At 43.0% G+C, this 1,153,433-nt stretch overlaps 4 protein-coding genes and 5 long non-coding RNA genes across 26 annotated transcripts in view; 5 read left to right on the plus strand and 4 right to left on the minus strand.

Moving 5' to 3' along the window:
- Positions 1 to 15,167: 15,167 nt before the first annotated feature.
- On the plus strand, positions 15,168 to 125,143 carry LOC310765614. Its single transcript, XR_014549677.1, has 2 exons — positions 15,168 to 15,404; positions 125,091 to 125,143. It is a non-coding gene; the product is annotated as an uncharacterized lncRNA (long non-coding RNA).
- PTBP2 (polypyrimidine tract binding protein 2) lies at positions 42,092 to 94,031 on the plus strand. Of its 7 annotated transcripts, none has more exons than XM_083620705.1 (14): positions 42,092 to 42,284; positions 44,860 to 44,890; positions 53,955 to 54,030; positions 64,244 to 64,416; positions 67,875 to 68,018; positions 75,358 to 75,522; positions 77,291 to 77,401; positions 80,524 to 80,719; positions 88,873 to 89,027; positions 90,498 to 90,531; positions 90,944 to 91,036; positions 91,858 to 92,074; positions 92,172 to 92,249; positions 92,375 to 94,031. In XM_083620705.1, exons 1-14 carry the CDS (start codon positions 42,277 to 42,279, stop codon positions 92,502 to 92,504), a joined length of 1,611 nt encoding a protein of 536 aa, XP_083476831.1. In that variant the 5' UTR covers positions 42,092 to 42,276; the 3' UTR covers positions 92,505 to 94,031. The 7 variants fall into 7 exon arrangements, with proteins under 7 accessions (XP_083476831.1, XP_083476830.1, XP_083476832.1 ...); XM_083620704.1 differs by having other exon boundaries at positions 42,101 to 42,284; positions 92,372 to 94,031; XM_083620706.1 differs by having other exon boundaries at positions 42,101 to 42,284; positions 88,888 to 89,027; positions 92,372 to 94,031.
- A 73,934-nt stretch (positions 125,144 to 199,077) lies between the features above and the next one.
- Positions 199,078 to 711,316, minus strand: DPYD (dihydropyrimidine dehydrogenase). 6 transcript variants are annotated; one of them, XM_083620600.1, is made up of 23 exons: positions 711,054 to 711,273; positions 671,636 to 671,746; positions 643,329 to 643,411; positions 571,549 to 571,636; positions 549,948 to 550,109; positions 541,509 to 541,705; positions 538,004 to 538,085; positions 534,773 to 534,860; positions 463,999 to 464,106; positions 460,330 to 460,499; positions 450,671 to 450,881; positions 439,265 to 439,449; positions 424,192 to 424,407; positions 371,695 to 371,859; positions 344,516 to 344,584; positions 335,920 to 336,003; positions 305,303 to 305,423; positions 302,805 to 302,924; positions 272,463 to 272,605; positions 257,368 to 257,547; positions 219,366 to 219,509; positions 205,711 to 205,851; positions 199,078 to 202,259 (listed from the first exon to the last, which is right to left on the minus strand). In XM_083620600.1, exons 1-23 carry the CDS (start codon positions 711,090 to 711,092, stop codon positions 202,089 to 202,091), a joined length of 3,078 nt encoding a protein of 1,025 aa, XP_083476726.1. In that variant the 5' UTR covers positions 711,093 to 711,273; the 3' UTR covers positions 199,078 to 202,088. The 6 variants fall into 6 exon arrangements, with proteins under 6 accessions (XP_083476726.1, XP_083476725.1, XP_083476728.1 ...); XM_083620599.1 differs by lacking the exon at positions 711,054 to 711,273 and adding an exon at positions 697,702 to 697,784; XM_083620602.1 differs by lacking the exon at positions 371,695 to 371,859 and having other exon boundaries at positions 711,054 to 711,274.
- On the minus strand, positions 688,622 to 695,617 carry LOC310765617. The gene is made up of 3 exons (XR_014549680.1): positions 694,902 to 695,617; positions 689,558 to 689,679; positions 688,622 to 689,244 (listed from the first exon to the last, which is right to left on the minus strand). It is a non-coding gene; the product is annotated as an uncharacterized lncRNA (long non-coding RNA).
- Positions 711,317 to 758,795: 47,479 nt separating the features above from the next.
- On the minus strand, positions 758,796 to 760,870 carry LOC310765710. Its single transcript, XR_014549759.1, has 2 exons — positions 760,774 to 760,870; positions 758,796 to 759,100 (listed from the first exon to the last, which is right to left on the minus strand). It is a non-coding gene; the product is annotated as an uncharacterized lncRNA (long non-coding RNA).
- An 18,773-nt stretch (positions 760,871 to 779,643) lies between these two features.
- Positions 779,644 to 864,143, minus strand: LOC310765590 (uncharacterized protein). 7 transcript variants are annotated; one of them, XR_014549644.1, is made up of 5 exons: positions 864,129 to 864,143; positions 861,960 to 862,234; positions 859,236 to 859,344; positions 858,288 to 858,640; positions 779,644 to 782,724 (listed from the first exon to the last, which is right to left on the minus strand). XR_014549644.1 is itself a non-coding variant. In XM_083620793.1 (4 exons), exons 1-4 carry the CDS (start codon positions 861,494 to 861,496, stop codon positions 782,705 to 782,707), a joined length of 306 nt encoding a protein of 101 aa, XP_083476919.1. In that variant the 5' UTR covers positions 861,497 to 861,577; the 3' UTR covers positions 779,644 to 782,704. The 7 variants fall into 7 exon arrangements, 1 of the variants encoding a protein (XP_083476919.1); XR_014549645.1 differs by lacking the exon at positions 864,129 to 864,143 and having other exon boundaries at positions 861,960 to 862,662; XR_014549646.1 differs by lacking the exons at positions 861,960 to 862,234; positions 864,129 to 864,143 and adding an exon at positions 861,453 to 861,576.
- The window catches only part of LOC310765611, a 377,156-nt gene continuing 42,781 nt past the window's right edge, over positions 819,059 to 1,153,433 (plus strand). Inside the window, exons 1-2 of the long non-coding RNA XR_014549674.1 lie at positions 819,059 to 819,460; positions 819,513 to 820,824. This is a non-coding gene — a long non-coding RNA (uncharacterized lncRNA). The remainder of the gene's footprint in view (positions 819,461 to 819,512; positions 820,825 to 1,153,433) is intronic.
- Positions 864,336 to 912,220, plus strand: LOC310765623. Its single transcript, XR_014549686.1, has 3 exons — positions 864,336 to 864,362; positions 907,974 to 908,080; positions 912,156 to 912,220. It is a non-coding gene; the product is annotated as an uncharacterized lncRNA (long non-coding RNA).
- Positions 1,122,041 to 1,153,433, plus strand: part of SNX7 (sorting nexin 7) — a 52,760-nt gene continuing 21,367 nt past the window's right edge. Inside the window, exons 1-6 of the mRNA XM_083620711.1 lie at positions 1,122,041 to 1,122,268; positions 1,144,262 to 1,144,444; positions 1,146,651 to 1,146,761; positions 1,147,289 to 1,147,453; positions 1,148,747 to 1,148,951; positions 1,149,598 to 1,149,797. Of these exons, the coding sequence (XP_083476837.1) occupies positions 1,122,086 to 1,122,268; positions 1,144,262 to 1,144,444; positions 1,146,651 to 1,146,761; positions 1,147,289 to 1,147,453; positions 1,148,747 to 1,148,951; positions 1,149,598 to 1,149,797 (1,047 nt within the window). The 5' untranslated portion in view covers positions 1,122,041 to 1,122,085. The remainder of the gene's footprint in view (positions 1,122,269 to 1,144,261; positions 1,144,445 to 1,146,650; positions 1,146,762 to 1,147,288; positions 1,147,454 to 1,148,746; positions 1,148,952 to 1,149,597; positions 1,149,798 to 1,153,433) is intronic.

The following is a 1,153,433-nucleotide window of genomic DNA, read 5'->3' on the forward strand; positions in this document are numbered from 1 at the left end:
GAGGCATTATTAGAGATCAAGGACTTATTCCTGTCAGGCAAAAATACTCAAGGAGGGTGGAAAATGGGGGTGGTGAGGCTGTGGTGCTGAGGGAGAGAGGGTATGGAGAGATGTGCCACCTGGGGAGAGTCCCAATGGTCAGAAAGGGAGGAATACATTTGGACCTTAGGCCTGAGGTTGCCTGCTTCTGTCACGCCACATCTCCAGATACAAGTGAATGGGGACATGCAACAGATCCATAATGGCTGGCTGTACAGAATGGCATGGCCAGCCCTACCATTTGATAGAGTGAGGCAGGTGCTTTGAGCAATTGATTTCTTCTTATTATTATTTTTGTAATGAAAGAACCCCAAATTTTTACTTTTCAATATATTATTGTATTTTTATTCCCGATGAGAGGGTCTTGTGGGGTGTTCTGTCCCAAGTGACAAAATAAATGGTTGGCATTGAGGACTATATACGCTTTGACCAGCTTAGAGGTAGCCAGATGTCTTGGGTTGAGCTAGCAGAATGAAGGCAAATATAGTGGTTGCCTGGAACATTTTTGTCATATTTGGGTCTCTGACAGATCAATTCTATGTGTGCTTACATAGATGTAAAACCCCACTGTGCTCAATGAGGCTCTCTCTCCCTCTCATCTTGCAGCCTTGATACAGGAGACCAGGGTCAATGCAATTCTCCTTAAGGCAGAAGAGTTAAATTAGATTATTATTGCATTTCTCTCCGAGCTTCGACTTTGTAATAAAATGCAAAGATTTTATTTTAAAACAAAGTTTTGTAAAATAGTGACTTAGTAGGAGATATCAAGCAAATCCACCGAGGTAGATTAGAGGCGAACAGATAAGAAAGCATTTACTGGGTTATTTGGAGAATATAGCCAATTTTGTAGGAAATGAAAACTAACAGGTTCTCATTTAAACATTAGGGATAAAAGTGCTATTATGAAAAATAATAATCTAAAATGTTTTAGAGACCACCAGGGAACCTTTTGCTATTCTCTCATTTAAGAAAGTAAGAAGAATTTTGCTGGATCGCGCTAATGTCCCACCGACTCCAGCATTCTTTTCTTATAGTGGCCAACCAGGTGTCTATGGGGAGCTCAGAAGGAGGAAATGAGTGCAACAGCACTGTCCCCATTTGTGATTCCAAGCAATTGGTAGGCAGATTCATTCAGCTTCCAGGAGTGTACATGTTGTGCACAGATGCACCTGAGTGTAGGTCTTCCTGCCGTGAGGTTCACTCCAGCTCACCTTTTGTCAAGGTTCTGTCAAGGCTTTGCGAAAGCTATTCCTCCCCCAGTTGCAGCAAGAGCAGAGAAAACAAGGTACAGTGGTACCTCGGGTTACAGACGCTTCAGGTTACAGACTCCGCTGACCCAGAAATAGTACCTCGGGTTAAGAACTTTGCTTCAGGATGAGAACAGAAATCGCATGGCGGCAGTGGGAGGCCCTATTAGCTAAAGTGGTACCTCAGGTTAAGAACAGTTTCAGGTTAAGAACGGACCTCCAGAACGAATTAAGTTCTTAACCTGAGGTACCACTCTAGAGCCCTTTTCAAATGAGATCTATTCAATCCCAATAACGAGAGGCAAAAGAACGCAACCAGCCTCAACAATGGCGTTGTTCCAAACTGGGCTCCTCCTCCCTCCTCCATAACAGCAGCATCTTCCCTTATGGTGGCCACTCATGGTCAAATGTCTTTGAGCCATTTGTTCCTGTACTCCACGTTCTGGGAGAAGAGGGATCAGAAATACTTTCCAGTGACAACGTGTCATCTGGCTGCCCTGCCGCAGTCCCCCCCCCCTTCTTCTCACACGTCCCAACTTTTCTGTTCTTCTCTCTCTGAGCTGTGACTTTCCTCAACCCTCTGCTGTAAACCAAAGCTGTCTCCCTCTTCTGCTGCAGCATCAGAAGAAGGGTGGGGAGGTGATCTTGTCCTCTTGAGTCTGATCCCTGACACCTTTGTTTGGTTGGAAAATGACTCTGCTTTCTTAGGTGGCTCTTTCTGGCCAGATAGCCAAAGGAACTTTTTCCGGCTGGGAAGGCTGGAGGCCTTTCCATTCTAAAAAGAGATATTTTAGATGAGCGAATGCAATACCTTCTCTCCTCTCAGGAATGGAGCTCCAGGAACAGGGTGAGACAAAGCAATGAAGACGCCAGGAGGCAGGAACTGTACACAGTGTGCACTGATGGAGATTTACTGTTTCTCTGGAGCCAGCCACCTAAAGGGACAGGCGATTGTCATCACTAGGGCAGCCGCAGGGGCTTTGGTTGCTAATTATAAGCCAAGCTGGGATAGCTCAGTTGGTAGAACATGAGACTCTTAATCTCAGGACTGTGGGTTCAAGTCCCATGTTGGGCAAAAAATTCCTGGATTGCAAGGGAGGGTTGGACTAGATGACCCCCGCGACCCCTACAGTTCTATGACTCTGGCTCAGATATTGATTTTTGCTGCTTCTCCACACTTGAGCAAGCTTTGGGATTTGCGGGGGCACAGGGTGGGAAGAGGATCTTTTTGTTTCAAACATCGAACATGCTTATCATGATAAATCTTTGATAGCCTCCATTAAAAAGCCTCCATGCACTGGCAGAGGAAGTGGGTGCGGGGTGTGTGGTCCACCCCAGGTGTCATCCCTGAGGGGGGATGACATTGCTGTGCCACACACCCCTCACGCTCGCTCCGCGGTTAGGGATGCTCGCCGAGCGGGCGGCTAGTCCTGCCCCCGCGCCACTCTGGGTGCTGGTGCAGGTAGCTCCGCCTCTGCCTCCATGATTGCCATAAAGGCCAGCCAATTGAACCTGAGCACAGCTGGGAAGGGAGAGGAGTGATGGCTGTGTCATTGTCACCAGGGACAGCCAATCAACGCTCTGCACAGCCAGCATCTATTGGACCTCGATTTGGCTGCTCTTGACTTCGATTCATTTAAGAGATAAATGTGAATTTATGCCAGGCACACTTCTCAGGATATGCACATCTGTACACAGCCTAAAAAGGAATTAGTCTACCACGGTCTTCTAAAGCTGGCCTGGCCTCTAAGGAATAAAGACAGCTTGTCTGTAGTGTGGTTTTGATGCTAAATCCAAAACTGTTTCTCTCCTTGTGTCTAAATTTAGTAATGAGGATATAATGGAGCAGTTTCCAAGCTTCTGTCTTCTTTATGCTGTAGGAAACTGCAGCTTAAAATTGTGTCAAATACTCAATATTAATTTGTCTAATCAAATAGATTTTCCGCTTCAAGGAATGTGGATCAGAGCCAACGTTGCTCTGAACATATGATAGCTCTAGACATCTATATTTCATTCCAGTTAGTTTGAGATATGTCTAAATCCTCACCATTTCTGAAGCTCAGTATTATTTCCTTTATGCTCTGTTGATGTATTTACCGATGAGCCAATGCCCCAGAGTTAAGTATGTTTACTCAGAGGTAAATACCACTGAGTTCAATGGGGCTTATTCCCCAGTAAGTGCACATGGGGGAATTGAAGCTATACAGGGGAATCTATACCTGGAAATCTGGCAGCCTGCTTTCCTTCATTACTCAGAGGACAAGGAAGCTGCTAGCAATCCAATGCAGAGGGATTTATTTATTTTATTTAAAAATTAATCTTACCATTAATACTTCTGTCTAATGTTCAACCAAACTCCACCTTCCTGTAATGTAGGCTCATTAGATGTAGTCCTAATGGACCAAAAAGCTGAGAACAGTTAAGGAATTAGACAGGGCAGGAACACTTACTTCTGGGGATTTCAGCTTAAAAAAATATATGGATGTAAATCTAAAAAAGTAACCACCACTGATTTCGCTGGAGTTGGCTCCCTTAAGAGTTCAGCTGGATCCACTCCTGTAGAACTTGCCAGTCAGCTTGTAATTTTGTTTTAAATGTAGGGGAGAAAGAAGAATGGGACAGTTATACTATTTTCTAATAAAATGTTTGTGTCACTATTACTATTATTATAATGTTGTGGTGGTGGTAGTGATGAGCACTACTCTTGTTGGAGAGGTGGATCATAAATAAACTGACTCTCTTAGGCTCAAGAAGAAAAACCCAGAGTAGCAGATCTTTTTCTTTCTTTTTTAGCATGGTGCTGATAAAGCCAAGGTCGCAGGTTCAGTCCCCATATGGGACAGCTATATATTCCTGCATTGCAGGTGGTTAGACTAGATGATCCTCAGGGTCCCTTCTAACTCTTCCTTCCTTCCTTCCTTCCTTCCTTCCTTCCTTCCTTCCTTCCTTCCTTCCTTCCTTCCTTTCCCTGTGATGTATTTATTATGTGCCAAGAACTCCATCACAGTTTACTCCACGCATCTGTAGGAGAGCAGTCTCACCTGCATATACTACGAGGTAGAGACTTCACATATTAATTCACAAAACCCCATGCAACATTAGCTTAGAAAGGAAGAAGGGAGAATTTAGGACACTGGTTCTTTGGGACACAGCTTCCAAAAGAGAAGAAATAATAAAACAAGATCAAAAGTCCCAGCACAATCTATAGGCTGCGCTGCTGGCTTTACCAAATTCCCTAAGGGCAGTGGCATATCATGGGAGGAACACAGGGGTGGTTGCCCCGGATGCAAATTTTGTTAGGGGTGCAAAATTTCAGCACCTGGTGCTGTCTCAGTACAACTTTGCGCTTCTGTCTCTGTTGAAAATAGCTTCTCCATGCGAACCAGGAAGTGACCTCTCCAGACAACGGAATGACTCTTCTTTTCTTAACTTTGCTGCTGTGATCTCCTGGGTGACACAGATGCCTTAGGCCGTTGAATGTGCATGTGTACATTTCCCTCCCATGTGGTCCGGGGAATTGGCAACCCACTGTACGTCACAGCTTAAGGGTACCTCTCTTCCCTCAGAACGGAATAGTGCAGAGAGTGGCAACTCTTGAACTTGCTGGTGACGGAGAAGGGGAACCGACTTGCAGCCAGACTTCTGGGTTATCTGCTGTTGGGGAGGAGGGCTGAATTTGCGTAGCCTTGCGCCATCCTGCATGCCAAGATCATACAGTGGCGATTTGGCCATTGTGTGGGGGGTAGCAAAGTCACTTAAAGAGCTGGGAGTCCAGAGAGAAAAGTCTTGATTACTGAGCACTGCTCTGGGCATGGATGGCTGCAAGAATGGACCACATGTTGTGTTTAAAACTTCAGAGCTGTTGCAGGTTACACGTGATTTATTCTAGAAATTTATTTAAAACAGCAACAGCAGCAACAACAACAACAACAAAAATAAACCTCATTTTAAGAATAGAGGCTTTTAGATATACTATTCCAAATTGTGATCACAGGCCTGCTTCAGAGAAATGTGGGGTGGTGTTTACCTCTTGAAAAGCAAGCTTCCCTCTCACCATCCATTTCTCTCTGCTCCAAGAAAACAGCCCCATGCTTCTTAACCTAATGATTTTCCGATATTCTCTCCCAATACCATGGGATAAAAACTGCCCCTCCCTTATTTTATCTGCTTCCTCTCCAGCCAAGAGTCATTACAGCTCTATATTTAAAGTGACACTCTTTTTTTTTTTCCAGGAAAGGGGATAATTATGTAAAAGCAAAAAGTGATGCTTTTCTGTTAAAATATCAGCAGAAGGCTGCTTTGCACATCCAAATAGGCTATGACCTGGAGAGTTATGAAAACTGTATGTCCTACTCTGAAATTAAGTGCCCTCTTTCTGAAGGCATCCTCTATTCAAAAGGCTGCCTGGCCCAAGTTGGGTTCAAGGATAAAGAACCAGAGGGAGGGGAGGGGAGGGGCCTTGGTCAGGTGAGCTGTGCACCCACACAGAAAACTTGTTCAGGTGCTAACTGCTGAAGCTGCCCATCAGCATCACCTGGACCAGCAGTCTGAGCAGGTACAGAGCCCACCTGGTCATAGTCTTCCCTTCTACGGTAAGATGTATGGTATTTCTGTACAAACTATAGTAATTATTTGAGCCTGTTGTTGGCATCCATCTGTCTCGAGAGACAATGGAGTGTGCTTCTGGGGGTGAAGACAAATCGCTGTGTTAGTGGCACCGAGTGACCTCCCTGGGGCACAAGCCTGGATGGTGTGTATGGAGGTTCTGGGCTGCCCAGACAACAAGACTCCCTTCTCAGCCTCGCAAAGGAAAATGAGTAATGTGTTTGGTACCAGCTTGGCTGCAGGAGTTGCTAGAAGGAGGCTGACAAGTCACCATCCAACCATCTTCGGGACTCTACTCTGGATTTCTGGAGAGTTTGCTCCTTAGTATTTTCTTCTCCTGATTATGTGTCAGAGGTACTTCTCCTAACACCCCATACATCCCTATTTGCACCAACACATATGAATTAATATTATGCAAGTTTCTGTCCAAGTTTTGACAATGCATTTCCTCTTTGGTACAAGTGCCCTAGGACTGAAACTGCAATCCCACGCCCCTTTACCTGGGAGTAAGTCCCACTGAACTCAATGAGACTTATTTTCCATGCGATAGGATTGTACTGCCATTCACTCACAAGCTTGTCTCTCCTCCTCCCAAGTTCAGGCAATCTATACAAGACAAAAACTTGCTCATTTATTAGTAACTGGTCTTTGACCATTTCTTTAATGCAAGCCTCCTACTTTCCTTGGCAAGCTGATTTGCATAATGTGTTATTACGTCTAAATGCAAAACTAAATGTCTCCATGTGGTCTTTAAATGACAAGTGCTTGTCAGCTTCATGCAATATTCAAAAGTAATGGATCCAAATCACAACAGCTCGAACAAAGAAGTTAAAAAAAACTTGTTGTGTATCCTTCCTTGACAAATTTACACTTTGGTATGGAATTGTCAATTAGAGTTTTCATGTGTTAAACATTTCAGTTCAACTGTGAACGAATTTAGTGTAGCTTTTATTCTGCCGTGCTTTGAGAAATTACTATTCACACAACAGGTTTTCGTCCCCCCTCTTCCTCTCAAACAATTGCTGCTCGGGGAATAATCTTCAGATGACCTTGGCGAGATATACTCAAGAACTTCAGCATTAATTATTCTGGGAAACACAAATGCCTCGTGACAATGGTTCCAAGCGCTGTGGGGAAAAAAAAAACTGTTACCAAGTTTCCATTTTAAATAGTGATTGACTTGAAATCTCCAACATTGGCATGCTGTCTTGGGTTATTCCTTGGAAAGTTCAGGACAGCTTTCACGGAAATCTTGTTTTTGGGTGTTCACATACGATCATGAAATGAATATGTTTGTGTGTTGAGCCTCAGAATACACAAGCTGAGAATTCTCTTAGGCTCCATCTGATGTTTTTGGTTACACTGCAAATTGTAAATTGTGCCACTGTTAGGGCAGAGGATTTCTGGCTGAGCTTTGGACATTTCCATTTTCTGGTCTTGTGAAGGAATTAGGATGAGGCCCAGTGGCCTTGTCGCCTGCCTCTATGCCGTCAAATATCCTGTTTTTAGTACAGAGCTTTTCTGCATATACCCAGACATTTACGGGCTCTTGTGTATATGATCCACACCCCTCATTTTTTCAGGTGTATGTGCGACACTGTGCAAAACGGGATTCCTAAGTTGTGGTGATCGGGGGCAGAGATAGATGTGCAACTCTAAGCCCTTCTCAACTACCCACTGTAGCCTCATCAACAAAGGTCAAACCACTCTAAGTAACCAAGCATTGATCTAAAGTACTCCTTGGGTTGTACAAAGGCCTGTGAATGTGAATGTACCAGGACCTGTGAATGTACCAGGACCTCCGTCACACTTGAACACACAACTGAGGATCAGAGAATTGCAGAGTTGGAAGTGACCCCAAGGATCATTCAGTCCAGCCCCTTGCAATGCAGGAATATGCAGGCAGCCCATATGGTGGTGTCATCAGCACCATGCTGTCGCCAACTGAGCTAACTGCCACAGCTTCAATGCTGAACTAGATGCAACAAGGCTCGGTCTAGCAGGGCTGCTGCTATGTTATTGAGACACACCTTTGTGCATACACAGAAAAGCTTTTACCATTCTTAACATTTGTCTTCCCAACCAATTTCCTTGGCAGATTCAGCTGATAGGCGATAGTGGTAAGTTTCATAGTTGAGCAACGATTTGAACCTTTTTTGGGCACAGAATTCATTGGTCCTCATTGGCTCATAAAGATGTCTGAGCATTCCTTGTCCTCACTTTCTTTTACAGTGGTACCTCGGGTTAAGTACTTAATTCGTTCCGGAGGTCTGTTCTTAACCTGAGGCACCACTTTAGCTAATGGGGCCTCCTGCTGCCACCACGCTGGAGCATGATTTCTGTTCTCATCCTGAAGCAAAGTTCTTAACCCAAGGTACTATTTCTGGGTTAGCAGAGTCTGTAACCTGAAGCGTATGTAATCTGAAGCGTATGTAACCCGATGTACCACTGCACTTTCTTTTTTTTAAAGCATCCAATTCCAAATCAGTCTGAGAGCAGGTAAGATGCTCTCTGAACATCTTCTTCTTCGTTGGTGATCACTCGTAGCCAGGTAAGATTGTCTTCCATAAACATGGTTTGAAAAGTGAGTCCGTAAGTGATTGTGGAGGCCAGTTCTGGATCCACACATCCTTCCACAGTGGGGACATAGGTTTCTGGGTGGAAGTTGATCACGGTGAGGGTTTGCCAAGCGTGCCTTCCTCTTAGCACATTTCTCCCTTGCGTCCTGAGTTTGAGCGTCTTCAAAGCCCATGACACCTTTGGTAAAGGCTGTTCTCCAATTGGAGCACTCGCAGGCCAGTGTTTCCTAGTTATCGGAGTTTATACTACATTTTAAAAGATTTGGCTTAAGAGAGTCTTTGAACCTCTTTTGTTGACCACCAGCATTACACTTTCCATTTTTAAGTTCGGAATAGAGTAGTTGCTTTGGAAGACAATAATCAGGCATTTGCACAACGTGACCAGTCCAACAAAGTTGATGTTCAAGAATCATTGTTGAAGAACATACAGAGTTTCAAAGACAGTGTGAAGCCTCTGCACAGAAATGCCTCCCCACACAAGGACTTCCCCTCCCCCCATGGTGGTGGCGCCAGCAAACATAGCTCCACTCTCCCCCTTCACATGGGAGGGGGGCAGAAAATGACTTGTGAAGGCTTCTGTTTCTGAACAAGAGGGGCAGGTTTTCACAATTCATGTAGCTGCGGCTAACTCTAAAATTACCTTTGGTGAAATGATATTAGAGGCTGAAGACTTTATCTATCATAATGGCAAGCAAATTTTGTGCTCCAAGTGGCTGTTAAATAGCCTCATAGGCTGCCGTGTATTGAAATAAGGTACATTCCAGTTGCTTCTGTTTTTGTATATTCCTGAGTATTGGTGTTTTCTCTCTCTCTCTCTCTCTCTCTCTCTCTCTCTCTCTCTCTATTTCTTGCTGTTGCTATTTGTTAAGAAGACTTATAGTCTAGATATGCGTACAGTGATTTATACATGCAGCTCTCCATGTATCAAAATGAGAACAAACCCCCCGTTGGGTGAAAACAGTAGAAATGAAGAAAAGCTTCCCGGTGCAGCTTTTAGTAATCTGCCCTCGCCGAAAGAATAGATTTAATTATCTAACGAGATGGCAATCATTTCTGATCTTAGTGCAAAAGAAAAGCGTCTGGCAATGTGCTTTTTTTAAAAAAAAAATATTTGAACGAAAACAAAAACAACCCACTGCTATTAATTTTTGCTTTTATTCTCCTGCAGACAAAAAAATAAAAGATTTTTAAAGGAAATATGGGAGTCCCTTATGGGTCTGGCGGCAACCGTATTCGAGAGACTAATCACGCCTGTGGAAGTCTCAATGAAGTATTCTGCGTCCAGGGAATGCACATTGCGTTTTTTCGGCTGCTGACGAAGTCCAGTTGCTTTATAAGGCAGTTGGACCCTCCAGCCAACTTCAAGGGGGGCAATTAGGACACATTTTTGAGTGAGTCGCACACTGTGATCAAGCTGATAGGAGGGACTCAGCATCAGCCCTCGCCTTGAAAGGGGGACTGATTACCATTTGTGCTCTGCATTTTAGTAATCAGAAATCATTATACAAAAATACCAGGACACATCTCTTATAGCTGAGCTAAATTGGCAGCATAAAAAAAAATCAACTTGTAAAAAATAATAATATTACTTTGATCTGCACGGCAAGTATTTAGCACGCCCACAGCCTGATCCTAAACATAGTGATATCTGCCATGGAAATGGTGCAGTGCTCCTGAAACACCAACACGCTGTTTTAAACATTGTCCTGGCAACAGAGGTGGGTCACCTCAGATCTGGATGTGGACCTCCAGGCCTTTCTATATGGCCCCTGGGAGCCTTCTCAAGACTCACCCCTTTTCCTAGGCCATATCCCTCACCCACACCCTCTGTGAGCACCTTTGCCCGGTTGGAATGTGTCACTGCGCAATGAAATTATGCCTATTTCTTGCCCAGTTGAAGGATGAAAGCATGTTTGCGTTTTGTGTATAGAACCGCCAGACTTCTGTGTGGTTAAAATGCAGCCTAGGCTAGAAAAAGAATTATATGAAAATGATGTACCCGTGGTATTTGACTCCTACAAAGTTGGCAAAAATGTATAGGACAAGTACAAATACCTACTGGAAATGTGAAGAAAAAGAAGGTACCTTTTGCGTGTTAAGATCCCCAGGAGCTTCCCAATAAATAAAGACACAATTGACAGGGAATTTAGTTTTAGGTTATTGGCATAATTTTGGCACAACTTTATTGATTACAGATAGTGAGTGGTTTGTTTAGGCATTGGTTCCTGACTAGCTGCACCTGACCTCAGCAGGGCAGCACTGACGACTGGGCCCCATGATATCGTCAATACAGGTAAACATTGTGGGGGAGCAATGGTCCAGGATCAGACTCAAGCTCACCCCAAATGCTCCCAGGGACTCTTGCGAGGCCCTACCCCCCCAAAAGGGGTCAGAAAAAGCATGGCGAATCCCTGGATTCCTTTAACAGAATACCTTTGTGCATTGGAAGGGACAGGTGCTCCAACCCCCTCTCCAGATCACCTTGAACCAATGTCTAACCGCCAAACCTTACAAAGTTGTGACGATTTGCTACGCGGCAGGCGAAAACCAAGTGGCACCAGCCAATGCGCCAAATGGGAAAATTCCTACCCCAACAGCAGACGACCCACAACGGCATAGCAAGGTCATAGCAAGACCCTAAATATAGGGAGGGTGGGCAGGTGATCCGGTGCACGAAGCGAAAGAGAAAGCTCTACACAACGTGCAGTGGTATATAATGGTCCCTCGGTTAATACACAAAATTCCCCATTGGCCAGATGTGCCCAGCAACCGAGCGACCACCAATTGGGTTGTTGTGGCTATCCAATCCCTCCCACCCACACAAACAGTGAGGTCAGCCCTGATGATCTCACCACAACACGTGCCCTCTGTGAGGAGGACTCGGTTTATCATATGCGGTAGACCTGTAAGGTGGTAAAAGCTTTCTGGGAGATGATATACAATGAAATGAGGGGGAAAATGTTTAAAATAACTTTTGTTAAAAAACAACAACCAGAAGCTTTTTAATTAGGAATTGCAGGTACCGATATACCAAAGGACCAGAAAAGACTTTTTATGTATGGAACAACCGCCCAGATGCTACTAGCCCAGAGATGGAAAGAAGACAAAGTCCCTACCAGAGAAGAATGGCAAACTAAGCTGATGGACTATGCCGAAACGGCAAAGCTGACTGGAAAACTCAGGAATCAAGAGGACAAAAACTTTACAAAAGAATGGGGGGAAATTATAAGTTATTTAAGAGACCACTGTAAGCAGATGGAAACATTGGCAGGATTTGGATTTCACTTGTAGTGTAACAATTACCATGGGAAATATGGATTGATATAATAGTTAGAGTTTGAAAGAAAACACAGTTTTAATTGTTTAAAACGAAATTCCAGGGAGGGGTGGGGGAAGCCCCAAGATTTGGAAGAATCTCTGTATATGGATATGAATTTGAATTTTAAAAATATTTTTGTAGTGTAAAATGATTTCAAAAAGAAAAGAAATGTAGCCTAGGCTACATTTAAAGCAGTAACATATGAATTTAAACAGACCTGCCTTTGCCTAGAGAATCCTGGGAAGTATAATCTGTTAAGGGGGTTGAGAGTTGTTTGGAAACTGCTATTCCCCTCAGAGGGCTACAATTCCCAATCAATCCATCTTTCTGAGGGGAATGATGGTCTCCTGATGACTCTCATCACCCTTGGCAAACTACAGCTCCCAGAATTCTTTGGGAGAAGCCATGACTGCTTAAAAGGGTATCATACTACTTTAAAAATATGGCATGAACGTGGCCGTAGTTCTAACTGCAGACAGGGGTGTGTATAGTTGTATATATGTCTGTGTCTGTATTACTTACGCAGTGTAACCTTTTTTCCTACTAGGGATTGAGTCAACCATAAAATATTATATTCAAAATATACACCGTCTAGTCCATAACACTTTATTTTTTGTTAATATCAATTCATTTCTAATGAGACAACTTTATTTCACTTTTTAAAAAAGCTCTTCCAGAAACAAGTTAACAGGTGTGAAACTCCATGTTAGAGTTACTGAATTTTTAGACTGAATTACCATTGATCAGAATATAGGAAAACATCTTCTGGAGGACTCATATGGTTCTCTCCACACCCGCCCCTCTCCCTGTAAAGTACTAAAGTGACGCTTTTTGACATATTTTGACACCTGGCTCTTCAAATGATTTGCATCAATTATGTTATGGTTATAATGTTGGTTCAGTCCTCCTGTTTGTCATTGAAATTGGAATGCCTCCTTTACACAAACATACACACAGCAAAAGCTCACGTGCTCCACTTACCTTTGTAGGCAGTCCAATCGCCATTTTCCTCTGAAGCAATGTTGGTGAAGTCAATGGAACAACAGCAGTGGATGTCAGGCAGGATCCAGAGGACCACGAGGGGAAGAAAAAGCCATTGCTTCTGCAGAACCACCTGTAAATTAGAAACCAGCAGCCTCCTCAGTTTGAAAAACTATGAGGTGCTCATTTGAGAAGCCACTTCAAACACTGAAACCATTTGAGTGGAGTGGGTTTTCTTGTTTGACCCACTGCTTAAAGGGATTGGTATTCTGTTCGGGTTGGCTGGTATGGAAGGATCTTCTTTGGGGTCAGAACTGGAGGGTGGAAGCTTAGCCCTCACACCACCCCAAGATTACCCATGGTCAGGTAGCTCTCAGCCCCCATTCTCCAGTTTTGCCTCTGCAACTTGTTCATGTGGGGCCAGGAACAAGCACCTTCGAAATTGGAGTGGTTTTTTGTTGTTGTTGTTGTTGTTGTTTTGCTGAAGATAGAAGTGACTTTTGGCCTCAACTCTCATATTTTGCCCCGGGGCAGCTTTTCCCCACCCTCATAGTGTTGGCAGAAGCACTTGAATAATGCAGTTGAGTCCGGAGAGAAATTATTGGTAAATGTTTACTGAACAAAATGAAGAAAATAGTGTACAGCTTTAGCAGAAGGAAGTAGAAAGGCATGCCAGTGTATCAGTCAAAAAACACTAGTTCCACATCACAACAGGCAGTGTACATTAGAAAACAAGACAGAAACACTAGCCTTATAACCAGGAAAACTAACATAATAATGTGTGTGTGTATGTTACCCAACTTGGCAAATTTATATTTCAAAAATATACTAGATTATTAATGTCTGTGACAATGCTAAAGTGTCTTTGTCAGATTAAGAACAGAATGTAAGCTGTGGTTCTAAATATGTTTGCCAAACTATAACTCCCATAATCTCTGGCCATGCTGTCTGGGGCTGGTGGGAGTTCAGCAACATCTGGGGGCACCCCTGCCTTAGAGCATGCTATACATTCTTGGTGGGAGAGTGTACCCCAAACTTCTTGCTGGTACACACTGAGGAAAAAATCAGCACTGAGTGGACTGACTAACCTTTCATTACTCTATTCTCAGTGGTGAATGCCTCATGGGATGCTGAGGGTTTCTCTGAAAACCATGTGAAAATCCCAATTAGATTTCTTTTTGACGTTGCTCTCCTATGAAAAATATTTTACCGAGGGGTCTTTGATAAAGAAAATTACAGGGTCTGCTGTTTGTGTTGCGTAGGAACTCCAAAACGTGTGTGTGCGCATATAGATATACAGACACATATGTGCATATGCTGTACTGAACAAGTGCAATTTGAAATAAATGAATTGGGCTTTATTTTTTAATAAGGTAAGACATGCAATTATGTGATACCTAAGTTCTGTGCATAATTAACATGATTGTATGTGCAGATCAAGTAATTATGCATGCAAATAATCGCAATTAACTGTTTTATGGGTAATTATTCAATTATTCAATTTCCACACACAATCACAGTAATTGAGTGCACAAATTAAGAATGCAATTGTGTGTACCAAGTTCAGTGCACACTTGTGTGCTTAATAATCAAGCTCTCATAGGGGATTCCCCCCCCCCCACGAATTTGCCTGCTTGACATGGGAATTCTAAGGATACGTCCTATTATAGTTTGCTACCGGCAATCTCTCGTCTATAGTTTATGTCATAAGACTGCAGTAAGTGGTTATAATTTTTCTTCCCAGATTTCTTTTTGTTTTGCTAATGTTTCCCCTGAGTACTGTGAATGCAAATGATCCCTCAGCTGAGGGAAGCCTGATTTACACATTCAAGTAATCTCCAAAGTTGTCCAAAGGGAGAATGACATGCTGAAGTTCCTCCTGTTGTCTCAGGTGCATTCTTGTTAGGTTTGCCTCCTTGCACGCACACGAGCTTTCTCTAAATATCTGGATTGCGTCAAAAGCATTGATTTAAAGCTGGTGGCAGCCACACGAAATCATGGTCAATTACATCACACGACAGCTGTGTGGCAAGTTCCCGACCCCCCCCCCCGGTAGAAATAATGACACATGACACAATTATTAAGGTTAATGGGCTAAAAAAAGGCCACAACCTTATTGGTTACAGGTGATGAACGGTATTGGCTTAGGCATTGGTCCCAACCGACTATATCTGACTCCAGCCCGTCCGCTTGAAGTCCAGGAAGGGTTAACCACCAGTAGGGGGAGTCTTGCACATCAACTAGGAGCTCCCCTGGGGTCACCAATAGAGGGCGTGCCTTAGGCCCTAACCTCCCTAGGCTTCAGCAAAGGGCCACACACCCCAGAATCCTTTAACGGACTACCCTTCAAAATGCGGGGCAGGTGATGATGCTACCTCCCCTTTTTCCATCTACAGTGGTACCTCGGGCCAAGTACTTAATTCGTTCCAGAAGTCCGTTCTTAACCTGAAACTGTTCTTAACCTGAAGCACCACTTTAGCTAATGGGGCCTCCTGCTGCCGCCATGCCGCCGGAGCACGATTTCTGTTCTCATCCTGAAGCAAAGTTCTTAACCCGAGGTACTATTTCTGGGTTAGCGGAGTCTGTAACCTGAAGCGTATGTAACCTGAAGCGTATGTAACCCAAGGTACCACTGTACAGAACCATTCCAATGCCTAACCACCCATACCCAGCAAGTTGTTCCAATTTGCTATGAGGTAGGTGAAAACCAAGTGGCTGGTGCCAATTTGCCAAGTGGAAAAATTCCTACCAGGCCCCTCAACAGCGACCAACCAAGGTCCATAGCAAGAGAAAGCAAACCTTAGAGGGTGGGAGGGTGGGAAAACAGGGGCAGCTGGCAGGTGCGCAAAGAGGGAGATCCCTGGCTGCGTCCTGCCTTTAAGGGGCAGGCCACACCCCCAGGGCAACCTGATTGGCTGGCCAGGGAGTGGTGCAGCCGGGAATCTCCCAATCACGCAGGGGCTGGCCTCCCACCCCCTGGGCACGTGGAGGGGTCATGAAACCTGCAACCCCATCTCCTCCCTAAGGTGGAAGTGGCTGTATCCTTTCATTGTGACCTGTTCGTGGGAAAAGGAATAACCACAGCCCAAGACCTGAGTGTTGTATGTAAAATGGTCTGTTGGATGGCTTTCAGACAAGCCTTGGTTCCTTTTTCCTAATGCTGCTTTAACCTGATAGTGCCTGTTTCACATGATCACACAATGTAAAATGCAATTCTGGTGGAATCTAGTAGAAGCTTTGCACTCATTTCTGTGTTCACTGCTTTCAGGGAAAAAAATCCTTTTGCATCCTCATTAACCTTAAAAACATTGGAGTTTTGCACTGTAATTTCGCCGCTATTGTCACATGACAAAATTTGGGGTGCTGTTCCGGCGAACTGTTATGTCCTGCCATTTCCATGGGTGAACAGAGGCACACATGCACATAAAGGGTGAAGATATGTCCAACGACATCCCCTGTTGCGTCACCATGGTATGAATGCAATTTAGTGCAATATGGCTGTGTATCCATCAAAAAGACGCAGTAACAGAACAGGGAAGGCAGTGTGAAAGGAATGTTAGAAACCAGAACAGAAGCGCTAGAATTCTAACCAGGAAAACTAACACAATAATGTCTGAATTCACCCAATGTCTTGTTATATCATAGGTGGGGAGCTTTTTTTAAGCCCAGCAGCCGTATTCCCTGGTAGGCAAACTCCCAAGCGCCACATTCCAGTGATCAGTGGGGCAAGATACAAAACTCAGAGATTTATACACACACAAACACCCCTCCTTCTTCATCCTCCATCCAGGGAGGCATTCAAACAGTCCAAGGACACATTGCAGTCAGCCAAAAGCACTTGAGGAGGGCACAGTCAAAGCGAAACACATTCAGGAGCCAATGGGATTCGAAATCGGCCATTTCCTGTATATACTCCGACATTTTTCTCTCTCTCTTGGAAACAAGCCAATCTTTAAGTCCCTCATCTAGGCCTCACTAGTTTTTATTCACAGTATATACACCCACGTCCACCCAAACTGGAATTAAAACCTCTAGAAAAGGATAATTTTGAAATATCCATAAATGAGCATAATTGGAATGACTTTCCACCCAGTAATATGGGCATGGAATTTGAAGCGGAGGGACAAATCACCAATTAGCAACAATAAAAACGTTGGATGCTGTTGTGTGTCCTTCCCACCCCCACTTTTGCTGATTTCACAGAGCTTGCAGCTGCCTTGTAGACAGGGTTCCCATTTTATTGTTCTGTGAGGTTTATGCTTTGCCCCTCCCCTGTGTGATTTCAATATTTCTTTACCCTTATTTTTGTGTTTCTAAAGAAAATCCTGATTTCCTTTCACTTCTCCTCGTCTCTCCAGGGCACGTCTGCTTAACAGCTTATCATGCATGCAAAGAAAATCCGGATGCATTGACAAAACCCACATTTCCCTCAGGTTAAAGATGCCCTCTGCTATAATAAAAAAAGGATCAACCTGGTGATCATATCTGACCTAGTCCCCCACCTCTTTCTTATTGCGACAGATTCAGTCAGACAAGTTGTTCCTCAAGACAGACAAGACATGACCTTGTGGAGACTCGGGAGAATTCAGGACAAGCTGGAATTCTAAGTAATTTATCTGCTGTTAACAATATTACTTCAAATGTCCTAGAAATCTCTTCCTAGAAGAAAGGACTTTCCACAAATAGTAGTGATATTAATCTCAGGGACACACAAAAAATCAAAGATGGTGGGGAAATCAGAAGTAGAGAGACCTGAACTCATCTTTAAAGGGGAACACACCTATGCAGGTTTACTCTGAAGCAAATTTACTGTGCTCAATGAGACTTACTTCCAGGTAAGTGTGCATCAGATTGCAGTCTTGATCTACTTTGCCCATATATGAGAATGTGTTTGTGTAGCTAGTAAAAGGCTGAGGTCTTTCGTTCCCAGATAAACTTTACAGTAATACTAGTATGGTTTGTCTACAGAGTTGAAGATAATAATGCTTATTGTCTTCCTTTACCAAGTGGAGAGGGAGAGTTTAACAGGGATATGGGAGGTGCATGCAGACTGCAGGTTTTCTATAATGGTCTTGCACAATTTGTCACATGGCAAACAGGGTTCCACTGTGCACGTTGGGGCTCTCCAAGCCCACAGATACTGTCTGTGGTGGGCTAGGAGCTCCTGATTTATTTGCAGACAACTAATGCAGAGCTTAGACAATATCATGTCTTTACTGATCATTCCTTCTGATCTGTAAAATGCTGACAGTCTGGAGGTGACATAGAAGGCCATGGTGTTTTGTCAAGTTGGTTGGATGTTTTAAAAATCTGCTAAAAAACTGTTTCCTCTGGCCTTTTCTGATGTTTATCCTGGTTGGCTGCTGATTCTGTTCTTTTTAACTGAGGAAGGTTCCTTTTTTGTGTTTAAATAATGTATCCATTGTTTTTATGTTGTTTTTAAAAACTTTTTATTATACTTCCAAACCACTTAAGAGATTTCTCTGTCTGCATTTCAAATCCCCATCATGGGGTGAGCTCCCGTTGCTCAGTCCCTGCTCCTGCCAACCTAGCAGTTTGAAAGCACACCAAAAAGTGCAAGTAGATAAATAGGTACAGCTCTGGCAGGAAGGTAAACAGCGTTTCCATGCGCTGCTCTGTTTTTGCCAGAAGCGGCTTAGTCATGCTAGCCACATGACCCAGAAAAACTTTCTGCGGACAAACGTCGGTTCCCTCAGCAAGTAAAGCGAGATGAGAGCCGCAACCCCAGAGTCGTTCACGACTGGACTTAACTGTCAGGGGTCCTTTACCTTTTTTTTTTTTTTAAAAAAAGGCCAAAGTGATATTTGCATTATCCCAAGGACCTTGCCAGCTGAATTTCAACAAGAAGGCTGTAGATAAAAGGAGTAAGTTGGAGAGTCAAGAACGAGAAACGATTCCTTAAACAGATACAGTTACAGCTGGGGATAGGGTCTAAGAGGATAATCCACAGCTTTCATAGGAAAAAGTCTGTTTTGAGGAAAGAGAAATGACATTGGGCAGATATCCTGAGAGAGCATTTTAGGCATAAAGGAGTGGGAAAGGATAACAGGTGCTGTCTTTTAAGAGAGTTTGGTGGCTGAAGGTGGTAGAGTTTGGAAGCAGAAAGTCATATCCACAATAATCTGGTGTCTGAAGAAGTGTGCATGCACACGAAAGCTCATACCAATAACAAACTTAGTTGGCCTCTAAGGTGCTACTGGAAGGAATTTATAAAATTTTATATCCACAATAAATTAGAGCAGAAGTTCTGGTGAGTCCATGGGAAGCTTTGGAGATGCTGTGTGAATAATGTGTGAACCTCCTTCACACCTTATTCACCCACTGGTGCATCAGCTGGGCCCAGATGAGGAGCATGCGTAAGTTCTTGTTCTCTTCTCCCATAAAGGTTTTTCCAGGCCTTGTGCTACCAGGCATCACCCTTCATCTGTGGGCTGTCACCAGAAGTTCCTGTGGAATGTGTGAGGCAGGTGTGGGGAATCTTTGGCTCGCCAAATGTTACTAAAATACATAGCCCATCAGCTCCCACAAGCATGGCCAATGACCAGGGATGATGGGAGTTGGGTTTCAGCAACATCTTGGGGTGGGGATGGGTGGGCAAAGGTTACCCACACCTGGTATGAGGGATCTAACAGTGGTAGTTTAATGTCTATAATCTGTACAGCTCAATAATTTGCTAGTTATGTTCCTTTGACTCTATAGAAAAGGCCTAATAGGAAAACGAAGACAGGAGTCCCTTCTACTTATCTGAGACATGAGAAAACTGAAACGTTACTAATTGCACATTTCAAGCCTTTTTTTATGTCGTTCCTTTGATTGGAACATTATACCATGAGTTATAATAGGGCAGGAGCACTCGGCGTGTTTTGTATCCGCTTTTTCTTTCTCTTTGCAGGAATTCATTGAGCACGCTGTTTTGAAGGAAAGGCCTTTTTGTGTGTATTTTTAACAGCCAGTTGATGATGACTTGCTTTCCGTCACATGAAAGGCTTTGCTCGTAGATTTGATAATGAGAAGCAAGGATTTCTCTTTTAGTGATTGTGGGTGGAGGAGATTAGTGGTTCAGCCCTGTATATGTCCACTCCGAAACAAGTCTTGCTGAATTCAGTGGGACTCCCTGGTAAGTCCCTGGTCGTTACAAAGCTGAGGTCCAGTGCTGAGGGCCTTCTGGCAGTTCCCTCACTGCGAGAAGTTAAGTTACAGGGAGCCAGGCAGAGGGCCTTCTCAGTAGTGGCACCCGCCCTGTGGAACACCCTCCCACCAGATGCCAAAGAGAAAAACAACTACAGTCATACCTCGGGTTGAAGTAGCTTTAAGTTAAGTATTTTTGGATTGTGCTCCACAGTGACCCGGAAGTAACAGAGTGCGTTACTTCCGGGTTTTGCTGCGCGTGCATGCGCAGACGCTCAAAATGACGTCATGTGCATGCACAGAAGCGGCGAAACCGTGCACGCGCAGTCACGTCATACATTTACATTAGGATGCAAACGGGGCTCCGGAACGGATCCCGTTCATATCCAGAGGTACCACTGTACCAGACTTTTAGAAGACATCTGAAGGCAGCCCTGTTTAGGGAAGCTTTTAATGTTTAATAGGTTATTGTATTTTGGTATTCTGTTGGAGGCCACCCAGAGTGGCTGGGTGGGTGGGGTATAAATAATAAGTATAATAAAATAACAACAACAACAACAATAATAAAGCTTTTTCTGCCCAAGGGCCACATTCCCTCATGAGAAATCTTCCAATAGCTGCATGCCAGTGGCAAAGAAGTAGGTGTGGGCAGAACCATGGGTTCTTGTGTCTGCAAAGTGGCTGAAATGTAGTATTTGGGCCGCAGGCTTGCGGTTTACCCACTGCACGGTTAGACGATTGCAGCCTTCCTTTGTTAACTGCACAGACCAAAGGGCACATTTGGCAGAATTACAAATAAAATGCAAACATAATTTCATGTTGAAATGCCAAGTTGGAAACAATAATGTTATATAGAAGAGGGAGACTTTCCAAATAACAATATGTAGCATTTTAATAAGTTGTTGTTGTTGGCATCCGTGTGTCTCGAGAGACAATGGAGTGTGCCTCCGGGGGTGAAGTCAGACTGCTGCATTAGCAACACCAAAGTGACCTCCCTGGAGTGCAAGCCTAGGCAGTGTGTATGGAGGTCCTGGACTGCCCAGATGACAAGACCCCATCCCAACCCTTAGCCTCACTGATGTGGTCCAAAGGAAAGCGAGCAATATGTTTGGCACCAGCTTGGCTGCAGGAGTTACAAGGCACCATCCAACCACCTTAGGGACTCCACTCCGGGGATGTGTAGGGTTTACACAAGAGAGCCAGTGTGGTGTAGTGGTTAAGAGCGGTGGACTTGTAATCTGGGGAACTGGGTTCGCGTCTCCGCTCCTCCACATGCAGCTGCTGGGTGACCTTGGGCTAGTCACACTTCTCTGAAGTCTCTCAGCCCCACTCACCTCACAGAGTGTTTGTTGTGGGGGAGGAAGGGGAAGGAGAATGTTAGCCACTTTGAGACCCCTTTGGGTAGTGATAAAGCGGGATATCAAATCCAAACTCTTCTTCTTCTCTTCTTCTACTCCTTAGCCTTTTCTTCTCCTGAAGGTATTCCACAAGGCACTGGAGGTTTCGGATCTGAGTTTTCCTTCTCCTAAATGGGCTACCTTCCTGAGTTGATGAGCCCTCCTTTCCTTCTATGGCAGGTGCAGAAGCTTCCTTCTTGACTGTTGGACCCACAGTTGGTCTCAATCCATGAAAACCTGTTTTCTCATTCAGGGGAAATCCCTAACTCACTGAGGGTTTGAGACCCATCTGTCACCTTCGCCTGGTTTAGCTGGCCAATCAAAGTTGTTGCCAAAGTGTGGCCACTGTCGCATGATTTGCAACAGGGCAAAGATATGATTTGAACCAGGGATTTCTAAGTTTTCAAATGGTCATTAGTCACATTGCTGTAGCTCTCCTAAAGAGCCATAGTTTATGTAAAGGAGGCACAGTCAGAACACACTTTCCCAACTTCAGCTCTAACTCTCTTCTGTGTTATTTTCTGTCACTGGTTAAAAGTTGAACAGAGCCAAATACCAGCTCTCGGTCATCCGTGTAAAAGCATATTAAAGGCATATCTCAGATAAAATAACAGAGTCACTGTAGCGCCTTTTCAGATCTCTTGGTTTTTTTCCAGTCTAAAGTACATTAGCAATGAATAACATTCTGCTAGGGATGTCTGGCAAGCAATATAATTAGATTATTGGCATGTCACAGTGTGAACCAGGAGCACGTCAATCTGTTTGATAGTATAGTAGATACTTTAGGAAAGTTCCCCATTTGGCTCGGGAAACTTGTTATTTTCTTCAGATGATGCAGCTGTAGTGAATGAAAAAAAAAGCATTTCAATCTTCTTTTGGCTCAGAGCACTTTATACAGGTGCAAATCGTGCTCTCTCTCTCTCTCTCTCTCTCTCTCTCTCTCTCTCTGCCTAATGTTTACAGTGAGTGACTGTTAGCTACCTGTATAAATGTATCTGGCGATGGGAGTGGAGAAATGATCACAGCTCCTTCTGCCCCCTCCACCCCATTCTCTCTCTCTCTCTCAGTACCTTGAAGGGTGCAAATGAAAGGCAGCATTTTGCAGAGGCAGAGGAATGTGGCTGAAAGACCAAGGGAAAGAGACTGAGTCCTAAGTGAGATGAAGCTGTAAGCAGGGGACAACCTTTGGTGAGGCGTCAGGGGCAATGTGTGTGGGCTTTTTGTGTAGTAGCTCTACACCAATGGGATGACCTCCTCTCTGCAGTGTGCCTTGCCTAGTAAAAGGGGAGAAATTTGATTTAATATTAATTAAAATATTGCTAAATCATAATCATATTCCTTTTTTTAATGATAAGACACAAGACATTCTGTAAACACATCCACTCCTTCACACAGAAATACATTAGACAGAAAAAACTAAACCACAATGTAAATTAGAAGCCTAAGGTCTTTATAATGTCCTTCATTTAGGCCTAGGGACAGAAATACCATTCCAATATCTAGGGGTGGAGGGTGGGGGAAGAAACATTTTCTTAACATTTTTATTGTAGCCACCTTCTTTTGAAAGACAAATAAGTAAAAGAAAGTTGGTTGGGAAAGATGGAGGGCACAAGGAGAAGGGGACAACAGAGGACAAGATGGCTGGACAGTGTTCTCAAAGCTACCAGCATGAGTTTGACCAAACTGTGGGAGACAGTGGGAGACAGGAGTGCCTGGCGTGCTCTGCTCCATGGAGTGACGAAGAGTCAGACACGACTAAACGACTAAACAACAAGGATATTTTAAAAAATAAGTAATGCAATCAATGGTCACTTCCTAGATCTCTATTTGCTTTATATCAATGCGAACTAGACCATACTTTATGTATTTCTGCGCTATAAACATTGCATAAAAAGGTAAAGGGACCCCTGACCATTTGGTCCAGTCGTGACCGACTCTGGGATTGCGGTGCTCATCTCGCTTTATTGGCCGAGGGAGCCGGCGTACAGCTTCTGGGTCATGTGGCCAGCATGACTAAGCCGCTTCTGGCAAACCAGAGCAGCGCACGGAAATGCCGTTTACCTTCCCGCCAGAGTGGTACCTATTTATCTACTTGCACTTTGACGTGCTTTCGAACTGCTAGGTTGGCAGGAGCAGGGACCGAGCAACGGGAGCTCACCTCGTCGCGGGGATTCGAACCGCTGACCTTCTGATCGGCAAGTCCTAGGCTCTGTGGTTTAATCCACAGCGCCACCCTTCCCATTATTGCATAGTTCAGGATTAATCAATTGAATAATTATTTCATCCAAGGAATGGAGAAGAAAGTTAACTCCTCCCAATTTCAGTCTGGATGCTATATAAGTAACATGAACCAGATCTAAATATGCGTGCTTTTTGGTGGGGAGGAGCTGTTAATTCTCAGCTATGCACACACTTCTAGAATACAACTTCCTTGTGTGATGGAGACATATAAAAAGCTCTGCAGAGGCTTGGTCCAGAGTACTTAAGCTAATGCCTGCTCCCACTTGGATCTCTTCAAAGCAATATGGCCTTCAAATACCTCAAACCACTGATGCTTATGAAGTGGCTTCAAGGCACAGAGATTTTCCATAAGTTTCACACCGCCATGGTATTCCCTGCTAGAGAAGCCAGACTTCCTCTCTAATGTTCTTTTGGAGACTGGCAAAAAGGGTATTTGTTTGGAAAGAGCGTTTTTGAATGAGCAAGATGCTGTTTTAATGCTTGGATTATTAAGTTTTGTTCCCTGTTTTTATTGGAGCTGCTATTATTTGAGACTTTAGAATGTGACGAATTCCTCCTACCAGCAGGCAGACAGCGCTGATAGACCTTGATCAAGAAAACAACATCCATAAATGGGATTTCCAGAATGACCCAGTTGCTAGATTCTGTGGCAATGCTTGCGGGTACCATTCCTATAATAGAGGGAGCAGGGGAATAACTTATATTGTTGCTCCTTCGCTCAGACTTGACAGGGTTAAAAGCTGTATGGGTGTTTGGAAAGCATGAAGCCAATGCGATGCGACCTCCATTGTTCAGCATCCTCTGGCCCGAAAGCAGCTAAGTTTTCCATGTGCTTAGTATTCATAGGCAGCATTTTCACACCCCAGTGGACACTTGTACTGGGATTTCAGAACAGTCATGGCACTTGGAAGCTGCTTTGCAGACAAGAAGAAAGGGAGTACAGACTTCTTGCACAGGATTCCAGCTACAAATCTATTCAGATCTAGCTTCCTGTGACATGCTGGTACTTGACAATGGCACAGCTCACCTACCTTCCAGGTGAAGCAGTTACTATGGCAGACTATGCATTTCCCCCTCTGAATAATAGGGAAAGACATCCAGAGACTGCATCATGGAACTCTCATGCCATGTCACATTTGACCATGACAGCCCATCGGTCTCTACAGAAGGCTTGAATAGGGTTCAGTTGGGACTTGATTGCCTGGTTTCGGTCAGCAGTGCATTTAGGCAACAGATATCCAATCTCAGGGAGCCAAACCAAGAGAGCAGGAAGTGGTCAACCTATTCAGGACCTGGGAGAGCTCCTGAATCGTTTGGACAGCAGCCTGAGCAAAACTGAGTATTTAAATAGCAAAACAAATCTGGTGGGTGCTCAGACTGGTTTCAGGATTCAATGTTTTTTAAAGCAGGCCCTGGTTTGAACCTTGGATGCCTCCCCTCCACAACCTGGTATGCTTGTCTGCTCAGAAATTACAGGAGGTGAAAAAGATTGGGCAGGTAGGGAAGCTGTGGCTTCTGGTTCTTTGCTTAAGGTGCTTGAATCCATGCCCTCAATGATAAAATCCTGTAGCAAGTCTTCTTCCTATGAGTGGGCTTCAAAGTGTTCTCTTTTTCAGCTGGTCCTTGGGAAAGTTTGGAGCCTGCAGGATCCCTGAACTAAATTGTTGATGACTCACAGTTATACTGGGAGGCACTGTGGGTTAAACCGCAGAGCCTAGGACTTGCCGATCAGAAGATCAGCGGTTCAAATCCTCACGACGGGGTGAGCTCCCGTTGCTCAGTCCCTGCTCCTGCCAACCTAGCAGTTCGAAAGCACGTCAAAGTGCAAGTAGATAAATAGGTACCGCTCTGGCGGGAAGGTAAATGGTGTTTCTGTGCGCTGCTCTGGTTCGCCAGAAGTGGCTTAGTCATGCTGGCCACATGACCCAGAAGCTGTACGCTAGTTCCCTCGGCCAATAAAGCAAGATGAGCGCCGCAATCCCAGAGTCAGTCACGACTGGACCTAATGGTCAGAGGTCCCTTTACCTTTGCCTTACACAGTTATACTAGTGCTCTCTGGCTTAGAATATCAGCTTTTCCCAATCTGATATTCTCTGGCTGTTTCGGACTACAATACCCATCATCCCTAACCATTGACCATGCCATCTGTGGCTGATTGTTGTAGTCCAAAATATATGAAAGGCACCAGGTTAGGGAAAAGCTGTTGTAAGGCCAGGGTGGCTAACCTGTGATCCTCCAGATGTCGTTGGAGGATAACTCTTGCCACCTGCATGTTCAATGGTCAGGGATGATGGGAGTTGTAGTCCAGCAACATCAGGCTAGCCACCCCTGATCAAAGGTGTCTGGAGACTGGGATGTGATAGACAATGGAAAGGATCCCCCCCCCCTTGTAAAAATGTAAGCATGTCATCACACAGCCCCCACTGGAGGATTTGTAGTGCGAATCACCACAATCCTGGATTTGCATGAAGTCAGGGTGGGAAACAGGAGCCAGAGGTTACACGATGTGCAGGTGGAAGAAGATGCAGGAAGTCACCATGGAAATGGTGCACAAAATGCGAGAGAGGAGGCATGAAAATGGGTACAAAGCCTGGCTGCAGAAGAGAAGAGATAGGTGGCTTCAGAAATGGGGTTGGGAAGGTGAAAAGCAAGCTTGGGGTGGGGGACACTCTAGGAGGTCAATGTGGGGAGATTGTGGTGGGGTTGGAGTCAGCAGTGGTATAGCCCCAAGTTGGAAATATGTGGGGAAAGCTAATGCCTCTGTTGGTTCACCCTGAAGTACAAAGCATCAGCTATATTGCCAGTGTACATTTGTGCAAACAGACAGAGATCTAATAAGTTCAAATGTATTTTGTTTAGCTGCTGATACGGATACGCTCACCATTGTGACAGGTAGCCTTAGACTTCATTTCGCGCCTTATATGTATCGTTATTTGTATCCTATGGGGTAAATCAGACGTGTTACCAGTCTCCGTGAGATCGATGGAAATTTCTGATGTGTCTGCCGCCACACTCGAGCGCAAAGCACTGGAGGGCATCTCGCATGCCGAGAAAGGTCAGAGCAAGACTACATCAGTCTCTGAACCTAAAATATTCTGAACTCTTCGCTACCCATTAAGAAGAATGAAGAAAAGCTGTGATTTGATGTACACCATCCAAAAGAACTGCTTGAGGCAGGAAAAAAAGTTACTGCTACTCATTGGGCGGAAACTAGGTCTCTTTAAAAGATAGGAGTGTGAAACTGCTTTTAAAGGAAGATCCTCTCTCTCAGTAATTCCTTGTCAGGGCTTTGCGGGGATCTCTCCTGAAAGTAATCAGCTGGAAGAGCCACAGGCAAGAAGACAGTCTAGGTCAGGCAGACATCAAGGGTGCAGAATGGTCAATCGAGAGGCATAGGTAAGTTATACAGCCAAGTCTGGCAGATGGTCTGGATCCGGAAGCTGAGAGTCCATGAGAAGAAAAAGTAAAGCAAGGCACAGGAGCCTCAAAAGCAGCTACTCCCTCTTATAAGCTGAGGTCCTGCTCGTGGGCTTTCCCCTGGTTGCCCACTGTGAGAACAAGATGATGGGCTAGAGAGGCCTCTGGCTTGGCCCAGCAGATCTTCCCATGTGTTTTTAAGTTGCTTGGACTGAAGAACCAAGCAATGGCGCTACTAAGTCAGCCACCCAGGCCCTGATTGGCTCCCCAGGTCACCTAGTACACAAGCTGTGGTACCCATCTCATGTCTGGGCATTATCTGGGCGGCATTTAGAAGAGTAAATAATAGTTCCATCTGCTCTAGAGCTGCTCTGGTGGTGCAGAAGGTCACCATTCTTTGGTCTCTGTTGCCAGATATTCTGATGTGAGTCTACTGGCACCTTAAATTCCCAAACAGCACCAAGAGAACTACATTAAGTCTCCTGTAACTCCAAAGCAAACATCCAGAGAGAAGGCTGTGTGTGTCAGAGTACTTTGTTCTGGACTCAACTCCCTCTAACTGGAGGCTGTTCCCTCTGTATGTAATCATATTGTTCAATCTTTGCAATGGGCATGATGGGTGTAAAAATCATTAATTTCCCATCACTCCCGGTGCAACAGAATTAACTGCCTTCAAAGTACACTTGTGACTGGGCCAGGGCCAGCAATCTGAAGTGATTCAGAATCCAGGAACCACGGAAAAGCCAGGAGGCAGGAATGAAGGACAAACTAGGAAGCAGGAGCAAGGAGCAAACCAGAAGTCACAAAGGATATTGGGCCACACCAGAGCTCAGGCAGACCACGTAGTTCAAACAAAGCTCAGTTGGAGCAGGAAGTACTTTATGCTACTTCCTGCTCAGAAGTATCCAGTGGCGAGGATCTAAGAAGACTGTGGAGTTCGTGGGGCAGATGCCTACAGATCCAGCAGCTTCTGACAGACTACTCTCATATTTGCTTCCTTCTAATCAAGAGCCACACCCAGGAACTTATGCCAAAAAAATAAGTGTGAGTAGCTACTCTAAGAACAGGTGATTTTTCTGCATATGCACCCTAAAGGGGGAACCCTTTCGGAAGTAAAGGATTTGTCCATTTTTAGATTGTAAGAAGAATCCTGTGCCTTAGTTATCAGATGTTTGGGAAGCTAGATCAAAGCTTTGCCACCTGTCTCTGTTGATTGTATAACCCAGTCTTACCCAAAGTGGTGCCCTCTAGATGTTATTCCAGCAGAATAACTTTCTGACAGTAAGAGTTGCTTGACAGTGGAACGGTCTCTGTCAGAAGGTGGTGGACCTTCCTTCCTTGGAGGTTTTTAAACAGAGGTTGGATGGCCATTTGTCATGGATGCTTTAGTTGAAATTCCTGCATTGCAGAAGGTTGCACTAGATGACCCTTGGGGTCCCTTCCACCTCTACCATTCTATGATTCTATCATTCCTGTCATTCTTGCCAGCTGGGGCTGATGGGAGTTGTAGTCCAAGGCATCTGGAAGGGGTACCAGGTTGAACAAGGCTAGTATAAACTGACCATCCCTGCTCTACAGATAGCTTTGGTGAGGCGTACCTCGTCCCCTTCTGCTTTCTGCTTGTGACAGCTTGTGGTGTCGAGTATCAATCTGTAGTGGACCGAAGTACAAAAGATCCTGCCTTGCCTCCAGTCAAGGGATCGGAACGGATGACCTTCTCATTCTTCCCAGTCCTATAATTCTAGATTAAGTAATTAAGCATAAGGCTCGACATGGATAATTAATACAAAATGTTCATCAGCCTAGTGGCTCTGGGAAGTAATAATTTACATCTGTAAATTAATCAGTTAATTAATTGGTTAAAAGCAAGAGGGATAATTGATTAAAAATCTTTAATCAGCTGGCAGCCATACTTACAAGGTGAGCTGCAAAGCTAACACCCCGGTCTTCCGCACACGTACTCGGAACCAAGTTCTATTGATTTCAGTGGAATTATGCTCCCAGCGAGCATGCTTAAGATCAAATTTTGAATTTATAATCTCTGGTGAAATGAGTTCATGACTTATAGAAGCATTACATTGTTTCACTATTGCTATTCAGCTCATCGTTTAGGGAAGCGCATTGGAGAGTCGGCCCACACTATCCTTATCTCTGTGACATAATCTCTAACTAAATACTTGCATTGGTTTGCCATCCCAGTAAACTGTTTCCAATACATTAATGCCATTATCTTGTTAACTCTGACAAATCCTAACCTTGTTATAAATGTGTCATTAGATGAAGAATTATTATAGAATCAGCAAACATAATGAAAGGAAAGCAAGGAGTGCAGATGTGTGTGGGGTGGGGGGGAGAATTGCTCCTGAAATTGTTGCAGTGTTTGTAGTTTTGTAATTCATTGATACATTACCATGGCCTCCGAATGTGGGTTTGAAGGATCTGAGCGTTGTGAATCGCGCCAGAATCCATATGTGAAATTGATCTGCAGGCATGGTGCATATCTGCAGCGATAAAAGAACAAATCCAAAATATGAACCTGGCTTTCTCCTAATTCAGGCATAGGCAAACTCAGCCCTCCAGATGTTTTGAGACTACAACTCCCATCATCCCTAGCTAACAGGACCAGTGGTCAGGGATGATGGGAATTGTAGTCTCAAAACATCTGGAGGACCAAGTTTGCCTATGCCTGTCCTAATTGATATCCCTTCATCCCTTGCTTTCCAAACCATAAGCGGGCTAGCGAGAGCAACAGTGTTTTGCAAACTGGATCATAAATGTCTCATACTACGCACATTTCTTCAATGAAAATTTTGCCATCTGCATGCTTATTTCTTGGGCCTGATTTACCCATTTGCCAGAATGAGGTAGTAGACTGTGCCACATTAGTTTGAAGGGATATACATCACCTTTGGAACGCCGTCTCTCATTTTTGCAGCGAAATGTAGCTCAGTTGGTTAGAGCGTGGTGCCGATAATGCCAAGGTTGCAGATTTGATCCCCATAAGGGACAGTCGCATATTCCTGCATCGCACGGGGTTGGACTAGATGATCCTCAGGGTCCCATCCAATTCTATAATTCTACAAAAGCTCCCTGGAAGTTTGAAACACACAAACCCAACACAGGAGAAAGGTGATGGCTCAGACAGTACTCTTGCTTCTACTTGGGTGGAAGTGTGGGCTTTTGTTTTTGTTTTGTTTTCCTTTTAATTAAATAGGGAAGCGTTTAAAACTGTAGCAAACAAAGTGATGCCCTCATGCAGCCAGAAGTAATATGGTTCATTTTACCCAGTGCTTTAAAAAAAAATATGTTCAGGGATACTCTCATTTTCCTGCTCCTATTGAAATACTGCCCCTCAATGAGGCTAAACTTAGATTCACAAAATGTTATGGGGTATGCGTACCCCTGCATCCTCCCAGAAAAAAGCACTGATCTTACCACCTCAGGGCTCTATCACACTATATTTTTAAAGCGGATTCTTTCCCTCAAAGAATTCTGGGCACTGCAGTTTACCCCTCACAGAGCCCAGAATTCTTTGAGGAAAAGAATGTTCTGTAAATGTGCTCTAAAGGTATGTAAGTGTATACACAGCCTCACTGCTAAATGTGGGAAGGGGAAAGCAAAGCAGGGCCAGCTGGCCCCTTCCCACCATTGCACCCCTGCTTGCCCCACTCGTCCTTCAGTGGGATTCTAGATTTTGCCAGGACAGGGGGCTCAGGAAACCCATTCCAAGGATTATATGCAACAAGAGGTCTAGGAAGGTTATCAGTTGTTCTCACGATTATAATTTGCATTTGTTGTGTTGCAGCCCCAGGTTCTAAAATTAATAATTCTAGAAAAACAGTGGCTTTCTTGGCTTTGATGTGTTGCTAACTATGACACAGTCTAACATATTGAAGTGTGCTTTCCTAGAACCACTTGTCTCAGCGGGGCATTCCACAGGTATTTATGTTCCTTTAAGGGGACCAATGAACTTACTCCAACAGTTTATCATACAAGCTACGCTTCCCAAGAGCAGATCTGCTATACCAAAATATATGAACGTCTCCAGATGTATTCGGCTTATTGCCGATTCATTGGTGCACTATTGCTCCATCTGTCTACTTAAAAGGTTTTTATGAAGAGGAATGAATTAACTGTCCCTACAGGGAAAACTCATTGGACACTGTGAGCGCAATGCTGATGCCAGAGGAAGACCAGAAGGGGAACACCTTCAGTCAAAGGACAAAGTGAAGGGGGCATATCTAAATTGATGCTGAGGTGAATGTAAGGTCCGTGAAGCGATACAGACACAGAGTTGCTTTGCTGCTCTTAATGTTGAGGATGAGATGGCTAACAGAAGACTAAACTGATTGAGATGGCTGAGGAAATAACTGGAGGTTATTAGACTGGAGAGGCTATCAGGCACAAAACTGCTTGGACCTTTGCTTTCTAGGCACAAGACAACCGCAAGTCTGGATGTACCCTTGTTTCATTGCAAATACGTGGTGTCTTCTTCTTCTTCTTCTTCTTCTTCTTCTTCTTCTTCTTCTTCTTCTTCTTCTACCCTAAGCAGAAAGGGGGCATTCATGTTTGATTCCTCTTGGTTTTGTGACCCCCTTTTTACAGGGGTCATTGTCAGGGACTGGGCAGGGGAGGAATGGTGGAGACTGGCTCCCCATCCTGAGCCTTCCAGGGAGGAGGAAGAGGAAGACAGTATAGATTTACAACAGGGGTTTGAGGGAGGTCACAGCTCAGAGGCAGATGAGGGAGAAAGCTGGGAAATGATGGGACAGCCAGAACAACACCCAGCTGATGCGTTGTCATTAGAAAGCATTCCAGACCCTCCATCTCCCAGAACCCCGTGAGCCTTAAAAATAGGAGAGCAAAGAGCTCAAAGACAAAGGGCACTTCGCAGCACCCATAGAAGAGATGATGACGACGAAGTGGGAGAGACGGGGGATGGGGTGGAGATTCACTTGGGACAACGCCATTATCAAAGAGGCTGGGTTCTATAGCCTGTCTCTGTAAAGATTGAAATAAAAAAGGACTGTAGGAAACTTTCCCTTGTCTTTATACTTTCCTGGGCAACCAGCCAGGAGCCGTTGACAACATCCTGACAGTCATGGAGAGCAACCTAGGATATAGGATTTTATCCTCATGGTGGACCAAGCATATATACCAAACTCTCCTCTGCTAGCTGCCAGGAACCATTGCAAGAGTGTAGGGACTGTCTAAAATCCTGGAAGGCTCTCATTGGCTCTCCTCCTAAGTTCTGAACATGCCCCTTCCCTTGGAAGATTTGTAAGTCACCCCTGAGAGGCTGCATGACCCCAATCAAGCATGACTGGTTTGCTGGATCAGACCAAATATCCATTTAGACTAGGGGTGAAGCCCCTATGATGCTCCAGATATTCCTGGACTACAAATTCCATCACTCCTGACCATTGGCTATACTGATGGTGCTGATGGGAAGTGGGAGTCCAGTGGTATCTGGAGGGCCAGAGGTTCCCCAACCCTGACCTAGGCTGGCACCTTGTTGGCATCCAGGTGCTTCAGATCATTAAGTCCAACAACTCAACCATATTTGTCCCTAGCACCTGGTAATTCAAGGCATAAGTTTTGCAGGTGTAGTTTAGGGATCCGAACAGTTTAGAAGTGCAGCAGCGGAAAAACAGAATTATGCTGGTCATTTCAGAGTCCCCGTCCTAACCTCCTTAAAATGATGTATGTGAGGTATTTTGGGCACGTGAGGAAAGTGTGCCTCGGAAATAATTAAAGAAGACGGGACCGTTGAAATATTTTATTAAAAGTCCTTGGAATGTTAGAGCAGTGCATTCATTCCTCTGCCCAATTCCATTGCTATTGTGGAATTCATTCTATTAGCTGGAATATATTGTTCAATCTAGTGGAGCTCGGATGGTACAAATGCATTTGGGATGGCAGCCAATGTTTCCCAGCCTAAACATGTTGCTTATCTACTAGGCAATCGTTTGGCTCTGTTGATTACAAACCTTTTAAAATCTCAATCTTCTCCTGCAAGGGGAAAACAGAAGCAAAGGCTGCCTTTTCTAGGCTGACAATGCTGTCATTTCCTCCATGAGGAATGTTGAATAGTAAGAACTTTGAGATTCCCTCCCCCCCCCAGCTTTGAAAGTTTGTACATCACTGAAGGGATTTCACCTTCAAAGATCCTCATTCCAGAGGGAATCCCCTTTTGAGGATTTTCACTCTGCAGAGGAAACAGTCTCATTGCCTTTGATTATTTCCTTCTTCAGACACAGTCACATTGCTTGGGTATCCTCTTTGAAGTTGAGTTTCTTCTCTCTCTCTCTCTCTCTTTTTACACCTTAAAGGATTTCCCCTTTGAATACGTTCACATTGCTGAGAGGTGATCGTTCCTTCACTGACATTGATCGTCTTTGATGATTTGCAGAACGTGGAAGAGATTCTAAAAACCAGCATTGTGATAATAATTGCACTGTGGTTAAATGGGAGTGCTGTGGGCTTAGCCACTATTCATACTGAGAAGGATAACAGTGACACTTTAAAATATAGCCCTCTTTGTCCGAATTTGGTTATAACTCATTAGCATGGCACGTCCTTTTCACATATGGGACACCATCTCCAGAAATTACAATTAGGAGCTGCCTGAGAACAGGCCAGATAATATTAGCTATTACATTTTTATTCCGCTCTTATGCCAAGAAAGCAAGGTGTCATACAAGTCATCATCCCATTTTAACTTTGCAGCAGGCAGAGGCAGAATGTTCCAAAACAGAGGCTGTGTTCACAGATCTCAGCAAACCAGGGTTTCTGGGTTATTGTGGTCAGAATCTGTAAGTCAACAGTGAATTGTGTTTAAGGCCAGCTAGTGTTTGTGGCTTGCTGAGAAAGAAGCCATGATCTCAGATTCAGATGGAGTAGGGAGCCAAAACTTCTGGGTTTGTTATCACAGTTACACCAGGGAAGTATGAGCTGCTTGTTCACAGTAAATCACGATAAGCCCAAAAAATCTGGCTTATTGTTGCATGCAGATGCATCCGCTGTGACTTTCCCAAGGTTAAGGCATTTGAACCAAGGTGTTTCTTCTTTCCATGACACAACACTGGCTCTAATGATGGGTGAACACACGTTGATCTGATGTGGAATGCCTGCAGCTTATATGAATTATTTTCCAAAAACACTTTTAAACATCACTTTATTCTACATGCGGAGAGTCATCCTCATTTGCATGTAGCACTAAGCCAAAACATGGCTTTGAACATTGTACCAGCTCCCAGGGCAGAGACTGTACCTGCTTTGATCCTCTCTGGTCCTTTTAGTTTGGTGCTGTGCACCAGCTAAGTTGGAGTTTGGCTTTGCATGTCATCCAAATGTTGGGTTGTGGTTAAATTCTCTCCTCTTTAACGATGATTGGTAGAAGAAACTATGGTTACAGATCTAGGTTGAAGAGGTGAGAGCTTAACCACAGTCCCATGTTCAGATAACATTTGAAGGCAAACCATGGCTTAGTTACTGCATTGCCCTAAACTCAAAGGTGCAGCGACAAATCTCTTCTCTAGGAGCCAAAACATGTGTGTGCTCATCACCACCATCATCACTCCACCTTTTTCCCTGACAGGGATCCAAGGCAACTTACAGATAAAATAAGAACAGCTAAAGGCAAGACAGCTAAAGAACAAACATTAAAAAAATAAAATAGACATTAATTGAAATAAAAGAGTGTGTGTGTGTGTGTGTGTGAGAGAGAGAGAGAGAGAGAGAGAGAGAGAGATCTATTAAAAACATACAGATAATTCCAATAAAAACAGCATGACACTTTCATTAAAAACAATCAGTTTCCAAAAGCCTGTTGCTGTAAGAAAGGCTTCACCTATTGGCAGAAGGACAATAAAGAGAGAGCCAGTCTATTTAGGGAGGGAGTTCCAAAGTTGTCTGGGAGCAGCCACCAAGAAGGCCCTCTTCCGCATCCCTACCAAGTGTGCCGGTGAGGAGGGTTGGACCGAGAGAAGGGCATCTCCCATTCCAACAAGGGTGACTCTCTTTGTGGATGGCATTGTATTATTAGATACATTGCTGATATGGTGTAAAGCTAGGGGTGGGGGGCATGGCCAGTCAGGTGGGTGTGTGTGAGTGAGAGAGAGAGAGGTTAGCCATTCCTGTAGCTGTTATAGCCCGCAAACATTTTATATAGGGAAATCACAGGCTCATAGACAGAACTTCCTTTCCTTGGTCACTAAAATGGAAGATGCATCTCTACAAAGACAAAGGGTTTGTATTTGTGGTATCCCCTCTACTGAGGTTCAATAGGGGAAGTACAATCAAGCAGCTTCATAGTATCCTTGTAATTTGGATTGGAGGTGATCCTCCATTCAGCCTACATGGTCCAGTCAACTCATACTGTATGCCATGGCAGTTTTCTATCCTGGCGATGTAACACAGAAGGCTGACCAAAGGGAACAGTTGGGTCTTATTGATAGCATTTTTGGAACTCTGCTGGCTTGCTAGCCACTTCAGATGGTAGGAAGGCTGGAGTCTGGGAATTCTCCAAAATAGTTGTTTTTCTCTGAAAGCTTCTGCCATTTCCCCAGGGGCGCTGCAAACGGAGCCAGCATTTGTACATGGGCTTTGAGATCTCCAGATGAAATGGATTCCTCAATTGTTTGGCTTCGGAACAGTCACAAAGCATCCCACCACTGGCTCCTTCTTTAAGAGAGTGGGGGGGGTTGTGCTCAGTGGCATTCTGTCCAGCCATCTGCTTCTCTGAGAACACCTCTGAGAATTTTGGTCGTGAACAAAAGTAACACAGACATATAGGCTGTCACCGAGAGCTTTTTATGTGTGAGACAAAGAAAAACCAATCTAGGGGACTGAGAAATGAGAATTTTGAATTTAAGCATCTGTACTGGGAAGGGAAGGCAGAAAACAATGTCCTGGGGCTCCTTTCACACTGCAGAGGATTGGATTGTTTCCCAGTTCTATTTTTTTAAATAATAATATTTGAAACCAGTGGGAAGGAAATAGCCCTTGATGGCAAGGGAATGGATGTCTTCACCCACCCTCCAGAAGCCTGAGAAGATGGAAGGTGAACAGTTAAATGTTACATGCTTTGACCTGTAGATAGACAAGGGCAGGTGGCCTATTGTCCCAGAGAATGGCTTGTTTTTATTTCAGGGAAATAAACCATAACCTGCTAAGAAAGAAAATGCCAGAGGATAGCCTATAGGACTTGTTTTGACATTTCAGATCCCTTGCACTAACAAGAGAGCTTCTGATCTGAACGTTGAAAGAAGAAGACCTTTATGGAGGCTTTCACCTGTAACGTCTCCTTTAAGCAGCAGCACAGCTGGGTCCAGTAAGGCAAGTCAAAACCAAAGCTGACTTTTGGAAATGGTTAATTTACAGCATGGGTAGGCAAACTAAGGCCCAGGGGTTGGATCCGGCCCAATCACCTTCTAAATCCGGCCCGTGGATGGTCTGGGAATCAGCGTGTTTTTACATGAGTAGAATGTGTCCTTTTATTTAAAATGCATCTCTGGGTTATTTGCGGGGCCTGCCTGGTGTTTTTACATGAGTAGAATGCGTGCTTTTATTTAAACTGCATCTCTGGGTTATTTGTGGGGCATAGGAATTCATTATTTTATTTTTCAAAATATAGTCTGGCCCCCACAAGGTCTGAGGGACAGTGGACAGGACCCCTGCTGAAAAAGTTTGCTGACCCCTGATTTACCGGGCCACCAAATCATATAAATAAAAAAGGCCTGTTTAATGGAGCAAACCATCTAGCTTGTCAATTGTGCAAATTGACTACTGGGACAAAACTGATAAAACCCCTACTTGGGTTGAGATGAGGAGTACTGAGCAATGAGGTTTAAAGGAGAGATTGATGAACACACACTTCCAGAAATTCTTACTCCATATGTTTTCTGGGTTGTAGCTTAATGGTTGTTCAGTCTTAGCAATGTGATGTGCATTAACTCCTTAAATGCAGGCCAATAATCATCATTGATCTTCACATCCAACTCCTTTATTCAGAGACTGCATGTTTCATATGGGTCTCGAACCATCAAGTGAAGGAATGTAGAATTTACCATAGTTTGAAAGGCACATTTTAATTTCTATAAATTATTTACTAAAGTAGGACATATGTGCATACTTTACAAATGGCATGAGAGAAAATACTTGCATGTGGTTGTGAATATTCCTGGAGGAGGTGGGTCATGGTTTCCTTAAGAGTTCCCTTTTCTTTACCATGTCCAATACTTAGCTTCTACCCATTCCATTTTCCACTGCGGATATGACATGAATTTATTCTCCGGTAAGCTCAGTATCTTGCAGCAGACTTATCTGTGCACAACCCTTTCCTGTACTCACAACGTGTCAGCTTTGCGTACAAGATCTTTAGGTATATAGCGGAGCTGAAAAGGTCCCCCTCTCCTGGTATGCAAGCTCTGGGAGTTTGTGGGGAGATAAGCTAGAGGCAAAGAAATTCAGTAGGTTTCACACGGAACACGCAGCATCCCATCAGTATTTCATCCCTGTCTCTGGTATTGAGCAAAGAGAACAGACTGAGTTTACTTTTTATCTGCACCTTTGAATTGGACTGTCTTCTCTTTCCATACCACATCCAGAATGACAGAAGCAGAAAATTGTACCAGGGAACTGGCAAAGTCTGAAGATATGTAGTATTTTTATATCACTTACGACATGTGGTTGTCTATAGAGGGCTGAAGAGTCCTTTCCTCTTGGATGAAGAAAAAGGAAAGTGTGAGTGTTTCAGAAAATCAAATATTTCTAGTAGGTGACATCCATTTTGTAGCTGTTAACATGAAAGATCCCATTAGACCTCATCTAATTTGAACATGTTTAAACCAGCACATTTAACTCAACTTTGCTAATGACTCTGTCTTTAATGTGTTTCCCTGAACCTGAACAAATTACGTGATACATTTAAAATGCAAATATGCCCACTTAAGAATTAGGGCTATGATCCACAAATCACTAACTTTCTAAAAGCCCAGTTCTAACCACATTTATACAAAAGTCCCACTGTGTTTACTCCTGGGTAAGTTTGCAAGTGATTGTAGCCTAATCATCTTTATTGTGGTCAGTGAGAGGCAGTGTGGTGTAGTGGTGTAGTGGTTAAGAGCGGTAGTCTCGTAATCTGGAGAACTGGGTTCGCGTCTCCGCTCCTCCACATGCAGCTGCTGGGTGACCTTGGGCCAGTCACACTTCTTTGAAGTCTCTCAGCCCCACTCACCTCACAGAGTGTTTGTTGTGGGGGAGGAAGGGAAAGGAGAATGTTAGCCGCTTTGAGACTCCTGAAGGGGAGTGAAAGGCGGGATATCAAATTCAAACTCCTCTTCTTCTTCTTCTTCTTCTTCTTCTTCTTCTTCTTCTTCTTCTTCTTCTTCTTCAGTGGGGCTACTCCAGAGTAAGTGATATGAAATTCCAAACTGTGGCAGGCTGATCTTATGCATGCATGTTTAGATTAATTTTATTATGCTCAATGGAGCTTACTAACAAATGTGTGTGCAGGATCACACTATTATGGTATACTGTGAAAAAGCAAGCAAAACTTTCAAAATCTTTGTGGACCCTACAGATACTCATACTTTTAGTTATCCCACTTCTTTACAATGTTCTAGATATTTACTCTGTTTCTTACATACCTTGATGTTGGCTGAGATACAGACTACATTGTGTAAAATCTGTTATTGTTTCAGATAATATGTTATGAAATACTATAGAGTTTCTGCTTGTGCTTAGGATAGCTTTTAATGCATAAATGGACTATGATCCACAATCCAGTTAGACCACAGTATTTTGTAAGGCACATTATATGTGTAGACTGGGCTAAACATGACAAGTTGCAATTATATCGTGCATAATGGCACAACTACTTTCACTGTCATCAGGAGGACATCATATGATCATATACACCTACGACATAAAAACAAATTATATTCCATCTTTATCACCACACAACCTGTTGCATGGAGGCAAAGTGCTGTCCTCGCATTATGGAGGGTGGTGCCCTCCACATGGTGGACACTCGTCATCTCTATTGTCCATACTGGTTGAGACTGGTGGGAACTGCTGAGACTGGTGGGAACTGCAATCCAATGACTTCTGTAGAGCACCTCATAGGCAACTCCTGTATTATGGGGTGATTATATCTTCTGAAGCTTTCTTCTCCAAAGACCGCCTCACTTTACGATTTACACTTGGTTATGGACAGTGCTTTGTTTCCAAAACAAAAGATACTCTGGGCGATTACCCTGAGCGCAAATTTTCTTCACGGCCAGGTGGTCCTTGAGGTATGCTGGACCTGATTTGTTAAGGCCTTGTAAATGAATACAATAACCTTGAAACTTAGAGCTTACAACTTCTGAAGGAGATGCACTTATCCCTTCCACTGTTAGTACACATCAAGGAACTATGGTTGTGATTTGCTGATAGGAGCGATGTGTGACTGTACAGACTCAAAGCTGATTCAAGTGGGAGAGGAGGCTGTTAAGGAATGAGTTAATTTTCCGTAAGTTAGTGCAAAAGATTTCCCCCCCAGGATGCAGCTGCAGAGCACTCCTGACTGTCTTATCCCTGTTGTTGTGCTGACTGGCCTGTATCATAAGCTCCAATTACAGCATTCTGGTTGTGGAGAGTAGTGGGAACATGTGGAGGAGGATTGTTGGAGAACTGGGAAGACTGAAGTTGTAGGACTTTGGCAACTATGGACTTGCTGGGAACTTTAAGCAAGGACTCTGATAGCTGAAAACCCTCTCTGGGCTCAGAGACAGAAGCATCTTGCAGCAACTGTATATAGAATGTGTATGGTGTGTTTCATGTTTACTGAGTAAAACTCTGCTACACTTTGTCTGCTGTGGGAAGTTTAATCGCTTTGCTGAACTCCTGACTGCTCAGTCACCCAGCAGGTTATTGGGAACAAACATCCAACAGAGACATTGTGCATATATTCTTGTATCCTTGGAAATTTGCAGGTGTTCACATTTCACAGAGCCCAGAGATTCTGAATATTTCTTTGCTCATTTCTTATTTAGTCATCTAACAGAGAACTGAAGACTCCAAAGGCTAGAGGAAAGCTGTTTTGAAACGAGCGAACAGTGAAACAAGTTTTTTGAACTGTGTTCTATTTCCAAGGATATGTTTTGAGGGGCTGTCCTTATTTTGGAACCTCTGTTGGAATGCTACCAGACTTTGTTGGCCTTGTTGACATGCTTGAGTTTCTGATGAGATTAAGGCTGCATTTGGATTTTGAGTTTATTGTGTTAGTTTTACTTGTTATAATGCAAGTGTTTCTGTCCCAATTTCTAATGTTTCTTTTACACTGTATTACCTGCTGTGTTATGGAACTGTGGATTTTTGATCAATATTATTTCCATGCTGCCCTAGATTTCATTCACACCAGTAGACATGGTGTGACACAAAAAACAAACAACCTTGGATGTGTTGCTGTTCCCCAACCCATTCCGGGCATGCATATTTCTGTTCCCTTGTGATTCACTATGCAGTATGCCCAATTTCTTTGTTGCGGGAGCAAAACTCATGTAATGTTATGGGTTTCCAGGGCTGCAAATGGACTCCCCCCTGCCCGCCCCTGTAAACAATATGGGAATTAGCACTAAACTTCCACTCAGGTTCTAGCTGTGGATTTTATGTTGTGCGGGAGATCAAATAAAATGTGGAAACAAAGAGATAAGGAAATGTCAGAAAGCTGAATATAGTGCACTCTGAACACAGGCATAGTAACCATGTGACCCCCCAAGATATTTGTGCTGACCGTGGGGGTAGCAAGAAGGGTTTAAAAATACGTAACCAGAGGATGAGACACACACATATATGTCAAGTACACTGAAGGCCTGCCTGCTTGAATATTATTATTGGGAGTGAGAGAAAGGTAATTAGTTAATTAATTATATTTGTATGGGCTGTGGATTTACTTTTTTTGCCTTTCTGGTCCACCCTGTTTTGTTAATATACAAAGGAATATATATTTATAATAAAAAGGCTGAAGCTAAGGAAGAACGACCCCTGTTCTTATTTGTCAAAGCAAGGTGCTGCCACGGAGCCAGCCTGTTTGAGGGACGTTCTTGTCCCTGGGAAATTTGAGGCTTGCGGCATCACTACTGCTTTCCATGTTTTATCACTCAAGTAGGAAGTCTTTGATATCTGGCACATGCAGTCTTGAAGTTGCATTCCTGTGTTATGGGGACTAACAGATGTGCAACGTAAATGGACCCTGTGAGCCCTGATGGTTGCAAAGATATTTATGCAGCAAGGCTGAAAGGAAAAATACCCAACATCATCTGCTCAGTGCTCTGAATTTCTCCTTGCCCTTTCTACACCAATCTCATCTGGATACCTGTTCAGAAATATGGGCTGCCTATATTAATTTATACGTTTAAATCAGGACCAAAGGAGTATTTTTTTATTGTTCATGTCAGCTGATGATGTTCCTGGCTTTTGTTTTACTGCTATATTTCCAAAAACAAAATTTAAGTGAAAATGGGGACGTCGCGTGCACAGTCTCAACCTGTAACTTCGGTGGTAATCTTGCCACCCATTCCTTTTTAATAATAATAATAATAATAATAATTTCCCATTCCTAACTTGTCTTTCTGGAAGTAAACCCCACTAATGTCAATTCTGTATCTATTCACACACTGAGGCAAAATCAACAGAAAAGTTAGGGAAAAATTAGTTCTTGAAGTAGGCAAAAGGGGGGGGGAAGGCCCAGTGTATTTCCCTCAGGTCAAAGTCAGACAATTTATGGAGTCTGTCCCCGTGCAAATAATCATTTTTAACAAAGAAATGCATATCAATATGCACAGATATGAAACTCCAGGGTGCAGGGATCCTAAATAATTTCCTTCGGAAATTGTGCCTCAACCCCCCCCCCCAGGTTTCCCTCCCCCTTTTTAACTCGTGCTTCAAAGCCCAATATAGGGAAAGAAAGACAAATCCCGCTCTTTTTCTTTTTGTGTGTGTGCGCGCGTCCCATTTCTCTCGCCATCTCCCCCCACCCCACTCCGTTTGCCTTCTGAGGGCAAGAAATATGCATCTACAAAAGCCCTCAGCCGCGCGGACTGCGCATGCCCGAGGCCTCTCGCGCATGCCCACTGAGAACAAAGGAGTTCCGCGGGTCTGATGGGGAGAGCGGAGCCTGCTAGATAGAGCGCTCGGCAACCTTCGGCGGTTTCCGTTGGGGCCCGGCCGCCATTTTCTCGCTCCCCTCGCTCTCTCGCTGCTCGCTACCTGCGCGGCTCCCTGCCCTGGTCGCCAGCGCTTTGTCCTGTTCGGCGATGGACGGGTGAGTGAGGGAAGGAGTGAGGGACGGACGCCGCCACTGCCGCCGCCACCGGGAGAAAGAGAGGGAGGAGAGAGTTGCCGCCGCCGCCGCCGCCTCTCCCGCCTCCCTTCTCCCCCTTTTCCGAGGGGGGCAGGCAGCGCATCCCTTATGTGTCAGGGGCGCTTCCCGAGCTCCTTCCTTCCCGCCTGCCGGGCTCGGGGCGTGAGGAAAGCCTCGGGGTCCCGGGAGGAGGGGAGAAGAGGGGCGTGTGTGGGTGTTTTCCTCTCCCCGGGGGGAGGCGCCTGGCCAGGCGGCTGTCACTGCCCCGGGTGAGGGGCGGTGGTTGGGGGGCCGGTCTTGCCTTTTGACAGAGGCCTGGGCCTCTGGAATGAGGCAACCCCGCTGGGATGCTGGGCTAGACAAGGCCCCTGTGGGGAGAGGCCCCCCTTCTTTCCCCTGTCACCTCCCCGCGACCCGTGGCATCCCCGCGTTCACACGTTACTGGCCCCTTTCCCCGTGGGGAACGCCCTTTTCTTCCCTTCCCTTGTCTCCTCCCTTGTCCCGTCCCTCCCGAGCTCACCCCTCCCCATTGTTTCATTTGGGTTAGGGTGACAGAGGAGCAGCAGCAGCGATGCCCCCCATTTGGGGCAAAGGAAGCAGGAGGAAGGAGGCTCTTTTGTTTCCATTGGGGCCTTGTGTGTGTACATGCCACCTCTTTTCTCCCAACCTCCAAGGTGGGGAAAAAAGATGCCTTTGTGTTTGCTGGAGACAAGGCAGACCAAGCTGAAGGAAAGGAAGGCAGGGATTGCAGGCGTCAGCCATATGGAAACAAGGCAAAGGGCCTTCCTCCATTGGTGGTGAGGAGCTTGGGTGGGCAGCTTGCGGACGTATCACAGGCAAGGCCCTCTTTTTATTGGAAGCTGGGAAGTCCCGCTTTCAGGGCCCTGCTCAGTGACAGCGTAAATAGAGGGCTGATTTTTTTTTTTTTTTACTGCCTTCGCCAGACTTGAATCTGCTTTTGAAATGAAGCTGGCCAGCTCTTGTGTACATGATAAAATGGTTGCACTGGCTTTTGTTATATATATAAAAGAAATAAGATAACGACATGATGGTTGGCGATCGTAACAGGAGCATGACGAGCCCTGCTAAGACTTGGGAAAGTTAGTCAACTTCCGTGGCCCAGGCTTGCATGTAACTCAAAACCAAGCCAGTGGATGGACAGCGGGGGAGATTATTATTCGCACAAGTTGTATACTCTTGAGCAGCTATTTGCTACATCCACATTCAGTGCCGGGTTCTAGTTCTAGGCTTTATGAAGTTTCTTGCCTTGCCTTGCTAAAATCCATTTGCTGAATTGCTTGTGCAACTCTTTGTTGACATTAAGGACATAAGAAGAGTCCTGTTAGATTAGGCCAAAGGCCTATCTAGTCCAGCATCCTTTTCTCACATTGGCCAACCAGATGCCTGCAACATGAGGGCAGTACTTCTATTTCACTCTTGTTCCCCAGCAACTATTATTCAGAGGTGTGCTGCCTCAAATTCTGGCGGTAGCATATACCGTCATACCTTGGGCTGAAGTAGCTTCGGGATGAATATTTTCGGGTTGCGCTCTGTGGCGACCCGGAAGTAACGGAGCGCGTTATTCCCGGGTTTCGCCACTTGCGCAGGCGCTCAAAATGACCACGCTCATGCATGGAAGCAGCGAATCGCAACCCGCAGACACGGGTTGCGTTCGCTTTAGGATGCGAACGCGGCTCCAGAGCAGATCCCGTTCGCATCCAGAGGTACCACTGTAGTCATTATGTAGCCATGATAGCCTTTCCCCCCCATTAACTTTTCTAATACCTTTCTGAAGTAATCATCACATTTCATAGTAGCATAGTGTTAACTATGTACTGTGTAAAGAAGTACAGTGGTACCTTGGTTCTCGAACGACTTAGTTGTCGAATAAATCGGCTCCCGAACACTGCAAACCCAGAAGTAAGTAACCCGGTTTGCGGACATTTTTCGGAAGCCGAATGTCTGGTGCAGCTTCCAGTTGAGTGCAGGAAGCTCCTGCAGCCAATCAGAAGCCACACCTTGGTTTTCGAACGGTTTCGGGAGTCGAATGGACTCCTGGAACGAATTAAGTTCGAGAACCAAGGTACCACTGTACTTCCTTTTGTTTATCCTGATTTCCCCACCATTCAGCTTCAGTGACTCCAGACTCTAGTTTTGAGACATGGAAAATAACTTCCTCTACATCTAGTTTTATAAGCCTGGTCTGTTGGGCTTGATTAGATCTGCCTAGGTCGGATTTGCTCTCTTGTATGTGGTTTTACAGTTGTAAAGAAAACATGAACAAAAGTTATTCTTTATCTTCTTTGGCTCCCATTCTCACCAATCCAAGTTTGGTTGTATGTGTGGCACCAAGGTAGTTCTTGCCACCTTGTTACTTCAGTATGTCATGAGTAAGTCTAAATTATTACAAGTAAGCATTTTAATGCCAATATATTTAAAATATATTGAATGTTTGGTTTCAAAGAGAATTCCTTTCTTATTAGAAAAGAGAAATAAAAGTGAATTCCCCCTTTTAAAAATTTCTTTTCTTTTTCAGCATTGTCACTGATGTTGCAGTTGGTGTGAAGGTAGGTTATGAATTTAATAAATAATCCCAAATTTGGTATGAAATGTTAATTTGTAATGTTGACTATTTGTCCCAGTCACTTTCGGTCAGAGGTGCCAGAAGCTTTTTCTGCTTCTAGTACACTGTATGTGGATTGAATCCTCAGCCCCACCCACAAAAGAGGGACCAATCTGCAAATAACTTGAGTATGTTAATTTATATTTATAGATACAAATTTAGAAATAATTACTGTAACTTAAATAGAAATTGAATATATTTTGCCATAGTGGGGAAAACTTTAACCATGTCAGGTGACCTTGTAACCCTATGTGAATTTGATTGTTTGGTAAGTATAAGGCCGTGATGGGAAACTTCTTCTTTCTATAAAGGGTCATTGACCCACCCAAAAAAATCATTTTGGGAGCCATACACAAATACAATGACTGACTGATAGAATGTCAACAGATGGAGCTTTTCCCATAATTGTATTCCATCCTAGAAAGGGCTTAACCAGTTGGATTTCTGCCTGCCATGCAGCTTTTAAGAGCACAAGAACACTGCTCTCCTCCAATAACAATCCTAAAGTATCCAAAGAATACACGTTTCATGAGTCCGAAACTGGCTATATTTTTGCAGGTCTTTTGTTCAATTTATCTCAGTCTGGCAGCATTCTGTCCAAGGCCAGGCAGGATATTTCAAATGTGGGTATCAAAAGAGATTTAAGATTTACAGCAACATAGGTTCAATTTCCTGTGCTTGGATAATTCAGTATGTGCAGAGCAATCTGTAAGGGTCGGTGGGGGACATAACTGAAAGTGGATGAACTGCCTCTTTCCATGCCCGGCCACACCTGTGGTCTTTTTTTTCCTTTTCCTTTTTCTGCTAGTTGTGTAATTTGTCCCATGTTCCAGGCGTGTGTCTGGGGAATGGAGGAGATGTGGATCCACAGCCTCTTCTGGAATGCTTTCTTTCTGCACTTTCCAGTGTTCATGCTCTGTCAGAACAGAACTGGCTACGTACCTTTCCCTTACCTTATACTGGAGGCCTAGGAAATCACATCTCCCTCTCCAAGGGCAGACCTCTCTGCCCTCATAGTGAAAAACCTGATGACTCCCTGGGCCCTTTCGTGGGCTGCATTGCAGGATTGGTATAACCCATGCTCTCACAATAACAGTCCACTGCCCTCTCCTTCAGTATATGTGTGTATATACTGGTGATGATATACCCTTTGCAGGGTAATTGTTGTAGGGACTGTGTGACTTAAGTGGAACTAGAATTGGAGAGTTTTTAATATATTTAATGCAGAGTTCATAAAATAGGACTGAAAGGATCTAGATTCTAGCTATATTATGAACATTGCAAAGGTCTAGGATTCTAATCACTGACCCAAAGGTAGCCATAATGTTCTCAGTTTCTAGACCGCAGACTGGAAGTACAGTCATACCTCACGTTATGTCTGCTTCATGTTACGTTCTTTCATGTTGCGACCCGGAAGTACCGGAAAGGGTTACTTCCGGGTTTCGTGGCTCACGCATGTGCAGAAGCGCAAAATGACGTCACCCGCATGCGCAGAAGTGGCAAATTGCAACCCGCATGTACGCAGATGCGCCGCTGCAGGTTGCACTCTTTTCATGTTGCGAACGGGCCTCTGGAACGGATACCGTTCGCAACCAGAGGTACCACTATATGTTGTAGATTGTGCACTCATGTCTCCTTTCTTTTGTGGCTTGCTTTTACTGTGGTATTACATTACATGTGTGATTCTGATATTGCCAAATTGTGGTTTGACATTACATGCATGAGCAGACACCTCCAAGTCACCCTCCTGCTTCCTTTCATGTGTCATGATTTCTTTACTTAATCCTGGGTTCTGTATTCTCCACAAACTGCAGTTTACCATTTAATCCAAACCCAAGCTATGGTTTGAGCAACCAAGGACCAAACCATGGTAATTGGTATTGTGTGCCTTCTTCTACATGGAGTATTAAATGATGTGAGCTAACCTTATGTATGAAATAGTAATTATGTAGCATTAGTGTTAAACCGGGTGGCTCTTGTATGCAAGCTTTGAAGTGGGTTTGCAAACCCTGGTTATGAAGGATTCTGGTTAATGTTAATTATGTATTTGCACCAATGTAACTGTAATGTTACATCATAGCAAAAGCAGGCCATGAAATGGAAAGGGGAATTAACATGGAAGATGGGAACATGTAATCTCAAAGAATTCTCACAGGGATTAAAAACATGCTTGCACTGGACCTGCAGTAAGAATCTTCAAAACTGTCTAATCTGAGAACAGATTATACTAGGAGAACAGGTAGTAATAACCTTGAATTTTGGGGTATTTGAGATCCTGGTTTATTTTGGGTAGTCTTGATTAAAAACACTACTGCTCTGAAACACGGAACCTGTAAAATTGTAAATTCAGATTAACATGGGGTAAAGGCTAGGTGCTTTGTACTTTATACTCATATACCGTACTACATCAGTGCTTGAAAAACAGTGGTGGTAAGAGAAAGAATTAAGCAACAATGTACCTCTGAGCATACATTCAGTCTAGGAATTTGTTTTCAGTATCAGAATTGCTTTTGAAATCCTTTCACATGCAAATCACTCTTATTTTCCCTAGCTTCCTTTGTTCTTAAATATTTGATAGCCAGACACCCTTTAGATCCACTGTAAATTATTCATCTACCAGTGGATCCTGAGACGTCTGCTACCCCATACCTGACTTAGATAAAGCTTGCTATGGTACAGTGCTGTGCTTATAAAATGAATATGCCTTTCTTTTGGGAGCATGTGAACATATTTGGACCAGTAACTGGAGTAGAATCTCTCATAGCTAAGCATATATACTTTGAAAATGGAATTGAATTCTGGGAGCACCCATCTTAAATTCTTCAACACAACTGCCTCTAAGAAGAATATAAACTGTCATTCTTCCAGATGGCATTTTGCCTTTTGCAGAGTTGAACTGACAGTTTTGAGGAGATAGTTTAATTTGTCCAAAGCATCATTGGTGATGTCAGCACAGTTCTGGTCAAAGGACTGTCTGGCTTGCTGCCTTCCTTCTTCAGCAGAATAAGCATGTCATTAACCGCGCCTCTTAACTGGAAATGACTTAAAATAAAGTAATACATATTAACTAATAACTTATAAGAATACAATGGTAGTGGGAAGCAAAACATTTCCTGGCATGCTTTGTAGTTGACCAGCTGACTGACATCAAAAAACCAATTAATTGAATGGAGCTCTGTTGTTAAATGGCTTTTCATAAAGTGAAAATTGGGCAGTGCAGGTTAAAAAATCTGTCTGGCTTTATGGATTCATTGGGCGCACACATCTTTCTGAAATAATCACAGTTTTCTTCCTCAAGGCAAGTCATACAGTTTAATTTGTATGAACTCTTCTAACTAGAGCTATAGACAAAATTTTATAGGCCCTAAATGAGTTGTGCGAATATTCTAGAACATTTCCAAAAGCATGATGTACTTTTTGTGTACCTAACAACCTAATCTTGCTGTTCCTCCTTGGAACATGTTTAAAACGGCTAGAGCTGGATACGAGTCTGGGCAACGAAGTCTTAGAGGAGGGACTGTATGGGCTTGGGGGGAAACTGGCCTTTGTTAGACTGATTTTGGTTTAGGGGTTTCCATCTGGCAACTTATTGGCTATGATGATGATTCCATTTTTTGCCTGCAAAAAGCACAAGAAATTGCTGGTTTACAGTTCTGCTTTACAAAATGTATATTGCCTATTCCAGTTATCAGTATAGGAATTGCTGTTTGAATAATAGCTGATTATAGGTTTTGCTGATTTATGTGGTCCTTGCTATAATGGGACAGGTATATTTGTACAAATATACAGTGCTTCACCATATATTCTATTGCAGTTATTTCTGTTAGTGAAACTAGGCTATTAGTTTTGTAAATCCATATTTGACTTGTAGACTGAATCACTTTTTGTTTGAAACCACCTACGCAGATTTGTTTGGAAATATTTGGAACACACAACCCACTTGATTTTAAAAAAAATATATTTTTGAGGCATGGGAGATAATGACAAGAACTTTATTCCAAGGAAGATCAAAATCTGTACTGTGAAAGTGTATGAAAATATGTTTCAGGTCCAGGTTTCCATTCAAAAAAACAACTTATCTAAATTCTTGGCACTCTATAATCATAGTATCTTTTTTGTTAGGCAATGCAATGTTGTATGTAGCCTACAGAAAGCATTAGGAGGGCAGCTTAAATGAATAAGAATTGATTTACTTACAATTGTCTGTAACGAGATACAACCTATTTTATAAATGATTTTTTTCATATCTATATGATCACTGCCTGTGAGCATTATAGAGCAGGTTAACAAAAAACCATCACTTTTCCTTCCTAGTTAATGGATCCGGAGGCAAAGTAATATACAAAAATTACTTTAACCTTCAAAGTTATTTGACTACTCTCATGCCTTTCATAAGAACTTAAGAACCTTGCTGGATCTGACCAAGGGCCCATCAAGTCCAACCTTCTGTTCTCAAAGCTGCCAATCAGAGACCAATGGGAAGCAGAATATAAACAGGAGAACACTCTGCCCACTTACGTCCCCTCCTCCATAAATTAATTTGCCTAATCTTTTAAAGCTGTCCAAATTGACGGCCATCATAATGTCTTATGGTAGTGAATTCCATAGTTTAATTATGTGCTGTGTGAAAAATTACTTCCTTTTGTGTGTCCTGAATCTTCCAACATTTAGCATAATTGGATGACCCTGAGTTCTAGTATTTATGTGAGATGGACAAAAACGTCTCTTTATCCACTTTTTCCACACCATGCACTTTTCCACACTATGTCCTCTGTTTGCTTCCTTTTTTTCTAAAACTAAAAAAACTGCTGTAACTTTTTCTCATAGAGTAGTTGCTCCATCCCTGGAGCCATGATAGTCTGTTGCTGTAAAAAAAGTAAGAACAAAGACTCTTGTGGGACCTTAAGCCATAATAAACTTGTTAGTCTTTAAAGTCCAATGATACTCTTTTGTTTTTTTAAAATAATTTTTGTTACCTTTTTCTGCACCTTTTCCTGTTTTCCTTTTTGAGGTGTGGCAAACAAAACTGGACACAGTATTCCCAGCATGATTGCACCACAGATTTTTTTTAACGCCTTCTGTATTTCTGCAATGTTCTTTAATCGTGTAGAAATGCCCTAGCTAACATGTTACTATTCTTATTCTTATTCCAAAGTTAATGGCTTAATGAGGTGATAAGGTTTTGAATACTTGGGAATTCAAAGTTTTTCTTCTTCTTGCTATTCAAAAACCTAAATGCCTGTGTTATGCTTTCCTAGTAATTAAAGAGATTAAAGGGTGAGTCATCACTTGACCTACTATGATAGGCTCAGAGAATTGGAGAGAATTTATGGCCCTGTTTCAGCTATGTGGACAGATGGCATAAAAAAAAAATCTCTCTACTGTGGCAAATCTAGAACAGATATTTTCTCTGTAGGCCTAGGAGACAAGAATGTCCTGCTAAAATACTACATATTTGTGGGTGCAAGGATAAGATTAATATTTGTAGAATTAGATCTTTGACTGTACCCAGCGTATTGTTGGCACTAGTTAACTACCTAACCAACTTTATTAATATATTATGGGGCTTAAGGAAGGGAATACAATTTAAATTTCCTCTCTTTTGGGGATAAATTTCAAGATATGGAGGTGTTTAGAGGCATACAGCCTAAATTCAGCCTGTCTGTTCAATTCCATGCCTCTCCTGACTCATTTATGCTGATCAAAGAGAGGGTTGACCAGCTGGATTCAGGGAGTGATTAATATCTCTGTGAGAAGAAATAGTTGCAGTCATTTTGAAGGAGGTGGGTTTGAGGCCATTTCCAAAGAAACACTTTCTAGACACCAAATATAGTCATGATTGTTGTTCAAATAAAACATTCCCTGTACTGGAAAGGTTGTCTATGGCTAGAGGGTGGTGACTGTAAAATTCAGGCATAGTTTTAATGATGATGAAATAGATTGACTTCAGTATAGCTTCTGGCTTGTCATCAGAACTAAAACTGCATTGGTTGTTATTTTATATGAACTTTATTAGGAGAAGGAAAAGTGAAGTGTGATCCTGCTAATATGTCTGGATCTCTCAGCAGTTCTTGATACTATCAAACATAGTACAGTATACCGCTGGAGGGGCTACCTAGTTTTGGAACTGGAGGGGCCATGATTCAATAGTTTGCTTCCTGCTTAGAGAGACAGTTCCAGAAGGTGGTGCTGGGGGGTATTGCTCTGACCCATTGCATCAGTATTCTGGAGTCCATTAGCACTTCCTTTTGTGCCTTATGCTCTATATAACTTTGGGTAAGGGATTATCACCAGGCTCTTTCTTCATTTTATCAATGCATGTGAGATGACACGGGCAAACTGAAGAGAGTAGTGGTTTGCATGAAATTTAACAACCTAAACTCCGTTCAGACAAGATCGAGGTGCTGTTGGTAGGTGGCTGGTATGACCGCTAATGCGGTGTTCAATCTCATTTGGGATTGTGCTCCCCCAGGTGGTGCCCTCCAGATGGTTTGGACTAAAACTCCTGTCATTCCTAACTATGAACCATGCTAGCTAGGGCTTTATGGAAATGGGTGGTGAACCTGTGATCTGAGGATCAATCTTGGCTTTCATATTTGGCCTGTGGACCCCCCCCCCATTATTGTGTGGTGATTAATCTCCCTTTCAAGAGATCAAGCAGGTAGTGGCTGCTGAGCTCTAGGGCATTCCTGAGTGATCCTGATCTTCTAGATGTACTTTATTCTGACCTCTGCTTCATTTTTGAGACAGTTTGGTGGATGATTAATGCCAGGGGAAAGCATCCTTGCTGATTTTCCATAACCTCAGAGTCACATTAGATACCATTACCAATTACATACTTTTGGATTGCTTGTCCTGGAGGAGTTTTCCGGCTCAGTTCTGAGTTATACCAGAATCTGTCCACCAAGAAGGAACTGAAAGTGATGGTGGGATACTGTAGCTCAGTATCATGGCATTTACTCTATGGTGTCCTTCATGGTTTTGTTTTGTGCTTTGCACTGTTCAACACATTCATGAAACTACTGGTAGAACTCATTTTGATTGATACCAAGCTCTCTCTCATTTCTTTTCATTAAACCCAGATGTAGGCATAGGTGTTCTGAATAGGTGCATAGCATGCTCATTAGTAAACTGACAAGACAAGAGAGAAGTGTCATTAGCTGATAATGGCATATCTTTCCATGGGAGCAATATTGAACCTGTTCTGAATTGGGTTGGCTTCTTGAAGGATCAGCTTCACACTTTGATGTTATTTTACATTCAGCGTTGCTGCTGGATGCATAGGTGACATCCATAATGTGCAGTGCCTTCAACCAACTTCAGTCGTATTTGGTGTACTTAGGCTTCCTTTTGAAAACAATTTGGAAATTCAGCTGATGCGAAATGTGAAAGTGGGGCTGACTACTGAGAACATACACCAGTCACAAAAACATCACTAGCTATCACTTTACTTTGGGGCTCATTTCTAAGTGATAGTATCCACTTGGGAGGCTTTGTGAATAAGTTAATTTAAATTATTATTGAAATGAGCAAGAAGAAAAGTTGACTTAAATCATTGATTTGAATTAAGATTTTCATTGATATCTTCTTCATATATTTCCTAAACAGGGCTCCAAGAAAATAAATATCCAGGCAATTTTGTTGATTCATAATTTCCTGCAATGAGAACATAATCTGTGACTGCTTGTAACATATTTATATTAATTGCCCTTTGAAGTGAATTAGTTTTCTTTTTACATAGAAACAGAAGTACTAGAAGTAAATGCTTCTAGTCACCATTTGCAGCTATGCCAGAGATGGGGAGGTAGAACTGTAGGAGTCTAAGGCTTGTTTATGTAGCACCAAATCATAGTTTAATGTTGTGGCTGAACACAGCCATTATATTTGAAAAGGGTTATATATGCAGTTTTAAGATAAGTATATATCTTATTTAAAAATCACATAATTGAAATTTAAAGCAAAAATCAGATTTAAATAAAATATCAATAAAAAAGTCTACTGTGATTGCAACATGAGGAAGCAGCAAAAGTATATACTTTGCCACATTTCATATGCATTGCAAGAAACTGATCTTAGTTTACAAATTTAAGGGTAACTTGACCCTTTATGAAATATATCTTTGGGATATTTCTTGTTATCTTTCCAGTGTGTCTGAAAAGTTCATTTTGAAACTGGAAAAGACCAAAAAGCAGATGGGACCTAAATAGCTATATTAGAAATCATAGCAAAAAAATAATAATAATCAGGTTCCTTTACAAATATCATTTTGATTGTATATAGATATTATTTTTTTCATGACTGTTGCAAGCTAAGGATGCTAACTGAAGCTGATGCACTCTTAGTTTTTTAAAACATTTTAATCTTTCCGTAGGCTGTTGAGTAACTCTTGCTATCTTTACAAGTTATGTGCAGTTTGCAGTGAAGAAATTGTCTGGATTGGATGAACAATTGTATGTTAATAATTTTAGTTTCTTGTGACTGGCCACCTCAAAAGAGTGGTGGAGGAAATCTGATAAGTCTTCGTTCACACATCACCTTAAACCATAGTTTAAAACAAACTGTGATTTAATGTGAACAAGCTCTATGCTGTTGCATGATGCTCAAAAGTTCCTGAGGTTCTCATTTCCCATGCCTGAACCTGAATTTGTGCTTTGTTTCCCTCACCAAAAAAACCACAAGCAGTGAGAAGTTGGTTACTGCTTCTGGTTTGTTTAGGGGGAAACAAACTAGGAGTGTTAATTTGGATGACAAGCCAGGCTCTGGTTTGTTTTTGTCCATGTCATGGCAAGAGGAGGGGAGGAGTACTCAGGAATATTTGAGTTGTTTGCACTAGTGTGCTTCTTGTTCACATTAAGCAATAGTTTGTTTTAAACTTTTGTTTGATGTGAATCAGGCCTCTAGGTTTCCTAGATACTCATTTTTTTTAAAAAGATATTTCAAACTTACATGCTTAATATTAGTGTTTGCATTTTTAAATGGCAAAGTGCTTACTGTTTCTTTCTTTTTAGAGAGGATCTGACGAGCTTCTTTCAGGCAGTGTACTCAATAGTCCGAACTCTAACATGAGCAGCATAGTAGTTACTGGTAAGTGATGCTTTTTGAAAGGAGACTTTTTTCATTGTAGCATCAAAATGTATCCATGTTGCAGAAGAAGTATGGACATCTGGACAAACAATGTTTATTATGCCTTCTTAGGATCTGAGCACTGAAGTTTTTAAATATCAAATGCCTAATACAATACTTGTAAAGAAATAAAATTCTAATGCATGGGATTCGGAGTTGCCCAGAGCAGAACTACACCAGCTGGACTTTCACGTGGGCGGAATGGGATGGGGGTGGTGAGGCAATCTTCACCAATTCCTTCTGTGGCTCCCTATACCTTTCCCCCTAAAAATTTGTTCTGGAGGGTTGGGGAACCCTCTGTAATACTGTGGGGAGGAGGCATAAAGGACTGCAGGGGAAAGGGAGAATCACTGGACATTACCTCCCCCATCTTCCACCAAGGAGCCTCCATTGGATCTTGGTCCCTTCTTTAAATGATAGGAGCTCTTATTCAGGTCTGAGTCCAAGCCTGCATAACTTTGAAAAAAGGGATTCTCACAGTTTATTTTTGGAGAGGGACCTTCCGTCAGGCAAGGAAAGACTCATGCAGGCATTTGCACTTTCTGCCTGTCTGCACTGTGTCATCCAGCCAGGATCTGTTTTTATATCCTGTGTTTCATTTATGTCAGGAGTGCCCAAACATTTTTCAAAGATGGCCAGATTTGATGAAGTGAACACGCGAGAGGGCCGACCAAAGTTGTTGAGCTTTTTTAAAGGATTTTACCCCAGGAGCTGGATTAAATCACCCGGCAGGCCGGATTAGGCCCCCGAAACGGATTTTGGACATGCCTGACTTATGTTGAAACCTCTCACCCACCCGTATTTTTTTCAGACAGGTTTGTTTGCTTTAGGAAGTCAGAGCAACACATGTCGTTTGTACCAGGTCTCCTATTCCTCTTTGCAGGTTACCTCTCCATCCCTAGGTGAAACACCATTTCAAATAACGAAGTGCTATAAAGTTTGCTCTGGTAAAAGAATGGCTATATCCTATTAGTTTGGGTGGCTTTTTGAACTACTGATAGTACTACTAATGTCCATAACTATTATACCTGGATGTAGCAGGAGAGGAGGGGGAAAATACAAGCCCCCTCCAGCAATCAGGCCAGGATCAACTGTCATATGTCTCCTTCCCTCCAAGGACTCTGTTTTGTAGTCATTATATAGCTATTAGTAACTGACACTTGAATCTGCATATTTTCACTGACACTCCTCATCCTGCCTTCCTTTAGTGCAGGGAAGGGACTCCCGCTCACATCAGTTGCAGGCAGCATGGACAGTAGTCAGGAGTAACGAAAGTTGTAGTCCAGCAACAGTTGGAGGGCCACAAGTCTCACCTTGTAAGATCTGTCCTAATCATTGTACAATGATTAAGAATGTATTAAGTCAGGGGTAGGCAACCTGTGGGCCAGATGTGGCCCAATCACCTTCTAAATGCGGCCCGTGGACGGTCCAGGAATCAGCGTGTTTTTACATGAGTAGAATGTGTCCTTTTATTTAAAATGCATCTCTCGGTTATTTGTGGGGCCCACTGGGTGTTTTTACATGAGTTGAATGTGTGTTTTTATTTAAAATGCATCTCCGGGTTATTTGTGGGGCATAGGAATTCGTTCATTTCCCCCCCAAAATATAGTCCGGCCCACCACGTGGTCTGAGGGACAGTGGACTGGCCCGCGGCTGAAAAAGGTTGCTGACCCCTGTATTAAGTGCATAATAGAACTTATTGTGAATAGTTACCCTTGAATACTGGTGTCAGCTTTGCAGATAGGTCTGAAGGGGGTACCTGCCAGAGTGGCTGGGATGGGTATGTATGTATGTATATATGTATGTATGTATGTAAGTATATATGTACGTATAAATAAATTGTTATTATTATTATTTCTTCATGAGCCTTTGTCTCCCAATACTATGAGGGAAAGAGAAATTCCCATGCTCAAGCCTTCATGATACAGTTGTACAATGTCACAGAAATTGAGTGTTGAATTATTTCTCTTCTGTCACCTTAACTAGCCAGTAGATACTGTAGATTCCGGCATATTAGGCAACTGAGCGTATAAGACGACCCCACCCCCCAAATTGGCAGTCTTATACGCTTCGCTGGGCAGTAACAGTGGGTGGAGGGCTCTGTGCCGGAAGGAAGCTGCCCAGTGATGCTAAGCCGGAGCGCGCCGCCCACTGCTGCTGCTGCGGCAGCTTTGGCAGGTTCCAAAGCAGCGGTGGGCTCAGACGAAGCCATACCTGGTGTATAAGATGACCCTCGACTTTTTAACCTCTTTTCCGGGGTTAAAAAGTCGTCTTATATGCAGGAATCTACGGTAATTAATGTGTTCTTTTTATGCTGGAGTTTTAACTGTCCATCAGATTTGGGTTTGTCAGATTTTATTGTATTTTATTTATTTATTTATTTATTTATTTAGCCAGCCACTCTGGGAGGTATGGCTGAAGAGTGGGTAATATATGTTTTGAAATCGTATATAAATATATTAAAATAGAATTAGAGTGGGAGAGCCATGTAGCTATATCCCTGCATCAGTGGAGACTTGTGCAGTAGCCTGGAGGCAATTTTTAATTGCTAGGTAAGTTGCTAATTATAAACTTGAGTTATGTAAATGTTAATTATGGAGCACTGTAAACACATTTCTTGTTTATAAGATTCTAAGCAGGGATCAAAATTAATGATGTAGCAATATATTTAAAATTACCTTTACGTTAAGTATTGAAATTAGTTCCAAGTTGAAATGGAAGGGCAAGGGAAATAATTTTGGTAATATTTTCATGAACCCCTCGACGAGCTGTTCCTTGGGTGACTTTTTTGGGATGAAGTGAGGGGTAAAAGGGTATAAAAACATGTTTGTTGTGAGAGGGAAGTATTTCTTCAGTCTATCAAGATAGGAAGCAAACTTTTTGCTGAAAATGTAGGTTGCCTTGGGAGCTGGGAAGTTCTTTGCCCCTCTTCATGGACATCCAAACTGAAGTCAAAATACTGCTTCATTTGCTCTCAGTAACATATCCTATCACCTTTGGCTTTATCACATTCAGCACTTGATTCCTATTTTTTGGTGAAGAAGAGTTATTTTTTCCCCAAATGATGTAGCAGCAGTGTAATATCTCTACAACATAATAATAATAATAATAATAATAATAATAATAATAATAATAATAAAAGGCAGAAGGTCTGGAGAAGATTTTGCATCTTTCAAAGGTTATTGACATTAAAATCTGTTAGTATTTAGTGCAGCACTAATTGGAAAGAAGAGTCCTGTGTTAATGCCCAAAAGAGTAGCTCACTCACTTGATATAGATAGATAGATAGATAGATAGATAGATAGATAGATAGATAGCATTTCCTTACATGTCAGATGTTACTCTGGAGGAGACCTTCCCCCAGCCCCAAAAGGGGGCTAAAAAGAACCCCCATCCCTTTGCATTCATGCTTGATATTTTGGTCACATATGGCAGGCTACTATTTTCTTGGACTTGTGGCGTGATTTTAGGAAATTTCTTGTAACAAAAATAAAAATAAATACTAGCTCTTAAACCTCCTGTTGGCACATAGCCATCTTAAAAATTATACCAGGCTTTGTTTACAGTGATTTAAAGATTTTACCACTAGGTAAGCATTTAGTTTCTGCTCTTAAATCAGGAATATCCAACATGATGCACTCTAATGCTGTTGGTATACAGCAATGTTATTTAAAACACAGTTAACCCAGTTAGTTTTGGCAATGGTCAGATGTGATGGGAGTTGTAGTCTAGCAACATTTGGAGGTACCATGTTGGCTATCACCGGCTTAAACGGTCATATATGAAGTATAATGAAAGTATGGGGTTTGATGTGGTTGACTTGCTTCTAGTATATTTGTGATCTTGAAAGTTGCTGTTCCTGTTTGGATGAGAAACAATATTGACACTTCCAATATTGGACTTTGTTACATGTGATATGAGTTTAAATATTTGCACATTCAGATTCCTTAAATTGAAATAAAAGTTTCCTGCATTTCTCTAAAGATCCTCAGCATCATGAATAAGTTAAGATCCTAGACTTACTTAGAACAGACTCTCTATGTGGTCTTACTTTTGATTTTCTAATAAGGCAGAGATTTGTTTAACCTTTTGTAAAAGTGAGAGTGAAAATGTTATCAAGAAATTCCACACTAATACAGAAGTCTTTCTGCTGTGCACCGTGAGGCCTACTGCAGTCTTGTAACCTCTGAAGCAGCACTGGATTCACCCTTTGCCATGAGAGGTCTAGTGTCTGATAAGGTAACAGTTGCTCTGCAGGCTTTCCCAGCACCCTTTGCTGATGATGCCAGGGATCACCACATGCTAAATGGAGCCTCTCATTTTATTAGCAAGCTAAAATTCTCTCCTAAGCAGCTCACCACAGGAACTCTGGTAACTTTCAAGCAATAAACGATTGATGAAGGAAGGTTGCTTCATCAGTGGAGGTGGGTGTTAGAACATGCACCAGAGCCAAGAAAATGAACAGCAAGGACTCTAATGGCGGTGGCCTGCAAAGTGAGTTTCTTGCCTGAAAGCACCATAGACCACACCAGCTGCACGTATAACCCTGTTGCTCTGTTGGAAGGGATGAAAAGAGGATAACAGGAGCAAATATCCATACCTCCATACCTCATTGGAGAATAGAAGGAGATCTTGAGCAGGAAATAGGAAGCATTGTAGCAAAGACAAAAGTAGAAAGAGTATCAGAGTAGAAGATGACAACCGGAGTTGTGAAGAAACCGCAAGAAAGACCGGAGCAGAAGAATCAGAAGACAGTTTGAACAATAGAGCTAAGAAATAACTTTCAGTATTAACTCAACAAGAACAGCTCTGAACATCTTGTTGATAGCTACAGAAAGATATTCTTGGTGGGAAGGAATACTCTTCAGTGCTTCAAGAACAAAGGTGACAGTCATAGCCTGCAGAAAGAGGAAGAGAAGTGTTGTGGTTGAAGACTCCCTACTGAGAGGTACAGAATGGCTTGTGAATGTACCAGACCTGTTAACTTGTGACATAAGCTGCTTTTCCATTGTGTGAATTCAGGAAGTGATGGACAGGTTTGTCAGACTTACCAAAACTGCTGATTATTCCTTCTTGCACACCATGTGAGATCAAACAGTACTGCCTAGCACAACTATGACTATCATATGTATGTATGCAGCTCTGGGGATGAAAGTGAAGGACTTTGGAACTTAAGTAGTGGTCATGCCATTTCTACTTATAAAATGTGGAGGGCTATGAAGAGAGAGAATAATACTTCAAGTTATTAGAGTTGATGGAAGAAGTTCTATTTCTGGGACTGGTGCAGGCTTCCTTAAGAAGGACTACTGGAAGGAGATGGGCTGCAACTTACTAGGACTGGAAAAAAGTGTCTGGCAAAAGAAAAAATACGAACCTGATCAAGAGCTTTGAACTATATTCTGTAGCAGTTGGAGATAGGTAAGTTCAAAAGGTAAGCATTGAAGATAGGGATCTGTGTGCTGTAGGAGAACAGGGGGAATTGTGTGGCTGACTAGCAAACTCTAAAATCTCAGGAGAAAGATTGGAGCAGAATTTTCAAGGCTTTCAGTGACTATACACTAATATGCAGCATATTGAAAATAAAAGAGTTTGAACTCCAAATACAGGAAGATAAATACATTTTGCTGGGTATAACAGACTTGGTGGGAAAACTCATGTTTGAATGTAATAATTGAAAGTTACAAATTGTTCAAAAAAGAATAGGTGCAAGAGAAAGAGAGTAGCATTATATGTCAAAGATGCTCATATCCGCACAGAACTCATGAGAGTGAACATGGGAGCCTTGTGGATATACCATCTGGGTCAAAATAAATGGAGGAAAAAATAAAATTGTGGTTGGAGTTTTCCATGGACAGTCAAACAAACGTGGTGATATAAATTATCCTTTCCTGAGACAATTTAAAGGTGTTTCATGGAGGCGGATTTAGTAGTATAAGAGAGTATTTCAACTGATGTCTTCTGACTGATACCATGGAAGATACTAGAACAGAGAAGAAGGGAATCAGTTTGAAAGTGCTTAGTAGAACCCAGCATTCGTCAAGAATAAATCTTGTTAGACTAATCTTATCACTCTTTAAAATCAGGTTAATGGATGGTGGGAATGCTGTGGGTGTAATCTATCTTGATTTCAGCAAAGTGTCTGACAGAGTACCCCTTGATAATTTTGTTAAATGTGGCTTAAATGTGACCTAGGTAATAGTATTGTCGGAAGAATTCACAGCTGGTTGGAAAACCAGTTAGTGTTCATCAGTGGCTCCTCATCAAACTGGAGGGAGGCTTTGTCCTACCCACTTTCAACATTTCTCATCAGTCAGTGACTTAGATGAAGGGGTAGAAATAATTCTTACAATATTTGTGGATGACACAGTCGCTAATTAGATAAAAAGTATGATTGTGTATATTATTTATAACATCGAATAAAAATGTACAAGGAATTAAAATGTGATATAGGACAATCATTACTGTTTTTCCATCAAGAATGCAGCTTTCTAATCTTTTAAGAAGAAGCTAAACATAGCTTAAAATGTGTGTCATTGCAAAAGTCTATTCTAACTAAATAGGTCAGAAAACTGTATAGATTTCAAGTTACATTCTTCAGTTCTTCTTTAGCAAGTGAATACTCTTCAATTATCACTCCAATTTGCAAGGTGCTTTCTTTATCTTTATAGTCCAGTTATTGAATGACCTTACCACTTACTAGGGACGCGGGTGGCGCTGTGGGTAAAACCTCAGCGCCTAGGACTTGCTGATTGCATGGTCGGCGGTTCGAATCCCCATGGCGGGGTGCGTTCCCGTCGTTCGATCCCAGCGCCTGCCAACCTAGCAGTTCGAAAGCACCCCCGGGTGCAAGTAGATAAATAGGGACAGCTTACCAGCGGGAAGGTAAACGGCGTTCCCTGTGCTGTGCTGGCTCGCCAGATGCAGCTTGTCACGCTGGCCACATGACCCGGAAGTGTTTGCGGACAGCGCTGGCTCCCGGCCTATAGAGTGAGATGAGCGCACAACCCTAGAGTCTGTCAAGACTGGCCCGTACGGGCAGGGGTACCTTTACCTTTACCTTTTTACCACTTACTACATTGATGAGTATAGGGTTCAATTGAAGTAAAAGTTTACCGATGCTGATACATGGCTGTTTTTAACATACTAAATTAGCATTTCATAAATATAATTTTGGGAATCATTTATTGAAAATGAGTATAAATAATTGGCTTCCACTTAGCTAGAATATTCCATCATAGGCTTTGAGTAGTAGCTTTACGATAAATAAATTTTTATTTCTTTTACAAATCACTGTAACCCTGAAGTACAGTTTGGCTTTCCATATCTCCCTGGTATTTGAATTGGTAGAGGAAAATCAAGTAAACTGAGTTGTACATAGTATACTGTCCAGTAAGGTCAGCCTCTTGCAATATACAGAAGCCACCCATGACAGCCAAGTTTTCAGACAGGCTGTGCTGAACTAGATTACTTTATGAGTGAAAGGAAGCAGGACTGTGGAAGAATTAAATCATACCCGTATTGACTTCCATCAATGTGCAACAACTTTGGTTATTTATGACTATATGCTTTTCAAATGTTGTATTGGCAGGCAAAACAAACAAACAAAAACTCATAAAACTTTTTTTGAGTGAACAGGACCTTTTGCAGGCACAGTATCTCTTTTTAAGTTGGGCTTCTGTTCCTCCTGCATGTGCTCTTGTACAAGCTGTAGCAGTTTATGGATCAGCAACTTGGTCTTGTGTGTCTGTCTTTCTCCTTGGGTTTCAGCTCTTATCTGAGTTGCAGTTTCTCAGTATTTAGCTTTGCCAAGTTGAAGCGTATATTTCTCAGTTAGTTCAGGTTTGCTCATTTTTAGTTGTTGTGCCTGCATTCTTCCTAATCTTTGGTAGATTTCAACAAGTAGGATGTCCTGTTTGACCAAACTGCGGGAGGCAGTGGAGGACAGAAGTGCCTGGTGTGCTCTGCTCCATGGGGTCACGAAGAGTCGGACACGACTAAACAACTAAACAACAACAAAAAAGGCTGCAGTGGAAGTTACTGCTATTTTAGTGATTGGTTCTGTTTACAACTCTCTCTTTTTCTATTTTATTAACTGGCAATCATTCTATGTTTACAGTTAAACTAGTTACATGGAAGCAAATTCAGTGCCCAATGCAAGTCCTGCTTAGATTGGCTCTGCTTAGGCGCTCCCAAGTGTTCTTCCAATTGTTTCTTTGCAACAGGGCTTGCATCTGGCCCTGTTTAAATTCAACATGGTATACAAAGCCTGCTGCTTTCAAGCGGACTCAGAATCCCCCGACACCTTATGACGTAAGGCGATTGACAGAGCCACCCGCCTGTTAGAAGACAAGTGGCCACTTTTTGATCTGGCCTGCCTGTTAAAAAGTGGTTCCCCACCCTTGCTCTTAGGAGAAAGAAAAGGCTAATTGTATAAGCAGCAACCTTTTTGAGTGGCATTCACAATATGAATATGCCCCTCCTTGCATTTGTGTTGGGCTAACTTGGGGTAGGAAGAGGTGAGAGAGAAACTGCAGTTTAGTGTAGATCACTAGAACTGCAGTCCTATGCACACTTGCCTTATGAGTAAAAAAATTATATGATTGTGCTGTAACTATTGTCACAAGTACATTCCTTCAAAGGAAGTATTTTTTGCAATTCATCATTTCTATGTATGTGTTGGAAATGCGATCAAATGCTTATCTAATGCAGTCACTGGTAGGTAGAGTTGGAGATATACTGCCTGTGATCCAGAAGGTAGCACATAGCTATCATGGCTAGTAGCTACTAACAGCCTTATCTTCCATGAATTTATCTAATCCCCCTTTGAGTGCTTCAGGTAATTAATTGTAATGAGTGATCAAATTTAAAACCTGATAATAGCCATGCTGCTAGATTTTGTAGGACAGTATTATTGCATTCTTCGCTTCGATTTTAATACATTATTTCTATAAATGTAGGAAATAAGAGAACATTTACATTGTTAACTATTCTCTACATTATGATAACCATTCTGTTTCACCGGTGCATTCTTCGTTGTTTCTAATCTAATTGCCTTTTTCTCAATTGCCAGTTCTACCCCCCTCCACAAGTAATTGATTTCACCTTCTAGTAGCTATTAATATCTGCTTTTTTCTCTGTGCTAATTGTGATCACATCCCTTGCTCACAACATAAATCAACCATCTCATGTTGAGTAGCACATTACGATAGCAGCCTGAATTTTGAATAGTATTTTTAGTATCATTTAAGGATTCTTAAACTTTTGGCATACTGTTCTATCTAACAGAAAACAAAAGATGGAATTATGCATTATGTCTGTTTGGAAAGAAATAGGGTCTTCACAGTGGTTGTCCATGTGGCTTGACTACTTAGGATGAATTAACGCATTTTTTCTGAAACATCTGAGAGCTAAAGCACTTTGTTTTCAAACCTCAATTAAAATTGAACGTAGATATCACACTCAAAGCCCAGGCAAGTTTCTTGGTTTAATGAGAATTGTCTGCCCTCATAACTCCTTTTGGTGTGGTTCCTGACTGGAAAAAGGCCAAGCCACACCAGTAACATATAAAGACCCCATGAGCTACTTTCAAGGATAGGTAATTATCTGTGATTGCACTGGGATGATGCAGATCCCACCATAACTGTGATGGAGCAGGACTACTACCCCACGGAGCAGTGAAGGTTAATTCAAAGAAAACCAAGACTAGAGCAGTCAGCCATGCAGAAATACAGTGAGGAGGCTCCTTTCTTGCTGAATTATTGCCTTTTGGGCTCACCAGTGCTTTTATTTATTTTTTAAGGTGTACTACCAGTTATCCCATGTCACATTAGCATTTTCTAGCACATAGTTTAGGATAACCTGAATTGGTTATCAGTTATTGTACAGTTATCATTGCTTCTCAGTGCTTCAGGCAATTCATTATGTAATGGTTGCAGGAAAAATCCATGGTAAGTTGATTTGCCAAATATTGCAGGGCTTTGTGAGGAAGCACATTAGCAGCTGCATTTTACTTCAGTTAATCTTTTTAAGATGTTGGTTGAAAGAAAAAAAAATACTCATTTCACATACTGATTTGGAAACTGTATGCATGCACAAATTGTATTTTTCTTGATGAGTTTATAATAAATAGGGTAGCTTTCAGATATGAAATGAATTATAAAAAAATGTCTTTCAGCCAATGGTAACGACAACAAGAAATTCAAAGGTGAAGATAAAATGGATGGGGCTCCTTCTCGTGTTCTTCATATCAGGAAATTACCAGGGGAAGTGACAGAAACAGAAGTTATTGCTTTAGGCTTACCTTTTGGTAAGGTAACCAACATTCTCATGCTGAAAGGAAAGAACCAGGTACTTTCTAATTTTGTCTTACTATTTTAGTATAGAAAACATCTACCCACCAATCAGTCTAAATACTCTGTCTGCCTTAAGTTGAGGCCATATCCCAGCAATGGAGCCTACTCTACTAGCCAGGCTTGGAGAAATATTTCAAGTTAATAAGTGCAGAATTCAGTGTTCATGGACACACACACACACACACGCCATCTACAAGAGTGAGATAAAAGGTCAGATTTTAAGCATCAGTACCCATTGGTTGGACATTTGCTTTTATTCACTTGATCCTATCTTCTGCTGTTGTGTTGCAGTACATAGATTTGGGTCCTAAGCACAATTCAGTTAAAGGTAACTACATCTAGCTCATGCTGATTTCAGTGGGAGAGAATTATGCACATTCTAATCTCCCCTTGAAATTGATTATGGTGGTAGATTTCAAATTGGTGGACTCAAATGTGTCTCCTCCCCCTGCCCCCAAGTTTCATTTTTCAAGCTGTGCACAGGCCCATTCTGGCCTACCAAGAAAGGGCTTGTTTTTGTATGACCATGCCCCTCACTACCAGTTTTACCTTTCCCAAGCCTTCTCTTGTTAGAGTGGGGGGCTACCAATACAGTGGTCTTCTGGCACTGGGAGCTACTTTTCCCATGTTTTGTGGCATCAATAGATGTTTCTGCAGTTATAGTAATGAACAGGCCTTAAGTTTAAGTTCTCTGCTACTGTCACCACCTTATGAGGATCAATTCAGAGAGGGGCAACAGCAGTGGCCTGTGCTGTGGCTCAATCATATCCCTATTTGATTGAGCCCAATCCATATTGAGCTCAATGAAACTCATCATGAAGAGCCTAACTGATGCTACACTCCCCGATGTGAGAGCTGCCTGTTTGCTGAGAATTCTGAAGACTCTGAGTTCTGATGGAGATATAAGCTAAAACTCTTAAGAAGTCTTTTTTTCTGTTTCATATCCCTGTAACTCATTCATTTTCTCTGCTCCTGCCAACTTTAAAGGAAGGCAATCATTAAGGGGCAGATAAGTAAATACCAGTTCTTCCTTGCCCTGCCTCCATTTTCTTGTACCTAAATAGTAGGAGGGAGAGCAGCACTTCAAATTCTCAGCAATCAGAGCCAAGCTGCCCTTTTGCTTAGCATATCAGGTTCTTAAATATGGCTTGATGGTTGCTTTTCTTCCTAATACTGGTTAATGCAGTGTCTCTTCAGTTATCATCCTATACTTCTGTTTTTTTGTTTTTTTAGAAAAGTGTGTCTTTCAATGTGTTTTGTGAAAAAATTATGTTTTGGTGTCTGAAAACTAATCTTACCTAAAAATATTTCATTTGAAGAAACCTAATTTTTTCAGACTATAAATTCTGATAGCACTTTACCAAATCTGATATAAAAAGATTATAGTTCTGCTATGATAATAAAGACTTAAGAAGATGAAAACCTTTGAGGAGCTTCTCCTGCCTCCTTAACACAGCCTAGTTCTAAACATTTAGAAATAAGACTCACTTAGGCTGTAATCCAACCCTGCAAGATTCTGCCTATGGAGTGGCACCAGTGTCGCAATGCCAGTGTGGAGCTCCCTGTTCTGCCTGCCAAACATGTGGGTGGAAGTGCAGGAAGTGGGAGGGACTGAACCAGCTCAAGACTGCTATACCCAAGCTGGCCCCACTGCCATCCCTTGACACCATCAACCTTGATCTAGCCTTGAGTGCTGGTGTGGTGGCTTTCCTATCCACTCCCACCTTCCACCCTGGCCAGCGTGACCAAGGGGCTGTGGATGTGGCGGTGGCTGTCATGCCTTGCAACTGGGCTTTGGATTGTCATGTAACACTCTTAGAGTTTACTCCTTCTGAAAGGGACTGCTATTTGTTCAAAGGGGTAAACTTGGAGAATGAGGATGAGACAACTATCCATCTTGTTTTGCTACTTAATCAAAAATTACATACGTGAGTTTGCAGGAAACAATAGACTCTGGGAACTATGAGATGTGATGTATCTTGTTGAGCAAGATTATTGAGGATGTTCTTGAGCAAGAAGCCTGAGGAATGCTTTCTGCTGAATAGAGTTTTTACATAGTTAGAGGGTGCAATGAAAGCGCACTTAACTCTTTAACCAGCCTGAAGACTCATTTTAGGCAAATATAATAGTCCTTCGTATTCTTTCCCCAAATATACCCAATATTAGTACATGATCCAAAGGAAACGTTTGTTCTCTTCACCATAATAGCTTCTGCAAAGGCCACTAAAAGCTCTCTCTCAAAATTTGTGCAGATTAGCTAAGGAAGACGATTCTTATCCCTTCCCAACTCACCAAATGTTTGAACTGATGGCCAGATTTAAACCTCTCCATCCAGCCCAGTACTGTATCTTCTTTTCTTTTCTTTTTTTGCAGTCAAAATCAGCATGGTCTTGGGAGGCCCAAAAACTGTTTTTGGGGGCCTGGATCAGGTCCCCAGACCAGAAGTAAGCCCCTCCCTGCTATAAGCCATTTCTGACAGGCACATTATAAACTCTTGACTTCTTGGTCAGGAGTTCCAACAGCCAAGTTGCAGGCCTTTAATAACCTGTGGTAAAGGGATATTAATCCAGATCCATTCTCCTACAGTGTTGGATGCTGTCTGTTGAAAATATCCTTTGCCCAATTCCCTCCAGTAAACAGACACAGTTTACTGGAGGTTTTTATATGAAGGCTTTTAAATAGTCATCTACCAATTTGAAACCTGTGGAAAAATGAATACTTTCTATTGGGTCAGGGGAAGGTAATTGGCCGCCATGTCTTTCAACATATTGCTGGAGCCGCATATTTCTCGCAGGAATTGGGATAGTGGAGCAGTGCTCCCTTTCATTTAGGATCAGGTTTGGCAAACTTCAAATAGCCACAGTGATCTGCTGATAGGTGTAACAAGTCACTTGCTTTTTAAGGTTATGGAGCTTGGAGCGCTGCTGCTTGTGCAGACCTCTATGCTTCTCCCTTCAGCCAGGCTGGTACTGGTCCTCCTGTTATCTGTGTTTTGGAGAGGAGAACCCACATAAAAGTGCTTTTCTTTCTGAAAATTGCTCTTGGGATTCCCCTCTGCCATTTTTTAAAAAAACTGTTTGCCATGTTTTGGTTGTCAGCAACCCATGGATAAGAGCAAGTCGACAACCTTAACTGTCAGATTGTAAATATCTCCAAGTTTGCTTCAAGTGGGTATGTCTGAAAAAATTGTACATGCTCATTTCCATAAACAGACATCGGAGCTGTGGCTGCTTTTGCCCTCGAGGGAACCTGTAGCATTTTGTGGACAGTTGGGGCACATTCTGACCTAGTCCTTGCTTAGTAAGATCTATAGATCTGTAATGTGTAATGGATTCTGAATGATTTTGGCAAGTGTTTTAAATGTCTCATCATGAAAGAGCCTGGCAAATTCAGAAACAGAATATAGTTATGTATGCTGCAAATACTACAAAACCATTTTTAATATTTTTATAGGCTTTTTTGGAATTGGCAACAGAAGAAGCTGCGATCACTATGGTCAATTATTACTCTGCTGTGACACCTCACCTTCGTAATCAGCCCATTTATATCCAGTATTCAAACCATAAAGAGTTAAAGACCGACAATACACTGAATCAGGTAACTTGTCCATTCTCAAGATTATACTTGTTAATATTGTATAGATTCCCTGTGTGTGAACACCCCATCATCAGTCCCCCCCCCATTCTGATTAACGTAGGAGATTTGCATTTGGTATTATTTTATGGTAAAGGCAAATAGTGCAAATGCCTAATAGTGTTAAACAGTTAAATTCCCTAAATATTTTTTCCTCAAGTCATCTTAGACATTAATTTTGGCTCAAGAGCTCGAGTTCACCTATAAAAGGAACTTGTTTCCTTCTTATGTGGATAATGTGCAGTCTTATTTCCAGTATGTTTAAATAATCCATTTAAATTTCATAGCACTGGTAACCTCACCTTATTTGATCTACTCTTCCCATAATGCAGTCACTGCAAAATATATTCATATTCACTCCAGGAAATAACTGAGAATATAGTCATTTGATCTTAAAGACGTTAAAACCTATTCTTTCAGATCAAGACTGTATTCTTACTGGAGCAGGGAAACTACTGCTCCTACAGGTGCTAACTTTAAAGATCTTTTTAAGCATTTGATGTTCCCATTTCCTATGAAAGATGTTAAAGCTGCACTGACCCATGCTATGTCAAATGGTAATATCTTCATGTTCGTTTCTTGTGGTTTTCCCCTTGATCATACTAACAGTGCTATAACAAGCAACACTTTTTGGGACTCTTTCTGTTCTAGTCTTCTCTTCGTTAAGCCTTGCCTAGAGACTGGGCATGTCTCATTTGAAATACAATTGTCCAATCAACTTTTTAGCCAGTTTTCCATAGGTGTTAAAAACTTGCTTGTTACCTGTGGTGGTAATCCTTAGAAAGTGTGTATTTTCTGGTAAGACCTGTTGGCAATAAGAGCTGTTAGAGTTACAAAATAATTTTACGTAACAGGGGCAGGGCAAACTGTCTTCTTGATGGTTGCTGAATTCTGTTCTGATAACATCCGGTTGAATGACACTTTTAAGTGTGGCAGCCAGAGAATGTGCTGCAATTTGAAGAGCTTACTTATTCCATAATAGGAGGCCAACACAATTTTTAGAAGTGCTGCATCCTGCCCTGTACTCGTTGGACATTGCCTTTATGGGCTAGCACTGTGAACTAGTACAGATGTCATTGTTTATCCTAAAGTGTTACTGTGTAATCAGCTCTCCTTTCCTTGTGCAGTGGACCCTCCAGATACGAAGTAAATTTTTGCTGGGGGTCCATCCGCAACCCGAAAAATCTGTAGGCAGAGGCGCCGCTTCTGCATATGCGCGCGGCACGATTGAGCGCTTCTGTGCACGCACGAAGAAACCCGGAAGTTACGTATCCAGAGCACATAACTAGAGGGTCTACTGTACTTTTACAAACTGCACTTTTTGGTATATTTTGGTTCCCTCCTCACATCGTATTCCCATTCATAGCCCTGTAGTCACCATTGTAGTAGCTGATATAACCCAATCATATTGAACTAAAGAAATGTTTGCATATTAGTAGACAGAAGAAGGAACTCCTATTATTGTTACTGTATCAAACTTGACTCTCAATCATATAAGATGTAAAGAGTGTCCGTGTAGATTGTAATGGGTTTTTAAAGATTGAGAAAGAGTGAATGGCAATGCTAAGTGAGAGTTCCGGAAGATTCTGTTCAGTCCAAAGCACATTTACTGGGAAGTAAGACTTACCTATTGATAACCAGCTATCTTGCTTTTAATGAAATGTGGCATAATGCCAAGCACAGCTTTTTCAGTACAATTTTATAATATTGCTGGAGGGGGGCGGGGATCTCCGATTGACTTCTTAAACATAAATCCATTTTGCTACCACAAAGGTTTTTGTAAGTATTAGGAAAACAATATTCATAAAATAAAGTTTTTAAGACATAAACAAAAAAGTTATATCCCATTGATTTCAGTGGTAACAAGACACCATTTTATTTACATTCTGCCCACTAGATCATAAAACATGTATATTTTATTGTTGGTGTTCTTATTGTTAAACCACTTTGGGGTGTTTTATGGGAAGTAAAATATGAAATAAGAGTGGCATTCCTTTCTGGCATATTTTATTTAAAATTATTTATGCTGGTGTGTGTAAATATGCACGTGTGTTGTTTTAGCTGTGACAAATAATAATAATGAGAATATTTATATACATTTTTGTAGCATCTCTATAATGATACATTCAGGTAAAATGGATCTATGCTTTATTTAAGAAAAAAACCAGTATTGACAAAAGTATGGACAATTTTTTAAATGGTGACCGCATTCTGATTATCATATTTCAGCTTAAGAAGAAAAAAACTGAGATACGAACAAGCCTTTTGGCATTTGCATGCAGCCCCTTCATGCGAGTGAGCAAACCAGGAAATCTTTCATTAACTGTAGTTTCCCTTTTTGGCCAAACCATTAAACTTTGGTTAACAGTAGCAGAACAACTAGACAATGAAGGTAAGAGTGGATGGAGTGTTGGGATAGGTCCTGGTAAACCAGGAGTCAATTCTCACTCAGTCATATGAAATCCACTGGGTGACCTTAGACAACTCACACACACACACACACACACACACTCTCTCAACCTAACCTACTTCACAGGGTTATAAAATGGAGAGAGAAGAGAAGCACATGTGCCACATTGGGTTTCTTATTGGAAAAGTGGGATATAATCGTAATAATAAATTTTAGAATAAATGGTTTGAAGTTGGACTTCAATCCTGGTTTTGCTGATGTTAACCATAGTTTCCTGATTTGTCTGAAAAAGGGAAACTTTAGTTAATGTGAGATATCCTGGTTTGTCTGCTCCTCCTGTGAAGGGCTGTATGCATGGACAGAAGTTTCATTCAGATCTTAACTTACTAATTTTGCCATTAACTACTTTAAGATTCATTATTTAAGAAAGTACTTTACACACCTTTCTGATTTTGTGTGTGCGCATGCTCCCTGTTTGAGTGAGTAAGCACTTAGAACCAGCATAGTTACCAGATGCAGAATGGATAGTTCTCTGGATTTTCTGGGCTGTATTCAAGATTCTCTATTCATTAGCTCTAGGGCTCTTTGAAGTTTTAGGGCTGCACTACAATAGAATCCAATGCAACAGTTGCACTAGCGGAAACTTGAGCAGTCTATTTCCCCAAAATTTACCAGCAGTATGCTTATGCCTTCTCTTAAACAACTGCATTCCAATGACGCAAAACATTTTGCTACAGGAACAAGTACACTTCTAAGTGACTAACTTAGTGCTACATTGGATACAACTCTTGGATAAACATTTGTCAGACCTTGCTTCAAAAGACTATAAAAAAAACCCTAAGGTCAACATCTGAGTGACTTTAATAGTGACCCCCAAATCAAGATCAACCACTCAAGGCCCCATTACCTTGAGACACTGACTTTCCCACAGCTGCATAGGACTAAGATTCCAACAGATGCCCTCAATGTATTTAGAGGGGAGATACCTGGAACTCCACATGGAACACAGGTGCATTTATGGATGCAGTCAGGTTGAGCATGCTGTGCATTACCATCTGCTTTGCCCCTTATATTCAATGTCAGGAGATTTTTTAAAAATCACCTATTCTTGACTGTTTCTCAGTCCAATCACCACAGGAGGTGACAATTGAGCTCCTAGTTCAGGGGTTGGCAAAGTTTTTGTGGCTTGGGCTGGTTCACGGTCCCGCAGACACCGCGGTGGGCTGGAGTGTGCATGCACACATGCGCAAACGCTATTTCTGGCACTCCTTCCGGCGCGGAGGAGGCGTGCGCAGCTTCCCATTGGCTGCAGGAGCTTCCTGCAGCCAATGGGAAGCCAGCCAGCGTCGCGGAAGACAGTCTCCGCTCTGCTCCGCACTGGTTTAGCACGGCGCATGGGAGCCAATTGAGCGGGTGGTGGGGGTCCCCGAGCGGGCAGCGGGGGTCCATGGGCTGGTTAAACGACCCCCATTGGCTGCTTGTGGCCCAAGGGCCTTAGGTTGCCAATCCCTGTCCTAGTTGATAAATATCTCCAGATTACATATCTGGTACCATGTTCACTCTGGCAGCTAAGAAGCTCCATTCTAGATACGTTAATGCTTCCTAATTTTAAAACCTCATGCTGTAAATCTTTATGTTTTACCTTTTATAGGTCATGTTATGTGATTTCAGCATTGTTCTTAGCCTCTGCTGTACATTGTAAAGGTCTTTGGATATATACAATAAATTGATTGACTTTAAAAGTGTAAGTTCACTCCACTGTGTCAGTGGGAGTTCTGTCACTGTGTTGAGTATAAAGTTGATACGCAGAAACGGTAAAAGTTGCATAAATGTGAAATGAATTTATATGTACATTTATTGGGTTGGTAGATAACAGTGTACTTTTCACTGAGACCTTAGATACAGTGTTCAGGCTGCCTTCAGTTGGCAAACTGCCAAGGAACAGCTAGCCAAGTACAGTTCCAAAGAGGTGATTGTGTGTCCCCCGTGAGCTTTTTGTCAGTTGATGTGTAAGACCATTGCTCTTATGTCAGATATTGGAATCAGAAAGGTCAGGCTCTGATAGGTTCTTAGTGGACTTTCCAAACTCATTGGTTTAAAAATCAGTGAGCTGTTGAATTATCAGAGAGTAGCTTTTGCTTGGTTAAATGGTTTTGGTTGAAGAGAATTAACGTGCAGACACACCACTTTAAGATTGTGTTCAGAGTTTGGAGAAGCAGCAGCTGGAGCAGGGCTGAGAGGCAAACGGTCCTGGTGACATCAGGGAGAAAGAATTCAGGACACAGAAGGCTGAAGCTGAAGAAGTGACTAGAGGGAAGACTTAAGGTTAAATCCTCTGCAAAGCCCAGTACTATGTACCTAGTACATAGTACTTTGAAATAACGGTAACAATTTAAAGTAAATATCAAACAAAATGTTTCACTCCTAACTTGCAAAAATAATATAATCTGATAATATAAACAGATTGTTATAAATATTGACTTTCAGTGTTAAAACTTCTGGTCTGTTCATCACATAGCCTAAACCTAGTTATTCTGGGCTAACAGGTGAATCTTTAAAACTAAAGGGGAGTTTAAAGAAATAAAAACGTATACCTTCAATATATAAGCTGCAAATGGCAAGGATCCTGTACAAGATCTTTACCTTGTGCAGATAAAGGCAGGATCGTACACTTAGAGATAATATATAAAAAGTAACAAGGCATCACAGTGGATTACACCTGCATGACTCAGTACATGGATTATGCTGTCCATCCAGTCATCATTAGGCTGACTGGACACATATTTGATGCATATGTAGATTTTCATTGCCATCCAGGGTCATTTATTGTTGCATAGAACTAGGTTTGCATGACTAGAGCTGAACTGGGAATAGAACTTTTAATCACCTTTAATAAGTGTTGTCAAAATACTTTGGGATGCCTCATGGGAGGTGATTCATAAAAGAAGAAAACAATAGTACCTAATATTTATTTATTGTGGGTAAAACCTCAGTGCCTAGGACTTGCCGATCGTCAGGTTGGCGGTTCGAATCCCCGCGGCGGGGTGCGCTCCCGCTGCTCGGTCCCAGCGCCTGCCAACCTAGCAGTTCGAAAGCACCCCCGGGTGCAAGTAGATAAATAGGGACCGCTTACTAGCGGCAAGGTAAACGGCGTTTCCGTGTGCTGCGCTGGCTCGCCAGATGCAGCTTGTCACACTGGCCACGTGACCCGGAAGTGTCTGCGGACAGCGCTGACCCCCGGCCTCTTAAGCAAGATGGGCGCGCAACCCCAGAGTCAGATACGACTGGCCCGTACGGGCAGGGGTACCTTTACCTTTTACATACATACATACATACAAACTAATTGCACACTGATTAACTACAATAGTCTCTTAAGTGGTTTCTGAGGATCCAATACAAAAAGGAAAAAATCCATTAAAATTATAAAATCGGTTAAAATGCCTTCTGAAATAATAATATAATAGACTTCAGTAGGCACCACAGAGGTGGTCCAGGAGGAAACCATGGTCTGTGGGATCAAAAGCCCTGAGAGATTGAGAAGCAGAGTTGAACTCCCCCATTCACTCTTGGTAATATTATTACCAATAATATTATTATTGGTAATAATAATATTAAATATTATTAAATATTATTATTTCATCCATTATGGCAAACAAGGCTGATTCAGTCCCACAACTGCACCAGATCCCAGATGGAAACAAATCCAACTATTCATGTCCCTCAGGAATTCCTGTAAGTGCTTGGCCTCCAGCCTCTCCACTGCCTTACCTGAGAAAGGGATATTTGCAACCAGGTAATAGTTGTAAACCATAGGATACAAGGTGGGATTCTTCAGGAGTGGGTGTGCCACTGCCTGTTTATGGGCGGCAGGTGCCACTCCATCACATAAAAATGCAATTCACCATGCTCTGCTCCCATTTGGTCAGCCCCTCTTGACTGGATTTCACTAACCAGGGTGATAGAATTTGTAATCCATCAACATTTTTGAACTCAAAGCTGAAGAACACTTGGTTAAGCTGACCTTTATTTTTGACTGACTCCAGCTAAGTTTTATAGTACAAAGAATTGTCAAGTTAACCTAAAACGCTAACTGCAAAAGGGGGGAGGGATCCTTTTTGTTAAAACCGAGAGATACATTATCCAGAAGTGTTCTCCTGTGAGAAAATAGATTATTCAGAATACAGAAGCTTGGATTCCTTTGCACTCTTATGTTCTCAGGCAGTCTTCTTATTTACTTCTTCCTGTTCAACAGCAAGCAGTAGTACTTTCTTTGCTGGAGGTTTCCTTCCAATCTTTGGAACTGGTTGGACTGAAGAGGAAAGGCGGGGAATAATGGGTCTTGGGCCCATCAATGAAAAAGAAAGTAAAAAAATGGCTAAGCTTACATTCCTGTGCATCTAGAATATACCCCAATCTTCTAGAGCTTGCTTGTGGCCAACTGCTGCACCTTATTTCAACAAAATGTACAGTATTTTGTTGCTGAAATACCTATTCCATCTCTGGCTTCTCTTCAGCTTATGAGAGTACTGTTGTTTCTGATGCTTAGAAGTGATAGGTAAGTCCTGCAATAGCACAGATTTCTCCCCTTCCATCTTGATTTCATTTCAGAAAAATATACATCTGCTATGCATTAACAAATTTAGTCTAAGTTATTACACTCTGATACACTATCAACATCCAGTTTAATGTAGATAAAGAGTGTCAAGATGTGGTGCATGAAAATATTCATACTATCATATGGAGAGCAAAAATAAAAGCTAAAATATTTTTAGAAATTCCATTCTGTCATTGACTTCTTTAAAAGGTACATTGAAGCAACTACGGAATATACTAATCTTTAAATCTAATTCACATATTCTCATTTTGAATGCTTTCCCTTCTCTTTTATTGTAGCGAGCTCAAGCTGTTCTACAAGCAGTGGCTGCAGTACAGACAACAAATACTCCCATAAGTGGAACCACAGTTAGCGAGAGTGCAGTAACGCCAGCTCAGAGTCCTGTCCTTAGAATAATTATTGATAACATGTATTATCCTGTAACTCTTGATGTTCTCCACCAAGTAAGTCTTTCTTTTTACGGGGATTTTTTGAGCAGAGAACCAAGCAAATGTGTCAGTAAACATGGTCATTGAGTAAACAAAACAACTTCAGTTTGTGTAATGGAACTTACCTTCCCTCTCCTCCTTCTGTGTCCCTCCATTTCCCCCCAAACCTGCTCTGGGGAATTCTTCCAACCTTCTGCAGCATATTTGAAAGAGGGGGAGAGGGAAGGGGAGGTTCTACTGCACAATTCAACCCACAGAAAGTGGCCAGGAAATACACTGTCAGGATACACTGTAGAATGTTTGTTTTGCCCCCCAGATGTGGAAGGGGGTGTAAACTTTTTGTAAGAATGGTCCAAGATTCATGAATGTTTTCAGAAATGCACATTTCCATGAGTTTCATATTCCTGAGACTTCCTGAATTTGCCACACCGTTGCAATGAAACTGCTACAGAACAGCATTGCAAAATACAATGTGTTGGGTTTGGGTGTATTTCTGAGTGCAGATATTGTATGTTGACAATTGACTGCTCTTAGTGAATTGTGTACCTACATGTGCCTTCTGGTGCAATTAGAGCTGAATCAGGGCTGCAGACTGGCCTTGTGACATCTTCATGTAGCCAGAAAACAATGGGCCGAATGTCTTTGACATTTATCATGGTAACTGCACGAAGGGCTCAGTCTGATGGTACTTGATCCTGAAGCTTTACTACAGTTAGGCAGGGGTGGAGCTGATCAGTTCCTTAGGTGGGAAACAAGTTGGAGCATCATGTAAGAGCAGGCTACAAATAGAATGTGTTCATTATGTGATCCCTGATTGGTTGGTATTATGTCATAAAGGAGAGAGAAGTCCTGTTAAACTTTTTTTGTAAGTGGAAAATGGGAGACCTCAAAAATGTTTGAAGGTGAAAATTCCATTCAGCTCCACTTGTAAATGCCTGACATTCACCTATTTGCTAGAATGAGCACAGTGGAAAAAATAGGACTTTTGGGTGCTGGCTGACTGCCCATTGAAGAGCTCTGACATGAGCTCTTCATGTGTCTCCTGGCAGTGTTTATTTTTGTTGCTATACTTGGATATGTCATTCTTTTGGCAGGTGTATACACATAGGTACAGGTGGAGGGATTGGGAAAGCTGTGGCTGGATGGAAATAAAATGCCAACAAACAAACCCCAGTTCTGAAACTACTGCATTAAAAGCTTTAATGTACAATTTGCTTGGTGGCACCGGCAAAGTTAACAAGAATGACGGGTTGGTTTGACTGGTTTGCTTGCCTCCTATGATATCAACTTCAAGCTGTGTCATCACAGTGCTGTATTTTATTGTTCAAGTTTTGCATTTGGGTCTTTACACTGGCTGTTGCTTAAGGTTATTGTGGTTTTAACGTTACCCACCCAAAAAAGAGAATAAAAGTGTATGATGCCTAGATTGTTTCATTCATTTATCACAAATTGAATGAATGAGTAAATGTACCTAATTACCCAAGGGAATGCAACCCTCAGTAGGAAAATAAATAAATAAATCTTACCCTGCTCTAAATTCATGTGTGTATATACCTGCCAAGTGAGCATAATGCTTCCTGCATCTGATGAAGTATCCTCTAGTCCAAAAAGTATTCATTTTTTTAATGTGCCCCAAGACTCTTTGCTGCAACAGACCATTGCAGCTGCCCCTCTGAAACTAACCAGATACATTGATGTGAACATCTTAGTGGTTTGTGTGGGTGTGTTTTGTTTTGTGACTTGTAAAGTTGAGTACCTGTGTACTTTTGATTGTTTTTCACAGATATTCTCTAAATTTGGTGCAGTTTTGAAAATAATTACATTCACAAAAAATAATCAATTTCAAGCACTGTTACAGTATGGTGATCCAGTAAATGCCCAACAAGCAAAGCTAGTAAGTATATTTAATTCTGTTTAGCCTTTATTAATTACGTATAGTTGGCAGTACTTGTTTTGTCAAAATGTATTTGTGTGGACAAAATAAGTAACTTTTGAGATTATAAATGAACATCAGGATCTTACTGCCTGTAAGTAAACATTCTGTTCCTAAATCAACAGTACATCACTGTTTCACCCAAAAATAACCTGGGACCAAAATGAATATGTTATGCTTTTCAAATTATTAAGTTTCTCTTAACTGTTTTCTTAAGGCTTTGAGAAATAAACTAATGGAAAGTATTGACAGAGGTCCTTTTTAAGAAAATGCTGTGGCAGGGAACTTCATATCTAATATTTCTACCTAATGCTTAACTGCCTGGAGTTGGTATATTGATTTAGGTTGAGCACCTGAATTTTGTTTATGTGCTACATTTAGAAAATAATCTAAATTGGGCTGGAGATCCTACAGCCTGCTTTCTAATCTTAGCCAGCATTTATAAACATTAAACAATCTAAACATTCGTTGAATTGATAAGTAAAGCTACGAAGCAGAAATGTGAAGAGATAATTTACAATGCAATCATTTGTGTGTCTATTCTAAAGCAAGTCCCACTGAATTCTATTGGATTTGCTCCCAAGAAAATATGTATAGGATTACAGACCTTAGACATCTAAATATACTGTTAAGATGCTTTTTAAAGCGGTTCATGATGTGCCTCTGGGTGATAAAATATCCAACATTCTGAAGGGTCAGTTTAAAAACCTACTATTGCAGAAGAGAAGCTAAATGAAATTTTCAGTTTTTTACCATAAAGGTTAATGGTAAAATTACTTTGCAGATAGTGCTCTTTATAGGGAATCGGAATGTGGCCTTCAAAGAAATTGAAGGCTCAATAAGGAAGTTTAAAGAGCAATTTAAGAAAATCAAGCACCTAGATGAAGTAGCATTTCCTAAGGAGTCTGATGAAAATAGCCTTGTCAACATCACTGTTGGCTATGAAGTGCCTATGATGTTCAGACTTGCTATTCAGGTTGAAAAAGTGAATTCTGGCATAAAATGATTCTCTTTATTTCACATTGGCTCACGTTGGGTTATTTCTCTATCAGACTGTTGTTATTGTAGCTGAAGCATCTGAAGTTGCCATTGCCTTAAAATTTCTGCTTTTGCAAAACACACCGAGTTATAAATAAGCTCTTCTATGCATACCATCATGGTGGATAAACATTGGCTTTTAAGATCAAGCGTGCAAGTAATTTGTATATACATATAAGATCAGATGTCTCCATCAAAAATAACCAGCAATACATTAAAATCTGGATTTAACAGAAACATGTGTTAGTTTACTCCTACTTTTAATCTGCTCAATTAATTGGAAACTCTTCCTTAATCAAAAAGTTTTAAAGTGATCAGTTTGATTAATCAGCTATATGTTGCAGCACAGCTTATTGCCAATTAAGTCTGAAAGAAGGGCCTTGATTAGTTCTCCTCACAAGAATATTGTCAAACTGACAAGTGTTGCAACATTGTTGTGTGTTACTTTGTTTTCAGATAAACACATTCCTCGATCCAGTCACTCTGTTCTCGGTTTCAATGTGCCTGGAGGACAGTGCCATTTCATTTTTTTAGTACACCTGCTGTCCATATACTTTGACATTGCTTGGTGTTTCTTGACTGAGGTGGTGATAAGATACTGTTGAAGACGGGAGAGAGATGAGAGAGAAATTTGAGAAGAGGTGTGAGACAGGGAAAAGCGTTATCACCACAGCTATTCATAGTGTCAGAGCTTGTGTTCCATAGGTTGGATTGGTTTCCTTGAGGTCTCAAAACAGATGGCAAATGTTTGCATCATCTAAGAGATGCTAATTATGTGCATGCATGCTGTGAGATACTTTTATGGATGCTCATTTAGAGCCACTTGTGAGCTCAAGTTTTTCTTGTTTCCTCATTTTTGAAGTTGGAAAGGAACTTCTATATTTATTTTTACAATTTAATAGGGAACATGACAACATAACATGTATTTTATGCTTTTGTGCCTGTATGGTATCTGTTCGAGCTTATTTTGGGGGCATGTTTTTTCATACTCATAATATACATTATATTGAAGCCTTGCAGGAGTTAGATATGAAAAGATGATCAGTTTCTGTCCTTAAAACTACTGTCATCCAGCTGTGCCATTGGGTGTTTCACTCACCTGGAAGGCTTGCATTGATACCCCATTTCATTTCATCTGAGGGAAGGAATAGGTCTATCTGTAGTAGCTATGTTCACCTCTGTTTCAGTGGAAAGTATGATCACTGAAGTTTAGATTTGAGGAAGGAAATACCTGTTTTGAACTTTGTAACTGACACCAGTTGCTGGAAACTGCAGGAGGGGAGAGTGTTCTTGTGCTTGGGGCCTGCTTACATGTTTTCCATAGGCATCAGGTTGGCCGCTGTGAGCCCAAACCTGATCCCGGGCCATGCACATCAGAGCCCAAACCCAAGCCCAGGCTGCCCAAACCAAGCCCGGGGCACCCAGGCCAGAACCCAGGCCTAGGCTGCCTGTGCCTGTGCCAGAGCCCGAACCCAAGCCCAGGCCAGCTGCATCTAGGCTGCCCACACCCAAGTCCAAACCCAGGCCACCCTTGCCAGAACGCAAGCCCAAACCGCCCGCATCAGAGCCCAAACCTAAGCCCAGGCTTCCCACGCCAGAGACTGAACCTGAGCCCGGCCCACCTGAGTCCCTGTGCATTCACCGTCCATGTATAAGACAACCCCAATTTTTTACTAATTATTTTTAGCAAAAACCATTGTCTTATACACAGAAAAATACGGTAATTCTAGTTCCATTGGTTTTAGTAAAATTTCTAGAATAGCTAGGCTAACCAGTCTAATTTCCTGGCTCTCTTTTTACCTTACATCCCCGCTTTTTGTAAAATAAAAAATAATACAAAGTTAAACCAGCTATATCAGCATTATCTAGCTGATAATGTCCAACTACTATTGAATATAATATTTGATAGTTTCCAGTTCCATATATGCGGTGATGCATTTTAAACATTTTCATATTAATTTCAGTGGATGTATGGGTATATATGTTTAAACCTCAACTGTAACATCTGTCATGTGAACTTCATTAATATTTTCCTATTTTTCTAGGCGTTAGATGGTCAGAATATTTATAATGCCTGTTGTACCTTACGGATTGATTTTTCCAAATTGGTCAACTTGAATGTAAAGTATAATAATGATAAAAGTAGGGATTATACTCGCCCTGACCTTCCCTCTGGTGATGGCCAACCAGCTTTGGATCCTGCTATTGCTGCTGCCTTTGCAAAGGAGACCTCTCTTCTAGGTATGATTTTGTTTCTTTCTCTCTCCATTCTCATTATTTACAATGTCTTCTAAGATAGTATCTGCAGATTGTATTAACTTTTTATCCATGCAATCATTAATGAGAATACTGAATAAAGTAGACCCTGAGCTCTGAAGAATAGGTCTGTTAATTATTACTTTCAATAAACTTTTCTTCCCTTTCAACAAATTCTGTTCACATTAGCTGATTCCTCACTCCTTTTTAACCTGTATCCCTCCCAGTCTTTTAGTTTGAGTACCTGCTACTGAAGCTAACAGGACTTCTTTTATTCCATTTCTTTACTACGTATGTTTTATATTCATTGGGTACCCCCCAGAACCTATAAAATGAATCTTAATACATGTGCTATTTCATGTAAGGCCTTTTCTAGTATTATTGGATGGGGATTGCTTGGCCCCACATAGTTGAGAGCAAGAGCACCTGGCTTTTCCTCAATCTCAGATGCATTAACTCCTATATCGCTACGGTTCCTCTTTTATGAAAACTGAAGCAATGTGGTCTTCTCATCACAGAACTGATGAAACCTTACTGCTTCTGACATGACTTTAAACCTTCTCTGTGTATAGCATTTGCTCTACCGTTAAGTTATGGCCACTCTCATGTCATTTACTGCCAGGTTTACAGTCTCTATATATGTATTACAGTGAAGCTCAGTGGCATATCAAGGCATTTTTAATAAGTTTGAAAATGTAATTCTTATGTTTACTTCTTTCCATATGTTCTTGCTGCAGAGTTGAGAATTATTTCTCATTTTCCTTTTGCTTACCTCTCTGTGGTGTAAGCAGTGGGGTGGGGGCAACCTTGTTGCTGAAATCATATTACTCTTTCCCTTCATTGGGGCAACACATTGTATTGTCGAAAGACAATTAAATTTACTTTTTGCTTTGTGCTGATGAATATTGCTTCAAGGGGAAATGCACTGAACTGTGAGTATGGCTATAGGTGATTATGCATGCAATTTGATTCTGTTTATTTTATTTATCAGCCAGGCCCCATTAAATATAGAAGCAAGAATGTTCTCTTGAGAAATACTTAGGTGCACATGAGCTAGTGATTTTCCTGACCGTGTGAAGCTTAGATACAATCCCTCATTTTAAGAAACCCCCAACAATTTTGGGACTCTGGTGTCCATGTCTGCTATCTCCTGATGTAACATAATATTCAGAACTAGTGCAGTGCTATTCATACTTCCTCTTAACTTTCATTCTTTAATGCATCTGAGGTATATACAATCTGGTCCTATTTCTGGGTCTTTCTGAGTGTCCAGGATTAAAAGGTTAAAGTTTAATGAATATCATTGGCCCAGATGTATACGTATGATGTGTTTCCTCATACAATTTTTTCTTCTACAAAAGGATAAATGCTCATTAAAAAGGATGGCCAATTTACAAATAGAAAAACTCACTTTCAATCTATTAGGAGAAGTGCTTGATTTCTATTGATGATATAAAATTTGTACTCTATTAAAGAAAATTGGATGAGGAGAAATGCCAGAAGTTCACTATGTCTATTTGTGTATCTTAAGAGCAATAACATGATGGTGGTGACTTAATTTAACCCAGGGGATGGGTTGGGAATTAAAAGTTCGCAAATTTAAAACTGAAGATTCATTTGAGTCATTTCTGTCTGCATTTGGATACTTTCACCAGAATTCACTCCTGTATTTTCTGTGAATAAGCCATTCGCTGTCAGTCTTCTCTGTGAGTCCTTATGCTACAAGTAATACCTAGTTGGAAGAAAGAATTAGCGTTGAATTGGCTTTAGTAAATTTATTCAACATGGTTAAAAACAATGGATATCAGCATGTAGCAAATCAATACATAAAACAACAACAGCATCCACAAAAAACCCAACTTTATCAGCAAACCAAAGCGGCACAATTTAAAAAATAATAATAAATTGCTTACTAACATAAAGCCTTGGTACAGCTGGATCATATTTCATTAGATGCATGGGAGAAAAGGGAAGCCATAACCTGGTGCCTGTGAGAAAAGGAAAGTGTTGGCGCTAGACCAGTGTGGCTGGAAAGATGCTGTCATGATAGTAGTTGCAAAATGTGTGTGCTTCCTCTGATGCTGTGGAGGTAGCATGGCTCTGAATACCAGTTGTTAGGAACACCAGTAGACAGTGCGTTGTTGCACTTCCATTCTGCTTGTGAACTTCACATAAGGATCTAGTTGGCCACTGGGAGCAGTAGGGTTCTTCTTAACTTTTTATGTTTGAATTTTAAAGAATGAATTCATAATGCGAGAAATGTGGTTCAGAAAGTTTTGCCTACGTATAACTTCCTTAAGGAAATACTATGTGTAAAAGGAGTGGAGGCTGTGCCTATATCTTGTGTAATGTTTATATGTGTTTGCTCTTCTCCGGCAAACATTTAGTAGAAATGGGAGGAAAAACAAAAACATGTTAAGCAATAAAATTAGGAGTATGGCAGAGAGTTGAAAAAGAGTAACTTTTAGAGGGTAGATAATTTTCAATAAAACTGTAAGACTTTTTTTAGCACCCTTTCATACAATCATAGTGGCTGAAAAGGGGTTTTTTTAAAAAATGACTTTAAAATGAAAAGGGTAATAGTGCTAAAGGCTGAGATCATTATCACCTTTGAGTGAGTTTTTTTTTGGGGAAATGCTTTGTATTCACTCACTACAGAACGGCAGAGTGCTTAAAGAGGAAGATTAAGAGTAATTTAAAGCAGTCTTCCAAAAAAAGCACCACCCTTTAAATTACCCCCTTTAAACATCCTCACAAGTCACAGTAGCTTCCAGGATCTCCCAGCCACAATGAAGGTGGTAATATTCTTCCAAACTACACCTTGAGCTAGGAGAGCTCTTGGTAAGGGAGAACTGGGTGAATCATTGGGTGAAGCTGACTGTACTCCGCTTTCTTGTGAGTTGATGGAGCAGAGGAATGACAACAGCTGCAACTGGGTTTTTTTAAGCTAGAAATGGTCTGTTCTCGGAACAAGCACACATTCTTTATATGGAAGCTTTAATGTTCCAGGTTTTGTTTTGGTTTTTCTTTTTGCAAAAAGCTTGTTTTGTTAATTTTTAAAACATCCTTAGGCGAGGTGAGTGCTGTAGATGGCATTGTACACCTAGTAGCTCTTTAGCAGCTACAGCGCTGCTACAGGGTGTTCTCCCATTAATCCCCAAAGGTTTTAGCTGGTAGTACATGCACATTTTTCCAATTAATCTCTGCAGCATTGAATAATTATTTATTTAGACTGTATTGAACAACCAGCTCTTATAAGACCTTAGGTACACGTGACTTCTACATCCGGCACAGGTGGCTTGTGAATAAAGGATTCTGGGAAAGGTGTGTCAAGGTGTTACTTGTTGCTCCTATCTACAGCATTTTCTTTTAGAAGTTGTGGTTTCTATTGGAGTTAGAATGCAACAAGATGATAATCTTAGGAGATCTCAATGGGGTAAAGAAACCAGAATTAGATAGATTATCTAACGGGAAAAAAAGGAATCAAGGGAAGCTACCAAAAACATTCGATAAACTAGAGGATAATTTAGACCTAATAGACATTTGGAGACATAAACATGCCCTAGAGAAACAATTTACTTTTTTCTCGGAGGTGCATAAGAGTTGGGGAAGAATCGACCAAGTGTGGATATCAAGAGAGCTCTCAGTGAGAACCATAAAATGTGAAATTCAACCCAGAACATTTTCCGACCATAACTCAATAATCTCGGTTATAAAAGGTAAATCTCAAGGTGAATTTAGATGGAGATTAAATGAATATTTATTGGAGAACGAAGAAGTGGTGGAAAAAGCTAAACTCACCTTAAAAAATTACATGGAGTTAAATCTGAATACAGAAGTAGGGTTAAACACGGTGTGGGACGCCAGTAAGGCGGTGTTAAGAGGGTTCTTCATCCAGCAAAATAGCTATAGGAGGAAGGTCAGAGATAAGAAGAAAGAAGAAATCCTGAAACAGATAGAGGATTGTGAGAGAAAACTAATAAGGAACCCAAAAGATGAACAAAACATACAAATGATAAAAATATTACAAGCACAGTACTCAATGTTGACAAATGAGGAAATAGAATGGAAAATCAAATTAATGAAACAGAAATACTTTGAGTCTGCTAACAAAACGGGTAAATTATTAGCCTGGCAACTTAGGAAAAGACAAAAACAAAGCGTTATAAACAAAATAAGGGTAAATGAGCTGATGATAGAAGACCCAAAAGAAATAAAAGAAAATTTTCTTAAATTCTACGAGAAATTATATAAAAAAGAGCATGAAGACGTAACCCAAATAGAGAAATATTTAGAAAATTATAGTGGGAGGAAAATAACAGAGGAGGAAAGAATCCAATTAAATAATCCCATAAGAACAGAGGAAATTCAAGGGGCAATAAGGAAAATGAAACTGGGGAAAGCCCCGGGGCCGGATGGCCTATCGGCAAAATATTACAAAGTATTTGAAAGCCAATTAACACCAGTGCTAAGTGAGGTAATGAATAACATTCTAAAAGGGGGAAAGGCGCCAGCAACATGGAAGGAAGCTCACATCACAATGATCCTTAAACCAGGTACAGATAGATTAGATATTAAGAACTATAGACCAATTTCCCTTTTGAATAACGATTACAAAATCTTTGCGGAAGTGATGGCAAACAGATTGAAGAAATGTTTAGTAAATATAATACACAAAGATCAGGCTGGCTTCCTTCCAAACAGATTTTTGAAAGATAACATAAGACATACGGTCGACCTTATTGAATATTTAGAGGACAAAAATGAAATCCCCGCGGCACTAATCTTTATAGACGCCGAAAAGGCGTTTGATAACGTCTCTTGGGAATTTCTATTGAAGAGCATGGGAAAAGTCGGATTGGAAGGTGAGTTTATGGAGGGCATAAAATCAATATATTCTATTCAATCTGCTAAATTAATTATAAATAATAATTTAACAAATTCCTTTAAGATCGAAAAGGGCACCAGACAGGGATGCCCCCTGTCACCACTTTTATTTATCATGGCCCTGGAGGTGATCCTAAACAAAATAAGAGTAACACCAGAAATCCGGGGGATTAAAATAGGAACTAAAGAATTTAAGTTAAAAGCATACGCGGACGATTTAATGCTCTCACTAGAAAACCCACAAAGAAGTATGGGCGCCGCGTTGGGAAAGATAGAGGAATTTGGTAAGTTGTCCGGATTTAAATTAAATAAAGTAAAAACTAAAATGCTGACTAAGAATATTAAAAAAGAAGGTTATGAAGAATTGGAAAGGACGCATGGAATAAATGTGGTAAAAAAAGTGAGGTACTTGGGAATTTGGCTAACTACAAAAAATATAAATTTGATCCAGGATAATTATTCGGCCATATGGAAAGAAATAAAGAAAGATCTAGAAACATGGAATAGAGTGAAGCTTTCGTGGAGAGGAAGGATGGCAGCAATAAAAATGAACTTGCTTCCGAGGATGTTATTCTTATTTCAAAATTTACCGGTAATTAGGGGTACTAAATTATTTAAGGAGTGGCAGAGAACCCTCTCGAAATTTATATGGCAGAACAAAAGACCAAGGATTAACTATAAAATCTTAACGGATAGAAAGGAGAGAGGAGGGTTCTCGGTACCCAATCTGAAACTCTACTATGAAGCTGCCAGTCTTTGCTGGATAAAGGATTGGATCACTCTAGAAAATACTGACTTGTTGGATCTGGAGGGGTCCAACAATAGGTTTGGCTGGCACTCCTATTTGTGGCAAGGTAAAGAAAAGATTCATAAGGGATTCTCGAATCATATCATCAGGGGCCCTCTTTTAGAAGTGTGGGAGAGAAACAAAAAACTTTTAGAATGGAAAACACCTTGGTGGCTATCCCCAATGGATATGCTGATAATAAAAAAGGCCAATATGGAGGGTAAAAGATTAACATATGAGGAGTTATTAACAAAGACGGAAAATGGATGGAGGATGAGAACATATGAAGATTTGAAGAACGAGCTTTCGGGTTGGATTCAATACCATCAAATAAATGCGATATGGACAGTGGACAAAAAGATAGGTATGAACGAAAAAAAATCAAAGTTCCAGATAGAAATAATTGAAGGCAAAAATAAAATATTATCAAAAATGTACAATATACTTTTAGAATGGGATACGAAAGATGAGGAAATAAAAGGGGTTATGACAAGGTGGGCTATGGACTTGGGATATAATATAGAATACGACAGATGGTATGAACTATGGTCTAGTGGAATGAAATTCACAGCATGTGTATCACTGAGGGAGAACTTGGAAAAGATGATGTATAGGTGGTACATCACCCCAGCAAAGCTGGGGAAAATGTACAAAACCAGTAATAAGAACTGCTGGAAGTGTAGAACCAAAGAAGGCAATTTCCTCCACATGTGGTGGACATGCGAGGAAATGAAGAAATATTGGGAGCTTATTTATAACGAAATGAAAAAAATATTTAAATATACATTTCCCAAACGCCCAGAAGCATTTCTACTAGGAATTGTGGGGGACGAGATTAAAAAAGAGGACAAAGTGTTATTTCAGTACGCTACGACGGCGGCCAGATTGTTAATAGCCCAAAATTGGAAGAGTCAAAATACCCCAACAATAGAAGAGTGGCAAATAAAATTATTTGAATTTGTAAGTCTAGCAAAATTAACACAAAGAATTAGAAATCAAAAGAAGGCAAAGTTCGTGAATGACTGGAACAAATTCTTGGTGTATATAGAAGGGAAATATAGAAATTTTAAGACTATAGCGGATTTGATATAAATCTCACGATGTGTATATAGATGTGTATATAAATTTAAAAACCAACTGCAGAGAGTTAAATAGCTGATATTAAGAAGCCTGAAACCAGGGGGGAGGGAAGTTAGTAGGGGGTCGAATAGAAAAAAGAAGAGAAAGTCATTTGAAGTTCTAAAGAAACAAAGGAGAGGAACAAGTACTGAAGTGGAGAATCGGAGTAGGTCGCACGTGATTCAGATGTCTAACATTTTTAAGTGTTATTTAAGCGTCATTATCATTATCATTAGTATTAACATTATTATTTTCTCCTTTTTCGGGTATTTTTCTTATGTATTTATACTTATACTTACGTTCCAATTTTGTTCTTCTTTGATTTTTTCCCTTTCCTTTTTCTTTTTCTTTTAACATTGATGTAAATGTAAATGTATATGTGTGTATGTATGTATGTGTATGAAATTAATAAAGAGATTTAAATTTAAAAAAAAAAAAAAAAAAAAAAAAAAGAAGTTGTGGTTTCTGTGTTAAGAGGAGTGACTGTCTAGACTTGAGATTTGGTGCTTTGTGGCTCTGGGCCTTTTCTCTAACTGTATATCGTTGCAAGAAGTTGTGATGATTTCAGTGGTAGGAGGAATGATGTTCCTCACAGGATTTAGACTCAAGATTTAGACCCATCAGAAGTCAAGGAGATAAAGAACTACACAGCTTTTAGAAGACATTTGCTGAAGGCAGCCCTATATTGGGTAGTTTTTAATGTTTGATGTTTTATTTTGTTTTTCTATGCACTGGAAGCTGTCCAGAGTGGCTGGGGAAACCCAGCCGGGTGCGCAGGGTATCAATAATAAATTTATTATTATTACTATTATTTGATGGTTTTTGGCTATAAGCCTCCCTCACCATCTGTAGATATTTGCAAAATATCAAAGGAGCAGGTCAGATGTATTTCTCTTGTCTTTGTTTTCTTATAGTTAAAGACATGTTGGAGGCACGCCTTATTGAGTAGCTGAACTTGAAAGTGCTTGACCCATTTATTTAGTGTGACTTGTTTTCATGTGCCATTGAAGCTGCCATAGATTTCTGATGGGTAAATTAAGCACAAACACCTTCAGTGAGCTATTTCTTACAGGATAGTGTTTGTGTTAACTGAAATGGTAAGCTAAGGACTGATAGGGAGGAAATGCAAGGTTCTGTGTCGCGTGCTAGTGAAGTAGTAACGAGGTTTTCGCTCTCAGGATTCTTTGGAACATTGGTTTGTCATCAAGAAGCGGAATTCCACATAGGTCAACCTACAAATGGATAGATCTGGACAAAGGCGCAAAACCAACACAACACTTCTAAATTAGATTATATTGGAACGACTTGTGTGTGTTTCGTAAAATATGCTTTATTTTAAAATTAGGGCTTCCTGTTGCAGCTGTTCCAGGAGCGCTGAGTCCATTGGGGATTCCAAATGCTGCTGCTGCTGCTGCCGCGGCAGCTGCCGGCCGTGTGGGTATGCCTGGAGTTTCAGCTGGTGGCAACACAGTCCTCCTGGTTAGCAATTTAAATGAAGAGGTCAGTGAACCTACTTGTTCACCCTTCTTTTTTTCCCTTTACCATGCTTCATTTTGTAAACTGCTTAAGTGCTTCTTTATCTTGAGCTTGCTTTTACTTTTTTTATTTATTAAGATCTGTGGCTCCCCCCCCCCCATGCTACTCAAGGTTGTTTTACAACTAGATTCCAATAAATTGTTTCTGTTATAGTTAAATACTTCTGTTTTCCTAGGTAGCCAGCATCTTTTAAAATACCCTTTGCTATTCGGCTACCTATTTTTCCTAAGAAAAATATGGTAAATATTGCATGTTCTGGATGCCTTTTAGTTTATTTTTCCAAGTACCTATGTGTTCCATTTTGTAAATTGGTTCTTAAGAAAACTGCTGTTCTGTTTTGCCTGAGCTAATTATTTGCTTGTTCATTTCATGCTTACATGTCATTGCATTTCTGTAGTATTAATTTGTGAACAGCTCTAACACATTTTTCTTTGAAGGTTCTCCCAAAGATCTTGCTGCAGCACTCTTCAATCTCTCTTAGTAATTTTATCTTTCCTTCACAGTTTTTATTCATCTTTTCTCCTAAAAACAACAACAACACTTTACTTCAATACTTCTTTAACTCTGAAATCGAAGAGGTTTTCTTTAGTTTTGCATTTTATCATCTTGTACCTTTACTTTGACTTGCTGTGAAAGCTGGTATGAAATGTGGGATAGTTTGTATCCGTTTGTCTCCTTTGAATATGTGTTTCATTTTTTTTTTATTGGCCTCTTTTTAAATATGAGCCATTATGCTTTTCTCATTTTTGTCATTTACACTCTTGCACATTAAAATGCTTGGATCAGAGTGCCATTTTGAAAAACTCCTGCCTGCATTTCATAACCAGCCATGCTTATGCAGTTAAAGTTTAGAGTTGGGCTTGTTTTTGTTTTAAGTTTCTATTGCATGGATTTTTCTTTTCTTTTCACATTCAGATGAGACGTAATTTACTGTTTGATATGGATGTACTTTACCCATATTTTGTCTTGGGTGACTACATTTTACTCAGTTTTCTTGTACAATACATAAACCAACCATTTTCTGACCAAATTCCTGCATTTCCTATGTACTGACCTATATTTTATTTTTTTTTGTTCCCCACTTCCTTATTTTTCTTCTGCATTGCTGTTTCCCTTCCCCATTTCATCCTTCTCCCTTTGTTCTCACCTACCCTTTCCCTGTCTCTTCCCAAATTCCCACGCCCTTCCCTGTCTTCTCCTCTGCCTACCTTGTCTACACCCCCTGTCTCCATTCCCCTATGTTCATGCTTCTGTGCTTGAACAAAATGTTCCTCGGACCAACTTGCCCCAATTAACCGCCTTGAACCATGATCCATGACCACCTCACCATTCTGCGGGAACCACCCTTCGTTATGGATGATCTGTTCATCTCCGCTCTTCCTCGACTCTTCTCTCTTCTTGTCTTATGCTGCTTGCTCTTCTCTCCTTCTAAAGATGGTTACGCCCCAAAGTCTGTTTACCCTCTTCGGTATGTTATCGTTAGCACTATACTTTTATTATTGATTTAATTATTTGTTTCACCTTAATTCTTATTTGTAGCTAGCACTTTGGCTTTAAAGTTGAATAGTAAATCTTTTGCTATTTTTCTTTTGCTGTTTTTAAAGCTCTCCATAGATGCAATTTTTTCTTTTAATGCATGCTTTTTATTTTGCATGATCTTTAATTTAATATCATTCACATAGCTTTGAGGGTTTATCAAAAAAATGTCTTCTTTTTCAAAATTCACCTATTCAAAATCTTGTTCTTCTTTATTCATTTGCGTGAATGTTGGGAGAAGTGAGAGACATGTTCCGAATGTTTCATTGATATGTCAAAATGTGCTATTCAGCTATCCTTAAAAACGTTGTTTCTTTTGGATTTACTTCTCTGATTCTAAAAAGGTGTTTATGGGGATGTGCAGCGTGTGAAGATTTTATACAATAAGAAAGACAGTGCTCTTATACAGATGGCTGATGGAAACCAATCACAGCTCGGTGAGATTAGTGGGTTTTTCTCTCTCTTATTTGCCACTTAAACGTTAGTTTTCAGTGTCCTTCAAGCCATGTTTAAATTTCAGCGTTTGCTTCTAATCTTTCTAAAATCTGAGATTGTGTAGGAAGAATGTTTTTTCCCTCAGATCACAACTTCTTACACTGCTTTGGAAATCTGATCCTGAAGTTCCCCTTGCTTTTGAGTGGCTTGCTAGGCCAGAGAGTTCCTTGTTATTAACACAAGCTTCTTTTGTGAATACCATGATTGGGATCCAAAGAGCCCTGTGTACACATAAAATGCTTGCTTGCTTGCACATGTGGAAGGTTGAAGCTTTCTCCCTTCCTTGTATATCTCCCTAGTCACATCAAATATAACTGCATCTTAAGGCATAGCTTTTGGGAAGGGGGGGGCGGGTGTGAGAGTCTTGAAAAACCTGGTGCATGTGGAGCTCAATGTGTATGGCCTTTTGGATACTTGCGCATAAACTTAACATACGTCTGAAGAAAATAAAGCCCTATTGAAATCATAATTTGTATTAATTCAATGACCATAATAATGACTTACTAGAGTCTGGCAATGTATGAAAAAGTAATTTGTTTATTGCTTTGCTGGGCACATTTGCAATATAAGCACAGCTTTTAGATTAGCTGTCAGTTAGATTTAGACTGAAAGATTTCCAGATAGCAATAATAGCTAAATTTGTCAATTTATCGAAAGAAAATTGCCATCAAATGCTCCACCCCAAACACTGAACAGATTAGAAATTACAATACTGAATTCAATAGAAGAAACGCTGAAATGAATAATTGGTTTTGTTTTCCAGCCATGAGCCATCTGAACGGACAGAAAATGTATGGAAAGATTATTCGCGTGACTCTTTCCAAACACCAGACAGTTCAGCTACCTCGAGAAGGGCTTGATGACCAAGGACTGACTAAAGACTTTGGCAATTCACCTCTTCATCGCTTCAAGAAGCCTGGGTCAAAAAACTTTCAGAATATTTTCCCTCCATCTGCAACTCTTCATTTATCCAATATCCCGTAAGTGTGGGGAACACGGCTGAAAGATTCATACAAGATCCAAACGTTAGCTTCTAATCGTCTCTCTCTTCTCCCCTTTGTCCCCCTTTTTGTTTAGACCATCAGTATCCGAAGATGACCTACGCATGCTGTTTGCTAATACTGGGGGAACTGTGAAAGCATTTAAATTTTTTCAGTAAGCATGTTTTCTTTGAAACTTCATTTAAAATGAGAGAACAGCTGCCTTTGGTAAGAACAAGGTTTATGTTACAATTTTCTAGTACTGTTTTGGTATCTAATTTTATTGCTTTGTTCCAGAAGAGATCACAAGATGGCTCTCCTTCAGATGTCAACAGTAGAAGAAGCTATCCAGGCTTTGATTGATCTGCATAATTACAATCTTGGAGAAAATCATCATCTGAGAGTTTCTTTTTCCAAATCAACCATTTGAAGTGCGAGATCAAAATAATAAGGTTGTATCACGTTGTTTAGTGTTGTCATCTATGACTGTTCGGGAAAGCGGGGACCAGAGATGGACATCTGTTTTTCATGCTGTTACCATTCCTTGATTGTTTATGTATAAATGAAAACAAAAAAAGGATTTACAAGGAAGAAGCAGTGGTATTATCTGCTGGTTTTGCATATGTTTATGAAAGGATTTTGTTTAAAAAGGGATTCTGAGGAAATCCCATAGTTTTTCAACTTAGTTAACATACGTGCCTTAAAAAAGGAAAACCTAGAGTTGCTAGAATTGCATTTACTAGTTTAAAAAATTGGTTGTCTGGGGCACATTGTTACATGGGAATTAATGGGTGCAATCCAGTAAACATTAGGTTTGCCTACATCCCATTGAAATCTATTGATTTTTAAAGCATTGATTTCAGAGGGACATCGCTGCACCTAACTTTTGCAGGATTATGCCAAATGTGTATTAGGCAGGAGTGTGTAAAAAGGGTTAAGCTTTGTTTCTCCTGCTTGGAATTTATTGGCTTTCATGAATCTTTTTTTTTTTAAATGAAATATGTTGCGTTACTTTAAGAGAGATGCAGCACATTTGACTTGTGCTTCTCTCTTGTCTGTTTCTTTTTTAATTAAGTAAAATGGCCTTGTGTATTCCAGATTTAGTTTGGTCAAGGATATAGGCATAAGTCAGAGTTAACAAGATGCAGAGAAATAATTTCTTTTAAAGACAGGATGATTATTTTGTTTGGGGTTTGTTAGTTAGTTTGTTTTACCCCTTGGGCTTTAAGCCTCTGTGGGGAAAGCATTGTTAAGTCTTAACCTTTTTTGTACACACACTCTGGGGGCGTATCATATAAATGTTGGCACTAAGTAATGTCTTGTTTGTGGCTGAATATTTTTTGTAGATGTTTTTTGAAGTTGACATGACTTATGTGCATTTAAATATATATTGCCATTTTTAGTTAGTAATTACAATTTGAAATATGGTTGTGGATTTCTGAGCATGTGCAGACCGGTCTAGCTAGTTCAGGAGTTGGTGCATGTATTTCAAGGATGAAGAAAGTGTATTGCAAACTTTTGCAGGAAGATTAATAATTTTTGTGGCAGTTTTCTTTATAAAACAAAAACAAAACTGACAACCAGGTGGGACCAAAGTTTATGTGCCTTTAGTCTTAATTTACCTTGCATTGTAATATTCAGTTTTAATAAATCTCTTCAAAATATTTTGTATCTAGAAATGGATCTGACTTTACTATAAACATGACTCAGAATCTACAGGAAAAATTAATTAATTTGAAAGCAGTTCCTCTGTCAGTCCGAACTGTTGTCTTGATTCTGTTCAAATGACCAATACTTTTTGCAATTGATGTACTTAGTTCCAAGAGTCATAGATTCTGTTATCTATGTAGAAAAAGGTCATGTATATTTTCTATTAGTTGAGTTTTTACATCTTTAGAAATGTAATATTTCAGTATAGTTTGAAAGCGGCACAATTAAAAATTAATTTTCTAACAAAGTTGGGAGGTTTGATGGTTGTTTAATTTCTTCTTATGTGTACGCTGCTTGCCTCTGTAGCATGCTCAATAAACACTTCTGTAGCTCTGTATTCACCTCTTCTGTCTTTCTCTGCTGCCTTTTCTCTCTTTTCTTCTTTGTTTTCCACTTCCACTGTGCTTCTGAATTCATGTTTATTCTCTGCCAGGGTGGGAAAAGCATAATAATCTGATTTTTATAATTGTCTGGATTTATACAATATGAAAATCAAATGCTACGGAAAATGTAGCATCTCTTAAAGTGTATATATTTCACCAATTTAAGATTGTAAATGCTTTGTTGAAGCACATATGAAAATCGATATTAAACATTTCCCACCCTGTTATATAACCTACAGCTTTAAAGACATAACTTTTATTGTAGCTTGTAAGTTCTATCTTTTCTGTTTTTTAAATAGATTTATGCACTAATTGACCTTTCAGGTTTGCCATGCTTTTGCTGCAGTTTCATCTTCCATTTTCTGTGTCTGCTAAACAAATTTCCACTAATCATAAGATAACCTTCATGGGCTCAAAGCAAAATAGCCAACTTGCTCATACAGAAATTTAGCAATGGCTGTGTTCAAGATACAAAGAAGGGGTGGGAGGGGGATGGAAGGAAATGGTTGCGGGGACACGTCATCAACACCATGCTCTAAACCGTGCTGAAAAGATTAGTCTGACTTTTTCAGAAAAAAAAACTGGCATCAAATACAGACTTAACTTCCTATATGTTCAAACTATAAATGCCACTACACATTTCTTCCATTTACTGTAACTTCAGCTGAACAGTTTAGTAATTCCAGTTTACTTTGAACTTCATGTTCTTTAGGATAACATCACCCATGTTTAAAACACACACATCAATGATGGTTGCTGATTGATTTCAGTAGGGTCTACCTTGGACTAGTCTGCTGATTTTCAGCCATCATCTGTATATTGGTCACAATATGTTGATAATTTGGACCTTGATATCTTAATTCCATGTACTTTGTTAATGGGTCATGTTTCATTATAGTGAAAACAACACAGCGCAGACTCATTACATTTAATTGCTGCTTACTTGCGTGACAACATTAACACGTTGTAGGTTCTGGTCCTGCTTGATCTCAGAGTACACAGATTAGGAGACAGGTAGGCCAAGTATTCTACCAATAGTGAAGAGAACCCTCCCTTGCAGTAACAAAAAGTGTGTGTGTAACCTCAATCCTCACATCTAAATACATGTGTGTTAAGTTGTGTGCTTGTGTTGTTTTAGACATTTTATTTCTCCTGATCTTTGGAAAATCTCTAGGCAGCTTACAATACAAAAATGGACATTATAGTGCAAGAAGCAGAGTACAAAAGATGTTCACTACCATGCAATGCAGCTTCCACACACTATTATGCCAGAGATGAGTATAGCTGCTTTAGGAAAAAAGCTAAAAGTCGCACTAGACAGGAATGAATCTTTGCACCCACATAAAGGGCATCTTAACTTTACAGCATATGATTTGCTGGTGAACCCATTACATTTACTCTGCAATATTTTTGTCATACAAGTCACTCTCAGAAGTGTGAAACTTGAAACATACCTTGCCAGATCTGGAGAGATGGACTTGAGGATTGAAAAGAAGAGGGTTTTGGCTTCCTTCAACATGTCTTTTTTATTCCTGATTCTTCAGGAACAAAATGTCTTATGTTAGAATTTTTTCCATTAAGTTCAACATTAAGCTTTCTTGATATTTAAGAACAAGGTTGGCTAGAACAGTACATTTTTTGTTTTCCAGGAAAGCTGGGATTTTGAGAATTTTTGCAAACCCACAATGGCTTGTAGAAAAATATCTCAGTGGCTACAATTTACTAATCCTTGCTTTAAAGCAGGAGTTATAAGCTGACAGTGTTTTTTTAAATTTTTAGTTGTTGACATTGAGTGACTCATCTCTTCATTTTGTTCATTATGGGTCTGTTAAAAGTTCACAAAATTAATAAGCAATTGGTACGATGCCTTTGTCAGGTGACATGCAAATGATGTGAATGTCATTTGCAAAGCCAGGTGAGCTTTTTAAAAATGTAAATAACTTCAGATACCATGGGTTTAGTTGATGAAGAGCAAATGTACCGTTGAATGATTTATTAGAATCATTTTTCCTGATTAGTAATTGCATCAAATTTTTCATTTTGGAGTTGCACATTATTCGGAGGGTGTTTTTCTGTGCAACAGCAACATATTTCTGAACATCTATCAAATTTCTAATAAGCACTTGAACATTATTAGTCATATCTGGCATTTACTAGAATTCGTTATTGGATCTCTTTTTGTATAGAATTGGAAGCCTGGATTCAGGTTCATGCATACAAATCCATACAATGAGTTCTTCCACATTGAATTAAGCATTGGGCAGTGTTTAGAGTTTGGATCATTCACTTGACATTGATGTCAGGGAGAAACTCCATCTCTGCTAACATTGGGTTCCATATATGTCAATCTGTCTTTGGAACCCTACCAATGTATCTGTGCCAAAACAGACATTACAGAGAACATTTATTCTTGCTGAGTCACCTCTACCTGCAAGATCTAGATTAACTTTTCCTTTATCCTGATGTCATTATGATGTGTATGTCTCTGACATCATATATATGACACCTTCCTCCAAAACTCCTAAAGACAACCACCAACAGCTTCATATAGATGTTAAATGGCATTGCTGGAAGAATAGTTCCCTGTGGAACCCATTGGAATAAATCCCAGGCGGCAGATGAGCCCTCACTCCTTTCTCCTTTCTGAACATGGGCCTGAACAATGGAGCCATTATAATATGCTGCCTTTGATACCAATCCAACTGAGCTAGTGCAGGAAGATACCATGGTCAATGGTATCAAAAACTGCTGAGAGATTGAACAGAAGTAGCAGGGTTGCACTACTCTTGTCTCACATGATAACAGTCATCCATCAGGGCAACCATCAGATTGTCATAATCAGCCTCATCCAGGAATATCTGCAGCTGCTCCACAACCACCTTCTCCACCACCTTTGCCAAGAAAGGGGCATTCAAGACTGGGTCCAGTTATTAGAGCAAATTACACTCCACTGGGTCAAGTGTGGGATTTTTAAGGGTAGACTAATTCCTCTTTTTGGGACGCGGGTGGCGCTGTGGGTAAAACCTCAGCGCCTAGGACTTGCCGATCGTCAGGTCGGCGGTTCGAATCCCCGCGGCGGGGTGCGCTCCCGTTGCTCGATCCCAGCGCCTGCCAACCTAGCAGTTCGAAAGCACCCCCGGGTGCAAGTAGATAAATAGGGACCGCTTACTAGCGGGAAGGTAAACGGCGTTCCGTGTGCTGCGCTGGCTCGCCAGATCCAGCTTGTCACGCTGGCCACGTGACCCGGAAGTGTCTGTGGACAGCACTGGCTCCCGGCCTATAGAGTGAGATGAGCGCACAACCCTAGAGTCTGGCAAGACTGGCCCATACAGGCAGGGGTACCTTTACCTTTTAATTCCTCCTTTAGGGATACAGGTGGCGCTATGGGTTAAACCACAGAGCCTAGGGCTTGCCAATCAGAAGGTCAGCTGTTTGAATCCCTGCGATGGGGTGAGCTCCCGTTGCTTGGTCCCTGCTCCTGCCAACCTAGCAGTTCGAAAGCACATCAAAGTGCAAGTAGATAAATAGGTACCGCTCCGGCAGGAAGGTAAACGGCGTTTCTGTGTGCTGCTCTGGTTTGCCAGAAGCTGCTTAGTCATGCTGGCCACATGACCCGGAAGCTGTACGCCGGCTCCCTCGGCCAATAAAGCGAAATGACCGCCGCAACCCCAGAGTCGGTCACGACTGGACCTAATGGTCCTGGGTCCCTTTACCTTTACCTAGTTCCTCTTTAAGGGCCGCATGCAGCCCTATATCACACAAAGATAGGTTTACCGCACCTGTGGACCCATTTTGTCACCCCGCTCTTGGCTAGCTTTAAAAAGGCAGGATGGACAAGGCTCTGATGGGCAGGTGGTCGTTTCTGCATCATGGTTTGTGTAGAAATAGATATTATCAAGATATCGGATTGCAGAGGAGCTTAAAGTAGATGCAAGGGGAAGCTCAGTTCTGCCATTTTTGGTGATTCCACTCTGTTCTTCGTAGTGAGTTCTGCCCTCTGGTACGCTTTTGAAATACAAGGTTTAAGGCAGGGATAGGGCACCCTAGGTTCAAGAGCAGAACGCAGTCCTCCAGGCCCCTCTGTCCGACTCTCAGGACTTTGCCCAGCTGCATTGTATCCTTGAGTTCTGATAATGCTTTCTTGCATGCTGGGAGAAAGATAGGGTTGGAGGCGAGCAGGAAGAAGGCCTACTGCACAAAGATCACTCTCCACTTTACCTCTATTCCGACACATTAACGGCATGTGGTCCTTGGAAGGTTGGCTCAAAGGGCTGAAGAAGATTCCCCATCTCTAGTTTAAGGGGAAAGATTGAGGCACTCATTGTTCATAACCTACCCAACCAAAATCCTAAACTTGATGTACGTCCCAGTAAAAAGCTCGTTGAAGAATCTCCCTCTGGCAGGGGAATTGTTAAAGGTAAGCAACTGTTTACTTGCTGTATATAGCTTTTTCAATGAAATGTCAGATCATCTTCTAGATCCTTCCAAAATTTTACAGTCAATTGGAAGTTTTTCAATTATTAGAAGCAATAGGCAAAAGGAATAAGCACCCAGAATGAATAAATATTTTAGTACGTGGCCTAGATCTGGTTCATCTCTTGCGCCTTGGGTAAAACACTTGGGTGTCACCTTACTGCTTTAATGAAATCTTGCAGCTCTCATATAGTGAGAAAATAATAAGGTAAGCAACTTTATTCCACTCACTGGAAATTAGATATTTCAGGCATGAGACTTAGTAGTAGATATTCAGCCTCAGGGAAATGTCTGGTATAAAAGTATAGATTTTTAATATTAAGTGGGGAACAAGGAATAGATACCCAAGATACTTTTATAGTAAGCAAACAAGACTAAACAGCTGTCTGCTTTTAATCTGGATGCCTTGAATCCATTTGTGCTGTATTATGCAGCCAACTATTGTCTGTACAATTATGCTAAGTTGTATCATGCACATTGTGTGTGTGTGTGTGTGTTTAAGATACATACTTTGCACACTGGTATTTCTTGTTTTTAAGAGCGAAAACAGTGTCGATAATGGACTGTCCGCTTTGGGGAGTTAAAATGTTGCACTTGGATCTGAAGACAACTGCAGAAAGATTCCTTCTATTTTCCAATTTTCTGGTTTGAGTTCCACTGCTTGTATAGTCAAAATGGCACCACAAATGCACAAGAGGGATGTATTAGCAGGGGTGGGGGAGCCCCAAGCTTTGTAATAACAGCAACAAAAACTTTTCTGGGGGGAATCCTAAAGGAGGAAATCTCCTGAGCTATGTCCCTTTTCACAAGCATTTGTTCTATATCCATAACGCTTAATAGGTAAAGGTAAAGGGACCCCTGACCATTAGGTCCAGTCGTGGCCGACTCTGGGGTTGCGCCGCTCATCCCGCTTTATTGGTTGAGGGAGCCGGCGTACAGCTTCCGGGTCATGTGGCCAGCATGACTAAGCCGCTTCTGGCGAACCAGAGCAACACACGGAAACACCGTTTACCTTCCCGCCAGAGCGGTACTTATTTATCTACTTGCACTTTGATGTGCTTTCAAACTGCTACGTTGGCAGGAGCAGGGACCGAGCAACGGGAGCTCACCCCGTCGCGGGGATTCAAACCGCCGACCTGATCGGCAAGCCCTAGGCTCTGTGGTTTAACCCACAGCGCCACCCGCGTCCCTTTATAACGCTTTATAACGAGGTGGTGAGACTGCTAAATGTTTCACCTGCTAAAATATCAAATACAGATTTCTTATTTTTACTTAGAAAAACGTGTTAACTATATCTAGTAAACCTATTACGAACTTGGATCCTAGTGTCATGTTATTTACAGGGTATTTCTTGATGGTACCAAATCCTGAGTCACGAGCAGATTGTGTTGTCACCTCAATTCACATTGTGAGCATCTCTGTGTATGTGTGCATACTGTAAGCTGTTTTGCAATACTGTGAATCATGCATTTCTTGACTCTTGAGAATTGGCTCATATATTTTATCCTGACAAGAGAATAGTCTCTTCCAGCTACCTAGGGCTCCATATGCTTACCAGGAAGTGCGTTCCACTGAACTTAGTAGAACTTAGCTCATTCTTCTGCCCTTTCCACTTTCCATAGAATTGGAAGGGACTACAAGGATCATCTAGTTCAACCCCCTGCAATGCAGGAATCTTTTGTCCAATGTGGGGCTCAAACCCATGACGCTGAGATTAAGAGTCACACCCTATTGACTGAGCTACTCCGGCTATGCTATCCAAGCACATAGAATAATAAAATTGTAGAGTTGGAAGAGATCCCAAGGGTCATGTAGTCCAACCCTCTGCAGTCCCAGAATCATCTTCAAGCTTCTTTTTTATATTTAAAAAAACACCACCAGAAACAAAAAACATGCTTTTTGCCCCAGGATAGCATAGCAAAACAGTACAAGTTATTTTTTCTTTGAGTACAAAATTCCTATTAGAGCTACAAATGTGAATATCCTGAAAGCATCAGTGTTGTTTTTGTAGTTAATAATTTGCTGGGATTGCCAGGGACCGTTTGGAGGGACTAATAATCTCTAAACGCACTGTGACTACCAAATTGCAGCCCAAAGAGAAGTTGTGGTCTTTTAGCAGCACTGGAAGTAAATACAGCCACTTCCACTAGGTCTATTCATTCAAGCTGCCTGCTTTTCTTTCCTCCTTCCTTCCTTCCTTCCTTCCTTCCTTCCTTCCTTCCTTCCTTCCTTCCTTTCTTTCTTTCTTTCTTTCTTTCACTATTTGGGACAAGGGGGAAATCAGACAAGGGATGAGCCAAATCATGCCCCCCACATTTTTCTGTGGAAGGTGATTGGTGCTCTGCAGGTTGCTATGGCCTGGCAAACCCTAGCTGCATTCCAGTACTTCTTTTGCATACGCCTCATAAACTGCAGCACCTAAAAGCAACTGTGTAGCCTGGAGAGGAGGGAAATAATGCACCTTCAAAGGCAGCTAATTAACACTCCTGGAGGAAAACACACTTATCGCAGCGTTCAAAAGCAGCGAGCACGTATGAATAGTGAACTTATTAACCTGTGGAGAGGGCACAGTGGCCAGAACAGAATACAATTAGTGTCCCTGTAGCTATAAACACGATTCAACCAGCATGACTAGAAAACACCAGGGCGATTGCATAAATGCAGAAGGGGAAGCTATCTGAAGGGAGGCAGCTATAATCCAGGAATCTCTTAAAAAGAGAAATATGCTCGGAAGTCAGTAACAGGCACACCTACCCGTTTTAGCGATGTTTGGGGCGGACGACTCTCATTTTGCAAATTTTATCTTATTTGTTAGTTGCCTGACACAGGGCGGTCTTTAGGTGACATGCAATTGAGGTTTAAAACTTCACATTTCATCAAATGCCTGGGTGTCAATATTGGCACCAGACAGTCCTCACATTCCACAGACAAGGGGACCACAACAAAACAAACCCTCTCCCTAGTTGTCATTCTCCGAGCCTCCCTTGGAGTGGCCATATGGTTTCAGATGGAGCTCATAAGGCCTGGCTATGTTCTTGTTGGGAGAGATGGTCAGACTACTTAGAATCATAAAATTGTAGAGTTGGAAGGGACCACAAGGGTCATCTTTTGCCCAATGAGAGGCTTGAACCCCCAAACCTGAGATTAAGAGCCTCATGCTCTACCGACTAATGCCTATCAGCAGTTTGGCCACTGGCAGAGGAAAGCCCAGATGAACCCTCAAGCTCCAAGTCTGGTCCTTCAGGGAGAGTCTGACCCTGTCTGGAACAACCAACTCCACTCCTATGAACATGGAAGATAGGGCTAAATCTTGCCTAGAAATCACCCCCTGTCTCAAGGTCCGATCCCCTGTTTTAAAGAAAAAGCATGAGATTCAGGCCTTTCTAGACCAAGGATGAACCTGTGGCTCTCCAGATGTTGGACTTCAAATACCTTCCGCTCCAGCCAGTATGCAGTGGCCAAGGATTTGGGGAGTCCAGCAACATCTGAAAGAGCAGCAGATTCCCCATCCCTGTTGTAGACTGTACCATGTGTCCCCAGATGTTGTTAGGCTACAACTCCATCATATGCCCACTGGTCCTGCTAACTAGGAATGATGGCAGTTGTACTCTTAACAACAGGTTTCCTCAAACTCAGCCCTCCAGATGTTTTTGGCCTACAACTCCCATGATCCCTAGCTAGCAGGACCAGTGGTCAGGGATGATGGGAATTGTAGTCTCAAAACATCTGGAGGGCTGAGTTTGAGGAAGCCTGCTTAACAACATATGGGGGGGCTCAAGGTCATGAAACACTGCTCTAGAGCGTTGGGCTGTTAATAAAGAAAGGCCCTAGCCCAGATTTCGCTTCCAAGTGCTGGCTTTTTTCTATGCAAGAAAAGAACATTCAAAAGAGATTTACCCACCATTTGTGTTCTGTAGCATCAGAAGCCCCCAGGCCACGTTGGGGTTTTTTTCCTGATTAGTTGTCTACAATGACTCCTACTGAATCCAACCAATGGTCTGTCTGATCTAATGTGGTTGGTGCTGACTAGTTTTGGCTTTTCATGTCTTAGGGTTTCCCAACTCTGTTCTATTTTATCCTTTAGCTGGAGATGCTGAGATTTTGATTAGGAGGCCTTCTACAAAAAGCATGTGGGTTAGCACTGAGCTGTGCACTCCTGTTTTCTTGAATGTTTGTATGTTTCAAGCCTGAGCGCTGGCATGAACAGCTGACTATGGTGCTAAGCTTCTCTAAATCCCAATCTTGACAGCTGGTTCCAGTGTTAAAACTCAGAAAGCTCTGAACCGGACACATCTATCACTTTTTTTTTTGTTTTAAGCAACTTGTTCCATTTGCAGTATCATCACATGTGAAGCCACTCCAAAAAACCCCAACAAAACTACAAACAAGGACATGTAGGCTCGTGCTTCCTGTTCCTCTATATATTCTATTTCATGAAAAATAAAACATTTGCATCACCCTTTGGACAAATTACCCCAACAGTGTTTGCTTGCCAAAAAGGAGATCCGTGAAAATTCAAATTTGGGTGTAATAAAGATGGGCAGGAGACTGGATGTACAGTCGTACCTCCGTTTATGTAACCCTCTGGTTACATAAACTGGGGTGTGCATGTGGCAAACCTGGAAGAATTTTACTGGGCTTCTGCCCCGTGTGCATGCGCAGAAGTGGTCTGCGCATGCGCAGAAGCAGTGCACAGGTTGTGGAAACCTCAGGATCCGACCGGACCTCCAGAACGGATCCTATCCGCAACTGGTGGCACCACTATATTTGCACAAAACGTTGCATATTCTGCCTTGGTTCTCAGTTAAAGAGTTAAAACTGTATTTGGGCAGTACATATTCAGGTTCTTCACAAAACACAATCCAGAAAACTAGATGTTCTAGTATAGCTTTCTTCCTGTTTTTGGTATGCTTCCATCTTATGAGTCCCTTTCCATCCTTCTGAAATGATGCTGCCACAGAATAGTTACCTCAAGTTCAACCAATTTGTCCATGGCTATTTGGAGGAGCACAATATGAGTATATTCCCCACCCCTCCACTCCCGTTTTAGCAAGCAGATTTACACAGTCAGAAGCAACACTTAAGATGCAGTAGGTACTTGCCGCCGACATCAGAAAATGTCAAGTTCATCAGGCATGTTAAAGAGAAGAAAGACTATTTTAAGCCTTAAAAAATTAAATCAGATCCTACTTATTTCATAGCAGCAGTACACAGATTTGATTTTTGCTGTTGATTTGCAAAGAACAAGCAAGTAGCGTTTTCACCAAGAAGGCAAAATGTAGGGTCTATTCCATGGATGGAGGAGGGAGAGGATCCTAGTGAGGGGTGTAGCCAGGACTGGGGCACACTGGGGCAAGCTGGGGGTGGGGAAGGAGAGGTTGGATGGGGGTCAGGAACCAGAGCAGCAGGACCCATCACCAGAGCCAGAGGGCCCCCTGTTTCCATGAACATGGTGGCCTCTGAGGCATAAGGAGCAGCAGGAGGGACACTCTAGGAATCAGAGGCAGGCAAGGGCCCCACAGCCCAGCTCTCTAGTTGGCCAGGTGAGACTCACTAGCTCTGAAAGGAGGGAAGTAGGTTTAGAACAGGTGAGCTTCACATGCCTCATCAAGCCCAGATGCTGCAATCAGCATGGAAATTCCAAAAGGCAGAGCTGAGGTGCTGTGTCAGCTCAACTGCCCATGTTTTGATGGGCCTTGGCTTGGATGCTCCATGATTTCTGTGGGACTGTGCTTTGGTTTGGACACTGGACACCAGGACTGACCCTCGACTGGGGTCTCAACATACTGATTTGCTGTCAGGTAGGCCAAGGGTTCAGGAGAAATTGCTTGTTTCCTTCACTATGTTGCCGCCCAGTAAGCATTTGAATGGAACCAGTTTAGAATATGCCAGTTAAGTGTACTGAGCATTAGAAATTGCTTGTTTTGTTTTTAAAGCAGCTAATGTAATTCTAATGGGAGTGATGAAACTTGAAAGGAACAATGGGCAAGGGTTTGAATAAACATGCGGTTGATGGTGTTAATTGTCATAATATTGGTTATCTCTGATTCACCAGGCAGTGATCTACAAAAGGTATTTTTAATGATGTGGTTGTAGTGGAACATTCTGAATAAGAATAGCTCTGTTCCACACCGGTTGAAGATAACTTCAGCTTGGAATGTGGAGAAGAACAATTAGATCTAGGTCAGGAGTCAGCAAACTTTTTCAGCAGGGGGCCGGTCCACTGTCCCTGAGATCTTGTTGGGGGCCGGACTATATTTTTTTGGGGGGGGGGTGAACAAATTTCTATACTCCACAAATAACCCAGAGATGTGCTTTAAATAAAAGCACACATTCTACTCGAGCAGAAACCAGGCAGACCCCACAAATAACCCAGAGACGCATTTTAAAGAAAAGCACACATTCTACTCATGTAGAAACACGCTGATTCTCGGACCGCCCATGAGCCATTTTGAAGGCGATTGGGCCAGATCTGGCCCCCGGGCCTTAGTATGCCTACCCATGATCTAGGTCAAAGAGTTAGTTCCCACACACCCAAATACTGCATAGACCCAAAGGTGAGAGAGCCTCAGGCTCAGAGACCAAATTCAACCCTCCAGGAATCTCTGCCTGACCCTTAAGACTTTCTCCAGGCTACAACCCTTCACTGCCGCACACTTTATGCTCTCCTTGGGTGTTTCTGCCTAACTGGAATATGTCCTTAAACTGATCATGCCTTTTGCTTCCCTGGATGAAAGATAGGGAGGGATGTGTGACTGTGTGTAGAAACCAGCCTACAGTATACAGTCGTACCTCAGCTCCCGAACACCTTGGAAGTCAAATGTTCTGGCTACCGAACGATCGGAAACCAGAACTGAGTGTTCCGGTTTTTAAACATTCTTTTGGAAGTCAAGTGTCTGGCGGGCCTTCCATGGCTTCCAATTGGTTGCACTTTGGTTTTCAAACGTTTTGGACATTGAACAGACTTCCCGAACGGATTCTGTTCAGCTTCAGAAGTACGACTGTAAAGGTAAATTATACATTGGTTGCTCCACTCAGTGCAGCTGAAGGAGTGTCTCCACCCCCATCGTTCAGCCCAGACACTAAGGTCCAGCTCCGAGGGCCTTCTGGTGGTTCCCTCACTGCGAGAAATGAGGTTACAGGGAACCAGGCAGAGGACCTTCTTGGTAGTGGCGCCCGCTTTGTAGAACCCCCTCCCATCAGATGTCAAGGAAATAAACAACTATCTGACTTTTAGAAGACATCTGAAAGCAGCCCTGTTTAGGGAAGTTTTTAATGTTTGATATTTTATCGTGTTTTTAATATTCTGGTGGGAGACGCCCAGAATGGCTGGGGGAACACAGCCAGATGGGTGGGGTATAAATAAATTATTATAATTAGTAGTAGTAGTAGTAGTAGTAGTAGTAGTAGTAGTAGTAGTATTTCTCAGGCTCTGCCCTCCACTGCCATGGGAGGTTTCCCCAAAGGCAATGTGGCCCTTGGGATGAGAAGGGTTCCCTCACCCTGCTCTAGACGTTCAGCAAGAGTGCAGCACTAAGAGCCAGGCCAAACCCACAGCAAAGTTAGCAACTGAGTTTTCTCCCTATAGATAAGGGTTTGTTTTCCCATTAGGTTGGAGCAGGAAGTATCTCTGTGCATTTGGAAGAGAGCGACGCTCCCTACCTCCCAGCTCTGTCCTCATGTTTCGTCATATCCATATTTCTGCCTTTGGTGCTGATGCGCTCTTCATTCCCACTTCTGTTTGTTCCCACCGCTGCTGTCATCCTGCGCTGTTTCAGCCATACACTATTCCGGGCTTTTTAATCTATCTTCTGTAGTTCATTTTCCTTTCATTAATAAAACAATGACCTCTGCAAATAAAAATCAAATCAGTGTGAAAGTCTCATTTGATCAGGGTTACTGTTAATGGTTACTTAGAAAATGAGTTCTTATTTCAAGTGCCTGATTAATGGATCTAAGAATTAATCAATTACAGATTCCTGATTACTTTTGCCAGAGAGTTAATAGGCCATTGATTACCTTGGGTTGGGTGTCTGAGTGCACACGGATCAGAACAGTACGTGGACTCCTTGCTTCCCATGTCCCCTCCCCCAACCACCACAAGAATAAAAGTAGTGTCTCTTGGCTTATGGGAATCTTCAAGTGTGCTCTAAAGTCCTTGCTGCCTTGCCATTTCAATCAACCAGTAATAATGACAACAACAATAATAATTTTATTATTTGTACCCCGCCCATCTGACTGGGTTGCCCTGGCCACTCTGGGTATCTTCCAGCATATATAAAGACATAATAAAACACTAAACATTGAAAAATTCCTTATACAGGGCTGCCTTCAGAGGTCTTCTAAAGGTTGTGTAGTTACTTGGCATTTGATGGGAAGGGCATTCCACAGACTGGGCGCCACTACCGAGAAGGCCCTCTGCCTGATTCCCTGTAACCTCACTTCTTGAAGTGAGGGAACCGCCAGAAAGGCCCTCGGAGCTAGAGCTCAGTTGTCTAGGCTTAACAATGGGGATGGAGACAGGGCTGACCCAAGCCATTTTGCCGCCTGAGGCAAAGGGCAAAATGTTCTATTTCCCGCTCTGTGCACAAAATTTGACTAGACCCCAGGTTGACTCTTCCTTCAGCACAAATCTTCCACTGCGCCCCAGAGCAGCAAGCTAGCTTACGGGCTGCAGGGCAAAGGGCACACATTTCTAGCCATTTCCCACCCCTCCGAATTTGCCACCTGATACAGCTGCTTCACATTGCCTCATGCAAGCGCTGGCCCTGGTTCTTTGACTCGTTTTTGGCATTTATGTGAAATACTTAAGGATGCAGCCATTAAACCATCAAAGCATTTGCCTATTTAATTGGCGGGAAAGTCCATGAATTAGGTGCTCAATTGTTTACTTTGGAGGCTATTTTAGGTGTGTGAGAAATGTATGTTTCAACTCTTGGCTGCCCTTTGTCTGAGAAGATGGTATGTGACTATATTAAAAAAATCTTGCAAAAAATTAAAAAATCACAATATTTAAACTTCATAAAACATACATTATGTGGCAATCCTCTTTGGAACTCTCAAGTGTTATGTGCAATATTCACCTAATGCAGTCTGTCCGTGCAAAGATTTTTGCTCGCACAATGGAACTATCCCCCTCATCTCTACACACATTGAGGCTAGCCAGTGACCTGGGATTATGGGAGTTGTAGTTCAGCAATGTCTTGAGAAAACCACAGGTTAGCCACCCCAGAAACGTATATGCCTAATTAAAACCAGCCTGTTTAATGTCCTTGGCGCATGTGGCTGTACTACTCTGTTTCCTTCAGCGACAGAGTACTTTTCTAGAGCTGAGAAAACTGCAAGATTGGGAAATACGCACTTTGTTTGGTGCCAGCAACCTCATAATCATTTAATATGGTTGCCAGCCACAGTATTTACACACTGCAGCTGTTTGGAACGATTGAGCTAAACAAGGAGCATTAAAATGTGGTTGGTTTCTCCCCTCTCCCCCTCCCACCACCCTCTTCAGCCTACCAGCTTGTATATGATGACAACAAAATAGTTGTAGCATCCCTTTCAAGCTGACATTTCAGCTAACCCGTCATTTCCATGTAGGAAACTGCCCATATCCTATATGCACGCCATCACATCTGATCAACATACAAGTATATCATTCATTGGTTGTACAAGTGCTTGGGAAGTCTTGGTTTTATTTAGATTTCGGGTGTGTTTCTTTTATAACTTGTTTTTAAATTTGATTTTAATGGACAATTTCAATGTATAGTTTGTAGTCTTCGTAAAGACACCTAGAGGTTTTATTTACAACTGAGCGGTATACAAATTCTGTTAAATGAGTCCTGATTGGCAGTGATGAAGTAGACTTTGGCTACGAAATGTATGTGCTGTATATTCATCACATGGTAATGTGAACATTAGGTGCATTTCCTATGTGGAAATGTTATCCATACAGAAATTTCATCCCTGATCAAAGTAGCTGCAAAAACGTATTTTCCATTTGCAATGTACCATATTTTTTGCTCCATAAGACGCACTTTTTCCCTCCTAAAAAGTAAGCAGAAATGTGTGTGCGTCTTATGGAGCAAATGCAGGCGGGAGGCAGGTGGGAAAAGCCCCCAAGAGCCGCACACATGCTCCACACATTCTTTAAAGGGAGTGCAGCTCTTGCGGGTTTTTCCCTGAGGAGGGAGAAGGGCAGCCCATCAGTGACGGGCTGCCCTTCTCCCACCTCATGGAAAAGCCCGCAAGAGCCGCACTCCTTTTAAAGAGCGCACGGCTCTTGCTGGCTTTTGCAGGAGGTGGGGGAAGGGACAGAGGGCAGCCCCTCAGTCCCTTCCCCCACCTCCCGGAAAAGCCCTTAAGAGCCGCACTCCCTTTCACGAGCCACGCAGAGCGTGTGTGCAGCTCCTGGGGGCTTTTCCCTGAGGAGGGAGAAGGGAAGCCCCTCCTCAGGGAAAAGCCTGCAAGCGCCACACACACACTCCACACGGCTCGTGAAAGGGAGCACTGAGCAGAGCCTGGGATGCATACATATTTTTTTCTTGCATTCCCCCTGTAAAAACTCGGTGTGTCTTATGGAGCAAAAAAATACAGTATGTCCTTTGTGAAAGTGGATGTGGTATATACATGTGATGCCTGAAGGGAGATTTTGAAGTTATTCTATTCCACATGGGAAGTTATTCTATTCCACATGGTGTTTGGGAAAACAAAAACTAGAGCACAGAGGGAGGAGATTCTGTGTCGCCAAGAAAATGACTAGAGCTACAAGCCTAACCCCAGTTTGGGGTAAGTCCCATTCAATACAACAGGGACTTCTCAGCAGACAAGGTGTTGTGCTGTTATTTATCAGTTAAGTGAGGTCAGCCATTAGGCTGTTGGAATGTCAGCAGATGCACACCCTCTGCAGATGAAATTTCAACAGGGGTGGAGGAAGGGGTGTGTGGTGGGGGCAGGCCGCCCTGGGTGTCACCACTGAGGGGGGTGACAAAATGCCGGGCGGCACTCACTGCAGGGCCTGCAGCACGCCCGAGCCACGCGTCTCTCCTGGGAGTGACGTGGTGGCTTGGGCACCCACATGCTCCGCGCTGCCCCAAATGGTCTGCCCGCAGCCTCCCCCTCAGCTGTAGGGCGGAGGAGTGGGAGGAGGCAGGCATACTCCTCAGAGGCCCCATGGAGTGCCCTGCCTCAGCTCGCCCCGCCCCCATGGGCGGGTGGCCCCACCCCTGGGTGCAGAGCACGTGCGCCACCCCAGGCGCCCAATCGGCTTGCTCCACCGCTGAATTTCAAGAATGAAGCCTAACATCGATTGCTTGATGTGTTTCTTTCTACATGTTTTTTTCCATCTCTCTGTCCTTCCCTCTCTCTCTCTCTCTTCCCTCAAATAATTGTTGCCTTGAAATGTTTACCCAGTGCCATTGCCACAAATCTGCTTGAGTACACACCAGTCCTGGTTCCTATCCCTTTCTCAAGCCCCCTGATCTGTGGTAAATGTCTGAGAAGCTCCAGAAGGAAGATGCACCCCTGTGTCTGGTGCATTTGGCCACTCGATGAACTCTGTACGTTCTCAGAGTCTTTGAACAGCAACATAATCAGCAGAATCACAGAGAGTAGCTCTTCACCGACTGCATGTTGGGAATGGATTAAGTGTTTCAGCACACTTATCATATGCCTCAATGTACAAAAGTAAATTCTCAAGAAAAGGGGTTCTAGTTTGTTTGCTGGCTGTTAAATTATATATACACATCTAGGTCCATTTCAGCATGTGACACCTTCACCTGTAATTTGGCTCCACCAGCAGAGGCTGAAGATAAAACCTCTTATGAGAAGCTACCATATGTAGCAACTGTCTAAACCAGGGATGGGTGCCCAATGGCTTGCCAACTCCAACTCCCATCAGCCCCAGCCGGGAGGGACAATGGTCAGGGGATGATGGGAGTTGTAGTTCAACACCTGGAGGACCACAGTTTCTCCATCCCTGGCTAAACCTTTTGCACTTGCCATCGCACACACATTGCAGGCTTGGGTTCATTTGCATCTGAGTGCTAATATTTTCATGTAGCAAGATGTGCTTCCACTTAACTTACTCTTGAAGATTTTAGATGGCTTCTTGTCCTCTCCTGGTTGTTTTATCAGGGAGTTGATAATTGAAACTCTCGGAGAAGAAGAGAGCAATTTCTGCTCAAGGCAAGCAATTGGAGGGAGCGGGGCGAAGCCTATAGTTATTTGGTTACAGATTTAAACAAGTGCTTCATATAATATCTGAGGTATACTTCTGTTCAGGTCCAGCAGGCTTCACTAAATCAACTTCCCGCTCTGTTCAGTTAATGTTTCCCTCCACCCCCTGTGTCTAAGGAGACTACAAGGCGGGAGGTTTGGAGAAAAAAAACACAGAAGGTAAGATTAAAGAACCTGTCGAAAATTACCAGAGCCTATTTTAATAACCCGCTCTGATTGCTGTGCACAAGAAGTTGGGAGGCAGGAGGTTTAATCTCAATGCAGGTGCCTTTGCAATTATAATCGGAATTGAGCAGAAATACTGGTCAATACAGCCTGCACTCCTTAGGGTAGGGAGAGGACAGTAAGTGGAATTAAGTCTTGGGACTTTAGGGAAGGAAACATAAAAAATAAACCTAAGTGGTTATGGAGTTCTCCCTGATTCAGAGATGATAATTACAAAGAATTTGTGAGGTTTTGGTTGTGTATGCACACACGAACACATAGGCACACACAAGCATAGTCGGCAATAAATTAATAAAGACTAGATTATCCAGGGCAGCTGCAGAGCAGAAGTGTTGGTTTCTCATTAATGTTTAGTGAGTTTTGATTGAAGAGAAAAGAAATGCTTCCAGCTTTACCTTTAGGAACAATGCGTGTTCTCCTTTTCCTCCAATTTAGGGTTAAATTGGTGTGGTGTGTAAGGTGGGGGGAGGGGAGGAAGTTCCATTAATTTTAGGCAGGCTAAGGGTTGTGGAAACATATAGGGTGTTAATTGAAAATACCAGCCTCCAGGCTGCCTTCTCCTTAATCTCTCAGGCTAAAACCTTGCTCTGTTTTCTATTCTCCCTTTCCTTCGGCCATTTTGTCGCATAATGCCCGTCGAGCGTGTGTGGTGTTGCTGTTTTTAATTAAATGTGGGCTGGAGAATGGCTGAGGCAGTGCTGTATAGAAGCTAGCTTGAGGAAGCTTTTGAAGGCCTCCCCACATCCGCCTATGCCTTTTCTGCACCTTTGTCAGGATGAAATGCGGATAGCTCAGGTTCAACACTGCAAGCCTATGAAAAACCTTCAGTTCCATAAGCAAGATTCCAAGGGGATCCCCAAAGACATATAAATAAACCTCAGATAGCATGTAAATTTTCTGGGGGAGGGGGAAGGCCACATAGTTCCCCGTTTTTACAAATTCCACCAACTTCCTACTTGCTACCCCCTTCCCATCTGCCCATTGTGATTTAGTGTTTCTTAAGTCACAGGAGAGAAATGAGAGATTCCGTAGCTGAAGACAAGCTTTTAAAGCATTGTGCCTTGAGCCGACAGTATGTTGACATTAATAAAATACTTACGTATCTAAGGAGAGTGCCTAGGTTTGAATATTCCGTCTCTGAGCTCTTGCAGTGGAACAATTTGGTTCGAAATATTACTTTCCCTGGCTTGCTGCAGACCCAGTATGTAATCATGGTTAATCCAAGCTACATCTTGTTGCCTTAACCCTGATTAGGACTCACAAGCAGGCTGCATACAAGCTATATATTTAAAGAACATCAGTTCCCAAAGAATCCTGGGAATTGCCATGGAACTACAGTTGCCAGCACCCTTAATAATCTACAATTCCCACAATTCTTTGCGGGGAGTAGTGTTCTTTAATGATTGGCATCCATGGAGTCACAGTGAAAGGCTTCCTGGTTGTGAGGAACAAGTAAGCAGATTAGGCAGGGCGGCCATTTTCAAGGAGGCTTGTGTTTGTCTAACTTTGCTAGTACAGTGGTACCTTGGGTTAAGAACTTAATTCGTTCTGGAGGTCCGTTCTTAACCTGAAACTGTTCCTAACCTGAGGTACCACTTTAGCTAATGGGGCCTCCCACTGCTGCCGCACCGCCACTGTGCAATTTCTGTTCTCATCCTGAAGCAAAGTTCTTAACCTGAGGTACTATTTCTGGGTTAGCGGAGTCTGTAACCTGAAGCGTCTGTAACCCGAGGTACCACTGTATTAAAGTTACAGATGCATTACTATTCTCTCTGCCCTTTTAGTGCATGTTTTGCCCCACGGGTGGGGAACCTGTTTCGGTCAGGGACTACAGTAGTTCTTGGTTATCCTTCTGAGGGTCATCTTCAAAGATCTGAAGGGCTGTCACATGGAAGATGGAGCGAGCGTGTTTACTCCTGCTCTGGAGGGTGGGACATGAACCGATGGCTTTGAGTTGCAAGAAAGGAGACTCTGACTCAACACCTGGGGAAACTTTCTGACAGTAAGAGCTGTTCAGCAGTGGAACAGACTCCCATGCGAGGTGGTGGACTCTCCTTCCTTGGAGGTTTTTAAACAGAGGCCATCTGTCATGGATGCTTTAGCTGAGATTCCTGCACTCAACAGAGGGTTGGATTAGATGACTCTTGGGGTGGGGGGGGTCCCTTCCAACTCTATCATTCTATGTGCCTGTGGTGGGTGTGGCCAAGATAAAAGTGGGTGTGGCCACACACAACACATAAATCCCCCACGCACCCCTACATCTGCACTTCCCATACACTCACACATGCCCCCCACATTTGTACACCACACACACACACATTCCCCTACACATATGCCACCCACTCTTTTCCTCCCAACATGTAGACTCAGAGAAGATGTCACAGGCTGGATTGAAAGTCCCCCTTCCTACCCTGGTTTACATGAAATGAGTCCCCGTGTTGGAGTCCACCTGCACCTCTTAAATCCTCTTCATCTGGAGACTCCTTTTTCTTTCCTTAGATTTGGATGGGTCATGTCTGTGATTTCTAGATGTTCTACCTGCCCCACTACACCGAAAGCTGTCGAGTGGCTTATTTACTTGACTCTTCTGGGCTATTTCTCTAGGAACCTGTGATACAACTTGTGAGCTAAAGTTTCCTGTCAACTATTTCCATCCTTCATGGGGCACCTGTGCCTTTAAGAGCTGGGCAGCTGTTTAATAAATGGAGCATTCCCTCACTGCATTTCTTTGCTGAGCATATGTTTACCTGTTCCATTTCAGCCTGTTGTACAGGAACTAACAGCAAACCTTTCTACCTGGACATCTGTGGGAGGGTTCCCACGACTGTTGTTTCATCAGAGAAAACAAGAACACCCCACACGTGGATAAAAACCCAAAATATATCAAATCCTTAAAAATAACTACTACAATCCTAAAACTTCTTATTTCGGGTATAATCTTATTGAACAACTGGAACTGTTTGAATACGTTGAGGGAAAAGTTTTGATTTAATGAAATACAGAGAGGTTTTCTGAGTCAGGGCTTGACTCGTCAGTATCTGCTATGCCCCTCCCTTATTCTGTTTTCTGACTCACTTCAATTAGAAATGTCACAGAAGTTCTTTTTATCTGTTTAATTAAATGCGCGTCCTGCCCTTCCTCCCAAGGGAGCCCAGGGTGACAAAAAGAAGTGATAAAACAATTTTAAAAACCTCAAAATTATTCCAATACAAATGCAGACTGATCATTCCCAAACTGTGTAGGGCTTTGTACACCAAAAACCTATTTGCAAATTGACAGCCATTGCAATTCTTCAGACTGTGGAGTCATTAGATGTTGGGGTTTGGTAGTAGGCCCATTTCATGTGTGCAGAGGCTGAAAGTGTGGCTGTGCAGGTCTGGGCAGTACACAGTATATTGACTGAGTGTGTACCCGAAAACAGGTGTGGGGGATATTTTTCAGCCTAGGGGTCCCATTCCTTTCTAGTCAAACTTCTGGGAGCCAAAGGTAGACAGAGACAGAGGTGAAAGTTGGGTGGAGCAATGTGAATTTTCCCTTTGAACAGTAGACTAGTACACACACACACACCACACACACACCCTTCCCTGACCTCCATTCAGACATAAAAGATGCATTATCAGAACTCAATGACATCTTCCAGTCAGGCAAAAATACTCAGGGACAGTGCAGAGCGGGTTTGGGTCAGGAAGGTGTGCAGCCTAGGGAAGAGTATTGAGGGGCAGATAAAGAGGCCTGCAGGACTGAATTTCGACCTGAGGTCCACCTGGCCACCCCCTTAAATAGGCTAGGTGTGGGCTGGTTGCAGGCCCCAAGCCCCTGCCTCCAACTGACTGAGCAGGCATTGCCTGTCCTTATCTGAGGGTCTGATGCGCCTGGAGGGGGGCAGCGCCTGCCATCACCTCTCCCCACCGTGCCGGAAGATGGTGGCCATCCTGGACCCACCGCAGTCGTGCCATGTGGCAACAGCTGCCCACCTGGAATCCCAGAACATCTCTCCAAGTCCTCCATCCTATGTGAGGGTTCTTTGCTAGACAAGCTGACGGCTTTGCCTGCAGAAAGAAAGTATAATTCCAATGAAACGGAATTATACTGCTTTGTCTTTTGCATGGACCTTAAATGTTGACCAGCTAGATTTGACTGGTCAGAATTTTATGCAGTCACCCTAGAATTTACGTATTGGTGGAAGCAACCTTCCCTCTTCCCTTGTAGTTTTTGCAGAATAATAGCAGCATTTGGTTTTTGTGGTATGATAGAGCGTGCAATTTAAAAAACAAAAAAGGCTGCTTTTTGTATTTTTATACCACTAAGAGCTGAAAAACCCATTTACATTACAATGAACATTTAGTACGTTTGCGTTATTTCCCCCGATCCAGGATATAGCATTTGAGATCGGCAAGCAATATACCAGTATTAGGCAGAGGCCTCTTCTGATGTAATGGCGGGTGCTGCCATTACATAAGATGGCTTTTAGAGATTGATGAGTAGATATTTCTGGAGGGCGGGGAATGCATTGGAATTCATTATCCGTGCACATTTCTGCAGGCAGTTCCAGATAGCACAAGCTTTTGCCTAGGAAAGTTAGACAAGTATAATGAAAGTTGAACACATAGGTACTTAAGAGGTTGTTTCCTAAAGTCATCCTGAGTGGGATAGAACTGATGCTAAAATTACCTTGGAACAAACCCCATTTCCTGTTGCCAAAGCAATCTTTAAAAAGCGGGGATATTTTTGCAAACAGTTTTCCAAATGTGTGCTAATGTGTCTTTTGGATGGGTAATTTATCACAACTGTAGTGCTTTTATATCCTTTACACTGCAGTGCTGTACAAATGCCCATTACGTACCCAGGTGTGCGTATTATACTATGCCTAAAGTTTGAATAAACTCATTAAGTTTTCCTAAGGTACAGGAGAAGATCATTAAAAATCTTGCTTCAGACAGCTGACAACTTAATATTTTTTACAGCATTCATAAAGTTATCTGTTCAGTCACAGTGGGACCAATCCTGATCATGGGAATTGCGGGTACAAAACAGCTACAGACTGTGGTCCAAAATGTATGCAAAATAAGACGCTTAGAAGGCTATTAATATTCAGACATGAGTAGTGTAATTATCCAGCCTTATTCACATCTAGACTGTACCTCTTTAGCTTAAAATTAGCATCAATCGTTTGGAATTCTTAAACATGCTATTAAGGAATTAACATATTATTAGGGAAATAAAGTTATGTTGTTCCAAGTTTACTCTTGGCATAAAGATGCAAAGACACACAGTGTTCCTAACAAAAAGGAAGTGAATGCAGAGTTTGGTGAATGTATGGCTTGTGTACATGGCTGGCCTAATCAAAAAAACAGGATTATTCCAGACGAAGTGATATACCAGGGATAAACCAGGGATGGGAAACCTGTAGTCTATTAGTAGCGGTAGTGGTAGCAGCAGCACTTGTTCTTTATCTCCTTGACATCTGATGGGAGGGCTTTCCACAGGGAGGGTGCCACTGCCAAAAAGGCCCTCTGCCTGGCTCCCCGTAATTTCACTTCTCGCCGTGAAGGAACTGCCAGAAGGCCCTCAGAGCTGGACCTCAATTTCTGGGCTGAACGATGGGGGTGGAGACACTCCTCCAGGTATACAGGACCGAGGCCATTTAGGGCTTTAAAGGTTAGCACCAACACTCTGAATTTTGCTTGGAAACGGTCCAGGAGCCAGTGTAGGCCTTTCAGAACCAGAGTTATTCTAGGCTCTTGTTGGGACTCCACCCACATCAGTATGGTTAATGGGAATTACATTATATCAGGGATGCTGGGAATTATAGTCCAATGGTAGGCAGAGGTCCTCAGGTTCCCGATCCCTGCTCAAAACCCTGACAGAGGACTGCAGAGGACATATGCAAGGGAAGAGATCACCTTTCTCCTCTACAGAGTTTATCTCTATAGAGTTTAGTCCAGGGTAGCCAACATGGCATCTCCCAGATGTTTGGGACAACAACTCCCATCAGGCCCACTCAAAATTGGCAATGGTCAAGGGTGTTGGGTCTCCCAAACCTGTGGCGGGCACCACATTGGCAACCCCTGGTTTTGTCCATAACCAGCCTATTTATAACCCAACTTTTCATAGCAGGATTAAAGTGGTTACCCCTCCTCAGTGCACTTTTCTCAAAGCTAAGCATGCTCCGTCATCCACCCACCCACCCACCCTGCTACATTGACACCAGTAATTTGATGTGATCATCTTGTGCCTTCATTTTAAGGTACTGGGGAAGAAAGCAACAAAATACAATGCTCTTCTTGTTTGTTTATCTGCTACACTTAGATCCCACCTTTTCTCTGGTCAGTACGTGCTGGTCAGTAAATCACATACTTCAAAGTTGGAACTGACTCTTTATTAGCAAAAACACAATCTCCGCAGACTTGGCTGAGTGTCAGGCCTAATGAGCAGAGCAGCTCATTCCCTGTGTTTCATACTCCATGAAGTCAGTCCCCACAGCTGTCTATGTCTCCTCCCCTCCAGGGCTTTCCCCAAGCAATCGGAGATGTAGCCAATCTTTCCTCTGCCCTTTTCATGCCTCTTCTGGTTCTGGGAGACAAGGGAGGAGGGCAGCTAGTTGCAGCAGGAGGGGGAGATTCCTGTGGGTCGTCATCAGCCTGACTCATCTGACTCACCAGCCTCTTGACTTCTTTCTGCCACAGATTCTCCCAGCTCACCAAGCCCTGTTACCCAATATTATTACCCTAGATTCCATATATGTACTTCACCAAAAATCAGGGGACTGATTCACACACACCCAATTGCAGGCAGATCTCGCATGCATGTACAATCAATCAGGGAGCCAGGATGGTGTGAAGCTCCCCAATAAATAAACTAGATTCTAAATGGAAATGGTTGAGCATATCTTCATCTCTCTTGGAAGTAAACACCATTTGCAAACCCGTTCCACTTTTAGAAAAAAACAGAACCGCCTGTCTTGCTTTTAAGAAATTAATAATAAAAAGGCACAGCCCTAAGTGTGCCCAGCAACAATATTGTTTTGTGGTGGAGTGTGCTGCATTTCTAATAGAAAGATAATTCTTTTTTTAAAAAAATCCCTTCAAAATTAGACTTCAGAGCAACATCCTAAACATGCCCATTGTGAGAGCACGTCTGATGATGTCCCTGTACTGACTGGCTTATCTCCTAGCTGCAGAGCTCTGTGCATTGAGAGGCAGCAATAAATATTTCTTTTACTCCATACTCTGCTGAAATGTAATCCATTTGGAAGGGACAGGTGGGTATTCCACACACACACCCTGCAATGGTTCTTCCACTGTAATCTATTTGGAGAACGGGGCAGTGGAAACTACAGGCACCATTCCGCTCTAATATTCTAGTAAATGGAAGTTGAATCCTTCAGTTTCCGTAAGCAATGAGCACCTCCCACGATGCTCCAAAGGCTGCAAGGAGCTAGTACAGATTCCAGTATACTGCTCTTGCACCATTACCTGTACCATACAAAAAGGACCCCTGGATGGTTAAGTCCAGTCAAAGGCTATGGGGTTGCGGTGCACATCTCACTTTCAGGCTGAGGGAGCCAGCATTTGTCCACAGTCAGCTTTCCGGGTCATGTGGCCAGCATGACTAAACTGCTTCTGGCACAACGGAACACCGTGACGGAAACCAGAGCACACAGAAACGTTTACCTTCCTGCCACAGTGGTACCTATTTATCTACTTGCACTGGCGTGCTTTCGCACTGCTAGGTTGGCAGGAGCTGGGAGAGAGCAACAAGAGCTCACCCTGTCACAGGGATTTGAACCGCCAATCTTCTAATCAGCAAACCCAAGAGGCTCAGTGGTTTAGACCATAGCACCACCCGTACAACAGTGTATGCTAAATCAAATTTTCTTGCTGAAGGCCACAAAGACTTTCCCAGAGATCTTTCTTATCCACCAAATCTCAACATTTCTGATATACTATGGATGTCCCTGTACAGTTTACCCAGAAGTCTGTAGCCGCTGCACAGTTTTGCAGAAAAGGATATTGTGGCTATGTCAGGCCACAGGAAGCCACAATTCATTCACCTTGACTCAGGCAAGCTCCGGTGAGCCAGCTTCCAGTGAGCCAGTGATGGTGTCAGCTTAGAATATTCTGTTGTTTTTTTTAAAGATTTTTATTAAAGTTTTCCAAAAAAAGAAAAATAGAAATTCACAAAATAAAAAACCATAAATTACAGAAAAAAGAAACACACAAAAAAGAAAAAAAGGGAAAAAATACAGAAAGAAAAACACAACTAATTAAGAAAAATTACATTTAAACAAAGAAAAAATAAAACCATTCCATTTTTCCAGTAGCCTCAATTTCATATGCTTATGTTCTTGACCTCCTCGCACCTTCCCCTTTTTGTATTCCCATTCAAATATTTAATTCAGCAAATTCTTACCTGTTGTCAAATGTTTAAACTTTGTACCATGACATATACTATATCCCTATTTTTCAACCAATTATCAATACCTTTTTTGCATAGTCTTAATAACTTTTATCACTAATTACCACTTATTACCCATCCAAGCACATTTTTAACACTCAATGATTTTATAATATTTCTGAAGATAGTCTTTGAATTTCTTCCAGTCTTCTTCCACCAACTCTTCTCCCAGGTCTCGGATTCTGTCAGTCATTTCCGCCAATTCCATATAGTCTATCAGCTTCATCTGCCATTCTTCCAGGGTGGGTAGCTCTTGTGTCTTCCAATACTTTGCGATGAGAATTCTTGCTGCTGTTGTTGCGTACATAAAGAAATTTCTATCTTTCTTTGGCACCAATTGGCCCACCATGCCCAAGAGAAAGGCCTCTGGCTTCTTAAGGAATGTATATCTGAAGATTTTTTTCATTTCGTTATATATCATCTCCCAGAAAGCCTTAATCTTTGGGCATGTCCACCAAAGGTGAAAGAATGTTCCTTCACTTTCTTTACACTTCCAACATTTATTGTCAGGCAAATGGTAGATTTTTGCAAGCTTGACTGGTGTCATGTACCACCTGTATATCATTTTCATAATATTCTCTCTTAGGGCATTACATGCCGTAAATTTCATACCTGTGGTCCACAACCGTTCCCAGTCAGCAAACATGATGTTATGACCAACATCTTGTGCCCATTTAATCATAGCAGATTTAACTGTTTCATCCTGCGTATTCCATTTTAGCAGCAAGTTATACATTCTTGAAAGTATTTTAGTTTTGGGTTCTAACAACTCAGTTTCCAATTTTGATTTTTCCACCTGGAAGCCTATTTTTTTATCCATGTTATAGGCTTCTCTTATTTGAAAATAGTGCAGCCAATCTCGCACCTTATCTTTTAATTTCTCAAAACTCTGCAATTTCAATTTATCCCCTTCTTGTTCCAGTATTTCCCAATATTTCGGCCATTTGGCCTCCATATTGGACTTTTTAAGTGCCTTTGCCTCCATTGGTGACAACCACCTTGGGCAGCTTAGAATATTCTGGAAGCTCAAGGCCACCACATTATTACAGGCTGTAGTCTAATGAAGGTCCAACTGCATGTCTCCATTCTGGCATTCAAATTCAGCAGGTGTCTTTCCCCACTGCCCACGTCAGAGGAAGAGGTTCTGTGTTTTGCCCTCTCTTAGTGGTCTGCCAGCTAAATGCGGAATTGGTTTCATTACCTGGTCTGACTACTGAAGAGGGTGACTCAGGCAGGGATGATATTCTGTGCTTCCTGCAATTTTTCTTCCATGCATATAGCCGGGTTGTTAAAAGGCTATTTTTAGCAGGCACTGGAGTACAGTGAAGTTCCTTTTTTTTTTTTTTGAATAAAGACAAAGTACGAAGCGGAAGGTGAGGAGCACAATGGATCTTGCCCCGGAGGGTATAGTACTTTAATCACATTTATATCTTCATCTGAAGAAAGTGCCTGAGAATTATTTGCCTCCTGCAAGAAGATGTGATGTAGTGAAGGGGTTCGAAATCCAAAAACACAGAAAACATGAAGATACCAATATTCTGTGTGACATAACAGTCTCTCTCTCTCTCTGTGTGTGTGTGTGTGTGTGTGTTTGTGTGTAACATATAAAACAGAAGTAGAAGTATTAAGTTAAAATGGTAAAAACCATACCATCATAGATCTAGGATGTCAGAGTCTGTTAGTGAATGGTAGAAACTAATACATGGTAGCATTTAGATAATATTTGGGATATGAATCATAGAGTTGGTAGGTACCCCAAGGGTCATCTAGTCTAACCCCTTGCAGTGCAGCAATCTCAACTAAAGCATCCATGACAGATGGCCATCCAACCTTTGCTTAAAAACCTCCAAGGAAAGAGAGTCCACAATCTCCCAAGGGAGGCCGTTCCACTGTCAAAACAGCTCATACCATCATAAAGTTCTTCCTGATGTTCAGACACAATCTCCTTTCTTGCAACTTGAAGCCACTGGTTTGAGTTCTACCCTCCAGAGCAGGAGAAAACATGCTGGCTCCATCTTCCATGTGACAACCCTTGGAATATTTGAAGATGGCTATCACATCTCCTCTCAGTCTTCTCTTTTCCATGCTAAGCATACCCAGCTGCTTCAGCAATTCCTCATAAGGCTCGGTTTCCAGATCTTTAATCATCTTGGTTGCCCTCCTCTGCAAAAATACAAGCTACAGAAATATGTCAGACAAGAAATTCCTGGATTGGCTCATGCAAAGCAGTCTGGCTAGGCTAGCTAAGTGCAGAGCCATAGTGAAACAATGGGAGCCAGGTGCTGGGCCATTTATGACCACTAGAAATGCAAAGAAACATTCTTGCCTCCTGCCCCAGGAGTGGACAAAGAAAGGAGATTTGGGAGGTTGCCAAGCTGACTGGGGACGCGGTGACACAGAAAAATGTGTCCTTTTTGAAATCTAAAGGTGTTGTGAGAACAAGATAGAGGAAGGAAGCCGAACCATCTTGACACTGGCTGGAGGTGGCTGCACCAAGAGACTGGTAGCCATGACTGACTGCTGCTTCAAACCCAAGGTTGCTGAAACTATGAGAGTGGCAATGAGAGACATTCTTGGAGTTTAACTGGTGACTGGAAATGGCTGCCGAGACCATATAACACCCGAACTGAAAGACCTACTTTGGCTCCCAGTACGTTTCCGAGCACAATTCAAAGTATTGGTGCTGACCTTTAAAGCTCTAAAAGGCCTTGGCACAGTATACCTGAAGGAGCGTCTCCACCCCCATTGTTCAGCCCAGACACTGAGGTCCAGCGCCAAGGGCCTTCTGGCGGTTTCCTCACTGCGAGAAATGAGGTTGCAGGGAACCAGGCAGAGGGCCTTCTTAGTGGTGGCATCCACCCTGTGGAACGCCTTCCCATGTCAAGGAAATAAACAACTATTGGACTTTTAGAAGACAACTGAAGGCAGCCCTGTTTAGGGAAGTTTTTAATGTTTAATGTTTTATTGTGTTTTTAATATTCTGTTGGGAGCTGCCCAGAGTGGCTGGGGAAACCCAGCCAGATGGGTGTGTTATAAATAATAAATGTATTATTATTATTATTATTATTATTATTATTATTATTATTACTGTTCCGCACTTCCTCCAATGAAGACTCCAGGTGTAAATATGCATAAAAGAAACCATATTTCTTAAAGACGCTAGCCTCTGCTGTCCCTCAATTTTCCTAATTTAAACACAATTTCTGGAACCCTGTGGAATCTTGCTGCCGCTTGGCAGAGTCTGGGGGTGACATGCAACCTTACTATATTTTTCCCCTCTGGATGATAGCAGAGTAAAGCCAAGTTGACACACACACACGCACGTCTATAGCTGATGCATCAAGCTGCATTTGGAATGCTTCCTCCATTCCCTTTTCTTCTAATCTAGTGCCCTTTCTTCCTTATCCAAAATAAGCCTCTGAAAGTTCAGGTTAGATTCAACTTCCCTGTTGCTTTGGCAGGTGAACGGAAAGCTGAGCGGACTGATCACACACTTCCCATCTGTCAGCTTTGTCGCTGCTGGTAGGTGCTTAAAGGAAGCAGCACTCATTTTCTCAGGTGCTACGTTTAGACAATTCGCACAATAAGCAGAAGTCTGTTTACAAAAAAGGAAGGTGGTATGTTGCGAAGTGTGTGTTTACAAGAATCCGTCTCTGGGCTTGCTGAAGGTGGTGGCGTGGCTGTCCTGGAATGTCCATCTTTTCTTTAGGATGTACCTATTTTCACGGGAGAAATGTTGGAGGGTATGGAGTTATGTGACCCCCCCCCCAAACAATCTGAAGGCAGCTCTGTATATGCAAGCTTTTTTAATGTTTAATGTTTTATTAAGTTTTTATATACCATACTTTTTCGTCTATAAGACACCCCTATTTGGGGGGACTCAAATTTAAGAAAATGGGGGGAGATGGCACAGGGTAGTTAAGCTTTTTTTAGGGGGGGATTGCTGTAGCATCAGCCAATCATCACCACCCATTGACGCAGCAACCAATCAAACACCCACCCTATTCATTAACCATGTATAAGACGACCCTCACTTTTTAGCATGATTTTTTATGAGAAAAACATAGTCTTATACATGGAAAAGTACGGTATGTTGGAAGGTGCCCAGAGTGGCTGGGATAGTCCAGTCAGGTGGATGGGGTATAAATAGTAAAATAATTAATGTAGGGTTGCCATACACCTGGAATTTCCCAGACATATACAGAATACTATAGTCGGCAGCAGTGTCTGGGTGGAAATTGGCAAAATGTCCAGTGAAATCCAGATGTATGGCAGCCCATGTAAGCAGTGCAACTTTGGACAAGTTCTGTCTGGATTTTTCACTCTTTGAAATTCCTCATTTATGACATAGGGTGTCCCTATTCTCATCAGAGAAATGTTGGAGGGTATGAGATGCTCTAACACTGAGCTACAGCCCTACCCTTAAGGGAGTATGTCCAAGTATGCTGAATGCCAGATGTCACAATCCCATTTCAGTTACTGTTCATTGAACAAATCATTTTCGAGTGGGGCTGGGAAGGCTCCGCAGTCCACTTGAACAAATAAAGTCATTTATGCCCAAACTCCCCCCACCCATTAAGGCAGTGAAATACAGCAAAGAGTTTACTGCTGTTGGCCCTCTTGAACTTGCTAAGAGGGCGGTCTCAAGCACTTTTGTCTAAAGGTGTCTAAAAGTCGCTTAGTGGCCGCCTGGAACTTTTGACGGAGGCCTCTGAGAAACCATTTCAGCAGCTTATGGTGGCTTAAGAGCTTAATTCATCACTGTAGGCTGTCTCAGCACTTTGCTGGTAGGGGGCAATTTTTTATTTATTTGCTGACCATTGTTGCTTTTCTCCCCACTTACAATGAGCTTGTTGCTGTTGGAGTCAGCTTTTATATTAACTGACGGAAAGCAGCCAAATGCACGTCCGCCTGAAAAAGTTCAGGGAGGGCTTGGGAGGATGAACTGAAATGATCCTAGTTGAAGAGAGATGGAGGTGGGTGGTGCTTCTGTGGTTGCACGAATGTTAGCATTTGTCCTTGTCATTTATCGCTTGCTTAGCCTAGTGTTGTCAGTGAAACAGGCGAGGAGAAAGCATGCAAGTTGTAGGTCCCAACTGGGAACTATGTACCCTGTCCCTACAAGGAGCTTAAATCTACACTTAGACTAGAAGAACGAGAAGACATCAAAGAGGTAGAATGGAAAGGAAGAGAGGTAAAGCTAACAATGGGTAACAAAAAGCCAATAGGAAGGTCAGGTGGTACCCGGTATGGAAAATTTCTTGTCACCCCACCCCCCACATTGATTTTTTTTTTTAATTTTGCCTGCAAAAATAGTTTTACGTTATTTCATATTTTCTTACAAAGGAATGTGGATTCTGGGCCTCTGATAACAAGGAGGCTACTGTGGACAGATACTTAAATCTACAGGATGGGTTGTGTTTTGGCTGCACTGAATTGAAATTTCAGCCTTCACAACATATGAAAACGGCCAAGTAAACAGTTATTTTCGTGGAGGAGGGTCAAGATATTAACTGATATGCATGAAATTTCAGATATAGCTATATAATCCCTAGTGTAGTAAGATAAGACCTTTGGAGCAGGCATTTTTTTAAAAAAAGTTTTTTATGAACTGCCCTAGTAGGGTAGTAATTGTTCCTTTTTGACACACCCCCCTCCATGATGGAACCTGGGGCAGACAGCCCCCCCTTCCTACACCCCTGAATGCATTTATATTGTAGGGCAGGGTCAGGAACCCCTTTTCACACTGACAGCTGCATTCCCTTCCAAACCCTCCAAGTGCCCCTATTTTCCAGGTACACTCCCGGATGTACAGAAGCCATCCCAATTTCTGATTTGATCTCTGAATGTCCCGCTTTTCCTTAGGACATCTCTATTTTCATCGGAGAAATGTTGGAGGGTATGGAGTTAGGTGACCCCTGAGCCAAGGAGATAAGTAACTAGACAACCATGTAGAAGACATCTGAAGGCAGCCCTGTATAGGGAAGTTTTTTTTAATGTTGAATGTTTTATTACGTTTATATATATATTGGAAGCTACCCAGAGTGTCTGGGGCAACCCGGTCAGATGGGTGGGGTGTAAATAATAAAATGGTGATTATTATGATTATTATTTTTATTGAATGGGGCATCCCTATTTTCATCAGAGAAATGTTGGATGGTATGCCCTTCTGGTCAACTCTCAGAAGGGCATCCTGCTATTGCTTTTGCTAATGTTTTGTTTAGTTTTTTGATGTCCTCGACTTCGGTTTAATGAGGGTATGCATATGAAGGTGATGGAAGACTGGTGAAAGACCCTGTGTGAGAGGCAGGGAAGGGAAGATCTGCCAAGGTGGGAGAAGAGAGGGAAGCCCCCATGTGAGGGCTGGGGGGGTCCACTCCCTTCTGTGTGAAACAAGGGTAAGATAATGGTGGATAGGTCCAACATATATAAATTTTGCCTCTGTACATTAAGCTCATTTCTAGACACATGCTCACACCGCTCTCTGTCATCCATCCTGTAAGGGTGTGTGTAGATACGAGGAGAGGATATATTTATTAGATATTATCCTTCCTTCTGACGTTTGTGAGTTCAGCAGAGTGCATCCCTTTGCAACTCCCACCCTCAGTGCATTCCCTGAAGGCAAGGGGGGTGTTGTCTGAATACACTTGAGTGTATATGTCTGCGTGTTGCTTATAGCCAAGCTCTCCCATAATCTGTCAAGGGAGAGTTTTGCTATTTGAAACAGCCATTGTGGTTTATCCGTGGAGAGCCATCTCTCTTCTTTGAGTGTGAACATTAATGGAAGGAAGCTGGGAGTGGGGGGTGGGGGAGAGTAAGAAGTTTACATGGCACTTACTGCCGAAATGAATTTTGTGAGCTGAGACTTAATCAAAGGAGGGAGGCGAACTGAAAAATTGCATCTTCGCTACATTAGCTAATACAAAACAAGAGTTTCGGGGCAGTAAAAACAGGGCTCTGTCTTATTACCACACAGCACCATGATGTCAACCCTAGAAAGGGTTCTACTGAACATTCCATCACCTTTGGTTGATGAAGAGCTCACAGATTCTTCAATATCTTTGTTATGTCCATTTCCTCCTTCACAATCTCTCACATCCTCCCTCCATTCTTACTCTTACACACTCATTCCTACTAACATGTGGTACTCATGTACTTGTGCCATTCACACAGGACCCTCACCCATGTGTTAACAGTGACTGAACATTTGGATGAGGTGGGGCCTAGTCCTCTGATGAAGCCCTTCCCATACACAGTACACCTGAGGTGCAGTGGTACATTCTGAAGTGCAGGTACTCTTTGTGACAGTCCCCACAGCCACACCCTCACACAACCATTCTGATTTTTTTATTTTTTTTACCAATGCAGAAAAGGTGGCTTCAATATTAAGCCAGCTCTCCCCTGCCCCACACGCCCAGTCCTATTTAGCTTAACTGCCTGATCAAGAGCTTGCTAATTTGAGACATTTTGGCTGTTCCTGAGAAAGGGGCTTTGCACTCCAGCCTCTTGCAAAATACAAGTGGTTCTTTAACCCTTTTCATGCATGCAATTCCCCTCTTCCTGGCTGATCTGGTGAGTTCCTCTCTGGAGAAATTTTTTTGGCATGTAGTAGATTGGCAAGTCAGGTCCTGGGACACTCTTTTGCCATCTCCCATTGCCTTTGGCTTGTGGGCAGGGGGTCGTTGAGGTGCCCCTTACCTTAGCATGCACACTTTAGTGAACCATGGAAAGGGGCTGTGGTGTGTTCATGCCAGGTTCACATAACAAAGGAGGAGAATTTCTTCCAAATCTCTGCTGTATTACCGCAGTTTGCAGCTGTAAGCGGGCCTAGGACATGAGGTATATGTGTGTACTCCTTCCTTGTTACATAAACCCACTCTTTTGATTTAGTTAATCTGGGTAATTGTTTTTGCAAATCTTCTAATTTTGTTATATTTAATAAGTCTAACAATTTTACCACTCTGTTTGGCTGTCGAGTCTCTTTTATGGGTGTGCTGGCAATATTCATTTACAGGCTGTGCAATGTTCTGTCTGCTGATTTGTTTCATTTCAGCTTGCTGTTAAATGCACAAAACAGCCTAGCCATGCCATTTCCCCCCCCCCCCAGACAACCCAACTCAGTCCCTTAGTCATAAGCCATCATAGACGAATAGGCACCTTGATTTCCACAGGCCATAATCTATTGGATAGATGCTTACTGTATATACTGGCTAGTGGAGCATTAATGTATTCCAGTGTAAGTGTGTGTGTGTTTAGCACACTGCACTGACTTGAACTGCAAGCAACTGAAAGGCCCATTAAAATTAATTTAAAATCAATGTAACCACTTGTCAAGCTTAAATATTTCCACCTTTCATTTTTCCCCTCTTAGGCACCTAGTAAATAATTCTTGGCTGTGAAATAAGTAAGTAAAATGGTCTACTTTGCGACTCCCTCATGACCTGTATTTCCCCCTAACCTGGCCTTTGTGCTCTCCTGAACACTCTGCTTAAAAACCTTGTTCTTGCATTCTTTTTTTAACCTAGTGCAAATTATTTGAAAGGTTTTTCTTGTCCTCCAAAGCATTTGAAGCTTTCAGCATAAATTTGATGGAAGCCATCTCTTCCTCTCCCTTTTGCTGGCAAAACAGAGAAGTCAGAGGCAGATTGGTCCATCATGTATCTGATCTGATTTGGGATTTGGGGTAGATCGCGGGGGCAAAGTGTGCAAAATTAACTCTCGGAAAACTGGTCTTTTAATATCTCTACGTCAGCTTTTGTCAATTTGCAAATGGCTAAATATTAGCTTCACAATTAGAGGACCACAGTGGAGTCAGATCCTACACCATGGGGCATAGCTGTCAACTCCCCCCCCCTTTTTAAAGGGAAATCCTATTGGAATAAGGGAATTTCCCTTAAAAAAAGGGCAAACGTTGACAGCTATGCCATGGGGGCACCCCTGTTATGGGCCATGGCTCTGCAGTACAACATCTGCTTTGTACACAGAAGTCCCTGGTTTAATTCACAGCATCTCTGGGTGGGACTGGGAGACCCTGTGGTCTGAAATCCTGAAGGGCCACTCAGACAATCCTGAGCTAGATGGAACCAATGAGCCAACATAGAATCATAGAATTGTAGAGTTGGAAGGAGCCCTGAGGGTTATCTGGTCCCAACCTCCAGCAATGCAGGAATCTCTGCTGAAGCATCCATGACAGATGACCACCCAACCTCTGCTTAAAAGCCTCCAGTGAAGGAGAGTCCATCACCTCCCAAGGGAGACTGCTCCACTCAGAAGTACATAGCTTCCTATGTTCCTAGCAATAGCCTTCCCAGGGAGTCCAGCACTGATCTGTTTGATACTTGACCACCGATTTAAAACCTACCCACTTGCCCAGGCCAAACCTTAATATATGTATTAGTTGTTGCTATTGTAAGAGTTGCATTTGGTTGCACAATATGTTTCTAGGATTGCCTACAGTTTATTTTTAGGCGGCGGGGTGTTTGTTTGTTTTTTGCTAGTTTTTCTGTTAGTTTTTTTGGTGGGGGTTGTGTTATATTTGCATTTCCATTTTAATTGTTGTAGCTCACACTGATATTGTAATATGAAGGGTGGGACAAATATATGCTAAATAATAAATACGGTGATTTAAAACATGGGGAATTCTTAAATCAACCATTCAATCTAACATACTTTAGAACGGCAAAATGGTGTTTTAAAGGGAACAGGCCCAAGTCGTGATATTTGATCATCACTATAGAACCTTAATCAATTTTTATTATGATACCATACAAACCTTATTATCTACAAACCTTGTAGTTAGAGCCCAAACTTTGGATTAATGAGGGATGCTTCTTTTATTGCTGTTATTTAAATCAGTAATGCATTTTTAAACATTCATTATATGTAATATTAATAACTAATAACAGAAATGAAGGAGAATAATTATAACTAAAAATAGAACAAAAAATAAATCCATAAAATAATTACCATTGCTCTGGCTGGTATATACAGTCAGGAAGAGGTTTCCTATAACATTAATTATTGCAATCTAGTGATTGTACAGAATTACAGAATATCTGGGCTCCCTTTTCCATTCTCAAATTCAGGAACAACATAGAAGTAAGAGCTGAGCAGGAGAGGGGGTATATTTTTGCTTATCAGCTGAACAGTAAATCATATTTCTAAGTCACAGCAAACGTCATTTTTGACAATAAAATTTAAGGCAAAATTTTGTAGTCTAAGCACTCCTGTGGTACTTCTGGTATAATTTGCCTCACCATTTTCAACTTGCAGTACTTTACTTGCAGTCCAAAAAGTTATCCCCCCCCCCAAAAAAAAAACCCTCTCAAAAAACCTGAGACAGAACATACAGCAGTTCAAACTTGAAGACGAGGAGCTGAACTTTCTTGAGTGCAATAATTACTTTCTCAATGTATCCCACATCCTGTAATGCATTTTGAAAAACAAATGTTTGATGACCCAGACATTAAAAATTTACAGCATTTTCGAGGTTCCTCAGAGTCATTAACTTTTTAACTTGTGTTTGGACACAGTTCCTTTTCTTTCATTTCTTATCTCCAAGTGACCTCCTATAGGTTAACTGTCTCCATGCGCAATTTTTGCACGAGACAATCCTCCCCAAGCTTACTGTCATCTTTACGTAGCAAGCTGAACGATCAATTGGTTATACACTGTGTATCTGACAGTGGTGTTTGTTTGAGAACTTATACCGGTGGGTGGCATTGGAGTCAGTCATGGGCAGAGACAGAGACCAAAATTTTTTTGAGTTAACTAATCCAGAGTGAAGTCTGCCTTGCTTCTGTTTTCAAAACAAATTCAATGCCTTGCTACGCAAATACAGTTATCACAATACGTAAAGCGCAACAGGCTGAATAATAATAACTGTAAACATTTTATTGGCCTGCTGATCTATAAGCAAAAAACATTTGTGTACTATATTTTTCAGTAACGATACAGCAGATATCTTATTCACTATTATTGTGCCTTGGATACCAAATATTGGATTACCATGCATTTATTTATATTGTATAGATCTAATATCAGCTGAGGAAGCCCTTCGGGGTGAAACAAGGGAGATATCCGGAAACCTTGTTCTGCCCAAGTTAGCAGTTTGCACCTGCACCAGCCAGCTTGTGCCAGCCATCTACATCACCTGTGTTTTTCTCGTTACCTTGAGCACTTTTCTATTTTTACCTAAGGATTGTGTTATACAGGAACTTACAAGAAGAAACAAGAAGAAAGCCTAAGGATTGTGTTATACAGGAAGTTCTAAGAAGAAACAATAGGAAAAGATAAGAAGAAATGTATTAATACTGGAATTAGTCTCATAGGTTATATGCAGTGCATAGGAACTGTATATGTTACACATACTGGGCTAGATCTTTACGTTAGGAAATAACCAGTAACCAATAAGGTATTATTATTCAGCCTGTTGCGCTTTGTGTATTGCTTCCGTTTTCATCATGGCTACTTTATCTTAGAATTCCCAGTCCTGTGCAGGGACAGGAGAGAAATTTGATTAGGTTTGCATTTAAAGATCCATATCTTATTCACATTCTCTGAAACTGACATGTGAACCGAAAAACAGCCATCCATTGAAATTTGCACTTTCCCGAATTTTGCAATGGTGATTTCTATGCAGCATATTCGAAACTGCATATACCAGAGGAAAGTGTACATATAAATGCATATGTAAGAGTGGCGGGGGGATACCAGAATGCATTGTGGTAGAGGAAATTGCTTTGCAAAAATGTGTATGCCAAGCAAAATTGCACACACCAAAAGTGAACATTAGAATAAATTTGCACTAAAATGCTGATGAATTTTCATGAGATCACCCAAAAGTGTGGTTGTGTGTGGGGGAGAGAAATCACAAAACTGGTGTGAAAGTATGGTGAACCAAACTTCAGAATGGAAAAAGGAGAAACCGAGAGAAACCAAAATGGACAGATTTGCCTTTCCCTACTCAGAGGTAAGCCCCACTGGGTTTGTCCTGGTTACTTTCAAATACAGATATAGAGGATTTTCCCCACCATCACTATAATAGACTAATTCAGCTCCTGTTCTGGAAAGTGAACAATGGTAATTCCCCACCCACTCCTGGCTTTAGTGTGTTACACACACATACACAGCAGAAGCCTACCAATTTGTTCTCAGAAAACCACCTTTTCCTCAAGCCATACAACCAGGGTAAAAAGAAAGAAAGAAAAATCAGTGTGCTTTTTATCAAATACAATACTGCCCCTTTAGATTGTTCAGAAACTGCATACAAAGAAGGAAGAAACCTATTAAAAAGCCTGGAGTCATAAGAAGGAAGTGTGCAGGAAGAAAGGCACTCTGATGGGATGAAAGAATGGTGCCTTTTCAGGAGGTGTTGGGAGCTGCAGGAAATGAGGTTGAGGCTGCAGGTTCCCCACCTGTGCTATGACAGCGGACCTGAAATACATTGGCATTTGGTTCAGGACATAAGAGGGGTGGAGAGCGCTTCTTTATTCTTAAGGTGTTTGGGAAGTCAAGCTACTATGACAGCCATTAGCTTAGATGGGTTCAAAATTGATGAAGGGTAGGTCTATTAAGAGAAGTTAGCCAAGAGAGCAAAATGCCCGCTCCTAAATTTACATCATTTATGAACGAGTTAAGAAGCACAGGTCCCATGACTGACCTTGGGAGACTTACCTTCCTACATCTCTCAATTCAGAGAACTGTCCATCCAGCCCTACTCTCTGCTTCCTACTACTTAATCTATTCCTGGTCCACGATAGGTCCTCTCCTGTTATTCCCTGCCTGCTAAGCTTACTCAGGAGTCTTTGGTGAGGGACCTTGTTGAAAGCTTTCTGAAAGTCCAAGTTCACGAGAGACCCACCCCACACCCTGGCTTAATATGGATTGTGAACATCTTGTGCCTTCTTTAACCACCACCTATTCATGTGGTGTCCTTCAACTACTGTTGTCCCATACTTTCTTCTCCCTAAATCTGGCAATTCCCTATACTTTGAAAATTGGAGTAGGAGAGATAGGTTTTTCAGGTGGGGTTAGGCATTCCTTACTGTCTGCTTGCAGAGCTTTTATTTTTGCAAGAGATTGTGTTCCTTTTTGTTCTCTTCAGGTGGACAAGACTTCCATTTTTTGAAGGATGCATTCTTGCCTCTAATAGTTTCTTTGACCTGCTGAATAACCACACTGCTATCCTCTTGGCCCTCATAGTAGCATTCACACTCTGCTTGAACTTCTAATATTGTGTTTTTTTAAAACTCCCAAGCATTTCAGAGTGATTTTGACTCTCTTGACTTTTCCTTTCAACTTCCTTTTTACCAATCTCCTCATTTTGGGGAACTTTCCTCTTTTTTAAAAATAATAATAATAATAATAATCAAATGGTCCTGTGTTAGATTTTCTTGATAATTGGCCATTTATGTGTATATCGAATTTAACGGCACTGTGGTAACTGCTCCCAGTTGGCTCGACAACACTTGCATCTCGCACCACATCCTGGGCGCTATTCAAGAAGCCATGCCAATCCCCATGACAAAGTCAGAAATCTGTAGCTTGGCACTACTTCATTCGGACCAACCAAAATGTCACAAAATAGCAAGCTTTCAAGTTATGAGCAACATAGAAACATAGAGTTGGAAGGGACAACAAGGATAATCTAGTCCTGGGTTTCCCAAACTTGGGCCTCCAGCTGTTTTTGAACTACAACTCCCATCATCCCTAGCTAGCAGGGTCAGTGGACAGGGATGATGGGAACTGTAGTCCAAAACAGCTGGAGGCCCAAGTTTGGGAAACCCTGATCTTGTCCAACCCCCTGCAATGAAGGAATATTTCACCCAATGTGGGACTTGAACCCACAGCTCTGAGATTAAGAGTCTTGTGCTCTCCTGACAGAGCTACATGCTCAGGACAACATACAAAGAAAGGTCCCACTTAATTTTTTCACTCATCTGTTTATCATGAAAGCACAACCTTGGTGGGTAACCCCCCCTCCATTCAAAGGAGGATGGCATTTTAATAAACTATATTTTAAAAAGGCACTACTTAAAACTAAAATGACAGGTGCGGTATTTATTGGGTGCTTCTATTATTTTCACAATTGTCTCTATTTTTAAAATACTACACACATAGTGGAAAGAGTTTAGCAGTTGCCTGGGAAAAATAATAATTGAAGTCTGTCTGCCATCCGTTTAGAATTAGCTCCTCCGGTTTGTTCGGTTCGTGGATAAATGGAGCTAGCAAATCTTATCCATTCAGGTCATGGAGATGAGGAAATAGCCTGACTGATGTGAGGAAACCGGGGCTTATATTCTGATGGGCTTTAAACTGAAATAGCACAATTTGAAGTCAATTAAGGCACACAGCTTCTCTGCTGTATAATAGAAAGGAAGTCATTTTAATAAAATTAACGCTGGAAAAAGAGAGGAGAGGATTATGGCAAGGGCTCTGCAGTGGAGTTCAACAATGACAGGAAGCTGTACTGCTAAGGGGAGCAAGACTGCCGAAAGGATAGACATCAGGCACGTTCCCAGCTTGACTTCTGGGACACATACATGGTACAGATTAGAAGTAGGCCGGAATCAGCTTGACTGTCATTGTTGCTCCACAAAGGAACCCTGGCTTTATCATTGAATACACCTTCTCAATCTGTCATTAAGTGAAGATGCTTCTCTCTATGGAGTAGTGTGAAAGCCCAGTTCTTCTAAGAGTGTGGAATGTAAGCAGGACTCATCTACACCAGCATCTTGTTCTCACAGTAGCCAACTAGTATAGTAATTTAATTCACTGAAGTTGTAAGTGCTTGCATGCATTATTATGTGTTTTAATTTTTACTGGTTGGTAACTGAATGCTAGGGAGTTCTCTAGTAGTTCTCATGTGATTGGCTAATGTTGGCTCACATAGGAGGTATCTCGTGAAGGAGAGACTCCATTTTATGTGAAGCAAGATGACTGTGTTTTAGAATCCACTGTGAACACTGCCAATTTCCATAGAGTGTTGGAGTCCTTCCTCTCTACTTGAAAGAAAGAGAGCAAGATTGCAGGAGAAGGTAAAAGTGGAAATCTCTCCTAGGAGCTGCAAGGCATGGCCTAATTGAGATACAGAAGGCTCTGGAAAAAGAGGAAAATACAGTTGATTGGAAGTTAGAAGAAGAGACTGTAAACCCATGCTTGGAGAAACATGTGGCTGCAAATATCATGTTTTGATTCATCTATAAGTTTCTGCAAGTAAAGTTTTTGAATGTTAAAATGTGGACATTGGTTTAATTTCCAAAGAAGGGTGTCAGTCATGTATATGATTTGAGCTTCTTGGTTGCGATTTTGCTACCCTTACCTCAACAACTAGATGCTGGCAGGAAGCCCACAAGCCGAACCTGAATGCAACAGCACTCTCCGTACCTGAACTTCACAGCAACTGGTGTTCAGAAGCACACTGCCTCTTGACAATGGAGATCAAATGGGTTTGCATTAACCAGAGAAGACCTTCAGGTCAGAGGCTATGGCTTTCAAGCAAATGTGAGCCCTGACACCTCTCAGTTAAACACTAATGGGAGTGTATGAGTGAAGGCAAGATTGTGATCAGAATGAGGCAGTGAAAACAAGCTCTTTCCTGACATTGGTACATGTAGGTCTTGGCCCCCACCCTTCAAGCTATTTGGCTTCCAAGTTTTGCGAAACATTTTGCTCTCTGGCAATTAGTTGCTTGCAGCCTGGAGCCTCAAGATTCACATTTTAAGCCTGAAAATTAAATAGACCTATAGTCCAGTCCATTCTGTCAGTGACAATTTTGAGAGCTGAAAAACAGAACATGATTAAAGAATAGTCGTCCTCACCGAGATAATATTTAGTTGCATATACTGATCTATGGATCTGTGAATTAGGACATCAAATATACAACACTGGTAGAAAAAAACCTTCTGATCTGACCTACATGATGAAAAGCTTTGGTTAGTAAAGTAGCACTCAATCCATTACAAGAAAGGGGTTGCTCAACATAAAGGAGATGGTTAATTAAGGTTTCATTTTTTAAAATATTACATATTGATTTACAGATGTTCAAGCAGCAGGCATAAAGCTCTGTTGTGGGAATAGCAGCCATTGAAATATATATATAGGGAGAAAATTCTCTACGTAGAATTTAGTATTTACTTTTAATTAAAAATGTATGAAAGAAGGGTTAAAAATATTATGAAGTCTTTCAAATGGGGAGTTGGTTCCACCCTCTGAGGCCCCTTCAAATGGAAACGGATACATTTTCGAGAAGCTTTATATTGCCTTTTGGTTTATTGAAGTGTCAAAGGGTTTATGAGCTCTTCAGCTCAAGTTCTGATTGTTTTACCCAACTGCTGTCACTTCTTATCACTATTGAAGGCAGGGATCGAAGTGAGGGACCCAGGAGAGAGATAGAAGCTCCCAAAAATGCAGAGTGGCTCCGTGTATGCCACAAGCTTTGCTCACTCCAGGCCTAAAAGCGGATGCCAGCGGTTGGGAAACAAGGTTAAAACTTCTCAAGTCACATGTGTAACAATGGTCTGTTTTCTTGGTTATGTATGGTTACAGAAGTCGGGTGTTTCTGCCAGGTGGCAGCAAGAGTCCATGGGGTTCCATGCACTCAACCAGGGTCAGTGTTCCTTTGGAGAAATGAGGCATGGTAGAGACTGTAGGAGCTTTCAGAAATGTGGATGGTCATCTGTCATGGATGCAGTGGTTGAGATTCCTGCATTGAAGGGGGATTGGCCTGGATGACCCTTGGGGTCCCTTCCAACTCTACAGTTCTTTGATTCTATGATCCCGGTGATCAGGATGATTGTTTTTGGTTGCGAGCTCTCGTGGGAGCCAGCTGACTCACGTGAGAACAACAAAAAATGGGTGTCTTTTGGTCTGCCGCTATGGTGTGAGCCAGCTAACTCGCACCAGAGTGCCAGACAATAAAATAAAATAGGGACACTCCAGGATCTAATCAGAAGCTGGGGTGTCTTCTGTAATTCAGAGATGTCTCACTCAAATTGGGACGGTTGAGGGGTATGTTACGAGAGATGTAAGGGATTGAACCTGGGATGTTCTGCAGGCAATTATGGTGCCAAATGATGGAACCATGGGTGGCTCTGACCACTTGTCCAAGCTGGCCAACAGGGGTACGGTGAGATGAAGATCTAGCCTGCTAGGCAAAATTCCCCCCCGCCCCTGACCTAGAGTGATTGCTGCTCTCATGCCAAAAAAAATTAACCTCCCCCATTTAAAGTTCTGTAGTGCTTTAAATTCAATTTGTCTGTAGCCTTTTTACTGCATTTTAAATAATAATGTATATATTTTAAAAAGTTACGTAGCTGAACTACATAATACTGTCTAAAGGAGACAGTATTTCAGTTTGCAAATATATATTTGAGATTATAAAAACATGCACCCCAGCAGCCATTTTGCTGTTTTAAATTGTATAATTTAATTTGCCATGTAGCCTGTGTTTGTTTACCAGAGGATTTCTCCCACCCCCACCCCCACCCCAGAAAACACACCACTACGTACCCTACAAATTCTCACAGTCCATTTTGCTTTGCTGATTTCCCCAAGTATATACAATTTGCAGCACATACAATTCGCAATTGACTGTTTAAGGTTGATCTGATCCATTTCGGAACGTTCTGCAGGATATGCAGAATCACTTTATGCAAGGTGGGGGGAACGCGGCCTTTCTCACCGTCGTATCAGTTTATTAGGTTTTCAGAAACGTATTCGCTTTGCTATCAACAACAGTAAGTAGGAGAGAGGGAAGGGAAATGACAGAAAATCCATTTGACAGAGTAAATGGGCTCTCTCTACATGCATGTATATGAGCGAGAGTGTATATAGGGAAAGTAACCTTAGGAGTGCAAATAGAAGAGGTACCTTTTAGCATTAGAATGGCAAATCATAAAGATGATGTGCGCCGGAGACTTTATTATTTCATATCCAAAGCAAATAGAAAATTGACTTAAGCTTGAGAATCCGGCGACTTTGGATCTGAATGCAAAATTTAGTTGTAGCTACACGGTAAGTAAAAAATAATTCAAAGGGCAAGGCACTCATGTGACCCAGGCGAAGAGGATGCTTTGTAGAGAGAGAGAAAGGCAGAGGATGAAGTCAATATTTAAATCTTGAACGCCTGCGGTTATAAAGGGAAATTGTTTCAGCTTGGAAGTACTGCAAGCCCCATAAAGATGAGGCATTCAGAACAGTTGATTCAAAAAGATCATAATACAGTGGTACCTTGGTTTAAGAACAGCTTAGTTTATGAACAACTTGGATTAACAATGCTGCAAACCCGGAAGTAGGTGTTTTGGTTTGTGAACTTTGCCTTGGAAGCAGAAGATGTTCCGCTTCCTGTTGAGTGTGTTCTGTTTGTAAACTGAGTCCCCCCGCTGCTATGGGAAAGCATGCCTTGGTTTAAGAACGCTTTGGTTTAGGAACGGACTTCCGGAACGGATTAAGTTCATAAACCAAGGTACCACTCTATACAAAAATGTATATTACGGCCATAGTATTATGGGCTTACTAGTGAAGGTTGATCATTTCCAAGGCTGTTGACTATCACTTTGTTGGCTTTGCCATGAACAGGGAAGGAAGGAAAGGGTGGTCTTACGTGTTTTCCTTCCAGCAGGCTAATACATCAATTATGCAGCCAACAAGACCACCTCTCTTTCAGACCAGTACAGTGGTACCTTGGTTCTCAAACTTAATCCGTTCCGGAAGTCTGTTTCAAAACCAAAGTGTTCCAAAACCAAGGTGTGCTTTCCCATAGAAAGTAATGCAAAACGGATTAATCCATTCCAGACTTTAAAAAACAACCCCTAAAACAGCAATTTAACAGGAATTTTACTATCTAACAAGACCACTGATCCATAAAATGAAAGCAATAATCAATGTACTGTACAGTGGTACCTCGGGTTAAGTACTTAATTCGTTCCAGAGGTCCGTTCTTAACCTGAAACTGTTCTTAACCTGAAGCACCACTTTAGCTAATGGGGCCTCCTGCTGCCGCCGCGCCGCTGGAGCACAATATCTGTTTGCATCCTGAAGCGAAGTTCTTAACCTTAGGTAATATTTCTGGGTTAGCGGAGTCTGTAACCTGAATCGTATGTAACCCGAGGTACCACTGTACTATAAAATAAATAAGACAGTATTGTAGATGATTAAAAAAAATATATTCTTACCTGCACTGATATTTCTGCAGACATACAATCAATCAATCAGTAGCTGAACTGGGTTCCACGCAGTCACAAAAACAAATTAACCAAAAATGCCTCAAAAACAAAAAGGCAAAATAAATAGCAAAAATAAAAGCACCAAACTTAATCCGTTCCAGACATCCGTTTGACTTCTGAAATGTTTGAAAACCAAGGCACAGCTTCTGATTGGTGCAGGCGCCCTGGAAACAATACCCGGCAGCCACATCAGACGTTCAGCTTCCAAAAAATGTTCGAAAATCGGAACACTTCCGGGTTTTCGGCATTTGGGAACAAGGCGTTTGAATACCAAGGTACCACTGTAAATGTTCCTGACCTAAATACATTTTAGAGAGATCAGAAATGTACCAACTGACCCACTGTTACCTATTGTTGAAAGGAGGCTTCCTTGGCTGGTGTGCTATGGCTGGTTTCTCTCTTTTGAGTTGGGTAATGATGCGCAGGCGGAGAACCCTCCAATTACCTGCTCATGCCTCACAGCTGACTTGAGTCCTGACATTAGAGTACTAGCCAACCCTTAAGGCAGCGGTTCTCAACCTGTGGGTCTCCAGATGTTGTTGGACTACAACTCCCATCATCCCTAGCTAGTAAGGCCAGAGCTCAGGGACGATGGGACTTGTAGTCCAACAACATCTGGAGACCCACAGGTTGAGAACCGCTGCCTTAAAGGATTTATCGGGAAATGAGCAACCCATTTTCATTGGGTTGCTTCTAGCTTAAACCATGTCTGGGAGGTTTTCACTGGGCACAGCGGCAACTTGTGGCAGCCTTTGGGAAATAAAAATGGTGGGGTAAACTGTCCCAGAGGTATGTTGACTCACTCTGTTTTGGGACATGGTAGCAGAATTCCAAGAGGTAGGCCCTCACTAATTTCACTCCATTCCCCCCATCTAGGAACACAGGAAACTTCCTTATACTGAGTCCCACCATTGGTCCAACCAGCTGAGTACTGTCAACACTAATTGGCAGAGACCCTCCTTCCCAACCGTACTTGGAGACGCTGAGGGGTCGAACCTTGGAACTTTAGCATGCAATGTGTGTGCTCTATCTCTGAACTGTGGCCCATTCCCCAGCTTCTTTGGCTGGAAGCTCAGCTGTACAGAATTGTGCCTGCAATAATTTGTGTGCCATGAACTGCTGTCGTGCTGCCACAGGGACCTGTTTTCTAGCTTCACTATGGAAATGGTCCGGACTATTCACTCTTAATTGGGATGTATTTTAAGTGGAATAAAACAGAATAAGAAAACAGTAATGACGGGAGAGGCAATCAATGTTCAGGTCAGTGGGAAGCGGGTGATGCCCACTGCTTCTGATGTGGACTCGTTGCACCAGCCTTCAGAAGAATGTATTTGTCTGTGTAAACACAAAGCAGCCCCCCCCCCAAATATTGGTACGTGGGGAAGTTTCTTTGGCTATGAAAACGTTAGATTCTCGCCGACCGAGCCTTGGCCGATAATGAAGTGTTCTGGGATGAACCTGTATCCCATACTGACATTTTTGGAATGCTAAGTTTTGCATTTTGATGGTAATGCATTCTGAAAAGAGGGCAACACGGCTCATTTAATAATGTATACATCATTTACAGTTTGGAGAGTTAGCCAGCTTCGGGGTGATGAGACCTTTCTCAGCCAAATGGTTATCAATGTGGAGTTGTAACATTTTTAAACAGGGGGTAAAAAAAACCCGTACACACACACACACACACACACAACCCAACTGAATGATACACTCAAAATGATCCATGAAGAGGAAAGAGTATGTATTGCAGCATGGGAGAATATTTGTGCATTATTTAACAGCAATAATGTTTGAATTCATACATTATGCAAATATCTTTATAATCAGGGAGAATGAAAGAACTTGGACCGCTCTGGCCTCTTTAGATCTGTCATTAGCGACTTATTTGTGCATAACATTTAGTCTGACAAAACTGCCGCAGCCTGTCAGTTGAGAAGAAAGGTTATCATCAGAACTTAATGGTCCCGCTAGAAAGAAAAGGTGACAAATCACAGGCTGTTACCTTGAGGCTGTCTTCTGCAAACATATTGGCAACAAGTGTTAAGGAGGGCTGGTGGTTCTGAGGCCCAATCCAGTTTTGAAACACTGAGGTTTCCTTTTGGGGGCTTCCGATACTTGCATGTACCAGCTGCAGAAAATGTGTCTGAAAACGGGAGCTTGCCATAATAGGCTCCTATTAAAGTATCAGCAAACCTGTTCTGCAGCAGTCAAAGCAATCAGTCACTCTCCCAGTAAAACCACGAACATTCACCTCTTGTCTCCTTCCAGAAATAACCCATTCTTTCCCATCTAAAAACATACCCATTCAGGTCTTCAGCGTATTTTTTCTTAGTGTGCTATACAGTGGTACCTCGGGTTAGGAACTTAATTCATTCCGGAGGTCCGTTCTTAAACTGAAACTGTTCTTAACCTGAAGCACCACTTTAGCTAATGGGGCCGCTGCGCCGCCGGAGCACGATTTCTGTTCTCATCCTGAAGCAAAGTTCTTAACCCGAGGTACTATTTCTGGGTTAGCAGAGTCTGTAACCTAAAGCGTATGTAACCTGAAGCATATGTAACCCGAGGTACGACTGTATAGTGTTGTGATTATTTGGCAGGGGGGCAACAGTTAGGCTGTATGTCTGAATCCTTTCTAATTCCTGAACCATAGAGTTGTAGAGTTGGAAGGGACTATAGGGGGTTATCTAGTCCAACCTGCTGCAAAGTAGGAATCTTTTGCCCAGTGTGGGGCTTGAACCAACGACCTTGAGATTAAGAGTCTCATGCTCTACCGACTGAGCTATTCCAACAGGGATTCAGTTGCTAGAATAGCCAGCCCAGGTTCCTGGTGAGGTAATAGCCTAAGTATGGGTTGTTAAGGGAGCAAAGGAATGGGCTCTGTGCCAGAGGACAAATGGGTGGGGACTCCACTAGCTGGTAGTTAGAAATACAAAAGCCCAAGTTGAGGTGTTTGTGGACTAGCATCTAGAAGCAGGAGGAAGCAGACTGCAATTATTTTCCTCCCAGAAAAGATTTTCTCTTTCCTTTCCACTGATTTGGCTGTGTCATTTTGTCTTCCCACATCTATAAGGCAAAGGTAAAGGGACCCCTGACCATTAGGTCCAGTCGTGGCCGACTCTGGGGTTGCGGCGCTCATCTTACTTTATTGGCTGGCAGTGGCGTAGCGTGGGTTGTCAGCACCCGGGGCAAGGCAAGTAATTTGCGCCCCCTAACCCGTGGATTTGCGCCCCCTAACCCATGGATTTGCCCTAACCCCAGATGTTGCGCCCGGTGCGGCCCGCCCCCCCCTGCACCCCCCACGCTACGCCACTGTTGGCTGAGGCAGCTGGCGTACAGTTTCCGGGTCATATGGCCAGTATGACCAAGCTACTTCTGGCGAACCAGAGCAGCGCACGGAAACGCCGTTTACCTTCCCGCCGGAGTGATACCCATTTATCTACTTGCACTTTGATGTGCTTTCGAACTGCTAGGTTGGCAGGAGCTGGGACCGAGCAACAGGAGCTCACCCCGTTGCAGGGATTCAAACCGCCAACCTTCTGATCGGCAAGCCATAGGCTCTGTGGTTTAACCCACAGCGCCACCCCCATGTCCCAGTAAATCCCACTGTGTCCAATAGTGCTTATTTCCTAGTAAGTGTGTTTAGGACAGGGGTCAGCAAACTTTTTCAGCAGGGAGCAGGTCCACTGTCCCTCAGACCTTGTGGGGGACCCGACTATATTTTGAAGGGGAAAAAATGAATGAATTCCTATGCCTCACAAATAACCCAGAGATGTATTTTTAATAAAAGCACACATCCTGCTCATGTAAAACACCAGACAGGCCCCACAAATAACCCAGAGATGCATTTTTAATACAAGGACACATTCTACTCATGTAAAAACATGCTGATTCCTGGACTGTTCATGGGCCAGATTTAGAAGGCGATTGGCCCAGATCCGGGCCCCGGGCCTTAGTTTGCCTACCCATGGTTTAGGATGTGGGCTTATTCACTTTATAAGGCTATCCACGGAAAGAGAACTGACTAGGTGAATATTTTTTTACCCTTTTTAAAGTCTGCAACTCTTATAAATACTTACCCAGGAGTGAGCCCCATTGAACTCAGTGGGACTTACTGGTACTTCTGAGTAAACATGCCAATAATAAGTTTGCCAAAATGAAAGCAAAGAAGTCATTCAAGTAGTATTAAATGAGTCATTAATTATTGTAATAGGGGAATTTTGTTTGAATTATGCTAATGTTCGATAATTTCTGCTCTTAATTTTAGTAGATGTAAATAATGTTTATTTGATACTATGTTGATGTGTAATTCCTCGAGACGGGCAAGATATTCATTCTGCATTCCATTAAAGGAGGTTGGATAAGGCAGATACATTCATTAATAACCACAAATGCTGATTCACCCGATGGGCAAACTATTCATGTAACTAATGAATCGTCGTTCAGGGTTGCTAGGTAATATATCACCATTATATACTACAAATTGAACTATATAAAAATATATATTGTGTTGATATTCCATCAAGAGGATCTGCCAACCTCTTCTGACCTCAGGGCACATTTCAAATTTGGGGAGAGCGCTCGGAGCGCCACTCATAAAATATTTGCTGGGGAGGATTGTGTGTATATTGCATAACACAAAATGGCTGCCATGGAGAGCATGGCAAAACAAAAAACTAGAAAGACAGTCAGTCCCAATGACATTATATTTATCAGGGGAAGTCAGCCACATCCTGCTGGCTCTAACTGTCCTTGCTCTTCCTTTCCAGTGAATCTTTTTAAACAATGTTCGGAAGTTTTAATTGGTAAATCTGCTCACCCACAAACAGGACTTATTTCTGAATACATGTCTATTCAGTAGGGACCCCCACGGCAACCTAAGGGCCTGTTTATACTATCAAGTAGCAATTGATTTTCTGGGCTGCACTACTTAAATTCAGCAGTATGTATGTATGTATGTATGTATGTATGTATGTATATATATATATATCCCTGCACACAGAAAACAAGCATGTCAAGGGAGAAATGCTCAGCCTTGCTTTCTTCTTGATACACACCATTTCTAAATGCATGCAGATTTCCCCCTTTTCTTTCTAGTGGGGTTTTGTGCTTTGGAGGGGGGATATTCTACTTTGCCCACAGCCCAGTGCCATTTTGTTACTACTAGTGCAAATCTCTGAAAAGTCACAGGCCTCGTTTCCTGTTAGCCATCTCTCTTCTGAATTCTTACCATGTCAGTCGTTGCTCTAGAGCGGTGATGGCCAAACTTAGCCCTCCAGCTGTTTTGGGACTACAATTCCCATGATCCCTGACCACTGGTCCTGTTAACTAGGGATGATGGGAGCTGTAGTCCCAAAACAGCTGGAGGGTCAAGTTTGGCCATCCCTGCTCTAGAGGAATGTCAGACCTTTGTTGAGCTACAATGCCCATCTTCCCTGGCCATTGGTCATGCTGGCAAGGGTCAGTGAGCACTGGAGCCTCACAACACATGGGGTCCCAGGAACCTACATCTGCTCTGATGTTTTGGATGCCATCATAATGATACACAACTTTTACAGAGAGAGAGAGAGAGAGAGAGAGAGAGAGAGAGAGAGACGCAGACCTTATTGAACACTTTGTATGAAATGACATCTCTGTGGCATCTTATAAACATGCAGTGATGTTTCTTCTGGGAGTCCGTAACTAATTTGGAGCCTGATGAAATAGATATTTCAAACATTTTTAATGTGCTTCAGCTTCGACTGAAGTGTGTTTGGGATTATTTCATCAGATTTCCTGTTGTATAACTGGTTTAGCGGTATGGTGGCTCAGAACTCACTGCCAGTTCCTTTGGGATTTAATAAGCAAGACTCTTTTTCTTTAACAGAGCTTTGTGTGTTGTGTAAACACTGTTGTCTCCAACACAGCAATGCAGAGTTGCAATCCTTCCAAGTGCCCCTATATTCCAGGGACAGTCCCGGATTTACAGAAGCCATCCTGGTTTTTGATTTGATCCCAGAATGCCCTGCTTTTCCTTAGGACATCCCTATTTTTCTCAGAGAAATGTTGGAGGGTGTGGAATTATTTGACTCCTGAGCTGAGGAGATAAGTAACTACAGTCATACGTCATGTTATGTCCGCTTCATGTTACGTTCTTTCAGGTTACGTCCCGCGGCGACCGGAAAGGGTTACTTCCAGGTTTCGCAGACATGCAATATGATGTCACGTGCATGCACAGAAGTGGTGAATCGCAATCAGCGCGTGCGCAGATGCGCTGCTGTGGGTTGCGTTCTTTTCATGTTGCGAACGGGCCTCCAGAATGGATCCTGTTCGCAACCAGATGTACCACTGTATATAATCTTTGGAAGACATCTGAAGGCATAGGGAATTTTTTTTAAATTTATATATATATATATGTTGGAAGCTTCCCAGAATAGCTGGGGCATCCCAGCCAGATTGGTGGGGTTTAATTAATAAATTTCTTTTTATTACTATTACTACTATTGAATAGGAGGTCCCTATTTTCACCAGAGAAATGTTAAAGGGTATGGAGTTGCTAGCTGTTAATAGATTCTTTAAAAGATATTCTTTAAAAATGCCTTTTAAAAAGAAAATAGCTCTGAATATAGTTGCCGTAATAAATGCACATATTTGATGATATTCTTTTCTTATCTGATAAGCAAGAAAAGGTCAGCCTGACGTTAAATTGGCTACTGAGCGAAGGATCAGAGTGTAAATGGAATCTTGAAAGTTGGTAAGCAGGAGTGTGATAGTGTAAATAATGTATTAATTATTGACAGCCGGGGGACAGGAAATCCCTCTCCTGTCCCAACAGCTTTGTTTTTTCTTTGACTGACGGCGTTTAAGGTGTGTTAATTAAAGGGGCCTCCCCCACTCTGAATGGGTATGATCCTGCAAAGATTTAAGGGTGTTTAAGCCCACTGATGTGGTCCCAAAAGAACGCAGAACAATATGTTTGGCTGCAGGAGTTGGCAGAAGGAGGAATACAAGGCACCATCCAACCATCTTAGGAACTCCATTCCAAATTTGTGTAGGGTTTGCTCCTTAGCCTTTTCTTCTCTGCCACAAGGCAGCAGAGGTTTAGGATCACTTTTCCTTCTGCTAGATGGGCTACCTTCCCAGGTTGACAAGCCCCATCTGCCCCTCACTTCCCCCTACAGCATGTACAGGAAATTGCCTTCTTGACCATTGGATCCACTATTGTTCTCGTCCTAGAGCAGGCATAGGCAAACTCTGGCCCTCCAGATGTTTGGGACTACAATTCCCATCATCTCTGACCACTGCTCCTGTTAGCTAGGGATGATGGGAATTGTAGTCCCAAACATCTGGAGGGCCAGAGTTTGCCTATGCCTGTCCTAGAGACTGTCTTTGCGTGCAGGGAAAATCCCTAACTCACAGAGGGTTTGAGACCCACTGGCTACTCTCACTTGGTTTAGCCAGCCAGTCGAAGCCATTCCCAGGGTGTGGCTGCTATCGCATGCTGACAGCTTCTAGGAGCCACAGGTGAGAGTTGAATTCAGGATGGGGACCAAAGGTGGACAAACTACCCCAGAAGGAGCATGATGTGTACCCCCTCCCCTAACACCCAATGCACCTATATGGGACCACAGTGAGACTGACTTAGCTTGGGTCAGGGTGGAGAACCATGGCATTAGGTGACCCATTTTTCCTTTGTGATAGGTGCTGACTTCAGACCCAGTGGGGATGCACTTTAGAGCTCTCAGTGGGAAACGGCTCAGGGCCATTGTGTTAGAATTCCTGCTCCATGATTGCAGTTATGGGATTGTTGTCTTTCACATGACGGTGTATGTTTTGCCTCCACAGAGTCGGAAGTGTCGGAGACAGGGTGTTTGTGTTACTGTGTTCTGTGAAGTGGGACTATTGTCCTTTGTTCTTCCTCTTTGCTGTCTGATGCTAGAGAGAGAGGGAGCCATGTTGCAGTGCTCCGTGTGTGTTTATGTAAATAATGTTGATTAGCCAAAATGCTGCGTTGCTGAGTTCTGTTAGGGAAGCTGTGAAGGCTCTGCGATCCCTAAGAGTGCCCGTGCCTGTTGGCATTGATCGCTGTGATGTTTGGGCAGAAGAAAGCTTTTGAAACTCCTGAACGAAAGACCAGAAGGGAGAGAACATGCCAGTCAGGCATGTGTCTCTGCCAGGGTCCTACTCGAGTGTAGGATGAGCTCCTGACACATTGATCCCATGTGTCTACTTGCCCCATGCCTGATGTTTCTTGGGTGGGTATGGTTTCGGAGAAACAGCCTTGTGGGCCAAGTTGAGAACTAGGCTAAGCCTAATTGTGCCCATAAGCCAGACACTCCCCATCCTTGCTATATATTCTCAAGGAAGGACTGGCCTGGGCCACTGTGTCTCATCAGCAGAGAATTCTGCACCTTGAAAAAGGAATGCCTTATCTCTTCGCCTTTCATAAATTGAACCTAATCCAAATTAATGTACATGCAAGATTTAGGCTCATTGCTGCTATTGCTTAATGAGATGCATGTGAAGGATCTTATTAACCTGGACACCCAATTCTCTCATGCTCTGTGATGTAGAATATCTTCATACAGACTAAACGGTGCTGCTTTTAATGGGGCTAATAACAATGCATATAGCTGCTACATCATGAAAGTAAACACCCACTGAACTCAGCGCCTCAAGGACAGGTATTTGTCAATGCACCCAGAACTGGGAAATTAATTGCCAGTGTTTTTCTTCCATTATGAAACAAAACAAAAATGGATTTTTGTTTTTTCATTTTAAAGTGTGAATAACTGACTGGAGCAGAGAGGAATCTGTCAGAGGTGGGTGGCAAGGGGTTGGGGGCCAGTACACAGGAACCAGAGCAGAGGCCTAGGGAGAAGCAGGAGGGGTGCTCCAGGAGGCTGAGGCAGGCAAGGCCCCATAGCCCAGCTCCCTAGCTGGCCAGGAGGGGCTCACTAGCTCTGGGAGGAGGGGTGTGATTCCTCAGCTGGAGCAGACTGAGAACAGGTGAGGGTCACTTGCCTCATCAAGCCCTGGTGCTGCAATCAGCAGGCAAAACAGCAAAGGGAAGCAAAGCTAAAGGGCTGTGTTTGCTCAACTGCCCACATCGACAGACCTTGATTTGGCTGTTCCTGGACTGTGCTTCAGGTTTGACTCTGCACTGTATCCTGACTGCTGGATTTCAGGGCTGGCTACTTGGATTGACCCTGGACTGCATTTCCTCACCTTTGGACTTCGCTTGTGTGGATTGGACCCACCCCCTACCGAATTTGAATTTTGGACTTGACTTGCTGCAAGGTAGGCCAGGGGTTCAGGACAGATGTGTTTATTTTGCATTGCTTGAAAACCTATCTTTCATTGGGTTTTCTGCCATTTTTAAAGCTACTTTTAGCTACTTTATGGTATATTTGTAAATTGCCTTGAAATGCATGCAAAAGGTGACTCTTTAATAACGATGATAACAATAATTAATATACCTGTGTTTGGTGCCCACTGATATTCATTTATTTCTGTTTTGTTACGTGGCGTGCGCCTCTTTTTGGTTGAATGAAACCATCCTATTGCAAACAAATTAACCCTTATGTGATATATGCTTGGAAGGCCTTCACCTCCTGATATTGCTGTATTATCCCTCTCATCACCCCGACCACTGTCCATGCTGTCTGGGGCTCTTAGGGGCTGAAGTCCCAATTATGCCTAGAGGGCACCAGACTGATGAAGACTTTACTTGCATTGTAGTGATGATTCAGGATGGGGGTAGGATCAGAACCTAGGGAGCATTGGATCATTCATCGTGGTTGATTTTTGGTGTACTATTTACTAGATGCTCAGTTTTGGATTTGGCTAATCCAGTCCAAAACCTGTTATTTGCAACTGCCAATGCTTTTAGTGGAAGGTTTGACTTCTGGTCACTAGAAATCCACTGCTATTTGCAGAACCTGTGCATCAAAAACATTTTTTTTTTTTTTACCAAATGCCATTGTGGCTGGATATATTAATTTCTCTGCCTTTACTTCCTAATATAACTTTGTCAGAACGAGGCTTCCTGCACTCTTAAGCCAGTCGCCATGGCAACTGCATTGTTCACCTGCGATCGGCAGGCACAAGCTGTTGGAACCTGAGAGCTAGCCAGGATGAGTCACGCTTCTCCCCCATTGATGGTGGAACAGGTGTGCTTCCTATGCATCTTCAGAATGTGTGGGAGCCTATAGCATAAGGGAAATGCCCTTCGCTTACGTGAAGTATGGCAATAGCATGTTGATGGTGCCTTGGCTTCTCTACAAATGCATGATTCTCAAAATATAAGGGGAACTGAAGGCACTGAGGAGGTTGCAAGCGAGAGAGGTGGAATTGTGTTTGTGTGGAGAAGGTGGATGGAGAGTAGTTGTTCTCCCTCTGTCATAACACTAGAACCTTGGGTCATGCAATGAAGCTGAATTTTGGGAGACAAGAGGGCAGGCAAAAAGAAGCATTTCTTTGCACAGCCCATGGTACAGCAGATGTACTGCTGGCCACCAACATAGGTGGTTTTGAGAGAGAATTGGGAAAATTCATGGGGGGGAAAGCTACCAGTTAAGATGGTTGTTGTCCTGCCTCTACTATTTGAGGCCTTTAAGGATTGAAACACCTGTTGCTGAGGATCGCAAGTGGGAAAGTGCTGTTTTGCTCATGTCCTCCTTCTGTGTCAAAACAAAAAAATTTTTTTCCTTCCAGTAGCACCTTAAAGACCAACTAAGTTAGTTCTTGGTATGAGCTTTCGTGTGCATGCACACTTCTTCAGATACTTCTTCAGGGCATCTGAAGAAGTGTGCATGCACACGAAAGCTCATACCAAGAACTAACTTAGTTGGTCTTTAAGGTGCTACTGGAAGGAAAATTTTTTTTTTGTTTTGACTATGGCAGACCAACACGGCTACCTATCTGTAACTCCTTCTGTGTGTTATGTACTAAGCTTGGATCCTAGAACAATAGGCAAGTAGGATCCTAGAATGCAACAACTGATTGGCTTGCAGGAAAAGACCCATCAGGCTCCAGGAGGGAAGCCGAATCAGCCAATCAGATGGGACTCATTGTGTAAATAATGTATATAAAAGCCTGAGTTTGGGGGGCAATTCAGTCATTGTTTTGCAAGTTGCAATAAAGAGCATGAAATCAGTACAGGACTCCGAGTATATTTCAGTGTCCCAAACAGGCATCTGGTTAGTCACTATGAGAACAGGATACTGGACTGGACGTGCCTTCGCCCTCATCCAGCTGGGTTCTTTGTATGTTCTTATGTAAACTGTCTCTTGATCTCTCTCCATGAATCCCTGCTTTTGTGATCGGCTCAGCACAGACTTGTTGCATTTGCTTAACAGAATAGCTGCTGGAGAAAGGATGGGTTAACCTCGGGCTCGGAGGTCAAATGTGGAAGCCCATTCAGGAATGCCATTATGTGCCCTAGACCAGGGACACAACTTGCCTTGCAAAATTACCAGATCTCTGGTGCTTTTCATTTCCAAGTTCTGAAATCTATTCATTGGATTACAGCCGTTGCTTTGAGCTGGGCCACATTCTCACAATTCATTGAAAGCGGTAGTTTGTTCAGGCTGCCGAGAGCAGTTATGAGACCCTTCTTCCTCTCACAGGGCTTCAATTTCCAGAGTTCCCTGCGAAAAGGGATTGATTGATAAATTACCCACCCCTAAAACAAACCCAATTCTGTGTGTGCGAATAACCTCCCTGCTACAACATTTAATTACAATTTTAATGGCGAGCTGGACACAACACTCAACCCCCGGGCCACCCAAATGGAATTCAGACCTTTGTGTATCCCATAGCTTGTAATGAAATACAACTCGCCAATAAGAAACAAATGCTCACGTTTGGCAAAAATGTGAAATTTATTTCCCGGAGCCGTTATTGAGATTATTACACAGGGACATGCCTCCATGCTGCTAAAAGCAGAAGAGTGACAGCTATCTACCTGTACTGGATATTTCTAGGTGCAAAAACTGCTTTTAACTGAATGCAAACTTCAAAGTGGAATGTTTCTGCTAGCACTAAAATGATAATTAGTGCTAGCAAAATATGAATGGGTCCCCCACACCTATATTATGCTGGTCAGCTTCCTTGCCGTTATGTTGCTGCCTTTGCTCTTACAAACTCCCTCCTCCCCGTGCTTAGCTTGACATTGTGAATTCTTGACTACAGGTCAAGCAAAGAGGAGAGACAGAATGATCTATGATGGAAAGATGTTCAAAACTGATTGCTACAGGTTGCTCTGAAAATGTAGCACGCTGTCCTTGACATGAAATACTTTCCCCCTCCTTGCTTTTATTATAGTTCTCATTTCAGTGTCACTGTTTACACTTCTGATGCAAGCCTTCACCTCCACGTTCATTCAGGGAGTGGAGAGGCAAAGCCTTTTTCTTTTGTATTATTTTAATAAAGGAAAAGCGGGAGCTGGGTGACTCATCCGAAAAGCTGCCGTCGAGTGAGCTCCCTGGCTGTGTAGATAACTTTGGCTGAAAAGGAAAGCTGGAATATTAGTGGTTAAAAGAGTGGGAAGAGAACCCCAATATGTAGCCTCTTCCTCTTCCTGCCTACCACTCTTTGTGTCAAGGTGGTCTCCCTGGCACGGTATGGAGGTTGTCCCATTAACGTCAATGTCAGCGCTTTCGATTCCAAGGACATTTATTTGCAAGCCAGGTCTACTGAAGTCAAGAACATGAGTGGGGTGTGAATGTGCCCATAAACAAGCTAATGGTGTGAAGTGTTGCAAAACCTCCCACCAGAATTTTGCAGCCAGAAAAGACTAGCCTGTATTATGATGGAAAATGGCCGTAGCTCCATGATACCTTTCTATGCCCAGTTTCAATCCCTGGCATTTCCCTTAGCTGGGCTAAGGCTAGTGTTAGTTTCTGCCACTGAGCAGCTGCTTAGAGTCACAAGGCTCTGTTTACATTCCAGAGACAGTCCAGGTTGTTGGAAGTCTCACGGGAATGGGAGACGGATGTGACATTACTGGTTTCCTGTTCCTTTGTTGTTCGGTTGCTCTCTGCTCTCATAGAGAGAGGATGTATTTTCTTTAGCTGTCTGCGTAGCTTAGTAATAAAGCATAGCATGTAGCCATTAATCTCATCACTTCGGCATGCTGTTTTGGATTCTCCGCTGAATGGGATGTGCCTGAGGCCTTATCAGAAGCTCAGGTCGTCAATCACGTCGGAGGGCGATTCCGGAAGATGAGCTTTATCAGCTTGGATGAGCGGAGATCCCGACAGCTAGTGCCTCAGGCGGTGGAAGCCCGCGAGCGAGCAGCACCACAGGTGCAGGTGAATTAGGCTGAGATCTCACCCCAAATTGGCACTCATGCTGGCACCACTTCTCCAGCAGTAGCAGAGATGGCAGGACAAGTGGCAGGCAGGCTGACAACTTGAATAAAATATTGAGGGGGCTCAGGTGAGCCCCACCCCCACATCACAAGACATGGTGCATGCAGACCATTTGATTGCCATCAACTTTTTTTGGGGGGGTCCTGCCCTCTCAAATATTTTATTGGGGGGAGTGAAGAGACTTTGGCCCCTAGGAGTTGTCTGGCACTTTCTGTTTCACCTCAAATGGCAAACGGGGACAAGCTGCCTCTGTCTCTAGGTAGGGCTGGGAATGTCCCCTGCCTCAAACCCTAACGAAAACCCAGTGTAAACAACACTAAGTCAGATGGACCCCTAAGTATAAAACAACTTCCTGTGCTGTTTTAAGGTTTCTCCTGTCCCAGAAGGTCCTTTAATCCCCACACCCAGCGCTGTATTTTTAACAGCACACATGTATGGTGGTCAACAAAAGAGGTTTGAAGACAGTCTCAAGGCAAATCCAAAAAAATGTAGTATAAACACTGACAATTGGGAAACACTGGCCTGCGAGTGATCCAATTGGAGAACAGCCTTTACCAAAGGTGTCATGGGCTTTGAAGACACTCAAACTTAGGACCCAAGGGAGAAACGTGCTAAGAGGAAGGCACACTTGGCAAATCCACACCATGATCAATTCCCGCCCGGAAACCAATGTCCCCGCTGTGGAAGGACGTGTGGATCCAGTATTGGCCTCCACAGTCACTTATAGACTCATTGTTAAAACCTTGTATATGGAAGACAATCTTACTCGGCTTCGAGTGATCGCCCAAGAGGAAAGAAGATGTATGTGCCTTCATTGTCCTCAATCCAGAGCTCCTGCAGAGTCCCTGCACAAGTATGCTGCACCTGAAAGCCAGTGTGCTGTAGCGGTTAGAGTGCTGGGCTAGGATCAGGGAGAACCAGGTTCAAATTCCCCCTCCCCTCCCCCAAAGATGGCTTTGCATATCTTCTGGAAAACCTGGGGTTCCTCTGAGCCTGCTGATACCTCCCACTTGTGTGTGGACATCGCAGTTGGGCTGCCAAGGGATCCACACTTGGAGAATGAATGTGCCACTGGTATATATAGGATGAGCAGCTGCAGCAGAAAGTTCAATGTCAACTTCCATCCCGCATATGCATCTATCTAGCTTTCTAGGACTGTGGCCAATGGGGCTTCTGCCAGTGTGGTTTCCAGCAGTAAAGGAGATTATTGCAATCCATTCAATTCGGTTTTTATTTTTTTGCAAGGTGAGAGGAATCTAGGGAGTGCTCTCTATTGACCAAGTATCTTCAGTTAGCGAACTATTTCATATTGCCATGTAGCTGGCAATGCAGATCTTCGCCGTTTCCCTATTAAAACGAACCAGAGCTCCGGCAAAGTGAAATTCCAGCTTGTTGATCCTGTCAAACCTCCTTCTGATATACAGCAGGAAAGATGAGCCCTGATAAGAGCAGGTGAACTTGTTCATCCGAAAGTCAGCTTTAAAATTAAAACCGGGTGAGTGGCGGCAACATATTCTTCTTGACCCCATGCCAGGCAAAAGGGAAGGGAAGGAAGGAAATCTCCGCTGCCTTCAATGGCTATAATGAAAGCTGAATTGTTCCCCTACCCTTTGAATGCCCTAAAATAATTTCTTGGTTAATTTTATGCCTCTTATTTTGACTGTGAAAGCAAGCCATCCCTCCCACCCCTCCGTCATACCATTAATAGGGTCAGTCTGTGTGCTGCTGGTGGTTACCATGCCTTCAGTTGTGTGGAATCCTAACAACCATTATAATTTGTTTCTAAACAGATCAAGAGCTATTTACCAGCTCAATGTTTTGTGCACAGCTGGGTGCCTGGCAAATGTCCAATACCCATTAACATTTAAAAAATTAGTCCCATAATGCATCTTTTCTATGGCTTGAGGAGTATACACACTGACACATGTTGGGAACCAATTAGACTTGCACCACCATTATGCTGGCTGCATTCAATGTCTCTGTAAATGAGGGCTAATTTAGTTGCCAGAATGGTCTATCTTGAAGGCACACAAATGACCTTCGGCTTCCAGGGGGCTAAGAGAACACACAAGGGTGGTGGTGGGGGAAAATAATGCTCATTTCCTCCCCCCAATTCCTCTTCGGAAGCAGAAGCGTGGGTGCACTTGGTGGGCTGATCACTGCACATTAGCCAGAAGCCCATCAAATGTTGGAAATGTCTGCTGTGGTCATAAAGAGGGGCTGTCAGTGAGTAGATCAGTCAGCCCTACCTTCCTAGTGGATTGCCCAACTTTTCTTTCGCTCGGCTCCCTGATTCCTTTCTCTGGTCTGCAATGTTGCCATCAGTCTGTTTCGAAGGAGTGCGCCTCTGGGTGTGAAATCAAATTGCTGTGGCTACCTCCTGTGTTGTTTTTGCTGCATTAGCAGCATCAAAGAAACCTCTCTAGGGCACAGACCTGGACAGTGCATGGAGGTCCTTGGCTGCGCAGACGACAAGACCCCCTGTCGGCCTTGCTGATGAGGTCCAAAGTAAAGCAGAGCCAGCGTCAGATTTACGTATAAGCTAAACCAGCTATAGCTTAGGGCCCCACTCTTTTGGCCCCCGCCCAAAAAAAATTTTAAAGGAAAAACAACCTCGATGTACATTTCCAAAATATAAGATAAAAAACAAATAAAATAAAACCTACATACCTATTAGGTCCATAAATTACCATATAGCATATATTCAACACAAAAAACAGTGGCAATTTGTTGTTGACAAAGGACAGTGAGTAGCTTCAGTAGCTGAGGGCCTCATCAAACCTAAACCCGGCCCTGAGCAGAGCAATACATTTGGTACCAGCTTGGCGGCAGGAGTTGCCGGAAGGAGGTGTGCAAGGCACCATCTAACCGTCATAGAGACTCGACTCCAGATTTTTGTAGGGTTTACTCCTGAGCCTTTAATTCTCCCGACGATGTCCTTCAAGGCAGCAGGTACAGATTTTATCTTGGGGTTTACTCCTAAAGCTTTTCTCACGAATGAGTTTAGTCTCAAGGGAGTGGAGGTTTAGGATCAGTGTTTTTCTCCTCCTAGATGGGCTACTTTCCCAGGTAGAGGGGCCACATCTGCCCCTCTGTCTGCATACATGCCATACATTGAAAGCACATGGCTTCATCTTGAGGTAAAATTAAAAAGCAAAATAAACCCTGCAAGTCTTTGTGGGCTTCTTCTGAAGTCAACAGTTTGTTTAGAGAATAATATTTTGAAGAATAAGAAGAGGTAATGTAAGCATGTTAACAGAGAAATGTATCCCTTCTGCTTAATTGGTTAGTCTCCTACTAAGAAATAGCTCCTCAGAGGTCAGTTATTCTTCAGGGATCTCTTGAACAAAAAGGAAAAAAAAATTGCTTTGATTTTCTCTTGAATGTGGAACTTGTGACACAGTGTGTACTGAGAAAATGAAAACAAAAACCCCCTCAAAGATAATCATTCTTTTTAAAAATCACTCCTGATATGTACTGTGATGAGTTCCCTCTAATTGCAACTTTATTTATTTATTTATTTAGAAACCCTGCTACAATCCAATATCATCAGCCTCACAAAGGATCTCTAAGCCCTACAATATTTGGGATTTGAAAATGCAAACAAGAAAAATCTCATGAAAGAAAAGCAAACCGTGGTATTTCTCAGGTGCCCAGAACCCTGAAAGAAACACTATTTGATCTGGTGGGGAAAGACATTGAGTGTTTGAGTTCAAACAAAACTACCACACACTAAATATGTGGGAAACGCCATGAAAATGTCACTTGTGAGTGAATACTACATGAACACATGCCTGTGTTCTTGGTACATCCCATGCAGTTTGGTGGGAGGAGATGTTTTGGGTGGCTGAGGAAAATTGTGCATATTTTGCTAGGTTATTTGTGTGTGTGTTTTAAATAAAAGGAATTGTGGCAGGAGGGACCGTAAACACTAGTCAGACTTGGAGGCTTGGTGCAGGAGATCAGGATCCCTGTCAGCTGTCTGCAGTGCAGCAAGCTTAAGAGTGTTGCTCTCATTTTTTTGTATTTTGATTGTTACTCACCCTGGGATCTAATGATAGACAGGAGGGTGTTGTTGGAGAATATTGTCATTGTTAAGTGATATACAACATTAGTCGTACTCAAAGTTGACCTATTGAAACCCATAGGCTTCAAATTGTGTTTTATGTTACACACCAAAATCAGACTTTTTGCAGTAATGAAAGCGACGGGAAAGTGTTCTGGGGAGTGTAGAATAACAATTGTTTGGGGCAACTTCGTATAACCTCCCCACAAACAAACAAGGATGAATGATTGATAGCAGCTCCTCTTGAAGTAACTTGTAAGCTGAGGGTTTTTCCTCTCTTCCCCCCATCTGAGGGAAAGCTGTTGTAACTTTAAAATGCTATTCCCTCTTTTGCTATGCCCTGATGAGGCCTAAGAGTCTTCTCCTCTCCCTGGCTGTGGGGCAGTAGCAATGGGGTGCCCTCTTGCACAGAAGACAGTTCTGTGAAATCTTACATGAAATTTCAGGTGGGGAGAGCTAAACATACACCTGCGCTTGAGACTCCTCCGCTGTGAAACTCTCTGGCAAGTTGGGTATTTTCATGGATCTACATGGTTCTGCTCCTGGTCTTCCACATGACCTGTGGAAACAGGGCCAAATTGTAATGTAAAGGACGATGGATGGGATGCTTGAGTAAGAGAAGGAAATATGAATGTAGTCCATGTAAGAAAAGGTGGCAGTCATGCAGTGCTCTGCAGCCTTGCCTCTTCATTTAAATAATCTGGATAATTAAAAAAATGTGAGCTATGAGCAAGTCCTGTTCTGGGACTGAACACTGTGGGTTACCGGCCAGGCAAGTAGGCAATAGAGATGGTGTGTGTGTTTGAACGAAGGCCTATATTTTCCAGAAAGCAACATTTGCTCCAACACCAGATTCTGTATGAAAAACTGCAGATAATTATTTGGGACAAGGAAGCAAGTGTACATATATCTTGGAAGCCAAGGGGAATGGTGGTTAGCCAAGGGATTCAGACTCCTGTTGGGCAATGTTGGCTGCTGGAGTTGGGCACCTGGAAGCCACACATTTGAAATGTCATCAGTGGTTTAAGAATATCACATTATGTCCACAAGCAGATTGCATATTCTTCAGCAATATCGTTTTTTTGGCTTTCAAACGATGCCTGGTTTTCAGACATCCAAAAACGCTTGATTGCATGGCTTACTTTCAGAAATGGCACGTTGAGGAGAATGAGTTAATCAAACGGCACAAGGGGAAACTTGAAATTCTCATCATGCAAACATTCAGGCGGCTTGGTGAGAGAAGGCAGTGATGCCTCAGTACAATGGCTGTACGCCAACGATTCTCACGTGGAGCAGTGGGCTGAATGCTTGAAGCAGCACGCAAGGCTCGTGTGGAGAGCCAGTGTGGTGTAGTGGTTAAGAGTGGTAGACTTGTAATCTGGTGAACCGGGTTTGCTTCCCCGCTCCTCCACATGCAGCTGCTGGGCGACCTTGGGCTAGTCACACTTCTCTGAAGTCTCTCAGTCTCACTCACCTCACAGAGTGTTTGTTGTGGGGGAGGAAGGGAAAGGAGAATGTTAGCCGCTTTGAGACTCCTTAGGGTAGTGATAAAATGGGATATCAAATCCAAACTCTTTCTCTCACTCTCTCTTTGCCCCACAACAAGAGACTCAGCGCTTTCTGTTCTAACTGGGCTGGACATTTGTTAGGCCCTGAATCTAGGTGTTGGCTGTGGGGTCCCCACCTTAATGTGCATGGCCTGTCTAGCCATTGGAAACATTGCTTAAGTGTTAGTAGTAGTACTAATAATTATAATTTATTATTTATATGCCACCCATCTGACTGGGTTGCCCCAGCCACTCTGTGTGACTTCCCCAAAATTAGCCACATTAAACACAGCAAAACATCAAACATTAAAAACTTCTCTATATAGTGGTACCTCGGGTTAAGTACTTAATTCGTTCCGGAGGTCCGTCCTTAACCTGAAACTGTACTTAACCTGAAGCACCACTTTAGATAATGGGGCCTCCTGCTGCCGCTGGAGCACGATTTCTGTTCTCATCCTGAAGCAAAGTTCTTAACCTGAAGCACTATTTCTGGGTTAGCGGAGTCTGTAACCTGAAGCGTATGTAACCTGAAGCGTATGTAACCTGAGGTACCACTGTACAGGGCTGCCTTCAGATGTCTTCTAAAAGTCAGGCAGTTGTTTCTTTGACATCTGGTGGGAGGGCGTTCCACAGGGCAGGTGCCACTACTGAGAAGGCCCTCTGCCTGGTTCCCTGTAACCTCACTTCTCACAATGAGGGAACCGCCAGAAGGCCCTCGGAGCTGGACCTCAGTGTCCCGACTGAACAATGAGGGTGGAGATGCTCCTTCATGTCTACAGTGTATTTTTAATGGATATGAAACACACACATTATTGAAATCATCTCAACAATGAAAATGGCATGGAGAGATAAATACTATGGTTATATTTATCATCCCAGTATTGAATAGATAGGTCCCATGCTTCATGAAGCTTTTCTACTAATTGGCAGCCCCTTGTCAATAAGTATCCAATAATCTTTTTGAACTGCTGAACTGGGGCCCTCGCATATATGACCTTCTAATGAAAGAAAGCAAAATGATAGCAGTGGCCATTTATACCAGAGGTAATTGCTATCATTTTCTTCTTCTATGAGAAAGTCATATGTGTTAGGGCCTCAGTCCAGCTCAAATTAGTTATGACTAATGGCACAATACTGTGCATGTTTACACAGAAGCAAATTCCATTATTTACAGTGATGCTGCCTCCCAGATAAGTATCCCCAGGGTTGTAGCCTAGATAGCAGTTAGACTTAAGTCTGCTGTGATTAATCATAGAATCATAGAATTGTAGAGTTGGGAGGGACCCCAAGGGTCATCTAGTCCAACCCCCTGCAATGCAGGAATCTCAACCACAGCATCCAATGACAAGTGGCCATCCAACCTCTGCTTATAAACCTCCAAGGAAGGAGAGTCCACAACCTCTCGTGGGAGTCTGTTCCACTGCCTAGTTTCACTGGGACTTTGTCATGATGTCTAGCCATAGATGGAGTAGGGTTTTGAGTTTAACTCGCTTTCCAGGCAGCAGGCGTAGCCACCCTAGCAGAACAAAGCAAGCCAATTTTAATTTTCACCACTAGATCTCCTAATAGAATTGTTCCTGGATCCATGATTTCATGATTCCACTTGAATACATGCACTCCAGTTCACCATGTGTAAAACAGTACTTATTTGGTTTTTTTAAAAGGTTGTTTATTTGAAATGCAACTGCCAACATCACATCAATAGTTATATACGAAAGCTTTGGCATCCCAGACTGGCTTACTGATTTTGAGGCTATCAAGATTGTTTGAGTTGGTCCCAGTGAAGTAGAATGGTGACATTTGGTGTATCTCTATAGTCAAAAAAGCACTTGTGTCTAGTATTCTAGGCAGTTTATGAATAGCAACAAGACCTTTGCCTTCTTGAATGACTATTCAGTGTTTTTAAATCACAAGAAACTCTCATGGGGTCTAGGCTGACTGCTGCTTTGATGTGGGGAGTTGGGCAGAGTTGTATAGATAAAACATTTGATAGTGCTGTAATAGGGTATAACTTGTGAACCTTTAATTGGGATTCAAAGTTCAGTACCAATAAATCACGCTGATTTTAATGGGAAAGTTAAGCATGCACTCTCTCTCCTGTAGTAGAAACTGACAAAACTTAAAGATGTTTCCATTTAGCTGGATTGCTGTCTCTGTAAACCTCAACTTTCAGAATCTCAGAGCATGAGTTTCCTTCCATGAAATGCGACAGTGGTGGAAGACAATATTTATTTTAAAAGTGCATTCCACTTCAAAATAATCATCACAGAACTTTTAGGAACAGAATAATCAGTGTTGTAGTTGTTTGCTGTAGACTGTTTCCGCCCCCCCTGGAAAACCAAAGAAGTGTATTACTTTTTAAAGTGCATTTTTTTAGTGTTTATTTTTGGCTTGGACTTCCATTCACACTACCGTAGTACCTCTGGTTGTGAATGGGATCTGTTCTGGAGCCCCGTTCGCAACATGAGCAGAACGCAACTCGCGTCTGCATGTGAGCGGGTCATGATTCGCCGCTTCTGCGCATGCGGGTGACGTCATTTTGAGCGTCTGTGCATGCGCGAGCGGTGAAACCCAGAAGTAACCCTTTCCGGTACTTCCGGGTTGCTGCGGGACGCAACCTGAAAAGATTTAACCTGAAGCAAACATAACAAGAGGTATGACTGTACTTGTAGCCTTGGAATTTGGATAGATTTTTCTTAACTGTTGCAACTCAAAAGATAATCCTATATGCCCTGTAGTTCTGAGCCAACTGGGAACATACTAAGTTCAGTGAACCTCAGATGCAAAAGGGAAAAGGTTTAGGAGGACAAAGCAATTGAAATCTGCCTGGGTAACCTTATCATGAGGCAGCTTGCCTCTCTGCCTATGTGTCCCATTCAAAGAGCAGGCACAATAGCAAGAACCCATATGGAATTTGTAAAGTTCACTGCATTTCTGATTCTGGTCAACTGTTGCTTGCATGCAGCCAATTGCGCTATGCCACTGTGATTAAATTAGCACTTGAAAGGCTCTTTCTTAAGTTCCCGGCTGATCAGAGGGTTGGGACACACAGTTCCTGTAATCTTTTAAGAGGCCTGTGCTAGCAACTGCAGAGTGAACCGAGATCTCTTATGTCATGTTCAACGTATGGGGATTCTTTGTAGTTCCTTGGTATCATCATTGTGTGAGGTGCTTGATGGACAGCGTGTTAAGTACATGAAAGCTGACCCGTGCATAATGCACAGTAAAGAACCAGAGTTCAGCACTGTCATTGTGGGGGTTTTATTTTTTAAAAAAACCAAGTTCAGAGACACCACATCTGCCATTTTCACACAGGGCAAGGCTGCCCCAGAACTTTGCTCACAAATTGTTCAGCAGATGTGCCTTGCTGAATGTTAGAGGTGAATAACAACAGAGGGGTGGTTGGGCGGGGAAAGTGAACCTTTTCCACTGACAGTAAGGAACAAGAAACAGTAGAAGGTTGACCAGACTTTTAAAACAGCACAGTGAGGCAGGTCAAGAGAGTCTGGTTGCCAGCAGTGTGATCAAATGCATTCCTTGCATCTAGCCTTTTCATAAGTTTTGAAGCATGGAAGAAACCTCCAGCGAAGTTCCCCTCAATACAGTGGTACCTCGGGTTACAGATGCTTCAGGTTACAGACTATGCTAACCCAGAAATAGTACCTCGGGTTAAGAACTTTGCTTCAGGATGAGAACAGAAGTCGTGTGGCGGCAGCGGGAGGCCCCATTAGCTAAAGTGGTGCTTCAGGTTAAGAACAATTTCAGGGTAAGAACGGACCTCCAGAACAAATTAAGTTCTTAACCTGAGGTAAAAAGGTAAAAGGTAAAGGAACCCCTGACCGTTAGGTCCAGTCATGGACGACTCTGGGATTGCGGCGCTCATCTCGTTTTACTGGCCGAGGGAGCCGGCGTACAGCTTCCGGGTCCTGTGGCCAGCATGGTTCTGGCGAACCAGAGCAGTGCATGGAAATGCCGTTTACCTTCCCGCTGGAGCGGTACCTATTTATCTACTTGCACTTTGAGGTGTTTTCGAACTGCTAGGTTGGCAGGAGCTGGGACCGAGCAACTGGAGCTCACCCCATCATGGGGATTCAAACCACCAACCTTCTGATTGGTATAGTTTTCTTTCTTTCTTTCTTTCTTTCTTTCTTTCTTTCTTTCTTTCTTTCTTTCTTTCTTTGACGTTTCTATTTGATCTCATTGGAACCTCTGATTTGTCTTACAATTCCATTTCAGACGAAACTGATTCCAAAGAGTGTGTGAATTGATCTCGGTGGAGTTGCGGATCTGTTGAAATGTTCCTCAGAAGTTAATACCATTGTGCTCAACACGTGTAATCCACCTGTCATGTTACAGTCCTGTAGCCGCATATCTAGGAATTAGCCCCATTGAACTCAATGGGGCTTACTACTGAGTTGACACATAAAGGACTGCACTGTGGGTTTAGGATTGTAACCAAAGGCAGGCTTGAAATAGCTGCTTGCTTTGGGGTGGACTGACAGATATGCAGGGAGTATGGCTAAGCTTTAGTTAATTTGGGTCATGAAGTTTTTCATCCTCTGACCAGACAGCATCAAGGATTGCATATAGTTCTTTTCCTCCAGGCTACAGAGCTTCCATGTGCAGTGTCTGTTGTCAGAAGCTCAGAGGCTACCATGTTCTCCTACACCACCACCACAGGCGTCACAGATTGCCCTTGTACATAATTGTAATAGGCTGCATCCTCCTTGAAGACCCTGTGGATATTTAGTGTCTGTAGATATATGTTTAGTGGCCATAATCCAACCAAGAGTTAAGTGAAATCAATAAGCATCCTTCAGAATGGCAAGCATTAAATAGTATCTTAAGCAACAAAGTGCTGAGATGATGAATCGGTGGTGGGGTGATTTTTAATGGATGGCACTAAGTTAAGGAACACTTTGTTTACATGTTGTGCTCTTTGGAGGTTACGTGTTGAGGTATGATGTAGTTGTAGTACAAAAGGAAATATTTTTTTTGTAAGAACAAGTGGGCAGTGTAGACTGGTTCTGCTCAGGGTTTCAACCACTCTATTAAATTATCTCCTCCTGCCCCCTCTCCCCCTAGCCAGTCAACATTCTGCGCTCATTGGGAATGCTCTGGCTTCCTTGAGGTCTTCCTTCCTTCCTTCCTTCCTTCCTTCCTTTTTTGCATTTCTGCAAACCTTGAGGCTCCCCTGAGCATGCTGAAACTTCTCCTTTTTGCACAAATGGTCTTGTTCCGCTTACATGATGGCAGAACACTTGGAAATTTGAGATTGCTATTGGTATATTTTTTTTCAAAAAAGCCCCCACCAGTGTGGATTTTCACTGTGAAAAATGTATTACATTGAGCTTTTGGTACTATGTAAATGTATGTAAATTAAATATAAAAGAGTAATCAGTGGGAAGCATCCTTCTTTAATTGATTGACAATCTGGTACCCTCAAAATGTTGTTGGATTCCAATTCCCACCAGCCCCAGCCAACATGGCCTATGGTCAGGAGACCTGTAGGTCCAACATCTGGAGAAACTGATCTACACAGCGAGAAAGAGAAGGAGCTTCCACATCCTTTCCTCTCTTTGTCCAATTTACTTAAAAATAAATATATATATATCAACTGAACTTCATGCTCAGGCTGTACTGAAGTCCTGCTTCTGCATTTATTAACATTTTAAAGAGTGTTATTAAAACAGCCCTGAAGAGAATAATCATAAAAGCATGTTTGGGAAGGATACGGGGATGGGGTGATGTGAGGGAAGAATTAAGATTGGCAGCATTTGTATTTGTACCCAGCATTGCCACCTCTTCTGCTTCATCCAATTACTGAGCTGTTTAGCTCTTCTCATGGGCCATGTTTATTCCTTCCCTGTCCTCAGATATGAGCCTCATTAAGGCAAAATCTGACAAGTTCACACTCTGCCAAATGAGAACTCTGGAGTTGTTGCTGTATTTGGATACAGCATCAGGTCGTGGACTTTCAGTCAGATTTGAGAAGATGAACTGGCATAAAAATAATCTCTTAATGGTTCCCCTCTTCATATACTTGGAGAATTTAGGAAAAGCAAGTGGGGGGGGGGTTGCACATAAAGATTCCCAGGCTCCAGAGAGTCTAGCAACACAACGGGGAGGGGGGAGACGGAAATCCTCCATGTCAATCTGCCACAAAAGTATTTCAGTGACCTGGCAGTAAATTGCTACAGCAATTTTGTGACAAGTGTGGGAATGGATGCGCGAATGATTTGCTCTATATTCTTCACATTTCTGACATGCCGAAATGTCATGAGTAGCAAACAGCTACTAATACACTCTTTTGATAGTCAAAGATTCCATTGTTCCACCTCTGGTGTGCTTCGTTCTCCAGGAACGTCGAGGAAAGTGGTACGCACAGCTTTCTGCTAGACCCTCAAAATGCTCAGCTATAGGGAGAGAGAGCTCACTTCTGGGTTCCCTTCCATCTCTTCACATCACCACCAGTTAGTGTCCCCCCTGTACTTAACCCCTATTCCTTTCACAGAGATACTATTTGTCAATCTCTCTTCCCAGGGAACTCTGGGAACTGTAGCCCTGAGAGAGGAATAGGGATCTCCTAACAACCCCCAGCACACTTAACATGACTGTCTGATGTGGTATGATCCTGCTTTAAATGTATAGTGCAGATGGGGCCTTTATCTGCTCTGCTGTAGTTCTGTATTACATTTTATACTAATAGTGGGGTAGGAGAGCTGAAAATTATGTCAATATATCTCACATCTGGCAACCAATGCGCCCCTTTGGTTTCTGATAGTACATGGGTAGATGAGTCTTAAAAAAGCCCCGGACACAAATTTCCATAACCCTCTAGAAGCTATGGTGGCTCATTTACCAGAAGTACTGTAGTTAGCATTAACTCAGGAAGTGTATACTGGATTCTGGCCAAACTAAGCCCCATAGGAGGCTCTAGGAAAACAAATAAAACTGGATCCATGGAGGATGAGGCTGCCTGCTGATGGGGGGCATGTGAGGAAATGGTGCTGTTGCACCAGGTGTTGGGAGCCAGAGTCAAGTGTAGGACAGCAAAAAAAAAAAAAAAAAAGACAGTGTAGGTGATGTTAACTCTTTATTCAAAGCAACCAAAACAGCCCAGGCCTAGTGATCCCAGGAACTCTTCCCAGTAGGTCTTGCCCCAATGAAGCAGCTGCGAGGACTGAAGGTGCCCTCTTCCCGTAGCTGCCTAAGTCCCCTCCTCTCTGGGATCCCCCCCAGCAGTTGTATTCTGTGTCTGAGCACAACCAATCTCTGTCTGCCCTTTTCATTTCTGTGTGTTCCAGGAGATCAGCGGGGAGGGGAGCTGTTCGCAGCAGGAGGGGGAGACCCCTTGGATTCTTCAGCCTCTTACTTCATTGCTGCCTCTTGGCCCCCTCCGCCTCCAGCCTCCACTTCTGCTTCTGAGTCCGCACTGCTCTCTGCCCAAGCCTCTTCCTGTTCACTAAATCCTGTTGCCCCTTCGGTTTCCGACACTACCTCCTCCCAGTCTGCTCGCTCTGACCACTCATCATTGTCCCACCACTAATCCCTGGCTTCTGAGCCTTCTTCCCTCGGGGGTTCCCTAGCTGGTGCCTCCCACCACTTCTCTGCATTCAGCCAGTCCATAATAGTTGGCCACCGTGAGGAGAAGATGATTGCTGACATAAGCCTTTGGCCTGATCCAGCAAAGCTCTTTCTATGTTCTTCTGAACATTTAGTGCAGTCACATATATCAACTTGTTTAATACAGCAGGTGTATTTGAACCATGCTGATTTTGCATCTGTGCATCTCTACAAGCTCCTTTCCACATTAATTATAGTGATAATAGCATCATGTCCTCTTCAGCGCTGTTACTGCTGTTCCTTTCTCTTCCTGGTCCACATCAGAGCCTTCGTAACGTGTACCAAAAAGAGAGAGAAAACAACACAGTGTCATCTCTGGGTTCCATCAGCATGCCTTAGCTGTATGGATGCTTTTGACTAGACAACTTATTAAAGGTCTCGGCAGAAGGCTGCTTCTTCTATTTGTACTTCACATGCTTACCAATGCTGCACACATTTATCTCTCCTAAACCTGTTCAGACATGACACAGAAAGTAAATGCTCTCTTTCATGTCACCAGGGATGGATGTCATCCCTTGAAACGTCTGCATTTTCAAGCAATGAATTCTGCATTACTGACACACAATAAAACTCCCACTCTGTTAAGGCTCAGTCACGTTGCTTGTCAACTCTCGAGCTCAAATTGAGCAGAAGCACCTACAACTGGACAACTGACAATTCCCTTGAATTTGGTAGGGGGAAAAATCTCTTCTATTGATCTTAAAAGGGAGAAGGTGACAAGGTGTGAATTATTCCAACAGGAATGATCCAGGAGATAAAGCAAGCTGGCCTGTTGGACTTTAAGGAGATCTTAAATATTGGGAAGAGTGAATTTGTCAATTCTGGTTTCTCTTAGTTTCTAAATTTTCCAGTCATACTGTGTAACTTGCCCCTTAAAGATAAATAATGTGGATCTCTGATTCCGCTAGAGACGGATGTGATATATTACACAACTTGGTTCTGAGCCTTGGTTTGTAGTGAATTAATCTGACATAGAGTCCGACTACATGTTACACTCACCCCTTGACAAGTGAGTTGCATTGTAGAGTCGAGCTCTGCCCGTTGAGACTTCTGAAGCATTTCAGGCGGTGGACAGAGGGTTGTTGATGGTAAACACAGACAAGTAGGAGAGGCTACTTTCCCCTTCCATTATTAATCTCGGCCTTTTCTTTCTGCTAAATGGCTAATTCCACCTCCCCTCTACAGCTAAGAAAAATTACCCACAAGCAGAGAGAGATCAGGTCTATATAGTATGTAAACACACATACACACACATACATTTGTGGCATAAATTCACCTTGTGCATCAAGCTGTGATGAAACTTCAAGCCATTTTGTCATCTGACCAAATCATAAAAGCTGTCACAGCCTGTGCATATGGGTTCTACCCTCGGTCTGCTCAGCCTTAACGTTTTGCAGAGCTGAAGATGGATTCACAAGACCTTAGTCAGCTGAAATTCCCATTGAGTGTCTGCTCTCATAGAGCCACTGCCTTGCATGCCAGCGGTACCTGTCAATTGAAGGCAAAGCTTACATGCGACAATCACAATGTGAACTGCTCATGTGAATCCAGCCTTGGCAAAATATCCTACGCACTTTCCTCCCTACTGATGCTGCCTCTTTGCTTGTGAGTGTCCAGCATTTTACAAACTGGCAGCGTGTGCAGAATATCGTGCAGCGAGGACTGAAACAATTCCAAGTCGTCATGTTTTCTCCTCCCCCTCTTTCTTTCTCTCCACCCCCCCTGCTTTCTTCTTGTTAATTTTGACAGCCACTCCCATTATATTCGCTTTGAAAGGTATGTGAGTTGGCAGGATGCCAGACTCCAGTGTCAAACGTACAAGGAATGTTGCGGGCTCCTTAGATAGCACAGCCAAAAATAAAATAAAATTAAAAAATATCTTGTGCTTTTGCTACCCATTTCCCACTCTTTGCTCCCGCCATTTCCCCTTTCTACGAAGAGAAGGGATCCAGAAATTCGTTGCTAATTAAAATGTCGCAGTTACAGTTCTTCATAATGCTAGCTCTGATATTTATACAGAGTCCCCCTATTTAGCTTCAACAGCTAATAAGCAAAGATAGAGTGTAGCTGTCAGCGCACACACAGAAAGTCATAAGAAACTTCATTGAGCTTGCTTTAAAATGCTATGCACCCCGGTATCTCTCTTACAACCATGCTTGCTGGGTCTTCACCGAATGTCCCGATGCACAAACTGGGTTTATTCGCCATTTCTCCATCAATTATTGAGGCATTGTTGGTAATTATGTGGAGATTCTGTAATTCCTTGGCGAACTAGAAAAGGATAGCGGACCAAACCCACGTGGTTTCAGCTGTGGACAAAAAAAGAGAGTTCCGTAGAGGTCTCCAGATGTTGCTGGACTACAATTCCCATCTCGCTTGGCCATTGGTCAAGTTACCTGAGGCTGATGGGAATTGGAGTCCAACAACACCTGAAGGGCCTCAGGTTAGCCGTCCCTGCTTAGACAATATATGCCTAAAACCTTCCTGAATCTTGAATGTAGTGTTTCAGTAGAACAGCACCTGCTCTGGAGAGTGTGTGAATATGGGAAAGCACTGTTTCAGGTGGGTGGCAATGAGAAGCAAGGCTTTCTCTGTGGTGGCCCCCTTCCTGTGAAGCAAACCAAAACAACAACAACCACCAGTCAGCCAACCGTTCTCTGGCCTCTGGGCCATATTTGACCCATTGATACCTCTCTCTTGTGTGTGGATGGTGCAGGTTTGACAGCGTAAGGCTAATGGAAAACAATATAATATCCATGTTTTATTTTTTTCCCCCTTGGAAAAACACACACACCAAACAAATAAGGTTTTTGTGTTAATAAATTTCTGCCATGGACATCCTGAGGAGTAAGAGGGGGAAAGTAGGCAAAGCTAGATCATGTTGGGTCCCCCCCCCCCGTATTTTATACTTTTTGCTTTCTGCTAGTGAAATAGAATATAGGCTTCACTAGACTTTTCTTCAGCCATATCAGCTGCCTTTAACTCCCTAGGAGAAAAATCATCCACCTTATCTAAAATAGCTGGTCGATGATACAAGCCATTTTTAAACGCTGGGAGTCTCTCCCCCTGCCCCCGCCTCCATGTCTCAGGTAAAGTTTACAATTCGGTAAATAATGTGGGAGGGTTTCAACCTGGGCTTTCTGACAAGGGCAGAGGCGTATGGATTTATCCAGACCTTTAAAGCTGCCAATAAGAACATTTAGAGTTTATCACAGAAAACCGTAGTCTCATGAAAAGGGATTAGATAAGGGCATAATGCTAGGAGCCAAAGTCGAGTTTCAGATTCTGACAGGCCCCTCTTGTGTAAGATCACCCCATGCTGAAGATGCGGGGGGAAACCAAGCATCCTTGAACAGCCATTCTAACTGGGATGAGGGTCAGGTCAGGAAAGAGTGATGAAAGCCAGAGCATACAAGGATGGCTGAGTCTCTTCGGTGTGAGCCACAGGCTTGGCAGACAGTGCCTCACTGAAGAATTAGATCATGAATGGTGGGGATATATTTATTTATTTATACCCTGTCTTCCCCTCTGATTGGCCTTTGCTGAAGCGCTTGCAGTGGCGTAGCGTGGGTTGTCAGCACCCGGGGCAAGGCAAGTAATTTGCGCCCCCTAACCCGTGGATTTGCGCCCCCTAACCCATGGATTTGCCCTAACCCCAGATGTTGCGCCCGGTGCGGCCCGCCCCCCCTGCACCCCCCACGCTACGCCACTGAGCGCTTGGCGCTTTGGCTACTGCTGAAGGGACTGCATACTTTTCAACATTTCTTCGATGAAAATAGGGATATCCTATTTAATAATAAGGGACGCGGGTGGCGCTGTGGGTTAAACCACAGAGCCTAGGACTTACCGATCAGAAGGTCGGCGGTTCGAATCCCCACGACAGGGTGAGCTCCCGTTGCTCGGTCCCTGCTTCTGCCAACCTAGCAGTTTTAAAGCACGTCAAAGTGCAAGTAGATTAATAGGTACTGCTCCAGCGGGAAGGGAAATGGTGTTTCCGTGCGCTGCTCTGGTTCACCAGAAGCGGCTTAGTCATGCTGGCCACATGACCCGGAAGCTGTATGCCGGCTCCCTCGGCCAATAAAGCGAGATGAGCGCCGCAACCCCAGAGTCAGTCACGACTGGACCTAATGGTCAGGGGTCCCTTTACCTTTACCTATTTAATAATAATAGTAGTAATAATAATAATAATAATATATTTATACCCCACCCATCTGAACGGGTTGCCCCAGCCGCTCTGGGAGACTTTCAATATATATAAAGACATTAAAAAATTAAACATTAAAATAACTATAAATCTGAAGGCAGCCCCATATAGATAAGTTACCTCCTTGGCTTGTGGGGTCGCATAACTGACTGTAGTCTTAGCTACGGTGAGGTGGCCGCCTCAGGCAGCATATGCTAGTAGGAATCCCAGCCCCCTGATTGTTTGCCACTATTTAAGTATGATTCAACTGCCACTGGAGTCAGCTTCTGTCTGTGGAAATTGAAGGGTGCCATCTTGATATTTGCCTCAGGCAGCAAAATGTCTTGAGCCGGCCTTGCTCTCAGTGACTTGGTAGGAGGCCACTGGAAACACCATGAAACACATTTTACATTTATTTTTAAAGAAAGGACAAGAGGATATAAATGAAATAAAAATTGCCTTTTGAATGTGTGGGTATAGAGGGGCAGAGGCCTTTCCAGCAACAGAAGCAGCTGTTTCCTCGTCTCCAAACCGCTCCAGAGACAAACCTAGACAGCATCTGAAAAAGCAGAGACACCACCTTGCCAACAAAGGTCCGTATAGTCAAAGCTATGGTTTCCCCAGTAGTGATGTATGGAAGTGAGAGCTGGACCATAAAGAAGGCTGATCGCCAAAGAATTGATGCTTTTGAATTATGGTGCTGGAGGAGACTCTTGAGAGTCCCATGGACTGCAAGAAGAACAAACCTATCCATTCTTAAGGAAATCAGCCCTCAGTGCTCACTGGAAGGGCAGATCGTGAAGCTGAGGCTCCAATACTTTGGCCACCTCATGAGAAGAGAAGACTCCCTGGAAAAGACCCTGATGTTGGGAAAGATTGAGGGCATAAGGAGAAGGGGACGACAGAGGACGAGATGGTTGGACAGTGTTCTCGAAGCTACGAGCATGAGTTTGACCAAACTGCAGGAGGCAGTGGAAGACAGGAGTGCCTGGCGTGCTCTGGTCCATGGGGTCACGAAGAGTCGGACACGACTAAACAACTGAACAACAACAGGCTGGTCACCAGAACGAACTCTGCTGCCAAAAGGCCAAGTAATGGGTCATAAATGGGATACCAAAGATGGTAGCTATTTGTACCCATTCATTGCTCATTACATTTGCTTCAGAATGAGGGACAATGGAACCCAACAAGGACATTTGGCTTACATGTTAAAAATGCAGTCTGAAATAAATGCACACCTCTGAAACCCTCATTAACCCATTCCTATATGTATCCTAGGGATGGCATGTCACTCTACTAGTGCAAAACTTTTAGATATTCCACCACTTGGGGCTTCAGGATGTTGTTTTCAGGGAGCATTGCTGCATAATTCAGCTGAATGGCAGTGTGCGAATGGCATTATTTATAAACCGTGCATTTAAAACCCTCTCTTGAGTAACAATGATGTAAATTAGGAATCTAGGTTTCCCCCTCTTAATACTGTCTCCTCTCACAAAATCAGCAGACAGAAATTCTAGCATTGCTCTCCAGTCAATAAGCAGCATGGGAGTTGGCTAGGAAGCATTTTGCAGTTTTTCTCGAGCTCTGCTGGAAAGACCAAATCTATATCTCAGGTAAGAATCAAAGGCAATCCCATGAGTCGGAGGAATGTTCTGTCTGCTACAGAAATCTTTGCTTGTCTTATTAAATAGTTTTACAAACACTTTCTACACTGGGGGAAACCATTTCTCACAGCACCTGAATTTTCCCAATTAAAAATGCGAAAGTTGAGTGCTTTGACAACTGCGCAAAACGAAGCATAGAGTCCAATGTGTGTATCCATCCCTGATACTTGAGGTGGGGTTTACCAATAAATATTGCAATAGAGCCTAGTCTTGTGAATGGACAGAATACATTAGGGCTGCCATACACCTGAAATTTTCTGGACATAGCAGCAGCCAAATCAATTTGGTGGATTTGCAAAAAAAGCTCAGCAACTTTGTCCCAAAACTTTTGTGGCTGCGTTTTCACTGTTTGAATATGGCAACCCTAGAATACATGGTATGCATGGATAGAGTCACTCTCTCCAAAAGAACCAGTTTTGAAGCTTGAAATCCCTTGTCGTGATCTGTGGGCCATAGGCTGATAGGCTGATAGGCCAGGCACCCATTCATAGAAGACTGTGATCTGTCGCTTGTCATTCATGATTAGGTTACCCTGCATAGGACTTCCTATGAAGGTGGTCTGCCACTGCAGATTGCTGCTGCCTGATCTTTTGTGGCTTTCCACCTATCTTAACACACCCGCATCAGTTTGCTTCTGGCCTAATTCATGAATCCTGATTATTTAGGGAACTCATAGCCCTTTGCATTTGATCTCCTAATGAGGCCCTGCTGAAACGTCCATGTTGTGTAGAGGCTATGTTGACCTCCATTAGAAGCAGAGGGAGTAGATCCAGTTATTTGGACTTAAGTCCCATAGAAAATAACTCGACAAGTTAGCCACAACTTTTCTGAAGTCCAATTGATTTGAATGGGAATGGAGTTCAAACTGTCTTAAGCTGAGTCTAAATGGGAGTAAAGCTCACCACTGAGCTAGATGGCCTGATTCAGTACAAGGCAGCTTAGCCTGGATCCAACCCAATATATTTTCTGGTGAGGCCCAGGTGCTTAGAATGCATTCATTGGGAGGGTCACGCCTTATTTCGCAGGCAAATTAAGACTCTTTGTGCCTTTGGAAAAATAATCAAATTTACAGTCTCTGCTGTTTTATGATGATTCCCTCCCACCATTGATTTTGTTAGTGTTGATTTTAAATGTCTACACCACTTTGATCATGTTACTGGATAGCAGTTGGATCCACCTCAAAGTCCCTCTCTCCATAAGCTAGAATTGGTCAGGTGGCATGAACAATTCTGGTAGGCCTCAAGTACTTGTGTTGATACTAAAGCTGTTTCCGTAACACCACACTCGGCCTTCTCTGCATTTTCCTATGTCCCTGGAGATGCTCGCACAATGTGATGTTGTGGGATAATTAAGCTAAGCAAGAACTTTGGGCAGGCTGTGATGGGTACCTGTTTTCCGAAAGAGCAGGAGATGGAAACCTTCAGAAGTCAATGGTCTCCAGCTGTGATGCTAATGAAGTAGACTGGGGTTGATTCACTGGAAGGCATATTGGGAAGAAACACAATGTGCGTCAGTGGCAACTGCCGAGTCATCTGGCTGAGTCATCTCCATATACAAACAACATGGAAAGGATTGCATCTGAAGTGGAAGCAATTCTTTCAAGTGGGCATTACTGATGTATTCGACCATGCGGAGCTAATTTTGGAGCCGGGACCAAGGAAACCTTTGAGAAAGTGGACAGCGTGTCCATGATCCTTAGGACCTGATTCTGCAGCCACTGAGAATGGGAGCTATAAGCTGGGGATTCTCTGGTTCCAAGCTTGCTTTGGCCATAAACTCTCCTAACAAGGAGTTTCTTGAGCTGCTCCTTCCTTCTCCATTCACAAGATCGACAATAACATAGCCTTCCAAGTTGGATAAAGCATGTGCATGATCTAAAAAGTGGGATGCATAGCTGTCAACCTTCCCTTTTTTGGCGGGAAATTCCCTTATTCCAGCGCCATTTCCTGCTGCTTCCCGCTACTATCCCAGATTGTTAGATATCCCATAGACTGTCCCCGGGACAGGTGAGGCTGCTGGTCCCTTATTTTTGAGGCTGCTGGTCCCTTATTTTCAAATCTGAAAGTTGACAGCTATGGTGGGATGTGCAGCATAATGTTGGTATGTGAAGTGCTCCTTCCACATCATTCCATTTGCTTTCCAGAGTTTTCTGCTCCTCCAAAAGTCATTCAGCATATGGCCATCCTCAGATCTCGTTATGGGTTGGCTTGTTTTTCTTACATTTCTATCACACCTTTTTTCCAAGGAGTTCGATGTGGTGCATGATTTCCCCCTCTCTCAATTTTGTCTTCACAACAACCCTGTGAGATCAGATAGGCTGAGAGACGGTGACTGGCTCAAGGTCACCCAGCAAGCTTCATGCCTGAGGGTGGATTTGAACCCTGGTTCAGCACTTGAACCACTAAGCCATGCTGGCCTACTATCACCCAGAGGGCCTTACAATAGGCAATCCCTTTCCCTCCTCATACAACCCATCTGTCACCATGATGGGCATTTTCCTGGGGGTGGGGGAAAGAATCTCCCATGAACTTAATGAAGCTTCTCTGACATAAGTCTTTTGAGGATAGCAGTCCTTCCAATTATATGAAAAGCATTCACAGCTGTGAGTAATTTTTTTTCTAATGAGACATCACCGAGATAATATAATATTTAGACATTGCATAAAGTGCTGCTTCATAGGACTTCTGACAACTACACATTTCTCCACAAATAACGCACTACCATTTCAGCATCTCCTAGACATCTCTGTATATCTTTTGTCCTCAATGTTGTGGACTGTTTGAAAAATATATATGGAATTCATTTGAGAGTCCTGTCCTGGAGGTATGGTAAATCTTCTAAGGCTTGAATTAGAAAGAAGAGGGAAGGAATTAATCAACAATTAATATATGGATGGCATGTCCAGTAAACAAGATTTTCTATAATGAGATTAGCCTCAGACAGGATAAACCACTTGATGAGTTCATAGAGGTCTGAGACAATCCTGAAATGATGGTGGAAAGAGGGGGGGGGGAGTGTTGGGATAAATAGCAAAAACAAGACTCCTAAGCTGCAGTTCACTCACCTGGCAATAAGCCTCATCCGATTCAGTTGGTCTTACTTCTGAGTAAATATGCTTTGGATCACCCTATAATTTTTTAAATAATAGTTTTTATTAAGGTTTTTGTGTTACAAAAAAAATGCATAAACAGGGAGTGGTACATCTATTGTCTCCATTTTCAATTCATAGGCTGTTTCACAGTTCATTTACGTTTGGGGAGAGACACTTTTGTCACAGACATCTTGCACTTGGGGGACAGGAGACATCACTGAGCACCCTGCAGCCCCCCCTTTTGTCCAGGTTTCAATGAAACCACAGAGGGAGACAGGAGGTCTCCCCCACGGGGCTTTACCAGATCAGGAACCACAGGCAGCCAGGGAGGCTGCAGCATGCTGGAGGCCAATCCTCACTGGCAGGGGCGCTGAATATAAGGGGTGGAGAGAGCTTCAGCCCCCCAATATTTTGTGACAGGGGGCTTAGGCTCCCCCCAATATTGAGGGGGCTGCCACCCCCCGCTGGCCCCCCCACTGCTGGGTGGGACACATAAAGGCAAGCATCACACTCTGTGCACCCTATCCCTCACGGGCCGCAGCCTCTCTCTGCTACTCAAGTTAGGTTGGACCTGGGGATGGAGCAGTCATAGTGAGGCACCTTGTGTGCCACAGCCTCTCTCTGCCCCTGGGTCAAGCTTGACCCAGGGATGGAGTTTCCATGGCTGGCAGCCTGTCTCTGCTGCAATGGAGCTGTGTGTGGGGTAGCCAGCCCAGTTGAGGAGAGGGGCAGTAGCTCTTTACCACCAACTCCCCACTCCAAGAAAGCTTCCTTGGCAGCTTCCTCGCATGCCAGAGCCAGGCTTTAATGGGAGCCTGTTTCTTTGGGGTGGGGGTGGGGGTGGTGCCTGGTTGTGCCTCTTCCAGAACATGTGCCAGGCGGATGGCGGGTGGAATGGGCCTGGCCAGGTTGAGGGGGCATTATGAGTGTGACGTCATGCACACGTGATTGTTAGGATATTGATGTTCCATTCCCCCCTAAGAGGAACAGATATGTGGACTGTTGTCTGTCACATGTCTGTTTACATTCCAGCACAGCTTGCTGGGAACTTCCGTTTGTGTATTGCTTTTGCTTAGTGCTTCTTGCTCTTAGACATGAAGGAGAGCAGACATGTTTTTCTTTGTCTTGATCTATGCTGAATAAACTGCTTGTAAATATGCTTTACATATGCCTCTGTCCGCCCTCCCATCGTGAAGAGATTGTTATCCCTGCTGGCTAGCGTGCTCCAGCTTCTGAAGAGTTCTGAAGCTCTGCGTCACTATTTGATCCTGTCCCGAGGACCAGAGTTTGCCCGACTACCGGCCGGTGGGCTGGAGCCAGCTGGGGGCCTGCCAAATGCCCCCGTTCCCTTGGACACATCACAACAGTGATGCGTGCTGGGCACAACTTGGGAGCCCCTGCTCACTGCGGAGAAAAATCACACATGCACTACCCCGGCACGTACCAAAATGCAAAAGAAATTCTCAAGTGCCCCAAAAATGAGACATTAAAATGGACGCCCTTTCGCAGGGGACAAAAATGCTGGAGAAACTGGAAGGCGGGTTTGGGCCTAGCACCTGTCGCAGCAACTATCTGGGTCACTTGTGACGCTGTCTGCTCGCATTAGTCACCTGCACGGATATCTCAAGGCCGACTCATAACATACGAATTGTCCCTCTGACACAGACCTTCAGATTTCTGCAACCATAAAGCAACATCTGAAGCAGAGAGAGGCTTAGAGCTATTTGCTTCCCCCACACTCCCGAAATCCAGTCCTCCTGATCTCTCACTTCAGCGCTTGGCTCGTCGGTTAGTTCAGCGTCTCCAAATGCCATCATGTCAAAAAGGGACCATTCACCCGTAACTAATTAGCATGGCAATTTGGCATTCGCTCCTCACATTACATCTCGCATTGTACGCACCATTATCCCTGCGAATCCAGCTGGCACAGGAAGTTTCAGTTTTAACTTTATGAAGGAATGCATTTTGTCTCCGAAGGCATCATCCGTAAGTCCCCTAGTTAAGTTCCTGTCTTGGGAATGGTGCCGCCGTCTCACAGAGAGAAGGGCCTATTCCCGGAACATCCTCGTCACAGCAATACATCCAGCATATTTATTGCATTGTTTGTGTTTGTGTGTGTGTGTGTGTGTGTGTGTGTGTGTGCATGCGCAAAAAGAAGACAATTTGATGGTTGCATTTCATGCCTACTAAATAAAGGCCAGGCGACAGAGTGAATCAATGCTCTGGAATGTCAAACGAACAAACAGTGCTTGATTTAAATTTGTGGCTACACTGCTTAAGTGCTGTAATGATAGAGAGCTGAGCTACACAACTCATTAACCCATTTGTAAATAGAAGACTCTTATTGGGCTTGTGTGGAATCATAATGAAAAGCGGGGAAAGGGGAAATGCTCTCTGATATGGTAAAGAGAGACTTCTTTGCTAATGCAATCCTCTGTGGAAACATAAATTCTGATTCCACAACAAACTGATTAATGAACTATGGCAAACATCTCCATATTACTGTGTAAACCCCCATTCTTCTGCCCAGCTTTGGCTGAAAAAGAAATGCATACGAAAGAAGCCTATTTTCTCTGCTGACAATGCCTCTGCTTGTTCAGTCTACATTGTGTTGGTACTTCAGGCTGCACCTTGTTGCTCTCTGCTGTCCACCTTTTTTGCACTTTGGAGGACACCATTCAGCAGCATGGTGTGATAACTCCATTACCCTCCCTTTTAACCCCTAATCTATACCAAGGGTAGTCAGTGTATTGCCCTCCAGCGGTCGTTGAGCTACAACTCCCATTATTCCAAACTATAGGCCACAGGATTTATTTTTTTTACTATATCCCCCATTATCCTTAACCAAGGGTCTAACCTGGAGCTCATGAGAAGTGGTTTCCAACACCTGGAGGGCAGCATATTGACTATCCCTGATCTATGCCAAAGGACCACTTTAATGTTTTTTGATCTGGATGTATTTATCACACTTGTTTCTTGCCTTTCCTCGAGAAGCTTTGGGTAGCATAGATTGGATTGGCTCACTTTATCATCACACCCAACCTGTGAAGTGGGTTAGGGGAGAAATAGCTGCTAGCCGATCTCCCTGGTCCCAGTGCAATGCTCTGTTCATTACAACGGGTTTGTAAGATCTAACTGTTAGCAAAGTCACTTGGAGTCCAGAGAAAAGATAAATCTTAATAATACTTTACTGAGGAAACTGAACCAAAACCCAGTATAATTTGAGGAGAAATAAACAGAGATGCTTTCTCTTTCTTACCTTAGGTTTTGTACATAGCAAGGAGACATTCAACCAAACATACAAAGAAAATCTCCCTCAAGACTACACACCCAATCAGGACATGTGTTACCTCAAAACTAAGTCCCATTGAGTGAGGCTGACTCCCTTATTGTTAACCATTTCCACACACCCCTTGGTCAGCTGATTTACTGACAGCAGAATTGACTCTTAAGTTACAAACTTAATGATCCTTCCTGCTGTGACTAGACCCCCAAGGTTTACCAATAAGAGCCAGATGCGAAACAGTGGCTCAGCCAGGTATATACACTAAGAATTGAGGAAAGAATTTGTGCACATGTTCAGTCCAGAATCAAGCTCATATTTTCCCCCACACAAAAATGCTGACCTCCTGATCTCACCCCAACCTCCACCATGTACTTCTTTCAGCAACCCAATTTGGGTATAGGAGAAGATGTTTATTTGTTGCTATAGCTAGAAAATTGGAGGTCAGATCCCCCAGATATCTTACTAGTAGATCCCAATTTACCTTCTGCCCAGAATGACATTTCCCAGCAAGCCCTGCTATGAACATTTTCTCTGGCCTGGAGAAAGGAAGCTACCATCCTTATGAGAAAGAGGGTGGAATGAGAGAGAAAGAGAGAGGAGAACAGCCTGGAAGCAGGTCTGCGAAGGCTACTAAAGCACAAGTTGGAGTGGAAGATATTTATTAACAGACTTAAAACCAAGGTAGCTCTGTGACTGTACACAAACCGAGTGTGTCAGAAAAGCTCTGGAAGAGAAAGGCCTAATACATTCCTGAACTTGGCAAGGCCTACCAGGACCGTCTGTATCATGAGGGAGAGTGAAATGCCAGCCTCAGGCAGTTGGATTTTGGTGTCATGAAAGGGCAGCACATTTTTAACCTGCTTGATTTATTATTACTGTATTTTTACTCCCAGGGAGAGAGGCGCTTGAGGAATTTTCTGCCTCAGGTGCCAAAATGAGTTGAGCAGCTTATACACCTTGACTTGGAGGGGACATTTGCTGTTCAACCTCAGACAGCAAAATGTCTTGGGCTGGAAGAGGCATAACTTCAAGCTGCCAGTTAATCACCGCCTGTATATGTGGATGTCAGGAAACAGAAGATATTTACCAGTCACTTTGAGATGTTCTATTTATACACTGCGGAGAGCTGCTGTTGTCTTGGCCCCTAGTTTATAGATTCCACTACTGCTGGGGATGACTTGAACAAAAGCTGCAATTTCCAGAGAAATCAAAATGTGTGTGCCACTCAGGGCCATCTTAAGCATATCCGGTGCCATGGTGCAAATATCCCTCCAGCCCCCCCCCCCCGATTCCCAGAGTTGTTGATCTTTTTCCAAGCCGCTGTGGGGATTGCTCTCCTCCTGCGGAGGCTTGGGAGGCAACCTGCATGCCCGCCAGCCATATGGTTGATGGGGCACAGCTGGCAGGCGTGCAGGGAAAGGGGAGGCCACCGGCAAAGCCGCGCAGCTCCTCCACTTGCTGGGGCACCCCTGAGAGGCCAGCGCCCTGGCGCAACGCGCCAGTAAGCCCAATAGGAAAGACGGCTCTGGTGTCACTCACAATATTGCATTGTGGCACAGAAACTTAGGGTGGTATTCAACTAAGTTTTACCTGGAGCAGGCCCTACAAAGGTGGTTCAACTAATTTCAGTCTACTCTGAGTAACATTGAGCTGGATGCTACTCCGAGAAAAAAACTTTCCTAAAACAAACGCCATCTTCTACATCCAGTGTTTCTGATAGCACAAAGTCTTGAGGAGCTGTAGTTGAGTTATAAGTAGCATTCTGCCTCTGTGGCTGGAGCCAGTATGTCTTCTCTACACCAGCTGCTGAGGACAGTGCTGTTGTGGTCATGTCCTGCCCATGAACAATCTGTAGGCCTCTGGTTGACCACTGTCAGAACAGAATACTAAGCTAGATGGGCCTTCAGTTGATCCAGCAAGGCTGTTCTTATGTTCATATACAGTGCTACCTCGAGTTAAGAAGTTAATTCGTTCTGGAGGTCCGTTCTTAACCTGAAACTGTTCTTAACCTGAAGCACCACGTTAGCTAATGCTGCTGCTGCACAATTTCTGTTCTCATCCTGAAGCAAAGTTCTTAACCTGAGGTAATATTTCTAGGTTATCGGCGTCTGTAACCTGAAGCGTATGTAACCCGAGGTACCACTGTACAATAAACTTCCACGGCAGCTCACCATCCTTAATCTGATGATAGGACTTATACACTTGGAGTGGGTATTCAGCTTTATTTTAACATGTTCTAGATCACTGGTCTTGAACTAATGGGTTGTGGTCCACTAGTGGGTCATGACCTGATACAAGGTGGATCGCAACAGGGGTACTTCCACCATGCAAATATATGATAACAGATTAAGAAATGGCATACCATCCAACATTTCTCTGATGAAAATAGGGACACCCTATTATTATTATTATTATTATTATTATTATTATTATTATTATTACCCTCCAACATTTCTCTGCTGAAAATAGGGACGTCCTAAGGAAAAGTGGGACATTCCAGGATCAAATCAGAAACCAGGGTGCCTTCTGTACATCCAGGACTGTCCCTGGAAAATATGGACACTTGGAAGGTCTGAAAAGGGTCCTGGAACTGAAAACGTTGACAATAGCTGTTCTAGATTGTATGTTTGTAATTGTTGTTTAGTCGTTTAGTCATGTCTGACTCTTCATGACCCCATGGACCAGAGCACGCCAGGCACTTCTGTCTTCCACTGCCTTCCACAGTTTGGTCAAACTCATGCTGGTAGCTTTGAGAACACTATCCAACCATCTCGTCCTCTATCGTCCCCTTCTCCTTGTGCCCTTTCCCAGATCCTTTCCCAACATCAGGGTCTTTTCCAGGGAGTCTTCTCTTCTCATGAGGTGGCCAAAGTATTGGAGCCTCAGCTTCACGATCTGTCCTTCCAGTGAGCACTAAGGACTGATTTCCTTCAGAATGGATAGATTTGATCTTCTTGCAGTCCATGGGACTCTCAAGAGTCTCCTCCAGCACCATAATTCAAAAGCATCAATTCTTTGGCGATCAGCCTTCTTTATGGTCCAGCTCTCACTTCCATACATTACTACTGGGAAAACCATAGCTTTAACTATACGGACCTTTGTTGGCAAGGTGATGTCTCTACTTTTTAAGATGCTGTCTAGGTTTGTCATTGCTTTTCTCCCAAGAAGCAGGCGTCTCTTAATTTCGTGGCTGCTGTCACCATCTGCAGTGATCATGGAGCCCAAGAAAGTAAAATCTCTCACTGCCTCCATTTCTTCCCCTTCTATTTGCCAGGAGGTGATGGGACCAGTGGCCATGATCTTCGTTTTTTTGATGCTGAGCTTCAGACCATATTTTGCGCTCTCCTCTTTCACCCTCAATAAAAGGTTCTTTAATTCCTCCTCACTTTCTGCCACTTTCTGCTTGTAATTACCTATGGCTAATTTTATGCTGTGAACTGCCCTGGTATTGCCAGATGAAGGGTGGTATACAAATTTAATCAATAAAATAAATCAATGGAATGTGTGCATTTATTCTCAAAATACTGCTCTTCTCCTCCAAACTGAAAGCAAGGGGCTAGATTATATCTTGCAAATCTCTGCTTTCTTCTGCTCACCAAAGAGTTGTTTGAGTGTCAGAGTATCTACGTAACTGGGGTTGTGTATATTTGGACCAGGGCCATATCACGTAGTTAAACCAGAAATTTGGGTGCTGAATGTATTTAGTAGAGGCTGTCTGTTTTCCTAGCTTTTGTATGCGCTGTTTTTGGTGTGGCTTTCAGATCAACATGCTACGCATGTTCCAGCCCCTGCGTGGAAGAAACAAAATGTCTCTGTCACTTTGTGTTGTTTGACTTTGCAAATGTAATTAGGCAACTACCTGATGTTGGTACATCGGGGCACCTCATGGAGTTTTTAATAGCGCTAAGTTATGAGTCGCTGTAGCATGGAGCTGAGTTGTAATTGTCACACTTTACTTTTGGCAGTGTATTAACTCCCGCCAGATTTCTAACTCCCAGAATGTATGTGATTGCCAAGTTAGGCCATCTGTAAACACTAACACTTGGTGAACTAACCAAATACACAGTTTGACTATATATTTTTTCCAGGACACGAATAGAGATTATCTCTAGGGATGCAAAAGAGAGAGAGCATAATCCAGCCAGACTTAAATCTCATTGATTTTAACAACAAAAACTTAAAACACCTAATTAGCTCTTCCACCAAACTCATTGTTACTCGGAGACTGCAAGTCTGTGCATTTTCACTCAGAAGCAAGTTGCTGTGAATTGAATGGGTCTTATTCCTCATTGCAACCTTAGACTGCAATCCTGAGCACATTTATCTAGGAATAGAGATAGACCAAACTGTTAATTTGGGTTTCTCTCAGTCCCCGCCTCTATTAAATTCAGTTCTAGACATTTCCATATCTGATTGAGTTTTTTTAAAGCCCTCATGAACATTTAAGTGTGAATTTCTCCTAAAATACACTATTTTGCCTGATGCACTTTTTTTTTGGAAAACAATTTCGCCTACGATAATGCTTTTTAATGCGGTATTTTCATCAACCTATGCATTTTTATGCACACTTTGCCCTAGTATATGCATTGCGTGGCGAATTCCCGCCTCCCACCAGTAGAAATAAAGACACAAGACACCGTTATTTAGGTTAATGGGCTAAAATTGACCACAACTTTATTGGTTACAGGTGATGAGCGGTATTGGCTTAGGCATTGGTCCAAATCGACTTATCCAGCTTCAGTCTGTCTGCCTGAAGGCCTGGAAGGGTTAACACCAGCAGGGGGATCCCCAACCAAATTCCCCAGCTGATTGGCGGCGAAGAGGACGCTCCTCTGCTGCGCTTGCCTTAAATGCGGCAAGCCACACCCCCTGAGCCAGCCGATTGGCTGGCCAGGGGGATGATGCGGCAGAGGATTCCCCTGATCATGTGGGGCTGGGAGCCAGCCTGCATGCGAGTGTTGGGGGCATGAAGCCCGCAACACCACCTCCTCCCAAGATCGGAAATGGCTTTTTGGCACACGTTACTTGGCTAGAGAACTGCATTGTTTTGTAAAATGAGAATTGGGCAGGTTTACCTTCATGCCTACCTGGGCGTGGTCTCGGTTGTAGGTAGTGGATCTTCTTTTGGATAACTATGCTTATAAATCAATACTATGGATCAGTCTCAGAGGTTAACCTGTGAGGTGAATCTACATGAACCTTTTCTTCAAACCAGGCACTTTCTTTTGGAATATTTTGGAAGAATTGGTTACAAACCTGTAGGAAATAAGCTGAATAAACAGGCATACTTTTTGTGGCACAATCCTGTACATGTCTACTCAAAAGTAAGTCCTATTGAGTTCAGTGGCACTGATTCCTGAGTAAATGGGCACAGGGTTGCAGCCACAATCTATTGTGTCTGTACGATGATGGCATCCTCAGCTATGCAATCCGTGTTCCAGTGTTACTGTTTCATTTACTGAGAAATGCCCACTATTTTCAGTCTTGAAGAGGCCACACACTGTGTGGGAGTGCCAGGAGTACTATATTTCTCTGTTGTAAAGATGATGATCAGTGGCTGATAATGTCCATCTTGAGACTGTAGCTGTTTGCAAGAATAATGTATGTCAAGCAAACCGTTCACATTAAATAGGCACACTTCTGGAGTTTCGAACAGCAAAGGATTATTACGTACCCAACACTTCCTATGTGTGCATTAACCACACTCGGTGTGGGGGCATGGAGTTCATAAACTATGTAAGACAACATGTGCACCTGTGTGTGTTAAACAAAAATCACAGAATTGATTGAACGTACCAAATTGAACGTGCAAGTACATTTCAGTGAAAAATGTATGCTGTGTGCAGAAACATGGGAGCAGTAGACAAACACAGTTTAGAATATATGTCAAATGAGAGATCATCAGTGTGATCAACACATCTAGACAACATATCAAATGAAAATAAAGATATACAAAAAAAGGCAGTAAAGGGTATGTGTGAGGGTAGCCTTCCTGTTGTTTGCTTCTGGGTAAAAGAGAGAGAGAGAGAGAGAGAGAGAGAGAGATGGGGCAGGGTGATAAAACAAACTGTGTCTATATGTGGAAGGGAAGAGAAGGAGAACATATATGTTGCTCTTTATTAATAGTGTTACCGGGGGAAAAAAGTCCAGTAGATTCTCATGCACTTACACAATTGCATTTTGCACAGCAACAAATCACAATGTCACATTTTCCCTGGCATAAAATATTGCACCTTGAATATTTCAGAAATGCAACAGACGTGCTGCTGCAATGAACAAATGGGTTATCATTTCAGTATCATCAACTAACACTAGCTTTTCTTTATAACCAAAGAGTACAACTAGCAGATCCAAAGGCAGTTCGTCACCTGTTATGGTTTGGATTTATTCTTTTAGACCAAAACGGTCTTATCTCCAGGCAAGACAGGAATATGTGGAGTGAATCAGGATTACAGAAAGCACATCTTCAAGAGGTGTTCTTTGCACCATATGGTGAAGTCTCTTAGGTGTTTTGTAAAACAAAAAAACAAAGCTTTCATGCACTGAACATGGTAATTCAAATGTTGGTGACATCCCATCAAGGTAATTAAAAACTTCAGTGAGAAGTCACCAGTTTGATTGGCACATTCGATGAAGAAACTTGCTCAGCTGCATTGCGGAAGAAGGACCATTTGCCCCATAAAGTCTTCTCTTACTTACCAAGTGATCCAAAGTCCCCTTAGACCAGGTGGGATGTGTGTCTGTGTGTGTGTTGAACAGAGGTTTCCTTCCACTCAACACGACTGGCAGAGCTGCCTACCACTGGTTGCTGAGCAGCAGGCAGATCTCTCGAGATTTCTTGGAAACCCTTAAGCATTGTGTTCCAGGAGTGGGGCAGAGCTGGCCAGGGATCTCGTAGATTTGCTGCCTCTGCAAAGTGGTTGGACCAATAGCACAACCCAGGAGACAACTCCATGAAACAGATATGCTTTAGTCCAAAAGCCTACAGGAAACCCTTTAACGATTGAGCCAGTTCCCAAACGGAGTCAAGGAGAACCACAACCAATGAGAAATGAATGCCTATTTATTGGGGCTGGGTGGAGTGGGAATTGTGTGAAATAATATTGTTTCTGGAAGTGGCCTCGTTCGCTCTGTTGTGTTGTTCCTTGTGACTTGAGAGGTGTCTTCTCGTTTGTCTCTGGGCTCTCAAGCAACATTTTTAATTACAAAGAAGAGACGAATTGGTGAGACCCGTTATTGCTTGTTCTTGGCAAAGTGTACACAGCTTCAGTGAATTGCTATTGGGAGCAACAGGAGGGAGGGACGAAGGATTTCAACCTGGGAAGCACGGAAGGATTAAGTGTAGGAAACAGCGGGAATAAATGTTAGGAGAAAAGGACTGACACAGGCTTGCATTTTCTTGGTCGGAAAACAAGTGCACAAGAGGAACGTGGCCTTCAAAGAACTATTTGATGGGGGAGGGTCAGGTTTTAATTTGGGGAGCTGTAATGACTGACATGGTACAGCATTATTCATGGCGTGTGACTGCTTGTGGTGGTGATTGGTGGAAAAGAAAACAGTCTGCCTACATACTACCTCTGCAGCAAATGGCTTTTGTTTATTTCAGGGACTGAAGTTGGGCTGTTCACCTAGTAAAGGGAGCTTTTTTTGGAGTTGATTAATGTGCCTTTCCACCAATTAGGTTGTGATCCAAAGGGGGTCCAGCCACCATATCCTAAGCTCTGCCAGGCTCTTGCCAGCAGGGGAGATTCCTGTGGGTTTTCCCACCTGCAAGAATTTCCCTTCCACTGGAAATGACAGAAGAAGCGCAAGAAAGGGCTTGGCAACACCTCCATTGTCCCACTGCTTTCCCCCAGGGAAACTGCAGTTTACTTCTGAATCAGACCAAAGAGCAAGCAGGTTTCCCACAGAATGCTGCTTGGTAAAGAATCGCCTGTCTCGCAATAAAAAAAATGACTTGTCTTGTCATGATATGATATGATATGACCTGCCCTGTTATGACATGACCCGACCTGACCTGTCATGACCTGACATTATCATGACATGTCATGTCATGTCCCGACATGATCTCTCCCCAGAACCTGGCACCAGTCTCACTTGTCAGGCACATTTCCTAGTTCCCCTGCTCTGTTGGTGCTTCTGGGATGCAAAACAAAAACACAACAGAGGGCTGGTCAGTAGCACCTTAGAAACCAACTAAGTTTGTTCTTGGTATAAGCTTTTGTGTGCATGCACACTTCTTCAGCTAACTGGTAACTGAAGAAGTGTGCATACACACGAAAGTTTATACCAAAAACAAACAGTTGGTCTTTAAGGTGCTACTGGACATTTTATTTATTTTTTTATATATAATCGACAATGTCCTAGAGTGGCAAAAACAGGAATGAGGGCAAAACTCTTTAAACCACTCTGACTTGTCCTGGGATGATTGTCTGGATGTAAAGAGCAGAATGGGGTCTCCGCTGCCCTCCCTCACAGCTGATAGGCTGGGCAGTCAGTTCCTGCAGTGGTGCTGGAGGGGGGAAAGGGGACATTCCTAGATCCAATCGGATGCTGGGATGAGCTCTTGTGCATTTGTGATGTCACAGGAAATTCAGGGCACTTGGAGGGTGTGCAAAAAAACAGCCTACACATGTGAACCTGTCTACGCAATAAACAGCACGATTCTAAACACACTTCCTAAAAAGTAATTTCATTGAGCTCAATGCACTGTATGGGACTTCCCTCTGTGTAAACATGGTCCAGCTTGCACTGCAGGTTACTTATAGAAACTTCATTAACAAGGGATGGATCCTTTCTTTTGTGTAGCAGCAGCTCAAGTGCCATTTGTGAACTACAGTAATACCTCTGCGAACGTCCGCCTTGTCTAGCGTCCATTCTGGGGAACGTCCACGGCAAACCTGGAAGTACTGGAACGGATTACTTCCGGGTTTGCCACTCGCACATGCGCAGAAGCGCAAACCACTCCACACACGTGTGCAGACACAGCACTTTGCCCTGCATCCTTTTGGGCTAGTGGCTGGGGCTCTGGAACAGATTCCGGCCGCAAAACGAGGTACGACTGTATTTGTCAGTACAATTTTTTAATCCTGGAAACTGAAAACATTTCGGCGGTTTCATTTGTGCCCCACGAAAACGGTTCTGTTCCCCTCAAGGGACAGTCATTAGGATGTTGTTGTGACCAGCCTGCAAGGCAGACGGAATGGTATTTATTTTGTTTATCGTGATCATTCATTCTTCCACATACAAATAAGGAGAGTGTAAAATCCAGAGTGCTTTTCCACTGTGGCAAACAAGTTAGTTTTTAATGCCCCTCATTTCTCGCTGTAAGATTTCGATTCCCCACCCCACCAGATAACCAGGATAAAGTTAGAGCTACGAATTAGAACAGTTTCTCTTGGGGTTTAGTGACTTTACAACATGTAGCCTATCATAACCTACAGTTTCCTCCTTGCCTCAGTTAGTGAAAGACAGCTCTGGAGCAGAGAGGCATCAGGTATTCAAACATTTATGTAACACTGGAGATAAAATGTCACTAGCAATATAAACAGTTGACTTGCAGCCCACGCCATAAATCCTTGGGCACACAAGAAAGGAGTCAGCCGGCATCGGGATTCCTGACATCTTCTGGTAACTGTACTTTCTCCAGATAGCCGCTAAGCCGGGCAGGAGCTTATTTCATGCATTAAATTACTAGCGGCCGAGACAATTAGAAAATCCAAATAATTAGTAAGATATCACATGTCTGCCATGTTATTGTAAACCGGCAAAAGCTCTTCCAAAGTGCCATGTTCCCTGGATTTAAGGAAACGCTGCCCTCTTGTGCAGGAAAATGAAGCAACCACAATATTTCCCACCCTTTTCTTTGCCAAATAGCCCACTTCCTAACAGCAAGCACAACACAGGGACTCAGCCCTGAAAACCCATTCACAAGGGGAGCAGGGGAGGCAGAGGAAATCTCTTCCCTTTCCTTCTCTGTATCCCAGGGAGAAGGTTGTATGCACAGGCGTAATATTGCTGAACTTTGCAAGCAGTCTAGGAATTTCGTATCTTTTTTAGTGTGTCTCAACGCTCAGATCCAAATTACATGGGGGAACTGGTCTCTTTCCTGCCTTTGTATTACTGGGTCCATAATAACCTGGTGATGTAATGCTGGGTATAAATGCAAATAGGGAAAAGGCTGTTGCTCAGTGGTAAAAATCCTCAGGTTCAATCCCTGGTGTTCGCAGGTAGGAGAAGTCTCCTGCCTAAAACCCTGGTGAGGTACTATTAATCAATGTAGACAACACTGAGCTATGCTGAGCTAGATAGACCAATGGCCTGATTCGCTATAAGGTGGCCTTGCGTGTGCCACTAATGAAAAAAGGGGTTTGATTTTAGCAGTTAAGCAGAATGAATTCTGTCCACTCTCATTACATGAGAAGTTGATGACCTCAGAGTCATGCTTATGTTCCCAAACATCACGTCCGTGTCACCGTTCTTGCTGTCTGTCTTTCTCTTAGAACCATCCTTCAGGCAGTAAAGCGCCAAGCAACGATTAAAGATTTGCTGCAGTCGCGAAGTCTGGCTGGACGGAGTGCCCCCAACAGTTCAACGCCTCCACTGAACTGTTTAACAAACACGGCACATCGGTAAGTGGCAGAAATGAAATCCGGTCCCTCTGTTGTGCAGAGCGAGGATGCAAAGCAGATAACAACTCACAAACCTCCAGGATCGCTGTAGAGGCTGGAGTGAGCGGGGCTGTTGCTCTTTGTTTAGGCAGCCATAAAAATCCTTTACAGCTTCATCTCTGCGGGAAAATGGAACAGGGACAGAGGGTGATGAAACTTCTTTCCAAATTCATGTTTAGGCTGCAATTCTGTAGCCCATGAATAAGCTGCATTGAATTTAACAGGGCTTCCATCTGAGATCACACCTTTTCATTTGTTGTTGTTGTTTAGTCGTTTAGTCGTGTCCGACTCTTCGTGACTCCATGGACCAGAGCACGCCAGGCACTCCAGTCTTCTACTGCCTCCCGCAGTTTGGTCGAACTCATGCTGGTAGCTTCGAGAACGCTGTCCAACCATCTCGTCCTCTGTCGTTCCCTTCTCCTTGTGCCCTCCATCTTTCTCAACATCAGGGTCCTTTCTTAACTGCAATACCATCGGATGTGGCCATATGACAGCCATTGATGCAGTTTAAACCAAGACACCCACTGCCCTGAAATAAAGTCCTCATTGCAGCAGGCCAGGATGTTGCTGTGCTGTTTAGAACATTGATGGGGAACCTGTGGACCTCCAAATGCTATTGGAATCCAGTTCCCGTCAGTCCCAGCCAGCATGACCAACAGGCATGGATTTCGAGAGTATTAGTTCAACATCACTGGGAGGGCCACAAGCTCCATACCCCTGATTGAGAAACAGGGACAGTCCAAGACATTATGCTGCCTGAGGCAAAGGTGACAATCCCTCTCAATTCTATGTGTAGCGGCCAGTGGGCTGGTAGCTGAATCTTCCTTCAGCACTGGTGATGGGATAGCATCCTCCACCATACCAGAGGACCTCAGGAGATACCATATGGCAACAAAGAAGAATGGCTGGGTGCTCAAGAGGAATGGCCAGAGACTGTTCCTGTTTCCCCTGAGCATCTGCTGCCTGAAATGGTTGCCTGCCTCTGCCAAATGGTAGGGCCGGCCTTGTTTAGAAGAAAGTAAGCGGGGAGTTGGCGAATATTTATAACATTATGCAGTGTGTAGAGAAAGCACACAGAGAGACATAAGACTAAAATGAAGCTGGTTCAGGACAAATGGAAGTGCATCTTCATAAGAAAGCTATGTAATTCAGTACTTGAAGGGCCAGTTATGGTCGGCAACTTAGACGGCTTTACAAGGAGATTAGGCAAAAAATGGAGGACAAGTTTATAATCGCTCTTAGTCATGTTGGCTTTGTACTACCCTCCAGGTTCAGAGGCATGAACCTACCAAATTTGCCCATTCTGAAACAATAGAAGAACTGAAACACAGCATTTCTTCAAAATGCCCACTCCTCTGAATTTTGCAATGCAGTTCTTCCATGAAGTAATGCATACAATAGTGCATATTCTTCTGTAAAGTGTCCATAAAACATGAATATACTTGTGGAAATAACATATACAATGCATTATTTTAGGGGAAATTGCCTGGGGGGGGGATGTGCATTTGGGGCAAAATTGCATACAGGCATCCCTATTAGGAGGGGGGGGGGGAATCACAAACTGAGGTGGAAATGTAGAGAGCTGAATTTAAGATTGGAAAATGAAGAAACTGAGAAAAGCCAAAATTAACAGATTCACCCCACCCTAGAGAGGACCCTTATGCTCAGCTTTGGCCTCCCCAAGATCTGGTTGGCCATTGTGGGAAACAGGACGCTGAAGTAAATCATCATTTTGTCTGATCCATCAGAGCTCTTATTATGTTTCTAACTAGAATTTTGGGGGTCCGACACCCTGGGTGAAAATCAGGGAGGTGGCTAGTCAGATATTTGTTGGGATGGGAGTGAGTTACTTACAGCAGTGTCAGGAGCAAGCTAGCAATAAATCACACTGTGCATGTTGGAGTCCCGTCCCCCTCCCCCCCCCAAGCAATCGGAGACTGTGCCTGTGTGGCTGTCTTTGCTTCTCCCGCTTCATGCCTCTTCTGATACTGGGAGACCAGTGGGAAGGGAGCTTGCCACAGCAGGCAGGGGAGACACCTGTGACTTCACCATCCTGACTTAGCTCTGCTTCTTGGCCTCCCTCCTCCCACCCTCCTGCTTCAGCTTCTGCCTCTGATTCTGGAGTTCTCTCTGCCACAGACTGTTCCAGCTCACTAGGTCCTGTTACCTCCTGAGCTTTGAAGACCTCCTCTTCCCAGTCTTCTCCCTCTTCCACTCATCGTTATGCCAACACCACTCCCTGGGCTCTGGGCCTTCTTCCCTTGGTGGTTCCCCTGCTGGTTCCTCCCAACATTCCTCTGCATCCAACCAGTACATGACAGGCATGTGTCACAACAGAAGAGGTTAAGAACACCATGCATAGTGTTGCAGTCTTTGTGGAGCAGTCATTTGGAATTGTTTATGGGGCAGTTGTATGTCAATAAGCATTCATTCTGCAGTTGATCTCACACGTTTCAACTTGGTTCCTCTTCACTTTCCAAAACCTACTATTTGTTTATTTTTTTACATGAGCATTTGTTGTGCTATGGAAACAGAGCACTTTAATTCCCTTTAATAGCATAAATGCAAAGTTCTGTCTTGCTAAATGCTGAGGTATGACCCTTGCCTCCTTCTTTTATGGGCTGGTATTAACTGGACCCAGAAGAAGAGGCAAGCAGATAGGCAACAGCAACAATGGCAAGGTGATGATGGGTGAAATTTTATTAAAAAAAATTTTTGGAGGAGGAGGGCAAACGAGCTTGAATTCTGGGGGAAGGGTTCCTCTTCACTCACTTGTTTAATATCCAAAACAGCTGCTAGTCTTGTGTCATCTCTAATGCTCACAAACCTCTCACACAGAAGGCTGTTGATTTTCTAACTATTACTATTTCCATTTTTACAAAATCTGAAAAGGGAGGCAGTCGCTACGAACAAAGCCCTTGTCTTGCCAAACGTGGAATGGAGGTTGAGACGAAACAAGTGATTTTCTTTTTTTCTTGTTCCTTTATGAGGTTGTTAAATGACTGTATCCTCACTTTCAGTGGTCATTTGTTCTGTAGTCTACTTGCCTTCTCATGGGGACACTTAACAGAAGGCAGCCAATGAAGGCAAAATGAAATGTAATGATAAAATACACTCTCACTTAAAAAAAAAAATATCCTTCAGAAGCATTGAGATAATAACTTGGGCATGGGGGAAATCCCCCAGAATTCAAGCTTGTTAAATATTTTGAAATCTGAGTGGGGGGGATTAACTGGGAGGACAAAGAAGTTTAGAATGCGGTTTATTCCATTATGTTAATGAAATGGTTAATTCTATTGCCATAGCAACAAAGAACAGCCATGATAAAAAGCTAAAGGTCTCCACACAAATGCCTGATACAAGGTCTCTCTAGTTCTAAAGCTGATTTTTAGTAGCTACAATAGAAGTGATATGTGTTTTCAATATCGTCTTAAGCTTCCATATCAAAACCCTCTCGCTTAATCCAATTAATAGACTAGTAGCATAAAGTGGCATATATGTTTGCACGTTTAAAGCCTGACAAAAGAGGTTTACCGCTACACAATCTTAGCAGAGGATCTCAAGCGAAGATACGGAGGGCAGGAGGGGGATCATAGGCAAGAGTAAAACCGAAAATAAAATATTGTAAGTGGGGATAGCTGTCAGACACACAATATACTATATTAAATCCCAGAAAGAGAACCAAGACAGGGAGAATGAAATTTAAAACTGAGGATGCAGACTATTGCTCCTTTAGTCCCCTTCTTCTTGTTTGGTTGTCTTGAAAAAGCTATAACAGGGCTTCAGGCAGGATGGATGGAAGCAAGATGATGGAAAAGGGCAGCAGGGCACATCAGGTGAGCTGGATTTAGAGACTGAGACCTGGTTCGAAGTATAAGTGTAAACAGCTGGGAGGTGTTTGGTGCCATCTTAAGAGTCATAGTCTTTCTCATTCTGTCCAACTAGAAAATACTGAGAGGGTGTGCTAGGATAACTATGCAAAGGACTGAATTAACAACAACAACAACAACCACCTCACCCTGGCAAATCATTACTTTGGCTGCATTGCGAAATTTGGAGAAGGGCAAAATTTGAAGGGAGGTTATGTGTTTCAGTTCACACCTCATTTCAGAAACTCAAATGAGGTAAGTTTGCCTTTAAATGTGAATTCAATCAGATTTCTCCCCCGCTTCCCTACTAACAACCTTGACTTACTACCACATGTAAACACTGTCTACAGCTGTTTATTTCGAAAGAGAAAGCCAAAAACAAGCCTCTTGGGTTCAAAGAAGATTTCTAAGGACAGGTTTCAAAAACATCACGCATCACTAGCAATTAAAAATATAGCGCCAACTAAAAGGTGAGCATGTGTAAGTCAGGGAGCAGTGCCATATTTATCTGAATTTGTGAAATGTTTTTTTAAAAAAAGAATAATCTGAGAGGTGCAAAAACCCTCTGAAGCCAAGTACGAGCAAGAGTTTTGACAAAATAATAAATTAAGAGAAGATTTAGATTGTCTGACTGCCAAGATATAGCTAGACAGGGAGATAATTCTGCCAATTTTAGGGCTTGGTTGAGCCCAATTAGTTTTTCTTCTCTCAAAAAGTTAGAGAGTTAAGAGAGTGCTACTAATACATAAATCCTAGTAATTAGTATCTGATTCCCATGCATTCATCATTTTGATTTTATGCTGTTTGGTTTTTTTATACTATCCCCAAGGAAACCTGGCTAGCTGTGAAACCTGTGACCTCTTTAGCAACGTAGCATCACCCTGTCACCGCCATGGATATGAATAGATATTACAATTCACAGAGGAGATGAAGCTACAGTACCATCCGATTCTTGGTAAGACAGTCTTGATATGCCATCTGTCCAATTGCATTACAGAAAGTTACCATGAAATGTTTAGGATTGGACCCAGATAACTTACTTTATTTCAGGATTTTGCTGTATTTTTTACTTTATGTATTTTACTTTATTTACAGCAATCCTATGCACTCTAAGAGTGCAATCCAAACCCAAGATCTGTCAGGATTGAGTGAGTTTGGAACAGGCAGATCTTGTGAGAGTTATTCCAGTGTAAATTCCACATTCTGGCCATGAATATGCCAGCGTAACACCTTCAACCTGGCTGAGTTTGACCATGCTGGCTAAGCTGCAGCTCAGCAGAGGAACTTAAGCTGGAGGAATTTATACCATCTTAAGTTCCCCAAAGTTGGAGCAAGCAGAGACTTGCATGTATTCCAAGTCAGTCACATGATCTGGCAACCCAGTGGGACTCATGCCAGCTAAACTCTATTTTAAAGACTTGTTTTCTATCTCCAAGGTTCGGGCTGGGTCAGCTGGCAAGTCTCCAGTTCCTGAATCAAGCTTGGAATATGGGTAGGTCACACTGGCTTAACTTAAAATACCAGTTTCCTATGCTTCATATTGCACTGTAATTTGGAAATAAGGCCAATTGAACTCAGTGGGATGTTCATTTGCCTAGGCATGCACCGGATTGCAGCATATACTGCCTTTAGGGTGCTGGGCAGCTAAAATAATCCCACCCTGAAAAACATATTCAGCATGTTGATATACTCTTAGAAAGCATTAGTCGAAGTCATCTGTAGAAGTCATGGTCCTTTTGTTCAGCCAACTTCTGTGAACAAAAGGGAAGAAGCCGGTTGACTTTTCCCCACCAAAACTTGAGTGAAGAAACAAAGTGAAGAAATCCTCAAAAATGATTTGTTTTCTGAATATAATATAATAATAATATAATATAATATAATATAATATAATATAATATAATATAATATAATATAATATAATATAATTTCTACCCTGCCCATCTGGCTGGGTTTCCCCAGCCACTCTGGGCAGCTTTCAACAGAACATTAAAAACAGAATAAAACTTCAAACATTAAAAACTTCCCTAAACAGGGCTGCCTTCAGATGTCTTCTAAAAGTTGGATAGTTGTTTATTTTCTTAACATCTGGTGGGAGGGCATTCCACAGGGCGGGCGCCACTACTGAGAAGGCCTTCTGCCTGGTTCCCTGTAACTTGGCTTCTCGCAGCGAGGGAACCGCCAGAAGGCCCTTGGAGCTGGACCCCCTGAACGATGGGGGTGGAGACACTCATTCAGGTATACTGGGCCGAGGCTGTTTAGGGCTTTAAAGGTCAGCACCAACACTCTGACTTGTGCTCGGAAACGTACTGGGAGACAATATAGGTCTTTCAGGACCGGTGTTATATGGTCTCGGCAGCCACTCCCAGTCACCAGTCTAGCTGCTGCATTCTGAATTAGTTGCAGTTTCCGGGTCACCTTCAAAGGTAGCCCCACGTAGAGCGCATTGCAGTAGTTCAAGCGGGAGATAACCAGAGCATGCACCACTCTGGTGAGACAGTCCGCAGGCAGGTAGGGTCTCAGCCGGCGTACCAGGTGGAGTTGGTAGACAGCTGCCCGGGACACACAATTGACCTGCGCCGCCATGGACAGCTGAGAGTCCAAAATGACTCCCAGGCTGCACACCTGCTCCTTCAGGGGCACAGTTGTCCAATTCAAGACCAGGGAGTCCCCCACCCCCGCTCACCCTGTCCCCACAAAACAAAATAATTGAGAATCTCTTAGGAAATCACAACACATCTAAAACAGCATTATCTCACAAGTAAGCAGACAAATGCTGAAATCTGTATGCATAATGACATATTTAGAATTATATCTCTTGCAACCCTGGCAATTTTTGCATTGCATGTCACTGTGCTTCAGGAAAGCTGTAGTGACCAACGCCAGCTAGCTTCTTCTTTCAACATTAAGGATGCCAGTTGTGAATTAAGAACTCTCGACGTTGTGGCAAAGATGTTCTTGTAATACGGTGAACAATTATAGCACCTCAGAACAAGATAACACCACACAGCAGGTGGTCTGTTTAATGGTGCCTCTTGAGGTCCTCAGGGGAAGTTAGATTTAGATTTAGATAAATTTATTGTCATTGTCCGTATATACACAGTATACACAACAACGAAAATCAAACACCCCCCCAAAGACCGGGTTCACATACACATTTACACGTATCTCCAACACTCTCATCCTATTCAGACATAATCTATAAAACATAACATAATCCAGAATATAACATAACCTATTTAAAGGCATAACATAACCTAAAACCTATCTCATTCCTTCCTACTCCCTGCTTGCTATTTCTTGCAACTGGCCCTGAGATCATTATTTAGTGCAATCAGAGCTCTTGGATAGAAACTATTCAGAAGGCGTGTGGTTCGTGTTTTCATTGTCCTATATCTTCTGCCCGAAGGCAACAGTTCAAAGAAGTTGTGAGCAGGATGGGTGGGATCTCTCAGGATATTGTGTGACTTCTTCAAAGTGCGAGACGTGAAGATCTCATCCAGGGTTGGTAGTTGGAGCCCAATAACATTCTGGGCAATTTTAATTATTCTCTGTAAAGCTTTTTTATCCGTTTCGGAGCTGCTCCCATACCACGATAATACACTATAGGTTAAGACACTCTCGATGGTACTGTGATAATAGGACAGAAGTAGGTGCTGAGATAGATTCAGTCCCCTGAGCATTCTCAGGAAATACAACCTCCCCTGCACCTTCCTCACAACCATATTAATATTTGCAGTCCATGAGAGGTCCTCAGAGATATAAATGCCCAGGTATTTAAAACTACCAACCCTCTCCACCTCCTCGCCATTTATGTACAATGGTAAAAGTTGCAAGACAGAAAGAGCATTTTGATACGACTTGGAAACATACCCACAATTTTTCTTCTTTTTTGGCCTCTATTTTTATTGATGACATAAGTGAGGAGATGCAACTTGTTATAAAATAGTCTTACTATAGAATCTGTTTGTCAAGAAGATCTCTGAGAGAGATCAAGAGATTGTACACAAACTCCTAAGGTATGCATTCTTCTAGAACGTTCCCAAAGGAAGCTGAAAACATTTCATCTGAATTTAAGTACAAGATGTGAGTGTGAGACTCAGAAGCTCCTCAGGGCTTTGCAGTTGGGCCAAGTTTATTTCCATTTAGGTGTGTAAAGATGCTCAGAATAATTACAGAACACAAACCAGGAGACAGTTTAGTAGCTAAGCCTTTAAAAACAGTGTTTACTAATGCGGGTGGAACTGCCCCCTGGGTGGGCATTGGGATTATGTAGTAGGGCACAAGGAGGCAAGCAGGCAGTGGAGGTGCCAATGACTATCAGACTCCGAAAAGCTGGTATCACTAGAACAAGTTCATCAGCTTTGTTGAATTAATTAAACTAAATAGTTTTACTTGGATTTTGAATAAATGTGCAATGAATTGTTCTTGTTTTGAAATTTACTGTGTTATTGCGAGCCCAGTCGCATAGCTGCCCACTCCCAGGTCAGTGTCTACGTGTAATATATGATTAATAACTAAGGCAAAGAATCTGGATTAAAAATGATCACAACTTTATTGATTACAGGTGTAGGTGGAATTTTGGTTCAGGCATTCCATTCCAGCCTCTTGCTGGAAGGCCAGAAGACCTGCAGAGCCGTGCTAGGATTATGGCCTCCCCAAGACTCTGATCCACTGAGTTGGCCACCCCAAGACCGCAGAGCGTGAGAGGAAGGGGTAAGCATCCATTATCTTCCTTTTTTTTTTATAAAATTTTTATTGGTTTTTTAACACATAATAATAGACAATACAAAACAACACAAAAACAAACAAACATATAAACACGTATAATTTCTTCACATTTTTTCTTAAACCTTCTTTCATCGACTTCCTCATACCTCCCTTTTCTGCATCCCTACTTTAAAGTTTTCCAGCAAGCCCCAATGTCAACTTATAACACTTTTTTTTCCCCTTTAAATCCTTTTTCTCATATCCAATTGTTTGTCCCCGCAATTCTGTTTTACCTGACCCAAAACATTTTAACACTCATTAATTTTGCAACAGTTCTTGAGATAAACTTTAAATTTCTTCCAGTCTTCTTCCACCGTCTCTCTCCCTTGGTCACGGATTCTGCCAGTCATCTCCGCCAGTCCCATGTAATCAATCACCTTGGTCTGCCATTCTTCCAATGTGGGTAGTTCTTGTGTCTTCCAGTACTTTGCCAGAAGTACTCTTGCTGCTGTTGTAGCATACATAAAAAACGTCCTATCTTTCTTTGAGACCAATTGGCCCACCATGCCCAGGAGAAAGGCCTCTGGTTTCTTCACAAATGTGCATTTAAGCACCTTCTTCATTTCATTATAAATCATTTCCCAGAAGACCTTAATCCTTGGGCACGTCCACCAAAGGTGGTAAAAGGTACCTTCAGTTTCCTTACATTTCCAGCATTTATTATTGGGCGTGTGGTAAATTTTTGCAAGCTTGACTGGAGTCATGTACCAGCTATAGATCATTTTCATAATGTTTTCTCTTAAGGCATTACATGCCGTAAACTTTATACCGGTGGTCCATAACTGTTCCCAGTCAGCAAACATAATGTCGTGACCAATATCTTGTGCCCATTTAATCATAGCTGATTTAACCGTCTCATCCTGTGTATTCCATTTCAGCAACAAGTTATACATTCTTGACAGATTTTTAGTGCTGGGTTCCAAAAGCTCTGTTTCTAATTTTGACCATCCATTATCTTCCTTAGTGGGTTAGGCAAAGAACTATTCTAAACAATGCTTTCTATAGGACAGGGGAAATCAATTTATGGAACCACCCAGAAAAGTTTGGGTGCTTTAAAACTTGACTGACAAAAGGATACACTCAAGACAAACAGTGAAACTTTATCTGCAATACTGTTGGGTTTTCTAGAAACCAGGTGGTCCAAGCCCCATAGGTTCAAGACTGTTTAAAAAAAATATATCAAGAGTTTGTGTTATTTAAAATGTGTTTTTTTTAATGGGTTCCATTGAAAAGAATAGAAAGGAAGAAAACCCAACAAATGTTTCCAGTGACATGCCTCCCCCCCCAGATATCAAAATGCCATTTTTGTGTCTGCATCTTTACTTTTATGAAACTGTTCTGCTGTTTTTATGTTGTGTTTTTGTATACCGCTTATAGATTTTCAAATACTAAGTTGTTTAGGAATACTTAAAGACAAATAGCTCCAAGAGAAGCATGAAAGTAGGTGCAGTGCAACTTAGCCAAGCTATGAATCAATTCAGTCTGTGAAAATACCACATTAATCTGCTTTGTCTTTGATTTGCTTACCTGCTTGGATGTTATTCAGGGCCTGACATTAATTAAAAGCTATGAAAAGATCCCTGACACATAGCCACAGAAAACACATCATCTGTCAGAGTTAGTAGGTACTTTTAACATGCCTGTGTTCACTTTAGGATTGCTACCTTTTAAGTGTCAACAGGGCATGTGCATCTGGTCATGTTGGATTATTAAATATGGAGGGGGAATCTCTCTCCCTAGCAACATTATAGCTAAGTGTCATCAGGTTGATGGAGAATTACATAGTATCTACATTGCCTGATAGAGTGAATTAATCAATATGTCCTCTATCAAAATGGTGAACACATCATCTTTGATTTGTTAATGCTGTAAAAATTACTGTTGTCTTCTGGGATTTTATTTCTTACGAAAAATGAACAATCTGCATGGGTTATTTCATTTATTTGCACATTTAAATCCTGGTTGTTGTTGTTTTGCTGCATGCAGGGAGGTCCCCACCCCTGAAAAAAATAAAAAGAATTGCTTCTCTATATCCCCAAAATTGTGGAGGGTTGTTAATTAATTTCAACAATAGTATGGTCAGTAAAATGTTAGTTGAATACCACCCTACGAATAGTGATGAAATAGAAACTGCAATTTCCCCCGCAAAAGCCATTTAGAAAGACGCATACAAACCAGGTTGCACAATGTTCTTTAATTCTGATTTATTAACCTTGTAAAAAGTACAGAAATCTGAACATAAGGATTATTTAATAAGCACGATCGAAATTTTGTATTTTTAAGCTGATGGCAGAGAGTATAAAGAAATGAAGAGATCCATTGTTAGCTACTTTAAATATCAAACAGCATGTGGCTTTCTTTGGGATACAGCAGCTAGTGCATGAACACGCTAACTGAAAATGAGGAATAAGTTGTAACTGACTAGGCTTGGGCAATATATTGCCTAGGACCGGCATGCCAGCTTCACTCAGTGGTATCACTGGTGAAGTCCCCTCTTGAGTCCCCATGCCTCCAGCACCCAGAGGGAAAAACAAGCTGCAGGCAGAGAGGGACGCAGGAGTGGAGGCGTCACCAGAGATACACCCCGAGTGAGACCAGCCTTGCACTCTGCCCTCCAAGTGTTGCAGATGAAGAAACAAGCTGCATTGGCGAGGTGCGATACAGCTTGGCCGAGGAGTGCGCTGCTGCCCTTGCCTCAGCCAAGCAGTTTTACGGATCCCCGACCCGCCGCCAGCTTGCATGACCTAGCGGTAGGGTGGGAGCTCTGCTAAAGTGCCCCCCTCCCCAGCAGAGAGAGCCCCGATTGTGCTCCTGCTTGCTTGTTGGGGTGGGCTTGTGGCTGCTCAGCGGGCTCCAGTGTGGTGTAGTGGTTAAGAGCGGTGGACTTGTAATCTGGTGAACCGGGTTCACATCCCCGCTCCTCCACACGCAGCTGCTGGGTGACCTTGGGCTAGTCACACTTCTTTGTGAGGTGAGTGAGGCTGAGAGACTTCAGAGTGTTTGTTGTGGGGGAGGAAGGGAAAGGAGAATGTTAGCCACTTTGAGACTCCTTAGGGTAGTGATAAAGTGGGATATCAAATTCAAACTCTTCTCCAGGCAGGTGTAGCTTTGCTTAGTTGCATCTTTTCCTCCTGGGTAGAACAACCACCGCAGGAGGAAAGAGGCAATGCTCCTGTATGGAGCCTGACAGGCTCTGTGCACTTGGCTACTGCTGCCTGGTCTGTCTTTGGGGAGTGGGGGGGGGGGCAAGGAAGCTTGCTCAGTTGGTGGCAGAAGCCTTTTTGCTCCCCAGCTGAGCAGCAGGCTGGGTCCAGCTGTATTAGCCCAGGAGCCGCTGGGGTGAAAGCGGTGGCAGTTTCACCCCAAGCCAATACAGATTCTTTCAACATCGCGGTTTATTGCCAAACCGTGATGTTCGGCTGGTGATACGCCACAATATTGAAAACCCAACATCGCCCAGCCCCTGTTACTGACATGCTAATTTAGAATAGTGGGAAATCTCTGTCTCTCCCTCCCTTACTGTAGTTCTACTGTAAACAAACACACAGCCAATTTAGGTTGAAAACTCTGAGGTAAATAGTTGTCAGCATATTACCGCCATATGTCGCAAAGACACGGGTTCTATTTCTGAGAAGCAAATACTCAAAAATAAAACACATGCCTTTGCAACATATGGCGGTAATATGCTGACAACTATTTACCTCAGAGTTTTCAACCTAAATTGGTTGTGTGTTTGTTTGCAGTGAAATACAAGGCTAATAAACATTTCTCATGTAATTAAAAAGTTATTCACTTCCTGGCATGGCGCTTACTTACCGCACAGTTGCAGAACGTGAGTGTAACTTCATTTATATGCATTTCCCAAGCCATACTGCACAAGAGAGATATAAAATTGCTATACTGTGCCTATAACTTTTCACTCACAAAACTCTGCCCATGTGGAATGGACAAGCTTCCACTCTGGCCTGCGTCCCATGGGTGACTTCCACATGGATGGGTTAGGCCATTGTCCTGGATGCACAAGAACCCTCGAGGTACAGGGAATATCTGGGCCCCATTCTGTATATTCAGCACAGAGGCTGTATTGGTCTGGGGTGAGGAGAAGATGGCCCAGCAGAAACCTGTGGGCTTCCCATCCATGCATGAAATGGACACCTGTAGGGCTGGAAAACATTCATGTATGTGACATTTTCACTTAGCGTATCTGCCCAACTGCTCTGCGTCGCACAGGTTGTTCCTGCTAAAACTGGCACCACTCTCTTTTGTTTGGCAAGAGTTGCAGAGAGCCTCTCTATATGGGCGAAAAAAGGAATTGCCGCCTTGCACTGCAAGAATAATCTCATCTTCCAAAGAGTGCACGGATGCAACAGAAAGACGCCATAAATCAGATTCTTGAGCTAACGCTTGCATTTGAAATAATATAGCTAATAGACATGCTCTGGAGATTCATTAACAGAAACAAAGAAATCATGCAAGCTACTGAAAAAAGCACTGAATGGTGAAGAGTGCATTGTATTTGCAAATTTAGTTTTTAATGCCTAGTCAAAAGCAGAATTTAGGGAGAATTAAGGTAATACAGTGCCATATGCTGCAGCCGTTGAAACTGATTAATAGTTCAGAAATACCCATTTAAACCTCTTTTTACATCCTCCTGTAAAACACACACACACATTGAATCTGCATTGCTTTGTTTGTGTGTTTTGCAGTTAATTACATCTTCTAAAAAACAGTTTTAAAAGGAAATGAAATGTGTAATTACCAAATGTTTCCCTGGTAACAAAGTTGGTTTGCGTGTCGGGGTTTAGCTGATTTGGTGGGAGCGGGGAGAGACCCCTCTCCTAATTTTGTGGGGGGTTATGAGGAAGAAATCACCAAAGCCACCATAGCGTGCAAGAATTTGCAGAAAGAAAAAGAAAAAGTAAAGTTCTGCTTCTGGGGGGTGGGGGTGGGAAAGACAAGGATAGCTAACATTTGATAAACTAGCCGCTGCTGGTCTGAAGGCTAAATAAAAAAATAAAAAAATTAAATTGGAAAATGCAGCTGACATTATAGCAGTCTCCCATCATTAGGTGTGTCCCCCCCGCAATTCTTTTTTAACATAGTTGTTGTTGCTGGTACTAATTAGATAGCAAATCAATAGAATCAAGTAAATGTAAGGTTCGCTTTAACTGCTGGTCTGATCACCTCAGCACACTGGGTTCACAGCTAAGGGCAGGCCTCTCTTTGGTTCATAAGGTGTTGTCCTGGAAACCATTCGGATGCAGTCAATAATAGGGCAGACACTGAGACACAGAGTGCAGCCTGTACAACTGTCAGTAACAGTGGGCAGGTGGGTTTCTGGATCAAATTGTATAGCCTGCAAGCAGAAATAAGCAGCACTGATGTCACTCACAGAAAAGGTCAAAAACAACCCCATTTTTAGCATCCACATTTCCTGTAGTTGAGGTGCTTGGAGACATCTTTGTCTGGTTCCGCACTGCAGCTATAGTAACAGTTTCAACCATTAAGAAAATGCATTTTGAAAAATTATGAACACAGTAGCCCTGCTAGAAATCAACACACACACCATTTTTAGTTAAAAACCGAGTCGAGCCTTCGAGCCTCAGGACACGTTGTGTCCATGATATTTAAGTTCCATGAAGATATTTTTGTTTTCTGTGAAATCAATCTTTCAGAGCACAATGATTTACTGGTGTTATTATTGCAGAAAGCTAAACAGCTCACTTCTGCGTGGCTTCTGCAGAAATATTTCCACAAATGTTAATATTAATAACAGTGGTACTATAGTAATAATAAGAAGCTACATAAAGTCATTGAAAACAGCAGCAACTCTTGGTTTTGCCAGAAGGTGTACATAAATTCATCAGTGAGCTGCAGCCAATGAATTTTCCTTGAATGATACACATCTTTTAAAAACGCATTTTGGAACGCTTGAAAAATCTTCAGTGTGTATCTGAAATGCCCCATTTCCTTATTCTGCTTCTGCAGAGCCTGAGACAGCACCCTTCAGAGAATAAACTCTGAAGGCGGCTTACTGATTTACACTAGGGGTGGATCTACACACAGGGAAAAAAACACACTATAAATGACTCAGAAATTAAATCCTTTTAAGAAAAAAAATGTTATGTAAATTGCATAGAAAAGTTTTCTGCTCTACTGCACCATCAGGCATTGCATGTTTATTTAAAATGCTGTGGGTTTTTTTTTTACTAACGTTGTCAATGTGTGTTGGGTCCATTTCTGAAGAACAGGCTAGACACTTGCCACACTTCATGTGTGACTGCTTTGATTTTCCTTAGGAGGATCTTGGGTGGAGGCCACCCTGTCTAGTGGTCCATTTTCTTTGTTTGTTCCAGATAAAAGAGCTTTTGCCTGACTGGGCTGCGTCCTCAAATTGTGTAATGCCTCCATTACTGAGGTAAGAGTCACCCCTGTTGCTCTGCACACCTAGGCTCATGGCTCCATCTCCCCAGGCAATGCTGCCCCAGGATTAGGGAGCATGGACCTCTGTCCCTAATGCAAAGACTTCTACTCCCCATATGGCTGAGCTTCCTGGCAGCTTGGCAAACCACACACAACACAGTGGACCTCTCAAAGGGCTGGGCACTCCTTGCTTTGTTTGCAAACACAAACCTGAATCAAAGACACCTGATCCACACACCTGAATCAAAGGAGAAGCAGCCAACGAGGCAGCAGCTCCTATGATGCAAAATTGAATACTTAAAAGAGACCAGAGAGGCTACAGGTTTTGGCAAGCAGACCTAGCACAGCGCTGTTCATCAGGGAATCACCATCAGGGCTTCCCAACTAGCCGCGCCAGATCAATTATTAGAGTGCAAGGACTGTTGGTCAGGGTTAGTGGGACTTTTTCAGTCGGCGACTGCAACACTCTGCTTAGAAATTAACCACAGCCCAGGCACAACCAAATGCTACCTACTGCATGCACTAATATGCTTTATTTATAGCACCTTGCATTACTTTGCCCCCTTTGAAATGCATGGGTTAATCACATTCTTTTTCTTGTTGATGCCGCTGCTTCATTTCAGAGCAAGTTCCTTTGGCACAAAGAGGCCACAATTCCATTGTTAAAAACAAAACACCAGAAACATTATTGCTGCTGCAAGTGAACTAAATTATTTTGCACTGTCACTGTAACATATTATAGTACATTTTTATTAGACTATGATGGTCTTTGATAACAGCGCTCTGTAAGACAAACTCAGCACTGGTGGCTCTCTTATCTTCCGTTTCCATAGTTTTCAACTATGTGAAGCTGGGTTTTAAACTTCATGTTTACTTGCATTAACCCTTTTCTGGGGGAAAAATATCTCTGCGGACCCAGACAGGCTGTTCTGCTCCAGGCCCTGATTTTGCAGCAACCTCAGATTATATATATATATATATATATATATATATATATATATATATATATATATAATGAACTTTACAAATGGTTTGCTTGCTGCTTGCTGCTTGCAGCTACTGCGGAGAACATGTGCTTTGCCAGCTCACCTTAAGCAGACATACAAATCTGATCTGACCGGTGGAGCTGAGGGGGAAGCAATGTACCAGCAAAGACTGCAAGTCGGCAGTGGAGGCGGGGCTGGCTGAGAGGGGTAAACGTTGGGAAAAGATACACCAAAAAATAAAAAATAAAAAAATAAACGTATCACTGCTTCCGGCAGGCAGACTCTGTGGGGGAGGTCATTTACAGGATTATCTAGCTAGAGCAAGGGTTGCCAAACATTTTGGGCCTATGGGCACATTTGGGATTTGAAGAGAGTGCCGCAGGCACAGCATCTCTGCTCACTTCTCTCCCTGCGCTCCTGGGTCATGCTCTCGGTGTTGAGCAGGCACAGAGAAAGTGCGTAAACATACACACATGCACCTGCAGAGTTTCTCTGCTTTTCCATGAGGTCTGGGTAAAAAGCCAGATCTGGCGGAATTAAAACAACTGCATGATTTCCTCGCAAAGTCAGCCTCAAATTAAAGCGTACAGTGGTAGACTGCAGAGTAAAAACCAATGAGACAGCACAAAGCTCCTGTTCTCCAGTCCAGTGCTAGCTCCGCATGTTGCGCACAGCTAGTAGTTGCAGATATGAAAGCCCATCTCTATCGAAAGATGCAGAAGGCCAGTATGCACACTGCAATGTGGACACATAATTGTAGGAGTTGTGTATGTTCATATCCTCACTGGATCAGGATGCTGGTGTGAACGAGGGCTCACTACCACCACACTGCCTTGCCTTCCCAGCAACAACTTACTTCCTTAGTTTCAAGATATTTGCTATTTAATCAATACTATGTGCCTTACCGAAGCTGAAGACTTCCTTGCTCTGATATAGATACTGAGGCTGTCACTGAATCAGCTGAAACCTATTGGAGTTTTACATAATTTGTTTAGACTCTGGCATGTACACCGTCAAAAGGGACGCATGGCCCCATTGCAAGCACAATTCTCATAACCCCAGTGTGGATCTTCCGCAGTTTTCTGCAGCATGCAATATTGGGAGGAAAATGGCAGCTTCACTCTGGACTCTGTGCAGCAGGAAAATAAACGGGGAGAGCTGAAGGCGTGTGCTCTGTGCATCCCAAGTCTCTATGAAACCCACTTTATTGACAACCCCTGCAAATGGATCGGACACGGTTCATGCAGTCTATACCTGAGAGTGCACCAGTGTTAATTTCCAGTATCTTGTAAATCTCCTTTTCCCACATGCCCATCAACAGACAGTAGATCCCTTCTGCCTCAGCAGCGAAAAAGATAACTCACAGTGCCCTTTTGCTAATTACAGCTGTACTCTTACCTGGTAGCCAGAATCATTACAGGTCATGTAGCATTTGCCACAGTTGATACACATTTCCTCATCAATCAGAGCCAGAACTTGCTCCGTATTACTGAGCTCTCCATATGTTCCAATATACCGCAGTGCTTTTCCAATTACATCCTAGGTTGGGGAGGTGGGAGGTGGGGAGGGGGAGGAAGAGAAGAAAAGCATTATTGAAACACTTTGGAGATATCCAAGGTTGTTTTATGGCCAAAGCAAAGCACTTGACAGCATGTTTCTGAAGGATGTTGTTTTGCAGGCATTACGGCAATGCTGGGAATGATGGGACGAGTCAAAAGCACTTCATGCTTGCTACACTGCAAAATGTGGATAACAGGTATTGATGGATAAGCAGCTCAAGCATTGGCAGAGCTAAAAATAGCCAGGCCACACAAGGACCCTGCCTTTCAGATCTGCATGCATCAGAGGTAGCATTTAATTAAATCATCCTCAGTGACCATTGTTTAGCGCAACAGGAAGCAACGGGAGAAGTGACATGACACGCACAGCCTGCCTATAGCATCCATGGCTCCTGTTCATTAGCACACCTCGGAGTACTCATTACGAGAGAAGAAAAGGAGGCCATTAAACAACAGGGAACAAAGGACAGCGCCATTGGAAAGAACATGCAAATGGCCTGGCGACCCAAACACACGTTATTGCAGCCATCATTAGTTTTCAGTCAATTGAGCCGATCGTGCCGTGGTGTAGTTTCGTTACCCAAATCTTGTTTGGATGAAATTTTGCCAGGGGAGATTTACAGAGATGGCGTGCTAGCCCTCTGTAAGGGTCACACAACTTTGCAATAGGACAGGGGCAGCCAACGTGCTGCCTACGGGATGTCATTGGACTCCGACTCCCAACAAATGCCAGCCAGCATGGCCAATGGGCAGAGATGATGGGAGTTACAGTCCTGCAACATCTGGAGGCACCAGCATGGCTAGTCCTGTAATAGAGGTTCAGGTGGCCTCTTGCAAGCTTGCAAAAGTGGGACCTGTTTGTTGATTTAATTTCACAACATTTATATACCTCTAATAAAACCTCTAAGCGGTCAACAAAACAAAATGAGTAGCACAACGTAGGAGAAGCAATAGGGCAGAGCCAAACATGGCAGCAGCGTGGCTTCAAAGGCTGGCAGCTCCTCCTCCTGCTGCTGCTGCCACTGGCCAGGAGCTGCTTCCCCTTCCTTCTTCTGTGTGGCAGGAGGAGGAGCCAACCACTGAAACCACTTGGCTCCATGTTTGGCCCTGACTTTTTTGGACACTGCCCCCCCCCAAAAAATTGGGGGCCTCAAAAGGGTTGGGCGCCAAGGAGAGCATCCTGGATTGAAATATTAGCCGATGCTGAGTATTACTGAATATGAATAATGTGGGAATTAAGAGTCTAGTTCCCATTTGCAGAGTATGCAGAACTACGCAAAACACTCTCTGTTTAAAGTTTTTAAAATATACAACTTTTACTTAGTGTGCTTCCACTTGCAGATTAAAATCTACAATGCAGGTGGATGTTTCTTAAATTGATAAAAGCTTCCTACATGAATTAAACTGTTACAGACTAACTCTGAGGCAGACAGCACACAACACAACACAACACATGCGCTGCTCTAACTGTTAAGACTGTACAACTAACTGCCATAACTGCCATAACTGCCTCGGAGTGCATGACATCACAGAGTTCTACAGCTCTTGCAATTAAACTCTTTACATATGCATTTTGGATGCTAGCACCCCACAAATAATACCGAAGGAGCACAACAGGCAACCAATACTGTTAAGATAAGAAAAAATGGCTACAAATGCAGAACACCATCACTAAGTGCTTGTCGGTTTCCAGTGGGATTTATTCCCCACACACACTGGGAACATCAATTCAGCATGCTGCATCCTGAACTGTTTTTGTGAGTCCCTTTTTTCGAAAGTGCTTTGCTAGAACACACAAAAGAAGAAAAAGGCAAATCGCTCCACTGAGTGTGAACAGTCAAAACAGATCTATTATGGAAATAAGAGTTGAGCTGGGTGCAAGTTTGGCAAAGTTGGGCTGGATGAGGATCCTGGGTGCAGGATCTTTGGCAAAGTGCCTCCTAATGAGATCCCTCTGAAATAGGAGCACCAGTTAATTTTCCCACTATGTACTGTAGAGAGAAGTGAGGGGCAGATGGAGCTTGTCTCTAGATGGGAAGGTAGCCCATCTAGGAGAAGAAAGAAAACTCTGATCCTAAACCTCCACTGTCTTGTGGGACATCTCTGGGAGAAGAAAGGGCTAAGGAGTAAACTCTATACAAATCCAGAGTGGAGTCCCTAAGATGGTTGGATGCTGTCTTGTATGCCTCCTTCCAGCAACTCCTGCAGCCAAGCTGGTGCCAAACACATTGCTCTGCTTCCATTGGACCACATTGACGAGGCCAAGAGGGAGATCACTTTGGTGCTGCTAACACAGAAGTTTGACTTTACCCCCAGAGAGATACTCCACTGTCTCTCGAGACAGACAGATATTAACAAGCACTGCTCTCTACACTGGACCCCACCAATTTTAATTGTCCATTATGTTTCAGAGCAATGCTACATTGGGAGCGCTGGGGGAAACTTGAATGGCAGTTCTCAGATGCAACTATTCAATGCAAATAAAACAAAATAAAAAAATGTTTAAATGTGGTTTTTGGGGGGGTTGTTGTTACCACACTAGGCAGAGCCCTGGCAGCTGTCTGAAGATGGCATGTGATGATGTTGGCCTGGCAGGATGGGCAATTGAGTTGTGCCTCGCATTTTCTCGTCACATGATCTGAAATCAGTGCAGATTATCCTGGCAGAGAAATGCAATGAACAGGAAGCACAAATCACCTAAGTTTCGTGTTTCCTTCACGTATTATCATGTCCAGAACATTGCTTGGTCACAGTTCTCTGGATTGTGGCTTATGTGAGGAACAAACTCCATTTGTCTGAAATTGCATGTTTCCGTTTTTGTTTTATACAGAACAACCCAGCATCTACTCAGTCAGGAGTCTGAGTGTTGCAAAAAATAAGTAAGCCCCTTTCTGTTTGTTCCGCAAACAAAACTACTTATAGATCAACAAATACACTTTAGTAGATTGATGGACCTAGCATTTTGTTTTTATTGCTCTCTAGTCTGTTCTAATGACTCAGTAAGGAGATAGGCATGCTTAAATCTAATGGAAATCTATGACACTTAATATGTGCTTAACAGAGCAATCCTGTATTGGGAAAGGAGAAGTCCAGTGGCTCAGATATTGCCACTTCCTAAGCTCTGCTGTTTCATCGCGGCCATTTCTTTTAGCCTTGTTTTCTTTTCTCTTTAGCAGTAGGATATAATTTCTTTGCCAGATCCAGAACTGGTGCAGTTTATAGCTATGTGTGTGTGTAGGGGGTGTCTAGTAAATAAGGGGGCTTAGTATCTTACAGATACGTGGCTGCCCCGACACCCAAATCACATAACCTCTACTGTTGATGGACATTACACCTGTGATGCTTTCTGCAGGTGTACCGGCAGAATTAAGTACCACCCCAGTGGCAAACCAGCATTCAAATGCCCTGCTAGGCTGTCCTTTGGACTGCTCCATAAACCTTGCTGATTTCATTAGGGGTAGTGCACTTAAGTAGGGTGTTGGAGGAATCCACTGAAAATGATCAGGTGGAATTCCTTCTATCAGCCCATTTGACATGCATCATGTCACAGAATCTTGTTATGCATGCTTTTCACCTTAGTTTCCTACAATAAGACCTGCTGAAATAAATGGAGCTTACTCCCAGATATGTGGGTTTAGAATTGCATCCTCAATCCATTCCCTATTGTGAATGCTATTCCTTTTTTGTTATCTGTAGACTTTATCTGTACGCCTCAGTTCAAGACCGAGCCTCTTCAGGAGAACTATCTGGATTTGACCATTTATTTTTCTCTGTCCATCGATCCATCCGCTAAATCTGTATTTTAAGATTGTCCTCGATCCACTGCCAGCAAAATCTTAGGTGTTTTCCTTCCTTCCAACTTGAAGTTTTGTTGACTTATAACTCATTCTTTACTCAGTGTCCTCTGTGGTGTGAATTTATTCACAGCTCATTGGCACAAATAAGAATATAAAGCTGTCAAATGTAAAATCATGTTTACAGTGAACATTTTCATAAATTAGCTGGAGCCTTTGTTTCAGCACACACACACATGACCATTTTCCGAACAAAGTACAGATTTATGAAACAAAATGCTGTAATCAAAAAGGACTTGTATAAGGGCTATGTTTGCTCACCCTTTTGGTGGGGTGGGGTGGGGTTGCAGGACAACAGAGGCTCCTCTAAGGCCCTGATGAGGGAATCGTGGCATCAATGCCCTGTCTGGATAGGTGGTGTAAGCTATATTGTGCCTATGGTGGTCTCCATATTATGGGACCAGGTAGGCATTTGTTCACCAGGCAAATTGGCTCCAGCCCAGTGGTTTTGCCTACTTCATAGCAATTGTTGTGGTCCCTTCGGGGGTCACCCTATTTGATTTAAGACTTAGGAGACCCCGCCTGGATTGACCTACGTGTCATTTCTGGTGGGTGGGCCGGAAGTATTTTGATTGCCCCATGCCAAGCCAAACCTCTTTCATCTGTATTCAATAACATTGTGGCCTGTTTCGATCCAAACCAGTCTTAGTGGTCTTTTATGTATCTGGGGGGTGGGGTGGGGACTGGGGAGCACGATGCCTGGGCCTGCAATTACCATTAATCTGTGCGAAAGAGAAATTGATACAATCCAGGACACAGGGAGCCAAAGTTCAACAGGGAGTTAAGATGGGATGACAAATTTATACTGAACAATGAAATCAAGCTAGTGAAATAGACTGCAGTCCTAACCCCATTTACCTGAGAGTAAGCTTCACTGAATTCAATGGGGTGTACGTCTAAGTAGACATTGGTTAGAATTGCTTTGTGTAGGCCACTGGCCACTGCATTAACTTTGTCTTTATAGGTGTCACAAGACTATTTTTGTTGCCAGACACTAACAGATTTGTAAATCTGTTGATGACTGTGATATGTGTGTCTATTGAGCATTACAATGTACATGAAAATAATGTACAGCAAATGATTAAATGGAAGAAAGACTTGTGGAAAATAAACTAATTGCAGGACAGAAAATACTAGATGAAAGTGTGAATGACTATCAGAACAGACTGAGGCACACTTGCACATCCCTACACTTAAGGTCCTTTTTGGATGGTGGTCATGGATTACCATGGTATTAGGTTACTCTACTTTTTAAAAATTGTGGCAGAATTTGGAGGAGGAGGAAATAAAGGCATGGCTGGGCTAAGAACCTAAGAGATCAGCCTGGGGTGGACATGGTGGGATATGCACCCTTCCCCCTTTCAGTCCTCCCCTTTACAGTGGTACCTCGGGTTAAGTACTTAATTCGTTCCGGAGGTCCGTTCTTAACCTGAAACTGTTCTTAACCTGAAGCACCACTTTAGCTAATGGGGCCTCCTGCTGCTGCCGCACCGCTGGAGCATGATTTCTGTTCTCATCCTGAAGCAAAGTTCTTAACCCGAGGTACTATTTCTGGGTTAGCGGAGTCTGTAACCTGAAGCGTATGTAACCTGAAGCGTATGTAACCCGAGGTACCACTGTATTACTATTGCATAGTAATTAGCTAAGCCAATTTTGGGAAAGATTGGCACAAATGTAGCTGCCCCCTGTCCCCCATCATTCCGGTTATGCCTCAATCTCGATAGGAGGCAAGTTCTGTGGGTTTTGTGCTGGGGGTTCGTCTTCTTCCATGTATAGTTTCATGAGAACCTCATTAAACTGTGCATCATTTAATTGCAAATGGCTTGCATCGGTACCGTTTTGTTAAGTCGAGAACGGGGGCATTACTTGTGTGGCAAAACAAGTTATGCAGCTACAGATAATAAGCGCAGAAGATGCTTTGCAGGTGCAACGCTTTACGGCCTCTGAAACCACCTTAAGAGCTTTCTCCTTGGGCTAGCTCAGGCATTCCTGGAACAAAATCATCTACCCATCAAGATTAATTTGGTGAGTTCTCTCCCCACCTCCCAATGTGAAGCAGAGATTTGCTCCCGAAGAGAGAGATGCTTTAAAATGGCACTGTGGGCTTTATCTTGGTTGCCTTTCCTCTAGATCGCATTTGTTCAGTTTACAAGCATAATGATGTTTTTGTTAACTGCCAGCTCCGTATGAGGGCACGCCAGTTCTTCTGATAGTCAAGCTGTGTTCTTTCTGACTGGTGCATTATCTCCAGTAATGAGGATTGCACCGGCCAAATCCTGCCCTTAATTAGACCTCTGCTATCCTGTTGCTACCTAATTCTGCCCTTGGTGACACCTGTGCAGCTCATCCTTGTCAGTGGGGCTACCAGGTGTGTGAACAGAACTGGAGCCAGCTGACGATTTGGTTGCTAATGACCTAACTCCACAGTCAAAAAACAATTAGCTGCTGGGAAAACAGAAGCAGGGAGAAAAGGAGGGTTTAAAGTGATTTTTAATTTGACAGTGCTCCGTAGATTCAGTGGGAAACAAATTGGACTCAGAAGAGGGAAACCAGGACTTGTGTCCCAGGATGCTGCGTTGGGCAAGAACCACATATCAGCCCGAGATTGAGAGTAAGGGTAACGGCAAGGCTCACACCCACCATTCCTTGTGGTATAACTTAACTGGGTCCTGAAGTCCTGCCATTCTGCATTATGGCTCTGCTCAGTATCGTTGCCTGTCATTTGCAAGTCAGCTCCTCCACAGGGTGCCACTGTGAGCCTCCATTTTCTCCCAGCAATGATGTAGCATCATTAGAAGTGAGGCATTGTGTAAGGGGAGGGGGGAGCAGCCATTTGGGGAGCGATCCTATGCACAAGAATCTGGCATAAAGCAAGCTGATCTAGGTTATGCTAGCGTAAAGTTATACCAGATCCAAACCCTGTTCAGCAGCTCGGTTGCTGCTACTGCTGCTGCTCTGCCAAAGCCTGGTAGAGCAAGCCTTTTAAATAGTGTGACTTAATTGAGCAAGCTTAGGATCCAGCCCCAGTCTTCCCAATCTGGTCCTGCCCCAGCCACACTGAAATGACTCTTTTAGAGGGGCTTACACCAGCCTCAGCTCCGTCAGCTTGGGCTGAGCTGGCAGGATGAGCAAGTTATGATGGCATATCTTCAGCTGAGCTGGGGCTGGGGAGCCAGGAGTCAGTCGGCTGAGCTAGAGATCCTCTGCATCCTCAGCTGCTCATCCTGGCTGATCATACCATAGGATTGCTCCCCCTCCATTTGCTGAGAGCAGAATGAGAGCAGAGACTCCTTACGGGGTCCTCACCACGAGATCAAATTCACCCAGTGCTATACCAGCTACACTGGCTCCCGATGGAGTACAGGATCAGGTTTAAGGTGCTGGTTTTAACCTTTAAAGCCCTATACAGCCTAGGACCCTCGTACCTATGGGACCGCCTCTCCTGGTATGTCCTACAGAGGACCTTACGGTCTTCAAACAAAAACATCTTGGAGGTCCCAGGCCACAGAGAGGTTAGGCTGGCCTCAACCAGAGCCAGGGTTTTTTCGGCTGTGGCCCCGATCTGGTGGAATGCTCTGTCACAAGAGACTAGGGCCCTGCAGGACCTGACATCTTTCTGCAGGGCCTGCAAGACAGAGCTGTTCTACCAGGCCTTTGGCCAAGGCACAGTGTAACCCCCTCCTTTGGTAATCCTCACAGAACTCTAGTCCAATGGTTGCCATTAATTTGATTTTGAATTGATTTTAAAATGAATTGATTTTAGAATGATGTGTTACTTTTATTGTTGTTAGCCGCTCTGAGCCCGGCTTTGGCTGGGGAGGGTGGGATATAAATAAAAATTTATTATTATTTATTATTATTATTACTGCTTGTGGTGACAGTGAAGCTACAGCTTCTTCTTCTTTTTTTAGAAAAAAGACTACTTGTCTAGAAAGCACCCCTGAAATTTTTCCTCACTCTTGCCATTGCCCTCAAACACACCCCACTTTTGTAGTCTGTGAATGGGGATGCAAAATTTCCAGCTTAGTTCTAAACTGTGCTGTAAACAAGGCTACACAGTTGACAGTTTACCAACAACTGAAGCGGGACTATGTGAAGGCAAATGCAACAGGGGGCAAAAAACTGTAGGGAAGAAGGTGTACTTTTTAATAAAAAATATTAACATTTTAAATTGATTGCTACAAGAACAACCTCCATCGTGGTGATGCGGTTTACCAGCGAGGTTATTGTCTTGTTTTGCGATATTGTAAAATTCAGCGAACCCAAGAGACCAGGGCATAAATTAAGAGGAATTCTTTTATCCAAGGCCCCAACACAATGCTTGTATTATGTCTCCCAGAAGACATACTCAAGGGGAGCACACATGTGCCTGAAAAGTCGCATTGTTCATTTTAAAATGAAAAGAGCTATTTTGGTGTACAGCACAATATCTAGGAAAATGAAAGATTTGCAGATTAGATATGTCAAGCAGTTATTAATCAACAGCAATGGAGAAATGGGGGGGAGGGGAGGGAGGAAAATTAGACAAAAACAGAGGGGAGGGAATAAATGTCTGATGGGAGGGAAGATGGATGGGAGCTACCGTAAGTTGCCAAAATGGAGGAAAAGGGGGTGTATTTCTTCTGAGGAGTAACATCCTACTCGGTGGAAAGGCCAAGGAATTTCAGTCATCTGAGAGAACATGGAGATGCGGAAAAGCTTCAGTGATAAAGTTGTAAGAAAATAGCCATAACAAAGTGGTTACATTAGATCCTACCAATCATATTCGATTAAGTCATTTATATGCACGTGCGGTCCTGTTCATTGCACTAGTCTTCAGTTGGTGTAGATTTAATGAGTCCAGGATATAATTAGGAAAAGGAAATTAAAAACAGAAGGAATCTAATAAGCTATTCCAACTGTGTTTGGGGGAAACTTGGAGCTCAGGCTTAGCACTAACATTAGGCAGAATGAGCCACGATCCATTCTACAGCATTGTTGTGGTGCCGTCTGCAGGAGCACTACCCTTTAACCACACTACCCTAAAACCGCCTCTGCTAGACTTGTAAAGGCCACATCATACTGTGCTCACTAAGATGAAGAAAGTCGGGTCAAAGACTTTAACGAACAAACAGGATAATCTTCACAGAGAAGCCAGTAGTGGAAAGGAGCTATGAGGTAAAAACAATCGTATTGCAGCTGGAATGGCAATATTATTAAACAGGTAACACTGGCCCTAAAGAGAAGGGGGAAATGAAGTGATGAGAAAAGCTCACAAGATCTAGTAAGAAAAAGGGGAAATAAATGAGAAATATGGGGAGGGAAGAGTATTCGGAGGGTATATACAGATAAAAGGAGCTTAAGAAAATAAGAAGCCACAAGTATCCTCTGGATGTCATGAGGAAATCAGATACTAAGAAAATAATATGACACTCGCTGACGAAGAACACCCCAACGGAGAGAGCTTATTGCTGGCTAAAGTGTTTATTGTACACGGATTGCGAACCGCGAGGAGTTGGGGGAGGCACTTACGGGCTGCTTACGCTCAGCTGGGAATATCATCAATGTTCTGTGTGTTCTAGTGCTAGTTACACAAAGTGTTGCCTAGTAGCAATTTCCTAGTCAGGGAAATACCTTGAGTGAAAGTGGTGGTGGTGGTGGGGACATAACACGCTAAGCTGACAGGTGATGACAGGGATGAGGAGAAAACAATGGAGGTTTGGGGAGATCAAGGGCCGGGGCAGTCCCGAACTCAAATCAACCTTGCCCAGGTGCTAAGGAATGGATTTAAACCTGCTAATACATTTCAGATCTGCAGCCTCTCATTAAAGACTGGGCCATTGTACTGAAGCTAGGACATAGCTGTCAACTTTTTCCTTTTCTTGCGAGGAATCCTATTTGGAATAAGGGAATTTCCCTTTAAAAAAGGGAAACGTTGACAGCTATGAGCTAGGGATGGGTGAATTAGTCTTTGAGTTTGTGCCACCTTTGCATGTGCTCCTCAGTCCCATGTCTGCATTTATAAGAGACTTTATTTGTTTAAAAGCGTGAAAATTCATATTTAAGTATTTTTAAAAGTATTTCCCTTCAGAAAACATCTCTACAGTAAATATATTTTATCTCCGATTGATTGATTGATTGATTGATTGAAAGCACTAAGAACTGTACAGTGGTACCTTCAGGTTACATACGCTTCAGGTTACAGACTCCACTAACCCAGAAATAGTGCTTCAGGTTAAGAACTTTGCTTCAGGATGAGAACAGAAATCGTGCTCTGGCGGCACGGCAGCAGCGGGAGGCCCCATTAGCTAAAGAGCTTCAGGTTAAGAACAGTTTCAGGTTAAGTACGGACCTCCGGAACGAATTAAGTACTTAACCCGAGGTACCGCTGTATTGGAATATTCAGGAAGTGCAAAAGGCAGTGGATAACTACTTTCCAGTCTGCAAATTAGCCGAGGAGGTCTCAAACAGGATGCTGTGCAGCAGAATTTGAAATTTGAATTTGCAAGAATTCCTAACTGAAGCATGGTATTTTTTAAAAATGCATTTTTCTTTTTGCACTTGGCAATTTCAATTACTAGTCCAGTGAAGTAGGCTGTTGCCAACATATATAATGTCAAAGTGTCTAAGGTCCCACCTGCATTCAAAGCAGTATCACACCACTTCAAACACTCATAGCTTCTCCCAGAGAAGTTTTTTAAGGGTACAGAGAGTTGCTAGGAGACCCCTATTCCCCCTGCAGAGATTCAGTTCTGAGTGGTATTTTTTTATTATTTTTTACCTGCTGTTCTAGGGTTCATATGGATTTGTTCTAGGATTTTGTCTTGGTCATTATATGATAGTAATTGCAATATCTGATAATAAGTCATATTGAGGTTCCAAAAAGCAGGATACAAACATTTTATTTTATTAAATATTATTCTTTGCCTATCTTATTTCCCCCCCTTTTCATCATTTCAGGGCCTAGATCAGTATCAGTGCCCTGTTCAGATTGTGGTATATATATTTTATATATTTCTACTACATTCTCTCCTTTCCTACCGAAATGCCTGATATATTTCTGGTCTCTCCACCCCCAAACACTGCCTGCCCTTTCACACCTCTCCAGTATTTGTTCTTGTTTCATCTGCCATGGCAAAGTTAGCCCTCATTGAAACTGCAGGTGTTGTTCTCTCTGACAATTACATCAATATTTTCCCCGAAAATAAAAAAAAACCCTAGTAAAACCCCTAAGGTGAGAGAAGTCTTTGAAAGCTTCAAGCCTCTTTCAAAACAAACAAACAACGATATTTGCTGGGTGTTTCCATGTACACAGAGAGAAGGCTTGCAGTCGGAACAATATCAGAATAGAGCTGTTTGAACTATCAGTATGATGTAAGTCAAGGGTAAACCAGTGTGGTGCCTTTCAGATGATGAGGTTGGATTCCAGCTGCCATCAACCCCTTCTGTCATGCTGGCTGGGGCTTATGGGAGTTGTAATCTGACAACATCTGGAGGGTACTGTCAGGGAACTGCCATCGGAACTAGAGGAGGAGGCGAGGCTCCACAGCGATGCTGGAGAGGGGCCAAGCAGGGAGAGAGGCAGGTCTCCGGCTGGGGAAGAAAATCAGCGCAACACCAGGGATAGAGGGGGGCCGATGGGGGAAGCAGAGAGGAGGCTCCAGGACTCTTCGCAGGAGACCAGCGAGGAGAGCACAGGTCCTCCGCTGCCCACACCCACCCTGCGCAGAAGACTTCCGCGCAGGGAAAGTAGGCGGCGACTTGACGTCAAAGAACTTCTGTGCTGGAAGAGGTTCAAGAAACGCCCACTGACGGATTCTGCTAGCGACTGAACAGCCACGGAGTGGATGGCTGTCCAGACAGAAATGGTTTAACCAGGCAACCTAGCCCAGAGCGGCGGTAACTTACGCACAAGCAACCCCTAAAGCCATTACAGCTACATTCCCTTAATGCAATGGTTCTCAACCTGTGGGTCCCCAGATGTTGTTGGACTACAACTCCCATCATCCCTGAGCTCTGGCCTTGCTAGCTAGGGATGATGGGAGTTGTAGTCCAACAACATCTGGGGACCCACAAGTTGAGAAACACTGCCAAAATGTAAGCCATGGGAAAGAGAAGGAGTCCAGACATTCATGAGACTATAACACCATTCACACTCATTTCCCCCTCGTAGGATTAACAGCTGCAGAAGCCAGGAGAGAGGACCAGTCCCAACAGGACCTCTGTAGTATCTCTAGCAGCCTCACCTCCATCATTCACACATGGAGGTACGTCTGCAGAGGAGAACCCTGTTGAGTACTCAAAGGCTCCCACTGTGATTGTGAACCTTGGTCATGCCTTATTTCCCCGCCCCACCTACAACTGTTAATCACATATGGGCAGTGCTTCCCCCCAAAAAAATATAGGTGCTGGAACTTGCCATGAAGTCACCGGACGACTTGGGGCAGCCCTGAACAGATGCCAGTTTGACAACAACTGTGTTCACTGCCTGCAGAAGGTGCTAAAACTACTGCAAACTGTCTCCCTAGCTGGTTTGGGGGTTGCCCCTGGTTCTGGAGCAGGCCAAATAAATGTGCCCCAGCCTCCCTCATTCTCTTAGATTCAGGCGGATGGCTAGGGCAACTCAGAAGGGCTGGAAAACTTAAAGCCCACCACCAGTACATGGGAGATGGACTGAAGAAAATGAAATATGAATTGACCACGCCCCATAGCTTAACCAATCATGGCTAGGAGCAGCCAGGAGCTAGGTGGAGTCATAGATCTAAAAAACAAAAGAACACTTTGGCCAGCTTCCATTTTGACTTAAAATGTTTGTTCTGGGCTTCTAAGAAGTATGTAAAGGCAAGAAGCAGGCAGGGGGGGCACCAGTCCAGAGTACCTGGTGCACTCTGGCTGAAAAATGCATTGCATATGAGTGAAATATCTGATTGGGGCTTGGGTACCCTCAAAATTGAGAGCATACAGCTTGCAGTTAGCTGTGTTGTTCACAAGTCCCTTCCCATCAATGTATTCAGCATGAAAAAGGCTGGCCCCACTTTTGCCTATGACACTCACCTGCTACTTCAGAATATGGGATGCTTACTAACAGACATGAATCTGGATCCTGTATGTATCACCAAACTACCCCAAGGTGATCTCTCTCATCCCAGAATAATCTGGTCTTTTGTATCATCTTGACAGACGAAAAGCAGAAGGCACATAAGGTAAAACGGTGTACAGTGGTACCTCGGGTTACAAACACTTTGGGTTACAGACTCCACTAACCTGGAAGTAGTACCTCGGGTTAAGAACTTTACCTCAGGATGAGAACAGAAATTGCGCGTCGGCCATTTAAATCAGGCTGGGAAACCTGTGGCTCTTCAGATATTACTGCACTACAGTTCCCATCATCCCTGACTACTGGACATGCTAGCTGAGGCTATGGAGAGTTGGACATCTGCAGGTTCCCCTGTCCTTATTTAACACACACATACATACATTCTCTTTTTCTAAAAATAAACACCCTCACATAAGGCTGGCGTTGCATCTCCTAAAGGCTTGTAGGATTTAGTTTTCTTCCGTCCCTGTTCCCGTGCATATGACAACCACAAACCATCCCAAACTCACACCACTGAACTATGACACTTTGTACAAGAGGCCCACATTCTGTGATGCTACTTACTTTCACAGCTGGGATGGGCTTTTTAGGAACAAGATGTTTTCTCTCAAGCTGGGAAACCGGGGTGCTCTGTTCCATCATGTTCACTTTGGACTCAGCTATTATCTTCTTGCGCTGCTCAAGGTAGGGGCCAAAACTAGGAAGTTTCTAAAAGAAATAGAAAGTATGCCATTACTGTTGTATAGAAAACAGTGGCCCCAGTGAGAGCGAATGACTTCATCCCACATTTGACAGACATGATCAATGATTTGAATGCCGAATCTATCTTTCTTGCCCTTCTCCCATGTTTCGGGAGGCTATCCACCTTCTTCATTTTAAAATTGCCACATGCATATTTATCCAATTAAAACATATATTCATCAATCTATGAAAACTTGTTTCAAAAAGATTTTTTTAAATAGTAAAAATTGTGCTAGGTTGTGTGTGCATTTATATCCTTTTGGTTCTTAGCCAGTTAGCCACAATTCCCCCAAGAAAATTTTTGGTAGGAGTTTTAGTGGCATCACTAGTCATGATGCAAAACAAATAAACCAATCAACCATGGATAAAGACTGCAATGTATGGACAACAACGAAAATTGGAAAGTTTGGTAGTGGGATAATCTGTCCCTCAGTTACTGCATTTCTTTGGAGTATGTATCACTAGGGTCCTGCTATATAAAAATACACATCACTCATTAAAATAAATGAAATTCACTCTATGTTTATTATTATGGTGCAGGGAATATTATGCACTAAAGATTCATAGAACTTGGGTGAGAAACCTCCATTTGCTTAATGCTTTACATCAGTTTCCCCTTACAGCTAATGGATTTGCTAGCTAACTTTATAAAGCATGCTCTGAGATTATTTTGACATGGCGCTTAAAGGGATATTGGATCGGTTACTATAATGGCAGCCAGTTCCAAGCAAACTCTGGAAAGTGCTAATTTTATTCATTTCACTATTTGACCTCATTGAGCTTCTTAATCTTTAGCCTCTGGGCTTCTTTCATATAATGCAGCAAAGGGAAAGAATACTAAGCTCCAAAATACTCCACTTCCAGCCAGAAACCTATAAACGCCGGCTCCAATTTCTAAGCACGCCAGTACCTACAGATAATGACTCTACACCACCAATCCATTAAAGTTCCTTGCAACCCATGAAGGTCATTGTGATCTTCCACCTAAGGAGGAGGACCATAACTCACGACACAGCATCTGCTTTGCATGTAGAAGGCCTCAGGCTCAATCTCTGGTATCTCCAGGTAGAGTTACCAGCAGCTAAGAAAGTGTAGCATAGGCAGGGCAATGTGCTATGCAATGGTACCCCATCACATACTTCAGGAGCCCTGAATACCTGAAGAAGCGTCTCCACCCCCATTGTTCAGCCCAGACGCTAAGATCCAGCTCCAAAGGCCTTCTGGTGGTTCCCTCACTGCGCGAAGTGAGGTTACAGGGAAGCAGGCAGAGGGCCTTCTTGGTGTCATGCCCACCCTGTGGAACGCCCTCCCGTCAGATGTCAAGGAAATAAACAACTATCTGACTTTTAGAAGACATCTGAATAATGTTTGATGTTTTATTTGCTGAAGTCATCCAGAGTGGCTGGGGCAACCCAGTCAGATGAGCATAATAATAATAATTAATAATAATAATAATAGAATATGTGTGCGGGGGGAACAGGTGTGGGCACTGTTCCAATGTCCCAGAGCAGATTTATAGGGCATGCAAGAAGCATGTAGTTAGAGGAAAAGGCAAGGAAATATCATGGCACTAGTGGAACTGTTTATAGTTGGTTACTGCCCTCTGTTCACATTACATTCATTTCCATCAAAACAACCATATGGTGAGATCGCCACCTGAAGATCATTTAATCCCACTTTAAAGTGAAAAATTCTCTATGATCAGCCATATATTCCACACCCCATATTGCCCCCATCTGAGAAGTCACCCCAAAGGAAATGTATCTGGGATATCTATCTCTCTGCCAACATCCCTGATCCTATTTGACAGGAGAACTGTTTGTTGAGCTGTACGTTTTGCCCACATAAGGTCTGCATTCTTGAACCTGTGACTTTCTTTGAGGAAGACTATTGTACATCTTTAAGGGTTGGGAAGAGAAATGGGACGAGTTGTATCCTGATGGAGCTGTCCTTTCAGTACTTCATCTGAGCTCTTCTTCGGATTGCAAGAGGAAGGGAAAGAAACACACATTGTCCTTCACTTGAAGCAACAATGTGTCTTGGGGTGGCCTTGAAGATGACCCAGTGCTGGATCCTGATGATGGGGTTTGAATAGAACTGGCAGGCTGACCCTGATATAGACAGTACAGATCAGAATAATTTGTAGGATGGCAAAGTATCCCAGTGTGAAATGTGGCAGAACTCCCTGTCCCTTTGGTTTCAGTGCGGGGCTTTTCTCTTGCCTCCCTTTTTTATCCAAAAGTAAATCTCTGGCACTCAGCTTCCAAAAGCAACCTTGTAACTGATGAAGTGTACAAATCTCCTGCAACCATGTGATTTTTGTTTCAGTATTTCTCCAGGGATTCATCATTGATGAATTTGTTCTCACTGGATAAGCTAAATCCTACTCATTTAAAGATAACAGTATCTACCAGTAGAACTGTTTCTATCTAGATATAAAAAGCATTAGACTGCCAATAGAGAACTGACAACATAATGAATCAACAATGAAACCTTAAGCCAGCAAAGCTTTAAGGTGAATAAGCCTGTTTCGATTATAATTTATTCACAGATCAATCTAAAGCCAATTGAGCATATTATGAACTAGAAAAGAGGCTGCTTTCCTAACAGAAGCAAGCGCCTGATATCTTCATTTTCAAATTACTGTATCTTTTTTTTAATGGAAGAAACACTGGCCATGTTTGAGGAAGGTAATATGACCAGTTCATACTAATTCTCTCAGATAATAATACTAGTAATTGATTACTTAATGATGAATACATGTACCTTATCCTGACTAGATATTTGCAAAACTAATGCACTTGCAGGTATTTAGTAACCTGGCAAAACATTTCCTCTGCTTCCAAGATTACAGGACTTTAGAGTGTCTCACTAGCCCTTTTAGTAATCACGTGATTACGACTACATAAAGGTAAGAGGAGGGCTGTCCTCTCTGACCTTGCCATGGTATTTTCCCTGGCTCTGCCCCCTAAACCCAGTCCATTCATTGGAGGGGAAGTCTTAAGCGGGAGCCTACTCCACACATGCAGGCTCCCCACTCGGTTTAGAAACCTGATTGTGCATGGTTCAAAATTCCATAAGGAGCCTATATGTGTGCAATGGATTCTCCATTTCAGACTTCCCCTGCCCCACAGTGGTGTGGGCAGCAATGATGCAAGGACAGGGTCCACAAACAGAGCCCACTCTTTCCCTCTCATGACGTTAATCAAATATTGAGTGAGCATCAGTACAGCACTTAGTCAAGTCTCAGATATATTTAAGATTAAAATTCAAAGCAGCAGCCAGCTTTTAAGAATATGGGTTTTGTCAGGGCTTTCTTTCAGCTGGAACTTGCCAGAACTCAGTTGCCTTTCTATGAGAGCAAGGGAGGTGTTTGTGGTGAGTTCTGGCACCTCTTTTTCTAGAAAAATAGCACTGAGTTTTGTAACGACTTGGGGAGGAATTCAACACCATGTTCTTCTGATCTTTCTGTCATGACGATCATTTCTGCTTGCCAGACAAAATGTTTCCCCTCTGCTCCCCTTATATGCTGTTCTCCTAACCCTCCAGAGCAGACCTGGAGAGGTGCAGGGAGCATGGGAAGAGGAAAGAGGAAAGAGGCAAAGTCCCATTTAACTAGTGGGAGCCCTAGCACTGTCTTTCACTTGTACTGTAGCTTAGCTGAATCCAAATCCATTTTTTTCCAGACCTCATAATAACTGCCTTAATGTTATTTTTGTGGGACGCGGGTGGCGCTGTGGGTTAAAACACAGAGCCTAGGACTTGCCGATCAGAAGGTCGGCGGTTTGAATCCCCGCGACGGGGTGAGCTCCTGTTGCTCGGTCCCTGCTCCTGCCCACCTAGCAGTTCGAAAGCATGTCAAAGTGCAAGTAGATAAATAGGTACCGCTCCGGCGGGAAGGTAAACAACGTTTCTGTGTGCTGCTCTGGTTCGCCAGAAGCGGCTTAGTCCTGCTGGCCACATGACCCGGAAGCTGTATGCGGCTCCCTCGGCCAATAAAGTGAGATGAGCGCCGCAACCCCAGAGTCAGCCACTACAGGACCTAATGGTCAGGGGTCCCTTTACCTTTAATGTTATTTTTAATGTAATGCAATTCATTAAATTTGTATACAGGCAACCCTCATTTTGTGTGGGGGTTCCATGCCGGACTCCTGCACACATAAGCCCACTCTACCCTCCCCCATTCTGCTCCTTTCCATGATGTCTTTATGATATTTTGCGGCCGCTTCCAGGTTCGGCGCGTCATTCGGATGCGCCTAAATTGGGAGTTGCCTGTACTGCCTTTCATCCATAGATCTCTGGGCACTTCACAGCACAGAAATAGTCACATCATCATTATATGATTTTATGAAATACATGTCTTTTGCACACTTGGTTAGAACAAAGACTCATTTCATTATTTAAAACACCACCAGTGGATTTACCAAGACTTAATTTGAACAGTTCAATGCATGGATCACTTATAAGGTTTTTCTTTCTGTGTTCTGTATGAAGCAGAAGTGATAAACCTGTGATACTCATGATTTGTTGGACTCAAATTCCCAGCAGCCCTGGCCAGCATGACCAATGCCTGGCAACACTCGGAGCACTACTTTTTCTCCACCGCTGTTATAAAAAGCAATTCCTAGGCAAAAATAGGAGGGCTCTGTGCAAGTGAAGCAGCCATAAGCAGTTTGACTGAACATCAGTGTTTGTGTGTTGTATTTTGATAGCAGCGCATCTGTGGGGATTCCAAAGGAAGTAAGAAGAATATTGACAAGATTAATGAAGTATCATGGGAAGGGGGAGACGTTCCTCACACATCTAATCCTCTTGTAGCTAAACAACAGGGAGTGTAGCCTTCATTCCCCTTGAGAAATTTTGCTCATCTTTTTTTAAAAAAAATACTTTCTGCCTTCAACATCCCATGAACGTTTTGCTTGAACAGGGACCACCCAAATCTACCTCAAAGTTTTGGCTTGGATAACATCACTCTCTGCAACATCACATCATTTGCTCATCTGTTAAAGTCAACACCATTCCTTCTTGCTTAGACTTCACTCAATGATCTTGATCTGATTTATTTGTCAGCTTTGAGTACGTGCCCAAGGATTAAGGTCTTCTGGGAAATGATTTATAATGAAATGAAAAAGGTGCTTAAATGCACATTCGTGAAGAAACCAGAAGCCTTCCTCCTGGGCATGGTAGGCCAATTGGTGTCAAGGAAAGATAGGACGTTTTTTATGTATGCTACAACAGCAGCAAGAGTACTTTTAGCAAAGTATTGGAAGACACAAGAACTACCCACACTGGAAGAATGGCAGACCAAGGTGATCGACTACATGGGACTGGCGGAGATGACTGGCAGAATCCGTGACCAAGGGAAAGAGACGGTGGAAGAAGACTGGAAGAAATTTAAAGTTTATCTTAAGAATTGTTGCAAAATTAATGAATGTTAAAATGTCTTGGGTAATGTAAAATAGAATTGTAGTGATAAACAATTGGACATGAGAAAAAAGATTTAAAGAAAGTGCTATAAGAAATTGAAATTAGGGGTTGCTGGAATGATTTAAAACAGGGATGCAGAAAGGGGAGGTATGGGGAAGTCGCTGAAAGAAGGTTTCAGGAAAGAAAGGTCAAGAAATTATACGTGTTTATATGTTTGTCTGTTTATGTATTGTGTTGTATTGTCTTTAATATGTGTTGAAAAACCAATAAAAAATTTATAAAAAAAAAAAATTTGTCAGCTTTGAAACAAGAAGATCTGACGGATTATTCTTTGCTAGAGCACAACAACATTTCATGTTCTAAAAGACCAACTGGTCTGGTCTTCTGGCTATGTAATATTCATCACACACACAAAAAGGGGAGTTAAACACCATACTGTGTGTTTAACCAAATGCTTGATTAGCAAGGATGCCAAAATGAATGATATACCTCTGTTGTGGGAAGTAGGGAGTGTTGGCTTGGGGGGGGGGGACACACAATGAAGATTTCAACAGATTACTGTGCTACTTGGTGAACATCTGGCAGACTGTCACTTAATAGACAATAACATCTTCTCTAAACAAAAGAGACTTGAATCCATCAGGGATTCCTTCAGTACCTTATGTGCTTAATTTAGGCTGTAATCCTACACACACTTGCTTGGGAGTAAATCCCATGGAAACCAGCAGGGCTTACTCCTGAGTAAGACATGCCTACACTTCCACTGAAAAAAACATCTGCTTTGTGCTCTTTCCATAGATTATCATATTCATGACACTGAAGTGAAAATCGTTTTACTGTCTCACTCTACCCAAAGCATGAAAAAGAAATTAAAAACACTGGCAAGTTCTTTGCTTTCAGTTTGTTGGGCATGTATGAGGAAGGCCTCCCAGGCCATTTTGGAGAAAGAAATTCTGACAGCTTAGCAGACTAAAGCTGTAACAAAGACGACAGCAGACTGCCTATTAAGAAACACCACAAAGCAACAAAATGTAACTGCTTTCCCCTCACCTTAATAAATATGGTGGGGGACTCTATGCTTCTGTACTAGCAAAGTGTGTGCAGATAACACTGTGGATCATTCTTGGGGTGTTTCCACAAGCAAGCTTACCATTTTGTTTTGCATACTGTACATTAAGCCAAATGAAAAAGTGGCACTGCATATAAAACATACAACTGAGAAATGGCCACTGTCCATTTTCTTTTTCCCATTTAACAGAGTCCAGAAACTGTTGGCAAGTCGTATTTCCAAAGAGGACACACCTGATGTGATCTGCCCGGAACCATGTGGAGATCAGAGCATGAGAATCTATGCACTGCTGGAGTCCCGCTCTCTTACAAAATGGCACACAAGGTGGTCTGAGGGTTATCTGTCGGTCTTCTCTAAAAAGCGATTCCTGCCACCTAGGAGCAGCTAGCTAGTGCAAATGGGTCTTGCTGCTACACACTATAAAACCAGTGTAGGAAGTTCTGCTGGGAGAGATGTGCATTGATGACACATGCTCTCAGGTTCTTTTTACACATTTTACTTACTTTGCAGACTCCAAGGGGGAAACTGAGCACAAAAGACATTAAATGCACCCAAAATATATATGTGACAGGATGTAATTAAGACCCGTTGCTCCCAGCAAGACTTGCTACACCAATTTTTGGCGGCTGAATTTACTTTTTAAAAGCAACAAAAATGACAGCACAGCAGCCCTCAGAGCACCTCAGAATTGCTCACAAGCCCACCCACCTTTTTATTATTTTTGTGTGTCAATTTTTTTGGGGGGAAGTAGCTTTTCAAGGATACGATCATTAAAAACCCAGCATGGAAATGAGATGGAAGAAACTTTAGCCTGACATAGATTTTTGTCCTTGAGTCAATCTCTACGTTTCACATGCTGCAAACATGTGCACAATGATGGGTGGCGTGGCAAGGGTGGGGACTTTGTCTGAACCCCCTCCGATAAGGGCAGTTTTCTGAGGCAGATTACCTGGCCAAGGAAGCCTTGAATTTATTCAGGCTGGCATCGCTCACAGCAACTCTCCTTCTAGCTAATACAGAAAGATAAATCAAGGACACTGCTCCCCCCTCCCCAATTCTATGTCTGTTTCCTAAAACCTTCACCAGCCACTCAAAGCCCTACCTTCTAGCTGCCTCAAGCTGTTTTCTTTGGCAAGGAAAAGCCTGTTGCCTACACAGCACGAGTTAATTTATTGAAGGGTTTACCATTCCCTTTGGTTCTGATCCCAAGTTATAAAGAAAATAATTCAGTTTTGTGAAGTGTCCTTCATGCTCGGTGCTCACCAAAACCCCTTTATATTACAACAATGATTTAAATTCTTGTAAAGGAAAAAGACAAAACAGCACTGCTGGCCAACTTACGGAATCGTGAAAACAATTAATTTTGCCCAGCAATAAAAGTTCCACCTCCAAACAAAATATCAAAGCAAATGGAAGTAGAACTACAACTTTCGTTTTACTGTAGTTTGCCTTCTGCCAATGAGCTGGAATGAGCTGTCCCATTCAGATTCTGAAAAGTGTATTCCCCCCCCCCATACCGCTTTATATTTTTAATAAAAATCTCAAAGCGGTTTACAGCATATTAAATAAATAAATCAATAAAACAACAGCTGGGCGATGTTCCTCCAGCCTCATGAGGAGCCTCTTCAGTAGGGCTGGTGAATCTGGGCCCAGCCCCCTAGACCAGGTGGAAAGGGAAAGGGTCTTGCAGGGAGTGGCCTTCACACTCACAGCTGGGTGAGGAGCCTTTTAAGCAAAGCTTCACCAGAGACAGTTTTAGCTTCTTGGGTTCTTCAAGCCTCGAGGAGCAGAGTGCCCTACAGGGTCCTACTGAAATGAAACTAGATGGGGCCAACCTAGGGAAGCTTCCAGGTGAGCATCCCCAAGTTGTCCTGTATCACTGGTCTTTGGCTATAAGGCACAAGTGGAATAGCAGCTGATGCTCCACACTACCAGGGGAATAGGAACATGGAAAACAGTCTTCTACTGAGTCAGACCATTGTTCCTTCTAGCTTGGTATTGTCTATGATGACTGGTGGTGTCTCTCCAGGGGTTTCCTTCAGCCCTAACCTGGAGATGCTGGGGAGTGAACCTGGGACCTCCTTCATGCAAAGCAGACACCCCACAACTAAGCCATGACCTTTCCTATTGTGAGTAGCTGACATTGAAAGGGGTGTGTGATTCTGACTAGGATTGTGGCTGTGGCATAAGAATAAAGCTGCCCTTCCCTCATGCCATGCCTCCAATCCAGCTCAGCCCTCTCCCACTACATTTTCTCAAGTGATCTGATAAGAATCTCATGGGGGAAACAGGAGAGAATGATAGCTGCTAGAGATCTATATCTCTAGCACAGTTGGCCAATTAATGCACTGACATTTTGGGGCTGGGGCTATGAAGGACTATCCCTTCAGTCTCTACATCAATAAGAAGCCTAGTTTAGGTTTTGAAAAGCACGACTTAGGAACTGTGAGGATTCTGTAGGTTGACATTTTCTTGAAATTTACACTTTAATGTAAAAAATAAAACAAAATCAGAATCTAATCTCAAATGTAGGCATTTCAGATCTAGAAAACAAAAGCACTCCTTCTGGCCTGGCCTAATAAATGTCTACTTAGGATATTGTCTTCTACTGAGGTCACCGAAAGGCTCTTTGGTACACAAAAATGCCAAGCATTTCTCATAATGGTTTACTCATCTCTCTTTTATATTAGTTTATTAGTGTACAAGTGACAGTTCCTGGTACTCGAAGCAGCTTTTTTAAAGATTAAAAATATGTGATAATACAATGCTTAGATGCTCTGAGACACATGCTTTATATCTTGAACTACCCTAAAGGGAAAATATCAACTTCTAGCAAGCACTGGTGATTTAGCACAGTGTGCAATTGAGGTATGTGCATACTTTGTGTAAGCACACAGATTATATATGGGTATGGAAAAGCCAAAGGAAGATTCAGTTGCAATTTTGTTTCTCTCCCATGTTGAATTCTTTTGTTTCATTTTTTCAAAAAAGGGAGATGGAAATAGCATGTGCCTTGCATATATTAGGTTCTGAGCTGCATTGTAAATAGGAAATCTCTCTGATAAATCTAGAAGTAAACTCCCCCTTCTGCTGGATCACATAACTCTCCTTGTGTTATACTAATAGATTACATAAATGCAAACCATTGCTAATAATTCCTAAATAAACCTTCTTCCACTTCAGATTCACTGTAATCCATCTCTTATGTCAGATGAACTGTGGTACTTATCCTCCTTACTGCAAAGGCTATAATGCGGCTCCTTATTCATCTCTCATACACAGTAATCCCTCCACCTCAACTTTGCAGATTTCTAATTTAAATGTAAAATATTCATGGCAGACAAAGGAGCCCTAGTCTAAACAACAGCTCTTATAGCTAATACAAAGGATTCTGACATTGTCTTTACCTAATCTTTTTAATAAAATAAAAAACCCACAGGCTACATAGTGATTTTATTCATCACAATGATTATCTGCATTTTCTGCAGAAATACAAGCTTTAATAACAGCAATTAGGAATAATCTTGAAGCTACTATAAAGGTAAAACATTCTTCCAGATTTTTTTTTTAAGTCTTGTTGTTTTATTCTGCAAGACCATATGCTGCCTTGAATACTTCTTCTTCTTTTATTATTCCATGATATTAAAATGTATGGCATTCACAGCCACAATGTGGGGCATTGGCCACTATTTTATGGCTTTAGAGGAGGATTAGACAAATTAATGGAGAAAAGGGCTATCATATGCTTAACTCAACCAAACTTCCCTGTTCCGAGGCAAGAACCCTTTGAATTCCAGTTACTGGAAGGCAACTGGGATGGGGTGCTTCCTCCATAGCCTGCTTGTGGATTTTTGGAAGCATCTAGCTGGTTACTGTTGAAAACAGAAAGATGGACTAGATGCACCTTTGATCTCATCCAACAGGGGTATATTTTATGCATCCAAATTTGGGATGAGGAACCTGAAACCCACCCAGACATTGTTGGATTCAAACTCCCACCAGCCCCAGCCACTACACCCAGTGGTCAGAGTTGTGGTTGAACAACATTTGGAGCACCACAGGTACCCTATACAGATCTATCTATACAGATACACAATTGTTTTGTTGTTGTTTAGTCGTGTCTGACTCTTCGTGACCCCATGGACCAGAGCACGCCAGGCACTCCTGTTTTCCACTGCCTCCCACAGTTTGGCCATAAAATTTTACAGTGGTGCCACGTGGGAATGGAATCATTCCCCGCCCCCAACCTTCTGAAACTGAGTAATTTAAATTTGTTTGTAAGAATAGGGCACATGCATTATCCCACTTTTATGGGACTACTGAAGAGCTCATTGCAAATCAGAAAAATGCATCCCTCTGCAGCAATTTACAAGGAATAAGAGGAGCGTAACTCTATATTCAAAGAGCAAATGGATAGGGTTATGGTTGAGCAGGGACCTGAGCTAATTCATCGCTGACTTCAGCCTTCCCAACTGCAGAGGATTATGATTTATTACAGTAGCTAATGAAAATATATTTATTGTTTTTGATTTATTTTAACAACCCTAAATCCATGAAGCAAGTAATGTTACTAAACAAGTAACACGCACCAAGGAAGTGTCATAGGGGAGAACAATACTATCTCTTGGGTGTGCAAAGCCAAAGCTCTTTCGGGTCAAAAATCCACATCTAGAACTGAGCCCAGAAATAAACTCAGGAACAGAGGTCTAAAGTCCTCTGGTGGCCCATCCATTTAAGGAAACACATACTATATATATATATATATATATTCTGAATATAGCAGCTTTTGCTAAACGATTCATTCATTCATTCAGCTTCAATGTAAGATGGAGGGGAGTCAGGGTTTGTTAGGACGAATTATTTATAGTCGATACGAAATGCTATTGTACAGGGACAGAAGTAGTAGCAGATAGGGGTTTTTGAATGTTTTATGTAGTTTTTATGTAGTTTTATGTAGTTTTTATGTAGTTTTATGTAGTTTCTCAATTTCATTGTTCTGCATGGGACAATGACAATAAAGATATATCGTATCGTCATTTTATTCATATCCCACTTTTCTCCACGGAACTCAAGTGGCATACATAGCCCCCTTCCCCCCAATTTTGTCCCCACAACAACTCTGTGAAGTAGGATAGGTTTGGAGAGAGTGACTGGCCCCAGGTCATCCTGTGAGTTTAGTGGTTGCATGGGGATTTGAACCCAGGTCTCTGCATTTCTAGTCCAACACTCCAAAAACTATGCCACAGTGACTCTATTGAACTGTGGTATCTGATTCTGAGTCGATTGTTCTTTGCCAACCAGCCTTTCCTTTTTAAAATAAAATAAAATTAGAGTCAGCATGGATGCAGTTACTCAGAAGGCTACAATACTGAGACCCAGCTCCTTCTGCAGTACCATATAGCTGAATTGAATACGCAAAGCAAAGGGAGAGAAGAAAGCAGTATGAGTGGGATCACGTAGCCTTTCCAGTTGAGTCATGAATGATAACCACACTGCTTCTGTGTAATCACCCAGTGTCGGTAGTTTAGATGGACACACCTGGGAATTTTAACCTAACACCATCTTGCGAGGAATTCCAGTTAACAGGAACAAGTAATTAATCTGGGTAATTAATCTGGGACGACCCAACCAGCTTTTGCTCGCAGTTCACGCTGTGCTTGCTAAGTCTCTAGAACTTTCATTAAGTTTTAAATATTTTAGATGCACATCTAGAGACAACTCCAAATCATTAAAATATGATAAATCATCACAGCATTATAAATCATTATAAAGATTATACAAATCCATGTCACGAATACAATAATAATGGTCCTGGCACCTAAATGAGACTAAAATGTTCCTTCCCTGTAGCAATAGTGAAATGTCAAGGCCTAGCTTTCAACGTGATAAAACGATACTATATAATACGTAGGACAGATAGATAAAAGAAAGATGCATTATAATAAAGTTTCTTTATTTCCTCAAATAATGAAATGTCTCCCTTATCTAACAATCACTAACTATAACCATCACGGTTTTCCCAAGGAAAAATGAGCTTACGCTATTCATGCATTTTCAAAGAGCTTACACTATTCATGCATGTTGTGGGCAGTGAACTCCAGGGAGAAAGGGCATGGATCTGGCAGTGGCAATGGCAGCAGTGGTGTTGGCAGTGAAACCAGCAGCACCAGCCATTTAAGTTCTTCCCCCAACAAATGCACACCTACCAGCACAGTTGCAGGCAGGAGCAACTTGCCTGCAATTCGGCAGATTTTTTACCCAGGGAAACTTCACTCACGCCTGCTATTTAGATATCAGTTGTACACAAAACACACGGGTTGGAATTCAACACAGCACAAAGCAGACTGTTCCACCCATGCAAGTATTTCTGCTTGCCCAACGGAACACACACACACACCCTTTTCAAGCTACCACTAGTGGAGATGTAAGGGCTGCATTTGAAGGGAAACCACTGGAGCTATCTTTCTGAAAAATTAGCAAGATCAGTGACAACAGAAGGGGCAATGGCTGCAAATTTCATCCACTTCTGCTTCCTAAATTAGAGACAATTCCTTAAGCTAATATTCCCTACCAATAAACTCTACATCTATTCGCCTGTGATTTGGCAAGCTTAATCCACTCTGGAGAGGTTAGCCTGCCTGAAAATGCCATTTGCTTCTGCTAAAAGGGGGAAATGTTATAGTCATTTTTTATTCCCCATAATAGTGAGTGTAGAAAAGCAAAGTTCAATTCTTTCTGAAATGAATTTGGACCCTGAGCCAAATTGCACAGCCTCCAAGTGCTTCAAACTGAATCTTCTGTTCTGAAGCACTGAACCCAGATCCAAACTGAACCCCTACTATGAACATTTTTCCAATGAGTAAAACCCATACGTGGCCAGATATTGGACTATGTAAAAAGTTACAGACTGATTGTATGAGATTTTTAAAAAAATATATCAGTTGAAAAGTTTTATGTCACTTACTCTCAAATTTTGCCAAAATTTTAATCCTGTGAGTTGCTACTATGATTTCAACTCCTATATTTAGAACTAAGCATCTATTCGGATGAATCCTAGAGCAGTGTCTTTGAATTTAACTGCAAATTAGCATAGACTAGCCCACCTGTCTATCTTCACCTGGAGAGAAAATGAGATTTTTGCTACAGTGGAAGCTCTGCTTAAAATGACCGTCTCATCTTCATCTTGACTGCACTCAAATAGCTTCCAAATAATATATTTCAGATGAGCGATTGCAGAGATCCTGCAGTGCTTGTATATTCAGAAACAGAATGCTTCATAGCAAGTATTCATTGAAAATGCAGGAAATGTATTTTTTTATTTTATGTCTGGACTTAATTTTTCTTTCTGAAGTGATGAATGATACTTAAAAATGCTTATTAAAAACCAAGGAACCCCCCTTAGTCCACAAGGGGGAAAGCAAATCCAAATCCACAGTCGAGCTATCCCTACAATTAGAACCAGAAAACTTGTCATAAAATACAAAGGAAGTTTTTGAGTTTTCTGGAAACCTTCGTCAGGTGGGCTGTTACACAAAGAAGTGAGTGCTGTAGGGAATATGGAAAGATAAGGAACTGCACAAAACATTTGCTTTATGTTTTAGCTATAAGGTTCGCAAAAGGCAGGGCTGGAACATTTGTGTCCCTCCAAATGTTGTTGGACTCCAATTCCCATCAGCCTTAGCCAGCATGGTCAATAGTCAGGAATGATGGGAGTGGTAGTCCAACAGCAGTCCATGGGCCTCAGGTTCCTCATCCCTGGCATAGGTTCTGGCTATAAGGCACTTGTGTGTTTCTGGGTAAGTTCTGGGCTTTGCGTTTCAAAAAATGGGGGTGGATCAGCCATGTCTTCAGTCTTAGAACCCTAGACAGCACCATTAAGTCTGCAGTGTTCATCTTGAGACTGAACATAAATGCAGACCTTATGCCTACAATATTAAACAATTTTGGGGTACTTTTTTTACTCCCCCTTCCTATTCTCCCTACCTGTATTGCATAATAGACAACTTGACGAATATAATTCTGGTTGTTTCTGATGCAAGTGTTGCCTGACTTCTAAATTTCTGAAAGGTTTCATTTAACATCTCTTTTTATAGGTCACACTCTTGATTGGACAGTGGTTTTTATGTTTAATTATGGTCCTGCATCATCACTGTATTTGTCACAGGGTTTTTGTTTTCTCAGGTTCATTTCATTTTGCAGCCCTTAATAAAACATTTGCAGACTGGGGCCATGAAAGCTTTCAGTTGACATATAATTCCTGAGAGTTTGCCCTGCATCTCAAACAGTGCTTGGGATGTTCTAGTTTATCCTCTCCAAAAGGAAGTACCGTATTTTTCGCTCTATAAGACGCACCAGACCACAAGACGCACCTAGTTTTTGGAGGAGGAAAACAAGAAAAAAAAAATCTGAATCTCAGAAGCCAGAACAGCAAGAGGGATCACTACGCAGTGAAAGCAGCAATCCCTCTTGCTGTTCTGGCTTCTGTGATAGCTGCACAGCCTGCATTCGCTCCATAAGACGCACACACATTTCCCCTTACTTTTTAGGAGAGAAAAAGTGAGTCTTATAGAGCAAAAAATACGGTAGTTCAAGATCAAGTTCACCCTTTCACAAAATGAACCAGTTTATTTCAAGTACACCCAATTTCCTCTGCAAAACAAAGTCAGCATTCAGAAGGTTACAATTTAAATTTGTGCAAGTCACGAAGCTGTTAAAGGCAGAAGGCAACATTCACTGTTTTCTTACACCTGCCCTTCTAACTGTAAGCCAGTGATGGCCAAACTTGGCCTTCCAACTGTTTTGGGACTACAATTCCCATCATCCCTGACCACTAGGATGATGGGAGTTGTTGTCCCAAAACAGCTGGAGGGCCAAGTTTGGCCATCACTGCTGTAAGCCATTCTTGTTGGATGAGAGTGAATCTCATCAGCAGGGAAGATAAGGAAATGCCTCACATTCTTTCCTTTAGATTTATTAGCAACCATGATTAAGCAACAAAGAATTCTTAGCAACATCAACACCTCTCTAACTGCCTAATAAGACCAAAAATGTTGCCTCCATGTTTTGCTTACTAACTTTGTTTATGGATGTCTGATTAAATTATTATTCTTTTTTAATGAAAGCTTCTAATTTTTTTGGGGGGGGGAGTGTAGTTGAGTGAAGAAATGAAGCTGAAGCTGAACTAGCAATTAGTCAGAATTCTAACCCAAAATGAACTTAGTTCACCCAGCAATCATGAAAACAACTTTCAGGTGTCGTTCAGAGATTTTTGAACTAGACCAGTGAATGTTGTTCACCTGAACTAATTCATTTCAAGCGCGGATTTCAACCAACCTCACCTCAGGGTTACTATGAGGTCAACAAGGGAAACATCTAATAGAAAGATAGGTAGCCTTTCTACCAAAACTCTGTCATACTTATGAGAGAGCCAGTCACACAGATTTGACACTAAATCCTAGCTAGTGCTTGTAGGCTGTGTTGTTGAGCCATAGAAAAAGCAAGACTTAGGCAGGCACTCCCGAACTCGGCCCTCCAGATGTTTTGGGACTACAACTCCCACCATCCCTAGCTAACAGGACCAGTGGTCAGGGATGATGGGAATTGTAGTCCCAAAACATCTGGAGGACTGAGTTTGGGGGTGCCTGGCCTAAGGCATCAGAAATGTTGTCTGCAGGGGTAAGAAGTGGTGGAACAAGGTCACCTCATCTCCAAATTTGGAACCATGTAAGCTGGGTGAACTAAGGGTAGACATTTAGCAAGAAAGTTGGACTTGCAAATTTCAGGAATATAATCAAGCTTGCATTGAGGACAACGCTTAGAAACAATCACGCTAAAACACCTTTTCTTTTTTTATACAAGAGAAACAATGGCCAAACTCTTTGTCATAAATTTAACTAGGGCCAGATGAACTTTCCCCAGGCTTTGGATCTGGTTCACAGGCCACCATTTGACCTTCTCTGATTTAAACACAGGAATAATTTTCCTTAGATATTTCAACTGGATCTGCTGGTCTTGTCTAAATCTCCTATTCTAATGGGTCTGAACACTTTGCCATTGTACCTCATACCAACTTCCTAACAGAAGGTGGTAAATAAGAGAAATAATAAATCCTTCATTATAAATGCAGACTGAGCAGAGCTAAAAGGAAAATCAATGTTGCAATTTTAATTTACCACTTCATTGTGTAAATTTATATGCAAGCCTTGTGCAATAAAGTTTTCTCTGGCATATTAACCAATTCTTGCCAAACAGAAATGCTGCATTTTCATTTTGCATTCTTTTCTACACTGAATAAAGGGCCCCGTTTTTTCTTAACTTTGTCCAAAAAAACATAGGCTTCAAGCAAGACAAACTAAACATATTGTCACTAGTTTATCTGAGAGCTATCAATTCTACGAGCCATTGTGGTAAGGACATTATTTAAACAAGAGTCCATCAAATGCAGAACATCACAGCTGATGTTTTATTGCTTCCATAAAAGCCATCTTGGCTTGAGTATACAAGGACCAGCACAAACACAAACTCCAACACAGCTGCATAGCCAAACCTACTTAAAAATGTATTGTTTTCGACAAAGGGCAACTAAGCCAGTTTTGAACAACATCTTCTGAAATGCCACTTCCAGAGAACTAGTCCAGAACACATGGCAAATAGCCAAATCTTAAGAGCTTGCAGCTTTCAAGCTGTGTATGGGAAAACCTTGGAGTTCCTTGGAAGCTTATGAAGGACTCCTCAATGTGAATATCAGAAATGGCATATATGGTTACCCAACAGACAGGCTGCCTACCCACATGGGGTGGTTGTTATATACTCAAGCCAGAATGCAGCGTTCATCAAGCTTTCTGGATCTGCTAGCTGAAACTATGTGAGCCTGTAGATCATTTTACACCAGAAATGTTACGTCCGGACCAAGTTCCCATTAAACTATACAGGAATAAATACTTTATTTTATATAAATTGAAAAGGAATAAAATTGAACATGTATTACAAGAAGAAAATTTGGACATTGTATAATTGCAAGAAACTCATGTAGCAAGAAAACATAGAAGAGTATTGACAAATACAAAATGACGTCACGCACATGTGCAGAAGTGGCGAATCATGACCCGCAGACGCGGGTTGCATTCTGCTCATGTTGCAAACAGGGCTCTGGAATGGATCCCGTTCGCAACCAGAGGTACCACTGTAAAAGATTAGGGATGGACTTTATAACATCAGATAAGAAAAAAACACACAAAAATCGAGGTGTGGTAATTTATGTAATTACAGACAAACAGCTATTTAAAGATGAGGACGGAAGAATGATAGCTATAGAGATAACATTACAAGGTGAACAAATTGTGATAATGAGAATCTAGACACCAAATGATAAAAAGTTGGAATTTTATAAAGAATTGGAAGAAAAATTGTTTGATTTTATGGATAAAAAATAATTTTAATGAGCGACTTAAATGGGGTAGTCTCATTAGAAATGGATAGGACAATAAGAAAAACGGCTTCAAAAGAAGGTAGACTACCTCTGACTTTCTTCAGTTTGGTGGAGAATTTAAAATTGATTGATGTTTGGCAATTTAGACACCCATTTGAAAAAGAATATACCCATTATTTGGAGCCAAATCAGTCTGACGGAAGAATCAATTCGATATGGATATCAAATTAGTTACTGAATTAGTTACTGAATATACAAGCAAAGACTTTATTAGAGTTAAAAGGAGAAGAAAACTCCACATTGAGGTGGAAGCTAAATGAAAGTCTTCAAGGTAACCAAATAAGTATGCAAAAAGCTGAAAAAATTCTGAAGGATTATTTTGAACTGAACTGAATTTGGATAAAGGGACAGATCTAAATATATTATGGGATACAAGCAAAGCGGTAAGGAGAGGCTTTTTTATTCAGCAAAGTGCGCATCAAAAAAGAATTTGAGAAGATAAAAAAAAGGAAATTATGGATGAACTGTTAAAAAATGAAAAAGTTGATTAAGAAACCTGGAAAGGACTCAATAAAACAAAATATAAAAATGTTACAGGCACAATTCTCAATGTTAGTGAACCAAGAAATTGAATGGAAAATTAAAAGGTTGAGACAAAGAAATTTGGAATTTGCAAACTAACCAGGGAAATTGCTTCCTGTTTGTGGAATGCTGTTCCAAGCGAAGCTATGATTACGTGCTAGGCAAAAACATTCCTCTGAACCAGGCCTTTGGCTGATTAAACAATCTATGGCCTTTTGAACATGTTTGTGGGAGAGGGTTTATGGGTTGTTTTTGTTATTATTATTATAAGTATTCAGTGTTTTCTGTATTTTTAAGCTATAACCCACCTGGTTATCTTCAGATGAAGGGTGATATATATATATATAAAAATGATGATGATGATGATGTATTCGGAAGAGGCAATAACTGTTCTCGGGGTTGCTCAGGTATAAATCCAATGTAGAGATGGGGTTGCTTGTATCAATGGGCTTAACCATGCCTTTCTCTGTGTTGAATTTAAACCCCAAATTCTTACACACAATGCTTCCTCATAGCTTTATTAGTGTACATGTTTTTGTGTGTGTGTGTGTGTGTGTGTGTGTGTGTGTGTACACTAATTCCAGTATTTCTGAAACTTGGATATAAGCACAAAAAAAGGTTCTGTGCCTAATGTTTTAATTCTGTTCAATATTCATATTCACAAACACACACAGTCAAATAAAGAAAACTTTACCCTATTTTTTTCCTGTGGCATCTGGTGTTTGCTGAAGAGGAAACAAGTTTATGGGCTGAGATGATGAGAAAATGTGAAGTACTCTTGCAGGACTGAGCTGGGAGCGTTGACGATAGTCGTGGGTTAAGACTGTTATGCATCAGTTGCTTACAACCCAAATTGTTTCGCTGCCAGTTCATTACTGAATGACAGCACAGAAGCAACAAGAATGCGACTGTAATCATGATATTACAGACTCGCTCATCATGCTCTCAAGATGAACACCTCTTCTCAAAGTATTTATAGAGCCTCCATACATGATGAAGCTGAAATGTTCCTGCAGTCAAAATGGTTGGGTGATGAGCAAGACCTTCCACCTGAGACCCAGGAGAGGCACTGCCAATCAGAGTGGACATTATGGGGCTGGATGGACAAATAGACTGGCCTAGCACCCTACGTTCCATGTCTGCATATTAAATTTAAGTTAAATTGAATAATTAACCATGAATTCATTGTTGTTGAATATAAATATTCAGCATACCACCAAGTCATAGAGTGGAATTCAGTGCTACACTAAGATGAATATTTCATCGGTAGAAGCACTGCACCTAGCCAGATAGAATGATCCCTCATCTCCTCCCCCTGGGATTTCCTGGCACGCACACACAGCCAATTTTGGGGTGAATGCAGTGGGTGGAGAGGAGGAAAAACCCCATTGTGCAAGCAGAAGTCCTTCCACAGGGCTTCCACTCACATGGCTCATTAGTTGGACACAACCCTTTGAGCAGGATTCACCTATTACTCAATTAGCTTCAATTGGGAAAATAGCTTCTACCAAAGGCATCATGGACTTTGGAGAAGGATAAAAGTGAGAAATGAGCTAAGAGGAAGGCACATTCAGCAAATTTTCACCGTGATCAACTCCTGCCTAGAAACCTATGTCCCCACATTGGAAGGAGGTGTGGCTCCAGAATTGGCCTCCACAGTCACTTACGAACACACCGTTAAGGCCGTGTTCATGGAAGACAATCTTACTTGGCTACGAGTGATTGCTAAAGAAGATGATGACTCAGCAGAAGACCTACATTGAAACTTGACTTCTGTATCCAGGTAGGGCTAGTAGAGAATCCAGCCTGAAATCCTGGATAAAATACTGAGCTAGATAGAAGAATTGTGTGAGTCACTATAAGGCAGTGTCCTACGTTTTGCCTCTTACAGCCCTTCGGATATTTATTTATCTGGTCATTTAATATATAAAAAAAAAATGGCGTGCCCTTTGTCTGTAAATCTCAGGATAGGTTGCAACAGTAATTACTGAAATCAGTTTACAACCATCACCCCATGTTCAACAGCTATCTGAAGACAGCTATCTTCCCTGAATCTTCTGTTCTCTAGGCTAAACATGCACCAGGGGATTGAAGGAAAACTAAAAGTCTTGCCTGTGGACCCAGCTGGTTGGCATGTGGGTCCATCAGAGGTGGTGATGGGATGAGTCAGCATTCTGGGGCCTTGACATCCGTCCTGGAATGTCAGGTGCCGACTCTGGGATTGTGCTTTTCATGCAGTACGGATATTGTGATCACACACACAAAGTGCAAGTTGTACCGATTTCCTAAAGGACATGCTTCTCAGTATGAGTGCTTAGGTCTGAAGAATGAAGAAAAGGTCAAGGAATATGTACAACAACCTTAAGCTATTATTTAGTATCGTGATTTATCATCCCTTGTTTAGGGGTGAGATGACGATGCTTGTCACCACAAAGTCTTTTCATATAGTGAGAGACTGGCTTAAAAATATATATCTGTTTTTCAGGGTCTACAGCAGCCCTCCATGCTTTCGGCAGGCTACTCATCTTTATTAAAGCTGAAAGCTTGGTCTGCATGTTTATCCACTTATCTTTAAAAAATAAGAAACCTGCAAATATTTTTGAGAAGACTTGCAGAGCCGCTCCAGGGATCAGAGTGGGTAATGGGGCTGGTGACATTATAGCATTGGCCAATAAATGACCTCCACAAATTTATCTTCCCCATTCTATATCCTGCCTGCTAAACTGTTTTGTGTTAAGCGCTTGCATAGGAGCTGAAGAAATGCATGTGTTTACAGAACAGCGAAACGGCCTCCATCGGTCAAAAAATTGCACATTTGTACACGCCCTTATTGAACCTCTCAGGAAGTCTGTGAAGGAAGTTAGTAATTTCTTACTACCCTGTGATGTCACACAATCAGCTTTATGGGTACACAGGAGACCTGGTGGGTCTGTTATATCCAAATCCAATAAAACTATTCACTGCTACGCCAACCCCATTAAATAAAATTAAATGAATGTTCAAATAATGAATGAATAACTAAATAATAAAAGACCAATAGATTCTTCAAATTAATATTAGCATCTATCTACTCATTAAATATATTATTTCATCAAAATTAATTCCAGGGTGGTTTACAACAAGAACAAATTATATAATATACATGTGCCTGTATACACTAACAATGTGATTTTTGCCTAACATACACATATTTACAAAGCAATTTTATCTAGTATGCTGCTTTTTTTTGTATGGTATTTTACTAATGAATGCATTTTTAGGCACATTTCCCCGTACCATTTATGGATTTTTGTACACATAACAGGGCTGAAGAACCGCATTTCAAATTTCCGAGGACTGAGAATGTCAAAGGATGGCTCTGTTTCAGTTCTTGTATTGCTTTGGAACGTGCAAATTAGTTAGGTTCTCCTTTAAATGAGAACTGATTTAATTTTTTTCCTCATCCCACTTTGCGACCCTCCGGATGTTGTTGGATTCTAATTAGCCCAAGCTAGCGCAGCCAATGCAGGATTGGGGGTGATGGGAGCTGTATTCCACTAACATCTGGAAGGCTACAATTTAGCCACTCCTTGCTTAAGTTACAACTGTGGTTGTTTTAGTTTTGTTCGAATGTCTGCTTTTGGTTTTAAAGCATATTCTTTACTCCCCCCCCAACAGTGCTCTTCTTTTGTTACCTGCCATGATGCAGCTCACACAGAGTGACACTCCATTACATCTGCATAATTGGATTGTTAGAAATCAGCACCTTATATACTGGATTCCTAAAGTAACACTAAATTTCGCTGGAGTAAAATACCGCTTGCTATTTACAAACTGTGAAACTATGTACCATTGGTAGGGGGATCTTACCATTGGTAGGGGGCAGGTTGTGGGAAATGGTATATGTAAAAATGAAGATGCAAGGCATGGCTTATAGTCACCGAGTTCCACAATGAATTACATGAAAATCTCTAACGAATATGACAATCAAAATCTCAGATGCAAAGCACAGCGTATCACAGAGCTTTCTTCATTAAAAATGGTCTACCGCTGATCTGAATAAAGGGCAAATAAGGTCAGCAGGGATGAGGCATAATTATTTTAAGCGTCAGTTTTCAAAATACAGAAGTGCAGTGAGAATGAGTAAGATTCCAAGAAATTAATAGGATGCTTCCCAGAATGTTTTTGGCTACTGCACTGCTGTAACATGTCCCTGAGTTGTTGATTAGGCAGAGGCTGAAATCCTACACTTACTGGAGCGGAAGGGCTACTGTTAATGTTAATTATATTTTTTTTAGTAAACTGGGCAATGCAAGAAGTTAGCCCCTTCAAAAAGGCAACCTAAATTTTGCAGCCTGGATGTGCCTGAACTGGCCACTGACAAGCCTGCAGGAGTTTCTTCAGCTCCATGTATAAGAGCTGGAGTACAGGATGCACCAGGTAAACTGCCTGTGAGGGAATGGGAATATGCGGTCAATGTGCACATCTATTTTGGTGGAAGACAATGGCATAGCATGGGTTGGAGGGCTGCGTGGAGGGAGGGAAAGGGAAACAGTATGCATGTGCATTCAACTGCCTAACAGTGTCCATATCACCCAGGAGATCCCATCTGCGGAGATAAGAAAAGAGGAGTCATTCTGTTGTCTGGAGAGGTCACTTCCTGGGTTGCATGGAGAAGCTGCTTTCATCAGAGCCCAGCAAGGGAAGCATGCAACTGTATTGAGGCAGCACTGAGTGTTGAAATTTTGTGCACCTAACCATTTTGCTCCTGGGGCAACCGCACCTGTGCCACCCCTCCCCCATGCTACACCACTGTTGGAAGATGCCTGCTAATTGACGTATGAATGTACCAGACAGCAAATCATTGTTGTGAGGAATAAAGATTGGATATGCACAATCAAAAGAAATATTAGATAGTGCATGAAAAGAAAGTTAACTTCTTGTCACAGCTCTCATAGATAATTAAAATGTTCAATTGTGTAATGGTTTAAATTAATTGACTTCCAAAACTTCTGATCGACTAAAAAGGTCACCTGAAAACAGCAGATGGCAAACTTCACCTTCTAAGAACACTTAGGAAAACCCATCTTCTAAGATGGTGTCTGCTGAAATAAACATGCTGAACTTAAAAGAAAGATGCAGCATCTTTGGCCTTCAAGATGTTGCTGAACTGCAACTCTCATCATCCCTGACCATAGTAGACCATGGCAGGTGGCAGAAAGATGGGAGTCAGAGTCCAAAATCTGAAGGGCGACAGATTCCTGATCCGTGATGTAAAAAAATATATTTTTTTGTTTTTTGTTTGCTTCAGAACTACTGCTTTACTTATATGCAAATGCAAATTAATTAATTAATGAATCAACTAAAACCCACATGAGTAATGACTAAGATGGTGACACAGCCTTGATTAAAATCATTCTTTCTAAACAAGTAGATTAAAACCATTCTTTCTAAACAAGAACTTCTGTTTCCCAGTCTGTTCTGAACTCCTTTCTGCTTAATAACTAGTTGACAACAGAGTGAGCCATAAATGAACACAATGGATGCAGCTATTTTTTGCAGATTTGTCACAATGGAAAAGAAAAACTCTGCATCTATTGTGTTTCATAGTTATTGGTGCTTTCCCCCCCTCCTTCAGTGATTTTCCAATTGAGGGCTGCCTGCCCAAGAACTCCTCTATATGACCTGTTTATTGAGCATTCATACAAATTTGCTTGCACAAAGCTTATGCAGAGGTTATATGGTGTCTGTGATTTATTGAGCATTTGTTCCAATTTATTTGTGGGGATGTTATATGACAAATAACATCCATCCTGATTTTTTTATGTAGAGGTTTTCAGTTTTCCCATCTGTCTATTGGGTTTAGTGCATTTCCCATTCTTTTCCTACCTAATCATATAAAATCAGTATTTTTAAAAAGTGGATTTGTTGCAACATAACACGTTAATCCACTTTAATTGTGCAAACTTAACTTCCTGGTGCGTGACTGAATTCCTCCCATAAATGGTCTGGAGACAACCCTAAATTACCAATGAAATAAGAATGCTAGTCAAAGTAAGAGTGAATATATACTGTAACATACATTAAAGTAGCACTTCTAAGAAATGTTACTAAATAAAAGGAGGAAAAAAATTAAGCAACTAGACCCTAGTTGCCATTTGGCCATTATCTTAGTGTTTAGTTAGCCTCCATCCCTAAAATGAAAGTAAAAAAATGGTCCATTTCAAAATGGTGTTTGTTGTACGGGAAACAAAATGAAATGGTACTAAGTACTTTCCATATTACAAGTGCAGTTAAACAATTCTATAATAAGTGATTGCAATGCATTTATGCAATGGACAATTTTGAATATGCATTTCACTAGTGCAATTCTACAGTGCTTTAGACATAACAAAAGTTGAGGTGTGGGGAGAGAGAAAGATACGGAAAGCTTGCTCTGAATTTAAAGAACTGCCCTTCTCTGCCATTGAAGAAAATTCTTCCACCAGCCAATTCCGGCTGACTGCTATGATGAATGCTTTATCACTAAGATCCAGGCTCCCTTTAAAACAGTGATTATTATTCTTGTCATGACCCCTCTGGTCATCAAATCATAGGGTCTTTTGTCATGAAACAACTGTCCAATAAGGAATAATCTAGGGAAGCGCCTGTAGCATAATATCTTCTACCTCTTTATAGTCACCGTAGGAGTTGGAAAAATCTACTCCTTCCAGTTATTGCTTGCTTAAACCCTTTTTTTGGAGGGGAATATATCTTTAATTATGTGACATAAGAAACTGGGCTTTTCAAGTTCTGGAGCAGTTGGAAAAGAACAGTTTCCGTTTCAAAACAACCTGAAAGTACTCTCAGGGTTCAGCAAAGGCTAAGATCTACACATATACTAATAGTCTGGCATATTTCCCAAATAAGCGTGGCAAGAACCTGCCCCAGTGGGACAGGTGGAGAAATTTAACCTCATTTGAATTTTGTACTGTTTGGATCAAATCGAGAGCAGATCCTACTCAGGAACTACACTGCAGTTGCCTAGAGAAAACTTGTTTACAGTAGGTTCTCAGATGGCCTCACCCAAGATATAATGCTATTATGATATGATATATGATATGATATGATATTGCTATTGTGTGTTGTTTATATCTACCTATCTACCAAATCTATTTATATAATAAAAATTATCACTACTTAAATACATATATAGTTGTGCTGCAACATTCAGAATTGTTGTTGTTTTAATGCCATGCTATGCATTTTGTGTTTTTATACTGTAAACTGCCCTTTGGTCTTTAGATGAAGGGCAGTATATAAATTTAATAATGATATTTATATTAGCCACTACTCTACTTTAATTTACTACAGAAGTAATAAAAGGCGACTTATTGCTTTTGACTTTCTTGAGCTCTATTCACTTAGAAGAAAGCTCCATTATGGCCAGAGCCCCATAACCTAGTTATACCTGCAACCCAGAGCATCACGCATGCAAAGGCCTCCCATTTTCTGCCACCAAATACTCCACTTGAACATGGCTCCTTCTATTATATGTGCCAAGAATTTTCCCATCTCACAGACTAGGAAGCTACATGACTCTGTCATACTTTCATGTTCAATTATATATAAAGCATCCCACCAGCTTTTCAGGCTGTAGTTGGCTTACAATAATGCACAGAACACCATACAATGCTAAGAAATCAATTAAAAACCACACCATAAAAAACCCCACATTAAACAGCAGCAATAAAAATCTATAGGATCATATTATCATAGAATGGTAGAGTTGGAAGGTACTCCGAGGGTCATCTAGTCCAACCCCCTAAAACACAGGAAACTCAACTAAAGCATCCATGACAGATAGTCGTTCAGCCTCTGCTTAAAAACCTTCCAAAAAGGAGAGTCCGCCACTTCCCGTGGGAGACTGTTCTACTGTCAAACAGCTCTTAGTGTCAAAAAGCTCTTCCTGATATTTAGTCAAAATCTCCTTTCTTGTAACTTGAAGCCATTAACTTTTTTTTTTTAACTGGTGCATCACATTGCTGACTCACGTTAAATTTGTGGTCTACTAAGATTCCTAGATCAAAAAATGACTGTTCTATGGTGCCTGGCCAAGCAAAAGCATCTTAAATGTTTCTACTTGGATGTTCCAGATGCCCTGCTCGCCCTAATTGTGGTGCCAGGCCATTGCTCTGTAAATTATAATGCAAAACTGATGGACCATTAAAAAGTAAGGAGTTACAGTTTCAGAGGCTCAGTAAGAGCCAGTGTGGTGTAGTGGTTCAGAGTGGTGGACTTGTAATCTGGTGAACTGGGTTCGTGTCTCCGCTCCTCCACATGCAGCTGCTGGGCGACCTTGGGCCAGTCACACTTCTCTGAAGTCTCTCAGCCTCACTCACCTCACAGAGTGTTTGTTGTGGGGGAGGAAGGGAAAGGAGAATGTTAGCCGCTTTGAGACTCCTTAGGGTAGTGATAAAGCAGAATATCAAATCCAAACTCCTACTCCTCCTCCATCATCATCATCATCATCATCACATGCCTATATTTTGCTAGATACTGTACTCCCCGCCCCCCAAAAACCCATACACAACATTCCTGGCTTGTAATCTAAAAGACAACTCAAAAGAAAAAAATGTGGAAAGGGGGAGAATGGGAAAGCCAGCAACTTCAGGCACAAATTCTTCAAAAAGTTATAGAAGTATTAAATGGCCAGGTGTAATGGCCGCAGAGGAGAGGCGAGGCCAAATGGCAATTGACTCAAGCCAAGCTGAAGAGGCAAGCCCCACTGCCCCAGCCCTCTCTCCATGTGGCTGGGTTTCAGCATCAGCTAGGTGCGTTTCAGCACCAGCTAGGTGACCAGGTGGCTACTAGTAGATGAAGGTGAGGAGGAGCCAAATAGCAGATGATCCCAGCTGAGCAAAACAAAAGTAAATCACAAAGAATCAAGTTCTGGAAGCAGGCAGTCTTGCCTGACGAATGCTGACCACAAAGGCAGAAAAACAGGACATCAGCTCAGAGCAGCACAGGATTGTACGACACAGTCTTACAGGACCATAGAAGCAGAGTCAGATCAACGGCCCACCTGGCTTGGTACTGTCTACGCTAACCAGCCCTCTGGGGTTTCAGACAGGGAGCCTCACCCAGCCCTACCAGGAGATGCTGAGGACTGAAGCTGGGACCTTCTGCTTGCAAAGCAGTTGCCCTTCCACTGACCTATGGACCTCCCTCCCAAATATGTTATGATAACATGTAAGGGGGTAAAGAGCTTTGGTCGTGACTGGCAGCACCCCTGCCACAATAAAGGTGAGTATTAAAAAGGTAAAGGTAAAGGACCCCTGACAGTTAAGTCCAGTCGCAGATGACTCTGAGGTTGCAGCGCTCATCTCGCTTTACTGGCCGAGGGAGCCAGTGCTTGTCCACAGACAGTTTTTCCGGGTCATGTGGCCAGCATGACTAAGCCGCTTCTGGTGAAACCAAAGTAGCGCATGGAAATGCCATTTACCTTCCCGCTGGAGCGGTACCTATTTATCTACTTGCCTTGGTGTGCTTTCGAACTGCTAGGTTGGCAGCAGAAGGAACCAAGCAATGGGAGCTCACCCCGCCGCGAGGATTTGAACCCCCAACCTTCCGATTGGCAAGCCCTGGGCTCACAGCACCACCCACATTCAAGGTGAGTATTAGGAGGAGTTAAAGCTCACATTATGAGCTTGTTGTTTCAGGAACTTTCTTAGCACTTCAGCGTCAAGGGTTATGCAAAGAAATGAATCAATAAATAATAGAAAAGGGCCACAAATAGGCTGATTTACCCCCAGAATTTTTCCACATGACCATACACAACATGACCCAGCATTTATCACCATGAACATAGTTTCTGGAGGGAAAGCAGAGCAAGCCTACCTACCTGCATCTGTGATTGTGCAGAGACATTTGGTAGCAAATGACTTCAATGAATGCAAACACAAAAATTGGGATCTGAAGGCTTGCCACGACAAGTCATTTGTTTCCTCGTCGCTTGCCTTGCTGCTGCTCTTCCTGACGACGCAAAAACCCAAGGCTCTTTCCTTGCAACATCCCATCTATTAATCTAACCCTAAGCCATGAAAAATATGTGTGGGGGGGGGGATGTATCAAGTCAAGCCACACTTAGTGCGAAGGGGTTGATGGAACATACAGAGATGTTATGTATGGCAAGAGGTAGAAGGGGGTAAGGGTTCGTCGTTAATAGGAAAAGATGTCAAAAAAATTGAAACATAATAATAGTGCAATTTATCCTTGCTAAACGTACTGCAGTGCACTGTAATTAAATATGAAAACCTAAATTTATCTCTGTGTTCGGCTGTCATTAATTTAACAGGGAATGCACATGTTGTAATCTAATGGCTGATTCCACCAGTTCCCCTCCCAACGCGCAGCATATTAAAATGTATATTAGCCTCAAGGTGCATAAACACAAAATAATAGGGCAAAGGTTTTGGTGTGTGGAGTAGGGGAGAAAAAAATCCATGCTCAAAGGCCGTCAAGTAGCTGGTGATGCAAGGGAGCCACTCACTTAGCCTCATTAAGCCAAAGCTCTCTTTTGCTTGTCTTTTGTTCTGCATGACAGCAGCCTCTTTGTTGTATAATAATTCATTCCAAGTTCGTTCCAAGCTACCGAAACTGGTGAACTGTGGCCATTTTAATGAGAAGTATTGGTGCTATGCATAATCTGGGAGCCACGTGGACCAGGCAATCACAGAGCACTGCAGCCAGCAAAATGAGAGACTGTCGAAATCACAAATTTGTCAAGTTGTTTTTGGACAGGGGTATTATAATAAGCACTAAAATATGCATCCTATTACTTTGCATCTGCCAGTCAAAGATCACTGTAATGAATGCATGCTGTAGGGTATGACCAGGCCGTTGTTGTAAGTAAAACAAACTGGAGAGTACAAAAAAGAATTATGTATTTTTGGCAGGGCTTGACTTATTTTTAAATCCTTTTGCATCAGGAGCTGGATTTTTCTGGCACCGTGTCCAACGCCAGCAGTGAACACACTAAAACTGCCAAAGCTAAAGAGTTAACTGGAATACATTGCTGTTGATCTCTCTCTCTCTTTCTTTCTCTCACTCTCTCTAATGGCTGTGTTTACTAGCTGAAAAAGACAAAATCTTAAAACACAGCACTCCCAGCAAACGTAACATACAGCCCACAAAGGCACACACAGATTAAATCATTTTAAAACTCACCTTGCAATCATTTTAGCATCCTTTGTTTAAAAGTTGCTACTGAAAATAGCTTGGCACTTTGCAAAAAGGACATTTTATAACAACCCACAATCTCACGAAGGAGTCCTAGATAGGGACAGTGTGTGCGCGTGCACACACACAGTGCATACAGCACCTCCTCCTCACCCCCAGACTGGTACGGGCACAAGCTTTAGGATCGCGAATGAATAACATGCAGAATCTTCACTGATATCGGTCTCATGTGAGTGTTCATCCCTGGGCACAAACTCACTATATTCAGATTCCATTTGACACAATCAAGGATGGGCAACTTGGACAGAGATGCATGCTAATGGGCGCGTTCACACGTGACATTCCGGGGGGGTGGGGCTTGCAGACCTTCTAAGTGTCCCTATTGTCCTGGATTTACAGAACCATCCCGGTTTTTTATTTGATCCTGGAATGTCCCCCTTTTCCTTAGGATGTTCCTATTTTCATTGGAGAAATCTTGGAGGGTGTGGTAGGAAATTCTTATTTTCATCAGAGAAATGTTGGAGGCTATGGAGCTATGCGACCTTCAGAAGACATCTGAAGGCAGCCCTGTATAAGTTGTTTAATGCTCATTATGTCTTTATATATGTTGGAAGCTGCCCAGAGTGGTTAGGGCAGATGGGCGAGGTCAGATAGGCGAGGTATTATTAATTTTTTTATTATTATTATTATTATTATTATTATTATTATTATTATTATTATTATTACTGAATAAGACTAGCATATTTTCATCAGAGAAATGTTGGAAGGTATGGGCTTGTGAGGGCAGAGACTCGTTTCCTGCTCTCCGCTATACACCAGAGGGCTCAGTGGACTGGGCTGCCAAAAAGAAAAGGAACGCTAGGCATGTCTGCACCTTTGTACACAGTGGTGAGATTCAAAACTGCTGCATGCTGTTCAGATTCTTACCACTTTGTTTATAATTGGTGAGATTTCTCCTCGCTGCCCCGATTGCATGTCCTGCCTTAATGCTGCAATAACGAGGGGGTAGTATTTTCATTCTATAAAATGGCAAGCTGCCTTCTTTACACAAGCACAAATCTGCTACGCGTAGTATATATCTATAACAAAGTTATGTAATTATATAACTTACTAATCTATGTAGCTGTTTCTAATATATGTATACGTTTCTAATTTAAAAACAAACAATAAATTGAATGATAAATAGGTGGTCTGCCTCAGTTTATGTGTATATGATGCATATGATTTACACGTAGAAAACACACTAACCCAGTGAAGCACTGATTTCTTTTAAAAAAACAATAGCCATTGGGGTGGGCAACTGGGCAGGTCGAAGAAGGTCTTTAACCCTTTTCTTGTCTGTGCGTCTTCCTCTCAAAAATGGCCTCTCCCCAAACTGGTTTTCCCACTGCGGGACTGCAGGTGCATGCTTACTGAATATGAACCTCAAATTCCACAGTGGGAGCAGCAGTAGCTGCATGGGGATAATTTTGTGAGGAACAACACTAGAGGGTGGTGGAAATAGTAAGGCACTTCCTGTATCTCTTCCATTCAAAACACAGGCCTCCCAACGCTGCGTCTCCTCCTCAGGACAGGGCTTGGCTGCATGTAGCACGCTGCTTGCCTCGCAAGAGGGTTTTTCTGCAGCGCAGCCTGTATCGGCTCAGAATCAATAATGGAGCCGGAATGCATATCTCAGAGGTAAAAGTAAACAATGGAACCAAGCTAGCCCTTTAACACAGAGTGATGGGAATGTTCTCCTCCGGGAGTCAAAAAGCAGCTCATGGATTTTTCAGTTCTGCTGAAAATTATCAACTCTTGTATTCCAATGCCTACAACACATTTCGTTTGGTGGCCAAAAGGCACTGGGGTTTTTTGTGTTTGTTTTGTGTTACAAAAAACTGACTGATTTAAAAAGGCCAGAATGAAATTGAATCTGTTCTGGTTTCCTAATTTTTTTTTAAAAGCAGTGCTTTTTTTCCTGGGGATACACAGGGGTACGCATACCCCTAAACATTTTGTGAATCTAACTTTGGCCTCATTGAGGGGCAGTATTTCAATATGTGAAGGAAAATGAGAGTACCCCTAAACCATTTTTTTAAAGAAAAAAAGCACTGTTTAACAGTATTGGATTTCCTATCTTGTGCAGCAAAATAGTTTGGTGTCATACACAATAATCTTAAACGGATGCTACACCCTTAATAATTTTGTATCAGCTTGTTATCTCTCTCTCTCTCTCTCTCTCTCTCTCTCTCTCTCTCTGTGTGTGTGTGTGTGTGTGTGTGTGTGTGTTTGTAAACTGGTGGCACCTGAATAGGTAGATGAACTGACTTAAAGGCTGTTATAGACTAGAACATTTTTGTTACCACCAGCAGACACAAGTACATTTTTCAAACATAATTGCAGAAAGTCAGCAGAGAGCGATCAAGTAAGCAACCAATGAAAGACTCTTGGAAGAGACAGACAGCAGCAGATAGTGACTACTTATCGATCCAATTCTACTATGGGGAATATGATGTGAAAACACACACACGTTTTAGCAGACTATTTTTTACACTATCCTCAATGTCCCCTGGAACATTAGTTTGAAGGCAAAAGCATCAGCTAATGCTGTTTTATATCCAAAGTTTTTATTTCTGTTCCACAGTACAGTTTGTCAGGTTGCAAGGGAATACCAAATGAATCATTGAAATTAATGAAAAACAATGTGTCACGTTTGCTGCGCTGGGTTTTCACATGAGAAGTTAGATCCCTTTTCTTCCCCCCACCAAAGGTTTTCCACAATTCACTCTACTATATTACAAACCTTTCCCTCCAAACTAATACTTGCTGGATGAAATGACATCAGAGTCTGATACAAACAATTGCTGAAGCTTAAAACATTGCATGGACACATTATTAACAATGCAAAAGAATCATCAAACCCACAACAAAAAATAAGCTGCTATTATTACCAATTAAAAAATAATAATCACCACCAGCTAACAGAAAAGTTAAGTAGAAGCAATTCACAGCAGGACGTCTGACAGCACCTAAAACAGCACAAGGCGTATGAGAGCTTTTATTAAACTCTTTAATACACTTAAATTCTAACTAACCTATGATGAAAAAGTGATTCAGAGAAAGAACCTCTGTCAGCAACAAGAACAATGAAGCAAATTCAATAAGCGCAAGTCACAAACTGCACTGATGGAGACAACAGTTGATATTTGTGCTATTGCTGCCTTTGACTTGAGTGAGGTAGGATAGGCAAGAGCTAACATAGTGTGTACAGGAGTCTGCTACACAAGGCATTGTCGTTCTCCACTCCAGCCCCCCACAACCCCCCCAAAAACTGCTCTGGAAGGGGGGGGGGGAGAACTCTCCAGAACAGATTCTTTCTTTTGAGGGGGGAAGTACGGAGTCTGGAGAGAAGAAACACAAAGTCCTGTTGCACAAGCAGTGTTCCTTTTGTGCAAGCAAGAAAATGTAATTGAGTCTCATCCTATATCTTTGATTGACAGCACAGTTCTGTCCTTGAAAATTTCTGCTCAGAGGTTAGCACTATTTAGTCCAGTGGCGCTTATTCCCAAGTAAGTTTGTATAAAATTTAAGGGTTGGACCTATCTTTTTAGCAGGGCTGTGTGAGATTCTTCAAGGTTCTTCAGAACTTCCCCTCTCCTTCCCCTGAGTCAACCTTTTTGGCATGCTTCTAGAAAGCAACATTCAAAATCCCATCTACATCTTCTCCATATCCAAAATATCTAATCTACAGTGGTACCTTGGTTTACAAACTTAATCCGTTCCAGAAGTCTGTTCTTAAACCAAGGCATGCTTTCCCATAGCAGTGGGGGACTCAATTTACAAATGGAACACACTCAACAGGAAGCGAAACATGTTCTGCTTCCAAGGCAAAGTTCACAAACCAAAACACCTAATTCTGGGTTTGCAGCTTTCTTAATCCAAGTTGTTCATAAACGAAGCTATTCTTAAACCAAGGTACCACTGTATACCATTAGCTAGACATGCAATAGGGTAGTTGTCCACATGGAGGAAACAAAACTCACTATTTCATTTAGAAACTTCAAAGTAAAAAAGAATAATCTCCAAATGGTATACAAGTAAAATTATACATAAAACCTGATCAAAATCTATAAACTATTTAAAAACAGACTTAAGAGCTGCTACATTTTTTCTTTTAAAAAATCATACCTTGCCATTTTGTTTTATTTTTAAATTGTGGTGCATCCCTTTGAAAATGGCAACATCATTATGAAAATCATACAGTGTTCTGACCACTTTAGTCATTTGGAAGTAGATCCCTTGACTGAAACTACGTGAGATAATTCCCTTTTATACATAGTTATAACTAATTTGTCAAGTTTTTGAATCACGGGTTACACAGCTGTGGGGTTGAGCAGTCTGTCAATATTTTTGTTCAGATTCTCCTAGTAAATGACCTACGTTGCTGGGTCACATTAACAGGGAAGGGAAATTTGGATAACATCTGCTAAATGTTTACGGTGGCTGGGAGCAGGCAAAGCATTCCAAATTCATTGGGTGTTCTCCAGGCACAGTTAGGCAAATCATTGGCACTTAGCTGTGCCCTTCAATAAAATATAGGGAGTGGATTACACCCTTTTCATTTCTTTCCAATTTATAGGCTGCTGCGCTAAAAATGGCTTCCAAAACGAACAGGACTTTCGATTAAACATGCTGAAGATCAGGCTGCAAATGACAGGACATGGGTGGGAATAATTTACTTACTTTACTCGTTAAATTTATATCCCCCCTCACCCTTCCTCTCAAATGAAGGGTTTCAGAGAGCATTCCTGAGGTAGAAGGCAAGCTTCCAGTTCCTGCATGGGCCACATTGCCACTTGATGCAGGATTCTGTTCGTCAATATTTTTAGATGACACCCAGATGCAAGTTTTGCCACTTATCTCCTTCGTCAGCCTTCTCACCCCAGAAAATGAACGTGATGCCTTATCTGCATCCAGAAATGGATGTTGGAAAAGAAGACTAGAGGATGAAATGAATGGTTTTGTGTTTTGGGGCTCAGACCCCATTTGCATTTAGGTTTTTTTTTGGGGGGGGAGTGAGTCACTTGTATTTCAGCATCACTTTGCCATCTATGAAATGGGTGTTTTGTGGCTGGTTACTCCCACATCGGCAGCCATTTTGTGAATGAGCATGACCCCTCATCCAGGCATAGCTGTCAACCTTCCCCTTTTTTGCGGGAAATTCCCTTATTCCAGGGCCATTTCCTGCTGCTTCCCGCTGCTATCCCAGATTGTAAGATATCCCGTAGACTGTCCCCGGGACAGGTGAGGCTACTGATCCCTTATTTTCGAGGCTGCTGATCCCTTCTTTTCAAATCTGAAAGTTGACAGCTATGCATCCAGGGCACTCATTTTGTAACGGCACCCAAGGCGCACTCTCAAAATTCCAACTGTATTCATCCATGCCCCCCCCCACAAAAAGCTGGAGGATGTCACAACCCCACCCCACCCCACAGAATAAATTTCGGAGGTGTGCTGGGAGTCTGCATTGGGGAGGGGAAGTCAGCAAAAATTCCTTTTCTGCCTGCATTAGCAGACACCACTGCTTCAGCAACAGTGCAGGGAGACAACTTGGATTCAGCCTGAAAACAAATATATAATAGAGTATTGGACTAAATTGTTATTTTCAGTAATTTAGCCTGGGGAGAGCGGACACAGGGGTTTTTGTTTTTGTTTTTAAAAATCTGCTAAATAATTTAATGCTTGCATCCAATGTTCTTTAAAACAAGATTAGTCCCTTTGATTTTCCATTCATGTTAGATTTCCAACATAGCCATGTAAGCTAAAAAAAGAAGAAGTTAAAGGACTCCTGGATTGTTAGGTCCAGTCAAAGGTGACTATGGGGTGTGGCATTCATCTTGCTTTCAGGCCAAGGGAGCAGACATTTGCATTTGTCCACAGACAGCTTTCTGGGTCATGTGGCCAGCATGACTAACCCGCTTTTGGCGCAATGAAACACCGTGACAGAAGCCAGAGCGCATGGAAATGTTGTTCCCACCACAGCGGTACCTATTTATTTACTTGCCACTGGTGTGCTTTCAAATTGCTAGGTTGGCAGAAGCTGGGAAAGTACAATGGGAGCTCACTACCATCAAGCAGATTCGAACAGCCGACCTTCTGATCAGCAAGCCCAAGAGGCGCAGTGTTTTAGATCACAGCACCATCCACATCCTTTCTAGCCAGCTGAGCTACCTTGGATATGACAGTATTCCCTCTTCCCTCACCCACTTCAATCTTTTCCATGGCATCAGCCTTTGGGTTAAGATTCATTTATATTACTAAATGTTTAAGAAGCTTTTTGCACCATACCTTTATATAGAATTATTTCTTGATATAGTGACAAGCTGAGGAAAACTATGAATTGCAGTCCCTCTTCTCATTCAAAACATTGAAAAGTGGGGTGAGATGGGAGGGGGAGATTCTCCCACAAGTGCTATTTTCTATAATTCAAAGATACAACAAAAGATGAAAGTCCTTGTGTTTCTGGATGGCCCTGTGTTAGGCAGATGTGAACAAGCCTTGTGATACTATGAAAATAAGTGTCTGGGGAGGGGGCTGCTAAGTGGGGTGGGGTGGCAAAGAGACCCCGAGCAGAAGAGAGGTAGTACATAACCTCAGGCACCTGAGTTTAACCACTGAGCTTTAGAAGTTGAAACAACAACCCCCCAAAATGTTTAATTATTATTCTTTTTTTAAAAAAAGACCTAGAAAGACTGTACTCCCCAGGGCTTAGTGATAGGATTGTCTCTACAATCGAAAGGTAATGTTATAATTTTCAGAGCTTCACAGAGAACAAAGAAACCTTCCCCCCTCCCACTAACACCTTCCTGAAAAGAACTCCAGTCTCCAGCAATGATAAGCAGAGATTTGGAGGTATCTGACACTCCAAATCCTATTCTTTTGTAAATCTTTGCTTTATACAACATTTTCAACCATGTTATATTAGATTTTTCGAAGGATAATCAATAGGCATGATGTATAACTGAAAGCACTCTTCAAAGTGAATCTCTTCCAGAAGCCAGAAACAAAAGCCTAGTGCTTTCTTTCTTTCTTTCTCTTTCTCTCTCTCCTCCTCCTGCTGAAAATCTAGCCTGAGCAGTGGGGGGAGGCAAAAGCCGCCGGGGAGCAAATTAAAAAGCCGGTTTTGACCACGGCTCTCCTCGTTGAAAGCAAAAGTCACCCTGAGCCGGCTGTAACTTATTCCAGCTGGCAACAGTCCCCAAGGAATCCTGTTGCAAATTGGGAGTGCTTAAGCATGGCAGCGACGTGGAGAGAATTCCGACATGGCTACAGTGGCGTGAGCTTTCTGGGTTTCCTCTGCACCAACCAGATCAGCTGGAAAGGGAGGTGGAGCTCCTCTAGGGAACGGGTCTCAATGTTCAAGACTGTGACCCAAACTCTAAATCTGTTTTAATTGGTGTGACATTTTCCAAAAAAAATAATAATAAAATAAATTGTTGTATTTGCTAATAGGAAATTATAAGGAAATAAAGGTTTGCCCTGATACAGCCTGAATGAGCCCCCCATACATCAGGACTGGCTTAGTTCAAGGTATTGGAGATGACCTACAAAGCTGGAAGTGGCCTGACTCCAGCAATATCTGGAGACTTGGCTGTCTCTACTCACACATGCTTTTAAGACCTGTTGGCAGTCCCATGAACAGACTAGGCGTCCGTGGGGTTCCCTTCTATCTTGACAATTCCATGGTTCCATGAAATCCCACATTACCAAGCTGTAAGGTCTCGATGGGATTTGAAAATAGTGTGTTCCCATACCTGCACACCATATAATGATGATGTTTAATGGATCAGCTCAACAACTGCTTCTCTGGCATGTTTTTTTAAAGGGGAGAAAAACTGAAGTTGGCCAAGTGGGAGGTTAGGAATGTGGCACAGCTTGGATTGTGAGACCAAAACTTACTAATTAAATACTTGGGGGTTTTTTTCTTCTCCACCCCAGACAGTAGCATAGTGGCAAGCTTCATACTATATTGAAAGGTGGCATAAAAATCTTATAAATAAATAACTAATTAACAAGCCTCGGAGCCCAGTACCCAGCATAGGCAAGCATCTGAGAGTGAGTGGTCTAATGTAACATACCTTTCCCACCAGGTCAGCGATTTTGGGCACAGGTTTCCCCTTCTGATGCCTTATAGTTGGTGGGCTCTGTCCATCCCAGTCTTTAAATTCTTCTATGCTTTGCAGATAAAGCAGAGCTCTCAGCCCAGTGCAGTAATCCTCAATCACGGTAAAATCTTGATTCTGTATTGCACTGCAAACCTACAATAGAAGATGCAAACTTTGTTACTATGGAAATGTGTATCTATTGATGTTAGAGGCAGAAGGTACAGAACTCATGAATGAAGATGACCGACCTTTTTGAGGCATGGATTGTTATACTTGCTGTAGGGTTTCAGGTAAATTGGTAGCCATGAGTAGGTTCAAACAGGACAGAGTAATCAGTTGTTCTTTACTCTTTTCTTTGCTTTAGAACTATGGATTTGGCAACCAATCCATTGGTCCAGTTCTATTTGTCAGTAAGCGTTCATTGAACATTCAGAATTTTTAGCCCATATTAAAGGTAAAGGTAAAGGGACCCCTGACCATTAGGTCCAGTCGTGGTCGACTCTGGGGTTGCGGTGCTCATCTCGCTTTATTGGCCGAGGGAGCCGGCGTACAGCTTCTGGGTCATGTGGCCAGCATGACTAAGCCGCTTCTGGTGAACCAGAGCAGCGCACGGAAAACGCCGTTTATCTTCCCGCCAGAGAAAAATCTACTTGCACTTTGGCGTGCTTTCGAACTGCTCGGTTAGCAGAAGCAGGGGCTGAGCAATGGGAGCTCACCCCGTCGCAGGGATTCAAACCACTGACCTTCTGATCGGCAAGCCCTAGGCTCTGTGGTTTAACCCACAACGCCACCCGCGTCCCCTAGCCCATATTACTGCCTCACAATAACGCAAGTACTTGGATGTATTCACTGATAAGCAAGCTGCAGCAAAATAACTGGAACTTGCCCCTTGTACATTTTATTAGTGTGCGGCATAATAATGCTTTTCCTGAACAAATAACTTGAAAGCTTGCCATTTCCAGTTACTTTCCTACCTGCTTGTTCCAAACTTTAATTGGAAATGAGCCTTGAAGAACAACCCCCAAAAGAAGTATTCAATATTATAATATACCTCCCTGGCTTCCATTTGCATTAATAACAAAGAACTGCATTATTGAGTGCTGTGCTGAAATGTGTTCTCCAATTTTTTTTCAAAAATCTTCTTCTCCTATGAAAGAAGCTTCAGTTTTTCTGCCTCTTTGTCAGAGTGCTCTAGAAAGTCTTCAGAACTTCTGTTGTTTTTTAAAGATTTGGAGGGTGTGGAGTTAAGCTTAACTTTATTTTTGTGAGAGTGGCCATGGATGGTATGTCTGTGCTTTTCTTTCCATTAGACATTACTCTAGAACAGCCTTTCTCCACACTGGGTCCCCCACACTGAAACTCCCACCATCCCTAACTAGCAGGACCAGTTGTCAGGTATGATGGGAGTTGCAGTCCAACAACATCTGGGTACCCAAGGTGGAGAAAGGCTGCTCTAGAACTGTGCAGCCTCCCTGGCTGCCTGCACTCTCTGATCTGAAAAAGCAACATGGAAGGAGTTGCTTCCTGGTGGCTCCTTCTGAACTTTCATTAAAGCATGGGAAGTCAGAGAGGCTGGCTTCTGAGCACCTGAGACCAATGTGCTCACTGGTTTTGCTTTTAAAGAAAGGGTGTCCTTTTAGCTGCTTTTTTAAAAAAGAAAAATCTGCACTGATTTGTTTGCAAGTAAAAAGAAACAAGGAACAGTGTTACACACACACACTAGGCAGCCTCCCCAACTTCTCATGTTTGTAGTAAAACCAAGCTGTGGACATGAGTTTTTCAGGAAACAAAGGCATCCAGGAGGACTGCAGAGTGCAGAGAAATGGTGAGTAGTCTGAATGAAAAGAAAAACACTCCGGGCCACTTTAAAAGGTAAAGCAAGCACACACATTAAAATGGCACATTCCCCCCCCCCCCATGTCCGCTTTGATCTTTTTTGAAAATAACTTCTTTTCTGATTAGTAGACTGAGAATAGTAAAATAAAAATGCAGGAGGAATTTTCAGCACAGTGCTAGTATTATTCCAAAGCACTCTTGCACATTTGGACATAATATGAAATGCCCAGCTATTCCAAAGACACACACATACACACCACCCGACCACCTAAAATTAACTTGCGCAACTTTGAAGCCACTACTGATGAAATCCTAGGTAACATCCTCAAAGCTTATTGGGTGCCACCTGCTATATCATACAAGCTACTGTTCATGGGGCAGGGTGGAGGGGACGGGGGAAGCGTATACTTTGAAATACTGTACACTACAGCTGCTCAGGAAGAAACAAGGAACAAGTATAAAATATGCACAAGAACATTTCCTATGCAGCCCATTTACATTACACAAAATCTGTTTCTCTGGAGGAACAGTGTGAGCATTAATTAGGTCTGTTATACCTTCCATAGATTTAAGCTTTATCTTTCTCTCTCTCTCTCCCCCGCCTCTCTCTCCTTCTCAGAACAATTATAGAGAACATCATTATAATTTCCTCCACAGGTTATTTAACTGTAAAACTCAACCAATGCTTTATTTAAATTTCTTTGTTCACTAAGGGCTTCTAATTTTTAAATATATGAGTAATATTTTTTTTTCCTGGATGCTGGGGAAAAAAGAAAGGGGGCATTGAAAATGCAGGTAAAAGATATGCTGGCTTATATAATTCAAACACGCCAGATTCCCATGCCGAAACATTATGGTATTTTGACAGTTTGTATGCAGTTGAAATACGCAGGGGCACAACTATTCTAATTTTATACACAATGTGATTTTTAATGTGTGGTTTTTTACCTTATTTTAATGGCACCAATTGAAATAGTATCAGGATGCACTGCCTTCATAGAAATAGGGAGGCCAGCCAATCAAATTCCCAGCTGTGCATCAAAGCATATATCACAACTGATCCAGGCTGGCTGAGATCTCACAATGGACGAGAAAGCAAGGCAGGGTGCTGCGACAATTATGTATTAGGAAATGCAAAAACCAATCGGTAGGGTACTGCATGATCTGGGATAGCTCTTATGGCACAGTAGGAATTTATCCAACAGATTATATATATATATATATATATATATATATATATATATATATAAAATATCTGAGGTGAAACTAAATTCTTACAACCCCAAGCAGGGCCAGTGCCCCCCTTATGAAGGCAGGATGGGATTGAGCATGTTTGAGATCACCATGTGGCATGGATCCATTGTTGTTTACTGCGGCAAACTGAATGCCCCTCCACTTGAACTTTCTACCTCCACCAGTAAAGGTAAAGGTACCCCTGCCCGTACGGGCCAGTCGTGTCCAACTCTAGGTTTGTGCGCCCATCTCACTTAAGAGGCCGGGGGCCAGCGCTGTCCGAAGACACTTTCGGGTCACGTGGCCAGCGTGACGAAGCTGCTCTGGCGAGCCGACATCAGCGCAGCACACGGAAACGCCGTTTACCTTCCTGCTATAAAGCGGTACCTATTTATCTACTTGCACTTAAGGGTGCTTTCGAACTGCTCGGTGGGCAGGAGCTGGGACCGAAAGACGGGAGCTCACCCCGCCGCGGGGATTTGAACCGCCGACCATGCGATCGGCAAGTCCTAGGCGCTGAGGTTTTACCCACAGCGCCACCCGCGTCCCCTACCTCCACCAACAAGGCATTAAAGAGAGTGGGCAGTTTGGGATAGTTGCTGTTTTGATTAGGAGTCCTCCCCCCCCGTATTGCTACACCCATGATCTTTCTCAGAGAGGCAGTTCGTTAGTCAAGGTTGGCCCGAGACATTTTGCTGCCCAAGATGCTGCAGACAATGTTGCCTATCCCCACCCCACGTCACGGTGCATAGGACCCAAAGGTGGTCAAGTTATTTCGGCACCCGAGGCAGGAAATCCCACAAGAGCTGCTCTCAGAGTAAAAATACATTGATAATAAATAACTGTCCTTTCGTGACACCCCAAATCAGCCACATCTTTCTCACTCTGCCTAATCATAGGGCTGACCGAGTGAGCTTAACCTACCACTTAAACCTGTAGATGGCACCTGTAGATTTACCTGTCATGAAGTGAAGGGAAGAGAAAGAATGAGCTTTTCTGTGCCCCTCTCTCATTCTCTCCCTTTTCTGCTGGGCCCTTCATTCAAGGCAATGTCCAAAATCCCTTATTGATGTGCTTTACTTCTGCACATTCCCCATTTATTAGCCACATCACCTACTGCATGTGAAAGAGCATGTTTGCCTGTGCTTATGTACATCCATCAGCTAACATTATAAATATTTGTTCCCACTTGTTGTATCTGTACAACACCAAAAACAGCGATATCGCTGTGTACTGCATTTAGCAAAAAAAACGTTAACAGACAATCAGCGGAGATCAAAGTGAGTTTCCAAGTAGTTTCCTGGCAATTGAGACAGCAGCCTCTTTCATCTGTGCTGTTACGGTGGCAGTGTATTCTTTGGAGATCACAAATGTTTCACTCGACTATCATTTCCCCCCTTTGTCAAAGTGATAAAATTCTAGCATTTACCAGAATGCCACCTTGCTTCCCCCAAAAGGTGGAGGCTCGGTTCAGCTTTGCTACTGAACTGCAGAAGATTGCCAAGTAAAAGAGCTTTCCAAATGCCATCCTATTAGTAAGCCAGCCTTTCACCTCGGTGTTTCTAATATTCTCACCGTATCAATGGGATAAGCAACAAAAACTGTACTCAAGGTACCTTAGAAAGGTCCTGCAGTGGATAGGTTGTTTTGATTATATTATGCTTAATTTGGCTGACTTTAAAATGTTACTCAGTGGTAATACACGAAAGGTAAGTAAAAAGTTATGCATGCAGTCCATTAAGCACACTTGCCACATTATTTCATTGCATTTTATATTGGCAATGAGAGACGCAAAATAAATCAACCTATGACTTCAGGGTTACAAAAGCGCCAAGGTAAGCCTTATTTGTTTCTTTTTGCAAAGTCAGATCGAGACCATTTCCCTTTTTGCTCACTTCAAAGGGAAGGAGGAAGTGGCAAAAATCACTCCCCTCCCCTTCCTTCAACAGGAAAATAGGGAGTTCCTGTGCTCCCCAAAAGCTGCTCCAGAGGCATGGAAAATGCCCTGGAAGCTGCAGATAGGAAGAAAAGTGTGGGTTGAAATAACTATTACATTCATATAAATTATACGTAAAATATAGGTTTGCTAAATTCTTCTGGTTGTGAGGGCTGATTCACATACACAGGTTCACTACCAGAAGTCTCCACATTTGCTGGCTTATCACTTGGCTCTCAGTGAATTTTGCTGGGGTGGGTGCAGAGTGCCCATTCAACTCACCAGTGGAGTGTGCCAATGGAACAGAAAAACCCCAGACAGCTCTTGGTAGGGTCAGTCCCCTTACTGACAGTAAAATGCAGTCCATCTTAGCAGTTACATACAATTGTGGTATAGGGTCCTTCCAGCAGCATACAGTCTCCTTGCAGTGTTCCAACACAGACGTTCTGATCAAGAAGCCTTGCTTCACACAAGTGTATTTATACTTTAGATTGTACTGCATCACTCTCACATGCTTGCTGAATCACTCTCATGGGCTTAACTAGCTGCAGGTGCAGGACAAGCACACCCAAAATTAACTAGCACACTTAACCCTTTCTTCTCCTTTTTCTTTGCATGCATAAACCCTTGTACATCATCAGATTTCCTGAGAGCTAAGCTGATAGGGCAAATAAAAAATAAATAAACACCCTTGTCTCCATTTAGAAGTACTGGTGCTAGCTTTGGATGATACAGACATTCTGAGGGAACTGAGAATACTTTATTATTGTATTCATTTATTCATTAAATTTATATACTGCTTGGTTGTTGTTGTTTTTTAAAAAAACCCCTCAAAGAATAACAAAAAGAATTACCCAATGAAATTATCAGTAAAAACAATTCAAAACCTTCAAAAAAAGTTATAGTCAACAATAAGCTAAAAAATAAGGTTAAAACAAACGTCAACATTCTACTTGTCTGGATATGCTTGCCTAAACAAAAATGTTTTTAGCAGGAGTCAAAGAGTCTACAGATAAGGATACATACCTGACACAGCACATCAGGAAGAAGCTTGCCTCTCTCTCCACCCCCACCCCCCGCTAATTTCGCGTGCACTTATATAAGAGCAGCATTCAAAATTGTACAGTGGTACCTTGGTTCTCAAACAAATCCATTCCAGAAGTCCATTCCAAAACCAAAGCATTCCAAACCCAGGAGTGCTTTCCCATAGAAAGTAATGCAAAATGGATTAATCCGTTCCAGACTTTTAAAAACAACCCCTAAAACAGCAATTTAACATGAATTTTACTATCTAACGAGACCATTGATTCATAAAATGAAAGCAATACACAACGTGCTGCAGTCACACAATCAATCAATCAGTAGCTGAATTGGGTTCCACACAGTCACAAAAACAAAACAAAAAAGGCACAAAAACGCAAAATAAATAGTGAAAACAGACAAACCTTAGTGTAACACTCAAATCGGAACCGTAACACTCAAAATGGAGCACGGTTGGCTTCCGGGAAAAGTTTGCAAACCGGAACACTTACTTCCGGGTTTGCAGTGTTTGGGTTCCAAGTTGTTCGAGTACCAAGGTGTTTGAGAACCAAGGTACCACTGTGATTTCTAACTTGCCAATTATAATGGTTCTGTCCATATGATGCTCTGCCGCTCGAGTTTGCCAAATGCACAAGGTGGCCCAGAGCCTAAGATTGCTGTCAAGGTCTTCTGGGAAATGATCTATAATGAAATCAAGAAGGTACTTAAGTGTACCTTTCACAAGAAACCAGAGGCCTTTCTCCTGGGCATGGTGGGCCAATTGGTGGCAAGGAAAGATAGGACGTTCTTTATGTATGCTACAACAGCAGCAAGAGTTCTTTTAGCAAAGTATTGGAAGACACAAGAACTACCCACGCTGGAAGAGTGGCAGACGAAGGTGATAGACTATATGGGACTGGCTGAGATGACTGGCAGAATCCGTGACCAAGGGAAAGAGACGGTGGAAGAAGATTGGAAGAAATTTAAAATTTATCTTAAGAACTGTTGTAAAATTAATGAGTGCTAAAATGTCATGGGTAATGTAAAACAGAATTGCAGTGATAAATAATTGGGTAAGAGGAAAAAGATTAAAGAAATTGAATTATAAGTAATTGAAATTAGGGGTTGCTGGAAAAGTTTAAAACAGGGATGCAGAAAAGGGAGGTATGGGGAAGTCGTTGAAACAAGGTCTAAGAAAAAGAGGTTAAGAAACTATACGTGTTTATATGTTTGTTTGTTTATGTGTTGTTAGCTGTTAGTTGTATTGTGTTTTAATATATGTTGGAAAATCAATAAAAATTTATTTAAAAAAAAAAGATTGCTGTCAAAAATCCAAGACCACTTGAACATCAACAGACCCATGTATCTGCAAATGGTCTTAAAACATTTAGACCAAAAAACCTGAGGTAGAGAAATGTAAAAACAAGGGCGGGACGAGCTAGAATGCAAAGAATTTCTGTATTTTTGGCTGAATTCAGGATGGACTGTCCTTGGTCCACGGAGACGGCATTGTGGGCAGACAGAAATCTGTAATGAACAATATCATTACAGCAGGAGCCTGTTGTTCCCTTGAGGCACGTTCCCAAGGGGCCATATTTTTGTAAACTGCAAGTCTATCAAAACCAGCCAGCAAAACAATTTTTCTGTCTTGGGACCTCAATTTAGTCCTGGAGTGATTAACCTCTCATCCTTTTGAGCTTCTTCCTTCAATACTGCTATATTTTCTTTCCGTTAAAATTGCTTTCGGGCTCCATCAGCTTGGCTATAAGAATTTGTGAACTCAATTTGGTGTCCACGAAAGAAACTTATTTGTGATCTATGAAAGGAGAAAAGTTCTCTGACCCCTAGACTCCTACAGGAATAAAGTAGAAAACCCACTTTCACACCACCCAAGAGACTGTTTTCGACTTCTTGTCTTTCTACCCAGATAATAACTTTCAAGAAGAAGGAGTAAAATGGAGGCTCTTGGAACGTTTTTACAAAAATCTCAGTTTCTACAATATTTCTCTTTCTTCCTTTCATCCTTTCTGCTTCTGAGAGATCACTTCTGGGCAAGGTAGCCCATGTGCTATTTCACAGAAGGTCAATTTTGGAAAAGATGTTCATGGGCCATTCTATAAGATGGTGCATTAGTTCCTCCTTGGAAGAGAAGACCTCAAACGTAATTGAAAATTGGGCACAGTCAACCTTCAGTGATATATCCAAACTGTGGTTATACCTACACAAATAAGGGCTGTGCTGTGAAGTTTGAAAACTATTGCACTCTCACCAACAGATTTTCCCCCCCCCCCAATACAGAAGAGAATTAATGGTTTTTCTCCTATTACTTTCTCTTGTGGAAGCAGCATTGAAGAACAATGAACACATGGTATTTTGCAAGGGAACTAGAGGATGCTAAGACTTCCAAATAAGCAACAGTTTCAAATATTATTTATTTGTTATTATTTTTAGGGACTTAAGCCTGCTGAAAAGCAGCAGCAGCAGCATTCATGACATGTTTCTGAAGCCACTTTTTCATTCAGTGGACATCAGAGGTCACCCATGGAAAAGAAAGAAAGGCACATCGCTAGGAATGTGCATTATATCACATGTCTGATATCCTGTCCGAAAGGACAAATGCATTCATCCAGCTAAGAAGCTAAACATGCAAAGGTTTCTAAAGCAAAAGCAGGCCAGGTTTCATATTCTAGAGCTGCTGCTATATAAAATGTCCACACGGTCGAAATAAACCCCTTCATTCTATTCCCTTTCCGGTTACAGCTGCTAGAAATAATGACTGCAGAATCCTTTTCAACAAAAGGTCATTTATGTCAATGGACAGCACATAGAGGATCAGATCACCTGCGGTAATTGCAAATTAATGCTCTACTGCTAATGCATTAACTACACACTATTGATCTACAATTGAATCATACGGGCTGCTGTGAAGTGATTTTTTACTTTAATATTTTTTGTGCTTTTACGGAGTTTTCCATAATGCATTTTCTCTTTCAACTGGAGTTTTCTATAATTGTCTCCATTTTTAATTTCCTACAGTGAGATGACTTCTAAAAATGCATGTCTCTGCCTCAAAAGCTTTTTTTATAAAAAAATATATAAATATATATTTAAAAATCTACCAAAGGGAAAGATGTGACTCAGTAGAACACATACGCGAGAAAAAAGAGATATGCGAAAAGGGATGAAAGTCTTATTTGTCAAATCAAAGATTTAGGGGAAAGAACTCACTTTTTAAAAAAGCAAAACATATGTTGAACTGGAATGCTACACTTTGTTAAAAATAACTAAATCTAAGGATTAATTTGCCTCTCATCAAAGAAATATCAAGCATCTGGAGTGATGTATATACCAGGAACTGACTTTTTCTTAACACTGTTACCTTTGGGCTTTTTTTCATATGTACGCAGCAAAGGAAATGATGGCTTTAATGTGTTTAAGCAATAACTATCCCCACAAAAACTCCATATCCCACTAATTAGAAAAATACCTGAAATATACTCAGAGTCGCAAAGTGATTTCATGCTCTTTATTCAGCTCATAGTGGTGAGGAGGAGTGAATGAATGTCCCCTCAAAGTATCTGCTTTATATACATTATTTACACAATGGGCTGCACATGATTGGCTAATTTCGGAATTCTACTGTAAGCCAATCAGGTTGTGGATTCATTTCTATCTGGAGCATGATTGGGTGGTTCCTGCCAACCAATCATACTGCTGCATTGTTCTAGGACCAATCAGACTGCTGCATTCTGAATCCTATTGTTCTAGGACCAATCAGACTGCTGCCTTTTGGATCCTATTGTTCTAGGACCAATCAGACTGCTGCAGTTTGGATCCTATTCAACTCAGTACATAACAATACCTAAGAATTTATAATGCTCAGAAAGAGTCAGAGGTTGGGTTTTGTCTCACACTCCTCCTACATCACCAAAGCAAATTCTTTCCTTAATTAAAAATGTTCAATTCAGCTGTTGAATGTGCTTAAATTAACTGTACTGGCATTTGTTCAGATGCTGATCTCCTGGTTATGTAAAAAAAAAAAAGAAGAAGAATAAGAAAGGGAGGGGTGAGAACCCTAAAAGAAAACCTCGGTTACATTACAGAGGGTGAAACAGATCCCATAAAAATCCAAGCCAGGTGTCTGTTTTCCACAAGACACACTATAATGAATCATACTGTTCTGTATTCGCTTAGGTTTTTAGTCACTTTGAACTTTAAATTTTCACTCAATAACTTCTTATTTAAGGCCACATACAGAACCATTTTTAGGGGTGCATGCACACACACACACACACACACACACACACACACACACACACCAAAGCTGACCTGCTGCCAACCTGACCTGACCCAGATCTGGGTCCCAAATCAACTCAGGGCCCATATCCGATGTTTAATTAGGAATTTAAACCCTAAGTAAACATGCAGCCAGGAACAGAAGAGAAGGAGGAAGAGGCGGCATTGTGTTTACCTCCTCCCCTCCCAACTCGGTGTTTAATTAGGGTTTAAAACCCCTAATTAAACATATGGTCAGGAAGAAGAAGCAATAGAGTGGCTGGAGGCAGACAGAGAGGGATAAGGCAGCAGGGATATCAGGGTGGGGTGAAAGCGGCAGTGGAGCCAATCCAACACTCCGGCCACAACACCCACACCACACAGAGCTTCCTCCTGCCTCCCCCTTTCGATAAGTGTGTGGCATTGGAAAGCCAGGTAAGCAACGCTTCTCCTCCCACGCTGCCCCCTCAGTCACTGCAAGGCAACCTTGCCCTGCCAAACACTACTGCACATGTTTACTTGAAAGCAAGTCTCAGAGAATGAAGGGGGTTTAATTTCTAGTAAGAATGCATGTCTGTGTCCACCCCTCACCCCAGAGCTACTGCCAGGGCCGTCTTAAGTATATCTGGCGCAGTGGTGCAAAGATTCCTCCGGCGCTCCCCCCCCCCGCTGTTTCCCAGAGTTGCCGACCTTTTTACGGCGCTGCCAGCAGCTTTGCGGGGCTGGAGGAGGTGGGCAGAGGCTGCAGGGTGGCTCCTCTGGTGGGGAAGAGGCAGAGGCTCCGGGTGCGGCGCTGCTTCAGTGAGGCGGGCGAGGGCAGCGAGCTGATGCTGGGAGGCACACTGCGCCCAGTGCCTCCCAGCATCTTCCCTGGTGCCCTTGCCATGGTGGCCATGGCAGACAGAGGCTCTGGGTGCAGCATTTGCATGGCAGAGGTGGGCGAGGCCAGCGAGCTGATGCCGGGAGGTGCCATGTCCAGCCTCCGCCTCTTCCCTGGCACCCTCCAGAACTTGGCGCCCTGGTGCCCCGCACCCCTTGCCTCTATTTCAGGGGTCGGCAAACCTTTTCAGCAGGGGGCCAGTCCACTGTCCCTCAGACCTTGTGGGGGGCCAGACTATAGTTTGAAAAAAAATAAGAACGAATTCCTATGCCCCACAAATAACCCAGAGATGCATTTTAAATAAAAGCACACATTCTACTCATGTAAAAGCACCAGGCAGGTCCCACAAATAACCCAGAGATGCATTTTAAATAAAAGGACACATTCTACTCATGTAAAAACATGCTGATTCCCAGACTGTCTGTGGGCCGGATTTAGAAGGTGATTGGGCCGCATCCGGCCCACGGGCCTTAGGTTGCCTACCCATGCTCTATGTTCAAGATGCCCCTGGCTACCGCCCTCCTTTTTCATAGCCCCAGGCTGATCTAGGGTCATCTCATTCTGATCCGCCCAAAGACTGGAACCACCCAAATTTGTTGCAGAATTCAGACCTCGGCTGAATCTGGTGCTTAGCTCTAGTGTCTTTGCTTTGAAAAGAAGGAAACTGGCTTTTAGTACAGCAGGTGGAACCAGTTCAACGGACGGGTAAAACAGGGACGTATTTGGAAACCTCTTGCATGCACAAGCTTAAATTTGTTTGTAGAGAAGAAAGCATGGGCACTGTGTTGAGGAAACAAACAATGAAAGGATCTGGGCTCTTCAAAAGGTTTTGATAGGGCAAATTGTTTGATAAAGATCGATAAAGCTGAAGTCCAGCTAAACTTGTACTTTTGAAATTGTTGCTATCCACCTGGGATGTTATGGCGAAGGGTGAGTAAGAAATCAAATAAATACATAATATATATATAAGCACGTGCTTTAACCTACTGGCACCATGGGAGAACTAAGCACCAGTTTAACTCTCTGCCCCTGAAAACAATTTGGCATGAAAACGCTTAACATGAGCAGGGCTAACACATGCTTGCATCCACATCTTGTCACTCTCCTGTGGGAATGTCACTGCAACAAACTGAAGCAGTAGAAGAGAACCCACGGTTCATTTCAGTGGGGCAAGCATGAAGACATTTCCTATGTGCTGGTTCCTTTGCCTTTATCATTGCACATGCCTAGATTCTGCAGAAACCTCTCCTTCCTGCCAAGCTGTTTTGGTAAAGCCTCTCCTCCTTGCAGAGGGGAGGAGTTGTGAGCAGGAGCCATTTCCCCCATTGGCAGGGGGCGTTTCGGCCCCTGCCCAGCCATTCCAGCTGCCGCGCCATGCCCCCAGGTAGCCAACCAACCAGGTGAAGGCTTGGTGAGTCCTTGAATCACAATTGCTTTCCCCCACCCTCAACAGAAAGGTGTTGGAGTTCAAGGACAACCGGGAGTAACACCATGTGATAAATCTAGGCCTTGTCCACCAGTTCTCAGCTCTCTGGAAGCTGGTGGTTGTGGTTAACCAATGGCAACAAGGACGCCGTTGAGCCTTGTCCACCAGTTCCCAGCTCTCTGGAAACTGGTGGTTGTGATTAACCAACAGCAACAAGGACGCCCTTCTATGAAGAGTAGGACTCTTTCCAATAATGGGAGAGACTCTGTTGCAGTGGCAGCCTCTGCTGGATGGGAGAGTCAATTTTCACTGATCGCCCCATTTTCCTGTGCCCCCCACCCAGAGAACTGCCCTGAAACCTGCGGGTATAGGGTGGTATATTATTAATAATAATAATAATAATAATAATAATAATAATGACATGGGGTGGGTTCATTGCTGCTGGTTACTACCAAGCGGGAGAGGTGCAAGGCAGCAGGGAGCTCAGCATGGTGTGGGCACAGTGGTAGGGCCCATTCAACCCTCCTGCCACTGGGTCTGTACTACGCCAAACTCCTGGTGCCTTCTCCCTCCTGCTCTTGGTAACTGGCAGGATCACACTTCCACACTGCTATCTGCTACTGTCCCCCACACTAATTCAGAGGGTCCCTCAACCCTCAAGAAGAACATTCCATGGGTCACAGGCAGCTACAGTGAGAGGGAAGAATTGGTGACAATAATTTCCTCAATCCACTCATGGTTACTCTGGATCCAACCCATCGCATGCACTTCTTTGTGTCTCCATAGTTAATATTTTTAAATGTATCATTAGAGACAAGGTTGGATTTTGTTTTTTTTTAAAAAGAGTAACATTGAACCTATTCACTTTTGCCTAACTATACATTAGTAAACTAATCAAGTCATCAATTTTTTAATGTCAAATCAAAGTCCTTAAGCAAGTTGAGTACAAATGGAAGGAGCATTGCAATATATTTCAGCTAATATAACATTTTAATGGAAATCTTCAGAGGCCTGGTGACAAATTGTAGGAAGTTATATACTCCTTTGGTTGAGGTTCAGTTCTAATTAGCAGTCATAAATGAAATCAATGGAATATTCCCCTGCTGATCATACTTTTCTGCAGACATAAATGCTGCTTTAGATTCAGGAAGGCAAAACGAGAAAAAGAAAGGCTCAAAACTGAAGTCTCGGAAATTAGCTATTTTTATTTAGACAGTCCCGTGGCATATAACTACAAGACTCTCTAAATAAAGCAAATGTAAGTTTCTCTACAGCTATAAAATAATATTAATATCAGCAAAATTAAAGAGTTTGAGACATGGAGAAGGGACACCTAGGTTCTAATCTTCTTCTCTGAGCCTGGTCTTGGCTGGGGAGGGCGGGGTATAAATCAAAATTTTATTATTATTATTATTATTATTATTATTATTATTATCAGACTCTATTCAGTTATTATCACTCAACCTAATCCAGCACTTGAATTATGGAGGGAAGACAGAGGTCCCCTAATTATATCCTTAAAACACTCCCTAGTTTCACCCAATTTTAGGCAAATTGGCTCTTCCTAGAAAGGGACCATCACAAAATGTATGGAACTGAGTCTCCTACACACCTGAGCGCTGATCATATGTACCTCACAGGGTAGTTAGGAGAGAACTGTGCAATAAAATGCACACCATCCACAACTTTCTTAGAGGAACAGTGTGAGACAAATCTGATAAATCAGTCAATATGTGTGCACAATAAATTAATTACCAACACACCCAAAGTTGAAATGCAATGGCTCTCAATTTACCTGCCCATCCTATATGTAACTTGAAATTTGCCATGACTGTAGGTAGCAAGAAGAATTTTAAGCCCACCAAAACTTAGAACATACCGAATAGTGGGATTGAAATACTTTTCTAAAATGGCAGCTTGGCAAATATTCAGGATGTGGTCCCGAACACTGGAAGAAACATCTGTCCCAGCAGCCTGACCGAGCAATAGTTTATACTACCCAAAGTTCAAAACTGAACTCAGTGGAGGTTTCTCTATTAGGGCAAAGAATAAAATGACTTTACAACACAGTATTATTTTCAACAGCAAACCTTCAGGTGCTCATTCATTGCACAGACATACCCTTGCCATTCCTGGTATGAGTAACATCCCAAAGTAACAAGTTGATCAAACGCTGTTGCCATGGGAGGTACATGGAAATCCAACTAGAGAAAAGGTGGTTATTGTGGCCCCTGCAGATCTTGCTGGACTATATCTCCCAACATTCCATTGGCTCTGCTGGCATTCACACATTAATTTTCATAACAATTCCCAGAAAAAGGAGATAAGGGTAAAAAGATATATTTGGCCTTATCATGGGCACGTCCCTCCTCCCACTTTAAGGCCAAATCTCAGATTTTTTTTAATTGTAAAACATACTACTGATTTTTGTTATTTTTAAGCTATCAGAATAAAAGTAATACCTGCAAAACAGAAGCACCGCTCTGAAGAAATTGCAAGCCACTCTCAGCTGAGTCAATGCCTCCTGTTGCCAGGACTGGAAACCCTGGAAGAGCACGAGCTATTGCAGAAACTGCTCGAAGGGCAATGGGTCTTATGGCATTTCCTGTACAGAGAAAGAGTGAGTGTGCATTAGTGAGGCAGCAGGCAAGGAGGGTCACAGACTCTCAACTCCCCTCTTTCCTCTTTTCTCCAACCAGTCACAGGCTTCATTTCCTATCCTGCTGCTTTTCCATGCTTGGAACCACCTCTTCATCTGTTATTTGTCCAGCCAGGAGAAGAGAAGACTCCCTGGAAAAGACCCTGATGTTGGGAAAGATGGAGGGCACAAGGAGAAGGGGACGACAGAGGACGAGATGGTTGGACAGTGTTCTCGAAACTACCAGCATGAGTCTGACCAAACTGCGAGAGGCAGTGGAAGACAGGAGTGCCTGGCGTGCTCTGGTCCATGGGGTCACGAAGAGTCAGACACGACTAAACGACTAAACAACAACAACAACAACAGAATACACAATGACCACTTGGCAGAGGATCTTTCAGCCAACAAGTTTGTGGGCTGCCAGCTTTGCCATGCATTGTGAGTAAGCAACGGCCCACTAAGGTCTGAAGTATTTAGGGAATATTGCACTACCATTTTTCATTTTCATTATTATTATTTTTTAAAAAACAGGGATCTGTTTGCTGATATGGTTTTTCAATGGAACACAGAAAAATCTGTTGCGTTGTCAATTTTCGAAAGGTGTTTCTTCTGTGCTTATTGCCTCCAGCGAAATGTCACCTCCTTCTATCAGCCCACCATTTTTACAGTCGACACTGTGGTCTTTACAAACAGGATGTCTGACAAGCCTCTCCCATCAATGCTAGTTGCTACTGAATCAGCATCCAAATACTCAGACAAGCTGTCTGTATTGACATCTGCTCCTGATTCAGCATACGAATTATCCTCTAGGGTTGTGCCACCTTCAGCTGCTTCAGCACAGATTCCTCTTCATTATTCACCTACGCTGGCATTTCCTCCATTCTCAACGATGAAGCTGCACCCCCCCCATCAACAACTGCTCCAGAACCAATATTCAAGCTAGCCCTGCAAGAACCCCATTAACAACACATGTCTTCAAGGGGCAGAGAACCATCAGCGACAAAGAATTGCTGGATTCCACCCTCTCCTTTTGCATAGGTATGAAGGTGCAGCGAAATTATCCTTCAGACAGGCAGAATAGTGATTGAAGGCAACAAGGGGGAAAGATATGAAGTTTAATTAGGCCCCTGACTCCAAACTGCAAAGGTGGTGAAAGGTGTGCGGATGTGTATGTTTGAGCAGAGGTGGGGATTTCTGTAAGAAGACCTAAAAGAGCGTAAGTAAAGATCATAGCAAAACAGAAGATCACAGAGGGAAAAGCGAGAGGGCAAAGAACTCCCATTGGTCATTAATGGATGGCTTGATATTTGCAGTTAGCTTAGCAAAATCAATCTTAAGGAGACTGGGAGGAACACAAAGAGTCTTCCTAAAGTCATACCGGTGGCATGTGCTCTCTCAACACTGCAAAACCTAGTCTTTCGTGTATTGACTACGAACGCCACATTATATGCTATTGGGTGCGGGGAGGTTGTAGGTGTTTAATAATTTGTGTTTTAAAATTGGTTCACGGTTGTTTTTCATATTTGGTGCTTTTGGCATATTTCATATGGTGCTTTTGGCATATGCTTAAAACTCAAGCACTCCTGGGCCATTAATGGTGAATATTGGGCCAGCACAGATCACCATCTACAGTGGATATTGTTAACATATAATATTGTTAATCATGCTTAGTGTATACTCACTGAAATCCATCAGACTTAAGTGACTAATGACCCACTTGTCCCCTTGATTTCTTTGGATCAACTCTAAGCTGCAATGCTAACCCTCACCCCATGCCACAGGGCTTGGCAAGGACAACACTGCACCCAGAGTGGAAGGGCGGGGTGATTTGGCCTGATCCCTGTGCCAGGGATCGGGCCCATATCAGGCCTGATGTTGTCTCCTAACAGCAGTAATATCCCGGGCCAGCATATACACACCCCTTCCTGCCCTCAGAACACACATTTTGGGGGTTTTCTGCTGGAGGGGGTGTCAGCAACAGGCCTTCCACACACATGCACAGTGGCTGGTGGCTTGCCTCTGCTCAACCCAACCCTCCCCAAATTTGGTGTAAGGGTGTGGTTTAATTGCTCTGTCTGTCTGGATCCAATTCACTGTTGGTTGTGGCATGTCTGGGTGATGCCTTTCACTGGTAGAACGATAATTACCCTGACAAATAACTCTTACACACACACACACACACACATACACACACACACACGTGGCTTGTCTTTTTCCTTCACTGCTAGTTCAAAAGCCCACCTGGATCTTTCGTCCTATCAACAGAAACAAAAGATACACCGCAAGCTTGGGGGCAGACCCTTCCTGCAATATCTATCGTACCGTGTTCCTAGCATAAAAATGAAATTGGATCATAATTCTCAGTAGAGCACTGCATACAGCAAAGCAAAATTTAGCTTTAATTTATTTATGTTACAGTAATTACAGCATGGATCTTCCTTGCAAAATTAAATTTAAGATTCACTCAGCACTGTATTAAACATGAACTAAGAATAAACTAAGAAGCTAACATAATATTAAACATACAATTTATTTTTAGCGAACTGAGGGTAATTTTGGATACTGTGCTGTTATTAAAGGGAAAAAAACAAGTGACATGTATTAGTACATGTTGTGTTTTACATATATATGGGGCTTTTTTCCAGCCGGAACTCGCTAGAACTCAGTTCCGGCATCTCTCAGGTAGGCACCATTGCCATTCCAAGAGAATGAGGGAGGTGTTCATGGTGAGGTCCAGCACCTCTTTCCCTAGAAAAATAGCACTGCATTTATAGCCATGGGGAAAGTGCCTTTTGCTGAACCAGACTGTGATTCTAGCTCAGTACTGGGCTCATCCCTTGCCCTGTTGCTTTTCCCTGGAAAAACTCAATCTTTACTGCTGAATCAGAGCAAATATCAATTGGGTATTTTCCGGATTGACGTTTGCTCTGATTTGTCGCTAGACAGCAGGTTTTCCAGGGGAATGTGGTGGGACAAGGGCAAAACTGCTTGGACCCATGCTTTCTAGGCTCTCTAGGCATGAGACAAGCAGAAATGTGGATGATCCCATTGTCTACCAGGACTAGTAGAGGCTCTCCAAGATTTGACAGAGGGGTTTGCCTTGTTCTCCCTGAAGACTGAATATGGGGGCTTCTGTATGCAGAGCTGATGTTCTATCACTGAGCTCTTTATACATTATACCAGTATTTCCACATCTGCATTAGCTCCCAACTGTCTTCTAGGTACAATTCAAGGTGTTTATTAGGACCAGGCAATAGATCAATATATCGTCCCAAACCGGTTTGAAGTCCATATCGTGATATCAGTTTCATAGTTTTTGACCTGGCAGTATATTGCAAATCATGATTGTATGCTTGTGTGTAATGCAAAAATCACAGTGTGGGGAACACCGTGAAGCCAGCCAATGCTTCTGCATATCTCCATCGTTCTTTCAGACATTGTGATATATCGCTATATTGCAATGTTTAGCTGGTGATATATCGTAATGTTGAAAAGTGGATATCGCCCAGCCCTAGTGCTGATTACATTTAAACCTGGGTCCAAACTGCTTAGTCCCTACCTACATTAGAAGGATCCGCTGCTAGTTTAGCTGAGTTCTACACTGATATGGGGGTAGAGAAGAGAAGTGATGAGCAAAAGCCCTAGCCCCCCCCCCCAGCAAAATTACCGCATTTTTCGCTCTATAACACGCACCAGACCATAACACGCACATAGTTTTTAGAGGAGGAAAACAAGAAAAAAAATATTCTAAACGAAACAGTTGATGTATGATTTTTGTGGTTCATGCTGTGGCCACAGACATGTGATCTGACAGTGAGTTTGGAGTAGCCCAATTCAAAAATCCTGAGGATCCATGTGGATCCATGCTTTGTAACCAAGTTTTTGCACCACTGCGACCCCAGGCAACAGTGGGTGCATGATTTTTTTTGGTGCAAGATGTTGCCATGGACATGCTATGTGATCTGATGGTGAATTTGGGGTGACCCAGTGCAAAAATCCTGAGGATCCATGTGGATCCGTGCTTTGTAACCATGTTTTGAGTGCGGAGGGAAGGAAAAGCACTCAAGGGACAAGGAACACGTGTGGTGTGTGTGGAGAAGGATGCTGCTAATAATGCTATTTAGCAAGCTGAGTGGGGAGGAGAGAGGGACAGAGAGCCTGCTTGCTTTAAAGGAGCCAACCGGACCTGCATTGCTCCTTTAAAGCAAGCAGGCTCTCTGTCCCTCTCTCCTCCCCACACAGCGGCTCTTCTCCCGCTTTGCTGTTTCAAAGCGAGCCACGGAGGAGGGAAGGAAGGGGAGCCATGGATCCTCTGCTCACGACTGCAGCAGATCCCCCCCGCCACCCGTAGGCATTCGCTCCATAGCACGCACAGACATTTCCCCTTACTTTCTAGAAGGAAAAAAGTGAGTGTTATGGTGCAAAAAATACGGTAACCTCCTGATAAGTCCCATTGCCGCAGATGTTGCCCATTAACATGGCCCTCGGAAATAGCAATGAGGAAGGGCTCAGCCACACTTCTGTTTTCCCTACCGTGTCCCCCCTGGAAAATCAGGGGGTTTAGTGCTGAATCGGAACAAACAACAATGAGGTTTTCTACAGATTGCCGTTTGTTCCAATTTAGTGCTGGAGAGCGGGTTTTCTGGGGCAAGTTGCGGGCAAAGGCAAAAACCACTCAGCTTGTGACAAGGGGAAGTGTAGATAAGTCCAAACTCTTGCCTTACAATAACCTCTTTAGACAGTTTCAGCTGCAATGTGCTTTAATTCAATGGCGCCAGATTTATGACACCACCTGTGTCTAGGTTCCAACAGAGAGGTACGTAGGGCTGCCAAAACCCACAAAAAACCCACAGTTCTTCACAGTTATAATGCCCTCCTCACATTTTCCTAAGAGTCTAACCAAACCTAATTTACTCAGCTTTCAGAAATTAACATTTTGGAGGCAGGAGTGTGAGTGGCCTTTTAATAGTACTATAATCTAATTATTTTACTTTAATGTGTGGGTTAAGTCAGTACCTAGATGGGATGTGTTCCATAGGAGCCACCTCCTAAGGGATGAGGTCCCTTCAGCCCCTGCAATAAAATATTTGAGGAGGCCGCATGCCCAGAGTTGATGGGCACAGTCATCTAGATGGTGTGTGCGCGCCACATCTTGTGATAGATTATGCAGGGCGGGGCTGACCTGCCCCTTCCCCAATATTTTATTCAAGTTGTTGTTGTTGTTTAGTCGTTTAGTCGTGTCCGACTCTTCATGACCCCATGGACCAGAGCACGCCAGGCACTCAATTCTTCAGCGATCAGCCTTCTTTATGGTCCAGCTCTCACTTCCATACATCACTGCTGGGAAAACAGCACTAATGGGAAACATCACTAGTTTATTCAAGTGGGCACCCCTGATGTGTTCTAACTCAAAATAAACAAGCTCCTACCTAGAGAGAAGGCATCCACTATTAAGATGTGATTTTGGTGGAAACACCTTCGAACTAAGCTTGCTTAGGATTGCGTCCAACTAGCTATGCTGTTGAGCATGCGGCACACTGTTGGTTTCCTACTATTACAGTTAATAAAATTGCTGAATATGACAACAAGTGGCTTTTGTTAAGCAAACAACCACCTAAGAGTAAATATCAGCACTCAAAATGGCAGAATGGGAATTAATCTGGAAACATTTGCGATTCACTTATTGTAAACACGTTAGCGTAAATACTAATTAAACTAGACATTTCAAGGATTAGGGCAAACAAGCAAATAAAGCAAATGGAGAAGTCTAACCTTCCCTGGCAGAGAAACTCCATAAACTTGCAGTTTGCAACGTGACATTTGGGAAGTACTTGACGCAGACAGATGCAAATATAATAAACAAGACATCTGCATCCACCTCCTTATTGGGGATAACAAATTCAATATTGTTTTTGCTCCCTTCCACCTGTAGGTGGCCTTCAAAAGCTGCACTTATCACATAACTCATTAGCAGGGTTTTCAATACTGTCATATCCAGATAATTAGCAATTTATTTAAATAACCAATTTCTGTGGAAATAATTGCCATGGAATGCCCTGAACCTTCTTTTTATAAACTATAATAAAAGTGTTAAGATAATCCCTGACATTTGCAAATGCCATTAGTTCACCTTTCCTTTTGATAGTGCTATGGCTTTATGTTTAAACAATTACCCGATAACGCAGTAGCTTAATGAAACAGCGCAGCAAGCACATCTTTCAAAATGGCCAATGAATGCATTTAAATGCAGAAGAAACCAGTATACATACAAGTTTGTAGAATATATATATATATATATATATATATATATATATATGAAACTACAGTTACATTGTAGAAAGAAATTCAGTGTTGCAGCATCACACTTAATCTCTTATTTAAGAAAAAAAATCAGAATACTGCATTAACTATAAAAATATGAAAATCTCTAATGTCTTTGGAATCTTCATGGGGATTACTTAAGCTACCTCACAGTCCTGATCTACACTACAACCTCATATTGGTTTTATATCAATTTAGCTGCCATGGCTATTCCTCCACTTGCCCTGAAAATTGTAACCTGATAGGATGTGGAGATAAGTTCGTCCCCTCAAAGAACTACAACTTCTCAGTCCCCTGGGAAATCACTATTGAACCACTTTAAGTGGCACCTGTAGTCTGGGGTAACCCCTCAGAGTCAATAGGAGCAACATGGTTTTCTTTTCTTTTTCAGAAGTGTCTGTTGATGGTAAATCTGATCATCACATCAAGAAACTACACAAAGAAGTGTGGTTCTTCTACAGTTTGTAGAGTAGTAATCAGATTTATTCTTTAGGGTGATAGATACAATCTGCAGTCATTTATAACCTGAAGGAGCATCTCCAACCACATCATTCAACCCAGACATTGAGATCTAGCTCTGAGGGTTTTCTGGTAGTACCCTCGCTACGAGAAATGAAGTTTCAAGGAACCAAGCAGAGGGCCTTCTTGGTAGTGGTGCCCTCCCTGTGGAACACCCTCCCCTCAGATGTCAAGGAGATAAATAACTATACAACTTTGTATCTGAAGACAGCCTTGTATAGGGAAGTTTATAATGTGTGATTTTTAAAATGTTTTTATATGTGTTGGAAGCTGCCCAGAGTGGCTGGGGCCAACCAGTCAGATGGGTGGGGTACAAATAATAAAATTATTATTAATATTATGTCCTTGTTCAAGACTTCCACTGACAGGGTGTGTTAGTTAAATCCCACCCATGATATGCACTTTTTCACCACCCAAAGTGTTCATTTGTATTAGGCAGATCAGTATCAGCAGAGTGGCTGGGGCAACCCAGCCAGATGAGTGGGGCACCAATAATAATAATAATAATAATAATAATAATAATAATAATAATAATAATAATAATTGGTTATATTTTTCTAGAAAAAGAGGTGCTGGAACTCTACATGAACTCCTCCCTCTTTATCTTAGAATGGCAATAGCACCCACCTGAGAGATTCCAGAACTGAGTTCCAGTGAGTGATCCCTAATAATAATAATAATAATAATAATAATAATAATAATAATACCACAGAATAAAATTGCTACATCAGTATGAAGAACTGGCTACCTGTACTTTCAGCTTACACTGTGAGGTGGTTTGCCAAATACTCATAAGCACTCAGAGCTTTGGGGTGGTGTGCAAGGGCTTCTATCTGGACAATTGTGCTAGCGTGGTGTAGTGGTTAAGAGCGGTGGACTCGTAATCCGGAATCGTTCGCTTCCCTGCTCCTCCACATGCAGCTGCTAGTCACACTTGGGCTAGTCACACTTCTCTGAAGTCTCTCAGCCTCATTCACCTCACAGAGTGTTTGTTGTGGGGAAGGAAGGGAAAGGAGTTTGTTAGCCGCTTTGAGACTCCTTAAGGGGAGTGAAAGGTGGGATATCAAGTCCAAACTCTTTCCCCCATCCTCCCCCTGTAAATGGCTCTGGGGAAGGTTGGGACAACCCCCTGTGGGGAAAGGGAATCATTCCGTCTAGCCGCTGAAATACTGCAAATACTCCATCATCAGCTAGTTTGTTACTGCAGCAAGCTGGCGGGCTTCCCCACTGCAACTGGAAGCTACCAATTTCCCACTCATGCCACCCCCCACTCTGTCCATTGAAGCAACTTTGGGGCATTCAAGTGGTAAGGTAGGGATGGGGCAGATATTGCTTCCCTCCCACTTCCACTGGTAGAAGCCTCCACTGGATCAATTCTCCTTCTGTCAGCACAAGGGTCACAACTGGATACAACCCAGCATTTGGGTATTAGAATTGTACATACATTATTTTTTTTAAAAAAAGATTTTTAGCACAGGGCTTCTCTTAATTTTCTTTGAAAAAACTAAGGCTTAGTAAACCGAGTGATCTTGAAACTTCTGGAAGACATAAATTCAAACACATTAGCACACGGCATGCTCGGTGTTTTACCTTAGGATACACGAGCAGAAATGCTCCTTTGTATTCAGGAGCAGTGCGCTGAGGGCTCGGCACATAACTTGTCTCATTGACTTGTGAAAGCCAGACGACTGTGGTGCTTAACATTCCTCATGGGGATGTTGGGAGAGTAATATGAAATGAGTGTATTTTAATTAAGGCTGCCAACTGATGAGAAAGGATTTTAACTGATTGCCGTTTTAACTAATTCATTGATTAAACAGAGATAAAATATGCATATAATCAGAGCCTCGATATAGGTGCCTTGTAGAAATATTAAAAGGGTATATGAAGTAGCTAACAATATAATAAACAAACACTACCACTCATTGTTAGGACAGGCCTTCCCCTTTTTCCCCTGTTGCTGCCTGAACTTTTCCATCACTGATTCAAATCGAGCCTCACCAATAATCAACTAAAGCTTGAGTAGATTACACCTACCAGCCCTAATATTCAAGTGATCTGGGATGCAGGGGGGGGGGGGAATCTAAATAAATAAACTATAGCAAACCACCTTCTGGAAGAAGTGAGGTTCTAGGTAACCAGGCAGAGAGCCTTCTTGGTAGTGACGCCCACCCTGTGGAACCCCCTCCCATCAGTTGCCAATGAAATAAACATCTATCTGACTTTTAGAAGACGACTTTTAGAAGCCCTGTATAGGTAAATTTTAAATGTTTAAGGGGTTTTTTGTGTGCTTTAATATTTTGCTGGAAGCTGCCCAGAGTAGGTTTTATCCAGTGAAGTTTGTGCAAGTGGCTCCAACTCGCACAACGGAACTTCCCCTTCCTCTCCTCCCTCCTTACACTCCTCAAATATGTTGCCCCAGGAAGAGGAGGGAGAGGAGAAGTTCTGCTGCACAAGCTGAAATCCTTGAGCAAATAAGACAACTTAGTTATATACAGTTACCCTTTGATTTACCGGCTGCACTAGGTGGACCACTCTGGGGAGAAGAAGACATTCCATAGCCAAGCTGCCATCACTATAAAGATCCTTTCAGTCATACCCACTCACTGTACCTCACATGTGGGCAGCCTCAAAGAAGGATCTCAGGGTCCAGATAGAACGTGTGGGAACTGATGAGCCTTCAAATACTGTGTCAAAACCAGTGAAGACTCTGCAGCCCTAAGAGTACTATTTGGCCAAGAACACCAGAAAAGATCAGTATGGAGAGATTCCTTGCATGCCACCCCTTCCATTTCTACCTCTGTGAGTACAGTGGTACCTCAGGTTACATACGCTTCAGGTTACAGACTCCAGCTAACCCAGAAATAGTGCTTCAGGTTAAGAACTTTGCTTCAGGATAAGAACAGAAATCGTGCTCCGGCGGTGCAGCAGCAGCAGGAGGCCCCATTAACTAAAGTGGTGTTTCAGGTTAAGAACAGTTTCAGGTTAAGAACGGATCTCTGGAACAAATTAAGTACTTAACCCGAGGTACCACTGTATCTCACAAAAGGCTGCCTGTTCCCCATAAGTAAATAAATAAAACTAGAGCTGGTACAGTTTGAACCAATAAAACTGAGTTGGCAGGAGATTCAAGACAGACGAAAAGGAACAACTTTTTCATGGAAGGTGTACTTGCATGTGGAAAATTCACCGCTTCAAAATGCGATGATGGCTGCCGGCTTGGGTGACTTGAAAAGGCAATTAGACAATGGAGGAGCAGAACTATCATTGGCTGTTTCTTATGATGTCTGTATAGAAGCTCCAGATTCAGAGAGGGTATTTCTGGGGAGAAACAGCGAGTAATTTCCAGAGGCTTCTGGTTGGCTCTTGGGCTTGGGTCTGATCTCACAGGACTCTTATTTTATTATTCATTCCCAAAATCCTTATGCTGCTGTTCAGTTAAAGGTTTCCAGGAGAGTGGGAAACCACAAGGTTAAAACACAGCCCCAAAAACATAAAGACGTTTAATCACACCACCAATGGAAAGGCAAGATATAAACAGTCTCAGCATAAAATAAAAATCAGATTTCAAGCACTTATATTATTAAACTTTGCTGGGATGTGGGACATTCATGAGGCATAGTATAAGATGGCCCTTAAATCCTACAGATGCTCATTTTCCAAAGTAACTCCTCATATATTATAAACTCTTTATATGGTATATTACAAATTATTTGTCTATACCTCCAACAGAATAAAGACATGTTCCACCGCTGTCACCATTGACAGATAAAATACCACCATCATTTGGTAGTGGAATGGGGATACAATGCAACGAAAGTTGTTCAGGGAGGGTAGACAGGGAGATATCATGATTTCAACCCTTTAACTTTCTTCTGCGGTGATTAGTTCCAGAAATATGAGGTATCATCATTTCTGTGAAGGCATTCTGGCTTATAAGATTGGTCCTTAGGAGCTGGCAACGTATAATGGATATCTTTTATTCCTAAACATCAATCAGTTTCAAGAAAGGCGCTTGCTTGCAGAATGGTAATAACAGGAATATTCAGCTAATAACTACCACAAGCATTAAACCACTAGATGACAGATGCCGAGTCTGCTTGTGCAACAAGAACACTTTTTGTAATTATGTCTTCATAACAATTTCCAAACATTTCTTTCTGCTATTGTTTCTATAGCTTTGAACTGAAACCCCACACTGTTTTTTTAAAATGAAAATATTCACAGAAGTCAATGAAGCTTCTGTTTTTAATGCATCGCTTCTTTTTTATTTAATTGCTTTTTAATTTGCAGCATTTTTTTAAATGAAAGACTTAAACGCTTTATTTTAAAAAGAACAACAACAAGGGAAGGCAAGGAACCTAAAATAAATGAGGGGCAGGGTGTGCCAAACAATTCATGCCCATACTATGTATGAGACTGTATTTAGGAAGCTAATATTATGGAGCTCTGGAACTATTGCTTTCTTTTGTGTCTTTACTCAGAAGTAGGTTAGAGTAAATTCAATCAGAGTTACACCCCACTGCTTCCTGGATTCTAAAGTGGACTACCACAAACAATGCGGCACAACTTTAATTCTGCCACCCATTACTATAAAGGTAAAGGGACCCCTGACCATTAGGTCCAGTCACGGACGACTCTGGGGTTGCAGCGCTCATCTCACTTTATTGGCCGAGGGAGCCAGCGGCCAGCATGACTAAGCCACTTCTGGCGAACCAGAGCAGCGCACGGAAACGCCGTTTACCTTCCCACCAGAGCGGTACCTATTTATCTACTTGCACTTTGATGTATTTTCGAACTGCTAGGTTGGCAGGAGCAGGGACCGAGCAACGGGAGCTCACCTCGTTGCGGGGATTCGAACTGCTGACGTTCTGATCGGCAAGTCCTAGGCTCTGTGGTTTAACCCACAGCACCACCCGCACCCATTACTATACTCAAGAGTAATTCAGATTTCTAGAAACGTATTTGTCATCAACATTTTTGGGGCCAATGGGCCCACATGGAGAGAAAAAAATGGTGTGGGCAGCACACACACACTGCAGACTATTTTATCAACTACCCCGTTTTCAGGGTGGAGAGAGGCCCCTGTGGGTACTATGGAAGGCCACTGGGGTTGCATGTGTGCCCACTGGTGCCATGTTGGCAATCCTTGCTGTACTGTAGCATAATGAGTGTAGAGTAGCAGTTAAGGATGACCGAAGGAGAAGAGTTACATCATCAATGGACAAAGGGGGGGGGGGAAATTGCATTAAATGTGCATACGGTAATTGACATACAAATTCAGAAATAATTTCTATAATTTAAATAGAAATACAATTCAATATCTCACTATAGTGGGGAAGACCCCCCCAGGTGACCTGTGTGACTGCTCAGTTGCTGGTCAGGTGTTGGCCACTCCTGTGGGCGCTGTGCTGTGATGCTGAAAATCCAAAAAGGATTTTTGAGCCCTGCAGAACCCTAAAATGGATCCCCTTTAAGCAAAAAAATAAAAATAAAATAATTGGACATGCCCACTTTGATATGCAGCCCCCAAAGGGCTGACTGTTAGTTGCTGTGCCCACTAGGCACCCCTGCTCTAAATGTAATGGGGTGAAGGAGAAAGTCTGGGGCTCGTGCGTGCATTCCCCCCATGTGTCATCGGCTGTATGCATGCATACACCTGCCATAACAGTGTCATCCATCCATCCGTCCATCTATCTGTTCTTTGGGCTGAAAATATAAAGCACGCATGAGTTGGCCATACATGATGTATATGCTCACAGGAAGGAGAACAGGCATGCTCACTCTTCTGGGTCTATTAGGCAGGGAGCCTGCATGCATCAGCTATTCAAATATTACCATCACGACTTGGCTGGTCAGTTAGAGGGGATGCCATGGTTTATCGGATTGACCTAGTAAGTAAGCTACTGCCTCACATGGACTGACTGTGTATTACTCACACAGATTGGTAAGTATAGTATCTTTTTTTTTCCAGAGGGAGGCGGTTTCCCAGCTAGTTTAATTAGCCTAATATACATACTCCCAGTATGCTGGCTTCAGGTTTTGCAGGTCATATTTTGGTTCAGAGTTTTTGCATTGATGAAAGTTAAACAGGATTAGCGGCAGTGCTTGATTTATTCAGAAGCGACACAAAGAGATGCAAGAGAATCCCAACGTGCTGCCGTATCAGATCATTTTAATTGTTATCTAACAAGGGCATCTCAGAGGGTGAGGAGGGTCCTTAATTTTCGTACACAGCGAGTTCCCCAGCCTGCATGAAAGGGAAAGATGGTAATCATACAAAAGTGTGCCTAACTGTGCTCAGCGGATTTCTTCTTTGGAGCAATGCTGGCTGATCAAAACTGAGTTGAATTAACTCTGTTCCATGCACCCACAAAGAACATGCCTGTTTGATCTGAAAACATTTAGCATCAGACCCAACCAATCTTTGTAAGTAACATGCCCCTTTCATCGGAAAATATCAAAGTGTTTTAACAAAAAAAGAGAGAGGTATTACACAGAATCACATCTCACAGGGGACACAGATGCAGGAAAATCAACACCTTGCACAAATGCAGAGAGGTCTCACCTTAAATATCATCCATACAGGTGAGCACCTCTTGAAATAAAAGGAACTGAGATCTGAAAACATACATGTGTACTACAAGGTAAGAAAGAAGTATAATTCAAGGCATTAGAGAGGATAGAGTGTTGTCCATTCCCCCTTTCCCCATTGTCATGAGTGTGCAACCTCTCTCCCATTGCTAATATCACTAGGCTGCCCAAATGCTACAAGTGAAAACATTCTTCTCAACTGCCTTGAACATTCTGCTTCCACTGATATCCCATATTTCCTTCAGGATAACAGACAAGGCATGAAGCCCGTTACTAATCCCACATTGATCTGGTCTTCACCTGTTTGCATGCTTCACGTATTAGGCCCGAGGGTTTACTTTATTTACGTAATTTATAACCTGCTCCTTCAACACAAACGTCTGTTTCCAGGGTGGTTAGCAAGGTAGTTAAGAAACAACAGAAGTGCAATAAAAACATAGAGAATAAAGCAACGCATTCCATCACGAGACGAGCTAAAGCAGCAACCATCCATTCAAGTAGACAGTAAACTCAAAACGTTCTCAGCTTAAAATACAGTGGTACCTTGCTTCTCAAAAGCCTTGGTTCCTCAACACCAAAAACCTGGAAGTGTTCCAGTTTTTGAACGTTTTTCGGGAGCCAAACATCTGATGCAGCTGTCAGCTATTGTTTCCGGGGCGCCTGCACGAATCAGAAGCCTTGGTTTTTGAACATTTCGGAAGTCAAACGGAACGGATTAAGTTTGGTGCTTTTGTTTTTGCTATTTATTTTGTGTTTTTCAATTAACCTGTTTTTGTAAGTGTGTGGAACCCAGTTCAGCTACTGCTTGATTGTGTGACTGCAGAAATGGATAAAAGCCCCCCATTCAAACAATGACTATCAGTGCAGGTAAGAAAAAATAATAATTTTCATTTTTATCATCTACAATACTGTCTTATTTATTTTATAGTACAGTACATTGATTATTGATTTCATTTTACGGGTCAATGGTCTCGTTAGATAATAAAAATAATGTTAAATTGCTGCTTTAGGGGTTGTTTTTAAAAGTCGGATTAATCCATTTTGCATTACTTTTTGCGAAAGCGTGCCTTGGTTTTAGAACGCTTTGGTTTTGGAATGGAGTTCCAAAATGGATTAAGTTTGAGAACCAAGGTACCACTGTACTAACACTGGTGGCTCTTAAAAGATTGGAAAAACAGAAAAGAAAAGAAAGAAACAATTTGCCTGATGTCTGCATGAGAATAACCAGAATACCGCATGGCCTTCTCTGGGGAAGGCTTTCTAAAGGTGAGGAGCAGTCACCAAAAGGGCTCTCTCTTCAGTGTCACCACCCACATCATTTGAGATGGAGGAGGGCATCCAGAAAAAGGCCTCAGATGACAATCTCAGCCTGATGTGGGATGAGAATGTGGTCCAACAGGTACTGGGGTTCTAAGCCATGGAGGGCTATCAAGCTTAAGACGAATATTTTGAACCCAGCTGAGAAGCTTATAGGGAGCCAGATGAGCTATTTGAAGAGAGGAGAGGTATGATATCTTTGCCTGGTCTCTGTTACCAGTGTAGCTGTTGCGTTCTGGGCTAGCTGACGCTAGGAGGGCCCAAAAGAGAAGAAGGTGTGGTTCATGCGCACTAAAGAATGTGTGTGTGTTGTGTGGCCTGGCGCAGTCCAGGTCTCTTCCATTTAAGTCCTGGAAATGTTCTATGTACTTAAATCCCATCCTTAGAATACGCAACCCCCAAGCCAAAGGGGCCTGCAACTATACAATACAACCTTTAGAAGAAATCTGGTCAGCCTTGCATAGGGTGTTTTTACATATGTTTTTACATATGTTGGAAGCTGCCCAGAGTGGCTGGAGCAACCCAGTCAGATGGGCAGGGTATAATAATAATAATAATAATAATAATAATAGGACATCCCTATTTTCAGTGGAGAAATATTGGAGGGTATGGAATAGGTAGAAATAGAATAGAATATAAAGGATATCTGCCCTTTCCTTTCTTTTTTAAGGAAGGAAGTCTTTGCTGTTAATTTTATCAATTACTGTCTTTCTTTTCTCAGGGATTTGGTATAGCTAGAGCAATGAATCCGAAGTTAGATTCTGAGCATCTGGTGTTAGTATAGAGCAGAGAGAGAGAGAGATTTTAAATAATACTTTTTTTAATGTGTTCTGTGAACTGTCTTAAGGGAATTGAGAAGCGGGGAAGAAAGAGATTTCTACAGGTTGATATAAATATACCAAACAGGAAAATGAAATGTGGGCAACTTTCATGTTATACAAGCAGCTATGAAGAAAAAGAATCTTTTTTTAATCTGCAAGATACAGAATATTAAAAAGAGCAATAATGATAATATTCAAAATTCAACTGGATAGCATCACCTATAATGCCAAAACAAATGGAGTAGAATAATAGTTTTCAGACTCGGGTTACTGTGTCAATGCAGAGACTTGAGCTGTGTTAATTCAACAAGCTTGATCCTGCTTGCAAGAGCATGCTTGTCAATATTTAGCACCCAGGGAGCATGTCACGAGTCTTTACAAAAACTCGCTTATAGACAAAACACAGGAGAGGCTGCTGTGATCCTTTTTCTAACATTGAGATTAAACTGTTGAAATTTGTTTTGAGCCTTTTAAAGAAGAGGTGTGTGTGTGTGTGTGTGTCCCCACACACGCATTCCTATATACCATTGGCAACTGAAAAGTGATAAAGTGCGTTATGCAATTGAAAACGCTCTTTGTATGAGTGTATTAGATACTTTTTACCTTTTAACCTTTATTAAATACTAGGCACTTTACATCAAATGCCGAAATCAACCTTCCATCCTTCTGCTTTGCTGTGATATTGAAAACTCAGCAAAGTTCATACCAGATGCTTTGGGCAGCCCTTTGATAAAGCAGCTGCTGCAGAGACGAATTCACTTACATTTCCAAAATGTTCTCCCAAAATTATAAGGAGGAACAAACTTCCAAACCATCCGTTTGCTTATATCACCTGAGACTATTTGCTTTGTGAGTTGTGCCTGCTCTCTGACTGCAGTATACACTTTCAGGGTGGTACAGAAAGCCCTTTTGTTCGGTCTGCCATTCTGAATGATACCCCCAAGCCTGAATTTTCGACTTCCTTTGCTCACCGAAACTTCATGCATACTCAAAAGGAGAGCAAATGGTTTCCTTGTTCGCTGTCCTTCAACTCACAGGCACCCATTGTAGTCTATTTTCTATTCAGATCTTCTGAGCGTGTCTCAGAGATTCACCCCTTCTAAAGGACCGTATGAGTCATGCATGCTCTTTGGCTTTATTGCTGCTGGCACTCCCGTATATATTATGGAATTTGGGTCTTGACACCAACCTTGTAATATTTCTGGTTGACCTCAATGCAGTAAGAGCTCTTTGCCAACCACATTTTCAGCATGTGCATACATTCTCACAAGTAGCCATGCCCCTCCACCCACCTTTATTCCATTCTCCTCGCTTTATCAATCTGGAAGTGAATAGATCTACTTGCAGGCAGGTGTTTACTTGACAGTTTGTTTGCTTCTAGAGCCATGACAGTAGATCAGTTACATACTTATGATGCAAAGGAAGCAATTGTGTCTTGGTGCAAGTGACAACAATGGAATTACAGCAAGTAATTTTACAGGCAAAACCTTTGAAAGCACCAGGACCTGATGGTCTTTCAAGCAATACACTATAATACGTTGCAGGATTATCTTATACAACCCTTAAAGGACATTATGAATATGGTTTTAAATACAGGCGAGCTGCCAGAATCATGGAAGAATGCTTACATAACTTTGGTTCCTAAACAAGACATGTTAAATTGATTGCAAAACTAATGAAATGTATAAACTTGAAAAGTATAAATTTAAAAACTAAAAAAATGAAATAGTGTCTTGATGCACAGAACACCATGCCTACCAGAACAACGTCACATATAATCATTTCTGTTCTGCATTCCAAAGAAGAACATGATTTACAGCAATCTGCTTGCCTGTTCCACCTTCTCATTCATGAACTCCCTTGACAACTGGGCATTTGTGCCCATTGATGGACCCTCTTACGGCTTTCAGTATGAAACTCAGCAATAATGGTTTCAAAGTATCAGAAGTATTACATGGGAAAGCCTAGAGCAAAATGTTCCACTGCTTTAATTATTATTATTTATTAAATTTCAATATCACCTTTCATCCAAAGATCCAGTTCATAGCATAACAATGCAAAATGAAAACACAAAATAAAATGAAAACAAAGCAAGACACTAACCCTCCCCACAGTATTTTTTATTTTGCAATATAATTATTCAACAATACATAGCATAATAACAAACTGAAACAACCCCCCCCACACACACACCTGACACTAATGCTATTACAATGACCACACTATTAGATTCATGTTTGAAAGGTTCAAAAGGGTGGGCGGAAGAGCTGACCTTATAGGAGCAGGAAATCATGGGACAGGGGAAATAAAAAGCCCTATAGATGCTGTCCAGAAAGCCCTAACACAGATATGGCTGCCTATCAGACGAAATTTATCTGACTCATTATTACTGCTCTAACATAAAAGATGTACTATTGGATAATTGGGATGCAGTCTATGTGGGGCCGTCATTGAAAGGAGATTGGTAATTCCAGCTAGTCCACAAGGTTGGTGGACCGGAAGTCACAGAAGCTAGTGATTTCCTTATTACATCAACTCTACCAACTTCCAGGTCACTTCTGGGCCCAATTCAAGGTACTGGTTAGGGTAACCTAACCAGCTTGGAACCTGCCCGTCTATTAAGCTCTGCAGGAGAGGCTCTCCTCCACATTCCATCAACATTTGATGCACGTTGAGCAGAGACGGATGTGAGGGCCTCCTCAACTGGGGAAGGGTTGTAGCTCAGTGGCACACCATTTGCTTTCCATGCAGACAGTCCCAGGTTCAATCCTCCGAACCTCCAGGCAAGCTTGGAAATGTCATCAGTCTCAATCCCTGAAGAGCAGCTGTCATTGTAGAGAATACTGTAGTAGATCGTTTGACTCTGTATAAAGCTTTTTTTGTTTTGTTTTGTTCCACCATGTGTCCAGGCTCTGGATTGAACTCCCTGCCTCGACGTATCCCATCTAGCTGTTTCTCGCTCAGTTTTTCCTCAATACACCAATAGTTTTTTGGTTTGCTTACTAGGTTTTGGTTTGCTATATTGATTTCTTGGCCGTGTTATACTGTTTGTGGTTCAGGTAGGTAGCTGTGTTGGTCTGACACAGTTGAAATAAATTTTTAAAATTAAAAAAAAAAATGTCCAGTAGCACCTTAGAGAGCAACTAAGTTTGTTCTGGGTATAAGCTTTCGTGTGCATGCATCTTCACATAATCTGAAGAAGTGTGCATGCACACAAAACCTTATACCCAGAACAAACTTAGTTGCTCTCTAAGGTGCTACTGGACAATTTTTTATTTTATTTATTTATTTTGACTGTTTGTGGTATTTGACTTTAACTGGCTGCTGTGTTATTGTGTTTTTTTTTAAAAAAACTTTTTACATATTTTTAATTGATTATGATGTATTCTATTTTTTGTGTCATTTTAGCTTGTCATAAGTCACTCTGGGTATCTAATAAGGAAAAGTGGGATATCAATTCTTACCATTTGTTTTTTTAAAAAAACATGTGCATGCATAATACTCAGCAAACACACCACGTTAATTAATGCAGCCTACTGTGTTTGGAAATGTGAAAGCAAACATGTGTTTGAATCCCTGCATGTGGCAAATTTGGAGCCGGGAAATGGCAGGCAGGAAAGGTCTCAGGTACCACCTACACTTCACTTTTCTTGCTCTCAGCCAGTGCTTTGCAAAGGAACTTTCCATTGAAAGAGACAAAAGAAAGGCCATCATGCTATCGGTACATATGTGGGCATGATATGTGTATGTTGGCCTCAGCTAAGTAAAAAAATGTATGGGTCATACCCAGTGCTGCAGACTTGTGTGTGTGTACCTGTGTTTCCTCTCTTGTTTCCTCACTGCACCCTTGTGTCTGCTCCACAGGGTTGAGGGACTCATCAGGGAAGAAGCAGGGGAAGGAGATGAAACAGAAGTCCCACAGTGCCACTGGAACTATACGCGCAGAGCATCAGATACAACTCTATGTCCACTGCACAGTGCACTTTGCTTAAAAACAAAACAAAAAATCCCTATTAGCAAGTGCTGATTTGTGCGGACTCCAAGGCTCTGGAACAAGATGCTTTGGCTCTTAGCCTAAAAGCAGCACTGGGCATTTCTGTCTGATACTTGGGAGATACAAGGCAACTCACAGATAAATTTTGTGAAGAATCTCATTCCAGTCATGCCTTCCTTTCCTAATTTCCCTTTTCACTGTTTTGTCTTCTTTTCCTTTTTCCTTGGGGAGCAGGGTGATTGATAGCCTAATCCAACAACTGTATTACAGCTGCCTCAAGTTGGACTCTTTTCCTTATCATTAGCAGTTAGCCTATGGTTAAATTCACAGCTCACTGCTTGGTACAACCCCTGAGATTTAAGGTTCTGGCCTTTTAGAAAATATTTAACATAAAATTGAAATCTTGACATACTCAGAACTCAGTTCGCAGCAAGGATTCCTTAATTAATCCAATGTACTGTGCCATTGTTCTATGTAATACTGTGCCACAGTGAACAACTATCCAGGCTCCAAAAGAAGTATAGCACTAAATTAAACAGACTCTGGCAGAATCTACATCCTAAGGTGCATTTCCCCCGCTTCCTGAACAAAGTAGATGATTTTGAATATTTAAATTCACTCTCAAGAAATGTTACCAGGGGTGGGAGGTGAGGGGGAGGAAGGATCCCAAATCCCATTCCCTTCTGACTGCAATTCTATTCCCAGTTACTTAGGAGTAAGTGCTCTTGTACTTGATGGGGTGTAGGGATGTATAGGGATCCATTGTGATTTAGTTAACATATGAAAAGCCGGGTGGGGGCGGTTTGAATAAAAAAACCATACATACTAAAGAGAGATGCTGGGCAGCCAATAATGGAACTGTGTGAGCCAGTGAGTCCTCAGGTCAAATTAAGCTGCAGACATGAACTCGCCAGCTTGCCTAAGGTGAAATGCTTTTCTCAGCCGAAACACCCCATCTGCAATGTGCTGAGAAGAATACTGGCCCACCTTGCAAGACTATTGCAAAATTTAATCAGGCTTTGAACACCTGAAACACACCAAAAACGCTAAGTACTATTATTATTATTATTATTATTATTATTATTATTATTAAGCTTAAAAGTGTCTGAGAGAATGGCCTGCTGCTGTTTGTTGTGAAAATTAAGGTTAGAAATTCCAGGTAAGCCCACTGGCGGAGGAAGAGGAGTGCGGGGGGAGCACACCACCCCCAGCAGCACGACCCCCAGGGTGCCATTGCAGCTGTCCCCACCCCCACAGGCGGTGCACCCCGCCCCCAAGACACGTGCCCCACCCCTGCAGGAGGCACACCCCGCCCCTGGGATGCAAGCCCCGCCCCTTAAAACAATGTCCATTCATTCTTCTTTAAGAATCTACTTAAGACTGCACATGTGTTGACAAAGGCTGCATGGAACACATGACTTGGTGGTTGTGTGGGAAGAGTTGCAACTTTTAAGGCTTCTTGTTGATTTAAAAGAAGTGCTGATTGTGAGAAGATTCAGATTACATCCCTCGCCTTTTGAAAAACAGCAACGGAAGGGGACATAGCCCCTGGTCTGTGCTCCATAAACCTTTGCCCTGGTTCTTAAGTCAGTCGATGAGCTGCGAGCTTCTATGGAAATGGCAGCTGAGTCCCAGCTGAAAAATTATGCATCTCATAAGCTGCTATTCTGCGGAAATGTCAAGCTATGGCAGGCCTGTACCTCAAACTCAGCACTTGGCATTTTCCCTCTGTCTGCTTTGTTGCCATGAAGCAAACATGAACAGTGGGGATTAGTGTAGGGCAGGTAGCAGGCAAGCTCACTGTCAAAAATCTATTATTAGGACTCTGATCTCTTTCTGCACAGACCACTGACGGCAGTGCGTTGGAGGGGGTGGGGGAAGCGAGACGGCATGCAGTATGGCCCTAATGGAATAAAGAGAATTCTTTGTAAGTCTGTGTACATAATGCATGCAAATGAGCTGCTCTAATGGGCGAGCTACACTTAACAGAAATAATAGCCCCAAATTAAAATCGTATCCGATTTGTGTTGCAGCCCTGCTCTCCGAGTAGGCTTTTCGTAGCCCCCCGCTCTCCAAAGCAGGCTGTAACGTGCTCTCGCCTATTCTGTCTGATTCTCTCTCCAGGTGCAATTTACCTCCCACTAAAATAAATGGTAAAAGTCCAATTGATTTTAACCGCACTGAATTGCACCCTCTGCTCTCAGCGCGCATGCATATCACATACATTTCCTGCCTCACGATGGCTGGATTTCGATTCGTGTCTAATGACTAGAGCTGGCATCACGTAATCAATAAACAACTTGTGACTTAGAAAACAGAAAGCTCCTTGCTCCCCCCCCCCCCCCCCCGCTTTCCAGCCAGGTCTCCACCAAGTGATGTGTCAAAGAATGATAATAATAGCAACAAAAAGCTGGTATTCCTTCAGCCTCTTTGCTCTTCAAATTAACGTTATCTGTTTCTAAGAGATTTAACATATATGGGTCTTATTGATAACAACATTTCTTTCACTGTGTGTTTCGACGTAACAAATGATCTTCTTGGTACTTTCCTGTCAGGGTTTCCTCAGATGGTTTAATTACATTATTTGAAAGACAGACTTATTTTTAATATTGTTTTAAAGATTCATTTCCCCTGTTCAAATGAAAACCATGGCAGGAATGTTTTGTGTGTGGCCTCTTAAGGTGAGAGGCAAGATTGTGGGTGTTCTGGGTAAGTGTTAGTTGATGGTTTCGGGTTTTATGTGTTTTTTTATTACATACCGAAACTATTGTAAACCACTCTGATATTTTTATGATATGGCAGTATATAAATATTTTTATGCATAAATAAATAAAATATCCCCAGACCCTTCAAACACAGAAATTAATAGGGAATGGCAACACTTTATCCATCCCAACACTTTATCTCTTTAAAAAAAAAGGTAAAGAGGTAAAAACACAATTAGGAATACTTTTGGTTAGGACCTGAATGGGAACATACCTAATTTGCCCAGTAATATCTGCAGGACCACAGGTTCGCCAACTTTGGGCTAGATAATAATGAGTCATAAGCAACACTATTTTCTAGAAAAAGAGGTGCTGGAACTCAGCGCAAACACCTTCCTCTTTCTCAATGGCGCCCACCTGAGAGGTGCCAGAAGTGAGTTCTGGCAAGTTCTGGCTAGAAAAAAAAAAGCTCTGATCATAAGTGATTTATCATGTAGTAGGGCGTAAAGTGGGATGTTTTCATGGTGAATGATTTTGGTTTTCTAAGGGTTTCATGTAGGATAATGTGCTGATGTTCTGTAAGGGTATGAATGGAATTTTCATTTTTGTTTGTTTGTTATACAAGTATGTTTTCTGACACTTAATGTAAATTGTCTTTTTGAAAAGTTGGCGCAAGGTGTAATTTCTGTATTAATTTTACATTCCTCTCGGCTAAAGAAAACAGCTTTTTGATAGTCACCAAACTCTGTGGCAGTCAGTTCTTTCCCATTCTGCTCAAGACAAAAGGATCCTCTCTCATTATATGTAGACAATGTGATTTCCATATCATATCCATTAATTAGATTAAGGCAGTTACTATAGACTCTGTTATAATAAACAGGTAATTGCTAGCTTTTTAAAAAAAAAACCCACACCATTCTGGTCACTAAAGGCAAAAAACAACCATGTGGCTAGTTACATGAGACAGGGCCTTTTTAATTGTGGCTCCCCATCACAGGAATGCTCTACCCAGAATATTGCTGCTGTTGCCAACCTCACAGGATGAAGACCTTTTTAGCTGCTCAGCCCAGTTAGATCTTCTGCCTTAAGTTTATGATTTGAAGATAAATTGTCACCTTTTCTTGTTCTATTTTCTTGTTCTGTTTTCATAAGCTCCATTGTTTTCACCTATCGTTAGCCATTCTGAGAGATTTCCAGCTAAACTTAAGTGAAGCACACACTTAGCATCTGTATTGTTCTTCTAGATATTTAAAATGAAGATTGGATGTTGCTAGCATCTCTGAACTCACCCACAGGAGTAGCAGATTCTGATGTAAATCTTTATTCCTCCCTTGTTCCTGAGGTAGATCTTCACTCGCCCCTTCTTCCCTGACAAGAAAGGGGCACCATTTTGTGGTTTGCCTCAGGTGCCAAAATGCTTTGGGCTGGCCCTGTTGCTTGGGGTCCCAGGCCTGAGGTCCCCCATCTTGAAATATAATAATTTAATTTTGACTAAACTTTGGCTGCAGGTACTCACTTTACTAGACTAAATTGCAACCCAGGGGTGAGGAAAAGCCACCTAGGTCTGGTCATATAGTAATCCATTTATTTCAAGTCTGTCAGTATAGAGGAAACAGCTACATAATTTAAACAATTTATTGAAAAAAAGAAAAAAATGGAGTTGCAATCTGGCACTAAAATCCAAGTGAACTGAAGCAGAGAATTAATGGCAAATATGTCAACCCCAGCATTACACAGAGTGAACAATAACTGTGACCTTTTAAGAAACAACAACAAAAATGTTACTAGTAGTAGTAGTAGTAGTAGTAGTAGTACCTGAGTACTCAGGTATTCCTGACAAATTTAACTTTTGCAAATTCCAATATGAACTGACCAGACCACTATCTCCCAGGCCAATGTGTGGAGCAGAACTTTATCCTTCAGATTTTCACTCCCCCCCCCAAAAAATGATGAATTTTTCTGCTCAAAACAATGCATTAAAATGCATTTTTAAATATATGAGAAAACATACATTTAGAAATGCATGTTTTGAGAAGGAAGAACAGGATATTGATGTTGGTCAGGAACATAGATTTAGTTAGGATTATTTCATATTTTACACTTTCTCGCTCATGGAAAGTGCCCAGTCAGCTCCAATAAGGGAATGTGTTTTCACCAAAAGATGAAAACTGTTCAAAATCTGGGTTTTAGGTGGGTCACACAAGGTCACACTGACTCATAAATCCTCAGATGTCTGACTAACCTTATCCTCTGGGTGCCAGCATGGACAATCCCCTATTTGTTATGTACTGCAGATGTGTTATATACTATGAGTCCAAATCATGATTTTTATATAAATAATATGAACAAGGCTGTACAATATTATTCCTTAAGGAGAGAGAGCCCTCTTCCTATTGTGCAATATGGCTACCTGCCCTGAATTCTTAATAAAGGGTGGGCAAAATTCAAATAAATAATTTGCATTATTTATAGATTTTCTTTGCTGCCATTCATTCTGAAAAATGGGCTTTTCTTTTTTCCCCCCTTTTAAAAAAATAAATAAATAAAGATCAACAGCCAGTAATGCGAACTATATTACTCTTACAAATCTATAATTTAGAGCTAATCCTATTAGAATAATTTATTTCAGTAATACAAAAATAGCATGGCAGCTTGCAAACAGCAGGCTGCCCACCTATAGAACAAATTGTAACCACAATTGCACAGCACAGAAATAACCGCAGCCAGACAGTTTGAACTATAAATCCTTTTAAGTGGAAAGCTTCAAAATAAAAAGTGCCTGTGTTCTGCTTTGCACTCGCAGGGCAATCCACGGGACAAATGCTGTTGGGTTTATATTTTAAAACACACAGGCAGTCATGATGGATGGAGACTCGTGGCATTTTGCGTAGGGACGTGCAAAATTCTCTGGGTGTGGGGGACTGGGGAGAGGAGGAATGGTGGAGACCGCCACCCCAGCCTGATGCTTTAGGAGAATGAAGACGACAGTTCAGAATTACAACAGGGATTTGAGGGAGGTCACAGCTCAGAGGAAGATGAGGGGGAAAGGTGGGAAATGATGAGAGACGAGGAGGAGGTGGCACAGCTGGCTGGCTGACACATTAGTACGGGAAAGCATTCCAGACTCACCATCTCCCAGAACCCGGCGAGCCTTAAAAGTAGGAGAGCAAAGGACTCAGAAGCAAAGGGCCCTCAGCGCCACCCGTAGAAGAGATGACAAATGAGGAAGTGGGAGAGAAGGGGAGTGGAGATTTACTGGGGACAACGCCATTATTACAAGAGGCTGCATTCCCAAGCCTCTCTCTGTAAATATTGAATAAAAAGTAGATGGTAAGGACTTCTCCTTGTCTTATCCGTTCCTGGCAACCTGCCGTGGGAGTTGGTTCCTCTGCAGCCTGACACTGGGGCATTTCCAAGACAGATCTTCTCTTATAATAATAATAAATTTTATTTATACCCCGCCCTCCCCAGCCAAGGGCGGCTAACAACAAATAAAAAAACAATTGATTGAAACACAGCTTAAAAAACAAGATTAAAATACAACATAAAAACATGAAAATGCAGCCTCATTTCAGTGGAAACTCAAATCAAAAACTTTTTGGGGAGATAAAACGTCAAGTCTTCACCAAGGCTAACTATGCAGACTGGTCCTACATGGGCCAGGAAAAAGCCAGGGAAGTCCCCAAAAAGGAGTTCCAACACAGAAGGAGAAAGGAAAAAAGAAAGAAAGAGGGGGAGGGAATCCAAGCCAAAGGCCAGGAGGAACAACTCTGACTGAAACTCCAATTCCTGGGGCCACCTAGGTCCAGCAGTGAGCTTGACTCATGCTGAGGCGCAGTCTTGAGCCCAGCATTGAGGGGACCCAGCGCCGCACACTCCTGTGATGTCTTGTATGCAGTGCCTGTAAATCGTCGGGAGGAGGCTGAGCCCAGAGCCCAGCACAGTGTGGCTTCAATGACTAGCGGCTCCTCCTCTCTCATGCTCAGGAGGAGCCAGCCACTGATGTTCCACCATGCTCAGCCTCCTCCGCCCTCTCAACAAATATTGAGGGGGTTGAAGACCCCTTCACCTCACCTGTGTTCATGCCTGAGCAGGCCTCAGTCTGACAGTGGCTTAAAAAAATTCACAGGTCTGCAAACAACCCATAGGGTACCTCAATATTTCCTGGGGAGGTACCCAATGGGCTTTGGCCAGAACTTAAAAAGTCCTGCATTAGCCATGTATCAGAAGACTGGTGAGTCTTCTGAACAGCCGCCTGCTGTTCAAAGAAACACAACTTTTGGACAGATTTCTCCTTGGGTGGAAATCTACAGCACTGCTAGTGTCGTTTGTTCCTCACCACTCAAGCTGCGGTGCCAAAGGGTGTGAGGCTGACATGAACCACTCTGCACCTTCCTCCTCCTCCTCCTCCTCCTCCTCCTCCTCCTCCTCCTCAGGCTTATATATACCGCAGCAAACTGGCTCTTTGGTACAAGAAGAGGAGTGCATATACACATACCAAGCAACAATCTTGCCTTCATTTTTCCCAAGTTACTCCTGCACTGAGTCAGAGACTGGGGTTATAGGAGGAAATAATCAAGGTGAGATGGATGCCCTAGCTTGCCATCGTACAGATGGCCATCAGTCTGTGATCTACTTGTGCATACAACAGCAGGCAGGGAGTCTCACTAAGCTCATGGACACAGGAACCCTTGCAGAAGTCTAAAATGTTCTCTCTGTCTATTCATGTGAGCAGGTGCTTGGGGGACAGCCAGCAGAACTCACAGGAGCAAGAAACATGAAGTATTAACAAGTTCTACTAGGCAAAGTGTATTAGTGTCTCTTGACGAAGATAGCACACACATTTTCATTCACAGGTATCCTAAGAGGTGAAGTCCCTTCTGGCTCTCATCCTGGAAAAGCCAGACCCTAGTGAAAGCTGAAGCCCTAGGCAACACAAAGAGCCTGAGCTAATAAAAGCCAGAAGGTTTATACCCTCTTGCAGCAACACTTCAGAATAGGCAAAGCATGCTTGTTTGTTTTTGGCATTTAGCTATTGCCCTTTCGGCACAAGGGCTCTCAGAGCAGCTTAAATAATCAGTATTAAAGCAGTCCCTGCTCTCAGCATAGCAATCTAAATGACATGACACACAAGGAAAAAGGAATGGGAGGGAGGAGGGGAAAGCAAGCACAAGCTCTTAGAGTTACAGCTGAATAACTGTTTGGCTCTCTTTGGAATTGGTTTACCCCTAACCTAAATTTGGATTTTTAAAAAATGAAGTTAATTAAAATCTAGGATAACTTATTGGTCAACTATCAACTTTTTTTCTGAAAGCTACCATGCTTAAGAGCTGAATGAATGAGCTGATCCCCTGCTTATCACTCTCCCATTCAGTGGTGTGTGGTCAGTGGACTGGGGGGGGGTCTAGGCTAGTCCCCTACAGGGGCAAAGGAAGGAGAACCACCCCTCCCAGTGCGGGATGTTGGGGGCGGGGCAAACTGCCCAGCATGCATGTGTGTGTGCCGCTATGTACTGCACACACGCATGTCACTATGTACCGTGCATGCATGTGTGTCGTATAGACAGTGGCAGGATCCTCTGTTCATGGCTGCTGCAGCAGCAGAGGGATCCCACCGTCGTCCATAAGGTGCTTGAGCACTGTACAGATGGCGGCGGAGGGTGCAGCCACGAGCAGAGGATCCTCCACATGTGGCTGCAGCGGAGCAATGTTGGTGGCTCGCGCCGCTGCGCCCAGGGGGGTGAGTTCCCCGTGGGGTGCCTTCTTGTCACCCCCTCAGATATGGCACCCAGGGCAGACTGCCACCCTGCCCCCTTCCTCCACCACTGGTCCCCTAAATGTTCCCCGGGCACCTCCTTCCCAAAGCCCGGGAAGCTTCTGCTGGCTTAGGGAGGGAAGATCGATTCTCACGCACATGACATCAGGACGTCAAGATGTCATGAACGTGACGTCTCCCTGCCCATCGCCTTCGCAAGCTGTTGCCTCTGGCCCTAAACGTTCCCCTACGAAAAATTTCACCACACTGCTCCCATTGAGAACAATGGGACTTGAACCGCTTAAGCTTGGTTGCCCTGCTTAATCTTGCTCTCCCACTCTCCTCCCCTGTAAATGCTGGACATTTAAAGCCTTGCTACAAAAGAAAAGAAAAGGGCGGAAGGCTGTCTATTACTGTTTTCAATACTCTTTAAGTTTAGCTTCGAAAATCTCTCACCCTTTTTCCACAGACCAGGAGGGTTCCAGTTGCGAGTGATATTCCCTTGCTCCCCAAAGAGGTGAATTTCCAACCATGAAAGCAGAGCTTTACTATGGAAATGGGGACAGGCTTGGGAAAGCGCAAGGAGTCCAGGTACTGCTGTAATCTGTACTATACACATACTTAAAAATTTGTGCTGTGGAGGACACGCTTTTCATCATGCAGCAATTTTATAGTTTTATTGGTCTGACATTGCCATGAAGGAATTCAGAAATGGCAGCTTAAAATGAAAGAAAGGGAGAGGGGGGGAAATACCACCGAACGGCGTTACTTATATAAAATACTACTGCAATAGTTCTTTTATTAATTTTTAATGTGCAGCACCCTCTGTGACCTCTTTTATTCTTTCGCTGTCAACATGGCAGACTGGGAAAAAATTGAAGCGGGATAATAAAGCCTAGGAAGTCCTTAACCCCCAAGAGAACGCACGTGGGTTTCCTCTTCCTCTCCTGTCCGTCTGTCTGCGTCTCAGTCTCTTTGCGCACACTTGACGCGCACAGAGATTAAACCGAATGGCTCTATTTTTGCCTCAAGCTAATGCCTTTCTTTACATTTCTATATTTACTTTAAATACTGCCTATTAAGCACAAAAGTGTATTTATCTGTGCAAGGCTATGGACCAATTTACTGCAGTAAACGATTTCCATACATTTATAAGTCAATTAAAACACACACACACACACACACACACACACACACACACACACGACACACTCAGCAAGATAATCGCCACAGGACAGCCTTCCTGTTTTTGACACACAATAGAACTACATGAAAGAAAGCTGTTTCCTTTTGTCTGTCCGGCCTGATTCAGCTGCATTTTGCTTGAACAGTGGGGCACCATTATGCGATGAATATTTACCACTGTTTATATCTCCAAGGAGACTAATCTCCATACCACTACAGTCCAGAAGCTCACGGCATTTTCTCGGCAGGACCAGGTTCATGTTGTCACAGCAACTGAGGGCACGGGGTCAAACAGATTAATCCATCAGTGAAAATAAAGCATGGCACGGGTGCACCACAACTCCCCCCACGCCTCCGACAGAGGGTTTAAAATCATGTTTTGTGCAGGCACCCACTGTAGTGTGTGTGTGTGTGTGTGTGTGTGTATGTGTGTGTGTGTCACAAAGGAGTGAGGCAGAGAAAACATTAAATTGGGGAGTGTGGTTTCACATCCCTGGGGGAGCCACTTATGGAAACATGGTGGGAAGGTGGATTTTGAGAGGGAGACAGATGCCAAGTGCAGCACATAAAGAATTCCCACGATGCATTGGGAATGCTTGTATTTTCCTCTCGTGGTGCCCTTTGATTAGCCTCTGTCTAACATGTGGCCTGACAACTGTGACAGAATGAAAAATTCCAGGAAAACTGTGGGTCACGAGAGAAAAGAGATTTCCACCTTCCTCGGGGTTGACCCTATCACTGCCTTTCGTTGCAGTGTTTCACCATTAAGGAAAGGGCAGCCCAAGAGTGTTCACACTCAATCTGCTCCATCTGTCATGACTATTAGGGAACACACTGGCCTGCAAAGAAGCACGGAGAACAGAGCAGGCACAATGCCCCTAGCCATGCTGCAAGTACCGCCTGATCTTTCGCTGGCCCCAGAGGAGGCGTTTTCGTCGGGAAAGGGCAACACTTACCTGACACTCCGCCGTAGGTAGTCCTCTTCCCCAGCCCGACAGCTGGCCAAGGTGTGCCATCTGCTCTCAGTCCCATCAGCCCTGACACGGTGTTGGTGGCTGTAACACCATCTGCGCCACCTGAGGACAAATTTAGGGACAGACTTAATAAGCTGGAAAAGAGATGCTGGAAGTTATCCCACAGCGGTAGCGCAAGAAGACCATAAAGCCAAGTCAGCCTTTCTTTCTAGCCATAATCCACCCTCAACCAATTCGTTGTCCTCATATCATTTTTTTTTAATTACAAATTTAGAATTTATAGCGTGCATTTCAAATATCCCAAGGATGTCACACAGAGTAATCTTTACAGCAGCTACTCTTGCCATGGAGCAGGGATTGCTTGCAGCTCCTGGCTAGCGGCTGTGGTCAGAGAAGGATTGTGGCTCACTGGTACAGCATATGCATGCAGAAAGTCCCAGGTCCACTCCCAAACATCTCTGGGTTGGACTGGGAAATAGCTCTGCCTGAAATTCTGGAGAGCTGCCATCAGTCAGTGGAGAAATACTGAGCGAGATGCACCAAGGGTCTGACAAGGAAGGTTCGTATGTCCCTATGTCAAGCACACACTTGATAACAAACCCATGTTTATTTTGATGTAATGCTGGAAATAGTCCAAAAAATCAGAGGGATGCAGCCAGGGAACTCTCTGTGCTCTGGCCTTCTCAAGTGGCCTTTCAGAGGGTACACTATTGTCCGACTCCAATATAAATCAAACCCCACCCCCCATGGAGAGATACCTACAAGGGGAATACATGTGAATTTTATAAAATCTTTTGATGAGCAAATGATGAGTGCTTATGAAGAGTTGCAATAGGATTAACCAAAATAGCATGGTTTTAACTAATTGTTTTGACTGGCCATTTACACAAGGACTTAACCTTTGACCACAGTTTACACATAGACAATCTGATGCATTTAAAGATTATTTCATGTTTTCTGGATTCTATGCTGGAAATTGACTGCATGGCTGAATCTTCATCCAATCAAATGTTAGCCCCCACCCCCAGTGGCCAATTGCATAGGAGATGGAGGGAGGCATGTTGGGTGAGTGTTGAGGAAAGCTATCCCACACCTCACCCCATGTAGAATAACTTACAATTATATTCTCCATGCACAAACACAATGATACTATCCTGGCTGTGGCTAGGTTCCTCTCAGAAGTAATAACAAACCGAAACCTACACGCTCTGGATAAAACATAACAACTGCATTGGAACCCTTTCCCCGTATTTCTGTTTTATTTTCCTTTTGACAATGTTTCTGTGGGTCTTTGGACTGAAATAAAGAATGTGTGTATATCCTCCATGCTGTCCCTTTGTTTAAGCAGGATAACGAAACCAATAAGAGCTAGCCTTTTTAAGGACATAATATATTGTCTAAGAAACAATCTGATTATCATTTGCATCAAACAAGCAACGATTTACAATTTTGTATTTCCCTTGAATAAAACAACCATAAGCAAAGCAATCTGGATTTGTTTGGGGGAGGGTTTTTTCCCATGTCTCTCAAAAGGTTTAGTGCATCAGTTTCTGTTCATGGGTTATATGCTAGCTGGATCTTCATGAAGTGGAAGAATGGAGTACCCTGTCTCTTAGCTGCTCCATGCCGGCATCTAGACTATGTGATTCTCTGCCCTCCCCCTTTTTAAGGAGAGAAAATAATTCTATGAGCCAGGAATACACATGATCAGGTATTAGCATGGGGTGCTTGGTTTATATGTGAGGGCATCTGCACGGCAGAGGAAAGCAGGTCCAGAATCAGGGATTGACATGATTAGACACCTGCTGAAGCCCACATCCCACTGAGGGCTCCACTATTGAGGTCCCCCATCCAGATCGCCTCCTCTTCTTCCTCACCATCACCACCAGCCCTCCCCTTCTGGTCCAAATGGAGTAAAGCAAATGAACAGTGGTGAAAAATAAGGCAGAGAAGTTGCCACAACTCTTTGTTTGTACTCTGCTTGGCAAATGAGAGCAGGCGGCAGAAATGGTGAGGATGAGGAGCAGCATCTAGTGGCGCAGGCAGTCAACCTGGTGCCCTCAAGATATTTTGGACTACTACTCTCACCAGCCCCAGCTAGCATGGCCAAATAGTCAGTGTAGCTGTGGGTTTAGGGAGTTGGAGAAAGTTGCACTAAGGGATTGAGACTTGCACAGAGAATAGGATGGACTGAGGGTGTATTGCCCCCCTCCCACCTCAACCCCCCTCCCAAAAAAAGACAGCCCCGGAGAAGAAAAGATGACACGGCCTCCTTCACCAGGTGAAGGCCCAGATAATGTATGAACCAGTGGCATCCCTTCACATAAGTTTCTCAGTGAGATAAAAGGGCGGAAATGAAAATGGCAAATGTCTTGTGTCTCTTAGTAGATTTCTCTTGCTACAACGCCACTTACATGTCCTGATTAATCAAGCTGTGAGCTTATATGACAGGGAGATGCCAAAACATCTGAGCTTGTTACCTTCTTGGGAAGCCCTCGCAATGCTCACAATATCCGTGACATTTGGGGTCAGCTTGGCAAAGAAAGGAATCCGAACAGCTTGCCTCACCCAGCGACAGATGTTGCGCACCAGCTCTGGATCCTGTTCAAATAGGTCAGATAAATACAGTGCATAATTAAAAGTAATGTGATCAAAACTTTCCAACAATCTGCTGCACTGTGGCTTGCTGAAATGATACTTAAATGCTCTGCTTTGCCTCATTATCTTAAGCTGTATCTGCATTCCTTCTTCCCAAGCCAAAGCAGCAGGAAAAGAATGCGTGCCATATATCCGATACCTAAAAATAAAACTTAAGAGGGCTGGCAGTATGATGTAGGATTGCTCAAGCTATCACTGTGGACAGCCATAAGTATCAGCTAGTTGAATGCCTCAAAACTGTGTGGAAACAAGTGCATGGTCTAGGGCTGGGGCTGGTTTTTTTTTGGGGGGGGGAGGGCTTTCAAAAATGTGAGCCTCCACTTTGAAAAAACCCCACAAAACCTTATGACTCATTTTAAGTGAATCTAGAACCTGTGTTGATCCTTGAAGTGGGTTGCAGTGGGTCACAACACAGATGTCCCTCCTCTGCCAATTCTTCTCTCTAACACAGCCACTTTTCAAGGGTCAAATAGTGCACTGAAAAGCACTTGGATATCTGATATCTGGATTTATTCTTTAACATGACCGGATTTCATTTTATTAAAATGGCGTAATAAGTCAAGCAGCTTTAATTTAACCATATAAGATTGTTTGTACGTAGGATTTAGCTGTTCCGCACCAAGGAATTATGAGCTGCACTTATATCACAGAAAGGTTAACGTCACAAATAGGAAGAGAACGTCTTTACCATGGCTGCACCATGGGTGAGCAATTCCACAGCAATGCACAAGTCCAAGCAGAATTAAACCTTAACCGCAGGCAAAAACATCTCATACCAAACTGAAACAAAAAGTCAAAGGCATTTCGCCTACTCAGACTATTTATATTTTGATTATTCTGTAGCCCAGAGCCAGCCAACTGGTAGACCCTTGGTGGAGTTTGGACCCAAACATGACTATATCTATTTTTATCCGCCCTCCATGGGAGTTGCCATTTTTATTCAAAATATTTTCCCACTGTTGCAATTTTAAGAAAACAAAGAAAAGTAACAAAAATGTATGAAATTCCACACTTGTGATTACACTTCAAAATTTCGTATGAACCTGTATGCAACCTGTACATCTAACTTCTGTAGGTCAGAGATCAGGGATCTGTGGCTCTCTAGGGGATGTTGGACTTTAGCACTCATTAGCCTGGCAAATGGACAGGGACAGTGGGAGTTGCAGTCCAATAGCATCTGCAGGGCGATAGGTTCCCCATCCCTGCTGTAGGTAATGTTATTCCTGAGTACAGGTGATTTTGAACAGTGAGCCCCCTACTACTAAGCAGAAATTTGCTTTCAGGTCTGGTGCCAGTATCTGGAATCCTAGGTAAAGGTAAAGGTAAATGGACCCCTGACCATTAGGTCCAGTCGTGACCAACTCTGGGGTTGCGGCGCTCATCTCACTTCATTGGCCAAGGGGGCTGGCGTACATCTTCCGGGTCATGTGGCCAGCACAACTAAGCCACTTCTGGCAAACCAGAGCAGCGCAATGAAACACCATTTACCTTCCTGCCGGAGCGGCACCTATTTATCTACTTGCACTTTGACGTGCTTTTGAACTGCTAGGTTGGCAGGAGCAGGGACCAAGCAACGGGAGCTCACCCTGTTGTGGGGATTCGAACCGCTGACCTTCTGATCGGCAAGTCCTAGGCTCTGTGGTTTAACCCACAACGCCACCCACGTCCTACCAGGGCCTAAATCCTGCCCTGGGCCTGCCACACAAGGCACCGCGTGGCTACAAGCTGCCACCTTAAATTTCCCACAATGCAGCATTCTGTGGCACTGTGAGACGTCTAAAATAGTGCCTTGTAGTCACCTGCCACTACCACTGGTGAAGTACATTTCCGCCCAGCCCCAACATAGAAGGGGTCCCACAAAGGGCACTTTCCTGCTGGGCTGTGAAAGCTCAGGCTACTCCTGTTTATTATGTAATTTATCCAGCGGTCAGTTTGTGAGGGGGGGTGGGAAGACACCTCAGACCCAAGGACCTGGGTCTGGAGCATACAGTGGTCCAAGAGAACTATCCCGGAGGTAATCAATGCCATTTGAGCCACAGGAGTCTCCAATAAACTAAACAACATGAGTTGACAAAGACGTATTAAGCCTTCCCCCCATACCTCCTTCCCCCAAATAGCTCCTAAGCACAGTTATTTTGGAGAGGTCAAATGGTTTTTTCTGAACACTCATCTCCTTTGAAGAATGGTTCAGGATGACAAAAAGCTAAATGGGGAAGAAGAAAAAAATCAACTCGCTCTCTTTAAAGCTAGAAATAGAAATCTTCAAGCACTTACTGCCCTCGTGGGACAGCCATCTTTTAGAGGACAATCAGCTATCTGTTCTATTGATAATGGCTCTATAGTGGTAATGCTCTTTGATTCCAGAGCATGGAACAGTCTTTCACTTTATTACTCTGTAATAAGTTTCTCCCTCTTGTGACAGCTACTGATAATGCCTTTTGATACATTATGTTAAAATCGGCAACACCGATTTCATGACTAATATGATCTTAATGAGTTTAAAAGTTCTGAGGAGAATGATAAATAATTTATCCCAAAACAAACCGTACGAGCGCGCCAGTCGTGTGTCAGCTAGATCCTTTCCTATAATTATTTACATGTATTCCTTCCATGCTCTTTGCTGAAGTTAATTAAATTTGTCATAAAGAAAGAGGCCTCTGATGAAAGGGCGTATCGTCACAAAAAAACAGCCGATAACCAGATTTAGATATAGGCTGAATTTGCACATAAACACTAAGCCAAACCATGGCTTACTTAGTGTGAATGCGGAGGCTCTCAGAGCAGAGATTGCAGCCATTTTACTCCTTCTGGGTCCGTTTAGCTCAGTGTGGAGTGGTAGTTGAGCCAAGGTTTGGCTTGGTGTGTCTTCTGTTGGTGCTTAAACACTTTCCTCCTTAGCTTTGGCTTTGGTGTCACATCGCCCTGAGCTAAAGGACGAGGGAAGAAAAAAACAAGTGTGAGCTCTTCTCTGGGATCCAGCATGTTTGTGTAGTCTTGGTAAGTTGTACTTTTGGCTTGGCGTGCTGTGCAAACCTGACCACTGTGATCCTAATCTGATAAAACCATCATTTATCAGACCAAGAAAGACGTTTGTATTGAACAGATATAACATTTTAAGTGCGGCGGAAATAGCTCAAATGAGCATATCTGTTTTCAGGGTAGTCAACGTATGTCAAACCACTTCCATCACATTTAAATGTTATGTCTGCATCTTCAGCCTGAGGTAAGCATCACTATATTTAAACCACTGCTGGCTGACTTACAGTACAGAGCGTTATCTTAAAATATTCTGATAATGGAGCATCCATAAATAATAATGTGTTCCATTGCTCGTCCTTGCATGTGTCTTGGGTTATTCCTCAGCAATGCACCTTTCTCTTTATTGAATTAAGAGATTTCTTTGCTAAGGTTTCAATGGAGAACAGGTGACCTGTGCTTTTGATTGTTGAGAACAGCCTGTGTGGTACCATTGTGAAGAGACATTGAAGTCAGAGTATTGTGGTAGAATCATAGAATCATAGAGTTGGAAGAGACCACAAGGGCCATCGAGTCCAACCCCCTGCCAAGCAGGAAACACCATCAGAGCACTCCTGACATATGGTTGTCAAGCCTCTGCTTAAAGACCTCCAAAGAAGGAGACTCCACCACACTCCTTGGCAGCAAATTCCACTGTCGAACAGCTCTTACTGTCAGGAAGTTCTTCCTAATGTTTAGGTGGAATCTTCTTTCTTGTAGTTTGGAACCATTGCTCCGTGTCCGTTTCTCTGGAGCAGCAGAAAAACAACCTTTCTCCCTCCTCTATGTGACATCCTTTTATATATTTGAACATGGCTATCATATCACCCCTTAACCTCCTCTTCTCCAGGCTAAACGTGCCCAGCTCCCTTAGCCGTTCCTCATAAGGCATCGTTTCCAGGCCTTTGACCATTTTGGTTGCCCTCCTCTGGACACGTTCCAGTCTGTCAGTGTCCTTCTTGAACTGTGGTGCCCAGAACTGGACACAGTACTCCAGGTGAGGTCTGACCAGAGCAGAATACAGTGGCACTATTACTTCCCTTGATCTAGATGCTATACTCCTATTGATGCAGCTCAGAATTGCATTGGCTGTTTTAGCTGCCGCGTCACACTGTTGGCTCATGTCAAGTTTGTGGTCAACCAAGACTCCTAGATCCTTTTCACATGTACTGCTCTCAAGCCAGGTGTCACCCATCTTGTATTTGTGCCTCTCATTTTTTTTGCCCAAGTGCAATACTTTACATTTCTCTCTGTTAAAATTCATCTTGTTTGCTTTGGCCCAGTTCTCTAATCTGTCAAGGTCGTTGTAGATACAGGGGGGACTGTAGAGTGCTGGGCTTGCATTGTAGTAGTAGTAAAATAAAACAACAACAACAACAACAACAACAACAACAACAACAACAACAACAACAACAACCTGCCCAGCTGGCTGGGTTTCCCCAGCCACTCTGGGCGGCTTCCAATAGAATTGATGATGATGATGATGATGATGATGATGATGATGATAATGATGATGATGCTAAAGCAGCAATAAAACATCAGACATTAAAAACTTCCCTAAACAGTGCTGACCTTACAGCAGCCTTTCTTAACCCCTTGGGTCCCCAGATGTTGTTGAACTACAACTCCCATCACCCCTAGCTAGCAAGGCCAGAGCTCAGGGATGATGGGAGTTGTAGTCCAACAACATCTGGGGACCCACAGGTTGAGTACTTCTGCCTTACAGGATTATTTTGAGGACAAAACGGGCCAATCCTATAATATACTGGATTTCTTGGAGGAACAGCGAGATGCAGTTGCTAATAATAATAACAACAATAATTCAAGAACACGGCTATCCATAGGGGCTCGTTTTCTGTTTTACCCATTTCACAACAAAATGCTTGCTATGTGCAGTTATAATCCCCAGGAAATTTCTGGAAAAGGAAATCGAGTGCTTCCCGCTTAGGAATAACAGTGGATATGAGCAGAGCTTAAAGAGGAGGATGTGTTATGCTTTTGATCCGCAGCTCCCGTTTAGCAAAACTTCAGGGGTATTTCCCTTCCCCACCCCCCGTTGTGTTTTGAACGCATTAATAATTAATCGTAGGCATTCAAAGACACATGCCTTGCGCATCGGCAGGGCCTAAGGTGTATTTACATGAACGGCGCCCCTCCCAGACTTAGGTCTGCACATTTCTAGCTAATAAAAATGGTGATCTCCCCTGCACATGCAGCTTTCATGAAATATTCATGAGAGCTGCACCGGCGTTTCGAAAGCAGCTGCATCCTTGCGACTTCCATTGCTCGCTTATGAATATCCTGATGGGACCCACTTTAGAAGAGAGGAAACCTCCAGAAGGTACAAATCATATAGGCTTTCGTGATAATTTTCTCCAGCTTAGGCATTTTAACAATAATGGGGAGAATATCTGTATTATAAGCAAAGCAGCATGTGCCGTGCCAACATTATCTTTCTCTCTCTCTCCCGTCATCCTAACACACAGAAGCTTTGCGAAACAGAATCTGGAAGACGCAATATTGTTTATTTCCACCTGCCTAAAAGTGTCAATGGTCTACCTGTTCAAAGGAGTCAGCAGTTCAAAGCTTTTATTATTATTATTTAAAGGATGTATTCCTAGGCCTCTTTGAAATTGCCAAAGTAGGTCTTTGCATTCAGGCATCCGTGTCCTAGAGACAGAGATGAATTAATTTGTCCATTTCAGCTTCTCTCGGTTTTTTCGTTTTTCCAATTTTAAGTTGAGTTTTCCACATTTCCCCATCAGTTTGTGAATTTTATTTAAAGTCTTCTTGAAAATTCAACAGGATTGTAGTGTGGATTTCTTTTTTTATATCCATGTTCATATGCTATTTTGCCTTTCATACACATTTTTTGCAAGGCATTTTCCCACAATATAATGCATTTCTGCATGTTATTTTTTAATAACATATGCATTTTTATACACATTACTTGGCTGGATAACTGCATTGCAAAATACAGAGATGTAAAAATTTCAAAGGGCAGCTGTGCTTTGTTTTTCCATATGGTTTTGGAAAGTCCAAATTAGGTAGATTCACCTTTGAATATGAATCCAATCAAAATTCTCTCCCTATAAATGTGAAATCAATTAATTTTCTTCTCCCATCTCCACATGGTTGTTGAATTGCTGAAGTTGAAACAGAGTTAACATCACTGTAGCAGCATGAAGAAAGTTGCTCTACAGAAATAATACCTTGTACAAAGCCAGAAGACAGAGTAAAGAATTTGCTGCCACTTTTTCTCACAACAAATGTTATCAACGCTACACTGATTTTTTCTCATTCATATTCAGTTCCTTAGCAAGTGTCTCAAATTAGCCCTCGCACCTGAGATAGCAGATTTTCATCAGCTTGCAAAAATGTCAGTGATGACAGAAAATGGATGAAAATTGATTTGCGTTATCAAATACTGATTTACTTTATTTCTCTAATGCAGAGTTTGCTGTTTAATGTAGCTAGGACTTTGTGGAGATTCCAGGTAATAATAATAATAATAATAATAATAATAATAATAATAATAATAATGCAAGACTGAGTGGATAGAGAGATACAACTGAAAAAGTGTGCAAAGAATCTGCTCCTGTATACATGCTGGAGAGCCTGGTTTGCAGACCATAGCTCCCCAAGAGAGTATACATCCTTCAGACATAATCCCCCCCCTAAAAAATTAGGGCATTTATCAGGTCTAGGGGCCTGTACCAAGGCAACCATGGCTATCTGCTAACCATTGTTCACCATTCAAAGGCAGCAGTTTCCTTCGCTAAGAAAAAAATCCCCATTAAGCACAACTAAACAATTCATAAGCACCAGCATTAGCCACAGTTAAGACTAATAGTGATTTCCCATAAACGAGAACTTGAAAACTGTAGCTAGAAGTGGATATCCGATCTTGCACCAGCCCTCAGTAAACAATGAACACAAGAATGATATACTGTGCTTATATCAGCATGGAAGCTACATCTTGAATTACACGCCACAAAGGCACATGTGTGACTGAGCCTATCTGCTCTGTAGTCCCCCATGGTCTGATTGCACTGGGTAGCTACATGAGACAGAGCCTTCTTAGGGGCTTCACCTAGATTGTGGAACTTTCACCTGGCTTCATCATTACTGGTGTTCAACTGGCACATTAAGACCTCACGGAACACTTGGGACTGGAAGAACCAATTTCTGCTTCATGTCCTTATTCAACTTCTTGTTTTATAGATGGGTGGTCACAGGGTGAAAAGGGGGGAGACTGGGAGGAGGGGCTGTCAAAAGCTGAAGAGGTAACACGGATTTGTGAGAAGGGAGAACCTGTGGCAGAGAGAAGCCCAGAAGCAGGGTGAGGGAGGCCCAGAGGCAGAGATGAGTCAGGCTGACGAAGAAGCAAGGATGTCTTCCCCTCATGCTGCAACGAACTCCTCTCCTCCCTTGTCTCACAGGACCAGGTGAGGCATGAAGTAGGACACGCCAAGGTAGGCACGCCAGCATAGTCTCAGATTGCTTGTGAAAAGCCCTGGAGAAGAGGAGACTTAGGCAGCTGTGGGAAGGCGGGTACCTTCAGTCTCCACAACTGCATCATTGGGACAAGACCTCCCAAGGAAGAGTTGCTGGTACTCCTGAGCAGACTTTGTTTCCTTCACTTACTCTGTGTGATTTATTGCTGGCTGGCTGGCTCTTTGACAGGTCACATTTGGGCCCCAGACCTGAAGTCCGCCATTCCTCAGTGCAGTGGCAATAATAATAATAATAATAATAATAATAATAATAATAATAATAATAATTTATTTATTTATACCCTGCCCATCTGGCTGAGTTTCCCCAGCCACTCTGGGCGGCTTCCAATCAAGTGTTAAAAACAATACAGCATTAAATATTAAAAACTTCCCTAAACAGGGCTGCCTTCTTTTAAAGAGAAGAAAGCTGCTATGGGTGGCTAGAATGTCATCCTCTAACCAGGGAAGCCAGGATTACCGTACTTTTCCGTGTATAAGACGCTGCCCCCCCATGTAAAAGATGCCCCCTATTTTGGGGGACTAAATTTAAAGAAAATGAGGGGAGATGGCCCAAAGTTGTTGAGCTTTCTTTCGGGGGAATTGCACACACACCACCACCCTGCTGGGGGTTGGCAAAGTGGCAGCTGCTCCCGCACGCCACTGCGGAGGGAAGCTCTCAAGAGCGTAGGCCACCAACCAGCTGGCTGGTGGCTTCCCCTCCACGCCGCTGCAGGAAATGCTCCCTAGAGTGTGCGCCTCCTGCAGCTGCATGGGGGGGGGGAGTTGTGCACCTCAGCTGGCGGTGTGCAGCTCCCCCCCCCACACCACTATCCGTGTATAGGACGGCCCCAGTTTTTTGACATGGTTTTTGAGTCAAAAAACCTTGTCTAATACACGGAAAAATACGGTAAAATCCTACCTCAAATCATGATGACTTTGGGCCAGTCTCCATCTCTCACAGAACAGGTGTGAGGGTAAAATGGGAGGAGAACCTTTAACAATGCAATGAAAGCAAAATAAATAAGAAACAAATGCTTCCCTACAAGCAGGACCCTTTGTGTGGGTCTTTCCCAAGCAAGCTGCTTCGCAACCGAAGAGATGGTAGTAATCAGATGGGAACAATGCACTCAAGTCACCTCTGCCCACCTTGCCATGTTATTCATACACACAGCCTTGCATTGTGGGAATCACACCAATCAGAACTGGCTCTGACACTGTTCGGAGGATGTCTGATGTCTGATGAGGGTCTGAACTGAATTGAAACAGGTTACAGTTTCACTAAAAGGGCTGCCCATCTGGAGTTTTACTGAGTTATCTAAGCTGGTTTATATTCCTTAGTGTAAATCTCTGTGAAGTCAAGGCTTTAACATACAAAGACTGGTATTATGAAGACTGAAGATAGGAATGTAGCCTATAAAAGACCGTACCTTGGGGCACTCAAATTAAATTAAACAATGATCTTCTTTCTGCGCAGAATACCTGCGTGACTAGTAGTGTAATACAAATCTCTCCTTTATCCAAAACTCAACGTTATGAGAGAGCCTTAGGCCTGTACTGCTGCTATTATATATAAAAATAAAAAGTTGAGGAAGCTTATGTGGAAAAGGTTTGGTGTTTTTTTTAACTGCTTGGTATGCAAAACTTATTAGCTGCAAAAAAGGGGGGGGGAAACAGATGGGCATTTGCATTTGCAAAATCAACAAATGCAAACCACCCCAAAATGGCTTTACTTAATCAGGTTAAAGGATCTTAATGTTTGGGGTTGAACAACAAACAAACAACACTATAATAATTACAGCATAATTTATGCCTTGCCATATTGAAAATATATCTCGCTTTGGTTATCTCTCTCTCTCTCTCTCTCTTTTACTAATGACTGTTTATTGTAATCATAATTTTAAATTTGTAACATAGTTTCAGACCAGGGAAATAAGTGGATGACCCTGAGGGCCAGGAGAGATTTACTGTAGCACAGAAATCTGCTAATTTGGCTTCCAGTACCCCTATTACTTTAGCTTCCTGTACCAAAATGCATTTAGCTTATGGATGCTGTTATATTCTGCTAATCAGTTCAGAAGCAACTGGCAGCAGCAGAACCACTGTGGATTAGGCTACATGAATCTCAGAGAAGGAATCAGATGCTCAGCCCTTGTTTCCTCTCTCCCCTCCTATATCATCTTCATCTATTTAATGTAGTGCATATTATTAGTAGCATTAGTATTATTCCACTGCCAGAGACCATAAAATGGTCTCTTGGTGACTTACAGAGAAAATCTAAAACAAGGACAAGAAACACAGTTACAGTACAATTTAAACACATAAACCAAATAAATGTGATCCCATATTCATCCCCCCTAAAAAACAATTGTTCACTAACTCCACACTCTACCAGTGATTCCCATCCCCCCCCCCCCCCACTCTGGGCCAGCCACATTTTCAGAATAAAAAGTTGCTCGCCCCACACCACATTTTTTATTGCTAAGAAATTTGTGGGGAAAAACAACTCCCACCAGTGCTTGATTTAGAACATAGAACACAAATACAGTGGTACCTCGGGTTAAGTACTTAATTCGTTCCAGAGGTCTGTTTTTAACCTGAAACTGTTCTTAACCTGAAGCACCATTTTAGCTAATGGGGCCTCCTGCTGCTGCCACCCCACCAGAGCATGATTTCTGTTCTCATCCTGAAGCAAAGTTCTTAACCCGAGGTACTACTTCTGGGTTAGCAGAGTCTGTAACCTGAAGAGTATGTAACCTGAGGTACCACTGTACATTATAATATGATCATAGGACATCGAGAAAGTGTAAAACAATGCAGCTATGTAAGAACATGGATCATTCCCAAAATATAATTACAAATGAGCCTCTTACATATGTACCTTAAGAATGTAAACAAACTCAGTGAGAGATGTGAGCTTGCTTTTGCTGGGTAATCTCATTTCTATTAGGTCTAATGTGAGACAAAGTAACTCTCATCTCCTCATCAACATAAAGAAGCCTTTGTCTTTTCTGATCTTTCATATTTGCGAGAGCTGAAGATCCCAGTTTACAACAATATGTCGTGGAGATACTGTTTCTGGTTGTGTATATGTGTACACTTCACAGACTCATGTGTAAACCAATTGACAGAGTATAATCAAATGATGCCTGTTGTCTTTGTCCATGGAGTTTTCTTGGCAGGGATACTGGAGTGGCTTGCCGGTTCCTCCTCCAGGTGGATCACGTTTGGTCACAACTCTCCATTATGACCTGTTCATCTTGGGTTCAGGAAATCAGCCCTGAGTGCTCACTGGAAGGACAGATCCTGAAGCTGAGGCTCCAATACTTTGGCCACCTCATGAGAAGAGAAGACTCCCTGGAAAAGACCCTGATGTTGGGAAAGATGGAGGGCACAAGGAGAAGGGAACGACAGAGGACGAGATGGTTGGATAGTGTTCTCGAAGCTACCAGCGTGAGTTTGACCAAACTGCGGGAGGCAGCGGAAGACAGGAGTGCCTGGTGTGCTCTGGTCCATGGGGTCACAAAGAGTCGGACACGACTAAATGACTAAACAACAACAATCAAATGATGCAACCAGGCCTATATCCCGAGGATAAAACTCCAGAGCATTCATTGTAAGACCATTGCTTTTTAACATACAACTTGCATCTAAGGAAACATCCCACCCCGGCCCCCATTAGCCTCCAACAAATGCCCCACAGAATTATGCTATGCAGTTCTGGAAATAATGTTGACCTGACTGAAAAACATTCCATAGTTACCAGTTTTTGGAGGTTAACTGCATATTGAGTGTTTGAAAAACGTATTAATGTTTTATGGTTTAAACAACAGATGCATTTCAGATTTATTGCACCTGTTCTGGAAAAGTTATTTTTTTTTTTTATAATATATTTATTAAAGTTTTCAAATAAAGCATATATTAGATAAGCACTTATCATTGTCCATTTAACATCTCTCAATTGTTACATGGGACTCCCCCACACCTCCCGCATACACTTACATCATTATTAAATTAGTTTCAAACAAATTATCATTTAATTCATCTTAATTAATAATCTTAATTTGGTTTGACATATAATTCAACCTTAAATCTAATTTAATGGTAGACAATTGTCTGCACTGGCATCCAATTCAGCACTCAGCCAAATTACAATATTTTTGTAAATAAATCTTAAATTTCCTCCAGTCTTCTTCCATCCTTTCTTCTCCCTGGTCTCGAATTCTGCCGGTCATCTCGGCTAGTTGCATATAGTCCATCAGTTGCATCTGCCATTCTTCCACAGTGGGTAGCTCCTGAGTTTTCCAATTCTTGGCAATTAATATTCTTGCTGCTGTTGTTGCGTACAAAAAGAATGTTCTGTCCTCTTTTAACACACTCTGGCCGACAATACCCAGGAGAAAGGCCTCTGATTTCTTAGTGAAGGTGTATTTAAACACCTTTTTTAATTCATTATATATCTTCTCCCAAAAGGCCTTCACTCTAGGGCAGGTCCACCAGAGGTGAAAAAATGTTCCTTCATTTTCCTTACATTTCCAACATTTGCTATCAGACGAATGGTATATTTTAGCCAGTTTAACAGGGGTCATGTACCATCTATACATCATTTTCATCACATTTTCCTTCAACGCATTACATGCAGTGAAGTTCAGCCCAGAGGTCCACAACCTTTCCCAATCTTCAAACATAATATTATACCCAATATCCTGCGCCCATTTTATCATTGTTGATTTTACCATTTCGTCATGTGTGTTCCATTTCAGCAGCAAGTTATACATTCTTGAAAGTACCTTAGTCTTAGGTTCTAACAGTTCAGTTTCTAACTTTGACTTTTCCACTTGGAATCCTAACTTTTTGTCATTTTTAAACACTTCTTTAATCTGAGCATAGTGTAACCAGTCTCGCACTTTGTCTCTCATCTTTTCTAAACTCTGCAATTTCCAGTTGTCACCATCCTTTTCTATTATCTCCCAATATTTTGGCCAGTTGGCCTCCATATTGGCTCTTTTCCGAGCCTTAGCCTCCAGGGGTGACAGCCACCTCGGAGTTTTATTCTCCAGTAAGTCTTTATATTTTGTCCAGACATTAAAGACTGATTTTCTGACAATATGGTTCTTGAAGGCCTTATTTATCTTAGCTTTATCATACCATAAATATGCATGCCATCCAAACGCATTATTAAAACCTTCCAAATCCAAGACATCCGTATCTTCAAGAAGTAACCAATCTTTTAACCAGCAGAAAGCTGCAGCTTCATAATACAACTTTAAATCTGGCAGGGCAAAGCCCCCTCTTTCTTTCGCATCTGTTAATATTTTAAATTTGATTCTGGGCTTTTTGCCCTGCCAGACAAATTTAGAAATATCTTTCTGCCACTTCCGGAAGCACTCTGTCTTGTCTACAATCTGCAGTGTCTGAAACAAAAATAACATTTTTGGCAATACATTCATCTTGATGGCAGCTATTCGGCCTAACAAAGAAAGTTTTAGTCTTGACCAACTATCCAAGTCTCTCTTAATCTCTGACCAACATTTTTCATAATTATCTTTAAATAAACTCAGATTTTTTGCTGTTATGTTTACCCCTAGGTATTTAACTTTTTTAACCACATTTAGTTCTGTCTCTTTCTGAAGCTGTTCCAACTCAATATCTGTCACGTTTTTCCCCAAAACTTTAGTTTTTTGCTTATTTAACTTAAATCCTGCCACTCGACCAAAGTTTTGAATCAGTTGTAGTACTCTTTTCAAACTAGACTCCGGCTCCTGTAATGTCAGAACTAGGTCATCTGCAAAAGCTTTAAGTTTATATTGTTTCGCTCCGACCTGAATCCCTTCCACCAACCGGTCCCCCCTAATCATATTCAGGAGCACTTCCAGAACCGAAATAAACAGTAATGGGGAAATCGGGCAGCCTTGTCGTGTACCTTTTTCAATTTTAAACTCTTCTGTAACCACATTGTTAACTATCAGTTTAGCCTTTTGTTCTGAATATATTGCCTCAATCCCGTTCTCAAACCCCCGTCCCACTCCCATTTCTTTTAAATTCCCCTTCATAAATTTCCAAGAAATGTTGTCAAAGGCTTTCTCCGCGTCTATAAAAATTAAAACTGCTTTAGTGTTTATGTTTGTTTGTAAAAGTTCCAATATGTCTATGATGTTCCTTGTGTTAGTAAACATATGTCTGCCCGGGAGAAAGCCTGCCTGGTCTTTATGGATTATCTCACTTAAAACTTTCTTAAATCTTCGTGCCAAAACATCTGCAAATATTTTGTAATCCACATTTAAAAGGGAGATGGGACGGTAATTCTTGAGTTGTGTCTTTTCAGTTTCTGACTTTGGAATCAATGTGATAAATGCTTCTTTCCACGATTCAGGCGCCTTCTTCCCCTCCATTATTTCATTACTGACCTCCAACAAAGGTTGTATCAAATAATCCTTCAATGTCTTGTAGTAGTTAGAGGTCAGTCCATCTGGCCCTGGTGATTTGCCCTGTTTCAGACTCAGGATGGCCTGTTCAATCTCTTATCGTGTTATTTTGCCATTTAAAATTGTTCTATTTTCTTCTGACAGCTTTGCTAATCCATTTCTCTCCAAAAATTGTGTAATCTCTATTTCATCTTGTGGCCCTTGAGTATATAACTTTTTAAAATACCTCTGGAAGCACTTTCTAATCTCTGTTCTGGAAAAGTTAAGCTGTTTTTTCAGTTAACATGTCTTGTGTGGATGACTCTGGGAAAAGGAAGTGTTGCTAGCTCTTGCATCAAATGGTAAAACCAAGAAATGGGGCCACGGTGCATTTAAAAAGATATCTAATCAGAACTTTTTAGAAATTTATCAGCACAACATTTGAAAGACATGCCTCTTCAAACAACTCTGCAGCCACTCCACACCAGGAAAAGCTGGGAACCAAGCATGGAAAGTCAAGTAATATACAGGTATGCAGACCCTCCCAAACTTCTGAAAATAAGAGAAAAGCATAACTGTAATTGACCCCCCAAAGACATAGTTCTCTTAAACTACAGATAAGATGGAATAATAGTAATGATAATAATGATAATGATAATGATAATAATAATAATAATAATAATAATAATAATAATAATAGGTCTTGATTGAACCACTTCACACTATCAACAGGAGCTCACATGACTGAAATTTAGGCTGCACCATGTAATTTCCAAGTCACTGGAAATAATAGTTCCACTTTACTCTGCACTGCTCAAATGGGGAACAGTGTCCAGTTCTTGGCACCATCATTTCCGGAGGACATAGAAAATTGGAACGGGTTCAGAGAATGGTAATGAATATTATCAGCAGCATGAGAAAGAAGTTCTACTAAAAAGTTGAAGGAAATAGGTTTATTAACCTCCAGAAGAGAAGACTGAGGAGAGGAGTTGAGAGAAGTAGAGAAGGGGACAAAGACCTGTTCTCTGCTGCCTCAGAGGGCAGCACTGGATTTAATAGGCTTAAATTACAGGATAGTACATTTCAGTTGAATATAGGGGGGGGGGGCTCTGGACTCTACAGCTCTGTGATTCTGAACAGTTCGACAACATCCAGGATTTTAACTGGGGCGGCTGCACCAGCTACCAATTTGTTTTGGGGCTCAATTCAAAGTGCTGGTTTCAACTTATACAGCCTTATGTGGCTCAGGATCTCAGTACCTCAAGGCCTGCCTCTCTCCACTGGTCCCTGTGATGATCATCTGAGGCCCTTCTTCATGTGTGCCCTCTATGGGAGGTTTAGAGAAGGGCCTTTCCAGTGGTGGCCCCTTACTTGTGAAATGTTCTCCCCAGGAAGGCATGGCTGGCACCATCTTTATCTATTTTCAGGTGCCACAAAGACTTTTCTCTTTACACAGGTTTTGACCTTTTAATTTGAAGAGTCACACTGTGGATTCTTTCAGTGGGGTGGGATCAGTAAGTCCTGAATTGTTTTATATCTTTAGCTGTGTTATTAGATTTTTATTGGGTATTCTTAAATGGTTTCAATGTACGTCACTTGGGGTCTCTATGTAAGAAAAGCAGCTAACAGATATAAGAAAGAAACTACGCAAAATACAAGAGCATCATCAAGAGCATCAGCCAAATTCATGAAGAACAAAGTCCAAAAATGGTTATTAGTCATAGCAAGTGGGGCCCTGTGACAAAATGTTACAGCGAGGTGTGTTTCCTGCTCAGGATACTCCATTCCATTCCTTTTCACTTTTGGGTATCCCATCCCCAACAGTCAATCTGCACTCAACAGCCACTGACCATGCTCAGTCCTAATTGGGTTATTTGGGTTTCCCCCCACTCTTTAGGGCAGGCATCCCCAAACTTGGCCCACCAGCTGTTTTGGGACTACAACTCCCATCATCCCTAGCTAACAGGACCGGTGGTCAGGGACGATGGGAACTGTAGTCCCAAAACAGCTGGAGGGCTGAGTTTGGGGGTGCCTGCTTTTAGGGATTAAAAATAAATAAATAAATATCTTTTTTAAAGCCTTGGATTTCCCCAAGACTATGGAAAGTTCTTTCTTGTTTGAATGTGTGCTGATTTGGATACAGCACTCTGAACATCAGAAACAGGAGAAGTGATAGCTAGTATAGAATCTTCATCTTCAGAATCATAGTATCATAGAACAGTAGAGCTGGGAGGGACATCTAGTCCAGTCCCCTGCAGTGCAGGAATCTTTTGCCCAACGTGGGGCTAGAACCCACAAATAGCATGCCAGCGCATATCTGTTTGTGGGGGGGGGGGGGTCTGGGGAAATTGCAGGAGATGGTTACTGCCTTCATGCGCTGCTGGTAGGCTCTGATGGCTACTGCAGGAAATGGGAGTCTGGACTAGATGGGACTTGTTGCGGTTTGGCAGGCCTGTGTTCTTAGAAGCTGGACCTAACAATTGCTTTGAAAATTGTTAATCTGCCTCTGTTGGTAGCTTAATTGCTGTTGTTAATACTGCTACTACCACATTTATTTATCTCCAGCTCTTCCACTGGAAGTACCTAGGGCAACCCATAAAGCCTCGTAATATAATCAATAGAACTGCCAGAACAGCTTGCAATTTCTAAAAGCAGCTAACAAATTAACATATAACACAACAACCTAAAAACAAACACATAATGGATATTAATATTAGTATCAAAGCTCCCATCTCTTGTTAGTAGTACAGGATCAGGCATGTGATAAGTACTCTGTTGTTTGTTTCCACCAAACTGCAAGCAATGCCAAAAAAGGGGAAAAAGCAAAAGGCTTCGTTTTCAATTATTGCAGATCAATGCTTTCTAAGTGCCTTTCCACTATCCGAGTTCCACCTCTTAGATTATTCTTTGCCTTGTTCATGATGATACACCAAGAACATAATCGCTTCCCACTCCTCCTGTGGGATGTCCAAAATTACCTTCAGAAAATTGAATCTGCCTTAATCCTACCCGAAATTTCACAGTACCTAATTACAGAATTGCAATCAATCATTAAAGCAAAAGAGACACCATTTGTGAATTTCACAGCTAATCTTATTGCAGACTCATGTCCTAGCAAGGGGCTTTTTAGTCTATGTGCTTGTCCCATTTCAAACTTAATTAAAGCTAACAATTTGCTTAAAGCCTGTCAAATTAAGGGGGGAAATTTCCCAGGGTAGGAAGAAAAATAACTCTTGGCTTAGGGTTCTGCAGAATGTATTTCCTTACTTCTCAGAAAACTTGACAGTAAAAACTCAGACGCCATCATCTACCATTGACAGCTGTCAGAAGAGACAGAAAAGGGGAGCTTCTAATGCCACAGTAATCATTTCCATAGATAAGTGTACAGTCACTTGCACAAGGCTGCTCCTGGAGACACTCAGAATTCACTCCTATTATTTGGTTAGCTTATTTCACCCTTTATACCCTGTGCCTTCCTCTTTTGCAAATGCACAAGGGTTCCTGAAGAGGTCACCTTTCGTACATTAGAACACATGAATGGCAGAACACACCAGTGTCCCATATAGGGCTTCTCTAGATAACCTATGTATTCATCATCCATCCCAATTTGCTTGCACTAAGCTTACATGGGGGTTAGATTACTTCATTCTGATTTGTTTACAGAGTGCTAAAGAATGCGGGTGGCGCTGTGGTCTAAACCACAGAGCCTAGGGCTTGCCGATCAGAAGGTCGGAGGTTCGAATCCCCGTGATGGAGTGAGCTCCCGTTGCTCAGTCCCAGCTCCTGCCAACCTAGCAGTTCGAAAGCATGTCAAAGTGCAAGTAGATAAATAGGTACTGCTCTGGCAGTAAGATAAACGGCGTTTCTGTGCGCTGCTCTGGTTCGCCAGAAGCAGCTTAGTCATGCTGGCCACATGACCCGGAAAAACTGTCTGTGGACAAACGTCGACTCCCTCAGCTGGTAAAGCAAGATGAGTGCCGCAACCTCAGAGTCTTCAGCGACTGGACCTAACGGTCAGGGGTCCCTTTACCTTTACCTAAAGGATGAATATTCTTCCTGCATTTTTCCTAATTTGTTTGTAGGGTCTTCTCCTTGGTAATGCATCCACCCACCCCATACTTTTCAGTGCATGTCCCCACCACTTTCCTAATCACGAAAGTCATTAGAAAAAAAAGTGGATCTATTTCATTTGGGCAGCAGTTTGTTTCAATCCCTTTTATTGCTCCAGTGCCTCCTGCAAAGGGGTGCCTGTCTGGAGACACCCATAGTTCATAAGTGCATTTCTGACAGTGACCAAGCATGTGCACCAGGGTAGTAGGGATGTGCCCAAATGGCTGCCTCCAATTTGCCTGTGTTTTCATAGATGGCTGAACTGGGGTTATCTGTTCAGTTCTGTTTTAGGAATCAAAATCCAACCCTCAAAATGATCCTTGAAATTGCTTCAGGACAAAGGGAATGCTTGCAATTCTAGAGTAAGGGGGAATAACCTTCAGTGTGCCCTCGCCTTTCCTCTTTGGCCTTTTTCTTTCAAAAACTTGCTAAAGCTGCTGTCACACTGGAAAATATAAATGGTAGAAGCAGCAGAGCCCACTGCTACTACCACAGTGCCAAATCTGCTGGATTATGTATAGTATTCAGCTAAGTTTACTCAGAATAGACACACTGAAATTAATGGACCACAGTCTTGTAGCTGTGAATTCCAAAAGTTACCTGTGGGCTGGAAAAAAAACAAAAAGCCATCCTTTCAACTCTATAAGTCTCTGATTCTGTGACACAGTTGCCTGTGTTGTAATAATAATAATAATAATAATAATAATAATAATAATAATAATAATAATATCCCGCCCATCTGGCTGGGTTTCCCCAGTCACTCTGGGCAGCTTCCAACAAAAGATTAAAAATATATTAAAACATCAGTCATTAAAAACTTCCCTAAACAGGGCTGCCTTCAGATGTCTTCTAAACATCAGATAGTTGTTCTTCTCTTTGACATCTGGTGGGAGGGTGTTCCACAGGGTGGGCGCCACTACCGAGAAGGCCCTCTGCCTGGTTCCCTGTAACTTAGCTTCTCGCAGTGAGGGAACCGCCAGAAGGCCTTTGGAACCAGATCTCAGTGTCCAGGTTGAATGATGGGGGTGGAGACACTCCTTCGGGTATACAGGACCGAGACCATTTAGGGCTTTAAAGGTCAGCACCAACACTTTGAATTGTGCTCAGAAACATACTGGGAGCCAATGTAGGTCTTTTCAATGAGTGGGAATTGGTGTGTGAGCTGCTCCCAGCTCGGTTAAGGCATGCCAACAACTGGTCTGCAGTTAGGCTAGAGACTTCTTAGCCTGAGTGGGGAAGCAACACTTAAAAAAAAAAAAAAGAGGCTTTATTGTTTTCATTCCTTTTCTGACAACCTATTCCAGTTTAAAAGCATAAGCTTCATTCCCAATGTGAAATGCAAGGGCTTTTGGCTGCACTTAAGTAAAGCTGTAAGCAGAGTGTCATGACTTGCACAGGTGTTCTGCAGATCACTCACTCCAAGTTCCACTCGGCGGCACCTTAATGGAGACAGATTCTCCCTTTTTCCAATCATACTGACTGTTCCTGGACAGAATCAAGTTACTCTGAATTAGGTCTGGGCTTTCTGTCATGGCTGAACTGAGACGTCACAGCTCAAATCATTGCCTGAGCTATGAGAAATAGTGGCAGCTAGCTGAGAAAAGACTTGAGCGCTCGGCTGTGACCAAGTGGGTGTTCCCAAACCTCTCCTCACAATTGGGAACTTCGCAAACCATTTTTCGTCAGAGAACTCCAGCTTAAAATCCAGTGTAGTAGCATGAGGCATAGGTACTGGATAGCATGAACAGAGTAAACAAGGCTCATTTTGAAAATAAAAACAATCACTTATTCACACTCTTGTTTTTTGTTATATGTCTGGAAACTCAAAGTATGGTGTGGGCAATTACAGTAGGTCGGTCACAGTGTCTTTTTTTTTTTTTTTAAAAAAGCTTTCAATTGGCCCGATTCTCGGGCGAGTACTGTATTTTTCTGTGTATAAGACTAGGTTACTTTCTTAAAATATTGTGCTAAAAACTTGGGGTCGTCTTATACACGGATAGTGGAGAGGTGGTGGCTGCTGTGGCGTTTTTGCTAGTGATTGGTGGGTGCTGCAAGGTCCACTGGCTATTGGCTGCTGCGGCAATTGGGTGGGCAATTGGTGCTTCCATTTGGTGAGTGTGCAGCTGATTGTTTGCTTTGCCGATGTGCGTGTGATTGCAGGTGAGCGATTTTTGGCAAGTCTGGGCAATCTCCCCCCATTTTCTTTATCTGGAGTCCCAAAAAAGAGGGGGCATCTTATACATGGGGGCATCTTATACACGGAAAAAAACAGTACTTATGTGCTACTTAATGTTTTAGGTAGGGTTGCCATATTTCAAATAGTTAAAAATCCGGACAGAAAAGTTGTTGCACTACATTTTTGAGCTCTTTTTATGGAAAATCGGCAAAAATGACACTGCCGACATGGGTTGCCACACTTCCAGATTTTCACGTTTTTCCGATTTTCGGCCAGACACTGCTGCCATCTGCAGTATTCCGCATATGTCTGGGAAATTCCGGACATATGTTGTTGCTGTTGTTTAGTCGTGTCCGACTCTTCGTGACCCCGTGGACCAGAGCATGCCAGGCCCTCCTGTCTTCCACTGCCTCCCGCAGTTTGGTCAAACTCATGCTGGTAGCTTCGAGAACACTGTCCAACCATCTCATCCTCTTTCATCCCCTTCTCCTTGTGCCCTCCATCTTTCCCAACATCAGGGTCTTTTCCAGGGAGTCTTCTCTTCTCATGAGGTGGCCAAAGTATTGGAGCCTCAGCTTCAGGATCTGTCCTACACTGAGCACTCAGGGCTGATTTCCTTAAGAATATGGCAACCCTGTTTTAGGGTGACCTGGGGAGCTAGGACTGAAAGGAAGATGGGCTGGAAATACCACAGACTTTTGAGGGGGCGGGAAAGGAAGGTAGTAAGAAGCAACAGTCACCAGCTATGACTCTTGTCATGTTTGTTACTGAGGACAATAGCCAACCCATCTTGTTTGACATGCTACTCAGAATTGATCTGGCATGGGTATCCATGCCAATGCCATTCATTCACTCATTCATTCAATCTTTCTCTAAAGCACTTTCTGAAAGTTGGCTGGCCTCCTGTCAACTATAGCTTCCACAATGCATTAGTTTAGGATATGCCTGAACTCAGCTTGTCTGCCAGACACATCTGCACATTAAACTCCAGTGTCCAGAATAACCACACATGAGTTGCAGCACAAAACAGAAAATGAGACAATTTTTTCCTACTAATTATACCAGTAGGCACAAATTTGAAGTACAGGGTTGCATTCAACTACGTGTTACTCAGAGCAAAACCCACTGAAATTAATGAATCTTAGACAGCAATGCATGTTGACTTCAATAGGCCTACTCTGAGTAGAACTAGCACTGAATACCACCCATAGGAATTTTGCCTTGAGTTGTGAATGGTGATGGGAAAGTTGCCAGGTCCAAGTAGGGGTCAATTTCAATTTCTCTCAGTTTCTCATTTGTCCAGTCTTAAGTTCGGTTCTCCAAATTTCCACGTCAATTTAGGATTTATTTTTTTAAAAAAAGTCCTCATGAAAATTCATCAGCATTTAATTGCATTTCCCCTGATACACTAGTTTGCATGCAATTTTATCTAATATACACTTTTAAAAAAAGCAATTCTCCCTAATACAATGCATCTTTGTAAGTTAATTTGACCAATCTATATACTTCTCTGCACAATTTGTCCCAGTTTATGTATTTTGCACACATTATGAAAATTGCAAAATTGGGAGAAGCACGAATTTTGAAGGATGGCTCTGCTTCTGTTCTTGAATTATTTTTGGAGGTGCAAATTAAATAGGCTCACCTTCAGATGCAAACTAAATTGAATTATTCCTTCATCTCTAGTGGCAACTACAGTCCTGTCTTTAAAGGTTTTTGAGAGAACTTTGCAACAACCCCCTTTTCCAGCTCAAGTGAAGGCTTCCCCGCCTTCAGTTTAGCTCAAAGTCTGAATTCATCAAAATGCGTTCTTTAGTGACCATGTTACATGAAATAAAATATCCCGCAATGATGAAATAACTCAGGCTACTGTAACAAGACATAAGGCATGGCATGCAAAAGTGCTCTTAAAAACCATGGCATACCAGTTAAAACTGGAGCAAGAGCCATTTACACTATTGATTTCTCTGTGACATTAAGGGTCCAAATTCAATCATTATTCTCTTTGGTTGTCAAAGGTTAATAACAGCTGAATTTTGGACCAAAGAATCAACACAAACATTGCCAGGTAAAAACAGTAAATTGTTTCCATCTGAAGCAAAGTCAATACACAACTCTTTTCTTCTTTTTCTTTCAAGTGACAGCTTTTTGTGAAGGCCTGGGGAGAAGAGTAAGAGAAGGAAATACCTTCCTCCTTTCAAGCCCACTGGTTCTTCACTAACCAGTTCCTCCACTAACCTACTCATCTTCAGTCAATTCTGCCAAATATTTGATCACTCTCCCACAGAAAAGGTCTGTTCTCTACTTTCCATATAGAAAATAGTTTCATGGGGAAAGAAAGTGGCTTTCATATTGCTCCTCAAATTCAGTTCCCCAGAATTTCCATTTAAAATGTGTTAGGTAGAAGTAGGGTTGAGCAAATGTGTCAATTTTAGTTTCTCTCAGATTCTCATTTTTCCAGTCTCAGGTCGATTCCTCCACATTTCCATGACAGTCTTCTTTTCTTTTCTTTTCTTTTCTTTTCTTTTCTTTTCTTTTCTGAAGGCCTCATGGAAATTCATCAGTGTTTTATTTTGAATGTCTCTTAATATATACATTTGAATGCAATTTTGCCTAATATACGTCTTCATGAAAAGCAATCTGCTATCACACAAGGCATTTTTTGTATGCTATTTCCATGAGTGTATGCATCTTTGCACACACTTACCCCTATTCTTGAACATGTTACTTGGCTGAGGACCCCATTACAAAATTTGAATAAGTGCACATTTTGAATGATGCCTGTATTTCAGTTCACACATTGCTTTTATATGTGTTGGAAGCCTCCCAGAGTGGCTGGGGCAGCACAGCCAGATAAACAACAATAATTAATTAAAATGTGAACTGAATTGAACTTCTCCTCCATCTCTAGGTAGACAGATGCTTACTATTTCCTCAGTTCCCAACATGTTCACAACAGCATTTCCTGGGTCTCAGTCCCTGCAGTGGCAATCCCAACCATCCCTCCTCACATCGAATAGTTCGCACAAAGGGTGAGGTCAGGGATCCAGGGAAAGACAGTGGGTAGAATTGACTGAAGTGAGTGTGAGAGCACAACAACTTTGGGTCGCAGAACCAAAGCTTCCTTCCTTCTCTTTCCCTCATGCATCCTCCATATCAACTCCAGATGGTTGGGGAAGGAGCAACCAGAGCAAATTGTGAGAGTGCAAGGACAGAAAGGAGAGGGGATGTTTTCTTGTGTGAGTGGAAGTTATTCCACTCATGCAATGACTTTGAAGGATACAATCCACTGACAGACTGAGGACGACTGCGGTTGCTCTAAGGTCCAATTCAAAGTGGAACCAAAGAAGCAGATGTATAAAGTCCAGTTTCACCCTTCCCTGCCACATCACACATCACTAAATATCTGCACGATTGAATTAAAAATGTTCCATGCAAGTATCTTATTTATGCCACTGAAAGATGCAAAAGAATTAGCTGTAGAGTGCCCTTTTAAACTGATAGCCAATGGGGGAAAAATAGACTTTCCTGACTCTTACAGGGCAAAACATTTTATCCTGACCATTTCTATAGGAGTAAAATAGTATTTCTTCTATCACTGTACAAAAAGGTGGTAGGTGGTATGATTAAACAATATTTCAACTCTTTAGTTCATGCAGAGGTTACCTGCCAGAGGGCATAAAGGTTTGATTAGGTTTATGTCGGACATGAGAAATTTCAAAGGAAAACCATACACCTTTTCTAATATATGAGTGCTGCACCTACAAATGACTTCTTTTCATGTGGCCAGGTATGGCAAGCATTTAGTCCCTTTCTGATTACTAACAGGAAGAAAAGAATAGGAATCACGGGAAAATAATAATAACAGTCTTTCATACAATCAAGGGGGTGCATTAAAGAGCATAAAGATTATGTACTGGCTAGATCTTTCATTTTTATTTGGTTTTGGAGCAGAATAGATTGTTGATGGTATTTGATCTGAACCCTGATCAAAAATAAAATGGAAAATGATTTTAAAGCCTTGAAACTGCTCGGTTTGGTAATTTCAACAGTCCATCTAGCCAAGCTCACTGTATCTAAGAACACCTCCTCCTGCGTTTAAGGAACCTACGAGGTGTAACAAATTCCTTTAGAGCAGTGATGACCAAACTTGGCCCTCCAGCTGTTTTGGGACTACAGTTCCCATCATCCTTGACTACTGGTCCTGTTAGCTAGGAATGATGGGAGTTGTAGTCCAAAAACTGCTGGAGGGCCAAGTTTGGCCATCACTGCTTTAGAGAAAGGGACACATTCAGGCAAGCTAATGGCATCAATCCAATGTCTGTGTACTAAAGCAGAGATAGCGAACCTGTGGACTCCAACTCCCATGAGCTCCAGCCAACACAGTCAATGGTCAGGAATGATGGGAGCTGTAGTCCAAGCGCAGATTCCAACAGGACCACAGATCCCCCATTGCTGTACTGTAACCTTGTGCTGAGGCTACACTGACGTTGGTGCATGTGAGAACATAATAACACAATAAGAGTTCTCCTGGATCAGAACAAACATTGATCTTCTTCCAAGTTGGTCTCCTGTCCCCTTCTCCTTGTGGTCACTCAGTATCCAGCCGTTCCCTGACTTCTGTACCTTTCCCATCTCTATAACAACCATTTTGGGGTGTTCCAACCAGGAACCGTACACAATGTCCCAAGGGTGTTTACACCATGGATTTTATACTGGCATTATGCTATTGGCAGTTTTCATTTCTTTCTTTTCAATTTCTAAGAATCCTTAACACGGAATTCATCGTTTTCACAGCTACTGCAAACTGGGCTGAAGTTTCCATTAAGCTATTTACCGTGGCTCAAAGACCTATTTACTGGTCAGTTACTGCAAATTCAGACATGCATGGGAGTATATAGTGTGGTGTAATGGAAAATGTTAGACATTGACCAGAGAGAATTGGGGACAAAGGAACATAGGAAGTAGGCTTTATATTAAGTCAAACCATTTATACCTCTAACTCAGTATTGTCTACACCAGTGATGGCCAAACTTGGCCATCCAGTGGTTTTTGGGCTACAACTCCCATCATCCCTAGCTAACAGGACCAGTGGTTAGGGATGATAGGAATTGTAGTCCCAAAACAGCTGGAGGGCCAAGTGTGGCCGACAGTGGTCTACACTGACTGACGGTGGCTTGCTGGGGTTTCAGACATCTATCTTTCCGAGATCTACCTTGAGATTTTAAGGGTTAGACATGAGACCTTTTGCATGCAAGTATATGTTCTATCTCTGAATTACAAGCCTTCCTTCAACAGGTTCAAATCCCTGCTGAGGCACAAAGGAAACTGGGTGATCATCTCTGACCTAATTTTTATGAGGGGGAAGGGGAATGAGCCATGTGCACCACCCAAAACGTCTGGAGGGCGTGATAAAAATGGAACAAATAAATATAAATCATTGAACCAAAGGTAATAATTTAACCATATTATTAAATTAAACAAATTAATATATTGAAGAAATAAATATAAATAATTGAATCTCTGCTGGAGGGGGGGGTCATTGGTTTGTCTTTCTTTTCCTTTTGTTTTATTCATGTTGTCAATTTTTTTTTTTATGTTGTGAAGTGCCCTGTGATTTTTGGATGAACATCAGCATACAAATTAAATAAATAATACCAGGAGTTATTAATAAGGTTACCTTATTATTAAATGTTATGGTCCGCTTTAAAAACACTCACCGTTTCTGGATTCTACAGTGATATTGGGAGAAAAAAGCTTCATAATGGTTTGTACTTTCAAAGTCTGCCTTCAGGCTGAATGACAGTAAATGCAGCAGATATGTTTGTTCCAGATACCCTGAGGTTAGCTATGGTGAATGCAGGCTTGAAACTGTGACCGGTTTTGTGTAGAGGGATGGAAAGGCCTGTCCATTTCTGACCTGTGTCAGGTTCAAGAGAGGAGATTACAAGAAAGCAAATTCTCACTGAACACCAGGAAATCTTATTGTTATTTCTTGGAATTTGACTTAAGAACAAGGAATGCAGAGGAGGAGGGGTGGGGTTGTTTTTTTAAAAATGTAGGAATAAAACATATTTGGAAAGCAGCCAGCAGCAAAAGGAAGACATGGAACTAAATGAGTTATTGGTATATTCCAGTAACAGTAGTAATTTTGTCCTTGCTAGAAAGCAACAGCAGGAGAGGAGATTAAAGAAAGCAACAGGGAGAAATGGAAAACAGATACCCAGAAGGCAAAGGGAAAGAAAAGCAGTTAAAGCACACAGAACTCAATAAAGAAATAGGGGGAAATTATATATGACCTAGTAAAATACGATAAACAAATAAGGGAAAAAAAATGCTAACGAGAAATGGCAACAAAGCTGAAAGAAAAGTAAAAGGTAAAGGGCTGATTTGTGCTTGGTTCAGTCTCGTTGCTTGTCAATCCAACTTGAATTAACCAATGATTGCTGGATGGGTGAACAGTTTCAATCAATCAAGAAAAAAATATATCAATCAATCAATCAAAACATTTGATGTTTGAGCCAGAGGTCATAATGAGATCAAGCAGACAAAAAGCTTAACTCAACTGTGGGCAGACACGGTTCAAAATATAATAGGAGTTGTCACAAACTGTTGCAATTTAATCTGCAATGGAAATACATCTTTATAAGCCTCATGCACTACAAACAAAAATTGATAACTGCTTCTTTAAGATTCAGAGGGGTCTCATGTCTCTTGCTTACTAGCTAGGCTCGTGTCCCTCTGAAATGTATGCCCCAGATCTGCTAGCAGAATTTTCCAAGTGAGATACTAGAGCAGGGCCTATTACTAAATGACTGGGCCCAAGACAAAGGTCACTGAAACATCACAGGTATTTAGCCTTGCCTTGCGGCTGAGATGCTTAAAGTCAGCTGGTCAATTTTATTTTTAACCCTTGACCTCATCTAGCCATAACAAATTCTTTCGAGGAACCATCAATCTTCAGTCCTTGCTAGGTTGTAATTATAGTTCCATCCAACACGGGATAAAGTGAGAGTCTGGATTTCTCCCATAGGGGGAACATTATTTCATTGGAAGGTACCGATATTTTTCCCAAGAATGAAAATTAGGGTCGCATATAGAACATTAGTATATATACGTTAGTGCCACACTAGTGAATCACCACACTATTCCTGAGACACTGAAAAGCAAAGCTGTGTGCAGTGCTCACAGAGAAGAAAAAGGAAGTCTGCAAGAAATCCAGTTTTATATGTGTGTCTGTGTTGCATATGGTGCATTTGAGTTCTTGTATAATGCACAAGCGGGAATGGGTGAAAATCGAGAAGCAGCAAGTTTGGATTAATTTTGTCATGCAAATTTTGTCATAAGATTCGAAGCTCATTCATTGTTGGAGGCAGATAAGCATTTGACCTTCAAACAAACTTCTAATTTTGCAGCGTATTGGGGGGTAGTGGGAGGGGGAGAAAAGGGACACAGATGGCCAGATGGATACTTTCTGATATAGGATGGAATGGCACACACATGCTATTCCCCCCCCCCCTCTCTCAAGGTTTTGTGTTTCTAGTCAAGGTAAATCCTGAAGGGGTTTTTCATCAAGATAGAAATTCAAGCTTTCCCCTCTCCCCCACCCATTCCTTTCTTTTGCATAAGCCGTTTCCAACCTGTGCCAGCAGGAATAATGTATGCAAGTACTGGAAGCCTCTTGAATGTGTAGTCAGTGGGGAACAGCCTGGCTACATGCGTTTTTACATATCTTCGAGCTACAGCGGAATCAAAGAGCCAACTGCTGAATTTCAGAGCCCAAGGCTATCCTGTGGATTTATAAGACCCCTTGAAGGAATCAGATCCATAAGCCAATAATATACCAACATTATTATTATAAAAACATATATGTATATAACAGTAGTGGGTTTTGCTTCCCATATAAAGTGGATTTTTTAAATTTTAATATTTTATACTCTTCTATTATCTTTTAAACAAGTTACTCATTTAAAAGTTATTTCACTGGCTCGGAGCATCGCATTATGGAAATCGAGTCGGTGTTAACTTACAATTTTCATCCCGAAGAATGCTGTGCACCCCAAAACACTTCCTGATTGTTTTTATTTGAATTCATAAAGCGGCACATCCCATAAGCTTGGAACAACTTGCATTTCAGCTCCACTCTTCCTTGGTATAAACACACTTGTCACTTTCCTTTCCAACCTTCCCTTTTCCTGGCCCTTCCTTAAACAAGCAGGCATCTCCTTCTGAGGGGATGAATACTGTGACATTTCAGACAGATAGGTGCAGGGATTTTTGTGTGCAAGGAGAGTCTTCAAAGTTTTTAAGGGAGGGAAGAGATGCACACATACACATCGAGGATAAGCATACAACACAGAAGTGCCCCTAGCAAGTAATCTGCAAAATTTCAGAAGGATTGGTGCAGGGGCTTTTGTGCAATACTAGCTTCTAAAGTTGTGTGTGGGAGATGGCTACTTTGTTTTCTGCTCAGTTGATTTCAGCTGGTAAGTCCCTTCTACATGTCTTCCAAAAGCACTGCGATTGGATGTGAAAAAGAGAGCTATGGTAAGATTATCTTCTGATTTGAAGCTATAGCCATCCATCACAAAATAAAAGTTCCTCCTCTCGCTCCCTCCTGTCACATGGAGAGCTTCTGGAAATACAGCAATGAAAGCTTCTAAAGATTTCCCCTAAATAATTGTTGTCCCTTTTCTGGGACTGAGGCCCGAGTAGGGTACGTTATGTAAGGTTTTAATTGGTGTTCTCATGTGTGGGGCGGTGGTGGCAATACTGATTTCTATCATTGTAATTTTACGGTTGTAAGGTGCATTTGAAAAGCTTTGTCTGGAAAAGCAGCACAGAAAAAAATTAAAACAATAGCAAGAACCATCAGTCTGTTCTCTTAGACCTCTGAAGTGCTGATGTGGTCCAGAGGCTTTAGAAGATGCCTGATTCATGCCCCTTGGGACACAATGTCACCTCAGAAGATCCTCAGATTTTTTTCCAGAGCTGTCCAATTTGACTCTCGGTTCAAGATTGATCAAAACAGAATGCACACCACTAAATAATACATGTAAATCTGAAAGAGTTCCTGAAGTGACTGACATGTTTAGCCATTTATAAACAATCTCCTTTACTAATATGAACATGTTCATGGAGAGCTCACACAATACATCAGCATACTTTGTGAGTTTTTGTCCCCTAAAATGACATGGTGACAGTGTACCATGACACTGGAAAGTTGTCAGCAATACAGTCCAATACAATCCAAACAATACAAAATAAGAGGAGTGAGGCAACCTGTAAGTCACTGCCAAATAAACAGAAGGGCAGATACAGTCAAACATTGGATCCCCAATGCCGAAAACCCGGAAGTAAATGCTCCGGTTTTTGGAAGCCGAATGTCCAATGCGGCTTCCACTTGAGTGAAGGAAGCTCCTGCAACCAATCGGAAGCTGTGCCTCGGTTGTCAAACATTTCAGAAGCCAAACGAGCTTCCAGAATGGATTACGTTCGACAACCAAGGTTTGACTGTAATTAATTCAATGTAAAGGATCCATGAAACAGTCAAGTCTCAGCAGGATGGCAATAATGAGTCAGACCAGTTGGGCTTCCCGGATGAATTTGGGTGCTACAATTGAAAAGGCCCTGTCCTGCGTCCTCCACAAATTGGATTCTCAGCGGCCAAGGAATGTGGAGCAAGGCCTCAGGCACTGATAGTAGTGGACTGTTGTGTCTACTTTGGAATTTACAAGCGCAGGATTGGACCATCAGGCATTCAGTTAACAGAATGACAAACCCACCAGTTCAGAAGGAGCCTCATGTTGTCTCCTCGCCCAGCTTCTAATAGCCATAAAATGCCACGGCTGTAGCTAACCTTCTGTAAAACGCCTCTGAGCTCAAAATCGCTTGTACTGCATTTCCCCAGAGATGCTGGTCAACATTAAGAATGTATAAAGTACAATTCTCTCGGAGCATTTTGGCAACTATTTGTTATGATATTGCTTCCTGTCAAGCGCATAATGCAATTTTGTCTTCCATAAAAATAAACGCGCTCTCTCTCTGTGTGTGTGTGTGTGAAATCTCAGGCTCTTGTCATTTCCCACATTTCTGTCACTAAATATTTAAACAAGGGGAGGCCAGAGAATCCCAAGCTAGCAATCGGCTTCATGTAGTTTACCCCCCTAAGGTTAGACTGCGAATGAAATGGTGCTGCATCACAGAGGAGACTTAAAAGAGATAGCCATTAAAAGCCCTACCTGCCCACAGGCTAGGCCCATGCCTCTCTCTCCCATGCCATGCGGACAGGATAAATTTAACTCCAGGGCATCTGCTCCAGAAGCCTGTATGACATACAAGAAAGAAAATATCAAATATTAACTGCCAAAATGGTACACCACTTCAGTGAAGGTAATTTCCCAAATGACAAGCTGATGTGTAGATCTGTAACTCATGCCACATGTAATATCCCCACCCCCCAACAACCCATCAATATTTACTTTTGGTTTATGACTAATTCAGTGCAAAATGTAATTTGAAGAAACAAAACACAACAAACTTTTAAAGGGGTTACATTGCAAAACAAACTATAATCTGACACAGAGAACTTTCGTTAACCTCTCTTTCCCCCTTCCAAAAATACCTCTGGAATCGTGGCAGTTCTACTAATTATACTGAATAATCGTATGAGTAATATGCTGAATAATGATAGAAGTCCGGACTGTATCACTTCATAATGCAGGTGAAAGGCCAGAGGTGTATGAAATGGTTGAACATTTCTCCCAAGTAAAATATATAGGGAACAGATGCAACAGAGAATAGTCTGTATTAAACCCTTCTCTCTGATAGACTTGTATTCTACATGGCCAGAATTTCTCACAGTGGGTATTTTGTTAATTGTTTCAGATAACAGCTTATGGCTGGCGGTCTCCAAACACAGATAAATCCACTACATTTGTTTGATGTTGGTTTGCTTGTAAAATAGAAACAATCTTAGAGGGCGTTATTAATTCTGGAAACACATTAGGGTTCTGCAGAGAATGGACTTATTGGAGGATATAAACATACACGATACATATACCAGAAACTGTTACATAAAATCCAAGCTGGGAGGGGGCTGTGTCTAAAGACTTTACATGCTAAAATCTAACCAAATGCAATTTGAGCTTTTCCACTGCAAGCCACCTCTTTGGGCTTAAATTGCCCCAGTCTTCCCTTGGGGGTCCATTCGTCACACTTTATTATCAGGACCACAGAGGTCCCAATCCTGGAAATATGCAGATGAGTTGCATGGTGCAGTGAAGTATGAGCAAAACAACATGTCAAGAAGGTTTGCAGATAAGACAGCAGTGTGAAAGAGGAATTGCTATTCATAGCTTGTATATATACTCCTCTGTGGATCAGCTGCACCATTAGGTAGAGTGGGGCAGCCACCTCAGGCAGCAGGTGCTAGGGAGTAGGAAGTGGGGCAAGGTGTTTGAAGGCAGATCTGTGAGTGCCAAGTGGCCTGGTCTGTGCATCCTTAGAGAAGCATCTCACCAGGTGATATGGAAGCAGCTCCTATCCTAGTTTCCCAGCAGGTAAGTCACTACCACATGCTGGGAGGGCGGCAGCAAGGTCAGTGCAGTACAGGTGCACCAGCAGGTAGGCTGGATTGGCTCTGACAGTGCATTTGCTGCTGTGGCAACAATGACCCACTGGCCAGGAAGCTATCTCCACCTCACCAGTCACTGCTATACCTAGCTAGCCTGTGGTCCTTGCCTTTCAATGGAGAACAGAATCCAGTTGCCAGCACTGAAGTTAAGATTCATCTGCATCCAGGTTGACTTTTTGTAAATGGAATTTTGGGGTTGGGTATCTTGTCCTTTGACTTGGACAGCAAAATGTCTTGGGCCAACCCTGCTCACCTTTGCCACTGGTGAATATATATATATATATATATATATATATATATATATATATATGCACTATGGTTTTCCCAGTAGTGATGTATGCAAGTGAGAGCTGGACCATAAAGAAGGCTGATCGCTGAAGAATTGATGCTTTTGAATTATGGTGCTGGAGGAGACTCTTGAGTGTCCCATGGACTGCAAGAAAATCAAACCTATCCATTCTTAAGGAAATCAGCCCTGAGTGCTCACTGGAAGGACAGATCCTGAAGCTGAGGCTCCAATACTCTGGCCACATCATGAGAAGAGAAGAGTCTCTGGAAAAGACCCTGATGTTGGGAAAGATTGAGGGCACAAGGAGAAGGGGATGACAGAGGACGAGATGGTTGGATAGTGTTCTCGAAGCTACCAGCATGAGTTTGACCAAACTGCGGGAGGCAGTGGAAGACAGAAGTGCCTGGTGTGCTCTGGTCCATGGAGTTACGAAGAGTCAGAAATGACTAAACGACTAAACAACATATATATATATATATGTAGTGTTTTAAAAATACCCCTGATAAATCTGTTTGACAAAGGAGTCACAGTGGGATAAAATGAAGCATGAATGATGTGCACTCGTGCATCAGAGGAATCAAAAGTTCCCTGCACTGGTTTCTGGATTTGCACACTGAGAAAGGTTTCATGGAACTAATCTCCCTACCAAGATCTGGTGGTGGCAGCAAATTTTCCTCTATGTGTTTAGTTCTTGAGCTCCCTCACCCCTCCACCAGTATGCACATAAGTGCAGAACACGAATGGGGAGATGGCAGATATAGTTGGCAATAAAATCTCATGATCACTTGAGGAAATCTCAGCAACTGCAAGTCATAAGGACTGTTGCTACTAATGAAGCCTGCTATCCCTTTTCTCACAATGTGTTTTGTCCAAGGAAGGTTGTTTGAATTGATCCTTAATCCCATTTAGGGTTCGCGGGCAAGGCTTCGAGGTAGGCCTCATCACAGAATAAATAATTATAATTGAGCTGCCCAATATTTGACTGTCTATCTAAAGGTTAGCAAAAGTCATTTAAGCCAAGGATCTGATGGCAAACACTCTTGCTGTTGATTCCAAAGTGAAGTCAAAAAAAGCGTACTGAGAATATGGGAGCAAGCAAGAGAGAAAAAAGTCGGCTAAACTTCTTTAAAGGTCAACATTTAATTGTGAGACAGGAAATAGGTCTTATATTATCTGAACACTTTCCCAATTGTTGTGAATTATGAAGGAACAGCAGGTCTGCTGTTAAAAGACTTGGGCCACGGAAATCTTTATTCAGGTCTCAAATACGAGGAAAAACCTGGTGATTTTTAGAGAATTAAGGTGTGGATTTCAGGAAATCTGTACTTGAAATGAAATACGTTATCTTCACCATTCAAGACACCACTAAAACAGGTCTAGCCCACCTAAGTAAATGCTCCTGCTCAGATGCTTATAACTCCAGACAAAGAAGAAGGGCAAAAGCAAAAATCTACCCCTTTGTCCCAACTTAAAAGCCCCAGGTCATTATGTGGAGAATGTTGGTTCCTCAAGGCTGCGTTTTAGAGGCTGCTTTGAAGTCAGGCAGCAACAAATGTGAAATGAAAGCTCAACAGAATTGTCTTGAGTTCAGGCTTGAACCTTCAAAATACCATTAGAATATCTTATCACCTGAGCCACAGACGACATGGCCTCGTCAGGCTATTAGTCTCCTCAGGAAACTGCATCTGTGTGCCATAATAGATGGGACTTTAACTGCAGACAAGCATGGAACTGTAGTTTTTAAAATCCCAATAGCTGCGGCAGGAGTGTGTGTGAACAGGAATGAGAAATGTGCACAGAAGATGCAGCAACATCTTCCACAATGCTTCATGAGGGGAATCTTAATGTACACATGCACCATAATTTATTCCTAGGCCAAGGGAAGGAGCATGTGAGAAGGGGGGGAATCTGGTTGTACTTAAATGGCCAGGGCTGTTCCAGTCACAAAACAACCATCCCAGACCAAAAAATTCTGAAGTCTATCTCTTTATTGAATTCAGAAACAAAGGATCAGCCCATGCAATGGAGGCTCCTGCATACCTTAGGGTGCTTTAAAAAAAAAGAAAGAAAGAAAGAAAAGAAAAAGAGGTGCCAGAGCTCACATGAACTTCTCCCTTGTTCTCTTAGAATGGCAGTGATTCCCACCTGAGGGGTGCTGGAACTGAGTTCCAGCTGGGAAAAAGCCCTGAGCTTTAGAACCTGTTTAGAATAAATGGTTTTATGTAACTTGCTTTTAATGGTTTTTAAATTGGCGCTTTTAATGAATATTTTAGACTGTCTACTATAAACCACTTAGAGGACTTTTGCCCTAGGAAGCGGTATATAAATTTTGTAATACACCCTTGAAATCTACTCCTTTTTAATTACTGAAGGTGCAGGGACACCATTTTCTGTTGTATCTGTCGCCCTTATTAGTAGATACTTATCTCAATACAAGGCAAACTCAATACAAGGCAAAGCAACCGTGGATTTGGTGAGTGGTTCTGCAGCCTTATCAAAGTCAGCGGTATTGCAATAGAGTAAGTGGTTTAAGAGTCAAAGCGGGGAGAGGGGGATAACTTCAGACAGTATTACACATACTTTCTGATTTAGCAAAGCAGGAAAAACCTATCTCCGTGTGCTTTAAAATTATTACTTAGGCATGGTTAGAATCTGGTTTGCATTTTGTTGTTTCTGAGCGACAGGAGTGACTTTTGCCTGCTGTGTGGCCATGGTTCAGAAAGTCTAAAGAGACCCATCAGAAGAAATGCTATCCATCATTTTCCTCAAGCATTCCCCTTCCTGTTGAGCTTCACAACCTACGCATGTGGGCTTGTTGTTATTTTTGTTATTTACTTCCATGACAGGTTGACCTTTAGTGTACATGGCTGGCCTCCTATGGAGACCTGACTGCATCTCCTCTAGGGCTTATGCACCTTGGAAGGTCACAAGTATTTGGCAGGGAGAGGGTTGTTTTCTTTCTTCTATTTTTTAAAAAAATGTTTCTCATGTAGGCCATAACCTGTGGGGCAATGTTGAGAATTTGCAAAATAAGAATGATTTTATCAGTTCTAGAAAAATAATACAGTGGTACCTCGGGTTAAGTACTTACCATATTTTTTGCTCTATAAGACTCACTTTTTCCTTCCTAAAAAGTAAGGGGAAATGTGTGTGTGCGTCTTATGGTGCGAATGCAGGCTGTGCAGCTATCCCAGAAGCCAGAACAGTAAGAGGGATCGCTGCTTTCACTGTACAGTGATCCCTCTTGTTGTTCTGGCTTCTGAGATTCAGAATATTTTTGCTTGTTTTCCTCCTCCAAAAACTAGGTGCGTCTTGTGGTCTGGTGCATCTTATAGAGCAAAAAATACGGTAATTCATTCCGGAGGTCCGTTCTTAACCTGAAACTGTTCTTAACCTGAAGCACCACTTTAGCTAATGGGGCCTCCTGCTGTTGCCGCGCCGCTGGAGCACGATTGCTGTTCTCATCCTGAAGCAAAGTTCTTAACCTGAAGCACTATTTCTGGGTTAGCGGAGTCTGTAACCTGAAGCGTATGTAACCTGAAGTGTATGTAACCTGAGGTACCACTGTAATCAAGAAGTAATAATTGAGGAGGGAAAAACCTGTCATGCTTTTAAAAAAAATATTATGACCAAATGGAATGATATACATGGCCAGTTAAAAACTGCTGAAGCAGAATTTCACAAAGTATACTCTTCATTCATTTCAGAAGAAGAGGAACTTGAACAGCAGGGATGAGGACCGAGGGCCCTCTAGATATTGGACTACAATTCCTGTCGTTCTGACCATGGTGGCTGGGGTTGATGGAGATCAGAGTTCCACTACAACTGGGTTCCTAATCCCTGTTGCACAATACCAACATTTATGGATGTAAACAGTGGAGACCTTTTTAGATTTTAATAAGGAAAGATGGGAAAATGAGATTTAGCAGTGCATCCCAGGCACTCAATCGGAAGCCGTGGAAGCCGCGTCAGACATTCGGCTTCCAAAAAACGTTCGCAAACTGGAACACTCACTTCCGGGTTTGCGGCGTTCGGGAGCCAAAACGTTCGAGCAAGGCGTTCAAGAACCAAGGTATATTTGTTCTGAGCACTTTCCTATTTATATCTCCTAATCACTACAATAACTGTATCAATATAAAAAATTATAATATTTTTACAACTACTTTGATCAAATTCAAATTTTCATGGGAGTATGCAATAAGTGAACAATTTATATATATATGAGATAGATATGCAAAAAGAGTAAGAGGCAGAAAATTAAACCATAGAAACAACACATTTTAAATGCCTTGGTGACCAAGAATGTCTTGATCTGACATTTAAAAGCTTGCATCATAAGTGCTGGGCATACCTTCCCAAATAGGGCATTCCAGTCAAGGTGCTACCACTGAAAAGGCCCTCTCCTTTATAGTTACATAGCACACTTCCTATAAGGAAGGTACTTGGAACAGGGTCTCAGCAGAATATCTTCAGGCAAGAGTAGACTGGTATGGGAAGACACAACACACTGCCTCAGGTATTTGGGTCTCATGCCATTCAAGGCTTTAAAGGTTAAGTAACCACACCTTGAATTCAGCAAACTATTTAAAAATGAATCTAGTTTTGAAGCAATGAGACATGCACCTTTTGCATTTGCCCCGACCCAGCTAGGGCCCTTTCATGTGTGGGGGTGAAATTACGGTACTCCTCCAAGTGAATGTTGCACATGTAATTTCATAGCCGAATCCACTAACCAGGGCTGTGAATGCTTTACTCTGGTAATATATTCCTAATGCAGATTATCAGCTGTTTAGGATGAGGCGTGGGACAACTGCTCATTTCTTTTCAGGAGGATCTCACTGGAGATGTGATGAAGAAAACAATCATTTCGTAAAACTGTTATTATCGTTTTGACGATTCCATTTTCTTTTGAGCCTATAGCCTAGCTAAACTGAAAGGGCCTTTTCCTGCTTGCTAGTTGTTTTCAGGTACTGCATATAGCAAATGTTCCTTTTGCAACACCGAAAACAATATAAACTATTAGAATCAATGGTGGCTATTGTATGCAGGAAAAGAGAATTGGCTAGGCATGGCAATAGTGGTTAATCTTCAAATGTTTTGTAGACAGATGAAAGACAATACAGTGGTACCTTGGGTTAAGAACTTAATTCGTTCTGGAGGTCCGTTCTTAACCTGATACTGTTCTTAACCTGAGGTACCACTTTAGCTAATGGGGGACTCCCGCTGCCGCCGCGCCGCCACCACAAGATTTCTGTTCTCATCCTGAAGCAAAGTTCTTAACCCAAGGTACTATTTCTGGGTTAGCGGAGTCTGTAACCTGAAGCATCTGTAACCCGAAGCGTCTGTAACCCAAAGTACCACTGTATTGGGAGGCAGTTAATGCGTACGAAAATTAGTCAAAGCCTTCATAAAGAAATATATTGAAAAAATGATTATACGCAATTACATGATATTATGATGAAGCCTGATCTGAAGAGCTACATGGTTTTGATTGGTTCAGGATGTTGACATTGGATTGCAACTGTTAAGATCGCTGCGATCCTTTGATTGGTAAAATGAAAGGGCGTGTGTAATAAGAAACATTGCTTTGGATTATGCTTTTAGGAGCCTCCTCCTCATTTTCGAGGCCATCCCTATCAATTAAGGGCCATCTTTTTACTTGGAGCCTGCTTCCTTTTATTTTGGGTTTCTGGGAGGGATAATGCCAGTCTAGGAACACCTTTTAAATTTCTCCAACAGCTGCACACTTGTAGATTTGGATTAGGTCCTAATATTTCACTTTATTTCTCCAAGGACCTGCAGTTTCATTACTGTGCGAGATTAAAACGGTACATTCAGCAGAATCAAACAGCAACATTTTCCCTGCCCCGTATCATTTGACACTGCAGATGGCGGAGTCCGTATTTTGATGCTCCTCTGTGGTTTGTTTGTTTTTAATCCTACCTACTCATGGGGGAGGGGGGAGAACATCAAGGGGAAGACTAAGCTTGAGTCCTCCTTCACACACGAGCTTTTGATGTACAGGAAAGCTCCCTCCATGCTCCCCATGGATGTATTCAAGTGTGCAAACCCCACCTGTAGTCTGCAGTGAAACAGTCCAGGGGAAAAAAAAATACCACTTGAATATCTAGAGTTCTGGGAAAGAGTAGACAGATTTGCAGCTTCATTTATAATTTCAGCGCACACATTGATGCACGCAATGCATCTTTCAGCCTATATATCACTGCCTTAATAAAGTATTTCTTGCATAACCTTGATAAACCTTGCTTTAAAGAGAGAGAGAGAGAGAGAGAGAGAGAGAGCGCTAAAATTCCAGGTGCTTGACCAAGATGTTTTCATTTGTACAAGTAGGTATTTATTTTATAGGAAAACCAACAAACTTCCATTATGTACAATAGCTTTTGTGCCGCCGCCACTTTTTTTCCTCCCTTTTGCAGATCTGTATTAGAAGCAGAACAGCATTAAATGAGCCTTTTATACTTTAAATATTCAAGAGTTTTATATTCAAAATTTCTTCTGGTGCTGTCAAACTAGAGTGCCTGAAGGCAAGGTAAGATCAAGTTAGGTTCTCAAAGGTAGAATTAAATTTTATCAGGGCATCCGTCATAATATGCGGGTTGCTTAAAATGCAAATAAAAAGTGTAGAGATTCAAAGGCTAAAGAATTTTCAGGTAGAATGCAAAGTCCAGGGGACCGCTTCTATGCAATAGAGTCATTTAATTTACATTTCTATCATTTTAATGAAAACACAGAAGAAACAAGCAATAATGGATATGTCTTAAGCTCTCGGTTTTTTGGTTGGAATTTCCTTTCTTTCGCAATCTCTCTCATGGAATAAAAAAAATAAAAAGGGTAAGAGAGAGGAAGGGAGGGAGAGGGAATAGGATGAGAAAGCATATTAAGAGGCCATTACCTCAGCCACTTTGGAAAGTTCAGTCCAATCGTCTTTATTATAGCTGCACATGATACTGGCGATGACAATCTGAAAAGATAAGTATTGGTTTATACAATGCTGTATTCCTGAATAATTCCTTCTGCATATATTGCAATGTTTCTGCTTCTAACCCTCTTCTGATCCTATTTTATTGTTATAACTGCAATATAGCAGTCTTTGGGATTTATTTATTTTTAAAAACTCATTGTGATAAAAGACAGTGAATGTTGGGCATGAATGGGATTGGGAGGCACTGTGGGGCAAGTAAACAATCTTCCAGCACAACCAACCTGAAATCAGATGGCTGTTTAACACCCCCTCCCCAACAATTCCTCAACTCTTTGGCCTTTTTCATTGGAATTCTGTTAGATGTAAACGTGCCAAATTCAATATATTAACAGCTATCTTTAAAAAACCCTTAAATTTGGCAGCACCTATATCAGGAATGTTGGAGACAAGCAAATAAATAAGATAAAACTAACAGAAAATAAAATTGAATTTTTGCAAGCAAGCTGGAGACAGGGAAATTCATATGAGAATTTTCTCCCCAATACAGTGGAGTATTCCTCCTTAGAAATCATCTCCATATAAGAAAATAATGTAATGTGCAAAGAGTCTCTAAATATGCACACACACACACAGGTTTGCAAAAGTTAACATTAGGGAGATACAAAGGAAATTGATGGCAACTCAAAAACCCAGCAACTTCATCTCTATAGGTGCAAATTTGCAGAGTCAGACAAGCAGTTACCAACAGGAACTGGCATTTCGAATGGGTCACATTCTTATCTTGTATACATCCGGTCTCTGCACAGAAATGCGACAGATTTCAACCACTCCTTGCATGGTCCCACTGATTACAACTCCCCCCCCCATATGGGTATATATATGAATTCACGCTCACATATCAATAGATTTAGGGGTAGATGACACAATCAACTCTCCAAGTGTCAAGCTCAGGAGGCACCTGCCCTAAAATGTCCCTCAACTATCCACTCTGTCAACTATTGAGCAGCTGGAAGCAATTTGCACAAGCAATTCATCTTCACTTTGTAAAGCTGGCGGTACTGACATGCTGTAGGTGGCCAATACTGTGGTAACTTATTTAAAATTATTCTTTGTATGGGCTTTAACAAATGGCATGCACAATAGCGACTGCAGTCAGATGCATCCATGCAAATTTATCACCTTACGTGGCAGGGATGAATCATGCATGCACAATGTGTATTCAAAACAATGGCACAGGCTACAGTTCAATCAAAAATAAGGTGTTAAAAATTAAATGGCTGGAGGGAGGGTGCCATTGATGTTCCTTACCTTGGGCATCTTTGGTTTGGGGCCAGCCTATTATATGCAAGAACTGTTATCCTCAGTTGATAGGTATCTGAATATGACGCATTCACGCACATATATACTTATCAGCTAAGGATAACAGCTCACACAAAGAGCAAAGTGATGTGCCTACAATTATGCCACAATAAAATCCTTAATCTTCACAGTGTCGTGGGACTCTGTTCTTGCTACAACATGCATATCTTCTGCCGCTGCACCCCCAAAATTTGTCTCAAATTGAGTGAGGCACAATAACTAATAAATCTGTCATCTACTATAGTTTATTTGCTGGAATAAACTGTGATGGTGCCAGACTATGTTATTATCTGAAAGCGACAAAAGGCAGTATCTTCTGCAGCTTCATTGTGTGTATATGAGGGAGATGCAGATTTCCGTTTTATAGCAAAATTATCTCAAACATTAGGCTTAAACTTTCCATGTGGAGATAATTGTGACTGACAGTGCTGTCCAAAACCCCTTCTTTCAAAGGAAGGTAGGCGGTGGCGGGTTGTGGGGAGAGATGCTTAATTGGATTACTGACATGTGTTCAGTTAAGAGAGTATCCTAATTTTCAAATAACTTTATTCTTAATGTACTATCTGTTAACTGTCCTATTTTTTACAGACACCCAAAAAAGCTTCTAGTCTAGGCCCAATTCAAAGGAGTGCTAAAAGGTAAAGGTAAAGGACCCCTGACAGTTAAGTCCAGTCACAGACGACTCTGGGGTTGCGGTGCTCATCTCGCTTTACAGGCCGAGGGAGCCGGCGTTTGTCCATAGACAGTTTTTCCGAATCATGCGGCCAGCATGACTAAGCCGCTTCTGACGCAACGGAACACCAAAACCATAGCAGCACATGGAAACACCATTTACCTTCCTGCTGGAGTGGTACCTATTTATCTGCTTGCACTTTTTGGCGTGCTTTCGAACTGTTAGGTTGGCGGTCTGGGTGCTAAAAACCTTTAAAACAGCCTTCACTTAGCTCATGCTTTGCTGAAGTTTTGGTCTATCCAATCCTATCAGCCCTGGCTGAGGCTGATAGGAGTTGTAGTCCAAGCTATCTGGAGAATACCAGGTTGGCAAAGCCTGATGTAAAGCCTTAAATGAATTGTGGCCAAGTTACCGGAAGAAATCCCCCCTCCCTTCTGTTCATAACTGTCCAGAGATCTTCATTGGAGACTTTTATCCAGGTTCTTGCATTAAAGAATCTGGCTGCATGATGGCCCTGCAAAGGAGGGGTCTCACCACCCTATATTTCTTGCTAATGTGACCATCACACAACTTAAAGGAAATGGCAGGGGGACGGGACAGGACAAGCTAAGGCTAATCAGTGGCTTTTAAAAAAATGCACTGTGGCCCAGTCACAGCACCCTAAACCAGTGGCGTAGCTTGGGGGGTGCAGGGGGGGCCAGCCGCACCGGGCGCAACATCTGGGGTTAGGGCAAATCCATGGGTTAGGGGGCGCAAATCCATGGGTTAGGGGGCGCAAATTACTTGCCTTGCCCCGGGTGCTGACAACCCACGCTACGCCACTGCCCTAAACCCCTTTGCAAAGGTAGTAGCTATGTTGTAAAGGAACAAACTTGACAAAGCTTGATCTGGGATAAAAAATGGCCACAACTTTATTGATTACAGATGAAAGTGGACTTTGGCTCATGCATTGGCTACTGGAGGGCTGAAATTTAGAACAGGGTTGTGCCAAGGATTGTGGCCTCCCCAAGACACTAATCTACCAAGGTAGCCACACTCAGGCTACTTCCATCTAGATCCCTCTAATAGGGTACCCTGAGTTCACATTTGCTTTAGGTTGGGGGTGACGCATCACTTCACGCAAACCTAGATGACTAAAATTCCACACCCAAAGAGTTGTGACATTTTGCTATGAGCAAAGCAAAACCACCCAATGGGCCCAATCTGTTTGCAAAAATTCCTTACCGGCTCCGAATATGGCAACCATTGGGAAACCATAGCAAAGACAAATGCAGCATGCACAGGAAGAAAAACATGGTTAAGACAAAATTAACTCAAATCAGTATGAAAAGGAAGGGGGGAAGGAGGGTTTGCTCTGCAGCCAATTGAGCTACAAACACTAGACACAGTCAGCTTTTCTCCTCAGTCAGCAGACAAGAAATGCTCAGGTCCAATAACCAGACTCTGCCTTATTGGCTTACCATGTTTCTGCATCATTTTGTGCCTTCTTTAAAAAAACAAAAGTCAAAAATAATTGTCAGCATTTTAGAATGTAGTTCTTCTAATATTCACAATTTTTTGCAAATAATTTTTCTGTAATATAATACATAAATATATACATCATTTATGCACACTTCCCCTAATATATGCACTTTTGTACACTTTTTGGGTGTGTGTGGAGATATATATCACAAAATTCAGAGAGGTGGATTTTTTTAGATGGTTGTTCCAGTTTCAGAACACACGAATCAAGTTCCCATTACAATGTGAAGTAAATGAACTCTCTACTAGTAGCACTAGAGTAGGAAGTAACCTTCACCCTCTTTAGGAGCTTTTAATTGCCTGCATATTTCAGTGAGGCACTTTTGTTATATCATGTTATTCTGTGCCATTTTGGTTTGCTTTTATCCTACTGTTGCAGGGAGTTTTTGTGTGTGTTATTAACTGTAGCAACTCCCTTGACAAACACATATTGGAAAGGCAGATTTAAAACAATAACAAAAGAATCCACATGATCCACATAGGCCCTGTGCACAGAAATGAACAGTGCATCCTGAGACTGGACTGTGGAGAAGTGCTCATCATGCAACTCAGCCTACACGTGAACTGGTGTTCCCATGATGAAAAAGGGATACTTCCTCCTCTCTCACACACATCTACAGGCTAAGCAGAGTTGCACAGGAGGAGGATTTGGACCAAATGGCTAAAGCTATTTGCCCTACAAGAGAAAGGCAGCTCACCATTAGATCTGACCAGGGAATTTGTCTTGCTTAAGGCTTTCATACTGTAGCATTTCAATCCCAGAACTGAACCATCTGCATAGTGCAGACAAGCAGGAACTACTGAGAGATTTTTTTTTCCTTTTTCTGTATCTCCCATTTGGGCATTCAGTCAGATGTGTATAGTGCTGAGCACATTGCAATGCACACAGGTGTTGCCTTCACTTGGCTATGGCCTGTGGGCACATGGTGCGATCACCTGGCTGAAGTAAAGCAGGTCTGAATACACATGGAAGCCCTATGCATGATGCCTTGAATTCCCTGATATTAATGTGTTAATATCCACCTTCATCTCTGAGAGAGGGATCCAGTGACTCCTCTCCTCTTGGCATACTTGGGTGCCAAGGGGTTGCAGAGTGCAATTGCCACATCTTTGTATGGGAGTCCAGAGCTGGAGTGAGCTGCACCAGAAGTTGTGCTGCCATGCGCAGTGTGCTTAGGATGTCAGCCAAGGCACTTTTTGGAAACATTAGATTTGTGGAGACAAAAATCAATGGGTTGGGTGCTTGGGTTAAAATAGGCACACTAAGCAAAACAGGCCTGCCTTGGAAAAAAAATAATGTAGATATGCAAAACATGTTACTAGCATCTGCTATCCATGTACAAAAAGTTAACCTTTCTTGGTTTTTTGGTTTTGCTAACCACCGCAAATGTTTCCTTGATTAAACATGATCAATCACTGCTGCGTGCTGCATTTTATTCAACCTTGAAAAACACACGAGAGGAACAAAATGTCAATTATGCAAACAATATCCTTTTATAATGCTGCATTTTTTATGTGAAGGCCCTTCTAGAGTTGGAGAACAGATGGAATGTTATTTCGTAACTATTTAGTAGTCGGCAAAGCCTCCTTTCCAAAACAGTGGGCTTGCAGTTCCCAATATCAGAGATAGAAAGCATGCTTAAATTTGCACGGGGCCAAGTAAAAAAAATTGGGACGCGGGTGGCGCTGTGGGTAAAACCTCAGCGCCTAGGACTTGCCCATCGCATGGTCGGCGGTTCGAATCCCCGCGGCGGGGTGCACTCCCGTCGTTCGGTCCCAGCGCCTGCCAACCTAGCAGTTCGAAAGCACCTCCGGGTGCAAGTCGATAAATAGGGACCACTTACCAGCAGGAAGGTAAACGGCGTTCCGTGTGCTGCTCTGGCTCGCCAGATGCAGCTTGTCACGCTGGCCACATGACCCGGAAGTGTCTGCGGACAGCGCTGGCTCCCGGCCTATAGAGTGAGATGAGCGCACAACCCTAGAGTCTGGCAAGACTGGCCCGAACGGGCAGGGGTACCTTTACCTTAAGTAAAAAAAAGGGTCCTTCAGAATTTGCCACCCCATTTACGGCGGTGAATATTTCGGGCAGGGGCATTCCAGTGGTTTGGGGAGAGAGGAGGCAAATTTCATCAAAGTCTTTTGGTAAGGACGGTGTGTGCATCCCATTCTGAGCTAGTCTGTGGAGTGACCTCTTTGGAGCAAGAGACTGTGGCCCCACAGAGTGCCCCATGGCAACAAAAGACCTCGAGGAACCTACCATAGTCCAAAGCAGCCTGAAGTGTTCCATCTCAAGGATACCTTACCCAGACCCACCTCCAACCCTTCCTGCCATGAAGATGATTTTCGTATCATCAATGGTTTTCTGTGAAATCTGAAAAAGCTGAGTTTCAAAAAACGTGGAAGTGATACAGGAGACGCAATGCTTTGAATATTCTTAACTAAGATAACTAATTTTAAAGTGTTGGTTCATCTGGTATCGCTTTCAAAATCAATGATATATGTATGATGAAAATAGTGTCTTCTACTGGAAACAAAATATTTCAAAACTGGCCTCTCATTTCACGTTTATATGTTCATGTGACATCAGCAGTGATGGAAAAGAAACCCTATACAGTACTTTCAATCTATTATGCATCTAGGGTGTTCATAACAGTAGAAGCTATTCATTTCCTTTCTAAGAGGCTTATTTACAAGCCACTGTCTATTCTTATATGAAAAGCGCTTATACCAAAAGATCAGTTTTTCTCATGATATTACGTGGGGGGGAAACTGGCAGGACGTGTTCAAGTGTACTTTTCTTCTCTTTTCCCTTTTGATAAATGCATTTTGCTATATTTCTAATGGAGCATATTTTAAAGCTTTTTTCTGGCCAGTTCAGACAACACTCTCCATTAACTTCTCCATAGGCACAGTGAAGGAGCCAGACTGCACTTTTCTGCTCTGTCCACCAGGCATATGTGCCCTATCCAAACATCAATGCATATAGGGGTGACATCTGAAAAGGGTGGGAAATCTCTCTCTCTCTCTCTCTCTCTCTCTCTCTCTCTCTCTCTCTGTGTGTGTGTGTGTGTGTGTTATATAAGCCCAAATTGCGTGGTTGATTTGCCCACTCCTCCCAAAAGTAGAAATCAATGAGATAAATAACTGTACAACTTTTAGAAGACACCCGAAGGCAGCCCTGTATAGGGAAGTTTTAAATGATTGATGTTTTAGTATGCTTTTATATTTGTCGGAAGCCGTCCAGAGTGGCTGGGGCAACCCAGTCAGATAGGCGGGTATTATTATTATTATTATTATTATTAATTACATGACTCACATTCACAGTGCAAAACCATCTTTAATGATACAGGGCTTTGAGGGTCAAAACCAGCACTGTTAGTTGAAACTACAGTCATACCTCGGGTTACAGACACTTCCGGTTGCGTGATTTCGGGTTGTGCACCTCCCCAAACCCGGAAGTACCGGAATGGGTTACTTCCGGGTTTCAGCGCTTGCACATGCACAGAAGCGCTGAACTGCGACCCGTGCGTGTGCAGGCGCAGTGCTGCAAGTTGCAGACACTGCGGATTGCGAATGTGCTTCCCGCATGGATCACGTTCGCAACCCAAGTGTCCACTGTATCTGGCAGTCAGGCTAGAACTAGTGTTATGTATCATCACACTTTCCTATGACTTTCTGCACTAGCTGAAGTTTTCCAGCAGTCTTCAAAGGCAGTCCCATTTACAGTGCTGTGCGGTAATCCAGCCAGAGGCTACTAGAACATAGGCAACTGAAGCAAAGATGTCTCTGTCCAGATATTTATGAAACACATTCAGGGGGTCATGGAAGTAACCATATTTGGGTGTGTGTGTGCATGCATCTCTGAGAACTTCAGAGTATATTGGGTCATCTTCGCTGCTACTGGGTAAGTATAATAAAGTGATCCAGGGAAGGGGGCAATGGAGAAGACGGATTGCTAACGCAAAGACCTCAGACTCTGCTGAGGCCTCAGATGCTGCCCACTGAAGTCTTGCATGGAAACCTCAGTGAACTTTTCAATACCAGCCACCAGAAAGGACTTGGAATATTTTAAATAGACGGGTGCTGTACAAGAGCACCACTTTCAAATGAATGGAAGCTCCACAAGAGCACTGCATGCAGGCCGTCTGCAGCTCTGATTCACTTTCGTATTTTATAGACTGAAACCATTTCGATGGATACAGCTACTAAATCTTGCACTGCCTGCCCATAATCTCGTCTCTGGATAGCGCATATTATGAAGAGCATTCTCTATGGGATATTTATTTGAGAACATTTCCACGCTTTGTCCCGGTCCACCAAAATAACAATAAAATGAGATAAATGAGATAGTAATAGGAGACATGCAAAATGTTCTCTATTGTGCAAACCAAAACTTTGGGAAAAAGAGAAAGCTTTTCAATAAAGCACGGCTCGGGTGCGTGTGAAACAATAAGATGAATGCTTGGCATTAGATTACAGCATCCTAAGCTACGCTTACAATTACTGTATAATAATGAAGGCATTAGTAATTGTTGTTCTCCGAAAGACACTACCAAGATACATCCCCGCAGTTCTTGCATGTTATTTTACAACTCCCTCAGAGCTCAAAAAGAAAGACAAACTGCTGACTGATATTGTCCTCCTTTTCATTAGGTGTGTGCCTTTGCATTATAAATGCTGAGATGCTGGTTTGCTTCCCAGCCCCCCCCCCCAAAAAAAACTTCCATTGAAATACTTGCTTTGAATATAATTCACTAGTAACGAATCTTTACAAAGAACTCTAAAATGATTTTTTTAAAACAACAACAACACAAAAGCCAAAAGTGCCCAGAGGAATTAGAGGGGCATTATATTCTTTTACGGGACACGGGTAGCGCTGTGGGTTATACCACAGAACCTAGGACTTGCTGATCAGAAGGTCGGCGGTTCGAATCCCTGCGACGGGATGAGCTCCCGTTGCTCAGTCCCAGCTCCTGCCAACCTAGCAGTTCAAAAGCACGTCTAAAGTGCAAGTAGATAAATATGTACCACTCCGGCAGGAAGGTAAACGGCGTTTCTGTGCACTGCTCTGGTTTGCCAGAAGCAGCTTAGTCATGCTGCCCACATGACCCCAAAGCTGTACCCTGGCTCCCTCGGCCAGTAAAGCAAGATGAGCGCCGCAACCCCAGAGTTAGCCACGACTGGACCTAATGGTCAGGGGTCCCTTTACCTTTTTATTTTCTTTTACATTTCCTGCTCGAAATGTGGTGCATTTGTGTTAAATCTTTGAGCTACATCCTTCCTTTTAATTTGGCTGGACAAACCATGGAATATTGCTTCCATCGGCATACCCAGTACAACTGTAACATTTGCTAGAACCCCATCTTTTCTCCTTAAGTTTCAAGTCCTTGGTGTTTACAAAGGAAAGGGTTAAAAATGAATGGCTTCTCTGTTTATGGCTCTGAGACATGCAAGCCAGCCTGGTAGCATGTAGATAGCTGCTGTGGATGGGTCAGTACATATTTAACTTCTCTCTCTGCTGGTACCCATTAATAGATGGGATGAAGCATAGTTAAAAAGGGAAGTCTATATGCCTCCTTTATTGTACGGGCAGATTTTGGTCCTATACAAGGAACGCTGCATTTGATAATTTACTTTACTAATCATCATCTAGTCCATGTAAACAAGCTGTTTTAACATTTGCACATGTGAGAAAGCTCATTTATCATATGGAATAATTTTAGCTTGCTACAATCGTGGACCATGAGTGCTATCCGTAGATGTTTGGACATAATAGAAAGAGTCAAGCTCTTTGAAATGGGGGCAAGACAGATGTTGGAACTCCCTCCCTTGCAAGTATGGCTGCCTTGTGGACCTTTTAAAAAAACCATATTGTGTTTTTCCCTTGGAATTTTGATTTGTCACTGGATTGAAATAAAAAAAATAAGCTTCTTATTAAAACCCTCTTACAGCTTCAAATCCCATGCAATAAGAGAGTTAACCGTTGTAAACCCTGTCATGTCTGTGAGAAGCAGAGGAATTATCTTGTTATCAATTTAATAATGGAGCATTGAAGTAAATGATGCCATCCACTGACACCAGTAACGCTGCGCTCCCCTGGGAAATTCAAGTCTGTAGAAACTGTCAATCTAGATGGATATGGACATACTAAACAATGTACCTCCAAGTCCATAAATCTATTCTTTCGATGCCGCCTTGCTGAAAAAGATTCTGCATAGAGATAGACACAAGTAATGCAGGATGTCTTGACATTACTGTCCTGCAAGCCTTCTCTCTCTCTCTCTCTCTCTCTCTCTCTCTCTCTCTCTCTCTCTCTCTCTCAGGAGGGGAAATTAAAAATAAATAAATAAACCCAGAGTGGGGCCAGTAAGCAATTTAACCACTTCTTTCCTTCTTTTGTTTTGATCCACAACCTGCATTTAAGACCTGCTGCTACTGCAGTGGGGGAGATCGCACACATGCAAACCTTTTAATAATTGAATGTGAGTGGTAGATTCTCTTGTAACAAATTACTCATCTGTTTATGCCTAGAAGCCTTCTTGGCTTTCCTCCCCCCCCCCTTCCCTCTTTCCCTTTTCTTTTGGCTGCTTGCTCATCTGTCGCGTTGTGGCACTGTCCGCTGCCCAACCAGATTGAGATGCAGCGGATCTTTTGCTGCCGCCGCTGTTTGTTTTTAATAAAGCAAATATCCTTCCGGCAGGCAAATAATCTCGGATAGCAGCAGCCCTCAATGCGAGCATGTTGGCGTTTGTTCACAGTGGGGCAGAGAACACAGAATGGGAATGGCAAACAACAAAGGCTAAATCAGGGACGTTTCATCTGAGCGCAGGAAATGGGGAGCATGCGACCAGCGTTGCATTACAGTAACACTCCTTGGGCTGCATCTCAGGGATGGCCAGCACGAGCCTCTGTGCACGTGCAAAGCAGAGAAGATCAAGTGGTGCCAATTTTAATTTAGCAACAAGGTAAGGTGCTGAGCTGCTAAGAAGATGGCAGCATTGAACATTCCCAGTGGAAGTACTGGAAACCAAAGGCAACTATAACAAAGGGGTTTTGTAGCACCTCAAAAGACTGGCAGCTTTATTGTGGCATAAGTGTTTGTGGACATGAGTCCGACTTCATCAGATGCATGGAGTATTATCCTAAGTCACAGAGTTGGGGAAAGGGGACTGAAAGCGGTGGTGTCAGAGGGAAATGAAAGTGCCGAAAGTGACAGCGATGCAAAAGTTTTACGGGGGCCCTTCCGAAAGCAGTGCTGGCATGGTAGCACAAACACCCTGGCACTGGGGAACCAATTAACATGTGAGATACAAAAATCCATTATCTAAGCCACAGGTGCTAGAACTTCTTAATGCTGTAAATTGCAATTCTGTGGGTTCACACTGGAGTCCACCTTCAAACCTATTTATTCAAGAATAGCCAGATTAAGGTCAGTTATGCGAGGCTGAAATGTTTCTTTGCTAGGCTCTGTACCATGACAACTATTGCAGCAATTTCCAGAGGGGGCAGCTGTGTCAAGTCTGTTGCTGCAAAACACGCACAGTGTCTTGTGGTACTTTGAAGACTAACAAATATATTAGACCATAAGCTTTCATGGACTACAGTCCACCACCATAAATTTATTACTTTTTTATATATAAAAAAGCCACAAGACTGCTGTTTTTACAGTAACAATGCCACACTTCCCTCATCCCATTTCTCCTCTTTCTTTGCTACCATTTCCATACCCTGCCCTTGATCTTTAGTTTTTTTTTTTAATCTTCTCTCCCATTCAAATCTGCACGCTTGCTGTAAATTTGCCTTAATTTGCCTTCAACCCATCAAAGCTACTCTTCATTAAAGCCTTCATTTCCTGCCTTGTCCATTTACTGCTGGCTGCAGGCTTGGTTTTCCATTTATGATAAAACGAACACATCTTTATTTGGGATGTTTTTGGCAACTCATTGAGATGTTTGCTACATTCTGCTCAATTCCTGACTGTAAGCTTTTGATGGAGGGCCATGCCATTTCCGAATATAGAACCCAAGGCTTGTAATTGCGGCTAATTACTTCGCAAACACTTTGTCCCCGTGAAGATGTACATCGCTGGCTTGCTAAATCATAGTTTATCAGGTAGGAGGAGTCTGGGTCTCTGGGCCATCCCTTTTGACTCCTCCTTTGAGAAGTGTGTTCACAAGGCTTTCTTTCCACTAGAAATCACCAGAACTCAGTTCTGGCGCCTCTCTGGTGGGTGCCACTGTCATTATAAGAGAACAAGAGATGTGCTCATGGTGAGTTCTGGCACCTCTTTTCCTAGAAAAATAGCACTGAGTATTTGCGTCGTCTGTTTGAGGTACTCTCATAGGATATTCATCCTTTGGAAGGACTCCTTTATTGTGGGGCTTCCATTCCAAATCTGGTTAAAAAAATAAAATACCCGAAGAAGGGAGACTAGGGACCTTGAATGGTTAGCACTTAAGCACCAAACTGAGCAGAAAAACAACACTTGGCCACAGTCTTCCTCGCTGAGTGAAATGTATTGTGGACCCATCAGCACTATACATTTAAAACAGTATCATACTCCTTTGAACAGGGGATCCTGGTTTGTTTAGGGTGCTGAGAGTTGATAGGAGGCCTCTTTTCCCCTCACAGAGATTGGCTCTTAACCCACTCAGAGAACTTTATCTCTGTGAGGGGAGTATGTGTCTCCAACAACTCTCAGCACCCTTAACAAACTACAGTTCCCATGGTTCTTTGGGGGAAGCCATGACTGTTTAAAGTGGTATTTAAATGTGTAGCACAGGTGGGGGTCTGTATTTCATTCTACATGCGTGTAGAGTGGTACCTCGGGTTAAGAACTTAATTCGTTCTGGAGGTCCGTTCTTAACCTGAAACTGTTCTTAACCTGAAGCACCACTTTAGCTAATGGGGCCTCCCGCTGCCTCCGCACGATTTCTGTTCTCATCCTGAAGCAAAGTTCTTAACCCGAGGTACTATTTCTGGGTTAGCGGAGTCTGTAACCTGAAGCGCCTGTAACCTGAAGCATCTGTAACCCGAGGTACTACTGTATTTATTTCTAAATTTCCACAAATCTCTCTGTCCCTAAAAATACATGTCCATGTTTCACTGCAAAATCCCATCATATCTCTGTTGCAGAAAGAGGTTTTGGGCAGCATTAACTTGCTATTCAGAATGTTGCTTGCTGTGCTCTAACACGGCTTCCAATTGGCTCCAGCAACTCTCACAAGACTTGGAGAACTGGCACATGGATATGTTTCCATAGACAAATTCAAGCACGATCTACACTTTAGCCTCAATGCTCCCTGCTCTGTTAATGAGATTGCAGGAAAAGCCCTGCCCCTTGTATATACAAGTATAACCTCCCTTTGCCCCATGTTGAGTCCCCATTTGAATCAGAGAACTGGTGCTTAATGTGAATTAACTCACCAGCATGATGCAGCGGTGAAGGGATGAAACAAGGGGAGGGGAGCATGCAGATCCAACGCTTCTTCATAGCTTGATAAACTATGAGAGCAGGCCCTCCACACAGACCTTCCAGAGTCAGTCCCAGATTTACAGAAGCTGTCCAGGTTTCTGATTTGACCAATGGAAAGTCCCACTTTTCCTTAGGACATCCCTATTTTCACTGGAGAAATGTTGGAGGGTATGGAGTTATCTGACCCTAAGACCATCTGAAGGCAGCCATGTATAGAGAAGTGTTTTAATGTTTATGCGTGGCGCTGTGGGTTAAACCACAGAGCCTAGGACTTGCCGATCACAAGGTTGGTGGTTCGAATCCCCGTGAGGGGGTGAGCTCCCGTTGCTCGTTCCCTGTTCCTGCCACCCTAGCAGTTCGAAAGCACGTCAAAGTGCAAGTAGATAAATAGGTACCGCTACAGCGGGAAGGTAAACGGTGTTTCCTTTTTTTATAATAATATTTATTAACATTTCAAGAAATTACAAACATAAAAAAGAAAATAATAAAAAAATTACAAAAAACTGAAAAATTAAAAATTAAAAACAAATCAATTTTTCCATAGCTTATCTTTCATTTACTTGTTTCCTTGACTTCCTCACACCTCCCTTTTTTGTATTCTAGTTCAATTAGTTAATTCAGCAAATCCTTTCCATCTTTGTTTTTATCTTAATCATTTGTCTTAATATATTGTAACTTTACATTCTCACCTGTTAACAATCATATTTACATACTCCTTTATAACATTACTGCTAAAACCACATAACTTCATTCCAGCATCCTTCTAACATTCCTTAATTTTGCAATGTTTCTGTAGGTAGTCTTTAAACTTCTTCCAGCCTTCTTCTACTGATTCTTCTCCCTGGTCTCGGATTCTGCCAGTCATTTCCGCCAATTCCATGTAGTCCATCACCTTCATCTGCCATTCTTCCTTGGTGGGTAAATCTTGTGTCTTCCAATACTTTGCGATGAGTATTCTTGCTGCTGCTGTAGTGTACATAAAGAAAGTTCTGTCCTTCTTTAACACCAATTGGCCAACCATGCTCAGGAGAAAGGCCTCTGGTTTCTTCAAAAAGGTATATTTAAATACCTTCTTCATTTCATTATAGATCATCTCCCAGAAAGCCTTAATCCTTGGGCACGTCCACCAAAGGTGAAAGAATGTACCATCAATCTCTTTACATTTCCAACATTTGTTATCAGGCAAATGATATATTTTTGCAAGCTTGACTGGTGTCATGTACCACCTGTATATCATTTTCATAATATTCTCTCTTAAGGCATTACATGCCGTAAATTTCATACCTGTGGTCCATAACTGTTCCCAGTCAGCCAACATGATGTTATGTCCAACATCTTGTGCCCATTTAATCATAGCAGATTTCACAGTTTCATCCTGAGTGTTCCATTTCAACAGCAAGTTATACATTCTTGATAAAAATCTTAGTTTTGGGATCTAACAGTTCTGTTTCCAATTTTGATTTTTCCACCTGGAAGCCAATTTTCTTGTCCAAATTGTAAGCCTCCATTATTTGATAATAATGAAGCCAATCTCGCACTTTGTCTTTTAGTTTCTCAAAGCTCTGCAATTTCAATTTGTCTCCCTCTTGTTCCAAAATTTCCCAATATTTCGGCCATCTGGCCTCCATATTGAGCTTTTTCTGAGCCTTCGCTTCCATCGGTGACAACAACCTTGGGGTTTTATTTTCAAGCAAGTCTTTATATCTTGTCCAAACATTAAACAATGCTTTCCTGACAATATGGTTTTTAAATGCTTTATGTGCTTTGACCTTATCATACCATAAATATGCATGGCACCCAAATACATTGTTGAAACCTTCTAAGTCCAAAATGTCTGTGTTTTCAAGAAGCAGCCATTCTCTTAGCCAGCAAAATGCAGCTGATTCATAGTAAAGTTTAAGGTCTGGCAGGGCAAATCCACCTCTTTCTTTTGCATCAGTTAGTATTTTAAATTTTATTCTGGGTTTCTTGCCCTGCCAGACAAATCTAGAAATATCTCTCTGCCACTTCTTGAAACAGTCCATTTTATCCAAAATTTGCAGTGTTTGAAACAAAAACAACATTCTTGGCAATACATTCATTGTTTCCGTGCGCTGCTCTGGTTCGTCTGAAGCGGCTTAGTCATGTTGGCCACATGACCCGGAAGCTGTACGCCGGCTCCCTCGGCCAGTAAAACAAGATGAGCGCCGCAACCCCAGAGTCGGTTACGACTGGACCTAATGGTCAGGGGTCCCTTTACCTTTAATATATGTTGGAAGCCTCCCAGAGTGGCTGGGGTAACCCAGTCAGATGGGTGGCGTACAAATAGTAAATTAGTTAGTTAGTTAGTTTGAAGAAATGTTGGAGGGCATGTGAGAGCACGCATCCAAACCGACGCTTCCTCTTGCTCTTTCAGAGCATTGCTGTTGAGGGCCAAAAGTCTGAGAGAAATAAGTACTAGCGATGAGAGCCAAGAGCAAAAGAGCAAAAACAAGAAAACCACAATGATGCTCACTTAGAAGGGAATGTGGAATGAATGATCCTTAGCATTTGCAGCTCAGCCATCCCCACTCAGCCAAGCATGGGAAATTCTGAATGGCTTCAGAATAGCCGGCCACCCCACTTTGCCAACCCTAGCAGGAACAGCATACTTTTAAGATATTGCCTTGGTATCGGGGGAACAGGAGAGGCCAAGGAACAATCAGAAGAGCTAATGGAAAGTGGTTATGTCTAGTTTTACAATATTTCAAACACCTAAACTATAACCTGCAGCAAAAACTTAACAACAGGGTGCTGACACCTTATTGATTCTTGAGACCACACATTGAAAAACAAGGTAGGCAAGAAGGCAAAGAAATCCCCAGGGTTTTCCCCTTTCACTACACATTTCCTCCCCAGTATTTTTATCTGAAAATGAGGCGCAAACATCCAGAGCAACAGATGCATGCACAATAGCAAAGAAGCAGGAACAATGCAGTCTTCTTTTACCATTTAAACAAGAGACGGGGAACCTGTGGCTCTGCAGATGCTGGTGAATTCCAGCTCCCATCATCATCCTATGCTGCCTCCCATCACTGTAAGCCAAGCATAGGAAAACTCGGCCCTCCAGATGTTTTGGGACTACAACTCCCATGATCCTGAGCTAGCAGGACCAGTGGTCAGGGATGATGGGAGTTGTAGTCCCAAAACATCTGGAGGGCCAAGTTTTCCTATGCCTGCTGTAAGCTGATGGCATCCCCTGTGAAGTATCTTCACAGATGGGACACCTGCCCCAAAATTGCCCAGGCGCACCTGGAAAATGAATTCTTACCAGACACATTGTTGCTTCGGAGCTATTTGTTTTTGCTACGTAGGAGAGCTACGTTGGAGAGCTGAAAATAATGCCAATCTATTTCATATCTGGCAATCAAGGGGCCCCTTTCATTTCAGATAGCACATGGGTAGATGAGTCTAAAAGCCTGGGACACAAATTTTCACGGCCTTCTAGCAGCTATCGTGGCTCATTTACCAGAAGTAATGTACTTAGCGTTTACTCCGGAAGTGTATACTCGATTCTGACCAAACTAGGCCTCCTAGAACAAAATATACATCAGGAGGTTTCTACAAAATAGGCACTCTCCCCCCCCCCCCACTTCACACAATTTGAAATGATGTATTAGACTACCAGCCCACAAAGGGAAAAATAGCACTCAGGAAAAGTATAGAAGCTTGTATTTCTGGCATCCTTCTACATATTTGAAAATAGCACATACACACACTCTCCTTGGCCCAAACTGATAGCTCGGCACAGCAAAGGGCTCTTAACAGCTGGGCTTTGCAGCTGAAGGTGGATATCCCCATCTGCTCCCTTCCCCAAATATTCAGTGCTTAAACTGAGCCAGCATTTGCTCAATACGAGAAGCTGCCTTCAGTGCCAGGTCTCAGCTCTGAACATATGAAGACTAAAGCAAAGGAACACCAGGCATGTGCAAACTTTTTTTCCAGTTCAGTAGCCTTGATCAGCCTACATATTACCCCCCTAAAAAACAAAACTAAACAAAAACCCAAGTGAAAAACACAAAGGAAAAGAACCACCTTTGGAAAAGAGATGTGTGCTGCTATTACCCTTCTGTGAAGAAGCTGAAAGCAAAAAGAAGATCCAAATTTCTATTTTTTGCCCAGACCTGTTACCCATAAAGAGCCATTCCCAGCAAACTTTGCAGCCAACTATGTACATTAATCTTTTTCTGCCAGGCAGTGCCTGGTAAGTTCCAACATCTGTGAAGTACTGAAGGGCCTCTAAACACGTGCAAAATACCTTTGGTCAAAAATATACCACTCAAATTAACCTGAACACGTTAAGGAGCAGGGAGAACGTGGGAATTCCTAGAATAAACTGCAGGCATCCAGAGCAAACAGGGACGCGGGTGGCGCTGTGGGTAAAACCTCAGTGCCTAGGACTTGCCGATCGCATGGTCGGCGGTTCGAATCCCCGCAGCAGGGTGAGCTCCCGTCTTTCGGTCCCAGCTCCTGCCCACCTAGCAGTTCGAAAGCACCCCTAAGTGCAAGTAGATAAATAGGTACCGCTTTATAGCGGGAAGGTAAACAGCGTTTCCGTGTGCTGCGCTGGTGCCGGCTCGCCAGAGCAGCTTCATCACGCTGGCCACGTGACCCGGAAGTGTCTCTGGACAGCGCTGGCCCCCGGCCTCTTAAGTGAGATGGGCGCACAACCCTAGAGTCGGACACGACTGGCCAGTATGGCAGGGGTACCTTTACCTTTACCTTTATCCAGAGCAAAGCAGATATCCAGATTTCACTTCTTTTTCTCCCTCATCAACAAACAGAATGCAGTTTGTTGTATGCTAAGATTGTGTTTTAAGAAGTTTGTCATGAGCAGGACCCACTAGTTGAGGGAGAACAAATAGGCAGAAAGAAATATGCCAAGAATGTGACTGGATTTTATGAATACAGTGGTACCTCGGGTTACATACACTTCAGGTTACATATGCTTCAGGTTACACACTCCGCTAACCCAGAAATAGTGCTTCAGGTTAAGAACTTTGCTTCAGGATAAGAACAGAAATCGGACTCCGGCGGCATGGCGGCAGCAGGAGGCCCCATTAGCTAAAGTGGTGCTTCAGGTTAAGAACAGTTTCAGGTTAAGAACGGACCTCCGGAACGAATTAAGTACTTAACCCAAGGTACCACTGTAAAGGTTAAGGGTCTCCTTAAGAAACACTAGTATCTATTTCTCATGGATAAGGGAGTAGATACAAACCAGCTCATACATTAATTAATAGTGAATGAGCAAACTAAACATAACTCGTACATATAACTTCATTATACACTAAATGCAACTTTTTTACCTGCCCAATCTTCCCTCAGGTTCCTGTTTCCCAGCCCACTGCTTTTTCTGCAGTCCACCTTCAGACATATTATCCCCTGGTCATTGTCTCCTCTGCTCAGGACACAGTTTGTCCCACAAAACTGCTCCTTCCCCTAGAAAATGCAAGGATTAAATCCCAGCCATTCTGACAACTTTCCCTTTCCTCACTGAAGCTGAACGACAAACATTCTGAGCAATGAGAAAGCGCGTTTACATTCCGTGCTACCCTGCCGTCTCAGCTAATCAGCATCCAGCGGGTTCACTTCCATGTGTGATACAATATTGATGTCTTTTCCTATTCTATCTTGTAAGTTCTGTCTCTGTTGTCTTAGGAGACCCCCACATGCCATTATCTCATGAGCATTACTAGTCCCGTGTTACTTCCGAATTCCATCTTTTGTCAAATAGTCAACAGATGGGCCTGTCATAGAACTGCTTTAAAAAAAACACCATCAGCTACGGTGCATATCAGCATCGATTTCTGTCCTCAAGAAACCAGTATTGTGATTTCAAAGCTAAAATGGACAGCTACTGGATTAATGGATTCCTGCAGCTCATAGTCAAAATGGCCAAATGAGAGTAGCAGCTCTTTCAATATGATTTTTATGAGAGGGTAAAGAATTGCAGAGAATAAAGCTACAGAAAGCTAGGGCTGAATGATTGAAGATGATTGTGTATGCCCTCTGCATACCGCAGCATGCCAAAAACTTATTCCCCCTTCCTACAGCCTATATTTTTGGCAAGAATCAGGAAGAATGGTTCCGTATTGGGTGTGAAATTTGGGATTAAAAAGCAGCAATGATGGAAACAAATGTTTTGGAATGGGGGACTGAATATGAATGCAAATCCCTTAAAAAGAAAGACCCAGCATATCATAAGCTAAGCAGTGTGACAGCCTTTTCCAAGTACACTTATCTTTGTGAAATGGAGGAAAACTGGGGTAAGGAGGAGCTAACTGACAACAGCAGGGATTTCGCAGGCCTTTTTGTTCCACAAGACAGTGGCACAATGGGTCACGGTATCTGGCTGCTAACCAGAAGGTTTGAGCCCACCCAGGGATGGCTGTGGGAAAGATTCCTGCATTGTAGGGGGTTGGACTAGATGGCCTTTACGGTCCCTTCCAAATCTAGAATTCTATGAATGGATACTTCCCTTCCCATGCATCCCTCTAGCTTTTGGGATGAAGTTTTCAAGGTGTCTGCTGTCACCAGTGGCGTAGCCTGGGGGGTGCAGGGGGGGGCGGCCGCACCGGGCGCAACATCTGGGGGTTAGGGTGCGCAAATTATTTGCCTTGCCCCGGGTGCTGACAACCCACGCTACGCCACTGGCTATCACCCGTTTCGACTTTTCTTATTTATTTATTTATTTATTGGTTTTCACATATTCCATTACAGTACAAATGTACCAAAGCCAACACCATTTCCTCCCCATCCCCCCATACATTTACATTTATGTTTCCTCAATCCATCATATTATTCTTTTCTCCCTCCACCCCTACTCAATTTCCTCCACATTATACAATTTATAATAATCTTTGCATTCTACAGTCTTCTCAAGTCATCTATATATTCTTTCCTTACTAATTTTTCTTCCATCCAGTACTTCACATTTTAATCTAGGCATATTCGACTTTTCTTGTACTGAGTACAGTGGTACCTCAGGTTACAGATGCTTCAGGTTACAGACTCCGCTAACCCAGAAATAGTGCTTCAGGTCAAGAACTTTGCTTCAGGATGAGAACAGATATCGTGCTCCGGTGGCGCAGCGGCAGCAGGAGGCCCCATTAGCTAAAGTGGTGCTTCAGGTTAAGAACAGTTTCAGGTTAAGAACGGACCTCCAGAACGAATTAAGTACTTAACCTGAGGTACCACTGTATCTGTAATGCTTCTCTGGAGAAGGCATGTGACAGGCATGATGCAAAACCATGGAGATGAATGTCTCATCCCTTCAATAAATGTCCTTTTGGACTCAATGGAATGGCATCTGGCAAACTGTAAAATCCTTATTGCGCTGTTGAACTTATGCTGGGAAAATGGAATTGTGCAGTTGGGCTCCAGGGCTGGAGAAGGGCAAAGATGGCTTATGGCCAACTCCTCGGCTTCACCCATTCTTCCTGGTTACAACTGTGCCCAACTGTTTCCTCGTGGTATTGTGGAATATTCTGAGGCCAATATTTATATACTGCAGGTGTACTTAAATTCACTGGCTCCAAAGCTCCACAGGCATGATCCCAAAGCTGGAGATGAAAAGGAGAAGGGGCCAGGGGACCTTCTATCCTAGTCAGCATGAACCAGCAAGGTTTCAGAATACAGCGATAAATCCGCCACATCGCTCCACCCTAACACCTCATTAGGATCGGTCTGTTAGCTGCATTCCTACACTCATTGATTTGGAAGTAAGTCTCACTGAATGAAATGGAGCATGCCTTGGAGTAAAAACACACAGGGTTGTGCTCAGTATCCTTTCTCACTGTTCCATTGAGAAGAATGTGTGTCTATAGTTTTATATTTTTTATTTATCCATGTGTACCCCACTCCTCAGCCAAAAAAGGTCCTAGAGCAGCTTACATTCAATCAAAACAAGACAGTTCTTAACCACAGGCTTACAATACAACAACAACAACAACCCACAAAAAGGGGAAAGGACAGTCACAGAAGAAGAAAATAAAAACCAAAACTCAGGCACTAGTTTCTAAACAACTGTTCCTATAATGACCAGCTGGCGCAGTTCAGGGGCAGGAGGTGCCTGATGGAGCTGTGGAGCTGTAGTTCCAGTAAAAAGGATGAAATGTTGTCCAGCCCAGACAATGAGGTATCCAGCTCTGAGGACCTTCTGGTGGTTCCCTCACGGTGAGACGTGAAGCTACGGGGAACCAGATAGAGGGCCTTTTTGGTAGTGGCGCTTGTCCTGTGGAACACCCTCCCATCAGATGTCAAACTGATAAACAACTATTTGACTTTTAAAAGACATCTGAAGGCAACCCTGTTCAGGAAAGTTTTTAATGGTTGATGTGTTATTGTGTTTTTAATATTTTGTTGGGAGCTGCCCAGAGAGGCTGGGGCAACCCAGTCAGATGGGTGGCATATGATTATGATTATTATTCCTGCTTCCTATCCCCCCCCCCCATCCATTGAGGCAGCCTGATGGAATGGCTTGTCTGGGGAGGGGAGACGAGGCCTGATGGGGCTGGCCTGTCACAGCAGAGCCAGTGTGGTGCAGTGGTTAAGAGCGATAGACTCGTAATCTGGGGAACCGGGTTCGCGTCCCCGCTCCTCCACATGCAGCTGCTGGGTGACCTTGGGCTAGTCACTCTTCTCTGAAGTGTCTCAGCCCCACTCACCTCACAGAGTGTTTGTTGTGGGGGAGGAAGGGAAAGGAGAATGTTAGCCGCTTTGAGACTCCTTCGGGTAGTGATAAAGCGGGATATCAAATCCAAACTCTTCTCTGCTTCTCAGATCTCCCAGTGCTGGAATGCAAAATTCAAGCAAGGTTCTGCAATAGGATGGAAATGTATTTTTGCACATGAATGTTCATGTGTGTGAGCGTGTCTGTGCACACACAGAGCACTTTTAACAATGGAATTGTGCATCCTATTTCAGGAGGAAAGGAATGTCAAGCTACAGAATGGCTCACATTTTAAGCCATGCTCCGTATTCATGCAAAGAGCTCTTCTCCCGTTCCTTCATAGAGGAGATTTCAGCACTGGCATTAGCTGAATTGTCAAGATCAGGTGCTGTGAGTACTAAAGCTGTCTTTCGCCATTAAGGGTTTGTTTTTCCCAGTAATCAAGAGAAGCTCTCAGCTCATTTTCCGGAAGAGGCCTGGCAGATTATTTCAGAAACAGCTTTAATTTTCTCCTACTTTACACCTTGGGGCAACGTCTTCAAGATGTGCTTATCATCCTCATAAAATTGTGAAATGCGTTCCTTCCTAATAGGACCAATGTCTTGCGCTCTAAGCAAAGGATGTTTCTTACTGAAGATACAAATCTCCAATGTGTGTTACTGTTGTGTACCACTGACTATCGCATTTTTCATAAAAAGCTATTTCAGCGACACAAAGGCATGGGGTTGAGAGAAAGACGGCCATTCTGCACAACTGAAGGCAAATCCACAGAACACTTGGGAAGTGGAGCCCTTTTGCACAAGCCCTTGACATAATTCCCTCCCTGGCTTAGAAAAAAAATACAATGTGTATCCTATACGCATTTCTGCCCAGGGTGTGCGTAATGTTGCACTTCCTGTGATCTCAAATCGCAGTGTTTCATGCCAATAAATTGTAATGCAACTTCCTGCTAATGAATCACAGCCAGTCAATAAGGCAGAGTGGCTCATTCAGGAGTGCAAACTGATACTTTACAGGTGTAGTTTGTGGCCTGCTTTTTAAAAGAGAGAGAGAAACACAACTCCAGACATTCATCTACACATTTGCTTAGACACTCTCGTCATTTCGAGATAGTGCATACTTCCTTTCCAGCTTCAAGGTTCTTCGCTCGAGAACCTAAACATCTCATATAAAATGAACACCTGTGATTCCATCAGACTGGACAGGATATTATAGTTTGGCTATGAAAATATAGCTCAATAAAGTGTTGATTTTAGATATCAGTCCCAGTTATAAAGAGTTTGGAAGACAAAAAGGTTTTTGACAGACACCATAAATATATATTTTTCATAGTAGCACTGTAATTACATATATGTGCTCTCTCTCTCTCTCTCTCTCTCTCTCTCTCTCTCTCACACACACACACACACACACACAATACATATATACACACACAGGTTCCTGAAAAGGAATATTTACATGACAAGATGCATCTACATTATCTACATTATACCACTTTCTCCGGGGAAAGTCACAACAGTGAATTGTAGGAACTGTAATTAGGCAAATTTTTAGTAATTCCAGTAGTTCCTAATTCTCTCACAGAGCTCACTGGAGAAAGGTGATATTAAACTTAGCCTGTAGGTCTAGGTTGTCAATAGGATAGTTACAATTACCATGCCAAACCCACCCCGCCCCCACTCATCAGTGTATTAATTGGATTGTTGCAATGTGCTTTGTGTGGGGCAACCCTTAACAGTGGTCCAGAAGCTACAGCCAGTGCAGAATGTGCTCTATATATCTGTGTGCTGAAAGAGCTATGCCAGCTACCAATACGCTACCACTCAAGCCTAAGGTCTTGCTTTTGGTTTATAGAGCCCTGAGCGACTTGGGACCAGATCGCCTCCTGCCACTTCAGTCCTCGCAAGAGACTTTCTTAGTGGTGCCATAGGTTCCCAAAGTTTGTCTTATGGCCACTAATGCCAGAGCCTTTTAGTGTGGTGACATCTGCCCTTCGGACTACAGTATTGGCATTTAGGTGCCTACTTAAAGGTCCCCTTTTCACCCAGGCTTTCTCTGAGGGGTAAGCCAACCGTCTTGATGCATCCATCTCAAATCAGTACATCAGATTAACACATTTTGCATTTGTTTTATGAATGTAATGTTACTGTACCATTAGATACATTGGAAGGACAAAAATATGGCCTCTTTCAATCAATGGATAGACGACACAACAGCCCTTGCAACCCATTAATGGATCGCTTTCAGACGAAGATTATGTATGGGCAAATTTAATGATATTTGGAACATATTTACTGAAGCCATCGTGACCCATGAATCAATGGACATTTGAGGGAAACAGTAAGTTTATCCATTTACATACATGTTATGTAGTTCTGCAATCTTAATTATAATTTACTGTCGTATTATTGTTTTTTCGTCAACCTTTTAAAATGTTTTATGTATTCTTTCTCGTTCCCCCCTCTTTTTGCTTTTAGCTCATTGTACTATTCATAATAAAATTATTTTTGAAAAATGAATATGTTACTGTTGATTTTACATTGTTCACCACAGTCTTTTTGCCTTTAGATCGGTGATATATACAAATAAGTAAATCCACTTGGTGGCTATTATAGACAGACATGTATTGCTAGACTAAGACTCCCTTCATGTACACCTTAGGATGGTATAGAAGTAGTCAAAATGGCAACCCACAGCTCAAATTATGTGTGACCTAAGTCTACAATCCTGTACCAGTCTTTATCCTGTCTATTTATTTATTTTTAATAATGTTTAGCACTTGTGGTATGTTTTTTAGTTTGCTTAGCAAGTCATTATTTACTGACAATAAATATATTTCCTGAACCAATGGTGAAAGGATTTAATTGTCAGTCAAACATCACTAATATACTTTACTCAAGAGTTCTGTTTGGCTAAGGAAATCCCTGTTTCCAGGACAGCTTAATTTATCAAATGTTCCATTAAAATGCCACGACATGCACTGTCAAATACTGAATAAGGGTCACTAAGTGCTTATGTACACTCAGGGAAACTTGTCACTCACTTTCAATGATATTTTTTTAAAGCTGTATGCATTGTGGATGTCTTTATTAATAGTCAATCTTCTAAAGCCCTTTCTTGTGCTCCATTCATTACAATGACGGTCTGGCAGACACCGGCACATCAAAATTGATTGACTGACATTATGAGCCAATTCACTGACTGCTTACATTTGTGCAATCCTACTGAAGGTGACAGAACTACACCAGAGGAAGGAAGTACTGCATCCACTCACCACCCTTGCTCTAGCTGATGATTTCACCTGAAAGTCGAAAGTGTTGTGCTTTGTTCAATGGCTGCCCTGGTGGTGAGCAAACTCTGCTCATGCTTAACTATATGCCTCAGCCCAGTATACCTGAAGGAGCGTCTCCACCTCCATTGTTCAGCTCCAACACTGAGATCCAGCTCTGAGGGCCTTCTGGCGGTTGCCTCACTGAGAGAAGTGAGGTTACAGGGAAGCAAGCAGAGGGCCTTCTTGGTAGTGGAGCCTTCCCTGTGGAATGCCCTCACGTCAGATGTCAAGGAAATAAACAACTATCTGACTTTTAAAGGGCATCAGAAGGCAGCCAGGTTCAGGCAAGTTTTTAATGTATGATGTTTTGTTGCATTATTTGTTGTTGTTGTTGTTATGTTCGGAAACCCAGCCAGATCAGCATGGTATAAATAAATTATTATTATTTTTAACTAGGCCTTGAGATTTTCAGCTGCCTCCTGTTCAGTTGTGATGTCTCTCTATGTATGGAATACAGTGGTACCTCGGGTTAAGAACTTAATTTGTTCCGATGGCCCATTCTTAACCTGAAACTGTTCTTAACCCGAGGTACCACTTTAGCTAATGGGGCCTCCCACTGCTGCCGTGCCGCCGCCATACTCATCCTGTTCTCATCCTGAAGCAAAGTTCTTAACCTGAGGTACTATTTCTGGGTTATCGGAGTCTGTAACCTGAAGCATCTGTAACCCGAGGTACCACAGTACATGGTCAATGCAAGGCCATAGTTCCTATGCTGCATGCTCTGAAGAACCAAATAATATCATTCTTGAGTATCTTAGGAGAAGATAAAAGCAACTAGACTCCAGACAGTCACCACAGTGAGCATCCTGACTTACTCTTTCTCTCGTTCTCACTAAGATTCTGACAAATTTTCGTGAGGTTTTTTTCTCCCTAAATGTTAATTGTGGCTGAAATGTGGAGGACTGAATTTAAAATTGGAATCAGAAACTGAAAGAAACCGAAATTGACAGATGCATCCATTCCCTAGTGGAGAGGTTCTCTGAAATCACATCAAACAGCTGTTACCTCACACTTCCCAATGCATTTCCTATCACTTTCCTTATCCACTAAAATGGCTTTTTAAAGGTGTGAGCTTGTTGTACCAAGTCCACTTTAATTGTGCAACCTGCATTTGCTGCTGTGTAACTGAATCCCATCTGAAAATTAGCAACAGCCCCTTGCAAATTATATTGTTCAGCTCAACTCCCATCAGAGCCATGTGAATCATAAGAGTTAATGTAGCTAAATTTTGGATAATCTGAATACAATTCCTTTTGTACCAAACATCAATTCAAAGCACTGTCAACTGCTTTGATAGTGACAAAGGCTTAATTCTTAGCATGATGATTTTTGAACCTACTGTTTAAACTGCCTCTATTACAATGCAAAGGCAATTATATATCAAATTTCCTTCTGTTTTTAATATTTACCATAACACAATAATTTACTTTACTGTAATTACTAGTTGATATTCTTTTGTACACTCATCTCTGCTTTTTCTCTCATTTGAGCAGAGGATGCCATTCACTTGCTCATTAAGTTCATTTAGGAAAGGAGGAAAAAAAAAAACCTTTCTGAGTATTGTCTAAGTAAATAAATAAATAAATAAATAAATAATAAAAACAATGCACACCCTATCGAGTATTATATGCTTTTTCAGGGATATGAACAAAAAACTTCCTAAAAGCCCTAATTACACAGAGCATTTTATTATAAGCACCAAGAGATTTCTACTCAGGCTGCAAAAATCTATCCTCATTTAGAGATAAATTTACCGTTACAATAAGGATAGTTTGTAACTGAATGCATGGCTACATTCAACTACATTACATGCATTACTGTTTGCTGTTGTACAAACAATGCATTTGCACACAGAACTAGAGAAGAAAATAGTTTTTTTAAGCAAGCAGTCCATGGCATAAACACATTTCTTTTGTCCTATTTTAGCCTCTAGTTAAACAAGTTTTGCAGGTTCCTGAACCACAAAACCCTGCAGAACCTGTTTACCAGAAGTGAAAACAGGATGACTATATACACCATGAGCACCTGTCTCTCGGACTAGACCTCCACTCCTCTTCTCCAGCCCCTATGGGAACTTCCTTTGCATCAAAGCTCAACTTACTTTGTCAGGGAAGTCCATCTTCAGCTCAGAGACACTTTTACACCAGTAGGCCGCCGTTTTCTCACTGATGAGCTCAATGTTCAGGAAAGAGCCTTGGCCTGGACCATAGATGGGGCCTGAGGTAACGCCACGTATTATTCTCGGAGAAACGTTTGTTACAATGTCCTATTAACACAATGAGAAGGGAAAAAAAATAAGTTAAACAACAAGAAGATGCCAAACACAGTAGTGCAGAAAAAAAATGGTTCTGGAGAAAATGTAGAAATGTCCTGATAGGGGATAGTCTGCCACATATATCTGAAAAGATGCCTGCTAATCTTACAGTGAAAATGCAGCTATGGCATTACTGTTTTGCCGGGTGCTGTGCAATGTATAAGAGGAATCTGACACAGACAAGGATGACAGCAGAGAAGGGGCAGGGGAGGAATGGAATCTGGGTAAAAGGAGTGATACAGAAAGCAGTTGGCCTAGGAGGCCATGGATGGTGTTAAAGACACAGACAGACTGAGCTGCCACTTTGAGGCTGGTTTCAACCATATCTGGGATGTGGCTATTTCAGAGCTTAGCTTAGAGGGGTTTCAATAGGTATTGTAAAGACTTTTGATGTAACAACCTGGTCCCCTTTCTTTTCATGGGGAAGTAGATAGCAAATTTCTCCCATCAATTTCACAAACGTGTTTGTGGAAAGCCTACATTGACCGTTAATGTTTTAATAATATGTGAAATGATGCTATCAGCTCAATGCTCTGTTGTTGTTGTTGTTATTGTTGTGCAGAGATTTATTAAATTTAGTAATAATAATAATACACAGGGAGAGGCAATTCCCACCTATCCTTTGAGTGTCTGAAGATGGGGACACAGACAATGCTGTCTATTGGCCATACATTCCCAAAAGTTGCAAAGCTAGATGTGTGCCTGGGACCACACCAATGTGTTAACACAATGAGAAGTGAAATACCTTATATAGAACTGAGAGAGAGAGAGAGAGCGTAAATGAATGAACCTCCAGCCAAACTTGAGCATTTTCATTTCAGTAAACAAACATTCTTTTATTTATTTATTTTTAAATAATATTTATTACTTTTAAAGATTACAAAAAAGGAAAAGAAAAGAAAAGAAGACAGGAGAAAAAAAAACAAAAGCGGAAAAAAAACAATACAATACAATATATAAACAATACAAAACACAACCTAAACACATTAAACTAAACTAAACAAAATCCTAACCCTAACGCTAACCCTAAATAAAACAAAACAAAAGCAATTTAAAAACATACATCACACCTTTTCCATACTCTATCTTTCTTTCCCTTGTTCCCTTGACCTCCTCTCACCTCCCTTTTTGTATTCCACTTCTATTAATTGTTTCAGCAAATCCTTTCCATCTTTCTCTATTTTCTATCATATTATAAATATCTCAACATATTTTTAACCTTATTTTCCATTAAGACTAAAATACTTATATATGCTTAACTCCTTATAACATTTCTGCTAAGGCCATAAAATTTCATTCCACCATTTTTCTATCACTCATTAATTTTACAGTATTTCTATACATAAACTTTAAATTTTCCAGTCTTCTTCCACCATCTCCTCTCCCTGGTTTCAAATTCTGCCAGTCCTTTCCGTCAATTCCATATAGTCCATCAACCTGGAGATCTTATGTCCGAGGCTCTTAACTCTTTTCCAGGTCCCTTCTGCAGGTCTTCTTCATATTCTTTAATGCTAAAGAGCAGATCTCGGGAAGACTCCAACCTAACAATACTTTTATTCCTTCTGGACAGGTCAGCCAAATTTCCATAGTTGAAGCTAAGATCCATACAGTGTTTCAGGACATGTTTCAAGATTCCTCCAAATTCAAAGGCCCCCAGAACTTCAATCTCCTCCAGACCCAAGTCCGTGTCCCAGAAGTCAGTTAATCCCTGCATAGAGGGATCTTTCCAACTTTCCTTCTTCAGTCCAGGCCGGGATCCGATCCTCAGAATCTGACTTTTTCTAGATTCGATCATAAAAGGCCTCAACTTGTAGTCCTCAATTTTCTTCTGTAAGACTGAGGATCCCGCTTGTATTACTTTAGGTTCAACAACAACAGCTTTCTCCTTCTCCACAATTTTTCCTGCCAAAGTGGATTCCTGTACCAAGTCCTGAATTATTTCTGTGTTGGTGCTCACTTTTTGTCTCATATTAGTCACTTTTTGTCCCAAGTTCTCAATTTTAAAAGCCATGTCATCCGTCTTCTTATGAAGCTGTTCCAGCGAATAGCTTATCTTGCATAATACAGTCACTATGGCTTCTCCTGTCAACATTTTTAGTCCAAGGTCAATCTCTGGTTCTCACAATTTCTTATCTTGCAGCTGGAGATTCCCCAGTTACACTCCTGTAACAGTTTCAAAAGCTCCCTCTAGAGGGAAACAGTCTCCACTTGTATCAATCCTTTCAAACACAACTCAAGCCATAAAAGATAGTTTCAATTTTCAGTTACTTTTCCTCCTTTTTAAACGCAGAAGAGGACAATGGAAACAGTATCTTTCTCTTATTTAGCTAACTGTCAAATACTTTCTGTTCACAGTCAATGAACTCTCCCAAAACATCACTCTTTCTGGCAGCCCTTTTCTAGGTTCAGAGCAGTGGTAATTTAATTTTTCACTCTCTCCTGCAGGCTCGCTAGGTCCAAAATTTTCCCCCTCTTCTCCTGCTTCCAAGGGGGGTTTTGTAATTTTAACCGATGGAAATTTAATCCTTTGCCAAAGGCTTTCCAAGACTTTAGCTTGTAACGTCTTTGCTTCAATCTATTTACAAAAGAGGAAGGCGGACTTCCTGTTTAAGACCTTCCCGTTTCGGTGCCAAATTAAGGTATTTAAGGATCCAATTTTCCGTTCTACTCACAGGTAGTTGTTTAAAGTCCAATTGTCCACAGGAAAAAGTCAGCGCTCTCCGGCAACAGCAATGTGGCTTCACTCCATGAAAGAGGCAGTCAATTCGCAGCACCGCGCCACTCACCCCACGTCGCTCCGGATCCCCAAAACAGGGTTTCCCCGCGAGTAGGGGAGGCGCAAAAGGTGCCAGCCGAATCCCAGGTGCACAAGCTTCTCCCGCTTGTGATTTCAATGGGTCTCCGCCTTCGCCGTGGCGGTCAGACCCTGCTTTCCATGGAGCAAGTTCCCCCCGATTGGAGGAGCTCCGCCATTGCCGGAGGCGCTAACCCGGAAGTCCAACAAACATTACTTTATTTCAGCGAGTCTAACCCTAGCCAGAGAGCTCAGCAACCACTAGGCACTCAGAGTGAATGATATGGACAATATTAAGAGTCCAATATTATAATATGCTATAATCAAACCACTTCAGATCAAAACCATAAAGTTATAAAGAAATCTTCATCCTGTGGAGGAAAGCAAAATTAAGCTTCTTTTTCATTTTTTTTCTCCCTACCTAGATATGTGTGTGTGTATGTGTTTTTAAGACACTTAAATCAGAAAAAAATGTTGTATGTAAAGTTCTTTTGGCAATTTATAATAAAAAATGATTTTTTTGGGTAAAGGCCATTTAGTTAAGGATTTCATAGAATTATTTGGTTAAGTACCCCTACTCACCATCTTGTCACTTCTGGAGAGATAACATGAACCCCCATTAGTATATAGCAATTAAGGTCAATTTACATATTTTAATTAAGATCCATCCCATATAAAACAATTAGGGTAATAGGCATACTAACTGATTTCATAACATTTGGACGTTTTTCCAACTAGATAGACAGGAAACCTTAATTAGCATTAATTAGTGCTGATCTGCATATGTTTGATAAGGCATACCCTCACCACAAATGATTATTTATTCCTGAATCTGCCAAATGCTACCGTTGCAGAGGATAAAGGGACTTGCTTCATATTGTATGTAAATGTCTAGTGATTTCTATTTGTTTTTCTGTTTGGACTATTTATTATAAAATAAATGGCGAGAAATGGTGTGAATGTACAAATATGTACATTCACATATAGAGAAAGCATGCCAATTAATGTGCAGTGGTTAATCAGCACTGCTGACATTTCAGTGGTAACTGGGGAAAGGATAATAGCAGTTAGAACTTTTCCTGTCGTATATTCTCCTTACATCCCAAGGCACTGCATGTCAATAAAGTTTTCAGTTAATTTTCCAGCAGCCTCTGAAGATGTGGGCATTATGATACACAAAGAAATGCAGTCCTGTTGTCAGCTTTATTAATTTTCATTAATGATCTACCTACGCTACCTTTCCCTTTCCCTTAGTTTCTTTCAGCAGTTATACTCACAAAGTGTCTTGTTATTTCATCAAAATCAAGTGGGCGGTGGGATTCTCCTGTGCTTCTGATCATTTTGTTTGACATTAAATATCACAGACAACTTCTTTTCAAAAAACCAAACAAACCCAACCCTTAAATATTTAGGTATAATCTCTGAAATTTATACGGCTTTTGATCCTCTTTAATTTGTTTCTAACCTGTAGGGTTGATAATGTTGCAGCATTCCTCCTTGTAAACCGCCATAAATTTTGTTGATCGGTTTTTGTCTTTTCTTTCTTGTAACTGAGGATCTGTTTTCTCTCTTATTTTAATTGTGGATTGTGATCTCCTTGGGCTATGAGCAATGAAGCTTGTGTAGTTTTATATACTGTATAGATATTTTAAGATCACAGTGATGGGAATAAACCTATGGATCACCTCGTACAGTTCCATCCCCAAGGGAAGGATAGATTGGCTATGTAAAGCTATCACATAGCCAATTCACACTCAGGACAATGCGTTGCGCTTACACAAAATAAGTGTGAGGTTCCACCATTTGCCATAATGCTTTAAACAGCCATGGATTCCCCCAGAGAAGCCTGGGAACTGCAGTTTGCTATGGCTGCTGAGAGTTGCCAGGAGACCCCTGTTCCCCTCACAGAGCCACAGTTCTCACAGCGGTTTAATGATCCATCTTTCTTCCCGAAGAACTCCAGCTCTGTGAGGGGAACAGGGGTCTCTCAGTAAATCTTAACAACCGTAACAAACTGCAGTGCTGCTACTGCTCCACTCATGCGAACTAAAAATTCCCCATCCCACCTCATGCAACTGCTAAGCCCCCCTTTCACCTTCCCAACCCCATTTCTGAAGCCACTTATCCCATTTATTTTGCAACCCTGGTGTGCGCCTGTTTTCCCATTCAACCGCATGTCCATGCTTCCTCCTCCCCAGTGCTAAACAAGCTATAGCTTAGAGCCACACTCTCTTGAAGGCCTCCAAAAAATTTAAAGGAAAAAACACCTGGATGTACATTTCCAAAATGTAAGATAAAAAATAAATAAAATAAAACCTACATACAGCAACAGTGTTTTGTGTTGTGTAGGCTCCTATGATGTAAGTAACGGGCCACGCCTGCTAGCCTGCTCCCTAAAATATCACTGGTTTGCTGATTTCTATATATAGGGTGCCTACTTTCTGCATGGACTGGTCATGCAAATGGCTTTAGATACCTATTCGGTCCATAAATTACCATAAAGCATATATTCAACACTCCCTCCTTTTCTGCAACTCCTCTTGCAAACAGACCACTCCCATTGTGACCTCCTTGTCCCAAACACTGCAGCTACTAAGCCTCCTCTACACTTTACAGTGGTACCTCAGGTTACATACGCTTCAGGTTACAGACTCCGCTAACCCAGAAATAGTACCTCGGGTTAAGAACTATGCTTCAGGATGAGAACAGAAATCGTGCTCCGGTGGCGCGGCAGCAGCGGGAGGCCCCATTAGCTAACAGTTTCAGGCTAAGAACAGACCTCCGGAACGAATTTAGTACTTAACCCGAGGTACCACTGTACACTGAAATATGAATCTGCCTTCTATTACCCTGCAGCCCCTATTGTACCCCATTTCACCTCCACTCCCTATTTCTCCTTCCTACTCCCAGCTTTCCCCCACCCCTTCTTGTACAAAACCCAACCCATTTCCATGCCTCCTCCTACCTCCTATTTGGCAGCCCCCTAATGCAATTTTGATGAACTGAATGTTTGGATGATTTTTTTTAAAAAAAAACAGATTTATTCTTTAAAATATATAAATTGCCACATTATGAATGTGCATTTTAACTATTGGGATGCTCCAGACAAGTTCTTCATAGTCTTATTGAACTGCGTTTTTTGTCAGATGGCTATAAACCACCTTGAACATATAAGGTAAGGTGTAAGTAATATTGACATGGGAGGAAACCAGACCATCCAGTGTCCTATTTTCCAGGGATAGTCCCAGATTTACACAAGCCATCCTGGTTTCTGATTTGATCCCAGAATATCCTGCTTTTCCTTATGACGTCCCTATTTTCATTCGAGAAATGTTGGAGGACATGGAGTTACGCAACCCCCGAGACAAGGAGATAAGTAACTTTACGACCTTTAGAAGACATCTGAAGGCAGCCCTGCATAGGGAGGTTTTTAAATGTTCACATTTTTATTATGTTTTTATATACGTTGGAAGCTGTCCAGAGTGGCTGGGGCAACTTCAATCAGATGGGTGGGGTATAAATAATTAAAAATATTTTAGAATAGGATGTCCCTATTTTCAGCAGAGAAATATTGAAGGATATAGGAAACTGGGTTGATGGCAATTGCGAAAAACAAATTAGGATTTCCACAGGTGAAATAAATAACAACAACAACAACAACAACAATTTATTTATACCCTGCCCTCCCTGGCCAGAGCCAGGCTCAGGGCAGCTAACACCAGTAAAATTACAGTAAAAACATAATAGGAGAAAAACCAGCAATTTAAAACACAGGTTAAAATGCAATTTAAAATGCAGCCTCATTTTAAAAGTAGCCCATAGATCAAAACCATAAGGGGAGGAAAACATAAGGCTCAGACTGAGTCCAAACCAAAGGCCAGGCGGAACAGCTCTGTCTTGCAGGCCCTGCGGAAAGATGTCAAGTACCGCAGGGCCCTAGTCTCTTGTGACAGAGCGTTCCACCAAGTCGGGGCAAGTACTGAAAAGGCTCTGGCCCTAGTTGAGACCAATCTAACCACCTTGCGACCTGGGACCTCCAAAATGTTGTCATTTGTGGTCCTTGTGGTCCTCCGCGGGGCATACCAGGAGAGGAGGTCCCATAGGTACGTAGGTCCTAGGCCGCATTCCATGGGTGCCCTGCATTCCATTCAATGCTCCCCCACTGCAGTTCAATGAATTATCGAGGAATTACCATACATGCCAACCTGCTGTAAAACCCAGCCACCCACACCCCACTTTCAAACCTCAACTATTCCCCACTTCAGCCAGAGAAACATGGCCTATGCATCAGACTCCTATGCAAGTTCTTCCTCTGGTGAGGAAGCTGCCATCACAGCCACACTAATCCAGGGAGCTGGAGAGGAGCCTAATCAGAGGAGCAGGAGATGGCAGCAACACCTTCAACTGCAGGTTGAAACACTGGGGACTTTCAGATGCCAGAGCGTCTCCACCCCCATCATTCTACCCGGACACTGAGGTCCAGCGCCGAGGGCCTTCTGGCGTTTCCCTCACTGCGAGAAGCCAAGTTACAGGGAACCAGGCAGAGGGCCTTCTCGGTAGTAGCACCCGCCCTGTGGAACGCCCTTCCACCAGATGTCAAAGAGATAAACAACTACCAGACTTTTAGAAGACATCTGAAGGCAGCCCTGTTTAGGGAAGCTTTTAATGTTTGATGCATTACTGTATTATTATTATTATTTTCAAGTGGGATTCAACCATATACAGTGGTACCTCAGGTTAAGTACTTAATTCATTCCAGAGGTCTGTACTTGACCTGAAACAGTTCTTAACCTGAAGCACCACTTTAGCTAATGGGGCCTCCTGCTGCTGCCACGCCACTGGAGCACAATTTCTGTTCTCATCCTGAAGCAAAGTTCTTAACCTGAAGCACTATTTCTGGGTTAGCAGAGTCTGTAACCTGAAGCGTATGTAACCTGAAGCGTATGTAACCCGAAGTACCACTGTACTGGAGAATTCAAATGCCACAAATATAATTGGTTGAATGCTCTGCCGCAACAAACCCACCTCCCCCAAAACATGGACTTTTTGTGATAGGGAAAGTGAGGGGGGAAAGTCCTGGAAAGTGTGGGATGACATTCGCTTTGATGCAGCAACATCTAACCTGCCTACAAACAAATCAGAATAGCCAACATTGTCTAATTGGGATGAACATTCAATAAACAGGTCATCTGGAAGTCCCCCCCAACAACCATCCACACAGGTTAATTGAAGCGATTCAGAGCCTACCAAGTCTTCAGCAAAACTCATCACATCTTGCCTGGAAAGGAGCTTTGCGGTGTTTGGACTCCCAGAAGCAAAAGAGACTAGGACAAATGCTAGCCTGGAAGCACATCGCTTTTTAGGCCCCGTTTTCCACAATTATATACAAGTGAAAATGTTTTTACAAAGTAAATAAATAAATCATACATATGCTTTTGGTGAATCACACACACACACATACACACACTGTTGACAAATAAGGTAAGAATTCACTGCACTCTAATATAAATGAATTAGACTAAATCATCTTAAACTTATTTTGCACTGGTTCAGGTACGGGGAAAACAGCTGCTTTGCATTACAAATGTCTGTAGACAAATGAAGGTCTTCAACATGGATAATTTTACAAAGAACCAATTTTATTACATCTTTCTCACATTATACATTTCCTCAATTGCAATCTACTCTTGAGGGCCTCCTTAAATATTGTTACTTTTCCAAATGGATTGTGGAAAATGGAACGGAATAAATTGAAACACAAAATATATTTATTGGCACAAGTTAGAGGGCTGCACTGTTAATGCTCACATTTCCCCCTCCTTAATTGTTGCTTCAGGCTCCTTTCCCAGTTTGAGACAATTTTTGGTACCACTGCATTTGAAATTTCTTTCTCTCTCTCTTATTTACTCACTATGACATGGTGTCTGATTTACGGGGCTCCAAAGGATTTTGTTTGTGGTTGTTCAGTGACATCACGGCATCATGTGTCAAATCAATCACATCACTTTGTCTGCTATGTGGTACCTGATTTTGTTTTCAGAGTCACATGACCCTATTTGTCAACAGTTGCAAATGGAGTAGAAGTGGAAACTATTGCCCTAAAGAATTCAGATAAATTGTAACCCAACAAGTTAGCCAACAAAGAAATGCTACAACCCTAAAAATCCATATATAGATATATAACCTTTCTTCATCATTTATCTTACTGCAGATTTAATGTCTCTAATGGCCAACTACATTCAAAATGCACTTTGTATCACAGAGTGTATGGTTCCTGTAAACCTTCTGCATACTTAAAATCAAACATGCAAGAGCAAAAGTGAGCCAGGACACACATGCAAAACAAACGTGTCAAAATGACAGTATTGACTTCTGTAAAGAATCAATCTTTTTCTCTCACTCTCTCTTACACACACACACACACACACAGAGAGAGAGAGAGAGAGAGAGAGAGAGAGAGACCATTTATTGCATTGACCAGCTCAATCCTATCTGTTTGCGGACAAGCTATTTAAGCATAAAACCTCATTCTTCTCCAGATTACAATATCTGGCTGCACGCCTGAATTTATTTGAGTCCAAAGGCACTCTGGACCACATCAGTGAGGCCGAGGGGGGGGGGTCTTGTCACCTGAGTAGCCCAGGACCTCAATACACACTGCCCAGGCTTGCTTGTGCCCTGGGGAGGTCACTTGGATGCTGCTAATGCAGCAGTTTGACTTTGTCTCTGAAGGTGTGCTCCATTGTCTCTTGAGACAAACGGATGCCAACAACAACAACAAAAAGGTGTATTGGCGCAAGGAACAAATTTCGTGTTTCCTTGGATCCTGGCCACAGATTCCAGTTGCCACAGAGACTACCGGTATATACTTTGGCATATTGGGTCATATCCAGAGACAGCAGAACTCCACTCTCTCAATCGGGTTTTCCAAGCTCCTCCTGCCTGCACCCATTGAAGGTCACTCCTGAGGGTCAAGGGACCTTAGGGAATGGGGAGGGGGGAGCTGTAGAAGTACAGGAAAACTGAGATAAATAAGTGGGGCTCCCTTGAGCCAGCGTACAGTAAGTACTTTTCTGCTCACACTAGGTATTTATTGGACCCAAGCCAATATGAGCACATTCAATGCCCTCTTCAGATCCACCATGTGTGTCTAAGTCAGTTTCATATATTCTGTTAAGCTCTCAGGTAAATTGTCAGTTTAAATTGCAACTCAGCTAGGATGGCACAGATATAGCAAACATCCAGATGAACCAAACCAGAATTAAGGATCTCGCATTTCTGTTCAAGGAGAGACTGTGAAAAAAGTTCACAGAAGTCACCAGTGAATAAAAAAACTAAGGGAAATGAAGTCAGAAACCTTAAATAAACTAGCCATCCCCTTAGAACTAGAGTATCCCCTTAGATGATGAAGAAGAAGAAGATACAAAATCCAGGAAACCTACTACCAACTTGGTGGCTGTCACTGCTTTCATGTAGAAAGTGCACCTCTACAATGGGGAGGAACATTAATGAGACAGAATTAAATGCTTAAGGCAGATCTTTTGTTAACTTTGGAATATGAAATTGTTGTATTTAGTGAACTGTGTGACCTTTGTCAGTTTCCCTTCATTATAGATGATGTAAAGGTTTAAACAAAGTGATCACATTATGTCTTTTTCAGAAGTTAATTTATATGACCTTTCCTCATCTGGAGTGCTTTTTAGGTGCTTTGAAGTAAGTTCCAGAGTGTAACAGTGGTTACTTCTTACTAAATGTCAGCACTGGAAGAAAGACAGTCACAATGGCCTTATTGTGAACAATTCCACAGGGATGTCTTACGAAACTATTCTGGGGGGGGGGGGCGGGGGGTGACTTTCATGTCTCCGTAAAACATAATTGTAGGTAAAGTTTGAACAGGCACTCAGTTGTAGCGTGCAAGAACAGACTTCATGTTCTTAACAGAATACATTACTGAATTTGTGATCGAAATCCACAATCCACATATGTTTATTTTGGAGCACTGGGTTAGATCCAAATTGAAGTCATTTGCACTTTATTCCCATTGGAATCAATGGGGTTTCTGTTAAGTCACGACTCCCTTTGCACATTTATTTCTTGTGTGCAACTGACTTCCTGGTGATCCAGTCATGGTGTGACTCACACCTACTTTCCTGTGTTTGTCTGTAACTTGTGCAGTGGGAAACCGCTTGATTAAAAAGCTCAAGTCATCCTTAGCTGTGATGGGAGCCTCCTTGAATAGAAGATTCTCCACTGCAGAATTAATAATAATAATAATAATAATAATAATAATAATAATAATATATTATTTATACCCCACCTATCTGGTTGGGTTTCCCCAGCCACTCTGGGCGGCTTCCAACCAAATATTAAAAACAATACAGCACCAGACATTAAAAACTTCCCTAAACAGGGCCACCTTCAGTTGTTTTTAAAAAGTAAAATAGTTGTTTATTGCCTTGACATCTACTGGGAGGGCGTTCCACAGGGCAAGCGCCACTACCGAGAAGGCCCTCTGTCTGGTTCCCTGTAACCGCACTTCTCACAGCGAGGGAACCGCCAGAAGGCTCTCGGTGCTGGACTTCAGTGTCCAGCCTGGATGATGGGGGTGGAGACGCTCCTTCAGGTATATAGGACCGAGGCCATTTAGGGCTTTAAAGGTCAGCACCAACACTTTGAATTGTGCTCGGAAATGTACTGGGAGCCAATAAACATCTTTCAGGACCGGTGTTATATGGTCTCAGCGGCCACTCCCAGTCACCAGTCTAGCTGCCGCATTCTGGATTAGTTGCAGTTTCCGAGTTACCTTCAAAGGTAGCCCCACGTAGAGCGCATTGCAGTAGTCCAAGCGGGAGATAACTAGAGTATGCACCACGCTGGCAAGACAGTCTGTGGGCAGGTAGGCTTAAAGGCTCCCTTGCCTACCCTGAGAAGCAGGGCTGGCCCAAGATATTTTACTGCAAAAGACAAGGTGGTACTATAATTAGGATACTCTATACAGTTCTGGTCAACTCATCTCTAAAGGATATTGATTGAGTTGGAAAAGCTTCAGAAAAAGGCAACCAAAATGATTGAGGGGATAGAGACAACTCCCCCAACAGGAAAGGTTGAAGTATTTAACAGGATCATGGAATTGTAGAGTTGGAAGGGACCACAAGCCCAGGGTTTCCCAAACTTGGCTTCCCTGTCATTTTTGGACGACAATTCCCATCATTCCTGACCACTGGTCCAGCTAGCTAGGGGTGATGGGAGTTGTAGTCCACAAACAGGTGGTGTTCCAAGTTTTGGAAACCCTGATCTAGTCCGAACCCCCTGCAATGAGGGGATCTCAGCTAAAGCATCCATGACAGATGGCCACCTTAAAAACATCCAAGAGAGCCTGCAACCTCCCAAGGGAGACTTTTTCAGTTTAGAGCAAAGGCAAGCAAGAAGTGACAGGACAGAAATTATAAAACAAAAGCATGCCATTGAGGAAGTGGATTCACTAGAGCTTGGGGACATCCAATGAAGCAGAACGTTGGAAAATTCGGCACAGATAAAAGAAAGGATGTCTAGCTCATGATTAAACTGTGGAACTTGCTCCCACAAATAATAATAATAATAATAATAATAATAATAATAATAATAATAATAATTACTTCCCCAGCCACTCTGGGTGGCTTCCAACAAAGATTAAAAATACATTAAAATGTCACACATTAAAAACTTCCCTGAACAGGGCTGCCTTCAGATGTCTTCTAAATGTCAGGTAGTTGTTTATCTCTTTGACATCTGACGTGAGGGCGTTCCACAGGGCTGGTGCCACTACCGAGAAGGCCCTCTGCCTGGTTCCCTGTAGCTTTGCTTCTCGCAATGAGGGAACTGCCAGAAGGCCCTCGGCACTGGACCTCAGCGTCCGGGCAGAACGATGGAGGTGGAGACGCTCCTTCAGGTATACTGGACTGAGGCCGTTTAGGGCTTTAAAAGTCAACACCAACACTTTGAATTGTGCTCGGAAACGTACTGGAAGCCAATGTAGGTCTTTCAAGATCGGTGTTATGTGGTCTCGGCGGCTGCTCCCAGTCAACAGTCTAGCTGCCGCTTGGCTGGTTTTAAAAGAGGATTGCAGAGGTCCGTAGTGGATAAGGCTACTAGCCATGATGGCTATATTCTGCCTCCATGGTCAGGGGCAGTGATACTTCTTGGTACCAGTTTCTGGAAACCACACAAGGGGAGAGTGCTTTTGTGCTAAGGTGTTGCTTGAATGTTTCCCATAGGCATCTGGGTGGTCTTTGTGAGAACAGGATGCTGGACTAGATGGACCACTGGCCTGATCCAGCAACCTGGATGTGGCAATGCAGAGAGTGTAAGACAGAAGTAAGTCATTATGAGACACAGGATATTGTGGGTATAAAAGGCAAAATAGATGGTCATGCAAATTTCAAATCCTCTGTGCCTTTCATAAAGATGACCCTCTTTCTGCCCAGTCAGGGAGAAGCGCAGCTAAAGAAAGCACTTAATCAATATTTCAGTATCATCCCAGGATTGCTCACGTATACTTGTGAGAGAAACTAAATCCACCACTCTGTGGGGAATGGTACAACTGTTCATTTAGCTTGGATAATTTGCTTGTTCCTTCAGTGGGCGTCCCTAGAGCTTGTGTCATAATTAAAAAGGAAGTCCCAGTATCTGAATAAAATAATGTTAGGCTTTTATTCATTGTTGTTTTCATGTTACAAAACAAACTTTAATAGAAATGTGGCTTCCCCAACTCAGCACACATAAAGGAGCCTTAATCTAACAGAACAAACTCATACAAGTCAGAAGTAGTAGCAAATTCTCTTTATCCCTCTTGTGTGAGGTAACCATATGGAAACATGCCGACCTGTTTTGCATGTTGCATTAAACCATAGTTAAACAATGTCCTTTGTTCCTCCCCTACTTCTCCTGATGCCATATTGCTGGAAATTAAGTCATGGTCTGTCTTGGCATTATTATGAACCCAGACTCATGGTTTACTTCAGGCATAGGCAACCTCGGCCCTCCAGATGTTTTGGGACTACAATTCCCATCATCGCTGACCACTGGTCCTGTTAGCTAGGGATCATGGGAGTTGTAGTCCCAAAACATCTAGAGGGCCGAGGTTGCCTGTGCCTGGTTTATTTCTTTTCAATAATCCACCAGGTATGTTTCTGACTTACTGTCAGTGGTTTGTTTGGAGAGACGAACCACAAACCCTCATTTGGACACAATGCTAAGCCAAACCATGGTTTAACTCTCAGCAGCATAGCAGAAGCAGTGGAGAAATGATGTGATCACATACTGCACGTTCAATCTTTAAACCATGCCTGGGCTTGCACAGAATATATCCAGAATGGTGACATTAGAAAGCAGTGATGGGGTTGGGGGAAAATTTGCAAACAGGGAAAATGCACAGAACCATATGCAGCTAGGAGGAGAAATCAGGAGATGGGAGGAAAGGGGGAGACTACAAAAGCAGAAATTACAATAGAGGAGGGTGGAGGAGAGGTGAAAAAACAAGTAAGGGAGGAGAGAGCAGGACAATTTGGCTCCTTTTTTTTTTTTGACCACCCTGAATATTCTTTTTAAAATGAAAATTAAATTTTAAATTCCTTTCCTCCCCCACAGCCAACTGATTTTTTCTTGACTGAGATGGCACGTTTAGGTTTGCAGAGAATGATAATTTTGTGGTGGACCATTAGCCAATTTACTAACTTTGTATTAAGATGCCACCAGGCTCCTTATTTTTGCTGCAAAAGACTAAGAGGGCAACCTCTCTGGAAACTCATTAACTTTGAAAAATAATACAGAGGGAAGGTAATTGATTTGTAAATATCAGTTGATGGCTGAAATATCCATTATCTACTGTGTGCCAAGTTAAAAGAAAATATACATTTAAAAATAGATGTATTTCCACATAAGCGGACAACAAAATGGAACACAGGCTTAATTAATAATAATAATAATAATAATAATAATAATAATAATAATAATTTTATTTATACCCCACCCTCCCCTGCCAGAGCCGGCATCAGGGCAGCTAACACCAGTAAAATTACAGTAAAAACATAATAGGAAAAAAACCCCACCAATTTAAAATACAGGTTAAAATGCAATTTAAAATGCAGCCTCAATTTAAAAGTAGCCCATAGCTCAAAACCATAAGAGGAGGGAAACAAGGGTCAGACTGAGTCCAAACCAAAGGCCAGGCAGAACAGCTCTGCCTTGCAGGCCCTGTGGAAAGATGTCAAGTCCCGCAGGGCCCTAGTCTCTTGCGACAAGAGCGTTCCACCAAGTCAGGGCCAGTACTGAAAAGGCTCTGGCCCTAGTTGAGACCAATCTAACCACCTTGCGACCTGGGACCTCCAATGTTGTCATTTGTGGACCTTAAGGTCCTCCGCAGGGCATACCAGGAGAGGCGGTCCCATAGGTACGTGCAAAATAAAACAACTGCAGCACTGTGAGTAAATATTGGAAGAGACTGAGATGTTCATGCATCACTCCTCAGGAAGGATCATGCCAGAAACCAAGAAAGAAGCCTTGGAATGACTCCTGCCTTCAGATCCTGGTGAGTCATTGCCAGTCAAAGTAGACAAGAGGTTAGATACATCAGATCAATCGTCTTTGTAGAAGACAGTCACCCATGCACTGTTTACTCTAATAAAAACACAGCAAGCAAGTAAACCTCAAAGCAAATTTAGAGTAAACACGAAACCTCAAGAAAAATGTTTTTCTTTTTTTCCCAAGTATTGTGTTGATATTTTAAATAAAACAGCTACTCTTGCTTCTAATGCTCTTTAAAAAGTTCAGCATCTCGATTGCTTCCAGAAGCATTTAATACAAATAAACACTGGGGAAAATAAAAAAAAATTGAAACTCTTGTGCATTTCTGACATCTGTATTTGACAGCATTTTTCCAGACCTTTAGAATGCTTCTTCTGCCATTACAAAAACATTATTTTAAGAAGCTATTATGTCCTACACCACTTAGCCTTGACAAACAATTACGACATATCACATTCAACAGAATACAAAAAGTAATCTGTATGACAAGGTTAAAATTAGACTTTGAACAATAGGTGCTTTGCAGAGCAATTCCAAACTCTGTGCTGCTTTATGAAATTTTCCACTGAGGGGGGAAATATGGGGGAAGGGAGAGGGAGAGAAAGAAAAGTGAAGGACATCTGTCATGGGAGGCTTAGAGGACACACCATCCTGGAAGTTAGATGAAAACTTTATTGTCTCTCTCCAGTAAGGATGAAAGAGGCACCAGAAACTCCTGGCTCCACTCAAGTATAGCTAGTAACGAAACCTTATACGACCATCCACACAGCACCTGAAAAACCGACTGAGAACATTTGTGCAGCCAAATATTTCATTATATTCATGACAATATTTCCAAACTGTATGAATAATACAATTAAACTCCCATAATCCAGGACCATTGGCTATGCTGGCTGCGACTGAGGGTAGCTGTAGCACAAAATATCAGCCGAGGGCACCGGGTTGGGTAAGGCTGGTCTAGAGCTGTTGTGGAACAGAACTTTGCTTGGAGAATTTAGTGCAACTAGTACAATCAACTAGTACAGTACAACTAGTACAATAAAAAGCAGAGACTTCACCTTGAAGACAAAGGTCCGTATAGTTAAAGCTATGGTTTTCCCAGTAGTGATATATGGAAGTGAGAGCTGGACCATAAAGAAGCCTGATCGCTGAAGAATTGATGCTTTTGAATTATGGTGCTGGAGGAGACTCTTGAGAGTCCCATGGACTGCAAGAAGATCAAACCTATCCATTCTGAAGGAAATCAGCCCTGAGTGCTCACTGGAAGGACAGATCGTGAAGCTGAGGCTCCAATACTTTGGCCACCTCATGAGAAGAGAAGACTCCCTGGAAAAGATCCTGGTGTTGGGAAAGATGGAGGGCACAAGGAGAAGGGGACAACAGAGGACAAAATGGTTGGACAGTGTTCTCGAAGCTACGAACATGAGTTTGACCAAACTGTGGGAGGTGGTGGAAGACAGGCATGCCTGTCTGGTCCATGGGGTCATGAAGAGTCGGACACGACTAAACGACTAAACAACAACAACAACAAGTACAATCATCAAGTGCATGGATGTCATAAAGTCTGATGCAATCTTCACTGCCTCATCCCTTTGGTGGTGCTACTTTGGGGATGGAACGAGGGTGTAGGCCAGCCCCCTTGTGTTAATGGAGATGGGGTTTTAACTTGCGTGAGTGTTGTTTTATTTGGAAGGTGGAGTTGTTTGAAATTGTTGTTAAATGTTGTATGTTAATTTAGATTTTTGTATTTGTGGGCTGGAGGATTGTTTATGGGCTTTGGTTGGGGAATGTATTATTTATTAGTATGTCTTTTGATTATATTTGGTTATTTTTATTTTTATTATGTTCTGACTATTTTTATTATGTATTTTGTGCTTTGTACATTATAACTTTGTGCTGTGAACTGCCCTGAAACCTATGGCAAAGGGACACAGGTGGTGCTGTGGTCTAAACTGCCGAGCCTCTTGGGCTTGCTGATCGGAAGGTTGGCGGTTCGAATTCCTGTGACAGGGTGAGTTCTCTTGCTCTGTCCCGGCTCCTGCCAAACCTGCAGTTCGAAAGCATGCCAGTCCTGCTGTGGTGGGAAGGTAAACGGTGTTTCCGTGTGCTCTGGTTTCCATTATGGTGTTCTGTTGCACCAGAAGCGATTTAGTCATTCTGGCCACATGACCCGGAAAGCTGTCTGTGAACAAACTCCGGCTCCCTCGGCCTGAAAGTGAGATGAGTGCCGCAACCCCACAGTCATCTTAGACTGGACTTAACCATCCAGGGATCCTTTACCTTTACCTTTTTTAAACCTTTACTACTACTACTACCACTACTACTAATTTCCATCAGAGCTGCACTTTGCTTGTGCAGACTCAGACCAGTAGTCCATCTGTCACAGGATTGCCTACCCTGGCTGGAAATGACTCTCCATGGTTTCAGGAAGGAGACCTTCCTAGCTTTACCTGGAGATGACAGAGAATAAAGCAGCATAGCCTTTACAGTGGTACCTCGGGTTATATACACTTCAGGTTACACACACTTCAGGTTACAGACTCCGCTAACCCAGAAATAGTACCTTGGGTTAAGAATTTTGCTTCAGGATGAGAACAGAAATCGTGCTCCAGCGGCGCGGCAGCAGTGGGAGGCCCTATTAGTTAAAGTGGTGCTTCAGGTTAAGAACAGTTTCAGCTTAAGTACGGACCTCTGGAACGAATTAAGTACTTAACCCGAGGTACCACTGTATTTGTCCAATGAAAATAGGGACATTCGATTCTACATCAGGAAGCTTCTCCTGATTTTGCCACACATTTATATGTCATACACACAACTACATTGGTCACATTGAGCCAATTACAACACCTTCAACAGATAAATGGAATGAAATAAAATTTTAGCCGTAAGCTGCCTTGAGTCCCTGCCAGCAAAAAAAGGTGGGCTATGATAACGATAATGATAATATCATTATCTGTGAGAATATCATTATCTGTGAGAATGATCAGGAACATAATAGCCAGTGTTGTGTATTGAGTCAAAGGATTTTATATCTGTATTATTATTGTCTGTATTTGCATTAGGGTAAAGTAACTGCCTTTTGGTTCCAGAGGGTACAGCTACTATTGGTTCATTTAAGCTGCTGTATTTGGATCCTCTGTCTTATTGGTTTCCTCCAAAAGGCAGGACTGTGATTGCCTGATATTGTTCCCTCCAAAATGTATCCTTTCTAGCTAGTTCCCTGTCCCTATAAATGTAGCTCTCCCCTCCTCAGTCTCAGTCTTGTTTGCTTTAATAAAGAAGTGTTACTACAGAACTGTCTCCAGCATATTATGTCAAGAGAGCTGAAATCACAAACCCCACGTCACAACAGACAGTAAGTCCTCAGTGGGACTTCTTTCTGAGTGAAAATGCTAAGGATTGCAGTGTAAGACTGCAAGTCTTTACCCAGTTACCTGGGAGTAAGCCCCATTGAATACAGTGGGACTTACTCCTCAGTAGACAGTGTAAGGCTCCATTTACTATAAAGGAATAAACATTTCATGTGTTTCCTAAAAAATGGCCGGCTGCTGAAGCATTGCAGTTGAAGAATTTAAAGCGGATTGGTGACATTTCCCTTCAAAATCATAGGAAGGGCTTTGTATGCCTGCTTCAACATTTCCTTCATTTGGTGCAGGAATTGTATCTTCAGTATAAACAGCATACACACAGACACACACACATACACACCACTTTTAATTGTTCTCAAAGACGTGGAGGGGAGGAAAAAGGAAAAGTGGGACATTCTGGGGTCAAATCAGAAACCAAGACAGCTTCTGTCATTCCAGGACTGTCCCTGGAAAACAGGGACACTTGGAGGGTATGCAAATATATTTCCTTTCATAGACTTCCTGGCTGCTAGCTGAGTGTGCAGGGCATGCTTGATTACCAAAGAGGGCCACCAACCAGTTTATCCATATCTGAATTCGTCTTTTAGCTTTACATTGCTGAATCATTTTAGAGAGAGCCAGAATGGCTAGTGAGCTCTTGCTTACATTTTGTCAAAAGCTTTGCTTCTGTTATTTATTTGCAAAGCCAATACAGCTGACCGTGGCCTGCTGTCAGGGCTGGTTTTCCACAGATGAGATAAGAAGCAAGCAACTATTCAGACAGGCAGTGTGCAAGGGCTGAACACTATAAGAGCTGCTCATCTGAGAATGAAGAGACAGAGCAGAGCTAGCGGGTGGATCAGATGTAAGAGTTATAGGATCAGCTGGAACCCTACTGGGTGCTTGTATCACCTGATGCCTAATGAGTCAAGGCAGTGCTCACAACTAGGGGGAGGCTGCCAGATGTAAGGACTGCAAGAAAATAAGAGAATGGAGCAAGAAACAATGGGAAGAGCAGAAGCTAAAGCGAAGGTTTGATCCATCCAAAGAAGAAGAAAATTCAAAGTTTCCACAGCCCAAAATGCAGTGGTTTGGGGTCATTGTTTTCACCACTTATTGGATTATCTCTGAATCAGGGAAATTCAAATTCGAGTGGGGGGGGGGAGGTGAGGAATGTATGCTGTGGACATCATGTGGACCATGCTGAATTAACAAGAAAACAAGCAGCTTTGTATCCCAGATTATGCTCTGGTGTGGACAAGATCTGTACGGTGATTTGGGGTTGAAGGGAGGCACAGAGTTTGTGATGGAGTTTCCTGGTATGTTCCCTCCCCCCAGTTCTTAATGTGATAAAATATAAAGATACACAAAAGTATTTATTCCTGAAGCCAAGATATAATTATTTGCTTTGACTTTATCGCCAAGGTGGTTCATAACTTCAGCATCGATGTTGCATGGTTTCAGTTTAGTACAATGGCAATTGTTATGGCCTGGAGAATAATAAATGGTATGATCTGGAATTTGGCGCCATTTTAAAGCCGCCAATGTTTTACCACCCAGGAAGGTGGTTTCTACGAAGTGTGTCTTATGACGTACAGTGGTACCTCTGGTTACATACGCTTCAGGGTACAGATTCCACTAACCCAGAAATAGTGCTTCAGGTTAAGAACTTTGTTTCAGGATGAGAACAGAAATCATGCTCCGGCGGTGCGGTGGCAGCAGGAGGCCCCATTAGCTAAAGTGGTACTTCAGGTTAAGAACAGTTTCAGGTTAAGAACGGACCTCAGGAACGAATTAAGTACTTAACCCGACGTACCACTGTAATAAATAGTCCACATCACCCCCTTTTCAGAGATTTGGAAAGGAGCTAAACCCCAACAACTTTGGTCAGATTGGATACTCTGAAATCACATACACACTTCCTCAACAGATACAGGTTGTATCATCTGCATATCTTATGACATAATTATTAAACTCTAAAAGGAGTGGGGGGTGTTTTGTGTTTTTTGGCAAGGGGGACGTAGAGATGCCACCTACTAAACACCCCAGCAGCCACTGATAAGACTGGTAATTTTGGAAATGCCACAACTTTTGTAGGAAGCCTAGATATCCAAACTTTCCGTACCTTATGACAATAGTCCAAAAAAGAAGTGAAGAAAAACAACAACAGCCAATGCCACCTGCACAATCCCAGTCTTACCATCATAGCTACTGGCTACCATTTCAACTAGGATCAAAGCCATGATGAAGACAAAGGTTGAATCTGGCTGGTTACCTCTACAAATGAAGATATAAACCAGAAATAATGCCCAAATCTATTGTGAGGCATTGGCAACATTGGCATGTGTAATGCCATGCTTTAAATCTACATAAAGTTAAACTGCACTGAAATCCCAGCCATTTCCACGGGTCTCATGCAAGCATAACTAAGCAGGATTTGCAACCTTAGCTGCCTGCCAGGATGTCCATTTGCAGAAAACAAGGTAGGAGGAACTAATTACAGAGAATTCATTATGCCTTTGATTTACAATAACATTAAACAGAAAACTATTTGAAATATGGATTTGACTCACTTGACAGGGGTTAAATCATTCTTATAGAAAGTTTAGCTTGGAAGGGGGGGAAAAAGAAACAAGAAAGCCCAGCCAAAAAAACAAACAAAAAGCCTACTAATATGAATGGCCTGTGTTTCCTATTACTGCTTAAGCTCAGACAGACAAATTGCAGGAAGCCAATTATTACTGATAGCAAACGTCAGGCAGGGAAAATGCAGAACTTTGAAAAACAACCTGAGAGACATCGACAGTGTTATGTATTCACATTAAAACAAGGTGCTATAACACTAATGGCTGCTCTTGAAATCCTCTGACAACTCCTCAATCTTAATCAGTTACCAACTGTGGCCTTTCTACCACCACTAAATGTTTATTGTGCTTGTGGCATTAAGGGAAGACTCCTGCACAACCAGTACAATCAGTCCTCATTCGGATTGGTTTAATAGTGCTTTAACAATAAGAGAAAGATGAGCTGTTTTGATGCTCTCTCTCTCTCTCTCTCTCTCTCTCTCTCTCTCTCTCTCTCTCTCTCCCTCTCCTCTCTCTCTCTCTCTCTCTCTCTCTCTCTCTCTCTCTCTCCCCCTCTGTCACTGTTCTGGAGCAGAAATCTATGGTCAGCTTTTGAAGAGCCACACACAGCTAGTTCTCTACCCATGTCCAAAGGAGCTTGCTTGCATCCTAAAAACAATAGCATCTGGAAACAAGAGAAAAGAGAGATGGAGGGAAAAGGCGTAAAAGTAAACTCGAGGACCAATTCCTAAACAGTAGTTCTTACACTGACCAGGTGACACAGAAACAGATCAGCGGTGGGAGGTGGACTGATGGAACTAGACTTTTGGCAAAGCTAATGGAACGTGTCCTGCTTCTCATCTCTCCCACTGGTGGAATGGTGAGGTTTGAACTGTGGACTTTGCAGCTGACTGGAGAGCGGGAGGAATTGGTTTGATGGAGGTGTATTCCTCCCATCCCTGCCAACCTCCACTGGCCTCCTGCTTACAGAGTGAAACTGGAGTTGACCACGCTGGCCGAGAGCTGCCCTTTCCCCCCGGCCAAACATGTGAGTGGAAGTGCCACTGGTGCACAGGTGCCGAGCTGCCCTCAAGATTGGGGGGTGGTGCAGTGCGTGGCACATCTGTGTGTGACATCATGTGATGTCATACACGTCTTCCAAGGCCATGCGGGCCTAGCAGAAGTGTTGGGAGATGCTGCAAAGGCTGGTGCAACCTTACTAGACAGTCCAGCCTCCTCTGCCTCCTCAATGTTTGGGTGGGTGAGCCCCCTGATAAGGAATATTGAGGGGGCTGACAAAACCTCCGCCACTAGAGTTGGTGTTCCTGCACTGGTGTGATCCCCACTGACAGTTCCCGGAAATGGGGCTTTCCAGGGGAGAGGAGTCCTGCTTGCTCCCTACCTGGCTGCCAGGCACAACAGCCTTGCAGATATGGCCATAGTCCTACTGCTGCACAAAGACTGCTGAGTCTGGGTAGTTCCCTAAGGGTCACTAAGATGCAGAAGCTCAGAAAGTGTAAGCACAGGAAGAAAGACTGTGAGCCGCAGCACTATATGAAGGAGAGAGAAAGCGTTAAAACAATACCAGGCCCACACATACATTCAAAGATCACGGCTGCGATGCTTGCCAATTAAGCATCAACATTCACACTTGCGCACAATCAAAGAGGCAACTCTTTGCTTAAGGCAGAATTTACCCACACACTAGTAAAGCCCTTAACAACAATGGACACCTGTTCAAGACTCACTTATTGCCTAATTAAATATTAACATGTCTTGATCCAATCTGTGGCATAATTTTAATTACTGTTGTCTCTTAGGATAGCCACATAATCAATGTATTTAGAGCTGTTCCTAGAGGCTATTTTGTAATTCAAATTGTGATCCATCATTACAATATTTTCCTCCGGATTGCTGTTAGAGAAACCAGCCCCATTAAACTCTCCTAAGGGGAGGGAGCGGGGATTAAAATAGCCCAGTTTCTTTTTAAACAAAGTGAAAACTTATTTGAGACCTAAATGGAACCAACTATTGAAACCAATTTGCAAGCAGCTGCTTCTGTTAACATTGTAGCTTTTCCTAGATTAATCTTCGGCATGGCCAACCCACAATGCACCTATTAGTATTTAATACATGGAAACACTGCACCATGTTTATGTTTTGATTGCGCCGGCTTTCAAAAAGCAAGCCTCACAGTGCACATCTATGCAGAAGCAAGTCCTACTTAAAAAAATTAATTATCTTTTATTGAGGTTTTTTAAAATAATAATAATGGGAAACTACGGCAGACGAAAACACCATAGTGAAATGCAGACTCTTAAATGCAGTCATCTACCAAGGGTAATGCAAGTACGCATTTCAATCATGCTTTAGATTGCAAAATTAGATTCATGCTAATTCTTCATTTCCCTGATTTTATATATGCACCTTAGTATCCAAGACCTAGGACAAAAAACACTTGGAGATTTCAAAGAGAAATAAAAGAAGAAAACAACCAAGTGCTAGGATTATTTTTTCATGATCCACAAACATGCATACACTGGAGGAAGAGAATGGCCGTGCTCTCTGTTACTTGTGTGATCAATAAGATCCAAATAGCTGCAAAAGGATCGTGATTGCATTGCCCCCACAATATCACGAATCTCTGTGTTTTTACTATCTAGTTAGCTGTTCAAAACTTACATGCTGCTTAACTACAGTTAACTCTAAGCAGATAACAAGGCATAGCTCAGTTGGTGGAACATGAGACTCACAATCTTAGGGATGTGAGTTCAAGCCCCATGTTGGACAAAAAGATTACTGCATTGCATGGGGTTCGATCAGATGACACTTGTGGTCCCTTATGTCTATGATTCTATGATTTAGACATAATACAAGGAAGCAAAAATCATTTAAAATCATAAAATCAAAAATTCAGCAGGTGCTAGGAGTTCAGCAGGGAGAGGGCATTCCATAAAATTTGGCCCACAATCCTAAGCACATAGCTCTTGGTGGATCCAAGCTGTGCATACGAAAAAACTAACAGTGATTCCCCTAAAGATTTCTGTGATAGAACAGGGATATAAGGGATTAGGCAGTCCTTAATGTTTCCTAGGCCCAGTGGAGCTACAGTTCATTCACATTTTGGAGGGCCACACTATGCAAAGATTGCGCACCATTAGCAGATGAAAAACTGCCATCAGCATGAAGTTCAGATCCAGGCAACATAATACATTAAATGATTCCTTTAATGTGTCTGACTGCTGCTGCTGTTTTAAAAAAGCAGCGACATCCTCGTCCCCCTAATATGAATCAAGACCACTGCACAGAGGGAGAGGGAGTTAAGCTTTCCCCTCCACACAATGGTTCTGGTGAAATTTCCCAATCCCCACCAAAGCTGCTGTACATTCCAAGAGCAAAACTGAAACATAAAAAATATACTCTAGTTTGGTCCTTATTCTGGTTGGTACTATGCTCTGAGCAAGAAAACACAGCCTCACTCTAATTTCATATCAACACAAATCAGGAGCATAATGACATCTTAGTAACAACAAAAAGGCAGAAGAAAGGTCACTTTATGTAGAGAGGATTCTAGATGGAGACACCTTGTGCCAGTGGTTCTCAAAGGGTGTGTTACACCACTCTGGTGTGGCAGGAGAGGATGGCAAGTGTGGCAGAAAGATGCAAGGGCAAACAATGGAACATTTAAACATTTCACTGTAGTATAGTATGTCATCGGTATCAGAAAAGAGAAAGACTTCTTTGTGTTGATTAGGAGATGAATTTGTTTGTCTCAAATTAGACCTAATATAAATGAAATTACCCAGCAAAAGCAAGGTCACATATCTCATTGAGTTTGTTTACATACTTAAGGTGCAGATGTAAGAGGCTCCTTTATAATTATATTTTGGGAATGATTCGTGTTCTTATGTAGCTGTATTGTTTTATACTTTCTGGATGTCTTATAATCATATTATAAAGTAGATCTTATAAATCAAGCACTGCTAGGAGTTGTTTCTTTTCATTTTCCAATGTATTTCTTATCAATAAAGGAAAATGGTGTGGTACAAGCAAATTTTTATTCTGCAAGTGTGGCCCAGAGAAAAAGGTTTGAGAACCACTGCCTTATGTAAATATTAATAAGGTTCACTGGTATAAACTCCTACAGAGATAAAATCTGGCTCTGATTACAGGGCTGCTATAAAGCAAAATGACCCTTTTTCATTATTTCAGGATAACAACATACAAAACACAAAAGCTTCTGTTCCCATTGCAGGGACATATCAGCACATGTGGTGCAAGTGTCCATAAATGAATTTTTTTAAAGAAAATTGTATTTACAGAATTATATTTAATTACAAGGCAGATAATTCCAGTGAGTCCAGGACTGAACTCTACTTAATTTGAATAGCCAAGATATGTTGCAAATTAAAAATAAAGAATTAATAAAACATATATTAGCCGCTGCATGAACCACCATTGCCAGGACATAGAAATCATTACAATGACTATGGATCAATAGTATAATGCAATTTGGCATACAAAATTATTTTGCAAACTGACACAAATTTAAAAGTAGTAAGTGTTATTTTATTGATTATACGAAGAATGAGCCATATGGCTATACAGAACCCTGTGGTTCATATCTTCAGAAATGTTTATCTGAGCATATACTGTTGTTTTACTTTTATTCTCATTTTATGCAACTGTTGCATGTCTTGTGTCTATAGAAAGACAGATATAGATATATAGTTTCTGTTCACTGTAATCATGTTTGGGCACATGTGCTCTAGCACTGTCAATGTTTCCTTCACAGAATTGTGTCAAGTTAATGTATGACAGCAAGGTGCATGACTTTGTAGTAATTCTTGCAATCAAGATGAGTCTAAAAATGGTTGCCAATATAGCAATAATGGTTAGAGTCCCACACATGAGTACACAAGTATACTTTTTATGGATGGCACCAATATAGTTCCCTGGAAAACATTAGCTGCTCCTGCTGTACATATGAATTGGTATATCTTTTTCCTTCCTCTGCAATTTTAGACACACTCACATTTAAGTAAGCTCCACAGATTGGACCCATCTAAGAAATACAAATCAGGACCGAGATATTAGTCAGACAAACAAAAATTGCTTCCTCGCACAACACACAAAAATTGCCAAATGGTGCTGCTGGGTGGTATTTTCAAACCAGAGCCTTACTGTGTATATGGCTGGAAAATTGACAAAACTGTGCAGGAAATAAACCATGGAAATGTCAATTTTACCCAATTCAATCATTGATGCTAATCCAGCACTTCTACAGTGTGTAAGAGATTCAAACCATTTGAAGTCAATACTTGCCTTTACTGGGATCTTTATTATAGATTTTGATCATGGCTTGCAGCCTTATCTACTTGAAAATCCATGAAATAAACCAAATGTTTTCCCTTAAACTCTGGTAATAGCAATGTGCCGGGTACAAGCTACAAGAGTCCTTCTCCACCATGTACGCTTCCCTTTTAAACATTTTAAGAGCTGTGGGTGAACTATACAAATGAACACAGTGAATATACTTATTGTATACCAGAATTCAAAAGTAAGTCATTTGCTTGCTTATATAGATTTACCCGCTGCCTTTGACTCCATTAATTGTACCAGATTGTGGGAGAAACTCCTAAACACCAATATAGAACATAGACTCCTCCCGTTGATCTGAGAGTTGTGCAGCAATACCGACACGACAGTCAGGGTGGGCCTAAATGGCTGCTTGTCTCAATTTTTCAAGTCAACTAGTGCTGCAAAACAATGCTGCATTTTAGCCCTCTCACTTTTCAACTTCTACATCAACGATATAGTTCTACATTTAGCCCAAGCTCATTTCCCCTCTCTGGTATTTAGAAACAGGAAGGTGTCCTGCCTGCTGTATGTGGACAATATAGTCCTTCTTTCTCTTTCGTGTGACACGGGTGGGGCTGTGGGTTAAACCATAGAGCCTAGGACTTGCCGATCAGAAGGTCGGTGGTTTGAATCCCCGCGACGGGGTGAGCTCCCATTCCTCAGTCCCTGCTCCTGCCAACCTAGCAGTTCGAAAGCACGTCAAAGTAATAATAATAATAATAATAAATTTTATTTATATCCCGCCCTCCCCAGCCGAAGCCGGGCTCAGGGCGGCTAACAACAATCAAATAATCAAACAATCAAATAATCCAACATTCTAAAAATATTTCATTATAAAAATTAATTAAAATCAAGTTGATGGCAACCATTAAGCAAAATTCTGTGCAGGTTGCCAGAGGAGGGAGTCAGGCTGCGCCTGACAAGTACAAGTAGATAAATAGGTACTGCTCTGGCGGGAAGGTAAACGGCGTTTCCGTGCGCTGCTCTGGTTCGCCAGAAGCGGCTTAGTCATGCTGGCCACATGACCCAGAAGCTGTACACCGGCTCCCTCGGCCAATAAAGCGAGATGAGCGCCGCAACCCCAGAGTCGGCCACAACTGGACCTAATGGTCAGGGGTCCCTTTACCTTTACTTTACCTTCGCTTTCCTGTCTGGACCTTAAAAACCTCCTGGAGGCTCTCAATTCATATTGTAAGAAAGACCACCTCCAAATCAAAAACCATGGTCTTTGGAAAACGTAGCCCCCAATATTAATGGACCCTTGAGCACCATGAGCTAGAGCAAACCCGTGTTTTCAAATATCTCAGAATGCTTTTTAGAGAAACATAGACTTGGAAGCGGCTCATCAAGGTAGTAAAAACCGGAGCACAGAGAGAGATTGGGCCTCTGGTGAAGTTTTACTTCACTAAGGGTTGGAAACAGTTTGAGCCCACGCTAAAAATATTTGGCAGTAAACTGATCCCTCCAATGCTTCATGGAGTTGAAAGCTGGGGCGAGAATGAGAGTGCTATTAAAGGGTTAGAAATGGTGCAAATCCAATTTCTCAAGAGATTGTTTTCTTTAGCCAAGGGAACAGCAGCTGCACTCCAACGCATGGAAGCTGGGTGGCCAACGTTGATTGGCTGATTGCACCAGATTTAATTACCTGAAAAGACTGTCCTCCATTCCTTGTGAGCACTTGCCAATCCTGTGCTATGCGGAATTGGAGAACAGCCAGTGGTGGAAATCTAACACCCAATGTTATTTGAACTCATATTATTTCCATAAACTAGAGGAGATTATATCCACAGACAAATGCCAATTAAGGAATTGGTGCCACTGGACAGAATCACCATGTGATCTGCAAGCGATCAAAACCTCTCAATGCTCTCCTTGGTTCCCCCTTCTAAAAATGGTACATTTTAGACCTGTTGAATCTCCTGCCAGGCTCACTTAGATCTGCTTTTACTGAGCTGTGTTTCCAAGCTATGCCCTCTGCCATCCTAGACGGATGATATAACAGAGTACCGTACGAAGACAGACTCTGTATATGTGGGCAACCGCAGGTGGAAGACATCTTGCACTATTTACTATATTGCTAACTATACATTGGACCCAGGAGAAGATTTCTCATCTTACTGTCTATACAGGAAAGATTTCTCTCCCCGCCAGAGAAGGTCCTATGGCTCCTTAACGATGTAAATGCTTCAGTGACTCATAAAGTCGCCCTTTTTGCTTTGGCGGCCAAAAAAATCAGAAAGAAGACCCAGGACAATATATCAGTGAACTGTAAGGGAGACGCAGAGATCTAAATAGATACCATTATTTGTGGCATGACACCCCTTTTGCTTGTATTTGTTTTGGATTCAGATTTGTCAAGGCCAATGGCTAGCACAATAAAGTTATTTGGATTGGATTGGCTATACAGATTTATTTACTTATGAACTCATGAGGAATTACCCGAAGGGGCAAGCAATATTTGCTTCAAATACGACTAAACAACAACAACAACAAAACTGAAAGTAATTTCCAGTACACTTTGCATATACTTCATGGAGGATATAATTTGTCTCTCCATCAATGAAGTACATACTGCCTTGGAATGAAACAATGATCAGGGCCGGGTTCGGCAGAAGTCCACCCAAGAGAAAACTCTACCTTTCTGCTGTAAAGCAAGCACTGCAACTGCAATAAATAACCATGCAGGGATGGGTGGGAGTTTGGAGTGTAACAATACCCACAACAAGGGCAAAGCTACACACTAGAGACCTGCCCATTATAATTCTCATGGGAAACTGAAGTTACACTAGAGCCAAGGCCAAATGTGTCAACTGTGGTTTCTATGTGCTCTTCAAATATCCACAATCTCATGTCTCGGCCACTCTATTCTGCCTTGGTCAGACCACACCTGGAATACTTTCTGGGCACCACAAGTTAAGAAGGACATTGACAAGCTGGAATGTGTAAAGAGGAGGTTGCCCAAGATGATCAAGTGTATGGAAACTAAGCCTTATGACAAAAGGTTGGTGGAATTGGGGATGTTTAGCCTGGAAAAGAGGAGACCGAGAGGAGAGATGATAGTCATCTTCAAATATCTGAAGGGCTGTCACATGGAAGATGGAGCAAGCTTGTTTTCTCCTGTTCTGGAGGGTAGGACTCAAACCAATGGCTTCAGATTACCAGAAAGGATGTTCCAACTAAACTTCAGAAGAACTTTGTGATGGTAAGAGTTGTTCAACATTGGACCGGTCTCCCTTGGGAGGTTTGGGTGGCTCCTTCCTTGGAGGTTTTCAAGCAGAGGTTGGGTGGCCATCTGTCACTGATTCTTTAGCTGAGATTCCTGCAATGCAGGGGGTTGGACTAGATGACCCTTGGGGTCTAAGACCCTATCAGGTTTCCTGGATACAGGAACAAGGATGCTGTGAAGATGCATGTATGCAACAACAGGCTGTCTGTGTACCACTGAAAAACACCAGCGTTCTGTCAGAGTTGCACCTAGCAGAGACTTCTGTTTCAGAGTGTTGCCTGAACATTCTGTCTTCATTATGCTCAAGTGGCACTGATAGACATTTATGTTTATACAATATACTCTTCCTGCAAAAATACAACAGGCAAACAAACTATGCCCCGGACTTTTAAAAAAAAAAAAGGGAAAGTATTATGGCACCATTGTTTCCATTTATCTCCTGCATGGAAGCCCTTCAAGTTTCTAATCAAATTCCAGTTGAGTACAAGTGCATATATTTCCCTGACAACTATGTATATGCAATATATCTAACTTGCAAATGATACAGTTAGTAAGCTTCTCCTTGGGCGGTTTAGCTGTCCCACAAGCATGCTAGGATTGTAATCAGCCAGCTTCTTTATTCCTTTAGCGAGCCTGCCGTATTGCTGTGTTTTGTTGCCTTCATTTCAAACTTACTTTAAGTCCAAATTAAAATGCCATGATATACCTCTGGGGAGGAAGGGGGGGAAAGGAGAAGAGCTGTGAGTCAACTTGAACAAAGAGACATCGAGCTAGGACGAGCTTCAGCCTTCACTGCTGGACACAGAGGAGCATGTTGTGGGACAGGCGACGCTTTATTACGGTTGCACTATGGCCTTCCTTCCCATCTTCATGCACCCCACATTCCAAACTCCAATTAACTTCCGTGTGCATTTCAGTCCTGAAGTGATTGCAAGCCCCCTCGTATGGCAATGCAATTTCTTCTTAAGTAGCTCCTTTCCTCAAGTAGATGCACGCTGAGAATAGCAAACTACCTGCACACTGGATGTTCCGCCAACACTCCGCTCCTTGTCATAATATTTCCTGTACAAATAAGAGTGCCTCTGGCTGTGGCAAGATGCTGTAATATGGCTTGCTTGCCTTCATCCACCACACTGGCTCCACAATGGAGCAACATAATTTGTTCATGAGCATATGCATGCCATTTTTTAAAATTATTATGAGAAAACCTTCCTAAGCCAACCAGCTCCTACCATTCCACAGCACCACTGTTTTATATATCACCTTGAACTAGCTCAAGGATTCTTCTGTTATTCATAATGAGCCTCCCCCCACCTGCCCAAAGCTAAGGCAAAAACCATTTAAGCATCCTGAAGGGTTATCTGAGAGCAATATTTGGCACTATAAACATGCGGTGAGAAAGGAAGCACAGGTAATGTTCAGAACAAAATAAGCAAAGGAAGTCCAGGTGAGAGGTGGGAGGGCACATCTTTCTCTGTAGGGGATGAAACTTAAGATTTAGTGATGAGGGAGAATCTTGTAGTTTCTTTTTCTGTTTCTTCTTTTTAGTTTTCTTTTTCTCTTTATTTTCTGTAGATTAGTTTGTTTCTTTTATTGTATTGTGAAAAATTCAATAAAAAGTTACAAGAAAAAAACAACTAGGCAAAGGAGTGATCTGTGCTCTGAGGTATCTGAAATCTAAACTCAGATAAGCAGAGTGTAAAAGTGGGGAAGGGGGAGAATTTGAAGGTGGCAAGAGGCAAGTGTAACTTGCGTGTCAAGACCCCGTAGCCACCCCCTCACTCGGAAATAACACACACAAGGACACGGATATTAGGTTTATGTTATTGGGCAAATTTGGCCACAACTTTATTGAATTACAGAATGTGAGCGGTATTGGCTTAGAGATTGATTGGACCTGACTATATCTGACTCCTGCCCGATGCGCAGGAAGTCTGGTAAGGGTAAACCACTGGAAGGGGGAGCCCTGTCTATGCATACCAATGCCAGCTCCCCCTGGTGTTCTCGTCGGGGTCGTGTCATGGCCCTAGCCCCCGGCTTCGGACAAGATCAACACCTCTGGATTCCTTTAATGGAATACTCTTAAGCTTGGAGGGGCAGGTGATGACCACACCTCCCCTCCCCCATCACAAGGTCAAACAGTGCCTAACCGCAGCCCTAACAAAGTTGTGACGATTGCTACGAGGTAGGCAAAAACCAAATGGCCAGTGCCAATTTGCCAAGTGGAAAAATTCCTACCAGGCCCCTTAACGGCGACCAACCGAGGTCCATAGCAAGGCCAGTGCCTAAAACCTGCAAAATAGGGAGGGAGGGCAGGTGATTGAGGAAGCGATTCAAAGAGGAAGTGATTCAAAGAGGCAGCCCTCCGGCTCACGCCTCAGTTTAAAGGGACCCGGCCATGCCCCTCCGGACAGCGGATTAGCTGGCCAGACTCTGACATGGCCGGGATCCCCTGGGCAGCAGGGGACAAAGTCCCCCCACCCCCAGTGGAGAGTGGGGTGGCCACACGGTCCACCACAACTCCTCCCCACTGGGAAGTGGAGCAGATTTATTGTGAATATGCAGGAAGCTCCTGCAGTGAGGTGTGTTTTCATTTTTCTAGACTTGTTATCATTTATATTATATGCAGTGTTGTTTTTTTCTTCAGGGGGTACACAAGGGTACACAGTGCTGGCACCTCTCTCTTTTTTGGTTAAAAAGTGTGACGCTTACTGTAAAAACCTCATGATGAGAACAAGCACCTATTTTTCTAGAAGAAGAAGAACCCCCCCCCCACTGATGATATGTCCAAAGTCTAGAATGTATTACTGATGTCTTTGGGGTCATTTTCATGTTTTGCTTTGCTTCAAATGCAACAGAATGTGAGATGGATACTTTGTGAGATGGGTACTTTCAATGTGTGGGAAGGAGGAAGATGCTGGAGGTTATGATGGATGTTGTTTGTGTGCAAGGATGGTGGGTTGTGCAGAAGGAGAAGGAGGCATGGACATGAGGTCAAGCAGAGCTGCAGAACAGAAGGGAAGTGGCTTCTGAAATGGAATGGGGATGGGATGCTGAAAAGAGAGCTTAGTAGTTGCATGGGGTGAGAAGGGGAAACCCTAGGAGGACAATCTCTCTCTATATTTTTTAAGCCATTTAATTTTGCAGGCTATTTACTTAACCTTTATAAGTACCTTTATAAGTCCACAATACATTGCTATGAATATTGCCATTGCAAATCCCAGACCATTAAACTTTTGCTCCTGGGAAGGAATAGAATATTCCCAACAATCCACCAAACACTGGGAAGAACTCACATGAAGATTATTTGAAATGTACAACCTTTTCAGTAAAGAATTAGCTGTGAACTGTTCCCTCCCTCGGAAATCACCTAGAAAACCTGTTTGAAATACAGTTTCAATATGGAAAAAAAAATCAATAATTTAAAACCACAGGTTGAAATTTTTACAGCTTCCTCTGAAAACTGTCATGTTTTAAAATGAAAGTGCTAATCGCACAAATGGGGCAAGATGTAGCCAAAAAAGATGCATGGAAGCATAGATTTGCTAGACGTGCTGGCGCGATCTCAACCTCTTTCCCCTCCCTTGACTCCTTACTCATTTATGACAAAACAACTTATAAAACCCCCCATTTTTCATTCTAGAATTTCTAAGGCGTGCGTCATTCCTTTAGTCAATAATATTTTCTCTATGAGAAGTTAAATAGATCAAGACATTTACAGTAAACATGAATACAGAATGTGGGCAATGCATTTTTAAAGTTGTATTATTAAGTTCCCTTCTTTCTGGCATAGCCTTCAATGTCAACACCTTAAATAATGCCTGGAATACTTTTCAGATATATAATAAATTCTGTAAGCATTGGGTTGTATCCAAAGAAGTGACTTGCTCTGTCAGTGTAAGGACTCCTACTTCCTCAGTGTGAGGAGCCAGTGTGGTGTAGTGGTTAAGAGCGGTAGTCTCATAATCTGGGGAACCGGGTTCGCGTCTCTGCTTCTCCACATGCAGCTGCTGGGTGACCTTGGGCCAGTCACACTTCTTTGAAGTCTCTCAGCCCCACTCACCTCACAGAGTGTTTGTTGTGGGGGAGGAAGGGAAAGGAGAATGTTAGCCACTTTGAGACTCCTTAAAGGGGAGTGAAAGGCGGGATATCAAATCCAAACTCTTCTTCTTCTTCTTCTCAGGGGAGCTTTCTCTCCTCTTCTCCCCCCACATGCTTCCTATATCTGTTTTGGGTTTCTTCCCAACCCTTCAGAGCAGATTTGGGGAGGATGCAATGCATGCAAATGGGTAGCAGGGAAGGAAGAAGAGAAGAGAGAGTGAGTTTTGGATTTGATATCCCACTTTATCACTACCCGAAGGAGTCTCAAAGTGGCTAACATTCTCCTTTCCCTTCCTCCCCCACAACAAACACTCTGTGAGGTGAGTGGGGCTGAGAGACTTCAGAGAAGTGTGACTAGCCCAAGGTCACCCAGCAGCTGCATGTGGAGGAGTGGAGACGCGAACCCGGTTCCCCAGATTACGAATCTTAACCACTACACCACACTGGCTCAGTTTCACTGTGCAAGAACAAATAGTCCTGTTAGCTAGGGATGATGGGAGTTGTAGTCCCAAACATCTGGAGGGCCGGAGTTTGAATATGCCTGCACTAACAGAACAAATGCATTTGATATGGCCCATAATAAATAAAGTTTCCCAATGGCTGCAGCCTATATTTTTATTTATTTCTTAATATTTATGTGTTTATCAATCTACAATGTCCAATTCTGACCATGGGATCTTGACCAATGTCAACTACCTTGAGCCATGAAACAAACCAGAGGGGTGGTACTGTACAAACACCCAAACAAGTAAAACAACAGTAAAACCACAATACAAACAAAAAGAATACCCAATGATCTGTTAAAACAAATTTTGAAGAATCAGAGCCAGCAACACACATGCAGCTAAAATAAAATAAAATCAGCAAAAAGTTCACGGCAGAAAGTCAAAGCAAAAGAGAACCAGATTGCTGGTACTTGACATCAAAAAGATCACAGAGCTGCCTTTAAACTTACTACCAGAGGAAAGTGGGAAAGAGTTGAGAAGCATCTGTTGTGGGAGACTTCACCCCTTGTGGGGGATGAAAGTCCTATGCCCTCAAACAAGGACATGAGGAAAGAAGTTGATAAGGACACTGTCTAGACACTGGAGAGTAACTCAGATTGTCAAGGTTTAAAAAGAAAGAAAAGAAAGAAAAGAAAGAAAAGAAAGAAAAGAAAGAAAAGAAAGAAAGAACGAAAGAAAGAACGAAAGAAAGAACGAACGAAAGAAAGAAAGAAAGAAAGAAAGAAAGAAAGAAAGAAAGAAAATACCCTTTTCAACTTAACCATTTCACCCTGCCATTTTAAAGACACTAGTGATGTGCAGTACAGTTTTCTATTTTTGCATTTATATGCATTATATTTGCTAAATCAGAATTTATTAATCTAGCTCATTAATAAAGCTATTTGAAAATAAGCATTATTCTAAACATTAATTGCCATATATAATAGTATCTTACCATTACTCTTCTTCCTTTGTAATTTCTCTTGAAAATTTGATTAGACAGCTAGATGGAGAGTCAGTCAGATAGAATTACCCATCATTGGAGAAAACTACCTGTTGTTGCTTTGGCTGCATCATTGCTCAAGTAACCCCCCGAGAACAGGTGGTGGGTTACTCCGAGGACAGGTAACCCTAACTCTTACACAGCCTAAAAGTAAGCAGTAAGAGTAAAAAGGATCATCAATTTTAATTGAGGAAAGAAAGGAGAGGACTAAACCTGATCACTACCCTGGTTGACCCAACACAAGATATTCAAAAGAAGGCTGCTTTGGTCTATACCGGGGTTTCCCAAATTCGGGTATCCTGCTGTTTTTGGACTACAATTCCCATCACCCCTGACCACTGGTCTTGCTAGCTAGGGATGATGGGAGTTGTAGTCCAAAAACAGCTGGAGACCCAAGTTTGGGAAACCCTGGTCTACACAGTCCCATCCTGGGACCTGATTCTCAGTCACTCTAAAGCATGACAAAACACTGGTTTTATTTTTATTTATCTTTTCAAGTCAAAGCCTTACACCAGTTCTCCATTATTTTTCAAAAACAAGGATTAAAAAAATATATACCACAAACAATGGAAGCTTAAGCCTTAATTTTTTCCAAGATCCCAGCAGCTACATTCCCCTGCCCCTGGAATGCACAGAACCATGGCACCCTAACAATTCCACCAGTGTTCGCATGACAAGACTTATTTCCAATGCCTCCTTATTCTGTCATCTACTGGCAGTGTGCTCTCCAGTCATGTTTCCTGCCAGTCTTTACCAGTTTGCCAATTATACAAGCTGCTTCCTAGACATCAGACAAAAATTCCACAAGACTGCTGTGCAAGCGCACCCTAATTAACCATCAGCTTAATTAGACAATTTACTGTGTAATTAGCAGGCAATTAGTCAACACCTCTCAGATCTTATTGACTGCTGTGACAGCCTTCTCTACTCTGCACATTCCAATACACAACCACCACTATGTCTCTAGCACTCTCTAATCCCTGTACTACACAATTCTGGGCAAAGAGCAAGGAATGATATAACACAGCAAATGTGTGTGTGTGTGTGTGTGTGTGTGTGTGTGTGTGTAAATCAATGTGTGGTCTGTCGGCATATTGAACTTTTTTCTGGCCGGCCTAAATTGTTTGGTGCTATTTGAGCAGCTGCTGAAAGAAGCGGCTGAACGTCTGATCTGCTTAGATCATGGGTGCTCATTCTGTACCCCAGCTCAAGCAAGCCGAAGACAAATCCATATCCTGAACTAGGAAATCAATTCCCCCTCTCCACCCCACAACCAGAATAAATAACAGGAACAAAAAAAATAAAAATAAAATCTGCCTTATACCAAGTCAGTCCATTGGCCCATATTGGTCTGAGGCAGTTTGGCATATAAGCTGCATATAAATTAATTAATAATAATAGTGGTAGTTGAGGTGACACCCTCAGGATATTGCTGTATTTCATCTGTCTGAGGCAGTGTGGTTAATGGCCATGAATGGTGGGGATCGTGGGTCAACAACAGTTTCTGGAAGGCCAGCCAGGCCCAAAGCATTTTGGCACCTGAGGCAAATGACAAAATTGTGACACCCCTCCCTGTTGGCGTGTGAGTGCCAAGTCTTGGGGTTTCTTTTATTTGTCTCGACAGAGTTACTCAGAAAGTCTTCCTGCATCTTCACAGCAGCAGCAGTCCAGCCCTCTCTTGGGGAATTCCAGTGACAGGAATAACCACTTCACCCACCCAATTCTTCTCTAAAGTCCTCATTATTTACATTACAAGTTGAGTAACAATACTGGTCTACATATAATCAAACCTCGGTTCCTGAACAGCTCCGTTTTGGAACGTTCCGGCTCCCGAACACTGAAAACCCAGAAGTAAATGCTACGGTTTTTGAACGTTTTTCGGAAGCCGAATGTCTGACGCGGCTTCCACTTGAGTGCAGGAAGCTCTTGCAGCCAATTGGAAGCCACACTTTGGTTGTTGACCTTTAAAGTCCTAAACGGCCTCGGTCCAGTATATCTGAAGGAGCGTCTCCACCCCCATCATTCTACCCAGACACTGAGGTCCAGCGCTGAGGGTCTTCTGGCGGTTCCCTCACTGCGAGAAGTCAAGTTACAGGGAACCAGGCAGAGGGCCTTGTGGAACCTGCCCTGTGGAACGCCCTCCCACCAGATGTCAAAGAGAACAATAACTACCAGAATTTTAGAAGACATCTGAAGGCAGCCCTGTTTAGGGAAGCTTTTAATGTTTGATGTATTACAGTATTTTAATATTTTTTTTGGAAGCTGCCCAGAGTGGCTGGGGAAGCCCAGCCAGATGGGCGGGGTATAAATAAATAAATAAATAATAATAATAATAATAATAATAATAATAATAATAATAATATATTATTATTATTATTATTATTATTATTATTATTATTATTATTATTATTATTCGGAAGCCTAATGGGCTTCCGGAATGGATTATATTCGTCAACTGAGGTTTGACTGTATAAGAAACGGAACTATGTACAGATCTCTGCTTCCTTCAGGCATCCGGTCAGACAGACAGGCTCACAGAATTTAACATATTCTGGCAGCCGCACTGACCGACATTACCTGCCTCACACTCAACTGCATCTTTCCAGACATGCCCTGATGAAGACACCTGTTGCTGGGGAGAATTCTTGTTCCTATGCAGATGTTTTAGGCGTGCCTCAAGGATGTGCTTCGAGGCTCGTTTCAAGGTTATTTTGGCAATAAACCAACACTCCCCCACCAGGGAAGAAGAGATAAATGAAGATCCATATCAGGAACAAGGGGCAGGTGGGGGCAAAGACTGACATTGGGATCTGCTGCCCCTGAAGACCCTTCTACCTGAGGTGGTCACCTCATCTCACCACATGGGTGGGCCATCCCTGTTGGAGGGCCCAGGGCTGTCTTAGGGTGCAAAGATCCACCTGGCGCCCCCCTCCCCCAGGCTGCCCAGTCCCAGGCATGCAGGAGGGCCGAGTTGGCCAGCCACCTCAGCGTCTCACTGGCTCGGTCGCTCCCGAACTCACAGCACAGAGCTGCCCGCATCAGAAGAGCCCGCTGCGGCACTCTAACCGATGGGCGGGCTCTTCCCCAGACTCAACTCTCGGGCCCCGGACTCTCAGCCTCAGTCTGGGTGCCCCCCACCCCTAGAGCCTATGAGTAAGATGGCCCTGGGAGGGCCATCACTTTGGTCTACACTGACTGGCCTTCACCATCCTGGGTTTCATACAGGAGTCTTTCCAAGCTCACTTGCCGATGCTGGGATCGAACCAGGCACCTTCTACACGCAAAGCATGTGTGCTGGTTATAGATATGTCTAAGCATATTTTCATTAAGATTGAAAGAATCACACTGGTCTGCAATACTTCCACATCTGCTCATTCATACCATTCCTACATTAATCTGCCACTTAAACAAATACGCGTGGAAACGTGTATTTAAATGTGTGTTTCATTTTCTTTCACATTTCAAACTCCTTTCAAAATACACATTTTTTAAAGAACTGTAGTTTCATATGTCTTTTTTTGAGACAAAAGCTGCCTCAGAAAATTATGGAAGTACATTTTCATGCAATTTTGCTTAATGTTTCTCTCCCATAAACGATTCTGTATTTTAGAATGTTTTTAGGGAGCGGGAAGGGAGCAAGGACTAAATGAAATCGGGGGGGGGGGGGGGGGGGGAGAGAGATCACTAAAATATTTCTAGACTTTTGTTCATCACTGAGAAACCTGATGGCATATTTTTAAAGATTCATTCTTAGCCCAACGTTTTTTTTGTTTTATTCAAAATCCTATATCCGAAACCTGCTCAAATAAATATCAGCTTATCCAAATGAATGGCAATACAGAATCACGATACAGCACAGATGGATACAGTAAATGAAAAATCTTAACCCATTTTTAATAGAAAATGCTGTATTTGAAACTCGCTCAAATAAATACCAGCCTATCCAAATGATACGTAATACACAATAGAGAAATAGTCCATGAAAGGAGTTATTCACAAACAGAGATCACTTACGAACAGCCTGAGTAATAATGAAGCAACAGAGTTGCATCCCCTCCTATTGTACAATGGAAGAGACGGCTGGAGTTGTCAAAACCTTTTCTCTGGGATATTAAACATACTTTGTAGGTAGCTACTTTTACGGATATGTGATTTGCACATTTCTCTCCCATCAACTCAAATATAGTTAGATTTGCAAGCTGCAAACCTTCCTTTGCTGACAACTGGATGTGTTCGCATTTCCACACAATATTGGTTAAATACAGGTTGTTGTAAATCTGGAATGGAGATTAATGAGGCAAATTGCTTAGAACAGCAAATATTAATCCGCCACCAGAAGCTCTGCAAAAGTGTTCTTAGAAGCCTAGAATGTTATCCTCTTGTCGTTTTATTGCAGACTCACCAAATTCACTGTATTGAGACATATAATTGCTATTCTAAGATATATTGAGTTGTATTCAACTAACTTTTACACAGAGTAGGCATATTGGAATTAATAAACCTACATTAATCAAGGCTATTTATTTCAATGGGCCTACTCTTAGGAACTGTTACTTTAATACAACCTTTTATTTATCTTCCCCCCTCTTCTAATTTGGACTTATTCTACAGCTAACTTTGAACCTGTTCTGGTCAATTTCATTTCTACTTAGATGGGTCAGCATAGTAGGCTTGTAGTGTATGCATGAGGGCGGGGGAGAACCGGAATCCAATAATGATAGCATAAATATATCAGTTAAAGCAACATATATTTATTTTTGTTGCAATCCTGAACTTAAATGACAAGAGATGCTTCCTACCTTTGCTTTAAAAAGTATATGTTCAATAAAATTGTATCGTAAATGAATTTATGTGATCTCTCAAAGCTTTATTGGATTGCTGTAACCCTTTTTTACAATTAAGTTTCCCATTTTGCATTTAATAGATATGCACAGTTGGTTAGGAAAAATGCGGGCAAATGCCATAAGAATAGGTAATAAAACTTCACAGAACTTCAGTAAAGTCCAATCACTAATTATAGCAGCAGGAAGGCCTAAAAACAGCGCGAACAATCTCTCGTCTCTCTTTCTCTATATCACACACACATTGTAGAGAAATGTTCTGGTTCAGCCTGTTCCCTGTTACGTGGGAAACTTTTGGGTTAAAGGATCTAAATGTCACACACACACACACCCCAATCTTGTGGATAGCAGTGGTGGTCAACTTTGACAAGGAAGACCTGAACTCAACCATGAATGTATGTTGTATATGGAGTTCAACTTTCTCTCCCTCCCTCATTCTAGGTAGCTTGACTCATAGGGTTGTTATGAGGATAAAATAAAGTGTCTGGGTGGGAGATATAACCACGTCAACCCCGAGTTCGTTGGAAGAAGAGTAGGATACAAATGTAACAGGGAGCAGCAACCGTTTATAAGGGCACTTGAAAATACTGAAATAGCAACTGCTTCAAATGTATGGACAAATATGCAGCAAACATAGCTCCGTTTCAAATGCTGAATTCCTCTTTCAAAAGCAGTAAATGCAGAAGGCTGAAATCCTCAAACCCTTCTCCCTGGCAGAGTCCAAAATGCAAGCACTCAAGAATAGATTGTTTGAAACTCATTGATACACAGTGTGAAGAATTTGCAAAACAAGATAGAATTAATCAGCACTGTAAAACAAAAACAAACAAAAACCCAAGGGCAGTTTGATTCAACAACATTAAGCTTTTGTAGGGTGGGCAGGTGAGACACCACCTCCTATGTTACCCCTCATTGCAATTCTCTCAGTTTATATCCACCTCTCAAATTGAGGGGGGAAGTGGAGCATTTATTTGTAAAACAATAAATAATTCAAGTCACAGGGCGAAAAGCTCAGTGTGCTAAGAAATCTTGCAAAATGCTTGCTGTTTCCTTCCCCCACTCTCTCCCTAGGATCAGTGTTAATAAAAAAATAGTCTTTGATGTTATTTATTGGAAAGGCAAACAGTTGTCGTCATCGTTGTCTTTTTTTTTATTTGACATTAACAATCTGATCATTTGTCTCTCCAAAGAAAGCCTACGTAGCTTTCATATGGTCTACACAATAAAGCATCAAATATTTCTGTTTACTGAGATATCAGCTGGCATTTCACTGCAAGTCCATGGTGCGTCTTGGCTGCAGCACACTACACACTTCAATCTGGCATCTACAAATGTCAAGAGTATATATGGAAATCAAAAGCAGGTTCTAAATTCTGTCTTCCTTTTTTTTTAAGGGAAACAAAGTTCACCTAAATATATTTCATGCAAGCAAATAAAAATAAAAAAGTTAAAATAAAAATATCATTGCAATATTCGGCTGTCAGTCTAGAAGAATAACAAGGGAAACACTGTCAGTAGGACAGGATAATAAAATTTCAAGCAGATGTTCAAGCTAAGTCTCTAATTCTCATGCAACTCCCTTGGCAAGCATATACTTATTTTATCACATGCAAGCGAAGCAAATTGCACTTCATCATCACAACTGAATTGTGAAATATTAATATTTCATATTCCAACAAAACTCCCACAGAACAAACTTTGTTATGTTAAAAGCACCAAGAGTTCTGCATTTTAATATCATTTAAAGTCATTTTCGGAGGGGGGGGGGGCAGGCAGACTTGCAACCCGAAATTGTAACTAGGATATTGCAAATTACTGGGCTGTGATATCAGAGAAAGAAAATATGCTTTTTATGCTGTGAGTTCAATTCAACAAAAAATACTGACATAAGTGAGGACAATGCAAGTCATTGTGCTTCAGTGCAGGCACTTATAATTATGAGGAGCAGCATGGGCCTCCCATATCCGTCCCTATGGAAACACCACCGGTTGCAGTATGAATTAGAATGTCTAATGTTATGGAGGAATGCCATTTCGTTGCACAATTAGTAAATTCATACAGGCAACGGCTCTAATTGGCAAGCAACGTCTGCAGTTACCACTATGCCATCTTCCTCGTTACAAGTTGCTGTGAATCATGTTCAGTGTGTGCGCACATTCACACTGTAATAGCTTGGTGATTTATTTTTTCCAAATTGTTGCATCTTTCTTCAGATTTAATCGGAATCTAATCAGAAATCTCTTTTCAAAACCGTTGGTAGATATTGTAGCAGGCAGAGGTGATGTTCGGGTGCAACACTAAACCATGGTTTAGGTTTAACACCCCCCCACACCAAAAAAATCAAGTTTCAGTGAGTCCCAGGCACACACACTCCCTCCTCATTTCTCCTCCAGCGCTGCCAGGAATATATTTGAAGAGTCCATCTCTAATCAACCACAGTTTTGTGTGTTGTATGAGCCCTAAACTGTGGCTAATTTTATAGTCTAATTACAAATTACAACTAATAGGCAGCCTAGCATTACATTTGTAATTTTAATACTGCTCAAAAAAAAAAGCATGAGGGGCCTGGATTCGGACCACAGCATGCCGGAAAACTCACACATACACAGCTGTTACCAATAAGTGTCTGTTTTTAACTCTATGTATGCCAGTGATGGCGAAACTTGGCCCTCCAGCTGCTTTGGGACTACAAATCCCATCATCCCTAGCTAACAGGACCAGTGGTCAGGGATGATGGGAATTGTAGTCTCAAAACAGCTGGAGGGCCAAGTTTGGCCATCACTGATTTATGCTAATGGGAGCATTTTTGCTATCGCTAACTGTTGCCCAGGGGTGGGGTGAGGCGGGACGGGGAAAGGATTGAGTGTTCCCTTGTACAGTAGTCCCAGATCCCTGCTTCACTTACTTTGGGGTAAGGAAAAACACAAAGGTGCTGTAGGCTGCACACTAATCCAAATGTGCAATTTGACATTTGACTATGGTAAACCGAAATAAGGCAACTTCAGAAGCTACAGTTCAATGCTGCCTTGTTTCAACAATTTATTACAAGCATTAAACAGTGCGTTTAGATTGAGGCAACACAAAAAACTTTAGTCATAGAATTATAGATTTGGAAGGGACCCCAAGGGCCATTTAGTCTACCTCCTTGCAAGGCAGGATTCTCAACTAAAGCATCCATGACAGATGACCATCCAATGTCTGCTTAAAAACCTCCAAGGCTTGGGTCCTACCCTCCAGAACAGGAGAAAACAAGCTTGTTCCTTCTTCCACAGGACTGCCCTCGATATATTTGCAGGAGGCTCTCAGTCTCCTCTTTTCCAGGCTAAACATGCCGAGACTATAAAATGTAAGTGAAAACTTCTGAACTGCTCCTTAGTGCCACACAGAAGAAGGCTTGGGATTCTGCAAGATACACCCACACCATATATTTAAAGCATGCAACTTCCCCCAGAGAATCCTGGGATCTGTAGTTCATTAAAGGTGTTTGGAAAGGTAGCTCTATGGAGGGGTGAACTACAGGTCTTGGGATTTTTTGGAGTAAGTCAAAATTCTTAAAGGTATATGAATGTGCTTTAAATGTATGGTGTAGATGTCCCCCTTGATATTGAGGGACGATTTCCAATCATCGTGGGAAAGGGAGGTCATTAACGAGATTCAATCCTGCGGATTGCCTCACCTTTACTTTGAGTCTATGACGTACAATCAAGCTAGAGCTGTGATCTCCCGGGGACTGAGTGACATTGCTAGACAAGAGGACATAGCCCTGGTAAAACCAGGGATGTTCCTAGGGGACCAGATTTATCGGACCATACCAGCCCCCTACCTTGCAGAAATCCATTATGTTGAATACCGCAGACTTCTTACAGTGGCTAGATTAAATGTCCTTGACTCTGCGATATTATGGGGAAGGTACAGGGGAGTACCATACGCCCAGAGAACCTGTCATTGCGCCATGGGTGTGGTTGAGTCCACCGAACACATTCTCTTGACTTGCCCTTCTTATGCAGAGCTTAGACAAAATTTTATAGACCCACACCTATGTCAATTTAGCTTCCTACCCGGAGAAAACCAGGTTTTACAATTGCTGAATAATGTCACTAGAGCTATACCTTCCTTGGTGGCCAAATTTCTTTTTTTAGCTTTTAAGCGTCGCAAGACTATAATTGACTGTACTGATATGGGGCTATCTGTTTAGCCCATTTTAGTGTTGGCTAAGTTCTAAAATCTTCCTGGATGTTTTAACTGTGTATTGACAAATGTACTTTTTTCTGACTGACGGTTGAATAAAAGGTTGATGATGATGATGGTGTAGATGTGAAGCAAGACTTCCTGAGCAACACTTCCTTGTAACACTAAACTATGGTTTAGCATTAATCAGCCACTTAAAAAAAAATACTAGAGATTTCAGATGAAGTGGCTCCACATGTTTATTTCTGCTGGTGAGCCTTAATAAAGGCAACAGCTTCTACGTTATTGAAAGCGACAGCATCACAAATCAATGCATGTCACCAGCAGAGTAAAGACAGATGTCTCTGATTAATCAGAATTACATTTTTAACAACCAAGAAAACAGCTAAAATCAAAGCAAATATTTCAGCCATGCCTGCTGTGTTTTATTTTTGCTCCTCTATGCCAAATGTACACAGTGAGGCAGCTACGACTCTAAATCTAGAATTTTTAGAATCTATAAAAGTTCTCCTACACACACTTTTTATTAACTTTAGCAGACAAACAGAGTTTTGAAAAAGACAAGTGAAAAAATTGAAATATAAATTTCGGTCAAGACTCATATGTCTGCGATGTAGATTCCAATAAGAAATAAAACAAAACCATTTATCAGCGACATTGATTATCTGTTGAGGTCTGGTTCTCCTACGAATTGCATCAGTTATTTTGTCTCTTTCTGCCACATCAAGACATTTTAATAAACATTCCTAGACTGAAGTTCTCCACCCCCTCGCGAAATCGAGCCTAAACACATTTAACAGAAATCAATGAATGTATTATCAGAGATCTTAAAATGTTAGGTTTGCATCCCCCCCCAATTATGCTGAATGATATAATCAAAGTATTTCAAACCAACTTATAATGTGCAGTTTACAAAACTTCATCTAATATTTGTCCCCAATCATTCCATGCGGTTTGGCATCCTCATTCACAGAAGGGCAGTGTGAAGAGTCACACATTTCCAGCATTAAAAACTTCACAATAGAAAACATCTGATTAATCCTCGTAAAGGTAAAGGGACCCCTGACCATTAGGTCCAGTTGTGACCGACTCTGGGGTTGCGGCGCTCATCTCGCTTTATTGGCCGAGGAAGCCGGTGTACAGCTTCTGGGTCATGTGGCCAGCATGACTAAGCAGCTTCTGGCAAACCAGAGCAGCGCACAGAAACGCCGTTTACCTTCCCGCCGGAGTGGTTCCTATTTATCTACATGCACTTTGAGGTGCTTTCGAACTGGTAGGTTGGCAGGAGCAGGGACCGAGCAACGGGAGTTCACCCCGTTGCGGGGATTCGAACTGCCGACCTTCTGATCAGCAAGTCCTAGGCTCTGTGGTTTAACCCACAGCGCCACCCGCATCCCTTCTGATTAAGACTACCTGGCATTAAATACCAGGGAAGTTCATATATTGTATTGTATGTCATGTAACCAAAATCTTAGGTCCCACCTTCCCTATAACTTTAAAACAGTGTAAGACCATTTGAAATAGCCATAGCTTCCCCAAAAGAATTATGGAAACAGTCGTTTGTTAAAGGTGCTGAGTTGTTAGGAGACCCAAGTGCTCGCTGTGGTAAAATATAAGGTGATGGTACTCTTAGTGTTAAGGGTGTTGTGGGTGCTGGCACAAAATGGCTGCTACAGGAAGCAAAATAGAAAAATTAAAAGGTTAAGGCACTCTGCACCAGCGGTAACTGCCACAAGAAAGCCCTGGAGACCCCTATTCCCTTCATATAGCTACAATTTTCAGAGCTCCTTAGGAACAGGGGTCGATTGTTAAACCACTCTGAAAATTGTAGCTATACGAAAGGAATGGGCGTCTCCTAGCAACGCTCAACACCCTTAAACTACCATTCCCAGGATTCTTTGGCCATAACTGTTTAAACAGTTAAAACACTGCTTTGCATTTATAGCGAAGATGGGGCCTTGCACATACAACCTTCTGGAGTTGCAAACCTTGTTCCATTTTTTCTCTGAAATTGTAATTCCAACTCTGTCCTTGGTGGACAGTGGAGAAATCTGCAGTCCTCGTGGAAAGGGAGTAAGAAACGCAGGGCCAGACAAGGGGCACCCAACTGCCAGCAGTCCGTAGAGTGAAGTAGGATGAACAGTGCTGGGAGCAGCCACCACAATCTAGTAAGAGCTTGTATTTGGAAAAGGCGATTATGCTGTCCCCAGGGCAACACTATGTGCAACTTGCAGTGGGTAGAAACAGTTCTAATGCAATAGTTTTTAATTATTTTATGCAAGCTACTTTGGGGGTTCCTTTCTGGAAGGAAATACAGCATGAAATCAGATAGAGGCAGGAAGAGAGATAACCTATAGTGAATTAAGACAACTAATTGATAATCTCGTTCTTGTGTTTTCTACCCAAACTATCAGAAGCTTTCTAAGGTTTCAGGCAGAGGTCTTTAATAGCTACCTCAGACCTATCTGCACTATACATTTAAAGCAACATAGTACCACTTCAAACTGGGAGCTGAAGTTTATTAAGGGTGCTCAGAGTTCTTAGAAGATCCCAATCCCTCTCATGGAGCTACAATTCCCAAAGTTCCCTGGGAAGAAGGATTGATTGTTAAACTCTGAGAACTGCCACACTGTGAGGGGAACAGGAGTCTCCTAAGAACTCTCAGTTCCCTAAAACTACATTTCCCAGGATTCCTTGGGGAGGAGACATGGCTACTTAAAGTGGCATGTATAGTGCAGACGAGGGCTTACTGGATATTGTTTTAACTTGAGAGGCCAAGGACTGAAACTGGGAGCTTCTTAAGACTACACCTTAAAGACTAACAAATTCAGTATGGCATAAGCTTTCATGGATCAGAGCCCACTTCAGCAGTTGTAGGAAATGTAACCCTAAATTGGAAGGCGTATATACATACACGATGCGATGTTTGTTGTCCTGAACCCTCGGCCTACCTGGCGGAAAGTCCCACTGGCCTATACAGTAGGACAAGTCCAAAGCTCAGCAGTCAGGAAACACAATCTAGGGTCAATCCACACAAGCCAAGTCCAGAGTCCAAAGTCCAATGGTCAGAAAATGCAGTCCAGTGTCAATCCATGTAAACCAAGTCCAAAATCCAACAGTCAAGAAACACAGATCAGAGTCAAATCCACAGCACAGTCCCATAGACTTCCTGGAGCACCCAAGACAAGATCCATCAGCATGGGGAGTTGAGCAGACACAGCACCACAGCTCTGCTCCCATTTTTTCCTCTTGAGTCTTGATTGTAGCACCTGGGCTTGATGAGGCAGGTGGCCCTCACCTGTCCTGAGCCTAATACAGCTGAGGAATCACACACCTCCTCCCAGAGCTAATGAGTCCCACCTGGCCAGGTAGTAAATTGGGCTGTGGGGCCTTGCTTGCCTCAGCCTCTCTGCCCCTACCTCCTCTTGCTCCCTATGCCTCAGAACCTGCCTTGATCAAGGAGACAGGAGCCCCTCTGACTCTGGTGATGGATTCTACTCTTCTGGTCCATGTAAACTGACCCCCATCCCCTCGCCGTCCTCTGTCATCCCGTGTGTACTTTCCACAACCCCAACCTCTCTTTTCCCATCATCGGTTTGCCCCGGTGGGTCCTAGTTGTGACTGCACCCCTCGCCAGGATCTTCTTTCTCCTCCCTGTTGTCCTGCCAGTTCATGACATGTGTGCGTGGTGGTAAGAGGAGTGAGGTCAAAGGAACAGAAAAGGCAATATGCAATTCAGGAAAAAAATTCTCAGGTTGCAAACACATGCGAATGACAACAAGCACTCAGTTTTAGATAATTAGCTAACATTGAATCTCTCTCATGCCAACTTTTTAAAAAAAAATTCACACACATCAAGAATATGCACACTTCCAGGAAGCTTATATTCATTCTTAGATGTTAATTTAATAGGAATTCCATTTCAACTGGTGGTGCACACAGTACTGAAATATTAACCACAGTCTGCAATGTATCCTTTTTCCAGTTCCAATTAGATATGGACTAAAGGGATTTTACATTTTTTTTCCAGGCAATTCCACAGACATGGAGCTAAATGAAGTGGTTTTGTAGGACAAACTGTATTAAATTGGTACAGCCAAGGTCTGCTCTATTCTATTTAATCTCCCAATCTCTTCTCCCTTTAATATGCAACATGGTATCATTGCATGGCCATTAAAAAAAGTATTTCAGACATATGAATGCTGACTATTACTTCTATGGCAAGGAAATAAAGGTGGAGATGGGTTTCTGGGTCTAGGCCAGGTGGACAACACATATACACTGCAGTTTCCTTCCCCCTTCATCTCAAATGACAACCTCACGTAAACATCAAGTACCCCTTTGTCAGATCTGCCAGTCATCTTCATGGATTTTGGACTCGGCTATACTGGTAAAGAAAAAGCGATTTATATGTGTTGTATGGAAGGGATGCGGGTGGCGCTGTAGGTTAAACCACAGAGCCTAGGACTTGCCGATCAGAAGGTCAGCGGTTCGAATCCCTGCGACGGGGTAAGCTCCCGTTGCTTGGTCCCTGCTCCTGCCAACTTAGCAGTTCGAAAGCAGTCAAAGTGCAAGTAGATAAATAGGTACTGCTCCGGAGGGAAGGTAAACGGCGTTTCCATATGCTGCTCTGGTTTCGCCAGCAGCAGCTTAGTCATGCTGGCCCCTTGACCTGGAAGCTGTACGCTGGCTCCCTCAGCCAATAAAGTGAGATGAGCGCCACAACCCCAGAGTCAGTCATGACTGGACCTAATGGTCAGGGGTCCCTTTACCTTTACCTTTATGTGTTGTATATGTGATATAACAGTGTGCCACCAGATGGTGATGTAGAGCCTCATTTTTCTCTGCCTGTTTTCCCTGTTTAAATTTACAATGCTTTAAATTGAAACACTTCTCCGATGTGTCTAGATCTAGCCTTGGTGTGTATGATGTGTGTGCTGTGAGAGGAATAGCGTATCTGAGACTAGGGAAAGGTGAAACAATCGTTTTTGGTTTCTCATTTTTCCAGTCCCAATTTCAACGCAACACATTTCATTTCTGCTTGCCTTTTTAAAAAAATGTCCTCATGAAAATTAATCAGCATTTTAGTGTCATTTCTCTAAATATACACATTCTTGTATGCAGTTTTGTCAAATATGCATTTTTTGCAACCAAAGTTGCCCAGTACAACACATTTTTGCATGCCAGTTTCACACACACACCTTTCCTGATGCATGAATTTTGTACACATTTTGCGGTTGGTGAATTGCACAGCAATATTTGCAGAAGTTGTTTCGGTTTGCTTATTGGTTCAGGAGTTGAAAATGAAGCTAGGTTTCCATTAAAACATGAACAAGACTGAATTCAAGACTCATGAAACATATAAAGTGTAGCAAACCATTTCCTTTCTGGGTACTACTTGGCTTTTGCTTTCAGTGTACCGTTAACCGAAGAGGCAATGCTATATATTTCCCCCCACTGTAGCCATTTCCATGGGTGAAAATAAGCCAGGGACACCACGATCTCAAACTCCTCCTGACCCAAGTTTTTGTGTCCCTGAGAATTAATGAGAACTGATTCAGTCCCCTGAGTTCTGTTATTGTGACTCTATAGTGTGGAGGAATGCAAATATCCTTCATTATAACAATAAGGGTAGGTATGGAGTCGGGGGGGGGGGGACAACGCCCAGGGAAGACTTTTCTCCACAACACAAATAGCAGGTTTCTGTTTCTGTGTGTACAACACAGGGTAACAGAAGGACCTTTTTAAATCTACACCCTATATTTCAGAACCATCACATGGAAATACATTAGCTAATTTTTACTTGTTGTACAGAAACACGCCTTCTAAGTCCCGTTAATGTGATTTTCTGCAGCTTACCAATAAGAGAGCCTTGGGGAAGGAGAGGAAAAGCAAATGTGTAATAGAACCGTCCGTGAGTGGCAGGGATGAGTCTGCGTGACACGAGGCAAAGAGGTGTCAGCAGAAGCCATGGAGACAACGATGGGGAGACTGGAGAAAACCAGAGCTGGATTTGGGGCACATGATGGTTCACAAGTACAGTCGGTAGGTCAGTGGCTTTGCAAATGTGCTGTAAAGCAGGAGACACAGTAACAGCGGCAGCTATTACAGCACCTTAATTAAAGGAAGTGGCTGCTTCAGTGATCCAGAATTAATTTTGGCTAGACAACAATTATAACACAGCCTTCTGGGTGACTCCATCCTTGGTTAGACACATATGCAGCTCTGACCTGTAGACACAGACTTTGACCTGACTGAGCATTGAAAGAAAGCGAAAAAGCAACCCTATGTTTTGAAGGTGAAGGGAACAGAAGGAAAGTGCATTTTGATTTCAAAGGGCACCACCTTATCTCCTCCTCCTACAACTCAACCCTCTCTAGAAACATGATTGCTTTTAGGCTACCAGAGAAGGACAGACAAATGACAACCAAAAATGAGAGCAGAACTGTGTTGTGGATGAGTTTGGTAGCGCCTGTTAGAAGGGAACAATTTGACATAGGAATGGAGCAAAAATTCAGTTTCATTAACATCTGAATGTGACTCTCCTTAATTTGTGCTCCTCAAAACTATATGAAGCAGTACGAGAAACAACAATGGATATATTGTACAAAATTGCATGCAAACATGAGTATATCGGGAGGAATGAATGTTAAAATGGATTCTTAAGATGGTTTTTAATGAGAGTGTCTTTAAAAGAAAATTGCACGTTTCTCAGGGTTCAATGGCACAGCAAGTACAAGGAATGACCCTATGACTGCGAACTACTGACAACAGTGTGATCACCTTTCAATCACAGCCTTTCATAGAAAAAACTACAATACCAGAGCCATTTGTTTGTGAAGGTTCAATTCACATCCCACTTGCATGGAATAAAGAGAGAGAAGTCAATTACAGATCATTCAAATTATGCCACAAATTTGAAATTAAATCTCTGAAATTTGAAAATCTCAAAAGACAAAATGGGGGGAACCCTCACACTTTTCAGACATTAAATATCGACATCAAAATCTACTGTTTTTAATTTCCAGCTTGCAGCTGAGCTGGTCACTCAGATGACATGTGGGTAACAGTTTTAAAAGTATGTACAATCAAAACATCTGTCATTCAAAACAATCTAAGCGGCTTCCAGACAAGTGGAGGATGTGATATATATATATATATATATATATATATATATATATATATATATATATATATATATAAAGTTTGGAGTGAAAATATAGCTTAGTCCAACAACCCCCTACTTGCTTAATTTGGCCACCAGAGGCCAGTCCATTCAAAAATATATATGGATAACTTTCCTTCTATATATTCTATACTGAATGGTATAGTAGAACTACTATTTAGAACTACGGGATAATGAACTCCTCAGTGTTCTTGGCACCTGAACCTATCATATAAATTGCATCCCTGGGGCTGCTTTTGGGGATTCCAGTGCGACACAAAGAAACATATCATTTCTGGAATATTTGTACATGCAGGTCCCACCATGCACTCCTAGGACACTGTTCGTTAGACAAGCGTTCGCATAATGAGCTGATGATTTCCATTATTTCCTATGGGAACCTTTCTCATCCATGCTATCGCCCGCCATGCTTTCTGCCTGAAACTGCTGCAGCCAATCAGCAAAAGCAAAATAAAGGAAAAAACTGTCCAATCTCTCCTGTTCTCCAATTTGTCTGATATCACTCCCTCTCCCCATGGTTTCTGTGGAGATGGCGGCCACCGAGCAGCAACACACAAACGACACACGGCGTTACAAAATTATTTCAAACGTGGTGGTTAGGGTGGGTTGGGAACCAGCTTTCATTACCTTGTCCAGAGAAAAGGTTTTGGTCAGTGCAAATCCCCATCCGGCTTCAAAAGCTCTGCGAATCATTGGCGAACTTGTGGTGGGAGTCGCACTGGCGAGGCCAAAGGGGTTTGGGAACCGGAGTCCAGCAACTTCTATGCTGATGTCTACTGAATCCACAGGCGTGTAGAAAAGAGGAAGCTGGGGTACAGTAGGAACAGCAATACCGTATAAAGACTGTGGAAAGAAAACAATGACAGCACAGAAGTTGGCTTATTCATCACCATCACCATCACCATCATCTATTATTTATATCATGCCCATCTGGCTGGGTTTCCCCAACCACTCTGGGAGGCCAAAATAAAAGCTCCCCTAAACTTCCCTAAACAGGGCTGCCTTAGGATGTCTTCTAAAAGTCAGATAGTTGTTTATTTCCTTGACATCTGGTGGGAGGGCGTTCCACAGGGTGGGCGCCACTATCAAGAAGGCCCTCTGCCTGGTTCCCTGTAACCTCACATCTCGCAGTGAGGGAACTGCCAGGAGGCCCTCGGAGCTGGACCTCAGTGTCCAGGAAGAACAATGGGGGTGGAGATGCTCCTTCAGGTATACTGGGCCAAGGCAATGTAGGGCTTTAAAGGTGAGCACCAACACTTTGAATTGTGCTCGGAAACGTACTGGGAGCCAATGTTATTTCACCTCCATTTCACCATCCCATCTTCCGAGAAACTAAAGTTAGTGCAATGTGGGGGTGCTCTTACATTAGTCTCAGAGTAACCCTATGAGAAAGAGTTGTCTAGCTGAGTGTAGTGAAAGATAAAACTGTCAATTTTCACTCATATACATATTTTTGCAACACAGTTTTGCTTAATATATACATACAAACAATGTTCTTTAATATAACACATTTTCATATGTTATTTTTTTACATATATATACGCTTTTATGAACAATTTATCCCAGCATAAGCATTTTTGTACATGTTACTTGGCCAGAGAACTGCACTGCTACATTCAGAGACACACAAAATCCAAATGGGCTTTACTTTGTGTATTGTTTTACCAAGTGTGAGTTCACCTTTAAATGTGAACTGAATGTAAATTCTAGCTGAGACACAGTGCCTGCCACTTGACAACTTTCCTTAATCAGAATGAAGGGAATCACTCACATATTTATGTGTTCATAATGTCAATAAATACACTGCAGACAATCCAGTCAAGTTACGAAAACAATGAAATGTAAGATCCCAACAAGTTTGGTCACCTACCCTCCAATATTTCTCCAATGAAAATAGGGATGTCAATAATAATAATAATAATAATAATAATAATAATAATAATAATAATTTATACCCCACACATCTGACTGGGTTGTCCCCAGCCACTCTGTGTGGCTTCCAACATATATAAAAAACATAATTAAAACATTAAACATTCAAAACTTATACAGGGCTGCCCTCAGATGTCTTCTAAAGGTTGTGTAGTTACTTCTCTCCTTAGTTTGGGGGTTATCTAACTTCATACCTTCCACCATTTCTCTGGTGAAAATAGGGATGTCTTACCATGCCCTCTGATATTTCTCTGATAAAAATAGGGATGTCCTAAGGAAAAGTGAGGGACGCGGGTGGCGCTGTGGGTAAAACCTCAGTGCCTAGGACTTGCCGATCGCATGGTCACGGTTCGAATCCCCGCGGCGGGGTGAGCTCCTGTCTTTCGGTCCCAGTTCCTGCCCACCTAGCAGTTCGAAAGCACCCTTAAGTGCAAGTAGATAAATAGGTACCGCTTTATAGTGGGAAGGTAAACGGCGTTTCCGTGTGCTGCGCTGGTGCTGGCTCACCAGAGCAGCTTCGTCACGCTGGCCACGTGACCCGGAAGTGTCTCCGGACAGCGCTGGCCCCCGGCCTCTTAAGTGAGATGGGCGCACAACCCTAGAGTCGGACATGACTGGCCCGTACGGGCAGGGGTACCTTTACCTTTACCTAAGGAAAAGTGAGACATTTGGGGATCAAATCAGAAACTGGGATGGCTTCTGTAAATCTGGGCCTCTCCCTGGAAAATTTGGACACTTGGAGGGTCTGTAGTCCAAGCCTGAGCTTGTCTGCCACTTTAAGAGGTTGGAGACACTGATTCCGTAGAACGATGGGCATTAAGCTCACTGCTATCCTCCTCATCTTTTCCTGATTGAGGAAGAAGATGATTTGTTGCAAGCTGTGAGAAACCTCTTATATGCTCCTCAGACATGACGTGGGTGTGGGAGGGGGTGAGGAAGTATGTGAGGAAGCACTGTGCATGCGACAACAAACCATAGCTTGGCATTACTGTATTTTTTGCCCTATAGGACACACTTTTTCCCCTCCAAAAATGAAGGGGAAATCTGGGTGTGTCTGGGGCGAATGCAGGCTTTCGCTGAAGCTTGGAGAGCGAGAGGGGTCGGTGCGCACCAACCCCACTCACTCTCCAGGCTTCAGAAAGACATCCGCAGCCTAGGCAGCCCTGCGGGAGTTCCCGCAGGGCTGTCTAGGCTGCAGATAGTAGCCTGTTTCCCGGAGCATCGGGTGCCCTGAAAGCAGAGCGCCCGGCGCTTCGGGAACACATCCGCAGCCTAGGCAGCCCTGCGGGAGGTCCCGCTGGGATGTCTAGGCTGCGGATAGCAGCCTGCTTCCTGGAGCGTTGGGCACCCTGAAAGCAGAGCGCCCAGCGCTTCGGGAACACATCCGCAGCCTAGGCAGCCCTGCGGGACTTCCCCGCAGGGCTCCCCACGCTGCGGATAGCAGCCTGCCGCCCAGCGGGCGGGGCACCCTGAAGCAGAGCGCCCCTCACGCCGGGCAGACATCCGCAGCGTGGGGAGCCCTGCAGGAGTTCCCCGCAGGGCTCCCCACGCTGCGGATAGCAGCCTGCCGCCTGGCGGGTGGGGCGCCCTGAAGCAGAGCGCCCCTCGTGCCGGGCAGACATCAGCCAGCCCCACAAGCTCGGGGGACAGCAGGGAGGCGCAGCGCCGCCATCCCGCTGTTCCTCGACCTGGTTCGGTTTCTCCAACCTGCTTTTGGGGGGGAAATAAAGGAAAAAATTTTTTCCTTTATTTCCCCCCCAAAAAACTAGGTGCGTCCTATGGGACGGAGCGTCCTATGGGACGAAAAATACGGTAAGTCTGAACATCTCAGAGTATTGCGAAAGAATGATCCCAATCAACATTTGATGATCTCCTTCCACCGGCCCACAATAGAAAGTGTCCTTTCATACTGCATCATGGTGTGGTCCGCTGGTTTGACATCAACTGATAGGAAGTGCCTACAGAGGGTGGTGAATACAGCACAAGATATTATGGGCTGTCCCGTGAATCCATTGGATGAAATAGCGGAAGATTGTTGCCTCAGGAGAGTGAGGAAAATTCTCAGGGATGATTCACACCCTGCCCGGCACTTTCTTGATCTCCTGCCCTCGGGCAGAAGATATAGAAGCATGATTAGTCGCACCAACAGGGTAAAGAACAGCTTCTATTCATGGGCTGTTAGGCTGCTGAATGAAAAGATAACAACAGGGCAACTGACTTTCGGGTTTGGTGGGTGTGGGTCAGTAAACGAGGGGAATTAAGACTAAGAGAGCTGAGTAGGGGGTGCTCGTGTAATCTCACTGTATACAAGTTGTACAAGTATTTCAATTTTTCAACAGATCTCTGAGACAGCTTGCAAACCATGCTTTCCCCCAGACCACAGTTTCTTGCCTTCCACAGCAGCAGGCAGAAAAGGCAGGCAAACAGAATTAATCTAACAAAAACTGTCTGCTTCTTAACTGTAAATAACACCTTAGACCCTCCAAGTGCTTTTGTTTTCCATGGACACTCCCGGATTTACAGAAGCTGCCCTAGTTTCTGATTTGATCCCAGAATGTCCCGCTTTTCCTTAGGACGTCCCCACTTAGGCCAATTTTCTGCATAACATATGGAACGTTAAAAAGCCAGAGCCTTCTCCTGCAGACTGAAACGGTACAGTCCATTCTACTACTTCACAATTCTATTCTTGAGACCCTGCTAGCATGCCTGGGAGAGCTAGTTTAAGACAGCTAGTCCCTGTTTGCTCCCCTATCTACATCTTGCTCATTGTTCTCCCAAGGACACTACATGGTGTGATGAGTTAATGCACTCGCCTCCTACATCTCTCTAAAAATGAAACACTCCATCGGCATCCTTTTTTAAATTCGTCGGTACCTTACAGCTTTTGTAAGAAAATTCTTCTACATCTCCCCACCTTACTGACCTGCTCTCCATTTCAATCTTACCCCTCCCCCCCCAAAAAATAAGATTTCTATTCTTCCTCCCTTGTATTTCCACTGCCTTCCCCTCGTCTATTATTTATTATTTAATTCTGTAATTGCATTATTTACAGTCAGTCAGGGATGCATTTTGTATGAAAGTCACTATTCAAATTAAAATTGTATCGTACTGCAGTACATTATGCCCTGGCTCTGGATTCTTCAAGCGACTCAACAGCGTTTTCTAAAGAGATGCACTTATTCACCTTACAGAAACACAATAAGGAAACTTAAGGATGTGAATTAATACCAATTTCTCTTCCCCCATCCCACCTCCCAAATAACTTGTACTCAAATTATCTCTGAAATGTTTGAATGTTGCATTGAGGCAAAGCTACATAAAAGATAAACTCCTGGCAAACCAAATGTAAAAGCTCAAATATTATTCTTTTACTGAGAAAGAAAGAAGATTTTTTTATGCAGCATTAGACCAAGGAAGTGCTCTTAAAGCTATACTGAAGTGAATGGAAGCTTCTGTGAACCGTCAATGAATCCGGCCCCTCTGTTATTAAGTGCCCAAGTGCCTTTCATCTTAACAGGGATAAAATACAGGCAGGAGGAACTGAGAAGAGGAGGGAAATGGAATTAGGACTTAATTTATTCACTTCCTGTTTGTGAACTCCACAAAAGATATAATGCTAAGGAAAGGAAAAGAAGGGATATTGCAAATGCAGTTCCTTATTATCACAGCTCACCCAAATGGGGATGATGCCTACAGTGTGAACAGAAATAACTGGGATCAAGAACAAATTAGTTCATAGACACCAGGGCCTAAGTGAGGGCACCAGAAGCTGCATAATACACAAGGAGGGAAGAGGGGGAAAAAGGAAGTGACGAAGTGTCAAGTCACAGCCAGGGAGAAGGACAAAAGGGAAGAGATAGAGTCAAAGGTATCCTCAGGCTTCCGTTAAGAGCAGGCAATGCTGTTTATTAGGGAGGTGTATTATCTCTGCCTGTACCCTGAATAATCAGGTGAATCGGGGTATGCTGGGTCGGGGTATGCTCCAAAGTCGCTCTGTTGCCTCCAGTTTTCAAAAACGTTCCACACACAACTTTTGCCTTTCTTTTCTAAGGTGGAATCTACACACATATAAAATGTGAAAATCATTTTTTTTAAAAAAAAACACGTTTTGAAAAATACATGGAATTCGACATAGCTCACTCTCGCCATCTAGTGTCACATTTGTATATTGCACTATACATCACATTTAAAACGATTTATATGCAGCTGTATAGCTGAGTCCTAAGTAACAAAACCATTCCTAGTGGGGAAATGGCTAGAACTTGAGAGTAGAGGGGGTGAAAAGGGGGAAGAAATCTTTCCATTTGACAGACAGGTCTAGCTCTTCTTGATGACAGTGAATTTCTCCCCACAGCGCCACTCGAGGAACAGCTTTAAATCAGTGCCAAAATGTGTATGTATTTATGGCTGGTCACTTCTAAAGCGTTGGTCTTAGCTTTTACTGAGATGCTATACTGCACGGATGGAGAACTTACGGCCTTGCAGTTGGGAGATGGACTCCCAACTCCCATCAGACCCAGCTAGCAACATCTGGAGGGCACTTCCTTACACACAAATTGTTGGTAGCAGTTTTCAGTAATAGCCTATAGCTTCTATACTGTGCATAGAGAAATCACCCAAATGACACATCATTAACTAATGTGAAATTGGCAGGCTGGACGGGTCGCCATCTCGTGTATTCAAGAGCATGCCAATCTGCTTCGCAAATATATTTTTAATTTCAAGATGGAGAGGCTACAACGGTGAGAACAATGCAGAGGAATGTCCTCATGTTGATGAGAAAGGCAGAGAGAGCACTATGCTAGCCCTGAAAATAAAGCAACAACCCAGGGGTGCCTTGACCTGCCTCTAAATTACAACTGTCCCCAAATAATGCCCCAAATCCAACAACTAAAATTGCATGTGGTCCCAGTACTGCCAAAGCAATGGCCAAATTATAGTAATTGCTGCCACAGCAACCAGATTTTACTGAGACCGCACACCCAAATAAATGCCTCGTGGCTACCCATTCATCTAGCAGCTGGAAAGATGACACTTGACATTTGGAAACTTTCCTGTGAAGATTGCTGCAAGGCTTTTCCCATTAGCTTCATGGTGAGATAGTAAGGTCGAATAAGCTCCCTCAAAACCTGCAAAGGGTAACAGAAAGAACTCTAACATTAAGCCCGCTTGATCTAAAATTCCAATTGACAAGCTACGAATTGTCAGATTTCCTCCAATGCCTTTAGTTATATTCCGGGGAAACGTGTGTTTTATTGTGCGGATCCGTGCCCAACAAGGCATACGTGGAAGAAAAAGCGACGCACTTAGAAATCAAAGGGCCGCTACTCAGCGGCATTTGCCATTGTGAGCATCATAAAGGGCGACGGGGAAGATGCCTAGAAAAAGCTCTGAAGGCAAATGATACAGTTCCATGACTGAAGCTGAGGTCAGGATTTGTAATCTGAATGGGAGATTTCCTGGGCACTCTGAGCTCCCCAGAGGAAGGATGGGGTGTTAATGTATTGTAGAAGAGCTTATATATGCAGAGAAAAAGGACAAGAAAGGTGTGCTTTCTTGGCATGCTGCTTAATTAATTTCAGCATGCTGTTTAATTTGGGTGTGTTGTGTCCTGCATCTGCAGCTGGTTCAGCATGTGAGAATGAGTCAGCAAGCATGCGAGAACAACTCAGCACAATCTACAATACAAATGCTGCTGTGTTTAAGGCAAGTTTGCTCTTGGCCCCTGTCCTTGGCCAGAGCATAGTCTGTATACTGTAAGGAGACTGTATCTGAAGGAGGTGAGGACAGGTGACCCCACCTAGGCCTGAAGTCAACCCCCCCCAATAATCACCCCAGGCCTCAAAACTGTCCAAAATTCCTTTTGTCTTCTAAAAATCCACAGCTAAAGCTTTCCTCTACTTTTCTCACAAGATGCTGTGCATAGGCAAAAATGTTACTTTTATCAGTAGGGGAGAGCTTCAAAAAGGCTAATGAATAGGCTCTGTTCAAAGCAAGCCTGAGAACTGACTCTTATCTCATTCAGTTGCAACATCTTGGACATGCTGAACCACAAGGCTCCTCGACCCCCTTGGCTTCTCACCCCCCCTTTCCCAAAACAGAAGCTTTCTGTTCATGCTCAGGAACCTCAACATGGGGCAGGACTCCTGAAGAGGAGGAGAAAGGGGAGTGAACTGGAAGGGGAATATATGCTCTGTGCAAATGACTGTGAACCTGTGCTTGTTTTGTGAATCTATCACACTTGTTCCTTCTACCAGTTCATGGATGGTAGAAAAAAAGCTTTTTCTCCGAAACTATTCCTTGAGTGTCTGTTGACTCCCATTTTCCCTTTCCCGGGCACAATATTTTTTCCCCACCCGAGGGCAAAGCCTCATAAGGCTACATTTCTACAACTGTATGTAACTGAAACTGCATTATACTGTCAGTAAAGGAACTGACTCTTCCGAGAACTGCTTGGTGTTTCTCTGTTTTTTTGGCACATCCCTTTGGTATTAGAATGGACACTCTGTACATGGGGATGGTATATAAACTGAGGAAGAATGCCTGATGAACACGTACTATGCAACAATATCCAAATGGCTCTTCAGTGCATGTCTGTGCAAGTCTTGTTTTTATGACATTCACTAGGACACATGACAGAAACAACTGCCAAGTACAGTGTGAATCAGGCCACAGTTGTCTATTATTCTATGTGCTAGCAAAGAATATAAGCACCATTTTGTCCTTATTCCAATGCACACATGGGCATCCTCTGAAATGCCAGGAACATCCATGCTGGAGAGGGCTCCACATCCACATCACTGTGTGTGTGAATGCATGTGCATGCCAAAATCCCCCAACAATTCTAGACAATTGGGCAGTGCCTGGTCATACAAAGCCCATGGCTCTCAATGGAGTCCCTTGGAATTTGGGGCTAAGCAACAGTTTACTAGTAGCACCTTGGTATACATACATGTGTCTGGAGGCAGGGGAGCTTGAACCTATGAAGAACCACAAGATGTGCTGCCAATCAGATGAACACAACACAGATGAACACCCCAAAGCCATGCCATCATGGATATCAGTGCTACAAAAACCCTCAGACATATCAACAAGGTAATATTCACACCAAAGTTACAAGATCGTCTGATAATACAGATCATCTCCATATGGGAGAGAATACTATAGCAAAGGGATAGCCAACAGGAGAGAATAGTGGCTTGCAGAACGCCACTTTACTGTGCTTGTGATTAAGATGAGAGATGTACTAGACACTTCAGCCAGGGCTGTTGGTCTGGACACCAGCTGAAGAAGGAGCAAGGCAGGTCAAGCAGGTACTGTATATATGGAGAGGGAATCAGAGCTGAGACTGAAATTGACCATGAAAAGTTTGTTTGGACTTAGGAACCAGCCAGGTAGAGGAAGCCTCTTGGCCCCATGAATGCTCTTGAGTTCCTAGTTGCAATATTAGCCTTTGACTGTCTCCAGTGAAAGTACAGAAATGGTGGAGAACAACAGCTCCTTCTTCCAGGAAGCTGGTCACCGTAACATAGAGAATGATATAGTAAAGGTAAAGGGACCCCTGACCATTAGGTCCAGTTGTGGCCGACTCTGGGGTTGCAGCACTCATTTCGCTTTATTGGCCGGGTCATGTGGCCAGCATGACTAAGCCACTTCTGGCGAACCAGAGCAGTGCACGGAAATGCCGTTTACCTTCTGCCGGAGCGGTTCCTATTTATCTACTTGCACTTTGACGTGCTTTCGAACTGCTAGGTTGGCAGGAGCAGGGACTGAGCAACGGGAGCTCACCCCGTCGCGGGGATTTGAACCACCGACCTTCTGATTGGCAAGTCCTAGGCTCTGTGGTTTAAGCCACAGCGCCACCCGCGTCCCTAGAGAATGACATACTTGGATCCCTGGTTTGTGATGTTGGAACCTTACTACTTCCTGGCTCTGAGTTGCTGCACTGCACTAACAACTCAGCAACTACATGCACATGAGCACCTGCCTGCCATTGCACTCTTTTTCCCGATAAATGCTCTACTGCAATAACTGCCACATTGCAATGACTGGAAGATGTCCCTTTTTTCCCCAATACCTGCAAAAAAATGACACACCAAACACCTAACTACTCCCTGCCCCCCAATAATAATAATAATAATAATAATAATAATAATAATAATAATAATAGTTTCTATAATTTGGACTGCGACTCAGTAGAAATCTATTGGCATCTCACTTTATAGAACGTGGAATATTCGGAGACTTTCTTCCAAAAGCTACAATTTGAGGCAAATTCCACCATTTATATAACAATGTGCCTATGTTAACAGAAAAGAGCCAGCAGCATTTATAGCACTTATTTCCCTCTCCCTTAAAAAACAACAATAAAAAACCCTTTCCTTTAAAGTCCCTGGGTTGAAGTACTGCAGAGGCTCTTATAAAGTTTTTTTTTTCCTTGCAAAAAAAATCTTACCCACAGACTGACATACAGCCAATTGGGTCTAATTCAGCGTAAGTATTTTGCCTCAAAGCACTCAGTGCAAGCCCCAGAGAAATGCATGGAGCCGGAGCCAGTGAAGAAATTTAAAGATCATGATCTAGATGCTGCAAATTACCTTGTGAGTGATAACCAAGTCGGTATCATCCTAAACATTTTAACAAAATAACACTGCTGGCTTCTTGCTGCAACCTCAGATCCAGCTCCTTATACAGTACTAGCGTTGAATATAAATGGGATTCCTTCTTTCCTGACTCCCTTTGCTCTCCATCCCACAGTTTTAACTATGCAGAATTGGTAAGTCCCAGTTTATTCCAGAGGCCACAATTTTGCTGGGTTGCCATTTGGCTCAAATAAAATGTAATTCTCTCTCTTGAGAATTTAGGAACGGTAAGTATTCAGGTTAAGGGGGTGAAAAAACCCTGGAAGGAATAGTTTCCCCACCCTGAATAACCATTTCCGAATCACAGCGCCACCATTTGGTCTATGACAAAGGCTTGATGGAGCCAGGAAAACAGGGAAACTGTCCCCCCGAAAAGTGCTTCCATAGTTCACAGGAAGCATCACATTGCATTTCCTTATTTGAACCCTACTTGCTTTAGCTGCAGCAGATTAGCATGGCTCTCCTCTGAAAATAACAAAGAAATCCTCAGTAAATCAGAGATGTGGTACCCGTGGACCTCCACGTTGTCCAGGTTGGCATAGCCAGTGATGAGGGATGATGCGAGTTGTAGTCCAACCAACACCTGGAGGGCCACAGCCTCCCCCTCACTGCTTTAAATATTCTTTTCTACCACTCCCTGAAAGCGATTCCCATGCATCGTTGTAGAATGGGCACATAAAAAATGAATGTGCTGCCACAATGCGTGTGTATGTACTGCTTCATCACATCCCACATAAATTCTCTTGACTGACACCAAAGTGTGGTTTTCATTCTGTTTCAAATGACTCTGGAAAACAAATCTCTAACAAAAAGGAGTATCTGAAATTTTCTATTACAGTAATGGGCGTTTGGGAAGGAAATGGTTGTACCCATTCCCCTCACCCCTCAGAAGGCCAGTTTTTAGGTTAGAAGGGGAGGGAAGTGATAGCATGTGCCATTGCATTAACCTAAAAGACAAGGTCTGCTTCCAAACAAAGCGGAACCACAAATCTTATGGAAAATACAGCACGTTTGGCTACATGAACCAGCTATGTAGTTTTAGGAGCCATGGCAAGTAAACTATCATTCAGCACAGAAACAAATATAATTGGTGAAAGGCTAGGGAGTGGTGTTCTTTATGCTAAATCAATCCACATACGGTGGTACCTTGGTTCTCAAACGTCTTGGTACACAAACAACTTGGAACCCAAACACTGTAAAGTAAATGTTCCGGTTTGCGAACTGTTTTCGAAAGTTGAACGTGCTCTGTTTTAAGTGTTAAGCTTCTGATTGGAGTGCTACACTTCCGTTTTGAGTGCTATACTACCGTTTTGAGTGTTACACTGAGGTGTGTCTGTTTTTGCTATTTATTTTGTGTTTCTGTGGCTTTTTTGTTTTGTTTTTGCGACTGTGTGGAACTCAGTTCAGCTACTGATTGACTGATTGCGTGACTGCAGTACATTGTTTATTGCTTTCATTTTATCGACCAATGGTCTCGTTAGATAGTAAAAGTCATGTTATATTGCTGTTTTAGGGGTTGTTTTTAAAAGTCTGGAACGGATTAATCCATTTTGCTTTAATGGGAAAGCATGCCTTGGTTTTGGAATGCTTTGGTTTTGGAACGGACTTCTGGAACGGATTAAGTTTGAGAACCAAGGTACCACTGCATATGAAAATGCCTCAGATTTCTCTAACAAATGCCTGTAGTTCTATAAAGTGACCCACCTCATATATTGAGAACCATCATTGAGAACCATCACTCCAGTTACTTATCAACTGGAGATCTGCTTAACACGAGTAGCCAACCTCTTTTGGCCTGTTGGCACACCTGGAAGTTTGAAATGTGCCAGGAGTGGCAGAAACAAAATGACTGCCATGGGGATGTGACATAACGGAAATAGTTTACACATCTGCACGAGCGGGAAAAAGAGACAGTGGCACAAAATGGTTTGTGGACACATGCCCCACCAGCTCCCCATGAATGGAAAAAAGCCACTAACATCAGCCATTCTCATATTTGCTCATAGAGAGAAGCTATTTGCACCGCTTCTCTGTTCACAACAGAAGAGAGACTGAGCCAGTGCAAACAGGAACGGATCAGGTACAGCAAACAAACACTCTTTCATGCAATGTGAATTTCTGAGGGGGTATTTACTGAAACCTTTTGTGGGCACCAGAGGAGGCCACATTGCCACCTATGGTACCTTGCTAGCAGCCCCTGGATGGCACAAACTTATCCAATTAATAATGGAGACAATGGTCAACTAAGAATTGGCTGGAAGCACTGCTATTGCGAGCTGACAGTTTAAATAATTTTCCTGGTCTGGAATTTATTTTATTTTTGAGGCAAAACTACCGACAAATCATTATGCAGGTGGGTCTTAATGTTGAGTACAAAAGAGCAGGAAATGTTTCCACACTAATCAACAGCATTTTGTTTTTGTTTTAAACCAAGCCCTCTCCCCACTAGCATTCAGTATTTGAACAAGGATATTTTCCAGCTTGAATAGTTAAAAATGAAATTTTCGGTACCACATTTCAGTTCCAAGTTGTTAGGAAAAGCAAGGCCACTGTATTTCCTTCTTCCTTTTTCATTAATGATATCTTTTTTTGAAAGGATATTCCATGTTCTACAAACTGCATCTTATGAATGGTTTACAAAAAGGCCTATGCAAGACAGCCAAAGAACCATGCATGCCTCTCCGTATCCAGTCAGAGAATTTGTTCCTTCGCCTATTTGAGCATATTCCTTACACACATTTTCCTCTCTTTCCCCCCGCTTGTATAAATTTCTGTCCACAAGCAAGGGCTCTCTTGCCTTCCTCCTCCGGGTCTCTTGTGTGACTGCCAAATTTATCTGACAGGTAGGCAGCTTGCTTTGTGCAGGTGCCCTTGTTTTGTATGTGTATATGTATTTTAGAAAGTGATGGTGTGATCACACCCTGTACATAATAATTTCTGCCCCAGGTGACAACACTAAAAGTATTTTTTTAAAAAAACAAAAAAACAAAAACAAAACAAAAACTTCCATGCTGTTCAAAACACTGAGATCCTTTAATATTTATAAGCTATTTCCCCATCCAATTACTTGAGTAAAGTGTATTATGCAGTGTATTATGCATTAAGTTGCATCCCCTTTGGGTACAAATAAGAATTGTTAACCAATGAGAATTACTTATTTATTTTTTTTAAGCACACTAATCAAACCAAGCAACCAACCAACCAACCCCTAAACAATAATCCAGGCCCTCTCTTATTTTCCAGTTTCTATAGCTAATTTGGGGTGGAGAACCTATATCCCTCCATATGTTGTTGGACTCCATAAGAGGATAAAAAGAGTCTTGATAGATTGGAAGGCTTATCTGCTGTTTTCACAGTGTTCAAGCACTGATTTCACCAGTACTTTTTTCGGGGGGGGGGGGACCAGGGACATAGCTGTCAACTTACAGATTTGAAAATAAGGGACCAGCAGCCTCGAAAATAAGGGATCAGCAGCCAAAATAAGGGATCAACAATTACTTTGATAAAATACATATTTTGTTGCGTGCAAATGGCTTTAGATACCTATTAGGTCCATAAATTACCATATAGCATATAGTCAACACAAAAAAAACAGCAATAATTTGTTGTTGACAAAGGACAGCTGGACATAGAAAGGGCCCCATTACCTTCAGTAGCTTATTTAAGGGACATCATCAATAAGGGACAGCAGCGGGACATGGCGCTAGGATAAGGGACTGTCCTGCCAAATAAGGGGCACTTGACAGCTATGGACAGGGACAGGGATGCAAAGGTACGCACACCCCTAAACATTTTGTGAATCTTTGTACTTTTGTCCATTTACTGTATTTATTTTCCCTGGTTTGAACTATAAAATAGTGATTTTCTTGAGTCAAAATGAGAGTACCCCTAAACATTTTTTAAAGAAAAAAAGCACTGGTTTTCACAGTGGTCAATCAGATAACTTTGAGGAGCCCAAAGGCAGAATGGGAAGAGAATATCACTCATAACCCTTAGCAATTGGTATTCGGTTCCCTATGGTGCTGGACGTAATACGGCCATCATGACTAGTAGTCATTGTTATCCTTATCCTCCATGAATTGATCTAATCCCCTTCCAGCTCAGTAGGTAGAGCAAGAGGCTTGCAATATCAGGGTTGTGAGTTTGAGCCCCATGCTGGGCAAAAAAACATTCCTGCATTGCAGGGGGTTGGACTACATGACCCTCAGGGTCTCTTCCAACTCTACAAATCTATGATTCTAAAACTGTCCAAGTAGATGGCCACCAACCAATTCTGAGTGAGCAAATTTGATACTTTAGGAATACGCTGATTGAAGATGTTCTTCCATTCTGGCGGTTCCCTCATTGCGAGAAGTGAGGTTACAGGGAACCAGGCAGAGGGCCTTCTTGGTAGTGGTGCCCGCCCTGTGGCACGCCCTCCCATCAGATGTCAAGGAAATAAGCAGCTATCTTATCTTTAAAAGACATCTGACGGCAGCCCTGTTTAGGGAAGTTTTATATATTTAATGCTGTATTGTTTTTAACACTCGATTGGCAGCCGCCCAGCATGGGTGGGGAAACTCAGCAAGATGGGTGGGGTATAAATAATATATTATTATTATTATTATTATTTGTATGTTCTGAATGTCTCACCACCCAGCTTCACTGGATGATGCCTGGTTCTAGTATTATGCAAGACGGAGAAACAATTTTCCTCATTCATAATCACCAATGTCCCTGACCATTGGCCATGTTGGTTAGGATCTATGGGAGTCACAGTCAAACAGGATCTGAAGGCCACAAGTTCCCCATCCCTGATCTAACCCTTTCCATAAATTACTCTGTTGTCAGTAACTTATGATCATAGAATCCCACCACATCTGAACTGTTCTTTGCTTATTTGATAGCCTGGTAAGTTTGGGAAAGAGCAGGGAATACGCTCCAAGCCTGGATAGCTCAGTTGGTTAGGGAGTGGTGCTGATAATGCCAATGTTTGATCCCTTTTTGTGATGACTGCATATTACTACATTGCAGAGGGTTGGACTAGATGATCCCCAGAGACCTTTCCAACTCTACAATTCCATGATTCTGCACACCTGACAGGAGAAATCAAGGTAAAGTCAAAGGAGAGTCCACTGAAAACTCACCTGTAAGTATTTGTGCATGAACCAGGAAGCTTGCTTTCCATCATTCACGGATTCCACTGTAGTGTTGGCGAGTCCACTAACGTCACCTCCTGCAAAAATCCCTGGTTCGCTCGTTTGCATGGTCTCTTGATCAATTTCAGGGAGACCCCATCTGTTGAACTTGAGAGGATGCAGGGCTTCTTTTACTGTTTTGTAAGGAAAGAGGTGGTGGGAGGGAAACAGAAGAAAGTAGGTGACACAGGTATCTACTGTAAGTTTTGAAAAACTGCTTGTCTGTACACTTGTATTTTTGGATACCTCTTAAAAGATAAATTTTGCATGTTAGCGCCTAAAACCAAGAGGAACAGGTTTTTGTCTGTTTTGGAATACCACTGAATGCTGTTTCAAAACAAAATGGCAGATTGGACCTTTCAAAACTGCAGCAATTTAGACACCACTTAAGATACCATAACCAAACTTGGGACAATGTTTCCTAAGGTCAAAGATCAGTTGTCTTGTCTTTATTTGGATACTGTTGGGTGCTCTTTTGAAACACAATGGTGTACTCAATCTTTCAGAGATTTGGACACATCTTAGGACACTGTAATGGCTTTAGGGGTTGCTTGTGCGTAAGTTACCGCCGCTCTGGGCTAGGTTGCCTGGTTAAACCGTTTCTGTCTGGACAGCCATCCACTCCGTGGCTGTTCAGTCACTAGCAGAATCCGTCAGTGGGCGTTTCTTGAACCTCTTCCAGCAAAGAAGTTCTTTGACGCCAAGTCGCCGCCTACTTTCCCTGCGCGGAAGTCTTCTGCGCAGGGTGGGTGTGGGCAGCGGAGAACCTGTGCTCTCCTCGCTGGTCTCCTGCGAAGAGTCCTGGAGCCTCCTCTCTGCTTCCCCCATCGGCCCCCCTCTATCCCTGGTGTTGCGCTGATTTTCTTCCCCAGCCGGAGACCTGCCTCTCTCCCTGCTTGGCCCCTCTCCAGCATCGCTGTGGAGCCTCGCCTCCTCCTCTAGTTCCGATGGCAGTTCCCTGACAGATACCATAACCAAATTTGTCATGATGGCCCCTGAGACAGAGGAAGTTTCCTGTTAAGTACCATTGGATGCCATTTTGACTCAATATGGTGGCCTCGACATTTCAAAAACGCACTCATTGTCAATATGGGCTGCTGTTGAAGTCTTAGAATTCCCAAGCAAGCTGGATGCTCCTACTATTAACCAACACTTAAAATGTTGCATATTATCAGGTACCTGAAGGACTGTAACACTTCAGACTGCCCATGAGGGGAATCACATAACGGAATGCTCTTTAGCACAAAACCATTTTCTGCATGTATCTCATGAGCATCTCAGAGAAACAACAAGGCCAGAACCTTTCTCACTGAGAATGATGATGATGATGATGATGATGATGCTGATGATGATGATTTTGAGGAACTCTCAATATTACGAGCCACTACCTTCAATCTGAAAAAGCACAATCCAAAATCAGGTTTAAATCCTTACCTGCTTTTTGGGGAAACCAGGACTCTCTGGTTGTTTGATGACTATCGTCTCACTTTAAGGTAATTGAAACAGTATGTTGCTGTGAGTGGAGTAGTAGGCACTAGCGGACAACATGGTGGGGCTGTGCTGCTCACCTGACCTCCCTCCAGCTTACTCGCTGCTTCATACCAGAAGGAGGAGAGGGGAGAAATAAGGCAACAGTAAGGCCAGTACAGTGCAAACACGCTGGTAGAACCAATCTAGCACTCCTTCTGGTGCATTTGGAGCATGCTGACCTAGCTGCTGCCTCTCCTCTTCTTGGTATGTATCAGTGACTCAGTTGCCGGGAGGTCAGGTGAATGGCACTGCCACGTCACACCATCAGCTGCTGGTAAAAGAGTCTTAGACTGGAAAGTCTGGCTTCATATCCCCATTCCTCTATAAAACTCCCTTGGTGACTTTGCATCAGTCATGAACCCTCAGCCTCAACCTCATAGGGTTTCTATGGGGATAATATGTGGGGTGAAATGTAGATTGCCTTGTATTCTTCGGAGAAACAACAGGGCACATGTGTAATAAACAACGAAACAATGCATTTATATTTTTTGATGTATCGTTCATTATGGTTTGATGCAAGATGTCTTGGAAAGGTTTTGCCCTGAAAACCGGCAAACAATGAAACAAACAATAGCTATGATAAATTAAACCAGGAAACAATTAGGCAAATAAATAAAACAGCAAAAAAGAACGGAAGATTGTTCTCTTGCTCATGGCAAAAAGTAATTTTAACTTCAAAATAATGTCATTTATTCTGCTATAGTTTAAAATTCAGAACAATCTGTCATTTAAAAAGCACTAGCTCCTTAATTTTAGCTGCATATGGAAGTACATTTGAGTATTATTTTAGCACATATTGATGCCCTGCATCAAATGAATGACGTTTATGTAGGTATTACTCTATTATGGTACCCATGTTCTCCCCCCCCCCCCCGCCTCCAAGTGACAGGGTGGGAGGCGTTTTTTTTTTAGCATCCCTTGGGGACATACCACACACAGATGCAGATTGCTAAGGTCAATTAAACTGATGTAGCTGTGCTGTCATATATGTAAAAGAGAATCCTGCTAGTATATTTCTCAGTTGTCATAGACAGTGTCAAAGATGTGTTCTGTTTCTACAAGAGATGAGCAGAGGCAGCTGTGTTTTGCCTTGGGAAACCCTCTGTAAAGTCAAAACTATCATTATAGGAAGGGATCAGATTTCCATAATTTCCCATTCTCCATTTCCATGTCAATGAGTTAAATAATGGGATCGAGGGCAACCATGTGTCAAGGGCTTGTTAGTGGGACAGATCATGTAAGGGGGGGAATGGACTTCCATGATGGATTTGAAGGAGGAAAGGCAACTGAGGCTGCAGTAGACATAGGGCTGACCCACAGAAGTTATATGGAGGTTCACAGTCAAGGCTTTCTTTCAAACATTTTCTGCAGCTGCTCCAGAAGCGGAAGAGTTAAGCCTCTTCAATCTTTACAAGTGGCTAGATTCTTCAGCCTCAGAGATGCTATGGCAAATAAAGTCTATTTGGGTCATGGTCACCACTGTGACTGAAAACACCAAGAGGAGAATCTGTGGGGTGGCAGTGGGTGGGGGAAAGCAAAGCAAATTGGATTTAGACCCTCACACAGGCACTATCTCAAAATGCACGGGAAGGAAGTAATAATTAAGTCCAATATCTCATTTTTTGATACAGTCAACAAAACACTATTATGACAAATTAATATGACTACCACATAGGGGCTGCGAATACTGATAATGCCAAGCACGAAATGTTTTGAAACCCTGAATGCTAAGATAAAGCACTGATGGCTTAGACAAAAATACCAGGAAAAGAAACTGTTTTGCATGTTTCAGCAGCTAATTTTAAAACTGGAAATACTGTGTCACTTTCAGGATCAGAAGTGATTAGTCTCCTTTAAAGTCCCACCACTTGCAGAAAACTAAACTGAACAGAAGCAAACAAAGCATGCATTTGGTTAAGTCTGCTAAAATAATTTACAAAGTCCCAAGACTAGATTTATTTTCTCCAGGTATCTGACTTCCAAGCAGCTGAGTTGGTTTAATATTTCTACGGATAAAATAAAGAGGACCTAACATTCCAGGCTATATTTCTCGAAACCTTAATAGGCACTTCCTAGTTGTTGGAGAACGGTAGTTTCGCAACTATAGTAAACAGGAAAAAATTGGCTACTTAGACTATGCTTAGGATGGTTAGGATGCTGGACTTGGGTTCAAATCCTCTCACAGCCCTGAAGCTCATTGGGTGTCCTTGGGCAGTCACAGCCTAACAGGGTTGTTGTGATCATAAAACGGGGAGGGAAAGTTGAACCATGAGCATTACTACCTTGAGCTCTTTGGAGAAGAAGTTAGGATATAAATGCAATAAATATTGACCACTACTCTGAATCCAGACACTTGATGTTCCTGTGTGGTTCATCTCGCACAGTCTCACCCCTCCCAGGTTACTGTGGTATTAGTGGGGAATGGAGAAAAGTAGCTCTGGTACCACTATCAGGAAACAGGACCCTGTTTTCACTATCAAGAAACATTTTATTCCACTGCAGGGACAACTTATATTCTTCCAGCAGCACTTGAAAGGCTGCCGGTACTGCGAGTGAAACAATAGCTAAGCAATCTGAACAGATCATTCAAACTGGATGACAGCATGCCAAAGTTACCAAAAGATAGCAGCACAAATGCAGAAACCAAAATAATTTTGTAGACTACAATATAGTTCAAGCTGCTGCGTTCATTGAGCAAATAGACACAAATAGGAAAGCATCAAGCAATTATACACCACTTGACGTGGGGGGGGGGGACGACTACGAGTAATATTAAGATATATTGAAAAGCTGGAAAATATTTTAATTAGCAAAACAAATCAAATGGAAAAGATTCCTCAAATAAAGCTTTAAAAGTGACACAGTGTGTGCTTGACTGCCATTACTAATTAGGTATCCATGTAATGTGTGTTCAATTTGGGCTTATTTAAATAGCAGAAATGCTCATTAGCTGCAGTATTTCTGTGAAGCCTCAGTAAACAGTTTAATGGTATTTTATGTTTAACCAATTTCATAAGTTCCTGTAATTTTGGCGTTTGCAGCTCATTAATGTTATTTTTGATATACATCTTGCAGACTTCTTTCACCGAAAACTGCCGGTATTCCCTTGACTGCACTTGGGATATATAGTGACTTCTGCTTAAACCAGAAACGTAAAGAAAGGAGAAGATGGCAATAACTTTATGATAGAGCCAGTTTGGCTCTTGTGTTGTTAAGGCAAAAAAAAACACACACAAAAAAACACCCTTAAAAGGTTCAACAGAAAGTGACACAGGAGAACATTGCTTTGGAGCCTAAATTGACTGGCTTTCTTAGGGAACTGAAGCAGATAGAAAAGCATATTTCTGAGCTCTTCCTGTAATGTACAGTTTGCACCGCCATTTTGATACATCATAAACCAAGTAAGCTAGATTCAGCTAGGTGATTTTAGACCCTGGTAAGGATGAGTGAATAGAACAATTTCCGTATCTCTCATTATTTTCAAGTCTTACGGTCAGTTCTCCATATTTCCACAGCACCCTTCGCTTCTTCTTTTCTAAGCTCTCACGAAAATTTATCAGCTTTTTAGTGCACCAGCACAGAGTGATGATATAGGTGGCCTGCTAAGGATGTGGGCCTTCCTCCATTTTCTTTGGGACTTCCTCACCCCCAGACAATCAATCTCAGGCACAACCTGGTCTCTGCTGCTCTTGGAGCCAATGAGATGCCTCTTGTGGCACATTAAGGATGTACAAACTCTTTCCTCGGCTAAACTGATACATTTCTCTAGCCCTATTGAAATTATTTTGTCTTCTCTCAAAACGTCAGGCATTTCTCCTGAGAAAAACCCTCAAGTGGAACGTACTGTACTTCAAATTTTACCTCGTGTCTTACTGGGACAGCAACTTTAGAAGAACATGGATATTTATTGCTTCAATTTTATTTAAAACAGGCAGGAGGTGGTAGTGGAGGAAATTTCCATATTCCTCTACCTAAAGAGCTTGTATGCATCATTAACATTCCTTTAATTCTAAAACTGAGAACAAAGCAGCCAGGGTCCACTCATTTCCAGTGCTATTTTTCTAGAAAAAGAGGTGCCGGAACTCACCTTGAACACCTCCCTTGTTCTCTTAAAAAAGAAAGCACATTATTTTATTATTCAAGAGATGAACATGATTTTTTTCAGCCAGAGATTACCAGAACTCAGTTATGGCACCTCTCAATGGCACCCACCTGAGAGGTGCCAGAACTGAGTTCTGGTGAGCTCTGGCTGAAAGAAAAAATCCTGATCATCTCTTGATTAATAAAATAACTTGCTTTCTTTTTAAAAAAAATATGGGAGGGGAAATAGCTATAGGCCTCTACCTAGAAAACTTGTGTGCATTATTTTTTTCTTTATTTCTAAAATTGTGACTGCAATAGTCAAGGTCCACCATTCATCCAATATATATTCCTGCTTATTTAGGTATGACATAGTTCTCTTAAGGTGTGTACTTCTGCATTCTAAAAAAACATTATATACATATGTACATATCTATATTCCTCTCTATTCTGTTCTTTACAGCAGCTAATGTGGAAATAAAACACATTATTCCGGGCTCAGGTCTGCTGCCAAACTTAAGATTATCAATGGCCTCTTAGTAAGAGCATATGTGATATCAACTCCTAGTGAAACCTGGCAAATAATGATAAGCAGAAACTCTGAGCATAGCTATTCACAAGGGAGGAAAGCCTATTCTTGTGCAGGTATTGGGGAAATGGGAAATAATAATAATTACAGAAAGATCACGTTGTGCTTCACAGCAACTGTCTGAGGCAACACGAAGCGGTGCTTAAAATAGCCTCCTAAAGTAACTCGGCTTTTTGTCCCCTGTAAAAATAATCCCATTGAAAATTATGCACTTTCTGTGTTATTTGTAATGGGTGTGCCACGTGAACAAGGCTTTTTTCATGTGATCATGCTTTTACCTCTCATCACTGAGTTGTTTCAAAGGCATGTTAGCAATGCACATATGCGGCAACATATAATAGTGACAATAAACTTTGTGAATTGTGCTGGTATAGCGGAATGTTTCCCTTCTGGAAAGGCAGCCTTGTTACAGGATGCCTCTTCAGCAAGGCTATAATGACTTTAATAGTGACGTTTAGCTTATTTTTTTTTAGTTGTTGCTTTGTTAATAGTGCCTCATAGATTGCAATTGCTTCTCTCCTGATTTGTTAATGATTCTATATGGCTTATGCCGTATTTGTGATGTTCTATTATGTCCTATCCTGTTTTTGTTATTTATTGTTTGTAAGCCGCAGTGTTTCCCAAACTTGGGTCTCCAGCTGTTTTTGGACTACAGCTCCCATCATCCCTAGCTACCAAGATGAGTGGTCAGGGATGATGGGAACTGTAGTCTGAAAAAAACAGCATGAGACCCAAGTTTAGGAAACACTGATAATAATTTTTTTTATTATTTGTACCCTGGCCATCTGGCTGAGTTGCTCCAACCATTCTGGGCGGCTTCCGGCATATATCCAAAAACATAATAAAACATTAAACGTTAAAATGGATGAAAAGCAGCATAGAAATATAATCAATCAATCAGTGGCAAACGTTTTCAACAGTGGGGAGTGGCTTCCACATAGTGGCAGGGCATAGGCTATACATGGAAAAGGTCCCAGGGTTCATCTGTGTGGCATCTTCATGAAGGGGTGGGAAATATGCTTCCCTGCAACCCTGGAGAGAGCTGTTGCCAGTCAGTGTGGACAATATTGAGATGGACCAATGGACTGACAGCATTATGAGTGTGCATTTCTTGGTACAGAAAGTATTGATTTGATATGTAAAGATCTTTCCTATTCTAATTAATTCAAGAGGGTTTGGGAAGTGTCTCTGTGTGATACAAGCTGGAGGTTTCAAGTTGACAAGTAAGTTTCTATTCTGCCTAGAAACAAGCAGAGGTTGCTGATATTTGGGATATTCAGAGAAGCTGCACAACTGGTTTAAACTGGTTCTGTTATCTCTTTCACCCAAGGTCATTCTGACTATAATAATAGGCCAGAAGGAGCCTGAGTTTCACTTTCTCTCTCTCTCTCTCTTTCCTTCTGGTGTGGTGTTCTGTACATAGTATGCTTAGTATTAATGTTTTAGTCGTATTGCAAGTTCTTTTAAGTTTAAGTCAGGCATCCCCACACTCGGCCCTTCAGATGTTTTGGGACTACAACTCCCATCATCCCTAGCTAACAGAACCAGTGGCAGGGATGATGGCAGTTGCAGTCCCAAAACATCTGGAGGGCCGAGTTTCGGGATGCCTGGTTTAAGTCTGCTGCAACTGGATTTCTTACGGACTGTCTTAATCCTGAATGTATTGAATTTGTGACCATTATGCTCATTTGCCTTCAGTAGCAGTAAAGCTCTGCTGGATGAAACACAATTGCCTCTGGTCTATTTCTGGGGAATCCTAAAATGTGTCTTAAGTTTATTTATTTTTTACTCTGCTAACAATATGTTGGAATCTATCTCTGGATCAATATTGAGCAGAATTCATGACAAGCATAAGACAGCTTCCTGCACTGTATAAATGGCAACGCTGACTATAGCCAAGAACAGCCCTTTCAGGAGAAAATGGAGTCCCTGTGGCAACAACAGGAAATTGAAGTGCAGAGAACAAAGGAGGACAACTTTTTGCAGCCGAGAAACAAATATGGGGAAGGGTGGCAGACTATTTGTACTGCGAGTTTTATTGCGGCTCTTTTGCCTTTTTTTCTTTTTCTCCAAAGCAACCTTAAATAATTCATTCCTTAAAAGCTACTAACAAATAAATATTTATCATCACCCTCATCATCTACCACAAATACATTCCTTGTGGAGGCTGCGGAGACCAGGCTGAAAAGAGACCTAGCGCAGGGAAACAACAAAACATAATCATGTTTCACAACTATGAGGGGCAAATAGTTTTCGGAGTGCCCTTTTGAAAAGGTTGGGGGCACAGGGGGAATTTTTCTCAGGATTCCCCCTGTCTCAGGTGTTAATATCCCCCAGAAACATAAATGTCTCTAGTTATTTCTAAATCACACGAAATAATCACAGTAAGTCATCTTAAGATAAATTCTTGTCATTATATTTTAAATTTAACCTTGGATATATCCAAGAGCTGAAATTTACTATAAATCTTCCAGCCACACTGGGACTGAAGCAAGGGTGGCTAATCTATAGCCTGTAGACCATCTATAGGTCCTCCAGGTGATTTATGATGCTCCTGCAAGCCTCCAATAATTTGGCAGCCATGTAGGCAATATTTAAATACACAGAGAGAATGAAAGATCAGATATAGATAAATATATTGATTTAGACACTGGGCAGGAGGTGGTGGGATGAATGTCTGCTGAATGTATGGGTGTGACTGTGGATGTGTGAGAGATCGTGACATGCCAATATGTGGCCCTTGGAATCATGGCCAACCCTCAATGTGGCCTTCAAGCTGAAAAAGTTGGTACTTCCCTCGACCAAAGTTAGAAATCTCACCCCGAATGCTTCCAATAATGAAAACTTCAAGATTCTCTGCCACATCTGAAGTACAGAAGAACATCCTATGCCAAATGACTAATACTGTACACTGGGAATGGATGAAGATGAAGTACAGCCCAGTACCCTCTAGTGGCCATGCCCTGGGCATAGAGCAGCCTTTCCCAACCTTGGGTCCCCAGATGTTGTTGCACTACAACTCCCATCATCCCTGGCTAGCAGGGGTTATAGTCCAATGACATCAAAGGACCCAAGGCTGGCATAGAGGCCTCAAAATTTGGGGGTACCAAGTAGCAGGGATTCAGGGACCCTAGTTTTCTTTTGATGGAACATCACAAGGCTCAGTTCTGCTCAGAAGACCATAATCCTGTTGACCACTCTGATACCACCATTGTCTCTTCTCCTCCAATCTACATTTCTCTATTGATTAATGCTTGTCAAAAAATCAACATGACCCTCCGCAACAACTAGCCATCATATATATATATATATGTATATATATATATATAGATGAGAGAGAAAATTGGGATTTAATCGGGTTGTTGGATAACATTAGTTGCTGAGTTCACCACAGGACTACAGTAAAAGAGGATAAGCAGACTAAGACCACTAAACTGATTGATATTACAGCTGGACGAGACTATAGACACTACTGGCGTCATTTGGCAAATCTATATTCAGCTTCTTATTTAATAGGTCAGCTTTTCAAATATGTTCTCATAAGATCCAATTAAAGTTAACTTCAGCAATGAGGACTTCATTAGTGATTCAACGGTTGCTCGTTTCTTTTCTCTTCGGGGCATAAGCAACCGATAAATCAAATTCCCTATAAAAAGTTTTGGCAGGGTGGGGTTGGGGATGATAGAAAAGCGTAAGAAGTATCAGAAGAGCCCAAGTAAATGACACCAAAGGCTCATCTAGCCCAGCACTAAGGGCGTACATTACCTTTTTCCAATGAACAAAGAACTGGATTAAATTAGGCCCATTCAGTTCAATGTTCATGCATACGAAGAATACACAGAGGAACAAATTGGTACACATGGATCACCCCCATTCACAGAATCACAGAATCATTGATGTCCATTCATGTGCGAGTAGGGAGGAAATGGGTGATGGTGATAGCAGACCTCTCCTCTCTGGGTGTTCCTGCCAGCTGCCATTTTTATATGTCCAAACAGGTTTACACGCCTTCATGAATAACTTTACTTCAATGCAAGTTTTCCCATTCCATCTCTTGGTTAAAGTGCCCAATCTCGACATCTCCCTTGCCGGATCAATGTATCCGCCAAAGGGTTGCTCACAGCAGTCCTATAATAGCTAAGAGACTTACTGCAGTTGCAACAAAATTCTAAGCAACACTTACTTTCACGAAGGGGCAATGGCCATGCAAAACAAAGATGGAGCCTTCATCCTCAAAGAACACACTTCCCCCGTGTTTGGGTGCATCTTCCACAGTGTGGTTCCTTTTCCCTGCCTCAAGGGTTCTAGATCGCACAGGGAACCTACATGACTAGAAAAGCTTCCCCACAAGCCCTTTGCATGAGCAATGACTGAATAAGGCTATAATGTATATAGATTGGCATGCATTCTAAAGCAGCATGATGAGATGGGCATAGGCATTCACTTTTAAAATGGAAAAGGGCAGCAGTGGCTTAGGCATAGGGCACCTGCTTTGCATGCAGAAGGTCACAGGTTCAAACCCTGGCATCTCTAGTTAGAGCTTCTGCCAGCCAATGTAAGCCAGGGTTTCCCAAACTTGGGTATCCAGCTGTTTTGGACTACAGTTCCCATCATCGCTGACCACTGGTCCTGCTAGCTAGGGATGATGGGAGCTAGAGATGGGAGCTGGAGACCCAAGTTTGATGTAGAGCATTCTGAGCTATATGGAAGAATGGCGTAACTCAGCATAAGGCCCCTTCCTATACACAATTAAAAATTGACCTCCCTAACTTGTTCCTTCCTACCTAAGTTTCCTGCAGAGTTGTTAGGGAACAGAAAAGAGATTTAGTGATCTACGTTTTCTACAGAGGAGCACGAATGCAAGTTACGAAAGGAACAAATAAGAAAACGAATGTGCTCTTTTTAAAGAATGAAACTGAGGCAGGGAACAATATTTCAAATCAAATTTCACCCTCCATTCTATTGTAGCCATTTGAAATGTGCACATTCCAGTCATCAAAGCGTTTGTTCTTAGGAATTTAGTACATCCTGGGAGAAAACCCAACCAAAAGTAAGTCCCACTGATTTCAATGTGACAATTATGCATATACTTGAATCAGTGGGATTTAAATGTGCATAACTGCGGCTGGATCATGCCCCTTGTAACTGAGAAATACCTTTAGGGTCACTTAGGACTGAACCAAAGGCACTGATCACCACATCGGCTTTCAGGCGGACAATCTGATCCTGGTCCTCATTCCACTTTCCGTCTTCATCTTGCTCTGTCCGAACAAATTCCATAGCAACAATCTTCCCTCCTTTCACTACAACCTTCCGAGGGGAAAGGAAGGGGAGAAATTCACATTTTTCTTCTTTTGCAAGATCTACCTGGAAGGGGGAAAATAACATAGTTGCTATTGATTTTTTTTAAAGGTGAATTTGTATGTTGAAAGCTATCTTGAGAGAGTCTGACCCTAAAAGAAAAGTCTACAAATATTCTATATAAATAGATAACGCTTGTGTTACTTTCTAACCCTGCAATCCTATTGCAGGCCTCCCAGGAGTGCTGAGTATTTGAATCTCCCTCTTTGAGGATAGAGAGAAAGGTCTACCATCAGAGGTAGAAATCTGGTATCTCAAGCCTCTCCACGAGGCTGTGGAAAGATCCACAGCCAGTTATTGTGATACTGAAGATGGCACAGGAGAGATATGCCAGGGGGGTTCCGGGAGGGTCTGTAGGTCCACAGGATTTACAACCCTCTCTATCCCAACCCTCTCTTCCAAAAGAGGGAATAAACTACAGCGTTGGCATAGCCTATTTCCTTTCCATTGTTTCCAAGGGGGGAGGAATCTTAAATGAAACATAAACTGGCAAAGTAAAACAGGAACGCAATAAAACCACTCCATCTTCACTTTCCGCTCTGCTGAGCTGGTGGGACATTGGAATAGAGTGAGTCATCCACCTCCAGCTCTCCTCCTCTTTGGCCCCCTTGGATTGCAGTCTACACACTGGGCTGCAATCTATTATTGTGGCTCGTTCTGTAGATTCCAGTGTCAGCAGGTTGAGATATGCATCCGAACAGGACAATGGTAATATTCTCAATACACATCAACCTCTCTCCCCCCAATCAGAAGATCAAACTGTCTTTTTAACCATCTTTTCTACCACCCACTACTTCTGGAATTGCATTACTTTTAATTAGCAGCATCTGTTAGGAGACCTCTTGGATTTGAAGTCAGAAATGGAATCGGCTTCATCTTTGTGAAAGGCTCTTACAGTAGGCTTCATTATCATTCCAATATGAGAGGAGACCACACAATCTGTTCTGGGAATAGCAGTTAGACCTACACACATTCCGTTGTCAGCTACTTGCTGTGGTGCCCAATTATCAAATCCACAAATGTTTTAAATGAATTAAAATGTGTAAGGCAAGGCTGTCGTTGTAAAATATTCCTCAAGTCTGGGATTCATCCAGTCTCTTTTTGCATTTAAATTATCATTTATGATTATTTTTATTTCCATTCATTTGACACATACTGAATCTACACAAAGCAACATCTTCCATGACCAATAGTCACAATTCTTTCTACTCCCATTGGTCAGATGTCTTTTCTTAAATGTCAATGATTTCAGCTGAAGAATGAATTCAAAGCAGCAAAGCCCAATTTAGTGAGAGCAGCAAACCTGCACTCTCTGTTTTCCCCCAAGCTCCTTTCTCCCAAAATTCTACTATTGCTATGTGCACCACTCCTCATTAAAGTGCAAGAAGGAAACAAACACGTGAAGGTTTAGTACAGGTATGGGGAGCCTGTGGCTTTCTGGGTGTTGCTGAACTACAACTCCCATCAGCCCCAGCAAGCCTGGCCAACAGCCACAGATGATGAGAGATGTAGTTCAGCAGCATCTGGAGGGCCCAAGGTTCCCAACACTTGGTTTAGTAAACCAGAAATGGGTGCCTCCGCAGATATACACACTACCTCCACATATCTGCAAGAAACATGGCAGATGGAATCACTGGCAGATAGCAGTCTATTGCACACACACACACACAGGACTTCAGAACTTAGAAAAAGAGAAGATGGATGGCATATCAGGCAATACTGACAGTATGCATTAATACTGTTACTTGTTTTGATTATTTTTATTATGTATTTTGGGATGCGGGTGGCGCTGTGGCTTAAACCACAGAGCCTAGGATTTGCCGAAGAGAAGGTCGGCGGTTCGAATCCCCGCGACGGGGTGAGCTCCCATTGCTCGGTCCCTGCTCCTGCCCACCCAGCAGTTCAAAAGCACGTCGAAGTGCAAGTAGATAAATAGGGACCGCTCCAGCGGGAAGGTAAACAGCGCTTCCGTGTGCTGCGCTGGTTTCGCCAGAAATGGCTTAGTCATGCTGGCCACATGACCCGGAAGCTGTCTGCAGACAAACGCCGGCTCCCTCGGCCTATAGAGCGAGATGAGCGCGCAACCCCAGAGTCGGTCACAACTGGACCTAATGGTCAGGGGTCCCTTTACCTTTATTATGTATTTTATTATGTATTTTGTGCTTTGTATATTGTCTAGGTGTTGTGAACCACCCAGAGACCTACAGGTATAGGGCAGTATACAAATTTAATCAATCAATCAATCATCAACATCATGCCTCTTTCTCTCTGTTAATCTACAAAAATGGGAGGTTGCGACTGTGAGGCCACAGCAAAAGGACAACAGTAGAGCAGCTACAGTCTGGGTAACAACCATGACAGGACAAGCACCCCTCCCAAATTCCAGCTAGAGATCCCACACAGAGTGAGATCCCACACAGAGAACTTGATCCCAACATGCCTATCCAACAGAGCAGATGTGCATTGTACATTCACAACACAATACCACCAGTACGTAACTATGACCTCATAATAGCTGGTCCTGAAAAAGAGAAGCAGAGGCTACAGACATTTGTAACAATGACAGGACCCTTGAGGATGAGACCTGCCACAGAAACCAGGGCTTGAATTCAAAGGAGTGCTAAGTAACTCCTTGAACAAGTAAAACAAAATCTGCTTGTGCAAGGAGACTTCCTACTCTCCTCTCCCAGTGTGCCACCATATTTCGCTGTGATCGTGGCAGCAAACCACCCAGAGACTGCTGAATATCTTTCCCACTCTCTGCCAGTGCTATTTTTCTAGATGGAAAAAGGTGCCAGAACTCACCATGACCTCCCTCATTCTCTTAGAATGGCAATGATGCTTACCTGAGAGGTGCCAGAACCCACCTGAGAGGTGCTGGAACTAAGTTCCTGTGAGTTTCCCCTGAAAAAAGCCCTGCCCCCTTCTATCACTATGATACTATGTCAAAATGTAGTGCTATTCTGAGACTGGGACGAGTGCTGCCATTGTTACAAAACAGGAGACAGAACTAAAAGGCAAAAGAGGTATGCCAGTTTCACTGCCCTGCTTTTGCCCACCAAAATTTAGACTCCCGGAATGCTTCTGCAAACCTCCTGAAATGTCACCCAAATGACCTCCATTATTTACTTCAGGGGTCAGCAAACTTTTTCAGCAGGGGGCCAGTCCACTGTCCCTTAGACCTTGTGGGGGGCCGGACTATATTTTTTTTGTGGGGGGAATGAACGAATTCCTATGCCCCACAAATAGCCCAGAGATGCATTTTAAATAAAAGCATACATTCTACTCATGTGAAAAAAACCAGGCAGGCCCCACAAATAACTCAGAGATGCATTTCAAATAAAAGGACACATTCTACTCATGTAAAAACACGCTGATTCCCGGACTGTCTGCAGGCCGGATTTAGAAGGCGATTGGGCCAGATTCGGCCCCTGAGCCTTTGCCTACCCATGATTTACTTCTTGCTTCAATAACACCCACCATTTTGAGTGAATCTATTCTTTGTGAATTTAAGAATATAACTTCTAGTCATGCTACCAGATGCTTGACTTGCTAATTTGGTCAAAGATGTTTTCACATTAAGGCAGGAGTTGAAATTATTCCAAAAACTGGGCATCTCTTGAAAGGCTTATGCAAAATGGATATGAAATTTAAAGAAGAGCTTAACTCTTTTTCTCAGAGCCAAACCTTTAGGGTTCATTGTGTTCTATTTGTGTTCACTAAAGTTGATAAGATTACTAACTTTTATGGTTAAAAAAAAAATGTGGCAGGATTAGAAAAGCTGTCCCGGTTTCTGATTTGATCCTGGAATTTTCCTTTTTTCTTAGGGTGTCCCTATTCTCATCAAAGAAATGTTGGAGGGTATGGAGTTCAGCAACCACTGAACCAAGGAGATAATTACCTTTAGAAGACATCTGATGGCAGCCCTGTATAGGAAAGTTCTTTTTTAAATGTTTAATGTTTTATTGTGTTTTTATACATGTTGGGTCAGATGGGTGGGGTGTGTTGTTGTTAATATTGAATATGGCATTTCTATTATCACGGGAGAAATGTTGGAAGGTATGGCATAGTCCATGGTCAAAAGTGATGGTGGCTGTGGTTCAACAATATATAGAAGGCCACTGGTTTTCTACCTCTGTTTTAGGGAGGAAAAAAATCTGCAAACAATATTTACACCTCAGCAAAAAACAACAACAGTTCGTACATAAGAACCAGGGAACTACCATCAGAGTTGTGCTAAGAATAAATTAGTGTATTTATTACATTTGTTCAAAAATAATCTCTCTAAATTATTACTCTCTGACAAAAAAACTCCAGAACATAAATTATGTAGCATGAAAAATTACTCTCTGTTCTAGATGATTCCCCACTAGTCACCTTGTGCAACCGTTAGGTCTACATCTGTCCCTGAAGAGAGGGGGCTATTTCCGCATATATTTTGTAACTGGGGCATATCTGATGTCTCATTAGTGTGAATTATGCAATAATCCGTGGTATGCGGCACATAAATTACAACAAAGCAAGCCCAACACATTGCGATAATTAAAGCTGAAATAAAAAGCTTTCATAATAAAATAAATGATTAAGATGCCAATCAGAAGCTTAATATGTGTGTGGCGTATGCATGCTGGCTACTGAAACTCTGATCTGAGTTCCAAATTAAGTTGTGCCTCAAAACATTGGTAACCTTTTTTTTTTTTTTTTTAAAGCACATGAATTCAACACACAGACTTTCTTTCTGAGGATCTCTCCCACATGTAAATAAAATTCCTGGCCTGCCTCCCATCAAATTGGCAAAAATGTATAGAACAAGCAGTAAAACCTGTTGGAAATGCAAAGAAAAGGATGGCAACTTCTATCACATGTGGTGGTCATGTAATAAAGGAGTTTGGGGAAGCGGTTTATAATGAGTTAAAAAAGATGTTTAAGTATAGTTTTCCCAAAAAGCCGGAAGAATTCTTGCTAGGTTTGGTGGAAGAAGATATTAAGAAGATAGATCAAAGACTATATCTGCATGCAACAACAGCAGCTAGAGTTTTGATAGCTCAAAAGTGGAAGCAACAGGAGATGCCAACGATAGGAGAATGGCAGATAATGTTGGGACTGGCAGAATTGACTGGCAGAATTTGTGACCAGGGAGAAGAATCGGCAGAAGAAGAATGGAAGAAATTTAAAGACTATCTGCAAAAATATTGTAATATTAAGGAGCACTGAGTGATGTTGGATTGAAATTAAGAGGTTATTAGCTGTAATGATACAAAAGAATATGAAAAAAAAATAGTTCTTTTTTGTATATAAGTAAAAGTATAAGTTACAATAATTTAAGAAGATGGATTGAAAATAAGGTTTATAGCTGTAATGCTAGGAGATAAGGATTTGCTGGATGAATAATTTGAACTGGAATACAAGAAGGGGAGGTATGAGGAGGTCAAGGAAATATGTTATTGGAAAATATGACATGAAACTTATGTGTTTTTAATATTTTTCCTTTTTAATCTCTCTTTTTTTCTTCTTTTTTTCTTTTTTTCTCTTTCTTTTTGTTATGTATAAAATGGAAAATCTCAATAAATATCTTTTAAAAAAAAGAGAGAATGGCAGATAATGTTGGTTGAATATGCTGAGATGGCTAAATTGAAACACAGAATTCGCAATCAGGAGGAGACAAAGTACCAAAAAGAATGGAGTAAATTTATGATTTATATAAGTGAGAACTGTACAAATTTGAAAACGTTGGCAGGACTGAAGTAAATCTTATGTCATGATGTAATGTTTAATTAAAGAAACTGTGAATTATAGAATGGAATAGGAAAACTGGTGGAAGGGAAGTCAATGGCTCTATGGAGCATAAAGTAGGACATATGTAACAAAATTTGATGTTTTGTTGGTGGGTGTTGGTTGGTGATCTTAAATTTCAATAAAAATTATTTTTTTTAAAAAAAAATCCTGGCCTGCTCTTCATAGACATCTAAAAGTTGTTCATTTTTATGGTGGCCAGTTGGACAAGGCGTGTAAATATCACACACAGTTTGGAGTGGCTCTACATGTACATTTCCTCTATCAGAAGGTCAATATTTAGAGTCATGTCACAAAGGTGAACTGGCTCATGAAAACAGCCACATGTGAACTGGAGTGATGGGCCAATGAAACTCAAGCAGACCTTGCTTTGGGGACTTGCCAACCTGGGTGAATTCATTGCTGGGAGGCTCTCATCACCTCAGATACATGGATTTCCTCTGCAAAGTATTTTTTTTTTAAAAAAAACAACATTCCCACTTTGTGGTAAGTAATCATTTGAATGCCACCTAGAATGGAGTATGGTAATCTGTACAGTGCACCTGGATAGTTATAATTTATATATTTGGAAAACTGAAGTAACCACCCAGAATTCTCATTCTCTCTCTCTCTCTCTCTCTCTCTCTCTCTCTGTGTGTGTGTGTGTGTAATTTTCCCCCAGTCTCAACAGGAATTACAAAAGTATTACCAAGTGCTAAACTGCATGTCTATAAATGGGAACGTTCAAATGTCATCGTATATTTTTAAAAAATAACAGTAGCAGACCCTCCAACTGTCCCTATTTTCCAGAGAGAGTCCCAGATTTACAGAAGCCATTGTGGCTTCTGGTTTGATCCCAGAAAGTCCTGCTTTTCCTTAGGACGACCCTAGTTTCCTCAGCGAAACGTTGGAGGGTATGGAGCTATGCAACCCCCAAGTCAATGAGATAACTAACTCTACAGCCTTTTGAAGACACCCGAAGGCAGCTCTGTATAGGGAAGTTGTTTAATGTTCCATCATGTTTTTATATATGTCAGAAGCAGCCCAGATGGGTGGGGTATAAATAATAAAATTGTTGTGGTTGTGGTTATTATGGAATAGGACGTCCCTATTTCATTGGAGAAACGGAGGGTATGCAATAGAGATCATAGGAACGTAGGAAGATGCTTTATACTGATTCAGATAATTGGTCTATATAGCTCAGTACTGTCTACACTGGCAGGCAGCAGCTTTCCAGTACTATCTCCTAGCTCTTACTTGGAAATGCTGAGAACTGAACCTGGGACCTTTTGCATAGAAAGCCTGAGGCACAGAGCAACCCATACATAGAGCCAGGCCTGTGCAGAGTGCAAGGGGCAGCCTGATACACTTGCCCCAGGCTTTGGAAGGCTAATCTGGCCAGGGAGCCCCCTCAGGGGCCTGGTGGACTTGTGTTGTCATGCCAAGATGCCCCATGCCTCTTAGCTGACTGGGAATTCTTGCCCCAGGCCTCAGACAAGCTCTGCACAGGCTTGCGTAGAGCCCACGTGTCTTGTTTTAAAAGTCTGACATTCAACTGTTGGCATCTCTGGTTAAAGGACATGTAGTAGGAGGGGTGTCAGAAGAAGAAGAAGAGGAGGAGGAGGAGGAGTTTGGATTTGATATCCCGCTTTATCACTACCCTAAGGAGTCTCAAAGTGGCTAACAATATCCTTTCCCTTCCTCCCCCACAACAAACACTCTGTGAGGTGAGTGAGGCTGAGAGACTTCAGAGAAGTGTGACTGGCCCAAGGTCACCCAGCAGCTGCATGTGGAGGAGCGGGGAATCGAACCCGGTTCACCAGATTACGAGTCAACTGCTCTTAGCCACTACATCACACTGGCTCTCAAGACTAGGCTAGATGGTCTGAGTCAGTATAAACTTAGGAACATCCTACAGTTCCTAAGAAGACCACAGTAAACACCTCATAGCAATATTTTATTTCAAGTGGCTGGCACAGTGTTATGAGACGGCAAAAACCATCAGGTGTGAGACAGGTTTATTATATCTCAATGTCTTCCTGAGGGGAAATATTTCCACACTTGTATAATTTTAAGTTACATGAAGGTTTTCTTACGATAAAAAACTCTCCTCACAGTTGACAGAAACATGCTGTGAATAATGAACCCGTCTTGCACACACTTGTTTTTGTATTTCAGGGCCAACTCTGAAGGGCTTGAGGCTGGGCATGTGCCAGGACTCCAAGAGGCCATGAAGAGTCCACCAGGTCAACAGTGCTATGGTCAGAAGGAGGCACAAGAGACACATTAATTGACACACTCTCAGGGCTGGCGCAAAAGGTTGGCATGTCTGACAAAAGCCTGATGGACCTCCTTCTTCTCTTCAGCATGTTCACCCACCTCTCACCCTGGGCCAGATAACAGTGGTGGTGGTGGTGAGGAAGAGGAAATGTCATGACTCTCTGCCAAGCAAGCAAGCAGGTAGAATAATAAGAGCAGCAAGCAATTAGTGATATGGAGGTAGATGCACTGACAGAGGGCCCATGGAGGATGTCTTATCCTGCAAAAACCTGGAGCTGACCCTCCATGCACTGCCTTCTCCTGGTTAAAGGAGACTCACTGAAGGACACCCAAATTCATGCAGCTGGAACTCATTTTCACGAGTGGTATGTGATGTTCTCCCAGATGCACCAGTAAAGGCAGATATCAATGTAATGTTTATTTTTACAATCAGAGGGTAGATTTAGTATTTATTTTGTTGTGGTCCTATTCTATGCTGGCTGCCTCACACCCAAACACCCACCTGCACGCTGCTTCTGGCTGAGGTTCTAGCCTTCTCCATTAACCTCCCAGAGGGGTCTTCCCTCCCAAACATAGCAGTACATAACAAACTTCTTAAAGGGATAGCACCACATGGGAGAAGCTGTCTCTGGGCTTGTCTACACTTCTGCTTGTCCCGTGCCTAGAAAGCATGGGTCCGAGTGGTTTTCTGCTTGACCTGAGCTTTCTAGACATGGGTATGAACATGATTTTCCCATTGCTCTGCTCCTTTCCCAGGGAAAACTAGCTCTTTAGCTCTAAATCAAAGCAAATGTGAATCTGGAGAAAACCTGAATTGCTTCGACTGAGCACTAAAGAGTGGCTTTTCCCAGGGGAAAGTAGCGGGACAAAAAGAAGTGTGGATAAGTCCTCTGTAGCTACAGCGCAACATGTGAAAATGAAACCACACACTATTTGTGACAATTGGTACCTTTCCCTCTGATTTTCTTTTTATATATTTGTTTCCAAACAAAAGCAGTAGGGAGCAAATGATAGGCAGGGAGTAGGGGAAGAACTATCTCGTCCTTTGCTTGCTAGCCACCATGTTGCTCAAAATTTTTCCTTTCCAATGCTATTTTTTTCTATCCTGCCATGGGCGTGGAGGGGAGGGGTATAGACCTCAGTACCTTATCCCCTTGGATGAAGGAAATTAAATTGTGGGGGGGGGGGGAGTCAAATTTTGAGTGTAACAAATGCCCTATTGGGAAATGGCTGCTCCCCTCACCCCCAATTCTCTGATCAACCCCCAAGCCGGCTGGCCCCAATTGCCCATGTTTTAATGTTAAGGGAATACGGCAATAACCCCCACCCCCCAAACCAGTGTTGCATACCTTAATGTATTTCCTATTAGTACTTCTGGTGTTTCAATTTTGGGAAAACTTACCTCCTCAGGAACAGCCCGTATATTGGTAAATCCTTTCCTGAACACCACAAATACGCGACGAGCTCCACAGCGCAAAGCTGACGTTGCACAGTCAAAAGCAGTGTCGCCCGCTCCAAGAACAATCACTGCTCCCTGTATTGATGGCAATGGAGAGCGACAGGCGCACATTCCTGAATGATGAAAGGAAAACCCCATTTTCAAGGAGGGGAAGAGAGAGGGAAAAAAACCCAGAAAGCTATTTCTGCATGACAGCTCAAACGGCACTTATACTCGAAGCAATGTAAAATTGCATCTTGCAGTTTCCGAGCATGGAGAGTCACTATCAAATTATTCTGCTTCATTGAAAGACAGTTTTATTCCCATTTTTAAGATATGCTCATACATGTAATTTCATAGTCAGTACCCTTTAGCAGCACTGCCTTCCTGTCTTGGCAGGAAATAAAGTACAATGCATTTCTTCTTTAAAAATAAAAATAAAGGGGAGACTGTAAGGCCTTGTCAGATTGAGTGAAACTGATTTAAGATCCTGGTATTCAAAAAATTAAACCTTTGACTCATTCTTATCGGCATCACTATTTCTTGAGAAAGAGAGAGGGAAATCTTGTTACCAGAAATTCTGTCTGTCACCCGATCTAATGTGACTTAGAGTCCCACTTACTCAAGCCCTTGTCCAAAGAAGGCTCCACAATTGTGGAGGTAGACTACAAATGGCAGAAACTGAGGTTATAAAAAGGAAAACAGCTCCAACCACTCTTACTTTGCGAATCATGTCCACTGAAACAAGATGGCGTCCTGCACATGGGAATAATATTTGTGCTTGATATCCAGGGCTCCTGGCTCTGGTTCAATCTACCTAGAGCCTGTTGTCACCACCATATTTATGTATGTGCATATATCAGGTGTGGGGAATCTTTGGCCCTCCAGCTGTTTCTGGATTACAAGCCCCGTCATGGCTTTGGCCATGCGTGCCATATTTGTTTCCTACTTGTTTTGTTTCTTAAAAGAATTATGAGGAGAAATATGAAAGTCTGTACAGCGTCAATAAGTCACTGTCTGGTAAGGTACAGGATACTGAGAAAGGCTTAAAAACAACAACCCTTAAAAGACACAAAATCCATACAATGTGTTGCACTTTAAAAGCAGGCAGAATGCAGCTAACCACTGATTAAAGAAATTACTGTAATTTTTAAAATGATACCATAAATAGAATAAACCTGTAATCTGAAGGGGCCTGTGATAGTTTCATTCAAAAGACTATGTTTTTTAAAGCATATCACCAGTGGTCTATAATTCTTACGTTTGTGCTGCGGTAGTTGTGAATTTTCACAGCAAGGGTGGAGAACCACAAGTATCAATTTCTTCCAAGAACAAAAAAAAAGTTAAGCACAGGCCTTTGGAAACTTAAAAAAACCCCACCACACGAACATGGAAACCTTCAGCATAACATAGTACATAACCATTTATTTTTCCATATAGAGACAGAATTGAATTTTATCAGGACTGGTCACATTTTCACCAGTTTTATTTCAGGCAACTAAAGTACTACAGTAGTTTGGGACAAAGGAGTCCATTGAACTATTTCCTGAACCCATCCCCATGCTGAGGATATTCCTTCTGATTGTTTTTTTCTGTTTGTTTCCCCAATATGCTGTTCTTCTATTGTGTTTTCTTCCTGGCCATAGTCACTTGAAGAAGCCTAGCAAATCAGGGATCACATTAGAAATATACATAGCTAACAAGATTTAGAAATGTGCTGATGTCACTGAGGGCAAATAAAGCTGCTTAATGGATCCACTGCCCCTACCCACAATTATTTTATTTATTTAACAAAATTTATATACTGCTTGAATATCAAACAAAAACCCACCACAACCTCTAAGTGGTTTACAACAGTAAAATCAATAAATCAATCAATAAAATACTGACGAAACAGGTATTGAAATCAACATTAGCCAAAATGGGTGACCATGTTCGCTTTTCAATATAATGTCTGAAAAAGGGACACATTCATAAGCTGCTGGAAATGTCAGTGAGATGTTCCGTCCTCTTCGGCTAATGCCTAGATTCCATTCAACTCATGTCTTTACACAAACCCAAATTCTTCCCACGATACTGTACTTAAGACAAAGGGTTTTGACACAGAGGTGAGCCAAGTGCCAATTGTAAATAATTGTGCATTACCTTCAATGCAGAGATTCGAACGCTGAAGTAAAAGGTTTAGGCCCAAAGCACCACACATTCCTGGCCAAAGCTGCCACAGGTATGGTAAGTTGTCAGGTCTACTTATGGAACGGGCAACTTAGTTGTATTATGGTTCTCATGCGGCGTTACCACCAAATGTAAGTAGTTCTTGGCAGCTTCCACAAGGAGAAGTACACTGCTTCAATAAGTATTAATATTCACACAGGATTGAATAATTCAGCCTTGCCGAATGTCACAGGTTCATAGACTCCACCTCCCGAAGACAGTAGACAGATTTCAAAATGTTCATCATCTTATCCTATGAGGTGACAGGGAGGGGGGGGGGCTTTTTCTCTCTTTAACCAAAAAAAGCCTTGTCATCACTTTAAGTGGCACCATGGTTGCTCTGTGAATGTCGCTGGGCAGAACACGCCCAGGAACCAGGCTACTTCAGGAAGTAGAGTCATTTCCTACCTTGGGTTATTATTGCAGCTGGTGGTAGAGAGACCAATGGGAGACTCCACCTCAAAATAAATAAATAAATCACTGGGAGCAACTCTGTCATGGCCCCGTGTCATTTCCATTGGGCTTTTCTTTCATAATGAGGAATGCTACTGACCTAATTACAGCTCTATCGTTGCAATTGCTGGAGCAATGACAAAGCTATTTTTCTTAGCAAAATGAAGACTGCATGCCTCTGCTGATTTGCATTTATCATGGTAATCCACACAACTGAAAAATAAATGAGACACACACCCCAATATAAAGGTGTCCAGAAATATTCCTCCACCACCACCACTTTCATGGAAAACTATTGTTTCTTTTTTCTTTTTCCCCAGGAAACTGTAATGTCCCCTAGTTTGGGCATAACACATAACCACAGCTAGTTAAAAATCCTCTTTGCACAGGGGGAGAAAAAGGGAGGGAATGTGACAGAGCCCTAAGGCTCATGCACATAACACTAAATCATAATTGCGTGCTCTTCTATGAATGACTTTTCATTCTAAGCTGCTGGAAAATCAACACTATGGCCTGTGTTTAAAGACTTCTTCTGGACACACAGCTCCATTTTCCTTCAGAGCCGGAGAGTCCCACAACGTTTTAAAGAGGCTTGCTAAAGGAAACTCAAGAATGTGCACAAAAATGGCATCTCTGGCTCACTGAATGCCACCCTATGGGCAAGGGCAAAACTCTATGCTCAGTAGTGTGAATGACTTGCGTTGTTCCCTGCATACGAGTTTATATTGTTTTATAAAACCCATGCTCTGTGTGCCTTCCATATGGAACATTACAACATATATGTCTCCTTCCTGGTTCAGGGTGGAGGACAGAATGCAAGGTTTCCTTTTATTGAAGACTTTTTATTAGTAAGATTCTGAGTAACTATAGATCCTGATACTTCGTATTTTGTTTTTGTATTAAGCATATCGAAATGTGAGGATATAAATGTTTTGCATAAATATCGTGAGAACATATCTTTACAGCTACCTGGTTTACTTGCCATAGCCACCAATGGCAGGAAGTCTTTAGATGTGTAAAATCCTTGATCCATTCCCAGACCTTGAAATACAGCTTCTCTCTTTGGTTCTGGTAGACCTGAAAAGTAGAAACGGTATGTGAGTATGTCAAGTATTCATAAGAAAGGAAAATATCTTCATCCTATCAACCATTAAATTAGAAGAACCTACAGAACTTTGCTGACAACCAAAAATGACAATTCATGATCATTATATTTTGTGCACAGTAACTTTTTACTCAACAAAGGCGTATTCATCATCAAAATCATTTATATAATGTTTTCAAGTGGTCAAAGCGTTTCTCATCTATCATACACAGTAGTTATAACTATCATGCAATGTCAGTGAATATTCTTATCCTCTGTATTGCAGGTGGGGAAACGGAATCAAAGAGTAAAGTGTTGTTTGGCCTGAGCTCACCTAGTGAGTTCATAGCCAAATAAAGACCTGAAGTTGGGGGTAATCCAACCCCCCCCCCACCAGAGCAGATTTAGAGGGGCAAAGGGGGAGAGAAGAAGATGAGGAAGTTACATTATGCAGACAGAAATCTTTGCACTAATGGGATGACTTTGTTGGATACAACCCAATTAAACCATTTTGATATTTGTATGATTTGCATAAGGGCTTCACAAAAGAGCTCTTCATGTTGATTACACATATTTCAGCACTAACAACTCTCTACACGATTAGGGCTCATCTCTATATCCCCCCCAAAAAAAGATCCTGTACACATTCAGAAAGATCTACTGCGTACCTCTACTAAGGGAGGAAGGGCAGCTGCCATCAGGAAATATATCTCTGTTGAGCGTTCTGGCAGCTTTTCTTTCTTACTGTAATAAATACTGATAAGCTGCTACCCGACAAGGATTTGTTTCAGCCACTTGAATGGACAACTGTAACAAATATTTTACCAGTCACCAGTGTCGACACATTGTCTTTTCGGACCTTAAAAGCCCCTCACTTGAACTTCATGTGAAAGAATACACCAAGTGCCATTTTACTGCCCTGAGACCTCAGTCAAGACAAGAAAATGTCTGAAGACAGGAAAATAAAACATTTCTCTACATCTGGAGCAGGGAGACATTATGAGTGCAAAAAAACTAAAAAACCCGACACTTAGAAAAAGAAAATCCAGAGATATACCTTCAAGGATGAAGGACCCTGGAAGACCATATCCTTGGATGCCTGCCATACTCACTGCCAAGAGTCATTCAATGCTCCATCAAACATAGAACATGCAAGATACCCACAATGCCCCCACACAATTGAATGCCCATAAATTTCCAAGGAAGCAAGCGCAATATCTATTTCCCTTGAAAACAGAGGTGTCAGAGCAAAAACTGGTGTGTGTGTTGCATTTAAGAGGAGGAACTCTTGGACCATACTCAACATCCCAGATGCGGGTGGCGCTGTGGTCTAAACCACTCAGCCTCTTGGGCTTGTCAATCAGAAGTATGGCGGTTCGAATCCCAGTGACAGAGTGAGCTCCCATTGCTCTGTCCCAGCTTCTGCCAACCTAGCAGTTCAAAAGCACGCCAGTGCAAGTAGATAAATAGATACCACTGCAGTGGGAAGGTAAACAGCATTTCAGTGTGCTCTGGATTCCGTCATGGTGTCCCGTTGCGCCAGAAGCGGTTTAGTCATGCTGGCCACATGACCCGGAAAGCTATCTGTGGACAAACGCCGGCTCCCTTGCCCTGAAAGCGAGATGTGTGCCGCAACCCCATAGTTGCCTTTGACTGGACTTAACCGTCCAGGGGTCCTTGACCTTGACCTTTTTATATATCTATATCCCAGACTAAACCATTCCACCCTTCCTCAAAGAGAGCAAGACAGATAATGTAATGTGACTTCAGAAGGAAAGTTGATGTGTTCATAACACGGGGCATAATTACATATTTTCAGTTGCATCTATTATACCACAAGTGCAAGGATGTCTCCTCACTGCAGCCCTGTGTCTACTGCTTTCCTGGAACTGAGCTGAAATCCCTTGAAGTTTTCCCATTGACTTGTATTGAGAGAAGGCTTTGGTACTTCAGCCCCTGAAGGCATTTGAGCCAATGCAAATAGATAGGACCCTATTCTTTACTACACAATACAGAGGTTGCTATTCCCCTCATTTACTACCCTGACTACTGCTGAATCAACCTCCTGTGTACCTCTCTTTCCTCCTAAATATGAAAGGGGTGTTCTTTCTGGAGCTTGCTGTTCCTTAGTGAGTACATGGAGACTGTCTCACTCTCACATGCCTCCTCCTCCCCGGAAGGAGCTGGTTTGGATGGTGGGAAGATGAGACAAGCCTGGTGTGGGGAGGGCATGGGCAGGGAATCTAGAGGTACTTCCCTCTTCCCGTTGCTAGTCTCCGTTTCTCATTCTCCCTAATGAAGGCCCCCACAGCCCATTGGGCCCTTCAATGAGATCATCCCCTTCCCATTCTGCATTTCACCAAGGCTCGTGCACAACTCAAAAAGCCACTCCTAAGTTTGGGACGTGAGGCAGAGAGTTGCAATGGGAGCCTGCTCATGCTAGTTCTGAATCATGGGAAGAGCCCTGGCAGATCCAACAGGCTTCTCCATTGCAGACTTTCCCCACAACACTGTTAGAATATTCCATTCCACCTTAAGTACAGGTGTGATTGTTGTGCGTCACATGCCTGTCTACACTCCAGCACAGCTTGCCGGGAACTTCCGTTTGTGTATAGCTTTTGCTTATGCTGCTTGCTTGGACGTGAAAGGGAGAAGACATGTTTTTCCCTTTGTCCTGATATACGCTGAATAAACTGCTGTAAATATGCTTTACACAGCCTCTCCCTGCCACTTTTGTTGTGCGTTTACTCTGCTGAGTTGCGTGCCTAGCTTCTGAAGCTTCTGAAGCTCTGGGTCACAGATTCATGCTGCACCAAGGACTGGAGTTCGACCGGCACATTGGCCGGTGGGCTGGAGCCAGCTGGGGGCCTGCCAATTGCTCCTGTTCCCTTGGAAGCATCGCAACAAACACATGGTGGGAAAGGGGATGAGGTGACAGCGGAGAGGGCACTCCAACATCTGCCCTCCTGTCAACCGTTTCCTCCTTTTTTTTGACAAACAGCGTCAATAGGTGAAGGCACATCTCGCAAAAGAGCTCCTCAGAAGATGCAATCTGAGGTAACACTATCTCTCCAGCCTCTTGCTTTTGTGTGTGTTTTGTGTGCATGTCACAAAAGCAGAGGTGCATCTAACTAAAGCCTTGTTAACGCAGAGTATTAGTAAGCCCTGGGGGGGAAGCAATTCTAGAGGGGAAGAAGGCTTATTAATAAATTAGGAAGAAAATAAAAATGATGGTTTTTAAATGGCAAAGCTATTAAGCAGTTCTTTTAAATCAGTTTTTAACAAGGAAAAATAAGCAGAAGTAACTACGGTACAATTAAGAAAGTAATGGCCCAGATCCTGAGTTGCAGTTAAGAGTTCTTCAGCGCAGCTTCTGGGAAGGGCTGGCGAGGTGGATTTCAGTTCATCTTGCAGCCATCTGGGAAGTGGAGGGCTCCTTCTCCCAGTCTCTATAATCATTGCTGGTGACAGGGAACTCACCTGACAAGTTGCTAAGACTTTCACCTATACACGCAACCACTGTTGACAGTGGCACCTCTAGCACAAGACGAATGCAAAACACTCTGCTGAAGGAACCTCTGCCTCACAAAGACAGGGCTAAGATAGACAGACACATTTATAGACTGATGGTGCTGGGCTGGGAGTGGGCTCGTGCGTTGAATTTAAACTATATATATATGAAGAATAAGTTTATTTTCAAATAAAATTGAAAATGCAGGTAACCAAAAAAAAAAAAAGTAAAATCAGAACTTAAAAGTAAAACAAAGCCACTAATTAAGAGGGTAGTAAATGAGTACATAAATAAAAGATTAAATTGGCTGGTTACCATCTTTAGTATAGCCTGTAGGCTAGTTCAGAGTAAAGATTGCTAACTATCGACTATGTAGCCGCAACCTAGTCAGTAATAATACACGCCTCTATAGTTGATTGGATCATGGTCAGAACGCCAAGGAGCTTCCACACAGGAGATAATGGAAAACAAGGTGCTATGACAACTTTTTAAACCATTTTCATCTCCCACAGTGAGCTCACTTCTGCAGCCTTTTTCTTTTTTGGACAGATTAATTTGAAGAGAGCAGAGCTGTCAGCAGTCAGGTTTGATCTGCAAGTACCTGTACTACACCTGTCTCTTTTTTCCTCTCTCTCTCAAATGCACACATTCACCTGTAGTGTATTTTATAACTATTTTTGATTTGTGGGTCCTTTTTTTCTTAAAAGTGAGGAATGAATGGTGAAGCATACAAATCTATATTTTTTTTCAAAAAGAAAAAAGTTGGACATGCCGGCCTGTAGGAGGAAACCACACTGACAGCTAAGCCAATGTTCAATTTTCTGGTCTGTAGAGCCATGGTGGAAATTACAAATCCAGGACTTTATTCTCCTGTGTGTGAACATTCTCCACTGTGTGTGAATACAGTGGACGCTCGGGTTGCGAACGTGATCCCTGTGGGAGGCACGCTCGCAACCCGCAGCGTTCGCAACCCGCAGTGCAGCACCTGCGCACGTGCAGGTTGCAATTCAGCACTTCTGTGCATGCACAAAGCACGATTTAGTGTTTCTGCGCATGCACGAGCGCCAAAACCCCAAAACAAACAACCTGAAGTGTCTGTAACCCAAGGTATGACTGTGTGTGCATACTGACTTCTGGTTTAAGTTTTGCTTTTGTCTTAATAGACCTTGTAGATTTTACTCCATGTGCGCTGTAAAGGTTTAAAGCTTTACATGTTATACTTCCTAGGGTATTAGGAGCACCAATTCATGAACAATTATTTGCGTAGGAGAATAAAGTTCTAAATTCCATAATGCAGAAAGGACCAGTTCAGGTATAACAGGACTATTGGACAAAGTACAGCTTGTTTGAGGGTGAACAAACGATGAGCTTATTTCCCTGGGTGTTTTGATGGCTTCAGGTTGGCAGGCGCAACATGGCAGCTATGAAGATTACACAGAATCACAAAATTGCGGAGTTGGAAGAGACCCCGAGGATCATCTAGTTCAACCTCCTGAAATGCAAGAATATGAAGCCATCCCATATGGGATTGAACCTGCAAGCTTGGCATCATCAGCACCATGCTCTAACAGGCAGTTTAAGAATTTGTAAAATAAATAAAGTATTAAAACTCAGTGCACAGCAGCACTAACATGCTACTCGTTGAAGACTTGCAGTGCAGAATATTCTTGGGTCTCAGAGAATTGAAGCTATTGGAACTGAAACTAGGGAAGAATTTGGCTGTGTTTGTGTATAGCAACATCATCAACAGAGTGTGCTGCTACTTACATGCGTGCCTTTTCATTTTGTGGGCAATCGAGCAAAGCTGTATTTGTGACCCTGTCATCTGAAAGCAGTATTTGGGAACGTTTTCTCAGTTACCATTTCAATACGCCACCTCTCTGGCACTAAAGGGCACAGAGAACTTTGTTAAACAAAGATCTAGTAATGGACAGATGGGAGAGTGAGATCAAGATTATCGGATAGAGAGCCAATAGTCACACTGGAGAGACACTCTTTGGTAATGAACAGCCACCCAGCAGAAACACACTTCGGAGAGAGATCAAATATTGATATATCACCCAGCAGCCACCCAGGAGAGAAACAATTTGGAGTAAAAACACAACACATACACACACACACACACACACACACACACACACTACATGGGGAAGAACATAACTGAGAACAAGCATAGAGACACACAATCTGTATAAAAACCACCAGCAATAAGAGATACAGGGGGGAATAACATCTGAAATAGATAAATGATTTGGAAGTAACATGCACCCAGGACAGATGCCATTTAAACAGATGTTGGACTTCTATGATGAGTGCAGTAAATGCCCAGGAATCACACGCTTTTGTAATACATACACCACTCTCAAATTTAGCTGCTGCAAGGCCTATTAAACATTTCTGCTACCCAGGTTGTTTTACAATCACCACAACCCAACAAAATAATCCTTTCTAGCATTTATATTCTACAAGCACATATATTTAAAAGGTGGATAGGTCAAACCCTGTTCCAGCATCATAAAACCTGAACATCCCAATTATTATAAAATCAAAATGATTTGTTCCAACCATCCAAAGGCTGACACAGTGAACCTACAATGCTATAAAACTTGCCAAACTTTTCAAAACTCCAAGAAGAAAGGGCTGTGATACAGCAGTGAAAAAATGTCTCATTGAACTAGAAATGCTTGAGGAATTAGATTTCTGTGAATTCTGATGCAAACAGAATAAGTGGACCAGAAATCCTTCTGACGTCACACTTCTCAGAATGGGAGGGATGGACAAAAATATCAACGCAACACTAATTAAAATCTCTTAAGTTGTACTACAACTAGGGATGGGGGAGAAACTGAGCCCAGTTTGCATTTAAAGGTAAAACCTACCAAGTCCGCACTTTCTGTAACAATATGTTAACTGCAGCACAGCCATCCTTTGAAATTTGCACTCCTTTGAATTTTGCAATGCAGTTCCCAAGACAAGTCACACACACAAAAATGCATGTGCTTTGCATAGAAACACAGATATCATTGAAAACAACATGAAAAATGCATTGTATTAGGGAAAACTGATTTGCAAAAAATGTGTACATGGGGACAAATTTCTACAAATGGCAGGCAAATTTTGATGAGGACTTTGGTTTTTTTTAAAAACACACACAAACTGATGTAGAAATGGGGGGATCTGAACATAGAAGAAGACTGAATAAATAAGAAACCAAGAGAAACCAAAACTGACAGATTCACCCATCCCTAATTACAACACATATTTGGTATACACTGATTTTTTTCCTGGCTGGAGCCATTCCCCAAGAAGAAATGGCTGTCACCGGTTAAGTTGCTGAAGTCTGTCAGCAGGAGAGAGTGAGTGGCAGAGTCCTCTATTTGTCCCTGTTTGTGTGTGAAGTCCTTGTGTATGTATTTGTTTGTGTTTGTGGTCCTTGTGTGGAAGAGAGGAATGACCAAATTCTCACATAGTTATCTTAAACTGGATATCCACAAATGATCGTTTACTTTCCCCATATGCTTTCGGTTGGGTTAGAAAGAATGGCATTTGCTGGGCTGCATGTAACAGGAACAAGGCTGAGAGACTGGAGCAAGACTGGCGAAGGCAAACTTTGGGGCTAACGCCTGTACCATCATGAGGCAGGCAACACGCACACAGTACATCTGCAATGGAAAGGAAACAGTGAATCCCACACTTCTGAATAAACAGGACTTTGCAAAACAGATCTGTTTAAAACAAATGTACAAACTGTTAGGATATTTCCGTTCCACCTTAAAAGGCAGCAGGATGTTTGTGTCACAGCCTGCGTAAGTTCCTGTCTCACAGGATGTTTATGCTATATGTTCCTTTCGTTTTCTGTCTGTTTTGCCTGAGCAGTCGGAGCAGACGGTCATGTTTTCTTTGTTCTGACCAACGCCAAATAAACTGTAAATATGCATGTTCTGCTCTCATGCTGTGCAACTTCTTGCTGTGTGAATTCTGCTGTTAAGAGTGTGCACTAAGCCAGAGGCTTAGTGTCGCTAAGTAGCTGATACTGCGTGACTACGGGAGGTCGATGGATCGTCCGGCACCGAGCTTGGCAGCTTCAGATGGACTCTATCTCCCTGGCAGTATCCCAACAACAGGTTTCGGGCCCAGATTCACGGCACTTGCAGGAGAGTAAGACTGCGACAGACTGCTGAAAGGTATGTTGGAAAAGCGAAAGAAGAGGCTTTTCTGTTGCCGCGGCAGTGTCTTTGATGTCCGGCTGGCCTAATTGGCCTGGGAGCCGAGCCAAGCAGGCTTCGTGATTTATGGGTGCCAAGATAAGGAGTCTCTGAAGTGAAGAAGACTCACGGCTGATGTTAAGAGGTGGAATGGAGTTTTTCCAAGCCTCTGAAGCTGCTGAGTACCCAAAATTAAATCGGGACAATTATGAGACCTGGGCTAAATGGTGTGAGAGTTTGCTGCGTCAGTTTGGAGTCTGGCATACTGTCTGTGAAGCCCCTCCAGTTCCTCTGACAGGGAGATGGGAGGCTCAGAATTCGAGAGCCATAGACGTAATAGTCTTGTCCGTCTCTCTGGAGGAAATTGCTACGCTAGCTGGCAACACCACTGCACGTCAGATGTGGAATGCTTTGAAGATAGCCCATCTGCCAGTCATCCCAGCCCAGAGTTTGAATGCATCGGAGCTCCAGGCTGTTTCCCAGAATGCGAGTGAATGCAGGGATGCCGAGGGCACCTGTTGCAAGCTGCAGGGGGAGCTGACTGTGATGTCATCCCAGGCAGCATTCCAGCCTCCAGGGGGAGCCAAGGAGTCGGCAGCTGAGAGCTCTGTTTCCCATGGGAGCCAAGGTCAACTTTGCAGAGGCCGGAAGGCCAGAAGTAAACAAAGGAAAAAGCCTGCAGATGGCCCGAAGCAAAAGGGGGGTGAAAGGCCCACGCCAGTGGAAAACAAGGCTTTGTTTGCTGGCACAGCTTCACCAAAGGCTAAAGGCAAGTCTGATGGCCAGGAGCAGGGGGGCAAGCTGCAAAAGCCCACGCTGGTGGAAAACAAGGTTTTGTTTGCCAGCAAATCTGCTTCGAAGGGGAAGGCCAGGTTTATTGTTGACTCTGCGGCCACGTGCCATCTCACCAAAGACCGCCATCTGTTTGTCTCCTTCACACCTCAAGATGGAGAGGTCCAGCTGGCTGATGGAAGGACTTTGCAAGCTACAGGAGTTGGGACTGTGAAACTTGAAAGTCTGCATACTACCATTAGTAATGTTCTTTTTGTTCCAGGAGCTGTGGACAATTTGCTTAGTGTCCCACAGCTAAATCGGCGTGGTTTTGAGGTTTCCTTCAAGAGGACTGTCTGTATCATCAGAAAAGGCAAAGAGGACTTTTTGCATGCAAAGTTGTTGGATGGTTTGTTCTGTCTAACTTATGATGATGTTGCTGTGTCTAATGCTGATTCTTGTTGTGTTGCACAAACTAACAAGGTTCTTCATGCAGGATGCATTCATGATGCACATCGAAGATTTTGTCACCTCTCTTGGCAAGCGCTAGCCAAGATGCCTGAGTTGGTTGAAGGTTTGGACATCAAACCTTGTAAATTTCACATGAAGTGTGTATCTTGTGCAGAGAACAAGGTGAAGGTTGCTCCAAAAGGCAAGGAGTCTAGCAGGCAGGCTTCCAAACCCTACCAGCTAGTTCACGCAGACCTGGTAGGTCCTCTAGCGCCCTCTTTGGGAGGGGCAAGGTACTTCATGGTTCTAATTGATTCTTTTTCCAGGTACATTCATGTGTTTATGCTCGAGCAGAAATCGCAAGCATTTCCTAGGTTCAAGGCATTCTGTGCTTGGTTGGAGAATGCTCATGGTAAACGTATTGGCTGTCTGTTTACTGATCGGGGCGGGGAGTTCACTTCTCAGCAGTTTGAAGCTTTCCTGACTGAGAAGGGAATCCAGCATGACTTGTCAACGCCTAGATCGCCATGGATGAATGGGCTTGCGGAGAGAGCAAATCAAACGTTGCTGCAAGGCATAAAAACCTTGTTGCATGATGCCAACCTCCCTGAGAAGTTTTGGGGGGAGGCTCTCTCGAATTTTGTTTACACTTTTAATCGCAGACTGTCATCACCTATTGGCTGCACTCCCTATGAGAAAATGTTTGGTAAGAAACCTAACACCAAGCACTTGAGAATCTTTGGTTCTGACATGTGGGTACACACCCCACAAAGCAACAAGCTTGGGAAGCGTGGGGCACATGGTTTGTTCATGGGGTACGATAAAGGTGCATACAGAGTATGGATGACTAACTCAAAATCCATAAAGTTCACAAGGAGTGTTGAGTACAATCCTAAGTGGGGGGAAAATGTGGGAATTTTCCAGAGTTACCCAGAGGAGGATGAAGGTGATGTGAAGAAAGCAGATCATGCTGAGAAAGCTGAGGAAACTGAGGATGATGATGATGATGATGATCAGAGTTCGGATTCCAGTTCAGTGGGCGGCGCTGCTGCTGCTGTCAGCGACAGTGATGACACAGCAGACTACAAGAGCGCAAAGGCCTCAGTCAGACCATCTGATACGTCTGACAATGAACTGGAAGAACCACTGTTCACCATTGGTCACTTTTCTCCTAAGAAGGAGGAGATGAGTCCAGAAGACTTGCGTATGGTTCGAAGGTCTGAAAGGGCGACCAAAGGCAAACCTCCAAAGAGATTTGCTGATGAGTTTGCTAAGACGGCAACTGCTGTTCTTAGTAGCTCAGAGAAGGTGTGGGAACCTTCAAGCTTCAAAGAGGTCCAGGAGTTAACCTCTAAAGATGCTGAGCCTTGGCTTAATGCCATGAAGGCTGAAGTTGATTCCTTGAACAGGAACCAAACTTGGGAGCTGGTACCGGTAGTCCCAGGGATGAGACTGGTTGGCAGCAAATGGGTCTTCAAGGCCAAGAAAGACCAGAATGGCAAGGTTGTCAGACACAAAGCCAGATTGGTTGCCAGAGGTTTTTCACAGGTACCAGGGCAGGATTACCACGAGACCTACTCACCCACGGTCAAATATGAGAGCATTCGGCTGATGCTCAAGATTGCTGCGGAGGAGAAACTGCATGTTTCCCATCATGACATAAATACAGCTTTTTTGTATGGGATTTTGGGGGAGGAGCTATACATGCTTCCACCTGACGGGATGCAGATACAGAAGGGAATGGTCTGTAAACTGCGGAAATCCTTATATGGTCTCAAGCAGAGTGCCAGGTGTTGGAACACAAAACTCACTGAAACGTTGCTTTCTCTAGGTTTTCACCAGGGCAAAGCTGATCCGTGTGTGTTTGTCAAGGAGGAGGGGCAAAACAAACTGTATTGTTTATGTTTTGTTGATGATCTTCTGATGTTTTGGAAGAATCAGGCTTTCTACCAAAGCACCCTAGCTCAGCTGAAGGAGCACTTTGACATGAAGGATCTTGGTGAGGTATCCAACTATCTTTCTCTGCAGGTGGAGAGGGACCAAGCAGGTAATTTTCTGGTACACCAAACACAGAAAATTGCTGATGTATTAACCAGGTTGAATTTGGTTGATGCAAACCCAGCAGACACACCGATGGTGACAGGTTACCAGGTAAACAGTACTGCTGAAGCGTTTTCTGACACAACGCTGTACAGATGCATTCTAGGCAAGTTGAATTTCATTGCTAGATGTTCAAGACCTGACATTGCTGTAAGCACTAACCTGCTTAGCAGACATGCTAACAATCCTACTGTTCAGGATTGGAAAGCTCTGAAGCGCATAGCCCGGTATTTGAAAGGGACTATGCACTACAGGCTGAGGTTCACCAGTCAGAAGACTGGAGGTCTTGAAATCTTTGCAGATGCAAGTTTTGGAAGTGACACCACGGATGGTACAAGCACTTCTGGAGTGTGCTACATGTACAACCACTGCCTGTTTGACTGGTTGTGCAAAAAGCAGACGACAGTTAGCCTAAGTTCCTGTGAAGCAGAACTCAATGCTCTGTCATTTTCACTCATGGATTGTGAATGGTTGATGCAACTGTTTAAGGACATTGGGGTTTCTGTGAAATGTCCTATACAAGTGTATCAAGACAATAGATCTTGTTTGGCTTTGCTGAACTCGGAGAGTTGCAAGCAAAGGACCAAGTACTTGCAGATTAAGCTACATTGAGCAAGAGAGTGTATTCAGAAAGGACTCATTCAAGTGTCCTACATGCCAGGAAATGAAATTCCTGCTGATCTGTTGTCTAAGGTTGTTAACAGAGAACAACTTAAGGTTTACGTACAAAGGTTGCAATTGGGTTGAACCACAGGTACTACAGGTTACACGGAAAGGGGGAGGATGTTAGGATATTTCCGTTCCACCTTAAAAGGCAGCAGGATGTTTGTGTCACAGCCTGCGTAAGTTCCTGTCTCACAGGATGTTTATGCTATATGTTCCTTTCGTTTTCTGTCTGTTTTGCCTGAGCAGTCGGAGCAGACGGTCATGTTTTCTTTGTTCTGACCAACGCCAAATAAACTGTAAATATGCATGTTCTGCTCTCATGCTGTGCAACTTCTTGCTGTGTGAATTCTGCTGTTAAGAGTGTGCACTAAGCCAGAGGCTTAGTGTCGCTAAGTAGCTGATACTGCGTGACTACGGGAGGTCGATGGATCGTCCGGCACCGAGCTTGGCAGCTTCAGATGGACTCTATCTCCCTGGCAGTATCCCAACACAAACTATATAGAACTGAGAGGCATTGCATACCAAGGGAACTCTCCCAACTGTGATATTCTGACAATGTGTGCAGATGTCTTGCTGAATGCAGCTAAAAAAACCAAAACAAAGTTTGCAAGAGATTAGCAAAGGGAGCTAAAAGTATGAGGAGGTCCAGTCACAGCAGACCAAGGACTGTTAAACATTCAAAGGGTCACGTTTTGCAACTTCAGCTATACAAGAAGCTGGCTTACAGAATTAAGAGTTTAGAATGTTGAAGTCTACAGCATACAGTGGTACCTCGGGTTAAGAGCTTAATTCGTTCTGGAGGTCCATACTTAACCTGAAACTGTTCTTAACCTGAGGTACCACTTTAGCTAATGGGGCCTCCCGCTGCTGCTGCTGCGCCGCCACCGCACGATTTCTGTTCTCATCCTGAAGCAAAGTTCTTAACCTGAGGTACTATTTCTGGGTTAGCGGAGTCTGCAACCTGAAGCGTCTGTAACCCGAGGTACCACTGTATCTCAATAAATATTGGCATGCTGGTGCAAGACCCACCTTCAGCTCCCCGCCAGCCTCCAAAGGAAAACAACTATGGTGCTCCACTGAACTGAAATTTCAGCCTTCATGACATAGGAAAATGGCCAAGTAAACAGCTATTTTCATGGAGGAGGGTCAAGATATTAACTGATAGGCATGAAATTTCATATATAGCTATATAATCCCTAGTATAGTAAGATAAGACCTTTGGAGCAGGCATTTTTTATGAACTGCCCTAGTATGGCAGCAATTGTTCCTTGATAATTTGTCACCCCCCTCCATGATGGCACCTGGGGTGGACCGCCCCTGCTCTGGGGTTGCGGCGCTCATCTCACTTTACAGGCCGAGGGAGCTGGCGTTTGTCAACAGACAGTTTTTCCGGGTCATGTGGCCAGCATGACTAAACCGCTTCTGGTGAAATGGGACACCAAAACCAGAGCAGCACCAATTTCCTTCCTGCCGGAACAGTACCTATTTATCTACTTGCACTTTTTTTTGGGGGGGGTGCTTTCGAACTGTTAGGTTGCCAGAAGCTGGGACTGAGGAACGGGAGTTCACCCTGTTGTGGGAATTCAAACCACTGACCTTCTGATCGACAAGCCCAAGAGGCTCAGTGGTTTAGACCACAGTGCCACCCACGTCCCACCTTATACACACTTACTTGGAAGTAAACTTAATGGAGATCATTTCTGAGTAGACGTGAATAGGGCTGCATTATTTCTATCTTAGTCACTCTTTCACACCCACTTATTCATTCTCTACGCAAAGGCCATCTCCTCATACTGTAAGATTCATTCAATAACTCTTATAGAGAGTTGATGGAGGAGAAGCCTAGAAGTAACTTGTCCAGGACCCAGTTATACAAAATTCAAGAGACATACATGTCTGTACACTGGCCAGATTATATGAAGAGAAAAAACAATTCTCCATTTCTCCCTAACCCCAGGCAAACTTTAGCACAAGCACAGACATTTTTTTTAATCTACAGGGGGAAAAAATCCCTTTAAGTTATCCATTGTACACAAAGTTCTTTCAATGGCTTCTTGCATTTCCATTTCAGAGATAGCATGACGATTGTTAACATTCATAGGTTTGCAAAAACAGAGAAGATGGCTTGTACTTTGAGTACACTGAAAGTAAACATCAAACGTACATAAAAGTACATATTCTAAATTCAGTCTGCATAAGCATCACATAATGTTCTAGGAAACTCTGATCTCTTCAACAAGCCCATTTAGAAACAAAGATGGTAATTACGTACAAAAACTATTATGTACAAAAACTAAGAAAGGGAGTACTAGAAGTTTCAAACGCTACTTCCTTGAGAGAAGTATTAGTCCAAGATAATCAAACCATTTTAAAACAATCTCAAGTTGGATTTTCATCCTATATATTAAAACCGCTTATACATAAAACCACAAGGTGACATATAACAAGAGAACATTTACAATTTATACTATTAGCAGTCTTGCATTTGGCGGCTTCAATAAAACAGTGATTTAGTTCCGAGCCGCTCTAGATAGAGCCTGTCACCTTGTGCTATAATAACAGCTATAGAATACTAAAACACATTCTGCAATTGTATATTCCTCATCATACGAATATGTTCTTAGCAGGATTCCCACCACCGCTACCCCGAGAGGGGGGGGAAAAAAGGACTTACATTCCTAAGGAAATGTGTAGACTTCACATTACATTGTAGACATTTTGCAATTTTAACATAAAATATTTATTCATGCTGGAAGACACAGCCTCATCCCGCTCATTCATTAAATATATTTATTTGAGAACAAATCTTTTTGATTGAATACTTTGTAAGGAAAAGCCCTAGGACTCGCAATGTCACCACTCGGCAAGCTATGGAAGGCTGATGTCAGTGACAGATCGCGTGGGCCACTGGATGTGACAGCTCATGCCTGCAGGATGTCCTCTGATGGGAAGTGCATGAAAAAGAATTACAGGTAAAGTTTGCTTTAAGTGCCGAAAAAATGAATATTTATGCGCCTCTTTCGCAAATGGGAATATTTCATAGGGAAGGTGCACGCTGTCTGTTGCTGGAAGAATTTCGCGAAAAGGAGAGCATGACAATCAAGCCAAACAAGGAAAGAGAGGCGGAGGGAGAAAACACACCAGCTCTTGGCTATTAAAATTCATTCCAATTAGAAGAAAATGAAAACAGAAAGGCAGCGACATCTCTAACTAGATACTTGGCATAGTGTTATGAAGGTTTGATTTTCGGAGATGAAAAGAACCCAAGGCTTCATAGGTAATAGCAGGTGACCAGTATCTCTCAAGGTCAGGCTGACAGCAGTTGGCATGCTAGCAAGGTCCGTTTGTTGTTGTTTTTTAAGAAAAGAAGCCCTCCCTTTGCTGCAAACCCTTCCCTTTTCTATGCTGGCAGTTTGGTGACTTCCCATTGCGAAGTTCAATCAAATATGGATGCTCCCCTCTTTTCCCCCTGGTGTTTGGATTTGTGGGGGTAGGGGCTGTTTTTGTTGGTTTGTTATGTATGTTGATGGAGATAAGTGTTTTAATTACTTCTTTAATGTCTGGGCTTTTGTATTTTCTCCTCTCTCCCTCTTTATTTCCTGCTGTTGAGATTAATGCCTCATCTCCACAGCAGGTGCCACTTTGATTATTATTTTTTCTTCTTTTTCTTTGGAAGACTGACTGGGCAGATTTATTTTGTAATGTAACTGCTTCTTTTTATGCGCTCTCTCTCTGTGTGTGTGTTTGAACACACACACACAAATAATACATACATATATGTATACATACACACTTATTTGGATATATCCAGAGCTAATCATACTTAAGAGTAGCCCCACTGAAAACAATGGATTTAACTCACTTGATTTTGATGGGTCTACTTTGAGTGGAGATTTTCTTACTACAGTAAGTGGTGTTTTCGTTTTTTTGTTTAAATTAATCCTAAATCATAATTCTCCAGCGAAGCCCACCACTTCGTAATAAGAAAAATAAAATCATGGTGGATAAAATCATGGGTCAATGACTCACAAGTTAGTGTTTCCTTCAAGGGAGAATAGAAGGGGCCATTCCCAACATTACTTCATTATTATGCGTGCTTAAAATGAGGGATGGAGAAACCCTGTGACCGTTCAGATGTTGTTAGACTACAAAAGTTATCAACTCCAACCACCATTGCCAATGGGCAGGGATTATGGCAGCAACATCTGGAGGGCCACAAGTTTTCCACAAGTGGTTTATAAAAAAACAGAACTTCAAAATAATGAAGTGTTTCAAAGAATAGTTGGAAGAAGTAGAGGACAAATGAAAGGCTTTCTTCTTCCACAAGTGCCTTTTGGGGCTTATACAAAAAGGGAAAACAAATCATCTGGCAATCACCAAAAACCATCTGTATGTATTTACACATTACAACATCTACGGTGGAACTTTCTCATTCCTTCCCCACAACCAGGAACTACTGCAAACGACATGTAAGCTTGAGGAGGAAATACCAATTTGTGGTGAGGGCACAGAGCTAGCACACTGCCTCCACCTGCTCAGTCCAGGCCTTCCCAAGTTGTGCAGGGAAGTTCTACCCTGTTCACTTCAATGTCAGTAGACGCAGAAGAGGGTTGCTCACTGTGGGGAAGGTTGTGTGGTGTGCCAGGCTGTCTGCTGCAAGCTCATCTCTCCCCTCTCCCTCCTGGTAAGCAACAGTAACACACCTGTTGGGAAGCTAGTATCATGACACTACACCACCACCAAACAGCTTCTGAGTAGAAGCATCCATGTGACTGGAAGCTCTGCATCAGACTTTCCCTTCACCACATGGGAAGGTCTGGTACTGAATGGCTGGGAAGGAAGATATTTTTCTAATATGATGGCAGCTTTTTAAAACTGCTGGTGAGAAACCTGTGTCCCTCCAGATGCACACACCAATCACCTCCTAAATCCGGCCCATGGACAGTCCGGGAATCAGGGTGTTTTTACATGAGTAGAATGTGTGCTTTTATTTAAAATGCATCTCTGGGTTATCTGTGGGGCATAGGAATTCATTCATATATATTTTTTCAAAATATAGTCCGGCCACCCACAAGGTCTTAGGGACAGTGGACCGACCCCCTGCTGAAAAAGTTTACTGATCCCTGTCCTATTCCATAATGATGATGGTGGTGGTGATTTTATTTATACCCTACCCATTAAACATTTTAAAACTTCTCTACACAGGCCTGCCTTCAGGTGTCTTCTAAAGGTTGTATAACTCCATATCTTCTAAATAACTCTGTATCTTCTAACATTTCTCCAATGAAATGGCATGCTAAGGAAAAGTGGGACATTCCAGGATCAAATCAGAAACCGGGATGGCCTCTGTAAATCCGAGATCTCCCTGGAAAATAAGGACACCTGGAGCATCTGCAGATGTTGCTAAACTACAAATTCCATCTTCTCTGATCATTGGCCATACTGTCTGGTCTGATGGGTGCCGTGTGTCCAATAACACCTGGAAAGACACAAATTTTCCACTGGTGTGCATGGGGATGTTAGGGTTGAGACCAGTGCATGTGGTCTCATGCCTCCTACATGCAAAGTTACCTGTTTGGCAATAATGCCTCAGTTAACTGTATGGGATTTCAAAGGGTTTACTCTGAGTATGACTTAGTCAGATATCACCCAGTGCTGAATAATCAAATATTTGTCAGACAAACAGAAATGATCTATACTAATATGTTGGCCTATAGGAATATATCATTTATGTACTGTTACAGAGTGGTCTTAACTTTGTGGAAATTCTATTCTATTAACATTTTGTATTTTCAGGTCATTGTATTATTGTTGTTGTTTCATCACCTGCTTTTTAACTGACTGAACAATTATTTATTTAGGGTTTTTTAAAATAATAATAATAATAATAATAATAATAATAATAATGATGATGAACATTTATATATTTATTTTAAATTAATTTCCAAATGATCAAAATATCAATATAAATGCTTGGGGGAGAATATGGAGGGAAAGTGCAAAATAAGTTTAAAAAACAAAATCAACCATTTCCATTGTTTTTCTAGAAACACCTTCGCCCCTCCCATATCCAAGAATCTCCTGATGAGTCTGGTGATTCTCCAGAGAGGAGGAGGCGTGTTCTGCTCTCTACTTATTCTGCTCCAGCACCACATCAAAGAGTCAGTCAGTTAGTCAGTGTGTCGGAGAGAGAGAGACTGAGTGTTACAGATTGTGTGTACAGATATGGTTGCTGCTAAGAGCAGCTGCAGACACTCAGTGCAGTTCAGCATTCATTTATGCTTAGACCTATTTAGCTCTGTATATAGTTGTGTATAATAGTTGTAGATAGAATAAAGAAGATATTCTACAGAGCTGCTCTCCGAGTCGTTTATACTCTGCTAGACTCTGCTATACTCTGCTGTGCGACGACTGTCTTCTTGTTGGAGTGAATCCGGTGCTCACAACTCTAAGCTGTGAGTCCACAGCACTTTGACCTGTTCCTGTGCAGAAGGTGGTCTCTGGAAGTGCTACCCAGCTCGCCTAGCCCAGTCGGGGCTGAAGTGTATGAGTCCAGTTAGTGGCACTGGCTCAAGGGCGATGCTGACAAGAATATGGAGGGAAAGTGCAAAATAAGTTTAAAAAACAAAATCAACCATTTCCATTGTTTTTCTAGAAACACCTTTAATCTGTCTAGTGGGTGGAAAATGCTCTTTTGCATATCCAGTTGCAGTAACAAACCAGAATCAAAAGAGCCTCAAAAAATAAACGTGTGCCTTTAACTTTTATCACCCTCACCCTCTTAAAATTTGCCCTCACTGATTACAACTTGCATCCAACTTAATTGATTGATTGGTGAAGGCAGATGTTTAATCAACTAAATATTATGTAATTGGCTGACGGCCCTAGTGAAAAATGTTGTATCAGAAAGGCAAACTCTATGCTAATTATGCAGAACACATTTCTGAACAGGAGCAGGAAGGATTCTTGACTCTCTTTCGCACAATTTTCCTGGAGGAGGGAGACCATTGGGTTTCCCATCACATTTTAAATGTTAGAATCCCTTTATGCAGGAGGGGGGAGTTTCTGTGAAAACGAATGATGATTATTCATAACTAAGGGACATCAGAGCAGAAAGCCCAAAAGCAGAAGGCATGAAAGGAAAAGGACTTGGATAACGACGTACTTGCATGCAAGGGTATTCATGAGATGGAAACCAGGAAGAGATGGCCACCACAAGGGCATGAATCACATGACCTGCTTTTGCAGGTTAAAAATCAGCATGTTTTGCCATTGTTACAAGGCAGTGTTGAAACAGACCGACAGGCATTTCAAAACATACAGTATATATGGTATCTCACCAACACAATACCCAATACAACAGAAACAACAGACTCACTGTGCAAGTACAGCAAGTCAGAGTCAATCTACAATTGGCCCAGCATACCTGAAGGAGCGTCTCTACCCCCATCGTTCAGCCCGGACACTGAAGTCCAGATCTGAGGGCCTTCTGGCGGTTCCCTCACTGTGAGAAGTAAGGTTACAGGGAACCAGGCAGAGGGCCTTCTCGGTAGTGGCACCCACCCTGTAGAACGCTCTCCCATCAGATGTCAAGAAAATAAACAACTATCTGACTTGTTTGGGGAAGTTTTTAATGTTTGATGTCTTATCATGTTTTTAATATTCTGGTGGGAGACACCCAGAATGGGCATGATAAATTTATTATTATTATTTTATTTTTATTATTATTATTTACACATTACAGAAACCATTCCCCAACCTAGATGGAGGAACTGATGGGAGTTGAACAACATGTGGTGGGCACTAGCTTGGGAATGGCTGATTTAGAGAACAGTGATGATTTCTGCCTTTTTACTGGATCTGCACATTTATAATCTAATAAACTGTAGGGGATAGTTTGTGAAAGAACCCTTCAAAATCCCTTGAAAGTACCGAAGCAATTTGGAACATTGGCTGAGCATCGAGCATCGAGGTGGTCAGCACTGATAAGCGAAAACACTTACGGAAAGCCAGTCAGCAAGTTACAGCTCTTTAAGAAAGCTCTGTTCTGTGTGACTCATTTTTAACTTTAAATAGCAACTGTGTTGTGTGTCTTGTGAGAGAAAAAGAGATCAGGTCTGTACAGACATGTGTTAATCCTTTTCTCCTGTGCAACAATCCCAATTAATATTCTCCACCCTGGAAGTATTTGGTACTAGAAAAGATTCCATTTTTTATCTGCTTGCTTAAGAGTCCTGGTGCCTGGCTCTTCAGGACCACCATCTGATCAAGGGACAAAACAGTATCTTCTTAACAGAATATAGGTAAAGGTAAAGGGACCCCTGACCATTAGGTCCAGTCGTGACCGACTCTGGGGTTGCGGCGCTCATCTCGCTTTACTGGCCGAGGGAGCCGGTGTACAGCTTCCGGGTCATGTGGCCAGCATGACCAAGCCACTTCTGGAAAACCAGAGCAGCGCACAGAAACGCCGTTTACCTTCCTGCCAGAGTGGTACCTATTTATCTACTTGCACTTTGACATGCTTTCGAACTGCTAGGTTGGCAGGAGCACGGACTGAGCAATGGGAGCTCACCCCGTCGCAGGGATTTGAACCTCTGACCTTCTGATCGGCAAGTCCTAGGCTATGTGGCTTAACCCACAGCACCACCCGGTCCCTCTTCTTAATAGAATATAAGGAGAGGCAAATATCATTAAACACAGGGTTGGTTTCATTGAACACAATGTCTGCGCAATATACAGTGTTGTTTGTTTTATCTGCTCATCTACTAAATTTGCTCATCCATGATGGTGTACATGAGATTTATTATCCAATTTTATTCTGCCTTCACAACAGCCCTGTGAAGTAAGTTGGGCGGAAAGACTGCAACTTGCTCAATTCATGTCTGTGCGAAGGATTCGAAGTCCTACATTATATCCATTGGAAATTTTTGCTAACTATTCCCCAATGTTCCTGCGACTTTAATAGCCAAATGACAAGCAGGTAAAGCTTTTCCAAGTATACAGATGCAAAGTCTGCTTGTCATGTAAGCTACTACAAGAGGCCTGACAGTAACAGAAAGCTAACACAGCTTCATACCTTGCCATGTTGGCACTTTGCTTCTTTCTCTACGTTGTGTTCTGCCAAGGCTGAAAAAGCTGAAACGGTTAGCCATGAATCATGATTTGCTGGGCTTAAGAGTCCCGCACGTATCGGTAGAATAAGTGAAGAAACAGCTGCTGGAAAAGGGAGGAGGGGGGATAAAGTGGAAGATTGCTCCCGACCTCCCTCCCTCTCTGTCATCCTGGCTACAAATCTGAAAAGGTCACAAGGGAAAATGAGTTTAGCGATCTCAGCCTGGGGCCAAAGCCAGCCTTTATAGAGCATGTGAAATTTCAGCGAAGGCAATGAAGTAGGACCGTTCTCACGCCAAGGCTAAATTTCCACTACTAGGAAACAGGTCACTTCACACAATTGGGCCCAAATGGCCAATGTTTGGCAGCATCCCAGCACTGGCAAAGCAAGGTACTGCATTTACATCGACATGTTACAGCTATCTACTCTTCTTCTGTGATGCAATATCTGGAAATATTTTGCTGCCATGTTGATCAATACCATCAACAGTCCCCAAAGCACAAGGACTCTCGTCAATTGTTGTTTGTTTGACGTGTCTGATCACGCTAGAGGGCCACCGAGTGACCATTCTTCCTCACATTGTTTAGGGACTGGATCACTGGCCAAATGACAGGGACATGCTCCGTTCCAAGCCTTTCAGAGCTAATGCTGAGTCAAAGGAATGGAAGGTATCTGCAGGTCTATTCAGATGTTCCTGACAGAGCAGAAACTGTAGTTCAATAGAAATCCCAGGTGTGTGTACACCTGCCTCCAACAGGAAGGGACTGAATTGATTTGAACGTGATCGTTGTTGTTGTGTGTTTTTTTGGGGGGGTTGAATGCCTGAAGGACAAGTTGAGCAAGACTTGGCCCCACCCACTACCTGTGCAATGTGTGATTAGTCTGAAGGCGACTGTCTTCCCTGTGCACATAGCTTCCAACATGGAGGTGGGAACCCCAGCCTATCAGAGCACACATTAGCTGAAGAATGTGCTCTGCAAAGTTATTAGCACAGCATGGATATGTTGCCAAATATTGGGAGAAAGGAGAGGTATGAGAACAGACTGGCACCATGTTCGGAGGGAATAACCCACCAAATACCAATTGCTGGGAATGCGATTGCTCTCTTCATGGGCTTCCTGATGGCAAGCTGTTGGTCACTGCAAGAAGCTGGGTACTGAACTATGCTGTACATTCGGAAAGCAAATGAAATCAATCTTTTAAAATACTTGAAAACAGCAGGCATAATCCATCTTTAGTTCAGTCACTAACCATGCGCCAAAAGATGCAGAAGCTAATTCACATAGAAGCATGCATCTAGCTAGCGCAATAGGGCCTAGATGAGTTGTCCATGCTGGTGGAAATCAAAGAAAAAGCAGAGGAACTCTAGTGCTCCAAGGCTGTAATTCCATGTTCACCTTCTCTGGAATAGGACCCATTGGTTTTAGTGCGATTTACTTCTAAGTAAACACACATTGGACTGTTCTACAGGTTAATGACATTCATCAGAAACAAGAGGTACAAAACTGCTTTGGTACTAAGCCAAAGGACACAACAAAATGGGAATTTCTATAGGGAAAATATCTAGCTGCGTGTAGAGTAAGAACAGCATAGTGCGCTTTTCTAAACAAAACCCTTAAAACAAGATCAATTCCCCATATAGTCAGATGTGGTGGGAGGAAAGTTAGATCAATGCAAAGTGGCACTGAGAGGCAAAGTGGATATTCATTCAATGCTAGCAAATCCTAATGAAATTATAAATGGCCAGGTCACTTGTATTATATGGTACTACCATCCCTCACTGGTGTAAATCAATGAGATCAAATAGAGCTTTACCAAATCACATCAGCAGATGGCTCAGCTGAAGGCATACAATATTGTCTTAATCTATTAAGTAATTAACATTTATAATGCACCAAATGTAAAACTAAATTGCATCCCATTTCACATTTGTTGTTATATAATATTCATAATATTCAATAAGGAGACGGAAAATCACCAAGAAATTAATTTTATACCCTAAGAACATCTCATTTGAGTTACAGCTTGTCTACCTCTATCATAGAAAAGAAGATTCTCTAGCTTCCACTAGATGTTTTAGAAATGAGCAACCTCTTAAAGTCAGACTTGATCACTGATTTTAATCTTTTTTTGACTGACCTGATGACTATTCATTAATTTGTTACATTTAAATAAATTTGCATATGTTGCATTGGTGCCTTTTTGAGGCTGTTTCTGTGATAGGACAGGGATATAAGGGATTAAAGGTAAAGGTAAAGGGACCCCTGACCATTAGGTCTAGTCGTGACGACTCTGGGGTTACGGCGCTCATCTCGCTTTATTGGCCGAGGGAGCTGGCATACAGCTTCTGGGTCATGTGGCCAGCATGACTAAGCCACTTCTGGCGAACCAGAGCAGCACACAGAAACGCCGTTTACCTTCCCGCCGGAGCGGTACCTATTTATCTACTTGCACTTTGACGTGCTTTCGAACTGCTAGGTTGGCAGGAGCAGGGACCGAGCAACGGGAGCTCACCCCGTCATGGGGATTCGAACCGCAGACCTTCTGATCAGCAAGTCCTAGGCTCTGTGGATTAACCCACAGCGCCACCCGTGTCCCAACATTTTGCATTACATGGATAAAATAACTTTTAAAAAGTAAGTATGCTCTTCAATCTGAGCCTCGCACACTTAGCCCACTCCATTTTGATTATCTCATCATTACTTTACACCATGCTTAAGAGGTAGCGAGAGTTGTGCCTATCACAATATTACAAAGTCCTTGTAAAAGGTGTGGAAACCCAATCAGTTGGCTGTAATCAGCGATTACATATTCTCCAGCCCTCCCTTAACCACCTTTTCATGAGACTTCCGGAGGCGGCGCCAACGGCAATGGCGGTCTCCTTCTGAGTAGGAGGAGAAGCCCTGTAGAAAGTGGGTCTGTTCCGCTACGGCGAAGCGGGGACCCGATCTGAAATCGCAGGCAGAAAGAGCCTGCGAGCGTGGGACCCAGCAGGCACCTTTTGCGCCCCCCGTTTTTGCGAGGGAGCCCCGAAAGGGGTTCCGGTGTGCAGCGGGAGCGGCGCGGTGCTACGGGTCGATTGCTGCGTCTACAGAGCGAAGCCGCGTAGCTGTTGCCGGAGAGCGCTGACCTTTTTCCTGTGAAATTCGGCCCTAAAAGAGAACACCCGTGAGTAGGGGGACTTAAGAAATTTGGATTTGAGAACAAAAAAGACTGAATTTGGGCTCCGAAGCGGAAAGGTGTAAACAGGAAGTCCGCCTTTCCGCTTTGTAAAAGATCAAAGCAAAGACCTTTCTGTGCTATTACTTTAATGTGGATCGTTCAACTTTAACTTTAAGCACCAAAAGAGAGAACTCCCCTGCAGGGGAAGTTGAGAAAGTGACTGTATTTCTTCTGGGGATCTTCTGGGAATTTAAAAAGACTTTTTACTTGAACTCTCATGGGAACGGACTGTCAGATTAATGAGGTTTGCTACATTTGAGCTCGCATTGACTGTGGATACAGTAAATATTTGATCTAACTCTGCAAGAAGATACATTTCTGAGTTTTACTGATCTGAATACTTAGTTTCAATTAAAGAGGGGATACGGAAAGCTACAAAAAGATTTGTTTGTCTGGCTATTGAGAATTTTATGGCAGCCACTGTATCCCCCTAGAGGACTATTGAAGTTAATACCTGACTGGAGGAATTTTCCACTGTCAACTTTGGGGACTTTCCACTACAAGGCTTGCCTGTGGGAATTGACCTTGACTGAAGATAAAGGGGAATGACTGAACAAAGAGCAACAAGATCCAAGGTCAAAGTCCAACAATCTACTTCAATCTCCCAGCAACGTAGGGCATCTGTGCCTGGCCTCCCTGTGACTCAGGAGGAAGACCCAGGGCAAATTGAGCCAAAAGGAATGGCCTCAGAAGGGGAATTTACATTTGTGTTGAATAAAATTTACGAAAAATTGGAAGGCCTAAGTAAACAGGTCTCAGATCAGTCAGCTGAAATTAAAGGGAACACAGCCAGTATTAATTCAAATACCAAAGCTATAGAAAAACTGTTGGAGGAATCTGCGACTACTAGGAAAATAGCCGAGGAGGCAAAGGAAAAAGCTGTGGCTGTGGAGGAAGAAATCAAACCAATACGTAAACAGATTGGGGACCACCAGGCCTTATTGTCTATGGTTGAATTGAGAGAGAGACAGACAAACCTGAGGATCAGGGTGGTGCCAGAACTTGAGAGAGATAATTTGAATGACTATCTTTCACAGGAATTTCAGAAATTCTGGAACTTGGAGCTGGATAAAGATTTTAAGATAGTGAGCGCCTTCAGACTTGGAAGAGGAGGGAGGAAAAACAGGGTGAGAGACTGTTTGGTGACCCTCCGATCGAAAGAGGAACGAGACAAAATATTGAGTGCTCACTTCCAGAAGACCCTAGAGATTAATGAGACCAGAGCGGAGATTTTTAAAGATATTCCGAAACACCTTTTGGATTTGAGAACTAACTACGGAGACTTGGTGGCCTTGTTGAGAAAGAATACTATTGTTTTCAGATGGGAGTTCCCCCAGGGATTGTCCTTTACATTTAAGGGGGAAAAGTTCAGAATCAGATCAGTGGAAGATAAGGAAAAATTTCTGAGAGATTTTGAAGAAGATCTACAAAAGGAAGCGACAGATCTGCCAAAAGCCTTGAGACCAGGAGCTGGCATAGCACCACCACCTTTGGAATTTGACAAATCAAAAAAGAAGATACCACCGCAAGAACTTGACGAGCTCTTGGGAGCGGCTGGAGGAAATTAAAATAAACACACCATGTCTCTGCAATTATTAAGCTGGAACATTCACGGTTTTAATTCGCCGGAGAAGAGGAGGAAAGTATTTCATATATTGAAAAAGGACCAATTGGATCTAATATGTTTGCAGGGAACTCATGTGGTAAGGCTCCACAGGAAAGTTCTCATTAATAAAAGATTGGGTCAAGAATTTATTTCATCGGACAAAGTCAAAAAGAGAGGAGTTGTTATATACGCTAAAGAGAGCCTATCACCGAAATTTGTTTTTAAAGATGAACAAGGAAGGTTTATTGCAATTGAGATTCAACTACAAGGTGAAAAATATTTGATTTTAGGAGTATATGCACCAAATGAGGGGAAATCTGAATTTTTTAAGAAATTGCACGAGACATTGTTGGACTATATGGACTATAACATCATTTTGATGGGAGATATGAATGGAGTGGTATCTACTAACATGGATAAGTCACAAAGACAGGTGGTAACTAAAGATGGAAGACTACCTAAAACTTTCTTTGAATTGACTGACAATATGGATTTGATTGACACTTGGAGAACTAAGAACCCCCTTGGAAGAGAGGGAACATTCTTCTCTGAAGCCAATATGACATGGACAAGAATTGATCAAATATGGATAACTAGAGGACTGGCACCCAAGATTCGAAAAGTGGAAATCTGCCCCAAAACTTGCTCCGACCACAATGCAATAAAGATGGAGATGAAACTAATGCCAATCGGCTCCTTCAGATGGAGGATGAATGACGCCCTGTTTAGAAACCAGGAGGTGATTAAGAAGGCCCAAAAAACATTGAGAGACTACTTTGAGATAAATTTAAACACTACGGTGGAAAAAAGAACAGTCTGGGACGCAAGCAAAGCGGTCATGCGAGGGTTTTTGATTCAACAGAATGCAATAAAGAAGAGAACTCAAAATGAGAAAAAAGATAAAATTTTGGAAAAAATAAAAGAAGGAGAGAAAAGATTAAGAGCGAAACCAAAATCCCAAGAGATTCTGAGAGAAATTAAGTTATATCAAGTACAATATATGAGAATGATAAATCAGGAAGTGGAATGGAAAATCAAACAGATGAGACAAAAGTCTTTTGAATCGGCTAACAAATGTGGGAAACTGCTTGCATGGCAGATGAAGAAAAGACAGAAACTAAACACCATAACAAATTTGGAAGTAAATGGAAAGATTATACAGAACCCATTGGAAATTAGAAACTGCTTCCAGAGATTTTTCAAACAACTTTATACACAAGGGCCACAGAAAGAGGTCGAATTAGACCAATTTCTGAGGAAAAACGGATTACAAAAAATCTCTCAAGAAAAGAGGATAATGTTGAGTGACAAAATTACAGAACAGGAAGTGGAGGGTGCCATTCGGAACATGCAGTTGGGCAAATCTCCAGGACCAGACGGCTTAACCTCCAAATACTATAGAGTTTTGAAAGATTGGTTAATTCGACCACTAATGGAGGTATGCAATGAGATACTAGAGGGGAAAAAGGCGCCGGAGTCGTGGCAGGAAGCTTATATTACACTTATACCAAAAACTGAGTCTGAAAAGACGCAACTTAAGAACTACCGCCCCATATCCCTTCTTAATGTGGATTACAAAATATTTGCGGACATTTTGGCAAATAGATTAAAGAAAGTACTACTGGAAGAGATTCATAAGGACCAAGCGGGCTTTCTCCCGGGTAGACACTTGTCGGACAATACAAGGAACATAATCAACATCTTGGAGAAGTTGCAAGTGAATATAAACACCAAAGCAGTTTTAATCTTTATAGATGCGGAGAAAGCCTTTGACAACATCTCTTGGAGTTTTATGAAGAAAAATCTTCAGGGGATGGGGGTGGGTCAAGGGTTTGAAAATGGTATAAGTGCAATTTACTCAGAACAAAAGGCTAAATTAATTGTGAATAATATGGTGACAGAGGGATTTAAGATAGAGAAAGGTACACGACAAGGCTGCCCAATTTCTCCATTGTTATTCATCACAGTCCTGGAGGTATTATTGAACATGATTAGAAGGGACCGTTTGATAAAAGGCATTCAGGTCGGAGCTAAGCAATATAAATTGAAAGCTTTTGCAGATGACTTAGTTTTAACATTACAGGAGCCAGAATCTAGTTCGAAAAGAGTTTTGGAAGTGATCCAAGAATTTGGGCAGATGGCTGGTTTTAAGCTGAATAAATCTAAAACAAAAGTTCTTGAGAAAAATTTAACACCGATTGAGAAAGACAGGTTTCAGAAGGAGACAGGCCTAACAATAGTAAAGAAGGTTAAATATTTGGGGGTTAATATGACTGCTAAGAATTTAAACTTGTTTAAAGATAACTATGAGAAATGTTGGCTAGAAGTGAAGAAAGATCTAGAGATATGGTCAAACTTGAAGCTTTCCTTGCTGGGAAGAATTGCGGCTATAAAGATGAATGTATTGCCAAGGATGTTATTTTTGTTTCAATCTTTGCAAATTGTGGACAAGATGGACTGTTTCAAGAAGTGGCAGAAGGATATTTCTAGATTTGTCTGGCAGGGCAAGAAGCCTAGAATAAAATTTAAAATACTAACCGATGTAAGAGAAAGAGGTGGCTTCGCCCTGCCAGACCTGAAACTCTATTATGAATCGGCCGCATTTTGCTGGCTGAAAGAATGGCTGCTTCTTGAAAACACTGACATTTTGGATTTAGAAGGTTTTAATAATGTCTTTGGGTGGCATGCATATCTGTGGTACGACAAGGTCAAAGCTCATAAAGCATTTAAAAATCATATTGTCAGGAAAGCATTGTTTAATGTCTGGTCAAGATATAAAGACTTATTGGAGAACAAAACCCCAAGGTGGTTGTCACCAATGGAGGCAAAGGCACTTAAAAAGTCCAATATGGAGGCCAAATGGCCGAAATATTGGGAAATACTGGAACAAGAAGGGGATAAATTGAAATTGCAGAGTTTTGAGAAATTAAAAGATAAGGTGCGAGATTGGCTGCACTATTTTCAAATAAGAGAAGCCTATAACATGGATAAAAAAATAGGTTTCCAGGTGGAAAAATCAAAATTGGAAACTGAGTTGTTAGAACCCAAAACTAAAATACTTTCAAGAATGTATAACTTGCTGCTAAAATGGAATACGCAGGATGAAACAGTTAAATCTGCTATGATTAAATGGGCACAAGATGTTGGTCATAACATCATGTTTGCTGACTGGAAACGGTTGTGGACCACAGGTATGAAATTTACGGCATGTAATGCCCTAAGAGAGAATATTATGAAAATGATATACAGGTGGTACATGACACCAGTCAAGCTTGCAAAAATCTACCATTTGCCTGACAATAAATGTTGGAAGTGTAAAGAAAGTGAAGGAACATTCTTTCACCTTTGGTGGTCATGCCCAAAGATTAAGGCTTTCTGGGAGATGATATATAATGAAATGAAAAAAATCTTCAGATATACATTCCTTAAGAAGCCAGAGGCCTTTCTCTTGGGCATGGTGGGCCAATTGGTGCCAAAGAAAGATAGAAATTTCTTTATGTACGCAACAACAGCAGCAAGAATTCTCATCGCAAAGTATTGGAAGACACAAGAGCTACCCACCCTGGAAGAATGGCAGATGAAGCTGATAGACTATATGGAATTGGCGGAAATGACTGACAGAATCCGAGACCTGGGAGAAGAGTTGGTGGAAGAAGACTGGAAGAAATTCAAAGACTATCTTCAGAAATATTATAAAATCAATGAGTGTTAAAAATGTGCTTGGATGGGTAATAAGTGGTAATTAGTGATAAAAGTTATTAAGACTATGCAAAAAAGGTATTGATAATTGGTTGAAAAATAGGGATATAGTATATGTTATGGTACAAAGTTTAAACATTCGACAAAGGGTAAGAATTTGCTGAATTAAATATTTGAATGGGAATACAAAAAGGGGAAGGTGCGAGGAGGTCAAGAACATAAGCATATGAAATTGAGGCTATTGGAAAAATGGAATGGTTTTATTTTTTCTTTGTTTAAATGTAATTTTTCTTAATTAGTTGTGCTTTTCTTTCTGTATTTTTTTTTCCTTTTTTTCTTTTTTGCGTGTTTCTTTTTTCTGTAATTTATGGTTTTTTATTCTGTGAATTTCTATTTCTCTTTTTTTGTAAAACTTTAATAAAAATCTTTAAAAAAAAAAAATAACCACCTTTTCATGTGCCCAGGGTGGTTAAAAAGTACTAAACAGGATGCAGAGTCCGTCCCATCGAGCATTTCATGCTTCAGTCTAAATGATGCTACTGAAAACCATTCTGGTAGTTCGTCTCTCTTTGGAATTCCATAATGCAGCATATAAGGTGGTCTTGTGTGTGCAGACCTTGAATCAACTTAAAGGGGTTCCCAAAAGCCATGCATTGTGGTGGTGAAGGATTACCTCTACCCAGTCATATGTTGGGGTGGCAGGAAGTGAATCTACACTAGCCCACCTGGAGGGCATCTCTAGGTAGCGCTAGGAGAGACTCCTGCCAGAAACCCTAGAGAGGTAGTGCTAGTCAGTATATACAACACTGAGTAAGATGGACCAGTGGTCTGTCTCAGTATAACACAGCTTCCTATGTTTGGATGAACTATCAGCAAAATAATGAAGAAGAGGAAGAAGAAGAGTTTGGATTTGATATCCCGCTTTATCACTACCCGAAGGAGTCTCAAAGCGGCTAACATTCTCCTTTCCCTTCCTCCCCCACAACAAACACTGTGTGAGATGAGCGGGGCTGAGAGACTTCAGAGAAGTGTGACTGGCCCAAGGTCACCCAGCAGCTGCATGTGGAGGAGCAGAGACGTGAACCCGGTTCATCAGATTACAAGTCCACCGCTCTTAGCCGCTACACCACACTGGCTCTCAGTGTCCAATGGTCCAGTACTGGGCAAATTATCAGGAAGGTCGCCTCAATACCTATTGGGAGATAAAATCCCATGGGTGGCATTGATGGTGGTGAAATTTCTATCACTGGTGGTGAGAATTAGAAGGCAATAAATCACATGAAGCTGGAAGGATTGCTTTCAGGGTCTTACATAGGGTTAGTTGTTATTTTGTACAGAACTGAGCAGCTGTTAATATGCAGCATGTTTTTGCGTTTGTCCTGTCTTGAAGATTTTGGTGCATTGTCTGGTTTATTTTTGGTCATGTTTCTGACGTGTTGACCATAAGCTGAAGATGAGTTTTGCAGGATCTGTGACTGGCTTCCATCTGTTGAGACAGCAGGCTGGGTTAGGGTGGGTTGAAAAGGTTCATGTGGTGTTAAGTCTATTTCCGCTGCACTCTCGCAATGACTCCTCAATTTGCACATTTTTAAAGGCACAAATTGGAGCGAAGATTTCATCCTGTACAGCCAAAGGCATGTAGCAGTTAAAAGTTACTAGGATTCAGGAGAGACAGGTTCAGATCCCCACGCACCCATGAAGCCCAGTGAATGAATTGGGCCAGTCATTGTCTCAAAGCCTAAACTACACCACAGGAGGTGATGGAGGAGGAGAAGGAGGATGAGAGGAGAAGGATACATGTCAGCTTAGGCTACTTGGGGGAAAGATAGGATAGAAATGTAATAAATGTTTCTTTCAAATCAAATGACCATTAGAGAAATAAATCTGGAATTCCCACTGCTCAAAGAAGAAAGAATGCACAACAATACCACAATGAGAGTCCTCAGGGATACGTGAAACCAACGTAAAACTTTTTCGATGTACTCAAAAATATGTGGCATGTCTCTAGTTTAGTTCAGCATACAGAGGGAACAAGAGTGTACAACTCTTCCCAACTCTGCTGTGTCCCTTGTTTTTATCTATACAAAACGGTTGTTGAAATGCAGTTCAATGATCTCAGGAGACCATTAGGAGATAATTAAAGATAAGTGCAAGTGGCAAGACCCTTCACCTCATCCTTGAATTCTAGGAGGCAATGGGTCGTATCCAATGTTAATCTGACTCAGAATAAGCCTACGGAAATTAATGAACTATTTACGTCCAGAAGACTGCAGTGCCTGGAGACAGACAGTCAGGTTGTGTTTCCATGGCAGTGACCAGAGGAGGAGTGACCGGTGGGAGGAGTGACCGATGGGAGGAGTGACTGGTGGGAGGAGTGCAGAGAGGAAACAATGCCAAGATGCATTTGCATGAGCACAACTAGACGCCTTCTTCTGTTGCAGCTGCAACAAAACTGGTCTCTTCCATATTGGTCTCTACAGCCACAGCAGGCGCTGTAACCTTCCAGGAGTTTGATTAACCAGATTGGAAGCTGGATAATAGAAAACGTCAAGGATAGTCAAAGTCCTGCCTTCCTAATTTGGAAGATAACACCCATCTGCACTACCTAGCATGGTCAATGATCAGGGGTGATTGAAGCTGTACTCTTCAACATTTGGATGGCAACGAAGTTGGCCACCCTTGGACTAGACAGAGCTTTGGTCTGATCTAGCTGGGGTCTAGTTATGTTCTTAGCAACAAATCATCATAAATAATTTTGTGTCTGCAGGTCTAAGAGATTAGGAAGTGTGTGTGCGTGCACATGCGTGATTATGTGTAGTAATGTATCTGGAGAGCTCTGATAAGGAGAATGGTGTAGCTCCCCTTTCATTATAGCAGAAGACAGCTGGGAGGTGAACCTAAAAAACAACAACAATAAACAAATGACTAGACTGCTTACATGACTCATATGGGCACAGGATCCTGGGATGCACATCCATCTCTTGCCCAGGAGCACTTAAGTTTATCATGCCCACAAGCCATGCTTATTGGCAGAAACTTTCATTTTTGGAATACTTTTCTCTATCTTGGTGGGGGCGGGGGGGACTTTGCAAAACTCTAGCTTGCTTTAATCCTGCGGAGTATTTACATCTACTTGAACGAACAAGAAAAGAAAAAAGGGAAAAGAAAACACTAAAGGCTGTTCAACAATTTTTTTTCACATATTGTTCCACCTACGCCACACTGCTCAAATCGCTTTAGGTAAACCATCTCTAACATACATTAAAAATGATGCCCTGTGAAAAGGATTTTAAGCAATGTTCATTTGTCTAGAAGCGGTGGATGTGGGACTGAAAACCCATCATCAGTTCGTTTTGACAAAAAGGTAATAATTAAAGTCTTTTAACTCCCCTCCTCCTCCTCCTCCTCCTCCTGCACATCATTTGACCTATGATAAAACAGCCTATCAGATTTCCATTCATTATTTCTACCTGAAGGGCTTTGCCAGCTCACACATATATAAATCTCCATTTGTCAGCTTTAAACTATACCTGTCCCGCCCGCTACGAGGGCTCATTGCTCTTGTCCCTTAAAAAATTGCCAAATGCCGTCAAGTGACATAACCTGCCTTCAGCCTCCAATGACCCTTGCAATCAATAATATTTGTAACCTGTAAGTGCAGAGTTAAGTAGAACAGAAGCGATGTACCGTCCTCGTTAACCACATTGAGCTGTGATACTGCAACCGGCTCCCCTGTGCCTCCCGTGATCAATTTTAATCTCTGGCCCAGGAATAAAAGAACGCAGGCTCCTGCTTCTGAATTCATCTCAAAAGGATGCTATAGATTTGTGTGTCTGCAGAGGGAATGAAATATTTAATTCAACCAGGGGCTGAAGGAAAGAATGCATCTAAACTATCATTCCTTCTCATTACCCTTGGTAATATTTAAGCCTTCAGTTGACAGTATTAAACACAGGGAGGGGAAAATACACAGCGACAGGTTAAGAGCAGACCTCTCTCTCGTTCTTTCTTACATTCCAGAGGCTCACAGTTGCTCATTATAGCATTCGTGATTAGTATAACTGTCATCACAGCGGGGTGCGTTTTTGTATCATAAACACTGGCTATACAGAAAGCACAAACTGGCAGCTAATGCACGTTGCAAAAACTGGATTCACGGCACACTGTAAGGAAATTGTTTTTAAAAATATATATAAAAGCCATTGAGGAGCCAAGTTAATATATCTGATTTTTAGAATTTTTTAAGGTGTTTGCGTTCCATTTGTGCACATAAACTGCACACCTGAAAGTCTCCTTTTCACACGCACTTATATTTCTGTGGACTACTTAGCACAATATGCAGAGGAAAATCCAGGCTCTCTATCAAGTATGTACTCAACAGGGAGCTGCAGCCAATCGCAGCATGGCAACTGTACACACAGAAAACCTCTGAGATGTAAACGTGGAAACTCAATGTAGGAACCAGCACAAAAAGGAAAGAAAGGGCTGGACGAATCGGGGTGGGGATGGGGTGGGGAATACCTGTCTGCACTTTTCAGACAAGAACATATATGTGGCTCTTACCAGGATAAATAATCAGTGAAGACTGGAAATGTAATGAATGTGCACATTTACCAGCAAATCTTAAGATATTACAAGAATCAACAAGAATAAATGTTTGCATCATGACTTGTCTCTTGACATACACACTTTTAGCATGGGAAACGTCTTGTTCAAAATAATGGTGGAAACGAGGCTATGTGAATGTAATTGTTTACATGTAAATGTAAAAAACCAAACCCTGGCCTACCCATTGCAAGTATTGCTACATTTTGGTAACCGTATATATAGCAGTAATGCTGCCATTGTGACGAACCTTGAGTCAGCCTTCAACCAACTAGAGGGTCTCAGATAGGGATGGATGAAACTATCACTCTCTCAGTTTCAATTTTTTACAGTCTTAAATTCAGTTATCCACATTTCTGCAGTAATTTATGGTGGCATTCTAGTGGAAATTTCTCCTAAAAAATACAATTTTTTGCAAGCAATTTTACCTAATATAATGCATGTTTGTATGTCATTTTCACTAATATATGCATTTTAGGTGCACTTTCCTCTAATTGATTTATTATTATGTTGGTACATTTTGGGTAGGATTCACCTAAGCCCTGTTAGCAGAAGCTCTATGGGAAAATTTCTGCTTGTACAATGGGGCTCCTTTCTGTCTTCCCCAGATGCCTCCCAGAGTCCCTGTAATTGGCTGGAGGAAGGGCTTCAGGAAAACCCCCAAACCATGCACAGGGGGAGGAGAGGGGTATTATTCTGTCTTCTTGCAAGCTGCATCACTTGCACAGGTGGAACGTTCATAAAGTGCGCTGTTTAATTCCACCCATTTTTTGGTTGCAGAACTGCATCACAAAACTTGGAGAAGTGTGAGTGTCGTGGACTTTGGTGGATGCAGAGGTGTGGTGGGAGCAACCAGCTGTGAAACACCCAAGGGAAGAGGGCTCCGAGACAGGGGATTGGTGGTGGCATGGCGATGAGTGGTCAGAGGGAGATGTGGGAGCAGTCTGGGAGAAAGACGTGGTGGAAACTAAAGAGGTAACGGGGTTTAGTGAGCAGGGAGAGACTGGAGCAGAGAGCAGTCCGGAATCAGAACTAGAGGCTAGAGAGCTGGAGGCTGTGTGTGTGTCAAGAGGCAAAAGGGAGACAGGCTCCAGGGAGTCTCCCTCTGCTGCTGGAACAGCTGTCCATGGAGACGCAGGTCAGTTCTGTGCCCAGGGCAGCTGTCTACCAGCTCCATCTGGTACACAGGCTGAGACCCAACCTGCCCGTGAACTGTCTCGCCAGAGTGGTGCATGCTCTAGTTATCTCCAGCTTGGACTACTGCAATGTGCTCTACATGGGGCTACCTTTGAAGGTGACCTGGAAACTACAACTAATCCAGAAAGCAGCAGCTAGACTGGTGACCGGGAGCGGCCGCCAAGACCATATAATACCGGTCCTGAAAGACCTACATTGGCTCCCAGGACATTTCCAAGCACAATTCAAAGTGTTGGTGCTGACCTTTAAGGCCCTAAACAGCCTTGGCCCAGTATACCTGAAGGAGCGTCTCCACCCCCATCGTTCAGCTGTGACACTGAGGTCCAGCTCCAAGGGCCTTCTGGCAGTTCCCTCATTGCAAGAAGGAAGTTACAGGGAACCAGACAGAGGGCCTTCTTGGCAGGGGCACCCACCCTGTGGAAGGCCCTCCCATCAGATGTCAAGGAAACAACTACCTGACTTCTAGAAGACATCTGAAGGCAGCCCTGTTTAGAGAAGTTTTAAATGTTTGATCTTTTACCGTGTTTTTAATGTTCTGTTGGGAGCCACCAAGAGTGGCTGGGGAAACCCAGCCAGATGGGTGGGGTATAAATAATAAATTATTATTATTATTATTATAACAAGATCCCCTCCTCCCGGTCTCTCAGAACATGAAGAGGAATAAAGAGGGCAGAACAAAGAGAAGAAAGGCAAAGGAAGAGTTTGGATTTGATATCCCACTTTATCACTACCCGAAGGAGTCTCAAAGTGGCTAACAATCTCCTTTCCCTCCCCCCCCCCCAACAAACACTCTATGAGGTGAGTGGGGCTGAGAGACTTCAGAGAAGTGTGACTGGCCCAAGGTCACCCAGCAGCTGCATGTGGAGGAGCGGAGACGCGAACCCGGTTCCCCAGATTAAGAGTCTACCGCTCTTAACCACTACACCACACTGGCTCAGTTTGCTGGGGAAGGAATTTTAGAAAGCAGTGGGAAGACAGGGACCTTCAGTCCTTGAAACTGCTTCACTGGGGCAAGACCTACTGGGAATAGTTGTGGTGACCACTCAGTCTAAGCTGTTTTGATTTCCCTCAATAAAGAGTTAACTTCACGGACACCTGGTGTTTTATTCCTAACCTGAGCCTGACTCCAGCTCCTGATAGTGACTTTCAAAAGGTAGCTATGTTTTTGGTTTGTATATCAGTTCAAGAAGTGTGAACTAAGTAGTTTCTCATTAAAATTCAAGCAAACGTGAATCTCTTTGCCACGCTCCTGTGAGCTGCAATGTAAAACTTTAACAAACGACAGATCTATATATTATTTCTTGCATTGCTCCTTTGAGACATAAATGCAAGCTGGTTATTTTGAAAAATAAATAAAATGCCTGCAGAAGGCCACAATCTTCAGCGCTCTTTGGCTGCTCTCCTCGGCACAGAGATACAACCGAGGTGATTAAAGAAGGGGAGAAAAAGTGAGAGTTGCACCCTTCAGCCATAACGTTATGGAAGATGCCTCATATGAACTGAGGTCATCACATCACAAGTTGCCTTTTCACTGGTGCTCACTGAAAAGGGCCTCAAGAAAACTCACCATCTTGGCCATATTCATGCAATCCCCATGACAACCATAACATGTAACTGGTGTCCATCTCTCAGCTTCATTTTCTCTACTGCATAACTAAGATAACAATATTGAGTTGTTGCAAGGATTAGTGAGATCAGCATATGTGAAGCTCTCTGAACACTTAAATGTCAAAATATTATTATAAGAAAAGTTGGTTATTTCCGCAAGTTTATAATAGAATCAACTGCTCTGGTCTGTCAAGTGGCAATGAGCACAGCATAGAGAACGGCCATTTCCACCAAGTAACCCACTTTCCTGGATTAATCGAGCAATTGATTAATTAATTGGTTAAGTGATTAATCTAGAATCTAGATTGATTAATCTAGAATCTAAAAAAAGACTGTCTTCTTGTGCATTTGACACAACTAGGTTTATGCTGAGAGCAAAGAATCTTAGATGCAAATTTTGAGTATCAAGATGAGCACATGTGTGTTCCTGCTCATAATCAAAGAGCAAACTCTCTCAATGGTTTCATGGGCAAGTGGCAATAACATCTGTTTTGTGCACTTTTGGTTCAGAACCGAACTGGGCCTATAAACATACAATCTCATAATTTGAAATTAGCAACTGGTTTCGTACCCACAATGAAAGTGCTGTGCTGACACAGCTGTCGGTTCCAGCAGTACCGATAGCTCTGACTGAGTAAATTGCTCCAACAAAGGCTAGAGGTGGACTGATGTCTTATGAGTCACTGTCTCCAGTCCTGCCCTCTCAAGCTCTGCCCCTTGCTCAAAAAAATGGTGACTCTTTTAAAGGACAAAACGTCTGCCATACGCACTGTACTTTTGGACAGGCACGGAAGTGCAGGAGGGACTTGGGTTCATTGCTCACTGGGAGCCTGGGTCTGGTTTGGTGGGCACATTGTTAGAAACTGGTCAAGTTCTTCCTGGGGTGACACAGCAGCCTTCAACTCAGGCAGTTCATGCTCATCTTCTGACTCTGAGCTTGAGGTTGGGCTCACAACAGCTGTTAAATTCCAAGGCTCATGCTAATGGGAAGGTAACTGAGGAATTTCAAAGGAAAACAACAAGTTTCAATAAAACTAATGAATGCATGCGGTTTTTATGTATAGGCACATCCAGGGTTGTTGTTTTTCATCCGGAATTTACTGGAATTCAGTTCTGGCGTCTCTCAGATAGGCACCATTGCGATTGTAAGAGAACAAGGGGTGTTTATGGTGAGTTCCAGCACCACTTTTTCTAAAAAAATAGCACTGGACACGTGTCTACCTGGAAGCCACAGGAAAGATGCCTGCAGGTTGTTAAACCAAGTGCTGTTTGTGCCATCTGCCCTCTCATTGGCTCACAAAGTCCTTGCTGGGAGTTTGGGACTGACGAAGAACCTCATGTATATAATGGAAAATGTTGATAAGGCCAGGACACTGAAGTCCTGCTAAGGAAAAACCATGCAAAACATTTTGAAGAAACATCTGGGGAGAAGCAAACAATGGTTTGATAAATCTAGTGGAACATCTGAGAGGTGGGGAAAGGACAACATTCTAGATCATTGGTTCAGAGTTCCTCCTGAACTTACAATGGCTGGAAGGGAAAGATAGGAAATTTGTCAGAAGCTAAGAAGTGCACAAGGGAGCAAAGGTACCAGAACTATCACCACCAATGGGATGATGCCAGTGAGATTAAATGTTCTACACCTGCCTGCTGCTCAGGAGTATTTTTGCTTCCCTTACTTTGGACCCCTTGAGGCAGGTTTGCTACATGTTTTTTACATTCAGTATCTGAGCTCAAGAGGTGCCCATCTCAATGGAGATCCACATGACAACCAAAAAACAAGAAGCATCTAATCGATAAATAGAAAATCAAGTTACATGCTCCCAATAGGTCCCTCTTAACTAGGATTTCTCGGTGAAATGTCCATGCCTGTCTACAGCTGCTGCTGTTGCTTTTAATCTTTTCACACCAGTGGGTCCAACATGCCTGCCATTAGCGTTAATGTAAAACGAATGAGCATTTTACACCAAGATCGGCCAGCGCTTTTCCTCAGGAAAAAGGGGTTAACACCAGAGTAAGCTTTAGCAATGTAAATTATTTCCCCCATGCGGCTGCAGAATCACACAAGTTATTCATTTAAAAATTATTAGCATATAAAAACATTATTATCTCTGCAGTTAATGTACACTTCGCTGACAACCTTTTGGACCATTACAATTAAAGGAAGGCAGCATCCCCTTAATGAAGTTACAAAACATATTGTTTATTAAAGAGCAAATTATATCTTTAATTAACTTTAAATATTATAATCCAATGAAAAATTCTCTCATAAACTAAAAGGCCTTTCAAGTGCTCAAGGCTGGAGCCAACGGTATAATTTAAGAAGATGATTTTGAGTTGCCGTGGTTGTCTCTAAAATCTAAAAATATTTTGCTTTAGTTTTTCTGCCAACAGTTTTAGCTTTTTACATGGATTTGTCACTGCTACTAAAAGTGGATTTTTATTTATTGAATTTGTATACCGCCCAATACCCAGAGGTCTCAGGGCGGTTCGCAGAATATTACCGTTGTTGTTGTTGTTGTTGTTGTTGTTGTTGTTGTTGTTGTTAATCCACAGAGGATCAGCCAGAATTCAGATTTTTTTTATTGGTTCCTGGGGGGGGGGGTGAGGTCAGTTTTACTAGAATGAGGAGATCTTGGGTCAACTCTTAATTATTTTGCACTGATCCTCCTTTGAGCAAAGATAAAAGTGCAGAATACTACAGTGGTACCTCGGGTTACATACGCTTCAGGTTACACACTCCGCTAACCCAGAAATATTACCTCGGGTTAAGAACTTTGCTTCAGGATAAGAACAGAAATCGGGCTCCGGAGGCGTGGCAGCAGCAGGAGGCCCCATTATCTAAAGTGGTGCTTCAGGTTAAGAACAGTTTTGGGTTAAGAACGGACCTCATGAACGAATTAAGTACTTAACCCGAGGTACCACTGTATTAGTATTTAGCAGTTACAAGCTACACGCCATGGAAGTCAGTGGCAAAATATGCATTGATTTAAATGAAATGGGCAAAATTACAACTAATCATCTTCATAAAGGGTAGCGAAGCAGAACTAAGCAAATGTAATAGTTGAAACATATTTTTAGTAATCCGGCAATGCCAGATACGAAAAAGGCACCACTCAGTTCCTGGAAACGTAATGTGAAAATAAGTTCTTCCGATGTCAAGCATCACAATGTAACACTTGGAAACAGTGAAGAGCTCATTAGGAGTGTCCAAATCTCGCTTGCTGAATAGGTACTACATATATAGACAGTAGCAAAATGGCCATCCCTTTGGGTGGCGGCATATAATGGGGGTCATTATAGTATCTGTATACTCTGCACACAGGGTTGAATCCAACTAAGTCATTACACTTACAAGTGATTGCTGATCCATGGCCACTTGATGTACCTTTGGGGAGAATTAATTCGCTGATGAAGCCTTATCATTGAAACAGTTCATTATCCTGGAAAAACTGTATTGTTTGCTGCTGTGCTTGGAGCGCCCTATTGCTAGATTTAGAGTGCAGGCAGAGGTTGCTTTGTGGAAGCAAAAGTAGTTCTTTGACTCCAATAACTTAGTAAGATACAATCTGTATGTACATTGCATTCTGTGGGAGCTTTCACAATGGAAACCGCACCGCTAGTTTCTTCAGGTTGCAACCATTCATTTATATGGGGTCATATGCAGATGACACAACATTGATGGCAGAAAGTGAGGAGGAATTAAAGAACCTTTTAATGAGGGTGAAAGAGGAGAGCACAAAATATGGTTTGAAGCTCAACATCAAAAAAATGAAGATCATGGCCACTGGTCCCATCACCTCCTGGCAAATAGAAGGGGAAGAAATGGAGGCAGGGAGAGATTTTACTTTCTTGGGCTCCATGATCACTGCAGATGGTGACAGCAGCCCTGAAATTAAAAGACGCCTGCTTCTTTGGAGAAAGGCAATAACAAACCTAGACAGCATCTTAAAAAGCAGAGACATCACCTTGCCAACAGATGTCCGTATAGTTAAAGCTATGGTTTTCCCAGTAGTGATGTATGGAAGTGAGAGCTGGACCATAAAGAAGGCTGATGCTTTTGAATTATGGTGCTGGAGGAGACTCTTGAGAGTCCCATGGACTGCAAGAAGATCAAACTGATCCATTCTGAAGGAAACCAGCCCTGAGTGCTCACTGGAAGGACAGATCCTGAAGCTGAGACTCCAATACTTTGGCCACCTCATGAGAAGAGAAGACTCCCTGGAAAAGACCCTGATGTTGGGAAAGATGGAGGGCACAAGGAGAAGGGGACAACAGAGGAAGAGATGGTTGGACAGTGTTCTCGAAGCTACCAGCATAAGTTTGACCAAACTGCGGGAGGCAGTGGAAGACAGGAGTGCCTGGCGTGCTCTGGTCCATGGGGTCACGAAGAGTCGGACACGACTAAATGACTAAACAACAACAACAACAACAAAAGTTGTGTATTCAGTGGCACATCTTTCGAGGTAGCGCAGCTTCTCCCCAGTAGACCGTGCTCTGAAGGGAGCAGACTTTTTACTCCCCTGCAAAGGTTTGAGGGCTGCAGCCCATGCATTTTGCTCCTTAGAACTGAAGGGAGCTACTCAGGGTGTGGTTGTTGACAAAGAGACACAACTGAGTAAATAGAAGCTCATTCTTGAAAGCGTGGCCACGATACCCGACTCTACCAAACTTATAGCCAAGGAACAAAAGATTTAGGCAGCTAACCTTGTTAATCTTCCTCTCTCTCTCTCTTTTAACAAGTTTTGACATTGCTAGTTAATCATCAGGGTCTTATTTTATTATTTTTTAAAAGCGAGCCATGACAAGGGATTGAGCTGCATAAATTGGTTCACAACCACAGTCCACAGAAGGCCCGAGACTGTGAAAGCAAAACAAATTTTCTGCATAGTTGCAGTAACTGAGGAATGCATATGCACATAATGAAAAAAAATTAAAAATGCTTGCTTCTCAGAAGAGGATTGTTGAGTAATTGATGAAATGCTTTTTAGAGCAGGAAATCAGCGGTTTTCTCTTGACATTAAAGCAAAAATCATTTCATGCCTATAGAGATTGACACAATGGCATTGGATTTAAACAAACACTTTTTTTTTACATTGTGGGCAAAGCTTTTTCTGCAAAAAAAGCAATTGCTTATTTTTAAAAGCATGCACGGAATGGATAAAATCTGTATGATGTGCTCAAATTATTCTGCAAACTACATTTGTCATGGGAAAAAAATTCAAAAACACAGGGAAACAGCACGAATCCCACTTTAATTACTTTCTTAACCAAGATAGTTTGAACAAGTTCCGAACAAATTTAAGAGGCTGAACCCAGACTAAGTTGCTGGTATTTGGATTCCATTGAAACAAATGAGACAAGTTAGCCATGACTGGTTTTCAGTGGGAACCAAGTGTGACTACCTCATCCTAAATCTAATCCAACCACTTAAGCTTTCTTAATTCTCACTAAAACAAAGTTGGATTTAAACATGCTATGACACTATCCCATGGTCCAGTTATTCTCAAATGGCTTCCGTCTATCACCTCCCACCAACTCTTGAAAGAGCTAAGCTTCTCAAAGAATGCTGGGCGACTCATTCTCTTCCTTAAAATGATCCATGACTAATGGAGCGCCAAGTCCAAAAAACCAGGAGTTTGTTGTAAAAAACCTATTAACCAGCAGGCAAATCTGGATCGCCTTTTGGGCATGGGACAACTAATGAAAACCTCTCAGTTAGAAATGCAAAGAAAGCGAACACCAAAACAAAGTAAGTAGGTTCTTGCCAGAATATGTAGGTGATTTCGTACATGAAGTTTTTAGGTTTGGCAGTGGCCACTTCTCCATAGGGACTTGGCATCACCTTTCCTTCCATTCAAAGAAGGCCAACTTGCTTTGAAGTGGCTGAATCCTAAACCTATTTCCAATGTGCTGTAGCAACAGCAGCATCATGCAGCCATTAACAGACTACCAAACCATGGCAATGGCAGGAAACAGATTCAACTTCCTCCCACATCTGAAGCTCATGGAAGGATGAGAATCAAAAGAAGCTTCAGGGTTCACCTTCTTCATATCTCACCCACTCAAATTTGGCATTACACCAGTGCTCTGAAGCGAACTCCCTTCCTCCATCCCAATGTCCTCTGAAAATGTCACAGGTGAACTACAAGGCGACACCTCTTCCAGTCGTTCCATCTGCCAAGCACTACAGCTTGCAGGGCAATAATATAATAATAATATTTTATTTATACCCCGCCCTCCCTGGCCAGAGCCAGGCTCAGGGCGTCTAACACCAGTAAAATTACAATAAAAACATAATGGGGGGGGGAACCAATTTAAAATACAGGTTAAAATACAATTTAAAATGCAGCCTCATTTTAATAGTAGCCCATAGATCAAAACCATAAGGGGGGGAAACATAAGGGTCAGACTGAGTCCAAACCAAAGGCCAGGCGGAACAGCTCTGTCTTGCAGGCCCTGCGGAAAGATGTCAAGTCCTGCAGGGCCCTAGTCTCTTGTGACAGAGCGTTCCACCAAGTCGGGGCCAGTACTGAAAAGGCCCTGGCCCTAGTTGAGACCAATCTAACCACCTTGCGACTTGAGACCTCCAAAGTGTTGTCATTTGTGGACCTTAAGGTCCCCCACTGGGCATACCAGGAGAGGCGGTCCCGCAGGTACGGGCAGAGTGATACCCTCTCTTATCTCACCACATGCTGCTCTCCTGACCAGGGGCAGAGGAAGGGGGTGCGGTGGGGGCGGTTCACCCTGGGTATCACCACTAAGGGGGGGGGGAGAGAAAATGCCAGGCAGCACTCACCGTGGGGCCTGCAGTGCGCCCAAGCCATGCATCTCTCCTGGGAGTGATGTGGTGGCTTGGGTGCCTTCAGCTGTGGGGTGGCTGAATGGGAGGAGGCAGGCAGACTCCTCGGAGGCCCTGCGGTGCATCCTGCCCTAGCTTGCCCTGCCCCCATGGCTGGCTGGCCCTGCCCCTTGGCGCAGGGTATGCACACTGCCCCAGGCACCCAATCAGCTTCCTCTGCCGCTGCTCCTAACCCCCCGGAGTCATTTTCAGCAGGGGGCATGAGCAGGGAGAAGCAAGGAGGGAAGCCCCATTGCGCACACAGAAGTCCTTGCACAAGGCTTCCACTGACAGGGCTGGTTAGGTGAATCCCGCCCCACATCTCTAAACCTGCTCTTTCAACTCTCTGGAGAATCATGATGACTCCCCATTGTGGTGGACACACTGTGCTCAGCTGACAATGGTTAGATCCTGCCTATCACAGTCACAGGTGAAGCAATAACCTCTGGAAGATGCTGGACAGGGAAAACAAAAGCCCCTTTGGTGACTGTTAGGTCGATGGGCAAATGCTGGATTAAGAACTGACCTTTCAAATGTGTAGATTTACATATCAAATGTTGATTTATTTTAATGCCAGCTGCTATTGCACATATTCTTGAAATTGCACAAGCCATTTGTGGAGGTTGACAGCTACGGAGCAAAATCATCAAATAAATCAAATTTTAGCATAGTGGAATAAATAAATGCTCAAAGGCAAGAAAGCAATGTATTTCTAAATGCAATCTTTACAAGATAAAAAGAGATTACTGTTGGGGCTCCATAGGCAGAGGTTGGGGACTACGGCTATTTACTTATTTATTCATTCAATTATTTACACAAACAGCTTGGATCGCTGTGTTGAAACCAAGATGCCTAAGAATGCAGATGTTACAAAACCGAGAGGCACATTAATTAATAATGAAATAAGCAGTTTACACATCCCACCGATTATTTAACTGGGTAGATTAACAAATCACAGAAGTAGATAAGTAGACAACGAGGTTTCGTGAAAAGAGGAAAAAATGCCAGGGAGGAAGGATTAAAATTGTGCCATAAATTAAACGCTGTTGTAATATGGTAATAAAGAGAATATATGGAGCAACCTTTAATGAGATGTGTAGCTGAAAATTCCAGAAAAAACCCACAAATCTTTTGATCCTGCTAAGTCATATGCAATGAATGTAATGCCCGAGGACTCAGAAGGTGCCCAGAGTTCCCACTGCCATAATCAGCTCCAGGAATGTACAAGGCAATTCATTTTTTAATAGCTGGAGAGCCTCACTTCCATACTCCAATAATTTCAGGCAAGCGAAAGACACTGGTGGAGTCTACAAACGTATTTAAAAACGTTCTGAAAATGCTTGCTTTTTTAAAAAATACATTGAATTTTCCATAATGCTCATCATCGCCATCTAGTGTCACATTTTATATTGCTCTTAAAACACGCTTAAAACCTTTTATTTGCAGCTGTATAGCTGAGTCTATTATGAGAGGTCAAGGACACATGGCAAAGCCAGGCAAAAGCATTCAAGGGAGGTACGAAAGAAGGCTGGTGAGGAGTGCGGCTAAGCAGGAGGTGAAGTCTTGGGGGGGGGGCGGGATCCTGAGAGCTAGACAGAGAAGTCTGAAGGGCCGGATTTGGGCCCCAAGTGTGAGGTTTAGCACCCCCTTTTTGATGCAACGTGCAGTACCAGCCGAATAGATGAAGCCACCACATAGGATGGGCTAGATATCTACAGTAAGACCAAAAGCTACATTCAGGATGATGGCAAAGCGTATAACTGGAATGGCCACAAAAATACTAAAGGTCAGCCTATCATTTAAAATGAAATACCGTATTTTTTGCTCTATAAGACGCACCAGACCATAAGACGCACCTAGTTTTTGGAGGAGGATAACAAGAAAAAAAATATTCTGAATCCCAGAAGCCAGAACAGCAAGAGGGATCACTGCGCAGCGAAAGCAGCGATCCCTCTTGCTGTTCTGGCTTCTGGGATAGCTGCGCAGCCTGCATTCACTCCATAAGACGCACACACATTTCCCCTTACTTTTTAGGAGGGAAAAAGTGAGTCTTATAGAGCAAAAAATACGGTATATTCTACAAGGCGGAAAGCTATTTATTGTATACAATGGTTGGCAAAGGAAATGAGCAATCCAAATAAATTACAGTATAAGGAAAGTTCCTTTTCAAAAAATTAAGATGGTTAAAAAAATCCCCCAAAGACCCCCATCCCTACCCCACACACTCAATCTGATTATCTGAAATAACCTTTGGATAAAATTTCTTATTTGGGATGAAACAAAGAAAATCATTTTCAAGGGACGCGAGAGTAGACTCAGAGATCCTGCAAGATTGCAGAAACCAGGTAGGGTGTTATAGGGTTTACTTTTTACTGGGTACATAATTGCAATCTTTTTATATAGTAAAATAATAATTAACAACCACCACCACCCTGGAAATTAAGACCCAATTTGTACACAAATATAGCCATAGGATGGTGCTGTTAAAAATAAAATAAAATCCAGGCCTGCCACTCGACTACAATCAAGGGAAGAGTGCTTAACCACAAGCCTGTGTACCTCTTCTCCGGTAAGAATAACTAATATGAGAGGGAGTGAAATGAAAAGAGCTGGCAATGCATTCCTCCCCCCCCCCTCCCAGCATATCAAGCAGGTTTTCATAAGGAAGCAGTGGTCATCAATCACTACCTCATTACCAACCTGTCATCTGGGCTTAGGCTAAATGTATTCTGGCTTGCTGCCATACTAAATGTTCAATGAAACATCCTTAAGGCTCTCTACAAGTTCAGCTGAAGTCGCACATGCTATACATCAAAGAGGAACATTAGCGTTATCATAGCTTAATAAATAGTGCCATTCCGGCAACATAATCCTGTGTTCTAGAGCTATCTCCTATTCCCTGGTATTATGCAGTTTAAGTAAACAATCTGGCTGTCCTGCGTGATGTTTACTTAATGATAAATGCATGTAATGATAATTAGTCATTCTGGGACATATGCACTTCCATTCCCTGTTGAAATTTATATATAGATATATATGAAATTTCAGCAGGGAAGGGAAGTGCAAACAAATACACACACACACACACACACACCCCTTAATCACTGATTGCCTTAACAAAGGGTTCTGTGAAACCAACATAGAATTAGCGATGGAACACAGTTTCAAAACGTTTCCGCTGAATAAAATTAATAGTCCACAAATGATTATGAAGTGCCCAGAAAATCTCTTCTGTTCTTCCAATAGACCAGTTAACCAACTGCCTAATGCATTAAATGAAAATAAAAGCGTGTACATTAAGTCCTTGTTAGCAAGTAATGTACTCCATTTTAGTTTCATTTTGGACACCTACGCCTTATGAAGGAGTTTTGAAGAGTTCCAAAGTATGCAACGCTTTTAGGCACATTTCAAATCCAATAAAAGGTATCACCAATTTACAAAACACTTTGAAGAGAATGATAACATAGGCTAAAATGTTCAATTGCTAAGGAATTGCTATTCACTATTCTGTTTTGTATTTCTCCCTACTGGGAGATGCCAATAAGAAGGTATGGTCCACATAATTGCTGGTATTTTTTAATAATAGGTCTTGTTTACAAGCACAATTCAACCTTAGAACATCAATGGTTTAAGATCAGAGTATGTAAAAGATAGTCTGCCACATGAACATAGAAACCAGAGGAGGCTCTGCTCTGTGTTCTGCCACTGATGGAAGTATAACCAATGGCAACCAATAGGAAGGCCTTTTTCAGTAATGGTTCCAAGACTATGGAACTTCCCAAAGTCTGTCTCTGTCTCTATCCCCTCTCCCCCTAGCCTAGAATCTATTTACCTATGATCTGTTTACCTAACTGCCTTCCCCTATATCATCCTGCTCAAACCCTGAGGCCATCAAATGATGTTATCTTAGTCTGACGGCACCTTCAGTGTCGCGACTTCCACTTGCAGAAAAAGGGGCCTGGGCTTGATTAATATGAAGGCTGTATTCAAAAAACCACTACATGGCTTAAACCAGGAGACCAAGTGGGCGATTGAAAGCAAGGCAGAAATTGAGATGTTGTCTCAACCCCTATTACACCCCCTTCTACCCTCCTTTTGGAGAGTGGGACAGGCACAATCGTTCCCAAATTTCAGGCCCTGAGTGATGGGACTGGACAAGCAAGATGTTTTCCTGCTTTCTGGCAAGGAGGAAAAGAGAACCTTCCTCAAGTTCACACATTGCTCCAGGTATTTCCCTGGCTTAGCAAGGTGTCAAGTTCTGGTTCCTGCCTAAACACTAAACTGAGTGAACCTCCAAGATCCTCTCTGAAGGGATGCTGACCCTGTTGTCCATCCAACTCCTCCTGCCCCAAACTTAACTTGAAATGATTAAATTGTGAAAGGTTGGGATGTGCTTTTTGGCCATTTCCCTTTAGCTTTTGGATTATCATGCAACTGAGATCTGTGTCTCACACTAGACATAAGAAGGGTGCTGTCCATGAAGCAAGTGCTTAAAACATTCTTAGAATTACACCAGTCTAAGATCAGTTAGGAAAGGAAAGGCAGCATTGAAAACTATTTGAGACATCTGAAATTTACTGATTTGGTGCATATCTTAGGATTTACACCAGTCTAAGATCAGTTAGGAAAGGAAAGGCAGCATTGAAAACTATTTGAGACATCTGAAATTTACTGATTTGGTGCATATCTTAGGATTTATCTTTCTATGTATCTAACTATCTTGGGTCTGTGCTATGTATTTGTGAGGCAATTTACATGAGAATAAGAGGGTTCAGCTCAGCTGTTCGTGACCAGTGGGGCTAAGGAGTGCTATTGCCCTACTTGCAAGAACCCCCTAACTGGTTGTAGCATACAAGACTGAGGACATAGAGGGCTTAGAAATGTACATATGTTTTTTGTGTTGATGTGCACGCATACAAGGATCAAGGAGCCTGATTTCATTAGGATGGCTGATTTCTCCTAGACACAAGAGCTTTATTATCAAAATGGCAAGTGCAACGCAATGTCTTCCTAATGCTCACCATCAGCCAAGCAATTTAAACCTTGTTCCCAGTACCCTGTACTGTAGCTGCTAGGTCACATTACACAGCTCACATGTATGCAAAAGTAAGAACCATCCTAGATTGGAAATATCTGCAAACACCCACCCAACAAGTGTCAAAAGAAGCATCAAGGAGTCCTACCCGCTACCCATTTTTTTTTGAAATTTCCATATAACAAAAGTGAGTTACTAACAAATATTGGGGGTGGCAGGGATTGCAATATGTAGACAGTATTTTAGACTGCTTCAGTCATCAGAAATAAAATCAGCCCTGGCCAGCAAGCCCACACAATGTGTTTTCTTATACCTTCTCTTGTTGTGGGAGTGAGTGAGAAAACCATTTGCCATCCTGCAAGAATATATTTACCAGTTCTCTCTCTCTGAAGGGTTTAACAGCAGCTGCTGCTCCCAGCATTTTAGGGTGAAACAGAGAAGCGGGTTCTGTTCACTCTAAAAACATTACCATCAGAAACTGCAATAGCCTTTAACTTGTGTGAAGCGTAACCTGGTGAACAGGCAATTCTTTATTTCAGATTTATTTGTTTAAGTGTTTCATAACATGAACAATAACAACTTACACTACTGGCCTTAGAAGAAGTCCTTTAAGAAGAGTTATTTAAAGCCTTGATCAATGCGATGTAATGTTCACCCCCTCCCAGTTTTCTTATTATGGTCATAATCTTCCCATGACCTCTTTACAGATGAATGATGGTATGAAATCCATTTCTTTACATTCTCTTATGAGAGGCAAAGAAGCTGAAAGAAATAAAAAGCTTTGATCCTAAGGCAAGGTACAGCGCTGGTGGAATATTACAGGTCTCAAAGACCCTAAACCAAGACGCTGACATGTAGACATCTGCTAATATATGCTTGCCAAGATACTGAGTTGCCTGCTAAGTGATAACATTTAGTCCCCCCAGAATAGAGGCAACAGATGCATAAGGATCTCCCCCAGCTAGTCTTTGCTTCCAGCACCTTCAACATGTTTCTTCAATTATACATTACAGGAGTGACTGCACAGCAGTATACCCATAAACTCTAACTACCTAATTCTTCTCTTTCCAAAATTTACAAGGGTCAAGATACTGCTGAAGCCCATAGGACATTAGTGTGCAGCTGTTCTTCCATATGTTCTCTAGGTTTACATCTGTTACAGAGATAATCCCAAAGCATGGTAGTTGGCATGACATGACACTAACATATCTGATGAGCTTGGGGGTTGGAAGTCACTTCTCTCTCCTATTTAGGGTTCCGGGACACTTTTGGAAGGTAATCACAGTTCCTGCTAGAGCGTAACTATGCGCAACATCTGTGATAAAAGAAATCAAATGCTTTTATTGGAGGGGGGGGGTTAAGACATTTTCTCAATTGCAAAGGGCAACAGATAAAATACCTTTTTGCTGTTGTAGGAGAAAACAAGAAAAATAATGTAAAAGCAGACAAAACAGAAGCCAATCTGACCAAAGCCGTTAATTGAGGGGGAAAAATGCCTCCATTCAGCATACTCATAATCTTGCTTTCCTTATTTATTTACAAAAAACATTGCACACTCCAATTTCATTAAAGAAATTACAACAATCACTGCCATACAATTAAAAAAAAATCCCATAAAAGTTAAAACCAGGGATAATTCACTAATAATTGACAGAAAGATGTTTTCTTAATTGCCTGCCTAAGCTTGGCAGCCTAGAAAAGTTTTCAGGAGACATTTAAAGGTTAAAAACAGCAGGTGTTTGCTGAATCTCTATTGGAAGAACATTCCCTAGTACTCGCCCAATGTCACTAAAAGCTCAATTTTGTGTCCATATCAGAAGAATTTCATTAACATGGGGGATTAGCAACTAAACTCCTGTAGATGATCTCGGTGATTGAGTTGGGATACAAGGATGCAGATCCCTAAGGTAACATGGGCCTATCTTGTTCAGAGCTTTGTAAATTAATACAAGGACTTTGAACCTGAGTTGGAAGCCGATGGGTTGTCAGTGCAGATGTTTTAAGAATGGTGTTATGTATTGCTAGCCATGTAACCCCATCAGCAGTCTAGCCACTGCATTCATTCTATACCAGCTGGAGCTTCCAGACTAGGCCCTCAAAGATGAGGGTAACAAACTTCTGACATTTGTGTTTTCCTTGAGTCCAGATTTGTACAACCATGATCTGGGTGAGTCTGCTTTTATGGAACAGGCTAGAGCAGGCAGGGCCAAACTTGGCCCTCCAGCTGTTTTGGGACTACAATTCCTATCATCCCTGACCACTGGTCCTGTTAGCTAGGGATGATGGGAGTTGTAGTCCCAAAACAGCTGGAAGGCCAAGTTTGGGCATGCCTGGGCTAGAGGGATAGGAAGAATATATGATATTGTGTACAGATCTTCATGGGCATAGCCGTGGGGTGGGTAGCTGCCCTCCCATGATCAAGTAAATCAACAGAAATACTTAATGAACTGACCAGTCACGTTGGGTTCTGCCTCCCCTAACAAAAGTCCTGGCTAGGCCCATGAAGATCTCCCCTTGGGATGCAACAGTCTTGGAGTGCTACAACATGATGACCAGACACAGGCCTGATTTGATCTTATAAATTATATGTAGAAAGCCAGTTATTTCCCCCCTTAATGTGACTGATATAATGTGCCTGCATGAATTTTACTTCCAGGTAAATAAAAATGTTGGGAATCTTAGGTGGAGGGACTAAACTCCAGCAAGAAGAAGAAGAAGAAGAAGAAGAAGAAGAAGAAGAAGAAGAAGAAGAAGAAGCAGAAGCAGCAACAAAATAACTCAGGTAAGTAAATGAAAATCCATTAAGACAACAACTTCCCTAAATGCCCATAGTCCTACTTCAAATTTTTGAAAATTTAATATAAACTTCCAGATTCATATTTAGACAAATCCATCCCACTATGAAGCCTGATGAAAGTATATACAAGATCCCTTATATTTTGATCAACATCAATGTTTAGGGTATTTCTGATGGTGGATCATAATTGTGTAAGGTTTTTTTTTCTTTATTAGCCAGATAAAATGTCTGCAATTCATGTACATCATCCTCTAAGCCAGAGAGAGCCAATATGGTGGCAGATGGGCCATTACTTCCATGATTCCTGACCACTGGCCATGCCGACTGCTTCAAGTCCAACAACATGTGTCTACCCCTGCTCTAAGTATCTGACCAGAATATTTCCAATGCGCTCGAGAAACTAGAAATTTAAATTAAATATTCTACCAATAGCTACAAAAACTGAAGTCTGATGAAGTATTGCAATTCCTTGCTTTGAACAGAACGGCAACAATATTGACATGCACCATGGAACAAATTCACCCCAACCCACAATTTTGCATTACTATCACGCCTCAAAAAATTAAGCATTCTTACAGCGTGCACAGACTTGCAGAAAAGCACCTAAAGCAATCTCATCAATCACAGTCATAGAGTAGAAATCCTGTGTTTAGGTAGCTTTAAGATCACAAATTCCATGATGCAGTGCAACTAGGAGTGAAAACCATACATTAAAACTTCTGGGGCTCTTGATTTCAAATAATATATTAACTAAGCATACACGAGCAACTCGGTGAAAGCTTGAGTCAGCTGAAAGATTCCATAGGTTTTCTGGGCAAATTTATTCCACAGGTTCAGGAAAGGAGAACCAAAATTAGAACCCTTTCTGCAGGTTTTGCACTTTAAATTAGTAAAATGCGTGCTCCTGTTTTATTTAGTGATGCTGCCAAGACTCAAAAATAACAGGCATAAAATATTATCATTCTCAGCACACAATTCCTGACTGTATTGCAAATTAAGCTCCCTTGCTCTGCAATTCTTACTCTGCTCATTTAAATGGTGTTATATTATGAGAGTAAATACGGTACCAATATGCAAATACAGTTGGGGGAGAAAACCCTGTTCTATCACTTATATAATTAAGGAACAGGTCCTGATCTCTCAGCAAGAAAGTAAAAATATATCCAAAAGCAAGGTTAAAACCCTGTGCCACATGAAATCTGAAGTCGTCTTCATTTTTAGCATATGGAATCAAATTATTATTTTTTTTTAAAAAGGGAGAGAAGCCTGACAGCAGCTTTGGATGTTGCAAGTGAAACATGAACCTTTGCTTCCTTTCCCCATGACTCTTTTAGGTCTTGTCCAAAGTCATCAGGCGTATATATTTTGCACCTGTATCAAGATAATCTGCATTTCCCAGAAGAATCCAGGTAGGGAGTGGAGCCTAGTATCTATGCGCCATCGCCTATCTCATCTACTCTTGTTGAGTAGACAGCTGTCCTCAGTTGACTTTGCAGAAATGGAGGAAAAGGTCATCAGCCCAGATACCAGATGGAGAAGAAAGATGTTCCTTACAAGAGAAGGGCAGATAGGATGGGTTTAGGCAGCAGCAGGGATTATGTTATAAATTATCATCACGATAAAGGTTGCAGAAGAGTCGGGGTTTGTAGGGTGCAGCATTTTTTCCTGGTGTTCATGAAGTTAATCAGTGCAGTTTACATTTTCGTTTTGAAATAAGAAGGCAGTTCTCTCATCACTATTTTTTTTCTTCTTCTTTTGCCCGATATGTGTCATTTCAATAGCTGAACACAATAAAAACATGAACATTTAAGGAAAGTTACAGCACATTAAGTTTAACCCTCATTTCTGTCTTGGATGATAGATGCAAGAATTCCAACTGAGTTGATTTTATGAACCAGTTAAATGATTTGTATTCAGAACCACATTAAAAAATCCCCATGACAAAGTGCACTTGAACGAAAATACCCTGCTTGTGACACATCCTTTGCAAGTAATGTGTTTTCATTTTTCACATGTTGCATCTCATTTATTTTATTCAGGCACACATAGTTAAATCTGCAAGATACGGCAAGCTCCCAATACCCTTGAAATAATAAATCATTTCTTACAGATGTTTTCACCCACTGCAAAGCTGCCTCTCATTAATCAAACATTATCAGTTTCTATCAATGCCCAGTCCTAAACAGGGAAGGCACTTCATTCTCAGTTCTGACTTTTATTCACTGGCTAGCCCCACGACCTTTCTTTATTACTGGATACTCATTTGAAACATGGAATCCCTTAATGTGTGCTGCATTTTGGTGGGTTTTCTTTAACCACACAAGTGTTTTATAAGGGTGTAATTCTTATGTTTTATGCTACAATTAAATTCACACACATAATCTTAGTTGGAGCTCTAAGTCACAGCAGAAATGCATAAATATTATGTTCAGGCCTCCTTAGGTAGGCCATTCTTTAAAGAAATTGCAAATCCATAAACAAAGCAACTCAAAGATATATTGTTTTGTTTCAAAGTGTGAAATAGTTCTCCGAGCAGAAGCTATGCAATATAAATCTTTCCTTTCTTTCATTTTGGATAAATTATTAAAACTTCATTTCAGAAAATAGTATGGTACACATGATAGAGTCTTATCAAGACAGTTCTTTGGAGAACACAGAAATGTATGTGAACAAAGGGCTATCAGATACAGCATTTTTTTTTTTTAAGAGTAACAGTAGACAGAAATTATTTGAGTATTGGAAACCGTCCCCTGAATAGGAAATAGTTCTTCTAGTAATACGTTGTTTTGATCTTTCCTCATAATGCTTCATATTCTATCACACAAGGAGTCAAGTAAGATAACGAGCAAAACCCCTCTTTCTTCTGAAGAATTATATAACCAAAAAGCTCAATTTTTCGTCCCCAACTTTTTTTTTTGCTTGCGGGTTTTGAGAACAAATATTTTTAATATTAAAATTTAATGTTTATGGGATCTACTGGGTTGCACAATGGCTGTAATACAAGCCTACTTGCATGTTGCTACAAGCGGTCCCCACATGAGTCACACATCGCCGTTGGCATCAAAAGGACAGGATGAGCATCATGTTTGAGGGCACAAAAGCAAGGCATGGATATTTTGTAAACCTTGAGGACAGCCATGTCCCCTCACCCCATACAATTTCCCCTGGGAGCAGCTGAACATCGCTCTGTCTCTTTCAGGGGACATCCTCTATGTGCATTCAAGGTGTTCAGTTGCTACAAGACCCCTTGCTAGCCATTGTGGGCAGCCTGAATAAACAGTTTTAAAGCTAAAAAAAGCAGAAAGACATGAGGAGAAGGCCACAGGCAATGGGGAAGGGCTGATCTGGGTAACAAAGAGACTTGACCTTCAGTCTTCCCTCTCCTTTTGTCTCAACCAGTCCTTGGCTTCATGGGATTGACAGAAATGAGCATGACCTCCTAGCTTCAGTAATGGCAAAACATTTGTATACCATCTGTTACTACTACAGACATCAGAATATTTGCCCCTGATCGAAGACCTTATATTTCCCCTTTTTAATGCAACAAGAAATCCTTAATATTTTTTACAGAAGCAAAGAGTCAAAGACCAAAGAGACCCTGCTGTTATTATTTGGTATACAAGAAATAAAACAAAAAAAGTTATTATTTAATTTATACCAAAAAATTGTTTAATAAACAGTGGCTTTAAAGACTAATCGACCACATCTTTTTGACCATTAAATTGTTATCAAGGATTTCCCCCCATTAAACTCTAATCAGGAAAAGGCCATTAATTAGGAAGGTCTTTGAACAAGTACAGTATTGAGCCACTGAAACTTATTTATAATTTTCCATTATGGCCTATGTTACAGTTCTTCCTCTGGCATAGACACATTGCCTAAAATCAATTTAAATTACAGAAAGGAGGAGTATGTCTGGCAATACCTAGGAAATTAGAATGCCAACTGTTCAAATGTTATGTATCAATTTAATGCCACTCAGTATACATGTGGAAACAAATAGACAATAGACAATGAAGTCCTTTTAATAGAAACCGCTGCCAAGGACAACAGACTCTGAAAATATTTTCTCTTGTGATGTAGCCAGCCATTTTATTATTAGGTGAATATGTGGTTTTATTATCTGGCATGCATATTCTTTTCCTTCCAGTTTTCTAACAGTTCCCTCCCTTAAATCTTCCTGTGAAGTGTACAGATATTGTACATACAATACAAAACCCATCTAGTAAGGGTGCAGACGTTCCCGTAAAACTCCCTAGAAATTATGGCACATATTACACAAGACAGCTCAGGCATGGCTTACAAGAGCCTTTCTATTCAAGTACTGGGCCAGAAAGTCAACTGTTCCAAATTACAGGATGAATTTATGGTGCAGTAATGTAGATCAATGTCATCCGCACAAAGAACTATTTATGATGGATTTGTCCAACATGGCACAACAAAACACATAAAATGCATCACCTATCGCCATCAGGGAAAAAATAGCTTTATGTGCATGTTATTCTTGCTCCTAAACCATTCTCCTGATAATTTATATTGCCATAGAGTACACTCAAAAAGGAATGTTTAATTAAGTGACTAACATCATGATCCTAAACACATTATGTGGCAATAAGTCCCATTGATTTTAGCAAAACAATCTTTCATGTAATGTGTTTAGGATCACTGTGTAAAGTGTCCATTCTTCACGGCTTTCCTTCTCCACATTGACCCAAGAAATAAATAGCCTTGACAAGAGAGAGAAAAGCAATGTTGTTTTCTTTTTTGGACCTGAAGCTAGGAAGCAAATAATGGTGCATAGCAGCTTCTGAAAGCTTGTTCTATAACAGCGTGGAAGTGTTGGCTAAGTAATGCCCTTAAAAAAAGTGATATTGAGGTTTTAAAATTATGCCTATAAAAACAGTGTTTCCTCCTTTTAGCCTTTGCTTATAGGCACAAAGGAAAATAACAAGGAACTCGTGCATTGTTGAAAATAAAAATAAAAATCCTGTTGCATCATGAAACCTAGTAGTTATCTGGTGCAAGCAAAGACAGAATTGAAACTAAGCAAAACGAGATCTTTCTTTGCTGCCTTTAAATGTTCCCTAAAATACTTGAGTCTAAAGCCGTGTCTGTGTGAATCCTTGTCCCACTGAACTTTTTTTTACTCCAAAGTTCAATAGAATGTTTTCTTTAAGACTTCTTAGATTCTGAGAATATTCCCCTTTATTAAGCTGACTTAAAGGTAAAGGTAAAGGGGTCCATTAGGTCCAGTTGTGACCGACTCAGGAGATGCGGCGCTCATCTCACTATATTGGCCGAGGGAGCCGGCGTACAGCTTCCGGGTCATGTGGCCAAAATGACTAAGCCGCTTCTGGTGAACCAGAGCAGCGCACGGAAATGCTGTTTACCTTCCCACCGGAGCAATACCTATTTATCTACTTGCACTTTGACATGCTTTCGAACTGCTTAGGTGGGCAGGAGCAGGGACGAGCAATGGGAGCTCACCCCGTTGCGGGGATTCAAACTGCTGACCTTCTGATCGGCAAGTCCTAGGCTCTGTGGTTTAACCCACAGCGCCACCCATGTCCCTAAGCTGACTTAGGGCCATCATCCATTGCTAATGCTCAACAACAACGACCAGACTTTTAGAAGACATCTGTTTAGGGAAGCTTTAAATGTTTGACGGACTACTGTATTTTAATATTTTGTTGGAAGCCACCCAGAGTGGCTGGGGAAACCCAGCCAGATAGGCAGGGTAAAAATAATACATGATGATGATGGTGTCATACTTCTCTTCAATTGTGTTCATTGTTTTTTTCTTCCCCTTGAATGAGTCTCATTGATGATCCCAGCCGACTGGAGATCACGTACTGAATGGAATTACATCAAAGGATGATTATGCCAATCAGATTTGGCATATAAAGTCCACCAAGAATGCAGTGAAGCTTCCTGTTAAATGATGGTCACACACTCAATGGGATGGCACCACAGCCAATCAGATTTGCCTACAAGATGTCAACACAGCCAATGAAGAGAAATGGCAGATGAATAGGTGATTCTCCCCCACCCAATCATTGGCAAAATATCACTGGAAGAAAGAGATGCCAAAATAGTTTTGGCTCAGCCCTAGTTAAGACATCCAAGAAAAGGAAAATCGAAGGGACAAATGGTTCAAGCACGTTGGGGCACCAAGTCAAGACTAGCTGTGCTGGCTACTGAAATAATTAACCTCAATTGGTTTAAATTAAGTCTGACATGAGCTTGGCCCTTCTACAACAGGATTATCAATTGAGAACTAGACAAGCGGGATAAGCTATAGCAAACTGTCTTCCTAGAGGATTTCCCAGACAACCCTTTGACACAATCCTAAAATCTCCTTCATATATTTGAGATTTCTTTTAATGTGTCAAAACAGCTACACCCCTTACTGGGCAGGCAATAAGAACTTATAGGGGGGAAATGATTGTAGGAAAACATCAGAAGGTTTTCTATTGGGAATAGTACCAGGAAGTCTAAAGGAAGAAGACAAGACATTATATTTATATGCAACAGTAGCCACAAGGCTATTGATTGCGAAAAATTGGAAAAGTGGTATTATACCGACAAAAACAGAGTGGCTTGCCAAATTATTGCGTGTTGAGTCCCACAATGCCACCCCCCAAAAAATTCACACTTCACACATCAATTTTTGTTTAAGGTTTTTGGCATAATTTTGGCCACAACTTTATTCAAAATACAAAAAATGTGAGTGGTTGCTTAGGCATTGGTTATGACTATCTGTCCTTGCCCTCAGGGACAGAGCTGGCCTTCCGGACACCAACGGAAGCCAGCGTGGGAAACAAGTATTGGGTGAGAAAATGAAGCTGGGCAACAGTCCCTCACTTCTCACCCTCATGTTCCTGTGGGGCTTGCACGGCCCAAGTCCGACTCCGGGGACAAGGACGAAAAGAATGGCAAGCCCCTGGATTCCTTTAACGGAATTCCCTTTCCGCATCATTTGGAGGGATAGGCACTTACCCCTCCAAGAACCAATTTAACCAATGCCTAACCGCCAACCTTACAAGTTGTGACGATTTGCTACGCAGTAGGCAAAAACCAAATGGCACCAGCCAATCAGCCAAATGGCAAAATTCCTACCAGGCCCCCGCTCCAAGGCAGACGACCCCATGACAGGCATAGCAAGGTCAAGCGATCAAGAAAAACCACCCTATAAAAGGGAGGGCGGGCGGGTGATCCGGTGCAAAATGGCCAAGAGGACGTCCAACGTCTGGCCCTTGTATTTAAAGACTCTGACCCCTCCTCCAAATTGGCAACAATCAAAACTCCCCAGCAACCCAAATTTAACCACTTAAAGGCTTGGGTTCCTTACCAAATTTGCCTAGTCACTGCAGGGTGGCTTGTTCCCCCAACCGCAACACGTGCTCTCTGTTAGGGAGAACACGCTTTGGAGTATTACAATATATCCAAAAAAATGGGAGAAATTGGAAGGATCTCAAAAGAGAAGATAGACTAGGACTGGAAGCTGTTTAAAGGATACTTGCAAAATCATATTGAAAAATCAGAACTCCTATTAGAATAAACAAGATCCGTTATAAATACTGAAATACTAAATAAGATGGATAACAATGTGTAACAGAAAAAGAAGTAGAAAATTGGTTTAAAAGTGTGTGAAAGAAAGTAATAGAAGTGGAAAGAAATTGCAATTGAGTAGACTGGAGGTCTAACACAAGGGCAGGGTGAGGGGTGAGTGATGGTGGTGGGAAAAGAAAGTAACTGTGGGATTGAGTGTAGGTATGTATGAATATTTTTAAGGATTGTATGAAATGTATGTTTGCATATTCGTAATATGTATGTATTAATGTTGAATTATTTAAATAATAAAATATTTGTGTTTTAAGAAAAAGTATTTATAAAAATACATTTCTACATGGGAAAATTGCTTGGAACCTTTTATTCCTTAGCATGGAAGACACCCGCCAGTAATTGGCACCAGATATCAAGAGATTTTGGTGCATCTCCTCCCCCCATTTTTTTTTCAGTAGTTTCAGAATCCAGGAGCTGCGTCAGGGGGCGGGTAAAATGGAGGGGGGAAATGAGCATGCATTTCAGGAGCCATTATTTAAATTTTGTATTTTGTCACGGCTCATATGCAATAAGGTAGCACAACATTAAAATAAAATTGTCTGGAAGCAGGAAACTGTGGCATCCTCAGCTGTACCGGGTCAAATGAACTAAACTCCATGGCACGTTAAGACCCCAAAATAGAAACTCTCTTTGCAGCAATACATTTGGAGTGGGCCTGTTTGGGCCTTTTGGCTTGGGGACCAAGTGGATGGAGTAGCTTAGGGATCGGCTTGCTAGACCCAAGTCAGATTTTGAGAATGCTCCTGATGGCAAGTGGTTGTAACATTTAGGTATAGCATAATAAAGGAATCACTGTGCTCCCCCCAGCTCCATTACACAGCCGTAAGATTATCCGCTGCTTCATGTGAAATTTTATACACATTATTTAAGAACAGAATTGTCATTTATTTTAGAATGCCAACATTACTGACATTTCAGTGGGTGGTTCCAGGGCTTATTTGGCTCTGTCAGAAACTAACATCACCAGGGTGAGCATCTGCAACTGGAAACTCTGTTGGCAGCAGAGATTGGGCAGTCTCTCCACTCCATGAAAGGGTGCTAATCCTTCTTATCCTAGGTGTGAAAAACTTCATTGACCTATGTATGTGACAGAACTCCTAAGAAAAATGAAACATCTCCATGATTTGTCACAAAAAACAGAAATCATAATTCCTTCTGCAAAGATACCCCAGAACTTGCCGCATTAAGAATTTTGTTGTCTAGTCCCAATTCAAGACAACACTTCTCCTTTCTGCTGGTACACTGCATGCATTTTACAGACAGAAATGAAACACAACAATTATGTTAATGGACAGTCTTCCATCCAGGCCGAATCACTGTCATCTTTCAAAATGCTCCAGATCAAAGACTTTCACCTGCATCCTCATTGTTTAGCTTGATCATGGGGCTTTGCCTTCTCTCCCTTGGCCTCCAAAGAGGCCCAGTTCAGAAGCAATGCTAAAATATAGATTAGTGCTACAGGCACAATATACAACAAACCAAACCTGCCTCCCTTCTAGTTAGTTAAGAAAACTAACTTCACAGCACACATAATCCATGTTTTGAAGTTGGCTTGCTCAGAAATTGACCAATGTTCTTTTTTAAAAATTAAAATCTATTTTATTAAAGTTTTTAGTAGATTTTATCCATATAACCCAAATAACAAAACAGAACTTTGTGAAATGGCAATATCTGACGTGTATGTAGCACAAAGTAGCTTTGAAACTGAAATGAAATGCTGTAGAGGTCCTTCTGCGAACTGCATGGGAGAAGGGAAGGGAAGGGATGCATGTACAGTGGTACCTCGGGTGAAGTACTTAATTCGTTCCAGAGGTCCGTTCTTAACCCAAAACTGTTCTTCACCTGAAGCACCACTTTAGCTAATGGGGCCTCCTACTGCTGCCATAGCATAATTTCTGTTCTCATCCTGAAGCAAAGTTCTTAACCCGAGGTACTATTTCTGGGTTAGCGGAGTCTGTAACCTGAAACGTATGTAACCTGAAGTGTATGTAACCCAAGGTACCACTGTAGTAGAAAGAAGTTTCACTGTTTATTATTATAGTTCATACACATAGCATGAAACAATGTTTCAGACCACAACTCCCATCATCCCTGACCACTGGCCATGCTGTTTGAGGCTGATGAGAGTTGGAGTCCTACACATCCGGAGAGCACCAGTTACAGAAGACTGGTTTTGTGTTAAGTCTGAACCAGCTCAACATCTCAGTGTTGGAACTTTTAGCAGACGGATCTAGTCACATGTACACTTCAAACCAAATTCTCCATGCTTAATTTAAATGGGGGGAGGGAATCTAGGGTTAAAATGCTGCCCAAACAAAAGCTTTGTTGTTGCTTTAAAAGAAAATGCTTTAGTGCAATCTATTGATTAATCAGTTTGGCAGGAAAATAAAGCAAGATTGCCATGAAAAGAGCACAGATGCACAGTGGCCCCCCATTCTGCATGCTCCTCATATTATTGCTCAGAGATCTCTCTCTTCCTGGAGAATCTCAACTAGTGCCTCCTGCAGAATGTAGCCATCGCTTCCTCTTTCTTTCTCGATCTTATTTATTTATTTATTTAGCAGAAAATGTAGCCATATTGGGCAGAGAAGATGTGAAAAATGCTTCAGATGATCCTACCCTCCCACTCTCCTTATGGGAGGTGAGAAACTCAGTAGGGAGGTTTAGAAGGGATGGTGGAGGCTGGAATGTACAGTAATAATGAGACGACAAAATTGGCATTAGAAATTATGTGTGTATATGTATTCCTAAAATACTTGTGCTGGCCTCTGGTCAAAAAAAAGAGAAGAAGTCCATATGCAGAAAATATCTTCCAAATTTAGTTTATTAATCAGGAGCAAGAGGCACAATTTCTTTCTGCATCACAAGCAAAATGAACATCTGTTCACTTTTTGTCACATAGGTTTTTAATGCATGTGGGTGGGTGTGAACAGAGCCCTTGATATGTAATATTCTTCCCATCTGCACACCAGGTGGCACTGCATAGTTAATCAGAAGATAATAATTGGCACTAGGTGATTACTTACTTTTTAGGGATAAGGGAATAAATCAATCTTGCGACATAAAAAAAATAAAATAAAGTGCACCAATGCTCAGACTTTTAATTTCTCTTTTGCTGCCCAATTTGGTAACGATCAATGAGATTATCTGATGACACTATTGTTTCCAATGGTATGTTAATTAGCGCTGAACAAATGCAATTACAGAGAGGATCTTTCCATGAATGGTTTGATTTGCTCTTTCCGATATAGTTCTGTAACCTTCAGCTACGGAAAATTATATAGCATTTGAGCAGGAGGGAAGGGGGAGAATGTTGTCTGTGCATTCATTTAAAAAGGGCTACCTAGGACACAATAGGATTCACTGCCACACAAGACCTCTAGGCAGCTAAGAAAGGAGTAACAGGTGCTATAGCAACATCACAGCTATATACAGAGGGAAGAAATAATGGGCCCGACAAAGCCAGCCGAACCCCCATGAAAGCATCTCACAATTTAGAGTTGCAAAAAGCTGCCCGATAACTGCATTCCCCCCCTGCAAATGTAACCATTCCTACAAAGACTTAAGCTGTGAATGACTCGAGCAACGAGAATTCCAGCACTTCTGTAGGCAAAAGGAGCTCCTGAAACTCACTCAGAATATTCATCAGCCTGGCTTTCTTTATTGCCCTTAGCCCCTTTCCAGCTCTGCTCCATGCTTCCTCTTCGGTGGCCTTTTGCAATAGTCAAGTGCTGCAGGAATGCGGCTCTGATAAAAACCGCTAGCACAGAATGGTTGCGGCCGTGCAAGTTCTACAGAACAAGAGAAATGGAACGAGTTAACAGTCTCTTTGCGGAGTCACAGTTTTGACTGCATTATCCCAAGAGGAACTGCTACCTCATTGCTCTCCTCAGACCTCCAGGTAACCGAATTTAAATGAATGGTATTAACTTCTTCCTACTTCGACTGACATAGATTAATTCTGAAGTGTTAACACCCACAGTTACCTTTGTTTTGCATAAAGACGGGAGAGCCATTTGGTTCATATTTTAATGCAAATGTAACCTGAGTTGCGGGGACTCGGCTGGCACTGTGGGTTAAACCACAGAGCCTAGGACTTGCTGATCAGAAGGTCACGATTCGAATCCCCACGACGAGGTGAGCTCCCGTTGCTCGGTCCCTGCTCCTGCCAACCTAGCAGTTCGAAAGCACATCAAAGTGCAAGTAGATAAATAGGTACCACTCCGGCAGGAAGGTAAACGGCGTTTCCGTGCGCTGCTCTGGTTCGCCAGAAGCGGCTTAGTCGTGCTGGCCACATGACCCGGAAGCTCCCTTGGCCAGTAAAGCGAGATGAGTGCCGCAACCCCAGAGTCGGCCACGACTGGACCTAATGGTCAGGGGTCCCTTTACACTTTACATAACCTGAGTTGCACTTGTGGAAACAAAATGGGAACTGAAACACAGGTGTCCTTTGAAATTTGAGCTTCCATTTTGAGGTGAAGTTCCCTGAGTGAAAAATGTGTAGAAAACATGTATACTCTCTACACACTTATGTGTACATGAGTAGCACGCGGATAGGGCTTATGGTGACCCACAAAAGAAGATAATTTATGAAAACAACTGCAAAGCCATTATTTTTTTTAAGAAAAAGTGAGCAGCCAGGAACTCCATGAAATGCCCATCTAGTTGTTGTTATTGTGGATATAAGTATTGTGTCTGTCATCTAATCAGCTGCAAAGCTGGCCTGTGGTCTTCTGTGAAAGAAATACATAGCTATGGTGGCACAGCTCAGAATGGCCTGCCCCCATCAGTATCTCATTTCCCTGCAAAGCTGAACAATTAAGGGAGAGTCCTGGTCAATCTAGAAATGCTCAAGGGAAAGCTTTGATGTTTAAGCAGAATAAAAGTTTCTGGGAAGTTTAATTGGCCAATTAGCGGAGTGTGTGTGTATGTGTGAGTTTGTGTGTTTAAAAAAACAGGAAAATATTTCTGCTTTTAAGTAAAGGAAATCATCCCAATGTAGTTCAATGCCAATGTCTCCCACAATCAATCATTTTGAAATATAGACACACTGGGCTTCAGGCAGCACAATGGTCCTTCTGTGTCTGAAGAACGAAGGAAGGAAGGAGGGAAGGAAGGAAAACCAACTGGAATTCAAAATTAATTATAGAAATGAAGGAGCTAGCTGTAATTGATTATTTCTGGGGTATGTGAGGAGTGATGTTATTTTAACTAGGTTCTGCGCCTCCCATGGCATTTATTATCACTGATTGTTGTATTTCACTCATACACACACACACACCCTACCTTATTGATTAATTTCTAAAGTTTGTGGCATTTTCCTTTAATAACTGATAATGAAAGTGACGGCAATTACACACAAGACACATGTAGCTAAGAGTGAATGCCTACAAATGTCGTTTTGAAATCAGGGTCTCCAAGCCATATATTTTAGGTTCCAGCATTTGCTTGTTTAAAAACACCAATTAGGTGTGATTAATCATAACAGAAGCTTTTAGGCTAACAAAGATTAAAAGCAGGTGATTCCTTAAAGCAGGTAGTGCCAGGGCACATTGTATAGTTGTTACCTGGTGACAGCTACAAAAATTTCCTGTAGTGGCTTTATCTGCACAGAAAGCCACTACAAGCAGCAAACAATTGAGGATTTTGTTCAGTTCTTAATAGTGGGATGAATAAAGTTTCCCACTAGCAGTGCTTTTTTCAGGGAATATTGTTAAAAAGTGTGGTGCTTACTGCAACAATATCATGTTGAGTACAGACACCTCTCTCTCTTTTGGTTAAAAAGTGTGACAGTTACTATACCAACTTCATGGCACCTGTTTTTCCAGAGAGAGAATAAGGACTGCCCACTACACACTATTGGATGTGAATGTCTCACCACATAGAGCAATGCCCATTATATGAGATGAGGGTTGGTGGGAATTCTGACCTTCTGACAACTGAAACACCCCCAACACAATGGAAAACAAGTTTGCAAAAGGAAAAAGCAGTTGTGATCTCCAGCTGGTAGAAAAATCAGCTCCCTGTGTTTGGGATCTCATTTGCCTGGACCATGGTGACATCAACAACCAACACAACCATCACCTCTATTTCACTCTCCAGTGTAAATGAATATAAGAAAAAATGTATCCCAATGAAAGAAAGCAGCTGCAGATTTGAGGATAGGGTCCAAATGGAATGAGAGAGAGGGAGAAAGCAGGGGAAAGGTAAATGAAAACACTGGGAAGAGAAAACCAGGCTTACCCACCCACACAGCTGCAGTTAAATTTCCATACATTGTCAATTTCCAGCACTCTGTGGTCAACCACTTTCATGTCCAAGGGCATGAAAACTACCCTGGAGCAAACGGCTGTTCACAGCAAATCACTCTCTGGTCATCTTAACATATCCTTTATGTCAATAATAACCTAAGCATTCACTGTAGACCAATCGTCCAATGGTCACATGCTATAGCAAGTGTGTTCAAAGCAAAAGGGGATGTTTGTGGCTATCCCACAAACTCCCTTACACAAGCACACATATATAGAATACAGGAAGCTCTCTCACACAGAGTCTGCATATATTGTCTGCCTCTCTCACTCACTCCTCACACACACATCCCTCACACGCACTAAAATGATGAAAATCATGCACTCACTTCTTTCCCTGCTTCCAGATTTCCAGAATTATTTTTTACCATGGTAGTGGTACATACAGGACAGAATCGTTTGCAGCTCACATGTCATAATCCTGGCCTTTCCATTATTGCATCTGCAAGCTCGTTCTCACCCCAAGAGGGATTTTGGTTTTGAAAATAATCCTTCTAGCACCACTGGCCACCCTTATGCTGGCCCACTCCAGAACAGGCTTTTAGTGGGACACTTCAGTAAGAAGGAATGGCAGGATTGTCCCAAGTCTCTTGTTCTGGATCTGGAACTGCAACACAATCGGTGCTGAAGGTGGCATTTACTTTCAACCAGCAACCATGCTGCAAGACATCTGGGGTTGGTTTGGAACCTGAAATGTTTGGTGGGATACATTAGGCTGGGCTGTATGGCACTGCAGTTGGAAAGAATTTCGGTTTAAGCATCTTCTTACAGTACACCAATGCTTTGCTTCAAATTGCATCCTTTCAGTGCCAAGATATATGGAATAGGGGACGAGGCAAGTGCTCTGCAATGGCACTGGAATATAAACAACTAAGCTACACATTGCTCCTCAAAATCGGTACAATTCACCACCTCTACACTGCCAAGATACACCCTTTCTTGTTGCCTTTCAACTCTATGAAACTGGTGGGTTGTCTTCAAAACTTGCTGTGATATTTTTCATTACCAGCACCATCATCAATCACACTAGTACTAGGAAACACATGCGTAGTGGCTGTACCAATCACACTGGCAGCAACTGGAGTAAGCAACAAAGAGGCATGGACAAACTCACAATAGGATTCCTCTAGCAATAAAGCTCACATGTTTCATAATGCAACAAAGGACTAGGACAACAACCTTGCTGGCCACAGGCATTCCATCCTCCCCATGTGGATTTGAGACCATGTAAAAGTGAAGGTGCATGGAACAGAAGTTGTAAGCATGAAACATTTATAGCATAGCACAACACCACAACGGCTCACTTAATGCAACTGTTAAAGTATCAACCTTTGTTTCCCATTTCCTGACTTTTTGGAGGTTGAGTCACCTTAATTCTGGTCTCAGACCTTTGGTTTGTTTGGATTTTTTTTTTAAGAATAATTGGATAAGTATATTTTGTTGCTGCAGGAACCTGTCCACAATGCACTTTCATACCTAACTGGACAGAAGTCCTCATTAATGCCAACTATGGGGGGCAGGAATTGATGCCAGGGAAATTCAAACTGGGAAATTCATCAGTTCAATCCATTATTCTCACCACAGTCACCCCATTTTCACTAGTGAAAACAACTGCTGTTTTGCAAATGTAAAAGAATGGCAGCTACTCAAGGCAGTCTTAAATGCAGGCTATGATCATGGAATGGATTCATCATAAAGGCAACGTGAGTGAGAACAGCTATAGCTCAGAGAGAAACCACCTGTTTTGCATGTATAAAATTCGGGTAGTGGAACCGGGGAAAGAACTTCTTCCTGAATCTCCGGAGAGTTGCTGTCATTCAGAGGAGACAATAATAGGAGAGGTGGGTTCAATGGTTTGACAGAGTATAAGGCAACTTCTTATGTACATTCCACTATGAGATCAGTATTAACACAGCAGGTCAAAAGGAAAGGAGCTCTTGATTTCTCTCTTCCCCTCGCAGACATTATTTCTTGTCTGTACACCTCACAAAATCCCAGCTGTGCCTAGCCGAGTAATCTCAGAACAGAGGAAAGATTGCTGATAGTTTAGCCTAGCTCACGGTTACAGAGACAACCAAAGCTCTTTATGTATTCCCACCTAACTTCTGGGATTTCCCCCCCTCCCTGAGCAAAGGGTGGGATGAAGAATGAAGGGTACATGGTTTGTCAGATGGATTAAATCAAGAGGGACGGTAACCTGGCACGTTGCCTCATGTACAATTATCAAGAAATATGACCCCATGGAAATTCCTACGCGTGGAAGGTCTCAAACAATGAGAGGATTTAGGATTATATAAATCACAATGGCCTGTAGTATAATCACATGAGAGAACAAACCTGGAAAGCTTATTATACTGAATACCCAGATGGAGAACAACAGTTGTTGCTGTACTAAGAATTACCACTCTTGTAATCAATAACAAGGAAAAAAGAACAGTTGGGCAACTTGTTTCTTATTATGTTCACTTAGGCAACGTCTAGATCAATAAAGAGCATTAAGTCTCATACCACTCTTGGCTCTGCATACTCAATTTGCTGAGCGTATGCTGGGGAGGGATTTGGTTGTACATTCACAATTTTTTAGCAGATAAACATGCATTCCACTTGGAAAGCCATTGTTTAAATGCCGGGCAATTTTTTTGTAGCATATCGAGACAGCCCAAAAAAAAGGGGGTCTTGGTGAAGTATGCTAAATATATATTTTTAAGAAAATGAAAAGCATAACCAGAGAGGTTATTGCTTATTGCCCCTAATTTCTAGTAACACTTATTGTTCCTAAGGTTGACATCTAGGCCACCTTCAAGGAAAAGAAGCAATTTTGGAGTATAGAAAATGTGTGTCTGTGATGTTGCCCATATACCTCAACATCTGCTAAGATCAGAGGAACTTCAGTATTTATGCTTTCTTCCTATTTCTTCTTCAGTCTGCTCACTGCATGTATTCAAAGTGCTGGTTTTGACCTATAAAGCCTTAACCGGCGCAGGACCACAATACTTCAAGGACTGCCTCTTTTCGTATGAAACTACCCAGACCCTGAAATCATAATCTGAGGCCCTTCTTCATGTGCCTCCTCCTCAAGAGGTTCGGAGGGTGGCAACACAAGAAGGGGCCTTCTCTGCAGGGCCCCCTGTCTGTGGAATGCTCTCCCCAGGGAAGTTCGCCTGGCTCCTTCGTTATACACCTTTAGTCGCCGGGCAAAAACATTCCTTTTTAACCAGGCCTTTGGTTCACATCCTATGCCCTGTTAAAATGTGTTGTTGTTTTTTGGTGGTGGTGGTGGGGCTATTGGGTTGTTGTTTTTATTTTTATTTTGTGGTTTTATAACCTGATTTTATTCTGTGAACCGCCCTGAGACCCCTGGGTATAGGGCGGTATAATAATAATAATAATAATAATAATAATAATAATAATAATGGCTAACCAAACTGGAAGATCCAACAGCTATTTGAATGATAGTGAAAGATAGCCACATGTAAGATAACCATGGATCTCTTGATCTGGGCATTGTTTTCTATGTATGGTGAATATTGGAAGTGAATGGATGATTCCAAATGGGGAAACCAAGCCAGATGGGTGGGGTATAAATAATAAAATCATCATCATCACCATCACCATCATCAGCACCATCACCATCATCATCATCAAATTTCAATGTACGTAGACATGTGAGTCATTAACGTCAAAACAGCCCTGCTCTCTCTTTCTAGGTAGTCAATTAATGATGCTTTTGTCATGATGGTTTTGGGAGATTCCTTCTACCTTGTCTTAATGACAGGTGCATGGAATTTGCAGGAGGTACAATGCAGGGACATGATGTATCCCCATGACATATTATAACTTTTGCACAGTTATAACCCTATGAGTTCCAGTTCCAGTTTCAATTCAACAAATTTGCACAGAACGTGCATAAAAACAGCATACTTTGTTTTTAAATGATGCATACAAGTGTTATAGCTAGCATTGCCGCAGAAGTTATTCCTGTGCAGGGAAAATGCCTCTTTCAGATAATACCTGAGATCTGCATTCATAAGCACAATATTAAGAATAATGGATGGGATCCATTGGGTGCCTTTGCATTCGTGGAAAGGCTTTTGATCCAGCAGACACTTTCACTAATAGAAAAAAAAGGGAAGGCATTTTTGCAGATTCACCCTTGCCCCTGAAGCTCCTCATATCTTCTTCCACCCCGTTCAGGAGGGTCCCTCAAGTCTTTGGAGCAGGTTGTGGGAACTGAAAGGAATTGGCAAAAACTGCCTTCCCTGTTCTTCCACAAGTAGAGATATCCACTAGATCAGGCACAGGCAAACTTGGCCCTCCAGATGTTTTGGAACTACAACTCCCATCATCCCTTGCTAACAGGACCAATGGTCAGGGATGGTGGGAGTTGTAGTCCCAAAACATCTGGAGGGCTGAGTTTGCTTATGCCTGCACTAGATCAAAGGCTTTAACATGGGTGCAAATGTAATAATTGGGTTATACCCTTAAAAAAATACTGCCAAATCACCTTTAGTCTGTTGAATCCAACTAACTAGTTTACCAAATGCTTAATCTCTGCTTTCTCTATCTGCAGACAGAGCTAAAGTCTTGAACCAGAAGCTTGAAAAGCACATGGGCAGGCAGAACAGAGCCCACAAAAATAATAGTGTACAGCCCTTAAAATTACAATTATTGTGGTTTTTTAATTATGTATATTACTATCGACTCACTCACCGTAGTAAACATTAAGGGAAGGGCAACTGAAAAAAACAGTATGTTCCCTGTGTGTGTGTGTGTGTGTGTGTGTGTGTGTGTGTGTGTGTGTTTTTAAAGATAATGTTGATCCTGCAATCTGCTGACATTAATTTAGCATAAATAAGTCCCCTAAGGATTTTGTTACTTAATGATCATATTGAGATCTTGACTAAATTAGTGACATCTATTAAATAAAGTGCTCCTTAGGAATGTGATAATTGTACTAGAACATATTGATTCAGGTTTTATTAACTCTGTCCCTAATATAACACAGCAGCCATTGCCAAAGCCAACACCGTTTCATACTTCCACAGCCCCAGAGAAATATTTCATGTAGGTAATCGGCATAATTATATATTGGGGAAAGTGGTCGGTACCAGAGAAGGTTGCATTAAAACTAGTTAGAGGATGGTGAAAGCTCCTCACATGCTAACGGTACCACTTCGTGAGATTAGTGTTTAAAGGTCTTTTGCTGAGACACAGGAACACGGCCCGTTTATTACAGCATTAATCATACATACAATGCTTCCAGTAAAACCAAGTACAGAGGAAGAATGATGAATCCCTACCAATTCCAATAAAGATTGCTTTGTAATCATCTTCCTTCAAGGCAGGGAGCGTCAATCCTTCTGCCGAAAGCCCTCTGCCGCAAATTATCTGAAAGATAATATTAGGAAGCTCATCATCACTTTATCAGTCACTTTTAAGCTCAAGACATTCAGAAGCTTTGTCCCGGTCATTCAATCAATCATTTTAAGAAAATATAAAATTCCACTAAAGGCCAAAGGACTTTTTTTTTTCTTAATGTTGTTGACCCTAGACTTATATCTGAGCCAAGACTGCGAACATATAGCAGAAACTGATTAAATACTTTTGCTGGTTCTTTAAGCCCACTTCTAAATGCAATTCAAAGTGCTGGTGCTTACCTGAGTGGTGTGTGAAGAAACCTGCTCACTTTCTATGGTGGGCAGTGTTGCGGCTAAGCTGCAGGCCATGCCAGTGATCTGACGATTGGCAGGGCCAGATAACCCAGCTGCTGGCAACTGTCCAATGCCAGCAGGTCTTGGGCAAGCGTTCTCTGTGGGTGGCCCCAACTGGCCAATAGGCATAATAATAATAATAATAATAATAATAATAATAATAATAATAATAATTTATACCACGCCCATCTGCTGGGTTTCCCCAGCCACTCTGGGCGGCTCCCAATAGAATATTAAAAACAGAATAAAAGATCAAACATTAAAAACTTCCCTAAACAGGGCTGCCTTCAGATGTCTTCTAAAAGTCCGATAGTTGTTTATTTCCTTGACATCTGATGGGAGGGCGTTCCACAGGGTGGGTGCCACTACCAAGAAGGCCCTCTGCCTGCTTCCCTGTAGCTTCACTTCTTGCAGTGATGGAACCACCAGAAGGCCATTGGAGCTGGACCTCAGTGTCCGGGCTGAACAATGGGAATGGAGACACTCCTTCAGATATACTGGGCCAAGGCCGTTTACGGCTTTAAAGGTTAGCACCAACACTTTGAATTGTGCTTGGAAACGTATTGGGAGCCACTTGGGAGCCACTTGGGCCCACTCTCAGGAGGGAATAAATTGTGGCCTGCCCCAGCTCTCCTCCTCAGCCTTCACCGGACACCTTTGCTCCTGTATAAACTGGCCTAGGTACTGAGGTAACTTTGAAGGCCCTCCTTCAGGTGGCGCTGGCATCTGAGGTTAGGCAAGCAGCATCAAGAGTGCTGTGCCCCATTTATGACATCCTCACAAAAGCTGCCCTGGTACCAACTTTAGTACTGTGCTTTTTTAATGTAGTATTTTACCATGCTATATCACTTAGTCTCAAAAATAAAAGGACCGCCAGTAATCAGAGCATGAGGTCTTGCTGAACTTTGAGTCACTCCGTGCCCTTATACTGCTTTCTCCTCTGCTCATGCATTTCTAAACTACATGCAACTTGTTCCACTTGTTAATGTCCATTACTGTCATGGTTCTCTTAAGCAATGTTTGAAGTTGCTTATTGGAACATGGTGAGAAAGGGCATAAAGAAAAGTCAGCACCAAGGTGGACTTTAGGATTTAGAAGGATGTATCTGTAATAAGAATGGAATGCACAGATAAAATATGGAATTTGCTATTACAAGATGGCCACCAATTTTGGTGGCTTTAAAAGTGGATTAGACAAATTGGTGGAGGAGATGGCTAACACCTACTATTCATGAGGACTATATGGCCTGCTTGTGGACTATCTATGAGTATCTACTTGGGCACTGGAGAAAACGAGAGGCTGGACACAGAGCTCTCGTTATATTCTTAGGAAAAGGTGTGGGTTGTTTTGATTAGCAAATATTTGTATTTGAGGGAGAATGTGTAATGATTTTACTGAGACACCTACTGCACACTGAAATTCTAAGAAGACCCTGGACCGCCAACCAGAAGGATATATCCTCCTGCCAGTGACTCTGTGTCTTACCACCTGGTTTGCTTTTGTGAAAAAATATTTTAAGAAACAGGTTAAAAATAAATAAAAGCTTTATTCCCATCCAAGCTGGGGACAGCAGCACAAGCACATACATACACTGCATGTGTTGAGCCGTCCGCAACATTGAAGTGAATGGGAGATCTTTGCTAATATGGAAGCTGAAGGTATATATCCAAGACCCTTAATTCTTGGTTGAGTACATGTTAAAAATCATCTTTTCCCCCTCTGTTCATTTAAAAGACGTTGTATAACTCATAATTATGAAATGATAACCAAAGCACAGTTGCAATCCTCCTCAAACAGATACTTTATATTCACTGGGAACAAAACATAAATCATTCTAATTTATCATACAATGATGTGGATTACACACACACACTTGGGGTGGTGGGATTTAGTATTCTTTAAGCCTAGTTCTGTAACTTTCAAAAACCCAAATTATTCTTAGAAAAAGAATTACATGCATAAATAACTTCCAGTGCTCAAGACAATATTGCATTCTTCATCTGAGAGCACCGCAATTACTCTGATTTTGCCGAGGAAAGAGTTCTGTGCGGTGGATATGCAAAGAACTGAAAGAGATCTCTCCATCATACTCATTAAGGACCACGATAATATCAGGGAAAATGAAAGGCTTTGGAAGTATTGCATCTTAACAGTGTGCCAGCATATACTTAATAGTTTTATTATCCTGATATTAGCTCCGTGCAAATGATCACATATGTACATGGACAACATTAAGTATGATAATCAATTTAAAAATATATACCACAAAACACGAATAGGCGAGTCTTTTCAAGGAAGTTTAACAATCATGCAGGGTTTCCCCCCCCAAAAAAAATGTATTATTAATGTTCCACTTAGTTACTGTAAGAGACAGGTCTTCCCCCCGAGATGATATCTGTACACATTGTAATAAAATGGAAAGTGTCACGGATTAATGTTTTTTAACTAATATTTAACTTGCATAAAAGGAGGAAGAGGGGGCTGGAAACAGCAACACCACGACGTGATTAAAGAAATCAAAACCTTCCAATAGCTACACTGAACCCCTAAAGCAATTTAGGTATTTGTTTCTTACAGACAATTAATCACATGCAGGCAAGCCAGATGAGAACTATTGATTGCCCTTTTCCAAACTAGTGGCATTCAGACAGCAGACAGACAAATGCCCTGAGCAAGAGAAAGCATCTTCCACCCTCTGCCTGGTGTAGCTTTTAATTGTTCTTCACTAATGTGCATGACATTTTGCTGTTAATCTTTGGCAGAGCTCGGCTCCCTTTTTTTCCTGCGAGCTATACCAAAGCAGTTTATATTTTTCATTACCTTCACTCCGAGGTCTTTCATAAGCTCAGTTTCGAAATGTACTACATCATATGGCAGCCGGAACTGGGGGATTTCAGATGTACTAGAGAGAACAAATAGAATAGAGCTGATGAAACATTTCCCAGCTGTTTTACAAAAGAGAAGGCATCCTGGAATATTAAACATTTAAACACACAAGCACAGAGAGACAGACAGGGCATACTTAAAGCATCTAAACACAAAGTAGGAAGTGCATCTTAAAACTTGCGAAAGCACGGCTAATCTAATGAACAGACAGCAGATACCCATGCTGGCACCTGTGGTATAAACTCAAGAAAAATATTTGAACCCATGTAAAAAAATAAGGCATGCTGAAAAATTATATGGCATGCTATATAAAAAACGCCACTTAGAATAAGTAAATATTGTATAGGCAAATGAAGTTTATATTTATCTTTTACCTAAAAGCAAAATATGCCCATTTAAACCAAAAATATTATACAAAGACTTGCTAAAATTGAATATGTAAGGAAAAAAGGGTAATCACAAATCTCCAGTCAGGCACAGAGATCGGGTTCAGATTGGGTCTAATGCAGGTCACTAACAGTTGTATATTTTTGAATATAAATACCTCAGCAATTTTCAAAGGGTAAGGGCAGAAGTTTACCGTAATGCTCCTGAATAGATTGGAAATGTTATCTAGTCTCCCCCCGCCCCAATTCATTTGCTAAGAAGTAACTGGCACATGAGTTTCACCCAACCTGGGATCAAGATTGCAAACAGTTCCTTGTCCTCCCCTTTACCTTCTTTCCTGTTTCCATAATACACACAGGTTCCACTTTCCAAATGCTCACTAGGCATAATTTCACTTATCCAAACATATAGGATTATGCAGAAACCTCACTAAACACACAGCTGATACACATATCTAAACACTTCCTTGTTTGTGCTTTGCTGGTCAATGGCAGCCAATTTCCAGAAGAAACCACAGAGAAAATCCGGTTGGGCGAGAGAAAGATCAGCCAAATCAAAAGATCAGGAGAGATCGAACATATAAGTTTTTCTTTTGTCTCTCATTTGCTTGTTGGCTGCAGTCATTTTAGGAAAACCATGGTGGGAGTGGGGAGAGTGATCATGGATTAGAAATGTTCCCATAGGAAACAATGGGAAACATTGGCTCATTATGGGAACAATCACCTAACAAATGATTTCCTGGGATCACATTGTGTTCAGAAAGTGTGACCTGCAGGTATCTGTGTTAATAGAATATTTCCTTTCCTTCACCAGCAGTTATTCACAAGCCCCCAAAACAAAAACAGAGATGAACATACCCAGGTAAAAAAGGTAAAGGTAAAGGATCCCTGGACGGTTATGTCCAGTCAAAGGCGACTATGGGGTTGTGGTGCTCATCTCAGTTCCAGGCCGAGGGAGCCGGCGTTTGTCCTCAGACAGCTTTCCGGGTCATGTGGCCAGCATGACTAAACCACTTCTGGTGCAACAGAACACCATGAAATGCCGTTTACCTTCCCGCCGCAGCAGTACCTATTTATCTACATGCAGTGGCGGGCTTTCAAAATGCTAGGTTGGCAGGAGCTGGGACAGAGCAACGGGAGCTCACCCCGTCGTGGGGATTCGAACTGCTGACCTTCTGATCAGCAAGTCCAGGAGGCTCAGTGTTTTAGACCACAGCACTACCCGTGTCCAGGTATCCCTCTTCTAGACCAAGCCAATACATGTCAGCTTGTATATCTCAGTTCAGCTCCTGTGCCCCTCCATAGTTCTCTCCTGGTTTCTTTTTTCTGCAGCAACCAATAGTGCTATTTAGAACTTTCTAGTAGTATTTCAAATTTGCTTTAGTCCTTTTCCCTCTCTTGTAGTCTCTTTTAACTCCAGCCCTTCAACTTGCTGACTCCACAAATGCTCGTTTCTAGCTTGATTTATATACTGAATTTTCACTTCCCCTCCAAAACCTTTCGCCAATCAACAAGGTGACTATTCTCCTTTTAAAGCTTCTGATTTTCCTTAACTGCTAGGTTCTTAGTATGAACCTTGGATCTGCCTGTGAACGACAAGCCCATTGTACAAAGCACTCTCTTACACTGTTAACCTCCCTGTAAACTTTTGACCCTCCTGTGCAAGGGAGCCTTTAAAGCAAGCAAGCAACCATTTAACAATCCAAGTCTTTCAACCAAAAACCAAACACAAAATGGCTGAAAGTTTTATCCTCTCACAGGCAGCATTACGATAAAATGTACTGTAGATTGCTTAAGCCTACTACCTTGAATATGTGGCATCAAACTATTGAGGAAATTGCTAAGAAGTGTAAGAGGGTCTCTGCTGTGTAACTACCCAACATTCTATGGCCCTTCCTAATAATTTATTGGCCACTTTTATGCTTTTAAGCTTTATGTTCATGCTGTTCCTTTCCTTGAGGCTTTTAACTTCGTAAATTGCCTAGAAATCTATAGCTCTACAGTTGTACCCTGGAAGTCGAACGGAATCTGTTCCGGAAGTCCGTTTGACTTCCAAAATGTTCAGAAACCAAAGCGTGGCTTCCAATTGGCTTCATGAAGCTCCTGCAGCCAATCGGAAGCCGCAGAAGCCTCATCAGATGTTCAAGTTCCAAAGAACTTTCACAAACCAGAACACTCACTTCCGGATTTGTGGCGTTCGGGAGCCAAAACATCCGAGTACCAAGATGTTCGGGATCCAAGGTACGACTGTATGGTAGAAATCTATAGCTATATGACTGTGTAAGAACGCACATGAAATTAATTTATTAAAATGAACGGTCTGATTCTGTTTTCAGTGTTGCTACTAAGCAAAGGCTAAAAAAGTTAGAAGTGAAAGACTGAACATCAAATTCCCTCCCCAAATGCTATCCGTATTTGGCTTCAGTTCTTCAACGTACTGAATAAAAGTATATTATTTACAATAAAAAGATGAAGTGGGACATTTTAGCGGGTGAGGAGATTTGATACTTTGAATGTATATTTTGCCAAAAACCATGTCCCCCCCCCAAAAAAACTTCAAATTGTTGTAGTTGAATGATGAAAACATGGTGTTCAGAATGCTTTATTTCCAAATTTAATTATACTTTATATAATTCCAAGCACAATTCAAAGTGTTGGGGCTGACCTTTAAAGCCCTAAACGGCCTCGGTCCAGTATATCTGAAGGAGCGTCTCCACCCCCATCATTCAACCCGGACACTGAGGTCCAGTGCCGAGGGCCTTCTGGCGGTTCCCTCAGTGCGAGAAGCCAAGTTACAGGGAACCAGGCAGAGGGCCTTCTCAGTAGTGGCACCCGCCCTGTGGAACGCCCTCCTACCAGATGTCAAAGACAACAACAACTACCAGACTTTTGGAAGACATCTGAAGGCAGCCTTGTTTAGGGAAGCTTTTAATGTTTGATGCATTACTGTATTTTAATATTTTGTTGGAAGCCGCCCAGAGTGGGCGGGGGATGAATAAATGAATAAATAAATAAATAAATAATAATAATTTCCAAATTTAATTCAAATCTACCTTAAGCCACCAACATAGCCTTCCTTTTCAAATATGGTGATGTTTGAGTAGCCCAATCGAGCCAGAAAGGTGGCACAGCTGATGCTTGCAGGCCCTGCTCCAAGAAGAGCTATCTTGGCATGGTAGGCTTCCGGCATTTCTTCTGGTGGTGGCAAGGATGGACTTCTACTCTGAGGAATATTCATTGCTCTGAATACCTGAAAAGGAAATGCATTAAAGTAGTTAATGAGTACAGAAGACAACACCCTTCTCCTCAAGCCCCAACAGTTAACTTGTTTGAAAAATGTCCATTCGTAGAGTTTGTCATCATATGTGAAAATGGCAATTCTCATAATATTCTTTATTGGTTTTCATTAGCACACTCCATATATACATATTATATTACATTTCACATTTACACCTGCTCCCCAGAGCCGACTTCCATCCTTCCCTCTTCTGGCCTTTTATATCACATCTAACTTTTGCGTATTGTCTTCATCTATTTTGTATATTATTGTCCTTCTTTCGTATTTGTCAATAGAGTGTCTATAGTCAAATAAATCCTCCTGTATATACAATTCTTATTGTCTGTCTATATTCATTTACAACTACCATTGGTTACATTAATCACATTGCACATTTTACTTTTTGTTATTTTCTTTATCCAGAAATTTTCTTTGTATTTCACATTATGAGGTTTATTTCAGTTCTACTGGTTTCACTATTTCACCTTATCCTTCCTATGTACGACATATTTTTTCCCCATTCTTTTTGAAATGTTTCATCGCCCTGTTGTCGAATTTTCCCCGTTAATCTAGCTATTTCTGCATATTCCATTACCTTCTGTCACCATTCTTCTACTGTTGGTACTTGCTGTTGTTTCCAAACCAGGTTTGGAAAATGGCAATTCTCAGTGTTAAGTATCAAGGAAGCTCATCGCACAGTGAACACTGAAGTTGCAAACTATCCTTAGGGAATGTATTCCAAAGACTGCCAATCACAGACAACTGCTGCCAGGGACTGGCAGGACACTGATGTTTGTGCACCGGGAGAAAGGGGCCTGGAGTCTGACTCAGGAGAGGGGGTCACTGATCTGTGGGCGACTGTTCCAGCCAGGAGTCAGAAGCTGGAGAAGCTTCAGAGCTGGAGGGTGGAACACAAGATGGATAAGAAGAAGAGGCAGGTCAGGCAAGTGAAGGGCTCGATACTATGCCACCCTCTCCTGAACCACTGTCCCCAGAACCAGGAGGGGATTGAAATGGGAGGAGCAGAGGAAGTTGCCACGCAGGCGCAGTCTTTGGTTCCAGGTGCCCAACCTGTCAGGGGAGGATACATAAACTGGTGGAAGGGGAATGATCACCTGTTGCTGCAACTGCTCCATAGACCACAGACCTGGGATTAGCTGCCTAGACACTAGATTGGTGTGCACAGGTATCCAGAGATGTAGAAGTGATTGTGTTATCGTTGACAATAAAGAATTAACTATCTCTGTGTGCATTCCTTTGGCTGGGAAGCATCCTTGACAACTGCAGAGAGTTTGAGATTTACTTGCCAGCTGCCTCACTTTTATCTGTTGGATCGCATGATGGAAGATATGGGGGGAGCGGGACGGTCAAAAGCAATGATAGCTGGGGCAAGCTATGATACTTACTTGCAACCTAAAACAGGTTTCATGGAAGTGAATTCTACTTATTTAGAATGCACTTCTAATTCCAGTCCAGGTGAATAAATAATATAGAGCTTATAAAAGAACCACATAGATGTCACGGTTATTAGATTCCACACACGCCCAGCCCCAAAAGCCCAGGACCAGAAGCATTTATTTGACAGAAGTAGACCAAACCAAGAGTCTAGTCAATTGTAATTTTAAATGAAGAAAAGTTGAGCATGACTGCAATGTAGTGGTTGAGAAATCATGCAGCCATGCAAGAAATTCTAAAAATTCAAGGTTGAGTGCTTTGCTTTTAATTTTGCCTTCTCGTGCATATGGCTCTCAATAACAGTACAATATAGGGTTTAAAAATAAAATACCTATGCTGACCATCTATGATGCTCAGTCAGTGTTCCACGCTGTGAAGAAGTGTGGGGTGCTCTTTCATAATTATTTATAAATGATTTTAATAGTACAGACCCTATAAACAGATATACATTTTCACTATCTTCTAAATCAGTATTCTCCAAAGTGGTGCCCGCCCACCCCCAATGTTTCAGAGTATAATTCTGTTCAGTCCCAGCTATCACGGTTAATAGTCAGAGATGATGGAAGTTGAGGTCTTCAACATCTGAAGGTCATCAAATTAGGAAGACCTATTGGAGAAGTGCAGCATTATAGAAAGGAACACGATTCCTACCATTTACACAGCGATGCACTCCAGGTGGAATTGCGCTTGGGCCTGGTATGAAAGAACCAGCTAGGGCAGCAGATAGACAACAGAATGCTAAAACATCTGCACAGGCTATCCATCTGCACAGGCTATCCTACCAGGGGAGGTTCAAGGATCTTGCTTGCCTTTTTAAGACTCATGGGACAATTTAAACAATGCCCGGCAAATGCCAGAAATACAAGATGCTAATCGGCAAAAACAATTTGCGTTTGTGGCACCTTGATGCTGACCATTTGCACTTATCTACCTGCAAAGCCAGCGTGATGTCTTGTTTTGTGCTGCGTTACTGGCACAGCCAGTCAATAAGTCTCCCACCCTATGCACTTAATCTGCTGGCACAGTATGTTTTCAATTGGGCTGTAAATCTTGCAATGCACAAAAAGGCAAGGACCACAAACCATTTAAAGTGCCACATGGAAGACAAAGGGATTAACCCAGCTTAATTGCTTTATAACAGCACAGTTTAAGCACTTAGGCAGGTATCCTACCCGAATACTTAGGGAAGGCTGCACAAATATTTGAGGCAGAAGCACAACAGGCACTTTGAACTACCAAGGCAGGAGACAATTCCCTAATTGCTTACGTATGCCCTCCCTGTCACTGCTCTCATACCTTTGCTAAGAAGCAAACATGGAGGTGAACCTAAAAAATGAAGAGCGCACTGCAAAATAGCTTCTTGGAAGTAAATATTACAACCCAGTGGTTGCCAAACTTAGCACATCCATAGAAGCCTTTCTTCAAGTCCACCAAGGAACCCTTGCCTGTGAAGACCTGTTGGGACTCAATGTCACCCTGCACGGACCAGGACACATTCAACACTTCTCCACACATACCCACTGCAGTGAATTATGGATAAAAGGTAAAGGTAAAGTGACTCCTGACTGTTAGGGTCCAGTCGCAGACGACTCTGAGGTTGCGGCGCTCATCTCGCTTTATTGGCCGAGGGAGCTGGCGTACAGCTTCCGGGTCATGTGGCCAGCATGACTAAGCCGCTTCTGGAAAACCAGAGCAGCTCATGGAAATGTCGTTTACCTTCCCGCAGGAGCGGTACCTATTTATCTACTTGCACTTTGATGTGCTTTCGAACTGCTAGGTTGGCAGGAGCTGGAACTGAGCAATGGGAGCTCACCCCGTTGCGGGGATTCGAACTGCCGACCTTCCGATCAGCAAGCCCTAGGCTCTGTGGTTTAGACCACAGTGCCTCTCGTGTTGGTGCCCAAATCGTCAATCAGGGAGGCCTCTCCACATCACAATCTCAGTGAGAAACCTCATACAGTGGTACCTTGGGTTACATACGCTTCAGGTTACACACTCCGCTAACAAAGAAATAGTACATCGGGTTAAGAGCTTTGCTTCAGGATGAGAACAGAAATTGGGCTCTGGCGGCGTGGCAGCAGCAGGAGGCCCCATTAGCTAAAGGGGTGCTTCAGGTTAAGAACAGTTTCAGGTTAAGAACAGACCCCCGGAATGAATTAAGTACGTAACCAGAGGTACCACTGTATATGTTTCCATGGAGCCCTAGGGATGAAAATTGAAAGCCATCTCTGCTGCTCAAAATGTTTCATGTTATTCTCTCTCAAGGAGATCTGGGATGGAGTTCATTTCATTTATGTTTTATTTTCATCCCACCTTCTTCTCTAAACTCATGGTTCTCCCCTTCTTCATTTAATCCCCACACCAACCATGTGAGATAGGTTAGGCTGAGAGGCAGTGACTGGCCTAAGGCCACCCTGTGAACTTCATGGCTGAGTAGGAATTTAAACCCTGGTCTCCCAGGTCTCAGCCCAACAATCTAACCACTACATCACACTGGCTTCCATGACAGACCTTTCCCCCTAAGGGAATTAAAGGTCTTCCTGCTTTGTTCAGATGTCCATCATAGTCATCGTCTCTGGGAAAGTGTGCTTGACTAGATAGCCCAGAAATGTTCCTACATGAGCTATTCTGTCTGCAGGCTGCTTTTCTTTAGAGGCTTGTGGAATAAGTTTCAGTTGCCCCTGAAAAAGAAGAGTAATTGTATTCAAAATATTTGGGGGCTCTGATACTTAAGCTTCTTTCTGAAAAGTTAGCTCACAACACTTTGAGGTCCACCTCTTGATTTCCGCCTGTCCTTTTGCTGCTGCTCAGCCTCTCCTTCTGACATGCATTTGTCAGTGCAGTTTATGGCTACAGTAGAAGCCGAACATGTTAATTCTGATAGATTTCGTCTGCTGAAGATAACAAGAAATTATTCAATCTTGCATGCTTGGAATGCAAGTGGAATATTACCCCCAAAATGCATTATGAATATGACAGATTATTGTTCCTTATCATTTCTATAATATATGAAATAGTCATTAAAAACCACTGCCAAACTTGAGGGGGGGAAACCTAAAGTTTGCAACATTTATGAGCATGATCTGGGTATAAAATGAGTGTATATATTCTAAGTATATATTTGTGTGCATACATATTTCAATAAATTTTAAATTATGCAGAACTACCACATTGCTCAACTGTATTAGAACCCTTGATACCAATAGATCACTTTAAATAAACTTAAAATGCTGTGATGAAAACCATTCAGAGCTATTCATCCTATGCCAGTTTTAATATCAATCATTGTGCCAGCGCACAGCATTTTTAATAGATTTCTAAAGATTTTTGAAGAAGAATGGTGGATATTTAGCAAAATCTATCAAGGCATAATTCTTCCCTATTAATCAAAGCATTAAGGCTAAAAGGAGACACAAATCAAGGTTTAACAGATATTGCTCACATTTGGTTTTAAAAACAGTAATAATTCAGTATTATATCACTCACACATTTGACAAGAGTTTAATCTATTTCTTTTACGCGAGCCGCAAATGTGCGTATTTTTAAAGAAGAAAAAGCAAACTGGAATGGTTCTCTTTCTGTGGCAAGCCAAAAACATCCACTATTAGTAAAGGATCAGACATTCACTGTGCTCAACAAAACTTGCAAGCACATTCTTTCAATAGTCCTCCTGGCCTCTCCTTGGGAAGTCCAAAGCCAGTTGCCTGTCACAAAGAGGTGGTCAAAAAGATGACTGCTCCAACAGGAAACTAAACATCTCATTTGCCAGCTTTCCTTGCAGGAAGAGTTGCAGGTAAGCTACAGGTAGAGTGTAGCAATGGGCTATTTATTCAAAGGAACGCCTGCCCATAGAACACCATGCAGGAAGAGAAAACTGCATTATCTAAAGCTGAAGAACTGAGGTGAATGAACTCGTAATGTGTTCGGCCCAGTTTATTCTACCATCTGGGGCAAAAGGAACCGTGATTCAAATCTTTTTCCATTAAGTATTTTTAAGAAGAGCATGTTACATTCATTTTTAGAGTGTACTTCAGGTATGAATAGCTACAGAGCAAAGTTCAAATGATTAGCTGCCAAAATCTTAGCCAATTTTTTAATATATATCTCTATTTTAAGGCGCATCATTTTTGTAACTGGAGCAGTGGCGGACTTTGAGGTCTCAAATTTCAGCAGCGTCCTCTGCAACATGAAAATTTGGCGCCCCCTGCTTCTCACCTTCCATTCTACATCATAGTTGCAGTGCCCCCCGTGACACCCCTGAGACTCTACGCCCAGTGTGACTGAACCAGTCATGCTCCCCTAAATTCACCTCTTACTGGAGGGGTAGGTGGGCAGAGCTACTGCACTTGTGCCCACTCTCTCACACTTCACGTGGGATCAGAACAGGGCTACACTGCAATTCAAACTTTAGACCATGGCTGAATATAAAGGATGATTTGCCAAGTGGCAATGGAGCTGCCCAGTAAGTCAAGGTGAACAGACCAATCTTTAGTGATTATTTATTTATTGTTTCACACTGACACCCTGCCCTTGTTCGCCAAGCGGGGAGGGCAGGGTGTCTTACAACAATGAAATCACATAAAGCTGTTCAAAACAAGTTTCTAATATGCTGGCAACCTCATACCTGGCGTTGCTCAAAAATCCCAAGAAACCAAAAAGACCAGTGCAGTTTTGAAAGATTCCATCCACCATATTGATTCAAAATGGCACGCAACTGTATGCAAGCACAGGCAGAAAACATGATACCAATATCTCAGGAATCATCATGCGAAATTGGGTTACGGTATCTTCAGAGGTGTCCCAATTCATAGCAAGCAAGCAAGCAACTTTCCAAATTAGCCTGAAAAGATAGAGTCAATATGGCAGGGAAGGGGGAATCTCCAAAACTAGTGTGAGGCTGAGCAAGTGTTCCAATGGTCCAGTGGATAAAGCTTGTGTAGTTTGTATAGCTGCTTTCCTCCTGCCCTTCAAGTTGCCCATGAAAAGACCATCTGGCTAATAACTGGGCCTCTAGTAGGTGCAATAATGTGATGGGAGCTAAGTTCAGCTTGCTTAGTATGGCTCCAACTCTACTTTTTAAATGTGAGTCACTGGGGCAGGGGGCATGTATAGGGCTAAAAGACTGGATAAAAACAATAAATAATAAATTCCTATTTGGCACCGTGTCTGTGCAGCGATTGTCCTATATCATACAGCTGTGCTTCATGGGTGGCAACCCGCATCCTAAGGGCCACACACTGCCTTTGGTCCCCACGCAGGTTGAGGGAGCATGGAGCACAGAATGAGACCAAGGGCAAAACATGGGCTGGGTGGAGTGTAGCTGACATGGATGGAGAGATGGAAGGAAGATTGGGAGGGAACTCTCTGTAAGCAATCAGTTCTCTGGTAAGAGAAGGGCCACAGCTTAGTGGTAGAGCATCCGAGGAGCCCAATGACAGGCAGATCTGGAGCCAATGAAAGGCGACCTTTGAGGGTGACTTGGAAACTACAACTAATCCAGAATGCGGCAGCTAGACTGGTGACTGGGAGCGGCCACTGGGACCACATAACACCAGTCCTGAAAGACTTGCATTGGCTCCCAGGACATTTCTGAGCACAAGTCAAAGTGTTGGTGCTGACCTTTAAAGCCCTAAATGGCTTCGGCCCCGTAAACCTCCACCCACATTGTTCAGCCAGGGCACTGAAATGCAGGTCTGAGCGCCTTCTGGTGGTTCCCTCATTGTGAGAAGTGAAGCTACCAGGCAGAGGACCTTTTCGGCCCTCCCATCAGATGTCAAACAGACCAACAGTTATGTGATTCTGAAAAGACATATGAAGGCAGCCTTGTTCAGGGAAGTTTTTTAGTGTTTGATGTTGCATTGTGTTGGGAGCCGCTCAGAGTGGCTGGGGTGACCCAGTCAGATCAGTGTAATAGTAATAATAATAATAATAATAATAATAATAATAATAATAATAATGGTAAAGGGACCCCTGACCAGTCGCGACCGACTCTGGGGTTGCGGCACTCATCTCGCTTTAGTGGCTGAGGGAGCCGGCGTACAGCTTCCGGGTCCTGTGGCCAGCATCACTGAGCCGCTTCTGGCAAACCAGAGCAGCGCACAAAAATGCCGCTTACCTTCCCGCCAGAGCAGTACCTATTTATCTACTTGCACTTTGATGTGCTTTCGAAGTGCTAGGTTGGCAGGAGCAGGGACCAAGCAACTGGAGCTCACCCCGTCGCGGGGATTCGAACCGCCGACCTTCTGATCAGCAAGTCCTAGGCTCTGTGGTTTAACCCACAGCACCACCCGCGTCCCTTAATAATAATAATAGGCAGCAGTTAATTATTGTCTTGCCCCCATAAGACACCCTCTGAACTTGTTGTAAATAAGAGGACAGTCAGATGGGGACTGGCTGAGGGCAGAGAGAGGCTGGTGGAGCAATGCCTCATTTGCCGTAACGGACCGGCCTCCACTGCTAGGCAAAGGGGAGAGAAGGAGGTGGCAGAAAGAGAGACAATTTTGCTCCTGACCTACCAATGGCACAAGGCAGAGAGAGCCTGTTCTTCCACACTCAAAACAAATGTTCCCCAACCCTGCTTTATAACCAAAAAGTATTTATGGATTACATCTAACTCTTTGTACATTCTTTTATTCAACACAAAGAAGTGGGCGGAGAACTACTACATTTGACTTAGTCTGGTTGCCAACAAGATGTGGAATCAAAACTCATTATTAAACAATCAAACAAAAAAATCTGAACTCTACACATCTTCACTTACCTCTGTAGCAAATTGCTGCAGTCCGCCAATATTAATTGGTCCCTCCTCGGTGGCATATAAATTGCATCCACCCACGCAGAGGTCTGAAGTTGGACACACCATCCCGCACGTCAGCCCAAGCGGGTTGTCAGAAAAGATCATTCTGGCAGCTCCGTAGTAGTTCTGCACAAGTAGGAAAACAGCAGCAGCATCATGTTAGAAGGAATGTGGAAGCTTAGAGACAAAGCTTTCAGCATTTCATCTGAACAATGTGTGTAGCATTACCCACACAAAATGTAGCCACATGTTACTCAGACATACAAGTTTTAAATCCATTTTCAATCATGTCAACCTTATTTTGAAGACTGAAATGTTGTGATTAGTTTAGGCAGATTTTAAGTCCTCCCCGTAGCAAAATGGTCTCGCTATAGGAGTAATGTTGTAGCTGCAAAACCTTCCTGTAATGGCACCCTCTGTTCCTAAATCAATTACATACAAGGGGAGAGGGAACCCCACAAGATAATGTAATTTCCTTCCCAATTTCCTTCTCATTCCACAGAATCCACATCAAGACAATTCCTATCTTTCATTATTACTTGAAAGATACTTAAAAAATCCACCACTGATCCTCAGCAAAATAAGCTGGTTAATACATGCAAGGTTGATGCAGCAAAAAAGTTTCTATGATTTTATAATTCTATGATTTATCTGTACCCGTTGTTTCCTCAATATGTGTCCAAGGGCAGGCAAGGAACAGCTTGCAGTGCCCTCAATAAGGTCAATACTCCGGGAAAAGCCCCTGACAACACATTCCTGCTGCTTGAAATGGCAACCCAAGGCATCTACTCAGAATTAATGGGGTCATGTTGTGCAGTGGTTACAGTACTGAAGAAGAGTCACATTACATTACAAGCACTTAAGTACATTACAGTATGATCACATCTTACACACATTTAACTTGTGTGATCTCAACTATACACAGTTGTAGGTCAGCTAGTTGAAATCCTGTATGTTAAATGCAGAGGGTCTGTCCACACCAAGTCTGGATTGCTCGCATGACATCTCGTGGGAACTCAAACACCAAGTGAGATCTTGCCTTGGAAACCAAGGCTCTCTAATCATGCCAGGTCTGGGAAGCGCCTGCAACATATTGCGGGAACTTGAACGACCCCATGAGATCTCACGGGAGCATCCTGGGACTTTTGGAAACAGCACACCAGTACCTGAAGCCTCAAGATGATTGCAGGCGGTTTGGTTCTAAGGATTTGAGTATAAGCATTTTTGCATATACGCAGAACCCTTGGAACCAACCGCCATGTAAGACACAATCCTACTGTACATCCCCCAAAGAGTCCTAGGAACGTAGTTTGTTAAGGGCGCTGGGAATTTTAGTTCTCTGATGGGTACAGTGTGGTTCTTAGCATTCCGGGGATGGGGTGGGGGCAGAAGCAATGTGCTTTACATGTACGGTGCAGATGGGAAAGGGACGCGGATGGTGCTGTGGTCTAAACCACTGAGCCTCTTGGGCTTGCCGATCAGAAGGTTGGCGGTTCAAATCCCCACGATGGAGTGAGCTTCCATTGCTCTGTCCCACCTCATGCCACCTAGCAGTTCGAAAGCACACCAGTGCAAGTAGATAAATACCTTCCCACTTCACTGGGAAGGTAAACAGTGTTTCTGTACACTCTGGTTTCCGTCACGGTGTCCTGTTGTGCCAGAAGCGGTTTAGTCATGCTGGCCACATGACTCAGAAAGCTGTCTGTGGACAAACGCTGGCTCTCTTGGCCTGAAGGGAAGTCCAGTTGCCTTTGCCTGGACTTAACCGTCCAGGAGTCCTTTACATTTTTACCTTTTTTTACAGTGGTACCTGTTACAGTGGTACTCGGTTAAGAACTTAATTTGTTCTGGAGGTCTGTTCTTAACCTCAAACTGTTCTTAACCTGAGGTACCACTTTAGCTAATTGGTCCTCCCACTGCGCCGCCACCGCACGATTTCTGTTCTCATCCTGAAGCAAATTCTTAACCCGAGGTAATATTTCTGGGTTAGCAGAGTCTGTAACCTGAAGCGGCTATAACCTGATGCATCTGTAACCCAAGGTACCACTGTAGATGGGACCTAGACCTGGGGAAAACTAGGTTCAAATCTTAACTCAGTCAAGAGGTTCCTCATGGGCCAGTCATACTGTCTCAGCCCTACCTATGTCACAGGATTAGTGTGAGCATAAAATGAGGACAAAACATGTACCCAACCTTGAGCTCACTGTTGGAAATCTGGGGCTTTAATGTGGTAGTAACAATGAGAATCCCTTCTGTTTTAAAAGTGGATTGCAGCACCTTCTCAAGAACATAAGAGCCCATCTTAACCACCTGAGGATCTTCAGGTTTACTGCACTGCATCTAACAATGGACAGCCATGGAAGCCCACAAGCAAAGCAAGATGGTAACTGCCCTTCTCCTAGCAACTGACACTCAGAGCACATTACCCCTGAACCATAATTTCCTACGGGTTGCCAGACACCAAAAAGGTGTGTAGGAGACAAAGGCAGAGCTCTCCTGCTCTTCCTTCCACCAGCTTGTTCCAGCTTGCCACCAGGGGAATACCAGTCAGAGAAGAGGGCATCAGTGGGCTGCTGACATGAGGAATGAATAGAGGAAATATTTTAGCTTCAACTAGCTACCTCATTATGAAGAACCATTATATCGCTCCATACAAATTAAAAGGCGGCAGGGCAGAGGGAGCTAGGAAAACATTTCACCTACACAAACTTTGTTTATTGCCAATTCTGTCTTCCTAGCACCAAGCAATGCATTTCCATAGAAAATCCGCAGGTAATTTGGAAATCTGCCATGTTGCAAATGTGCTCACTTTATTTGCTGCTTTATTAGTTGTTTGGCTCCAGGTAGCCTCAGACAGTTGCATGCAGCCTCAAGGACTCTGTTAATTTGAGTCTGAATGAAAAAGAAACATGGACTATGTGTAGGAGTAAATGTGTTTTTAAAAATAACATAAATGGGACATCTTCCAAAAAAATAAAAAAGTGATTTCACAGGACTGGGCAAGATGAGAAGAGGTGCTTTGGCGTGAAAATATTAAAAATGTCACTATGATGACAGATATTGTGAGGATGCAGGCTGCACATAGAAAACGCATGGCCCCAACAGAAGCATTTTGGATGAACAGATTACAGAATGTGCCTTTGTGGATTTCAATAAGCCTGCCTAGAGTATGAAATAATATTCCAAATGGCTGGAATGGAAGAATCAGATACTGGTGGATTTCAGTGGCAGCTGTATTCGCAAGTGGACAACTACAGGAAAAGAGGAAAGTGCCAGATATACACACAGGTTGCATCATCCATGTGTCTATGCATCACTTAAACATGTCCACATTAAACATTGCCCATCAGACATCAGAGAGCAAACTGGCAGCAGACATTATTTAAGCAGCTTTTCATTAAAGATTATTGGGAAAATCCAATTTTAAACAAGTAAATAAATAGGTTGCACTCTAGGCTTTGGAATCCACAGTCTAGAAGGTAAAAGTTAAGTTAGGTCAAAGGCGACTGTGGGATTGCAGCGCTCATCTCACTTTCAGGCTGAGGGAGCCGGCGTTTGTCCACAGACAACTTTCCGGGTCATGTGGCCAGCATGACTAAACTGCTTCTGGCGCAACAGGACACGGTGACGAAAACCAGAGCGCACGGAAACGCCATTTACCTTCCTGCCACAGCAGTACCTATTTATCTACTTGCACTGGAATGCTTTCGAACTGCTAGGTTGGCAGGAGCTGAGACAGAGCAACGGAAGCTCACTCCATCATGGGGATTCAAACCACCGACCTTCTGATCAGCAAGCCTGAGAGGCTCAGTGGTTTAGACCACCGCATCACCCGCCACTGTCTATAACAGGAATGGGCACGCTGCTGTTCAGATGTTGCTGCACTCCGACTCCCATCATCCTTGACCATTGACAATGTTGGCTGGGGCTGATGGGAGTTGGAGTCCAGCAATATCTGGATGGCCACAAGTTCCCCATTGCTTTATTGGGTTTTTTTATCCCCATTGTTGCTGCTCTATGAGCACCACAGTGGCAACCAAGTGGCTAAGGGAGAGTGAAGAAGTTTTATGTCACCCTTCCTGCAGACTGCCTCACATTAGCATTCTAGTCAATCTAGCTGGTAACCAGAAAGCTACACACTGTCATTTTAAAGGGAATAATGCATGAAAGTATAGCTTAATTTATTTGTCAAAATTCTAAAGCCTTTTAGCACATGATGGAAGTTGAAATATCAAACCAGATGTCTTTTACACTGAGGCTGAAATCTAAAAAGGTATTTATTTACAACTGCCAAATCAGTATATGCAAATCACTATCCATTTTAATTTATTAACTAAATGTTCTTCATGGAAATCAAATTGCAACCAATTCAACAGGTGGCTATTTGTTTTTTCCCCCCTGTGCTTTCCTCTAAAACACAATTAATTATATAATGGTTAAAAGACAAATTTTCACATACTAATATACTTGTGTGGCATCTTCATTAGAATACTTCCATTATGTAAATTCAAATGTTGATTGTTTTCCTCTGTTACTGGATTATTATTGTGATTAAATTTATGCCAAGATGCATTATTCATTGGATTTAAAGCCATTATGTACATTTTATATGGACTGTTACAACTACAGTGAGATATGCATTGTGGACTTCCACGCTATTAGAGACTAACACAGTAACACAACAAATGTATTAAAGGGAACAGCCACAATCCAACATCCCTAATTCTGCATTTGATTGTAGTTGATGCATTTTGCAGTTCACTTTCAAATTATTTCAGAGCTCATAAATGCACCAAAACTTTAATTAAATGGGCAAATGTGAATAATTACCAATTAAACAATTTACTTAGTGGTTATGCTGATTTCAATAGCCATGAAAGCTCCCACAAGCACTTTCACCATTGTGTCCAAAATGATGGCATGAACCACTTTCAGAAGAACTGAAAGATAAATTCAGGGCACTTACACCTTCCTTGTCCTACATAATTAGACAGATGGGCACCATATGAAACTTGTCACTGTTACTATCCTGTCTGAAAGAGTCATGTAACATGAAATGAAAAAAAAATATATTGGGGACATAAAGAACCTAGAAATAAGGAAGAATCTCAATTAGAGGCTAATGGAGATTAATAGACTAATTAGAGAACTCTAATAGAGAGCTCCAGATAAACATGATTTTCTCCCATAAACAATTCAGAGGGAAGTGTTGGCAAACCGATGCCTACTTAATTTACCAACAATATGGCTGGTTATAGCCTGTGTTAATTATGATACTGGCTGCAGTGATGAAGATACTGGGAAGAGCCACAGAAATTCAGTGATCTGAGTGCTGGGTTTCTGCTTAAAACCTTGGGAGACAATTCTACAAGTCCATTGGTAAGTCACCCTGATGGTCAGTTGGACTAACAATGATGGTTATCATGCAGAATTGTAAAACACTTTGTATATAAACAATCCGATAAAATAATAATCAAAAGGTGATTTTCTATTAATTTCTAGGCAGCTGTAAGCAAGTTACTGACATCTAAAGGCAGCATTCAGTACTGGGAAGAAATGCTGCTTCATCTCTTAAGTTAGATTAAGCCCTGCCGGGATCAAAAATATTTCCTTCTCTGAGCTGTTCATTATTAATTTTTCCAACCATGGGCCAATACAATACAATAAATGTATAAGTTGAAGGGCAGTTTTTGTTGAAGCAAAGGTGTCTGCTCCGGATGTTCCATCTTGGTAGTCAAGATAACCCCACAATTAATTGGTAGTTGTTGTAGCATGGAGCTCATAAATGCTTATATTCACTATATATTCACCTAAATGGCCTCAGCCCAGTATATCTGAAGGAGCGTCTCCACAACCATCAATCTGCCTGGACACTGAGGTCCAGCGCCAAGGGCCTTCTGGCGGTTCCCTCACTGTGAGAAGCGAAGTTACAGAGAACCAGGCAGAGGACCTTCTCGGTAGTGGCACCTGCCCTGTGGAACACGTTCCCATCAGATGTCAAGGAAATAAAAACTATCTGACTTTTAGCCCTCTTTAGGGAAGCTTTTAATATTTGATGAATTGTTGTATTTTAATATTTTGCTGCAAGCCACCCAGAGTGGCTGGGGAAACCCAGCCAGATGGGTGGGGTATAAATATTATTATTATTATTATTATTATTATTATTATTATTATTATTATTACTACTACTACTTTGATATAAGCTCATTGGTTTGTTTTGATGTTATCCTTACAGTATCTGTGGTCTGCAGGTGCTGTCCACTGAGCCCATAAAGGGGAACTCTCTCAAAGATTTGGGTATTTGCCACCTATGCCCTCATCTGGTCAGGTGGAGTGATGGGAAGTCCTGGCTAGAGTGACGCATGCTGCTTTGTGTATAAAGAATGTGCATACGTTTCCTTGGGTGCAGACAATCTCTTTGCTGTGATGTCTGCCCCGTGCCTGCCAAGGCTAGGAAACCTGGCAGGCTGCTTTGTTGTAAGTCTACACCAGTGTTTCCCAAACTTGGGTCTCCAGCTGCTTTGGAACTACAACTCTACCATCCCTAGCTAACAGGACCAGTGGTCAGGGATGTTGGGAATTCACAAAACAGCTGGAGACCCAAGTTTGGGAAATCTGGTCTACACCTTCTTTAATAAAGCATTAGAACTGATCACTCTGCTGTTTTCGACATCTTGAACCCAACCACTCCCATGAGCCCTCCTTTTGACCTGAGGTTCAGAACACAGTTCTTTAAAAGTACTGGCCGCAGCACATTAAAGAGAGTTTCACCAAACACAAATAATGAACCATATGCCTTTGGCATCTATGAACTCCCACTACCCTCAGTGGCATAAAGGGTGCCAAAATGAAAACACTGAACTCAAATATGTTAGGAAGCCAACACAGTGTCCTCCAGATGTTGTGGACTCCAACTCCCATCAGCCCCAGGCAGCATGACCAAATGGCAAGGGATGGTGGGAACTGTAGTCCATAACATCCCAAGCATATCATGTTGCCTACCCTTGCCTTATACTGAGAGTATTAATCTAGCTAGGCCAGTGTAACTCAGGCTGCCTTTGGACAGCACTGTATTCTGTCGTCACAATTTCCACATTTTATGTGACCTGTCACATGACACAGAAGCCACTCAGCTTAGCGCTCATTTCCATGTTATTTGTTTGCAGGAACAAATCTGTTTGCAACCCTGTTAACCAAGAAAATCACTGGAGTTTTGCATTGTAAATTCATGCAATAAAACTTCAGGTGGTATTCCAGCATACAGTTCTTCCCTGCCATGTAAAATTTAGCATGACATGGCACTATAAGCGATCCAAAAGCACCAGTTCCATAACTCAACCAGCAATGCAGTGTCAAAGGATTGTTAGAATCCAGGATAGAAAAACTGGCATTAGAATCAGGAAAACTAGCACAATAATCCTCACGTCTGAATGCTCTACGGGGTCTCAAGCAGGGATTTTCTCCATGACCATCTACCCAAGCCTCTTAGCTGGCATGCAGAAGAAGTGATTAGGCCCTTATAGTCCACTTTCTTTGAAAGTCTATGGAAAGTCTATCTCTTTCAAGATCTGGTGGCCCTTGGGAAGAAATTCTGCACCAGTGTTTAAGGGAACATGACCCTAGATTTTAAGTTTTTAGCCTTCTCCCCTCCCCATTCCCTATGTGTGGCTTGTTGGCATTTCTAGCCTTCTCTACAATGATGGTCACCTTTGGTCTGCCTCAGATTGTTTCCACTCTGCTCTCTATTTAGAGCACACTGTGACTAAAAATTGCCTTGTGGGACTAGGCCAAAAGTAATATACTCCAAAATTCAGTTGCCGATAGCAGACAAGAGAGATGCCCTGGGAAGCCTACAAGCTTGGTGTTACAGTGACAGCCTTCTCCTGTTTGCTCCCAGCATCTGGCAATCAAAGGTTTCATATCTGAACATGGGGATCCCATTTAGTTGTCATTGCTAATAGCTGGTGATAAACCTGCCGATGACCCTACACTTCCATTGAATTGCAATGGGCAAATATCTACACACTTGCACGGACTTTCTGAAATGAGGTAAATGGAAGCTGGACAAACATCTAACCCCTTCTAGCACAGATTTCACAAGCTGCTTAGTGTTAGCACATAGGCTGCCTGAAAAGAATGGTGCTTGACATTTGCCTCATTTACACCTGGTCACTAAAATGGAGACTACTGGATATTGCCACAAGGATATGGCCTTTGTTAAATGTTTAAGCGGGTCAGTCACATACCTTGCTTGTTAAATCAGCACATTTCCTAAAGGTATGTTATAAAACGGTAGGCATTTTTCTTAAGAAAAACAGAGAGTTCTGGGTTTGTTTGTTTTTTTAAAAAATATATCTTACAGTTTGTTGAAGAATTAAAAAATATAGAATGCTAAGGAGCTGTAGGCTAAGTTCCCACTTCCTTGACAGGGTGAGGGGCTACTGTATTTTAACTTCTCTATACACCCCTAAGAGTATTAAACCACTACAAACAAGTCTGTTTCTCACTAAGGGACAGCCCAACAGTTAAAAAACCAGCATTTCCCTTACACTGACATATCTCGAGTACATTGCTAACGGCTATTTTAGAGGTAAGGCAACATTTGTTAAGCACAAAAGAGGTGAAATCCTTCCCACCTTATCAGTGGTTGAACTGTTAGTACTGGTAGAAGTTCTTGAGGAGGTTTAATGCAAATCAACTTCCTGTAGCTTGAAATATTTTTGTTGTTTGTTTATGCTTCAGTCTATGATAGAATTAACACTATTGCCCACCTTACTCCAAGTGCTGCATTACAATAGTGTCACCAATATGTAATAGGTGTGTAAACAATGCTTTGGCTGGTAAATGACACCACATACAATCCTCCCTCCAATCAATGAATTATGGAAGAATTCCTCACCTTCCCATGATCCCACTCCATCCACGATTCCATTCTCTGTCACACATCTATTTCTTCCCCCTCCCCTGTCTTGTGTCACCCATCTCTCACTCTCAGCCTCTTTCACAGATGGATTCAAGCATCATGCAATATTATTTATATAACTCAGGGGTGGTGAGTCTATGGCCTGTGGGCCTAAACCAAGAAAACCGGGTTAAAAATACATTAAACTTTCATTCTGGTAGAGATAGAATAGAATGGAATGGGCTGAGTCTCTCAGCCTTTTGGGGAAATAATCATTGAAAGTTTGTGTCTGACAATGTTTGTTCCTGGCATTTCGCCAAGCTCGGAGACATCCAGTCCAGGATAATATTTTCCTAATTTTTTCCTGATCAAAAAGCCAGAAGAAATAAGAACTTCCCAGCATTCACAGTGTTATAAATATTCTAAAACTCAAGAAGAGCTTAGAAACGAGATTTAGTTTAGGTTGTTCATTTCCCTCCTCTCTCATGTCAGAACTTGGTAAATTTGCAAAATTCAAGCAAGGAGGCAATGTAGCATTCGGATGAGGGCTGGGCGTGGCATGGAGCGATTTTTGAACTGAGCTTTCCCACCCCCCATATGCCAACCAGTATTCTTCACCCATGCTTCATATCATTATCCCCCTGCTACAGGGATGATTAAGGTTACTCAGCGACTTAATGGCTGAGGTAAGATTTGATATGAACCCTTCTAACTAATTTTTTAAAAACATTATGACATGACACCAGTTAGGGAAGGGTAAACCTGACAATTTCAGTTTCTTTTGGATTTTAAGTTTTAAGTTTTAAGTCTTATATTTGGTTTATCCCATTTCCACATCAGTGCATAAACTTCTTTTTTTTAAAAAAAAAAAGCCTGCATAAAAATCTGTAAGCATTTCGGTTGCATCTTATATGCAAGCAATTTCCCTAAATACAATGCAATTTTTTTATGAATATAAGAATTTCAATGCACAATTTCCCCATGTGCAACTTTGGGTTGGAGAACTGCATTGCAAAATTCAGAGAGATGTGAATTTTGATAGCCATGTTTCGGTTTACATGTTGGTTGGAGAAATACGAATTAGGTAGGTTGGCGTTAAAATTCAAACTGAACAGTTTTCTCCCCCATCCCTCATGCCAGTCTCTATAAATGTTACAAGTCAAATCAAAATTCACCAAGGAAGCTTTGCAACTTATAGCATTTTACAAACTTTCACAGACCACCCTAACTTGAATCCCTTTGACTTGGGTTTCCTTTTTACTGCTGAATAAACTGGAGCTCCCCATTCTGTGCCAGACCAGACAACAAAGCCACATTCCTCACAAATGAAACCAAATGATTTACTGCAGACACTACAGCCTTTCCCAAGCATGCTGTGATCTCCAATAAGATTTAACTGAACATGAAGAAGGTAGCAAGACTCCATGGCTGCATCAGGAAGATAGGTTCCAAAATGAATTATGATTATTCAGGGAAGTCTGACGTTTACCATTATTCATCAATAAAAATGGGTTTGGAACCAGAATGCTTTGTAAATGTTTTTAATTAAATAGATGCCTGCTCATGCCTTGTTTACAAAATGCCTTCTCCTGGGCAATTCCACAGGAAGGCATGCATCTAAGTGGATAGGATGTTTTGTGGTTTCCTTTATCAAAATGTCAATAAGTACTGCATTGGTAACCAAGAGAACAGAAGCCAGCCTTAAACAGACATCAATAATTGGTAGCAGACAGAGGTGGATCTTCACATGTATCACTTGGAAGCATTACATAATATGCATGTAAATGAGAATGTTTTTACTAGAGAAAACCTATTAAAAGATGTAGGATCAATACTGTTAGACCAGAAGAAATTGCGTTTTCTATCAGGAAATGCTCGTACCATTTAGACTGTCCTCCAACTCTGGCATCCATTATTTATATTCCACACTGAAACTTCCTGATATTGTAACTTTCTCAAATGCACAGTGACTGTAAGTCTGCATTCTGCATAATTAGAATGGAACTAATGGCTCACAACTGGTAGCAAAATCCTAAACAGCCTTGGCATGGAAATAAATCCCGCTGATTTTTACTGAAACCTACACCAAAAAAGTATGTCATGAATCGCCCTGCAATCTTCAGATGGAATTTTAAAGTAATAATAACCCTAGTTCATTTTCTGCTGCAAGGAAGTGAGCAAATCTAAAATAGAGACCAATTGAAATGGTAGAATTCAGACAGCTAGCCTTGTGTTAAAATAGTTCTAGTAGATCTATTTATTGTCATGGTCAGTGGCTGGTACAATAAAATTATTTGGATTAGATTTGGATTGCTGTGTACATAGTGCTATACTAGGATATATTCACCAAGGAAGCTTTGCAACTTATTGGTGAATTCAGAAGGCTGTTCTGAAGGCTGGCGGTGGGGAGAAAAGTCATTCTCCCCCCGCCAGCCTTCAGAAGAGGTCTGGGGACAGACTGTCCCCGGACCTGGTCTGAAGGCGGTCTCCATAGGAACGCATTAATTGATTTTCAATGCATTCCTATGGGAAACCGTGCTTCGCAAGACGAAAAACTCGCAAGAAGAAAAAACTTGCGGAACGAATTAATTTCGTCTTGCGAGGCACCACTGTAACTTCATTCCAGCATCCTTCTAACATTCATTAATTTTACAGTGTTTCTGTAAATAGTCTTTATTTTTTTTCCAATCTTCTTCCACCGACTCTTCTCCCTGGTCTTGGATTCTGCCAGTCATTTCCGCCAGTTCCATGTAGTCCATCAACTTCATCTGCCATTCTTCCCGGGTGGGTAAAGCTTGTGTCTTCCAATGCTTTGTGATAAGTATTCTTGCTGCTGTTGTAGCATACATAAAGAAAGTTCTATCCTTCTTTGGCACCAATTGGCCGACCATGCCCAGGAGAAAGGCCTCTGGTTTCTTCAGGAAGGTATATTTAAATACCTTTTTCATTTCATTATAAATCATATCCCAGAATGTCTTAATCCTTGGGCATGTCCACCAAAGGTGAAAGAATGTACCTTCAATCTCATTACATTTCCAACATTTATTATCGGGCAAATGGTAAATTTTTGCAAGCTTGACTGGTGTCATGTACCACCTGTAGATCATTTTCATTAAATTCTCTCTTAAGGCATTACATGCCGTAAACTTCATACCTGTGGTCCATAACTGTTCCCAGTCAGCCATCATAATGTTGTGTCCAACATCTTGTGCTCATTTAATCATAGCAGATTTCACCGTTTCATCCTGAGTGTTCCATTTCAACAGCAAGTTATACATTCTTGACAAATTTTTAACTTTGGGATCTAACAATTCTGTTTCCAATTTTGATTTTTCCACCTGGAAGCCAAGTTTTTTGTCCAAATTATATGCCTCCAGATCAATTTTTAGTACCTAAGTTTTTAGTCCCTAAAACTGAAATTCTACAACAATCCAAAGGCTCCAATGAATACTTGCAAACTATATACAGAGCTTTTTTGTGGGAGGAGAAAGAGAATGTTCCCCACAGAGGATACCAGAAGCAACAGGCAATCTCTCGAGACTTACGCAGGCATTCAGCTAAATGCATGGTGGCACAAGCTGTGTAGGGGAACACATTCAGTCCCTAATAATAATAATAATAATAATAATAATAATAATAATAACAATAATTTATTTATTCTGCCCATCTGGCTGGGTTTCTCCAGCCACTCTGGGCAGCTTCCAACAAAATATTAAAATACAGCGGTCTGTTAAACATTAAAAGCTTCCCTAAAATTAAGAGCTTCCCTAATGTCCCCATTCCAGTCACTCCATCCCAAAAACTTTCCCTATTGAAAAGCAAGGTCTGAAAGGTTTATGCGTTCAGCTAATTCAGCTGCTTAGCACAATGCCTTCCGAAATTGTACATATTCTCCCCTGAAAAAAACACACAGGGAAGCTTTCTGGTTCACATCACAGTTGGCGTTTGATACGGCGAGGCCTGACAAATTCAGGATGACGGAGCATGAAGTGCAACGTCGTGCCTGATACGGGATTATGATTATATCTCCAGTGGTTATCAGTAAGGATCCAAGCAACTCTGAAGCTGATTCCATGAGCTCAACTGGGGCTGTTTGGTGTTTTGTTTGTTGCTAACAGAAGGTCCCCAAGCCACAAATGTGGAGGGTTTCTTATTTACCAAAGTTTCATAATGTTTAATTATGATAAATTCAAAGTTAAGGAAATTTTATTAAGTGTTACAAACTGAATGAACAATAAGCAAACAAAAGGAGAGATTACATAGTCAAAATAATGCACCGTATGCAGCATTTACACACCCAGAATCTCAATGGTTGTTGTTGTTTATTCCTAGAGTGTGTGTCCAGAAGGTCTCAGAGGTTGTAACAGTATAAGAACACAAGGTCTGTTTTTCACATGGGGGGGGGAGTTGCCACACTGCATAGAAATACAGTGGTACCTTGGTTTAAGAACAGCTTAGTTTATGAACATCTTGGATTAAGAACGCTGCAAACCCGGAAGGAGGTGTTTTGGTTTGTGAACTTTGCCTTGGAAGCAGAACATGTTCCGCTTCCTGTTGAGTGTAAATTGAGTCCCCCACTGTTATGGGAAAGCATGGCTTGGTTTAAGAACGCTTTGGTTTCAGAACTGACTTCCAGAACAGATTAAGTTACCACTGTAATCAAGTTTGGCCAAATTTCTTGACATCCTTCATTCATGATTCATTTCCCCCCAACAAGGCCACTTCCCATCCATGGGTGTATCATTTCTCAAAAGAGCCACTATCAGAGAGTTTCAAAATGTGGGCGATTTCTATGTGAGCTGTAACCATCCAGAAGACAACTGACTCTTCATTGTGCTCATCAGCAAGTAATATTAGCAGCATTAGAGAGAAACAAGACCTTCTGGGGGTGTTAATGCTTTGAGCCCCTCCACTGTAGGTTCAGGCTGTGTATATGTGTAAATAAACCATAAAAAACACCACAGTTCCCACTGTCCTTTATTCCAAGGAAACTGAACCCTGAACAAATGCCTGGAACCAGTGGCGTAGCATGGTGGGGGGATAACCCCAGGCACCCTTTTTTTGAGTGGATGCAACCAGGCGCCCCGACAACAGGTTCCCACATCGAGGGAAGCCACGGCCGGGTCAGGCCTGACCCAGGGGCAGAAGTGGCAGGCTCCGGTGCGTAAATGCACCTACTCCAGGCTGCAATAGGAGTCACTGTGCCCCTGCCCGGAAGCCCTGGAATCTTGACTGCTCAGAGGTTGGAGTGGTATGCAACAATGTTGTGGGCTGTGATGAAAGTTAGTAAATTCAGTTGGTTTAAATAAGTACTCTGTCTCTGCCTTACTTGTATATAACCCTCCCTTCCTTCTACACATCTACTCAGAAGTAAACACCACTCAGGTTAATGGAGCTTACTTCCAGGTAAGTGGGTACAGTCATACCTTGGTTCTCAAATGCCTTGGTCCACAAACACCTTGGTTTCCAAACACCGAAAACCCAGAAGTAAGTGTTCTTGTGAATGTTTTTCAGAAGCCGAACGTCCGATACGGTTGTCAGCTATTGTTTCCGGGGCACCTGTGCCAATCAGAAGCTGCACCTTGCTTTTCGAACAGTTCGGAAGTCAAACAGACTTCCGAAATGGATTAAGTTTGGTGCTTTTGTTTTTGTTATTTATTTTGCGTTTTTGTTTTTGAGGTTCCTTTGTTTTTGTGACTGTGTGTAACCCAGTTCAGCTACTGATTGATTGATTGATTGATTGTGTGACTACAGAAATGGATAAAAGCCCCCCATCGAAACAATGACTATAGTGCAGGTAAGAAATTTTTTTAAAAAAATTTTATCATCGACAATACTGTCTTATTTATTTTATTTATAGAGTACATTGATTATTGCTTTCATTTTATGAATCAATAGTCTTGTTAGATAGTAAAATTCATGTTAAATTGCTGTTTTAGGGGTTGTTTTTAAAAGTCTGGAACCGATTAATCCGTTTTGAATTACTTTCTATGGGAAAGCATGCCTTGGTTTTGGAATGCTTTGGTTTTAGAACAGACTTCTGGAACGGATTAAGTTTGAGAACCAAGGTACAGTGGTACCTCAAGTTAAGAACTTAATTTGTTCTGGAGGTCTGTTCTTAACCTGAAACTGTTCTTAACCTGAGGTACCACTTTAGCTAATGGGGCCTCCTGCTGCCGCCGCACGATTTCTGTTCTCATCCTGAAGCAAAGTTCTTAACCCAAGGTACTATTTCTGGGTTAGCGGAGTCTGTAACCTGAAGTGTCTGTAACCCGAGGTACCACTGTACCACTGTATTATATTATGGCCTAACCAAATAACCACTTCCTTCAGCACAAGGGTTTACACTTTTGCAATGAAAATTTCTCCTCCTCCTGCTAAATCTCTCCTGGGGTTTTCCCCAACGCTCTGTGACAGAATGGTGGAGGATGCAGGGTGCACACAGGGAGTGGAAATCTTTGCACTGGTGCAACAAGATGTTTGAATACCACCCACTGCATTGTCCAACTCCCATTAAACTAGAAGTCATGGCTTTCTAAATCGGAAATGAAAAGTGCTGAGCTTTGAACTGTCGTAAGGTTTTAAAAACTATTATTTTCAAATTCCAGTAATGCAGGCTACAGACTAAATTGGAAGAGGGGGAGTGGAACAAATGCAAACCTTGACAGGGTATCAATATCCCTCTTATTTTGCCATTGATCGTTACATCGCACCATTTGACTTGCGTCACCAAAACAACCCTGTAGTTTTACACCGCTAACGAAAAAAGAACCCCATAAGTTGGTGCTTATACTGTCACTTTAGTCTTTGTCATCGAGAATGCAAGATATTCTTTCATCGAAATGGTGTCATCGAGACAGTCTATTCTACATAATTACACTATGGCAACCGAAACCAGCTGTCAGCCATCTCAGTACATTAAGTACTGATAGATATCTTAAGAAAAGTCAATGTTTCAAATACATCAAGAACATCCTTACTTTTCATCTGAATGCTTTTGTACTTAGCGACCTGGAAAAATATCAAGATGCACATAAAATAGTGAATAAAATTCAACTTTCAAAAACCCAGCACCCCAGAAATCCTTCAAGAAAGGTTAATTAAAATGCAGATTTCTATGTAATTATAACTCAGTGCATACTAGCAGCTTTAGTTTCCTTTTTAAAAATAATAATAATAATAATCAGTTTCTCGTATTAATGATTCCCTGTATCATTTTGCTTCTGAACTCTGGCAGATGATTTTTGGCAACAATTTGCAGTGGCATGTAGGTGACATCTATCCTGTATCGAAAATTAAAGACACTATCTTGAAGCCCCACTTATTAAAATTAAATGTAGCAGTTTTAAATGGCATGCATGAGCGCGCATGGCTTGTGCAAATGAGTACAGACTTTCACACACAGTCTCCAATTTGCATGCACAATTTGAGCTGTCATTTTGAGAACAGGCCCTCTTGCGTCTAACGTCTGTGTTTCATTACATTTTAAATCTTAAATGAAAGAATTAAACACAAAACAGAGGAAAAGGGGAGAGAGGAGAGAAGAAAGCAGAAGTAATAAATAATTTGAGGGAGAGGGAGAGAGGGAGTAAGAAAGGGGGGGGGAGAAAGATGGAGGATGAAAGAGGAACAGTAGACCAGAGGAATGGAAAGCAGGTAAATAAGGGAATGAATTTGAGGGGGCAAGGGGAGTAGAAGGGAAGGAATAAGACATTTGGAAAGAGAAAAGGTTTAAATACTAGATCAATCAGAATATTAAAGGGGTTATTAGGAATAACTAAAACGACGCAAAATAATGAGCAAGCTTTCAAGTTATCCATAAGACTTCTTTATGCTGGATACAAAGCAAAAAAGCAAAAATAAAGAGGAAAGGAGAGGAGAAGATGGGTATAATGCCAGAGCCCCACACTGCACAGTTTGTAAGCCTTAGGATGGTGTGCAGGTGTTAGGCAGACGTAATCTGCAATCCTATACACATTCATCTGAGAGTAAGCTGCACTGAAACCAATGAGACTCACAGAACAATTCAAGCTCTGGTTGAGGAGCAAGGATCCCTCAGCTGCAACTGTGCCTAAGCCACTCTTGTTGGCCAAGTACAGAAAGTAGAGGGCAGGCCAAGCATTGTACCAACCTGGACCTGGAACAACAATCTGGTCCAGCTCAGCCTCTGTGCTGTAATGAAACAGCAGTGGGTCTGACTCAGGATCCAACGGATCCCTAAGACAGCTCAATCAATCAATCTAAGGGGGCAAAGGAGGAGGGAAAATGTGCTTCCTTCTGAAGAGTGACTTCCGTTGTGGGCTCACAGCCTGCTGCAGGGAACTGGCAGTGAGCGCAGGGGCAATTACATCTCCCTGACTTCCTTTCCCTGCCCTTTCTGTTTCCTTTATACTTCCTCACTCTCTCCACTTGGTTTTCTCACACACGATACACCCCTCAGGCAGTGCTGTGCAATGATTATTATTATTTTGTAGCAGAACAGTTAGGACTAGAGGTGCCAGCTTGCAAGGCTGATTGAGAGGAGTCCCGACATCACACATGTGAGCATCGCACCTCCATCCCTAAGCCGGGCAGAAGCGTCCTGAGCTCTGGGAAGGAGGTACCATTATCCAGCCCGGAAACTGAGGTCCAGTGCCGAGGGCCTTCTGGCGGTTCCCTCGCTGCGAGAAGTGAGGTTACAGGGAACCAGGCAGAGGGTCTTCTCAGTAGTGGCAACTGCCCTGCGGAACGCCCTCCTAGCCGATGTCAAGGCAACAAACAACTATTTTACTTTTAAAAGACAACTGAAAGCAGCCCTGTTTAGGGAAGTTTTTCATGTCTGATGCTGCATTGTTTTTAATATTCAGTTGGAAGCCGCCCAGAGTGACTGGGGAAACCCAGCCAGATGGGCAGGGTATAAATAAAAAAATATTATTATTGAATTATAATAAAGCCCTGCTGCCTCCTTTCCAAAGCCGAGTGGGCTTTAGAGAAGAAGAAGAAGAAGAGTTTGGATTTGATATCCCGCTTTATCACTACCCGAAGGAGTCTCAAAGCGGCTAACATTCTCCTTTCCCTTCCTCCCCCACAACAAACACTCTGTGAGGTGAGTGAGGCTGAGAGACTTCAGAGAAGTGTGACTAGCCCAAGGTCACCCAGCAGCTGCGTGTGGAGGAGCGGGGATGTGAAACCAGTTCCCCAGATTACGAGTCTATTGCTCTTAACCACTACACCACACTGGTCTCCTAAAGGGTCCAAGAGGTGGCAACAGGACTCTTGGACCCTTTAGGGGACTAGCCTAGTTCCCATAGTCCATTGACTACATGCCACTGACCTCAGGATATCTGGGCTACAGCACATGAAGGATGGGCCCCACTGACATGACTGGGAAATAAACCAGAGAACGGCACCCATATTCTCACTCGGTTCCTTCCGCTCTTACGCTGAGCAAACATTTGCTTTTTAACACGGCTTGTCTCCAGTGAAAGCATGAATAAATTATGATACCTTCAAGCTTCTCAGCAAAATCACTTCTTTACACGTCTGATCTTCTGTAGCAGGCTATGTAGTGACAAAATGCATGCTTGTTGCTTCTCCCTCCCTCTCCCAAACAAGCATTCGCAGTACGGGGAACCTCAAAGTTGTCTGTCACCTATGGAGCGAACGCAACAGAAATAGGCTGTTTGCGCATTATGGCGAATCTTGACTAGAAAGGACACGGCAGAATAGTGTGCATGCTTTGGAAAGCAGGGCTGTGTAATCCCATTGTATGAGATGTAACGAAGGGAAGTTCTGGCCTAGGCTTTGCAGAAATGTGGAAACCTAGCACAGTGTCGCCAAAGCCAGTGACATCCTTTTCCTCAAGGAGGCTCAAGGCTCATTGCGCCTGGCAATTCAATTACCCTCTCAACCCAGAAAGGCGCCCCCCCAACCCCTTTCTTGCCAAGTTGAGGTCTACAGGCAATGAAATGTAGAAGAGGCCACATTGTGCAAGACCTGCAAATATCTAAAATGCCCCAGGCTTGAGAGAACAAGAATCCCTGACCTTTTATGATTGCTACAGTAGTTTCCCAACAAAACACACAATATACAATAAAGCCCCTTAAATACCTGACAAAAGAATGCATTTGCTAGACTCCACCGTCCAAAGAACTTGCAATAATGAAAGCTCCTTCAATGAAAACCTGAGAGTCGCACAGCTTCCCGGTTAGTGAGAGAGCATGGACAGAAAGGGATGGTATGTAGCAGGAATCTGAGTATTGCCTTCTCTGTCTCTGATATACACCTTTGGACAATGCATTCAGGGCTCGATTAAGCCATACTGAGGCCCTAAACTACATCAATTTTAAGAGGCCCGTAGCAGAACAAAGAGACACACAAGAAAATGTGCATTATTCTAAAAGAAAGGACCATGAAAATAGAAATAACTAACTTGTATATCTGCATATGCGCCAGGATCTAGGCAAGATGCACCTAAAAACTATCAAATGGAAACATATATATTTTTTGCAAACTCTATTTGCATATGAAATACTTTAAACAAAAATATCTTATGATTTCCTACTTGGCATATGTGAAGAGAGATTCAGTGTCTATTTTAGAGTGTTTCCCTTGCTTCCTTTCTTTTCTAAACCAATGAGTGACACTTGAAATTGAGTTTAAAGGTTGTATTTAGAGCCTCATCGTAATCTGAAGCAATAAACTTTATCATAGCTCACATGTAAATTCGCTCTGACTTCACATACTTAAAAGTCCTATTCATACATGAGCACAGGCACTGACTCCTAGGGGCCGAGACAGTTTCAAGCCCCCTAATATACTTTTTGAAGGGGCTGGGCCCTCTCAATATTCAGACGACGTCGTGTGTCTGATGTCAGGACATCATGCAACACTGCATTGCGCACACCCCTGATCCTCTGGAGCAGCTGGCGCCTCTGCGCATGAGCCACATGGAGGGCTAATACCACTGGGCTTTGGCGCCTCTTGACGTGAAAACTAATTGTGGTCCCATATTAGACCTTTCCGGGACGCGGGTGGTGCTGTGGGTTAAACCACAGAGCCTAGGACTTGCCGATCAGAAGGTCGGCAGTTCAAATCCCCACAATGGGGTGAGCTCCTGTTGCTCGGTCCCTGCTCCTGCCAACCTAGCAGTTCAAAAGCATGTCAAAGTGCAAGTAGGTAAATAGGTACCGCTCTGGCGGGAAGGTAAACGGCGTTTCCGTGCGCTGCTCTGGTTCACCAGAAGCGGCTTAGTCATGCTGGCCACATGACCAGCTCCCTCGGCCAATAAAGCGAGATGAGCGCCGCAACCCCAGAGTTGGTCACGACTGGACCTAATGATCAGGGGCCCTTTTACATTTTTATTAGACCTTTCTAAGTTACAAGGCTGCTAGAATGGCAGCAGAAACTCATCACCAATGCACATGCTTATTAGAGAAAAGACTAAATGATTCAAGATTTCTGAAGATCACCCTCTAGACTAGGGGTAGTCAACCTTTTTATACCTACCACCCACTAATGCATCTTTCTTGACCGTAAAATTTCCTTACCGCCCACCAGTGCTCGAGGGAAGGCGGATTCAGCTTGTGCCGCCGTAGAACCCCCTACCGCCCACCTAGAATCTTGAAACGGCCACTAGTGGGCGGTAGGGACCAGGTAGACAACCCCTGCTCTAGACAGCTAATGCTAGACAAATAATACTGATTATTATTAAGGGAAGAGGAACGAGTGCAGAAATCCAATACTCAGTTCCAGTCAGACCCACCGCAAAATTCGAAAGCAGAAAGTATTTGCCTGAAGAGGTTCAGAAGGTTTGGTTTTTTATTTGCAACACACACACACACACACACACACCCGCCCCACAGTCAAGGCTGAAACTGAGTGCCTTTCAACGTTTTCTTTTGTTAGTTCCATTCCATCCTATTAACTGAAGTAGGTGCTACTTATTAGCACTCACATAACTAGGTTTTGCCATTAAACAAGAAAAAAAAGTTTTAGTTGAAGGAATCTTTTGGAACAAAACAAAAACAAAAAAACTACACTGCCACTGTCCTCATAAAAGCCCCTGCACTTCAAGGTTTAGTCCAAGGTGCTTTAAAAAAAAAAAAAAATCTCTCTCAAGTCAACTAAAAACAAAACTAGAAAAAAATCTCGGCTCTCCTCCTCCAGCACATCATTCTGGCGTGGGTTCCACAAACCATTTAGCTTATTTTACATTAGCGGAGCTCTCTGAGGACAAGACATTATCTTCTTAAGAGAAATAAAATAAAATAAAGCTGAAGAAGGCTAGTAAACTTCTGTAGTGAATCTTACGCCACAAACCGCTTATTTGTTGTTTTTTATAAAAAAACTAATTAATAGTATCAATTAAGAAGGTCCATCCAAAGCCAACAGTTTTATGCAAAGAAAAAGATATATAATTACTTGAAAAGGCAGACTGAACACATACACTGGCTATACACTTATTGCACAATATCTCCACAGGAAAGTAGCAAGAATAATTATGCAATTAAGAAAAGACTGCTAAATTTTATAATAGCTGCTTCTAAACATTATTTCATTAAGCTACATACAAAGATAAGGGCTGTAATTCAATCATACAAAAAAAAAAAAATGCAGCGACGGCAGGTTTTGGCTTTCATTTTCTTGGTGAACCAGCCTCTTCCTCCTTTTTCTTCTTCTTACCTTGTTTGCAATACTTGTGATAAATGACTTGATGTCTAGATTAGTTGGGCAGCTCTTCTGACAGGGGGCATCTGCACACTTTAAGCACCTGGGGAAGAAAGTAAATGAGTTAAAGCGACTTACAGCACAGAACGCTGCCAACAGCATACATTCCCCCCCCCCTTGTACCTGACAGAAGCTAATCAATCTAAAAATTAATAACGCTTCACCGTTTGGGCAACAACTAAAAAATGTTCCTGGGAGAAGTGCCATTATTCCCATGCCACAGACAGGCAAACCAAGGCAACCACCAGCAGATCACTCAGGCCAACAAAGTCAGAAGGAAGACACTCATAAAAGACAACTCTTTTGCGAGTAAGTGTGTCGTGCTTAGAATTGTGCGACAACATAGTCTTCTTCTCCAGAGCTTTTATTTCTAAGGGCAAAAGGAACAGGAGCTGTTCCCTGAATCAGTAGCTATTACATCCTCTCTCCACCTCCCTTCACAGTCTTCTGATGTTCCTTCTGTGGTTATAGGCAAATGTAATGCTCAGTGCTCAGTGCTAAAAGAATATGCTGAATAATGAATTAAATTCTAGATTTCCTACTGAGCAGGTTTTCACAAATATTCATGTATTTATTATCCTACATCCAACAGGATGAATCAATGACCGACAAAGGTTTAAAAAGCTGAAGGAGTGACTAAAATCAGATCATTTAGGCCGGGGTCAGCCATAACACTGAACTACGTGACTGAGCCTTGGGTCCATGCACTTCTTCATTTCCTTCACTGGTATGGCCATAAGAAGCACTTCCTTCCATTTTCAGCTAACCATGGTTTACCATTGTGTCTAAGCCAGGACTGTGGTTAATTTTAACTGTGGTTTGTTCAAACAAGTCAGCTTCAACATTGTGGCCTATTGAGATAAACCAGATTCCAAACCAAGCAGAGTTCTGGTTTGAATGAAACTATAAACAAAGTGAGTTCAAAATGGAAGCAGATGCCTCTGATCTCCTCACAACCAGGCTGAAGGAAGCGAGGGGAGTGGGTTTGTGCACTTGATTTAGCAAAATCCAACTAGGTCATGGGTAGGCAAACTAAGGCCCGGGGGCCAGATCCAGCCCAATCGCCTTCTAAATCCGGTCCACAGATGGTCCGGAAATCAGCATCTTTTTACATGAGTACAATGTGTGCTTTTATTTAAAATGCATCTCTGGGTTATTTGTCGGGCATAGGAATTTGTTCATCCTTTCCCCCAAAAAAATATAGTCCGGCCCCCCACAAGGTCTGAGGGACAGTGGACCAGCCACCTGCTGAAAAAGTTTACTGACCCCTGTACTAGGTAAAGTACTTAGTGTGTGTGGACTACAGTGGTACCTTGGGTTACATACGCTTCGAGTTACATACGCTTCAGGTTATAGAAATCGGGTTAAGAACTTTGCTTCAGGATGAGAACAGAAATCGTGCAGTGGCGGCACAGCGGCAGCAGGAGGCCCCATTAGCTAAAGTGGTGCTTCAGGTTAAGAACAGTTTCAGGTTAAGAACAGACCTCCAGAACGAATTAAGTTCTTAACCCGAGGTACCACTGTAATTCATGAGAGCAATTAAGCACAAGAACCGCAAGCAAGTGGTGTCAAAGGGAAATAGGAAAGCGAAAAGGATGTAACTCCATTGCCCCATCAGCTCAAAGGGGATTGCCCCCTTTTCCCTTCCCCATGCATGTCCTAGACACTCCCCAAATCTTCCCCAGAGAGTTGGTGGAACTCCTAGAACAGATTTAGGGGGCACATGGGATGTGTGTGGAGGAGATAAGGTCCCACTGTGCAAGTGGAAATTCTTGTGCTTATGGAACAGTTACTCAGCGCTACGTTGGTTACAAGCCAAAGACTGGAGATAGTTTTCAGGCATGTTCAGCTCCAGGGCCAAACTTTGAGAGAGGCATCACAGCTAGTTTGCAGTTGACATATTGCTTTCTTCTGCCCACTGTTGACTCTCAGCCAAACAGGTTTGAGAAAAACTATAACACCTGAATGCAGAAATGATCATAGCATGAGTATGTACACCACAGGCAACGATTCCTTTATGCCAGCTTCATCATTCTAGAAACATTTCACCAAACTCCAGGAAGGCCACGGACAGGGCCCTATAAGATCCTGCATGCTTAATCCAAAGCCAAATTATATCTTAAATTGGAAGAAACCACATTATTCTGGATAGCAAAACAGGAGCAGTAATACCGCCCTACCTTGCCTGTTACAAGAATTGTAGCACTAATGTAGGTAAAGCACTCTGAGTACTTGACATGCATTATATAAAACCTTAAGGATTATTGCTGTTTCTACAGAGCATCATCCCATTTCAATGCCTCACACTTATGGTGAGCCCTGCAATTTCTGGCAAGCAGAATATTGTATTATGTTGAAACAATAAACCTGTGGTTGGTATGAGATAGTAAGTTTGGGCCACATGTGGGAGGAAGAGTGTTTAGTCCATACAAGGTGGTTTGGTTTAGTTTTATTTGACAATGTTAGACCAACAGTAAAAAGAGACCGCTTCAGAGCACATTTCAGCAAGTCTAGAGCAACCACAGTGATCAAAGGAAGGAAAGGCTTAGATGTAGGTCTAAGCTTTAAATAAAATACACAAAAATTCAATTTTAGAGACGCTACGTATGAGAAAATATTAATTGTGTGGGCTCTTGTTTTGAAGATCTTCTAGGAAAGCAGATTTTAAATAAACTATAACCTGTTTTAAATATGACACCTTGGGCAATGGTGCTACACAAACACCACAACTGGTAATGAGTCTCACCCGTCTAACTTTAAACCTGCAAAGAAATGGAAAGAACTGCCTAGGAAGCCATCTTAGCAATAGATGATTGCGTAGCATCGTTATGCATCTTCCGTCAATAATATATATTTATTTGCATTATTATTACTGGAGTGATAATAACAATAACAGTAACTGTCTCACAAGTAACAGCTGTTGAAAATGTCAGATGCTAATGAGACAGAGCAATGTGAGCCTGAATTTGTGGCACTGGGTTGGGAAAGTGGGAGAGAGTGCTGTGAATATGCCAGTATAGACAGACGCTTATAACAACACCATCTTCCAATTCTCAGAGCACTCTGCAGACTAAAGTGCATCAGGCTGCCATTAATCCCACTTATCACTCTGACAGCTCAGTAATTACACCACTGCTATAGCCCAGGTACTGCAGTTGTAATAAAATATCAACCGCTGTGCAGGATGCATGCTGGTGAGATGTTTTATTAAACTTGGGGGGGTTTGATCATCAAGTGACATTAGGGTTGACCTATTTTTTTCTATTTGACAATAAATTATCCTTTGACCATGCCATAATAGATATTACAGAGTGCATTTACTGTACCAAAACAGAAAAAGGTACCACATTCCGAAGAACCAGACAAATGGCATAAAACAAGACAGTAGAAAGGCATGCCTGAATGTTATTACCTAAATGGCTTTAAATGATAGATACTGTGAGAAATTGCAAACATGGCTCCATACTTAAGGGGAAGACACAATTACTGTAAACCACAATTCAGTGCAAGTTGCCACATGCACACGTGTGTGTGTGTGTGCGCGCGCGCGTATGTGTGCACACGTCACTCTTCACTTTCTTTGTAAGAGGTCCCCTTCTACATAGTTATGCACTTGAACTAAATAACATTTTTAGAGCAAATAAGAAGCCATTAATCAGGGTGGAGATGCTGTTCCTACCCAAAGTAAAAAACACACAGTACACAAAGACAGCCAGAAAAAATACAGACAAGCTCTTCTCCTTTCACCGTACCTATTAAAAAGCAGAGACATCACCTTGCCAACAAATGTCGTTATAGTTAAAGCTATGGTTTTCCCAGTAGTGATGTATGGAAGTGAGAGCTGGACCATAAAGAAGGCTGATCGCTGAAGAATTGATGCCTTTGAATTATAGTGCTGGAGGAGACTCTTGAGAGTCCCATGGATTTCAAGAAGATCAAACCTATCCATTCTTAAGGAAATCAGCCCTGAGTGCTCACTGGAAGGACAGATCCTGAAGCTGAGGCTCCAATACTTTGGTCACATCACGAGAAGAGAAGACTCTCTGGAAAAGACCCTGATGTTGGGAAAGATGGAGGGCACAAGGAGAAGGGGACGACAGAGGACGAGATGGTTGGATAGTGTTCTCGAAGCTACGAACATGAGTTTGACCAAACTGTGGGAGGCGGTGGAAGACAGGAGTGCCTGTCTGGTCCATGGGGTCACAAAGAGTCGGACACGACTAAACAACTAAACAACAACAACAACAACAATAGTAGTAACAATTCAAAAAGAATACATAAAATAACTATCACTTTGGAGTCCAAAGATCAGCAGCTACAATCTGCCTAATGGCAGGGCCTGCCCTTATACTTTTTAGTTAATTTAAATAATGATAAAATTGAAAATATACTTTTATCTTACTGGAGGAGTAGGGAAAAACTACCTGCAGCTTTGTAAGAACACAGCTATGTCAACATCATGCATCAGGCATGTGTAAGCAATCTTTGGATGGAACAATAATTTACTTCAGAGAGGCAGAGTGATGAAAAATGCTGAGCTTCTTCCAATAAAAATAGTCCTGTGGCCTCTCTTCCGTAATAGATGAATTACTAGCAACAATGTTCTGTTTAGCTCTGTTCTATGAGAAAGTAACAGGGGTGCTGAACCCTAGTTTTAGCCTTCTAAATGAGACAATAGCTGCATTCAGACAGCACTTTGTTCCTTTTTCCAGACAGTTCCCTATCTGGCTTTTTTATTTTATTTTTATTTTTTGCATTTTATACAATTTTGCACAACATCTTGAAAGCACTCTGGAAAAGTAGTACAATCTAGTGGAAGCTTAGCAGTCATTTCCATGTTAAAATTCCAGGGGGGAAATCCCATTAACCTGAAAAATCACAGGAGTTTACTGCCATAATTTTGCCATAGGTTTCATAGTTTGGTAAAGGTAAAGGACCCCCAGACAGTTAAAGGTAAAGGGACCCCTGACCATTAGGCCCAGTCGCGGATGACTCTGGGGTTGCAGCGCTCATCTCGCTTTATTGGCCGAGGGAGCCGGTGTACAGCTTCCAGGTCATGTGGCCAGCATGACTAGGCCGCTTCTGGCGAGCCAGAGCAGCACACGGAAACGCCGTTTACCTTCCCGCCAGAGCCGTACCTATTTATCTACTTGCACTTTGAAGTGCTTTCAAACTGCTAGGTGAGCAAGAGCAGGGACCGAGCAACGGGAGCTCACCCCGTCGCGGGGATTCGAACGGCCGACCTTCTGATCGGCAAGCCCTAGGCTCAGTGGTATAACCCACAGCGTCCCCCGCGTCCCCCCTGGACAGTTAAGTCCAGTCAAATTTGACTATGGGGTGTGGTGCTCATCTCTGCTTTCAGGCCAAGGGATCCAACATCTGTCTGCAGACAGCTTTTCCAGGTGATGTGGCCAGCATGACTAAACCACTTCTGGCACAACGCAACACCGTGACAGAAGCCAGAGTGCATAGAAACACTGTCTACTTTCCCGCTGCAGCGGTACCAATTTATCTACTCACACTGGTGTACTTTCGAACTGCTAGGATGGCAGGAGCTGGGACAAAGCAATGGGAGCTTCCCCAGGCATGTGGACTCAAACTCCCGACCTTATAATCTTACCATCGGCAAGCCCAAGAGGCTCAGTCGTTTAGACCACAGCGCCACCCGCTTCCCTCGTAGTTCATAGTTCACACCACTGCTGCCCACATGACAGAACTGGGGCATCCATATTCCAACACAGAGATCTTTCTCAGCATTTTCATGGGTGAATCATGGAGAAAAAGACATGTACATGCACATAAAAGGGGGCGGAGGACAACATGTCCAACAACGTCCGCTGTTGTTTCACACCACGCTCACCAGTGTGAATGAAAGTTGCAGGAGTATGGCAGTCGATCACTCAACAAGCCACAGTTGCATAATGCAGCTGGCAATGCACCGTAACCAGAATGTTAGAAACTGGGACCAAAGTGCTAGCATTATAACCAGGAAAATGGATTCCCCACTCCTGTATGCACCTGGTGATGAACAGGCATGAACGGGGTAATTTCTAAAAGCAAAAAATGTGTGCAGAAAGAGGTTTCCACTTGAAACCTCTGCTCCTCTCACCCCTAGTTACAAATGGCTACTGGGAGAGGGAGAGATCTGCCTCTAAGATCTGCACATGTATTTGCTCCAGTTCCACATACATTCTGCAGATCAATGCTCAGTGATATCAGTTCTGATCACGTAGGAGGGCACCAAAGGGAATGGGAGATCCATCTTCTGCTTCTATTACTCTGCAAGTAATAGCAGCCACAGATAACATTGCATCAGATACCCCTTTCTACCAGCCCCCTCCATCTTTGTTTGCTAACTTTATAAAACTACAGTGGTACCTCGGGTTACATACGCCTCAGGTTACAGATTCCGCTAACCCAGAAATAGTACCTCGGGTTAAGAACTTTGCTTCAGGATAAGAACAGAAATCGTGCTCCGACGGCGCAGCAGCAGCAGCAGGCCCCATTAGCTAAAGTGGTGCTTCAGGTTAAGAACAGTTTCAGGTTAAGAACGAATCTCCGGAACAAATTAAGTACTTAACCCGAGGTACCACTGTATATTTAAGGATTAAGATGGCTGGGGAAACCAGAAGTAACACACCTACCTATTTTCACAAAACTTGTTTTGAGTAAAGATACCCCACTCCCACTATATATATGCTTAATGCTTAGTGCTCTTTTGAAAGGGGAAACAGGTAGGGCCTCAAGGTGTGCTTCAAGCAAGATGTCAGGGTTTGCTTGCTTTACCCCTCAGCTTGCCTACCGCTACCTGGCCTTCTCTTCTCTCACCTTTGCACATTCTCTAGATACCTTCTCTGTGGCTGCCATGGAAAAGGCTGGGGGCATCTCAGCTGGAGAGGGCACATCATTCAACTAGAGGCAAAATTTAGCATCAATTTGAACTCATCTCTCTAAGTGAGATATCTGAGGAATTTCAAGTGAATTTCAGGTGTCAAAAGAGTTTTGATCGGACTAGCAAAATGCTTCAAAGTCGCTTCACACAGAGAGAGACACACACAGAAAGAGAGATCCCAGCTCTTCTGCCCAATGAAGTCACCAGCCCCTGCCTTACAAGCTGTTTCAGAAGCTGCCATTTTTGCCCATTTGTGGGCTCTGACCCTGGGAGAAGACAGCAAGAAGGTCAGAGTGGTCCCCCACATCACTTTTTGTCTGCTTCCTTCAATCAGTAGTGGGTTGTAGAAGGCGATGCTACTAGCCAAAACCATGTGTGATGACTACACTTACTGTGCATCCACATGGCTCTCTATATAGCAATTTAGACCAGTAATTTGTAATGAATAACATTTCACAATAAGAGCACACATGGGCTTGTAAACCCGCACCCACATAGCCAAACAAATGGTCTTTTCTTGCAACAGAAGCAAAGTAAGTATGAGACAATACTACTTTTGGAAAGGGGTAGAGCAAACACAAGGCAAAATAAACTTGTGTCCTGACACTTATTGCCCAAATTCCCTATATGACACCCTTGACATTGACAAGAATGTTGGGAAGGAATTTTATGTAATACTAAGTTAAAGTCCCTTAGCAATGTATTAGTTGTGCTAGTGGAATGGGCTTGGGCTAGACTGTGCAAGAGAAGGAATGCAGCATGGTTCTCATGGCTGCCGGCACACAGATTGCAGTGGCCCTGAAACTTCCAGGTGCATACGTTGCACAACCTGTTGCAAAACAGGCTTCTGCTAGTGCAAATGTTGCACTGGATTTCATATTGTGCAAGCATCCTTCACACCCTTCACACCCTTATGCTAGCATAACGGCCTTTGCACTGGCAGTCAGAGAACTAGGGATCTGCCTGACCGTGATCAGATTGTCCGTCTAGACCAGTATAACCTGCTCTGACTGGCAGTGCCTCCCCAGGGTCTCTGGCAGAATTGTTTCCCTTCACCTGCTACCCGATTCCTTTAAACTGGAGGTGCCAAGGAGCTAAAAGTGCATGCAAAGCATGTACCCACCTAAGGCTTTCCTATATACCTGTCTAAGAATGTGAATAAATGTGGTAGAAGGAGGGGGAAATATTCCCATTCGCACCACATTGAAATTTTCTTTTTTGGATGGCCTGTAGCTTCTGAAAATCAGTTTCCTTTTACTCACAACCTTCCGTGCAACTATGACAGATAGCAGGAAAGCAGGAAAAAGGCAGCCTGTGATAGTATTCATACACACACATGAACACACAACACGCGCCCAAAAGGAAGAAGAAAATATCTTCAAGCATCCAGCCTCCAGTTCATTCTTCGGGAGAATGTCAGATGCTACCTGACATTCTGGTGAGACTGTCTTACCAGAGTGGTGCATGCTCTAGTTATCTCTCGCTTGGACTACTGCAGTGCGCTCTATGTGGGGCTACCTTTGAACTACAACTAATCCAGAATGCGGCAGCTAGACGGGTGACTGGGAGTGGCTGCCGAGACCATATAACACCGGTCCTGAAAGACCTACACTGGTTCCCAGTATGTTTCTGAGCACAGTTCAAAGTGTTGGTGCTGATCTTTAAAGCCCTAAATGGCCTCGGTCCAGTATACCTGAAGGAGCGTCTCCACCTCCATTGTTCTGCCTGGACACTGAGGTCCAGCAGCGAAGTTACAGGGAACCAGGCAGAGGGCCTTCTTGGTAGTGGCGCCCGTCCTGTGGAACGCCCTACCACCAGATGTTAAAGAGAATAACAACTACCAAACTTTTAGAAGGCAGCCCTGTTTAGGGAAGCTTTTAATGTTTAATAGGTTGTTGTATTTTAGTGTTTTGTTGAAGGCCGCCCAGAGTGGCTGGGGAAGACCAGCCAGATGGGCGGGGTATAAATAATAAATTATTATTATATTACCTATAGTATCTCAAATAGCCAGAATTATGTAGCCTCTTTTTCATATACATGATCACAAAATATATCCCCACCAATACTATTTCATCAATGAAACACAGTGTTTTTGTCCTTGTCTATTAGGAAACAGATCTGCATGTGCAAACTTTCTACATGCCATGAAATGCCACTAGTGTTAAGAAGCAAGGCCGGCAATAAGGGGCAAATATGAACTTCTTGGGGATTTAATAGTAAGTCCAACATATTTTCAACTGCACAAAACTGTTCATTGGTAGGAAGTGGAATCCAAAGGGACAGAAGCATTAAGGAGAAACAGTGACCATGTAACTCTCAGCTCCCTTTATACTTTTTGAACAACATGAAGTTACACCAGGAAACATGGCAATGCACTGAGAATATTTTCCTGTATTTTCTTTGTTTGTCCCAAGACCATAGTATGATTTATTTATTTATTGGATGTGGTACAGTTGGGTTGTTCTTTGCTGGCCTTGAGGAAGAAATGTACAGCACCTGTATTCAAGTCAGCTTTTCCAAGTGCAGCAACTTCTCAGCTTTTCTTTTTTATTGTGAAGATGTTTTTAGTATTGGGATTTTGAGGGCTTACTTGTGATTGCTTTGTTAACTGCCTCAAGCATTCTGAGAACTGCCATTTAATTAATTTATTTTTTAAATTATTCATTGGCATTTTATTTCCAGTGAAAGTATATTGTCCACGGAACAAGCCATGGAAACGACCCACAAGTCAGTTATTGGCTACAGGAGACCAGCTGGATAGGGGAGACCAGAAGCTCACTTGAGAAGATACTGCTGTCCCATAGCCTACAGGAAAATAGTGGGCTCCAGATCATTGTCAAATGTGATTTCTGGCTTCAGCAGCCATTTCATTCACCTAAATTGGAAGATTTCTAAAACCAGAAACACTGGCAAACTTGCAATAAGCCATATTGACACAAGAACGACATTGAGGCATACTTGTCTAAAGCATCTTATATTCTCAAACTGTCCCCAAACGTTATTACTTCTTTTAGTTGTGATATCTAAAGCAGTCTCCTGATACACGTTTTCCCTTGTTGATAACTGGCCCTTCAACACAGCAAGTGTGATTAAAAAAACAGCAAAGACCAGGGAATAAGAGGTTCAGCGAGGGCAACGTTAGTAGAAAGGCTATCTGCACAGAGAGCTCAGGTATTTTGCTTTCTTTCTCAACACCCAGATATCCTATCCAAGACTCCTGGAAAGCCACACTTTCAAGGAGCAGAAGGTTGGTCACATATACACCAGCCCCAAAAGAGGAAATGTATCACCGAAAAGGAGGACAAAGGCTAGTCAGATTTGCATAAACTTTGCATATGCTAATCAACAGGCACAGGAACCCATTTAGAAGTGATAACTGTAATTTAAACAGAAATACAAGGCAGCTGTCCACAGTGTGGGAGATGGGGACCAAGTGGTCAGTGTGCCTGCCCCTTCAAGGCATCCACTCTGTCTTCTTATGCTTCATAATCTTTAGAACTGGCCTTGGAACAAAGCTAGCTTTGAACGGAGAACTTCCCGCTGTAATGTAGGACATGTTGGCCACCCATTCACTGCCTTGAACTTCCTTTGCATTTATCTGTCATCTGTTCATCTGCCCTTTGCAAATACGACATGCATGTGGTCAAAGCACTCCCTTTTTTCTTCAGCAGGCTACCCCCTCCCCCATGTTTTATCCTCAGTTTTCTGGCTCTGAAGATGTATCTTCCCCGAGGTATCGCCGCTTTCTATCCTAATATTTGTGTGCGCTACAGCTAGAAATCGATGGAGGTGGAGAGAACCTGCTGCTAAGAAGGTAACCTACGGCGCTGCCATAAAAACAATGAATAAATGCAGGGATGTTCAATGAGAATACCTTTTCACCTGCTGTCTAGAGACTCAAAGCCAGGGATCCTTTGGAGGGAAAAGTTCCTGAGGAGAGAGCAGTCAAAGAAAACCCTGAAGCAAATGCACTGATTCTAGCCAGTTCTATCAAGGGTATGTAGTTCTGCCGGTCTCCTCTCTCTACTGAACCCACATATCAATGGAATGAAGAAGAAAAAACCCCGTAATCTTCTCTTTTCCTCCTAATACAATTATCTACAATGTGGTAAGAAATACCACAATTCTTCCTTTTATAGGTTCGGCTTCCAAAATACAGTTTGCACTGTTCGTACGATGTATGTTCCTAATAACAGGACATTATCAAAACGTTTTATCTTTTATTTTATTTAGGTCTCAAATGTTTCGTGGGTCACTTGCTGGGAAGTGGGGTAGAAATCTTCCAAACAGAATACGTTTAATTTATTCATCAAATTATTTTCAAACATTTCTGGAGCATTCGCTTGAATTACCCACCTACCTATACAATGTCATTTTGTTTCGGCTGCATCTAGAGTTTCAACATTGCAAAATAAGTGGTACCATGAATCACTAGAAGCACCTCTAACGTGCCATGGAAGTCATTTGGTCCCTCGCAAATCACACTTGCAAACAGGTACATGACATTATTGGTTACTGAAAATAGTTAGCACTAATGAAGGAATGGGGATGGGAACAGACTGACCAACCAGTAGCTTTCAATAGCAGAAGCACGTTTTATAACATTTGTTTCAACATATTTTGGACACTAGCTTGTATGCTCCCAACCCCAACTCTTGTACAGAATGTGGCTGAGGGAGAACAAGGAGAGAGGGCAAAATGATCTAGCACTAGCAGATAATTGTGACCCATAAAATTCTATAGGGGCCAGAGATATGACCTGATGAAGTCTGTACTGCTAGTGCTAGTCTCCTTGACTGTTGTGGCTTCACTTTCCTCCATTAAAGAGGCAAAGTGGATAGATAACAGTGTTTTCTCCCTCTCTCATAATGCTAGAATTCAGGGCCATCCAGCGAATGGCCCTCTATGTCACATAGAGGAGGGAGAAAGGTTGTTTTCTGCTGCTCCAGAGAAGCGGACACGGAGCAATGGATCCAAACTACAAGAAAGAAGATTCCACCTAAACATTAGGAAGAACTTCCTGACAGTAAGAGCTGTTCGACAGTGGAATTTGCTGCCAAGGAGTGTGGTGGGGTCTCATTCTTTGGAGGTCTTTAAGCAGAGGCTTGACAACCATATGTCAGTAGTGCTCTGATGGTGTTTCCTGCTTGGCAGGGGGTTGGACTCGATGGCCCTTGTGGTCTCTTCCAACTCTATGATTCTATGATTCTATGATTCTATGATTCTATGATTCTATGATTCTATGATTCTATGCTGGAGGACTCAGGACAGGCAAAAGAAAAAACTTCTTCCCTCAGTTCGTCACACCCACAAGGTGTAGAAAATTGGACAAATTCATGGTATTCAGAGACATACTGCATGTCACTGGGAATCACAAGTGGAGAGAGTGAGGTTGAGCTCAGATCTTCCTAGCAGGTTTCCCACTGTCTCACTGTTGGCCACTGTGAGACCAGAGCACTGGAGGAGATGGGCCTTTGGCCTGACCCAGCAGGATCTTCTTAAATTCTTATGATGTGTGGACTGAATTCCTACCAGACGCTCGTCAGGTCACCAGTTCAAGACCAGCTGTGTGTGCAAGTCATAACAACTTGTGAAGAAAAATCTAGCTGGGGAGGGGAAAGAATTTATCGAGATTGTTGTCACAAGTTGCTGTGAAAGCCACTGGTTTAGATGGGTTTATAAAGTGGATTATTTATGTATTATCAATGTAGCATATATATCCTGCATTTCTTCTGTAAAAAATAGTGCTCAAGGCAGCGATTAAAAACCAACCAACCATTGAAATTATTATAAACTATTAAAACAGTTGAACAATTTAAAAGCCCCCCCCCCAAAAAAGACAGCATAACAGATAATTAAAGCATCAGCATTAAAAATAAATAAATGCAAAGGTTAATAATAATAAAAACCCTCTTAAACAAAATTGTCTCATTAAGGAGTGGAAGTCAAACTCATGAATGCTAAGTCTATCAACCGCTATTAATCCTAATGGCTTTATGGAACCTCATGGTGGTTGCAGCATGTGCCTGGCAGTTTGGGTACCAGTTGTGGGTAAGCAGCAATAGCAATTCCCCTTGTTTTCTGCCTGGGGGTTGCCAAAGGTATCTGGTGGTAGGAAGCAGAATGTTGAACTTGACTGACCCTTGAAATGAGCAGGACCCATCTTACGTTCTTACTAGCAGAAAGTACCCACCTTTGCCCAGGAATTCTAAGATTTGAAATGGTGCTCAGAATTCAAACTTAGACAAAGACTGCCTCTTCCACCTCATTAACTGCCATGCTGAGCTGGGTATTGATCCAAACTGAAACAGGATGAAACCACCCTTCCCAACTGGGCAATGATATCTTCAGAGACAACTAAATTGGCACAGGTTGGAACCATCATGCCACCAAAAGTGGTGGTGATGATATCTTCAGAGGTGTCCAAACTGACGCAGTTGGGACCCATCACACCAAATTGGGCAAAGTTATAACAAAGCCACATTTCAGTCCACCATCTTGATTTAAAATGGCACTCAGGATCCAAATTTAGACAAAGACCTCTGCTCCCTGTCCCGCCCCAGAACCCCAGTGCCAGGTTTGGTGATACTATCTCAAGAGGCATCCAAATATACAGAGGACAGACAGACAAATTTCCAATATATAGCAGATGAGAGGCCAAAGCTGGACCATTCTCTCTATTGACACTCAGAGTTCATATTTTGATAGGTGAATTGTAGGATCAACAGTAACCAATAAAATACATAGCTACATTTCTGAGAGGCTAAATTAAACCACTAATCAAACATTGTTGTTCAGGAAGCAGTTGTACCTTACCAAACTTGGTGCTATAGATATTTGACCTAACAATGCATAGATAAAAACATACAATATCTACATGGAACATTATTATGCCCTGTAATCTGGACTGGACTCATAAACCTGCCAGTTGGATTCAAGTGAATCAAATTAAATGTGATTACCCAAACAGCAATGTTAAATGTGTATGCATTATAATGGGTAAATCAGTAACCATGATCGTGAAAATGAACATGACCTCGGATAATCCAATTATTTTACACAAGAAGAACAGTTGGTCAGTTCAGCCATGCATAATCAGGTAGTATAATTCACAGATCTGGATAGTCACATTATACTGTCATAGCCCCAGTATTTATTTTATTTTAAAGAAAGTGTGTAAATGTTACCAGAGTTTTTAAGAAGCTTGCAATAATATGAATCTGGAACCATAGTCAGGAACAGGCATGGAAAAAACAACACAGCAATTTTAGCATTACCAGAATATTAAACAAGTTTACTTAGAAGAAATTCACTGAAAAGGGGAAAAATATTTTGACATATGCATGTTAAGGTTTGGATTAACTGTGCAAAAAGTGACCATCGGTAAATTTTTGTATTGCAAGAAGAGAAGTACTATGGCAAAATAGGGATGGATGAATCAAACTATTTCTAGCCTGCATCACTTCTGCATGTATTAACTCATGCAGAAGTGGCAATCTTACAAGTTCCACACATGTGGATACCTGTTCCGCACTTGTAAGAAATCAGTGTTTAGTGTACCAGCACCTATACGTTGGAACTCCCTGTGTATTGACCTCAGTCAAGTACATTTGCTGTTTTGTTTTCAGCTTCTATTTAAAACAGGTCTGTTTTTGCAAGCCTATTCAGACGTGTATAAGTTACACATGCCTTGTCTCTCTTCAGCTACTGGTGGTGTTAATCATCTTTTGAATGGGTGGCGCTGTGGTCTAACCCACAGAGTCTAGGGCTTGCCAATCAGAAGGTCAGTGGTTTGAATCCCCGTGACGGGGTGAGCTCCCGTTGCTCGGTCCCTGCTCCTGCCCACCTAGCAGTTCAAAAGTATGTCAAGTGCAAGTAGATAAATAGGTACTGCTCTGGTGGGAAGCTAAACGGTGTTTCCGTGCACTGCTCTGGTTTGCCAGAAGCTCTTGCATAAATCAAACCCCTGCGTCCAGTCACACTTCCCTGCGTCGCTCTGCTGGAAGTTGACGCGGCAGGGGAGCAGAGCTGCAGCGGTCCCGTCCGTGTGAGATGAGGGATAAATCAAGTCCAAAGACAGCTCAGTTCTTATCTCTAGAAGCGTTTATTTACAAAGCAATAAAACCGTCCGAAACTTCAGACATTCTCTTCCGTGCTCCAGGAGCACACACGCAGCTTCTGCTGCTCACCGAGAAGTGAAACTGACTGAGGAAACAGAAAGACTTTGTGCGTCACTTCTCTGCGACAAGCCCCTCCTTCTGCTCCCCCTCCTTTTCTTCTCAGACACAGGACACACCGGAGTACTGACCCTGTCAGTTCCAAACTCCACACCCCCTCTTGTCCTGCGTCTGGGGACAGTAGCCATCAAAGCTTTCCCCATACACAGACCCTCACAGAACTCCTCGTGCTTCTGGAAGGTTAATGGTTTTGTGAAACCATCAGCGAGGTTCTTTGTTGAGGGACAGTATTTCAGAGCAACTAGCCCCTCATGAACGCTCTGACACACATTTCGGAAGCGTATATCTAAATGTTTGGTCCTTGCCTTGAATTGCCCTGTCTCAGCTAATTTAAGGCATGGTTGGTTGTCTTCATGCACCACAACAGGCTGACAATCCTCCTCACAGATTTCCTCGACCAAACACACATAGAACTCCAGTTCTCTGCAAACCTCTGATAGCGCACTGAACTCAGCTTCAGTAGAAGAAAGCGCTATGAGACTTTGCTTTCGGGACCTCCACCCAATCACTGAGTCCCCAAACTTCACCACTAGGCCTGACACTGATTTGCGGTCCTCAAGGTTAGCCCAATCCGAATCCACCCAGGCGGTCAGCTTGACATCACCCTCAGCTGACATCTTGAGGCAAAAGTCTTTGGTATCTTGCAGGTAACGTAGCACCCGCTTAACACCATTCCAGGCCTGCACACTAGGACTTGAAGCCTCTCTACTGAGCAGATTGACAGCAAACGCTATGTCTGGTCTGCTCCACTGTGACAGATACAACAAACTACCCAGAGCTGACTGAAAGAGTTCAGTGTTTTCGAACACCACGCGTTCTACTTGCTGACACTCCTTCACGTACCCTGTCTCCATGGGTGATCTGGCACCTGCACAATCAGACATCCTGAACTTCTCAAGCAACTGCTCAATCTTACCTTTCTGGCGAAGCAAAAAGCTTCCATCACTTGCTCTTGCGATCTCTACGCCTAGGTAGGACTTGACATCTCCAAGTTGCTTCAGCTTGAACCGCTTACCAAGCTCCTTAGCAAACTTCTCTACCTGTTCACTTGTTCTTGTCATCAGCAAGATGTCATCAACAAACACCTGTGCCACTTGCTGTTGCAAGCCTGAATCTCTAATGTAAAGACAACTGTCTGCAAGAGATCTCTTAAAACCTAGCTTTTCTAAAGCTTCATGTAGGCACATATTCCAATTCCTGGCAGATTGGCGTAACCCATAAATGGATTTGTGCAACCGCCACACAACGCCTGGTTCACTGACTTCGAACCCTGGAGGAGGACGCATGTACAACTCCTCCTGGAGATCTGAGTTCAGGTAGGCGACATCTACATCAAAATGGTTCACCTTCCAACCTCTCTGTGCTGCTATTGCCAAAAGCATTCTCAAAGTCTCCGCCCTAGAAGTTGGCGAATAGACCTCTGTGAAATGGATCCCGCGTTTCTGCGTAAATCCACGCGCCACTAATCTCGCTTTGTACTGTGGCTCTCCTGCTTCTGTGGGTTTAAGACGGTAAACCCATCTGCAGCCAACAGCTTGCTGGTTAGCCGGCAGCTGTGTGAGTGAGAACACTCCTAGAGACTCCATTGAGTTCATCTCCTTTTGCATCGCCTCATGCCATTTGCTGGCTTCTTCCCGAGGCAACTTCTGAACATCCTCAAAGGATTCAGGTTCACATCTAGCCACACCAACCCAGACACTCGTGGCTTCAAACCTTTCAGGTGGCTTCCCTTTGGTTGATCTTGCTGACCTCCTCAGCGTGAATTCTGGAACTGCGCCTGATTCACCTGGATCAACCCTCCTTTCTTCTATGTCAGAATCATCCCCCTCTGACCTGCTGCGCCGTTTAGGGCGAACAGCTGGTCCTGCTGGTGAGGATGGTTCCCTCCTTGGCTCAGACTTGACAGAGACCTGCGGAGGGGTCCTGGGACTCCCTTTTGGAGAGACACGGAGCATCTCCCTTGGAGATCCCTGCTCTGGACTCTGTGGCTGTGGACTGTGCTCATCAGCAACAGGTTCAGCCTCACCCTCTTCCTCTTCCTCATCTGATTCTACCAGGATTTCCGGATTTCCGTGAAGCCGCTTCCACCCACTCTGCTCGCAAAACTCAGCACTGCCGCTAATAAGCAGCCTGGACTGGTTGCCAGTAGGGTATGCGAAGCGCCATGCCTTTGAACCCGGCTCATAGCCCACAAAGATCATCTTCCTGGATCTTGGCTCACCTTTTCTGCGCATGGCCTTTGGAATCAGAACCCAAGCTGTAGATCCAAAAGTGCGCAGAAAATGGACCTTCGGCTTTTTCCGATGAAGCAGAAAGTACGGTGTGTCCCCTACACTGGAATTGAACACTCTGTTCTGCAGGAAACAAGCCGTTCGGAAACTTTCGGCCCAAAAGCGCTGTGGCAGACCTGAGTCTGCCAGCATAGCATTCGCTGACTCCTGCAGCGTGCGAAACTTCCTCTCTGCAACCCCATTTTGTTGCGGAGAGTGGGGGGCCGTCAGTCGATGACTGATACCCTTCTGCCTGAAGAACGATTGCAGCGCAGAACCTGTAAACTCCCCCCCCCGATCAGATTGAAAGGACACTACTTTGGTAGAGAACTGTAGTTCTACCGCTGTGATCCAATCCCTGATCAGTGCAGCTGCCTCTGACTTCTGTTTCAGTGCAAACAGCCAGGCATGTTTTGTAAAATCATCAACCAGAACCAAAACCCACTTAGAACCAGCTAACGAAGGTGTCGGCATGGGTCCCGACAAATCTGAATGAACAAGTTCAAAGGGTTTACTGGTTTTCCTCTCAGACCTGGGATATGAGCATGTTACAACCTTTGATTGCTTACAGGCTTGACAATCTAGGTATTTGTCACATGCCTTGAACCTGCACCCAATGGTGTTGTCTGTGGCCTTCCTCACATATGACCACCCTGCGTGTCCAAACCTGCGATGCCATAGGTGTAAGCAATCATGGTGTGGTGGGACATTGGCACACTGCCCTTGGGCATCTTCAATGGACTCTCCACTAGCCCCATTTTCCACCAGCCCCATTTTCCCACCAGCCCCATCTTCAATGGGCATCTCGATCAGAAAGAGCGTGCCTCTTCTCTGAACACTGTGGATCTTCTTCCCATTCCTGAAAAAGGAACACACATTGTTAGAAAACAAAACATCAAAACCAGCAGCCATAAGGGCTGGCACACTTAGAAGAGAGTGGGCAAGCTCTGGTACCACAAAAGCTTCTATCCAATGGTCTATGAAAGAGCAATAAAGAAGACCAGTTTCAGTCAATGGTCTTTGAGACCCATCAGCTAAAGTAACATAACGTCCAGTTTTAACTGTCTTGCAGTTCCTCAAATGCCCAGACGATGTCACTAAACAATGCGACGCGCCTGAATCGATGACGAGAGATAAAGAGTGTCTCTGGTTGTTTTCCACAGATGCCAAGGCGTTGCTAGCACTCCCATCAGTTGCCATGGCGACAGCCCCTCCCGGGCTAAGGCTCTTGTCTTTTCTCAGAGACGCTAGCGCAGCTGTGAGGTGATAAGACGCTTTGTCTTTGTTTTTCTCCCCGCCTGCAGCTTTCCCACGTCGCTGCTGGGAACCTGCCCTGGGAACCTGCTTTGTTGACATTCCACACCGGCCAGTGTCCTTGGCAGCCTGGGCCTCAAGCGGATGCTTCCCAGCGCTGTTGGACGTTGCCTCAAAGCACAAACAACTTTCGAAGCCTTTCGCTTCCTCAGAGCTCTTGGAATGGCCTGCCTGGCCTGCCCCCCCACAGCCTTTTGGGGTGCAGCCTGCGCTCTCTTCCACAGCTCCCAGCCGCTCTCCAGCACACAGTCCATCACACAGACGTGTCGAAGCAGAGAAACAGCTTCCCGGGACAGCCCCCTCTGGGCTTGGTGCTCTCTCTGGGCATCCTCTAGCCCCCTCTGATGTGGCTCCCACTCCGGCCTGGGGCTTGCTCCCTTGGCCCTCGGCTTCCTTCCAGCCCTTGGCTCCTGCTGAGCCTTCGCACAGGCTCCTCAGCACCTGCCAAGCGGCCTCAGCCGATTTAACGCCCTCCAGGTGGGGCAACAGCAAAGCGTCCACGCTTGCTTTCAGCAGGCAAAGCTCTCTCTGCTCTCTTTCACTCAGCAGAGCAGTAGCTTGCATGGGTGGGGCTGGCTCCTTCTGGGCTAAACTCCAGAGCCCTGTGGCCACAAACCACCCCCTTGCTCTTCTTGACCAGGCCTCCCAGTTGGCCCCATTCAGCCTCTCACCGGGGTAGCTCTCTTGGCTCTGCTGTGCCTGTGCAGCAGCCATTCTTTCCTCCCCCCGGGGCTTCAGCGTACTCACAAGTTTGCCAGCAAGCCGGACCTCCGAAGCAGCCGTTCCTCCTGGCTCTTGGTTCCTCTCTCCGGCATCTCCCTCCTGCCCTTTCCTGGCAGGAGATTTACAGCAAACCGACGCTGGTTATTTCCTCCCTTCTCACACTTGTCAGGAAACACGACACGTCCATAACCTCTTGCATAAATCAAACCCCTGCGTCCAGTCACACTTCCCTGCGTCGCTCTGCTGGAAGTTGACGCGGCAGGGGAGCAGAGCTGCAGCGGTCCCGTCCGTGTGAGATGAGGGATAAATCAAGTCCAAAGACAGCTCAGTTCTTATCTCTAGAAGCGTTTATTTACAAAGCAATAAAACCGTCCGAAACTTCAGACATTCTCTTCCGTGCTCCAGGAGCACACACGCAGCTTCTGCTGCTCACCGAGAAGTGAAACTGACTGAGGAAACAGAAAGACTTTGTGCGTCACTTCTCTGCGACAAGCCCCTCCTTCTGCTCCCCCTCCTTTTCTTCTCAGACACAGGACACACCGGAGTACTGACCCTGTCAGTTCCAAACTCCACAGAAGCAGCTTAGTCATGCTGGCCACATGACCCGGAAGCGGACAAACACTGGCTCCCTTGGCCTATAGAGCGAGATGAGCGCCGCAACCCCAGAGTCGTCTGCAACTGGATCTAATGGTCAGGGGTACCCTTTACCTTTTATCTACTGTACTTGCTTTTAACTGTTTCATAAAAAATGTTAAATGTTTTAATTTGTACTTTTTATATTTTGTGCTAAGAACTGTGTCAAAACTTTAAATATCCACTGGATAGGTAAGTTCCAATGTCCGTATTAAATACAGGTCTTCTTATCAGAATCCACAAATAAAGAATTCCTCACACATCCCTATTCCAAATAAAAGTGGTCGAATTTGTCTAGGTCGGGCATAGGCAAACTCGGCACTCCAGATGTTTTGGGACTGCAACTCCCATCATCCCTGACCACTGGTCCTGTTAGTAAGGGATGATGGGAGTTGTAGTCCCAAAACATCTGGAGGGCAGAGCTTGCCTATGCCTTGTCTAGGTCATACTGAGTGGTCTTAGCTAGTCATGCTTACCTTATTTAGCAGAATCAAAGAGGGAAATATTTTCCTGGGCTGTACTACTTTATTCTGCAGGTGGAGGTTGCCTGTTTGAATGATCTCCCTTGAAAAACAACTTTTTCAGAATATGGAAAATGAGCATGTTAGGGCTTAGCCTTGTCTCCTCTGCACTATGCTAATATTCACTTTATCAGTTGGTTATGCCGATGCACACAATGCATCAGATTTAACGCTGGTGGACAAGTCATGCACCTCTGTGGTCTTGATACAAGAAGTCAACTTTTGGACCACATGTATCCAGTAAATATACAGCAAGATGGTGAGAAACAGTAAACACGATGTGTATAATTTATGTTTGCTAAACTCACAAACTTAATCTACCATCTTGCAACTTGCAACATAATATCAGTAGTTGGTTGAGATCATTTTTGGTAGTGTTTGGCCTTGCAAAACTATGTGGAAGATCCTGTTCTGGGTTTTCCATCCCATTTATTCTAACCGCACACAGTAGTTCAGTCACATGTAGCAGACATGGTCTGAAGGGCACATGAAGCAGTTCCTTGCTGAAGGTAAGAAAGGTTACTCAGTGCCTGGGTAGGAAACCTCCTGAGAATTCTCCATATACCTCGAGTTCCGTGATGGAAGAAAAGCAGGATACAAATGTACTATAAGCAAGGAAACAAATATACAGTGGTACCTCAGGTTACATACGCTTCAGGTTACAGACTCCGCTAACCCAAAAATAGTGCTTCAGGTTAAGAACTTTGCTTCAGGATGAGAACAGAAATCATGCTCCGGTGGTACGGCGGTGGCAGGAGGCCCCATTAGCTAAAGTGGTGTTTCAGCTTAAGAACAGTTTCAGGTTAAGAACGGACCTCCAGAATGAATTAAGTACTTAACCCGAGGTACCAGTGTACACCTTAGACAAACTGTGATCATCATCAACAACAATTTATTATATTATAAAAAAATTATTATATGCCACCCATCTGACTGGGTTGCCCTAGCCACTCTGAGCAGCTTCCAGCAAATACAGAAGCATAATAAAACATCAAACATTCAGAGCTGCCTTCAGATGTCTTTTAAAAGTTGTATAGTTATTTTTCTCCTTGACATCTGATGTCATTCTACAGGGTGGGCACAACTACCAAGAAGGCCCTTTGCCTGGTTCCCTGTAACCTCACTTCTAGCAGTGAGGGAACTGCCAGAAGGCCCTCGGAGCTGGACCTCAGTGTCTGGGCTGAATGATGGGGGTGGAGACGCTCCTTCAGGTATGCAGGGCCAAAGCTGTTGACAGCTTTAAAGGTCAGCACCAACACTTGTGCTTAGAAGCGTACTGGGAGCCAATGTAGATCCTTTAAGACCGGTGTTATATGAGCCTGGCAGCTGCTCCCAGTCACAAGTCTGGCAGCCGCGTTCTGGATTAGTTGTAGTTTCTGAGTCACCTTCAAAGGTAGCCCCACATAGAGAGCATTGCAGTAGTCAAAGTGGGAGATAACCAGAGCATGTACCACTCTGGCGAAACAGCACACAGGTAGCCAGGGTCTCAGCCGAATGCCTGCAGATGTGAATGTTATGTCTATGCATTTCGCAGACTTATGTACATAACACATCTTCCCCCCGAGGTAATACACACAGTAAATTCTTTTTCAACAGCTGCCAAGGCAAAGTCCCTATTGTTACCTGCAATATTACGGCAGCCAAACCTAGCAGTTGTGGTTCTGAAGCATGCCAAAGCTAACAGCCGTTTTAAAAGCATCACATAGGTGTTCACCATAGAAGTGGCCACCTCCACACAGGAGACAGCTGTTACATGATGTTCAATATCCTTTTAATCCTCTATAGACCTTAGACAGAATGGGTTGACAGAACTGACAGCTTTTATTATAGCTTTCCTAGTACACAATAATCTTCTTTCACCTGGCCTATTCTCCCAGTAGTGTTATAAGACTTTTGACTTATATCGAGGCATCATTCGTAGCCTGCTTAGGAGAGGAGAAATTATTTTTGTGTGCTGCGACCCATATGCTGTGTAAATTATCTTTTCAAAATTTGGAACACCTGTTGTCGGGTTATCTTAATACCAGGGAAATTCCTGAAGGACTCAGCTCTGGAGGTGGAGTGGGGGGGGAGCAGAGGGAGAGAAAGAAAGAGAGAGAGACCTCTTCCGCAAACCATTCCTGCACTAAGGAGAGCCTGCATCTTTTATAACCTATTTACCAAGATATACTGTTCTTCACCATGCGCCAAACAGCAATAACCCATTTCCAGTCTTTCGCATTTCCAGAAGGTATTATTTAGTACTCACATTTAGTCTATCTACTACCCCAGTGAGCTACGATAAAGCTCACTGTAGCACAAATGCAAAACAATAATATGGTCTCATTGTTTAAAAATCCAGAAAGGGCTGATTTCATTATGGCAGTAGCATTGTTATTACCTGACCATTCCTTCAACCCATGTATCTTGTTACTATATCAGGGAAATGCACACCAAATAGAATTACTCAGTACTTTCTGCAAGAGAAGGGTGGGGGAAACCTGATAGGCATGTCATAATAGTTTATAAAAGCAGAGACTGAAATATAGAATTTTACTGAAATACAGTGGTACCTTGGTTCTCAAACGCCTTGGTACTCAAATGCCTTAGTTCCCAAACGCCGAAAACCTAGAAATAAGTGTTCTGGTTTTTTGAATGTTTTTCAGAAGCTGAACATCCGATGCGGTTGTTGGCTATTGTTTCCGTGGCACCTGTGCCAATCAGAAGTTGAGCCTTGGTTTTTCAACATTTTGGAAGTCAAACGGACTTCCAGAACGGATTAAGTTTGGCGCTTTTGTTTTTGCTATTTATTTTGTGTTTTTGTTTTGAGGCTTCTTTGGTTAATCTGTTTTTGGGACTGTGTGGAACCCAGTTCAGCTACTGATTAATTGATTGTGTGACAATGACTATCATCAGTGGAGGTAAGAAAAAAATAATAATTTTATTTTTTTATCATTTGCAATATTGATTTATTTTATAGTACAGTACATTGATTACTGCTTTCATTTTATGGATCAATGGTCTCGTTAGATAGTAAAATTCATGTTAAATTGCTGTTTTAGGGGTTGTTTTTAAAAGTCTGGAACCAATTAATCCATTTTGCATTACTTTCTATGGGAAACACGCCTTGGTTTTGGAATGCTTTGGTTTTAGAACAGACTTCTGGAACGGATTAAGTTTGAGAACCAAGGTACAGTGGTACCTCGGGTTAAGAACTTAATTTGTTCTGGAGGTCCGTTTCTATGGGAAAGCACGCCTTGGTTTTGGAACGGACTTCCAGAGCAGATTAAGTTTGAGAACCAAGGTACCACTGTATAACACTTTGTTTGTAATCTCACTAAAAATGCTCACTAAAAAAATTAAAAAATGGAAAGTAAAAAAATAAAAAATAAGTGAGCCAATGTGCAACTTTATGTTGTATACCATGTCTGATGTGTTCTCAGAAACCTTCAGACCCCAATACAAACAAAAGGGGGTTCATTAGTATCACCTTCCCCTGGAAAATCACATCTTTTTATGGGATCAATAAGGTCTAAAAAACAGAAATGTGTTAACATTCAGCATTTGCTATCCCTAAAGTACCATGACTCATTCAAAACCTTCTAACAACTCACCGATGTACCAACATTGCTTTAAATCTGATTTGCTATATAGTCCCCCCCCTCCCCCCAGCTCCAGGAGAGAGATTGGGAGAGGAAGGATTGCAGAACGGGATGTAGCAGCAAGATAAATGAATGGCTGTCTGCTTTATATTCAGGTGTAGGGTAGTCCATAGGGAAATCACCAATCCTCGCCGGAATCAGACAGATTTCTTTCAGCAATTGATTTGGCCATGGAGCAAATTGCCATAGGAAATCATATTAATTCCACAATCTGATCATATTCAAGGTATACTGCAAAACTGCCATTTCTGATTTCCCCTCAAAACCAGCTTGATACTCCAAACTTTCAAAAACGCAAGGAGTGAAAATAACAGGTGTGGCTTGTGGGTATTCATGTGCATGTGTGTGTCTAAATCAATAGTTTCAGAGGTACCTTGAAGTTGCATAATGAACACCACAGAAAACAAATCAGTCCTTATGGTCTATGGAAGACCATGAGAAGCCCCCAGCCTGTGATCTAACCACACAAAATTGAAAACCTTGCTTTATTCTAAAGGGCTCCACACCTGACTATCTGAACCCCAAAGACTGCAATACATGCATGCCATATTTCATATAAATTCTTCTGCAGAACAAAACTGATGTTCATTATTTCAATACCTCGCAGTTTTGTAGGGTTCTTGCAAAAAAAGAGTCCTGTACAAAAGCTAAGCAAAGCTGAAACAGAACAACTATCACCAGCAGATAGCCTCCTGTAGGAAATGCACACATCAAATAAGAAACTTTAAGTAAACTGTCTACTTGCCAAAAACTTAACTTTAATTAGAGGGTGCTGAAAATGGTCAGCGAGCCGCCTGTCTTAAACCTTCATGCTCATCTCTGCAATGATCATATAAAAAGATCTCAAACATTCCTGTAATGGTTCTAGGGGTTGCTCGTGCGTAAATCGGCGCCACTCCTGGCTGGGTTACCTGGGTGAACTCTTTCTGTCCGGACAGCCACTCACCCGTGGCTGTCTCAATCGCTGGCAGAATCCGTCAGTGGGCATTTCTTGAACTTCTTCCAGCAAAGAAGCTCTTTGACGCCTAGTCGCCGCCTACTCTCCCTGCGCGGAAGCCTTCTGCGCAAGGAGGGTATGGGCAGCGGAGGACCCGTGCTCTCCCCGCTGGTCTCCGGCGAGGAGTCATGGAGCCACCTCGCCGATTCCCCCATCTGCCCCCCTTCTCCACTGGTGCTACGCTGATTTCCTTCCCCAGAAGATGGGCTGCTTCTCTCCCTCCCAGGACGCCCTCCGGAATCCCTCTGGAGCCCTCCCTCTCCCTCTGGCTCCGATGGCAGTTCCCTGACAATTCCTCATACGGCTAAAGGTTTATTTCGTATTACCCAGAATAAAGGTAAAGGTAAAGGGACCCCTGACCATTGGGTCCAGTCGTGGCCGACTCTGAGGTTGCGGAGCTCATCTCGCTTTATTGGCCAAGGGAGCCGGCATACAGCTTCCGGGTCATGTGGCCAGCGTGACTAAGCCGCTTCTGGCGAACCAGAGCAGCACACAGAAACGCCGTTTACCTATTTATCTACTTGCACTTGGATGTGCTTTCGAACTGTTAGGTTGGCAGAAGCAGGGACTGAGCAACGGGAGCTCACCCTGTTGCGGGGATTCGAACCGCCAACCTTCTGATTGGCAAGTCCTAGGCTCTGTGGTTTAACCCACAGCGCCACCCACGTCCCATTACCCAGAATAGGAAGTGATTTAAGCCAGTTACACTTTCGTAGAGACATATAAACATACAGTCCATTTTGGGCCTGCTAAAACTTTCAACTGCAGCAGCAAGCCCCATTTTGCTTTACATCACATATATTCAGATGTATGATTGCTGGTGCCACAACCAAAATTCAAAGTCTCTTTCTTGTTCTGTATTGGAGATGTCAAAAGGAATTCTGCTCTACAAAATTTAAGCAAGCTTTGGAAAAGAAGGGAAGAGAGCAAACCGAAACCTCAGCTTCTGGGCAAATCCTGAATTCATTGTTTTAACGATGCATGTGTCCTTTTATGCTCTCCTCCTAAATCACTCTGAAACCTCAACGATCATGTGCAATTGTGAAACATATCTAGAATTTATTGAAGCTATATATTTTTACCTGCTCATAGTCTGTTTGCATCACTGGTTACCTCAGGTTTTATTACTCTGGCTCTAAATGCGTATCCAGAGCTACAAGCTCAAACATCCAAAAATGTTCCCTGTCAAGGCATTTGACAAGGTGCCCCATGATATTCTTGTAAAGAAGCTGGTAAAATGCGGTCTTGACTATGCTACCACTCAGTGGATTTGTAACTGGCTGACTGACCGAACCCAAAGGGTGCTCATCAATGGTTCCTCTTCATCCTGGAGAAGAGTGACTAGTGGGGTGCCACAGGGTTCTGTCTTGGGCCCGGTCTTATTCAACATCTTTATCAACGTCTTGGATGATGGACTCAAGGGCATCCTGATCAAATTTGCAGATGACACCAAACTGGGAGGGGTGGCTAACACCCCAGAGGACAGGATCACACTTCAAAATGACCTTGACAGATTAGAGAACTGGGCCAAAACAAACAAGATGAATTTTAACAGGTAGAAATGTAAAGTAAAGAAATGCACTTGGGCAAAAAAAATGAGAGGCACAAATACAAGTTGGGTGACACCTGGCTTGAGAGCAGTACATGTGAAAAGGATCTAGGAGTCTTGGTTGACCACAAACAAAATAAAAATTAGCAGGCACCAAATTGAAAGGCGCAGCAGGCTCAGTAATAATAATTCTTACTATTTTATACTGATGCAGCTAAATTATTTACAGTTTATTGAATTTATAACCTGTTCTTCCTCCCCAAAGTAGCCCTGGGTGGTAAGCTGCAGGACTGAGCCTGAAGAGCCACAAACAACCCAGTTTTAAATTCATTTGACCTGGAACTAGAAGATATTAAACCATCTGGACACTAGATTTGTATAATCACTCGCTTAAGAAATGAGAGGTAGTGCCATATATTCTTCCATTTGTTTTGAAAGGGAGGATCATGTTACGTACAGTACAAAACAGACACCATAAGAAAATGTGTGAAACAACTACTCATTAACTGTGCCTAAATACAAAACAAAATATGTACACCTTTTTGCTTCCTGGATTCCCCCCTCATTTTCTTCTTACACCTGGGGTCTTTTTTTTTTTTTTTTTTTGGTGCGTGTTTGGAGGAGAATACATCTCTTTTACAATATTATGAAAATCAGAAATAGATGGCATTTCCTTGCATGCTATGACATTTGTGTTGGTGTTAAAGGGGATTAGTCTAGATTTGCTTTTTGTCCTGAAAGAAGAAAATTATTCAAAAAGCCAAGATTGAAAAGGCTTTCTCATACACACACACACACACACAGAGAGAGAGAGAGAGAGAGAGAGAGAGAGAGAGAGAGAGAGAGACTGCAGGGGTCAGCACAGAGCAGATGAGGAAAGCTGTAAACGCCTACACAAATCAGACTTTATAATCTGTGAACGTTTCATTTTAACCCATAAATTCAACTTGGCAAGGCAGCAACAAGTTGCTTCTCTAGCATCTGAGCGACTTTATGCCTCAGATCACAAAGCTTTGTGCCACTGCCGCTTGTGGCCAATTAGAATGCAAATATTTAGCAGGAGAAACAGTACAGTGAGATTTTTTGACACACCATGAAATGTGACACAGCACCCCGTCTTCCCAGTACAGAACCCCTCGGGCATTCAGACGTCTAATACACTGATGATTGTTGTGGCAGTGGCATGGCTGGTGGGGGGGAGTCATCAAGCAATGTAGAATGAGAGGCAGTAGATTTTCCTGATCCCCCATGTCAAAATTAAAATTGACTGAAGCTTGTTTAAGGCCAGAAAGAACTCAGCAGCCTTGTTGTCAGGGCAGCAAAATCCCACAGCCCCTAAAAAGAGTGCTTCTTCGCACAAGCGTGTTCCAACAGTTAGATACTGCTGCTTAACGTCTGAATGGACCCTGGCCAAAAAAGAAAAGAAAAAAAAGATTGCATTCTGAGTAGCTGAAAAAAGAAACTATCCATTCACACATGCACGTTACAACATGGTCAGGAATCAGGCTTGACGACTCAGCGTATGGTCTGAAGACGCCTAGTTCAGCAAGCTGGTTGAAGGAAACTTGAGCCTGGCCAATGCGTGGATGTGAGTCTTTTTCAATTATGAGAAGCGGGGTTATTTATTGAGGGCAGTGTCCAATACACTTGTCCCATTGGCATGGGGATTTATGCTTGCACAACAAAACTTTCCCCCATCTCCTTCCCCCTGTGTGCCTCTGACACTTTCCCCAAATCTGTTCCTTCCTCGGCCGCCTGCAACTGCTCAGATGGCTACGTACATATGTTTGCCTTGATATTATTTAATTTATTGAATTTCTACCCCCCCTCTCTTTCTTCTCAAAGGAGATCAGAGTGGCTCAGAGGGGTCACTGGGATCAAGTTTTAGGGAGAACACACTATACTGTTTTGCATGGAGTACTGGGAGCCAAATGCGGGCATCAGCAAACCGCAGCTCATCGGTATATCTTAAAATGTATGAAACCGACTTTCTAAGGGCAGCGGAGACAATCTAAAAAGAATATTATAAAGTTCCTTTTAGAAGAAGAAGAGTTTGGATTTGATATCCCACTTTATCACTACCCGAAGGAGTCTCAAAGCGGCTAACATTCTCCTTTCCCTTCCTCCCCCACAACAAACACTCTGTGAGGTGAGTGGGGCTGAGAGACTTCAGACAAGTGTGACTAGCCCAAGGTCACCCAGCAGCTGCATGTGGAGGAACGGAGATGCGAACCCGGTTCCCTGGATTACGAGACTACCGCTCTTAAACCACTACACCACACTGGCTCTCCAATGTATTTTAAATAAAATGTATTTTAATATAATGTATTTTAATTTCAATTTCATTGTTCTGCATGGGACAATGACAATAAATATATCGTATATCGTAAATAAAATACATTGGTCTTGGTCTTGCGCTGCCCTTCAGTTCACAGTAGGGCCTGGAATCCCGTGGAGTCTCCTACTGGCATGTTTGAGAGTGACAGGGGGAAAATAAAATCATTATTATTTATTTTATTTCTATACCGCCCTATACGTGAAGGTCTCAGGGCAGTTCACATAAAGGATCACATACATAAAATCAAAATACAAACAACCCAATAAAAAACCCCTAAAAAGAGCCAGCACTTTTTAGGGTATAGGGTATAAGATGTAGATCAAGTCAGGCAAAGGCCTGTTTAAAAAGGAACGTTTTTGCCTGGTGCCTAAAGGTGTATAGTGGGGGAGAGCATTCCATAGACGGGGAGCCACTGCAGAGAAGGCCTATTCTCATGTTGCCACCGTCCGGACCTCTCGAGGAGGAGGCACACGAAGGAGGGCCTCAGAAGTTGATCTCAGGGTCAAATGGAAAGTTCATATGGAAAGAGGCAGTCCTTGAGGTATTGTAATTCCTCCCTTTCCTGCTGCCTTCAGCACCACTTGCGTGTCGAGGTCCCCAGGGCCACCCCAATAACTCACACATCACACCAAAATTTTTGTTGAAGGTTTTTGGCATAACTTTGGCCACAACTTTATTAAAATACAAATATGTGAGTGGTTGCTTAGGCATTGGTTGTGCGTAGCTGCCCCCACCGTGGGGGACAGTCTGACATTCCACACGCCTGTGAAAGTCAGAAAAGGGGAATATATGGATATATGTGCAAATATGAATAAAAAATTTATAATTAAAAAAAAAAAAAAAGAAAGTCAGAAAAGGGGAATACACTTGGGGCTAGCGACGGAGCAGGGAACCTGCCCTCAGCCCACCTCAAATGCAGCCAGGAGCTCTTGCAGTGGCCCGAGCCCCCTTGACAGGGTGGACAAGCAATAGTTAGCCCCCAATTCCTTTAACGGAATCCCTTGCAGCAGCAGCATTAGAGGGGCAGGCACAGCCAATCCATGCCCCTCAACCAACCAAACCATAAACCAATGCCTAACCGCAACCTTACAAGTTGTGGCGATTTGCTACACAGGAGGCAAAAACCAAATGGCCCCAGCCAATCAGCCAGATGGACAAAATTCCTACCGGGCCCCTGCCCCAAGAGCAGATGACCCCATGACAGGCATAGCAAGGTCAAGCGAACCACCCTAATTCTAGGGGGGGGGGCAATCTGATGCATGGGCGAAAAGAGGAAGCCTGAGCCTTGTGCAAGGAGTTTTAGCATTTCTGGCTGTCAATCAACAAATGGCAACATCAACTTCTTCCCAACAACAAGGGAAGCCTAATTGCATTAGTGGCCAACGGTCAATTAGCCCGCCCCACAACTTTGGAGTGTCCATGAAGGAGAACACGCTTTCCCATGCAGTTCAGAAGGTCCCACTGTCGCGAATTCTTTGTGGCGCTTTTGCAAAAATGAGTTCTAGGTTCTTCAGTGCAGTATATTTATTGTGAGCTATATATACAAATATCTACAGGCTATAATACATGAGCAGTTCATACAGTCAAACAGAGTACATGGCTGCACCTTAAGGCAAATAGGAAGACCTTTCTCTCTCTCTCTCTCTCTCTCTCTCTCTCTCTCTCTCTCACCACACTCTTCTACACCACATCCTTACTGCTGGACAGGTTTCCCTTTTAAACCGATGACAGCCAATCAACTGACAGCACATTACTGCTGAGTAATTCTGACCCAGCACTTTCATAGAAAGTATTGCAGGCTGATTGCATCAGCTAGCAAACTCAAGCCTGCAGACTTACTATTTCACACAGCATTCTGAGAATCCCGACACCCACCCCCAAGACCTTACTCCCTTATAGACATCTGGTTGGCCACTGTGAGAATAGGATGCTGGACAAGATGGGCCCCTGGCCTAATCCAGCAAACTCTTCCTATTTTCTTTCATTAAGATTCTACGAATAACGTTCCTCTCATGGGCACTCAGGATCCAAGCCATTAAACATAATAAGAACTCAGACTAAAACAGACACAAGAATGCAAAATACCTGCAGTGGAAGAATTTCAGGATCCAAACATTGTAATACTAAACAACTGACAATTGATTAAAGTTTGCATTATATCTGAATTTCATGAGGACACAAGGGGAGAAAAAGAGACAAACAGAGCTGAACAAGTGATTCACTTGCAGCTGGAAGTGAGGCCTTGAAAAATTGTCTCAGGGTCACCCAAATGATTTCAGCATCTCTCGCTAATAGCCCTATATTCACATTGAAATACAATTGGTTTTGTGAAACGCAGCGCTTTTATCATTACCAAATACTTGAAAAGCATAGCAAAAAAGTTCTCCCCTGCTATTTTTTTAATAACTAGCATATTATAGTTATTTCTCTTGACCTATATAAAACCTTTTAAGAGAACTTTTGAAAACTTCTTCATCAGTAAGAAGCTTTTTAAATCTTAATTATTAAGTTATGCTTATTCATTTGTAGAATTTATATAATACCCTTCACCAGAAAACAATCACAGACCTGAACACATTTAAATACACAACAGCCGGAAGAGTATTGATTTAAAATTCAGTCCCAGCAAAACAGGCAATCCACATATATAGGTCTATAAACATAAATACTCAAGAATGCTTGGCAGAAGAGGAAGGTTTTCAGCTGATACAAGCAAAATGGATACTCTTAGGACAGGGTTACCAGACGTCCCCGTTTCCTGGGGTCAGTCCCCGGATTTGCGAATAAGTCCCCGGACAAATTCCATGCCCGGAATGTGCCCGGATTTCATCTAATGTCCCTGGGAAATGCAGCAGTGGCAGTCTCAGCAGCGGAGCAGTCGGCTCTTGCTGGCTTCAGGAGCTGCTCGGAAGTCCCCATAACTTTCAGTTTGACAGGTAGTCCTATTAGATCTACAGATCTCCTTTCATAAACCCTATGTTGCTTGCTCCTTCTAATCTATCCAATATATAAACAGAATCTTTAAGGAACTTTTTGGTACAAATAGATGATCACAGGATTTGTAAAGGATTTTTCTTTTTAAGACTTTCCTTTGCACGTGCTGGTAACCAGAAAATATTTGTGTATTATTAATCTACTACAGCCAGAATATTCTGAATGTGGCAATTTATAAAAGAGAATGATTAGTTTCACACGGTGCCCAAAATGTTAGTCACCAGATGTAGGTACCTGATGCATCTTTCTCACATTGCTGGCCATTCCTCACATGCTTCCATCATGTGATGGAGGGTTTTGAGGGCTTTTTCCAAATGCTTTAGCAAAGGCATCAGATCGCTGCAAAAAAAGGAACCTAAACAATGAATGCATACATAAAGATAGGGTGCCTATAAACTGATGTCATAAACAGCATCTCCTAAACCAGGATGGCACCACTTGCAAACCACTAAATCCCTCAAGTTCACCAGGCTATCAGGGTAAGAGATGTGGGTGATGCTGTGGTCTAAACCACTGAGCCTCCTGGGCTTGCCGATCAGAAGGTCAGCGGTTCGAATCTCCGTGACGGGGTGAGCTCCATTTGCTCTGTCCCAGCTCCTGCCAACCTCACAGTTCGAAAGCACACCAGTTCTAATAGAAAAAAAACCGGAAACCAGAGCGCACAGAAACACCGTTTACCTTCCTGCCACTCGCGCTCCGGTTTCCGTCACAGTGTTCCGTTGCGCCAGAAGCGGTTTAGTCATGCTAGCCACATGACCCGGAAAGCTGTCTGTGGACAAATACCGGCTCCCTCGGCCTGAAAGCGAGATGAGCGCTGCAACCCCATAGCTGCCTTGATTGGACTTAACCGTCCAGGGGTACTTTTATCAGGGTGCAGAGAAAATGATTTGTTTTTGCTGTCCAGAACAGTAAAAACCAGCACTTTCACACTGGTCATTTGGCTTGGTACATTAAACAAGCCTGCTCCAAACAAAGGATTCTACCCAGAATGCATCCTAGTTTAGTCAAGACAGGATTACTAGACTTGCTGCCAATGGCTTAAAATCAGCATCACCTTAAGTGAAACTGCTTGTGGGACGACCACCCACCTGGAGGGAGGCTTTTTTTTTTCTTGGCTCCCCCTGCAGACCCTCCTGCCCCCTTAAAAAGCTGCTCTGGAGGGTGAGAGGTGCAAATTAACCAATGGAAAACATTTGAATAAACTTGCATTCGAGTACAAACAGTTCTAAAGCAGAAGGAAATGTACTTTCTTTGTACATGATGTATGCAACTGTAGAAGACGGCATACTTTTCCAGGACAAAATACTTATTTGAAAGACTCTTCTTCCAATCTGCAGTTTCTGAAAATATTTGGACTGAAATGTTTTCTTAAAAAACAAGCAAAATAATAAATAAATACATATGCCTGCTGCCCAATCGATCATGGCACCTTTTTAGTCAATCCATTAAGAAAGCAAATAAACAAAATAAATTAATAGGACTCGAGAAATCTGTTAAAATATTCCACCTTTGTGAAATATATTTCCTTAGAAGTAAGTTTAAATGATGCACAGAAACTTCCAGCTAGGGGCTGTGAATACCCAAACCTGAGAAGATCACTTTAAACAGGACCCATGGTCAACAGTCTCCATGCAGATAGTCATTTTGTGTGCAGACTGGGGATTTGTAGAAAAGAAATTATGTAGAGTGCTCAACTTGGATTCTATGATTCTATGAGGCAATGACCTATATTTTTGCTTACGCTGCTCTGCAAAACTCCGTGTATACTGGTGGCGGTATGGGAACTATTATTACTAGTAATAATAATAATCAATAACATCATGAAGGGTCCATCAAGGGAAAGGATTAGAAATGAGAAATAATAACAGTCCAAATATATAAAATATGCTTTGCAAAATTTTGTGCTTCTTAAAAAAAGAACTGTTCCCTCTTTAAAAAAATATTTAATTATCTGGAATGAAGGGTAGGAACAGAAGAGGGGATTGTCAGCAAACTGGGGAAATTATTACAGAACAGTGGGAAGGCTAAAATGCTTTGAAATGGAAGGCAGCGAATTGGGAGACAAAAGAAAAACAGATATTTCCATTTTCTTTTAAAACTCAAGAGGAGTAGGAAGCCCTAACGCAGATAAGCCAAGCATCATGCATGCAAGATAACAAGCCGTTTGGGTTAATTACTGTTTTGTTGCAAGTCTACCCAAATTTTAATCAACGGAACTCTATTCTTACACAGATTGCAAAGAGGGGACATATGTAGAAGTTAGTGCCATTTTTAACTCCTCGGGCACTGCAACACCTGGGAAAGCCACGGGAAAGAAATCATGGATTCTTTCGGAAATTACTGCGGCATCTGTCAACTCAGAAGGAGGTATACAATACTGACTTGCACGGCAACAGGCATTATGCCGCAGCAAGCATCGTACAAAATGCTCAGCTCTTCCTCTCAGGCACGCTGGAGGAAATCCATGCAAGTGAGCATGAGTTTAGCTTGAGGTGGGGGGGAACAAGCCATGGCCTTGTGGATCCGACAAGTTTTCCATCAGGCCCAGCACTCAAAACACTGGGCGGGCTGGAAAGCTCTCAAGTCATGAATCATTCGGGCAATGTTGCTTCCTGCTGGTGTCCAGCATCTGGAGAGCAGAGGCAATACTAACCCAGCTCAATTTTTGGTAGTCATGACTATAATCCTGTTTAAAAGCTATTTAGGCCAATGCCCATCACTTTTTTTCAAAAATAAATGAGCGTGTAAGGGTGTGATTGTAAGGGCACACACACACACACACGCCTACCATGCCCTGGTCCCTGGTGCAACTGCTGGGGAAACCTCAAAGCAGATCATATGTGGCTTGTTCAGAGCATCTCTGTGGAACTCAAGCAGGAGAATGGGCAGGCATGCAAACCCTACCTCACCAAATCTCTATGGGCCAGGCTTAAGAGGCTGGTGAAGCACTTCTGGCCATCCTAGAGGCTACTATAGCAGAAAACAATCTGGTCTTTCCACACATATGTGCATATGATTATGAGGGCTGGTCAGGGCCATCCCTACCCTGAGGCAGCTGCCTCACAGAACAGATTTGGGGTGTCATGAAAGGGCAGCAAATCTGTAGTTACTTAATTTATGAGTGTCAAATTTTAATGCCAGGGGGAGGACAGGTGTTTGTGAGTTTTTCCTGTCTCAGGTACCAAAACTGACTACTGTGTACTTTGGGCAGGAGACACCCTTTGTTGTTCCCTCCTCAAGGCAACAAAATATTCAGGGATCTCTCTAGTGCTTGTGGAAACAATTTATTATAATGTATTTATTCCTTGTTAAATGCCTACTGCCAGTGCTTTTTTTCCTAAAAAAATGTTTGCGGGTACTGTTATTCTCCTACTCATATTGAAATACTGCCCCTCAATGAGGCCAAACTTAGATTCACAAAATGTTTAGGGGTATGCGTAACCCTGGGTCCCCCCCCCCCCGGAAAAAAGCACTGCTTACTGCTATAAATGTCTCAAGGCAACCTACAGCACAGTACAAAATACAGTCAATATGACCTATAAACAAGTCTTGCTGCCTCATCATTAAAACAATCAGTACAGATTCTTTAAACAACAACAACAAAACAGGAAGGCAACCCCAGGAAAAGACACACAATCAGAACCAAATCAGAACCCCACAGCGAAGGCTCCGCAGGGTCAAGTAGGAGCAGAACTACTGCAAAGAATTACCCCTTCTCAGTCCTGACAGCCACAGATGCCATGGTGGGTGATATCAAGAGCCAGTGGGAAATTAAAGATTCTTTCTGGGACCTGAATAACAAAGACACAAGAGCGGGCTAAAACAATGAAGAGTTTTGCAGCACCTTAATTCATTTATTAGAGTATGAGCATTGGTAGGCAAAAGGCCTTCACTAGATGCACAAAGTGACAAATGAAGATGAAGAATATTTATAGCTACACAGGCCCCAGAAAAGGATTGTTATGCAAAGTGGAATTGAAAAAAAGATACCACACATGATTTAAACGACTGAATTAAAGGAGAATCAGTCACTAAGACGGTTTGATGCTGAGAATCAAGCGGGCATTTGTTTCTGTTTTGTCTCTGCTACAGATATTCAGACTTATCTGTGCAACCATGAAGTCATCAGACTTACTAAACAAAGGAAATTCTGGTCTGAGTGCCCGTAGGCATCGTGCTACACACCTCCTCCGAGCCACTTCTCCATTTTAACACATATTAACTTCCTCCTCCATGCCATTTATTTTTTTCCCTATCACAACTCTTTCCCCCAGCAGATGCTCTGTCATTGCGGCCTCTACTTCAGCTCCAAGAAGCTGCATCACAGTACCTTTGGCTATGTACACACAATACACTTAAAAGATCTTCCTCCATACCAAGCAGCAACCCTGGGAATCCTAGTTTGCCCCTCACAGAGCTACAATTCCCAGCACCTTTATCAAACTACCAAGTTTCCGGAGGGGGGGGGCTTTCTGGATTGCATTATGTGCAAACAGCCTCCAGGGATGGGTGCAAATGGCTTCTTGAAATTATCCAGCACAGGGTAGGGGGAAATTGGAATGGGGGACATATCAGCCCTGTACCCCTGGCCTACCTACAAGTCCAAAGTTCAATAGACGGGAAACATGGTCCAGGGGTCAACCCACGTAAGCAAAGTCCAAGCAAAGCAGTCTAGGAACACTCCAAGTAAACTAAGTAGGAAGTCCAGCAGTCAGGAAACAGTCCACAGTCAAACACAAAGCACAGTCCCCACAGAGGTCCAGGAGCATCCAAGCCAAGGTCCATCAACATGGACTGTTGAGCAGACAAAGGACCTCAGCACTGCTTCCCTTTTGTACTTTGCATGTGGATTGCAGCATCTGGGCTTGACGTGGCCCTCACCTGTTCCTAGCCTACTCCAGCTGAGGAATCACACACCTCCTCCCCGAGCTAACAAGCCATACCTGGGCTGTGGGCCCTTGCCTGCCTCAGTCTCCCAGAGCGTACCTCCTGCTACTCCCTATGCCTCTGATTCATGGAGATAGGGACTCCCTGGCTCTGATGATGGGTCCTGCTATTCTGGTCCCTGCACACTGACACACCCACCCACCCCCTCACTGTCCTCTGCCATTCTGTGTGTACTTTACACAACCCCAACCTCTCCTTCCCCATCTCCAGTTTGCCCTGGTGGGTCCCAGCTGTGGCTGCACCCCTTCCCGAGATCCTCTTCCTCCCCGCCCCCATTGTCCTGCCAGTTCACGACAATCTCCAGGAAATGGAGATATACTTCAACTGTTTTGCAATGGGTGGTGTCATCGCATTAGCAGCAGCACAGCAGCTGTGCTGGCTGCCTGGCCGCCATTTTGCATTCTCCACTGAGAGTCAGACTCTAGACCTCGTGTCATTCTAAGGCATTTTCAGAGGGAGGAGTGAACAGAAATGGCCACCAAGGAGAAAAGAGAAATGGAAAATTTGGAGACAATTCTGCAAAGTCGCTTTGTTCTTCTAGGGACTGTCGAAAAATCTCAGAAATTGTTTCTTCTGAGAAGCACTGGCTCTGGTCAAATTCTCTATCTTGCATTTTAGTCCCCTCCCTCCCTGCTTTCTAAGAACTGTTCAGAGGCTGTAAGATCACCCTCTGGTGGTCAGAAAAGAGAAAAATGGAGAGCTGAGAGTGTCAGAGCTTGAGACAGAATTTTAGGATTTCCCTTGCAGCGCAGAGATTAATATCACATGATTTATTTTTTAAAAAAGAGTAGTCTGTGGGTTCTTTTTCCTAGAGGTTTCCCCATGTATATTCCCTTAGCTGACACTCAATTTCATTGGATGCCAACAAATTTCTAGCATTAGGAGAAAGGGATAAAAGTTTTCCCTGCTTTCTCCATGTCATGCATAATTCTATAAACGTCTATCATGTCATCTCTTACTGGCATTTTCTCTAAACTAAAAAGTCCCAGATACTGCAACCCAGTGCTTTTATTATTTTTTAGAAAAAGAAGGTGCCAGTGCTCCTCATGAAGCTGATACAGTAAGTGCCACACTTCTAACATTGGTGCCAGTACTGCATATAAGTATCCCCAGAAAAAAGCACCACTGCAACCTTTCTCTGCATAAGAGTCACTCCGTTCCTTTGATCTATAACATCCTTTTTGAGGTAAGATGACCAGAGAGCTATACACAGCATTCCAAACGCAGCTGCGACACAGATTTGTAGAATGGCATTATGATACTGGCAGTTCTATTTTAAATTCCTTACCTAATGATCCCTAGCATGGATTTTGCCTTTTTCATGCCCTCCACACAGAAATAAAAGATTCCAGGAAACTCCACAGTCATACAACCAGTGCTTTTTTTCCTGGGGGGACCCATACCCCTAAACATTTTGTGAATCTAACGGGAGAAGAATAACACAGTGAATCGTCAGTTCCATTGCTGGCTCCGATGGCGGCCTCATTTCCTATCACAGTGTTTCCTGAGCCTCAGGTGGAAGCGAGCGTTTAATGTGTGAAGTAGGAGTTGGAATCTAGCACAGTGATTGGTCAGTTTCATTGTTACCACCTCCGATGGTGGCTTCCTTTCCTTTCCCAGTGTTTCCTGAGCCTCAGACGGAAGCGAGCGTGTAATATGAGGCAATGCATGCTCTTTGTACTTTTGTCCATTTACTGTATTTATTTTTTTCTTGAGTCAAAATGAGAGTATAGTGGTACCTCGGGTGAAGAACTTAATTTGTTCTGGAGGTCCATTCTTAACCTGAAACTGTTCTTAACCTGAGGTACCACTTTAGCTAATGGGGCCTCCTGCTGCTGCCGCACCGCTGGAGCACAGTTCTTAACCCAAGGTACTATAAGCAAAGTTCTTAACCCAAGGTACTATTTCTGGGTTAGCGGAGTCTGTAACCTGAAGCGTCTGTAACCCAAGGTACCACTGTGCCCCTAAACATTTTTTTTAGGGGGGGGGGAAGAGCATAGCATACAACCCAATGTCAGCTAAGTACAGCAGGTCTGTCCTTTAAAAAAACAAACAAGCAAACAAACCTGCCATCCAAACTAAACATTGTCCACCAACAATATAAATAACATAAGAGGCCTGCTGGATCAGGCCAATGGCCCATCCAGCCCAGGATCCTGTTCTCACCGTGGCCAGTCAGATGCCTATGGGAAGCCTGTGAACTGGACCTGAGTGCCAAAGCCCTCACCCCACTTGCTATATTTTATTTCATTTCACTTTTAATTTATATACCACCTTTCTGTATTACTACATACAAGATGGTTTACAAGCTAAAGAAACAGCAAAGATCACACACACCTTAGAACAATCTGTTCAAATACAAAAAACGTCATAATAAAATCATAACTTTATTTCAAACAAAGCAACATCCCTTCGAATATAATGGTACGCAATGAAATTAAATACCAGCAAACAATAATTAAACAGAAATTGCAAAGAAATAATTATCCAGGATATGGCATTCAGGGGCACATTGCCTCCAGTGCTCCAGGTACAACATAGCATTCATTGCTAGCATTCATCAATAGCTTTATCCTCCATTAATATCCCCAAGGCACTGGCCATCTTGAAGGAAATAATTCCATAGCTTAACTATGTGCTCCATGAAGAAATACTTTTATTTTTGCCTCTCCTGGATCTCTCATCCTTTGACCTTATTGAATGGCTCTGGGTTCTAGCAAGAAAAGATGGGAAGAAAACCTCTCTCCCCACTTCCTCCAATTTCTATAGGGGCCTTCTGAGGATCTGATAAACCCTCCTGCCTTTGTCGCCTGCCTGCAAAAATGGGGGAGTTAAAACATCCAGCAAGTCACAACACAGAGCTTGTGTACTGATGCATTTGGCTTTTTAGATCACAAGTTGTACTGTTTAACTTTATGGAACTATGGGTGGGGGAAAAAGAGAGAGAGAGAGAGAGAGAGAGAGAGAGAGAGAGAGATTTCCTAGTGTTGCAGTCAAGGATAACAGAAGTAGACACTGTCGCCCACATATAATGCAAATCTGATACTAGGCTGGCTTGACTGCATTTTTAAAAAGCTGAGGGGGGGGGGTGTTATGTATGTGTGTGTGTGTGTGTGTGTGTGTGTGTGTGTTAAGAGCACTGATTGTCACAGAGGCTCTTTCTAGAGTACTGATTATCCCCAAGATCCCCATGACCCATTGCTGGCAGTACAACCCTTGAAAAAATTAGAAGGAGCCAGAAAACAGATGCAATTATATTTTCGTTTCATGAAACATGAAAAAATGGTACAAAATAAAACACACACTGCATCGCAACGCATTCATAACAACTGAGGCTACAGTATCTTGTAACAGTTAATGAAGCGGTCTGCTTGGAACATGCAGATGGAAAAACGGACTCCCATTTTTATTGCAGAAATGGAGTTGGGCGGCTTATATCACTTGATCTATAACACAGTATCAGCATCTTTCCCAGCCCCCTCCTCCCTGATTCCCTGAGGTTACTGTAAAACAACCCAACATTAACAGATGAAGAGTTCAATATATATGTTAAATATTATTTGCTTACTAAACATCCTTGTCCATGTTGATTTCTAAGGGTACGGCAAACATTTTCTAATCACACTGTTTGAAAAGAGAGAGAAAGCAGAGCTGTGCTGTGTGCCAAGAGCTTCCATTGTACCAAGAGGGAAGAAAGCTAAAGAAGCTTTTAAAATAAAATATCCGTCCACTGAAAAAAAAAATGTCACTATTTACATGCCGAATGTCAACTGGGACAAACAGTAATGGCTAACCTTCAGTGGATTATCCTAGTCTTTTCAGAGAAATGAATGGCTGTCTTATTCATGTAAATTAACACACATGTAAAACTGCCCCTTGGTTATTACTAGAACTGAGCCACAGAAACAGAGTGTGGCAACTTGTACATAGGGGGGGGGGGGGAAATGACCAGGATCGTACAGAAATGCTGCAGTCACAAATCCTGCCTCTGGCGGCATACTGTTAGGAATTCAGGAAACACCCTTATAACAAGTCAGACCATTGGTCCATTTAGCCCAGTCTTGTCTACACTGAATGGTAGCAGCTCAAACCAGAGTCTTTCCCAGAGCTAACTGGAAATGCTGGGGCTCAAACCTCGAGCTTTTTTTTTTTTTTTTTTTTTTGCAAAGCATGCGCTTGACAGATTGGTGTATGAGAATAGGGAATTTTGGCCTTTGCAGGAGTGATAGGCATCTCCACAAGGCTGGTGGCTCTCCTGGATTTTCAAAATGCCCTGGAAAGTTGCCAGTCAATCTAATTGACCATCCTGTCAAAGTGCCAGTCAGTCTCTGGAATAAGGAGTTGACTTAGGCACAAACCCTCTTCCACAGGCTAGAGTCCATGCTCCAGAGAGCTGGCTCACAAAGCATCACACACAATATAGGTTAACAATGGAAGAAAACGCAGGACAAAATTCTACCAAAGGCTAGAATCCATTTGCAGGCCTATACTCTAGCAGTGATAGAAGCAAAGAGACGTCATTTCTCTACCACGGTTGTGTCTGTTCAGCACCACCCAGCACAATGTTTACTAGAAATAATCCTGTTAAGGTAAAGGGACCCCTGACCATTAGGTCCAGTTGCAGACGACTCTGGGGTTGCGGTGCTCATCTCGCTTTATTGGCCGAGGGAGCCGGCGTACCGCTTCTGGGTCATGTGGCCAGCATGCCTAAGCCGCTTCTGGCAAACCAGAGCAGCACACAGAAATGCCGTTTACCTTCCCACCGGAGTGGTACCTATTTATCTACTTGCACTTTGACGTGCTTTCAAACTGCTAGGTTGGAAGGAGCAGGGACCGAGCAACAGAAGCTCACCCCGTTGCGGGGATTCGAAGTGCCGACCTTCTGATTGGCAAGTCCTAGGCTCTGTGGTTTAACCCACAGTGCCACCCGCGTCTCTCTCAATCCTGTTAAAACCTGGTTTAAATTCCAATCCAATTTACTGCTGTTATATGACATACTCATTCATACTCAATACACCATGTGGAGTGCCATTCCAGTGAATGAGGAACTCTGCAGTCGACCTCCTCACATTGGCTTGGAGGTCTCTCTATTGATGACAGCAAAAGATGTCCTTCAAAAACTGTACTGGGTAACACATCTGCTTCATCCTTTTGCCCATCCTGACTGGCTCCTGCCAGAAACATCAATTAGTTCAGTGGACGTGAAGGCATCCTCTTTTATTTGTCCCCATGTTAGTTTCAGTTTGTTGGTTAGCTTTTCTAGTAAGAGGGGATGCAGGTGGTGCTGTGGTCTAAACCACTGAGCCTCTTTGGCTTGCCAATCAGAAGGTTGGTGTTTCAAATCTGTACGACAGCGGTGATCTCCCATTGCTCTGCCCCAGCTCCAGCCAACCTAGCAGTTCGAAAGCACACCAGTGCAAGCAGATAAGTAGGTACCATTGTGGCAGGAAGGTAAACAGTGTTTCCATGCGCTCTGGCTTCCATCACAGTGTCCCGTTGCGCCAGAAGTGGTTTAGTCATGTTGGCCACATGACCCGGAAACCTATCTGTACAAACGCTGGCTCCCTTGGCCTGAAAGTGAGATGAGTGCCTTTGACTGGACTTAACCATCCAGGGGTCTTTTACCTTACCTCTAGTAAGACTGTTTCCCATACAGTTTGGTACCAGTGGTCCATATTCACATCTTTCAGGTCCCCTCCAATATGGCTCCCCTTCATTACATACACAGCCCAACAAGATAACGAGAACCCACCGATAACAGACCGATAACAACAACCCCCCATGCAAACAAAACTCATTGTAGTCAACTGAAGGCAACCAACCATGCCCTAGCCGTCCCCAACTTCTCTCCATGCCAATGAAAACTAATAAGAAGAAAAAGAACCTACCCACGTGATGATGACACAAAAACCTTCCACATACACTATATAAAAGAATGAAAGTTTACTACCCCTCTCTTCTCCCCCAACCTTATACTGCATACATCAAAGTCTCACATCGAATATAACTGATCTGTAAAAAGGACTTTATGATTGGAAAACAGAGATGATGTATGTACTTTTGTAACCCAAGAAAATATTTAATAAAAACGTTTTTTTAAAAAAACAGTCCAGTGGACATTAGCCAGATGATTAGCAGCCAGATGATTAGTCGGAGTTAACCAATGGGGACACAAAATATCTGTGCAATGAAGCTCTGGGGTCTTAATTTTCAAAGCCTAAATAGCCTAGGCTCCATTTGTCTCACAAGCCCCTTCATAGCACTGAGGTAATTTTTAGGAGCTCTTCTCCATATGTATTCTTTGTCATTGTCAGTCTGTTCTCTGACCATGTGCAAAGTGTTCTCTGCAGCAGCATCCGCACTTGTGGGACTCCTTCCGCCGAGTTGGTCTCATTTCAGCAGGCCTTCAGAGGGTTAGTCTTTGTTGCTCAAGCAAGCCAGAGTAGGTTTGTACGCTCTCTGAAATCTGCCAGTCAAAGGATTATCCTATATCTAAAATGCATAACATATATATTTTATATGGTCTGGGGCTATGGCTGCTTTGTTGTTTTTAAAATGTTTCATTCCTGTACTTCAGATGATAGTAGCTTATTGTTTGTAATGTCAGTCGCCTTGAGGGTCTATGCAGCCATGTTAGCGGGGTATACATTTTAAAAATGGACAGGGAGGAGATCGGTTTGCAACATGCCACAGGAAACTGCTGGTTCTTTTCCCTTTGAAGTAAGTAAGTAAGTAAGTAAGTAAGTAAGTAAGTAAGTAAGTAAATAAATAAATGATCCCCCCTGTGCAGCCCCAAGTCTCACCTAAATTGGTGCTTGGGGTCCGAGCCTTTCAGTTTGGCCTAGGATAAGGCATTTTGGGTTAACCATAAAGCCTGTGCAATCTGGCCAATTGTTTATTACACGCTTGGTTACATCTTGTTTCATATTCTGCATTGAGTCTCCAGTATTGATTGAGCCCGTTGGGCTCACTACACTATAAATACATTATAAATGAATGGAACACAACAAAGGAAAGAACAAGAAGAATACAGGATATTTGATGTATTAGGTAGCTATACATGCACAGCATCTACTTTGCCTAAATTTTAGCAAGTGTGTGTGTGTGTGTGTGTGTGTGTGTGTGTACACACACACACACACACACACACGTTTTGTGTTTATTTTGAGGAAGACAACCCTTTCTTTTCAAGCAGTCTTACAGGAGAAAAAAAAATTCAAAACTCTCAATTTCAATAATATATTTTCCCCTGTTGAACAGATAGATAGCATTAAAAAGCACTTTTAACAGAGGAAAAGGTCAAAATGGACATTTCCAAGGATACAAGTTAGATACTGTATGCAGCAGACATATCTATTTCTATTTAGTATGATATGAAGCACTTTTAGACATTGTTTTGGTGTGATGTGCGGTACATTATTCATTTTGAAGGGATGCTTAGAGTGGTATTTTACAAATGGAAGAAAATAACTACTTTCACATACATTTGTGATTCAAAGCCTTCATTTAAGCAATGACACCCATCCATCAACACTATCCCAATGCTGCATGCGCCTTTTATTTAATAGAACTTCTTTATCATAGTTCTTTATATAGAATAAGAAAACCTACATATGCAATGCAGTTGTAGCACATCAGAAATTCACAAGCATTTTTAATACATCCCTACAGGAGCAACCAGAATGAGATGAATGACCTTTCTTCAGAGGCCAACGTAACCTGACTGCAATGATGGGTGCCCACTTTGCCCTTTAAATCTTAGGGCAACATGTCTCAACACAATATTTTTTTTAGAAAAAGCTATTTAGTGTATTGGCTTCCATATAAATGATTTGCTCAAAGAGCATATTTAAATTCTGGTGCATTTATCATAGAATTTTCCTTATTGATTTTTTTAAAAAAATAAATAAGATAAATTGTTCCATTTTGCTAATTGCTCTGCTTTATCTATTTCTGCCGGACTTAAAAGACAGGATCCAGTGAAACAATTGTGCTAGTATTGGTACGGCAGGACAGCTGATTCCCGCAAGCACTTAGACCTGAGCATGCAACAGATTCAGGTCTGAATGGGGGGAGCACTCAGTAACTTACAATTACAGTGTGAGCAATAGAAGAACTAAGGGGAGGGAAAGGTCTCCTCTCAGACACAGCCACACATCTTGAGGACACTTTGTACTTCAAAGCAGGTTCAGCAATAGCAGTCAGTAAGGTGGTCAAGCAAGAGGATGCACAGATGGAACAGCTTGGAATTCTTTGTCGATATAGGCTTCATGAGCAGGCTGTATCTGCTGCCATTCCAAAGCAGCACAGGGAAGCCTACATACTGTATTTTTCGCTCTGTAAGACGCACCAGACCACAAGACGCACCTAGTTTTTGGAGAAGGAAAACAAGAAAAAAAATATTCTGAATCTCATAAGCCAGAACAGCAAGAGGGATCACTGCGCAATGAAAGCAGCAATCCCTCTTGCTGTTCTGGCTTCTGGGATAGCTGCGCAGCCTGCATTCGCTCCATAAGACACACACACATTTCCCCTTACTTTTTAGGAGGGGAAAAGTGTGTCTTATAGAGCAAAAAATACGGTAATTTTATTTGTATGCTGCCTTTCCACAGTTCAAACCATGCTCAAGGCAGCTGACAACATGAAAAACATACATAACCGCAACGTAACAAAAGTAGTCATAAAAAATAAATAAAACATCCAAAAATACACAACCAAACTGAAGAATTTCCACTTAAATCACAAGATCTAAAATACAGATTCAAAAAACAACAGCAGCAACAAATCCCCCCACAACAAAATACCCCAAACAACACCTTGCCCAAGAGTTTGTTCAGCAGCCTCAGCTTTCGTAGTTGGAGTCAGTCAGGGCCCCGCCCTCCCAGGCCAGGTGGGAAAATGCCTGCAAGGCAGGGATCAGGTCTTCCAGGGCTCAATGCCCAAAGGATATTTGGCTTTCTGAGCATCTCAGCTCTCATTTAAGGAGAAGCAAATTTCTAGCTCTCCTGGATGAGAAGGAACACTTGCTCAAATTTCAGAAGTGTAGCTAAGTAATATTTCCAGTGCTTGGGGTGTGTTTTAATGGCCAAAACAGCTTCTTCCTTGTTACCAAAAATTATGCACATCTATTCCATTCATGCAGATTACAGAATTCTGGCTTTCTTACTACAGTTGTACCTCGGAAGTCAAATGGAAGCCCCATCGGACATTCGGCTTCCAAAAATAGTTCGCAAACCGGAACACTCACTTCCAGGTTTGTGGCGTTCGGGAGCCAAAACGTTCGAGAACTAAGCTGTTTGAAAACCAAGCTGTGACTGTACAATATTTGGCAAAGCATAAAATTTCACACAACCCCATCTCAAGGTATCATATTTTCAATTCTGAGTGTGTAAGGTCCAATTAGCCATTGAAATGCATGTCTCTTGGTTATAGAATTTGGATTGGAGGTTCTTTTTTGGGGGGGGTCATCTCCCCCCCACAAAATTCTCCAGATTATGACCTTGGTAAGCCCAAACTGAAATGTCCACTTCAATCCATAATAATAAATTGCATATATATGATCTCTGAAAACACAGGCTCTTGAATAACCTATGACCATGGTTAGGATGGAAAATACCGAATTTCTCTCCCAGCCATGGAAGTGTCTTTTTAAATTTTGTGTGTGTGAGAGAGAGAGTGTGTGTGTGTGAGAGAGAGAGAGAGAGAGTGAGAGAGTGAGAGAGAGAGAGAGAGAGAGGCACAGATATAAAACATGCTTAGTCTGATCTGAATTGCTGTAGTGCTCTTGTTAAAAACCGCCATCTGTCAGAGATTATCCTATTTTACACGAAGGAACATGCATTAATTATTAATCCTATTCCTCGTAGAAATGTACTCACACAAGATCAGGACTATTCTCGGCGTGAAAGCACCATTAGTGGTCTTAGCAGGTGGTCTCGGGATGGAACTTAGAAGGGATCCCTAGAGTGCTCTCAGCAGATGAGCTCTTTCAGGGTCAGCCCACCAGCCATGTGGCAGGAGCTCTAAACTGTAGACGGCATGCAGGAAACAAATGTTGAATGAATTCCTTTCTCTACCCACAGTAGACCAATTCCTTTGGCAGCCAAGAAAACCTCGGGAAGGCCACCATTTTTTTAAAGGCAAAGTGCTAGGGCCTCAGTTCAGCAGAGCATCTGAACACATGAGTAATCCTACTGATAGCTTGGACAGGTCGTTTTTTATTGGCTAGCCCAGAAATTCCTTTTCAGTTTGTATAACATTTGGAACGCTATTAGTTTTATTATTTATTAAATTTATATACTGCCCTTTATCAAGGTATCCTATGACAGTTCACAGAATAAAATACAGAATAAAACACAAGTAAATATTCAAACCAGAACAACAAAACCCCTCCCCTCTCCCCACAGATATGTTTAAAATACTGTAGGATATTAAACAGCCAAAGGCCTGGTTGAAGAAGAACACTGCAAAAGTGCTGTGGGCACACCTGGAAAATACCTGTGGAGGTGTGGCCAATCCCAAAACAGCTTCTGCAGGGGGAACATAAAGGTAAAGGGACCCCTGACCATTAGGTCCAGTCGTGACCAACTCTGGGGTTGCTGCACTCATCTCGCTTTATTGGCCGAGGGAGCCGGTGTACAGCTTCCGGGTCATGTGGCCAGCATGACTAAGCCGCTTCTGGTGAACCAGAACAGTGCACAGAAACACTGTTTACCATCCTGCCGGAGTGGTACCTATTTATCTACTTGCACTTTGACGTGCAAGGACTTTCGAACTGCAAGTCCTAGGCTCTGTGGCTTAACCCACAGCACCACCTGCATCCCAGAGGGAACATAGGCAGTCGCAAAATGTTGGGAGATTCCACTATAAGAAAAAAATGAAAAAGAGACAGGACCTTGAAATGGTGATGATATTGGGTGCTGTAATAATGTTTCCAGGCTATGTAAGATGAACCATGTTGGATGAGACCAAAGTGCTCTCCCCATTTATGATTTCCAGCAACTGGTATTCAGAGATCTTCTGCCTCTGATAGGGGAGCTAGAGCACAGCAGCAAGGCTAGTAGCCATTCATGGTTTTAATCTCCATGAATTTGTCTAATCCTCTTTTAAAGACATCTCAACCTGCTTTTTTTTTGGGGGGGGGACGAGTTTCATCAATCAAGCAGATTCCAAAAATTGCCATGACTTGAATCAGATGTATTTATTTATAAGTTTTAGATGTTTCTAAGCTGTCTTTTAAGGCCACAGCCTCCTCAAATTGTTGTAAATACACGATTTAATTAAAAACAAGCGCTGAAACACACCATTCATTTCGCAATAAAGCATACCATTCACAATAAATCACAACAAAACGGCCAGTTTAAATGTGCTCAATACAATAAAATTCAGTAAGCACACACACAAAAAACTCCGCCCCCAAAAACAGCAACCTACACAATAAAACTATTTGATTAAAAGCCACAGAAAACAGATTGAGTTTTAAGAACTTTCCTTAAAAACCTGAACTGAAGGAGCCAGCTGCATATCCTTTGGGAAGGAATTCCATAGGGTGGAAGCCATCACTGAGATTGTAAAATTAAGTCATTTTGAAGGCCCACAATACTCAGCCTGACACAGTCGCAATGGTTTCCTTTGCCCCTGCAGATTCTCCCCCAAATAAACTTCTCAGCATTTAACCATCAATGCACTCATTTCCCCTCTTGTCCCCAGCCTCACTAGCTCTCTCCCACACCCAACTCACCTCAGGCTCTGTCACTCTGTTCTTTTGGACAACCTCTCCAACCTGTTCTTTTGGGTCCTCCTATTCTTTGCTGAGATCTTGATTCTTCATCTTCCCCCCTTTCCCCTGCTAGGTATTATCCCTTCTCTGGTTCCCATCCTTTCTTCCATCTCTTCCTTCCACAGTCAACCCCAGTTGTCCCTGCAGTGCGAGTTGGCCACATTACCTGTTAAGTATAATTGGTTTAGTTGATGCTGAAACGGAAAATGGCTAAATGTGTATTGCTAACATTGGGGTTTTCCACAGTAGTTTTCTTAGTTGACTCTGAACACTTGTCAAGTTGAAAATTAAATAATTGTTGTTTTCTGCTACATAACAGGTGAGTAATCTTAGATCCTCCTCCTTTGGCAATCCTCACAGAACTCTAGCCCAATGGTTGCCATTAATCTGATTTGAATTGATTTTATAATGAAATGATTTTAGAATGTTGTATCATTTTAATGTTGTTAGCCGCTCTGAGCCCGGCTTCGGCTGGGGAGGGCGGGATATAAATAAATAATAATAATAATAATAATAATAATAATAATTATTATTATTATTATTATTATTATTATTATTATTATTATCATGTGACAAAGGTATTTGGTTGCAACTCTCCATTCTGAAGGGAGTTGCCTCTCATTCTTTGTTCTCTTCATGGAAAAGGTAAATGAAACTCTCTAGGAAACCAGATCCAGGCAAAATGAATGCTGTTTGTATTATTTCATGATTTATAAAATGCTGATCCTGTGCTGGACAGCAGAAGATATTGTACGGACATTTTTGGATGTATCATTTGATGATTCTGTTTCGTTTTGAAGAGTTCTGCAAGTAAACGTTTGAATAATATTTTCATGGGTCTGGGGAATCATTTCTTCCAAAAGGACTCAGTTTTCTTGCATCCAGTCTCTTCAGACTATGCACTATTAATATCTGCAATATCCCTTGCTTCTCTCTGTCTTGTTCTGGTCTTGCAGAGCCCTTGCAGTACAGTACCTTCCAGATCTGGATGATTGGCAGCCACATACCATTGTCAGTGGTAGTGGCCAGAATCCACTGCCAGTCCCTACCAACACCAGAAGCATCAGAGACCCTCACAAATGCCATGCCACATCTTCCACAGGTGACACTGCAAATGGAAGACCCACAGTCTAGAGAAAGGGCTTGTCACGAGACCAAGTTAGATCTGTATGAGGTGGCACAGGTCAAAGCAGGAACCTCGGAAGCACTTCAAGTATCCAGACATCAAAATAACGCTGCAGACATAAGACTACAATGTGTTTGGCAACTAAAGGTGCTGTTTATTTGTAGCAAAACATTAAGTTATTTGTTGTTCTGCCTCTCAATATATATTGAATCATGTCGCTGGGTTTAGAAGCCATTTTATCTTATTGCTTGACAAATGTCTGATAATTTGAATCAGGCTGTCAAACTGCATTTACTTGTGCTTTTAAAGATATATTGAATTGTATCATTATGTCTAGAATGGTTATGTCATTGGAAACTTTTTTGTAAATACAGAAATTACATATTGTGTAAAATTTAGTATTTACAGTTTGTTTGGTGGCCAGACTTTTTATAATCTGGGAAGGCAGGGAAAGCACCTGAGTGGGGAGAGAGGGAGAGGGAGAAGTCCACTGAGACTGACAGGTCAAGTTTATAATCTTGTAAGCATTCTCAAGTTTACCTGGAAAGCAAGACAAGTTTAGTTTTCTCCTCTATCCATTTCAAATGTGCCTAACACAACAGCCCTGGGACCTATTTGTCTGCAATTTGACAGATTTCTTACCCCGAAGTACCTCTCTCATGTCTACAACTTTCAGGTCAATTGCCAACAAAACATGTGGGGAAATTAAGTTAATCATTTTTGTACTCTCCTCAAAACTATAATGCAGTAAAACTATGACAGCTATCCTTCTGAAGCTGAGGCTCCAATACTTTGGCCACCTCATGAGAAGAGAAGACTCCCTGGAAAAGACCCTGATGTTGGGAAAGATGGAGGGCACAAGGAGAAGGGGACGACAGGGACGAGATGTTTGGACAGTGTGCTCGAAGCTACCAGCATGTGTTTGACCAAACTGTGGGAGGCAGTGGAAGACAAGAGTGCCTGGCGTGCTCTGGTCCATGGGGTCACGAAGATTCGGATACCACTAAACGACTAAACAACAACAACAACATCCTTCTGAAGCTGAAAAGATTCATGCCACCAGAAGGGTGACATTGACCACAGATTGCATAAAATTATGCATAAAAATAAAGTGTTAACCCCCCCCCTTTTCTAAAGACTTCAAAAGAAAAGTCTCTGGAGCCACCTGTTTCCAACCAGGAAGGCACTCTGGATGGACCAATTTGCCTGCAAATTTCACAAACTTCTGTCAAAAGAGGGGAAATTACGGCCATTTTTTTAATTTCGGAGAGTGAATGGAGGAGGAAACAAGAAGGGCTTTGAGTTGAAATGGGGAGTCTTCAGAGCCCCTTGGACTGAGGCAGACGGTTTTCTGAAGCATCTAATCAGCAGTCAGGTGAACTTTGAGGCCAGTGCAAATCCCTTAAAATGCATAATCAAATAAAATCATGAACTACACTTTGAGTTTTGTGAACAGTCCAGGGATGATCTTCCTCAAATACTGCTCATGATAATTTCTTGTTTATATTGGAAAAACTCAAGGTTGAAAAGCAAGCAACTTCAATACAAAGAGATGCATGTGAAGTAATAAATAAAAATATCCTCCCCACCCCAAGGAGACATAATACCAATTTTGCACTTTCCTTTTTGACATTTGATCTGGAGAAATTGTATTATAGGAGGCAGGCAGGGTGGTAAGTTGGAATAGTGTGTGTAACAATGCCATTTTATTTTTTCTGTCCCCTCCCTCTCTCTTTTTCTCAGTTTTTTAGGATGGTGTGTCCATTTACTCTTTTGCCCCATTTTTTTGCTTCACTTTAAGCAGTGACCTCAAACATACAAGGATTTTTACAATTTATTCATTTTGGAGAGAAAACAAACCAGATCTGTCCTTTGAGAACAGGTGTTCATAAACTTTTGAAAGTGGAGTCTGTATTTCCATAGCAAAAGGAATGTTTTCCTAGCCAGTTTTGAGATGATATTTGTGTCTGCCTCCTACATTTTCTGTTGGCAAGTTGGCTAAATCCAGCAGCACCCTTGTTGTTTAACCAGTGATAGTGGAAAACAGCCACACATTCATTCATTTCTATCTATAAGATAAAAAAACGACCTGTTCCCCCCCCAAAAAAGGCGCCCCCCTTCTTTAAAAGAAGGGTTGCAAAGAAACCCCAACAGCAACCACTTATTAGATCTTCCAACTTTATGGATTATATTTAGTCCTTCTGGCTGGCATATGAATATGGAAGTGTACTGACTAGGAAGCTACGTTTGTAGGCTACGAACTGGTACCCACAGTCCTGTGATGCCTCCATCACTTAAAGTACCCTTGAGTACAAATGCTGGCAAAGGAAACCATCCTCTTTTTGCAATTGCACAGTGATGAACAAATGGAGAAGCTCAACATCTCTCCTGCAGGGAGATGCATGCGCTCTAAATATGGGGAAAGCTCAAGCATTGTCCCTCAGAGACGATACTTGTGCACTGTAGTGCAGGTGCTTACTTCTTAGACTCCACATGACTTGGGATACAGTCACCTTAATCAGCTCCACTTTTTTGTGGGGACGGGTGGCGGTCAGGCCTCCTGGCCACTACCCTCAGCGCGGGGGTGGGGGAGACCCTGGCCACGCCACGTAGCCAGGCGGTCAATCAGGTCGCTTCTGGGGCATGGCTGGGGCCGATTTAAGCTGCAGCGTGACTCTGAGGCTGTTAGAATTCCTGCTCCATGAATGAAGTCATGGGATTTTTGTCTATCACATGACGGTATATGTTTTGACTCCACAGAGTGGGAAGTGATGGAGACAGGATGTTTGTGTTACTGTGTTCCGTGAAGTGGGACTATTGTCCTTTGTTCATTTTTCTCTTTGCTGTCTGATGCTAGAAAGAGAGGGAGCCATGTTGCACTGCTCCGTATGTAATATGTATGTAATATGTAATATGTAAATAAAGTAGATTAGCCAAAATGCTGAGTTGTTGAGGTCTGTTACGCAAGCTGCGAAGACTCTGCGGATCCCTAAGTGTGCCAGTGTCAGTTGGCATCAGTCGCTGTGATGTTTGGGCTGAAGAAACCTTTGGAAGCACCTGAATGATTGACCAGGAGGGAGAGAACATGCCAGTTGTGCATGTGTCTCTGCCAGGGTCCTACTCGAGTGTAGGCTGAGCTCCTGACAGGAGACCCCTGGCCACGCCACGTAGCCAGGCAGCCAATCAGGTCACTTTGGGGGCATGGCCAGGGCTGATTTAAGTTGCAGCGTGAATCTGAGGCTTCCCTTTCAGCCTCGCGCTGCGGACCTGCAGACCTCCCATCCTTTTTTCAGGTTTCGTCATTGGCCTTGCTATGGTTGTCGTTGAGGGGCCTGGTAGGACTTTTTCCACTTGGCAAATTGGCACCAAACACTCGGTTTTCGCCTACCTCGTAGCAATTGTCACAACTTTGTAAGGTTTGGCGGTTAGGCATTGGAATAGTGAGGGGGGGGGAGGGAAGGATACATGGCTTGGGATACAGTTACCTTAAGGGCTTCCTTTTCATATGTCTCCCCCCCTTGTCAAGTCCTTATGCCTTCCAAAACAAGAAATAGTGATTAAGGAGCAACCTGTTTTGGGAATAATTGTCACAGGGAGGCTATCTGGTGCCGAATTTGTGATCGATTCAGTGCCAGCCATTTTTTAATTCCCCTCAGGCCTTTAAAAATAATAATCAATTAACATTCTTCTAACTTGCCTTTTTGCCTTTTATCTGTCTGTCTCCCTTGCTTGCTTGTTCAACTCTTTTACCATATTATTAAAATATTTGCCGTCACCTGCTCTTGGAATATTGCCGAATGGGAAAATAAAACTTTAATCAATGTAACAGAAATTCACAGCAGAAGTGCAGAAGCAGCACGACTCACTCTCACACACATCCTGTTAATGCCACTTCCTGCATGATCCAAAGGAATTCTCAGTGGATCGTGTGAAATCTGCAGAGAAAACCCGCCGTAAGATGCTCACATTGCAGCAGTGAACAGAAACCTGGACCGATGAAACATTTCTACATGAAAGGTAGCACAGCAGGATACCATGGAATGGTCCACGTTACTAAAACTAAGATGGGGAAAAGGTCAAAGTCGTGTGGCAAAGCATCACTGCTAGGGGCCCCTAGTGGGTCATAAGAAGAGCTGGTCTGCTTTGAAAAAAATGAAGCCATCTTATTGGATACATCTGCAAACCTGCCCCTGCTCCTCAGCGCGTAATGCCCCAGGCAGCAGTGACAAAATACAAGCATTAGCATAATCCTAAAGGAAGGAATAAAGGGCATCAGGGTCTTTCAATGCAAGTTAGAGAATTAGAGCTTGGAATGCCCAAGAAGCATTGCTATTGCCCAGAAAGCCCCAACCCATTCCTGAGCCCTGCTAGGATCACAGCACTGGGCAAAGCGGTAGGAGGAATGTCAGGAGGCATTATTAAGCAGTTATTCCCCAGGTGCAAAAAGGGTGCTGGCCCAATTTTCTAAGGAAATGCATCTATTTTATCTCTCTCTCACACACAAGTTTCACTCTGGCAGCTGTCAAAGGGCACTGCCTATCCAAAAGCAAACGGAATGACTGTGGATTATGTTTTGGAACAACACTCCAAAGCTGGCAGGATAATGGTGTAGGTCTTCTTCAGCCCATGACGAAATCCCTGGAGACTAATGGGTTAGAATATGTTGGGTAGATATGAGCTACACCAGAACCATGTCCCATAGGGAAAGCTAAGGTGAATGGCTGAGATGGTGTTCAGTTGCTTGTTTCAAAGTGTTATTGTGCTGGTTTGAAGGTCTGATGGTGGGAGAAGATCATATATTGCGGAGGGTGTTTAAACATATAGGGTTGTATCCAACTAAGCTGACTTGACCCATTAAATTGATGAGTCTTAGCCATGTCTATTAATTTCGGTGGGTCTACTCTGAGTAGGACTAGCACTGAATACAACCTTCTAACAAGCGTCAGGTATTGAAAGTTTGGGAAAGACTTTGATCAGATCACTGCAGATCTTGATGCAGTCAACATTGCTCCAGCTTTGAAAGGAAACACACACCAAATACTGTAAGAATTAAACGAACAACAATAATCGTAACAGTAGATGTGAGCATTATGTTCATTGTCGTTCTGTAGACCCCACGATTTTGCATTTCTGGTAAACCTTCTATAACCAATAAGCTACTCTCATAAAACGACAGAAAGCAGCACGAGAACGCCTTTTAATAATAACTGTTCACGACCTCTTTTCTTCTGATTATTTGAATATTTCTCTGCAAGGAGACACCGTAAGAATGCCTTTTGTTCTTGCCAGCATGCTACCTCTGGAAATAACCCAAGAACAGCAGCGCCTTGGATTTTCTGCTAATTTCAAGCTTCTAATTTGATGCTTTCAGATTCAAATATCATGAAGAGCAGATTTTCATTCCACAATTATTTTATGGCTACATCTTTTTTTTCTTCTTCAATCTTTTGTTTACATTTGGAGAGAAATCTGAAGTATGGCAAGAGGGAGAGAGGAGAGAGGAGAGAAACAAAACACATCCCAACACCTACAAGGATGGCATGCTTTTATTTGTGAAGTTGCCTCCAAAGTCATATAATTACACTGTAACTCCGTGGGAACAATGGTAATTTCACAGCAGTTCATGTTGCTGTTATCACCCTACATCCTGATAACTATGAAATTAATTTGTGGCATCACTGTATGTGTCAGCCATAAGCTGTTCCCTAGGTAACATTATGCAACCACAGAAAAGGAATTTGGTGCAGCAGAATCAGCTGCAGTAGACCATGCATAAATGGAGCATTGCCAGGCATGAACACGCAGCAATGATTTGGCTATCAGTGAAGCTCAGGGCCACAGTTTCACATTTTCAACACCTCACAGCCAAAAGTTGGGGACACAACTGCAACGCCCAAACTCCTATCAAGGATCACTTCCCAACCCCCATGGACACACATGCTATTGAAGGTTCTTCTTGGGATGTGGGCAAAGGACTTCCAGAAGGAGGTTCACTGTAAGATTGGTGCTGCCCATGAACATAAGGGTTGTTGTTTTTTTGCATCATCCACATGATGTCATCAAAATGACATCCTGTACTACCTCTCTTTTTCAAGTGGTGCATCTTCTTCTTTTCAATTTTTTTTTATTGATTTTCCAAATTTATAAACAAACAAACATAAATCCTAACTATAGTTGTTTCACTATTGTTAACATTGTTAGGTGACTTCCTTGAATCTTCCTGGCTGAGTTTCAATGTATATCATTGTAACAGTTTTCCAAAACTAATTTCTCATAAAATTTACTTAGTCAATTAACATCTTTCTTTCTTTTCATATTAACTTTAGACATATTATTCTATAACATCACATATTTAATCCTAAACTAATCTGGTATTTGCAAGTATTTCTATTTAAGTTATCTTAGCATATTTAGCTAAATAGTCTTTAAATTTCATCCATTCCTCCTGGTACTCCTCCTCCTTCTGGTTGCGGACTCTTCCGGTCAGGTTGGCTAGCTCCCAAAAGTCCATCATCTTCATTTGCCATTCCTCCACTGTTGCTTGTGTTTTCCCATTTTTGGCCAACAAAATCCTAGCAGTAGTTGTGGCATACAAAAACAATCTAACATCTTTTTTGGGCAATTCCAAACCTATTATTCCAAGAAGAAAGGCCTCTGGTTTCTTCTTCTTCTTCTTCTTCTTCTTCTTCTTCTTCTTCTTCTTCTTCTTCTTTGGCAATAACTCGTACTCAAATAAGATTGTCTTAGTACAATAGCTTTGTAAACAAGCATTTGGGTTTCCCTGTGAATGTCCTGGTCGTCAAACACTCTGCACTTCAACCGGGAGAAAGCCTCACTCGCAGAGCTCAGGCGGTGCTGAATTTCAGCATCAGTGTCGGCCCTTGTGGAAAGATAACTGCCCAGGTAGGAGAAGTGATCGACATTTTCCAATGTTACACCATTGAGTTGGATTTGTGAAGCTGCAGAGGGGTTGTTTTGTACTTGTTGGTGTAGAATTTTGGTTTTTTGGATGTTGAGAGATAGGCCAAGCTTTTCGTAAGCTTCTGCAAAGATATTTAGGATGGTCTGGAGGTCATCCTCTGAGCGTGCACACACTACGTTGTCATTGGCATACTGAAGCTCTGTGAAGGAAGTTATGGTAACCTTACTCTTTGCTTTCAGCCTGCTCAGATTAAAGAGCTTTCCATCTTTTCGACAAACCAGTAGCATATTCAGGGTAGCATATTCATGGTACCCCATTGGGGGGGGGTCTCAATGGAAGTCTCTGTCCAGAAGCTAAGCATAGGGCAAATGGGTCATAGATCTTCCAGCAGCTGCCTTAGGACAGCCATCTCAGTAGATGAGTGTATTGAGGAAGCCATAATCCTGGGCACAGTTCTGAAAATGTTTCGGCCCACAGGCAGGAGGCTGGGATAGCTACACACCCAATGCCTGAGACAAAATTCCACCTGCATCTGTAATCAATAAAGTTGTGGCCATTTTTAATCCAGGCTGTTGTCTGTTTGAGTTTATTTTATCACACCCGAGTTTAGTCACAGCCTAGGGGAGGATGGCAATGCAAAAGGGACTGCAATTGTCTTACTTATATTTATTAAAGTTATCTTTCATTCTTTCTCCAATAATTGGTGAATGATTTTCATAGACAATCCCCCCAAAAGTTCCCCATTCAGGTAGAGACTGGTCTGAAACCAAGGAGTCTTTAACTCAGTCCTAAGTAATTTTCAGAGTACATAGCAAAAAAGAAAGAAAGCGGGGAGGGGGGACACCTTGCTGCAACATCTTGGTTCAGATTTATATTGCATTGCCAGATGCAAGCTTGTGGATAAAAGAACTATTATTCATATCATGTTAGAAGGGGTATTTTATTCTTTTTTAATATAGAGCCTGCTTTCCTCTGATCTGTAGAAGCAGACTGCTAAAGCTACATTTGGGAGCATTAGAAACTAGGATTACACTCTATTCTTTTATTTTGCCAGTGTCTTCCAGGAAGCGGGGAAAGCAACTGCTGCATTTGTTATACATACAGATTCAGCGGCTTTGCTGGGGATTTTGCTGGTGAGTAAAAGCAACATCTCAATGTCAGCGGCAGCGCTAGTCATCAAAGCAATCCAAGGTGTTGAACAGCCACTGTGATCCACTATATCCAGGGATGAACAAGTTTTGTCATTCGCTGGTTCTGATCTTTATCTCCGACTGATCTGCCTTTTGTGATTGTTACCACAAGGCATAGCCCTAAGACCCCTGACAATGTTCAAATAAAGCCTTTTTTTCCAAATTCAAAAACAAAGCTTTCGCTCAGTTTTAATAGCAGGTGTGAGGTCTTTCGCCGACTTGTGCTAGTTCAATCCAGAAACACATTCTCCATTAAGAACAGGCTTGTGCCACAAGCCAAACTTCACCACTGCTCCCAAGGAAACTGAGAGGGCCCTATTTAATTTTATTATGACACCTGTGAGGACTTCTAAACATTTTCTCAAGCACCCACTTCTAGTTATGATTTAGTGTGTTTTTTTAATTTAGGGATGCTGAACTTGTAGCCCTCCAGACATTGGTAGATTGCAAAAGAATTGCCCTGCTGGATCATGCCTTTGCGAAGCTAGCAAGTAAAAGAAGCACAACTTCACTCTTGTGCTATCCAGAAACTAGTGTTCAGACACACAGTGCTTCCAATACAGGACATAATCATCACCAGGCATGGCCAAACGTGGCCCTCCAGATGTTTTGGGACTACAATTCCCACCATCCCTGACCACTGCTCCTTTTAGCTAGGGATGATGGGAGTTGTAGTCCCAAAACATCTGGAGGGCCAAGTTTGGCCATGCCTGCTCATCACAATATATTCTCCATTAATTTGTTTGAACCCCTATTAAAATCAGCAAAGTTGTTGCTGCTCCCAGTGAGTGCAAATTCCATAGTTTGAACTTCACACCATGTGAAATACCTGCTTTGGTCTGTCCTGAATCTTCTAATATTCAGCTTCACAGGATTGTCAGGGATTGGCTGGATGAGGAAGAGTGGTGGAAGCCACCTGATCAAGAGCCCCCCAGGGAAAGCACAAAGGGAGAGGACTTGGATCCTGGCTCCTGGTGGTGGGAAACCGGCCACACCCCAGATGAGGAGAAGTGTTGGATACTGGGAGCTTGGAGGAGGAAACAGGAAGGTGCCCCAGAACAGGGAAGAGACAGGAATCTGACTTGGCAGCTCCATCTAAGAGCCACCTTGATAGCTTCTCTGATGACAGCCTGCAAAGTGTGTTCTCCTTCTTGGAGAGCACAGGTTGCGGTGGGGTTAACCAGACACCCCCTGTTGATGGGCAAGTTGGTTTGGTTGGCCCAAAGTGTGACTGGACTCTTTGGGTTGCTGGGGAGAGTTTGATGTTGCCAATTTTTGATTGACAGCCTGGGGTGAATATATTCCCTGCGCGCAGCGTTGAGCTTCCTCTTTTCGCTGTGTGCTTCGGATCACCTGCCCACCCTCCCTAATTTTAGGGCGTTTGTGTTTGACCTTGCTATGCCTGTCATGGGTTTGGTGGAGGGGTATGGATTGGCTGTGCCTGCCCCTCCAATGCTGTTGCTGCAAGGGTATTCCATTAAAGGAATCTAGGGGCTCACCATGCTTTTGTCCGCACCCCTGTAAAGGGGGATAGGGCCACGCAAGAGCCCCTGGGAGCATTTGGGGAGAGGTGAGGGTCTGGTACCCAGCTCCATCTACTCCCTATAAAATGTTTTCCCTTACTGACTTCACAGGCTTGTGGACGTCAGTTCTGTCCCTGGGCGGGGACAGGTTGTCGTAACCAATGCCTAAGAAACCACTCACATTGTTTGTATTTTAATAAAATTGTGGCCAAAATTATGCCAAAAACCTTAAACAAAAATTATGGTGTTAAGTGTGAATTTATTTAGGGGTGGCTTGGGGACCTCGACACGCAAGCCGTCCCCCCACTCCCAGAACAAGGCATTTATTGCATGTTTCCGAGCAGAGAGCCAGACAGAAACACAGAGGATCCCTTGGAGGTCGCCATAGATAGAGGGAGGGTCCTGGCACAGAGGGATAGGGAGCAGACGGGACGTTACTGCTTCATCTAGACAGGAGCAACCCTTAATAGTATCCATGTGTTCTCTTTCTGCTTCCTCAGTAAAGAAATTAATTCTAAGTTAGCCAGTGGTTCACTTTCTTTCTCTGATCTGTGAATGACCTGTTCTCCTTGTCGGCTCCCTGACACTGGATATCACCAAGTCCTTAACATGACCTTTCCACCTTTCCAATACTCTTTCTGAAGTGCAGCAACAAAAACTGCACATAGTGCTCCAAGTGCAATTCCCCCAAAGATTTGTACAGTGGTGTTAGGATTTTGCCAGCTTTATTGCCTAATGATCCCTAGCATGTAGCTCACCTTTTTTGCAGCGGCTGCACACTGGGGTCAGCACCATGACTCCATGGTCTCTTGTCTGCAATTTGGTGTCATCAACAAACTTGGAGATCATCCCTAATTCCAAGTTGTTTATGAAGAAGTTAAAAAGCACAAGTCCCAACACCAAACCTTACAGGACCCCCTCTTCTCACATTTCCATTCTGAGAACTTTCCATTAATTCCTACTCTCTTCTTCCTGTTCTAGACCACCTCTGATCCCATGACTAGTCAGTGGTCTTTGGTGGTGAGCTTTATTGACAGTTTTTGAAAATCTAAGCACCGTCTACTGAATCACCCCATCTGTATGCTTGTTTACATGCTTTAAAAAAAAAGCAGTTAGACAGGAGGACATCAGTATAGAAGCCTTGCCACTTGGTCTTCAGCAAGATTTGTTTTTCTGGTTTGCAATTCTACATTTGATAATTCTATCTTTAATAAGATAGCCAGGTCGCACCTCTCATTCAGCTCTCCAGGAGCTGGTCTCTTGAGTCATAACCATTTCTTGTAAAGCGGCCGCATACCATATATTTAGTTGATTATGCACACACTACAAGGTCAGCCCCACACCTACCAGAATTATAAAGACATCCGAATGCCTTCTGCAAAGAAGGCAGAAAAATGGAAAAACGGAAGCATTTTCCATGATGGAGGAAACCTTTTCAAAAATCAGGACAGGTTTCAGTACCACATTAATCTCCCCTCCTCCAACTTGGATTCCTTCAGTAATATTTTCTTCAAGTAACTATTCAAAAGCCAACCAGAACTAAAACTTGCTTCTCAGAAACATCAGCATTGCCAGTGACAAGTAACCTCCTTGGTGTCAAGCCAAAGCTGCTGGAGACATCTTAGATGAACTTTTATTTCCAGACAATGAAACAAATGTGAAGTGTTCTTCAAATCAATGGAAAGGAAAGTAAACAATGTCATCCGCTGCTAAGAGTTATGTGACAATTCAGCACCTATGAGGTTTCTAGAACACATAGAATTTGAGAAGCTAAATAGAGATGGAGCAATTTACTTCTCACTCTGTCAGTCTACAGTAAGCCACACAAATAACTGAACTCTACCCAGTTCTTCTGTAGAACCTATTCAACAGGCACAATGCCATATTTTCTCTCTGGATATGGCTTACCTACCACTGAGACTTTTGTGACAAAGTCCTGCCAGTCTTAACTAGCTTTGCATTAGCTCCCTTAGCTAGGTCTCTCAGGCCATATCTTGTCAGTTGTTCCAGCCCCACTTGTTGCTTGGTGCCATAGCTGTCAACTTACAGATTTGAAAATAAGGGACCAGCAGCCTCGAAAATAAGGGATCAGCAGCCAAAATAAGGGATTTTCCTAGCACAGGTATGTTCAACTTCTGAGCCTCTCCGAGCCAAAGGCAGAAAGCCCAGCCAGCAGCCAAACGAAGCCTCAAGCGGTGGTTCCCACAGCGCAGCAACCCGGCAAAGAGGATGCAGCAAGGAAAACCACCGTCACCGCTCCGCTCCACTGGGAAGTGCTGAGCAAAGGCGAGTCCCCAGGCAACATGGCCAATTTGATCGGCACAAGGCATGCAAGCTCCACCCCCCAGTCGTTCTTAGACTCCTTATTGGGTGAGCAACACAGCCAAGCAACACAGTTGGAGCCTCCCTCCTCCCTGGCCGGCAGGGAGGGAGGGAGAGGAGCTCCTTCCTTTGAAACCCGGGAAATTTAAGGGACGTCATCAATAAGGGACAGCAGCGGGACACGGCACTGGGATAAGGGACTTTCCCGCCAAATAAGGGACAGTTGACAGCTATGCTTGGTGCCCAAACTTGCAGCTTAGCCAGATTCTGGGGAAATTTTGGAATGTTTTGAAATGCTAATTCGTATATTTAAAGGTAGAAGTTTCTAATTCTCCATTAGAAGCCTAACCAGCTTGGTAACTCCATTTTGGAGAGCTACAAATGATACCATCAAACTACTGCTACCACTTTGCCTACTGAGGTTCCTGAGTTGTTAATTAGGGACGGATGAATCCTTCAGTTTCTCATTTTCCCAATCATAAGCTCAGTTCATCACATTTCTGTATCACTTTGCACTTTCATTTTTTAAAAAGCCCTCACATTTTAGTGTACATTTCTTCAAATGTCAGAATACAGTTATGTAGGCATTTTTGCAAGCAATTTCCCCAGTGTAATTCATTTTTTGTGTCATTTTCATTAATATGTTGATTTTTTGTGCGGTTTCCCCTAATAGATGCAATTTTGCACACATTTTTGGCTTGAATAATTGCATTGCAAAATTTGAAGAAGTGCAAGTTTTGAAGAGCAGCTGCATTGTGGTTCGCACATTGTTTTGGGAGTTGCAAATTAACCGGGTTCGCACTACAATGCAAGCTACACAAATTGAATTCCTGCCCCTTCCCTAAGCTTTTATCCAGCAAAGGTGGTTGATCTCAAGATGCTTGAGGACACCTAACTGAGCTGAATTGCAGCTTCAGACTAAAAGTGTCCTTGTCATTGCAACCTTGAGGTCACAGATGGAATGTCCATCTCAATGACCACTCCAGCATGTTCTGTACCTGTAAGGAGCACGTTAGGAGGCCAAGACCCAAACATTAAGAGTGGGGACTTCTATTTTCTTACCAACTATCTTTATATTTTACTGCCATGAATTCTTTTATTCTAATTGACTCTCTTCCTTCCCATCCCCGTCATACTCCTTTTATCCTTGATATAAGACAATTCCAGCCAGCCTTATGCTAAGAGCATGAAATCGCAAGATCATCGCAGTAACTCAGTGTTACAAAGAAGTGCCATTCCTGTTGTGCTGTCCAATTACAAAATAGTAAAGCAGGGATAGTGCACAGCAATGATGTTTTTTTCTATTTGTTTCGGTAAGTTTAGCACAGCAGGAAATGTGGCATTCTCCCTAGATAATGTGTCAAAACCGCAGTTAGAATTTAAGTGCAAATGGAAGTTATCTTAAAGGCTTCATATGTAGGCTAATAACCCCGGTTGCTTAAATGAGATAATTATACCTTACATAATATATTTTACTTCAAGGATTTGGTATCTTCATTTTAATAAAATAATAATTTGCTCTTGGGGGGTGGGGGAGTGCAAATAGCCCTTTTATGTGAAGGCCCTGTAACACTAACGTGCCAGTATATGCTCAGAATTATTATTCTATATAGCTTTCAAAATTTTGGAACCATTCCCCCCCAGCACCTTCAAGATATTCTAGTGAAAACAGGCTTCAACTTTGACTCAAATGATTGAATGGGTAGGTGCTGAAAATCCATCAGCTTGACAGCATTTGCTGTCAATATTTAGAAACGCCACTACAAAGTTAACCATGGAAGACATTAATGGTCTATCTGTGCCCAGGAAAGCCATGTGCAATCAGATTTCACCAAAAGAAACAAACTCCATCCAAATATCATGCCAAGAATGCTCACATTACATATTCAAAATAAATTACTGAAATCAAACACAGAGATTTTGCATAATGCTGCCCTATTTACATAACTTTATCCTCCAATCAATCTCAGATTTTTTTTAGTTATATGGCAAGCATTACATCCTACCTTTCAGCTAAAAAAAAGAAAAAAAGGTCAAGGCATCTAATAACAGTTAAAATAATAAAAAGAGCAGGTGACAATTCATTAACAAACACCATTTAATCAATGGGTAGGCTCATTTGAAAGAAAGCAGTCCATCAGATGAGCTTTGAAACCCTAAATAGTTCGGAGCCAGACTATCACCAGCACTTTGAACTGGGTGCTACTGCAGCTGTTTCAACAACAAAGTCACAGCTAGCATATTCTGGACCAGTTGCAGTTGCTGGACACTCAACACAGGCAGCCCCACACAGAGCACATGGCAGTAGTCCAGACATGATTTAATCAAGGCTCGTAACACCATGGTCACTTCTGTATTTTCCAAGAAAGGGTCAATGGGTAATTAATGGGCACTGCAATTGTTCAAGAGGAGAAGCATGACTGAAACGGCACAAAAACAACAATTTTTAACATATTATAGATATGGCCTGTATTTGTTTGAACACTGTTCAACGTTCCATGCATCTGATAAGGAAGCAAAAGCCATATTACAGACAATTTTGTTGCACATAGTATCACAAGAGGAAGTGCTCAGGTCATCTGAAGCTGACTAGACCTGGCCATGATACTAACCAATTTTCTTGTGAATCAGTTTTCTGCCCACTTAAGTTGTCTTGAGGGTACAGAGTAGCCATGTTGGCTACCCCTAGTATAACACAATACACACAGTATTTGCTTTTGGGTAGTTCCCATCACCAATGGTAATGTTGGCTAGGGTGGATGGGATCTGGAGTCCAACAGCATCTAGAGAGCCACAAATTCCCCATCCCTAATCTAATAGACAGGGACGCGGGTGGCTCTGTGGTCTAAACCACAGAGCCTAGGGCTTGCTGATCAGAAGTCGGCGGTTCGAATCCCCGCGACAGGGTGAGCTCCCATTGCTCGGTCCCTGCTCCTGCCAACCTAGCAGTTCGAAAGCATGTTAAGGTGCAAGTAGATAAATAGGTATCACTCTGGCGGGAAGGTAAACAGCATTTCTGTGCGCTACTCTGGTTCACCAGAAGCAGCTTAGTCATGCTGGCCACATTACCCGGAAAAACTGTCTGCGGACAAACGCAGGCTCCATCAGCCTGTAAAGCGTGATGAGCACCGCAACCCCAGAGTTGGACCTAACGGTCAGGGTCCCTTTACCTTTAATCTAATAGACACCCATAACAATTCTACCGAAACATGTTCTGTTATCAACTATTTGAATAAATACTTCTGTCTTAAATGTCATTGCTAGTATGGAACCCAAGCTCTTGGAAAAGAAATTATTTTTGTATGAAAGCAATATACCTAAACACAAACTAAACCTTTTAAAAGAACTAATTTTTTTTTAAATCCTCTATTTGTCAATATACAGCAGTGCTTGCATTTTTCCATATAATTTGGCACTTCTTGTCAGTCTTGCTCAGGAGAATCTACACAGGATAAGTTGTTTTCTGGGGGTGGGGAAAGAAATCTACTTTTAACAAGGGGCTAAAATGTGGAATTAAGAGATTAATTTTCAATATCTGACTTTTAAAAAATTGCTCTTTGCTAATCCTAGCAAAATTAAAATGTTGATTTCAATAAAGGTTTCTTTAGCACAGAACATTTCTTATAAACAATCTGTTTTAGATTTTCTCAAGTAGCCAAAAGTCAAGGAAACAGAATTTTAATGGCACGGTGTTGACAAAGAGCGAACTACTTCACGTATCTTAGAACACAATAGGAAATATAGTTTAAGTTCTTAAATCACAGGAAAATCACTATGAAGTTACATGCCTAAGATTTAATAAATATAGTGGAGTGCTTTCAACAATCTGCGAGCAAAAACATTCTTAAATAAGATAAAGTAAGTAACATTAGGACTGGTAGCAGTACGTGCTCCATCCGTGCTAGAGAATTTACATAGGCATTGTTGTGGAGCCAAGTGCCAGTGCCCAGGTGCAAGGAGGCTACAAAAGCCGTAAGACACCCAGGAGAAGGGTGATGTAATCAGTAGTGGCTGAAAGAGTGGAGCAGTGTGGGACAGCACTGGGTACCTGGCTTCCTAACATAGAAGTCACTTCCAGTAACCAAGAGGGAGAGGGGCAAGGCAGCAGAGATGGAGTGGTGGTGCCTATCTGATGTTCTCTGACGTTCTCACTGCTGTGTTCCCACTGCACTGGCTTCCCTGCCATCTAATCTCTCACGCTTTTGGTTTGAAAGAGAAATGAAAAGGCAAAATTGCCTATACAGTGGTACCTCGGGTTAAGAACTTACCGTATTTTCGCTCTATAAGACGCACCAGACCACAAGATGCACCTAGTTTTTGGAGGAGGAAAACAAGAAAAATAATATTCTGAATCTCAGAAGCCAGAACAGCAAGAGGGATTGCTGTGCAGTGAAAGCAGCAATCCCCTCTTGCTATTCTGGCTTCTGGGATAGCTGCGCAGCCTGCATTCGCTCAATAAGATGCACACACATTTCCCCTTACTTTTTAGGAGGGAAGAAGTGAGTCTTATAGAGCAAAAAATATGGTAATTTGTTCTGGAGGTCTGTTCTTAACCTGAAACTGTTCTTAACCTGAGGTACCACTTTAGCTAATTGGGCCTCTCACTGCTGCCACATCAATTTCTGTTCTCATCCTGAAGCAAAGTTCTTAACCCGAGGTACTATTTCTAGGTTAGCGGAGTCTGTAACCTGAAGCGTCTGTAAGCCATTGGAGGTGGTGGGGAATCATTAATGTATTTTGTGGATTAATACAGCTCCCTAACATAGTAACAACAACTGAGGGCTATTGTACATGATGAACAACTCAACAAGCCATCCCTGACCTGGGCCACTTCACACGAAAGATGTGCTTTTTCAGAAGTGATTTCTAGCAATGGGGGAGCAGGCAATAAAATGTAACTGCAGTCCCAGCCAGTCTAGAGCACACTGGCAAAGTCGAAGCTCTGGGCAAGGATGGAGATCCTGTAGCCTACCAGATATTGTTGGACCACAACTGCTCCCATCCTTAATCATTGGTCATGTTTCCAGAGCTGATGGGAGATGGAGTGCAGTAACAACTGGAGGGTCATAGGTTCTCCATTCCTGCTTTACGGGTTATTGTTCCTTTAATTAAAAGCTTCCTCCCTGAAGGTTCTCCTCTTTTTATTGCTTCTTCTTCACCAGAACTGGGGTATTAGTGGTGACTGCCTCATAGCTAACCATCTTCTATTCCATGCAGTGGGGAAGGGGAGGTATTAATGAATGACTTCTTTTAATCATGTTTTTTCTTTAACAGAAACAAAAGAATCTACTAGATCCCTTCACAACCCCAACTCGTTTGCACAGGGAACAAAAGATGGCTAATTCAAGGCAGTTCATCACTAATCCTCTTAACTTTTCTGAACTTCAATAAAATAGAAGTCACAGAACCTGGAAGTAGGAATCTACTAATTTATATTGCTGGGGACATTGATTACAGAAGGAATTTGGTCAAGGGAAAAGTTAGCATTTGATGATGTAGCATTGTAGCATCTAAAACTACCATTTTAAATTCCCACTTCGAATTGATAATGGAAAGAAAATGGAATTGCAGCACTAAAGGTTCCTAATGTGGAAGCAACCTCTGATGTGGTTAAAAAGTCTTTGCAAGTGGACTTGAGCCCCTAAGAAAAAGCTTGCCAATCAGTTCTAATATACAGTGGTACCTCGGGATGCAAACAGGATCCATTCCGGAGTCAAGACACAATGGCACATCTGCGTGTGCGTGGGTCGCATTTTGTCGCTTCCGTGCATGCGCATGACATCATTTTGAGCGTCTGCGCATGCGCGAGTGGCAACACCCGGAAGTAACATGCTCCGTTACTTCCGGGTTGCCGCGGAGCGCAACTCGAACGTCCTCAAACCGAAGCACATTCAACTCGAGGTACAACTGTACAAAGATTTTTTTTTTCTAAAAAGAAAAATTAAAGGGGGGAAACACACAACTGGTGCTCTGACATTCCATCCATATTTTGTGAGAAATCCATTTGCAAGGATTTGCAAGCAAGAAAGTAAGATTTTTTTACAGGTTTTCCAAAATTTGGCATTTCATCCACCTCAAACTATGCCTTGAATTTCATTACTAATTACTACAATATCAGTGGTGGCAATTATAATAATATCATTGGACAACAAGCAGGCTGCTTTTGCTTGCAGCACAAAATAGCAGCCCTGCGAGTAACATAAAGCATTGCTGCACTATATAAAGCAACATGATTACCAGGTGTAACTTGCAATTAAACTTTACAGGCTCGCACACACATAAAAAAGCCTAAGTGTTATAAATATATTTCTTAATATAACGGAGATTTACACCCCCCCCCTTGTGTTTTGTTTTGAAGAGTCCAGTACAATATAGCAGCTGAGGTGTGTGTGTTTGCTTGTTTGTTTGGAACAAAACAAGTCTGTTAAAAGAAATGTCTGCAAGTTGAGACACTTCAATGGGCATTTCCACAGAATTCAATAGAAGTTTATAACTGCCAGTTCTGACCATGTATAATGTGTAACCTTAGGTCAGTTAAAATTAAAGAATTTTGGTTTATTTGAGACAGGTGATTGAAGGAATGTTCAAGGGAAATCACAGTCTCTCCACACTCCCCTATTCCCCCTTCACTACAGTATTCTCTAAGGAGGAAGGCCTGCTCTCCGATTTATCTCTGCAGCTCACAGAGTAAATTAAAATTCCCAACTGGAAAAAAATGAGAAATTACAGATGAAATCTTGGACAATATAAAGTACAGAACCGCCTAAGCCTATACAATCTTATAAGCCCATATGAAGTTGAGAAAACAACTCAACATAAACATTCTGTGTCAACGGTGGCATAAAGGAGACTACTTCATCAAATATCAATCTTGCAATCAAGCTCAAAACAAGACTTTTATGGGCGTCCTGATTTATACTTTAAATATATTTAAGGCAGTGCAATCACTTTTCTAAAGCCCTGGAGATAACCACCATTGTGGAATACTGTGACAAGATATTCCCTTTGAGTTATTCTGCAACTAGAAACCATATGGCTCTCTATTTCAAAGCTACACTGATCGTTTGGGGAGTGTTTGCAAAATCAGATAAAAAAAACAAAACACACGAGCACACTGAAGCAATATGTTATTGGACTACAACTCTGATCATACCTGGCCATAGACTAAACTGGCTGGGGGGATGGGATTAGTGGTCCAACTCCATCTGGGGAAATTAGGTTGAAGAACATTGCTCTAGCACGTGTGTGCTATAACTAGCAACTAAAACATCAGATAAAGCCAGCTCTAAAATCTATTGCAGCTATATTAGTAATCAAAGTAAACATTTTAACACTTCAAGACTGCAACTGTCTCTGTGGTACCCTCTCTACTTTCCCATCTATACAAAACCTGTGATGTGGCTGGCTATCCACCTCCAGTCCACAGAGCAGCTTTGGTTTAAGAAAAGAAATTCTGTGCACACCAGAATTTTGGCACTTCTCGTTTTTTCCCCTTCTTCTCCTTAAAAAGCAGTTGCACAAACTTATGTCTTTTAACATTAGGCTCATCACAGGCACGTTGACTAGATATGGTAATGCACATCCTTGTTTTCCTGCAAATAACCAATGCAGTACTACCGGACATTTTCATTACAGTATACATGCACTGGCCTCTGTCCCTCCACCGCTACCCTTACTGCTTAGCTTCTGTAATAGTTTATTCCAGGGTGAAGAAACCTGCTTTAGGATGCACCATAAGGGAGTGAGAATACGAAAGTAGGAACTGATATCTGAATGGTAAAGTGATACAGTGGTACCTCAGGTTAAGAACTTAATTCGTTCTGGAGGTCCGTTCTTAACCTGAAACCGTTCTTAACCTGAGGTGCCACTTTAGCTAATGGAGCCTCCCGCTGCTGCTGCACTGCTGCCACATTTTTGTTCTCATCCTGAAGCAAAGTTCTTAACCCGAGGTACTATTTCTGGGTTAGCAGAGTCTGTAACCTGAAGTGTCTGTAACCTGAAGTGTCTGTAACCCAAGGTACCACTGTACTTTAAAGCTGGGATAGGGGGGGAAATTGGGTTCCACTTCACACTTAAAAATGTAACAAGCAATTTAAGTAATCTGTAGATACAGCTACTGGAAGCAACTTCAGTGACCGTGACAGCTGAAAAACGCACAGATGGTGGCTATCCCCGGACATAACAAGTCATGGCCCAGTTCGCAAGTAATGCTAAGCTAAATAATGTCCTAGCTTGAATGCATTAAATTATGGCATCTTTCCAAATTCTCCTGCTGCTGGGCTAAGTTTGGCTTAGTGGTACATTCAAAACCAAGCTCAAGGTTTTTCTCCCCTGACAAACTGGGAGTGGTAAGACAATAACAAACCTTGACTACAACTTGTGGTTTGTCTGGAATGAGACAAGCCACAAACCCAGGTTCAAATGTACCATTAGAGCCAAATTATGGCTTAGCTTCAGGTAGCATGGTAGCAGGACCACCGGGAGAGGAACAAAGTGGATGGGGTTTCTGTTATGAATACCCACATGCTCAGATAGCCATGGTTTGGCTTAGTGCTATGTACAATCTGGACCCATGTTTGGGGAGAAGAGAAGTGGGGAAGAGGATAAGCATGCAGAGGCAGAGAAAGAATTATGGGTGGAGGAGTGTCATAATTCTGCTATCCTCTGGATACCCTGGAAAATTCACCAGGCCAAACCTGCTGTAACCTGGAATCTGTGCAATGAAGCAAACTGAGTGCTGAATAGGACACAACCGTAAGCAGCCTGAGGAAACTCCATCAACCAAAAGCAAGTCTATGGTGAGAGACCTGGGAGATGTCAAGAGGGTTCCAGGAACTCTCTTCTTCATTGTGAGATTCTGGAGTTGATCTATGAGTTTATCTGGACCCCGGGTGAGAACCAGAATACCTGAGTGGAGTCCTGCATGAGAGCCAGGAGGCTAAGATGTGTAATAACTACTAATTATTTTATAATATTAGTTGCTGCTGTTGTTTGAGCTTTCTGTCCAATGCCTAGAGACATTTCCTACATATTAAGCTATATAGAAATGGTCTAAGGAGCTAAATAAATGTGTTGCACTCTCAATGTGAGTGGAAACCATCAGAGCACACAAAATGGGAAAAGATCTTGGATGGGTGTATCAGCTTTTCATTCACAAAATAGTTTCAGTGGCCATAGTATTTGTACTGGTGTATTTGCCGGACATCCTTGCAATGCTGGCTTAAGATCCCCATCACCTTTAATATGTCCCATCCCATGTCCTGGGACCTGAGTGAATAAGCAGAGCTGTACGAACTCCTGCGATCATAAAAGTGGAAAATCAAGAAAAGCACTTTCTCTCTTTGAATGGAGGAGGTCATTCATTTTCACATACAGTAGTATAATCCCATTAAAGTCTAATAGAAAAGAAATTACATGGGCTGCTATATCCTGAAAATTAAATACAAATTAGGAGCAAAAAAACCACAAACGCATAAAGAAAGAAAGAAATCGCTGTACAATTTCCTTAATACTTGCACAATTTGGATGAACAATCTTCATTCATTCACACAGTTTAGTATAAATATAAAACAAGGCACCCCCTTAAGCATTTTTAGTAACAAATTAAACATTTGCGTTTTTTAGTGTGCAGAGAGGCTTAGCATTCGCGCAGCTTCAAAACCAAAGTACAGCCTCAAGGGAAGCCTCTCCGCTGACAAATTAATACCTTAGAGAATAGAGCTGAATGGTGGCAATGAACTCATTTGTTCCCCCAATAATGAAGAATGACTCTTTCTTTACCACATCTGTGACTGTTGCCATGGTGACCCAGACTTACCTCATTGCTTCTCGAAGTGCTCCTCGCTCACCAAGAGTCGTGTGCTTGATGTCATCAAAATTATTTTCCAGCTTCTCACAGTTCTGCAACAACAATAATAATAAAAAAACAGGAGAATCCACATTAAAAAAGCGGGATTTCCAAGTTGGGTGAAGCCCTCATTCTAGTTAGATAAATTGCCCACATTCACTCTCAGTGCAAACATAGCTGATTATATTGATTACATATTCACACAAATTACTCATTTTTGCTTTTAATTGCATAGGAGTAATTAAAAATGACACTGTGAACTCAGCAACAAAGTACGAAAGAAGCTTATGATATGGTTGCCATGGCAATTCTCTTATCAACATTCCATAATGTGAGAGATAAAATTTCCTCCTATCGGTTTTGTTCCCGCAACCCAAGCAAGAAGAACAAATGTGTATTATCTTTTTTGTGTGTGTCATTTTCCAATGAAAGAGGTGCCATCAGATAGACCCAATAAAGATGCATATGTTTATTGCATGCGAAGGAAATGCCTTAAATATAACGATAACGAATCATGTTTTGTACTGATTCAGCGGGAGCAAGTGTCCAGGAAGACCAAAAACTCTAAATTCCAAAAGTTATTACAGAGCACCTGATTTGCTGAAACTGCCACCAACTAACTTTATTTCATTTAAACATACACACACACTTGAAAGCAAGATGCAATAAATTCAATATCTGATGAGTGAAGAGAAAGCTCTGTAAGGCCCTGTCTGGACAGTAGCTCTAAAGCAGTATCACACCAGTTTAAACAGTTTAAACAAGGCTCCCCCCCCCCCCAAGAATCCCAGGAGCTGTGGTTTGTCAATGGTGCTGAGACCGTTTCCCTCACAGAGCTACAATTCCCAAAGTTCCCTGGAAAGAGGAATTTATTATTAAACCACTCTGAGAACTGGAACTCCGTGAGGGGAATAAGGGTCTCCTTTTGCGATGAGATCCTAGAGTTTGACATTACAGAGCAACACTGCTCCCCATCCCAAAACATAATCAGACTCTCAGGTATGAGCAGAAAATCAATGTTTAATGATTTCAGGTACACTGTAGAATTATTGCAGAAACAGAGAACGGCTATAACCCCTTCATAAACAAGCAAACATGATCTCCCCTAATCAGAATATGTATGTGTGGTATATTTGCAATACGGATCTTCATAATAATCCCCAGAAAATTTCCAATCTCCTCTCTTCAGTATTAAAACTGTGGCATTTTATACCATATCATATCATATATCATATGATAGCTATCTACACACATACACACAGATAGAGAGAGAGTGTGTGTATATATACACACGCACACTGTATATATATCAGTATATATATCAGTAAACGAGGAGAATTAAGACTAAAAGAGCTTATCTTTTATTTCTTATTTATTTATTATTAAATATTAAATATTTAATTAAATTTAAAAAATTAAATATTATTTATTTATTTATCTAATCTCACTGTATACAAGTTGTACAAGTGACAATAAAGTATTTCAATACACACACACACACACACAAAACACAAACATATATATATGATAAATTTGTATGCTTTGCAGCCCTATAAAGTTTCCATAACTGTAAACTATGAGTGACATCTAAAATGAGTCTTGAAATGAATAGGTGACATCCTAGACATGTACAAGAAAAGCAAACTACTGCATGGATTGCAAGTTTCAACAAGGCCTCATTCTCAAGACAGCTTCTTTGGATGGCAGCAACATGGAGAGAAAAGTCATTTAGAAGGTTTGGAGTGAGAAATCCTTCCTGTGGCCACCATTCATGACCCCCGTCAAACTTAGGAGCCCGATTGCACTCAACAGATTCAGTGTGAGAGAAACATTTGCCCCTATGGGATCGGGACAGTCTACATGGTTTATTCAGGCAGTGAAACTGAACAGGCCATCCCTGTCAGCTCACCAGTTTAATGAGTTGAGGTTTTATGCTGCGAAATAGCAAAATCTTTGAAGAAGGGGTGGCACCTTAAGTCCAGCAACCTTATTATTCCTATCCCTTTTTTTTTACTAATGGAAGGCAATGACAGCACCTTACAAAATGAAGAACATCTAAGCAGAAGCACATCAATAATAATCCGAGCTAGAAAATCAAGCATTGAAACAGCCCAGATTGTTAAAACGGAAAACAAAACAAAAACCCAATGCAGCTTTTTAAAGCAGTCAACAATAATCTCAAAGCTAGGAGCCACAATTATATTTTCAAAGCAAATTAAAACAAAAGGGTCTTTGCAAGCCTGGTCCTACCATTTAGTTAATTTGGGATATCATGGAAGGGCAGAAAATTGCTCCATGGTTTATTATCTTTGTATTCTTACTGCCAAGAAGGCAGAGAGAGAGAGACACACGTGATATTCTGTCCCATTTTTTGCAAAAATAGTTTGGCCAGCTGTGGGCACTGTACATCTTCACCTCAGCAGAGGAAAGGGTGCCATTTATTCCTCTATCGCAGGCACCAAAATTTCTCAGGCGAGCTCTCATCTTCAGTCATTACCCACAACCAACCAACAAAGGAGTGAGGTGGCAGATTTCAACTGTCAAGGATTTCCACAGCCTCCATGCTGTCCCTGAAAATATCCTGTCTGAACAAAGGTGCTGCTATTTACATTTTGGAAATACACAAGTTTATTTAAAGTTATTGATTAAAACAACAACAACAGAATTTAACAACAGCAAAAGATCTGAAATTGGTTGATAGCTCTGAAACATTTCTCCGCAAATTTTAGTACAGCAACCCAAAAACATCCATAAGGCGTCTTCCCATTTCTATTCCTTTATTTGCGTTTTATGATTCTTTATAAAGTGTGTTCTCCCTCATGGAGAGCACAGGTTGCAGGCGGGGCTGACAAGACACCTCACTGTTCCTAGGCAAATAGTTTGGCCATCCTGTAAGCAGGGGCGGGCTGTTACTGGGGAAATCTAGATATTTCCATTTGTTGATTGACATCCCTATTTGTTAAATACAATGCTCGCAGCGAGGAACTTCCTCTTTTCGCTGCTTACTTCGGATCACCCGCCCTCCCTTCCCTAATTTTAGGCTGTTTGCTTGACCTTGCTATGCCTGTCATGGGGTCGTCTGCTTTGGGGCAGGGGCCTGGTAGGAATTTTGTCCATTTGGCTGATTAGTGTGTGCCACTTGGTTTTTGCCTACTGCGAAGCAAATTGTCACAACTTGTAAGGTTTGCGGTTAGGCATTGGTCTTGGAATTGGTTGGTGGAGGGGTATGGATTTGGCTGTGCCTGCCCCTCCAAAATGCTGCTGGTGGTGGAGGGGTATGGATTCGGCTGTGCCTGCCCCTCCAAAATGCTGCTGGTGGTGGAGGGGTATGGATTCGGCTGTGCCTGCCCCTCCAAAATGCTGCTGCTGCTGAAGGGTTTTACCGTTAAAGGAACCCAGGGGCTCCCCCATGCTTTTGTCCGAAACCCCCTGGCAAGGGGATAGGGCCACGCAAGCCCCTGGGAGCATGCTGGGGAGAGGTGAGGCATGGTTCCCAGTCCCATCTCTCTCCCCAGGTGACTTACCCTTCCTGACTTCGCGGGGGGGGGGGTGCGAATGTCAGAGCTGTCCCCGTGCGGGGGCAGTTAGTGCTACCAATGCCTAAGCAACCACTCACATTGCTGTAATTTGAATAAAGTTGTGGCCAAAATTATGCCAAAAACCTTAAACAAAAATTGTGTCAATTGTGTTTTTCTTTGGGGGGGGGTGTCTTGGGGACCTCGACACGCAATATTTAGACGCATGGTCCAATCTGTGTTCTAAATGTGTTCTGCCTAGAAGAGGATGGTACACATGTATTTACATAATGTCGCCCACTCTGCCAATCCTGCAGCCATTTCCTAATGATGCCCTGTCTTTGGCTATTGTGAAATTATGACAGATAGCTCGGTTCTTTGAAAGACAAACATGAATGAAAATAATTACCCAAGCCCCTTTATATCACTTTATTAAAAAGGCCTTATCAACTTGCCCAGCTAACGTCAAAATTAGCTTGTTATAACTTTTGAGATAATGCTACAGACATTTTAATATACACTATTAAACATCATGCTACTCTACTGACACTGCTAAGACATAATTACCAAATCAGCAAAGGATATTTGAAGCAAGGCTGTGTTAGGAGTTCTTTTCTTTCATCTCTTTTTCAAGGAATCTGCAAGGCCATTTTTTAAAAAATAAATCACACATTAGTTCTGTCCTCTGTTTAGTCTCATATGTTTTCTGTTCCTCATCAGCAATATATTATTCTTTGTAAAGGCTGCAGGAAGACTACTCGTCTGCCTTTACTCTTTGCAACCAGAAGATAGAGTTGGTTCCATTTGACAATATTTAGTGTTTTTTATATTGATGAACAACTATGGCTGCATTTGTGCACAAAGTAATAATATAAAATGCAAAAAAAGCAGCCTGCTGCCTTACTGAATTCTCAAACATACTGGAGAAAAAACCTTCCTGAGAGAGTTGACGCAAGAAACAGTTTTCAAAACTAGGTAGTGACAAGTTATTCCAAGGACTATTTTGTAAAGAATAACACCAACAACAAAACCCTCTGCAGTCTTCTACCCTAAGGTATAATAGCACCAATGGTAAAAAGAAGCAGGAGGAGGCATCTCTAAATCAAACTAAACACTGAGTCTGAAATTGTTTCATTGGGGCAAAAAGTTGCAAAAGACTGGTGACATTTAAAGCAACTGCAACAGCCACGAACCGGTGCAGATACTGAACACCAGAGTCATTTCAGAAGGTTGCAAATCTGACAGCTCGTGTAAGGAGGAATAAACATGGCCTGACTCCATCCTTCTCTATGGATCAAAAAAAGAGAGCATCCTACATGTTGTCACAGCTGTCCCCATAATTTACTTTTGTTGACCACCACTGTTCAAATGCATTCATTTGAGGTAAAAACGCCATAATGCACAGGAAAAGTCTATTCCACTCTTCTGGTTTCCTGTTCCACAAACCTTCTTATGTAGCTCCACCCAGTTCCAACATGTGCAGTGGTAAACAGGGAGGATATTTACACACACACTGCCCAAGCTGCACTATCCTTACTCACTTAAAATTAAAAGTTTCTAACATGAATGGGAACTATATTGTGCAGGTGTCAGAAGGGACCAGGGGCAGGTGCTATCTCAGTTCTCTACTGTGTGTACATAACTCTGCATGTACTAGATTCAGGTAGGTAGCTGTGTTGGTCTGACACAGTCAAAATAAATTTTTTTTAAAAGTCCAGTAGCACCCGCATGTCCTGTATATAGGATTCTGATACTGTACACAGCTGGCTAAGTCCTCTCCTCTCCAGAGTTTTTCCTAAGCAAACTGAGACTGTGCCTGCATGAAGCTAACTTCTCCTCTGCCTCTTCATGCCACTCCTGGTTCTGGGAGACTAGGGAGAGGGGCGTTTGTCACAGCAGGATGAGGAGACACCTGCGCTTCTTCACCAGCTGGACTCATCTCTGCCTCTTGGCCTCCCTCTTTTCCTGCTCCAGCTTCTGCCTCTGATTCTGGACTTCTGATTTCTGCCACAGATTCCTCCTGCTCACTACGCCCTGTTACCTCTTCAGCTTATGACACCTCCTCTCAGTCTTCTCCTTCTGACCACTCAACATTGTCCCACCAACAATCCCCACGCTCTCAGCCTTCTTCCCTTGGGAGTTCCCCAGTTGGTTCCTCCCACCAGTCCTTTGCGATCAACCAGTCTGTGACGTGCTGCCAATCCACAGGTAGGTTACTGGGGAAAGGGTGGGGTGTTTCAACAGCAAGCCACACATTCATCATCATGCCTAACTTGGCCCTATGACACTTCCAAGACAAGGAGATAAAAAGTAATTAATTCCCAGTTTTTAACAGCAATTAAAGTAGAAAATGAAAACACAGGCGGAGGGGGACATTTTGGTGGCTTTCTGCCAAGTTATTTCCTGCGGGTCTCGATAAGGTCTAAAAGTTTCAACTGTGGTGGAATAATTATACGGTATTTATATCTTATCTCTCTTAACAGTTCTGTAATGCTGTATGATACCAAACCACACAACTCCGAGGTTTATGATAGCAAAGCAAATACAACAGAGAAACAATTACAAAGTAAACGTTGGGGGTGTCAGAGAGAAAAGACACTAAAAGTCGTGGTCTGTTTGCCTATTTGAAACACCTTTGAAAAAGCCTGCAAACACCCCATTTCCAGCCCCACCCCTTTCTGTGACATTTTCAGGTCACTTCCAGGTTCGGCGCAATGCACATGGGCACGGTTGAGCATGTTCACAGTTGCACACACATTAAATGTGTGTACAGTCATACCTCGTGTTACATTTGCTTCAGGTTGCGCGTTTTCAGGTTGCGTCCCCCAGCGACCCGGAAGTACCAGAAAGGGTTATTTCCAGGTTTTGCCGCTTGCGCATGCGCAGATGCACAAAATGACGTCATGCGCATGTGCAGAAGCGGCGAATTGTGACCCGCAGATGCGGGTTGCATTCTGCTCATGTTGCAAACGGGCCTCCAGAACTGATCCCATTCGCAACCAGAGGTGCCACTGTAAATGGTAAGTGGAGGGTTGCCCTATAAGACGGCTCTTTAAGTTCACCACAATTTGATGAAGTTTTTAAAAGCCAAAATGCAAAAGCTTGAGCTATGGTGCTGGTGACAATGGCCCCCATAGATCAGAGATCAATTAGAGAGAAATCTGCCTAAGGACAAAAGAACACCCAGAACCCAGTTTGGATTCCACTAAATCTGTAACTAAAGTAAGCAACAGAATTGATCGCCAGCCTTGCTCGTATAAAGGGACACCACATTTTCGTTTACCTCTGCTCCCTCCCCACCCTGCAAAAAGGCTTGTGAATTCCAGCCAGTGCAAGAGAGTGACTCAGCTAATGACCGGCCATTTTTCAAAGAGAGCAATTATCATTTCTTGTTTGTCTCTCCACATACTCCTGTGTAATCCAAGATCTTAAAAACACAAGGCACAGTTCTAAGCTCATTAACCCTGCAGGAGCTTCTTACATTACCATCTTAACTGCAGATGAAGTATTAACACCATCTCACATTACCCTTTACACACACAGAGAGAGAAACACAAACACACACTTTCGTTTCATGGCACCGGGGGGGGGGGGGAGTTGCGCTGCACATTGCAGCTGCTCCAGTCATCCATCAGTATTGTCCGTCCTTCCCTAAAAGCCAATGTTGAGTGTGGAAAACAGCCACAACTGCTGCTTGGGCTCCAAGACTTCTGGCATTGCCTTTCCAGTTCTTCAAAGGTAATGTGATAAAAGGGCCTGAGTAATATTTTGACCCACTGACATCCAGATTGGGGGTGCATTCTTTGACACGCTGGAAGCTTGGCGCTGATTAGTTCTAATGAAATAAGGACTAGCCGTGATGGCTATGTGCCAGAGGCGCTAGCTTGTGAAAGTGATGGGGAGGGGGAAGCAACGTTGAGTGCATGACATCAGGAGGAGCCAAACAGGGTGACCATGCGACTTAATTGTCGGCAGCACCTCCTCTTTGCTGCTTCGCCCCTCCTTCCCCTCTGTAGCAGGAAGAAGAGGAGGAGGAGGAGCCGGTCACTGGAGGCACATTGCGCTCGGCTCCACTCTTTGGCTCCATACTTTGGAGACATAGCAGGGGCCTAAAAGGTAAAGGTAAAGGGACCCCCGACCATTAGGTCCAGTCGTAACTAACTCTGGGGTTGCGGTGCTCATCCGCTTTATTGGCCGAGGGAGCCGGCGTACAGCTTTCAGGTCATGTGGCCAGCGTCTGGCGAACCAGAGCAGTGCACGGAAACGCCGTTTACCTTCCTGCTGGAGGGGTACCTATTTATCTACTTGCACTTTGACATGCTTTTGAACTGCTAGGTTGGCAGGAGCAGGGACTGAGCAACGGGAGCTCATCCCGTCGTGGGGATTCGAACCACCGACCTTCTGATCGGCAAGTCCTAGGCTTTGTGGTTTAACTCACAGCGCCACCCGCGTCCCATAGTCATAGCAGGGGCCTATCCCTACCCTAAAAATAAAGGGGAGCCCAAAAAGGCTCAGCCCCTAGGAGCCGGCACCCCTGCTGTGTGCACAGAGGCAATATGCCTGCCTTTACTCATTGCTGGTGGGTGAGAAGGCTGCTGTGTTCCCTTAAACTAAAATTTCCCATGGGCATCTGGTTGGCCAATGTGAGAACAGGACTAGATGAATCATTGGCCTGATTCTGCAGGCTCTTCTAATGTTTAGGGATTGTGGTTCGGCATAATGACAACATTATTTCACTAGTTGTATGAAGTTTTGGTGTAATGAACCAATATGGTGCTGTGATGTTAAAACTGCAGGACAACTTTTTAACAACAAGCCCCCTGATCTAGCAATAGTAGGACAAACTCTTCACACATTTCAGCTTTGGTTGTTTCACACATTCCTCTTTTGTTCGTGTGACCAGAAAGAAGTCCTTTCTCCTCGTCCCTCAGTGAGAAACAAGCACTCACAATATATGTGTGCATTATTTCAGGAACTAGTGCCTGGTATCATGGGTTGTCTCCAACTAAGTGTTCCAGAAACCAAACTGATTAATAGGCCCAGTCATGCTGTTAATTTCAATGGGTTTACTTTGAGTGGGACTAGAACTGAATACCATCCAATGGCACTTTCACTACCTTTGGTAGGTTGATTTCAGTTGACATGTTAGTCCTTCTCTCTCTACCCTTTACAGCAGCAGGTTGGCACAATGACAACAAAAGGTGTTCTAACTGTCAAGTTAACACAAGCCATTTTAATTCCCCAACAATTCCTCCAAGGCCCAATGTAGCATTACACTGGAGTTATGTTGTACAAGCGTCCTGCAAGCAGTGTTGGTTGGGGGGTTTAGAATGGAAGTTGCAAGCACAGGCACCTGGGCTTTAGCCCAGAGCAACAAAAAACCAGAAATGAAAGGACCATCAGCATTGGATGCTAATGGCAGCATAGCTGCCACTTTGAGACTGTGGCAGATTCAGTTCTGGGCCACCCCAGAGATTCAGGTAACTGGGAAATGTCTAATAGTGTTGACCTCTGAAACCAGGCCTCCATTATTCATATACCACAGTTCTAACAAGCTGCTCAGAGTTTTGTCAAAAATAGAACACAAATTGTTAATCACACACCAAAATCAATATCACTCTCTCTCTCTCTCTCTCTCTCTCTCTCTCTCACACACACACACACACACACTTTTTGATAAAGGTAGCTTTCATTAGAAAACACATCATTCTGGGAGCAAATACTGTGCTAAGCAGAGGTTTTTATTTACTAGTGTTATTTAGTCATAAGCCTTCAAAGTATGGAGATCAGATTTCTGGGAAGGTTTCCTGGGTGCTTCATAAATTATTTCAGCAAACAAGGATAAACAGAGGAATTTACATCAGGGCCCTCAGCGGGGGGTGATGGCTTTCTTGGTGGCCTGCTGAGACCAGTGTGTAAGATGCTTTGTGTACAAAGTCATTTACATCTGCTCTGACTTTGACTCCACATTGGTGGCACCAACTGATGCATTCTGGGCATCTGCCTCTCTCCTGTTGCGATGGGTCTTTTTTCGACTTGGGCTGCCTGAGGAGATGGGCAGGGTTCTGGGAAGCCTGAAGCTGGCTACATGTCTATTCTGGCTAATTAAGGCTGCCGGAGATGGACTGGCTCAGTACATGAAGATTGTGATTAATTCTTCCCTAAGGGTGGGTGATATACCCAGGGGCGTACGAAGTGGGGAGGCAGAGGGGGCAGGCCATCCCAGGTGCCACTCAAGGGGGTGACAAGATGGCCCCTGCCTCCCCCCAGCTGCAGAGTGGCCAAGGGCTCATGTGGCAGCCCGAAAGGAGTGTGCATGTGCGGCATCCCATAGGGACTGAGCATGTGCTGCATCCCGTATGGTCGCTGCGCATGAGTACTCTATACGGGCTGCCGCACATGAACAGTCCGTACGGGAATGCCCCGCACCGGGCGCCAGAGAGGGTTCCTCCGCCACTGGATATACCATCATCTAGCTGACAAACCAAACTTAAAGGACCACCTCTTCCACGCAGTGTACATGCCCCTCCTGGTGAAAGAAAGTCCTTTTTGCGTTTGGCATCTTTCTGAGGTATGGCTGGTGGGACAGAATGAGAATCCTCTTGCTTTTGTGATGTTCAGAAGGAGGGAAATTCATTTGTCCTTTTTTGCTGGCATTTCACCATCGACTGAAGACCTTAACTCTTCCAAAGAGCTCTAGATGTATCTGCTTTTCAATTAAATTTGTCCTTTTGACTACTGTATTCTCCACATGATTCTCACCAGCTGCCTTTTTGTATATATTTTAATTATAAATTTGATTACTGCTGTATTTTCTTTTTTTCTTTTTATATATTAATCTTATGTATGCCACCTTAAGCGCTTTCATTTTAGAAATGAAAAAGTGGGGTCTAAATCTTTAAATAAAAAAATTAATCTGAATACATCTTCAAGCCGTTTACATCAATTAATTTAGTTCTAATCCAGAACCTAATTAACGGCACCAGTGTGATGGGCGTTCAGTTTCTGGGCTTAACTGCAGGTTAAACATGTAGATCTAAAACCATTTGCTGTACAGTATGTAAAAAGCTGTCTGAAAACAAGAAATAATCGCCAACATTCTTGAGCACACAGAGCATCTGCTTTTAAGCAATTCCCAGTATCCTGGGGAAGTAAATGTGGTTTGACCCACGTATGGGCATCATCTCAGAAATAAAATCTATTCTGCATGTTTAGGGATAGCTGCTGTGCTCCACTGGCTTGGAATGCATTCACTTCTAGTGACATACATATATTTGTGCTATAATTGTAATTCCCTCCCCCCCAGTCTTTTTTGCTCACACTACTCCATGCATGCCCCCGTTCCAGGATCAAAGGTCACAGATAGGAACAAACATGTGCTGTGTTTTGTGCTTCATTCTACTGTGGCTCCTTAATTTTGCAATATTATCTCTTTGGAGAAGTATCTTTTTTCCATCTTGAGAAACTCATATTGCGATGGTTTGCTGCTTTATTTCTAGTTGTAAAATCTGACATTTATTATTATTTTAGATAGGTTCCCTGCCACTTATTGAAGGTACCTGCTTTCTTATTCCTTTAATCTCTGCTGCCACCAAATATCTAAATACTGTATTCCTTTATTCACCTATTTGCACTCAGTAGCAGGGTCTAGGCTATGTTTAGTTTGGGTTCAGATCTAACACAAAACCATGGGTTGGCATAATGGGTATGAGCCACAACCAGTCTTGGATTCACACTCCCTTGTATTCACAGAGCCAGTGTGGTGTAGTGGTTAAGAGCAGTGGACTCGTAATCTGGGGAACTGGGTTCGCGTCTCCGCTCCTCCACATGCAGCTGCTGGGTGACCTTGGGCTAGTCACACTTCTCTGAAGTCTCTCAGCCTCACTCACCTCACAGAGTGTTTGTTGTGGGGGAGGAAGGGAAAGGAGAATGTTAGCCGCTTTGAGACTCCTTAAAGGGAGTGAAAGGTGGGGTATCAAATCCAAACACTTCTCTTCTTCTTTTCCTTTGTGCATGAGAAGACTGAAAATTTCCACTCTGGGTTTTGAATAAACCATGTTTCCTATTATGCCTTCTCTTGAAACTGGTTTTTTTTTTCTCAGTTTGGTTCTAACAAACTCCCCCAACCTTCATTGTTTCTTTTGGGATGGGATAAAACTGGATTAATCTTTGGGAGTAAGCAAAACCTAAGAACTGTTGGGAGCAGGGCAGCAGGGTTTACAAAAAATATTTGACTTCCTACCCTGATATACAAAGGTGAAGATATCTGTATATGGCAATTTTAAGCTGGTTATATATCAATGTTGAAAACCAGATATTGCCAGCGGGGTTTTCCAGCCAGAACTTGCCGGAATTCAGTTCCGGCACCTCTCAGGTGGATGCCATTGTCACTCTAAGAGAACAAGGGAGGTGTTCATGGTGAGTTCTGGCAACTTTTTTTCTAGAAAAATAGAACTGGCTATCGTTCAGCCCTAGTAGTCCCAGTTTCACATTATCTGGTACCCAATGTTTGCCTGAGACCCAGTAGAGCTGTTGCCAGGCATACTCAGAGAGTTCTGGGCTAGGTGGACTAATACAGTGGTACCTCGGGTTACATACGCTTCAGGTTACATACGCTTCAGGTTACAGACTCTGCTAACCCAGAAATAGTGCTTCAGGTTAAGAACTTTGCTTCAGGATGAGAAGAGAAATTGTGCTCTAGCGGTGCAGCAGCAGCAGGAGGCCCCATTAGCTTAAGTGGTGCTTCAGGTTATGAACAGTTTCAGGTTAAGTACAGACCTCCGGAACGAATTAAGTACTTAACCCGAGGTACCACTGTAGTCTGACTTGAGATAAGGCAGCATCCTATTTTTAAAGCCACACAAATGAGATGCATGAAGCAGCAGTGAAGAATGCTAATTTTATGCAGTGGTACCTCGGGTTAAGAACTTAATTCATTCTGGAGGTCCATTCATAACCTGAAACTATTCTTAACCTTAAGCACCACTGTAGCTAATGGGGCCTCCTGCTGCCATCGCACTGACATTGCACGATTTCTGTTCTTATTCTGAAGCAAAGTTCTTAACCTGAGGTACTATTTCTGGGTTAGCGGAGTCTGTAACCTGAAGCGTCTGTAACCTGAAGCGTCTGTAACCCGGAGTACCACTGCACAGTGCCACCCAACATAGGCTTCTTCAGTTCTAACTTTTAGAAGAACAGAGGACCTAGAACTTTCATTCTGAACACCTAATTTGAATTTCAAGAAGGTGCCATCTGTCTCAGCGATGCAACACCCTAAGCCGTTCAAGTTTAGAATATGCTTGTGAAAATATAAGCTTTACAAAGCCATCCTTTTAAAATCTCACTTGTACTCCAAAAGACAATTGTCGCCTTCCAAATAGGATTTATAATTCAACAAGGAGTGTGCTCTTTTTTCCTCTTTATTGATTTGCTTATTGATATTTAGAATGTTAGACATGATAATCACTTGTTATTTTGAGAAGTCTTTGGATTATTTAATCAGCAGAAAACTTTAGAAACAACTGTCTAGTGCTTTATAAACCCACAGCAAAATTATAACAGAAATTTAAAACTGTAATATATTGCTGCAAGGATGATTATTAAGGGAAAACACAGCTGACATTTTCTGATTTATGCACACAATCAGAGATGGAGTCCAAGGACTGTGACATAATTATCTTCATGCTAACCATTTTTGTAAATCTCTCGACAGAATTTTAGCTAATTTTAAAATGCCTTCTGAAGATTAGCTCTTAAAATTGTTGGGGAAAATAACACAACTTATTAGCAAGGGTATAATTGTAAACCTTCCAAATACTCATTGTGAATATCATTTAGACAGTAACTCCTGCTTCAGCAGCTGGTAGAAAAGACTCCAGTTTATGGAATCTTGAAACAACAGAGTGGAATCTAATTAAAGAGGATTACATGCCAAAGAAAAATTATTAAAAAACCAACAACAACCAGACTAATAGACCATTGTTGTGAATTTAAAAGCCCCTTCCAGCTTCTTTTTCCCCATGCAAACCTTTGTAACCATAACAAGGGAAGTGTTATTCCCTATAAAATTTGAACTTCCGTTGACTTCTTATTCTCTTCAGATTCTAGAAAGTCTTCCTCTAATGAAAATGGGACACAATCAGGCATACAAAGGCCTCTCACCAGACATCACTGCTGCTTGCCTTGCCTTCTTGGCTGCAGAGCTGTTCCCCACTACCTGCACAGGGTGCCTTCATACAGTAACAAACCAACACAGGACTCAGGGTGGCCCTGCATCTTACTTTAGAGAGGACCATCATCTGTCTGGTCCAAGTCCAGTTTAAAAATAAGGGACCTTAGGAAAGGAGATAGGGGTCTTGGAGTTGCCCATCCACCGTTAGCACCAGGACAGAAGTCTGAGGAGGCATCCATGTGTCAAGGAACTGTCAACAAACCACAGGGCAGGCACACACACGGAAGGCACGAAAGGCAATTAGCTCTGGTCCATCTTAATCCAGCTGAGACATTGCTTAAACTGACCACTAGCTCTGCCCTTCCTCCTCTAGCCCTTCACTCTAGATCCCTCCCAAGTAGATGAAGGCTACATTGAGGGGCGGGCTCCTCCTCTGGGCCTGTCTGGCCCATTGCTCAGCAACATGCAGGACTTTTCCTTGAGTGGGATGCCAGGGTGGGAGGAGGGCCAGTAGGACTGGGACTATCTTGCTGCTGTGTAGCAGGGCCAACATCTGCCTCCTCTCTGTATCTGTGACTCTAACCCTATCCTGGAAGGCCCTCCTTCTCCTGACCCCCCTTGAATGCTCAAACCCCCTGCTAGCTTGTCCCTTCTACAGACTGCTCTTCAGCGTCCCACCACCAGGATCTGGGATCTAAGCTGTCATTTTCTGTGCCCTCCTTGGGGGGCTCTTGGGCAGGTGGATCCCACCACTCTTCCTCATCCAGCCAGTCCCTGACACCAGGTCACCTGATCACCATCTTCCCCACTATGAAGAGATGTATTTTGTTTCTATTCGGATTTTGCCTATACATCAGTAGATGCCACTTTAAGCAAAACTTTGTCCTCTTTTTGGGTGGTGCATAAGTGGTGACCCTGATAGGTGGTCTCTCTTCCCCACATGTGCTCTCCCCTACATTACCAGGGTAATAGCTGGAACCTTGTGGTCATGGCCAATTGAGCGCATTTAGTTGGAAGAGAGGGTGGGAACTGCGAGGGCATGACTCTGAAGCAATAGATGAAGAGCTGTTGGAAAGGAAATGGCTTTAAATCATACGACTATCATTTAGTTCAGGCAGGCCTGCACAATTTATAATCCTTCAGGCCAAAGCCATGTCTGGCCACACACCAAGGTCTCAGTAGAATTCCAGTTCACTTGCCTTCTTGGGAATGCAAAAGCAGAGAGGTTGCCAGATAGCAGACAGGAGGTCACAATTCTTGACACTCGGGCTTTGTGAGTCATGAGGTGTTTGGATCAGCATTAAAAGTTGTGCATTGTATTCATGCGTAGAGCTTCTCCCCACCACCCATAAATGTGTTTTATTAATTTTTCAATGGGGTTGTACAGTAGGAAAAAGGGGAAACAATCAAGTACAATCAAGCAGATACTGAACTCATAGTGAATTAACCATGCACTAGCCCTCATGTGGACAACAAGGCACCTTCCATGTTATGCACTACAAATCCCATCAGCCCCAAACAGCAGAGTTAATAGCCAGGGGTGATGGAAAATTTAGACAACAGCATATGAAGGACTCTACATATCTTACTTTGTGGTGCCTCATAAACCCATGTGGCACCTGTGTGAATCATCAACAGTCAGACAACACAGTTGACTTAACTGTGCATTCCACACGCATTTTGAAGACAACAAAATACCATAGAATGACATGTTTGCAGAACTAGATGTATTAAATTTTTATCTACTAGATTCAATAACCCCCTTCAGGCACCATGGACCAGAAGAGTGAGCTTCACCCTTGCCTTTAATAGGGTTGCCATATATCCAGAATTTCCCGGACATATCCAGATTATTGCAGCCTCAAGCAGTGTCTGGGTAGAAATTGTCTAAATATCCAGGAAAATTGTTTTTGCCAATTTCCCTAAGAAATAGCTGAAAAATGCCCAATTTAAAAAATTTAAAAAGCTCAACCACTTTGCCAAAAAAAGCTCAGCCGCTTTTCTGTCTCTACCTTTATGCTCCCAATGGTAATCACTGTCCACATTCTGGGGCTGAAGATCTGAAGAGTAGGGTGTACTATATACATGGCACCCCAGTGTGATTTAGAACCCTGTACTATCAGGATTTAGAATTGCACAGCAAGCTCCCATGGTCAGATCTGGACCCCAAATGTGTGAATGACAGTGAAGCCAGACTTTTGGGGATGCAATGGAGGAGACTGAAGTTAGCAAGTGCTACGCCACTCTCCCTTTCACAGAATGAGAACTGTTTGAAGGTTTGAATGCCCAAGTAGGACAAATGTCTGATTACAATGCCCTAGAGAATACTGTTCTCAATAGAAACATTGTATTCCTATTCTATCCCTTTGAACTTGATCCCACTGCTCCTTTCAAACTTGTCTATACCACAGGATTCTAGACCTCACAAATGAAAACAAACTACTTAGAGGAATTAAAGAGAGAGAGAGACAGACAGACATATTTTTCCTTCTTCTAAAAACACACGAATTTCTTCTAGCTTGAGACAGGCAACATTAAGCTCAAGGCAATTTACATAACATCATTATTCATAATATATGAGTATGTTTTTACAATAATCTTTGCCTTTCATTATATATTCATTTTTGATGAACAAGCTGCTATAGCTTTTGAGGAGTCAAGAATCTATGTAAAATATTTTTTAAAAAAACTTCTACTCCATGCAATACTGATATTTTTCAATAGGATATTTACCATGCTTTTAACTAATACATAATAATATTATGCCAAATTGACATGCAAACATTTTTGTGTTTAGCGTCTGAGGGGGTCAAAACACACCTGAGGAAAAACCCTACCTTAATTGTTTTTCATAAAATTTATTGTCTCTTCACAGCCCAAATTTGTTCCTAGCTTGGTGATATTTTTAAGGCTTGATCTCTCCCTCTCCCTCCCTCCCCCCTTACATCATCTTCAGGAATCACATAATGTAAAGTATGTAGGTCTTGAGAAGCTGCAACGTGTAGAGAGGAGGATGACCAAGATGATCAAGGGTCTGGAAACCACATCTTATGAGGAACGCTTGAGGGAGTTGGGTATGTTTAAGCCTGGAGAAGAGGAGACTGAGAGGAGATAAGATAGCCATCTTCAAATATCTAAACAGCTGACACATGGAAGATAGAGGAAATTTCTTTTGTCCTGCCTTGGAGGGTAGGACACAAACCAATGGCTTCAAGTTGCAAGAAAGGAGATTCCAACGAAACATCAGGAAGAATTTTCTGACAGTAAGAGCTGTTTGACAGTGGAACAGACTCCCTAGGGAGGTGGCGGAATCTCCTTCCTTGGAGATTTTTAAGCAGAGATGGGATGGCCATCCCTCATGTATGTTTTAATTGAGATTCTGGCATTGCAAGGCATTGGACTAAATGATCCCTTCCACCTCTACAAGTCATAATTCTATGTGAAGCCACTGGGAATAATTGGAGTTTTGAGGCTCTATTCTCTGTTATATCTGAATCAGGAGAGGTTGTGACCATTGTGAACCAGAGTTTGGATGCAGTGGTGGACAGGATGAGGGCTAACAGACAGAGACAGAATCCTGTTAAGATGAAGGCACAGCAGGTTAGCGAATCTCAGGTGTGATAGTTAGGGAATTTGCCACTTCTACGTGGGGATACACCTCTCTCTTCCAAGGCAACAGGTATGTTTTTAGGGGGTGCTCCTAGACCCATCTTTGTCACTGGAGACCCAGGTAACTTTCACAATGAGGAGTGACTATTATTACATTAGTATGACAACTGTGTCCTTTTCTGGACAGGAATAGCTAGACTGCCCTGAGTAACCTTGCTACTGAAATACAGCAACGTGCTTTATGTAGGAATTCCTTTGAGACTGGTTTGGAAGCTGCAGCTGGTATGCAAGACTGCTGCCAGGTTGTCGAACGGAGAACTGGGGCACATTCAAGGCCTTTTTATTAAGACATAAAGCCCTGAGCACCTCAGGACCATGTTATGTACCTGACAGACTCCTTGCCTGTCATAGTCTTCTTGCTGATCAACAATGTGCAGAGCTCAATGGAGTGGGAAGCCAGCCAACCAGAAGAGTTTCTGAGATGTACTTGCCTGGAGGCAGTGTCAGCGTACAAAGTCAGGTCCAGTTCTAGGATCGGGCAAACAGCAATCCACATGGTCAGACAGTCCAGGGGTCCAGGAATCTGATGACCATGGGGTCAAGACGAGCAGGAAGCAGCAAGGTCAGGCCAGAGACTGCAAGCACTATTACCAGCATCTGACTGCTGCTGGAAGCTCTGCTTAAGAAGGCTGAAGCCAGCTGGTTCTCATCAGTCCCTTCTCCTTTGAGTCCTTGAAAGCTGATCAGATGCAGGTGGAGTCACTCTGCCTTCTCCTCCTTCAGGCTGCTGTTCAGCAGGTGAAGCTGACTCCTGGCCCATGACACTGCCCTTGTGCAAATTCGATAATCTCAGGAAATGTTACTTGGTACAACATACCCTGGAGAATATCACAGGGCAGCAAAATCCAAAATGGTCATTTTCTCCTGCACTCAGTGTTAGGCTATGGGTGCAACAACAGAATGTATAGGCATGCTTTTTAATAACAAGCATACAAAGCTGAAAATGAATAAACTGCAGTTAAAATATTATGTTCATTTTTCACATGGTCTAGTCCTTCCCCTGCCCACCCCCCTAATATTCTTAAGAGGGCCTCTTCTCCAGTCTTCAGAGTAGCTGGAAGTGGGGAGGCAGAAAAAGGTCCTCCTTTCCTTCCACTCTGAAGTCTTAATCTGAAGCTCAGAAATTGCTTGCGCTAATGAAATTCCCTGTCACAAAATGCGCCTAGAACAATGGGAGTTTCGAACACTGCCCACACAGCTCTTCTCCCTGCCTTACATGAAGCATCATCCATCAGTTGATTATCGCCCAGACTTTCCTTCCACGATAAGAGTGGGCCCTGTTATTGCTGAGTTTTTGTTTTTATAACTTTCTTTTAGCAAGGTCTCTTCTTCTATCCAGAGAGCCAGTGTGGTGTAGTGGTTAAGAGTGGTAGTCTCGTAATCTGGTGAAACAGGTTCGCTTCCCCGCTCCTCCACATGCAGCTGCTGGGTGACCTTGGGCTAGTCACACTTCTCTGAAGTCTCTCAGTCCCACTCACCTCACAGAGTGTTTGTTGTGGGGGAGGAAGGGAAAGGAGAATGTTAGCCGCTTTGAGACTCCTTCGGGTAGTGATAAAGCGGGATATCAAATCCAAACTCTTCTTCTTCTACTACTATCAGACTACTGGGTCCAGTTACCCCAGTATTGTCTGCACTGACTGATGGCAGCCCTCCAGAGTGTCAGGCATGGTCTTTCCCTGACCTAGAGATTTTGGGGCTTTAACCTAGAACCTTCAGTATGAAAAAAGATGTTCTAGCACTCAGCTGTGGCCCCTCCCTTTTACTCTTTTTAAAGACTGCTTTATCTCTTTTTATGAAATTGCTTTATTGTTTTCGTGAGGAATTTTTGTTCAGAGGTTTTCAAATACTGAGTGGTTTAGAAAGGCTTTCAAATGAATAAATACAATGCAATGCAACAGAATGCAGAAAGGCAGGACATTGAATTTTCAGCTGAGATCCAGAAGCCGGATTCTTGATTCCATGTGGATTTCCTATTCAATTTTTAACATTTTCTCCCCTCATTCAGCTATAGAAGACATTTCCAAAAGCAGCCCCACGGAAGAAAACATTTATGTTTCAATCAGCCCCATAGCCTCACAGCTTTTTGTTGAGCAATTCCGTCCTTTTGTCCACGGGCACGTTTCGAATTATATATTCTTCAGTAGCATTAATGCAAAATGCAAAGAATCTTATTTCTGTTCAAACTCAGCTGACAGCAGAGAGAAAAGAGGGAACAGAATGCGGTCCAGCTGGGACCACCACAACAGATAATATTGATATAGTGAAGATGAGACAGACAAGGCTGAAAGGAGCAGTGGGACCAAGCTCAAAACATAACAAATAGAGTGCAAGAGAGCCAGGAGTTTGTATTGAGGGAAGGGAGAGTAAAACAGCGCTGATGTGTCAAGACAGCACAGCACAGTGGGAGCAATGTATTACAGAGAGGTGGAGTGTTGGAGATTCTGTTACAGGCTCCAGTTTTCAGTGCGCGTGGCTGTATCATGGGGATGGGCAAAGACAGGCGCTTCTGATAAATCCCATGCTTTCAAGTAACACCACCCGCGTGAATGGATTTATTCATTTGTTGCAGCTTATTTTTATTTTTTCAAATCAGCTTCATGCTAGCTGATGTTCTCTTTGTAATTATCTTGGGGAGAAATGTTTTAGCAGTCAACACAAGACCTGGATGCAAGGAAACAAAAGGCACTCGTCATCCAGCAAGTCAAGTCACATCTTATTGCGTTAGCCAATGATCATATCCAAAGCCATAATTCAGATTCATTAAGCTGAACTTCTGGGCTTTCCCCCCTCTAATACAGCCCCAGGCTGGTGTCTCCAGATGTTTTTGAACTACAACTCCCATCATCTGTGACCACTGGTGATGCTGACTAGTACTGATGGGAGTTGTTGCACAACGCATCAGCAGGGCACCGGGTTGCGCAAGTGTGCTCTACCTTTGCACATCCACTCATCAAATAATTCCACAGCAGTTGACACATGCATACTTTCTCCTCACACTCACACAAAAAAAAGACAGCTTTTTTTTTGTACTTCTCAAGATCCACCAGTTATGCCTCATTTCCCGCAGGTTAAAACCTACCCATTCATTACTTGACTCTATTAAAGGCTCATTTGAGCCATTGATGAAGTTGTACTTTGGAGCAGGGCACTTGAAGACAATGCATCAGTGCCAGATTAATATGACACAGTAGAGGAATATTTAATAATGGCTAGGAACCAAACGGGGCCTCTTCATACGTGCAAACACTTTCGTACACACAAGGGACTGTGTAGATCTACCCCTTTCATAAACAGCTCATTTTGCATAATGATGACATGCTGTTCTGGAAGGCACCCAGATAAAGGACATAAGAAGCTGCCTTATATGGAATTAAAAACACACTAAACCAGCCATCTGAGTCTCTTGGATACTGATTGGCAGTGGCTCCCCAGGGTTTCCTACTGGGGTTCTTTACAGCCCTATCTGGAGATGCCAGGAATTGAAGCAGACCTTTTGCATGCAAAGAATGTGACATTTGGGGACAGCATTTCAGAAAGACAAAGGAATATATATAGTATATGGCCGTGTGTGTGTGCATCATACCAAAAAGTGTCATTTACTGTGTAGGAACATGGAATAAGGTCTTCTCAGTAAACGTGTCTCAACTGTGGGACTCCCTTTCCCTTGAAGCATGGAGGGTTGCATCATTGATGGTCTTCAGTCATCAACAACAACATCCAGATGTTCAACAACCTTGGGGTGGTCATAGGTACCCCAACTCATGTAATAGATCATCTGACACACCTTGCTTGCTCTGCAAAGCCCCGGGATATCCTACTCCTGAAATAATTTTAGCAGATCCTCACCAACCATTTTTTTAAAATTGTGTATTAGCTAGGAATTAAATATGGACCCCTGAACGGTGGCGAAGAATTCAATCTCTATCAATATTTGAGTCCAAATTTAAAATCTAGATGCAAAAAACTTATTTTTTATGAAACTTTATCTCTCATGTGCATTATTTGTATGTTTTATACATTCCAGGGGAAGCCAGGTGTTGAAATCCAGCATTCACATTTTGAAAACTAATACAGATGACAACCATTTTAGGTGCATCCAACTGACACATGATTGCCGACACGTTGGTCCTTTTGGACCTGGAACAGGGCAGGATGCAGTGGCGGAGCTACATGCTCCAGCACAGGAGGGAGGAGAGCAGGCGGGGACAGGGCTGGCGCATGTCCCGGGGGCGTGGTGCACCACCTGCAAGGGTGTGGCATGCCACCCGAAGGGGTGGGGTGCCCAGTATGGGCGAGGGGCAGCCTGTTGGGATATGAGTACTACGCAGCTGCAAACTAGCAGCTCGATGTTTACATCACATGGTGGAGCTGACCGTGAGACAGGAAGCTCCAGTGAATTCACAGGGATTTGTTCTTTGTGTAATATGAGACCTTCCTGTTGATTTTGTGAAGGAAGTCCTTTGCAGTTGCTCGGAGAGAAGTCTGAGTGAACGGACATGTTTTGTACAGTTGTAAAGTCAGAAATGAACCGTAGATGAAACAGGCTTTCTGACTTTCTTCTTTCTCCCGCCGGTATGCAAGGAGGAAGGGGGTGTGCATCTTCCACGCAGGGAGATGTCGCCTATCAAGATCTTCCTGGACTGCGGGGAAGCCAGCCAGGGTAGATCACCGGCAAACAAGCCCCGGGAGCCGGGGAGAGGGGCCAGCCTCTCCAGAGGGGGCAAGTTCTCCAACACAGCCATGATGGCGTGCTGCCAAGATCATGCTGCCAGGGGCGGTGCACTCCCCCCCCCCCCACACCTCTTCCTCCACCAGTGGCAGGACAGGGGTGGAACGGAGAAGGGGGCGGAACAGGGTAGAGCACAGTGAAACCTGCTCCACCAACACATGCAGGGGCCAGGAATGGAAGCCCCACACGAAATGGTTGCCGCTTGTGCTTAATATTCCTTTAAATAATTTCAAAATAAATTCTTCATTTAAACCGTTGTTTTTTTTAAAAAAATCATTCTTTTTCTGTTAGAACAGAAACATGAGAACTCAAATATTACTTTGCACTGCTCCTTCTACCCAGTGCAAGGACAGTTCTGATATCATCATAAAAACAATTTTAAAAATCCCTTATAAGGACAGTCAATAGTACAAAAACTAGGGCTGTGCAAAACATTTTGCTATATTGTAATTTTCAGATCATAAACAGTGCTTTGGAAGAACGTAAAATATTTATGGAGAAGACCATTGGCTGTGTTTTTCACATTACAGTCAAATCTCGGTTGTCGAACGTAATCCGTTCCGGAAGACCATTTGGCTTCCGATATGTTCAACCACCAAGGCGGGGCTTCCGATTGGTTGCAGGAGCTTCCTGCACTCAAGCAGAAGCCATGTCGGACGTTCAGCTTCCAAAAAATGTTGAAAAATCGGAGCATTTACTTCCAGGTTTCGGGAGCCAAAACATTCCAAAATGGATGCATTCAGGAGCCGAGGTTTGACTGTATCTCCAGGGCCAGATTTAGGTTGATGAGGCCCTAAGCTACTGAAGGTAATGGGGTCCTTTTTATGTCCAGCTGTCCTTTGTCAACAGCAAATTGCCACTGCTTTTTGTGTTGAATATATGCTATTGGTAATTTATGGACCTAGTAGGTATCTAAAGCCATTTGCACATAACATTTAAAGGGAGGAAGGGAGGAATGCATCTAAGCCCTCCTAGAAGGAAAGTTCTGGGGCAAAACATTCTAAACGATATCTGTGAAATGATATGTCGTGTGGTGTGGCCAGCATGTACAGTATATTTTTCCTGGGAATGCTCTGTGTTGCTATTAGACAGCCTCTCTCTCTCTCTCTCTCTCTCTGTGTGTGTGTGTGTATGTGTGTGTGTCCCCGAAATCAATGTGGTGTGATCTTGTGATCTCCACAGTCTGGACCAGCAGAGCATAGCTGAGTTCCTATGGTAAGCATAAGGTTATTGGAGATGGCTGCCTCTCTAACGTTGTGTTATGCTGCTTTCCCCCGGCAGCCATTTTGTGTTATGCCGTGCCCCACCATCCAAATCAGCTATTTTGTGACTGGCACCTCCACCAGCACTCTCTCAAAATTCAGAATGTACCCCCTGGTCCACAAAGGTAGTTGACCCCTGCTATCCTCTGATCAGTTTTCCCTGTCTACTGCCATTTCAGGACCATTTTCCTTTGCTATTTATTTATTTTAAGTATTGTTCATACTGCCCTTGAATTACATTCTCTTTGTCTACTGCACGTGAGTTATCCCAACCAATGACAGATCACAAAATTAATGGGATCATATGAGATGTGGCTACGCTTAGACATCACTATGGAAATCAAAGTTACAATATTTTTCGCTCTGTAGGACGCACCGGACCACAAGATGCACCTAGTTTTTAGAGGGGGAAATCAAGAAAAAAAATATTATTTTCCTCTTTAGCCTTGCACAGCTTCTCCAGCCAGGGGAGGCTGTGCAAGGCTAAAGAGGAAGCCAAGGCAGCGAGCGGGATGGATCGCGCTCGCTGCCTTGGCTTCTTTAGCCTAGTGCAGCCTCTACCGGCTGGAGAGGCTGCGCACGGCTATGGCAATTCCCCCACCTCCCGCAAAAGCCCACAGGAGCGCACGGCTCTTGCGGGCTTTTCTACGAAGAGTCCCTTCTCCCTCCTGGGGAAAAGCCTGCAAGAGCCGCGCGAAGCTTGTGTGCAGGTCTTGGGGGCTTTTCCTGCCTGCCTCCCCCCTGCATTCGCTCCATAGGATGCACAGACTTTCCCCCGTAGTTTTTAAGAGGGAAAAATTGCGTCCTATGGAGCGAAAAATACGGTAATTCAGTAATATCAGTGCTTCCATCCTGAAAAACTGAACCCTTTCAAAGCAAGCACACCCACAAAATTCCCAAATAATGGGTTCTTGGTTGGGTGGGAGGTATGCCACCAAAGAATGTCCCCAAAAACAATCAGTACTTTTAGCGCAGCCCTAGTTGTAACACCAGTAAACAAACACTTTTAAATTCAATTCTCACTATCCCAACGCACAATCCAGAGCTAGTGGTTATTTTAGGGAACTGGAGACACGTGGAGCAGAAAACCAGCTGTATCAAAGCAACATTCCTCAAGGTGAAGTGTGAATATATTTATCATGGCCCAAGCCAAATACAAAATGAGAAATCCCATTTCCAAAGGGATTACACCATGCAATAAGCGTCACTGGCAATGTGCTGCCAGAGTCTGAGGCATGAGCTGGAACTATCAGAAAATATGTTTTCCCAGATGGATGATGCCGTCCAGCTGAAAAGCCTCTCCTTTGCCCTAAAAATAAAAAAGAACCCTGGTTTGCCAAGTACTGGTGACCTTTTTTTCCTCTCTCACTCTCATTTCATTGCCTTCTTCCAACTGGAGAAAAAAAGCAAAAAACTAAGCTCCCACATCAATTCCACAAGAAACTACAGCTTGGGAGCTTCATACCAGAATTTTACCACCGGCATGGTTGCAAGTGTGAAAGGGAGGGAGAAGGGGGAATGTGGCTTATTTCAGTTACTATTTATGAATCAGTTTCAGCTTTGAATTTTATGCCACTGGTACCGGCCAACCCAATGTCTGCCGAACTGTGCGCAAGATTCCAGGGGTCTCGGTCCTTATCCAGGGTGTGTGTTTCCTTTGGGAATGAGGAACGATGGCGACTGTAGTGACTTTATGAAATATAGTTTATTTACACACACACACACACACCTGAGAGGCAGATGGGGCTCAACAACCTGGGAAGGTAGCCTATCCAGAAGAAGGAAAATTCTTATCTTAAACCTCTGTTGCCTTGTGACATATCTTTGGGAGAAGACAAGGCTAAGGAGTAAACCCTACAACAAATTCAGAATGGAGTCGCTAAGACGGTTGGGTGGTGCCTTGTAGGCTGTCAGGAGTGCATGCAGGAGCCGGGCCCTGTGACCAGTAGGGCTTCGCAGGACTGGGGCCTTCCTAAGTTTGTTCTGGAGAGGCAAGGCGCGGTTGTATACCGCTTCTGCTTTTGGTTTGATTGACCAATTTAGTGTGTCATATGAACCCTAAACTGTGGTTAAGCTTAACTATAGTTAGGGAAAATAAGCCAGCTTCAAAAACCATGGCTTGAAGTTGACTTGTTTCCACTAACTTCAATTAAGATTAATCAAAATATTGAAGCAAAGGCTTCTCAGCTGTACTGGAGGGAGAATGGGAATATATGAGTCCTGAGGGAAGCTAGTTTAATTCTCAAATTACTAGAATATGTTTTTGCTTCCAGATGTTTTGGACCAAAACTCAGCAAACATGGTAAACGGCCAGGGATGATGGGATTTATAGTCTAATAACATATGGAAGGTTCCAAGTTGGGGAAGGCCGATTTAAGGTTATGTCTGAACCAGTCTTCCAGTTAACTAAAATCCCTTTGCTTCTTTGCTTTCTGCAATATGTTATAACACTTTACCCTAATCCTTTCTTTAATTTATTCCTGCAACTTTGAGATATCTCCTCCTCCTCCTCCTGGCTTCTAGCCAACCAGCTCCAAGCAGGACATCCTCAAAACTATGATCCATGGTAATACAGTGTTGCCTAGCAATACATTTTCCTACACCTAGTCTTCAGCTTTTGTAGTAAGGTTTTTCAGAGTCAGCTACAAAAAACCCCCACAAGCCATACACATGATTCTGCTACCTTCCTGGCAAATGGTACATGAAATCAAAACTTACAGATTCTGAATAACAATCATCAAAAGGTAAGCTTCTCCACACTGCTAGAATAAACCAAAACCACTTGGGAGCTAGAGAGCATCTCCTTTCTTCCCTTTCCCCAGGAAGCTGCTACAACAAAGTTGTGTGAATAAAATTCTGTTTATTTTGCTATTCAGGCTTTCTTTTTTTTTTTTTTTAAGGCCTCAAACACTACTATTCCTAACTGGATTTATCTAAATTTTTATCGTCAACTGTGAATTCAAACCAAGCGTATTAGTCGTTTGAGCTTTAATCTAAGCAGAGTCAATAAACACTTTCAACTATGCATACAACCCGGAAAAATAACAAACAACTTAGAAAGTATAGCAGATAATCAAAAGAATTTAGTTTGTTCTCGGAGCTTTTGAACCAAATCCTTAGAGAGTATGAGAACTTGCAATTCCCATCGACTTCAGATGCAACATAAGTGGAAGCTGAACCAGCATGCAGAGTAAAATTCCCCCATCTGAAAACACAAGGCTTATTTGCTTAGAAGAACAGTTGTGTCGGCAGCATTTTACAAACACTGCCAGCTAAGCATCTTTAGCATCATGTGATTCCCAATCACCGCTAAAGCACATTAATTTGTCCGATTTGGGGGCACAGCTTTCTTCAGACAGTGATCCTCTAGATTTGGGTGAAGATCTCTGACTTCAAGTGATCAGTAAGTGCTGAAAAGTAGTTCTTGTATTTGAGGTAAATAATACGTATGAACATTATTTTTCAAACACGCAATCACTTAAATACTTTTTTGTGCAGTTTCCACAATGTTAAGTCAACCCGTAATGGACTTTGAAATATTGCAGGGGGGTGGGGGGGAAGTGTAGCTTAGAACAGACATCAGTTCAAAGAGTCCAATGCCAAAGTCCTTCCTTTTGATGCCCCTTGACAAATTACACCAATTATTGGCTGAATAGTTGTGATTGAAAAGATCAATGATTCATAGAACTAGCATTCTACCTACATACCTCTAATTGCTATTGAACTAAGGTAGTGATTAGAGAGAGATCTGTCTGACATTGTATGTGGGGTTTTTTAAAGCACACATGGTGCTGAAGAGCACCTAATAAATACTGTCCAAAGGGAAAAAAGAGTAATCTGAACCCACCAGGAATATCCACAAGTCTAAAAAGCTTACACTTGATCCCTGTATGAAGGGTGATATATAAATTTAATAAATACATAACCTAGCATGTTGAAAGAAGGATAAAGCAATAAGAATTTTTCGTGACATGCTAGTGTTGTAGGTGCAGGGATTTTCTGATTTTTGTTGGAGAACATTCAAACATGAGACTTTCCCCCCTCCACATATTCCAGAGTAATTCCCACTCCCCAATTCTTGCCTCCCCCCAAACCCCAATACTGTTGTTGATTCAGATGTGGTAGACCAGCATATGCTCTAGTTATATATATACCGATGGCTCAGTCAATCCCTATGCATTTCACAGGGTCTTGATGGAAATTCTCAAATCTTTCAAAACTGATTCTAGGATACTCATTGTAACAAGGTTTGAAAATGTCTGGGAAAGCATCAGGCACAATTTAATTAGGTTTCTGAGATGGATGGACCTCTAACATCTGCATGACTACAAAAATCATTCTATAGCTCTTCTGATCAGGACGTTCGTGCAACAAAGCACTGGGCAGGGTGGGGCAGAGAATCAAAATTAACAATGGGATTTAAGACCATAACAAGTAACCAACAGCATCTTTGGTGGGAGGAGAAAGGGGGTGTTATCAGAGAATTTAAAAAAGTTTATAATAGAAACCCAAGCAGACAAGGAGCATAATTTAAACCGATTTTCTATGTGGTTTCCACTTGCAATAGCATTTTTCACAATAAAGTTAATTTAAGAGCATCTCCTTAATCTTCTTTCATTTGGAAGCTTAACTCAGCAAGACACAAAATGATGGCTGCATTTAGACATAATGTTCTTCATCCTCCCAAACATGGTCTGGAGGGACTAGGAATGTGTGACAAGTGCAAGCACTCCCTCCTTCCTTTCTGGAATAATAGATCACATCCTTTTTTTCCCCCAAACCACACCATTGTGTGTTGTACCATTCAGACCAGTCAACCGTGGTCTGAGCAAGCCTTCCACATCAGGAAGATCTGACTTGGAGGATCCAGCATGCAGAGATTCAGGCAGTGAGCATTCCCACGTTGTGTGTGAAACAGCTGTGGTACTTACCGGGCAGCTTTTATCTGCATTCCTTTTCCAGTGCTTTTTCTCATGTTTCTTTGCTGCAGTTGAATTCAAAGATGCGTGAGTTTGTCTTCGAGGGTTTAGTGCTAGGATATTCTGTGGATAGAGAAAACGAGGCTTTGATTTTTGGGAAAAGTGAAAGGTTCAGGCAGGGACACAGTTAAGAAAGAAAATTTAACAAACCTACTAAATCACAACACTCCAGGTTTGTGTGTGTGTGTATGAAACTTATCTGTATAAAATAGACTTTAACACATTCAGTAACAATTAAAGTTGCCTAGTCTTCCCTCTTAAAAGCTCTATGAATTTGGAATAGAGTTAGAATTAAGAGTTACATTGGTTTGCTTTAGTAAACTTAGGTAAAGGTAAATGTACCCCTGACCATTAGGTCCAGTTGCGGATGACTCTGGGGTTGCAGCGCTCATCTCGCTTTACAGGCTGAGGGAGCCGGCCTTTGTCCGCAGTTTTTTCCGGGTCATGTGGCCAGCATGACTAAGCCGCTTCTGGCGAAAACAGAGCAGTGCATGGAAATGCCATTTACCTTCCCGTCGAAGTGGTACCTATTTATCTACTTGCACTTTGATGTGCTTTCAAACTGCTAGGTGGGCAGGAGCAGGGACTGAGCAACTGCCGACCTTCTGATCGGCAAGCCCTAGGCTCTGTGGTTTAACCCACAGCGCCACCCACATCCCATTTAATAAACTTGGGCAAGCCATTATATGGAAGAGCATTCAGAAAGTGGCGCCACCACTACCCCATACACACCCATAACCTGAAATGGTACAATCCACTCTGCCATTTTAGGATTCCACCACCTCATACCTGGTCACATGGTCTGTGATAAAAATGAGTTTTCACAGTATATGGAAATGGACATGACATAAGAAGAGCAAGTGCTTATTCGGAGCAGGGTGGATATAAATAAATTATTTTTAAAAATAAATTAAAAAATTAGATTTTTATTTAAATAGATTTTTAAAATAAAATGCTTTTGGAGGAAACATCTTTCTAAAGATAGTTTTCTATTTAAGTTACATTATAGTCCAAAGGCTACTCATCAGGGAATAAGGATTTGTTTTAAGTTTTTTCATGAGTGCTAAAACTCAAAGTTTTTTTTTTTAAATTGTTTAACTACATCAGTTAACCAACATGGATAAATATACTATAATGTTATTGTTTTAGTTAAATAAATTGTTTAAATTGTTATTAAGGAAATGCTTATTTTTCACCTTCCAATAAAGTACAGCAGAAAAGTTGTCCAAATGTAAACTTATGAAACCTCACAATAATTCCATAATTATCTGTTTATGTATTTCTAATAGTATAAACAAATCAGTAATTTTGGATATAACTGTAAAAACTACTCTGAAAATTTATTATTCCAAAAGCAAAATCTTCATCTGGTTGTAAATATTGAGATTATAGCAGCAAGAATGAGTCTTTCTGTTAAAAACAAAAACTGATTTAAATCAAGTCTTACTAACTAGTGATTTAAATCGTGATTTAAATCAATTTGATTTAAATCAAATCCACCCTGATTCGGAGATTTAAAATTCAGTATGGGTGCAAAAAAACCAACAACAACAACTTTCAAAATCATTCCATCCAGTTGTTTCTTCTAGTGAAGCTCCAGAACCAAAAGCAACTCCTGCCTGGAGGAGAAGAAAAGCCCGGAGAGAAACCATATTGGGAACAAGCACATGGGATGTTCGACGCTTCAGTTCCCCCCTCCTGTGTGGGTAACGCTGCGCTTTAAATTGTCTCAGCTCCACTTCACACAAGTTCAGCACAATATGAGTTATGTCGCGCCACTGTAACGCCTCATTTGGTTCTAAGCCACGGAGATGAAATCCCTCATATGAACTAGAAGTGCAATTTTGGTTAAAAAAAACACACAAAATATTCCAGGCCCATGCAGGCCCTCTAAAAAACCCAGATGTGTGGCCAGCTGCTAAAGTACGCAGTAGGAGTCTAGGGGCTGGTCTTACAGCCTATTTTTATGGAAGTTAAAATGCATAGGCTTCTATCTTTTATAAATGTTTAATACGGCACTGCTAAACAGACGACATGCTAGAAATCTCTCCGCAGCCTTTGAACTGAATAATATATTCTTAATATCATACCATAACAGATGTAATCCATTGGGCATGACACCATATGGTTTAAAAAGAAAACTCTTGGAAGAAACCCTGGCGTTTGCTACTCTTGGAATTCTGTACCAGCTAGGATGGCTCTGAGGGTAACAGTTGCTGAAATCCAGCAAGAGTTCACAGTACAGCGTATTCCAGCAATAACGTTGCAAAAAGTGTTTGGCACACAATACCACCAGCATCCATTAGAGATTAGAGGCTTTAATTCTTTATTTATCGTGATTTATATTTTTGTTTATGGGGGGAGGGACAACACACCCAGGGGAAAACACTCTTATGAAATATTTTCTTTCAGAATGAGTAAAATGCTTTTATTTTTTTATTTTTTTAAAAGATATTTATTGGAGTTTTACAAAGACATGAATTTAAAAGATCATATAAAAAGAAAGAAATACAATAAAAGAAACATAGAAAAATACATAAAATAAGAAAAGGAAAATAAAAACAAATCCATTTTTGTAACCCTAACTCATTATCTTATTTCCTTGGCCTCCTCACACCTCCCCTTTTTGTATTCCCATTTAAATAATCAAATCAGCAAATCCTTACCCTCTTTCGTTTATCTTAACTCTATATCTTAACATATTGTAACTCTATATTTTCATCCATTTATCAATTCATTTCTGCATACAGAATGAGTAAAATTCTTTTAAACTTCTCTTTTTTTAATGCAGGACTCTGAAGAGCGTTAGATAATGGTAACTGTGACATGCAAAGCACTCAAATCCAAGACGCATTTCTCCACCACCTGCCATCTTTGTGAGAGGTGTGTAAAGCAGGTGTGTAAAGATTGTGTGTAAAGAGGTGTGTAAAGATTGAGGTTTACATAGTCAAAAATGGCACTGTCCTTTCATAAGAAGTTACAGGTAGGTAGCCGCGTTGGTCTGCCGCAGTTGAAACAAAATAAATTAAATTAAATTTAAAAATTCCTTCCAGTAGCACCTTAAAAAGGGACCCCTGACCATTAAGTCCAGTCGTGAACGACTCTGAGGTTCTGGTGCTCATCTCGCTTTGTTGGCCGAGGGAGCCAGCGTACAGCTTCCGGGTCATGTGGCCAGCATGACTAAGCCGCTTCTGGAGAACCAGAGCAGTGCACGGAAACGCTGTTTACCTGTTTACCGCTGGAGTGGTACCTATTTATTTACTTGCACTTTGACGTGCTTTTGAACTGCTAGGTTGGCAGGAGTAGGGACCGAGCAACGGGAGCTCACCCCGTCGCAGGGATTCGAACCGCCGACCTTCTGATCGGCAAATCCTAGACTCTGTGGTTTAACCCACAGCGCCACCCACGTCCATATCCCAATAGCACCTTAGAGACCAACTAAGTTAATTATTGGTATGAGCTTTCGTGTGCATGCACACTTTTTCTGATAGACATCTGAAGGCAGCCCTGTTTAGGGAAGTTTTGAATGGCTGATGTTTTAATGTATTTTTAATCTTTTCTTGGAAGCTGTCCAGAGTTGCTAGGGAAACCCAGCCAGATAAGCGGGGTATAAATAATAATTATTATTATTATTATTATTATTATTATTATTATTATTATTATTCCGAGGTATCAGTGAAGTGGGTGAATGCCAAGGTTTACAGAAGTATCAATATTTTTAAAGAAATATTCGGGGGGGGGCGGACACCCTAAAACACCCCAGCAGGGATTGAGCATGCTCTATAGTCACAGAACACCGATAGCTGGAAAATAAAATGGAGACGGGGAGTGGGAGTAATGGAATAGGCTGGCAGCAGTCATGGAAGATGTACATGGGTGGAGTCAAGGACAGCCACACATATGACCTCCCTATCCAGTTATAGCACAATACTGATTGAAGACCTGTGGACTTCACCTAGGCTTCTGATTGCTGCAAAAACAGAAGGTTGGTCTAAGTGACTCTGACAGAAAACATGGGGGCCAAAAATATGGCTTGCATGCTTTTATTTTGAAAAAGGTCTACCTCACTGAAAGAATAAATTTCCCATGTGAAAATTTAAACCCATAAAAATTTAGTTCGGGTGTAAACTTGTGGATCCATGTGAGCTGCGTACTATTTCAGGAGCACCTCAGCGTTAGAAATATTTCACATTCTCGTCTTCAAGAACCCGAGCGATTTGCATTTCTCAAACACACACCCCCTAGCATAAAAAAACAGCCTTGGACTGATATAGGTCTCTATTGCAATCTCAATCTCTCTCATCTTTCTACTAATGTGTCGTGAAAAAGAAAAAAACTCCCCTAAAATTCTGCCTCCCTTCTATTATTATAAGCTTTATGATAGCTTTAAAGTTTCAGATTGATCCTCTCTATATTGTAAAATGTTTTGTATGCTTTTGCGCGTGTCATCAGAAGCGATAGCCTTGTGGAGCAGAATTCCATTAAGTCACACAAGATGTTACAAAAAATACTATCTTGACATTGTGACACATTTTATGTAAAGCAGCTCCAATTAAAACTTTTGAGAAGTCAAACGAAAAACCTGGAAAAGTCTCCCTGGCAAAAGATGATAGCTTTCTCCAGTCACCCTAAGCATCTGACTCTGGAATCAGCAGAGTTTTATCTATCATAAATTTATCATTCTACAACCTGACTTGTTCTAGGTGCCTTTCAAGAGAAAATGATGGTTAATTAAACAGGGGGGAAATTGAAGGCCGTTATATACAACCAAGGAAACTGCTCAGGTGCAATGTAGTAGAAGATGCCCCAGAATGTGCAATGAAATCCTTTACATGTGTACTCAGAAGTAAGTCCTAATCAGTTCAATAGGATTTACTCCCATGTAAGTGGGTGTGGAATTGCATCCTATGGCGCTCTCTCTCTCTCTCTCTCTCTCTCTCTCTCTCTCTCTCTTTCATGTTCTTCAAGAAGCAACACAGGACCTGATAGTGGGCAGCAGTTGCAAAATTCAATCTTTTGATTTTAAGAAGTACCACAACATTCTAGCCCTCATGCTTGCAAAGGTATGCTGGAAGCATGTTAGGCAATGCCTGACAAAATCTCAGAAGCCAGAGGACTTTCTTAATGAAATATTTAGTGTTCAGAAGACCAGGCAGGTATGGCCTTCTCCAACAAAAGAATACACACAGACACACGCACACACACGCACACACACACACACACACAGAGAGAGAGAGAGAGAGAGAGAAATCCTTGACTTGCATATTTATACAGGTTAAATGGCCCACATTTTAGGCCGCCCACACATCCAAAGCTGAATTACTTTGGCACAGTAGACACACTCCTGCAACCTTGCATAATGGTTATTTTAAAGGGCCAAGTTCACGTTGCTCAGTTCCTTCATCAATCATAACATAAAAAGAGCTCTGCTGGCTCAGACCAAAGGCCTACCTCAGAGGTCTTCAACCTCCCTTGACCAACTCCATTCTTTCTGCGGCACCCTGTGTGGCTTAGGAGCCCAGTTGTGTCACCCCTTGCCTGCAGAGCTGGCAGCCTCTCACTCTTTTTTGAACACACTCCCTTGTGGAGTGTTCCCTCAGCCGCCTCTCCTCTCCCCTCTCCCTGGGAGTCCTCTGGGCAGTCGCTGCTGCCACCCCCACTCTCTGAGCTCCCCCCCCCCCCCGCCCTCAAAGAGAGGTGCCTCCTCGCACTGTCCCACAGAAGCCTGGGACTTGTCTTCCCAACAGCAAGGGCTGGCAGACTGGTTGGCTGGCCAGCCTCCCTCACTCTGAGGCCGCCTCAGCTCCTGGCAACCAGCACCCGCTGGCCAGCCCCAGAGGCACCATTCTCTTGTGCAGCTTGTAGCCAGGGCTGCTGCAACCAACAACTCTGCAAGTCTTTGGGAGGCAGAGACATGAGAGGGCATCAGAGGCAAGGAGGGACTGAGGCCAGTGTTGCCCGCGGCACCCCTGACCCTCATTCAAGGCACTCCAGGGTGCCACGACACACTGGTTGAAAACCACTAGCCCACCTAGTCCCAGCATCATGTTTGCCGGAATGGCCAACCAGATGTCTCTAGGAAGCATGCAAATACCCCCTTTGGGAAGCCCACATACAGGCAACAGCCCTCTCTCACTGTTGTTGCCTGCCAGTTGGCATACAGAGGCATGGTGCCTCTGATCCTGGAAGCTGTAAAGCACATCTATGTAAATCAGAGCCATTTCCATGACTGTGGCCATGAGCTTGCTACATGTACACCTTAGCCTCTGTCCACGCCCCCCTCCATAATAATAATTATTACAGTGGTACCTCTGGTTACGAACTTAATTCATTCTGGAGGTCCGTTATTAACCTGAAACTGTTCTTAACCTGAGGTACCACTTTAGCTAATGAGGCCTCCCGCTGCCGCCATGCGATTTCTGTTCTCATCCTGAGGTAAAGTTCTTAACCTGAGGTACTACTTCTGGGTTAGCGGTGTCTGTAACCCGAAGTGTTTGTAACCTGAGGTACCACTGTATTTGTACCCTGTCAATCTGACTGGGTTACCCCAGCCACTCTGGGTGGCTTCCAGCATATACAAAAACATAATTAAACATTAAAAACTTCCCTATAGAAGGCTGCCTTCAGATGTCTTCTAAAGGCTGTATAGTTACTTATTTCCTTGACATCTGATGGGAGGGTGTCCTACACAGGGGTGGGCGCCACTACAGAGAAGGCCCTGTACCTGCCTGTGAATAATATCATGGAGGAATCTAGCCACTCTCTTCAGACATTTCTTAAAATTTATCCAGTAAACACATAAGGGGGGGCGGAGTGGGAATGAGAAGGCTAGCTCTGCCCCTGGCTTAGGTCTAGTGAATGACAACACACACACACACACACACACACACACACACACACACACATCTACCGCATTTTTCGCACCATAGGACGCTCCGTCCCATAGGACGCACCTAGTTTTTTGGGGGGGAAATAAAGGAAAAAAAATTCCCTTTATTTCCCCCCCAAAAGCAGGTCAGGGAAACCGAACCAGGTCGAGGAACAGCGGGATGGTGGCGCTGCGCCTCCCTGCTGTCCCCCGAGCTTGTGGGGCTGGCTGATGTCTGCCTGGCGCGCGGGGCGCTCTGCTTCAGCGGGCCCCACCCGCCAGGCAGCAGGCTGCTATCCGCAGCGTGGGGAGCCCTGCGGGGAACTCCTGCAGGGCTCCCCACGCTGCGGGTGTCTGCCTGGCGCGAGGGGCGCTCTGCTTCAGGGCGCCCCACCCGCCGGGCGGCAGGCTGCTATCCGCAGCTTGGGGAGCCTTGCGGGGAACTCCTGCAGGGCTCCCCACGCTGCAGATGTCTGCCTGGCGGGAGGGGCGCTCTGCTTCAGGGCGCCCCACCCGCCGGGCGGCAGGCTGCTATCCGCAGCGTGGGGAGCCCTGCGGGGAACTCCTGCAAGGCTCCCCATGCTGCGGATGTGTTCCCGAAGCGCCGGGCGCTCTGCTTTCAGGGTGCCCAACGCTCCGGGAAGCAGGCTACCATCCGCAGCCTAGACACGGCTAGCGGAGTGCTGCGCTAATCCGGAAGCTTGGGGCGTGCGGAGCACAGCGCGCCCCAAGCTTCTGGGTGCCGGCAAGGTCTCCGCTAGACGGCTAGCGGAGACCTTGCTGGCACCCAGAAGCTTGGGGCGCGCTGAGCTCCGCACGCCCCAAGCTTCCGGATTAATGCAGCACTCCGCTAGCCGTGGGAGAGCTGGGTCTCCCACGGCTAGCGGATAGCTTCCTGAAGCCTGGAGAGCGAGAGGGGTCGGTGCGCACCGACCCCTCTCGCTCTCCAGGCTTCAGTGAAAGCCTGCATTCGCTCCATAGGACGCACACACATTTTCCCTTGCTTTTTAGGAGGGAAAAAGTGCGTCCTATGGTGCGAAAAATACGGTAATTTAGGCTACAAAATAAATCCACCCATAGAAAAAACAGCCCTCTGATCAAACTGTAATTGATTAGGTGGGCTTTGGAATGTATGCTGAGGGAAGCTTAAACTTATCTATTTACCATTTTTTATAAACCACTCGCTACTTTATCCTTCACAGCAAGCCGTGTTCAGTGTATTACAAAGTACATCTGTTTCCCAAGCGAGAAGAATTGGAATATGATTCCGCCCCCCTCCCAAAAAGTAATGGGCAGATTAGAACAATTAAGCTACGTATCTTAAGAGTTTTGATCCACAGTGAGAAATAAGCATCTGCAGATTTCCCCAAGACATCTGTTTTATTTGAGCTTGAAATTAATCTTCTGATCAGGTAACAATCATTTGAACATCACCATTAAGATGTAAGCTTATGAATGTTTGGCAAGTCAGATTGGCAAGTCAGATGGAACATAATGCAGGATCTGCACAGCTCAGGTATACCATACGATCGCATCTTATGCGGTGGTTTGGTTCGAAGGGTTCTGGAAATACAGGGAAATTGTGCATACCCTAACCCTCAAAGCCATCCCACAGTAAATGGGTGAGAAGGAGAAAGACAGAATCCCCCAATACTCCCAGAACCCACATGCCTTGCTCAACAAGCAAACAAGGTGGATGACTAAAAAGGCCTATCCGGATTGCAAGTCTTAACACATCATTATATTTTATACCATTGGACTTTGTTTCAGAAAAAAAGCAGTGCAGCCAGGAGAGACGGGGCAGAGAGAAAATGCAACGATCCTAGTCTGTTTATTTTGTGCAGGACATCTGGGAAGCCATGCAACTCCATTAAGCAAAGTGAAAGAATAGGGCACACAAACAGCCGTGGCCTTTAGCTAGTACAATAAAGTGATTGATTGATTGATTGATTGATTGACTGAGCACATTTGATTTTTTGAGTGAGTGCCATGGGTACTACCCTCTCTGATCATTTCCCCACTCCCAAGAGAAAGTACAGTGGTACCTCAGGTTACATACGCTTCAGGTTACAGACTCCGCTAACCCAGAAATAGTGCTTCAGGTTAAGAACTTTGCTTCAGGATGAGAACAGAAATTGTGCTCTGGTGGCGCAGCAGCAGCAGGAGGTCCCATTAGCTAAAGTGGTGCTTCAGATTAAGAAAAGTTTCAGGTTAAGTACGGACCTCCGGAACGAATTAAGTACTTAACCCGGCGGTACCACTGTATACACACTTTGCCTTCCCAAGAGATCTGGGTAAACTAAAGACATTACACTGAGTCTTGAAAAGCACATAAAGCTGAAAGAGGAAGTGGGAAAGTGTCATTCTTCTAACTTCCTCTTTCAGCTCTATGTACTGAAGGAAAATGTAACCACCCTCAGCACCTCAGGACCAAGGAAGCAGTGACTAGGGAGGCTCTGGGGCTTCATGAATGCTAGGTTATAAGGTTGGCTACCTTCTTCCCACTTGAAAAGCACAATGAACGGAAAGAGGAAGCTGGAAAATTGATACTGTTTCCCATTTTCTCTTTCAACTCCATGTGCTTTCAAGGCTCAGATTGAGTCTGCTAGATCTACCTTGATCCGTTGGGAAATGATGTGTGCACTTGCACACTTTCTCTCTTTCTGTCCTGGAGGGGATGCTAATCCAACGGAGAGAAGTGACCAAAGGTAGTGGTGACCGCAGCACTCACTTGAAAATCCAAACATGACCACAGGTCTAAAAAGGTTGGCAACTTCTGCATGGAATCTGATGCAAAAATAACTACCAACGATGCTTCCTAAGTCAACCTATGCACCCTTGTCTCCCCAATCAAGCAAATATATGTGACTACAAAGCCCAACATCACCTTGCAAGTAGCTTACTAAATTTGAAGGCGCAAAGTACTTAAAACAAGACCTAAACCCACCGAGCTCTTTGGTTTGACACTGAACTGATAATATCTGGCAGTGCACCATAGCTCATTATAAATAATTGGTTTTATAAAGTGTATCTGATTTATGGAACAGCACATTAAAAATGGTGGGGGTGGGAATCAAGTAGGGTTAATAGAACAAATTTTGCTCAGGAAAGCATGAACGGGAGTTCTCAGTGGCCGGCTCAGTGGATGAACTCCACATCCTACATTCAAAAATGCAATTTAACTTCTTTACCAAAAGAAAGCAGCTTGAACACATGTAATTTATTCCCAGTATACTGCTAAATGATAACTAATACCATTACTAATCCATTATCCACAAAATATTTATTTTCAGTTAATTTCATTAAGCATTTCAATGCATCTTAATATTATGCTCGTTTGATAGAGACAAGTTGCTCACACTTACAAATTCTAATCCACTTTGCAAGGAACCATTCATCTTGAAGACACCATTCTGCCTGGCCTAATCCAGTCTGATTATGCAGAGTTTTACAAATGAACCGTAGTGCCAAAAGTAGAGTGAGGAGATGCCCTCGCCTCCTAGCCCATGTAATTCAAGCTGGCACTAGCCATTTGGCAGAAACCATGGGATTCCCAGTTTTAGGCTTGTGTGTCTGCAGCTTAGACTGGGAGGAGTCACCAGCAAATATGAGGTAGTGAGTGAGAGGCATGGAATTCACTTTGGAGGCAAAGATGGCATTGATATTCCTCTTTGCTTAATGCCTTGAGTCTACCGAAGAAGAAGAAGAAGAAGAAGAAGAAGAAGAAGAAGAAGAGGAGGAGGAGGAGTTTGGATTTGATATCCCGCTTTATCACTACCCTAAGGAGTCTCAAAGCAGCTAACATTCTCCATTCCCTTCCTCCCCCACAACAAACACTCTGTGAGGTGAGTGAGGCTGAGAGACTTCAGAGAAGTGTGACTAGTCCAAGGTCGCCCAGCAGCTGCATGTGGAGGAGCGGAGACGCAAACCCGGTTCCCCAGATTATGAGTCTACCGCTCTTAACCACTACACCACACTGGCTCTCAAGGTACCTAAACATTAAACATCTTCTCATGGCAGTCCTGTGGAAACTGAACCACTTCAGACTATGTGTATCTGAATACTCCTCTTAAAAAACCCCACTCTCTGAATGAATGCAACACAGCAAGGAGAAATGGAAGAATCCACTTCCCCTAGAATGCTAATAATTAGGAATATATATGTGTGGAAGCATTCAAACACACCATTGCCCATCCACAGTTTGAAGTAGACCATGGAATTGCTCTAAAATTGTAGACAGGCATGCAAGTGGCAGCAAAGACTGAAAGAAAGAACAGGACAAAATTTTGAAAGTTAAACACATCCACACACCAATGCTGAGAAGAGTAAGGGGAAGCTAAGATTTTTCCAAAATATTACAAGTCATAAACATTCACTCTTAAGTAAATTATTGGTCTAATTGTAGGTGTAATTACCCATCAAATGTGAAAGGTTTGGGCTATGCACTCCGCTTCACTGAACATTTATCTTATTTTTGTGCTCCATGAATCTGGATGGGAAGTTTGATCATATGGAGGCAGAATTAATTAATTTTCTCTATGACTGACTTGATAGCTGACCTCACGATTACTGATCTGGGACAGAGAAATAATTTCCCACCAAAATGTTGGTGAGTGAGTCTTCTCTAACTATTTAGGCTGTAACCGGCTTCAGCAGAGCCCATGCTATCTGATTCTGAACATCTGAATTGAATGTGCAGAACCAGCCAGGTTCTAGCATTTTTCGGAGATCCCCCAGGTCTAGGGATGCAAGCACGTTTGCCACATAAAACAACCTGTCTCAGAGATCTGTAAGAAAATTTATAATAGAATCTACAACATCTGGAAGTAAGGATTTCATTGTTATAAGGGTTAACATTTCCATACACAGCCAGGATTGCATACAAAGCCCAAAAGATAACATTGTAGTTCAGATTTTTGCACCATTTGAAAGCACTGATTTCCACAATGTAATGGGGGGAAATCCGCTAGCCAGTTGACTGGGACTGGCTGATCTGTGAAGGTGTATATGGAAAAGCTGTTGAAGTGATGGCATTTCTAAGGAAGTTGGCTGGACTAAGTGGCAATTCACTTTCTTCATCTCAGCTTAACAACAAAAATGTGATAGAACTGAAGCTGTGTAAATGTAATTTAACATGTCCCTTCTCAATGCCAAATATTACTGATCCCATTTTGGGCAAGTCTTACATACATCCTTCACTAATTCTAGTTCTCCATGGCCAAAGTCTAAATCCTATGACACCCCACCCCCCAAAAAGGTAGGCAATGGGAACATTAGGAAGTGGGCATGTATTTTGCTTCTTGATTAGGATACCTGAATGTAAACGTTCCAATAGTCAGAGTTACATCTCATTCAAAACAAATAAGGAGAAACTGCAACTAAAGTTCAGTGTAATACAAAAACAAATGCAACTACTCCAGTGAGTGAAAGTACAGGAATGGGACCTTCATTTGGGATACATATTCATTTGGTAGACAAACTTTGTATACAAAGAAGGTATAGTGCATTCTGTTCAGTTGTTGGAGAATCTGCAAACTTTTTAAGATCAGCCTCCCACATACACACGCTGCCCAAACAACAAAGAATTGTTTTAAACACTCCAGGGCCAAATGAGGATTATCCTGCCCATGCATTTGATTTTCCTTTTTAAAGTACATAATATTTCAGCAGGGTTGGAATCGATAAAATCAATATGTACTACTTTCCTTTGGGCTACATCCTAGAAGCTCAACCTGCCTAATATCCAAACTGCCGGGAGATTAAAGGTCCTGTCCTGGAAAAGGTTATGAATGTTTATTCAAACCCAAAATGGGCTCAGATGGCCATGCATCAGCCGGCAGAAAGTTAATGATCTACAGATTCCAATCACAGGATGAGTTAGAACTGAAGTTACTTCTGCTTTTAAGTTTAATCAGCAAGTTATTTTTTTTGCCAACCAGTGTAGCTTTTTAGAAGGGAGTTTTTATTTTAAGACTAACACTCTGAGCCCCATAAAGTGACACATCGGCAAACTGCTGCTGCGCCGCCAGACAAGTGCAAACTGGCTTTATGTTGGCATTCCATACCAATCTGTCATGTCTGGCCATCAGCCTGAATCATCTTTATGATGCCAGCAGCATGCACCATCGCAAGTTCATATATGTATACAATTACACAGAGGTGTCACAGAAATGGTGGAAGACCCAGTCTGCAGGCTTTTCAATCCCAAGAGCCAGCTACTCAAGAGATAGAATGTGAGGATGTTTCCAGGGAACTGGAAGCAACACTGTGGAAGTCCTTTTTTTGCTATGGCATCGTTTAGTTGATCCAGTAGTTCTGGTTGAGAAACCATCCCTGCCCGCTTTGGATTTTGCCCCAAGCTTGTTTCATTTTCCCAGCTGCTTGTTACGCCCAACTTGCATGATTTTCAATAAATACAATAAAGAAAATGAGTAACTTTTCACCATAGCCTAGAACTATGAGTAGGGTTGCATATAATGAAAGCACATTATTTCCCCCAAAGAATCACAGAAGCTGTAGTTTGCCAAGGGTGCTGCGAACTGTAGCTATCTGAAGGATAAAATATAGTTCCCAGGATTCTTGGGGGGGAATAAGGCACTTTAAATGTACAGTGTGTACGCGCCCATAATGTGATTCTATTCCACACTGCAGTTCATATGCAGCACCCGCTGCCAATACCATAATATGGTTTGGCTTGTAGTTTATGGATCTAGGAAGCAGGGAGTTGTGTAAGCAGTAGTGCCATTTTGGCTATGTCATTCATTTGATGAAAGGCATCTAGAAACTGCTTGGGATTTTAAAAATGTCATAGTCAAGTCCACCATGGGCCCTACTGTCCAAGAATGCCAGAATCAGCCACATCTAAGCTATTAGTGATACCCACAATGCAAATTAGCCAAGCATGCCTTGTAAATGCATGGTTCTTAATAAGTGTGAAGGACTTACTGACCAGGCCCCCTTTTGGTCTGTGAGTGCTACATTCAAGCTCAGCTTTTACGTCAGTCATACATTCTTTCCAGTCTCATAGAGTTCCAACAGCCTTTCACAGTCAAAGGCAACAAGGATTGGGAGTAAGGAACATGGATTATATATATATATATATATATATATATATATATATATATATATATATATATATAAAGAGTATAAAGAACATGGATGTGCAATGTAAACAGATTGGCTTATTTTTTGCTGTTCCCCACTTATAGGCAAGGGACTTCCGACCATTTAAGCATGGGCAAGCAGAAAAAGTAATGTGTCTTTGGCACAACTGAAATGTGTTCATTTTAGATGCATTTGAGTTGGCAGAAGAGGGCACAACTAACATGGCCAGAGCAAGGAGCTTATTATGCACCCACTAAACCTTTCCCACAGGATGTGGTTATTGCAATCAAACCTCATCAACGTGGCAATGAGAGTACCAAGCTCCCCTTGCAAGGTTAGAAATCCATGACTTCTCATTGGTCCAAAAACTTACCCTCCCCACTCTCTGAACCAGTAAAAAAAGGTCACTGGAGAAGAGAGCCGGTTTTAACTCCATTCTAATATATAACAGACCCGGAGGCAAGTTAAGCACGTTAAGTCAGGGCAATGCTGGGCATTTTACATTCTGTTATTTAATGTCTATTGCTGTAGAACTTGAACTCATTTTCTTCCCTTTTATGTATCCTCACCCCTTGGATCTCATTAAAGCTTGTTAAACTTCCTTTATTTTAACTGGCTTCTCTGTACTTAAGCTCATTCTCCCCAGAAGCAGGGTGGCTGGCATGCCAAAGCCAGTAGGTGAGAGGCAGACACCTCTGTCAGATAACAGGCAAAGGTGCAACAGGATAGTGGTAGCAGCAGGACTCTTCAGGGCGGTGCATCTAAGAGGGAGGATTCTAAGAGCTGGCAAAAATGCACTGGAGAGTGCCACTAACACACACAGCTTGAAAAGCAGAGCAGACAAATTAATGTCGCATCCATCTCTTATTGACTACCAGTCATGACGGCTATAAGGAATCTAGATTTTCAGAGACAATAATAACAGCAGCAACAATTCAATTTATAGGTCATTTGACAGTCTCCAAACAACTTGCAAAATTTTTTTAAAAAAAAACATGGCATGAAATCAGGAAAAAGGATGATGCCTTACAATAAAAGCAATGCATTAACCTACAAACCAAACCAAACAAAATGGCAGCAAAAAACATGCCACCGGAAGGCAGCAAAATTATCCTAAACTATCAAATGCCTTGGAGAAGAGGCAGGTTTTTACTTGGGGTTGAAAGGATGTTAATGATGCTGCCAGGCGGACATCAAAGGAAGGATCATTCCACAACTGAAATGACCCTCTCTCTTGTTGCAACCCCCTGAAACTTCTCAGAGCAGGAACCCAGGGAAAGGCCCCAAATGAAGACGGAAGGGTCTAGATAGGCACTCCAAAATATATTGGGGACCTGAACTTTAAAGGTCACAAACAAAACTTTGAATTCTAGTTCCAGTTGCTGGGGAGCGACTGCAGAAAATACCTGATGCCTTCAAGCCTTGTTTGTATGTTTCCCAGAGGCATCTGTTTGCTGGCTTTGGGAAGCAGGATAGATACTGGACTAGTAGATAGACCTATACTGTGATCTAGGAAGAGTCTTTCACAGTTCTTATTCATACACATAGAACGCTTTGAGATTTTGAATGCTCTCCCCTTGTTAACTGAATATAAGGCAACAATGCTAATACCACGTGCCACAAATAAATGTTGTTGTTATTTCTGAAGGCAGCCCTGTTCAGAGAAGTTATTTACGGTTAACGTTGTGTCCTTAATATTTGTTGGAAGCTGCCAAGAGTGGCTGGGGCAACCCAGCCAGATGGGCAACATATAAATAATAAAATTGTTGTTGTTGTCATTTAAATTTGCATACAGTGGTACCTCGGGTTACATACACTTCAGGTTACATACGCTTCAGGTTACAGACTCCGCTAACCCAGAAATAGTACCTCGGGTTAAGAACTTTGCTTCAGGATGAGAACAGAAATCGTGCTCTGGCAGCATGGCAGCAGCAGGAGGCCCCATTAGCTAAAGTGGTGCTTCAGGTTAAGAACAGTTTCAGGTTAAGAACGGACCTCCAGAACGAATTAAGTACTTAACCCGAGGTACTACTGTACAGCCCTTCATCTGAATATCACTGGAAAGTTCACAACATGAAAATACAAAAGGAAAAGACAAACTGCATCATAAAACAGGAACAAAACAAAACAACAATCCCACTCCCTTAAACACAATAAAAAGGCCATGGAACATCAGCCAAAGGCCTGGTTACAAAGAAACGTTTTCATTTGGGGCATAAAGATGTGTAATGAAGGTGTCAGGTGAGCCATTCTGGGAAGAGCATTCCACCAATGGAGAGCCACTGCAGAAAAGGCCCGTTTTCATGCTGCCACTCTCTGGACCTCTCATGGAGCCAAAGATCTCACCTATAAAGATATCTGCCCATTGTATCTCTCTGCCAGAGTTAACAATGCTGGGCTTGCCTTCTAATCAAGTGGCATGTCCAGATCATGGATTCATGAAGACATAAAGAGGCAAATGACTCTCAGGACAGAAAAGTAATCCTTTTCAAGCTGGAACATAGAACGTGCCTCCAATTTTAAATTCAGTAACACTGATATAGAAGTACAGTCGTACCTTCGATCTCAAATGCCTTGGTTCCCAAACAAATCAGCTCCTGAACAATTGAAACCTGGAAGTGAGTATTCTTGTTTTGAAACAATTTTTGCAAGCTGAACATCTGGCACGGCTTCCACAGCTTCCGATTGGCTGCAAGATGCTCCTGCAGCCAATCAGAAGCTGCGCCTTGGTTTTCTAACAGTTCCGGGACTTGAAGAGACTCCCAGAATGCATTCTGTTCAAGAACCAAGGTACTACTGTATATATATTTGGGGACACCAGGCATACTGTTGTGGACAGTAGGGGTGACTAAAACAAATCAACCCTCCTGTTAGACTGGGAATATCCCCTCACTCATCTAGTTTAGGATATTCCACCAATCTTAGACAGAGTTTCTTTTCTTTCAGCAAAGTAAGCGGCTCACGTCTATGTCAAGAAAAGCTTTAATAATAAATAAAATGGTAACACAATAACATGCTACTGAGAGAAACAGAAACAACCTCATGAGGCAAGAACAACAGTTGGCCTCTCTAACAGAACTTAATTGAACACGCGAAGGGAGGGGCTGATTCCGGAGCACAACACAAAAGCCCCGCCCACCAGATGCCAGACACTCTACTAATCCAATTAGTCCCCGGTGTTTTTCTTACAAGAACAGACATTGCTGCTTCCCTTAATGCTTATATAAATCCCACAACCATTTTAATAAGTGAAGTAAGAAAGGGAAACGAAACACACAAATATGCCTACTCAGAGATATTTGTTAGCGATTACATTATAAGAATACTGAACAAATCACAACAGAGAAAACTGCTGCGGAGGAAAGGAAAATAAAAATGGTCCCGATCAATGGGACAAAAGCAGAAGCTGCATCCAATTTTTTTTATTATTTTTTTTTACTTTCAGTTGATCTTCATTTTCTTCTCTTTCCAGGTCCATAAGACGGCAATCTTTAAATTCTTTGGCGTCAAGTTGTATGACAGCTCAGAACACATTCTGCTCAAAATGTCATAAGCACCATAGATCAGCGATGAAGCATAGAGCCTGCCTCTGGGGAACAAAAAGGTAATTCCCTTGTTTTTCCAATATTCAGCAATTACAGGCTATAAACCTTATGAATACAAATGAGGGCTGACTGTGTGCATGAGAGAGAGAGAAAAATTAGCTACATGATGGTGGGGTTTGCATAACAGTTTTATTAGCATAAATTGAGGGCTATTGGATTATAAATAGGACGTCTTAAACAAATGCATTAAAAAAAACAACTTTCATACAAGATCCTGCAGGGGGAAATGAACACTTTTTTGAAATGTATTTAAATGTTCATTTATTCATTTAAATTGACATTTCTGAAGCAGCTAACCTTTCTAAAGCAGGGCTGTCAATGCAGCCAGAATGCCTTACATCGTACATCTTCCATCAGGTAGCAGCATCCTGACCTAAGACGGATAGCATCATCAACATTTGGGTGGTTGTTACAGTTTTCTTAAGAGGTGAAAAATGTAGGGGGAAAGCAAGAAGAGGAAAATAAACAGAACGTCAAATACATAGATTAAACAAATGAAACGTGGGTTCCATGTTGCAGGATGGGGCATAAATGTAGAATGGGGGAATCTGTCAATTTCAGTTTCTATTAAATTTCTGCATCAGTTGTGTGTGTGTGTGTGTGTGTGTGTGTGTGTGTCTGTGTGTGTGTATCTGGAGCAATGTGCACTAAAATGCTGGTGGATTTTTGTGCCGCTTTATATAAATCCATCAGTATGTCATTTTCACACACACACCAATTTACATATATTTCTATATATCCACTTTGTTGTTGTTGTTGTTGGGGCACTGGAACACAAAATTCAAAGAGTGAATTTCAAAGGACAACTGGGTTTTTGGTTTGCACACTGTTTCAGAAAGCATGAGTTAAGTGGGTACATAATAAAATGCAAACCAGACGAAATTTGACCCCCACCCCTTTTCTCTGGTCTGAAGAAGGTGAAGATATAACACTGTTAGCTTTCACTGCCATTCTAAAAACCACAACAGCTCCACTGAAATTAGCACCACTACTATAGTAAGCAACTGTGATAACAGATGGAACAGACATAAAATTTACACCACTTATACATCAGCGTTCTCCAACTGTGAGACAAGTCTTCAAAATGAGGTGTAGGCAATTACTAGGGAGAGCATGGAGTTTTTCCATAGCCCCTCTGAGCCCAATTATTGCAAACTGACCAGAAGCAACCCTTATTCTATGTTCTCCTCACCACTTTGAAACCTAGAACTTCAACCTATCTCCTTCAGGTGAGCAATGACATCCTACTGCTATATTTAAGCAAACCCAAAATGATAGGGTTACTAAACTGCATTCTGGATTATTTTGTCCTTCCATTGTTTCCTTTTGAATGGTCACTTGCTTTCTCCTGCTGCTGTTCAGGCTTATCTCTTATTCTCCTTGCAAACCTATCCAACAGACTGAGAGTACACCAGAAACTGAAAGCTGAAAATTAATATAGCTAACCATTGCCTCACATTAATAACTGGTTAAAATCAAGTGTCTGACCACATCTCCTGCCCAGAAAGAAATAGCTTGTGCACCTTTTCCCAAACAAAATCACAGGATTTCGCTCCAAGGCAGCATTCCATGAACATTGTAAACACCATTCCACATTTTAAGTAGACACTGGAATGCCATACTTTACACACACACACACACACACACACACGTATAATTCAAAAACCCTTCATACTTTAGCTGCCTTTTAAGAAAAAATAGACCAAAAATAGAATTTCCAAAAAGAATTCAGTTACATGGTAGAAAGTAATAATTTCACTAATTAGCAACAATTCAGCACTCACCCATCTCTTGGCCTATTCCTTTTGCATTAAAAACCATCCAAGCCTATTTACAAATATGATCTAGAAAACTGACTAGTTTTTCCTTTCAAGAATTGGGGGTGGTTTACATTTGAAAGAGCTTGATTCCCCTCCTCGCTTATTTTACAGGTGGATAATCCACTAATCTAGTCAAAGGTTTCTATTTATTACATTACTTATGGTAATACTTAGAATCAAAATAATGTTCTTTCTTAAGTATTCCCAGCATATGATATCCATTATCTGTAGATGAAGTCTAATTGTGTGTAGTAATCCTATGAGTTTGACTGGCATTATTTACAGATTAGTGGCTGCATAGAGGACACTGACGAGAGAGGCATGTCTAATGACACTCACCCAATGAGCTTATGGCTGGGTTGTCCTTTGAACCACAGACATCCCTCTTCTCTGCTGAATATCTTTACCACTGCCTCCTCTCCATTAACATCTATGAGCAGCACTTTCTGTTGATCACAGCATTTGACCACTCATGGCCATGTGGTACGTGGGATTTAAGACAATTTAAAAGCATGCATGGTGGTGGAGGAGACTCTTGAGAGTCCCATGGATTTCAAGAAGATCAAACCTATCCATTCTTAAGGAAATCAGCCCTGAGTGCTCAGATCCTGAAGATGGGGCTCCAATACTTTGGCCACCTCAGGAGAAGAGAAGACTCCTTGGAAAAGACCCTGGATGTTGGGAAAGATTGAGGGCACAAGGAGAAGGGGACAACACAGGACGAGATGGTTGGACAGTGTTCTCGAAGCTACAAACATGAGTTTGACCAAGCTGTGGGAGGCAGTGGAAGACAGGAATGCCTGGCGTACTCTGGTCCATGGGGTCACGAAGAGTCAGATACAACTAAATGAGTAAACAACAAATAAGCATGCATGAGGGTGGAGCCAAGCTTAGACACCCCTGCTCTCCAGTGACCACAAGGAAACGGTCTCTATGGGACTTCCAAAATTTGTGCAGGGCTAGCTCACATAACCTCACAGCCGCCCTAACATGCTTTTAATGCTTGAGGGGATCACCTGACCCCCTAGTGGAACATTATATCAATGCACAGAATTACCCATTCAGAAGAGCTGCTTACCTCATCCCTTTGGTTGCCTGCTTACACTGAACATATCAAAGCTGAAGTGTGGCATCTTGCTACAAAATCACTTCCAGCCCTAGTCTGAGCAGCCAGAATGGGTTGCAACCAGGCACAGAAGGGCAGAAAGTTGACAGCAACGGGCACCGGAGAAAACGCACAGCTTCTCACAGCCAGCACAATCATCTACTCCTTTCCTCTTATTAATCAGACAGTACTATTAATTTTGTAACAGGTAGTCACACTGCAGCTGCAAAAGAACAGCACAATATTTTCAGCAGTCTTGCAGGCTGCCCCCCTCAGGAGCATGGCATAATTTATTTTAAACATATATATCGCTGCTTTCTCAAAAATAATAAAGCAATATCAATAATAAAGCAGCCTGCCTTTCCAAGATCTCTGAAGCTGTGTCAAGCAAAATAGGATTGTCCACAACAAATTACGCACCACTTTTTTGCCAACATAAAACTGGCATCCAGAGCTATGCTCAAGAGCTACTGCTCAAAAAGTGGGGGGGGGGACCACTTTGTCCTAGCTACCAGTGCAAAACTTGAAGAAACCTGCTCCTCATTTAACCGCACAGCAACCATGCACCCACAACCATACTTTGCAATACAAAGATCCAATAGTTACTTCTTCCAAGTCCTTGCTAGCCAAAAATGAGTGGAGCTCATCAGTTCTAATGCAATAAATGGTCACACTTACTTTTTCCAGGCAGTCACTGGCCATGTAGTTTGCTATTTCTGACAGCAGCAGCAGTAGCTGCCAAGAGCAAGGAGTGCTCTAGAGCCCTGGGACATTCAAGATTTCATAGTTGTATGACATCATGGGTGCTTGTTAACATCCCATAAGCACCCATCTAATAGGGGCAACAAATATATGACAATTATGACAACGCTTCCAATCAGGGTGGATAAAAATCAATGATTAAAAAATAGGTTTTTTAATTTAAAACAGATTTTTAAAATAAAATGCTTTTGGAGGAAACATATTTCTAAAGATAGTTTTCTATTTAAGTTCCATTATAGTCCAAATGCTATTCGTCAGGATTTGTCTTAAGTTTTTCATGTGTGCTAAAACTCAAAGTTTTCTTTAAAAAAAACCACATCAGTTAACAAACATGATATAATGTTATTGTTTTAGTTAAATAAATTGTTTAAATTGTTATTAAGGAAATGATTATTTTTCTCCTTTCAATAAAGTACAGCAGAAAAGTTGTCCAAATATAAACGGTTAATTTATTAAACCTCACAATAATTTCCTAATTATCTGTTCATGTATTTCTAATAGTATATCCAAATCAGTAATTTTTGATTTAACTATAAAAACTACTCTGAAAATTTATTATTCCAAAAACGAAACCTTCATCTGGTTGTAAATATTAAGATTATACCAGCAAGAATGAGTCTTTCTGTAAAAAAATGATTTAAATCAAGTCTTACTGGCTAGTGATTTAAATTGTGATTTAAATTGATTCGATTTAAATCAAATCCACCCCGCTTCCAATTTTAAAATTTGGAGTAAACACAGGGAGAAGAAATAGACAAACTTTGGCAATATTTTTTTTCAAGAGCTTAAGGAAAAAATAGCACTAGTTCAATGTAAGCATGTATTTGCAACTAGGTGGCTTAGTTGTGATACTTCAGCATCCATGAGAAGGCAATGCATTTCTGGGTGTTAGACAAGAAGATGCAGAAGAGTTCCTGCCTCTGCATTGCTTCCAAAGCCAGGCGAAAATAATTCACTCACTCACATTGTCAAACTATTCTTGTGAGTTTTGAAAAGGCGGCACTGGAAAGGCTTAAAAACGGCGAGGAGGAGATACAGAATTGTGATGGTGCGTCAGGGTATATACTGAGCATATATCATTATTCACATTGCCTAACACAGACTGGGAAGGAGCCTGAACGTTTTTCTGGACTCCAGCAGGCACGCCTGCAGTTACAGGAAAAAGATAATTATCCTGGACCTGCATAATCCAGACTAGGATCCATTTATCCCTGCTCCCAATGTAGTGAGTCCCCCCATGAAGCCTTGGCAGCCCTCAGCTGATTGAAACAGCCTTCAACGTATCTCCAACCAACTGGCCAGTACAGTCAAAGCCTGAGGCAGCTCCATGTGATTTTTGCTTTCCTCTGCCTACTTTCTCTTACTAACTGATAGATGCAGTGCCTGAGGCACCTTCAGTTCTTCTTCTGAAGTCTACCTCCTCCTTGCATCAGAGCCGCAGGTCCTAAGCCTGCCTCCAACAGCCCTTTCCCTTTAATGTTGAGATCCATGATAAGCCAGAGCTAAAATAAAATTCTAGGCAATCCTATTATAGTTGCAAGTATCTCGAGGGGGGAAGGGACAAGTGCAAATCACAAGTCTCCTGACCAGCAAGAAAGCCTTTCTTAACCTTTCTGTGAAGAGAGGCTCATTGTGTTTTAATCGTTGCAACCCGTTCTCGGACCTCAGGGTGAAGGGTGGAAAAATTACAGTGGTACCTCAGGTTACAGACGCTTCAGGTTACAGATCCCGCTAACCCAGAAATAGTACCTCGGGTTAAGAACTTTACCTCAGGATGAGAACAGAAATCACACGGTGGTGATTAGCTAAAGTGGTACCTCAGGTTAAGAACAGTTTCAGGTTAAGAACGGACCTCCAGAATGAATTAAGTTCTTAACCTGAGGTACCACTGTATTATTATTAATGCTTTTAACCATGGTGGCCGGAACATGGCCCCAGTTCTGTGTGGAATTACCTCAGCTGACATAGAGACATAGAAGAGTTCGCTCGCTGGTTTTGGCCCAAAACAGCAAAAAATGAAAGCTGGGCGATGGGCAATTTTATTTGCTCAGCATGTGAGGATGGCTTTTAAAGCCAAACAATTTCTCTCCTTTTTTTATTTCTCTCCCCCCAGCCCGCTTCAGTCACATATTTTCTCCTCTCTCTCTCTCTCTCTCTCTCTCTCTGATTTTTTGCCAAGTCAAATGCTTGCCAAAACCTGCACTGGGCTGAACAAGAATGCTTAACGTGGCTTAGTCCTGTAATAAAAAGGAATTAAACTGTATGCTAATAAAGGGGAGGGAGGTTGCTAGGCAACTGCGAACGGGGAGGGGGGTAGAGAAAGCTGCTTTTGTTTTGAACTCTGCCACTGCTGAAGGGTTAAACAAACAAAAACCTGCTCATTTTCTCCCTGATGCTTTAAGTAAAGATGCGGAAATGTTCTACGGTGAAACGCAGGATGGCTAGGCCCCAAGAACAAGGTCCTATTTACATAAAATACCATCCCCAAGGGCGATCAACAAACATGGAGGCTATTTGAATGTCACGGTGGTGGTAAAACACGTTTGACTCTCAGCCTATTCAGACGCCACGGCCTCCACAGGGAGGCTGCCAGAAGTGACATGGAAAAAGCGTAACATCTGAAAACTGCATGCCGCATGGACACCCCGTGGTCTCAGGGGGTCCCATGTCTACAGGAGTAACCATCAACCATTCAGGGTCCTGCTCTCCACATGTTAAGCCAGTTTCAATCTTGGACCACATCTGTCTGCACTATACATTTAAAGCACTCTAATGCTACTTACAGTGGTACCTCTGGTAATGTACTTAATTCGTTCTGGAGGTCCGTTCTTAACCTGAAACTGTTCTTAACCTGAAGCACCACTTTAGCTAATGGGGCCTTCCGCTGCTGCTGCACTGCCGCTGTGTAACCCGAGGTACCACTGTACTTATGTGGGTGGCGCTGTGGTCTAAACCACTGAGCCTCTTGGGCTTGCCGATCAGAAGGTTGGCGGTTCGAATCCCTGTGATGGGGTGAGCTCCCGTTGCTCGGTCCCAGCTCCTGCCAACCTAGCAGTTCGAAAGCACGTCAAAGTGCAAGTAGATAAATAGGTACCACTCCGGCAGGAGCGTAAACGGCGTTTCTGTGCGCTGCTCTGGTTTCTGTGTTCTGTTGTGCCAGAAGCGGCTTAGTCATGCTGGCCACATGACCCAGAAAAACTGTCTGCAGACAAGTGCCGGCTCCCTCGGCCTGTAAAGCGAGATGAGCAGTGCAACCCCAGAGTCGTCTGCGACTGGACTTAACTGTCAGGGGTCCTTTACCCTTTTTTTTTTAATGCTACTTTAAACTTCATGGCTTGCCGCCTGGGAACTGTAATTTGTTAAGGGTGTTGAAAGTTGTTAGGAGACCCCTCAACAGAGCTACTGTTCCCAAGGAAGAAGGACTGGCTGTTAAAACCACTCAAGGAAACGTAACTCTGTGAGGGGAATGGGGTCTCCAAACAACTCCCAGCACCCTTAACAGTTCTTAGGGGGAAGCCATGTCTGAGAAAGCAGTAAGATAAGGCAGCTCCCGCCCACAGGCTTACATCTAGAAGACATGGCATAAGTGGAAGAAAAAAAGAAATATTGGACACTATTTCTTGGTTTGAAAATCTTGCAGTGACCAGATTTCAAACTGCTGGTCTTTCAGAAGCCTTGTTCACATGGGTATAAATTAATGCGTGGCAAAATATGCCTTAGAATGCAGGGAAATTTTATATTGTATTCTGGCCACCTCTAATTACATGGTCAGTTCTTTGAAGATAGCAGTTGTGGGGTGGGGAGAAGAGAGAAGAATGTCTTAAGTCAGAAACGAGAGCTGCAGAGGAAAATGTGATATGCCATGTGGCTTTCTAATCAAGTAACATTTTAATTTTGTCTCCACCCATTAAGTGTTTCTATGGCAAGCAATTCTTAAGGATGAAACGCCATACTCAGAAAAACACACATAAAACAGGAAATTTGGCTTCCTTGGTGATCATTCATATGACCCTTATGATGCATGACTAATTCATACATATGAAGAAATCCACATCTCTTCATTATAGTACAAACTAAAGTCTCCTTTCAGTTTCAAAAGAGCATCACAAGCTACAGCTGCAAAAAAATGTAAATTTAAGGGTATAAGAGGTCAGATTTTTGTTGCTTGTTTAAATTAAAATCAAAGTTTCCTTATATTAATTGTGATTGTGTAGTTATTTGATTTATCACACACTGCATTTTCCACAAATACAGTGGTTGCAATCCTATACCCACTTACCAGGGAGTAGGTCCAATTGAAAACAACGGGACTTAATTATGAGTAGACATATATTGGATTGTCCTGATAGTACTGAAAGCAATTCACATAAAATCATGTGACAACAATCTAAATACAATAGCAGCACAAATTACTTAGCTATTAAAAAAAATGCATTACACCATTGACAATCCAAGTGTTTGTCAAAAGTTTAAGCGTAAAACATACCTATATAGCCTATTGAATAGGTCAATTAACAGTATCTAATTTCAATAAGATCATTAAGCAATCCACTCAGCAATTAACAACAGCTAACTCAAATAAAAACTAGAGGGGTGGAATGTACAACTAAGAAAATTTAACTATTTTTAGCACCACACTTCAGCCAACCCACAAGCACAGCAAAGATAGAAGGCAACCAGAAACCACACTTTTAGTCTGCACACACACACACACACTCTCAATCAATCAATCAATCAATCAATCACAATCTCACCTCTGGCCCCCAAAGAAAAATGCATTTACAGGATTGTAGAGTTGGAAGGCACCTAAGGATCATCTTGTACAACCCTCTGTAATGCAAGAATCAAAATCCTGATCTTCCAGGTGCCACCCCTAGATAAGAGCTCCAGAATGGCCTTCTACATTGCCCCCCTGGCTGAGCCCCTTCAGCACCCACTTGGTGGGGTAGCAGCAGAACCTCTTTGCACCCTTCCACCATTTGGTGGAACCTTTCCCAATTTGGCATCACGGGTCAAAACCGCACTGATCTGGGTGGTTCTGAAGGGATTGTTGCCCTATATGGCATGGCAAGTCACAACTGTGCCAATGTGTATGCCTCTCAAGATGCCATTGCCTAACTTGGCACAAGAGTTCCTGACCTAGGATGAAGCAGTCTCTTTCTGTGCTTGGATGCCATACTCCATTTTGAATCAAGATGGCCGACCAAGATGGCATGACAGTTAAAAATAAGGTTTTCCAAGCTGGAAGAGGCAGTTTTCATTTACAAGCAGATGCCATTGGAAGCAATGAGCCAGGCATCAGTGTGTGTGTGTGTCGTGTGTGTGTGTGTGTGTCCCCCCAAACTCACAAATTACACTAAGCGTTAAAAAAAACCTACAATATTATTTTAGTTTCTTCAAATTCCTAAGCAGTGCCAGGGACTCTCTGCTAATCTGAACTGGAATTAGCCAAAATAATGTCATTTGTTTCCCCGTACCAGATGCTCAATTCTTGCAATGGCTGCTGTCCATTGTGCTGTAAATCCATCCCTAAACTATTCTCTCAACTTTCAGGATGCTACGTGCAACCTTACATGTGAATAATCTTAACTGCAAAGTAACTTCATTCCCCCCCAAACTGCTTTTATGGCCCACTTTATTTTCTTACCTTATTCATCCATAACAATCCTACAAAAGACAGCCTCTGATATTCACATTTTGCAGGTTAGGAAACAAAACTTGAGAAGAGGCTAAGAGTCTTCCAGCAAGCAAACCTATGGAAGCTTAGCTCTGGATCCCGTTTTATTGCACTTCGCTTCCAGTTCACAGAGGAAAATTTGAGTTAACAGTTTTATGACAGCTCTATGCATATGCCATACAGATATTCTTTTAATTTTCATTCATCGCATTTGCATTCTGCCCTTCTTTCAAGGTAGCAGACAAAAGAGATATTCCAAGTGCCATGAAATAAAGGCAGAAACAGATTTGTTTTGTTCTTGGGAGCCCTTCCACTGCAAAGGGAACATCTGGAGTTGGCAACCAAGCCGAGGTCTCTGAGTGGAGGAACAATAGGCTTCATCAGGAACCTAGTGCTTATCAAAGTGCTCTTTAAAATAGTAATAAAAAAAAAGCTTGCTACAAACAGACCCTATGTTGTTAGCCAGGAAAGATTGCCTTACAATGAAGGAGAAGGCTCCCACAGGGTCATCCTGGATCAAGGACTTAATGAAAATGTGTCACTGTGGAGGACAGGAGAAAAATTGCCAAAAAGTTGAAGCAATCTGGAGGATCTTTTCCAAACTACCTTGGGAATGACACATAATCCATATATCTGGCCAAACCAGAGTCAGACACATAAATTTAATATAAAAAAGGCAAGGAGCAGCAACAGATAAAAGCTGGCAATGTAACAAACTCACCCATCATATTTTAACATCAAACAAATGAAGTCATAGACAAAAGGATGTGCATACTAAATATACAAGGAAGAAGAAAAGCCATGCAAGCTGAAATTTGCTGTTTCTAAAAACTTAATAATAGGTCTTTGTGAGCTTAAAAAAACAACAACCACAAACATATTAAAGACATCTACCCAACAGAGCTATTTTCTGCAGCTACCATGTCAAAGCACAATGAAAGGTTGTTTGGTTTTAATCATTTAAAGTTTTCAATTCATTTCTAAAGGTTGATGCCTGCTGCATTTGTTCAGCAGTTCAGAAAAGACTAGAACACCCAAACTGAGATGAACAGAAATGTGGGGATAGGAGTAACCTGTATGAAAAATGGTTGTCAATGAAACATTTTAAATAGAAATTCTAGGTTTCTTATTGTTTTTCATACATTTTTTTAAGAAAGAGGAAATACTAAAACTATCTATCTATGATAGCTCTTTCAAGAAGCTGTGACAACTTTAAAAATAATCAACGAATTAATTCTGTTTGGGGTTCCATTTCTTGTTTTTCTTTTTTTTAAAAAAGAAAAGCTGTCAAGGCAGACAATTTTATTAATGGACTTTTAATATGTTCCTTTTCTTCCATGGGAAACTTAAGAATCTGGTCAAAATGTTATTTTAAAGAGTCATACTCCATAAATTATGAAATGAGCCTTATTAAATAAACCAGGGCAGAGGTAAACAACTAGAAGCACAGAACTAAGGCTGCAATCTTGGAACTGACCTAAAAGCAAGTCCTATTGAGCTCAGTGGGGCTTACTTCTGAGAGATGCGGGTGGCACTGTGGTCTAAACACTGAGCCTCTTGGGCGTGCAAATCGGAAGGTCGGCGGTTCAAATCCCCGCAACGGGGTGAGCTCCCGTTGCTCTGTCCCAGCTTCTGCCAACCTAGCAGTTCGAAAGCACGCGAGTGCAAGTAGATAAATAGGTACTGCTGCGGTGGGAAGGTAAATGGCATTTTCCGTGCACTCTGGTTTCCATCACAGTGTTTTGTTATGCCAGAAGTGGTTTAGTTATGCTGGCCACATGACCTGGAAAGCTGTCTGCGGACAGTCTGCCGGCTCCCTTGACCTGAAAGCGAGAAAAGCACCACAAATCCATACTGGAGTTGCCTTTGACTGGACTCAACCATCGAGGGGTCCTTTACCTTTTACCTTACTTCTGAGTAAATGTGTGTAGGATAGCATGGTTAAATGTGTAATCCATGGGTCACTGACCTAGGCAAGACACACGTTAGTGGCTTAAAACGCAGCAAGGTCATTTCCCCCTGCTGCATTTCAAGTCATATTTGCACCTTGCTATACACACCAGTTTTGAATTGTGGTATTGGAGGAGACTCTTGAGAGTCCCATGGACTGCAAGAAGATCAAACCTCTCCATTCTTCAGGAAATCAGCCCTGAGTGCTCATTGGAAGGACAGATCCTGAAGCTGAGGCTCCAATACTTTGGCCACCTCAGGAGAAGAGAAGACTCCCTGGAAAAGACCCTGATGTTGGGAAAGATGGAGGGCCCAAGGAGAAGGGGACGACAGAGGACGAGATGGTTGGATAGTGTTCTTGAAGCTACCAGCATGAGTTTGACTAAACTGCGGGAGGCAGTGGAAGACAGGAGTGCCTGGCGTGCTCTGGTCCATGGGGTCACGAAGAGTCGGACACGACTAAACGACTAAACAGCAACATACACACCAGTGATGGGGTGGGGATGCCTTTACCTGATCTGTGTCACCCGTTTGGTTTCCCTCGCCCCTACAACACCCCCCCAGAACTCAGTGAAACTTATCTGCACATGCACCATGGCTGTCTCAAATGTACACACTTCACCTTAACTGTAATTTATGTTTTCAAATCAGATTGAAGCTGGTTTGAGGGAAAACACATCGAATCAGCAGGACCTCAAGAAGCTATGGGACAGAACTGGCTAACCTCGTGTGGACACAGCTTCAGGGACCGGTGGTGGATTCACACGGGAGCCAGAGCAAACGGTGATGTGTACACAGCCGCAAGAGGATTTGCCGTTTAAGTCACTACTTTGAGAGCCTTAATTGTCTGCTCTAACACAGAGATCCTTCAACCAAATAGTCACAGGTCAAAGAACATGAGCTTTGGAAAGCACTCATTAAACAAATGTGTACCATGTGGCTCCGGCTCATCTTGTATTAGGCCCAAATTCCAGAACATGTTTGAAAAGATTCAATTATGGATAGGGGTGGGCGATATCTGGTTTTCAACACTGTGATAGATCACCAGCTAAACATCGCAATAAACCGACACATATCACAAAGTCTGAAATAAGGACGGAGCTATGTAGAGGCATTGGCTGGCTTCATGGTTTTTCCCACATTGTGATCTTTGCATAGCACACATAGAGACATCATGATTTGCAATATATTGCTACGTCAAAATTTATGAAACCAATATCATGATATGGACTTCAAACCGATTTTGGATGATATATCAATATACCGCCCAACCCTAATTGTGGGTGGATCCTAGAAAAAGAAAGAGAAAAATGCAGGGGACAAAGGAAAGATGAAACTGTCCCACCAATCAACAAAGTCACTGGTCAGTACTAGCTGGTCAACTGAATTAAGCTGATTATATCAGAGTGGGCACCCCTTTTCTCTCTCTCCCAAAGGCCATATTCCCTCAGGAATATGTGCAGGTCTGCTCAGAAATCACCACCACTAGATTAAATGGGGTTACTCTCAAATAAATACACAAAGATGTTGTGGTTTTTTAAAAGAACAGACCAATATGGCTACTGCCCTAAGAAGCAAAAGAAAATAATTACTTTAGTGTGCTATACACACAGATTACCAATAAACTGGGATTTTCCAAACTTCCCAGGCTCACTTTGTTTAGTAAAGAAAACACCTTTGGAATCTGCCAAGCTTACCTGATATTGTATTTGCAGTTGGCACCATTCATTGTTACTAATGAGGTTATGGAATGGAAAATTCCATGGAAAAATAAAAGCACCGGAAAATTTGCCACTTTGGGAAACTTGACACGCCACATTACAGCACATAGCAGAACTGAATGGTTCTAAAGCAGCTACCAGGGGTGATTCCCCACTTCGCTGGAGGTATAAAACAAGGAGGAATGTTTAAGAAAAACCATTTTTCTCAAAAGAAATACCAGCCCTTTCAATTGTTCTGAAACTACACAGGAAGCAGAGAGAGGGGAACACTTTCAAAAGCCAGTAAGAATAAGGAGGAAGCAGCAGGAGGACAACAAGAACTCAGTTGGGATAGAAGAATGAAGGCAGCTTCAGGGGTCTTTGGGGCAATTAAATGAAAGTTGAGGGCCACTTGCAGCTCCTGGTACACAGGTTTCCCACGTGGGGATTAGGTACCACCAAAGTTTTGGAACCCTACGCATTTTCATTAGTAAGTAAATCTCACTGAAGAAAATTGGAACTGTGTTGGCATCCCTCTGTCTCAAGAGACAATGGGTGCACCTCCAGGGCTGAAGTCAAACTGCTGAGTTAACTGCACTTGAAGTGACCTCCCTAGATGGTGTGCATGGAGGTCCCAGGCTGCCCAGATGACAAGACTCCTCTCTTGGCCTCCCTGATGTGGTCCAAAGGAAAGCAGAGCAATACACTTGTCACCAGCTTGGATGCAGGAGTCACCGGAAGGAGTCGTACAAAGGCGCCATCCAACCATCTTAGGGACTCTACTCTGGATTTTGGTCAGGTTTACTCCTTAGCCTTTTCTCTTCCCGAAGGTGTTCTGCAAGGCAGCAGACTTGCTTTCAGATAAAATGCTCAAAGCAAAGTGGATGTGACAACATGCAGTACTGAGTCCACAGTCATCTCTCTATAAGGTAGGGGAAAGAAGGCCAATTTAAAGTGCAGCGCACATGGGTTGGGTGGGTGTGATAGAGGAGCGGGGAATCACTGGCACACTGGCTTGATTTGGCCCACATGGCAACTTTGGCCAAGCTGTGCCCATCCACCCCACACCAGATCCCAGTAAAGGTGAGGCTTGGATGAAAGCGTATTTGTAGGTACCACTGATCAGCTATGCCTGCAAAGCCCCTTACACAGTGTGCCCCTTGCTGACTGTCAATGGTTTTAAGTTTTGTAAGTCTGTGCATACGGTATTTCTCAGCCCCTAGAACAACACTTTCCTAGCAGCTTTGCAAACATCCTTTGGAAAGAAAGAAAAAATGCAGCATTTGTAAAAGCAGCATTTTTTTATTTTATTTTTACTTTACAGAGAAAGCAAGTTTGCATTCAAAACAATTGTGGGATCAGTCGTTAACAATATCTCCAACAGCACACTCCCACCAAAGGGCAGGACAAAAGCGCGTCCTAGCCCAATGGGAATGAAAGGGAGTTACACATTACCATAGTCATAAACCTCAGGGGTGTTAAGGGCACTTAATTATGAACAGATTACCAAGTCAAGTAAACACAATCCTGGGTCCCTGAAAAGATATGTCTCAGAGTAAAAAAGTAAAATAAAATTCTGTGTTCTGACTTCACTTAGGTAGCGACCTTAAATACTTCCTTCAAACAGAACTAAACTATCACCAGCATCAATAGAGTTTGCTCCTACATGTTTAGGATTGCAATATTTCACGCATGTGCAAAGATCCATTGACGCCCCTTGAACAGAAAGCCACACACACCAAAAAGCCATTAGTGGTTAAATATTAATTCTGGGTATGATCTAAAGGAAGATGTCACCATCTGTTATTGAGTGATAACTTTCAACGAAGGAATTCTTAAAAAAAAAAAAAAGTGACTCGAAAGGCAAAAGTTAAACTGTCCACTTCGTTTCTGATCTTCTGGCACGCTGACCAGACATCTGCCCTACTACAATCAAGTATTTTATAGCCACAGTTAATGCTTGTGGGGGTGTTGTCTTTTTAAAGTGATACAGTGAAAGCTGTGTGTCAAAAATGGGGAAATGCTAGAAGATTGCTAAGATTAAAAGATCACAGCACTCTAATCGTATCACCAGCTGTGAGCCTAATGAACTAAATTTAAGACAGCCATTATCTCCAGAGGGTAAAAAAAATGGCCATTGCTCATCTTCATGTGCTAATTAATTTAGATGTATGCTTATTTACAGCTGTCCACTGCCGAGCATTGAAGCTGTCCTTCAAGACTGTTCAATGGGCACAGAACATGACAAAAACATTTTGATGAGGCTGACTTGTAACCAGAGTCCGTGCTGACTTGTTATAGCCTTCAGGGGTTGATCTGTAAAAGCTCTGCACCTCATAACAGGAGATATCGTTTCCGAGCACAATTCAAAGTGCTGGTGCTTACCTTTAAAGCCCTAAATGGCCTCGGTCCAGTATACCTGAAGGAGTGTCTCCACCTCCATCGTTCTGCCCGGACACTGAGGTCCAGCACCGAGGGCCAGAGTCCGTGCTGACTTGTTATAGCCTTCAGGGGTTGATCTGTAAAAGCTCTGCACCTCATAACAGGAGATATCGTTTCCGAGCACAATTCAAAGTGCTGGTGCTTACCTTTAAAGCCCTAAATGGCCTCGGTCCAGTATACCTGAAGGAGTGTCTCCACCTCCATCGTTCTGCCCGGACACTGAGGTCCAGCACCGAGGGCCTTCTGGCGGTTCCCTTACTGTGAGAAGCAAAGCTACAGGGAACCAGGCAGAGGGCCTTCTTGGTAGTGGCACCTGCCCTGTGGAACGCGCTCCCACCAGATGTCAAAGAGAAAAATAACTACCAAACTTCTAGAAGACATCTGAAGGCAGCCCTGTTTAGGGAAGTTTTTAATGTTTGAAGTTTTATTGTGTTTTTAATATTCTGTTGGAAACCGCCCAGAGTGACTGGGGAGGTCTGGCCAGATGGGCGGGGTATATGCAGTGGCGTAGCGTGGGGGGTGCAGGGGGGGCCGGCCGCACCGGGCGCAACATCTGGGGTTAGGGCAAATCCATGGGTTAGGGGGCGCAAATCCACGGGTTAGGGGGCGCAAATTACTTGCCTTGCCCCGGGTGCTGACAACCCACGCTACGCCACTGGGTATATGTAATTGAAATTTTTTATTATTATTATTATTATCATTATTATTATTATATTTCTAAGAAACCAGTTCCTCTCCTATGCCCACTCAAAATCTCCACCATGGACCAATACCATCCCCCTGAACCATGTGTCATTTTAGCCTTGCCAATGAGAAGTCCACAAAAATTAGTTATGCTACACACATTATTATTAAGCTGGGACATCTCAGGAGCCTGAAATAAAGGAAACAACACTTCCTCAAGTTTGGAGGAAGTTCTCTGCCTGAACACCTGGTGGGTACAAGTCTGTGCAGAAATCACCTCCTACAATTACGTAATTCTGTCTTAAGATTCAAAACCCAAACTTAAGCATTCAGAAGCGCGGCATATTCTGCTATTAGGATTCAACAATGTGTGGATAGCTGTGAGGCTTAACAGCTTTTATTTTCAAACTGCATATCTTTAGGGGGTTGTTGCTGTTTTTATACTCTGCTTGTAAGCCTCCCACACAAATCTCACTGGTCCCAGGCACGGGGTGGGGGTGGAGATGCTAGACCAGTGTGACATTTTGCTTTCTTACTCTGTCCTAAATTTTCCAGTAACTTACCTAAGCAAAGTCCTGTTGACACAGGCCAATCTTGATGAATAAAATGATAGGCTGAGGACAAGAGACATGTGGTCAACCCATTTTTACTCCTAGCCAGCCGAGAACACTAGCAAAGCCTGCAATCTTAATCGCACATAGTAAAGGTAAATGGATCCCTGACCATTAGGTCCAGTCGTGACCGACTCTGGGGTTGTGTGGTTCATCTCGCTTTATTGGCTGTGGGAGCCAGCGTACAGCTTCCGGGTCATGTGGCCAGCAGGACTAAGCCGCTTCTGGCAAACCAGAGCAGTGCACGGAAACGCCATTTACTTTCCCGCTGGAGCGGTACCTATTCATCTACTTGCATTTTGATGTGCTTTCAAACTGCTAGGTTGGCAGGAGCAGGGACCGAGCAACGGGAGCTCACCCCGTCGCGGGGATTCGAACTGCCGGCCTTCTGATTGGCAAGCTCTAGGCTCTGTGGTTTAACCCACAGCGCCACCCGTAAAGAGCACTGAACTGAGTGGGGCTTATTTCCAAGAAGATACACAAATGATTGCATTGTAAAATCCATACCCTGAGTAGCACAGGAGGTGCAGAAGGCATCTCACCCCCACCCCCAGCAACTACCACCTCAGGATTCCAAAGTAAGGAGAGACTTTGTGCTGGTCATCAGCCAATGACTTTTTCCACCTGCCTTGCCCCACCCTCCAGGCCTAGGAGCCCTTCCCAAACCATTACTTGGAGAACAGCAGAAGCAGCTGGGAAGAGAGGAGTTCGGGGATATTTTTTAAGAAATATGTTATAAGTTGTGTGTCCTTGTTTCCCAATTTGATCCTTTTATATGGCTTTGTATGTTTGGGATTTTTATGCATTGTGACTTGCTGTTATTTTTATTGAGTAGTAATTCTTTATTGTAATTGACAAGTGTAAACTGTTTATTATTTGCTGATATTTAATTTTACTGTTTACTATTATATTCTAATCAGTGGCGTAGCGTGGGTTGTCAGCACCCGGGGCAAGGCAAGTAATTTGCGCCCCCAAACCCGTGGATTTGCGCCCCCTAACCCGTGGATTTGCGCCCCCTAACCCATGGATTTGCCCTAACCCCAGATGTTGCGCCCGGTGCGGCCCGCCCCCCCTGCACCCCCCACGCTACGCCACTGATTCTAATGGTTTGTTGAATATTGCTTTATTTCATACAGGTTGTCAATTTTAAAGTTATTGTGACTTTGTTGTCTTGGATCAGATTGTTATTACATGTGTGATCTTTGTTGTCTATTTTGTTGTTTCTTCAGCTTATAAACCGCCTTGTGTATAGTAATATAGAAACGCGGTACAGTCATACCTCGGTTCTCGAAGGCCCTGGAACTTGTTCATTGCCACTCCCGAACGACTGAAAACTGGAAGGGAGTGTTCTGGTTTTCAAACGTTCTTTTGGAAGGTGAACATCTGACGGGGCTTCCGCGTCTTCTGATTGGTTGCGGGAGCTTCCTGCAGCCAATCAGAAGCCGTGCTTTGGAAGTCGAACATTTCGAAAGTCAAACGGATTCCGTTTGACTTCTGAGGTACGACTGTATACAAATTAGAAGTGAAATGAAACGAAAGTGTCTATGGTAAGCCAGACATGTTGGAAGTGTTGGTGGGAGCCTCAAATTTGGCGAAGGAAAAGATATGGATATCAGCAGTCCTTGGCACTTCCTCAATTGAAGGAGGTATACACAAAAGTTTAAGAACTTAATGGGCAATTTGAGTTCACTAGGGCAGGAGATAGCAACTTCAGAAGCAACTTTTAACTCCTGACACACCACTGTAGAAAATCCAATTTTAAGAATGGGGGGGGGACCCTATGTACTGGGTGGCTCATGGCTGCTTCACATTTTATATCAGGGTTGGGAGACTTTGTCCCTACAAATGTTATTGGGTTACAACCCTAATTATGAGAGGTGGTGAGAGTTGGAATCCAACATCATCTAGAGGGCCAAAGGTTCCTCATCCCTACTTTATATAATGACCAGACTGGCTGCAGCCACATAATGCAGCAAGTATTGAAGTCAAAAGCATGGTTCTAGATATGCGGCAGACACATACACTAGGGACCACAGGCAATCTAGGTTCTTCAGAACAAATCCCCAAGGATTTCAGACGGACTGTGCCTGTCACGTTTATGATAGGAAGCACCAATGCAACTAATTGTTGCAAACAGCAGTCCTTAGCCCTTGCATAACAAAGCAAGAATGGAGAAATTCTACTGCGCAACAGTATGATTTTCACAATACATCACCAATGAGGAATCAAAAACTAGAGGGGAAAGGACTCAGGAGGTTGGCATCTCTAGAGATGTTTTGTTGGCCTTTTAAAATAAACATGGAAATAAATGATTAATCCCCTGCTCTGGGATAGTCTGAAAGGAACTTTTCATGTGACAATCATCCCAGGGAACATTCCAGACCTTCCCCTTCAATGTTCTGTATTTAGTCTGTGAGAGTTAAAAGCTTTACTAATTCAAGATGGATGACATGCGTCTCACTTCTCAAATGCAGTGTTCCCAGCACGTATCACACATTCCACCTATAAAGAGATTGGAAGCACCCTTGGGTGACATGCTAGACACTGCCCACTTGGGGCTTTGGCTGCAGGCACCAGTGGTATGCTATTTCCCCAACTACTTGACTTAAAAAAATAATAATTCTGCCCCTGTGTTATGGGAAACTGGCACACCCAGCACTTACTCCTGAGCAGACTGATTTAGGGGAGAAGCAGTCAGGAAGAGAGTGACAGACTCTGTCTTATACAATTCCATCCTGTATTAATCCTCTTAATGGGAATGTTGATTGCAGTACTCTGGATTCAGCTCTTGGGGTCCCTTAAAAGGGCAGCCAGTTGCCAATTCAGGCCTCAGTCTAAATTGAAATAAGCCCCATTGAACAACAAGTGACTTATGTCACTTCCAGATGACCTGTTAACTGAGCATTCGCCCGTTTTGTTTGCATGAGGTTTACAGGCAGGTTAGATGACCACAACAATTTATTTGTGGGTGAACTGTGAGTTTCTTTGAGCCCTGGGTGACAACCAAGGTGGATATGTGAAGCTTTGTATGAGAGCCAGGAGGCTGAAAGGGGAGGTGTATTGAAAAGGGTGTAATATTGCTTATTTTGGAAATTTGAATTGATGTAACATTTTTATGTGCAACTGTATATTTTTGTATATTTGTTATATGTTGTTCAGTTGCTTGTTTACTTTAGTTTTTTTGTACCACACACAAACACACATATCATAGTACAGTGGTACCTCGGGTTACATACGCTTCAGGTTACAGACTCCGCTAACCCAGAAACAGTGCTTCAGGTTAAGAACTTTGCTTCAGGATGAGAACAGAAATTGTGCTCCGGCGGTGCGGCGGCAGCAGGAGGCCCCATTAGCTAAAGTGGTGCTTCAGATTAAGAACAGTTTCAGGTTAAGAACGGACCTCGGGAATGAATTAAGTACTTAACCCAAGGTACCACTGTATAGAAATGGTTTAAATAAGTAAATCAAACTGAGCATTTGTTCCGAATTGTTTTGGAAAGGCTGGACAATACTACCTCAAGCAATTGTTATCCCACTCTTTCAATTGCATGTTGCCATCACTTTTTTCATTAAAAAAATTCTGATTTTTGAGGGGTAGCAGGAAGCAGAGGTTTTTTTATGCAAGAGCATCAAATCAGCTGTCGTTGCACAACCAGGCCTTTGGCTGATTATTATTCTACAGCCTTTTAATATGTCCCTGTGGGAAAGGAGGGTATTGGTTCACTGTTTTAATTTACTTGTGTTTCTATATATTTTATTCTGTGAACCACCCTGAGATTTTGAAGGGTGGTATATAACAAACTAAATAAAAATAAATAAAATTTGCCTGTATGTGACTGACTCTCATCCCAAAACAGCAACACTCCAGAAGCACCCTTACTTTTTTTTTTTTTTTAAAAAAAGGATGTTTACTGCACTGCTGGTGAAATTTTATTTAGAAATATATTGAGAAATAGGTAGATGGGACAGAAGAGCACTATTTGGATTTGCTGACACAAGCATCAAAAGATCCTCTGCAATCTCTGCATTTTGACACCCAGATGAGGCTACAGTGCTACCTCGGGTTAAGTACTTAATTCGTTCCGGAGGTCCGTTCTTAACCTGAAACTGTTCTTAACCTGAAGCACCACTTTAGCTAATGGGGCCTTCTGCTGCCGCACTGCCGGAGCACAATTTCTGTTCTCATCCTGAAGCAAAGTTCTTAACCTGAAGCACTGTTTCTGGGTTAGCAGAGTCTGTAACCTGAAGCGCATGTAACCTGAAGCGTATGTAACCCGAGGTACCGCTGTATAACTTTATGTATCCAAAAGAGGATGAGAAACCAGAAAATATTGGTCTGCCAAAGACTATCCTGTGCAGTCACAGGTGGCTAGACAGCGATAGGCAAGAAATACAGACCAAATTACATTGCCTGAACCACACAGCTTGGAGAACGGGGCTTTCCTTCCGTTGGGAAAAGCAGGAGTGACAAACCCGTGGGTCTCCCAGAGTTGTTGAACTGCAGCTCCCATCAGCCTCAGCCAGCATGGCCAATGGCAAAGGATGATGGGATTTGTAGTTCAGCAACATTTGGCGGCGGGGGGGGGGAAGGGGCACAGGCTAGTCACTCCCTTCTGCAGCCTGTGTAGCTTGGGCACTGCATTGTGGTCTTGCCTACGGATACCTGTCCACCTTTGGCAAAGGCTTCTTGGCATAGGGGATATTCAGAGCTTAATCTCCTTCGTTACGCACACGCCCCCTCCCCCGCGCGCACACACGTGGAATGGCTCCAGTCTGTTTACAAGCGGGGAGCCCTGTCTCTCTTGATAACCAGCCACGGGAGGGGGAAAACCCCACCGTGCACATGCCCAGAGGCCCATATATCGCTGGAGCGCACAAGTCAAGCCTGCGGCCACCAAGAACTCCGGACACCTTGCAACGCTTGGCGACTGCAGCAGAGGCTCCTCGGGGGGTCCCAAGTTTCTTCTTCCCGGTTTCCAGACGCCACGGGGCTCCTGGCGCGCCCTCCTCTGCCGCCCCCCTGCACGAGGACACGGCCGTACCTCTATGTCCACGGGGTCCCGGCTCAGCCAACGTGCCATACTCGCGCCAGCCGCGTCCGCCCTTTCGCCGCCGCCTTCCAGGAATCGTCCAGCGGGGCGAAGCGAAAGCGCAACGCGGAGTCAACACGCCCAGCAACGCCCCCAGTGGGCGGACGCGGCGGAGACCTTCCTCGGCGCTGCCCCTTCGGCTCCGCAGCTGCCTCCTGGCTGGCCCTCTCCAGCCAATTGGCCTTTTCTGCTGAGCTTGCAGGGAGGAAAACATTCAGACATGGCCTTGCTTTAAAGAAGGGGGGGGATATTGATTACTTAATTGCGTAACCGTGTGCAGCTTGCAACAATGTAGGTAACATACACAAAAGGAAAGGAAAGACGATATACTGTAACTAAAATCTAAGTTTTGTAAACTGGTGAGAGATGCAAAAGTTACACTAACAGGAAATCTGACACTTGCGTGTAACATTTAGACCGGCGAACACAGATATGTTAACGGTTTGAGCATTTCAGTGATTTGGTTGTACACATTTTCGTTGACACCTTTTAATTGAAACATTGCCTTTCTAGGATTTTCTGGTGAGGGCGCAGTGCTGGATTAAACTCTGTGGAAGCCCCTAGGCAGTTGAAATCTTGGAAACCCCCTCACAAATTATCTCCTAATAGTTTTTGTAATTTTCTTTCAAGATGGAATCAATATTATTTTGATCTGTTGTCGGGCAAAAGAAGAATGGATACAACAACTTAGTAAATATGCAGAAATGGTGAAACCTACTGGAAAAATAAGAAATCAAGATAACAAATGTTTTATAAAAGAATGGAAATGGTTTACTGAATATTTACAAGTAAGTTGTAAACAGATAAGAACATTGGCAGGGTTATTGTAGTAACTTGCAGTTTTATAAGAGTATATATTTAAAGTAGATGAGTAAATTAAGTTAATTTGGATATGCAGAAAATATTAAAAATAAATTTAAGAAACCACAGAAAGAGGGGGAAGGAAGTCAAGTTTTGAAATGTTAAAATGATTATAAATTTAATGAAATGTATAAAATTGAAAATCATAAAAAGAACGGTATTAAATTTGTTGAAAATTATTAAATAAAAAAAATCATAGAACTGAAAAGGACTACGAGGGTCACCTAGTTCGACCTCCTTGTGGTTGCTTCAAACTCTACGATTCTCAGTTCTGGTGCCTCATCTCACTTGATGGGGATGCTGGGGCTGAAAGTTATTAAGGGGAATGTGGAAGACTAAACAGGAACACAACTTCCTTGCAAGTCAAGTACGGTAATTGTTTTGATTGTATTACCTTTAACTTTAACCTGCTAATGCCACTTCTTCTTAAAATTAAATTTTAAAGCTGTGTGTGTGTGGCTAATTTGTTTAGTTTGTTTGTTGCTCCTCAGCTACTGCGTGTAACACTAACATGCCTTAAACCAGTGTTTGCCAACCTTCAGACTTTTTGTATAGTCGTGTCCAACTCTTCGTGACCCCATGAACCAGAGCACGCCAGGCACTCATGTCTTCCACTGCCTTTTGGTCAAACTCATGCTGGTAGCTTCGAGAACACTGTCCAACCATCTCGTCCTCTGTCGTCCCCTTCTCCTTGTGCCCTCCATCTTTCCCAACATCAGGGTCTTTTCCAGGGAGTCTTCTCTTCTCATGAGGTGGGCAAAGTATTGGAGCCTCAGCTTCAGGATCTGTCCTTCCAGTGAGCACTCAGGGCTGATTTCCTTCAGAATGGAGAGGTTTGATCTTCTTGCAGTCCATGGGACTCTCAAGAGTCTCCTCCAGCACCATAATTCAAAAGCATCAATTCTTCGGCGATCAGCCTTCTTTATGGTCCAGCTCTCACTTCCATACATTACTACTGGGAAAACCATAGCTTTAACTATACGGACCTTTGTTGGCAAGGTGATGTCTCTGCTTTTTTTTTTAAGGTGATGTCTCTGCTTTCCCCCCCGGACTACAGCTCCCCATCATCCCTGACCACTGGTCTTGCTGGCTACGGGTGATGGGAATTGTAGTCCAAACACAGCTGGAGACCCAAGGTTGAGAAACACTGCCTTCAATCATGCTTGCTATGGATGATGGGAGTTGTAGTCCAAAACATCTGGACAGTGCTAGGTGGGCTGCCCCTGGTTTGTGCTGTTATACCACTGAAGAGCAGCAGTGAAGAACCACAGAACAAACTTGCTTCCTGCCTGCATGCAAGGATTCTCTCACATTTCCCAGGATGATGGCAAAACCTTCAGTTAGGGAGCACCTACTGATCTGCGATAAAAATGTTGGTTGAGGCAAGCTGGCTGAGAATATTACAGTTAAAATTCACTAGCTCTGATTCAAGTTGCAAAAAAATAAAAATAAAATAAAAGGGTTAGATAGGAAATGGCTGAGCATACCAGCATTTTTAATGGGCAATTTGAGAATGGCTGTCAAATTAAATTTGTGCCCTGAGCATCACTTGCTGTTGTAAATATGATTGTGCATCAAAACTGATGGCATTATCACTCAACCAGCTCTCACAGTATCACAGATGCTTGGGTTTTTTTGCAAACAAGGTTGTAAGCCAAGTGGAAGGCACACAGACACGAAATCCTCCTTTGGCTGTGTTCTTGATATGTGGAAAATAAGAAGGAGAGGAAACATTCCATTCCATTTGCCTGCTTATAGGAACGCTTGACGTCTCTATTGCTGTCAGATCTGCAGATGGAGGAAGGAGTTGGCAGAGATTCCTCCTCTTCTCCAAATGGAGGACCAACTTAGGATCCAAGCCTCTGCATGTGGGTCTCCTCTCCTACTGAATGGAGATGGTGTTTGGATGACCAGCTGAGGCAACGGGGGTCATCACAACATCACAATTGTAGGGTGCATACTGTAAGCTGCTGAAAGTGAAGAACGCTTAATGAAAATTTCTGGCTGCAGCTGATCAAGACTGTCTTGTACTGTGAAGATGACAGTTAAATTTGATCTGGACATCTATTTTTGTTTCTGCAAAGCACAACGATATGTTATTGACAGAAGTGCCAGCAACCAGAATCGTATTCAATTATTTGAAGTTACCGTATTTTTTGCTCTATAAGACTCACTTTTTCCCTCCTAAAAAGTAAGGGGAAATGTGTGTGCGTCTTATGGCGCGAATGCAGGCTGTACAGCTATCCCAGAAGCCAGAACAGCAAGAGGGATTCAGAATATTTTTTTTCTTGTTTTCCTCCTTCAAAAACTAGGTGCGTCTTGTGGTCTGGTGCGTCTCATAGAGCGAAAAATACGGTACATTGTTTACAAGTTACATCCAAGGAAAGGGGAAGTTATGAGCGTGAAGATTGTTTGCTTCGGAAGGTGGTCTTTCATGGGGTATAATTAAATATATTCATTCATTCATATTATTTGTATGCCGCTTCCCCACAAATTCGTGTTCAAAGTGGCTTACAACTAAGAAAGCATTTCAAACAAACTCTGCAAAACAATTTCACAATAGCATAGCAAAATAACACCACAAAAACAATTTCTTAATGGCGTAGCAAAACAAAAATACAACGTAGAAAGACCCACATTTCCATACTGTAAGTATGACAAGATTATTTGAATAGCATGCAGGACTCAATAGCAAAAATAAGAAGGGTGATTTGCATTTTCACCTTAGTCCTAGAAACACCCGCACCAAGATGTGGCTCACAGTTCCCTGTCCGGCAGCAGCTTCTTGTAAAGCTTCCAAGGGCATAGGATGGAGTATCTGGAAATATTATAATAATAATAATAATAATAATAATAATAATAATAATAATGTAGCCACTAATTATTATTTTTTTGTTTTAATCAAGTGACTCAGAGAAAACTCCCCCCCACACACTTCTTACTAGCTTTTTTACTAAATCATTTGCTCTGGACATCTTGTAAACACACCCCCCCAAAAGAAAATTGGCATGATATGTCACTTCCAGTATGATTATGTCACCAGAACTTCAAACTCTTTTCCAGACAGGCAGCCACATTAGGCTTCTGCAGCAAAAATAACCAAGGGTCTTGTGGCATATCACACATTTATTATGGCATAAGCTTTCACGGGCTAGAGTCCACTTCATCATCAACATAAAAAATGTAACATTAAATAATGGATTGTGACTTGCAACTGAACATTCACAGAAGAAATATAAATCTTTTATTGTGCGCGAATCCGACTGACTCATGATGGTTTGTCGAAGTCAATTGTTGTTTGTAAATGTCCTCTTCTGCCCATTTTCTTTTTTCGGCTTTGTAACATCATACTGTAATGCACAATTTTTGTAGCACTTAGCTTTCCTTTGAATATTCCTCCCCCCCCCCCCATTCCGCTGTGGCCTTTGTAAAAGTTCTGCAAATCAATGCTGGTTGGTAGTGCATCAATATTTTTGAATTCTCTGAGATGGTTGGGCAAGATCACATACCCTGTTTGATGTAATATCTCATTAGTGTTTTACAGGGCTGCCAAAACCACTGACATTTGGATTTTGACACAGGATGTGCAAAGACCAAGATGTAGGTATAGACTGTGTGTTGCTATTTAGCCCCAGACTGGATTTTTGAGTGAGTTTAAAGTGTTTGGGTATCAACAGCATTAGTCCCTTCCATTGGGGGTGGGGGGGGTACAGTATTAGATCGAACAGCTGAAAGAGAAACAATAGAAACAAAATTCCAATAATACAAAAAAAAATTAAATATGTATTTAAAAGCTCAGCATTATTCAAACGCATTTTAATGCTCTGAAGTCCATTTCTTAATCTCCAGAACTACAGAGACAACAATATACACCCCTGTTTTTATGCTGAGGAAAAGTTGAACTATAAAGCACATAAAAAGAAGAAGAAGCTGTCTTACTGGAATCTGTGCACTTTCAAAGATGGCTCCACATTTGAAACTGACCATCAAAATAACATGGACAATTTTGCAAAAGCTGGCATTCACAGCTTGTTTTCTTTTTAACAACCCAACAAATTGATTTGCTGGGGACTTTGTACTGTTACGTGCACAGGGCTCAAGGCCATGTGCTCCCTTCTCTTCCCCCCCCCCTCTTCCTCTGGCACAGGGATGGAGAAAGCAGGAGCATTTGCTTCTCCTCCTGTGTCCAAACAGGGAACTCTTGTTAGTGATATTATTTAGTTTTGTGGCAACCACGGGTGGTAGCATGGGGCTGTGGTGCTTACCCAAACTCCCAACAGTGGAGTCCCTGCTGTTTACCGGGAAGGAGAGGGAGAGGGGGCAAGGCAGCAGGGGTGTTGGTGCTGTAGCTGCCAGTGAGTCAGCACCGCACCAACCTCTGCACTGCCTTGCCCCTCTGACTCTCTTTCCCTGTAGGCAGCAGAAACTCCATTGACCGGAGGTCAGGTTAGTGTAGCCACTGAACGCCACTGTCCACTACCGTGTTGTGCTTTACTGAAAGGAGCCAGCATCATTAACCTGTTGCAATGTACGGAAGCTCCACATGAAGCACTCCGGAGTCAAGCTGCATTTTCAGTAGGGCTTTATTCTAGCTGCAGTCTTGTGTTATCATAAAGCAGTCTTCTTACAGTATATCCAGGAATCAGCATACACAGGTGGGATTACATACAGGGTAGAAGCCAGCGTGGGGAAGTCAACCATACCTCTTTATAAAGGTAAAGGGACCCCTGATCATTAGGTCCAGTCGTGACCGACTCTGGGGTTGCAGCACTCATCTTGCTTTATTGGCCAAGGGAGCCGGCGTACAGCTTCCGGGTCATGTGGCCAACATGACTAAGCCACTTCTGGCAAACGGAAATGCCATTTACCTTCCCACCGGAGCGGTACCTATTTATCTACTTGCACTTTGACGTGCTTTCTAACTGCTAGGTTGGCAGGAGCTGGGACTGAGCAACGGGAGCTCACCCCGTCACAGGGATTCAAACCGCCAACCTTCTGATCGGCAAGTCCTAGGCTCTGTGGTTTACCCCACAGCACCACCCGCATCCCTATACCTCTTTATACTGGTTGGCTATAAACCAATTAGGCAACACCTCATGTCTCATGATGCTGACTCATCACATGATACTGAGTCAGTATTTCCATGTCACACAGAGTGTTAACTCCTTGATGCCCACAACACTTCTGCATAACCATGGTTTGAAGATGGTTTGTCTCAGTGAACCATAGTGAACATTATGGCTCCTTGCAGAGGCACCAACTTGAGCAGAAGATTGGCTGTGTGTGTGTGCCAATGATGCACACATGATATGTGTGTGATGCTGGGAGGAGCTGGGGTGGAGCCAAACACAGCAGGGACATGGCTTCAATGGCTGGCAGCTCCTCTTCTTCCTGTCGCTGCCACCAGCCCAAGACGGCTTCCCTCTCCTTCTCCTCCACGGCAGCAGGTGGAGAAGCCACTAGCCACTGAAGCTGCGCTGTACTGTGATCAGATCTGTGATTGGCCTTCTCTGTCATGGGTTTTCCTCAACATTGGGGATGGTGGTGCCCTTCTAATGTTATATTGGAGGAGCCAAAGGAGATCTGGGCCCCTTCAAGTTGGCACCTATGACTCCTCGGCAGAAGAGTAGGGTCCCTCTAAATAAAATAATTTTATCTATTTGACTTGTAGCAATGCAATTTCAGCTTCACATTTTCCTCTGTATTTTTAAGATTGACTGGTTTGTTTTAGAATTTGGATATACAGTTGCACCAGCTGAATTTCTGTCTTCTGTGCTAAAGGCACAGAATCTCTGTCACATGTGGGGGGGGTGGGGAGTCGCCTGCCTTAAATCCATTAGGTACTGCTATTCCTACGCACAATGCAGTGGGTGGCTTTTAAATGTAATCATGACTTCTTCCCTCGCTAGAGTACCCTGAAGAGGAGGAAAGAAAACCCTGATTATTACTACAGCAGAGCTTTCCCCCTCTACAATTCCTCACCTTAAGTGAATCACACTAAGCAGCCACTTTGTGAAACTGAGAAGCGTCCAAATGCATTTTAAAGTTATAATGACTGTTTAGTGACTCCACTAATTTATTCTAGCCATCTGGGCAAAATCGACGAATGCATCTCTTCTAAAAATGCTTCCTAATGTTTTGATGTACTGGTACAGACCATAAATGTACTTCTTAAAAAGAAGAAGTAGAGGGAGCCCATATATTTTCAGACTAAATTCATCATGAGAAAATAATTATCATTAATTTTTTTATTTTAAAAAAATCACTCACAATGTATTTTCCAGTTTAAGACTTCAATTCCTATGTAGCTTAACGCCTTTCTTGGGTGTATGTCCTATTCGCCACATTAGAACTTCCTTCTGAGTAAACATGCATAAAACCAGATCTACTTACAGCAAATAAATAATGGGAGCATATTTTTTTCTGGGGAATTAACAAAACTGAAAAGCATTTTCAGTATTTTCAACGTTTTTTTAAAAAATTAAGTTTTATGTCCAGTGACTGGATAGAGAAGTAAGATTGGGTGGGTTACACTAAGGATCAATCTAGACAGCTTGTGGGTGTGTAGAGCAGCATATCAGTGACACATTAATAGCACATTTGAATCAGATTTATTATGGACCATCCATACACCATCCTACTTCATCAGTTGTTCTGCAGTGCTTCCCCAGTGTTTCCATATTATTGCATTCACACTTTAAATCTACCCATTTTATTGACTATGTTCCCAACATCTCCAATTCCCCACTTCCCTGCCCTGGGTGCAAGTAAAACATGTTATGACACCAAGCTGTCATGCTTTCGTTTATATACCTTTCAAGTTTTATATACCTAGACTGTGATTGCTGTGCTAAGTCATGCTCATCTGCAGAAAATGCCAGTATCTGGCATTATTGGGGAAAAAAGGTGGCAGTGGCAACATCACAAAGAACTGGACAAATATCATCAGCTTTCCAAGATGCTCTCCTGCTAAAGCACATTAAAAGCTGGAATAAGCAAAGAACCAGAGGATTCATAGAAGAAAAGGACAGAGGACATACACTGATTGCAGCCAATGCAGTATAACCACCCCAATTTTTTTGTGGGCACAAATGGTATTGCAAGTCTAACCACCCTGATAGCATCACAAGCACAAATCATGATGAATGCATGCCTAGAGGGAGGCTGAGTATATTTCAGCAAGGGACCATTTTTCACTTGTTGCAAACTGGAAAAACTATCTTGGATAACAGATGTTTTACCACCATGCTAAAACATCAAAGCACCACAGTTGCTCCACATTACTGGGATCTGCTGTGCTAGATGGGAGCTATAGGATTAGGTAAAGGTAAAGGACCCTGGATAGTTAAGTCCAGTCAAACTTGACTATGGGGTGTGGCACTCATCTTGCTTCAGGCCAAAGGAGCCAGCATTTGTCCACAGAAAGCTTTCCGGGCCATGTGGCCAGCATGACCAAACTGCTTCTGCTGCAACGAGACACCATGATGAGTTCCAGAGTGCACGGAAACACTATTTACCTTCCCGCTGCAGTGGTGGCTATTTATCTTCTTGCACTGATGTGCTTTTGGACTGCTAGGTTGGCAGAAGCTGGTTGCCAGGAGCTCACCCCGGCGTGTGGATTCAAACCGCCAACCTTCCGATCGGCAAGCCCAAGAGGCTCAGTGATTACGAGTAGTTGAGAGGAACACTGGTGGGTCAATAATGGATGCACTGTTCTCATGTTTAGTAAACAGATTTCATGTTTTCTTGGGTGGAGGGGAGATACATTCCTAAAAGAAGCAGTGTGTGCTTAATAACCAAGTTTAGTTAAGTGCTAGTAACAAGCCTAAAAATTCTATTAGTAAGCTTAAGAATGTATAAGCTAAATAATAACACAGTTTTCTCCTCTTTACGCCCCAGCCTTCATTTCCCAAACTCTGTTGTCTCCCTTGTGTCTATTTTTAGATTATACAGGGAAGGGACTTCCCCTGTCATTCTTTGGGAAACACCATGTAAAGGAATGGCACTATGTAGACAATACTAAATACTAGCATGGTTGGGCGCAAAAGAGGTGAGAGCTCCTGTGCCTTTCAACAGTGTTGGAGGAGAGCTGTGCCTGCTGAAATTGCCTCTTCTCCACCATGGTTTAAAAGTGCAGATGCCCTCTCCTCTAATATCCAGTAGTGATTGGTGCCCATTGCAACTGGTAGGGCAGAAGGCAGGGAGTCCAAGCAGTGGGTGGAGTCAGAGCCAACTAATGCTGGTTTTGTCCCTATCCTCCTCCTCCTCTGCTTACCCCTACAATGGGCAACACAGAGACTAAATAGAAAAGGGAAGGTGACAGCCAGTGCCATTCACCTGGACTGGTTGGAAGTCAGAAGGCAGGCTGGCAGTGTTGGCTGAAGGAGCAGTGCCCCATTTGCCCTAATGGACTAGCCTCTGCTGCAAATACCAACAATGTTCCTAAAGACACTCTGTTTCTACCAGTCTGCAAATTAGACTTTCACACGTGCAAGTCCACCTGGGAGCTTGCAGGACAGCAAGAGGCCTTGTGGAGTGCATGAATCAAGTCATTTGCTTAAGGAATCTGAAGGCTGGCTTCTAAATCAGAGTCTGGCATTAAATTATCTTCTCGGGGATAACTCTTAAATGCTATTCCTCAGCCTGGGCCTCAGGCAGGCTTGGGGACCAGCCCAATATCTTTGTAGCCATGTGCAGAATTATGGCCCTAGGAGTCTCCGATAATGTTAACTCGTCCTACGAAGCTTTGTGAGCAGGTTTGCCTTTTGATTCAAAACTGAAGTCAAAGTTTAGAGAGATGAGCCGCTATCCCTAGAGTTCTTATAACAAGCCTGCGACCCCCTTTTCTGACTAAGCACTGGCTTGATGTGCACACTGGTCCCCGGAGTATTATACATCTGCTTGCAATGACCTTCTGCCAGAAGCTGGAATGGTTTCTCGATTTTAGGTGATGCAATTTATAAGCGATATTAATCTTTTACTTGTGTCAAACCTTATGGAATGAAATTGCAATGAATGGAATGAAATTCAATAGTACAAAGAGTAAGGTCATGCATCTGGGACTAATAAATGCTTTTGTTATCTGCTGGAAGAGTAGAAAAGATACCAGAGTTCTTGGACAGTTGGAAGACAGTGAGCCATCAACATGATCCTTCAGCAGTGAGAGCAAATGCTATTCAATATATGAAAAGGGGCATTTTTTATTTTTTTATTTTATTTTTTGCAGGTATACAGAAATGGAGACATTGGGGAGGCCCTGTTTGGAACAATACTTCAATTCCCCCACACTCCACCAGTGCTGGATTTGTGTATAGGCTAAGTAGGCTGAAGCCTAGGGCCTCTAAATCTAGGGGGCCTCATCAGCCTGCCTGCTCCCCAGCGGGCAGTCTCCCCTCTCCCAAAATTGCAAACCCAAGACTTCATGCAAGGGCAGGGCAACTCATGCACAGCAACTATGAGACTCAGGGCTAGCCAGTGTGGCCCAATTTGAAGAAGTGGGGCCCAACTTTAGGGTTTTTTGTAGGGTCCAACCTCACAGCCAAAGTCTGCAAAATCTTATAGGTAAAGGTAAAGGGACCCCTCACCATTAGGTCCAGTCGTGGCCGGCTCTGGGGTTGCAGCGCTCATCTCGTTTTATTGGCCGAGGGAGCTAGCGTACAGCTTCCAGGTCATGTGGCCAGCATGACTAAGCCACTTCTGGCGAACCAGAGCAGTGCACAGAAATGCCATTTACCTTCCCGCCGGAGCGGTACCTATTTATCTACTTGAACTTTGAAGTGCTTTCGAACTGCTAGGTTGGCAGGAGCAGGGACTGAGCAATGGGAGCTCACCCCGTCGCAGGGATTCAAACCGCCAACCTTCTGATCGGTAAGTCCTAGGCTCTGTGGTTTAACCCACAGCGCCACCCACGTCCCTTTGCAAAATCTTATAGATATTAATAAAATCCATCTAGATTGCCCTGCTGTGGGGGGCCGCTTTAGGAGTGGCCTGCAGGGCCCAATTTGCCAAATTGCTCCCATTGCCTAAGGTCAGCCCTGATGAGACTATGCAGGGGATGGACTAACAAGCCCTGCACCTTCTAGGTCCCTGGTATCGCTATTCAGAGTACAGAGTCAAGGACATGTTATGGAAATAAAGGGAGCACTATTGCTGAAAGCAGGTAACCAGCAGGAAACACTTCAGCTCAGCCTTTGCCCTGTTGACCAAAATTATATTAGCAACATATACAAGCAGAAAAGTTGTTTTCCTTCATTTGCAAGGAATCGTACAAAACAAACTGGTACTAATAAAGAAAAGTTCCAGGGTGGCAACAGAAAGCAAACTAAAAATCCTTTTGCAGTTCATCAGAACTATCCAGCAATATCAAATTATGGGAAAACTGGTGCTATTAACAGTAACCCTTCTAGTTGGTTAATTGATTTGGCAACTTCCATGCACATGATGTCTGATGCCAATTCCCCCTCAAAGAGTTAAATGATAACTCATCAGAGGCAGCTACAGTTGCAAATGGAAACAAAATAATCTGTGAAAGGAAGAGGAGCAGGTTTGCTCAAGTTTGTTGCAGGTAGAAATACAGTTTGTAATGAAGTAAGAGCAGTAGTTGCTTGAATTAACAAATAAGAAAGTTTTGAGAATTTACATGCTAGATTAAAATTGATTAATTCATTAAGAAGGGGATTGTAAGAAAAATACTGGGGCCTAATTTGAATAATAGAGTGCCTGGTATCTGGTGGGCAATCTCCTCCTCTATTTCCAAACTGTGGCTGCAGACCAAATCACCTGTCAGGAGAGCTATGAGATTTAAGTGTGGGTCATATGTCTTGCCAATCCAAGCAGGTATATAACAGGAAGACCAGCCTGCCCAGGCCTCCTATGAAGGTATTTTTATCTTCAACACTTGAAGAATATAAGAAGTGCCTGCTGGATTAGGCCAATGGTCCACCAAGTCCAGCATCCTGTTTTCACAGTAGCCAACCAGTTGGCCTCCAGTAGCCTGCAACCAGGACCTGAACTCAACAGCACTCTCCCCATAATGTCCAGCAGCTGGTATTCTGTGGTGTTACTGCCTCTGATAGTAGAGTCAATTTAGCAATTATAACTAGCAGCCATTGATAGCCTTATCTTCCATGAATTTTTTCAAGTGCATATTGTTATTTTTTAACTGTACGCATTGGGCATTTTGAAATATAAACTGGATTTGCAATGCAATGTTTTACAAGCCTACTCAGAGGCAAACCCCACTGAGTTCAGTGGGATTTAATCACAAAGAAAAATTAATCCTATAGTCCCATGCACACTTAACTGGGATTAAGTTTCATTGATTGTAACTGGGTTTTACGTCTGAACAGATATGCAGAAGATTGTGCTCTGTCTTTCATGCATACAGAATTTAGCATTATTTCAAATATCAAATTGAGTTATTTACAACTTGCTATACATAATAAAGAGGTTTCATCCTACCCTCAACAAATTTGAGGGAGAGCAACCTTTACACCAACCATTTGCCCCTAATTTACATGGGCTAAATGAACAAACAAACAAATAAAAACAAACGCGGATGCCAAAGTGATGGAAACAAATTTAGACTGATGCTTCCTGGGTTACATACCCTCCAACGTTTCTCCGATGAAAATAGGGACATCCTAAGGAAAAGCAGGACATTCTAGGATCACATCAGAAACCGGGATGGTTTCTGTAAATCTGGGACTGTCCCTGGAAAATAGGGACACTTGGAGGGTCTGGGAAGGCATGAGGTGAAGAAAACCAAGTAATTCTGACAGACTGGTCCTGCTTATATTTTAGACATATAATTTCCCACCTGGGTAACAAAACTAGACCTCCCAGAGCAATAGACCAATCAGCTGTTTGTGTGAGTCAGTTCAGCAACACTGGAGTTTGGTAGCCATACTTCCTCCAGGTAATAATGGCTATTAACATTTTAATTGAAAAACAATCAGGAAAGAGAAGGAGACAGGGAATACACAGAATCCCTCTCCAGGAGCCTTTGGCTCTAGGCAGCACACCAATTAACTGGCTAGGAAATTGGATAAGATAGAGGAACAGGAACAATGAGGTGGTACATTCAGATTGATTAAAGAGTGAGTGACTTGGAGGCTGGCTGGCAGGCCTTCCTGTCTCCCAAAATGGAGTTTTGTACTTTTAAAACCGGCATCAATCACATCAACCTCGGGCCAGTCACACAACTTTCCTTGGTGAAGGTGAGGAATGCAATCCAAGTGAGCAAAAAGTCTGGTTAGATTCAAAGATACCTTAAACTGGTGTGGGTGGGTGATCGAAAGAGAGATTAATTCCCATAGAGGTTCTCATTTTGGAATTATTTAATCATTCTGCATAGTGGGAATGCAGACCCTCCCGGTGTCCCTATTTTCCAGGGACAATCTCAGATTTACAGACACTGTCCTGGTTTCTGATTTGATCCTGGAATGTTCTGCTTTTCCTTGGAGGGTATGGAGTTATGTGACCCCCGAGTCAATGAGAGAGGTAACTATACAACCCTTAGAAGACACCTGAAGGCAGCCATGTTGAGGAAAGTTTTTAAATGTTTAACATTTTATTCTGTTTTTATATATGGTGGAAACCAACCAAAGTGGCTGAGGCAACCCCGTCAGATGGATGGGGTATGAATTAATAACAAAAATAAAAATTCTTATTGAATAGGACACCCCTACTGTGGGTTAAACCACAGAGCCTAGGACTTGCCGATCAGAAGGTCGGCGGTTCGAATCCCTGTGACGGGGTGAGCTCCCGTTGTTCGGTCCCAGCTCCTGCCAGCCTAGCAGTTCGAAAGCATGTCAAGTGCAAGTAGATAAATAGGTACCGCTCTGGCGGGAAGGTAAATGGCATTTCCGTGCGCTGCTCTGGTTTGCCAGAAGCGGCTTAGTCCTCCTGGCCACATGACCCGGAAGCTGTACGCCGGCTCCCTCAGGCAATAAAGTGAGATGAGCGCCGCAACCCCAGAGTCGGTCACGACTGGACCTAATGGTCAGGGGTCCCTTTACCTTTATTTTCATAAGAGAAATGTTGGAGGGTATGGGAATGCTTATTTCCTCTTTAGAAACAAAGCTTCGCTTCACTTTATTTTTGTTTTACTCACCACCACTCTCCCTGCTACATTTCCTTTTTGCTGCACTTAGTTTATCAGGATGCTGGGTCAATGCAGGTAAAAATCATCAACATTAAGTAAGTGCTTGGTAAGTGGATTGAAATATATTATTCCCTCTCCGAATACTAGAACTTGGTGTGATTTAATGCGATTGGTAGCAAATTCAGGACAGAGAAGAGGGAGAGCTGCTTTGCACAATCCATAATTAACGTATCAAATTCGCTATTCCGAGATGCGGCGAAGGGCATTAGCTTAACACAGAATTTGGCATTCCTTAGATCTGATCCAGCAGAGCTAATCTGATGAGCTTTATCCTGGTGTTGGGCACAGAGGGATTTTGCAACCTGTGATTATGTCAATTGCATATTCTCTAAAGAGGTTGACCTCCGCTGAATCTACCACATTTGTAGGTAATCTCCTCTTGGTGCACAGCTCCCTCCAACATGTGTCATAGATCTCGCTGAATGTGCTTTAATTTATGGAGCATTTTAAACGCCACACACTCCTAACCCTGAAATGAAGTTCTCGTCTATGGCTACAAACAGAAGCTGTTCGGAATGAGGATGATCAAATATTGTGCCAGGTTGCTTCCATCGGGTCCTTGAGCAAGTCTGTCTTCCTAACCTGACATATAATTCAGCTTGTTATTGAATGAGGTGCAGAGCACACAGGCCTGAAGAACAGACGCTAACCTCTTGGATCGTCTGGCTAAAAGATAAATCAACCATTTGAGCTACTCACCTTCCAATTAACAAGATGTTGGAGATGAACATATTGCCAGCACTCTGAAGATGGATTCAGAAAGGCTGTGCTGAAGTTTTTTGTTGTTGTTTTTTTAAAAAAGTAAAGTGGTTGCTCACAGTTATATAAACGGACAATATATAATGCATTGATTTTCTTTATAGAAGACAACAGGATCTCATAAAACTGAAGGATAAGCAAGGCAATTCCCCCAGTTCCTCTCCACTATTGTTCTGACATTCCAATAGCCCTTGGAGTTCCACTCCATGTTGGCAAATCTGGATTTTGGAAGGCTGAAAACATCCTCTGAGCATGCAGATGACACTGATGATACCATAAAAACCCCCCAGTGTTTTTGAAGTTTTTTTTAAATAACAACAATGTGTTTTTACAGGCATATAGTTGTGCTTATCTTGCAGGATGAAAAACAACAACAGCTAACAGTATTAAAAATATAAATGTAAAAATAGTCTCTGGCTTTTTTTTTAAAAGTCCACATTGTAGAAGTACACAATTAAAAACAATAGATGTCAGAGACTGTGCTGAGGAGGGCTGCACTGAGGAGGAATGGTGGGAGCCACCCCCTCCCCCTGATCCTGAATCTTCCCAGGAACAGGAGGAGAGCATAGATTTGGAACAGTGGTTTGCAGAGGGGCCTAGTTCAGATGGCAGAAGCTGGGAAATACTGGATGGGGAACAGCTAGCAGAAGAAACAATAGAAGAGAGAGAGTTAACAGATTCACAGTCTCTGGATAGTATCCACACACACACCCTTCTCCAAAGTCATGGAGAGCTCAGAAAGTGTCAGGACAGAAAGCACAGAGGTTACAAGCTCAGATTACAAAATGTAGGAGTGACGTAGATTAATAGGGACGGAGGGGGGAGTGAGCCTTAATTGGGAGCACTGCCATTTCTAGGGAGACGTGTTCTTTGTTCTCTCACTGTGATTATTAAAGATTCTAACTGGTAAGACGTTCCTTTAGTTTGATATTCTTATCTACTGCCACGGGTGGGGGGGGGGAAGCCTGACAATAGGCTGTCTACAACTAAGTACTACTCAGAGCAGAGCCACTGAAATGAATAGACCTAAGTTCACATCATGTCCATTCATTTCAGTGGGTCTACTCTGAGTATGACTAACATTGGAGACAACGCAATAAAACAGGTCATATTTCCATTCATTTATCATTATCATTCTGCAATATTCCAGAAACAGATATCTGAAAGAACCCTAGGATACATTTTCTTGCATCCAGTAAAGTGGAACGACAGAGGGATCTCACAGGTGTGGGGATTCCATAGGCAACGCTGCAAAAGAAGTCAGTAAAAAGAAGAGTGGTTGATAAAAGGGGATCAACAAGAAGAGTGCTTGGGCTGAAGCATTTGCTATCAAAATCCATTAATGAAATGATGGTTTTCCACTCGGCCAATGAAATTTACTTTCTGGGAAATAGGTGTTTGTGCAAATTTTGGCCCCAATCCAGCATATGCAGTCTGATAACTGGCAACAGCACCAAGAAGCTGTTTTAGGGTGAGAGATATGCAGCCTTCTGTTCCTTCTCCTGAACAGATGATCCAACATTATCATAGACTTTCTTGTGTAAAGAGAATATAATACATTTCTCATCATCCCCTTTGCACAAATAGTTCCTAATCCAGACAGGAATGTTTGATCAGAAGCTATGTGATAATGCTAAGAGCAGATCCTCCAAGTGCCCCTATTTTCCAGGGACAGTCCCTGATTTAGAGAAGCCATCCCGGTTTCTGATTTGATCCCAGAATGTCCCGCTTTTCCTTAGGACTTCCCGATTTACATCGGAGAAATGTTGGAGGGTATGGAGTTATGCAACCCCCAAGACAAGGAGTTAAGTAACCAAACAACCTTTAGAAGACATCTGAAGGCAGCCTTGTATGGGGAATTTTTTTAATGCTTAATGTTTTATTATGTTTTTATATATGTTGGAAGCTGCCCAGAGCGGCTGAGGCAACCCAGTCAGATGGGTGGAGTATAAATAATAAAATTCTTATGATTATGATGATAGAATAGGACATCCCTATTTTCATCGGAGAAATGTTGGGGGGTAGGGATTCCCAGTCCCTGATGCAGCTCAAACCAGTTTGGCTTGCAAGCGCCAACTACTGTGCTGAACATCCACATTTTTAAAAACAGAAAAGCAATAAGAAATGCTAAAATAGAGAAGTAATAAGATGAGCTATAAATAATCCGTTTTGTGTTGCTTTGCATGCTATGACATATACTCTTATCCCTCATTAAAATTGTTTATTAGGTGTTTGCTGACAGTGGATATTGATATTTACATACACTGCAGGAAAAATACTACCTCGGTTGTTTAGTTCCGCATGTTTTGTGAAAGTGCTCTGCTCAGTTATGCCAAGGGGAACCCAGATCACAGGCTGATTTAGGCAAGGGGAAAAGATTTCTGCATTGCAAGGGACTGGGCTAAATGACCCTTAAGGTCCCTTTCAACTCTACAATTCTGTGATTTTCTTTCCCTTGCCTCATGCTTGTTTCAGGATTTCAGAAAGGCTGTCAACATTCTGGCTTAAGGGGAGCCTGTTTTCCTGGCTGAGGTTTCCATATTTCAAAAAGTAAAATTCCTGACACCCACAAAAATATTTTTAGGAGGACACCAAAATTGTTGATTTTTTTTTTGTTTAGAAACCCACCAAAGCTATTAAGCTTTTTTTTTTGGGGGGGGGGGGGGAATTGTCGCCCAAAAATATTGATTTTAAGCTTTTTGGAGCTGTTTCCACTGCTTTTTCCATCACATTTCCATACATTCAGGTTTCCCCTGACATTTTACCAAATAGAAAACCAGAACACGTCAGGAATTGCCCTTGAATTTAGGTTATGAGTGCATTTCTCGGGAGTGTGCGGGACTTACTTCCAAAAAAGGATCAAAGGACTGAAGCACAAGGTTGCAATATGCATGGTCACCTTTTAAATTTATAGGGCCTTAACTTCTAGGTTATTGTGCATAGTATCAGGCTACATGATCATGATGATGATGATTGTCAGGGAACTGCTATTGGCTCAGAGGTGAGAGGGGTAAGGGCAGATGGATTACAGAGAGCCTCCAAAAATCGTGGGAAGCAGCACTTCCTCAGCGGAGGAAGGAAGCCACGCCTCTAGTGGGGAATTGCTACAGGGTTCAGAGGATGCAAGGCGGTTCCAGGACACCTTGCCTGAGCAAAGTGGGGAGGAGGAAGGTCCCCCTTTACCCAAACCTTCCTTGCGCAGTAGGCTTTTGCGCAGAGAGGGGAGGTGTCGGCTGGGGGTCAAGAGACTACTCTGCTGGGGAAAGTTTAAGGACCGCCCACTCTCAGATTCTGCTAGTGAGTGAACAAGACATGGAATAGAGGCGTTCTGCATTGTAAATGTTTTTGCCCCAATAATAAAGCCTTTGAAAAGACCAGTAAGGGATCTTGCCTGATCGCTCTCGAGCAACCGCACCGATAGGCATAACAATGATGATTTCATTTTATTATTTATACCCCGCCTATCTGGTTGGGTTTCCCCAGCCATGCTGGGCAGCTTACAGCATATATAAAACATAGTAAAATATCAAATATTAAAAAGTTCCCGATACTTGGCTTCCTTTAGATGTCTTATAAAAGTCATGTGTTCTTTATCTCCTTTACCTCTGAAGCGAGGGTGTTCCGCAGGGAGGGTGCCACTACCGAGAAGGCCCTCTGCCAGGTTCCCTGTAACTTCACTTCTCTCAAGGAAGGAACCGCCAGAAGGCCCTCAGAGGAGGACCTCAGGAGCATCTATCAGAAGCCATTTTATCCAGTGTTGCTGAGGGAAACATGAGAAAGCAAAATACAGTTACCAATAATAATAGTTAATACTATTAGAGAGTAATTGTTGCTATATATAATTACTATAAGACATGATATTATTACAAATACTAATACTAACAAATTTCAGTGCGTATTTTAAGCACATCCAATGCTGCGCTGGATTGTGGTCAGTGCAAATCTTTTATAGTGCTATCCTATGCATCATTCTCCTCTAAATCCTATACACTCCCAGGTATGTATATAGGATTGTGTACTCTGGGGTACTATCTCAAACCAGTGTGACTGCTTTTGCCTAAGTTACTTACAGTAAACCCTGGTGTATGCCTAAAAATATTTAATCACTTTTATTTAATTTATTTATCTATTTATAATTAGAATAAGCCTATGGATTATGATTTTTAATTCTGAAATCAATCATATATTAATTTAACAGTTATTTTTACTATCAGCCAACTGTAAAATTTTATATTTTACTACTATGATAACATAATGAACCATTAATTTCCGATTTGAAAACCTGTATACTGGTGAATTTGTAATTCCCCCTTGCACATGGTTGAAGGGATTTTTTTTTTCAAAGCATGTCTAATACCGCAGAAGATCTGTCTTAGTGTTTGATGATAATTAGCTACAAAATTAGCCAGCTAGAAATGTTATTTATCAAAACACCACTGAGTCCTGGAAAGATTGAGAAACTCTCCAATGGAGTGTTTGCAAACATGGACAACTCTGTTGTATGAGGTTTGAATGACAAAGTATTGATTAAAAGTCTCTCTCAATACACCCCCCCCCATTTGAAAAAGGGAAAGCAAAAGAGGCTTATGCTATTTGTGTGGCCATTTAGGAGCAGATTCCCTTTGCAAGCAGACGTTGCCTCTGATGCAGAGTGCTAATAAGAAAGTGCTAAAATTGGACATTTTTGTTATTATTATTATTCATTCACATTCATAGTGCTTTTAAGACTCAGGTGCTCTGTTGTTGTTGTTTAGTCGTTTAGTCGTGTCCGACTCTTCGTGACCCCGTGGACCAGAGCACGCCAGGCACTCCTGTCTTCCACTGCCTCCCGCAGTTTAGTCAAACTCATGCTGGTAGCTTCGAGAACACTGTCCAACCATCTCATACTCTGTCGTCCCCTTCTCCTTGTGCCCTCCATCTTTCCCAACATCAGGGTCTTTTCCAGGGAGTCTACTCTTCTCATGAGGTGGCCAAAGTATTGGAGCCTCAGCTTCAGGATCTGTCCTTCCAGTGAGCACTCAGGGCTGATTTCCTTAAGAATGGAGAGGTTTGATCTTCTTGCAGTCCATGGGACTCTCAAGAGTCTCCTCCAGCACCATAATTCAAAAGCATCAATTCTTCGGCGATCAGCCTTCTTTATGGTCCAGCTCTCACTTCCATACATCACTATTGGGAAAACCATAGCTTTAACTATACGGACCTTTGTTCTAAACCAACACAAAACACTCAAACCAGGCAAACATAATGGTGTCTAGACCCAACCCGTAGACATGACCCACTGTTCAGAGAGAAGGAGCAGGTTGCCCCAAATCCAAACCCCTATCAGAAGCAGCTTGCATGGTGGGGCAGAGCTGCTAGCCTAGATTCCTGGCAGGTGAGTGGCAGCAAGGTGGCAGAACCAATCCAAGATGCCTGCAGGTGCATTTGCACCACGCTGACGTCCAGGTCGACTTCCCCTCTCCCTCTCAATAAGCAACAGCAACCCTTTGTTAGTGATTTATAAAGGTGCTTATACAGGGCTGGATTTAGGCTTGATGAGGCCCTAAGCTACTGAAGGTAATGGGGCCCTTTATATGTCCAGCTGCCCCCTTTTTTTGTCTTGAATATATGCTATATGGTAATTTATGGACCTAATAGGTATCTAAAGCCATTTGCACATGCTGCCATGCAACCAGTCCATGCAGAATGTAGGCACCCTATATATAGGAAATGAGCAAACCAGTGATATTTTCAGGAGCAGGCTAGCAGACGGGGTCCATTACTTACATCATAGGAGCCTACACAACACAAAACACTTTTGTTGTATGTAGGTTTTATTTTATTTGTTTTTTATCTTATATTATGGAAATGTACATCCATGTTTTTTTCTCCTTTAGTTTTTTTTTTTGGGTCCCCCAAGAGAGTGGGACCCTAAGATAAAACTTGGTCAGCTTATATGTAAATCCAGTACTGTGCTTAAATATTTAAGAGATACATTTTTCTTTAAAAACCCCCACATTTATTTGGATGGAGTTACAGGCGAACACATAGCAAAGTCACGCTGAATGGAAATGGATTGATTGGCAGTCCAATCACCTTTGGACTCTCGCAGGCCACTCCCCCTTCCTAGACACACTTTCTACTGGTGCTGCCTCACACACTCCTTGAGAGTTTTTGCATGGCTGGAATGTGCCCTTGAGCTCTGATAACGCCTCTTGCTTGCCAGGATGGAGGTGAAAGAGGGGTGTATAGAAACGGGACTCCTGTAGAGACATAAAATTTGCATCAATTACTCTGCCCACTTTTGCCCTCTGGCTTCATAGACCGGGATTGAGACTGTAGCACGCAGAGACCTTTCCTCTTGTGCCATTATCTTAACAAAACCCACCCTCTTGCCAAAGCTGTTCTTTGTCCTGGGATGGACATTGCCATTTGACACCTTCTCTCCTGGACCAGAAGAAGGGGAGGGGATGTGATGGCCTGGGATTCAGACTCAGAGGCTGAAGCTGAGGGATCCCAGCCTGCACAGGAGTCCCTGCCTCCAGAACCAGCTGAGCCGGGGCTGGGGCTTGAGCCTGAAGGGTCCTCATCTGTACTGGATCCTCAGGTGCAGGCACCAGCTGAGTCTGCTCTGGCCCCTTAGGTGATGGAGGATCCATTGCCTGCAGGTGTTCCACTCTCAGCCCCGTCAGGGGAGGAGGAGGTTGCCTTTGGGTCTGGTAACCCTCCAGCCTCTCCTGAGCTGCAGAGGCTCAGGGCAGAGAGGAAGAGGGAACTAAGTTCCTGCAGGAGGAGTGCTCGCCTCCAGGCCAGGAGAGGCGAGTCACCTGTGGACCGGGACCACCCTATGCCTCGGGGCAGATAAAAGCCAGTCAGCCCCAGTCCCAGGTTGCGGGAGCAACGTTGTTGCTACCTTGTTCCTGCCTGCACCCTGTCCTGCTCTTCTGCCAGAGTTCCTGACCCCACCCGACTCCCCACCTTGGACCCAGCTACAGCTTTGACGGACAGCCTCCATATTGCACCATCGACCTCGGACTGGACTCGGACCTCGCCTCTTGGTTAGCCCCTGGGACCAGCACAGTGGATTTTTGACAGGGACATGGGCACAGGGCTGGGGAGCTTTACACACTGGCCTGTGTGCCACAGTCCCAGTCTAGATTGGGGGCCCTAATTACACCAGATATGTTAAATATCTTCATACTTTTCTTGTGGATGGTACTGTATGGATGAGTCCCATCAGCATAAGGAGTGCCACTTGCACAATGGCAATTCCCTCTCCTCCCCTCAGCTGCTCCCCAAATCAAGTAAATATATAAAAATACTTAACTAACTGAGCAATTGCACCACAGATAATTCGGTTCTGCCCCCCCCCCAACATAAAGCCTACCCCCCCCTGTCCTCCCCAGATCTGCTCCAGGAGTGGGGTTGCCCTGTTTCTGGACACAAAAGTTGAGCTTTTTTGGGGACGTATGGCAACCCTATCCAGGAGGCAATTACACAATGAATGCAAAGTCTAACATTTGTAGGTATGAACATCCTTTTTGTGTTCCAGAATCTTTTGTCTTTTTTCAGTCCTTTCCCCTTGTACCATTGTCTTAACAAAAACCACCCATTTCCCCAATGCTGTTGTTTGTCCTGGGATATGTAGTTCACGATTCAGAAACTTCTGTGCATGCCTGTTCTTCTTTTGTACAGAAGATTATTATAATTTTTTACAGTCGCAGTAGAAGCAGCAGTTCCATACAGACCTCTTCATAATAATATTAATTCCTCCCATCAGAACATTGCACAGTATTCATTTGCTTGACTTTGCCTCTTGATTTTGGACCTGAGCCGCCATCCCTCCTCCCGCCCCAATTGCTGAAAACCTTCATGGAAAACTGACTTTTCCCACATGAGCTCGTTCATGCATCAAGATCTTCTGAGTCATTGCTTGGAAACGTGTCAAATCAAGATCTACTAAGTGCTGAGCCTCTGCAAAGATGTTTGAGGGCGAGTTCCAAACATGCTGAGTCACCGTCTTCAAAAATCCTAAGCACGTTTCTGCAAAAAAAAATACATTCTGAATCAAACAATTCTGAATCACTAAGTCATTCCAAATTAAGTCACACTGTGTAAAAGTACCAAGCTGTATACATTTATTATATGTAACATCAGTATCCGTGCAAAAGATGAGCTGTTATTCTAAGAAGGTTCTGAATCATGATCTGCAAATGTGCTAAGCCTGTGCAAATAAGTCTGTCAGCAGCATCCAAATCATCTTTGGGATGCGTGTCAAATCATGCTATGATTTCTGAGTTCCAAAATGCTGAGTTACTGTCAGAAGGTGCTACCCGGCTCTTAAGTAACATACACAGCGTGTTCAGCATACTATGTTGTGAGTCAAATCAAAATATGACTCAGGAAAAGTGTTGAACTAAATTCAGACCCTCCAAGTGTCCCTGTATTCCAGAGACAGTCCTGGATTTACAGAAGTCATCTGATTTGATCTTGGAATGTCCTGCTTTTTCCTTAAACATCCCTATTTTCACTGGAGAAATATTGGAGGATATGGAATTATGCGACCCCCGAGCCATCTGAAGGCAATCCTGTATAGGGAAGGTTTGGTTTTTTAAAAAAACTAAATTAGGGTTTTATTATGTTTTTGTATGTATTTGAAGCCACTCAGAGTGGCTGGGGCAACCCAGTCAGATGGGTAGGGTATAAATGATAACATTATTTTAATTATTATTATGGAATAGGGCATATTTATTTTCACTGCAGAAATGTTGGTGGGTATACTAAATCTGAGGCCTGCTTTGAGCTTGAGACTGTCCTGTTCCCCCTCCCTGTCCCTCTGGTTGACCCTGATCCAAAATATAGATACACAAACCAGCCTGCCTATCTGTGAAGAGATCCACACATGCATCCAACAAAAGTACAGTACTAAGAAGGGCTGCCTGATTTCTTTTTGAAACATTCTGTGGCGATTGCAAGATGTACTGCTTCTACAATGGATACTGGTTGTGGAATGGCCTTATTAAATAAAAACATAGGTACCTCGTTGGTGAGGCAGGGGCACTCTGTATGTGCTTATGCTATTTATTTCTGAGGCACATAATTCCTACTCACATCTCGCCTGCTCAGGTCTGTGGAAAGGAGGCTGTAGCTCGTGAGGTGGTGGTGGTGCTAATTTTTAAACCTTCTAGAGTCACAATTTGACTGGGTAGAATGTTGCCTGCACATTTCCCTCTCAGGAAGCCAATTGCTAGAAGTCTCCTTGTCTTTATATCTTTTTTAAAAATCCTCCTCTCTGTCACTGACACATTGTGTGGTGTTGGGTGCACTGCTTTAATATCCTTTCTGTCAAAGTGGCAGCCAACTAGCCATGGCTTGCAAGAGAAATGAAACAGTAGCCAAGCAGCACTTTAGAGGCATGCAGATGTACTATTCCATAAGGCGAAGCATGTGGCGCTGTGGTCTAAACCACTGAGCCTCTTGGGCTTGCTGATCAGAAGGTCGGCGGTTCGAATCCCTGCGACGGGGGTCAGCTCCTGTTGCTCTGTCCCAGCTTCTGCCAACCTAGCAGTTTGAAAGCACACCAGTGCTACCACCAATTATTCGAGACATCTAAAATGGATAAACAAAAGGGTTTTTCCACTGAGACCTCTAGATTTGAATCTGACTTGGTGAATTTCCAAAAAGGAGATATTACCTTTGAGGCATTCTAACACGAAGAGACGTAGCACACGGATAACCCTGTTGGACTCTGCTGACTGTTTCATGATGATCCTTACCATGGCATGGTTGTCTGGCCAGAAACACACTCTGGTGTCCCTGAGATGGCGCCCCCAGATGCGGAGTGCTACTGTGATGGCCTGGGATTCGGACTCGGAGGCTGAACCTGAGGAATCCCAGCCTGCACAGGAGTCCCCACCTCCAGAACCAGCTGAGCCGGGGCTGGGGCTTGAGCCTGAAGGGTCCTCACCTGTGCTGGATCCTCAGGTGCAGGCACCAGCTGAGTCTGCTCTGGCTCCTGAGGTGATGGAGGACCCATTGCCTGCAGGTGCTCCACTCTCAGCCCCGTCAGGGGAAGCTGAGGTTGCCTTTGGGTCCGGTAACCCTCCAGCCTCTCCTGAGTTGCAGAGGCTCAGGGCAGAGAGGCGGAGGGAACTAAGTTCCCGCAGGAGGAGTGCTCACCTCCAGGCCAGGAGAGGCGAGTCACCTGTGGACTGGAGCCGCCCTATGCCTCGGGGCAGATAAAAGACAGCCAGCCCAGTCCCAGGTTGTGGGAGCCTGTTCCTGCCTGTACCCTGTCCTGCTCTTCTGCCAGAGTTCCTGACCTCACCCGACTCCCTGCCTTGGACCCCGCTTCAGCTTTGACGGACAGCATCCATACCGCACCCTCGACCTCGGACTGGACTCGGACCTTGCTGCACGGTTAACCCTCGGGACCAGCACAGCTACAAGGATTGGAAAAAACTTGAGAAATGTTAAATTGTGTGTAATGCCTTCTGCATGCCATGATGCCGGCCAGGGTTGGGCACACCAATGGCCTTTGAAGTATATGCCAAAGCCAAAGTGACCAGAGGTGTATGAGTGCACCTGCAATTCGTCCCTTGCCTGCAGCCAATTTTGCCAGAATGACACCCCATTATAACCTTCCAGGAAGGTCTTCGGGTAAATAACCATGAAGTAGTGGGAAAACTTGTGGAAAATAAACTGGAATTTTACAGCTTGTTACTCTTTGAGAGAGAATTTATTTAAAATGCAATATTGATGGTATCGAACACCTTGGAAACTTTCTAAGATGTACGAAAGCGTCTCAAGTAATTGTTGGAGGTGTAAAGAAAAGCCAGGTACTCTATTCCACATGTGGTGGCAGTGTAAAGAAATTAAGGTCTTTTGGGAGGACATCCATATAGAATTGGAAAAAATGCTTAAAATATCCTTTAACAGAAAACCAGAAGCTTTCCTTTTGAGAATCACAGATTTGGATATTCCCCAAAAGGTAAGAGAGATCTTTTTATATGCCATGGTCGCAGCAAGAGTTCTCATTGCGGCAAATTGGAAGAGTGACAAAGTTCCGTCAACATTGGAATGGTTTCAAAAATTGGCTGAATATGCGGAACTTGATAGTATGTCAGAAAAAATAAAACACAAACCAAAACAGGTATTTATTTCAAAATGGGAAGCCTTTAAAATCTATTTGAAAAATAGTAATGGTACTTTAAGGTCATTTGCAGCATTCAAATAATTTCAGTAGTAGTTTTCAAGAATGATGTAAAATCTAAGAATGGATTAAAGATTATTAAATTATAATAAAACTTGTTATGTAATGGCAGTGAACAAATAAAATTCTTTTTGTTATTTTGTGGTGATGGATATTTGTTTTCTTTTTCTGTATGGTGTGTTAAAGTGAATGATAACAATAAAAAAAAAGAAAAAGAAAAAGAAAGCATGCCAGTGCAAGTAGATAAATAGGTACTACTGTGGCGGGAAGATAAACGGCGTTTCCGTGCGCTCTGGTTTCTGTCACAGTGTTCCGTTGTGGCAGAAGCGGTTTAGTTATGCTGGCCACATGACCCGGAAAGCTTTCTGTGGACAAATGCCGGCTCCCTTGGCCTAAAAGTGAGATGAGTGCTGCAACCCCATAGTCGCCTTTGACTGGACTTAACCATCCAGGGGTCCTTTACCTTTATCTTTACCTAGTTCTGCTCCACGCATGGGTTCAGTACAGGTGACTTGGACAGCTCTGTTCCAGAATGTGGAGTGAACAAAATACTCCAGGATAATAAATAATGAGCTGATCTCCTTGTGCTAAGTGTTACATGCAGCCCAGTGCTTGTTCTTCGGGGGGAATTTCCTGTGCAGTATTTTAGAGTAAACATTTATTTTGACTTTTCTTTAGAAAGTGAAGTGGAAAGTCATTCCAATAAGTACAGTAGATTACAGATCTGTCTGCACACAATGCAGATCAAAAGAGAGTTTTAATCGTTACAGCTCGTTTTAATTACTACTTGACACATTGTCTCTATTGTCCTTCCTCAAGTCCCTCTTTTGAACGAAATTATTAAAGACGAGCCACAGATGAAAATATGTGCAGCCGACAAAGGAAATGGCTTTGAACTCCTTGCAGAGGTTTATTGTCCACATTTTCTTTATGAATATTTATTTGCCATAACGAAAGCAATTCATTGAAGAGAAAACATGACGACTTGTTAACGGAGCATTTGCATACACTAATGGTTAAAAGCAAGGAAGGTGGTGGTGGGAAATAAATGTAATGGGTTTTCATCATGCTAATTCTACTTTTTTGTTCCTATTTACTGTAGCTAATTCCAGACGTCAGGCATGTAAAGGAAGGAAGCTGAGCCTGGCTCAGAGAATCAAATAAAGCTATAAAAGGACAACTGATCTGTTTCTCTGTATATGTTGAGGGTGAGATTACTGTTTTAACCCTTGTATTGTTCTGCTTTAGGTCACATGCACAACACACATTTAAAGCACATTTAAAAACATATGGTTCCCCCTCCAATGGTTGTTTGCCCCTCACAGACCTATAATTCTCAGCACCCATCACAAACTACAGTTCCCAGATTCTTTGAGGAAAGCCATGTGCTTGGCCTTGGCTGGGGAGGGCGGGGTATTAATAATAATAATAATTATTATTATTATTATTATTATTATTATTATTATTAATGGATGGCGTGCATGTTGACCTTAGATTCACCCTACCTATATGCTCCCTGAAGGCCTCTGCTGGTTCTTAAATTCCTATTTCACAGAATCACGAAGGGATCTCTGAGATCTTTTGATCTATTATGTTTCTGTTCTTCCCAAAAGCTAAAGGGTGGTGCATTCATAGTTCTCCCCATGGCCATGCCATCCTCACAACAATACCCTGCAAAGTGGTTGGGCTACTTCTGCCATAAGGGTGTACGTCGGCTGGCAACGGTGCCATCCCATATCAAAGATGAACATCTTCTCAGTAGTGGCTTCCTTCCTGTGGAACACCCTCCCTTCAGATGTCAAGGAGATACAGAACTACATAACTTTTAGAAGACATCTGAAGGCAGCCCTGGATCGGGAAGTTTTTAATGTTTGGTGTTTTATTATGTTTCAATATGTGCTGTAAGCCATATGCTGTATGGGTGGGGTATTATTATTATTATTATTATTATTATTAATCTTCCATTTCCATTGAATGTAGATTTTCAAGGGCACTCAGCATCTTTCAAGGATGTGTCATGGGCCCAGAGTCTGCTTTCTCTTGTTTATCAACACGGGGAGGGAGCGGGGATGAAATGATTCATAGGATCTGATTCACTGCCCAAAACGTAAGATTTCACTGTAATGGGATACATTATAAAAAGCTATTATCAAGAGAACTGAAACATAGCTATAAAATGCCTTTGCAGTACCCTTACACTGTCACTAATGTAAGTTGACATATTTGTATTCATTATCCTATTTCTCCCCCCTTTTCATATATTTCAAATCCTTTATTTTCAGCTAAAAATAGTGTTACGTTGGCAGTGAAAAACTTCCTTCTTGTGGCCAATTCAATTAAGGCGGCCATTAGGTTTGCATAAAAGGCTATAGGAAGCCAGGGCAGACTTTGAGGCACTGACATAATATGGCCTTGATGGGAGCGTGTGCTGCGTTCTGGCTGTAGCCAGCAGCAGACCTACATAAATGTGCATTGTAGTGTTCAGCTTCTGAAGTGACGAAGACCTGAATTAACTGTTTGATTGTTGCTCTAATATGAGGTGTTTGTAGAAGAATGGAAACCCTTGTCGGATGACTTAAGTAGATACTTTAATTCTTGGTCCAATACGAGATGGATTTGTATCACAAGCAAGAGAAGAACAACAATATGTTATTTTCAGGTTTATATTTTAGACTTTGTGCAGTGCCGGATTTATGTATAGGCTAAGTAGGCTGAAGCTTAGGGTCTCTAAATCTAGGGGGCTTCACCAGCCTGCTTGCTCCCCAGTGCCATAGTCTCCCCTCTCCCAAAACTGCAAACCCAAGACTTCATGCAAGGGGAGGGCAACTCAGCCCCAGCAACTATGAGACTCAGGGCTAGCCAGTAGGGTCCAATTTGAAGCAGTGGGGCTCGTTGAATTTTTTTTGTAGGGTCCCGGTTCACAGTCAAAGTCTGCAAAATCTTATAGATATATATATAATCCATCTAGATTGCCCTGGTGGGGGGGGGGCCTTAGGAGTGGCCCGCAGGGCCCAAATTGCTCCAATTGCCTTAAGGTCAGCCCTGATGAGACTGTGCAGGGGATGGACTGACAAGCCCTGCACCTTCTAGGTTCCTGGTGTCACTATTAGAGTACAGACTCAAGGACTTGTTATGGAAATAAACAGGGCACTTATTGGAAATCAGTTTTGTCACCTCTTCCCCCCCCCAAACCATGGGGTGATTTGCCCAGCCACCTTTTATTCACAGTCGCATAAGCATGGCCAAAAACCTGTACGTTCAACCTCTGAAATACACACCCAATATGTAGCAATGTAGATTTATGTTACTGCTTTATGAATGAATACTGTATTTTATTAATGGACTCTGTATTTTTGGAATTACCTAAGAGCCACCAATGGGGAGCTCTAGAATCTGACAGCTAACCAATTGGGTACTACCAACCAGCGACCCCTATTGCTGAAAGCAGGTAACCAGTAGGAAACACTTCAGCTCAGCCTTTGCACTGTTGACTGAACACCCCCTGCTGTGCAGATAATGGAGAAAGCTCATAAATTGTATCCCTTCTGGTGTCCTGGCCAACTCTATTATGCTGGTGTAAACCCTGGTGCACCAGGAGCCCAGAATAGTTGTAAATAAAATTCACTCATACGTCAGTGACTGATAAGACTTGTCAACCAGTTCTTCCGATGTCTTCCTAAATTATAAAGCTTCAAAATACAGGCCAAAAAAGAGCAGGTCTGGGAAGAGCAAGCCATACAATGGGCACCACCAGTGAAAAGGCCCTGCTCTGGTAGCTCCTGCCCTGTCATTTGATAGGGTGCCCACTTGCCCTCTTTCTTGACATGGAATGCTCTCTATTGGAGTCTCCAGGTCCAATATAAAGACTATAAAAAGGAAGAGCAGGGACCTTGAAGTTCCCAACAGCTGCTAAAAAAGCAAGCAAGCACACAGGTCACCTTTGTCACAGGACGCCTATATCCTGGCCAGGCCTGCACCCAATCTTATTTTTGTACAATCTTGTTTCTTCTCAGTAACCAAAATTATATCATCAACATATACAAGCAGAAAAGTTGTTTTCCTTCATTTGCAAGGAATCGTACAAAACAAAGTGGTACTAATAAAGAAAAGTTCCAGGGTGGCAACAGAAAGCAAACTAAAAATGCATTTGCAGTTCATCAGAACTATCCAGCAATATCAAATTATGGGAAAACTGGTGCTATTAACAGTAACCCTTCTAGTTGGTTAATTGATTTGGCAACTTCCATGCACATGATGTCTGATGCTAATTCCCTCCAAAGAGTTAAATTATAACTCATCAGAGGCAGCTACAGTTGCAAATGGACACAAAATATCTGTGAAAGGAAGAGGAGGTTTGCTCAAGTTTGTTGCAGGTAGAAATACAGTTTGTAATGAAGTGAGAGCAGTAGTTGCTTGAATTAACAAATAAGAAAGTTTTGAGAATTTACATGCTAGATTAAAATTGATTAATTCATTAAGAAAGGGATTGTAAGAAAAACACTGGGGCCTAATTTGAATAATAGAGTGCCTGGTATCTGGTGGGCAATCTCCTGCTTTATTTCCACACTGTGGCTGTAGACCAAATCACCCGTCAGGAGAGCTATGAGATTCAGGTGAGGATCCAGGCCTTGAAAGTGACAAACTTAGACAATTTTTTTTTGATGAAGTTTGGGATGATTTTGCTATCAGGAAGGCTAGGGGAAAAACATTTTAGCCTTACTGTATTTGTATGGGTAAGATGTAAGTCTGGAAAAGCTGTTAAACTGCATTGTTTTTCGAGAATCAAGCATTTTAGGATGCTATATTATGAACATTGGGAGCTGCCTACTGAGTTAGACCATGTATACTATCTTGCTTGATACTGTCTACATTGAAAGGCTTTATAGGGTTTCAGATAGGACATTCCCAGCCATAGTGGAATGCCCTCCCATCAGATGTCAAGGAAATAAACAACTATCTGACTTATAGAAGACATCTGAAGGCAGCCCTGTTTAGGGAAGTTTTTAATGTTTGAAGTTTTCTCCTGTTGAGGAAAATCTGAAGTTGGGGGCATTGCCATTCAAATAGTGTGTGTGTCATGTCATGTGATCGAATATGTGGGATGTGGCTCCCCCCGCCCCATATTTTATTCAAGTTGACATCCCTGAATTGCCATTAGAAAGAGGAGCTGAAAAGCCCAGCAACTCCATGTGCAGCACATTAAATATAATCTCCCATGCGCTGGTGTACGGAGCATGGATAGCATCGTTATCCAGGCGCCACTAGACATTTAGATATGTAGGCACATTATATAATTTCCCTTCTGAGAGTGAGGCTACTGTCATAGACAGAAAGTTGTTATTTTAAAGGAACAGTGCTGATGTGGCAAGTCACAGTATATGTATTCATGAAGTTATTTGCCAAGGCTTGAAAGGTCTGGCGACCAATCAAACTCATCCTTCTATGCAGCCCATTTTGAGATGCTCCTTACACAATGACTGCCAGTTACAATTTCATTAGCACTACATTGTTGCCATGGCAATGTGATACCAACTCAATTGATGGGCTTTTCATCATGGGCTTATTACGGAATTTCTTTTTCCATCAAAGACACATTATAGGAAAGCTGCCAACAGACCCTATAATCTAAACTTTAACAAGGATTTCTTTTGCACTATGAGGTGGAATATCTTCTTTGTGAAATCCAGACTGGGCTCTAGACACAAAGAGCGGAGAATTGTGATGTGACACACATGTCAAGGTCTAACTTGGGAATCCAGGAGAGTTGTAGACTTTTGAGCCTGGCAGCAATGTACTCTGCTGCCTTAATACCCGAAGCATGCGATGATCATATGTTGTGGTGTCACATTTTCTGAGAGAATATTATAGTTTAGGGCACTTCCTTTGTAATTCAGTTTTACAGAGGATCTTCTGTGCAAGCTAATGTCACTAACCTTCACAGTGTTTCCTATCATTTCCCATTGGAAATTAAACCAGAATCCCATTGAGACTGATGGCTCAAGTCTTCTCTGCAATTCTAATTGCTATTGTTCTTTGAAATTGTGAAGAATGTAGTTAGTGAACTACAGGAAACCTGTATGGCATTTCCATGATCACCACATGCTCTCGGTAATCACATTTTTTAAAAGCTTGTAGTCCTCATGGTAGCAGGAAAAATGCACCGGCATTTATTTCATTTAACAGGATTCATATACCACTGAATCATCAAAAACTCTAAGCAGCAGACATAAAATATAAAATATAAATCCAATCTTAAATACCACTTGACCTTAAAAAGTGAAAATATAAACAAAATCAGCCTTCAAAACTATAAAATAAGATTGCATATTAAAATATATGTCAAATTGCATTTGGAAATAATTGTCATTTTTATAGGAAAAAGCAAAGGTCCTGGCTTCCTTTGTCTCCTCAGCCTGGTCCTCGGACCCTTGTCGGCATAAAAGAGTCCACGAGAAGAGTCCTTGGCAGATTATTTTCTGCTTTTATTCTTAAAAGTCTTTATCTGCAAAATGAGTGACCAACTGTACACACATCTCATTCCCTCTCCAAACACTAACATTGACCACTCTATATATAAAGGTAGAGTCATACCTCGGGTTAAATATGCTTCGAGTTGAGCATTTTTGGGTTGCACTCTGTGGCGACCTGGAAGTAACGGAACACGTTACTTCCGGGTTTCGCCGCTCACGTATGCACAGACGCTCAAAATGACGTCACACGCATGCACCGAAGCGGCAAATCATGACCCGCACATGAGCAGATGCGCAGACACGGGGTGCATTCGCTTCAGGATGTGAACGGGGCTCCGGAACGGATCCCGTTCACATCCAGAGGTACCACTGTACAATTAGGTGAAAGGTTGCATGAGTCATTGTAGGCCACTGACTCATGCTGACTTAGTTCTTTTAGCATTAAAGAAACAGCGGCCAGTTTTTTAGCTGTGACAATAATGCCTGCCTTGTTTCCTGGAAGATTTATTTATTTCTGTTGAAGTTCCCAGCTTTTTCAAACCAGCCATGCGCTTTTTGAAGGTAGATGTTGACTAGATGTCTTAGCTAATATATTCAGCCTGAGCCTATGCATACTTACTTGGAATTGAGTCTCACTGCATTCAGAGGGGCTTGATTTCTGCTAAGTGTACAATTGATAAAAGTCCTAGGGTGTTTCAGTCCCTGAACTGCAAATGTACCTGAAAAATTAAAAGCTAGGCCTATTTATTTGTGCTACCATTGTTACTTGTTCCATGGTGGCCCATTGGGATGGCAAAGTGGATTGATGCGGCTCTCCCAACTGTATCACAGTAAAATCATGTACAGCCTAAGTATGGTTGGTGAATCTCTGTGTATGTGTGTGCAGCAGGGAAATTCATGCTCCGGCACCGGGGGGGTGGAGAGCAGGCGAGGGAGGGGCTGGCGTGCATCCTGGGGGGGGTGTGTGCGTCCTGGGGGCATGCGCCAGTGGCGTAGCGTGGGTTGTCAGCACCCGGGGCAAGGCAAGTAATTTGCGCCCCCTAACCCGTGGATTTGCGCCCCCTAACCCGTGGATTTGCGCCCCCTAACCCATGGATTTGCCCTAACCCCAGATGTTGCGCCCGGTGCGGCCCGCCCCCCCTGCACCCCCCACGCTACGCCACTGCATGGCGCCCAGCACAGGGGGGGCAGCCACGATGGCACCCCGCCGGGATCGCGCTGTCGGGGGCGGTGTGCTCCCCCCACATGCCTCTTCCTCCACCACTGTGTGTGTGAGAGGGGCAGGGTGTGTGGCGCTAGTATGGTTCAAAGATTCAGCAATTAAAAGCTGCATTCGCCCTCATCCCCAGGATCTTTCAATATATTTGTGCGGAGATATTTACAACCTTTAAGAATGCCTGGATTGTGATCTCAGTTAACTTGACCATTATCTCAAACGGAACCTAAGAATTGCTTTTCCTTTTAATCCCACACAGGAAATTAAATCACACAGTTAGCATAACAGAAGATAGGCCAATATCTCCAAGTAGTTGTGTTTATGTAAATGTCATGCAAAATACGTTCATTATGCTAAAACGAAATATGAAAATCCTCCAGCGTAATTTGTTCCTCCAGAATTCTTCTGTGGTGAAGTGCTTGTAAGAAATAAGTAGGGGTTCTCCACCAATTGATGTTTTCAGTTGATCAGGCTTGTATCTTTTAGCTGATTACCAAAACCTCAAGATAGGTACTTCTTGATGAGACTGACTGAAGTTTGAGATAACTTGGAAATTAATAAAGCTACCATTCATTGTTTGAAGGAAAAGCTGTCTTTCTGAGTTTCCTTGTGCACCAGAAGCAAAACAGCCTCCCAAAATAAACAAGCTCATCCTTAGTTCTCAGGCTTACCATTCAAAATTTGTTTACCGTGATTCAAATTGTCCCCTCTTGGGCTGTAGGTTGTTTTATTGCATTGGTTTTAATCTGCCGAACAGCTGTTGTTGGTTGTAGGGTCTCCAGATCAGGAACACCACAGACCCTGAGATTTCAAAGGCCAAACCTGAGATCTAGGAGCAGCGCAGTGATGTCACAGAGGGTGGGCCAAGGGGAAATCACAGAAAGAGAGCCTCTTTCCTCTCAGCAACCATGTCCTTTTGTGACATCACTGGTGGTTTGCAGCCAATGGCAACAACTGCCGAGGCAGCAACACAGCCTCTCCAGGCCTAACATTGTGGGGCACCTCAGCAATGATTTATTTGTTTATTATTTATTGATAACCTGCCTGCCCTTCGATTGTAGAGATATGAGGAAGCAGGACACCACAAACCTCATTTTAAATTTTCTTGAAAACTTTAATTGTTTTACTAATAATCTAGCTGTTTTATTCTTTTTTGTAAGCCGCTCTGAGGTTTTCCACAACCAAGATAGCTCAGTTGTTTAGAGTATGGTGCTGATAACACCAAGGTTGTGGGTTTGATCCCCATATGGGATAGCTGCATATTCTTGTATTGCGGGGGGTTGGGCTAGATGATCCTCAGGGTCCCTTCCAACTCTATGATTCTATAAGAGGCATATGAATTTTATTACATAAAAAATAAATAGATAAATTTACAAACACAAGCATATGCCAACTGACATCCATGAAGTACAGTGGACGCTCGGGTTGCGAACGTGATCCGTGCAGGAGGCGCATTCGCAACCTGAAGCACTGCATCTGCGCACATGCGGGTTGTGATTTGGCGTTTCTGCACATGCGCAAAGTGCGATTTAGCACTTCTGCGCATGCGCGAGCACCAAAACTTGGAAGTAACCTGTTCCGGTACTTCTGGGTTCGGCGTGGTGAGCAACCCGAAAACACGCAACCCGAAGCATCTGTAACCCGAGGTATGACTGTATACCAATTGACACACTCACTCTCCATTTATTCATATTCTACCCACAAATATCCACTGGCTTCTGTTGATGGAAGGTGAATTTCAACCAGCTTATATCTGCAAGCGCCAGCTTGCTTCAGCCTTGCAGCACCCACTGGTTTTTGAATGCAAACTCCACTGGCTTCCACCCACCAACATCTGCCAGCTTCTGCTAGGTCCAACACTAGACATCAACCAGATTCCAGCCACAGATACCAGAGAACAACAACTACCAGACTTTTAGAAGACATCTGAAGGCAGCCCTGTTTAGGGAAGCTTTTAATGTTTGATGCATTACTGAATTTTAATATTTTGTTGGAACCCGCCCAGAGTGACTGGGGAAGCCCAGCCAGATGGGCGGGGTATAAATAATAAATTCTTATTAGTAGTATTAGCTTTCAAGCCACGATCCCACTCAGCAAGAGAACTTGCCTTATTAGTGCTCCACAGCATCTCACAGCTAGAGGGTCACTTCTGTCCATCTGCCAATCCCCCTCCTGCAGGTGGAAGAAGACTGGGCAAGGCTGAATGTCACAGCTGTTGCCTGCTGCGTTATTTTGGAGAAGATAAAAAGGGGCACCTTGATATCTGCTCAGCTGCCTTATGCTTTTGTGATATCACAGGTCATCCATAGCCAATAGTAACGGCTTGGGAAGCCTCGAAATTATGGGTGTGCGTCAGCAGCAATAAATGCTTGTTTACGATTAAATGTATTTATTATAATAGCCCACTCTTCATTTGCACTGGTACCAGGGGACCACACAAAAAAGCTACTCTCAGGGACCTTTTGCAGCACAACGGTCACATTCCCTTGCAGGGAACCTGCCAGTGTTGGGCAGGGCCAAAGGCAAAGGGAAAAGGAGCAACAGGGGAACATGCCTCCTCCACCAGTTTATGTACGTTCCTTTAATGCGGCCAGAGACTATGCCTGTGCAGAAACGTCCTCTGCTCCTCCCTTTTTAGTCCCCTCCTGGTTCTGGAGGACAGTGGGGCAGGAGAGGATGGGGAAGCAGCTGGGCCCTTCTCTTGCCTCACCTGCCTCTGACTCCTCTTCTTCCAACCAACCATGTGCTCCACCCTTCAGCTCAGAAGCTTCCCTTACCTTTGATTTTTGCCTCCTGGCTGGTACAAGTCCCCACAAACCACTGCCCCCCTCTCTTGATTCAGACTCCAGCCCCCTTTCCCAACTGTTAAATGGCAAAAAATGTAATAAGCTAGCCATTTTTGAAAAAAGGATACTCCTGTAAGTAGAAATCGTAAGACTTTGCTGACCAGGAAGCAAACTATTTGTGGACTGAAATGTCCTTAGAAATTTGAAGAGAAAGAGGTAGTCTGTTTTTCTTATTTATTGAAAGCAACGGATTATGAAAGCCTACATGGAACTGTATTCTGCCAAAAAAACCCGCCCAAACATTAAAAAAAAGCAGCAGCAGCAGCAGCAAAGTCTACATACCACATCCAGAGATGTGGAAATGCTGTTTACATGGGGCTGGCCTGGAAGAAACAATTAATTTGGATATTCAGGAGGTTCAGATAATTGATATTCAATTAACAAAGGTTCTACTGGAGCAGGGGATTATTATTATTTCCTGACTGTTGAGTAAATATTCACATTTTCCTGCTGCACTCCACTCTACTGAGCTTGTTACATCGGCGCAGCCTCCAAAAAAGGCTTAGGGAATGTCTCACCAGATTTGAACTATCAATTTTTTATTAAGAAACCTGAAGGAAAGAGTTTATAATAATCCCAATTTAACTTTTTCTATTAAGATTGCATTGATTTTTACTTTATCCATTTAATATTTTAATAAAAGCTGGAAATAAGCTGTCAATATGGATTTGATTTCATATACATATCTGATAAAAGAGTTCTGAGCTGCTGTCATTGAAACAGGGATATAAAAACTGCTAGCTCCTACAATAAACATGTTTGGCTTATGACAGAAGCTGTGCAAGGATGGTGCTGGAGTTTAAAGTTGCAGAACATCTCAGCAGGTGAGGCGACCCACCCAGTCCAAGGCCAACATGTTGTTTGCTGTCTGCGATGGGTTTGATCCAGACTTAGCCTTCCACAGATGGAAAGCTGCTTGAAACTGCAGGAAGGGGGAGAGTGTTCTTGTGCTTGCATCCTGCCTACAGACTTCCCACAGGCATCTGGCTTATCGCTGTGAGAACAGGATCCTGGACTGGATGAGCCATTGGCCTCATCCAGCAGGCTGCTCTCACCTTCTTGCACTTTTAAAAAAACGTGCACAGAGGCCATTGCATGCAAGAGGTCTCTGATTCGATCCCTGGCATCACCAAGTGGGCTAGGAATGAACGCTCACACCTCCCTTTGTGGGACTGCGCGGAGCACCCCTGGGCCACATGGGACTCACCAGCTGGTTGGGCTGGCCCACCTCCCTACTGACAGTCATTCGGGGTTCCTGCCAAACTGTGGGAATGTTCAGGGATGCAGGAGAGGATATATTGTTTTATGATAGCCTTTCCAACTTGTGTAAACAAGTTCACAATTTTAGCAGAGTAACAGTCCCCTTTTTAAACTTGCAGCAGATGCGTTTGCTCAGGCTCGCTAAAGCCCCTATAATAACTGTTCTGGTATTTTCCCCTCATAAAAGATAAGACACGACACAGTCTTCTATAAAAGTATAAAAAGAGTTTACTCACATTCTGAGTAAATGGATCCCAGAAGGCAGACTTAGCTTAGAAAAGTAACATACACCTGGAAACTATCTCATAAGGAGATAGTCCCTTTGTCCTCTCTTGGCTGGAAGCATCTTTGGCTAAGCAGATGTTGCTTCTTCGATGCATGTAGTCAAAGAGAGAGAGATGGCTGCCCTGCCCTGTGCTTTTGTCATTACCTGCACAGGTGAGGCCACACCCACCTCTAGTCACATGCAGAGGAAGCCTGTCCCAGCCCAGAAGGAAACAGGAAGTTTACCTGCTTGCTGGACAAACATTCCTCCCCACGTGTAGGAGGAATGTTGTACTTGACTGCTCTTGTGTTTCACATCCCACACAAACCCAAGTTTAAACTTATCAGCGGCTTCTGTGGAGGCGGAGCCAGCTGAGTGGACTGTGAATGGGCAGGCTTCCCATTGGTCCGCTTGAGATGCTTAAATGGGAGGCGGAGCCGGCAGCAAGTATGCAATCAGCTCTGGAGCCTCACCCACCCAAGCCTCCCTTTTCCTGATGCTTGATTGCAGGCTAACCATTTTTCTTTCCTGTTCAGCAGGCGTTGCTATGGTCTTTGGATGGTTGCTGTTAAAGAGCCGGGAAGGAATTTCCCTGCTCTGCGATTTTGCCCTCCCCGTAGCAACTGTCACAACTTTAGTGGTTTTAGGCCTTGGGCAGAATCCTTTAATCTATCTTCCCTGAATTGGGGGGGGGGGTCATGAGGTGGTGACTCACCCCCACCCCCCGTGGCAGCGATTCCAGGGTTCCCTCTTAAAGGGGTTTGTGAAAAGGGAGTCATTGGCCATACACTGAAAGGTTGTCAGTGAATTCCCCTGCGTTGCGGGGATATGGGGTGGGCTGCCTGCATACACAAGTGTTTTGCAGTGCACCCTCCCATATCCCATTCAGGCAGTGGCGTAGCGTGGGGGGTGCAGGGGGAGCCGGCCGCACCGGGCACAACATCTGGGGGTTAGGGTTAGGGGGCGCAAATCCACGGGTTAGGGGGCGCAAATCCACGGGTTAGGGGGTGCAAATTACTTGCCTTGCCCCGGGTGCTGACAACCCATGCTATGCCACTGCATTCAGGCTGGGGGGCTGGAAGGGATACACGCCCAATGCCTAAGCCAAGTTCTTCCTACATCTGAAAGGTTTAATAAAGTTGTGGCCAAATTTAATTCCATAAGATGTTGTCACGAGTTATTATTCCTTCTGGTGGTCTCTCGGGGTTATGGGGTCTATGCCTGGGCACACAAAGACAAACTCCTGCCTGAAACTCTGTAGAACAGGTTGGGTAAATAGATCCGGCCACAGGGCTGGATCCTGAAGTGACCAACTGAAGTGGGAGGGGTGGCTAACACCCCAGAGGACAGGATCACACTTCAAAACAACCTTGACAGATTAGAGAACTGGGCCAAAACAAACAAGATGAATTTTAACAGGGAGAAATGTAAAGTATTGCACTTGGGCAAAAAAAATGAGAGGCACAAATACAAGATGGGTGACACCTGGCTTGAGAGCACTACATGTGAAAAGGATCTAGGAGTCTTGGTTGACCACAAACTTGACATGAGCCAACAGTGTGACGCGGCAGCTAAAAAAGCCAATGCAATTCTGGGCTGCATCAATAGGAGTATAGCATCTAGATCAAGGGAAGTAATAGTGCCACTGTATTCTGCTCTGGCCAGACCTCACCTGGAGTACTGTGTCCAGTTCTGGGCACCACAGTTCAAGAAGGACACTGACAAACTGGAACGTGTCCAGAGGAGGGCAACCAAAATGGTCAAAGGCCTGGAAACGATGCCTTATGAGGAACGGCTAAGGGAGCTGGGCATGTTTAGCCTGGAGAAGAGGAGGTTAAGGGGTGATATGATAGCCATGTTCAAATATATAAAAGGATGTCACATAGAGGAGGGAGAAAGGTTGTTTTCTGCTGCTCCAGAGAAGCGGACACGGAGCAATGGTTCCAAACTACAAGAAAGAAAATTCCACCTAAACATTAGGAAGAACTTCCTGACAGTAAGAGCTGTTCGACAGTGGAATTTGCTGCCAAGGAGTGTGGTGGAGTCTCCTTCTTTGGAGGTCTTTAAGCAGAGGCTTGACAACCATATGTCAGGAGTGCTCTGATGGTGTTTCCTGCTTGGCAGGGGGTTGGACTCGATGGCCCTTGTGGTCTCCTCCAACTCTATGATTCTATGATTCTATGATTCTAACCCTTTGTGGGGATACTGAGACAAGTTGGCAGGGTTGCCTATGTGTCACTCCTGTGAAGTCAGGTTCAAGCTGGGGGTGTGTGTGTGTAAAGGAAGATTGTTCCTTTACAGTCAGGCTTGAGTTTAAGCTGAGGATGCAGAGGTGGACAGCCCTCTATGCACCACTTTGGCAGGACCACCCAGCTGTCAATTGCCTGATGTCATAAGGACATCGGGTGGTTGAAAGATCAAGCCGCCGCTCTGAAGGTTCTTTCTTTGCAGCTCTGACTTGAATTCAACCTGTGGCTGAAAAGAATGAACGAACCAGGAGCACACCGTCACGCCTCTGCTCATCAAATTATTGAGCAGATGACCAGTGGAACAGCTGTTTGCATCCCCATCCATCCTGGTTGCTGCCCCAAAACATGACAGCAGATGCTCTTACTTGTCAGTACGGAAATTATGTTTATTAAAGAAGAGTAGTGGAGGAAAGGAGTTAATCCAGTCCCAGAGGTCAAACAAGGTAAAGGGTCGGCAGGGAGGCATCCCGTCTAGGAGCAAGAGCAAAGCTTCATGAGTTCAAGTTTGGGGACTAGAAGTTCAAAGCTACATGGGAGCTGAGAGAATGCTCCAGTCTTTGACTCAACCACTCTCCTGTCTCCCAAACCCCAACAGCTCCTGCGGTGCTGAGAGCCTACACCATCACGCATAAAAATCTTGCTCTACTTGCACCTGGCAGAAGATTGGGTGGCAATGGCAGGAGTGGCACCGTGGCAACAGTGCCTCTTCTCAGGTGGCAACTGCACTCATCTGGGCAACACAGTCGCTAACGTACCCATTTCCACTGCATGTGCAAATCTGCCTCCGCTTCCTCCTGCTCCCCATACTTGAATTCCCAAACAGCAGTGCAAGAATACAATAGAGTTTGCAGTTTTGGAAGTGTGATTTGAGCTGAGCAAAGTTTGGCCTTCAGGAATGGCTAGTGATGGAGAGCTGGCCAGCTTGGAGCATGAGAACCAGAGCTACACATAAGGAGCACGTAAAAAGATCTGCCCACAGAGAACCCAAACGTTACATGAGCCGGCCCTTATTTTGTCCTTCTTAAAGGAAGTGGGGTGTGTCTGTGGGAACAGAAGGTTGCTTTAATCGCTCTGTATCTGCTGTACCTGTGGTTTATTTATTTATTTACTTGTTTTATTGCAGGAACGTTTTTAATTAAAGCGAGGGGCGGGGGGAGGGAGATTCTGAGGTTTCATATTCAAAACAGAAGAATGTAAGGAAAAGCCATGGTGAATCATATCAAAGGGCCATCTCGCCCATCAGCCTGCTTTCAAAGTGGCCGGTTGGGTGCTTCTGAAAAGGCTATATCATCTGAAGACAAAAGCAAGTCTCTGTACTTTTGCTGCAAGGCCAACACACACACACACACACACACACACACACACAGACAGAGAGAGAGATCCACACTTCTGTTTTGCTGCCTTATGCTCCACAGGTTTTTCCTTTTTTCTCCCTTTCCATTGAGCCTGACTCAGGGTGGGCTGCAGCCGTCCCACAGTAGCTCACAAATTCTGCTTTCTGAATAGAAACAGCCAAGTAATAACTGCCGGTTATTGACGTCTGACATGTTTTTGAACTACTCTGCAGCAGATGACCTGGGCAACTTGCTATTAGCTTTGTACTTAATAACCCTCAAAGCTGATAGAAAGGCACACTGTGAATGAATCAGAATTACCATATAAATGATAGCGTATGAGCTCAGCAATGCGCAGGGGCCCCGAGTATAAACTTCTCTCATCATTTCCTGTGACACATGCATTCAGCATGTGCTCCCGGGCTCCACATGCTGATGTTCTGTGAAGTTACTGCATCCCATTGCACTCAGATTAAATCACTGCTTCGTCGCGATACTTTCCAGCTCTGGTAGGTCATGGTGGCTTTTGTACATTGTGCCATCATAAATCTCAATCCAGTCTGACGGCACCCCTTATTTGCTTTTGCTTTTCGCTGATGTCATCCTGTCACTCTTATTTATCTGGGTTGTGATATTGTCTGGCTCCATGTATTCCAAGTCTGTCCTGTGACCCAGCTGCATATTTCTAATCATTCTAAACTATTATGGAGACGCGACAGTAAATAACTAGCATATGTCTAAGTGGCAGACATGACGGAATTGCAGTTGCTGCATAAGTAACTCCAGAAACAGTTGTGAGATTTCTCCAGAGGTGGCTCTGTATATGTGCATGCGCACACTTCTCTTTGGGTCTGTCTACATGTGCACGAACTGCCCACTTGCAGGTTTTTCTAATTGTTTGACAGTATGTGTGATGGCCTGGGAATCTGATTCAGAAGCTGAATCTGAGGAGTCCCAGCCTGCACAGGAGTCCCCGCCTCCAGGGCCGGCTGAGCTGGGGCAGGGGCTTGAGTCTGAAGGGCCTGCACCTGTGCCGGATCCTCAGGAGCAGACACCAGATGCATCCACTCTGGCTCCAGAGGTGATTGAGGATCCATTGCCTGCAGGTGTGCCTCTCCCAGCCCTATCAGGGGAAGGTGACGCTGCCCCTGGGTACAGTAACCCTCCAGCCTCTCCTGAGCTGCAGAGGCTCAGGGCAGAGAGGCGGAGGGAACTCGGTTCTCTCAGGAGGAGTGCTCGCCTTAAGGCCAGGAGAGGGGGGGTCACCTGTGGGCCGGGACCACCCCTGGCCTCAGAGGAGATAAAGGCCAGTCAGCCCAGTCCCAGGTTGCGGGAGCAACAACGTTGGAAACCTGTTTCTGCCAGCACCCAGACCTGTTTTCCTGGAGTTCCCGACCACGCCCGGCTTCTTGCTTTGGACCCCGCTTCCCCCTTGGTGGACAGTCTCCAGACCCTCGGCCCAGGACCAGACTTTGACCATGCCTCACGGTACCCCCCCCCCCCCCGGGACCAGCACAGTATGGCTACATAGTTCACGGGTTTCCATCTGCTTGAGAAATATTTTCAAGAGGTTTGAGAAACAGAAATACTTCATACTCTGATCTTTCTAATAGTCTGTAGCTGTGGAACCCTTATTGCCACCCACCATTGACTCAGGCTGCCCCATGGTCTCTGTCAGGAGCTCAGTCTACACTTGAGAGTAGGACCCTGGTAGAGACATATGCCCGACTGGCATGTTCTCTCCCTCCTGGTCGTTCAGGAGCTTCAAAAGCTTTATTCAACCCAAACATCACAGCAGCTGATGCCAACAGACATTGGCACACTTAGGGGTCCGCAGAGTTTGCGCAGCTTGCGTAACAGACCTCAGCAACTTAGCATTTTCTTTATTTATTTATCTACTTTATTTACATATAAACACACAAGGAGCAGTGCAACATGGCTCCCTCTCTCTCCAGCATCAGACAGCAAAGAGAAAAAGAACAAAGGACAATAGTCCCACTTCACAGAACACAGTAACACAAACATCCTGTCTCCGTCGCTTCCCACTCTGTGGAGTCAAAACATACACCGTCATTTGAAAGACAAAAACCCCATGACTGCAATCATGGAGCAGGAATTCTAACAGTCTCTCTCTCCCCCCCCCCCGATTCAACTTCTACCTCTGATTCTCAACTTATCTCTGACACAGACTCTCCCAGCCCACTAAGCTCTATTACTTCTTCAGCCTTTGGAGAACACCCTTTACCAAAGGTGTCATGGGCTTTGAAGATGCCCGAACTCAGGATGAAAGGGGGAGAAACATGCTAAGAGGAAGGCACACTTGGCAAACCCTCACCGTGATCAACTTCCCCCCGGAAACCTATGTCCCCACTGTGGAAGGATGTGTGGATCCAGAATTGGCCTCCACAGTCACTTACGGACTCACTGTTAAAACCGTGTTTACCGAAGACAATCTTACTCGGCTACGAGTGATTGCCAAAGAAAGAATGAAGAAGACTTCTTCAGCTTCTGACACCTCCTCCTCCCAGTCTTCTCCTTCTTCTCCCTCTGATGACTCATTGTTGTCCCACCACCAATCCCTTGGCTCTGATCCTTCGTCCCTTGGGGGTTCCCCAGGTGGTTCCTCCCACCATTCTTCTGCGTTCAGCCAGTCCACGACACCCACCTACTCTATACACGAAATCATTGTAGCCATCAGGTGTGGGACAAATGAAGACATGACAATAAGGGACCACACCTTGATTGATCCTTGGCAATGGGGGGGGGGGCCTCACTGATGACACCAATCAAATGATTGGCAGTTACAGTGAGCCCCATTGAATTCCTTTCGCAGGAACAGTTGAATGTTTCCTGATGTTGCCCTTCCATTCTGATAACGTTGCTATTTGAAAGCCAACATTATTGTAATGCCCAACTTGCTTGGATAGAAAGAAAAAATTCCCTTACTTTCCCTATATCTTCCATTGGCTTAATCATTGCTCTTGTAACTTTAAATGATGTATTGATTCTGAAGGAATTTTGGGACCATTTAAACAAAGGTTACTGAAGCACAGAAGATTTTTCTGCAGAACGTAGGTGTTTCTCGCTTTTATTACAGTGATCTCGGTTTTGTCTCTTAAATGCATGAAATCAAGCATATTTGTTTTGCTCTGGGATGAAGCAATTGCTTCCCACCCCCTGATTTTCTCTTAAATATACATATTTGCAGAGAGAAGTGGCTGTCCATAAAGGATGTCCTATGCTTTAAGGTGTTTTGTGGTCCTGTCCCTTGGCCCCTGGGCAACAGGAAGCTGAGCACAGATTGGCAACTGATTTGGATGGAGTACTGGAGAAAGAGAGTCGGTGCAGGCATGGAGTTAACTGCAGAGTCAGAGCCAAGAAGTCAATCCAATGTGGTTCTGAAGCATGGGTGGAGGCAGGCAGTAGGTATACAGCTAAACAAATAGATGTGGAGAGTGGAGAAGGAGGGAGGGAAGAAGGTAAGCAGGGAGACAGGGCAGCCTGCCAGGTGAGGGACACCTGGAGCAAGATTACAGAGCCATGCAGACAAGACAACAGCCTGCCTGTTGAAAAGATCCAGATCTCATCAAGAAGCATTTACATCTACAGTGGTACCTCGGGTTAAGAACTTAATTTGTTCCGGAGGTCTGTTCTTAACCTGAGGTACCACTTTAGCTAATGGGGCCTCCTGCTGCCACCACGCTGCAGCCGCGTGATTTCTGTTCTCATCTTGAAGCAAAGTTCTTAACTCAAGGTACTACTTCTGGGTTAGCAGAGTCTGTAACCTGAAGCGTCTGTAATCCGACGTACCACTGTACTGGTTTATGCTGATGTTAGAGATGGCTCAGAGTAAATTTAAGACATCCACAGATGCTTGTAATACCATCAGACACGGCGAAGGAAACATATTGCCAAGGCTACACTTCTGAATAAGACCCCTTACCATTTGAATTCAGTTTTCCCTGGAATATGCATTGCCAAAAGCTTGGAATACAATGGCTGCTCAATATATTGGTGTTTCCTAGCTTTGCGCTTTTGTGGTGTGTCTTGATTGAGTTCTACCTTCTTACTGTGCTTGGCTTAAATCTAGCACCATGCAACACAGTTCTGCACTTGTGTGTATGAAGGAGCAAAAGAACTAGGCTGTGTAACAAAGTGCTTTCCTTTGATCTCTCAAGCTTTTTTGGGGAGGGGAGAGGGGAAGTCTGTTGTTCATGCATTAAGCATGGCAATTAAGACTTTTTAATTATTCTGCTTTTAGCATATTTTTAAGAAACATGATCTGAATAAATGAAAACATTTAAGTAGCTACCTAGTTTGCTCTTTTTTCTTTTTTAAAAAATTATGGTTCAAGCTGGGAAGATTTTGAGGTAAGAATGAGAAACCTGTATTTATTTATTTTTAATGAAAATTGCTTTATCATGCCTTTCTTTGTACAGTCCAAGGCAGCTAACACAAGTGTCAGGGAACTGACATCGGAGCCAGAGGTGGAGGCAAGGCTCCCAAGCGATGCTGGAGAAGGGCCCAGCAGGGAGAGAGGGAGCTCATCGGCTGGGGAAGGAAATCAGCGTAACACCAGGGATAAAGGGGGGCAGATGGGAAAATCGGCGAGGGGGCTCCAGGACTCCTCACCGGAGACCAGCGGGGAGAGCACGGGTCCTCCGCTACCCACACCCACCCTGCGCAGAAGACTTCTGCGCAGGGAAAGTAGGCGTAGACTTGGCGTCAAAGAACTTCTTTGTTGGAAGAAGTTCAAGAAACGCCCACTGACGGATTCTGCTAGCGACTGAAACAGCCACGAAGTGAAGGGCTGTCCAGCCAGAAAAAGGTTTAACCAGGCAACCTAGCCAGGAGTGGCGGCAACTTATGCACGAGCAACCCCATATAACCATTACAACAAGAATAATAACATACAAAAAAATAATCAGTGAACATCTCTTTTTTTGGATTTTCAGAAGGGGGCAGATATCCCTCCTGAGTGTTTCTTGACTTGGGGCATTTCTTGTGAGTTGTAAGTTGGGGGAAACTGCTATTGAATTTGATTCCTGGATTTCTCTGGTTTGGTCCTTGTGTTACCCACAACTCCTAGGATGGATGAATGAGCTATTCAACTCAGTTTGGATTTAAAGGTGAATTTACCTAACTTGCTTTTTCCTAAACAAGACATGAACTGAAACACAGCCATCCTTCAAAGTTCACACTTGAACATTCTCACCCACTCAGAGATGTCATAATGACCGCACCCTGCATAAAACGGGGGCGCCCTTTGCGTGGACGCACGCAGCCCCTGGATCTGCAGCGGCTCCATCAACACAGGCTTGGCTTTGCCTTCCCTCAGGTGGGATACCTGGAGGTCTCCGCCAACCTCAGTCAGTTGTCCAATCCCGCCTGGGGGAAGCGTTGCCAACGAGACCAGGCCAGGTAGGGGAGGGACTACCTGCCCACACAATAGAGGGAGGATCTTACCTGGGAATCCTCACTTGGCTCCAGAGCTTCTCCCACCCTACCCACCCTCAGTTAAGTCTTATTTTGCAGGTTAACTTTCCTTCACAGTTATGCGGGCGCTGCTACGTCAAGGTTGCTGTTAAAGGGCCGGAAAGGAATTCCCCTGCATTGGTGATACCAGGGTTCCCCATTAAAGGGGTTTCTGAAGGGAGGCTTTGACCGGCTGGGGAAGGGGGAGGGATAACGCCCAATGCCTGAGCCAAGGTCTACCTACATCTGAAATATAATAAAGTTGTGGCCAATTTAATCCCATAGTACGTTGTCTTGAGTCGTTATTCCACATGATGGGGGGGGCACCCGGGATCTGGGGGACTCCTCCCTGTCCACGTAAATGAATGTGATGTCATCTTATGGGATGACATCACCAAATAAAATCACAACCAAATGTAGAAAAGTGGGAGAGGGGGAAACTCAGGGTTCTTTAAGCATATATATACCGGAGAGAGAGAGAGAGAGAGAGAGAGAGAGAGAGAGAGAGAGAGAGGTGAAAAGAATATAAGGTTTCGGCATTGGCAAAAATTATATTAAAAAAATAGTTTTGGCTCAGCCTTAGTAAAAGCATTTGACACTGGACATATGAATTCTTTTTATTACTTATAAGGTCATATATTTCACTTTATTTTCCAGTGGATAGTCGTCTCACCAAAAAGCATATTATTCTAATGTGTAAAGAAGACAGGCATATTCTGCTGGAACATCAATAGGGCTGGCTCTCTTCTTTCTCAATTATGAATCCTTGGAAGATCTTGACCTTCTGGGAATGCCTACAGTTGCGGCAACGGCCTCTGCTCCTTTCATTAACACCGACACATTTGTATTCTCTGACCATCAAGCTGCTCTTCATTTGCATGCCTGCCAAGCAGTACAAATTCTGTCGACTGTAATTAAAAAATAATACGAGAGATGCAACGTATTAGAAATAACATTTTGTGGTTCTGCAGTACCTTTTGGCTCAGAGAATTGAGATCCATAGTAACTCCATTATGGACCAAGAATTTGATTACTCTTGGTCTTATCAAAGATGTAATCATCAACATGAGAATGCTGTCCTTTGCATAGGTTACTTTTCATGGCTAGCTGCAGGACTGGTCCTCATGAAAAACCAACAGCCATGGCCCTGATATTCTGGCAGCGGGAACCACGCTTCTTCCTCTTTGAGCCACTGCAACAGGTTGCCAGTAGGAGGTTGGCTGTAATGCCACCACTCCTGGAGGCTAAAGGGCAGTATTGCAGTTGCCTGCCAAAAAAGAATCAGGTGACATACAGAGCCAACATAATTCTGCCTGGTTCTATGACACCGCTGTGGCATGTCTCCTAATTCTGTGCCATTATCAATGCTCACATATTTCAAGTTTAGTTAGCGCAAAGTGGAAATATTCCACAAACTACTCACAGTCTCTTTCGATAGGTACAGCTCCCTTCACCTGAATTTTGTACAAAGTTGAAATGCTATCTTTAAACTTCTCGCTGTCGCAATTTGTAATTTCACCTTCATTTCTTTAGCAACGGGCTGTAAACATATGACGTGGAACACAGGCAGGAATGCCGAGTGAGTGGAATTCTGCTTACATAGTGGGACTTTGCATTCCTCTACTTTCCCCACCTGCCCCCCAAATTGGGGGGTCCTCTGAAGCTGATTTTGGGCGTGCGTCAGTCAGAACAGTCACATTGGTTGCAATCCTGGGTGTCCATGGATAAAGGTAAGATGGGGGTTCTGTACCTTTGGTTTATTGGCATAAGAGGAAATATTGACAGGAGCAGCTTCTGAAATTCTTTCTTCTGCCCTCCTCATTCTTTTTTCCTTTTGTGCTGTGCCTTTTAGATTATACGCCTAAGGGAAGGCATTCACAGCCTGCATGTTGTTGATGTTATATGAGCCAGCCTGGGTGTGTTTTTAGGATGCAAATAAACCATGAAACAAAATAATATGACAAGTAGGCTTACAATTCACAGTCACAAGAACTACCTGCAATATTAGCTGTGACAAGAAGTAGTCCTTGACCAGAGTAAGCAAGAGGGTAAAAATTAGAAGCCAGGCATGATTTTCAGAGTGAAATTTACAGATTGTCTTGGACAAGTGACTCAGAAGAATGCACTATGCCCATCATTTTATAACACCAGTTGCCAACTGTCCCACTACTGTCAAAGGTGCAGGGTGGAGCCATGGTCTTCTGCTGCCACATCTAGTCTTCCTACACATAGAGTTCTCTGCTCTGACGCAGCTGCAGCAACATCCCTAGCAAGGCAATCATGTTGTCACATTATGCAACACTTGCAATTCATTTCAAATATTAAGCACAGCAGTTTGAATGAATATAGCCAGTGAGTGGAATATGTTTAGAAAAGCATGGAGACAGCCTACCCCAGCTCCTAGGCTTGAAGCAAAATCAAACTCATTTCTTTTTTGCTAAAAAGAGTCAAAATTTGCCTTCCCTAGTCATTTTTTTTGCAAACACAATGAGAGAATTTTGATTCTGTTCTTCTCTGCACCATTTCCTCCTCCTCCTCCTCCTCCTCCTCACCCCATGCTCCACCAATCTCCCTCATTTACCTACCACATTCAAGTTGAATCCTATGGCAGCTATGGGGGCTCAATGTGATTTTATGGATAATATTGACGAGAGATAAAGAGATAACACCTTGTCTGCTTGTGGACAAAATCAGGTTGGGCACCTTACCTAACGAAGAAGGAAAATGGGAACAAGAAGCCGTAGCAATCAATGAAACAAAAGGATGCAAAAGAGCATTAAAAAACCCAATCAAACATGATGCTTTGTTCAGGTGAATATTTGATCGGTTGTGTCAAGTGTGCTAATTTTAAGTGCATGCCCAAATCGGAGAAGATTTGGCTCTGCTCCAGCAAGTTCGACATAGGATGGTATCCACCCAACTTCTACTCAGAGTCAGTGGTGTAGCGTGGGTTGCCAGCACCTGTGGCTGCATGGAATGGGTAGGTGGGAGGGAAACAGACAGACTATGCATGCACATTCAACTGCCTAACAGTGTTTGCATCACCTTGGAGATCACAACTGCAGAGGTAAGAAAACAAGAGTGGTTCTGTTGTCTGGAGAAGTCACTTCCTGGTTCGCATGATGAAGCCATTTTCAATGGAGCCCAGTGACGGAAGCGCATAGCTGTATTGAGGCTGTACTGGGTGTTGAAATTTTGTACCCCTAACAATTTTGCACTCAGGGAAACTGCCCCTGTAGCCCATCCTCCCCGCCCCAAGCCACTGCTCAGAGCAGACCCATTAAAATGCATAAGCTTAAGGCTGCAAACTTAACTCCAGTTACCTGGGAATAAGCCCTGCTGAATTTAATAGAATTTGCTTCTGAGCAGACAGGGTTAGAATTGCACTCTTAGATTAGTCATGCCTATTAACATCAGTGGCTCAGCTCTGAGAAGGACCAGTATTAAAGGCAACCTGTAAAATACTGAGCCAGACCATTGGTTAATCTAGCTCAGCATTGTCTATGCCAGGGGTGGCTATCTCCCAAGAGACTGTGATCTACTCACAGAGTTAAAGACTGGCAGATACCCCCTTTGGGGGAGTTCAAGTCAAAGTTGTTCAGCTTTTTTAAAGGAAGGAAATCCCTGTTTTGGGGGGTTCAGGTTAAAGTTGTTGAGCTTTTTTCTAGGTCTTATTATAACTCTCCAGTGTTTCAAATAGGACTTTCCCCCAGTCCTACCTGAAGTCACCAGAGATTGAAGCTGGGACCTGCTGTGTTGCTCTGCTATTGAGTTTTATCCTTTCACTATCCCATCCCATCTCTCCTTCTGTACCCCAAGCTTGATTTGAGGCTGTTGCCATGGTAATCTGGTGTGCTCCCAACACAATAGGGCCAATCTGTCCCTCCGGCTGCACCAACCATAACGCTCTGGCTATGCTGGTTTGACGCCACATGTCCCAAGATTATGCTGCTGCACTTACTGACTTTTTTATTTTGTTGCTAAAATGTTGATTCCACACCCCACTCAAAACAGGCTCGCAGAGTGAAAGCATGAACGCAACACACAAAACCATGCCCACCATCAAATTTACAACAAACCAAATTCCAGAAAGCATCAATCATGGAGGCAATGAAAAGAACAGAGCGGTTCAGTCGACATTGTGCTCCATCCTGATGCTTATTTACTGCTGTATAACTCAGAGGGCCAGACCTTAACTCCCTTACCTGACGGTATTTTATGCCGTTCCAAGTGCCTGACTGTAAAGGCATAGGGCTTGTGAGGCTGCAGTGGTGCAGAATATCAGGCTTATCTCTACGGGAGGTCCTTACACAATAGGAAATGTTAATACAGTTCTGCAGTGAATAGTAAATCTGTCATTCTCCTATGAATGGCAAATCTGCTGTTGAGCGAAGCAGGCAGATTAGTAGAATATTGCTTTGTGGAGATCACTGGGTGTAGACCATATAAGGCAACTCCCCCCTCCTTTTCAAACGGCACCTTTGTGTGTGTCAAAACATTTAATGCAAAAGGCTTAAGTAAATACAGTGAATTCACACAGTTTCGTATAGCAGTCCCGGGTTTGGTCAGCTGGAGAATGGATCACCCATTGCTACAAATTGTGCCGGCATCGATGTTAACAAAAGAAGCTCTAGGTTGGCACAACCCTCTCATTCTTTGTGCCAGTATTACATTGGTCTGGGGTGGAGGAACCCTGGTATGGAGACATTTATTAAGCTGAAAGTTTGAACCAGTTTTGAATGGCTGGGTTCTGCTTTAATTTAACCAAGGCAATCACTACTTATCCCATGTTTGAGAATTAGAGGGGTTGAAAAAGTCTGGGGCCATTGTCTTCTCTCCAGGAAAGCCACAGGAATGTACAAAGTCATAGCACTGTAGAGTTGGAAGGGACCTCAATGGACATCTAGTCCAACCCTCTGCAATTAATATGTGTCTGGAGGAACCAATGAGATATCAGGAAAGCATGGGGAAATAGAATACTGAGCTATACAGGAGTAGAAGCATTTTCACTCTATTTAACATTGTTCCTAGAATTTAGGTAGCAGCTTCAGATTAGGCTGGCTTCTTCAGTAAACTTGCCATCTGTTCCTTGTTTCATTGAAAGATTTATCATCTTTTATCAATGTCCAATCTTTCCCAATAAAAATACAATACTAACCTGGCTTGCTCCCAGGCTTGCTGCCAAGTTTGTTGGAATTTCCACCCTAGGTGATACAAGAGCTCTGTCCCTGGTGGCTGATCTATGACGACGGTTTCACGCATGCAAGCCATTACTCAATAATGGCAGCCATAGTAGGTATGGCTTTCAGGTCAAGAGGTGTGGCTTCTACACAGGCTTGAGCTCTCTCCCTCTCCATTGGCAGACTGCCAGTGCTGCCATGTGCTAATTTGAAAAAAAGGAAAGAACTGCAAACCAATTCTGGAAATCGGCAAATGCATACAGACCACAAACCCTAATGCCGCCACCTTTGAAAATGATTCTGCGGCAATGGCTCCAGTGATGTTAAAACTCCCATTTCGAATACAAGGCTCATGAATAAAGAATAAGCTACAACTTCTTGATCCATTAACATTTTTATGAAGCACTCTGAGTGGGTGGAAGCTACGTAGAACAACAGGATCAAAGGGCTATGAAAATGTGGCCACATGGAGATGGATTCTCTTTTCCTCTGTAGATAACAGAGTCAGTGCTGAGTGGTCAGAGGATAGCTTCAAAACACTTCCGCCCTAAACAAATCTATTTGGAAATGTAGAGATGTCAGTAGATCTTATCTCCATGTAAGGGGCCCATTCTCTTTCCAATGGCAGTCTAAACATTGTGGCACACCGATGATGTTCTGCTTCCAGAGAAGGTACAGCAAATGGCACAGCCCACACAACCCATTCAAGATGCTGCTAACATTTATTTCGGCACCTAAGGCAGAAAACCCCATAAGGGCCTCCCCGCCTCGTTAGCAGTAGTAAATTAAACAATCATAAATCAAATAACGAACAATTTGCTGCAGCTTATGACACCCCAAACCTGCTGCCTGAGGCACTTTGCCTAATGGTAGGACTGGCACTGATGCTTCACTCACTGCCTGGATAATGTGAGGAGGATAGGGATAGGTGGGAAGAGCCTACTCAGTTGTGCTGGTGTGGACAGAAGAGTAGCATGGGCTCCTTCCTTGTGGGCTGGGTTTTGAAAGGGCTATCTTATTGTTTGAGAAGAGGCCCCGGATATGCAGAGAAGTACAGTGGTACCTCTGGGTACGAACTTAAATCGTTCCGGAGGTCCATTCTTAACCTGCAACCATTCTTAACCTGAGATACCACTTTAGCTAATGGGACCTCCCATGGCCGCTGTGCCACCGCACAATTTCTGTTCTCATCCTGAAGCAAAGTTCTTAACCTGAGGTACTATTTCCGGGTTAGCGGAGTCTGTAACCCGAGGTGTTTGTAACCCGAGGTACCACTGTATAACCTTCAGTTTTCTTTCTTTTCTTTTTTAAAAAAAATCATTTTAGGGTAAGAAAGTTAACGCACGATTATTGATTGCGTCACTTTAAAGAGCATGTATTATAGTACGCAAACATTACAAACTCTGATGAATAATTAATTGTTAATAATAAAGCATTACCACATTTAATCCATTCCAAGCTGATTTTCCATCCTGTAAGCTGTTGTCCCAAATGAGGTCTCTCTTTCTCCCTCTTGCACTAATTTTGCAACATGCTCATCCACCTAACCCTGCATACATTGGAACAGATATACTCACTAATCGTCCTCCTGAGTTTCCCCCAGCACTTCCCCCTCATCTGCTTCCCCCATCTCTTCACAGTTCTCAAAGATTTTGTTCTGCGGCTCTGTAAGGCCTTATCCACAAGCCATCATTTGAGAGTCCCCTAATGTCCTAATCGGAAAGGTTAAAATATCATTAATATTCCGTCTTGAACTTTGAAGAGCCATGACATTCAGACTAAGGCTACCTTTTGCATGGTTAATTTGGGCAATTGTGCTTGAATGTTGAGGAGAGTTCCCAGCAAATGAAATGGGTCTAGAAATATAGCGTAATGAGACAGAAGAGAGACAGCACGAACCACAAACTGTTTAAGCCATGCAGCTGAAGGTTCTGTTCACAATGCTTAAGTGGCGTTCTGATGGGTTGGGAAGATGGATGAGGCCACGTGATAGTTTTGCCAGAAGCCTAGCTTGCAATTCAAAAAACATTTACCCTGCTCAGCTTACTTTTAATTATGTGACTCATTTATGGAATGTGGTACCACAAGAGGAATTGTGCACCAGTTCAGATGGCTTTGAAAAAAAAGACCAGACCTTCCCGGGAGGGAAGCCATAACAGGCTGTTGCAGTGAAAACCATGTGGCACCCTAAGAAGTAATAGATTTACTGTGGCGTGCACAATAAACCTGGAATGTTGGGTGTTGTGGATTCCTTGGACAGCCTTTTGTGAGCCATTGGCCCAGTTTGAACATCACAGCAAACCATAATTATTGGTTTACCCTGAATGCATCTAAGGGGGTTCTTTTGCTTCTCTCTGCTTGTGTCAAAACCATCGTTCATGGTTTTGTTCCTGTCCAACAAACCGCAACATCTTCTAAGCCAAATGACAAGTGAGTTTCACTTGGGAAGCAAACCATGATCTCTGTTTCAGATGTAATGCTAAGCCAAGGATCATGATATGTTTCTTTACAGTGTCAGCAGCAAGGAGCAAAACACACCAAAAGGGCACGATCATGGTAAACCATTAACTCTGGTTTACTGCCATGTGTGAACAAGGTCATTATCACTCAGCCTTCATTAAAATGGAAGAAAAGTAACATTCTAAATGTCCTTGGTGTGATGATGAATGATCTAAAAGTTTGTAAGGAGCTCCTCAAATCAAAAGTGCTTCATAACAGATTAATAATGCACGATGCTTGCTGTATTCCGAGTGATGGCACCTCAACCACTTCCATCAGGGTTGCTATTATATTTTTAATTGATTTCTAGCAGCTCAATCTGACTCCTCCATTCAAAACACACTTTTTTTTTGCAACTGACTGTCTTCCTACATATCTCTGTAGATGTTTACAATGCAATGGAATTTGTGCATTGATTGACGTGTGCCGATAGCACATAAGTTCCTTGGTGTTAGAAACCAGGGTGTAGTGCTTAGCATTTTACATTGGGCCTCACGGTGACAGGAGGCATGTAATATTCTCTCCGGGATATGTAAGTACCCATCTCCTGGATAAATAATTTAAGAAATTGTTGGGAAATCATACCCATTATTAGGATCTGTGCTCAACAAGTGCCATTTTCTCTGAATTGTATTTGTATTTTGATAGGTATTGATTTTAGGAGTAGAAGCGATGAATAATACATTTCATCTTCCTCCAGTGCTCATAACAATAAGCTGAAAGAAATAATGGAAGAAGGGTTTTCTTTTAATGGAACACTCCTTTTGAAGACCACAGGCTGCCTTCTCCTAAGTAAAGGGTGGAATGGGAGAAAACTGCAAGAAGGCGAAAAGAAAACTGAAGTCCAAAGCAACCAGTGTGTGAAGCTCAAGTCATGGAGATCTAGGCTTCTGCTGTGCTGTGGATAAGGAGGGTATCCCCAAGCAATGCTATTTTTCTAGGAAAAGAGGTGCCGGAACTCACCATGAAAGCCTCCCTTGTTCTTCTATAATGGCAATGGTGCCCACCTGAGAGGTGCTGGAACTGAGTTCTGGTGAGTTCCGGCTGAAAAAAGGCCTGTCCCTAAGCACACCTCACCTCTGATCTTTTTGCCGCTGCACTGAAAAGTCAACATGATGCTCCTACTGATTTTTATTATTATGAGTATTATTTGGTGTGCTTGCCAAGACAAGTTTCGTTGCGGCCACTTCTCAGAGGATGATTTCTCAGGTCAACATGGTTATTGCCCTTCAGGAAATTCTCATGTACCATCCCCACTGAAATGAATGGAAACAGTCCAAGAACACACAACCTCTTGTTCATTTCAGTGTGATGCACACAAAAGAAACTCCATGAGGATTGCATCCCTTCTTAGCTCTTATAGTCAGATATTTTTCAGTCCAAGGCACACAGTCTCTGGTGGGCAACCTTCTGAGGTCCTCATCTCCTTTGTGGGTGGAGCAGCACATGTGACTCTTCTGACCTTTGAACTGTAGACTATATTCCAGCTTGCAAAAACCTAGAGGTTTCTACACACAAAGCTCTCCATCTAGGCAAGCAAGAATTCACAGACACATTCCAGGCAGGCAAAAAAAACGAGAGGAGGGTGTGGACCAGGTCTAATGAGGGCTATGACCAGGGGAGGAGAAGTGGCCTGAGGAGAGTCCTGAGGATCAGACAGAGAGTCCTGGAGACTTCATTTGCCCCTGGATCTGTCAGGCATCAGGGAATCCAATCTCCCCATGGCAGGTTGCCAGGAGCGGATAAGACAAGGAAAAGTTCTTACCACCTGCTTTTTAGTCAATATTTGCAGAGAGAGGCTTGAGAATGCAGCCTATCGGAATAATGGCATTGCCCCAAATGGCATCTCCACCCCCCTTTTCTCCCACTACCTCATTCATCAACAGCACAACCCCCACCCCTTATGGTTACCGCTTAGGGCCATCTGTCTCCGAGCTCTTTGCTCTCCTACTTTTAAGGCTCGCCGGGTTCTGGGAGATGGTGGGTCTGGAATGCTTTCTAGTGCTAATGTGTCAGCCAGCTGCTTCGGCTCTGCCTCCTCCTCCTCTCCCATTATTTCCCAACTTTGCCCCTCAACTTCCTCTGAGCTGTGACCTTCCGCAAACCACTGCTGTAAATCTATACTGTCTTCCTCTCCTCTGGAAGATTCAGGAGGAAGGGGAGGTGGTCTCCACCATTCCTCCTCTGTCCAGTTCCTGACAGGATCTGAAGTTCCCCCTCTCTGTTATAGAGTCTTTCTTTTTTCAATGAACAAAAAGGCAACTTTTTTAAAAAATGGCAAATATATTCCTGGTGGCTGAACAGGGTGGTTATTGAACGGTTCCAATCCCCCCCCCCCCACATGAGAATACAGGTGCCCTCTGCATACAACAGAAACTCAGAAAAATATCGAGCGTGAGCATAAACGTGTTTGTGTGAAATTTTTGTGAACAGGAGATGAAAAAGAGGCAAGAGCACCACTGAGCTGAAGAGCAATTTGGAATTCAGACAAATGTTTGCAAACACCACGTTGCAGCGTCCAGCCAGCTGTAGCTATTATGAAACACACCAGATAGTGATTTTTGAAGGAAGGTACATAAAGCTTTATTTCTCCCCCCAATATGCTGTCTTCGATTAGAAGGGGAAATGAGATTCAACATTGTGCCATACCACAAAACACGGGCATCAAATTCAGCACCAAAGAGAAAGAGATCTAGGTTTCTGGCTAACTTGACCATCTCTCAGGCAAAAGAGACAGTGCAGGAATCAATCGATCTATCTAGCATCTATGTATCTATCGCCTTTCTTTCTTTCTTTCTTTCTTTCTTTCTTTCTTTCTTTCTCCAGGCTTTCAACATCATAAATCCTCACCACACACCAAATCAAGATACACAGACCCAGCCAGAACAAGAGATTTAAAACTGGCTGTATATCAATGGTACACCCAGCCAAAACACCAAATGAGTTAAGAGGTTCCATTTTTAAAAGGGAGCAATGTCTTAAGGAATCATCTGGCTTGTGAGCCATTTCTTTTCATCATCTGTGCCTCAGATATATTGGAACTCATCTATTAGAGCCTTTCTGTTTTGCTGCTTCGAACAGACAGCAGTCATGGCCCATTTAAAATACAATGGCTGCTTAGGCACTTCCGATTATCGTTTGAGGATGCATCTTTTCTCCCTGTCTACATTTCAGAAAGGCTTGGCCAGGAATCAGGACACTGAATCATGGAACTGGGAGTTTTTGCAGCATGAAGGATAAACTGATGCATTCTAGTCCTTGAGTTTCTTCTCTCTAAATGCAGCAGGGTGGGCTCCTTTTAGTGTGGCCAAGGATGAGGCTTGCTGTGCGTTAAGGAACTGGCTCAGGGCATGCTTTAAGCACCTGTGGTCTTTCTGAGAGCAGGGGGAAAGCATCCAAAGTCACACACTCTTTCCGGGTCCCCAGCTGAGGCACACCACCCACTCTGACCAGCCACGTTAAGACATGGAAAGGCACCACGGCACATCTCCAGAGCCTACTTAGAGCCAGTGCTTTGAATTTATGACAAAGTATGCACAAAGACGTGGTGGGACATGGGTGGCACTGTGGGTTAAACCACAGAGCCTAGGACTTGCTGATCGGAAGGTCGGCGGTTCGAATCCCCGCGATGGGGTGAGCTCCCGTTGCTCGGTCCCTGCTCCTGCCAACCTAGCAGATCAGAAGCATGCTAGTGCAAGTAGATAAATAGGTACTGCTCCTGCAGGAAGGTAAACGGCGTTTCTGTGCGCTGCTCTGGTTTGCCAGAAGTGGCTTAGTCATGCTGGCCACATGACCTGGAAGATGTACGCTGGATCCCTCAGCCAATAAAGCGAGATGAGCGCCGCAACCCCAGAGTCAGTCACGACTGCACCTAATGGTCAGGGGTCCCTTTACCTTTACTATGCACAAAGAGTTTAAAACACCAGGGGGCACCAGGTTGCACCTAGGGATGCCTGGGATGATGGCTCCCCTGCACCCGGCTACACTCCCTGGAGCAGTGTGTCCACTGCCACAAATGAAAGCAATAGGTTAGCTTTAGGGGCACAGGTATGGCTGTATGGCATCCACAGCTAGCCACTTCTCTAGCCTTTCCTCTAGCATCCACCATCTGAAGCGGCCACCTCACTCTGCCTAATGGGATGGCTGGTCCTGAGCTTGGCCATTAAGGACATTGGTGGAAAATAAAGTGTTAATAAATGCACTTTAAGACCTTTATGGAACCTCCATTTTAATTCCACTTCCAGCTAATTGGGAGAGGGAGAAGGGCCTCAGCAGGGCTAAAGGGCTCTACTTTTGAAGGAACCCAAATGCAGGGCAGTAAAATTGGAGTGTCACCACAATTCTGTGGTAGCTTATGTGTGGTTTTTTCCACCCAAAAGGCTCCACATTGGATCCCTGGCAAGTCTGGTTTAAATGACCCTATATTTCTGGCTTGGGAAATACTCTTGCCAGAGCTGCCTGCCCTGAGATATTATGATAGAGTCTTATGCTCAAATAAAAAGAGACCACTCATTGCTTTGAAACCTGAAACTAACAATGGCTGGTGGTGGGGAAATGGGTGGTTGCCTTACATACTCAATATGCATCTTCTAAACAAAATAAAAATGGATTTTCTTGTGGGGTTTTCTTTGTGTTTAAAGTTTGTTCCAAAATAAGCAGACAATAAGGTTTTGCTCTCCTTGCATTCAGTAAGAGAACAGCACTGGAATTATAAGTGGCTATATTTTTATACAGGAATGCACCATGAATTTCAAATATTTTAAATGTGCCTTGTTGACCAGTCTTGCCACCTCCACCTTCTGCTGTATAAATGTTTGATGTGTTTTTGTTCAATAAGTGCATGTGCTTTCCCCTTGAAGCACCGAATCAGTTCTTTCCCCCCCAGCTGCACATCACCCTGGGAAAGTCTCATTGTGCAGCTGAAAAAAATAAAGGGGGGGTGGCAAAGAAGGAGAGGATATATTTCACCGTGAAATATTTGCTTTATAGTATAATAGAGGTTTCTGCAGCATCTGAATGCTGCATATTTTCTGCAGAGCATGCCCGAGCTATTGACAAACCATTGGTTTTATACGTCCCAAGATGCATGAATTATTACTGCCGTTCACCATTTTATACTTCTAGTTCCATAGCCTATAGCAACGCTTTCCTGTTAGCTGTTGGAGACTGTAAGGGACCTCTGGCAATGGTGGTTATTGATCAAGCAGTGTTCAGTGTTTGCCTGCCAAGTAATGGAAAGATGAGCTAATTCTCCAAAACATCATAAAACCCTCCAGTTACTGTGATTGTGATTTCTTGCTTTCTTAGCAATGCCAGGTGGGAAGCCAGAGCTGGCAAACTGTCCATGAAGCCAACCCTCCGCATGTGGAATAAAACTGGCACCTGAATTCTGAGATTGATGTTGTATTATAGATGCAAAGTACACTATGCAGAAATGAAAACAGGCTACGCATTATTAACAAACATGTTGCCCAAAGGAAAGTTATTAATAAGTGATACATGGAGAAGGGAAACGAAAGACGGAGTGTGTAATCCGCTAAGCACTGCCTCCAGGAAGCCTTCATTTATTTTCCTATAGTTGTGTGGAAGTGAACAGTGGATGCATGGTGGATTGGTCCCAAAGCAGTCACCATGTTGATTAATTTTTGTGATAATCCTATACTCAGTCTTCTTAAGAACAAAACAAAAAAAAGAGAATGCAATATTTTTTTAAATCTTTTTTTATTTCGGCAAAGAGATTCTAATGGCAGGAAAAAGCATGAGAAACGGATGCATCCTTTTATGAGCCTAGGAAATGAAATTTTGTTTCATTTTCATTTGGATCACTTTGCCAAGAGACAATAAGAGTGCAGGGATTGTGCTTTTAATGTAGAAAGCTGGAAGCATTAAAATGATGCCACTAATTAGTGCTTAAGAGCTCCGGCATGGATGCATTCTCTGTTCACATAATACTTAAAGGCCTCGTCCAAAAACAACTAGAAAATCAATGAAGAGACTCCCATTGGGACTTGGATTTAGCTCTTCCAAGGACTACGCCCAGGAGAATGTTTGCAAGCATAGCTCTTGTTTTGTAGGAATTACCATTTGCTTCATCCTATTGTTTTTCTCCCTTTGGCTTTTGTTCCCCATGCCAACCCAGTTTTCTTCCCCATTCCTGCTTCTCAGCTAGGTCTTTGGGAGTGTATACAGTAGAAATCCCGCATCTAGATTCCTGATTTGGAATTGCCCCAAAGTGACTGCTTACAAAACAAAATAATAATCCCCAAAGGGTCTCTCAATCCTATCTTTTTTAAAAAAATAAAAAGGATACTTGCTGCAGAAAAGCTAGTGAAAACGTATCTCCATATCCCAATCCTGTGGCTTGCTGGAGATGCAGTGGTGGTTATTTTCATGATCCCAGTCCAAACACAGAGTTGAAGTCTGCAAAGGCACCAGCTAGAGCTGGTTCAGGGCTGGAGCTGGTTCAGGGCTCTGAATCAGCCCCTGGGGATCAGGGCGCCATTGCAATTGAGGGACAGGGGAACTTCCCACACCACCAGGGCCTCTGGGGCCAGAGCCTGGACCCACACAGGTGCCTTCCCCTTAGCCTATAGAGCCAGACGGATTCACACATATCACACATAAATTGTCCGGAACTACAGGAAATACAAATACACCAGGAACAAAGTTCTGCAACAGAGGAGGGGAGGTTGTCTTCAGGTCAGGGGGTTGGCCATTTAAGGCTCTCCACAAGTAGATGGAGCATGGAGCCAGTTTGGTGACAGAGGCTTATAGGGCCTCAGTCTGCTGTAGCCAATTGCTCACTTGGAGCTATCCTTGGTCCTGAAACTTCTTTCCAGCCATGACCTGGTGACTTGCCCCCTTTTCTATGGGATCCATCACTGGACCAGAACTTGACAGTTATGCACACACAGTTCTCTTCTGCCTTCAAGGGCTTCCACTTTCACAACATCTGAGGGAGAGGTTCTGTTCATGAACCTGTTGGCTTATGTCAGGGGTCGAGGAAGTGCTTTTAGTCTGAGGGTGGCATTTCCTCACGGGCGATCTTTCAGGAGCCACATGCTGGTGGTGATCAGAGCAACAGGTGTTACCCTTACCTTAATACAGTAAAAGTCAGAGATTTTCACATATACCTCACACACATTTCTCTATTTGCCATCAAGTCAAGCAAGAGGTGTTATCACAGGACACCTTCTAGCCAGGCCAAAGTACTTGAGGAAGGCGTGGATTATGGCTATTGAGAGCTGTAGCCCAGGGACTGAGGTGTGTGGACTGGGAATGGGTGTGGACTGGGAAGAGTCCTGATGGCCACATTTAGTCCCCAAGCTTGAGGTTTCTCACTCTTGGCTCATGTGGAACCAGCTCAACCCATTGATGTGAATGGGGAAACCAGCCACACTTCAGATTCTGGATGGAACCCAGATCCTGTGTTCTATCCAGGATCTGAAGTGTACAGCAGATGTGAGCTGATCTAAGACCATATATCCAGTTACAGATAGGTAGCCGTGTTGGTCTGCCATAGTCAAAACAAAATTTTTTTTTTCCTTCCAGTAGCAGTAGTTGGTCTTTAAGGTGCTACTGGAAGGAAAAAATTTTTTTGTTAAGACCATATAGACAGAGCAGAGCTGAAACAAGAGTCTCAAGCCTCATGCACCCTGTACATTTAGAACAATAGTATTGTATGTTTCCTGCAAGTATACTATGCTTTTCCACAGTTCTGTTACTTATGGGATCATCCCATTTTGAGCTTGCTGTTAAGGGTATACTGTGTGGTTATTACTGGATATTATTTGCTGTATGTGTTTGGAACTCGCTTATGGACCCTGTGGCCCTCCAGATGTTGCACTGTATTGCCTATGCTGGCTGGTGCGGATGGAAGTTGGAACTCGATAGCACCTGGTTCTCCACCCCAACCTAGATCCAGCAAGGGATATTTACATGCATCTGTAGATGCAGATGTGCCTTTAGATGAGCTTCTGGGTTGGATTCGATTGGATTTGTAGGTGCATTCCCAACAGCAGCCGCTTGTTACATGCAGCAAAGCTTGAGACTGGCTGGGCCAGGGAGATCATGCCTGCAACTGCCACCAGTGAAATAAAGCACCTGTGCACGTAACAGCCTGTGCAAAACACAGCAGAGCATTCTTTTAAATCTATACTTCCAAGGGACAGATGTGTCCGAAGCCTACTCTTTTCTCCTTCCATCTGCAGGATTCAGAGAATTAGCAACATCTGTTTCTCAGTCTATAGCTGTGGCAATGACATCTTCTGTTACAGCAGCCTACAGCAGCCACAGACATGTGGAGTCCAGAGAAAATGAGATAGTGTAACGTAGCTATACTTCCTGTTCCTCTTTGAATGCCACTACAGGGTAGTATAGGGACAAAGGAAGTTGCCTTATTCTGAGTCAGAGTATTGGTTGTCTACAGTGACAGGCAGCAGCTGTCTAGGATTTCAGACAAGGATCTCTCCACCTTGAGGTGCAAGTGATTGAACAAAGTAGATATTCTACTATTGAGTTGTGGCCCTACCCGCTTTCCAGACCGTTTAAGCAGGAGCAAGTAACTCCTGTAATATGCCTGTCATTGGTTCCCACTCAACCAGTCATGTGCTGAAAGTACTAATCAATCTGCCTTGCAGTGAAGAACGCTTGGTAGATGAAAGGCTGTGTAGTGGGGGGGGGAGGGGAATTGCAGGGAAGACCTTGGAATGGCATGCATAAGAGGGATAGTGAGAAGGAAAGTCCCCCCTTTTATGACTGTGGACATAATTTTGTTTGTCTGCTCTCAAAATAACCTGCAACAACTTCAGGTATTGTCAATTGTAATGTGGCGCAGTAAATATTTGCTTCTGTATATTGCAGTTCTTCTTTTTTTTTTAACCAACCCATTTGATCTACTGTTTCATTCTGGAACACTCATAAAGGCAGGTTAATATTTCATAGATTTATAAGGCCAGGTCCTCAGCTGGAGAAACTGGCATGGGACCATTGATACCCGCAGAGCTATCATGGCTGATTTGTACCAGCTGAGGACCTGTTATGCTGAGATGTGTGTGTGTGTGTGCTTCTGGTTTATTTATTTATTGCCTTAAAGAAGCTATTTGTGCTTGACTGTCAGAAGACAAATATCCTGGCCATGAGCAATGTTGACAGTGTGGAACTGTGTCACCTCTGGTAGAGGCTGGGAAAGCAATTGTTGACTAGTTACAATACCAGGAGCTATTTCCATCTGTCCCCATCCTCGTAACATTTCTTGCAAGGCTGCACCCAATTCCCCTTCATGTTGTAACATAGCAGGGACAACAGCATCCCTATTCAGACTGCATTCTGATTCCCTGCTTAAACTGTGACATCTCAAGGCTAGGCAAGAATCAGGTGCCTACGGAGACGTATGCTAGATTTCAATATCAAAGCAGAGATTTGGGGCTTTCATTATTTTCATGAGTTGCTATTGCGACATTATTGAAATATTGCCGTTGCATTACAAAGGAAATATTTATTGAATATTATTATGTGCCACTGTTATTTGCTTATTCGTTGGCTGCTTTGAACACAACGTCCCTTGTGGAAAGGCAGCAAATAAAGTCTCATCTGATCTGATCAGCTCCTGGACTGCAGTGCTGCAAAGGGAGAAAGAAATGCTTCATCGCTTTCTTTTAGGAAAGGGCCACAGCTCAGAGGGAGAGCATCTGCTTTGAATGCAGAAGGTCACAAGTTCAATGCCTGGCATCTGCAGGGAGGGCTGGGAATGTCCAGTCTCAAACCCTGGAGATCCCCTGCTGCTCAGTGTAGACAATACTGAGGGAAAGGGACCAATGGTATGACTGGAAACCAAGGGTCTGGAAACCAAACCTTAAAAGGAGCGCCTAAAAGAGCTGGGTGTGGTTAGCCTGGAAATGAGGAGACTGAGAGGAGATATGATAGCCTTATTCAACTATCTCAAGGGCTTTCACATGGAAGAGGGGACAAGCTTGTTTTCTCCTGCTTCAAGTTAAAAGAAAAGAAATTCCGACTAAACATATGGAAAAACTTTCTGACAGTAGGAGCTGTTCAACAGTGGAATGGTCTCCCTCAGGAGGTTGTGGGCTCTCCTTCCTTGGAGGTTTTTAAGCAGAGGTTGGATGGCCATCTGTCACGGATGCTTTAGCTGAGATTCCTGCATTACAGGAGGCTGGACTACATGGCCATTGGGGGTTCTCTTCCAATTCTATGATTCTATGTGCTGAGTGGAGAGGTATCTTTATATTAGCCTGAGTGCAGCACCTGTGTTCTTAATTTTGATGTAGTGCTTAGAAATCTTAGTCATCTTCAACATCCTCATCATCAGCTTTAGGAAGTTTATACTAGAAGAGACTATTAGTCCATCTAGTCTAGTTTGGTCTTCTCTAACTGGCAACAGCTCACTTGCTACTTGGTCCTTGCTGTGGGAATTGAAGCTCAAACCTCCTGCATGCTCCAACATATGAACTATGGGCTCATCTCTATTGCTTTTACACTTGGTCCTCAGATTTTTGAGTTCAGAGTAATGGCATAAATATTATGCCTTTGATAAACAACTAGATACAGAAAAAGCTTTTGATAATCTTTCCTGGATTTTTTGGGGGGAAACTACTGGATTGAATGATAGTGTGAGAGAAATTTGTGAGGTGAATAAATACAAAGTAATTTGCAAGTATAATAGTAAATGGGGTGTTAACATAAAAATGTATTATCAAAAACTAATGACACAGGTACAGTGTGATCCCTGGTCATGCTGAAATCAATAGGATTGTGCAGTTAGAAAAGGCTAAGACAGCAACTCCTAGCAGTAAGGCATTGCAATGACCTTTCCTCTCGGTTTTTCTTTTAGGTAGTTTTTGATTCCTTCTTCCAACGGGAGACATACCTTGAGTGTTTGGACATGATGAGGCCTGTGAGAAAGCAGTGTGATGCTGAGTGGTAGAAGTTAGGTTGCAACAACTTAAGCCAGGGCTTGTCGCTACGGTTGGTGAACTGACAAGCCTTGTGGTCTCAGCTTCCCTTGAGAAAAAGCATTCCTCCAGACCTGACATCTTCAGTCAACGTCAGGCAGCTGTGGACGCGATTATCAGTACCTTGATCCTTGCTTTCCACTTCAGAGACAGAAAGCTATCATTCCCTCCTCAAGAGCTTTGAAGTGCTCCACTGCTCCCTGTTAAGGGCATCTCTCCCTTAAGGGCTTTGTGGGTTGTTGTTGTTGTTTTGCTTTTGTTGTTTTTAAGGGATGGCATCCAATTTCGTTGCACTTGTGCAATGTTGCACGTGTGTAATGACAATAAAGAATCTATCTATCTATCTATCTATCTATCTATCTATCAAGTATAATACTCCGGACGAAGATGAAGGCAAACAAATTCTCTCCTTGGGCAGTGATGCCTGACATGATACCCTAATGGTGTCTGAGCTCTAGATGTCTATTTATTTCCTTGCCAGCTCTCTTGGAAGCACCAGGTTGTCAGTTTATGCTCTCTGTCAGAGATTTCTCTTTGGAAGCTAAGCAAACTGAAAGCTGGTTCTAGTGAAATGTTATTTTGTTGATTCCTCCCCACTTAACTTTAAAATGAAAATGAAAATCTATCTTTTGAGATGGAAAATCCATATACAGTTCCATGGTAAAGTGCATGTAATGGTACTTACTGGGAGAGCAATGAGTTAATAATCGTAGGAGGGGCCATCCAGAGGCAACATGGGAAGAAGAACGCCATGATGTTGTTTGTGCTATGAATATGACAGGTGACTTGTTAGAGGCTCTAGGCCTCAATTGTGTTTTATATTAATATAAATGCTAGGCAGAGCAATACTACCCCCCAAACCACAGTGCTGGAAGGGGCTTGGATGGGGTGAGGTGTCCCCTCAAGTGAGCTTTGCTGGTGAGGGAGCTTCACTGTCATCAGAGAAGCTTCATGTGCAATGCGTGCCCCATTGTGCCCGTCCAAATGTTGGGCACACAGAGTGTACTGCAGGTGGCATTCTTGTCAGTAGTAGCCCCATAAAAGGGCATTTCAGGGTCTGTGCTGTGCTAACCATGCTGCCATCATTTGAGGGAAAGTGGCCTGATCCAGTATTTACAGTGCCAGCCTGGAAACTGGTGCCACCCTGCCCCTTACCTTCCGTTAGGGCTGGGTGATGGATGTACTGCTGGCTGTGCCATTCTTTCATATTCTGCCACACTGCTGTTCAGATTTGTGCCCTACGTCCTAAGCACCAGTGTCTGTTCTTGTTGGAAGCCTGAGGGCAGATCTGACTTTCCGCCAGAGCTGTTTCCAACTGTGTTGCACACCATGAACATGTTTGCCTACACGAGTGATACGGGTGAGAACACTGGTCAGGCTTCCATTTCATCTGAGTCCTATGGAATAATGGAGACATCACCCCTTTCAGCTCAAAGGCAAATGACAGTATCCCTGAGATGGAGGAACCACAAGGTCCAACACACCAAGGAGCTTATATCAGAACGGGCATTGTTATGGAGGAAAGAGACACTGCGATGAATAATCTCATGACTGAAGGAAATTGCATGAGTAAGCAGCCTCCTCTTGCAATTACAGTGGTACCTAGGGTTAAGTACTTAATTCGTTCCGGAGGTCCGTTCTTAACCTGAAACTGTTCTTAACCTGAAGCACCACTTTAGCTAATGGGGCCTCCTGATGCCGGAGCACGATTTCTGTTCTCATCCTGAAGCAAAGTTCTTAACCTGAAGCACTATTTCTGGGTTAGTGGAGTCTGTAACCTGAAGCGCATGTAACCTGAAGCGTATGTAACCCGAGGTACCACTGTACTTACATTGCCACACCTGCGATCGCCTTCTTCTGCTTTCCACCACACAAGTACAGGAGATATATTGCATAATGAGAACCTTAAATGTTGCATTTTACTGGAGTGGAAGGAACTTATCAGGGCATATGACAATGAAAATAAACTTGGAAGAAATGGGAACAACCATTTATAGATCAGGTGTGGACAACCAAGGGCCCTCAGCCTAAGGGGTCAGTCCAGACTTCTGACAGGAGTGTTTGTTACTCCTCAAGCAACCTGGCAGAAAGAAAGAAAGGCCTGTCAGAAATGGAGAAATGGAAAAGGGGGTGGCAGAATATGAGAGAGAGAGGGAGAGAGAGAGAGAGAGAGAGAGAGAGAGAGAGAGATGGGCTAGCCCCTCCCCAGCCTGTCTGTCTGTGTCTCTCTCGCTGCCACCCTTTCTCTACCCCAGGCTGCACTCCTCATTGGCCATACTCTGCACCCTCAAGTGCTTCTGGAAGGCTGGAATGTGTCTCTGAACTCTCATAAGGCCTTTTGCTTCCTGGATGGACAAGAGAGAGGGTGTTGGGTGTGTGGAAATTAGCATTTCTGTAGAATTTACATTTGTTGCTCCAACTAGTGCTATTTTCCCAGCAAAAGAGGTGCCGGAACTCACCATGGACACCTCGCTCGTTCTCATAGAATAAGTGGCAGCCACCTAAGAGGTTTTGAAACTCACCTGAAAGGTGCCAGAACTGATTTCCTGCAAGTTCTGACTGAAAGCCCTGGCTCCACCCATTTTTGCTTCTCACCACTCCCACCGCTGATAAGTGACCCCTGGAACATTGCCCTTGGGCTCAAATGTTTTCTGGCCCCTCTTACAGAGGCACTGCTGCTTTTGCCGCAAATATATCTGCTCATTTTTCCTTTCCCCTTTGTAATTGTGGTGGCTGGTTTCAATTTGCGATGTTGCATCCCACCCTAGGATTGCCTTGCAATGAAAGGCAGGTTAGAAATCGTTGCTTTTCTTTCTTTCTTTTATTAATAGAAATATATACAGCATACAAAGCACATTCAATATATCAGGAAACCACAGAAAAACAACCAGCCATGTATCACAGTAATAGGTTAGAAACATTTTAAGTAAATTAAAAAATAAAATAAAACTGTCCTGGTTGAATTCTGCCCTTTGCTTGCTTCTAGACTGATGTCTCAACAAATGTGTTTTTTTGAAGAAGAGAAAAGTATTTCTAATTGGTTGTAATTCAGAGATGCACACAGCCTGGAATTTGGATGTTAAAGGGTTGCAAGCAGATTGCATTCCTATCTGGTTTTTGCTAGCGTGAGGCTGAGTGGAATCAACACACAGCATGTCTTAGTAGCTCCTAATTCTAATGCTTCATTTAAAGCATCCCACTTCTGTAGAGTGACAAAATACATTTCAAAATAGGTTTTTAAAAAATCCATTATGAAAGATTAAAATATTCCATTGTTACAGTGAAAGCATCCCAAACTGTTAAAAGCCTATTGTCAGATGTAATTTGAAAGCAGGAACACTCTCTCCACCCTCCCCACATGAGACGAAAATTAATTCAACTTTCTATATGTAACATTGCATATAAACAGCAGTTTAGCCTGATGCACATTTTTGGAACTCGTGCTTTTAAAAATTCATGACAACAGGGATTCCAAAGATCCAGAGATCTTAACAATGAAGCAAAAGTAAGGTGAGTACCACTTCGGGTGTACAAAGATCTTTATTCAGTGCAACTATTTACAATATTGAAATGCCAGTGTAAGGAAGCAAAAGCTGGTTGCAGCTTCTTTAGCTGCTGGTATAGATTGTAAAAGCAAAAGGTCTGCAATAATCACATTTAGTATTGACGATATTTGGAATAATTGCTCAGGATACGATGTGTTTTGTTCTCAATACAGCCCTGCTAGGGAGACAGAGGCAGGGACTGGTCCAAGGAAGGTTCATGACTGCGTGGGTTTGCACCGAGGTGTCCCTGATCCCAATCTGATTCACAATCCAGTGTGCTGCAATGGTCATCTGTCAATAGTTGACTGCGCACATTTCACAACATATTAAAACAGAGACAGCATAGGCTGAGCATTGCCCCCCAGAGAACACAATTCTGCCTTTCCACTTGCTGAATCAAACTCCTCCTCCCTCCCCCCGCTTCTTGTCTATCTGCTCCTCTGCCTCTGCACCAGGCTCCTTCATTTCTCATCATCGTTCCCTCTGCTTCCTATTATTTCTGCCTTAAATCAATTTGTGTTAAACAATCACCATTGCCCATGACAACTCCACTTTATTTCTGTTTCTCTTCTGCTCATTTGGAAGCAGACTTCGTGGTGCCATCCTAACAAATGAGAGTTATTTAAAGAGTGGCCCAGTTCCCCTTTTTAAAAACAACAACAACACCATGATGCTTTGATCCTGCAGCCCGATAATCCAACCAGCCTGCCCCCCCCCCCAGATGATCAGTCACAGTAAAGTATGACTAGCATAGCTAGTTCACATAGCCTTGCAAAGTGCTATGTAAACAAACCAGAGATGCTGGTGAAACATCATGCAGTAGGAGGGCAGATGGGGCTGGTTCTACTACTAGATAAACTGAAGGGTGCTTTGAGAGTGGCTGGGCAGGAGACACATACATCTGATCCATTGGGCAGAATCCACCAGGAAGTTATGTTTAAGTGTCATTGCAATGTCCTGTCTGGGGCTGCCATCTAAAACATCTAGAGGACCCTTGGTTGAGGAACTCTCCTTGGTTGGTAGCAGCTCCCTGGAGTCTTGGGCTCTCTCAAAAGCTCCATCATCTCATCCCTGACCTTAAAACAAGACTGGATACTCCAGAAACCAAATCTGGGATTTTGTGTGTGTGAAGCATGTGTTCTTCTATTCTGCTGCGACCCTTCCCACAGTTCCTGGTTGGTTGTGTTTGCCACATCGCTTATTGGCAAAGTGGGAGTCATTTCCCTTTGCCTTCATCAGGAACCACCCAAAATCCTGAGCCAGCTCGAAACCTGGCCAGGGTGCCCTTTGTTCTATGCTGCTTAAAAGGAATAGAGGCTGTAACCTGGTGCAGAACAAAAGCACCAGCTTGTGAGGCTCTGGTCCTGTGGACAGGATGCAAGTCAAATAAGCACTTGCCCAATCAGAGCTGAACAAACTCACTTTGCATGGCACCTTTGGACCAGATTGTCGCCATGCTCTTACAGTGGTGTAGCTGAATGTATCCTTCTCCTAGGGAGCAGGCCTGAATGCACAATTTTGAGCCAGTGCAGAATTTTGGATTTGTCACAAATGTTTAAAGCAAATTTCTAGCCCTTAAGGATTCAGAGATAAAGCTGAAAACACCTGGGTTGATCTCTCACAAGCCAGCATCAGGTATAGAACTTGGGGTCCCTTCCAACTCTATGATTCTATGATTCTACTACTCAAGGTGTTCCAGTGCTTTGTGTGAATGAATGAATAAATCAATTTATTTCGGTCACTGGCCAGAACGAGTGCCTTGTGTTTCTTCCAGGAGCTAATGGAAACACGCTAAAACATAGAAAAACATAGATGTTCACAAATGCAGTTATTTTTTCTAATTAATTTTCATTGCGGAATTTTGTTTTTCTCCGTGCAGAAATCAGGTAGGGAGGGTTGCAAGTTTGCGTATTTTCCTGCTTATGCATCACATGTCAGTGCAATGTCTCTCAGGATCAAGGCATCAAAGTCCGAAACACCATTTTTGCATCCTTCTGTTCTCACCAGGGGGGAAAAATCACCTCTTGTCTTTCCCAACCCCCCATCTCATCTTACAGCTCCTGCTCTCCATCATCCCCTTTCAGCCCCACCTGAGGTTATTGCCCTATCATGGGCTCACCAGAATAGTCTTCATAAGCTCCTAGTTGTGGACATCTCTGCAAACTGGCTCCAAGTGTGGAACTTCAGAGCCCTGAATGAACTGACTGATGAACGCTAGATTGGTTTGAAAATTCCCTTGATGATTTAGAAGTGGTGAAGGTGGTGTGTTTACTGGGGCCTTCTCCCATTGTGGAACTTGTGCTGTTGGCTTCAGAAGATCAGGGAGGCATCCTATTGGCTGCAAGAAAACACAGGCTAAAGATTTGTGCAACGCATGCATTTATTTGTTTGTTATTCACCCCACATCTGGCATTCAGTTTAGAAAAGCTAAGTCAATAAGTTCTTTCAGATATGATCTTAAATCTTGTCTTTTTCAACTCAGGTCTACTCATATTGATCTGGTGTTTCTTGCATTACCCACCCCCCTTTCTCAATAGCAGGGGAAGCTTTCTTTTTCATTTTTTCTCCCCCTTTATTACCTTACTACGTACTAAACTTTGCTTAGTCTTCAGCTAGATAGTGATGAATGCCACAGTATTATTAGTTTCGCCATTTATGCCTGTATTGGGGGGGGGGGAGAATGAGAGCATGGGAAGAGGGAAGGGAATATCTGAAAATGTGCAGGGAATAAAATCCAGAAACTGCCAGCTTTTGTAGAGATGTATATTGATTTCATCACACTGTATGTGGAATTCAGGTATTGGGATCAGAATATGATTTTGTTAAAAGGAAAAGAAAAACACCTCTTTAAAAAAGCCAAGCAAACTGCAGAGAGAGAGAGAGAAGAGAGAGAGAGAGAGAGAGAGAGAGAGAGAGAGAGAGAAGTATAATCACCCCTGGCTGTTGTAGGTCTGATAAACATCCATAGAACACATCACCACATGTGATTTCAAAAAGTCCACATGCCTTCATCTTCTGCACTAGCTTTTTAAAGAGGAAGCTGATAAACAAGAAGGTGTGTAGCAAGTTCTTCGGGAATCAGCCTGAAGCTAAGTAAAGAGGTTCTGATTTCCCCCACTTGAATCACAGAAAAATAATGTGTTGGTCATGCTACTTCTAAGAGGACAACACACACTTTTTGGATATCTGCCCAAATACACACAATATCTAGACAAAAAGCAAACTGTGTGTGTGTTACAGTGAATGCCCAGCATTTGGTTAATGTCAATGTTCAAAGCTAAATGTTGATAACATCTGGTGGGTTTTCTTAATATCTGGGCACACCAGCATATTCCCTCACTTTTCAGACACCCTCAGGCAGGGGGAGCACAAGCCGTTTCACCACCTGAGGCAAAACTGGAACATGTTGCCACCCCTGCTTAATGCTGCCCTGCCACCAACACTGTGCCCATCTTACCTGTTTTGTGTGGCGGCACCCAAGAAGCACCCACAGCGGCACTGACTTCCTGTGAGATCTGATGAGATCTCACCAAAGTCTCATAAGAGCTCATGCACTCCATGAGACCAAGGTGGAAAATGGTGCCACCGCTGAAGGAGGGGATAGTGGGAAGGGCGGTGGAGGTGAGGTGGATGCCACCTCTTGGGCTTCTGTCACTCAAGGCAGATGCCTCACCCTGCCTCATCAGTGGGCCAGACCTGTCTTCAAGTGAACATGGTTAATTCCTATTTAGGCAACACTCACTGTTGATGCTGATAATCACCTAAACCTGGATGGGGAAACCTGTGGCCCTCCAGAATTTGTTGGACTAGAACTCCCATCATCCCCGACTCTTGGCCATGCTGGCTGGGGCTGATGGGAATTGGTGTCCAAGAAAATACGGAGGGCCACTGAGTCATCACACCTGACCCAAACCATGGTTTAGTTGAGAGGTAGACATCATGGTACTCTCCAGATGCTACAGCTCCCATCTCTTGTAACCGTTGGCCATACTGGCTGGCGCTGAACATCTGCAGGTCACCACATTGCCCAGCCCTGGTTTAGTTATCAGGTTCAAGTCATGGTGAGTTTCAGGCTCGTGTGATCCCAACTCAGTTCCTGGAGTGGAACAGAACTCAGTCCTCCCTTAGGGGTGGGACAATTATTCAAAGCAGGAGTGGGGCTGGAAATTGTGAACACCACTGCCTTTATTAAAGCAGCCCCCATTCAAAGCTCCCATTTTTGAGAGCCACCAGCCATTTACCAAAGGCTCAGTGAAAACTGGTTTTACAGCCTGCCTGGAATAGAAAAAAGGTGTTATTGTGAAAGACCCAGCAAGCCACAGTCTAGGGTTGGTAAGCTGCTTTTGCCTTGGCAGGCCATGAGTCCTAGAGACCTGTGGGTTAAGCCCACCCAATAGCACAAAAGAGAGGAACTTGCTAAATGCCCTTACATTATTCCTTTGTACTGACAGATTGCCCCCACCTGCAAATGGCAGTCCAACATTGTAGAGTTCCTCTTTCCTAGACATGAAAATCCACCTAGAAGGTTACGGCAGCTTTCCACATTTTATCACCTCCGTAATACTGTGTAACATTATTTATCTGTCGATTTAATGCAAGTTCAGTGATCTTTAGAGATTAACATTGAGAAGCGTGATATTAAAAAATACCCAGAGGCTTTCAGAAAGCTATTCGGAGCACAGAATTGCAGCCTCTCTTTTTCCCCCTGTCCAGTTCCTTTGTCTGGGAAGTGGCGTGGATGGCATTAATAAATCAAAAATTTGTTTTCAGATTCGTATCAAGGGCTGTGAAATAGGGATGAAATTTATAATACCCTTCTATTCCATAATTGTTTCTATACATGAGAGAAATGTGGAATCCTCACCACAACCACATCGCCTGCACCCTGTCTGCTCAGGGCAGCTTCCTTTTGATCCTTTAGTGTTTGGTAGCATCACTGGAGATCATGGATCTAGTTCATTTAGAAGAGACTTGCATGCAATGCAAGGCCTGCATCCTGATCACAACACTCTCTCACTCCACTTACTACCCTCTGGCAGTGACGTAGCATGGGTTGCCAGTGCCCGGGGCCACACGGGAGGCAGAAGTGGGAAGAAGGGAAATGAACGGAGTACACATGTACACTGAACTGCCTAATGGCGTCTGCACCACCCAGTAGGTCGCAGACGCAGAGATAGGAAGAGTCATTCCGTTGACTGGAGACGGCACTTCCTAGTTAGCATAGAGAAGCCATTTCAAGAAAATTGCTTGCAAAAATGTGTGCACATTTTCATGAGGACTTTTAAAAATAAAAACATCACAAACTAATGTGAAATTAGGACAGCTGAAAAGATTGGAAAAGCAAGAAAATGAAATGGACAATTCCCTAATTTCTAATATATAATTAATCAAAAAAGCACAACTGTTTAATGACTACGCTTCAATCTAAATGAATAACATAAACCAGATTGAGAAGAGGCTATAGCAACATGAAATAGGAGTGGGTGGGTGTCTGATGAGTGGGATTAGGACAGTGAACTTCGATGCTATAGTAGGGGTTAAACAAAAGCACAATGCTGTCACTAGTAAAATCTGTGGAAATGCGTTAAAGACATGTGCAATTTTTTTTTCATTTTTCTATATAGCCAGTCTCTTAACATGATTTGAGTTATGCACTCATAAAATATGTGTTATATAAAAACTCCACAACAAAAGTCAGTGGAATACAAATCTTAAAATATATAGAAAAGCTATTTAGCAGTCAAGAAGAAAATGCCTTCTTACTCTTGCTGATTCTCCCCCCGCCGCCCAGTGCATCATTTAAGAACATCATAATTATATATATTTTTAATCTCACCATACTTCAATTGGTTGCAGCCTGAGTGACCCCCTGGAATTAAATCTTTTACATTAAAAAAAGAAAAGCAATCTCATATTAGAGCTGTCAATCCCACTGTGATATTAAGATATATTTAAAGACATTCATTTTCATGGTGCTGCACGCTAAGCTTCCCTTGCTGTCCCCTAATTCTTCACAAGGTGTGACAGCCTTGTGTTTCAGTGGTGCTTGGCAAGCTGCACTTGAATTGCATTTCTCGTTTGCTCAAATCTATCACGGTTTGCTCTGTGCAATGTGGAAGGAGCCATGTGAGCTGGCCAAGAGGAACAGAGGCAGAGGACAAATCTGTGTGAAGAACAGCAGGCTGCACCTCTTCTCTGCCACCGCCACATCAATCTGTGTTTGCCTTAGACAATTGCCGATGGGAACTGGACTGGCTGAATGAGCCAGAGGGCCGAGGCAGGGAATCATCTTTTTGAGAAGTGATTTATGAAAATTGAGTAAATGCAATTGTGACAGCCATTTCCCCACTTCTTGTGAAATAATACTTAGATGGACCGACTCTTCAAAGTTAGTGGGGAGGTATCAATAAAAAAAATCAAGGAATGCAGTCAGCTGCATAAAGTGAAAGGTACTGAATCAAAGACACTTTGATCACTATTCCTCTGTTTTCCTGGCGTCTTGATGAGCCTCGCCTTCTTACTTTTAAGATCACTACGACATGCGCTGCTAAAAAGGTATTTTTTTAATCTTCAGTGCATTAAGGACATAAGAAAAGCCTCTTGGATCAGGTGCCCACCTAGCATACCCTCCAACATTTCTCCAATGAAAATAGGAACATCCTTTCCAACATCCTGCTCTCCCAATGGCCAACCAGATGGCTACAGGATGTGCAAAAAAAGGACCTGAGCATGACAGCACTCTCTCCACTAGTGATTTCCAGCTATTGGCATCCATAGGCATGATGATGATGATGATGATGATGTTAATTTATTTATACCCCACCCATCTGGCTTGGTTTCCCCAGCCACTCTGGGCGGATCCCACCAGAATATTAAAAACATGATAAAAGATCAAACATTAAAAACTTCCCTAAACAGGGCTGTTTTCAGATGTCTTCTAAAAGTCTGATAGTTGTTTATTTCCTTGACATTTGATGGGAGGGCATTCCACAGGGCAGGCGCCACTACTGAGAAGGCCCTCTGCCTGGTTCCTTGTGACCTCACTTCTTGCAGTGAGGGAACCGCCAGAAGGCCCTCCGAGCTGGACCTCAGTGTCTGGGCTGAATGATGGAGGTGGAGACCCTCCTTCAGGTATACAGTGGTACCTCGGGCTAAGAACTTAATTTGTTCTGGAGGTCCTTCTTAACCTGAAACTGTTCTTCACCTGAGGTACCACTTTAACTAGTGGGGCCTCCCGCTGCCACTGTGCTGCCACCGTGCAATTTCTGTTCTCATCCTGAAGCAAAGTTCTTAACCTGAAGTACTATTTCTGGGTTAGCAGAATCTGTAACCTGAAGCGTATGTAACCTGAAGCATCTGTAACCCAAGGTACCACTGTACTGGGCCGAGGCTGTTTAGGGCTTTAAAAGTCAGCACCAACACCTTGAATTGTGCTTGGAAATGTACTAGGAGCCAATGTAGGTCTTTCAGGACCGGTGTTATATGGTCTCAGTGGCCACTCCATAGTGACTCTGATAGAAGAGGAAGAAGATAGCAGTTGTGGGCAGGAGCCATTGATAACCATAAATTTGTCCAGGGCATTTTTTCAGCTGGAACTCAATGGAACACAATTCCGGCACCTCTCAAATGGGTGCCATAGCAATTATAAGAGAACAAGCGAGGCGTTCATGGTGAGTTCCGGCACCTCTTTTTCTAGGAAAAAAAAGCACTGAATTTGTCCAATGCTCTTTCGAAGCCATCCAAGTTGGTGGCCATCACTTCTTGTGGGAGCAAATTCCATAGTCTTAACTATGTGCTGTGTGAAGAAGGATTTTCTTTTGTCCGTCTTAAGTCTTCCAACACTCAGCTTCAAAGGATGTCTACAAGTTCTAGTGTTATGAGGGTGCGAGAGAACATTTTCTCTATTCAGTTTGCCTGCACCATGCATGAGTTTCTACACCTGTTACAACTGCAACAAAGAAACCAGTAATATAATGGTGAAATGTATACATTGATCAAGGCATTAAAAAGTGGCGCTTGTGAGTCCTTATGGTTGCAAAGAGACTTGTGCTTCAAGGTTGGAAAGGTGAAGACCCACCATCGATTCCTCAGTGGTCCTTCCACAGTTGAACATCTATCTTAATAGTCAACAATCTCATTTGGATACCAATTTGGGAGTATAGTAATGTCTATGTTTAAAGTAAGATTGGTGGATTATTCTTATTGTTCATGGGAAATGACGTTGTCTCTTCTTTTCTGCTATATTTGCAATTAAAAATTAGAAGAAAAGCACAGAGTTAAACAAAGCCTTATAGGCTGCTTGGTAGTAGTCTAACCCTCTGTCTGAGGTGGGAAATCCAGAGCTAATTCCAACAGATATCTATTCTGCTTCTGCTTCAGGACATCCAGCAAGGGAGAACACAGCACAAATGAGGGTGACTGATTCTATGGCGGACCTACGTCCAGAGGATTCATCTAATGTCCAGACCTGGAAGGGTTGGCATGCATGAGCACCAAAATGGAGGAAGAGGAATTTTGTGTGTGGCTGAAAAGCAACATCTATGAACAAACCCACCATAATATTATTTATCATCACCACCAGTGCTTGGCTTATAATTTACAGGTCCAGATTCTTTGGGGAACATGAACAACCTGAGATGTTCCATACCTATTCAAAATTATGCTGCCCAGCTCTCTCCCATCAGATCTCTCTGATCTCCAGATCAGCTAATGATTAAATTCAGCCTCACAACCACAACATGTCATATATGACAGGGGTCCTGCCTTTGATAGCTTCATTTTCTGAGTGCAGTAGCCTTAGTCTGTGCAGCATTTAGACAGTCAGGCCTTCACTCTGTTAGCTGCAAAGGTGTGAAAGTCTTAGGCAGCTTGTCAAGTATGCTTTAATTCAGGGGTGGAGGGGTGGCCTTTTGATGTGGTTGGACTCCAACTCCCATCAGCCCCAGCCAGCATGGGAATGAAGGGCGTTGTAGTCCAACAACCTCTGGAAGGTCACAGGTTCCCCATTCCTGCTTTAATCGAGGCCCTTTTCTCCCTTTTACTAGGCTCTTCCATTCTGAAAGTAGAAATTTAAAATGCTTTGGTTTGCGACAACTATATTTGTCTATATGCTGTGCCAGAATGATCATTGCCCAGCAGTATAGATTTCCAGCATCTTAGCATTGGTTTTGTGTGTGTGTGGCAGTGGGATGGTGTTATAACAAGGCAACATCTGGGTAACTTTGTATTGTTAACAAGGACCAGCTCACCCTTGTAGCTTGCCCGCCTCTGAGCAATGGATCCACCATTCATTAATTATAATCTCAACAAACGCAGATAAAATTTAAGAAGGGGTGGCATACGAGGGTCTAGCTCACTCCTAATATCATGACTCAGAACAGACTTCCCTGGTTTATTTTATAAACTCTCTTGGGCATGGCTGTTCCAATAAGAAAGATGGAAACCACATCAAAGAAGGAGTAGACACAGCTAATTAAAATAAAAAACCACCTTCAGACACAATCCAGATAAGTTAAGTGTTTTTAAGTTCCAACAATTTCATTGGGAAAGATTTAAATATGTGCTTGACCCATGGAAATAAAACAGACCAAGTCCAGCATGGGAGCGCCATCTAGTCAGATTTGTTTATTAAAAATGTCAATCATAATTCAGAAATGTGTCCACTGCAGTGCCCCATCTTTTTCGTGTGAGGCCCACACAACATTCTGTGACCATTTTGTTTTAATTTTACTTAATCAAAGTGAAGGGTTTTTTTTTCAAAAAATACTTTTTGGGAAGCTGTCCACTGCTATTTTGCAGAAGTGCACGTCTAGCCAGATTTTAAAATAAGCAGACAGTGGTGAGGCTATATTGTCTGCAAGCTTTAATATTTTAGATGCGATACAACACAACCCATTACATGCAGATGGAATATGATGCCACTGTCACTAGGAAATCAATTAGAGAAGTATTGTGCAATGGCTAAAAATGCTCTAGCATCAAAAGGTCCAAAATTGCATGAGAATGACTTCTTGATTTTAGCCTGATCCTAAATAAGCTCATTTAGCAAGAATGTCCAGTGAACCCAATCAAACTCACTTCCTAGCAAGGCAACTTAGGCTTGCTATCGCTGTCTTCTCAGTATTGTAGCACAGCAGAATGCCTCTTTAACAGCACTGGGTTGACAAGTTCATGAATTTTTACTAGTTTTTCTGTACTTACAGTGTGTGTGTGTGTGTGTGTGTGTGTGTGTGTGTGTGTGTGCGTGTGCTCAAAAGACATGGCTGTTGATGCTCACTTGTGTATATTGGCAAATCCAGACAGATTTGGGCAATGTCTGAAAACTCTTTACATCATGAATATTCACTGGTATATAAAGAGGTCAAACACAAATCAATTTTCTGATATATATAAAAATGGGATTGTCAGTATTCACAAAAATGCCAACAGCCAATAGTCACTGTCCTATTTCAGACAATCATAGTAACATAAGGGTAGCCAGAGGACCCAAATCCAGCTCTGAAGAGCAGAGCCAGATATGCTGTGACTAGACCACAGTTCCCATCATTCCAGAAGACTGGTCATTCCTGTCATTCCAGAAGACTGGTCATGGTGGCTGGAGCTGAAAGAAACTGGAGTCCAACAACAATGGAAGGGCCATAGGTTCTTCATACTGCTTTAAAGGCTTCCCATCTTGTTGATGTTAGGCATGGGATTACAGTACATTTCTGGGCCTAATCTACAGTGCTAGTTTTAACCTATGAAACCTTCCATGGCTCTGGACCCCAGTTCCTTATGGAACACATATTTCCATATCAGCCTTCAGGGAGCCTGAGCTCATCATTGGAAGACCTCCTTCAAAGTGCCATCATAGAGAGTCTTTTCTGTGGTGGCCCCCTGTTTATGGAACACTCTCCCCAAGGAAACTCACCTGGCACCTACATTTTCATCCTTTTTGCACCTGCTGAAGACTTTCCTCCCTCTCCCGGACATTTGATTGCTGTACTGTTTCTGCTGCTTTGGAGAGAACTTTTTCATTGGCTATTTTAACTGGTCAGTTTTTCTGGGGATTATATTGATGTTGTTGTGGGAGAAATACATTTTTTTAAAAAAGAAAACTTGGTGGTATAATGCATTGTCACTTTTTTGGGGTGTTTTAAAAATGTTATGCACTTATTGTATTCATTTCTTATATTTTCATAATAAGTTGTCTGGGGTTTCTTCTGTATAAGGTGATGAATGGTAATCAAGATCTACTTTCTGCACCACCTTTTTATGAATGCAGGCTAAGGCCACATTGTAACCAGGAAGGAAATGTAAAAGAAATGCATATCTTTAATATTGCAATTTCAATATTTTGCCCAAGAGGGGTCAAAATCCAGAATCTATAATGAATAAACAATTCCTGTTCAATCACAAAAATGCGTCATATCATTATTCTGTTCTCACAACTGAAGAGTCACAGTCTAAATGTGAACACAGATCTCAATGGCCACTGATGGCTATTATTCAGAATTGATGAACTGAGGCTTTCAAGTGAAGCAGGAAGCAAAATGCAGTGTGAGATGTACCTCTCAATCACAGATCTCCTTCCATCATTGCCTCCTGCAAGTCACTGCATCAAATGTTCCTGCTAAGGTGATCTCCTGCTTTTGCTGGGTTTATAATCAAAGGTCTCATTTTGGGTCCTGCCACAATACCCTTTTCGACGACCTATGTTGATAGCAGTGGTGGTGAGGCATTTTTTCAGCGCACACAGCAACTGCATCCGAGTTGCAGGAGCAAAATTGCATGACTTGTGGCCCACAAAGCCAAACAAAGCCTAGCAGCTATGTGCAGTCATACCTTGTGTTGTGTCCGCTTCATGTTGCGTCTTTTCTCGTTATGTCCCGCAGCAACCCGGAAGAACCAGAACAGGTTACTTCCGGGTTTCGCTGCTTGCGCCTGTGCAGAAGTGCCAAATCGCACCGTGCGCCTGCACAGACGCACTTTGAGTTGCAGACATTTCACGTTACGGGTGGGCCTCCAGAATGGATCCCATCCATAACACGAGGTACCACTGTACTGGAGTCCACCAGGAGCTCAACAAACTGCCTGTCATTTTCCCCAAACTAGTTGTGTAGAATGTTAAAAATGAGAGAGGTTGTTAAGCAGGCCATGATATATGGCAAACAATTCATCCTCAGAATCTACTGGATGGCTCACAAGCCTGGCTGTGCACAGGTTACTATCATAAAGGCAACTGCCTGCCAAAATCCCAATTTGGCTGAGAGCTCATCAATATGTCACAGTCTCCATCCCTTTGCAGCATGTTCCTTTCTTCTGACTGGCTTCCCTTCTCTACAGATTCCAAACTGACCTTCAGTCGCAAGATGCTCCTGATGTGAGGTTCTACCAATCATACTGTCACTTTTATTTTTACATTGGAATGTAAGAAGCTGGCAGGAGTCTTCCCCCATTTTACCTGGCAATAGTCTTACCTGGGATCAAACATGAGACCTTTTGTATGCAAAGCATTGGCTCTACCCATGAGGTTACACCCTTGTAATTTTCATTTGTTATTTCTTTGTTCTGTCTTTCATCACAAGAGATATTGATGCCTCCCTTCCTTCTCAGGGCTTATGGTCCTGTGGTGTGCTTAGAACACAGCAGCAATGGACAAAATATATCATAACATGTACCCCAGAGCCCAGCTGAGCCACTTGTGACTCTCCCAAGTTTTGGAACAGAGGAACGCAGGAAGCATTTGAGCACAGAAAGTCAAACTCTTAGCCAAACTAGCTCAGTGTAGTCTAACTGGTGGCATCTCTCCAGAGTTTCAGGCAAGGGACATTCACAACCTTTTGCATGCCAAGCAGGTGCTCTGCTATTGAGATACATACAGCGTTCTCCAAAAACCAAGCTGAAGGTACCAGCTTTGGCTTCTCCTAGCATTGTGAAAGGGAAAGCCATACCTGGGGATGAACAACTCTGTCTGTTTCAGTTTCACTCAGTTTCTCATAATTCCAATCTTAAAATTGGTTCACCACATTTCTGCACCACTTTGAATTTGTTTAAAAAATCCTCACAAAAATTGACCAGCATTTTAGCACCTATTTCTCCTAATACACACATTTTAAAGCTACTAATAACACATCTGTGCTCATTTCCCCCTAATATGTGCATTTTTTGTGTGCACAACCTTTGGACAGAGAACTGCTTTGCAACATTCAGAGAAGTGCAAATCTTGACGGGTAGCTGGAATTTGGTCTGTGTGCTATATTAGAAAGTGCAAATTAACAATGCTCCTGTTAAAATGCAAACTGAATCGAATTTATTCCCCCTTCCTAGTCACACTTGATGCAACCTGGTCTTCTGTTGCACTTTTAAAGGCAATGCCAGCTCAATGCTAATCTGAAGGGGACCTCAAATGGCACTTCCCTGATGAGGAAACAGGAAACAGGAAACACTGTAAACAGTTCTGCTTCACCATTGAGACTTCAATTCCTGCCATCACCTCTCTGTTTCCTCACACAGTGCTTCCAGAAGCAGGTTGTGCCACTGAGAGCCAGTGTGGTGTAGTGGTTAAGAGTGGTAGACTCGTAATCTGGTGAACCGGGTTCACGTCTCTGCTCCTCCACATGCAGCTGCTGGGTGACCTTGGGCTAGTCACACTTCTCTGAAGTCTCTCAGCCTCACTCACCTCACAGAGTGTTTGTTGTGGGGGAGGAAGGGAAAAGGAGATTGTTAGCCGCTTTGAGACTCCTTTGGGTAGTGATAAAACGGGATATCAAACCCAAACTACTCTTCTTCTTCTTCTTCTTCTTCTTCTTCTTCTTCTTCTTCTTCTTCTTCGCTGTATGGCAATGCCAAATCTGCTTAAACTCCCAGAGGCTAAATTTCTCACAGGAAGGACTACATTAGTCATACCAGCTCAGTATTGTCTGCACTGACCACTAGATGTTCTCCAGGGTTTTCAGGCAAGAGGCCTTCCAAGCGCTGTCTGGAGATACCAGGAATTCTGGAACCTTCCACATGCAAAGCAGCAGCGGTGGTCAGCAGCAGAGCAATGCTTACCTGAGCTCCCACCACTGGTGTTGCTGCAGATTACCAGGGAGGAGAAGAGGAGGGGCGAGGCAGTGGGGAGGTTGGCATGGTGCAAACGCTCTGGTGGAGCCAATCCAGTGCTCCCAGCGGTGCTTCTACACCATGCTGACTCCCCACCCTGGTAATCTGCAGTGATGCTGGTGATGGGTTAAGCAGTGCCGCACCACCACTGCTGAGAAGCTCTGAGCTATGGTCACTGAGCCCTCCATGTTTCGTGCTATGGAGGAAGAGATGCGCTTGTGGGATTTCCTTGCCTCATCTTTCAAAATGACTTGCACCTTGATGGGAATGTGAGGGATGTCATTTGTTGCTCTGCTTCAGGAAGCAAAGCAGTGGCCTCACCATTGAGCCATGACCCTTCCCCTACCGTTGAAGGCAAAGAAGAAAGTCTTTGTTCATTAGGCAAACGTTAATATTTCTATTTACAACTGGAAATGCTCCAAGTGATTCTTTTCCTTTTCCTTTTTCATTGTCATGAATTTTGAATGTTATCAGAAAGGTACTCTGAATTAGGAAGTCACTGCTCAAATCCCAGGGAAAGCGATGCACGCCAATAAACGATTTTAGCATGTTGTAGGTTTCTTTTGTTCCCGTCGCACAAACGCCCATCTACCGAGGTTTGTGCTTTTGCCTTTAATGAAATGATTAGCCCCATCAGGCTGGTGACCTGCTACAATTAAAAAAATGATGGGATTCTGTTCCCCACCCCCCAAATTCAAATTCCCACCTCTTATGAAACAGAAGCACTTCATCTTCAAATGTTAACATGTCATACTAATGATAAATCTTTTCTGCTCTGGGGGGAAAAAAGAACACTTCACTTCTTTCACATCAGTTACTAGCTGGAATATTGGAAGCTTGAATTATATTTTCGCAACATGATTTTGAGGGCCACTTCATGCATTACGTTTGATGACATGGAGATGATTAATCTCAGAGCTGGACAAGGAGCCTGCTTTGGGGCTAACTAAATGCTAAGCATAAATGTGTGCAAGAGAAACTCCTTTTTTCTTTTCAGGAAAATCACCCTAGGGAGGGGGGATTTTGAGTGGAGAAATGGCAAAGGAGGTACTTAACCCATTCCACACCCGTACTTTCTCTACGTCATTGTCAGGAATGATTGGTGGGTGCTAGAAGAGATAAGAGTCCAGGCCTCCAGCCAGTTTTATAGGTTTTATTTGGTCCATTCTTCTATTTACACTCAGAGCACTCAGAGCACATCCGGCTCATTGGAATCAGATGCAGCAACTGGTTGCTGCTTTCGTTTTCCCCAGCATAACCACTTCCAGCACCCTCCCCTTTTCCTTCCTCTGTTACGTGAAGAGCTAAGCCCCGGAAATTGCTCCCCCCTCTCTGATTCATTGCTTCCTGACAATCCTTCGTCGTCCTCCTCCCCTGATGAGGTACCACTACTAATGATCAGAGGCTTATCTCTGTATTTCCCCAGCATTTCCCCCTTCTCACCCCCCAGTTCCCTGACAGTCATGCTTCTCCCTTCATGGATCAAAATGTACGTTGAATCATTTAGGACAGAGAAATTGTGGGCAGGGAGAGGATTAAGAACTCTCTTTCCCTCCCCATACTACTTTCCCACTTTGAGCCACCACTTCTCCAAGTTGTACAAAGGCCAGAGAAGAATGGTGTCAGGGTTGTGTGTAACGTGTCATTTGCCCCTCTGAAATGGAGGAAAACAGCACTGCTTGTGGCTTTCTCAATCAATGAAAATAAATTGGGAAACCTTCCTGCTGCATGCACTTCCATTGTCATTCATAGATTTCAAGATACAGGGAAGCAAGGCAACTGATTAAACTAAGTTGCCTTAAAAAGAGAGAGAGTATTTGTTAAATAGGCATGTTTCACAACACATCTGTCTGTCTGTCTGTCCATTTGCCTTCTCCCAGGACCCACTTTGCCAACACAGACAGGGAAAGGTTGTATCTGAAAAGGGAAAGAGACTGCAAGGTAATTCAGCATATTTGGGGAATCGGTAACCTTTGAGGAAAGTCCTCAAACACTGTCTTGGATATCAGTGCCTTTGTGAGATCAGTACTCATCACACCAATTGGCTTGCAAAAAACCCAAACAAACACGTTCTAGATAACAGGTATGGGAGAGAAAATTCTGTTCAGTTTGCAGTTTGAGGCAAACCTTCCTAATCTGCACTTTTTGGAACAATGCAGGAACTAGCAGGCAGTTGCCATTCAAAACTTGCACTTATCCACATGTTGAGGTGCAATTGTCTAACAAAAAAGTGTACAACAACGCGTATTATATATATAAACCTCTATATATAGTGCATATATAGAAACCTACGTGTGTGTGTGTGTGTGTGTGTGTGTGGCAAAATTGCATGTGTTAGGAGAAATGCACACTAAATGCTGATGTACTTCCACAAGGACTTGTTTGTTTCCTTTAATTGCAAACCAGTGCAGAAATGTGGTGAATTGAACTGAAGATTGGAAAAAAGAGGAAGCAAAATAATGGTCAGATTTGTGCCTCCTTGGTAGATGAGGCATTAAATGAAATGAAAGTGAGGCTACCATGGGATGGAGTGGGTAGCTAAGAGAGAAAAATGTGGAGAAATTGGGGGCATACATTTGTCCATATCCTGAACTACAGTTCATATTTATAGCCACTTTTTCATAAACATTCCCGCCATTTGATGGGAAAATTGTAACCAGTCTGACTTGCCCTTGGTTGTGCCAGGTGGTCCTTTCTTACGACTGATGAAGTCCTAATTTCATTACAGTGGTACCTCAGGTTAAGAACTTAATTTGTTCTGGAGGTCTATTCTTAACCTGAAACTGTTCTTAACCTGAAGTACCACTTTAGCTAATGGGGCCTTCCGTTGCCACTGCGCCATCAGAGCACGATTTCTGTTCTTATCCTGAAGCAAAGTTCTTAACCCGAGGTAATATTTCTGGGTTAGCAGAGTCTGTAACCTGAAGCGTCTGTAACCTGAAGCGTCTGTAACCCGAGGTACCACTGTACAAGTTTCCCACTCCACATTTGAGTCTGCGCTCTCTAGCTCTGGAGTCACCTCAGTGCTACTTTTCAACAGGAACTTTTACTATTCATGATCGTAGTAGGTTGAATCCAGCAATGAACTTCTGAACTCCCACTTAAATCAACAGTGGCTGAGAATAATAGACCTAGGTGAGGACTGCAAGTTATTTAACCAAAGCCCTTGCACCAATAGTGTACTATGGTGAATGGGATTATAACAGCCTTCTGTATTTTGTTAGTTATTAAATACTGATAGGGAGTGGCATTTCTTTTTTCCAGGCAGAGGCCCTGAAAGTCAGGTAGAAGTTCCACCGTTGCAGCTTCCAAAAGGGTGTCTATTTGATTTCTGCCTGTCATTGAGCTATTCAAAGCAGTGTGCATGCACACAAAAGCTCATACCAGTAACAAACTTAGTTGGTCTCTAAGGTGCTACTGGAAGGAATTTTTTTTTATTTTGTTTCAACCTCTGGAAAGGTAAAAGATGGCAAAAGCCCTAGATGTAAACAACTGTTGCCCTCTTAATCCTTTGCAGCCTTCGTTGCACCGTGGCAGCATTCAAAACCACTTAAATCCCATCGAATTTGTATTCAGCCCAGACCCTTTAAACATCCCTATATTCCAGGAACGTCCCAGATTTAGAGAAAATGTCCCGGTTTCTGATTTGATCCCAGAATGTCCCACTTTTCCTTAGGATGTCCCTTTTTTCATTGGAGAAATGTTGGAGGGTATGGAGTTATCTGGCTCCAGAACTGTCTGAAGGCAATCCTATATTGGGAAGATTTTTTATGTTTAATGTTTCATTATGTTTTTATATATGTTGGAAGCCGTCCAAAGTAGCTGGGCAACCCGGTAAGATGTGTGGGGTATAAATAGTAAAACTATCATTATAGAATGGGATGTCCCCATTTTCATCGGAGAAATGTTGGAGGATATGCCTAAACGGCCTTGGCCCAGTATACCTGAAGGAGCGTCTCCACCCCCACCATTCAGCCTGGATGCTGAGGTCCAGCACCGAGGGCCTTCTGGCGGTTCCCTCATTGCGAGAAGCAAAACTACAGGGAACCAGACAGAGGGCCTTCTCGGTAGTGGTACCCGCCCTGTGGAACGCCCTCTTATCAGATGTCAAAGAGATAAACAACTACCTGACATTCAGAAGACATCTGAAGGCAGCCCTGTTCAGGGAAGTTTTTAATGTGTGACATTTTAGTGTATTTTTGGTCTTTGTTGGAAACTGCCCAGACTGGCTGGGGAAACCCAGCCAGATGGGCAAGGTACAAATAATAAATTATTATTATTATTATTATTATTATTATTATTCAGTGCTTCCCAAATAATGGAGTCAATAAGGTGAGCTGTGGGCAAATCATAGAGTCACTGAAAGAAAACTCAAGTCAACAGACAGCAGCAGCAAATGAGATAAAGAAGCAGCACTACCCTGTGAAAAAGCTCCAATTAAGGTGCCTGGGACAACTAAACAGATTTTAATGACTTGCCTGGTGCTAAGCAATGAGGTGGCCTGATGGGCTTCCTTCAGGAACGTAGCTCATAACGCTACGGATAAAGCTCTGCCCCTAGCGTCACTACATCTTTCTTCTCCAAGAGAAGCTAAAACCTCTCAGGGGTCCACCCTAAAAACGGTGATGCGAGGAGCGGCTCTTACAGCTTGACACAAACGATAATGTTTCATAAAACAACAGGGCTGTTTTCCTAAGCACGGCACACTTAATTGGACATGGAATCCATATTTCCTTTTTTAGGGCTCCTGAAGGGTCTCCCATGCCTTGGGCCGGAACTTGGGGCTCGTTGCCATGGAAACATGTGAGATCATATCACCCTGCGGCAAAGGTTTCCTGTTTCAGCTGCACTTTATTAGGTATTGCTTACAGGGGAAGAAAAACCTGCACCATAACAGCATCGTCACGGCACACGTGGTTTGTTTGTTTGTTTGTTTGTTTTAACTGGAGTCTAGAGGTGGGAAACTTCTGGTCTGTGAGCTGAATGGGACCCTCAGGACCAGTAGCAGGCCTACATTTTGGGGGTCCTCAAGCCTGAACTGTTATGGGGCTCCTTCGCAAGCAGCAACGAGGTCTGGGTAACCACTGTTATCTTCTTCAGTGGGGTTGTTCCACGCAGTGCTATCTTTCTAGAAAAAGTGGTCTGGAACTAAACATGAACACCTTCCTCAATCGCTTAGAAGAGCAATGAAACCCATCTGAGAGGTGCCAGAACAGAGTTCCGGCAAGTTCTAGCTGAGAAAAAAGCCCTGGTTCCACGACAGATCACCACACGTTTACAACTTACGTGCTACTGATTATAACTTTGGGATTGTTGAAATACATACAACAACAAAAAAATAATCAATTTGTGTTGCGCAACCCAAATTGGGTCTACTAGACCCAAAAAAATTAAGCAATGTGGACTATAGTCACTTCTGGGGCCCCTCTGGGATTAGGGGCATGGAAGCTTCAACTTTATTAGTTTCATAGTAGATTTGTCCCTACAGGACTCTTCTCCAAACCATGCCCCTCAAGGTCCCTTCCCCATACTCAAATCCTTGAGTATTTTGACCTAGCTGGAGTGTTTTTTTTGAGCTCAGATGATGCCTCTCTCACCTGCCTGGATAGACGATGGAGAGAGATGCACATGTGGAAATGTGAGCCTACTGTACAAAGGTTACCTATGTCTCTCTGTCCAGTATTGCTCCTTGCCCCACCCATCACTTCCATGCGGCCCCCAGAAGGGTTGCCCACAAAGGAATGAGGCCCTTGAGGTTGACAAATGTTCCCCACCCCTGAAGAGGGTCACAACCTCCCCGAATTCAGTTCTGATCTTTTCTGCTCGTTTTAGAATAGAGAAGATACAAAATAAATATTGGACAACATTTGAGAAGTTCTGTTTGCACCGCCAAATGATGGGAATCCAGGCAGAATTTGATCCCATCTTCCAGGGTAGCTCACCCTGCCACTTTGGGAACCTGTGACAAAACAAAGGTGTCTTTCCCAGCACAAGTGTTGGCCTGTTGTTGTTGTTGTTGCAGAAGAAGGAGCTCTATGCAACTCAGCTATATATCAACAGAAAGCTGTACTAATCATTTCACTCTCTCTCTTTTCCCCCAGCAGTAATTTTAATTTAAGGCACTAGAGGAGATGCAATTTGGTACAATTTAAGAGCTGCATTTGTATCATTATTTCCACTCTCCTGAATCATTACTATTTCAGTAACAGCTTGGACGGAAGCCACAATCTGAGCAACTCTACCAAAACCCTCCTTATCACCATGTGCGCACCCAGCCCCATCACCACTGTGGGCACAATTGGTTAAATCCGTAAATAAGCTATTGATATACATCTTGGGGCTTATACTAAAATCAACAGAGATACTTCAGATATAGCCAAACATAATTAAGGCAGCACTCCTCAGCATGCTTACTAAGACACAAGTCCTAGTGAATTCAGTAGGGCTTACTGCCAAGTTAATCATGTTTAGAAAGGGACTCTGCATCTGTTTGGCACCAGGAAAAAACATTTTTATTTTCAGGGGCATTTGGACAGTATCAATGATCCAACTTTTAGTGGCTGTTTCTGGTGTTTGTTATAGGTAAAAGGTAAAGGTAAAGGACCACTAGACGGTTAAGTCCAGTCAAAGGCAACTATGGGGTTACAGAGCTCATCTCATTTTTCAGGCTGAGGGAGCCGGCACTTGTAGCCAGCATGACTAAACTGCTTCTGGTGCATGGAGGACCGTGACAAGTGCCAGAATGCACGGAAACACCGTTTACCTTCCCACCGCAGCGGTACCTATTTATCCACTTGCACTGGTATGCTTTCAAACTGCTAGGTTGGCAGGAACTGGGACAGAGCAGCGGGAGCACACCCCATCATGCGGATCCAAGCCGCCGACCTTCTGATCAGCAAGCATTGGGTGTGTGGTAAGATGTTCTGTGCTTTAGGTGATTTGGGATGTATTTGCCTTGAATTTGGTGGGAATGTTTTATTATGTCGTTTTGTATATTACTTTTCTTGTAAATTGCTTTGGGATGTGTGAAGCAAGAAATAAAGTCAATATACTAAACCAACTTTAACACTGAAATCCTATGCATGTTCACCTGGGAAAAGCTCCATCTAGAAATATCTCACTGAGTTCCAGTGGAAGGGCCATATCAGTGATCAGTGGTAGATAACAGGTTTTGCATGTAGAAAGTCCCAGATTCCTTTATATGTATAATAGGGACAGGGGTTCCAAAGAAGATGACTAAATTATTTATATATGTGACAACAGCAGCTAGAATATTATATGCACAGAAATGGAAAAAATAATTAGAAGGTTCCAACAAAGGAGGGGCGGCTTTTGAAAGTAATGGACTGGGGGAAAATGGCAAAGCTGACAGCGAAATTAAGAGATCAAAATGATAAACTTTTTGTAGAAAAATGGAGGTTTTTCGTGGACTGTTTGAAAAAGCACTACAGCAAAATGAAATCACAAGCAGGATATGGATAAAAGCAGAAGAAGAAAAATGACAAAGTAATTGCAATAGAGAAACTTTTTGTAATAAATAAAGATATAATGCAGTAGAAAAGCTTTGAGTAAAAATATTATGGAGGGAAGGGTGGGAAGTCAATGTGTGAAATAATGTAATTTTTTTATTTGACAGTTATTGTGAAAATATTTGAAAAACTCAATAAAATGATGTGTGTGTGTGTGTGTATGTAAATGAGAAAGTCTCAGGTCTAATCCCTGTCATCTCCTGAGTATCTGCAATACTGAGCTAGGTGGACCAAATGGTCTAACTTTGTGTTGGGTACTGAGCTATGACTCTCTGCCAAATTGCTCGTTATTTAATCTATTCTTATTGTACCTTTATTGTTATGGAGGAATAGAGGTGCATGTGGGATTTGCTTACCTGAGCTACTAAAATAACTTGTCTTGCCTTTTACCATTCCTATTAATGCACCCGAACTGGAAGGTTCTTTGCCTCAGGAAGCAAAATTTCTTGGGCCACCAATGTTTTACCCAGTTGCATCAGCCTCTGCTGAAGGGGCACACATGTACCCTTGGAGCTCAGGATAAAACAAAACCCTGTAGAGATTGCAGTGTGCATGGGACCAATAGCAACACAATAAGCGTCCAACATCAAAAGCCAATTCTAAAGCACGGTTGTGCTTTAGAGAACCTATGGTGTTACAGTATATAAATTGCCCACTCTGGTCAGTGACCGAAATAAGTTGATTCATTTATAACTTGCTGGCCTAAATTTAAAGAACTATCGAAATGTTCTAAGGAATTTTTTTTTTTAATTCAATAGCAAGAAATGCAGCCAGTCACTTATTGGATTGTTAGCAAGGTCAGGTATATGGGAGCAGAAGGATCTGCAGGAGAATGACACCTATGTCCCACAAGCCTTGTGGATTAAACATTGTGGCAATTTGGGACCTGGAATGGGGACAACAATTATGCTAGGTTGCTGAGAATATTAATAAAGTGCAGGAATGAAGGACAACAAAAGAGTACAGCAATTGGATGAAATGTGCTGGGCACTCTAGAACACATTTTAGAGCAGGACAGCAAACATGGTGGCCTTCAAGTGTTGCTTTACAACAACTGCCATCATCCTTGATCATGTTGGCTGAGGCTGATAAGATCTGTTGTTCAACAAGAGCTGTGGGGCTCAGAGCAACAGCCTTGTGGCAGCACTGAAAGGTTCAGTCTTTACAGAGGCATTCCAGGTAGAGAGAACCTTTATTTTCCTTTGCAGGGCCTTTTTTCCAGGTGGAACTTGCTAGAACTTAGTTCTGGCACCTCCCAGGTGGGCGCCATTGCTGTTCTAAGAGAACAAGGAAGGCATACGAGGAACCATACGAGGAGAGAAAATGCCCCTGTGGCTTTGGGCAACTGGAAACAACAGAACATGTCTTTTTTTCACTGCCAAGACTACACAGATATATGAGCTAGGTTCATCTTACCTAAACTACAAAAATCCCCAGGTCGCACAGAACAACTTTATACCTCCCGGCTACTTCCAAATGAAAACCCAGATTTTACATACTCAGTTGCTAGATTTTGCGCTGTCATGATGGATATTCATTGAAGGAAGTTTTGCGCCACAAACTAGGCCCAAAATGTAAGACCTGTGCTCCTTCACACTCCCTCCCTTATAGTTGCTTTTAACCGTTTTGTCCTTGTTTCTGTCTTTTTAAGTTTGTATGATATAATCACATTTTAGTTACTAGTTTTTATCCCTTACCTCTTTTAAGTCTTATGTGTTCAGTTTATCAGTATGTTTTATCTTATGCTGGTCTGTGACCCAAATAAAGTTTGATACTGATACAGGAAGGCGTTCATTGTGAGTTCTGGCACCTCTTTTGCAATCCCCCCTTTCCAAATTTTGTGATACAGTTATTGGCTCAACCCCCCACCCCCCCAAAAAATACTAAAATGCATATTTTAGGATAATATACATTTAGAAATGTGTGCAGAGATGATAGGTAGATGGATGACAGATAGATGATAGATAGATGATAGATAGATAGATAGATAGATAGATAGATAGATAGATAGATAGATGATAGATAGATAGATAGATAGATGATAGATAGATAGAGGATAGATAGATAGATAGATAGATGATAGATAGATAGATAGATAGATATAGATAGATAGATAGATAGATAGATAGATAGATAGATAGATGATAGATAGATAGATAGATAGATAGATAGATAGATAGATAGATAGATAGATATGCAGTGCTTTCTTCCTAAAAAAATGTTTAGGGGTACTCTCATTTTCCTACTCATATTGAAATACTGCCCCTCAATGAGGCCAAACTTAGATTCGCAAAATGTTTAGGGGTATGCGTCCCCCTGTGTCTCCCTAGGAAAAAAAAACACTGGATGGATGGATGGATAGATGATAGATAGATAGATAGATAGATAGATAGATAGATAGACAGACAGATAGATAGATAGATAGATATAGATGATAGATAGATGGATGATAGATAGATAGATAAAATCCAGTTGCAACTATGCTTTTATATATGGATTCTCTTACATACTTTAAAAAAAGGGGGGGAAGAGCCACAGCTTAATGCCTAAATGGAACTTCTAGAGAAGAACATGCAAAACTGAGTCCGGCTGTAAACAGACTGATCTGTCTCTTCATCATCCCAAGGTATAAGGTGCATCCCCACATATGTCAGCAGCCGTTTTGTGATTGGCACCCACGGCACTGTCTCACTAGCTGCCCATTGTTCCTTCGGCCTTGGGCCCCATTTGCAATGAGGGGACGACGACACTGAGACTGCAGAAGCAATGCATTTCATTATATTGCCAACTGCTTCTTTTACTTTCTTTTCGGTGTCCACTGCTGCCGTTTTACTGTTGTTGGCTTATTTGTTCTGAGGCATTGCATTTTTGTTTGGGTTTTCGTGCGTGTTGATTTTAATGTTGCCTTGGAAGTTGAGCCGAGGGAGCAGGATGGGGCAGGGATGTTTTTATATCAATTGATCAATCTGATAATAACTGGTGCTTTAAAAGGGGACGTTGTGATTTATGCACACTTGTGCCCATCGTAACAGATGTGATAAAATACGAATTTGTCCTCGGGTTTCTGAACCTGGGCCCAAACCATTTCCGAAAATGGCACCCTTTGTGGCGCAATGCCAGCAAATTGTCAAAATCTGATTATTTATCTGTGGGGTCTACCTGGGCTGATTCAGATAGGACTGTATTCCACGGTGACAGATGAAACGCTCTTAGGAGCCAAGCAGTTTTGCACCATCCCTGGGCTGATTTTCTCCTTCCCCTGAATAAGTCTTGGAATAGGATTGTATATGGAGGTAAGAAAGGGTGATGTTCCCCTGGTTATTGATCAGCATAATAGCCTGCCAGAGAGATACAGCTGGAGCTGATCTGAGCTGTGTGCCACACAGCAGTTGCGCTGCTGGGCCCGAATGAAAGAGATGAAAAGATGGCTTTAAAGCTCTCTTGGCCCCCGACCCAATTTGCTGTTACAGAACAGGACAATCTGTAAGGGAGAAGAAGGAGAGAGAGAGAGAGAGAGAAACCCACTAGCTCTTGAGGTTCTTTATTGCCTGTGCTTGGCATGTTCTGTAATGCCGGCTACACCATTGCGGCTGCAATTTACTATTTAACTGGGAAGGAATCCAACCAAGGGGATACCAGCTGGAGAGCAGCATTTATATCAATATTGGAAGCCAGTGATATCCGTGAAGGACCCCAGGGGCTCACTGTCCATTTCGGAGCAGGCAGAGCCATGCCAGGGACGAAAGAATTTTGCTGCAATTGTTAGAGGGGGTTTTTTGGAGGAAGGGGGTGGTAATTGCAGCAGCAGTTCTGGTGGCAGTCCAGACACAGAGAGCTAAATTGACACAGCTCCAGAGCTGGGATAATATCCCTGAGTAGAAAATTGGGCTTGCTCTACTCGGGAGGACAAACCCTGAGATGAACGATCGCAATGTGATCCAACCAGAGTCCAAAGCGGAGGAAAAATGTGTTCTTATTCTAGCCGCCTGGTCAGAAGAGGCAGCTTTCATGCCAGCGGTGCAAACACACAGAGGGGTAACTGAAGCAGCATCCTTTGCTGTACAAATGATTTTATAAGTCCTTGTTTCTCAATTTGATCCTTCGACGTGGTTTTGCAAGGTTTATGGAATTTTATGCATTCTGACTTGCCGTTATTTTTATTGATTATGGTTTAGTTATTCTTTGTTGTAAGTGAAAAGTGTAAACCATTTAATTATTATTTGCTGATATTTAATTTCACTGTTTCAGAGGATGAGATGGTTGGACAGTGTTCTCGAAGCTACCAGCATGAGGCAGTGGAAGACAGGAGTGCCTGGCATGCTCTGGTCCATGGGATCACGAAGAGTCGGACACGACTAAACGACTAAACAACAACAACAACAATTTCACTGTTTACTCTTATATTCCAATTGATTGCTGACTATTGCTTTATTTGATATAAGTTGCTCTTTTAAAAGTGTAAGGATTTAGGGAAGAGGCATCACTTAATTGGCGTGACCAAGAACTTTTGATACAGATCCAATGGGTACCTGATGCAGATTGGTACATATTTAAGGTTTATAGGATGGTCCCATGCATCAAGACTGGGGAACCTACCACAATTCAGAGGTCACACACTCACAAACACAAACTTCGGGAGGTTGTGGGCTCTCCTTCCTTGGAGGTTTTTAAGCAGAGGTTGGATTCTCATCTGCCGTGGATGCTTGAGTTGACATTCCTGAATTGCAGGGGGTTGGACTAGATGACCCTTGGGGTCCCTTCCAACTCTACAATCTTATGATTGTACACACAAAAGAAAAAAGGAAAGGGGGAAATCCACATTCCAGAGGAAGCCCTGACAATAACAAATGTGCCTGATGAAGACAGTAACTTGACCCCAGGCCATACAGGTGAGTAGGCGATTCTTCCGAGGCCCAGGTGATTAATGATCAGTGTCTAAGGCCTAATTGACCTGCTTGCTGGTGTTCATGAAAATTAAACTCCATGGCAATAATGTTAAGTTCTGGCAGAAACGAAACAAAGCAAAAACATTTGAACATCAAACCAAGCTCAGATAGGGATGTAGAGTGAAAGGAGAATTGCGTGCCTACCTACTAGGCTCATTTTATTCTGATTTGCCAGCTGGTTGGCTTTATATACACAGGCGATCCAACAAAGGACAAATGGGCTTCTATTAAAGTGGATGATGGAAGCAGGATCTGCTCTGTTTCCTTCTGCCTGGGCTATGCTTTCCTATGCCAGTCATCGGCTAAATGGACTCTTATCTTATCCCTCCCCACAAATTCAGTAGGAATATAATGTGGTAGCTAGAGAATTGGGTGTGGCTTCAGTCCAGAGTCCCAGCTCAGCCACAAAGCTTACTGGATGGCCTTGGGCAAGTCATCATCTCTCAGCATAATCTACCTCAGAGAGATATTATAAGGATCACATTATTTCTGTTTCTGCGCATGATGGTTAATTGCTATAAACCCCTTACAAAGCTCCACGGGCAATTCAGGCTCTTTGTTATTGGGAACAGACAGGCAAGGCATGCTCAGTGTGCTCCCTTAACCTGGAAGAAGGAGGGCACAGGATCTCAGAATCCTCTCCAGCTGTTCTCTGATGTCTGACTTACTAAGGTGCCCCGTGCGAATGGCAAATGACTGACATTGCCAGCCTTCATTTTAAAGCAAAATAAAATGGCCTTAGCAATGACAGCAAAACCAGCCAGGCTGTTTTTCTTCTGCTCAACTGACAATCCTGGTACATTTCAAACTTGAGGCCGAAAGAAGTGAGATCTGCAACAAAATGTTGCAGTGCATCCTCACCGCCACAGAGAAATGCTCTTGTTCAAGGTTTTAGGCAGCTAGGTCCACCTCCAGGATATCATAGCAGTCAGGGGTCAAGCAGGGTAGTTCAATTTCCACACCCTCCATAACTTCCCCACCTTGGATGTGTAACTTAAAAGACCATAGCTCCTGGAAGTCAAGGAGTATGCTCAGTTCTCATTAGGGTGTTTTGGCTTTTCAAAATCACCTTTTTATTGTTGTTTTACACCTCTGCATAACATGGGATTTACCCCAAAAACTAGGTATCTCCCTTTCATTTCTCAGTGGCACCATTTTGGCTTCGCTCTTGTTGAGAGATTGAGCCACTTGTTTCCGAAACCAACCTTTTGCTTCCTTTTATAATTATTAAATGCATCTATACATGATTGACATCATCTCATCCTGCACACCCACACCCACATCAACAACACAAGTTCTTAGGCACTGACCTGCACATCATACTCAAAAGCATCTTTTGATAGCCTGATTACTTAAGAAGATAAGAATTGCTTTGCTGAATCAGAGCAATGGTCCAGCATCCTGTTCTCACAGTGGCCACCTAGATGTCTGTGGGAAGCCCACAGGTTTCCTCATATAATATGACAAGTGGGATCTGCAGCAAAATTTTGCAGCCTATACTGATTTCCTGGGGGGGGGGGAATGCTTCTGTTCAGCCAGCCATGCCCTAATATTCAATGACTACTCAGCATGTTCATGTTAGGAAATAGTTCTGTTCCACCTTAAAAGGGTCAGGCATGATTGTTGTGTATCACATGCCTGTTTACTTCCAGCTTCTTGCTGGGAACTTCCGTTTGTATATAGCTTTTGTATTCTGGCTGTTTTCCTGGACACGGAGGCAAGCAGTCATGTTTTCCTTTGTTCTGATCTACGTTGAATAGAGCTGTAAATATGCTCTCCTGTCTGCATCCTTTCGTTGTGGAGACTCTACTGAAAGGGTGTGCATGAGTCTCAGAATGTCTCTGAGGCTCGTGGTGCTAATTGAACTGATGCTGTTCCACGGGAGACCGGTGATCATCCAGAGATGACTGGGGGCTGTCTGATGCCTCCGTCTCCCTGGCAGTATCCCAACAGTTCAGTCCTCATTGGGATCTTTTGAATTTTTTTGCCCTGACCAACATTTTTGTACTTCCACAGTTGTCAGGATCCCCCCGAGCATGCTGATGTTTTTCTCTTGATCCTCAATGCTCCCACCCACTTCGACTCCAGTCCTGTTGAAATTCACCACCTGAGTTTACTGTTAGAGGAAATGATGCAGCCACAGGGCATTGGTGAACACTACAGCACCAAATACATTATGCCCAGATTTGTCTATATGTTTATTAGCCTGGACTCAATGCAACCATCTACTTGGCATGAACTGGGGAGGGTTATAGGGGCTGACTGTAGACTACCTTTTAATAAGTAATTTTAAAAGTTGGCAACATTTGGTTTACAACAAGCAACAAAGAGCTTTAGACCCAGGGTGTGTGTGTTTTTTTAAATGATGTCAATTAGTTCTAACAGCCTTATGGGCTTGAAAAACATTTAGGCGATCAACGCTACAGCTAAAGGGGACTATTGTTTTCATCATGCCACGCTGACCTGGGGATACAACAAAGGACACATGCACTAGGAATTAGATATCTAAAGGCCTGTGCAGATGTTCTATTGGAGAATAAAATATCAGAGGGCAGGTAAGCCCTGCCCCGTCTAATCGATCACATGTTGTGATGCATGCACACCATTTGAATGGCAATGCCCATCAACTTTGGGGGGCAGCCGCCCAAAATATTTTATTGGGGGTGCGAAGCCCCCTCAGCCCCTAGGAGTTGGCTCCTATGATTGGAGCAGACTGAATGTTCATGGAATGAGTGGGATCATACCTGCTGGCTTTGCTCCTACCTTTCTCACACATACAGCAGGCAGTTGAAAGGGGCTTACATCAAACTATGACTAGGCTCTATGTGTACGATCAATGATAATGCTTTTTGCAAGGCTCTGATCCCATTGGCAAGAGCTTATGTGTATGCAACATACGGGGTGCTTGCTCAGGGATGACGTCCGCACCCAGAATTCTTTGGGCTCACTAGTGCTTGCGCTTGAAGTTTGCTCTCCCAATCTTTCCCCATACTGGTTGTCTGAAATTTACCAAATGGGAGCACCGGGAGTCAGGGCAGTATTCAACGAACATGTCCTGTCAGCACAAGGATCTTCTTGTGCCATGGGACCTCCTCTTCCCTGCCACCACCTTGTGTGCCTGGGCCCATCCCCAAATCTGCTCCAGATGGTTGGGAGAACCCCTAGAACAGATGTAGAAGGTTGGCAGAAGGAGGAGAGAAGGGGAATGTTCTGTTGTGCAAGCAGAAATCCTTGTGCTGATGGAACATTCACATAGTACTACACTGGATGCAGGAAGTTGTCATCTAGATGTTTCCAAAGGCCTGGAATAACACTAGGTCAGAGCCTGGTAGAAACATCAGAATGGGTGTCTTCTGCTGGTGTTTGCTGGAAACCGTAGCAATGTTTCTTTCTGCCTGCTCTTGCCTGTTGTGCTGCTGCAGGTGCCATGAGAACCAAGGACACAATATTTTATTGAGTTAGACTATTGGTCCCTCCCTCAGTATTGCCTACGCTGAGCTGGCAGCAACTCCTCAGGGTTTCAGACAGGTGACCCTCTGATCCCCACCTGGAGATGCTGAGATGCTGGGGATTGAATCTGGGAGCTTCTGCATGCAAAGCACATGCTCTATCACTGATGCTCTATGATGGCCTCATCTATAAGGCTATTATTATTATTATTCCCCACCTATCTGACTGGGTTACCACAGCCACTCTGGGTGGCTTCCAACGTATATAAAAACACAAGAAAACATTACACATTAAAAAGTTTTCCTATACAGGGCTGCCTTCAGATGTCTTCTAAAGGTTACATAGTTACTCATTTTCTTGACATCTGATGGGATGGTGTACCACAGGGTGGGCGCCACTACCGAGAAGGCCCTCTGGCTGGTTCCCTGTAACTTCACTTCTCGCAGTGAGGGAACTGCCAGAAGACCCTTGGAGCTGGACCTCAGTGTCCAGGCTGGACGATGGGGGTGGAGACGCTCCTTCAGCTTTTTGCTGTTTGGGTAGCTTTGTCATTGCTTTAAAATATCCCTTAACTGGCACTGCCCTTCATCAAAGGGTTTCAGGGAGGTGTGAGAAAGAAGTATGAATAAAACGAATTCGCACAACATACCAAGACAATTTAAACCCACTAAAAACATGCAACCTAATGAATTGTGTAAAAATAAAATAAAATAACCTCAGGAAGAGCACGATTCCAAAAACCATCTGAAATCTGGGCAGAAGCAAGGCCTTCACATCTGTCTCCTTAGGGAGGGTGTTTCAAAGGCAGGGCAATACCACCGAAAGGCAGGGCAGTACCACCTTTCATGGTGGAAAGCATAAGTACATGTACTTGGCACAGAAGGCCATCAGTGTGGATAGCTCAGTTGGTTAGAGAGTGGTGCTGATAATGACAAGGTTGGGGGTTCGATCCCTGTATGGGACAGCTACCTATTCCTGCATTGCAGGGGGTTGGACTAGATGATCCTCAGGGTCTCTTCCAACTCTACAGTTCTATGATTCTATAATGCAGGTGGCTGAGGAAGCTTAGGATAGTCCTTGGTGGCCTTTCTGCCAGCGGCAGCCTACTGAAAGGCCCCCAAACCAGTTTAGAGCTGGTGGAGCAATTAAAAAAGAAGGTGGTAATCAACTAAATTTTACTCAGAGTAGACTCACTGAAAGTAGTGGACCTAATTTGACATGACCATAAAATCCAAGAGGTCTGCTCTTCATAAAGCTTAGCTGAATAACACCACAGAAATGCCCCCACATCTTCTAACCTTGTAGTGTTCTGCACATGGCCTTTCATTCAGATTAGTCTGCAAATTATTCTGAAGAAGTTGGGGGCAGAGCTGGCTGTTGTACTTTCACACACACCCTCTACTTAGCACAGTCCCTAAGGATGTAGAATAGCTGAGAATCAAAAGATGGGGTTCAATGGGGGGGCAGATACAAGCCTGGCAGGACTTATGCACCTGTACTAGTAGTGTAGAAGACCAGCAGGTGTGGTTTGTCCAGCAAGGTGCACCTGCTGACCTCCCCCTTGCTACACACCTTCCACAGATGCAGGAGCCCTTACGCACTTTTGCACATGTTTGAGAACCAAAGGCCATTTGCAACATTTGCCTGTGGGCTGCAAACACGCCAGCTACCTTTCTCTCGCCTAAGCCTGGGACAACTGCAGCTATTTCCAAACAGTAATTGGTTTATTGTATGATGTTGTGGTGGAAATTGGACGAGGCAAGCTCGCGGCTGTTCGCACATCAGAACATGCCTTTTCCTGTTGCTGACATTTTCCCTGAGCTCGCCAATCGACTGAACTTTACTTGCATGGAAAGCGAATTGCAGAACAGATTAGTCAATTGCTCGGGCTGCAATTGCGCTTACTTCTGAGTCGACTTGGTTGAAACTGCATATAAAACTGTGTTTATTAGGATTAAAATGCCGACAAGTATGTTGTTGTTGTTTTTTAAAGCGAATTGCTGCAGAAATGTGGAGAACTGGATTGAAGATTTGAAAAATGACAAAGTTAAGGTTACCAGAATTGACAGATTCATCTATGGTTACCTATGCATGATTGCCAATGGAAATGTTAATTTAGTTTATAGTCAGGACCTCAGGCTGGATCCATTTAACTGAAACACATTCTTTCTCTGTTTACCTGCTGGCCTCCATTTCCTTTCCCTTCTTCTGTGTTTCCCCCCAGTGTTGAATTTTAGGCTGGAAGCTCCTTGGGGCAGGGACCTGTCCTCTTAGGATGCAAAGCCCCATGCTTTATGAATGGACGGTACCTCTAAACACATAATATAACTCAGTTGATGTTTGTATGGGGAAAGTCATGGTGTCACTGCCTTCAGTTTTACACTCAATAGGCTCCACATTTTAATGGCCCTACATTGAAGTCTTTCGGCTTTACTGTGAAGCTGTTGTTTTCTCTTTAATCCCATTCTTCTTGAAAGCATGATCAAAGTTCCACCCTTTGCTTGGTATCGAACACAGATATGTGCATTTGTTTGTTTGTTCTTCTGCTTGTGGGTTTTTTCCCTTGTTTATTCCAATGCTGGATTTTATTTTATTTTTAGTGATGTTTTGCTCTGATGTTGTCTCTGGCTATTTCATTTGAGGCTCTTTTTCTTCTCAGTTTCTGTTTGATTCTACTGCTTCTGGGCTTTCAACGCAGCTTTTACTCAGAAGGAAGTTCTACGGAATTCAATCAAACTTACTCCCAGGCTAGTAGGGTTATGATTACAGCCTAATTTGTGATACCAGACATTTTTTGATACCCTCCCCCAATCATTACCCATCTTGGACATTTTTTGAAAAGGTGGGGTGCAAATGTTTTACATATTATTTAGATCTTTACCAGCAACCCCTCAAAGGCTCTGGGTGGCATGCAATGTGATCTTAGGCAGGTTTATTTGCCTAACTCTAGGAGAAGTCACATCTTTAGAATATTTCCATCTTTGAAAAATGAAAGATTTTTGTGTGTTTTTCCTTCCCTTTACATTTTTGCCTTCATGACAAAAAAAGAAAAAGGGCAAGTCACAGAATCTCTTGCTGGGGGAGTGCAGCCTTCCAGGAATATTTTTTTCCTGGTTAGAGAGTGGAGGATATGTTTTATTGTATTTTTGATATTTTGTTGGGAGCCACCCAGAGTGGCTGGGGCAACCCAATCAGATGGATTATTATTATTATTATTATTATTATTATTATTATTATTATTATTCCTCTCGACTTTGCAGCCATGTGGAATGTATGTGTCTGTATATGTGTAGATGTGTGGTCTGATGAACTGCCTTCTTGTGAATGAATAAATGCACATACATGTGTTGTGTGTGTGTGTGTGTGAATAAATGCATGCATTTGTGAGTGCGTATGTGTGTGTGTGTGTATGAATAAATGCATGCATTTGTGAGTGTGTGAGTGTGTGAGTGTGTGTATGCACGCGCGCGCACACACACACACACACACACACACACACACACACCTGCTCTGAGCAACTGTCTTCCTATGAATGAATAAAACTGCAGCTGGCATCCTTGCATGCAGCAAAATCAATGAAGAATCCTGTGGCACCTTAAAGACTAACCAATGTTATTATGGCATGAACCTTTCTGAAGGAGAGCCCATTTAATCACATGCAATCCACTGGATCTGATGAAGTGGCCTCTAATCCACAAATTTTTTCTGCCATAATACAATGATGCTTTTAAGGTGCCACAATATGATTTTCCAGTTTTGCTGCTACAAACTAGCTTGACTGCCCTCCTCAGAACGTGTTTGTAGCAAGACTGCAGCATCCGCTTCTGGAAAAAAACCAACATTTGCCAGGTAAAACAGTGGCTCAGTGGCATATGCTGGCAAGGCAAAGCAAAGTTGCACTAATTCCCTTCCTTTGTTTTTCTCTCCTCTCGGGGGGTCAACTGTTCCAACAATTCAGACCACCAGCCTAGCAAGTGGAGATTTAGAAACTTACTAACTAATTACAGTGTTTACAATCCACAACCTGTTTGCTGGCACCGTCAAGCAAACCACAGCCTCTTGAGTGCACCAAAAGACACTTGCTGGCAGGAGTTTGTGAAGGTTCCAGGCTGGTTACATTAATTACTGTTAACTTAATTTTTATGCATCAGGCAGAAGCTTTTAACTGGCTGTTTGAGAGGATTAAAATCAGCCGTTTGTAAATGTTAAAGACACAGTGTCCCTGGTTAGGCAATCTGTACAACAGGATTTCGAGCAGGAAATTTGGTTGTAGGTTTTCACTTACTGCCAATTTTTTTTTGGGGGGGAGGCAATGAATGGGGATGGAAGGCATACAATTCCTGCCAAGAATGTTAATATCTTTTGTCTTCCCCCTGCAATAAAAGTACTAGCTCTAAAAAGATGTCTTGTTCAACAGCATCAATTTTAAAGGATGGTCCAACTAGTAACAGGGTGGTTCAATAGGTATTGTACCATGATACTTTATGTAGATAACACATATAGCCTTTACAACCCAAGCCAAAGAAAAACACAACAAATATTGGGTTAAACATTGGTAGGTTATCCAGGAGCAACCATATTCTTGGAGGACATGTCTTGGAGGACATTCACCCATTTCCCAGACTTCTATCTAGTCCCTGAAAGTTTATGATGATATGCCTTTCTGGACAGCAGGTTTATAACAAGATGGCAGAATTTGTGTGCTTTTTTAAAAAAGGAAGAGTGATACTGACTGAGTAGCAGACATTGTATGATTTGTATAGAGATAAGTCAGTATCTGGGTGTGGTTTGTATGTGTTAGTGGAAAGAGTGCTGCATTTTGTGAGACAGGGTGTGCCTTCGCAAGACAAAGGCTGAAGCTGGATGGGATCCCTGACTCTAAAGATGCATCAAAATGTTTTTGATTTGTTAGGATTTGATTGTTCTGTGGCACTGCATTGCATTGTAGTTTCTCACTTTCACTGCTGGTTCTAAGTACATACTGTATTGGAGATTTTGTAAACCACTTAGAGACCATCTTGAGTGTTAAGCGATGTATCAACAGTAAGAGTAGCTCTTTACAGCTGTGGAATACACTTCTCCATACGTAATCTCCAGCAATCTTAGACTGTGGACTTAATGGTGTTATGGGCTCTGCTGTAGATGGTAATGTGTGTTACTTTGCCAACTTCAAAATGTGGCAAACCAGAAATGGAAGACACTCTATATGCTGAAACAGAACAATGCCTGCTAGAACATCTGGGATCTATCACAATATCCCCTATTGTGTTTGGGGAGCCTCTTTCTGCTGCATGGCTCAAAATTCCTGTCCTACCATCACCTTTTAAATGGTGTTTCTGTGCACTGCTCTGGTTTCAGGGTTTTGTTGCGCTAGAAGCAACTTAGTCATGCTGGCCACATGGCCCGGAAAAACTGTCTGCGGACAAACACCAGCTCCCTTGGCCTGTAAAGCGAGATGAGCACTGCAACCCCCGAGTCGTCTGTGACTGGACTTAACTGTCACGGGTCCTTTACCTTTCACCATCACCATTAGGAATACATTCAGTCTTGGTGAGGACAACTACATTGTTGGGCTTTATGGCCATTCTGCACAGAGTTTGGAAGCCTCTTCCAAATGCCAAGCTCTGGAAAATGCAGAGGAACAACATCACTTTCCATTCCAAGACACACTGAGGCCTAGTCATGCCAGCTTCACAGCCTGTAGTTTGTTCTTCCATGCAATATCTTCTATAATAACCTTCCACGCATCTGCAGATCTAGCTATCTGTCTGTACCCACTGTCTCCTTTTAACCTGATGCTGTTGGGAAGTCATGAGGGTGTAGAAAACCATAGACTGGGTTAGAGAAGGACTTGCAATTCCTCAACCCTCCCTGTTAAGTATATTGGGAGGTATTACAGATTTCCCTTGCTTTAGGGAGTTGGGCTTTTGTAGCATCAGTATTATTACACCAGTCCTTACTGGTGCTGGGTTAGGTGGTATGAGATCATCAGCTGGGGATGGAGACCAGGGAAGCAATTCACATCCTGAGAGATCCTCTTGAAAGACAGATTGGCAGTGCCCCTTTGTCACTGCACAGAGTACATCAGATGGCAATAGAATAAAATTTGCATGAAATTTACTGTGAGCAACATTCTCTTTCGTCTCTTTGATTAAAATGTGATTGGGTCTGTCAGAGGCCACAGAAAGGTGCTTTGCGGAAAACCACACCTTCTCTCATTGAACCTCCTCAACACGCAGTGCGTGAACTCCAGAATGCAGCTTCTTTTCAAAACAATGGAAATCAAGGTGCTTTCATAAGACACACAGAATGCTTTTTGAAAACGTTAGCGTGTCTGCAGAGATGTCACTGATGTCTGCAATTATGCACACAAGAAACATTTCAGCTAGCTATCTAAATTAAGCACACACTTATGAGCCCCACCTTCCGCTGCCCCACTCCCGCACACCCTATTGAAGGTTGGAAGAGACCGGCCTACCACAGATGTGCCACTTCTCTCAAGTGATGCTAACATGCTTTTTAAAGGCTGCAATCCTTTATGTGCTTGCCTGGGAGTAAGCCCCACTCAGTGGGACTGCACAATCTGCACATTCTAAGGAGATGCGCATAGAATTGCACCAGAAGGGGGCATTTCACATGCACACATGATGTCCACCAGATCATTCATACTACACTCTGATGTAGTGTTTCCCACACTAGATATGGCAAAACAGCAATATTCACTGTCAGTGAAGAGTCTTTGTAGTGTATGCCATGTTCTACATCCACTGTCAAAGCCAGTGTGCCTCTGAATTCCGTTTTCCAGAAATTGCATGTGAGGTGAGGGCTGTTGTACTCAGATCCTGTTTGCAGACTTCTCCATGGGCATCTGGCTGGCCACTGGGAGAAAGGGATGCTGGACTATATGGGCCTTTGACCAATTTAGCAGGGCTCATATTCTTACTTCCCAGGGAGAGGGGGAAATTGGACAAATTTCTGATACATCTCTCTCTCTCTCTCTCTCTCTCTCTCTCTCTCTCTCTCTCAGCTGGAGAATTTCAGTACCTTCTCCATTCCATGAGTATATTTAGCAAAATTGGCTCCTCAGTTTCCTACCTAATAGGGTTCAACTGCTGATTTCATTCTTAATATTGTTTAATGTTATTTTAATGTTGTTGTAGGAAGCAATGGACCTGCCTACCTCCTTCCAGCTCTTCTCTCTTGGCCCATTCCTCTCTCTTAATCTACCAATATGACTTAACAGAGCTCCTTTCAACATTAAGTGAGCCGCTGTTTCTTTGCTGATAGTTTCATTTATAAGGAGTGCAACGTATTTCCAAAACATGCAAGACTACACACTTGGCCTGGGAATAAATCCCACACAATGGAACATCCTTCAGAGTCAACCTGCACATGATTGGGCTGAGAGAGAGAGAGAGAGAGAGAGAGAGAGAGAGAGAGAGAGAGAGAGAGATTTCACATTTGTCTTTGGGTTTTGTATTGTAGGAGTGCATTAACTGGGAGACCACTGCAGCTTGGTAGTGCAGACTTTACTATAGAGTGTGAGCTCCAATACAGGTGTGTGTGTGTGTGTGTGTGTGTGTGTGTGTGTCAAGATACATTCCTGGCCTCCCAGCCGCTATCTGGAAATTCAAGCAGCCCTTGAAAATACTGACGTGGCCATCGCTGCCATAAAGAATTTATGACCACACGCCTTTCAACTGCAGGCTTACACCTGACTGAAGAAAATGTTGCCTAGATGGACTTTAATCTACACATCACTTGTTGGGTAAGGATGGGCTGCTAGGTCAGAAAGACATGAAAGAGCATTTCCCACCTTCACATTGTGTCAGAATGCTACACTCCACAAAGGGCTTTTCAGTTTCCAAGCAGAGATCTTGGTTGCTCGTCACCATTGCCTATCATTTCTGCAAATAAAAGATGGGGAACTCATGGCTGTTCAGATGTTGCTGTGATTCCAGCTCCCGTTAGCCCCAGCCAACATGGCCAGTGATGATGGGAGCCATTGTACAACAACATCTGGAGGGCCACAGTTTCCTCTGCTTTAATGGACAGTTCTCTCTTCCTTGTACCTGACTCTGCTGGTCCAAAGAGTATAGATTTAAAACGTTGAATTTGCCTAATTTATCCTCCCTGCGAGTTCTCTGTCAAATCCCCACAGAGAAGAATGAATGCTTTCCACAAGCAGAGTGGAATCTCCTGCCCAGTAACGGAACCATGTATCACTTCCCCCCTCTAGAGAATGCCACAGCAGTCAATCCACTCACTGGCAGATGAATGTGGGGGCAGAGGGAGCGGTCTGCCCCGAGTGCCATCCTGGGGGGGGGGTGCCATCATGGCTGCCCCTGCCCCCCGGGATGCTTGGTGTTCCACGTACTCCTGGGACGCCTGGAGCTCGGCGCACACGCCCCCATGGGACATGTGCACACCACGCCCCCAGGTGTACACCGCTCCCAGTGCCGGAGCATGTAGCTCTGCCACTGAAGCCACTTCAGGAGTGAGGAACCTGTGGCCCTCCACACACTGGACTAAAGCTTCCACCATCCCTGGATATTAGCCATGCTGCCTGCAGGGGCAGATTTAGGGCTGTGCAAATGGTGCACATGCACTGGGTGCTAAGCTGAGGGGGTGCCATCTCAAAGCCCGTTAAGTGAGTCATTGAGCTTTGGGAAAGAGGCGTGAGGGCTCTGACAGAATCCTAGAGTCCTCCCACCTCTTCCTCAAAGCCTAGTTAATGCTTTCCCAGCTCTGGGAAGGAGTGTGTACCTGGACTCACATGTGCACAGCCAGCACTCGTGTATGTTCATATACACACTGCTGAGAGGTTTAAAGATCTTTTGCTGGAGTTCTGATGTGCGCTTGCCATGGATGTGTGTTAACCTTGTAACAGCGAGAAGTCTCTAGGACTCTCCAGAGCCTCGTGGGTCCTTCCCAAGGTTGGGTGCCTCCTTAGTCACCTTTGGGAAGGTAGCGCAAGGTCTGCAGTTATGTGTGAACAAATTTTTAGTCTCAAACAGGGTGCCATAGTTCCCAAGTTTGCCACTGTTGTCTAGGGCTGATGGAAGTTGGAGCTGAGCAACGTCTAGAGACCCACAGGTCCCCTATCCCTGATCTAGTTCCTGCAAAAGGGCACAACCCACTCAGAATTCAGACCCACAAAACGCTCAAAATGCCTGGGAACCGCACAAAAGCATAGCTAATTTCTTTCCTCATGAGCTGTTCCTTTGTGGACCGCCCCCACTTGCGACAAATTACAATTGACAAGAAATGCATGTTGATAGCTGAAACTGGATTTAAGCTCTGTTTACGGTAAATGGAAAAAGACTGTTTGGGTTGTGGCCAAAACTCAAGGATTATGGCTGATTATTGGCAGAAGAGCAGAAGAAACTGGCACGAATATTTATATATCTGCACTGTCTCACACTTGCTGATTGCTCCTGGTCTCCTATTCCAGAGGAAGTTGATGAATCAAAATCACTTTTAATTAAGAGAGAGAACAAAGACCATGGGCATCTGTTCTCCTCTAGGCCATCTATCGCTTGTCCCCAGCCCCGCCCTCCTTTGGAATGCAGCTGCACCTGAGGCCTGGCCAACCTTCCGGCAACCCATCCATAAATGGAAAGCAAAGAGACTACTGGCAGATGGGCATGTAAGACCTCCCTAGTGAGTTGCCCTCCATTAAGTAAAGTGATTTGGGGTGTTGCGATCATGTTTGGGTGGAGGTTGTTGGGAGAAATTTCTGGCACAGCGCTTAAAATATTTTGGCCAGTCTTGGGTTTCTGTTCACCTTGATTTAGGTGAAGGTAAATAATTTGGTGTTCCATCTGAGGTAGCCAGAAACCTTGGGCAGGCCCTCTCCATCGCTGTGTCTCAAAGCCGCCATATTTTCTCTTGTCCCTTGCCTTATTCTTCTTTGACCCTCGTTCAGCCAATATGTTTTGTGTCCCACTGTTTCTACTTGCTTCCTCTTTCTTATCCCATTGTGCCATCTCTATGCTGGCTTTTGCTCAGGGAAACCAGCTTCACCTTTTTTCTTCCTTTATCACCAATTCACACTCGAAAAGGAGGCATTGCTTTATTTATCAAAAATCCCACCTTTCTTCCCCAGAGTCCAGGACAGTGCGCCTAGAGTAATTGTTAATCTCATTGGATCTTCACAACAGTGTAAGCTAGGTTCAGTTGGGCATGTCAAAGGCCTTTTCAATGACCTTCAAAAAGGATTGATAGGATAGTTTGGCGAGAATATCACCTATAGCAAGAATTGAGAACCTGTAGCCCTTTAGGTATTGTTGGATTCCCAAGTCCCATCAGCCCACAGCCAGCATAGCCATTGGTCAGGGATGCTGGGAGTTGTAGTACATCAACATCTGAAGGACCAAAGGACCCCCAACCTTAATACAGCAGTACCTCAGGTTACAGACGCTTCAGGTTACATACACTTCAGGTTACAGACTCCGCTAACCCAGAAATAGTACCTTGGGTTAAGAACTTTGCTTCAGGATGAGAACAGAAATCACGCAGCGGCAGCGGGAGGCCCCATTAGCTAAAGTGCTACCTCAGGTTAAGAACAGTTTCAGGTTAAGAACGGACCTCCAGAACGAATGAAGTTCTTAACCCGATACAGCTTGAAGCCATGTCATTTGGTTTCAGATAATGCACAGTCAAAACAGGAAATATCCTGAGGATGAATGTCGGGGGCGGGGGGGGGGGGGAGAAAACACTGCTGCATTTGCCCATTTGGAAAGACTTTGCTTTAATGTGATTTTCTTATCTGACATATGCCAAATTACAGGAATTTAAGTCTAAATGTGGAACTGCATTGCCAGAGATCGGCCTGTTTTCCCCTGTCCATTTAAGCAGCATTAGAAGGGCTTGACCAAGGCTTCAGCTGGGAGGCCTTTGTGGCCGAGATGACAATCAGGCCTGTTCCAATGCTAATGTCACTGCCAATTAAATTAAGTAACCAATAAAGTAAGTGTTATGTACTGAGTTGAATAGGATCCAAACTGCAGCAGTCTGATTGGTCCTAGAACAATAGGATCCAAAAGGCAGCAGTCTGATTGGTCCTAGAACAATAGGATTCAGAATGCAGCAGTCTGATTGGTCCTAGAACAATGCAGCAGTATGATTGGTTGGCAGGAACCACCCAATCATGCTCCAGATAGAAGTGAATCCACAACCTGATTGGCATACAGTAGAATTCCGGAATTAGCCAATCATGTGCAGCCCATTGTGTAAATAATGTATATAAAGCAGATACCTTGAGGGGACTTTCATTCATTCCTCCTCACTACTATGAGCTGAATAAAGAGCATGAAATCACTTTGCGACTCTGAGTATATTTCAGTAAGGCTGAGATGTAGGGGATGAAGCCAGAGCACCTCGCACAAGCTGTAGTGTTGGCGCCTTTCTGTTTTATGTAACGTGGGTGCTACGGACAGCAAGCACTTAGCAACTCATGGCTATACGATAATCGGAAAAATACAGATCTGAAACCTCTAGCTGCGGATCCACATACCCACATTCTTAAAGCTAAGTGCTTAATGCCAGGTTAGATCAGGGCTTGCCTGTGAAAGCGCTGATGAGTCAGGGCGGATGTGAATCATCCATTTTGACCAGCTGCTCTGGCAACAACTGTAAATGGTAGGTGAGACACAGTATGGTTTGGCTGTGCTAAAAAGTGCCCTCCAATCCTTCAAAAATATTTATGTGCAGACAGATCCTGTCATTCAGTGGATCCGTGCACAGTTTCAACCATTTCTTACGGGCTCAGGAGTTCTGAAACGGGCTCTCCTATAAATATTGATGGAGATAAGACATTTGTGTGTCTGTATTCCCATCCCTTGCTTCTTGTCTTTCTCTCAGTTGACACCTATAAGAGAAACCTGTGCACCTTGAACTAAATCAGCCCAGTTCTCTGGTCCCAAACTTATATGCCAATTGGAAGACAGTAATCAATTAGCTGGTGCACTTTCCCCAATTTTTGTGATTCAGTTTCAGTTTTAAAAAGAGTGTACAAAAATAAAATATTGTGGTTTGGGGGAATGCACTGGAAAGTGTTCCCAGTGTGAAAATGCTAATAGATGTAAATAAAATGAAGAATGTTAATTAAATGCATATAAACAGTGTATGATTTGAATGTGAATTTATATGCGCTAAAAAAAACCTTCAACGAAAAGAAAACAGGGCAGAAGGGCTCTATGACTGAGTACACACAAGACTGACATGAAATGGAAGCAGCCTGGTCTGTTCACACCTAGCCTGAATATACAACATGGCTATAGTTTGTAAGCAAAGCCAACAAACTAAATTATCCAAGATTCCAAAAGTGATGTTTGACATTATTACAGCTTTAATTATTATTATCACTGCTATCACTAGTAGTAGAATTTTGCAAATGCTATAGCTTAGTCCCATCTGCCTCCCTTATAAGAAATAATACAAAGAGTCTAAAAAGATACCTCTTTATAAGCAGTGTGCTTGTTACCAGCAAATCTCTAATTGTACAGTTCTTGGCAAGAAGCATTTTTTAAGGAAGGGAAAGATTTCATCATGGTAGGAGAAAAACTGCATCCCTTTCCCCTCCCTTCGCAGTATCAAAATTTAGAATGTAAGCTCTGCAATGCACCATGTGGGCTATATATATCCTCCTCCTCCTTATCATCAACATCATCATCTGGATTTGTTAATATGACACTACTTGGAATACCCCCTTCCTGCATTTCTCTTCCCAGAAATGCTTTCATTAAATCCCTTCATTTTTCAGTGGGAACACCAGACAAGGGGGAACAGGAGTAAATATGGGACAAAGCACATTTCCAGAGTGACAGCCAAGGAGGTGACACTTGTCAGATTTCAGGAAGAGAAACAACAATATATTTCATATTAACTCCCTCATCTTATGTCGCTTCCAGATAACCCATTTATTGAGCATTCATTCAGATTTGTTTGCACAAAGTTTGCAGGGAGGTTAAATGATGCTGGTTGTTTATTGAGCTGATTTGTTTGTGGGGAGGTTATACAATGTTGCACCGAAAAAGGGCTGTTCCACACTTTCCAGTGTACTTTTAACATCACTTTCCTATTGGAAAAGAGCCCATTTTGAGGAGGGGAAGGCAATTTGTTGCGCAAGAGTGCTGAATCAACTTTAATTCTGCAACCTGAATTTGCCACCATATACCTGAATTTCACACCAAAATAGTGACAGTCTAGAAGCAACCCTGAACATACTGGGTGATATTCAATTAAGTTTTACTCACACTGAAATGAACATAACAAAATTAGGTCCATTAATTCCATTGGGACTAATTGAATTTAGTCAAATAACACTCATTTTCTCTGAAGTAAACCCTACTGGTTTCAACCGAGTTGATTTTTAAGTAAATAGTCTAAGGATTGAAGCCTAATTTTAATTTCCCAGCTAAATTTGTATGTGAAAAGTCCAAGTCAAGTAAATGACACGGGTTCAAAAATGTGGGTGATACATTGAGAGCTATATGTCTGGGTTGCTTGCCCCTTCTAGGCCATCTTAGTTCCTTTCTTTTGTTTTCTCCCACCCTCTCTCCCTTACACCACCTTACCTTGTATGTGTGCGTGTGTCCAAATGTTTATGAGCATCTTAAAAAGTGCAGGGGTTTAGGAGGGTGATGGAAACCCAACCACTGCTGTGTTTGCTTATTGACAGCTTCATTGTTCCAGACGCAAAGAACCATTTACTAACCACAGGATGTGCTTCTAACAGAGAAAGTCTGAAGGAAACAGATGAGATAACGGCAACAAGCACATGAGGGGTGTCTGAAAAGGAATGTATGCGACTATAATGCTCTGCGGTCCCCGTGAGCTGGTGGTGCTTTCAAACTGTGTGACTCTGGTGTGCTGAACTACGCTGAATGATAAGGTTGTTGCAGCTACATTCTCTGACAGGCTGGATCTTGCTTTGCAAGCATGCACATCGCCAAGGGAAGCTTGGGAGCACGCATCATGCATGGAAGATCTTGCTTGTGAACTAGCTGTAAGGCACGCAGAAGTCATAATATGGCCTGGGTTGCCAGTAGTACATGTGAAAAGCATCTAGGGGGCTTAGCAGAGCACAAGCTTAACATGAGTCAACAGTATGATGCAGCAGCAAAAGAAAGCTAATGTTATTCTTGGCTGCATTGACAGAAGTATAGTGCCCAGATCAAGGGAAATAATAGTACCACTATATCCTGCCTTGGGAAGACCACACCTGGAATACTATGTCCAGTTCTGGGTTACACAATTTAAGAAGGATATTGACAAGCTGGAACGTGTGCAGAAGAGGGCTACCAAGATGTTCAAGGGTCTGGAAACTAAGCCTTATAAGGAACTGTGAGGGAGTTGGATATGTTTAGCCTGGAAAAGAGGAAACTGAGAGGAGATATGATAACCACCTTCAAATATCTAAAGGGCTGTCACGTAGAAGATGGAACTAGCTTGTTTTCCCCTGCTCTGGAGGGTAGAGGCTTCAAGTTACAAGGAAGGAGATCCAGTCTAAACATCAGGAGGAGCTTTCACACAGCAAGGCCTGTTCGACAGGAAAACATATTCCCATGAGAGTTGGTGTACTCTCATCTCTTGGAGGTTTTTAAGTAGAGGTTGGATGACCACCTGTCATGTATGATCAAGCTGAGATTCCTGCTACCATTGTAGGGGATTGGACTAGATGACTCTTGGGATCCTTTCCAGCCCTACAATTCTATGATTCTATAGCCTATGAACAACTACTCACTTAGGACTCAGCTATACAGCTGCAAATAAAACCTTTTAAATGTGTTGCAAAGTGCAATATATAAACGTGACATGCAAGATTCAATGTATTTTTTCAAAACGTTTTTTTAAAAGCATTTTCATGGCATTTATTTATATGTGTGTATATTCCACCTGAGTATCGTTCCCCTCACTTGATATTGAATGCTGCTGCCAGGATAGACCATAGCTTCCCAGTTTTATGTTGGCTGCATTGACTGCCAGTTTGCTTCCAGGCTCAGTTCAAGGTGCTGGCTTTAGGCTTTTATAACCTGAAATGTCCTGGACCAGACTCTCTCAAGAATCCATTTAGATTAGGCTGCTTGGGGGTGTCCTTTAACCTCCAATGCCTTCCTTCTTGTCCTCTTGCTGACAGAATTATTAAGGTGGGCATTAAGTTTGGGGCCTGCCTGATCTGCTTTTTTATTGTTTGTATGTTAAATCACTTTTTCTTCTACTTGTTCACTTCTTTAAAGCCATCTTGAGTTAGTTGGTACCTAGAAAGGCAGGGTATGCACTGTGTGACACATTAATTACGATTGTACGCTTCATGTGTGCAGGAAGGCCTGTCTGTTGTTGCAAGGACTTCTGGGAGGTTTAATGAATTTATGTCCACACATTGAGACACATGGCACAAATGCAGACATTGTGGGATCACTGGGGAATGGGGAGAAGCAGACCTTCGAGTGTCAAGGATGAAGCTAGAGCTGTGTTCAAATGGCCCCTCAAAATTCTCTTCCCTATTTGCTGACAGAGAAATTTCACCAAATTTATTTGAGAATTTGTTGGGAAATTTTTCAGGAGTGGGGCTCACCTTTAACATAGCCTGATGTCCCACCTCACAATCAAGCCACCATTTTGCATCCTCCACAATTCCCTGAAACATCCTTCCTAAGCCATTTTGAGGGGAAACAACAACTGCCACAAAATTGAAAACTAAATGATGGAAAATCTTCAGGGAAGAATATGAAAAGTGGCCATCATTTTCTAGGGGGTGAGACAAAGAAACATCTCAGACATATTCTCAGAAATGTTTTCTGAGGCATTTTGGCCCGAAGGACAAGTTTTGCCCTCAGTGCAACTGTGTCCCCCAGTACAACAGCTTACTTTTATCCAGTAAATGGCCACCACAAAAGAAAAACAAAGGGAGTGCCTATAATACAACGCTGAGGTGAGGGCTAAACTGCCTCAAGCCCCAGGTGAGACCAGTACACAAGTACAGACTTAGCCTTTACCTCAGTTGCGTGTCCCAGATTGCAGACACATTAATTTTCTTCCCCAAAATGTAATGGCAGCAACTGAGAATAAATGTGTTTCTATAACCTCAGACCAATTTCTGGTTGTTGCTGTTTTACTCATGCTAGTTTCCTCAGTGCAATTTTTATGGTAAAATTGGTGCTGGAATTCCCATGACCACCTCTTTCATTCTCTGAGAATGGCAATGGTGCCCACCTGAGAGGTGCCAGAACTGAGTTCCAGCTAGTTCCGGCTCAAAAAAAAAAGTCCTGGTTCCCATATTTTTAAAACATTACATTTTTTATCTTGCCTTTCCTCCAAGGAGCTCAGGGTTGTGTCCAAGATTCTTCCTTACACCATGTTATCCTCATCACAATCATGTGAAGTAGGCCAAGCTAAGAGAGAGTCACTGGCCCAAGAGCACCCAGTGAGTGACATGATCCAATGGGGATTTGAACCTGAGTAATAATAATAATGTTATTATTATAGTAATTTATTATTTATACCCCGCCCATCTGGCTGGGTTTCCCCAACCACTCTGGGCAGCTCCCAACAGAATATTGAAACACGATTAAACATCAAACATTAAAAAATTCCCTAAATAGGGCTGCCTTCAGATGTCTTCTAAAATCAGATATTTGTTTATTTCCTTGACATCTGGTGGGAGGGCGTTCCACAGGGTGGGTGCCACTACCGAGAAGGCCCTCTGTCTGGTTCCCTGTAACCTCACTTCTCACAGTGAGGGAATCGCCAGAAGGCCCTTGGAGCTGGATCTCAGGGTCTGGGCTGAACAACGGGGGTGGAGATGCTCCTTCAAGTATACTGGGCCGAGGCCGTTTAGGGCTTTAAAGGTCAGCACCAACACTTTGAATTGTGCTCAGAAATGTACTGGGAGCCATTGTCGGTCTTTCAGGACCAGTGTTATATTGTCTCGGCAGCCACTCCCAGTGTCCCCATACTTAGTCAGATACACTAACCACTAAACCACACTGCCTATATTTCATGCTACTAAAGATTTATGCTGATGGGGGATCATATTCTGAGACCGACACATGCATCCATCCACGAATTCAAGAGCCGTTCCTTTTGTGCAAAGGCTAATTTAAGAGTGGCATCAAGTAGCAAAGAAAGCCCTAGAGATTCTCATATCAGTTGGAATGCATTTGCATAGGAAGAAAAGAAAAGAAAACTCTGGAAAGGCTACATCGGTTGAGCTGCAGTTAAGCGGGTAGGTGGGTGGAAGCCATATGGCTCATATTCCTCTGGCGACTCTCCTTCCTCCTTCACATGCCCAGATTGGAAGGTGCTAAGTTTCACTTCTCACATTTGGTATCACACATACTTTAATTCGGAAGGGACTCGTCCAATTTAGAATCTATCCAGCGGAGTCATTCCAGCCTCCTCATTTACCAGAAGTGTGTTTTATAGAGGATGGAAGAAAAAGCAAGAGAACACATGGACAAGCAGCGCAACTCCCTAGAATGAAGGCACTTGGACGAAGCCCACGGCCAGCTGTCAGAACAAGGCCCGTTTCAGTGGGTCTATTCTCAGTAAAACTTAGCTGAATAAAGTGGTACCTCGGGTTACAGACGCTTCAGGTTACAGACTCCGCTAACCCAGAAATAGTACCTCAGGTTAAGAACTTTGCTTCAGGATGAGAAGAGAAATCGTGTGGCAGCAGTGGGAGGCCCCATTAGCTAAAGTGGTACCTCAGGTTAAGAACAGTTTCAGGTTAAGAACAGACCTCCAGAACAAATTAAGTTCTTAACCCGAGGTACCACTGTACCACCCAATGTAAGACATCTTGCGCAATTTTGCTAGCCATTCAGACTTTTGTCTTGCGATCCGCCTTTCTGTTTTTGTTCAAGAAGGAGACATGAGAGCCGCTGAGGCCCAGATTCTCAATCAGTTCTGCACCCCAAACTGCATGCTGAGGTTTGACTGTGCTCTTTACAGAATCATGGCACAAACACAGTTCTGGCTAAACTTGACTCAGATCCTATTATTAGGGCATCATAACAAAGTCATGCACAGCCAGTAACCCAAACTAACATTGGACTTGGCTATGGTACAGCAGTGGTAAACTTGGAAGAAGATCAAATTGCTACTGTTCTACAGGTTAGGTACAAAGCCAAACCAGTTATTTCTTCTTTTGTGGTGAATATTTATTTCATTTTATTTACTCCCCTTTTTCCTTCCTTCACAAATTCCAATCACACACCCCGCTAGGACAATTTGCATCCTATGGTTGACTATTCAGGAGTAAGTTCCATTGAGTATAATTCAATACCCACTTTGGAAGCACCATTGAACTCAATAGGATTTACTCTTGTGTAAACAGGTACAGGCTTGCACTCTTAAATGCTTGGAAAGATGTGTCAGCGAAGCCTCTAAATTTAATTTGTGTACAGTAGCAATTTTTTCCCCTGCGACTACCTGTTCTGTAGACCAGGAGCCAAACTGCAAAAGAGTATTCCCTTTCTCTTCTTCCTCCCTGCCAGCTCATTCATAGATTAGTTGATTTTCTCTCTGTAGATCATAAGAGTCATTGCAAAACTGGCGAAAGGTTTTTTAATATTCTTCACCAGCAGAGATCTCTTTGAACACTGCAATCGATTTTCCTCCTCTTGCTGCATTAAAGTTTAGCCTCTTCCCCATCCCTCCCTGCCTGTGTTTTCGTAGTCGACTAGTAAAGGGCTCATCACTCACATTCTTTGCAAGCATCAGAAACCACATTATGTTTAACAAATAGCAGTTATTGCTTTCAAATTAGAGATGCCCCCCCTTAAATAAATATGGTTTTGACTTTTGAACTCGAGCTTCAGATATTTATTTTTCATGCCCCCAAATTGCAATTATTACATTAAAATGAGAACTGCATGAAAGAGAATGTCATCTTTAAGGAAAGAACAGAGACCGCCACCCATCCATAGAAGGTGCTGCAATTTCTATAGGTTGATGGCTCTAAATTCACAAGATTTTTGGATTTAACGAGAGGGGGGACCCTGCATTGTAGAAACACAGCAAATTTATATAGAAAAACCTGCAAAAAAAACTACCGAACATTGCCGAAACCACTACAACAGGGAAGGACCCTGAGAATCATCTAGCCCAAACCACTGCAATGCAGGAATATGCAGCTGTCCCATATGGGGATCAAACCTGCAACCTTGGCATTATCAGCACCACGCTCTAACCAACTGAGCTATATTACAGGATTGTTAATACAGTTGTTTTCTATTGTTCCCTTTTTCTTTTGCTCCATTGAGTCCTATCAGTGGCGTAGCGTGGGTTGTCAGCACCCGGGGCAAGGCAAGTAGTTTGCACCCCCTAGCCCGTGGATTTGCGCCCCCTAACCCGTGGATTTGCGCCCCCTAACCCGTGGATTTGCCCTAACCCCAGATGTTGCGCCCGGTGCGGCCGGCCCCCCTGCACCCCCCACGCTACGCCACTGAGTCCTATTGACTTGGATAAAAAAACAACAACATTTGAATATGAATATTTATAACACCCATCGCTGTTCTCTGCCCTCAGTTCATTTAGAAATGCCATCCAATGGTAGTGTTCTGGGGCTACCTAATTCTTCAAAGAATGCTATTACATTACAGTTGGGATTTTTTAAAAGTTATCCTCACTAATATAGTTGAAAAAGAAGGATCCCGTGATCTTTGGACCTTTTCATCAAGCTCCATATTATATTGCTATTTCCAGTTAATAGTGGGTAATTGCAAACTACACTCTCTAATAAGATGGGGGAAACAGCCCTAAATGAAAGCAAATTAGAATAAAGTATTTATTGTCTGTTGCGGCTTATTAAACACGATGCCAGAAATTTACCTGCGCAGTAATCCACACAGCCAGTGTCGTGTCTAAACAGAATCACGGCACTTAGCTGTAGAGTGTTAGCCCATCTGTGGGAACACATCAGTGTGCTAACTGCACAAAGGAATCTGGTTGTGTTAATGTGGCATGTATAGTGGGTGGTCAGGTTTAGAGTTGCCACTGGCTGCGGGGATCCCATGTGGAAAGTTAAAACACCCACAGTGTTTTAACTGCAAATAAAAAAGTAGCACAATTTTTGAGATTTTAGTTTATTGAGTGGGTAATCTCAGCTCCTGCCAACCTAGCAGTTCGAAAGCACGTCAAAGTGCAAGTAGCTAAATAGGTACCGCTCCAGCGGGAAGGTAAACGGCATTTGCGTGCACTGCTCTGGTTCGCCAGAAGCGGCTTAGTCATCCTGGCCACATGACCCAGAAGCTGTCTGAAGACAAACGCCGGCTCCCTCGGCCCATAGAGCGAGATGAGCGCCGCAACCCCAGAGTCGGTCACGACTGGACATAATGGTCAGGCGTACGTTTACCTTTACCTTTAATCTTTGATTTTATTGTACACTGCTTTGGTAGCTTTCAGATATGGACCCGTTTATAATGCTTCAAATAAATTAAACAACAAAACAACAGCAATATGCCCAGGAGCTACATTTAAAGCAGGCTTCACCTTTCTCTTAGCATGAATTGGCATAGACACAATATTATTATTATTATTATTATTATTATTAGCAAAAAATTATGGTGTCCAAGAACAGTGTTATCTGAGCAGCTTATAATGATAAAAATAATATGCTTCCACTATTACTGTTACTTGGAGCTGGACCTTTTAGTGTGGCTGCCCCTGTTTTGTGGAATAGCATTCTTGTCAGGTGCACACTGTCAGCACTTTCCAGAAATAATTCAAGTCGTTTTTGTTCTGACACACTTTCCCAGCAGGAACCGCCCTGAGATCTTTGGATGAAGGGTGGTATATAAATTTAAGAAATAACTAGTAAACATAGCTGGGTCTTTGCCATGAGTGTCTATTTTGCATGGTTTTAATTTTATTTGTTTTTGTGTGTTTTTAGTTGCCTTTGTTCTCATTCAGCTTGAGACGGTGATATTGAAGGCAATCAATATATCAATAATAATAATAATAATAATAATAATAATAATAATAATAATAATAATGCCTAGAGAGGGAAATTTAAGAGAACACTAATTCTAGAGAGACTATTTCAATTATTTTAGTTTTTCAAATAGATGGCGTTCCCATTCGCCTGGTATGACAGATCAAAATATTTATTGAATTTTTCCTAATGGAGACGAATGGGTGACTTGGCAGGAGACTGTGACAGAAATTAGGTGGGTTTCTAAAGTCTGGTCAGCCAAACCAGACTGGTTCCATCTTGTCTACAGCCCCAAAGCCCCATTTGCAAGTAGCCTGTTAGTTACTATGTTTGTTTAAATTACTTTGTGTAAAAGGGTTTGAAAGCAGAAGCTTCAAATCCTCCCACTGGCCCATTTCTGCATGTTGCTACCTGATGATACCTCAGCCCTTCAGACAACCTACCCAATTCCTGTCTGCTTACCCTGAGGGATACAAAGCATTCCTATAGATTTCCTTAACCCTACTTAGGCTGCAATACTGTGCCCACATACCTGTGAGTAAGCCTCATTGAAATCAAAGGCACTAACACTGGAGTAGCTGTTTATAGGATGACACTGTTAATTCAAAATGGCTGCTATTGATTTTTAAAGATGGCTGCCTCCTTTGCTGCTTACCGGGGGCCGCCATTTTCATGGTGAGCAGTTGACTATCTACGTGCTTTTACAGAGTGGGCAGATTGTTGCTAATTTTATTTGAGAGATCGAGTGTTAAACAACCCTCCAAAGAAAAGGTAGTTAATAAAGAAGCCTTGTAAGGAGGAGAGGATGACACAGTATGTCATTCCACACAACTCTATTTTTTAATCCTAAAATACTAGGAAAACATGTTTCACCTCTCAATCTTTCAAACTATAAGAATGTCTTGCAATGAAGCAAGCATGCTTTATTTGAAGGTTCAAAAGGCATCTCCTGCTATTGTGGGGGTACATGTGAGTGGAAATCAAAGATTAACACTGCAGTCTTACAGATGTCTAATCAGAGATAACCCCCATGAGTTCAGTGGGACTAAGTCTCAAGTCAGCTTGCTGGAGAATCAGTGAGATAACTCAAAGAAGCAAAGGGCTGTGGTGATTTCACGAAGGTTTTCCTTAAATTACAATACATTCCGCATCGATTTCCTGAAGTTTTGCTCAAATCACTGTTTCTCCTGAATCCTGGCAGCACATCTTTCATTTATCTCATACATGAAAGCCTTTCAAGCTTCTGACCACATTCTAATCAAATACAGACACATATATTAATTTCTGAGTATGATTCGGTTACACTTGCATGTCCAGACTTGCTCAATAGTTAAGGATCTTCTACATTTTCTTTTTTACATTTTTTCCCAACTTAATTTCTAAATGAAAATTTTGTGGGCTTTGATTTTGGTTTGGTTTTTCTAAGAAACACCCAACAATACCTCTGGCATGGTGTGCCTTTATTGTATCACACTGTAAGGCATATTTTTATATATATATAAACTCATTGGGCTGTTCTATGTACCAAATAAAAAATTTAAAAAATAGGAAGCTATACTTGGCAGATTTTCAGCCACTTCAAATCCTACAAGCTCAACGCATCTGCATTTCTATGTCATTGTATGCAGTTTCTGATAAGGTGTCTGGTCTAATCCAAAGTTCGGCAGTCATTACCTTTAGCAAGCCCACTTCCTCGCCATTCAAAATCATAACCAGCTGGAAAGAAATCAATGCTCTGAATGAACCTCAAAACTTCGATCAAACTGAACTTTCTGGTCAAAGCACCCACTAGACTTAATTGGAGAAGCATAATATGTCAGGAGAATAGCACAGCCCATTTTCCTGAGTCAAACTGAAGAGCCAATATTTATCTTTTGTTGCAGAGCAGTATGCAGGAGTTCTAAACAGAAATGAAGAAATCACAGAATAAAATTAAAAGATCAATGCCAATCGATTTTGGCATCCCCTACCTTCCTACAAATAAAATGCTTTAAAAATGAAGCAAAACGCCGTCTTCCCAATTTGATAAGCATTATTCCTTAAAACAAGGAGGGTCAGCTGGTGCCATAGACCAGATCCAGCCCTCAAGTCAATTTTATCCACTGATCCTGCTAAATTTAATTGAAATGTGCTAAGTTCAGCTCATATGTGACAGGGGAGAAAGGAATCTTACATATTTCTGTTTCTACCTCATCCATATTCTGCACAGAATATGTCACCAATTTGCTTCTGGGGGGATCTATCAAGGGAATGAATTTAATTTTCACCCACCCCCTGAAAAACCTCAAAACATCCCAATTCATGTACTGTGAAGTAGCAATGGGGAGAGAACTTTGATTCAATTCACAATCAAAAGAGAATCTGCCTAATTCTCATTTTCTGAAACAATATGCAAACTGAGTCACATCCCTCCTTCAAAATTAGTATTTTTGCGATGCAGTTTTCCAGCAACATAATGCTTACAAAGGTGCATATATTGTGGTAAAGTGTGCCCCTAAATGCATACATTGATGAAAATAACATATAAAATGCCCTAGGTTCAGGGGAAATATTTTGCATACAAAAATGTGTATATTAGAAGTTCACCCTAAGATGCTGATGAATTTTCATGGGAACTTTTTTAAAAAAAGACCTAAAACTGATGGAGAAATATGAAGAACTGAAGACTCGGAAATGAGAAACAGAGAGAAAATGAAACTGACAGATTTGCCCATTCTTAGCGTGAAGCCCTTATTGTGGATAATTCCAGCTTCATTATGCAGCTTGACCATCTACAAAGATTTGATATTTACAGTCTATGGAGAAGAGAGAGTAGCTCCTAAAAATACAGAAGCTGTCTTTCTATGTTCTTCAGCTTACTGCGACAATTGTTGATTCTACTGACTCTCTCACACAAACACCAGTTCTAATTCCATTAGAAGGCAACCACCCTGTCAATCTGACAAAAGGAACCCACTTCGGCAAAGAGAGCTACATGGGACAAAGTGGTGAATCCATTTCTGCAGTGGAGATCCCACCACCCTTTAAAAAAACAAAACCCACCCAACTGAGTAATCTTTGTTTCCAGTTTCTAAATGATGTACTTTGTAAATGATACCTAGAAGCATCCATGTCTGCCATGGGAAACCTGCCTAAATCTAAAAAGAAAAGTTACTTAAACCTCTTCGCAAGCAATCCCCCACTTAGGAGTTGCAGACACCCCTCCCAGTTTAACAATGGGTAAGAAGATTCATTGGAAAGCTCATGGGCTGGAAGGATTGCCTCCCCTGTGGTTTGCCCACATGCTCACTTACCCTTCACTGGTTTGGAGAATGCCTATCACAGCTTTCTCTCCTTGATCAATCAAAATTATGCATGAAAAGTAGACCAGGAAATGTCACCAATGTGTTTCGATCAACTGCCGTGTAGTCCGCCTCCTGGTTTGAGAACCAAGGGCCTAAAATGGTGATGACAAGCGGTGTTTCGTTTTTGCTTATGCACTGGAAATGCCAGACTTTATGTATACATTTTAATTTGGATGATTGGCAAGGGCAATGGGAATCAAGGTTCTCTTGATACCTCTCTCACTGATCTCCTATCTCCCCAATATCGTATTAGCCCCCACCTCCAAATACATATGACTTCTGTACTTTCCATTTGCACTATGAATTGATTTGCATGTAACACGATGCCACAATATGACATAATGTAAACGTATGGGTATGAGGATTCCCAGAGAAGAAATCATGGCTGCTGTGCTTCTCCCTGAGTCTGAGTCCTCCTGTGCTGATGTGAACGAAGCCATGGTTTCTCTTAGTGTATAGTCCTAACCCAAGCTCATGGTTTGTCTCCAATAGAGCTATAAATGCAAGGGCAAACCTTGGTCACAGAGTGAGACAAACTATGGCAATGTGTTCAGACAACATACAAAGACAAACCATGGTTTAACTGACGGCAGCACAGCAGAAGTAAGACCAGAGGAGAAGCAAAGTGGCTGTGATCTCTCCAGGAACCCAAACACTCATGTTACCTGTGAACTAGTTCAATCTCTGCATAAAGGTAAAGGGTAAAGGGACCCCTGACCATTAGGTCCAGTTGTAGCCGAATCTGGGGTTGCGGCACTCATCTCGCTTTATTGGCCGAGGGAGCCAGCGTACAGCTTCCGGGTCATGCAGCCAGCATGACTAAGCTGCTTCTGGCAAACCAGAGCAGTGCACGGAAACGCCGTTTACCTTCCCACTGGAGTGGTACCTATTTATCTACTTGCCCTTTGATGTGCTTTCGAACTGCTAGGTTGGCAGGAGCAGGGTACCGAGCAACGGGACCTCACCCCGTCGTGGGGATTTGAACCACCGACCTTCTGATTGACAAGTCCTAGGCTCTGTGGTTTAACCCACAGCACCACCCGTGTCCCAAATATCCACTGGTAATTTCAAGCATCGTAGGAATGAACAGTATATTGGAGGCGAGAGTTGGGCAAGGTTTTATATGTCAGTCAAACCACCCTTCCCCCATTTGCTAACACATATTTAATTCTAATCTCCCCAAAAATGGTCCAGGAGAAAGATTTTAAACTCAGCTAAAGCCATAATGCAACTGTGAAGCGAGAAGAAAACCCTTTTACAAAATCCAGCATGCTTTTTAAGACAACAAAGGAAATTTAGTACTTGGGTATTTTCTAAGGTTAAGAGCAAAGAGAATAAAATCCTTCTTAGCCTCACTGTGCATATCATAAGGAATCAATTGGCCAAAAGGATTTTTTCCCCCTCCATAAATAACAAGAACAAAAGATAGAGAAACGCTCCTCCAATCCCTTTGTGGGCTCTCATTGACTACTATTGCTGTGGACAAAACAGTGTGTAACAGCCAACACCTGAATAAAACAGCAGGTGCTAAACTGTATAATTTTAGATTTAAAGAAAGCTTGTTCCACATTGTAGCTAAGGACATCATACTGCTGCTACATGTGCTTAGTATAATTCTGTGATCATTCATTTTCCTTTAAAATATAATTAGGCTACATTACCATTTTAGATTCCAAAATATGATGCATTATTTGAAACACTGGCTAGTTACAGTGCGCTTATCTGCTGACATTCAACTTTTCTTTTTTTCTTTTTTTAAGCCCTCTTCCTCTAATGTAATGTCAGTAATGCATTTTTGAAATACAGATTTTCCACCAAGGAACTATCTTGATAAAAAAAGGAAAGAGAAAGGAAGATGTGGTCCTTATAAAGACATTACTCTCTGTTAATGTAAAATGAGTCACTGAAATTCTACATTTTCTATGCAAACATTCATACATGATGCAATGCTGTGCTCTCCATCTGTGGATTTTATGGACAGACTGTCCATTTAAATTCCATTTGGCTCTATACATTATTGTATTTCCCACTAGAAAAGTCCATTTCCCTCGTCAAACGGCAATATAGATTCCCCCCCCCCTACTTCTATGGGCTTGATTTGGCCTCAACAGGGTGAACAAATTCTGTGAATATTATTTTTTAAATCTTGCTAAAAGGATGGCTAAATTTACCAAGGGAGATCATGAATCAGCATCTTTTCAATACACAGAGGAAACACAGTTACAGGATTTCAATAGTTACGCCAGATCAACTCTTAACTAGTGTATGTTGCATTTTCTTTTTAGAGAGAGAGAAATAAATTAATACAGAGTGGAGTGGCGGTGGGGAGGGTGGCAAATAAACATTTGCTGCCAATTAGTTTTGGAGCAGATACAGAAGATGGAAATGGTTTTGTACAGTCTGCCTGAGAGAGATTCACTGTGAAATAATTCTCTCCCCCTTTTTCAAAGCTCAATATGAACCTGGTTTCTCTCTCTCTAATGGCACAAAATATCAGAAATAGCCGAGTCATTTTGATCTCATGGAAAGATATTGTACCGGGGGGGGGGGGTGTCTCCAAAATTAGATATCTCTCTTTTATAGGACTCTTGCTCTTTTCCTCCATGTTTCTTAGCTGATTGACTGTACTAATTTTTTCCCAAATAGTGTGTGTGTGTGTGTGTGTGTGTGTAATATACAGGTTTTCATGGGGAGAAAATCTACCTACTAGATTGCGCTCACTTTTCAGCAGCCGGGAGCATTGTTCCCATTGGAAATCTGACTTCCCCACTTTAAAGCCATCCTACAGATCCTCCCACTCCAATACTCTCTAAGAACGAGCAAGCTGCAGTTAAACTAGCAGCAAAATTTATGATTAACTCATTGATGCATTTTATTTTATTTTATGCTCATTAGAACTTGGTGATATAGATGTAGCCTTATGGAGTTTCTTTAAACCACTATCTGCACCCCGCCCTCGGCTGCATTTATGGTTTTCTGTACCCACCCACAGTGTCTCCTTTAATTGGAGACTTTTAACAACTCAATTCCTGATCCTGGAAGCAAATTTCTTGCTTAGTTCTCAGCGACTATGAGCTTTCTCCCTTTTATTGGACTTCATATACACAATCATATTAGGTCCCTATGACCTTAGCAGCAACCGTTAGGCACTCAAAAGTGTCCTGCTCTCTTAATTACCTTTCTCCCTTGCTGACAATTATGCCTGAAATCCTCCAAACACCAACATGGTGGGGCCTCCACTCTCTTTTCCTACAGACACTTCCCCAAAACTCTTCTCTTCAGAGAAGTCTTCAGTTTAAACCCTTAAACCCCACCTCCCAAATGGAAGCAAACCTAGCAGCATTTGCACATCATCATGTGGACAGCATCATTATATAGTTTAAAACACTATGTGGCACTCGGCTTTGTTGTATCTTGGTGGAGTCCGGAGTTTTGTGTTGCTATTATGTCTAGCTGTCTGAGTGCCATGCAGTTTCATGCTTTAAAGTTTTAAACCCACAGATTTTCAATGAAAGGAAGAAAATTGTAGAGTTCTCTGCCCTAGGAACCAACAGCTTTAATAATCCGACAGTGTCGCCTAAATCAAAAGCAAGATCTGGTTGCTTCCACTGAGCTTGAAAGCTTTACAAGGGGAAGGAATTGTGCCGGTACATTCATTCCTTTATGCCAGCCTTTCTCAACCTGTAGGTCCCCAGATGTTGTTGAACTACAACTCCCATCACCCCTAGCTAGCAAGGCCAGAGCTCAGGGATGATGGGAGTTGTAGTCCAACAACATCTGGGAACCCACAGGTTGAGAACCACTGCTTTATGCCATGGGGTAAGAAGCCAATGATGTTTATGAATTCTTAACCTTCGCTGAAGAGGTCCATACACACAATGGTGAGTATGGTCTGGCCAAGATGAATGCTCATCTGACCCCCAAAAGGAATGTGTTTTGAGATGTGTCCTACTTTAAGGTGACAGTCTTCTACTTGAAGGTCTGTTGGGGAGGAGTCCTCTTTTCGGAAAGCTGTCTGATCCAAATCTAGTTTAAAGATAAAGAATCCTAAGAAGGGAGAGCAAGGGCCATTAAGGAGCCCCTCAACTGACAGTCCTTGGACATCATATATATATTATTAGCATATGCCAATTGTTAGGCAGATCTGTGTTCCCTCTTTTGATGGTGCATCTCCTCTCTTTTGGCAATACCTATGCAACCATCCTAACCAAAGAGCTTAGTAGGCAGGAGAAACTGCTGAGTCGTTTGTTAGGGCTGTGCATGAATTATGAACAGGGTGAATTCTGTGAGCTGGCTGATGAAAAGAGATTTGTACTTGGAATTCTTCAGAGTCCTTTCTGAAAGAGTGGAAGCCCTTCACAAAGTCATAGAGAATAAGAGAAAGCAAGGCAGTCTGAGTTGATCAAAGCCCAGACCAGGGAACACAGAAAACTTGTGAGCGACTGGGAAGAGGTAACTAACCTGTGCTCCACAAAACACCAGAAACCATCATAGCAGCCATTTTGAAAAGGATAGTCCTGACAGAAGCCACAGAGAAGGAAGCCTTTAAAAAGAAGTCCATACATTTTTAAAGCATCCTGCAGCAAAAAGTCCTACCCTTTCAGACTGCATGCAGAAGATGTAGAAAGACTCATCGATTAGAAGGCTTTGTCTGGCTCAAGGAGCACACTGCAGTGCCGTAGTTCAGTGGTACAGCATCACTTTTGCAGCTAGAAGGTCTCAGGTTCAATCCTCAGCATCTCTAAGTAACATCTCTCTGTCTGAAACCATGAATCGCCACAGCCAATCACTGTAGGCAAAACTGTACTAGATGGACCATTGGTTTGAGCTGCTTTAAGGCAGCTTCCTAAGTTTCTTCCAGGTGATATTCAAAGCAGACATTTTGCTATCATGTGTCATATCCAGATTGCCCCGAAAGCAAAACAACAGAGGCAGACAACAATTTAGGTACCACATTTTATGAAGACATTGTCCCTCCTTAGAGAATAAAGTTAACTATTTATTTCAAAGTCGGCTCAGGAGCAGTTTTTGTTCACTGTATATGTGCTACAAGCTCCTAAGCTGGATAATAGCATCAGTTATGGAGAAGTTCCAAGACTGAAGTTTGGAGATAATGGTCTACTACAGTGGTTTTCAACCAGTGCGCCGTGACACCCTGGGGTGCCTTGAATGATGGTCAAGGGTGCTGCCGGCAACACAGGCCTCTGACCCTCTTTCCTTCCCTCCCTTCTCTGATGCCCTCTCAGGTCTCTGCTTCCCAAAGGCTTGAATGGCTGTTTGTTGCAGGTGAATGGTGCCTCTGGGGCTGGCCAGGGGGTGCTTCCCAGGCACTGCAAGGAGGCACCTCTTTTTGGGGTGGCAGTGGCTCAGAGACCAGGGGCAGCAGCAGTGGCTTTGCAGGGGACTCCCAAGAGAGGGGAGAGGAGAGGAGGCTGAGGGAACACTCCACAAGAGAGGGTGTTTGAAAAGGGGTGAGGGGCTGCCGGCTCTGCAGGTAAGGGGTGACATAACTGGGCTCCTTTGCCCTCCAGGAGTGCCGCAGAAAGAATGTAGTTGGTCAAGGGAGCCGTGGACCCAAAATGGTTGAAAACCTCTGGTCTACTAAGAGGTAATCCTGCAGAAAAGCAACCCACGGCATCCCCATTTCCTTATTCCATAAGGTGTGTGGAGGTGGGAAGGATGAACAAACATGACATCATTAAAGAAATTACCAACTTTACATCATTTACCAATGGTTCCAGACATCAAGAAATGAGGGGAATGTAAATCTGTGTAGATCTTTTAAAAAGTAATGAAGTTGTAGTGGGGGGGGGGGAGCACTTCCAACCGGTCTTTTCTCAAAAGTGGTAAGATTTTCCAAATCTTTTCCTTTGACAAACCAGAGTGCTAAATTGACTATGTTTATCACACCCTCTGGGAGACTTTGCTTTCAATGCCTGCCATTTGGAATCAAAAGTGCTTCAAGATTCTTTCAAAGGAAGATGACAGAACTCCTCAGAGACGTAAAAGGAGTAATTGTCTTCTTGACTGACATCTTAATTCATGGCACACCAGTGAGAAGCATGACAAAATGTTGACCATTGGCTTGAAAAGGATCCATGAATCTGGACTCAAGGTAAATGAGAAGCATGTTATTCATAAAGATGAAATAGAGTATTTAGAACACTACCCATGCAGGATGGGACAAAAGCAAACCCAGAGAAGGGTTCATAGCAGACATCCTACCATAAAACCTCACAATTCAAGTAGATGCTTACAAGTTAGGTGAACGTGTGGTGCCCACCTCTTTATCAACATCTGAAAACAGGCTTAATCAGATACAAGTAGCCATTGATGTAGTTTCAGACCTTCAAGAAGTCTCACATGACATCAGATGAGGATAGGCTTCTCAGTGTTTCAGAGATTACTAGAAACTGTGCTGACTATGGACAACTGAGTGAACTGACAGGCCTAACAACAAAAAGGAACTGTATTGTTACACCATAAATTATCAGGAAAGAAATAACAGACCATCTAGGTCTAATCAAATGCTACAAGTAAGCCAAGTAGACAGTCTGGTGGTCTGGTGATAGAAATGACACAACAAGGAAAATCTTATCCTGTGAATACTGCAGAAGAATTAGGTCAGCACCATGGGAAGAACCATTATCACAATATCCTTATCCAATAGACTTTGGAAAAGGCTAGTGGCTGACCTGTATGGATTGAGAGATTGACACAATTGTCATGGACCACAGTTTTATATGTCCAGAGATGCTTCCTGTGCCTGATATTACCTGTCACAGCAATGTTGCACAACTGTTCACATGATGCATGTGACCAACACTGCAGTCCAGTCTGCCATACAGAATCCTAGTCGTTCCATACATCTTACACCTTTAATCATATTACCACTATCCCCTGCTACTGTCAAGCAAATGGTGAGGCAGAGGAAACAGTACAGACTGCAAATCAAATCTCTAGACAATCACCCGTATATTGCAGTTTTAAGGTGCAGGTCAGCACCACTGGTGGCTACTGGATAAAGCACAGAAGAATTGTCAATAAGGAGAAAAATCTGACCACCAATTTCAGCCACAGAGAAGGATCTGGGGACTGTCACAACTTCATTTTTCTAATTTAGGAGTGGTTATGAATGAGAACAACCACATTTAGAGTCAGAAGGAAGAGTCTTTGTCAAATCTGATGGCAAACTCCGGCTACTGTACACAGAACAAATGAAATACCCTGTTTCTTGCGCCCACATGTGGAATGCTTAAAAGAATCTGACAGTTTCCTATTCCAAAAAAGGTGCAGTTGCCAAATGCCCAAGAAGTACCTGAAACCCCCCGAGGACTTCTGGGTTAGCGCCTCCGGTAATGGCTGAATTCCTCTGATTGGGAGGAATTTGCTTCGTGGAAATTAGGGTCTGGCCGCCACGGCGAAGGCAGGGACCCACAAAAAATCACAGGCGGGAGAAGCCTGTGAACGTGGGATTCGGCTGGCACCTTTTGCACCTCCCCTACTCGCGGGGAAACCCAGTTTCGGGGATCCGGAGCGACGTGGGGTGAGTGGCGTGGTGCTTCGAATTGACTGCTTCTTTCACAGAGTGAAGCCGCATTGCTGTTGCCGGAGAACGCTGACTTTTTCCTGTGGACAATTTGATATTAAAACAACTACCCGTGAGTAGAACGGAAAATTGGATTTCTAAACGTCTTAATTTGGCACCGAAACGGGGAGGTTTCAAACAGGAAGTCCGCCTTCCCCTTTTGTAAATAGACTGAAGCAAAGAGTCTGCAAGCTAAAGTCTTGGAAAGCCTTCCGTAAAGGATTAAACTTCCATCGGCTAAAATCATCAAACCCCCCTTGGAAGCAGGAGAAGAGGGGGGAAATTTTGGAACGTGTAAGCCTGCAGGAGAGAGTGAAGAAAGTCAAATTACCACCGCTCTGAACCTGGAAACGGGCTGCTAGTAAGACTGACGTTTTGGAAATGCTCATTGACTGTGAATAGAAAATTTGTTGACAGCTAGTTAAATAAGAGAAATACATTGTTTCCATTGTCTCCTTCTGCGTTTAAAAAGGAGTAAAAGTAACTGAAAATTGAAACTAACTTTATTGCTTAACTGTGCTTAAAAGGATTGAAACAAATAGAAATTGTTTCCCCCTAGAGGAAGCCTTTGAAATTGTTACATGAGCTGAGCTGGGGGAATTTCCAGCTGCAAGATAAAAAACTGTGAGAATCTGGGATTGACCTTGGAGCGTTAAGAATGTTGACAGAAGAAGCCTTAGTGGTTGCATTATGTAAGATAAATGATTCACTGGAACAGCTCCATAAGAAGACGGATGCGATGACTATAAAAATTGATAACTTGGAACAAAAAGTGACTAATTTGGGACAAAAAGTGAATATTAATACAGAAACTATTCAGGAATCGATACAGGGATCTACTTTGATATGGCAAATTGTGGAGAAGGCGGGGGAGAAAGTTGTTGTTGTTGAACCTAAAGTAGCACAAGTGGAGAGGGAGAGAGCCCCAGCCTTACAGATGCAATTTGATGACTATAAGTTGATGCTTTTTATGATTGAATTTAGAGAAAGTCAGATTTTGAGGATTGGAGCCCCGCTTGGACTGGAGAAGGAAAGTTGGATAGATCCCTTCATGCAGGGATTTACTGACCTTTGGGACCTGGACTTGGGTCAGGAGGAGAGTGGAGTTGTGGGGACCGCCAGATTTGGAGGAACTTTGAAATACGTCCTGAAATATCTTTTGAATCTTAGTTTTAACTATGGAGATTTGGCTGACTTGTCGAGAAGGAATAAAAACATTGCTAGGTGGGAATTTCCCTGAGATCTACTCTTCAGCATCAAAGGAAGGAAAATAAGAACAAGATCAGGAGAAGACAAAGTAAAGTGCATGTATAAATATGAAGAAGACTTGCAGAAGGGACTTGGAAAAGAGTTAAGAGCCTCGGACAGAAGATCACCAGGTTGATGGACTATATGGAATTGACGGAAAGGACTGGCAGAATCCGAGACCAGGGAGAAGAGACGGTGGAAGAATATTGGAAAAAGTTTAAAGTCTATATATGGAAATAATGTAAAATTAATGAGTGTTAGAAAAATGTTGGAATGGAATTATATGGCTTTAGTAGAAATGTTATAAGGAATTAAACATAAATAAGTATTATAGTATTAATGGAAAATAAGGTTAAAATATGTTAAGATAACCATATGACAGAAAATAGAGAAAGATGGAAAGGATTTGCTGAAATAATTAATAGAAATGGAATACAAAAAGGGAGGTGAGAGGTCGATGAAACAAGGGAATGAAAGATAGGGCATTGAGATGGTATGATGTGTGTTTTTTGAATTGTTTTTGCTCTTGTTTTGTTTAATGTGTTAATGTTGTGTTGTGTATTGTTTATATATTGTACTGTATTGTTTTTTCTTTCTTTTGCTTTTGCTTTTTTTCTTTTCTTTTCTCCTTTTTGTAAGGTTTAAAAGTAATAAATATTATTTTTTTTAAAAAAAGAAGTACCCGAAACCCCAAATTAATCTATTGAGATGCTACCTGAGCCATCTTTCAAGACTAACAGCAATGCTACTACTCAGATCATTGCTCAGTCCAGCCAAGATATTCAGAAACCTCCAGAATTTAGAGATGAGTGGCTGAACCCCTGAATTACCAGATATTTCAGCGGTGCTGATTTACTGTATTGTTTATTTAAACAAAAGGTTGGCGAAGGTGGTGGATAGTGTCATTATACAGCTTAGTCACTAGGTGGCTCTGGACTTAGCTATAGTTGGGTGGAGTCAGGTGTTCCCTGTTACTTTTATGTTCTTGTTTAAGACAAACAGAAGTTCTTAACCAGCTTTCTGACTGGTGTCCTCCCTGAGCCTTCCAAGAACATTATCCTGAGCTATCTGTACTCTGTCTTACAGGTCATCTGAGAGAACTATTTTTCATACATTACTCTGTAAAGTGCAATTTCCCATAATTTCTTCTACTGCATTAATATGGATAACTGATTTTGAACATGGGACAAACTCATACCAAAGGAGAAACTTGGGTTTGCTGGTGAGTACTGTATACATTTAGCAAGGGAGATGTGGCCAATGTTGGCTCCCCACCGAACATACCTATATGATACACCCTTTTATTGAACTCAGGCTGAACATTTTAATCTTAAGTATACATCTAAAAAGAAATTACCTGTGCAGAGACATTTCTTTGAAAGGCCTGGGAAGCATCACAACAACTAAAGGCTTACATATATGGAAAAGCTTTGCTGGGAACATATGGAATGCATGCTGAATTCAGAAATGTGTGGTGATCGAAATATAGCGGTCCTTCCATAATTGAGTTTCAAATATATCCTGGTAGTTAGCAACAGCTCTCAGTGTCTCTAATTCCAGGCTATTTTGAATATTGTGTTTACAATTCTAGTTCTCAAGGATTCTTTGAACAGTTCTTATCTGTATTCAAAGCTAGCAGTACTGAAGGATGGTTAAGTAATGAAACAATTACTTCACAGACTTGCGGATACACGCATTCTTTGTACTAAGATTGATCTTGTTGGTACTCATGCATTTAAATATTTGAATTTGTTTTGGTGGACATACGAGGGTCAATATATAAATTAAAAGAGCACATTGGTGTCATTCTAATATTTCGCTTGGTTTTACAATGTAGAACCTAATCTTAGACATACTGACGCGGAAACTAGTCCCACTAAATTTAGTGGAGTTTACTCTCAAAAAAATGTACACTGATTTGCAGCCACTATGTTATAATAAAGGACATGCATGCAGCCTTTAAAAATGCAAAGGTGCGGATTGATGCGTGCTCATTGTAAGTTTCTTTGCTATTTTTTCTTGCAGCACAGTAAACAATGCAAATGTGCAAGGAGTTGGTTTCTGTTCCTTTTTTTCTAAATAAAAGCTTTGCCAGCATCAGGAACATGAGAAGTTTATTACAGGAATGGTTTTGATACAAAATCTGCACATGAACATTTGGTGCAAACTAAAATCCCTTTCGAAATCAATGGGAAGTGTTGCTGGATGTAGAAGGGAAGCTGGATTGGCCCCCAAGGAAAACACGGCTTCTGTGCCAAAGCTGTATTGCTAAGCTGCATATACAAGCTGTTGTTTATGACAAATCTGCACTCAACGTGTGTAGGCTATTGAATACCGATTATGGTCTGATCTTGCAGCCTTTGCTGAGGTCAGTGAGAACTGTGCCTAAATCAAGACTGCAAAAACAGAAGTTAAGTGTAAAGAGCCAGGAGCAATATGCTCTTTAATATATTTCCTAAATATGGTTCTTTTTAAAAATTGCACTCGCATTGCAGTCCACCACTGATAAAGGTAAAGGGACCCCTGACCATTAGGTCCAGTCGTAACCCACTCTGGGGTTGCGGCGCTCATCTCGCTTTATTGGCCGAGGGAGCCGGCGTACAGCTTAGTCATGTGGCCAGCATGACTAAGCCGCTTCTGGCGATCCAAAGCAGCGCACGGAAATGCCGTTTACCTTCCCGCTGGAGTGGTACCTATTTATCTACTTGCACTTTGACGTGCTTTCGAACTGCTAGGTTGGCAGGAGCAGGGACTGAGCAACGGGAGCTCACCCTGTCACAGGGATTTGAACTGCCGACCTTCTGATCGGCAAGTCCTAGGCTCTGTGGTTTAACCCACAGTGCCACTCCACCACTGATAGAGGGTGGCTAAACCAACAGAATTTGACTTAAGATTGTTTTATCCCATTGACGCTAGTGAGGCTAGCACACCTTAAAGGCAAATACTTTAGGTTTCATTTTGAACTGCCAATCATACTGAAGAGTAGAGGAAGAACTTTAAGGCCAGAACACGTACGTGGAGCCCAGATATGTGGCCCTCCAGATGTTGCTGAACTTCAATTCCCATCAGCCCCATCAAGAATGTCCTGCAGCTAGGGATGATGGGATTTGCAGTTCAGCAACATCTGAAGGGCCAGGCATCCCTCCCACATTATGTGGCCTGTCCTCCTAATGAGAAGACCTAGCCGGAACATTTTCTTTTCTTGGATTACACTGAGAAATTGGGTCTAGTTTCCTTACAGAGAGCAATTTATGCCTGGAAATTCTTCCCGCACAATGGCTTCCTTTATGGCCATGCAGTTTAAACAGGATTGCCAAGACTTAAACACCTGAAACTTTAGAGAAAGAGTAATGTGAAGCCTTCTTGAGGGGAGAATCATATATTGTGTGTATGTGAGGTCAGGGCACACACAATGTTTAGACAGAACTGCTTAGCGCTGGCAGGAACTAAGGCTTCAGCAATGAGTAGCATATGTACTTAGCGGATATTAGATAAGGAAGGCCATAATTATATGTAGGAATTTTCTGCAATTGTGCAAATGTGCATCATTAGAGTGACGTCACTATAACCACACTGGTGTTTAAAGCTATTCATGTATGTAGGTTGTGTCTATGTGATATGCATACACACATATTTGGGGAGGGGGTGAAATTCCATGCAACTAATTAAACACGTACTTTTCCGTCAACCATTGATTTACACCATATTTTTTATTGACCCATAAATATATATTTAATAGTACTTATTTAAAGTGCAATGTGATGCTATGCATGCTTACTCAAAAGTAAACCCATTGTGTTCAATTGGGCTTACGCCCAAGACAGTAAACATAAGATTTCAGTTTAAGGTTGCCATTCTACACTCACTTACCTGGGAGTAAGCCCCACTGAACTCACTGGATCTAAGCAGGCAAGTATAGGGTCGCATGGCTAGAGATATGCTTATCAAAGCATCAAAAAATGCATGTGGTAACAAAAGAGGACACATAAATCAGTGGAATGATTTTTTAAAACTCTCAGTTTTAGTTAAATGTCCAGACTTGTGTGAAATCTTGGCTTTTGATTTTATTTTTTAAAAAATGAGTAGTTATAACGAAAATTTCAGGCATAAGAGTAATTATGATGATGTAATACTTTGCCATGTTTAAATATAGCAACCAAAACTATAGATTGCTTAAAAGGAAAGGTGTACTCTTCTGGCTATATATTCAATTTTATTTTTCTGTGAAACAAATATATATACATTAGGGTTTTTATAGGGAAATGCTGTACTGGGAAGAAACAATCCTTTATTTTATCACTATCTTAAACAAGTTGCAAAATTGGGGCCTCATTCACTAATCATGACGTCTTTCAATTCATTTTACTCTAAACCCCTTGATTTCTATGGGACCATTCCTGCTAAAATGATCTAAGAATGCTTCCACTGTATCTGACCATTCTGAATTACAGTGGTACCTCGGGTTACATACACTTCAGGTTACATATGCTTCAGGTTACATATGCTTCAGGCTACAGACTCCGCTAACCCAGAAATCGTGCTTCAGGTTAAGAACTTTGCTTCAGGATGAGAACAGAAATCGTGCGGCGGTGGCACGGCAGCAGCGGGAGGCCCCATTAGCTAAATTGGTGCTTCAGGTTAAGAACAGTTTCAGGTTAAGAACGGACCTCCAGGACAAATTAAGTATGTAACCAGAGGTACCACTGTATTTTCTGTTGGAGTAGCCCACGAACCAATGGGCAAGATTCACTGAGTAGACCTGGAACTCAGCTATGAACTAATCGTCCATACCTTACTTTACAGGTTTGTTTCAGTAGAATAAGTACTCCACCTAGCATCCTAAGCTGTTTGATAGACAGAGGTGTACTTAGGGTCCATTGTGCCCTTGGCTAGGAGATGTATCGGTGCCCCACAGCCCCTTGCAGGAAAAAAAATTACTTTTCCGCAATAACCACATTAGAAATTACTACATTTTACTTGACCCAAGTAATCAAATTGTCCCCAGTGCGGACGAGGTGAGGAGGAAGAATGCATTTGCACACATTTGTGCTGCAATGTGAAAAGGACGGGAAGCTTCTCCTGTGTTTGATATTGCCACAACAACAGTGGTGTGTTGCGACACAAATATATGTCACACACTCCTTAGTCTGATAGGTGATTTTTTTGTATGTGTGCCCTACCCCAGAGCCTGAACCCACTGGAGGGGGTGGGGTTTCCAACACCTAGGCACGCGTCTGAAGAGAAAATATTGATCAAGCTTACGGAATATTTGTCCCTTCAAATGTTGTAGGACTTAAGACTCTCATCATCGGCCATGCTGGGAGGGGATAATGGGAGTTGGAGAACCAACAACATATGGAGGTTCATTAACCTTGACATAAATGGATGACATGGTGGTGATGATGGAGAGATGCATACTCAGCTTTCAGGCTCAGGACAACTAAATGCTATTATTATTATTATTATTATTATTATTATTATTATTATTATTCTGCCCATCTGACTGGGTTGCCGCAGCCACACAGGGCAGCTCCCAACAGGATATTAAAAACACAATAAAACATCAAACATTAAAAACTTCCCTACACAGGGCTGCCTTCAGATGTCTTCTAAAAGATGTGCAATTCTTTATCTCCTTGACATCTGAAGGGAGGGTGTTGTGCAGGGAAGGCACCACTACCAAGAAGGCCCTCTGCCTAGTTTCCTGTAACCTCACTTCTCGCAGTGAGGCCCTCGTAGCTGGATCTCAGTGTCTAGGCTGAACGATGGGGGTGCAGACGCCCCTTCAGGTATACTGGGCCGAGGCCATTTAGGGTTCTCAAGGTTAGCACCAACACTTGTTGAACACTTTCAACATGATAAATTGGGGGAGCAATTTGTGCCCAGCTCAGAGTACGTGGCATCCTCAGTAGGACAGGATTTTTCACTTTGCAGTGTGTGGAGCTTGCTGCTCTTGCAGGTTTTATTAAATGTCTGTTTGCTTGATAGAGTGCTCTGGCATGGGACTCCCTGGCTTCCCTTGTTCTCCAATATTATTACTTGGTTGATAACAGGCTGCTCTCTAGAGGTGGGTAGGTACAGGCAAGTAGATTTCCACACAAATGTGTGTGTTTGTTTCTATTTAGCCACAGAAGCTCCAGCCTCGATTCGGGGAGGTAGAGAAGTTTGCCTGCAGCCTTGTGGAAGATGCTGGGACACAGCTTCCTATGGGATATACCAGCCCCTTCTTTGAACGCTTAAAGGTAAAGGGATCCCTGACCATTAGGTCCAGTCGTGACCAACTCTGGAGTTGCGGCGCTCATCTCGCTTTATTGGCCGAGGGAGCTGGTGTACAGCTTCTGGGTCATGTGGCCAGCATGACTAAGCCACTTCTGGCGAACCAGAGCAGCACACGGAAACGCCGTTTGCCTTCCTGCCCGATTGGTAACTATTTATCTACTTGCACTTTGACATGCTTTCAAACTGCTAGGTTGGCAGGAGCTGGGACCAAACAACGGAAGCTCACCCCGTTGCGGGAATTCAAACCGCCGACCTTCTGTGGTCCCAGGCTCTGTGGTTTAACCCACAGCGCCACCCGCGTCCCTCTTTGAATGCTTAGTTTCCATTAATCATAGGAGTGAAGTAAATATCTCCCCAATGCAGATCATAGGGTACACATGCCCTTACTAATCCCTGCTTCCAATGTTCTGGGCCATACAAATATTCGCTTAAATGTCTGCCCTGCATCTAGCATTTATTTTTAGTTTTTAAGAATTAGAGTTACATAATTAACTTTTAGTGCAACCCATTAGACTACTTGTGTTTCGGTTTTTGCTGTTTCACAGTGTGGTGTCCCTCCTCTAGGCTCTTAACTCCCACCTCATTAAACACACACACACCATGCTGGGCTCTGGGCATGAGCAAATGCAACACTGACCTTTAAAGCCCTAAACAGCCTCAGCCCTATATACCTGAATGAGCATCTCCACTGCCATCGTTCAGCCCGCACACTGAGGTCCAGCTCCGAGGGCCTTCTAGTGGTTCCCTCACTGGGAGATGTGAAGCTACAGGGAACCTTCTCGGTAGTGGCGCCCGCCCTGTGGAACACCCTCCCATCAGATGTCAAGGAAATAAACAACTATCTGATTTTTAGAAGACATCTGAAGGCAGCTCTGTATAGGGAAGTTTTTAATGTATGATGTTTTGTTGTGTTTTTAATATTCTGTTGGGAGCTGCTGAGAGTGGCTGAGGCAACCCAGTCAGATGGGCAGCATATAAATAATAAATAATAAATTATTATTATTATTACTACTACTACTACTAGACAAGGGCACTGAGGGGAGTCAGTTCCTCACTCACCTATCAGCAGCTGACTTACGCCTCTTTCTAACCTGCCTTACAGGGTTGTTGTAAGGAACAATGAGATATTATAAATCATAAACGCCTTTCATACCCTTGCAGGGGGTGGGGGTGGAAATGATTACAAAGGCTTTTCAGGCTCCTTGTATTTCTAGGATTCTATGAACCTTGCTGTTTCCTTAAAATTGTATCTGGATGCCAGATCCCAGAAGCAGCTAGGCCATTTGCTAAGGGTATATATTATACAAGGCCACTGGGAATGTAATTCTAGCTGCTTTTGCACCATCTAGCATTTGTCAACATTATATATTTCTGAAGAAGGCCATATACATCGGCTATTATTAGCCCCACAATGCAGCAATCTCTAAAATGCTAGATGAAGGGAGAAAGAAACCCATGGTCATCAAAATGTTAATTTAGATGACAACAAAAGAGCACAAAGAGTACAGGCATTAAAAATGCATCAGCCCCTATCATTAAGACATTTTATATATATATATATATATATATATATATATATATATATATATATATATATTCATTCCACCAGCTAATCATATTAAACAAGGAAACCATAGAAATACAAGTTTAAATAGATGTTTACCTAACTTATATACTAATGGCTGAAACACTTCAACCCCACAAGATACACAGCGACACCATAAAGCAAATAATTATTGTATATTCCGTCTCATTTTTGTGTTGAACTTGATACCCAGGTAGTGTTTTTGACACCAGAAAGAGGATGTGTACAGAGGCTTGTAATACAAATAAGAATCTTTCAGATCCTGACTCATTTTCTCTTCAGCCTCCCATTTGCTATGTTGTTCTCCTACTGACTGAGGATTTTAGGCTGCTACCTGTACTTAGCTAACAGGCAGTGCCATGGAACTTAAAGCCTGCAAACCTAACCCCATTTACCAGGGGGCAAACTACACTGAATTCCGCAGGATTTACTTCTGAGTAAGCATACATAGGATTGCACTATAGGACACTGATCTGGGTTAACATTGCCAACGAGCTTCTTAAACCGTAAAAGAAAGCTTTGATTTTTTAAATATATATCTTAGAGTTTTAAATGATTCTGACAAGAATAACATTAAAATGAATAAGAGTTAAATGCAAAAAGGCTGACACAATCATAATAGGATTCATAAAGGAAATATAAATTTATCTTCAAAAATATACAAGCAATGTTTCCTTTTCTACCACATTCTTTCTGATGGGGGAGAAGAGGGAAGAGGAAAAATCATGTTCAGGAACATCGTTAGGTTGTTAAAAATGTATTTTAGGGAAGAAGACAGATCTGGCTACAGAAACCTGGGGAGAAATGAAATTCTTCGGGTAAAGAATCTCTTTGAAATGATGATGGAAGAGGCTAACATGGCTACTACTGGGTCCCCCTCCCCAAAAAATGAAATGCAATTTGGCCCACCCTTCATTAGGTATGCACTGAGTGTAGCGAAAGCTTGCACCCTATTTTATGAAATTTTGGTTGTTCTACTAAAGGTTTTGTCCTAACCTAATTTGGACTGGAATTATTTCATGTCGTTTATGTGAGCTATAACTGCAGCCACAAGAAGCCACTGCTGGGCTCTCTTATGCCAGCACTGACCTTTCTCTCCTTGGGTGCACTTGAAAAATACCCTTTACTCTGCCCTTTAGTTTATTTCTATTTGCCTCGAATATTGCTCTGTATTCTTATGCATGCTCGTTGGTTTCAATATTGCATTGTTTATGTTGTCCGAATCATTCCAACCACGCCTTGGTAAACTGCCTTAGAATCACTTGGTGAAGCACGTTTAAGAGACATTTAAATCAAACGAATAACCAGCTCCCTTTAGTAGTATAAAAGTGCGCCGCTGACATACATGTGGAACAAAAGTCCAAAAGAGATGCTCCGCTTTCATGCTAGAATGAGGGAAGTCTCTTGCAGAGCTTAAGGGGAGAGGTGGGTACTGTGTCCCAATACGAGGCCCTGCTAACAGGGCTACAAATTCTCCATCTCAGCATCCACCATTGCCTGGCTACTGGGCTGTTCAGGGTGTGGTCTACATTCCCTCTTCCCACATAATATATGTGCTGATCCTTCCTGCTCAAAGAACTCCAGCTGGAGAAAGTGAATTAAACGGAACACGAAAATTTGATTTGGAGAATAAGCACATCTGGCTTTCAGACTGAGATAACTAAGTGCTTACGGCAACAGTCTAACAAAGCAGAATCTCCGACTGTATTTTATATACATTACTTTGTATGTCGGTTTATCACAACGCTGAATGAGTTCAGTGCTTTCCAGCTGTAGCCAAGCCTAAGTGCAGGTCTAAGTGCATCTGCTCAGATTTCTCCCTTGCTCGTGTTTTGCTTGTTTTTTTGTCTCTGTCTCTCTTCTCCTTCCTTTCTCATTAATGTCTCCACCACTGTCAGGATTTAGATTGGAAACATCTTGAGCACAGGGACCTTGATATAACAGTTGTAATATATAAATAATGCCACCGGCAGTAGTAACAACAGCAGCAGCAATAATAATAATAATCTTATTTGTTGGTGTTCTTTTGTTTGTTTGTCTGTCTGTCTGTTAGTCACCTCATGATTCTCTGCAACTGAAGTGAGGTATATATATTTTAAATCAACAATTCCTAAATAAACTACCAAAGGCCCATCTAGTCCAGCATTCTGTCTTTGACAGCAGCAAGCCGCTGGAAGGCTCACAAACTGGTTATGATGGCAATAGCGTTCGCCTCTTGTTTGCTCCACTGTGCCCCATCAGTTAGCCAGAGGTAGACTGCTTTTGGCTCTGGAGGTTCCATTCTCAGTGGGACTTTACACACATCTTCCCCGAGATATCCCTCCATAATCTGCTCTTATGCTAAAATGAACTCTTACGATAAACATTGGCTCTGCACTTTGCAAACATGATCTTGTTTCTCTGCCCGCTTTCCTCTGCACAATTATCTCCATGCAGGAATAACATCATTGTGAAGTGGCCCTTAGCTATGATGACTAACAGCCATATCCATGAATTTGTCTAATCCTCTTAAGAAGCCATCTATACTAATGGCCATGACTTAATTATGACCGGAAATCTTTGGGGATAGGAAAAAATAGGAGAAAGACACACCCAACACCTTCTTTTTCCAGAGTCACTACATTGCTTTTTAAGTATGTACCCTACATAGCTGCCCAGCGTGAACAGTTGAAAGCTTTCCCCCATCTGAATTTGGAAACTCTAACATCCTTCCTCGCTCCTCACCTGCCACCCTAATAAAGGATAACTCTGGGCTTCTGGACTGACAAATGGAAAATAACGAATTGTTGCTCCAAGGCTGCCTAATTTACTGTGTTCCACAAGGCGACCATGCTTTTACTTCTTTTTAAAAAAATAAAAATCTATCTCTGTGTGTTTTTGTGCAGGCTTTTGAATTCTAAGCCACCAAAACGCAATCGTCAGGTTTTTTCGGTGTGACACTCAAGTTTGTTGCTGCTGCTTTTACGCCCATTGCTTGGTGTGAATCGCCTAGCAGACATTTCAATTGCGCTTTTTGAATACGTTGCCACTGCGTGGACCTGGGGGTTAATAAGCAGGATGTCGTTCAATCAATCAAGATGTAAGATCAATATAGGGGAGAAGAGGAAAGGAGAACACACGAGCGCACACACACGATTTGGGAAGAGCCGCCCTATTGAAGAAGGCGTCTCTAAGCAATAGGAGGGACTCTCGCCAAATGGGGCGCCACTGGAAAGAGAAAGCGCCAGTCCCCATTGGAGGCCTTGCCCCTTCCACGCTCCCCTCTCCAACTCCACCCTTGTTGCTGGAATGTTCGGCAGCTCCAACATTCGGCAGGGAAATTGGAAATTTCGAGTACTCTCACTTTTCTGATTCTTGTACGCGCTTTGAATTTCACCTAACCATTTCTTGGATTAACTCCGTTACGCCTTTGACCCCTTTCGTCATGTGGGCAGGATTTTTAAAGGGCTTTTGTGAATTATTATTATTTTTAATTAGAGAAGAACAAAGATCTCCTAAATCCTACCAACCTCTTTATTTTCGCCCCCGCACTGTAAAAAACAAATCATGCTGTTGAAAGCAATGCTGGTGCTTTTTTCTTTTGCGCACCCCATCCAGAAATTTCCTTCTCCTTTTCCTGTTCTAATGCGGCACAGCCGAATGGAAACTTGGGTGTGGCCAGGAATGGGGAAGAAGAATGCTGTTAAGATGGAAGCAGTTCTTCCCCATCACTCACGATTTCAAAACCCGGGTGTTTCCTCCCTGACTCCTGACAAAAGGAATGTGTATTCTTCGGGGCAGGGATTTGTTTTGCTTTGCTAATATTGACCCTTAAGGGGCCGTCTACACACTTATGGAACCATCACTATCTCCCAACAACCCACACATATGGACCACTGACCAGAGGAATCGACGACTTAGGAGAAGGGCCTTGGCTTAGCCTCTGCCACACACAGATCAGCGAGTTCAAAAATCCACCAATCATTTCTCCAAGCGGATGGGGTGCCTATAATAAACAGCGGCTGCCCTCCCATGCCCCCACAAGGATCAGGTGGGCAAATAAAGAAGAGAGGAGTGAATTAAGCAATTATACAACAGATTTTAAAAAAAATATGCAGAAGGAATCCTAGCAGCTTTCGCTGCAAGAAACGATGAGAAAGGAGGCCCATACTAGCAGTAGTAACTAAAACGTTTGGACAGAGACATCCTTTTGTGAAGTTTATCCTGGTCGTTTCTCACTGATCGACCTTTTAGCCCATCCCCGTCCTCTCTCTTTGCTCACACACAAACACACATCTAAGGCACCACGTATCTAACGACGGGCCACCATCAACGTCCCGGGCTGTAATCCTAAAACCACGGCTACTCAAAGTCCTGTTTAATTCAGTGGGGTTTACTCCCTGGCAAACCGGGTTAGGATTGCAGCCGAATGAGTGCTCAGGATGCTCTCAGACTCTGGTGTATTTGGGCTGCAAAAGCCAAACCCGGCTAGGCTAGTCTTCTAGAATGGGGTCAGTCGTCCGTTGAATCCCAAGGGTCAGAGGAGAAGGAGGAGGGGCGTTCTTGCTGTCGCCTGGTTTTATTACATATCCCCCTCCCCCACCACCAATGGGGTTTGCTTTGGACAAGGCAGCCTTCGGGCAGTAGTAACAACTGACTGCGAAAGAAGGGCAATTTACCCAGGCGGTAGAGAGAGACGGGCTACTTGGAACCGGGGAGGAAAGGAAGAGCGCAGCAAGAGCTCTAGTGTGGCTCGGAAAGAACTTAGACGAAGAGTCCCTTCGACAGCGTTGCTCTACTCCACTTGGTTGTCCCACAATGAGAGGACAACCAGCAAATTATGGATCGGATGTGGGAAGCAAGCAAGGGACAGGATTGAACCCAGAGGTGAATGTGCCACTTAAGCCTCTCCACACTGGCACAACCACCATACTACGTAGTATGTTTTCTATTGCCAGACCACGAGTTAAATTTAATAGCTGCTGGGGCGAAGAATTGCGGACAAAGGGATCTGGAACAAATAAACAACCCCCACTTTCTCAACCACACCAGGGCATATTCCTATTGCTCTGGACTAATTACTCCCTCTCCCAAATTGGACTCCCCCGAATTACTTATGGGGGAATCGTCATCCCCACAAGATAAGTTACGTCAAAAGAGAGGGAGACCAAACGGACATCACTAGGGACTGGATTGTATTTTGACCATAGAACTGAAAGGAGAGCAGGCGCTCTTTCTTCAAGTCTGTATCTCTCTCTGGTTAGATAATCACGTTCCTCTCCCGCGTAATAAGAGAAGCGAGTCCAGAGCTGTGATTTAAAATGGTAGTCGCTAGTGGAGGGTGGGTGGGTGGTAAAATGCTAACTCAGGGTGTGGTAGCTCGTCCCAGACTCTGCTTCCTATTTTTCCTGCAGGAAAGCGATGGACCCAGATCCTCCTCTTTTACAATAGGGGAGGCCACATGCCCTACTTTGGGAAAATTTCTCTCTACTGCCTCGGCCTTGGGTGCAAAGTAATAATAATAATTGTAATTATTATATATAGAGAGAGAGATATACACCCCGCCTTAGGCCTGCGGGAAGCGGCTCCCTATTGCATCAGTCGGGCACTCGTTAGGGTCACCGCAACCTTCCTACAGAACCAGGGCGTGGGAAGTCCAAAAGAATCTCTGCCCCGGCCTGTCTACACAGAGGCACTGCGGGAGGACTTCTCGATCAAAATGCCGCAATGTTGCGCACCCTACTATCCTAAATAAACTGAAACTCCGGATTGTGCGCGCGTGAAGTGTATAAAAATGACACTATATATATATAATTGCTATTGTGGAAAGCTTGGGTCTTCTTCATCCCTGTTCCGTGGAGCTGACCAAGGTAGCTAGTAGCAAGGATTGAAGCAACTCTCTAAGGCTGCAGTTTTATACACATACAGAACTCAGTGAGATGCGCAATCGGATCCTATGCCGGTTTTAAAGGGCTCTTTCGAGTCTAGGATCTCGGCCAGACTTCCAAGAAAACAGTTCAAAGATCGAGCTGTAATCCCATGCATTAGGATCGCTAGAGACTAAGGCTGTCCCTCTGTGCACAGTTGGCTGCCAGTTGGCCTGCTGAATAAGGTCGGATTTGCTTCTCAGTAAACACGCGTTAAAGCCAATGGGGTTGACATCCGAGTCAACGTGTTTAGGACCGCATCGCAAGAGACAAGAGAGAAGGAACGGGTGACACTCCTACCCCACCTCCCTGGAGCGAGAAACCAAGCGTCCAGGGCTAAACCGAATTAAACCTGTCGCTACTCCCTCAGGTTTTGTTTTCTTCCCACCGAGCACGCAGCCCTTGTCCAAAAACGCAATAGAACCGGGCCAGGCAAAAGCGGGAAGCAAAGCTGGATACCAATGTACAAATTGTATTTGAACACCCAATCCGCTAGTCCTCCTTGAGATTTACTCCCAACTCCACCTTTGGGCAAACACACAAAGCCACTTCTTTCCATCCTGACAAACCACCGCCGCCATAACCCCAACCTCACCACCCCTTCCTTGCATCCATACGTGCCCCGGCTCCACCCTCCCAATGGCTTAAGGCGGATCAGAATCCCCGCTTGCGCGTCTGGCACCCGGGCGGACCAATTCCACTCCGGTTGGGAGTGGATCAGAAGTAACAAAGTGGGGGAGTCAATAATCCGCATTAAGCAAGAGGACGTCCGGAGCCCGAGCGCAGACTCCAGGACTCCACAGACGCCCCCCTCCCTCCCTGCCTCCCATCTCCGCAGTATCCGAGTGGGAAGCTGCAGTGAGGCAACCCCGCCCCGGTTGAAGGGGTGGAGAGGTCTGGTGCAGCCGGAGATTGCGAGGTAAGAGAAAAGGGAAGTACGAGAGCAAAATGAAATAATGATTATTATTTAAATATATATGTTTAAAAAATGATGCGCTACCTTGGCAACTAGAGCCGTTTAAGGAGCCAACCGGGGTGGGTGGTCGCTGCCCACCCGCCTGCCGCGAGTACTCTCCTCGACTACGCGTATTCTTAAGCAATAACAACGTAATCCGTATTATCCACCCAAGAATACCCGTCACCGAAGAGAGTCAGAAAGCCGGTGGTGGTGCTGGCGCCGGTGGTGGAGGAGGCGAAGAGGAGGCTGGAACTGCACGCACCGCGACAATAAATCCACAACTGTACGTCCGGTGGCCCAGAGGAACGGGAGGAGGAGCAGGAGGAGAATCCAAGAGAGAGTCGCCCAGCGAGCGATGATCCCAAATCCACGCAGGGCTGCTGGACTCCGGGGCCCTGGCAAGGCAAAGGAGAAGAGGCAGCCATGAAGGACTGGAGCGAGGGCAACTCCCGAGAGCAATTGGCAGCAGGGCAGATGCCCAGGTCCAAAGGCGCAGGCAGGCAGGCGAGGGCCACAGGCACACACACACACACGCATGCACCTCGTAAGCATGCGGCCACATCAAGACACGAGCCTTGCCACGCCACGTTCAGATGCGTGGCCCCTCGGAGGAGGCAGCCCTATTCCCACGCGACGCGCGGACGGGGCTGATCCGGGTCCATCTGGGCGCTGCACAGCCCCCGTCCACGAATGCCCCAGACGTGCTTGGATACCCCGTCAGCAAACATAAATAACCGAGCTGACAATCCAGCCTGCTTGCGTGTCACACAACACACACACACATGTTCATATCAAACCCCACAGACCGTCTATCCGCATAAAAGACGTAGGCGCGCGTTACAGACGCATCAGCTGCATGCAAAGACTGTGCACCCAGGAAGCCGGCCGCATGCACCTCTCCAAAGCACCGTTATACGCATTCACTGCTCCGTCTATCCATCCATCCATCCATCCCTGCATGCATTCATTGCTCCGTCCGCCCAGCGTTACCTGGCCAGCTTCCAGCTGCTTCTTCTGGGCTTGTCTGCCATCCTTTCCCCTCTCTCGAGTTCTCCCTGGGGTTGCGCTGAACGGCTCTTCATGGCAGCCGACGCGATTTCTGGAGAAGAGACGCACAGTTAAGCACACAAGTCTTACCGAGCTGTTTGCTTAGACTAGCAAGGTGAGAAAGAGCGCATGGGTGGAAATCTGATCAAGAAAACCGCGCACGCCCGGGAGAATTTCAGCGAGGCGCTTGGAGAGGTCCCGGCTCGCGGGGGAAAATAAACAAAAAACATACTCTCTCCGCCGTTGCCAGCTGCTAGAAGGCGCCCCCGGAGCTGTCGGAGAGAAGCAAGTGCCTCTCCGCTCCAGGCCTCTCGCATGCTGTATAACCTAAGGCTAAAAGTCCCTTCCGAGCGCAGTAATATAAGATAAAATAGAAACCATCCGTTTTCTTTCCCGCGTGCCCCTAAAGAGCTGGGTCTCAGTGGCGAGGGCTTGACGTTTTCTTAAAGCAGCGTTTTTGAGATCGCCTGATAAACGCGTGATAGCACATCCTAGGGATACTCTCTACGCCTTACGGTCTGGCCAGCATGTCTCCAAAGTGAAAGCGCTTAACCGAGTTCCCCTGTCTCTCCCCTTCTCACTCCGTCCCTATGTACATTTGTCCATTCACATTTCTTTTTTACAAAAAAAAGTTTTCTCATCCTGCAATGCTGGTATTGTCAGACACAACGTGTGAATGAACACTCTACAATCAAGAGCCAGAGTGGGGGCGGTAAAGGAGGTCTTTGTTTGTCGAACCTGCAGCGGTTGCCCCTGAGGATAAGGGTTTAGGATTCGGTTTCCTCTAAAGGAGCAAACAGAATAAAATAAAAATATTTTTTAAAAAAATCCCAGCGCACAGTAAGTTTGGGATGGTTTTGTTCCGCCTTGGCTGCAAAATACAAAGAAGCGCCGCTAGAAGACTGGGTGTGGGTGGGTGCTGCACTCTTCCTCGCACCAAGACTCATTGTAAGGCATCTGTCTAGCTAGAGAGCTCTGTAACTGACCAGCTTGTATATCAGATTGCAAGTGACATTCACACAAGATGTTTGCGTTTATTCTTGCCAGATTTCCTCCTTCAGGACCAGCTCCTGCTTTAATACCAGATCATTACAAAGACCTAGAAAGAATAACTGCTTCTTCTTTTTTTAAATGTATATAGACACCCACCAACACCAACAACATCCCAAACTACTTACACGATACAGATAATAATTTCAATCATGAAAAAATAATGACACATGCAATTTCCACGCATTCTCTTCAGTTTTCAGCTGCGTTTCTCACCCTCCTGAAGGCAGAAGGCTGAGGCTGCACTACGAGAATAACAGCTATAAAAGAAACACCAGCAGCAGCACACACAGAGATTCCTTTCCCTCCGCTGTGCACAATTGAAGATTGACACACTACAGAGAGCTCGGGCAGGGGAGGAAAAGAGACGGGGGCAGTCTGTCCTCCTACTGAACTCTCAGCCAGAAAAGCCGCTTGAGGAAAGTCAACACGCCACCAGTTAGAGGCACCTCATCCCTCTCGCCTTAATTCCGAAAACAACGTGTCCGAGAATCCCCTCGTGCCAAAAACTCGTGGTAGGGGAAAGGCTGAGGGTTGATAGTCAAACTTTTCCAATAGTAGCATTACTATTATTACCCCAAAACACAGAAGCCCGCATAACAAAATGCACTTGGGCGATTTTCCTCCCCGGGTTGAGAAATCAGCCCCAACTCACCACCCCCACCCCGGAGTATCGAGCGCCCATTTCCAAACTTGCTCCATCAGTCGCGCCCGTTGACCGCTTCAATGCAGTGATTACTGTGCACGGCCCTCCTTGCTGGATAGCACCTACCAAAATGGTCGAAGGCAGTTCAGCACCGGGGCTAGTGGACAGCTCCGTCCTTGGGGAATCCCTCCCCGCTGCACCAGCGAGAGAGCTCTGATGAGCCCTAAGCCAACAAACAGCGGTCCCTCCTTCAGGCAGGGCACGGGGACTTAACGAGAGCACCATTTCCTACCAGATCGCTTGCCTCTGGGCGCATATTCCATTCAAACCTCCTTAAACTGTCGGCTCCATCGCCACCCCACCCCTCAACGCTCTCTCTCTCACACACAGAGACATACACAAACACGCCATGCCACACCACAAACCCCAGTGCCATCTCTGGCGCTTTGTTGCTCCTTCGATACCTTTTGCAGCTTCTGGAGCCCGGAGCGACGCTCAGCATCAGCATTAACTACCTTTGTTCATGGAAAGCCATGTTGATTAGAATCTTCCTCCCTCCCTACCGTAATAACTGGAGGGATTGAGCCCTCCCAAAGCCACCGATCAGAATAAGAGGCAAGGAAGGCTCCGCTTAAAATGTCAAATATTTCTCTGTGTTGATTTGGGGTGGGTGGGAGGGTGAGGGGCTAGGAAGAGATGAGCAAGCCATTGCCAGCAATTGAGAATAAAGCTTTAGAGCAGTTCAGGGATTGCCAAGAAGAAGACAAACGCCGCCAATATAAGCCAGGGATGCGATGACTTATATGAACTGTGGACCAGGCAGGATAAGGTGCAAGTGCACGCAGGGGGTTAATCAGAGAAATATTTATCTTGATTAAAGTGCTGCCTCCTTTTCCAGAGCCGAGAGAGTCACTCCTCGCCACTTCCTCCCCATGCAACTCCCAGAAATCCACCTCTATTGAAGCGCTTACCCTTTAAATCCTGGTTTCGAGCCGAACTCCAACTGTGTGTAAAACCCAGGGAGGCATCTGATGAGCTAGGGAAAGAAGCTCTGGGCAGCGGAAAGCTGCCCCCCCTCCCCGCTCCGCACTCTCGCCTTCCCTCCTGGTGCCGGATTATAGTGTTAACAAGCCCTGGGAAAGGGACCTCAGCGCCTCTGGCTGGCTTTGTGTGCTCCGCTGCCTTCCCACCTCACGGATGCTGGTGTTCTCCAAGTCCCCGACGATCGCCTTTCAGATGCTGCGAGCTTCCAGAAAAGAAGTGATGGTGGGGGTGGGAGGGAGGAGGGAGGGAGAGAGAGAGAGAGAGAGAGAGAGAGAGAGAGAGAGAGAGAGAGAGAGAGAGAGAGAAGAGGAGGGAGAAGGAGAGAGAGAGAGAGAGAGAGAAAATCGCCTAATGCAATCAAATCGATCTGATCTACACCATCTGTCGCCTGCCACTACACACAAACGTTAAAATAAGGAAAAACGGGAGTCACTGACAGCTCAGGAAAGGCTGGTCTTGCCGAGTTCATTTTGAGCAGAGCTTAATTGGGGATGGCCAAGCACATACAGCAGCCACCGAAGCTTCTGTTAAGCCATCAAGCACCAGATCCCAAGCACGCTAATGGTGGATTAATTGAGGAAGATCTGACGTGCAGGCTTCATACAGCTCATATTCATGACTTCCTATTGGGAAAGGACCGATGCTGGGTGGTATGATGGTAAACGTGCAGTCCTAAAGGGGGGGAGGGGGGAGCTGCTGAGAAAAATGGCTCTGTGTTCCCAGCCTTTCCCTCTGATAACAAACATGTGTCGAGCAGAACCGTTTAGCAGGGTGGTGTGTGTGTGTGTGTGTTTATGCATGCTCTTGAACCAGAACTAGCAAACCCCGCACGTTGCATTGTAAGAATAGATATGTATATCAATTCTTTAGGGACTGTAACGGTCTCGAACGTATGGTTGTTACAGGGTCTTGCTCCTTTCGAAGAAGTTAGGCGCCCTTCTTTTCATGGTGTGTGTGTGTGTGTGTTTAATCTATACCATCTCACTTGCGCTCAAAGCACACCCAGATAATGTCTCTTAAAATCTCAGCGCTGCTAATTTCATCAGGATTGACGCAAAGTCGCTTTCTTGCCAGCAAACCCCGGGACCTTCCCCCCCACTCAACCTCCCAGTGGGAATTATTTTTGAGAAAGACATTTCCGATCACTGAAATTTGGACATGGACTGATTAAATATGGGTTTCCCACCCGTTCTTCCTAAGGCTCAGACAGGGGAGGGAGGGGGAGACCCGTGTGTGTGTGTGTGTGTGTGTGTGTGTGTTTAGAACAGCATTTACTCAGTCTGCCACCACCAAATTTCCTTGCAGCTTCCAGTCCGTTTGGGCTAGTTGTTAAAATATATAAAGGATGCAGAAAAAGTTGGAAGGAATACACACTGTTTCCTCTCCTCTATTCTAATGAATACGCCTTAATGGGGTGGGAGCAGGTTACACTAGAGCAGCTCAAAAAACAAGTTAGCCAAAAGAGTCCTTTTAAAAACAAATAAGCAAACAAACAAACACGGAGCGCGAATATTATTTTCGTGTGAACGCGTTTTTTTTTAAAGCGGACGGCAGAAGGGAGTTGAGTATGATATGCAAATCAGCGTGTCGCTGTCCACATACCTGGTGCTGAAACGGAAAGGTGAACCGCTCTAAAAGCGGAGACAATAGCCAGATAGGAAGCAAACAGCAAATTTATTACCAGGAATTGGGACGTGGTTCACTGCTTGCTTTGGAAGGGGGAGGGAGTGGAGACGGGAGGGGGGGTGTCCCGTCCCTATATAAAGCCCACACGTTTCTCTTGCCAATGGCTGAAGCAATTAAGATTCTTGTCAGTTCCCACTCCTCCCTATTTGATTAGCAGAGAACTAAAAAAAAAGAGGGGGGGTGCATTTAAATGACCGACTTTAAATATTCCAGTAAACAATTAACCGTTTAGGATAATTCTAGAGTTAACTGGACCTGTCTCTTGAAAGTTTGGGTTAATCTCTTTAGAACAAACCTAACGGTTATGAATTAGATTAGCCTTGGAAAACGTAGCCTAAAGACAAACACACCCACCCACCCACCCACCCATCTTTTGTTTCAATATCCATTAATTAAGCACCGCTGCCTACCTACGCAGCAGTCCTGGGTCACAGCCACGTGTCTGAGCCTAATCTCCCCAGCTGCCTTTGTTATCATCCGTGTCCAACGATTGCCCTCTGCAGGTCAGCCTTCGAGTCCTCCCAGGCAAGGCTATTGCAAAAAATGAAAAAATGAAAAAAGAAAGAAAGAAAGAAAGAAGGAAAGAAAGAAAGAAAGAAAGAAAGAAGTATGGCAGACGAATTGGTCGCTCGTTTTAGAGGCAGGTAGGGAACTTTAAAGGCATTCCCGGAGGCTTAGCATTAGGACACTAAATGTTTATTTAGCACTTTATGTATGCGCGCGCATATGTGTGTGTGTGTGTTTGTGTGGCCGCGCTTAGCATATTACACTCCCCCCCCCAACACACTCACGTTCGCTTATGATCTGAAGTTCTGTTCTTTCTGTTCTACTCCGCTAGTTGGGGAGTTTTGTGCTAACAATTTTCAGCTCTGCTATGTGCTGGAGTAGACCCCATCCTACTGTCCACAACTCACCCCAAATTGAAACCCGGCCAGAAACCTGACCCGCAGAAAATCTCTGGGCTTCAATTGGGTGTTTAAACACAGCAAGGAATTCAGTTTCCCCTTAATCACAAACGTATTAGGGGGGAGTTTTAAGGTAGAGTAGTCATCTGGGGACTCACGGTTGTAAGTCCTGGAGAACGAGAATCCCTTGGCCAGTCAGAAAGGCGACTCAGACTACACCTTTCTACTTGGAAGTTGCACAGGAAAGATTGCTTAGTGCAGCTTAGATTCCTCTGAATGCACGCTAGCTCCCTCTCCCCCCCCAACGCCCTTCCCCCCTCCCCCTTTTATTGCACACATGACTAAAGGGGGAAACATTTTCTGCCTTTTCAGTATCATGAAGATTCTGAATGGAGATCCCGGCCCTTGTTAGTGACTGTAAAAAAAGAAAGAAAGAAAACTCCCAAAACCAGAGGTAGCTATTATTCTGGATGAATTATTCCACTGATAAAACGTGTGTTCGGTTGTGTAGATGTGCTTGTAGACTGGACTGGAAGGGTTGGGCTTTAGAAGAAAACCGATCCAATGGAGAAAGAGAGAAAGAGAGAGAGAGAGAAACAACAGCCCAGTTAATTGCCTCTTGATAAGGATCGTTTTATATTTCTGTAAAGAGGATTGTAACTTTTGATTCTCTGTCAGGTATGATTCCCGCAGTGATAGTTGGCCGCACTTCATACAGCGCAAGCGAAGAGTCAATCAATAATATGCAAAATGCCCTATTAGGAGATACTAAGGCAGACTAATTATTAATCGCTCGCTTAAAGGTAATTGAAGAGCGTTTGATTTGTCCTGTTTAAAAAGCATTAAAGTGGAAAAATCGGAGTCCTAGGCGTAAGATGGGGCGGGGAGTTGATCTGTTTTGCCTTGGTGACTTGCATACATTTCCACGTGTGCAGTTGAGGAATCAAATATTTCTCAACAAGGTAAAGGGATGGGAAAGCAAGAAATGTCCATGCAAACCTCCCACCCACCCTTCTAAAAACAACAATGTTGTCACTGGGGTCTGGGGGATGAGGACTGCACGCCACTCCTCCTTCGGGAGAATATCGCTCCGTGAAATTCTTGTTTAAATTATTATTAAGGGACAATCCCAGCTCAGTGACGTCATCTGACTTTGCACTGGGTGCCTCAACTCAAAAGTAAGGAAATGGTGTTGCACCGAAGGGGGTGAGGTAGCAGCTGTCATTCCAGGGCCGCAAAGGAGGGCGAAGAGGAGTTGATGCTTTGATAGCCCAGCTCGCCTCTCCACGCCCCGCCCTCCTAGGCAAAGGACAGAGTTGAAGATTTGCAATGCGAGTTGCTCTTTGCCCTTTAGAGCAATCTGGACGAGCTTCCTCAGATGAGCAAATGGAGTGGCTGACAATGACCACTGGGTGGTAAAGCTATCCACGTCGGGGGGCGGGAGGCTAGCCATACAATGCAAATCTGACTCAATGCAGCTCTTTCTTTGGCTGGAGGCAACCAGCGACGTCCCCTTCTTCCCTTCTCTGGTGGTGATTTCCTTTCCATCTTTCAAATCATCGTGGTGACAGCAGGATAAGCCAGGTGGTGTGCCATTCAGAAGCATCAGTGATACTCCCAGGCTGTTTGGGAGCTGAGGGTCCATCCATATTATAGCATACAGCAGATTCCCTCTGGAACTAGGCTTGCTAGCACCCGACAATGCTTTTCTGATGGTTCTGATGTCATGGGGTGCGCCTTAAATCAGAGATTGCCCACGTTGTACCTCCAAGTGCTGTTGAACTACAACTCCCATCATCCCTGACCATGGGCCACCTTGCCTAGGGCACTGTGGTCCAAAGACACATGGACGGCACTCTGCTGACTACCCTTGCCTTAAATCAGAAGTGGGAGGCGTTTGGCCCTCCATATGTTCATGAACTCCCTTCATCCCTGGTTATAGGCCTTGCTTTCTGAGGCTGATGGGAGCTGTAGTGCACCTGGAGCTCCGAAGGTTCTCTACACCTGCCTTAACTCAAAGGAGAGTAACTCCGATGTAGCAGAAAGAACACGGGGGACAGGAAGGATTTCCGTTTGAGATGGCGGAGTACATACTGGGTCCCCGTCTCAAGCCTCTCTCGGGCACACCCGTTCTGTACTTTCAGAGGAGGGCAGACTTAAGGCTCGTCAGATCTTTGATTTTCACTAGAACCCCATGATCTTACCAACCAGAGCCAGGTCTTTTAGAATTCAAAGACAGGGTGCCTCTGAGCACATTCCGAGCCCAGGAAATTGCTCTCAGTACCAGAACTAAACTGAGATCACCGTTCTTTTGCACAAAATTCTACGCCTGCCCTGGCTAGCTTTCTTCATTTCAGCAGCCTTATGTAGGTAGGAGAAGCCATTTTGTTGATATTGCTAATAAAAGAGAATCAGAAGCCCTTGGCGATCCACTGCAGGTCCCCAAGAGATCCCGACCAACCTACCCCTGCTTTAGAAACCCTTTGAGGAGGGATGAGGGAACCGGTGACTTCTCCGGGTGTTGAAAAGTGCAGGACTGTAGATTAACCCAGTGTTTCCCAAACTTGGGTCTCCAGCTGCTTTTGGACTACAACTCCCACCATCCCTATCTAGCAGGACCAGAGGTCAGGGATGATGGGAATTGTAGTCCCAAAACTGCTGACAACCCAAGTTTGGGAAACACTGGATTAACCGGACCCGAAATAGCCTTTTCTCAGATGCACCTGGGAGTTAATTAACTACCTTCTGTGTGTAGCGAATGAAAATAACACGCGCTCTGTGCATGTTCAGGAGCCTCCTCTCCCACATGACAACATTCCACCAGGCATATGCTGCGGATGCTGAACCCTCGCGTTGACGAGAGGCTCAATGAGGAGTCCTTTAAACGAAGCCAAGGAGGAAGGAATAGCAAGGAACGAGAAGGCAGGCCGCAATGTTGGCATGCAAGGAGCGGAAAAGCGAAGTCCGGATCCAGCGATGGGAACACCATCAGCCCTCGTGGTGATCTCGAGCCCAGCGTGCCCAGAGGGGGGAAAGCCCAACCGCCTAGAGATGCCGATTGATGGGCGGAGCCGCAAGCGCCTCATTGCCAGGCAACTCACGGAGCAGCTAAAGGGCAGCGCTCAAAGGCCAGCGAGCAGCACATCCCTCCAGTGGCAACGGGCGGGCCAACTCCGAGGCAGAGAGGGCGGGGGGAGGCAAAAGCACGGGACGTGGCTAGCAGCGCTGAAGAGGAGACAGAAGGAGATTTTCAGATCTACTGCCTGGATGCTGATCATCCTCGACCTCGAGGCTCTGTCAGCTTCCTTTGATCTCTCGTCCTCGCCTTTCTCCCTCTCCATCCCGTACATGCACGCGCACGAGTTCACCCTACGGCTGCCAGACGTTCCTTCTTTTAGAGGGGAACCCACTTCTGCTTCCGAGAACAACTTCTTCTACTCAGAAAGTTGACGACGGTGGTGGTGCTCCCAAATTTCCACATGGTGGCTACTACCGCTCCCGGACAAGCCATCTCTGGGATAGCTCAGTCGGCAGAGCATGAGACTCTTAATATCAGGGCGTTGACTAAATGATCCTCGTGGTCCCTTCTATGATTCTTTGATGATACGGTCAGCCTTCCGTGAGCTCAGTCGTCCATGCCCCTGCCCTTTTGATCATTTGCTTCTCTTTTCCCGTTTTGACGAACGAGGGCAAGGTTAGACAATGTTCACAGCTGGGCAGCATTGACCAGAATTCGGCATTGGAAGGGATACCGTCTAGAGAGCCTCTTTTGAACTAGGCCAGAATAATTCAGTGGGCAACCAAGTCACACCCAACCCCATAATCGTATCTGGGAGACACACTTGATCAGGGGTAGTAGGTAACCTAAGGCCTGGGGGCCGGATGCGGCCCAACTGCCTTCTCAATCCAGCTGGCGGATGATCCGGGAATCAGCGTGTATTTACATGAGTAGAATGTGTCCTTAAAATGCATCTCTGGGTTATTTGTGGGGCCTGCCTGGTGTTTTTACAAGAGTAGGATGTGTGGTTTTATTTATTTTATTTTATTTGTGGGGCATAGGAATTTGTTCATTTTCCCCCCTTTAAAATATAGTCCAGCCCCCCACAAGGTCTGAGGGACAGTGGACCAGCCCTCTGCTGAAAAAGTCTGCTGACCCCTGCACTTGATCCTGGACACGGCTTGCTTTCTGATGTGTAAACGTTTGGCCATTCCAAATGCATGATTTTATTTTATTGAACAGACTCTGGATCCTGCAAAATTGTGAACCAGACCTCTTACACAGTTTGCCAGAGAGGTCCTTGTTTTGTATCTCTGTGTGCTTTAAATGATGCTCTTGCAAGCCCTATCATAATATCAGCTGCAGCCAATCCATTAGGGCAAATAGGCAAGCCTGGCACAAGACATTTTGGCACCTGAGGTGAACCACAAAATGGCATCCCCCTCCCTGCCAGGGAAGAAGGAGGAAAATAGAGGTCAACTTCAGGGACAAAGGGGGAAGAAAGGTCTACATCAGGATCCACTGCCCCTGTGGATCCTGCCACCTGAGGCAGTTGTCCCACCTTGTCTCATGGGTGGGCCGGCCCTGCAAATAGGCCACCATCCTACCAACCTCAGCCAGCTCCACCCAACTGCCTTCTTATATTCAGTCCATACACAAGAAGAGCCTGCTGGATCACGCCAATGGTCCAGCATCATGTTCTCACAGTGGCCAACCTGTAGAAAAGCAGCAAGCAGAATTTGGGCACACGAGCCTTCTCAGCTCCAGTGGTTTCCAGCAACTGGTGTTCAGAAGCATTGCTGCCTCCAACTGTGGCAGTGTGAACAGGTATTTTATTTTCTCTGTCCCCAGTCTTTCAAGACTGAGCAGTCCAATGTGTTGGTAGGATGAGAGCCAATTCCTTGGCCTGAGGTCCCTTTAGCTCTCCCAGTAAAATATTCGAGGCGCCCCCCATGATGGGCATTGTCTTTCAAATGGTGTGTGCATGCTGCATCTTGTGATTGATTATGATGGGCTGGGCTTACAAGAACCCCCTGATATTTTATTCAAGTAGGCACCTGCAGTTAGTAGCCTTGAGTATCAGCTTAGTCTCAGTGTTGGCACTGCAGAAGTCAGCAGGGAGGAGGAGGAGGGTGGCCAAACTAGGACTCCTGGGCTCTGCCTGTCATTGGCTCTGCATACACTTCCTATCAGGGTCTTCGCTTTCTTCCTCTCCAGTTCCAATGCACACCTGTCATACAGCAGTCTGCATAACAGGGCACAACGACACATGACCCATGTTTGAATCTCTTCCTGGTCTATGCACATGGCAGTAGAGGTGTGGCCTGTTTCGACTCAGGCCCATGCCAGTACCCAATTACCAAGTAGGCAGAGTAGCCACCAAGCCAGGGATGCCAACTTGAATAAAATATTAGAGGGAGGGGGCCAGGTAAGCCTTGTCCTGCGGAATCGATTACATAACATGGTGCACGGACACCATTCAAATGGCAATGCTCATTAACTTTGGGGCCCCCTAAAATATTTTATTGGGGGGGCAAAGACCCCTCGGTCCCTGGGAGTTGGCTCCTATTCACCAGCCTATGGGCCCTACGCCTTTTAGGGGCCCCATGACAACGGATTAAAAAAAGAAGAAGATTTGATCTTGAAAGAAAATTGCAATCAAGCTTTCTTAGTTCAATGTTATACCACTTGAGATTTCGACTGCCTACGGGTCTCCACAGGGTTTAATCCGGCACTGGCGCAAGCCTCGCCTTCTCCTTTTTGACCCGCGTGGGGCTCATCAAACTCCCGCCTGCCTCTGCACACACTTCCAGCGGATCGTTAATTTCCTTTGTGCGCTGGTTTCCAGCAGACAGCTACTGATTTACGCAGCACGGGTGACTACGATCGCACGCACGCATACACGTGTGTTGTTGTTGTTTTTCGGTGACCCGGGAGCGTTTGGGTCTCTGAAGGAGCGCTTCTCGTGGAGAGAGCGATGACACGTGTACATCCCCAAAGGACGCCTGACTCGTATCTTTTTGCCAAGCAGAGCAAAAGCATGCCCAAGTAAAGGGAAGCTCCTTTGAAAGCGGGGACGTCCCTTCCTTCCCCCTTGCAAGCGGGACTGGGTGACTGGTCTCCCTTCCTAGCCGGTTCAAGCGACGCACCCATCCCGCCTGCTTCGAGCCCAAACGGAACTCTGTTCGGCAGAGCGAAGGAGCCCCCTGCTGGCCAGACGGCGTTAGGCGCGCAGAGGCGAAGCTTGCTTACAAAGAGCCTGGGCGGGTCCGCAGAGTGAATGGAGCCGAGGCAGTCTGGGCTGTGAGATGCTGGACAGAAACCCATAGAGCTCGTTGAGGGCGTCAGCCGCCGGCTCCCCCCCGCTCGCTTCTGAAGCCTTGAAGGAAACACTGAATTAACAGCTGGACGCCTGTGAGCAGAAATCCTAGATTTCCGTTGTTTGTGGCCTTAGATGAGCGTTTTTAGGATTCATCAGCCTCATACTTCGGGGTACGTGAGGGTACAGGTAGCAATGCAGCCCTCGTACATCTATTATTTTTTTTAATCCTCTTGAGAAATAAGTGATATTGCAGATCTCCCCCCCACCCACTTTTGGGTAGGTAAGTTTGTTTGTTTTCTTTAGAGAAGCAGCACGAAGTTCATATTTTCCATATGCTCCAATAGTTCTTTATGTTGGACACATCTTTTTTTTGTTTTTGTTTCTGTTGTTAATGGGAAAGAGCTTTACTTATTTGTTTATTTGAAAGGATCTACTGATTTAAGGGAAGTCTGTGAAGTCTTTGGCTTTGGTGTTAACCTTAGAGCTGCAAACCAACCCCCTCATCCCTGGGTCCCGAGGCTCATTGAATTCAATGGAACTTCTTTACAGGCATATGTAGTTAGGCTTCCAGCCTAAGACAGAGTACACAAAATTTGTTTAAAGCACATGACTTTCCCCAAAGAATCCTGGGAATTGTAGTTTGCTGGAAATCATAGGTCTCTGTGGGGTGAGCTATGGTTCCTAGGAATCTCTGGAGAAAGTAATGTGCTTTAAATGTGCCTGAAATGTATGGTGTGCAGCCATGGAGCTACAGCCCCAGCCCTTGCCTTCTGTTTTCTCTGGTTTGGGCTTATTCAACTTGAATTTAGCTTAGATCCATCCCTATGACTTTTGCTCATGTGACTAAACAGAATCTCACCTTGTTTAAACTTTGCGTGTTAACCAGGAATTCCAAACCGTTGTGTCACAGTAGCCTTTCTCCTGAGAGAGGAAAATATGCAGCGTGTGGTCCAGAGTGTGAGATGTGAGCAGTGAACTCTTCAGTTCAAATGTTAACACAGCCAAAATCTCCCTTGGCGGCCTTAGGCAAAAAAGCCCCCACTATGTCTCCTTCCCTTCCTAGCTGCAAAATGAATATAATAATACTTGCACCCTTTGTTATATTAAGGTAAGGATTACGGGGATAATGTGTGAGAGAAGCACTGGGCATTTTTAAAGCTCTGTGTATTGCAGCCTTATAAATTTACCCACTCTCCTGCAAAATAGTAGCTAGCTAAGAGTTGCACTGTGTTTTTGCACTAGCCATTATGGCTAGCCATACTGGCCAACTAGTCATGTCCATCGTGGAAATAGAAGATTTTAGGCTAAAGGGGAAATTGACACCTACTAAGCAGGCAGGCAGAGGAGGAATGATCACTCAATTTCCTCAGCACCATCACCGCTGGTCAGTCAGTAGTATGGTATCCATTCCTGCCAACCTCTCCTGCAAACCCAGAGAGCAGAAGAGCTTGCTTAAACACTGCTGGGTGCCCCGTCCCTCAAGGAAACCCCCTTGAGGTTTTGAGGTCCGCAGAGTCCTTGCAGAGCTTCTAAAAGCTCCCCCGCTGCTCAGAATCCCCAGAGGGGTTTTTCCGCACTTCTTTGATGACTGCAGCTAAACCGGAAGCCAACACCTGTGACTCTTAACCAGTCTGCCTCATCTCTGCCTCTTGGCTTCCCTCTTCCCATTCTCGTGCTTCAGCTTCTCCCACTGATTCTGGACTTCTTTCTGTCACAGACTCTCCCAGCTCATGAAGCCCTGTTACCTCTTCAGCTTCCAACACCACCTCTTCCTAGTCTTCTCCCCCTGACCATTCATCATCATCCCACCACCACTCCCCAGGCTCTGAGCTTTCTTCCCTTGATGGTTTCTCCCACCATTCCCAAGGCTGCCCAGAAAAGAATGTGACCATCTCGCTGAATTTCCCCTCTCAACTCTATTTTAGCACCTCAGGACTTCTCCATCTAATTATACCAGGCCTTGTTTACCTTCCAACATCTCTTGTAGCCTAGAATCACAACCTCAGTCCCCTGGCCTGCTAGTCTCTCTCTCTCTCTCTCTCTCTCTCTCTCTCTCTCTCTCTCTCTCTCTCTCTCCCCTCCCTCTCTTACACACATAGCCCCTCCTCCTGACCCCAGATGTTATGTGTGGCTGATTATCACCAATAAGTGTTGGGAAACATATGAATCTCATCAGTGGAAAGTCTTTCCACTGTCAGCTGCTATCAGCTCAGCTGTGACTGAGCTGAAGTACACAATAGGCCGGTGGGGGGGGGGGGAGGTCAGACATGCTGTCCCAAGAGGTTGATATGATCAAATCCTTTTAGCGAAACAAGCATTTGCTTCAGCACATTTGATAGTACTGTGTTTGACAGCCTTCTCTTCCTTGCAGACAAGTGGTTTGAAGAAACACTGACCAACAGCTACCGCGAGCCTTTTTTTGGGGGGGGGGGTAGGTGAAGAGATGAGTGGATCTCTGTCCATGACACAGCATTACACTGACACGGTCTCAACTCTCTCCCTCCACCAAGCACCAGAATGGAATGGCTGATCCCACAACATAATGTTAATTCAGTTGTGCTTAGGTCTTGCTTAATCTGTCTGGTGCTAGGCAGTCATATTTTTTCTGGGTAATTTCATCTCTGTGAAACGTTTATTCTCCACTTGTGAGATCTGTTGTTGGATGGTTTCTTCTCATGTGATCAGTGTTGCATAAATTGCCTCAGATGTGTTACACATTGTTGCAAATTGGTACCGTCACCAATGGCCTGGTGAGGGGAGCGACAACTTGCATCAGGGCCTTCTCTGTGGTGGCACCCTTCTTGTGGAAACCCCTGCGTACCCCCAGCAAGAAAGTACTGGTCATGCCCATCTACTTGGTTACACACCCAGAAGGGAGGTGGCTCTCTCAGGTATGACAGGAAGTCCTCCCTGTTGGATCCACATTCCTCTGTGTGCCCATTCTAGCAAACAGGAAATGTTGGACTTAACTGCTCTGTGTATATATCCCACACTAGTCCAGCATCCCGTCCTCACAGTGGCCAACCAGATGCCTGCAGAAGCCTGCAAGCAGGACCTGGGCTCAGGAGCATGCTCTCCTGCAGCTTCCAGCAACTAGTATTCAGAAGGGTATTGCTTTCGACTGTGGATGACGGGCTGACACATGCCAAATGAGGAAGCCTGGCAAGCCAAATTAGGCCTATGGGTTGGCCGCTCTACTAGAAAAAATCTTCTGTCTGATACAGAGCGATAAGGGAGAGCAGGAAGGGTCTTGAATTTGCCCATCCATCCACAGTGAGCACCTGGGCCAGGCAACCATACAGGTTGCCTGCGCACAGCCTTCCCCCACTATGCTGATCTACCTTGCATATGCCTTTCTATTTAATTATAGTACTTATTGCTCCATTTGGTTCTGTTCCATACCAATTGGCACGTGCAAACCTGTTGTTTTCTTTTGGTAAATGCATTTCTACTTGTTTAGGAAGTGCATAATTGGTCAACCAAGTCCGTGGACTCTGACGATCTCGAACAGCTGTCATTTATTCTCCAGCACTAAATGACTTTACCCCGTAGGTGTGCCTTGCGAAGTGTTAACTCCCCCAGCAGTGTGGACGATGCAGAAGTACTTTACGATGGAATAAGCTGCTGTTTGATAGTGTGGGTGCGAATTGCCCTGGCACTTAGAAATCCGTACCAAAAGAGATGTTTTGGTATATGCATTTTAATTCTGGACCAGGGCCTCCATCCGTAAATAAGTGCATCCTGTTTGATCCCCTTTAAAAACCGTGTTCTTGGTGATAAAAGCAAAACATGTAGAACATCAGAGGCAAACATGCTGTAATTGAATTCTAGAAAGCAAGCGTTCCTCTTGGCTAGTATTCCTACAGGCCTCCCTCTTCAAAATATGGAAATATATTGGTGTGTCCTGGAAAAGGCAAAGGGAAAAAAAACCTTCCTAAACAAAAAACAAAAAAAACCCCACACAAAATCCAGCAGTTTTGGACACTTAGTTGACATATGTCTCATTATCTTACACCAGAAATGTGACAATGAGTGACAGGAGTCCGCCGAGAGATTTAAAGTGATGATAAAGGCAGCAAGGCTTCCCAGAAACACCGAGTCTGGTTCTTAATAGCTACATGCTTTTTTACATGCATCCTAATAATTTGACATTTATAATTCACTGTGCTGTTGAATTCCTTATCGTTTTCTTACTGTCAGCTTCTTCACATTTGGAAATAAATGTCCTTCCTAATTATTATGTGTAGTTGAACTCCTAACATTCTTTTTTTAATCTACCTTGTATTATCCCCCCCCCTCCATCCCATGAACAAAATGGGAACTAGGAAACTATTAATGCTCAGTGCCCTTTCATTAAAATTTAAACTCACACCGGTCTTAAATGTCATGCTAAAAAAAAAAAAGTAACACAGCTTATAGCTCATTAATGTTTGTTAGTAAAGCAGGGCACATGCCGCCGATTTAAAAATCATGCTTTCCTTTATTATGGACTGAAAGCAAGTTTCCATGACCCATTTTTCCTCTCATCCAAAGGGACTGTTGTGTGCCACGCTTGAAGTAATCATCGTCCTTGCTAACCACCTCCTTCTGTGCTGCTGACTCTCAAACTTGGGGATTGTTGAAATATATACAGCAAAAATTCAAGTCATGTGATTCAAATTGGGTCTACTAGACCCAATTTTTTAAAGCAATGTGGACTAAAGTCACTTGTGGAGCTCCTCCAGGATTAGGGGACCTGAAGCAAAAGCTTCATTTATTTCATAATAGATCCATCCCTGGTTGGAAGTGACTTCAAAGGACCTCTAGTTTAACCCCTGAAAACCAATGCTACAACATCCCTGATAAGTGACCATCCAGTTTGTGATCAGAAGGTGCAAGAGACCAACAAAACTGCTGAAGTTTAAGCAGGTCTAGGTCTGGTCAGGGTCTGGATGGGTAACCACCTGAGAACTACATGCACACAGTTTTTGGTTCCATGATGGAGGAAAGGTCAATGCAAATACAGATATCAAATAAATAAATCCAACTTCTCCAGCCAAGGTGGTTCCACCTCATTCTAAGGCAGACCATACATGTCCCTTCTATGAGTAGGAATTGGGGAGAATTCAGTTCAGTTCACATTTTAATGCAAGCCTATTTAATTTGCTTCCCTGAAAAGACATGTGAAGTGAGATGCAGTTATCTTTAAACATGCATACAGAAATGGAGATACAGTGGTACCTCTGGTTACATACGCTTCAGGTTACAGACTCCGCTAACCCAGAAATAGTGCTTCAGGTTAAGAACTTTGCTTCAGGATGAGAACAGAAATTGTGCTCTGGCGGCGCAGCAGCAGCAGGAGGCCCCATTAGCTAAAGTGGTGCTTCAGGTTAAGAACAGTTTCAGGTTAAGTACGGACCTCCAGAACGAATTAAGTACTTAACCTGAGGTACCACTGTATATGTAACATACGTAGATCTGTGGAAAAGGACATACTGAAACATATTATAATTAGGTGAGATCGCTTGCGGAATGTGTACACTGAGCAAGAATTGCATACAAAAATTCCAACGTTGGGAGAAAGCACACTAAAGTGGTGACGAATTTCCACAAGGACTTAAAAGCAACTTTGTAGATTGATACAGAAATGTGGCAAGCCAACCTTAAGAATAGGAAAGAGAGGAGCCTGTCTATGAGGCCTGCCATGTGGCTAACATGTACCGTAAATAATGCCAAGAGAACATTATTATCCATGGTTTTCAATTATAGCTGCCAAATCTTGTCATTTTTTTTTATAAAAAACACCCCACCCCAAACATCAAATAATAGTTGCTTTGTGCCTTTTTGTACTTGCTTATATTGAACAGTGCCAAAATTTTCAGCCCAAACTGGGAATGCTTCTTAGTCTGCTACATTTATCTCCAGGCATGATTTATATGTTCTATTTTCTCCAGATCAGTGACAGGGATGCATTCTTGAGGAGTAAAAATAAATATGAGACAACTACACCCCATTAAACATTTTTTATCTGCTTGTAGAATTGGGAAGCAGGTAATTCTTAGTGTCACACTTCTCAGAAGGTTTTCTTTAAAACACACACACACACACACACACACACACACACATCCAAAACAACTTCAAATCACTTCAATGTATTCCATGGCACTGCCAGCTAAATTTCATGAATTATGAAATGCTGCCTCAGACCTGTATAGTGAGTTCTTTTTCTTGACATGGGGTTGGAATAGCTAGATCAGGGACAGGAAACATATTTCAGGCTGATGGCTGCATTCCATTCCGGGGGACCTTTTGTGGGGCACATGTTGGTCGTGACTGGGGCCAGAGGTGAAAGTGGGCAGAGGAATGATGGAGAATATTATCTTTGTAGTTTCTACACCTACACACCACTATTTATCCTCCATCCAGACAAGCGAGAAGCACTATCAGAGTTCAAGGACATATTTCTGCAATGCAAAAACACTTAAAGAGAAGGGGTGTGCCCTTGGTAGAGTCTCAAAGGCCAGACAAGAAGGGCCTCTTGGCAAAGTAGCTAAATTGCAGCTCAGAAGCCAAACCATGTGCAATACAGACTTTTTTCTTGAAATTAAAACAATGTCCAAACACTCCTTAAAATATTCAAAAGCTTTTACTTGCAGAACATATAGCTAAAGAAGAATATATGCAAAGTATTTACATTCACGTGTTTATCCAAGCATGGGCTTTAGTTTTTCTTCGTTGAAGATTACAGCTTCTTCCTTAAGCCTTCAAACTGTGTCTTTCTCTCTTTCTAGTCCTTGCACTCAGACTTCTGTATTTTATCCAGATAGGCCATGCAGTTCCTTCTGAGAGGTCTCCACATTCTCCATCCAGCAGACTTCTACTTACTGCTTCTTTGGGAGAACATCAACTTCTGTACTTCTTTCTGTCACATACATTCACACAGAAACATTAGCACTGCACTCCTCTATTGCGTTGATCTAACACTGCCTTATCTTCAGTGTTCACAGAGATGCAGCCATTACAGTCAAGTCACTCACACACAGAACAAAATGAAGAATGTAATAAGTTCCAAAATAGTCTCCATCCCAAAACCACTAAAAGACAACCTCAAAGTAGAATCATACCGCCCAATCTCATTAATAAACCAAGACTACAAGATATTCACATCAATCTTGGCCAACCGCCTAAAAATCTTCCTACACAAGTTAATAGCCCCAGACCAAACTGGCTTTGTCCCTGGCCACAATATAACAGACCCCATCAGGAAACTACTGAACCTGATCGAACACAGCAAGGCAACTAAACTCCCATTGACAATTATGTCCCTAGACATCCTCAAAGCCTTTGATTGCTTAGAGTGGAAATACATATTAGCAGTACTAACATGAAATTTGGCCCCAACTTCCTACAAATCCTCAAACAAATATACTCCCAAGCCTCAGCAAAATGCAGAACTAACAATATGGATTCTAATACTGTAGCTATCCAAAGAGGCACGAAACAATGATGCCCACTGTCTCCCTTCTTATTTATCCTGGCTCTGGAACCCTTAGCAATCCACATCCGAGCAGCCACAGACATCAAGGGAGTGGAAATAAAAGGCAGAACCTATAAATTAGGGCTCTTTGCAGATGACCTAATGGTCACAACACCAGACCCCATAAGCACAGCAACCTCCCTAATCAGAGAACTCAACACATTTGCAATGGTGTCGGGCCTACAGGTAAATTTTACAAAGTCAGAAGCTATGTGCTTCAACACCCCTCCTCACACCCAAAAAGAACTCACGAAGGTCACCAAAATAAAACTCTGCCACACCAAGTTCAGATACCTAGGGGTACAAATAACCAGAAACCTCAATAAATTGTACCTCCACAACTACAAGCCCCTGTGGCGACAAATTAACAAAGACCTAAAGAGATGGAATAACATGAATTTCACTCTCTCAGACAAAATAGCCATGATCAAAATGATCACACTCCCAAAACTAACCTACCTATTCCAAACCCTCCCAATCTGGATCCCCTCAACCCAACTCCACAGTTGGCAGAGAAAACTACACTCTTTCATCTTCTCACATAAAAAACCAAGAATAAGCCCCAAATACCTGCACCTCCCCACCTCAGAAGGAGGATGGGAAATCCCCAACATAGAAGCATATTACATTGCCAACCAAATATGCCATATAATCCCATATATACTAGAAGATGAGACAAAACAATGGGTACACCTAGAGAGGGACCCAATTGAAAATACCTGCACCACAGCATACCCACTCCTCCCAAACAAACTAAAGAAAATTCCCACAACACTTAACAGGTACACACAGACCATGCTCAAAGCATGGAAAACACAAATAGGCAAATTATCCCCAACCCCATCCCCACTAATCCCCCTGGCGTACCACCCATTATTCCACCATGCAGCACAAAACCTCCAGATAAAAACCTGGCGAACCAAAGGCTTATATTGCCTAATAGACTTTTATAAAAATAACAAACCCTTGTCAACACAAGAAATACAAGACAAACTAGAAGACACCCAAATGCCCTGGCTAATACAACACCAACTACATGCCCTCTTAAACAACCCAACAGTAAAATCAGCAGCAACTAGGCCCCTGACAACCTTTGAAAACCTCCTCCTAACAACAAAGGGAAACGGTAAAGGGGCGGTATCCGCAATATACAAAATACTACTCCAAAACCCCGCAAATTCCCTAGACGCAATCAAAAAACAATGGGAGAATGACATAGGCTATGAGATTAACCCCACTCAATGGACCAGAATGTGGTCTAAACCCCCCTTTAAATCCATATCAACGAAAAGAAAAGAACTCACACTGAAACTCACCTACAGGTGGTACCTAACATCAAGGAAACTAGCACTAATACACCCAGGAACCTCACCAAAATGCTGGAGAGGGTGCACCTCCACAGGCACATACCTCCACATGTGGTGGGAGTGTCCCAAAATCCAACTATTCTGGACAACAGCCATACAAGAAATATGTAAAATAACTAAACAAGTATTAGACTTCACCCCAGAATTGGCCCTACTAAACATCTTCCAAGACAACAATGCCCATTTACACCACAAAGAACTCATAACCCACCTACTTTCAACAGCCAGAAACACCATAACCAGACACTGGAGAGACCTGTCAGGAGTAAGCATGGACCAACGGTACCAAATAGTATGGGAAACAGCCCTACTAGAAAAATTAACTAATAAACTGAAACTGACACGGGGACAAACAGAAGAAGACACCTTCACCCCGGTATGGCTCCCCTTTATCACATACACAGCCCAACAGGACAACGACAATAATCCACCAACAGCATACAAATCAATATGGCTAACTTGATCCAAAACACCCACCCACCTCACTCACACACGAAAATAAAGATCACCACGGCCAATCACAAACAAACAATCACACCCTAGGCCAACCCCAACCTCTCTCACCACCAAAGGAACACAAGTGAACAACACAAGCACGCTGACACCAAACTCTACATACATTAAGCATAATAGAAACACCGCTACCCGACCCCACCCCCATCCATCTCCCCTCCCTCCACCCCCCTTTCTTTTTTCTTTCTTTTTTCTTCTCTCCCTAATGCCTCATCAAATGAAATGGATTTGTAAAAATGTTACATGGAAGAAAAAAATACGAGGCATTACACTTACACTGTAAAACAAGAAAACCCTTAATAAAATATTTTTTTTTTTTAAAAAAAGAATGTAATAAGATACCTCCCATGTGACTAAAGTTAACCAAACACACAAGAGTTATTGGGGAACATCCCAGAATTAAACACACACAATGCATTCAAGCATTCCCAATTTCAGTAAATTAAATCGGTATACTTAAAAGAGCCTAGAACCGCATTTGGTTCCCAGGTACGATATTCCCCATCGCTGAGTTAGATGATAGTGATTTTGTGCTCATACATAGTTGAAGCTAAATCTGCTGGAGTATCCCTTGGGTGTGGTATTTAGCTTAGCAGAGGATATGGCTAATTGGACAGGCTACTGTGTAAGCCTGTATCAGGCTGCAACCCTCAACACACTTCCTTAGCAGTCCCATTTGCTCAATGGCACTGCCTTCTTTTTGGATATTGCCTCACAGAGTTGAGCATGCAGACCATCTCCTCTCGCTTGAGTTCTCTGGATTGCACGGGCTGGCCCTTTGCTTTTTAAGCATAATGTTTGCAACCTGGAATAAAATTTGCAATTAAATTTTACTCTTTGCAGTTACAATGGGCGAAACGCTGCGGATGCCAACAGCTGGGGACTGCCAATGTTGAGACGTATTCAATTTCCATATAATGGGTAGAAACAACCTCCATTATTGCAGCAATCTGTTGCCTTTCCTGTTAAGGTTCCAAACTTCAATTCTTCCAAATGAGACGGTGATGCTAACCTCTACAAAATTTCTGCTGTCTCCAGAATGCGACTGCTTGGTAAAAAGGATTTTTCAGATACTGAAATTACAAAGATATTGTCAGTTAAGAGATCTAACCATGATGAAGAAAATGATTGAGAGTTACTATAATACTTGTGTGCCGGAGATATATATATATATGTTTCAGATAGAACCTTTAAAGATCAAAGTAGACGGGAAATGGGCTTAGGCAGGGCTATTACAGAAGATCATGGAAGAGGATTGTAAATATACATATAGATCTACTTGATTATTATGCCCTTGAATCTGAGGGGGGAGGTACTAATAACACAGTGGAATATTTATGCATGAGCTAGACAACAGTAGTGAGAAACCTATGGCATTCCAGATGCACATCAACTCCCATCAGCCCTAGTCAACATGGCCAGGGGTTGGGGTTTGCTGTTCTGAACCTGTCCATCTTCTGATCAAGTTCTGATCATAACTCAAACTTGGTCCATTGTGGCTCAGCCCAATCTGGTGGCTTGTGAAAATAACATGATTGCTTTTGATCCTCTTGACATTGTTGCACGTATGGCTATTGTTGCTTACTTAACGGCTACTGTTGTTTACTGTACTGCTACTGTTATTCATTGCACATCATCAAGTAGCTATTTGCATGCCCTCTGGGGATCACCTGTCTTGTGGTACCACAGTAATTTTGTGGTGTCCCTTTCTTCTTCCCACATTCTTTAGTAATGAATATTCCAGAGCTTGCATTAAGTTTTGATAATTGGAAAATTACTTAGAATCCCTAGTCAGGGATGATGGGAGTTGTAGTCCAACAACATCCCCACACTTGCTTTGCAGCATAGTTGGCTGACTCTCAAAAAGTTATTAGCAGAATTACAGAGTCAAGTGAAATAACATTTGATTCCTAAAATGCAGATAAAACTGAAGTTTAGAAGGCAGGGCTAAGTTGAAGTGACTAACAATTATTATGCACATTTTTGGAAGTGCTGAAAAACACTCTTTTTGGCAAAAACACTTGGAAACATGTTCATGCATTCAATTACTCTGCTCTCGCACTTATTTTCAGTTAACTTCACATGTTGTGAGTAGCATGTCTGCATAGCCAGTTCTGATTGGCTATGTATTATTGTGACATCATTCCAGTCATTTCATAATCCCTTTTTTCACTAGTAAAGGTAAAGGGACCCCTGACCCTTCACTAGGATCACCCATTTAACTAATCTAAAAGCATTGTTGTTTCTCTCAGTTATATTGATTTGTCCACATCATCATGCATGCAGCCAGGTATTGGGGTATGTGTTTATCTTCACCTATTAACCATGCTCTCTCTCTTTCGCTCTCTCGCTCTCTCTCTCTCTCTGTGTGTGTGTATGAAGCTTCAGCAAAACAGTTAAGCTCACCAACACAAAACAGTGTTGTTTTAAGCAGAGCTGTTTTACTTAGCACACACAAGACATGCTATATTTGCACACTATATATAGGTTACGTAAAGGGACCCCTGACCATTAGGTCCAGTCATGGACGACTCTGGGGTTGCGGTGCTCATCTCGCTTTATTGGCCGAGGGAGCTGGCATACAGCTTCCGGGTCATGTGGCCAGCATGACTAAGCTGCTTCTGGTGAACCAGAGCAGCACACGGAAACACTGTTTACCTTCCCGCTGGAGTGGTACCTATTTATCTACTTGCACTTTGACATGTTTTCGAACTGCTAGGTTGGCAGGAGCTGGGACCGAGCAATGGGAGCTCACCCTGTCGTGGGGATTCGAACCGCCGACCTTCTGATTGGCAAGCCCAAGGCTCTGTGGTTTAGACCACAGCGCCACCCGCGTCCCAGTATATACAGGTTACATGAAGGCTTTTCTCCCTCTGCTCCCTGAGGAATTTGTGTACTTACTGAACAAAATCCACCCACAAGTTCTAAATCAACTCATACATAGTCCTGCAGTGGGTTTTAAATTCTTCTGGCATCAGTCCCATTGAGCTCAATGAGAATTTTTTCCAATGTAGTATGCAGACAATGCAATCTCTGTGTTTAGCACAGGAAAGCAGTGTTTCATATGGTTCACTTAAGACTTACCATGTAGTTAAAAGTGTGTGTGTGTGTGTGTGTGTGTGTAGAAGGTTTGCCTCCATACTCTACCACAACAGCACCCCTGACAGGAACAAGAAAAGAGGATCTAGAAGTCACACTTGCTTCCACTACCAAAGTTTCCTTGTGGTGCATGAAAGCATCATCAGAGAACACTTTGTCCTAGCATATAACAAGATTATCTGCCTTACACAGACAATATACCATATTTTTCCATGTATAACATGCCCCCGTGTATAGGACGACCCCTATTTTTGGGGACTCCAAATTAAGGAAATGGGGGAGGGGGAGATTTATCAGAGTTGTTGAGCTTTTGGGGGGGAATTGCCGACAACCGCTCACCCGCCTGACCAGCGCTGCCAATCACACTCCTCACTGAAGCCGCCAATCACACGCCCAGTTGCTGCAGCAACAGCCAATCGCCAGCAGGCCTTGCCACAGCCACCAATCACCCACCCAATCTCTGCTGACAATCTCCTGCTCGCAGCTGCCACCAATCACCCGTCCCATCACTGCACTATCCGTGTATAAGATGACCCCCAATTTTTAGCATTTTTTTATAATAAAACAAATTGTCTTATACACAGAAAAACACTGTAGTTCTTTGTAGGACTGGGATGAATAGATAAAGGATTAGATGTAGTTTTAGTCCTTGGCAATGAGCTAAGGAAGATTATCTATGCGACTACTTATTTAGGAATTTATATCCCACCCACCTAAAGCACACACATTACTCAGGGTACCTTACAATGATTAAAGTCACCAATTCACAATAAAATAACAATAAGCAAATCAAGCAATGTAAGATAAATCAGTCAGGCTCATCAGATAAATATAAGAATAAATAGATAAAATGTTATCTATCTGGTTATGCAAAGCCTGCCAGAATCATACGAATAAAGTATTTATCAACCCATGGACTGAGCAAGAGAGGAAGCCAACTGAGTTTCCTGAGGCAAGGAATGTCACATTGTGGGTGTGGCCACTGAGAAAGCCCAGGCTTCCATCTTGGGTGGGACAGAGGGAAATACCTGTCCATCCAATCTTGGGGAGCAGGCAGGCTGCTATGGGAGGAGGAGGTACCTAAGGTCTCATCACAGGCACTTTTAATTGTGTCCAAAAACAAACTGGGAACCAATGCTGTTGGTGCTGGATATGTGTAGCATGGTCCTATGTGTGAACATGCTTCTTTCCAAATTCTGAACCACCTGAAGTTTCTGAAGAGTCTTTAAAGGTAGTCATATGTAGAGCACATTGTAACAATGTATTACAAAGATAAGGCACATGTTGCCATGGCCAATTCTGGTCTCCTCAGGATTGGGTGCAGTTGGCACACCAGCCGTACCTGAGCCAAGGCACTCCTGACTACAGCCACCATCTCATCATTCAGTGGAAAAGCAAATCCAGGAGCCTGATTCTTCAAGATGAGTACTACCCCAATACAAAACAGGTTGCTCGTCTATTCCAGAGTCCACCTTCCATCTGCTAGAAGCTTTGTCTGAATTAAGCCTCCTGAGAATTTCAGAGCATCAGCATATTTCCTGGTAATAAATAAAAACAAGGAATAGAGCTGAATGTTGTGTGCATGCTGGTGACAAGGCGACCCAAATTTCTGGATGACCTCTCCCAGAAGTTTTATGCAGATATTAAATAAAATGGAGGTCATAACTGATCCCTCAGAGACACCATCTACAGTGGTCAAAATGTCAAACAGGAGGCACCTAGTGTTACCTTCTCAAACTACCACCCAAGGTTTGGAGAACTTTCATGGTTTTACCCTAACTCCATCCTTGCCTGGTAGACCAGAAAGGCACCATGGTCAAATGCCATTGAGAGCTCCAGGATAACCAATACCGCTGGCTAGATTCAACTGTAGCTCGTCTCCTAAGAAGACTAAAGCTGCCTCAGATCTAGACAATGCAGGGAAAGATTTAAGGTAGGAGTTTATGTCCAAGATAGGAAGGCAATTAGGATCTGAGAATAGAACAAGTATAGTCCAGAAGAGAGTCAAAGTATCACCTGGAGAGAAACAGGACTCCATTCCTCTGCAGCCAAATACAAGCCAAGGGTGTGATCACATTATATGAGCTAGTGCATGTTATACTGCTGGTTTTGATCCTCAATTAAACAGCACATCATTGTTGTTTATTAGTTACTTATTTTGAACAGAGATTACTGTGTGAGTCTCTGTAATTGAAAAGATTGTGGGCATTTGAACTGAGTTTTATCATGGCCCCCACTTAATTCCCCCCTCCAGTTTTCACTGAAAGCCTGCCCGTGTGCAAGAAAGGAGATCATGCGATTCCTGTCTCCAGTTTGTACCTATTCCTTTTTACATCTAAGGTGGGCCAACCTTCCTACCAATGTTTTCTGAAGAAGTTCAGAAAAGGAGAAACAAAATAATCAAAGGGATGGAGTGATTCCCTTGTGAAGTAAGATTGCAGGGTTTGGGATTTTTTTTTTAGTTTAAAGAAAATGCAAGTTAAAGGTGACATGATGGAAATTTATAAAACGACGCATGCCCTGAAGAAAGTCAATAGAGGCTTTTCTCCATCCCTTATAGACAGCCCATGCAGCTGGATGTTGGAAGATTCAGGATGGATAAAACAAAGTACCATATTTTTTTGCTCTATAAGACGCACTATAAGACCATAAGACACACCTAGTTTTTGGAGGAGGAAAACAAGAAAAAAAATATTCTGAATCTCAGAAGCACAGCGATCCTTCTTGCTGTTCTGGCTTCTGGGATAGCTGCGCAGCCTGCATTCGCTCCATAAGACGCACACACATTTCCCCCTACTTTTTAGGAGGGAAAAAGGGAGTCTTTTAGAGCAAAAAATATGGTACTTTTTAATGCAATTCATAGTGAAACTATGGGACTCATTCTCATAGGAGTTAGTGATGGCCACCAAACTGGATGGCTTTAAAAGAAGATCCGACAAATTCATGGAGGAGAGGGCTACCAAGGGCTCCTAGCTGTGATGATGATGATGATGATGATGATGATAATAATACATTTTATTTATATCCTATACTCTTCCTCCCTCCACAGATTGGGGCAGCAATGCTTCTGAATACCAGCTGCTGGAAATCACAGGAGGGGAGAGGGCTCTTTTGCTTGAATCCTGCTCCCTGGTTTCCCACAGGCATCTGGTTGGCCACTGTGAGAACAGAGAACATCTAGCTGGGCTAGATGGGCCATTGGCTCATATGTTCTTATGTCAGCCCCCCCCCCCATAACTTTCATGGTTGTGCAGATGAGGGAATTTTGCAAGAGCTGGATTCCTTTCTTCACACCTGGAGCACTGCAACGTAATAAACTTCCTCTGTGACACGACTGATAAAAACGCTGGACGTCGCCGTTGAAAAGATGAGCCCCGAGCTGTCCCTTGCACCCAGTTGAACACGAGAACGTTTGCTCGCAGAAGTCTTTCCATCTGCCATTTCCATCGCTGAGATATGGAAATTATCTATGTGACATGTAGACAAATATGTAAATTATTCAAAGCCTTTCAGCTAATTATGCCCCGTCTATGTTGCCTTAGGTTTTTCTGCCCCTGTTTGCAATCAGACAAAACCATCAGATTATTGCATTGTTCCACAGCAGGGTTTAAACACACACACACACACACACACACACACACACACACACACACATTTCTCAAAAGTACTTTTCACTTTCTCCCCCACAAATAAAAAAAATGAAAAAGAAATCAATAGTAAAGAGGAGTCGATGGACAAGAGAAAGAAAGAGAGGGAGGGAGGGAGAGGGAGGGAGAGAGAATGCATTCTACATTAAATTAGTGTGATGGAAAATGAATAAAAAATGATCACACCAGATATTCTTCCTTGAAAATTATTAAAATTCATAGCTCAGAGGTGTGAATGCTTCTTTAAGAAAGGTACTTATGTTATCCCCAAAATAGCACCAGCACCATGTGATGGTTTCAGTTGCTATGGTTACTACACATTTGTTATTTAATAGCAAAGAAAATAGATGCACAAAACATGCTAATTATAACTGGTACAATTTCCCCCCCAAATGTTTGAGATGAATATGCATACATGTTTTATGCATAAGGGACAGGAATGTCCTTCTCTGAGAATTCTGTATTTTCGGTGGTGGTGGGGAGAGTATTTCAGTACCTGCCTGGGAAATACTTATGTGGTTATTTCAACCCAGAGTATAAAGAGATGGGAAAATTGTAAGACAAGCGCATTTTGTATGAAGTACAGTCGATTCCCCTTCCGATAGCATGGGGATGAGAGCATGAGAATCGAAAAGGTTTCCTAATCTATTCAGTTCTGTTTATTACTGAGTGTTCTGAGAAAAGAAAAGCTGAACACATATACATGGATGCTCAAATCCTGATAAAGAGAGCAAGCGAGTCAAGGCTTTATTGCAATTATTTTGGCCAAGTGCAATTTCATGGGCGTGCAGCTGTGGGTAATAGCTGGAGCTGTCCATTGAGGCCTCCAGTCCGATTATTTGTAGCACTGCCAGTCTTGGGGGGTTTGCATCCCCTGTGTTAAAATAACCACATAAACAAATCCTGCCTCCCCCTCCACACTTCCCTGCACAAGTGATTGGTGATTTTAGTATTAATGTGATGGATAGTATCAGAAGGCATCTGATGTAGTTACCTGGCTGAAGCTAAGCAGGTGTTGGTGTGGTTAGTTCCTGGGTGGGAAACCACATGGGAACCCAGTATATGTTAGATTTTTCCATATTTCAAACAGGGAAAATCCAGACAGAAAAATTGTTGAGCTTCTCGGGCCAAGTTGCAAAAAAAAAAAAAAAAAAAAAAGCCATTTTTGAGCTGTTTTTATGGGAAAACGGCAAAAATGGCACTGCTGACATGGGGCAACCCTAAATTACCTTGAGGTCCATCATCGAAAGAAAGGCTTGGCTAAAATTGTGACCCTCTAGAAGTTGTAAGAGTCCTGTTCCTGTAATCTTGGACCATTGGTCATGCTGGCTGGGACTGATAGGGGTTGGTGTTCAACAGCAGGTTCAGAAGTTCCCCATCTATACATGAAGAAATCTGTAAATGAATAAAGCAGTGTATTATAGCATTCTTATTCCCCCTCCTCAGAAAAAGGGCGCAGAACCGATATGAGAATTTTGATGTCAAATGTTTTCCAAGTCCTCTTTCAGTGCTCAAAGATTTCCTGAATAGTATTCAAATATTTTTAAGCTGCATTTGGGTTTAATATACATATATTCGGGAGCTGATATTTGCTAGGGGGCATGTACTTCTGTTTAGGACTTGATGGCATTTGATAGATGGAATATTTCCTATTGTACAACATAGGAAATAAGACACTGTCGCGAAACTGCTCAGCTGAAGGGATTTGACCACATCCTTTAACATGGGCCCTGAAAGCTGGTGTTAAAGTCTTCTGAGAGCTTTATTGAAAAAGTAATTAGCTCCCACCAGATCTCTAACCAACTGTTTCTCCAAGAGAAGTGTGAGAAATGTATTGGGCAGTGCTTCACAGCTGAGACATTTATGAGATTTCATATTTTATGAAAAACAATCAGGAGATGCCAAGAATAAAACATTCTAATTCTGAGGTTGTATTTTGATTCAAAATCTGAATTTTCACATTTTATGTTTAAGGGGTGTCTTTTTCTTCAGTGATCACTTGTAGCCAAGTAAGATTGTCTTTCATGAATATGGTCTTATCGGTGTGTCTGTTGGTGATTGGAGGCCAATTCTGGATCCACACATCCTTCCATATTGGGGACATAGGTTTCTGGGTGGGAGTTGATCATGGTGAGGGTTTGCCAAACATGCCTTCCTCTTAGCACATTTCTCCCTTTTGTCCTGAGTTAGAGCGTCTTCAAAGTTCATGACACCTTGGGTAAAGGCTGTTCTCCAATTGGATCGCTCGCAGGTCAGTGTTTCCCAATTGTCAGTGTTTATACTACATTTTTAAAGATTTGCCTTGAGAGAGTCTTTAAACCTCCTTTGCTGACCACCAGCATTACGCTTTCCATTTTTAAGTTTGGAATAGAGGAGTTGCTTTGGAAGATGATAATCAGGCATCTGAACAACATGGCCAGTCCACCGATGCTGATGTTGAAGAACACATAGCAAATGCTGACCTGCTTCAGCTCTAGAAAGGTGAATGGGGATAGTTTCTAAACATAAAATGAAGAATTATGTCATATATGTACACACCAACTTTTGAATGATTGATTTTAGCGTTTTGAGAGACATAGTCAATTATACCCAGAGATGAAAAATGGCTTTTCTTTACTTGATCAGCTATGTGGATCGCCAATTAAATAAGCATTGTAAGTAAATGCTAGCCTGGTAATCACACATGACTAGGAATTGCATGCTGGTCAGAGAGGTTGGAGCAATCTATTCCTCCTCTGCAAAAAAACCAGCCCAGAGGGAGGAAGGCTTCTCTACACGCTTTGTAGAAATGCCAGCCCCCACCATCAAGAAACTTTTGGGGGGCTTATTTATGAGACGGCATTAAATAATGCAAATTAGCTTATTAATTATTTCTGCAATGCAAGAAAGATAAAAAAGCAACTCCTCAAATAAGTGGTTATAACATCCTTAGGAATGTGTAGTGGCACTCTAATACCATACAGTTAGCTGTGACTGGTGCATTTTTACTCTGAACCATAGAGTTGTGTGTGCTCAGATATGCACACCAATCCTTTCTCGTCTAGGGCTAGAACTCTCAACTCTGTATGCTGCACCATGGTGGTGACCCATAGAATTGCGGTCTGGAGCATCTCTCTACTGGTCACTGGAACCTCCTGCAAAGGATGGGCTATAAAATATACTTTGTCTCACAACAATTTCCTTCCTAGCTATGGTGTATTTCAGTGTGCTCTTTGGCTTTGATTCCTGGTTTCATCCTTCACCTGACTCTCTAGCATAATTCCTGGCTCTCCCCAGACTACTAATTATGATGTATACCTGTATACAGCCTGTGTCCAATATTTAAAAAATATACTTTAGGAAATCCACATTGCATTCATTTAATCTGGGTGCTCACGAATGTGCAGAATCTTGAATGCAATTAGAGTGGCCAGATTCTAAAACTTACAGAATAGCAAAAAAACTAAACAAAAAAACAAAAACCCCACACCACACATTATGCCAACGTTTCAGGGATGTTATTACACCATAGCTGCAGCTATGGACATGATTGGCGATTTTTTTAAGGGTTGAAATGCCAGACTGCTGCCTCTGAACATCTGGATTCCTGGTCTGTGCAGTCGTTTTAAGAACAACAAATTAGCTGTGCAGCACTCATCTGCTAAGAAAATGGTCAATTATTTAAGACTTTAGATGAGCTGATGTTAGGAGCAAATCTGTCTAGCAGTTTTCAGACCTGTTATCCTGTGTGGGAGTGCGTACGATGCTTTCACAGTCGATGTGCGAACATTGGAGTCACATTTTTGCTTATTGCTCTGCTGCACACTTTACATGGTTGCTTCTCGGAGGGATTATTACAACCCCAGCCCTCACCCAATGAAGGGATGGAATCACTGGACCTGACAAGTTTTACAGAAGCCTGTGTGATGGCACTAGGACAGAATGTGCACTTATTCACTCACTGGCGCCTGACATGGGTTCCAGGCTCTGTCACATGCACACCAAGCTGCCTAGGAGTCACTTCTCACTTTCCTGTACAACTGTGGTAAGTGTGTGGGAACAAATATCACAACCACACAACCACTGAACCCCCTTCCTGAGGTCACAGCTCATAAGGTTAAAGACCATTGTGGGTTCCTGTCCTGATACACCTCCAGGAATTTCATTGCAGCTGCAGTTGCAGAGATCATTAATTCTTCGACTGCTAGGACTCTCATATACCGGTAATTCTGACAAAAACAGAAACGGGAGCAGAAATTGCCAACAATCCCTTATTCATCCCATATGCACAGAATGGAAATCAATCCGGAGAATAAAATTGGCATTTGCTCTTCTTGTTGCTTTCAGTCTGCAAATGATATGTAATTGATTAGATTTCCTTCCCCCTTTGCACTGAATTTCCTTTGCATTGAAATGAATGGGGTGAAATAATATAATGTCCATGCAACTCATGTCATTTGCGTACTTATCCATGTCGATTAGTAAGTTACATAATTTCAGCACAGTGGACAGCAAGATGAATAACATAGCTTTTGGTGGATGATGAATTGTAGCAGAACGGACAAATACAGAGTAAATAACAGAGGAATGGGAAAAGATGCCTTGGGAGATCTCTGTCAACTGCAGTCCAGCTCTGGAGTAGTCAGTGTGACTTCAGTTTGGCTATTTCAGAAATAGGTGGCATTGACTATTGGGTTCCTGAGAAGGCAGTGATGGATGTGGCTGGAGGGTAGTCGCATCACAACCAGGCAATCATGGATGCATGTAGCAAAGCCCAAATTCCTATAAAGGCAGTTGCTTTGTGAGACTCTCCAGGGGGACTTACGAGTGCATGAGTATGCTGGACTTCCAAATGGCTGCAGTGAGGAACATAAACCCTTCAGTCCGTCTCTCATTTCGTTCAGTCACACCAGTTTCCATCCAAAGTACATGGCAGTCAGTTGCTGTATTTCAGATGTTCCAGCATGTCAGTGATATTGACTGAAAAGCCTTCTGCACAGCCTGCTGTCGGACTGATTGATACCAGCTATAACAATATCAAATGTTATGGCATCATAATTCCATTTGAAGCAAGAGGCAATCTTTGATCTTTTACTATCAAGAGATTACAATATATCCTTTGATAAATAATACCCTTCCACTGGTGTTGTAGAAAGTGCAGTTGTTAACCATTGAACAGCTACAATATTAATTGTAACAGCAACAGCACACACACACACACACACACACAGAGAGAGAGAGAGAGAGAGAGAGAGAGAGAGAGAGAGAGAGAGAGAGAGAAATTGGAAGGTGTAACTTTTTAAGAACAGAGAATGCAACTGAGGTGCTTTTAAAATGCTTTTAGATAGCTTTTAATTGCTTTCAATATGTTTTCATTTCACTTTTAAGTTGCATTATTCTAACATTTTGATGATTGCTGCTGTGGCCACAGTACAGGTTGGAAATGTATAGGAAAATGTTGGGAGATTCATGTTTGGGCATGTTATATCTAATGGGGTAGAATGAACAAGTTTGGCTATAGAGACATATCTTGGCAATTTTAGCTGTGATGAGCTCCCATCAGGGCTGTGGTCAGAGGTGAGCATCCATGGGCATCTGCCAAGACCCACACTGCCAGCCTGGGGGGTGGGGCACTGTTGCTGCTGATGCTGCTCCCTGCTGCCACTGCTCATTCACAGAGGAAGAAGGAGGATCTCTCTGCTTGCTTTGCTCTCTCCCTTTCGATGGTCATGTAGATTGGGCTCAAAGGGTCAAACCTTATGGTAACAGCTGGGAGAAGGATCTAAGTCCACTCAGGGCTTCTTGCCCATGGGCCTCTCGAAACCTGGAGATATCTCTGGCTCCCAGGAAATACGTTTATATTTCTGAAGTCTGTAAAATATTTTAAACCAGAGCTGGAGAACCTGCAGCCCTCTAGAAGTTGTAGAACTACAACTCCCATCATCCCTCATCACTGGTTAGCTAGCCTGACCAGCCACAAATTGGTAGAATGAGTTTTCAGTGTGTTCAATCCGGTCCATGCATCTACAAATGTACTCTTCCATAGCAGACTCACCACTGGGCCCATGTACATCTGTATGCCTTCCCCTGCAGTGCCCTCATTGGCATGATAAGGCATTTTAATCAGACAATTAAATAGAAGCATCATTGGGGGAAACCATAAATTACTAATTTTGAAATTGCGTGGCAAAAAAATAATTCTCTGTTTAGCCAACAAACTTTTCTTTACCAATGAATTAGCTCTCTTGCAAAGTGGGATTGGCTGAGATCATCCTAATCCTCTGTTACTTTACACTGGCATTAAATGCCTGAGCAGATTGTCTATAAATAATTACTAATATCTCTTCCAGCCCAGGAGTCAGTGTTGTTTGGCTCGATTGCCCAGGCATGTTTACACTATGGCTAACCTTCGTTAAGAAGAGAGACAGAGAGAGAGAGAGAAATACACATGGCAATTTGAAACAGCATCATAATTTAGATTAACTGAAGCGTCCTATGCTGTGGGCTCCTTTTCCATCATATAAGTAGTAACCATCTGTGAAAAGCATAGAGGTGGGAATCTTTTTGAAGGTTATGTCAGTCATTGAGAAAACTCCTCCACTATAGTTAACGGGCTGGTGATTCACATACCAGCTATTTCTGTTTATTTTTCATTCATTCCATACTCTCCCTCTCTCTCTGTATGTGTGTGTTTGTTTAAGTGAGTGAGTAAGAGAGAGAAAGTGTTTCCCCATACTCTTGAAATTACTCTTTCATGTTACATATATCAAGCAGGACGATGACAGGTTAGTATACTGCCTTTGAAAATAAAATAAAATCTGTCGTTACGAATAGCAAGTTTACCATGACCATCTCACAATGCCTGCTGCCTCTACAGATCGGATGCTGGGATCAGTAAACTGAATAGGCTAATCTGTCAGTTTCAAATGAAGATGCTGCAATATCAGAGGAGCAGGAATGGTGGGGGAGCACAAACCTGGGACTTTCTTTTTCTTTTCCCAGAACGGAAGCAATGACATAATGTGCTGGAGTACCAGAGTAATTGATGGACCCTCCTGGCATCAGCCAGTGAACGAGGTGAAAATGAGGCTTTTAAGTCTTGCTATTATTTGAGACATGTTAGTTCTCTGAAAGCCAGGGAATGAGGAAAAAGAATTATTATTATTTTTTGAATGGTAACACTTCTTTGTAAGATTGTTTGCATTTCTAATGAAAAGGGAACACGTTGCATTTCAACCTTTTTTGAAGTTGTGCTAAACCTTTGTTCCATTTACAAAGTGAACTATATGCAGTCATGTGTAAGCCCCACTAAGTTCAATGGAGCTTACCCCCAGACGACTATGCATAGGTCCACAACTAAATTCCAGTATACTAACCCTGACACCACCTTTCACAAGCACACTATGCTATGACTTATCGTAATCAGTTGGGTATTCTGCAATATGCTGCTGCTCTTTGGGTACGTGTATATTATTCATATATAATAGTTATTGTCCCCCCCCTTTTTTTTGCTTCTTGGTAATGGGGGAGGCGGGGGAAAGGCAGAACTAATTAAATAAAAAATGTTCCTAAAATTCTGTCCTTATGGAACTTGGTTTCCCTTATTCTTACAGGGGTATTGATAACAGTGGCATATTCTGCTTTTGTTTTAAACGGTTCTTAAAATGGTTGGTAACTTCCTAGATTTTCTCTTAAGCTGATACAGAGGCCCAATTAGTGAGAAGTTTCACAGTGTAGAATATATATATATATAGAGAGAGAGAGAGAGTAAGATTACTCTTCATAAGCTTTTAATAGGGTGTCTGAATATGGGCTCCGTTGAATTTATTTTCCTTGGCAGTTCTGCTTTTCATGGCCAGCTGGTCTCACATTCTTTTTCTTAAAAAAACTAGCCTTTCTGTATGAAATGCACTGTGGCTGATTCCATGTGGAGGCACTTAAGATTTTTGGCAATTAAGGCTGCCCCACTATGCCCTCCTAATTAGGGGTCAGGGCTGGTTGAAGATACTTAACTCATGGGGTGGTGCAGCAAATACTGCTTCCTTCCAGTGTCAAGGGGGATGACATCACTGATCATGCACAAATAGCCTTTAAACTCAATGGATCTTACTTCTGAGTAGAGTTGGGGAGGAATTCAACTCAATTTGCATTGAAAGGTGAACCTGCTTAATTCTCGCTTTCCAAAGCAATAAGCAAAGCGGAACAGAACCATCCTTCAAAATTCGTACTTCTCTGAGTTTTGCAAGGAAGTTCTTCAGCCCACTAAATACAAAAATGTATTTACTAGGGAAAGTGTGCCTAGAAATGCATATATTAATTAAAACAACATACCAAAAATGCATTATAGTTGAAAAAAAATGTGCATATTAGCGACGTTATTGCGGGGTTTTGTTTTGTTTTAGAAAAAAGGTGCTGCTGCTCACCATGAGGTTGTTACAGTAAGGCAAGGCTTCTGCCAACCTAGCAGTTTGAAAGCATACCAGTGCAAGTAGATAAATAGGTACCACTGCGGCGGGAAGGTAAACGGTGTTTCCGTGTGCTCCGGTTTCCGTCCCGATGTTCCGTTGCGCCAGAAGCGGTCTAGTCATGCTGGCCACATGACCCGGAAATCTGTCTGTGGACAAATGCCAGCTCTCTCGGCCTGAAAGCGAGATGTGTGCCACACCCCATAGTTGCCTTTGACTGGAATTAACTGTCCAGGGATCCTTTTCCTTTACCTGAGCAGACATGGATAAGATAGCCCTGTAAACAGCTTTGGATCAGTCTACCTAAAGAACTGTTTCCTCTCATGACATTATCCTATACGTATCCACTCAGAAGCAAGTCCCACAGAGTTTAAGAAAGCTCTCTCCCAGGTAAGCAGGTAGATAGAAAGCATGTCTCCTGATGTGCTGAGAAGAGTCTTCTCTATGCCTTATTGATAGCTAAGGTGCAGCAAGTGAGGATGCAGGAGAGAACCTATTTGAAGCTGTGCTTCAGGTGTGCATCTTGTGACCTAGAGAGGCTCATCTATTCTGGGCTCCTTTCAGACCATCCTTTGCTGTCTTGCAAAGACTTTCCCTTACCAGCAGATTTTTGGCCTACTGAGCTGAAGCTATTTTTTCTGGTCCTTTGGAAGGATATATTTGATCCACTTGGACTGGTGCCATATACTGTGTTAGTAATTTATTGTGCGGCAGGGGGGGGGGGAGCCTTTAAGACACACATGTAAAGTAAATTGAGAGACATTTCCTCAAATCCAAACCTATCTGTCTGTTGGAACTGCCAGTGACATAACTTGTTCCCATCTGACCTGACGTTCATAGCCAGAAGATCAGTAAATGTATTCTGTATTAGAACTCCTTTGGGTTGACTATCAGATACAATTAATATTTCAAAACCTGCTGGATCTTGTAATGAGCTACGAATATGTAATAATTTATTTACAATATCCTTACTTGAACTTACCAAGACAAGGGATAGCTGTGTGTGATCTAGAGTTTGTTTAATTTATTGGTATACTTTTAAAAGCCATCCTGTCAACATATTCTTAAGATCAATTAAACTGTGTTTTTCTCATAGAGTCATTTCCACAAATAAATATTTTTATGGCACTAAAATGCAGCAAATGGCGACAGCTTCAGACTCAGTTTCCTTTCAATTTTTCTCCATATTAAATGAATATTGTTGGGGACTAATCTTCTGCTTATTATTTAGAGATCTTTCCAATCACTTTTCCTTGGGGGGGTGAATTGTTTTCCTTATCTGCTGCATTCCTGCCTTTTAACTTGACATTTATTTTATTTGTTGAAATTAAAAAGGTAAAGGGACACCTGACCATTAGGTCCAGTCATGGCCGACTCTGGGGTTGCAGCGCTCATCTCGCTTTATTGGCCGAGGGAGCCGGCGTACAGCTTCTAGGTCATGTGGCCAGCATGACTAAGCCGCTTCTGGCGAACCAGAGCAGCACACAGAAAGGCCGTTTACCTTCCCGCCGGAGCGGTACCTATTTATCTACTTAGCACTTTGACGTGCTTTCGAACTGCTAGGTTGGCAGGAGCAGGGAATGAGCAACGGGAGCTCACCCCGTCCAATAACTAATTTGTTGATATTAGGTATTGGTTATATTTATATCCTGCCTTTCTCCCACCCTTCCCCAGTTTATCTTTTCAACAACCCTGCCGGATAGATTAGGAGGAGAGGTACTGGCCCAAAGTCCCCCAGTCAGCTTCATGCCAGAGTAGGGAGCATATGGTGTCCTCAGTCCCACTCTGAAACTCTTACTTACTACACCACACTGATTTTCTCAAATATTTTGCCTATTCTTAATGCTGTAAATCTACTCGAGCATTTCTTTTCATATAGAAAGAAACTGTATACTTTTTTAAATAATAATAATAATAATAATAATAATAATAATAATAATAATAAAATAATAATAATAATAGTTTTATCCTGATAATTCTAAAGTCTTCTCAAATGTATTGATTTGTCACTCTGACCTTTCTAGTGGTTGTCTGCATCTCCTGAGAGGCCGTACAGAGCCCCAAAAGTCGTAGAATCATAGAACTGCAGAATTGGAAGGGTCTTCTCGCTACCTGTGGAAGTCTGAGGAGCTTTGAAGCTTTCATTTTATTTGTTGTTAAAGCAGGGCACCACAGGGTTTCTTCTTCAGCCTTAAACTAAACTTTTAACAACAGCGAAACATTTTGCATAGCCTCATACAAAGCCTAGAGAAACATAGAGACATAAGAAAGCACAGAGCTATAAGTGACAGAAACAAGAGAGTGACGGAGACACACAAAGCTTTATGGGGACCCTTATTCAACTGGGGGGGGGGGTATTGAGATTGCACTTTGTGGGTGAAAGCACCCCGAACCACCTTGTTATTTGCTCCCACGCAGGGCTGCTGCTGACCCCTGCTGCTTATTATTTAGCCTTTGTGGACTATGCATTTAGAAACAGTTGCCCACCATCTCTCTTCAGCATTGTATTCATGAACCCATTTGATTACACTGAAGAGAAGCACAGGAAAGAAGAATGAATTGTTAACCAAGCAAGCTCTCTGTGACTCATCAATGATAAGCTCATTACTTCAATTATTAGGATGCGGATAGACAATACAGATGCTAAAACCTCAGCTAGCTGAAACAAACTAGCCAATTTTTAGTGTGGGATTAGAAAAAAATAACCAGGCATGCATGTGTGTGAGTGTGCAGGGAAATGCACAATGCTAGGGATCAAACGTGGGACCTCTTGCATGCAAACAGATGCTGTATCACTGAGCTATGGCCATTCTATAATGTCTCTGGAAAACTAGACTAGAGACAAAGGGCGTAAACTTGAGATCACAGATACTATTTTCAGGAAGTTCTTTCATCTCTACAGTAGAAGGTGACCTTTGTTTCTGTCTCCAACTTCTGGTGGTCTGGCAGCTACAGTTTTGTTAATCTTAGCTCTTGGGCATGATAGAACCTTCTGATGATGCATGATAATAGTTCTCTCTTTCTGGAGACAGCTGGTTTGGAGAAGCTCCTTCTCCTTCTCCCCCTCATAGCAATCAGCCTCCTTTTCCCACCACACTTCTGTTCAATCCTATTGGCAGTTGGGACACAATGTGATTTTATGGGTAACATTGCCATGAAATAAAGAGATAACACCATATCTGCTTGTGGACTAAATCAGGTTGGTCACTGTACCTAATGAAGAAGGAAAATGGTAGCAAGAAGCAGCAGTAGTCAGGGAAACAAAAGTATGCAGAGCAACATTAAAAAAAAAAGGTTGTTCAAGTGACTATTTGATTGGCTGTGTCAAATGTGCTAATTTTAAGTGCATGCAAAAAATGAATTCGGCACTGCTCTAGTGAGCTCTACATAGGAACAAACAGCTCAGGACCACAATACCTGAAGGACCGCCTCTTTCCATATGAACCTACCCGGACCCTGAGATCATCTTCTGAGGCCCTTTTTCATGTGCCTCCTCCTCAAGAGGTCCAGAGGGTGGCAACATGACAACAGGCCTTCTCTGCAGTGGTTCCCCATCTGTGGAATGCTCTCCCCTGGGAAGTTCGCCTGGTGCCTTCATTATACACCTTTAGGTGCCAGGCAAATATGTTCCTTTTTAACCAGGCCTTGGGTTGATCTGATTTACATCCTATGCCCTTTTAAAATGTTTTTTTGGGGGGCTGGGCTATTGGGTTGTTGTTTTTATTTTTATTATGTATTTTGTGATTTCATATCTTGATTTTATTTTGTGGACCTCCCTGAGACCCCCAGGTATAGGGCGGTATATAAATTCAATAAAAAACAACAACAACAACAACAACGTAAAACAATGCATGGAAGCAAGATGAGCGCCGCACCCCATAGTCGCCTTTGACTGGACTTAACCATCCAGGGGTCCTATACCTTTACATAGGAACAGAAGGTTGTTGCTCAAAGTAGACCCATTAAAATAAATGATCCTCAGGCTGCAATCCTAGCTCCACTTACCTTGGAGTAAGCCCTACTGAATTCAATAGAATTTCTGACCAGACATGATTAGGATTGTTCTCTAAGTCAGTTGCGCCTGTTGATGAATAGGACTAGTACTGGACACAACCCATCAAACATTGCCTTATATTGAGTCAGACTATTGATCCATCTAGCTCAGCATCGTCTACACAGGCAAGCAATGACTCTCCGGGGTTTCTTCTCCTTCTCTCTCTAAAACCTATCAGATTAGTTTCACCCAGTGAATTCCAGCCTTAAAGCAGAACTAAATTCTAAATGCAACATACAAGCCACAACATCTGCAGGATCAATATAAACCAGAAATGATAAAGGCAGATCTCATTTTATTTTATTTTTTTAAAAGGCTTACAGCCAATGACTGCTCTCTTTTTGTGTGCAGTCTAGTACCAGGATTAGAAAGCATCCTTTGCAATAATCTTCTTGGAATCTGGTCTGTTGACAAACAACATTAATAAGCCACAAGGCAGTTTATCCAAATGAAAACATGTAAGAATCTGCAACAACGGCAGACATTCTACTTGCACAATGTTAGAAAACATGGAATTAAGAGGGATTTAAATATCTCACTGCTGCTATCTGATTACCCTTGTGAGATTTTAAGGACTGGGAATCGGCTCTCATTCAGACAAATAGTAGTTGACTGACATGATGTGTCGTGAATGTATTGTAGCTACTGCCATGTGTTTGTTTATTTGAATGGAAGAGATCAAGGCCCAAATCCAGCAGATAGTTAAGCGATGCTCATTGGTTTCAATGGGCTTAAGCATGCCTAACTCTGTTGGATTTAGGTCAAATAATTTGCACCAGAGAGAAGAGGATTCATTTGAAAGGGCGACTGTCAACTATCTTATTGAAGCCTAATCAATATGCTCTAATCTGTTGAGTGATGAGTTCTGCATTTCGAGAAGGAACAATTCGGGTTTTGATTTGTATTTACATTTTCTTATTAGTATGATTTATCTTCCACTTATTAATCTTCTTGTTGGTATTAATCTGTTTTGTAAGTAATGCGTGGTGTGCCCTTTAAAACATCCTCCCAGCTAATCTGTAAGGAGATCCCACATGGCCGTTAGCCATCTAACAGTGCCACTTTGGGCATGTCTGTTCAGAAGGAAGTTGCATTGTAAGCTGCCATGCTCATCTGAGAGAGCATGGGGCTCCTATTGTGAAGTTTGTGAGTTTGAGCACCACATTGGGCACAGCACTGTTTGGAAAGGGCCAAAGTTCAGCAGTAGAGCATATGCAATGCATGCAGAAAGTCCTTAGTACAATCTTCAGCAGGTAGGGCTAGGAGAGACCCTGGTGTGGAATACTGGAGAGCTGTTGACAATTCACTGTCAACAGAACTGAGCTAGCATAACCAATAGTTTGACCTCTTCAAGGCAGCTTCCTGTGCTCCTGTGTAAGCCTTTTTGGGTGCTTTGGGGGAGGGGGTGCACTGCGCATTTGGCTCCTCATGCCACCCTGCCAGCTCTGAGCTACTTTGTGAAACTGGGAGAGTCATCAGAGCAGAACAGGATTGGGAAACCTTTGACCTGCCAGATATTTCTGAACAACAACTGTCATCATCCCTGACTATTGGCCATTTAGTGGGGAAGGAGAGCTGAAAAAACTTTGTATCTGGCAACCAAAGTCCACCCCCCTTCATGATATATATCTTCACTCACCTCTTCTTCCTTGGTGAGGAGCGATGGCACCACTCTGTGGTTTGTCTCAGGTGCCAAAATGTATTGGGCCAGCCCAGCACAACACACAGATATATATATACACGTACGTACATGCATACATATATAAATATACACACAGTATACCAGTAGGGGGGAATTTTTTTTAAAATGCCGCTTCACGTGGACTAGAGACAGGGTACAAATATGTTTAAAATGAAGACATGAAAACTACTACTCTGCCTTTCAAAAGATGTTAATAAAAACTCCTACTGATGTTGGAAAAGCAGGGGTGTTGTCAAAGAATGGGTACCATTGTCCACCCTCCATTTCTCAGTGTAAGCCACACAATGACACCCTTGCGTTGCTCATTAAACCCCCACCAAAAGTTGCTGAGTTTTTTTTTTGTTTTTTAGGAAACCACCAGAACTGTTGAGCTTTTGAAGCTGTTTTGTCCGTCAGCATGTTGCCATACATCCAGGTTTCCCCTGACATTTTACCAGTTCGGCAAAATCCCCCCCCATGCCATTTTTGCACCTGAAAACCAGGACATTTCAGGAATTTTCCTGATGTATGGCAAGCCTACTTAAACCAGTGTGCCATATGGTGATGCTGAGGACATCATGAATTGGCTCACCACTATATTATCCTGTATAAAAAACAACCCTGCAACCCTACAATGGGAAAATCTGGCCATTTGATTCTACCTTATAGTGTCTCTATCAAATGGAGCAGAACATGCTTTTCTAATTGGGACGTTTCTGGTTATCACTTCGACAAACATCATTTTCTTCTTATTGTCCAAGGGAGATTGATAGTCCAATGGGAGAGCAGAGAGTATGGAGAGCTGACTTCCCATGGGTCCATTATGCCTTCATATCGATTCACCGAGCAATGGACGACACATCATAGATATTTCCCTGATGGAGTCAATCAGCAATTTTGCTTAAATAATCAATGCTTTGTGTTTTGTTTGGAGCAATCAGGCATCTACTTTTGGGTGCACTGAGCAGGCTGGGAGGAAAGCAAACGGAGAGCAATAGCTTCTCACGTGTCTATCGGTGATTAACCGTCCCCAGAGACACAATCATGTTGAAGATGTAATGTGTAACAGATTCTCCTCCTCTCCTCTGTTAGTCATCCACAATACAGTGGGGGTAGCGGTAGTGGAAACTAGGAATGAATGTTTGTCTCCAATGAAAAATAAAGGGAGAAAGCTGAAGCTACTTCTTAGACCGGATCAGAGTACAAAAATCAGCAGGGAGAGAGGAAGCATATATCAGTGAGGGATAGTTTCTCTTCCACCGGTTGGCTTGAATCTTCATAGCTAAGCCTACACCTCTTCACTGGCAGTAGATGCATACTCTCCAACATTTCTCCGATGAAAATAGAGACATCCTACCATACTTTCCAACATTTCTCCGATGAAAATAGAGACATCCTACCATACTTTCCAACATTTCTCTGATGAAAATAGAGACATCCTACCATACTTTCCAACATTTCTCCGATGAAAATAGGGGCATCCTAAGGGAAACCGGGACATTCCAGGATCAAATCAGAAACCGGGTCAGCTTCTGTAAATCCGGGACTGTCCCTGGAAAATAGGGACACTTGGAGGGACTGTAGAGGCATCTTCCAGATTGGAGAGATGGCAACATTCTAACTAGGCCTAGAAATATTTAATACGTTAGGCAACTCACATTTTCTTTTCACTCTGCTGTTCATTTTAAACACTTGGAGCCACTCGCAGGATGCTTTGAAACTGACTCCTAAGGTTTAGGCTTTGTGCTGGCACATCCAAAAAAAGAGGACTTTTTTCTTACCTAATGTTTCTGTGGAAGTAAGCATTGGGCCGGGGTTTTTTAAATGCAAATTGTATATGGAAGATTGCTATGAGGATTAAGTGGCATCTGACTCAGCGGTAGGGATGGGAGAGGAATTCAATCCAGTTTCGCTATTAAAGGTGAACCTATGCCATTCATGCTTTCAGAAACAATATGCAAAGTGAAGCACAGACATCCTCTGAAAGTCACACCTCTTTGAATTTTGCAATGCAGTTCTCCTGATAGGGAATGTGTACAAAAAAAGCATAGACTAGGATAAAGTGTGTATAAAAATGCATATCTTGGTGGAAAGAGCACACACAAATGCCGTATATTAGGGAAAATACACTTTGCAAAAATGTGCGCATTAGACATAATTTCATAAACACGTCCTATTGGGAGAACTTCACACTAAAATGCTGATGATTTTTCTGAGGACTTTGCCAGCTGATGTGGAAATGTGGGGAACTGAAAAATAAGAAACAGAGGGAAACTGAAATTAACAGATTTGTCCGTTGCTACTCAGCACATCTACAAATGCTACTCCAACAATTTAGCAGTGATTTATTTGCTTCCAGTAGCATTCCACCACCCACGACACACATGAAGCAGGATGCATTTTGCATTGCACTTAAACAGAAGGTCTTACAATCCCCTCCTTAAAAAAAAAACAACAACCCTGACAGCTGTCCTAAATGGAATTGCCATTGGAAATAAGACTGCATCCTGGTATGCAGTTTAACATGGAGGTGTGAATGGGAGTCCTATACAACTGAGCACACTTTCTTCTACAAAGTATTCGGTGTAGACCCATTCTGAAATAATTGCTACCCAAAGGGAATTCCAATTCTTTTTTCTTTTCTTTTCTTTTCTTTTCTTTCTTTTTTATTTTCATTAAACATTACAAACATCAAACACAACAAACAATCACAAACTATTTCTGTTACAAGCTTGTACAAATCAAAGTCCAGTGCTGTAACAAGGGAAGTGTCCACCCATGTAATGTTGTGAGTGCTCTTCTTTCATGCATATGGAAATTCATCTTATTGCAAGGATCCTGTGCCACACGTAGCAGCCAATTTTAAGTGGGGCCCCACATGGCCTCTCCACATAGGGGTTTGAGCAATCGGGAGATATGGAGTATATGTCCCTTATTTATGAAGAAGAACATAAACCAAACCTCAGATTTATCCCCTGCAGAGTTCTATTACACAGTTTGTGGTTAACTGCAGTTTCTGTTCTCTTGCTTCTAGCACACTGTGGTCTTGATGATGAGGACCGCAAACCCAAATGCATGATTGCCTAATACAAACTTCTTGATTTTGCTGCCTAAGCTGGCAGAAATCAAGATGTTGTCAAGTACCGGTATATGGGCAGGCTACCATATACATGTGCCCCCATCATGGTGGGCCTCATTGATACTGTTTGTTTTAGTACTAAAAATTGTGGGTTGTATGCAACTAAGCTTTACTTATAGCAGACCCAATGAAATTAATAGGCCTAAATTAGCCATGTCCATTAATTTCAAAGAGCCTATTTTGAGTAGGACATACATTGGATACATTCCTTTGTGTGTAACTGGAAACATGCTTAAAAGCCTACCTTGCCCTAAATTAACAGATTAATAACATTTACTATTTGGTCCTGTGCATCTCCAGCAAAGATGTGTATATTCAGGCCGTAAGTTCCTTCTCAAACTAGTATTTGTTTTTTAAAAAAGATAGTTTGCAGAATAACATAACCTCAATGGTTTGTGCGTGTCTCGCACAGTTTTGGAGGACACGGTAGAAATGCCTGAATAATGAGATGAACAAAGCATTTTAATTTTTTCTCCTTCTGTTTTCCTCCTCACAGATATCTCTAGGTTCAGTTCGAAGGAGATGGTTATCTTTTCCCCTTCAAAGTCCTTGTTTCCGAGTATTCAGAATGTTCTCCTTATCTCAGCCTGCCATTAAAGTCCCTGTGCCATGGTATTGTTAGAGATGGCTCCCTTGGGTCAACTGTGGGTGAATCACCATCTATGGCGTCATCCTTTTCTAAGCAAAAGAATAATTTACCCTTGTAATCAACAACCTGTTTACAGAGTTCTTCTGTTTGGCTTCGAATTTAAATGTATCTTTGTTCCATATTTTTATGCCGTTAGGCTACGCTCTTCAAATCTTTTGTCCTTGAAGCCAATGGGACTATTTGATGGCAAGTAGAGTAATGATAGCTCGCCCCCTCTCCGCTTCCACTGCAGTAACTGTTGAGTTGCGCACTACTTGAAAGAAGAAATAATATGAAACAAAGTTGGTGACATGGTCCTGTGAGCCGTTGACTCCAAGCCCAGCACGGACAAGCTCATTGGGTCAATTTGTGTATAATTTTCTTTAGGTAGAAGAGTCACTGTGAGATGGCATAGGAAGCCACCTTATACTGAGCCAGGCCATTGGTCCATCTAGCTCAGTCTATACTGACTGGTGGTGGCACTCTTGGATTTCAGAGGGAATGTCTTTCCTACTCTGGGGATTCTTGGGATTGAACTAGGGAGTGTCTACATTCAGAGCATGAGCTCTTCGGCTTAGCTATTGCCCATCCCCTAACCTCCCTCAATATTCATACAGCAAAATAATCTTGTGATAGAATGGCTGAATGTTGCATAACATTCACAACAAGTCAGAAAGAAGCTAAGTTAGATGCCTTCTCTCTGACACATTAATTTTGCCAGGTCTGGCTCTAGGTTCTGGGGTCCCTTGATCATCCTCCCCTGGGGCAACACCCCTTAACAATAACTCAGATCTTGGCTGATATGGCAACCCCATCTTGTACATAATAAAAAACTATGAAATTTTGGTTGTTTTAAAAATTGTTGGGGTAAATTTGCCTACTTTGTATAACTCAGCTACAAAGGATTCCTTCTGGTTTACTGTGTAAATGATGGGGAGATTATATGGATAATGTCAGAACTTGGGATCTTCTACACAGCGTACAGGCCACTGACAAATAACCTCTCTTTTCCCGTTCTCTGAGAAACTTCAGACAACGGCAACAAAGCACAAAATGGTGCTTGCAACCTACCAGCTGAAACCTATGCTAAACACGGAACCTTTGATGGCATGTGTTTGGAATGATAAACCAATACATATTTCTTTAGCTGATGTTGATATTATTGACAGGGTGTCACCCCTGTGGAGAAAGGGAAGCTATCTTATTCCACAAAGCTGAGTAGCATATTGTAATTTAACAAAGTGCCAAAATATCACTCATATTAAGATTGTAGGATGCTCATTCCTGAAGCGTTTGCACTCAGCTTGGGCTGTTGAAACGGAATATGTTCTGGCTCACATGCTATTATTAACGCCTCAGTAAAGCATACCTTACGTAACTTACATTCATTCCATTTCAGTGTAAAGAAAATGTCAAAACAATGGTTTTAAAAAGTCATCGATTGCATATCATTAAAAAGAAAAGGTGATGTGAATGAGTACCAGTCATGTTCACTCAACTGATTTCCCTTCCTGACCACAGAAGAACAGATGAACTTCATTTTCCATCAGAATTCTCTGACATCCCAAGTTGGTGAAAGGAAGCATAGTTGTGAGTGCACTTCACAACTGCATGTCCCTGCATGTCAGGGACTGGCTGGGTGATGAGGAGTGGTGGGAGGCAACAGTTGTGGAACCCCCTAGGGAAGCCTCAGAGGAGAAAGGCTCAGAGCCAGGGGAGTGGTGGTGGGACACTGAGGACACATCAGAGGGGGAAGGAGGGGAGGAATGGTCGGATGCTGAAGAGGCAACAGGCTTTAGCAAGCAAGAAGAGCCAGGTGCAGAAAGCGTTTCAGACTCAGAAGATGAAGCAGAAGTATCCCAGGATTTTGCCATTCCTGCTGTACTTAAGCACCTCTCCCCTCTTGTCTCTAAGGTCACAGGGAGCTGTTCTGCTGTAGCAGAGCAAAGAGCACAGATTCTCTCCCGGCATAGTTTAGATCTGCTTGGGAAGGAGGAGCTGAGGAGGAGGAGACTTAGGGGAAAGTAGAGGGTGGAGACCTTCAGTCCTGGCAACTGTTTCATAGAGGCCAGTCCTGTTTGGAGGCATTTCTGCCTTATATTCAGTTTCCTTGAATAAAGAGTTAACTTTTCTGCTTGTCTCTGCGTCTTGAGTGCTGACCTGTATCTGAACCAGCCCTGACATAGTAGTGGCACTGTTGCTGGGGACATGAACATGACTGGGCAATGCTAATAGGGAGAAGTTCTGAAACACATGCTTCCTAGGGTGTGTAACTGCAGGGAAGGGCTTTTTGATGGCTTCTGTGTGAGGGCTATAAAATATGTGCTGAAGGCTGGTATCAAATGCCAGTGATAAGGCTGCACTGGATGAGATTTAGAGGTATTGGAAATAATGAACCACAAGTTTCTGCTGGTACTGCTACATAGGCTGAGATGGCCACCTACACAGCACAGGAAAGAGGGCAGTGATTTGCATAACATTTGCATATGCTAATTTATATGTATATGTGCCATGCATCTCACCATAGTGGCCAGTTGCACTGCGTTTTCACTCAGTCTGCTGTTCAAGTGCTCGCTTCAACTTCAACCCCCACCCGCACGTTTCCTTCCGATAGGTCTTAATCTTTAAACTGGACCTCAGCATCACAGCCCTTCTAAATTAGGGAAGCTTGAGGAAGTTGATCTTTTGAAATTTGGATACCAGCTGATCTGAACCACACACATGAAAGTGGCGATCGGAACAGAGTTATCCTTCAGATTTGGCGCTTTGCTGAATGTTGCAACACAGTCTTCAGTTCACAAACTGTGCTAAAATGCTTTTTTTAAAAAAATACATTGTTGTGGTTAAATAAGATCTGCATTTGTGAGAATATGCATTAAAAAAATATGACTCTAAATATATATTTCAATACATTGCAAATGCTTTGTCATTTTCAATTACAGACAAATGTGAATAGACTGACGAATGAACACTGATGAATGAACAAGTCAGCCTAGACCAGAGATACACAGCTGAACCTGTCCCTTCCTGGAGAACTGCCCTCCATAAAGTAAGACCCGCAGCCACCTTAGAGCTACCCTGCAATCACAGCCAGGGCTGGGTTTAGGTCTGATGAGGTCCTAAGCTACTGAAGGTAATGGGGCCCTTTAGATGTCCAGCTGTCCTTTGTCAACAACAAATTGTTGCTGTTTTTTTGTGTTGAATATATGCTATATGGTAATTTATGGACCTAATAGGTATCTAAAGCCATTTGCACATAACAAAATATGTATTTTATCAAAGTAATTGTTGAACTGAAATACAATTATGAAGAAGTCTATTAATAGTGAAATACAATTAAGAAGAAGTATATTGGGGGGCGGGGGCAAGAGTGTGGAGCCCTAAGCCAAGTTACAGGGAACCAGGCAGAGGGCCTTCTTGGTAGTGGCACCCGCCCTGTGGAACGCCCTCCCACCAGATGTCAAAGAGAGCAACAACTACCAGACTTTTAGAAGACATCTGAAGGCTGCCCTGTTTAGGGAAGCTTTTAATGTTTGATGCATTACTGTATTTTAATATTTTGTTGGAAGCTGCCCAGAGTGGCTGGGGAAGCCCAGCCTATTATTATTATTATTATTATTATTATTATTATTATTATTACTACTACTACTACTACTATTATTATTATTATTATTATTATTGCTTGTTTAGCTTATATGTAAATCCGGCACTAACCACAGCCTTTAGATTAAAGTCATCTGTCACACCTGTGCAATCTTTGAGCACCCCAAAATGGATGGATGTAAAAATGGAAAATGCACAGTGTTATCAAAGAGGAAACCCGTGTGCCTTGTGCGTTGAGGGTGCATTGGAACGGAGCCACAGTGAGTCTGGCTTCTGATCCTTCCTGCTTCCCTGGTGAACTCCTCCTCTCTGTGTCTGTCTGCCACAAGACCTCGGGCTGACAAAACTTTGTAATCACTGCGATGGATAAGGAAGCAAATATTTGCAGGAGGAGTGCTCTGAATGGGATTGCAGGTGACAAGATTGAAGTAGTTTTAAAAAAAACAACCAACAGAGAAACTGAGATTACAGTTGCAGAGAGATGCTAGATAAGAGTCTGGCTAAGAGCTTTGGCAGAGTCTGGACAGAAAGAAGAGCTTGGATCTTGGGGGAAAAGCAATAGAGGTTTGAACTTCATAATGAATGAAAAGCAAACAGCCAATTTTCCATGCCAGGAAGAATCCTAGTAAGTACAGCAATAAAATTAGAAAACATTCCCACCCCCACCCACCCACCCCGCCACTCTTATGTAGGTGCTTTAGTTTTCTGGGTGCTGGTATATTTATTTGAGTCCACAAAACATCAACAATAAAGAACAATTTTTTAAAAAATCCCTGAGTGAAAATATTAAAAAGAATTTCATATATGCGAATTAAAGGCAACATCATATATAAAAACAATTAAAAACAACATCATATGCAAACAAACAAACAAACCAATTTCTTTCTTATTTTTGAAATAATTTTTATTTGAGTTTACAAGTATTAAGATATAACAATCCAACTATACACATCCACAGTTAAAGATTCCTCCAAACCTCTGGACTTCCACCTTCCCTTTCATGGGTTCTATTGTTAACCTTTTCTACTGCATATTTTTCAATAGTCCATATTTTATATCACTCCATTGTCTCCATAATACTTGCTACATTACAAGTGTTATTGCAATCCTGCCAATGTTTTTTATCTGCTTACATAAACAAAGCAATTTCAAATCCAACAAACCCAAATATAGATTGGGATAAAGGTCTCCAGTAAAAAGGCTTGAGGAAAAAAGAAGGTTTTCAATATGTGTTGAAAGGCAATATAGATAGTGCCTCAATGTGTATGTCATTATGAATAAATGAAATTGATAACGTGCTTGGGAATCTATGTGGTATAGCACACAGAGATGCCTGAATCCCAGCACAAAGCTATACTAGGGGTGCCAACTTGAATAAAATATTGGGGTGGGAGGGGTGGGCAGGTAATCCCTGTACCATTTGAATGGCAATGTCCATCAACTGGGAGGGGGGGCAGCCCCCTCAAATATTTTATTGGGGCAAAGACCCCTCAGCCCCTAGTAGTTGGCTCCTAACTTTATTTATTATTTTTTAAATTTCTATACCACTTTATATTTTTAATAAAAATCTCAAAGCGGTTTACAGCATATTAAATCAATAAAACAATAGCTGGGCGATGTTCCTCTGGCCTCATGAGGAGCCTCTTTAGTAGGGCTGGTGAGTGTGGGCCTCGCCCCCTAGGCCAGGTGGAAAGGGCCTTGCGGGGAGCGGCCTTCACGCCTCACAGCTGGGCGATGTACAGTGTAGTCTCTTCAGAAATAAAACAGACTCATTTTGGAACGAAAATGGTCTAGACCCATTTGATTGATACAAAACTTTTCTTGCAGTACAGTGGTACCTCAGGTTAAGTACTTAATTCGTTCTGGAGGTCTGTTCTTAACCTGAAACTGTTCTTAACTTGAGGTACCACTTTAGCTAATGGGGCCTCCTGCTGCCACTGCGCCGCCGGAGCACGATTTCTGTTCTCATCCTGAAGCAAAGTTCTTAACCCGAGGTACTATTTCTGGGTTAGCGGAGTCTGTAACCTGAAGCGTATGTAACCCAAGGTACCACTGTACTTTCTTTAAAACAGAACAGCAACATCAAAGACACATCCAAATGATTCCATAAAACATATGCTTATCCAAGCATAGATTCAGCATCTTCAGGGTGGTGGTCCTTCAAGGTGGAAAGCAACCCCATCTAAGGTTGGTTGTTAACCTCCATCCAAAGCTGCTATCCTTAACCACAGTGCCTCCATCTTTTCTGGATTATGTTTTGGCTCACCCAGACCATAACCACCTCCAGGTGTCAGTTCAGAACTTCAACAGCCTCCTTGGAGAAGGTGAGAAAGAGCTGTAGGGTTGAATGTCATCCTACTACTGATGACATTTCTGTCATAAATCTCTGGGTGACCTCCCCCAGTGGCTTCAAGCTAAAAGCATGGCAGACAGGGTAGAACCCAGAGGCACCCCAGATGCAAGTGTCTAAGGCATGGATCAGCAAACTAAGGCCAGGGGGGCAGATCTGGCCCAATTGCCTTCTGGATCCAGCCTGCAGGAATCACCGTGTGGATTGGCGTAGGGATAATGATCGTTCAGGTGGCGCCATTTCCCCCCTCCCTCACACACACCGCAGCAGTGCCTCCTCCCTCTCTCCTCCTGGCTTCTCCCTGCCCTGCCTAGAGGAGGAAAGGGGCTGGGCTTTGTTGAGCCGCAGTTGGCTGGGCACCATTTTAAGCGGCCCCTCTCCAGAGCCAGCCCTTTTGCACCGCTCATCGTCCCGCTCATCGTCCGGGGCTCGTCTGCTGCTGTGGAGAAGGGAGGAGAGAGTTGTGTGTGGGGGGGGTTGTTTTCTTCAAAATATAGTCCAGCCCCCCACAAGGTCCGAGGGACATTGGACCAGCTCCCTGTGGGAAAAGTTTGTTGACCCCTGGTCTAAGGGCTGGAACAGAAGTCCTCCTTCTGAGACAGATTCTCCGGAAAAGACTGGTGCAAGCACAACACCTTGCCTTCTATTGCTACGTGTTGCTGTTGCACCCATCATTGTTTCTCCAAAAACACAGCACTGAAAAAGTTAAAAAATAATAATGCCTTTATTGCTGTTGCTTTAGCAGGGGTTGCTCAGTGGCACCACAACAAATGAGAACGTTCCTTCCACGCTGTTGCTAAGTAAGAATTAAATTAGTGTTTAACAAAGCACTGCAAAATTTCTCATATGGTGTTGTTAACTCAAAATTAATCAAGGACAAGAGGCAGGTCATAACACAGTTCATATAGCTAGCAACCAAAAAAAGAGGAGGGGGAGTAGGAAAGAGGGCACCCTAACATTTAATGAAGGAGCGCAAAATTTATCAGATGACATTTGGAGACTAACAATTAACTGAGTGCCACAAAATGGTTTGTAACGTGGGCCATAGAGCTAGCTAATGGCATGCTGGGCTGGGCTGGGGGGGGGGAATTGAGAATTATTTGCAAGGAGGCATTTTTTGCAATGCTTGTAGAACAGACTCTGTTATTGATCAAGTATCTTTCATTCACAGGAGTGGTATCACGAGAAAGAGCAAAGCCATGCTGCACCGCTACACAGCTGCAGAGCAGGCCAGATTAGGCCTACGGGGCCAGCTATCTATCACCATTCTGGTAGATACTACGACTGTGGAAAGTGCACTGCAATCTAGCCTGCAGGGGAACTCAAGAGACTTCATGCCTCTTCCACAGAAGTATGGAAGGCATAGGAAGCAGCCTTATATTTATTATTATTTATTGAAGTTGGACCATTGGGCCATTTACTTAAGCATTGTCTCTGCTGATTGCTGCTGCTCTCCAGGGTTTCAGGCAGTAGCTATCTAAGGTTTCAGACGGGTCTCTCCCAGGGTTGCACCTGGGACCGTCTGTATGCAAAATAATAATAATAATAATAATAATAATAATAATAATAATAATAATACTTTGCATACCACCCTATATCTGCAGGTCTCAAGGCGGTTCACAAGATAAAATCACAATATTAAAACATAAAATACATAATGAATATAAAAACCAAGAACAACTCAATAACCCCCCCATCTCCAACACATTTTAAAAGGGACATTGGCTGTGAATCATCCAAAGGCCTGATTTTTGCCTGACGCCTAAAGGTCTATAATGAAGGCAGCAGCTGAACCTCTGGGGAGGGCATTCCACAAACGGGGAGCCACTGCAGAAAAGGCTCATTCTCGTGTTGCCACCCTCCAGACCTCTTGTGGAGGAGGCACACGAGGAAGGGCCTCAGATGATGATCTCAGCAGCCCCTCCAAGTGTCCCTATTTTCCAGGGACGTTCCTGATTTAGTAACGCCACGCCGGTTTCTGATTTGATCCCAGAATGTCCCGTGTTTCCTTAGGACACCCCTATTTTCATTGGAGAAATGTCGGAGGGCATGGAGTTATCCGACCCCCGAGCCGTCTGAAGGCAATCCTGTATGGGGATTTTACATTGGTACCTCAGGTTACATACGCTTCAGGTTACAGACTCCGCTAACCCAGAAATAGTGCTTCAGGTTAAGAACTTTGCTTCAGGATGAGAACAGAAATCATGCTCTGGCGGTGCAGCGGCAGCAGGAGGCCCCATTAGCTAAAGGTGCTTCAGGTTAAGAGCAGTTTCAGGTTAAGAACGGACCTCCGGAACGAATTAAGTACTTAACCCGAGGTACCACTGTATTATGTTTTTTATATATATCTTGGAAGCTGCCCAGAGTGGTTGGGGCAACCCAGTAAGATGTGTGGGGTACAAATAGTAAAATTATCACTATGGAAAGGGACATCCCTATTTTCATCGGAGAAATGTTGGAGGGTATGTCTCAGGCTCCAAGTAGGTTCATAGGGAGCAAGGTGGTCCTTGACGTATTGCGGTCCTAAGCAATACTCCATCACTGAGTTATGGCCCTAGCAGTAGAAGGGAGGTAGCCTCCTACTTTATCAGCTAACATGGGAAACTGATAACAGCAGAAAGGGGATAGTAAGCTAAGCATCAAGCGAGAAAGCCCACTCTTATTCTCAAGTTAGTAAATATATTTGTTACAGACAGTGACTCAGATCCAGAAAAAATCCACTTCCAATGCAACTTGCAGCCCAGGGGAAGGTTTCTCTAATGTAAGCTGACAAGTCTGGTTGCGAGCGCTGAACAAAATGCACTTGTGAGTAAGTGAAAACATGCTCAGCACTCGAAGAGAGGGTTTGTGGCTCAGTGGCTTCTATAGTTTCTAGGATCATGAGGAAAGTTGCAAAGTTCAGAAGGTTTGTGCGATGCTGAGCGATGTACGTGTCAAACAATTAGTCTAAGATATAGAGGAAAATAATGCATAATAGCCGTGAAAAATGTTATATTTAGGCAGAATGTAGATTGATGCCACCGAAAGCTCTTTAGGGTGTGGAATAATGAAGACAAATACTTGATGGATGCATTTTCTACTCTTATTTACATAACGTGGATTCAATATACTTACAATATATTTGCATCAGAAACATATCTATATATTCAGCCAATGGGAAAGAATAACAGGGTTTTACCAACATGCTTATACATTAATAATATTACTTGGCAATCTGATGTTTCAAGACCCAGGGTGAACTACTTATTAAAAACCCATATACAGCTATCTGTCTTTATCTTTCTTTTCTGTGTGGGTCATAATGGCTCTGATTGTTTTCAAAATTACATTTGGACAGGATATGACTGTTACATGAGAACTCTCCAACCAATATCATTTCCCTCACTCGTAAAATACATTATACTGCTGGGTGCACTGAGCCAAATCATTAATGAAGGAAGATTTAACCTAACCTTTGTGCTTCTGACCAGTCATTATTATAGCAAACTAACATTTTAGAAAATGTTTTTAAGAAGTGAAACTGACATGATTATGAATATTGATATTAAGTTCACTTAATTTTTCAGCTGTCTCCTGGCATTTGTGTTCTTAATGGTTTGGCTTTTATAGGCAGTGAGGTTTCTGAGCACCAAAAAGAGAGAGAAAGAAATGCTTCCAATTCAAAATGGTTCTGTAAACTCACACGGCACTAACAGATTGATTTTATAAGATCAATTTGTTTTTAAAAAAATTCTTTGTTTTCGTTTTTTTGTTATAAAAAAACCTGACTCATAAAAAGAAGGTATAATACATGGAATTGTTTTCCCTTTGTAAGCTGATGTTCACAATGCTTTCTGGAAATATGGAGGAGATCCTTCTCTTCCAAGCACGACAGATCCCTGTTGAAGATTCACAAGGGAGAGACCTAAGCTCTGGGAAACCCTTTGACTGCCAGGGTCTTAATGACTGATGTTTTAAAACTTTCAGACATCATGGATGTTTAATATGCATAAAATTTCATATTTAAGTGCATCAACGTTTGGGGGAAAAAACTTATGTAAAGGTTTGCATTTGCAAGGAAAGATTTGCACGAGAGGTTTCACTCTGGCAAATGCAGCAGAAAAGGTTAGATGTCTCCACTCCAGTCTTTAGGCTAACCGATGACTCATCCCAGAAACTCAAGCTCCTGATCTCTCACAGCAAGAAGGTGAAACCTGAGAACACAGAGTCTTTGTCAGGGATGGATCCCACAGCCATAGCAGTAGAAGCTCAACTGTGATGATGAACAAGCAAGTTGCTTAGCATCTCTCTCTCTCTGCGACCGGAGAGTAGAAAGTTTTTGGACTGAATTAAGGACTTGAAAGAAGACAAACGACATTGCTTACTTTTTTAAGAGTAACATGTTTCTTTGTATTTTTGTAACGTTTATTTGTAACTATTTTGAGACTTTCCAGTAAAGCTTTGAAACCCATTCTTGTGGTAAAGAGCGAATTCATTTCTACTCTGCACATGGTTCAGATCAGGTTCAGATGCAGCAACCTGCCTGCAATTTAAAGAAGGGGGAAGGGGCTATGACTTAGTGGCAGAGCATGTACTTTGTATTGTGTTCAACCCCTAGCATCCCCAGGTAGGGCTCAGAAAGACTTCTGCATGAGATTCAGCAGTGCAGCAATACCAAGATAGATGGACCAATGGATATTACTTGGTGACATGATTTATGAAGTTGGTTGGTGACTCTATCGGCTTCTGTTCCTGACTGAGTTGGGATTTGAACCCAGGTCTCTCAGATCCAAATCTGAAGGATTGCTCCTAAATCTGAGGCTTTGTAGTTAACATCCCTCAAGGTTAGGCTTCCATTTTAGAAAGAGGATCTTGAAACTAGAACAAAATGCATATAATTTCCAATAGGTACCACTAATTCACATGCTCAGTGTGGCGCCATTAAGCTAAACACAACCTAAATGCAGCTAAATCCTCTTTTCTGAAATGCTATTTCCAAGAGAGAAATCCAGAAGATCAGGGTTCCCTTCTTGCTATGCACTTGCTGTCCTTTACATCTGCCAATCACCATAGCTGGAAATATCAAAACCAGATTTTTAGAGCCGAGTCAAATATTTGCAATGAGCTTTGAATTCAAGAAATGTCATTCATTCACAGAGTGCAAACTGAACTGGAAAATTGCCTTTCAATTATCATACAGCACCCTAGAAGCTTACCAGAGAGGCCTTTGTCACTCCGCTATGAGTGAATTCACTATTTGATATGTGTGAATTCACAACTCGTTGGGCAAGAGGTACCATGGAAGTTTATGAGTCTCCCTCTGGGTGACTGCAATTTTGCAAGGATGGCAGAAGGGCAATTGTTTCACTTGTATACTAGCTTCTGATTCCAAAAACAACAGTCTCTTGGGGGATACCAGGAGGGCAGAGCCCAGGGCAAAACTTGGCAAGCCAACCATGGAGCCTGGGATAATTTAGTGTATGAATAGCCAACATGGTGCCTGACATGCTCTTGGATCACAACTCTCACCATCTTTTCCATTGGCCATTCTGGCTGTGACTGATGAGATCCGTAGTCCAACAACAGCTGAAAGGCACCACATTGACCACCCCTGATCTAGTGGGGCCGGGGCGGCATTAGAATAGAAACCAGTGAGCCAGAGGGGGAGATAGACATTGTGCATCAGCAGAAGACACAATGAGCTTGAGATTATTCATCTTTAGCAGCAACGTTTAATTGGCTTCTTTTCTCTCTTCTCTCTTTTTGCACTGATGGGAAAAAACCCCAAAGCTGCAATGAGTTTGAGCTTCTGTGTTAACACTGCAAAACAAAAAAATTCTGAAGAAACAAACAAGCAAACAAGTCAGGCAAGTCAGCAGAATGTAGACTGATTGACTATCCTAATGGTTCCCGCAGACAAAGCAAAGACTATCAGCTGTTTTAGAGCGAGGCATGAAATGTTCCACCACAGGGAGCTACTTCTTAATTGAGATTTCCCCGCCACTTTCTGGTCATTCTGAAAACCAGGAGCCACCAGCCTTTGTCCTGCATTCCAGAGTCCCACAAACCCTTCCCCTTCTATAGAGGAGGTAGGGAGTTTTGGCATGTCAGTCGTCATGAAGTGGGCATTGCATAACTCATTTATATAACTTGTAGCTGGTTTCCTGGATGCCGCAGACGTGTTAACAAAGTGCCGGCTTCTATTTTTTGCTTCGGCACAAATACATTCCTTGATTCGAGTAGACAAGAAACCAGCTGAAGTAGTCTGATCACACGTCGTCGTAGGTATGTTAAAGTAATGTCGACAGCTTGTTTTCTTGCTAACCTGCTTCAATTTTGGAGTGTTAGAACTGCAAAACTATCTGTGTAGATACATGATTTATAGCAGAGGAGCTGTGGGACCAGTGTTGCTCAAATTTCTCATAGCTGAGTTACGTCTCCTGCCCTGCCAGGGTGCTGTCACACTTCCGTCTTCCCTTGGTGTTGATATTGTTCAGCCATGCATTTCTCACTGAAAATACAAACTACTGTATGTTCCTCCTGAGCAACTGCATTCTTTTTGTTTTCTATTCATGAAGGGGGAAATAATATTGTGGAGTGTGCACATTTATGAGTGCTTTACCCCTCAAGTGGAGTGTGTGTGTGTGTGTGTGTTTCAAACAAATATAAAACCCCAGTGATGTTGCAGGTATTGTAAACAAGCGGCCCATGGGGGTCATTTAACCAGCCCATGGACCCCTGCTGCCCACTCGGTTGACTCCCGTGCACCGCGCTAAACCGTCACAGAGCAGAGAGGGGATCTCCTTCCACGATGTTGGTCGGCTTCCCATTGGCTGCAGGAAGCTCCTGCAGCCAATGGGAAGCTGGGCACGCCTGCTCCGCACCGGAAGGAGTGCCGGAAATAGCATTTGTGCATGCATGTGTGTGTGTGTGTGTGTGTGTGTGTGTGGGCACTCTGGCCCACCGCAGCATCTGCGGGACCATGAACCAGCCCAAGCCACAAAAACTTTGCCAACTCCTGCTCTAGTGCTATTGTTTTCCCTGGGGTGGAAGACTGGTGACCTCAACTTCATTCTCTATTTCCACGGCTGCTTTCTTCGCTTTCTGCTTTCATAGACACTATGCAATCTAGATACTATGCAATCAGAACAGGGTTAGAACTAGGATACCATTAGCAAAAACACTTGTTGCTGTTGGAAGCATCCTGAAGTAAACTTGGAAGTACAACTGCCATCTGTAAATGGCACGAGGATGGGTAAGGCTAGTGTGGCCCATTTCGCCAACTCAGAATGTTATGTCCTCCTTCCCTTGTGAAGTTAATTCCATCAAAGAAGTTGCAGAGGGACGCAATGTTCCTCTGCATTATGTTCCCTCTGCATTGCATTGCAAGGGGTTGGACTGAATAACACTTGGGATCACTTCCAGGGTTTTTATTTATTTTGAAGCAGCCTGGAAGTTTAAAAAAGAAAGGAAGAAAACAGCCAGAAGAGGACTAGGCTCTCTCTCTTATGTGCTAGTATTTTGCTCAGGAGGGATTTCTTCACCTGGGTGTATTCCACTTCTGATCTGAGGAGCTACAGTCAGCTCGACCATGCAGGATGCTCACTCTTCTGCCTGCTTAGTAAAGGGACCCCTGACCATTAGTCGTGACCAACTCTGGGGTTGCGGCGCTCATCTCACTTTATTGGCCGAGGGAGCCGGCGTACAGCTGAGTCATGTGGCCAGCATGACTAAGCCGCTTCTGGCGAACCAGAGCAGCGCATGGAAACGCCATTTACCTTCCCGCCGGAGTGGTACCTATTTATCTACTTGCACTTTGATGTGCCTTCAAACTGCTAGGTTGGCAGGAGCTGGGACCGAGCAACGGGAGCTCACTCCGTCACAGGGATTCGAACTGCTGACCTTCTGATTGGCAAGTCCCAGGCTCTGTGGTTTAACCCACAGCGCCACCCGCATCCCTCTGCCTGCTTAGGCCAGGCCTAAATGCTTAGCCTTTGGGTGGAGAGAAATCCAGCGATGTATTGGAATGCAGGTACAAACTCCTCTTCCTCTTTTTAGTCTTCTATTTCTGTTAGGTGGTCTGAGCGGTCCCTTTCCTTCCCTAAAACAGATGTTCGCTTCACTTTGTGCAAGATTCATAATCAAATAGGCATTATCTGACCTTTCAAGAGATTGTTTCTGGAAACCTAGAGCAGTGGGAGATGCTGTTACCCCTAGATGAAGAGGCATTGTAAGTAATGCAGTAAACGTGTTCCCTTGTTTAAATAGGAATCTGCTCAGAATTAATAAATACAACTCTCTGGCTTGCACAGCGAAGGCACTCAAAATGGAACCTGGCTGCTGCCTTTTCCAAGCGCTCGCCTTAACGTGTGCAGCGCAGAAAGTGGGAAAGCTCAGAAATCTTTTCATTTGAACTCTTTCCAATTGCATTCAGCAGGATACTGGGAGACCACTTTCATGTGTTAATTATTTCTGCCCTGATTGCCTGGCAACACATAGCAGCGGAGAGGCAAGATCACACTTTGCTGTTTGTTAAAGCTTCCAGTGGAACAGCAGAAAGAAGCTGGAGTGCAGAAGCCTCACCTGGAGAAAAAGAGCATATAAAGACAAGGGAAGAGAAAAGCGGTTCTATGTTTAGAGCAATTAAAAAAAGAAAGAAAACCCGTGCAATGGTACCACATGTTCAAGCCCCAGTCGGAACTATTTTTTTATATAATAATCTGCATCACCAATTTCAACAGCATGGAATTAGGTTCTCTGTTATGCAGTTAACAGAAGGACAATCATGCCGCTATTGGTGAGATGCTGATGTCTGCTGGGGGAGTCTTTACTGCCTCATCGTCACTTGCCTCCACCCGTCCCCAGTTTATGAAGCATGCAGCAGGCAGAAATTCACTAGGTGCATCTTTTCTTTTTTTGTGCATCTCCGTGCTATGTCCAGTGAATTTCCACCTGTCACACATGCAGCTGGACATAACACAGAGCACTGTTGGTAACAAAATGGCATCACCTCTCCAAGAATCTGTTTTGAGGCTGTGGTCTAAACCACAGAGCCTAGGGCTTGCCGATCAGAAGGTCGGCAGTTCAAATCCCTGCGATGGGCTGAGCTCCCGTTGTTTGGTCCCTGCTCCTGCCAAACTAGCAGTTCAAAAGCATGTCAAAGTGCAAGTAGATAAATATGTACAGCTCCAGCGGGAAGGTAAACAGCGTTTCCATGCGCTGCTCTGGTTCGCAGAAGCGGCTTAGTCATGCTGGCCACATGACCCGGAAGCTGTATGCTGACTCCCTTGGCCAATAAAGAGAGATGAGCGCCGCAACCCCAGAGTTGGCCACGACTGGACCTAATGGTCAGGGGCCCCTTTACCTTTACACGTGCAGAAGGTTTCTTTGTGTTTCTTTGCCAACTTTTTAGCTCTCCCCTGTAGTTCTGCATTTAACACCAGCTTGCTGTGCATGCTGGTGTGGATTTCATTTGGCACATCTTAGCTGCTCTTCAAGGCACAAAAGTATTTTTTCCGGGTTAGTTGGAAACTTTATATCAAAATCAGGGATGGGGAACACGTGGCCTTCCAATGACTCAAACTCCCATCAGTGTCAGCCAGTGGGAAGATGGGAACTGTAGTCTTTTAACATCTGGAGGACTGCAGGTTCCTCATCCCTGATCTCTGCAAAATGGTTTTCTATATACAAGGATGCTGCTTTTTTGTTCTAAGAGAATAAAAGATTGCACAGAATCATTAAGGTGTAGTTCATTTTTAACTAATATCTGTTAGCATGAAAGATACTGAGTCTCCTTACATGGAATACACAGATAGTGAACTTTTAAGACTGCAACGCCAGGGATATTTTTGTCAGGGATAATAAGTCCCACTGAGCTGATTCTTGGTAAAAGTGCTTCTGATAGGATTGCATGAGAGTAGTGGACTTAAATGCTTTTGGAGCGGGGACACTTACATATCATGTTCATTTGCAACAGAGCCCAAGGCAGCAAACTTTTTATTGCTACAAGAAGCCTGTGTGCTGCCTTGAACTCTGTGGCATGGACCACGAGGGTCATCTAGTCCAATTCCTTGGAGTGCAGAAATCTTCCTCCCAACGGGGCTCAAACTCACAACCCAGAGGTTAAGAGTCTCATGCTCTACTGACTGAGCTATCCCACTGGGGAGAACAGAAGTAGACTAATAGAATTACAGAGTTAGAAGAGACCCTGAGGACGATCTAGTCCAACCGCCTACCATGTAGGAATATGCAGCTGTCCCTTCTGGGAATGGAATCTGTGACTTTGGCACTATTAGCACCATGCTATAAGTGCCCCCCCCAAAAAAAAAATCAGCTCCAAGGCACCATCACTAGTTTTCCTCTGGCAAAAGTTTGGAGGCCTTTGCTTTAATTTTTAGGTGAACCACCACAAATTCCCAAGCCAAACCTGACAAGCTGTGTTTAATCTTAACTATGTTTTTGTTTTGTTTTGTTGAAAACAACAACAAAGCAACATCAAACCATAGTTTAAGAAGCTGGATTGTTTTATTGGTTAGTCATATTTAAGATGGACCACAGTTAGAATTCTGATGTAATGCTAAACTGTGGTTAGCTCCAAACGGAAGCTTCTGATATCTTTGTGGCTCCACCAGAGTAGGAAAGATAAGAAGTGCATGTAATGGTTTTTAACATCCAATGTGAATCGGGACAATGTCTCATCCTCTGAAATATGGGATAGTGATACTGATTGACCTTACAGGGTTGTTGTAAGGATTACCATGACAGCACGTGCAAAATGCTTTGAACACTTGAAATGCGCCATATAAATGCTAAGTAGTACTGTATATTTATAACTCCTAATTGGAATGAGGGCAACAGAGGGGAAGAGCCGACCACGGCAATCAGTTTGCTCAACTTCTGCGCCTTCATCTCCTTCTCCTCCCCCAATCCATCTCACTGAAGCCTGGATTAATACAAATTGAATTTGGAATTAATCACAGAATTGTAATTGCAAGAACTCCTAAGAAAGCATCAAGCAATCACTTCTTCTTTTTTGTACAAGCTGTCATCTGATGTTATGAAGAGACTGTTGAATGGCCTTTTTGTCTATTTTACCACTGAGCGAAATAATAAATAAATAAATAAATAAATAAATAAATAAATAAATAAATAAATAAAGCAAGCAAGCAAGCAAACAAGCAAGCCATTTTTTTTAAAAAAAATCAAGTGCCTTTAAAAAAGTGAATACACCCACACACTGCAGATTGTCTTTGTGATTCGAGACTTGGTAGTTGTTCAGGTAAAATCCACTTTCTCCCCTCCCCACCCTCCTCTACCTTTGGCATCCTGTGTATTAGGTTGTGTATGGAAGACACAGCAAAATATATTTTTTTAAAAAAACAACAACAACCACAGTATGGTTTTTAGAGCATTCACTAAGTATCTGTAGGAGTTAGTACAAAAGGAATAATCTTCTAATAAAGGCGAAAAGTTGGGAAATTTTCCTTCTGATCTCAACATCACTCTAAGTAACACACATCAGTGCACACATTTTAATGCTGTTCATCTTTATTGTTTAGAAAGCCAACACTGACAACAACAATCTTCACCCAACTGTCACATATCATCTGTAATGACAGGGTAGCTTCTGTTCTAAATTCACTTTCATGAAGCCCTTCATTTTAATATTCCAATTCCCTGCACTTCACCTTAAAATAGTACCAGCTACAAGCATTCTCTACCAACAGCAATGTGCCTTTACAATAGAATACCGACTTGAATTCATTTGCTTTTCTAATGACACACTCTCTCTTCCCTCATTCAGATCTTCCACTCAGTAATTTCCCCCCAAATACATGCTTTTGTATTTGACTCCCTAGAAGAGAATCAAACTATCTACTTTTTAAAAAATAAAAATGTCTGTTTGAAATATTCGGGCTTTAGTCTGTTGTTCATGAAAGATCCATGGACTGGTTTGAGTTACTTGTAGTTTCCCTCAACATGGCAGCCTCCAAACATTGATGGTCTCCAACTCCCGTCAGCTCCATCCAGCAGGGATGATGGGAGATGGAGTCCAATGGTGTCCACAATGATTCTCTCTTTATTTATTTGATATATTAGGCTTACGTCCCACTTTTCTGCCGAGACTGTCTCCAAAAGGGACTGGCAACAGTTAGAATCCATAATGAAGGTCTGTGGAAGTAGCAACTGGGAGCTAACTCTGAAGTATATTTTACACAAATGAAGCATCATTGCCTGTACTGCTTTTAAATATACATACACAAGCACCTATCTGTGATTCTGTTTGGCACGGTAAGCAGCCATTTTTTTATTTTTTATTTTTTTAAATCTATACGAAACACCAGAGAAACTTGATCTCGGTTGCATTACAGTAGGGTCAACGACACAAAGGATATGCCCCACTTTTCAGAGAGCAGAACGACAGTGTAGAAAACCATCATGACCTCAGGATATTGTAAAAAGAAATGGAGAAGCATTCAAGTATTAGTGAGTGTCAGGGCTTTAATATCCTGGATAAAACTAATATGCCCTGTAGGGGGAAAAATGTGTGCTGATGCTGAAGAGAAGTGGGGGAAAGAATCATTTCTGTAGTCAGACACTGGGAAAGCTGTCCAAGAATATTTCATGTGCGAAAACAGAACTCCAGCTTTGGTGTTAAAAATAATGAAATCTAGGGTGTTAAGTACCACATGCGTTGTGGGATATGTTAGAACTGCCCAAGGCAGTTTTAATTTTATTTTCCCAATTGTTCAAGCTGCTTTTTTTTTTAACCTGAAAGATTTAAGTGGTTCAAAAGAGAACAAAAGCTAAGGGGTGTGTGTGACAGAAGTACTGCATTTAACACTCCAATAATAACATTCTGAAGGAGGGCTTGCATGCTGAGAACTAATTCCCCCCACAAAAAAGTCCAGCCTATTTTGATGTGTATGAGACATGCCTATGAACAGGGAATGCAGCATTCAGTGCAACAGATACAAAATTCTGTAGCCAGGCTATGTAAATTTTGAGACCAATAAATGTTTTCTCAGACCCAGCACCAGCTTTTGCAGTAATCGGGTACTAGGAAAGCACCATGGATCTCAACAGGGCTGGGATCTGTGCTGTCTACCCTATGGTGGGCATCATGAGTGGACTCCTCTGGTGGTGCCAGCACACCCCGTGTGACAACCAACAACTGCACAGCTTCCATGAAATGGTGACTGCCATTTCCCACCATGCAGTGTTGCAGAGCACCCAGCGTAGCAAGCACTGCCATCCTGGACAATCGTGGGTAATTTATTTTGGAATAAATAAATAAATGACGGCTCTCGTAGGAAGTGTGCCAGCAATGCCATGCGAGCTTAATTTTTGGAGGGAGGTGATGGGATGGCCCTGTGCCAACATTGCAAATTTAGCCTGACTGGGCCAGGGGGGTAGTGGTGGTGGACCTGACTGGCATGGCATTAATTTTCTATTCAAGTTGTTCCTTTTGGTTCAACACTTTGTTGAGAGAGAGGGCTGGGACTCGATACATATTATGGACGGCATACTGAGAAAAATATGACTAGTACTCAGGGACAGACCACAGCTAAATTATGCATTTTGTGTTTTTATTCCTGTGATCCGCCCTGTGATTTTTGAATGAAGGGCGGTATACAAATTTAAATACATACATACATTTTTGTTGTTGTTATTTAGTCATTTAGTTGTGTCTGACTCTTTGTGACCCCATGGACCAGAGCACGCCAGGCACTCTTGTCTTCCACTGCCTCCCGCAGTTTGGTCAAGCTCATGCTGGTAGCTTCGAGAACACTATCCAACCATCTCGTCCTCTGTCGTCCCCTTCTCCTTGTGCCCTCCATCTTTCCCAACATCAGGTTCTTTTCCAGGGAGTCTTCTCTTCTCATGAGGTGGCCAAATCTCTCACTGCCTCCATTTCTTCCCCTTCTATTTGCCAGGAGGTGATGGGCCCAGTGGTCATGATCTTCGTTTTTTTGATGCTGAGCTTCAGACCATATTTTGCGCTCTACTCTTTCACCCTCATTAAAAGGTTCTTTAATTCCTCCTCACTTTCTGCCATCAAGGTTGTGTCATCTGCATTTCTGAGGTTGTTGATATTTCTTCCGGCAATCTTAATTCTGGCTAGGACATACATACATACATACATACATACATATATACATTTTAGAGATGGGACAGAGTATGCATGCACATTCAACTGCCTAAGGTGTTCATATCACCCAGGAGATTGCAGCTGCAGGGATAAGAAAAGAAGAGTTGTTCTGTTGTCTATAGAGGTCATTTCCTCGTTTGCATGGAGACACTCTTTTCAATGCAGCCCAATGACAGAAGTGAACAGCCGTATTGAGGCAGCACCAGGCATTGAAATTTTGCACCCCTAACAATTTTGCTCTCCGGCAACCGTGCCTATGTCCCTCTCCCCCACCACCCCACTAGGCTACTGGACACCCTAAGCAGCCTCTGCCAATACCTGGCTGCGTGGACAAATAACCCATTATTGGCGGAGCCTTATTGTTTCTCATCACTGGCTATTAGAGGCAACAAGATCAATGCTAACTTCAAATAAAATAGCTCCAAATAAATGGAAACAACAACCACTTTCAAGCATTTAGCAGAACACCTTACATTCTCCTTTGAAAACTCTGGTTGTGGGAATCTGTGGCAGCTAACAGATTTGGATGTTTTCTAGGCATCTTGACTAATTCTATGAAGAATATATCGGCAGAAAAGTCCTGCTGAAATAGAACAAATATGTGTAAGGGCACTGGTGTGGTAGGATGCCAAATGCAGCACCCTTCCTACTGTTTCTCAGGTGAAATTAGAACTGACCTGAAAAAACAACCACCTCCCATGTTATTTACTTCCCTGGTGGTGGCATTGAAACGTCTATGTGAATATAAAGGGAAGTGGCATCTTCCAAGATGTTTTAATTAGTTTGGGCTCAGTCATTAGATGCACAAGCTTGGTTTGATTTATTGCTCTTGGATAATAACTTGTGAACTGTCATTACTCTGTGCTGCTGAGAAGTTTATGAAACAAGCACCGGAAGGTACTTCATGAATTACAAGTTTGCTCTCTCTCACACACACACACACAAAAACCTTCCTACAACCCAGGCCACAGATTCTTTCAACTTACAGAGCGTATGTTGGACCCTTCACAAGTAAAAAAGGACCCCTGGATGGTTAAGTCTAGTCAAAGGCGATTATGGGGTTACGGCGCTCATCTTACCTTCAGGCTGAGGTAGCCGGTGTTTGTCCACAGACAGCTTTTCGTGTCATGTGGCCAGCATGACTAAACTGCATCTGGTGCAATGGGACATTGTGGTGGAAATCAGAGTGCACGGAAAGACCGTTTAGCTTCCAGCTGCAGCATTACCTATTTATTTATTTACTTGCACTAGTGTGCTTTCAAACTACTAGGTTGGCAGGAGATGGGACAGAGCACCGGGAGCTCACTCCGTCACGAGGATTTGAACCACTGACCTTCTGACTGGCCAGCTGAAGAGGCTCAGTGGTTTAGACCATAGCACCACCTTTTACCTTTGCAAGTACAGGGCCTCCACTCACCAAGAAGCAGATCTCCCCAGTCTTTCATTCTACATTCAATAAGCAACCTCAGGTGGGAGGATTACGGAGAACCAGTTTGCACTGGGGTTCCAACAATTAGGGTTTATGCCTAGAACTTGGGGGAGTATTCCAATGAAACTGACTGGTTGCAGATTCAGGGCAGACAACAGGAAGTACTTTGTAGAACTGTTTTATGGAATTGGCTGACATTGGTTTTAGATGGCATCCAAATGGAATTGGACACATTCATGGATAACGTGCTATTTGCTGCTTCCAGGATCAGAGCCACTATGCTTCTGCCCATCTTAAAAGCCATCACAGGACAACAACAGTAGGAGAGGTCTATTGTAGCTAGGTTGCTACAGTGGAAAACAGAAGGCTTGACTTGATTGGCCTTTGATCAGATCTACCAGGGCTCAGAGCAGCCAGCTTCTCCAGAGGGTTGGGAGCTTTACTGAATGAACCTGGGTTCTATGAAGGAGAGAAACTGTCTTTTTCTTCACACCATGCATACATTTGTAAACCTCTATCATGCCTCTCCTTGATTGCTTGGAGATAAGAACTTTTTTGCAGAGTTAAGGGCCTTTTGCCCCAGTATGCATCGCTTTATGCTTTCTTATATTGAACCAAACTTTACTGCCCATACATCCAATCTGGTGATATCCTTTTGGAGCTCCTCACAATTCCTTTCTGTTTCTATCCCTCTGAACAATTTGGTGTCATCAGCAAATTGGGCCACTTCACTTCTCACCTCTCACTCCAGGTCATTCATGAACAAGTTAAAAGGCATTGGTCCCTAAACAAATCATCGGGGAACCCCACTTCTTATATCCCTCCACTGTCCATTTATTCCTGCTTCCTGTTCTTTAATCAGTTACTGACCCATAAGAGGATCTCTCCTCTTATCCCATTACTGCCTGCTATGCTTACTCAGGAGTCTTCAGTGAAAGCATTTTGAAAGTCCAAGTCAATTGGAACAGCTCTTTATCACCCATTTAGAAACTTTGTTTTGGGTATCTAAGAATGTGAGGTGGTACTACCTACAACCAAATTGGCTCTTGTATCAGTGATTAAGAACATGCAAAAAGTATAAAAGAAAGTTAAGACCAGAAATCTCCCAATTACCACCTGTATTAAGGCACAATAGGTTTCTTAGGGGAAATCAGCTGTTTGATTTTGCAAATTGGGAAATTTGAAATTTTGGGACTTAGTAAACAGTAAAAAGTAAAGGTAAAGGACCCCTGGATGGTTAAGTCCAGTCAAAGGCGACTATGGGGTTGTGGTGCTCATCTCGCCTTCAGGACCTCCATAACGAATTATATTCTTAACCCGAGGTAGCACTGTATTATAAATGTGTTATTAGATAAATCTCTTCCTGTATTCTCTCAGCAGAGGTTTTCAATTAACTGTTTACGGTAGCCTTTTAGTTTACCAGCAGCAAGGTAAATGTCAACTATTCCAGTTTATTGTAGCTCACTGTGTTTTAGAACTTTCTGAAGCAGTTTGCAGAAATAGTCAAAGTAGCAGATGCCAGTTACTTGAGGAAGAACTTCCATAAATTGCTTTAGAATATCTAAGATTGCTCCTAAAGAAGTGACTTCAGTAACCAAATGCTTTGAACTACAATGAATTTTAATAGAAAGAATTTGGTGGGGGTTTTTGTTGGCTTGTTTGTATTCTATTTCAGACATCTGAAATGCCAATTCAGACCAAGTTCAGACATCCAGGCAGAATAATCTGTTCCATCTGAATTATTTTCCTGAAGTGGGCTGTGATGGAAAGAGAAGTTCATACTAACTTAAGATGGTCTGAATGTGTATTTTGGACATCTGAAACAGCCATCTTCCTTTGGCGGATTTGATTAGAAACCATTTTGCAGTATTTTTGGTTTTGTTTTGTTTCCACAGTTCCCATACAAAGAACTTCAGAGCTCAGACGTGCCAAGTATTAACAGGCTGCATTGCCTTCTGATTTAAAGTTCCTCAATCAGATTGATCAGAACAGATGCCACATTCGTTTTTCCTGCGTAAACAAGATTTAGTTTTATATTAGCATCTTCGATGCAGCTTAACTGGCAGTATGTTATTTCACTGGCTTAACATCTTGCTTCTCTGTTACTCATAACTACACTCAGACTGTCAAGAAAGTAGAGAAATTAAATTATCAATCAAAATGATGAAATCTGAGAGGCATAATAGAAACTTGGATGCACACGGCAACTGACAGAAACCTGAGAACATCCCTCGCTGCCATTTCCCTCCTGGATAGATTCTAAAAGTGTTGGTCAGATTGTACCTCTAACACACACGTGGGCAACTCTTATCCTAGGGGGCCACACTGCAGGCCTTCCATGTGACCTGTCCTGCCCCTACGTTCTCCATACACTGGCCAATTTTGCTGCCTCTCCATGTGCAGACTCTCATTCCTCCAGCCCACCAAACAGCTACAGTGGCACCTCAGGTTAAGTACTTAATTCGTTCCGGAAGTCCATTCTTAACCTGAAACTGTCCTTAACCTGAAGCACCACTTTAGCTAATGGGACCTCCTGCTGCCGCCGCGCCGCCAGAGCACAATTTCTTTTCTCATCCTGAAGCAAAGTTCTTAACCTGAAGCACTATTTCTGGGTTAGCGGAGTCTGTAACCTGAAGCGTATGTAACCTGAAGCGTATGTAACCTGAAGCGTATGTAACCCGAGGTACCACTGTATTTGATTTCCTGGAAGAGAGCGATTGCAATGGGGGAGAGGCACATTAAAAAAATAATGATGAAGTCAGCGCAGAAAGATTTGTTCAAAAGGTAAAAGAAAAGACTTCCCTTAAAAACAAAATCGGTGAGTGTACCAGTCTCAGGGTTTCAGTAGTCAGCCTCCCTGGCGTCAATTAATGTTTGGGGGAAGATGTCATATGATAACTTTTTCAGTGCAGGCAGCCAGGGAGGTTGCAGAATGCTGGAGGAATGTTTAATGGGAACACACACACACCCCATTGAAGGGTGGTTCTTTGAGTCAAATGTGCCACCAACTTCAGTCTCTCTTATTCAGCTCCTACCTGCTGCCTACATATTGCATCCAGTTCCAACAAGCTGCTGCCTGTCAGCTTCCTCCTTTTCAATCTTGTTTGACTCAGCAGGGAGGCGGATGGGGACAAAACTAGAATAAGTTGGTTCTGCCTGTCAGTGGCTCTAGCTCCACCTACTGTTGGTCTTCCTGCCTTCCATCCTAGCAGTTCCAATGGGCACCCAGGCACCAGCAGCACACATACACACCTCACCCAGTGCCACCCCATAATGATAAAGGAAGCCTTTTGATAATTCTGGAATGCCATTTATTTCCTTGTGAATTTTAATGCAGGAGAATTTTTCAGCATAACACTCACTGAAGCCAGTGGTTTACATTTTGCCCAAGGTTGGATATTTCATTGTTTTGTAAATATGGTTCTATTCTTTTGTTTTTAATGTTAACTCTGTACACTAGAAAGGTGGTATATAACATGATAAATAAATAATTTTCATCCTATGCACATTTTCACACCTATAAGTCCTACTGCATACAATTGGACTTGCTTCCTAAAGAGTGAGTTTAGGATCACTGTAAAAGCACACTTTTAGCAGCATCATGAAACACTGCCAATAAGGCAGGGAGCGAGCCACCTGTTTAGCTCAATGACCACCACAGAAATTTGCATAATTCATCTGCATCCAATTGACTTTATTTGCATGCCATTTTCAGAAACATGGCAGATGCCGCTCTACATTTCTTAGGTGTCCTACAGTATTCTCAGGGCAGAACGATGGGCAGGAAAACTCTGCACAACTTGCATCCCTATCAGGGGATTTTGAATTGCACAACTGCAATGTCATAGAGGGAGAGCATCTCCCCTCCCTGCCACTTCACTTTAAGGGGGCGGGATACAGATACCCGCTGAGGAGAGCCTACTCTACGCATGAAGACCCCTCTAACCATGATGGGGAACCCAATGCAATCACAAGGAAGCCTATATGGATACAGCGGGCTGCCTTTCACCATATTTTTCGCTCTATAGGATGCACCTTTTCCCCTCCAAAAATTAAGGGGAAATGTGTGTGCGTCTTATGGAGCAAATGCAGGCTCCTTGGCTTCAGCAATAGCAACGCAAAGCCTCCGACGCGCAGAGGGAGCGCTCCCTCCGTGCTCCGGAGGGTTTGTGTTGCTTTCGCAGAAGCCTGGAGAGCGAGAGGGGTCAGTGCGCACCGACCCCTCTTGCTCTCCAGGCTTCAGGGATAGCCGCCCGAAGCCTTCGGAGCGCAGCGCGAGTTCCCGCTGCACTCCAGAGGCTTTGGGTTCCTTTCACTGAAGCCAGGAGAATCTTGCTCTCCCGGCTTCAGCGAAAAAAACCTGAAGCCTCCAGAGCTCAGCAGGAACTCGCGCTGCGCTCCAAAGGCTTCAGGGATAACTGCCTGACGCCTCCGGAGTGCAGTGGGAGGCCCCGCTGTGCTCCAGAGGCTTCGGGTTCCCTTTGCTGAAGCCAGGAGAGCAAGACTTGCCCGACTTCAGCAGAGAGGGAGAGCTGCGCAGCGCCCCTTCAGCCAAGCGGGAGGAGAAATGGAAGGGGCTCCGTTTCTCCTGCCGCTTCGCTGAAGGGACGCTGAGCAGAGAGGGGGAGAATTTTTTTTCTTGTTCTCCCCCTCTAAAACAAGGTGCGCCCTATGGTCGGGTGCGTCCTATAGAGCAAAAAATACGGTATGTACAGGACTCTTGAAGTGGAATGGGGGTGATCCTGATTATGGGGCAACAGGGACAGGATGGCAAGGGTGAAGTCAGTGGCCATGACCAATGCAATTGTAATTATGTGATTTTGAACCCTCAAATAGGACTTAAAATGGATTTGCATCCCAAACCAGTAGCATTTCAGCATAAAACATCCATCCATTTTAGCAGATAACTTCAAGCATAAAAATATAATTAACTACAAAATATCTGGCGTATGACCAACAATCCTTACTGTTTGTATGTTGACAGAGTTGAGAAGCAAGTGGGGGATCTTTTGTGAACTCTTTCAGCCTGTGAGTCTTCTTGACAAAGGCAGGCATCTCTCATTCTTTCTCCCCACTGTATGGATGAAACGTAAATAGCATTTTTCATGGTGCATTTTGAACTGCAAGCTGAATTTTTCACCTATTTGGAGTTACATGGCATTGGTTCTGGTTCCTTGATTTGCTGAGCTTACCCCAGGTGGTCTGGAGATTAAGCACAAGCCAATTTTTATCATCTTCCCTGCAGTTAAGCTGCTCTGTAAAAAGTCTGCCAGCTTGCACTGGTTTCTTTTCTTTTCTTTCATATTTTCTTGTACTGAAGTCGAACCAACTTCAGAGAGGATCGTTTGACAATGTTGCACACATTTCATATTGGTCCACGTCCACATACACCCCTTCTGGTTTAGCTGCCTCTCTGGACAGCTTCTGGAGCATGCCTGTCCCAAGCCAAATCATTTCCACTTGCATTGCACACAGAGAAAGAGTGGAGCAGGGCTGGTTGGGGATATGGGAGGAATGCATTGGCCATTTCCTTTAATGCCATGGAGCTGGAGACCAAAGAAGAAGAAGAAGAAGAAGAAGAAGAAGAAGAAGAAGAAGAGGAGGAGGAGGAAGAAGAATAGTAGTAGTAGTAGTTTGGATTTGATATCCCGCTTTATCACTACCCAAAAGAGTCTCAAAGCGGCTAACATTCTCCTTTCCCTTCCTCCCCCACAACAAACACTCTCTGAGGTGAGTGGGGCTGAGAGACTTCAGAGAAGTGTGTCTAGCCCAAGGTCACCCAGCAGCTGCATGTGGAGAAGAGGGGACGCGAACCCGGTTCCCCAGATTACGAGACTACTGCTCTTAACCACTACACCACACTGGCTCTTTGCCAGCCATGCTGCTGAGTTTCCCACTCCAGAGTCATCTTTGTGCTTCTGCACAGGTCCGCTCACCTACTCTGGTGGGCGGTGTTGCAGCAGGGTATCCGGGCTTCCAGTGATCCGGCTGGGCAGTGGAGGGAAGCTGCCTCCATCATGATGCTCCCAGCCATGTCACGCCTCCCCTGGCCAATCGGCTCGCAGGAAATTTAAATTGTGATGTGGCCGGGGGGGGGCACCCTCTTTCCATCTCCTTGTCAGCTCTCCCAGCCCACTTGCCCTCTTTTCTATGTGTTGGCATGATATTGACCTTGCCATGGACAAATGTTGTCTGCCTTGCTGATGGGACCAGGTAGGAATTTTCTCCATTTGACAAATCATCATCATCATCATTTTTTCTTTGTATGCCGCCTTTCCACAGTTAAAAAAACTATGATCAAGGCGGCTTATAGCATGACAAGATTTACATCATTACAAAAGTCATAAACAATAAATAAACCGCATCAAAAAGATACACAAGCAAATGGAAGACAATTTCCACATAAATCAAAATCTAAAACTAAGAATGCAGCTTTAATATCACAGTTTAAAATGACATAGGTAAGAAAATAACAGCAATTTAAACAAAAAAACAAAAATGAAACAAAATGGAGCCCTCTCTGTCCAGCAGCAGCAGCAGCAGTCCTTTATAGAGCACTGGCCACTTGGTTTTTGCCTACCTTGTAGCAATCGTCACAATGTTGTAAAGTTAGGCATTGGGTAGGCCATTGTTTATGGGAGGGGAGGTTGTAGCCTCCGCCTGCCCCTCCTTGATAAGGGTATCTTGTTAAAGGGATCCGGGGGCAGGGTTCCTGTCTGAAGCCTGGGTGTGGGCTAGGTCCATGGCACGACCCCAATGGGAACCCCGCGGGGTGCCCTGATCTGACATATGTCATTGGACTCCACCATCTGATGGTTTACCCTTCATAGACTCTCTGCAGATGGGCAGGAGTCAAAATATAGCCTGGTTTCACCCAATGCCTAAGCCAAACTGCTCGCATCAGTAACCAATAAAGTTGTGCTCTAATTTATCCCATAAATCTAAATACTCGGGTCCGTGTGAGTTATTTCCAAGGGGAACTACGGGACCCAGGGCCTTGGCACGCAAGTCTTTTTTCCCTAACAGGACCAGCTCATCAGTCTCAAGACAATCCCATTCTTAGGAGTACATAGCCACCCTCCCGACACCGTTCTTATCTGGATAGAGCTCGGAAAGGCACCACCAATGTCACGCCCATGCAGCTGTGATGAAAGTGCCACCATCAATCTGTTGCACCTCTACCAACTCTCACCCCCCCACCCATATGCTCCACGCAAGGAGGGAGTCTCTGCTGCTCCTTCCCATCATATCTGGAGCTACTAGTCCCATTGATCCTTCTTTTCCAGGTTCTTCTCAGCTGCCAAAGCCAGGTCTACAATGTATTTCCCTCAAAAGTCGCCTATAAATTACACATCTGAATAGTTTTACTATCCACCCATCCTCTCCCATAATATTTTGCAACACCAAGTGCAGACTTCTATAGATTGAAGATACCTAGGTTTCAATCATTCTCTCTCTCTCTCTCCAGGGTGAGTCTTTTAAAAGAGGCCTCTTTTAAAGGACTCATCCTGTGTATATATCTAGGTATATATAATTTTTATTAAATTTTATGTTTTACAATTTGAAGTACTCATTTTTACATCCTTATGATATCAATGACTTCCCTTCTTCTCTTTCCATGGTTCATTTTACATATCGTAAATCCCTGCATATTTTACAAAAACTATTATTATTCAGTATCCCATTATTACATCCATCAAAACTTATTTACACTGTTGAATTCATCTTAATGCTGCCAGCATTTTCAGCTGTACACAGTTATTTCCCATATATTCAATAAACATTTTACAATATTCTCTTAATGTATGTTCTTTCTGTTCTCTTATTCTATGTGTTAAGTCTGCAAGCTGCACATATTCTGTCACCTTAAGCTGTCATTCTTCTTTGGTTGAGACCTCACTCATTTTCCATTTTGGGGCTAACAAAAAAACAGGCCACAGTAGTGGCATACATAATAGCCTTTTTTGACATCTGGGAATTTCCGTCTGAATTATCCCCAGTAAAAAGTACTCTGGTTTTTTTGGGAAAGTACTTTTCAACATTCCCCCCCCCCAATTCATTCTGGATCATTTCCCAATATGATCATTTCTTTTACCCTTTTACAAGTCCACCACATATGAAAGAACGTATCTTCTACCTCTTTGCTTCTCCAGCATTTATCTGATTCAGTCTTATACATCTTAGCAAGCCTACTCGGAGTTAAATACCATCTGTAGATCATTTTCAAGTAGTTCATGTAAGTTTCAATCATTCTAATTTCCTTTTCCAGAACACATCCTGCAAACTTGGATTGGTAGACCTTGCATAGGTAGAGCAGAGAACAGACCATTATTCTGCGGCTCTAGTGCAAGGTTATTCCATAAAACCTGTGATCTCTGAAACAAGTAGAAACCTCCTTGAATTTCACCCAATAAGTAATTAGATGCATTTTCATTATCCGTAGAGGAGGCATACATATTTCAAGATTCCATAAGGAGCTTAAAAAGAAAGAAAGAAAGAGAGAGAGAGAGAGAGAGAGAGAGAGGAGGAGGAGGAGGAGGAGGAGGAGGAGGAGGAGAAGAAGAAGAAGAAGAAGAAGAAGAAGAAGAAGAAGAAGAAGAAGAAGAAGAAAAGAGTAGGTGTCTGATAGGCAACCTGAACTGGACATGTGGATTTATCCATGAATGCAGACAAAACCTTTCATCTGCCAGTCAAAGAGTAGGTTCATCACTCATTGCTTTCTTTAGAGAGGTGTTTAAAAATCCGTAAGCATGTGGCACAGAGCAAGCTCTGCATGCTGTGAGAAATGTGATTGTGGGGGGCTGATAATGGTATTTAGATCCTTGTACACCTGCATTTCAAACTCAGCCAAGGCTGGCAGTGAAAATGTGGGAGGAGGCATCATCTGGTGGCTTTTGTGCAGTCAACTGGATGCCCCATTTTTGTTTTCAGGTGTCCACATCTGAAAAGATATCCCTACACTTGATTTCCTTGCTGGGATTCTCTGCCACAGCCAAAGACTCATTGAGCACAAATGCTGAACTAATCTTCTTCCAGAGACACCAACCCTATTATTTGGCAGAGCTATTTGCCAACTGGCATTCAAGTGAGCAGGGAGATGAACTTTGGGGAAATAAACAGAAGGCTTATCACTTTACATTCTCCTCACTGAACTTATTGAGCAGCTGTAGCTTTCATTCTGATGTGTGCTGGTGGCTTACAAGGAGGGGTGTGCTTCTCAAAAGCTCACGTCGCTTCTCCTCATGGGTCATTTCACAGGCTACGGCCTCAAAGGAAACAAGGTGCACTTAAAATATGTGTGACAGGCACACTTTTACAAAGCACGGCGAACCCGCGACCCAGTTCTGGCTGAAGGATGGTGGGAACTCTTGAGAAAGATGGCATAATGCAAAGGGGATGGATAAAGCAGGACAGTGGCAACACCAGGGGAAAAAAAAGAGAGTTTAGAAAGTGCTTTTTCTGGGCAGCCAGCTTTGCCTCACATGTTCGGTTCCTAAGGTGGAAACAGTGGTATATATATCATGTGAAAAATTCCATACTAGTAGAGCAATCCAAAACTTCATTGGCCCGGAGGTGGGTTGGATTATGTAGCATCTTTCTACCTCTTAGCCACCTGCCAGCTGACACCAGAACTTTTGAGAGGCTGAGTGAGACTGATATGGTCCAGGATCCTTGATGGGTACAATCGTTGCACCAGCTGTAGGCTAGTGCAACAATCTTCTTGCCACCCCCTTCCACCCCAATGACTACGCATGGAAGAGCTGCAGATGCAGCAGTGTACTGCCATTCTATAAAGCCTCACCAGGCAGTCTAGATACAGTATATTTTATTGAAAGCAGGTGCTTTTCATATCAATGGAATTAATTTTGGAGTTTCAATTTTGTTTTATTCTGTCTCTGCTAGGGAAAGTTTTATGTTGTCGTTATTTTATTAATTTTTGTTTTCCTTTTTGAATTTTGAACTTTCAAATAGTGTATTATTATTATTATTATTATTATGTGTGTAAATCAGCTAGATAATTTTACTGATGGAGCAGACACATAAATGTAATGAAATAATAATGATATCTGAGATTCCAGTCTTATTTTAATTTCTAGCAAGTGATTCAATTACAATGTATATTTGAAATTCTCTTCCACCTCAATTGCATCTCCTGAAAAAAGTATGCAAACTGGAACACACCCAGCCTTCAAAATTTGCATTTCTCTGAAATTTGTCATGCAGTTCTCCAACCAACCAACCAATCAACCAACCCCCCAAATGCACATAATTGCATTGTATTAAGGAAAATGTATTAAGGAAAATGTATATAATAGGTAAAATTCCAAATAAAAGCATCTATATTAGGAGAAATGTGTACAAAAAGGCTGACACATTTTCATGAGGTGAGGGTTTATTTTTTGTAATATAAAAATGCAGAGTGATATGGAAATGTGGCAACCAAACTTAATATTGGAAAAATGATAAATGGAGGAATCCTGAAAATGAAAGATACATCCATCCCTATCTCAAGTGTGTAACATGGTGGCTGAGAGATCAGCAATTAGTGCAAGCCCAGCCAAGATGGAGAATATTTGCAACATTTCTTACTCTCATTAAACAATTTGGAGCCACAAATCTTCATAAATCTACTGGTAATCCCTCCGACCCCTACCAATAGATCTCAATCTATCTTCTGCTCATCATGATTTATCAACTCTGTTTCCTTGTGAAACTTACAGCTTCCTTTTCTTTACAAATTTATGGCAAGAGGGGGCAGAACCAGGCAGATATCTGGGCAGTCAATTCCAGGTGTAAGATGGTATCATCCATCTCCATAAATACAACAGGTGGCCTGTGAACTCAGGCTCAACTTACCTCTTTCCAGACAGATGCATGGAGTGGGTGGCATGGTGTGGGTGAATGTGTTTACCTGACCTCCTGGTAGGTGAGTTGCTGATGCTTACTGGGAGGCAAGAGCACTGGATCCTGGGGGCCGAGGCAATGTGACCCCCTGACCTTTTTTGATGGGGCTGGCCACCCTCAATGTTCAGAGGGGCCCCCGTGCAACATCCTGACACTGTGCGCATGGCATCAGGATGTTGTGTCCGGCCTCCTCGATCCTCCAGAGAAAGTAGCGCCTCTATTGGTACGGAGAGAGAGGTGATGGGAAGGGTAGTGTTGTGTGGGAGACTAGGTTAGTTGGCTAGTGTGGTTGCATTGTGCTGAACTCACCACCAGATCTCCCTTCCTCCTCTCCCACTGAGTAAACAGCAGTGACTCATCTGCTGGAAGGTCAAGTAAACACCTGCATCCCACCATGCCATCTCCTGCTGGAAAGAGGGTGGGATTTTTCCTTCAGCCTTCCTTTCCACATTTATTTTAGATTCTGCTCTGGCATGAGAATGGGGTTGTCAGCAGCAACAGAGCCTGCTGATCAGGTGCCTGGGGTGGCGTGCATGCCCTGCGCCCAGGGGTGGGGCCAGCCGCCTGTTGGCAAAACCTATTTGGTGTTTCACAACTTTCCGACTAGTTGCAGGACCTTAGCCAGACCTAGCAGAGTAAACGCAGAATCCACGGAAGCAATTGGCAACTTGCTGCAGACAGGATAGACGAAGCAGGAACCAGGAACTTGTAGTTAGGTGTTTATTATATAGAGTGGACTATTTATAGGAACAGAACACGGATCATTTGCTAGCTCTCTCTGACACGACTCACAACTCCTACACTGACACACTGAACCACTCAACTGAACCACTCAACTCCTGAACTAACAGTTAGTAGGCCATTAATTATCACTCCCTTGAGAGAGCTTGACCAATCAGGGAGCGGTCTCCATGTCTCTGTTATCTCCAGGCAGACTTACTCCTTCAGATTGCCTTCTGGCTGTCTGCCAAACCTTAACTGACTCTGTGTGAGTAGCTGCACATACACAGTTTCCCAACAGTGAGGTGGGGCAAGCCAGGGCAGAACGCTCCGTGGGGCCTCCAAAGAGTCTGCCTGCCTCCTCCACTCAGCCGCCCTACAGCTGGGGGGGGGGAGAGGCGACAGGGCAACCATTTGGGGCAGCACGGAGCCTGCAGGTACCCAAGCCACTGCATCACTCCTAGGAGAGACGTGTGGCTCGGGCGTGGTGCAGGCCCTGCGGTGAGTGCGGCCCGGCATTTTGTCACCCCCCTCAGTGGTGACACCTGGGGTGGACCACCCCCACCGCACCACTCCTGGTTGTCATTGCCTCCCCTGTCAAAGGCAATATGCCTCTGAGTCCTAGTTGCTGGGAATATCAGGTGTGAGCGAGTGCTATTGCACTCATGTTTTGTATGGTGGCTTCCTACAGGCATCTAGTTGATCACTGTGAGAACAGAGTGTTGGACTAGATGGGCCACGGGCCTGATCCATGATCTTCCTATGACCATTGAGGAAGCACTTTCCATTCTTAAGCTATCCGCTGGCCTAGGCAGATGGTAGTCTCACCAGCTTTTACAACAGAACATCACAGCAGTAACAGTGTAACGTTAGTAACAATTAATACCCATTGTGCAGTGCACAACCCAGTGTCCTTGTGGCACCAACAAATAATCTGAAAGAGACGGTGTACGGCTGAGGTTAAAGGATTGCTTCTTTCCCCGCAAAGTGGGGTGTACGTATGAGTGATACAAGAATTTTGAGCCACATCCACTCTAATTATGACTATAAAACTAAAGTGTGTAATAGCACATAAAACAACTCATTGACTTCCGAGAATTATTCCAGGTTCCTAGGAAGGATTATTAAGATGCTATTAACATACCCTTAGTTGCTCGATATTTTCTACTGCTGATTATTGCATTAGCACATTTTTAAAAAATAAAATAAAAATACATGTTGACCTCCCAAGTTTACTGGCCCAACCCTTGAAAGCACATAGACCACAACTGAATGATAAGCTGAGTGTTGGTGGCCTCTTCTTCAGTGCCAAGAAAGAGGAGAGGCTTCGTGAAGAAAGAGGACTGACAAAGGGACATACAATTTTGCATAGGCTGATTTAAAACATTATTACAATTTAAATGGGACTATACATCTCACCTTCATGGGGAAGACAAAGACTAGGCTTACTTGGTCTGCTGCTCAAGTGCTAACTGTCAATGCGTAACTTCAAGGCTGTCACTCTCCTTTCGTAGGGTTTCCTTATCTTTAAACTGGAGTGGCAGTCCTTCAATTACAGAACACCTTCAGATAGAGGACTGTCCTCTGTAAAGTAGGACATAGGGAAACCCTAGTCATTTTCTACTTTTATTTGGGGTTTGTTTTTAAACCTCTAAGTTTCAATTAATTGTAACCAAGGAGGTGGGTCAGAATACAGCATATCAGAAACCTTAAGCTTCTATTCTTCTATTTAAAAATACATTTGACAATACATTTTATATTTTGGTGGTCAATGGATGGGGCTTCTGCATCTCTTTTCAGCTTCTCCCAGTAGAATTGGAATAAATGCAAACTAGCAAAAAAAATGCAGAACATTTTAATTTGCACATGTACACATGCCACAAAAATCCAGGTTTTTCTTAGTTCCCAATCTGGACAAACTGTGCACTGAATTTTTATTTTATATTTAATTGTTTATTTTGTTTGATACGGCAAAATACCTTCAGTCCTGTGCTTCGGGCACACTGCCAGTCTGAGACTTATTTCAATAAGAATCAGCAGTTCCGAGATCATAACTCTTCTCCTATAACCATTAATTTATTTGGGTTGATTTCCATGCTAACATGCAAACTACTTAGAATTTATCAAAGGAAGATGCAACCCCAGATGGATCCAATTATGCACTTGATTTTTTTTTATTTTTTTAAAAGAAATGTCTTTGTGTATTCTAGTAATGGTTGCCGCATGAATCTATTGTCACAAGAGAACAGAATGAGGGTGGCAAGCCACTTTTCCATCAGCCTTATTTCACTCAAGCAAATCTCTCCTTGTTTTGGCCCCACGGTTCACTTTACCTGCAGCTTCACCAATGTCACCCAACCCTTGCTTCACCCCTGCACGAACATGGCCCCCTTGTGTAACTATAAAATATTGAATTTGGACCTGGGTTCAAAACTCTGCTGAAGCATGAGATGATGCTGATGATGTTGTTGATGATGAAGAATGTACTACAGTTACACTTCACCTTTCCACCTTGTTCCCTTTTTTTTTTGATGGCCATTTTGCTTCTAGCCTATACGTTCTCCTGATGTATTCAAAATGGTACTCTTCCAGAAAGACAGTACAGCGGTACCTCGGGTTACATATGCTTCAGGTTACAGACTCCGCTAACCCAGAAATAGTGCTTCAGGTTAAGAACTTTGCTTCAGGATGAGAACAGAAATTGTGCTCTGGCAGCACGGCGGCAGCAGGAGGCCCCATTAGCTAAAGTAGTGCTTCAGGTTAAGAACAGTTTCAGGTTAAGAACAGACCTCCAGAATGAATTAAGTACTTAACCTGAGATACCACTGTATTCCTTTTTGGAGGAGTATGCCCTTTCATTGCTAGACCCAGAGAAGAGCTTTGTATCTCTAAACAGGCGTGCTTTTATTAATAGGATTTTTAACCATTCTTTGTCCGTTAAGAAAGCAACTTTCCACGACCATAGTGTCAAATATAATCACACTCCTTTCATTGTCCTTTGAATAAAAAGGTTGCATCATTGCACCCCCTTTTTTAAAAAAAGTTGTAAACTGCATGGTCTAGGTTGTGTTTAGCACTTTCAGAATTTTTACAGCCAGACCTGTTTTCCCGCCCTCTTTTACTCAATTTCACCTAGGGATGCTCAGCAAAGTCTTTTCACTGGCTAAGGGCTGATTCACATGGTCATCTGTTAACCGTCTGACATGAACATGACTTGCCCATTTCAGTGAATTATGATGGGCTGAATCTGCCCAATGGAACGATAGAAGACACGTCCAGCTAATGAATCACCACTGCTCAGTTCAACCCACTCTTTTGAAGATATATTCAGGGCACTGGCAGGTCATGATCTGGGCATGCATTGCATCATTCATAAGATTCCCACCACATGCCCCAAATCACTGTGTTAAAATGGTTGTATAATTCCTCCCTCCATATGATGTTCAAGTGTCATACTCTGATTTATCAGTCATCATGCAATTGGAACATGAGAGGAAGAAGCCTTTTTCATTTCACTACTTCATCCAGGTTGTTTCTTGGAGAGGGAATCTTATGTTTAATTAGCATTGAAAGAACATCAACTCAATAGGAAAAATGGCTATAGATCAGGCATCCCCAAACTCGGCCGTCCAGCTGTTTGGGGACTACAACTCCTATCATCCCTAGCTAACAGGACCAGTGGTCAGGGATGATGGGAACTGCAGTCCCAAGACAGCTGGAGGGCCGAGTTTGGGATCATACAAAGGAATCAGCAGAAATTGACTTGAAACAGTTCATAAGTCACTCAACACTTAGCAGGGCTAAGACATTTACCCTGGGCTTTTAAATGCTGTTACCAGCTTTTAAAATACCTAATCTCTTAACTTCCTCTCACTAACTGTGCTAAAAATAAAGTTCCCTTCGAATTATACTGTCTGCAACTTTCTGCTAAGGGTAAGTTCACACGTAGTTAAGCACATTGTAACTGCAGCTGTCATGTGTTAGCCTGTCTACTTCCATCAGTCATCACATGATGGGTCATGAAAGGCAATTGGCTTTTATCACCCTCAGCAATTATCAAAGAGCAGCAGCTAAAGTGGAAAGTGATAAAACTCATTCAGTCGGCTATCACCAATTCCACAATGTCTCTCTCTTCAACAGAACTAAAATGGGGAGGGGCGGTATCAGAAGAGGAAAAGACTAGTATGCCTTCCCCCCTGAGCTTGTATGACAAGTACTCCACCCAAAGTTAAGATTTAAATTGGTGGCATGACAAGACAGGCAGAATCTGTTGCACTCTTGATATTGTTGTTGTTTGGTCATTTAGTTGTGTCCAACTCTTTGTGACCCCATGGACCAGAGCACGCCAGGCACTCCTGTCTTCCACTGCCTCCCACAGTTTGGTCAAACTCATACTCTTGACAGACTCCAATTCCCATCATCCATTGCCATTGATCATGCTGGCTAGGGCTAATGGGAGTTGGAATCCAACAACTGTTTCCCAGAATGCTTTAGGCTATAGGCATGGTGGTGAAGCTGTGGGGCCCAGAAGCAGATGTGTCCCCCAAGTATGATAAAGTTCATGTCCACAGACTGATGTTACTGATGAGCATAAGGATCAAGGAATCCAACTGCATCATGGCATATGGAGAACCTGTCAAGAGAAGAAGGCAGCATCAACGAAAGGATGGTGATCGGTGGGATCTGAGGTAATAATATTTTCAAGATTAGATTGTGGGAAGGAACACAGTAATGATAACTGTGGAAAGAAAGTGGTTGTAGTTGTTGGGAAAGACGTTAAGAGATATGGTTTCAGGTGGAACTGACTCTTATTGGTCATATCAAAGTGCTGGAATACAATTTTGTGGATTTTATATTTGGGGATTATTCTAATAATTTGAACCAGCTGGCACATTCATTCGTCATGTAATTTCACCACAGTCTTTTACTCACTGTTCTTGCACAGTGAGCATTTTTCTAAGTGTCCTTCTAAGCAAAGAAATCTCAAATGTGCCTTGTCCTGGAAAAAAAGCTACCTTTTGATGGTTCTTCAGGTCATAGTAAACCCCAGATCTCTCAATCCAAGGAGAGACATTGTGAAGAAATGATTGCCACCTGAAAATAGCCAGAAAAATAACGGGGGTAGGGAGCCAATATTGTGATGAGTAAGCATATTATGTCAAAACACGAAGTAGAAAATCAGGCCTGAAGAGTTGCTCTTCTGCCATGTTTGTGTATTAAGTGTATTTTGTGAGCATAATACATGTTAAAGGCATTAGAGGCAAGGCAAGAAGATATTACAAGCTGATAATTAAAAACAACCTTTTCTTCTCTGCTGCTTTGTTCAGGAGGAGAAAGAAAACCTCAGCATCAAAAATCGATTGCTATGAAACAAATCACAATTATTTACACATGTCTGATTGCAGCTACCAATTTAAAGCAGCCAATTATACCCAACATGCAAATGCATCACTTCAGAAAATGACTGTGTCCCTAGAGCTGTCCACTTACTCGTATACTTCCTCTCCCCATCACCCCATCGTCCAAAATGTCCAATAGCTTTTTCAACAGCCAGTGGGATTGGTGGTATATATTTTGCTTCCCTTCTGAAATTTCTGAAAGAACGGGTCTCATTAGGCAGTTTCAGACATGCAACGCTAACTTGTCTTTTTGTTTAAAAAGTAGCTCCCAAAGTCTAACAACAATACTTTCAAAATATTCTCCCAATTAAATAATTTTGTAAGAGGAGTAGAAAGCCTGTGCTCTATATTAATCTCCATTCAGGAGACGCATTCGAAAGCGAACACAATTCTAGGCTGTATTTTTAGCATACAAAAAAAGAAGAAGAAAGAAAAAGACTTGGTTTCCCACATCACATTGCAGAAGGGCCTTTGTGCACCATCAGTTTATTGTGCTATAAATGTGCACTTTGTTTTTCATTTGTTGTATGCAGTCAGCTTGTCTGCTTTTAAGGCCCCACTGCTGAGGCAGAGGAACTGCATTTTCCTAGCAAGCAGAAGGCAATCTTGTGTGGATATCTGGGGAACTGTGTGATATGTACCTCCCAAATAACATTGTGCTTGCATGTACAATGCATGCAGAACGTGAGCCTCATGAGTTCTCTTATGTGAATTGGGATCATAGAATCATAGGATTGTTGAGCTTGAAGTAACCACGAGAGTTATCCGGTCCAACCCCCTGCAATGCAGAAATCTTTTACTCAACATGTGGCTCAAACCTAGGACCCTGAGATAGAGTCTCATGCTCTGTCAACTGAGCTATGACTGACATAATTGTTTAATCTTCACAATCCATCCCATACCTGCAGGATTTTGTCATTTATTTATTTTTTAAAAGCATCATTTTTTTTAAAAAAAAAAGACTGCATGATCAGTCACTGTAGAACTCTAGTATGGGATCACACCTATCATCTATCTATCTATCTATCTATCTATCATCTATCTATCTATCTATCTATCTCTCTATCTATCCAGTGATATTTTTCTAGAAAAAGAGGGGCCAGAGCTCACCATGAACTTCTCTCTTGTTCTCTTACAATGGCAATGGCATCCACCTGAAAAACCCCTATTATCTATCTATCATCTATCTATCTATCATCTATCTATCTATCTCTATCTATCTAATCTATCTGTCTATCTGTCTATCATCTATCTATCTGTCTATCATCTATCTATCTATCATCTATCATCTATCTATCTATCTATCTATCTATCTATCTATCTATCTATCTATCATCTATCTATCTATATCTATCCAGTGTTTTTTCTGGGAGGATGCAGGGGTACCCATACCCTAAACATTTTGTGAATCTAACGGGAGTAGAATTTTTAGTTTCTTCTCTAGCATGGTGAACCATCAGTTCCGTTGCTACCCCTGATGGCAGCCTCATTTCCTGTCACGATGTTTCCTGACTCTCAGATGGAAGCGAGCTGTCAGCTGTGTAATATGAGGTAATGCATGTTCTTTGTACTTTTGTCCATTTACTGTATTTATTTTCCCTGATTTGAACGATAAAATGGTGATTTTCTTGTCTCAAAATGAGAGTACCCCTAAACATTTTTTGAAGGAAAAAAAGCACTGTATCTATCTATCCATCGAGCTAGCTTTCATTCAGGTGGTAAATGCCATTTAAGAGTTTTAATTTTTTTAAGAAAGCAAGAGTGGGGGCGCCAAATTTTGGTGTTGCACAGGGTGCTGCTGAAATTTGAGATCCCAAAGTCCACCACTGCTCCTGGCCTGACCACCACCAGGGACATCAGTCTAGACCCCAACAACCACCTAAGAGGATAAAGCTGGAACGAAGAAAGCCTTTGCAAGCTCTCCTACCTAATGTGAACTGGAAATCCTGAAAGTGTTTTCCAAGAACCACATAAGTTTTGAGATGATAGACATGCGTTTTTTATTGTTGAAGAAGAGATAAGGCTTTGAGCATAACTCTCTTTTTTTTGTTCTTTTTGTACTGAAACCCACCAAAGCAGAGGGAAATTTAAATTTTTACTAATTCATTGGAAAAAAGGGATAAAGGCAAGGACAAAGGAGCTTTGATGCAGAGAATAAACCATGATTTAATTCAGATGATGGACTGCCAGTATGGTTCTGAAAAGAATCAGCATAGCAGGAGAAAAGATGAACTCAGAAGCACAACCCCCAAAAGGCATAAGGCGCATTCTAGGGAAAGTTAGATCTTCTTAACAGCAACTGATTTCAATGGGACCTGGGTGTGTACCTACTTTCTTCTGTTTTCCCAGTTCTAAATAAATACGAATTTAGAGCAAACATTCTCGAAATGTTGTCAAGGTGGCCCTCTATGAATGAATAACTCTGTTATTTGATTCTCCTTGCACATCTAACAAAAATAGAGCTAAGAGTGAAGTCATTAATCATATTTAATGAGGAATCACATGGGGTCCTTCACATGTGGAGATTATTCAGATTCACAATATGCATGATTGACGTGTATGCTATCAAGTCAAATGCTGGCGTAGCTGGCACTCTTACCCATGTTCCAGTTGGGCTGTCTGATTTTTAATAGTTTCAAGTGTTCCCCATTAAACATGTTTTGCAAACTTGCTCTAGGGGGGCAGTGCATGATAGCATGATGATATCACAGGTATTGGCCAATCAGTGCTGCCCATCTGCTGCATACTTTTGGAATGGACTCTGGAGAAGAAATTTATGCTTCCGTTTAACACAACAAGGGTGCTTCTAACTCAGCTTTCATTTATATACAAATATTGTAATCTCAAATATATCATTTTAAGATTGAGGGTTTGAGATAGCAAAGGATGAACTGAGCCAGGACACCTTCCTTCCTTCCTTCCTTCCTTCCTTCCTTCCTTCCTTCCTTCCTTACTTAATTTAGGACAGCAGCTCAAGTTGTAAGGCACATCAATTCTCAAGGAAACTACAACTAAAAAGCTATGATAAATAGCCTCCTTACCTACAGACCTCTAGGGTCTTAGGACTGGCAGAGGTGGCTCTCTTGTTAGTTCTGCTCCCCTCAGAGGTTTGGGGGAGTGACCAAGAGGACAGCTAGCATACAGTACGGATGACAATAAGACGGAAACAAGAGAGCTGAATTTGGTCTCTGTAATCTAGGAGCATTTGTGGGTTGCTTGACGCCAGTGGTGTAGCGTGGGTTGTCAGCACCCGGGGCAAGGCAAGTAATTTGCGCCCCCTAACCCGTGGATTTGCGCCCCCTAACCCATGGATTTGCCCTAACCCCAGATGTTGCGCCCGGTGCGGCCCGCTCCCCCTGCACCCCCCACGCTACGCCACTGCTTGACGCTGCTCACTAAAATTCCAGTGTGGAAGCAACAATCTCTGCAGAGTGTAAGGAAAAACAAATGCTGTCATTCTTGGTGCCCAGAGTATGGAAACCCCCTTCCTCAGAGAGACTTGCCTAATGTCTACATTATGATCCCTTCAAGGCCACTTGCAAACAAATGCCCTTTTAATTTCCGCAGGCTAATTTCCGCCTTAAACATTTTGAGTACTTTATAGATGTGCTGTACTAATATTCTTCTTTGCTGCTAATTGTTTTCATGGTGCATTTTTTAATTTTACGGTTTAATTTGTACTTGTGAACCACCCAGAGAACTTTTGCTATTGGGTAATTTAAAAACCACTGAAAACAAACTGGCCTTCCTGATATTCCAATCAGCCCCAGTAAGCACAGCCAATGCGCAGAGATGATAGAAGTTGACATTTGGCAACATTTGAGGGGCCAAAGGTTCCTCACACCTACTTTAGCATGTGCGCCAGCTGTTTGCTATGTCAGCTGGAAGGGAAGTGTTATGTACTGAAGCTCTCACCCTGGGCCAGCAGGGGGATACTGTAGATAGTTTTCACTCAGGTCCACGTCAGTTATTTTAGGCGGGAAACCCTGGATTGTTGTTGCTACAATGTTGACAGCCGGCTGCCTATAAAAGCAGGCCGGCTGAGCTGTTTGCTGTTCAGTTCTGTCCAGCTTACAAATAAAGATCTGCTCTGGAGAAATCGCTGTGTCGTCTGCTATGTTCGCCCACAACTTAACAGGAAGTACTTAATGTGCAACCAGTTGCCTCCTTCTAGTTCTTACACCTTTGTTGTAGGCTATATTTTGTCCCTGTTGACAGCTGCTAAACTAGGGATGGAGAACAGATGTTGTTGGACTCCAACTCCCATCCGTCCCAGCCAGCATAGCCAATGGTCTGGGATGATGGAAGTTCTGCTCCAACAATTCTGGAGGGTCACAGGTTCCCCTATTTTAAACAGGCAACTCTCTGTGACAGTAATGGACCCATTACCAAGTGTGGACCCTTAAGGCAGCCATTTTTTTTTGCAAGCATTTGTTGCAGGTTCCATTTGTCATTCCTAGAATCCAAACAGTGTGCTGCTCTTGCCCCTTCTCCCAGCTAGGAAGTTATTAGATCAGCAATATCAAATATGCTTGATTTCCACCTTTTTGTTATTAATTCCAAGCTTCTTAGATTTATAAGATTTTAATGGCATTGTGAATACAGAATTGCATCTCCTGTCATTGTCTCTCTGACTTTATAAACTAGCAAAGCTATACAGCCACCTCAGCATGTTAACCCACCTGGGATATTGAGAGATTCATTCCATCTCAAGCTTTAACTGTGCAGGAATCTGTTCCTCCGGGGGTGGGGGGTCGGTTAGGGAATTTACCAATAGTTCCTTTTCCGTATAATATCTGTAAAAGATAAATAAACATGAAATTGGAAGCAAATGTTCTTTAAAAAAAGTTTTTTGAAGCTTTGCTTAATGTTTAAATGGGTTTGAAAGCAGAATTCTTTCTAATTGTCCTAATTAGCATCTCAATTGCTGTGCAATGGCCTCCAACGCTGAACTTGAGCTACATTAACTCATAGTATTTCCAGGATACAATTCTGTTTCTGAAACTGAGTTTACAATGCATTTTGCCAGAGAAGAATTGGGACATTAAGCAGCGTCCAAGCAAAGAGAAGGGGAGGGAGGGAGAGAGGGAGAGAGAGACAGAGAGAGAGAGAGAAACTATACTGGGCTGCCTTGAAAGGCTGTGAAACTTCCCTGGATGCAACCCCAAGAGATCCATCAAGTCCAAAAAGCCATTTTGCGAACACATTATTTAATTCACTAAGGAATCAAGAAACACATTTTGTCAGGCCAAGACCAAAAAATAATTTTTTTTAAAAAAAAAATCATTATTTCTCCTTTTATTTTATTTTTTTACATTTCCCTGGGGCAAATGTTCATGGTGGTGAGAAAGAACTGCTGTTATTTTCCCCCTTTGCTTGTATTCTGAGTATTTTCCCTCCTAAGTTGTGAATGTGCCATTCCTGAGATGTTAGATGTTGCTAAAAATAAAATTTGGGTACAGGTTGCACCACGCGATGTTTTGCATGTTAACTCAGAAGTATGTCCCATTAAGATCCAGGTTGGATTGCTGTAATGGGCTGTACATGGGGCTGCCTTTGTCTACAAACCTCAATTGGTACAGAATGAGGCAGCAGAGTTCTGGAAGGGCTGAGGAGATCAAAACACATCACTTAAATTTTTCACCAGCTGCAGTGGTTACTTGTTTGGTTTCCAGGCTCAATTCACAGTGCTGGCTTTGACCTTTACAAACCTTTAAGTCTGAGGCCAAGGTACCTTTGGAATTGCATTCTCCCATATGAACCTGCCAGGAACTTGTTTCCACTACAGATGACTTTCTCTCTGTTCCTTTCCTGTCTGAAGCAATCAGTGGACATGATGGGGGGTGGGGAGGCTTCTCAGTTGTGACACCCAGATAGCAGAACAGCTTACCTAGGGATCTACACTTAGAAACATAGAATTGTAGAGTTGGAAGGAATCCTGAGGATGATCTAGTCTAATGCAGGAATATTCCACTGTCACGTATTGTGATTGAACCTGAAACCTTGCTGTTATCAGCACCACACTCTAACCAACTGAGCTATCCAGGCATTCTTGCCCCCTAACTGCCTGCCTCTTTCCTAGTTGTGTCTCTTCGATGTTTTAATGGCTGCCTTTATAACTGCTTTGCATTTCACAATTTGTGATTGTTGTCTTTGCCGTGAACTGCTTTAGCATAGCAAAATAAGACTCAAATCATGGGGTGGATCAGGGGTGCTGACTTGCCCCCTAAATTGAGGGGGCCTGGCCACAAGACGTGTCACCTTACGCCACCCAGCACGCACTGGGTGGGGGCGGAACATGCAGAGAGCAATCTTCACCCTCGCTCGTCCCAGCCACCGTTCAATTTGAGGGGGGGGGCTCAGCCCCCTGCCCACCAATATTGAGGGAGCTGAAGCCCCTTCTGCCCCCTATAGTTGCACCCCTGGCATGGATCCAGAAGGTTGAGAGGGCAGAAGCTCTGGTTTATGTTCAGGCAGCATGATGTCACAAAGCCAATAAGATGTGGCTACGTGATGAAGACCATTCAGAGAAAGAGCGAGGCGCATTGCCCTCACTCTGAATGGTTGGCAGGAGCTCAACCATTGTTTCCTATTGCCATGGGAAGGAGGGGTGTACCGTTGCTTCAAACAGGAATGCAAATCTTTCCTGCCAGAATACTGCAGTGGCAGGTCTTTCAATCGCCTTCCTGCACAATACATTTACGTGTTACTAGCTGCCCCTGCACTATGGACAAATGCTTTCACTCAGTTTTGAACCCCCCAGGAAAAACTGCTGAATAGGGAGAGCACTTCTTGCAGCAGGCAAGCATTCACAGAAAGTGATCACGCTTTCCCCCTAGTCCGGTGGTCTGAATAGTCGAAGGCTGCTTCATGTATTCTGCCCTTTTATCAATTAATTTAAGACTGAGTCATTCATTCCCCCTGCACAGAAAATCTTATCAACATTATTAAAAGAATCAATGCATCCATTTCCCCCCTCATCTCTCCAGGGTTTATTTTTCCTTTTTCTTTTTTCAAATCCATTTTGCAATAAGAATGATCTCTCTGCTTGACCTAATATGTGTCTGGCTCATGCAAACTCCAAATTGGCATTCACTTTCCCATAAAATCCTTTCTCCTCCCTCCCTCCATCATGCCAATACTTTAGGCATGAAGATTCCACTGTGCTGAACAGAAGCAGTGGCCTCTGTGAGCTTCGTTTTAACTAAGGAACAATGAAGCTCAGCCAAGTGTACTACCAGAAAAATGAGAATGTAAAAATTGTGGTCACTGGAGTTTTTCATGAGGAAAACTCACAGAGGGAGAGGCAGTAGCCCAGAACTGAAACTGTAGTAGTGGAAGAGGAACTGGACTGCTAAGGCAAGAATCTGGAGATCGAGGACTTCATGTAGGATAACACAGGGGCAGGCAATTATCAGGCTTGCAGGATCATTTATATATTCAGAGAAAGAGAGTGCAAGAGCATGCACAAACTCTGATTCCTCCCTTGGGACCAGGTGGAAAACAGTGGCTAGGCTCTTGGGGTGTGGGGGCAGACAGAGGTCAATTATTTAAGTTTCAATTTTTGTCCATTTCCCAAATTTACGTTCAGTTCTCCAGCTCTCCACAGCAATTTGTGAATTTGGTAAACTCCTCATGGAAATTTGTCAGTGAGGATATTTCCATGCAGGCCTGGGAGGAAGATAAAGGGAGGGAAATTACTTGCTTTTTTTCAAGCTCAGTGGTTCTTATTTTAAAATGTAATTTAATTTTATTTCTTAAATTGGTTGCTTTATCTTGTCCAGGGCAGCCCAAAGTTACGACAACCAACCAACCAAATAAACAAAAACAACCCCCCCCCCCAACAAAGGTGAATTAAAACCGGGGTGGGGGGGAGAAATATGTTTTTAAAAAATCTTACCCACTTCTAAAAGGCCACAGGTAGTTAAAGGCCAAAGGCCTGTTTATAAAGGAAAGTCTTTGCTTGGTGCCTAAAGATATACATTCAGTTGCCCCAGTAACTGGCAGCTCCTCTTCAGTCTATTCTCATAGAATTGTAGAGTTTGAAGGAATCCAGAGGGAATCCAATGCCTTGCAATGAGGGAATCACAGCCAAAGAATCACTGACAGATGACCAGCCAGCTTGACAACTATTGCATCACTTTCACACCGGAAAGGTCCATTCTGTCTGCTTTCCATATGGAAGATGCTTTTGTGGGGAAAGAAGGTGGCTTTTATATTACTCCTCCAATTCAGTTCCCCAGAATGTTCATTTAAAGTATATTAGGCAGTAGGTGGGATGGGAAAATCTATCCATTTTGTTTTCTCTTTGTTTTTCATTCCCCCCCCCCAATCTTAAATCATATTTCCACATTTCCACAACAGCTAAACATCCTCACAAAAATTTATCAGATTTTTAGGGTGAATTTATCAAAACGTACACAGGTTTGTATGCAGTTTTTCCTAATATGCATATTTTTGCAAAGCATTTTGCCCTGCATTTTTTAGGGAGTGGGGTATTTAAATGGAAGCCTGCTGGCAGCATTGCTGCTGGGAATTGAAATTCCCCCTCAGCGTAGCATTGCAGGTTCAACTAAGGGACAGAGAGGCACAATCTGGAGTGCCAGAAACTGATGCCCACCATTCAATTCGGCAGGGCCTCATTCACAGTAACTGGGCTTTGGAGTTCAGCTAAACTAGTCTCCAAGCATCCCAAAGAGATTCCATTGGTGGTGCAAATCTGCTTGGAAAGTACCCTCTGCCAATGTGTTTTCTTCGAAGCCCAACAGTCTGACAGTGTGCTTGGTTTCAAGTGAGAAAAGAAAACAGATCCAAACTATGTGAAAGAACTCGATGTTGAAATATACATTTATAAAGAAACCAGAAGCATTTCTATTGGGCATTGTGGGGAGTGATATAAATAGAAAGGAATGTAAGCTCTTCTTATATGCAATAACAGCAGCAAGAATATTATTGGCCCAAAAATGGAAGCAAGAAGAGTTACCGTCGACTGAAGAATGGAAGATGAAGTCAATGGACTATGCAGAATTAGATAAACTAACAGGAAGGATTCGAAACCGGTGAGACCAGAAATTCACGGAAGACTGGAGTAAATTTACAGACTATTTGAAAAGTAATTGTGAAGTACAGATGACGTTTGTAGGGTTGCAAGAAGTTTTGTGAGGAATATTATTAGAAGTATTGTAAAAATGGACAAGGGGGAGGATGATTTGTTAAGAGATGTAAAGGCAATATAGAGTTAAGAAATGCATATGAAGTGGTTAAAACGGTGGATCATCAGAGGTGCTGATGGAAGTCCAAAAAGATTGTATAAGTGATAGGTTTTGTGGTACATTTTATAATTTATATGTTAAAATTAATAAAAAAATATTAGATAAAAAAGAAAGAACTTGATGTCAGGGAGAGTGTCACTACTATGTGCATGAAGTAAAGGAGATAATTGCATCAAATCAAGTTCTCGAGTGTGACTTTTCCCTTTTGCGCGGAGAATGGACTGATTTGTTCTCCCCAATCAATGGAAATTTCTTGTGGTTTCCAGAAGAGATTGCTCTGTGTGCTCCATTACTCCCTGATATCGGTTTGCCATGTTCAGCAACAAGAGGGAGGGTTAAACTCATCTTATCCGGAGTCCACAGTTTATGAAAAGATAATGAAGCTCATAGGAAATGAGGTGCTGCAAGCATTTTGTTGAAGTGATACAGTTCTCTGTCAGCATGGATTCGTCTCCAAATATGTTTCATACTGATCTGGGGACTATTTTATGCTGTGTTGATCCACCTGAGAATAATTGGAAAGTTGCTATTCTGTGTGTTTGTGCACACACACATTTGACTAAATATGTTGTCTACTTGAGACCACGATAAGGAGGAGAAAGTACATGAGTGCTGTTGTTGTTGTTGTTTAGTCGTTTAGTCGTGTCCGACTCTTTGTAACCCCATGGACGAGAGCCGCCAGGCCCTCCTGTCTTCCACTGCCTCCCGCAGTTTAGTCAAACTCATGCTGGTAGCTTCGAGAACACTGTCCAACCATCTCGTCCTCTGTTGTCCCCTTCTCCAACATCAGGGTCTTTTCCAGGGAGTCTTCTCTTCTCATGAGGTGGCCAAAGTATTGGAGCCTCAGCTTCACAATCTATCCTTCCAGTGAGCACTCAGGGCTGATTTCCTTCAGAATGGATAGGTTTGATCTTCTTGCAGTCCATGGGACTCTCAAGAGTCTCCTCCAGCACCATAATTCAAAAGCATCCATTCTTCGGCAATCAGCCTTCTTTATAGTCCAGCTCTCACTTCCATACATCACTACTGGACATGAGTGTTACCGGCTCCAAATACTCTGCCTATGAAACTGACCGCCTGTGGAGGAAATTACACATTCACAATCTTCTGTGTACTTCTAGGAGTTGTATCCAACATAGTTGTCCCATTGGACAAGGATTTCCACTTGCACAATGGAAATTTCCTTCCCTTTCCTCCTTCCCTCCCACTTCACATGCTGTCTGCTTCAGAGGAATGTGGGTGGGTGGGTGGGGGAACAGAACAGATTTGTGGGTGCATGTGGAGAGGAAAGGAAGGGAAACTTCCATAGTACAAGTGAAAGTCCTTCTGTGAATAAGAATGACTTCATTGGATGTGACCCCAGTGTTCACAAAAATAACTATTATTGTTCTTGCTGTTGTTATTGACTATACATTGGAAAGATCTTAATATAGTCATACCTTGGTTGTCAAATGCCTTGGTACTCGTATGTTTCAGCTCCTGAACGATCAAAATCTGGAAGTGAGTGTTCCGGTTTTTGAACTTTTTTTGGGCCCCGAACATCCGATGTGGCTTCCGTGGCTTCTGATTGGCTGCAGGAGTTTCCTGCAGCCAATCAGAAGCTGCGCTTTGGTTTCCGAACATTTTGGAAGTCGAACAGAATTCCGGAACAGATTCTGTTTGACTTCCAAGGTACGACTGTAATATCTTTCAGTACATTGTACTTCCATGTATTTCTCATGAACCCACAAAACTGAGCTGACAGTTAAGAACAGATACACCTTTCACTCCAGTTTAATGTCTGTCTCTGGATTATTTGTTTATTTACTACATGCAAGGTTTCTTGGTTTCTAGGCCCAACAGATCAGGCAAAATTTCACTGTACAACAAGGGTATCTGGTCTGATGGGAACCACTTGAGCTAAAGTGTACCTTTGCAAGGGATGAGTGAATCAGTACATTCAGGTTTTTCTCAGTTTCTCATTTTCCCAATCTTCAGTTCAGTTCTCCACCTTGGTTTGCATTTTTTTTTAACAAAATAAAATAAAAAAATCCTCCCAGTAGCACCTTAGAGACCAACTAAGTTTGTTATTGGTATGAGCTTTTGTGTGTATGCACACTTCTTCAGATACCATTTAGAGAGTTTTTTTGTTTTTCTGTTTTTTCAATAACTCCAGTTGAGAGTGGTAAATGGTTTGTTTTTCCTTGTGGAACTCTTGTCAAGCTGGGTGATTCCTCATAGAGTTGTCCAGTACAGAGAGTTCCTCCTCTATTAGCTTCTCTTTAGAGTACAGAACACCGATCAGATGTTTGAGCAGCTTCTTGGAGAAAGTGTGGCGTAGTTTCCTTGCATATTCAGTAGGATAAGTGGATTGTAGAGGGTTCTTAATTTAAAGACACTTAGGTATAATGTCCAGGTTCTTGCATTTAGTCAGAAAGAAGATGTCAGTCTGTACCTGTGCAAGTTTCTTAGTGAGGTTGATGGACTTCCATTTCATGCAGCTCAAAGTGGTGCATCCCATAGTTCTAGTCACAGGTAGGTAGCCGTGTTGGTCTGACGCAGTCGAAACAAAATTTTAAAATTCCTTCCAGGAGCAGCTTGTTGTTGTTGTTGTTTAGTCGTTTAGTCGTGTCCGACTCTTTGTGACCCCATGGACGAGAGCACGCCAGGCACTCCTGTACTCCGCTGCCTCCTGCAGTTTGGTCAAACTCATGCTGGTAGCTTCGAGAACACTATCCAACCATCTCGTCCTCTGTCGTCCCCTTCTCCTTGTGCCCTCCATCTTTCCCAACATCAGGGTCTTTTCCAGGGAGTCTTCTCTTCTCATGAGGTGGCCAAAGTATTGGATTCTCAGCTTCAGGATCTGTCCTTCCAGTGAGCAGGAGCACCTTAGAGACCAACTAAGTTTGTTACTGGCATGAGCTTTCGTGTACATGCACACTTCTTCAGATACTTCAGATATTATTATTTTTTAAGTCCTCATGAAAATTCACCAGCATTTCAGTGTGAATTTTTCCCGATGCACCCATTATTGTGCGCAGCTTTGCGCAATATTTGTAATTTTGCAAAACAACTTCCCCTACTGTTCTTTCCACTTAACGTACACCTTTTTGTATTCAATGTGAACTTCAGATCAGCACAGATCTTTGAAGGATACCTTTGTTTCAGTTCACATATTGGGTTTTTTGTTTTTTGTTTTTTGGAAAGGAATGAATTAGAGAGCTTCACTTTCAAACGGGAACTTCCATCCTTCAACTCAGCCGGTTTGTATTTTTGTCTTGGCTAATGGTTTTTCACGAATAAATGTGACTGTTGGTTAAGAAAATTGTGACATTTGTGTACTGTACTGGCACCTTGGTTGGTTGGTTAACTGCCCCAAAGGCAGTATAAAAAGTATTTATAAATAAATTAATGCTTACCACGATGTTCTCTGACAAGATCTGCTTTGCGTATCATCTTCCACCCATCGTCCCTCCCCACACCCTGCACCCAGCCTGGTTTCTGCTAGGTCTGGTTGCCTTGTAATTTGCCAATACTAAATCAGCTTGCATTCTTGCACAATGTTTAAGAAATTCGTGTTTGCCAATAAAGAGTTTAATTTCCTCCTGTATTGATTCATTAGGTTTCTAAGTACTTCAATAATAAAACTCAAAATGCTTGAAACTTCCATCAAGCGCCTGCGTTCAAAGAACATGTCTTGTATGCATACTAAGTCATTCTCTTCTCTTCTTAGAGGTTGGCTCTGTGGCATTTGCTGAAAGAATGTAGAATCCCATAGCAAAGATTCAAAATAGGGAAGGTCGAAAATACCAAAGGATCGATAAATAGAAAAAATAAAATTTGCTTTCATAGAGCCTTTTATCTTCTAACAATTCATTTGCTGGTCCCAAATGGATGCTGCCAGCATATGATTCGATCTGTAGGTGTTTTTTAATCTTTGAAAGTGACTCCCAGATACCTAAACCTCTTGTTCTTCTACCTATTTTTCCCATTTCAGCTGCATTTTGCTAGGTGTAGAGGTCTTGTAATTTGCCAATACTATATCAGCTGGCATTCTCGCTCAAGGTTTAAAAAATGTGTGTTTATCTATTTCTGTCATTGTGTGCCACCAAATGTACATGGCACCTTAAATGGTTACATAGGCAAGTCCTTGTTCCCAGTCCTTGTTTATAGTCTGAAACATCCAGTGGGGAAGGTCAGAGGGATATATGAAAGAATGCAGACCAAAATAGCCAGTGCGGTGTAGTGGTTAGAGTGTTGAAGTAAGACCTGGGAGACCAGGGTTCAAATCAATACAGTGGTACCTCGGGTTACAGATGCTTCAGGTTACAGACTCCGCTAACCCAGAAATAGTACCTCGGGTTAAGAACTTTGCTTCAGGATGAGAACAGAAATCACGCAGCTGCGGCATGGCTTAAGTGGTGCTTCAGCTTAAGAACAGTTTCAGGTTAAGAATAGACCTCCCGAACAAATTAAGTTCTTAACCCAAGGTACCACTGTACTCACCCAAGGTACACTGTACCACTGTACTCACCCATTAAGCTCCCTCGGGGACCTGAGGCCATTCACTGTCTCTCAACCTAACCTACCTCACAAGGTTGTTGGGAGGATAAACTGGGGAGGAGGATAACCACACATGCCGCCTTTAGCTCCTCAAAAGAAAATGTGGTATATAAATGTAATAAAGTAATAGATCACATTATGACAATTTGCTGCCTTCATATGGCATGCTAAACTATGGTTTGGCATGATGAGCACCAGCAGAACTGAGCCACAGGGAGCCTCCCTCTCCTCCTCTTCAGGTGTTCTATGCTTTATCTTCAGCACCTTCTCTTCAAGCTGGAGGCAGTGGCATAGGAAGGGGGGTGCGGGCCGCCCCGGGTGTCATCACTGAGGGGGGTGACAAAATGTCGAAAATCTGAGGGGGTTTTTTAAAAAAAATTGGGCTCACAAAACCTTTTAGTTCAGTCAACAAAAGCAACGCAACATGGCTGGCGCTGGGCGCCACACTCCGAGGGCTGGCACTTACTACAGGGCCTGCAGCGTGACCAAGCCAGACGTCTCTCCTGGGAGTAACGTGGTGGCTTGAGAGCCTGGAGCTCCACGCTGCCTGAAACGGCAGTTGGGGCTTGCGTCTGCCCACTGCCTGTCCCTCAGCTGCCCTACAGTTGAGCGGGAGGCAGTGGAGAGGCTTTGCACAGTGCGCCCTGCCTTGGCTCGCCCCGCCCTCATGGGTGGCTCACTCCACCCCCATGTGCAGGGTACGTGTGACGCCCCGGACACCCGAGCAGCTAGCTATGGTGTTGGTTTATGTCACGGTTTATGACAGCAGCAAGCCAGCAGTAAATCACACTGAGCAAGTTTCTTAGCAAACTCTTCCTTAGCAAAACAGGGTCTGCACAAAAGTGTCAGACCTAATGATCGCAGCAACTATCTCCAGTAGGTCTTGGCCCCATGAAGCAGTTGCTGAGACTGAAGGACCCCGCCTCCCTGCTCTGCCTCCAGGGCTTTCCCCAAGCAATCTGAGACTGCTCCTGCATGGAGCTAACTTCTCCTCCACCCTCTTCATGCTTCTCCTCAATCTGGGAGACCAAAGGGGAGGGGAGCTTGTCACAGCAGGATTGGGAGACACCCATACTTCTTCACAAGCCACACTAATCTCTGACTCTTGGCCCCACCCTCCTTTCCTGTTTCAGCTTCTGCCTCTTGTTCTGCACTTCTCTCTACCACAGACTCCCCCTGCTCACTAAGCCCTGTTACCTCTTCAGCTTCTGACCCCTCCTCCCAGTCTTTTCCCTCTTCTCCCTCTGACCACTCATCGTCATCCCACCCAGTGCTTTTCTTCTAGAAAAAGGTGCCAGTAATGCATACCCTTGAGTCCCCCTGAAAAAACCCCACGTATCCTGTCAGGAGTTCAGCCTACACTCGAGTAGGACCCTGGCAGAGACACGTGCCCGACTGGCATGTTCCCTCCCTCCTGGTTGATCGTTCGGGAGCTTCAAAAGCTTTCTTCAGCCCGAACATCACAGCGACTGATGCCAACAGACATCAGCACACTTAGGGATCCGCAGAGTGTTTGCAGTTTGCATAACAGAACTCACCTACTCAGCATTTTGGCTAATCTACTTTATTTACGTATAAACACACATGGAGCACTGCAACATGGCTCCCTCTCTCTCTTGCATCAGGCAGCAAAGAGAAAGAAAAAAGGACAATAGTTCCACTTCACGGAACACAGTAACACAAACATCCTGTCTCCGTCACTTCCCACTCTGTGGAGTCAAAACATATGCCACCATGTGAAAAACAGCAATCCTATGACTGCAATCATGGAGCAGGAATTCTAACAGATCCCACCAATCCCTGGCAACGAGCCTTCTTCGCTTGGGGGTTCCCCAGCTGGCTCCTCCCACCATTCCTCTGTGTCCAACTAGTCCATGACAGTTTATTGCTAAGCAAGTCAGCTTTGTAACTCATGCTTGTTTGGAAGCTGAGCATAGTTAGTGATTAATCGCAACCCTCAGTTCAGGTGCAGCAATAAGGGAGAGTCACAAGAAACGCTTTCAAAGTCCTCCTCCCAACTGAATGGGAAGAGGAGAGGGAGAAGGGAAACTTGTGAGCCAGAAGCTCAGACTTGCTCATGGCCATTGTGCTAAGCCACGGTTTAGTATGGCATGGTAGCGTGACCGATGCCACGCTTATGGAGGTGTAAAATTATTTTTATACCAAAGGAAAGATAACTTAGCCCAAAATCTCCCCATAAATATGCCCCTATTGTTTGTTTGTTTTTCTCTCTTTCAGAGCCTCCAGCAGTATTAAAACAAGCAGGCCAGAGTAAAGCTGGGTGATTTTCTTGGCATGAGCTCATGCCTTGCTATTCCTAATCTTTTTGTTTCCATTGCTGTCAAAAAAGCAGAGATGCAGAAAGGGTGAATTCCAGCTGAAAAAGTCAGTTTTCGTTGCTAAAGCAAGAATTATCCCTCAGGGTCAAGGATTGTCTGAATCAATAACACACTCATTTCACCGGTCTCATGTAAATGGTGAGTCAGTTCAACTAATCCAGCCAGTACATCATCTGACAAAATAATAATAATGCTGTATTAAATACCACCACCTTGTCTGTTTTTAAGAACTGATTAGTATGAAATTAATGGCTCTTGCTTTGCTATTGTGCCTGTAAAGCAATTTTTAAGGCATTTTTATGTAGTGCCACTTATCAAGTACTTTTTGATACCCACATATTTACTTTCAAGAAGCATTTGGAAAATATTAATGAGAATTGCTGCTTATACAGAAATTTTTAAGCCACTTATTCCACTTCCAATTAAGAAATGCATTTCAAAGGCGGAGAAAACTGATTAAAAAAACCCTGCCACACAGCGACTGCACAACACAAAATCATTTATCTCTAAGAGAATCCTACATTTAAAAATAGGCATCACTTACCATGCAGATAGCAGTAAATAAAATGTGAGATTTTTCTTGTCTATACACCAGGACGCTTGAAGAATTAGATGTTGGTACATTCCTTTTTCCAATACAAAGTGTCCTGATCTGCATTTCCTGGACTAACGTGCAGATTAGAATTTACTTTTGCACTTCTTGAATATTACTAGAAATAAAATAATAATAATAATAATAATAATAATAATAATAATAATAATAATAATAGATTAATCCCAAAATGGGACAGGACAGACTTATGGTTAAATACATACAAAAGTGGAGTGCACTAGGAAGACACAATTAGCTGAAAACACAATTTTGTTTTGTAGCTTCTTGAAATTCATCCTAAATGCAGGAGATGACTGAAGTTATATTCCCAATGCGTTCCTGCACCCTCCACTCATGCTGGTCTAAGAATCATAGCAGCATAAAATTGTTGGGTTGGAAGGGACTCAGATGTTATCTAGTCCAACCCCTTGCAATGCAGGAATCTCAAAACATGGTCCCCCATCCAATTTGAAACCATTTGCTTTGTAAATGTGCTAGCAGTTTTGTTGCTGCACCAGAAGATAGAAGAGACTTGTTTATGATACCTCAGCAGTAGCAGAGGTATCCCAGAAGATCATTCATAGTCGTTCTGCCGCCCTCAGATGTGTGGAGTGTCTGGGAGAGTTGTGGAATTCCTTCCCCACAGTGACACACATGACACTTTCACTACAGAGCTTTTGTCAAATGCTAAAAATGCACCTCTTTTACCCTGGGCATGGGCCCTTGAAGTCTGTGTTCTCAGCACCCACCCTATTTCTGTGACCGTTATTTGGTTTATTTGTTTTCAATTCTGGATTTTAAATGATTGGAGCTTGCCTTGGGACCTGATGGTGAAGGGTGGGCCATAAATGATGATGATAAAAATAATAGAATATAAACCCCAAGTGAAAAACCTCAGCGATGCGGTCTTTATATATGGCTGATCTCCAGATTAGGCTAGCATGCAATTACAAGTAGCATTTCTGTGACTAAATGCTGATCTCAAATAAGGAAAAGGTGGGGTTTTGTAGTATTTCTACAGTGAAGGGCTGCAATTGTTTATTCACTTAATATATTTATACCCCACATTCTCCCAAGTTGGGCTTCAAGGTGGCTTACAACATTAAAAAACAGCATTATAAAATGCAAGGTAATAAAAACAAATTAGTTAAACAACCAAAATTAAAACACAATCATACCTCGGAAGTTGAACGGAATCCGTTCTGGAAGTCCATTTGACTTCCAAAACGTTTGGAAACCAAAGCACGGCTTCTGATTGGCTTCAGGAGCTTCCTGCAGCCAATCAGAAGCTGTGGAAGCCCCACTGGATGTTTGGCTTCCGAAAATTGTTCAAAAACCGGAACACTCACTTCTGGGTTTGTGGCGTTCGGGAGCCAAAACGTCCGAGTACCAAAGCGTTCAAGATCCAAGGTACAGTTGTACATTGAAACACATTTAAAACCAGCACTTAAAAGCAGTTTGCCCTGACAGCAGCCCAGTTACCAGCTTCCTCTGCAGTTTGCTTTCCAAAAGCCTGCCTTCGAGAAGGACTATAGCTCAGGGTTATTGCTCCTGCCCTGGATGCGGAAGATCCCAGGTTCAACCCCAGCATCACCAGGGACAAGGCAGAAAAACTCTTGCCTGAAGGTCCAGAGACCTGGTGCCAGTTAGTGGCAACAAGCCTGAAATAGATGAGCCAATGGCCTGGCTCCGGATGAAGCAGCTTACCATATTTTCTAAAGACAAGCTCACCGCAGAGCCAATGAAAACCCTGGCAATTCAAGCGACAAAGGCATCAAACAATGCAGCTGAGATCAGAGGCCTACTGAGACTAATTAGCTGCATCTCAAGGCCCAGAGACAGTATTCATCCCATATTTACACAGAGCCACTGTGGTACTGAGCTAAGCTGGGCATGAGACAAGAAAGGGTTGAGAATAGGAAAGCAGACCTAGAATCATGGAATCACAGAATTGAAGAGTTGGAAGGGACCCGCAGAGTCATTTTGTTCAGCTCCTTGCAATGCAGGAATCTCAACTAAAACATCAATGACAGATCGTCATCCAAACTCTGCTTAAAAACATCCAAAGAAGGAGAGTCCACAACCTCCTGAGAGGGTCAGTTCCACTGTCAAAAAGCTCTTACTGTCAGAAAGTTCTTCTTGATGTTAAGTCAGAATCTCCTTTCTGTTAACTTGAATCCGTTGACTCGTGTCCTATTCTCCAGAGCAGGAGAAAACAAGCTTGCTCCATCTTCCATGTGATAGCTCTTTAGATCAGGCATAGGCAAACTCGGCCCTCCAGATGTTTTGGGACTACAACTCCCATCATCCCTGACCACTGGTCCGGTTACCTAGGGATGATGGGAGTTGTAGTTTCAAAACATCTGGAGGGCAGAGTTTGCCTATGCCTGCTTTAGATAGTTGTAGATGGCTTTCATATCTCCTCTCCCTCACCTCTTTTCCAGACTAAACATACCCAACTCCCTGAACTGTTCCTCATAAGGCTTGGTTTCCAGACCTTGATCATCTTGGCCGCCCTCCCTCTGCACATGTTCCAGCTTGTCAACATCCTTCTTAAATTGTGGCTCCCAGAAGGCAATAGTAGTTCAAACTGGAATAATTGTGGTTTCGGTGATATCTTTGGTTCCCCTCCAGGTCTGCACTTTTATATGTGTAAGATGGTATTCTTTAGTGGAAGGAACTGCTGAAGTGGTCAAACCAGTCTCATTGTTTAATTAATGGCCCAGACAAGCCTGCTAAACATCCTTTCCCCACTACTAAAGAGTTGGCCAAGTTGTCATAGAAACAACTAGCTAGTAATGCTTCCAGAAGGAAGGGTCTGGCTTCCCCCCTCACACTTCCTTGACTGGAGGCCATTTCATCCTAGGCACAGGAAAACAACGGGCACAGAGCTTGTCTCATATGGAGATGGTGTCTGGGAAGACACCGAGATTTGACTTGCTCTTTATGCAGAAACTAAAGCTATTACTTTGGGGACTCCCTCCAAGAAACCTAATAGGGATGAAGATCTGTTGGAGTGCTAAATGCTGTCAATCCTTCCATTTTATGCTCAGGTTGTAAGGTAAAGGGACCCCGGACCATTAGGTCCAGTCATGGACGACTCTGGGGTTGTGGTGCTTATCTCGCTTTGCTGGCTGAGGGAGCCGGTGCACAGCTTCCGGGTCATGTGGCCAGCATGACTAAGCCGCTTCTGGCAAACCAGAGCAGCGCACCGAAACGCTGTCTACCTTCCCGCTGGAGTGGTACCTATTTATCTACTTGCACTTTGACGTTCTTTTGAACCGCTAGGTTGGCAGGAGCAGGGACCGAGCAATGGGAGCTCACCCCGTCGCAGGGATTCAAACTGCCAACCTTCTGATTGGCAAGCCCTAGGCTCTGTGGTTTAGATCACAGCGCCACCCACGTCCCATGCTCAGGTTGTATATATGTGTAAATAAACCACATATCAAAAAGGCACCACAGTCTCCAGTGATTTTCATTCCAAGGAAACCAAACCTGAGTAAGTGATGGAACCCTTAAGTCTCTCACCACTTGGAGGCTCATAACAATATGCAACCACAGTGGAAAGCTCTGACAGCTATGTGGGATGTGAATGCTTCCATGTACATGCAAATTTATCTCAGTCAGAGCTAGGGATTAGAGAGCAATCTGATTCATTTCACATTTAAAGGCAAATCTATCTAATTCCAAAACAATATGCCAACCAAAACATAACCATCTTTCAAAATTTGCATTCCTCTAGTTTCTGCAACCGTTTTCCAGACCAATAATGTGTGCAAAAATGCATGTGCCATAGTAAAGTGTGCATAAAATGCATCTATTAGTGACAATAAAATGTCAAAATGCATTATACTAAAATATAAATATTGAGGAAAATATAAAGGTGAGGGGAAATATGCTTTGCAAAATGCATACATTTGGCAAAATTGCATGTAAAAATGTGTACACTCAGAGCAATTTGCACTAAAATGCTGATCATGGGAAAAGAAATTTGCAAACTGGTGTGGAAATGTGGAGAACTCAACTTAAGGTTAGGAAAATGAGAAACCGAGAGACACTGAAATGGACAGATTCCCTGAGCCGTCATCAGAGTTCTAGAAATGAGCCTATCAATAATCCATAATCCATCAGTGACAAATCCGAGACTTGGTCCTCTAATTCTAAACCTCCACCATGAAGGGCAAATAAGGGAAAGACAATGAAACCGACTGTCTGTCCAGGCAGCCAAATGACACAGGGCTATTTGGCTATTTCCAGTCTTGTACAGTCGAAGCATTTGTCAATTTCCTTGCTCCTCATAATGCCAAATGCTACCCTTCAGTGGTGTCAAATGACAAAGGACATAACCTGAGAGAAAACAATTGTCTTTATAATCATAGAACAGATGACAGGGAGCAACTGAGAGTGAATCGTTCCACTCCATAGTGCAATGCACCTGCTGTGTGTACAAGACAAGGTGCCAGTCTAAATGTTAAAGTCCTCATGGAGATCCACGTTCCTATAGCAAGTTTCCAACACAGCTCCAGCTGTAGTATCGTTTGGAATAGTTTGCTGCGATTCGGTTTTAACGGCAAGTGCCTGCTGGGAAACACCATTGATATGGATTGGGGGGGACTGAAATCTTACTGTGACTTGGCCCAACGTACACAGTGCGTTGATCTGCATTATATGGCAGGATGAGAACCTAAGAAGAACTCTGCTGGATCGCACAAAAAGCTGATCTAGTTTGCATCCTGTTCTCACAGGGACCAGCCAGATGTGACGCATGCAAGCAGGACCTGAGTGAACAGCACTCCCCCCCCCCCCAGCAACTGGTAGACAGAGACACGCTGCTTCTGAAAGTGGAGATAAGATGTAGCCATGATGGCTAGTAATCATTAATTGCCTTAACGTCCATGAGGATGGAAAACATACCTTAGGGGTGCCGATCTCCATGATGGCAGTGTGGGAATGTTCAGGGAGGCAGGAGAGGATATGAGAAGGTCAGCGGTTCGAATCCCCGCGATGGGGTGAGCTCCCATTGCTTGGTCCCTGCTCCTGCCAACCTAGCAGTTCAAAAGCACATCAAAGTGCAAGTAGATAAATAGGTACCGCTCTGGCGGGAAGGTAAATGTTGTTTCCGTGCGCTGCTCTGGTTTACCAGAAGGGGCTTAGTTATGCTGGCCACATGACCCGGAAGCTGTACACCAGCTCCCTCGGCCAGTAAAGCAAGATGAGCGCCGCAACCCCAGTCGTCCGCGACTGGACCTAATGGTCAGGGGTCCCTTTACCTTTACCTAACTTGCGCTAGCAAATTCTATAACTTAGCAGAGTTTTAACATTCCCCTTTAAACGCACAGTGGGTAGCTGGTTGCAAGCGTGTTTAAGCTTTTCGATATAGATTCTTGGGAAGATCCCTCATTTCCCTCTTAAAAGAATGAACACGCCACTATCTTATTTAAGATATATAAAAGTAGTTTACTTACATTCAACATCAGTTCACAGATGGATCCCTGAAGGCAGATATATATATACATGTGAGTCTATCCCATATGGAGATAGTCCCTTTGTCCTCTGTTGGCTGAGCCAACAGAGCATCTCTGGCTAAAAAGCTGTTGGTCCAATGACGAGGTCCAAAAAGAAAAAGGTGCCTGCATGCCTAGACCTTATGTTACCTGCACAGGTAAGGTCACAGGATGTTTTCGACTGGCTGGAAAAAACATCCCCTTTGCATGTCCACTCTAGGCAAACAAGGAATGTTGTTCTTGACTGCTACTTGTGTTTCACATCCCACAGGCAGGGCCATCTAGATGGGTTCAAATGCAGTTCTGCCACCATAGAACTCCACTCATCAAACCTGCTATTCTCATCCCCTGCCAATTGACATTAGGCGGCTGGATTTGAAAACAAACAAACCCAGAGCTCCCCAGTTCCTTCAAATTAGAAGAACAAGATATTTTGCCTGGTTGGTGTTGCCCCATCACAGGGCCTTCTCAGTGGTGACTCCTCATTTGTGAGATGCCCTTCTTAGTGAGGTGTTTTTATTTGGTTTCAGGAGGAACTTTAAAACATTCTTCTTCACCCAGGGATTTAAATGGCTAAAATATACTGTTTCTTGAAACCTAGAAACTTTTGAAGGTATGTGATTGTTTTGAAATGTTCTTAAATAATTTTTTTAGAAAAAAATAATCATCTTATTTTAAAGTTCTGGTGTTTGTCACCCTGGCCTCCTTTGGGAGGAAGAGTTCTGTAGAAATTGAATAAATAAATAAATAAATATGCTAAAATCATTCACTTGTGTGAGTAGTCCAGCACAAATCAGTGAGATTACTTACAACAAAGGAACCCCAGGATTGTAGGACCCCCCCCCCAATTCACTGTGACTTCAATACTTAATTAGTTATTTTTCTGTACATTTTGATTGAGCCTCCTATTCATGGCGATGTTGCTCTACAATTACTTCGAAACAGAAAGGTGAATTTAGATAACATTAAACTGTGTCTAGACTTGAAGTCCTAATGTAGTAAATTATATGCTAGTGTCAGAGTAAGTCAGGGAATCAATAATCTTTTACAAACACATTCCCAGTTTGGCCTTCAGCAGACAATATGCCGCATTTACACATTTTTAATAGAAAAATGAGCAGTGGAAATAAAGAGAGAGAATAATTATCTTACCCAGCTACAAGATTCTGCCTCCTTCCCCCATGCCTCAGGATGCTAAATAAATATAAGAAAAGGATGGCTAATTCTCTTGAGAGTGATTATGCTGTTGTTATATCCAGAGGGGTATTGTTGTTGTAAAAAAAGAAAAGAACTGTCCATCATGTGCATTGTTGTTGTTGTTGTTGTTGTTGTTGTTTTGCAGATCATCATCCTACAATGACAAAAAGCTAGTATGGTGTAGTGGTTAGAATTTTGAACTAGGACCTCAGAGACCACAGATCAAATCCCCACTAATTCACCAAGCTCAATAGATGACCACATGCAAGTCACAGCCTCTCTGAGCCTAACCTACCTCACAAGGTTGTGGTAAGGATAAAATGAAGAAGAGGAGGAGAATCATGATCTCTTTGGAGGAGAGATGGGATGTAAAAGCAACCACTAAATGCTGGGGTTAGAGAGTGTAGTGCAGGGAGAAGAACTGGACATAGGATTTGACCTTGGTGGTCCTTGGTGGTCGCCATTGCTTCATGCATCAGGGTGATAGTCCTATTCAGGTATGGAGTGGCCAGCAGAATTGCCTAGGCAGAGCTGTGCCTGTGTCCCCCAGCTGGCTTGAGATCAGCTCAGTCTGAAGGTTTGCCACTTCAGTGCATAGAGGTCTTCTTCCCCCAGCAATAGGAACCTGATCCATCAAGGTTTCCTCTCTAAATGATGGAAGCCCTTTATGTGCTGACCATCAAGCAATGGCTTTTTCCACCTGCCTTGCCCCACTTTCCAGCCTTAGGACCCTCTCCCAGACCATGACTTTAGGAACAGTAGAAGCATCTGGGAAGACAGGAGTTCAGGGATATAATAACAATAATAGCAATAATTATTATTTTATAAGTTGTGTTTTTTTGCTTTTGAATTTGTATTGTGTTGTTTTATGCACTGTGACTTGCTGTTATTTTTTATCGATTATAGTATATAGTCTTATTGCAGAGTGAGTTATTTGATTATTTGCTGATATTTAATGTTATTGTGTGCTATTATATTCTAATGGATTATTGAATATTACTTTATATAAGTTCTTTATTTTAAATTTATGTTTTCATCATGGCATTTTTGTATTGGATCAGATTGTTATAAGGCGTGCGATCTTTGCTGTTTCTTCAGCTTGTAAACCGGCTTGTGTATGGTAATATAGAAAAGCGGTATACAGATTAAAAATGAAATGAAATGTGTAAAAGTTGAGCGCTTTCCAACAGAGCCAATTACGCATTGGGCTGGGGTGTGTGTGACCAGAGTACATATCTCTGTCAGGGATGGGACACAACCCTGCCAACCCCTTCGTGTATTTGGGAGCCATGGGTATCAAGCACCCAAACAGGGCTAATGCATACACCAAAAATATCTAGCTAATCTCAAAGGTGCTTTATTTTCTACTTCACATGCTCTAGGATGGGGTCGTGACCATGACAGATACACAACACCTGCCTTTGTGGATTAATTTGCAAATGCAGGAAGAATGCTTTCTGCTTTGATGTGCATCTTTTAGCGGGGCATGGATGGCTGAAAAAATTCTTCTCTTCCCCGCAGTGTATCTCAAAGCATCCTCTGAGCATCCTCTGTAAGATGGCGTTGACTTCTGCCTCCTTTCCTATGATAATATCACTCAAATTGGGTTTAATAGGTGCAATTACTTTGAAAGGCAGAGTGTTACCTTTTGACACTGGGGGATAAATGTGAAGACAGATAGATTGCTGGTTTGTTCTGTACTTATCCTTGGGAGCCTAGGGCCTATCAGCGCCAGAGAATTTTGCACTGAGGAATAGGTAACACTGAAAAGTGACTGTCAGACTGATGGAGCCATGATGTTGAAGGTGTAACACAGAGGAAAGATTAGAATCTTACAAGAAGCAAGGACTGGGATTCAAAAAGCGTGGCATTCCAGGGGAGGATATTCTCTGTGGTAGCCCCTTAGCTGTGAAATTCCCTGCCCACAGAGGTGTGAGGTGTGAATGGCACCTTTAATGTATAGCTTTCATCATAGGCTGAATACCTACCTCTTTGTTTTGGCCTTTGGCACCTGATAGAGAGAAATCTCTTTGATAGAGAGATAGAGATATGGAACCACCCAGTTCATCTGGTTGTAAACTGTTTTAACTTCTTTAAATTTTCCATTTTTCCATTGTTGTAACCTACCCTGGGAGGCGGAATAAGAAATCTAAATAATAGTATAAATAAATAAATATCAATGAATAAACAAATGCCTTAATTTTTTTTAAAGAAATGACAAAAGCTAAAGAGCATGATAAAGCGAATGGCACAGATGATCTAAAATCTCAAGTGACTGGTCAAAGAGGAAGGTCTTCATCTGCCACAGAAATGTGGGGAGGGCATTCCAGAGTCAGGGTACCATCACAGAAAAGTTCCTGTCCTCTGTGAAAGCAGAATGTACTTAATATTGAAGAAACTACTTAGAGCAAGTCCTCTACAGAGGATCTCAAGACATGAGCAGCCTGGTATGGGAAGACATGCATAGGATGGTGTGGGGGTTTTTTGGCGCTACATAGTTTTCTGGTGCAACTCCTTGTGCATACTGGATTGCTGCTCTTGAAAGTCCCCCAACCTTCAGGACATTCCCAAAGTTCCTATGCACATCCCAAAGTATTGCTCTTTTTAAGGAAAAAAATATGGAAAGGAAACAGCATCAGCAACAAACATTCCGCATTACTGTATCATGCTACATGTTGACTTTAGTTAATATTGCTCTATTTCCAAGCAGTGGGTTGTTTTACCAAAATAAATAAATAAAATTACAACCTTATGGAGAACCGCCCCTGCATAATTTACCATTCTGTCCAGATTCCTTGGCAGCAGAAGACAGAAAACCATCCATTACCAAGCAGATGAATGCCCAAAATAACATCAAATAATGTTCAGGTTCAAACTTGACTAACACTGTGTGAAACCTGGAAAAGAGATGAAAATCAGGTGGATATTCTTTGATCAGCAGGAGGTTGCATGGTATTTGCAAAATCACCACGAAGGACCTCCTTTCCTTTCCTTCCTTCCTTTTAAAAATAAAACCCTCTTCCTCACTTTTATAGATCTGCAAAAACCAAATGGCTGCACCTGCTATTGGATCTCTGCAATCTGTATACCTGAGGCAATGAGGCCAAATTGTCTGAGATGGAAATAGCTGTGATTCTGAATGAGGTTTACCACTGTGTTATAAAATGATTCTGTTTTAATATAACAGGTTTTAAAGATTGAGAAATGCAGAAACTGCTTGGCAGTTAACCATAGAATGTTTTCCCCTCTTCCTCTCTCCTCCTCCCACAGCTAGAACAATGGTAGGTATGGATAGAGTTGTTTGTTTGTTGTATTGCAATGAGAAACCACCCAATAGGCACTCCTTTTCCAAAGTAATTCCCATGGTGTTTTGTTAAACACCCATCTTGTACCAAAGAAGTCTGTTTTTGAAGGATTTGATTCTTTCAGTGTCCTGAAAGGGAGTTGTTTGCCTTCCTTTTGAACTGTGAAAGTAAAAAAAAACCTCACCACTTTCTGCTTGTACATTTTAAAATATACTATTTGGAGAAGGACATTTTTGAGAGGAAGGCAGTTACACAGAAGGCACCCTTGGGAAAAAGCCCTGCCTGTGTGAAAATCCTGCATCAATGGTGGAAACTTTCTCTCACCGGTTTGTGAGTTGGAGGAAACAGAAACTGGGAACACCAGTGGTTGTTGTTTCCTGTCCCTGTGAGAATACCAAGCACAACAGGAAACGCAGCAATTCCAGTCATCCCCACCCCAGCACTGTGCGGGAGGGATGCTGCCATTTTCATTTACTCTTCAGCTCTAAAGTGCAGGCTCACATCTATCACCCAATCTGGAAAAGCCAGAGTTCAGTGGTGGGGCCAGAACAGATACAGTGGTACCTCGGGTTAAGAACTTAATTTGTTTCGGAGGTCCGTTTTTAACCTGAGGTACCACTTTAGCTAATGGGGCCTCCCGCTGCCGCCACCCCACTGGTGCACAATTTCTGTTCTCATCCTGAGGTAAAGTTCTTAACCCGAGGTACTATTTCTGGGTTAGCAGAGTCTGTAACCTGAAGCGCCTGTAACCTGAAGCATCTGTAACCCGAGGTACCACTGTATAGGGGAGCCCAACTGGTTCGGTCACACTGGGAACGGGGTCTCAGGGGCATGATGGACTGCAAGAAGATCAAACGTATCCATTCTGAAGGAAATCAGCCCTGAGTGCTCACTCAAAGGACAGATCATGAAGCTGAGGCTCCAATACTTTGGCCACCTCATGAGAAGAGAAGACTCCCTGGAAAAGATCCTGATGTTGGGAAAGATGGAGGGCACAAGGAGAAGGGGACAACAGAGGACGAGATGGTTGGACAGTGTTCTCGAAGCTACAAACATGAGCCTGACCAAACTGCGGGAGGCAGTGGAAGACAGAAGTGCCTGGCGTGCTCTGGTCCATGGGGTCATGAAGAGTCGGACACGACTAAACGACTAAACAACAACAACAACAACAATAGTTGCCTCAGCATTGCTTAGGAATCCTAAGAAACAAACAAACAAAATCAGTGCATCTTTTGAAAGGTTCAGTTTGTGTCGCAGTCGCATCCTATTGTATTCAAATGCAGATGCAAACATGTTCCTTGATCTCAGAAACTATCATGAAAAATTTAGTTATCGCATCTTAAGAGATGTTCAAATACATAGCACACAAACAAACAGAAACCTTTCAAAAATATAAAGTAATTATATGCAATATAATTAAAGTATTTGATTTAAAGATAGGATGAGTTATATGAGAGTGGCTGGGGAAGCCCAGCCAGATGGGAAGGGTATAAGTAATAAATGATCATTATTATTATTGTTTTATATTTGTATTTGAAGAAGAAGAAGAAGAGGAAGAGGAGGACAAAATTATTTGCAAAGCTTCAGCAAATGGTCATTAACAGTATGGGTCTCTAAGAGCAAGTACAGTGCTGATCAATGGATGGACAGACTTGTTTTCAGCTCAGTGTTTTCATTTTGAAGTCAAAGCAGGGATTTGCTTCCAGAGCTGTATTATCATTTCAAAATAGGATGCTTCTGCTGTCATTCTCCCATTATTAAAAGCATGCATCTTCATACAACTGTGTGTGTGAAACTATGGGAAGAGATGAATTTAGTAGATGAGCAGTTGACTGAGGGTAGGTTAAAAGCTTTTAGAGGACAACTGTGTGTTGCTTTCTGTATTCTGCTGGGTGTCATTAAGGAGCACTGCGAGCTATGGAGGCATTTGAAATTTAGCATTGTGCTGCAGTCTGCCAGCTGCTATTTGAAGGGTGGACAGAAAGACATAAAACCGAACACCTCTTCCCTATATGAGGAACATTCCCTGCTTGATTCCATTCAAAATATTCCATCATCCCTGTCTGCTTGGTCACCAAGGGTCAATCTGCCCCGTCAGATAGTTACATTGAGAAAATGGATTTAATACATCTGGCATGTGGATTAAGATTTCTACCATCCTTTACCAGCCAGCAGGTTCATAAATGAGCCCTCACTTACCATGTCAAAGCAAAGCTGCCCACACGCCTGAGTGTTAGTCATGATGGCTATATGCTGTTGTTGTTTAGTCGTGTCCGACTCCTTGTGACCCCATGGACCAGAGCACGCCAGGCACTTCTGTCTTCCACTGCCTCCCGTAGTTTGGTCAAACTCATGCTGGTAACTTCAAGAACACTGTCCAACCATCTCGTCCTCTGTCGTCCCCTTCTCCTTGTGCCCTCCATCTTTCCCAACATCAGGGTCTTTTCCAGGGAGTCTTCTCTTCTCATGAGATGGCCAAAGTATTGGAGCCTCAGCTTCAGGATCTGTCCTTCCAGTGAGCACTCAGGGCTGATTTCCTTAAGAATGGATAGGTTTGATCTTCTTGCAGTCCATGGGACTCTCAAGAGTCTCCTCCAGCACCATAATTCAAAAGCATCAATTCTTCGGCGATCAGCCTTCTTTATGGTCCAGCTCTCACTTCCATACATCACTACTGGGAAAACCATAGCTTTAAATTACCTGTCATAAAGGTAATAATTGGGGAGTGGGTGGCGCTGTGGTCTAAACCACTGAGCCTCTTGGGCTTACTGATTGGAAGGTCAGCGGTTCGAATCCATGAGATGGGGTGAGTTCCCATTGCTCTGTCCCAGCTTCTGCCACCTAGCAGTTTGAAAGCACACCAGTGCAAGTAGATAAATAGGTACTGTGGGAAGGTAAACGGCGTTTCCATGAGCTCCGGCTTCCATCACAGTGTTCCATTGCACCAGACTGGTTTAGTCATGCTGGCCACGTGACCCGGAAAGCTGTCTGTGGACAAATGCTGTCTCCCTCAGCCTGAAGAGAGATGAGAGCTGCACCCCATAGTCGCCTTTGACTGGACTTAACCATCCAGGGGTCCTTTACCCTTTACCTATATTACCTATAAGTGTAAGAGGTGGAATTCTTCTGAATATGAGTTGCCCCATGAGTGGGACATGTTCCCATCTTCTGCTTCAGATCATAAGAAGAGCCCTGCTAGATCTGGCCAATGGTGCATCTAGTTCAACATGCTGTTCTCACAGTGGCCAACCAGATGCCTGTGAGATACCCTCAAGCAAGACTCAAGCACAAGAGCACTCTCTCCTCCTATGGTTTGTAGCAACTGGTATTCTGACATTTTACTGCCTTCAATCATGGGGGCAAAACATAAACATCATGGCTAGCAGCCGTTGATAGACTTATCCTCCATGAATTTGTCTAATCATCTTTTAAGAAAATCCAAGTTGGTGGCCACCATTGTCTCCTGTGGGAGTTGGTTCCATAGTTTAACTATGTGCTGTTTGAAGAAGTTTTTTTTTTTTTTAATCTATCCTGGTAAAATGTGGGCTAGACAATATTACCGTTAGGTGGATTTGTAGCTGATGGACTGACAGAACCAGTGCTCATCGATGGCTCATCACCATCCTGGAAAACAGTGGTAAGTGGGCCTTTCCTGGGCCCAGTGTTGTTCAAGTTCTTTTGGTAATCCTCACAAAACTCTACCCCAATGGTTGCCATTAATTTGATTTTGAATTTATTTTAGAATGAATTTATTTTAAAATGCTGTATTACTTTTACTGCTGTTAGCCGCTAGCCGCTCTGAGCTCGGCTTCGGCTGGGGAGGACGGGATATAAATAAAATTATGTTTTAATTATTATTATTATTATTTGTTATTGTTGTTTAGTCGTTTAGTCGTGTCCGACTCTTCGTGACACCATCGACCAGAGCACGCCAGGCACTCCTGTCTTCCACCGCCTCCCGCAATTTGGTCAAACTCATGCTGGTAGCTTTGAGAACACTATCCAACCATCTCATCCTCTGTCGTCCCCTTCTCCTTGTGCCCTCCATCTTTCCCAACATCAGGGTCTTTTCCAGGGAGTCTTCTCTTCTCATGAGATGGCCAAAGTATTGGAGCCTCAGCCTCACGATCTGTCCTGCCAGTGAGCACCAAGGGCTGATTTCCCTAAGAATGGATAGGTTGTTTATTAATATAATAATAATAATAATAATAATAATAATAATAATAATAATAAATGACTTGGGCAAAGGAATAGAGGGGATTCTCAAATTTGCAGATGACCCCAAACTGAGAGGAACATAAAATTGAATCAGGATTCAAGATGACCTTAACAGATTGGAGAAGTAAGCCAAAACTAACAAAATGAATTTCAATAGAGACATATGTAACATCCCACAGTGTAAGGAAGGTATTTAACAAGCTGGAACGTTTGCAGAAGAGGGAGAACAAGAAGATAAAGGACTTGAAAATGAAGCCTTATGAGGAATAGTTGAGGGAACTGCGCAGAGAAGACTTAGAAGTGATGTGACAGCCATCTTCAAATATCTGGAAGGTTGTCACATGGAAGATGGAGCAAGTTTGTTTTCTTCTGCTCCAGAGAGTAGGACCTGAACCAATGAATTCTAATTACAATACAGGAGATTCCAACTAAACATTAGGGGGGGGGGGGGAATTTGACTGTAACAGCTGTTCCACAGTGAAACGGACGACCTTGGAAGATGGTGGACGCTTCTTCACTGGAGGTTTTTAAACAGTATGTGGCTGGCCATCTGTCAGGGTTTCTTTGGCTAAGATTCCTGCATTGCAGGTGGCTGGACTAGATGGCCCTTGGAGGTCCCTTCCAACTCTACACTTCTATGATCCTATTAATCTTCCAACATTCAGCTTCATTGGATGCCCATGAGTTCTAGTGCTATGAGGGACCACAATGACTTGGATACAATTGATAGACTCATTGAGTCGGAAGGCTGGTCCAACCCCATGCAATTCAGGCATCTCAACACACGGTCCCCCATCCAGTTTGAAACCATGCCGGACCCTGCTTAACTTTGCAAATGTGCTAGCAGTTTTATTGCTGTGCCACTCGTGGCTTCTGCAGCCCCCCAGAAGTCATGTGTAGGCCTTGGAAAGGCCCCCATACTTAGAAATTCAGAATGGAAACTGGGAACCAGAGGCATGGGAGAAAAATGCATAATAGGGATTTCTCGCTCTAGTTTTATTCACCTAAGGAGTAGGTTCTGTAGCCAGGATGGGGGAAGCTGGTATACCATCCCACTTGCAGCACCAATTCATACCAGTGATTCCAACCTAAGATTGCTAACCCTTCCCTGCAACAAACGCAGACTTAAACATGAGTGGTAGCTCCTATTTTAAGATTTGGAGCTTGGTTTTAGAATCAAACAAACTTCTTCTTCTTCTTTTTAAAATGGCTTTCAGTATCTCCCTAGCTGCTTCCCCTGTGTTTGTCATGCTCCAAACTCAATCTCCTTGACTCATCCAGTTCTTTCACACCCGAAATTCTTCCAGACTTAGGGTGACTTTTTCAAGATCAGTATCAGCTTCTTCTTTTTTTATCTTACATTTATCCAAGATAATAAATAATAGAAAACTTAAAAACATAATAAAAATAGCAATATAGATACAACACTCTTTAATCAAATTTGGGTGGTATTCCGCTTTTTATTAAAGTGTTGTACTGGTGGTGGCCTTTGGCTAAGTAATAAAGATCTGGATTTGTTCTCATGCTTTCATTTGTGTGTGTGTGGGGGGGTACTCCCCTTTAGCAATTATGACTGTGAACAGGGTGGTTAATAGGAGTAGAGGTTAAGTTACTGATGCTATTTATGAAGGAACACATGCAGTGTAAGTAAGCCAAGGATTTTGAACTTTAAAATAATAATCATTTTTATTCATTTCTTATGCCAACAATGTTTACCATGCAGTTTGGGTTTGGGCTTCATGACAGAAATATAGCCATTTTTTTGTCAGCTATGAAGAAACCCTTGATTTTCCGTTCAGTTCTCTAAAACCCCACTTAGAAATGTGGTGGCCCTTTTGGCAATTGAGTTGGCTGTTGGTGGAACAACGGTACGTATGAATTAAAAACAACAACAGCTTCTTTGCAATCCAAATAGCACTATTTAATAGATAGTTTTCCTGGCTGGGGGTTAAATCCATTTGATTCAGCTGCTGACTGTTCTGGGCAAATGGGGATGAGTTCCTCTCCATGTGACCTGAGGTGTGGGCTTGGAGCCAATGAGAATCACTGCATTTGCATGCGAGGGCTCCAGGCCATATAAGGAAGGGATGGGCAGAGAGTGGCGAGTGAAAGCTTTTTGCCATTCAACTCTAATTTACTTTATAAATTATTAAATCACCCCCCTGTGCATTTCCATCTTTGATAGCCTTGTGGTATGAGGAGCAAGTCAATGGCTAAGCTAATTGCAATAAGCAGAAGTGGTATTTAAGGCACTGGACACTTTCAACCGCAAAGTAGTTCCAATTAGCGTTTGTAAGTGATGTGACAGCAGTTTGCAGAGTACCAAAATAGTCCCTCATTTGTCAAGCCGGTCTGAAGCTTATGGCAGCTTTCTGATCATCTCCCCAGCCACGGGACCTGAAAGCACCTTCAAAAAGCTTTCTCTCATTGATCTTGAGTCAGATGCCGACTGAAAGGCAGACGGTTTTGCCAGAAAGAAGATAGATAGGTGCTGCACCAGCATAAGAAATGTCACTTGCTTAATGAAAAAGGGGTACCTGTTTGCAACGTGTGTGTGTGTGTCTATGGATGCTCACCCACACAAGAAATTCAGAGAAGCCAAATAGATGTGCTACTCTGAACTCTCATGCAGGAGTTGGGCGCTGCAATGACATACACCAGGGGTAGGGAACCTTTGTCAGCCCAAGGGCCACATTTCATAGAATCATAGAATTGAAGATTTGGAAAGGGACCCCAAGGTTCATCTAATCCAACCCCCTGCAGTGCAGGAATCTCAGCAGCTGGTCCCTCACCCAATTTGAAACCATTGCAAATGTGCAAGAAGATTTATTGCCTTCTGGGAAAATTTCTGGGGGCCAGAGTGATGGACGGAAATTGTAGACTGCCCATGGGGTGTGTGGCACAAGGGTGGTGAGAGGTGTGGCCTGGGGAGACTCCCAATGGGTGGTGGGGTGGGATGGAAGAGCTGCATTTGACCCCCCCCCGGCCTGAGTTTTGCACCCCTAACGTGCACTTATCTGGGAGTAAGTTCTATTGAGCACAGTGGGACTAACTTCAAAGTTTGTATAAGTACAGTGGTACCTCGGGTTACAGACGCTTCAGGTTACAGACGCTTCAGGTTACAGACACTTCAGGTTACAGACTCCGCTAACCCAGAAATAGTACCTTGGGTTAAGAACTTTGCTTCAGGATGAGAACAGAAATCGTGCTCCGGCGGTGCAGCGGCAGCGGGAGGCCCCATTAGCTAAAGTGGTGCTTCAGGTTAAGAACAGTTTCAGGTTAAGAATGTACCTCCGGAACGCATTAAGTTCTTAACCAGAGGTACCACTGTAGGACTGCACTGTAAAGCGCTTCACTGAGGCCAAGCTGGCCCCGTGAAGTCATAGTTTGTGGAACACATCCGGAAGGCTGGATTCCCCTAATGAGTCCCACTAGCTGAACCTCATGCAAGGTCTTCTGCTAGTGCAATGGTGTCGTTAAACTTTTACTCAATTGCATTCAATGGGGATAAATCAGAGCCTCGTTGGAATCAAAGGAAGCCTTCCAACTTATTTTGATTAATTTATGGCACTTCCCTCTATGAGTCATGCTTGCACCGTGATATACTGTAATTTAAAGAATGCACCATGGGGTGGCACAATATAAATGCCACATTCCATGTATATTCTAGTGAATCTCCATTAGGCTGCAGTTTGGAAACCTATAAATCATCATCACTACCACCACCACGATGTTATTCCAAATTAAGAGGACTGCAGTCATAAAATTGGCAAGACTCCCCAAGTGGGTCTAAGATGGACAACCAGTCTCTCCAATGCCCTGAAGCTAACAGAACAATCCCAACTATAGAAAGCCAGTGTAACTTGGCCTGGCATAAGCCCTATTCCCAACTTTGTTTAGAAGGAATTTAATTTGAACCACCCTTTTCCCCCAAATAAGTTCTGTCAAGTTGCTAAGTCATGTAACAAAGCAGGAAGGGGTTTGGAATAGGTGTAGGTCTCTCCTTGCCCCATCCCACAATCCCCTTGGAATGTCCCTTATTTGTGTAAATTACACCATCTTGTTGGTTGGATTTATATAGTGGTACCTCAGGTTACAGACGTTTCAGGTTACAGACCCTTCAGGTTACAGACTCCGCTAACCCAGAAATAGTACCTCGGGTTAAGAACTTTGCTTCAGGATGAGAACAGAAATTGCACGGCAGCAGTGTGGTGGCAGCAGGAGGCCCATTAGCTAAAGTGGTGCTTCAGGTTAAGAACAGTTTCAGGTTAAGAACGGACCTTCAGAACAAATTAAGTTCTTAACCTAAGGTACCATTGTACCGGCATATTTCTAGTTTAACCGGGGTGAGGGATTTACACTGTGGTAGCCCTGGCTCAGCCAGGAAAGCCCACAATCTATTGGATCTAAATGCTCTCATCCCAGTGGATCTTGGATTGCACTGCAAGTGACTTAAAAAGGGTTTAAACAAAGTGGATTGAAGGAAGAGAGTGGAAGTACTAGATATTTGTGCTTTTCCCCACACATATTTAAAATTTGATAGCTGGATTTACAGTTCCACTACTAAATATTCTACTAGATCAACTCATGGGGTACCCTGTAGATGTGTTGTACTACATCAGCCCCTATCAGCATGGCCAGTGATCACAGATGAAGGAAACTGAGTCTAGTATCAACTAAAAAGCCACACATTTCTACAGTATGGAGTAAAGGAAAGCAAACTAGTTGTGTGTCTGCCATTTCAGCAACTGTGTGTTTAACTATCGTATCTAGTTTAGCCCTGATAGCAATTCAAGGTACTTGCTAATGACTGAGTCACTAAAAGAATCTGGATTTCCCAGGCTATCTAAAAGCACGAAGAAATTAAGGATAATTTCTGATCCAATACATTTTGCTACCTGAAGCAGAGCAGCATATGGAACCCACCCTCCTCCAAATCAACATGCAACTGAAGGCCAACCAAGGCAGAAGCACCTCTTCCTTTCCCAGCAGTAAATGAATGAGGAGGAGGAGGAGGCTGATTATTATAAATGATTTGCTGCCCTTTCATGACACATCAAATCAGCCACCTGAAACAGCTCTCTCTCTCTACCTAATGGTAGGGCTGGCTCTGTCTGGAAACTACAATCGTAAGAAAAAATGCACAGATGGATTACAATATGCTCTGCAATATTCTCTGGAAGATTGACCTCTTTTTTTGGGTAGGGATCTGGGAACAGGCCCTTCTCATTATTCTGGCAGTGTAAAGAGACCTAGAACAGAGTGTTGCAAGCTTACCTTCAGGTTGAATTGTCTCCACACTGTCAGAATGGTGTAAACGAGGCTTGAATACAAATGGGAGCCAAATCCTCAGTGTTACAGAGTCGACTGTTTCCTCTGCAGGTTGTGGATTTTTCTTTTTCTGTAAATACTTTACTTGGATTTTTGACCTCCTAACATTCATGCAGTAATATAATGTAAATAGCACCGGCTAGTGCTGAATATTCTCTGCCCTCTCTTCAAACGAACAAAGATCATAAGAACATGCAGAGGGGTTCTGAAGCTCTATGTCTTGCGCCGCAGGGAATTGGCAAGAAATCAGGTCAGAAATGTGAGTCAGATGTAATACTGAGTATGCGCTAATAGGCTAAAGCAAGAATGAGACTTATCTTATTACTTCTTACATGTCAAATTAGTGTGGTGGTAAAGAGGGTTATATTCTATGGATGTTATCCCAGTTGAATTATTCTGGTGCTTTTGCATGAGGAATCGCCTTGACTTTCTCCCTCATCTGTAAGGATGTGGGCCGCAAGATTGTCTGGCTGAGCTCTTAAGCTATAATGCCACTTAATATGTACAGAGGTAGCAATGCTTGCATAGGCAAGTGGGAAACACATTAAGTGCAGGGGAAAATATTTAGCAATCAGAGGCAGATTCCCTGCATGCTGTGGCATCTTCCACCCAAATGGTTCTCACTAATAGCACAAGACAAAAAGTAACATCTCATGGCTATGCACAATAGATTTTCTGAATTGTAGCTATGGGGATATATTATACCGAACACAGAAAATATTTTTTTAAAAAACAAAACAAAAAGTCTTTGTAATGGCTGACTTTGAAGTTTGCGTGGTTTTTATCAGCAGGCTGTTTCTTCTTTGAACGTATGCAGAAGACGTTCTATGCAAATGACATACGAAATTGGTGAAATGCCTGTAGCTACAAGACGAGTAGAAAATTACCTAAAATTATGGACGTAAAGGTGTGGGCAGTAAAGACGGGGATACTATGGTAATAACTAAATTAATATCCTTTATAAGAACATCCTGTAGAAGAACAAAGGGCAATGATCTAAAATAGGTGTGCCTTGCCTGGGCTCACAAAGAGCCCCTCTGACCCCATTTCTCTTGCATCATTCCCCTGGCCTCAGGAGCAGGCCAGGTAGCAGACTGGCTATGATGTGCTACATCAGGTGTCTGATGCAGTTTGCATGCTTCTGAATATTGCCAGTAGGGTGAGGGCTGTTGCAATCATGTCCTGTTTGCAGGCTTCCCAGATGCCACTGTGCGCATTAGGATGTTGGATTAGATACACCTTTGGTCTGATCCAGCAGGGCTGGCCCAATGAGAACTCAGGGTCACTGCCAGACTGCTCTACCCCTGAGGGTCTACTCAAGAGGAAGGGCTTCCTTGGGAGGAGGGAGACTATCCATCTACAGGCAATGGCTCAGCAGAGGATTAGGTAGAGGAGGAACTGAGAGTGACTCTATAAATCTCTCAATCTCTGCTGTATCTTTGCTGTGTTAAAGGTCCCTTTTGAGCTCATTAATCTCCAGCTCTTCCTGGCTGAGCTCTAAATCTTCCTAATTCAGCTCCTGCTACTGCTCAATGTCTGGCTCTAGTTTTCACTCCAAGTGCTGGCCACAGACACTAGCCATTCTTTGCTTTCACATGAATTGAGGGTACCAGTTCAGTGGCTGAGGTCCATTAGGATGAAGCAGAGGGTATCTGAAGTCCAGATCCATCATCTCTGCTGAAAATATGCCTGGAGAATTGCCACTGCGTAAAGAAAGGCTCTACCAGCTAAGCTGCTCTGCTATGGATGTCCTTCCCATGGACCTCTGAAAATAAAGTGGCAACAAGGAGAAGAGCACTGCTACTTCAGAGCCAACCTCTCCCTTTTCAAAAAGCTGCCCACAACATCTCAGAAATTTATGCCAGGACAGCAGCTAGCATAAATAATTCCACTCCCATTAACTCCAATGGGTGGAAACAAGGGCATCACTTGAGTTGAAGATGGCCTGTGTACTGAACAGTTATTGCTGGTGGAGGAAAGCCAGAGCTCTGGGTTCCAGATCTCCTTCCATAGGGTTGCATTGCCTAGAATAGTATTTCTAAATTGTCAATTATTTTTTGTATATACATCTCAGGTTTGTGTAGGCACCCTCTGGCCTGGTTCACTCAAAATGCTAAGACATGGTTGTGGTTTGTGTATGAAACCTACCTAATAGCTTTAGCTATGCTTGCTTCAGGGAAGGGGCACAGCTCATTAGTAGTACATCTGCTTGGCACACAGAAGGTCCCAGGTTCAGTCTGTGGCATCTCTGAGTGGGGCTGGGATTGTCCACAGTTTGAAACCCTGGAGAGCCACTGCCAGTCTGTGAAGACAACACTGAACTAGCTGGACCAAAGATCTGAATCACTCTAAGGGACCTTCCTATGTACTACTAACAAACCACGATATGAAGCTATGGTTTGTTGTTGGCTTACAAAAATTAGCTTAACTATAGACTGATGTTACATATGAAGAAGCATCCTTGCGTGTCGAGACCCCGAGACCACCCCCTCGATGATGAATAACACACAAGGACAAGGGTATTAGGTTAATGTTATTGGGCAAATTTAGGCCACAACTTTATTGGTTACAGAATGTGAGCGGTATTGGCTTAGGCATTGGAATTGACCCGACTATATCTGACTCCTGCCCGTCACGCAAGGATTCTAGTCAGGGTCCACCACCGGCAGGGGGAGCCCCATCGATGCAAACCAACTCGAGCTCCCCCTAGGTTCCAGACGGGGTCGTGGCATGGCCCTAGCCCAGCCCCAGACTTCGGACAAGATCCACACCCCCGGATTCCTTTAATGGAATACCCTTTAGTTTGGAGGGGCAGGTGGTGGCCACACACCCCCATCCCCATCATAAGGTCAACCAATGCCTAACCGCCAAACCTTACAAAGTAGTGATGATTGCTACAAGGTAGGCGAAAACCAAATGGCCCAAGCCAATTTGCCAAGAGGAAACATTCCTACCAGGCCCCTCAATGGCGACCAACCGAGGTCCATAGCAAGGCCAAAATCGAAACCTGAAAATAGGGAGGGAGGGTGGGAAATTGAGGAAGTGAGCCAAGAGGAAGCTCTCCAGATCGCGCCTCAGTTTAAATGGGGCCTGGCCGCGTCCCCCCAGCCAGCGGATTGGCTGGCAGGTGAATGACGTCGCTGGGAACCTCTGGGAGATGAGGGACTTCGTCCCCCACCCCCAGAGAGGAGTGGGTGGCCACGTGGTCCACTGCAACTTCTCCCCACTGAGAAGTGGAGCAGATTTCCTCAACTGTGCTTAGTTTGGCTAATCCAGATACTCACCAAGTTACAAGCATATGAGGCAAGAGTAGCTGGAAAACCAAAGAAACTTTGTAGAAACAAGTCATGGTTTGCTTGATCCTCTGTTGGACAACTCATGGATGAATTGTGGTTTGTTAATGCTATGTGCAAACCACCACCCCTTTTTGTTTGTATTCCTGCTGTTAGTTTTTTTTATAGTTACTTTGATTGTTTTAAAATAAAAAATAAAAATCATTCAGTCTAAAGAACACTTTCAACCAGGCTGTCTCTGCTTCATTGATATAAGTAAGAACTTGGAAGCTGTGAAGATTATTCCCTCTGAAGGGTGGCTTTCGGCAGATTTATTCTTGTTTAAAAGAATATCTATAAAGTAAGATTAGCCTTACTAGGTACAGTAGGGAGACTCCACAGAAGTTGGAACACGCAGGTCCTGGGCCATCAAAAATCCTTCTTAGAATAAAAGGTAACAAAACACAGAACATAAAACAATGTCTCCTGGTTTGATGTGGTCTCATAGGGCCATATCTATTCTGCAGAACTGAAACTGATCTAACACTTATTTCTTTTCTTCTGTGAGGGAGGGCAGAGATCTCTGACAGAGAATTATCAGCACTTCACGAAAATGCAATTCCCAGAATCCTTTATGGGGACGGTGAGGTACTACAATTGAAAATAATGCAGGTGTGTGGATTCCAGCAATGGGAGGGAACAATGCCATTTACTGTGTTGTCTGCTGAAAATCATCTAGCATAGCCAGTCTGCCACATATCCATCTATGCAGTCATCTAGATCACAGTGTTCTACCTGCAGAGAGCAGTTCCCTTTGGAGCAAATAGCCACATTCTAAAGATAAAGGCATACCAAGTTTCTTTTCACACATTCAAACCACACTGGGGCCTGCAATTAAATTAATATTTACACATAGAATCATAGAATCATACAGTTGGAAGAGACCACAAGGGCCATCGAGTCCAACATATAACTTCTTTACATAATTCAGACCATGTGAAATCATTTGGTTTGTGTTCTCATTGCACACTGATAAATTTCAGTGCTTGATAACTTGGGGAAGGAATCCCATGGAGCTTTGCTTGTGCCCCTACCCAAAATGCTTGGTCATTCTATGCTCAATTTGTTCTTGCAGGAGATTGTGAACTCCTACCCAAATATGCCTGTCTTAAAAGAGCCTCATGAACTGAGCTGAAGTTAGTGCCTCTTTGTCAGCTAGGGCATGCATTTTGGTGAAACTACACCCAGTACTCACTTGTACCACTTGCTAGATTTTTTGAGACTATATATCATACTAGAGCTTAATTTGAGCCACACTCACCAGATCGGAACTGGCTTTCAGCACTAAAACTCAGCTCTAAGAAGAATTAATGGAGAAGAGAGAGTGCTGTCACTCCTGGATATCAGCAGCATGCCCCCCAACACATTTGGGAGTTAGCTTTCTGGGTACAAGGGCCTGAATTGAGCTGCGGAAACCTCTCTTTTAAAAAATTAATCACTGGCTTCAGTGGATGGTGGCTCTGTGATTGGTTTCTTCTCTAAGCTGACTGAAGTGAGCTAAGAAAGGCAGAACCATTGGATACTGAATGGAACCAAACTGAAGCGAGCAGCCAGTGGTAGTGACTGAGCAGAGATCCGGGCTAGAACAAGTCGAAGGCTGGCAAGAACAGCGAAAGGAAGTCAGCCTGCAGGACCATGGACAGCTCCTAGGCAATTGACTCATTCCAGGAATCTCTACAGAGCAGAACTGAACCCTGTACAAGGAACAGGACAGGTTAAAAATGTGTATTTCTCCTTGTTGTTCCATGGCTTCAATCTGTCCTCTCGTTATTCCTGAATTCTGGCTTTAATTGGAAGGGGAGGACAGTTTTTAAAATTTATTCTGAATCAGAATATGTGATGGTATGTGGAACAAGTGCTCATTGATAATACAATGCAAAAAAAAGCTATATCACTATGCTTATGCTTATTATTATAATTTATTAATTAATATGCTGCCCTATACCCACAGGTCTCACCATACAGCTGTATGTTTGGACATCAGGATTGTTTGGGGAGGGCGGTGTTGGGTAGAACCCTTTTTCTTCAATGCACATGCACACTGGTCAATTGCCATGTAAACATTGTATCCTGGGCTCCTCACAGGAATAGAATGGTTCCTCTTCCATTTTTGACAGGTCAAGGCAAGATGTTGTAGCATTCTATTATTCTTTATGATTGCCCTGGAAATACAGATGGAGGAAGGCAAGAATAAACTGAAAGGTACTGTGATGGCCTGGGAATCTGATTCAGAAGCTGAAACTGAGGAGTCCCAGCCTGCACAGGAGTCTCCGCCTCCAGGGCCGGCTGAGCCGGGGCAGGGGATTGAATCTGAAGGGGCTGCACCTGTGCTGGGTCTTCAGGAGCAGACACCAGATGTATCCACTCTGGCTCCAGAGGTGATTGAGGACCCATTGCCTGCAGGTGCGCCTCTCCCAGCCCTGTCAGGGGAAGGTGAAGCTGCCCCTGGGTCCAGTAACCCTCCAGCCTCTCCTGAGCTGCAGAGGCTCAGGGCAGAGAGGCGGAGGGAACTAAGTTCTCTCAGGAGGAGTGCTCGCCTTAAGGCCAGGAGAGGCAGGTCACCTGTGGGCTGGGACCGCCGCTGGCCTCAGAGGAGATAAAGGCCAGTCAGCCCAGTCCCAGGTTGTGGGAGCAACGTCATTGGAAACCTGTTTCTGCCAGCACCCAGACCTCTTCTTCCGGAGTTCCTGGCTTCTTGCTTTGGACCCCGCTTCGCCCTTGGTGGACAGTCTCCAGACCCTCGACCCAGGACCGGACTCTGACCATGCCTCTCGGTAACCCCCCCCCCCAGGTCCAGCACAGGTACATCAAACAAAGCATACACAGTTCAAAATCATGTGGATCTGCCATCATGTTCCATCTTCTCTTGAAGGGCTCATTGGGTTTTTGGCCAAGGAGAAAGAGGTGAAAACATGGTCTTTGACAGCTGGTATGGTGGCTCCTTGAATGGTTTGTACTACCTATTTGAATGGCTAGGGCCAGTGTGGTGTAGTGGTTAAGAGCAGTAGACTTGTAATCTGGTGAACTGGGTTCGCGTCCCCACTCCTCCACATGCAGCTGCTGGTGACCTTGGGCTAGTCACACTTCTCTGAAGTCTCTCAGCCCCACTCACCTCACAGAGTGTTTGTTGTTGGGGAGGAAGGGAGAGGAGATTGTTAGCCGCTTTGAGACTCCCTAGGGTAGTGATAAAGTGGGATATCAAATCCAAACTCCTCCCCCTCCTCCTCCTCCTCCTCCTCCTCCTCCTCCTCCTCCTCCTCTTCTTCTTCTTCTTCTTCTCCACCACCACCCCAGGACTCTGTCTTCTGCTTACCTCCAAGTAGGGCTTATCTAACCCCTCATTTTCCAACTCAATTTCTAGGTCACTAGTAAGAATCAAAGATGCCATATCACGTTCTTCCATGTTACTGTTTGGGAGCATAGTAGTTACCCTTTTCAGTCTGCAGATCATGCAGTGCCTACAAACCCCAAATACTGGGAGTCTCAGGACTGGGGACTAAATGCAACCCCTCCAGGCATCCTGTCTCTGGCCTTGGGACTCTCCCCATGCCACAGCCCTCCTCACCCCACCCAACACCTCCCACTCTCCACCCACACCCATCACTGGCTCTGCTTTTCACTCTCCTTCAGTGCTTTTGCTTGGCTGGAATGTCTCCTGGGACTGGGGTAATGTTTCTTCCTTGCCCGGATGGAGGATAGTATGCGAGCGCATGCAGAAACTAGCCAACTGTACAAATATTTTATTCAACAATAAAGGCAATAAGGAAGTCATCCTTCCTTTTTTAAAAAAGTCACTGCTCCCAGTTTCTTGTAGTGAAGGGAATGTTGTCCTCAAGCTGAAAGCAGTGCCATACACCCTGCTATAAACAATGTGTGGCAAAAACAACAACAACAACAAACCCACACATGTTGGAGAAGCTGAGTTAGAAAACGGAGCTTTTGGAAATGTCAATGAAATAAGACTCCTGCCTTTTTGCCTCCTTTTCCACTGTTTATTTGTAACTCCCATAACATTTGTTTAAAACCTTTTCCATTCCCTGCTTTACAGCATCTGTCCACATGCAGCCTGCCATCATTGGCTCCTCTTTCATTACCACCTCAGGATTTTCAGGGCTCCCTCTCTTTCCATTGGATGCTTTTATTGACTTTTGCTCTCTGATCTTTTGTTGTTGTTTATTCTCTCTCTTCCCCCCTCCCTCCCTCCCTCCCTCCGCCCGCACCTTCTCCTTGTGAGTCTTGGTATCCTTTTATCACCTAATGCCCCCTGCTTTCATTCTCTCTTTTTCTCCCTCGCTAAACAATGTTTCTCCAATTTCTTTTGTAGCTATACCGCTGTTATGAATATTAATGGCCTCCTGTAAGGGCTATTATTTGTGGCAGAAAAGACTGCCCTTTGATCTGTGGCTTTTTCTTCAGCGTGTTAGTATGTCTGCAGCTACAGTAGGAGTCCCTTTTATCTTTCCATAAGTCTCCTTCTCTCATTTCCATCTTTCCTTTTTATGCTGTGGGATATATATATATATATATATATATATATATATATATATAATATTCTTTATTAGGCAATCCTCCTAAGCCTGGCACTCATACAGTGATTTCTACCCTTTGCCTGGGCTGTTTCTGTGGATTCCCTAAAGGCAAGAAACTATTCAGGTACTGGAGGTAGTGTGTAATTTGTTTTGTACTGGAGAATTCCTGCCATGCCTATATGTATTTAGACCACAGGCAAACCAATAAAGTTGTCATAGAAACAAAGCATTTCATGAATAAATCAATCCGTAACAAACTTGTAAACTTCAGAGGGACCACTGTGCTTTAACGCCGTATCTTTTATATACATAAACTAATCATGTTTTATAATGAACAATATGCAGTATTGCACATCTCCATTTGTTTTGTCCTGTTGGGCACCTTATAAATATGCTCCTGACATTTTTATTTTATTTTATTTTGGTATGCAGTAGATGTATCCATCAAGTGGAAGAATGAAATCAAAAGCTGGTATGATAATGCAGCGGCGGCAAGATTTGCCAGTCTTTCATTCTTGGTCCTTTTTTTTTTCAGAGTGGGGGGAGGATGCCAAAGTTGTCGGAAAGTCTAGAAACGGGAATTGGCAGCATCCTGTGGCTTTTTGATGGTGTTGAAGATTTTGTCAAGTGCCTGGGTTGTTAGGGAAATTTGCAGAGATAATAGAAACAGGAAAGGAGACGTGCAGACCGCATTAGAAAAGAGAATTAAATGCTACTGGATGGAATTTAGAGTCAGAAAATCGATTGGCTCACATTCTGCCTTCCCTTCTGCTTTTGCTAGTTCACTTGTGTACAGCTGGTATGAGGTGCAATTGCCTGAAGCATAAAGGATTGCCAGATTATATGCTTCCACAAGTAAATTCACACATTATTTTGGGCTGCTTTCTGTTCCCTCTCCCTTACTCCCCCCACACCTGAGCAAGCAATGTAAGATATGATTAACTTTCATGACTTCCAGAGAACTTTTTGGATCCTTCCTGGCAGCAGAAGCTGCTGCAGGTGAAATTTCTGGGTTGCTGGCTCATGCAATGCATGGCTGATGTGGGTACTCCACTTTAAAAAGACCCTGTTTGCACTATACATTGAAAGCACTATTTCAGGGCTTTTTTTCAGTCAGAACTTGCTGGAACTCAGGTCTGGCATCTGAGGCGGGCGCCACTGTCATTATAAGAAAATAAGGGAGGCATTCATGGTGAGTTCTGGCACCTTTTATTCTAGAAGAATAGAACTATCATACCACATTAAAAACAGTCTTGGCTTCTCCCAAAGAATCCTTGGAACTGTAAGGATGTTGAGACTTGTTAGGTGACCCATGGTTTCCTCACAGAGCTACGATTTCCAGAGTGGTCTGACAATCAGTCTTAGCTCAGGGAATGCTAGGGATTTTGTAGCTCTGTGAGCAGAACAGGGATCTTCACACACTTAATAAACTACAGTTCCCAGGATTCTTTGGGGGAAGTCATGATGGTTTAAAGTAGCATAATGCTGCTTTGAATGTAGAGAGCAGGTGAAGCTGGAACCCTGGAATGAAACATTTTGGACAAAACATCTCAGATTCACTGTCTTTATGTTATTTTTAGCTTAGCCCATGACCAAACTGACTTTGGGAGGAATTCAACGCCATTCTATTATGATCTGCTTGCCAGATGGATGTTGTGTGTTTGTTTGTGTGTGTGTGTGTGTGTGTGTGTGTGTGTGTTGATGATATGCAATGTCCAGACTCTTTATATTAAAAAAACCCTTTACTTTCATAAACATGTAACTGAGAAGAATATATTTACACTCTCATGCTTATTTACTTTGTTCCTTATAGAAAGCTCCTGCACAGGTTTCTCCCTATAAATGTTTTGGGATCTTCCTCTGTCTGTTTCACTTCAGACAGATCACACCAATGCACACTGAACTCTCTCAGCAGCCATTCTCCCTCCCTCCCTCCCTCACACACACACACACACACACACACAGAGAGAGAGAGAGAGAGAAGACAGAAAACAGTTAAAAACAACAGTTACTTGAATAACAATCACAACAGAATGGAATGTCTCTTTCATGTGACTCACAGTAAGCCAATCACATGAAAGCTACTGCCAAAGGGAAAAGCCCATGTTAAGAATATGCAGTAATTTAACCTAAGTAAACATTTCCATTTCAGAAAATTAAACTATTATCCTTAACAATGGAACCATCTTCCCTCTCCTCTCCCCATGGGCTGTTCTGGGAGTTCCCACAGGGAAAAAACAACCTCAAGCCAATTTGTGAGGCATGAGAGGAGGAAGAGTGAAGTCCTGTTGCACTAGAAGGACTTATTCTGCTAGCTTCTGCTATTGCAACTGTTTCATTGAATCTGGCCACTTGAATCTGGGACATTGTGGAGGAGCCATTCCTCAGTTCATGGTCAACAATGACAACCTACCTGCCATGAAGCTCACACAGCAGATCAACTCCCCCTGGCAATACCCCAACATTTCACAGTGGGGGGGGGAGTCCCACAATGAGTTTCACTTTAAATTCACTTTAAATCGAAATCTTCTCCCCCATCTATGTGAGATAACGCTCCCCTCAATTTTCTCTTTTGGACTCTCTTGCCCTCTCTTTTTTTAATGATTCCTCCTGCTGCTTGTCAAAAAGCATTAAAGCTAACATGTGCTGTTGGGAACGTAAGCCTTTTCCACTAGTAGCATTTTCTTCTCCTTCATAATTAACAGTGGCTTGCTGACAAACCTCCCTAGAGCAAAATGGGCACATTATCTAAAAGGGAGGACACATGTTAGGAGTTTCCACACGGGAAGGCCAAGTAAGAAGCGCGATTAACGCAGTGCCAGCCTAGCCATGTCTACTCAGAAGAACCACTGTGTTCCATGGAATGCATTCCCAGGTGAGTAGATATAGGATTGTAGTCTCAGGCATAAAATGTACATTATACTCCGCTGTGTGTTAATTCCCCACCCCCCAAAAAAAAATATTTAAAAAGGAAACGAACCAAAAAGCATCCTCAGGAATAAGAATGAACAGTTCTGACAGTCTGGGTTTCTTAAGCTTGGCTCCACACATTTCTGCATCTGTTAAAATTTCTCATACAAAAATACAATACGAATTGCTGGGGAATTGTGTATATTAGGCAAAATTGAATACAAAAAAATGCATTTAATGGGATAAATGCACCCTCAAATGCTGATGATTTTTTTTTTTTTTGTTACCTTCACTATCATACAGCTCTACACAGACTTCTCCCTAATATATACACATTTTCTACACATTTTTTTTGGTTGGAGAACTGCATTGCAAAATTCAGGGCAGCGTGAATTTTGAAGGAGAGTGTTGTTTTGGTTCACATATTGCTTCAGGATGTGGAAACTGAACTGAATTTCTCCTCTCTTTGTGCCCAGAAAGTGACCATTCTAACCGGAGGACATGCAGGAGGGGGTTGCTTAACACGTTCCCTTCTGCCATTTTCCTGCTCAAAGTCATACCCACTTCCCTTCTGGACATGGTCCCACCAACCCCAGCCAATCCCCACCCACAGGCCATCTTTGTTACAACCAATCAAGAGGTCTGACTGTCATTGGCTCCCCACTACCACAGAGCCTAGGACTTGCCGATCAGAAGGTCGGCGGTTTGAATCCCCGCGACAGGGTGAGCTCCCGTTGCTCGGTCCCTGCTCCTGCCAACCTAGCAGTTTGAAAGCATGTCAAAGTGCAAGTAGATAAATAGGTACCACTCCAGTGGGAAGGTAAACGGCGTTTCCGTGCGCTGCTCTGGTTTGCCAGAAGCGGCTTAGTCATGCTGGCCACATGACCTGGAAGCTGTACGCCGGCTCCCTCGGCCAATAAAGCAAGATGAGCACTGCAACCCCAGAGTCGGCTACGACTGGACCTAATGGTCAGGGGTCCCTTTATCTTTTTACCAGTGCCAAAGGGCAGGAGCCACTACTGGTACCCATATGCTTCTCCCTGCAATATTTCATGGAGCTACATGAGGGCTCACCCCATGAAGGTGCTTTTGGTTTATTTTTATTTTATTCCCTTTAAAAAAAAGAACAAGCCAGGGGAAAAGATACATGCGACTCCCCTTCACTTGTCATTCCTGCCTCAGAGGCCGACATTAAGGGATGAAAGGTGGAATTACGGTAAATATAAAACTGTTCAAACTTTAAATGGAACACGCCAGACTTGAGGCAGCCTCTCAAAGTGCTAACATTTTGCCATTAATTATTAATAGAACCTGGCAGCTCATTTTAAAGTTTCGCTCTAATGACAAGATTCCTTAGGAGATAAATACCACACTAGGCTTGTGAATCTTTAAGGCACCCTTGTATTTTCCGGGCCTTGATCTGCAAACACTTTTTTTTAATGTAATATAAAAAAAATTGTTATCAATATATATATATATATATATATATATATATATATATATATATGGTCACCGCATAGGAACACCTCTTTACTTTTTCTAAAATTTGAAAGATAGGTATTGTTTCCTCATTCCGGGATTGAAGAGAGGCAGAATTTCAGGTAGGGTTAATGTTGTTCAGCTGACTAGTATAGCAAGAGCAAGCTCTTTCCACAAGTAGCAACAACAGTGTTGTTGTTTTTTAAATCCCAACAAGCAATTTTACTATAAGAGCTGATGCCTGAAAAACAAAACCTTGGTTAGGACTCCACATCCTGGGAGCTGCTAAGCCAGATCTGCAAATCTGCAGAGACATAGGATGGAAGCCCACCAAGACCTCAAGGAGTGTCAGGCCTAATGAGCACAGCAACTCATCTCTTGTTGGTCTTGCCCCCCTGAAGCAATTGCTGAAGGTCTCTGCTTCCCCACAGCTGCCTGAGTTCTCTCTACTCTAGGGTTTTTTTCCAAGCAATCAGAGACTACGCCTGTGTGCCACCAACCTCTCCTCACCCTCTTCATGCCTCTCCTGGTTCTGGGAGACCAGTGGGGAGGGGAGCTTGTTGCAGCTGGAGCGGGAGACACACATGACTCTTCACCAGCCTGACTCATCTTTGTCTCTTGGCCTCTCTCCTCCCACCCTCTTGCTCCAGCCTCTGCCTCTGATTCTGAACTTCTCTCTGCCACAGACTCTCCCAGCTCACAAAGCCCTGCTACCTCCTCAGCTTCCGACACCTCCTCTTCCCAGTCTCTTCCCTCTTCTCCCTCTGGCCACTCAATGTTGTCCCATCACCATTCCTTGAGAGCTCTGGGCCCTTGGTGATTCCCCAGCTGGCTCCTCCCACCGTTCCTCTGCACCCAACAAATTGATGACATCTAGAGAGTGTTCTGGGAAGCTGAAATGTCTTCACACTGAAAGGATATTACATATGAGATATGTGTACGTGCACATCTATGATGTGTATACTATAGACATTATAGCCACATATGCACATAAACAGGAAAAGCAAACAAGACCAGTCAGCGCAGGCTAACTTTATAGGCTAGGCTATTTTTTTGTGCTCCTTTGGAAAGGCTACCTTACACTTAGTTCATGTGAGTGTGTGTGTGTGCCTGAGCTCACATCACTTCTATCTATGTGGCTGTGATGCTTATATAAAAGATAGGAAATTTGTATGCGGGAGGGCTCCTTTCCTCAGCAGGGATGTACCTTGCCTTGCAAGAGCACAGAGCTAGAATGCAGCTGGATTCATTAGTGCTGTATAGTAGGAACAATATTTTTTTTCCTAGGGTTAAAATTAGAGAAGGTTGAAAATATTTTCCACTAGAACTGTATCTAAGGTATTGCCATAGGGATAAAAGAACTCAAAACAATCCTCATATCAGCTGCTCTGAGAGAGGTTTACGGAGCAAGCCTTCACATGGCTGCTTGGGAGTAAGTCCCATCAACTTAAATGGAACAATTGAAGCAATCCTATATCCACTTATCTGGGACCAAACCCCACTGAACCCAGTGGAACTTGGATGCCCTTGTATCACATTGCATGATTAACTGTTTGCTTGCAATTACATGCTGCCCTTCAGTATTTCAGCTCTCAAGGTGTCTTAATCGTAAGAGATAAGAACTTTAAAAATCTAAAAATGATAAATGTAATGGAGCAACAGGCACTTTAAGAGCAAATGAGCAACAGAGTAATAAAATCAGAAGGAATATGACCCCAAAATGACAGCAGAGTAAGTACCAGGTGATTTTCCGTGAGTAAGGTAAAGGTAAAGGCACCCCTGACCATTAGGTCCAGTCGTGGCCGACTCTGGGGTTGCAGTGCTCATCTCACTTTATTGGCCAAGGGAGCCGGCGTACAGCTTCCAGGTCATGTGGCCAGCATGACTAAGCCGCTTCTGGCAAACCAGAGCAGCGCACGGAAACACCGTTTACCTTCCCGCCGGAGTGGTACCTATTTATCTACTTGCACTTTGACGTGCTTTTGAACTGCTGGGTTGGCAGGAGCAGGGACCGAGCAACGGGAGCTCACCCCGTCGCAGGGATTAGAACCGCCGACCTTCTGATCGGCAAGTCCTAGGCTCTGTGGTTTAACCCACAGTGCCACCTGTGTCCCTCCCAAAGGTGGGGGAGGGCTGTCTCCAGTAGTGACCTGTCTTAACTCAGAAGGCAAAAGAAATTGGACCAAGAAATTGGTCTCCTATGATTATTTTGGTATAGAAACAGGTTCGCTGAGAAGTCTATCTTTGTAGTTTTGATTCTTAAATGTTAACACCCCAGTAATAAGTACTGTAATCTACATTATCTAAATGTTGAGCGTGTCGTAAGAAACAATGGTTGCATTCAACCGTAGTCATACTCAGAGTAGACCTCCTCCTGAAATTCATGGCTATGACTGACCTTGGGACATTAATATAAATGGGTCTGTTCTCAATAGAATTTAGTTGGATGCAACCCAGTCTGCATAAGATACACCAGAACAAAATGTCAAGATGTATCTATGCGAAATAGTCTTAGGTGGTTCCTGCAAGTGAGCCCAACCAAGCATGGCAGGGGCAATTAAATCCCTCTTCCTGTTGGTTTGCCAACCTTTAGATTTGGGAGCAAATGTGTATCCAGACTTAATAAGAAACTCCCTGCCCCATGGTTTTGCCTTTCCTTTTAAGGGCCAAGGGAGACCCATATCTGACAAAATCCCACTCAGAGGAGACCCATTGAAATCAATCAAATTAATCATTTCATACTTATGTGCACTGATGTCATTGAATCATCGAATTGTAGAGTTGGAAGGGACCCCAAGGGTCATCTAGTCCCTGCAATGCAGAAATCACAACTAAAGCATTCATAGAATTATAGAATTGTAGAGTTGGAACTCCAGTGAGCATCAAGTCCAATGCCCCACAATGCAGGAATCTCAACTAAAGCATCCATGACAGATGGCCATCCAACCTCTGCTTAAAAACCTCCAAGGAAGGAGACTCCACAACCTCCCAAGGGAGACCATTCCACTGTCAAACAGCTCCTATTGTCCGAAAGTTTTCCCTGATGTTTAATCATAATCTCTTGCAACTTGAAACCATTGCTTTGAGTCCTACCACCCAGAGCAGGAGAAAACAAGCTTGTTCCCTCTTCCATACGACAGCCCTTGAGATATTTGAAGATGGCTATCATATCTCCTCTCAGTCTCCTCTTTCCCAGGCTAAACATACTAATAATTCATAACTAATCTTCTTCCCTGAGAATGACTTAGCTGGATATCTTCTGCTGGATGTTTTTAGTTTATCTCGTAGTCCTTGCAGTGGATTGGTTTGCAAGTGGCTGCATTTATTCCACTTCATTCACTACAAATGGAGTGGCTGAAGGTTGGGTTTCCTACCCAAATTCCCTTTTATTTTAAAAGTGCTAGTTATGTGACATGTGCAAAAGAAGGATTATTGACTGACAGGTATGAATGCTGCCCCCAACATCCTCACAGTCATTTTATATAATGGGATCATTTTGGTGCATTTACTGTGGCAGCATAGTCTATTGAAATTAAATACCCCCCAAATATGACGTTTCAGCTGCTGTGCTACTTGGCGAGCTGCCTAGAACACAGGCGAGATTCTGGGTGAATGTACAGACAACCATTTACCAAGTGGTAATTTGCCACAGCAATGCATAAAATCACTTAGTCATAAGCCAGTCATTTGTTAAATGGCCAAAAGAAAATCTTATCACGTTGGTAGATGATCAGAAAGCTCAGAGCAGCAGAGAAGTGGTAAGGGGATCTCCAGGCACTGGGATAGTGATACCTGTAAATTAATGTGTGTTTTTTTTATTTCACATTTATATCCTGACTTTTCCCAAGGAATGTGACGTAGTACTTGGGGTTTTCTCCCCTTCCTCACAGTTTTTCCACACAATGACATTGCGAGGTAGGTCAGTCTGAATGTGTGTGAGAGAGAGAAAGGGGGGGGGGGAGAGATAGAGAGAAATTGCCACAAGGTCTCCCAGCATAGCTGAGGGTGGTGGGTTGAACCTGGGTTTCTCTAGTTGTAGCCTGACACTCTAATAACCAGAGTTAACTCTTCCCTCCCCAGCTGTGACTCCTCCTTAACACCCCTCCATTGAAACTTGTAAAAGCCCTTCTAATGGCTTTAGAAGGAATGTAAGTAAGAGCATTTTAACCACGGGGGGAGGAACAAGGAAGGTAGGCAGCATATCAGATGGGGAGGCCCAATGCGCTGGTGGTTCCCCCTGCCATTCACAAAGATCTTCACACACACTATGCTGGATCTCTGCCCAATGGCAATATGGACGTGGGTGGCGCCGTGGTTTAAACCACTGAGCCTCTTGGGCTTGCTGATTGCAAGGTTGGTGGTTCGAATCCCCATGACTGGGTGAGCTCCCATTGCTTTGTCCCAGCTCCTGCCAACCTAGTAGTTCCAAAGCACACTAGTGCAAGTAAATAAATAGGTACTGCTGCGGCGGGAAGCTAAATGGTGTTTCACCCCATTTAGCTTAACATTATGTAGAACACTGACTGGCAGTGAATTTTCCGTGAATTTTGGACAGGGGTCTCTCCTGCCTGGTGCCAAGGATGGAACCTGGGATCTTTTGCATCCAAGGCATGTTCCCTGCCACTGCTCTGCAAAGGCATGCGCTCTACCATAGCTACTCTTGGACAAGGTACCCATTCAATTTGTCCAAGGTTACATTTTCCCTTCTGCATTTGCCCTGCAGAAACCAGCAAAAGAATTGTCTGAGAACAGGACTGTTTTTTCAGACTTTCAAGCAACCCCCGCCCCGCAACACCACCAAGAAAAGAAACAGGAGCTATGTGCATTCCATTCAGCTGTTGCAGAGCTGAAATGAATTTGCTCACCATAATGCTCCTTTCAAAAGCTGGAAATCATTATGTCAAATATCCTCTGGATCTTCTCTGAGTGCCCAGGGTTCCTGCCAGCCAGCCGTATCTTCCTGTAAGCAGCTCAGCCTAACTCAAGCATGGCTTTCCAATCCTCCTTGCCACAGCTTTCTTTTCCAGATGACACACAGTAACCCATGGCTACTGAATAACCCTCATGGCCCTCTTGAGGGTGGGGGAGCATTTTGCCCCCTTTACACTTCCTTCTCCTCCCCTCCTTTTGCAAACTTCTGGGTTCCTTTGACCATTCTGATTCTCAGTGGCTCTGTATTTTCTCCATTTGTATCCTCACCAGTATTGGACAGTGGGCCACCATCGCTCATCTGACATCTGGTTGGTCATGTCGCTGTTGCTGACCAGCCAAGTAAGTAGGATAAGTAAGGCAGCAGCAAGGTCAGCACTGTGCTAATGCACTGGCGGAGCCAAACTGCACCATGAACAACTCCACTGCACTCTCTCATCCTCTACTGCCTGAAAAACACCAGCAATATTACCAACCAGAGCTTGGGTGAGTGGTGGCGGCCCACTCCACTGTCTGCTTCTGGTCACTACTCTCCACCCCAAGTTTGTTGTTAGAGGAGAGGTAATAACAACTGTGTTTAGAATCTGACAGAATCTGACAGTGAGTTTGAGGCCACAGATCTTGATGTCAGCAAGGGTGAATATGACATAGGCAGCAGTCTCTGGCCCTTCTACTGCTTCGCTTCTAATCTAGCCACTTCTTGTGCTAATAGCAAATCAAAGGGGCAGTTGTTTAATATTTGGCAACAACAACAAAAGCCACCTTTCCCTCCTTAAATTGTTGAAGCAAGAGTAGTGAAAATGCAGCTAAGAAGCTCAAATCATATATGTGACTGACGTCTTTGGAAATTAAACCAGTGTCCAGACTTTAACATTCAAAAACTTTACTTGCAGAAACTTATAGTTTTGGATGAACTAAAACATAATATTTGCAGCCACGTGCTTTTCCAAGCATGGGTTTACAATCACTTCTAACTTCCAAACAACTGTATTTTTCTCTCCAGAGCTCAGCACTCAGCTTTCTGTATCTCAGTTAGGCCATGCCTTGAAGCTCCTAGGAGAGATTTCCGCTTTCACCTTCTCCTGCAGCTTTTCTCTCAATCTTTCAAGCAGAGAAGAAGTGCTCCATCACTCTATTCAACTTAGCAGTGTTCACTGTGGATTCTAAAACACAGTCATCTTCCTTCACATAAAATGGAGTATCTCCTTCACGAGATACCTCCCATGTGACCAACATTAGCCAATCACATGAGAACGGCAAGAGAACTATCTAGAATTCAGTTACCAACCAATCAAATTCAAACACATAGTAATGCATACAAGCATTTACAGTTTCAGTGAATTAAATTACTATACTTAACATAGTTAAGGCTGATGAAACATTTGGGGGTGACCAGGAGTAGACTTCTATGTTAGCTCAGTTCAGTTCTGGTACCAAAACCAAATTCCTCAGCTCAGAATGTGCCCAGAAGCACACTGCTCTTCAATCCTAACTAGAAGTCTTTTGTTCCCAGCAATGCTTGGTAAATCTTGAGTTTCCAGTAAAAAGAAAAGTTGATCTGAAAAGCACAAAGTATGCTCCCACCTTGTCCTGGATAGCATTAGGTTAAGTCATGCATTCAGAGAAGGCCTGGGTGGGACTCTTGTTCAGCCAGAGCCCTGCCAGCCTTGTAATAATCCTCCCTTGCCTCATTTTACCTACAAAATGTCTCCTCATTCACAGTGAGAATCTGTAGACACCGGCTCCAATAGGCTTTAAGGTATAATGCTTGTCAGAGTTCTTTCTTTATATATATATCAGGTACTTATGCCATCTTAATCTGTGGCACTGCTCCGAGTCCCCCGGATTATTACATTTTTTATCCGGTACTGTCAGCGAGATAAGCAAGCTACCTACTTAGAATTGTCTTTATTATGTGCTGCCGATATGCTTTTCTAATCCATTTCCCACATCTCAGGCAGTACAGTGAAGCTGGCAGGGCTTGCAAAAGGGCTGCAGGAGGCTTTTGAATGGTCAGCTTTGGGCTCGAGCCAGTTTCGTCTCATTAAACCTGTTTTCTGTTTATTGTCCTGCCCTTTTAATGGCAATCTGCTCCTCTCCTTTTATAGTCCAGTAATGCTAAGGCTGTCTCCATTGTAAGTAGCCCCTGATCAATAGTTGCTCCGTCCCCAGCCCCTAAATATATATATATATATTGAGGGGGTCATGAAGAAGAGATTAAGAGGACTTCCGGGTTAGCGCCATCGGCAATGGCGGAATTCCTCTGATCAAGAGGAACCCGCTCCGCAAAAATTGGGTCTTGCCGCCGCGGCGAAGGCGGACACCCTTCAAAAATCCCAGGCGGAGGAAGCCTGGGAACGTGGGATTCGGCTGACACCAGGAGCGCCCCCCTACCCGCAAGGAAACCCCTTTTCCGGGGATCCGAAGCGACGTGGGGTGAGCGGCGCGGTGTTTTGAATCGACAGCTATTTTTATGGAGTGAAGCCGCACAACTGTTGCCAGAGAGTGCTGACTTTTTCCTGTGGACAATTGGACTCTAAACAAGCACCCGTGAGTAGAACGGAAAATTGGATTAAGAAACATTTTAATTTGGCACTGAAGCGGGAAGGTTCTAAACAGGAAGTCCGCCTTCCGCTTTTGTAAATAGACTGAAGCAAAAATTGTGCAAGCTAAAGTCAGGAAAGTCGTATACAAAGGTTTAAAATTCTCCAGTTTTAACCATCAAAACCCCTCTTGGAAGCAGGAGTAAAGAGGGGGAATTTTGATTGTTCAAGCCTGCAGGAGAGAGAGTAAAGAAAGATAAATTTCCACCGTCTCAAACCTGGGAACGGGGTGTCAGAGACAGAGATTTTTGGGGAAGTTCATTGACCGTGAATGGAATGTCTTGTGACAGATAGTTAAAGAAGAGAAACAAATTGATTCCAATGTTGCCTTTTGCATTTAAAAGAAACAAAGAAGTTGAAAAATACAGAAACCATTCAGGAGGCAACGCAGGAACCTGTTTTGACAGGGCAAGTGCAAATGCAGAAGATAATGGAGGAGGTTGCTGTTGAACCTCAAGTAACACAAATGGAGAGACCCAAGGCCCTGCAGGAGCATAAGCCGCTGTCCTTGAAGACTGAATTTGGAGTGGGCCGGGGGGGTCCGGAGAAGTGGGGGCCCTTAACTTTGGAGGGACTTTGAAACATGCTTTTAAATATTTTCTGGACTACACTGCCGACTGTGGGGAATGGGACTGTGGGGAATGGGCTGATCTGCTGAAACAAATAACTAAACTAGAATACAAAAAGGGAGGTGTGAGGAGGTCGGTGAAACAAGTAAATGAAAGATAAAGATATGGAATATTGGATGTGTGTGTTTTTTATTGTTATTGTTGTATTGGTTTCTATGTTTTTTTTCCTTTTTTATGTATTGTTATGTATGTTTTGTTAATTTTTTTGTTGTTTTTTTCCTTTCTTTTTTCTGTAATTTTTGAAACTTCTAATAAATATCATTTTTTAAAAAAATGAAGAAGAGATTAAGAAGATTGTGGGGGGCGGGAGGAGGAAGCTTGGTCTCACATGTCACATCTTTTCCAAAGAGAACCATCTGCCTATTTCACATTAGCAATCCTGTCCTTATTGAGCAGTAATTTGAATGGATTTCAATTTAGGTTCACATCCATGGAAGTCTGTTGATTTACACCCATGTAAGCATGTTTTTTTATATGCCTGTTTTGAATTATGGTGCTGGAGGAGACTCTTGAGAGTCCCATGGACTGCAAGAAGATCAAACCTCTCCATTCTTAAGGAAATCAGCCCTGAATGCTCACTGGAAGGACAGATCCTGAAGCTGAGGCTCCAATACTTTGGCCACCTCATGAGAAGAGAAGACTCCCTGGAAAAGACCCTGATGTTGGGAAAGATGGAGGGCACAAGGAGAAGGGGACGACAGAGGACGAGATGGTTGGATAGTGTTCTTGAAGCTACCAGCATGAGTTTGACCAAACTGCGGGAGGCAGTTGAAGACAGAAGTGCCTGGCATGCTCTGGCCCATGGGGTCACGAAGAGTCGGACACGACTTAACGACTAAACAACAAAGCATGTTTTAGGCTAGTGTCTTTAATTCATTTTAGAATTCAAAATCCTAGAGTCTGTTTTTTAAATGAGTTGTAGTCGGGGGGGTTGTCATAAATGTTTATTGGTTTTCGAGCAATTTAACAAATTGAATTCAATTTCAACACAATATTCCCCTAAGATTTGGACTTCCCATACTTACTTCCATGATGTTTCTATTCAAATCATTCATCTATTGCCATAAATGTAATATTTATCTAAAACATATATCCCACATTATGTTCCTATATCTAGCGTTGCCATGTTTCAGAAAGTAGAAAACCAGGAGCTTTTTTTAACAGAACCAGAAAGTTGTTGAGCTTTTTTTGTTTTACAAAAACACCAAAAATGCCATTTTTCATTTGACTTGCCTAAGATCCAGGACAAAGCACCACCTTTTGGAAATTCTGCCCAGATGTCAATTCCACCTTTGAAATCCCAGTAATGTTCAGGAAAATCTGATTGTATGGCTGCCCTACCTTTCTCATTCTCATTCCTTTGCTTATATTTCCAGTACTGCCTGCAATTTCATAATATTTTCTCAGATAAAACTATAATATTTTCTCAGATAATTCTCCTACAAGCGTTTCTTCTTTTCAGTCTCATGTTTTTGCCGTCATTTCCACCATCTCCATATAAAAAATGAATTGCAGTCTGTAAGTTTAAAAAATAAATAAATTGAGAAGAATACTGGAATGCCTTCTTGATTGGTCTTCTGGAAATAGGTCTTGTGAAGGTGGAAAGATCCAGCAGAAGAACATTTCCCCAGCAGTATTGGAAGCTGCCTCAAGACTTTTCTGTACTAGGTGTCTTAACAAATGAAATTGATGATGACGACGACAACAAATACTACATAGAACAAATACCTTACAGAGTTGTCCATGTGAATGCACCCTCTGTTTTAAAGAAAATGAGTTGTGTGGCGAGTTCCCGCCTACCCCCGAGGAAATAAAGTCACAGGACACAAGAATTCAGGTTAATGGGTCAAATTAGGCCACAACTTTATTGATTACAGGAATTGAGCGGTATTGGCTTAGGCATTGGTCCTAACTACTAACCGGCTATAAGGCCGGAAGGGTTGAACACCAGTGGGAGGAGTCCTGCTGAGGCACGTCAACTAGGACCTCCCCCTGGCGTCACCGTGTGGGGGCGTGCCGTGGGCCCACACCTCCCTAGGCTTAGGACAAGGCCACACCCCCCGGAATCCTTTACCGGACTACCCAGCTGCAGCGAGGGAAAGAGGAGAAGCCCCGGCTGCAGGGGAATTAAATAGCGAAGGCCCCGCCCCCGGAGCCTGCCAATTGGCTGGCCGAGGTATGATGCAGCCGGGGATTCCCTTTAGTATCGCTGGGGCTGGAGCCAGCCCCTGAGAGTGTGGGGAGGGGCGTGAAGCCCGCAACCCCACCTCCTCGTCATCACGGAAGTGGCTCTATAAAAATGGAGATGAATTTCAAGTGGGATTTAATTTCTGCATTGCAGGGGCCTGGATTAGATGACGCTTTGGGTCCTTCACACCTCTACAATTCTATGAATTGTACACCCTGAATCCCTGAAGTGTTGCTGGCAGTCAGTGTGGACCACACTGAGCTAGATGGACCAATGGTCTGACTTGAGATAAGGCAATTTCCTGTGGTTCTGCAATGAGTGCAAAGCAAGTGAAGGAAGCTGCCCTGTCTCCTTGCTCTATGTGCTCAGGGAATGGAGCTAAATAGACAGCAGCTGCAAAGAGCAGGAGAAGTGGAGCCAGGAGGCACCAGGGGTTGACACTGGACCCCTTGAAAGGATGTGGGTCTTGGCATGTGCCCAAGGATGCCAGCTCTGGTTTGAGTCTTCCCACTGAGACAGAAGAGATCAAAACATCACAGAAGATGAACCCTCCACACTCTTAAGAGGCAATCTCTTTGCTTTAGAATGTTTGGCTACTTCCATTACTGGAAGCATCATCTACTGCATTGAGATAGCAATTGTGATATATATTTTTGGCCCCTTTAGTAAAAAAACAAAACAAAACCCAACAGCTTCATTTCTACAACCCTTTGCTGGCTTGTTGTGTTTGATCAGCTTCCTTTAATTGTTTGCTCACCGAAGGTCAGAAATCTTGAGTGAATGAGATTTTCTTGATTGGAATCTGAGCTACAAAGCTATTTCTTCTGAGAATTTAAGAAATTGTCAGTGAATACTTTGTTGTGATCGGGGCAGACCGAGAATACCTGAGCATCTTCACCAGAGCTGCTAGATATTACTACAATGTATGCTTTATTCTGTTCCTGTCTCTTAATTCTATGGATAAAAGATGGCTCAGGTTAACAGTTATGCTAAACAGGAAATAGTGGCTGCTGCAAGGTCACCCTGTGACCAATTAGAGATTTGAACCTGGGTCTGTCCTAGTCTAACCACTCTGTTGTTGTGTTGTTGCTGTTACCCACCCTTCACCATGAGGTTCCAAGGTGGGCTAGAACATTGTGAAATGCAACAAAGCCATTTAAAGTCATGACTAGAGTACATCCTAAAACTACATATCTCAGAGTGTCAAAAACCAGGGTTTAGAGGTGTGTTTTCATATACCCTCCAACAACTTTCTGATGAAAAGTAGTAGTAGTAATTACCCCACCCATCTGACAGGTTTCCCCAGCCACTCTGAACAGCTTCCAACATATATAAAAACACAACAGAACATTAAACATTATAGGTTGTATAGTTACTTATCTCCTTTGCTTGGGGGCTGAATAACTCAATACCCTCCAACGTTTCTTTGATGGAAATAGGGACATCCTAAGGAAAAGTGGGGCATTCCAGGATCAAATCAGAAACCGGGACGGCTTCTCTAAATCAGGGACTGCCCCTGGAAAATAGGGACACTTGGAGGGTCTGCGTTCGAGGCAAGCATTACAAGTGTCTCCACCCCTGTCGTTCAGCCAGAATATTGCGATCCAGCACCGAGGGCCTTCTGGTGATTCCCTTCTGTAAATTCAGGTCTGTCCCTGGAAATATGGGGACACTTGGAGGGTCTGTCTTGAGCGTATGGTGAAAGCAGGATAATGAAGGTGCCAGAGACACCCCTGGGGGGAGGGGCAAATTCGACTGTTCCAGAGAATGCTCTTTCACAGGCCACCACCACCCCAGAGCTTCCGAGCAATGGCTGATAGTAACACCAGAGAGGGTCTGTAAGGAAGGAGTCTGTCTATCTGTCTGTCTGTCTGTCTGTCTGTCTGGTATTTGAGGCCCAAGCAGTTTAGGGCTTCAAACACTAACATGAGCACCTTGAATTGGGCTTGGAAACAAACTTGTAACTAACGGAACAATTTAGAGTAGTACTCTAGGAGTCTGTGATTATACCCAACCACCTATGTGTTTCGAGGCTTCGTCTGCCTATCGGTCCTTCTAAATACTTGTTATTTTGTTGAGAAGTTTGAGCATTAAAAGCAGCCATAGCAATACAGAAAAAGCTCTCACTTCAAGTTGTGGGAGAACATCCACCTGGGGGTTATTTTAAACTCGTACAATTGGCTCTCTGTTTGGTGTGCAGGCCAGTAAACAACACATCCCATCAGAATTTGAATGACTAAAGATAAATTTCACATCGCTAACCTTTCCCGCTGCGCTCCTAACCTTGCAGAATGGCTAGGAATGGAAAAAATATCTGGTGGTTGTGCATAACAAAAGGAGGCAGCAAACTCTTTCCCCTTGAAAGAGTAATAACAGTCCCTTTCTGGAAGGCAGGGAGGTAAAAAAAAAAAAAAGGAATCTGTGAAGTGCTTTTCACACTATGCAGACGTCACAATAAGCACTTTGTACATTTTATTCCTTAACAATAGAGTTCAATAAGCAACAAGAGCACATGGATTCCCAACAAATTGGTATTCTTAACTCTCTTTTGTCTCCCTTTTCCTTGGCCCCTACCCCATCATCGCTCTCTCACCCATGCATACACAAAACTTACAAGTAGTTCACTCTCTCCATTGCCACGCTACAGAAACCTCACCCGGTCATTGTTCTACATTCGTCTAGATAGAATCAACAACACAAATGTGCATTTTAATTAGGGATGGAGGAGAAATTCAGTTTTGTGGGCATTTTGATAAGAAACTTCCAGATTCTCACTTCTCGAACCAATATGCCAACCAAAACACTAGCCTCCAAAATTCACACTTGTCTGAATTTGGTGATGCAGTTCTCCAGATGTTGTTGTTACTGCTGCTGTTGTTAATTACCTATCCTTCACCCTAAGGTCCCAAGGTGGGTTATAACAGGTAAAACACAACATTAATATTAAAACACAATATAGGCATACATTGGGACAAATATGCATAGAAACATATATACAGTGGTACCCCGGGTTACAGACGCTTCAGGTTAGACGCTTCAGGTTACAGACTCCGCTAACCCAGAAATAGTACCTCAGGTTAAGAACTTTGCTTCAGGATGAGAACAGAAATTGCGCGGTGGCAGACGGAGGCCCCATTAGCTAAAGTGGTACCTCAGGTTAAGAACAGTTTCAGGTTAAGAACGGACCTCCAGAACAAATTAAGTTCTTAACCCGAGGTACCACTGTATTACTGAAACTGGGACTAGATCTAGACACATCAAAGAAACATTTCGGTCAAACGCGTTGTAAATTTCATAAAGGGAAATCACGTTGGTGAAAGAAGGGATTCCACAGCGCCATCTGGTGCCACAGTGTTATAATGCATATAAAGCACTTTTTCTTTACGAATGTAGCTGAGTCCTAAGGTACATGAATGCATTGCATTAGGGGGGGAAATGTGTATATCCGTCAAAACAATGTACAGGTTGAGCCCTTTCAAACATTGGAGCAGGAAGGAAGGTGAGTTTCCACGAGGAGGTCACTTTCCATTGGCATTTTTATGGCAAATATAGCATGTGTCCTGGTCACTTTCCGTGCCTGGAATAGCTTTGTCATTTCAGTCCCGCACCAATGCAGTTTTTAGTCTGCTCTGATCGCAACCACCAACAAAGGCTAATAGTGGGAAAGATTAATATCCTTAAAAGGGTTTATTGTGTCACTTATTGTGGATCACTCTGACACTGCATAATGCAGCCAGACTTTATCGTATAGCTTCATTGTGAGACACCCTGATTCGCTTCCACAATGCCAAAGAGCTTAGCTGTATGCAGCTCTTATAGAGGGATCTTCCTGAAGCAGCTCTGGGATGGGGCTTCGCAGATCATTAAAGATGACTGACAGGTTTATTTCAAATAAGCCACAGAAGAGAGGGATTTCTCTCGACAAAATCTTAAGGCTCCTCATGCAGTATTCAAATGTCTTAATGTCAGAACTGCAGAAATACTCCATAGAGCTAGGGAGCCAGAGCGTACACAGAGATATTACATACAACTTGAAAAGGGTCTAGATTGCCCCGCATTCCTACTGCAGTTTTGTTAAGACACCGAACGTATTTTCAATGGGCTGGTAATAAGAAAGTTTAACATTGGCTTTAAGAAAAAGGCTTCTTTTTGCCCCATCTTTGCAGACTCACATGGGATAAAGAAGTGGAAGGAATCATTGATAGTTTAACAGACTTACAAGATAGTCTTGCTACTGTATTTTCAGGATCTTTTATTGTAGCCAAATTCCATTACATATTCCATTCTTCTTAATACAGTATTTTTTCCATCCTCACACCCCAACTAATAAAAAAAGTTGAAGTGTCTAATGATGATCCTTATAATATAATAGCCATTCCCTCTAATGACAAGGTCAGGTGATTGTGTGCCACTGAATTTTACCAATGGGTGTTACCAATTCTGATATGTATGATCAATATTGTTTTGTAGCATTTTATCCATGTGGTAAAGGAGCAGAGAAAGACATGAAGGAACTACAGGGTTTGACAACAGCAATAAACTGTGCTTGCAGAGTGCTCTGTGCAATATTCAGACAGAAGACGGGATAGTGCCTAATGTATTGGGGCCATTTTGGGAATCCAAAACATCAGAAGAATTGCAGAAGCATTATTATTGCAAATTCCTTCCTGTCTTCCCTTCTATCATAACTCCTCCCATTGGGTACCTCATTTAGGACCACTCGACCATTAGGCAGACTGAGGCAATTGCCTCAGGCTGCATATACTGGAAAGGTAATTGGCAGCTCATCCACCTATTCTTCCTGAATCTTCTGGCCATTCTCCTGTGATGATGGTGACTACTTCTGTCACATGCTTGTCGCCCTGTAAACTATCCAGCTGCCCTCAGGAGCACTGGAGGATGGCATCTCATTGCCATATCAAAGTCAGATTCAGCTCCCAGTCTGAATCTTAGCTTTTGGATATGGCCTAGGGGTGGGAGTTACTAACTTCTCCTTTGCCTCAAGGAGCAAAATGCATTGAGCCGGCCCTGACATTGTCTCCTTGGGTTACTGCCAGTCAGGTCCTCCTTTCAGGCTTCCCATAGGCAACTGGTTAGCCACTGTGAGTGCAGGATACTGAACTACATGGGCTTGATCCACCAGGCTGTTCTGAGGCTCAGCATGTGAACAAAAACTAGGCAGCCCCTCAACCATGCAGTCCCCACTTCCTCATGAAGATTTCACTCGTTTCAAAATATCAAAGCTTTGGCATTCTTTCCTGATCTTGAATAGAAATTTCTAAGCCAGAGCAAACTGCTTCTCCGCTCCCCACCCCACCTCCCTTTCTGGGGGCGGGGGGGACTGTTCTGTGTTAACTTTTGCCAATTCTTCTGTTTGTGCAATTGGAGCATTTTGACACATAAGTCTGCCTTAGTGTGAGCAAGGAAAATTGGAAGTCTACCACCTAGGAAATATTTCATTTTTAATAAAAAAAAATCCTGTAATATGTCATATAGATTTCATGCAATATGTATCTTGGCTTGTGTCATTTTTGACACTATTTACAGCCCAACCCACCACCCAATTAAACTCCAATTCAAAGATTTAAGTTCATTGATTTCTGTTCTCTTCGACTGGACTAAATCAACATTATATTCAAGTGCAACTATTTTTAGCTCATTCCAGAGAGGTAGTTATGACAGTCAGTTGCAGGAAAAGCAACAAAGGGTGTTATAGCACCTTGTGGCACCTCCAGACTGAGGGGTTTGCTTTGGTTTTTTGCAAGTGTATTTTGCAAAAAGAGGGGCACACAAACAAAAAAAACCTGCCATATCAGTATATAAAAAGTTATAGGATTTCAGCAAGAAATCACTGGACAGGCAGTGTGTATTATGTCTACTCTGAAACTTTTGCAGGCATGAAACAAATACGTTGTTGTTGTTGTTGTTGTTGTTGTTGTTGTTATGTGTAACCAGTCTGCTCCCATCATGTGTGCAAATCATTATGCATGCACACACAAAAAGAAGTTGGTTAGGGGGGCTACCAGTTTATTATGGCACAAGCATATGGGTGGGAGGGTTGACAGACATATACTTACAACTCAGGTTAACATCTCCTGATCTGCTGAAATGGACTGTAGCCCCTGAAAGCATATGCCATAATAAATCTCTTAGTCTCATTTGCTGTTCTTTTTGGCTTCGTTAGTAATTAGGTCAGTATCTAGGTACTGGCTATTTAAAAAAGTAGTTGCTTAACTACTTTAAAGTAGCTGCAAAGGTAATTCCTGGAACAGTGGTACCTCAGGTTAAGAACTTAATTCGTTCCGGAGGTCCATTCTTAACCTGAAACTGTTCTTAACCTGAAGCACCACTTTAGCTAATGGGGCCTCCCACTGCCGCCGCGCTGCCGGAGCACAATTTCTGTTCTCATCCTGAAGCAAAGTTCTTAACCTGAGGTACTATTTCTGGGTTAGTGGAGTCTGTAACCTGAAGCATCTGTAACCTGAGGTACCACTGTACTTTTAACTAAAATGCAGTTGATGCATTTATCATTACTTTGCAGGTAGAAAGTGGCAGCTGTTTTTAAATTACTTTTAAAGTAGTCTGTGGCCCTCAGTGCCAGCGGTCTCAGCAGTCGGCTGGGAATTAGAAGACTCGGGTTCAAATTTTGCTTCTGTTACAGACTCTTAAGTCATCTGCAGGGCAAGTCATTGTTTCCCAGCCTCCATTCCTCATCTGCGAATGAAAATAATTGTGTCTCTTATCTAACAAGGGTGTCGCACATGCAAGCAACAACAACAAAAGCCTCTTTAGTTTGGAGAAAGGGCGAGTAAGAGGCAGCATGATAGACATTTGTAAGGCATAGAGAAAGTCAATAGAGAATTTTTCTTCTAACTCTTTTATAACAATAGAACTTGGGCACCCTCCAATGAAGCTCAAAAGCGTACTCAAACTATGGCACACTCCCCCAGGAGGCAGGGATGGCCAACTTGGATGGCTAATAATAATAATAATAATAATAATAATAATAATAATAATAATTTATTATTTATACCCCGCCCATCTGGCTGGGCTTCCCCAGCCACTCTGGGCGGCTTCCCAAAAAGTATTAAAATACTGTAATACATCAAACATTAAAAGCTTCCCTAAACAGGGCTGCCTTTGGATGTCTTCTAAAAGTCTGGTAGTTGTTGTTCTCTTTGACATCTGGTGGCAGGGCGTTCCACAGGGCAGGCGCCACTACCGAGAAGGCCCTCTGCCTGGTTCCCTGTAACTTAGCTTCTCGCAGTGAGGGAACCACCAGAAGGCCCTTGGAACTGGACCTCAGTGTCCGGGCAGAACGATGGGGGTGGAGACGCTCCTTCAGATGTACTGGACCGAGGCCGTTTAGGGCTTTAAAGGTCAGCACCAACACTTTGAATTGTGCTCAGAAACGTACTGGGAGCCAATGTAGGCTTTCAAAGAAGATCAGACAAATTCATGGAGGAGAGGGCTACCAAGGGCTCCTAGCTGTGATGGCTATACTTTCCCTCCACAGATTGGGGCAGCAATGCTTCTGAATATCAGTTGCCGGAAACCACAGGACAGGAGAGGGCTCTTGCAATCGAATCCTGCTTACTGGTTTCCCACAGGCATCTGGTTGGCCATTGTGAGAACAGGATGCTGAACCAGGTGGGCCTTTGGCCTGATCCAGCAGGCTATTCTTACATTCTTCATTGACTCACTACAAACATTTACACCTTGCCTTTCCTCAGAAAAAGGCTAGAGGCGAATAACAACAGAATCACGCCACACCACGCGATGCATTATTGTTTGTTACAGAATCTGCTTCATCTCCAAAGTTCTTTATAAGCTACTCACCGTGTCATCATTTCCCTCGCAGAGCAATTGAAGCAGTCTCCGTTTGGCAGCCGGAATGGAAACGCGTCCCGATACTTGGATGGCAACCGCACTCCTATTTTTGGTTCTTAGCTCTCTCAACTAGCCACTTTTAGATGTTGCAGGTGGCTGTTTCTCGCTGTAGGGGAGGGGGGTTCATCTGGATCCAGGAACCTTTGGAATTTGGAATGCTTTTGCTCGAGTGGGGGATGGGAAGGAGAGAGAGAGAGAGAGAGAGAGAGAGAGAGAGGAGTTAGCGGCAATTTGCAGGTGCGCTTGGCAAGGTGAGCCCAGCGCCCACTGTTATGTACTGAGTTGAATAGGATCCAAACTGCAGCAGTCTGATTGGTCCTAGAACAATAGGATCCAAAAGGCAGCAGTCTGATTGGTCCTAGAACAATAGGATCCAAAAGGCAGCAGTCTGATTGGTCCTAGAACAATAGGATTCAGAATGCAGCAGTCTGATTGGTCCTAGAACAATGCAGCAGTATGATTGGTTGGCAGGAACCACCCAATCATGCTCCAGATAGAAGTGAATCCACAACCTGATTGGCTTACAGTAGAATTCCGGAATTAGCCAATCATGTGCAGCCCATTGTGTAAATAATGTATATAAAGCAGATACCTTGAGGGGACTTTCATTCATTCCTCCTCACCACTATGAGCTGAATAAAGAGCATGAAATCACTTTGTGACTCTGAGTATATTTCACCCACCATACCATGTTGTTCAGCAGATCGCTTCAGCCCCCCACTGCTGTTTTTATACGCCATCTCCCCCCACTCGCTTTTTAAAAGGAAAGATACTTATATGTGAGTGTGAAGCAATAACTAGGAGACTGTGAAAGCAGGGAAGTTATTAAGTGGCTGTGAAGTGAGGCTATAAACACCGCCAGAGATGCAGGCGGCTGAGTGGTGCAGAGTGCCGGCAATAGATTGTTAATGGGATGGAGGCCTCTTCTTGCATCTTCCCCGCAAATGACCCACAATGGCACAAGAAAGAGATTAGCAGGCTAGTCTAGCCTGGAGCATACAGCTAAAACACGGCACTCAGGTGTTCCTCTAGGGAGGAAAGGAGCGAGTGTCAGCACAGCGCTCTGTGATGTAGAACTCATGTGGGAAAATGCCCCCTTCCTCCTCCTCTCCTCTCCCCCCCACCTCCTTTTAAAGTAATTATTTTACATACAGGGAATGTTCTTTTGTTTCCTCTTAGGAGGTAAGTGCTGTGATAATATGGAGGGAACCTTGCTGGGTAGCGAGAGAATGACAATCAATCAGGACCTGTTACAAAGCCTTTCCCTAGCCCCCCTTCTTCTCCCTCCCCCCACAGCAGGATAAATTAGTAACCTTGCTGGCTTCAGCTTTCTTGCTAGCAACATGTATAGAAAGAGCTCAATTGCCCCGTTCAACGTACGTACCAAAATATGAGTCCAGACAGCCAATTCAGGAACACAATATGACTCGCGGTCAGGAGCAAGGATGCTTAATTGTGAAGCGTTTAAGCCTGGGATGGGTGGGCCAGTGGTTAATTCACAAAATAATATTCACTCCCGCCCAACGGATATAGCCGCAGTTCCTTGCCTTCTGCAAATGTGTGCTTGCAGAGTTGGCCCCACCATTAGGGAGAGTGTGGTGGCAGCTTATTTGAGATGTCATGAAAGGGCAGCAAATTGTTAGTTTCCCAGTGTATTATTACTGTATTTTTACTGCTGGAGAGAGGTCCTTGTGGCCTCAGCTGCCAAAAATAACTTGACTGGCCTGGGGTACTCTGTGAGTGTCCCTATTTTCCAGGGAAAGTCCTGGATTTATAGAAGCCATCCTGGTATTTGAATTGATCCCAGAATGTCCCACTTTTCCTTAAGACATCCCTATTTTCATCAGAGAAATGTTGGAAGGTATGGAGTTAAGTAACCTCCAAGCCATGGAGATAAGTAACTATGCAACCTTTAGAAGACATCTGAAGGCAGGTCTGTACAGGCAAGTTTTTAAATGCTTTGTGTTTTTATATATGGTGGAAGCTACCCAGAATGACTTGGAGAACCCAGTCGGATGGGTGGGGTATTATTATTATTATTATTATTATTATTATTATTATTACTACTACTACTACTACTACTACTACTACTATTATTATTATTGAATAGGATGTCCCTTTTTATCAGAGAAATGTTGGAGGGTATGGGTACTGTGTCAGATAATAATACCTCCTGGTATTCCACCCTCCCTATTGCCCCATCAAGAATGGAGCCATCCTTTCAGGGATCTCTCCCATGGCTGTCCCCAACATCTCCAGTTGAAACCCTTCCCTTAAAACCCGGGAGAGCCACTGCCAATCAGTGTGGACAATGCTGGCTAGAAGGACCAATCATCTGTCTCAGTATAAGGCAGATCCTTGCGTTTCCATATCGCCATGTCTGTGACTCAGCCGTACTGCAGGACACATCAAGAATCACAATGCATCCCCGTGCCCTCTCTCAGGAAGTTATTGCTACCCACACATTGCAGAAAGAAGTGAGATCAATGCTGCCCACGACCTCTCTGCTCCAACAGACACAGAATGATGGATGCATTCAACACAGCGACTTAATCTTCCAAAGCATATTTTCAGATCCTGTCATGGTAGTCTGTGATCTGCCTCAGTACACAGTGTAGGAATTACAGTAATAAGGCACAAACAGGACTTTGGAAGGAAGAGAGAAGGGGTCTTTTTCCAAACTCCTTTCCTCTTGTTGTTTCTGCTTTAGCCTTTTTCTGCTAACTGCCCCATTTTGAAGCAATGTCATTTAATGACTTCTGAACTGTGTTCAGGTAGAACCCTGTTAGGGCAATTAGCACACACATTTGGCACTCTTTTCAAGCAGACCGAATACTAAAGCCTCTGGCAGTGATCCTTCAGTTTCTAAGAAGCCTCTCTCTCTTTTTGCCATTACAGTCGTACCTTGGAAGTTGAAAATAATCCATTCCAGAAGTCCGTTCGACTTCCAAAACATTCAAAAACCAAATCGTGGCTTCTGATTGGCTGCAGGAAGCTTCTGCAGCCAATCAGAAGACGTGGAAGCCCCGTCAGATGTTTGGGTTCCCAAATAACGTTCACAAACCGGAACAATGACTTCCAGGTTTGCAGCGTTCGGGAGCCAAAACATCCGAGTTCCAGGGCATTTGGGATCCAAGGTACAAGCGTTAGCGCCTACTTTCCCTCTTAAGTTGTGAACGATCCTTTCTTTTGACTCCTGCCATTATGTCTATAACCCCTCAAGGGTAATTTTTAAAATATTTTTTAATTACATTTGTACCCTGCCTTTTCGTCCAAGTAGCTCAAGGTAGTGTACTCTTTAGCCCGGTATTTGGCTAATTGACAACAGATGTCCTTTTAAAATGTGTTGCGGAAGACGGGGGGTTATTGGGTTGTTCTTGTTCTTGTTTTTATTATGTATTTTGTGTTTTCATATTGTGATTATATGTTGTGAATCGCCCAGAGACCTATGGATACTGGGCGGTATACAAATTTAAGAAATAATTTAAGAAATAATAAAATAATAATAATGGTATGAAATAATAATAATGGTAATAATAATGGTTCTCACCTCCTCCTGTTATCGTCACAACAGTCCTGTGAGCACAGGTTAGGCTGAGAGATAGTGACTGGCCCTAGGCCACCTAGTGAGCTTCGTGAGTGGAGATTTGAACCCTGGTCTCCCAGATCCTCAACCAACAATCTAACCACTACTCCACATTGCCTCTTTTGAAGGGATGTCACTCAGTTGATGTGGGCGGCTGATCCCAGATGTACAGTGAAACTAATGTGAGCTTAAGTTATTTTTAATAAAATAAATTGTTATCATCACTAAAGCTCTAATCTGGACCTTCAATCCCTCCGTTTTAAATATTTGAAGGGTAAAAGGATAGAAAGTGAAAAGCCACCTACTTTTCTGTCATCTAAGATGCTTGGAGGGAAGCAGCCCTTTCGAAATCCTTTGCTATGAAACCATTTCTGAAGCAATATAACAAAATGAACTGGAACAGCTATAGGAGTGGGGGTGGGGAATTGGATTTGGTTCATGTTTAAGGGCAAACCTACCTAATTCCTAAAACAGGATCTGAACCAAAACACACCCATCCTTCGAAATTCACCCTTCTCTGAATTTTGCAAGGCAGTTCGCCAATCAAATAACGCGTGCAAATATGCATATATGCATATACTAGGGTAAAATGTGTGTATCAGTGAATATGTTCATGAAAAGAGTGTATATAAAAATGCATTATATATGTGGAGAATTTGCTTTGCAAAAAAAAAAGTGTGTATTAGGCATTTAAAAGCTATGCAGTTGAGGAGTTCGCAATAAAATGCTGTTGAATTTTCATGAAGACTTTAAAAAGTATAATTGGGAAGCAGACTTAGGAAACGGAACCTGCGACTGGGAAACTGAGAGAGTGCCAAAGTGACTGATTCACTGATCTGTTCCATTCAAGGATACCAGAGCTTAGAGTATCAGCCTAGGACCTGGGAATCCACACTCATCCATGAAACTCATTGGGTGACCCTGAACCAATCACTGTCTTTTAGCTTAACTTACCTTGCAAGAGGGGAGAAGCATGTATTTTATTTTTACTGCTACAGAGGTAGAATGTGTCAGCATCCGGGGGATCATCTCCTTCCAGCCCTCACGCTGCGAAGATCCCTCGACCTCTGGTGCAACATAAATCAGTGACCCAAGTCTGCTGACATGGGTACACTTTACTTAGCAGAGCAAACTGCGCAATGAAAGAGGCTTGAGGCTTGTGGAGACATACTAACAAACTACGGATTTATTAAACATAAATCAGGACAAAAAAAACCCATGTAGTCTCTCCTTGCCGTCTCTTCCGAGAGAGAGAGAAAAGCAAAAACAAAAGCAACACAGCGGAAGTTCCGCTTACGCCAGCAAAACTGAGCTGGAATGTAAACAGACATGTGGCATGTAACAGTCCCATGTCTGTAACTAAAGGTGGAATGGAAAATCCCAACAACATGGTCCTTTTATGATTTTATGCATCGACCACTCACATGCCACTCACATGCCAAGATAATTTGGTTTTTTGGGAGGGTGGAGACCAGTTTTCTGCTCTGCCTTACACAGAAAACCATCTCCATGAACTGCTGCCAATCTGAGTTGGATTTTAGCTGATAAAGGGTAGCTTATTGTATTTATGATTAGCATTGATTACATGCCTGCACAATCCTTTATGTGTCTACTCAGAAGTAAGTGCTACTGACTTGAATGGATGTAAGTAGATGTAAGACCAGCATGAAATAAAGGTCATTGTTCCAGATAGAATAGCCACAGTTGACTAGTGTGATAGTCACACCTCTTGCAGGAGGAAAGAATTGTAGTGGCTCCTTGGCATTAATCAGGGCCAATCAGCACCCTGAAGCACTCTGGGAAATGTTGTCCAAGGAGGAAGAAGAAGAAGAAAAAGACCACTTATTTAAACCAAGAGCAACCATTTCCAGCACAAGCATTTGTGTTTTTTGTTTGTTTGTTTTCCAGAAAGGACATAGGACTTTCACTGAAAAAGAATTTATACATTCCAGCCTCTTCAAAAAGATGATTTTCATATCAAAAATCTAATACTATAAAAATTTGGCACATACCTTTTTATAAACCTGTTTCTCCTGCAGCTTAAAATATTGCCTAACTTCCTGTACTTGTAAGTCTTTTTTATATAAAAAAATATTTCTATGATATATCATCCTTTTCACCTTGACTTTTAACAGTATTTGTTCCTATGCCATTTTGGCAAAGCTACAATTCTGGACATTGATTAGAAGCTAAATTTCCCACTGAGATCCATAGGGAAGCTGGGATCGTTAGGGGATAGCATTCCAATATAATCTGAATTCTTCTTTCGCAATTTAAGGGATAATTCCTCTCCCCACTGTTGCCATTCTGAATATTAACCTTATTTTTATATGCAATGGCATAATAGTATCGTCATGCATGAAATCTGCAGCGTACTGTTAGGGCAGGAAACATCAGATCATTATGTCAGTCTTGGTCATTGCTAATTGAATTACAGTTTCTCGGCGCTTTACATTTCAATTTGCTTCCCTGAGTTGACAGCAGTTCAGAGGCAGGCTGGAGAACTGTGTCAACAATGCCAAAACTGCAAATGTCTTCAAGAGATCATAAATGAGCCATCAGATGGGGACATATTGCTCCATATTAGACTAAATGAAGTGGCACTAGTACCCTTTGACAAACATGTGGAAAGAAGGGGTAGAGGAAGCTAGAAGTAAGCTTTCCAGAAGAGATGGGGAACCTCAAGCTTAGGGGGCAAAAGTAGCCCCCTCTGCCTGGCTCTTGGGATTCTTCCCAAGGCCACAGCCCTCATTTGACCACTTGACTTAGCTAACAGAGAGCACCAACTTAGACTTGACTTAGCTTACAGAGAGCACAACACCAAATTTAGACATTAATAACATTGACTGTGACTATTATTGTTGCTACTACATTTTTACATTTCACAGTTTTCTGGACCACAAATTAATACTGCCTTAGCTATCTTGACCTCTTTTCAAGGAACTCCAGAAAAATTTGGTTTGGAAGCGAGTTCTAAGCTTCTCTAACAAAATCTCCACAGAACCTTACAACAAAGTGACCATGCCCACATTTCCATGGAGACAGCCACGATAATTAAATCTGTTTAAAGCCTGTTTAAGTTTTAGTCTACATGCTCCCTTATTTAGTGCCAACAGCGTTCTTGGCAGTTTCCCATTAGCTTCAGTGAAAGCAGGGAATTTGGCAACGGAAAGGAAATTGATAGAACCAGATACACTAAATACACCTAATATTACACTGTTTAACTTTGAAAATTCTGCATAATACATAAAAAAATGCAGATATTTATATCACAGTTGCAACTCAACCGTTATTCAGGCATTCATCTTCTCACAATTTCCGCAAAGTGTGTCGTAGGTGGAATAAATTGGCCACTGTATTACACCGGAAGGCATTCCGAGATCTCTAGCAAAACAAACATTCAATCAAAAATGTCATGATTTCAGAAGCCACTGACTTTGCTGGTAATCCTGGGGTTCGAAAGGAAGCTCTTCAATATATTTATTGCCCTGACAGTTCATAGAGCTCATAATCCAAAGATTTCTTCCTGCACTTTTCATTAGAATATCAACACCTCAAGTTTTCAGAGGCAATGTATTAAGCGGCGGCAGAAGGTGGGGGAGAGTACAGGGCGGCGATAAAAGACAACTGAAAACCCATGAAGCAATCCTGGTGGTTTGGACCAAAACTGCAGCGGAAGGGCCTAATGTCAATTGCTAAAGTAAGAAATGATCGACGTATTCAGGAGTTTATGAGGTTAAAGATAAGGAAGTCTATATTCACATTCATGGAATGAAAAAGCAATAGCAGGTTCTTTGGGAAGGGCATTCATGACAGAACATGTGTGACCATTATTGTTAGCACGTAAAAAGGTAAAGGTAAAGGACCCCTGGATGGTTAAGTGCAGGCAAAGGTGACTATGGGGCTGTAACGCTCATCTGGCATTTGTCCGCAGACAGCTTTTCGGGGTCATGTGGCCAGCATAACTAAACTGCTTCTGGTGCAATGGAACACCTTAATGAAACCCAGAGCGCACGGAAACGCAGTTTACCTTCCCGCCTCAGCGGTACCTATTTATCTACTTGCACTGGCATGCTTTCAAACTGCTAGGTTGGCAGGAGCTGGGACGTAACAACGGGAGCTCAGTCTGTTGTGAGGATTCGAACTGTCGACCTTCTGATTGGCAAGCCCAAGAGGCTCCGTGGTTTAGACCATAGCACCACCTGCATCTTCTTGTTAGTACATGAGGCAGGATAACAATGGGTAGAGGAAGAACCATGGACTCCTTGGGGGAAAGGTGAGATGTAGGGCATTTTTTTCGCAGTTCCAGCCCCTCTCAGGTGGGCACCATTGTCATTATACGAGGACAAGGGAGGCATTCAAGGTGAGTTCCGGCACTTCTTTTTCTAAAAAAAAAAAAATTGCTCTGGTGGGATGTCAATGTCATTATAAATAATCAACTGTGAAAATGATGGGTGCATCTGGATCAGAATCCAGAGAATTAGTTCTGTGATCCCCCCCCCCATCATTTCATCAGAAGCATCTGGTATTGTCCATAGTCAAAAGGACTGACTCATGCTGAGTCTCTGGCTGGGCGCTTTGTTTTGTGTTTAAACAGACTGTCAACAACAATAAAAAGGTGAACAGTTTGTCTGAATCATCCACCACAAGCACAAGCTTCTATTTGGCTTGCCACTCGTCAACCGGTGAGGTGACATTTGGAAGGAGTGTCACGGTGACCCAGCGCAGGTTGCCATTTGTGGCTGATCTCATGTGCAGAGTGAGGACGGCCTCGTAACCAAATACTCATGCACGTTTACATGTGTGTGCTTCTGTACTGCAAAACCTGCAGCAATTTCATTTCTTAAAAACCATCCTTTAATTCACAAAGCACTAAAAAAGAAAAAGAAAACCAAATCACATAGACGCTCACATGCAATTATGAATGAAGAATGTTGCAGCTGAACATTTTGCAAAGGCTCGGTTCTTCTACATCACTTTAGAATAACATCCACTTGAGCAAAGCCTATCTTTTTCTCTCTCTCTTTAGCGTGAAATATATACACTTTTTCACACCCCCACACACCCTGATTGGAGATTAAATGTGTTTGCATGCAAAGCATGTGCTCTTCTGCTGAGCTGGGGTCCTTCCTCAAGATATATATAGCTGGAGCTGCAGATAAAATATGTTGTTTGTAACACCTTGTGGCATGGAAGAGCATATAGACCTCTGTGGGTTCACTCCCATCACAGAAAGTAACAGCAGATTCGTTACATGAACAAAGATAGTGCTGTTCTTACCTGAAAACCCTGGGATGAAAATCAATGCAGATGAAACAATTCAGATCTTGCCTATACATTGAGAAATATTCAGACTTGCATATTGAGTGGCTAGACACCAGGTGCCTAGGAGTATAGGAAGCAGGCTTATACTAAGTCAGTCAGTTAGTCATAAGGAGAGCCTATTACTTCGGACCTATCGCCCATCTAGTCCAGAATCCTGTTCTCACAGGTGCCATTCAAGTGCCTGTCGGAAACCCGCAAGCAAGACTTCCCCCTCCTCCAGTTTCTAGCAACTGGCATTCAGAAGCATTACTGCTTCCAGCCTTGGAGGCAGAGCATAGTCAAGCTGACCAGCAGCCATTGATAGCCTTTTCTTCCATGAATTTGCCATCCAAGTCGATGGGAAGCACAGCCTCCTGTGGAAGTGAGTTCCATAGTTTAACTATGCAGAAATGCTTCCTTTTCTCTGTTCTGAATTTTCTGGCTCTTAGCTTCGTTGAATGTCCAGGGATTCTGGTGTTATACTAGATTACCCTTGGGGCAGTGGCATGCAGTGAAATTTTTCATAGGAGGCACCAGCTTGTGAGGGTGATTTTGTTGGATGTGAAACACAAGAGCAGTCAAGTACAACATTCCTAGAGTGAATATGTTTATACATGGGGAGGAATGTTTGTCCACCCAGCAGGTAAACCTCCTGTTTCATTCTGGGCTGGGACAGATTTCCTCTACATGTGACTAGAGGTGGGCGTGGTCTCAGCTGTGCAGGTAACAACAAAAGCACAGGGCAGCCATCTCTCTCTCTTTGACTACATGCATCGAAGAAGCAACATCTGCTTAGCCAAAAATGTGCCAAGAGATGACAAAGGAACAATCTCCTTATGAGATAGTTTCCAGGTGTATGTTACTTTTCTAAGCTAAGTCTGCCTTCTGGGATCCGATTGTGAACAGAATGTGAATAAACTCTTTTTTATACTGTGTTGTGTCTTATCTTTTATAAGGGAGTAAGAGGGAAATACCAGGACAGTTATTCTAGAGGCTTTAGCGAGCCTGAGCAAATGTATCCGCTGTGAGTTTAAAAAAGGGAATGTTACTCTGCTAAAATTGTGAACTTGTTAACACAAGTTGGAAAGGCTATAATCAAACAATATATCCTCTCCTGCATCCCTGAACAATCCCACAGATTTTTTTTTGGGGGGGTTGCATGTGTGATGTCCCAACGTCCTCATGTCATGCACATGAGCATCAAACCTCCCTCCCTAAGCTAAGCAGAAGCTTCCCGGGCTATGAGAGGGAGGCACCAGCCTCTATGGGACACAGGTGGCACTGTGGTCTAAACCACTGAGCCTCTTGGGCCTGCCGATCAGAAGGTTGGCAGTTCAATTCCCCGCAATGGGGTGAGCCCCCATTGCTCTGTCCACTTCCTGCCAACCTAGCAGTTTGAAAGCATGCCAGTGCAAGTAGATAAATAGGTACCACTGCGACAGGAAGGTAAACGGCATTTCCGTGCACTCTGGTTTCCGTCACAGTGTTGCGTTGCACCAGAAGCGGTTTAGTCATGCTGGCCACATGACCTGGAAAGCTGTCTGTGGACAAATGCCAGGTCCCTTGGCCTGAAAGCGAGATGAGCGCCACAACCCCAGTTGCCTTTGACTGGACTTAACCATCCAGGGGTCCTTTACCTTTTTTACCAGGCCTCTGACAGGATCCTAGAGCCCTCCTGCCTCCTTCCCAAAGCCTGCAGGCTTTCGGAAGATGACAGGAGGGCTCTTTGACCTGTCAGAGCATCATGCCTCCCTCCGTAAGCTAGGCAGAAGTTTCCTGGGCTTTGGGAAAGAGGTGCCTAGACCCCCTAGTCCTTTAACCACACACCATTGCCTTGGGATCCCCTTAGGGTTGTCACCTTTGTTCTGGCAAAAGGCAGGACAGGACGGGGAGGTTTGAGGGCGATTTTTCCACCTGGTGCTGAAATGACTTCAAAGCAATCCAATACAATCTACTGCAGCCTAACAGGATGGCCTCTCTGGAATGTGTCACACAAATTTGTAAGCCTGTCTGTGTTTTCCTACACGGAGCTTAAATACATGACCTTTCACACACACATCACTATACAGCAATGCATGCAGGCCAGGGCAAATAAATAAATACATGGGGGGGCATATCCTGATGATGGGGTGAGCTTTGCTCCACATATTAAATTTCCCAAAGAGAGATGCTGAGGACGGACTCTGTGTCCTTTTGCATGGAAAGCATGTGTTTTATTGCTGAGCACTTCCTAGATTATGGTGATTGATGCAGCCTGGTGAAAATGCAGATTTTGGGGGGAAAGAAATCCATTAGAATGCATTAGTGGGAGACGGAAAAGGGTGTCATTTTCCCTGCCCGCCCATCCTCCAAGCAGCCGGGCACAAGCTCCTTTCCCCATGCACATTCCGCTTTAATGCTATATTTGTCACACAGATTCTTCCTACTTGCCCATCTGGCATGTAGATACTGTTTCCAAATTTGTTGTCCTTTACATTCCAAAAGCCTATTTGACTTGAGATGTTTCCATAAAGAGGCAGAAAGCCCTGCCAGAGTTTGATATACAGAACCAACATCCCGTCTGTGTAGCATGCTGTTTTCCAATCAGGAAAAGCAACACCGACCTGCGATGATTACCGTTGCTGTTCTGCTCTCCTGACTAGGTGCACCCTAGTTACCTATACGGGCACCTGTAACACAGCAGCACAGCCAGAACACAAAGTTCTGTGGCTAATTGTAGGCTTCGGATAATGAAATCCATCTCACCGGTTCTAAAATGGAAGGAGGCTGTTTAGAATGGATGCCCCTGATGCTTGTGGGACATATGCTCCTGACCTCCTGCACAAAATAGGCTGTGATGGAACTTCACCCGCTGATTCCTGCACATAGCCCATCATCAAGAAGCGATTGAATTAGAGCATACCTTTTAGCGCAGCATCCCAGCTCCATCTGCTCCCTTTGTAATCTATACTTGGAGCGTATCATGTGTCATGGCAACACAGTTAATGGGCTTAGTCATCTCCTATGGAGTAACCTACACTAGGTGATAGATGGGAAATCCCGTAAGCTTGACTTTGTTGAATTCCCAGCAGTTACTAGGGAGGCAGCACATGGTGCACTCCTACTATGGCCTTAGGTAGTAGCTTTGACGCACTCTGTGAGACCACGGATATTTTTGCCCTTTCTGCAGTGCAGAACCTGGAGTTTCTGGTTAACCCTACCGAACTACAACAGAACTCACCGCCATGATTTCCACCAGTCCTGTAACCCAGCCTTTGGCACCCTGGTGGCCTCCAAATGTCTGGGACCGCAACTCCATGTTGGTTGGGATGATGGGAGTTGTAGTCTAAAACTTATGGAGGCCACTTGGTTGCCAAAGGCTGCACTGACCGCATCCTCATAGCTGAGACCACAAGTTTGTGCCCTTACCTTCCATTGTCTGCAGAGCCCGGTATTTACCAGTTCAGCTGCACGCTCATCCAGGAAAGGTTCAGGAAACGGCCGTCAAAATGATCCAAGGAATGGAGCCATTTCCATAGGAGGGAAGGTTGTGACATTTGGGGCTTTTTTAGTTTAGAGAAAATGTAAGACGTGACATAATGGAAGAAAACAAAATGACTCACTGTACAGAGAAAGCAGATAGAGGTCTCTCATAACACTGAAACACATGGACATCCAAGGAAGATGAATGTTGCCATTTGAGCAACCCTTTCTTCAGAGGCTTGCTACTGAGGTGGTGGTGGGATGGAGGAAGGGCAGAAGGTCTCCCATTCCCCACTCACCCACCTCCCCACCAACACCTGTCATGCCACTAGTGGTTTGTGGGGCTCTGTGAGTGGTGTGGTGTTGCTCTCCTGCCTTCTGAACACTGAGTGTCACTGCTGTTTGTGAGAGGGAAAGAATCAAGGAGTCCAGGACCCCTGGATAGTTAAGTCCAGTCAAAGGCGACTATGGGATTGCGGTGCTCATCTCACTTTCAGGTCAAGGGAGCTGGCGTTTGTCCACAGACAGCTTTCCAGATCATCTGGCCAGCATGGCTAAACTGCTTCTGGCACAATGGAACACCTTGATGGAAGCTGGAGCACACAGAAAAGCCGTTTACCTTCCTGTTGCAGTGGTACCTATTTATCTACTTGTACTGCTGTGCTTTCGAACTGCAAGGTTGGCAGGAGGTAGGACAGAGCAACGGGAGCTTATTCTGTTGCTGGGATTCGAACCGCTGACCTTCTGATTGGCAAGCCCAAGAGGCTCAGTGGTTTAGACCACAGCACCACCCGCGTCCCTGTCATGGCACAGAAACTGAGCCTTATCTCCTCATGCCTCACCACTCCCCCTCTCCGTCTCAAGAACCTGCAGTGATACTTGGTGTATGGAAGGCAGGAGAGCTGCCCCACCCCTCCCGTAACACCCCATCAAATGCTAGTGTGTTGTGTTGCTATGTTGTGATCCAGAGATCAACATGATGGCAATTGCTGTGAACTACTGACTGGTGTGAGAAGGAAGGGTGAGTGAGCAACCTTTACTTCTTTTCTAGCTTAGATGGAAACTGAAGCCAAATCAGAATCCTGGGGCTCGTACTGCCTTTCATTTGCATACCCTCCAATTTTTCTCTGATGAAAATAGGGACGTCCAATATTAATAAGAATAAGAATAAGAATAAGAGTACCCCACTCATCAGACTGGGTTGCCCCAGCCACTTATTATATGAAAACATAATAAAACATTAAACATTTTAAAACTTCGCTATACAGTGGTACCTCAGGTTAAGTACTTAATTCGTTCCGGAGGTCCGTACTTAACCTGAAACTGTTCTTAAGCTGAAGCACCACTTTAGCTAATGGGGCCTCCTGCTGCTGCCACGCCGACAGAGCACGAGTTCTGTTCTCATCCTGAAGCAAAGTTCTTAACCTGAAGCACTATTTCTGGGTTAGCGGAGTCTGTAACCTGAAGCGTATGTAACCTGAAGCATATGTAACCTGAGGTACGACTGTACAGGGCTGCTTTCACATGGCTTGGGGGTTAGATTACTCCATACCCGCCAACATTTCTCCAATGAAAATAGGGGTGTCCAGTGGAAAAGCGGGGCATTCCAGGGTCAAATCAGAAACCGGGACAGCTTCTGTAAATCAGGGACTGTCCCTGGAAAATAAGGACACTTGGAGGGTCTGCATTCGAGGCAAGCATTACAAGCATTATGCCCACTTGAAGTAATGTCTCCACTCAGTGTTCAGCCCAAACACTGAGGTGCAGCTCCAAGGACCTTCTGGTGGTTCCCTCACCATGAGAAATGGGGTTTCAGGAACCAGGCAGAGGGCTTTCTCAATAGTGGTGCCCACCCTGTGGAACACCCTCCCATCAGATGTCAAGGAGATAAAAACACAATGTTTAGAAGACATCTGAAGGCAGCCCTGTATCAGGAAGTTTTAAATGTTTGATGCCAATTATGTTTTTATATGTGTTGGAAGCCACCCAGAGTGGCTGGGGAAACCCAGCCAGATGGGCGGGGTACAAATAATAAAATTATTATTATTAAGCTTTCTGAGGGTTACACATCCATGCCAGTAAACATGAATATTGATACCATTGCTAGCAATGAACAAAAGCAGCAAATGAAGAAGTCTTAGGATAAATTGGGGGGGGGGGGAGGACCCATAATGATATCTACAATTAAGAAGGCTAGATTTCAACCTCTCTGCTATCTCAGTAAACGTTGAGCATGTATGGAGCGATCTCTGTTCACCCAGGAGTGATGGGTGCCAAAGATGTCAAGTGCTGATTGAGTAATCTAGGAAATTGCTATAGAACAAGCCTGCCTGCACAACTCGTGACCCATTGAGCCAAATGCAGCCCACCAGCCGTGTGTCTTTTGCTTTCCCTGCCTGCCAAAACAGGGGGATGTGAAACACCTGGCATGTTATTATACACGGACGGTAGGCTAAATTAGGCTTGGTGGATCACCGGCCTACTATAGAAAACACACTTAAATGACGCTATGCCATCTGTGCTCTTCTCCACCCCCCCACCCCAAATTAACTTACTCTAGAGTAGTGCTGTTGGATTCCAATTTGAGTAAGGCCTTTGGAAGGCTCGCATGTAATTGCTAAAAAAAAAAAGGAAGCCAGAGACAATGACGTGAACTTCTGCCGGTTATAATACAGGGCATGCCTCAAAATAGGTAGGTAGCTGTACAGCATTTGCCATCTTTTATCCCTCGAGTCCACCTTGTAATAGCACCGGTATCCATGTGCAACAGATATTGTTGTGCACTGAGCTGGAAGATAATAAATAGGTCTGAGATTATGATTTACAGAAGGGTGTTTGGAACTCCTTGAACCAGTAGGGAGAGAAAATGGTGCTGGTACAAGCTGTCAACCTCACAATTGTTTGCTTCCCACCTCTCTCCAGAGGGCAATTTCTCCCAAGATGTAGCTTGTTCCATGTCTCATCATCTGGAAATACTCAAATCGGTGGAACCGTGGTTAATTACCAAAATGGCTGATCCACACATTCTTAGCTGTCAGATACCTCTCCCCCTTTATTGCTGTTTTTTTCTCTCCCCCTCCTTCTCTAAGCAATGAAATAACTCACATTAATGCACACAGCAGAGTGAATACTTTCATGATTATTTCCAGTTGTTTTAAAGGATGGCTTATTGAAAATGCATTGCTTTCTGCATGTGCATGCATGTGTGCTTCGGGGGGGTTATGTTTCTCCAACACAATCTGAATGAATTCATATTTAACATGAAAGAGATAGAGAGAAAGCACGTAGTTAAGGTATATACAAATTCTGGAGCTAAGGTTGCAATCCTGTACACAGTTACTTTGGAGTAAAACTCATTGGAGAGCTTACCTTTGACTACACCTGTACAGGACTGTGCTCAAATGCCTACCTGTACTCAAACTCTCTAAGAGAATAACTATTCTGCACTATCAAGACTTCTCTGAAGCCACTTACTGCTAAGTAACCATGGGGGGGGTAAAGGACCTTTGGACGGTTAAGTCCAGTCAAACTTGACTATGGGGTTGCGGGGCTCATCTTGCTTCAGGCCAAGGGAGCCGGCTTTTGTCTGCAAACAGCTTTTGGGTCCATGTGGCCAGCATGACTAAACCGCTTCTGGTGCAACAGGACACTGTGACGGAAGCCAGAGCGCATGGAAATGCCTTTTACCTTTCCGCCGCAGTGGGGATTTACCTACTCGCACTGGTGTGCTTTCAAACTGCTAGGTTGGCATTAACTATAGACAAAGATATGGCACACACAATTCTGTGCACAATGAGTTGTGCATTTTAACTGCTATCACCACCTGTGGAACTCTGGCAGGGGATCACAGTTTCTGCAAGTGAGCTTGCATTGCTAGAGGGCTAGAGGGGCCTGCAGGGCACTGAGAGTTATTAGAATACCCCTAGTCCGTGATCACTGCAGATGGTGAAGCAGCCACAAAATTAAAAGACACCTGCTTCTTGGGAGAAAAGCAATGACAAACCTAGACAGCATCTTAAAAAGCAGAGACATCACCTTGCCAACAAAGGTCCGTATAGTTAAAGCTATGGTTTTCCCAGTAGTGATGTATGGAAGTGAGAGCTGGACCATAAAGAAGGCTGATCGCTGAAGAATTGATGCTTTTGAATTATGGTGCTGGAGGAGACTCTTGAGAGTCCCATGGACTGCAAGAAGATCAAACCTCTCCATTCTTAAGGAAATCAGCCCTGAGTGCTCACTGGAAGGACAGATCCTGAAGCTGAGACTCCAATACTTTGGCCACCTCATGAGAAGAGAAGACTCCCTGGAAAAGCCCCTGATGTTGGGAAAGATGGAGGGCACAAGGAGAAGGGGACGGCAGAGGACGAGATGGTTGGATAGTGTTCTCGAAGCTACCAGCATGAGTTTGACCAAACTGCGGGAGGCAGTGGAAGACAGGAGTGCTTGGCGTGCTCTGGTCCATGGGGTCACGAAGACTCGGACACGACTAAACGACTAAACAACAACAACAAAAGTCCCCTCACACATAGGTGAAAGGGAACTGTCATAGTTCTGCTGTCCCACCTATCCCAAAGGCCTTGTACATTCAGTATCACAGACACATGCCACCTGAACCAGCTGTCTGAAGTAGCCACAGTCAGTTTTGTCCATTGGTCCACCTGGAGTAGTGAGGGGAACAGAAGTCTTCTAACAACTCTTAGCAGCAGCTAACTACACTTCCCAGGATTCTTTGGGGGAAAGACATGACGGTTACCATAAACATATGGTGTAGATGGGACCTGAGTCCTTCTGCCTGAGAGTTCCCCTTCCATCATGTCAAGGAGACAAAGTTGGGTGGGCCTTCCCAGGCTATTTAACAGCCCACCATTTTTCTTCTCTTGCATTTCCTCTTGGAATATTTCACTTGTGTTTTTAAAAAAAATAAAAATAAAGGAAACTTCCACTGAGTTGAAAGAATGATTACCCAGTTTTATGAATGGCTCGTGCTTTATAAATGATGCATGACATTTGTTCCTTCTAACCTCCTTCCCCTTCCCCTTCATGCCATGTCAGTAGTTAGATTTTAAGCCTTCAGGCAGGGACTTGTCCTTTTTCTCTTCTCTGTGCAACACTTAGTTTATTTTAAGCACCATAGAAATAAAGAATAACAGCAATCATCATCATCTCTAGGTCAAGAATTGGGTCAGGCCCTAAACAAAGATAATAGCAGACACTGGGGTGGCCTCTCCCGTATTACCTCTGATTAGCCACTTGAATCCTGATATCTGCTGGGAGGGAGGGAGGAAATGGCATACGAATGTATTTCCCTTTTAGCATGGGGAGATTGAAACGTACGCTTTAAAAAGCCTGGGCTTGCATCAGTAATGAAAGCTGAAGTTCTGCAAGGAAGGCATTCTCCTGCTGCAGAAGTTCACCCAAGGGGAGATGTGACAGTTCTAAAACTAGTTCCCAAAGAGTCATGATAGACTGGTGTCTCTAGATAACTGCTCACCATCTGTGCAAATGCTTGTAGCATTTCATATGGGCGCTTGACATTTACCTTGAATGTGGCATAGTGTGTGGGTGCTGCTATGGAAAGCTTCTTTGTGTACAGTATGTTGCCAGGCCCATTTCTGCCTGCCCAGTTTCTTCAAAGCCTTCCGCAAAATGGAAGAAAGGAACGGGGAAATCGAATAGCAGACCCTGCAACATTTCACGGGTGAAAATGGGGTTGTGCTTGTTGTAATGCTTTCACAGTTCTTGCATAGAATTAAAGAATCATAGAACGGTACAGTTGGAAGGGACTCTGAGGATCATTTCGTCCAGCCCCCTGCAATGCAGGAATATACAGCTGGAACACTGTACAGTGGTACCTCAGGTTACAGACGCTTCAGGTTACAGACACTTCAGGTTACAGACTCCGCTAACCCAGAAATAGTAACTCAGGTTCAGAACTTTGCTTCAGGATGAGAACAGAAATCATGCTCCGATGGCATGGCGGCAGCAGGAGGCCCCATTAGCTAAAGTGGCACTTCAGGTTAAGAACAGTTTCAGGTTAAGAACAGACCTCCGGGATGAACTAAGTACTTAACTTGAGGTACCACTGTATAAAGGAACACTGCTTCAGTTACACACACACACACACACACACACACACACAAAGAAAGGGAGAGAGAGAGAGAGAGAGGAGAGAGAGAGAGAGAGAGAGAGAGAGAGAGAGAGAGAGAGAGGTTTTGAAGGTGCTTCACCACTTTTTGTATGCTGCATTCTGAAGACCTGAAGTCCTCTGGGAACTCTGAAGGGTCTCCAGGCTCCAAAACCTTCTGCAGCTCCTCCCTTGACTGCTGCCCTTTTGCCCCTTGTTCTGGTGGTCTGGTCTCCTGCTTCTGGCCCTCTTCTTCCTCCTTTGCTGGCAGCTGCCTCCCGGTACCCTGTGGTACCTCGGGTTAAGAACTTAATTCATTCCGGAGGTCCGTATTTAACCTGAAACTGTTCTTAACCTGAAGCACCACTTTAGCTAATGGGGCCTCCTGCTGCCGCCGTGTGATTTCTGTTCTCATCCTGAAGCAAAGTTCTTAACCCAGGCTACTATTTCTGGGTTAGCGGAGTCTGTAACCTGAAGCGTATGTAACCTGAAGCGTCTGTAACCCGAGGTACCACTGTAAATCACTGTCCTTTTTCCCCGGTTCATCCTCCTCCCTCCCTGTCTTCTCTGCCCACCCCCCCCCCCACTCCTCAGACTCCTGTCAGTCCCTGACCTCCACCAGCAGAGGGATGACAGCATTACTGCACCCTGTTCTGCTCACCTGATTGGTGGACAGGTAGAAGTACCAGCAACAGGATCCCCAGTAATGGTAGTCCATAGAAAATCCCCAAATTGGGTGTTCTGGTGGAGGATCTGAGTTGGCCTAGGAGCCACTGGATTCTGAGCTGGTCCCACTGCAATCACTTGACAGCACTGGGCCCAACCTGGACTGATTATTCCAGATTGGCACCACAATTTACCTCTACCTGATCCCCTTTCATTCCAGCTGGTGTGATTTGATGGTGCTGTGGGTTGTGATTGTAGCTCCACCATGCTACACTCCACCATGTTGCCACAACTGTCTTGGCAGGGTTTGAGATTGTCTTGTTAGCCCTTTACCAATTTTAACTGAGATTTCAAAGCATGAAAGTTACAAATCAAAGCTAAATTAGTGTGTGATTCATTATAGAAGCAATAGTTACCGACCTCGGAATATTGTTTGTTATGACAAAATAAGGCCCTTATGAGTTTCTGTTAGTTTTAACGTTTAATGAGGATGAAAGAAAAATAATGAAATTAAATGAGAAGATGAAATTAACACTTTAAAAAGGCTATTAAGGGCTTAAACCTAAATTAACATTTCTATAAATATTCCTATCAATGTTACACAGGCAATTAGCAAATAGCAATTAAGATAAAGACGATGCATCTAAAGAAGTTTCCAGCTGAATGTAAAGATCCATATAGATTCTTATTAAATCAGCCAAACTACAGCTACAGCTGTTGGGTCCTGCATGCAACGTAATCATGCTTGTCTAGGTTTCCCCCCACCCCACCCTGCTCAACTGACAATTTCATCAATCCATATTTAAAAACGAAGCCCAGAGTACATGTGACTTTAAACACCTAATGCCAAGCGTCACATATAAATTTAAAACTCTAAATAGCAGGCATGAATGGACCTAACCAGGATCGGAACCATAGCACATGGAGAGGGTAGTTGTTGTTTCTGCATTCCTACCACACCCAGTGCCGGATTTACGTATAAGCTAAACAAACTTTAGTTTAGGGTCCCACTCTCTTAGGGGTCCCTAAAAAAATGTAAAGGAGAAAAAATAACCATTACTTTGATAAAATACATATTTTGTTATGTGCAAATGGCTTTAGATACCCCATAAATTACCATATAACATATATTCAACACAAAAAACAGTGACAATTTGTTGTTAACAAAGGACAGCTGGACATATAAAGGGCCCCATTACCTTCAGTAGCTTAGGGCCTCATCAAACCTAAATCCAGCCCTGACCATACCCTACAGTCTCAATGAAAATACTCTCCCTACCGAATTTTCTCTTACCCTGGGAGGGAAATTCTATTGATGCTAAAAGCAACTTGAATGGAGATTTTCACCAGGACTGTGGTGGCATTTATTGTCCCATACGCATGCATGTGCACACACAAACACACTGTAGCCCTAATGCTGAATATTAATAATAATAATTTATTATTTATACTCCACCCATCTAGTTGGGTTTCCCCAGTCACTCTGGGTGGCTTCCAACAAAATATTAAAAACGTGATAAAACATTAAAAACTTCCCTAAATAGAGCTATCTTCAAATATCTTCTAAAAGTCAGATAGTTGTTTATTTCCTTGACATCTGATGGGAGGGCGTTCCACAGGGCGGACACCACTACCGAGAATGCCCTCTGCCTGGTTCCCTGTAACCTCACTTCTTGCAGGGAGGGAACCGTCAGAAGGCCCTTGGAGCTGGACCTCGGCTGGACAATGGGGATGCAGATGCTCCTTCAAGTATACTGGGCCGAGGCCATTTAGGGCTTTAAAGGTCAGCACCAACACTTTGAATTGTGCTCGGAAACGTACTGGGAGCCAATGTAGGTCTTTCAGGACGGGTGTTATATGGTCTCGGCAGCCACTCCCAGTCACCAGTCTAGCTGCCACATTGGGTTCTCCAGCCCCTACTGTTTGGCATTTTTAAAAGATCTACAGAGCTTGAAGTGATGCATTTAACATCACATGTAGTTGGGCCTTGGAGCTTAGAATTTAAGATAAGAAGCCATCCCTGTTACCCAATATATGCCATATTTGTGTAGATCTTCAAGACCACTTGAAGTTGGCAATGTAAATTACCCACCTGCTTTGGGGAAGGGCTGCTCAGGAACACAGCACATGATTTGCCTGAGAAAGGTCCCACGTTCCATTCCTGGCATCTCACGTCAGACCTACATCAGAAATCCTGGAGAACTACTGCCAGTCAACATAGACAATACTGAACTAAATGGACCAATGGGTCTGGCTCAGCATAAGACAGCTTCCTATGTATCCTGGATGTGAGACATGTATCCTGGGTCTGTTCACCAAACCCACATTCACAATCTACATTTAAAGCAGTTTCATGCCATGAAAGTCATGGGCTTTCACTGAAGAATCCTGGGAGCTGGAGTTGGTTAAGGGTGCTGCAAGTTGCTAGGAGCAGGGCTTTTTTTTTCAGGCAGAACTTGCCAAAACTGAGTTCTGGCACCTCTCAGGTGGGTTCTGGAGCCTCTCAGGTGGGTGCCATTGCCATTCTAAGAGAAACAAATAGGTGTTCATGGTGAGTTCCAGCACTTCTTTTTCTAGAAAAAATAGCACTGGCTAGGAGACCTCTATTCCTATCACAGAGCTACAATTCCAAGAGTTTGCAGAGGGATTGATTGGGAAACCACTCACTCTGTGAGGGGCAGTGCTTTTTTCGGGGGGGGGGGACGCAAGGGGACACATACCCCCTAAACATTTTGTGACTCTAACGGGAGAAGAAACTAATTTTTTTTTTAGTTTCTTCTCTAGCATGGTAAATTGTCAGTTCTGTTGCTACCCCCAATGGCGGCCTCATTTCCTGTCATGGTGTTTCCTGAGTCTCAGACAGAAGCGAGCATTTAATGTGTGAAGAAGGAGTTGGAATCTAGCACGGTGATTGGTCAGTTTCGTTGTTACCACCTCCGATGGTGACTTCATTTCCTTTCCCAGTGTTTCCTGAGTCTCAGACAGAAGCGAGTGTTTAATGTGTGAAGCAGTGTGGAAGTTACTGTCAGCTGTCAGCTGTGTTATATGAGGTAATGCATGTTCTTTGTACTTTTGTCCATTTACTGTATTTTTCTTGATTTGAACTATAAAATGGTGGTTTTCTTGAGTCAAAATGAGAGTACCCCTAAACATTTTTTAAAAAAAGAAAAAAGCACTGGTGAGGGGAATAGGGGTCTCCTAACAACTCGCAGCAAACTACAGTTCTCAGAAATCTTTGGGGGAAGCCATGACAGTTTGAGGTGGCATCATCGTTTAATTGTATGGTGTGGCTCCAGTATATGGATAGTATCAGCTTCAGAACCACATTTTAAGCAACATGTTACTGAAACAGCTTTGTGAGCTTAGATGCGCCAATACCAAAAGCTCACATGTCCAGCAGGAGCGGCTGACGTGACTTACATTTCATTTCTAAATGTGAATAATCTCAGCTATGAATGACCTCCATTTTATCTCTCCACCCTTCCATTTTGAGCAAAGCGAGTGATGGAGTATCGCTGTTCTAAACAAACGCACCAAGCTGGCGGATATCGCTGCCAGAAGGAGCCCTGCCAGTGGTTGAATTGTTGTCACCGATGGCACCACTGTTTACACTGGTTTGGAATTGAAATGCTGAAAAATAGATCTCGCCAAACACAAGCACAGTTGAACTCTATTAATCATGCAAAAGAAAGAAAAGTTTAATTAATGGCATATTTTTCCAAAAGCAACGTTTCATTACGGTTTTTGTTGGGAAGACGGCGGCATGCACTGGAAACACTCGTTCTAATTAATCCTGCAAGTGGGGGCATTTGGGGTGAGGTCAGAGAATAATAGGCAAATGTGTGAATCAGCAGGATACGGTGGCAGGGAGAGTGATCATTTGAATAAAAGCAGTTGTGTTATTTTTTTCCCTTGGACTGTGGGCTGTTCAATGTTCTGGATGAATATAACACAATCAGTCTGTTCTCTGGTGTATATCCACTTCCTGCTGACTAAGAGCAACCTGCATCTTCTACCATTTATTAAAATGAAGTATTCACACTGGAAAATGCCAGGGTGCTTTCGTCGTCGCCGTTTCCCAGGGATGACCAGCTCACTGGCAATATTGACATCATTAAAAGTGCTTTAAAGAAAGGAGCAAGCCAGCCAAAAAGCAATCTCTGTGTCAGGTGCTGTGTGTTGCATAGCCAGCACACATTTCCCTTATTTGCAACAGGGCTGGAGGTCACGGTGCCCTACCAGCGTCACGAGGAAGGCTTTCGGAGAGAGAGAGGTGTGTTCTGTCCTGAGCCACAGCCCTCCCTGCTGTCACTTCAGTACCACCCTGTGGCGATCACAAAGGGTCACCGGATGTTTGACGGTCTATTGATCCCTGTGTCACCACTGTGATTGCTTCCCCACTGCCACCAACCCATTTCTCTCAGGTACACACGGAGTCCAGACTGTTGTTAACATTAAACCAAATAAACAAGTTTATTTTATAAGCATTAACAAGTTTATGGTTTCAGATAATTTTTCTTGTCAGTTTCTTAATCTTTGTTTCTTCACCGGCCTATCCCTTCCTAATAACTTCTAACTGATTATCCCAACTGTCGATCTGACTCATCTTAACAGATTCTCTCACTCTCTCACATCAAACTATCCCAGCCCACAGACTTATCCTCCCTCTCTCCTCTCTAACACCCGACTGACTCCTTAACAACACTAACTCTAACTCTAACTCCTCCCCTTGGGTTCCCACTTGCCAATCACTTCACACTCATTTAACCCTTTCCTTATGACCCAGCATGATGTCACCTCGGAGGGCAAACACCACATACCCTTCCCTCCTTCAGCCACATCTGCTTTCCTTCTTTTCCTGATGCCTTTAAGCAATGTCCCTTTAAAATACTAAAAACATGCTGTACTTTGACCTCACTGCTGAGTCACTCTTCCATCCCCTCACACGCCTGAAATTAAGAGACAACTTGCAGAAATATGTCAACAGATCGTGCTGATTTTGTACGCTGCTTGATCTTCTAAAGCAAGGGATGGAGAACTCGTGCTTCTCCAACTGTCATTGGACTACAGCCCTCACCATCCCTGGCCACTGGTCATGCTGGCTAAGGTTTATGAGAGCTGGAGCGCAGCAACATTTAAATGGCAACAGGTTTCTCAGCCCTGCCTAAGGAGAAGTATATAAGAACACGAGTCCAACATTTAATTTTAACTAACCAGCCAGATGCTTCTAGGAAGCATACAAGCAGGGCATGGAGACAAAAAAAACCCTCGTGTTCCTTTTTTTTGTCTGTGGCATCTGGCTCTTAGATATATGCTACCTCTGAAAATCTGATCTGGATGTCATAGGCGATGTAAGCCTCTGAGCTTGGACAGCATGACCGCCTTTGCAGTTATGCTAACTACACACCCAACTGTTCTCATACAGCCTTTAATTTCCATGCATCCGAAGGAATGCGGGTGAGGAGCATTGAACTGGCTGGCATGGTGGTGGTCAGACTTAAAGATTGCTGTCCGTGGTGCTACTAATGTTCTTGTCTGCTTTCCTATGTCTTAGGGTAGAAGAAGAAGAAGAGTTTGGATTTGATATCCTGCTTTATCACTACCCGAAGGAGTCTCAAAGCAGCTAACAATCTCCTTCCCTTCCTCCCCCACAACAAACACTCTGTGAGGTGAGTGGGGCTGAGAGACTTCAAAGAAGCGTGACTAGCCCAAGGTCACCCAGCAGCTGCATGTGGAGAAGTGGAGACGTGAACCCGGTTCACCAGATTACGAGACTACCACTCTTAACCACTACACCACACTGGCTAGCCAGTTTTGCGTTTCCAAAGAAGAAGGAATGTATTATCCAAAAAAGACATCAACTTGCCTAGAATTTACATGTGGTGATTTATCTACATAAATGCAATTGTAGACAATATTACTATAATTTAAACAGAAACACTAGATATCTCTCCAGAGTGGGGAAGGCTGTGACTAGGTGAGCTGTGGCCCTTGCTCTTCCCTCTTATTGCTCTTTGTCATTAAGAAGGACTTTCAAGTAGAGAAGTGTCCTCTGCAAAGGAGGTGTGGCCATTCTTCTCTTCAGAGCCAAGGCCTCAGCAAGACATAAAATAGCCCCAGCTCTCTGCAAATATGCTATGTGGAAGTTGAACTACGCTCTGCCTGATGCTGGTAGGTCGCTGATGCTAGATAAACTGCTGCTCTGTGGCCCCCCTGAAATCTGTTGAGCAGTCTTGACTGTTTTCATAACCTCCTAGCAATGGTGGGTACAAGCACCAAACCTCATAGTATGTCTTGGACCTGAAGGCTTGACGAAAAGTGTGCACAGTGGAACATGGGTGTTTGATGAATTCAGGTTTGGTAAGTTCCAAAGTGAACTGAGCAGATCTGCACCTCCCAGACTAATATGTGGATCAGAATGTCATTCTCCTTCAGTTGTTCCCTTTTCCCAAACTTGCAGTCAAGGTGGGGGGTTTTGCCGTAATTCACCAGAACTCGGTCAAGTGGGCACCATTGCCAATGTAAGGAACAAGGTTGAGTTCTGGCACCTCTTTTTCTAGCAAAATAACACTGCTTGCAATACAGTTCTCTCTTCACATCATGTTCCAAAATGTGTTTAATGTGCATATTTTCAGATGAAATCAGTTTAGAAATGCGATGACATAAACTTATTTAAATAAGCATTTTGTGGTCATAGTACTGAGCCCATTTTCTTCATGGGTTTTTTTTTAAAAAAATGGCAGATTATTGCTAAAATGGAATGAAGTTACAAATACACAAATGCAAAATTGGCATGGACCAGAACTAGATTTATCCACCCCCACCCCCAAAAAATTCCTATCATGGATGCTTTTAATCCTTCAATCAAGCTTCCCTAGAGGCATTTCAATTTTTTCAGTCTTCGGGAGCCAGTGTGGTGTAGTGGTTAAGAGCAGTGGACTTGTAATCTGGTGAACCAGATTCACTTCCCTACTCCTCCATATGCGGCTTCTGGGTGACCTTGGGCTAGTCACACTTCTCTGAAGTCTCTCAGCCTCACTCACCTCACAGAGTGTTTGTTGTGGGGGAGGAAGGGAAAGGAGATTGTTAGCCGCTTTGAGACTCCTTAGGGAAGTGATAACATGGGGTATCAAATCCAAACTCCTCCTCCTCCTCCTCCTCCTCCTCCTCCTCCTCCTCTTCTAGTGAAAGAATCTGTAGAAAACATACCTAGTCATCTCTCCAGACCTTTCTGACTTACTGCAGAATCAGTATGTTTGCTTCCAGTCAAACAGCCTTCAGGGAGGGAAAGTGTCAGAGACATTTTGAATTTTGACTTCTGTGCTTTGTCCAGTTTCACAATTTCAAATCTATATCCTTTCGGCATGGGCCTGTCTCCTCACAATGAGAATGTGGCACTGCACTTTTATACTCCAGTGTCTGGACCACTGCTTACAAAACATAATTAAAACCAGAGAATTTGGTTTTATCTGTGATTTCTCCCCCTACTTGTTCACAGGGCAGTGGTCCAGAAACCACAGGTGGTCTGCTGCCAGTCGTATAATCTCTTGGTGCAAAGCATTTTTGGCTATTTGTTGCTAAGACAAAAGTCGCTAGTCCTCCTGAGGAGAGAGGGGTGGTTCTTCTTTTGAAACGGATGGTATGTACTGCAGCGCATTCAGCTTGGTCTGAATGTCCCACTGCTAACAACCTCACAGTAGTTGTCTGATAGCCTTTCGACACCAGCCTTTGTGAAAATGCGGAACAGCTATCAAGCTGCCATTGTAAGGGTATTGAGAAATGAATGCAATGCTGCCAGGCTGTGTGAGTTATAGTCAATTGGAATGAAGCTTATAATTATTAAGGGCGCCTATTAAAATGTGCAGACTAAAAAGTGCCCCCAAATTGCTCTTTATTTCATTATGGAGTCCTAGATATTTCTAAAAAAAAGTTTAGTGAGTACTCACCCCCGCCACCCTCAATCACACCTGAATTTAAGCATTCTGAATTCACATGTGGGAGGGCAGTTCTACTTGTAGAAACACAAAATTAAGCTGCAATGGACATTATTATTATGATTACATTTATAGCCCATCTTTTCATTAATGCCATTCAAGGAAGCTAGGAGGCTAGGAAAAACGCAATGATCAGCCATAATCACTGAAAGCATATAAATTATGTTAAAAAATAGTTGTAACAGCTGAGGGCGTATAAACTACGTTAAAAAAAAGTTAATGGCATCTCTCACTGTACCAAACTGTGTCAGAAAGAAAACTCCATCCAAAACTTTAGAAAAAACAGAATTAAAACTCTCTGGCTTAGGTCAAAATATCACAGAATCGTAGAATCTTAGAATTGGAAGGGACACCAAGGGTCATCTAGTCCAACCCCTTGCAGTGCAGGAATCTCAGCTGAAGCATCCATGACAGGTAGCCATCCAACCTCTGTTTAAAAACTTCCAAGGAAGGAGACTCCACAACCTCCCGGTGGAGATCATCCCACTGTCGAACAGCTCTTACTGTCAGAAAGTTTTTTTCGTATGTTTAGTCGGAATCTCATTTCTTTCAACTTCAAACCATTGGTTCAAGTCCTGCCTTCCAGAGTGGGGGGAAACAAGCATGCTCCCTCCTTCATGTGACTGCCCTTAAGATATTTGAAGATGGCTATCATATCTCCTCTCAGTCTCCTTTTTTCCAGGCTAAACATACCAAGCTCCTTCAAGCGCTCCCCATAAGGCTTAGTTTCCAGACCCTTGATCATCTTGGTTGCCCTCCTCTGCACATGCTCCAGCTTGCCAACATCCTTCTTAAACTGTGGTGCCCAGAATTGGACACAGTATTCCAAGCGTAGTCTAACTAAGGCAGAATGGAGTGGTACTGTTACTTCCCTTGATCTGGACACTATACTTTCATTGATGCAGCCTAGAAAAGCATTAGGGTGTGTTTTTTTTGCTGCTGCATCACACTGTTGACTCACGTTAAGCTTGTGATCCACCAAGACCCCTAGATCCTTTTCACATGTACTGCTAGTAAGCCATGTATTTGTGCAGGTTATTACAATAATCCTGCCAATGTTCTTATCTGTTTACGGTTTATTTGTAAATATTCAATAAACCATTTCCATTCTTTTACAAAAAGTTTGTTATCTTGATTTCTTATTTATCCGGTAAATTCCACCATTTCTGCATATTCCATAAGTTTTTATATCCATTCTTCTTTGGCTGGGACTTCTTCTTTCCATTTTTGGGCAAGTAACCTTCTTGCTGCTGCAGTCACATACATGGATAAATTTCTATAGAGTTTGGGTAGTTCTGTCCCTATAATTACCAAAAGGAAAGCTTCTGGGTTGTTGTTGTTTTACAAACATTATTTTTGGGTGTTCAGACCCAGAAATACCCCCCCAAATAAATTTACACTTGACTCAAATTTTGGTTTGGTTTTTGGCATAATTTAGGCCACAACTTTATTGATTACAGAAAGTGAATTGTTGCATAGGCTCTGGTTTGACTAGCTCCCTGCCATGCAGGTAGCACTGACTCAGGGTTCCAGCATAGGTCAGCCAAAGGTGAACATGTGGATAAGCAGAAAGCCAGGAACAGGCTATCTCCACCACCCAAATGTCCCCCTGGAGTCAGGGACGGGCACAACCCCCTCTTAGGGGTTGACCAAACCATCGAGTCCCTGGATTCCTTTAACGGAAGACCCTTCACATAGGGATGGTGAGAGCATTCTCCCATCCCTATCACCTGAACCAAAGCCTATCTGCAACCTTACAAGTTCTGATGATTTGCTACGTGGCAAGCGAAACCCAAATGCCAACAGCCAATCAGCCAAGTGGGGAAAATTCCTGCCATGAACCTGTCCCAATGACAGAAGACACACGACGGCATAGCAAGGTCAAGCGCAAAGCCCCCAAAATAGGGAGAAGTGGGCAGGTGTTCCGAATGCACGCACTGAAAGAGGAAGCTCTGGGTCACGTGCATGGGCATAAATAGGTCCCTCGAACCGTTTGGACTGCGTCCCATTGGCCAAATTGCTCCCAGCTTCTAGGGACCTACCAATTGGGTGTTGTGGCTGACCAGTCACACCCATCCACAACTCAGGGTGTCGGTTTTCCAGGTCTCACCGCAATATGTGCCCTCTTTAAGGGAGGACCCTATTAAACATCTTTTCCAATTCATTATATATAATTTCCCAGTAAGCTTTAACCTTACTACAAGACCACCACAGTCCTTCTGGTCTTAGAAGTCAACCTTGTAAAGATACAAGCTTACATAGAGATCCACTAGCACTTCACCATGCTAGCTCACCATGCTATATTATCACCACATAGCATGTAACCTTCAGCTTCGCCACTGATACCTTCCACTGAACTCATTGTGAGCATCTCACATGCCTGCCAACTGCTGCTGAATGCAGCCTTGGCTTTATACCCCCCACTGCATGTACGCACATTCCTCAGAGAAAGGGAAGGTGAAGGAGTCATGCTTCCGGCATTTGGCCTTTGACTGTTTCCAGCCACCCACTAGCAGCTGGGGCTTTCTCTAAACAGAACCCAGACATAGGGAGTGGGCTGCTAAGTGCCTAAGCACTTAGCACAATTTCACCTCTTTTTCCAAATTACACCAACAGTAAATATGGATGTGGTTCTCCTTCATGGAGAAAGCAAATAGCAGCTGGTGGCAGGGTTGCCATGTGTCCTCTTTTTCAGCGGTATTTTTTTTGTCCAGGTGGATATTTAAAATTTGCCAAAATGTCTCTGGCTATATTTTCTGGATGAGACATAGACATGTTTGAAGACTTGCTTTCCTCTTCTCTTTTACTGCCTCCCTCAGCAATATATCACAGCTTCTATAGCCTACATATAATAGGGGTATTTGAAATGTGAGTCGTCATAGCATCCTCTTTTTTGCTCTTCAAAATATAGCAGCCCTACTGGTGGGGGGCAGTTTAGATCTGGAAAACAGCACTTTGCCCAGGACCATGGCCCTAGTAGTATGTGAGTGCTACCTAGGGAGGGAAGTAATGAGAGAATGGATATGTTTCTATCATCATCATCATCATCATCATCATCATCATCATTATTCATATGCAACTTTGATAGAGGGTTACATACCGCTAGCTATTTTTGCTCTCACCTTTCTCTGTCAAAATAACTAGTCAACTGCAATATTTTGTACTGATCCTTTAATATTCAAAGTTACCCTGCGTTCCTTTGACCTTAATCTCTGTAGAAACTGATATGGGCAGCATAGTTCATTTTTTTATTGCTTTGCGTATATAGAAACCCATATGGAGAATAGCAAATTTCAATAGCACATTCAGGCTGAATTCTAATGTCCTGTTATTTCCAAAAGCTCCAGAAAGAAACGTAAACTAGACTGTGCCGATTCCACTTGACCTTTTGAAGATAGTCTTATTGTCTTCAGAGGGGCCTGGGAAGTGTATAAAGATTCACTTGTAGAATAATTTTGTGGGGGGGGGAGGGAAAGCGTAGTAAAGTTTCATTTAAGCAATTGAGAATGCTGGATGGTGTTTTTTTCAAAGGCACCTGAGATGAAAACCCCAAATTAAAAGGATCAATGGCCAATGTATACTGGTGGCAAATTGGTTTTGCTATCCTCCAGCTCTGGCTGGCTTTTTGAACCCAAGAAAGGTCCGGGCTGCATTTAAATTCCATTGCATTTCAATCCACCTTCACGGAAAACATTTGCACTGATGCAGGGGAAAGAATCACTGAGGGTCAGAAGGAGGCAGAGCATAGCACAAAAGTGAGTGAGCGAGAGAGAGAATATATAAATAAAAGGGCTTTCAATCTAAAAGCTCTGCTACTAACAGGCATCAGATGCATTCCACATGTAGGCAAGACAACAAAGAAGCACGAGAAAGGGATGACGTCCGGGTAAGGAAGGAATGAGTGAGCACAAAGCCTGCCAGCCTCTTCTTCATGTGTGGTGGCTCATGAATTCAGAATTGCGGGGGGCGCAGGGGGAGGGAATTGCAGGTGTAATTTTTGCCATACATCTCATTCTTCAGAAATGTGTGAGCATTGCATCATCTTCAGTAATAATGCTTGCCTGCTTTCCATTCTGCCCCGCTTGGCTGCTGTAATATACGCGGAAAAGCATGAAAAGTCTTAGACAGTGTTAGAAGAATGTGTAATATTTCACTGGGGAAATACATTTCCCCCCCCCCCACGCCTGCCCTGCAAATTCCCCTTTCTCTTTGGGTAAGACGGACATAGAAGTGCTTCCCCCTGCCTTTGGGGCAGCATCCGCCATTCGTCCAATCCCAACATTCATCTCAGGCCTATTTGCTTAGCCAACTACACAAGTCGCAACAAGGAAAGGAGGAGAAGCTATCATGCCTGGTAGAGAGAGTGATGGGACTGCATGACCCACCCTACTGGGTCACTTGAGAGACCAGCTGCTATTGGCCCCCTCTCTCCCTCATTGGTCATCTAGTATTCCACGTAGCTGCAGCAGAGAAATGGCTCAGCAAGTCCCATTCTATCCTTGAGACTCTCTGCAGGCTACGTCCTTCATAGGCCCTGCCTTGCACCCTCATTGAGTGTTTTTGCCTGCCTGGAATGTGCCCTCGACCTGTGATAATGCCTGTTGCTTGCCAAGATGGAGAGGGGTTTGTGTGTGCATACCCTCCAACATTTCTCTGATTAAAATGGGGGCATCCTATTCCATACCCACCAACATTTCTCCATGGAAAACAGAGACACCACCCTCCAACATTTCTCCAAGGAAAATAAGGATGTCCTAAGAAAAAGCAGGACACTCTGGGATCAAATCAGAAACTGAAGTGGTTTCTGTAAATCTGGGACTGTCCCTGGAAAATAGGGACATTGGAGGATCTGTGAAAGTGTGTAGAAACTAGCCTACTGTACAAACTAGCCTGCTGATTCTTCAACATCAACTTTGTTGGACTGGTCATGTTGTGTGGATGCCTGATTATCATCTTTCAAAGCAACTACTCTATTCCGAACTTAAAAATGGTAAGCGTAATGCTGGTGGTCAACAAAAGAGGTTCAAAGACTCTCTCAAGGCAAATCTTAAAAAAATGTAGTATAAACACCACCAACTGGGAAACACTGGCCTGTGAGGGCTCCAACTGGAAAACAGCCTTTACCAGAGGTGTCATGGGCTTTGAAGACGCTCGAACTCAGGACGAAAGGGAGAAACACGCTAAGAGGAAGGCATGCTTAGCAAACCCTCACTGTGATCAATTCCCACCCAGAAACCTATGTCCCCACTGTGGAAGGATGTGTGGATCCAGAATTAGCCTCCACAATCACTTTTAAAACCGTCTTTATGGAAGGCAATCTTACTCAGCTATGAGTGATCGCCAGAGAAGAAGAAGAAGACTGTACAAAGGTAAAATTTGCATTCACTGTTCTGTGCACTTTTGCCTTTGTCCCCACTGACCAAAGTCAGTGGCATGTGGTCCTTGGAAGGTTGCCCAGATGGGAATACGGTCCTTAGTCTCAAAAATGTTGCCCATATAAATTCCTTATGTTTTGTGGTCGTCTCACTACTGGTGAAATAATGGAGGGCATGTTGCTGTCTATGCCCCTCGGAGTTATCTGTGTGGGCAAGGGAGTGGTTCCGAGTCCCATATGATGTGGCTTCTCCACTTTCTTTCCTCTTGCTTCACACATGTTGTTCCTGATGGTTTGGATCCCTGCCTGCCCACTCTTTGCTTCATCATAACGTCAAACAAAATAGTATTCTCTTTTGCGCAGTTTGCAGCCTTGATCTTTGCAGCTTCAGAATTATCCATTAAATGAATGTGGGCGAACAGGCATTACACAGTGCATTGTTGTGAGCACTGTCTTGCTTTCCCAGGAAAGACATCAGCTAACTCAGAAGAACTGGAGCTGTTTACGTTGATTTCGACATTGCTTTTCCTCAGTAAACTGTGCTCCATGAAGTTCATGAGAAGCACTAAGGTCATGTCTACAGCATATATAATGCATAATGATGTCTCAGTCATTATTGCCTTTCAGAATGATAGTGATGAAGTGTTCCTGTATATCTGGGCATTTGGCGACTGAAGAACTGGCAACCTTAAGATCACTGGATAGATAATGCTTTTAATGGTATTTTTTAAAAAATAAAAAAGAATGTTTTTAACTAAAATGTTTTTAACTAAAACTCTTTTTAAAGAATGGTTTAACTGTTTCAGAATGCTTGTTTTACAAATGTGGGGTATAAATTAAAGAAATAATAATAAAAAACAAATACATTTAAAGCACTCTTATACCACCTTCAAAGCCATAGTTCCCCCATCCCCAAATAATTCTGTGATCTGTGGTTTTTTAAGAGTACTGGAAGTTTTTAGAAGAGTCCACATTGGATGGAGAACTGCACTGTAAAGTTCAGAGAAATGTGGATTTTGAAGGGCGGCTGCATTTCAGTTTGCGTATTGTTTCAGAAACTGTCAATTTAGGTAGGGTTCACCTTTGAGTATGAACTGAATCGAATTTCTTCTTCCCCATCCCTGCTGCCATGATAGAAGTTGGCCACTAGAGGTTAATTTGCTGAGGACCTCTCCACAAACCTGGAATTGGTCTTGAAGGTTAGACTACATGAAATCTAAAAGGGCAAGCTGCCAAACACAAATGAGGGAATAAAATTCAATGCCGTAATTGAGATGCTAATATTGTCCCTTGGTTTTGTCACATAAATAGGTGAACTATGCCATCATAGGACAGGGCAGGATAGAATAAGGGCTCTAGTGCCCTGAACAGCCCCTTGCTTTTCCTCCATAAAGGGAATACATTTATGTAAAATAAGATGCATTCATGGAAATGGCTGGATTTGCATAATTTATATGGGTTGCAGAATTCAACATTATTCCATCCATTTCACTTCCCTGAAGCAGAAACGTGAGTGATTCACTATTATTACTTTTAGTGCAGAGTACAAATATCCATGCATGTATCAAAGATTCCCTGTAAAATTATAGGAAAAGGCCAAGATGATAGACAAAAGCAGCCCTGTGATGAAAATATGGGTGACTTTTTCACAGAACGTGTCTTTTGGCAAAAATGACTTGCTTTTGCTCTCTGCAGATTTATTTAATTAGACCAATAACAAGGTGATTAGACTTTATAAGCTTTGCAGGGTGGGGGGGTATCCTATCCTCTTTGACTGAAAAGAAAGACTCCAAAATCTACATTATTCACAGTTGATTAGACTAAGAAAAGCATTTCTCAGACATTTCTCAGTGCGACATATTGTGAACTCTATTTTATTGCCAGACTCCAAATGGCAATTAACAGTCTTAAGCTGCATATAAAACCCAATATGAACCACATTTACAAGAGCATTGTGTGTGAATCAAATTATGCTATCTTGAGTTTGAAGAACTTAGGAATAATTGCCAATAAGTATTCATGTATAGGACCAACTTTCTGAAACAAGTTATTGTAATTACTACTAGTGTCAGGCGTACGTGTGGCTGATTTTATGAGATCTGATGCATTTAGAGAAGCAGTTGATGGTTTACTTTGGTAGGAGAGAGAGTGCTTAATTACACTGCTTTGTATTCAGTTTTTTGAATAACTGTATAATATGTGCACTTGTATGCATGTATTTGTGTGTGTGTGCATATACATCTCTCTCTCTCTCTCTCTCTCTCTCTGTGTGTGTGTGTGTGTTCCAAAGTCAGGTTTTTCATATTTTTACCCCTTACAGATGGCGTATCAAATGGTGTGGGATAAAATAAAATGGCTGGGATCCAAAATAAAAAATGCAACTAAGGAATGCACTGGAAGACAGGGAGAAAATACTTTTCATTTGGTTTTTTATCAGTCAATTTATGTGAATGTTTTTCTTGAATGTTGCCTTGCACTCTTGACTACAAACTCAGTCCAGTGCTACAAAGTTATCTGACTATTTTGACCATCAGTTGTCCTGGAGAGTCCCTGTCCCTGACCATCAGGGCCCTGAAGAGTGTACAGTATTGTGGAGGCAGGGGACCAGGGGAGTGACCCAGAAGAGGGGACCAGTGATTTATGGGGTATGACGCCACCTGCATGGCAGGAGCTGGGGAGGAGGAAAAGTCAGGACGGTCCAAGGAGGAGGATGTGGTGGAGGAATAAGGGACAGGTCAGGAGAGGGACAGGTCTGAACTATCATATGCGTGTGTCTTTCTTCATCTGGGATGGGCCATGACATCAGTTTGTGTAAGAGTGTGTTGGAAAAGTGTATTTCTCTCTATAGAATAAAGCTGTAACAATGGCATTGTGCATCCCCTATTGGAAGATTCGGAGTGCCTTGTAACAACCCCAGATTTGCATGAAGTCAGGATGGGGTAGGGGAGCAAAAGGTAGAGGCAGCTATAAAGGTAGAATGAATATTTGAGAACTCCACGTCCTTTATCTCTCACACATGAGGCAGTTAAGGAGTATGTACTGAGTTGAATAGGATCCAAAATGCAGCAGTCTGATTGGTCCTAGAACAATAGGATTCAGAATGCAGCAGTCTGATTGATCCATAGGAACCACCCAATCCAGCTCCATGTGGAAGTGAATCCGCAACCTGATTGGCCTACAGGAGAATCCCAGAATTAGCCAATCACGTGGAGCCCATTGTGTAAATAATGTATATAAAACAGACATTCTGGGGGAACTTCCATTCCTCCTCACCACTGTGAGCTGAATAATGAGCATGAAATCCACTCTTGACTCAGAGTATATTTCAGGAAGGAAGAGAAGTTTAAGTAAAGCAAGAAGGGACAGACACTGAAAGGGGAAAAGTGGCTGAACAACTGCAGAGGTTTGAGTGAAGCAGAGATGGAGATACCACTGAGGAGGGAAAGAGAGGCGATTATAATAAACAAAAGAGGTTTGAGTACAGTGAGAAGGGAGTTTGGAAAGGCTCTGTAATGTTCACTTTTCATGTTCGCTTCTGTACTGTACTTATCTCTGCTACTGTACCTCTTCTTGTTAAAACCAATTTATTTGTTTTCTTAAAAAACACCCCATTCCTCTCCTCCCTCTTTAGCATTCTGCCACTGTTCAAGGCAAGCGGAAGCTTCTCTCCTCTTTCTAAAGCATAAGGTATTGATGCTATGACAGCACCAAACTTTAATTTTTAATGTCTGTGATGCAACTGCTCTGTGCTAAACCTTCCCTTGGTTCCACACAAAAAAGAAAAAAACAAACCACACAGAATGCTGGTGTGGGCATCAGCTGGAAGTATATGGGAACAGCTATGTCACAAAGAAAAAAAATTAATTCAGCATATTGCCAGGACACCATAGTGCTATAGCTAAACAAAAGCGATAAAAAAATGCAGAGCATTTATGGCATCAATAATATGGCATTTCAGCAGAAAGCTATAGGCCACACAGAGATTCCTAATATTGCTTTGTGACCACCCTGAAAGTTTTGAGGTCAGAAATAATCTTAAATGCAGGAGTGCATATGATAGCCTCAAGAACACAAATAATCCTGAATACACATTTATTCAGGAGTAAATTCCAATGTCCTTTTTGTTTATTGAGTTTTCTGCTATTATTATTATTATTAGCCGATTTCAGTTTGTTTGAAAAGTGGGGTACAGAAAGAAAAGTGGGGTACAGTGGTACCTCGGGTTACATACGCTTCAGGTTACATACGCTTCAGGTTACAGACTCCGCTAACCCAGAAATAGTGCTTCAGGTTAAGAACTTTGCTTCAGGATGAGAACAGAAATCGTGCTCTGGCGGCGTGGTGGCAGCAGGAGGCCCCATTAGCTAAAGTGGTGCTTCAGGTTAAGAACAGTTTCAGGTTAAGTACGGACCTCCGGAACGAATTAAGTACTTAACCCAAGGTACCACTGTATATTTTTTTAAAAAATAAATAAATGACATAATTTTCCAGTGTGCTGTTTTAGGACTACCGTTGTAAAGAAAAAACAGATAGAACAGAGTTCAAGTGGATGACTTCACTGCCCAGTAAATAAGAAACTTGCAAAACTTTCCATCCTGCTTTTTTTTTTTTTTTTGTCCTTCCTCTGCTGGATCCAGATATTGCCTTCCTGTTAACAAGGCCCTCTATACCCCTTAGTAATTGTTAATATTGTATCTCTCAGCCTCATTCCCTGAAGTAGCACCTTTTTTTTTTTAATATATCATTTCCAATACTTTGAAAATGTCAGTCTCTGTGAACTTATTGCAAAATGTCTGCAAACATTTGTATTTCAAGGGAAGCACAAAGCAAAAGCTATGTCGTCATTATCATTATTACAGTATTATTATTATTATTATTATTATTATTATTATTATTATTATTATTATTATTTATTCCTGATCAGCTATAAATTAACAGCTTGCTTTGCATTTTACAGTGAAAGAGTCCTTAGCATGTATACAAAACTGCTGTCTGAAAGAGGAGGGAGCTGGTAGTTTCACAAAACTACATCATGGCAGAAGAAAAACAAGAGAAAGAGACAAATGTTCTAATCTTACCTTCATCATAATCTTATTAGCATTTCTCAGTGAGAAGTTCAAGTATCAAGTCTATACTCTTATGAATCTGTCTCGTAAATATGTCAAGTGCGAAGTATAGTTATTTTAATCGCCTGTGTTGGTGGGCCATCATGGATTTAATTAAGAGACAACTAGTGTATGAAATATGGCGTGAAAGCACCAGACTAAATGGAGAAATGGTTTACTGCAGCTCCAAATTGTGGGGCACAGGCTTAATGATGATCTGGTCTCGGAAATCCTACTTAAACTTAATTAATACCGACTGCAGCAGAACCTGCTCAGAGAGGAGCAAAAGATAAAGGCGGATGGGAGGGGCGGGGAGGAAATTAATGACTTTAAGCTAGAGCGTGATTTCTATAAAGATATCTGCATTAGCTCAAACAGCATTGTGTTATTTACTAAGAGAGATCGTACCTCAGTTCCTGCCCTGCTTCCAGTCTGGAATTTAAAATTCATTATGCACTACTTAAAATGTGAGCCCATTTTTGGCTGCTGTCTTGTACTATGCACTACCTTGTAATTGCACATTGATTCACTGATCTACCCTAAGCAATCGCTAATGGCATAAAACAGGGATGGGGAGACTGTGGCTGCCCAGGTTTGGTTAAGACTCCAGCTCTCATCCTCACTGACCGTTGGCCATGGGAGCTGGAGTCCAGCAGCATATGAAGGCCACTGGTTCCCCATCCTGAGTGATTAGACCCTTTCACAACCTTCCCCAGCCTAGTACCCTATAGGTGTTTTGGAGTACAACACGTATCAGCCTCAGCCAGTGTGAACAGTCATCAGGAATGATTGGGACTGTAGCCCAGAACATCAAGAGACAGAAGTGCCATCTTCTGAAGCACACTGAGGGGGGCTGATGTGATGTCCTGGTGTCATGCATGTGGCAGAGCTCCATGCCTGGCTCCAATAATGGGGGAGCAGTCCTCTAAAAAAAAAAAGGGAGAGAGATTGAGGGGGCCCACAGTGCTGTGGCCCCCTGGACCCAGCACCTATGTCAGGAGAGAACCAACTTGAGGAAGGCTATCTTCTTCTTCCTCCTCCTCCTCCTCCTCCTCCTCCTCTTCTTCTTCTTCTTCTTCTTCTTCTTCTTCTTCTTCTTCTTCTTCTTATTTATATACCACCCTATACCTTTAGGGATGCGGGTGGCGCTGTGAGTTAAACCACAGAGCCTAGGACCTGCAGATCGAAAGGTCGGCGGTTTGAATCCACGCGGCGGGGTGCGCTCCCGTCATTCGGTCCCAGCTCCTGCCTACCTAGCAGTTTGAAAGCACCCCTAAGTGCAAGTAGATAAATAGGGACCGCTTTCTAGCAGGAAGGTAAACAGCGTTTCTGTGTGCGGTGCTGGTGCTGGCTCGCCAGATGCAGCTTAGTCACGCTGGCCACGTGACCCGGAAGTGTCTTCGGACAGCACCAGCTCCCGGCCTCTTGAGCGAGATGAGCGCGCAACCCTAGAGTCGGTCACGACTGGCCCTGATGGGCAGGGGTACCTTTACCTTTACCTATACCTGCAGGTCTCAGGATGGTTCACACAATAAATACCTTAAAGGTAAAGGGACCCCTGACCATTAAGTCCAGTCGCAGACGACTCTGGGGTTACGGCACTCATCTTGCTTTAGTGGCAGAGGGAGCCAGCATTTGTCCGCAGACAGCTTCCAGGTCATGTGGCCAGCATGACTAAGCCACTTCTGTGAACCAGAGCAGCACACGGAAACATGGTTTACCTTCCCGCCAGAGCAGTCCCTATTTATCTACTTGCACTTTTGACGTGCTTTTGAACTGCTAGGTTGGCAGGAGCAGGGACTGAACAATGGGAGCTCACCCCATCGCGGGGATTTGAACCGCTGACCACCTGATCGGCAAGCCCTAGGCTCTATGGTTTAGACCACAGCGCCACCCACATCCCGTAATAAATACCTTATTATGAGCCAAATATTGAAGTACTTGGGATACCAAAAAAATGAAATAAAGGGGGGGGGGAGAGAATGAGAATACACAATAACACCGAAAAGACCAAAAGTGCCTCACTGCAACTGAAACGTCAATCTGTAGATTTCAATTCCATGTTAAGATATAGCCTGAGTTGTTATTCTTAATATGCAATTCCCGACGGGCAATGGATCAGGTATGGAAAGTTATTGAAACAGAGTACTCTAAAAAGCACCAGCAATAGATAAAGCGTTGGTGTATGGTCTTCAGAAAACACCCCAGAGCTTGATTGGTAGTTGGTTACTTAACCCATTTCAAGATGTTTTCATCATGAGGGCTCATCCAGTGCTAGGACCTGGCAGCCCATGGTTGGTGTGGAGGCCTCAGCATCTCTGAGGACCACTGATGATCAGATCAGGCTCCTCCATCCCTTGCCCATGTTTCATATGTATGTAACTGTTGACTCATGTTTCATATATATGCTATGGTTGTCTCATGGCCATGAAGAAGAAGAAGAAGAGGAGGAGGAGGAGTTTGGATTTGATATCCCGCTTATCACCACCCGAAGGAGTCTCAAAGCGGCTAACATTCTCCTTTCCCTTCCTCCCCCACAACAAACACTCTGTGAGGTGAGTGGGGCTGAGAGACTTCAAAGAAGTGTGACTAGCCCAAGGTCACCCAGCAGCTGCATGTGGAGGAGCAGAGATGCGAACCCGGTTCCCCAGATTGCGAATCTACCGCTCTTAACCACTACACCACAGGTCTTTCCGCAACAGGTCTTTCCTCAACACTTGTGGCTTCCTACCGCCCTGGTGCAATCTTGGAGAAAACAAGATGGTGGTCTCATTCACTGTGATGAAGGCTCAAAGTCTGATGATGATGAGCAAAAAAAGGGTTTTTTTTAAAAGAACTGATCAGGACATGGAGAGTTCTGTTGCCAACTATCATATCTGCTGTTGTTGAATAAACATGAAAGGGTAGGAAGGGGCCCCTGGGCAGAAGGAGAGGGCATGGCACTGTGTTGAGGGGCCCCTCAATTCTGGAGTGGCTATGATGATGAACCAACACTTAGGTAATGCATATTCAACCCTTCAGAGGTTGTCATACAGTTATTTAACTACAGCAACTAACCTGCAACTTCCCAGTGCTGGCAAATATGAACTACTCCCCAGAAATAGTTCATTCTGTTACATTATAAATAAAACCAATCTCTAAAACTAGGGGAGAAAGCAAGGATTAGTACACACACACACACACACACACACACACACACACACACACACCCCGTTATCAAAGTTTAGGGTCTGAATAACCTCTCTTCAGATATTGCACTGCAAACTTTGGCATCTCCACCTCGAAAATGGGTGTGTATGTGTGTGTCTCTGTCAAGGTAATGTTTGAACGTCAAAGAATGATGCTGTAAACCTACCTACCAAATTTTATTCCAATTTCTCAGTGCTCAGGGGTGATATATTACCTGGCGCATGTGTTAAATCTTCCCTGGCTTCTTCAGAAATGGGTGATGCAAGGAGGGGTCAAGCAGTTACTCAAAGATGTAGTAGAGAATGGTGTCCTTAACATACACATTCATTTTCATTCTGATATCTTAATCTCCAAGACAGATAGCAGGGAGATAGGAAGCTGCCTACCACTAGGTCGGAATATATATCCATCTCGCCAAGAATTGTGTGTTTTGACTAACAGAGGCTCTTCAGTGTCTCAGGCAGATAGCAGGGAAGGGCCTTTTCTATCACCAGCCCTTTGATTCTCTTAAACTGGAGATGTCAAAGGATTTAATCTGGAGCCTTGTGCATGCCATGCATGTAGAATCATAGAATTGTAGAGTTGTGGGGGACCACAAAGGTCATGTAACCCTCTGCAATGCAGGAATCTTTTGCCCAACATGGGGCTTGAAACCACAATGCAGGATGCATTTATGAGTTCAATGCTGTACTAAGATGAGTCTCATGCTGTACTGACTGTACTGACACAGCTACCAAGGTGGATATACCACTAATCCAAGCATAACCAACATGGTGTTTTCTAGATGCTGTTGGGCTCCAACACCCATCATCCTTGGTCATTGACCATGTTGGCTGGGGCTGATGTCAAATGGAGTACAGCAACATCAGGAGACTACCTCCTTGGCTACCCCACACAAAGCTGTGTTTCCTCTCCATCACAGTTCCACCCGTATTGCAGGGGAAGTGTCATAGCTTAGTGGTAGAGCATGCTCACTGCATTCAGAAGATCCTAGGCTCAGTCCTCAGCATCTCCAGGGAAAGACCCCTGGAGATCTGCTGTCCATCAGAATGGATAACACTGAGCTTAGATGGACCAATGAACTAACTAAGGCAGCTTCCTATCTCTCTCTAGCCCCACCCCCCAGAAAATGAGTGACAGGCTCAATCCATTGTGTTCTGAATGTGCATACCAGATGCGCTTCTTGGTATCCCAGCATTCAAGGGAGAGTGACCATGTTGCAAACAAACAAATGGGATGCTAATCGCACAAGTTAAATCAAAGAGCTCACTTTGCTTGACAATAATATTAGCGTATGCTTCTAAGAATAGAGAGGCATGTGATGAGGGGAAAGAGTCGGCTCAGCTCAGGGAACTTGTATATGTTCTGCTTTAGTTTTAGGGAGACGAGAGCACAAATGGGAAGTGGCTGTGAATCTCCATATTGCTTTCAGAACTGCCAAAGCCCCTTGGCCCTTGTGGAGACCTCTGTGGGACTTCTTCTAAGTGCCAACTTCAGAGGCCAAGCTCCTTTTGAGATTAACATGCTTCAGAAGCAGTTGAAGCACAGAGATCTTTGAATGCTGTTGCGGCTCATATGCATTTCAAACCCTCCTGAAAATAAAAGAAACCCAATGCTGCGAGGAGCCTTGATCCAGCTGCCATTCTGTTAACTGGAGACAGTCTCTGGGGGCACAGCGGACCTTCCAGAGGGATTGTGACCTCATTGGAGGTTAAACAAGATGGGAGGAGGAAAGGAGGGGGGAGCTTTATGAAGCTTACAGTCCAGCCAATCCCAGCCTGGTGCTCTTCATATACATTGAACTACAACTCCCATCAGCCCCAGCCAATGTAACCAATAGTCAGGTATAGTGGGAGTTGTAGTTCAATGTATCTGAAGAGCGACAGGCTGGGGAAGCAGATACAGTGGTACCTCGGGTTAAGTACTTAATTCGTTCCGGAGGTCCGTTCTTAACCTGAAACTGTTCTTAACCTGAAGCACCACTTTAGCTAATGGGGCCTCCCGCTGCTTGCGCGCCGCTGCTGCACGATTTCTGTTCTCATCCTGAAGCAAAGTTCTTAACCTGAAGCACTATTTCTGGGTTAGCGGAGTCTGTAACCTGAAGTGTATGTAACCTGAAGCGTATGTAACCCGAGGTACCACTTTACATCAAAGATAGTGGAGTCTTTTAGCCTTTGAAGAATTTTATCCCAGCCTCAATTTTGAGTAAAATTTAGGCTCAGCACTGCATAAAATGGGCAGTATCCAATGATAGCCCTCCTCACAGTACATCAATTGAATTTAATGATTCTTTAAGTTCAGTGGTTTGTATCTAAAGCAGACTTAAGTAAGCAACAGGACTTTCCCCCTCACCTCCTCACATGTGGTCCCTAAATCTGTTCTGAGTTTCCCGTCAACCCTCCAGAACAGATTGGGAGAGGGCATAGAGTACCTGTAGGCAGAGGAGAGAAGGGAAGTCCCATTGTACAAGCGAAAATCCTTGCAGTGATTGGACACTTACTTAGCACTGCATTGGGCAAGGTCTTTCTGAGGCAGGATCCTTTAGCAGGTGGTCATGGGCCAGATCCAGGCTTTTTTGGATGAAACTGATTTTCTAGATCTATTTCAACTGGGGTTTAGAATGCATTTTGGCACAGAAGCTGCCTTTGCTTGCCCAGAATGATGACCTTTGATGGGAAAGAGGAAGGGATCTCTCAGTGACTTTCAATACCATTGACCATGGTAATTATTATTATTATTATTATTATTATTATTATTATTATTATTATTAATACCCCGCCCATCTGGCTGGGTTTCCCCAGCCACTCTGGGCAGCTTCCAACATAATATTAAAATACAATAGTCTATTAAACATTAAAAGCTTCCCTAAACAGAGCTGCCTTCAGATGTCTTCTAAATGTCTGGTAGTTGTTTTTCTCTTTGACATCTGGTGGGTGGGCGTTCCACAGGGTAGGCGCCACTTCCGAGAAGGCCCTCTGCCTGGTTCCCTGTAGCTTTGCTTCTCGCAATGAGGGAACTGCCAGAAGGCCCTCAGCACTGGACCTCAGTGTCCGGGCAGAACAATGGCGGTGGAGACGCTCCTTCAGGTATACTGGACTGAGGCTGTTTAGGGCTTTAAAGGTCATCACCAACACTTTGAATTGTGCTCGGAAATGTACTGGGAGCCAGTGTAGGTCTTTCAAGATCAGTGTTACGTGGTCTCGGAGCCCGTTCCCAGTCACCAGTCTAGCTGCCGCATTCTGAATTAGTTGTAGTTTCCAGGTCACCTTCAAAGGTAGCTCCTTCTGGAGCAGCTGTCCATGTTGTGGATGCGTGGCATTGCTCTTCAGTGGTTCCAATCCTACTTGAATGATCATTCTCAGGTGGTGTAAGCAGGATACTGTTCAGTCCTCGTGGAGTTTTCATTGTGGGCTTATGCAGAGCTCAATTTTGTTCCGCATGTTGCTTAACATCTACAATCATAGTTGCTATAAAGTTTTGTTACACAGGATTTTTAAAAGAAGAAAGGGGGAAAGTCTATGGGATTCCAGCAACTACAATATTTGCTTGACTGAACTTTAGCCCTGTGGTCAAAAATATACAGCACTATAGATTCCAGATGCACTGAGAATACTATAATTTGGACTGGCAGGGCCATAATAAAATCTGTAAATAGAGGCAAAAATGAAAGTGTTTGGGAGGCATAAATTCATAACTATTTTTTCCTGCAGTGAGGGAAACATCAAAGATTTGCAGCAACTTGGAAGGGGAAATGGGAGGTGGATTTTCCCCCTCCGCCCCTTAATGAACACAGTTCAAAATATCCATAGTTATTTTCCATTACAGGTATGTTTATAAAGCAGCCCAGTCTTCTGTCCCTGCATATTTATTGGAAATCCATTTTTCTATCTTGTTTACATAATTTTTCTATAGTTTCATTGTGTCTTGGCTGTCATTCGGCAGGTGCTGAGATCAGAAATTTCTCCTGCCTCCTCGATGATTAAAACGGAAAAGAGAGTCAGTGTGGTGGTATAGTGGTAGAGCCTTGCCCTGGGACCTGGGAGACCCGGGTTCAAATCTTCACCTGAGGATGAAGCTCAGTAGGACCTAGGACCTTGAGCCAGTCACTATCTCTCAGCCTAACCAACCTCACAGAGTTGTTGTGAAGATAAAATGAGGAACGAGAGAACAACGCATGAGAACTCCTTGGAAGAAAGCTATTTAAATAATAGTCTCCAAACCAAAATGCAGATAACTTGCCGGAATGATCACCCATTGACTAACAAAAGTGAACATACCTTGATAGAAAAAAAGAGCTCTGCTGCTACAGGGACTCTATCGGCATGAGCTCTAGAATGCACTTCTGTACTTATGCTTGCATGCTTAGGACAAGATCTTGCATTAGATAATTAGAGAATATAAACACGTGTCATGATTATATGAAGATTTAGGGGATTTAAAGCAGAGGTTGGATGGCCACCTGTCAAGGATTCTTTAGCTGTGATTCCTGCATTGCAGGGCATTGGACTAGATGGGATTCAATGCATTGCAGGGCATTCTATGAATGACCGTATTGGCCCGAATATAAGCCGCACTTTTTTTCCAAATCCCGATCGTGAAAAGTTAAAGTGTGGCTTATATTCACAACCTTACGCCACCGGCAAAGCAGCATGACTCCCCCCCCCCAAAAAAAAACACAGCCCGGGAGCACAGCGCAATGGCGCCCAGCCCGCCTGCAGCTCCCTAGCCTCCCCCAAGCCGCCAAATTTTAAAGGTGTGGCTTATTTATGGGTGAGGCTTATATTCGGGCCAATACGGTACCTTTCTACACATCAGTCCAATAGCTGTGAAGGACGCCTGGTATGTGCATTCAGAGCTGCCATAAATGCATGTCAACTTCAACAGAAAGAAGAGCTCTGCAAATGTACTCGCACAGGAAATGAAGTTGCAACCTTGGCATAGTAATATTTAGCCTGCATGGAGTTTGAGACAAACCTCAGCTGTGAACCTGTGAAACATTCCTCAGAAACATTTCTTTCAACACATTTGTCTATTAAGGCTTCGACAGTATGTCTTTGTCAGAAGTGTGGTCACACCTTAACTATTATTCTCACTTAAAACAGAAAGCAATTAATCAACCTACCTAAATATGAACATTAACATTTCAATTAGGTGGAAGGTGTAAAGCACTTGGCTAATTTAATTAACAAATGTCCAGATTGCTTTTTAGAAGAAATAGATGGAAATATATTCAGTTCTGGATAGAAACATTCAATGGGTATCTGCGGAAAAGCATTTCCCAAACGTTTCTACATCTTCCTAAGACTCATGAGCACCTGGTTTTACAGGAAATGGAAAGTGATAGCTAGGCTATCGGTATCCCCTGGTCCCTAAGTGGGAGTGCCAGCACGGCCCTTTGCCACAGACTCCCAACATAGATGCCGTTTGTCTCTTGATTGGCCACTGGGAGGTCAGCTGGTCTTCCTCCAAAGGACAGAATAGTCTCTGGGGCCTCTAGCTGCTGATCCCTAGGTTAGAATTTTGTTATTTGAGAAGTTAACTAAGATTTAGGTAAAGGTAAAGGTACCCCTGCCCGTACGGGCCAGTCTTGCCAGACTCTAGGGTTGTGCGCTCATCTCACTCTATAGGCCGGGAGCCAGCGCTGTCCACAAACACTTCCGGGTCACGTGGCCAGCATGACAAGCTGCATCTGGCAAGCCAGCGCAGCACACGGAACGCCGTTTACCTTCCCGCTGGTAAGCGGTCCCTATTTATCTACTTGCACCCGGGGGTGCTTTCGAACTGCTAGGTTGGCAGGTGCTGGGACCGAACGACGGGAGCGCACCCCGCCACAGGGATTCGAACCGCCGACCATGCGATCGGCAAGTCCTAGGCGCTGAGGTTTTACCCACAGCGCCACCCGCGTCCCTAACTAAGATTTACAGCACACCAAATTGTGGACCAGAAGCTAAATTTAGTGTGGGGTGGCATATGTGCATATGCGTAGAGTTCTAGCATCCCTCTGTTCCTACAAATATAATTGGATGCAATATGGAAGCAACTGGCAGCTTTTTACCATAAAGTACATTATTGCAATATGAGATCAGTTACATGAAAACTCAGAATTTTTGTAACAGCTTTCCGCTGAAAAGTGAATTTCTATGGAATTAAGAGAACTGCTTTGAGTACCCATCATGCACTGGGAATGAAGGCAGTTTGGTATCTGTATTGCCGAGGGTTTCCTACCAGACAGTTCTTAGGAGAGGGAGCCTGTTGCCCTTCAGATATTGTTGGATTTGTGGGAGGGTTTATTGGTTTGTGGGTTTTTATTATGTATTGTGTGTTTTTATAATGTGTTGATATTATGTTTTTGTGATTGTGAGCCACCCTGAGATGAAGGGTGTTATACAAATTTAATAAATCATATATATTTTCAGGAGTGAGCCAGCAGTTAATCACACTGAGGAAGTTGGAGTTAACTCTTTATTAGCAAAAAGAGGGCCTGCACAAGAATGTCAGGCCTAATGAGCAACTCATCTCTCCCAAGTCTTGCCCCCATGAAGCAGTTGCTGAGACTGAAGGTCCCTGTCTTCCAGGGGTGCTGACATGGACCCCAGGTTATGGGTGCCCAGTATGCGCAATGTGATGTCATGACATCACACGCCTCATGGCCTTGGAACCTGACTTCCGGTGGCACTGGAAGTCAGATTCCGATGTCTTGCAAGGCCTCAAACAGGATCCCCAAGGTTGTGAGGCCTCGGACGTGCTTCCAGTGAGGCACCAGAAGTTGCTTCAGAGGCCCTGCAGTGTGGGTGCTCAGCACCCACAAAAAATTGTGGGTGCTCAGGCCCCCAGGGCCCCTTATAGTTGGCACCCCACTGCCTCCCCACAGCTGTTTTCCCAGGGTTTCCCCCAAGCAATCTGAGACTTTGTCTGCAGGAAGTTAACTTCTTCTCTGCCCTCTTCATGCCTCTCCTGGTTCTGGGAGACCAGCGGAGAGGGGAATTTGTCACAGCAGGAGAAAGAGAAACACCCATGCCTCTTCACAGGCTGGATTCATCTCTGCCTCTTGGTCTCCTGCTTCAGCTTCTTCCCTTTATTCTGGACTTCTTTCTGCCACAGACTCCCTCTGCTCACTAAGCCCTGTTACCTCTTCAGCTTCTGATACTTCCTCCCCCCAGTCTTCGCCCTCTCTCTCTCTCTCTCTGACCACTCACCAATCCCCTGGCTCTGAGTCTTCTTCTCTTTGGGGTTTCCCAGCTGTTTCCTCCCACTATTCCTCTGCATCCAACCAATTCAACAAGTCACTGCATCCAATTAGTGACAGGATCCTCACCCGCCCCAGCCCCAAAGCAAGTTGAAGCAGAAATGTAGCAGCCCCTATGTCCAAAGGCTTGTGGCCAAGGCCTGTGTGGTCTCTTACCCTATCTTTAATTTTAGTAGCATAAGCAATGGCTACGACTACATATAGTATTGTGCAGTGAGGCATCAAGAATGACTGTGATGAAACATAATTTTCAGTTCATTCTCGAGAAGATCAGCTTTAGACTTCCGGGTTAGTGCCATCGGCGAATGGCGGAGTTCCTCCGATCGGGGGAACGGGCTCCGTGGAAATTGGGTCTTCCCACCGCGGCAAAGGTGGGGACCCGCTAGAAATCCCAGGCGGAGGGAGCCTGGGAATGTGGGGTTCGGCAGAGCACCAGGAGCACCTCCCCTACTTGCGGGGAACCCCAATTTGGGGCTCCGGAGCGAAGTGGGGTGAGCAGCGCGGTGCTGCGAACTGATTGCTACTTTCACGGAGGGAAGCCACACAGCCATCGCCGGAGAGCGCTGACTTTTTCCTGTTGACAATTGGACTCTAAACAAGTACCCGTGAGTAAAAACGGAAAATTGGATCAAGAAATACTTGAATTAGGCTCCGAAGCGGGAAGGCTCAAAACAGGATGTCCGCCTCCTGCTTTTTGTAAATAGACTGAAGCAAAAACCTTACAATCTAATAGCCTGGAAAGTTGTCTTAAAGGTTGGAATTTCCTGCATTTACAACTAATAAAACCCCCTTGGAAGCAGGTGAAAAGGGGGGGGGATCTGACTGTTTAAGCCTGCAGGAGAGGGAGTAAAGGAAAATAAGTTGCCATCGTCTCAAACCTGGGAACGGGGTGTCAGGACAGAAATTGCTGGAGACGTCCATTGATTGTACGTGGAGCATTTTGACAGATAGTTAAAAAAGAGAACCAAACTGACTTCAATGCTGCCTTCTGCATTTTAAAGAAACAAAGTATTTGAAAATTGAAAATTGAAAGTAACTTTCTTTTGTTGGACATGTTTCAAAAAGATGGATACAAATAGAAATTGTGTCCCCTAGAGGGAGCTTGTCAATTTGTTGTTGCAGTTTACTTGGAGACCTCACAGCTGTGAGATTGGGATTGTGGGACCAGCCATTCGACCTTGAATAGAAATGTGTTGGGAGGAAGTTTTGGTGTCTGCTTTTTGCAAGACAAATGCTTTGCTGGAGCAGTTGCATGAGAAGACGGGTTTGATGAAGGAGAAGTTGGACTTGATGACTGCTGTAGCCAGTGAATATGGATTAACAGGAAACATAGAAATTATGCAACGACCAACTCAGGAAACTGGTTCGACTGGGCAAGTGCAAGGGCAGATGAAGATGGAGGAGGCTGCGATCGCACCCCAAGCAACACAAATGGAGAGATCCGAAGCCCTGCAGGAGCATAAGCCGCTGTTTTGGAAGATTGAATTTGGAGTGGGCCTGGGAGAGTCTGGAGTTAAGGAGGCTCTTAACTTTGGGGGGACTTGGAAATATGCTGACAACTATTTTTTGGATAGCTACTTTTTGGATTACAATGATGATGGCGGGGAGTGGGACTGTGGGGAATGGGCTAGTCTGATGAAGGAAGATGGATATAACTATCAGTTGGAATCCCCCAGAGACCTACTCCTCAAGGAGAAAGGGAAGGAATTAAGAAAGAAGCCAACAAAAGATAATGAAAAGTGTAAGCATAAACAACAAGAAGAAAATCTGCAGAAGAGGCATAGAAGAGACTTAAGGGCCTCGGACATAAGATCACCAGGTTGATGGACTGGATGGAATGGACAGTAAGGACTGACATAACCCGAGACCAGGAAGAAGGGACATTGGATAAAAATTTTTTTTAAAAAAGCCTATAAAAGGAAAATTTTCTTTTTATTTTTGGAATTAGTGTAAAACTAATGAAATATTAGGGAAAATGTTGGAATGGAATTATCTGGCTTTAGTAGAAAGGATATAAGGAGCTATGTATAAATATGTTTTAAATTTTGAACATTAAGGTTTTCTTTTTATGGTAAGACAAGGTTAAATAAAACAAGGTAAATTGAATAACAGAATATGTCAAAAGATGGAAAGGATTTGTTGAGTTAGCTAATAGGTTAGACTATCTAAATAAGAATTGAGAAAGACGGAAAGAATTTGCTGAAACAACGAATTAAATTAGAATACAAAAAGGGAGGTGTGAGGAGGTCAAAGAAATAAGCAAATGAAAAGATGTAATATGGGATTTGTCTTTTTTTCTTTTTTTCTTTTTATTTTTGTTGTGATGTATTTGTTTCTTTTTTTCTTATTTTTTGTCCTTTTTCTTGTACTTTTGAAACTCTGAATAAATATCATTTTTTTAAAAAAAAAAAAAGAGAAGCTCAGCTTTAAGGAAAAAATGGGATTCTTAGTTTCATTATTGTGGAGGTTTTTGTTTTTTTAAGTGGATGAGTTATGAGTTAGGGATGGGGCTCGGACTGGGAGGGACTCACAATACTCATGATAAGGGCTTTCCTGTTTTACAGCACGAAGTGGGAACCAGTGGCCCACCAGTTGTTGTTGGACTCCACTTGCCATCAGCCCCAACCACTATGGCCAATGGTTAAGAATGAGTCCGTTTGTCCCTTCTCAGGCTGGCCCTGGGCCCCCTTGTGAACTGGTGTATCGCAGGCCAGATCATCCTCCTGCACTAAATTGGACAATGGCAGCAGGAATTGGAGGGCATCCCCTGGGCATGGGACCAACTGCCCAATAGCAGTGCTTGGGTCTATGCACAGGGCCAGGATAAATTCCCAGCCTGCTGAACCTTTGGCTTCTTTTCACCATTTTTGGTCACAATTTTGTAATGTGGATAGGCACTGGGTAAGCATAGGTCTTGGTTGGAGGGGAGGTTGTAGCCTCCATGGGTAAGGGTATCTGGGATGAGTGGCTCCTGTCCTGGCTAGGGCCATACCACTCCTTCAACAGAGACCACTTGGGGGACACCCCGATTTGACATAGGTCATAGGGCATCGCTTCTGGTTGTCTTTACCCTTTAGTGACACTACTAGTGGATGGGCTGGGGTGATATATGCAGTAGCTTACCTTAATGCCTATAGCCAAACCTTCACACCTGTAACCAATAAAGTTGTGGCCTTATTTGATCCCGAAAACCAATATTCTGTGTGTGGTCAAGTTGTTTGAACCCTAGGAAGTCATGGGGCCTCAGTCCGCAATGTGCATTCTAGTCTGATAATACCCGAATGCTCTGCATCTCTAGTCTACATTTTCTCGTTTCTCTTCATGCTGGCAAATACCAGGGAGATGGACCTATATTAGTGTGGGTGCATGGCAGGGTACAGGAAGCATTTCTTGCTTTTTGTTTGGTTGATTTCACTGGGTTTTAAAAGCATGGGGTCCTAAACTTTTCTTGGACCATCCTGAATCCTTCGCCCTCATTATTCACATGTCAGAGTGACAGAATACTGTGGCATCTGTACAGACATCCCACACTCACGCTTCTCAAAACAATGTAATGTTTCTCTCAGATGGCTGCTAGCTTGTGCTCATTAGTAATGAGGCACATGCCGTACACCCACCATCACCAGCTCCACCAAAGTACGAGAGCTTGAGAGCGTTGCAAAGCTTCCAGCTTCCCTGTCAGCCAATTTGTGGAAGTCCTAAATTTAGCCAGGAATGAAATCAGCTCTTCCACGTGGTGGAATAATGCATGATGTACAGTACCCTCATTGCTGACTTATTTACCCTACTCTGCATGTTTAAAGAAGTGCAATGCAAGTATTTTGAGTTTTATCATGTAGCAAGCATTGCTTTTCCTCCAGTGATGATGGTGGGGAAAATGCTTCTGATTTTATTGGATGTTAGCATGAAATCACACAAGCTCCTGACATGTAGCTGGATTCTACAGAATGTATGGTGTTACGGATTGGGGGGGTGGGGCCCTAAACCCTAGAAATTAATAAATGTTAGGATTTTGATTAATTGGGATATGAAACTATGCCAGAGCTGTACCAGCAGGGAATCTCTGGACTGGCTTAGGCAATCCAGCCTGGCTGGCCTAGTGAAGAACAAATCTGTTAACATGAAAAAAGGTGTTGATGTGCCACCTGAGACTTTGGCCTGGGAAGACAGATGTTGCCAAGGTGATGAGGGTGTGAAGTGACAGGAGCAGAGAGCTTTTAGCAGGGTGTTCTGGGGAGAAGGAGGAGGAAGAAAGACTGGGATCCATCTTGGGCAGGCTGCCTGAAGGCTGGCTGCACTGCTATGAGGGACAAGCCCCTCTTGAAATGACCATGCTGTAAGATCTGGACCCCCTCTGGGCAGACAGAAGGTGAGCATAGGAGAATAAACCATATTTCTTAAAGCAACAGCAGTGTCCACTGTGTCTCAGTTCTCCTAAGGGCAAGTGCCTGGAACTCGATGGACTCTTGCTACCGCTCGGCAGAGAGCGGGAAAGGCACCCAACGTTTATAACAGTGTTTTTCTTTTACAATTCAGATCTGGTTAAGATCCTGCTTTGCCCAAGACATAGCAGCACAGAGAGTACAGGTGAAATAACATTGTCACACAAGCTGCCCATAAAAGAAGCATGGCAGGAAACATTAAAGGGACCTTGATTTGCTATACAAAACCCACCTTTCCTGTGCACATGGAGTTCTGCTTTGTACCAATCATTACTTATTTTTTTTCCGATATCCTCTAGTTCATACAGCAGCTCACGAAGGACATGTAATAGTTGTTTGCTTGAGTCATTTTAAAGTGCTTTTAAAATGAAGCATTCCCCCGTCCCCAAGGTGGCTCGCTACATTAAAAACAACACCACACTAATGCAAGACAAATGGCTTACAACACTTCGGAAAGAATTCCTTTCTACAGAGGAAATGTACTATGCGGTTTTGCACATCAACTAATGTGTGACTCAATAATAAATGCGGTATGAACTGGCAGGTTGCGTGGTTGATGAGTGAACCATCAACGATCAACAGTTTTGCAGTGTCTCAAACTCAGTTGGTTCAGGCCTAGCTCCCCAAACCATGTGGAAGGGCACCCATGGGGTATAGCAGATTTCTGGTGCTCTCATGCTCCTCCTCAGTATGTGAGTGCAGGGGCCTGCACACAAGCAGTGCTTTCGACTATTATGGGGAATGGGAAGTCTCTGTGCACCTTGCATGTCCCTAATCAAGCCATGCTCCACTCTGCTCAGTCAAGTGGTACAAGTCCTCAGTTCCCAACAAAGATAAAAGGAAAGGGGCCAGGATGGGACATGAAAAGTAAACCTCTGTAATGGCCTGTGCCAGTCCCTGTCTGCATGTCTGTATGCATTGCACATGCTTGTTGGGCAAGGGAGATGGACATAAGGCAGCCCCAAGGAAAACCTTTCACAAATGAAGTGAAACCCAGTGCTTTTAAATGGAGCCATTCACATTGTCAACATCCAAGCCATTAACTGAGTGCTTTAAAAGAGTAAAGGGTAACTTAGGGTTGATACTTTTCCAGATCACTTTACGTTATCTCTTTAATTCACCCTTTAGCAATAAGCACCCAATCCTGTATCATATACAGTGGTACCTTGGGTTACAGACGCTTCAGGTTACAGACACTTCAGGTTACAGACTCCACTAGCCCAGAAATAGTACCTCGGGTTAAGAACTTTGCTTCAGGATGAGAACAGAAATCATGCAGCGGCGATGCGGCAGCAGCGGGAGACCCCATAAGCTAAAGTGGTATCTCAGGTTAAGAACAATTTCAGGTTAAGAACGAATTAAGTTCTTAACCCAAGGTGCCACTGTACAGGATATAACTCTATAATAGCTGTAGAATAAACAAACTCTGACTTCCTAAAACAAGATGGCATCCTTTGACTGAAAGCTGTCTGTCATGTCACAAATTGAAAATATAGTTTTCCCCCGGTGGGTGGGTGCACCCACTTCAAATAGTAATTATACAGTTTGCTCTCAACGTACGTGGGGGTTAGGTTTCGGGGATGGCCCGTAAAGCCAAAATCATGTATAGCTAAGACACAGTCTCCCCACACTCCCTAAATGCTCTCCCAAGGTGAGTATAATGGCCTGTGGGCTTGCTGACCCTTCCCCACCCCTGAACTCCTGCCCCCTTACTGCCCCCTTATTCTTTCTTGTTCCTTTTTTTGCCAAGCATGTGAAGCTGTATTTACACAAGTTAAATGCACAGTAAGTTGTGAGTCAACTGTATTACTATCATCTTAATCGTAATTAAGATGAATCAGGTATTTTCTTTGTATTCTGCATTTCTGAGGTCTTACGTTTTAATGTACTTGCACAGATTGATATTTATAGCAGTGAGCAGATTATAAAATGTTACATAGATATAGATTCACAAAAAAGACACCACTTATCTAAAAATAACCTGCCATTATTGTTGTGCTTTATGTCTTGATTGTGCTTTACAGAGTATACGAAGGCAGGTCTCTGCTTCAGGAAGCTTACAATCTATAATATAATGCCAGGGGAACAACAGAGGGAGGGAAGGGAAAGGAAAGGAAAGGGAGGCTACAGTAAACTGGGAGATGGCATGTGATTGCTTCAGTTACATGTGCCTGGGCTTAGTTCCAAGCTGTAGTGCAGCTAACATTAAAAGCCTGTATGAAGAAAAAGGTTTTCAGCTTACAGTAGAAAAAGACCATGCAGAGAGCCTAGCAGCTCTCCGCAGGGAGGAAATGGCGTAGCCTCACCGTTCCCACCAAAAAGACCCAAGATGCTGGCATACCAAAGACAAACAAGGCTGATCTTAAGACCCAAGCAGGTCCTTAATGCCCTGGCAGCAGCTATGTGGCTCAGTATATTTGCAAAGGAAGGTGGAGTTGAGGTCCCTCAAGACAGCAGGAGCTACCTGCCATGGCTCTGTGGCTAACCCCAGCACAAGAACTGGATGAGAAACTGTGCACAGTCTAGTTTCAATCAATACAAAGACGACTTTTGCCAGCCTACTGTTATATATCATTTCCTTGAGTCACTAACTTGCTAAACAACAGTTGCTGTTATTTGTTTGTTTGTTTTTTATTTGCTAAGTTTTACTTAGTTTTACTTAGAGCAGACCCAATTAAATTAATGAGCATGACTATGTTAGATCCATTAATTTCCATGGACCTCCAACATAACCCTCCAAGTCTCCTGATTTTACACTGACAGTCCTGGAATTACAGGAAGTCATCTCAGTTTCTGATTTGATCCTAGAATGTCCCGGTTTTCCTTTTTCCTCCCCTCCACATCTTGGAGAACAATTAAAAGTGGTGTGTGTGTGTAGATGCAAAAACAGAGTCCTGTTTACACCGAAAATAAAATTCCTGCGAAGCCCTTCTGATCATTTTGAAGGAAAATGTCACCAATCCACTTTACATTCTTTAATTACAATGCTTCAGCAGCCAGCCATTTTTTAGAAAACATGTTGAGTGTTTATTCCTTTATTGTAAATGGAGCCTTACACTGTCTACTGAGAAGTAAGTCCCACTGTATTCAATGGAGCTTATTCCCAGGTAACTGGGTAAAGACTGTGCAACCTTACACTGCAATCCTGAGCATTTTTACTCAGAACTAAGTCCCACTGAGTTCAATAGGATTTCTCTCTGGTACGTCCCTGATCATTCTCACAATATTATTATTATTATTATTATTATTATTATTATTATTATTATTATATCCCTTCTTTTTCCCTGACAGGGCCTCAAGGCAGTTTACAGCTAAAATTTTATTTTATTCCATTTATCTGTGGAAGGCTTTGTACATGCTCCCATCCCATCATACATCTTTTTCTTTGCAACAGTCCTGTGAGGTAGGTTAGACTGAAATGTTGGAATTGGATCAAGGTGACAGATTTATATGTGCATATATGTGGTGGCAATGACAAACCTAGACAGCATCTTAATAAGCAGAGACATCACCTTGCCAACAAAGGTCCGTATAGTTAAAGCTCTGGTTTTCCCAGTAGTGCTGTGTGGAAGTGAGAGCTGGACCATAAAGAAGGCTGATCGCCAAAGAATTGATGCTTTTGAATTATGGTGCTGGAGGAGACTCTTGAGAGTTCCATGGACTGCAAGAAGATCAAACCTCTCCATTCTTAAGGAAATCAGCCCTGAGTGCTCACTGGAAGGACAGATCGTGAAGCTGAGGCTCCAATACTTTGGCCATCTCATGAGAAGAGAAGACTCCCTGGAAAAGACCCTGATGTTGGGAAAGATGGAGGGCACAAGGAGAAGGGGACGACAGAGGACAAGATGGTTGGATAGTGTTCTCGAAGCTACCAGCATGAGTTTGACCAAACTGTGGGAGGCAATGGAAGACAGGACTGCCTGGCGTGCTCTGGTCCATGGGGTCACGAAGAGTCAGACACGACTAAACAACAACAAATGTGTGTGGCAAGATCAAATGCGGGAGAATCTTCCTAATGTGGAAGAGAGTGTCCCTATTTTCATCGGAGAAACACTGGAGGGTATGCTACTCTGAGTAGACCTTGGTTGAATGCCATCCATCGCCTTGTGCTGACTTAGCAATATGCACGCTCAGAGACCAATCTTAATGTAAGCTTTCATGCGTTTCTATGAGACTTTCAAGAGTCTTTTGGTATGCTTAACAACGCTTGAAGTGTACGCCAGCATTTCATGCTAGTTTTTTATCCACAGCCTCACAATGTGGAACAAAAGGTTCTCCTTATTTTCCTCTCTTTTTTGGTTTCTGATTAGTTTACAGCCCTGTAGTTCCAGCTGTTTTATTCTGAAGCTCTGAAACCCTATCGCTAGGGAGTTCTGTGTAATTGCCCATAATATGTCCCACATTATCCATTTCAGGAACTCTGCTGAAAGACAGCAGCAATAAGGGGTTTCTCTAAAGGCAGTCTGGTTTACACTAATGGCCCTAACAGGAAGGAAATGCAATTTGAAAGAAGCTGATGCCTATGTTCTATTGTTGAATATAATATTTGATTTAATTATTAACAGTCAGTGATGGAGAGGCAGATCCTGCTTAGCTTGACTTTGGTTTTGAGGCTGTGCTATGGATAACCAAGACCAACCCTTGAGAGGCATTTTTGGGGTGGGATGTTGATAATCATAATTTTCAAAACGTTTCCTCAAATGTCTCATTTGACTGTTAGGAGGGAGCCAGTGTTCTAGTGTGGAAAGCATGTTGACCGCAGACTAGAAAGAGCTTTTGTTTCAAATCCCTGCTAAGCCAAGACCCTTTGCTATTCTTTCTCTCAGCCTGGCTGTGTCTCTGTGGTGGAAGGTGCTCCTCAGACACAGTGGAAGGGAGGGAACCACACCAGAGCTAAAGCTCCATGAGCTGGCATGAGGACTGTTGAGGAAGGTTGGTAGCTCAGTGGCTACAGTAGCTCTGTTTTGCATGTAAAATGACTTGGGCTCAGTCCCCAGCATCTCCAGCTAGGACTGGACATGTCTCCTATCTGAAACCTTGGACAACTGCTACCGGTGAGTTCAGATGATTTGCTGGATGACCCAGTGGTCTGACGTGGTGTGAGGCAGATTCCTATATTCTTATAGGTGGAACACTCTTTCACAAGAGACTAGGGCCCTGCAGGATTTGACATCTTTCCGCAGGGCCTGCAAGACGGAGCTGTCCCACCAGGCCTTTGGTCAGGGTTCAGTCTGACTCATTTTCTCCTTGTATAAGAACAAGCACGAAGGAGGTTCCCAGCCCACTCGCAGGTGCTTATAATATCAGTGGAAACAGTTGGTAACCGCCTTCAATTTTAATCTGAAGATTGCGACTCGTCCAGCTTTAATTTAAATTTGTTTGAATTAATTGTGGGATGTATCTGAATTTATTGATCGCTTGTTTTTATGCATTGTCTTGTATGATATTAGCCACTCTGCCCGGCTTTGGCTGGGGGGGGGGGCTGAATATATATTATTATTATTATTATTATTATTATTATTATTATTATTATTATGTTTCTACCCAGTTGACTGCAGAAGGATGAGAAAATGGAGCCTGGGGCTTCAGAAGCTAGTTGAGGGAGTAAGGAAGGGGAAAATTTGTGACAGAAGGGAGCATGGAAGTGGGCATCCTTGTGTGGGAACCAGCTGCCTCAGCAAAATAAGACTTTACTGCCTGTTTTCCTGGGCATCTGCCTTTACCTCTCCCAGCAAGGGCCCACAGCCTGAACAAGACAGCCTGGATCACTCAAGTCATCAAGTCAGCCATCTTGGGACCTGAAGAAGTCTTGTTTGCTGTTAAATATCTTCCCTAGGGAAGCTTCTTTCATACCTGCTTTAGGAGCCAACTCCTAGGGGCCAACGGGTCTTTGTCCCCCCAAGTAAAATGTTTGAGGGGGCCTGCCTCCTATTTGATGGGTAAAGGTAAAGGTAAAGGGACCCCTGACCATTAGGTCCAGTCATGGCTGACTCTGGGGTTGCGGCGCTCATCTCGCTTTAGTGGCCAAGGGAGCTGGCGTACAGCTTCAGAGTCATGTGGCCAGCATGACTAAGCCGCTTCTGGCGAACCAGAGCAGCGCACGAAACACCGTTTACCTTCCCGCCAGAGTGGTACCCATTTATCTACTTGCACTTTGACATGCTTTTGAACTGCTAGGTTGGCAGGAGCTCACCCCGTCGCTGGGATTCGAACCGCCGACCTTCTGATCGGCAAGTCCTAGGCTCTGTGGTTTAACCCACAGCGCCACCCGCGCCCCTAGTTGATGGGTATTGCCATTCAAATGGTGTGTGTGCACCCCACCATGTTTATCGATTATAGAGGTGGGGATTACCTGCCCCCCCATATTTTATTCAAGTTGGCAGCTCTGTTACCTGCTAACATATGAAGCCAGAAACAGAGTTTTCAAAGCCTTCCTTCCATCTTGACCTCACCTTCACATTCAGTAGAACGACCTGATCGCATGGTCTGCACCACTTCAGAGTGCAGGTGAAAACTAGCACACAGGAGACAGAGACTGATCTAATACTTTTTTTCTCCTAGTTTTGTGTGTGTACTACTTTTAGAGCTCTGTGGTTGTTTTTCATCTTTTAAGCAGAGGAGTACCCTCTCTGTGTAGCGTGAGTGGTACAATTCATTCTACCCTTGGACTCTTCTCATCTCATTCTCCTGCATCTCCAGCCTCTTTGTATTCCAGTTCTTTAATTGTGATTTGTTCTGTTTTTGAATAAGCAAATTGTGGCATTGTGCTCCACAGAGCCATACCCTTTTGTGCATCTGTGAACACAAGGAATGCATTCATTCTGAACAACTCTTATCTAGCTCTTCCCTCATACCTCCCCAACATCTCCCAGCGCCGTGGACCAAATTAAGTATTAAAATCTAGGACTGAAGCTGCTGCACTTTCAAAGGTTGAAGGGTAAAAGTCTCAGCCTTCACAAATCACTCAGATGGAAAACAGGACTTTAACCCCACTAGTAAACAGAATAATTGAGCTCTGCAATTTTAGTTGTGTATGCTGTCTCTTGTCTGCTAAGATTATTACCTTTGACACTAGGCTGGGGAAATGCAGGACTCGTGCTGAAATTAAACAACAATAAAGCTATCTGGAATAGATCCAAAATGTTATCCTTCGTTAGCAAAAGTGGTTTCCACATTATTTTGTGATATGTAAATTCACACCTTTTGTTACACGTGCTTCGTATGGCACATGTTGCATTGTCTAAGTGTGATGCTGACTGTAAAGAGTGGCAACAGCCTGGCCCTTGTGGTCATCAGAAAGCCACTTCCTTTGTCCCTCCTGCTTCTCTGTCTTTGTTTCTGTGTGTCTGTCTTTGGTTGTTGTTCTTGTAAAGGTGCTCATAAAATATGGAGGGAGGGTAACAAAAACTGGGTCTGAACCATAACTGGGTATGGGTGAACCTATAGAGATGCTAATATGTCCGTGCCCAAAATTGGTGGTGGGGAGAAATTCCATTCAGTTTGCCTAGGCAAAACTCCCTAATTTGCACTTTCTGAAACTATATGTGAACTGAAACACACCTATCCTTTGAAATATGCACCTTTCCCCCGTTTTGCAATGCAGTTGTTCTAGGTAATGCGTGGAAGAATGAAAGTAGCAGGGTAAAGTGGGGGGGATGCATATGTTGATGAAAATCACATACAAAAATGCATTAAATTAAGGAAAAGTCCTTTGCAACAATGTGTACATTAGGCAAAATGGCATGCAAACATTTGTATATTAGGAGATGTTTGCACTAAAATGCTAATGCATTTTCATGAGGAATTAAAAAAAATCACAAACTGATTGGGAATGTGGGAATGTGAACTTAAAGGCAGGAAAAACGAGAAACCAAAAGAAAATGAAGTTGACAGATGTGCCCATCCTTACCCATAATATATGTAAAATATATGCAGCATGATCCAGGCTTTGTCCCTTTCCACACATTTTCCTCCCGTCAACACACAAACATCCATGAGTTGCTTTCCTGGAAGAATGAAATTGTGTAAACAAAACCCACCACCTCAGGGCTATATTTGTCTTTTCCTTTCCTTTCCTAGTTTGGTAATTCCCAAGCTATGCACCTTTATTTATTTTATGTAGCAAAAATAAATTTTTAAAATGTGAATCTGTCATGTGGGGTCTCAGAAAGGATGAAGGGATACCCGTGACCCTTTGCCAGTGTCCCAGGCTCTGTTCACAACAGCCACACGAACTTTTAACTTCAGCCGGTGACAGTCCACCCATGCAATGTGAGGGTGATTTATCTCGGCAGCTGCCCAGGTAACAAACACAGGACCACCTGCACAAAGCTTGTGTGGACTGAGCCTTGAGTGCAGCTATTATCTCCATGATGCTCAAGCCCTTTTGCATTTTCAGGTGCCAGGAGACTTGCTTTGCATAAGCAGAAAGATTTATATTCCTGCTCTTCCTCCCCCTTCCAGCTCACTCCTCCCCAACCACTGGAGATTAGCAATGATGTGTAGCATCTTGAATGCACATGTTGAATGACAAGCTGGCTGGATGTGAGGCTAGCTGGTCCAAGTTTATGTCTTTGCACACACAAAAAACCCAGTGAGCACCTGAGCATGTGCGTATGCCAAATCTTGCTGAAGATGAAGAAAGGAGGGATAGGCGACTTAATCCTATTCTCTGCTGATGGTTTCTCGGGTGCAATTTCTACCACATATTCAAATGCTTTGTCTTCAACAGCATACCCCTTCCAGTGTTTCACAAAGGAAACAGGGACACTCTCTGCGCACGCAAACACACACACACATATATATATACAGTATATACACACAAAAACGTCCGGATGCAAGTCTTTCTCTAACCAATGCGTGCTGAATCCATTTGTTCTGAAGTAGCCCTGCCATTGTTTAATGGCAAAGAAGGCAACCTTTCTTTTAGCCAATGGAAGCAAACACAATCCTATATAAATAACAATGATGAAAGATGGAAAAAAAACTATTGAAAGATGTTCCAGTAGCACCTTAAAGACCAACTAAGTATAAGCTTCCTAGGTATGAGCTTTCGTGTGTATACACACTTCTTCAGACACTCTGAAACAGAGGTCACAACAGACCAACACGGCTACCAACTGAATCTACAATCCTATATATTGTTACTGGCCACTTCGATCTCTGCCAAGCAGTGTATGAGATTCCACTTGGCACTTAACCAGGGTTTGTGTTCCTTTGAAATGATGCACGGCAGAGACTGCCATGTCATTAAGAAATATGGTTTATTTACACATATTTACACCTGAGTTTTGAGGGAGGGAGTTCAGAACATTACATCCCAAGAGCCTCTCTTATTGCTCACATCATAGCTTCAGCAAGCTTGAGTCCAGAGCAGAAGCAAAGCATGCTCCCCAGTCTCTCCTAGCCATCACACATGGGATTCTGCCCCTCCCTTCTTCTTCTTCCCAAAATCCCTTGCTCCAACTGCAACAGCAGCCTTATGTAAAAATTGCATCTTTCTTCCCATAATGACATCACCCCCCCCCCACCAGAACCCTGGCCACTTCCCTCCCCCAACTCTGCTATCGTCTTTTGCTAACTAACTCATAGCTGGGGGAGATACTCCACCTGCTTTTTGTCTGATGCCAAATGTCCCACCTTTTGTCAGGGTATTGACTCCGCCATCAGATGTCTTTGATATTTGATGGCACCTCAGTCCGCCAGTCTCCTGAACAGGAGAACTGGCTCAGCCTGTATTTTTTACACTGCACCTCTCATCTTACCTTAATACGACGGATGTTAGCTTAATTCTACCGTTTACTAAATTAAGAATTTAGGGCAATCCGTCCACCGCAATTCATAACAATACTAAAAACGAATTCGATGCCTATCTTTATGTCATCATAATGGAACCATTCACACACACACAGGAGATATTGGCAGGCTCAGGGGAACCCAAGGTTTTGCAGAAGTACAAAAAATATTTTGGGGGAACTCTTAAACCCAATGAGGACTGAGCATCCTCTGTGTCCTGACTAAATGTTATGTAGCAGAGAAAGAAAAACAGGAAAAAGCCACCCCATTTCCTGTCACTGACTGTCTACATGAGTGATTTGTTTTGCTTCAATAGCTCAGTACAGTGGTACCTAGGGTTAAGAACATAATTCGTTCTGGAGGTCTGTTCTTAACCTGAAACTGTTCTTAACCTGAGGTACCATTTTAGCTAATAGGGCCTCCTGCTGCTGCCCTGCCACCGCTGTGCGATTTCTGTTCTCATCCTGAAGCAAAGTTCTTAACCCGAGGTACTATTTCTGTAACCTGAAGCGTCTGTAACCTGAAGCGTCTGTAACCCGAGGTACCACTGTAATGTGTTCAAGTTTTCTTTTCTAACTAGGGCTATGGATTGATTTCATGCTGTAAACCACCCTGTGAACTTTGATGAAAGATACAACAACAACAACAACAACAAAGCAACCCAAGGCATGATTACTCAGATGGAATACTCACTATCTTCAGTAAGTCCTGTCCTGAGTGAACATGTATAGGCTGCAGTCTAATGGCACCATCCCATGCGCGTCTATTCAGAATTCAGCCCCACTCAGTCCATTACTGCTCTGAACTCTAACCACTGAATTACTCCATTTGATTTAAATAAATTTGTGTACTACCAAAATCCCATATGGGTTCATTTCTGAGATCCCGGCAAAAATGTGAGATAGTGTTTGTTTATTAGATTGTAGGTAACCACTCATTGTGAAAAGGAAAGGTCATCGTTAGTTTTGTTTGATTTTCCATTCCCTGCTACGGTAATACTATCAAACCACAATAGCCTCAAAAATAAACAAGTGAGCCCTTACATCTCAGCTCCACATATTAAAACTAGCCCTCATGAATTAAATTACCAAAGCTTTATGCCACAAACTTTTCCCCATAAGTAAGCCCTGTTAAGCATAGAAAGGCTTACCTCTGAGTGTATATACATATATGTAAACATGTAGCTGCATATCTACTCAAAAGTAAGCCCCACTGAGTTCAAAAGGACTTATTCCCAGGTCAGCCTATATAGGATTACAGTGTTAGTCAATTAATCTAATGATTTGTAGCTCTATATCCCACCTTTCATTCCATGTAAGCCCACCACTAATGAAACGAATCAAATAATTACAATAAAAATAACTAAATGGTATGAAACTGCTTTGTGGACTTGCACATTAAAAAAAATTGTTCTCCAGTTAACACATAGATATAGGAAGAGCATTGTGGGATGAGATCAAAGGCCTCTTAAATTCAGAATCCTGCAGTGGCCAGCCAAATCCCTAGGGGGAGCCCATGAGCAGATTAGCATATAACCCCTCTCTTGCTCATCTTCCCCAACAACTGACTGAGCATGGCTTCGATCTTCCTTGAAATCACCTTTGTGGGGAGGACTGCATGCTGGTCTCGCTTTCCAAACACATGCTATGTGAAAATTCACATATCCAAACACAAGGAATTGGTACCAAAACCTAGCTATACTCACCACCAGTTCAGATATCCAAACAGAGCATATTTTTACTTGATTGGCTGAGGAAAAGAACTGTAGTGTTCTGTACTTTATTAAGGTTGGTTTTGCGGGGGTCAACTTTCCATTGTCAGGAACACATTGGAAATTTTCTCATAGGAATCAATGGAAATTGCCAACTCGTTATGCAAACGTTCGCTTAAAAACAATTTCCAGGAAACGCATGGTTTTTAGAAAGTGGTACCTGTTGCATAAGCACATTCACCTGAACAATCCTGATTCAGACCTTCTTACTCAATGTATGGGGGGGATAGAGGGGAGCCAGAAAGCAGGGCTCTGCACCCCTTCCAAAGACAGAATTTCAGAATGTAGGAATAGGGCTCTTAAATTTGTCCAAGGGGATTTTAAAGCCATCTCAGTTGGCAGACACTGCTACAACTTGAAGCAGGGAGTTTCTTAGTTCCCCTATGCATTGTTATCAGGGGTAGCTTAGATGGTAGAGCATGGGACTCTACCATCTCAGGATCCTGGGTTCAGGACCTATGTTGTGCAAAAATATCCCTTCATAAGAGGGGTTGGATTAGGTGACCCTCATGGTCTCTTCCAGCTCCACAATTCTAAGATTCTATACTATCACTAACAAGAAGAAAAGCGTTTTTTTAAAAAAAACTTAAAATATCTCTGCTTTAGTCAGATGAGCATGGCTTTGTGCAAGTAGAATGGGTCCACCCAAATGAAGCATTTTGCTTTTCTTCTGAAAGAACAGAGAACACTGAGAGTTTAAGAAAACCCTCTCTCTCTCTCTCTCTCTGAATGCCATGCACATTCATGGTGTACTGCAAGTATTAATGGCATTAGGTAGACCTCACTTAGCCTGCTGAGGGTTGTCCTCTGATGTCATTACAAGAGGGAATGAATTTTCCCCAATGCTGACTGTCAGCAAGGCAGCTGTGGATTTCCTTAAAGTAATAGAAGTCTGAAAATAGAAAAGGGTATTGATCGAGGCTTTCTTCCCTATAACTGAAAAGCAAAAAGACCCAGCAGGTAGAATACAAGAGCAGTTTGCAAAGGGGAGGGGAACCGGCCCTGAAGAAACCTGTATACTAGATTTTAAGTTGAAGAAAGGCTTATTCAGGTGAACTGATCGCATGTGCTATCAAGATGGGAGCAGGTCACGGGACTTTACCAGTTAGCTCCATCCACAATGTCATGCACTCCAAGTAGCCTCTTACCCCGAGCATCCCTCCACACAGCAAAAATGGCTGCAGGAAGGGAACCATTGTGAATACAGCTGTATGTGCAAAGGCTCCCTTCCTGAAGATGTCTGTATGGGACTCAGGGATGATGTGTACTTTCTCTGCATGCCCCCACTGAGAGAAGTGTGAAGGATAGAAACATGAAAATGGGCTTCCTCAACAGTGGCTCTGCATTTGTGGAATGCCTTCCTCAAGGAAACAGCCCTGGCAACATCTTTTTCAGCTTTCAGGTAGCAGGTTAAGACATTCCTTTTGTTTGTGATGCTTGTACAGTGGTACCTCGGGTTACATACGCTTCAGGTTGCATACACTTCAGGTTACAGACTCCGCTAACCCAGAAATAGTACCTCGGGTTAAGAACTTTGCTTCAGAATGAGAACAGAAATCGTGCTCCGGCGGCAGCAGGAGGCCCCATTAGCTAAAGTGGTACCTCAGGTTAAGAACAGTTTCAGGTTAAGAACGGACCTCCGGAACGAATTAAGTTCTTAACCCGAGGTACCACTGTATCATACGTTGGTATGATTTTGTTCTTTGCTGTGCATCTTTTAGTGGGGTGAGGTAGGATTTGTCATTTTTACAGTATGGTTGGATGAGCTCTTTGAGGAACTTTGTTTATTGATTTTCTCCCGTTTGTTATATTATTTTTTATTGGTTTTTAGCCATTTTGCATTTTATCTGCTTATGCTGTTTCAAGACATCTTTTCATATAAAACAATGAATAAATGCAATAATGTCAGTGAGTAGAGCAAGATGGATCATGTGATGTCAGGGCTAGCTGACATGACTCATGCATAGATGGAATATGGGAGTAGTTCACCTGGGCTGGGCTTAAGTGATGATGAACACCCAGTGGTGTCACAACGGGGGGTGGGAGGCAGTGTGCCCTGGGCACCATGTCTGGGGGGGTGACAAGAAGGCACCCTGCGGGGGCTAGTGGCGGTGCGAGCAGCCATCGCACCGCCGCAGCTGCATGTGGAGGATCCTCCGTTCGTGGCTGCAGCCGCGAGCAGAGGATCCTGGTGTCAGCAGCAAACCACTATGTACAGCACATATGCGGTGTCGCACACATGCGCTGTACATAACAATCCTGCACATGCACTGTACATAGTGGTTTGCTGTTGGTGCTGCTTGAGCACAGTACGGACAGCGGTGGGATCCCTCCGTCACCGCTACAGCCACGAACGGAGAATCCTTCTCACAACTGGAAGAGTGTTTCATAAAACTGGGCCCACAATACTGAGCACACAGCTCCTGGAGGTTAAGAACCAAACATCTGAGCCATAGAAGACCACCACCAGTGACTGCCCTGAGGACCTCACTGACTGGGCAGGAATATAGATGATCTGGTGGTCACTGAGGTATCTGGGACCTGAGGTGTTAAAGGCCTTGTAAATTGCAGTGGTACCTCGGGTTACAGACGCTTCAAGTTACAGATGCTTCAGGGTACAGACTCCGCTAACCCATAAATAGTACCTCAGGTTAAGAACTTTGCTTCAGGATGAGAACAGAAATTGTGCAGCGGGAGGCCCCATTAGCTAAAGTGATGCTTCAGGTTAAGAACAGTTTCAGGTTAAGAACAGACCTCCAGAATGAATTAAGTTCTTAACCCAAGGTATCACTGTACTACAAGAACCTTGAAGCTGACCCACTAGCATACAGCCGGTGCAAGTTTTTCAGCACTGGAGTTATGTGCTTTTGATGGTCTATATACTCACGAACAGTCCAGCTGCAGTGTTTCACACTAACTGGAGACTTCAGACCAGGTCCAAGTGTAGCCCCATATACAGTACATTGCAATGATCACGTTTTGAGGCCACGAATGCATGAATCGGCATGGCAAGAGTGTCCCTGTCCAAGAACAGCCATAGCTGGCATACCAGATGTAGCTGGTAAAAGGCACCCCTAGCCACTGAGACTACCACAGCCTCCAGTGTCAAAGATGGATCCAGGAGCACCTTCAAACATTGCACCTGTTTTTTCAGAGGGAGTGCAACCTCATCCAGAACAGGCAAATGGACCATCTCTTGGACATAGAAGCCACCAACCCAGAGTTATTCTTTCTTCCCAGGGTTCAAGCTCAGCTTATTAACCCGCAGCCACTCCACCACTGCACCCATACAACAGTCCAGATCATACACAGCCTCTCCTGACTCAGATGGCATGGAAAAGGAGAGCTGTGTGTCATCAAAACACTGATGATGTTTTGCCCCCAAAATTCTGAATGACCACATCCAGAGTCAATCCATGACGATACCATGATCGATGGTATCAAAAGCCACCGAGGGATCAAGAAACAGAAGCAGAGTTTCACTCTCCTTGATCTATTTTTGATATCTCATGGCAACCAAAGCTGATTCAGTCCCAGAACTGTTCCTAAAACCAGACTGAAAAGGCTCCTAATAATTCATATCCTCCAGGAATTCCTGCAGCTGCTCAGCCACCACTCTCCCCACTACCTTCAAAGCACTGGTGGGAACCTATTGTGCCGATATTGAAACAGCTACACTGATACCAATTCACTGCCAGACAAAATTCAAAGCAAGGGTAGCTAATTGTGATGGGATGATGAGCTGCTTGTGCGTGAAGTTCCTAGTCCCTCAGTGTTTGGCTAAGTCCACAAACCACTGTCTGTAACGGAGCTCCATAAGCATGGCTCCGTCAGTCGCTGGCAGAATCCGACAGTGGGCATTTACGGAATTTCTTCCAGCATAAAAGCTCCTTAATGGAAACACGCCTTCTGGACTCTCTGCGTGACAGTTTCCGGCGAGGAGTGGGTGTCCCTATAGGAGGTCCTGAAACCTCCCCACTGTTCTCGCTGGAATTGTCTCTGAGCCATCCTTCCGACTCACTTTCCCTTGGAGCTCTTTCTCTCCCCCTGCTGGTTCCCTCCTCCGCTGATAAGTCTCTCCCAACCTCTGGGAGCCCTTGCACCACCGGTTCTTCCGATGACAGTTCCCTGACACTAATGTATGGGCCACCACATATTGATGGACAACAACTGCTGAGGAGACCCTTCTCCATGTACTACGTGTGGCCAATGCATAGATGATTTTGAGATTTCATTGGTTTGCTTCTTGTTAGTCACTCTAAACAATGCAAACACATTAGAAAGGTTGGCTTGAGCCCACGGATATAAAGGTTGCATAGCCAAGTCCACAGAGTCTGAGAAAGGCTCATTTGGAGTCAATGCAGATGAAAGACAACCATGGAAAGAGAGAAAACAGACTTAACTTCTCCCCATCCCCCCAAAAAAGGTCTTTTAATAGCCCTACACTCTACTTGCCATAAGTTCTAAGTGCTTACTGTACAGGTGACCTTTATAAGATTATTGTTTATGCTTTCTTGGTGTGTGGCAGAGTAGGAGAAAAGAATATTCCAATTTATTTCAAAGGTTACCTATCAAAACTGAATATTCAATACAACTGCATTATCATATTGCATAGATTTTACATAAGAGATTAGGCCCTCTGCTCGAGATGCCCTTGTGCCAGTGCGATTTTCTACTCCCAGACCAGACGCCAGCGCATGATTTGTACTTAATAGTTTTCACGAGGCATTTCGGTTCCCTTTCCCTAAAGCTGTTTTGTGGCTTATGAACTAGCCAATTTGGAGTTTTGCTGCTGTTGTTTTCTAGATGAGCACCCTTACTGATGGGTGCTGCCTATGCCTAAAACTGATAAGGACCTATCAACAATAATGTCTTCTGTCCTGTGAGCTGGAGTGAAATCCACAAGTGCTGGAGCCCTCTGGAAAAACCTACTGCTCCATTTAACATAGGCTTCCTGCACACCCTCCCACATTTCTCCAAAGGGACACTCTATTCAATTATTGTTGTTCTTGTTATTCTTGTTATTTTTTTTTTAAATCATTATTATTATTATTAATACCCTGTCCATCTGACTGGGTTGCCCCAGACACTCTGGGCGGCTTCCAATGTATATAAAAACATAATAAAACATTAAACATTAAAAAATACATATACATTCCCTATACATATCTGCCTTCAGATCTTTTCTAAAGGTTGTATAGTTACGTACTTATCTCCTTGGCTTGCGGGTCACATACACCCTTGTGCAAATTAATTGAAACAAAGCATGTTTTCTATCTTACTCATAATCCTGTACTCAAAACAAACATGAAAAGTCAGTTGATCATTATGGTGTCGGAAGCCTGCAGCCAATAGAAGGAATTATGCACTCGCCACAATATACTGAGGTTCTACGAAAGAGAGTTATTCCAGAGCTGGAAAAGAAGTATGCTGACGGTACTGGGATATTGCAGCAGGACCTAGCCCCCTGTCACACATTGAAAGTGGTGAAGAAATTCATGACAGAGCAGCAAATACAGGTACTTGGCCAGGGGATTCCCCGGATGTAAATCCCATTGACAATTTGTTGGCTTTATGCAAAAGTCGCCTCCGTGCTGTAGACAGTACAACTATGGAGAAGCTCATTCAGGTGCTGATTCAAGTGTGGTACAGGGATCCAAAAATCAACAGTGACTGTTCGAAACTAGTAGACTCCATGCCAAACTATCTTCAAACGCTACTTAAAAATATTGGAGGTCATATCCATTACTAATATACGTATATGTGAGTTTTGTACATGCATATGTGAGTTTTGTACAATAAACTACATTGTTTGTTTCAATTAATTTGCACAAGGGTGTAACTTCTTTCCCCTCCAACATTTCTCCCATGGAAATAGGGATGTCTTGCCATACCCTCCAACATTTATTCTATGAAAACAGGAATGCCCTAAGGAAAAGCAGAATGCTCTGGGATCAAATCAGAAACTGGGATGGCTTATGTCAATTCAGAACTTTCCCTGGAAAATAGGGATGCTTGGAGGGTCTGTTTTTGTCTGGTATTAGACAATCAACTATTTTAAGCATCTGCGGTGCATTGTACTTGGGGCTGACCAGTTCGGACCTGTACAATATAGCATGTGGCTTGGAGATTTGTGACTGAGACGGCTTGGTAGCAATGTATCTGTGTTTAAAGAACTGTAGTGACTGCCGGTCTATTGCCTAAGACCAATTCAAGACACTGTGGTTGACCATATACCACTTACATCTTCAAAGCATTTACAACCTACCTTAAAGCATCAAATAAAGCAATCTAGAATAAAACATTACTGAAGAAAGTCAAAGGTAAAGTATACGATCAAAGCAACATAATTAAGAGGAAAGTAAAATATTATCTTAAAGATTTCAAAATAAAACATAGCAAAGGAGGTCAATTACAGGGTGCACATATAACACAGCAAAGTTAACCATATAATCTAACCATTACTAAAAGAAATCAAATATGAAATTTAAAAATGGGTCATTTAAAAATGGATTATTAACAAGAGAATAAAATGCTATAGGCATAGCTCATATCAGCTGCTGTTGCTGCCAAGCCTGCCAGTGGTGGTTCATGGCAGGTGGTGACTCTAGATATTCAAGTGCAATGCCCTGGATCTGCTCCAAGAGACAGCCAGGATGGTCTCCAGCCTCTTCAGCAGCCTCAGTTTTTGTAGCTGGAGTCAGTCCAGGCCCCACCCTCCCAGGCCAAGTGAAAAAAGGCCTGCAAGGCAGGGAGCGGGTCTTCCAGGTCTCCATCATCTGCTGGTGATCTACCTCAGGTGTCCCTTCCATCTGAGGTGAGGTGAGTATTGACAAGAGAAAAGGTGTTTTCTGCCCTCTGTGCAACTCCCTCCCCGGAAAGACTCACCTGGCACCTATTTTACACATGATGGGGAAATGTAAAAATTGTCCCCACCTCTTAGGTCTTGGAGGGCAGGTCCACACCATACATTTAAAGCTCGTCCGGCACACATTTAAAGCCCACAGCTTCCTCCAAAGAATCCTTGTGACAGTGGTTTGTTAAGGGTGTTGGGAGTTATAGCTCTGTGAGGGTTGTTTGTGGGAAGCTGTGTGCTTTAAGTGTGCTTTAAATGTTGGGTGTGCATCTGACCTTACGGTACTATCACACTCGTTCACTGTCATTGTTGATTGCATTTTAACCTTTCAGTTGTAACCTGCCCTATGAAGGGCAGTACACAAATTGCACAGATAAACAGTATTTCTATGCTCACTGCTCAGACTTTACATGACTTCTCCCCACTGACACCAGCAAAGTACCGTATTTTTTGCTCTATAAGACTCACTTTTTTCCTCCTAAAAAGTAAGGGGAAATGTGTGTGCTTCTTATGAAGCGAATGCAGGCTGTGCAGCTATCCCAGAAGCCAGAACTACAAGAGGGATTGCTGCTTTCACTGCACAGCAATCCTTCTTGCTGTTCTGGCTTCTGAGATTCAGAATATATTTTTTCTTGTTTTCCTCCTCCAAAAACTAGGTGCGTCTTGTGGTCTAGTGCGTCTTATAGAGCGAAAAATACGGTATGTCCTTCTGAATATGCAGTGCTAATTTTCTAGAAGAAGAAGGGCGCATACACATCTAGAGCAGTATTTCCCTGTCTGGTGCTCTTCAGCTGTCTGGCTGGGCTGAGCTCTGTAGTTCAAAACCTCTAGAGGACACCAGGTAGGAGGAGACTCATCTAGAATAACCCACTTGCCTTTGCACAGGTGTGCACTGGTCTAAAATGTGCAGGGGAAATGAAATCCAGGTGTCTAGTAGTTCCGAGGCTAGACAATTCCATTCTCTGCTTTGTGGAAGCAGCGCTTGAGAAGATGCTTTGCAGCAAGTAGGCCATGGCAATTAACTAGGAAGGGACCAAACATGTTCATTGACTTCTTTTGTCAATGGAAAGCATAATTGTGCCAGAAAGCATTTTCAGTATTGCCAATAGTGTTGCAGCCCTACTTACAACTAGCAACCCTCTTTCTTCTCCCTCTTGCTGTTCTTTCCCTCACAGACTTGCCACAAGGAGAGAGATCCATTTTGCTTCTAAGGGACCTCCATCAATTCATTCTCAGGTATATTTGGCATAGCAGACAGAGGGTTGCCTTCCCCATTTAGCCCCTCACATGATATCGGCTAAATATGTTTGTTGAATACACCACTTACACACACACACATGCACACACATGCGCGCGAGAGAGATTTTGTCTTATTGAACCGTTAACAATAAAATGTGTTATTTTACTAGAGATGAGACTTTGTTAAAAGCTGCATTTCAGGGTGTTTACGAAATCTATTTGGAAGGCAGCTCAGTTCTTCCATGAAGGCCACTGGAAAGGGGTGTGTGTGTGTGTGTGTGTGTGTGTGTTTTAAAAATTACAACCCAGAGTTTCCTAACTGGATTTGGTATTGCAAATCATTTTAGACAGAAGTTATTGACATTAAGTGCCATTTGGAAGACTGTATTTGTCTGCGTAGGGCTATGGAGCGAAAGCTGATATTTGCCTCTTGAATAGATTGCTTCCTTGTTGATGCTGAGCATATATGTGGATCTAATTGCAAAATAAGTGGCACAGGAGAGGAAAGGGGTTTCGGGGTGGGGAAGAGAAATTGTTGACATGAAGCTTCAATCCACTGGGAAAGACTCCTCTACAAACCAAAGTAAAATGGATGGGACTTGTGAATAAAGATAGCAGAGCTCTTGATCAAGTCCCATTCATTTCTGTAGGGCTGGTGCTGGGCTTGTTTATTTTAATTTTATTATTGTTATTATTATTAAGTGATACATTCCCAGAATCTGCACAGCAGAGCCAATGATAATGCAATCGCTTATGTCATTCCCATTGAAAAGAATGCCAATTTTAAACTGATATGCTGATCTCTCTCTCTCTGTCTTACAGGAAAAAAACCCTGAGAAAACAGTGAATAAACTGTGTGAGAGTAGATATACGGTAAATATGTCCCCTTCTCCCCCCACCCCACCCCCCAATATTCTTAACTGGTAGCATAACTTTACCCAATTAAAGTGATTTTCAGCTTATCAGATATAGCCAATTAGGAATGTTAAACTTATTTTAAAAGAAAGACACTGACAGTGTCTAATTATACACATATATGTTTGGGAGGCAAATTAGTTGATGTTAAAAGCCGAAAAGGCACCAGGCTGGCCGTCCTTATACAACACTTCCATCTAGTGGATGTCTCTGGGATGAATTGCTTTGCTGGAAGGCGAGAGAGGTGGCTGGAAGGAAACCGTGCGCTATAAATATTGGGGGGAGCCCATTCCATAAAACAAAGTGATTTAAAATAATCATTTCTAAAGCTGTGCATCATTACACCTTTTAACAGGCCTTTGAAATCTGTTCCTCCTGAAACCAATGAGATGTTTTAGCAACGAGTGGGCTTGGGGAGGCAGAGCCGGGCAGGTTGCCAAACAGCTTGTAAGCCCTTGATTCCAAATAAATGAAGGCTGAACTTCAATCATGTTGGGGTTTTTTCCCCCCTGTGCTGTGATTTTTCTTGTGGAAATGGCATTATTTGGAAAGTGACAATGGCATCCATTTTCTGCACTCCTGCTGTTCGTTTGGGCTGTTGGCTGAGCCACTAATTCTAAATGTAGGATGATTGGGAGAGCTTGACGAGCAGTTCTGAGTTACTGAGGGATGGAGTACAGCTCTGAGGGCCTTTCAGACCCATCCTGAAGCAAGTTTACCTCAATATGCTTTTTCCTCTTGGTACTAAAAAGGATTCTGTTCCATCACTAGTAGCTGGTGCCTACCGAACAGGGCCGGCTCACTCATGAGGCAAGATGAAACAGCTGCCTCGGGCAGCCTGACTTCCCCATGGACCAGTGGAGATGTGATGCCGGCACTGGCGCCAATTCTGAGCAAGATCTAAGAGATCTCATGCAATCTCCCTGGAAATCAGATCAGCGGGCATTGCAGAAGTAGTGCCAGTGGAGGTGAGTGGTTCAGCAATGGTGTCAGCAGTTGACGCAGCAGGGCGGGTGGCATGGCAGAGCAGGGCGGCACTTCCTGTTTGCCACAAGCAGCAAAACGGTATGCGCTGCCCCTGCTACTAAGACTGGTAGGGCCGGAAGTAGAGACCAACAGTAGGTGCAGCCAGAGTCAGTCAAAGTCACCCTCTGGATGAACTGCAAGAAGGCAGGCCTGAGGAACTGGCTGGCTGAGGGCATGTAGAGGTTGGTGGGGAAGTGTCCAATTCACTCTTAATGGCCTAGCTTCCACCGACAACTGCTAAATCATATTGCACAGGGTTGAGAAACTCAAACACAGAAACTCTGAGACCAGCCCCCACTGTAAATTCCACATAACTCTTGAAGCATTTAGGATGTGTTATTTTGTGTTCGTGGGCTGGGACTCCCAGAGGTGGAGGGAGAGAGAGAGAGAATCTGGATGCAGATTAAGGCCGCATTAACACATACATTTAAACACTATGATACAACTATTTAAAAATAATAATAATCATGGGAGCGAAGACGTGCCTGGCGTGCTCTGGTCCATGGGGTCACGAAGAGTCGGACATGACTAAACGACTAAACAACAACAATCATGGGAGCTGTAATTTGCTAAGGGTGCTGAGATTTATTAGGAGCATAGCTGTCAACGTTTCCCTTTTTTTAAGAGAAATTCCCTTATTCCGAATAGGATTCCTCACAAGAAAAGGGAAAAGTTGACAGCTATAGTTAGGAGAAAGAACTACAATTCCCAGTATTCCCTGGGAAGATGGTTTAATCGTTAAACCAGTCTCAGAATTACAGCTCGGGCGTCTCCTAACAACTCTCAGTACCTGTAAAGCTCCCAGAATTCTTTGCAAAAGGGAAGCCTTGGATGTTTAAAGTGGCATCAGAATGTTTTAAATGTATGGTGTGTGAAGTGTAGGTGGGTTCCCATGAGGCAAGACACAATGCTAACAGCAAGAACCTTTATTGAACTACAGAACTGGATAACAGGGGCAAAATAACTGCTTGTATACATTTCTGAAAGCCTGGGCCACTCCCACTCCCAACCTGATTGGCTGTCTAAACTTCCAAGCTGCGAATCATAACTCAGAGTTTAAGGGCCAATGGCAGAGGTGGCCCGAATCCTGATATGTTCTGTGATTGGATATCATGTATTGAATCAGAACACAGGGGCTCAGAATCCTTAGTCCAGACTCAAGCTCAGGCAAACACAGACCACTGAATACATAACAGTGGGTATGTGACCTAAGCTCAACAAATAGATAGTTTAAAGTTTGTATTCCTTCCTTGCTTACAAGCACAAGCTGCCTCGCATTATTCCTTTTAGTCTAGCATTAGCCCTGGGATGGACTAACCTGTGCTTAAAATACTGACGTGGATCCAGAGATGGGTCTGCCACAAACTTTACAGCTCATTATGGCAGAGAGGCTCACAGGGGATCGGGAAGTGTCACAGCTGTGCTATCCCACCTATCCCACCACCAGCACCATCCATTCGAAGTAGCCCTCGTGAATCCTGTCCATCGGTCCATCTAGAGTAGACAACTATTGGTCACCCTGATTGGCAGCAACCATCCCAGCCCCCATGTCTCAGAAACAGATTTCATGCAGCTGTTCTGCTTCGAGATGTCAGGCCTTGAGACTGCAACCTTATACAGTGGTACCTCGGGTTAAGAACTTAATTCATTCCAGAGGTCCGTTCTTAACCTGAAACTGTTCTTAACCTGAGGTACCACTTTAGCTAACGGGGCCTCCTGCTGCCACCGCACGATTTCTGTTCTCATTCTGAAGCAAAGTTCTTAACCTGAGGTACTATTTCTGGGTTAGTGGAGTCTGTAACCTGAAGCATCTGTGACCTGAAGCATCTGTAACCCGAGGCATCACTGTATACGCAAAGAATCTGCTCTACCCACAAGCTAGGGGTCCTCCCCATTTTCTAACCAGACCTTGTAGAACTGGAGCTTCACAGGTCTGCAGATGCAACTGCTTGCAAGGATTTCCGAATCACAGGGTGGGGTGGGGGGTGGGGGTGTTATATCTTCATACTGTCTGAAAAGATATATGGCTACTGTGGCTCAGCAGCTATTCCACCCTCCACCCGCTACCCTGGTAAATTAAGGACCTTATTACGCCTTCATTTCACAGAGGAAAAATAATAATGTACTGCTGGTGAGATTGAACTTGAGATCTGTCAATGCTACTATTAATGAAAAGAGAGCCAGAGCAACACAGCCCTCCCCTTATTACACAGTAATTTGATTTTCATGATGTCTGCATTCATCCCCAAGAATCCTTCCATTGTGCTGGCACTCTGCATGCTGTAATGGTCATCCTTAGAACACACTGACAAAATAGCCATGTCCTCCCTGTCTGTAAACAGCTTCCGGTCAGGAAGCTGCCCTATATCGACTCAGACGATTGGTCCACCTAGCGCAGTGTTGTCAACATGTTTGTTTCCCAGGATTTCAGGCAGCGGACCCTCCCAATCCTACCTGGAATTGAAGCTGAGACCTTGTACAGCTAAAACATGAGCTCTGCCACTGAGGTGAAGCCCTTAAGCTTTGTGATTTCAGTACCAAGGGAAGTTTTGTGGAGAGGAATAGCGATGAGGCTATTTTTTAATCAGGACTGCCATGTTGCTGCTTCCCATGACCCCTCCCACTATGGCTGCTATTTAGATGGCAAAAAGCAGACGTGTTAAATGCTACATGCATGTAACATGCCATCTTACTTCGTCGTTCAGTTTTTTTCTCTATTCCGACTTTTCTTATATCTTTCTGTGAATCTGGATTTGGTGAAGGTTGAGCCCATAGGCAACAGATGGTAGTAAAAATTTTAAAACAATAAAAATCTATGAGAAGAACCAAGCACCAGGCAACAGAAAACATCTAATGAAAAAAGCTGATTTATCAGAAAACATTACATACGTACACCCCACAATTCTTTGGCTGTAAGAAAAACTTTCCTTTTCTGGCGGTGTGTGTTTCTTCATAATCGCCGCTTTACAGCAGAATGTCAGAGTACAGCGAGGAAGCAAAAAAGAAAGAAAAAAGCAACAATTGGAATTGCCATGGCAACTCTTTAGACTTGCCATAAAAGTTTGATCCTGTTACAGACAGTAACATAAGTAGATGTTTTCTAAGTGAGTGTGATGCTGACTCTGAAAAACGCTCCAGTCTATCCCATTAAGGATTACAGAAGACATAATTTGACACACGTAGATTCTCAACAACTATACAAACAGAAATGGATCTTTCACACAGAGATTCCCCCACCACCAGAGATTAGCTGAAAAGTAGAGCCCGCTATTATAATGAGTGGTTGTAATGATGGTTTAGAAGAGGAGATGTAATCTAGTGGCCTCTGAGCCAGATTCATGCACATTCCAGAGGCAATTTATCTGAACCCTGTTAAATTTCAATCAAAGAACAGTAAAAAAAAAGGTTGTTCACACCATGCATAAGTAAAAGGAAGAGGTGGTCCACACATTAATAACACATCCCTTTTGCATTTTGTATCAACTATTTCAGAAAGTTGTTTGTTCTCTTTGTATTTGGACACCTATTGAAATACCGTCACCTGATTTTGGATGAAGGTTCCTGAGATCTCGGAGCAGGATTTTGTGAATGTTGTGATGTGATTGGATGCTATTGTGAATCAAGATGGTGGACAGCACCTTTCAAAATGGCACTGGCTTCCACAAAATTTTGCATAGAGTTCCCGGAGATCAAAGAACATATTTTCATCTTGTTTGCAGTGACTTCCTCCCTCTGAGGAGTGAAGCTGTATGGAACCAGGCAGAGGCCTTCTTGGCAGTGGCGCCCACCTTGTGGAATGCCCTCCCATCAGATGTCAAGGAGATAACTAACTATACAACTGTTAGAAGACATCTGAAGGCAGCCCTGTATCAGGAAGTTTTTAATGTTTGATGTTTTATTATGTTTTTTAATGTGTTGGAAGCCGCCCAGAGTGGCTGGGGCAACCCAGTCAGATAGGCAACTTATGCTTATTCTATTTGGATACAATTGGAGACCATCTTGAATCAAGATGATGGAATGAGCCTTTCAAATAGGCACAGATTTTAGCCATTGATTTCAAAATGGCACTGATGTAGGGGTTTCTTCAAATGCCTGAGCAACACCAGCTCATAGCTGTCAACTTTTCCCTTTTCTTGCGAGGAATCCTATTTGGAATTTCCCTTAAAAAGGGGGGAAACGTTGACAGCTATGTACCAGCTACGTGACTGCTAGTGTAATATATTGGTAATGTTTGTTTCTAAGTAGTGCAGACTTTGTTATTGGGAAGAGAATGGAATCTGCAGCAAAAACCCACCAAAAGACTTGTAGCTCCTAAACCACAATTAAGAGGGAAGATGGGGAACTTTCTCTTTTTCCTACGAACGGCTGTGATTCATGGGGAAAGTCAAGTGGCGCTACATCTAACAGAGCTACAGCTGATGAAAGAAGGACCCAGAACCGACATGGACAGAACTGGAGTCAAAAGTGAGTGCAGCAGGCATTGAAGGATTGTATAGCAGGATTGAGAAAGGGCCCAAAACTCAATGTCAGGACATTTGCGTGCCAGGTCCAATCCTTAGCATCTCCAGGTAGGGCTGAGAAGATCCCCTGTGTGAAATTCTGGAAAGCCACTGCCAGTCAATACTGAGCTAGGTGGACCAATGGCGTGTCTCTGTATAAGGTATCTCTCACTCTCTCTCCCTAACACCCCTAGGTCTCACTCTCCATCTCCCTTGTTCTGTCTGGATCACGATCTAGAAGCCCACAATAATACAGGATACAGCAGCTGAGCATCCCTGGTTCAGGAACATTCACACATATTCAGGACAAATATTTTACCTCTGGAGGAGCTGCCAAGTGTTGTTGTTTTTTTTCAGGATCAAAATGGCAGATGTTAGCAATGTTTTAAGAATCTTCTTTTTTTTACAATTCACAACTTTCTGGAGAAAATTCCTCTGGGATACATTTTAGGCATTTTGTCTCACATTAACCAACACTGGCTCACACGGAAAGCTTATGTAAACTTAATCAGTACATATGAATAACCAGAGGTTCTAAAAATACATTCGTCAAGTCATGGCTCAGAATCTTTCTTCCTCAAATAACCATACAGCTTGCAACCTTGCCCGTCGATCTTTTAATTATTTTTAGTTTTAGTTTTGTTCATTTTTTACCCTTCCTCATTTCAAGGCCATAATAGTGAGTTTAGTGAGGGGTGGGGAAGGAAGACGATAAAAAGAGAATATCTGTTGTAGATATGTAGCCTATGTTCTATTTTGATTATAACTAAGGGTAGGTCCCATTTATTACTCATTCATGATTATTTGATCTCATGGCAGTATCTGGGTGGTTATAAACAATCCCACTTTCAATACTGCTAGCACCTGCCAAAATGTTGGGCTGGGAATACAGCTTCATTTCCAATCGGAAAGCATGTAAGTTTTCATACGACAAAAGTTTGGGCGGGGGGTCTTGTCCCTCAATGTGGCACTATAGCACATGAGTGCCCCTCTGGACAGCATTGCAAAGCAACAAATAAAGCAGAATGATGTGTGGACAGTCCAGTATAAACCCACCAAAAATGCAATAGTATGGTGTCAATGCCATGCTGCAGAACACACCCATAAACCAATACTCCAGTTCGGAGGAGTCCTAACAAACTGAACCAGGAAGGTATTATGTAGATTGGTCATTGCTATTCAGGTGCCCTCCAGGTATTTTGGACTACAACTCCCATCAGGCGCAGCCAGGGATGCTGGGAGTTGTAGTGCAAAATGGCTGGTTTGGTTCCACTTTGGCCATACAGCTCATGTACTTGTGGACAAGATTTAAGTCGCTCTCTGTCTTTCAGACTCAACCTTTAAGCTGTAAAATGGGAATAAATGTGACATCATCTTATGTGGGGTTGTTTTGAGGACAAACAGAGTATTGACTGTCCAGCACATTGAGGGAGCTATAGAAATGAATTATGGTGATGAGAACTTCATATTGATTTCTTGTTTTGACAAGGAAATTTAGTGCATAGGGGCAGATGCATTTAATGCCTTTCCTATCTAGTGCCCTGAATTATCTCCAGCAAGAGTAATCATTTATTAATCACTCGCCTCTTCATCTGTGAAGGAAGGCATTCAGAGTCAGAGTTAGACTGAGAAACACACCCTTCATTCTGGGCTTCAGATGTGGATCTGGTTGAGATGGGATGTGTGGGCCCCATCAACTCCACCCATCACAGAAGATTTACTTGAAACTCAGAAATAAGTGGTAACATTTTATTCTGGGTTGGACCACTTCAAGCTATGTAGGCAAGGAGTTGCTCATTTAAATGCAGGTGGCACTGTGGGTTAAACCACAGAGCCTAGGACCTGCCGATCAGAAGGTCGGCGGTTCGAATCCCCGCGATGGGGTGAGCTCCCATTGCTCGGTCCCTGCTCCTGCCAACCTAGCAGTTCGAAAGCACGTCAAAGTGCAAGTAGATAAATAGGGAAGGTAAACGGCATTTCTGAGCGCTGCTCTGGTTCACCAGAAGCGGCCTAGTCATGCTGGCCACATGACCTGGAAGCTGTATGCCGGCTCCCTTGGCCAATAAAGCGAGATGAGCGCCACAACCCCAGAGCCGGTCACGACTGGACCTAATGGTCAGGGGTCCCTTTACCTAGGAGCATTAGGCGAGTGCTGTCTCTGTGTCTATTGAAGACCTTCCTGTTTCAAGAAGCCTATTAAACTGAGATCTTTCCAAGTTTGCATAGGTTTTGGAATTGTTTTATTGATGTCTTCATTCCCTGATGCCCACCAAAAATGGACTGTTCTTTCCCATTCCCTGCTAGGTATTTTTTTCTTTTGTCCAAAGATTTATTTATTTTTTAAACTTCTGCTAACCTTTGGATTTCCCAAGTATTTTAATACCTCCCAGATGGGTGCTGCTTTGGCTACATAAGGGTCTAGGCACAGAGATGTGAAGTCACTCTTTTGGGATGCTCCAGAAGGGTTTTTCTAAAAAGATTAAACAAACTAATGGATGATAAAGCTATGGAGGACGCGATGGCTATGGCCTGATCCAGCCATATGTTATTATGAGTTCACTATTAGTGTATATGACTAAAGGTCTGGGGGCTCAGTCTGTATGATACCCGGTGGTCCCTTCCAAGCTTGTGATCCTGTATCTGTGAAGTCAGAATCTATAACAGAAAAGTGGTATGAAGCGGTCTGGCAGACAGCTTTGTTGGAAAAGCTAAGATTTAAACTGAAAGCAAGAGGTCAAAAGAAAAACGATAACTTCTATGCAGTATAGGGCGATTTTATTGAACACACAGGTAGTGAGGCACATGGAGGAGTAGTGTTTGGGTCGGGTAATATAGTTTGGAATACTTAAGTATACATTTTAACATTTCAAAATTGTTGCAGGTTTAATTTATTCCCTCCTTTTAATGAGATGGGAGCACATGATGTGCTTTTTATGTTTTTTAAGATTATGAGAATGTTTGAAATATATGCTGTGGCAAATAAACCATTTTTAAATGGGGGGGAAATAATCTATAAGAGGAAACCTGCTAAACTGCTCAGACCAGTTTCTTTGTGAGACAATGACTTTAGCTGGTGAGTTAAGTACCACCATTTACATGTCCAAAGAAGTTCCACTGTTGCCATAGAGACAAATGAGTGGGTCTTTCCCCACCTCACCTGGCTGGATGCTGTGTCAGCATGGGAACGAGAACAATAAGCTGTGTGTAATAGAAGTTGGAGACCCAGAGGAATGTCTTGTTCTGCGCTGGACTGCATCTTGGAGTATTCCTGGATTGGGGAAGGGAAATCTGCTAGATTGTAAATACCTTGATCCAGTAGTGAAATTTTTCATAGGGGAACAGTTAGGGCCAGAGGCACCAGCTTGCAAGGGCAATAGGAGTGGAGAGGGACAATGTTGCACATGTGACCATCACAACTCTCCACACACACACACACAAGCTGGGCAGAAGAATCCTAGGCTTTGGAAAGGAGGCGCTAGGCTTTAATGCTCTAATTTACTAGGAACATTTAGGGGACTAGACTAGTGCCTCTAGTCCATTGACCACACGCCACTGCCTTGAACCCTTCTATCCTATGCACAGGTTGTATATATGTGTAAATAAAGTAATATACAGTGGTACCTTGATTCTCAAACACCTTGGTACTCAAACAACTTGGAACCCAAACACTGCAAACCCGGAAGTAAGTGTTCTGGTATACAAACTTTTTCCACAAGACAAACATGCTCTGTTTTGAGTGTTATGCTTCTGTTTTTGAGTGCCACACTTCCGTTTTGAATGCCACACTTTCATTGAATACCACAATTATGTTTTGAGTGTTACGCTGAGGTCTGTCTGTTTTTGCTATTTATTTTGCATTTTTGTGGCTCTTTTTTGATTTGTTTTTGTGACCGTGTGGAACCCAGTTCAGCTACTGATTGATTGATTGATTGATTGATTGTGTGACGGCAGTACATTGATTATTGCTTTCATTTTATGGATCAATGTTCTCGTTAGAGAGTAAAATTCATGTTAAATTGCTGTTTTAGGGGTTGTTTTTAAAAGTCTGGAATGGATTAATCCATTTTGCATTACTTTCTATGGGAAAGCATGCCTTGGTTTTGGAACGCTTTGGTTTTGGAACGGACTTCTGGAATTGATTAAGTTTGAGAACCAAGGTGCCACTGTATCCTAAAGACATCACAATTTCTACTCAGCCCCATTCCAAGAAAACTTAACACTGGTACCCCTAGAGTCTTTCACCACTCAGAGATAGGCGTCCTTGCAACAAGCATAAGGGAAAGATGGAGCTGGGAAGTAAACAACAGGCTGGGTAATGGGACTGTTCTCTGCCCTTCTTGGCTCCTACAGGGCACTCATTTGGTTTCTTGTGGCCAGATCCCTTCCCGCACTTCCATTCCCCTCAGCTCTCTACAACTTTGGCTGCACTCCAGTGCAGGTATCCAGGCAGAACTATGAGCAGGGCTGAATTCTACTCCTTGAGAATCCAAGACTTTTTTTTTCCTATAGTGGCGCAGCTGTGATTTTATTATTGCTTTGTGGCGTTTTAATATTCATTTGAATATTATTGCACATTAGAATCTCTATTATAACTGTTACTAAGGACATGGGTCCCTAGAAGTGTCATTTATTTTATCAGATCACAGCTGCAACATAGCAAAAAGCCTTGGGCAGCAGCAGTGGGGGTGCAGAGGGAATCGGCATCTTGTGTTTTTCTGAAGAGAGAAAAATTGTGGAGGAAAATCTTTAAAGAGGGAGGGGAAGAAATGTATTTGCAAGCATTTCAACACAGCTCTAAACACCCTTGGGTTGTTTCTCTGCATCTGCCTCGCTCCTTCTTGTTTATTTTTTAATTGCTGAAGGGTTTTCCACATTGGTTCCTGGAAACAAAGAATGCTGATACCATTTTCTACAATGTTTCAAGAGTATCTCCAGTTAAAAGTAAAAATAAAACAAATATGATGAAAGGCTCCATTGAAACAAATAGAACTTGGGGGTGGGGGATAAGGCATTGGAAATCTATTTTTCTTTGTAAAGAGCTGCTGCAGGCACATTTTCAGTGCTGTGTACAGTTCTGGTCGCCCCTCATAAAAAAATAAAATAAAATGGGAAAGAGTACAAAAAATGTGGGTAAAATTATCATGGAATTGGAACACCTCTGTATAAACCTCTTAGGCCTCAATATCTGAAGGACTCCCTCTTCAGACCTTCTTGTTGTTTGTGTTTAGTCGTTTAGTCGTGTCCGACTCTTCGTGACCCCATGGACCAGAGCATGAGGGCCTTCTCTGTGGCAGCCCCTAAGTTGTGCGTTTGGCACCTTCATTTTGCAGTTTCCATCTTATGCCAATGAGGCACCTTCTTACCTTGACCTTTGACAACTGAGATCTATATTTTTAGAACCCACCCTGTTATTGTGGCTGTCATCTATCTTACCAGTTTTAATATTGCAAATTTAAATTATTGTTACCCACCCTGGGAGCTCATAGTGAAGAGTGCGTAGGGGAAAAAATCTAATTAATCAGCGTCAAGCATAGTTCAGTTGGTAGAGCCTCAGACTCTTAATCTCAAGGTTCAAGCCCTTCATTGGGCAAAAGATTGCTGCATTGCTAGATGATCCTCATTGTCCCTTCCAACTCTACAATTCTATCATTCTATGGTCATCTCCAAATTTTGAAGCCCATTTCTTCTGCTAAGTAATGTGCCCAAAAATACATGTGCTAGGGTAAATTGTGGATTAAAATGCACGTATTAGCAAGATAACATTAAAAATAATGTTAGATATGGAGAAATTTATTTGCATAGTGGTACCTCAGGTTAAGAACTTAATTCGTTCTGGAGGTCTGTTCTTAACCTGAAACTGTTCTTAACCTGAAGCACCACTTTAGCTAATGGGGCCTCCTGCTGCTGCCGCGCAGCCAGAGCACGATTTCTGTTCTTATCCTGAAGCAAAGTTCTTAACCTGAAGCACTATTTCTGGGTTTGCGGAGTATGTAACCCGAAGCGTATGTAACCTGAGGTACCACTGTACTGGGTAAAATAGCATATAAGTGTATGACTATTAAGAGAATTTCGCACTTAAACGCTGGCGAATTATCATTTTTCTTCGTGATGTGAGAATGTGGAGAAGTGAACTTTAGACTGCTAAAAGGGAAACTGAAATTGACAGAGATTGACACAGAAACCCTTCTCCACCAAGTCCAGTATCTGAGGCTTATCAGAAAGCATCTAGAAGTTTGCAGAATCTCACCCAGCCCAGTGTTTGCCACCTGAAGTCTTTTTGAGCTGATTCCTAGTTGAGCCGCTGGCAAGTAAACAGCTAATCTACTGGCTTCTTCCTCCCAGTTTCCTGCAGAGAACTTTAAAATGGTGTTGAGCACTCTCTTGGCTGTTGAGCTACGCCAACTCTGATATTCCCCTGATATCCTGACTTTTTGGATCCTCACATCCATTTGATCTCTTGAGATGGTAAGAAGTGTTTTGCATTGCAACGTCTGCCTAGGTTCCCAGCGCCACATCCCAGGCAAAGCGGAGACCCACGACACTGCTCCGTTTTTAGAATTATTAGTTGTCTAAGAATGTCTCTGCAAGTGGCAGAGCTAAAAAGTGGCATGGAGAGCGACAGCACATGTCTCCGGGTATAGAACCTCTGTGGGAGTTGATGAAAGTCTGTGGAAGGAAACAGTCAGAGCTGTGGATAATAGGACATCGCGGCTGGAGATGGTGCGGCTTATCTAGATGACAAATAGATGAGGAGAGGCTGGGAAACAATGTTGATTTAACACTGGCGATTTGAAACTTAGGCTGCGTGGCTGTTTCAGGCAGAACTACCAAGATTAATTCAGAAGCGAGCTCTTGGTTGGGGTAGAGATTAATAAAATAACCAGGAATTCTCAGTGCAGAAAAGATCACCCAAATGCCCTTAGAATAAATCAAATAATATAAATATATAAAGAAAGAGGGATAAGATTTTTTAATCTAGGTAGTCTGTGGTGTATGTTTAGAGAATGGAGACCTGCACCCTTTAAGGAAGAAAAGAAATTTCAAGGACAAAAACAGAAGAAATGCTAAATAATTAAATTAAGATAGTACAGTCAAGTTCATAGAGCTTGGGTTTCCAACAGCTCAGAAGCAGTCAAGTTCTCAACCAGTTCCATAGGCCTGATAAAACAAATGTATCAGTGCCGCATCAGAGAAAGTCCTGCTCAATGGTGTTTTCCCATAAACTGTGAATCTTCATGGGGCTGAGTGGAGCCTCTCCTGCAGATCTTAAGCATGGTAAAGGTAAAGGGACCCCTGACATTAGGTCCAGTCGTGACCGACTCTGGGGCTGTGGCACTCATCTCGCTTTACTGGCTGAGGGAGCTGCCGTTCAGCTTCTGGGTCATGTGGCCAGCATGACTAAGCCACTTCTGGCAAAACCAGAGCAGCGCACGGAAACGCCGTTTACCTCCCCGCCGGAGTGGTACCTATTTATCTACTTGCACTTTGTCATGCTTTCGAACTGCTAGGTTGGCAGCAGCTGGGACTGAGCAATGGGAGCTCACCCCGTCACAGGGATTTGAACTGCCGACCTTCTGATCGGCAAGTCCTAGGCTCTGTGGTTTAGACCACAGCACCACCCACATGAGCTGGCGGCTAATAGGAAAGTTGGTTCTTCAAAAACTTGGGTCCTAGCCTATGTTGGACTTTATAACTCAACATCAATATCTTAAGTTTGCAGTTTAATCTTTATTGGTTTTAAATATTGAATCCATTCACCAGAAAAAGAACAAAAGAAAAAAACAAATTGCATCAAATACAAAGAAAATGTTACATATAAAATAAAGTTCTTCCATACGTTGAGACTTCCATCTTCCTCAATATGGGTCCTTTGTTTTCTTATTGACTGCATATTGTATGACCTTTATCATAAATTGCCTATAATCTTTGTAGCATATAACATTGCAGAAGTTAATCAAAGCATGTCAAAGATTTCATATACGAACAATGTTCTTTTAAATATAGTCCGTATATATCCCATTCTTTGTTAAACCTTTGGTTTGTCTGGTTCCTAATTTTTCCTGTCATCTTTGCCAGTTCTACATATTCGAATAATTTCGTCTGCCACTCCATTTTAGTTGGTATTTTATCTCCTTTCCAGCCTTTGGCTATCAGGTCAACATCTTAAATTTAGGCATCCAGTGCAGATTCTTCTGGGCATGTTTAATAACATCTGATTGTGTGGTACCAGTCAACAACCTGATTGCCGCATTCTGCACCACCTGAAGCTTCTGGGCTGTCCTCAAGGGCAGAGCATGTTGCAATAGTGTGATCAAGAGTTTACAAGAGCATTCAGTACAGCAGATAAGCATAGGTGATCCCTGCCACTAATTCATCCTTGTGAGCTATCCCAAATGTAACTGAGATGAAACACAGAGTTTCCTTATCCCAAGTGGATCCATGGAAAAGGGAGTGCATGAAGTCCATGGGATCTTCTGTGGCTTGTTTTATTTTATTTTTTTTAATAAATGTTTATTAGAGTTTTACAGAACATAAAAATCCAACACTACATATACCAACACAGAAAAAAAAACCAAAAAACAAAAAAATTCACACATAATACAGAAAAAGAAAAAAGAAAAAAAAATCCACTTTTAACTTTCAAGATTTCGTATTCCTCTTTCCTGACCTCCTCACATCTCCCTTTTTTGTGTTCCTCTTTATTCCATCAAATTCAGCAAATTCTAACCCTCTTTCAAATTTCATTTATAATTATAGGCTCCCACTTATTAAGTCTCTAGTTTCCCCTCTTTTTTAACTCCTTTTTTTCCTATCTCCTTTAACCATATCCCAAATGCCATGTTACCTTTACATCCCTTGTTTGAGATTCCCTAGATAGCAATAATCAAGTTCATTCAAATGTGTCTGGATGAAGTCAATTACGTAGATCAATCTCAACAAGGTGCTCTTGAGATGTTTTGGACTACGGTTGTCGTCATCCCTCAACATTGGCCATGTTGGCTGGGGCTGATGGGAAAAGAATGTTTTCAAACAGTGTACAGTGGTACCTCAGGTTACATACGCTTCAGGTTACAGACTCTGCTAATCCAGAAATAGTGCTTCAGGTTAAGAACTTTGCTTCAGGATGAGAACAGAAATCATGCTCCGGCGGCGCGGCGGCAACGGGAGGCCCCATTAGCTAAAGTGGTGCTTCAGGTTAAGAACAGTTTCAGGTTAAGAATGGACCTCCAGAACGAATTAAGTACTTAACCCAAGGTACCACTGTACTAACACACCTCTTCTTGGTGACAGAGTGGTACCTCGGTTTTTTAACGTAATCCGTTCCAGAAGACCATTTGGCTTCCGAAACGTTCGAAAACCAAGGTACAAAGGGTGGTCTGCAGTTTCAATAGAGAAAATTGGGGGGGGTGCAGCAGAAGTCGTTTGACTTCTGAGGTGCGTTCAAAAATGGAAGCATTTACTTCCGGGTTTTTGGCGTTCAAAAACCAAAATGTTCAGCTTCTGAGACGCTCAAAAACCAAGGTACCACTATTGTGATGGCCTTAGGGGTTGCTTGTGCGTAAGTTACCGCCGCTCTGGGCTAGGTTGCCTGGTTAAACCGTTCTGTCTGGACAGCCATCCACTCCGTGGCTGTTCAGTCGCTAGCAGAATCCGTCAGTGGGCATTTCTTCAACCTCTTCCAGCAAAGAAGTTCTTTGACGCCAAGTCGCCGCCTACTTTCCCTGCGCGGAAGTCTTCTGCACAGGGTGGGTGTGGGCAGCGGAGGACCTGTGCTCTCCTCGCTGGTCTCCTGCGAAGAGTCCTGGAGCCTCCTCTGAGCTTCCCCCATCGGCCCCCCTCTATCCCTGGTGTTACGCTGATTTTCTTCCCCAGCCGGAGACCTGCCTCTCTCCCTGCTTGGCCCCTCTCCAGCATCGCTGTGGAGCCTCACCTCCTCCTCTAGTTCCGATGGCAGTTCCCTGACAACTGTATATTAAAAAATAGCTACATGAATTTTTCACAAAAACAAAACAGGCCAATGTATTAGAATTTCCTCCTATTTTCTCGAATTTAGGGGGCAAAAACCCTAAATGTGACCCTTTCTTCAGCATATAATGTTAAATCCATTTAAAGAAGACTTCCTGCAGAGCTAAAAAAATAAAATACAGTAGCTAAGAAGCCTGCAGGTTGAGGGGAAGAGTGTGATATAGTAGATATCCATTTGCTGTCTTAAGTGATATGATATAGAAGAAATGCATTAGTCTTTTAGGCTGCAGGAGCTCAGCAGAGCAGAAAAACACACAGTCTTAACTTCAGAGATAAGAATGGCAGAACCGTACAGTTAAAAATGGAGTTTACTCAGCTCTGCAGTTCTCAGACTTAGTTTTGAAAGGTGGTCTCCCTATTAATGCAGATATCAGGCACTGTTGGTACTATCTCAGATGTACATTGTGGCTGGACCATCTGCCTCTCTGTAAGAAGAAAGAAAGAAAGAGTTTTCCTTCTGTAAAAATCCCTTGGCTTGTTTTAAGATCCAACCTTCGTTTCGGACGATTCCTCCCTCCTCCCACAACCCCAGACGCACAGGAACATAACAAGAGCTCCAGCACTGTGTTCTCACAGCGGCTAACTAGATGCCTATAGGAAGCCCAGGGCCGGGTTTAGGTTTGATGAGGCCCTAAGCTACTGAAGGTAATGGGGCCCTGTATATGTACAGCTGTCAACAACAAATTGTCACTGGTTTTTTTTTGTGTTGAATATATGCTATATGGTAATTTATGAACCTAATAGGTATGCTACATGTTGTCATGCAACCAGTCCATGCAGAATGTAGGCACCCTATATATAGAAATGAGCAAACCAGTGATATTTTAGGGAGCAGGCTAGCAGGCGGGGCCCATTACTTACATCATCGGAGCCTACACAACACAAAACACTGTTTCTGTATGTAGGTTTTATTTTGTTTTTTTAATCATATTTTGGAAATGTACATCCAGGTTTTTTTTCTTCAAGTTTTTTTGGGGGGCCCCAAAAGAGTGGGGTCCTAAGCTATAGCTTGTTTAAAGGTAAAGTGACCCCTGACCATTAGGTCCAGTCGTGGCCGACTCTGGGGTTGCGGCGCTCATCTCGCTTTATTAGCCAAGGGAGCCGGCGTACAGGTCATGTGGCCAGCATGACTAAGCTGCTTCTGACGAACCAGAGCAGCACACGGAAATGCCGTTTACCTTTTGCCAGAGCGGTACCTATTTATCTACTTGCACTTTGACATGCTTTCAAACTGCTAGGTTGGCAGGAGCAGGGACCGAGCAACGGGCGCTCACCCCATCGCAGAGATTTGAACCGCCGACCTGCGGCCCCCATAGCTTGTTTAGCTTATACGTAAATCTGGCACTGAGAAGCCCACAAGCAGGGCCTCAGTGCCACAACTCTCTCTGGTTTGTGCTCTCCGACTACTGGTTTTCAGAGGGATGCTACCTCTCATACTAGAGGCAATATCTAGCCAACAAGAGCAAAAGCCACTGATAGTCTTTCCCTCCATGAGTTTATTTAATTCTCCCATATTGCTTGGGGCATACACACACACACCCCATATACACATACTAGAAATGCTTTTTTTATGGGTTGCAAGTGGCTGCAAGGGAGAGGAGGGGACAGGGAAAAGACTAGAAACTGTTACAGAAACCAACCAACCCTACAAGAACAAAGCAACAAAAGAACAAAAACACATTTCTTTTTATTTTCAAATTCCAGGGTGTGAGTGGCTTTGCAGCTTACGTAGCCACAATGGTACCTTTTCACCCATGCACAAGAAATAGTCATAGCAGAAGGCTCAGGGGCACTGGCCACACTATTCATTTATTTTATTTATTTCACAAAATCTTACACCACTTGATGTAAACCACTTGATAAAAACCCTAAACCCTCAAAGAGGGTTAACAAAAAGTTAAAATAAAATCTAGAAAAATTGCACAACCCTGCTTTAAAACATACAAAGGTTTAAATACTAAAACAGATTAAAATTACCTAAGTTTCATAAGCATCTGGGTAGGCTTGTCTATTTTATTTTATTAAAACACATTTATTCAAAAGTGATGATACAGCTTTGGCCACTGTCATAATATTACAGAACGATCACTCCAATCCTCAATCACTTGTCTATAAGAAAGTTTTTAAAGGTAAAGGGACCCCTGACCTTTAGCTCCAGTCGTGGCCGACTCTGGGGTTGCAGCGCTCATCTCGCTCTATAGGCTGAGGGAGCCGGCGTACAGCTTCCAGGTCATGTGGCCAGCATGACTAAGCCGCTTCTGGCGAACCAGAGCAGCACACAGAAAGGCCGTTTACCTTCCCGCCAGAGCGGTACCTATTTATCTACTTGCACTTTGACGTGCTTTCGAACTGCTAGGTTGGCAGGAGCAGGGACTGAGCATCGGGAGCTCACCCCCTCGCAGGGATTCGAACCACCGATCTTCTGATCGGCAAGTCCTAGGCTCTGTGGTTTAACCCACAGCGCCACCCACGTCCCTTTTTTTAGCAGGTACCTAAAAGAATACTGCGATGGCGCCTGCTTGATATCTAAATGCAGGGAGTTCCAGCGTTCAGGGGCTGCCACACTAAATGATAAGAGTTATAACAAATGTGGAACAGATACTCTGTGGCACATTACTGTTGTGTATAAAGCAGAACTCAGAATCTGGAGTACTGTCACCCATCTGGTCATCATAACAGCCAGATTCATTCATCTGCTTCATGAACATCTTAGCCTCCAACACTAGAAAGGCAGTCCAGACTCAGCAACTCAAAGCACCTATAAAATACAACACACACACCGTATTTTTTGCTCTATAAGACTCACTTTTTCCCTCCTAAAAAGTAAGGGGAAATGTGTGTGCGTCTTATGGAGTGAATGCAGGCTGCGCAGCTATCCCAGAAGCCAGAACAGCAAGAGGGATTGCTGCTTTCACTGCGCAGCAATCCCTCTTGCTGTTCTGGCTTCTGAGATTCAGAATATTTTTTTTCTTGTTTTCCTCCTCCAAAAACTAAGTGCGTCTTGTGGTCTGGTGCATCTTATAGAGCGAAAAATACGGTAGATGGTACCGCCAGCACCTGCACAGAGCAATCTAATATGCAATGGCTACAGGCTTGCAGTTTTGCCCAGCAGACTTGAGTTCCAATACTCAGCTGGAAAGCAAAGCTGTTCTGTTTCTGACTTACTGGGAATCTATATTGAGGATTATTTTCCGTTTGATAGCTCATCCATGAAACCCGGTGGTCCAGATTCCAAGGTTGCATCACAGATACCAAATCCCCACTGGAGACCTTAATAAGGCTTTTGACTGTTTAAATGGGAAAGAAATGAATTGGTTGGGCAAACGTTACTTGCAAAGAGACAACTAAATCGAGCAATCGCGTTGATTAATTGATTAAAGGTTGCAGCCTTCATTTTTAATTGCTTTGATGTTCCTTTAGTCGGCTCAGGTTGGATGCTCAAGATAACATGTCTTTACAACTTATTTATTTCTTTATGAAATTTATATACAGTGGTACCTTGGGTTAAGTACTTAATTCGTTCCAGAGGTCGGTTCTTAACCTGAAACTGTTCTTAACCTGAAGCACCACTTCAGCTAATGGGGCCTCCCGCTGCTGCCACGCTGCCACTGCGCAGTTTCTGTTCTCATCCTGAAGCAAAGTTCTTAACCCGAGGTAATATTTCTGGGTTAGCGGAGCCTGAAGCGTCTGTAACCTGAAGCGTATGTAACCCGAGGTACCACTGTACTGCCCTTCACCAAAAGATCTCGGGGCAGTTCACAAGATGAAAACAAATAAATAGTCATAACAGAAGCAACAAAACAGTAAACTTTTCCATAAACACATTTAAAAGGCTGTAGAATATTAATCAGCCCAAGGCCTGGTTGAAGAGGAACATTTTCGCCTGGTGCCTAGAAATCTATACTGAAGGCACCGGATGAACCTCTCTGGGGAGAGCATTCCACAACCTGATATTTTGCACATTTTTTTGAAACAAACTCCGTTGACTTCATGGGACTTAATTCAAAGTAAGTGTGCATGGAGTTGCATCTCAGACTGAAGGAATGGATATCTCTTTCTGATCTTTACGGTATTTCATTAATTCCTAAAAGCAACAGTGCTGGGACTGGTTTTGGAGGTAGATGCAATTTCCAAAATTAATTGCAGCAGCACCATAGACAAACCTCTTCAATCTGACCTAAATCACTTTCAGTCAAAAGAGGCAGGTGCTTGCCTCAGCTTGTCTCCTTTCAGGGATTGCGTCTCAGCACAAAGCTTTAGCGGTTATATATTTTGGCAGCCTGCCTAAGGTAACTTTTGATGGCACTTGTTATTGATGGAAAAGTTTTTGGCTTCTACAGCTAAAACCAAAGGCCCCAAAGAGTAAAGTTGAGAGAGAGAGAGAAAGAAAGAGAGAGATTATCTAAAAGCAAGTTCTTGAATGGACACTACAATCAGTCAAGATTACAAGACTGTGAGAAATATCCTTCCAGGTTTATCAAAGGATATGCTTCCTGGCCTTTAGAGGAAAAGTGAAAGACCCATTTATTTTGTAGAGCATTTGGCCAGTAGTGCCAGACCAGGTTTGTTTGGGGGGTTAACCTTTTAAGTAGTTGTGGATCTAGTCTGCTCAGCTTTGAGTAGTTTTATTTTCCTGCCCAAAGCATATTTTTCTCTTTTGTTCCTGCTTTTTAATAATTTCATTATTTTAGACTTGCTCTGTTAGCTTCCAGTAATTAAAACCATAACACTACTTCAAGCGCAGAGAGAAACAGGATATAAATATTTTACATAATAATATCAGAACTTTTCTATTCCGGAAAAGGCAAATGAGGAAGGCTAATCATTTTGACTGAATCCCATTAGATCAAATCTGCAAACCTTTTAAGAACTATTCTCAGTCGCTGTAAGATAGCTAGAGGATGAATCACAAAGCTTTTTCAAAAAAATAATAATCAAGCATTTTGCAAACTCAAATAAAAGCACAGATTCACATTATGTAAACTATATAAAGTACAGGATAAAGGCAACGCAGTGCAACAAGTCTGGGGGATATTTCTAGAGTTTGTCTAGTTTCTACCCCTTTCTTTGAAAATAAGCAGAAAATTAGTTTTACCTCCCTCTGAAATCTTTGTGATGAGCCAAATATTTACAACAGTAGTGTGCTTGAAGATTATTTTCAAAATTGGAAGAGAAGGTGCACACAGATGCCTATGAATGAGCCTCCATTGATCAGAAGCCTCTGAATGACTGTAGTAGTTGTTGGTCCTGACAGATAGTACAGCCATTTAGAGAAAGCATCTCTTGCAGTGTTATTGCTTACTTGCTCATCCCAGTGCCGAATTTATGTATAAGCTAAACAAGCTATAGTTTAGGGCCCCACTCTCTTGGGGCCCCCAAAAAAGTTAAAGGGGGGAAAACCTGGAGGTACATTTCCAAAATATAAGATAAAAAACAAATAAAATAAAATCTACATACACCAACAGTGTTTTGTGTTGTGTAGGCTCCTATTTGTTATGTGCAAATGGCTTTAGACACCTATTAGGTCCATAAATTACCATATAGCATATATTCAACACAAAAAACAACAATGATTTGTTGTTGACAAAGAACAGCTGAACATATAAAGGGTCTCATTACCTTCAGTAGCTTAGGGCCTCATCAAACCTAAATCTGGCCCTGGCTCATCCTCTAATAATAATAATTGTAGAGTTGGAAGGGACCCTGACGATCATCTGGTCCAAGGCTCAGACCTTGTGGGGGGCCGGATTATATTGGGGGGGGGGGGTAAACGAATTCCTATGCCACACAGACAACCCAGAGATGCATTTTAAATAAAAGGACACATTCTACTCATGTAAAAACACGCTGATTCCCAGACCATCCACGGGCCAGATTTAGAAGGCGAATGGGCCGGATCCAGCCCCCAGGCTTTATTTGCCTACTCATGATTTGGTCAAACCCCCTAGAATGTAGGAACGGGCAGCAGTCCGATATGCAGATCGAACCTGCAACCTTGGCAATTACCAGCACCACGCTCTAACCAACGGAGCTATCCAACATAAAGGTAAAGGGACCCCTGACCATTAGTTCCAGTTGTGGCTGACTCTGGGGTTGCGGCGCTCATCTTGCTTTACTGGCCGAGGGAGCCAGCGTACAGCTTCCGGGTCATGTGGCCAGCATGACTAAGCCACTTCTGGCGAACCAGAGCAGCGCACGGAAATGCCATTTACCTTCCTGCCGGAGCGGTACCTATTTATCTACTTGCACTTTGATGTGCTTTCGAACTGCTAGGTTGGCAGGAGCAGGGACCAAGCAACGGGAGCTCACCCCATCGTGGGGATTCGAACCGCCGACCTTCTGATCAGCAAGTCCTAGGCTCTGTGGTTTAACCCACAGCGCCACCCACATCCCCATATCCAACATATTTTTCACTATTGCTATGATAAACTGAACACTGACGAGGTGGGTGACTGGCGGAAAGAGCCACAATGTGGAGAGAAGGGGGAAGGCATCTCTGAGCAGCCATTTATAGGCTATAATCTCCTGTAGGACTAGTACTGCTGTTTGGATTCAACAGCCTATACAGCGGTACCTCAGGTTAAGAACTTAATTCGTTCCGGAGGTCTGTTCTTAACCTGAAACTGTTCTTAACCTGAAGCACCACTTTAGCTAATGGATCCTCCCGCTGTCGCCGTGCCGCTGCTATGCAATTTCTGTTCTTATCCTGAAGCAAAGTTCTTAACCCGAAGCACTATTTCTGGGTTAGCGGAGTCTGTAACCTGAAGCATCTGTAACCTGAAGCATCTGTACAGGTACCACTGTACAATACATGATGGCCCTGAATGATCCAGAGTTACATTACAAAAAAATATCGTGCACAGGTTCCATGTACAAAAAAGCTGCAAAAAAATGCGTAAATGGACAAGTAGCCAAGGAACACTCAGAGAGTGGTTCCGTACGAGTCACCTAAATATTTTGTTTCAACATTCTGGAAAGAATTGCCTGGCTGAGATGTACCACATTTGCTGGGAGGGGAAAGTGCATTCAGAAAACAGCTGATGCCTTTAAAGCGAGAAGCTGGGTTAGTGGGTTAAAAGTGACAGAAATGAGAACTGGCAGGTAAAATGTCCACCAATATTTTCTAGTTAGTCTAAATTGCCAGAAACAAGCGAATGTGAAATTGTTGAGGAAAGTGTTTTGCTTTTGCCACAGTAAGGAATACGGGCTTTAATGTAAAATTCCTCAACGTTCAGTGCTAGCTGTTAGGCTGCCGTTGCTGTTGTTGTTTTTTCACTTCCCCAGGTGCTTTCTGCAATTGTAGCAGAAATCATTCCAGTAAACACTTGTCCAGATTATTGCAAATAGAGAGGTATTTCCTCCTATTAGAACGCAAAATTTAACTGAAGCAACTGGTGTCTGGTTTGATAAAATGCATTGTAGGCCTTAAAAAAGTTACGATTCAAAGTTTATTCTTTTTCACAAAATGGGTACACATTCATATTCTCTTTCTTGTGTCTTCTCTCTCTCTCTCTCTCTCTCTCTCTCTCTCTCACACACACACACACACACATTGAATTGGGGAACACATGTCTAACAGCAGATTACAGAGCTAGTTATCCAGTGCAACTCTTTAAGACAAAGGAGTTCATCATCTAGCTAAATTTAAGTGTTTCCTTGGCCTCCAAAGGGATTTGAGGGAACATTTCCCTGTCTTCAAAGTAGCCTTGGGGAGGCTGATCAAATGCCCACACCCTTAAAAAGAGGCAGCTATTACCTCTGCTAGAGAAAGAGGGGGAAAATCAAGGCACAATTCAGATACCATAGTATCTAAATTTTTATCCAGCTGGACTAAAAGAAGCCTTGGGAGCATTTTTGAACTGAAAAATGGTATGGCTTTTCCAAGTTCCATTGATCAGATCTTTATCAGAACTTCCCCTCCCCTCTCCTGCCTTGAAGGAAAAATATGTCAGGATGATCCAATAATTGCTTTGCATTCATTTAAATGCTTCTATGTTGTCATTCAGGGACGCAGGTGGCCACAGAGCCTAGGACTTGCCGATCAGAAGGTCGGCGGTTCGAATCCCTGCGACGGGGTGAGCTCCCGTTGCTCGGTCCCTGCTCCTGCCAACCTAGCAGTTCAAAAGCACGTCAAAGTGCAAGTAGATAAATAGGTACCGCTCCGGCGGGAAGGTAAATGGCGTTTCCGTGCGCTGCTCTGGTTTGCCAGAAGCGGCTTAGTCACGCCGGCACCCTCGGTCAATAAAGCAAGATGAGCGCCACAACCCCAGAGTCGGTCACGACTGGACCTAATGGTCAGGGGTCCCTTTACCTTTACCTTATGTTGTCATTCATCACCCTGATGTTTTGAGAGAAGGAAGTATATAAGAACCTTTAAAAAGAAAGAAAGTACCTCCCTCATCATAAACACATCTCCCTCATTTTTATCTGTCCTAAGTCCAACTGATGTCAGGAGGGAGAGCACATAGCTAATATCCACACCGAAATCAGTGGAGGTTAAAAGCACTAAACTTAGAACACAGCGCCCAGCAAGTCTATTTGCTATTGAAAAATGCAGCCAGTACAATTTTATGATTTCCACATGCCGCGGAATTCAGGTGGGGTTTTTTTGTTTTTGGCATGGTAATTTTATTGCTGGGGTGTAGAGTTGCATGCGTGTGATCCAGACAAAGTTATTTTGCGTTCTTTATTTCTGCTGCATTTTTAAATACTTTGCAGAATTCACTACATGGAGAGTCAATGAATTACACAGAACACTGCAATTTTGCCCACGATCACTGGAAATCTAGCCCTTGAGTGAACGCAAATCCCTTATTTCTCAAATGCTAATGAATAGAAATCAGTAAATATAATCAAGGTAAATATATCATTTTGGGGGCCTCCTTGTGGAACAACCAAGGCTATAAATCAAAATTTTCATTCATTTGAATTGTGTATGGGTGGGGATGCTGATGGTAGGGACTTTTTGAAATTCTGGAACTGTACTAAAGATGGTTCTCTAACAGATCAGTTAATTTGCCCCTGTTGTGAGATGACTGTTATCATTATTAAAAATCCTTTAATGTTCATCCTAATCAGTTTAATCAGCCAACAGAATCTCCAGCAGGAGCATTTGTTGATCAGACCTTAATAGTTTCATTCCTCTGTTAATGATATTGAAACACGGCACAGATGTTGGCTTTGAGCATGAGATGAACATGAGCTATATAGCCTGATTTGTATGTTTCCCTCTTTGTGCTGTGTTGTGGATGCACATCTTATCTTGTCTTATCTGGATCAAAGGGGAGATGGATGCTAGATTCCGATCAGGTGTGCTCTTCTCCCTGTTGCCCAGTCCAATATGGCACCACTACTTATATTGTTATGAGTTTGTGGGTGACAGACCACTATACATTCCTTGATCCAGTGTTAGAATTTAATCATGGTCTGGAGTGTTAAACTGGGTGCCAGACAATTCAAATCCATGACCCCAGAAAGTGTTAAAAGCTAAATAGGCCAGGCTATCGTCCTGTGTTCTGGAGTTGGCCTGGCTTGATGGGTCATTCAAAAAACAAAGGAAAGGTGATAGGGGCTCTGTTAGAAAGACAAAAGTGAGAGTTTAATGGGGCAGGCCATCAGCCTGGGCAGGCCAGGTCTTCCTGTTATATACCTGCTGGGATTGACAAGGCATATGACACTCACCTGAATCTCATAGCTCTCCTGACAGGTTATTTGGTCTGCAGCCACAGTGTGGAAATAAAGGAGGAGATTGCCCACCAGATAGCAGGTACTCTATTATTCAAATTAGGCCCCAGTGTTTTTCTTACCATCCCCTTCTCAATGAATTATTCAATTTCAATCTAGCGTGTAAATTCTCAAAACTTTCTTATTTGTTAATTCGAGCAGCTACTGCTCTCACTTTATTACAAACAGTATTTCTACCTGTAACACACTTGAGCAAACCTGTTCCTCTTCCTATCACAGATATTTTGTTTCCATTTGCAACTGTAGCTGCCTCTGATTAGTTATCATTTAACTCTTGGGGAAAATAATTAACATCACACGTCATGTGCATGGAAGTTGCCGAACCAATTAACCAACTAGAAGGATTACTGTTAATAGCACCAGTTTTCCTATAACGATATTGCTGGATAGTTCTGATGAACTGCAAAAGCATTTTTAGTTTGCTTTCTGTTGCCACCCTGGAACTTTTCTTTATTAGTGCCACTTTGTTTTGTACGATTCCTTGCAAATGAAGGGAAACAACTTTTCTGCTTGTGTATGTTGATAATAGAATTTTGGTTACTGAGAACAAACAAGATTGTACAAAAACAAGATTGGGCGCAGGCCTGGCCAGGACATAGGCATCCTGACTGTGACAAAGGTGACATGTGTGCTTGCTTGAATAACAGCTGTTTGGAACTTCAAGGTCCCTGCTCTCCCTTCTTATGGTCTTTCTACTGGACCTGGAGACTCCAATAGAGAGCATTCCATGTCAAGAAGGAGGGCAAGTGGGCACCCTATCAAATGACAGGGCAGGAGCTACACGGAGCAGGGCCTTTTCACTGGTGGTGCTCATTGTATGCCTTGCTCTTCCCAGACCTGTTCTCTTTTTGCCTGTATTTTGGAGCTTTATAATTTAGGAAGACTTTGGAAGAACTGGTTGACAAGTCTTATCAGTCACTGATGTATGAGCGGATTTTATTTGCTGCTATTCTGGGCTTCTGGTGTTTACAGGTTTTTGTTTTTTTTTTAAATAGATTTTTATTAATTTTCCATACATTCAATTCATTTATCCAAATTTTACCAAATTTTAACAGAGTTCATATTTTGGACTTCCTTCAACTTCCCTGACAATCATCCATTTTTACCCTTTAATGCGCGTTTCTTTAATTGCATTGCCATTTATCTTCCCTCCTTTTTCTATTTACTTTCAGCAATACCTCTTTAAAAGTTTTTACAGTGCTTCTTGAAACCCCACTAGCGTTGTTTGCACCTCACATACATTTTTCAGATAATCAACAAATTTTCCCCAATCTTCGATGAACTTTTGGTTTCGAACATATCTTATTTTCCCAGTCAATTTGTCCAGTTCCGCATAGTCAGTCAATTTCATTCTCCATTCTTGGGTCGTCGGTATTTCCTCTTGTTTCCATTTCTGGGCCAAAAGGATTCTTGCTGCCGTAACTGCATACTGGAAGAGTTTAAAGTCTTTTTTTCTTATATCTTTTCCTGTAATCCCTAAAAGAAAGGCTTCTGGTTTCTTAGTAAAGGTGCATTTTAACATCTTTTTCAATTCATTGTAAATTGTTTCCCAGAAGCTTTTAACTTTCTTACATTCCCACCACATATGGTAGAATGTTCCCTCTTTTTCTTTACATTTCCAACATTTATTACATGTTTTGTACATTTTTGCCAATTTTACCGGGGTAATATACCATCTGTAAAACATTTTCATCACATTCTCCTTCAACCCCATGCATGCAGTAAACTTTAAGCTTTCCTTCCATAGTTTTTCCCATTCTTCGAATTGGATATTATATCCAAAGTCTTTGGCCCACTGTATCATTACTGATTTAACCTCTTCATCTTTCGTATTCCATTCTAACAAAATCTTATACATTTTAGACAGAATTTTATACTCATTGGCTATAATCTCAGTCTGGAACTTTGAGTCTTTTTCTGCATATCCACTTTCTTTTATATCTTTTTTAAACATTTCATTTACCTGAAAGTGATGCAATCAATCATGTACATAATCTTTAACCTCTTCGTATGGTTTTAGTTTCCATTTTCCTCCTTCTTTAGTTAATAATTCTCCATATGTAGCCCATTTCCCTCGCATATTAATTTTCTTAACACTCATTACCTCTAACGGAGATAACCAGTGAGGGACTCTTGGTTCTAGGAGGTTTTTGTACCTGTCCCATACTTCTATTAAAGAACTCCTGAAGATGTGGTTCCCAAATCCTTTATGGACTTTCTTCTTGTCCGCCCATAAATATGCGTGCCACCCAAATCTGTTATCAAAACCTTCTAAATCTAGTAACTCCGTGTTTTCTAATTTAATCCACTCTTTTAACCAGCAAAGACATGCTGCTTCATAATATAGTTTCATATCTGGCAGGGCGAAGCCTCCCCTATCCTTAGCATCTGTTAATAATTTATATTTTATTCTTGGCTTCTTGCCCTGCCAGATATACCTTGAAATCACTCTTTGCCAATCTTTAAAAATCCCTACCCCCTTGATAACAGGGATAGTCTGAAATAAAAATAACATCTTTGGGAGCACGTTCATCTTTATCGTGGATATTCTGCCCCAAAAGGACAGTTTCATTCTACCCCACACCTCCAGGTCCTTCTTAATTCCCTTCCATATCTGAGCATAGTTATTCTGGAACAGGTCAATATTTCTGGGAGTCAACCAAATTCCTAAATATTTTACTTTCTTTACCACCTCTATCTCTGTCTGTTGTTGCAATGTTTCTATCTTTTTGTTCTCCATATTTTTCACCATTATTTTAGTTTTTTTCTTATTCATTCTAAAACCGGCCACTTTCCCGAATTGTTCAATCTCCTCCAATACTTTTTTGACACTCTCCCCTGGTTCCTCCATCGTTATAACCAGATCATCGGCAAAGGCTTTTACTTTATATTCATTCCGACCTACTGATATCCCTTTAATTAATTTATTTTGTCTAATCGAATTTAGCAAAACCTCCAGGACCATTATAAATAACAATGGTGAGAGCGGACAGCCCTGCCTTGTTCCTTTAGATATTTTTATATCTTCTGTGACCACATTATTGACTATCAATTTGGCTTTCTGTTCTGTATATATTGCCTTGATTCCATTAAAGAAGTCGTTCCCCACTTCCATGTGTTCTAAATTCTTCAACATAAAGTCCCAAACAATGTTATCAAAAGCTTTTTCCGCGTCCACAAACATCAGTATTGCTTGTTTCTCATTGCTGGCAGTCAAATATTCCAAAATATTAATTATATTCCTTACATTATCTTTCATTTGTCTGCCTGGCAAAAAACCTGCTTGGTCTTTGTGGATAATATTTTTCAAAATCTTTTTCAGTCTCTTCGCCAAAATTCCTGCAAATATTTTATAATCTGTGTTCAATAAAGAAATAGGCCTATAGTTTTTAACTTGAGTCAAATCCGAGTCTTGTTTCGGAATCAAAGTGATGTATGCTTCCTTCCATGTTTCTGGGATTTCTCTTGCTTTTAAAATGTTATTCATAACTTCTTTCAATGGAGATAGCAAGACATTCCTCATTTCTTTGTAATATCCTGAAGTAAATCCATCCGGTCCCGGGGCTTTACCTCTCTTCAAATCTTTAATCACTTCCTTAATCTCATCCATTTCTATTGGGGAATTCAGCTGGTCTCTTTGTTCTGTCGGGATCTTCTGCACCTTTTTATCTTTTAAAAATTTTTCTATTTTCTTCAAGTTATTTCTCTCTTTGCTTTTATAAAGTTGTCTATAAAAATCCAAGAATCCTTTTCTGATTTCTTTCGGATTGAGAATCTCTTCGCCATTTACAATAATCTTGTTAATCGTGTTCTGTTCTTTTCTCTTTTTAATCTGCCATGCGAGTAATTTCCCTGATTTGTTAGCGAACTCAAAGTTTTTCTGTCGTAATCTCTTTATATTCCATTCCACTTCTTGGTTTATCATCATTGCAAATTGGGTTTGTAAAGTCTTTATTTCTTGTTTAATTTTCGCGTTGTTTGGTTTTTTAATTAGTTTTTGCTCATTGTCCATAATCTGCTTTAGAATTTCCTTTTTCCCTTTTTCTCTATGTTTGTTCTTCAGTGAGTTCTGTTGTATAAAAAATCCTCTCATCACTGCTTTACTCGCGTCCCAAACGATATTCATTTTTGTACCTTTGTCGATGTTGTCTGTAAAATATTCCAGTAGCTTCTTTTGTGCCTTTTCTATAATCTTCTGGTCATCCAACAAATAGTCATTGAGTCTCCATCTGAAAGATCTTTCTTCAAAACCTTTTATTTCTACTTTTATTGCATTGTGGTCTGAAATTACTTTAGGTTGTATTTCTACCTGCTGGATTCTTGGAGTCAGTTCATTTGAGACCCATATTTGATCAATTCTTGACATGGACTGATTCGGCTCTGAATAATAAGTAAATTGCTTCTCCAATGGGTGTCTGAGTCTCCAAATATCAACCAAGTTACAATTCTTAGTCATCGAGAAGAAAGTCTTTGGTAATTTCCCTTCTCTATTTAATCCTTCTCTTCGTCTGTCCATTTCCAATGACACCACCCCATTCATGTCTCCCATTATTATGATTTTCTGATCTATATGCTCAAATAGTTTTTCTTCCAAAGCTTTGTAAAAATCAGCCTTATTTCCGTTAGGTGCATAGATCCCGACAATTATTAGATTTTCGCCCTGCCATTTGATCTGAACTGCTATGATTCTTCCTTCTTCGTCTTTGAAAATTTGTTTAGCGTCAATTTTGTTTTTAATATATAACACAACTCCCCTTTTTTTCTCCTTATCCGAAGATACAAATTCATTCCCTAATCTTTTGTTAATCAAAATTTTCCTGTGCCTCTTTGCCACATGTGTTTCTTGTAGACAGATAATATCCAGATTTTTCTTTCTTAAAAATTGTTCAATTTTATTCCGTTTTTTTTTATCATTCATCCCATTTATATTCCAGCTCCATATTTTTAAAGCCATGTTGGGGTCGAATTAAATAAAATTAATTTAAATTGGTTATAACCTGTCTTCTTTTTCTCCTTCTTCTTCTTCTTCTTCTTCCTCTTCTTCTAATCTCTTTCCTTGATCTTCTTCCTCTTCTGCCGATTCTGACTCATCTTTGGGTCCTGCTCCTCCTCCTGCCCCTTTTTCTTCTTCTTCTTCCACTTGTAATTCCTTATATCTTCTCGTAAATTTCCCTATTTCTTCTGGGCTTGTCAATCTGCGCTTCTTAGTTTTGTAGAAAAAAGAAATTCCTTCTGGAAATTCCCATCTGAAATCGATCTTGTTTCTCTTCAGAATCTGTACTAGTGGCTTGTAGGGATCTCTTCGTTTCAACAACCTTATTGGTATGTCTTTAAAGATGATTATATAACTTCCATCAATGTATAATCTCTTCTCTCTGTTTTTTTGTAATACCAGATTTCTCATCTCTCGATCTTTGAACGTGATTAGACAATCTCCTGGGAATTTCTTTGCCTTTGTTGTTCTTACCCTCATCCTAAATGCACTTTGTACTGTTTTTCCCATTTCCTCTGCTGGCATCTCCAACCATTGCGCAATTTCTGTTATCAATCTTTCTTTAATATTTTCATTCTGTGTTTCTGGTACTGATCTCAGCCTCAAATTAACTTCCCGCTGTCTCAATTCATTCATCGCAATTGCATCCTTAATTTCTTCCTGGGATTTATTTATTTCCGTCATCTCTACTTTCATCTTTTCCTCCTCCCGTTTCACATCCCTCATCTCTGCTTTTGTCTTTTTCAACCCCTCTTCTACTGATTGCGTTCTTTTAGACACCTCTTTTATTTGTCCTTTCAATTCATTAACTGTCTCATCAATTTTTTTGTCCATTTTTCCCACTTTGTTATCTACCTGTTCCATTTTATTATCTACTTGTTCCAACTTTGATTCCAAATTCTTTTGGCTTTGTTTGATATCTGCAAACATTTTCAGTATTTCTGATCTAAAATCCGATTCCTGCTTAGATGCTCTCCTATCTGGTGGTACCCCCGCTTCCGCCCCTTTCTTTTGTGACATTTCCCCAAACCTTTAACTAATTACACTTCAAAAGATTAACAAATTTGTATACTCAGGGAAATAATACAAATATCGATTCTAAATCATTTGGCAGTGTGAGTAATTTTAAAAAACCAATAGGAAACCAAAACAGATAACAAAGCAGGTATTTAGTCTCTCAATAGTTTGAGGGGGTTAGAGCTCCCACTGTTACCAACGTCGATAGCAGTCGTCTTCTTGCCCCCAACTGGGCTAATCCTTAATTGAGATCTTCCTTTTGTCCTTGTATTTGTATTCCCAAATTTAGATCCAATAAAACTCAGTTAAGTTTTTAATCCACAGGAGACATCCCAGCCGGAATGAGTTCAAAAAGGGTTGCAATCCAACGGAGGAGAAAAAATAACAAATAAAAATCCGCAAATAGAAATGACTGGATGATGGGCTTAGTCCCAAATCAAATTATATTTCCTTTAAACGTCCCAGAAATAATAATACCTCAATGGTGGATAGCCGCTATTGCAGTCCATAAAAAAACCAAGAGAAAAAAGAGTCTGCGCAGATGAAAACAAAGAACAGGAAGGAGCCAAGGTCACTTTCGAAAAATTTTCCACTGTCCTGCGAAGGAGCTCAGAAAAACAAGTTGTAATAAGTCGATCCAACCACTAGGGACTTTACTTCCGCATTTAAAAAACAAAGGGTAGAGGAAAAAAAATAAGGAGTTGATAGATCCAAATATCCGAATTCCGCCTATACTTTAGTGTCCAAATTTGTATCCAATTCGAAAAAGGATAGAAAATTAGTAAATCAAGGAACAGGGGGGGGGGGATGCCCGGTCGTTGCAACTTCTATCTTTAAAAGTGAAAGTGGTGCAGCAAGAAGCTTCGCGCTTTAATTGCCCTCCGTACCATCAAAGATCTTTAAACACTCCCTCCTTCTGTTCCCCTATTAATCCAATTACTTCTTTCTGTTCTTCCAAATTCCAAATAGTTACTTTTTACGTCTTTATTTTGTTCTAAAAGTTACCGGGGAAACGGAAACAATAGCCACTGGTGGCAACTTACTTTCGTTTTCCAGCACCGCAAAGATTGCTGCGTCAAAAGTGATTCCAGATGACAGCTGAACTCGGAGAGAAAATCTTATAGATCCGGAGCCTTCCTCAATTTCCCCTCTTGTAGTTACAGCATTAAATAGAGTCCAGATTTCTTAGTCTTGAGAGCGGAGCGCTGTTCTTCCCAAGCTCGGGGCTTCGCTATTCGGATGTAGCAATGGCTTCCCGATAGCCCGCTGTCCCGTTCCGCCGTACTCTTCACCCTTTTAGGGGTTACCTGACGGCCGGACGGGCAGTTTTTAGGGCACTGCCGAGAACCTGACGCCCTGGACACCCTCCAGAGGCTTCCCGGGGAGCTACTGCGCCCTGTAGCCCCCCTTTTCCATCCGAAATAGCTGGGATCTCTCGGAGCGAGAAATCCCTCGCTTGTAGCAAGATCGCGCGCCACCGGAAGTCCCATCTGGTGTTTACAGGTTTTACACCAGCACAATAGAGTTGGCCAGGATGCCAGAAGGGATACAATTTACAAGCTTTCTCCATTATCTGCACAGCAGAGGGTGTTCAGTCAACAGTGCAAAGGCTGAGCTGAAGCATTCCCTCCTAGTTATCTGCTTTCAGCAATAGGGGTCGTTGTTTGGGAGTACTCAATTGGTTAGCTGTCAGATTCTAGAGTTCCCTATTGGTGGCTCTTAGGTAATTCACAAAATACATAGTCCATTCATAAAACACAGTGTTCATTCATAAAGCAGTAACATAAATCTCCATTGCTACATATTGGGTGTATATTTCAGTGGTTGAATGTACAGGTTTGTGGCCATGCTTTAGTGTAGTACTTATGTGACTGTGAATAAAAAGTGGCTGGGCTCATTGTCTCGGGGTTTGGGGGGGAGGTGACAAAACTGATTTCCAATAAGTGTCCTCCTTTATTTCCATACCAAGTCCTTGAGTCTGTACTCTGAATAGTGACACCAGGAACCTAGAAGGTGCAGGGCGTGTCAGTCCAACCCCTCCACAGTGTCATCAGGGCTGACCTTAAGGCAATTGGAGCAATTTGGCCAAATTGGGCACCGCGTGCCGCTCCTAGCCCCCCCGCCCCGTACCAGGGCAATGTAGATGGATTTTATTTATATCTATAAGATTTTGTAGACTTTGACTGTGAAGTGGGGCCCTACAAAAAAAAAATCAAGTTGTGCCCCACTGGCTAGCCCTGAGTCTCATAGTTGCTGGGCCTGAGTTGCCCTGCCCTTGCATGAAGTCTTGGGTTTGCAATTTTGGGAGAGGGGAGACTGCCTGCTGGGGAGCGGATGGGCTGGTGAGGCCCCCTAGATTTAGAGGCCCTAGGCTTCAGCCTACTTAGCCTATACATTATTCTGGCACTGCCCAAGGGTCATCTAGTCCAACCCTCTGCAATGCAGGAATCTCAACTAAAGCATCCATGACAGATGGCCATCCAACCTCTGCTGAAAACCTCCAAGAAAGGAGAGTCCACAACCGCTGGAGGGAGTCTGTTCCACTGTTTAACAGCTCTTACAGTCAAAAGGTTTTTTCTGATGCTTAGTCGGAAACTCTTTTCTTGTAACTTGAAGACATTGGATAGAGTCCTACCCTCCAGAGCAGGAGAAAACAAGTTTGCTCTCTCTTCCATGTGACAGCCCACAAAATATTTGAAGACAGCTATTATATCTCCTCTCGGTCACCTCTTTTCCAGGGTAAACATACCCAGCTCCTTCAACTGTTCCTCATATGGCTTGGTTTCCAGACACTTGATCATCTCAGTTGACCTCGTCTGATGTTTGCTTTCAGCTTGAATCCAAGGCTGTAGCTATGGGAGAAACAAGATCCTTTGGGGGTGTTAATGCTGTGAACCCCTCCATTGTAGGCTCAGGTTGTATATCTGTGTAAATAAACCATATATCCTAAAGCCACAACAGTCTCTGCTGTGCCTCATTTCAAAAAAGAAACATGAATCCTGGGTAAGTGCCTGGAACCCCTCACCACTTAGAGATTAGGGTGGCATGCAACAATATTTTGTGGTGCTATCGTACTTGGAGGCAAGTACGATCTTGCCTCTATATTTGTGTATATTTCTGCTAACCTCTCTGGGAAACGTTTTGTTTGAAAAGTGGCCTATAATTTAATATAATAAAATAGAAAATAGAATTGAATAGTATCCCAGCACATCATAAACTGTGATTATGCCAGAGTTAACAAACATTGTAACACTGATGTATTCGGCAGCTATTCAAGTTCCAGTCTTTTAAGATGAGTGCATAGCATTCCAGAATGAAAAGCCAATGTTCACGTAAGCCATCCTTCTGACGGCGGGATTAGAGGTTTAAATCCTACAGTCGGATGCTTTGTTTATTCAGAGATGCTTCAGATAGCGCAAATCGTGGCCTGAGCTATGCAGAGAAGATTAAAAAATGTCACTACTGGCACTCCAAAAATGCAAAGCTGGGTATTTCAGTTCACAGCCAATCACTTGGAAACATGAACACACAAGCCTTTGATGTGTGGGCCATAGGTGTCTGATGCAAAAGGCTAGACTTCTGTCAGGAAGGCTAATTTCCCAATGTGATATCTTGAATGAACTGTGTGAAAACAATAAAGAAATTACGCAACAGTGAGTCTGTAGCAATGGCATAACTGCACAGAGACCCTCCAAAGGAACAACAACGACAATTTTATTATTTATACCCCGCCCATCTGGCTGGGTTTCCCCAGCCGCTTACAGCTTATATAAAAACACAGCATATATAAAAACCTTCCACTAGTCTCAGTGGTGGTTCCCCATTTGCAGATTGCCCTCCCTGGTGAGATGTATCTGCCTCTGTCATTACTGAAATGCAGGAGAAATGTATCGACATTTCTGGTTGCCCAGACATTTGATGGCTGAGACACTCTTCCTGGAAACCATGAGATACCGTATTTTTCACTCTGTAAGACACATTTTTCCCCTCCTAAAAAGTAAGGGGAAATGTGTGTGCGTCTTATGGAGCAAATGCAGGCTCCATGGCTTCAGCGAAAGCAACGCACCGACCCTTCTTGCTCTCCTGGCTTCAGGGATAGCCGCTGGAAGCCTCTGGATGCTTCGCATTGCTTTTGCTGAAGACAGGAGAGCAAGAGGGATCGATCATTTTTTTTCCTTGTTCTTCTCCTCTAAAACTAGGTACATCTTATGGTCGGGTGCGTCTTATAGAGCGAAAAATACGGTAACTGTTTTTACCTGCTTTTAGAATTTTAAAAAAAGAAATGTTTGCTTATTGATGTGTTTGCCACCTTCTGCTCCTTCAGGAGGAAGAGTGGGCTATAAATTGAATTAATACTTCTATGGGGTGGTATATGCGAAAAAGTGAAAAGTAAAAGAGGTATCTGCAAAAGAAACCTGGCAGAATAAACTGATAGAATACATAGAATTTGTAACTATGACCGCGAAACTAAGAAAAAAGGATGAGTCACAGATAAGAGTGGAACTGTTCTGGAGAATATCGTAGAGGATACAATATTCAATTTAATTTACAAGTATGAGTTAACATTTGGCAGCAGTTAACATAAAATAAAGGAAGATTTGAGAGGAAAACGGGTGGAATATTGGGATATGCAGCCGACTAAGGTTTGCTTAGAAAGCCATGGAGAAATGGACTGGGAAGTCCTAGGAAAAGAGATAAATGATGAATATGGTATATTGTGTGTATAAAAATTGTACAAAATGCATAAAAAATGAATTAATACTATTATCAATAATTATGCAATAACCATGTAATAGCATTCGGTTTTGACCTGGTTTACTTATGGGGAAGCTTTGCAGGAAACCAGTCAAACTTGTGAGTGGTGCAGTGGATGAGCCTCACCCTGGGAAAACCACCTCAAACTGCAATTGCTCCCAATATGCTACCGGCCCCAATTCAATGTTTTGTTGCTAACTTGTAAAGTCACAAGTACCGGAAGGAGCGACTCTTTGATGATCTGCCAGCCTGTGTCTTGCCACCCCAGACTCCTTGAAATAGTAGTCATACTAGTAGTAACAGGACCCCTGGATGGTTACATCCAGCCAAAGGCGACAATGGGGTTGTAGTGCTCATCTTGCTTTCAGGCTGAGGGAGCCGGTGTTTGTCCACAGACAGCTTTCTGGATCATGTGGCCGGCATAACTAAACTGCCTCTGGTGCAATGGGACACCATGACGGAAACCAGAGAGCACCTATTCGCTGGTACCTATTTATCTACTTGCACAGACATGGTTTCAAACGCGGGGATTCGAACTGCCAGCCTTCTGATCGGCAAGCCCAAGAGGCTCAGTCATTTAGATTACAGAGCCATCCGCGTCCCTACAACAGTTGACTTTGTCAACTAATAATAATAATAATAATAATAATAATAATAATAATAATAATAGACACTGCTGGGGAGGCTCCCCTTACAATCCCATCGCCAAGCATGGGGTGTGGGGTGACGGCACAGGGAAGAGTTGCTTCCTTTATGGAACTCCCTTCTAGACTCAGGACTCTTAAGTGCAAGTGCCTGACAACCATCTGATTGCTGAATGTTTGGGAAGTGCTTCTGACCTCAGATGATTGATGGGTGAATGATCCCGCCCACTTTATTATTAGTATTATTATTATGTATTAAATTTGTATACTGCCCTAAACCCACAGGTCTCAGGGTGGTTCACAAGATAAAATCACAAGATAAAAACACAAAATACAAAATAATACAAAAATACAATAATACAAAAATACAAAATAAAAATAAAAACAAGAACAACCTAACCACCCCCCTACCTGTCCAAGATGGCCCATTAGGGTTGGGCAGAGTTCAATCCTACCAGAGCCCCAAATGGTCCCCACCCCTGGCCTAAAGATACATTGTGAAGACACATCTTTCAAATCGGGTTTGCGGGGCAGAGTAAAACTGTTTTTAATTCTGTTATCCCTGTAAAACTGTGTTTGTGTGTAGTGATTATGTATTGGTCCTGAAAAGCAACATTGCATGTATACACACACACACACATATTATTGTTGTTGTTGTTTAGTCATTTAGTCGTGACTGACTCTTCGTGACCCCATGGACCAGAGCACGTCAGGCACTCCTGTCTTCTACTGCCTCCTGCAGTTTGGTCAAACTCATGCTGGTAGCTTCCAGAACACTGTCCAACCATCTCGTCCTCTGTCATCCCCTTCTCCTTATGCCCTCAATCTTTCCCAGCATCAGGGTCTTTTCCAGGGAGTCTTCTCTTTTCATGAGGTGGCCAAAGTATTGGAGCCTCAGCTTCAGGATCTGTCCTTCCAGTGAGCACTCAGGGCTGATTTCCTTCAGAATGGAGAGGTTTGATCTTCTTGCAGTCCATGGGACACTCAAGAGTCTCCTCCAACACCGTAATTCAAAAGCATCAATATACAGTGGTACCTCGGGTTAAGTACTTAATTCGTTCTGGAGGTCCGTTCTTAACCTGAAACTGTTCTTAACCTGAAGCACCACTTTAGCTAATGGGGCCTCCTCCTGCTGCCGTTCCGCCAGAGCACGATTTCTGTTCTCATCCTGAAGCAAAGTTCTTAACCTGAAGCGCTATTTCTGGGTTAGCGGAGTCTGTAACCAGAAGTGTATGTAATCTGAGGTACCACTGTACCTATATCTATATCTATCTTTTTCATTATTTGGGGCTTCATTAATTAAAAGCTAAAATGAATAAAAGTTGCAGGTCGCTGCAGTTTTTATCCTACAAGGCATCAAACTGGTGTTTCCTAGGACATGCAGAGGAGGGAGGGGACTCAAAAGTTTGACAGCGCCACATAACTCAAAACGCCTTTGCTGTTCAGCTCCAGAGTCCCTCTGCCAGTCCAAGACCTTGGCATGCCCTCCTTCCCAATCATCTCTCGTGTGCTTTAACTGCCGCGTGACAGCCTGGCTTCACCTGTTGAACTACTGGCTGCTGCTCTGCCCCCCCCCCTCTCTCTCTCACACACACACACACAGAGAGACAGAGAGTGAGAGTCAGAGAGGTGCGTGCGCGAAACCCTGAAACCCAGCCAGGCGCAATCCGGGTATAGCTGCCCCCGCCCATTTCCTCTCCCACCCTCCTTAAGGTGTAAGGCTGGGGCTGATCTCGTCTCGCGTTCCGCGTGGATCCCTTCCACGGGGACCCCTCGGGCTCCTTCCCGGCCGCCCCGCGTCCTCCTCCAGTCCTGCGCAGTGGCAGGAAAGGGCTGGAGAAGCGCTCCGGCGACCAATTGCGGCGCTGAGAGGAGGGGCGCCCGCCGGGGATCGTGCCCGCCTCCCGGGCGGGGCGCGCACACCAGCCGGAGAGGGACGGACGGAGGGAGGGAGGGATGGAGGCTGATCGCTGCGCGCCCGGCTCGCCGCCGCCGATCGCCTCCTCCTGCCTTCCCCCTGGCGGCGGGCAGGCTGCCGCCCCTACCGAGCCGCCGACGTGGCCCCCGGACCTGGATCGCCCCGTGCCCGCGGAGCTGCTGGAGTTCGACGACGACGAGGACCTGGAAGTGTTCAGCAAGGTAGAGGAAAGGGGGATCCCTCTTTCCCCGGCGTTCCCGGGGAGCCTGCCAGCCCCCTTGGCTTCCCTGGGGGTGGGGTGGAGGCAAGCAGAGCCGTCCCCCGATGGGACGCCCCCGCTCTCCTCCCCACCTCCGAGCGCAAGGCGCTCCACCCAGATCGCGCCGCCCTTTGCCCTGAAGTTGGCCGGCTGGGAAGAAAAAGTTCTCTTTCTCTTTATTTTTCCCGCATCCACCCGTCCAACCCGACCAACATGCTTGTGATGAGGGGACCGGGACAAGAAGGGCAGGCGACCCGCCCCGTCCGGGCCCCTCTCTGCCTCGCGCCCTCCTTGTCGGTGAAAGGCTGTGGGACTCCGAGAAGTTTTGCCAAGCGCTCCTCCGGTCCGCCCGCATCAGCAGGGAAGGTTAGCATCCCCGCCCTTGGCAGGAAGGCGAGAAAGGGGCGGGGAGACAGCGCCGCCCACGGAACCACGAGGCTCTTCCTCTCACGGTCGTGGGTTCGAGTCCTACGTCGGGAGAAAGATTCCTGCCTCGCAGGGGGTCCCTTCCAACTCTACGATTCTAGGTTGGGTGTGCAGGTTCCCTCTTGGTGCAGGGCATCGCTGAGTCTGCTGTTGGCATAAAGAGTGACCTATGCCTTTGATTTTCCCAACCCACAGGGATGAGGAACTGGTGTCTCCAGGATCCCTGATTGGCCATGCTAGGTGTGGCTGAGGGTCATTAGAGATTAGAAACATCAGGAGATTTCCCACCCCACCCCATTCCTGATGTGGGGGGTTCTTTTTAATGCCGCAGAACTCTGAAAGTGAATTTGGACCCAAGCAAACTTCAGGCATCCTTTTCGGAACAAAAATTCATGTTGCCCTGATAACCCTTCTTAAGACTGCGCAGCCATCACAGCCCATGGAAGTGGCGAGATGTCAAGCTTCCCTTTTCTGGCCTGTTGGTGAAGATTGGTGTTCATGATGGTTATCAGGGCAGTTGCATGCAACCCCGCTTCTGACACTTGTTTGCGCTTGCAAAAGTTTCAGGGCGGATATAGGCCACATGCACATCATACCTTTAAAGCGCTATGGTACTACTTTCAACAGTCCCCCAAAGAATTCTGGGAAGTGTAGTTTGTTAAGGGTGCTGAGAGTTCTTAAAGGTAAAGGGACCCCTGACCATTAGGTCCAGTCGTGACCGACTCTGGGGTTGCGGCGCTCATCTCGCTTTACTGGCCGAGGGAGCCAGCGTACAGCTTCTGGGTCATGTGGCCAGCATGACTAAGCCGCTTCTGGCGAACCAGAGCAGCTCACAGAAACGCCGTTTACCTTCCCTCCGGAGCGGTACCTATTTATCTACTTGCATTTTGACGTGCTTTCGAACTGCTAGGTTGGCAGGAGCAGGGACTGAGCAACGGGAGCTCACCCCGTCGCAGGGATTCGAACCGCCGACCTTCTGATCGGCGAGTCCTAGGCTCTGTGGTTTAACCCACAGCGCCACCTGTGTCCCGTGAAAGTTCTTAGAAGGCTCCTATTCTCCCCCGCGCCCAACTGCAGAGCTACAATTTAGCTGTCAGTTTTTCTTGCCACAGAACTCTGGGAATTGCAGCTCTGGGAGGGTATTAGGGGTGTTGTAACAACCCTCTTCTCCCTTTACAAACTACACTTCCCAGAATTCCTTGCAGGAAGCCATGATTGCTTAAAGTGCTTTAGCGCTTTAAATGTATGATGCGAGTGTGGTTATAGTTTCATTTCCAATCAGTGCACATCCCCTAACTTTTTATACCACAAATATTCTGGTTTTATTTTTTATTTTCCCCTTGCTTTTGCTGTGCTATAGTGCAGGAATGCCCCACCAGATGGCAATGATGTGATAACACTGAGAAAGCATTCAGAACAACTAATAAAATGAAATGATGTGTGGATGACCCAGTATAAATCCCCCACCAATGTGCGCTATTGTTGTGTCAGTTACATGTTGCAAAAGATACCTGCAAACAACATAGGTCAGGAGGGGTTTTGCAGGATACTTTATACTTGCCATGAGACTAGTGTGGAAAGCAGACTTCTTGTGATGACTAATTTTCTCTTTGCTTTAATAATTGGTGCTAATCACATGGATCAGGAGCATCATGTTGTTTCTCCATATCTGGTAGACATGAGAGGAGGGTGTGGAGACTCTGCAGTGTCCCTAATTTAGGCCATGAGTTCTTTCAAATAATCATACTTTGTAAGTAATAATAATAATCTCACCCATCTGACAGGGTTGACCCATCCACTCTGTGCGGCTTCCAGAACATATAAAAACATAATAAAACATCAAACATTAAAAAGCTTCCTTATACAGGGCTGCCTTCAGATGTTTCCTAAACATTATATAATTACTCATCTCCTTAATATTTGATGCGGGGGCATTCCACAGGGTGGGCGCCACCACTGAGAAGGCCCCTTCTCAGGTTCCCTGTAACTTGGCTTATCGCAGTGTGGGAGCTGCCAGAAGGCCCTCGGAGCTGGACCTCAATGTCCGGGCTGAATGATGGGGGTGGAGACGCTCCTTCAGGTATACAAGGCCGTTTAGAACTTCTGATAACTCATGGTCTTTCCCAGCAGTTGAGTGTGGAAGAAATGGGATTATTCCTTTTTTTTCTGGTGCAAGTTATTCTCATGAAAGGGATGAGTGACTTACCCAAGACCAGGCACAGGCAAACTCAGTCCTCCAGATGTTTTGGGACTACAACTCCCATCATCCCTGACCACTGGCCCTGTTAGCTAGGGGTCATGGGAGTTGTAGTCCCTAAACATCTGGAGGGCCGAGTTTGCCTATGCCTGCCCAAGACCATTGAGTGATCTTTATGAGCTTATTCCAGGATTAGAACCCACCTCTTCCCAATCCTCATCCCACCATTCTCCATGGTGTTGTAGCAGGGATCCACAAATCTTGCCTTTTGGTTCACTAATCAGCCGTAATTTGTGGCCACCACTGACTGCTTCTCTCTCCCAAGTCTGGTTTGCAGCCAGAAATATGGGATACAGGAAGGATGCTCCATCGTGCTCTGGGCTTTGAAGCAAGCAGAAGCTATTACAAATCTCTTGTGCTACTCCCACCTGTTGTTTAGTCGTTTAGTCGTGTCCGCCTCTTCGTGACCCCATGGACCAGAGCACGCCAGGCACTCCTGTCTTCCACTGCTTCCCGCAGTTTGGTCAGACATATGCTGGTAGCTTTGAGAACACTGTCCAACCATCTCGTCCTCTGTCATCCCCTTCTCCTTGTGCCCTCCATCTTTCCCAACATCAAGGTCTTTTCCAGGGAGTCTTCTCTTCTCATGAGGTGGCCAAAGTATTGGAGCCTCAGCTTCAGGATCTGTCCTTCCAGTGAGCACTCAGGGCTGATTTCCTTAAGAATGGAGAGGTTTGATCTTCTTGCAGTCCATGGGACTCTCAAGAGTCTCCTCCAGCACCAGAATTCAAAAGCATCAATTCTTCGGTGATCAGCCTTCTTTATGGTCCAGCTCTCACTTCCCCTTCATGGATCACTGCCTTGCTGTAGTGAAGGGGCTTGAATAACTCAGAGAAGCTTTGAGCTATGCCGCGCAGGGCCACCCAAGGTGGACAGGTCATAGTGGAGAGTTTTGACCAATCGTGATCCACCTGGAGCAGGAACCGGCAAGCCACTCCAGTATCCCTGCCAAGAAAACTCCATGGACAAAGACATCAGGCATATAGAAGCTTCCACCTACTTGATGGCTAAGCACAACTTCACGAAGCACCTGCATTCCCTCCTTCTTGCAGTTTAGGAGAGGGTTTATTTCATTCACTGCCATTTGGAAGAGGGGATAGTCTTGGAGTGGCTTCTGTCTGCTCCATTGACCATAGTGATGAAATAGACTCCCTGCTCCACAATAGGACTTGAGTGATGGGGGTCTCTTAAGTTTCATGGAAAGGGAGCTGTTGCATGTGGATCTGAAGAAGACTAAGCGAGGAACAGGCAACTCCCATCTCATGCAGGGGTTATGTTCTGAGGCACCACACATGCAGTGAAACTGCGTATATTTGAAACGCCATTGGCAGATCCTGCAAACACCCTCTGGAAACCCTTGGAAAAACCCTTAAAAACCAGCAGCACTTACCAGCTGGGCACGAATGGTGGCAATCGCTCCCTCCAAACCTCTTTGCTCAAACTCCAACTCTCCACAGGCCTCAACAATTGGTGAAGGGCTCCTGGGATTGCGCTTGCAAAGGCTGGGGGGATTGCTAGGCGCTGTTTTTGTGCCTTTCTTGCCCTTTCTGGGCTATTTTGCCATTTTAAAAGTCGCTTCCGGGTTCAGTGCAATGAGGCGGTCGCACGTCAATTAGACGTGCATAAATTGGTCGTTGCCTGTATTTCTGGGCCAAATGCCATGATTAACAGGAGGGTGTATAAATGCCCTGCTAGCAAATGCAGAAGGACAAATGCAGATAGCATATAACCTCCCCACAAACAAATCAGGAGGAATGCACATTGAAGATTGGATACACTCTAACCTCCATGTTAGGTAGCTCTGAGGGAGATTCCCTGACTGAAATTCTGGAGAGTGGCTGCCAATCCAAGTACAGTGGTACCTCGGGTTAAGTACTTAATTCGTTCCGGAGGTCCGTTCTTAGCCTGAAACTGTTCTTAACCTGAAGCACCACCTTAGCTAATGGGGCCTCCTGCTGCTGCCGCGCTGCCAGAGCACGATTTCTGTTCTCATCCTGAAGCGAAGTTCTTAACCCGAGGTACTATTTCTGGGTTAGCAGAGTCTGTAACCTGAAGCATATGTAACCTGAAGCGTATGTAACCCGAGGTACCACTGTAGACAATACTGAACTTGATGGACTAGTGGCCTGACTGTGTTCCTTCCTAAGGGTTATAGCCTGATGCTTTGTATTATTGTTGTTATTGATACTTCTTTAGTCAGTAAGTGAAATTGTATACCAGCCTTCATCTGCGGAAGTCCGTTCCAAAACCAAAGCATTCCAAAACCAAGGTGCACTTTCCCATAGAAAGTAATGCAAAATGGATTAATCTGTTCCAGACTTTTAAAAACAACCCCTAAAGCAGCAATTTAACATGAATTTTACTCTTTAATGAGACCATCGATCCATAAAATCAAAGCAATAAACAATGTACTGCAGTCACACAATCAATCAATCAATCAATCAGTAGCTGAACAGGGTTCCACACCGTCACTAAAACAAAACAAAAGAGCCACAAATACAAAAACGCATAATAAATAGCAAAAACAGACAGACCCCAGCGTAACACTCAAAATGAAAGCACATTCGGCTTCTGAAAAAAGTTTGCAAACCAGAACACTTACTTCCAGGTTTTCAGTGTTTGGGTTCCAAGTTGTTTGAATACCAAGGTGTTTGAGAACCAAGGTACCACTGTACTGCCCTTCATCCGCAGATCTCAAGATAAAATTACAAAAAAGAACCTCAGAATACATAGTAAAAGTAAGAACAATAACAAACCAATAATCCCCCCTCCTACAACACATTTAAAGGGGCTTCATACATTCTAAAGTGCTAACCACCACTGTTATATATTCTCAGGCAAAGAATTTAGTTTTTAAGGTCAGAGTTTGGTTCGAAAGGCTCATGGCGAGCACCAAATGCGGAACTGCAAATTCTTGCTGAAACGCGTGATGGTAAATTAATCATGGCATATTTCATTGAGAAGAAATTAGTGACTAACAGTCGTTTTGTGTTTCTGAAGTTTGTTAAATGGCAGCGTGTGCATTTGAATCTCTTTCTCTGATCCAAACATCAGGAGCCCTGCCACTAGGTAGGAATGCCTGCGGCACTAGCCTGGGTCAAGTCAGGTCAGTCTGTAACTATTTTATTGTTATTATTTATATGTTAAACTATTTCTACCCTTTCTTTCCATTAAAAGAAGAAATCGAGCTGGCTTACAAATAGATTTAGGTACAGCTTCATAATATACAATAAAAAAAATATAAAGCCCCGAAACAAGTTTAAGATAAAACAGCAGACAGGTATAAATCAAGTAAAGAAAACTGGAAATGTAGAATATTTCACAAATTGGCAGAAAAAAAATGCCTGATAGAAGAGAAAGCTGTACTTTGGTCTTCAGAAGGTCTTCAGAAGCAAGTGAGACAGGTCTTCCTAGGGAGAGAATTCCCAAGCCACTGAGAAGGCCATCTCCTATAGCCAAACTAAATGAAATTCAGATATTGAAGAGATGCAAAGGAGAACTTCCTTGGAAGCTCTTAGACTGTGTACATATTTCTGTTTTATTCTGACTCAGTGCACTCCCACCTCTGGTATTTGAAGCCATAATACTAGCCACAATCCACATCTATAGTTCATAGTTCAGGCTTCCTCAGCCTCGGCCCTCCAGGTATTTTTGGCCCGCAACTCCCATGATCCCTAGCTAGCAGGACCAGTGGTCAGGGATGATGGAAATTGCAGTCTCAAAACATCTGGAGGGCCAAGTTTGAGGAAGCCTGTCGTAGTTCCTTGATAAACACTGCTGTCTGGTGCATTTCCCCTTAGGCCAGTTTCCATCTGATTTGAAGGTATAGGGCACATTACTTTGAGGTGTATACATTTGAGGCAGACTTTGCGCATGCACGTATGACAGCTTCGTGCATATGAGTCGAGGTGAGTTGCAGAGGTGAAGAAGCCTAGCAGCCAATGTGTATTCAGTGAAGACATCCCTGCTATGCACAGCAATGTGCAAGTGTGACTTGAGATGGAGAACGATGGGGACGATCTCGCTGTGTGTTCAGCTGATAATGTGCTCCTAGTTTTAGTGAGCAGGCAGGCTACAGATTGTTAGGATCTGCACACTGCCATGCTCAAATAGGCCAAAGAGAAGTCATGGAGGGGTTTTCCTGGCAGCCCCTCATGCATTAAAAGAGCATAGAATCATAGAGTTGTAGAATTGGAAGGGACTACAAGCATCATCTAGTGCAGGCTATTATTATTGTTGTTGTTATTTTATTTGTACCTCACCCATTGGACTGGGTTGCCCCAGGCATTCTGGGTGGCTTCCAACAAATTTAGGTAAAGGTAAAGGAACCCCTGACCATTAGGTCCAGTCATGGCCGACTCTGGGGTTGTGGCACTCATCTCGCTTTATTGGCCAAGGGAGCCAGTGTACAGTTTCCGGGTCATGTGGCCAGCATGACTAAGCCGCTTCTGGCGAACCAGAGCAGTGCATGGAAACACCGTTTACCTTCCCGCTGGAGCGGTACCTATTTATCTACTTGCACTTTGACGTGCTTTCGAACTGCTAGGTTGGCAGGAGCAGGGACCGAGCAACGGGAGCTCACCCCATTGCGGGGATTCAAACCGCCAACCTTCTGATCAGCAAGTCCCTTTTTCCAACAAATTTAAGGCATAATAAAACATTAAAAACTGCCTTCAGATGTCTTCTTAAAGCTGCATAGTTATTTATCTCTTTGACATCTATGGGGAGGGCACATCTGCCGAGAAGGCCCTCTGCCTGGTTCCCTGTAACTTCATTCTCTCAATGAGGGAACCTCCAGAAGATCCTTGGAGCTGGACCTCAGTGTCCAGGCTCAAGGATGGGAGTGGAGACGCTTCAAGTATACAGGGCCGAGGCCATTTAGGGCTTTAAAGGGGAACCTAGATGAGGCCAGAGTGTTCCTTTGTGTGGAAGAGCTGTGTGTGCATAATTCAAGGATAGAGTCCCTTTCAGTGTGCTCCAAACCTGTGGATGGCAGGCATGTGTGTAGCGACCAGACGCATTGGTATGTGTGGTGGGATTAGTTCACATTACCCACAACCCCTTTGCACTGTCGTGTGTGTGTTTGTGTAGGGTCATGTTAACCCTAGTTGTCCAAGTAATTGTCTATGCTTCAGGGCAGGAGAATGGGAAATATTGAGAAAAGAGTGGAAGCTTGTAAAGGCAAGCCTGTTAGTTGGGAAAGGAGCAAAAACAAAACCCTAAAGAGCCATGTGGCAGAAGAAATTTGAAACCATGAGCAGGATATTTATGACCGATGGCTGTCCTGAAGCAGGAAGTTTGTAGAAGACTTCGAACCGTTCGCATGGCCAGAATTAAAGCCATTTGGGGCTTGAGAGAATTTGGCAATCAAAAGGTGGCACCTTGGAACACAAAAGAATTACGTTACTTCCATGATCAGTCTGTGAGGTAAAACTGTTCCAGGCTACTGTAGTTCACCAGTTACTGGTTCAAAACCAGCTGTTTGAAATGGCAAACATTCAACCCCTGCTGCCTTTCTACAAATTAAGCAGAAGAGCATTCACAGAGCAGCTGTAGGAGACGACACACATTTTTCATTCTTGAAAACCCGTGTTCACAGATCTGTTTATGACAGAAATTTATGGAGTGAAAAATCCAAATGTCAGCATCTTAGATTTGACTGCTAGATTTGCTCCTGAATAGACGCCTAAGAGGCATTAATGAATCATTTATGAATTGTACACTTCTCCTAATGTTTAAAAATACATCCGGCTAATGCTGAAATAATATTTCTGCTTCTGCTCTGTGTACAGAATCCTCTTTGGGTGGCGATGGGGTAAACACTGGAAGGCAACAATTTAATACTTGAATATGCTGATTCCAAATTCCTTCAGAACAGGAGCAGATTCTGTCAAGTGAATTTGGGGGAAGTGGATGGGCTGAAATAGGTAGGTGTGTGTGTGTGTGTGTGTGTGTGTGTGTGAGAGAGAGAGAGAGAGAGGGGGGGGGAGAGAAAGACCTTCATTTCTTCTCCTTAGCCATCCCTGTGCCCACTACTGCAAATCACACCCTTCCCCACACTTTGTACAAATTTGTGTGTTGCACACAAGAAGTCCCAGATTGTGAGAGCCTCCATGGAAATTAATAGGAACCTTCCCCATCTTGGCATTCTCCAGATGCATTAGACTATAGCCAGCATTCAAAATTTGGCAGGCTCCAGGTGCATTTTGCCCTGGCTATCAGCCACTTGCGACCAAGTGAAGATTTCCAGGTGCTAATAATAATAATAATAATAATAATAATAATAATAATAATAATAATTTATTATTTGTACCCCGCCCATCTGGCTGGGTTTCCCCAGCCACTCTGGGCGGCTTCCATAGAAAACCAAAAATACACTAAAATATCACAGATTAAAAACTTCCCTGAACAGGGCTGCCTTAAGATGTCTTCTGAATGTCAGGTAGTTATTTATCACTTTGACATCCGATGGGAGGGCGTTCCACAGGGCGGGCGCCACTACCGAGAAGGCTCTCTGCCTGGTTCCCTGTAGCTTTGCTTCTCGCAATGAGGGAACCGCCAGAAGGCCCTCGGCGCTGGACCTCAGCATCCGGGCAGAATGATGGGGGTGGAGACGCTCCTTCAGGTATACTGGGCCGAGGCCGTTTAGGGCTTTAAAGGTCAGCACCAACACTTTGAATTGTGCTCGGAAACGTACTGGGAGCCAATGTAGGTCTTTCAAGACCGGTGTTATGTGGTCTCGGCGGCCGCCCCCAGTCACCAGTCTAGCTGCCGCATTCTGGATTAGTTGTAGTTTCTAGTTGTAGGTGCTAGTAGGGTGTCTGACATCTCCACCATCTGAGGTGCATGCCTGGGGATCCTTGGAGCTTTTTTTTTTTTTAAAAAAAAATTATTTATTTATTTTTAATACCGACTGCAACCACAAAAAACACACACAACAAATACCACAACAACACTAATAATACAATTTAACAATTCAGATTTGAGTACAGTGGTACCTCAGGTTGCATACGCTTCAGGTTATATACGCTTCAGGTTACAGACTCTGCTAACCCAGAAATGGTGCTTCAGGTTAAGAACTTTGATTCAGGATGAGAACAGAAATCATGCTCCGGCAGCAGGAGGCTCCATTAGCTAAAGTGGTGCTTCAGGTTAAGAACAGTTTCAGGTTAAGAACAGACCTCCGAAACGAATTAAGTACTTAACCTGAGATACCACTGTACTGATATACCTATAACTACACCCTTTTAACAATATTTCCCCCTCTCTCCTCCCCCTACTTCCCACCATTTTCTGCCTTGTCGCCTAAGTATTCCTTCCAGATTTCTTCATATTTATCCATTCTCAATTTGCGTCGATATGCAATTTGTTCGTATGTAACTAGTCTGTCCATGTTGTCAACCCATGTGCTCAATGGGATCTTTTTGTGGCTCTTCCAATTCATCAAAACAAGTTTTTTTGCTTCTAATATGGCACGGTACATCCTTGGATCTTGACCGTTTTCACACACTAATACCACAGCCTGTGGAATTTTATCAGTTATCTTTTATCTGCAGAATCGGAATGAATTTCAGGAACCAAAACTTCGTATTGAAAAATGCAACTTTCAAGCCGCCTGGCCCCAAAATGCCAACTAAGCAATCCTTTTTGGCTACTGCAACCCTGGTTTAAGGAGCTATTTGGCACCTAGCTTATATATCTAACACTGACTACAGTACCCATCATCCTTGACCGTTGACCATGCTCACTGAGGCTGATGGGAGTCGCTAGCTTCCCATCTTCACTAAGTCTTCACTAAGATTTTTAGCCATTCCTGTGTCAGAATACCATTTTCTGATATTGGTACACTGTGGTATAGTGATATTGAAAGGGAAGCAGCCTTCTCATTGTTTCCTGGTCAGTATTTACTTTTTATTTTATTTTCATAAACCGGTTTTTCTGAACATTAATAAAAGATTTCCTATGAAATCAATATTAATATGAAGGAAATGCCTCCGTTTCCATGCCCCCTCTATGTATTCATCTGCAAAGTTTGCTGCCTAACCAAAACATTATTTTTCTAGTGCATGAGTACCTGGAGGTAAATTGACTTCATATATCATTTTTCGCAGCTTGCACAATGGAAATAAAACAGCTCCCTAAATGGTGAAAAATGAGAATCTTAAAACTGTCAAGTGTAATAATCCAGATTATTACTCAAAGCATAAACATAAAGCACATGTGATTTTAGCAAGTACCTGGCTGTGTGGCCTAATGGTGCCCCTGGTGTTTAGAAAGCTTGGAAGGTGCCTGGGAAGATAATAATGTAGGCCATCACCCTTTGTCATCATTCCTGATAGGCATTAGATTCCCGGACTTTTATATTCTGTATAAAGAACTTGGACTAATATGTTTTAAAAGGTTACAAAAGTGCTCTGCAGAGGGCTGCTTTTATGGTTTATCTGTGTCAGACATCTGCTTTGAAATCTAGCTGGCACCGGGGAACAACTTATGCCAATTTATCCCTTTTCTGCCTTTGGAGCCAGTGTGGCTCTGCAGCTAAGAGTATATATTATGAAATTTAAAGTTACCAGTTTAAATTTCACCTCTGCCATAAACTCACTATGCTGTGTGGCTTTCAGCAATTCTTTCAGACTTAAATCATCCATCTGCAGGATACGAGTACAGTGGTACCTCGGGTTACAGACGCTTCAGGTTACAGACTCCGCTAACCCAGAAATAGTACCTCGGGTTAAGAACTTTGCTTCAGGATGAGAACAGAAATCGTGCGGCGGCAGCGGGAGGCCCCATTAGCTAAAGTAGTACCTCAGGTTAAGAACGGACCTCCAGAACGAATTAAGTTCTTAACTCGAGGTACCACTGTATATGAAACTTATATACTTAAAGGCAGTGCTGTTTTTCTAGAAAAAGAGGTGCCGGAACTAAGTTCTGGCGAGTTCTGGCTGAAAAAAGACCTGATTAAAGGCAGTAAGGAGTTTGATGGTGAAGCGCTCTAGGCATGCATATCTGAGTCCCATTTTCCAGCACCCTTAAACTACAGTTCCCAGGCTTGTTTGGAGGAAGCCATGTTCTTGAAAAGTATGGTGTCAATGTGCCCTTGGGCAGAAGGAAGTCATGAGGGTGGTTCGGAGATGATTTGTGGCACCGGAACGGCCAGAAGCCCTGCTGGTTTTGCGTCCATCAGGTTGGAAGGTAGAAGAGCTGGAAAGGGAAGAAGCTATTGGAATGTGAGAGTCAATTTAGTCCAGGGGTCCGGCACACTTCCCTGCGCCTCATCAGCTGGCCCTTCCGAAGACCTTTGACTCAGCAGAGTAAACACACAGCGGATGTATAAGCTTGAAACGTTCTGTCGTGTGGTGGCAATAACTCAGGCTGACACGCAGCTCTCCTTATCTTAAAGTCTTTATTCCGTACAGATCAACACATCGTAAATCTTCCCGGTGAGAGTTCGCCCATGTTGCTCCTTTCTCCTTAGAGCAAAGACACAGACTGGCAAACACACAGAGATCCACGCCCCTTCCGTGTTCTCTGCCCGCCCTCAGAATGTGAGGCGTCATCACTCAGAACTCTTAACCCTGTATGTTCTGACTCTCTCAACACCCCCTCTCGAATCACGTTCTGAGGGGACCTCTGAGTGTTCAACACCTTCCCCATTGCCTTCCGCCCCTTCCTGGCATCATTGTTAGGCACCTGTTGAACCTCACAAACCTCAGGTTCGCACTGTGCGAAACCAACCCACGCATTTGAGACCTGAAACCTCTCAGGTGGAATCCCCTTTGTTGCCCTTGAAGACCGTCTGGGCACAAACTGGGGTTCCTCTCCTGACCCACTGGGGCCAGCTTGTGCGTCTTCCTCATCAGAAGACTCCCCCTCTGACTTGACACGTCTGTGAGCTTTCTCCATTATGCGCACAGGAGATGAGGGCTCACTCTTGGACACTCCCTTAACAACCTGTGGAGACGCCTCCCCCTGGTCCTGATCCTGATCATCGACCAGATCACCATTACCTGGCTCTCCCTCCTGCTCAGGTTCGGATTCAGACAGACAATCTGAGACAGCGTCATGGCTGACTTTGCGCCTTGACCTATTTCCCTGCTGCTCTTTGAACTCAGCATGCTTGCTGACCAGAAGCTTGGTCTGATCACCTTCTGGGTATGCGAACCTCCACCCCTTGGTCGTGGGTTCATACCCACAGAAGATCATTTCCTGGTACCTTGGACCACCTTCTTGCTGCAACCACTTTGGTACAGGCACCATGGCCCTGCAACCAAAAGTGCGAAAGAAATGCACAAGCGGCTTCTGCCGATGAAGCAGGAAATACGGGGTGTCACCTACCACTGCATTGTAGCACCTGTTCATCGAGAAATTGGCCGTTTTTACCGCCTCCCCCCAAAAACTGTGAGGCAAACCAGAGTCATCCAGTAGGATTTCGGATGCTCGAACCAGGGCTTTACTCCTAAGCTCTGCCACGCCACTCTTCTGAGGAGAAGTCACCTTGTGACGTATCCCCCTCTGGCGAAAGAAACCCTTTAGAGCAGACCCAGTGACCTCAGAACCACGGTCAAACTGGAAACCTTGCACCTTGGTGGAGAACCTCTGTTCCACCTCTGCAACCCAATCTTTGATCAGTTGCGCTGCTTCCTCCTTAGCTTTCAGCGTGAAAGCCCATGCGTTCCTAGTATAATCATCTGTCAGCACCAGCAGACACTTGGCCTTGCCCAGACTTGGCTGTGGCATACCTATAAGGTCTGCGTGCACAAGCTCAAAAGGCCTTGTGGTCACCCTCTCCACTCTGGGATCATCAAATCCCTTGTTTCTGGCTTTCCTGCAAGCCTTGCAATTCAAAGGTTTCCCACACTCTTTTACCTTGCAACCTTTGGTGCACTCTGATAACATCTGGACGTCCTCGCAGGACCCATGTGACATCCTCTTGTGCCACACGCAAGCACACGACACATGAGTGTGCCCCCTCCCTCTAGAGGTGATTCCAGAACAAAGAGATTGTTCTGATTTCTCTCAACACGTACCAGTTGCTCTCCACCTCTGGAAATGGTACAAACATTTTTTTCAAAACTCACAGAATATCCCTCCTGTAAAAGAGAAGGTACAGACAGTAAGCAATGCTTTAACTCAGGGAGAACATAAACCTTCAATTCAGCCTGTAAAAAAGAGACGAACAAGTTAGAAATATGGGTTACACGGCCCTGTGCACCTGTAGCAAATCTAACAGTTTTCTCAGTTGAAACAGCCTTGCAGTTCCACATTTGTCCATCAGGTGGCGCTGATACCAGATGGGCATTCGCAGCTGAGTCAACAACCCAACGTAGGACCCTCCCCCCACTGGAGTTGTCCTTCTTTGTTGCCTTAGCAACTGACTTCCTGCTCCTCCCGACCTTGGAGCTCTCGTTGCAGGTGGTGTTTTCCAAAATAGCCATCGAAGCAGTCAACGTCTCTTGTTTCTCACGCCTGCTCCCTCTGCAGGCCCAGTTGCCATGGAAACCCGCCTGGTTCCCATGGGAAATGTCCTTGGGACCTTCCTGCCCTTTGTTTCGCTGTGGACAGCTTCGGCGCAGGTGCTCCGGAGAACCGCAAGCAAAACATCTCCGAGTGGAAAACTTTGCAACTTTGCCTTTGGTCTTGTCTGCCCCCCCAACCTTTCCAGCAGCACTCCTCCTTGAGGCTTTTCTGCCGTTGGGAAAATGGCTTTTGGCTTCCAGCTCTGTGGTTTCTCTGCAAACCCCCTCCAGCTCCTGCCAAACAGCCTGGGCACTCTCAAGACCCTTGGAATGGCCTTTCTGGCCTGCACCCCCAAACTTAGGTGCAAAGCCTCCAGAGGAACAGCTTGCCACTGCTTTCCTCTTTCCAGCTTTCAGCAGCTTCCCTGCACACGGCTGCTCATCTCTCTGGCGTGTCAAAGCATCGCTGCAGCTTTCAGACACGGCTTTAGCCCACTTTGGGCTTTCTGGGCGTTCCTCAGCCCCTCCTGGACGTCCCTCAGGCTGGCGTCTGGCCCCCTCTGATGTGGCTCCCACTCCTCTCAGTGCCTGCCACTCTCCCCAGGGCTCCTTCCCGTCTGCCTCTTCAAAAGGGATTGTACGCGACTTCTGGCTGTCTGCCATGTCTCCCCGGGGGCCCAGCTTACTTACAGGTACCTCCCGGTCCGGTAGATCTCAGCTCCTCCCAGCGAACTCCTGGCTGGCTTTGGCTGCAGTTTCCACTTCCCAGCGAGCTCCCTTCGCTTCTGCTGGCACCAGCTTCTCCTTGCTGGCCTTTGGCTGCAGCCCTCTCACACGCACGAACGTTGCATATCTTTATTGGAATGTGAGAGTCAATTTAGTCCAGGGGTCCGGCACACTTCCCTGCGCCTCATCAGCTGGCCCTTCCGAAGACCTTTGACTCAGCAGAGTAAACACACAGCGGATGTATAAGCTTGAAACGTTCTGTCGTGTGGTGGCAATAACTCAGGCTGACACGCAGCTCTCCTTATCTTAAAGTCTTTATTCCGTACAGATCAACACATCGTAAATCTTCCCGGTGAGAGTTCGCCCATGTTGCTCCTTTCTCCTTAGAGCAAAGACACAGACTGGCAAACACACAGAGATCCACGCCCCTTCCGTGTTCTCTGCCCGCCCTCAGAATGTGAGGCGTCATCACTCAGAACTCTTAACCCTGTATGTTCTGACTCTCTCAACAGAAGCATGCCAGTTCTAGGGTTCGTTCTGGAAGCAGGTCGGGGGGAGTATGCAAAGCCACCCCAACACTCAGAACTGCCCCCACATTTCCTCTCTACCATTGGGAGGCTGATAGCAGAGGAGCAATGTGGGTAGTTCTTTCCATGTGTCTGGGACGGGCCTCCCTTTCCACCCACAGAGAGGGAGATCCACAATCTCCCATGGCCTTTGGAATGCCATCTCAGGATCATAGGATTGTGCCCAAAATGTGTTATATCCATGTCCTGAATGGGGTAACTGTGCCCCTGAAGGGCCAGGTATGCAACCATTTTGGACTCACAGCTGTCCCTGGAGGCACAGGTTAATTCTGTGTCTGGGGAGGCTGTCTACCAGCTCCATCTGGTACGCAGGCTGAGACCCTAACTGTCCGCAGACTGTCTCGCCAGAGTGGTGCATGCTTTAGTTATCTCCCGCTTGGACTACTGCAATGCGCTCTATGTGGAGCTGCCTAATAATAATAATAATAATAATAATAATAATAATTTATTATTTATACCCCGCCCATCTGGCTGGGCCTCCCCAGCCACTCTGGGCGGCTTCCATAGAAACCAAAAATACAGTAAAATATCACACGTTAAAAACTTCCCTGAACAGGGCTGCCTTAAGATGTCTTCTGAATGTCAGGTAGTTGTTTATCGCTTTGACATCTGCTGGAAGGGCGTTCCACAGGGCGGGCGCCACTACCGAGAAGGCCCTCTGCCTGGTTCCCTGTAGCTTTGCTTCTCGCAATGAGGGAACCGCCAGAAGGCCCTTGGCGTAGAGCGCATTGCAGTAGTCCAAGCGGGAGATAACCAGAGCATGCACCACTCTGGCGAGACAGTCCGCAGGCAGATAGGGTCTCAGCCTACATACCAGATGGAGCTGGTAAACAGCTGCCCTGGACACAGATTTGACCTGTGCCTCCATGGACAGCTGTGAGTCCAAAATGACTCCCAGGCTGCGCACCTGGTCCTTCAGGGGCACAGTTACCCCATTCAGGACCAGGGAATCCTCCACACCTGCCCGCCTCCTGTCCCCCAAAAACAGTACTTCTGTCTTGTCAGGATTCAACCTCAATCTGTTAGCCGCCATCCATCCTCCAACCGCCTCCAGACACTCACACAGGACCTTCACCGCCCTCACTGGTTCTGATTTAAAAGAGAGGTAGAGCTGGGTATCATCCGCATACTGATGAACACCCAGCCCAAACCTCCTGATGATCTCTCCCAGCGGCTGCATGTAAATGTTGAAAAGCATGGGGGAGAGGACAGAACCCTGAGGCACCCCACAAGTGAGAGCCCAGGGGTCTGAACACTCATCCCCCCCCACCACTTTCTGAACACGGCCCAGGAGGAAGGAGCGGAACCACTGTATGACAGTGCCCCCAGCTCCCAGCCCCTGAAGACGGTCCAGAAGGATGTTATGGTCGATGGTATCAAACGCCGCTGAGAGATCCAGCAGAACTAGGAAACAGCTCTCACCTTTGTCCCTAGCCCGCCGGAGATCATCAACCAGTGCGACCAAGGCAGTTTCAGTCCCATGATGAGGCCTGAATCCCGACTGAAAGGGATCCAAATGGTCCGCTTCTTCTAGGCGTGCCTGGAGTTGTTCGGCAACCGCTCGCTCAATTACCTTGCCCAATAATGGAAGATTTGAGACTGGACGATAGTTGGCCATCGTGGCCGCATCTAAAGATGGTTTTTTAAGAAGCGGTTTAATAACCGCCTCTTTCAGCGGGTCTGGGAAGGCTCCCTCACGGAGGGAAGCATTCACCACCCCACGAAGCCCATCACCCAGTCCTTCCCGGCTAGCTTTTATAAGCAAGGATGGGCAAGGATCCAGGAGACAGGTGGGTGGTTTCACTCGTCCAAGCAGCCTGTCCACATCCTTGGAGGTAACAGATTGGAATTGATCCCACTCAACTTAGAAGGTGACCCGCAATTAATCCAGAATGCGGCAGCCAGACTGGTGACTGGGGGTGGCCGCTGAGACCATATAACACCAGTCTTGTAAGACCTACATTGGCTTCCCAGGACATTTCCAAGTATAATTCAAAGTGTTGGTGCTGACCTTTAAAGCCCAAAACGGCCTTGGCCCTGTATACCTGAAGGAGAGTCTCCACCCCCATCATTCTGCCCGGACACTAAGGTCCAGCACCGAGGGCCTTCTGGCAGTTCCTTCACTGCGAGAAGTCCCTCCCATCAGATGTCAAGGAAATAAACAACTATCTGACTTTTAGAAGACATATGAAGACAACCCTGTCTGATGTTTTATCGTGTTTTTAATATTCTGTTGGGAGCCGCCCAGAGTGCCTAGGGAAACCCAGCCAGATGGGTGGGGTATAAATAATCAATTTATTATTGTTGTTGTTATTGTTATTGTTATTGTTATTGTTGTTGTTGTTGTTATTGTTATTATTGTTATTATTATTATTATTATTATTATTATTATTAGCATCACTGAAGTTGAGCCAATAAAAATATTTAAGTTGCTATTCCATTACCCCCCACTCCTTTGTGTGATAGCAGGAGACACATGCAAGCTGATGGGTTTGATAAACTGCTGCAAATTACTAGTGAAAGAGCAAATCACTTTTAAGTAATATTAAAATTAAGCAGATCCACCTGCAGGCTTACTGTTTAAAGACACATTGCCAGGGGGGCAGGACAGAAAAACAAAGGGTGGGAAATGAGACTGAAGGCCAGTAAGAAAGTTCCAGGGTATATAGATGGTGATGATTTATTATCTATTTGATTTAGATTCTACCTTTTCTCCCAAAGGAGTCCAGGGCTAACATACGGCATTATAAATACTGGAACATAACTAAAAGCGTTGCCATTTTTTTTTAAATGGCTTAAAACCCACTTTTGGTATAGACATCTAAATTTCCAAGCTGTGCTCCCATTGCGAAATATAAAGGGTTCTGTAAGGTTTAGGTTTTAGCTTGGAAGCTTTGCTGTACAAGTGTCATGCAGCAGCAGACAAAGAAAGACGAGACCGTAGATCTAGATAAGGAAGACCACGGAAATACATGAAAGTAAGCATAAGAAGCTTAGTGAGAAGTCGAAAAGCAGGAGAAAGCTGGTGAATGGAGTGGTACAAAGGAGAAAGTGATCCGAATGATGAGAGGGAGGTATTATGGTAGTGAGGACAGTTAAGGCACAGCAGAGAGGTTTAGGTAGGAAGGCAGGCATCAAAACTTAAAATAATTGAGGGGTGAGCTGTGCCAAATGGGGCCGTTGGGCATAGGTCAGACTCTGAGGGGGCTGAGTGGATCCCCAGGGAGAAAATCCCAGCTGGGCAGGGGTGGGGAGAGAGGTGTGGCCTTTTGGGGAATCCCTTCATCTGGGGTGCTGGTAGGAAAATATCTGGAGGGGCTCCCAGGCTGCCTTGGCTTCTCCCAAGGTTTCAATTCCTCCTGGCCCCTGTTCTTCCCTGGAAGCTAAATTCCACCCCCCTCACCATGCCCAGGGCAAGCTGAAGCTGCTGCTGCATTGGAGGTTGGAGGATCTGAACACAGGACACTGTCTTATGTGGAGTCCAGCCATGGGTTCACCTGGGAATCTACAACTTGTTTTAAGATTCTGAGCTCCTCAGGAAAGATGAGGCTGAATCTGAATGGAAGGAGGAAGGTGGATGGTTGACCCGGGTCAGGTTGTTAACTGTGCCCCTCTCCACAACCTCTGAGATTTCCCACCCAGGACCCTTAGAGACATCTGGAGAGACTCTGATGCCCAGGTCTGAGCTCATCTGCTTGCTTGAAAAATATAAATGCAGAGATGTTGGTTGTCCAAGAGAAATTGAAAGCAGGCAATGGAGAAGACGGCCAGAATTGTCGGGGGCCATGTGTAGTTTTATTCGGAATAACAAACCACTTAAATGTCTGGATTGTGGAATGTGCTACAGTCAGTGTGCACAACTAACTTCACATCGACAAAGAGAAACCATCACACACAGGAGAAACCATTTAAATGTATGGAGTATGGAAAGAATGAGAGTGGAACATTTAAGAAACATAAACAGAACCACACAGAAACTATTTAGATGAATGGAAGGCTGAAAGGGTTTCAGTCAGGGTTGACTTCTTCACATCAACTAACTTGCATATGGGATAAACCATTTAGGTGCATCAAATATGCAAAGAGCTTCAGGAGTCAGAACTTACTGTACGTCTACAAACTCATACAGAGACAAACAGAAAGAGAAGTGTTTTTTGTTTTGTTTTTTGTATTTCCCTTACTTACCATCAATGAACTCGCACAGGGGAGAAACCAGTTAAATGTCTGCAATGTGGAAGGACCTTCAGTGAGAAACCCATAGAAAGCATCAATGGGCTCACACAGGGGACAAACCATTTAAATGTATGGAGTGTTAGAATACTGCTTTAAATGTATACTGCAGATGAGGCCAAAGACGAGACAAAAGTCTGCACACAGAGACAAAAGGAAAGATCATTTTTTTAAAAAGTACTTGAAGAGAGAAACAAACAAACTACATTATCTATAACAAGAGAAAATGATGTTGAAAAATACCCTTGAAGCCATTTATGGCGGATCAAATGTACCAAAAGCAGAAGGCTAGTACTCTGTGAAACAACCAGAACTTGCAAGATGGAATAGCATTCACATTTGTGCTTTCTGTTCTCATCCTGAAGCAAAGTTCTTAACCCGAGGTACTATTTCTGGGTTAGTGGAGTCTGTAACCTGAAGCATATGTAACCTGAAGCGTCTGCAACCTGAGGTACCACAGTATGAAGATACAGCTGGGGAAGGAGGGTTTCTGGTGAGAAACTGACATGGGGAAAAGATTGAAGTATTTTGGTCCTGATCAAGTTTGGGAATGGGCCTTGTGGCTGCACTTTATAAACAAAAAAGATGTGATCTGCCTAAGCATTATTTTGGATGACATGCATAAAGTCACATCTAGTGTGACCCTTATTTTATCCATGTTGCATATGACATGAGAGAAGGTAGTTCATTGAAGGACATCCCCTGTGGTTTGTGGTAAAGAACTGCACCAGGGAGTTCCTGATCTATGGCTCATTCCCTTAGCCACATTGGTTCTCTGACTCTAATCCTAGAGAGGCAGTGATTTGTGTTTGTGGGTCAGAAAAGTTAAAAACAACCACCTAATGCAAAGAAAGGCTCCCATGGCAGCTCAGGGAGTCTTTTGGGATGCAAAGTCACCTTTTTGTGTGACTTAGCAATTTATATCTTGTAATAATCTGCCAGGAAAGAAAGCATGGAATACTGGCACTTTAGCCATTGTAAAAATGTGGTTTCCAGTGCAAAGTTAAGCTTCCTTTGTACAAAGGGGTTCTGTTGCTCGAAAAGAAACAAAAAGGCAGAGATGCATGACCTTTGGAAATCAAGGAAAGCACCACAGTCATCCCAGACTTGAAGGGCATTTTCACGGCATTAAAAGCTATTGTGCCTTGCTGGTTGATTGATATGTCTTTTTCACCCCTTTTGCTGCTTCATTGATAACTGAGTAGCCAGTTTTCAAGGCGATTGCCATTGTGGATCTGGGTGTTGCCTGACAATAAAAAAAACAGCTAGTTGAGACTGGTGTGCCAGCGGTGGGGGGCAGGGATGCAATGCTGGAGAAGTGTTTTGAGAAAGCCTGAGAATAAAATATTTTATTATATATGGAAAAAGCAGTTAACCAGAGAGAAGTGAGTCAATAATTTAATCTTCAAGTGTTAATGGCTCCCATTAGGAGCCATTAAATCGCACATTGGGCCATTTTACAATGCCATACAAGACCCAGGCTGGAGAATCCTTGCTCCTGCAACTGTTGCTGAACTACGGCTCCCATCAAGCGTGGCAAATGGCCAAGGAAGATGGGAGTTGTAGTTTAGCAAGGTTTCACAGACCTGCATTGCAGCAGCATCGGTGGCGGACTTTGGGCTCTCAAATCTCAGCGGCGCCCTGTTTGATGCTAAAATCTAGCATTCCACACCCCACCCCGTTCTGCAGCATTCTTGTGACCCCCCCCCCCCGCAGTGGGGCACCCAGTTGGTCGCACTACCCTAAAACTACCTCTGCCATCATCCAGTTCCCAGCGGTGGCTCCTCCCTCCTCCAACTGTCACCTCTCCACAGGGGCTTCTGTGAAACCCTGAGGTGAGCGAGAAGCAGCAGTTACAGCCTCTTCTCAATGAACAATGGCCTTTTCTATTAATATTGTAAACCCTTGCGCTGCTTGGATTCAAGCCAAGATAATTCACCATTTGCTTACTTTCCATGACATTCAAAAATAGCTGCCTAAGGTAGGAATGGTCCTGACTGCCTAATGGTAGGAATGGTTCTGGTTAGTACTTGTCGATGCCCCCTTTTCCTCACAGTCTTGAAGACTGATAGTGTCGTGATTATGATACATTCCTTTGGATTATGGTGAAAGCCCCACAGATGAGGTACAACCCTTGGCTATATTTTAGCCTCACAAACTATGACAAATCAATGATATAATATAGGAGTCACTACTAGCGCTGATGGCAACAAGTAAGTTGTATCATTTTGGTGTAAGTGGCAATACTTTAAAATGCCTTGTTTTGTCCACAGGATGCCTCCCTCACCGAGGTCAATTCATTCAGTCCTTTGATGCCCACATCCCCGTCTTCGATGATCAACCAGTACAAATTTGATGATGAACCGGAATTAAAGGATCTTTTCATTACAGTTGACGATCCGGAAAGCCACATCACTGCCCTAGAGACGTTCATCACCTACAGAGTTGTTACAAAGGTTAGTTTCCTATTGCCGCAAATTTCCTCTTTGGCCATTTAAAGTAAACTTTGCAGCTGGTACCGATGTCGCAGATGTTGTGTGGTACTTGGCGAGAAAGAAGCATGTCTGTTCCGCTTGCCTTAGAGCAGGGGTTGGCAAGGTTTACCTCACATGCGCCGGTTCACTCCAGCAGAGATCTCTCCGTGGGCCGGATTGCATGCAATTTCCGGCATCTGCATCTGTGCAGACGCGATTTCCGGTGTCTGCGTCTGCGCAGACGCAATTTCTGGCACCACAGAAGCGAGTCCCCATGCCTGTTTAGCGCAGCTCATGGGGACTCTCCGAGTGGGCAGCTTGGTTCAGGAGCAGCTTGTGGGCTGGTAAAACGACCCCCGTGGGTTGCTTATTGCCCATGGACCTTAGATTGCCTACCCCTGCCTTAGAGGAAGCCAGATATTGTCAGACTATAGCTCCCATCATCCCTCACCACAGGGACTGATGGGAATCCAAGACTTTACCTGGGGGGGGGGGCAGCTACTCCTACCTGAGAGGGCTTTGGGCTTGGTCTTTTCCAACAGCCATGTAACAGACTTTTTGAAATAAGAATAATGTTGAAGGGGTTTTTTACCCCCAAAAGGGGGGTTTCAAAAGTTGTGTGTGATATAGCATGTGATTCTGCTGTGGGGTGGGGGGGGAGGGAATGGTCAGCAAGAATGTTGATTACACAAAATTGGAAGACTGGAGAAATACCAAATAAAGAACAATGGCAAGAGAAGTTGATGAACTATGCAAAACTGGCAAAAATGACAGATAGATTAAGAGAAAAAGACAACAGTGACTTTGAAAAAGAATGGGAACCATTTATATTATATTTGCAGAAACAAAGAAAGTCAATAGACTTGATGGCAGGTTTTAAATAAACATTCACATTATTAGTATTAGAAAATGTTTAGAAAATAGTGAAATATTATAGCGTATTTAATTTTATTTTTAAGTTTTTAGGCTTGATGTTATGTTATTAATAACTTTTTCTGTTAGGAGATAGCAAAGTGGGTGAAAAGAGAAACAAACCAGAAGCAGAAGTTGGGGGAAGCCCTGGAAGGGAGGGAGGGAGGAATATATAATAAATGTTAAGAAATTGAGATGTATGTAATGAATGAAAAAGAAAAATGAATAAAAAAGAAAAAAGAAATGGTCAGAAATCCCATGGGGTGTCCTGGCCAAAGCTATTTATATGAATGGAAAGATAACAAGGAAGTGGTTTGGCAAGGCTGCCTGTCAGTTTATGATAGTTACCTTCTGCATACATACACACAAACACACACCCCTACATCTATATCTACAGTTCTACACACACATATTCCTGCCTTGTGATTATGCTTTATAACCTTTCACAGATATTTCTCCTATACACATACACACACACGTTTGTCTGGCAGTTACACAACAATCTTAAAATGAGGGGTGATGAATATAGGAATATATTTGTGGCTGCACTGAAATGCACTTTGCCCATTTTTTAAATTAAAAAAACCATACAACTAGTCAGTTTTGAAGTCTCCCTGAGAAGAGCTGAGTTTCTAAGGACCAGCTTAGATAATAGAGTTGGAAGGGACCTCAAGGATCATCTAGTCCAACCCCCTGAAATGCAGGATTATTTTGCCCAAATGTGGGGCTCAAACCCAGATTAAGAGTCTCATGCTTCACCAACTGAGTTATCCATCCACTGCTTTGAATGCTTGGTTTTTTTTCTCCTCCATTTGTAAGTGAAGGAGAGGATAGGCAGCTTGATCTTATGCATATTTGCTTGGAAGTCAGTCCAATTGTATTCGGGGGGGGGCAGGGAGGATCTTGTTCCCCGGTGCACAAGAAGATGCCACCCATTTTAGATTCTTCTCTGCAGGTTCTTCAGAGCATGCTGTAAATACAAATTGGGCAAACTTCGTGTGCCAATCTGTGCTGCAGTAAGACTGAATGATCTCATGAACCTAGCTCATGCTCAGAGTCATGAATTGTAGTTCTGCTCTGGCTGTGTGCAGTTTTTCTGATACAAAAGGACCTCTGTGCCGAAGCGGAAGTCCCATTCAAAGTGGCTACTCAATAATCATGCACTGTTTGCTTTTAAAACACTCATTCTCTCCGCCAAATAGCCATTATACACCATGAGTGCCTGAAGGCCTTTTCGACATATGCATCATTTGACTGTCTTCTGTATGTTTTCTAGACAATGCGTGGTGAATTCGACTCCAGTGAGTATGAAGTTAGACGACGCTATCAAGATTTCCTTTGGTTAAAGGGAAGGCTTGAGGAAGCACACCCAACTCTCATCATTCCCGTAGGTCTAATCAACTCTTGTTTTGTTAGGCAGAAAGCTGAGATTGAAAGAAGAGAAAAAGCACATTGGATGTGCTAAACTGATTTCTTAAGAGTGATAAGTGGTAACTGTTCTTTTTCTGCAGTGTGTCCTCTCCCTCGTATTTGTTCTAATAATGAAACCACTGCATATTTTATTTTGATTTAGTTCGCATGTAACACTAAACCATGTTCTAATGTTTTGAAAATAAGCCTTAGTGAGCCTTGGGCTAGCACACTCCCACCTCCTCTCACCCTTGGAGCCTCTGCTTTTATTTTAGATGAATCACAATTACAATAATGCAAAACCCCCAAATCTTAAAGGAAAGCAAGCCATGCCAGAGGAGGAGGAGAATGTGAGCCCATAGAATCACTTAGCCTCATTCTTGTGACACTATAAACTATGGTTTCGGGTTACATCCAAAGCAGACCAATATTTTGAGAATGGCTGTTTACATATACATGCACTTATAAAACTGTGTTTTCCCTTCCATTATCTTTCTGCCTTAGCCATTGCCTGAAAAATTCATAATGAAAGGAGTTGTGGAACGATTTAATGAAGAATTCATTGAAACGAGAAAGAAAGCACTGCATAAATTTTTAAACCGGATTGCTGATCATCCCACTTTAACTTTTAATGAGGACCTCAAAATTTTTCTTACTGCACAAGCCTGGGTAAATATTCTTTTTTTTTTGTGGTGATCATAAAAGTAAGATTTGTCAAGTCTGACCAAAATAGGTACCTATCTAACTGGGTTAGGATGAATTCAGACTATTCCTCCTCCTTTCCCCCAGGATTGTAATTGGGGAGAGGTTGTGCACTAACTTCAGACACCTCTTTTCTTCTCCTGCACCCTTCCACGTTCTCTGCAGACCAAAACTGAGAGAAAGCAGACAGAGAGAACTCCCTGTTTGCTCATTCAGAGCAAAAGATCTCCTCCTTGCTTCTGTCCAGATACAGTCCAGATCAAAAATACCCTGTTGCGTTTACCCTGTGTTTTCGTTTTTTATGGAATATTCAGGGAAAGAGCCTAGGACCTTAGGAAAGCCACTATGAAACAACACATCTTCTCAGAAAGCTTAGTTGGAGTACCAAAATGCACATACACCCCTCCGTTATGGGAGTGCCTTTGAATATTTATAGGCACCAGTTTATTTTTACTTAAGTGGGGGTTATAGACAAAGCCATGCTTTTAAAGAAGTCATTGAAAGCACTGGACAAAACAAGGAACACAAGAGCAAAAAGACACGAGAATTATTATTATTATTATTATTATTATTATTATTATTATTATTATTACAGTCATACCTTGGGTTACGAATGCTGCGGGTTATGCATTTTTGGGTTGCGAACCGCACCAAACCTGGAAGTACCGGAACGGGTTACTTCTGGGTTTCGGCGCTTGTGCATGCGCAGAAGCGCCGAGTCGCGTCACGCACGTGCGTAGACACAGCGCTTCAGACTGCAAACGTTGCAGGTTGCGAACATGCCTCCTGCACGGATCACATTCGCAACCAGAGGTATGACTGTAATAGGTAATAGTTATATGCTTCTCATCTGATTGGGTTACCCAAGCCACACTGGGAAGCTGCCAACAAATTAAAACACAGTAAGACGTCAGATATTCAAAACCTCCCTATACAGGGCTGCCTTCAGATGTCAGATAGTTGTTTATTTCCTTGACATCTGGTGGGAGGGTGTTCCACAGGGCAGGCGCCACTACTGAGAAGGCCCTTTGCCTGGTTCCCTTCAAGCTCACTTTTCACAATGCAGGAACCGCCAGAGGTTATACCTTAGTAGAGTGTGAGTTAGCAGATTAATTTTGGCATCAGCGATGGGAACAAAGGTTTATCATGTTTCATATGGACTGTGATGTGAACTTGGGTTTTTACTACATCTTTTTTTTTTTAAGTACGTAAACAACAACTCACCCAAGTCAAAGCTTGATTTCATCCCTTAATTTTTAGGAACTTTCATCTCACAAGAAGCAAGGGCCTGGTCTGCTCAGCAGAATGGGACAAACGGTCAAAGCAGTCGCATCGTCGATGCGAGGAGTGCCCGTGAAGAACCGCCCAGAAGCATTTACAGAAATGATGGACCACGTGGAGGTGTTTAGCCAGAAAATCAATCTGTTGGATAAAATCTCCCACCGAGTCTACAGGGAAGAAAGAGGTTGGTGGAAAAGAAAGCCAACTTTCTTGGCTATTTCTGGTGGGCTTCCAGTTTCTTCCTCCTTTCTGGCTTCAGAATCCCCACAGTAGGGCAAATTAGAATCCGGCCTCTATTCCCTCTTCATGTATACCAATATGATCTCCATTTTCTGAGTAGGGATGTTTAAGTAATCAAAATGGTACTATTCACACACAAGAAGGGGATATCAGGAGGCTTGGAGGAGCCACAAGTTTTGGAAAAGTAGTAAACATATTTAGAAAGCCTAGGGTTGAGGAGGCAGAATCGGTCCAATGAGGACCGAGAATGCTCAGTGCTTGCAGAATGCTGACTACCTATTGAGGGTGGGTAAATAGTAAACCTGGTGGGAGGGTGATGGAAAGGAGTAGCTGGAATTCTAATCAGTGAGACGCCACGCTGCAACATTTTGCTGCAGACCCCACTTGTCCCAAATAGAAATTAAAGAACTATCTGCCATGAACTCAAGACCAGATCTTGGGCTAATTATGTGTTCCTCACCTGTCAAATGGGACTGAACTGGTTTGCCTGTGACCACATCTTGTCACAGACATTTTGTAAAAAAATATTATTTTAGAAACGGAATTTAAATGCCAATCCCTTCTCTTCTCTCCTTCCCCCCGTTTTAAAGACTATTTTTGTGAGCTGAAGGAGTTTGGCCCCATCCACACGCTTTGGTCCGCATCCGAAGTAGACCTGGCGGACACGCTGAAAGGGGTGGCAGGCTGCATCGACAAGTGCTGCAAGGCGACCGAGAAACAGATGGCAGGGCTCTCCGAAAGCCTCTTCCCTACTCTGCACGAATATGTGCTGTACAGTGAAATATTAACGGTAAGATGGAATGGGCACTGCGTGGATTCATCTGTCATGGACCCTTGTTTTCAACACCCTTCCTTCTGATTGCATTGCTGTAGTGTAAGCGGCCTGTCAAATGACTGCAGTCAGTGTGTTTTCTTAGCTGGTGTTGGCAATGCAGTACTTTGAGTAAGGGCAGCAAGCCTGGTGCTCTCTAGGTGTTGCTGGACTATTAGCTCCCATCAGCCCTTGCCACTGGCCATGCTGGCTGGGGTTGATGAGAGCTGGAAGTCCAACAACTCCTGAAGATCTGGCTACCCCCTGGCTTAAGAGACTGAGCATCTGGCCTTTTTCTTCTGCATCATCATCATCATAAAAACAATATGCCTCCTATCTGACTGGGTTGCCCCTGCCACTCTGGGCAGCTTCCAACAAATTAAAACACCACACAGTAAAGCATCAAACGTTAAACATAAAGGGCTGCCTTCATATAGAGAGTCTTTATTCCCTGGAGGGCCTTCCACAGGGCAGGCGCCACTACCAAGAAGGCCACTGTAACTTTATTTCTTGCAGTGAGGGAACTGCCAGAAGGCCCTCAGAGGTGCTGGATCTCAACTGAATCACAGGGGTGGAGATGCTCCTTCAGGTGTACAGGGCCGGAGCCGTTTAGGGTGCGCCTAATGTCCTTGATGGGACGTGGGTGGCGCTGTGGGTTAAACCACAGAGCCTAGGACTTGCCGATCAGAAGGTCGGCGGTTTGAATCCCCACGACGGGGTGAGCTCCCGTTGCTCGGTCCCTGCTCCTGCCAACCTAGCAGTTCAAAAGCACGTCAAAGTGCAAGTGGATAAATAGGTACCGCTCCGGTGGGAAGGTAAAAGGCGTTTCCGTGCACTGCTCTGGTTCGCCATAAGCAGCTTAGTGATGCTGGCCACATGACCCGGAAGCTGTACGCCGGCTCCCTCGGCCAATAAAGCAAGATGAGCGCCGCAACCCCAGAGTCGGTCATGACTGGACCTAATGGTCAGGGGTCCCTTTACCTTTTTACAACCTGAGCATGAGATGGCAGGGCTCACAGCATTAGCCCTTCAACAGATCTTGCTTCCCAGTCCCTCTACTGCAATCACAGGATTGGTTGGGGTCCATGGATATAATCCAGACCACCTCCCAGTCCTGAGTGGTTCTGAGCTCTGAAAGCAAACTTTATAGGTAATAGGGTGCTGATGAGTTGTCAGTATCCAGTGAGTCCAGCATTGCATTGTCTGCAGTGCTAGAGTTTTTGTCCTGAGAACCACCTTGAGACCTGCGGGTATAGGGCAGTATATAAATTTAACTAATTATGTGCTGTAAGCCAACCATGGGACACGCGTTTCCGTGCACTGCTCTGGTTCGCCAGAAGCGGCTTAGTCATGCTGGCTACATGACCCGGAAGCTGTCCGCCGGCTCCCTCGGCCAGTAAAGTGAGATGAGTGCCGCAACCCTAGAGTCGGTCACGACTAGACCTAATGGTCAGGGGTCCCCTTTACAAGCCAACCATATATGCTGTAAGTCGCCCAGAGTGGCTAGGGATACCCAGCCAGATGGGTGGGATATAAATAATAAAAAATATTGTTGTTGTTTAATCATCATCGTCATCATCATAGCAACAACAACGACAACAACTCATCATAAACGCCTTCCTTGTTCTCTTACAATGGCAATGGTCCCCACCTGAGAGGTGCTGGAACCGAATTCTGGTGAGTTACGGCTGAAAAAAAGCCCTGGTTGTCCATATCTTCGAGTTTCCTATGAGCAAAATCCTTACCTTTGTTTCAAGGGTGCTGTTTTCTGTCGCCGTAGTCAGCATCTTGAGTGGAAAACTGCCTTCACCTCCTCACTTTCTCACCTCTTAACGGTTGCCAGCCTCAACACTACCTCTGATGTACAATTTCTCTTGAGCAGCAATGCACAATAACTGTTTTCTAGCGAGAGAAACTCAGAAGCAAAAGATTATTTGGAAGGTGGGCCAGAGCTTGTGGGTCTGCAGCTCAGAGTAAAATGCGCTTAAACTCCAGTGGCATGAAGAGAACTTTGATGTGTTTGTTTTTCTCTGAATCACATCCAATATGCTTTCATCACAACTGAACCCCCTCTACTTATAGGGTACTTACTAGGAATGGCATAGCGTTTTCAAAGCGAAGGGGACAATTTGAAAGCTCCATTCTGCCTGCAATTGTGTGTGTGTGTGTGTTGTATACTGTATATTCTTGTGGCCAATCTGATTGTGCAGCTATCAAAAGAAAATTGGAGGTAGAAGCCTCCACAGCAGTAGAGGAAAAATTGCTCAAAATATATGGCATCTGTATACAACTTGGCAGGATTCACTTGAGAATGTAGCCCTGAATAGCCATTTTAGGCATAAGGGGGAGGGAGTGTTTGCTTTGAAGCAGCTCTGCTACTGTTACTCAAACTCTCCTTATACATGTTAGGGAACTGTGGATATCAGGCGAAGGTTCTGCCGCTCCGTACCGCCCTGTTGGTTTGGATTTTGCCCCAAGTTAGCCCCCTAATGTGGGTGGGACGTGGGTGGCACTGTGGGTAAAACCTCAGTGCCTAGGACTTGCCGATCGCATGGTCGGCGGTTCGAATCCCCGCGGCGGGGTGAGCTCCCGTCTGCGGTCCCAGCTCCTGCCCACCTAGCAGTTTGAAAGCACCCCTAAGTGCAAGTAGATAAATAGGTACCGCTTTATAGCGGGAAGGTAAACGGCGTTTCCGTGTGCTGCGCTGGTGCAGGCTCGCCAGAGCAGCTTTGTCACGCTGACCACGTGACCCGGAAGTGTCTTTGGACAGTGCTGGCCCCCGGCCTCTTAATTGAAATGGGCGCGCAACCCCAGAGTCGGTCACGACTGGCCCGTACGGGCAGGGGTACCTTTACCTTTACCTTAGCCCCCTAAAGTGCCTCAAAGTATAAGCACTCTGCAGAGATTAAAAATAAGGCAGTCACAACCCATGTGCTTACAGTCTAATGAATGTGATAGATAAGGAAAAGGGGATGAGGAGGGGAGAGGAAAACAAAGGCTGGAGCAGCGTGTTCTTTCTGGAAGGGATGAGGGAAGGAAACTCCCTGCGCCATTCATTTTCAAGACGATGGCTGGAGCCAGGTTGGTCTCCTGCTTGCCATGGCAGTCTTTCCAAGAGACTTTGGGTCCAGCTTCCCTGCGGCCTTCGGTCTCTTCTCTGACGGCAGAGGCCAAAATGTGCTTCCCTTCAGCTTTGCACTCCCTGGGAAGCTGATGGTTGGAGCTGGCTGTTGTTTTCTTCTGACGGGGGTGGGGGAAGCTTTGTGAAATTGCTTCTTGTCTGTCCAGTGGCTGGGATCAAGCTGCTCTCCACTGTTTCTCCTGAGAGGCAGCCTCACAGTAGCTTTTAGTCCCCTGTCCAATTGATGGAGACAGAGTATGCTGCCATGTGATGTATCCTCAATGGATTTGTCTAGTGCTCATTTTAAAAAGTTCAAGTGAGCAGCCATTATCACATTTTTTTTTGGGCAGCAAATTCCTTAAATTAAATATGCATTGTGTACTTTCCTTTATCTGTAATGAATCTGCCAGTTTCATAGGACAAGAGACAGAAATGTCTGTATCCACCTTCTTCCAAGTTTCTAATGAAAATATTCGTTGGGAGCTCCCTTTCAT

Source organism: Podarcis filfolensis (genome assembly GCF_964270895.1).
Source record: "Podarcis filfolensis genome assembly, chromosome: 6".
NCBI lineage: Eukaryota > Metazoa > Chordata > Lepidosauria > Squamata > Lacertidae > Podarcis > Podarcis filfolensis.

What these genes read in the sequence shown, in the direction of transcription:
- LOC310765590 (XM_083620793.1), bottom strand. Translation starts at nt 861,496, where the DNA reads ATGCTGATGCTGAGCGTCGCTCCGGGCTCCAGAAGCTGCAAAAG. An exon ending in GGCTCCAGAAGCTGCAAAAG is followed by an intron (nt 859,345 to 861,452) that starts GTATCGAAGGAG and finishes TCTCTTCTCCAG; the next exon opens with AAATCGCGTCGGCTGCCATG. An exon ending in AGCAGCTGGAAGCTGGCCAG is followed by an intron (nt 858,641 to 859,235) that starts GTAACGCTGGGC and finishes TTGCCTTGCCAG; the next exon opens with GGCCCCGGAGTCCAGCAGCC.
- PTBP2 (XM_083620704.1), top strand. An exon ending in CTCTTGATGTTCTCCACCAA is followed by an intron (nt 75,523 to 77,290) that starts GTAAGTCTTTCT and finishes TGTTTTTCACAG; the next exon opens with ATATTCTCTAAATTTGGTGC. An exon ending in ATGCCCAACAAGCAAAGCTA is followed by an intron (nt 77,402 to 80,523) that starts GTAAGTATATTT and finishes CTATTTTTCTAG; the next exon opens with GCGTTAGATGGTCAGAATAT.
- DPYD (XM_083620599.1), bottom strand. Translation starts at nt 697,764, where the DNA reads ATGATCCTTAGGTGCCTTCCAACTCTACAATCCTGTAAATGCATTTTT. An exon ending in AAACCTTTTCTCTGGACAAG is followed by an intron (nt 371,860 to 424,191) that starts GTAATGAAAGCT and finishes TTGTGTTAATAG; the next exon opens with GACATTGTAACAAACGTTTC. An exon ending in GTAATGATTCTGGCTACCAG is followed by an intron (nt 202,260 to 205,710) that starts GTAAGAGTACAG and finishes TTCTGCTTGCAG; the next exon opens with GCTATACAATTTGATCCAGA.